Source organism: Microcaecilia unicolor, chromosome 4 (assembly GCF_901765095.1).
Source record: "Microcaecilia unicolor chromosome 4, aMicUni1.1, whole genome shotgun sequence".
Lineage (NCBI taxonomy): Eukaryota > Metazoa > Chordata > Amphibia > Gymnophiona > Siphonopidae > Microcaecilia > Microcaecilia unicolor.
In genome coordinates, this window is record NC_044034.1 from 237829827 (window position 1) to 238983259 (window position 1153433).

General features: G+C 43.8%; 4 protein-coding genes, 1 long non-coding RNA gene and 1 pseudogene across 6 annotated transcripts in view; 2 read left to right on the plus strand and 4 right to left on the minus strand.

Moving 5' to 3' along the window:
• Positions 1 to 139580: 139580 nt before the first annotated feature.
• On the minus strand, positions 139581 to 666083 carry CLYBL (citrate lyase beta like). Its single transcript, XM_030201347.1, has 8 exons — positions 666016 to 666083; positions 353287 to 353497; positions 266038 to 266226; positions 259533 to 259634; positions 258269 to 258362; positions 236731 to 236898; positions 226520 to 226644; positions 139581 to 140128 (listed from the first exon to the last, which is right to left on the minus strand). Exons 1-8 carry the CDS (start codon positions 666060 to 666062, stop codon positions 140021 to 140023), a joined length of 1044 nt encoding a protein of 347 aa, XP_030057207.1. The 5' UTR covers positions 666063 to 666083; the 3' UTR covers positions 139581 to 140020.
• Positions 270810 to 276137, plus strand: LOC115469065. The gene is made up of 3 exons (XR_003941952.1): positions 270810 to 270901; positions 272823 to 272825; positions 276128 to 276137. It is a non-coding gene; the product is annotated as an uncharacterized LOC115469065 (long non-coding RNA).
• LOC115469803 lies at positions 375683 to 375744 on the minus strand (annotated as a pseudogene).
• A 9826-nt stretch (positions 666084 to 675909) lies between the features above and the next one.
• TM9SF2 (transmembrane 9 superfamily member 2) lies at positions 675910 to 891351 on the minus strand. The gene is given in 19 exon segments (XM_030201349.1): positions 675910 to 676525; positions 685145 to 685316; positions 691002 to 691113; positions 706956 to 707107; positions 732721 to 732737; positions 732740 to 732778; positions 732781 to 732878; positions 739508 to 739565; positions 777295 to 777414; positions 777665 to 777797; positions 791027 to 791135; positions 797760 to 797839; positions 810231 to 810342; positions 819245 to 819369; positions 824825 to 824954; positions 838715 to 838842; positions 843312 to 843405; positions 865144 to 865211; positions 890952 to 891351. Coding segments are annotated over 19 exon segments (1965 nt in total). The 5' UTR covers positions 891102 to 891351; the 3' UTR covers positions 675910 to 676457.
• Positions 891352 to 961193: 69842 nt separating this feature from the next.
• LOC115468026 (G-protein coupled receptor 183-like) lies at positions 961194 to 973751 on the plus strand. Of its 2 annotated transcripts, none has more exons than XM_030199535.1 (2): positions 961194 to 961270; positions 972388 to 973751. In XM_030199535.1, the coding sequence occupies exon 2, from the start codon at positions 972399 to 972401 to the stop codon at positions 973458 to 973460; it is 1062 nt and encodes a 353-aa protein (XP_030055395.1). In that variant the 5' UTR covers positions 961194 to 961270; positions 972388 to 972398; the 3' UTR covers positions 973461 to 973751. The 2 variants fall into 2 exon arrangements, with proteins under 2 accessions (XP_030055395.1, XP_030055394.1); XM_030199534.1 differs by having other exon boundaries at positions 961197 to 961270; positions 972393 to 973751.
• Positions 973752 to 1032103: 58352 nt separating this feature from the next.
• The window catches only part of UBAC2 (UBA domain containing 2), a 482592-nt gene continuing 361262 nt past the window's right edge, over positions 1032104 to 1153433 (minus strand). The window contains exons 7-9 of the mRNA XM_030201351.1: positions 1148621 to 1148866; positions 1087276 to 1087389; positions 1032104 to 1032601 (exon numbers count right to left, since the gene is read on the minus strand). Coding sequence (XP_030057211.1) covers positions 1032494 to 1032601; positions 1087276 to 1087389; positions 1148621 to 1148866 — 468 coding nt within the window. The 3' untranslated portion in view covers positions 1032104 to 1032493. The remainder of the gene's footprint in view (positions 1032602 to 1087275; positions 1087390 to 1148620; positions 1148867 to 1153433) is intronic.

The window sequence follows — 1153433 nt, forward strand, 5'->3', positions numbered from 1 at the left end:
CATAGTTACCTGATACTAGGGTCCACCTTAGGAGTCAGCACTCAAGAAAAAGATCTAGGTGTCATTGTAAACATGCCAGTGACATAACCATGGGGGGCCTTGGGGGGCGTGGGCCTCACCAATTTGGGTTTGTGGCACCCCAAGGTCTGCTGGTTTGGCTGGAAGATGTACCCAAGCTCCATTAGCAGAAGCTTTCCCGTGGTGATATTTGCTGCCACACTGCCTGTCTTGCTTTCCCCCCTCCCCCATGTGCATGCTCATTTTTAGTGAAATTGAGCATGCGCGAGCTTTGCACCTGCTGAATTTCACTAAAAATTAGCATGTACAGTGGGGCAGGAAAGCAGGGCAGGCAGCATAATGGTAAATATCGCCGCAGTAATGCTTCTGCTGGCGGGCTTAAGGACTTCCGCCAGCCCAGGTATGTGGGGTTATGATGGGGATTGAGAGCAGTGGGGAGGAAGAGCAAAATATCCCCCCCCCCACACTTTGGGCTCATGCCCCATCCCAAATCGAGGTCTGGCTACGCCTCTGGACAATACGCTGAAATATTCTGCCCAGTGTGTGGCGGTAGCCAGGATGCTAGGAATTATTAGGAAAGGGATGCAAAATAAGACCAAGATATTATAATGCCTCTGTATTACTCCATGATGCTACCTCACCTTGAGTATTGTGTTAAATTCTGGTTGCCATATCTCAAAAATTATATAGCAGAATTAGAAAAGGTTCAAAGAAGAGCACCAAAATGATAAAGAGGATGGAACTCCTCTCATATGAAGGAAGGCTAAAGAGGTTAGGGCTCTTTAGCTTGGAAAAGAGACAGCTGAGGGGGGATATGACTGAGGTCTATAAAATCCTGAGTAGTGTAGAACGGGTAGAAGTGAATTGATTTTTCACTTTTTCAAAAAGTAGAAAGTCCAGGGGACATCATAGGAGGAAATATTTTTTCACTCAAAGAATAGTTAAGCTCTGGAACTCACTGCCAGAGGATCTGGTAACAGCAGTTAATGTATCTGGATTTAAAAAAGGATTGGACAAGTCCTGGAGGAAAAGTCCATAGTCTGTTATTGAACCGGACATGGGGGAAGCCATTGCTTTCCTGGGATTGGTAGCATGGAATGTTGCTAATTAGGTTTCTGCCAGGTACTTGTGACCTGGATTGGCCACTATTGGAAGCAGGATACTAGGCTAGATGGACCATTGATCTGACCCAGTATGGCTATTCTTATGTTCTCTTACAGTCTCGCAGGAACTGAAATGAAAAAACAGACAACACAAATAACAAACAACACAGAAGAAACAAAAAGCCTCTCAGTCTCTGGAGTGGACAATGGTCCATGGAGTTCATGTCTCTTCATGAGGTAAGAGAAGTACCATGTCAGTGACTGGTCAGATGAAGGTTTTTGCAGTCCCTTGATTCACGGTCTTAATTTCCAGCTTGCGGAGTTTTCCATTTTCACTCAGAGAGGTTTTAATGATGAGCTCCAGAGGCCAACTGTTAAGCTTTGCTTGGCTGAATTTCAGCAATAGAAGGTCAAAGTCTTTTAGGTTAGGCTGGTTATCTTGTGTTTTTCTTTCTCTCTTCTCACATCTGGAACTCCTTCCCCCTTTCCCTTTGCAGCAACACCTCCTTTAAATTTTTAAAACTGAACTTAAAACTTGGTTAATTGTGAAGGCATTCGGAGTGCTAGATACATAAGGTGTGCCAATTGCCTCTTTTGTTTTCCTTGTGTTCCCTTTGCTATGATGTTTTTATTCCCCCTTCCCCAATCAACAACCTGTTTGTCTATTGTCTTCTTCTAAGAATGAGTGCTTTTGCTTTCCTATCAAACAATGGAGTTCCTCTTCCTTTTTCTTACATGCTGTTTTAGTATGTACACCGCCCTGTCCTGCAAAGTCAGTTTGGGCGGTATAGTAAGCATTAATAAACTATAATCTATAAACTATTCCCTCTTTCAACATTTCCAAAAGATGTCTGTGAGGTTATGAACTTGCTTCCAATGATGCTTGTAGATGTTGCTACCTTTGAACTCTCCTGGTGGAGTAGGAATGGCATTAGTCTTTTGCGTTAGAAGCATAGCTGGTGTTATAATCAATGGTGACTCTGGATCTGAAGACACTAGTACTAGGAGTCTGGTGTTTACGAGAACCGTGACCTCTGCAAGAAAAATTGTTAGAGTGTCATATGTTAGTCGAAGGTGATCAGTTTCTAAGAGCATGGCATTAAGGATACGATGAGGAATTTCAATCATACACTCCCATGCTCCTCCCATAAGTGAAGAGTAATGAGGATTGAAAATTCAGGTACACCTTTAGTCACATAGGTTACCTTTCAATATCAGACTGGTTCAATTTAATAGATGTAATGTTCTCTGAAAGCACCCACAAAGTTGGTTCTGCAATCAGAATGGATTTGTTTGGCTGGATCTCTGATTGAAGGGAATATTGCAAAGCATTAATAAAACTTGAAGTATCCATTGACTCAATAGCTTCAATGTGAACTGATTGGATGCGCATGCATGTAAAATCACAGCCCAACATTTACTTTTGAACCTTCCGTCTCTCGTGTGTCATGTCACAACTGAACAGGGGCCAAAGACATCTAGCCCCATGTAGGTGAATGGCGGTTTGGTACTGAGTCAGTCTGCTGGCAAATCTGCCATTCTTTGTTCTTGATGCTTTCCCCATAGTCTACGACAATTGACACATTAGTAAATTACAGATGTAATGCAACATTTTGCTCCACAATCCATAATCCTGTGGCTTTGACAGCTCCCTCTGTGAAATATAGTCCTTGATGTTTAACTTGCTCATGGTAATGATGCAAGCAAGGTAGATATGTGGTGTTGACCTGGGACAATCAGAGAGTTCTTCTTACCTCTCTCTATTTCTGCTTGGGTGAGATGGCCCCCTACTCTCAACGGGCCTTCCTTGTCAATGAAGGGGTTCTTTTTGGAAGGTTTATGCCTTTATTAAAACATTTGAATTCTTCTGTACATTTCTTGTTGTATGCAACGTGAGATGGTACTCTCTCTCTGCTCTAATAATCTCACTTACTGAGAGAGGCTTTGTACAGATGTACGTTGCTCCTTTGGGTAAGGTGTTACAATCATTAGGAGTTTTCCATCGATTTTATACTGATGATGTACAATTTTTCTTTCCAGTTCTGTCATGGGGGGATAGATTGGACTCACAGTTGAGAGGCTATATGGTAGCAGTGAAGCAGTGGATGGTCACAAATGATCTTGTTTTGAGTGTCCAAAACAGAAGTAATGATTGTGGGGAAGGAAGAATTAGAGCAGTGGCTGGAGAGAAATTGTTTGGGAGATATGTGTGTTCCTGTGAAGAAAGAGCTGAAGTTACTGGGAGTAACATTGAAAATAGGCTCATGATGAGGCCTGAAATCACTAAGGTAGTTCAAATGGCCTTTAAGTATTTGCATATGTTGCACAAACCGAAACCCATGATAACTTAGTATGATTTTAGAAGTGTAGTTCTAAACATAATACTGATGTGTCATGACGTCATGACGTCATGACGTCAGAAGAAGGCGGGACACAGCGAAGAGAAGCGCTTTTACTGGCTGGGAGCGCTTTCACTGACGCTGCTGGACTGGAGGTAAATTTAAAAGCGAAAAAAGGAAAGGGATCGATGATCGATCGTGCATCGTGGTGGGGGAGAGAAGAGGGCAGGCAGGGGAAAGAGAGACATGGATGGGATGGCAGGACTCAGGGAGAGAGGGGAATTGCTGGATACGTGGGTGAATGGAGGGGGGCAGGGGAGAGAGGAACAGATGGGAGGGCAGGGCCCAGGGAGAGGAGAAATTGCTGGAAATGGAGGGGAAGGGAGAGGGACAATTACTGGATGTGGATGGAGGAGGAAAGGGCAGAGAGGGCCAAGGATGGACTTGGATGGGATGGCAGGGCCCAGGGAGAGAGGGGAATTGCTGATACATGGGTGAATGGAGGGGGGCAGGGGAGAGAGGAACAGAGGGAGGGCAGGGCCCAGGGAGAGGAGAAATTGCTGGAAATGGAGGGGAGGGAGGGAGAGAGGAATTGCTGGATGTGGATGGAGGAGGGAGGGAGGGCAGAGAGGGCCAAGGATGGACTTGGATGGGATGGCAGGGCCCAGAGAGAGGAGAAATTGCGCTGGAGGGGAGGGGAGAGAGGAGAATTGCTGGAGGGTGGAGAGGGGAGGGGGAGGAGGAGAGGGCAAGGAGGGGATGGGGGAGGGGGGAGGGGGAAAGTGGGGGGGGAGGGGAGAGAGGAGAATTGCTGGATGGTGGAGGAGGGAAGGGTAGAGGGCCAGGATGGACTTGGATGGGATGGCAGGGCCCAGGGAGAGGGGAAATTGCTGGAAATGGAGTGGAGGGGAGAGAGGAGAAATGCTGGATGTGTATGGAGGGCAAATTGTTGAATTTAAGGGCTGGATCGGAACACTTTGAAGGCAGATGCTGAAACTGGAGAAAGGATGGGACAGGGGGCTACAGATGGTAGACAGAACACATAAGGACACAGGAGGATGGTGGACACGGTGAGAGAAAAAATATCAAACGGAAAGAAGACACTGCATAAAACAGAAGACACTGGGACCAAAGCGAATAGAAAAACTAAATGATCAGACAACAAAGGTAGAAAAAAAGTATTTTATTCAGAATTTATTAATTGGAATATGTCAGCTTTTAGAAATGTGCATCTGTGATATTTGCATGTAAGTTTCAATTTTTCTAGTATTGCTGCATGCTGAGTCTGACTTTGAGGTAACTTTCCATTCAGTATTTTGCCTTCATATTTGTTGTGTCATGTGTTTTACATGTGTGATCAAGGTACAGTATCCTGCTAGTGTGTATTTGCAGCCCTTTTTTTTTCACAAGGTAGTGTATTTGTGTTATAGAGCCTGGTGTAATTACAGTTCTGCCTTTCCATGCATAAGGTTGTAGCTCGTCCTGTCCTTGGAATTAGTGCTGTTATGGTTCGGTAAGGTTCTGACTGTGTTTTTGCACAAGTTTGTGTATAGTGTTTTGCAGTGGAGAGATTGTGTGTCCGCACCTCTGACCCCCCCGGGGTTATGAGAATTTGAACTACTAATTGTGGACTTGAATAATTTCTTGGGAGGGGGGGGTTCATGATAGCATTGTGCTTATTATTTCAATCAGTTTTCTGTACAAGTTTAGCTTCATTTGTCTTTATTTGAAATTTCATAAAAAAAAAATTTTCAAAAAACTGAATAATTTTATCAATGGGCGGGGGGGGGCTAGGAAAGGGGCGGGGCTAGGATGGGGCCCCACCAAATTGGTCTGCATAGGGCCCCGTACTTGCTAAGACCGGCCCTGTGTAATGATATTAGTGGCAGAGTTGTATGTATTGTTGTTTTTGTTTACACGATGTTTAAATTTGTTTTTATTATATATGTCTTTAAACACCTAGGTTATAGATGGTATATAAATTAAATAATAATAAATAAACAAACAAAATAATAAATAAATAAATAAATAAATAAATAAATAAATATGTCCATTGTGACAAATGCTGGGTGTTTCATCAGATGACTGATGAGATGAAGATGCAATAAGGATAAGGTGCACTATGGCTCTTCACATATTTACCCAACTTGAGAAACAAGAGAAATGTTGAGCTCCCAAGTTGCTTTCAGGAACAATGTTAGAAGTAAGAATGGTCATCTCTGGATGGATATCTGCTTCAGAGTCAGGGTCTATAAGCTCAAAGGAGTTCTCCATAGCTGGGGATGTGTGGCCAGGTTTTAGAAGGAAATCTGGTCCTGATAACCACATGGGACACTGGCACAACTCTAGTGGGGGATGCGTTAGCTCCTTCCTCTACCAGTATCTATTTTAGTTAATTATATTTGCAGCTCTGAGCTCTCTGTGCATAGGAAACTGGCTTCTAAAATTCTGGAGCAGCAGGTGAGAGTTACAACTTTTCTGCTTGTGAATTTTTGTTAAGAATTGCTCTTACAGGCTTTATAATTCTCAGTTATTCACACAGTCCAGACTCTCAGTTGAATTTCTTAAGGCAATACAATTTTAGCCTTGATAAATTACCTTAGAGAGAGTGCTTTTTTGCCTCTGTACTGGATTGAACAGGCTTCAATGTTAATTAAGTATGCATCCTCTAAAAGAATCACTTTGGAAAAAGCTCCCAGTTACTTGGTTTAAAAATTTAAAAAAGAGAAAGCTTTCTTCTGTTGTTTTTTGATCGATTGTGCACACTTTTTTTTCTACTTTTGTTTTTTTGTGGTGCACCAGCCTCTTTATTTTATGACCTTTATTGAATGACTTAATTTGTTCCTCTCCATCCATTTTGTTGCATGCTTTAAAATAGGTAAGAACCCGGTAACACCCCTGGGTGGAGCAAGATGGTGTCTACCCCATTCTTACCTTGACTGTTGTTTCTTTTTTCTCTATTGATTACAATGGGGAAAAGGAAAGGGAGCACCTGGAAGCCTTGGGAGGCCCCACCACCCTCATCAGTTGTCGGACTGATTGATTCCTTTGTTCTTTTTGGCTATGGCTCAGAAATAAATCCAGCGCAGTTGAGGCTGCTGGTAGATGCAGTGCAGAAAGAACTGGCATCTTTCCAGGCCTCCCTAGTTTATCTCAGCTTGGAGGAATGTAGGAAGCCACCTCACCCCAAGCTTTTTTTAGGTGGAGATCAAGTTGGAGAAGGGTCGTGTCCCTCCGATCTGACCCTCCTGCAGGAGGGGTGATGTCTGAGGATGCCATGGCACAGGAATATTGAAGAAGACACCGGCAACAGAAGCTCTTGGTTCAAATGGACTGCCACCTGTGGATTTGGGTTCTTCTGTTGCACCAACTGAAAAACCACAAGTATTACTATGGAGACCTTGTGGTTTGCTATTGACATTTTAAAAAATTGTTGTTAGTTCAATTCCAAGAGCAAAATGCTCATATTCAGATGCTCTCAGAATTGATTGTTATGTTGTCTTCTAGACTGGCTGAGCAGAAGAGAAAGCTGGAAGATATCAGTGTTAAAGTGGATAAGTTGGAAACTTTGAAAGCTGTAATAGCAAAAGACAATATTATGATTTATAGGAAGTTGAAAACAGTAGAAAATATTATTAGAGCAAGAAATCTTAGGTTTATTAACTTTCCCAAGCAGAGAGGGATTTCTGCAAAGCTGATGTTGGAGAGATGTTAAAACTGACATGCCAAGTTTGGTTAAGGCTTATTATGTTCCAGTATTTTCAGCTAGGAAGCAAGAATCTGTTGAGACTTCATTGGAACTCTCTGATATTTTGGACTTGGATAATAATTCTGGGCAATAAGTAGCTACTTTAATGTGATAACGTCCCAGTATCTTCCTCTCCGTTAGAAGATAAGATACCTAAGATCTTGAGCGTATCGCCCTGATTGACTACTATAATTAATGACTGGGCTTTTCAAGCACTTTATTTCCTTCCTTTAATTTTTCTTGATTTTCTCTGATTATGAAGGCTCCCTTCTCCCCTTTATTTTGTGGACTGTAGTTATGTAAACACAGTGAATTTGACTATTTTCTTTATTGAATTCATCTTTTTCTTGTATAAATATTGCTATATTACATAATGTCTTTTTTTTGTAAATTTTATCATTTAACATTTTTACACACATACACTTGCTCAAGAAGTATTCTCACTACATCAATGTTACAGTAGTTGAAAAAAAACAGACTTCTTCATATCAATAAAAGAACCAATTGCTCTGAGTCAAAGAACACAGGGGTCCTTTTGCTAAGGTGTGCTGAAAAATGGCCTGCAGTAGTGTAGACGTGTGTTTTGGGCGTGCGCAGAATTATTTTTTAGCGCACCTACAAAAAATGCCCTTTTTTTGCCGAAAACAGATATGCGGCAAAATGAAAATTGCAGCGTGTCCATTTTTGGGTCTGAGACCTTACTGCAAACCATTGATGTAGCGGTAAGGTCTCTGCAGTAGCCGGGCAGTAATGGTCTATGCACGTCAAATACCACTTGACACGCATAGCTGCCGTGCGCCAGAAAATAAAAATTATTTTTCAGATGTGCGCAGCAGACGCACGCCAAATTGAAATTACTGTAAGGACCACATGGTGCACATTGGGGCGCATGTAGGAGCCTCTGCAGCTTAGTAAAAGGGCCACATATATCTTAAACCTAAGTAATTCACCAAATATTTACAGGGATAACAAAAAAAAAAAGTACCCCCAAGCACCAGAACTCGATTGAAATAATCTCTTTCCCTCTTGAGTTGGATGAGCAACGTCCGGGTAATCCATATTCGCTTGACCTAAGAAAACAGTCACTGCCTTTATAAAATAAAGGCAAATAATATTGTTCATATCTTGTTCAAAGACAAACCTGACCAGGGAGTAGCTCTTTCTTGAACTTCATTCACAGAAGATTCCAGTATTATTGAGCTATCTAAAGACTCACTTCCCCTCTCACCAGATGTCACTTTTGAGGGATAAAATAAAACTTTATTAAATGGTGGACAAACGTGGAAGATAGTCCCAAATCTCTATCAAATATTTCTTGCACACATCTAAGGGAGTTTGCCCCAGGACCCTTGGGAAATTCAAAACTCTCAATTCCATGTGCTCCATTTTTCTGTGAATGAGTTTCCTATCTAATATAAGGGCTTCAATTGCTGTTTTATTCTCCTTGAAATCTTGCTCTAAGGTACCAATTTTCTCCAAGTAAGCCTTCTCAAAATTGTCTTTCCTCTTTTCTCCCCATCTCTGTCTCCCTTTTTTGTCCTTGTCCCATCAATGATCTTCTAATTCCTTTTCTCATTAAATTAATACCTGAGATTCTTCGCTCATAAAAATCCCAACAGGATAAAGTAAGACACAAACCAAGATTGGTAAACTACTTTCATTTATTATGCAAAATAAATTTAGGGAGGAAATTAGGGAATAAAACATATTTGCCTCTTAATGCATGCTGAATGGTAAAATTGTGCATTATTTTATCTAAACGCCCCCTAGCAGTCCCATCCCACCCACTATAGTCACGTAGGGAGGTAAGGGAAGGAAAGAATAAGGATTGCTGCTCAACTTGGTGGGGAAGGAAAGGAAAGGAAGGAAAGGAAAGGAAAGGAGAAAGGTGTGTTGCTGGACTTGGGGGACAAGAGAAAGTGGAAAGAGGACAGAAATGTGAAGGATAGCTGCTAGACTGGGGGGGGGGGGGGGAGGAGGGAAGGGAAAGGAGAGGAGAGCTTCTGGACCTGGGATGAGGGAGGGGAAGGGAGAAGAAATGCTGCTGGACCTGGGAGGAGAGGAGAAGGAGAAAGAGAGCTACTGTCCAGGGGGGGGGGAGGGAAAGAAGAACAGCTGCTTGACCGAAGGGAAGGGAGAGAGAGACTGATGGCATAAACCTAGGTTAGGGGGGCATTCAAGAGAGACACAGATCGATGGGCATGGATGTCATTGGGACACATTGTTTGGTGTCATGGCCCTGTGTAAGAACAGAACCAGTAGAACATGGTAAGTGTGGCAGAAGAACACCAGCATTTGGGGGCACCATGTTTACCTGGCTTACCATGGTTGCCACGTCTGTACTTTAGAGCTGTGCATCACAGCCCTTCAGATAGAAAGTCATCAGAGTGGACGGGATGCAACAGCATTGAGGTGTGAGTCTGTGGAGGAAAGCCTTGCATCAATGCTGTGGTGATGGACCCCTGGGGGGGGGGGGGGGGGGGGAGAGGATCCTGCAACTTTAGCTCTGTCCCTTTGTGAGAAAATATCGTTTGCTCTTTTTTCGACCCTTGTAGACCCAATTTTGTGAAGCATTTTGAATGATAACTATTATCAGTAAAATGGTATGTAGTGCCCCTTTGCCTGGGTGCTTCTAGGTCCAGGGTCTGAATGGGCTGGAGCCCCCTCGAAGGGCAGATGCCATTGGACCCTCACTCACTCACTTGATGTGCGGTGCCTCCACCTGGGGAAAGAAGTGTTAGCAGGTGGGATTATCCTCTTCTCCCCAGGAGCTTCAAAAATCAAGGTCCTATTCTCTGTGAGAAACAAGGCTGGCAGTTAAGATAGGCTGCCTGTGGGGAGACAGCTGTACACCTTTTACTCCAAATGACCACTCTGCAGTCAGAACTTAAAACTCAAATAGTTTATTCTTCAGCTTGAAACCACAGGAATATTCAACTGCATACTCTCTCCATCACTTGCTGCAATCTTTAAATAAATTGTTCTTCCGATATTCCACCAGGGAACCTCTGCATTCTCCTCCCTTAGGGTATATATTTACAAGGTACTCTGAAACAGGATTATTTATACTTTGTACGTCTCCATTCTGTGCCTATCCCCAAAGATAGTGTTCCAAAGAATGTGCTCCTCTCTATGTTTCAGGTTTAGACCCTCCTGGTCTGACCTCCAGCCAGGGTGACCTTTGCTTTGGCTCATCCTGGCTACAGGATGGGCTCTCCATAGATCCTATCCCATGCTTCCAGGCTGGGTCTGTCCACTGCCCACCCAGAGCTCTCTTTCACAGTTACTGTTTCTTCTAAGCTGCAACTCTCCTTTTCTTTAGCCAATGGATATTTACTTCTTTTATCCCCCTTCTCCTTCTTCGGGTCACTTGGCAGGAGCTTGCAGGCAACCAAAGACCCATAGCTACAAACAAAAAACCCAAAAGAAAAAGACAGAATAACCCCTCCCCCCTTACAAGGCAAACACCTAACTTTATATCCTCCTAGTCTCCTCCCTGCCGGCCTGCTTGTCACTCTCAGCATTATCTATCTGCATTTTATTTCAGAAACTACTCCACTTGGCCTGGGCTTCCTCCCACCCAGGGACCTCCAGTCACTCTCCCCAGTGATTCTCTACAGGGACTTACTCTCTTAGTAATTCCAAACTAATAGGGGATTACAGGTATATAAAACTTTTAACTAACCAGATAAATACACAAAACTTAAAATTAGTGAAGACCACTATCCTATTCAGTATGTCCATCCAAACCAATTGCTTAGCTCTGTAATTCCTTATCTCCCTCAGAGGTCATCTGTGCTTATCCCATGCTTTCTTGAATTCCGAGTGATGCTTAAGATGGCTGCCAATGGGAAGCCCCATAAAGTGCTCCCTCAATGGTCCACACCCCAAATCTGCTAATTAGACCATGAAAGATCCCCTCCAAGGTAAATTTGGCAAGAAGCTGACAGCCCTGAAGGGAGAACCACTGAGAGCCATCTCATCCTTCGATCCTTACTGTGAAACCAAAGTGGGGCACTAGAAGGCAGAGCGCCCAGAAGACTTTAGCACAATCAGACAGCATAAGGAAACCCCAGAGGAACTCCAAAGGAAAGTAAAAGTCCAAAAGAGAACTACCTTGTCTCACCGCTAAAGGTATCCTTTAAAGCAGCGCTGAATGGAGCCCAGCAGTCCAGCAGGCAAAACTGCCATTGGAAGTGCCCAACCATAGACCGCGTGACTGGACCGAGCCTGGAAAACATGGGTGGCATAGACACCTGGACTACGGCGTACTGAGTTACAAGATGATATCCAAAGGGAAGGAAAGATCAGATGACCAAACTGTCCCAGAGTAGAAAGGCACTCTTCCTAATAGGTCCAAAGGATACAGATGTCCATGCCGACATCATATCCAACGGGTTCTGACTGGAGCAGCTCACCAAAAAGAAGAGATGGACCGACGCCTGCACCGTCATCAAATGCTGAAAAGACTGTGATGGCCTGCCGAAACAGAAAGAAAAAAGCAGACCAGAAAACTGAGCAAGAACAACAACAGAGCACAGATTCCCCCCAAAGCTTAGAAAAGCCATCCTGCAGTCTCTTCCGTACCCCAAATGCATCCCGTACCCGGTGAAGAGAAGTAACAATGCACCTCCACCCATATTCTCTGGCTACACCCTTACCTGGTGAGGAGTGGGTGACACCACACCGCCCTGAACAGGGCAGACCCTGCTGAGAGCAGTGAAGAACAGCGGAGTCGTCTGCTCCAGGTGTGGGGAATAGTGCAGGACTGTGGAGGACAACTATACTGTAAGCGGAGGAGAGTGACCCTGGTGCCTGCATTTCCAATCAGCACATCGCAGTGTGATTAGTGGAGACATCCTCTCCACATACCCAAATCAACACAAGTACCATTTACAACAATCTAATACACCACGAAATCCAAAACTGGGGAACATCCTTCAGGTAAACACCAATCGCTAATCTACTTCACTCACACAAACCCTTTTTTAACATATATTTATACATTCAAATATACCAAGCCCTACACATCAGCACGAACTACTGAAATAAGTACATGACAACCCACAATAAAACCACATCAACACAACAACCAAAGAGGCACACAACTACTGAAAAATTATTAAACAAGATAAGACAACACAGGTACTTATCCCCCCTACCTAACAGGGCTTGAACTCACCAACTCCTCCCTTACATAGTAAGAAGCAAAATGCACATCAGAAGGCTTTCAATGGGGATATCTATCTTAACGCTAATTACCACCACAGGAGCTCTAACACAAGAAGGCAACAACATAATACTAATACTATGCAACCTGAACCTCCCAACTACACATGCCTCCTTCCACCAAGACAGAGCTCAAACAAACAAATGAAGAAACCCAACAATGGCCCAAACACAGCAGTCAACAAAAAAGGGAACCAACCAACCAAAAAACTCAAACAAGTGCCAACTAGTGAAAATCTCCACAAACCCAAAACTGAGAATAACTACCTACTGATACCAGTGGGATACATCAATGCAAGATCAGCAGTAAACAAACTGAAACAATAAAAACTGGATACAGGATGAAGACCTTGGCCTGGTTTTCTTCAATTAAACATGGATGAATGCAAAGAAGATCCTATAATCTCGGACCTCTGCCCTCCAGGCTACAAAATTCTGTACTGGACCAGAAAAGGGGAAAAAGGAGGGGGCATAGCACTAATTTATAGATTCATCACCATACTAGATGAAACAGCCCCAGTGCACACTAAAACCACACAAAAACACAAAACTGTCTCATGGTATGATGAAGAACTGAAAGAGTTAAAAGTCCATTGCAGAAGACAAGAACGAGCATGGAAGAAAGATAAAATGAACTCACCATAACTGTGTGGAGAGAAGCATGGAAAAGATACAAAATCAAAATAAGACAGGCAAAAAATATTACTACAAAGAAATTCTCTGATTTTCAAGGTCCTCAGACAAAAAGGGACATGTGTCTTGCATGCAGTAAGCGATGGAGAATTTTCTTAATGCTTGTGCTACTGTTTCATTGGTGAGTTGGGCGAAGGTTGACCATGTCCTATCTGCTGGGGATTCATCTGGGGTAGCTGAGTTTCTCTATAAAGGTTTCAAGGTTAGTCTCATCCAGGGGTAGACGTTTCCATAAGTCTATCTTCTCTTCGAAGTATCTGGCCAAATTGTTTGCTAGTGGGGTGTCGTGCTCATTGTTGTCAGTGGTTTGGTGTCCAGTAGGTTGCTGACAAACATATATAGTTTTTTTGTGTCTTTATAATCTGTTCGTCACTGCCTGCCAGCCAGCGTCGGACTCAGAGGCGAACGGTGCAGGCAGCGATTGGCTGTCAGCGTCGTAGCTTCCCTCTGCAAGTCTCGCCTATGCGTAAACAGGAAGTTGTAGGCAGGACTTGCAGAGGGAAGCTACAACGCTGCCAGCCAATCGCTGCCTGCACCGTTCGCCTCTGAGTCCGATGCTGGTTGGCAGGCAGTGAAGGAGGACGGCTGGGGGATGAAGAATCGCTGGATATGGGAGAGGTGAGGGCAGGGGAGAGAAGGAGAATCGCTGCACGTCAATGGGAGGGCAGGGGAGAGGCAGAGAATCGCTGGAAATAATGGGAGGGAAGGGCAGGGGAGAGAGAATTGCTGGACATGGGATGGGATGGAGGGCAAGGGAGAGAGAATTGCTGGACATGGGAACGGAGGGAAGGGCAGGGGAGAGAGAATTGCTGGACATGGGATGGGAGGGAAGGGCAGGGGAGAGAGAATTGCTGGACATGGGATGGATGGGAGGGATGAGAGAATTGCTGGACATGGAGGGGAGAGAGGAGAATCGCTGGATGGGGAGGGGAGGATAGGGATGAGAGAATTGCTGGACATGGAGGGGAGGGCAGGGAAGAGAGAATTGCTGGACATGGAGGGGAGAGAGGAGAATCGCTGGATGGGAGGGAGGACAGGGAAGAGAGAATTGCTGGACATGGAGGGGAGGGCAGGGAAGAGAGAATTGCTGGACATGGAGGGGAGAGAGGAGAATCGCTGGACGGGGAGGGGAGAACAGGGAAGAGAGAATTGCTGGACATGGAGGGGAGAGAGGAGAATCGCTGGGCAGGGAGGGGAGGACAGGGAAGAGAGAATTGCTGGACATGGATGAGAGGGGAGAGAGGAGAAATGCTAGAAATGGATGGAGAGGAGAGCAGGAAATAGAGGAGAATTGCTGGACATGGATGGAGGAGTTGGCTAGGAGAGAGGAGAAATGCTGACTTGGATGGAGGAGAGGTGAGAGAGAATTATTGCTTTATATGGATACAGAGGAGGAAAGAGAGATGAGAAATGCTGGACATGGATGGAGGGGAGGAGAGAGGAGAAGTGCTGGACATGAATGGAGGGGAGGAAAGAAAAAAGAAGATGCACATGGATGGAGATGAGGGAAAGGGAAGAGGAGAAAAACTGCACATGGATGGAGAAAATAGGCAAAATTTGGATCCATGTTATACCTCCTCCAGTCAATTCCATGGAGGAGGACCCAGCTTTTACTTATGGATGCAGGGCAACAAAAGAAGAAGAAAGGAGGAAAGTAAAGAAATAAATGGAAAGGAAGCCCTGGAAATGGAGTTAAGAGAACAGATAGAGAGCAGCAGAATCAGAGACTGGGACCAATATGGATAGAAAACAAAGTCACCAGACAACAAAGGTAGAAAAAAATCATTTATTTTCATTTTAGTGTTTGGAATTTGTCTTATTTGCAATGGGTATACTGGAGCTATAACAGCTTACAGAAATTATTTATAATGAAAAAAAATCACATTATTTTTTCTCCTATACTAGTATAATATTTTCAATGATGTCTGTTTATATGCGCCATGGCTGGTATAAGGGGTGTGGCTAATATGGGTGTGGCTATAATAGGGCGGTGCCATATGTGGTGACCCCACCCACAATGAGTACTGGCACCTTTTTTCTACAAAAAAAGCACTGACTATCAGTCACACTGCAGCATAAAGAATTAGCTGGAGTATGGTATGGCTGGTGTACAGGGCATTACAGTAGTGATGTTATCATGGCATGGACCACTGTGGTCAGACTCGTCATTTCAATGTATGGAGAGAGATTCGTAGCTGCTTTAGTGAGACAATATTTGAAGGTTGTTTGAAATTGTGGGATCAGAGAGAGTGATGAGTCTAGCAGTATTCCAAGATTCCTGACCTGTGATTTTAGGAGAAGTTCATACTTCCCAAAAGGTATTTTGAAGTCAGGTATTTCTCCATTTGTGTTTGGTATCCAAAGAATCTCTGTTTTATTTGGGTTCAGGCAGAGTTTGTTGCAGGGGCATAGCTAGGTGGGGCCACGGGGGCATGGGCCCCCACAGATTTAGTCCTGGCCCCCTCTACTTTCGACCCCCCCCCCGCCAACCCTCCCCTGCAACTTTCAACCTGCCGCCACCAAAAGGTACCTTTTGCTGGCGGGGTTCCCCAACCCCTGCCAGCCTTAGTCTTCTGAGCCAGTCTCCGGCGCGTTCGCTGGTCTGTGCTGTGAGTCTTGATGTCCAGCATGGCCTGCACATTCCTTTAAGTGAAACTGAGCATGCTTGGACTCTGGACCCCCCTCCCGCCGAGGTCTGGCTACACCCTGGTTTGTTGTTGTTCTCCCAATCCTGAGTTGCGGTTAGGCAGGCAGTCAGGTTACTCAGAGCTGTGGGTAGATCTGGTTCAATGGGTATGAACTGATAATGTCACTTGATAAATGTGTTTGACAATGACATGTATTCATGATAATGTCTTAGGATGTAAACATAAGCTATTCTTTAAAAAGACCGTTGGTGGATGTAAGGAGCAGTATTGCTTGTAGGTGCCTCGTGCAACGTGTGTGGACCCCATCTGTTTTTTTTCTGAGTTCACCACAAGGCCAAATTCAGGAGTAGATTCATGGCTTCTAACAGACTGAGTATCCAGCTGTTTACCAAAGCAAGGGCATGGGACTAGACCTTATACTGTCAGAGGGCTCACAGAATATCCTGCTCGAGCCCTGAAGAGGAACCAATTAATCACCCTCATCTGGACATTGCAGCTGCGGGCATAGGCGCCCGGTATAAGAGGCTTGGGGAGGCTAAGCCTCCCAGCCAGTCCTCTCCCTTTTTTGCAGCGCCCAGCGGTTTCTCTTCGCTCGCTTTCTCCCTCCCCAGAGCGGGCCGTGTGACTCTCACTTCCGGCCTGGCATCAAGTCCTGCTGAGTGCTCCACTGCTCCCTTGATCGCTATGCTACTAGTAGCGGTACTGTAGCGATCTCATCTGCTTCAGCTCCTGCGCCTCAGCCTTCCCTACCAGGGCTCCCGTCATTTGATGCAGCATGCAACTTCCTGTTCCGCAAAAGCGGGAACGCGCGGGCGGGACCTGTCACGTTATAACAAAAAATATTTTCAGTTCTTAATATCCATTAAAACGTTACAAAAATGTTACAGTTCTAATATGATATTTAAGAGCAGGAGGAAATTGCTCAAAGCATGTGCTGTATTTCTAAGCCTTTAAGGGCATGTGCTCTAACCATGTGGTCTCACACAAAGGCTGTACACATTTAACCTTAAAAAGAATTTATTTCTACTACAGGTACTGTATGAATTAAAATGTAACGTTATAAGAAATATTTAATTTGGGGAAATTGCTCCAGAGCACTCGCTACTATTTATAAGCTTTTAAGATATATTTTAGTTATTTCTCCACCCATTATCTATTAAGATAATAATATTTGCAATTGCAAGAATAAAAGGAATTAAGTATATTTATTGGATTACATTAACCTGCATTACCAGGTTTAAGAACATATGTAAAGAACAGACCATATATTTAGCTTGAATAGGAGTTTATTTATAATACAATTGCAGCGAGAGGTAGTTCTTTTTAAGAGATCTTACAGAGAATCTGTGCTAAAGCTAGGCAACAGGTTTAAATCAAAAGTTATGAGTTACTTACAAGTCCTTGTTTCAAAGCATGAGCAGCATGAGGTAAGCACGTATTTTCAGGAGGAGGGAGAGTCTCTGTAGCAGTGGCAGGGAGATGATCAGGGCTGCAGCAGGGTAGGAGAGATCTGAGAGCTGTGTGGAGCAACTTCTGCCTTTTATACATTGCAAGTTGCAGGAGGACATGATCTCATGAACCTCAGCACTTGCTTCCTGGTTTGCACTGGATAATTTGCAAGGCATTATGGTTAATGCAGTCTGTTCACATTATCACATTATAAGTCTTTCCTTTCTGCACATGTCCTGGCATCTTCCTGTCTGATAGCTGATGGGAAGGGGCAGATATACATATCTGAGGTAACCAGCAAATGGTTTAACAAGCAAATGCCTTGTTTATGGTTTTCCTCTGAGTCCTTTGTTTTCAGTAGCTGGATTTATACTTCTCCAGACTTTCTGTCTCCTGGTATCTTTGATCTTCGGAGGTGTCTTGGTGATCCACCAAGTTAGCTTTTGTTACCAGTCCTTGTTAGGTCTTTTAGGCAGAGGAAGTTATATCTCTGTGAAGCCAGTACCTTTTGTCTCTGTTAAGTGTTTGTAATTGACTAGCCCTGCTATCAGAAGTTCCCAGGAAAAGTGGGGGGGGGGGGAAGAGGGACTTGACATGAAAGCCAGTTTCATTGCTGCAGTTTCAATACGTTTTAAAGCTTTATATTATATTGGTATATCTGATTCAGCATAATCAATAATTATGCTACACATTTAATTCTGACAATTAAACTCATATCATGTTACAATGTCACTGTCAGTAGGGAAGGCTGGCTAAGAGTGGCTGTAATATTTTCCCAGACCTACTAAATTCAGAAGGAAATTGTGGCACGCCGCATATACGTTGGATTTCAGGAGGAGAGGTGCTGACTCTGAGGCAGGTTTAGTTTTATATTATCAGTCAAAATGAAAAATAAATATTTTGTTTCATGCAGATCTCTTTTGTTTAAACATAATTAAATGGGCTGTATGCCCCTAATGCAGTCCATTGGTTTTCTTATATTTGTTTGTGATGACTTATACTGTGCCAAAATTGAAATGTGAAAACTCTTATCTCTATGGTCATTATTAAAAGAAGCTCATTGTGAATACTATCCACCCAGTGGCTGTCTGAGCTTGAATACTAGTGTTCCCAGACTTACTATCAAATTCAAAGGGAAATTGTGGCACGCCGCACATTGGATTTCAGGAGAGGTGCTGACTCTGAGGCAGGTTTTATATTATAAGTCAAAATAAAAAATAAATATTTTGTTTCATGCAGATCTCTTTTGTTTGAACATAACGAAATGGGCTACAAGCCCCTAATGCAGTCCATTGGTTTTCTTATATTTTTTTTGTGATGACTTGAAAACTCTTATCTCTATCTGGTTGTTAATAAAGGAGCTCATTGTGAATACTATACACCCTAAAAGGATGTTTTGTGGCTGTACATGAGAATTGTGATACGATCCTTTGTTTCGTATTATTGATGGTCTGTGATGTCTGTATGGGTGGTATATATTGGTGTATTAGGGTCTGCCCAGTGTAATAGTTATGGTACAGTAAGGTTCTGAGTGTGTTTTTGCACAAGTTTGTGCATAGTGTTTTGCAGTTGAGGGATTGTTGGCCTTATTGAGGTGACAAATATCAACACTTTAATTTAATTTTAGTTTGTCATAACACCAGACATGGTTTGGTTTTAGAATATTTTGGAGGATCTGGTGTTGAATTGTTCCATAGATGTGTATGTGTATGTGGTTTAGTGTTGGTTAAGTGCTTGAAATAATTGAGTTTAAAATATGATATGTCTTTTATGATATATAAATCCATTTTTACACGCACATAGAAGCATTACTTGTCAATAACCAGCAGCCCTTCCTTGGGTCTCAGTCTCTTCTCCACCATGACAAATTTATATACTGAATACACTGCATGAAAACTTTCACTTGCTAACCTTCAATCTCACTAATTAGAGTAGTACTTGTAACTTTTCACATTTGGGATGGGACACCCTTCACTCCCCTAGAGTAGATTTATGGTGATGCACAAGTAAATAAGGTAATTATGGCTGTAAGCCCCAACCTTGGCCCCACCCCTAACCCCGCCCTCTTTAGCCTCCCTAAACAGTTGGACCACTGACCGTTCAGGGTTAGTTAGTTTCTGGTCTTTGCTTATTATTTTTGAATATAATAAATAATATGTATATTTCCACATTTGCATCATTCCTTCATTGGGAACAGCCTAGCTAAGACCCCAGGGCCACTCTCATATCCTTAGCCAAATGTGTCCACAGTAATTGCTATCTGAGTGATTATCTGTCATACTAGCAGAGCCTACATAATTGGGAGCTTTCATCCTTAGGAAGCTAGTGTTCTGTCTCTTTTGGAATTTCTGCTGTGTGTGTTAGCAGTATGGATTTTTCTGCTGCTTCGCTGTTGTCCAAGTTGGAGCTTTCTATCTTTTCTACGATCATGACTGTTGTGCTGGGACAGCCCTAGCCGGAGCCTTATCTTGATTTCTTGCTTAAATTGTTTCAGACCATGTCAGTAAATGAGGGCTCAGCCTATTCCACTGTGTTACCAGTGGCGTAGCTATGTGGGGCCATGGGGGCCTGGGCCCCTGTAGATTTGGCCCTGGACCCCCCTGCCGATGACCCTCTCGACCCTCCTCCTGCCGCCAACCCTCCCCCGCTGCTGCTGTCGTCGTCGGCTACCTTTGCTGGCAGGGGACCCCAACCCCCGCCAGCCGAGATCCTCTTCTTCCGGCGCAAGGCTTCGTTCTGTTTCTGTGAGTCTGACGTCCTGCACGTACAAGGAAGGGGCAGGAACAAAAAGTGTCTAATGAAATGAAAAGGACGGCCTGAAAAATGTAACAGTTGGATGCTGGCTTCTAAGGTACAAGGTATCTGAGGCTACTAACAATAAACAGAAAATGAATGAGGAGGGGTTCTATATCAAGATGCTCAGCAATGCCTCTGCAGAAATGCTTCCACAAAACACCAGCTACAATTTTATGGTATGATTAACTAGGCCTCTGGATCTAGAAGTACCATGTGAAGTGGAGTTGTGGAAATACATACCCACACATATGGGACAACATTAGAAAAGGTTAATCTTTTACATTATGATGCATGGTATACAAAAAGATAATTTTGTGCTTTGGAGAGGCTACTATTCAACCACGGAAGCTTTAGTTGAGAGTATGAATGAGGATCTTACTGCTCACTATAACTAAGGTTACCATATGGCTCCAGAAAAAGGAGGACAGATTGAGCCAGTCTGGGTTTTACTTCCATTGCTTTCACTGGAAGCAAAACCCGGGCTGGATCAGTGTGTCCTCCTTTTTCTGTAGCCATATGGTAACCCTAACTATAACCTATTATCACTGCAACTCATGTATAACCCTATTAATGGAAGAATCAAAATAAAAGCTGCAGGCATACAAGTGCTCATTTGCACAGGTGGAGGAAAAGTCCATAGTCTGTTATTGAGACAGGCATGTGAAGCAACTGCTTGCCATGGGATTGTAGTATGGAGTGTTGCCACGATTTGGGTTTCTGACAGGTACTTGTGACCTGGCTTGGCCACTGTTTGGAAAATAGGATACGGGGCTAGATGGACCATGGATCTGGCCCAGTATGGCTACTCTTATGTTCTTATGATTATTTTATATCAGTAGACCTTGATTACTTCATTGCTTTGCATTTCACCCTGAACCTGTACCGGTAGAAGGAAATAAGGACCACCAGTGAACCTAAACAAATGCTTCATGGATCCCTCTGGTTCCTGCTGGTGTGGAGTCTTCTCCTTTGTTCTCTGAGGGTGCAATGTCCAGTGTACATGAGAAGATACCTTCTGTTTGATCAGTGTGGATGCTGGAAAGCACTATGAACTCTAGATCCTATCTGCCTCCTGGTTCATAAAAAGAGTCAAAGTGTCACTAGGGGTAAAGTTAGGTCATGCAGAAGTACTGCTGAAGGCCGACATCAAGTATGCTGTAGGTAATGTGGGTCTGAAGATGTTAGAGTGCCTGTTACCAACCAGGAAAATCACTTTTTGGGACAGTTGCCTCAACTCATCAACCTGAGCTTTGCGGAAAAGAATGTTTTCAGTGGTTCCTACATTAAAAACTCCTTTAATTTTCAACCTTATGATATCAACGTTGCCACTCTGTATGTGGATGGTGAACAAGGTCTGAGAAAGCCCATCGATCAGATTTTGAGCGAAATAACTGTGAGAGAGAATACATGCAGCTGGTACAAGCAAGCAGCAAACATTTGAAAGCTAGCACATTGCTTATTGACTATACAGAGGTTTACAGAGGCTACCCCTTTACTGGCTTTAGGTCTATCTCCTGATCAGGAGTGCACAGATTACTACTCCCTTATAAATAAAAATCAGTAATTTGCGCTCAGAAATGTTTTGCCAAAGCTATGCCCCACATAGTAAACATCTTTCTATACAAGGTGTTTGACATCATGATAGAAATCAACTACTGAATGAGCATCCTGTTTTGCTATATATGTGAAAATAAGCACCCTACGGATCTGTTGCTTGTTTAAGGAGAACCCATACTTCACAGAATTGTTTCTATGATGTTTTACCTAGTGACTAGTTATGCTGTACCTGAGTATTATGGAGACCCTTGGGGTTAGTTGTGAACACCCTCCCCTGTGACTTTACTTGGTAAACACTGGTTACCTATCTACTTGAGTCAGAATGGAGTTGGATGTTTTTTTTTATTCTTACAATCACCCAATAGTTTAATGTTTCCTGGCAGCATTGTCAAACTATAGTGCACCACAACAGACAGGTACAGCATCATCTATTTACCGCCTGCGGCTACCATTGCATGTTTTTCTTCTATCACATTGTGAAGATGTGTCTTTTGAAAATGTTTTAAAATTATATTCTGAAGACCTTATGTAAGATGATGAAATGGTGTTGCATTTTGTAAACAATAACAAAGATATGTGTAGATCTATCAAGTCCTGTTTTATGACCTTCAGAGATATGTTTTCTACAAAGAGTTCCATGCTGTGTTTAAATAAAACTCTCTATATTGTTTTGAAAAGGAATCACATGTCTGTTGCCTTTTGTCTATGTACAAGGGGCTTCTTTTACAAAGCGGCGCTACTGATTGGCCTGCGCTGAATGTGAAGAATTGAGGGACCCTTTTACTAAGCTGCGTAAGCCCAATGTGTGCCAAAATGGAGTTACCACCCAAATACTGCGTGGCTCTTGGGGTAATTTCATTTTTGACGTGTGTCCGATATGTGCGTCTGAAAAATACTTTTTTATTTTCGAGCGCGTGTAACGGATGCACGCCAAGTGGCATTTGGTGCGCGTAGGTCATTATCGTCCGGTTACTGCGTGAGTCTTTACCACTAGGTCAATGGCTGGCGGTAAGGTCTCAGACTCAAAATGGACGCGTGGCAATTTTCATTTTGCCGCACGTCCATTTTTGGCAAAAATAAGGAAAAGGCCTTTTTTACAGGTGCGCTAAAAAATGGATCGGTGCATGCCCGAAACCCATGCCTACACTACCGCAAGCCATTTTTCAGCGTGCCTTTGAAAAAGGACTCCTGAATGGGCTTCTTTGCATTCAGCGCGCTGCTAATCAGTAGCGCCTCCTTGTAAAAGGAGCCCAAATATTTTATTAAAAATGGTTAATATTGCAATTTAACCACCAGTACCCAGGGCCGGTCTTAGCAAGTGCGGGGCCCTGTGCAGACCAATTTGGTGGGGCCCCATCCTAGCCCTGCCCTAGCTCCGCCCCCACCCTAGCTCCACCCCATTGATAAGATTATTCCATTTAAAAAATTTTTTTTTATTTATGAAATTTCAAATAAAGACAAATGAAGCTAAACTTGTACAAAAAAACTGATTGAAATAATAAGCACAATGCTATCATGAAACCTCCCCTCCCCATAAGTGGAGTGGCCGAGCCGCGGGATCATCATGAATGATGCGGACGGTCGTCCGAGGCGAGCGGAGGTCGGAGCGGAGGCAGAGCGGGGCCCCCTTAGGCGCGGGGCCCTATGCTGCCGCCTTGGTCGCCTCTGCCTAAGACCGGCCCTGCCAGTACCTGTTAAGAACAGTGGCATAGAAAGGGCGGGGCGGTGGGGGCAGTTTGCCCTGGGTGCATGCCGCTGGGGGGGTGTCGGCTCTGCTGGTTCCTTGCTCCCTCTGCCCCAGAACAGGTTACTTCCTGTTCCGGGGCAGAGGGAGCAAGGGAACCAGTGGAACCGACACCCCCCCAGTGGTGTGCACACGGCAGGCAAGAATGCACTCGGGGGGGGGGGGCTTGGGTGATGCGCCGAAGGGGGGTTGATGTGCCGAGGGGAGAGGCTTGGGTGATGCGCCGAGGGGGGTGTATCATGCTGCACCCGGGGGGGGGAGGGTGCGCAGCGGCGAACCTCCCTGGGTGGAAGCCGCCCTCGCTATGCCACTGGTTAAGAACATTATGTTTTTTTAAAGGAGTGGGTTTGGATGCTCACAGGTGTTGTGAATATTGTGGTGGCTGCTGAGGGGTTCTCCATAAGACACAACAGTAGGTCCCTATTGCTTGCATTGTCAGCCACCTCGGAGTGCATATTGAATTCTGCCAGGGTTTCCACGAATTCGTCCCATCTTCTGGCTTTCCTCTTCTGGAAAAGAATCTGGGTTTGCATTGCCCCATAAACCAGATTGAGCAGGTTAGACCCACTGATGGGGTACTCCTTATATACGAAAGTCCCTTTAGCATTCCAGGATGCCACATCCTTGTGCTTGGATAGCTTATCATGAAGAACGAGTTGAGTGGTCCAGTGTTATCTAGCACTACCATTACCAATCTATCACCTTGTTTGGGTTAAGATTTCTTTTTTTCTCTTTCCTTTTCACATTGTCTGGTAAGTGAGAGGTAATGCTGTGACACGGTGGAATAATGTGTGGCCTTTTCAGAACTTTAAAACTGTATCAGTGGAGGTCACGTGGTGCTATGATCGGAGTCAGACGCGGGTAAGAGCGGCTCCGTTCCTCGAGGTTCCCCGCTTCCTGTAAATTGCACCTCCACGATATTTTTTGATACCCAGAAGAAGCGCTGAAGTAGGAAAGCGGAAAAAGAGTTGTTAATAGTACCTGGAAGGGGACGATGGCAACGAAATCTGCACAAAAAGAAAAGGCACGAGGGAAAGACAAAATGGCGGCGCCGTCCAGCCCGGCGGACTCCTCGATTTCATCAGCTTGGGTAGCAGAAATAACAGCCGAAATGTCGGCGGTATTCGAGACATCGTTGGAAAGAAGGTTGGCGCCTATAGATTCGAAACTGGAGACCCTAAGTGGACAATTTGGGGAGTTCACCAAGGACTTAATAAGTTGTCAGGAACGTGTGAACGCGGTGGAGGATCGCGCTACAAAAATGGAAGGCGACCAGGAACAACTGAGGAAAACAGTAGTAGCCTTGGAAGCGAAGGTGGAAGACCTCGAGAATCGCTCGAGGAGGAATAACTTGCGGCTAATTGGTCTGCCTGAAGAGCTAGAAGATAGGGAATTAATATCATTTCTAGAAAGGTGGATTCCTAAAGAACTGGCCCTGGATGGGAACTTCAAGTCTCTGCAGATTGAGAGGGCACATAGAGTGGGTCCACGTGGCACGAGGCTAGAAGCAAGGCCCAGAGTGGTTATTCTTCGGCTATTGAATTTTCGCCAGAAACAGGAGATTTTACAGGCGTTGCGGTCGGGGAAAACACTGATGTACCAATCAAAGAAAATTCTTTGTTTTCAAGATTATTCGGCCGGGGTGGCGGCACAACGTAAGAAGTTTGCACCGTTATGCTCACAACTATTCCAGCGGAAAGTGAGATTTGCTTTAGTATACCCGGCTGTACTGAGAGTGACCTGGAATGGGACAACGCGTACCATGCATTCGGTGGAAGACGCTAAACTTTTTGTAGAGCAACTGAACAACAATGGACAAGCTACATAAATAGTACATGAGGACTGGTATAACTGGGATATAGCGGGTACAAAGTCACAAGATAATGGTAGAGGTTGGGGGAAATATCCTTATGATGGGGAATTGTGGGGGAGAAATTGATGTCTTTGTAATGGTAAATAATGGGGGCTGAGAATTGATCTGATGTTGGGGTTTTTCTTTTATTGGAGGGGAGGGGGAACCGGGAGAGGCACTAGATGTGACGTTCCGGATGTGCGATCTGGAACATGGGTACGGGAAGAACAAAAGGGGGGGGAGGGAGAGGGGGGGGGAGGGGTGGGGGGGATGGTTTGATATATTTACAAATAGAGTGTGAGTTGGAGAGAAGTTCGAGGGGAGTTATGAAGAGTGGGAATATGTATGGGGGGGGATGGAGGCTGGGCTATCTCCTCCCAAAGTTAAAAGGAAAATATTTTGATATGTTACTTTGGGGTCACTGGCTTACAGCGTGAAGGTGGTAACATGGAATGTGGGTGGTATTAATTCACCCATTAAGCGCACAAAAATATTACAACATTTACACAGAAATCATATTGATATTGCATTTTTACAGGAGACCCATTTGGACGCTGGAGAACATGGTAAGCTTAAAACATGGTGGGTAGGCGAGTGCTGGGCTGCGGATGCTAATCATAAAAAAGGAGGAGTAGCCATCTTATGTAAGAAGGGTATTATTGATAGCCATCGGGTGTTACATGTAGATTCAGGGGGGAGATATATAATGGTGGAAGTAACAATAAAAGGTTGCCCCTATTTGTTATGCAACATTTATGCCCCGAATCAGTATGACAAGCAGTTTTATAATCGCATAATACAGCTATTATTACAACAGGGGAATTTGGATAAGGTGGTGGGAGGAGATTTCAACGCAGTGTGGGACCCAGAGTTGGACAGCACAGGACGGAGGGCTCCAGAGACATACAGAGGGAATAGAGGGCTTAAGCAACTGGTTCGTCTGTTTGATTTGGTGGACAGCTGGAGAGCACTGCACCCTACTGAAAAAGACTACACTCATCTTTCGAGAGCACACTCCTCTCAGGCAAGGATAGATTATCTTCTGATTTCTAGGGGGTTATTTGGGAGAGTGGAGAAAGGGGAGCTGGGACCTTATGTGATATCAGATCATGCTTGGGTGCTAATGGAGTGGTCGGTGGGATTGGCAGAGAGTAGACCCAAAAGCTGGCAATTTCCAATTGAATTATACAAAGATCAAAAATTTAGAGAGCATATTATTGATTGTTGGCATCAATATGCAAGTCATAATAAGGAACATACGAAGGATCCGATTCTATATTGGGAGGCCGCAAAAGCAGTTCTCAGGGGGGAAATAATTAGCTACACGTGTAGGAGTAGGAAGTTAAGAGATAGGGAGATTCTGAGATTGGGGGAGCAGTTACGTAAGGCCAGGAAAAGACTGGGGGAGGAACAATCGGGGAAGGCCAAGCAATTAGTACTTGAGTCACAGGTGGCGTTGAACTCACTGCTCCATCAACGTGCAGTTAAGTCTCAAATATATTATAAATATCAGCTATATAAGCATGGTGATAAAACGGGGAGATTGTTGGCCAATTTGTTAAGACCTAAAGCCCGCCCACAGGGGATATTGCAAATCCAGGAGCCGAGCGGGCATTTAGTACGTACTGATAGGGAGATTTCTCAGGTATTTCACCGTTACTACACAGAATTATACAAAAGCCCTCCGGACTTAGGTTTGAAGGGAGAGGTATATCTGGAATCCAAAGTACTGCCCTTGATAGATGAGAAAACTAGAGGACAGCTGAATGTACAAATAAGCGGGGACGAGGTGGAGGGGGCGATAGGGGAAAGCTCGTTGAACAAGGCACCTGGAGCTGACGGGTATAGAGCCGAGTTTTACAAATTAATGGGTACGGAGATCATAACCCCGTTGGCTGCTATGTTTAATACAATTATAGAACTGGAAAGAATGCCGCAGTCCTTAACGGTGGCACAAATAATTGTACTGCCAAAACCGGGTAGAGACCCGTTGTTGCCAGAATCTTTTAGACCGATTTCTTTGCTTAATTTTGAAGCGAAGTTGTTGGCAAAAATTCTAGCTAATAGAATGGCTAAGGTGCTTCCGGAAATTATACATGAAGCACAGGTAGGATTTGTGAAGGGAAGATCAATCACCAAGAATGTAAGGAGAATATTGACCTCTTTGGAGCAGAGATCAAAGAGAGAGATACCATCTATCCTAGTAAGTTTTGATGCAGAGAAAGCATTCGATAAGGTGAGATGGGACTTTATGTTTGAAGTATTGAAGGCATATGGCTTTGAGGGTCTCTTTGTTTCAGGAATAAGAGCATTATATGCGGAGCCACAGGCAACAGTGTTGGTGAATGGAATGTCGTCAGCGATGTTCCCAGTTCTACGGGGTACTAGGCAAGGATGCCCTCTGTCGCCGCTTCTCTTCGTGCTGACTTTGGATCCCTTAATTAGAGAGATACTGACAACAGACGAAATTAAGGGGGTTCGAGTGGGGGAGGGGTGTTTCAAAGTAGCGGCATTTGCGGACGACATACTGGTACATTTGGAAAGTCCTCGAAGTTCCCTAGCGGCGCTTCTGGACATTTTTGGGGAGTATGGAGACTTTGCAGGTCTCCAATTGAATTTGAGGAAATCGGAGGCTTTACCTTCCTCAGTCCAAGTGAAAGATGAATGGAGGGAGGGGTTCCCTTTAAGATGGGCATCAGATTCATTTCGGTATTTGGGGATTAATTTAAGCATGGATGTGACAAAATTATATCAGCTAAATGTGGAGAAATTGATTGAAGACACCAAGGAGAAGTTGGAGCGGTGGCGATTATTGCCAATTTCTTTAATGGGTAGAATCAATTTGGTAAAGATGGTTCAGTTTCCAAAGTGGTTATATGTTTTGCAAATTTTACCTATATGCCTTCTTCAAAAAGATTTAAGATTGTTTTATAAAAGGGTGAGTGCTTTTTGTTGGGCAGGGAAAAAGCCGAGGTTGAGAATGGCACTATTGGTAGGTCACTGGAGGCAAGGTGGTCTGGGATTGCCAGATTTGAGATTATATAACCAAGCCTGTATGCTTAGACATATGGGAGATTGGATTGAGGGGACAACTGTATATACACCTTTATATTTAGAACAGGAACATTTTGCGCCATATCATCTCTATTATCTGTTGCATTGTAAAAGAAGTCAGTTGCCTGAGGACATGAAAGGGAGTGTGCTCTTGGAAACATTGAGAGAGGGGTGGAAGGTTCTAGTGAGGCGGTTAGGAGGGGACCCTGAGGTGTCGGATCAGTTACCTATAAGAGGTAACGGTAGGTTTAGTTCAGGACGGGATAATGTTTGGTTTAAGAGATGGGAGCAAAAAGGGATATATCTTTTGGAACATGTACTGGGAGCCACAGGGGAGTTAGAACCACTAGAAACTTGGGAGGAAGAGTCCTCGAAGGGGTGGGGAGCACAGTTTGCCTATGCACAATTAATACACTACATAAAGACTTTGGATAAGAATAAAGTGCAATTTAAGCTAGGAGTAGAGCTTAGGTCATTTTTTTCAAAGATATCGGATTGTGGATTGTCCGTCTCTGGGTTGGTGCAGGCCCTTGCTCAGTTAAGTCCCGCTAAAAAGTTTGAGGAGATCAAGGCAAAATGGGAAGAGGAATCAGGAGTGGGGCTAGGTACGTGGGAAGTCTTGCAATCTTTAAAAGGAGTTTATACTTTAACATCTGATATGCGATTGAGGGAATGTGGGGCTCGGGTGATCCTAAGGGCATACATGACCAAGGTGATACTAGCACATGTGGAAGGGGCCCAAAATTCGCAGTGTTCCAAATGTGGTCATCCTAGACATACATACTACCATGCATTTTGGGCTTGCCAGAAAGTAAAAAATTTTTGGACCCAGGTGGTGCGATTTTTGGAACACCTGGTGAATAGGTCTATTCAAGGTTCAATGGAACAATTACTGTTGGATGTGCCTGGAGCATTTCACAATTTAAGGGGGCCTGGGCGGCTGCTTTGCAGGAAATTATGCTTGGTGGCTCGGAAAACAGTATTACAATACTGGGTGGGGGCGGAGACTCCTGCATTTGGACATTGGAGGAACCAGGTACATCAGTTGATGGCATGGGAAGCTCGAGATGCGAAAGGCACTTTAAGACGCAAGAAACAGTTTCTGACAATTTGGGACCCATATTTACAAATAATGAGTCCAAGAGGTAGAAGTTTTATTGTTAACAATTTGTAAACTCCCTGGGGTAAGATTTATAAGAGGAAAAGGAGGGTAAATTGCTCATGCTCAGACTTTAGACATTTGAATGAAGACTGGGGAGGGAGGGTAGGGAGGGGGGGAGAGAATGGTCTGGGGGGAGGGAAGTGCTGATTCGAAATCCAGTATTGGGTTGGTTAAGGAATGGGGGGAAAAGAGGGAGGAAAATAAAGTTTGGGGAAACAATGTATTTTGGTTCACTGTTGGAATTTTTTGTCCTTTCTGGAGTAGACGGAGGGTACGTATCTTGTCCAGTAAAAGTGGAAGATACTGAAGTCTTCAGAGGGAGGGGCAGTTATGAGGATATTAGTACGGACTGAACGATATTATGTTAAAAGGAGGTTATGGAGATTCTGTAAACAAAGGTTTAAGGTTTAATGTAAAGGATGGGAGGAGGGGGGGAGAGGGATTATTTGGGGATAAAAGAAGAAAATGTTTTGACGTACGTGGATTGATAATAGTTGTATGTTGTATTAACAAGGTTGTTTGCTGAATATTATGAATACATATTTTATATGATACGTCAATAAACAGATTTAAACATAAAACTGTATCAGTTCCAATATTTTCTTAGGGCCAATAAGGATCTCTAAAACAATCAGTTTGAAGACTAGGGACTAAGTACATATTTTCAGCATACTGCATCATCCAAAAGGCTTGTTATCAGGCGCCCCCCTGCCATGCTTACCCCACTTACCGGGTTGGCACGGCCCTGGTGGTCACTTCTTATTATAAGCGTTCTCCGTTTTCTCACAGTACACAGTTAACAAGGCAAGGTGGAAAGATGTCTGTTCTCAATCCATAAGTCATCGATATCAAAATATTCAAATTCATGATGAGATAACCGTATGGTTTTCTGGTGAGACCTTGAAGGCTTCAAAAAAGAAATGTGACTTACCTAGGGACATTTGTCTAGCAAGAACTGCTATTTGTAGTTTCACTCAAGGATTCTTAAAAAGCACCATTTATTTGGTATTTAAGGTGATAGTGAGGCTTTTTCTGCTTTGGCAAAAAACGTTCTCAACAAAATAGGTAATACTCAGGGGTCCTTTTGCAAAGCCGCGGTAAAAAGTGGCCTGTGGTAGTGTGGGTGCGCGTCTTTTAGGCAGAGGCGTAGCCAGGTTTTGACATCAGGTGGAGCAGATTTTTATAAAATAAGCGCCGGTTGGTGTCAGCTAGACAGCAGTGCCTGTGTTGTTTTCAGGTGTAGTGGCTGTGGCGGGTAATGATTAATACAGGCTGTCTCTGTTGCGTCCTGCCTACAAGGAAACAGGAAGTTACATCAGGAGATAGGACGCAGAAGAGATCCTTGGACTGGCCTGAGCAGGCAACCTGTCTTCTTAACCACAAGTAAAAATATTAAAATTGTGACCATCACCTCAGGAACAGCACATACACTTCTTCCAGTGCTGGATACTTTGTTTAAATCAGATGGGCTCTACAGGATGTGGAGACCACTAGCCTTGAGCATTTTTGTTTTGTGTGACAAGGGCCACCAAAGGCACCCCTTGCCCCACAGCCTACTTTCAAATAGGGCCAGACACTTTGCGAAATAACACAAAACTCTGCAAAATGACACCCAAAACCTATACTGAAAACTTACAACACCATAACAGCCGTAAACCATCTATGAAAACACGGTGCTACAAATATTACACTGGGCCCTAGAGCAGTATTTCCCTAGGTGGTAAGCTTGGAATTCTATGGAAGTGTTTCATAAGTTGAACCTAGAGTACCCCCTTGCCAGTCAGGTTTTCAGGCTATCCACAATGAATCTGCATGTAATGGAGGCAGTTTATGCAAATCAATTTCATGCATATTTATTGTGGATAGACTGAAAACCTGACTGGCAAGGGGGTACTCTAGGTTCAACTTATGAAACACTTCCCTAGAATACCAAGCTTACCACACCATAACAGCTCTAACCCATCAGTGCTGCGTAACCCTAGTAGCGCTTTAGAAGTGTTAAGTAGTAGCTCTAACCCATCAGTGTAAAGACAGTGCTATATATATTACACTGGACTCTAGAGCACCAGTATACCTACTGTTGGGAAACTGGAACAAGCTGCACTGTTACACATTCCTACATAGACACTACTTGCTAGCAGAATCCTTCATCTCAGTCACACATGCAGAACATGGACAGACCCTCATCTCATCTAATACAGAATAGGGAGCCACAAAAAAAAAACATACAAAAGTTGAAATAGAGACCTCCTCCACTCTGCCCAAGAAAGCCAGACTCAGTGCAATACTGGTAAAAGAGAAACAGAATGAATTTTCTCCTGTACTTTGCAAAATAAAAATAGAAAAAAAAGAAAAAAATGTACATTTTACAAAGCAGATACATCTCAGTCCTTTATGGAGCAGCTGGTGCAGGCGCCGATGAGAGAAGGAATAATTCTAGACTTGGTCCTTAGTGGAGCACATGATCTGGTGAGGGACGTTATGGTACTGGGGCTGCTTGATAACAGTGATCATAATATGATCAGTTTTGATATCAACCTTGAAGTAACTATACACAGGAAGTCAAATACATTAGCGTTTAACTTTAAAAAAGGAGACTATGATAAAATGAGAAGAACGGTGAAAAAAAAACTTAGGGGGGCAACTGAGAGGGTAAAAACTGTACAACAGGCATGGACGCTGTTCAAAAATACCATCCTTGAGGCCCAGGCCAAACATATTCCGCAAATTAGAAAAGAAAGACGGAAGTCCAAAAGACAGCCAGCGTGGTTGAAAAGTGAGGTGAAGGAAGCTATTAGGGCTAAAAGAAACGCCTTCAGAAAATGGAAGAAGGAACCGTCTGAAAATAACAAGAAGCAGCATAAGGAGTGTCAAAGCAAATGCAAGGCGCAGATAAAGAAGGCCAAGAGGGATTACGAAAAAAAGATAGCATTAGAGGCAAAAAAACATAGTAAAAATTTTTTTCGGTATATTAAAAGCAGGAAGCCAGCAAAAGAATTGGTTGGGCCGCTGGATGACCGAGGGGTAAAAGGGGCGATCAAGGAAGACAATGGCGTAGTGGAAAGATTGAATGAATTCTTTGCTTCGGTCTTCACTGAGGAAGATTTGGGTGGGATACCGGTGTCGGAAATGGTATTTCAAGCGGATGAATCGGAGAAACTTATTGACTTCACAGTAAACCTGGAGGACGTAATGGGGCAGTTCAGCAAACTGAAGAGTAGCAAATCTGGACCGGATGGTATTCATCCTAGAGTACTGATAGAACTGAAAAATTAGCTTGTGGAGCTACTGCTAGTGATATGCAACTTATCCTTAAAATCGAGTGTGGTACTGGAAGATTGGAGGGTGGCCAATGTAACGCCGATTTTTAAAAAAGGTTCCAGGGGAGATCCGGGAAATTATAGACCGGTGAGTCTGGCGTCGGTGCCGGGGAAAATGGTAACAAAATTACAGAGCACATCCAAGGACATGGATTACTGAGACCAAGTCAGCACGGCTTTTGTGGGGGGAAATCTTGCCTGACCAATTTACTTCAATTTTTTGAAGGAGTAAACAAACATGTGGACAAAGGGGAGCCGGTTGATATCGTGCATCTGGATTTTCAAAAGGCGTTTGACAAGGTACCTCATGACAGGCTACAGAGGAAATTGGAGAGTCATGGGATAAGAGGAAATGTCCTATTGTGGATTAAAAACTGGTTGAAGGATAGGAAACAGAGAGTGGGGTTAAATGGGCAGTATTCACAATGGAGAAGGGTAGTTAGTGGGGTTCCTCAGGGGTCTGTGCTAGGACCGCTGCTTTTTAATATATTTATAAATGATTTAGAGATGGGAGTAACTAGCGAGGTAATTAAATTTGCTGATGATACAAAGTTATTCAAAGTCGCTAACTCGCGACAGGATTGTGAAAAATTACTGAAGGACCTTACGAGACTGGGAGACTGGGCGGCTAAATGGCAGATGACATTTAATGTGAGCAAGTGCAAGGTGATGCATGTGGGAAAAAAGAACTTGAATTATAGCTACGTCATGCAAGGTTCCACGTTAGGAGTTACGGACCAAGAAAGGGATCTGGGTGTCGTTGTTGATAATACACTGAAACCTTCTGCTCAGTGTGCTGCTGCGGCTAGGAAAGCGAATAGAATGTTGGGTATTATTAGGAAAGGTATGGAAAACAGGTGTGAGGATGCTATAATGCCATTATATCGCTCCATGGTGCGACCGCAACTTGAGTGTTGTGTTCAATTCTGGCCGCCGCATCTCAAGAAAGGTATAGTGGAACTGGAAAAGGTGCAACGAAGGGTGACTAAAATGATAGCGGGGATGGGACAACTTCCCTGTGAAGAAAGACTAAGGAGGCTAGGGCTTTTCAGCTTGGAGAAGAGACGGCTGAGGGGAGACATGATAGAGGTATATAAAATAATGAGTGGAGTGGAACAGGTGGATGTGAAGCGTCTGTTTACGCTTTCCAAAAATACTAGGACTAGGGGGCATGCGATGAAACTACAGTGTAGTAAATTTAAAACAAATCGGAGAAAATGTTTCTTCAACAAACGTATAATTAAACTCTGGAATTCGTTGCCGGAGAACATGGTGAAGGCGGTTAGCTTGACAGAGTTTAAAAAGGGGTTAGACGGTTTCCTAAAGGACAAGTCCATAAACCACTTTTAAATAGACTTGGGAAAAATCCACAATTCCAGGAATAGCATGTATAGAATGTTTGTACGTTTGGGAAGCTTGCCAGGTACCCTTGGCCTGGATTGGCCGCTGTTGTGGACAGGATGCTGGGCTCGATGGACCCTTGGTCTTTTCCCAGTGTGGCATTACTTATGAGCTTATGTACTTATGTACTTTTCTACCTTTGTTGTCTGGGAATTTAATTTTCTAATTGGGCTGGTCCCAGTCTTTTTTTTTCCATGTTCCATGAGTCAGTCTTTACGCTAACTGCTGTTACCACATCCTCCGGCAAAGAGTTCCAGAGCTGGTGTTATAAAGATGGAATATACTGAATTTAAATGGAAGTAAAATTAAATTAAACTCTCCTTTCATTGGGGCATATGGAATCACATCTTAACTTCATCTGTTTTGTAGAAGTTTACATTGTAGATACACAAATGGATTATTCCGTTTTGAGGCATGTTTCAGGGACAACTGGTTTTATAAGTCAAAATAAAAATAAATATTTTGTTTCATGCAGATTTCTTCTGTTTAAACATAACTAAACAGGCTATAAGCCACTATTGCAGTCCATTGGTTTTCTTATATTTTGTTCCTGTGGTGATATATACTGTGCCAAAATTTAAAACTCTTCTCTCTGTCTGGTCAATAATAAAAGGAGCTCATTGCAAACACTATCAACCTTAAAAAGTTGTTTTGTTGCTGTACATGAGGAATTGTGATATTGAATAAATAAGTATATGTCTGTATCCCTAGTCATGTATCCAAGTTTATATAGTCCTTTCAAGAAAGTCAGTTAATCATTTAACTTATTAGTGGAACATAACCACAGAGGCATGGTATGGTCGCATTTTCACTATGGTAATACTGGAGCCCAACTAAGGAACAGGTTAGTCTTCACTGAACCAAACTTGCTTTCCTTGTGCCATCACCACAGAATTCAGTTATATCATGGGAGCAAATACATAGACATGTCTGAAACATTTGACAAAGTTGAGATTAGCATATATACCAACTGGGATTTAAAAGTCTGTCCTTTAGTGATGCCGCTTGCTCAGAAATCATAGCCATAAGTATAGACAGTTATTCAAATATCACATGCACACACCAGAACAGGTATCCATACACACACTGCAAAACAACTTCTACAGAGTACATCCCAAACTTTTTATTTTCTTATTTCCATCTTCCAAAATTCTAGACAGCAGATGTACAGATCAGCAGGGCCCAAAGCAGTCCAAAACAAGTAAGTCAGAAACAACAGTTTATACCTAATTGTTCAACCACCCTTAGGATTCATTCACCTTTGGATTTAAAAAGCAAAACCATGTGCATATAAGGACTAAATAAATGAATTTAAACAAAAGTTTAAAGCAAATGCCCTTAATATGTAATACTTAGTAGCAATAATGAAACAATGATCAAATAAAAATGCTGCCAATGATTAAAATCAACAACGTGAATAGAGCAGCTTCTCCTAGATTTGCTTGCTTCGAGTGTAACGGCTGCGCGGAGCGGAGGAAATGGAGAGAGACTATAGAAGCAAAAAGTAAAAGACGGATACAGCAGTGGCTTGCTTTTCAATGTTTTCACTTTGACCTCCTTGTTCGCGTCGTTGCCTTGGCTCCCCAACTTGGCTGCAACAAAAATGAAGCTGCGTGCGGGCCACAGTCCTATATGCACCACTGGTGCCTTGCCTCTGCCAGTTTCCTTCCTCCACTTCCTCCTCCCAAACAGGAAGTTACATCTTGGGGGGGGGGGGGGCGAGGAGGGAAACTGGCAGAGAGGCGGCACATTAGCGCGCATAGGGCTATCAGCGAACAGCTTCATTTTGTTGCAGCCAACTTAAGTTCCAAGTCAGTCGGGGAGGCAGCAGATTGAGTGACCCAGCCAGTGAGGGGCAGGGAAGGGATGCTTGCTGTTCCTCCAGGCTGCCACAGATTCAAAAGGCAGCAGCTGGGAGGAAACGTTAATGCAGCATGAGGCAGCAGGAGCCTTTGGTGTATAGGCACCATTTTTTTTTAAAGATTGTTTAGGGGAGTGACTGCTCCCCCTGCACCCCACCTAGCTACGTCACTGCTTTTAGGCGTACGCTGGGCCACTTTTTACCGTGGCTAGGAAAAAGTCCATTTTTTTATTGGGCTGGGAAATGGGCCTGCGCTAATATTAAAACTAGCGCGTGCCTATTTATGGCCTGAGTCCTTACCACCACCCATTGACCTAGCGGTAAGGGCTCACGCACTACCCAAATGGTAACCATGCAGTACGTGCCAACGTGGGTGCGCTGCCAGTTACCATCAGGAACGCTCCCCTCGGTAGAAAATAGTAAATTATTTTCTACCACGGGATTTGGCGCATGCAAAAATCAGAATTACTGCTGCGTGCACTTGCTACCCTGGCAGTAGTGCTGATTGGGTGCATGCTACTCATGCGTTAACCCTCCTGCATCTTTGTAAAAGAGCCTCCTCAAATTTCTGTGGTGTGTGTATTTGGTAAAATCTTTCTTAAATTTGTTATTTGTACAAACAGACTCCATCAAATTGTGCATAAGGATCCTGTTTATTTTATGGAGTGGAAATAGGTGATCATCATTAAACATATCAGATAAGGAATCTATAAAATATATAAAATAATTTTCACTAATATTTTTAATCAAATTGCTGGCAACTGTAACACTATACAATATGATCAGCATCACAGCGAATATTTGATTGGTGCATTCTAACCATTTTTTTTTACAAATACATTTTTCACACTATTAGAAGAGCCAGTTATAATGCAGAAAAAATGGTACTACCACTGCATCTCAACAGCTTCAGTACCCTTTTATTGTAGACAACTCTTTGAATCCCCTTTATTTACAAGTAGGTCTCCCTATTTGACAATTTATAGCAATGTATTTTTTGGCCTGTTGGCACAAAGTCTGTGATATGACATCTGCAGGGGTTTTGCTCTTTATTTCACTTAAATAATCACTGAGGAAAATGTATTTGAAATGATTGCAACCATGGATGCCCACATGGGTCTGGCAGCCTTCATTATCTTATACTAAGCACATTGAATAATTTCAAATCATATAAAAGCCAATAACTCAAGATTATTTCTTCATGAATTATTCAACTTCAGTGTCTCTGTCTCCAAATGCAAATAGAAGTGATTTACACAAAATTCTTTATTTAGAAAGAAATTACACTTAACAATACTTATCTGTAAAACATCTTTAAAATACCCGGATTGTCCATGTCACAAACACTATTTCCGTATTCAAAAATCTTGAAAAAATCCACCCAGTAAGATAACCACTGATCCAATATCCCGATAATAATAATTGTGCATATCCAATCCCAGACAATCTTGCAACAGTTCCACTCATGGGGTTTTGGACAGCACACAATGGCAATCAGCCTTCATATAAATTCAATTTTATCCTTGGAATACCAATCCCTTGTTCCCATGAGTTCTACTGTTGCATATCTTGAAGATGACTCCTGCTTTTGAAGATGACTCCTACTTCCTTATAGCGTAACTCCAAATGGAATAATCACAGTAGTGTGTTTCCTTTACTCTTGCAAAGTTTCGCAAATAGCTTTTTCGAAGGATATGCTACAACTTAAAACAATACAATACAAGCACACTGGAGACTGACATTGAAACACATTTTTACAAATCCAACACACTATACAAAATTTCAAAAACTTCTTTTAAATATCTCTAACCTGCTTAACACAGTCACCAACTCCAGAGGGAATCCATGCCCATAATGCAATACTTCCAGCAGAAGGTGTTAAAACATCACTTCCCCCCCAGAATTTATACTGAAAGAAAAGCAAAAAACATTGAAAAGCTAGGTCCCAGTCCATCAACTAAACCCTCCTGTATCCCATAAACTGAATCCATACTATTATAGCAATTGAAATAATTCAAATGCCATTGCAAAATAATAGATTTTTAAAATCTTATCTTGAGTCTCTGAACACTTAAACCATCCCTAAGGTATTGGAGCAGCGTGTTCTAGAGAGCCAGAACTAAAAAAGGAAAGAAAACCAAAAACCAAAAATAAAACAGAATCCCAAATAGTATCCATTCTGGCCTGGATCAAAAAATAAAAATAAAACAGAATCCTGAATAGTACCTATTCTGGCATGGGTGAAAGAGGGAACAGTTAAATGATTTTGAGACAAGAGATTGCAGTGCCCTCCTGGCAGTATATGGAATTAACTGATCAGTTAAATAGTAAGGACAACAATTTGAAAACATTTTATAAGCTAAAACCAATACTTTGAATTTAATCTAATGATATAATATGCTCACACCTACTAGAACGCAAAATCAATTGTAATAATCACAGAGCAGAAGTGGAAATATCATTATAGAATGCATTGCAGTAGTCTAAATTTCTAATCACTAATGATAATACCACTAAAGATAACATCAAAGTCACAACAGCCTTGCAGTGAAGGAATGGTCTAATAGCCCTCATATTTTGCATAGCTAGAAAATAGATTTTCATTACTGAATCAATTTGGGATTGAACACTGATTTGCAAATCAAAAACAAACCCCATAATCTTCAAAGGAGGAAATAAATATAATGTTTTTCCAAGATGTACTGGCACCTGTTCAGGAGTTGATACTTTGCTTATAACCCACATAGACTGTGAATTTAACTTTAAACAATTAAAATATAACCTTGAAGCTACTGAACCTAAAACAATCATTAAAGCGGGCAAGGTCTGATGAAGATAAATCTGTTGGAAATTGAATATTATCAGCAAAATAGTACCCACTCATCCCTAATGATTGTATCAAAATGGCTAGAGGTCTAAGAGACAAACTAAACAGCATTGATTTTTTAGGGACACCATATAATAAAACTCAATCTTTTGAAACTGGTGAATTAAATGAAACAGAAAAGGACCCATTTGACAGAAAGGATGTAAACCATTGAAGGTCTTGTCCTTCATACCAAACACTTCCAAGCAAGATAGCAACAACAAGTGGTCAACCAAAGTGAATGCTGCACCAACAATAAGCATAATCCTACCTTTATCTAGGTGACCATGGGGTTAATTTTAAAAAGAGAAAAACATTTAAAAAGTGTCATGAAGTATCATATGGATGGATTTCTTCTCAAAACGTCCAAATCAGTATTTTCAAAACCTGTTTTACAAATATTTATCTATGCATTTCATCTTCAATGCATCCAAATCACAAGGGGGAGTGTCGGGGGCGTTGAGGGATTAGGGTGGGCTTAGGACATGCCTAACACTTGGGCATTTTACAATCATAATGCAACAAAACAAAAATGTTCAGAGCAAAAATCTAAATGGTTTGATACATAGGCGGTCGGTGGCCCAACTGTTTGGGGAGGCTAAAGGGGGCGGGGTTAGGGGGTGGGGCCAGGGGCGGAGCTTACCTCCATAATTGTCTGACAACACAGAAAAAAAATAAGTAAAAATAAAATAGTCACAGTTAATACCTTTTATTAAATTTAGATATTAGATGTCAAAGAATAAAGTGGTTGCTCAAAGCATATACTAACCACAATTGCTCAACTGCAAAACACTATGCACAACTTTGTGCAAAAACACACTCAGAACCTTACTGTACCATAAATATTACACTGGGCAGACCATAATACACCAATATACCATCCATAGGGAAAATGCAGACCGTCAGCAATATGATACAAGGGATCATATCACAATTCTCATTTAGAGCCACAAAACACCCTTTTAGGGTGGATAGTGTTCACAATGTGCTCCTTTTATTAACGACCATATGTAGATCCTTCAAGAGGTAGTGTGTCATGATTTACGCTGTACACCCTTTCTGATGTTTTGGTGCCACCTCAGTAAGCCCAACACACAATCTCTCCACTGCAAAACACTATACACACACTTGTGCAAAAACACACTCATACCACCAAACCATAACAGCACTAATTCCAAGGACAGGATGAGCTACAACCTTTATGTGTGGAAAGGCAGGACTATAATTACAAGGGCTCTAAAACACCAGTACACAACCTAGTGAAACAAAAACAAAACAAAACAAAAAGGGCTGCAAATACTACACGCTAGCAGAATACTGCATCTTGATCACACATGAAAAACACATGACACAACAGATATGAAGGCAAAATACTGAACTGGAAAGTTACCTCAAGAAGTCAGACTCAGCATGCAGCAATACTAGAAAAATTGAAACTTACATGCAAAATATCACAGATGTACATTTCCAAAAGCTGACATATTCCAATTAATAAATTCTGAATAAAAAATGTTTTCTACCTTTGCTGTTGAGCATTTAGTTTTTCTATTAGCTTTGGTCCCAGTGTCTTCTTTCCATCTGATATTTTTTTCTCTCACCATGTCCACCATCCTTCTGTGTCCTTATGCGTCCTGTCTACCATCTGTAGCCCTGACCCTATCCTTTCTCCAGTTTCAACATCTGCCCTCAAAGTGTTCCAATCCAGCCCTTAAATTCAGCAATTTCCCCTCCATCCATATAAAGCATTTCTCCTCACTCCCCTCCCCTCCATCCATGTGCATCTACTTCCTCTGTCTTCTCTTCCCTCCATCCATGTCTAGCATTTCTCCTCTCTTCCTTCCACTCCATCCATGTGCATCTCCTTCCTTTATCTATCTTTCCTTCCCTCCATCCTTGTCCAAGATTTCTCCTCTCTTCCCTGCCCTCCATCCATGTCCAGCATTTCTCCTCTCTTCCCTCCCCTCCATCCATGTGCATCTTCTTCCTGACTTCCCTCCCCTCCATCCATCCATCCATCCATGTCCAACAAATTTCCTCTCACCCCTGCCTCCTCCATCCACATCCATGTTGTCCAGCAATTCTCCTCTCTCCCCTGCCCTCCCCTTCATCCATGTCCAGGACCTCTCCATTCTCCCCTGCCATCTCCTCCATCCACCCATATCCTGCAAATTTCCTCTCTCCCCTGTCCCCATTCATCCATCCATATCCAGCAATTCTCCTCTCTCCCTTGCCCTCCGCTCCATCCATCCATCCATGTCCAGGAACTCTCCATTCTCCCCTGCCCTCTCCTCCATCCATCTCCAGAAAATTTGTTCTCTCCCCTGTCACCTCCATCTATGCCCAGCAATTCTCCTTTCTCCCCTGCCATCCCCTCCATCCATGTCCAACAATTCTCCTCTCCCCTGCCCTCCTGTCCAGCGATTTCTTCTCTCCCCATGCCCTCCCCTCCAACCATCCAAGTCCAGTAATTCTCCTCTACCCTGCCCTCTCCTCCTCTACAGCAGTCTGTTCTCTCCCCTTGACCTCACCTTCTCTCCACATCCAGCGATTCTCCCTGCCTCCCTCAGCTCCCCAAAAGCCCTCCTCTCTGTTCCTTTCTGACCCCCCCCTCGCAACCCTTTTCCTCTCCGTGGCAGCGGTTTTGCGAGGCAGCTCTGGCTCACCCTCCTTCCTTCCTTGGTTCCCGCTCTGACTGGCTCCCCGAATCGATTGGCAGCCCCCCCCCGCGCATTTTAACCTTTACTTTCCGACGTGGCAGCGACGTCAATCAAAGAAGAAGAAGGGCACAACAGGCTCCCTCGCTTCCAGCTTCTCTCTTCACACAGTGCCCCACCTTCGCGGAAACAGGAAATGCATCATCACTGATGCTGAAGGAGGGACACTGTGTGAAGAGAGAAGCTGGAAGCGAGGGAGCCTGTTGTGCCCTTCTTCTTCTTTGATTGACGTCGCTGCCACGTCGGAAAGTAAAGGTTAAAACACGCGGGGGGGGGCTGCTGATCGATTCGGGGAGCCACAGAGCGGGAACCAAGGAAGGAAGGAGGGAGAGCCAGAGCTGCCTCGCAAAACCACTGCGCTTGTGAGGGCAGCAGGGAAATTGGAAGTCCATGATTGGGCTGGGGAGGCTTAGCCACCCAAGCCTCCTATACGGGGCGCCTATGGTTTGATAGACCTGTTTTGAGACCGAATAAGACACAAAAAGGTGCCCTAAATGATCAGATACCCACTGGAGGAAATCAGGGATGAAGCCCCCCCCCAATACTTCCGCTGTGGTCACTGACCCCCTCCCACCCCACCCCCAAAAATGTGAAAAAAAGATATTACTCACCAGTCTCTATGATAGCCTCAGATGTTATAGCCAGGTCTATTAGAGCAGCATGCAGGTCCATGGAGATATGTAGTGGTCAGTGCGGTGCACTATGGAGTGGGGGACTGAGGGTTCTATCTCCCTCTAACTGTCACACTTATAGAAACTGTGCCCCCTCCCAACTCATCAAATATCAACTGTACCCACATATAGGTGTCCCCATCATCCATAAGGGCTCTTGTTGTGGTGTACAATTGGGGGCAATGGGTTTTGGGTGGGGGTTGGAGGGCTCAGCAGACAAGATAAGGGAGTAATGGTGAAATGTGTACCTGGAAGCAGTTATATGAAGTGTACAGAAGTGCCCCCTAGGGTGCCCCATTGCTCTCCAGGGATGTCTGGGGGACCAGCCTACTAAGAATACTGGCCCCTCCTACATCCCAATGGCTTGATTCTATATGTTGTTCTCATGTACATCTTTTTTTTCTGAAAATGGCTAAAAAAACCAACTTACAAAGTACAAAACCTTGTTCGAAACGGTATTAAAAAAAAAGATAGATATTTTTCTTTTTTCGAAAATGGGCTTATTTCCTAGTCAGATTTAGGATGTGTGGAGGGGCATTTTCAAAAGGGATGTCCAAGTTTTGATGAGGACGTCCTCGCAAAACGTCCCCATCCAGGGGCGGGGAAACCCGTATTTTCGAAACAAGATGGACGTCCATCTTTTGTTTTGATAATACGGTCAGGGACGCCCAAATCCTGAAATTTGGTCGTCCTTAGAGATGGTCGTCCCTAGACTTGGTTGTTTCTGATTTTTGGCGATAATCGAAACCAAGGACGTCCATCTCAGAAATGACCAAATGCAAGCCATTTGGTCGTGGGAGGAGCCAGCATTTGTAGTGCACTGGTCCCTCTGACATGCCAGGACACCAACCGGGCACCCTAGGGGGCACTGCAGTGGACTTCATAAATTGCTCCCAGGTACATAGCTCCCTTACCTTGTATGTTGAGCCCCTTAAAACCCACTACCCACAACTGTACACCATTACCATAGCCCTTATGGGTGAAGGGGAGCATCTAGATGTGGGTACAGTGGGTTTGTGGTGGGTTTTGGAGGGCTCACACTCAAGAAAGACAAGGCCATAGCAGAGAGATTAAATAAATTCTTTGCTTCAGCCTTCTCTGAGGAAGATGTGAGAGAGATACCAGTGCCAGAAATGGTATCCAATGCTGATGAGTCAGAGAAACTGAATCAAATCTCTGTAAACCTGGAAGATGTAATGGGGCAATTTGACAGATTGAAGAGTAGCAAATCACCTGGACCAGATGGTATACATCCCAGGGTACTGATAGAATTGAAAAATTAACTTGCAGAACTGTTGTTAGTAATGTGTAATTTACCTTTAAAATCAAGCATGATACCAGAAGATTGGAGGGTAGCCAATGTAACGCCAATTTTTAAAAAGGGTTTTAGAGGTGATCAGGGAAATTATAGACCTGATGTCAGTGTTGGGCAAAATGGTAGAGACTATTATAAAGAACAAAATTACAGAGTATATATAAGCATGGATTGATGAGACAAAGCCAACACGGATTTAGTGAAGGGAAATCTTGCCTTCTTTGAAGGGGTGAACAAATGTGGATAAAGGTGAGCCAGTTGATCTTGTGTATCTGGATTTTCAAAAGGCATTTGACAAAGCACCTCATGAAAAACCCTTGAGGAAATTAGAGAGTCAATGGGATAGGAGGTAATGTCCTATTATGGATTAAAAACTGGTTAAAAGATAGAAAACAGAGAGTAAGGTTAAATGGTCAGTATTCTCAATGGAGAAGAGTAAATAGTGGGGTTCCCCAGGAATCTGTGCTGGGACCACTGCTTTTTTAACATAGTTATAAATGATCTAAAGATGGGAATAACTAGTGAGATAATTAAATTTGCTGATGACACAAAGTTATACAAAGTTGTTAAATCACAAAAGGATTGTGAAAAATTGCAAGAAGACCTTACAAGACTGGGAGACTGAGCATCCAAATGGCAGACGACATTTAATGTGAGCAAGTGCAAAGTGATGCATGTGGGAAAGAGGAACCCAAACCATAGCTTCATGATGCAAGGTTCCATCTTAGGGGTCACCGACCAGGAAAAGGATCTAGGTGTCATTGTTGATGATACTTTGAAACCCTTTGCTCAGTGTGCAGTCAGTGTTATCTAAGAAAGCAAACAGAATGTTAGGTATTATTAGGAAAGGAATGGACAGCAAAAATGAGAATGTTATAATGCATTTGTTTCACTCCATGCCGCATCTCAAAAAAGGAATAGTGGAATTAGAAAAAGTACAGAGAATGGCAACAAAAATGATAAAATGGATGGGATGACTTCCTTATGAAGAAAGGTTGAAGCGGTTAGGGCTCTTCAGCTTGGAGAAGAGACGGCTGAGGGGAGATATGATAGAGGTCTATAAAATACTGAGTGGAATGGAATGAGTGGAAGCGACTAGTGGGCACGTAATGAAGCAATTAAGTAGTACATTTAAAACAATTCAGAAAAAATAGAGACAAGGGGAGGAAAGAGAAGTGGGAAAAAGTGAGAAGATGCTGACTGTGAAGGTGGGGGAGGGGGAGGAGGAGATGCTGACTATGGGGGAAGGAGAAGAAAGGAATAGAGAAGGGGATGCTAACTAGGGGGGAAGGAGAGAGAGAAAGGGAGAAGCTGCACTGTTGGGGGAAGGGAAGAAAGAAGGAACAGAGGAATGCTACACTACAAATGTGGGGGCGAGAAAGAGAGTGACATTGTTTGACTACAAGAGTGGGGAGTGGAGAGAAGGAGAGAGGGATGTTGGGCTATAGGTGTTGGGGAGTGACGGGGAGATTCTGGGCTTTGGAGAGAAGGAAAGAGAAGAAAGATGGGCTATGAGTGGGTGTGGGTGGAGAGAAGGGGAGAGAGAGAGAGAGAGAGAGAGAGAGAGAGAGAGGAGATGCTGAGCTACAAAAGTGGAGGGAGGGGAGATGCTGAACATGATGGAACTGTTTGGGAGAAGTCATGGGGTTGTCAAGGAGATGAGAAAGAAGGATGATGAGTTCATAGGATGATAATGGGGGGTGGGTGAAATAAGGGACTAGGAGACTGGGGAAATAGTGAGGGAGGGAATGGGAGAGTTAGGGACTGAGAATGAGAGGGAAAATTGATAGGTGAGTGAAAAGTAAAAGAAGTAGAGAGAGAACTGGAGAGTGAGCAAGGATAAAAGTTGAGTGAACAGAAAGGCAGAAAAGAAAGGGAGGATAGAGTTAAAAGGGAAAGATCAATATGTCGGAGGCAAGGAATAGAAGATAAAAGGAGGGAGGAGAAAGGACAAATGGATAGCAGCCACTGGAAAGAGTTAGAGAAAGACAGACAGGAAAGCAGAAGAGAAAAACTCACTGGGATCAACATAATTTGAAAATAAAATGTCCAGAAAACAAATGTAGAAAAAAGTGCATTCTTAATTTATGAACTGGAATATGTTAGTTTTGGGAAATGTGCATTACAGATGTTTTTGTATTGTGTTCAGTACAAGATGAAATGAATTAGTTTTTATTTTCCAGTGTTGTGGTACATGACAAGTTTTGACTTCTTGGGATTACCAGTTCAATTTTGATTTCATATTTTGATTTCTAATTTATGATCTATAGTTGGTGGGGTATATCTGTGCATAGGCTCTAACATTTTCAAAATGATTGAGGGTGCCAGGCACAATACAAATAATACCTCCCTAGACACAAAGAAGGAGCATGCTCAATATTATAGGTGCAGAGCTGGCTCCTTTGTGGATGTGCTTTGTCTATGACAGAGGAGTGGTATGCTGTTTGCATGTAGTTTGTGCAGAGTTCTATAGAAGTCCTACTTGTTTTTGACCAGTAATAGGTGTATTAGTGTTCTATGGCTGTGTACTATTTGTAGTGCTGCCTATTCATAGGTAGGGTTCTTGCTGTTTGAATCAAAGGAATTAGTGCTTATATCACAGGTTTGCTACATGCATGTTGAGCTAGGATTTTTTTTAGTTTTTTTTTTTTATTTCACAGTGTATCTGGAAGTGGAGAGATTCTTGGACAACAGGCCCAGGACCTGTCAAAAGGGGGAGTTATTTTAGATCTAGTCCTTAGTGGAATGCAGGGCATACTATGAGAAGTAATGGTGTTGGATTTGCTATGAGGGAATCTGTGGCACCGGTAGATTATGAAGAAGCAAAAGGGGCACTCAAGGAAAATAATAATAATAGCAAAGAGACTGATTGACTTCTTTGCTTTGGTCTTTACTGAGGAAGATGTAAGAGATCTACCTGTACCAGAAATGTTTTTCAAGGGTGATAGAGGAGGAACCCAAAGAAATCTCGGTGAAACTGGAAGATGTGCTGAACAAAATCGACAAATTAAAGAGTAGTAAATCACCTGAACCAGATGGTATGCATTCTAGGGTACTGAAAAAACCCAAACATGAAATTGCTGATATACTGTTAGTGATCTGTAACCTATTGTTAAAATCATCTATAGTACCTGAAGATTGGAGGATGGCCATTGTAACGCTGATTTTTAAAAAGGGTTCTGGGGTTATCCAGGAAATTATAGACTAGTAAGCCTGATTTCAGTGCTGGGCAAAAGAGTGAAAATTATTATAAAGAATAAAATTATAGAACACATAGAGGGGCATAATTGAACAAAAACGTCTATCTCCATGGGCTTTTATCTCCGAGAACGGGTCCGTGAAGGGGCGGACCGAACCGTATTTTCGAAAAAAATAGACGTCCATGTTTTATTCAACAATTTATGAGCTGGGCGTTTTTGTTTTTCAGTGATAATGGAAAATGAAAGCGCCCAGCTCAAAAACGAATAAATCCAAGGCATTTGTTCGTAGGAGGGGCCAGGAGTCGTAGTGCACTGGTCCCCCTCACATGCCAGGACACCAACCGGGCACCCTAGGGGGCACTTTTACAAAAACAAAAAAAAAGGTAAAAGAGCTCCCAGGTGCATAGCACCCTTCCCTTGGGTGTTGAGCCCCCCAAATCCCCCTCAAAACCCACCGCCCATAAGTCTACACCATTACTATAGCCCTAAGGGGTGAAGGGGGGCACCTACATGTGGGTACAATGGGTTTGGGGGGCGGTTTGGAGGGCTCCCATTTACCAGCACAAGTGTAACAGGTGGGGGGGGGATGGGCCTGGGTCCACCTGCCTGAAGTCCACTGCACCCCCTAATAACTGCTCCAGTGACCTGCATACTGCTGCCAGGGAGGTGGGTATGACATTTGAGGGTGAAAATAAAAAGTTGTGAAACGGCATATTTTGTGGTGGGAGGGGGTTTGTGACCACTGGGGGAGTCAGGGGAGGTCATCCCCGATTCCCTCCAGTGGTCATCTGGTCATTTAGGGCACTTTTTGGGGCCTTATTCGTGGAAAAACAGGGTCCAGGAAAAGTGCCCTAAATTCTCGCTAAAAACGCATATTTTTCTTCCATTATCGGTGAAAGGCGCCCATCTCTGATCGCCCGATAACCACGCCCCAGTTCCTCCTTCACCATGCCTTTGACATGCCCCAATCAACTTTGTCCGCATCCGCGACGGAGTGCAGTTGAAAACATCCAAATTCAGCTTTCGATTATACCGCTTTATTCGTTTTTGTGTGATAAATGTCTATCTCTCGATTTGGGTCGCAATATAGGCGTTTTTCTTTTTCAATTATAAGCTGGATATACAAACATGGTTTAATAGGACAGAGCCAACATAGATTCAGCCAAGGGAAGTCTTGCCTCTCCAATTTGCTTGAAGGCATGAATAAACATGTTGATATCAGTGAGCTGATTAATGTAGTGTATCTAGATTATCAGAAAACTTTTGAAAAAGGTCCTTATGAGGGACTCATGAGAAACTTAAAGAGTCATGGGATAAGAGGCAATGTTCTGTTGTGGACTAGGAATTGGTTATTGGACAGAAAACAGAGGGTAGGGTTAAATGACCATTTTTCTTAATGGAGGAGGGTGAATAGTGGAGTGTTGTAGGGATCTGTACTCGGACCAGTGCTATTTAAAATATTTATAAATGATCTGGAAAATGGAATGACGAGTGAGGTGATTAAATTTGCAGATGACACAAAACTATTCAAAATTGTCAAAACACATGTGGATTGTGAAAAATTGCAGGAAGATCTTAGGAAATTAGAAGACTGGGCATTCACATGGCAGATGAAATTTAATGTGGACAAATGCAAAGTGATGCACATTGGGAAGAATAATCAAAATCATAGTTACCTGGTTCTAGGTTCCTCCTTGAGAGTCAGCCCCAAGAAAAATATCTCGGTGCTACTGTAGACAATACACTGAAATCTACTCAGTGTGCGGCAGCAGCCAAAAAGCAAACAGGATGCTAGGAGTTATCAGGAAAGGGATGGTAAACAAGATCAAGAATACTATAATGCCTCTGTATTGCTCCATGGTGTGACCTCACCTTGAGTATTGCGTTCAATTCTGGATGCCGTATTTCAAAAAAGATATAGCGGAATTAGAAAAGCTTCAAAGAAGAGTGACCAAAATGATAAGGGGGATGGAACACCTCTCATATGAGGAAAAGCTAAAGAGTTTACGGCTCTTCAGTTTGGAAAAGAGAGGGCTGAGGGGAGATATGACTGAGGTCTACAAAATCCTGAGTGGTGTATAATGGTAATGGGTAAAAGTTACATCAGAGGAGGACGGGACACAGTGATCCGTGAGGGTGGGACACAGTGAGGGAAGGCCTGCCCGAGGTGATCTGCTGCTTTCACACAGAAGGTGCTGCACTGCCGATTTCGAGATTTTTTTTTTAAATGAAGGGGGTCGAATGGCAAACAGAATGGAGCTGGAGAATGGGGACTGCGGCGCCGGCGGCCTGGGAGCAGGAGAGGGAGGTGACAGCAGTAGCGATTGGGAGGAGGCGGGGGTGGGGCAGCAGCGATCCTTGGGGGGGGGGGGCTTGGGGCGGCCTTTGGCCCGGCTCAGTCTCTCGGCAGCCCTGTGTCAGTATTACTGCATGAGCAGCCGTTAACACAGTTTTCTAAAAGGGGGCGTTAATGTGAAATTATTCAATTCATTTGTGCTCTGGATTATGCATTTTCTTTAAATGTCTAAGTGTTTGCAGAGATAGAGTGGTTGCATTTATAAATGATAGAAAATTTTATGATACTGTGCAGTATTCCTCAGCTCCCACCCAGCATACTCTTTCATGCTACCCAGCTGCTAAAAATGTTTGGTGAGAACACTATGAGCCTCTTTGACCAAAGTATGCTAGCGATTTCTGTGCAGCAATGCTGACAAAGCCCAAGTGAATAGGCTTTGTTGACATTGCCGCATCAGGAATCCCTAGCGTGGTTTAGTAAAAGGGGCAGCATGGTGTCAAAGACCAGCTTCCCTTCTTTAGCCTCCCTTCTATTCACAAATGAGGTATCACCCGTGTGTGTGTGTGTGTGTGTGTCAGGGGCGTAGCCACGGGTGGGCCTGGACGGGCCCAGGCCCACCCACTTTCCCTCCAGGCCCACCCACTTTCCCTCCAGGTCCACCCAACATCCCTCGCATGTCGCGCGCTGCAACGAAAATGGTTATCCTCCCCGCCGGTGCTGCCTCGGCCCCTGCACGCTACCCTGCCTCTGTCCCTGCCTGCATTCTTTTCTTCGATCGTCGCGTCACCGGCAGCGCTGCCATTCACTCAGGCAGCTCCGCTCCCCTCTGCTGCGTCCATCTGGCCCTACGTAAACAGGAAGTGCGTCAGAAAGCCGGATGGACGCGGCAGAGGGGAGCGGAGCTGCCTGAGTGAATGGCAGCACTGCCAGTGACGCGACGATCGAAGAAAAGAATGCAGGCAGGGACAGAGGCAGGGTAGCGTGCAGGGGCTGAGGCAGCGCCGGCGGGGAGGACAACCATTTTCGTTGCAGGCGCGGTGGGACGCAGGGGTGGAGAGAGAGGCAGTGAAGGGCATGAAAGCTGCCTTACAGCAATTCCTCAAGGCCGCCACACTATAGCAGTGGCCAGGAGGAGAAACTAGTGGTTGGGCATCAGTGTCCTTGCCCTGGGCCTGCCCCGTGAGAGGGGGTGGGGTGGAGAGAGCAAGTGAGTGAGTGAAACGGTGGGGTGGAGAAATAATTGTTTGACATGGGGGAGGGAGAGATGCAGGAGGAAAAGAGAGGGAGAATTGTTTGATATGGCTATGGTGGGGAGAGGAAGGGAAAGGCTGCAGAGGAGTGGCAAAGGACGATAGAGGAAAAAAGAGTTGGACATGACAGTGGAGGGAAGGGAGTGAGAGATGAGAGAGGGAAATATTGAACATGGCTGGAGGGGAGAGAAAAAGATGTTAGACCAGGGGCTCAAGGCAGGGAGAGAGAGAGAGAAAGAGAAAGAGAAAGAAAGAGATAGTGGACAATATGGGAGAGATGTTGGACATAGAGGTGGAGCAAAGGGAAAGAGGGATGCTGCACAAGAGAGGGGGAAGAGGGAGATATTGGATCCAGGGGCAGAAGGGAGATATGCTGAACAATGGATAAGAGAGAGAAATGCAGGACAATGGAGGGTGGGGGTAAAAGGGAGATGTCAGGCTATGAGAATGAAGAGAGAATAAAGAGAGAGGGGAGATAGTAATGAAATGAATGAGGGGATAGTGATTACAGGTGGTAGAAATATGGTAATGGTGCGTAGATTGAAGATGGAAGGGAATGGAAGGCTGGGAAGGAATGAGTTTGGATATGGGTGAGCTAGTGGGTGAAAGGAGATGAAAATTTGATAGATATCTGAAAAGTAAAAAGGAGGAAAAAGTTTAGAAAGAGGGTTAAATTTGAATGGAGAGAGGCAGAAAAAAACAAAAAACAGAAAGGAAAGAGCTAAAATGGAAAGATCAATATTTCAGAAGCAGTTGTAGTGAGGAAATGGAACGAGAGGAGAGAAAAGACAAATGGACAACAGTTGCTTGAAGAATTAGCAGAAGACGACGGGAAAGTGGGAAGGAGAAACTGAAACCAACATGATAGAAAAATAAAATGTCCAGACAACAAAAGGTAGAAAAATAATTTTATTTTGAATGTTTTAAATGGAATATGTTCAGTTTTATTGTGTTCAGTAGAAAAGGAAATGCATTTTTGTTTTTATTTCTCCAGTGTTGCACTAAATGTTGAGGTTCTCAGTTCAATTTTTGTCTACATATTTTTATTTCTAATTTGTAATCCCTTGTTCTGTATTTGGTGATGGTCTGTCAGTGTGAGACTGTAAGGGCAGATGGGGAGATTAAAGAAGAGAGGGCTTCTTTATTTTCTGCCCTGGGCCCCAGCATGGCTAACAGCAGCCCTGACCCTTGCTGTAGCTGGTGGGGATCCACAAGCTCTGCTAGCTGAGGACCTCCACTGAAGGTGGCCAGAAATCCCTTCTGCTGAGCTTGGCAAATGGGGGCAGCATCCTTGAGCCACTGACAACTAAGCATGCATGGGGTGCCGCTATCGTTGGCTCAAGGAGTTGTTGCTTCCGACCAAGCTTGGTAAAAGTAAATTCTGGCCATCTTTGGTGGAAGTTTTCAGGTGACAGAGCTTGGGGATCTTCATCAGCTAAAGTATTTATCTTTTGAGTTGGGAAATGCTGGGGGAGGGGGTTAGAGAGAAAATTTTGTGCCCGCCCACTTTGGGTTCAGGCCCACCCAAAATTGGCTGTCTGGCTACGCCACTGGCGTGTGTGTGTGTGGAGGTAAGTTCACTTGCAGCCCTTGCACTGCCCCATTTCCAGCCTTTTTCCCACCCCCACTTCTGGCCTTGGCCCCACCCCCAATTCTACTTCCTTGTTGTCTACAAATTAAGCCCTGCCTATATGCATGTGTATATTCCAGAAAGCAGGCTCCATTAACTCTGTGTTGAACTATCTGGATATTTTTGTTAACCTTTATTTATGAACATTCAGGTGAAATAACACAGCAACCATATTGCTTTTTTCTATGGACTAATTTTTCTGGCAGTGTCAGCATCACAAAGGATTATAGTAGAGATTACTATATAAAAAAAAAAAACAGAAAGTCAATTTCCAAAAATGTACAAAAAATTTTCACTAAAATTTACACGTTTCAGAGAGAGCCAATTTTTCAAAGATTTTGTCCAGAGTGCAACAGAAAACCTTTGGAAAAAGATGTCATTTAAGCCTGTTTGTAAAGCTTCAGACTGCACTGAATCTAAGTTCCCTACAATTTTGGAGTATTAATAGTATGTAAGACATTCATGGTTTATCAGTGATGTGATGGCTCATCAACTGTACTTAGAGTGTCATGTATCCTGGTGTTGCTTTTATGATCATTCATTTCTTCCTGTTATTCTGTTTTTCTATAATGCCAATAGCCTTTCTAATAATAATGCTTTCAGACCCACTACCATCTTTATTATTATAAAATTACTGTAATATTCAGCTACATTTATGAGCACTCTGTCCATTTGTGTCACTGCCTGTTCTGAAGGATGAAACACACAAATTTGCTTTATTTCAGAAATGTTTAGTGGCAAAAAGAGAAAAAAAAATTACACAACACCAGAGGTACTTAGAAGGTGTGGCCTAGCTGTTTGTTTTTATTTCACACTTTTTAAAGTAATAGGTCAAGGTGAGTTACATTCAGGTACACTAGGTATTTTCCTGTCCCCAGAGGGTTTACCATCTAAGATGTCCTTTTACCAAACTGTAGTATAAAGTGGCCTTAGTGTGTCCTTACGCAAGTCATTCACACATACTAAGGGCATTTATGTTGCATGGCTAAAATGGCTGCTTTTTCAATTTTTTGAATTAATGGCTACATTAATGTGAGAGCCCCACTGTCACCTATTTTGTAGGCAGTAAGGGCTCATGCATTAATTGTTTAGCGCATGGTAATGTGGAACATGCCTACACTCCACTCCGACCTACCCCCAGCACTAAAAATTGAAACCTATTTTTTAGCACATGGGAAGGGCGCCTCAATCACAAAATTACCGCCAGATGCCCTGCAGTAAGGCCTTTGTTGCTGCAGTAAGCACTCGTTAGTGCCAGGGGCGTAGCCAGACCTTGATGGAGAGGGGGCCAGAGCCCAAAGTGGGAGGCACATTTTGACCCACCGGCACCTCCTTGCGCTGCTGCATGATGGTACCTTGGCTGGTGGGGGTCCCCAATCCCCACCAGCTGAAGCGTTTGCCCTGTGCTGGTCTTACATTGCCTGCCCTTCTCTGTTCTCAGTCGTGCCATGAACGCTCGTTTTTAATGAAACTGAGCAACTCAACTCAGAGTGCTCTTTATAGAATAGTGCTCCACAATGATTTTTTCCAGTGCCCAAATTTGGGTGCTATTTACTGAATCCAGTCCTTAGATCATAAGCCCTCTGGGGACAGGGAAATACCTAGTGTACCTACATGTAACTCACTTTGAGCTACTATTGAAAAAGTGTGAGCTAAATCCAAAATAATAAATAAATAAGGAAAGAAAATTGGAACATAAGAATAGCCAGAATGGGTCAGACCAATGGTCCATCTAGCCCAGTATCCTGCTTCCAGCAGTGTCCAGTTCAGGTCACAAGTACCTGACTGAATCCCAAATAGTAGCAAGGTTTATGCTATTGATCCCAGGGACAAGCAGTGGCTTTCCCCATGTCTACCTCAATAGCAGTCTATGGACTTTTCCTACAGGAACTTGTCCAAACCTTTTTAAAACCTAGTTACAGTAAACACTGATACCACATCCTCTAGAACCCAGTCCAAATGTATCATGGTCTATGTGTATATCCTATGGTTGTAATATGTGTCCTTGACTGAGAATGTATTTATTTATTTGTATTTATATCCCACATTATCCAAAATAAGATTATTAGTTCAATGTGGCTAAAATACAATTAAAGTATTAGAATGAAAAGAATATTAATGAACATATGGATGACAAGAGTAATTAGGCATGACAGGCAAGCGAAAAGGTTATAGGAGCAGTCATCATATGTAAATAGGATTAGATGTCTTGTAATAGAAACTTTTTAAAAAGGAAAGTTTTCAGGAAATTGAGAAGGTCACGTAATTGTTGATGAGTCTTATTTCCTTTGGAATGGAGTACCACCATTTAGAATCAAGATGAGAAAAGCCTTTGTTCAGTATTGACTTGTATTTATATTTTTGTAGGTTGGAAAGTGAAGGATGAGATAGTCCTGATATAGCACTGTGAGTTGGGAAGTCTATTTTATCTTGCATGTTATCGGGTGCAGGATTTGAAGACTATCCTAGCCTTAATGGGAAGCCAGTGTAGTCTAATCAGGAGATGCCCTCTCAAATTTAGAAACTTTGTAGATCAATCTTGCCGCTGTATTTCACGTTGTTTGTAATTTCTTTAGTAGCCATTCTTTGTTACCCAAATAGATGGCATTGCAATAGTCTATTTCTGAGAAGACTAGTGCTTGGACTAGAGAATGAAAACTATCTGTTGTGAAGAATGGTCTGATTCTTTTTAGATTCCAAAGGGTTTTGAATACCTTAGTTGTTACAGAGCTGACTTGATCTTCAAAGGTTAGGGATTGATTGATTTTGACCCCCAGGGGCCCTTTCACAAAGGCGCATTAGGTTTTTGCATATGCAGCAAGCGCATAACACTTGGATGATTTATTTATTTATTTCCTTCCATGCGCGGACTTTCTGGCGGTAATCAGCAGTTGGCATACGCCGACCAGTCACTGCGCGTGTAGCGCATGAACCCATACCACTAGATCAGTGGGTGGCGTTAAGGGCTCAGGTCAATTTTTGGTGTGCGCTGGTTTCAGTTTTGCCACATGCCCTTTTCTGGTCCCATTAAAAAAAAGCTCTTTTTTGCAGACGTGGTAAAAACTGGCCCCGTGCGCCCAACACACGCGCCTACACTACCACAGGCCACTTTTTACTGAGGCTTAGTAAAAGGGCCCCCTGGTGTTTTTAACTTGGATTCTAGACGGTAATTGATTGATCGTGAGGCTGTTATAAACTGAGGAGTTATGAGGGTTGGTTATGATTAAGAATTTGGTTTTTGCCTATTTAGTTTAAGGTGAAACATGGATGCCCATTTTTTAGGATGCCCTGAATCTCCTTTTCAAATGGCATATAAATGGTGACGCAAAAAAACCCCAGAAGAAAGCAATCTTCGCAAAAAAACAACAATGGACAAAACAGCAAAGATGACTAAAAAAAATAAATAAAAATAAAAAAATGATGAAGACGACACATTGATGATAAAAACTTAAAAAATATTTATTAACCATAAAAAATAATGCAGAATTAGGGAGAAAAAGACTCGACACAGCTGTGTTTCAGCCGGTCAGGCCTGCGTCAGGAGTCTTCTCACCATATTGAACGTCTCTCTATTTCTACATCAGATGCTTTTTTATTGATATGTAGAACAACCTGTGAATGAATTGTATTTAATACGGCTGTATGAACAACTCTCCGGGTGTCTCTTCAGGAAACTTGCAATGCTAAAATTTGCTCGAAACAATATAGACTAGATCTGCTCAAGTCAGCGTCTTACATCTATCAGCGCGCGCCCAAAACCCACAAGCCATTTTTCAGCACACCTTAGTAAAAGGACCCCTAAGGTTGCCAGATTTGGAGGGGTGGAGACAACTATTTTTGTAGCACCGAAGTGTACCTGACAGTAATCAGGCACTGTTGTGCGCTGCCTGGTTACCGCTGGGTTAGCATGGGAGTCCTTACTGCCACCTCAATGGGTGGCAGTAAGGGCTCCCCCTGAAATGTCCGCACGGCAAGTGCTTTACTTGTCGCACGGCCATTTCATGTAGGAAAGCGAGACTTCCCTTTTACCAACTATGGTAAAAGGGGGCCTCGGTGAGCGTGTAAAACACGTGCTGATGCCAGCACAGGCTCCCTTTTGCCACAGCTTGGTAAAAGGGGCTCTTATTTATTGATTTTATTTAGATTTATTTATTTAGATTTTGCTCACTCCTTTTCAGTAGTAACTCAAGGTGAGTTACAGTCAAGTGCACTTGGGATTTATATTAAACCAGTCAGGTCTTCAGGATATTCACAATGAATATACATTGAGATAGATTTGCATTGGAGAGAGGTGATAGCATGCAAATTATATGTATTCTGCTTTCTCACCCCCTCCTCCCTCTATGACTCCCTGGTGCTAATTGGTGGAGTGAAAGGAGGCACCTTCTGAAGGTTCCAGTCGCAGCCTGTTAGCTTCTTTCCACGCCCGTGAGCCAACTGGCGGGTTGCCCGCTATGGCTGGCTCTGTGCTGTCCCTCTGTCTCCTCAAAATATTGTGGAACTAGTCGGCCTGTAAGCAGGGTACCAGAGGCAATGGAGGATTAAGTGACTTGACCAAGATCACTAGGAGCAGCAGCAGGATATGAAAAAGGCTTTCCTAGTTGTCAGCTTGGTGCACTAACCACTAGGCTACTCCTCCACCCTCAGAGGCAAGAGGTCTTCAATATATGCAAGTGTATCTCATGCACATTCATTGTGGAGGCGTGGCCTAATGGTTAGTGTAGCAGGCTTTGAGCTTGGCAACCTGGGTTTTGTTCCTACTGCAGCTCCTTGTGACCTTGAGCAAGTCACTTAACCCTCCATTGCCCCAGGTACAAAAACCTAAATTGTGATCCCTCTAGGGACAAAGTACCTGCATATAATATGTATTGCACTGAGTATGTCTAGTTGCACTATAGAAATGATTAATAATAGTAGTAGTAGTACTCCTGAAAAAGGGTTTTCATTGGGATATTTCCACCAAACACGTTTTTTTTCTGACTCAAAATTTGTTTTGCTTGTCTTAAATCTTCAGAAAACCAAAGAGCACTTCTGGACCTTTTCACAGTATGTTGTTTCCATTGCACTACTTTATCTAAACAATCAGCAAGAATAGCATAAATGGTGTTAAATGCTTCGGAAAGGGATAATGAATCTATGTCTGTCACTAATGGGAACCATAACTCCTTCAACTGTGGAGGGTCAATTTGGCCATGAGACTTATAAGAATGTGTTAATCTATTCACAGGTGTTTCACCAAAGTCAGAGAACCAACAAGTGATTAAATAATCATCTGTCCATGATATAATTTCATGACTTGTTTTCGCCAATGATATTTTTAGATCTTGTCCATCATAGAAACAAGGATCTGCAGTACGCCCTACAGAGTGAGTTGGCCCAGATGGAATTTGCTCCCACCCTAGGTAAAACAAGGCTTGTGAGAAATCAGGAACAAATGGATCTACATAACTAAATCAAAATGTAAATCAAAATCTCCTAATAAGACAGTATTAAAAGAGCAAATATTCTGCCCTACAGTAGCCTCAATGAATGAAGAGAAAAAAATCAGAAATATTATAAAGTTAACAGACACTAAAAACAGATTCAAAGCCGTTAAAAATATAAAAATCCTTGGGCTCCTTTTATCAAAATGTGGTAAAAGGGGCCCTGTGGTGATGTCGGTGAATAGGTTTTCTGCATGCCGAGGCCCCCTTTTTCCACCACTTGGAAAAAGGAAATTCTGGGCAGGGGTCAGAAATGGCTGTGCGGTAAGTGAAACATAAGTACATAAGTACATAAGTAATGCCACACTGGGAAAAGACCAAGGGTCCATCGAGCCCAGCATCCTGTCCACGACAGCGGCCAATCCAGGCCAAGGGCACCTGGCAAGCTTCCCAAACGTATAAACATTCTATACATGTTATTCCTGGAATTGTGGATGTTTCCCAAGTCCATTTAGTAGCGGTTTATGGACTTGTCCTTTAGGAAACCGTTCAACCCCTTTTTAAACTCTGCTAAACTAACCGCCTTCACCACTTTCTCCGGCAATGAATTCCAGAGTTTAATTATACGTTGGGTGAAGAAACATTTTCTCCGATTTGTTTAAATTTACTACACTGTAGTTTCATCGCATGCCCCCTAGTCCTAGTATTTTTGGAAAGCGTGAACAGACGCTTCACATCCACCTGTTCCACTCCACTCATTATTTTATATACCTCTATCATGTCTCCCCTCAGCCGTCTCTTCTCCAAGCTGAATAGCCCTAGCCTCCTTAATCTTTCTTCATAGGGAAATCGTCCCATCCCCGCTATCATTTTAGTCACCCTTCGCTGCACCTTTTCCAATTCTACTATATCTTTCTTGAGATGCGGCGACCAGAATTGAACACAATACTCAAGGTGCGGTCGCACCATGGAGCAATACAACGGCATTATAACATCTTCACACCTGTTTTCCATACCTTTCCTAATAATACCCAACATTCTATTCGCTTTCCTAGTCGCAGCAGCACACTGAGCAGAAGGTTTCAGCGTATTATCGACGACAACACCCAGATCCCTTTCTTGGTCCGTAACTCCTAACGTGGAACCTTGCATGACGTAGCTATAATTCAGGTTCTTTTTTCCCACATGCATCACCTTGCACTTGCTCACATTAAACGTCATCTGCCATTTAGCCGCCCAGTCTCCCAGTCTCGTAAGGTCCTCTTGTAATTTTTCACAATCCTGTCGCGATTTAACAACTTTGAATAACTTTGGGTCATCAGCAAATTTAATTACCTCGCTAGTTACTCCCATCTCTAAATCATTTATAAATATAATAAAAAGCAGCGGTCCTAGCTCAGACCCCTGAGGAACCCCACTAACTACCCTTCTCCATTGTGAATACTGACCATTTAACCCCACTCTCTGTTTCCTATCCTTCAAACAGTTTTTAATCCACAATAGGACATTTCCTCCTATCCCATGACCCTCCAATTTCCTCTGTAGCCTTTCATGAGGTACCTTGTCAAACGCCTTTTGAAAATCCAGATACACAATATCAATCGTTTTCCCTTTGTCCACATGTTTGTTTACTCCTTCAAAGAATTGAAGTAAATTGGTCAGGCAAGATTTCTCCCCACAAAAGCCGTGCTGACTTGGTCTCAGTAATCCATGTCCTCGGATGTGCTCTGTAATTTTGTTTTTAATAATAGCCTCTACCATTTTCCCTGGCACTGATGTCAGACTCACCAGTCTATAATTTCCCGGATCTCCCCTGGAGCCTTTTTAAAACACTTGCTGCCTGGCAATTTCCCAGGGGATCCCTTAGTGCCGCCTATTGTGGAGGGCTCCCACGCCACCCCGGCAGTAACCTGTGCTGCCCGATTACCACTGGGTAAGCTCCTGGCGCAAAAAATCTTTAAAAATTTGATGCACCAGAAACGGCACGCGTTGGGTGCAGGCATTACCACTGGGCCGGTTTGGCACACAGCAAAGTGGCGGCATGGTTATTGCTGCTTTGTAAAAGGGGCACTTTGTGAGAAAAATAGAACTTTTTTTCAATAACTAACAAGCCACCCCCTCTTTTTCTTATTCTAAGCTGAGAGAATGCTGAGTATTCTGGTGGACAGCGCTGACATACGATCACCATATCTATGCTAGTTAACCAAGATTCTGTCATGCATAATAGATCTGGCTTATGTGTATTTAATAAGTTGTCTACTACTTCTACTAATCATTTCTATAGCCATAGGCGGTCGGTGGCCCAACTGTTTGGGGAGGCTAAAGGGGGCGGGGTTAGGGGTGGGGCCAGGGGTGGAGCTTAAATCCATAATTGTCTGATAACAGACAGAAAAAAAAAATAAAAATAAAAGTCACAATTAATACCTTTTATTAAATTTAGATATTAGATATGTATCATATGTCAAAGAATAAAGTGGTTGCTCAAAGCATACACTAACCACAATCGCTCAACTGCAAAACACTATGCAGAACTTTGCACAAAAACACACTCAGAACCTTACTGTACCATAAATATTACACTGGGCAGAACCTAATACACCAATATACCACCCATACAGAAAATGCAGACCGTCAACAATATGAAACAAGGGATCATATCACAATTCTCATGTACAGCCACAAAACACCCTAATTCATTTTTAATGTGGGATAAAATGCCATAAATAAGTAAATAAATATAAATTTTTAATGTTGAGCACCTGATTCTCAAAGTGGACATATTCCAAACATTATAATGAAAATAAAATGATCTTTTCTACCTTTGTTGTCTGGTGACTTTGTTTTTCTGATCATGCTGGCCCAGTATCCAATTCTGCTGCTATCTGTCCTCTTAACTCCGTTTCCAGGGCTTCCTTTCCATTTATTTCTTTACTTTCAGCCTTTCTTCTTAATTTCTTGTCCTACATCCATAAGTAAAAGCTAGGTCCTCCGCAGACTTGACTGTTCAGTGGATCCAGCTTCTGTCTATTTTCTCCATCCATGTACAGTTTTTCTCCACTTTTCCTTTCCCCTCATCTCATCTCCTTCCTCTCTCTTCCCTCCCCTCTATGTCCAGCAATTTCTCCTCTCTCCCTGGGCCCAGTCCTTCCATCCATGCTCCTCTCTCCCCTGCCCCCTCCAGTCATCCATATCCAGCAACTCCCCTCTCTCCCTGGGCCCTGCTCTCCCATCCATGTCCATCCATGCTCCTCTCTCCCCTACCCCCCTCCATTCACCATATCCAGAAATTCCCCTCTCTCCCTGAGCCCTGCCCTCCATCCATGTCCCTCTCTCCCCTGTCCCCTCCATTCACCCATATCCAGCAATTCCCCTCTCTCCCTGGGCCCTGCTCTCCCATCCATGTCCATCCATGCTCCTCTCTCCCCTACCCCCCCTCCATTCACCCATATCCAGAAATTCCCCTCTCTCCTTGAGCCCTGCCCTCCATCCATGTTCTTCTCTCCCCTGTCCCCTCCATTCACCCATATCCAGCAATTCTCCTCTCTCCCTGGGCCCTGCTCTCCCATCCATGTCCATCCATGCTCCTCTCTCCCCTACCCCCCTCCATTCACCCATATCCAGCAATTCCCCTCTCTCCCTGGGCCCTGCTCTCCCATCCATGTCCATCCATGCTCCTCTCTCCCCTATCCCCCTCCATTCACCCATATCCAGAAATTCCCCTCTCTCCCTGAGCCCTGCCCTGCCCTCCCATCCATGCTCCTCTCTCCCCTGCCCCCTCCATTCACCCATATCCAGCAATTCCCCCCTCTCCCTGAGCCCTGCCATCCCATCCATGTCCCTCTCTCCCTTGCCCCAACTGCCCGACCTGTTCTCTCTCTCAAGAAAGATCCCTTTCCTTTTTTTGTTCTTTTAAATTTACCTCCAGTAGTCCGGCAGTGCAGCGACACCGTCAGTGAAAGCGCTCCCAGTGAAAGCGCTTCTCTTCGCTCAGTGACCCACCTTCTTCTGATGTCATGAGAAAGACGTCTTTCTCATAGAAACATCCAATGTTTCTATGCGCAGCACCTGAAAGGTAAAGCACGAGATGCGCCGCCGCTGCTGCCACTGCAGCTTAGTTTATTGTTTAGTATAAGGGGCCAATGTGTCCGCGTGGCTTCTCGGCAGGGTTCAGGTTTTTTATGAAACACGGATGCAGGTAGGAGTGGTGTTAATACAGTTGTTTTGTGTGGATTATTTTCCTCAGATGGTTGCTTCCCGTTTCAGACTTATAAATGAATAATTCTGACAGCCATCAAAGTAAATGTAAGGACAAGAGTCTTTCAGCGTGCCAGAAACCAGACAGCGATATAGTCATCTTGATGATTTTATATTGCTTTCCTCTTTGAGAAATAAAATAACTTTTACAAGGTAAACGTATTTTTCAGGGAGATGTGCAGGAAACGTTCCCTTCCCAGTGGTGCACAAAACTCCAGGTCTAGATTGCACCAGCTAAATTTCAGCCTATAGATGGACAAGAATTCAGATTTTCTCCAGGTTATCTGACTACATTCTAAGGGGTATCAGAACATTTAGACAATGGTAATTCGCTGCAATTGCAAAGTTCAGGCAGCACCAGCTGTACCAAAAGTTATGTGTAAATGCGTCAGACAGTGGTAAAAATAAATTCAGTTCCGTCGTCTAATTCTGCTTATTTCATATATGAAGACAACGCTTACAAGTTTCTGAAAACTCCTACCTAGTTATACCAGCCATTATGGGATATTGGGGATATTGTTACTTTCTCCATCCATGTTTGCCTTACACCAATAAATAAAATAGAAACACAGAAAAAACAGTAGCTAAAGAGAGGATTTAGAAAACAGAAGGATCTTTAAAATATCATGACCATGATAAATAAAAATTGTAAACTTATAAGAGAAAATATATAACTATAGAAACCAAAGAATTAAAATCATAGAAACATCCAATTTTGGACGTCCTTAACTGCCCATTGTCGAAACGTCCAAAATTTGGACTTCCTCAACTGTCCTGTCACAGAAACGTCCAAATTTTGGACGTCCTCAACTGCCCTCGCTGGCAGGTTTGCTGTAGGGGGGAATGGGGGCCTGCCAGCATGCAAATGCTGTCAAAAGCCTGGACCTGTCAAATGCAGGAGATGGAGGTTCATTGTCTCCCTGGACCTCCATCATCACACAGCCCTAGTGCCCCCCAACAGTGACATGGGGACTGGAGGTCCAGCAGATCTCCAGTCCACCTGACCCTCCTGACACAAGGGCCTGGGGGGCCTGGAGATCTGGTGGACTAACACACATTACCTTTAACCCCTTGCCCCTATGATTATGGGTTATGGTTTATTAAATTTGCTCTACCATTTAAACTGACTAGCAGAAGAAAGCGGTGTACAAAGCAGAACAAAACAAAACAACAATCAATAAAAAGAAAAAGGACATCATACAATCACACAGAGAGGACAGAAAAGAAGGACAAGGCAAAGTGTTAAATCTGTGGTAGAAAAGTGAGGGCTGAATCCATAATAATACCTAAATAATGGAATTGTGTCACAGGAGTAATAGAGGTGCCAAAGAGAGTTAGTGGGGAAGATGGTGGTGGAAGATTCCCTGAAAACCAGTAGGCAACAGTTTTTTTTGTTTAATATTAATTTGTATTCAAATATCCATCCTGATACCAGGTCGAGACACTGTTGGAGGAGGGCAATAGAAGATGAATAAGTGGTGGTAGGATAAAGAAGTCATCGGCATAGAAATATGTAGAAATACCAGTGGATTGAATTAATGCTGCTAAAGGGCTTAAGAAAAAATTAAATAATAGAGGAGAGAGAATTGAATCTTGGGGTATGTCACACAATAGAGTCTGTGTGCTGGAACTTGATGATTGTGTTATGACTTGAAAAGAGCGATTTGACAAAAAAAGAAGCAAACCAAGAATAAACAGTACCGGAAATCCCTAAAGATGATACATGTGTAACAGAGAGTGATTGATCAGGTTGAAGGCAGCCAAGAGATCTAGTGAGACTGTCAAAACTTTTTTATGTTGGTCAAAGTATGAATGGAGTTCGCCAATAAGGTCGGTGGCAACTGTTTCTGTACTAAAATAAGGACAGAAACCAGACTGTCGAGGGTGCAATGCATTGATATTATTGGTGAAGGAGCAGAGTTGATGGAACACAGCTTTTTCTAAGTCTTTTGACATAAAACATAAATTGGAAACGGGGTGATAGTGGTTAGAAATTTCAAGTGTGGCTTTTTAAAGAAGTGGTTGAACAGCAACCATTTTCCAAGGGTCAGGGAATTGCTCACTAGTGAGGGTAAGATTAATAATAGTTATTAATACTGGAAGCAGACCAAGTTCAGGGGTTTTGAGCCAGGACGGGGGTAGGGGGTCTACAGAGCTATAAGTGGAAAGAGACATTACTAGGTATGTACAGCAATCGGGACTCAGGCTCTCTTGAACTCCCTCCCATGATTGTGATTACAGAAGCAATAATGATGGCTTGCCCACTCCCACCAAGAATGATCATGTAAAAACACGTAATTTTGACATCATACTTTTAAATATTCAACTCTAAATGGATATTTTAATTTTGGAATCACCTCAGTAAAAGGTGAAAGGAACACAATTTCTCTCCAGTGCCAACTATGTGGTATTGTCATGTCCCTCACCTGGTTCAAGTGGTCTCCAGCAGCATTCCGTGCCAGAAGAATCTGTTTTACTTCCTAAAAACCCTGCTCTTCCTTTATAGACCTGCAAGAGGGTGCTGCTGATGTCATCACTTCCTGTCTAGTAGTTCCTGACTCCCAGCCAGTGCCTTTGTAACAGGTCACCTAGCCTGGTCTAGTGTGAGTTGCAGCCTTGTTCCAGCCTGTATCTTCAGTCCTGTTCCAGCCCTTGTCTTTAGTCCTATTCCTGTCTTGTTCTAGCTCTGTTCCAGTCCAGTTCCAGTCTGTGCCTTCAGCCTTGATCCAGCTTTGTTCCAGTCTTGTTCTAGTTTGTGCTTTGTTCCAGCCTTGTTCTAGCTACTCCCTGGTCTTGACTCCATCGGGCCAGCCCCCAAGGGCTTTCTTAAGAGCCACTCTCTGGTCTGGTCTTTGTTGGGACTGGACTCACCTGCCACCAGTTGGAGCCGGCCTAGACTTCGGGTTAGATAGGTAGCGCAAACCCGACTGCAGTCCAAGGGCTCACCCATCCTGAGCCGTGACAGATTACAAAGGCCATGAGCTCGGGCAAGTCACCCATTTTGCAGTTGCTCTAGCAATTGGCTCTTCAAATCCAGCAACTTTCTGGATCTGTTCAAGATCTGACTACATGCTTGGGCCACCTCCAGGACCTCGCACAGGAGGTCGAGCTACAACAGGCACAACTTTGACATTTACAGAAACCTTTCAGGAGGTCTGCACTCAGCTTCTGCAATACAAACCGCAGGACCTCTGGTTCTGAACATGCCTCTGGGGCCTGCCCAGCAGTACCACCTCTGGCTTACTCCATGTCTCAGCCTCGAGTCTTGGCACAACTGCACTTTGATGGGAACATGCTGAGGATTTATTAACCAGTGCTTGATGAACTTTGAACTACAGCCCTCCAGCTTTCCATTTCATTGGGTCACGATCACCTTTATCATCTCTCTCCTTTCTGGGCAAGCACTGCCTTGGGCATCTCTGCTGTGGAAGCAAAATGACTTGCTTGTTTCCAATATGGTGGCTTTCCTCATGTGCTTCTGGCAGGTATTTGACGAGCTGGGGCGTCTGTCCTTGATAGCTTCTGAGCTCCTGCACCTACAACAAGGGACACTAACTTGGGTCAATATGCCATTCAATTCCAGACCCTGGTTTCAGAGCTGTAATGGAATCAGGAAGCCCAGGTGGCTGACTTTTGGCAGGGTCTGGCAGGGCACATTAAGGATGAACTGGAAGGACAGAATCTTCCTACCAGTTTGGATGACCTGGTTTCCCTATGAATCAGGCAGATATCCACTTTCAAGAAACAGCTAAAGAATGTGGAAGCAAATGCCGCAGTATGTAGTTGACTCCCCAGTTTCAGGACCCCAAAGACCCACAGATGCCAACTTCTCCTGCCACCCTGGAGAAAGAGGTTTCCATGCAGATAGGACATTCTCAACTTTCAGAGAAGGAGAAAAGGTGTTGGAGAATGCAAGACATCTGCCTATACTGTACGGATCTGGGACATTATGCTAAGGGATGTCCCAGGAAACCTGGAAAAAGTTGAGGCCTAGGAGTGGTGGGGGAGACTTCCCTATGTCCTTCCCATGTTGTTCTGATCTCCCTCATTACTCTACCTCTCACCCTTCAATGGGAAGATAAATCATTATCCAAGCTGTCCTTGATTCCAGTCCAGCTGGGAACTTTGTGGACAAACAGCTGATATGCCAGTATCACATTTCTGTGAATCCCCTCAAAAAACATCTCTCTGTATCTCCATGGTCTATGGAGACCCACTTCCAGGGCATCTGCAGGCTATTAGTCAATCTATTTCCCTTAAGGTGGGACCTCAGCATCAAGAAATGATAGTGTTCAATGTACTCCCCAAATCTGTCCATCAGGTCATTTTGAGGCTTCCCTTGTTGCAGAAACATGAATCTCGTATCGACTGGCGATCTGGAAATATTCTAGCCTGGGGCCCAACTTGTTCTCAGTGTTGCTTCACACCTGTTCACCCTCCTTTAACCTCAGCTAACCCTATCTAAGTTGGATTCACTTCTGCCTCTTGATCTCCTGGCTGTCTCTGCCTCCAGTGCAGACATTTCCGGCAAGAAGCAAGCCATGAAACTACTGCCTCTCTGGAAGAGTGACTGCCCTAGTAATCTCCAGCTGGGTAAGATGCCATCCCAGGGCAAGGCTTCCTTGCCCTCCATCTCGAATCCCAACCCATCTTGGACCCTGCAAAGATTCTTCCTGTCTCCCAAGATCACAGTATTTCTGGGGAAAACTCCAGTCCCTAGGCAGTCAAGCAAGTGGGCCTTGCTCTGGGCATGCAACTTCAATTCTACAGGGTGCCCCGGGAAAAAGAAGACCCTTCAATCAGGGGTACATCAATACTGGTGGTCCCAAATGTATTATGGTATGTAAGATATTCTAGATGTCAAAAGGCTAAGGGGGAGACTACACTATCTTCTTGCTCAGAAGGGCTTTGGGTTTGAGGATAATACATGGGAACTTGCTGTCTATGCTCAAGTTCCTGCATGTGTAAGACATTGTCATTATATTTATTTCCTCAAACCAAACCCATGGGCCTGGGGAGGGGGCTTCAGGGAGGGGTGCTGTCACACCCCTCATCTGTGTCTTCAGTCCTGTTCCAGCATTGCTGCAGTCTGTCTTCAGTCCTGTTCCAGCCCTATTCCAGTCCTGTTCCAGTCTGTGCCTTCAGCCTTGTTCTAGTCTGGTTCCAGTCCTTTACCAGTCCGTGCCTTGTTCCAGCCTTGTTCTGATTTCTCCCTGGTCTCAACTCCATAGGGCCAGTCCTCAAAGGCTCTTTTAAGAGCCATTCTAATGTAACACTAAGGGTTAAATGTTAAAAGATTACCTGGCTCCTTCTGGATCTGGTGTGGAGACAGTGAGCAGTGCAGTGAAACTGAGTAGTCTGTGTGCATGCGCTGAGTGTTCCGCATGCTGATGGAACTTTCAGGAGAGTGACAAACAGCTCAGCCTGGCAGTTGGGGGAGAGCTCTATTGGTGAGAACAGGTTACTAGGGAACAGGGCCGTGCCTAGGGTCTCTGGCGCCCCCCTGCAGACTATCAGTTGGCGCCCCCCCCCCATGAAAATGATCACCCCCCCCCCCATGAAAATGATCGCTCACCACTTGCCACACTGAAAGGAATTGTCAGCAATATTCTTAGAAACAAATTGCTATACATTGCAAAATAAGATAGCAGATGTAAATTCTCAAAGTGGACATATTCCAAACGCTAAAATGAAAATAAAATAATTTTTTTCTACCTTTGTTGTCTGGTGACTTTCTTTTTTCAATCATGCTGGTCCAGTATCTGATTCTGCTGCTATCTGTCCTCTTAACTCCATTTCCAGGGCTTCCTTTCCATTTATTTCTTTACTTTTCTCCTTTCTTCATTTCTTGCTCTATATCCATTTCCAGCAATTTCTCCTCTCTCCCTGGGTCCTGCCCTCCCATCCATGTCCATTCTTGTCCCTCTCTGCCCTTCCCTCCTCCATCCATAGCCAGCAATCCTCCTCTCTCCCCTCCCCTCCATTTCCAGCAATTTGTCCTCTCCCTGGGCCCCCATGTCCATCCTTGTCCCTCTCTGCCCTTCCCTCCTCCATCCATAGCCAGCAATCCTCTCTCCCCTCCCCTTCCAGCAATTTGTCCTCTCCCTGGGCCCTGCCCTCCCATCCATGCCTCTCTGCCCTCCCATCCATTCAGGGTCTGCCCTCCCTCTCACTCCCCATTCCATCCAGGATCTATCCCCCCTCTCTCACTGCCCTCTCTTTTCGGCTCCCAGTTCCCACCTGCGGCTGCCCCTAGTTCCAGATCCATTGATTCTCCCATCCACCCCTGCCCCAGGCATGACCCCATTCTCCCTCCTGCTCACTTTTCAGACCCCAGTTCCAGCTCCATGCCCCTTCTCCCATCTGTCTCCCACCCAGTCCCTTCTGCTATCCAAGTGCCCCCCACCCTCACCCCATCTGTCTCCCACCCAGTCCCTTCTGCCCATCCGAGTCCCCCTCACCCCATCTGTCTCCCACCCAGTACCTTCTGCCCATCCGAGTCCCCCTCACCCCATCTGTCTCCCACCCAGTCCCTTCTGCTATCCGAGTCCTCCCCCACCTTCACGGTCACCCCATCTGTCCCCCACCCTCACCCTGCCTCGTCTTCTCCCTGCCACCCGTCTTTAAAAAGAATTTGCCGACGCGATAGCGAGCGCAGCACCTCGTGTGCAAGTAAAAGAAGCGAATCCGATCATCTCATTGGGCCTTCCTTCACTGTCCCGCCCTAGAGGAAATAGGAAGTTGCGTCAGAGGAGGGCGGGACAGTGAGGGAAGGCCCAATGAGATGATCGGATCCACTTCTTTTACTTGCACACGAGGTGCTGTGCTCGCTCGGCAAATAAATTTAAAGGGCTGGTGCGGGAGGGGGGGGGGGTGCCAGGATGAAGAGCAGCGGGAGCGGCGGCACCCCCCTCTCTGGTGCCAAAAGATTTAAAGTCCTCGGCGGGGCGAGGGTAAGCACCGCGGCGGCGCCCTCCAGAGGTGGGCGCCCCCCTGCGGCGCTTACCTCGCTTACCGCATCGGCACAGCCCTGCTAGGGAAAGACTGGAAGAAAGTTGTTGCTGGAGATCATCACCTGAAAGAAAAGGCACCCACTGTTCAAGAGAGCCAGAGAGAGAAAACAAAGAGAGCAGCTAAGTGACTGGAACTATTTTAAAAAGAGCACATAAGAGAAAATAGTAAAGGAAACCTGAACAATAAGTGAGAGATAACTAAAAGAAGAAAAAAAGAGTAGAGGAAAACTTACATGTTGGGATCCTTGGGGGTCTCCAGGGATCTGAGGGACAGGAGAAGGGAGTCTTTGAAGAGTCTAGTGTGTTGCAAAATTGAATGTACTTAAATGATTTGTGTAATTAATATTTCTACTTATCTGAAAATGCTCCCAATGTTTCTAAACTGATTTGTGTTGCTAACCTGTAATTGGAATACATATGTTAAATTTACAAGTTGATAAAATTTCATTAGCATTTAAATATAATTCACTAATAAAAAAAATATTTTCTTTTTATTGTTAAACTCCCTGGTTGGTGTTGAGTCATTTCGGGGAAACACTGTGACATATTTGGGACCATCATTTAATACCTTGCTCTGCCACCAGGGGGTTTACACTCTGGTCTTTGTTGGGACTGAACATGCCTGCTGCCAGCAGGGGCCTGCCTAGCCTTTAGGTTGGGTAGGCAGCACAAACCTGACTGCAGCCCAAGGGCTCACTCATCCTGAGCCATGGCAGGTACATTATGAAGTAATACAAAACTGTACAAAAAGAACACTCAGATCCTATGGCAAACCTTCCACAGCAGTGCTACATTTAAAATAAGAAAAAAGTGAATATAGCATGTGCAAATGTTTGAGCATCTTTTAGTCTGTGCTTTGTAACGCCTTGTTTGGCAGAAATAGCAGCTTTCAATTCTTTCCTATAAGGGTCTTTCTGTTCTTGCTTTTAGAATTCATCCCCACTTTTTCTTGCAGAATTCTTCCAGCTTATAAATAATTTTGGTTCTCCTTGCATGCATAGATTTTCAATAATATTAAATAATAACCTTTCCCTGCTTAGATGTGCCTCCAATAGATAACTGAGAAGCACTACCATAAAGGAACTCTTTCTAGGCCTCACTCCTTGTAATTGGTGCCACCTTTTTAACTTAAAGGCCTCAAGTTTTGTCTGTGTTCCTTGACTATCTGTTTTACTAGACTGTAGGTTTCAAAAGTAGAGACTGTATATTATATATGTTTGGAAGCGTTGTATACACCTGGTAGCGCTATACAAATAACAATAATAATTCCTAAAACATGTATATACTCTTGAAAATTATAGCCTACTCCTACTAAGATGATATAACTCATTCATTAAGTGTATGATGTTCTTTGTATGTATCCAAACATGGGAAATATTTTGATATTAATAACACCCTCTTCCCTGATATTAATCTTGGCAGCTACAGATTTTTATACTTGGATACTCAGCACTGGTATCCAGATAATGGTTGACACTGAAAATCAGGGTATAACTTTGATGCTGGCAGTTATTCGGGTATTGGTGATATTCAGACCAGCTCTTGGATAATTTTCAGCTTTTTTGCTGTCCTAACTATATTATTATTATTATTACATTACATTTGTACCCCACATTATCCCACCTTTTTGCAGGCTCAATGTGGCTTACAGAGTAAGGTTATGATAAAGTCTGTATAGCTATCCGGTTAGTGGACTGGATATTGCTGCTAATTCCCGTATGTGCCCCCGAACCACCCCAGCGCTATCCGGATAGTGATGAGGTTGTCTGTTCCCATATTCAGCAGCATTATCCAAATAAAGCTGCTGAAAATCCAAATATGGACCTGGTCAAAAAGACTTATGCAGGTAGAAGCTGCTCCTACTGTCATGCATGGAACTTCCTTTTGCAAGCATGTAGCTTGTTCTGAGATATTAGAGTTTATGAAAGAGCCAGTACTTTCCAAAACAGCTGGGGCTTATCTGTGTTTGGTCCTTTCTTAGCTGGTGCTCAGCTATGGACTAATTAAAACCCCAGTGTGAGAGCTTTTAAAAGCACCAATTAAACTCAGAGAACTCATTAGGTAGACAATTTTTATTTCTTCTGGGTTTTTTTTTAACCTTTGCTTTTTGTTGCATTTAAAAAATCTGCAATGCATTTGATTAAAAAAAAATGCATTGACTACAAATGTGTCAAAAGTCATTATGAAACCATAATGACTTTTGACACATTTGCAGTCAATGCATTTCTTGTTGTTTTTTTTTTTTTTTGGCTATGGTTACAAACTGTATTATCTACATTTTTATTGGTGAAGCAGTAGCTCTATGCAATGTTAATAGAAACATACTGTCACTATCACAAATGAGGAAAACACTGTGTACAATTCTGGTCACCACATCTCAAAAAAGATATGGCAGAATTAGAAAAAGAGAAGGGCGACAAAAATGATAAAGAGGATGGGACGACTTCCCTATGAGGAAAGGCTACAGCGACTAGGGTTCTTCAGCTTGGAGAAAAGATGTCTGAGGGGAGATATGATAGAGGTCTATAAAATACTCAGTGGAGTGGAACGGGTAGACGTGAATTGCTTGTTTACACTTTCCAAAAATACAAGGATTAGGGAGCACGCAATGAAGCTACTAAGTAGTAAATTTAAATCAAATCAGATAAAGTATTTCTTCACTCATTGTATAATTAAAGCCTGGAATTTGTTGCCAGAGAATGAGATAAAAGCAGTTAGCTTATCAGAGTAAAAAATTGGATAATTTTCTAAAAGAAAAGTCCATAAGCCATTCTTAAGTAGGAGAAATCTACTGCTTACTTCTAGGAAAATCAGCATAAAATCTGTTTTATTGTTTTGGGATCTTGCCAGGTATTTGTGACCTGGATTGGCCACAAATAGTACCTAAATATAATATGTAAACCGCTTTGAATGTAGTTGCAAAAAACCACAGAAAAGCGGTATATCAAGTCCCATTTCCCTTCCCTTCACTGTTGGGAACAGGTTACTGGGCTTGATGGACCTTCGGTCTGTCCCAGTATGACAATGCTTATGTTATGTTCTTATGTTAATAATTTAGTGCTCATAAAGAACTGGGAGCATATGAATAAATAAACAGATTACCTAAAGTTACACTGCTTAAATCAAGGAAATGTGGCTGGGGAAGGGGAAAAGAGGTAAGAACCTGAAAGGTACTGAAAGGATGTAGGAATGTACAAACTGCTAAATGCACTTATTATGTGCATCTTTTCATTACAGAAAATACTTCCTGCTTAATTTAAACTATCTTTTCTTGAAGCAGCAGTCACTTACTAGAATATAGGGTCCTTAATTAGATCAATAAATATTTAAAGGCCCCACTTAGTAAGCCATGCTAGAGGTGAGTTAGTGCTTTTAGTGCAAGCTAACCATTAGCGCACGCTAACTGTGTAGGCAACCATAATATTCCTATGGGCACCTACACAGATGGCGTGCGCTAATTTTGTGCATGTGCTAAAAACGCTAGTGCACCTTAGTAAACAGTGCCCTAAATCATTAGGGGGCCCTTTCACAAAGCTGTACTAATAAGTGGCCTGCACTATTTTTTGTATGTGGGTTTCCTGTGCCCTGAGTCCACTTTTAGCATGGCTGTAAAATGGCCACAGTTTCTATTTTCCCATTAATGGCCATGTGCTAATTTCTCAATTAATGTGTGGCCATTGGTGTGTGATCCCTTACCGTCACCTATTTACTAGGTTGTAAGGGCTCCTGTGCTAATTCCACGCTAATTGGACAGCACACAGTGATTTACTTGTGCTACCCAATTAGAGCAGGGCATGCCTACTCTCCGCCTCAAAAAACGCCCCCCCCCCCATGCTAAAAAATTTAATTTACTTTTAGTGAGTGGGTAGCACGCGCCAATTACAAAACTCAGGTGTCCCATGTTAGTGCCTTTTAGCATGTGGTAAGCATGCATTAGTGTTTACTGCCACTGGAGTAAAAGGGTTTTTAAAAATAAAAAAAAATCCGCAATCAAGCGGAGAACTCGAACGCCCCGCGGGAAAACACAGATATAGGTAAAAAGTGGGATGTTTGACCACGGAAATACAAATCCTGGAGACGATATCATAAAAACTTCTTTATTGAAGAAAAGACTCGACACAACTGTTGTGTTTCGGCCTACAGGCCTACATCAGGAGTCTCCCGCTATGACGTAGCATATATGAATCTGAAATGCCTGAAACACGATTTGGTCTGTATGATGAACCAAACGTAAAGTGATTGGCTATATTACAAAAGTGGTCTTGAAAAAGACCTTTCGTGGAAAGCTTGACACAACTGTTGTGTTTCGGCCTACAGGCCTGCATCAGGAGTCTATAAAAACATAAATCAAATAAATCTTTCAAACAAATACATATACAAGAATCAAATAATCAAATAAAACATTTAAATAAGTAATAAATATACAATAAGAGGTCAACATATAATAAAATACAACAATAAAAATAATAATAAATAATGATGAACGTAAAGTCTCTAAGTGACGTATGCACAGATTATGCTACGTCATAGCGGGAGGCCATATACACTACGTCATAGCGGGAGGTCATATACGCTACATCATAGCGGGAGGTGGGTACTTGCTCCGTCTATTTAAAATACATTTTAAATATAATTCGCGCAATCCATGTTTCATCAAAACTGTAAGGCATAATATGTGTATATATAGGTTTCCATATAATGCCTCATGGTTATTTTATCTATTGTCCTTCATATATGCATGTATTTTAAGATAGTATGATCTATTTTTACATGTTTTGAATGTTTAGTCCTTCCTATAATTAGTCCCTCTTACAATTATTTATTTATTTACACGACCATTTTGTGTAATTTTTTGGTAATATTTTGGTGATATTATAACATCTCCCATATGCATAATGAAAGATTTATTTGATTTATGTTTTTATAGACTCCTGATGCAGGCCTGTAGGCCGAAACACAACAGTTGTGTCAAGCTTACCACGAAAGGTCTTTTTCAAGACCACTTTTGTAATATAGCCAATCACTTTACGTTTGGTTCGTCACACGGACCAAATCGTGTTTCAGGCATTTCAGATTCATATACGCTACGTCATAGCGGGAGACTCCAGATGTAGGCCTGTAGGCCGAAACACAACAGTTGTGTCGAGTCTTTTCTTCAATAAAGAAGTTTTTATGATATTGTCTCCAGGATTTGTATTTCCATGGTCAAACATCCCACTTTTTACCTATACATTTTTAAAAATCAAAACATATCCCTAATCTTGTGTTGATTTATAGTTCATCTAGTACATAGTTGTAGTTTGCCTGCTATGTTTTAAGACATAGGCAAAATAGGGGACTCGGTGGAGGGGGTGGGGAACTATCCCATTCCCCCCTTCCTCTTCTCCATCCCCTTGGATTGGCAACTATTAGCTTCCTCCCTCCACCCCATGCTCACTCTATCTTTCGCACAGAATTATACAATCATACACACTATCAGTTACTACCCACCCTCTCCTCCGAGGCCTATTGCCACCAGCCTCAACTTTCCCATCTGTTCAGTCCTAGCTGCAGCAGGGTGATACAATAACAGATTTTCACACCTTTTTTTATTTATTAATATATTCTTATTGTCTTCCTTTATATGTATCTTCTTTTCTATCATTTTATTTTTGATTTATTTTCATTTTTTTAGTCTTTCCATATTAATTCATTGCATCTTTTTTTCACTTTTCCTCTTCCCTTTGATTTAAGCTTTTCTTCTGTTATTCATTTTATTCTCTCTGCATTTCCTCTATATTTTTCTCTCTTGTCATCTTGCTTTTACTTATGTTATAGGTTTTATTTCTTTTGTTTTCCTCTTTTCTTCTGTTTTTCTTTACACTAGCTGTACTCCTCCATTCACTTCTCCCTCCTCTCCTGGTCTCTCACACCCATTGCTCCTCACATCTGTGGATTCAGCCTGCTTCATTAACATTTCAAAGCAGAGTGGTCATTTAAAATTTCCTTTATTCAGAGAAATAAATTGCTAGCAAGAAGAAAGTTCATGAGAGAGACTACTGACAATTATGCCAGTTTTCCTCTCATGAGTTTCTTGTAGACTAAAAGAGCATATAAGATTATCTAGACATTAAAAAAATTACACCAGAGGGTCAGCAAAATAACAAAATAAAAGAGACTTAACAAAAAAACATATGGGTTTTAGGACAGAAAAACATGTCTTAGGTAATGTTTTTTCAACTATTGATAAGAGAAAGAGAACAATTACTGATGTCTTCTTATCTAAATAAATTGTTCTTTAAGCAGCATGTGGACTGGAAAACAATTTGTCACTAGCAGCTTGCCTTAACAAGTTTACTCTTCTTCATAGAGCCTCTCAACTACAAATAAACAGTCCAGTTCACATTAATTTGGCCTTCTCCTAAAGTCGGTGGAAAATCTAAGAACAGCACATTTCTCTCATGTAAACTAAAAGCAATTTTCTAACATTATTTCAGACTAGAAATGTTAACCCTAAGTTTTGCAGATCCACAGTTCCCTCCTCTTGTCATATGATCTCCTTTAAGGACCATTTAGACAATATTCATTAAGGCCTCTATTTCTAATATTATCTCTTCACAGTTTCCCCCATCAAAGGTTGTCTACATTCTCAGTCTGTTCTCCAGCTAAGTGTTTTGTAACATACAGTATACAAGAGGTTGTGGTAGGTGTTTTCAATATGGCTATCTGTTTAACATAGTATTGGAGACATTGCACACAACACTGCAATCCAACACAGGTGATTAGTATTAATATAACTATTACAGCTATAATCTGTACAATTTTTCTTCCCCAAGAACCAATGTTTGGTAACCAGGACCAATCCCAGGCACTATAACCCACATCTGAGCTTTTTGGAATTCAGGTTAGATTCTAAAGATAGGCTGCTAAATGCAACATCTCAGATTGGCCATCAACATAAACACAACAACTAGTATTTATGAAGGCACAGATACCTATTTTGAATAGTAAATTCACACATTTGGGTCATCTCCTTATTAATAAGTCATGTATCTTGGGCCAGATCATGAGCCATTTTTTCAACTATAGCCTGAAGTCTTCTTACTGCAAGAGTAAGAGTCCTCATTCCATGCCACCACCTCCAAAGGGGCTTACACTCTGATCATTCACTATGATTATAGAGTCTTCTAAATCTTGCTTCTGTAACATTCTAGCCTTACTAGCCTCTGAGAAACATGGGGTCAAGGTATAATGTCTGAATAATTATGTATGGTCAATTATGGATGCACCTCCACTATTGTACAGGTTCCCCCTCATTCAGGAGGCAACCGCTGATAGGCTAAGTGACCACACAACAAATAATATCCCATTAAGACTTCCTTACCTTCAGGAAAGAATGCCCTTTCCATAAAATAACCAAGTGACTGTGAGACATGTGCACAAAAACCAGGGTATCCAGTGCACCAGGGATTATAGTAACCTGTAAAAGGGGCTGGGAAAAATTTGGCCTTGGCACCATAAGGATCACAAATTGTCTTATTGTTTGACTAATCTATAATATCAATTACATATTAACATAATACTGTACGGTTCATCCTGTCTGCCCAACAAGATGAAGGTATGATATGATAACTTTATGTATACCTGGTCTTGATTTGTCCTTGCCATTTTCAGGGCATAGACCATAGAAGTCTGCCCAGCACTGTCCTTGTTCTAAAATTTCTGAAGTTAACGTTGAAGCCCCTGAAAAATTCCACTCCAACCCATCCAAATCTATTTAGCCACAATCAGTGCACAGACCGTAGAAGTCTGCCTAGCACTGGCCTTGTACTCAATCTTCTGAAGCTGAAGTTGAATCTGTTCAGCTACGATCAGAACACAGACCATAGAAGTTTGTCCAGTACTGGCTTTGCTTCCCAATTACTAGTGCTGCTTCCTAATCTCCGCTAAGGTTCTTTTGATCCATACCTTCTAAACAGAATTCCTTTGTGTTTATCCCATGTAGTTTTGAATTCTGGGACTGTTTTCATCTCCATCACCTACTGCAGGGAGGGTATTCCAGGTATCTACCACTATCTCCTAAAAAATTTCTTCCTGACATTATTCCTGAGTCATCCCCCTTTCAACCTCAATTCATGCCCTCTAGTTCTAGCACCTTCCTGTCTCTGGAAAAGGTTTGTTTGTGGATTAATAAGATGGGACATTTCCTCCTATCTTCCCAGGCAAAACTACAATCATCGTTATTGGAAAGTTGATGATACAATTTACAAACCCTCATCATGGGGCATTCTTCACATCAGGCCAGGAGCTGTTGGCTAACAAGAACCACTGGCACCCTGTAGTAGTGTCCATTTTTTTCTGACCCACTAAAGCATACATAGGCTTGGAGTACTTGACGAACAGTCAATGGGTTTGGGGAAAATAATCCTTCCTCTGTCCAAGTCTCATTAAACGTAAAGGCTATATTGAAGTACCTTGGGGGAAATTGACAAGGCTTGTTTCCTTCTGATTCTTCCCATTGTGGAGTTCCCTGTGCTGTTAAGGATTTAGCACCTAAATGGAAGGCCAACAAAGGGAGACAGGTACTTGAGGCCAAAGATTTATGAAGATACATCCAACAAATAGTAGCATTAGTAACTTCAATAACTTCTTTTAAAAGCTTAATAGCAGTATTGTGTTCAGGAACAGATGTAACCAGCACAGGAGCAAAGAGTAAAAAGAATTCAGCAATCATAGCAAAAGTAATAATAGAAAAAACACTTGAACTAATTAGAGAAACTCTATTTAAAGAATTCAAATCATCCTTCTTCCTAGTATTAGGGATGAGTTCCTTAAAGTCCTTTAAGTGTTCTATTGGTTCCCACGTATGTTCCTCATGGGGTAAACCTCTCCAATGCACTCTACAGAAGGTTCTACCTCCTTCAACCTTAATATCAATGTACTTCATACATTTCTTCTTCATTATTTACTTTTGGTTCACAATCTTTATAATCTTCCTGAGTAGACTCAGCAATCTTACTTACTATCTACAGATTTTTGGTCCTGCTTCCCAGCAGTTCTTCAGGATTTCATTGTCTTACTTCACTTTTCTCTGAAGCTTTAACTTGGTGTCACTTATTGGTGTATTTTCCACTGATCCTTTTCTGGAACTCTAGCTTTCTGACAATGAGAGGCGTGGATCCTTGTGGGTAGGAAGTCCTTCACACTTCACTGCTAGTATATGTAGTCATAAGTACTTGATAAGGCTCTCTCCACCTTGGCTCAAGGCAACTCTTTTTGTGGAACACCTTCACATAAACTCAATCTCTGGGCTGCAACTGGTGGCACAGTTTCTCAGCTTTATTGGGGAGGGCAGCAACAACCTGAGAATGATAAGACTGTATCATATGGTTGATGTTTGCAAGAAGACATAAGCTCACTTTTCATTAAATTCAATTCTGCTGGCACAAATAGGGGAAGGCTTTCATAATTCTTCCAGTAACTATCTTATGAAGTATCAATCATGTCTTCCTATTAGGTGTATTTCATAGACTCATGAGAGCTAATGGCAAACTTTGAACCTAATTTAATCCTATTTCCTACTATATTTTAATAATCTTTGTCCTCAATGTTCCATTTGTTCTCTCCACTTTTCCTGAATTCTGGGGGTAATAAGGGGTATGGACTTGATGGTTTATACCCAAAGCTTTCACTACCTGTTGCACTACCGGTGAAATGGAGTACTGTTATCACTGAAGACCCAAATAGGAACTCCCCAGGAAGAATAAAATGCTTCTTGGCCATGGGAACTGCATCAGGCTTGCAGCAAGGAAACGCTTCAATCCATCCAGAGAATAAACACGCTATTATTAGACAATTCTCAAATCCTTGACATTTGGACAGCTGGATAAAATCCATCTGCAAATTCAGAAAAGGTCCTAATGGTGCAGTCTTGTGTTCTTGGCTGGTCGCAACATGTTTACCTACATTATGCTGTTTATAGACCAGGCAAGTAGCACATACGTCTTCTGCAATTATGGCAAATTTGGGGTTGTACCGATTATGGGAAAGTTTATAAATCATCTCTCCTTTGTCGTCGTGTACCTGGCCATGGTACACAGAGAGGCTTATTTTCGAAAGAGAAAAACGCCCAAATTCCGACCTAAATCGGGAGATGGACGTCTTTCTCTTGTGGGTGCCCAAATCGGTATAATCGAAAGCCGATTTTGGGCGTTTCCAACTGCACTCCATCGCGGGAACGCATAAAGTTGACGGGGGCGTGTCGGAGGCGTGGTGAAGGTGGGACTGAGGCGTGGTTATCGGCTGAGCAGAGATGTGCGTGCTCGGCCGATAATGGAAAAAAGAAAGGCGTTTTCAGAGAGAATTTAGGTCACTTTTGTTGGACCCGTTTTTTTCACGAACAGGTCCCAAAAAAGTGCCCTAAATGACCAGATGACCACCAGAGGGAACCGGGGATGACCTCCCCTGACTCCCCCAGTGGTCACTAACCCCCTCCCACCAAAAAAAAACCGAATGTTAAACACTTTTTTCCCAACTTGTAAGCCAGCCTCAAATGTCATCCCCAGCTCCATGACAGCAGTATGCAGGTCCCCGAAGTAATTTTAGTTTAGTTAGTGCTGTGCTGGACCCATGCAGAGAGGAAAAATCAGAAGAAAAAAAACAAAAACAAGCAAGTGCAGTCAGGGACGTCTAAATTACCAGGATAGTAAAAGGGGGAATCAAACCAGCAACCTTCTGATTACAAGCTCAGTGCTCTAGCCAGTGAACCACATTATTCAGGTGCTTAGATGTCCTTCCCTTTCCATTAAGTCCCTCCAAGTTTCTGTCAGCCAATCACCGCTGTTTAGCTGACACAGATGTCAACTAAATGAGCTGTGATTGGCTGACAGAAACTTGGAGAGACTTAATGGAACTGGAAGGACATTTAATCAGTGGTGCACTGGCTAGAGCACTGAGCTTGTAACAAAAGGTTGCTGGTTCAATTCCCCCTTTTACTATCTTTTAATTTGGATGTCCCTGACTGCACTTGCTTGCTTGCTTTTTTTTTTCTTCCGATTTTTCCTCTCTGCATGGGTCCCGCGCAGCACCAACTAAAGTAAAATTGCTCTGGGGACCTGCATACTACTGTCATGGAGCTAGGTATGATATTTGAGGCTGGCATAGAGGCATCTCAGGGGGACCAGTGCACTACGAATGCTGGCCCCTCCCACGACCAAATGCCTTGGATTTGGTCGTTTTTGAGCTGGGACGCTTCGGTTTCGATTATCGCTAAAAAACAAAAACGCCCAGCTCAAAAAATGCCCTCATCCAATGTATTTTCGAAAAAAAAGATGGACGTCCATTTTTTTCGAAAATACAGTTCGGCCCGCCCCTTCACGGACCCGTTCTTGGAGATGGATGTTTTTACAAATGGGCGTTCGCGTTCGATTATGCCCCTCAGAGATAACATGCAGGAGCAGGGCATCAGGGAGAACCACATGGCCAGTGTGAACCCTCCAACGCTCATCAGAATGCAAAGTGCATCAAGCCTATCTCCAAGAATCAATTTCCAATTGTGATATCTCCACTGTAAGGGATGCAAAGGAGACAGCAACACTAGGTACAGGGAAGGCAGGGTATGATGTTTGCCTAAAGCAGCCACTCTAGCAGCATGGTCAGCAAAAGAATTTCCTCAAGATACTTCAGTATGGCCTTTAGAATGGCTCTTACATTTAACAATAGCAATTTCTTTTGGATATGATATAGCTTTCAACAAGACGGAAACATAGGGGGAATTTTGAATTGGTTTCCCCAAAGATGTTAAAAAAACCCAATTTTCCCAAATGTTTCCAAAGTCCTGAATAACTCCATATATATAATGACTACCAGTATATAACAGAACTGTCAGTAGCAATTTCACAAGCATGAGTTAAGGCAAAAAGTTCAGTAATTTGAGCACTATGAAGATCAGGTAAAGGAACACTTTCTACTATGTCTGAAAGGGTACAAACAGCATATCCAGCTCTTAGTTGCCCTTATTTGTCTCTGAGGCAAGAGGCATCCACAAAGAACTCAAAGTCTAGATTGTGCAACAGAGTCTCTTGCAAATCGGGGCGAGGTTTAGTATTAATTTCAACAAGTTGAAAACAGTCATCCCCATTATCAAGGAGTGGAAGCAAAGTTGCATGATTAAGAGTGGTACACCTCTGAACATTAACATGTTGTTGAATTACCAGTTTCTGGGCCCTCTACTGGCATACCATCAATTAGTGGTGGACACAGGCGGCTTTCCCCCTCATAAGAATGTCACCTTAATCACTTTGCTGCCTAAACCAGGAAAATCACACATGGAGGCCGATTCCTATTGCCAAATACCACTTCTGAATACTGATGTTAAGCTACTGGTGCAGGTGCTGGCCTCTCGCTTTGTGTGCTTTTTGCCTGATCTTGTTAGCCCTGCACAGGTGGGCTTTGTTCAGAATCAACAGTCGGTTCTCAATATGTGAAGGATCCTTTGGCTATGTCGCACTGACGGGCACCATACTAGTGAGTTTGGATGTGGCCAAGGCCTTTCATTAGGTCCACTGGCAACATCTTTTCCAGGTGTTGGATCACGTGGGTATTACTGGCTGGTTTTCTTGTGTGGTGCACGCCCTCTATCAGGTGCTTATAACACACCTTTTCATTAATGGGGGGCATTCATCTGTTTTTCCCATTGGCTGTGGTATGCACCAGGGTTGCCCTCTCTCTACCCCTCCTTTTTGTTCTTTTGCTACAACCCCTTCTGCAGGTGATTAATGCTTCCCCAGCTATACCAAGCCTTGACTTGAATGGCTATCTTATTAAGGCCTTGGCATACACAGATGATATCCTGGTGGTGTTGACCTCCCCTCAGAAATCCCTGTCTTGGTTATTGTCCCTCCTGGAACACTTTGGCAGTTTTTCAGGTTTTTCCCTCAATTATGCTAATGTGCTCAGAGGTGCGACACTTTTGGCAGGGGCAGTTTCCTTTGGAGTGGGAGGACACTGCTTTGAGATACTTAGGGATACTATTGCTTATGGATCTGGATACTCTTTACATCATTAATGTAGCCCCTTATTGGAGAACACAAGGAATAAGTTACATCTCTGATGAGCATATCCTTTATCCATCTGGGGTCGTATCCACCTCTTTAACATGCTTCTTGCCCCCTGGTGGCTCTATACTTTTCAAATACTGCCTTTGTATTTGAGGGATTGGGAGGACCAAAGGCTTACCAAACTCTTGCAGGCTTATCTGTGTGTGTCTGAGTGTGTGGGGGGTAAGAAATCTCACTTGCTGCAAAGCTCATAGCGGTATGGGCCTTTTTAGTATTCACTATTTGATGGTGGCCTGTAGTATGCGACACATCAATGACTGGTATAGGGATACTGAACACTTTTCCCTCACTATGGTGGAAACAAACCTGGTTTTAGTCACATTCTTCATACCTATAGCAAACTGCCTCCTCACACCTTTTCTCAATATCCCATGCTTAGGCCCTTAAGGGCAGTCATTCCATCCTGGGCAAGGTTTGAGTGTTTTTACTAGATGGGCACGTCGAGGTCTTCAATATATTCTGCAGGCAGTTGATGAAGGTCAGCTGAAATCCTTTGCCACTTTACAAGAGGACTACCTGCAGCTTCAACATTATATCTCTTGTTTACCGTGGTTAGACCTTACCGAAAATGTTCAGGAGACATTATCAGAAGCTTACACGCATGGCTCACACCAACAAGTGCCGCTGGCACTCCATTATTAATATTTAAAGGACATTACCAATGATTTGGACTATACTAGAATAGTGACTCTCTGGTCTGCCGACTTCCACTGCACTTTAACTGCAGAGCAGTTGTGCCACTTTGTTCAGAAGATCCACAAAATGTCGGAGTTGATGTTACTACGAGAGATGCTCTACAAATTCGCTTTGTGACTCCATATTTCTCCACACCATGCGTTGCAAGCAACTATTGTGACTGGTGCAACATGTCCTAAGTGCCATATGTTCTGGCACTGTTCTGTCATTGCTCACTTCTGCAATCTACATTTACCTATGACCTGCTCTGCACTGATCCAGTTCCACCTGGATTTAAGTGTTTTCTCTGAAAGGCTGTCCTTTTTTATATCAAAGTGATACTTTGGATGGAGTCTACAGGACCTACTCTTCAATGCTTTGACAGTTGCCCTGGGTGCTAATTTCAGAAGATTTGGGAGTCCTTTTGATTGGCTTTACCTTTAAGAGCACGCAGCTATTTATTGAACTTTTAATCACTGCATTATATCTGTATCAGCTTTTCTAAGGGGGAGCCATGGGGTGGGGGTGGGGGGATGAGGGGGTTGGGAGGGAATGGATGGGCTGGGGCCTGGGGAGTTTTCTATATCTCCTTATGTTAAAAAGTTATCTGGAGTGTTACTGTTCTTGTTGCTTTCATGCTTAATAAACATGATTTAAATATAACATGTTGTTGAGAAAGACGAAGTCGCTCATACTGAATCTGTCTAGCTGTAGAAAAATGCTGGGTCTTAGCATGATTAAGGAGTGCCTTTATAGCATGTGGAATCTTAAAAATGAGAGGTGACTGCAGCACTATATTCTCTGACCAAGACAGTAAAAGATCAGCTAAGACCACCACTCTTAAACAAAGTGGGTATTCTTTGGCAACAGAATCAAGGGCAGCACTGTAGAAAGCAATTGGCCTAGATTTCCCTCCGTGTGGTTGAATAAGAACTCTGGAGGCAATAAAATTCTATTCATAGAAAAACAAGGTGAAAGGAGTTGTATAATCTGGTAAGCCCAATGCTGGGGCAGTAGACAAGGCCTACTTAAGTTGTGTTAAGGCTTGCTCTTATTCCAGTCCTCAGGGCAGGGGTTCTGGAACTTTACTAGAAAGCAAATCCTGATGAGTCCTTAATCCATTGTTGTTTAATAGTAGGTTGTGGTAAATTTCGAATAGCAGCACTTCTGGTGGGCAACAATTCTCTGCTACCTTTACTGAGTAGAAATCCCATGTACGTAACTTTGGTTTGGCAGACTGGAGTTTCTTCCTATTGACTTTTAGGCCTATATGAAATAGATGGTTAAGCAATAGCACAAAGGCCTCCTCAGTGGGTGAGCAGCCAGGAGATCAACCTACTGTACTAAGATGGAACCGCCCTCAAATTGCAGAGGTTCTAAGGCCTTTTTTAAAGCTTGAGAAAAATAAGAGGGCCTTTCAGTATATCCCTGAATTAAGGTAGTTCAGGTGTATTGTTGGCCCCTGTATGTAAATACAAAAAGTGACCGGCTCTCAGGGGCCAAAGGTACAATAAAAAAAGGCACTACTGAGATCTATGTTGCTGCATGAGGAATGGCTGAAAGAATTGTAGCATGATTAGAAACAACTATGAAGGAGGCAACAACAGCCCTATTAACAGCTCTCAGATCTTGCACAAATCTCTAGGTGCCCAGGTTTTGGGATAGGCAAAATTGGGGCATTATAAGGATAGTTTATAGGACAGATGACTCCTTGATCCAGTAAATCCTGAATCACTTGTTTGATAACTTCTTCAGCTTCTGAATTCAGGGTATACTGGGGAATATTGGGCACAGGTTTAGAAGGGTCAAGGACGATTCCGACAGGTTCAGTCTGCAAACGCCCCACTTCATTAGAGCTAGAAGCCCACAAGGCCTGTGGAACAACAAGAAGATGAGTTTCCAATTCAGGATCAAGACCTTCAATAGGCACAGGTTCCTCTAGAAACATATACAATATTGCTTCAAAATCCTGTAATTGTTGCTCTGGAATTTGAAGGAACATGCCATCTGGAGTAGAGTAAATTGTGCAGCCCAAGCGATACAAAAGATCTCTTTCCATCATATTAACTGGAAGAGTAGGGCTCATAAGGAAGATATTTCTTGATACGAGAAACCCACTTATGAGCAAGGGTTCAGATAAAGCATGAGGTATTGGATTACGAGATAGTCCTTCATCTTGGACCATTTGCCCTGACAGAGAGACTTTGGGAAATTCTGAACATCTGAGAGCAGAACGTGTGGCTCTGGTATTAATCAGCAACCAAGTTGGCTGTCCATTCACTATAGTGTCAAATGAGAAATGAGCATCAAGGGGTTTGAGAGGATAGAGGGTCTCAGGTGGGGGTTTTCCATGAAAAGTCTCCTCAGTTTCTTCAGTGCTGGAGTTCCCCATAGTTAGTCACTCACAAGGTGGGACATCATGAATATACAGGGATTGTTCAGCTTCAGAATCTGGGGGTCCTTGTGGAGGCTTTTCAGGACAAAAAGCTTTCCAATGTCCCATTTGGCCACAAATAAAACATGGGCCTTTTAGTAGGCCAGTATTGTTTCCAGGCCCTTGTCCTCTACCTCTGCTTCTGCCTCTTCTCTTTCCTGGGTTATTTGAACTCTGTGAAGATCACAACTGGAGGTTCAACAGTTGTCCTTCTCTGCTTCCTGATCAAGTTATTTATGATGACAATATTTAGCTACTTCAACAAGAGTCTCAGGTGTTTCTGTACTCCATTCAACACAAATGGTTTTCAGCAATGACTGTACAGGGGGCATTAACAAATGCAGCACTGACACCTGGAACAGCAATTCTAAAGCATTGTTAATTCAGTTGCCAGTTGGTCCCAGTGTTTAGAGGGATCTTCTCCAGGTTTCTGTTGGCATGTATTAATTCTACTCCAGTCAACCTTTGTTTTATATATTTCTGTAACTTTAGTTACTACATCATTACATTTAGCCTTAAATTTGTCTAGGCTGTCATTCTGCGTAATCAATATTTGGATCTTCTGTATACCATTTAGCTTTCTTAAGGAGTTTACTCAATTTAGTATTGGGAAGAGACGATAGATATCAGTATAATTGGGATTATAGACATCAAATACACTATGCAGCTCTTTCTGCCACTTTACTGGATATTCCTCAATATCAGGAAAATCTTTGGCTATGGCTTTAATCTCAGAGACATTACAAGGGCTGGGACTCTCACTAATTTTTCTTGTTCCGCAGGCAATTATAGACCGGTGAGTCTGACGTCGGTGCCGGGGAAAATGGTAGAGGCTATTATCAAAAACAAAATTACAGAGCACATCCGAGGACATGGATTACTGAGACCAAGTCAGCATGGCTTTTGTGTGGGGAAATCTTGCCTGACCAATTTACTTCAATTCTTTAAAGGAGTGAACAAACATGTGGACAAAGGGGAGTCGGTTGATATTGTGTATCTGGATTTTCAAAAGGCGTTTGACAAGGTACCTCATGAAAGGCTACAGAGGAAATTGGAGGGTCATGGGGTAGGAGGAAATGTCCTATTGTGGATTAAAAACTGGTTGAAGGATAGGAAACAGAGAGTGGGGTTAAATGGGCAGTATTCACAATGGAGAAGGGTAGTTAGTGGGGTTCCTCAGGGGTCCGTGCTAGGACCGCTGCTTTTTAATATATTTATAAATGATTTAGAGATGGGAGTAACTAGCGAGGTAATTAAATTTGCTGATGACACAAAGTTATTCAAAGTCGTTAAATCGCGACAGGATTGTGAAAAATTACAAGAGGACCTTACGAGACTGGGAGACTGGGCGGCTAAATGGCAGATGATGTTTAATGTGAGCAAGTGCAAGGTGATGCATGTGGGAAAAAAGAACCCGAATTATAGCTATGTCATGCAAGGTTCCACGTTAGGAGTTACGGACCAAGAAAGGGATCTGGGTGTCGTCGTCGATAACACACTGAAACCTTCTGCTCAGTGTGCTGCTGCGGCTAAGAAAGCGAATAGAATGTTGGGTATTATCAGGAAAGGTATGGAAAACAGGTGTGAGGATGTTATAATGCCGTTGTATCGCTCCATGGTGCGACCGCACCTTGAGTATTGTGTTCAATTCTGGTCGCCGCATCTCAAGAAAGATATAGTAGAATTGGAAAAGGTGCAGCAAAGGGCGACTAAAATGATAGCGGGGATGGGACGACTTCCCTATGAAGAAAGACTAAGGAGGCTAGGGCTATACAGCTTGGAGAAGAGACGGCTGAGGGGAGACATGATAGAGGTATATAAAATAATGAGTGGAGTGGAACAGGTGGATGTGAAGCGTCTGTTCACACTTTCCAAAAATACTAGGACTAGGGGGCATGCGATGAAACTACAGTGTAGTAAATTTAAAACAAATCAGAGAAAATTTTTCTTCACCCAACGTGTAATTAAACTCTGGAATTCGTTGCCGGAGAAAGTGGTGAAGGCAGTTAGCTTAGCAGAGTTTAAAAAGGGGTTGGACGGTTTCCTAAAGGACAAGTCCATAAACCGCTACTAAACGGACTTGGAAAACTCCAAAATTCCAGGAATAACATGTATAGAATGTTTGTACGTTTGGGAAGCTTGCCAGGTGCCCTTGGCCTGGATTGGCCGCTGTCGTGGACAGGATGCTGGGCTCGATGGACCCTTGGTCTTTTCCCAGTATGGCATTACTTATGTACTTATGTACTTATATGTAATGGAAAATGTAACCTGTGGGTTAAAAAAAATTAAATGATTTTTTACCTAGTGTCCAGGGGGTTTCTGGGGGTGGCTGAACTTTTCCTTAGGCACTGGTGGCCAGTGATATCTCCTGTGGTGGTTCCGTGCCATTTGGAGTCTCAGGGGGAGTAATGCTTTCCTGCTATATGCCCCAGTGCTGCCTGGCCGAGTTATACTGTCTCTGGGCTGGACATGCTTGAGAAAATGGCCAGTTTCGGCCTGCGAGAGGAGGCTCCGAGCATGTGCAGTTTTTCATACATGCGCAGTAGCAGTCCCAGGCCGGCTCCAGGCCCAAAATGAAGCCAGGGCCTAAATTTGAGAGGCGCCCTGGCGAGGCTCCATGGGCACTGCGGTAAATCACAGCATTGTCCCGCTACTGTGGAGGGTCCTCTTGGACCTAGATTTGAGGTGGAGGTCATGTTCTGACCCTGTAGGGGACCAGGTAAGGGGTCTGGTGGCCCATGAAATTGTTTATTTTAAAAATGTATCTTTTAGTCCCATTGGGCTGGTGTTTTAAGGGTTAATTTTTGGTAAATTCTAATGATTGTTATGGGCTCCTAAGAACCTCTTTAGGTGGGCTAGTACGTTGACGTTTTTGGCAAAAATCATTTTTGAGATGAAATGAGAAGGGTTTGCGTTGGGCCAGTTCTGAGCTTAAAATTTTTTTTTTGAGCGGGCTTCGCTTGGGAATTTGCGTGGGGTGATGCAGAATTTTATTAGAGTGGACGTCTGATTTTATGGGGGTTTTGAGAGTAATTTATAACAAATGTGTGAACGTCTTTATTAAAATTTATGAAAAAAGAACAGTATGCGTGGTTTGATGGAACTAATGGTTATAGGACATTTTGAACAAATTTCATGGTAATTTTTGTGGTATTTTTATTAAAAAATCAACTTTTCTATTATTCTCTATGAGAAATTCTGCTTCAAAATGGAGATTGTGGAAAGTTCAGTTAGGATCCATGGTTCAAAACATTCTGTGATCTGAGACCTGATCACTTAGTGAAGGCAGCTGATGCAATCAGAATCACTGTCTCCCTTAGCAGCAGCTTGCCTGGCAGTGGGGAGAGGGTCTGAAGACATTGAAGAGTGAGGACATGTGTGAGAGAGCTCTGACTGTGTTACAGTTTGTTTGAGCCAGAAAGTGTTTGAAAGTTAGTTTTTTCTCCAAATGCTTAAGTACAGAGTGAAGGTAAAGGTAAAGGTGGGATTTGTTCAAGAAAAATTTGAAAACTGATTTCTTATTACTTGTGTGCTGTTTGAAAGTTTTGTAATTAAGACTGTGTGACTGTGTGAAACAGGTTTATTTGAGTGGATTAGCTCGACGGGAAACTGGCCTTCAAGACCTAAGGTTTGGCCTGAAGTAAAACAGCTTGTGTGTTATGCATGATTTGCTAGTGTGACAGTGTGGGAGCTTGCATTCTTGTGGGGAGACCTAGTTGCTGTGGGCAGTGTGACTGCAGTGTGCAAAGAATATCGGGCTGTTCATTGGGATGGAATCCCTGACGATAGATTTTGGCCTTCTTTTCAGTTACCCTCCTCCGATACAATTAAATTATTCCTTTCAAAGTATTCCTCGTCCCATTGTATCCTTGATGCCTGTCCAAGTAATCTTCTGAAGAATGCCCCTAGCTTATTCATTGAACTTCTCAGGGAACATATACAGTATCTTTCTTGTTTACTCAAGGCCTCTTCCCAGCTAGGAGAGAGGTTCTATAATTTTAACCCCTATTCCTAAAACTTTCTCAGGCTCATTGAGTGACATTGATAACTACAGGCCAGTTGCTTCCATCCCCTTATTGGCCAAGGTGATGGAAGGAATTGTAGTAGCCCAGCTCTCTGTCTTTCCAGTTTTCGTCTCCTGCATGTGTCCCAGTCTGGTTTCAGGCCAGAGCCCGAGGTGAGGGGGCACATTTTAGCCCCTCCGGTGCCACTGACCCCCCCCCCCGCCATTTTTGACCCCCATGGGCGCCAATCCTTTTGACCCCCCCTTCCCCCCACTGCTGTCAGGTACCTTTGCTGGCAGGGGTCCCCAATCCCCATCAGCCGGTCCTCTTCTCCAGTGTGACCGTGTTGCTGATCTGCAAGGCTTCTGTTTCTGTAAGTCTGATGTCCTGCAGATCAGCAACTTGGCCGCGCCTGAGAAGAGGACTTCGGCTGGTGGGGGTTGGGGACCCCCACCAGCAAAGGTACCCGACGGCGGCGGGAGGGGGGTCAAAGGGGTTGGCGTCAGGGGGGCAGGGCCAAATCTACAGGGGCCCATGCCCCCGTGGCCCCACATAGCTAAACTTCTGTGCTATAGTACTGAGACTGTTTTAACCACTTTAGTTTCTGCCTTCAGAGAGGAAATTTGTTTAAGCAACAAGGTCCTGGTTATGCAATTTGACATGTCAAGTGCCTTTGATGTGGTGGATCATGATCTTTTGTTAAATTTACTAGACCAATTGAGATTTGTGAGAAAGTCTTGTTGTGGTTACAGAGGTCTTACAGAGTAAAAATGTCGGGCGCATTATCATCACCTTGGTTTCCAATTTGTGGTGCCAAAAATGATAATGTGGAAGCTATAAATTTGTGTTTTGTTCCATTTTTCTCCATCCCTATTATCCAAACAGGAGTTGCCTTTCCCCTTGCCCCTCTCCACCTATCTTACCATCTTCTTCCCAGTTGCTAAAGTACCTCAGTCATTTATGGCCCCTATTCACATTCTCTTCCTAGCCCTGTCCCTTTCTAATCTTTTCCCTCACCCCCTACCTCACTACGCTACAGGAACTCACTGCCCATCCATCGACTTCATCACCTCACCTTCTCTCCTACCCTCTTCCTCCCTCTTGGCTTTTAATCTCCGCCTCTTTCTTCCGTCCATTTTGCCTTCCCCATTCCACCTAAATACCTCTCGCCTTCGACGCGTTCGTGGCCACACCTCTCCTACTCTCCTCCGCTCTCTTTTACTCCTTCTCTTACTCTCAGCCGGTGACATCAATCCCAATCCTGGCCCCCCTCACCAACTATTATCCCAACTCTACAGATCTCACCGCGACCTCTCTAACCTCATCTCTATTTCTCTACTCCCCTCCTCTTCTCTGCCCTTCTCTTGTGCCCTATGGAATGCCCGCTGTATCTGTAACAAACTCACCTATATCCAGGACCTCTTTATCTCGCGTCACCTCCATCTGCTCGCCATAACAGAAACCTGGCTCTGCCCTGATGACTCTGCTTCAGTCGCAGCCCTGTGCCATGGCGGTTATCTATTTTCACATACTCCTCGCCCTGCTGGCCGTGGGGGCGGTGTTGGACTACTTCTCTCTCCCTCCTCCAGATTTCAACCTCTTCTTCCACCTCAATCTCACTGTTTTTCCTCCTTTGAAGTCCACTCTATCCGCCTTTTCTCTCCTCTGCCTCTTCGAATAGCGGTCATTTATCGTCCCCCTGATAAGTCCCTTTCATCCTTTCTCAGTGACTTTGACGCCTGGCTTGCCTTCTTCCATGATCCTTCCTTCCCCTCTCTCATCCTTGGTGACTTTAATATTCCTGCTAATGATCCTTCCAACTCTTATATTTCCAAGTTACTCGCTTTAACGTCCTCCTTTAATCTCCAACTATGCTCCACCTCCCCCACTCATCAAAATGGTCACTGTCTTGATCTCATCTTCTCCTCCAACTGTTCACCCTCTAATTTCCTTGCCTCTGATCTTCCCTCCTCTGATCACCATCTTATAACTTTCACACTTAAATCTCCTCCCTCCCAGTCCCGTCCTATCTTATCTAATTTATCTAGGAGTCTTCACGATATTGACCTTCCCATGTTTCAAACCTCCTCTCTAATGTGGCACCATCCACGTCTGTCAACGAGGCTGTTTCTTCTTATAACAATACTCTATCCTCTGCCTTAGACACTCTTGCACCTTTGATGACCCGCCCTGTAAGGCGTACAAAACCCCAACCTTGGTTGACTTCTAATATCCGCTACCTACGTTCCTGTACCCGCTCCGCCGAACGCCTCTGGCGGAAATCTCGGGCCCTTGCTGATTTCTTACACTTTAAGTTCATGCTGACCTCCTTCCAATCTGCTCTTTTACTTGCCAAACAGGATTATTATATCCAACTGACCAACTCTCTTGGCTCTAATCCTCGACTTCTCTTCACCACATTGAACTCTCTCCTCAAGGTGCCCCCTCCCCTTCATTATCTCCTCAGACCCTTGCTGAATTCTTTCACAACAAGGTTCAAAAGATAAACCTTGCTTTCTCTACCTCACCACCTCTCCCTCCACTAGTCCGTTCCCCTCTCTCTCCTTCCCCTCATTCCCTTTCCTCCTTTCCTGAAGTTACTATTGAGGAAACTACACTTCTCCTTTCTTCCTCAAAATGTACCACCTGTTCCTCTGATCCCATTCCCACCCACCTGTCCCTCTAATTACCGACCCATCTCCCTCCTTCCTTTTCTCTCCAAATTACTTGAGCGTGCTGTTCACTGCCGCTGCCTTGATTTTCTCTCCTCACATGCTATTCTTGACCCACTACAATCTGGTTTTCGCCCTTTCCACTCAACCGAAACTGCGCTTACTAAAGTCTCCAATGACCTATTACTGGCTAAATCCAGAGGTCAATATTCCATCCTCATTCTTCTTGATCTTTCCGCTGCTTTTGACACTGTCGATCACAGCATACTTCTCGATACCCTGTCCTCACTTGGATTCCAGGGCTCTGTCCTTTCCTGGTTCTCTTTCTACCTCTCCCTCCGCACCTTTAGTGTTCACTCTGGTGGATCCTCTTCTACTTCTATCCCTCTGCCTGTCGGCGTACCTCAGGGTTCTGTTCTTGGTCCCGTCCTCTTTTCTATCTACATTTCTTCCCTTGGTTCATTAATCTCATCCCATGGCTTTTCCTACCATCTCTATGCTGATGACTCCCAAATCTACCTTTCTACCCCTGATATCTCACCTTGCATCCAAACCAAAGTTTCAGCGTGCTTGTCTGACATTGCTGTCTGGATGTCTCAACGCCACCTGAAATTAAATATGACCAAAACCGAGCTTCTCATTTTCCCCCCCAAACCCACCTCCCCGCTCCCCCCGTTTTCTATTTCTGTTGATGGCTCTCTCATTCTCCCTGTCTCCTCAGCTCGAAACCTTGGGGTCATCTTTGACTCTTCTCTCTCCTTCTCTGCTCATATCCAGCAGACCGCCAAGACCTGTCGTTTCTTTCTTTACAACATCCGTAAAATCCGCCCCTTTCTTTCCGAGCACTCTACCAAAACCCTCATCCACACCCTTGTCACCTCTCGTTTAGACTACTGCAATCTGCTTCTTGCTGGCCTCCCACTTAGTCACCTCTCCCCTCTCCAGTCGGTTCAAAACTCTGCTGCCCATCTCATCTTCCGCCAGGGTCACTTTACTCATACTACCCCTCTCCTCAAGACCCTTCACTGGCTCCCTATCCGTTTTTGCATCCTGTTCAAACTTCTTCTACTAACCTATAAATGTACTCATTCTTTTGCTCCCCAGTATCTCTCCACACTCGTCCTTCCCTACACCCCTTCCCGTGCACTCCACTCCATGGATAAATCCTTCTTATCTGTTCCCTTCTCCACTACTGCCAACTCCAGACTTCGCGCCTTCTGTCTCGCTGCACCCTACGCCTGGAATAAACTTCCTGAGCCCCTACGTCTTGCCCCATCCTTAGCCACCTTTAAATCTAGACTGAAAGCCCACCTCTTTAACATTGCTTTTGACTCGTAACCACTTGTAAACACTCCCCTCCACCTACCCTCCTCTCTTCCTTCCCGTTCACATTAATTGATTTGATTTGCTTACTTTATTTATTTTTTGTCTATTAGATTGTAAACTCTTTGAGCAGGGACTGTCTTTCTTCTATGTTTGTGCAGCGCTGCGTATGCCTTGTAGCGCTATAGAAATGCTAAATAGTAGTAGTAATAGTAGTAGTAGTAGTGGGGCAGGAGTGAGCCCAAGTTACTCCTGCCTATTCCCAAATGGTTGCCATGACTGGGGTGTTACTTCTGCCCTGACTACACCACTAGACCACCAGGGATTGTGAGGTAGTCCTGGGGGTGGGAAGGGCTGCTCCTTGTATTATTATTATTTTTTTTTTTTTTACTGTGATTGTAAGTAGTGCAGTTATGATGTTGCACAATACTTTATAGTGGTTCCCAAACCTGGTCCTGGAAGCACCCCAGCCAGTCAGATTTTTAGGATATCCACGATGAATATTCATGAGAGAGATTTGCATGTACTGCTTCCACTGCATGCAAATATCTCTCATTAATATTCATTGTGGATAGCCTGAAAACCTGAGGTGCCTCCAGGACCAGGCTTGGGAACCACTGGTTTATATGGTAAATAGTGCTTCAAATAAACGAATTTATGTCTGTAAATTTGGGATTATAAGATCCTTAGGAATTAACCTCTCTGTGGAGTTATGACAGTGGAAAGGGGCAGAAATGGAGGGAAGAAGCAAGGAGGGGTGGAGAGGTGAAGGATGAGGGAATAATGGAGAAGCAAGAAGGCACAGAACAAGGAGTGTGTGTGAGAGATCCGGAGGGGAGTGGGAGGAGAATGAAAATGTGTAGGTAGGCTAAAGGGAAACAAGGAAAAAGTGAAAACAAAAGAAAGGGAGCCTATAACACAAGCAAAAGAAAGATGGCAACAGGATGGAACAGTGACATAGATATGGGGGGCCTTGAGGGCCTGGGCCCCCCAAATTAGGTCTGGGGCCCCTGGTTTGGCTGTTAGGGGTCCTCAACCCCTATCAGCTGAACCCTTTCTCCAGCGCAATTCTCTGCACATTGCCTGCCCTGCTTCCCCTCACCTCATGTGCACGCTCGGTTTTAGTGAAACTGAGCATGTGCGAACACACGCATGCTCAGTTTCACTAAAACCGAGCGTGCATGTGACGTGAGGGGAAGCAGGGCAGACAATGCACAGAGAACAGTGCTGGAGAAAGGCTTCAGCTGGCGGGGGTTGGGGACCCCCACCAGCCTAGGTATGTGGGGTTATGGTAGTGGGCTAAACTGTGTCCCCTCACTTTGGGCTCCAGACCCCCCAAACATTGAGGTCTGGCTATGCCCCTGGGATGGAAAGAATCAAAAATGCAGAGAGAATAAAATGGACATCAGAAGAAAAGAAGCAAAAACTTATATTCAGCCTGCGGCGGTAAGCGGTGTCTAAGCTGCTCACAGTGCGAGTGAACTGACCCTGAATATTCAATGCTAGGGCAGGCGCAGCTCCCAGCATTGAATATCCAGTTCTCAGCAGTCACCTGGAAGTGACCGAGGCGTTGGCCGATATTCAGACCGGCACTTGGTTAACTTCACCGCATAAGTTAGGACAACCTTTTTGCCATTCTAACTTTATGCGGGTACATAACCAGTTAGCAGACTGAAAATCACTGCTAAGCAGCTAAGTAGGCACTATGCCCATGCTCTGCCCCGTCCCGCCCCTAACCTAACTGGTTAGAAGATGGACAGTTTGGCGATATTCAGCGGCGCTAACTGGTTAAATGCCACTAAACATCATGTGCTGGGTCTCTTGGGTTAAACCAGGCAGGAGCCTCTTCTACCTGGTTAAACCTTTTTGAATATTGGGCAATTAGAAATCAGAGGAGAGGGGAAACGTGGAAAAAGGAAAGATGAATTAATAAGAAAAGGCTAGAGAACTGAATAGAAATTAACGAACAGAAAAATAAACATAAAGAAAACCAAAGGTCTGAAAATATTTTCTTGTGTGAGGGTTGAGGCTGGTGGAGGCAGGCCTGGGAGGAGAGTTGGTAACTAGGATAGTGTGTATATGTGAGGAAAGGAGCATGCATATTCGGGGGGGGGGGGGGGCAGGGGAGGGGGGAAGAGGGAAGAGAAGGCTAATCAATGCCCATTTGAGAGGAAGGGGACAAAGTCCCTCCCCTGCCACTAATTTGAGCTCACTATCCCTTGCATCCCCAAACAAAGCAGGCAAATATGCCTATGACTAGGGGTCAGAGGTGCCATTTTGATGCTGGTGGCTCGGCAGAGCATAAGCATCGGAAACTCACTCCTGCTCCCTGCTAGAGCACCAGGGACCCCACCTCCCCATTAAGAGCTGGGCAAAGTGTTAGGATGGTGGTGGGTATGCTGATGGTATCCGGGGAGGAGGGCGAGGGTTAGTTCAATCAGCTTTTGCCCCTGCCCATTTAAGCTGGCACTTATGCATGCTTCACCAGGTGCAAAAGCCAATGTGGAATTTTTTTTTATGTTTGGAAGCTGGGGAATACATGTGGAGATTTTTGATGAGCCCAAGCCATGCCTTCTTGGAATACCTGTGTCATGTGTTTTTCTATATTGGAATTAGCTTCATTCTGAAATCACTAGTTACACATGTAGGTGATATTATATAAATAAATGCCTCTATCACAACTCTACCCCAGCTCCACCCAAACTACACTGCAGGGAATACCTACATGTGGACCTAGTGGTCTTATTGCTCCTGACCTAGCCCTGCAAAGGATGAAACATGGCTTGTGTCAGGTATCTGGTTCTTTTTTCTATTGTACTGAATAAAATCCTTTTAACTATGAGATTTTCTTCAGATCTGCTCCTTTGCTACAACGGAGGTAGAACATATCGAGTGGAGGAGTAGCCTAGTGGTTAGTGCAGCAGACCTTGATCCTGGGGAACTGGGTTTGAGTCTCACTACAGCTCCTTGTGACTGTGGGCAAGTCACTTAACCCTCCATTGCCCCAGGTATAAAATAAGTACCTGTATATATGTAAACCACTTTGAATGTAGTTGCAAAATACCACAGAAATGCAGTATATCAAGTCCCATTTTCCTTTATTGTGGGTATGCTAAAAACTTGACTAACTTGGTGTTCTGTCTCCATATTCATGGAGGCAGGGTGCATTGTATGTATATTAGTATGAGTATTATTTATATTCAATTACATTGTCTGTGAAATAGATAGCACTGTGTACTAGAGCTGCTATCCCTATAGTTTGTAGTTTCCTGTGATTGACTCCTTGTGAGCTACCCCTATTGGCTCTTAGTTCTGAGCTAGGGCCAGCCCTTCCTCTTCACCATTCCCCAGGGCATTTTTCCCCAAGGCATTTCCCATATTTACCCAGGTCATTTTTCCCTTTGAGTATTACATCTTTACCTCTCAGGGCTGAAGGTCTGGCCATCTCCTTGCCTCTGAGGTGGTTAGATACGAAATCTATGTGCAGAAGGCAACAATTCTGTTCAAGCAACTGAAATATATGTTGATTTTCTTTATTTGCTATGATTGCTACATTAAAGAAGAGTTGGATTAAGAAATGAGAGTCTACTGGTAAAGTCTTTACTTGGGAATACTTTAGCTGGCTGTTGGCTTTAAGACCATCACCTTGCATAGAACAGTACAGTGAAGGATTTTGGAGTTATTCAGTGGATTTACTAATGAAGATTGTAGTGGACATTCTCAAAAGTATCACAGGGGTTGACAACAGAGACCCCAATGCACAAAGTTTACTGTGCTTGGAACATTTGCTTTAGACTGATTCTAGCTAGTCTAAAGCAAACATTATTTAGCGAGTAATGCACAAAGGAGTTTTCCATGGCTCTAATGTGTGACATTAACAGCCATCGAGAACCCCATGCAAATGTATTACAGTGAGCTCATTAATATTCTAATGAGCATTCCAGGTGATGCACAACTCCAGAGCACCTAGCTCTAATGAGCTAATTTTACGGCTGCTCTGGAGCTGTTGGAAGAGGAAGGAAACACAAACAGGCGGCTGCATAGGCTGCCTACTTGTGCTCCCTACCTGTCCCCTCCTGACTCCCCTTCAGTGACTGCCCTGATGACCCCTCAAATACTTAAAATTCCCTAGTGGTCCAGTGGACCCTGACTCTAACCCCAACCCCCGCACTCCTAAGTAACAAATCCCTGGTGGTCCGGTGGACCCCAAGCCCCCTGCATCCCCTCCCAGCCCACCCACACAAGCAGTCCCCTATGGTCCAGTAAACCCCTGAACCCTCCAAGCAAGAATAGCCCTGCTAGTCTAGTGACCCTGACCCTCCCTGTGCCCTCCTTCTGACCCCCTTCCCTAGGCAACAATGGCCTTGGTGGTCTTGTCACCCCTCCCCTCCTCCCTCCCCTTCCCCTCACCAAACTCCTTATATGGCACTTAGCACTGCCCAGCACATCCCAGGATGCACCAGGATGGGGCTGGGCACCGCCATTTTGTGCAGGGCGGGCCCTGAGGAAGGACGGTGGGAAGTGTTGCTCCTGCCTTCCATCTTTTTCCAGGTATGGGGGGAAAGGGAAGGGGAGGGGTTCACTAGACCACCAGAGCCATTGCTTATTTTAGTTTAGTTTATTGGCATTTGCTATATTGCCTTTGCTAACTTAGCAGATCAAAGCAGTTTACATAAGATTAAAACCAGGAAAAAAATGGAAAAGAACTACAATATTCGAATACAAAAGAATAAAAACATCGTTCACACAAGAGAAGTCAAAATTAGAAACATGACCAACAGCATGGGGAAAGGGGCAGAGTTGGGAAAGAAACAAGGAGGGGGAGGATAATTGTTGCTTTTGGAGGGGGTTTGAGAATCAGGAAGGGGGTCAGGGGGAGCTCAGGGGGATCAGGGTCACTAGAACACCAGGGCCATTCTAGCTTTGGGGGGGGTCCACTGGAAAACCAAGGATTACCTGCATGGAGGGGCTGGGAGGGGTTGTGGGGGGAGGGATTGGAGGTCCATTGGACCACCAGGTATTTGTTCCTTGGGGGTGCGGGGGGGGGGGGGAGCTGGCGGTAGATGTCGGGGTCAGGTCGGGTCTGCATTGGGCACTGTCAAATGCATTTGACAGCAGTGACAAATGCATTTGACAGCTCAGAGTTGCAAACAATGACCGACGCACAAAGAGGGATCTGTGCAGCTCGTTTGCCTGCGATCCTCTTTGTGCATCAGCCACTATTTGTGAGTCACTAAATTTTACTGAGGCAGTATTTTATGGCTGCCTTTGTACATCAGGCCCAGAGTGTGCTCCAGTTTAAGTGCAAGTTGCACTTGCACCTCCTTCCTGACCCCCCCAAACCTCTCCAAAAGCAACAATTCAGCAGTACCATATCCCCTCCCCATCCTTATTTCTGTCCCTCCACGGCCCCTTTTTCACTTCAAACCCCACTGCTGTCCATGTGGTCTTGGGCAAGTCACTTAACCCTCCATTGCCTCAGGTACAAACTTAGATTGTGAGCCCTCCAGGGACAGAGAAACACCCAGTGTACCTGATTGTAACTCACCTTGAGCTACTACTGGAAAAGGTGTGAGCAAAATCTACATAAATAAAAATAAACAATATAGAGTTTAAAAGTGCATTTAAAGCTTCTAATGTATAACCTCAAGTGGATGCATATGAAATTAACTCTGAAGCAGTGCCTCAGCCTTAATTGGAAGCTGGAACAGTTTATCAAAGCTAATAAAAACTGCATAGCTTGGAACATTATTGTATGAACTTATGTGAGAGACTGCCCTGTATGAATAACTGAGACCCTGATGCTCAAAAGCAAATGAAGGTATTATAGGCCACTGGTACCTGATTATCAGAGTCAGTGAGTGCGTGAAAAATGAGCTTGCTGGTTCTGACCGCTAATTGCATGCAAATGCATGCAAAAGAGGCTCTCCCACATTCCTCCCAAATGCTCAGCGGGAAGCATGCCAAAACAAGGGCGCTGCTCCCATGAGAAACCCTACACCAGCACAGGGTTTGCCGAGCAGGGAAGGAATGGGGGAGACTGGCCAACACGGCCCTGGTGGTCCAGTGGACCCCAGAACTCCCAAACATGTAAGGGCCTGGAGGTCCAGTGGACCTTGAGACACCTCACCCCGTCAAACACATAACCCCCACCCCATAAGCCACCCTGCCAAACACAAGGGGGCCTGGAGGTTTGGTTGCCCCCAGACCCTTCACCCCCTCAAGCACATAGCACCCCACATCAAAAATACCCTGGTGGTCCAGTGGGACCCTCGACAAGCCTGACATGACCCCCTGAACAGAGGCATAGCTGGGGGGGGGGGGGGTGCCAGGGGAGCTGCCGCCCCGCCAAATGGACTTCTGCCAATGCCAGCACCTATTTTTTTTTTACGCAATGTCGCATTTAAAACAGGCACCGGCACTGGTGGCGGTCTGCTGTCCACTCTCCCACGCCTTCAACTTGGCTACGCTTTTGCTTCCGAAGGCTAGCCCTGGTGGCCTAATGGTGCAGTGGGGTCACCCCCAACCCAACCCCCTCTGCTCATACCTTAAAGTTGGAGGAGGAGAGACTAGCATTCCCTCCTTCCTCTGCAGGTACCACCTCAAAATGGCGGCATCCTGCCCTGCCTGGTGCATCCTGGGATGCACCGGGCAGGGCTTAACTACCATATAAGGGAAAACTTCCAGCTGGCGGTCATTTTTCTGCATTCTGTTTCTGCGCTGTGTTCTGAGCTTTCTACTACTACTACCTAACATTTCTAGAGCGCTACTAGGGTTACGCAGCGCTGTACAGTTTAACAAAGAAGGACAGTCCCTGCTCGAAGGAGCTTACAATCTAAAGGACGAAATGTCAAGTGAATAGAGGTAAAGTGGTTAGGTGCCGAAGGCGACATTGAAGAGGTGGGCTTTGAGCAAGGATTTGAAGATGGGCAGGGAGGGGGGCCTGGCGTATGGGCTCAGGGAGTTTATTCCAAGCATGGGGTGAGGTGAGGCAGAAAGGGCGGAGCCTGGAGTTGGCAGTGGTGGAGAAGGGTACTGAGACGAGGGATTTGTCTTGGGAGCGGAGGTTGCGGGTAGGAACGTAAGGGGAGATGAGGGTAGAGAGGTAAGGAGGGGCTGCAGACCGAGTGCATTTGTAGGTTAGTAGGAGAAGCTTGGGGTTGATACTAACTGACCTTTTGAATGCATTTAAATACAACCTGCACACATCTTTGGCTGCACATTCACGGTGGCAGTACAGCTCTCGGAACATTCTGCTTAGCTTAACGTCAGCACTAGTCTGGTGCTAATCAAGTCTAGCACTGGCCCTAGGTTCTGAGTATCACCCCCTAGGACCTGATATTTATTTTATTTATTTATTATGATTTATTTACTGCCTTTTTGAAGGAATTCACTCAAGGTGGTGTACAGTACGAATAAATCAAACATGAGCAACAGACAATTGCAGCAGTAAAAATATTCAAAAAACAATACAAAGTATGGCATATTATATTACCTACAATGTCAACACAATAGTAATAGACATTTTAATTGACAGTTTAGGGTAAAGGCAAAAATGGAACATGATAGGTAGGTACTGAGAGTTAGAGGAATCAGGTGACTAATTTAAAGGAAGGTGCACATGAGATCAGAGAGATGGTTAAATATGATCTCAGCTAGGGTAGGAGTGGATAAACGTCCTGCTGCAGTATGTGCAGCCCTTGTCACTCTTTGCGTTTGTGAGTTACTTTAGTGGCATTTATCCAGGTAGGATGCTCACTAGGGCCAGCCACTGATTTTTTTTAGAGACATTTCTTGGATAATGCTGCTGGAAGTCAGCACTGACCATTCTGGCATATCCAGATAGAATTGGAAAGTTTGGCAGTGGAGCCAGAATTTATTCGACCACCAATATTCAGTAGGTACACGAGTTAGGACAATAAAATATCAGCCGAGCCCAGTTAAATTCCAGCGGTCAGCTTATATCTGAATATTTAACGCTGGTATCCGGTAGCAGCTGGTGCTGAATCCAACCAGAAATTGGGGAACGGGGGACGGGAATGATGTCTACCCGCAGAAGTAGCAAACATCTTTGTCTCATAGAACCTTGTTTTTGTTTCTTCTAATAGTATTAATAAAATTAAATAGGAGTTTGGAATAAAAAAAAAAACCGCTCTCCATCACAACTAAATTAAAGTGAGATAATTCCACAAAGAAAATAATTCCGCCCCTCCCCCACCACACCCAAATTAACCTTGAAGTGGCCGTTAAATTAACCAATTTATAGGAACTTCTATTTTTAAGAGGAGTTTTGTTTGTTTAGAGCCCCGTTTTTAACACAAACATGGCATGGAGATGAAGCTCCCCCTTATTGAAATAAAGTTTTAGGAAGAATTTTATGAAAAAATTCCAGGAAATAAATAAGTTCTATAACATCAATATGGCACACCTTATTTCTATAAATATTCACGGGTATTACTTTGTACTGCAGGGAAGCAAAGAGCATGACTCCCCTTCTCACAGACGTCTTTTTCCCTATGGCTGCCTTTCCCATTCACACAAACCTGGTCGTATCATAAAAAAACAGCATCACCACAACCTTGTCCGTTTTAAAATACCACCCAGTACTCCACCTTGGTGAGTTTAATCTGAAAGGTTCTCTCCTGCAAGCAATCCGAGTGAAATCCTTGTACTTCTAGAAAAAGGGTTTCACAATATTATTGTGCATTCATTTGTGAAGTATTTAATGAAGGATTCTGCTAATTCAACAGACCGAAATCCCGACATTGACAAACACTATTTCTGCATTTTGCCAAAAGGTCTTTATGGTTTTTTAATCTCATAGAAGCGCATTGGTTTTCTTCGCCTATTTTTAATATGGTGAGCTTTATCTTTGCCATCGAATTGATTATATTATAGATTTCCACACCAGATACAATGGATGCTTTTTTGTGTGTGTGTTCTGTTATTTTATTCTGTTATATTGTTAAATTGCAAGTTGTAAACACTTATGAAAATATTTTCAATAAAAAGATTTAAAAAAAAAAGAAAAAGAACAAGTGTTTTGTATTCGAATTCTTTTTTCTGACACGTCTTTTTGAACAGTTTTTTCAGCTTTCCTCTAGGTGTTGACTGTAAATGCCGTTATTAAACTCGAGATGATGCTTGGCATGTTTTCCATAGTGACTTTTAGCATCTTTTGATGACTGCCTGCAATATAGACTCTAATCGCCTGGCTACGATTTTATTCTACAAAAATAACAAAAATGGCAAAAAAATCTGCTTCCAATAATTTATCTATTTATTTATTTTTGTACATTTATACCCCACGTTTTCCCCACAGTTTTACAGGCTCAAAGTGGCTTACAATGCACTGATAGGCTATTGCCAGATCAGAGGAGATACAATTACAATTAAATTAGAATTAATAAATATAAACCACAAAAGCAGACTAATAAAAATCACTTTAAAATAGCAAAGTTTAATAAAACAAAACCCAGAGGTAAATTAAACAAACCAGACGTGGCCACGTTTCGCCCTCAGGCTGCGTCAGGGATAAAACTATAAAATAAAACAATGACAACATAAACATCAAATCATCATATATAAATCATGTACATATATAATGAACAAAAATTTTTTTAAATCTTAAATTTATACATAATATAACTTAAAAGAAAGTATAAAAATAGAAAAATCAAGATGTATAAGTCATGTACATATATAGGAGAAAAACAACATTTTACATTTTTAATAATATAGCTCATAAAAACACAGAAGAAAACATAAAATTAATTTTTAATTTACCTCTGGGTTTTGTTTTATTAAATTTTGCTATTTTTAAGTGATTTTTATTAGTCTGCTTTTGTGGTTTATACGATTTTATTCTATTCAGCCACTAAGAAAACTGTTTATGTGACAGGTTGATCCTATCCTATGTGGTGGCGTGAAGTATTATATTCAAGAAACAAGACTCGATTGATGTCGATATATTAATTCCACCCTTTAATTACGATGCAGCCACTTGATGAAAGCAGCTTTTAAAACTGGGAAAAGAATTTTAAAATGACCAATTTGTCTGCTCACGGTTAAAGTTACAGCCTTTTACTAGGAAGCCTTAACTGCAGTTTTGCTTGGAAGAGTCAGTAAACCCCAGGGGCCGAGAGAGCTTGACAAAGCTGGCAAACTTCACTATTACTCACCAACTGGTTTCCTCAGGTGCCAAGTTCAAGAAAGATTCTCCTCTCCGGACATCCCCAAGATTTTGTCAACAACATAAATAAGACCCACAATTTTTTAAAGTCAAGGTTATTTTGTGTTGTCAGCTTGTAGCATAATATCTTTATGCCTTAAATTTAAAAGCTATGTTGTGAATACATAACTTCTTTTGAATAAAAATATGTGAACTGCCTGTCATGCATAACTTACTTTCATGCCAGAATGGTATCATAAGTACATAAGTACATAAGTATTGCCATACTGGGAAAGACCAAAGGTCCATCAAGCCCAGCATCCTGTTTCCAATAGTGGCCAATCCAGGTCACAAATACCTGCAAGATCCCAAAAATGTACAAAACATTTTATACTGCTTATCCCAGAAATAGAGGATTTTCCCCAAGTCCATTTAATGATGGTCTATGGACTTTTCCTTTAGGAAGCCGTCCAAACCTTTTTAAAACTCTGTTAAGCTAACCGTCTTTACCGCATTCTCTGGCAACGAATTCCAGAGTTTAATTACACATTGAGTGAAGAAACATTTTCTCCGATTCGTTTTAAATTTACTACATGGTAGCTTTATCGCATGCCCCCTAGTCCTAGTATTTTTGGAAAGTGTGAACAGATGCTTCACATCTACCTGTTCAACTCCACTCATTATTTTATAGACCTCTATCATATCTTCCCTCAGCCGCCTTTTCTCCAAGCCGAAGAGCCCTAGCCACTTTAGCCTTTCCTCATAGGGAAGTCGTCCCATCCCCTTTATCATTTTCGTCGCCCTTCTCTGCACCTTTTCTAATTCCACTATATCTTTTTTGAGATGCGGTGACCAGAATTGAACACAATATTCGAGGTACGGTTGCACCATGGAGCGATACAAAGGCATTATAACATCCTCATTTTTGTTTTCCATTCCTTTCCTAATAATACCTAACATTCTATTTGCTTTCTTAGCTGCAGCAGCACACTGAGCAGAAGGTTTCAACGTATCACCAACGACAACACCTGGACCCCTTTCTTGGTCCGTGACTCCTAACGTGGAACCTTGCATGACGTAGCTATAATTTCAGGTTCCTCTTTCCCACATGCATCACTTTGCACTTGCTCACATTAAACATCATTGACTGGCATTTAGTTTCATTAAGGGGCCATCTGAGCACTGCCTGACTTTAGAATAAAGTTGCAGGCATTTAACCCCAGAATCTATATAAGGGCACATTTACTATGCCGCTTAAGTGTCTACACGTGCCTAATGCACGCCAAAATAGAGTTACCGCCTGGCTACCACGTGGCTCTTGCGGTAATTTCTTTTCTGGCACTTCCAATATGCGCGTCCAAAAATACTTTTTATTTTCAGACACGCATGTTGGACGCGTGCAGGTCATTACCGCCCGGTTTCCATGTGAGACTTTACCGCTAGGTCAATGGCTGGCGGTAAGATCTCAGACCCAAAATGGACATCTGGCAATTTTCATTTTGCCACACGTTCATTTTTGGCAAAAATGGAAAAAAGCCTTTTTTACAGGTGTGCTGAAAAATGATTCTGCGCGCACCCAAAACACGTGTCTATGCTACTGCAGGCCATTTTTCAGCGTGCCTTTGTAAAAGGGCCCCGTAGTGCACTTAGATTTGGTTGCTAAAATGGGCGCAGATTCTGTAACACCACGTGTAACTTAATTGGCTTAACAAGCTAACGAGCGCTAATATCAGCACTAAACAAGCAATAATGAGCACTAATTGACACTGATTAGGCGCAACTCACTAAACGTATTCTGTAATGATGTGCGCCAAACTTCTAACTTGTGCAAAAGGGGCGTGGTTAATGGCTGGGAAATGGGTATTTCATGGGCGTTCTGAAATTTAGGTGTCTAAGTTATAGAATATGGCCCAATGCACCTAAATCTACATGCCGAGATTTACGCCATGTTTTACTTGGTGTAAATGGATGTGTACAGATTTAGGCACTGAAATATCAACTAAGCATATCCTATAATTGGCGCCTAAATCTAGGTGCCAATTATAGAATATGCTTGCTGATTTTTTTAGGTGCCATATAGAGAATCTCCTCTTTAACATGTACATTATTTATTGAGAAAAACAAGAATAACTTCCTATAATTAGCAATAGGGAACAGAGTTGCTAATTTATCAAAATATGTTTTACTTAGGGCCCCTTTTATCAAGCTGCGGCAAAAGGGGTCTGTGCTGGCATCGGCTCATGTTTTTCACACACAGCGAGTGGAAGAGTAGCCTAGTGGTTAGTGCAGTGGACTTTGATCCTGGGGAACTGAGTCCACATTCCCAGTGCAGCTCCTTGTGACTCTGGGCAAGTCACTTAACCCTCCATTGCCCCTGGTACAAAATAAGTATCTGAATATATGTAAACCGCTTTGAACGTAGTTGCAAAAAAAACCTCAGAAAGGCAGTATATCAAGTCCCATTTTCCCTTTCCCTCCCCTTTTACCGCAGTGGGTAAAAGGGAAGTCTCTTTTTCCTGCAGCAAATGGCCATGCAGCAAGTAAAGCACTTGCCGTGTGGCCATTTTGGAGGGAAGCCCTTACCACCACCCATTGAGGTGGCGGTAGGGGCTCCTGCACTAACCCTGTGGTAACTGGGAAGTGTGCGGCACTGCCTGATTACTGCCGGGTACACTCTAACAGCAAGCTAGGGGTGTCAAGTACCGCTGGGCTGCTGTGGTAGCCCAGCAGTACTTAAGAACATTAGAACATAAGCACTGCCATACTGGGAAAAGACCAATGGTCCATCAAGCCCAGCATCCTGTCTCCAACAGCGGCCAATCCAGGCTTCAAAAACCCGGCAACCCCCCCTCCCCCCCCAAAAAAATTAATAATGTTTAATGGACTTTTCCCTCAGGAATCTGTCCAAACCCCCTTTAAATTCCGTAAGGCCAGCCGCTGTCACTACATTCTTCGGCAACGAGTTCCAGAGTCTAACTACACGCTGAGTAAAGGGAAAAACTTTCTCCTATTTTATTTAAAATCTACCATATTCTAGCTTCATCTTGTGTCCCCTGGTTTTGTTGTTGTTTGAAAGTGTAAACAATTGCTTTACATCTGTCCGCTCTAATCCGCTCATTATCTTGTAGACTTCTATCATATCACCCCTCAGTCGCCTTTTCTCCAAGCTGAAGAGCCCTAACCTTCTCAGCCTTTCCTCATAGGGAAGTCGTTCCATTCCCTTTATCATTTTCGTCACCCTTCTCAGCACCTTTTTCTAATTCCTTTATATCTTTTTTGAGATGTGGCGACCAGAATTGGGCACAATACTCGAGGTGCGGTCGCACCATGGAGCGATACAACGGCATTATAACATCCTCATGTTTGTTTTCCATCCCTTTCCTAATAATACTCAACATTCTGTGCGCTTTCTCAGCCGCCGCAGCACACTGGGCAGATGTTTTTAACGTCTTATCAACGATTACTCCCAGATCCCTGTTTAGCGAGCGGTAAGCCCGCATTGGGCTTACCGCCGTTTAGTAAAAGGAGCCCTAAGTTTTCCATATTTTTACTGAAAACATTATTCTTTTTTCTGAGACACATTTTACTGTCCTCATATTTTGCACAACTGAACTTATTGTGCCAAGATTCACTAAGATGTCGTCTTACACTCCTGAATTCTGCAGCTTCCTGGAAGGTGGGCCATAGTCTGCTATTGAGACAGACATGGGGAAGCCACTGCTTGCCCTGGGGTTGGTAACATGATGGAATGTTGCTACTATTTTGGTTTCTGCCAGGTACTTGTGATCTGGATTGGCCACTGTTGGAAACAATAGACTGGGTCTGACCGAGTATGGCTATTCTTATGTTCTTATGTTCTAAGAGAGACACAGAGCTATGCTGAATGCCTGCCTCTTCATCTCTTTATTCTTCCTTAAATTTGAATTTTAAAAGTACTGTCTGTGAATCCAGAAAATCTGAAAATCCGGATTGACCCAATTCCCGAGCAGTCTGGATTTTTGGACTTGTACTGTAGTTTAGTTTCTCTGTTCCGTTCTAGAGCTGCTAGGGCTTTCTTTTTTTCCTCTATTTCAAAAGGGAAAGCAAGCATGGTACACTCTTTCTAAAGGCTCTATATAGACACACTCATCATTTAGCACTACGCAAACTAATAGAAGAATTTGGTATTGGTTGGAAGGAGAATCACAGAATTTAATAACTCACATTTTATTAATCCATGAAAAGAGGATAATTATATTTCTAGGGGCTCAAATTAGTACATTCTTTAATCTTTAAATTACAGCTACAATGTTAACACAGTACTTTTCATATATCAGATATATAAAACACATTTATAAGCCTGAACACATCAGATAATGCCATTCTGCACCCAAATAACAGGTGAGGCAGCAATCAGTATACACACAGGGAATCAGAAGTGGTTAGATCTGAGATAAAAGTAGCTAGCTGCTTTCTTTTACTTACAAAACAGTTGGGGGAAAAACAACCTCTTTGGGGACCTTGGTAGGCCTTTTCTTTCTACAGGTACAATAACTTCTACTACTGAAGTATGACTAGGAAACATTATGTCTCCAAAGCTGCTGTTGCTCCCCAAACTGTGTCTGCCTCTGTTCAAACTGAAAGCATGATCCAAGGAGAAGTATGAGTGCCATGTATGAGATGTCTGTAAATTGAGGGCCCCTTTTACTAAGCCGTGTAGGTGCCTACGTGTGCCTACATGCGCCAAATTGGAGTTGCTGCCTGGCTACTGCGTGGCCTTTGCAGTAATTTCAATTTTGGCGAGCGTCTGCAAAATATTTTGTATTTTCTGGCATGCGTAATGGACGTGCGCCAAGTGGCATTTGATGCACGTAGGCCATTACCGCCCAGATTCTTTACTGCTAGGTCTATGGCTGGCAGTAAGATCTCAGACCCAAAATGGACACATGGCAATTTTCATTTTGCCGCACGTCCATTTTTGGCAAAAAAAGGAGGCCTTTTTTACAGGCACGCTGAAAAATGAATCGGCGTGCACCTAAAACCCATGCCTATACTACCATAAGCCATTTTTCAGTACGTCTTTGGAAAAGGACCCCTGAATCCCTCATGAATGAAGTTAAAGAAGTAAGAGAGAAGGTGGCAAGACTGAGCATCATCCTTGACAAAGAGATATCCATCTCTGAAATGCTTCTGGAGCCAGTGGGGATCTCCAGCAAAGAGAAAAGAGATGCTGTACAAAAAGAAGACAGTTGGACACAGATCACCTGACCCTGTAAATTTAAGACCCCCAACAGCACTTTTCCTCAAACTGAAGAACTGGTATGCGGCTCTGGAAGTGGAAGAGGTCAAAATACCCCAGGAACAAGAAGATATGAAGCACAAGAATCTCAAAGTTGCTAAACCAGTGATCACTAGGAAGCAAAGGGTTGTGATAGTTGGTGATTCCCTTCCGAGAGGTACAGAGGCACCCATCTGACGACCAGACATTATGTCCCGAGAGGTATGCTGTTTACCTGGTGCCAAGATTCGAGACATTACAGAAAGATAACTGAGACTCCTTATCCCATGTTGCTCATCCATGTTGTCACAAATGATACTGCTAGGTATCCTACTGAACATATCCAAAGTGACTTCATGACTCTGGGAGAGAGGTGTGCAGGTGGTGTTCTCATTGATTCTCCATGTTGAGGGTAAAAGCCAAATCAGAGATGCTTGCATCTTGGAGATAAGTGCATAACTGTGCCAATGATGTCTTCAAGGGCATTTTGGCTTCCTAGACCATAGGATGAATTTTTTTGAGCTACTGAGCAAAGATGATGTGCATGTATCAAAGAAGGGATGAAGTGTCTTCTGCAGCAGACTGACTAACCTACTGAGGAGGACTTTAAACTAAATTCAATGGGGAAGGATGAACAAAGTCCCCAGGTAATTAAAATCCCTCAGGCAAGTAAAACAATAAATACCTTTACAGAAATAGAGAAAAAGGGCAATATCTGGAGAGATTTGTATATCAATACCCATAGAATGAGAAACAAGGTTCTGGACCTAGAGGCTGTGATGAAACAGGTGACTTGGATTTAGTAGCGGTCACAGAGACATGGCTCACGGAGAACCATGACTGGGATATCATTATACCAGGCTATACTCTTTTTCAGGAAAGACAGGGTAGGGATAAAGAGTGGAGGAGTAGCATTATATGTTAAAGATAATATTAAAGTGACAGAATTGCTGGGTAAGGAAGAGGCACTGTGGGTTAACCTAGAAAGAGCAAATGGACAATATATTTACATTGGTGTGATTTTGAGGGGCATAATCGAACAGCGCCGCAAAGAGCAGTCCCGAACCATATTATCGAAAAAGAAGGCTGGCCATCTTTCGTTTCGATAATATGGTTGGGGCTGGCCAAATGTCAGAGATCGCCGGGTTTGAGATGGCTGGCATCGGTTTTCGCCAATAATGGAAACTAATGCCAGCGATCTCAAACCCGGCCAAACCCAAGGCATTTGGTCGTGGGAGGAGCCAGCATTTGTAGTGCACTGGTCCCCCTCACATGCCAGGACACCAACCGGGCACCCTAGGGGGCACTGCAGTGGACTTCAAAAATAGCTCCCAGGTGCATAGCTCCCTTACCTTTGGGTGCTGAGCTCCCCAAATCCTCCCCAAATCCCATTCCCCACAACTGTACACCACTACCATAGCCCTTAGGGATGAAGGGGGCACCTACATGTGGGTACAGTGGGTTTTGGGGGGTTTTGGAGGGCTTAACCTTTACCACCACAAGCGTAACATGTAGGGGGGATGGGCCTGGGTCCACCTGCCTGAAGTGCATTGCACCCACTAAATACGGCTCCAGGGACCTGCATACTGCTGTCAGGGAGTTGAGGCTGGTAAAAAATATTTTTATTTTTATTTTTTTGGGTGGGAGGGGGTTGGTGACCACGGGGGGAGTAAGGGGAAGTCATCCCCAATTCCTTCCGGTGGTCATTTGATCGGTTGGGGCAACTTTTTGAAGCTTTGAAGCTGGATTGTCGCATCCTCTCATCACAATACAACACGAACAAACTCACCACTATAAACACCCCAGAATACACTCATTCTGTCTCAGACAGCCTGAAAATTCTCGGAGTCACAATCGACTGAAACCTCATGCTAGAAAGCCAAGCGAAAATTACAACAATGTGGAAACTCAAACGAGTAAAACCTTTCTTCCCGAGGGAAATATTCTGAAGTCTGGTACAATCAATGGTGCTAAGTCACCTAGACTACTGCAATGCAATATATGCCAAATGCAAAGAACAAATTATTAAGAAACTCCAAACTGCCCAAAACACCGCAGCCAGACTCATATTTGGAAAAACGAGATATGAAAGCGCCAAACCCTTATGTGAAAATCTACATTGGCTCCCAATCAAAGAATGAATTGCATTCAAAATCTGCACCCTGGTTCACAAAATCATTGACGGCGAGGCCCCGATCTACATGGCAGACTTCATTGACCTACCAACCAGAAATGCAAAAAGGTCATCACGCACATACCTAAATCTCCACTACCCAAGCTGCAAAGGACTAAAATATAAATCAACTTATGCATCCAGCTTCTCCTACATAAGCACTCAACTATGGAATGCACTACCAAACATCATGAAAACAAAGCAGGACCTAACAATCTTTCGGAAATTATTAAAAACCAATTTGTTCAAAAAGGCATACCATAACGACCCAACCTAAACACCGGAACCCCACAACACAACGAAACTCATTCAAGAACTGGACAAAACTTAACCCTTCCTCCTTGACTACCCAATGTACCTTATCACTTATTGATCCTTAATGCAATTACCACTCTGTATTTCTCATACCGGAATTGGCGATCGCCATCACGGTATTATGTAAGCCACATTGAGCCTGCAAATAGGTGGGAAAATTTGGGATACAAATGCAACAAATTCTATTTAATAAAAAGCACCTCCAACATTCTGAAGTTGACTGCATGGCTGAGGCATTCCTGCTTTCTGTATCCATCCCCTGAATTGACATCACGTACTTCCGGGTTCGTCACAAGCAGAAGTGACCAACCACACAAGGTTTCTCGGCTTCAGAATGTTGGAGGTGCATTCTATTAAATAGGATTGGTCAGTTCCTCGAAGCACAGCCAGAGCTTAGTGTCCTGCACAGTAATGCTCAGACACCAGAGAGAGAGGGAGGGGGGGCTGACACCAGAGAGAGGGAGGGAGGGGGGTTCTGACACCAGAGGGGGGGAGGTACCTCTGTCACACACACACTCTCTCTGTCTCTCACACACTCTCTCTCTCATAGTCAATGTCTTTCTCTCTCTTACTCTCACACACTCTATGTCTCACACTATATCACATTCACTCTCTATGTGTCACACAATCACTCACACACTCTCTTGGTCTCATACACTCAGTCTCACAGAGAGTCTGTGTCTCACACACACTGTATCTGTGTGAAACACACTCTCTCTCTCACACTGTGTCTCACATACGCACTTGCACACTCTCTCTCTCACAGACACACTCGCACCCAGACTCACTCTCTCTCTCACACACACACACACACATACACACACTCGCACAGTCACTCTCTCTCTCACACACAGTCACTCTCACATACGCTCTCTCAAACATACACACTCCGAGGAAAACCTTGCTAGTGCCCGTTTCATTTGTGTCAGAAATGGGCCTTTTTTACTAGTAAATAAATAAATGCACAGGAGGCAGGCTTCTTTCAACTGAAATAAAATAAAATGAAAGGAAGCTCTGAAATGAGAGGACATAAGATGAAGTTAGAAGGGGATAGACTCAGAAGTAATCTAAGGAAATACTCTTTATGGAAAGGATGGTGGATATGTGGAACAAACTCCTGGTGAATGTGGTGTATCAGTATTCAAGAATGTGTGGGACAGGCATGTGGGATCTCTTACGGGGAAGAATAGAATGTGGATGATATGGATAGACCATATGGCCTTTATCTGCCGTCAATTTCTCTGTTTCTCTGTAAACTTAGGAGTGTTTTTAGCTGAAAATTTGTCTTAAGTTTGGAGCTCAGATGTTATGTCTATAAATTTAAGCCTCTAAATTAGAACAGGGATAATTAAACCGTATTAATGTAAATTCCAAATCTTAAAAAAGGTTTGAAAATATGGTTTTTCAGATGTCACACCTTGTACCTCCAGGATCTCTCTTCCTCCTTAGTGGAACCTATGATATTATTCTACTCCTGAATATAATAGTGGATTTAGCAATATTTGCAGTGTTTCCCCTATTTGGAGCGTTTGAGGTTCCTTGTTTGTTAATATGAGGACAAGGATCTTACATGTTTGATCCTGGAGGTACAAGGTGTGACATCTGAAAAACCATATTTTCAAACCTTTTTAAAGATTTGAAATATAAATTTAAGCCTGCCATTCATTTGCCTAGATTTATGAGACTACTTTACTTTATGAGCCTTGTGCTGAAAATTAGTGCTAAGCTCCTAACAGTTTTCTGCCCTTAAATCTGTCCCTGTTGCCAACCACATTTTATGCTCCTAAGTTTAGGAGCTTAGTGAAATTTTAGGCCCGATATTCAAAATAATTTAAATGGCCAAGAGAGGCTGGTTATCAGTATAGAGCTTCTCTAATTTGATGGCCCCTCCTCTTTCACAACATTTTATATAAAAAAGAAATGTATAAATATTGGTGGAAATGTGTTTTTTTTAAATTCTTTATAGTATGTTTTGTATAATTCTGCTACTTTTGAAACCTTTTTTTGTTTTTGTTACAATTTCTGGATTATCAAGAAAGCATGCCATTATTTTCAAGGGGGGGAAACAATGGAGAAAAATTATTGCAAAGCATTAACAAATGAGTCCCTTAGGAGCTCATTTACAAAGTACAACACAATTCAGATTAGTACTAGACCTAAATTGCCTTGTTCTGCACTGGAACATAAATCTTACCCTGGAGGCATTTACAATCTGGCGGTAAAATAATAAGTTACAGCTAAATTCAGATGATATTTAGAGGTGGGTTTGATGCCCATGGTATAAATAATATCAGAAACAGCTACAGCCATGCTGGTTAGCAATCAGTTGGAAAATAGCCTTTTTCTCACAGGCAGACACAGATAGGAAATCTATAAAACTGTTCCAATGTGGACAGATGTAGAAGGCAACTCTCAAATTTGGAATTATTTTTATTTTATTTTTTGGCAAAGTTGGGAAACTTAAAAAAAACAAAACAATGAGACACATCTATGATGTCTGCACAGCACATGCCAGTACAGTTTTCGATTTATTTTTTTATTTGTTACATTTGTATCCCACGTTTTCCCACCTATTTGTAGGCTCAATGTGGCTTACATAGTACCGGAGAGGCCTTTGCAGGCTCCGGTGTGAACAGATACAGGGTGATGTTGTGGTAAGATCAAGTTCATGTGGCACGGCCATATTAGGGAATCGGAGAACGGAAGAGCTGTGTTATGTCCATTACGTGCTTTAGTTTGGTTGTGTTGCAGAGATTAGGCATTTAAGTTGGATTGGTAGGGTATGCCTTTTTAAACAGGTTGGTTTTTAGTGATTTCCAGAAGTTTAGGTGGTTGTACGTCCTTTTCAAGGCTTTTGGTAATGCGTTCCACCCTGTGATATTCTGCTTCAACATTTTAGCACTGTTTGAATTTCACAGTCAGCTTTAAAATAACAAGGCAGGAGGAACTTCTGCTAGAGATGCAGAATTTTGATAAAGTAGCACAACCTATATATAAACTATGCTAAGGGGTCCTTTTACTAAGCTGCGGTAAAAAGTGGCCTTAGTGTGCCCATACCTGAATCTGTCCCGTGGGCTAAGACCATTTTTACCACATTCAGAAAATGGCCAGTTTTCCATTTTTCTCAATTAATGACCATGCGCTAATGTTGCCATTAAGAAAAATTAGCACTTGAGCCCTTACCACTACCCATTTTGTTAGTGGTAAGGGCCCCTTTTACCAAGCTGTGGCAAAAGGGGGCCGACGCTGCCGTTGGTGCATGTTTTACAGGAAATAGCCAGGCGGCAAGTAAAGCACTTGCAGTGCGGCCATTTCGGGGGGGGGGGGGGGACCCTTACCGCCACCCATTGAGGTGGTGGTAAGGACTCCCGTGTTAACCCGGTGGTAACCGGGCAGCACGTGGCACTGCCTGATTACCTTCGGGTACACTCTGGCGCTTCAAAAATAAATTATTTTGTAGTGCTAGAAATGATGGCGCACTAGGGGTAGGACGTAGCACCAGGCTGCTACGGTAGCCCGGTGGTACTTCCTGTATAGCAGTCAGCCTGATTTTTTAGGGGCCCTTTTTGCTAAGTGGCGGTAAGCCCACTGTGGGCTTACTGCGCAGCAATCCGGAACCACCACCAACCCAACACGGGTGCCAGTGGTAGTTCCACCTTCCAGCACATGGCTTTTCTGGCGCTAGCAGAAATATTTGAAAAATATTTCCACAGGAGGTTACCCGGCGGTATCGGACAGCATTGTGCTCTGGCCGGTTACTGCTGGGTTAGCGTAGGAGCCCTTATCACCACCTCAATGGGTGGCGGTAAGTGCACCCCCCTGCATGGTCACGCAGTAAGTCAATCCTACCGCATGGCTTTTTCTTTTTCAGCCTTTTTACCCGCTGTAGTAAAAAAAGGCCTTAGTGCACAGCAAAAACAGCCACTTCAGCTTAGTAAATGTGCCCCTCAGTATGTGGTAACATAGCTGTGCTGATTTTTGCTGTCATGCCTACTCTCTGCCCCCAGACACGCCCCCTCTGAGAAAAATTCAGGAATATTTTTAGCGCATGTTTTTTTCATGCGCATATTGGGATTTTGCCGCAGGACGCCTCAGCGCGTTTCATGGTAAACCCTTTTAAGCCTTTGTAAGCACATGCTAACGCTTACAGCAGCTTAGTAAAAAAATCCCTAAAGGAACTTCTGCTGATCTTATGTTTTCCTTCATGCCTTCTGTGGGCTTTTAGTAGATTTTCACTTTAAGGGCTCAGGAAGGGTCTCACACTCTTTTACTCCCTGGGCAAAGTGTTTCGTAGAATGTTGCAGAATAGCATTTAATCAAATTGATCTTGGAGACTAACCTAGCCAGTCTGGTTTTTAGGATATCTGTAATGAAACATGCTTGAGACAGATATGCAAGCACTGTGTCCATTGCATGCAAACCTATCTTATGTATATTCAGAGTGGATATCCTGAAAACCAGACTGCCTAGGGTGTACTCTACCAGTGGCATGAAAAACAGCATTAAGAACATAAGAGCAGCCATATTGGGTCAGATCAATTGTCCATCTAACCCAGTATCCTGTTTTCAAGACAGTGGCCAAGCCAGGTCACAAGTACCTGACAGAAACCCAAATCGTGGCAACACTCCAAGCTACAAATCCCAGGGCAAGCAGTTGCTTCCCATGTCTGTCTCAATAGCAGACTATGGACTTTTCCTCCAGGAACTGGTCCAAACCTTTTTTAAAACCAATACACTAACCGCTGTTACCACATCCTCTGGCAAAGAGTTCCAGAGCTTAACTATTCATTGAATAAAAAAATATTTCCTCCTATTTGTTTTAAAAGTATTTCCATGTAACTTCCTTGAGTGTCCCCTAGTCTTTGTACTTTTAGAATGAGTAAAAAATGGATTTACTTCCACTCGTTCTACACCACTCAGGATTTTGTTAACCTCAATCATATCTCCCCTCATCCGTCTCTTTTCCAAACTGAAGAGCCCTAACCTCTTTAGCCTTTCCTCATACAAGAGGAGTTCCATCCCCTTTATCATTTTAGTTGCTCTTCTTTGAACCGTTTCTAATTCTGCTATACCTTTTTTGAGATACGGCGACCAGAACTGAACACAATACTCAAGGTGCAGACACACCATGGAGCGATACAAAGGGATTATAGTATTTTCATTCTTATTCATCATCCCTTTCCTAATAATTCCTAGCATCCTGCTTGCTTTTTTGGCCACCACTGCACACTGAGCAGAAGATTTCAGTGTATTATCTACAACGACACCCAGATCTTTTTCTTGAGCGCTGACCCCCAAGATGGACCCTAGCATCAGGTAGCTATGATTCGGATGATTTTTTCCAATGTGCATCACCTTGCATTTGTCCACATTAAATTTCATCTGCCATTTGGATGCCCAGTCTTCCAATTTCCCAGGGGCGTAGCCAGACAACAGATTTTGGGTGGGCCTAGGCAAGAAGTGGGTGGGCACCAAGTGTTCTCTCCCCCCCCCCCTCACCACCACCAAAAATATATCTCAGTTGGCAGGAAAATGCTTCTTTCCATCATGGCAGTCTTAAGCAGGCATGTGCTGAAAACTGAGCATGCACATGGAGAGTAGCGTTTTCGTTACCATCAGGGGGTTGTCTTTAGCTGGCAGAGCATGGGATCCCCACCAGCTACCGCTAAATGTGTGCTACTGTTGGGTGGGCCTAAGCTCTAAGTTGGTGGGCCCCGGCCCACCCAGGCCCACCTGTGGCTACGCCACTGCAATTTCCTAAGGTCTTCCTGTAATATTTCACAGTCCGTACGTGTTTTAACATTTTAGAGATATCAAACTGTTAAGACTTGTAGGGCCCTGTTTACTAAGCTGGGCTAGAGGCATGCTAGTGTTTTTGTTCACCAATCATTAGTACACGCTAAATGCTAGAGACAACCATAGGAACATATGGGTGTCTCAAGCGTTTAGTGTGTGCTAATTTTTAGCACATGCTAAAAATGTCAGTGTACCTTAGTAAACAGGGCCCGTAGTCATTTAAAATAAATAGTATATGTGCCAGTAGAAGAATACAATAATCTTATTAGCCTAAACAAAAACTACAAAGTACCTTTCTACCTCATATCAGAAGAAACAAAACTCTTATATGAGCAGACTTTACAAACCTGTCCAGGTGAGAGGTTTTCTGGATATAACACTTATGGGCTCATTTTCGAAAGAGAAGGACACCCACCTTTCGACATAAATCAGAAGATGGACGTCCTTCTCCCAGGGTCATCCAAATCAGTATAATCGAAAGCCGATTTTGGATGTCCCCAACTGCACTCCATTGCAGGAATGGCCAAAGTTCAAGGGGGCGTGTCGGAGGCGTAGCGAAGGCGGGACTTGGGCGTCCTTAACACTTGGATGTCCTTGACCCATAATTGAAAGAAACAAGGACGTCCCTGATGAACACTTGGACAACTTTACCTGGTCGTGTTTTTCTTACGACCAAGGCACAAAAAGGTGCCCGAAATGACCAGATGACCACCGGAGAGAATCGGGGATGACCTCCCCTTACTCCCCCAGTGGTCACTAACCCCCTCCCACCCTCAAAAAATATCTTTAAAAATATTGATGCCAGCTTCAGATGTCATACTCAGGCTGTGACAGCAGTATGCAGGTCCCTGGAGCAGTTTTAGTGGGTGCAGTGCACGTCAGACAGGCGTACCCAGCCCCATCCACCCCTATCTTTGTGGAGGAAACAGCGAGCCCTCCAAAACCCACCACAAATCCACTGTACCCACATCTAGGTGCCCCCTTCCCCCGTAAGGGCTATGGTAGTGGTGTACAGTTGTGGGTAGTGGGTTTGGGGGTCTCAGCACACAAGATAAGGGAGCTATGTACCTGGGAGCAATTTATGAAGTCCACTGCAGTGCCCCCCTAGAGTGCCCGGTTGGTGTCCTGGCATGTCAGGGGGACCAGTGCACTACAAATGCTGGCTCCTCCGGCGACCAAATGACTTTCATTTGGTCATTTCTGAGATGGCCGTCCTTGGTTTCCATTATCGCGAAAAATCAGAAATGACCAAGTATAGGGATGACCAAATCTAGGGATGACCAAATTTAAGGATTTGGACGTCCCTGACAGTATTTTCAAAATGAAAGCTGGACGTCCATCTTGTTTCTAAAATACGGGTTCCCCCGCCCCTGGATCGGGACATTTTGTGAAGACGTCCATATCAAAACATGGACGTCCCTTTCGAAAATGCCCCTCTTAATATACATAAATCCAAATATACTGCAAATTTATCCCATGTGTATACACTGTAGAAATTTTGAAAATCTGACTATGGGAGGAACAGAACAGGTTTGGGAAGCTCTGCTTTATATATTTTCTCATTCTAACTCCATTCATCAGGTGTACAGATTCACAGAGACAAAAATCCCTGATAGGAGCCCACGAAGCTCATTTTTGAAAGAGAAAAACATCTAAAAAGTGGCACAAAGCAGCATATGGACGTTTTTCTCACAAAAAAGTCCAAATCAATATTTTCAAAACAAATGTTTAGATGTTTCTCTATGAAGTCCATCATAAGTGCATTCAAAACACAAGGGAGCATGTTGGGGGTGTGTTAAGGGTGAGATTTGGGTGTTCCTAAGACTTGGATGTTTTACAGCCATAATGGAACAAAACAAAACTGTCCAGGACCAAAACTAAGATGTTGTGAGCTAGACCTGTTTTTATAACGAATAAGGCACAAAAAAGTGCCCTAAGTGACCACTGGAGGGAATCAGGGGTGACCCTCCCCCAGTACCCCCCAGTGGTCACTGACCCCCTCCCATCCCCCCCAAAATATGACTTCCAAGCCTGTATGACAGCCTCAGGTGTTAGAGCCAGGTCTATTAGAGCAGCATGCAGGTCCCTGGAGTCACTACAGTGCACCATGGCATGGGGAACTCAGGCCCCTATATCTCCCTCTACTTGTCACATTTGTGGTGGAAACTGTGAGCCCTCCAAAACTCACCAGAAACCCACTGTACCCACATATATTATTTTATTTAGATTTTGCTCACACCTTTTTCAGTAGTAGCTCAAGGTGAGTTACATTCAGGTACTCTGGATATTTCTCTGTCCCAGGAGGGATCACAATCTAAGTTTGTACCTGAGGCAATGGAGGGTTAAGTGACTTGTCCAAGATCACAAGGCGCAGCAGTGGGATTTGAACTGGCCACCTCTGGATTGCAAGACCAGTGCTGTAACCACTAGGCCCCTCCTCCACTCCATATAGGTGTCGCCTTCACCCATAAGGGCTACTGTAGTGGTATACAGCTGGGGGTAGCAGGTGTTGGGTGGGTTTGGGGGGGCTCAGCAGACAAAATAAGGGAGCAATGGTAAAAGTTGTATCTGGGAGCATGTTTTTGAAGTCCACTGCAGTGCCCCCTAGGGTGCCCCATTTATCTCCTGGGATGTCTGGGGGACCAGTCTACTAAAAATGCTGGCTCCTCCTACATCCCTATGGCTTGATTTAGTGCGTTTTGCACTTGGACGTTTTTTGTTTTTTAAATGGACCAAAAAAACAAAACACCCAAATCACAAAACTTTGTTCAAAACAGTACTTTTGAAAAAAAAAAAAAGCAATAACTTTTTTTTTTGAAAATTACTTTCTTTTTCTATTCAGATTTTGGACATTGTTCGTAAAATGTCCAAAGTTGGACTCAGACATCATATCGAAAATGCCCCTCCATATAGACCGAACCATACTCAGTTTATGATGCTTAAAGAGCCAAGGAATGGACCAAACAAAAACAGCAAATACCACGACTGATTTTTCTCCAACATCTTTTTCATATTTTGCTCCTTCTTTTTCTGTTTTTCCTTTGACAATATTCTAATTTTGCAACATCTAGTCATCATGATGCTTTTCTCTATTATTCCAAATATGTCCACATCATGAATTGAATGTATAGGTCATAAAAGGGACATCCAAGTCAGGATGTTCACAGTTTGCAACATATTTTTTCTAAAGGCTCATGGAATGTGGAGCTTCTGTATTACTGTATATGTACAAGGAGAAAAACGGATATTTGATGGCATGTCTAAAGGGAATGGCCATTTCAAAAGAGCACATTGAACAAAAGAGTAGCATCACAAAGGGCTTTGTACATGTAATCTGCAGCACTTTAATTGCATATGAACCTGTACTCACATGTGCAAATGCAGAACTGGCAAGACGGGGGGGGGGGGGGCTTTTACTAAGCCGCATAGGCTCCTACATGCACCCAACACACATCAATTTTGAGTTACCACGCGGCTACCGCATGGCCCTTGTGTTAATTTCATTTTTGATGCGTGCCTGTTACATGCGTCGGAAAATATTTTTAGTTTCTGCTGCACGGGTGGTAATTGGCATTCTATGTGCATAGACCTTTACCACCTGGTTACCGTGTGAGACCTTACCACTAGGTCAATGGCTGGCGGTAAGGTCTCAGACCCAAAATGGATGTGTGGCAATTTTCATTTTGCCGCATGTCCATTTTCAGCAAAAATTTTAAACAGGCATTTTTTACAGGTGCGCTGAAAAATGATTCTGCGCGCACCCAAAACATGTGTCTACGCTACAGCGGACCATTTTTCAGTGCACCTTTGTAAAAGAGCCCCTGGGTTTTGGAGGGGAGTCAAGCTCCAAAACACAATATGTTAGCTGAACGCCAGAGAGGTGAGCACAATATCCCTCTCAATCCCTCTACCAAACCCCAAATGACAGTTATGCTTGACTCAGAGTTGGTGTAAATGCCAGTGGGGTAAGTTTTGAGTTCCAAAGGGCCAATTTGATTATGTAACCTGCTTCTCACCGGCCTCCCTCTTAGCCATCTCTCTCCTCTTCAATCAGTCCAAAACTCTGCTGCGCGACTCATTTTCCGCCAAAGTCGCTATGCTCACATTAGCCCCCTCCTTAAATCACTTCACTGGCTCCCTATCCGTTTCCGTATTCAGTTCAAGCTTCTCTTATTGACCTATAAGTGTATTCACTCTGCTTCTCCCCAGTACCTCTCCACTCTCGTTGCTCTCTTCCCCCCCCCCCCCTTGAGTACTCTGTTCTGTAGATAAATCTCTCTTATCCGTCCCCTTCTCCTTTACTGCTAATTCTAGACTCCGTTCCTTTTGTCTTGCTGCACCCCACGCCTGGAATAAACTTCCTGAGCCTGTGTGTCTAGCCCCGTCTTTGGCCGTTTTCAAGTCCAAACTTAAAGCCCACCTCTTTACCACTGCTTTTGACTCTAACCACTACTCACTTGCCTGTTCTTCAACCTCACCTATTATTCCCTTACCCTTAATTGTTCTGTCTGTTTACCTGTCTTATCTAGATTGTAAGCTCTTTGAGCAGGGACTGTCTTTTTTGTGTATGGTGTACAGCGCTGCATATGCCTTGTAGCGCTATAGAAATGATAAATAGTAGTAGTAGTAGTAATTTCAGCCTGAAGTAGTCAGTAGATTTTAAGCCACTAACAGCAGTAGACAAAATTTTGCCTGGACATTCAATACAGGGCCATGTCCAGGCACTGGTATTGAAAATCTGGGGTCAGGCAGTGACCCAGAAGTTATGTAGCTGCTGGCTGATATTCAGTGCCAGCACCCAGTGGGTAAAGATGGGACTTCCTGCCCACTTAACTGTCCACTGTGTGGGCTCTGGCTCTGATTATGGGCGGTGCCTGCATAACTGCCAGCTTCTCCCTGACTCCACCCCTGGACTGCTATGGCACTGTTCGTCAATACCGCGGTGGTCGGAGCCAATATTCAGTGACATTGTCCAATTAAGTGCCACTGAATATCAGTGGCTAGCCCACTCAACGTGGCTTAAGCAGGCAGAATATCAACCCCTACATGTATTTTTATTTCAAAATAGGGAATACTTATATATTTCAAACTACATCCAGAATATTCTCCCTTCTAATCTCTGCATGTGAAAGTAGCAGCTTTTCTCAAATTGCTATTTGGATATATATGACCACTTGGAATAATCAGGGCCGCCGAGAGGGGGGGGCAGGGGGGGACAAAATTCCCCGGGCCTCCAAAGGGGTCCCGGAGCTGGGGTCAGGCCGCCGGTGCTGCAGTTCCCGGTTTCACCTGCCTGCCTCCTCGGCTCCGGGCCCCCTGCATTCGAAGCGGCAGTCACAGATTGCCTCCCTTCGGGCCTTCCCTCCCTGTGTCCTGCCCTCGTGCAAACCGGAAGTTACATCAGACGAGGGCGGGACACAGGGAGGGAAGGCCAGAAGAGAGGCGATCTGCGACTGCCGCTTTGAATGCAGGGGGCCCGGAGCCGTGGAGGCAGGCAGGTGAGACTGGGGACTGCAGCAGCAGGGGTGCGACGGGGGGGGGGGACGGCAGCGACGGGGGAGCGACAGGGGGCGGCAGCAGCAGGGGGAGCGATGGGGGCGGCAGCGGCGGGGTGGGCGGAGGCGGGGCGGCCCTGCCCCGGGCTGGCCTAGTCTCTCAGCGGCCCTGGGAATAATTGTATAAAGGATTTTTTTGCATTTAAAGGCCTACATGTAAAAGGGCATTTATAAAATTATCCCAAGGGTTATTCACATAAAAATATGCATGATGACAAGAAGGCATGCGCTTTTATGTGACTCAGGTGTAGGCCTGTTCGGGGGTAGAGGGGGCGTTTTACTAAGGTGCGTACGCGCCTACGTATGTCCAATGCATGTCAAATTGGAACTACCATTTTTGACGCACATCCAAATCACGTGGTAGAAAATATTTTCTATTTTCTATCTCATGGCGCTTACCCAGCGGCAATCGGCAGTGTATGCGCACTGATGCTTACTGCCCGGTTAGCATATGAGACCTTACTGCTAAGTCAATGGTTGGCGGTAGGGTGTCAGGCCGAAAATGGACGCGTGCTCATTTAAATTTTGCCGCTCATCCATTTTTGGCCACAAAAAATGCCCTTTTTTCCAGGCGCGCTGAAAAATGGACCTGCACCTGTCCGAAACACACACCTAAACCAGTGCAGGCCATTTTTAAGTGCGCCTTAGTAAAAGGGCCCCAGAGTTTGGGCAGAGGTGGATGGAGTTGGAAATTACACATGCAGTGTAGAGAATATTGTATGCCTGTACACATGTGATCTACACATGAATATTTATCCCTGCTCCCAAGTAGTTCTAAATATCCATGCCTTCAATGTAGCCATGATTTTTCCTAATTTGTCCCTAGTATTTTATAAAAAATACATAGACATCTAATTGTCTTATAAATAGGCTAGAAATAGGCACTTACTTGGCTCTCACACATAGGTAACATATTATAAAATTACCCTCCACATGTGTAAATCACCTTTTACATGTGTAAAGGGAGCCTAACACTTCTAAAATTGCATTTTGGTGTACCATATTTTTTTGTTGCCATGCAATTAATGATACCAAGAGTGGACTGATGGTGATCTGAGCCCCTGGGAAATAAGGATCATGATCCCCAAACCACCTATCCAAAGTAATTAAATTAGACGAAAGGTAGGGGAGAGTGACCCCCCCTTACTGCTGTGGGCCCTCGGGCACTGTCCTATTGTTCCAGTGGTCACTCCACCCCTGAATGATAATAATATTTTGATTTCAAGTAGTTACTTTGGTTTTATCTTTCTTGTCAAATACTATTGCATATAAAGACAAAGAAAGTGGAAAAATGTATAATATTGCTTTCCTTTATAACAGGAAAAACAAAAGAGCAGATCGATAAGAGAGTAATATCAATTTATTATATGACAAAAATATTCATAATCAGCCCAACACTGGCCATGTTTTGCCCAGCAGGGCTGCATCAGGGGCTATATAATATTCCTTTACAGTCAAGGAAATAATAGTATCGCTGTATAAAATGTCCAGTAATTGTGGAAGCATATATCTTCAAAGGGTTGTTGAAAAAAACAGCATAACGGATAAGTCACAAAAGGTAGTGATGTGAGGTCCGTCCTACACCCAAACACCTTTTTCAGTAGTAGCTCATGGTGAGTTACATTCAGGTACTCTGGATATTTCTTTGTCCCAGGAGGGCTCACAATCTAAGTTTGTATCTGAGGCAATGGAGGGTTAAGTGACTTGCCCAAGATCACAAGGAGCAGCAGTGGGATTTGAACCAGCCATCTCTGGCTTGCAAGTCCGGTGTTCTAACCACTAGCCCACTCCTCCCAATTCTAGTGCCTGAAGATGTGCATGCAAATTTCAGTTAACATCAATTAGAACTGATAATTGATTATTACTGCCCAATTATTGGTTTTAATTGGCTCGTTAATCAAGTAAATTGTGCTCACGAATTGGGTACGTGCCCATATTTGCACACACAATTTTGAGTGCCAAATATAGAATAAGGGCAATAATGTATATGCTTTTTCTTTCTTGAATTTATGTCAGCATATGGCTGTGTGTTCATGCCCTTCTCTTCACAATAACTTTTTTAGTGTCTTACGGATTTCAGAAGCAATACAGTTGTGCTGCACCCCAGTTCAGTATAGCTATGATTGATGGCGTTATCTTGATTTAAATAGTTTAAAAGAATAAAATAAGTTTTGTGAGCAGCCACTAAAGGTTTTAGCACCTGTTCATAAATTCATTCAGAAGCTGAACATTAGCTCTTAGATCTTAATGCCAGTGCTAAGCTTTAATAAATGAGTCTGTTTTATCTGCTTTTCAGTAATGGTAAATTTGGAACACAGTAAGTCTTGGTCATCTGCACATTTTCGTTTGGTAAATCTTTTTGACTTGCATGTAGAAATATTCCTTCCCTTTGCAAATATTTTCAAATCATTCAGTGTATTTTCATTCTCTTAGAAACACAGCACTTTTCCAGTGCTATGGGGTTTAACTAATTTGAGTTAAAGCTGGAGCTCAGACCTTAGTGTGAGTAATGGGTTGTAAATGAGTTCCTTAGCTTTCTCATCTGTTGAGGGCTCTTGATTCTTGGCTATAAGCTCATGGCTGCGGGCTCATGGTTCCTTTGTTCTGGTTATTGTCTCCTAGCATCTGTAGTTTGACTGCAGTATCTATTTCTCAGCTCATAAGGTCTCAGCCATAGATCCTTGACCACTGACTGTGGGCTATAAATGAAGCATGAGGACTTTTTCCGTGCCAGCTTATGTAAGATGCCAGCTCTTTGGTTTCTGCTGGGATGGCATCACTCGGCATTCCAATCAAATTTAGTAAAATTGCTGGAATTGCATTAAAGTTTGTGCCTTTCCTTTGCCTTTACTGGTGGCAAGCAAGGTTGTTTTGTATAATTTTATAACTTTAAAAGCACATTTAGACATCTGATTTATAAGATAGCTGAAATAAAGAGAGCAGTTCAGCTCCCAGGATCATTTTTGACACTAATAGGATACCTGCCATTGTTAAAGGTAATGGTAAGAAAGATGAAACTCGGTGACCTTTGCCTGGAAGACCTTAAATTTAGCCAAAACTAAAACTAAACACAAAAAGGAAAAATACCTTTGATACACAGACCCCTACAACGAAATATCAACAAAACTAAACAAACCCGAACTCCCTACACTGGACTACCTCACAATTCGGACACGTGTAACGTACTATGCACCACCATCTGTTGTCCTTACCGTAAATGAACTTTCTATATTTAACTATCTAACCACCCTTTACTTTATTCTATCATTTATGAACTCCAATGCAATACCACCTTGTAATTTATGCTATCATCAATGAATAATAATGCTATACTGTATAATGCACGTGCTATACCAATCTGTATTTCTCAGATCCGGAAGTGGCGACTGATACTCCGGCATTATGTAAGCCACATTGAGCCTGCAAATAGATGGGAAAATGTGGGATACAAGTGCAACAAACAAATAAATAAATAAATAAATAAAAGGATAATTCTATAATCTAAGCAGCTGCTTTTTTGTTAAATGTCTAGAATATTAGCACTTACATTCCTAAGCTGACACCTGTGAAAGTGGCAGCAGGGGGGTCTAGGCACTATTCTGTTATGATTTGTCTAACTTACATGTATTCAAATACAAGGGGTGTATACAGTGGTGAAGCATGAGCAGGACATGGGTGGGGCTCCCAGTTACATGTTTAACTTACTGTACATTACACACGTCCTGCCATATTTAGATGCACCGACACTGACTTTACACTAGTATTCTATAACTGAATGTGTGGCCCCAAGTCCTGTTATAGAATTGGCTTCTATCATGCATCCTAGGGGCACCTAAATGGAGATGCTCAGTTGTTTTTTTTATTTGTACCCCGCACTTTCCCACTCATGGCAGGCTCAATGCGGCTTAGGTACTTATTTGTACCTGGGGCAATGGAGGGTTAAGTGACTTGCCCAGAGTCACAAGGAGCTGCCTATGCCTGCAGTGGGAATCAAACCCAGTTCCCCAGGACCAAAGTCCACCACTCTAACCACTAGGCCACTCCTCCACTCAGTTGAAGAATTACCCCTAACCCTCTAATTCTATAAAAGTCACCAAAACTTTTACATGCAAATTTGGGCACACACTCAATTTCTTTTTTTATTACATTTGTATCCTGCGCTTTCCCACTCATGGCAGGCTCAATGCGACTTACATGGGGCAAAGGAGGGTTAAGTGACTTGCCCAGAGTCACAAGGAGCTGCCTGTGCCTGAAGTGGGAATCAAACTCAATTCCTCAGGACCAAAGTCCACCACCCTAACCACTAGGCCACTCCTCCTTGCAATTGAATTGAATGAGCTAATTAGTGAAATAATTGGCTTTTTAACAAGTGATTGTTTGCATTTAGATTTTAGTTGCATGATCTGAAAAGGGGGGCACAGAAATGGGAGACATAACAGGGGTGTTCCTAAAATTAATGCACGTTGTCATAGAATAACGGGGATATACACTTCATTTAGTTGCAAAGATTTGCAGCACATTTCACGTGGTGCATATGGCCGCATGTAAAGTTAGCAATTTCTGGGCATAAGCGTTATTCTATGAATGATGCCTAACTTTTAATGTGGCTTTTAAAATAGTGCTTTTTTGATGCCAAATATAGGGGTCCTTTTACTAAGGTGCGCAGAAAAATGGCCTGTGGTAGTGTAGGCTTGGGTTTTGGGCACGCAGAATCATTTTTCAGCGCACCTGTAAAAAAGGCCTTTTTAAACATTTTTGCCGAAAATGGACCTGTGGCAAAATCAAAATTGTCGCGTGTCCATTTTGGGTCTGAGACCTTACCGCCAGCCATTGATGCGGTAACGGGGCAGTAATGACCTATGCATGCCAAATGCCACTTGGCATGCATCCGATACGTGTGGCAGAAAATAAAATTTATTTTTCGACCGCGTGTATTGGCCATGCACCAAAAATGAAATTACTGCAAGAACTACACGGTAGCCATGCGGTAACTCCATTTTGGCACACGTTGGGCACATGTAGACGCTTATGTGCCTTAGTAAAAGAGCCCCATAGAATCTATCCCTCAATGTCTACGTGGAGGGTAATTATATAAAGCGGCACCTATTTAATGCATGTTTTCATGCACCTGTTCTGCAAAGTCAAGTACGCGCCTACTTGACATTATATAATACTAGTGTGATTGCAAAAGAACATACCTAGCACTTTTACCAGCTTGAGGGCTGGTGTCCGTGTTGCCAAAGGTATTCTGCAAGTATGCATATAAATTAAAGTATTTTATAATCTACACGTGCTGATTCGGAGTCTGCCCAAATTCTGGCCTTGTGCGTGCCCACAGTAAATGTATACACTATGAAAATTATGCACATACTGTCACAATTATGTTTATTTCACACTGGGTATACTACCTTTCAGGATGCAAATCAAGGCAGTTTAGAAATCTTAAAAACAAAAGCTGAGATGAAGAAAGGAACTACAACATTCAATAGGATAGTAAGAGAAAAATTTAAAAAAAAAAAAAAGAGAAGGGGGGGACAGGCAAAAACTGACTAGGAGATGTGCTGAGCACCACCATCTCAACTAGGGAAGGTCAATCCAGGCAGGTCATGCCAGTTGGTATTTATAAGATGTAATGTATACACATAAGTGGCACTTGCACATGCAGATGACTAAAATACCAACATTTACATGCATTCTCGGCACCTCAAACTTTTTGTAACATTTACCCCCCCCCCCCCCCCCCGATGTCTACAGTATATTTTTCACTAACATATTGTCTACTTTTCTTGTCTCTGCTATAATGGTTTGTGTAGTGATTTTATGAATTCTCAGTTGACCCATTCCTTCACGGAATTCTATTGCATATACACTGCTACTTTTGCCAGTGTGACTTTGAGTAGAGTGTCTGAATATATTTTGGCCAACTGCTCCCTTTTCGGTGGTGTTTTGTTCCCCTATGTAGGATCCATAATAACATAGTAAATGATGGCAGATAAAAGACCTGTATGGTCCATCCAGTCTGCCCAACAAGATGAACTCATTACATAAGGTATGATGTGATACTTCACTACCTGACCTTGATTTGTCCTTGCCATTTTCAGGGCAAAGACTGTAGAAGTCCGCCTGGCATCTAATCACTGCTAAGATTTTTCGGTTCCATTCCCTCTAAACAGGATTCCTTTGTGTTTATCTCATGCATTTTTGAATTCTGTTACCGTTTTCATCTCCATCACCTCCTGCAGGACGCCAATCCAGGTATCTACCATCCTCTCACTGAAAAAAATACTTCCTGATAGTATTCCTGTGTCAGCCCCCCTTCAACCACATATTCATTTGGTTCCCTGCCTGGGAGATCAGCTTTTCAATACAACAATAGGAACGTGCCTGGCACATACCCACAAGAGCTGTGCGATAAGTACAGCTCTTGTGCACATGCTCAGTCAGAGCCAGGGGCTGGAGGCAGTGACAGGGATGGTATCGCCAGGCAAATATTTAAAAAGATGGAGCTTTTGGGCTAACTTCAGGACTAATGCACAGAGGTGTGGAAAATCATCCTGTCTGGGAATTACAACAACAACAACAACAAAATCTACTGTCACTTCCCACTTGTCCTTTACCATCTTATTTTTAACTTTCAGCTTCACTATAATCCTTTCCCCACTGCTCATGAAGTGTGTACAGGTTGGTGCATGAAAAATCTGTCTTCAGACACCCTAACACCATCTCCAAGCTGATGTTAGGTTTTCAGCGAAAAGGGCAGGGTTCGGTTTGTGTGCTGTTTCTGAGCATTGGGAGGGAATACCTAGGGACCTTGTTGGCCTGGATTGGCCACTATTGGAAATAGGATCCTGGGCTTGATGGACCCTTGGTCTGTCCCAGTGTGGCAATACTTATGTACTCATTTCCATAGGATTGACTACATTTCAATACTACTTGTGGCCATCTTTCGCATGCACGTTGTCCCCAGCATTAGTGCCCTCTGAACATTCTGTGTACCTTAACACTGGCGCTATTCTGGCACCAGGGGCGTAGCCAGACTTCAGCGGGAGGGGGGTCCAGAGCCCGAGGTGAGGGGGCACATTTTAGCCCCCCCTGTGCCGCCGACCCCCGCCACTTTTGACCCCCACCCAGGTGCTGCCACCCCTCCCCTGTCCCTTTCGACCCCCCTCCCGCCACTGCTAACCCTCCCCTGCCACCGCCAGGTACATTTGCTAGCGGGGGTCCTCAACCTGGCCAGCCAAAGTCCCCTTCAGTGCCGGTCTCCGAGTCTGGTGTGTTCGCTGATCTGGATTCTGTTTCTGTGAGTCCTGACATCCTGCACGTTCCGAAGTGCAGGACATCAGGACTCATAGAAACAGAATCCAGATCAGCAACGCGCCAGAGACCGGTGCTGAAGAGGACCGGCTGGGTTGAGGACCCCCGCCAGCAAAGGCACCTTATTGCAGTGGCGGGAGAGGGTTGGCAGCGGCGGGAGGGGGGGGGGGGTCGAATGTGGCGGGGGAGGGTTGGCGGCGGGGGGGGGGGGGGGTGAAAACAGGGGGGCTAGGGCTAAATCTGTGGGGGCCCATGCCCCCGTGGCCCCACCTAACTACAGCCCTGTCTGGCACTAATCGCCTCTAACACATCAGCCTATGTGTTTGGCCATTTGTGGAGAGTTGTTTACAAGGAGCTCTAGGGCTGTTGCAGTCACTCTTCCCAGACTGCAGAGCTGACCTACTGCACACGTGAGACATGCAAATCTCTACCGTTTAAAGCTAAGGACAAGCACAAAAATAAAACAGCACGATTTGCGTTGGGAAATATTAGCAGGGTGGCACCGTGTATCTCTAAATTTGAAACAATTTATCAAGTGATTAGATGTTAAGATATCTGCTCATTTTAGTATTTGTGAAATGAGCCAAAAGTAATGGTACAGTAGAATCTGTTCACTGTGTTCTACTGTATCCTCATAAAGCCATAACACATTTTTTTCATAGAAAAAGACTAGCATTTGACTTGTAGGATGAAAAAATTGATAGAAGGCTGAAAAGAAGATGAACGTAATCTAACATTATATATTCTTTTTTCGGTAGCGTGAATCTGTCGTTCATTTCCTGAATATGTTAAATACTAAATTATGTAACTGTTGCTTGTTTTATAAACCCATTAAAAAGATTTGCAGGCAGTATGAGCTGCTCCTATCTGCACACACTGTTAAAAAGCTGGTTTGGTTGTTGACTGCGCGCTACATTTTAAAAGGGGCAATAAGAAACCTTTTTCTCTAATGGTTAGGAGACTATTAGCTAAAAAAAAAAAAAAGTTTATGATACCTTACCCAAAACGGAACTTGAGAAAGACATCCGCCGGCAAACTTCAGAGCTAACGGTACCTCTGCCTTACACAAAGGATCATTAGTGCCTGGGAGGTAGAACTGCGAGTGGGGGAAGGGAAAAAGACCGAAAACAGCCTAAGCAAAACTCGGAGGGAAACTTATAGTACAAGAAAAACTTCCAAGCACTCCAGCATAGAGAAAAGCGCATAGGTGCAAAGCCAGTATAACTATGCTGCTTCATGTAAATGGATGGCTTAAGTATAAATAGCAATTAGTCGCTTTTTAGTATAGTGTATGTTTATTTAGTTATTGAGGACACTTAATATTAAAAAAAAGAAATAAATTATACCTATTTGCATGTCCATCTATCGTCCAAGAACACACATAAAAAATGCATTGTAATCCTTTTAGAAACTGCATCATTTTACCAGCGTTACCAAGGCAATCATTGGAGATTTATAAACTTTAGTTTTAAAAATCGTTTTAAAGATCGTTTCAGAAAGTTAATCTCTGCAGTGATAAAAAAAAAGGGCATCTTATCATTAGTTTTTCTCTATGCTACACGCTACGAAATAAATATTTGAAATTCATTATAAAAAAAATTCAGAGTCAGGGTATATTGTATTTTATTCATAATTGCTGATGTGTGTTAAAAGCATGTACTTATACGGGCAAAGTAGGCGTTCAAAAAAAAGATTGTCTGCAGAAGGGAAGAAAGGCAGAATGAACCAGAGCAAAGAGAGCAAGAACTGGGTTAGAGGGTCAAGTGGAGTTGTTTCTGTCCTTCTGTGACCTCACTATGGGCTTCGGACTCCTGATGCAGCTGGATCTGAGTTACTGTGTCCTAAAGTTGTCAGCGCCTCAAGATTCTTGGCCGTCTCATTTGGCTGTAGGCTCTTGCTGCCCTAGATATGGTTCAGCTCTTCCGATCCTTTCATTACGCCCTTGAATGCTGATTATGATGCTTCCATTCCATATACACGTTTTAAGCAGCACGAGAAACTAGAAAATGTATATGCAACACATGATATAATTTCACAACGAAATTCATTTTGTAATGAGATTAATAGGTTACACTGATTTAAATTTTGGTTGTCAAACGAAAATGAGTTTGGCTTTGCAGGTTTAGCAAATTTTTTTTTTGTTAACAATGCATTTACAGGAGATATAACCTATTAGTGGCCCCATCGTATTATCAGATCTTTCCCACTTCTTTTTTTTTTAAATCTTTTTATTGAAATGTTTTTCTTAAAAAGTTTATAACATGCAATTTAACCATATAACAGAACAAAAAGAAAAAGCATCCATTATAGCTGGTGTGAAAATACACATACTGCTTATTTAAAGTCCAGAAGATCTAAAAGGTAAAAAAAAAAAAAAAAGTATCAATAAAGGTGATCATTGTAGTTAAGTTATAATGGCCTGAGTCCAGGTGCTGATATTAACACAACATGAGTCTAAATGGTGCCCAAGTTTTTAATGAAGATTGAAGCGTATGTTGCTCGAGAGCCAGAGCAGCTTCATACTTTCTTATTACACACTCCTATTCTGAAGATAATACTGTGAATCCAAATCTTTATTCAAACGTATAACTCTATCTGTAAAAAAATATATATACTAGTAAATATCGCACGCATGAATACATTAACATAATGAAGAAAACGGTGGTATAACCGATTACATCACTTTCCAGTTTTTATTACTTTTAATATATGGCATGCTTTTGGAGACCGCAGCTTGGTATATACTTATCAATATTACTGCCAAATCTGATTTTTAAACTATATAACATGATACTTAGATTTAAAATGGTACCATAAGGACTTTGACATAAAAACACCCTAGTATTTTCTTAGGTTTAAAATTCGTTCTGGAAGACACCGTGTGAGCATTTTAGCAATTTTTAAAGCACTTTTGTCTTAAGACTACTGCAACTGCAACTGCTTTCTAAACTCGTGCGCGAACTTACTTTTTCCATTGCTGTGTGGAAAATGCACGTCTATACATTTTTTTAAAAACACCTGTTCGTTTAGACAATACGGATAAAAGGCGCTAAATGTTTGGCGAGCTGAAAAGAAATCGGTTCTCATTAGACTTACAGGTTAAGAAGAACAGCAAAGTTATCCAGGGGCAGATGCCTACGGCAGAAATGTATTTTTTTTTTTTTAAAGAAAGGAGTTAGCGTGATTGGTGGGGGAGGGAGGAGTGGGAAGAGACGTTATTGTTGTACTGTAACGAGTCTGATTAACATGCTCCTGACACTTTCTCTTAGTTTACTGGGATCCTAGCAACAGCCAACAAAGAAACTAGATTGTCCTGGGCTCTAGAGAGACACGGGGCAGCCTTTGATCTGTCACCATTACAGTCAGACAGACAAAGGCAGAAGCCTGGAAACTATAAAAGTAGGGAACATCATCATCATCATCACCAACCGTTCCCTCCTCTCTCCAAACCAGCACCAGATTTTTCTCATTATTTCATGTTTAATGCGGTGGGGGGGAGGGAAAAGTATGCCTAGGATGCTAGTGGTGTGAACTGATTTTGGGGAGGCGTACTTTGTATATGTATACATTGTTATGAAGGGGGGGGGGGAGGAGTGTTCTATTATGTAAGAACTCAGTGTCTAGGGGAGGTACACGGAATAGATGATCTCAAACACCTACTTGCCTTTCAATATTACCTTCTGAAATGGTTTGCATGAGTGAACAAGAACTCTGTATATGGATATTTGGTGAAAGTTAATTAGGCATAGACTCAGCAGCAGGTAACTACCTTCAAAACAAATAAATATTTAATAACGCTAGAAAACGAGTGTCATAAAAGACGTCTTGACGTTTCTTCAGCACTTTGCTAAATCCTGGAGTCCGGTGGGGCTTTAGGGGTGAAGTCCTGGAGCTGATCCCGAGCAGGGAGATATTTACATAAAGGGGTGGGTGATCAGTACTGATAGGAACAAACGCAAAGAGTTTAGAATAAGACAGCGAAGGAAATACCTGCTTAAAGGCAGAGGGCATTTACATCTATACATATAAATATGTTTCTAAAGAACATTTGTTTTCAGTTAAGTGCTTCCGTTTAGCAGTGAAGGTTTCTTAAGAAAAGATTTAACTGCTAGCCTTTGAATCCTTAGTCCTATTCTCCTGTTGTTTCCTCAAACAAAGAAGTCATGTTACGGCTCTTATATCTGCTTGCCATAGCGGAAACTGTGCTTCTAACAAAAATTTTAATTCACAAATTGTGCTTGGAAAAATGTAAAAGCCTTCCTGGTCTACAACGACGTATTTTTTTTGCCCCAAACAACATATTTTTTCATATGCCCCAAAGTGATTTATTGCAACATTCCTTATGACTAACTCCAGAAAGCACAATACCCTTTCCCCCGACTCTTTCAGGTGTATCCTATTTAATTCCAATTACTACTTTTAGCAGAATTCGGTTTCTTTTAACTCATTGAAAACCTCCAAGATTACTTACTGCTCCTGGTCTCTCTCTTTTGTGTAAATCAGAAGTCAGAGGATACTTGTCCTTTTAGAGAAATTAGTTGCTGGTTAAATGAAAACCACATTTTCTTTCTTTTTTCTCTGTCGTTTTTTTTTGTTATCATTTGTCAGTGCAGTGTTGTGAAACAAATAATTGCAAACATCTTTTATTATTTTATTTAGGTTTCTACAAAACAAAACTTGATTTTTTATACTTTATAATGATGGGGAAAAATTGCAAAAAAAAAGCACAACAATGACATCGAAAAAGACTGATTCAAATGTCCGGCATCAAAGTTTTTTTTTACAGAAGGGATCTGCCATTTGGCTGGACCCTCTTCACAACATTTAAAGCAAAGTCAAGGAATCATCAGTTGACTTTGATTTCAGCATTAAACATAGTTGGAAATGTCTAATACCTGTAGGGGAAAAAAAAAAACGAATGGCATTTCTACTTTCAAATGTTCAAGATTAAAGGGATACCTCTGGATGTGTTTAATAGAAGCTATAGGACGTATGACACGGGAATGCACACTCCATAACTTACTGGGGAAAATGTCAAACTGCTTGCAAGCTTCTCTGCAGTAAAAGCGAGAGTTTAGCAGCATCGTTCTTTGGATTGACAATATCCTGCGCTGCATATTGAACCTCACAGGAGTGTGCTAAAGAAATCTGTGGGGATAAACAGTTACAAGGACACAATACTCGCACTTAAATGTAAAGTTCAAAATAATTTGATTCCAGTTTTTGAATTGCGTAAAGGTAACCACTGAACAATTCTATTCTCTGATCTTTCTAATACCAAAGTACAGTAAAATATAACAGTAGTTAAAAAAAATACATTTTATGTCCAAATTCTATTGCAGTTTTCAACTCTTGATAATCTGATCCGTTTCTAATATTTCTGCATCCAAACATTTTCTAGGTTTTAAGTTCTCATTTGTAACTACAACTACTATTATTATTGTCGTAGGTACTAAAGCTTGCAAATATTCTGTCAAATAATTGCTAGAATTCACAAAAAACGCATACGCATTCAGGTGCTAACTTAAGTATTTGAAAGTAATTTATTTTCCATTTTGACCATTTTTCTTTAAAATGGAATGCTGAAAGAAAGAATACAGGCTTTAACATTTAAATGTTGTGATCTGGTAATTACTTTTTCACTTTTCCCCAAGTTCCAATGTGAAAACCTCACAGGGGGGTCTTTTCTGTGGAAGGACTATAGTTCGCAATTCCAAACAGCAGATCTGCAATTACAAAACCATTAGGTGCCCTTCACTGGCATTAATATGCACAAAATCCCACTGCTAATCTCATAATCTGTTTTGTTGCATCAATTGCCTTCCTAGCATTAACAAAAAAAAAAAAAATACTCAAAGCTTCCTAATGCACACTGAAAGCAGAAAAGAGGATTTTGTTGAAAGAGAAAATCGTTATAAAGAAATATACATTTAAAAAACTTCAATGGTTATTTGAATTTAACAACAAATATTTTATCTAAGGATCGTCAAGTGATATGGAGAGTGATTATTTGAATGCGAAATTGTTAAAAATGGTATACTTCCATACGCCAGTGGTGCATGCAGACCAATATTGTCAAGTATTGTACAACTAATTTATTTTTTGAGCAATAATTTTGTTATTTCATAATAAAAAAATAAGAGCGGATGGTGCACAGATTTTTAAAAATATGTCCAGTAGATTTACTTTCAATTATATTTCTTGTGGCACAAGCTTACTTTTTTAACTTTGACCCAACAAACTACAGTGTTGAGAGTCCCTTGCCCACAGCTAGAACAATGCATTATTGTATTGACACAATCCTCTATACAGTATTATAAAATAAGGTTGTCACAGATTGTCATTAAGACTTCTGCAAAACAATGAAGACATTATTTTGAAGCCCAAGGCGAGGGTATTAGGGGAATAAAACAATCTACACCACACGGGTCCTATTGAGATTAATGAAAAAATTATACAAAAGGGATCTCATTTTCATTTTCATGTGACAAAGCTTTGCATACATACAGTTCACATTGCGTTGTACCTGATGATTTATTAAACTAATCTACAGTGATAACCGCCAATGTGCTCCACTCAATCTTGTCCCAGCTTATTTTCTAAGTAATTGTTTCTCATTAGTTTTGATAATGTTTTAATAGTGTTAGCCATAATTTAGTCATTCAAGAATTAATAACAAAAAATGATATTCAAAAGGCTTGTGATGAGCTACACGAATATAAACAGGTAGTCCTTAAATAATCAAATTAACCTTAAGGTTCTTTCCTTGTAAATCAATATTTAGCAGAAAGTATTAATGCAAATGCAAATACAGTATTTTTTTCAGACAAGCTCTGTGGAACATTTCTGGATATGACACATTTGTGCTCTTTCACTATGTTGTACTATCAATGACATTTTAAAATTTTGTCTACCCTTATTAGACTGACTCAAAATACGGGGGTATTTCGGTTTAATGATTTTAATATTTCAATGTATCGGTTTTGTCCTCTCGGAATATTATGGATATTACAATAAATATTGTGACTGAAGTTACATTTATTTTGCTTGTCCTTGTCTGTAATATTTGACCGCTGGAAGTCTTTTGATTGGAGCTATGTTTGTTTACAAACATAAGTTCCACTGAGAGCAGGCTGAAAGTTTCACAGCAACTTTTTTGTAGACCTAAGCATCACACAACTCAGCAAACTGAGGGTTAAGAAAATTCATTCCCGAGGCAGCTTCTATGAAATCTCTTATGGGGGATGAACAAGATCATCTTAATCCTGCCACGTTATTCAGATAAAATTTTAAGAACTGTGCTGTGTGGCATCGTTTTAGTAAAACCAACCAATATATAGGAACATAAGACTAGCCATACTGGGTCAGACCAGTCTCACAGATAGTTACAAACTCAAAAAAATAAAATTAAAAATCCATAAATGACCAGACATAACTAAAAGGGCAATGTAAAAATTTCAAGGTAAGAGATACAACGTTCAATAAAACACGGTGAGGAGGGGGGAAAAATAAGATTAAATTCTGCAGTGGAGCTAAGTTCTGCCAACATCCCCACGGTGGGCAACGGTTTGCCTGGCAGGGGGCAGGATTTTTGGCTTCTTTTTTTTTTTTTTTTTTACTCCCACCACAGCTGCTATACTTGATTCTCTAGCTCTTAACCAGAAAATGTCAGTCGATGCCATGTAATGCCAACTAGTGTGTTCACAGGCAGCGCCTTAAAAATACAAGGGAAAATTTGTGACCTTTGGTATAGTACCTTTTTTTTCTATTTGAAGTTGGAAAGTAAAGGTGAGGGGAATGCGAGCTTATCATAATGATAATTTCAATATTGTCTGATGAATGGGAATAATAGAGTTCAGATGCATAAGTGTTGTATATTTTAATTATTACAGCATAATATTGTTTAATGTACATATCACCTGTACAATGCAAATTGTAACCATAGATGTTATATTTAATGAATAATAAAAATGTAAATGGAACTAGACTAAGGAAACGTAACCCTTGCTCGAAATTTTGAAGGGCATTTGGGAGACAGCTTGATCTTTATTAAAACAATGGCATGGTGTTGATTTCCTGCAAATAGCAAATCCAAATACCTCTAAGAATTGTGCCCCAGTGTATCATTCAGGTTCTCTCTCTCTGTCTCTCACCTGTATCTATATCTACTACATCTCTATTTTGTTGCAACTACGATTGTAAAACATTTTTTTGTTGCCAACCCCCCACCCAATTAAATATCCACTGAAAGATATAGTGGATGTACGAAAAGGAAGGTAAAAGTCCTAAGTTTTAGGAGCAAATTTGCAACAGCAAAAATTTACTGCAGTCCATTTTTAACTGTTCACTCTTCAACACAGGTATTCTTCTGAAACCCATATCTAGCTAATTTCGTGTGTCTGTATGGAGGAAGGGGGCTTAAATACAAAATAATAAAGATATTGCAATTTTATGTCTAGTTGCAACAGTTAGAAAGGCTTGCAGTGAAATATTTTCAAATCTTTGCCCTTCTTCCTAAACGTTTGCATAACCAAATGATTAGCCAGGAAGTAAGGCTGATAAATTACTTAGGGTAGCACCAACTAGAACACAAAACATTCCCACTGCTGTTACAGTAAAATGCCAAAGTTATATATCAACTTCATCTTCAAAACCAATTATTTACTGTTATTAGCATTATATTTATGAACTTGTCTCCTAAAACTGTGACTTTTCCAAGCCTGAATTTATCGGACGTTTGGACATCTGATACAGAAAAAAATAAACTTCATGAATTTATTTTCCATATCGAATGTATTTAACTAACGTGTTTGATGTTGTTTCGGTTCGATGTGAAGATTTAATGCTAAACACTGAGACCTGCTGACGGGTTGAAAAGCTAAGACATTTCAACCCTGACCTGGAATAAGTACCCCCCTCCTGGGGCGAGAGGGTAATTTAGTCTCACTAATCAATCAGGTCTAGGCTTCTTTGTAAAGTAGCTACCAATTGTGTGGAGGTTGGTTAGCTATAAATGTTTGTATAACAAACTTTTCTGTTTTCTGATTCTTAGATGAAGGTCAAACGTTGTGCCAGATCAGCCACGATGTTTGAAAGCAGTTTTTTCAACTTTGCGCAGTTAGAGTTCAGAAACTGTTCCTTCATTCTTCCGGACACTCATCAAATTCTTGAATGTTATTTCAGTTCAAGTGCACTCATTTTTTTTTACACACATCATCAAAATCCAAGTAGAAAATTAGTGTAAATAACTACATTCAAACTTCCCTCGAGCATTCAAGGCAACCTTAGTCTTTCCCATTTTTCAAAACCTTCCGGCCAATTCATCTGTATATAAATATGTATCTGATGACCTGAATATAGCACTGTAGAAAAAAAAACCCTGATCAATTTTTGATTCTATCTTCCAATAAACTTTAAATGTTCTTGTAAAAACACTGACTTCTTGCATGTAATTTTGAACGTCATTGATAGTATTAGAAACAAGAATAGAGCTTTCAATTTTCTGTATTAGTTATAGTATATAGCAATTTAAGCAGAAAAAAAATGTAAGGTAAAAAGCATATGTTTTCTATTTAAACAAATTTAAATAAACAGAGCAACCTTCCCTGTGGTGTTTGTCTAAGAGAGGCAGCACTTGGTGTGTAGGTCATGAAAAGGTTGTTGCATAGTTTAAAACTGTCTATTCTGTTAATTTCTTAAAGAACAGTCGTTCATAGTGTGGACACAAAAGCTCGTGATTTAATGAGGAACAGAAACAAAATCTCTGATTGTTGGTGTTTCAAACTTCATTGGAGTCCTCTGGCAACCACAAGTTGGTCCTCTGCGGTTTCAATACCCTTTAGCCTTCAGTATAAGAGTACACGCTGAATAGAGAACAATGGTTGGTTGTTATGTTTATTTACCCTTACTACAAGCTGGGTTAACCTCTTCAAAACAGCTTTACTAAGCCCGTTAACCACACGGCACATATGACCTATAGCAGTATCTCTAATGTGATGCAAATCTGATTGAAGATCATATGCACAAGTTCTGCTGCATTGTGTCCTTCAAACGCTACACGTTTATTGCTGCCTGGCCCTTCTCACCCTCTTAAAAAAAAAAAAAAAGCTGTAGTGTACATGTTTATAGAAGGAAACGTTATCAATAGTAGCCACTTCAAAAGCAGGAAAAACACTCAAAAGAATCTGGTACTTTTATTTATTTATTATTATTATTAGGCTTTATTTACTGCCTTTTTGAATACTCAAGGCACAGTACACCATATCTTTCTTTTTTAATTAATGCATTTATACATTTACAGTAAAAATCGGTGGTATAAGAATTTTATCACTAGCGTCAAGTTGTAGACTTTTACAATTCTCCATTTTTAAAAAGAATCTTTTTATTGAAAAATGTTTTCTACATAATGTTTGTAACACGTAAATTAACCATAAAACAGAACAAAAAAAGAAAAAAAAAAATAAAGCATCCATTATAGTTGGTGTAAAATTACAAAGTCCATAACATCTAAAAGATAATAACAGAAAAATTAGTAATGATGATCACTTAAGTTACAAGTTATTAATTTAAGTTATAGTAGCCTCCATTTTTTTAAAGCTACTGTATACTTTGACATCTCCACGAGAGATTCATTTAACAGAACATTTATCTTTGATGGCTCTGGCAAGCGTGACGATGTTCTGAGCCTGCTTCAGCAAAGGCATGTCGATCATACTCCCATGGAAAGTAAAGGCTCCCTGCAAAGTAGACAAGAGAAACCTTTCAGGAACCGCTGGCCAAAAAGAAGTTTCTTAAGTCTCATTTTGCTTCGAACACAAACAAGCAGAATCAGATTTGAAAGAATGGTCATTTAAAAGAAATCAAGTCGTAAACTTTTCTTGGGTTAACTTTTCGGCCTCTACTAGAAATACAGCGGAAAAATTTAACCCGATTTTGGAACGGAACAAGAAAGAAACTCATATTTGTGAAAAAAAGTAGCATCTCTTTACATCCTTTCTCTCTACATAAAAACATCATGAGGTTTTCTGTTGCTTTTTTGCTGAGTTCTTGAAGGACACATTTATTCTCCCTTAGTCCACAATGGCATTATTTTTAAAAGAGCAGCACTTGCAGTTGAGATTATCTTTATTTATTATTATTTGTATTTGAAGTTTTTCACCTAGACGGCCACTCCCAGGCCCAGAATGAGCTTAATACAAGCAGGACACTGATGTGCTGCCTCCTCTGAGTGTTTCTCAAACCTTTCTTGGTGACCCCATAGCTAGTCTGGTTTTCAGGATACCTGCAATGATTACAGAAGATACTTCTGCATATATTGGAGAACAGCTATGCAATCACCAGGGCAGGTTGAGGACACCATGCCACAAAGTTATTACAATAATACTTTTAAAGCGGACATACAGCAGGAGGGAGATTTTTTTTAAAACAGGGGCATTAGCAGACCTTTTATTTTTCTTTAAAGTATAAAAACATAACTAACAAAATATAATACATCCGAAAAATTGTATAGAGACAAGATCAAAGAGGAAGCAATAAAATAAAGACAAATGAAAGATAATAATGTGTAGCTCCTTTTTGGAGGTGATGTGCGGGGGGGGGGGGGGGGGCAACGACGACACTGCACCCTGGTGGGGGGAGGGAGAGAGAGAACAATACTGCATCGAGTGGGGGGGGGGGGGTGCAGTGGCGATCCACCCCGGGTGGCAGCCGACCAAGGAACACCACTAGCGGTAAGGGCTCCCTGTTGAATGGCCACATGGTAACAGTTCTCTTATCACATGGCCATGTGTGTCCGGAGGCTTTTTACCTGCTGCAGTAAAAAGCGTCCTGGTGCTTGGGGAAAATGGCTGCTGCCACTAGCATAGAGCCTTTTCCCCCACAGCTTGGTAATAGGACTCCCTAGTTCTTAGCCCAAGATCTTCTACTATACTCTCCCTGGACTCTAAGGCGGACTGCTAGGTGTCATTATTGAATAACGGCCATGACCCCATCCCACCCATAGGCCTTGAGTGTTGCCTTCTCAGTATCTCCAGTCCTGAGTGGCGTGCGGAGCAGAAGACCTTTCTGGGAATCAAATCTAGGTCCTCTACATGGCAGTTCACAGTATTATTATTGAGCCGCCATGCAGCCAACGCATGGCAATTCTGAGTTATATACCGGCTATCGCGTGACCTGTGCGGTAATTTCATTTTTTAAGCACATCCCCTATGGAAAATATTTTTACTTTCTGGTGCGTGGGCGGTAATCGGCATTTTATGAGCGTAGACCATTACCACCCGGTTACCGTGTGAGACCTTACCACTAGGTCAAAGGCTGGCGGTAAGGTCTCAGACCCAAAATGGACGCAGGGCAATTTTCATTTTGCTGCACATACATTTTTGGGAAAAATTTTAAAAAGGCATTTTTTACAGGTGCGCTAGGAAATGATTCTGCGTGCGCCCAAAACACGTATTTACACTACCGCAGGCCATTTGTCAGCGCACCTTAGTAAAAGGGCCCCTTAAAATGGAAAATGTGCCCAACGTGGAGAGGCAGCATATTCTTTTTACTTGAGCCTATTGTGATCTTTTTTTTTTTTCGCTTATTTTTGTTTATGCCTTTTAAGGTGCAAGGTTATTGCTACTTTTAAAGTAATGATCCTCTTTCAAGAATACTATTTTATTCTATTTCTCTTCAACAGAATTTTTAAAAATTTTTCCAACAGAAAAAAAAAAGGCAGTCATAGTGGCTGAAATTCATAGGATTTAGGCACTTAATTAAATGAAAATTTACTAGGGCTGAGTTCCTTAAATTTAATTTATGATCAACGTTTCACTAAATTCCTAAATTTAGGAGCATAAAAAGTGGGTGGCAACAGGGCATATTTAGGGCAGAGAAAAAGAATTAGGAGCTTGGAACTGATTTTCCGGCAGTATGTACCTAAGAGGCCCTTTTACTAAGCTGCGTTAGTAAATGAGATTACCACGCCCTTATGCAAGTCTTTCCCATGCGCTGACTATTTCTAGCGAGGCCACAAAACAGCATTTCTTCTATTTATTTCATTTCTGACCACGTGTCAATGTTACCACCTCTTTCTGCTGCTATTACATTGGAATTAGTGGATCCAAACACAACAAAATATGAACATTAAGAAAGAAGAATATTTTCCTCCCATATCCCTCTCATATTGTCGTGGGTTGTTCAGTTCACTGTTTGTTCTGTTTTGCCCCTCATTTGGTTCTTTGGGCTGTTTATATAACTGTTGGAGCTTCTTTGCTCCTTTCATGGTGCCTTGGGGTGTTCATACCATTGTTAAGAGGACATTTTGGCCTTCTCATTAAGCCATGGGCTGTTCATGCTACTCTTTGTGCCACTTTCTCCATTCTTGATGCCTTGGTGTGCTCCTCCATCTGCTGTTGATGCCTACCTACAAGCTTCATAAAACTTGGATGGAACCAGTGCTTTTTTGTAGAAAAAAAGGTGCCCGTACTCATTATGGGCGGGGTCACCACATATGCCCCCACCCCTATTATAGCCACACCCACATTAGCCACACCCTTATACCAGCCATGGTGCATATAAACAGACATCATTGAAAATATTATACTAGCATAGGAGAAAAACATAACATGATTTTTTTCATTATATATAATTTCTGTAAGCTGTTACAGCTCCAGTATACCCAGTGCAAAATAAGACAGCAGATGTAATTTCTCAAATTGGACATATTCCAAACACTAAAATGAAAATAAAATGATTTTTTCTACCTTTGTTGTCTGGTGACTTTGTTTTTTCTATCCACATTGGTCTTAGTCTCTGATTCTGCTGCTCTCTATCTGTTCTCTTAACTCCGTTTCCAGGGCTTCCTTTCCATTTATTTCTTTACTTTCCTCCTTTCTTCTTCATTTCTTGCCCTACATCCATAAGTAAAAGCTGGGTCCTCCTCCGTGGAACTGACTGGAGGAAGTATAACGTGGATCCAGCTTTTGCCTATTTTCTCCATCCATGTGCAGTTTTTCTCCTCTCTTCCCTTCCCTCATCTCCATCCATGTGCATCTTCTTCTTTTTTCTTTCCTCCCCTCCATCCATGTCCAGCACTTCTCCTCGCTCCTCCCCGCCATCCATGTCCAGCATTTCTCCTCTCTCTTCCCTCCCCTGTATCCATATAAAGCAATAATTCTCTCTCCCCTTGCCTCCATCCAAGTCCAGTATTTCTCCTTTCTCTCCGCCAACTCCTCCATCCATCCATGTCCATAGGAGCAGACTATGTGGGTGCTGTGGGTGCTTGAGCACCCCCAATATTGAGAAAATTCCATGTATGTGTCCAGGGAGGGGTTATTTCCACTGGGCTTAGCACCCCCAATAATTTTGAAAAGTTGGCTCCTATGTCCATGTCCAGCAATTCTCCTCTATTTCCTGCTCTCCTCTTCATCCATTTCCAGCATTTCTCCTCTCTCCCCTGCCCTCCCCTCCCATCCATGTGCATAACCTTCCTGTCTTCCCTCCCCTACATACATGTCCAGCATGTCTCTTCTCTCCCCTGCCCTCCCCTCCCATGTCCAGCGATTCTCCTCTATCCTATCCTCCCATGCCATCCATGTCCAGCAATTCTCCTCTCTCCCCTTCCCTCTCCTTCCATCCACGTCCAACGATTCTCCTCTCTCCCCTGCCCTCCCCTTCCATCCATGTCCAGCGAATCTCTCTTCGCTGACCTCGCCTCCCATCCATGTCCAGTATGTCTCCTCTTTCCCCTACCCTCTCCTCTCATCCATGTGCAGTGATTCTCTTCTCTCCCCTGCCCTCCCATCCATGTCCAGCAATTCTCTCTCCCTGCCCTCCCCTCCCATCCATATCTGGAATGTCTCCTCTCTCCCCTGCCCTCCCCTCTCATCCATGTCCAGCAATTATCCTCTGTCCCCTATCCACCCCTGCCATCCATGTCCAGTGATTCTCCTCTCCCCTGCCCTCCCCTCCCATCCATGTCCAGCAGTTCTCCTCTCTCCCATGCCCTCCCCTCCCATCCATGTTCAGCATGTCTCCTCTCTCCTCTACCCTCCCCTCCCATCCATGTCCAGTGATTCTCCTCTCTCCTCTGCCCTCCCCTCCCATCCATGTCCAGCAATTCTCTCTTCCCTGCCTTCCCCTCCCATCCATGTCCAGTATGTCTCCTCTTTCCCCTACCCTCTCCTCTCATCCATGTGCAGTGATTCTCTTCTCTCCCCTGCCCTCCCATCCATGTCCAGCAATTCTCTCTCCCTGCCCTCCCCTCCCATCCATATCCAGAATGTCTCCTCTCTCCCCTGCCCTCCCCTCTCATCCATGTCCAGCAATTATCCTCTGTCCCCTATCCACCCCTGCCATCCATGTCCAGTGATTCTCCTCTCCCCTGCCCTCCCCTCCCATCCATGTCCAGCAGTTCTCCTCTCTCCCATGCCCTCCCCTCCCATCCATGTTCAGCATGTCTCCTCTCTCCTCTACCCTCCCCTCCCATCCATGTCCAGTGATTCTCCTCTCTCCTCTGCCCTCCCCTCCCATCCATGTCCAGCAATTCTCTCTTCCCTGCCTTCCCCTCCCATCCATGTCCAGCATGTCTCCTCTCTCCCCTGCCCTCTCCTCCCATCCATGTCCAGCGATTCTCCTCTCTCCCCTGCCCTCCCCTCCTATCCATGTCCAGCAATTCTCTCTTCCCTGCCTTCCCCTCAAAATCCATGTCCAGCAATTCTCCTCTCTCCCCTGCCCTCCCCTCCCCTCCATGTCCAGCAATTCTCCTCTCACCCCTGTCCTCCCCTCCCCTTCATGTCCAGCAATTCTCCTCCACTCCCCTCCATGTCCAGTGATTCATTCAAACCCCAGCCCCCCGCTGCCCCAACCCGCCCTCAGCTCCCCAACTTTCCGTTCGTGCACCTGTGCTCCCTGCCTTGAAATCTTTAGTTTACCTGAAGTCGCGGCGAATCAGCAGTAAAAGCAGCAGGCAGGCAGGCACTGGCAGGCGGTATTGCCTCCTCATCGTTTCCCTTCCCTCTCAGCGCGTCCCTCCTTCCTCTGATGTAATTTCCTTTTCGCAAGGGCGGGAAGCGCTGAGAAAGAAGGGAAGCGACAAGGAGGAAAGCCTGCCTGCCAGTGCCTGCTTGCCTGCTGCTTTTACTGCCGGTTCAGCGTGACTTCGGGTAAATTAAAGATTTCAAAGCAGGTAGCACGGGTGCACAAATGGAAGGGAGCGGGCAGGTGAGCCGTACCTCACAAAAAACATGTTGGTACGCCATACCAGCGCGTACCGGCAAAATAAAAAAGCACTGGATGGAACACTCTAGTGTTAACGCCAAAATGAGGAACAATAGTTTTTCCTCACTGACTTAAATTGAAAACAAAATAAGCAAAAAAAAAAAAAAGTAAAATAAAAACACACACAAAAAGAACAAAAACACATTGGAAAACATTAAGAGGCTCTTTTTACTAAGGCACGCCCAAACGTGGCCTGTGCTGGTGTAGGTGTGTGTTTTGGATGCATGCTGGTCCATTTCCTAAGCGCACCTGGAAAAAAGGGATTTTTTTCCAATGTGCTGGAAAATGGACATGAGGCAAAATGAAAACCAGTGCATGTCCATTTTTGGCCTGAGACCTTAACGCGGTAAATGTCCAGCACATGCCAAGTGCCAATTACCGCCGGGTAAGTGCCCTGTGGTAGAAAATATTTTCTACAGCGTGCTTTGGGCGCATGCAAAAAATGGAATTACCGCCCAGGGCATGCAGTAGCCGGGCAGTAATGCCAATTTGACGTGCATTGGATGCGCCTTTGTAAAAGGGCCCCTCAATGAATTGTTTCATTCATATCCTTACTTGTTCCAGTTCAGTTTTTATCTGCATATTCTTATTTCTAACCAGTAAAAAAGGCATGTTTCTGACACAAAGGAAACGGGCGCTAGCAAGGTTTTCCTCGGAGTGTGTATGTTTGAGAGAGTGTGTGTGAGAGATGGAGTGTGTGTGTCAGAGAGAGAATGAGAGAGAGACAGAGTGTGTGTGTGTGTGTTTGTGTGAGAGAGAGAGTGTGTGAGATACAGAGTGTCTGTGCGTGTGAGACTGTGTGTGTGTGACAGAGAGATAGAGTGCGATAGACAGGGAGTGTGTCAGAGAGAGTGTATATGAGAGATAGTGAGTGAGTGAGTGAGTGAGTGTGAACCCCCACCCCGCCTCTCGCAGGGCCCCCCTCCCCACCCCCACCTCTCTGGTCTCAGGACCCCCTCCCCACCTCCCTCTCCCCTGCCCCCCCCTCCAGCTACTCATGTCCAGCGACCTTCCCCTCTCCCCCGGCGCATCAAACCCCCTCGCCACCAGCAGCTGCCAATGGTAACGCTGTCCGGCCGCTGCTGCTTCTCCTGTTGAGGAGCAGCGGCCGCTACAAAAAGAAAAAAAGCAATAAATGTTTTTAAACTCAGCCCAAATCATTCGCAAATGCCCGAGTCTTAGAACGCAGTGTCTGCAGCCGCTCCTCCTCTTGCCTGTCACGTCGCTGTGCTCCTCTGGGGTCTTACTCCAGGGGCAGTGACGTGGAGGCGAGAGGAGGAGCAGCTGCAGAGACTGCATTGTAAGACTTGGGCATTTGCGAATGATTTGGGCTGGGTTTAAAAACATTTATCACTTTTTTTCTTTTTGTAGTGGCCGCTGCTGCTCCTCTCGCCTCCACGACACTGCCCCTGGAGTAAGACCCCGGAGGAGCGCAGTGACGTGACAGGCGAGAGGAGGAGCGCAGCGACATGACAGGCGAGAGGAGGAGCGGCTGCAGAGACTACGTTGTAAGACTCGGGCATTTGCGAATGATTTGGGCTGGGTTTAAAAACATTTATCGCTTTTTTTCTTTTTGTAGCGGCTGCTGCTGCTCAACAGGAGAAGCAGCAGCGGCCGAACAGCGTTACCACTGGCAGCTGCTGGTGGCGAGGGGATTGATGTGCCCGGGGGGGGGGGGGGTGTTGATGTGCTTCGAGGGGGGGGGGGCTTGGGTGATGTGCCGAGGGGGGTGGGGTTTCTGTGGTGCCGCACTTGTAGTTTTTTGATGCGCCGCTCCCTGCCACTTGCTCCGAAGGGAAACTACTCCTCCCCCTGCTTGGGAGCTGCGAGTGACGTCAGCCTGGCTACAGAGCCTAGCTCAGCAACTCCAGGAGCCACGGACACAGGCAGCTACTTTAGAATGTTGGTGGTGAAAATTATTATATAGGATTTGCAGTCATTTATTCTGGATATGGTGAAAGTCTGTCTGTTGCCACTCTTTTTGATCCACTTCTTTTTTTGTTAGGATTAAAGGTGGATTTAAAGAGGTACTCATATAAACAGATGTACAGTAGTTGAAAATGCATCTCCTACCTGGGCTGACCTCAAGAGAGCACCTGCTACCCTATTATATCCCAATTGGTGGAATTGTGGGTAGCATTTTGGACAGCAGCATGTGCTGCTAATTTTAACAAGGAAAGGACCAGGCCAGTGCTTCTTTAAGGCAAGGTTTATTGGCTCTGAGAAACAGGGGGCAGGACCAGGGAGTCCAGAGAGGGTTTTGACTCTACCTATGGAAACACATTTATGTGACACATACATCCTAACAGGTGAATTCTAAAAATTCAGAACTATTCCAAACCACAACATTTTAAGCATTTTCACTAAGGAAAAATAAATCTCTTTCTCGTTTTGTATGCAATGCAAATGATACCAGCATCTTCAAAAGGCTAACTTTAATCAACTTACACATTAACAACTAATACATACATTATAAAATTACTTCAACAGAGATGGCAATATTTCTCTGCATTCAATGGCAAAACTTTAAATGCTTTGTCTAATTTTGGTGGTGGGAGGCGGGACTGGTGGTTGGGAGGCGGGGATAGTGCTGGGCAGACTTATACGGTCTGTGCCCTTAAAAGGACAGGTACAAATCAAGGTAAGGTATACACAAAAAGTAGCACATATGAGTTTATCTTGTTGGGCAGACTGGATGGACCGTGCAGGTCTTTTTCTGCCGTCATCTACTATGTTACTATGTATGTTACTATGGATGACTCTTATTCAAAAGGATATAAACAAAGCAATACATAGAATAAATAATGCAATATGCTTTATGGGATGAGATATAGGGGTCATGCACACCTAAGAAATTGAAAATGACAGAGGAGATATGTTAGCGACATTAAAAAAAAGTTTCAAGGTACAATAAATTACACAAAACACTTCACAATAAAGTCACTGTCACGGGGTTTATAGGACATTGCCCCTTAAGAAAAGTCCCTCTTTAAGTAGCCTGGGCCAATTTAAAAGTGCAGGTCCCACCCCGGGAGGGAGTAAGCTGGGAGGGGCAGAGTCATGAAGTTCAAAAGGCAGGGCCAGGCAGAAGTTAAAGAGGCCCAGGGAAGGGAGACGGGAGACCCACCCTATGCCCTGACTGAGGGCCAGATGCACTAAACTTAACTAGCCATTAACGAGCAAGTAGTAAACCCTGGCATGCACTAAAGGCTTCTCCCAGCCATTTTCCGATCACGATCACGGTAGCAGCTAACGAAAACAGAATGCAGATGAGCAAATTAGTATTATAATGTGTAGAAACCGTATTGTAATGAGATGCACTACCATTTTTCGATTTCCTTACTGTGGAAACCCCTAACGGGAGGTCTGCACCTCTCATTGGGGCTGCTGTGAGGGAATCGGAAAGAAAAAAAAAAAACATCCAAGTGCTCGTCAGGGACGTCTAACACAAGCTGGACGTTTTCCTGCAGCTTTTGTGATGGGCGTCCTTCTTGGACGTGTTTTTCTTATATGCAATTAGGAAGGACTTCTCTGAAGAAGAAAAAAAAAAAGGACATCCCTGCTTTTCTTAACTGCCTAAACTGACCACAAGCAGTTCTCGCAACAGTCCCCTCCAAGGTTGTTTTCAGCTTGCACCCACCCCACAGGATCGGAACGTGCGAGGACGTCCAAATCAAAACTTTTTGAATGTCCCTCCCTCCATGTCTCTCTCAGCCAATCCCAGCACGTTTAGCTGTTAGCAGTATCAGCTAAATGCGCTGTGATTGGCTGAGAGAGACCTGGAGGGAGGGACATCCAGTATCAGCTAAACGTGCTGGGATTGGCTGAGAGAGACCTGGAGGGAGGGACGTCCAAAAAGTTTTGATTTGGACGTCCTCGCACGTTCCGATCCTGTGGGGTGGGGGCGCAAGCTGAAAACATTGCTGGTAGGAAAAACACGTTCAAGAAGGACGCCCATCACAAAAGCTGCAGCAAGACATCCAGACTTCCCTGAGGAGCACTTGGATGTTTTTTTTCTTCACAGAAGTCCTTCCTAATTGCCTGATGTAAGCCTGCCTTTAACATGCAAAGCAGCAAACAATGGAAATGTTACACAAGCAAGAGCAGTTGCACTTAAATTAACTGGGGCTCTTTTCAGCACTGTTTCTCTTCTGAGGTTCAAGCTGCTGACAAGCTTCCTGCTCGTCAGGGACGTCCTTTTTTTGTTGTTGTTTTTTGAGTGAAGGACGTCCATAAAGGACGTCCTCGGCATGCGCAGAGCAGCCGGCATAACACTTGGTTGCTCTGCGCATGCTCCACCGGCCGACTGGCCGACTGTTTACTGATGGAATAGAGAATGCAAGTGAGCTACAACAAGCAACTCATTTGGATTCCTTTTCCTTGATGCATGCCCGTTTCTTACCGATTCGCTAAGGGAATCGGTAAGGGAAGGGCTTTAACGATTTTTTAGTGCATCTTCCCCTGAATATGTCTATCTGCTGTGATTTGGCTGAGGTAAGCCAACCTTGTGTTTTCCCTCAAGACTGGTGAGTTTTGCTTTGAGGTCTGGCAGGAGCCAGACCTGATCCTTGTCAGAGACCTGAGAACCTGGGACTGTGTTTGGGGCATGGCAACCCTTGCAGCCACAAGCTGTGTTAGGCCTGTTGCTGAAGGCCTGTTTAATAACTGTGTTCCTAAACCGCAGAGGTCTGCCCATGCTAAGACTCAGGTCCTGTGAAGGAACAGGCCTGGGGATTCCTGTAAATAAATACTTATTTTGTGTGCTTCCCTGTTGTCTGGCTGCGTTTTTCCACTGGTCCACTCCCCACATTCGCTTGGGGGTCTCACAGTCACAAAAGGAAAAGACTCAGAATGCCTTGGAATAATAACATACTTATTTAGTGCAAAACAATCACAGGCATACAAACCTCCTTTCTAAACAAGTCCACAAATGTGACATACAGGGGCCCTTTTATAAGGCGCATAGGTGCCTACATGTGTACAATGCACGTCAAATTAGAACTACCGCCTGGCTATCGCTTGCCCTAGGTGGTAATTCTAATTTTGACGCACGTCCAAAAATGTGCAGCAGAAAATAAATTCTATTTTCTACCGTGTGGCGCTAACTGGGCGGTAATCGGCAGTGTATGTGCACTGACGATTGCCATGCGGAGACCTTACCATTAAGACAATGGGTGGCGGTAAGGTCTCAGACCTAAAATGGACATGCACCAATTTTTATTTTGCCACACATCCATTTTCGCTCCCCCACCCCAAAAAGGCCTTTTTTGCAGGCGCGCTAAAAAAATGGACCTGCGCGCGTCCAATACACATGCCTACTCCAGCGCAGGCCATTTTCAGCACACCTTAGCAAAAGGACCCCACAGTGTCCAAGCAGTATCCAATTTCCAAGTATATCAATTACAAAAATAATCCCTCAAATTAATCTCCAACTGTGTCACATCGCTCCAGACTGTGTCACAATATTTCCATACAACTTGACTGTTTGAGATAAGTTTTTTGGATTATTTTGTAATTGATTTACTTGCGACACTGGATAGTGTTTAGACACTGTTCTTCACATTTTTTAACTTTTTCTGAAAGGAGGTTTTTATGCGTTCGATTATTTTGTGCTAAATAGGTATTTTATTATGCCAAGACATTCTGAGACTTTTCCTCCTTTTTTTGATTTTATTGTGAAGTTTTTTTGCATAATTATTTATATGTTTATACTTCACAATTCCTGTTATATTAATCATATCTTACAAAGTATAAAAATGCCAAGCAGCAAGCATCCTTCAGGAGAAAAGAAGTTCTAAAACGAGGGTCATGGAGGAGGTTGAATTCAAGCAAAACTAAAAGGGAAGCATTTCTTCACAGTGTGGTAGATCTATTGAACAGCCTTTGAATGGAAATAGCAAGAGCAAAAACGGTTCTGGAATTTACAAAAACACAAACAAAAAAAGTGAGGTAAGTCCAAGGAGGATTTCAAGAAGTCTTTAATGTAAACAGCACAAAAACAATGGTTTTATGCTGCCTACATTAAAGACTTCTTGAAATCCTCCTTGGACATACCTTGCTTTTTTTTGTCACTCACGCTCACATGAGGCTTTTTCCTCCTCCTCCTTCACTGATTTACAAAAACACAAACATATACCCAGGATCCTTGGTGGAGGGAAAGCAATTGAAGGGCTTATGTCTAAAACCCTCTAAGTCCAAATATGGACTTAATGGGTTTTGGAAAGAAGCCCTTTTCAATTGCAAAACTGCAGATGAAGAAGTGCCTATAACACTGAAGCAGAGAGGAAAAATGGACAGAGTAGATGAGGCTCGTGGTAAAGTAGGTATTTTTCTGTCTCTGGTGGGCTCACAGTTTAAATAAAAGAGTCACAAAGAGCTGAAGTGGGAATTGAACCTAGGTCCCTTGGTTCTCACGCCACTGCAAAAACCATTAGGCTACTCCTAGTAAGAAGATAATTTTAAAAAGATTTTAGTAACATGAACATCTAAAGTTCATGAAGATGTTGTACAGCCCTGTATCCCTTGCTAGTTTCACATTTAGGGGCGGGAGAGAGACAGCAACTACTGGAGAATTAAGGAGGTAACATCTTAATCCCTCAAGTGCACCTTTCTGTAACCTGGATGTACCAAGTACTAGCTTTAAATTACAACATCCATCTTTTTCAACATAAACATGCCTTCATCTTCTGAAATTTTAACTGGATGTTCAAAGATGTGGCTCAGTGCTCCTGGATATGTCCAAAAGGGGCTGCTAAAATGTACTTTGCAATGGCCTTGAATCCCCCCCCCCCCCCATCTGAAATCCACCCTCCCAAATACTCTTCATCAGTTGAAAAACCCCAAACTGAAAGGTCCTCCCAAATCCAGACCCCTACACCTGCAAAAGAACCCCCTCAATAGAAAACCCCCTCATCTTGAAGTCTCCCCCAAATCTAGACCCCACCCCTTCTGAAGCCCCTCTCCAACTTAATACACCTTCATCTGAAAGTCACCCCCAAATTCAGAGCCCTACACCTTCTGAAGTCCCTCAAGTAAATAAACCCTCACCCAGAAGACCCCAGGCATCACAGGCTCCCCCCACAACCTCTTGAAGGTCCCCCTGGGCCTACCTTGTCAGTGATCTAGTGGGGGTTAAGCAATAGTGATCCCCACATTCCTGCCCTCGCTGCTATCAGGTTCAAAATGGTGCTGGCAACCCGTAGTGGAAGTCTTTGATACAAACTCTCGAGGAAATAGGAATAACAGGTCATGTATATAATTGGTTTCATGGATTTCTTACAAGACACTCATATATAGATATTCTATAGATGCAACTTAATCAGATTATTTTCTCTGGTTTCAAATAATTCTAAATCACTTAAATCCATTATTTTCCTTACTATTCCGAACGTTGATTATAATGTCAACCTTTGTTTAACATTTTACTGTTTGTACTGTTTAAATATACTATTTGTACTGTAGTCCTACTACAGCTTATGTAAGCCACATTGAGCCTACAACTAGTGGGAATATGTGGGATATAAATGCATTAAATAAATAAATAAATATAGGGTCAAAATGATGGTGTCTTTCTGATCAATGATGTAATCTCTATGGAATACCACAGGGTTCACCTTCGTCACCTCTATTATTTAATGTGTTCATGTGCTCTTTAGGACTAACATGTCAAGATTAAGGTCTTGTATCTTATAACTACACAGATGACATTACCATCTTGATTCCCTTTCATACTCTATTCAGTCAGAGACCTCTGTTAGTAAACATGCCATCAATTTGGTGAAAGATTGGATGATTGCACATAAATTGAATATAGAGAAAACTAACTTTATATGTCTTGATTACCATCCAGTCCTTAACTTCTCCTTAATTTGTATTGATCAATCAGAATTTAAGCTTTCACCAGTTGTAAAAATTTTAAGAATTTATCTGGCTAGTACTTTGTCGTTAAAATTTCAGATTAATTCTTTAATTAAGAAGCCTTTTTTTATTACTGAGAAAACTTTGTCCGATATGCAAATATTTTGCAGAGAATCAATTTTGTCAGTGCAAACTCTTTTACTAAGCCACGCTAAGGTCGTGCTAGTGTTTTTAGCGCACGCTAATGATTAGCATGTGTTAAATGCTAGGTCAGCCATAAGAACATATGGGTGACTCTAGCATTTAGCGCACACTAATTTTAGCGTGTGCTAAAAATGCTAGCACACCTTAGTAAACAGGACTCAGCTGGATTATTGCAACATAATCTATTTGGGTAGCACTAAAAATACATTTAAAAAACTTCAATCCATTCAAAATACTACAAGAAGACATCGTTTCTTTAAAAAAAGTTCAACACAGTCTCCCAATATTATATCAAACTTCACTGGCTTCCAGTGGAGGCAAGCATCTTATTTAAATTGGCTTGCTTTTTATTTAAAATTCTAAATGGAAAAGCTCCACGTTACTGGTATGATCACCTTGTCTTTATTAATTTATCCAAATCACATAGGAATCCCAATATCTTTCCTCCTCCTTCATATAGAGATATAAGGAGATGAAAATTGAAAAGTTGCAGGCCTTCCAAGCTGCAAAATTTGGGAAGGAGATTTTCTGTATTTTAGATTCCTCCTCATTTACATATACATTAGTTAAACAGAATATTAAGACTTATCATTTTAAATGATATCTATTAGGTAATGAGAATTGATTTCATTTTTGAATAGAATTTTATTTTCCAGTAATGGATTTTGTTTTTTGTTAATTTAGATTTTATTATGACAATGTTGTTATTTTCATTTACTTAGTTGTATTTCCTGGTAATTTCCAGCTTCTTAAAACTGTACTCCACTGGGAACTGAGAGGTTTAGCAGAATATGTTTGTATGTTATGTTATTGCTAGGTGTCAAGTTTCCATTTAAGGGTAAAACAGACCCTTATAGAGCAAACTGACCCTTAGTGGTGGTACCACAAGACCATTGCTATGGGTCGCCAGTGCAATTTTGAACCTGGTGCCGGCAAGGGCAGGAGTGACTAGGGGTCATTCCTATTTGATTCCAATAGACACCAAGGAACTGACAAGGAAGGTCCAGGGGGGGGGGTCTTTGAGAGGGTGGTGGAGCCGTTGATGTTTGGGGGGACTTTCAGGTGAGGGGAGGGAGTATTCAACTGAGGAGGGGCTTTGGAAGAGGTGGGGGGTCTGGATTTCAGGGCCTTTTGGGTGGGATCTTCAGTTTGGGGGGGGTTGAGAAGGCAGGATTGTGATTGGGGGAGGGAGTTCTGGGGACAGTTCACAGTGCCTTTTGGCAGCTTGTGCCTGGGAGCATCGGGGCATAGTTTTGCTGGGGATATTTTTCCAGTGACAGTACAGCTTGTGGTGTTCACTGCAAGCTGCTTTTGGGATTTAAATTCTAATGAGCTGCTTTACGTGCATTTGCACGCATTACTGTGTAACCCACAGTAACTTAATATAGCATGTATTATAGTACGAAAACTTGTGTTAGTACCCTTTAGGATATGTTAAGGGGCAAATAACATGCTTCTAGCTGTAGCACAGCTTGAGATCTACCCATAGGAACATAAGAGTAGCCATGCTTGGTCAGGCCAATGGTCCATCTAGCCCAGTATCCTATTTTCCAAACAGTGGCCAAGCCAGATCACAAGTACCTGGCAGAAACCCAAATCATGGCAACACTCCATACTACAAATCCCAGGGCAAGCAGTTACATCCCATGTCTGTCTCATTTTAGACACTTCTATTTTGTAATATCTCTGATGCAGGCATGAGTCAAATCATGGCCAGGTTGGGTTTTATAATTAGAGTTTTGTTTGCTATACATTCTATTTAATATATTACATTAAATTGGTGTATGGTTTTACAACTTCTTGTGTTTAAGTGCAAATTGCTTCCTACAGTCCAGGTGAAACAACAAAGGTAGAGAAAGGTTGAACTGAGAAAGAGAACTAGGTGTGACATTGCTAAACACGAAACCAGAAGGTAACTGAACAAAAAAGGCCCCACGGGACAAGCAAAGGAGTGGGAACAAAGGAAGGCTAGACAAACCTCAGAAACAATACGATCACAATTTACTACTTAAAATACGTATAAAGATAATGTTGTATATATATATATATATAAAATAATGCACAATAACATAAATATGCTAAAAATTCAATAATGCACATTAAAATTAAAGCTCAAGACTCGACATGGACTGGTTTTCGACATGTAATGTGCCTGCTCCAGGAGTCTTAAAATAAATGTATCAGGAAAGGGCTGTTGAAACCTTTCTTCCCTAGAGAAGTGTTTTGCAATTTAGTGCGGTCTCTTGTTTTGAGTCATCTTGATTACTGCAATGGTATCTATGCAGGGTGCATGGAACTACTTCTTAAAAAATTGCAGACTGCTCAAAATACCACTGCAAGATTATCTATGGTAAATCGAAGTTCGTCAGCTCCAGACCATTACGAGAAAAACTGCACTGGCTACCTGTCAAGGAACGTATAACATTCAAAATTTACGCCCTGGTGCACAAAATCCTTAAAAGCGAAGCTCCAGTTTATATGGATAATCTTATCCTCTTGCCACCAAGGAACTTCAGCAAATCTTCCCGATCCTACTTACATCTCCACTACCCCTCGTGCAATGGCCTCAAGTATAAAACCAGCCACGCATCTACCTTTCCCTACATCAGTGCATGTTTGTGGAATGGTCTACCCAACTCAGTAAAAGCTACCTCCAAACAACAGGCTTTCATAATCTCCCTGAAGACCGCTTTATTCAGGACAGCTTACACTGCAGCTCCGCACTGCCTTAATGTTTTCTGACCCATTATGTTGTGCGACCATACTGCATTCCTTACCTCCTCTCTCACTTCTCTCCCTCTGTCTTTCCCCACCAACTACCTCGCCCTTAATGTGTCTGTTTGTCTATTACTAGATTGAAGTGTCCTTTTATACTGCTGTTAGCCTTTTTGAACTAATGTGAGGCACATTGAGCCTGCCCATGGGCGGGAAAGTGTGGGATATAAATGCCTTTTACCAAACCATGTTAAGTGCTAATGCTCGCTTAATGCAGATAAAAAGGCCTACTAGAAGATGTGTTAAAGAGCTTTTCAGTAGTTTACCTAATCACAAACTAGGTTTTTGTATTTATATTTTGGAAGGGGTGTGGCATGGGTGGATAATGCAAACTTAACGTGGGAGCACTTGGGGCTTCTTTTATAAAGCCACACTAGTGACTCCTGTGTGGAAAATGAGAAGAAGCCCATAGGAATTGAATGGACTTCCTCTCAATTACCACATAGGTATTGCTAGTGCGGCCTTGTAAACGAAGCCCTAAGTGCCTCCTAAAAAGGGGGCGGTAAGTGCTCCCACATTAATGTTTTGCAGGTACTGCAAGACAGGGGTGTAGCCAGACTTCAGCGGTAGGGGGGTCCAGAGCTGAGGTGAGGGGCCACATTTTAGCCCCCTCTGCCGCCGCCGACCCCCCCCCCCGCCGCCATTGCCACCACCTCCAAGAACTTTGACCCCCCCTGCCGCCGACCCTCTTGACCCCCCGCTCGCTGTCACCTACCTTTGCTGGTGGGGGACCCCAAGCCCTGCCAGCCGAAGTCTTCTTCCTTCGTTTGGTTTCTCAGTCTGACGTCCTGCACGTTGTACATGCAGGATGTCAGACCGAGAAACCAAACGAAGGAAGAAGACTTCGGCTGGCGGAGGTTGGGGGTCCCCTGCCAGCAAAAGTAGCAGGCGGCGGGTTGGCGGCGGGAGGGGGGGTTGAGAGGGTCGCCGGCAGGGGGGTCCAGGACCAAATCTACGGGGGCAACACCAACAGAGGGTGATCTCTCCACAGGAGAAACGAAAGCCAAAACAGACAAACAGTGGATCCAAAAGAGTCCTCTCACAAATGGTGTTTTCCTAAACAAGGTCTTTATTTTGGATCAATAAAAGTAACCTGACACGAATCGAGTTTCGGCCGTAAAGGCCTGCGTCAGGGGTCTATTGATTTCCAATAGAGAATTAATCTTGCAGAACAAATAAAACACAGTTAACTTTCTGCTAACTTAGAAATCTTTTGCCATTACACGCGATTCAAAGGCGTAACTATTGTGCACATACCCTATGAGGGTGGAGGCTGCGTGCCTATTTTATCAAAATACACAGGTATACACCTCCCGCAAAATGTAGACACAAGGAACACTTAAAACCGTGGTTTTAAGTTACGCCTTTGAATCGCGTGTAACGGCAAAAGATTTCTCAGTTAGCAGAAAGTTAACTGTGTTTTATTTGTTCTGCAAGATTAATTCTCTATTGGAAATCAATAGACCCCTGAGACAGGCCTTTACGGCCGAAACACGATTCGTGTCGGGTTACTTTTATTGATCCAAAATAAAGACCTTGTTTAGGAAAACACCATTTGTGAGAGGACTCTTTTGGATCCACTGTTTGTCCAAATCTACGGGGGCCCAGGCCCCCGTGGCCCCATAGCAGCTACGCCCCTGCTGCAAGCTAATGTGAACATTAGTGCACAGCCTGCAAAAACACAACAACCCCCCCCCCCCCCCGCCAAAAAAAAAAAAAAACCAAAAAAGAAAAATCCAAAACCTGTACAAATAGGCCTCGGTAAATTTGGGCTTAGTGCATGGGAAAGTCCCAGATTTTGCCACAATCTAGTAAAAGGGCCCCTAAATTTGTTAGGCTGGCATAAATATAGTGAAAACACCATTCTGAAAGCTATAATAAACACATATAAGCCTATGTATACACATTATCAGCCCTAAAAATGTGTATTTTGTGCAGTGAAAAAAGATTAAAATCATATTTCTAGAAAAGTGATTTTTAAATAGCTATTGGATACAAAAGAAGTGAGCAGGCATCATTTTTCTGTCACAGTGGTACTGCTATTCACATTTCACTAATTATTAATGCTGTACTTTGGCACATGCAGAATTACCTCTTGAAATAAAATATATTGCACTTGGAAATAATACTGTACAGGACTAAAAACAAGAACAGTATGAAAGATGAAGATCAATTGATTTAGGAGGTCATTTTAGAAAAGCTTTTCCATGTGCTTCCACACAGAAAAAGGGCTTCTCTAAAACTGTGCATGTGTGTATATGTTCTTTGTTTTAGTTATATATCTCTAGGGCTTTTTTTGAGGGGGTACTTGGAGGTGCTGAGTACCGGTACTTTTTCCACTGTCTGCTAAAATTGACCCATGGTCCCCAAGTTTTAATGAAAGAGCTCAGGCTCTACACACCAATTCTGCCTTGTCACAGATTCTGTGACTGGTTGCAGGGGGCCTGGCTATTGTGGGGTGGGTCCCTCCCTGAAGGGTAGCCTGGCATTTGAGTACTGGCACCTTTTTTTGCTGTAAAAAATGCACTGTATATCTCACTCATATCTCTGTAACAGTGGAAAATGTCCTACAGTGGCAAATGTCCACATATAAACTAGAATTTGCTCTTAGTATCTCGATGAGGGTTGAATGAAAAGTAATGCCTCCACCTCCATAACTTTTGTTTGAATGAAGATATTGTAATGAATAAAAAACAAAAATAATACTTGAAACATTTTATTACATATGTTTACTTTTCTACACAGTCACTACCATTAGCCACACATTTCTGCCAACAATGAACAAGTTTTTCAAAGCTGTTGCGAAAAAACTGCACATCTTGTCTCTTTAACCAACTGCTCACAATCCTTTCCACTTCTTCAAGTCAAACAGATGGCCCTGAAGGTATTCCTTCAATTTTTGAATAGGATGGAAATTTTGGGGGATTAAGTCTGGGCCATATGGAGGATGGGGTAAGACTGTAAGACCCATTTTTGCAATTGCCTCGGTGGTATTTCATGCAATATGAGGCCTAGTATTGTCATATTGCAACAAAATTCCTTTATTGTGCTTCTGAACTCTTCTCAATTGTTCTTTCAAAGTTTTCAGGGTTGCAATGTAACACTCTGAGCTCATGATTGTATCTGGTTCGTGGAAATCCATGTGAACAACACATCCATGTCCCAAAAGACTGTAATCATGATTTTTCCTGCAGAAGGCTGTGTTTTGATTATTTCTTCTCAGGTGAACCTTTGTGATGATACTCCATGGACTGGTGCTTTGTTTCTGGCTCATAATGATAAGCTTATGTTTCATTGACTGTCACGATCAGGGCCGTGCCAACCCGGTAAGCGAGGTAAGCACGGCAGGAGGGTGCCATCCTCTGGGGGGCGCCCCGCCGCACCATGCTTACCTCGCCCTCCTGCTCCCATGTCCCAACTGCCCACCCTCTTCTCCCCCCAACAAGATCCATTTTAAATTTACCTCCGTCCGGCAGCGAAGGCGCAGCGTCAGTGAAGGAGGCGGCGCTCCCGACATCTCTACTAGTCTTCCCTTCGCTCAGTGTTCCGCCTTCTTCTGACGTCAAGGAAATGACGTCAGAAGAAGGCGGGACATTGAGCGAAGGGAAGACTAGTAGAGACGTCAGGAGCGCTGCCTCCTTCACTGACGCTGCGCCTTAGCTGCTGGACGGAGGTAAATTTAAAAGGGATCTTGGGGGGGGAGAAGAGGGGGGCAGTTGGGACATGGGAGCGGGAGGGCAGGGGAGAGAGGAGCGTGGATGGGAGGGCAGCGATCATTTTCACGGGGGGGGGGGAGGGGGTGCATGCGCACCAACTGTTCGTCTGGGGGGGGGGGGCGCTGGGGGCGCCAACTGATCTTCTGCAGGGGGGCGCCACAGACCCTTGGCACGGCCCTGGTCACGATCCTGTGAAGTAATTCCTCACCTTCATTCTCATATTGGAACAATTGCTGACAGAATTCAAGTCTTGAAACTTTCATGTCTGCAGTCAGCATGTGAGGAACCCATCTTGCATAGACCTTTCAATATCCAAGAATATTATTAATGTAACCCACAAATTCCTGTGAAATAGCAAGTGTGTCAGCAATTTCCCTTTGAGTGATCCTCCGACTGTCCTATGTATGTTCATCAACCTTTCTCATGTGAGACTCTTCTGTTGCTGTCACTGGTTCTCCACTTTGTTTCTGATCACACAAATCAGCCCTTCCCAGTCCACAATCTTCACCTTTTTGTTTTGGCCCAGAGACGCACAGTACTCATATCAACACAGTCATCACAATAACAACCTGTATGAGGCAGTGAATTTCAATTGAAGGGACTCCTTCAACAGTCAGAAATTCTAGCATTGGACATTGCTTAAATAGCGCTCATGAGTGCTCATTGCATGCCTCCATTTCACAAGCAATAGCAAAACAGCCTCTTCACACAGTCACTTCTCACCAACTGAGGTGATAGAAGAGATTTCAGTGAACATGTGCAGTGCATCGGTGCTGCCATCTGTTGATGAATTATGGAGGTGGAGGCATTACTTTTCATTTAACTGTCATAATATTATTTTACACGACAATCACATTTCATGTAGGATGAAAGAGCTTGAGTTCAGTCTATTGAACTACTGCTATTTATCTACTAACACATATTATTTCTGAAGTCCTGCCAGGCAGAAGTGTAGCCAGGTTCAGCCAGGTTGACGGCGCAGGGGGAGTGACAGCGGACTTCTGCCGGTGCCGGCGCACATTTTCAGTGCTACATAATGAAAAAAAATAGGCGCTAGCCCCAGCAGAACTCCGTTTAGGGGAGCGGACGCTCCCCTGGCGCCCCACCTAGCTACACCACTGCTGCCATCCAGACACACACAAGAGTCATATCCTGCTTCACAGAGCCTTACAGTAAATTTGAGAGACTGAGATCATATGCCACATACCCTGGCTTTGGAGTGAGGTTCATTCCTGTCATGGTATACACAAAACCGTGTCAGGTCCTTGATGTGAATATTCTGAATAAACACCTTCTTGATATTATCTCCCTATTGGTTTGCACATTTGTCAGCCTCTACTTTTGCTGTTATGCACAAAACTAACCCATTTGGAGAAATTACCCCCCTACAATCTAGTCAAGACAAATATTCTTAACAAAAAGACAAACAAGAGAATCTAGGAGAAAGGAATTAACCATTAACCCCGAGAACTTTGTTCACTGGGTAAACCTCTCTTTTCTGCACCTTTCTCCTCCACCGCTAACTCCAGACTCCACTCCTTTTATCTTGCTGCACCATAGACTATACATAGGTATACACAAAAAATGACACATGTGAGTTTATCTTGTTGGGCAGACTGGGTGGACCGTGCAGGTCTTTTTCTGCCGCCATCTACTATGTTATGTAATAAAATGTTTCAAGTATTATTTTTGTTTTTTATTCATTACAATATCGTCATTCAAACAAAAGCTATGGAGGTGGAGGCATGGAATAGACTTCCTGAGCCGGTCCGTCAAGCTCCATCTCTGGCTGTCTTCAAATCTAAGTTAAAGCCCACCTTTTTGATGCTGCTTTTAACTCCTAACTCTTGTTCACTTGTTCAGAACCCTTATTTTATCATCCTGACTTTAATATTCCCTTATCTCTTGTTTGTCCTGTTTCTCTGTCCTAATTAGATTGTAAGCTCTGTTGAGCAGGGACTGTCTCTTCATGTTCAAGTGTACAGCACTGCGTACGTCTAGTAGCGCTATAGAAATGCTAAGTAGTAGTAGTTTAGCATGGGGCTTCCTAAGGGGGACAGAACCTGACCCCATCTTTCTGTAGCAGTGTGGGCTGAGATTTCTTGTTTGCTAGCAGAGTGGGGCCAGATGGGAGACAGGAGTATGGCAAGCTCACCCCGGAGGAGATCTGAAGTGATGCCACTTCTTCCCAATTACCCTGGTTTGAGAGAGTAGTTTTGAATACGGTAGGGATGATAGGGTGGGTCTTGTTGCACTTGGCAGATAATCCCCTTCAAGTATGTACTTGGGCAGTTGCACTCTGAGGGATGGCTATAAACTCACATGGCTTTTCATCAACACTGATGAGAAGTTTGTGTAGGCTTCAAGCAAGGACATGATTGATTTTTGTACAGCTATACCAACAAAGCTGTGGATCAGTATTGCCACAATTCACTGTTTTATGATGTTTGGGCAGAAACAATATTACCCAGAAGACAAAACTGTAACATAATAATTGTAACATATACAGCAAAATGTAAAAAATATGGAAAAATACAGAATATTCCACAATCTAAGAGGAATTTCAATCTCCATATGTTAGGAAAAACCAATACCCAATTATCAAAGGATAAAGTTGACTGATTGTAGAAGATTCCTCTTCACTAAAAGGGACATTAATAACCTACTTATACAGCACTGGGAGAAGATGCTACAGGGACACTGTGTAATAATTTATAGGGAAAAAATAATTTCAAAAGAAAGTCCCTATCTGAGTCCAACACTAGATTAACAATAAATGTTGCAGGAACAGGTGAATCATCAGCGGAACTTTCAATAATATTCAAAGAATCAAAAGACTGTTAAGTTGAAGATACCAATTCTCCGATTCATTCTTTCTTCTTAAATGGCAGAAGATAATCCCTAATTCTATATACTTGGGTGCACAATTTTGAGACTATCACACAAAATTGCATGTGCAGGTTATAGAACAGTGCCTTAATTACTTAAGTGGGTGCTAATTGGCTTTAATGGCCAATAATGACCCTTATGTGGCTAATCAGAGCTCAGGGCTTGATGCAGAAAAGTGCTACAAGGCTGTACACAGGGTTAGTGCAGCTGGAGCACACAATTTTGCAGGCATCCAATGTGGCCTACGGGTCTGAGTAACAATTCATCTGTGCTACAGTTAGAAAACACAATCAACAGCCTAACCCTGTAGCAAAGGGAGATTAAATGACAGATAAGTGACTATAGTGGGGTAATGCTTTGGCAGGGAAGGAGTTAAAAATTGCCATAGTATAACTGCAGGCACAGAAGCCATACTTGCTGTTGCAGTCTTACTCAGGTACAGCTGAACAGATGGAGTGGGTTGGGCCTTCCAAATAGAAGGCAGAGACCAGAGAAAGAAAGGTGACTGACCTGGTTTTCTTCTCCAATTGAACAGCTGCCGCATATTTCTCTCTGTGTTGATTTGTTGCATGGTTTATTTTTTTTTTCTGTCTTATTCTGACTTATGCCTTAAAATGATTATGGAGTGCTGGAGGGACCTGTGATACAATAGAACACAGGGCACCAATATGTAGGTGCCAAGAATGCACATAACCAAACAGAATACTTTTGCAGAATGCCTCGCATTGGAAGAAGAGTGCCTCTGCTACTAAGCCTTACTTTCCTGGGAAAAAAGATTTCACTTTTGGCTTCTTGAGGCTTCCAAACTAATTTGGATCTTTTGCTTCCTTCTCTACGGAGGGGGAGGAGGGAACAGAAGATGGCACTGCACTAACAATTTGGACTCTTGGGAGTCACTTTGGGGGCAGTTTTATAATAGGGAGCCTCCAATTAAATGTCCCAACACAGTGCAGGGAGCACCTATTCTATAATGATATCTGGGTGCTTCAATTACATTATAAAATACTAGCATAAACCCATATTGGCATGCCTGATTAGGCATGGTCATTTATGCCAGGCCCATGGCTAGTGTAAATGGGCTTGCCTAAGAGCATCAAGCAATATACACATCTCATGGTATTCTTTAAGTTGCAGTGGGATACCGAGGGTGGGGCAGTGGGGGCAGGTGCAAGCTGCAGGAGGGGTGCAGGGAGCAGCCGCGTGGCTGTCGGCTCTGCCAGTTCCCTGCTCCCTCTGCTGTTACTTCCTGATCTGGGGCAGAGAGAGCAGGGAACCTGCAGAGCTAACAGCCACACGGCTGCTCCCACCACCCCAATGCATCCCGGAGGTGGGGGGGCTTGGAGGTGGGGGGGCTTGGAGGTGATGTGCTGGGGGGATGATGCTGCCACCCGGAGAGGTGTCGTGCTGCACCCGGGGGGGGGGGGGGGGGGAGGGGACGCAGTGGCAATCCACCCTGGGTGGCAGTCAACCAAGAAACACCACTGATAAGTTGTGAATGTTAAGTTGAAGGCACACCCATGCCCGTCTATGTACGTGCTCCCTTGTACCTTTGCACTATAGTACTTACTATCTTATAGAACAGCGTGTAGTGCAGTTATGCATGTAAATGCTGCTTTTCTGTGCAGTTACATGCACAAGGTATGTCTAACTGCACACACCCAGTTATAGAATTGCTCTTCACACATGCTCTGGCATTTCTCTGCCGTCTTCAAGAAAGGAGTCTTGAATAGATTCTAAGCTCTTTTGAACAGGTTTCTTATGTACAATGCATATATCTTGTGGCACTATAGAAATTATTAATAGGTGTAGTAGTAGTATTAATAGTAGTAGTGTGAAATGCTTTAAGGTGGTAATTCTATAATGTGGGCACATACACACATAAATGTAAAACTTCCATTTAAGTACTATTCTGTAAATGCATGCATATCTTACACGGCATGTATTTGACAGATGGGTGTACTTATAGATGGAGTCTAAGCAGAGCAAGAATGGAACTCACATTTAAACATGTAACTTATACACTGTGTCTGGAACAACATTTTTCCATAATGTCCTACTGTACAGAAATTTCTGTCTGAAATTTGAGACATTTCTGAGTATTTTTCAAGAGGATGGAGTTCCAGTGCATCGAGCTTTCAAAACAGTTGAGCTCTTAGTTAATGAAACCCCAGAATTCATTGAGCCAACAACTCAGTGGCATCAAAGACTTCATGAATGTGTCAAGGTTGAAGGAGGTCACTTTGAATACAAATTATGAATTAACTAAGAACCCCCCCCCCCCCATTATACTAATGTATTTTCAAAGATCATATTAAATGTTTAACCAATTGCAAAGTATTTTGAAACTATGTAAGGGGCCCCTATTTTTCCAGTCACTGTGTAGAATCCTATAAGTTACACAAGTATCTCAGCTGCGTAACCCTAGTAGCGCTTTAGAAATGTTAAGTAGTAGTAAGTAGTAGTAGTAATTTAAGTGTGAACACTTACATCTGTGGCTGGTGTACTTGCTTGTTCTTAAATTATAGGCACATATTTCACCCCTTACACTAGTATTCTATACAGGAAAATAGGCACCTACTTTCCTTTATAGAATAGGCATCACACAGACAATCTATTATAGAACTGACCTCCACATGCTTGATGGTGTCAGATTTGGCCAAGGCTTTGCAATAGCAGCCAAAGTGACGAATCGGTAGCTTCTTCTGATGTACAAGTGATCTTATGAGGATGTGCTGTGAAAACGGCCTAAGGCGCCTTCTTATGATATCACTTGTTCACTGGAAGAAGCCACTGATCATTGCTTTGCCTTCTACCTTGGAGCCTTGGCCACATCTCCTTCATCAGGTTGCAGGTAACCACCAAGCCAAAGTGCCAAGTGGGCTGTGGAAAGCATGTCCATGGGCCAATTTTGACCTGCAGTTCATAGTTTGGGGATCTCTGGCTTAAGCACACATCATCTTCTGCTTTGTGGGGCCAGTAGGAGATGACTTGTAAAGTGTTTCTCCTGCTGCTAGTCTACCTGGGGCATAGGTACTTTTCCAGTCACAAAAATCAGGATTCCAGGACAAAATTTCCTGCTGTCTCATACCATGAGGTTGACCACAAGATGAGGGCACAACACCAATAGTTGGCTCAGAGTGCTACAACCCTTGAGCAAGCCCTGACACCACATCCGTACCACACACTTTTCGCATACATACACCTATGCATATACATCCACATCCGCATGCCTACTGTGAATTAAATACATAAGTAATGCCACACTGGGAAAAGACCAAGGGTCCATCGAGCCCAGCATCCTGTCCACGACAGCGGCCAATCCAGGCCAAGGGAACCTGGCAAGCTTCTCAAACGTACAAACATTCTATACATGTTATTCCTGGAACTGTGGATTTTTCCCAAGTCCATTTAGTAGTAGTTTATGGACTTGTCCTTTAGGAAACCGTCTAACCCCTTTTTAAACTCTGCTAAGCTGGAGGAGTAATTAATGGTTAGTGCAGTGGGCTGAAAAATTCTTTTATACCTCACTGATCTGAGAGACGGAAGATGAAAAAGCACAGAATTCTGTAATTGCATATTAGTAACCCAACAGAGAATAATGATCAAAGACAGCATGTATTCAGGGGCAAAGCCATACAATATTTTAAATATGACTGAACAGACCTTGAAATATACCCTTGCCTGAATAGGCAACCAATGAGAACATAAAAACATTATAAGAACACAAGAGTAGCCATACTGGGTCAGACCAAAGGTTCATCTAGCCCAGTATCCTGTTTTCCAAAAAGTGGCCAAGCCAGATCACAAATACCTGGCAGAAACCCAAATCGCGGCAACACTCCATACTAGAAATCCCAGGGCAAGCAGTTGCTTTTCCATGTCTGTCTCAATAGCAGACTATGGACTTTTCCTCTAGGAATTTGTCCAAACCATTTTTAAACCTAAATATGCTAACCACTGTTACTACATCCTTCAGCAAAGAGTTCCAGAGCTTAACTATTCGTTGAGTGAAAAATATTTCCTCCTATTTGTTTTAAAAGTGTTTCCATTTAACTTCCTCGAGTGTCCCCTAGTCTTTGTACTTTTGGAACAAGTAAAAAAATCGATTTACTTCTATTCATTCTACACCACTCAGGATTTTGTAGACCTCAATCATATCTCTCCTCATCCGTTTCTTTTCCAAGCTGAAGAGCCCTAACCTTTTTAGCCATTCCTTATACGAGAGGAGTTCCATCCCTATTATCATGTTGGTTGCTCTTCTTTGAACCTTTTCTAATTCTGCTATATCTTTTTTGAGATACGGTGACCAGAACTGAATGCAATACTCAAAAGTGTGGACACACCATAGAGGGATACAAATGAATTAGTATTTTCGGTCTTATTCACCATCCCTTTCCTAATAATTCCTAGCATCCTGTTTGCTTTTTTGGCTCCTGCTGTGTGACCAACACCTCTAAAATCTTGGCAAATAGAGGGACCAATGCCACTGGTGTATACTTATTAACCAGGGATTTAGAGCCAGTCAATTTTTAAAAAATGGTGTTAAAATAGTATGGCCCAGATAGCTAGGATGATGACCTTGAAGAAGGCGTAAATTAAGCCAATTCATCAGCCATTTCAAAAAAGCTTCAGGAGGAGATTAAAAAACATATGTAGGGCAAGTATCCAAAGAACAATGAGAGGAAGAGTATTTCAGCAATAACCTTTTAGTTTCCTCTTAATCAATCAGGTTAAAGGATGTCCATATCCTATCTGCAAAAACACTTATTTTTCCTGTCGTCAAATGATCAGAATAAGTTATAACCCTATCTATGGAGATATTTGGTAGCAGTGAGCAAATCTTATCTATTTTAGATTCAACGAATTCTGCTAGTTCCTAAGTTGATGGTCTACCTTCCTTCTGAGATTGAGTCGCTTGCCCTCTATCTAACAGCTGGTCAACTATATGAAAAAACAGTTTTGTATTCTTTCCTTCTAAGTCTGCTAGTTTACAATACTATAGTTTTTTGTGACTTTCACTAAATTTTTATAGATGTTAATTTGTTCTCTTTGGTAAATGACTTTTATCCTTGGGTAAATGACTTTTAATCCAAATGTGTTCGAATCTTCAAAGAAAGTAGTTCCTCAGTAAACCAGGGAGAGGTACTAACTCTTTTTTTTATTTCTTTCTTTCAGTGGAGCAATATCATCTAAAATGGAACCACATTGCTTATTCCAATGGTCCCATAACACAGCAGGGTCATTATTAAGTTGATGCAAAAATGTATCTAAATTGCTCCACAAGATTTCTCCTTCAATTTTGCCTCTTGAATAATGAATTTGATCAGACTTAACAGTCTTAGCTATTTGAGATATACATTTCCAATATAAAGTAAATTCTAATTTCAAATGGTCAGACCATTTCCAATCTTTGATTTGCCAAAACCTCGAAAAGACATTTGTAAAAGAAAATAGATACAATTGGTGGTGACCTTTTTCATGCGTAATACAATAATCTGGTTTGACAAATTCAACAGAATTTTAAAAAGAAAATAATGAGGAAACTGCAACATCGCCTTCCTGGTCTAAATGTCAATTAATGTCACCTATTAAAAGACAAAACTTAGGGACCTGTTTACTATGCTATGCTGTAGGCATGCTAACTACAAATTAGTGCTCACTAATGCCAGAGACACCCATAGGAAAATATGGATGTCTCTAGCATTAGCACGTGCTAATTTTTAGCACACACTAAAAAGTTAGCGCACCTACAGCGCGGCTTAGTAAACAGGGCTTAGTATCTAAAACTTAATTTGCCACAAACTCATGAAACAGAGATTCCACATTACACCAGTTGCCTGGGGGGGGGGGGGGGGGGGGCGATAAAACAAGATACATTTTAGTGTTTCTTGTACAGAGGAATCCTCTTCACATCCCGATAGCAAGGTTGCATTAAAGAACATAGTAGATCAGACAGATTTTAAAGATTGCAAATTCTCATTGTAAACAGCTGAGCAAGTTGTAAATAGGAATAACAAACATTATTTGAAATGTCTGTATGCAAATGACAGAAGCCTAATAAATAAAATGGGGAGCTAGAATATATTGCACTAAATGAAAAGATAGATATAATAGGCATCTCTGAGACCTGGTGGAAGGAAGATAACCAATGGGACACTGTCATACTAGGGTACAAATTATAGCGCTGTGGTAGGGTGGATTGAATTGGTGGAGGACTAGCATTATATGTTAACGAGGGCCTTGAATTGAATAGACTAAATATTCTGCAGGACACAAAACACATCTTGAAATCCCTATGGATAGAAATTTCATGTGAAAAGGGGAAAATGATATTGATAGGAGTGTACTACCGTTCACCTGGCTAGGATGGACAGATGCAGAAATATTATCAGAAATTAGGGAGGCTAACAAACTGAGGGACACAATAATAATGGGTGATTTCAATGGGTTACCCCAATATTGACTAGTTAAATGTAACATCAGGGCATGCTAGGGAGGAAAAATTCCTTGATGAAGTCATGGACTGCTCAATGATGCAACTGGTTCAGGAACCAAAAAGAAGGGGAACAATTCTAGACCTAGTCCTTAGTGGAATGCATGATCAGGTGCAGGAGGTAATGGTTCTGGGGCCACTTGATAACAGTGATCATAACATGGTCAGATTTGATATCATCTCTGGAGTAAGTACAAACAGGAAACCCAGGTGCCTTTTTACTAAGCCGCGTAAGGCTCTATGCACACCCAACGCATGCCAAAATGGAATTACCGCATGGCTACCGTGTGGCTCCTGTGGTAATTTCATTTTTGGCGTGTGGCCAATATGCGCGGCCGAAAAAGAATTTTTATTTTTGGCTATGCGTAACAGACGCGTGTCAAGTGGCATTTGGCTCATGTAGGTCATTACTGCCCAGTTACCACGTGAGACTTTACCACTAGATCAATTGCTGGTGGTAAGGTCACAGGCCCAAAATGGACGTGCAGCAATTTTGATTTTGCCGCATGTCCATTTTGGCAAAAATTTTAAAAAGGCATTTTTTACAAGTGTGCTGAAAAATGATTCTGTGTGTGCCAAAAACCCACACCTACACCACCGCAAGCCATTTTTCAGCGCACCTTAGTAAAAGGACCTCCTAAAGGAAACTATGATAAAAAGAGGAGAATGGTTAAAAAAAAACACCAAAACATAGAACAGCAGCTGCAAAGGTAAAATATTTAGATCAGGCATGGATGCTATACATAAATACCATCCTGGAAACCCAGACCAGATATATTCCATGTAATAAAAAAGGAGGAAGGAAGGCCAAACGACAGCTGCATGGTTAAAAAGTGAGGTGAAGGAAGCTATTAGAGCTAAAAGAAAATCCTTCAGAAAATGTTGCTGCTAATTAGGTTTCTGCCAGGCAGTTGTGACTTGGATTGGCCACTGCTGGAAACAGGATACCAGGCTAGATGGACCATTGGTCTGACCCAGCATGGAACAGCAACTCAAATGCAAAGCTCTGATAAGGAAGGCAAAGAGAGAATCTGAAAAGAAGATTGTGTTGGAGGCAAAAACACATAGGTATATTAGAAGAAAGAAGCTGGTATAAGAATCAGTTGGACTGCTAGATGACAGGGGTAAAAGGGGCACTCAGGGAAGACAAAGCCATAGCTAAGAGATTAAGGGGCTCATTTTCAAAACAAAACAAAAAAAATCTAAAAATCATCCTAAGGTGGTAGATGGAGGAGTAGCCTAGTGGTTAGTGTAGTGGACTTTGATCCTGGGGAACTGAGTTCAATTCCCACTGTGGCTCCTTGTGAATCTGGGAAAGTCACTTAACCCTCCATTGCCCCTGGTACAAAATAAGTACCTGAATATATGTAAACCGCTTTGAATGTAGTTGCAAAAACCTCAGAAAGGCAGTATATCAAGCCCCATTTCCCTTCCCTTTTCTCTCAAGAACATCGAAGTTGTGATTTTTGACACTCCATTTTTGGATGTTTTTCTCCACAGTTCATCCAATTTCAAGGGGGCATGTTGGGGGCAAGACCTGGGTGGCACCAAAAGATAGACATTTTTCTGCAATAATGAAACAAAACGAAAACATCTAGGGCCAAAATTAAAACATTTTTGGCTAGACATGTTTCAGTCACAAATAAGTGGCCAAAAGGTCTAAATGACCCTAAATGACCACTGGAGGGATTAAGGCATAACCCTCCTTACTCCTTATACAGACCACCTCCCACCCCCTAACATGTGACAGTGACAGTATACATACAACGCACTATGACAGCTTCAGATAGGCCATTATTGTTAGAGCAGCAGCCAGGTCCCAGGAGTAGCCTAGTGGTTAGTGCAGTGGACTGTAAAGAAGGGGACCCAGGCCCATATCCCATTCTAACTGGTACACTTGTGGTGGAACTTATGAGCCCTCCAAAAAACATGAAATACCTACTGCACCTACATACAGGTGACACCTTCAAGCTATTCTTGGAGGTCTTCCCATACAATATAAGGGAGTTATGGTGAGATACCCAGCCGGCACCCCTCCCCCACCGCCGCTACTTCTGACCTCTGCCGCTGCTTCCGACCCCCCTGCTGCTGCCACCACAAGGTACCTTTGCTGGTGGGGGTCCCCAACCTCCGCCAGCTGAATCGTTTATCTGTCCCGCGCTGGTCTCACACTTGCTTCCTCTCCTGTTTTCAGCGCACCTTGCACTGCACGCTCATTTTAATGAAACTGAGCAAGCGCGAGCATGCTCAGTTTCAATAAAACGAGAGCATGCATGGCGCGACTGGAAACAGGAGAGGAAGCAAGTGCGAGACCAGCGCGGGACAGATAAATGCTTCAGCTGGCAGGGATTGGGGTCCCCGCCAGCCAAACCAGTTAGCCAGTTGATATTGTGTATTTGGATTTTCAAAAGGCATTTGACAAAGTACCTCAAGAAAGACTCCTGAGAATATTGGAGAGTCATGGGTTAGGAGGTAGTGTTCTATTGTGGATTAAAAACTGGTTAAAAGATAGAAAACAGAGAGTAGGGTTAAATAGTCAGTATTCTCAATGGAGAATGGTAGATACTGGTGTTCCCCAGGGGTCTGTGCTGGGACCACTGCTTTTTAACATATTTATAAATGATCCAGAGATGGGAGTACCTAGTGAGGTAATTAAATTTGCTGATCACACAAAGTTATTCAAAGTTGTTAAATAGCAAGAGGATTGTGAAAAATTACAAGAGGACCTTATGAGACTGGGAGACTTGGCATCCAAATGGCAGATGACATTTAATGTGAGGAAGTGCAAAGTGATGCATGTGGGAAAGAGGAACCCGAACTATAGCTACATGATGCAAAGTTCCACATTAGGAGTCACCGACCTGGAAAGAGATCTAGGTGTCATTGCTGATGATACGTTAAAACCCTCTGCTTGGTGTGCAATGGTGGCTAAGAAAGCAAATAGAATGTTAAGTATTACTAGGAAAGGATTGGAAAACAAAAATGAGGACATTATAATACCTTTGTATTGCTCCATGGTATGACCACACTTCGAATATTGTGTGCAATTCTGGTCACCGCATCTCAAAAAAAGATATAGTGGAATTAGAAAAGGTACAGAGAAGGGTGACGAAAATGATAATGGGACGACTTCCTTATGAGGAAAGGCTAAAGTGGCTAGGGCTCTTCAGCTTGGAGAAAAGGCGGCTGAGGGGAGATATGATAGAGGTCTATAAAATAATGAGTGGAGGAGATCACGTGGTGCCATGGGAGAGAGCAGTCGCTGAAAAGCGAAGCTCCCAATCCTCCAGAGAATCTAACTCACTAATCGAACAATAGGGGCTTGATCCGACCCGAGGAAACGACTGGAACAGTGAGAAAAGATACAGAAGAGACAACCAGCACTTACTGGGCAAAAATCGCTATTATGGCCTCCAGAATACCGAGGAAAGACAAAGACAAGCACAAGAGCGTGGAGAACAAGATGGCGGACGAACCTTGCTCCTCGGTGTGCTCGGCATGGACGGCGGAGATAACAGCGGAGGTAACCGCTGCAGTAGAAGCTGCGCTAGATAAAAAGCTGCAAGCTCTATATGATAGAGCGGAAGAAGCCCACGAACGGCTGGACGGCTTTCACTTAGACCTAGACCACCTGCAGCAGAGACTTAGCGATGTGGAAGACAAAGTAACAGAAACGGCGGGGCCTACGGAGGAGATGGAGAGAAAAATGGCCGAACTTGAGCAAAAGCTGGACGATTTGGAAAATCGGTCCAGACGTAATAATTTACGTCTCATCGGCTTATCGGAGCACCTGAGAGATTCTGAACTGGTGGAGTTACTGGAGCGGTGGCTCCCGAAGGCCTTACAGCTAAACGGTGCACTGGGGCCTTTAAGAGTGGAGAGGGCCCACAGATTAGGGCCGAAAGAAATACAAATAGCAGACCGAGAGCGGTGATCCTAAAGATTTTAAACTATGGACATAAACAAGCGATATTGAGAGCTATGCGATCGGGCCAAAAACGTCAATATGAGGGGAACAATGTGCTTTGCTTTCAAGATTATTCGGCCAGGGTGGCGGCGGCGAGGAGGGCTTATGCGCCTATATGTGCTGAACTGCATGCCCGAAAGATCAGGTTTCCACTGGTGTACCCCGCCAAATTACGGGTGACCCACGAGGGATCTGAGAAAGCATTTGAAGAACTAGCAAAGGCGCAAGAATTTATCAACAGCTTAATGCCAAAAACAAAGGAGTGAGAAGATTGAAGGCTGAGAGTGACATGGAATTGGCGGGAGAAGAGCCGAAACACGGCAAGAATATCGAACAGCCTAACAATAGGAATCAGAATCAAAACGACGATTTACAGTAAAGAATTTGGAACTAGTTACAGAGACTTATTGACCAAGACAAGAGACATTAAGAGTTGTGGTTTGAACATAATGCAACCAAGATATAAAACAACTATCCTGAATGGCAGAGAGATTTCACAACGTGAATAATCTTCATTCAAAGGGCAAAATGGATAAACACTGCTGAGTAAGGTTGCAGAGCTGCGCCTAGCGACACAGCTCTCTGTTGACTGTTTTATTTTATTTTATGTTATTTTTAATTTGTTTGCTGGTTGTGTACTGTATAGCTGGGTTGGATTAGGAATAAGTTTCCAGTTAAACAGACAGAAAGTAATTCAAATGAAGGAGGAAGGGTGCCTATACGTGAGGAGTTCAATTTGAACTCAAAGGGGCAGCGGAGGGAAGGGAATATGGGGGACAAGGGAGGGAGGGGGGGGAGACGGAGGGTTAGGGGATTTTACAAGGCTAGGATGAGGAGGACTTTACGGATAAAAAGAGGGAACAGTTTGTTACAAGAGAATAATGGGAGGAGGGGCAAGCTGGGATACCTCTCTTCTACAGGAAAGTATAATCCACATGACATATCATTAGCTGAGAGGCTAAAGGAAACGTAATGGTAAAGGTAATTTCATGGAATGTGGGGGGGATACACTCCCCTCTTAAACGATCTAAGATTCTGCAAACTTTGAATAGATATAAAGCGCAAATAGCCTTTTTGCAGGAAACACATCTAAACTCATTGGAACATAGTAAGTTGTGTAAATGGTGGGTCAACGAAGTGATAGATAATCCAGCACAAAATAAAAAAGCAGGAGTAGCCATACTGCTCCGCAAAGGATTACAATATGTGTTAAATCGTAAAATTGTAGACCTACAAGGGCGATATATAATTCAACATATCACACTACAAGGAAAACCTCTTTTGCTGGTTAATGTATATGCACCAAACCAGTATGACAAAGTATTTTACCAGAACCTTGTTAGGCAAGTGCAAAGTTTTGGTCAACTCCCAATAATCATGGGGGGGATTTTAATATGGTGCTTGATCCATTGATGGATAGCACGGGCCCCACACGGGTAAGACCAGTGAATTATAGTAAAGGAGTACCCTGGATCTGCTCGAGCCTGGACTTGGTGGACTCCTGGAGATTGCTACATCCAGGAGAGCGAGACTTTACGCATCTCTCCAGGGCCCATGGGACGCAGTCTCGTATCGATTACATACTTACGTCACAGAATAGTGCTACACACTTGGTAGAGGCAGTGATAGGGCCCACACAAGTGTCAGATCATGCTTTGATTTGGGTTACAATAGAGTGGGGGGACACACCAAAGAGACCGTTTAGGTGGAGATTCCCGAGAAAGCTTTACTATGATGTACAATTCCACTCCTTTATGAAGGATAAATGGAAAGACTATGCAGAGCTAAATAGGGACAGCTTTCAATCCGACCCCATACTTTTTTGGGAAGCTGCCAAGGCGGTATTGAGGGGTCATATCATCTCATACTCTGCCCATAGAAAGAAAGCAAGAGAGGCTGAAATGCTTAGGCTGGAAGCAAGGGTACGCATGCTGAGGCAAACTTATGGGCAAACTCATTCCACTGTTCATAAAAAAGCATATCTGATGGCACAGATTGAATTAAATCATTTAGTGCACACCCGCACACAGCAATCTCAGATATATTACAAATACCAGTTGTACAAACACGCTAACAAGCAGGAGAAGTTATTGGCGAGACTGGCGCATCAAGCGGGAGGTAGACGATGGATATCACATATACAGGATACACAGGGAGTGAGTCATCACAAGAATAATGAGATTGGAAAAGTATTTGAAACCTTTTATGCTCAATTGTATGCACCACCTACGGAGGAGGGGCTAGAGGCAAAGACATATTTAGAGGGACAAAAACTGCCACAGCTTTTGAGGAGTCAACAAGAAATCCTGGAGGAGGAAATCACGGAGGTTGAAGTTAGGTGGAATATAAGAGCTAGTGCCCTGTATAAATCGCCAGGAGTAGATGGGTTCACGGCAGAGTGGTATAAAATTTTGGTGGAGGATATTATCCCTGTGTGACTAGAGCACTTAACTCGCATGTCCTTAGAGGGGAGTTGCCGACCTCGCTGAGATTGGCACAAATAATTGTGCTATTGAAGCCCGGGAAAGACCCCAGCAGGGCAGAATCTTACAGGCCCATTTCACTGATATCATTTGAAGCTAAGCTGTTGGCCAAGATACTGGCCAACAGACTGGCCAGATTCCTCCCACACTTGATATTAGACCCACAGGTGGGATTTGTTAGGGAAAGATCAGTGGCAAAAAATCTAAGACAAATACTACTGGCGTTGGAACAGGTCAAATACATGAAAACCTCCTCACTCCTTATTAGCTTTGATGCACATAAAGCATTTGACAGAGTGAGATGGGACTTTCTGTTTGGGGTCTTAGAGGAATATGGTATTGGAGGATTTTTTAGGGAAGCCATACAGACTTTATACAAGAACCCAATAGCAGAGATATCCGTAAATGGAGTGACCTCTTGTCAATTTCCAATTTGCAGAGGCACTAGACAAGGATGCCCTCTTTCGCCACTCCTGTTTGTACTGGCGTTAGACCCTTTAATTCGGGATATTATGAATTTAGAGGAGATACAAGGAGTAAATATAGGGACCGAACAATTTAAAATCTCAGCATTTGCGGACGATCTGTTAGTCATTCTTAGGACCCCAAAAGACTCATTGGCAACACTTTTGGAACTTTTCAGGGAATATGGGGATTACTCAGGATTTTGCTTAAACTTAGATAAATCTGAGGCCCAGGCATTATGGATGTCTGAGGAGGAATGGGCGAACTTAGGGTGCCCCTTTAAGAGAACGAATTGTTCGTTTAAATACCTTGGCATACAGCTGCCAGGAGATCCGGCCAAATTGTATTCACTAAACATAGCTCAATTGTTAGAACATACAAAACAGATGCTAGAGAGGTGGGTAAATCTACCATTGTCATTATCAGGGAGGATCTCGTTGTATAATATGATCCTGTTTCCAAGGTGGCTGTATTGTTTTCAGATCCTACCACTGTATCTAACTCAAAGAGATTGGAAAAAGCTGATGGGCCTCCTCTCCAAATTCTTTTGGAATAGGAGACGCCCACAGATCAAATGGCAAAACCTATTGGACCCATGGAGTCGAGGAGGATTTGGGGTGTTAGATTTAACACGCTACAACAAAGCGAGTTTGCTGAGGCATATAGGGGACTGGTTGTTGGGAACCTCACATTATACCCCAAGGACGATGGAAGAGCAGTGGGTACACCCCCTGAAATTACAATATGTGCTACAAGCAAAGCTAAAGATGTTGCCAGCACATTTACGGAGGAATGTAGTGATCAGACCTCTTAGATTGGTATGGCGAGATTTGGGCAGGTTTTGGAAGTTTGATGAACACCATAGTAGACTATTACCTATAATAGGGAATGGTGAATTTTTACCGGGTATAGACGGTCCAAGATTTAGACGATGGCAGCAAAAAGGGCTTATCCTCCTCCAGGACATTGTGGAGTCAGATGGGTGTGTCAAAAAATTGGAATCGTTAGGTTTAGGGGAGCTTCAGTGGATAGACAAATTTGCATATCGACAGATCTCACATTATATTGAAAGTCTACCACGCCAACCTCTAGCTATTGATGTACTTACCATGATAGAAAAATTGTTTGAGGTACCCTCAGAGGAACCTATAACCATTTCCTTAATACAGAGACGACTTATGCATAGTATATCACATAGAATGCAAACACACTTACAGGAGAAGTGGACAGAAGACTTAAAAAAAGGAATCACTGCACAAAGAGTACTGAGTAGTATGAGGCATATTCCGCAGAGAATAAGTAATGCAGAGTTAAGAGAGTGCCAAGGCAGAGTATTGTTCCGGGCCTATACCTCCACATATAGACTGTATCATATGGGAGGAATAGACTCCCCACAATGTGGTAAGTGTGGAGGACCACAATGTACATACTTTCACGCCATGTGGGACTGCCCCAATATACAACAATTCTGGGTGGGGATACATAGGTTTCTGACACAAATATTGCACAGACCTATCACAATGAGCCCAGAAAATGTGTTACTAGGAAAGGAGACAATAGGAGGTACCAGTGATGCCCATCTTGATCTTTTACTGTACAGAGCGTTTTTAATAGGGAAAAAATGCATTTTAACAAATTGGGTCTGTCAAAAGGCGCTTTCATATTGGCAATGGCGTAATAGAATACATGCGTTGTTATTCATGGAGCTGCGAGAAGTTCAATGGAACTTTAAGAAACAAAAAAAGTTCTATCTAATATGGAAAGCTTACATACAAGTTTTGGCCCCAAGGGCACGCAGTACTGTTCTTAATCAATTAGGAGGTTTATGAAGGGAAACAGAGTACCATCAGCAAGGAGCAAGTAACAATCACTCTCCGCATAGGAACACCGGGCCTTGAGGGGAAGAGGGGAAGGGGGGAGGCAAGAGGGGAAAGGGGAGTGGGGGGAGGTATTAGGAGAAGGGAGAAAAATGTAATTGTCAATACAATTGTATTTGATGGAGAAGACAACTGCGAATCTGCGCATTATAAGATATGTTTTAAGAAAGGGTCTGAAATATTCCACTTAAGCGGATGCTAATTATTATTACGACAAAAGGATTAGCTTAGCTTTGGACGGTAGATATAATGTGATGTATCTCTCGCTGTAATGGAACGGGGATGTTTGTAAATGTGGGGGGTGGGGGGAATGAACAAATGTTGTAATTCATAGTTGGATTTTCCAAAAAATTTAATAAAAATGTTTTCAATTAAAATAATGAGTGGAGTGGAACAGGTAGATGCAAATCGCTTGTTTACTCTTTCCAAAACACTAGAACTAGGGGGCATGTAATGAAGCTACAAAGTAGTACATTTAAAACAAATCGGAGAAAGCAGTTAGTTTAGTGGGTTTAAAAAAGGTTTGGATAATTTCCTAAAAGAAAAGTCCATAAGCCATTATTTAAGATGGACTTGAGGAAAATCCACTGCTTATTTCTAGGATAAGCAGAATAAAACGTATTGTACAGTTTTGGCAATGCTCATGTTCTTCTGACCCTGAGTGCCGAGGGGGGACACCCCAGGTGGGAGGGACACCCCAGGTGGGAGGGACGTGGGTGCGGAGGAGCCCCACTCCTGGTACCTAGATTGATAACATTAGCATAATCAAATACTGATATCACCAAAGCATTAAGAGTATAAAGCTTTTCATTAAAAAAAAAACCTTCTAACAGCTCTCGATTGCTGCAAGCTCTCTTTACCAAGTTAGACACCTGCCGGCCGATATTCAGCAATAAGGCTAGCACCGAGATAACCAGCTAACTGGTTATTTATAGTCTCGCATTTTCAGCAGCTAAAAATAACCAGCTATATGTCTGAATATTGGCGGATACTTCTCAGAAAACATGGCCGCTTACATGAAACCAACCACGATAATAAATATTGGGCTCGCTGTGATCAAAGCTGCTCAGTTTTGAAAATGACAGTCGATATGACAATATGGTGACCGGTCAGTTTTGAATATTGCTTGGAATTGTAATGAGTGCTGTGATATGTGACAGTAGAACAATTTGGCACACAACCCACAGGCCAAAACGCGGACAAATCCCCAGGTAGGTAAGGCCTCCCACATGGGAGCTGAAGGCAAGTTAGTCAGATTTGACTGACCATGTGTTTGGGTGCTGTCGCCATCATAGGCAGATACAAATTGTATGTTAGCTGGTTATGTCGGCCTCTTAGAGCTGAAGATGTTGCTGGGGGAAGAGCCTGCCTAACTTCAGCAGACCAGAAGCTCTGGAATTGTGCAAGCTGGTCCTTCGGCATGAGGGCCAGCTCTATCCAGCACATTGGAGGGCTGGCCTTTGCACCTCCAACAACCTCTGGAGAAGGTTCCAGAGCCAACTAGGGAGGTAAGACAGATTTCCTCACCCTCTGACCCTGGTGTTTATGTAGACCTCACACTATCCAGTTTGGGTAATGCATGTTGGACCACACAGTCTAGGGCATTTTCCTCCTAACTTTCACTGGTAAGCCCAGAATATATGCAGTTTTTGCACTAATCTAGGCTGAGTGCAGATACCTATAATTATCATGGCAAAGGTTCACTAATTGTGCATGTACTGTTCTAGGCAAAGTATAGAGTAGCTTAAACAGCCAGTTTAAACCATCCGCAAGTAGAAGCTTTACCAGTAGACTCTCAATTTTTAAGCAAATCTTCTTTATTTTATTTATTGATTAGGATTTATTTCCCACCTTTTTGAAGGAATTTACTCAAGGTGGTGTACAATAAGAATAAATCAGACATGAGCAATAGACAATTACAAGTTAGAAATGTAGAACGCACATGAATTTGTTGGCAGAGATAGCAGGAAGAGCAATATTACAAAAATCTACACAAAAAAAGTGATGTCACTTGGCATCCTCCATGTATAATTGGCTATTTTGCAACCTCCACATATTAAGTGCCAGCAATTAACAAGGGAGGTTATCAAGGTGTTTTTCTCTAACATTAAACGCTACAAACCTTTTTCATGCTATTCCAATAAAGGCATAGACAAGATGGAGCTGGATACGCTGCTCAGAGAAACTGCTCTGGGCGACTTTAATGTGGTACTCAGAATAAACAAAGAACCATTTCAGTTGCTTGGAAGAGAATTGTTGCCTTCTGCAATAGAGTCTGCATCTAGCCACTCCAGAGGCAAGGAGTTAGCCAGAACATCAGCCCAGCTGACAGGAAATACTTTAACTCTCAAAGGAAATAAGGTAGAATAACTCTGGGAAAATAAAAGGGGAATGACTTGGGGAGCTCCAACAGTAACTAAATGAAGCCATTGCCTACTGGTTAAAGCAGCTAATTGTGACCATATACAAAGAGAAGAAGGTTGTGGTGTTCAAGTCCTACCTTTTACCAACCTAAGGGCAAAAAATGTGTTTTGGGGTTGGTCTGAGACCTGCATAGAATGCTATACAACATTACAGTCCACAAATGTTTTAGATATTAGGCAAGGTGTAAAACATTTGGGCACAGTAGGTTGTAAAGCATTCTTTGCAGAGCTTCTTCCCTCCCCCCCTCCCATACACCTAATTAAATGCTGGAAAAGAGTGATGAGTGTTTAGTTACATTTTGAGTTATTTGCACTACTTTTATTCTGCATGAGCTTAGCAATTCTGAGTGAATTACATAGGATACAAACATTATATTTTGAAATAAAGCAGAAACAAAAGAGCACTGACAGTATACAATGACTAACCGGAAAATGATGTCCAAAATGGAAGGAAAGACAACCAATCCAACAAAAATCAGAAAAAGCAGTTCACTGAATGAGAAAGACCAAGACGATGCAAACAAGAAAAAAAATGGTACATCATTATTATATATTGCAAGCCAGATACAGACAATCACTGAAACAAAGGACTCCTTGGACTTCCCCATTCTGTGACCTGCCTTTTAACCAGAAAATGATAACATAAACCACACAATTTCACAAATCCCAGCATTGTACAATCCAAATTTGGAGTTTCTAATTTGCCAACTTTCTGTGCTCTGGGTTGGTTCATAGGCAGCTCCTTAAACCCTTAGGCTACAACTGTACATGGAAAATATGGGGATAGTAGGTTGTATGTGATTCGAATCAGGGCTCAGCCAAAAGTAAATGTTAAGCCAAACAGTTCCTGCTAAAAAGGGAGAACTTGGGTATGTGATGTAACCACTAGGACAGGACTCTACATAGCCAATTAAAGGAATTTTCTGATCTTAGCTTCTGTTCTATTGTAAACACCACCACAGTATACATTCAATTAAAGACAGCAGGGCTAATCTTTAACCCAGTGTGGGTCAATGGGGACCACAGATTATGAAGAACTTGATTGGCCACACTATTAAACATGTCCAAAGTCTGCAATCATGGCATACAAAACTCCCTGAAGTAGTGACAAGAACTGTTTTACTACTATTGTAAATGTTAATGCTGCAATGTGAACTGTACAGCGCATATCTTCAGAGAGGAAGGGCCCCAAGGGTGGTGTACGTTTTACGAACCTCAATTCAGGGCTTCAGGCCAATAGACCAGAACAAATTATTTTTCTCCTCAATATGTTCCTAAGCCTCAGCCAAAACTCAAAGAGGAGATAATAGATTCTGCTGCAAAAGTGGGAGTTGAACCCACATGCTCATCATTAGGCTACACCTGCAACTGACCAAGAAGTTGCAGTTTCATGTCCCACTATTTTCCCTAAGTTCTGAAATATGGCTTGCAGTGTTTGGGATGAGCACTGCATAGAAAGGTACACAACCTACAATACAATCAGTGAAGATTCATTGTTCAGCCTGCATTTAAGGCTATTGCAGTGGTATTCTTTGAAGAACAATAGGGATGTTAATGTCCCTGGAGGCATCACCCAAAAAAATCCCCCACATGATTCATGAATTGTCACTCATGATTACTTAGGCCTTGTCCAAAGTAGATTTCTGCTGTCTCAGTCATCTGCTCTAATCCTGGCACTATGCCCCCCCATATGAACATCTATGTACCTATTTAGGAATATGATTTTTCCTCTGCTGTCCTAAGGACATTCTGTGTTCCTCACATTAGACTTGACCAATATTGGATATCAGGGTTTCTGTACTGGTGGTGTAGGGTGTGCAGGGATGACCCTCACATTGTTTCTACCAAACCTTGCCCAGCAGCCCATAATGTGCATCCTAGATATTGCTCATCATTACAATACTCACAGCGCAGTGTCCACCAAATTATATGTTCCTCACAGCACACAAAGTAGTGACAGATGTCTATGTGGAAACAACACTCCTTATATCCTCCAAACCCTGGGTGTAAGCAATCTGAAGTCCTGTACTGTCTCACAAGTCTATCCCTTGGGGGTTTCAGAGGCTTCCAGCTCCCAAACAGGAGTGACAGGTGGCTCCATTTCCCAATTGACGGATGCATGTGCAATGGAAAAATGAAACAGTGAGCAACATGATCTGCACCTGGAGACATGTGCCATTACTCATTATCCTCATCTGTTAGTGATGACCACTTATTGTCAAGCAATGTCCACTGTCCAGTCATATCTAAACCCTCTGTCCTGATTAAGGCACTTCCACATGCCCCAATGATTATTGGCCAGAACCACACAGTACACTCTGGTTGCCATACTGCAGCTTGCCCTAGTAAGCCCTGACCTGTGTAAAACTAAGCACCAATATTCACTGATGGCCGGTTATCCTAGCCACGGCTGCCTGCTGAATATTGGAGATTAGTGGGTGTTAACCATGGGAGCCACAGATAAGCATTTTCAGCTGCAGCCAATATTAAAACGTTAACCAGTTACACTATAAACCGCCTAATTCGACCCAATTTAGCCGGGCGTCTCCTCAATATAGCCGGTGATATTTAAAAATCTAACTGGCCATTTCTTGGGAAACTCTGTTCTGTAGGGAAGATGCCAGGTTCACAAAAAGCCAGTTTTTCTAGCCAGGAAACTGACCTCACTCTGGACCTTGTCCTTAGGCATAGGGACATTCTCCTGGGGAGTGGGGTTGTCCACAAAAGACAATACTTGTCACCCAGGAGATAAATGCCATCCATCACCACAGTAGAGAGGTGGAATGCTATAAAAAAAGACACCCAGAACCACCAACTGCCCCCAGATGCAGAGAATCTTGGCCACAGTTGAGGAGGTGGCCATCATTGGTGTACCTAGCCAGGACAGCTCACTGCCTCAAGAGGCTGGTAAGTAACATTAGTGGTTGTATACTATCTACCAGTGCCTATTTGGTCATATGTTAGTCAGAGACCAGGTACTTGCTGTATGTGAAAGTGTGTAATGTGCCTTCAGAGTGCACAACATCCCAGCTTCTGTGGGTGGTGGCAGTCTGAAGGCACATGGCCATAGATGAGCACGTTTCCTGGGTGTTTCAAGATATAAGGCTGTTTGAAGTTCAAAAATGTGGGTACTAGGGGATATATGCCTCAGGATTCCATAGTGTGTGGACATGCATCATCACTGGCATATACCACACCCAGTGGATGCCTGGATTTAGCATAGATTGTATACCTGGAGTGCTAAGGTGTGTCACAGGATAGGCACCATTACAAGACACGTGTAAGAGAGCAGAATAGCTATATCAGGTCCCACTACAATGCATATTAATCTTTGACAGCATAAACATTGGCACCTATTGGTCTTAGGGGAGGTTGGGGGATACAATGGGTTACCTGTGAGAAGCTAGCACCCATGTTCTGCATACCCCTGCACACATTCACAGCCAACAATATCCAATGACAGGCACAGTACACCAATGTGCATTATCATACGTAGTTGTGAAATGTGTGCAGATGTACAGTACAGTTATGTACGGTGTCTAGAATGCATATATGGTAAACTATTGCTGCTGTTACAGTACCACAGGGTGATGTGCAATGTTACAGGTGGACAACTGTTAGCAATCTGGACCCCAGTATAATTTCTCAAGTGTGATGGGCCACAAGTGATGGCAGTCATGTCAAGGTGTCTCATATATATTCCATCTTTTGTCCACACAGGTGAGCCACGTCCAGGACTATCTGACCGGGAGCCACTACCCTCTGCACTGGCTGAGCATGTGGAGGAGGAGGGGAAACAGGAGTCAGGCAACAGTCCAGAAGAAGAGGTCACAGTGTCACCACCTCCATCAGTACAACCTCTGCAAGAGGCCTCTATGGCCTTGCCACCATGTACAGGAGACCGAGAGAGGGAGCAACCCCAGGTACCTGCTCCTGGGCCACAAACAGAGGGCACCCAGCCTGAGCTAGTACCCTTAGACATGCCAATCCTGGAAGATCCTGAGGAGGAGGACATTGATCCTACCCAGTTGTAGCTAGCGTGAGATGCTGCTACTAACCAGGCAGCTAGTGGGAGATATGGCAGGCTTGAGAGACACAATGGGGGTGTATCACGAGCAGCAGGCTTCTGCTTTAGAGATGCTGATCTAGTCTTCACAGAAGCAAGAAAGGGCGCTAAGCTCCATAGCAGCCTTCCTGAAATATGGTGAAGGTGCTGAGACAGCCATTCAGGACTCCTATGGAGCCAATCGCCCTCATGGAGGAGAGACCACCCCCACCCAGCACTCCAACAGCTGCATCACTACCAGAGGAAGGCAGGAAACAGGAGGAGGATGCTGCCAGCGCAACCCCAGAAGCTGTGTCGTTGCGCCGCAGTGCAAGGACTGACGAGGACCTTTGGGGGAATGGGGAGCACGAAAAGTGGAAGAGGGTCTGGTAGATGTGGGTGGAGGTGGATGGGGGCCACAGTGGAGGAAGGAGGGGAGGGGGAGTCAGGTCAGTTTGAAAGCATGGGGGGGGGGGGGGGTGTTGGGGGGTCACTGTTTTATCTGCTACCATTTGGTTTTCTACCCTGTATTATTTAATTCAGCACACACTTTTTTGTCACTTGTAAATACATTTCTCATATTTTCATTTAAAAAGCCTCTCATATCAATTTCTGCATGGCTGCTTCTGTTGCAGCATCAGCTGCTGGTCTTCCAATGGGCACAGGTTGCTCCTGGCAGAAGGTGGCACCTCTGTCTTGATCTTCAGTGACCTCTTGCTCTGGGAAGGGAAGGGAAGGGAAAGGGAAATGGGACTTGATATACCGCCTTTCTGAGGGTTTTTTTTGCAACTACATTCAAAGCGGTTTACATATATTCAGGTACTTATTTTGTACCAGGGGCAATGGAGGGTTAAGTGACTTGCCCAGAGTCACAAGGAGCTGCAGTGGGAATCGAACTCACTTCCCCAGGATCATAGTCTACTGCACTGACCACTAGGTGACTCCTCCACTCCACAGCTATTCCCCATTGGGTAGTGATGTTATGTAAGATGCAGCAAGCTGCAAAAAAAAAACATCACACACTTTTCAGGGTTATACAGAAGGCCACCACCTGTCCAAGTGAGGCAATGAAACCAGCAGGCCAAAGGTACGCTCTATAGAACTTGTCTTCTGGTGAGCCTCATTGTAGCACTCTTCCTGGAGTATCAAAGGATATCATATCGGTGTTAGTAGCCAACTTCTCAGGGGTACCACCTATCACCCTAGGTGAAGAGTTTAGAGAAGGGAATATTGTAAGGATTCTAAGCAGCGTAAAGTTCTGTGGGACACAGCCAGGGTTTTTTTTTGCAGATGGTAAGCGCTGATACTTTGATATATTTTTTTCAGCATTCCAAATAATTCCTTGCCAAGCCCTTTGATTTCAGAAGCAAAATATCAAAATGTCCCCCTCCCTCCCCGACAGATCAGGCAGACTTGAACCCACAACCTTATATTGGGACCCAGCTGCCTTGCAGATCAGGCTATTGTTGGTTACATAGCTAGATGGCCAGTACAGGCTGAACAAAAAGACCTGGCTACAGTGCCCTACATTGCCCTACCTTTTTTTCTAGAAAATAGCATGGTGCCATACCATTATCTTTGAGGGCACTGGGCATTAGTGGAAGTCACACAGGCAGTGTTGGCGTACGGCCCAGTGCTAAGGGGCATCTAGGACAGTGCTCACAATCATGCAGGTGTAATTGAGAACCCATATGTGTGCCCCCGCATACATTTGTGGGGATGAATGGGTAGTGATTACAGTATGTGCATAGGAGTGGTGCAAACATCAGGCTTGCCAGACCACCATGTGTGTCTACATGCGTGGTTATTGTTGTCGGTACTTACCTAACAACCAGGCATACCCTCAGGAGACCGCTGGCAACAGTCCTGCCCCAGCCTGGACTGGTCCAGAATGAAAGCATTGTGGCAGGAACCAGGGAATCTGGTGCACACGTCAGTGATGAGGAGTCTAGCATTGCAGACTACCTGTATGTTCACTGACTAGAACTTCTTTCTGTTCCGGTAGGCTCGTTCATCCTGTCCAGGTGGTTTTAGGAAAACGTGTGTGCAGTCTATTGCCCCTAATACTGAGGGAAACCCAGCGATGCCATAAAACTCCCTCATGGTCTGCTGCCTCTGCTCAGGGGTGCGTGGAAAGGTGACTTACTCACACAGGTGGCTGAGCAGAGCTCGCAGGAAGGAGTATACAATGGCAGGTGGCAGACTGTGTGATGCCTGTGGTGACACCAATGACGTGCCGGAAACTGTCAGTACCCAGAAAGGTCAGGGCTGTGGTAACCCTCACAGCTACTGGCAAGGCATGGCTCCTCAGGGTGGGGGTCTTGAGATCATTTCTCAACAGCTCACAGAGGTCAGCGATGGTGGCTCTATTAAAGCAGGTTTGCTGAAATGTCTCTTCCTCTGTGAGCTGGAGGTAAGTCACCCTCAGCCTGTAAACTCTGTGGATCTTATACCTACATCTCCGATGCTGGGGCTTCATTGGGGTTGTACTTGGGGCTGCACTGGGGCTTGTCCTTGGGGCTGTGCCTGCAGAGCTGCATGGAAGAGCTGCCTTCTCCTCTGCCACCTCCGCTCTCTGCTGTCCTTGCTGTGTGGTCTAGCTGATGGTATTTCAACCAGGGAAAAGACATGGCTGAGAGTGCCAGCCAGGTTATGAAATATAACAGGCTAAAAATGAAAACTGGGAATAGTACATTAGCAGGTTATTAGGGAAAACCGGTTATTGTAAAAAGTGTGAAGGAGAGGACCTGGGGGTAGATAAGATGGAAGTGGAAGAGGAAGAAGGGAGGCGGCTCACGAGCAGACATAGGCAGAACAGAGCCTTGCCTCCATTCCATCCCCAGAGCGCGAGAGAAGTAGTAATGCCCCCTAGAAAAGGGTGGAGAGAGAAAAGGACTACATTACCCAGCATCCCCCGAGAGAGAACAGAGAAAGGTTCGTGACCCCTATAAAATGGAGGAGAGGAAGAGACTACATTTCCCAGCAACCTCGGGGAAAAGCCTGGTACAGAGATTACCTTCCCCAGCAGGAACAGGGGGAGAACTCTAACAAGGAAAGGGTGGTGCCCCTGCAGGGTAATCAAGGGAAAGAGGAACAGCTGCAAAGTGGGTGGGACGGGGAGCCCCTGGAGTATCAAGAAGCTGGGCAGAAAGAAAGAGAGGAGAGCGAGGAAGAGCCTATGGACCTTTCAGCCTGGGCTCACTCCTTAGGTAACAAAATAAGAGAGCAGGTAACCTCATGGGATGGTAGCTGGGCTAAGAGAGGGAAGAGGAAAGGTCATGTGGGAGGATGGGTCAGTGCTTAGAGAGAGTGACCCAGATGGGTGGGGCCTTTTCATTTTCCAGAGCTCAGGCTGTGATTGAACTGTGAGTTTAAAGAGTTCTGGTTGAAGAGGGATGAGAGATTTTCTCGGAGTGGGCTGAGCCCCAGCAGGAGGAAGGTGGAGTGTGAACTGTGGCTAAAAAGCCCAAAAGAAGCTGAAGGGGTTTTGAGCTGTGTGCTGAAGCCTCAAGAACTGTGTGTTTGGTTTTTTTTTGGAACTGCTTGCAGTGTTTTGCCCCCTCCCAAGGGAGAGAAAAGGAGAGGGGGAGGGGAGAAAGAAGACCCAGGGCTATAAAACTGTCTGTAAGGAACCAGCTGGGTGCTGGAAGCCTGGGAGTTAAAAGTTGTTTTTTTTTCCTTGCTGTGGTTGTACCCCTGAGAGGAGCAACAGGGGGAATTGGGAGGTTTTGTTCGCTTCAAGTATTTTGTCTTTTGAACTGCTGGACTGTTGGATCCCAAGCAAAATAAAGAACTTGTTAGGTTTGCTTTGAAGTTGATTTCTTTGAGCCCTGCCCGTGGATTGCAGGGAACCAGGAGGTGGAGTAGCCAGGGTGAAGGGGAGATCCCGAGGACCTTCAGGCGGAAGGGAGGATCATTTACAAAAGATGTCCCCCCCTTTATCATTTTGTCTTGCTATTATAATCTACTGCCTTACAGAATAAATAGTTGCCCAATAATAGACTAAATAAAGCCCCAACAGTCACATGCCAGCAAGCCACAGTCTCAACATTCCTCATGTATCCGCCCCCCATCACCCCTTGATGCCTACTGTATCCCACCAAATGAATGGCACTTTGAAACTTTACTGAGAAAGAAGCATAATGGCAGAAAGTGTAAAATAAAATTGAAGTAAGTGAGAGAACATTTGAATCTGAATTATAGCAGTTTCCCATACCTATTGCCGGATTTAGCTGCTACGAGTTAGACCGGAATATTCAAACACAGAAAAGGGATATCAGGCAGAAAACCAGGCCTATATATAGCCGACCATATGATCGGACACGCCATGACGACTTTATTTATTTATTTATTTATTTATTCATTCTTGTATCCCACAATTATCGAAACCAAGTTAAACAAGCTTTGGTTCAATATGGCTTACAGTTGATATAACAAAGATAAATTAAATGTAACTTTGGCTGCTAAACTCATAAGCATGCTCCCATCACCCCTCCAATCTTAGCTGGCTTGCAACAGCTGGTCTTTGCGAATATCCCGTTGTCTGTCACCTACTGAATATCGACTTTGGCCGGCTTTGTCAGATATAACCACTTACATACTGGTTTTGGCTGCTAATCTGCCGGCTACTTTTTTAAATAACAGGTGGCTGAGCTTGGTAATCAATTAAAACCCCTATATATTTAAATGAATCCACTGGAACAACTGGGTTACTCCGTAATACTGGGCAAATCTCTGGACGATAAGCAATGCAGAGGACCTCAGACTGTTAGATCAGTACAGGTCATGGGTGTTACCAGAACTGCTGTAAGTTGGATCTATTTGAATCTTTCAAATTGCATAGGCAGGGCTGGTGGTTGGGAGGTGGGGATAGTGCTGGGCAGACTTATACGGTCTGTGCCCTGAAAAAGACAGGTATAAATCAAGGTAAGGTATACACAAAAAATGGCACATACTACTACTACTACTACTTAACATTTCTAGAGCGCTACTAGGGTTACGCAGCACTGTACAGTTTAACAAAGGACAGTCCCTGCTCAAAGGAGCTTACAATCTAAAGGACGAAATGTCAAGTTGGGGCAGTCTAGATTTCCTGAATAGAGGTAAAGTGGTTAGGTGCCGAAGGTGACATTGAAGAGGTGGGCTTTGAGTAAGGATTTGAAGATGGGCAGGGAGGGGGCCTGGCATGTGGGCTCAGGGGCTCAGGGAGTGGAGGAGTGGCCTAGTGGTTAGGGTGGTGGACTTTGGTCCTGGGGGAACTGAGGGAACTGAGTTCGATTCCCGGCCAGGCAGCTCCTTGTGACTCTGGGCAAGTCACTTAATCCTCCATTGCCCGCCGCATAGAGCCTGGCCATGAGGTGGGAAAGAACGGGGTACAAATGTAACAAAAAAAAATTCCAAGCATGGGGTGAGGCGAGGCAGAAAGAGCGGAGCCTGGAGTTGCGGTGGTGGAGAAGGGTACTGAAAGGAGGGATTTGTCTTGAGAGCGGAGGTTACGGTAGGAACATAAGGGGAGATGAGGGTAGAGAGGTAAGGAGGGGCTGCAGATCGAGTGCATTTGTAGGTTAGTAGGAGAAGCTTGAACTGTATGCGGTACCTGATCGGAAGCCAGTGAAGTGACTTGAGGAGAGGGGTGATATGAGTATATCAGTCCAGGCGGAAGATAAGATGTGCAGCAGAGTTCTGAACGGACTGAAGGGGGGATAGATGGCTAAGTGGGGGGGCCAGTGAGGAGTAGGTTGCAGTAGTCAAGGCGAGAGGTAATGAGAGAGTGGATGAGAGTTCGGGTGGTGTGCTCAGAGAGGAAAGGGTGAATTTTGCTAATGTTATAGAGGAAGAAGCGACAGGTCTTGGCTATCTGCTGGATATGCGCAGAGAAGGAGAGGGAGGAGTCGAAGATGACTTCGAGGTTGCGGGCAGATGAGACGGGGACGATGAGGGTGTTATCAACTGAGATAGAGAGTGTAGGGAGAGGGGAAGTGGGTTTGGGTGGGAAGACAATAAGTTCGGTCTTGGCCATGTTCAGTTTCAGGTGGCAGTTGGACATCCAGGCAGCAATGTCGGATAAGCAAGCCAATACTTTGGCCTGGGTTTCAGCAGTGATGTCTGGTGTGGAGAGATAGAGCTGGGTGTCGTCAGCATAAAGAGTTTCCTTAAAAACTGCTATCAAAGTAGGTATGATTCTATGACCCCAAATTTTATAAAACTCCAGATGGAGACCATCTGGGCCAGAAGACTTTTTTTGTATGCTAAAGGTGTATTAGAGGTCTTTCGGCTGTACAGAAACATTTAGAAGGCCCACATCTGCCTCAGATAAAGCTGGAAGATGAATGCTGGCAAATAAGGGAGCATAATCTAGACCCACATCTTTTTGTGCCTTATATAAGGACTTAAAATAATTATGAAACATCTGACATATGGCTAAGTGGAGATCGATGAGGATAAAGCGAATGTGCTAAACAAATATTTCTCTTCAGTGTTCACGGAAGAAAATCCTAGAGAAAGACTGCGGCCAGTTGTTGAGGGTATATCTGGGAATGGCATGGGTATTGCACCCTTTACAGTGTTTATAAACAACTTGAAAATCTGAAAGTGGACAAAGCTATACGGTTGGATGAGATACATCCCAGGATACTGAGGGAGCTCAGAGAAATCCTAGTAGGACCTCTTAAGGATTATATTTAATAGATCTAAAGAGATGGAAGAAGTTCCATGGTATTGGATACAAGCACATATAGTCCATCTTCATAAAAGTGGAGGCAGGGAAGAAGTGGAAAACTACAACCTCAAGTTGGTGTAGGAAAAATAATAGTCATTGCTAAAGGAAAAGATAGTTAACTTTCTAGAATCCAACGGGTTGCAGGATCCGAGGCAACATGGCTTTACCACAGGAAAATCCTGCCAAATGAATCTGATTGATTTCTTTGATTGGGTGACCAAAGAAATGAATAAAGGACATGCGCTAGATGTAATCTACTTGAATTTCAGCAAAGCCTTTGGTATGGTTCCTCACAGAAGACTCTTGAATAAGCTGAGAGGGCTGAATTTAGGACCCAAAGTGGTGAACTGGATTGGAAACTGGTTGACCAACAGGTGGCAGAGGGTGATGGTAAATGGAATCCGCTCGGAGGAAGGAAGATGAGTAGTGGAGTACCACAAGCATAGGCGCCCCGTATAAGAGGCTTGGAGAGGCTAAGCCTCCCCAGCCAAGCTGTGACCTTTTCTGAAGCTTCAACAAAAAAAAGGGGGAGGCAGAGAGAAGATTTATTAGGAAACAAGCATATCATCTAAGAAAAAAAAGTAATAACAGCCAGCAAAGTATTCCCATAGATCCAGCAAACACAAGAATGCAAAAATGCACAGTACAATAATTGCAATAGCAAACCAATTCAAAACTGCATAGAGCAATATTATCTCAGAAACTTAACTTACTTTAATTGCTCCAAATCAATAGGATATAGATGAGACAAAGAACAACTATATTTTTATTTAATAATATATAGCCTCATACGTCCAGGGTACCTTTATACAACTTAGGACACCCCTGACTGACATTCATCATCGGCTACCACCACCTACCTCGCGCTGCAGAGAAAAACTCTCCTATCTAATCATGAGAGAAAAGTCTGCAGCGCTTAGGCATATGGGACAATCAATTTTAATAAGTCATAAGTTCAAATGCTCATCAATCCTAATTATGACCCCACAAAAAAATATAAGGGGGTCAAAAAGGAAAAATGTAATCACCAAAAACATAGGAATACACCAGCCAGGTTTCAATGTGTACACTTAGCTTTTGCCTTTTTTTTGGATGTCAAAATCACAAATGTGAGAGGCAAATTGGAATCTGATATTTTCACTAAACCTACAGATCGGAATTCATTATTGTAGTATGATAGTATGCACCCGATTCATACTCGTAATAATCTCCCATTTGCTCAGTTTTTGCGCTATAGGCGTATTTGTGACTCTTCAGAGAAATACAAAAAATCGGCTATTCACTTAAAAGAGAAACTATATGAAAGAGGTTATCCGAAACGTATAGTTAAACATGCATATAAGAGAGCCCTGTATAACCACAGAGATATCTGTTGGATTCGAAACAACAAATAATAGGAAAACGGAACACTCCCTGTATTATGCAGTATACATCTCTGTCTCCAAAAATTTCGAAGATTATCCATAAACACTGGGACATCTTAACTACACACAATATGTTTGCAGAACAAAAATGTAGGTGGCTTATTCTAGAAGGGCTAATTTGGCTGATATTTTGTGCCACTCAGATATTTGGACTAACAGAAAGCCTGATCTTGTGGGTCACTTTAAATGCAAGAAGTGCATCATGTGTGATGTTATGGAGGAGGTGGATCAATTTTGGGATCCTGTTAGTAATCGATGGATTCCTTTGAAGAACTTTACAGATTGTACTTCAAAAGGAGTGATCTATATGATTAACATGCCCCTGTGGCTATAGATATATTGGGCAGACAAAGCGCATGTTTAAAATTCGATTAATGTGAACATAAGCATAGTATTCAAGCCGGTAAGATTCATATGCCTCTAGCCAAACATTGTAATGAGATGAAACATCCTTTTGAGCAACTTAAATGCATGATCATTGAACAGATTATTAACAACGGTAGACTAGGTGATATTTCAAAAGTATTTACATCAAAAAGAGCAAAGGGGATTTACCGATTACAAACTGTCAGCCCTAATGGACTGAATGGCCCTATGGAATGGGCTGCCTTTTACTGATTGGTTCACGATTGAGGAAGTATTAATGACGACAGAGGGAGGAGGAGTTTCCCTCTGGGGTCTTAATAAACATTCGCCATTTTGTGTTCATATTGATTGGAAGAGAAATGTATGATGCTTTCTTGGTTTCTCCTGATGAAGAATACGAAACAGTAGGAGTCCTAATCCTGTCGAGGAATAAGAACAAGAAAGAGTGGGAGTAATACGTTGACTTTAAGGAGTTACAGCCATGGACAACTAATGAGAATTAAACAACGACTGAGCGCTTTGAAAAAAGGCAAAAGCTAAGTGTACACATTGAAATCTGGCTGGTGTATTCCTATGTTTTTGGTGATTACATTTTTCCTTTTTTGACCCCTTATATTTTTTTGTGGGGTCATAATTAGGATTGATGAGCATTTGAACTTATGACTTATTAAAATTGATTGTCCCATATGCCTAAGCGCTGCAGACTCTTCTCTCATGATTAGATAGGAGAGTTTTTCTCTGCAGCGCGAGGTAGGTGGTGGTAGCCGATGATGAATGTCAGTCAGGGGTGTCCTAAGTTGTATAAAGGTACCCTGGACGTATGAGGCTATATATTATTAAATAAAAATATAGTTGTTGTCTCATCTATATCCTATTGATTTGGAGCAATTAAAGTAAGTTAAGTTTCTGACAGTACAATAATGCAAAATCACAACTCAGAGTCTGTGAGATCCTGTGCTGAGCTCCCAAGGGGTGTCCAGTTCAACATTCAAATGTTCAAACAATCTCCTTACAGCAGTCTGCCCTTCCACTATAGAAGGGTTGGCAACTCACCTCCCACTTCACAGCACCAATCTCACTATGGCTTACCACAGCTACCGTTTCAGTACCTCAATTTGTGCTTCATGAGGTTTCCCATTCCATTTCAATACCTTATGCTACAGGGAATGGAGGGGTCCCTGCTTCCAGGCCACCCATGGCCTTCGTGTCAGAAGGAGCTCCTCACCCTGTCCTCCTCCTTGCTCAGCTCTGTTTTTCAGCTGGGCTTCAGAAAGCTCCTCCCCTCCACCTCCTTTGAGAGGAGGCATCAGATATTGTTTCTTTACCCAAGGTACTGGACCATCCCCCTAGTGACCATCTGGGGTAAGTTCAGCTCTACTCCTGAATCTACTCTTGAAAGGGTTACCCTGTTCTATTCTCTCTGAGGGCACCAGGTTCTATTGGTCCTTCTCTTACTGTGACTGGTGGCAATCCAGCTGTGAGTTCCTTCAGCTGGCTCTGAATGCTGTCCAGTGGCCTTCTCTGCCAATGGAAAATCTCTGGTACCTCCGATGCCTCCTGGAGGAATTGTGTGCAACACAAACAAAGAGAGAAAAAACAATGCTGTCTCTTTAAATGCTCGGCCCAAGGTTCTAACCACAGCCTGGGTCCTTGAAGGCCCTTCTCCTGCTCTCTCCTTAGCTTCTCCATGTATCCAGCAATGCCCACACTCGGTATCTCTTATCTTGTGTGACCACTGGTAATTGCTTTGCTAAGGGTGGCAAGGGTCCTCTTCACTCCAGCTCCTCCATGTGGCTGTTCGGTCGGTCCTATCTAAGGTGCCATTGTGATAATCCTGGGTCCTGGCATCTTTCAGTCCTCTGGGCAGTTGCTCCACTCTCCCAACCTTGTATTTTCTACAAGTCACAGTCTGGGCCATAAAGTGATCTGGTCCAGGTTTTCCTCTTTATTTTAGCCAGTAAAGTATTCCCATAGATCCAGCAAACATAAGAAAGCAAAAATGCACAGTCCAATAATGTAAAAATCACTACTCAACATCTGTGGGGCCCTGTGCTGAGCCCCTAAGGGGTGTCCAGTTCAACGTTCAAATATTCAAACAATCTCCTTACAGCAGTCTGCCCTTGCACTATAGAACAGTTTGCAGTTCACCTCCTACTTCACAGCACTAATCTTGCTATGGCCTCTCATAACTGCCTTTTCAGTATCTTGAATTGTGCTTCATGAGGTTTCCCATTTATATTCAACACTTCTGCTGCAGGGCTGGGGGGGGGGGGGGGGGGGGGGGGGGGGGGAGGGGGGGGGGGGGGGGGGGGGGGGGGAAGGGGGGAATGGTTCCAGGCCATCCATGGCCTCCATGTCAGGAGGAGCTCTTCATCGTCCTTGGTCAGCTCTGTCTGTTTTCAGCTGGGCTTCGGAAAGCTCCTCCCCTCCAATTCCTCTGACAGGAAGCATCACATCACATCTGGGCTTCATCCCGGGGCTCCCTCTAGTGTCCACCCGGGGTAAGTTTAGCTCCACTCCTGAAGGGGTTATCCTGTTCCATTCTCTCTGATGATACCTACGGGTCTTTCTTTTTTCCTTTGTATCTATGACCCAGAGCCCTTTCCCTGGAGATGAGTTTCTTAGGAACACTCCCGCACTACCTATGTAACGAACAAATGGGAAAAGTGCCAAGGGGTGCAGAGACCATGCCTTCCCCATCACAATACATTACAGCATTTCCCAATTATTTTACAACCTGGAGTGGAATTCTCTGATGTGAAAGATATTGCAGGCCAGTTGAAGTTTTTATGCAATTGTTTTATTTGGTTCTTCTGAATTCTGTGATGTGACTCTGGAAAGTTTCCTGGGAGGAGATATTAGCTTTAGCCTATCTCTTGAATGCCAGGACAATGTGTTTTTTCAAAGCACTTAGACTTACAAAGTTCCATAGTAAGAGCTTTGAAAATGAGCACCATAAGCTACCCAGGGAGCTGCAGCATCATGTCCTTCTTCAGTCAATGCAGTGGGCTTGGTGTATTATGAGGAAGCAATTTGAGTTGCATCTCTATTATTCCCCATATCTACCAATTGTGGACAATGGAAACTTTATCTCAGGTATCGCCGGTCTCACTTATAAGCAATGGAAATCCCAGGACATGGTAACATTGTCAGCTCTATTGGAAGAAGAGGAACCTAAACTTTTATCATATGAACATATCCACGCCACTTACAGATCAAGTCATCAGGACTGGTATCCGTATCTGCAGATGCACCATTATGTTTTTGACCTCATGAAGCATTATAATATAAACATTCAGGAATCTGCTTTTGATGAACATTGATCTCTTCCTGAAGTTAATAAAGGTTTGGTAGGCAGATATTATGAGGGCTTGAAGAAGATTTTTGGCCCTCATCCGTATCAACCAATTGTGTCCAAGTGGCAGAGAGAGTTTTGAGACTATTCTCTTGATGATTTGAAAGCTAGTCTTCGTTGAAGTCCCGTATTGGGAGAGAGTGTTCAGAGGGTCCACATCTGCTCTTTCCAGTCCTCCTGGACCACTCCCGACTCTAGAGAAGCATTGAAAAGGTCAGCCACCGGAGTTGCTAGAACTTCCCTAAGTTCCTTCAGTACCCTCGGATGTATGCCATCTGGCCCCATCGCTTTGTCCATCTTTAGCCAGCTCTTCACGTACACAGTCCTGTGAAATCATTCAGGGATTACCACCCCTATTTTCCTATTTGTGTTTGTCTACAGATCCTCCTACATTAACCCAATGGTGTAATCAAATGCAGGAATTGCTGAGGATGGAGAAAATGACGCCTCTCTTGAGAGGTCAGAAAGCTAAGAAACATTTTCTAAAAACATGGGATGCATATTTAGCTACTTTATCCCTGAAGATCTGATCAGTAATTTAAATGATCTGGATGTTTGATATGGTGTACATTCTGCAGTTGGAACTCTGTCCTTTTACTGATGTTTTTTTTGGAGGGGGGAGGGTAAGAATGGGGTTATTATGAAAATGTCATCTGTTGCTCTGTACTTATGTTGGAGTATGTTTTATATATTATTGTACTATGTTGATATACTCTTCTGTGTAGTTGATGATGTAATAAAGATACTTTGACATAAACCATCTCTCACATACATATAATACCTTCTAATTCTCTAGATTCCAATATTAGAAAGAGAGATACACAAATAAAACACCAGGCAGTAAGAAAATTATACCTTATTATTACTTTATTAATAATTCACATACTTACATTGCTAATCTTAATCATAACTTGGCATTTTATCTTGCAGCCTGATCTTGAAGGTCAGTAGTTGTTAAACATTATCTACTCAGTAGAGGGTTGCAATTTTAGCTGAGCCACACAGCAGTAAATTTGGCTAGACTAACCAACCCCCAGCACTCCACCTAATTCAGTGGGCCAAATATGACTTTACATGCCTGCGGCAGTTATAATTTATAATTAACAATTAATCCAGCCAAAATCTGGATTAACATTTTTCCACACCTGCGTTCTGCCAGTTGGGTGCCTGTTTCTGGCTGGCATAGCATTTTCTTTTCTTTTGCTTTCTTAAATACCTGGTTCCTTGCCAGGGGGTATCTTCCCAATTTGATTGAGGGCACTATTCCTCAATTAACATCAATCAGTTTTTGACTTTTCTATGGCATAACTTCTTTAAAAGCTGCTGGAAATTTTGTTAACATTTGGTTTGTAGCAGGCAGCTTCAAAGAAACATCATTTTAGTACAACAGCTATACATTTTAAAATATGTTTATTTTTACTAGTTTGTTCAACTGTCATATTTTTATTTATGTAAAATTGTGTACTACAAAGACTCAACATTTTTGAGAACTGAACCTCTGAATGAGCAAAAAACATTGCAACACTATGGCATTATTTTAGAAATACATCTGTGTGTTAACACTGGAATTTACACACACACATATATATATATTGAACTTATGTATAAATAGCAAGTTCAGAAAGCTACAATTTATACATAGAGACCCACACTATGCAGAGATTTCAAGGGGGCATGGTTTGGATGTGACTTTGGTGGGGCTAAAATCTATATGTTTGTTCCCCGTTTTACAAAGGGAATATACATCCATGGGCAAAAATTTTCACATTGATTTTTACATCAGCTCAGAGGCACACATAGGATTTAAAAAGTGCTTGTTTCAGCCAGGGTTTTACATAATGGTTTAAGGAAGTCATCATCCTTAATCCCATATAGATTATTTCCACCTCTAAAATGAAACCGAGTTACTGAATTGGTGGAACTTACATTTGTAGGGTTGTAAAGTGGGGCAGCTAAACATGGAAGTGGTGCCATGTACATATAGAAGTTATGAAATCTCCAGTTCCTCATGGAAGTGCTGACAGCTACGAGGTGTCAAAACACTTTTCAAAGTGTTTATTTGTAAAATGGTTGCTTCTGTTGTATGTACTGGAAATCTCAAATCCAAATGCTATAATCTATGTAAAATAGGGCTCCATAACTTATACATCATTATTTATTTATTTGAAAGTATTTATATCTTCACCATCTCCAGCTCTGGGTGCGTTACAACTACACATACATAATAGTTAAATAAAAACAATAACATACATTCAAACTCAACAATCAAAAATAAATATAGAAACCATATACAACTGACTACTGTATTACTTCTGAATATGTGTTTTTGGTCACTCAAGCATTAGACATTTTGAGCATGCGCCATTTCAGAGTGCGACACTTTAGTGCATCCGACACATTAGCATGTGACTTTTCGACATGCATTAGTTTGGCTGGTGTAACATTTCAGCGTGTGTCACTTGAGATTGCATCATGCTTGCTTGCGACATCACATGACTGAGTGTCTCTTTAAGGGGGCCATAGGTTAAGCATGGTAGTCAAGCTGGTCGAGGCCGGAGGTATGGTGATTTATAAGTCCTCTAAAGGCAGAGACAAAATATACCTAAATGGTTTTTCTTACAGTTTCTCTCAGAAAAACAAGTCCACTTTGAACTGGAAATGTGACCCACAGTGTTGCAATGGTAGTTTAACTACCTTGTTGGATTATAATGCTGCCAGTGCATCTTTTCAAGAATTGAGATCTCATAACCATCCGCCTGATCCTGCCTTCGAGGAGCCTAAGGGAAATTACAAAGAATGGCACTTGAGGGTGCTTTAATACGCTTCCACCTCAGCATAAGTTCTGCTTTGGCACCTTTTACAGAACAAGTTCTCACTTCTGCTCCCTTGAAAAAGTCTATGGCTCATAAAATTCAGCACTTTGATGGACTTGATGCGGAACTGAGCTGTGCTGTAGGTGTGCATATTCCAGAGAAATATCAGACTGCCATTCATCTGGGTAAGATTGTGTTGTTTTCTGCTACATTGTGAAGATAGTTGTACAAATGGTGATGAGGTGAACTTTAAACCAACAGTTATTTATGCTTCTGACTCGTTGCTTGATGTCTTATGTGTTGCTAAAGTTTGGATGTGTGATGGGAGTTTTAAAGCTGTTCCTTTAATATTCTGCCAGCTTTTTGCCATTCATGCAGTTTGTGGTGGTGAAGTTTATCCTTGCATTTATGCAATACTGCCTGATGAATTATTTATTTACTTCTAATCCACTTGATATTCTATTTTTTGTCTAGTTTATGTGATATTTTCATATACCTTAATTGTAACACTTCTTTGTACTTAACATTCTGTTAATGGTGATCACCATTACGGTACTATGTAAACCACATTGAGCCTGCAAATAGGTGAGAAAATGTGGGATACAAATGCAGCAAATAAATAAATAAATAAAACTCAAGCTACCTATTCTCATGTTTTTGATGTATTTATAATTTGGCTCCAGAAACTTGTATTATGGATTTGAGCTTGCTTCAACAGTGGCCTTCGAGGAGGAATTCCCGGATGTCAATATTCAGGGATGTTTTTTCCAATTGACTTAGTCCATATGGAGAAATGTACAATGTAATGGATTGTCCGCAGCATCTGAGAATAAAGATGTTCACCCCTTGGTAAAGTCATTGTGTTCTCTGGTATTTTTACCTGTTCATGAAGTGCCCAAAGCTTTTGATGATATTCTAGATGAAGCCGAGTTATTAAATCGTAAGATTTCAGATTTGTTGGACTATTTTGAGGATACTTACATAGGTTGCAGAAATCATAGAGGTGTCCTTGTTTTCCTCCTGAGATGTGAACGGTTTAAGAAAGAACCATCGAAGGCATACCAAGAAGTAATAACAAGCTTGAAGGCTGACATTGTGCCTTCCAAATGCAGATAGAATATCACACTATCCATCCTTTTTTAAACATCTGCTGCTGTTCAAAGCGAAGAAGGACTCCAGTTTGCCTTGTATTCCAGAGTTTCAGGCAGTCAAGGAGAAAGTCAAAGGTCAAAGAAATATAAAACTGTGAATTCTCAGATTATTAAGTTAATTCAAGAGTACTCTATGAGTAATATTGATTGTAAAACTTATTGTAGCTTATAAAACCAATTCAAATGTTTTAAGGTGAACAGCATCTATTTCTTTGAAAATAGATGTTATCTGATGTTATATGAATTAGTTTCTTTTTTTAGAAAATTTTTATATATTTTTTGGGCCTTTTTTAAATGTGTGCTTTATTATGGATTTGTATGCTTTCAGTGAAGGCGTGTCCTGGCATTTTATGTGAGATGAATTTTATTAATAAATGTTTCATGAACTTTATACATTCTGTTTCTGTTGTTATTTTTTCTATAGTTAACTTTACTAAGTGTCGCTTGCTTATAAAATATGTTTCACTAGCTGACGTGTGAGAGAGTATCACATGGTAATGTGTTGCACGTGACAATATGATGCTAGTCCAAGTGTTGCTTGCTCTAATGTTGTACAATCCTGAGTATGATGTCAAAAATCACATCAAGAAAATTCTTGTAGAAAATAATGTTCCCAGGTTTCAACCTAATTCATGTTTAAAATGGGATATAAATGTCATAAATAAGTAAATAAATAAATAGAAACTCTGGATGTTGAGAACCTGATTCTCATAACATGATGTCTGTTTTAGTGGCCCTTTACCAGGAGAAAAAAATCTCTGCACTAATACAACACAGGCAACAGTGTCCCTATAACCAGCTCCTCTAAATGACACACTAATTACGATTTACAACAAATTACTACTCTACCTATGAAAAGTTATTCCATTATTATACTTCCTCTGTGTACATCCATATGCTGCACAAGCTGGCATGTTTGAACATATAACTTAAGTAAGATTCAATAAAAATGCTACCAACATTAAAGAACAACAACATGGATGCAGCAGCTCAAAGGACTGTTTGCTTTGTTTTGAATGTACGGGGATGATGGCTGTGCAGGGGAAAGGAAACAGAGACTAACCTCCATGGATTCAACTTTTTTGACTTCACAGTGAAGTTGTAAGAAAACAGGAGTAATATGTAAGAAACATTACCTATCAAACGGGCAGAAGTTTTTTGCGCAATTTGAACAGCACGCAGAGATTTTAGTTGCAAATCAAGAAAAAATCCATTACAATAATCAAATAATGGAAAAAATAAAAGTATTAGGGCTCAGAAACTCATGTAGGTGGCGCTACATCTTGAGTTTAAAGAATTTTAACTGCCAGACCTGCAACCATTCTTCTAATGTTTGGAGATCCCTTCTCATTGTTTTTACTCTCTCCAGGGTATCCACTCTATTGGCTATCTTTGTGTCATCCGCAAAAAGGTAAACCTTTCCTTCCAACCCTTCAGCAATATCTCTCACAAATATATTAAACAGTATCGGTCCCAGTACTGACCCATGAGAAACTCCACTGCTCCCTTTCCTTTCCTCCGAGCGGATTCCATTGATTGACAGGTGGCAGAGGGTGGTGGTAAATGGAATCCACTCTGACGAAAGGAAGGTGAGCATGGAGTTCTTCAGGGGTCGGAGCTGGGGCTGATTCTCGCCGAGACCATCAGGAACCAGTCAGGAGGACATAAAGCAGCGCGCTGGGCAGGAAAGAGGGGGCTCTTTCCTGCCCCGACGTCACTAGACCACCAGGGAACATCGCGTCACGTAAGTAGGGGAGGGCGATCCCGAACTCGGACAAGACGCACCGGAGCACTTAGGTTTTAGAGGAGGGAAAAAGGAAAATTTTTTTTTCCTATTTCCCTCCTCTAAAACCTAGGTGCGTCTTATGGTCCGAAAAATATGGTAAGTCCTCGAGATCTCTTTTCAAGGAATCAGTCTCCTTAGATTTCTTTTGCAGACTTTGAATAAGGTCAGAGTCTGCCTCACACATGTTTTCCACCTTCTGTGTGCAAGTTTCCATAGTAGATATTTTGTGATTTAATCTTTGTAATATCTTCTTTTATTTCAGAGAGAGAGGTTTGATTAGCCTGTATTTCTTCCATTAATATGAATGCAGAGAGATCTCTGACTCGTGCTCCGGTGCCATCTTAGAAGGCGAGCAGCAGTCATGCTTCGTTTGCTTTGATGTTGGTAATGGAATGGAGCTTGGATCAATTTTCAAGTTTCGTCCCACCATCTCCTCTATGTTATTAGATGCATCTTAGATGTAGAGGATTAAATTCTGATTCAGAAAAAAGGCAATAATCTCAGGATTCTGTATAAGGGGTTCAGGAACTAGGGTGTTAGGTGTCTATGCAGCTCAGAGCTCGCCAGCGCCCCTCTATTTTGTAACTCTTTGAAGAAGATGTATTTGTTTTACTTCTCTGTTTTATAGTTTCCTCTCTTAGGGGCCCTTTTACTAGGTGTGCCTAAAAGTGGCCTTTGCTGGTGTAGGCGCGTGTTTTGGACATGCGCTAGTCCATTTCCTCAGTGTGCCTGTAAAAAAGGCTTTTTTGTGCCGGAAAATGGATGTGTGGCAAAAGTTAAACCAGCACACGTCCATTTTTGGCCTAAGACCTTACCACCACCCATTGACTTAGCAGTAAGGTCTCACACGCTAAACAGGCGGTAAGTGTTCAACGCATGTAAACTGATGATTACCGCTGGGTAAGCACCACACAGTAGAAAATAGAAAATATTTTCTATTGTATATTTTGGGCATGCACCAAAAATTAAATTACTGCCCGGGGCACGAGGTAGCTGTGCGGTAGTGCCAATTTGACGCAAGTTGGATGTGTGTAGCATATAGCACCTTAGTAATAGGGTGCATTAGAAAAGGTTCAGTATATCTGTTGTTTGTTCTCTAGAAATTTATGGGAAAGTTTGAGAGCTTTCCACTGCTTTGTTAAGAAAATACTGGCTGGGTCCAGGCAGCACAGAATGCTGTATGCAATGATGTCATAATTCAGTAGATCTCAGACTCCACCTGCTGACTGGAGAGCATAAACCAATATGTCTGGAATGGTCTAGAGGGACTCAAGGACTTAAAATTAGCTGGTAAGTCCTAAGTCAGTTCACCCTGCATTGCCTAAAGTACAAACTTAGATTATGAGCCCTTCAGGGAGAGAAAATTACCTACAGTACCTAAATGTACACCACTTTGATAGCCTACAGTCTATAATAAATAATTAAGTAATAATTAATAAACAATTTAATCTTTGGTCACATAAGTGGTGCTAATTGGTGAATTTACGCATACAAGGTGCACGTAACTGCATGCACCCAGTTATAGAATTGCCTTTGTAGTCCTTGATAGAACACAGGATTTGGTGCCAGAGACAAAAGAATGTCTGACAATTAAAGCCCACAAATGGTCAATCCGAACAGTAAAGGGTGCAGTTAATATACAAACGAATCATATCTGTTACATGTCAGTGTCTTCAATTGCTCAAAAGGCAAATAATGTACTGGAGCCCAAATCTGATCATATTTATGTACACAATTTGTCTTCTTGGCAACTATGAGCTCAAACTTAGCAGTCAGACAAACCATTCCACCATGCACTACAATCAATATGAGAGGCGTTTTTCCAGTGTGACATTGTGTTGAATGACTAAAATAATAAAAAGTCAAAAAGCTTCTAATGAAAGTCATCTAAGTTCTTGTGACGCTCTAGAGTGTGCCATATGAGAATTCTGTAAGTATATGGTTCAGATAGAGATAGAATTTGGCTTATGGTGTGTCATACATGTCCCCAATACTCTGACAGCATCCCACACTGAAATAGGTGGGAAAATGTACTGATGTCCACTTTGCAAGACCAACAAAAGTTGGAAGATAAACTTTGACCAGCTTACATGGAATCCAGATCACTCTACAAGTAATAAAGTAGTCTGTTTGAGACCTAGAAACTTTCATCAAACCACCCATTGTGCTCATGGGAGAGTTTGCTCCAGGTTTGCTTCCAAACTTTTTCTCCTCCCACTGGCCTAAGCAACTTAGCTCTGTGGATCATCTTATACCATGTAGACACAGCTCCTCTGATAGCTTGCAATCTTTCAATGCCTTTGTCTTTAATGAGCTTTGCAAGCAATGTTTTTTTCTGGTACATTCAAAGGAAGAATCTGGTGAGGGAGTCGGACCATTAGAAGATCAAGGGGTAAAAAGGGCACTCAGGGAGGATAAAGCCATAGCAAAGAAACTAAGAGGACTGTTTATCATAGTGCAATACATTTTTGCACTTAGCGCTTGCTCCTTAATTACAAAACAAGGTGTGGTAAGTGCAAAGCTTGTGTGATAAATGTTGAAGGCACAGTCAGCACCTCTCAACATTTACCATTCAGAGCTGACAGTGTCGGGGCCTGAGTCAATGCTTTGGCAGATCAGCATGGATGTACCCATGCTATCTCCCAAAGCATATGCCACTGTCCCAGAGCTGACCCAGAAACCCACGTGTAACTCAACTGCCCTTGATCTGTTTTCCCCTTCTCCAAATCAGTTCCCCTCTATAAGCTCCTCCCCAGTCATGAGGCTCCTTTCAGGTCATTTCTCGATCGAAGGGCTCCCCAATACCACAAACTGACGCCCCCAACCTTCTGGAATCTATCCAGGGTGTTCCTGATAGTCTAGTGGATGGAACTGGAGCAGTCACTCTCTATGCCTTCCTTGTGACTCTCCTAGTTCAAAGTGGTGACAGTGAACCCTAGCAGTAGCCTGGGAGGGTCAGGTTCAGATCTCTGGAGGGAGCCTTGGATTTGGGAAGGACATTGCTCTGGTGGGAGCCTAGAAAGGGCCTCATGAATGGGGAGGGGCTTGGAGGGGGTACTTGACTAGAGGGTTTGAAGGGAGGCCATTTTGACTGGAGGAGGATCCTGAAGGGGGGAATTGATTTGGATGTTAGGTTTGGGGGGTACTGATCTTGGGGAAGCTGAGTAGGGGAAGGAGCTTGTGTGGGGGATCTTGCTGTCCTTTATTATTTATTATTTATTTATTTATTACATTTGTACCCCGCACTTTCCCGCTCATCGCAGGCTCAATGCGGCTTACATAGTAACAAGAGAATACAATCTATAGTATCAAAATCAACAAAGGAAGTATGTGATAGGACAAATAAACAAGGAGTAAATGTGATAAGAGGTATGAGTGAAAGGACAGGATAGGTAAGGAGGTGGAGCGATAAAGGAGAAGTTGAGGAAGAGCATGGAGGGTAAGAAGATTGGTAGGAGATAATATCTGAGTCATTGTTATTAATGATTAGACGAACCGGTAAGTAGATGGGTTGCTCATGTTTGCTTATGGTAGGTCAAGTCGTTCGGGTAAACCTGTTTGAATAGATGGGTTTTCAATAGTTTCCTAAAGGGAAGATATTCACTAATTGACCGAATGTAACTGGGTAGAGCATTCCAAAATTGGGATCCCAGGTAGGGGAAGTTAGATGCATGGTAGGTTTTGTATCTTAGTCCTTTGCAATTGGGAAGGTGCAGGTTAAGGTATGATCGTGAAGATGTAGACATGTTTCTGGTCGGAAGGTTTAATAGTTTGACCATGTAACTTGGTGATACTCCATGGATGATTTTGTGGATTAGTGTGATGGCCTTAAAGTTGACTCGTTCTCTAATAGGGAGCCAATGAAGTTTCATATGGAGAGGTGTTGCGCTTTCGAATCTAGGTTTCCCATAAATAAGTCTAGCTGCCGTGTTCTGGGTAGTTTGAAGTTTTTTCATGATTTGGGCCTTACATCCAATGAAGATACTATTACAGTAATCAGTGTGGGTGAGTACCATGGATTGTACCAAGTTGCGGAAGGTATTCAAGGGGGAGATAAGATTTCACACGTTTCAACATCCACATCATGTTGAACATTTTCTTCGTGATGGATGTTGCGTGGTCTTCAAGGGATAGGTATTTATCCAATGTAACTCCAAGGACTTTCAGGTTGTTGGATATAGGAATTGTGACATCAGGAGTGGTGAGAGTAGTTGGATGGAATATGGAGTATTGGGAAGAGAGGATTAGGCATTGAATTTTGTCTTTGTTCAGTTTCATTTTGAAAGCGTTGGCCCAAGAAGTTAGGATATTCATACCATTGGTTATTTTGTCGGAAATTTCTGCCAGGTTAGACTTGAAGGGAATAAATATGGTAACGTCGTCAGCATAGATAAAAGGGTTGAGACCATGTTTGGAAAGGGATTTAGCCAGAGGAATCATCATAAGGTTGAATAGAATTGGGGATAGAGGAGAACCTTGAGGCACACCGCAAACTGAAGACCAGGGAGATGATATTGCTGTAGATGACTTGACTCGATAGGATCTAGAGGTAATAAAGCCTTCAGTCCATTTTATAACATTGCCACCAATTCCCAACCTATCCAGAAGTCTAGTAAGAATACAATGGTCGACCATGTCATATGCTCCAGACATATCAAACTGTAAAAGGAGTATGCTGTTTCTGAATGATATTTCTTGCTTGAATTTAGATATTAAAGTAAGCAGTACTGTTTCTGTACTATGGGAAGGACGGAAACCAGATTGAGACTCATGAAGGATGGAGAATTTGTGTATATACTCATTGGCTTGAAAGGTCACTCTGTTTTCCATTAATTTGGTTAATAGGGGTATGGAAGCCACTGGTCGGTAGTTTGTAACATCACTTATAGGTTTCTTTGAGTCTTTGGGTATAGATGTGAGTAATATGTTACCATGTTTGATAGGGAAGGAACCTTGTTGTAACAAGAAGCTAAGGTGGCTGCACTGTCAACAATTATGATAGTTAGCATGTGATACCATCCTGCATGCTAGTTGCCAGTGCTGCCAGCTACACACCATCTCTGCCTATGACCCTCCTGGATTGTACCCCTACCCACACTAGGCTGTTAAAATGGGATTTTTACTACACTGGTTGGTTTTAGCATGTGGTGGTTGTTAGCACATGTCTGCACTAATGGTTACTGCACATTAACATCTGTGCTAGCTACTTAGCACCGTATAGTAAGCATCCTCCTAAATTAATTCTTTGCTTTGAACCTGGAAGATGTAATAGGGCAAATTAACAATATAGAGTAGAAAATCACCTGGATAGTATATACTCCAAAGTACAGTAAAAAAAAAAAATGAAATTGCAGACATCTATGGTACCTGAAGACTGGAGGGTGGACACTATAACAGTAATTTTTAAAAGGGCTCTAGGAGTGATTTAATAACTACAAACCAGTGAGCCTGATTTCAGTATCGGGAAAAATTATAGAAACTGTTATAAAGAACAAAATTATGGAGGAGGATCCAAGATTGCGACTGTGGGCTTTTTTTTTTTTTGCTGTTTTATTTAACTTAAAATGGTCAAGCAGAAAGGGAAACATGGGTTTTTCCCTTGGAGCCCTGGGTTTCTCTAGCTGCTGACACAATGTTTCCATTTGTTGAGCCTCAGAGACCACAAGAGTTGCTCTGAAACGGTCTAAATAAAGAGGTAGATATAATAGGTATCTCAGAGACATGGTGGAAAGCGGACAATCAATGGTACACTGTGTTACCAGGGTATAAATTATATGATAGGGTGGATCAAATTGGAGGGAGGTTTGCACTGTATGTTAAAAAGGGAGTTGAGTCAAACAAAATTAAGGGCCCTGTTTACTAAGGTGCATTGGCATTTTTTACGCGCTACAATTAGCATGCATATTAACTGTAGGCACCTATAGGGATATTGTAGGCACGTACATGGTTAACGTGCGTTAAAGATGCTAACATGCCTATAACGCTGCTTAGTAAACAGTGCCCTTAAATTCTGTATGAAACACAGCAACATGGAATCCTTATGGATAGAAAATCTATATGTGAAGGGAAAGAATATATTTATTTATTTTATTTATTTATTGCATTTGCATCCCACATTTTCCCACCGTATGGCAGGTTCAATGTGGCTTACATGTTGCTAAAAAGGCGGTTACAAAATTTAGATTTGTAGAAGTCTAGTACATAATACAGAAGTACAATGAACGCTTAGGTTGACATATTAGCATATTGTGAGAGAGGTTAATATTATTGTTGTCCATTTCTGAACTTTTCGTGATGTATGGTGGTGTGGGATTAGGCAGATCCAGGGGGAAAAGACTTCTTGAAAAGATGTGTTTTCAGGTTTTTTTCTGAATTGTAGGTAGTTTTCTGTGAGTTTCAGGTCTTTGGGTAGTGAGTTCCAAAGTTGTGTGCCTATAAAGGAGAGGCTGGTGGCATGTGAAGATTTGTATTTTATACCTTTGCAATTGGGGTAGTGAAGGGTTAGGTAGGTTCTTGCTGTTCTTGTCATGTTTCTTAATGGTAGATCGATAAGTTCCGTCATGTAATCTGGTGCGAGTCCGTAGATGATTCTGTGGACTATTGTGCATATTTGAAAGTTATGCAAGTGTTAATAGGAAGCCAATGTAAGCTTCTTAGGAGGGGTTTCGCACTTTCGAAGCATGTTTTTCTGAAGATGAGTCTGGCAGCCGTGTTTTGTTCTGTCTGTAGTTTTCTTATGATTTGATCTTTGCAGCCTACATAAATACTATTGCATTAGTCTACGTGGGTTAGCACCATGGTTTGGATCATTTTGCGGAATGAATATGCATAGGGCTATACTACTGTCCACCAGGCCAGAAGAATCAGACAGATGAAGATATGATAACAGAAGTTAGAAAAGCTAGCAAGTTTGGCAACAGTATAATAATGGGTGATTTCAATTACCAAACGCAATAACAAAAGAACTACCTACAAAAGATGTAAGGCAGAGAAATGAGAGTAACGCTAATGTCAAAAGAATGTGGAGAAAAAAGACCTCAGTAGAAAACTAAGTCAGACCCCACCAGCAACAGCCAAATTCACAAGGGCGGCTTACAATAATCATAGGTTAAAGAAAAAAACTCCACAAAAATTAAAATTACACCTACTATCCTATCCTTTCCTTTAGAGTTCCATCCTTTCTTAAATTCAAATAAAGTCTTTGTTTCCATCCCCTCCACCGGGGGGGGGGGGGGGGGGCGGGCTAGTCCATGCATCTGCCACCCTTTCCATAAAGAAGGATTGCTTTAGATTAGTCCTGAATCTATCCTCTTTCACCTTCATTCTGTGCTCCATGGTTCCAGATCTTCCTTTCAATTGAAAGAGGACTGCCTAGTTATTTAGATGTCTCTAACCCACCCTCAAAAAAATAACTTTAAGAATTTTTTTGCCAGCCTTTATGCCAGCCTCAAATGTCATACTCTGGTCCATGACAGCAGTATGCAGGTCCCTGGAGCAGGTTTAGTGGGTGCAGTACACCTCAGGCAGGCGGACCCAGGCCCACCCCCCACCCCCACCTGTTACACTTGTGGTGGAAAATGGGAGCCATTCAAAACCCACTGTACCTACATGTGGGTGCTCCCCTTCACCCCTTAGGGTGATGATAGTGGTGTATAGTTGTGGGGAGATAGGGTTTGGGGGGCTCAGCATCCAAGGTAAGGGACCAATTTGCCAAGTCCACTGTAGTGCCCCCTAGGGTGCCCAGTTAGTGCCCTGGCATGTGAGGGGGACCAGTGCACTACGAATCCTGGCCCCTCCCACGACCAAATGCTTTGGATTGGTTCGTTTTTGAGATGGGCGCCATCGGTTTCCATTATGGGGGAAAACCGAGGGCGCCCATCTCTAAATCTGGCGATCTCAGCATTTAGGTCGAGATTTGGGCGCCCCCAACCGTATTTTCGAAACAAAAGATGGACGCCCATCTCGTTCGAAAATACGGTTGGCCCTGCTCCTTCACCACGCCGTCCTCGGAGATGGGCGCCCTTAGTGATGGGCATCCCCGTTCGAAAATGCCCCTCCACGTCAAAGGCTTCACTAAAATCTAAGTACACCACATCTAACACTCTCCCTCAATCCTACTCTCTGGTTACCAAGTCAAAGAAATTAATTAGATTTGTTCTTTCAAGACCTACTTCTAGTAAAACCATGTTGCCTCAGGTCCTGCAATCCATCGGATTCTAGAAACTTCACTATACTCTGTCTTTAGAACTGTTTCCATTAATTCATTCACCACAAAGATCAAAGTAACTGGCCTGTAGTTCCCAACCTCCTCCTTGTTTCCACTTTGGTGGAGAGGGACCTCATACGCCCGTCTCCAGTCCGGGATAACTTCTAACTCAAAACGAGCATTGAAAAGGTCAGACAACAGAGCCACCGGAACTTTCCACTGTACCCTCGGATGTATTCTATCTGACCTTATTGCTTTGTCTACATTTAGTTTAGCTGGCACCTCCTGAAAATCATTCAAAGTCTACCTCAGTTCTGTTCCTATTTGTGTTATCTTCTGCAGCCAAGCTCTTCATCTATGAACACAGAACAGAAGCAATTCTGCTTTATCTTGATCAGGTTCTGCATATTCCTTCCCTTTATTTTTGAGTCTCACAATGCCACTTTTGCACTTCCATCTGTCTCTAACATTTCAGGTCTCCCCATGTTACCGCATTGGCTATTTTTTCTTCTATTTGCATCTTTGGTTTCCTAACTACTACTTATACCTTTTCCAGATATTGTTGCCTGTCTTTGTCTTTCTGTGATCTGGTGTAGTTCATGAAGGCTATCCTCTTTTTCCTTACCTTTTTAACTGTTTCTTTTGAGAACCAAAGTAACCTCCTTTTCCTCTTATTTTATTTACTTTCCTATCAAAAATGTTTGTTGCCTTTAAAAAGCTTCATTCAGTTTTATACATTGCTTTCTACGCCCAGATGTTCCCATCCATCTGATAACTCCTTGAGGTACTCCTCCATCTTGACAAAATTAGTTTTTTAAATTCTAGTAACTTCACTTTTTAATGGACCCTTTCCTTGTGTGTCTTAATACTGTACCACACTATCCAGTGATCACTCTGTAAATATTAATCAGAATCAGTCCCAGCTCCGACCCCTGAAGAACTCCATGCTCACCTTCCTATTACTTTTACTCTGGATAACATTATTGCCTTTAACAACAAACCCCCATGGTGGTTTAACGCTACTCTCCTTCAGGATGATGAATTTGTCAAATTAATGAGATGCAGAATAACTGACTTTTTTGATCTAAATCCAATGAATGATATTAAGACCAGTATCTAGTGGGATGCTATGAAAGCTAACATAAGGGGTCACAGAATAAGAGAATCACAAATTTTAGAATCTGACATCAACGGTATGGCAGAAAGTGATCCTACAGGTGATCAGTATCTTTGCACACCCAGGATGTGGGTGTCTCCAAGGGCATGTGCCATTACAGGAAGAATTAGGATGTCGCTGTCATTTGCAATTCAATCATTAGGGTGCAGACAGATGGGTGACTGGTAGGGATCAGGATCACTTGGTAATTCACTAGTGCGATGCAAATGTAGTGGACATTATGCATCATTTAAATAGAATTTTAGAGAGTGCAGGAGAGAAGCAGGTTGTTCTGGTACATATGGGTACAACAACATAGATCAGGGATTTAGGGAGATTCAGGAAGCCATATTTAGGCTTTTAGTAAAAATTGACATCTAAACTCTCCATGGTAGCATTCTCATACACAGGAGTCAGGAGCTGGCTGAGCTCCAGAATATCAATGTATGGATGAGAGAGTGATGCAGAGAAAACTAGGGAACCTTTTAGGAAAGGGAAAGCCTATCTTAAAAGGACAAGTGCTACAATAACCAGGGAGAAACTCTGGTGTTGGACATTTAATACACCATCTGTTAAACTAACTTATGGGTCAAAGTCAACAGTCACTTAGGATGGCATGATTCAGGTATCTTCCAAAGATACTGGCAAAATGGGGAAGACAGAATACCCCAAAAGAAAAGCTATCATAAAGGCTTAAAAGGCCCAGGTGTATGTTAATAAAGAGCAGACAGATATAATTTATTCCAACTTACCAATATCAACTGGTAGACAGTTTGTGAATGCAAATACAAAACATATTTTGAATTGCCTGAATGTAAATACCAGAAGTCTAAAAAATATGGTTGGAGGGTTAAAATGTATGGTACTTAGGGGGGAAGTTATCAATCTGCATTAGGGATTTAAGTTGCATTATTTGCCCCTTAATGGGACTTAAAGGCGCCTAACGCAGCTTGACCAAATTTACCACGGCAATATTTAAGTCACTGAAAGTTACAGATTGATGGGATGAATTACTATGTAAATACAACTTGATTTAATAACAGATAGCAAAAGAAAATTTGAAAAGAAACAGAGGTAAACCTAATAATAAAACCTTTCTATGTGCAATAAAAGTAAAAAGCCTGTGAGTGTCTTAGTGAGACCATTAGATGAGCAAAAGGTAACAGGGACACTCAAGGAGGATAAGTCCATTGCAGAAATACTAAATGGATTCTTTGTTTCAGTCTTTACTGAAGAGGATGTCAGGGATATATCAATGCTAGAAATACTTTTTGATGATGATTCAAAAGAACTGACACACATCACAGTGAATCAGAAAGACACAGTGGAACAAATTGGCAAACTAAAGAGCAACAAATCACCAGGACCAGATGGTATGCACAGTAGAGTTTGGAAAGTACTCAAATATTAAATTTCAGATCTAAAAATAGTGATCTGTAACCTATAATTAATATCAGCATTGGTATATGAGAATTGCAGAATGGCCAATGTAACATTAATAGAAAAGGCTCCAGAGGTGATCTAGAGGATTATAGACCATTAAGCATGAAATATAAAATTAGTAGCCATATGTACAGTCATAATTTAATGGAGCGGAGCCAATGTGGATTTAGCAAAGGGACGTCTTGTCTTTACAATGTTAGATTTTGAATTTGCTAATAAACATGTGGATAAGAGTAAGCTGGTTTCACAAAATCCATCATGAAAGACTCTTGAAAAGGGGAGAAGAATTAAGATGGTGCCATGCCGAGTTGGCTGTGCTAAGTTGGGAACCCATATTTTTTATTTTGCCTATTTTACATTGCCTAATTTCTCTAAAGGTGGTAAAGATGAAGGGAAAGGTGACATTTTATCCCTTGGAACCCTTACCTTTCTTCCTGAGTCAGCAATCCATTGTGTGGTATGTTGGTAATTCATCTGGAGCACTGGGTATAGTATCTGCTGGTGATGGTAGTGATGGAGTGGTCCCCCAGTCTGGGTATGAAGTCGCTCTGAGCCCACCCAAGTAACCTATCCGAGCCTCTTCATGGGGAGATCTGGGCAGCTGCAGTCCAATAGGGCACAAATTGATGATATCAACATCAACTGGAGTGTTGAGGGAGCTGTTGGAGAGGCAGATCTAAGGTGAGAGTGGTGAAGTAGCAGAGGAGTGGAGTCTGAAGATCACATGGCTGCAGTCCCGATGGTTAAATTAGTGTGTGTGTGGGGGGGGGGGGGGGGGAGTGCCAGTCTAGTGATGAAATCTGATTCTTCTCATTTGGCTGTGCTACCTGTATCTTCTCTTGTTGGGGGCCTCACCTTTATTAATTCTCCAGAAGACACTTTGGATGCTTTATGGTCTGCATTAATTAGATTGGATGAAAAATTGACTTGGTCTGTGATGAATATTTCTGCTATATCTGTGGAAGTGAGGTCTATGATCCAATTTCAGAGCCAGTGTATTTCTGTCCAAGAAGGTCAGATATGGGCCTTGGAAGGAATGAAATTAAGGCTGAAAGTTTGATAAAAGATAAGATTTTGCTACTTTGGAATATAGGGTTGCTTGAGACTCAGGCTTGAGACCTTACCGCTAAGTCAGTGGGTGGCGGTAAGGTCTCAGGCCCAAAATGGATGCGTGCCAATTTTCATTTTGCTGCACGTTCATTTTCAGCCCCCCCCCCCAAAAACAGGCCTTTTTTGGAGGTGCACTGAAAAATGGACCTGCGCACGTCCAATACACGTATCTACATCAGTGCAGGCCATTTTTCGGCGCATCTTAGTAAAAGGACCTCTTACTTCTTTCCAATGGGATGGTGTACATCTTCTATGAGAAATGAATATCAAGCTCAATTTTCCATGGATTGACTGGATATGATGGCTATCCTGGACTCTTTGGGATCAGGGGAAATAAGGAAAGTGAATATATTGGCTTGTTTTGTGCTTGAGTAAGACTGAATATAGGTGCTTAGGCTTTATTTTCAGAATTCACTATCTCTTTTTATGGGTCAAAGAATTTAGATTTTTCCTGAGCTTACTAGGGTGACCCAAGAAAAGTGTAACCTATTTCTTCAATTTTAATGTGAAGCTTTGGCCTTGGGTGCTTCATTTATATTTTGTTTTCCTTGTACATGTATTCTGTAATTAAAGAAATGAAAATATATTTTCTTTGACCCTTCTGAATCAAAGGTATTTCTGGAAGCAAAGTGGACTGAACAAGCACTCCTAGTGCTAGACAATTCTTGCAGTGATTTAGCAGGTTAGGGGGTGAATGGTTTGTTATCAGATGATCTTGGGGTGGGGCGATTATCAACATTTTTTCTTTTTTCCTTGTTTGATGACTCTAGGATTGTGGCAATTCCTCCCACCCCCTCCACATATTCAGGGATTAATTTTTCTTTTTCATGTATTTTCTTTTTCTCTGTTTCCTGCTTTGATCACTAAGGGGTTCTTTTACTAAGTGGCAATAAAAAGTGGCCCATGGTAGTGTTAGTGAGTGGGATTGCCGTGCACAAGGCCATTTTTTAACTGCAGTGGGAAAAGGCTTTTTTTTTTGAGTCGTCAACGGTTATGTGCTAATATCAAAATTAGTGCACGGCCATTTACTGTCTATCCTTATTGCCACCTATTTAGAAGGCGGTAAGGGCTCACGCACTAACCTGGAAGTAATTGGGCAGAGAACAGCAATGTGCCCACACTAGAGCAGGAAATGGCATGTGGAAAACTCAGAACTACTGACGGGCACCAGGGTGCGCCCTATGGTAATGCTGTTTTGCCGCATGCTCCCCACACCCTACCGCTGCTTGAGAAAAGAGCCCCTAAGTTTGTGTATCAGGTTGTGAGGGGGTATAAGGAACACTGCCCTTCACCCTTAACAAGGATCGCTCAGCTAGCTTGAGCCACGTTAAGGTCGCTAGTCCCACCCCGGGAGGAAGTGAGCCAGGAGGGGTGGAGTCAGAACTAGGAAGTATAAAAGGCAGGACCAGACTGAGGTTAAGGAGGACCAGGGAAGAAAGAATGGAAGCCCTAGCATATACCGCTAGAGCTTATGTCTAATGATCATGACCTGATTGAGGTAAGCCACTTCTGTTTCCTGATCTGAGATTAGCGAGCCTTGCTCTGAGGTCTGGAGAAGAACCGAGTAGAACTTACAGGTCGTATTTGGGCATGGCAGCCCCACCAGCCACAGATAGTATTTTGGGCCTACCAGCCAGAGGCTGGCTTAAGACTGTATTTACTGAACTACAGAGGCGTTTCACCTTATGTTCCTGGCCCTGTGACGTAGCAGGCCTCAGGATTCAGTTAATAAATTTTCATTTATATACCTTTGTCTGTCTGTAATATTTTGCAGGTCCACAATCAATCCTCGCTTGGGGTATCACACAGGTGCTTCTTGATATTATTTAAAATGTTACTTAAATTTTTTTTTTTTTTAATTAAAAACTTAAGAAAATTACAAAGTCTTGGGAGAGGAAGAAACACTCTAATGTGGATTGGGAACTGGCTATAAGACAGGAAACAAACAATAGGTGAAAGGGTGTTTTCTCAGAGAAGAAAGGTAAATAATAGAATGTCCCAGGGATTTGTATTATGATTGACGCTTTTTAATATATTTATAAATGATCCTGAAAAGGTAGCAATAATTAAATCTGTGTCACAATCGTGCCCATGTTTCAGGCTCTCAGTCATCTCGCCCCCTGGTGGCCAGACCTGATGGCTGCATTGGATTGTCTGTGTGCTGTTTCCAGTTCCAGACTTCAGCCCAGTCCAGTTCGGATCTTCCGGCCTGCCAGACTTCCTTGTCTTGTTTGAGCCTGCACAGCACCCGTAGCTGCCTTGTGATTGCTGCAGCTGAATCTCAGCTGCTGCTGGGCTTATTAGCCATTTGGGAACTCTCTGCTTTGCCTTTGCATCGCCTAAGGCCCTGGTATGTTGGGGTGCTTGTGCACTTCTGCCTAGTCCAGTTTATAGTCTATAATTCTTGCCTGAGTCTAGTTTAGCCTTTGTGTAGCTTCTGGTACTGTATTGCTTGTTTCCCAGTCTTGTTTCTTGTTGTATGTCTTTGTCTAGTTCTTGGTTGCCTGCGTTTCTTGTTCAGTGGCTGCCTGGCAGCTTTCAGTTCTGTCTCCTGTCTATCAGTGTTTGTTCCCTGTTTCAGTGGCTGCTTGCAGCTTTCAGTTCTGTCCCTTGTCTGTCTGAGAGTCCTAGTCTAGTATTCTGCCTAGCCTCCCTGTGTATTCTAGTCCCTGTGTGTATCCTGCTGGTATCCAGTTCTGGCCCTGTTCGGCAAGTCCTGCCGGCCACCTGCACCCAGGGGCTCAACTCCTGGGGAAGGGTGGCCAGGTGCACGTGAAGTCTAGCCATCACTGTCAGAGTTCTGTCTTATCCCTGTGTGGGGTGGTTTTGCCTGCCACTGCCGCTCCTCGGCAGTGGCCCAAGGGCTCACGATCCTAGTTCCTGCTTTTGGAAAGCCTGACAGTCTGCACACAGCACAAAATTATTCAATATTTTTAAATTATGAGCAGAGATTGTAACGAGCTGTAGGAGAACTTAAGCACATAAGCACATAAGCACCGCCACGCTGGGAAAAGACCCAAGGTCCATCAAGCCCAGCACTCCGTCTCCGACAGCAACCAATCCAGGCCCCAAGAATCTGGCAAAACCCCAAAATTTAATACGATCAATGGACTTGTCCTTCAGGAATCTATGCAGACCCCCTTTAAACTCAGCAAGGCCAGCTGCCGTCACTACCTTCTCAGGCAATGAGTTCCAGAGTCTAACTACGCACTGAGTAAATAAAAACTTTCTCCGATTCGTTTTAAACCTACCACATTTTAATTTCATCTTGTGTCTCCTGGTTCTATTATTGTTAGAAAGTGTAAACAAATGCTTCACATCTGCTCGCTCTACCCCACTCATTATCTTGTAAACCTCTATCATATCACCCCTCAGCCGCCTTTTCTCCAGGCTAAAGAGTCCTAGCCATCTTAACCTCTCCTCATAGGGTAGTCGTCCAATCCCTTTTATCATTTTTGTTGTCCTTCTCTGCACCTTCTCCAATTCATTTATATCGATGAGGCGACCAGAACTGAACACAATACTCCAGGTGCGGTCGCACCATGGAGTGATATAACGGCATTATAACATCCTCATGTTTGTTTTCCATCCCTTTTCTAATAATACTCAACATTCTATTCGTCTTCTTAGCTGCCGCAGCACATTGAACTGAAGATTTCAAACTTGGTGAGATTGGGTGAGTAGGTGTCTAAATAGCAGACGAAATTTAATATGAACAAATGTAAAGTGACAAGAAAACAGCAAAGCAACTAATCTGCAAAAGACAAGATGAAGATGAGATAGTAGACCAGATGAAAAATCAATCAAATGTTTATTAATGTTACTACAACACTTGAACCAATTAAAACCCAATCACGCTGCACCACGGTAAAAGTACAAGTGATTGAGAAACTACAAACTTGTCACACCCACTTTTACTAATCAAAACCAACCAGATCAATGTGATTCCTTTGTGACACACAAATTAACAAATCGGCTCAAACTCCCTCAACCTGATCCTCTCATGTCAAATCCCACCCCCAAGCCCTAAGTGCCTCCCCCCAGAAGCCAGCCTCTGGGACCTACCTAGCAATCAACATTGGTAGTTCAGTGGGACCAGATGGAAGCAGTCTCTCTGTGCTCTCACCCAGGACTCCTCCAAGATCAAAACTAGTACTAATAACCCTTAATGGTAGTCTTACAGTACTATTGCTAGGGAGCATCCTTCCATATCAGGAGAAAAACAATCTCCTGATATGGAAGGATGCCCCTAGTGATAGTATTGTGAGACTACCGCTAGGCGCCACTGGCACCAGTTTGGATCCTGGAGCAGTCCCCGGTGGGAATGGAAGTGCACTGCTCCTGCCCAGGGCCACTGGACTACAATGACCCCCAGGTAGGCTCTGGAGTGATCAGGGAGATGGAGGGAGGATCAGTCTCTCAGGGGAGGTACTTAGACTTGGGGTGGGGATTTAGCCTTCAAGTGTCGGGTTTAAGTTTAGGTGAACAGATGTCAGGAAGGATCAGAAGTCTAGGAGGTGATGGGAGAGGCTATCAGACATCAAGGGTTGTGCCACCGTAGAACCTATTCTGACAACCAGCAGCCCTGAAAGACTGCTCATAGGGGTCCTTTTACAAAGGCTTGCTGAAAAATGGCTTGCAGTAGTGTAGGTGCGGGTTTTGGGCACACGCCGATCCATTTTTCAGTGCACCTGTAAAAAAGGCCTTTTTAAATTTTTTTGTCGACAATGGATGTGCAGCAAAATCAAAATTGCTGCGTGCCCATTTTGGGTCTGAGACCTTACCATCAGCCATTGACCTAGTAGTAAAGTCTCACGTGGTAACCGTGTGGTAATGACCTACGTGCATCAAATGCCTCTTGGCACACATCCAAAAAGAAAAATTATGTTACCGCTGGCCAATCCCCCACAGCAGTGAAGGAGTCTGCTTCGGTCTCTCTCCTCTGTTACATTGTAATTCCCTCTTTTGTTCTTATTTTTTTTAATTATATTGTACACTGCCTTAACGGTAACCCCTAGATGGTATCCTATATAATAATTCTCACCTCCAACGTTCTAATGGACCTGCCTGTGTCCCTGGCTCCTTCGGAGTTACTGAGCTAAGCTCCGAAGCCAGGCTGACGTCACTGGAAAGGAAACACCAGATTGGCTGCGACATCAGGAGCAGGAGCGGAAGCCCCCCCCCACTTCGCGCATCACCAAAGCCCACCCCTCGGCGCACCAACGCCCCCTCCTCGGGGTATCAACCCCCCCTCCCTCCCTCCCTCCCTTCCAATTCAAGGCCCCCTCACGCCCCTCCCACCGAGTTACAGACTCCCCCCTCCTTCCGATTTCAACACCCCCTTCCATGTTACTGACACCTGGACCCCCCTGCCACAACCCTCTCAACCCCCCCTTCCTGCCGAAAACCCTCCCCCGCCGCCGTCGCATACCTGTGCTGACTGGGGAACCCAACCCCCAACAGCCGAAGTCCTTGTCTCGTCTGCACTGGCGTTGCTTGCTGAATGGTCTGTTCAAGTTTCTGTGAGTGCGTCTGAGACGCACGCACAGGAACTTGAACAGACCATTCAGCAAGCAACGCAGTGGCAGCCGAGAAGAGGACTTCGGCTGTCGGGGGTTGGGTTCCCCCGTCAGCACAGGTACGCGACGGCGGCGGGGGAGGGTTTTTGGAGGAAAGGGGGGGTCAAGAGGGTCACAGCAGAGGGGTCCAGGGGTCAGTAACGTAGAGGGGGGGTGTTGAAATCGGAGGGGGGAGTATGGAACTCGGTGGGAGGGGCGTGAGGGGGCCTTGAACTGGAAGGGAGGGAGGGAGGGAGGGGGGTCTGGAACTTGGAAGGAAGGAAGGAAGGAAGAAAGGAAGGAAGGGAGGGGGGCATGGGTCTCGGAGGGGACAAAGCGAGACAGCGAGGGAGGGTGGGGGATTACCTTGCTAGTGCCCATTTCATTGCCTACCGCCGAAACGGGCCTTTTTTACTAGTATCAAATAAAATGAACCTTGAAACATGGATATTGTCTTGGTCACACTCATGCACTATCTACTCCCACATTTTGGAGCTAGCATGGATTTTTTTTTTTTAAACCATGCTGGCTCTTTTAATGCACATTAGACACTACTGCTTAATGCAGAATAAAACTCAAGCTAGCTGCTTAACACAGCTTAGTAAAAGGACCCTTAGTTTCACCGTGACAGGAAACAATTTACAATAAATGATTACAGTATCTGCAGCAAAAAAAAAACATGTTGGATATTCTTTGACTACTGAATTAGAAGCCAAACATCAATGTTTGTTTGATAAAATGTAGGACTTATCTGAATTGTACTTTAATAAATTTTACTGCCAATTCATTTCCGTTCAGAAGTCACAGAATTTATATAACAATTTAAATTTTTCAATACTCCCATTTTGAGGAATATTCATTAAAGTGTGCTAAGCAGTTTGTGTGGGATTTAATGCATGCTAGCCATTAATATGGATCCACATAAATGGCTATCAAGCATTAAAACCAGTCAGTGTGATAAAAATTTCATGCTAACTGCTGAGTGCAGTTTGGGATGTAAATGGGGTGGATTATGGGTGGAGATATGGAGTGGCCAGTAATGTCAGCTAGTGTGCAGGTCATTACCACACTGTCAGGGCTGCTGACAGAATGGGTCCACTTTATCTCATCTCAAGGGGTAGTCAGGCAACATGGTCACTGCCCCAACCCAAAATAAATATCAATGGTGCAAGCAACTCAACGTCTGATCTGTGTCCTAGCCTGCAAATAGATGGGAAAATGTGGGATACAAATGCAACAAATAAATAAACCTGCCCCCACCCCCACCCAATGCAATTCTTGTTATTGATCATAAAGACCCCCAGATTCAACCCACCATCACAACCCCCCACCACCACCACAACAACCCCATGAGCAGAAACTCCCCCTCAACTAGACACTTGACCCCCCTTCCCAAACCTTCCTGGCACTTACCCAATAGTATCCCTGGTATTCTAGTGAATGAGGCAGGACACTCGAAGTTCAAAGTGTCAGATCTGATCCCTAGGGATTGTGCTAGGGGCTGGGGGGGGGGGGGGGGCGGGGGATGGAGCTTGGATAAGGGGTTGAGGGCTTGGCGCAACTGTTGTTTTTTTTTTTTTTTTTAAGGGGGAAGGGGTTAGACAATGGATGCAACCACAGCCCCAAGTTTAATACATTAATAGATAACACAGATGTACCTGCGTTATCTGCCAATGCATTTCATTACCTGTGTGGTAAGTGTGTGCCCTGTGCGCTACTGAAAGCACCTACTGACTATGTCTGTGGCAGTTAGCACTCAACCTCTGCATTTACCATTACTGTGCCTTAATATTTGCAGTTAACAAACAGTAAGTGCAAAAACTTACCGCACTTTCGTAAACAGACCCCTTCATCTTTTTCCCTTATTTTCTCATTTTTCAGACAGCAAAAAGCCAGTACCACATTATCTCATCACAAATAAAATGAATGAAAAGAAAACCAACAAAGTAGCTGGACAGATGCAAGCTTTTGGAATTCTGAAGGCCCTCTCCTCAGGTAATGCACACTCACATATAATATATAGCTCAGGAAGGGACTTTAGTAGTCCTAAAAATATGCATCTTTAAATATCCCTTACAAAGACCTAATCTTTTCCACCTCCTTTCATGATTTTCTTCTAACTAATTTAAGTTTTTCAACAGACAGACGGTTGGATACTGCCTTCTTAAAAATTTTCCAGCATGCCAAAAGCTATGATAGAATGATGACATTAGAATGTGCTTCAGGCTTTCTAACCCTGTAACTGCTGGCATTAAATTCAGAGCTGCCAGCACGAAGAAAGGCCAGCAGGAACCAGCAAATGGAGTAATTTTACACAATAATTATAAAAGTTTAAAAAACCATAAAAGAAAAGTGATATATAGTAAATTGTTTATAAAATGTTGTCCTACGTAAATTGAAGGAGGTGTAATCTGAAAGCACTTATGCATCTTCCTTTCTAGGGTGAATAAGATTATATTTAGTACACATATTGGACTGCTAAATTTTTCCTTTCTAAAAGAAAGCAAACTGGATTATAGCAAATAACCTTTAAGATAATTAACGAACAATGCTTCAACTAGCATAAAATCTTCCTTCAGGCAATACCTAATTTAAGTATTACTGGCACAAAGTGGAGACAGATTGTGCATCACCACTGCAATATTTACATAGCAGAAACCCACAGAGCAAGAAACGTGAGACTCAATGATGCACTAAATTAGGAACAACCATATTCCAGCGTTAATTTGCTCTCTCATTTTTCTAAACCTTTGGTCTGTAAGTCTGTACAACATATATCCATAAACTATCAAATTTTGATAATAAAATATATGAGTTTTGAGGGAATTTAAACACAATTAATTTGTTACTTGTCCCAAGGACAGAACACTCCCCTTTACAACCAAATCCTCTTATGACAAACTGTTCTCCAAACAAATTCTTTCTATTGCTTACTTGAAAACTCTGCAGGAGCACATCATCTTTAGAACAAATACAATAGTCTCATTATAAAGAAAAAACAGTGCATATACTCTCTAGTCCTATAAATAGCACACGCAGTTAAGAATTGTGCTCCTAGTTATAGAATAGTACCACTTATACATGTAACTGAGGGACCCTTTTACCAAGCTGTGGGAAAGAGGGCCCTGCGCTAGCGGTGAGGGTTGTTTTTCCCACTTGCCAGGGTCCTTTTTACCACAGCGGGTAAAAAGCCCCCAAACATGGCCATGCAGTAAGAGAACTCTTACAGCATAGCCATGCGATGGGAAGTCCTTACTGCCACCCACTGATGTGGTGATAAGTGCTCCCACGATAACCGTGTGTGCGGCAATGCCCGATTACTGCTGGGTTACCGCCGCGCAAGCCATTTCTAGGGGTTTTCTTTCCCCCCTATAAATGGTGCGTACTCGGGGTGGAACTACTGCGTAAAAGACCTCCTTAATTATTTAATTGGCTCTCGATTGGCACTTAATTGGCAATACCAATAACTGGCCCTAATTAGTACTAATTTGCAGTTACACTCGTGACTTATATAAAGTGCACATGTATAGTTCTGATTTTATAAATGGCTCCTAAAAAATCAGTGACAAAAAATAGCTCTAAGCAGTATTCTATAAAGAGCGATTAAAGCCACAACAGGTTATCACGCGGGTAGCGCATACCAAATCAACCCTACCACTGGGGTAGAACGGGCACCTGGCGGTCAGGGGCGTAGCTACGGGGGGCCACGGGGGCCTGGGCCCCCGCAAATATCGTCCAGGCCCCTGGTTTAGCTGGCGGGGGTCCCCAACCCCCCCCAACCGAAGCCTTCTTCAGCGGCGGTCTCCTGCGCAGCCGCATTCGCTGCCTGCCCCTGCCCTTCTTTCTTCTTGCTCCTCCTGTGCATGCTGATGCTGCGCCGGAGACTGGCGCTGAAGAAGGTTTTGGCTGGCGGGGGTTGGGGACCCCCACCAGCAAAGGTATTTGTTTGTGAGGTGAAGGGAAGCAGCGAGGCGAGGCATGGGGGGGAGGCGAGGCGAGGCAGTGGGGGGGGGGCGGCGGGGCAGCACTCAAAATGTGCCCCCAACCTCGGGCTCTGGCCCCCTCCCACCGTGCGATCTGGCTATGCCCCTGCTGGCGGTAGTTCCAAAGTTGGCACGTGAAGTTTCCCGTGTAGAAAATAATTTTCTATTTTCTACCGTGGGGACATTCCCGGCAGTAATTGGCAGTGCAGTCACACTGTTGTGCGCTGCCCAATAACCGCATGAGTAGCGCATGAGCCCTTACTGCCTTCTAAATAGGTGGCGGTATGGGCTCAGGCAGTAAATAGCCACATATTAATTTTAATATTAGCCCACGGCCATTTACTGCCCCATTTTAAAAAAGGCCCTTTTCCTGCCATGGTAAAAAATGGCCCAGCACTCACCAATTTCACATGCCAAAACTAGCGCACGCCACTTTTTACCACAATTTAGTAAAAGGGCCCCAAAGTTAGGCGCTGTTTATAGAATAGTGCTTAGCACTGGGAAGTGTGCCTACATTTAGGTGTGAGCATTTACACCATTGAAACCTTGGTGTAAATCTTTACGCCTAAATTAGGTGCAGATCCCCCTAATTCTATAACTGCACATGTAAATTATAGGAATGCCCATGATCCACTCATGACTCTCCCATGGTCGTGCCCCCTTTTTCACCTGTGTGTAAAATTTACATGTAGATACCCACGCCTAAATTTACACGTGTGAATTTGAATTAATTCCAATTAGCATCAATAATGCTTGATCTCATTTCGATTGAGATGAACCTATTTACTGATATTTTTTTTACTGTATTTGTTCACACCGGAGTCTGTAACCACCTCTCCGGGCCTATGTAAGCCACTTTGAGCCTACTAATAAGTGGGAAAAGGCGGGATACAAATGTAACAAATAAATCAATAAATTATCAGCCCTAATTGGCTTGTTATTCAATTAAATAGTGAATGCAAATTCGGCATGCGGCTAAATTTGTGCACACAATTTTCAGCCCTTTTTATAAAATTTGGGGGAAATTGTCTAGAATGTGACTGCAAATGGGGCGTTGATGTGGGAGGGTATGAACGTTCCAAGTATTCTAGTGTGCACATCACAGAATATTATCAGTTATGCAAGGAAGGTGACACATATAAGTGCATGCATTTATGGCATAACTGTTCATGCCTAAATTTTGGTGTGTAAATGCCAATTTATGATAGAATTCTATAATGTAGTCATGTACATAATTACCATGATAGAATTCATGCTTGGTGCACAAAATTGTGGAACTTCACTTTAGGTGACCTTTCTTTAATTAACCCCATAATAGTAAATTTTTCATAATTTTCTTTCTGTCAGCGATCTCAGGCTTAATTTACAAGTGAAGATCAATTAGGTATTTTTATTAGAATTTAGGATGACCTAAGGCCCTCTTTACTACACCGCGCTATGGGTGTCTATAGCTTTAGCAAGTGCTCATTTTTAGCGTGCGCTAAATGTTTGCGCACCTACAGCGCGGCTTAGTAAACAAAGCCCTAGATTGGCCACCATTACAGATGACTCAGCATAATACTTCTTATGTTCTTAATATAATCTAGCATCCAGGGATGATATATAGGCACTGCATTAGATAAAACCTCTACGGGCCCTTTACAAAGGCGCAATGAAAAATGGCCTGTGGTAGTGTAGATGTGTGTTTTGGGCAGGCCCAGAACCATTTTTCAGCTCACCTGTAAAAAAATGCCTTTTTATAATTTTTGCGCGGGGCAAAATGAAAATTGCTGCGCATCCATTTTGGGTCTGAGACCCTACCACCAGCCACTGACCTAGTGGTAACCAGGTGGTAATGACCTACACGCATCAAATGCCACTTGGCGCACGTGGGATATATGCGTCATAAAATAAAAATTATTTTTTGGACGCTCATATCGGATGCATGCCAAAAATGAAATTACCGCAAGAGCCATGCAGTAGCTGGGTGGTAACTCCATTTTGGCACGCATTGGGCTTGCGTAGACGCTTACATGACTTAGTAAAAGGGCCCCCCAGTTTCTAGGCCCAGGGTCCAAAAATTGTTTTTAAAAAAATAAAATTAGAATGAATTACTTTTTGTATTACAGTGAGCTACCATTATCCAATGATCTATTAACTGGAAAGTCTTACTATCTGAGCCTAATCCATTATCCTTCCCCAAGAATCTATTATCTAAAAATTGGTTGGCTTTATATGATCTGCTATCTGTGAAAATAAATTCTACAATTCAAAATTCTTTTATCAAAAAATCCCACTATCAAGAATTTCCATGTTCTACTTTTATTTTAGTTTGTATGTGTATAATTCACTAACCCAGAGCATGCCTATAGCTCTAACCCATAGAGCATATCCATAACGGCTGACATAACAATAACAGGCATAATAATTATTTTTTTTAAATCCATTATCTTGAATGACCTATGAACTAACCATTCTGGATACATCATGCTATTGCATTAGAAAAATTAACACAGATGCATAGTTTGAGCAAAGAAAAGAATGATCATATCTATTAAAGGATAAAAAAAAAAACCCATACATTAATACAGATTTTCTAATTTGTTGGATCAATGTGTTCATTACCTTTCCTAATTGCTGATGTTCTTCAAATGCACAGATCAGTTCTTCTGCCCATTTTATTTTTTCAGAGCTTGGTGAAAACTGTGTCTGGACAATGGGAATCTGGTTAGGATGAATCACCTGCTTACCTGCAAGAAGATGAATAATGCCAGAAACATGAAATAACAGCAGATGTTTTCACAAAATATAGACCAGGTGCTGAAAAATCTAGGTCACACAGGCTATGCATTAAATAATAACAGAAGTATTTAATACAAACAGTTGAACTGTATTCTTCACTTGAGCAGCACAAATCTAGATCTTGCTTGAGAAACACAACAGAGATGTAGCTATAGCTGATAAATTGCTAGCAAAAGCTACTTATCACTGTCAAACTGTGCACTCAGCTACTAGAGTTAGTTCTAAAAAAAATCTAATGACTATTATTCCATTAAAAATCTATGATAAGTGTGGCTAAAGCAGAGTGAATGTTCAGTTCTGTGAAAACACTAAGGGGCCCTTTTACTAAGCTGTGTAAGCGTCTACGCATGCCCAACGTGCACCAAAATGGAGTTACCGACCGGCTACCGCTTGGCTCTTGCGGTAATATCATTTTTGGCACACGTCTGATACGCTCGTCCGAAAAAAGACTTTTTATTTTTGAACCCTCGCCAAGTGGCATTTGATGCGTGTAGGTCATTACCGCCCGGTTGCTGCGTGAGACTTTATCACTTTACGAAGCTGCGGTAAACGGGCCCCTGTGCTAGCGACAGCATGTGTTTTTTGCCACGTGCCGAGGCTCCTTTTACCACAGAGGGTAAAAGGGTAGAAAAAAAGAAATGGCCATGCGGTAAGTTTGCACTTGAGGCCATTTGGGGGGGGGGGCACTTACTGCCACCCACTGAGGTGCACCGGTGCTAACCTGGCAGTAAAAATGGTGCACGCTAGGGGCAGAATTATCACCAGGCTGCTGTGGTAGCCCGGTAGTAGTTCTAGATTGGCATGCAGCAAGCCTATTGCCGTCGCCAGCCCTTTAGTAAAAGGGCCCCTTGGCTGTTAATGCTACATTTCTGGTTTAGCAAAGGCTCCCCTCCCAGGTGCTCAGTGCACAAGAACTTCTAAAGAGAGTTGTTATAAGATAAATTATTTCATGTATGATTAGCCAAATAAGTTATTTAATTTATTTATTTATTGAATATCTAATCAAATGTAAATATACTGAAATACATTTTGCAATGTGCTTATAATTATTTACTGTCCAAGCTGGAAAATATGGTTTCTTTGGCAAGTGGTTTAAGAGGTTGCATATGGCCTATAAAATAAATATATAAATATGTCTATCTTGGAAGGATAATACATGATATTTATACATGTGTTTGTTTGTGTATGTGTGTACATTTATATGTAAAACATAATTTACATATAATTATGTAAAATATAATTAAAATATTTTGTATGTAATAACCAGATTTCTCTGTAAACTGTTTGCAGTAAACTCCATTTTATTGTAGTATGGTAACAGGCTATGAATAAGGTTGTATTAAACACACAACTATTTTTAAATCTGATATGTACATATAGGACTGATTCATAAAATAACTTTTGAAAAAAAGATATCAGACTAGTTATGGGTCCTCTATGTTTTCCTTCTATATTTTGGCTGGTAAAAATAGCTATAAATTAGCTTTGTTTTCTCATGTGAGAAACCAAATTAAATGTGTGAAAAAGTCAGGCAAGAGATAGTGGGGTCATAAATGAAATAATTATAAAGATCATAAGCTGGCAGACTTCACTATGGAAGTGATTAATTTGTTTTTCAGCCACTTAAATACAATAATAAGAACTGGTTTGATGCCAATAATATGTTAATAAGTTTTAATAATTTACTGCTACATTGATGGTGTTTAAGTATATACATATTAATTTACATGAACATTAAAATATTAAGACAAACAAAATACGTCTAGTTTATGAATGTGAGAAATTGCATTCTACCTTTATTCCAAATATTGATCTAGCTTCGTATGTTAGTACAATATCCTAGTATTTTAGAGGAAAAGTTAGAATTTTAGTTGCTACAAAGAAAATCATTTTGCAAAGTTATTTTAAAACTAAAAAAATTTGAAATCAATTTAGGGCCCTTAGCACGTGCCTTAAATGCTAGAGACACCTAAATATTCCTATGGGTGTCTTTAGCGTTTAGAATGCGCTATTTAACATGTACTAAAAATGCTAGCATGCCCTTAGATCTACTTAGTAAACAGGGCCTGTAATTTATTAACATACAATAACATTTGCATTCTGCCAGTGTTTTTTTTTTTTATTGTGCTCGTTTTGTAGCATGCACTTATTCATACTGAAGAATTCAAAATTTTTTTTTAGAAGGACAAAAGAAGTCTGGACTCCAATATTATAGGAAATTACAGTCTAGTGATCAGAACAAAGTGAAAAAATAAAGTATCTTCACATATAACAAAGTAGGCTCAATTATTTTTATAATAAAAGGTGGCACAAAAGGAAACGCATCCCATCCTGGAATTTTTATAATAGGAAACCAAATCCAGCAAGTTACACTATTGGTAATAGATGCAGCAAGAAGCTTTTTGCTTTTAGCTCACTGCAAGGATGTATTTCAGAGAAGCAAATGTGTTAAGTACCACTGGTCTTAGGAATAATTTGCCAAGTAGATACATAATTGTCAGATATTAATATTTTATGACTATGAAATTCTTTTTTTAGCAACATTTGATATACAGCGCTTTTAAATCAGTACCTGTCTTGTTAGACAACTTTATGATGGTGTCATTTTTTGCCTTCTATAGCATTTCCTATTTACATCCGTCTTCTCAGTATGCATTATATTCCTGTGGGTGTCTATCGTTAGCGTGTGCTCATTTTTAGCATCTACTAAAAAGTATACATGCCTACAGCGCGGCTTGGTAAACAGGGCCCTTAATTTTAGCGCATGGCCATTTACTGCCCCCATTTTAAAAAGGCCTTTTTTCCCCAGCTGCGGTAAAAAATGGCCCAATGTGTGCCAAAAACACGCACCCACACTACCGCAGGCCACATTTTACCGCGGCTTAGTAAAAGGACCCCTGGGTCTTTAGTCATTTATAGAATGAAAAATACAACAAGCTGGATTAACTGAATAAACAAATCATGTCTGAGTATTAATAATTTTGTCTTAAGCTTTTGAGGATTTTTTTTTCCTCAGCAATGTCTTCCTGCTCCTTTGGAGTTTCAGCTAGAATGAGTACATATGTGTACTGTTAATGCTGTTTTCCAAAGATTTAGTTTTCAGCATGAAAAATTCCTGATGTTCACTGCTATTTGTGTGGACTTGCACATTGCTCACATTTTTTTTGTGGCATTGTAAAATATACTGTACAATTGTGAAATCGAACATCGTTTCTAAACAATATTGGTAAATGATAATTGAAAATATCCGTGCTGCATTTCATCAGAAGTTTTGTTTCATAGTGTATAACAAAGCTAATTTATGTCCAAACATTTTATATTTAATTGTTTGATTGACATCTTTCCTTTGGAAAGATGAATTTGTTCAGTCATTTATAAAAGGAATTTCATTAGGTCTTTCCATGCTCTAAAATGAGTAATCACCTTAAATAAATCATTTGAACAATATTATGATTGCCAGAAAGCTATTATTAATTAGTTTAAACTTTTTCAATATAATTATAGCATAGTTCATCATAATTAATTTTTTTTTTACCATAGGAGAAAGTATTTGAACCATTTATTATTGTATGAAATATTCCTTAAGTTCAAGACACACCACAGTTCAAAGTAATTGGCACACGATTGTTTATACAAATAAAAATTGTCAGCAATGCTGTTACTATTTTTTTGCCATTACACAGCTATGGGAAATTAAAATCTATTTTATAAATTCATGTCTACAAGAAAATTCCTTAGCAGACAAGATATCATTACTGAGCTCCATTAATACTGGTATTAAATGTCAAAACCATTATTTTTCAATTAAATTTGTTACAAGTAAAAGTTCCGGAAGTTGGTCCAATAGCAAATAAGATATGCAAAAGACCCTTGTTCAGTTTCCAGCCGTGGCTTCTGTTTATCCGGCAGGCAATGGCTAAGGATGCTATGGCAGCAGTATTCACAGTGAAATGGGGGTATCAACCATCAATCAAGAATACACTTGGAAGAGGTTCTGAAGGAAACTGCAGTCTGTTCATCTCAGCTAGAGGACTGTTACTACAATGATTTGTCGGGGGTGGGGGGGAGAAGAATCAAAATCAAAATGGGAAAAAAAAGCCCTGTGAAGCAGCAAATGAAGGTTTATGACATTGGCACCAGCTAGTACCTATTCAGCTGAAACTCCAAAGGAGCAGGAAGACATTGCTGAGGAAAAAAAATCCTCAAAAGCTTGAGACAAAATTATTAGTACTCGGACATGATTTATTTGTTCAGTTAATCCAGCTTCTTGTATTTTTCATTCTATAAATGACTAAAGACCCAGGGGGTCCTTTTACTAAGCCGCAGTAAAAAGTGGCCTGAGGTAATGTGGGTGCGTGTTTTTGGCAACACTGGGCCCATTTTTTTTACCGTGGCTGGGAAAAAAGGCTTTTCTAAATGGGGGCAGTAAATGGCCATTAAGGGCCTTGTTTACTAAACCGCGCTGTATGTGCGCAAACTTTTTAGCGCATGCTAAAAATGAGAACGTGTTAATGCTAGACACAAATAGGAATATTTATTTATTTGTTACATTTGTATCCCACATTTTCCCACCTATTTGCAGGCTCAATGTGGCTTACATTGTTCCGTAGAGGCATTCGCCAGTCCAGTAAAGAAACAAATACAGGTGGTATTATGGTTGAGTAAGGAACATATGTTTCAGTTGCAATGGGAATCAAGGAGAGGAAAGATTGTTTAGTGTCCAGTACAAGCTTTGGTTATGATGTGTTGCAGACTGCTGGCATTTACGTTGGGTCGGCGAGGTATGCCTTTTTGAACAGATAAGTCTTTAATGACTTCCTAAAGTTTAGGTGGTCGTAGGTTGTCTTCACAGCCTTAGGCAGTGTGTTCCATAATTCTGTGCTTGTATAGGAGAAGCTGGAATATAATGGGAGCCTCTATCATTAGCGTGCCCTAAAAGGTTAGCGTGCCTACAGCGTGGCTTAGTAAACAGGGCCCTAAAAGTAGCGCACGGATATTTACTGCCTGAGCCCTTACCGCCACCCACTGACCCAGCGGTAAAGGCTCTCAAGCTACACGTACAGTACTCATGCAGCATGTGCCAATGTGGTCATGCTGCCGATTACCACCAGGAATGCCTCCCGTGATAGAAAATAGAAAAATATTTTCTATCACGGGAAACAGCGCATGCTAACTTCGAAATTACCGCCGAGTAGGCATACTAACCGGGTGGTAGTGTTGATTTGGCATGCACTACAGGCATGGTAGCCCTACTGCCACTTTGTAAAAGGGACCCCCCCCCCCCCCCCGTTACCTAAAAACAAGAAACAAGAAATATAGGACTGATCTAGCAGGCTTAAGATCTAAGGGTTCTTTTACTAAAGCTTAGCACGTGCTAACTGTCATTAGTGTGTCCTAAATGCTGTGTGTCCTATTTTACACCTCTGGGCCACATGGTACTTAGTTCATACTAATGACTGTTAGGGCTTGCACAATTGATGTCTGGATCAAGTCTGTTTCAGCAACAAGGCATTCATTGTTGAATAGAGTTTGAGACAATTTACTGCTGTATATATATAATTTGACTAAAAAGATAGTAGTCATGAGCATGAAATTCAGAATTTGGTTCTTGTGCAGGATCTGAGGTATATGGACACAACCTTATGTACCACCCACTGTTTAACATTCTGCCTAATAAAACTCTCTTCCAAAGATGCTTGTTGGAATCTGGTACCTGCCAATGCCAGTAGATGTCATCGTGAGCACCAGCACTTATTGGGAAGATAGCCAGTTCAAAAATTACTGATTCAAAGACAATAAGAAGAAAGCTTACAAGTACTAATTAGTTATTTTTCAGTAAACGTTCATCATTATCTCATAGCCCTCTTAAAACTATCCTGTTTATCCTATTATCATTTTTCTATTTCACTAATCAAGTAAGCATGGTACCCACAAGCATCTAGCAAAAGCCTCAGAGCTAAAGCAAGCAATGCTTCTTGACAGGTTGCATATAAATTAATTTACTGTAGGTCAATGGTCTTTTGTAAGGCACCTTACCAAACAAAGTCCCTTCTGCACTTGGAGTACTTAGGGATCTAGCCTGATATAAAATCTGGAGGGTGTTACTACGCTCGTAGGAGGTAAGCTTATAACAGGATGCCTATGTGAGAAGCTCAAAAAGATGCCTATTTTAAGCCTATTTTGTAAAAGAAACATAGGGGCCCTTTTACTAAGCCATGTAAGTGTCTGCACGCGCCCAACGCGCGCCAAAATGGAGTTACTGCCCAACTACCGCATGGCACGTGCGTCCGATACGTGCGTCTGAAAATATTTTTTATTTTTGGGCGCGTGTAATGGACTTGCGCCAAGTGGCATTTGACACACATAGGTCATTACCGCCCGGATTCTTTACCGCTAGGTCAATGGCTGGTGGTAAGGTCTCAGAACCAAAATGGATACGCGGTAATTTTGATTTTGATGCATGTCCATTTTTGGCAAAAAAAGGCATTTTTTACAGGCTCGTTGAAAAAATAGATCGGCGTGCACCCAAAACCCGCACCTACACTACCACAAGCCATTTTCCAGCGTGCCTTAGTAAAAGGACCCCATAAGTACTTATATGCTTTTATAAAATAGGTGCCCAGAACCAGCCTCAATAGAATACAAATGCTACCGCACAAATTTATACCTACTTCAAAGAAGGTGTAAATGTGGTCATGAACTTTACATGAGTTCATGTGTATTTTACACAGCTGCACATTTAGGGGCCCTTTTACTAAGCTGTGGTAAGCTCTACGTGCATGCAGCATGTGCCCAAATTCGACTATCACCAGGCCAGCGCACCCCCGGTGGTAAGTTCAGATTTGCACGCACACATAACACCTGGATGAATTATTTATTTATTTCCTCCCACGTGCACCGTTTCCAGTGGCAGTGGCGTTCCTAGGTCGGCTGCCACCCGGGGCGGATCGCCGCTGCGCACCCCCCCTGGGTGCAGCAGCGTCCGTCCCCCCAGGGTGCAGCACAACACCCCCCCGGTGCATCAAGACACCCCCTCCGGCGCAATGACACCCCCCTCCCCGGCGCATCAAGCCCCCTCCCCCGGGTGCATTCTTGGCTGCTGGAGGGTGCAGAGAGCACCCACGCACCTGTCGGCTCCACTGGCTCCCTGCTCCCTCTGCCCCGGAACAGGAAGTAACCTGTCCAGCGGTAATCGGCAGTGGGTGCACGCCGATCAGTCACCGCGCGTGTAGCATGCGAGCCCTTACTGCTAGATCAATGGGTGGCGTTAAGGGCTCAGGCCGGTTTTAGATGCATGCTGGTTTCAGTTTTACCGCATGCCCTTTTCCCATCACATTAAGAAAAAACGTTTTTGCAGATGCGGTATAAACTGACCCGGCACATGCCTAATACACGTGTCTACACTGCCACAGGCCACTTTTCACCACGGCTTAGTAAAAGGGCCTCTTACTGCATTAATAACACAGTTAGGGGTCCTTTTACCAAACTGCAGAAAAAAGGGCCCTCAGCTAGCGACGGGGGCTGTTTTTGCCTTGCATTGAGGCCCTTTTTACCAAAGCAGGTAAACAAAAGGCTGAAAATAGCCATGGCCATGTGGTAAGATTGCTCTTATCACATGGCCATACAAGGGGAAGTACTTACCACCACCCACTGAGGTGGCGGTAAGGGCTCCTGCGATAATCCGGCGTAGACAGGTAGCATGCAGTGCTGCCCAATTATCACTGGATTCGCTCCGTGCTAAAATATTTGGGCTGATTTTCCCTAGTACGGACTAGAACTACTGCCAGCAGTTGCTCCAGATTATCTTTGAGTAAGCCCGTGTTGGGCTTACCACCACTTTGTAAAAGGGCACCTCGATACATTAAAATTTAACCTGTATTAAAACTTTTAATGCAATTAATGGCTGTATCACTTCTGTGTCTCTCTTCTCAACCACTCAATAATTCAGCATGGTCCTGTCTCTCCCATTCACGGCAATATCCTGTATTGCCCTGACTGCCTCCCTTTCTTCCCCACCCCTCCTTGCTTACTCACATGGTTTTCGGGCTGCTACTTCTCTCGGTTTGCACGGTGGGAACTTTGCCCTCTCTGTGCGAAATGACATCAAGCTCTGATGTCACTTCCTGTTTCTGGGAACAGAAGTGCCAGTGGTAGTGCGCAAAAGGCAATGTCCCCACATCTGCCTGCTTTCTGTTAGTTGTTGCTGTTATTGCTACTGTGCTGACCGGGAGAAGCAGCAGCCCAACAACCATGTGAGTAAACAAGGGGGAGAGGAAAGGGAGGCAATACAGAAAGGTGGTGGTGGTGGTAAGGGGGAGGGATTTTCCAATGCTGGATGATGATAGCGAGGGAGGGGGAGAGATGGGACCATACTGGATAATGGGGGAGGGGGAAAGATGGGGACATACTAGAAGGTTGGGGTGTGGGGAAGAGATAGGGGGAGAGAAAGAGTACAATGTTGGATTGTGGTGGTGATGAGGGGAGGCAAGATGGGGTGATGCTGGATGTGGGGGAAAGAGAGAGACAGAGAAATGGGGTGATACAGGATGATGGTGGTGTGTAGGGGGTAGAGAAGGGAAGATACTGGATGTTAGGGGGACAGTGAGACAGAGGGGTGATGCTGGAGAGTAAGGGGAGGAAGAGAGAGAGATGGATCAATGCTGGATGATAGAGACAAGAGAGCAATGCTGGATGGTGAGGGAAGAGTGTGTGGGGGAGGGAGGGAGGGGGAGAGAGAGAGAGAGAGAGAGCGAGAGAGAGAGAGAGAGAGAGGAGATACTACATGTCAGAGGAGAGATTTAACCTCTCACATAGTCAAGATTACTATAGAAGAATACCAGAAAATAAAATCATCTGTTGGCCGGTGTATGTGATCCATTGTGCGATTAAAAATTTTAATCGAGCAATTTAAACATTTTAATTGATATGCAGCTCTAGTATTTTATAAAGTCTGCACATACATTGCAACTCCCCCCCCCCTCCACTCCACCCTATTCCACTACATTCCCAGAAATGCAGGTCTCATAAAAGTGGGTGCTAACTTTCCTTCTGCACACTTTTTAATTATGTATTCAGTTCTACAATTATACAAAATATTTTATCTGCATGTAAAACTGACTTTATATGTGGAAAATGTTTTATAAAATTACCCCTGTAGATTTTTAAGCAAAGCTGCCTTGGTATTAGTACATAAAAGAGTTAATACATATCAAATGTTCTCAGTGCGTTTTTTTCTATCAAAAAAGGTGCCGGTACTCAACACGCCCTTCAGGGGTGGAGTGATCACTGAGGAACCCACCCCATAATAGCCAGGACCCCTGCAACCAGTCACAGAATCTATGACAAGGCAGAATTGGTGTTTAGAACCTGAGCTCTTTCATTAAAACTTGAGGTCCTTGGGTCAATTGTAGCAGACAATGGAAAAGGTGCCGGTACTCAGTACCCCCAAGTACCTCCTCAAAAAAGCCCTGAATTGTCTGCTACACAAATTTGAGGACTACAATCTCCTTCACTCATTCTATTCAATGGGAAATCTCTAGATGAAACCCCATCTTGAGGCTGTCAAACCTGCTTCTTATCCTGCCTTTATTTTAAGATAATTAGTTAAAAAATACACCACTAAGGAGTCCTTTTATTAAGGTGCACCGAAAAATGACCTGCAGTAGTGTAGACGCATGTTTTGGGTGCGCGCAGAATTATTAATGCCTTTTTTTGCCGAAAACAGACGTGCGGCAAAATGAAAATTACCACATGTCCAGTTTGGGTCTGAAACCTTACCGCAAGCCATTGACCTAGTGGTAAGGTCTCATGAGGTAACCAGGCGGTAATGGTCTATGTGCATCAAATGCCACTTGACAAGCGTAGCTGCCATGCGCCAGAAAAAAAATACTTTTCAGACGCGTGTAGTGGACGCACACCAAAATTGAAATTACCACAAGGGCCACGCGGTAACCGGGTGGTAACTCCAATTTGGCACGCAACCTACGCGGCTTAGTGAAAGGGCCCCTTAGACTTTAATATTTTTGAAATCATACCAGTGAAACCCATTTGAGCTCCTTCTCTTGACTGCTTTTGAAGTCCATCTTCATCTCTGTAGTCAATGTAAACAAGGTCAATGGCTTGTAGACCAAAAGCCTTCGCTATGACAACAATTTTTTGCCTGGCATAGAGGAGATCATCTGTATCTTTTCTACTTGTTGCACCTAAGGAACAACACAAGACAGATGAATTAGTCAAGTCTATTAATCCTGAAGATGAACACAAGGTAGGTTCTTTTTTGTTATAGCACAATTGCTGATACTGGTTGCTAAAATTACATAATAACTCATTGTTCTTGCTACTACTAATGTTACAAACAAAAAAAGCAACACTGGGCTTTCAAGATTAGGACAACAGAACTACTTTATTGACAGGTGACCCAACACGGGCCGTGTTTCGGCACCAAGTGACGCCTGCCTCAGGGGTCAAGGTTTAGTTCTGCAGTGTTAAAATCGTGTAGGACAAATGCCTTAACACACTGAAATGTTGTTGTTGAGAATTTTCGCTGTGAGGCGAAAAAAAGTTGGGGTTTTAGTAGAAGCCTGCTCCTGTACACAGATAGCTTTATCAGGCTATCCGTGTACAGGAGCAGGCTTCTACTAAAACCCCAACTTTTTTTCGCGTTGTGCGAAAATTCTCAACGACAACATTTCAATGTGTTAAGGCATTTGTCCTACACGATTTTAACACTGCAGAACTAAACCTTGACCCCTGACGCAGGCGTCACTTGGCGCCGAAACACGGCCCGTGTCAGGTCACCTGTCGATAAAGTACTCCTGTTGTCCTAATCTTGAAGGCCCAGTGTTGCTTTTTTTGTTTGTACACTTTGGTTGTTGCTGTATTACCCTCTCTATTTGTTTTGTACTACTAATGTTAAAAAGGTTCCATAAATGACTACAGGGCCCTATTACTAAGTTGTGGTAAGCACTAGCACATGCTTACCACAGGTTAAAGAGCACTACTGCGGGGAATGCTCAGGTGTCCAGCAGTAGTGTTGGGATCGGCATGCGCTTCCCATGCGCTAAAAATAGAATTTATTCTTTATCACTGGGGGCATGTCTGGGGGCAGAGATAGGCATGTTCTGTGCTAATTGGTTAACATAGCTATATCGCCACACATTAACCAATTAGCACAGGATTAGCACGTAAACTCTTACCACCTAGAAAATAGATGTTACATAAGAACATAAGAGAAGAAAATACTGGGGCCAGACCAATGGTCCATTTAGCCCAGTATCCCATTTCCAACAGGGGCCAAGACAGGTCACAAGTACCTGGTAGAAACCCAAATCGTGGCAACACTCCATTCTACCAATCCCAGGGTAAGCAGTTGCTTCCCCATGTCTGTCTCAATAGCAGACTATAGACTTTTTCTCCAGGAACTTGTCCAAACCTTACTTTAGGGAAAGGGAAAGGGGACTTGATATACCGCCTTTCTGAGGTTTTTGCAACTACATTCAAAGCGGTTTACATCTATTCAGGTACTTATTTTGTACCAGGGGCAATGGAAGGTTAAGAGACTTGCCCAGAGTCACAAGGAGCTGCAGTGGGAATTGAACTCAGTTCCCCAGGATCAAAGTCCACTGCACTAACCACTAGGCTACTCCTCCACTTTAGCCTTTCCTCATAGGGAAGTCATCCCATCCCCTTTATCAATTTCATCGCCCTTCTCTGTACCTTTTACTAATTCCATTACATCTTTTTTGAGATGCGGTGATCAGAACTGCACACAATATTTGAGGTGCGGTCATACCATAGATCAATACAAAGGATTATAACATCCTCATTTTTGTTTTCCATTCCTTTCTTAACATTCTATTTGCTTTCTGAGCCACTGCCACACACTGAGCAGAGGGTTTCAATGTATTATCAGTGATAACATCTATATCCCTTTCCTGGTCAGTGACTCCTAGTGCATTACATAGCTACAGTTTGGGTTCCTCTTTCCCACATGTATCACTTTCCACTTGCTTACATTAAACGTCATCTGCCATTTGGATGCCCAGTCTCCCAGTCTCGTAAGGTCCTCTTGTAATTTTTCACAATCCTCTTCTGATTTGAGAACTTTGAATAACTTTGCGTCGTCAGCAAATTTAATTACCTCACTAGTTACTCCCATCTCTAGATCATTTATAAATATGTTAAAAAGCAGCGGTCTCAGTACAGACCCCTGAAGAATCCCACTATCTACCTTTCTCCATTGAGAATACTGACCATTTAACCCTACTTTCTATTTTATTTTGTTACATTTGTACCCCACACTTTGCCACTCATGGCAGGCTCAATGCGGCTTACATATTACAGTGGGGGAAATAAGTATTTGATCCCTTGCTGATTTTGTAAGTTTGCCCACTGACAAAGACATGAGCAGCCCATAATTGAAGGGTAGGTTATTGGTAACAGTGAGAGATAGCACATCACAAATTAAATCCGGAAAATCACATTGTGGAAAGTATATGAATTTATTTGCATTCTGCAGAGGGAAATAAGTATTTGATCCCCCACCAACCAGTAAGAGATCTGGCCCCTACAGACCAGGTAGATGCTCCAAATCAACTCGTTACCTGCATGACAGACAGCTGTCGGCAATGGTCACCTGTATGAAAGACACCTGTCCACAGACTCAGTGAATCAGTCAGACTCTAACCTCTACAAAATGGCCAAGAGCAAGGAGCTGTCTAAGGATGTCAGGGACAAGATCATACACCTGCACAAGGCTGGAATGGGCTACAAAACCATCAGTAAGACGCTGGGCGAGAAGGAGACAACTGTTGGTGCCATAGTAAGAAAATGGAAGAAGCACAAAATGACTGTCAATCGACAAAGATCTGGGGCTCCACGCAAAATCTCACCTCGTGGGGTATCCTTGATCATGAGGAAGGTTAGAAATCAGCCTACAACTACAAGGGGGGAACTTGTCAATGATCTCAAGGCAGCTGGGACCACTGTCACCACGAAAACCATTGGTAACACATTACGACATAACGGATTGCAATCCTGCAGTGCCCGCAAGGTCCCCCTGCTCCGGAAGGCACATGTGACGGCCCGTCTGAAGTTTGCCAGTGAACACCTGGATGATGCCGAGAGTGATTGGGAGAAGGTGCTGTGGTCAGATGAGACAAAAATTGAGCTCTTTGGCATGAACTCAACTCGCCGTGTTTGGAGGAAGAGAAATGCTGCCTATGACCCAAAGAACACCATCCCCACTGTCAAGCATGGAGGTGGAAATGTTATGTTTTGGGGGTGTTTCTCTGCTAAGGGCACAGGACTACTTCACCGCATCAATGGGAGAATGGATGGGGCCATGTACCGTACAATTCTGAGTGACAACCTCCTTCCCTCCGCCAGGGCCTTAAAAATGGGTCGTGGCTGGGTCTTCCAGCACGACAATGACCCAAAACATACAGCCAAGGCAACAAAGGAGTGGCTCAGGAAGAAGCACATTAGGGTCATGGAGTGGCCTAGCCAGTCACCAGACCTTAATCCCATTGAAAACTTATGGAGGGAGCTGAAGCTGCGAGTTGCCAAGCGACAGCCCAGAACTCTTAATGATTTAGAGATGATCTGCAAAGAGGAGTGGACCAAAATTCCTCCTGGCATGTGTGCAAACCTCATCATCAACTACAGAAGACGTCTGACCGCTGTGCTTGCCAACAAGGGTTTTGCCACCAAGTATTAGGTCTTGTTTGCCAGAGGGATTAAATACTTATTTCCCTCTGCAGAATGCAAATAAATTCATATACTTTCCACAATGTGATTTTCCGGATTTAATTTGTGATGTGCTATCTCTCACTGTTACCAATAACCTACCCTTCAATTATGGGCTGCTCATGTCTTTGTCAGTGGGCAAACTTACAAAATCAGCAAGGGATCAAATACTTATTTCCCCCACTGTATATACAGATACTTATTTGTACCTGGGGCAATGGAGGGTTAAGTGACTTGCCCAGAGTCACAAGGAGCTGCCTGTGCCTGAAGTGGGAACTGAACTCAGTGCCCCAGTTCCCCAGGACCAAAGTCCACCACCCTAAACACTAGGCCACTCCTCTTTTAACCAGTTTTTAATCCACAATAGGACACTACTTCCTATCCTATGACTCTCCAATTTCCTCTGGAGTCTTTCATGAGGTACTTTGTCAAATGCCTTTTGAAAATCCAGATACACGTCGGCCGGCTCACCGTTATCCACGTTTGTTCACCCCTTCATAGAAATGTAATAGATTGGTGAGTCAAGATTTCCCTTTACTAAATCCTTGTTGGCTCTGTCTCATTAATCCATGCTTTTGAACATGCTTGTAATTTTGTTCTTTATAATAGTCTCTACCATTTTGCCCAGCACTGACATCAGGCTCACCGATCTATAATTTCCCGGATCTCCTCTGGAACCATTTTTTAAAAATTAGCGTTTACATTGGCCACCCTCCAATCTTCCAATATCTTGCTTGATTTTAAAGATAAATTACATATTACTAACAATAGTTCCACAAGTTCATTTCTCAATTCTATCAGTACTCTGGGATGAATACCATCCGGTCCAGCAGATTTGCTACTCTTCATTGTGTCAAATTGAGCTATTACATCCTCCAGGTTTATACAGATTTCATTCAGTTTCTCTGACTCATTAGATTTGAATACTATTTCTGGCACTGGTATCTCTCCCAGATCTTTCTTGGTGAAGATCGAAGCAAAGAATTAATTTAATCTCTCCGCTATGACTTTGTCCTTCCTTGATTGTCCCATTTTACCCCTCGGTCATCTAGTGGTCCAACTGATTCTTTTGCTGGCGTATTGCTTTTAATATACCTAAAAAATATTTTACTATCAGCCTTATTTTTGAAAGTGTTGGGCACCCATATTTCGACCCAAATCGAGAGATGGGCACCCATCTCGCAAAGGCGCCCAAATCGGTATAATCGAAAGCGATTTTGGGCGTCTTCAACTGCAATCTGTCATGGAAATGGCCAAAGTTGACAGGGGCGTGTCAGAGGCGTGGTGAAGGCGGGACTGGGGCGTATTTACCGGTCGAGGAGAGATGGGTGCCTCCGGTCGATAATCGAAAAAAGAAAGGCATTTTTAGCGTGAATTTGGGTAATTTTTTTTACCCTTTTTTTCCACGAACAAGTCCCAAAAAAGTGCCCTAAATGATCAGATGACCACTGGAGGGAATTGGGGATGACCACCCCTGACTCCCCCAGTGGTCACTAACCCACTCCCACCCAAAAAAAAAGAACTTTAAACACTTTTTTTGCCAGCCTGTATGCCAGCCTCAAATGTCATACCCAGCTCCATCACAGCAGTATGCAGGTCCCTGGAGCAGCTGTTAGTGGGTGCAGTGGACTTCAGGCAGGTGGACCCAGGCCCATCCCCCCCTACTGTTACACTTGTGGTGGTAAATGGGAGCCCTCCAAACCGCCCCTAAACCCCACTGTACCCACATGTAGGTGCCCCCTTCAGCCATAAGGGCTATGGTAATGGTGTAGAGTTGTGGGCAGTGGGTTTTGGGGGGGGATTTTAGGGGCTCAGCACCCAAGGGATGGGAGCTATGGACTTGGGAGGTATGTAACCTTTTTTTTAATTGTTACAAGTACCCTCTAGGGTGCCCGGTTGGTGTCCTGGCATGTGAGGGGGACCAGTGCACTACGAATCCTGGCCCCCTCCCATGACCCAATGCCTTGAGCTGGGCGACTTCGGTTCCCATTATTGCTGAAAACGAAACCGCCCAGCTCAAATCCGCACAAATCCGATGCATTTGCCAGGCACAAACCGTATTATCAAAAAAAAAGATGGGCACCCATTTTTTCCAAAAATACGGTCTGTCCCGCCCCTTCACGTACCCATTCTCGGACATAGACGCCCATGGAGATGGGCGTTCGCGTTCGATTATGCCCCTCCACGTGTTTTCACCTCCAATGCAATCTTTTTTTCAAAGTCCCTCTTTGCCTTCTTTATCAGCCCTTTGCATTTGACTTGACATTCCATGTGCTGTTTCTTATTATTTTCAGTCAGTTCCCTTTTCCATTTTCTGAAGGATTTTCTTTTAGCTCTAATAGCTTCCTTCACCTCAATTTTTAACCATGCTGCCTGATGTTTGGTCTTTTTTTTTTTTTTTTTTACATTTGCAACCCGTGCTTTCCCACTCATGGCAGGCTCTATGCGGCAGGCAATGGAGGGTTAAGTGACTTGCTCAGAGTCACAATTTGCTGCCTGTGCTGGGAATCGAACTCAGTTCCTCAGTTCCCCAGGACCAAAGTCCACCACCCTAACCACTAGGCCACTCCTCCACTTTCCTCCTTTTTCAATACATGGAATATATTTGGCCTGGACTTCCAGGATGGTATTTTTGAACAGCATCCATGCCTGATGTAAATTTTTGAGCTTTGCACCTGCTCCTCTAATTTTTTTTTTCACCGTTCTTCTCATTTTATCAGTCTCCTTTTTGGATGTTAAATGCTAACATATTGGATTTCCTGCGTGTACTTACTCCAAAGCCGATATCAAATCTGATCATATTATTATCACTGTTATCAAGCGGCCCCAGCATCATTACCTCCCACACCTGATCATGCGCGCCACTAAGGACTAGGTCTAGAATTTTTCTTTCTCTTGCTGGCTCCTGTACCAGCTGCTCCATAAAGCAGTCCTTGATTTCAAGGAATTTTACCTCCCTAGCATGCCCTTATGTTACATTTACTCAGTCAATATTGGGGTAATTGGAATCACCCATTATTACTGTCCAGTTTGTTAGCCTCCCTAATTTCTGATAGCATTTCTACATCCGTCTGTTCATCCTGGCCAGGTGGGCGATAGTATACTGCTATCACTATCCTTTACCCCTTTACACATGGAATTTCAATCCACAGAGATTCCAAGATATGTTTTATTTCCTGCAGAATTTTCATTCTATTTAATTCAAGGCCCTCTTTAACATACAATGCTACCCCTCCACCAATTCGAACAACCCTACCACTATGATATAATTTGTACCCAGGTATGACAGTGTCCCACTGGTTATCCTCCTTCCACCAGGTCTCAGAAGTGCCTATTATATCTAATTTTTCATTTAGTGCAATATATTCTAACTCTCCTATCTTATTTCTTAGGCTTCTGGCATTCGCATACAGACATTTCAAACTATGTTTCTTGTTCCTATTTACATCTTGCTAAGTAGCTGACAGTGTTAATTTGTAATCTTTTGTCTGATTGTTATTTAAGGACACCTGATCTACTATGGTCTCTTTTGCAACCTTGCTATCGGGATACCCTATCTTCCCTGTTTTGGTAATATCTTTGTAATATACCTTGTTGCAAACCATGTGTTTTTTAACGATTGTTGGCCTTTGCCCAGGTTCTAATTGAAAAGCTGCTCTATCTCCTTTTTAAATGCCGATGCCAGCAGCATGGTCCCACCCTGGATAAGGTGGAGCCTATCATTTCAGAACAGGCTTCCCCTTTCCCAGAATTTTTCCCAATTCCTTACAAATCTAAAACCCTCCTCCCTGCACCATCACCTCATCCACGCATTGAGATTTCGGAGCTGTGCCTGTCTCTTGGGCCCAGCACGTGGAACAGGTAGCATGTCAGAAAATGCTACCCTAGAGGTTCTGGATTTGAGCTTTCTACCTAAGAGCCTAATTTTGGCTTCCAGAACTTCTCTCTCACATTTTCCTATGTCATTGGTACCCGCATGTACCAAGACAGCCAGCTCCTCCCCAGCACTATCTAAAATCCTATATAGGGGAAGCATAAGGTCCGCCAACTTCTCACCTGGCAAGCAAGTGACCAGGCGATCCTCACGTCCACCAGCCACCCAGCTATCTACATGCCTAATCGAATCACCAACTACAACAGCCATCCTAACCCTTCCCTCCTGGGCAGTAGCTCTTGGAGACACATCCTCAGTGCAAGAAGACATTACATCCCTTCATCTACGTGCCATTTTTTGAACATTTTGTCTTTCAAAAATGACACCACAGTAACCTATGGAACTTTGTAAGTCCAAGTGCTTTGAAAATGAACCCCTAGTCTCATTTGTAATTTTTGTGGCATGTTTCTAAGACCAGTGATTGCTTGTTTGAATGTAGCACTAGAAATGGTATCTGAAGTCTTTTTTCTCCACAACCTTTTCTTAAATGTTGAAGTACTGTTTACTAATTGTCATTTTGAATTGAAACTGAACTACACATGAGTCTACATAAACAGTAACTTTTTTTTATTATTGATCGTAATTGAAATCTCATATTATTGTTGTTACCAAGTGTGTTACCCTTACTAATTTCTGTTAGTATTTCACTGTCTGTCTCTCTATCCTGTCCAGGTAGATAGCAGTATATCTCACTACTAGACTCCTCCCCATTACACATTGAATTTCTATCTATACAAATTCTACATTGCATTTTATTTTATGAAGAATATCTTATTTGACTCTATGCCATACTTAACGTAGAGTGCTACCTCTCTACTGATTTGATCCATCTTATCATTTCAGTCTAGCTCTCCTATCTTATTTTTTAGACTTCTGACATTTGCATATAGATAATACGAAGTGCATTTTTTTGATTTGTGATTGCAATCTTCATAGCAGTTGACAGGGGTAATTTTTCCTGTTTGTTTTTTATTTGAATACTCATGGGCTACTTCAACTTTCAACCTAATCTCTCTATCGTGATATTATTGCTTGAGGATGTCTTACTCTAAAACATATGTTCCTGAGCAACTGTTGGGTCAAGAATCTGAGACCAGAGATCCTGGTGGAAAATGCAGGTGCACAGCTCAAGATTATGATGAATGGTGGCCAGAAGAATGGGCCTGTCACTGAAAAATTTCTTCACAGCCCTCCAGTCTTTCAAATTGTGACCTATTAGGGGACCATTTCTGTATACCAGTTGTACATCAGACCAAATAACAGAGGCATTCCAACAAAAAGAGGCAGAGATGTAACAAGAAACTGGTTGTCAACACAAAATCCAGAGCAGTATGGTAACAGTCACTTTTATTCCAAAATTATTCTGAGAAGTTCCGAGAGAAGAAGACATTTCTCTGGTAAGTGAACGCTATTTTGCTTTGTGCTTTGGGAACTTAAAGATTGGGGTTTAAAGGAGGAATTGTAGGTTAGTGTTAGGCAAAATAAAATATAAAAAGCAATTTTATCAACTCATCTCCATAGTCTTTTCCACTTAGTTTTAAAAACTTTGTACCACAGCATTAACAGATAGAATCTAGCAGGCACTGCAGGATCTAGTTTAGTCTTCCCACCCACCCCTAGGACAACTCTTCATTTATAGTCAGTTATTGTAATTAGGGTAACAAGCAAGGAGTGCTCTTACAGAGTTTTAAATACATTTCATTACCATCTAAGAAGGAAACACGAAATAAATCATACAATATACTATATAAACTAAAAGACACTTTATTATCAGGCAAATATCCTTAATGCTATAGCAAGTTTTAAATTATTGAAAAACTCAAAAACACTAAGATGGAGTCAGCAGTCCAGCAGCGAGAGGGGTGCTATCCAGGCTTTTGCATTGAGTGTCACATGTATGATTATCTCCCAGTTGGTGAGATGTCATATGTGTGTGTCCGATGAAAAGAGCTCCTAGCTCTCAGAGAATGTGTCCGTTCTCTTGATACTAGAGTAGCAGACTTGGTGGAGCTGAGAGAGACAGAGAGGTACATAGAGGAGACCTACAGGGATGTTGTAGAGACGTCCCACCTCCAGTCTGGTAGCCCCTGTGCTACCTAGGAGGAGGGAGGTCTCCTAGAAGGAGAGCATCACCCTAGTGAAGTAGGAAGTACTCCTGTAGCCAGGACCTGCCCACCAGGGGATGTACTATCCTCTCGCACCGAGGATATGTCTCCAAGTGCTGCCCGGGAGGGAAAGGTTAGGACAGCTGTTGTAGTTGGTGATTCGATCATTAGGCATATAGATAGCTGGGTTGCTGGTGGACGTGAGGATCGCCTGGTGACTTGCCTGCCTAGTGAGAAGGTGGTAGACCTCACGCATCACCTAGATAGGATTTTAGATAGTGCTGGGTTGGAGCCGGCTATCTTGGTACATGCGGGTACCAATGACATAGGAAAATGTGGGAGAGAGGTACTGGAAGCCAAATTTAGGCTCTTAGGTAGAAAGCTCAAATCCAGATCCTCTAGGGTAGCATTTTCTGAAATGCTACCCGTTCCATGCGCAGGGCCCAAGAGACAGGCAGTGCTCCGGAATCTCAATGTGTGGATGAGACGATGGTGCAAGGAGGAGGGTTTTAGATTTGTTAGGAACTGGGCAACATTCTGGGGAAGGGGGAGCCTATTCTAAAAGGATGGGCTCCACCTTAGCCAGGGGGGGACCAGGCTGCTGGCGTCAGCATTTAAAAAGGAGATAGAGTAGCTTTTAAACTAGAAACGGGAGGCCGACAGTCGCTCAAAAGCGCATGGTTCGGGAGAAGGTATCTTTCAAAGATATCACCAAAACAGGGAATGGGAAGGGAAAGGGAAATGAGGTTTTTTTGCAACTACAACTACATTCATTTGTACCAGGAGCAATGGAGAGTTAAGTGACTTGCCCAGAGTCACAAGGAGCTGCAGTGGGAATCAAACTCAGTTCCCCAGGATCAAAGTCCACTGCACTTACCACTAGGCTACTCCTCCACTCCAGGAAGCTAGGGTATACTGATAGTGAGGTTGCAAAAGAAACCGTAGTAGATGAGCTGCCTTATAATCGAAAGAGAAAGACGCCCATATTGCGACCCAAATCGGGAGATGGGCATCTGTTTCCCTTGGGCGCCCAAATCGCTATAATCGAAACCCGATTTTTGGCGTCCTCAACTGCAGTCCATCACGGAGACAAAGATCACTGGGGCGTGTCGGAGGCGTGGCGAAGGTGGGACTGGGGCGTGGTTATCGGCCGAGGACAGATGGGCGTCTTTAGCTGATAATTGAAACAAGAAGGGCGTTTTTGACGAGAATTTGGTCCGCTTTATTTGGACCCTTTTTTTTCAGGTCCAAGTCCCAAAAAAATGCCCCAACTGACCAGATGACCACTGCAGGGAATCGGGGATGACCTCCCCTGACTCTCCCAGTGGTCACTAACCCCCCCCACCAAAAAAAAAACCCACTTTACAAACTTTTTTTTGCCAGCCTGTATGCCAGCCTCAAATGCCGTACCCACCTCCATGACAGCAGAATGTGTTCTATCCTCTGACAGCCTTTCCCTGGTTCTGATGTGGGTCTCGGGTGAGTGTGACACCTTTTCTGTTAAGGGCACTGCAGAGTCACATCAGCAATGCACTGTGGTGGGTGTAGGGTATTGGGCTCCGTGATTCCACTAGCTTGTGTTAAATGCTCACGATGTTGGTAGTTGGTAGGCTCTACTCCCATGGTGCTTTTCCCTCTGCTTACTGGGTCAGAGTGTGCCCTGTTTTGTTTCCGGATAGTGGCTATTTGTGTAAGACTCTTTTAGATCCCTTTCATGTGTTAGCCACGTTACAGCACTTAGTTCTTACCTTGAATGTTGTTGAAAGAGGGCATTGTACACCATTCTGCCAGCTCGGACCTACTGCTAATCTCAGTACCAGTGAGACTTGTTGCCAGTGGGGCACAACCTCTGATCTGCAGTTAACTGTGAGTAAAGGTGCTTATTCAAATAAAGGACGTTTTCAGCGAGATTAGTCTTCAGGTGTCAACTGCTGTGCCAAGGTTATACACCAGCAACAAGTCCTGTCCCTGGAGCACTTTTAGTGGGTACTGCAGTGCACTTCAGGCAGGCAGACCCAGGCCCATCCCCCCACCCGTAATACTTGTGGTGGTAAATGGGAGGCCTCTAAAACCCACTGTACCCCTTCACCCCTAAGAGCTATGGTAGTGTTGTACATTTGTCCCTCCCACGACCAAATGGCTTGGATTGGGACGTTTCTGAGCTGGGCGTTTTTAGTTTCCATTATCGCAAAAAAAAAAAAACGCCCATCGCAGAAGGGACCAAATCCATGGCATTTGGTCCGTCCAAACCGTATTTTCAAAATGAAAGATGGACGCCCATCTTTTTCGATAATACGGTCTGTCCCGCCTCTTCACTTACCCGTTTTCGGACATAGACGCCCATGGAGATGGGCGTTCACGTTCGATTATGCCCCTCCAGGTGTCCTTAAATAAAAATAAAAATCAGACAAAAGATTGCAAATTAATACTGTCAAGTACTAAGAATGATGTAAATAGGAACAAGTTTGAAATGTCTATATGCGAATGCCAGGAGCCTAAGAAATAAGATGGGGGAGTTAGAATATATTGCACTAAATGAAAAATGAGATATAATAGGTATCTCTGAGACCTGGTGGAAGGAGGATAACCAGTGGGACACTGTCATACCGGGGTACAAATTATATCGTAGTGATAGGGTGGATCAAATTGGTGGAGGGGTAGCATTGTATATTAACGAGAGCCTTGAATCAAATAGATTGAAAATTCTGCAGGAAACAAAACACTTCTTGGAATCACTGTGGATTGAAATTCCATGTGTAAAGGGGAAAAGGATAGTGATAGGAGTGTACTACCGTCCGCCTGGCCAGGATGAACAGACGAATGCAGAAATGTTAAAGGAAATTAGGGACACCAACAAACTGGGCAACACAATAATAATGGGTGATTTCACAACCACAGCTGAATCCATTATACCACAACTCGAAATCGCTTCGGTAAGAATCAATCACCCAAATCTGCAGGAACACCTTAACGTAATCCTACTCTACAGACCTCCAGGCAGCTGGCAAGACTCACAAACACACTTCATGGACTTCATTTCAAACACTTGTGTCTCTGCCTCAAACCTTATCATAATAGGAGATATCAACCTGCACCTTGAAGATCCTGCCTTAACAAGCACCCAAGAATGCAAAGAGTTTCTACAACTATGGGACCTTCACATACCAGATACACAACCAACTCACAACAAAGGAAACACACTACACATTATCACACACAAATTCGATCCAGATTCAAACCTTTCACTAACAGACACAAGTTGGACACCCACACTGTGGTCAGACCACTATAAAGCACACATCTCCCTTCAATGGCGAACGAAAAACACAATTATTAAACAAGAACAAAAAACCTACACCACGAGAGGAAAAATAGACCTGGTATTATTCTGGCAACAGATCTACCACAACGGATGGACAACAAAGACAGACACAAGCCAATTCCCCCTTGAATGGGATGAAAGATGTAGATCAATATTAGACAACATCACCCCAATTCAAACCATAACCTCACACAGGAAGAAATCAACACCATGGTTCAATGAAGAATTGAAAAAACTCAAAACACAAGTCAGAAGGTTAGAACATGCGTGGAACAAAAAGAAAGATGACCCCACACTTAACGCCTGGAAACAACTTCAAAGAAAATATAAATACACCATAAGACAAACTAAAAGATTATTTTATAAAACTGAAATCGGACCAGGCTACAAAGACACACATAAACTCTTCCAACTCGTGAATAAACTACTAGACAGCACACCAGTCAGAACCAACAGCAAAGATACACCAGGAGCAGACAATCTCGCAAGATACTTCAATGAGAAAATCATACAACTGCGACTTAAAATACCGGTCAGTACCACCGATTACGCCGAATTGCTCGACTGTCTAGATCCAGACCCTGGAGTATACCCAGCAGACAGAACCTGGACTAACTTCGAGATATTATTGGAGGATACTATATCCTAAACGCTCAAAAGATTCACCAAATCTCATTGCAAACTAGACATATGCCCAAACAACCTCATGACATCTGCCCCTCAACAATAGACCTCACGAATCACGTGAACTATATGTTACAAATTGGACTCTTCCTGAAGGAGAAAGGAAACATTCTACTTACCCCTATATCCAAAGACGCAAAGAAGAGTGCCAGTGAACTAACCAACTACAGGCCAGTAGCACCCATCCCTTTAATAACCAAACTAACGGAAGGGATGGTAACCACAACAACTCACAAACCATTTAGACAAATTCTCAATAGTACACGACTCCCAGTCAGGATTCCGAGCTAATCACAGTACGGAAACGGTACTAGTCACTCTCATGAATAAATTTAAACAAACGATTGCAACTGGCAAGAACATACTACTTCTACAATTTGATATGTCTAGTGCCTTTGACATGGTTGACCATGGAATACTACTACACGTCCTCGAGTACTTCGGAATTGGAGGCAACGTTCTCAAATTGTTCAAGGGGTTCCTAACCACACGATCATACCAAGTGACAGCTAATTCGAATACATCAGCTACATGGATACCTGAATGCGGAATTCCACAGGGATTCCCCCTCTCACCGACCTTATTCAACTTAATGATGATACCATTGGCGAAACTACTATCAAACCAAAACCTTAACCCGTACATATACGCAGACGATGTAACGATCTACATCCCATTTAAACAAGACTTAAAGGAAATTTCCAGTGATACCAACCAAAGCCTACAGATCATGCACACATGGGCGGACGCTTTTCAGCTGAAACTCAATGCAGAAAAAACCCAATGCCTAATACTCACCTCGCAACATAACACGAACAAATTCAACACCATTAACACACCAAAACTGAATCTTCCAATTTCGGACACCCTAAAAATTCTTGGAGTTACCATTGACCGACACCTAACACTTGAGAACCATGCGAAAAACACAACCAAGAAGATGTTCAATTCAATGTGGAAATTAAAAAGAATAAAACCTTTCTTCCCAAGGACCGTCTTCCGCAACCTGGTACAATCAATGGTACTCAGCCATCTAGATTACTGCAATGCACTCTATGCTGGCTGTAAAGAGCAAATAATCAAGAAACTTCAAACAGCTCAGAACAATGCAGCTAGACTCATATTCAGTAAAGCAAAATATGAAAGTGCTAAACCCCTGAGAGAAAAACTACACTGACTCCCACTCAAAGAACAGAACACGTTCAAGGTATGCACCCTAGTCCACAAAATCATCCACGGAGACGTCCCAGCATACATGTCAGACCTGATAGACCTACCACCCAGGAATGCTAAAAAGTCATCCCGCACATTCCTTAATCTTCACTTCCCCAACTGTAAAGGCCTAAAATACAAACTAACGCACGCGTCAACCTTCTCCTACCAGAGCACACAATTCTGGAACGCGCTGCCGTGTAACTTAAAAACTATCTATGAACGAACTAACTTCTGCAAACTATTGAAGACACATCTCTTCAACAAGGCATACCACAAAGATCAACAAATATGAACTCCTAAACGTACATCCAGAATTGCCTTACAACATTTGCTTGTTAAACTACCATCATGTTCTTAGTTAGCACGTTACTCTAGATCCTCTGTAATACTAAATGTATACTTTCTTTCATCTTTGCACTATTCATGATGTATTGTAAGCCATACTGAGCCTGTAAAGAGGTGGGAAAATGTGGGATACAAATGCAATAAATAAATAAATTACCCCGATATTGACTGGGTAAATGTAACATCGGGGTACGCTAGGGAGGTAAAATTCCTTGATGAAATCAAGGACAGCTTTATGGAGCAGCTGGTACAGGTGCCAACGAGAGAAGGAAAAATTCTAGACCTAGTCCTTAGTGGAGCACATGATCTGGTGCGGGAGGTAATGGTGCTGGGGCCCCTTGATAACAGCGATCATAATATGATCAGATTTGATATTAGCTTTGATGTAAGTATACATAGGAAATCAAATAGATTAGTGTTTAACTTTAAAAAAGGAGACTATGATAAAATGAGAAGAACGGTGAAAAAAAACTTAGAGGAGTGACTGCGAGGGTCAAAAATTTACATCAGGCATGGATGCTGTTCAAAAACACCATCCTGGAAGCCCAGGCCAAATATGTTCCGCATATTAAAAAAGAAGGATAGAAGACCAAATGACAGACGGCGTGGCTAAAAAGTGAGGTGAAGGAAGCTATTACAGCTAAAAGAAAATCCTTCAGAAAATGGAAGAAGGAACCGACTGAAATTAATAAGAAACAGCATAAGGAATGTCAAGTCAAATGCAAAGCGCTGTTAAGGAAGGCTAAGAGGGACTTTGAAGAAAAGATTGCGTTGAAGGCAAAAACACATTGTAAATTTTTTTTTAAGGTATATTAAAAGCAGGAAGCCGGCAAAAGAATCGGTTGGACCGCTAGATGACCGAGGAGTAAAAGGGGTGATCGGGGAAGACAAAGCCGTAGTGGAGAGATTAAATGAATTCTTTGCTTCGGTCTTCACCGAGGAAGATTTGAGTGGGATATTGGTGCCGGAAATGGTATTCGAAGCTGACGAGTTGGAGAAACTTAATGAATTCTCTGTAAACCTGGAGGATGTAATGGGGCAGTTCTACAAACTGAAGAGTAGCAAATCTCCTAGATCGGATGGTATTCATCCCAGAGTACTGATAGAACTGAAAAATGAGCTTGCAGAGCTATTGTTAGAAATATATAATTTATCCTGAAAATCAAGCATGGTACTGGAAGATTGGAGGGTGGCCAAAGTAACGCCGATTTTTAAAAAAGGTTCCAGAGGAAATCCAAGAAATTATAGACTGGTGAGTCTGACATCGGTGCTGGGCAAAATGGTGGAGACTATTATTAAGACTATTATTAAGAACAAAATTACTGAGCATATTCAAACCATGGATTAATGAGACAAAACCAACATGGATTTAGTGAAGGGAAATCTTGCCTCACCAATCTACTACATTTCTTTGAAGGGGTGAACAAACATGTGGATAAAGGGGAGCCGGTTGATATTGTGTATCTGGATTTTCAGAAGGCGTTTGACAAAGTACCTCATGAAAGACTCCAGAGGAAATTGGAGAGTCATGGGATAGGAGGTAGTGTTCTATTATGGATTAAAAACTGGCTAAAAGATAGAAAACAGAGCGTAGGGTTAATTGGTCAGTATTCTCAATGGAGAAGGGTAGTTAGTGGAGTTCTGCAGGGGTCCGTGCTCAGGCCGCTGCTTTTTAACATATTTATAAATGACCTAGAGATGGGAGTAACTAGTGAGGTAATTAAATTTGCTGATGACACAAAGTTATTCAAAGTCGTTAAATCACAGGAGGATTGTGAAAAATTACAAGGGACCTTACGAGACTGGGAGCCTGGGGGTCTAAATGGCAAATGACGTTTAATGTGAGTAAGTGCAAAGTGATGCATGTGCGAAAAAGGAACCCAAATTATAGCTACGTCATGTAAGGTTCCACGTTAGGAGTCACGGACCAAGAAAGTGATCTAGGTGTCGTCGTTGATTATACGTTGAAACCTTCTGCTCAGTGTGCTGCTGCAGCTAAGAAAGCAAATAGAATGTTAGGTATTATTAGGAAAGGAATGGAAAACAAAAATGTATCGCTCCATGGTGCGACCGCACCTCAAATATTGTGTTCAATTCTGGTCGCCGCATCTCAAAAAAGATATAGTGGAATTAGAAAAGGTGCAGAGAAGGGCGACGAAAATGATAAAGGGGATGGGACGACTTCCTTATGAGGAAAGGCTAAAGTGGCTAGGGCTCTTCAGCTTGGAGAAAAGGCGGCTGAGGGGAGATATGATAGAGGTCTATAAAATAATGAGTGGAGTTGAACGGGTAGATGTGAAGTGTCTGTTTATGCTTTCCAAAAATACTAGGCCTACAAGCTACAATATAGTAAATTTAAAACGAATCGGAGAAAAGGTTTCTTCACTCAATGTGTAATTAAACTCTGGAATTCGTTGCCAGAGAATGTGGTAAAGGTGGTTAGCTTAGCGGAGTTTTAAAAAGGTTTGGACGGCTTCCTAAAGGAAACGTCCATAGACCGTTATTGAATGGACTTGGGGAAAATCCACTATTTCTGGGATAAGCAATATAAAATGTTTTGTACTTTTTGGGGATCTTGCCAGGTATATTGTGACCTGGATTGGCCACTGTTGGAAACAGGATGCTGGGCTTGATGGACCTTTGGTTTTTCCCAGTATGGCAATTCTTATGTACTTATGTAAAGCCCGACATGGCCAGGTTTTGGCTTATGCCTGTATCAGGAGCAGAAAAATATCCAGCCTTCGATCTGATTCATGGTGCTAGGCAGATTGCCAAACCTACAGGCACATACTGAAACACGGACACGTTGGGCTTTTTTGAATAAAAGTGACTGTTACCATATGGATTCAGATTTTGTGTTGACATCGAACTCCTTTTTACATCTCATACCATGTCTGCATGCCAATTGGACCAAGAGAGAGGAGAATAGCAGGAGCAGCAAGGTATACAATCTCAACTCCTCTACCTGTGTTGATTCAAGTGACAGCCAAGATGTTATTGTCCCTGCCTATCTAGCCTTGGAGACAAAACAGTCTGGCCTCCTAATAATAAATTTGAAGATTAGACAGTGCCAGCTCCCTATAGCTCTTGTGTGATCACCTGGGACATCCTCATTCCGACTGATAAAAAGCTGGATGCAAGGAAATTGGATATAGTAGTACAAGAGAAAAACACCAGAATGGCATAGATTATAGAGGATTCAGTCCAAGAGACAGTGATTTGAGTGGAGAGAGAGAATATTCTCAAGTAACAAGAAATGCAACCAAAGACCAAGAAAATGTGGCAGAACGTTACAGAAATATTTCCCATTATTTTTTTTTTGGAGGGGGGGGCACAGACTTGAACAAAAAGAACTTTCTAGCTCGCTTGGATAAGCTGCCCATACATATTGCATCTTATGAACTCAAGAAGAAAGTCCTTTTTGGAACAATGCAAGTACTGTGGCGAGTGTTAGCAGTATATTTGAGAGACTGAGATAATACTCCACATACTCTGGCTTAGGAATGACTTTCATTCCTGTCATTGAATGCACAAAACTAACCCATTTGGAGAAATTGCCCCTGTTGTGTTCACAGAGCATCTAGTTTAATCCTAGATAGTCTGTTGTGCTAAATAAAACTAGACAGAATATCCAGAAATACATCACATGGGAAAAGCTGTAAAAAACAGAGTAAACATGGCAAGATGTTCAGTTTGAGCAGCTTTACCCTGCCCTTCCAGGACAGTGGAAAATCAGCCTGGTCTTTTAAATTCTGGTGAATCTTTTGCATCATAGGTATATAGTTGATCTTAACGAGGACTAGTGTAGGACCAACCTAGTCATTAGAGCAGCTAGCTGAGAACCTCCTGCCACGAACCCTCCCCCGCCGCTGCCTACCTTCGGTTTTGCTGGCGGGGGACCCCAATCCCCGCCAGCCGACGTCCTCTTCGTCCTGCAGTCAAAAAAGTCTTCGTTCTGTTGCATGCTGATGTCCTGCATGTTGTACATGCAGGACGTCAGAGAACAGAACGAGCTTCGTGCAGGACGTCAGCAAAACCGAAGTTAGGCAACGGCGGGGGAGGGTTCATGGCAGGAGGGGGGTCAAGAGGGAGGGAGGTCGTGAAAAGTGGCGGTGGGTCGGCAAAGGGGGGGCGGCAATGGCGGGGGGTGGGGTCAGCGGTGCCATGGGGGGGCTAAAATGTGCCCCTCACCTCGGGATCTGGATCCCCCTCCCACCGAAGCCTGGCTACGCCCCTGATTAAAAGGACCTCATAGTTTTAAATATAGCTCAGTAAAAGATATTTCTGCCAGGCCCTTAAATATTCATTCCAGAAATACTGACAAATTTCCATGTCACCAAAGATGGCTTCTTGTTCTTAGTGTACTGTTGAATTTGGATTTAGCTCACAACTTTTCTCAGTAGTTCATAGCAAGTTATATTGAGGTACAATCTAAATTTTTATCTGAGGCAATGGAGGATCACATGACTTGCCCAAGATCATAAAGAGCAGCAGTGGGATTTGAACCTGATTTACTGGTTCTCAGCTAGCTGCTCTAATGACTAGGTTGGTCCTACACTAGTCCTCGTTAAGATCAACTATATACCTATGATGCAAAAGATTCACCAGAATTTAAAAGAGGACGTCAGCTAGCGGGGATTGGGTTCCCCCGCCAGCAAAAGCGAAGGTAGGCGGCGGCGGGGGAGCGTTCACGGGGGGGGGGGGGGGGGGGGGGGGGGTCGAGAGGGGGGTCCAGGACGAAATCTACGGGGGCCCAGGCTCCATGTAGTTACGCCACTGCTTTTTTTTTTTTAGACTCTTACTTTTTTTTTTAGTTCCAATATTTTTATTGTGTTTTATAAATGATAACAAATGGCTAAAATAAAGCAATTAGCCAGCTTAACAAGTTAACAGTAACAAGCATCAGCATACATGTTCAAGTTAGGGCAAGTCAGGAATTATTTCGATAACAGATCATAATCATAAGTCACAGGAGTAATACATAATTTCAATGCTGACAAAGGTTATTACGTAGTGGTTTAGTAAAGGAGACCATATTTTTAGACTCTTAAATTTAATTACTTCAAACATCACCACAAACTCTGTGAAAATTGTGGCCTCCATTCACCCTACCACTTGTCTCACTCGTAAACATAGCTTTCTGATATTGCATACACTGAATCATACATTTTGTTTCCACAGAGGACACTCCCTAGAGTTGGCCATCAGCGTAAGCAGTCCTGATCCCAAAGTGCGCCAACAGATTTAGCGGGCACTAACAATTAGTGCATGCTAAATGAACAGAAACACATAGGAATATAATGGCTGTCTTATCATTCAGCGTATGCTAATCATCAGTGCACCTTAGTAAAAGGACCCCATAATCTGACACCCTGCAGTAGTTATTCAACAACTTGATGAGCATCAGCACTGGCATCCCAAATAGTCAAATCAGGACATCACTGGCATACAGCAGGGACTCTCAACCAAGTCCTTGGGACACACCTAGCCAGTCAGCTTTTCAGGATACCCACAATGAATATGAATGAGATAAATTTGCATGCACTACCTCCATTGTATGCAAATCTATCTCATGCATATTCATTGTGGGTATCCTGAAAACTTGACTTGCCAGGTGTGCCCTGAGGGCTGGGTTGAGAACCCCTGGCATACAGTGAAATCCTGTACTCTGAGTTGCAGAAGATTGCAACTCAGAGTGAGGATTGCCAGATGAATTCAGCCAGTGGTTCTATTGCTAAGCAGAACAGGGGTGATGGAATGCACCATATCATACAGTACATTGTAGACGAAAATAAAGATCTCTCCATTTGTCAAGTCCTGAGCCCTTGGAGTTCATTGCCCTGCATCTATTTTATATATTGTAAGGTAGCAATTTAGAAAGGATGTACACATCGGAACTGAGACATCCAGGGCGGGACATCTCAAGTTCCGCTAGTATTTTAGAACAGGATCTGCCAACATAGAGCCTATTCTAAGATACATGGTGAAATAGATGTTAATGTGCCAGTTATAAGCGGCAGTAGCATCCACTTCAATATCAATATCAATGGGATACATATTAAAAAGTCCAGAAAGAAAGATGTATCATCATTAATACATATGCAGAGATACAAGTACATTACTGATATTCTAGATATCACATACTGAACAGTTGAAGAGTTTAAACATACATCTACATGGCCAGGAAAAATACCAGAAAAAGAAACATTATTATTTAGAACCTATGCTGGCTCGGAAGTCCTCTGCTCCAAAAACTACTCCATCCAGATGAAGACCAACATGGGGCCCTCTCTTCAAGGTTTCTTCACAAACTCCCTTCAAAGCAGAAAACAAAGTTAATTGTAACTCAAGTATAGACGGTGGTCAAAGAATGCTAATATTATGTTTTATTTAAATGGATACTTTTTATAATTGACCAAACTATTCATTCCTCCACCTCCCCCCAAAACAAATGTAAAAACTAAGCCTAACAGAAACTTTAGCCAATTTTAACAGTACACAAACGAGGCAATTTTATAAAGTGTTTTTCACATGTAAAGCATGTTTTATATGTGACAAATGGCTATTATAAAATAGCATGGAGGTATAGATGCATAAAAAATAGGTGTGCCAAAATATAGAATCTACTATTATAAAATCTAACTATAGGAGTTCCCACAGAATACTATTTGGGTGGCACTGCACTTCATAAATGCCCATGTACATGTACCTAATGGTTGGGCCAGCCTTATTTATGTGGATAAAGGTGAGCCGGTTGATATTGTGTACCTGGATTTTCAGAAGGCATTTGACAAAGTACCTCATGAAAGACTCCAGAGGAAATTGGAGAGTCATGGGATAGGAGGTAGTGTTCTATTGTGGATTAAAAACTGGTTAAAAGATAGAAAACAGAGATTAGGGTTAAATGGTCAGTATTCTCAATGGAGAAGGGTAGTTAGTGGGGTTCCCCAGGGGTCTGTGCTGGAACTGCTACTTTTTAACATATTTATAAATGATCCAGAGATGGGAGTAACTAGTGAGGTAATTAAATTTGCTGATGACTCAAAGTTATTCAAAGTTGTTAAATCGCGGGAGGATTGTGAAAAATTACAAGAGGACCTTACGAGACTGGGAAACTGGGCGTCTAAATGGCAGATGACGTTTAATGTGAGCAAGTTACGTCAGACGAGGGCGGGACACAGGGAGGGAAGGTCCGAAGGGAGGCGATCTGCAGACTGTCGCTGCTGCGTTTCTTTCACACGGAGTGAGGTCGAGGTGAAGCGCTATGATTTGAATTCAGGGGGGCCCGGTGGTGGACGGAGGGGGGCCTCGGGTGGGGCGGCAGTGGCGTTGGCAGGGCCCCAGGGGCGGCCTTGCCCCAGGCCCGGCCCAGTCTCTCGGCGGCCCTGCAACTTTGAGCCATATATAAAATCTGTGAGTTTACCTATACTAAACAATTTCTTAAACAAAAATTTTGGAAGGGACAACAGCAACACAATTTCTTACCTTGAAGTTAAGCAATCCGATTGCAGTCTCCACAAAAGTGATTAAATGAATTGGCTCTACAATTTTCCGGCCTTTTAAATGATATAAAAATTTATCTGTAAACTGAAATAATAATAGCATTTTTTAGATATAAAGGTTTTATTTTATGTTGTTCATGTGATGCAGTCAAAAATGCACTTATAATCACTTTTTAATTTTCTTTTATCTGTGCAGTCATCTCTAAGGGGCCCTTTTACTAAAGAGTTGCCACGTGGCAAATCGGAACTACCACAGGCCTAATGTGGCCTCCTGAGGTAGTACTGCTCCCAGCACAGTGCTACTGGAAACTTTAGTAAAATATTACCGCAGGGTTAGTGCAGGCACCCTTACCTCCACCTCAATGGGTGGAGATAAGTGCTTCCCCTGAAATGGCCACATGGTAAGTTCAAACTTACTGCATAGTCATTTCTTTTTTTCGGGCTTTTTACGCACTACAGTAAAAAGGGCCTCAGTGCCTGGCAAAAATAGCCACCGCTGCTAGTGCAGGGCCCCATTTACCACAGCTTAGTAAAAGAAGCCCAAAGCATTTTACCTAGCCATGCAAAAAAAAAAAATGAAGCATGTCTTGGGTAAGGCCTACATTTTGGAGCTGGGAAATTATAAGCTTACTGCCACAAATATTCATTGAAGATTTTTAATACTGACTCAGTCAAATGCTAATCATTAGGCCTCAGAAAACAATGAAGTCCGGTACACCTGACATTCTGTTTTATTTCATGTCTCGCTTTTACATCACTGGAACAGTTCAGCAGTCCTCTATGTAATGGCCATATTATTCACAGCTGCACTGTTAGTTACCCTTTTATTCAGCAGGTTCTTTCTTCACACTTTTGGCTTACCTAGGAAGGCCTTAAAAAAAGGAAGTTTAGTTCTTTGAAGACCAAAGCCTTCCAATTTTTTCCATGAGACCAGTTCACAGCTAGCTCCGAGCAGCCAGTGGGGTAGCCCAAATTCCAAAATCTATCATCTGGAAACATACAAAAGCTCTTGCACAGATTTTTTTTTCATTCAAAAGTGGGCAAACTCCCCCCCCCCCCCAGATTACATACACTGTTTATCTAGATATAATTTTTTTTTTTTGTTGGAAACACAAAATATCCCCATATCCACAGGTAACTTAAAGATATGTAGGTAAATAAAGATTTAAAAAAACTGCACGTTTATCCATTTTAAATATAAGGAATATTCAACCATTGATGGGTATCAAAGGGAAAGGGATTTTTAATCATCTCTCCATTCAATCTCAGCTGGGTAAATCATATCTAAGAGATTTGCATAAATATAAACCATCAAAGACTTTTCATCTTCAAAGGGGGTTTCAAGGCCCTATAAGCTTTGTACTGTAATCATCACAGGTCACAACCCTGTAGGAATAAGGCTGCCATGGCAACATAAAAAAAAAACCTAATGCTTAAGGCTTAGCATAATATTCTGACTAATAGAAAGGGAGCTCATTTTGAAGGCTGGCAGCCTATTTACCAGAAGCTGGATTAGAGGTGTTATTTCCCCCTTTAGCCTCCCTCACTATTCTCCTCCTTCTTCCTTTCCTACAACCACTTCCCCCATAAACAAAAACAAAATCTAATCACCAAAATCTTTAAAATATGAAGCTTTCGACCAATTTTCTATCACTTTCTGAATAAAATAAAGAAAGTTTATTCTTGAGTCATGATTTTTCACATCTTTTTCATCACACACCATCTACATTAAATTTAATGTAAGAAGTTGGAATTGACTACTGTACATATATATATATATATATATATATATATATATATATAATTACAAAAATAGTTCTAATTCAAGCTTCAAAAGTGTGCCATATTATATCATACATACTGTGTGAAATAAACAATAAGAATGAAAACTGGTAATCAGTTGAGGGGGTAGACCAGAGCGTACAGCCTGTCTTGAGAATTAAGAACTCTCTGCTCATTTTAAACTGAAATCTACATTTGCAAATAAAAACTACATTGTTTTTCAGAAGTCAATAATATAATAACATTAGCATCAAATGAAACATTTGACTGAAAACTCTAGCTATGAAATTAAAATCATGAGGTATTATTAAAAACATAAAAGGTACGAAAAGTTCAAACAGTTTATATTCCCTTTCTCTTTCTCTTTTTAAAAATTTGCAGTGAGTACTAACACAAAAGGGAACTAGTGCAGAAGTTTCAATTAATTTTTCTCAAAGAGAGATGATTAAATGTTTCCGGCCCTAGTAAAGTGTTCAGTTGAGTTGAGGGGGAAAAAAAAAGAGGAAATTCCCCCCTACCTTCTCCCCCTAAAAAAAGAAAACAAAGAGATTTGGGAGGGGATGCAGTAGCAGGCCTCAGCAATTCTTTCAGTTCCAGTGCACACCCAATAGTGTATTGGGAAGAATACACACTGTTCAGGATTTGTGGGAAGAATTGTTCCGTAACAAAGGAGGCAGAGTTACGCTTGTTATAGTCCAATAAGCCATGCCAGTCAAACAACTACCCATACGAGGTACAAAAGGAAAGCAAGAGGTTCTCATACAAAAGAAAACAAGTAAGCTCATCTCTGAGTTGTGCATCAGCTTCCAGGTTTTATGCTCAACATAAATAAAAATGAGAGGGGGAAAAAAAGGGATAAACACATACACACAGTTCCGTAACCTCCCTCTTTTATAACCAGAAAATAAAACAAGTTTTAAAATATTTGTAAAAGATATTGCTAAAATCACTCACAGTAAATTAGAAGAGAGAAAGAAAGTGATGACCATTTTTAATAAGATCATCTTTGAGATGGACAGCTATGGAAAAAGAGGGAGGTGCCTATTTAATGGGAAGTAAAGAGGAGGAAGGCTGAAAGAGAAGGAGGAAGCAAGTTTTCAGAATTAAGATAAATAAAGGGGTCCTTTTACAAAGGCGTGCTGAAAAATGGCTTGCGGTAGTGTAGGCGCAGGTTTTGGGCGTGCGCAGATCCATTTTTTAGCGCGCCTGTAAAAAAGGTCTTTTTAAAATTTTTTTGCCAAAATGACATGCAGCAAAAGGAAAATTGCCGCGCGTCCATATTGGGTCTGAGACCTTACCACTAGCCATTGACCTAGCGGTAAAGACTCATGCGGTAACTGGGCGGAAATGACCTACATGCGCACAAGAACAAAAAATATTTTTCAGACGCACGTATCAGACGTGCACCAAACATGAAATTACTGCAAGAGCCACATGGTAGTCGGACAGTAACTCCATTTTGGCGCGCGTTGGGTGCGCCTAGATGCTTATGCGGCTTAGTAAAAGGGCTCCATAGTGTGTCAGGTAACAGGTTTTGCTTTTCAGAGGCATGAATACGAATATGCTGTAAACAGAATTAGCGGCAAAGTTATCAACATGGGATATTGTTAAGTTGTGTTATTTTAGCACAGGGTCCCATGAGATCCTGTGCTAAAATAACCTAATTCATGGCAAAATAACCTGGCTTAACAGTAGTCCATGTTGATAACTTTTCCCCTTAATATATTACATTGTGATTTGTTTTCTAAAAGTAATCAACTTGAAATAAAAAGTACAAAATGCTCCACAATACTCCAAAATGCTAAAAGAAATTCAGCATTTTGCTTGTTTTCATGTGTAGGCTCCTTATTCAAAAAATTTGGTACATTGCCTCTTTGCAATGGGTCAAAATTTCCGAATTAGTGAGTTGCTGCAATTTAATTGTCATACCAAGTAGCTCATTAATTAAGAATCAAGAGAAAACTATTGCTCAAATACATTTTTGCATGCTGATTTTTGGGCAAAATTTTTTAATTAAATAATAAATAAATAAATAAATAAAAAGATAAGTGCACCTCAATGTGAGATGTAGTAGTCATTTTTTTCAGGTCTTTTAGCCAAAGTTTTGGCAAAGTTTATTTTTTTAAACTGAGCTAATTTACATGCATAGCAAACGTTCATCGGAAACAGGCCTCTAACCATGCGAAATCCTACAGATTAGTACTTCAGACCCAACATCTATAATTTGAAGGGGAATGTGAGCTTAGGCGTATCTTGCCAAACCCTGCAAATTTATTCAAAATTAATGAAAAACTGGTTCCCAAAAATGTGTTTGAATCTAATGGTGAAGAAAATACATTACCAGCAATTGAAGCAATATAGATATAAAGAGAGAAGAAAAGGAACAAGATCACTCCATACAGTAAATAAAGGAACAAGAAGCTTTCAACTAATGTTCTTAATTAGCATAGATATTATTTCCTGAACAGGTCTCTATTTCTTCCTTTTTAATTGTTGACAAGTGTGTATTGCGTCAGAAGAATATTTTGAGACAATGAAGTCGATGTCAGATCACTTTAAGAACATTTTTAAATAAGTATTACTTATGGTTGTATAAATTAAGAATGGCCATTTTTTTGGTTAGGAATAGCTAATGAATCTGTGGGATTCTAGATTAGGGCTTTAAATACTGATGGTAATTCAATAAAAATTGAAACATGAAAAAAAAAAGAAGTCTGCATAACCGTTGTTGAATTTGTAAAGAAATAGACTTTCATGTACAGTACATGAACTTCATTTGAAAATAGTTATTTTTGTGTTACACAATGTTCCCCAGACTCTAAAAAGGACACCCATAATTAGGTGCAGATTCCAGACTGGCACCCAAAGTAATTAGTTAATGGGCTCCAATGATTTATTTAATGGAGTTAACAAGAAATTAATTGGCATTAATTATGATTTGGGCACCAATCGCACTGCGTGCTCTTCTGTAATGGGTGCCTAAGGGGTCCTTTTACTAAGGCACGCTGAAAAATGGCCTGTGGTAGTGTAGGCATGGGTTTTGTGTGCGGGCAGAATCATTTTTCAGTGCACCTATAAAAAAAGGTCCTTTTAAAATTTTTGCCAAAAATGGACGTGCGGCAAAATCAAAATTGCTGCGTGTCCATTTTGGGTCTGAGGCCTTCCCACCAGCCATTGACCTAGGGGTAAAGTCTCACGCGGTAACCGGTAAATGCCACTTGGCATGTGTCCGATACGCATGGCAGACAATAAAAATTATTTTTCAGCCGCGTGTATCGGATGCAAGCCAAAAATGAAATTACCGCAAGAGCCACTCGGTAGCTGTGCAGTAACTCCATTTTGGCGCGCATTGGGTGCACATACATGCTTACGCGGCTTAGTAAAAGGGCCTCTATATCAACTCATGCACAATTCAAAAGGGGGTGTGGTTATGGGAGGAGCATGGGTGGATCAGCGGTAGTCACAAAAAATGCGTGCAGTGTGACAGAATAGTACAGATCCATGTCCAACTTGCACATCAGGATTTACACCAGGTTTCAGTTGGCATAAGCTCTCACGCCCAAAGTTGATTGAGGAATCTGGCACTCAAAGCTATTCTATAACGAGTGCTCATCCCAGATCACCCTGTATAGAATAACATTGAGTGCCGATTTTTATTGGTGCGAATTCAGACACACAGAGCAAAGATGTATTTGTGCTCCATTAGTTTTTCTGAGTTTGTTCGAGCAACTGTATGGACGATGGATGATCCCGATTCCTGCTAGCATCACTACGGGGGAAATTATCAACATGCCGTTAAGATGGGTTATTTTACCACAAGTCATGCTATTTTAGTGCTGGGTCCCATTTTATGCAATGAGGCCCTGTGCTAAAATAGCATGAGATGGGATAGAATAACCCATCTTAACAACAGCCTACGTTGATAACTTCCCCCCCTAATCCTATTATGCGGTACCTTGTAAATATAAATCCAATTCAAGGGGGAGTTATCAACGTGGGCTATTGTTAAGTTGGGTTATTTTAACACGTCAGGTTATTTTAGAACAGGGTCTCATTGCATAAAATGGGACTCTGTGCTACAATAACACGACTTGCAGCAATATAACTCACTTTGAGCTAAAATAATCCAACCTAACAGTAGCTTCCATTGATAATTTTCCCCCTAAATCACGCCATTTAAAATACACTTGTTTGTTTATAAAGAATAATAGCAGATTTATCTTAATATTGTTCTATGTTATAACAATTCTTTTTAATTGCGCCAAACTTTCTATAATCTGTTCTGTACGGCTTATTAAACCGAAAGTTGTGGGTTATAAAACTATGTTTTAAATTAAGGATTTGTTTTACAGAGCGGCGCTACTGATTAGCAGCTCGCTGAATGCAAAGAAGACCATTGAATTCCCATGGGCTTCTTCACGTTCTGCACACATAAATCGGTAGCACCACTTAGTAAAAGGAGCCCTCAAATATTAAACTAAAAAATATTTTATTTTTTCATAGTTACTCCTGGTATTTTTTAAAAGGGATTTTATTCTATTATTGAAATGTATGTATTTCAGTTTTAGCTACGGTCTTTATTTGGTTTTCGGTAATAGAGATGCTATGCCATTAATAACTGTTTTGTAGTTGATGCCTCAAGGTTTCGTTTCTGTGATTGGGCCTTTGATCAGATCTGCACTACTGACAAACCTGCGGCCACTCACCCATTTTATTTCTTCTTCATTTTCGACCTTTGGCAGCATGAGACTTGAAGGAAGGACCTTTGACTGTAAAATGACCTCCAAGTCATCTTCTGCAAGATCACTGGACACTGAATTGATCCTAACACATTTTTCTGTCTTCCCAAGATCAAACTCTTCAAGATATTTTAGTATAGTTAGTCTGGCATCCACCTGCAATAATAACAATAATAATAATAAAAACACTAACGCATATACTATGCTAGGAGAAGTAATAGCAACAATAATTTTGAGGGGTTTTGGTACAGTCGTAATCAGACTATAATGTGCCAAACATATATCTAACAACTGAAAACAACAGGTATAAAAAAAAAACAAAGATCTGTAGTTATAAGAAATGAAACAATTGCAATGCATCTAGATGTTACAGGAGGCCAATATATGGACGAGAAGAATCTTGCGAGGGGAAGCCGATGTCTGAAAAAACATGCACAAATGCCTCAAAAGTAAAAACATTAGCAAGTCCAGGTTTTGCACGTTTTCACATACGTAGGGTTCTTCTGCAAAGTTGTCTGCACATTTTTGTTCCACCCTCATAGCAAAGTTTTACACATTTTAAAGTTTTTAAGAGATCATTGCATGTACGTCACAGAAGGAAACATAGGGGTGTGTCTACTACGCTAACCCCCAAATTTTATATCTGGTGCCTTAAGTTGTGCATGCTAATTTGGCCACATTGCCAAAATGTGCACACAACTTAATTGATTAACAAGCCAATCAGTGCCAATAATTGGTATTTAAGCAATTAGTGGCTCTAATTAGAATTAATTTGCACAACTTTCTAGGCGTATTCTATAATGCGATGCATAAAAAATTCTAATGCACACAGCTGAAAAGGGGGAGTGGCCATGGGTGTAGAATGGATGGGTTCGGGTGTTTCAAAAAACTATGTGCACTATTACAGAATACACCCGATCTGCACCTAACTTTGGCGCAGGTATTTAGGCTTGGTTTTAGGTAGCCTAAATGGGTGTGCCTAAATTTTAGTTGCAAGAATGGCACATGATCATATTCTATAAACTATGCGTAATGGTAGGTGTAGTTTATAGAATTACACTAACCACGTGTTTTACAGCACTGATTTTAAGGTGCCATATATAGAATTCCCCTTAAGTCCATTACTAGTGTGTCCATGAAATATGGGAATTTCCTGTATTTCTCTTTCAGGTTGTGCGCTAATGTTCAAATTGGCACACGTAATCTGAAAAAAAATTGATGGGGGAGCACTGCCTATTTAAGAGGCACTAAACACATGATTCTATATATGGTGCCTAAAAAATCCACGTGGAACTAAGCGCATTCTATAAAATTTAGGCTCGGTATATAGAATATGCTTAGGTCGATAACGTAGTGCCTAAATCTATGTGCGTTCATTTACGCCAATAAAAACCTGGTGTAAATCCGTGCATGTAGATTTAGGCACACTGACCCTTATTCTGGAATTACGCACAGAAATTTTGGAATGCCCATTAAATGCCCAAAAGCAAACCTCTTTTAAGCAACGCATGTTTATTTTGAACTGCGCGCTTTGCAATTTAGGGGCAGTTCTTTATAGAATACACTTAGCGATTTCCGCATGTAAATTCTAATTATTGCCAATTAGTGCTCGTTATTGCTTGTTAAGTGCTGTTAAGGACACTGATTACCTTGTTCTGCCAATTAAGATACGCACGTATCTCTGCACGGAATCTAGGCGCCATATAGAGAATCCGGGGGTAAGGTCGCCAACGTTATAGATGCACTAACCATTTAGTGTACAGCATTCAGAACAGGTTAGCTCTGAAAAAAAGAATACCACGCACGTATGTGCAAACAACTTACTTACCGCAAAACACTTTAACATATTTTGGACTAGAATCTATATATGGCACCTGAAAAATTGGTGCCAAAAATATTTCTGCCTAGGTGTCTTCTGTAAACTGTGCCTAAATTTAGGTGCGGTTAATAGAATATGCCTAGCCAGTTTATAGAATACACCTAGTGGCCATGCCTGTGCCTAACTTTAGGTGCGTCCATTTATGCCAAGTAAAACTTAGTGTAAATACCGGCGCTTAAGTTAGGCGAGGAGGAGGTGTATTCTATAACTATGCGTGTAGATTTTTGGAATGCCCACAATCTGCCCATTCCACACCCCCTTTTTGGCAGCATGCATTAAAATGTAGTGAACCACTTTACAGAATTTGCCTAGCAAGTTGTGCACATGAATGTTAATTAATACCAATTAAGATCAATAATTGCTTAAGTGGCAATTATCGGCGCTGATTGGCTAGTTAAGTAATTAAATTGTGTGTGCAAATCCAGAATACAACTGGATTTGCACGTGCAATTTCGGTCACAATATATAGAATCCGGGGGTTTGTGGTAGGCACTTCTGCATGCGTCAAGCATGTTATTAGGGCTTGACGCATTTTAGTAAACATATTTTAGTACATCGGCATCAAGCTATCAGATGAAATGCCCTCGTAGAAATATTCCATAATGCTGAAAGGAATTCAGGGTAAAGTGTTGCCTGCTGCCTATTCCGCCCTGCAGAGGTCCAACTTGCTCTATTAAGGCATGGAAAATAAATAAAATATATGCTCTATACGGATTTGTGTAATATAATGGTACAGAAAATACCACCATAGATGTTTTACTCAAGTAGCTGAAAAGACCATAGTTTACATATTATGGAGCCCATTTATTAAACCACAGTAAAAAGTGGCCTGTGGTAGTGTAGGCGCGTATATTGGTCGCATGCCGGGCCAGTTTTTACAGCATCTACAAAAAATGGCTTTTTTTTTAATGGGATAGGAAAAGGGCTTGCAATAAAAATGAAACCAGTGGCTGCCCAAAACCGGCCTGAGCCCTTAATGCCACCCATTAATCTAGTGGTAAAGGCTCACATGCTGCACACGCTGTGACTGGTCGGCACGTGCCAAGTGCTGATTACCGCCAGAACCGGCGTGCATGGGAAGAAATAAATAATGGGCGCATGCCAAATCTGAAATTACTGCCAAGAGGGCACGCTGGCCTGGTGGTAGTCTCATTTGGGCACGCATGTAGAGTCTACCGTGGCTTAATAAAAGGGTCCCTATGAGACATATTTTGACTTAAACATATATAGGCGGATACTCAAATGCACATATGTGGTTAGCATCACTGCCAATCGTATAAGTGCTTTTTAAAAATAATTGTAACAGATAAATGTAGAACTTTGGCCATTTTAATCTGAAAACAGTCAAATTATGTTCACTATACAGGTGTGGTTTACAGCAGGGCAAGGGTAGTGAAAAAACATATTTATTTTATTTTATTTATTGGTTGCATTTGTATCCCACATTTTCCCACCTATTTGCAGGCTCAATGTGGCTTACATAGTACTGTGATGGCGATCGCCAATTCCGGTATGAGAAATACAGAGTGGTATTGCGTTAGAGATCATGAGTGACAGAGTAAATTAGGTAATCAAGGAGGAAGAGTTAAGTTTTATGCATTCAGTGGTAACATTCAGCTCCTGAACACTTAAATTATTTGTTTTAAATGGTGATGAATAAATAACAGGTCTAACCTTAAACAGGTAGCTATTTAGAAGGTCATTTTATAATATTTTGCATAAGTACTGTAAATAGGCTCTTATAAAGCTAGATGTCACCTAAAAGTATGCAGCGCACAAGCCAAAATGTACTTGTACAGTAAGCATGCTCAGGGGTGGAGTTTGGACAGAGCATGGGCAGAATCACATGAGTTTTGTACACATGCACAGGTGTAATACCCGTGCCTAGGTGCGATTTCTGAATGATTTGTGCTAGTATTTTATAAATGATGCCTATATGCCTTTATAAAACAGTGTTTCCCAAGTTGGTCCTGAAGTACCCCCCTTGCCAAGATATCGATAATAAATATGCATGAAACAGATTTGCATGCAATGGAGGCAGTGTATGCAAATCAATCTCATGCATATTCATTGTGGATATCCTGAAAACCTGACTGGCAAGGGGGTACTCCAGGACCAACTTGGGAAACACTGGAGAGGCCAAGGGGGTTTGATAACAGGTGACAGCATAAACTTACCTGGCCCATTATGTAGGCTGAAGCCAGTAGGCAGAGCTTGTCGCCCTATCAATTTTATTGTTTTGGGTGTACCGAGATGGCAGCAGCTGTATTGAGGAGAATTAAAACCTTTTTGGATGGAGTGGGTGGAGACCGGTTTCAGCCTTGTAACATCATGCTGTCTCCTGTTATCAAACCTCCTTGGGATAGGCAAACATAGGCACCTTCCTGTCCTATTAACCTAGACACCCTGTTCTAAAGTTACACTCTTAAAATCATACATGCATTTTCAAAGTAATACACATTTCCCTGCCACTGAGAATAGGTAAAACTTTAAATGGATTTCTTATCCATTTTAAATTAGACCACAGCCCCACTACTGAATATTGACCAAATATAATTTATATAATTTCATAAGGGGTAAAATTTTTAAAATGTTTGAACAAAATAAGAAGTTATGGACTAGATTATATATCATGACTAAAACTTTGGCACCGAAATGAAATTTCCCTAAGCACATTCTATAAAGTATGCCTTACTTTAGGCATACTTTATAGAAGAAGCCCAAATTTCCATGTGGTTTATAGAATGCACTGAGTGCCAGTCCACATGACTGAATTTAGTCACGGGCAAATAAGCCAAGTAAAATCTGATGTAAATGCTGACACCTAAATTAGGCAAGGACCAGATGTATTCTATAACAACGTGCATAGATTCTAGAAACGCCCTTGACCACCCATTCCATGCACATGGCCAGCCCACTTTTCAACTATGCAACTTAGAATTTATGCACAGCGTGTAAATTCTAATTCATGTCAATTAGTGTCAATACTTGCTTGTTAATTGGCAATTCTCAATGCTGATTGGCTTGTTAATCAATTAGGTGATGCGTATTGTTATGGAATATGCTTCGATTTCCACTCATAGAATCCAGGGGTATATGCATAACTCAGTCCTGTGCACTCAGTGGTCAATATTCATAAGCCATTATGCTAGGGTTACCTATGCATATATACAAATAGTTCTTTAAACTCAAGTTTGCTCTCATTACATCATATTTTGCTGATGAAATAACAGGGTGACTTCAGGCAGTTTCAATAACTTCAAGCAATTAATGTTTAGGAAAATATCAGTCAATTAAAAAAAATCTCAATATAAATAGTCTACAATAACTTTACTTATCTAAACTCCTTTTACTATCATGAACCATAAATGTAAAATACTCATTCAAAATGCTTTGGTTTTATATCAACAAATTACTTCAGAAAATAACATGGAGCAGCAGAGAAAGCTTCAAGACTGAATTGAATTGAGCTGGACTGGCCCCAGAAATCCTTGAACAAATGAACTACTTTTACCACTCTCCAGTAATAGGGCCAGAGCCTGAAAGCAGCTTTCTATATTTGAAGGATAAAAACATTTTTGTTCTGCTTGCCAATATTTAAATTGAATATTTACAAAGCATAGCTTTATATGTGAATAGATTTTTATGATCCTAATAAAGTTGTCCAGCTAGAAAGAAAAAGACTCTTTTAAGATTATACAGGTGTTAAGTCATAGTAAGAAGGTACATTTATATTTAATCTGTCATTACTTTTCCACCATTGCACCATTAAATTTATCATCAGATAAATAGAAATGGGCTCTATGTTAGGGGCAGAGGTGACAGGCATGAAGGCACAACAGAGAATACAACAGTTAGGGGTCCTTTTACTAAGGTGCACTGAAAAATGGCCTGCAGTAGTGTAGGCACGGGTTTTGGGCGCACGCAGATCCATTTTTCAGCGCGCCTGTAAAAACAGCCTTTTCCGAAAATGGAAGTGTGGCAAAATCAAAATTGGTGCATGTCCATTTTGGGTCTGAGACCTTACCGCCAGCCATTGACTTAGCGGTAAGGTCTCACCCGTTAATAGGGCGGTAATGACCTACGCGCGTCAAATGCCACTTGATGTGCATAGCTGACGCGCATCAGAAAATAAAAATTATTTTTCGGATGCGTGCCAGAAATGAAATTACCACAAGAGCCATGCGGTAGCCGGGCGGTAACTCCATTTTGGCGTGCATTGGGTGCGCATAGACGCTTATGCGGCTTAGTAAAAGGGCCCCTTATTTTGGCCATCAAGAACTCGTAGCTGTATCTGCTCATACTATGAAGCAGCCATTTCTCCCTTCCCCCTCCCCAAAGGTAATCATCAATGTTAATACCTAAGTTAATGCCAATCAATAAGAGAGCACATGGCAGTACATTTAAACCAGATGAATACAAACGTGATCTCACTGCCAGTGGAGGGAGATGAGACTCCAAAACACGGTCTGAGTTAAACTCTCTGAGGAAACAGTAGCTTAACAGTTGTCAGTTCAGATCAGACAGAGGTTTTAAGGCAAATTTTACACATCTACATGCAAGACTAATTTACAAGCTCTGGGCTGCCCATAATTAAGGCACATTTACAAGGAAGCAAGTGAGGACTCTCACCAGTTAAAGTGAAACAATAATGAAGCTGAAGGTTAATGAAACCTGATTCAAGCTTTCTGAGCCTAGACAACATTTAAGCACACATCAGTCTGCAGAAAAAAAAATAGACCAAGACAAATTAACCCCTACCCCTCCTCCCCGCTACAACAAACACAAACCCCAAAAGGAAACAAAATCTCACAACTGGACCTATTTCACACTCAAAATTCGAAATATTTCACACAAAATTCTGAATTATGAGATGGTAAGTCTGAGGATATTTCATAAGAATGAAAGAAAAGCAACACTCAGACATTACTACAAATAATGAGTGCATGACTAACTAGTACTAAAAAAAATTGGACTGCACATTTGCTAAATTAAGAAAGGTGAGAATATTGAGTTGTAAACATCTTGAGATAATAGTTTGTCTTCTCAGACTATTTTGCATTGTCTGGTCATTAGACAATGCAAAACACACATATTTGTTTTTTTCTAATGCTAAACCCAGTCTACGAATGGGACTGCTTTCTTTTCGGTATTTTAGAAACATATTCAGAACAGTAGCTACAAATCAGTTTGTGACAGGAAGTATAAAGATACCTTGGGCACACTTGAACTTGCCTCCCCCCCAAAAGCACCCTACAAAAATACTTGAAAATGAGACACAGTATAATTCTACTACATATCATTTCTACAGCGCTACTAGACGTGTGCTGCGCTAGTATGCACTAAATACATATGAAATGGAAGTATAAAACGGAAGTGTAGCTTGTGTTACATGTCAGTGACATTGCTGATTATTTCCTAAGCCTGGTTGTACATGAATTCCAAAAAGTCTAAAGTAGCAGTAATAGTTGGGAATTTATTAGCATAGCAGAAACTAGGTCATATTATGTCAAACACATGGACAAAATAACAGCAAGAATAAAAGCTAAAAAAATATAGCAATTGTACAAAGTATTAAGTCAACAATTACATTTTTAATGTATTAAAAATGTTAGAGCAATTTAAAATTTCTTTAAATAATCACTACACTTTAAAAGAGAAAAGGACCCAATAAAAGGTTCATCATCCGTGTACAAAGGTCTGTCAGACTGATATTAGAGATTATTCTTCATGAAAAGAAAAAACCAGAACATAACACAATGGTAAATTTCCATGCTTCTATTAATGGATGCACGCTTCCCTGTGCAAAATTCTTTCTTATTGTTACCCTAATACTGCTAATTTCACAGAATGGACACAACCCAACCAGCACATATTTTTTTTGGTATCATAATGGTGAAATATGTTACTGTGCTAGCAAACACACCCATGCCATCTGCTGGGTTCAGATCCCCGTTTCCGAGAACAATCACGTTTTACTTCTGTCTCCTGCAGCCTAGAAGTCTAGGTTTCCAGTGATGAAAAAAATGCATTTTTTCCCCCCTTGACAAGATGTAATTAGCCCTTATGGTCCCTAAACCTTGATCCTGTTAGGTGCTTTTCTAACTTTGAAGTGACAGATAGATACAACCTGCGCAGCATCTCTCACAAACTCCAGCCAGCACTACACACCCAGTTGGGCAACTGTTTCATAGGCAAATAGTAAAATGCAAACAGACGCTAAAAAAAAAAATGTAAATAACAGAATACATTTAATTGTTAACACATGCAAATTTTGCAAGAAAATGCAGTGTTCTAATGAGATTACATTTTTTATTCATGGGGTATAATTGCTAAAAGCATACTGCAAAAGTTAAACACTTGAACAGCTCAGTTAGAAAAAGAAATGACACAAAGTTCTCTGTTTTCCAGAGTCCAATTAAATTGAGATACTTGTTAGGAAACATGTCTAAGCAATCCCACAGTTCCAAAAAATCCCTGGATTTTTTTTTTTTTAATGCTCGTATTTATTGTTTCCATTTCAAAACTTTCAGGTAGTTCAATTCTTCCACCCAGGAAGTCGCTGAATACACTTTAATGAATTTCTACACTGTAAAACAACTGGTGATGTTTTTTTTTTTTTTTTGGGGGGGGGGGGGGGGGGTGAAAAGTATTATATAAACCCACATTACTACTATCAGCATTCTTTTAAACACACACTAGGTACGTTTTGGATTTGCCCTGTCTCGTGTCTGTGTCTTGCAAAATGTGAAAACATTTTCAGTGACCTGATGTAAGATAAGTGGACTTGCTCAAGGAATAAATTACTATACAGTAACTTCATGAATTTAGGAGGCTCTCACTCTTTTACCAGATATCCTCTTGCTTTTGGCCAATATTTCACAGGTCATTCAGTTTCCATGCAAATGCAGGTGGTGTCAGATAAACAAGTTATTTTATCCTCTTTAATCTATGGATCTGTGTTGATGAAAAGTCAGAGTATATTATGATTTTATTTACCATGAAGCATCGCCACCTGGGGAAGACGAGGTTTGCAGTGACGTAGCAGCGTGTATCAACCACCCATCACCGAGACACACGGATGCAGGAATTAAGGAAGAAAATATGCGTGCAGTTGGTTCAATTGGCATCCATTAAAGCTAATAACCAATCATCCTCACAAGTTTCTCACTCTGAATTATCAAATCTGCAAAGAAAACAACATCCGTCCACTTTCACACTCCAGTGGAAGAGGTGGTCCCCCGCGGCAGGGCTGCACAGTCTCGCCATCTGGAGAATAAATCGAGTGTGAAGTACAGTATAGTTTGGGACCAAGGCTCTGTGGCTGCAGCTCAGCAGTTAGTTCATTAGTTCCAAACTTCCAGGGATTAGTGCGGCATCAATTCCACTGATGGAGAGGGGAAGGCAGACAGAATACGAGCCTCAAGAAGGACTGTGACAACTAAGACGAAGCCCCTTGGGCTGATTTCGAAAACTACAAGTATAAACATATCTAAATAAGTGTCTGAAATAATAGCATCATCACATTTTAATGACATCTACATTAGACATCTATTTTGCAAAGGGCAACCAAAAGTTTTATTTTTGTGCAGAATGATTTCAGATTGTGCTATAACATTTATATAACTAAATTAGACCTGGTAGATCCAAATATTGAGATTTTCTTTACTGAACTAGAATGAAAATGAGGATTGTTATATCAAAGTTGAGCTCAAAATGCATTCCTCAGATAAGCAACAATATCATTCACATTCTTTGGATTGATATTTTCAGCACACAGCTTTCTGTATGGAGCTGTGCTTGCTAATATCTCTGCATATTTTACATTCATAACCATCTTTCAGAAATATTCCTTCACATCCCAAGGCTTTAGACTTCACAATACAAGATCCTTGGTTAATTCTATCACTTGAAGGGGAGTAATTTTAACAAAGCATTTTTCACATGTACAGCGTATGGAAAATGGCTATTATAAAATTATGTGGTATGATATGTACATAACGAGTTAGTGCACAGCAACCTAAAACCTATTTTTACATGACACGTAGGCATTATCGGGCATGATTTGGGCAGACCACAGATGGGGTTGTCATGCATCTGTGTACTTTATAAACTATACGTACATACCCCAAATTCTATAAATAGTGTCTATAATTAGGCACGCAATTTCACACCCAGTTATAGAATAGGGTCAGTAATGCATCTAATTGGCAGTTAATTGGAGATAAGTACCAACAAGTGGCATTAACAAGCACTAATTGGCAGTAATTAGCAGTTGTCTGTGTAATAGACTTACGCCCCTGGAAGGAGTGGCCTAATGGTTAGTGCAGTAGACTTTGATCCAGGCAGCCTGGGTTCAATTCCCACTGCAGCTCCTTATGACCTTGGGCACGTCACTTAACCCTCCATTGCCCCAGGTACAAAAACTCAGATTGTGAGCCCGCTAGGAACAGAGAACATGCTTGTATATAATGTGTACAGCACTGGGTACTAGTACTATAGAATTGATTAATAGTAGTAGTAAAGCCAACAGCGCAGAACCCATAATACCACCAGAACAGCACAGAAACCTAGCTCACCAACACTCAAAGAAAATGGTACTCAAATTATATGCACGCTGTAAAAGTGAAAGCAAAGGGAACGTGCTTGGTGCATGCGCAGAAGAGCTTCGCAGTAAGCTCAACTCTTGTGCACATGCAAACCCAAAAGTGAAGCACCCATTAGCTCCTATTTCCTGCAGTTTGAAATATAAGCTTTTCAGTTTTCTTTCTACTTGGAAGGCTTATATTTAAATGCAGGAGATAGGTGCCAATGAGGAGCATAATCGAACGGGGCGCTCAAGTTTTCCTGAGGGCGTCCCCGCAGGATGGCCCCGTGAAGGGGCGGGGAAACCGCTATTATCGAAAGATGGGCGTCCATCTTTCATTCTGATAATACAGTCGGGGACGCCCAAATCTCAACATTTAGGTTGACCTTAGAGATGGTCATCCCCAGTTTTCGCAGATAATGGAAACTGAGGATGCCCATCTCAAAAACGACCAAATCCAAGCCATTTGGTCGTGGGAGGAGCCAGCATTCGTAGTGCACTGGTCCTCCTCACATGCCAGGACACCAACCGGGCAACCCTAGGGGGCACTGCAGTGGACTTCACAAATTGTTCCCCTTAACATTTACCAGCACAAGTGTAACAGGTAGGGGGGGATGGGCCTGGGTCCGCCTGCCTGAAGTGCACTGCACCAACTAAAACTGATCCAGGGACCTGCAGACTGCTGTCATGGAGCTAGGTATGACATTTGAGGCTGGCACAGAGGCTGGCAAAAAATTTTTTAAAATGTTTTTTGAAGGGTGGGAGGGGGTTGGTGACCACTGGGGGAGTAAGGGGAGGTCATCCTCGATTCCCTCCGGTGGTCATCTGGTCAGTTCGGGCACCTTTTGTGGCTTGGTCGTGAAAAAGAATGGACCAAGTCGACCAAATGCTCGTCAGGGACGCCCTTCTTGTTTCCATTATTGGCCGAGGATGCCCATCTCTTAAGCACGCCCCAGTCCCACCTTCGCTACGCCTCTGACACGCCCCTGTGAACTTCGGTCGTCCCCGCGATGGACTGCAGTTGAGGGTGTCCAAAATCGGCTTTCAATTATGTTGATTTGGGCGACCCTGAGTGAAGGACGCCCATCTCCTGATTTGTGTCGGAAGATGGGCGCCCTTCTCTTTCACAAATGTCCCTGAATGTATGTTTTCACTTTTGGGTTTGCTCTGAGTTGCACATATTCATGTCTCACTACCAGCACTTAGGGGCTCGCATGGGCTTCCTTCTGCTTCCATATTAAATAAAAACCAGCAGATTTTAAAAGAAAGAATCGTGAGAAATCCTCTCTTCAAACAGTCTAACGCCTGCTCCAAGCTGGTGTTAGGTTTTCAGCGGTAACGGCGGCTTTGTTTTGTGCACTGAGCATTGGCAGGGACTAGGAAATGACTGCATTAACATCCATTTGACTACATTTGCATGTTATTTGTGCTAATCTTTGGCACGCACATTGTCTCTTGCACTAGAGCTCTCTGAGCATTCTATGCTCACTAACGCCAGCACTAGTCTGGTGCTAATCGCCTCTAGAACCGGCGTTAGGTTTTAAGCATTGGCCCATGAGTACCTAATGGCTCCTTTTACCAAGCTGCGGCAAAATGGGGCCTACACTGCCATTGGTGCGTGTTTTTCACGCATGCCAAGGCCCTCTTTTACCGTAGCAGGTAAAAGGGAAATCTCTCCTACAGGAAATGGCTATGCGGCAAGTAAAGCACTTGCCGCGCGGCCATTTTGGAGGGCAGCCCTTACCGCCACCCATTGAGGTAACCATAAGGACTCCCATGCTAACCCGGAAGTAACTGGGCAGCACGCGGCACTCACTGCCTGATTACTGCCGGGTACACTCCAGTGCTTCAAAAATAAATATATTTTTGTAGCGCTGGATATAACAGCACACTAGGGGTGGGAAGTACTGCCGGGCTGCTGCGGAGGCCCGGCGGTACTTCCTGTTTTGCGAGCAGTGAACCCGCTTTTGGCTTACTGCCACTTAGTAAAAGGGGTCCTAAGTTCTCTTATGTGCAACTACAAAAGGGGCGTTAATGTTGGAGGGTAATGGGCATGTCGGGGGATTCCGACTAACCTTGAACACACTTTATAGAATACTTGCTTTTATGTGCACAACTGTCACATTTAGGAACCACCATTGACATGGCATAAGTGGTTGTGCTTAAAACTGGGCATGCTACTGTGGAATTACGCTAGTATTCTATAACAGATTTGGAGGTCCTTATACAAAGGCGAGCTAGCGTTTTTAGTGCACGCTAAACGCTAGAGATGCTCATAGGAATATATGTCAACCATGCTTGGCTCATGAAGAAATATTTAGCCAATTAGGAGGTAGATATGTTGATCTGATGATCCTATTATGACAGTCTGATCATCTAGACCTGAGTAAGATAAAGGATAAGCGATTGGAGAAGTTGAGCGTATAGAGAAAAGAGGAACATAGTACATAAGTACATAAGTAATGCCACACTGGGAAAAGATAAAGAAGGCCAAGAGGGATTACGAAAAAAAAGATAGCATTAGAGGCAAAAAAACATAGTAAAATTTTTTTTCGGTATATTAAAAGCAGGAAGCCGGCAAAAGAATCGGTTGGGCCGCTGGATGACCGAGGGGTAAAAGGGGCGATCAAGGAAGACAAAGACGTAGTGGAGAGACTGAATGAATTCTTTGCTTCGGTCTTCACCGAGGAATATTTGGGTGGGATACCGGTGTCGGAAATGGTATTTCAAGCGGACGAGTAGGAGAAACTTACTGACTTCACGGTAAACCTGGAGGACGTAATGGGGCAGTTCAGCAAACTGAAGAGTAGCAAATCTCCTGGACTGGATGGTATTCATCCTAGAGTACTGATAGAACTTTTTATTACAAATGTAATAAAAAAAAAAAACTGAAAAATGAGCTTGCGGAGCTACTGCTAGTGATATGCAACTTATCCTTAAAATCAAGCGTGGTACCGGAAGATTGGAGGGTGGCCAATGTAACGCCGATTTTTAAAAAAAGGCTCCAGGGGAGATCCGGGAAATTATAGACCGGTGAGTCTGACGTCAGTGCCGGGGAAAATGGTAGAGGCTATTATTAAACAAAATTGCAGAGCACATCCGAGGACATGGATTACTGAGACCGAGTCAGCACGGCTTTTTGTGGGGAAATCTTGCCTGACCAATTTACTTCAATTCTTTGAAGGAGTAAACAAACATGTGGACAAAGGGGAACCGGTTGATATTGTGTATCTGGATTTTCAAAAGGCGTTTGACAAGGTACCTCATGAAAGGCTACAGAGGAAATTGGAGGGTCATGGGATAGGAGGAAATGTCCTATTGTGGATTAAAAACTGGTTGAAGGATAGGAAACAGAGAGTGGGGTTAAATGGGAAGTATTCACAATGGAGAAGGGTAGTTAGTGGGGTTCCTCAGGGGTCTGTGGTAGGACCGCTGGTTTTTAATATATTTATAAATGATTTAGAGATGGGAGTAACTAGCGAGGTAATTAAATTTGCTGATGACACAAAGTTATTCAAAGTTGTTAAATCGTGACAGGATTGTGAAAAATTACAAGAGGACCTTACGAGACTGGGAGACTGGGCGGCTAAATGGCAGATGATGTTTAATGTGAGCAAGTGCAAGGTGATGCATGTGGGAAAAAAGAACCCGAATTATAGCTACGTCATGCAAGGTTCCACGTTAGGAGTTACGGACCAAGAAAGGGATCTGGGTGTCGTCGTCGATAATATGCTGAAACCTTCTACTCAGTGTGCTGCTGCAACTAGGAAAGCGAATAGAATGTTGGGTATTATTAGGAAAGGTATGGAAAACAGGTGTGAGGATGTTATAATGCCGTTGTATCGCTCCATGGTGCGACCGCACCTTGAGTATTGTGTTCAATTCTGGTCGCCGCATCTCAAGAAAGATATAGTAGAATTGGAAAAGGTGCAGCGAAGGGCGACTAAAATGATAGCGGGGATGGGACGACTTCCCTATGAAGAAAGATTAAGGAGGCTAGGGCTATTCAGCTTGGAGAAGAGACGGCTGAGGGGAGACATGATAGAGGTATATAAAATAATGAGTGGAGTGGAACAGGTGGATGTGAAGCGTCTGTTCACGCTTTCCAAAAATACTAGGACTAGGGGCCATGCAATGAAACTACAGTGTAGTAAATTTAAAACAAATCGTAGAAACTTTTTCTTCACCCAACGTATAATTAAACTCTGGAATTCGTTGCCGGAGAAAGTGGTGAAGGCGGTTAGCTTAGCAGAGTTTAAAAAGGGGTTGGACAGTTTCCTAAAGGACAAGTCCATAAACCGCTACTAAATGGACTGGGGAAAAATCCACAATTCCAGGAATAACATGTATAGGAATATATGGGCATCTCTTAACATTTAGCACATGCTTATTTTTAGCATGCACGAAAAATGCTAGCATACCTTTGTAAAAGGATCCCTTGGTGCATAATTGTGGCATTACAGAATACTAGCTTAGCGCCCAGTTTTTTGGCACCTAACTTTTATTGAATTGAGCCCGTAAAGTATATTAACATTTTTGTGCACTTGCCTTGGAGCAGATGTAAAGCTGTGTGACAACATTTGTAGACAGGGTCAGCCTAACCATTTAGGAAGACTAGGCAGTTGCCCAGGGAGGCAGCTACAAAAAAAAAAAACCCCACAGCTGCAGTCAAAGCAAAACAATACATTCTGGTAGTCACACAAACTGAAAGAACTGCCAGCGCTTACCTTTACCTTTAACAGAAAGTTTAATTTAAAAATAGTGATGTTCAATAATGCATATACATAGAATTGTTGCAGGATTTGATCATGATGGTAGAAATTAATGATCAAAATCTTGGAAGAGGGAGCAGACAGGGCAGGGTCCCAAAAGCTAATTATTGGGGGGGAGGGGGAATAAGGTTTTGGGTTTGCTCCGAGTTGCACATATTCGTGTCTCACTACCAGCACTTAGGGGCACACAGGGGCTTCCTTCTGCTTCCACATTAAATAAAAACCAGCAGATTTTAAAGAAAGAATCGTGAGAAATCCTCTCTTCAAACAGTCTAACGCCTGCTCCAAGCTGGTGTTAGGTTTTCAGCTTGCTTATGGTGCCCAACAGTGGCGTTCCTAGGGGGGGGGCGGACACCCGGGGCGGCACCCCGCCCCCCGGGTGCAGCGCGGACCCCCCCGGCGAAAGACACCCCCCCCACGAAAGAGACCCCCCCGGGTGCATGCCGCTGGGGGGGGGGGGGGGGGTGGGGGGTGCCGCAGCGCGTGCCTGCTGAGAGTTTACTAACTTTGCTCGTTCACTGCAGCTCCCTCTGCCCCAGAACAGGAAGTAACCTGTTCCGGGGCAGAGGGAGCTGCAGCGAACGAGAGAAGTTAGCGAACTCTTGCAGCAGGCGCACGCCACGGCACCCCCCCAGTGGCGTGCACCCGGGGCAGACCACCCCCCCCCCGCCCCCCCCCTTGGTACGCCACTGGTGCCCAATACTCTTGTACCAGCTCTGTTTGTGCGCTACTGGGAATAGTTTGTTGACTTCATAAAAAAGGCATAAATAAGTCAGTTTTTGGAAACTTTTATAGGTGCCCTGTTATAAAACTACCCCCAACATCTGTATTTCACTTATAGGTATGGCAAAAGATCCTAAAAACAGAGTAGGGGTGGACCAAAGAACTTCCAGCAATCAAGTATTAAAAATACTTGGCACCAACAAGTAAAAGGACCCCGACACGGGGCCGTTTCGGGGGAGAGCAGCCTGCTGCAGGGGTCACAAATGCTCTGTCAGGATTAGAGAATGACACGGGGACAAAGTTTGCCTCCATCCCCTTGGGCTCTGTCCTCATCTGTAGAAACCTCGAACACTTACGATTTTATATTTAAATCTTTTTATTAAAGTATAAAAAGGAACAATATGCTGTGCAACTGTTGTGTATAAATTACAAATAGAAAACAATAATAACAACAAGCAGCTATAATAACCCTCCTTCCCACCACCACCCTCTACCCTTCCATCCCCAACAATAGTAGATTTCTACTACACCAAGGAATCCTAATTCACACTGTTAAAATGTTCAGGGGTACAAAATACAACCTGTTCTGTATGCCCTAGAGGGGAGAAATATACCCTATGAAGCACTGTTATGATTTTTTAATCTGTGGATGAATAAGAAGTCATCAACAATCTCAGGATTCATTCTGGCTCTCCTGTCTTCCACAGTCCCTCCTGCAATAGAAGATGTCTTCTTAGAAGATGTGCTGATAGCAGGATGTACAGGATCCCCCATGAAAAGTTTGTTAGTTGCGGCCAGCATGTTTGCTTGTTTTTTTTTCAGGAAATCAAAATATCGTTGTAGGCATCACTCAAACATAAATAACAGTCCAGTTCATTAACAGGGCTTCAAAGTAGAAAATGGCACGGGGACAAAGTTTGTCCCCATCCCCGCCCCGTCCCCATGGGATCTGTCCCAATCCCGTCCCATCCCTGTGGGATCTGTCCCCCGCCCTGTTCCCGTCCCTGTGGTTACTGCGGGTCCCCGTCCCTGTGTCATTCTCTAGTCAGGATGTGTTATTAAATAAGTTGATGTAAAGGAATAAGATCCAGATCCAGCAGCAACATTAAAGTTCAGTGAATCCGTTCAGTGAATCCAGACTGCCCCAATTTGACTGCCCCTGTCGGACCGACCGTTCACTTGTCTATTAGATTGTAAGCTCTTTGAGCAGGGACTGTCTCTCTTTGTTAAATTGTACAGCGCTGCGTAACCCTAGCAGCGCTCTAGAAATGTTAAGTAGTAGTAGTAGTTAAGTCCAACTGGAAACCGTGAATATAGATAAACCAACAGCTCACGTCAAGGTTAAAACTGCAAAATATTGTAGCAACATCTCATATACAGCTATATCCAATTTTTTTTAATTTTACACTGGTGGGGGAGGGGAGCAGCTTTAACTGACATGTTCAAAGCATTGTTATACAAATAAACAGATTCTTTTCAATGTGCCTTTAACAGCTTTCAGTAACTCGGTGTTACACCATCAGTATTAAAATATTAACAACTGAACTGCTAGAATGGCAGCACAATATGTGTCACCACGGTGATAGTCATAATAACTGTGGATTTATTTTATGTGGCAGTAGAAAATTAATTACTGCAGTCACAGTTAGTTGTCCTCGACAGAATTGACAAGGCAAAAATAAGCAATTATGATTTTATGTTACAGTAATGTAGCAAGTGGCCTATGAAATGTGACACTGCTGAATTTTATAGCAGCTTTTTAGTACCATGCATATTTTCTTTTCTGTTCTCAATCTATGAATAACATTTTTCATCTCTATGCTCGCTTGATTATTAAACGAAGAAGGGCGAACATCTTTCTGTGGATTAGAGAAACATTTTGTCTGTTTTATATCAATACATATAACCTTATAAGAGAAATGGACTAAACATAAGAAACTTCAACATGTCTGATTTCATATGGAAAAACAGGCAACTCCCTCCCCTCTAAAATGTCAGAATTTTCATTTGCACCTGAAGCACTGTTTGTTAAAGTTTCTGCAGATTTTTATTTTATTTTGGAATACTTTTGTGCATAATCTTTTATGTGTGAAATTGTATTTACTTTCCTAAAGAACTGCTGCAATGCAATGTCGTGCAAAGCAGCAAACTAATTATTAATTTAGCATAAGCAGGCAAGCAAGAAAGGTTTTATGAGCTGGGTTTTGCAATACATTTGCTATGGAGATCATTTGATAGCAAAACTTTATGTGTTCAATTCTGGTCGCCGCATCTCAAGAAAGATATAGTAGAATTGGAAAAGGTGCAGCGAAGGGTGACTAAAATGATAGCGGGGATGGGACGACTTCCCTATGAAGAAAGACTAAGGAGGCTAGGGCTTTTCAGCTTGGAGAAGAGACGGCTGAAGGGAGACATGATAGAGGTTTATAAAATATTGAGTGGAGTGGAACAGGTGGATGTGAAGCGTCTGTTTACGCTTTCCAAAAATACTAGGACTAGGGGGCATGCGATGAAACTACAGTGTAGTAAATTTAAAACAAATCGGAGAAAATGTTTCTTCACCCAACGCATAATTAAACTCTGGAATTCATTGCCGGAGAACGTGGTAAAGGCGGTTAGATTGGCAGAGTTTAAAAAGGGGTTAGATGGTTTCCTAAGGGACAAGTCCATAAACCACTACTAAATGGACTTGGGAAAAATCCACAATTCCAGGAATAACATGTATAGAATGTTTGTACGTTTGGGAAGCTTGCCAGGTGCCCTTAGCCTGGATTGGCCACTGTCGTGGACAGGATGCTGGGCTCGATGGACCTTTGGTCTTTTCTCAGTGTGGCATTACTTATGTACTTATGATGGCCAAAACCTACAGAAAATCCCACAGGTCACTACAATGGACTCCAAGATTAAATTCATCACATATAGGTAACGTCTAAGGTATGAAACACAAGTATAGAAAACCAGAGTATAGCAAACTATCTTTTATTTTGCTTAAAACACATCTATACACTGTTGTTTGTCTTGTTAATTGTTTCTGCCATAAATGGTAAATTAAATAAAAATTCCAGATGGGCAATTTAACATAAGGACTTGGGGGTCTATTCATTAAAGCACAGTTAAAAATGATATTTAATATAGGTGTTAAAAGTGCTATTGTCATGGAACTGTAATGTGTAGTCATTAAAAAATGGTGATAACGCAATGTCACATTACCGCAGGCTGCATTTGTTTTAACGCGAGTTGTTTTAATTCAGTAGATGTGCAATTTCTGACTTCTGTATATACAAATTGCATACTGACGCTTTTTTGTCAATGCTGTAAGGCAGGAGGTGAACTTCGACTCTGGTGATAGGAGGGAAAGAAAATAAAAGACAGGAGTGCTGTGGTTTTTGCTAATCTGTTTCCCTGACTTTTATTCCTTGTTCTTTTGTCTCTTATCTTTTAGTTATTGTTATTTATTGCACTTGTAGGCTCAATGTGGCTTACAAAGACCTGTTATGGCATCACCATTTCAGGGTACAGTAATACAATTGGTGTTACAAATATATTAAGAATAACAAGGCTAACAAGTCGATCTAATCAAGCAATTGTGGAAAGAAGGCAGTTATAGTAAGGGAGGAGTGGTGAAGTGTGGTGGTTAGTTATGGATTCTCGTGGTAAGCTTTGGTGAAGAGATAGGTTTTCAGCGACTTACGAAAGTTCATAATTTCGTTAATTGTTTTCAAGTGATTTGGAAGTGCATTCCACAACTGTGTGCTTATATATGAAAAGCTGGACGCGTGAGTTAGTTTGTATTTTAATCCTCTGCAGCTGTATGGGTGTTTACGTTATTCATTCTTGTATGCTTCTATCATTTTGTTTTAGTGTATGCAAGAGAGGAGCATCTAGTAATTTCTGGTTTGTGAAAAAAACGAGCGCTAGAGAGTTGCTGAGGAGGCATGCAAACTATGTGCATGGGGGAGAGAGCGGTAAGGAGCATGTCTGGACAGCAGGATGCAGTGGTATAGCCAGAACACTCTTTTACCAAGCTTGGCAGGCGGCAGCAATGTGTCAAAGCCACCGAATCCGACACCCCATGCATGCTTAGTTGTCAGTGGCTCAAGGATGCTGTCACTGACTGCAGAGCTTGGTAGCAGGGAGGTCTGGTTGCCTTTGGAGAAGGTTCTCAGCTGGGGATGCTTGGGGATCCCTACCAGCTATACAGCGAGGGTCAGGGCCGGTGTTAGATATGCTAGGGTCCAGGTCAGAAAGTAAAGGAGAACCCCTATCTCCGTTCCCCTCTCCTCCTTGCCTCCCCTTCGATTTTCCCAACTGCCATTACTATCACTCCGACACTGCAACACTAGAATAATAAAAACAGAAGTGCATTTCCTTGACTACTGAACACAATACAAATACATTTGCTATGCCCATTTCCCAAAGCCATTCCACTTAAAACATTCAAAATGAAATGCTTTTTTCTACATTTATTTCTGGACATTATAATTTTCCATTATGTTGATTCCAGTTTCTCTTTTCTGCTTTCCTGTCTGTTGTCAGCAGCTGCTATTTGTCTTTTCTCTTCTCTCCTATTTCCTTAGTATACCTGCCTCTAACATATTGATTATTCCTTTTTAGTTCTTTCCTCTTTTTTTTCTTTTCCTCCTCTCTCAGCTCAAATTTCACCCTCTTTCTCACTCTTCTCCTCCTTATTACTTTTCAGATACCTATCAAATTTCCATCATCTTTTCTTACTCATTAGCTCTCCCAGGGGTCCATTTACTAAGCTGCAGTAAAAGGGGGCTTGCGCTAGTGTCGGCGCATGTTTTTGATGTGCACTGAGGCCCCCTTTTACTGCAGCGGGTAAAAGGCTGTCTTTCTTGCTGGAAAAGAAATGGCTGTGCGGTAAATGAACCAATTACCATGCGGCCTTTTCAAGGGGGAGCACATACTGCCACCCACTGAGGTGGCAGTAAGGGCTCCTCCGCTAATCCGGCTAACCTGGCGCGTGCTGGGGATGGGAACTACCACTGGGCTCCTATGGTAGCCCGGCGGTGGTTCCAGATTGGCGTGCAGCGAGTCTGTTGCCACGTGCCAAGCCTTTAGTAAAAGGGCCCCCCAGTCCCCATCTCACTTCTTTCCCAGTCTTCCATTCCCTTTCCTCTTTAATCTACTCCTCATTACCATATTTCTACCCTCTGTAACCACTATCCTCTCATTCATTTCCTTGCCACCTCCTCTTCCCCCTCCTGGCCTCTCCCACATGGTTCTACCATTCTCAACATCTTCCTTCCTCCACCCTTTTTTATTCCATTTTTTATTTTTCATTCTTTTTTTAAATTTATACATGTTCACAAACATGGCATCTCTTTATTTATAGCGTACTTATATCCACTGAGCCCTCTTATAATCAGATTACTTGATCGAACATCACGTGTACATCATTCGTGCGTGCTTCCACTTTTCTTCTCTCTATCTAAATAGGTACATACTTGTGCATGCCTGATCAGGCCCTTTTTGGCGCGGGACTGCTGTATTTAAATAACGTACAGTGGAGTCCATACTTTTCTGTGTACTTCCCATTGACACTGCTGGTGAAGAACGTGGAACTATTAGATTGGCATTATTTGATGAGTAATAACGGGCTTTCTTGACTCCTTATGCTTGGCCTCTGTGTCTACCAGTAATTCTGACTGCCATATTGTGTTTTGCTTTTGGATACAGTAGTTTCATTTATTGATCTGGCGACGTTCCCTTTTTTTTGTATAATGCTAACTATGTTCATCTGGTTTGCCCACTAAATGTCTACTGAGTTTATATGTCTTTTACTTCTTTATATATTTTTTATAACCATATTTGCGTTGCTTTTTTGAGGATATATGCCCGTGTCTTTATATAATCAATCGCTGATGCGTTTAAATAAGTAAGATGTTTACATACGTGGCACATAGTTACTTCAGTGTGTGATTTTTCTAATTTGATACATAAGGTTTTTCCTCATTACAAAACCTTAATTCCTTGGGGTGACACATCCTTTTGTTTTCTAGCCTTTGATCGGTCATCTCTGACTTCAGAAACGTTCCCATTTTTTACGCACTTTAAAGGTTTTTGGTTTGTGGTTTTTTTGTGCCTAGTTTCACCATCTTCGTGTTGAAAAAGAATCATCAACCATCTTGCTTTCATTTTTAATGCAGTCCTTTAAGTTTCTCTGCTCCTCGTTTCTAGTTACTTTATATTTTGGTTAATTGTAAGTATAATAGAGCTTTCCGTTTTTACATTAGCTCTTCAGTTTCACACTAGTACTCTGTTTTATATTGATACTCCTTATTTTTACACCATGTTGGTCCTTGTTGATAATTTTTACCTTTCTCTATAGGAATTTGACATCTAATAACCTGATCACATAAGAAAGTTTTGTGCTCATTTTTTATATCTTTGGGACATCCTAAGGTCAGCCGCCCAGAGCACACCCTATAAGTTATGGCATATGATATAAGTGTATGCCCTCATGTAAATGGGTATTCTTTACATTTAAAGAGTTCTGTTCCACATTTGTTTTCAGAGGTTAGTGGATTTTATTTTATTGTATTTAATTTTCAATTTTAACTTTGTTATATATTATAGTCACATCTTAAACCTAAGATATTTTTATATTCATGTTTTTTACTCTTGTATATGTATGTGTGTGTGTGTTTTGATTCATGATTTTTATATTTCAGTATACTATTTGTATATGTTTTTCTAGACTCCTGAGGCAGGCACATAGGCGCTGAAACACAGCTGCTATGTTGAGTCATTTGATGTTTCCTAATAAAGACTGAATTTTTAGACGTCTCCCTTGGTTATTGCAAAGTCCAGACCATTCTACTCCTTTTTGCTGTACTACTTTGATGTAGGAATTGTGGGTTCCTCCACCGTCTGTGGTTGTTCCTTGTTCTCCTTTAAACTGCAGGCCATAGGACTTCCGGTGACGTCATGTCCGTGAGAGGTTGAAACTCGCGACCTCTCCGGCTCCCGACCTCCTCCAAAACCTGAAAAACGGAACCCCCTGAGCCGCAAATCGCACTCTTAGTGACGGCAAGACTCCCAGCGGCAGGCGAAAACACCCGCGATTTGTTCGGCAGCGCAATGGCGACGAAGACTGCGCTTAAAGATAAGCTCCGAGGCAGGGGAGGAGAAGACAAGATGGCGCCACCTGTAAGCCCGCCCGGCCCGCCAGCAACGTCAGCGTGGGTTGCCGAAATCACGGCAGAATTGTCAGTAATAATGGAGGCTTTGCTGGAACGGTGGCTATCCCCTATAGACTCGAAGCTGGAGAAAGTGCAGGCTCAGCTGGCTGACCTCTCGCGTGACTGTGCTGTATTCCAGACGCGAGTAGGCGAAGTAGAAGACAGAATGGCCGAGGTAGAGGGCTCACAGACCTCCATGAAGAAGCAATTGCAGGAGATGGAAGACAAAATCGAAGATCTAGAGAATAGGTCCCGGAGGAATAATATCCGTATGATTGGTCTGCCGGAAAGTGTTGGAGAACGGGGCTTAGAGGTCTTTCTGACTAGGTGGATTACAACTGAACTACATCTCCCAGAATCCACGGGGCCCCTGCATATAGAACGGGCGCACAGGTTGGGAGCTAAAACAACTGGTTCAAATAAACCTCGGGTGGTGATAATGCGCTTTTTGGACTACGCCCAGAAGCAAGAGGTGCTGCAACAGCTCCGATCTGGTAATGCCTTAACATATGAAGGGTCAACGATCCGCTGCTTTCAGGATTACTCTGCAGGGGTGGCAGCCAAACGCCGTAAGTTCTCAGAGGTCTGCTCACAATTGTTTCACAAAAAAATCAGATTTGCATTGCAATACCCCGCGAAGCTGCGAGTGACCTATAATGGCACCTCAAAAATTTATGTAACGGCTGAAGCGGCACAGGATTTCTTGAGACAATTGGAGGCAACAACACCCGAGGAGCGCTGAATAGCGAGAGGATTACAATTTGCTGAGCGGAGATGTGGAGTCGTGAGGCGGTGGCCTAGTACGGGAAGATGCAAGGAGCGTCTCTGCTTAAATCAATTAACAAGGCAGCTTGGGTGACCATGGAAGAGAAAAGACACTCGAACGTGGAGAGGTATCAATATTTTCTTTTTGAACTGACCCAGTTGGGGGATTAAGTTAAGTTAATACAGCAGCAGCATTAGTTCACCAAAGAGGCGGACTACCTGGCTACGAAAGGACTGCCTTGTTTGACTGCTGCAGCAGTGAAGTTAGAGTCCCTGGATGCTGGATATATTTACTCGCAGAGGACATGGATAAAGAGTGGAGTGGGTAAAGCCCTGGTGAGGGGGCTACGACACTACAATTTTTGACCAGCCGAATATTTGGGGGAACTGTTTACTGTTTTCTGTTCTATTTGTTAACTGTTTAAAAAAGGAGGGAGGAGCGAGGGAGAGACGTAAGGTAGTTATGGTCCCTTTTAGTGGGCCCAGACATAGGGGACAGGGGGGGTTAGAGGGGGGGGGGAGGGGAAATGGGAGGAGGGAGGGGGACGCGGGCAGTGGTAAGCAGGGGATGAGATTTAAAAGCAGAAGTGGTAAAGGACGACAACGAGGATTCGCGTGGGGCCTAGTAACACCAATTTCCCATGAAAAGTGCATTGTGGGTAAGGAGCGAGATACAGTTGGATTGGGCTTAGGATTCAGAGCTTTTGAGGACAAGTTGGAATTAAGAGCCAGAGAGGGCAGAGGCTGGGCTGCTCTCTTGGCATATAAAAGCAGTCTTATATGGCATCAACTATTCAATTATATATAACAAAATAGTAAGAATTATATCATGGAATGTAGGCGGGGTGAACTCGCCCATAAAAAGATCTAAGATACTACAACAGCTAAATAGGCAGAAAACAGATATTGCACTCCTACAAGAGACGCACTTAGACCAAACCGAGCACGCCAAACTCAGCACATGGTGGGTAGGGAACTGTATTGCTGCAAACGCACAGGGAAAAAAGGGAGGAGTAGCGGTGCTATTTCGAAAGGGTATAGCCTCAGCGATCAAACCACTACTGATTGACGCTGCAGGACGATATGTCATTCTGGAAGCGGTTGTCGGGCGGCAGAGACTGTTAATCTGCAACATATATGCCCCAAATAGCTACGATCGGAGATTTTTTCAAAGCCTGCTCAGCTTCTTGTTAAAACAGCCACACACAGCTATGGTAGTGGGGGGAGACTTTAATGCAGCCTGGGACCCCTTACTGGACAGATCAGCCCCGGGGGCAGCTTCTTACTATAATAACAAAGGGCTCCTGCAGATGGGTCAGTTGTTAGACCTCATTGATGTCTGGCGGGTGTTGCACCCAGGCGAAAAAGACTATACTCACCTTTCACGGGCCCATTCAACTCAGTCGCGAATTGACTATATTCTGACATCGCGCCAAATGTTCGGGGAGGTGACCACGGCAGAAATTGGACCATATGCAGTATCTGATCATGCCTGGGTCAAAATTGAGTGGATGCCTGGGGGTATGGCCCAACAGAAATATAGGTGGCAATTCCCCCTGGAATTAAGTTCGGATCCAGTGCTTAAGGGCCGCTTGCACGCTAGTTGGGCAGAATATAACACACATAACCAAGAACACTTAGACGACCCTGTTTTGTTCTGGGAAGCGGCTAAGGCGGTTCTCAAAGGGGAAATTATAAGTCATGCACATTATGTGAGGAAAGCACGGGACAGAGAGATATTACGTCTCAGTAAACAACTGTGTCAGGCGCGAAAGAGATATGGGGACACACATGCAGTAGGAGACAAACAGCAAGTGCTAGAGCTTCAGACCGCCCTGAATGTACTGTTACAGGGGAGGGCACATAAGTCCCAGACCTACTACCGCTACATGCTTTATAAACATGGTAATAAAACGGGCAGACTGATGTCGAAAGTAATTACTCCTCGGGGTGGGACTCGAAATATCTTGACACTTCGGAAAAAAGGGGGAGGTCTCCACACAACAGATAAGGCAATTTGTGACACTTTCCAGACATATTATAGGGGGCTATATGCCGCGCCAGAGGAAGAGGGCCTTCCTAGCCAGATGTATTTAGATAACATAGCACTGCCAAAACTCACAACACAGGAGCTGGACAGCCTTAACCAATTAATAACGGAAGAAGAAGTTAGTTTGGCTATAACACGAAGCCCACGGTTAAAGGCCCCAGGACCAGATGGCCTTCGAGGGGAATTCTATAAATTGATGGAGGAAGGCGTTATACCAGCCCTTACTAGATTTTTAAATCAATTAATAGAGAAACAGGCAATGCCCCCCGATTTGAACAGAGCCCACATAATAGTCCTGCTAAAGCCTGGGAGAGACCCTTTAGAGCCGACCTCGTACCGCCCTATCTCCCTACTGAACTATGATGCTAAGCTGCTGGCGAAAATTTTGGCCAACAGGCTGGCAAGACTGTTGCCTAGACTGATCCATGAAAGCCAGGTTGGTTTTGTGGGAGGTAGGGCGGTGAGCAAAAATTTGAGGAAGATCCTGACATCATTGGAACAAAACTCACAGGGTAACACAGTGTCATTGCTTGTTAGTTTCGACGCGGAAAAAGCTTTCGATAAAGTCCACTGGGACTTCCTCTTTGCCACCTTGGAAGGATATGGTTTCTCCGGGCGGTTTGTCGAAGCGATTCAAGGCCTAAATGCTAATCCTAGTGCAACGATGTGGATAAATGGGCTGGAGTCGGAGAGCTTTCCTATTAGGAGGGGCACGAGGCAGGGATGCCCACTATCCCCCCTTCTTTTTGTACTGACTTTAGACCCCCTTATAAGAGAGATTATGGAAAACCCTATGGTTCAGGGAGTCAAAGTGGGACCCCACATGTTTAAGATCGCAGCATTCGCAGATGATCTCCTGGTACACCTCACGAACCCGAGAGAATTGTTAGACACATTATTGGAGGCATTCCGTGAATACGGAGACTATGCAGGCTTTAGAATAAACTTGGACAAGTCTGAGGCTCTGACCTCGCCAGCGATGAGCCAAAGTGACTGGGGACCTGGGTTCCCATTGAAATGGGCCAAAGATTCTTTTAAATACTTAGGCATTCGACTTGCAATGAATACCTCAGATCTATATCAGCTAAATGTCAAGATCCTACTAGAACAAATTAGATTCTTGGATGAACCTCCCTTTGTCCTTGATGGGGCGAATACACCTAATACAGATGGTGCTGTTCCCCCGCTGGCTATATGTCTTACAAACACTGCCAATCCGCTTGACGAAGACTGATTTGAAACGAGTGACCCGCCTTTTTAGTCGATTTTGCTGGGCAGGGAAGAAACCAAAATTCAGACAGGACATGTTAGTGGGAAGCTGGAAGCAGGGAGGCATAGGTTTCCCGGACTTGTTCCTATACAACCAGGCATGCCTGATGCGACACCTGGGGGATTTCTTTCAAGACACGCAATATTACACACCCTTAACCGTTGAGAAGGCCTTCTTTGCGCCTTGCGATGTGCAGGCACTTCTCCATTTGCCTCGTCGCCTCATCCCGTTCAAATTTAAAAAAAGCACTTTATTTCAACCTCTTAGAGAGACGTGGCAATGGTGGATGAGGCAGCTGGGAGGACATCCACACGTCACTGACCAGATACCGATTATAGGTAACCCAGTATTTAAAGCGGGGTTGGACAACCCGGTCTTTGGTGAGTGGCAAGGGCTAGGTATCACGAAATTGGAACACTTATTAATGGAGAATGGGGAGATGCAAACATTTAACGCCCTCCAGGACAAGGTGGGGGCAACATGGGGCAATAGGTTCGCACATGCACAGGTTACACACTACATGAAATCCCTAAACCAGGCAGCTCTGAAGGGGCGAATGGGGGAAGCAATTCGAGGTTTTTTTGAAGAGCTGTTGACAGAGAGGTACTCGGTATCGGGTCTGTATGCAGCTTTGGCCCGGCGTCAACCCAAGAGACAATACGAGGATCTCAAAAACAAATGGGAACAAGATATAGGGTCCTCACTAACGTCTTGGGATGTGGCAGCTACATTGAAAGGCATTAGTATGCTAGTACAGGATGAAAGGCTAAGAGAATGCGGATATAGGGTAGCCCTCCGAGGCTACATGTCTAAAGCACAGCTGGCTCATGTGCAGGGGCCAGACTGTTCAGATTGTTCCAAATGTGGAAGGGGTCCCTGCTTACTGTATCATGCCCTATGGCAATGTCCCAAGGTGCGCGCATTTTGGCAGCGGGTAAAGGGTTTTTTTAAGCCGATTGGGGAATAAGATTCAAGGGACGGACAGGCAGTTTCTGCTGGATCTGCCAGGAGCCTTTGCTCCGCTGCGTGCCCCTGCTATAAAACTATGCAGGAAACTGAGTTTGGTTGCTCGGAAGTGCATTATGCAATACTGGACATCTCCAGAGGAGCCGGCCTACTGGCACTGGCGAAACCAAGTACACCTATTGGCCTCCTGGGAAGCAAGAGACTCCAAGCGATCACCCAAACGCAGAGCACAATTTCTCCAGATCTGGATGCCATATCTGCAAGCCCTTAGCCCACGGGGGCGTAGCTTACTCCTCAATGCCTGATAAAGTTGAAGCGAAGTGGTGGGGACGGAGGAGGCATGGAATTAGAGAGTGAGACAGATCCATTCGCTGCTTGCCGGGAGGGGGGGGGGGAGGTTGAAGGGGGGTGGGAGAGGGAGTAGCTAGAGGAGAGATGCGGGAGGGGACTGGACGTCTTGAGAGTTGGATGTTCTGGTGGAGGTAAGGCTCTGATAATAAGTCATCGCTGCAGGGACCAGGAACAAGATTTGATCCCTTGGTTAATGAGAAGTCCTATCTCGATGGAGACTGGATATTGAGTAGCTGATAGATCTTTAGGCATAGAGGGTCCTGAATAGCTGCATATCACAGCCTAACCAGGACATCAACACGAAGCTCCCACGCCTGCGGAACATACTGGGGATGGGGCGGAGATTGGGAGGGGGGAAGAGTGGTGGGGACAACAAAATAAAAGTTTGACCCTGGTTAAATTTTAGGATAAGTATGTATAGTACACTAGAAACGTTCTGTAATACTGTTTATATTATTGTGCTGTACCATATTGAGGTGTCAATAAAATAGTTGAAACATAAACTGCAGGCCATAACATGTGCACACACCTAGGAAGGCTGGTGTTTACCGGTGCGAGAGACAGCAGAAAGGGCATGACCTGCTTGACTGGTGGTGTGCCCCAGAGCACTGGAGGCAGCAGCGCCGGCAGCCCGTCGCACTGGGAGTGCAGCCCAGAGCCCCGGGGGAAGCCGTGGGACCTGGCCCCGATGCCCACTGACAGCAGGTGAGCTGAGCTGTGGGCCATGGCTGCAGCCATGACATTAACTAGTATATCTCTGTCATGATATATGAAAAACATTAGTGCCTTTATTGATGCTTAGCAGTTTATATTCAACTTTACTGGCTTCTCTCATCTGTACTTGTTACTATGGTTTTAGAAAATGTATGAGTTGTTTTACTCATTAGCATTCAATTTTTTATATGTATTATCATTATATGTATTTGTAATATTTTATGGATTTATTTATACATTGTTATTATTTCATTATGCTTTACATATTTTATGCATTGTCTATTTGGCTTTTATTATTCTATGGTGATTTTGAGTTTGTGTTTTAACTGTTTAGACTCCTGAAGCAAGTTCTATAGCCAAAACACAAAGCGTGTCGATTCAAGGTGCAGTGAGCACTACTGGTGTTTGTGTGTTCCCGTAGATTTGGCTATTTGCTTCTATGTTTTATCTGTGGAGGACTGTTCTTTGTTTTTGTTGCTTGCAATTTGTGCTGACATTTGGTAATTTTACTATTATTATACTGTTAACACAATGTAAGTTCTTTATGCCATTCTAGACCTGTTGCACATCTCCTTGAGTAAATCTCTTCATAAAGGCAATAAATAAATACACAAATAAGTAAATCTATTTTACAGGTAGCGGTATTTATTTATTTATTTATGTATTTATTTATCGGGATTTATTAACCGCCTTTATGAAGAGACTCACCCAAGGCAGTGTGTACAGTTTAACATAAAACCTCCAATTTTGTTAACAGCATAACAATAGTAAAATAACCAAGAATAAACTAAATACAATAAATGAGGTAAACTTGAAAACAGTACATTGAAACCTAATAATAGAATAAGTATTGTACAGCCCCCACTTGCTGAATTTGTACCCCCAGCCCAGCCAATTGCATTTTTAAGAACTGATGAAATATCAGATGAGCTGGTGGAGGAGGAAAAGTTTGAGGTCCTTAGCCCTATCTATGAGTCAGTCGAGGTGGTAGTGTTGATGAAGAGTATATCGCACCAATGCATCACTATGAGCTACCAGAAACACTCAGCAGGACACTCAAATAACGGCTCCTACTACAGCTACAAGTGTAGTGTATAAAGCAGAGACGTTTGAGTTTGTAGTTACCAGTATTGCAGATCTGTGCATGAATGGCAGGGAGAGACTGATAAAAATCAAAAATGTAATTACTGAGAAGCCATATATTATTAAACCTGCCTTCCTTCAACTGGATGGAAGAGAGCACTTTAATGTAGGATATATGAATCGTGGCAGAATCCTAGATGCCTTCCCACAACACTCAGTATAGTTATATACACATCATAACCCACCTGCTCTTTGAAGCAATGATGGAAGGGGAATATAAAAATAGAAGCAGCATCTGCTGAGGTGCTATTCATGGCATATATATATGAAGTCAATTTCACCAATGACAATAGGAATGCCAACTATGTAATACAGGCTAGGCTATAGTCCTGCTATTGCTGCCTCAGATTTGAAACGTTGGCATAATTGTCAAGCTGGGCTTTTATGATCCCATAATGTAAACATCTGCTAAATGTGGGTGTCACATTCCATCAACTTCAGATAGGGTGATCTGAAAAGACTCAGGGCTACGAAATGTAATGAGCTAAATTGTTTCACAAGGTCCAGTATGGGTCGAGACCTGATTGTAAGGAGCTCTAGATCATCCTTAAAATCCTTAAACGAGGCCTTACCACATTTGCTCAGTGAGCCCTAGCAGTATGCTGTTTGGGTGGAACTAGCATAGAGCCTGCAGCCAGTGTGCTATTCTTTGCGGTAAAGGATAGTGGACTCTCTCCACTTTCTAGTCCTACTCACTGTTTCCTCTTTTAGCCAGTTTCCAATCCACAATAAGACATTAAGCCCTATTTTAGAAAGGACATGGAGAGCTGAATTCAGATGTCCAGGCATGGGCATGGAGAATTCCCACAGGAGTTTGCCAGATCTGCATGTTGATAGTGCCCCATGTCCAGTTGGATCAACAATGTAAAAAAAACTGCATGTGGGGAAAGCAAACATCTAACACCGACCCCTGCATGTGCAAGAGGAATAATTATAAAATCACTGTTCCTGTATTCCATGCATCTCAACCTTGCAGTTCCAGTTCTCCTGATACTCCCAGGCACAGATCCTCCCCCAAAGCCCCCTACCGGCCTTTCAATGCTTCTCCATCCTCTGCAAGGCACCCATTTCCTTCTCTGACCTCCCCAACAACAACAAATTCTCCACCCTTGAAGCATCCAGTTCCCCCTAACACAGGCCATGTTGGCGTGCGTCCATAGCGTGTACAGCCAATTAGCATGAAACAAGCTAACTACTGTTTTAATTAAAGATTTTTGAAAATATATAGAGAAAAAATTATAAACAGTTTGTAAGAATAAACTGTAAGACATGATGAGTGCAGTGAGTAACAGGGAGAGTGCCCTATATGCAAAAAGTCACTGCTGAGGTCTTGATACAGACATTCCTAGATATGTTATGATGGTGATGGGTTTTGAGGACTGTATATTCATTTACCCCCATCAGTTTAATATTATAATCTTGGACCAAAAAAAGTGATTTATTGTGTGATTGTTCTGTGACAGTATAGCGTCCTCTAACTCCACCAAGTTCAGCTTTACAGCCTAGCAAGGGGCAGTGATATTGTAGTGTATGACAAGCATTGATGATGGGGGCTCAGTGACCTCAGAAACACAATGGAATGGAGTGGAAGAGTGGCCTAGTGGTTAGAGCACTGGTCTTGCAATCCAGAGGTGGCCAGTTCAAATCCTGCTGCTACTCCTTGTGATCTTGGGCAAGTCACTTAACCCTCCATTGCCTCAGGTACAAACTTAGATTGTGAGCCCTCCTGGGACAGAGAAATATCCAGTGTACCTGAATGTAACTCACCTTGAGCTACTACTGAAAAAGGTGTGGGCAAAATCTAAATAAATAAACATGTGCTGCTGATCACTGAAGATATGTCTAAGGTGCAGGAAGAATTATTGACTAAAACTGGGTTGGTTGAGGAATCTTTGAAAACAACCATCAATTTTGAATTCTACAATAAGCAACATGAGGAACTGTTATAAAAACTGAACACTTTTAGAGATGGGATCAAACAGACAAAGCTGAAAAAGTATAAACGCAATGAGTGGGATTATCAAGTGAATAATGTCTATTCATGGATGAATAGAGATCATATTCAAAGATCTGACCAACAAAAAGTATTCATTCATTCATCAGGTGATTCATATTCAAGTGAAGAGGATAATGATAATCATGTTCAAGACAAGATCGGCATTATTACCCAATTGGAAAAACTCCAACTGAGGCCGAGGTTCCAAACAGGTGGCGTTTCAGGATCTTTATATACATTTGAAGAATAAAGTGGATTGGTTGAACCAGAGGTTTGCCTAGCTGTCCCTCATTTCCCACTTCTGCATTCCTTGTTTCAGGATCAACAACAGCAAACGGGCTCCCGGACCAGAGCCAGAAAGTGACAGGATTGTCTGTGATTGTGATGGGACAGCTTTCCCTGTCTCCTGAGCAATGCAAAGTATAGGAGCTGAGTTTAGACTTCAAGGAGTGGAGGAGTGGCCTAGTGGTTAAGGTGGCGGACTTTGGTCCTGGGGAACTGAGGAACTGAGTTCAATTCCCACCTCAGGCACATGCAGCTCCCTGTGACTCTGGGCAAGTCACTTAACCCTCCATTGCCCCATGTAAGTTGCATTGAGAGCCTGCCCTGATTGGAAAAGCTCAAGGTACAAATGTAACAAAAAAATAAATGCTCAGTGTCAGTTATGATGCATTCAGAGATCGCATAGCAATTCATCAATGTTTACATAAATCACATCTACGCAAATATGCTGAAAACATGGATGGGGGGGTAGAGATGTATCCATCATTAGGTCTAAATTGAATTGGACTTCCCCTGAAACCCCTGTCTCTGAAATTCAAATTTTCCAGCGACTGGTATTGAGGGACTTGCAACAACTAGAATTGGGGCTGCTTTAGTCAGCATAGATGGTGAAATATGACAGCAAAGGAGTTGAGGCGTTGTGTCATTTAAGAGACAACAGAGATGTAATGATTTTGAAAGCTGACAAAGGTGGAGCAACTACAATCCAGAAGATGGAGGGTTTGCACTGCTGAAGCTTTATCTCAATTGCAAGATCAGCAGGTATACTGTAAACTTGAAGAGAATCTGGTGGTATCTTTACAGGAGAGTATAAAGCGTCATATGGGTGAAGCATTTTTATCTAACATGTTGACAGAAAAAAGATGTCATATTTGCGTAAACCGTATCTATGCACCCTGAGAATTTATTTTGTCCCCAAAATTCATAAGGATTTACAGAGGCCCCTGGGCATTCGATTGTTTCATTAAGGAACACTGTTTTAGAACCCTTGAGTAAATTTATGGATATATTTCTAAACCTGATGGCTAAGCAGGTCACTTTGTACATTCAAGATACTGCTCACTTCCTTCGAGATATTCAAAATACACAATTGACTGTTTTCAGTATGTTTGTGTCACTAGATGTTAAATCATTATACACCCAAATTCCTCAGGAGGATGTGCTGAATATCATTCGTGAGTCTTTCGATCACCGCGTGGGAGCACAGAGGATTTTCACTAAATTTTTAATGACACTAGCAGAATTTGTAACCAAGAAAAGTTATTTATGGTTTCAGGGCTTTTTCTAGGAACAAAAACAGGGTGTGGCCATGGGGGCTTCATTGGCCCCTTTGGTGGCTACTCTATTTGTGTCAAAGTTGGAGGAACAGCATGTTTACACATCTTTTTGGTTTAAATACATCTGCTCCTGGAAAAGAGTTTTAGATGTTCTTCCTATGGAATGAAAGTGAGACTGATTTACAATCTTTCTTACAGTGGATTAATGGATTGACTCCAGTATTGCAATTTACTATAACAGATGATATCAATATGCTTGATTTTTTAGATGTTAGGTTAGTGAGATCAGGTACTCAAATTAACACCACATTTTATAAAAAGGAAGTGACCCGGAACACCTTTATTCATTTTTATAGTTTTCATCTTTAAAGACTTAGATGTAGTCTTCTCATTAGTCAGTTCTTGTGCTTCTGTAAGATTTGCTCCATGGATGAGGAATTTGAGAAACATGCCGTGGAAGTGATGAATAGATTTAGAGAGCGTGGCTATCCCAAGGGAATGGTTAAGCAAGCTTATTATAGAGCAAAGTTTGCCCCTATGGAAGCTTTACTTACTTTTAGCAATAATTCCCAAGAAGACAGGTTGGTGGCAGCATTCGCTTTTATGACACATATTACTTTGTTTATTTCATTGCTTTACAAACATTGGGATGTATTATCATTACATCATTGCTTTGAACAGTGCCCTTTGATAGCCTATCAGAAAGGCAAATCCATTGGGCAGATGTTGACATATAAATGGGTAGATTACCAGAATGCAAATTATTTGGCAGGATATACTAGATGCGGTAATTGCCAGTGGTGTCAAAACACCACTGAAGGCTCCATTTGGCCACTACATAAATATTGGAGGGTTTAAAAATTTAGAACCACCACCACATGTGATTCAAGCAATGTTATATATGCAATCTTGTGTCCTTGCAACCTCATTTATGTGGGTCGTTCTAACAGACCAATTAAATTTAGACTCACTGAACACAAGTCCCAAATAGTAAACAAGGTGATAACCGTCCCTTTTGTCTCACATTGGTTACAAATCGCTCCTGCTAGGTCTCGGCGCCAACCCGGCATTGCCGGCCAGACAGCAGCGCCTCCAACCTTGCCGTACTCCGGAAAGAGCTACGGCCGACCATCCTGCAGGACCCTCTCTGGACCTCACGGCTGCGAACCAACTACAGCTTCCTATTGGCCTGCATCAGATTTGCCTCGGAGTCAGGGCGCTGCTCCTGCCAGATCTCGGCGCCCACCCGGCATTGCCGGCCAGACTGCAGCACTTCCAACCTTGCCGTGCCGCCCAGCTGCCCATTCGTACCCACAGTGAGAAGCATAAAGCAGGAAGAGCTGCGCCCGTGGCAGCCGAACCGGTAAAGCAGGCGAGAGGAGCAACCTCCGGTGACAACCCCTGAGGTGAAACACGTGGGAACCAGGCAGCTCGTGACCAGCCTGTACCCCTCCACACCGCACACACCAGCACCAGCCACTGAAACGGAAACAGCCCGCACATGCCAGCCATCGTGAAAATGGCGCCTGACTGAATAGGTCGCATCACCGCGAGTTCCAATTTAAGTCCACTGATAAGCTCAAATTAGACCCTTGCGTCCTGTCCAGCAGCTGACACCGTTAGATTGTAAGCTCTCTTGAGCAGGGACTGTCCCTCCCCGTGTTTAAACTTGTACAGCGCTGCGTAACCCTGGCAGCGCTATAGAAATGCTAAGTAGTAGTAGTAGTAGTAGGATCGTTATAGTGATGAACTGCAGAATTAAACAACAATAGCTATCAGCATCAATCTTCTTTGCATGAACCTTGCCTCACCACACTCGTAGTAGATTGACTAACTGAACTATGGAAAGGTGACAGCTTTACTCGCCGATGGTACTCGGTTTTAATTATTTCTTGTGTCTAACCATAGGATTAAACAGCTATAACTAACGGCACCAACCTTTTTCTAAGGCTACATTGCACTAATAAATGATTCTATATACTATATATGCTATAATGTACATAATCTGATGCTATATTGCACTGCTGAAGGTTCATTTACACTATATATGCTGCTTGATGTTTATACCTTGACACGGTCCATAGCTTTAATCCCAATTCTGATAATTGTGTATATCTGATGCTATACATTGTGCTACATTTTGTAACGGTTTCTAGCTCTGTTTCCCAATTACATAACTCCACCATTTAATCTACTGCCTCTATTGCCCTCCTGTCTCCCTCTAACTCACATATCCCCAAACTACCAGCACACCTCACCAAAATGTTCTTCCTAAAAATACTCATCATCAACTACTCATTCATGAATATTCATACAACACTCACCGCCCCCCCCCCCCTCGGAATTCAATGTTATTCCAGTTCTCCACCACCACAAAGGAACAACCAAGCTAACTGCCTCACGCACTGACAACAACCAAAGAAACCAATCTCCAAGCAGACAACCATCACCTAATACAGAAGTAATCTCACCTAAACCCAAAGCATCTATAACAAGACAACTCACCAACATCCACCCATCAACCCTGATCATTGAGCCATACCTAACCATCCGCATGGGATACATCAATGCAAGGTCAGCAGTTAATAAAACTGAAATTCTTACAGACTGGATTAAGTCAGACAATCTTGACCTCTTATTCATCACGGAAACCTGGGTCCGTGACCCAACTGACCCCATCATACTTGATCTATGCCCCCTGGCTATAAAATCCTACACTGGACCAGAAAAGAAAAAAGAGGTGGAGGCATAGCACTCATCTACAAATCAAATTTCTCCGCTGAGACAATTTCTGAAACCATTACACCGCAACTTGCTTTGATCAAACTACATAGTCCAACGTTATATGACCATCTAACTTGTATCCTATTTTACAGACCTCCCATTAACTGGAACAACAACCAATCCACCTTCATGGACTTTGTATCAAACGCCTGCATAAATAACTCCAATGTACTACTAATCGGGAACTTAAACATACACTTAGAAGATTCCAACTCTGCCCATACCCGTGAATGTACAGACCTCCTTCACCTCTGTAACCTCGACCTCCCTCCTATACAACCTACCCACTGCAAAGGACACTCGCTCGACATCATCTCTTACAAATTCTCTTAGGACCAAAACATCTACATATCCGATATCAACTGGTCTGCCACCCCCCTGGTCGGATCACCTTAAATCAACATTATCCCTACACTGGATGAAAAAAGGCCAACCTAAAACACAAGACCACACAAAAATCATCACTAGAGGATGGATTGACAAAGAAAGGTTCTGGCAACAAATCTACAACAAAAACTGGTCTACACAACCAGACTCAAATCACTTCCTTACAGAATGGGACAATAGATGTAAACTTATATTGGACGAAATAGCCCCACTACGCTCTAAAACTCTACGTAAGTGCAACCCATCACCATGGTTTAACGACCTACTAAAAAACCTAAAATCACAAACCAGGAAACTAGAAAAAACATGGAGTAAATAAAAAAAAATAACCTCACTTACAATGCATGGAAGCAATCACACAGGAATTACAAAAATGCCATTAAACGAGCAAAAAGACCCTACTACACACAAACTATTACAACCAGTGGCACAGACATAAAAAACAATATCAAATCATAAAGAATCTGCTTAACACCAACCCAATCACATCCTCACCCTCAAACTGCCCATCTGCTACCCAGCTAGCCAAACAATTCAATGACAAAATTACCAGTCTTTGCAACACAATACCTCAAGACTGTGCAGATATCAATACCTTTCTTGACGAACTGGACCCCTACATAGACAAAATTCCAGCCGACTGCTCATGGACAAATTTCATCCTCCTCACCACTAAAGAAGTTTCCATGACAATCAATAAGCTCTCCAAATCTCACTGCCATCTCGACACTTGTCGCAACTACCTAATGAAAGATGCCCCAGAACGCTTTATTACAGATTTTACCTCCCATCTAAACTTCCTGCTACAACAAGGTTCATTCCCCATGGAACATGGCAATATACTACTTACACCAATACCCAAGAACCCCAAGAATCCAGCAAGTGATGTCACCAACTACTGCCCAGTTGCCTCCATCCCTTTGCTAGTTAAATTGATGGAAAACAAGGTGACCTCTCAACTCAACGATTTTATACAAAAATTCTCCATTCTACATGAATCACAATCGGGTTTCTGTCCGGCCCACAGTACAGAAACCGTATTACTCACTATAATATCCAATTTCAAACAGGAAATCTTGTTTGGAAACAACATCCTCCTCCTACAATTCGATTTATCCAGTGCATTTGATATGGTAAATCACAATATCCTAACCAAACTACTGGATAAACTTGGAATCGGCGGAAACGTCATTAATTGGATAAAAGGCTTCATCACCTCAAGATCTTATCAAGTTAAATCAACCTCAACTATCTCATCTCCATGGTCACCAAACTGCGGTGTACCACAAGGATCCCCTCTATCCCCGATCCTATTCAATCTTGTGATGATCCCCCTAGCCAAAGCGCTATTCAGGCATGGTCTCAACCCTTTCATATACGCAGATGATGTAACCATATTCATTCCCTTCAAATCTAATCTAACTGAAATTTCCGACAAAATATCCCTGGGCATGAACATCTTAACCTCTTGGGCCAATGCCTTTATGATGAAAATGAACAAAGAAAAAACGCAATGCCTAATCCTTTCATCCCAGCACTCCGCGCTCCTCCCTACTAATTTCAACATCTCCGGCACCACAATCCCCATATCTGACAACTTAAAAATCCTTGGAGTGACTTTAGATAACCATCTCTCGCTCGAAACTCACGCAAAAGCCACTACAAAGAAAATGTTCAACATGATGTGGATACTGAAACGCGTAAAACCATATCTCCCCCTGAAAACATTCCGGAACGGTGCAATCCACAGTACTTACCCATGCCGACTATTGTAACAGTATTTTCTTAGGCTGCAAGACCCATATCCTGAAAAAACTTCAGACTGCTCAAAACACAGCAGCAAGACTCATTTTTGGCAAATCACGATTTGAAAGTGCAACACCTCTTCGTAAAAAAGTTCACTGGCTCCCTATCAAAGAACAAATCAACTTCAAGATCCACACATTAATCTACAAGATTATCCACGGTGAATCTCCAGACTACATACTCAACCTGATTGACCTGCCCACCAGAAACACGTCTGTAACTTCGCGCACTTACCTCAACCTACATTACCCCAATTGCAAAGGACTCAAGTACAAGACCTACTATGGATCCAACTTCTCCTTCTTAGGCAGCCAACTCTGGAATGCCCTCCTTAGACCTATTCGATCAATCAGTGACTATCTACCCTTCCGGAAGGAGGAGTGGCCTAGTGGTTAGGGTGGTGGACTTTGGTCCTGAGGAACTGAGTTCAATTCCCACTTCAGGCACAGGCAGCTCCTTGTGACTCTGGGCAAGTCACTTAACCCTCCATTGCCCCATGTAAGCCGCATTGAGCCTGCCATGAGTGGGACAGTGCGGGATACAAATGTAACAAAAATAAAAAAAATAAAAACCCATCTGTTCAAGCAGGCCTACCCAGATGACCCAAACTAATCCATCTATGCATCACATATCCAAGAGACAATCGAAAATGACCTAGACCCAATGCTCACCTACCCTTGCTCACACCTCTCCTACTCCCTTCACCCTTGCCCATCTCTACCTACCTATTTCTTGTTATCATTCTGATAATACTCAACTTATTTTTCCTCTTCAATACTCTGTAATCCTTGTTGCTATGTAAGCCGCATTGAACCTGCTTTGAGTGGGAAAGTGCGGGGTACAAATGTAATAATAAATAAATAAATAAATTTGAATATCATTAAATTTGGTTTATTTGAGGCTTGTGAAAGCAAACAGCTATGACAGGGCAGAGCCAAGATTCATTCTCAACCTGGAAATTCATCTGTGGTGATTAATCTGTGGAACACTCCAATATAATTCTCCTGAACTGTACATAATAACTTGCACTAGATGAGAGACTTTGAGGAGACGCGTCAAAGGGGAGCTGAAATGACCAATATGATTTTGTTGCCAAATTCGTTAGCATCCCTAATTTCTGTTAGCATTTCACAGTCCATCTCTGCATTTGGCCAGGCAGATGGTAATGTACCTCCACTGCTATTCTCTTTCCTCGCACATATGGAACTTTTTTTTTTTTACTTTCTATTTATCATTTTGAAAATTACATTTTAAGAAAAGTTGAATACAGAAAACAATAGCACATTTAGCAAGGCATAAAAAGCTCAAGTCTAAAGACTATATACAACACATAAGAAATGATCCACATATATTAGAGCTGCATGTTGTGATAACACTGTGATTTAAGCACTATTTATTAGTCATGATCTAAAAAAATAATTGCGGCTAATAAAATTAATTACACTGCAGTGTCTCCTGTGTCTCTCCTCCCAATATCTTTCCCTTTCTTTTCCATTCTCAACACCTGTCCTCAGCATGATCCCACATCTCTTCCCCCCCCCGGTTCAACATCTCCCCCGCTCTCAATCCCCGCCCCCCACGGGGTCTACCTTAAACCTGGTCTTCTACTGGACCCCAGCAGTAGCAGTCAGGCTCATATACTGCCTGTGGCCTGCTCTGAAGCTTTCCCTCTGGCCCATCCTGAACCTCTGATGTCACTTCCTGTTTCCACATGGATACGAAAGGTCAGAGGGAAAGCTTCAGAGCAGGTCACAGGCAGTGTATGTGTATCGCTGCAGCTGGGGACCAACAGAAGACCAGCTTTACGGTAGACCTGGGGGGATTGAAAGGACTGGAGATGCCAAACCCTTGGTGAGGGAGGGAAATGGAGTGAGAGATGCTGGATCGAACATCAGGAGGGGCTAGGAATGGAGGGAGGGAGAGAGAGAGATTTGCTGGACAATGGGAAAGAGGGAGGAAGGGAGGGGGAGCAATGTTGGAGGTGGAGGTGAAGTGGAGGGAGAGAATGATACTGGACAACAGGAGGAAGGGAGGCGAGAGAGAGAGAGATGTTGGGTGGGGGGTAGAGAGGAGGGAGGGCAGAAAGAAAAAGAGATAATGCCTATGGAACTTTGTAAGTCTAAAGGGCCCTTTTACTAAGGCACATAGGCGTCTGTGTGTCAAACACACGTCAATTTGTAACTACCACCAGGCTACCGCATGCCCGGGCAGTACTTCCAATATTTATGCGCATCCGATATGCACAGCAGAAAATATTTGTTTTATTTTCTACCATGTGGCGCTAACCGGGTGTTAATTGGCAGTGTACGTGCACTGATGATTACCGCCCGGTTAACGCATGAGACCTTACCACTATGTCAATGGGTGGCGGTAAGGTCTCAGGCCCAAAATGGACGTATGCCAATTTTAATTTTGCTGCACATCCATTTTCGGCCAAAAAAGGCCTTTTTTGCAGGTGCACTGAAAAATGGATCTGTTATAGAGAGAGGTTTGGGGCCAGGTGATACACAGCATGCTTTCACTGCAGCAGTCAAGGCCGAGGGCCATGTGAAGTAGGGAGAAGGAGCACGCAGAGGAGAGGGGGCTGCCAGAGTGGGGCACCTAAATTGAAGCACCAAGCTATAGAATTGCCACCCTAGAGTACACAAATGAATTATCAAGCCAGTTATTTAAAGCAGTTGATTGGCTAACGTTCACATAGAACTGTGGTTGCTGGTGTACAAAGGTTACGTCTTGCCAATTTTGAGAGAGCTGGGTATTCAATGCAGTGTCTTCTCCACTAGTCTGAAATGTGAACTTCTCCAGTTGAAATGGATTCTGCTTTATATAGTTCCAACTTGCATACAAGTTGGTCCTCATTTTCATCATGGGAGCTAGGTGGCAGATTGAATTTCATTTTCTTCTGTGTGTGTTTCTTGGGAGATGGAAGTAAAGGTCTAGGGCTTGAAGATTCTGCAGCAAGCAATTGTTTGGTGGAAAACCATGTTTTGTATGAGCAAGAAATGCCAACTTCTTGACCTGCACACGCTATGGACAAAAACTTAGCACTGAAACTTTGCTTGCGGCTTCTTCTATGTTCTGCACAACATTTCTCCTTAAAGTGAATTATGTATGCAGAATCTTTATCAAATACTAGTAAAAAAGGCCTGTTTCTGGAAGAAATGAAACGGGCACTAGCAAGGTTTTCCTCGGAGTGTGTATGTTTGAGAGAGTGTGTGTGAGAGTGACTGTGTGAGAGAGAGAATGAATGTGCGAATGTGTGTGTGTGACAGAGAGAAAGACTGGGTGCGAGTGTGTCTGTGAGAGAGAGAGTGTGTGAGTGAGATTCAGAGTATGTGCCAGGTGCGCCCCCTTCCCTCCCAGTTCCAGGGTCATCCCCCTCCCTCCCTCTGAGTTCCAGGGTCGTCCCCCCTCCCTCCCTCCCTCCTTTCCAGGGTCGTCCCCTCCCTCCCTCCGAGTTCCACAGTTGTCCCCTCCCACCGAGTTTCAGGGTCCCTCCCTCCGAGTTTCAGGGTCCATTCCTCCCTCCCTCCGAGTTCCAAGGTCCCCCCTCCGTCCTCCCTCCCTCCCTCCCAGTTCCAGGTTTATCATCCCTCCCTTCCTCTCTCCCTCATCTTCACTTACCTCGTTGGGGTTACGTCGGCTGCCAGCAGCGGTAAAAAGTGTGCAGGCTCGGCCCTTCTCTCTCTCTCAGCTGTGGTCCCGCCCTCATTTCCTGTTTCCGCAAGGGTGGGACCATAGCTGAGAGAGAGAGAAGGGCCGAGCCTGCACACATTTTACCGCTGCTGCCGTCCGCCGTAACCCTGACTAAGTGAAGATGACTTTTAAAAATCGGAGGGAGGGGGCCTGGAACTGGAAGGGAGGGAGGAAGGGCGGGACAATGACACCCTCATGAGTGTGACGTCGCGTGTGATGAACCAGGAAGTACGCTAACGTCACAACAGGAGATAGATACAGTGTTACAGGCAGCACGAACCCTACAACCCTTCACTGCCACAGAGTGAGCTTCAGAACGTTGGAGGTGCTTTATATTATAGTAGATGGTAAACTCATGCATCAAATGGCAAATTGTAGGCAGAACAACTGAACAGGATACATACTTCTCTCCACCAAGGTGTTCTGTGGAGCACTTTACAAAGTTATTCAATCTTCTCCCATTCTGCCTTTGTTAAGAGTGCAAGTGAGTTTTTATGCTCTGCCAAAGTTGGTATTATTGGCTCCTTGAGTTTCAGCAGCCATTCCAGCATTTCAAAGGCATGGTTCCATCTTGTTGGCACATCTTGGAACAGCTGCTCTTCAGATCAGAAGTGTTGGCAGAACTGTGTTTGAAGAACATACTATCTTTCGACATTTGCAAAGATCCACATCAATTTCAGCCTCTTGTATAGCAGCATTTACACAGATCTGTTGTACATGTGCCATATAAGGAATTTGCTCATATGGCAGAATAGAAGTTGTTTGCTTTTATCATATTTCCAGCATTGTCTGTCCCAAAAGTAGAAATTGTATCCCAAAGATGCCATTCATCAAGTACATGTTTAACATGGTCAGCTACATATTCAGTTGTATGTCTTTAAAATTAAAAATTCCAAGAGCCATCGATTGAAGACACCAGTTTTTGAGGAAATGCACAGTTGTTCCAAGATAGATCTCATTCCCAACAGAAGTCCAGTAATCTGCAGTTATAGATACACATGTAGCTTTTGATAAGTGCATCATTTTCTTCTGCTTTTTATTATAAGGTTCAGATAACTTTTATTTAATGGTAGTCCATGATGGCAGCACTTAGGGCCCTGTATACTAAGCAGCATTCTAGGCATGTTAACATTTTTAACACACGTTAACCATGTACGTGCCTATAATATCTCTGTAGGCGCTTACAAGGTTAGTGCGTGTACTAAGTGTAGGCATGCAAAAAACACTAACCAACCTTAGTAAACAGGGCCCTTAGAGTTAGAAGTGGCCTCCTGGAGAAGTCTTTGCAGCCCTGAATCTGTTGCCACATTAACCGGTTGGCAGTCCATCTGTTGTCACATTAACCGGTTGGCAGTCCATAGTGAACCATTGTATCAACAAGTTGGTCATTGTATCAGCTGTCCCCTTACTTAAAACAGTTGATTTTCTTTAGAAATTTTCAATTTTCTGGTTACCAGATGAATCTGAATCTCCAGGAATCAAAGCTTTTGATGAGTGATCAGAAGGATGTTTGATTTTAAGGTGGTAAGTCAGCATAGTTAGGCTTCAATGGTATTTGAAATCCTTACCACAGTATTTGCAAACAACAGTTGTCCTGTAATTGAAGTGAAAGTCACTGTTCAGCAAAACTCTCTTCACAGTTGCGAAGGAGTGGTTCCAGCTTTGAGTTGGGTAGGCAGCACTAGTGGCAATGGTAGATTGGAGTGGGGTTTATGGCACTAGCAGCTTTGAGTGGGGTCAGTCAGTGGTGTACCAAGGGTGGGGCGATGGGGGAAGTCCGTCCCGGGTGTCAGCAGGTGTGTGTGTGTGTGGGGGGGGGGGGGTGCTCCACTGGTGCCGCAGTCCCCACATGCCTACCACCAGCTCCGTCGACAGACGACCCTCTTCTCCTGCCACCCGGCCGGCACCCAGTCTTTAAAACAAATCTGTGAAGCGCCTTGCGTCTGCTCTGCTGTAAATGAAGCAAACCACCTTGTCGCGTCGGCCCTTCCCTCACTGTGTCCCGCCCTCTGATGTAACTTCCTATTTCCACGAGGGTACCACAAGGATCAACACTATCACTGATCCTTTTCAACCTCATGATGGTCCCACTAGCCAACGGCCTATCCACACAAGGCCTTAATCCATTTACGCTGATGAAGTCACACTATACATCCCCTACAAGCATGATTTAGCAGAAATCACCAATAAAATCAAGCTCAGCTTAAACATCATGAACTCATGGGCAAACGCATTCCAATTACTACTACTACTACTATTTAGCATTTCTATAGTGCTGCAAGGCGTACGCAGCGCTGCACAAACATAGAAGAAAGTCCCTACTCAAAGAGCTTACAATCTAATAGACAAAAAAAAAAGTAAGCAAATCAAATCAATTAATGTGTACAGGAAGGAGGAGAGGAGGGTAGGTGGAGGCGAGTGGTTACGAGTCAAAAGCAATGTTAAATAGGTGGGCTTTCAGTCTAGATTTAAAGGTGGCCAAGGATGGGGCAAGATGTAGGGGCTCAGGAAGTTTATTCCAGGCGTAGGGTGCAGTGAGACAGAAGGCGCGAAGTCTGGCGTTGGCAGTAGTGGAGAAGGGAACAGATAAGAAGGATTTATCCATGGAGCGGAGTGCACGGGAAGGGGTGTAAGGAAGGACGAGTGTGGAGAGATACTGGGGAGCAGCAGAGTGAGTACATTTATAGGTTAGTAGAAGAAGTTTGAACAGGATGCGAAAACGGATAGGGAGCCAGTGAAGTGACTTGAGGAGAGGGATAGTATGAGTAAAGCGACCCTGGCGGAAGACGAGACTGGCAGCAGATTGGAGAGGAGAGAGGTGACTAAGTGGGAGGCCAGCAAGAAGCAGATTGTAGTAGTCTAAACGAGAGGTGACAAGGGTGTGGATGAGGGTTTTGGTAGAGTGCTCAGAAAGAAAGAGGCAGATTTTACGGATGTTGTAAAGAAAGAAATGACAGGTCTTGGCGGTCTGCTGGATATGAGCAGAGAAGGAGAGAGAAGAGTCAAAGATAACCCCAAGGTTTCGAGCTGAGGAGACAGGGAGAATGAGAGAGCCATCAACAGAAATAGAAAACGGGGGGAGTGGGGAGGTGGGTTTGGGGGGAAAAATGAGAAGCTTGGTTTTGGTCATGTTTAATTTCAGGTGGCGTTGAGACATCCAGACAGCAATGTCAGACAAGCATGCTGAAACTTTGGTTTGGATGCAAGGTGAGATATCAGGGGTAGAAAGGTAGATTTGGGAGTCATCAGCATAGAGATGGTAGGAAAAGCCATGGGATGAGATTAATGAACCAAGTGAAGAAGTGTAGATAGAAAAGAGGAGGGGACCAAGAACAGAACCCTGAGGTACGCCGACAGGCAGAGGGATAGAAGTAGAAGAGAATCCACCAGAGTGAACACTGAAGGTGCGGAGGGAGAGGTAGGAAGAGAACCAGGAAAGGACAGAGCCCTGGAATCCAAGTGAGGACAGGGTATCGAGAAGTATGCTGTGATCCACAGTGTCAAAAGCAGCGGAAAGATCAAGAAGAATGAGGATGGAATATTGACCTCTGGATTTAGCCAGTAATAGGTCATTGGAGACTTTAGTAAGCGCAGTTTCGGTTGAGTGGAGAGGGCGAAAACCAGATTGTAGTGGGTCAAGAATAGCATGTGAGGAGAGAAAATCAAGACAGCGGTGGTGAACAGCATAGGAGCCAACTTTTCAAAATGATTGGGGGTGCTGAAAATTTTTTTTTACAGGTAGTGCATTCCCCCTCCCCCTCATACCCCAAACTCCCCCCTCCCCCGTCCCCTGCCCCCTCTCCACCTCCCTCCCAGTTCCAGGCCCCCTCCCTCCCCTCTCTCTCTCCTTTCCCTCCCTCCCTCCCTCCAAGTTCCAGGGTCCCTTCCTCCCCGTAGTAGTTCAAAACGGGTAACAAAGCAAATTAAAACAACTTAAAAGATTAAGACAAATCTTTTGAACAAATAAGTCTTTAGATTCTTATGGAGAAATAACTGAAATAACTTTGAAGTTCAATAGGGAGAGAAAGCCAAAAGTGAGGGGCCTGATAACAAAAAGAAGCTTCCAGAATCTTTTTATATCTATTGTTTAAAAATGAAGGTAAAATTAAGCAAAACGGATCTCTAATTTTGAGGATTCCATGAATAGAAGACAAAGAAATGAATCCAAAAGGATAGTCTGGACTGAAGATGTACTATTTATCAATCAAACATTTTAAAAATTATATAGTCGGTCACCAACTTAAATAAAACTCGAGATTGAAAAGGAAGCCAATGAAGAGAAATATGAACATACACTGCAGTAGTAGCTGCCAGATTTGTTGAGACCAAGACTATCGCAGACAGACAGAATAAGACTTTGGAATTTAAAAGCTTACTTTAAAATAAAGTTATAAACAGTCAACAAGTGCTTTTTGGCCTGAAAAAACCCACCACCATGATCCCACCCGACAGCAGCACGGAGGAGGGAAAAGTAAAAGTTACCGTGCTTCTTGACTTCAGTTTTTTAACGTTGTCTGGGGCTGGGCTGGCCTGGCCTGGTACCTTTCCCTGTACCTCTCTGGCTCGCTCTCTGCCCTTCTTCAATGTCAACGCGCCGGTAAAGCACGCACCTTCTTTGGCACTCCCGAGCTCTCCCTTTGTTGCAGTGTCCCGCCTATGCGGGACACAGGAAACTGTAAGGGAAAGCTTCCAGGCCGTTGAAGGCAGTGTGCTTACTGCACTGTCTGAGACACTGCCGGCGGGCCCGGAACAATGAAGGACAGCTGTGCAGACCAGGGCAGGGAGCTGAATGATGCATGATGCAGGGACTGGAGCGGGAGCTGGCCCGGGAGGGGCAGGAGGACAGGCACTCTAGGGATGGTGTAAAAGCCAGATCTGCGGGATCCCCGGGATCTTCCGGATCCAAGTACGACCTTAAGACTGTATGGCAATGGCGGCCGCGTGGGGGAGTAGAAACAGAGATTAACCAAATTGGCTTCCTCGCTTACAGTGGACTAGATAGGCTTACTTCCACTCTTGTCTATTAAACCTCCTTGCAGAAGCTCATAGGTTTGCTTGCTTTGTTTTGAGTGAATGGCAATGACGGCCATGCGGGGGAGTGGAAACAGAGATTAACCAAATTGGCTTCCTCACTTACAGTGGACTAGATAGGCTCACTTCCACTCTTGTCTATTAAACCTCCTTGCAGCAGCTCATAGGTTTGCTTGCTTGCTTTGTTTTGAGTGAATGACAATGACGCCGCGCGGGGGAGTGGAAACAGAGATTAACCAAATTGGCTTCCTTGAATGTGCATATCTAAACGACTGACAAAAAAAAAGAACTTTTAAAAGTTTTCTCATCAAATCTGGGAAGATCCCGAGGATCCCGCTGTATCCATTTTTTTAACCTTTTGCTGGCACTCTATACCCACGCATGGCGCCACCGGCCCACCACTGCCTCGCCCTCACTGAAGTAAGCAGCAGCTGCAGCACACAATACCTTTGGCGACGGTGGCTCCGGAAGCTCCTCTAACTTTTGCAGCATGATCAAGAGCCAGAGGGAAAGCATCCGACCGCCGAAGAAAGTCACTGACGGCGTCGGCGCCTCGGTGGTCTCGGCCGGTCCGGAACATGATTGAAGGAGGCGGAGCCAGGAGGTAGGAGTGGACGAACAGCGCAGCGACAGACAGCGGTGCAGGGCAAGGAGTCGGGAGTCTCGGGACGGTGCAGGGAGCGTGACCGGGAGGGACTTTATGCCCACGTGCCACTGCCAAATTATTGGGGGTGCTTGAGCACCCACAGCACCCACGGAGTCGGCGCCTATGGTGAACAGCACGCTCAAGTAATTTGGAGAGAAAAGGGAGGAGGGAGATGGGTTGGTAATTAGAGGGACAAGTAGAGTCGAGTGAAGGCTTCTTAAGGAGAGGTGTGACCACAGCATGTTTAAAGCCAGTAGGGACAGTTGCAGTGGAAAGTGAGAGGTTGAGAATGTGACAGATAAAAGGAATAAGAGCAGGTGAGATGGCATTAAGAAGGTGGGTGGGAATGGGATCAGAGGAACAGGTGGTACATTTTGAGGAAGAAAGGAGAAGTGTAGTTTCCTCTATAGTAACTTCAGGAAAGGAGGAAAAGGAATGAGGGGAAGGAGAGAGAGGGGTACGGACTAGTGGAGGGAGAGGTGGCGAGGTAGAGAATTCAAGGTTTATCTTTTGAACCTTGTCGTGAAAGAATTCAGCAAGGGTCTGAGGAGATAATGAAGGGGGAGTTGGGGGAGGGGCACCTTCAGGAGAGAGTTCAATGTGGTGAAGAGAAGTCGAGGGTTAGAACCAAGAGAGTTAGTCAGTTGGATATAATAATCCTGTTTGGCGCGTAAAAGAGCAGATTGGAAGGAGGTCAGCATGAACTTAAAGTGTAAGAAATCAGCAAGGGCCCGAGATTTCCAGAAAAACACACTGTCTCGTCATCTCATCCCAATACAACACATACAAACCCACAAACATTAACACCTCAGGATACACCCTCCCTATTTCAGACAGCCTGAAAATTCTCAGAGTAACAATCGACCGAAACCTCCAACTGGAGTCCCAAGCTAAAATCACCATAAAGAAAATGTTTCTCTCAATGTGGAAACTAAAACATGTGAAACCATTCTTCCCGAGGAAAATATTTCACAACCTGGTACAGTCAATGGTACTAAGCCACGCAGACTATTGTAACGGAATCTATGCGAGATGCAAATCATAAAGAAACTTGAAACCGGCCAAAACACAGTAGCAAGGAAAAATGCGTTTTGACAGCACCAAACCATTCCGAGAAAAACTGCACTGGCTTCCAATTAAGGAATGTATCGCATTCAAAATCTGCACAACAGTTCACAAAATTATCTATGGCGAGGCACCGGGATACATGACAGACCTCATCGACCTACCACTCAGAAACACCATAAAATCAGCACGATCATACCTAAACCTCCACTACCCAAGCAGCAAAGGACTCAAATAAATCCACCTATGCATCCAGCTTATCCTACCTGAGCGCACAATTGTGGAACGCACTACCAAAAGCAGTAAAAACCACATTCGACCACATGAATTTCCGGAAAGCACTAAAAACAGAACTGTTCAAAAGGGCACCAAGCCTCTCTCTGTAACAGGAAGTTCTGTCAGAGAAGGCAGGCACCATCTCCTCCCCTCCCCTGGCACCATCTCCTCTTTTCCTTCCATCCAGGATCAATGACCACCATCTCCCTTGTTTAATTGTTCCATCCCCTATTTCTAGCATCTGTCCCTCAAACATTAACAGGCAGATGATCAAAAGCAAACGCCGGCGCAAGAGGCTGTTAGCGCCATACTAGCGCCGGCATTTGCTACCGCCCCATGATCAGAGCCCTCGAGCTCATGAAACAACGCGCTCGAGGGCTCTTAGCGCAAGTAGCCTGCACATGCATGCTAATCAGCACTTAACGCATTCATCCCCAATGATCAGCATCCAGCGAGCTGGACTTAGGGTTTGCAGATCATTGAGGAGGAATGGTGAGCCCTGTCCAGCATGCATTTGCATGCTGGCAGGCCCCCATTCCCCCCTACAGCAAACCTGCCAGCAAGGGCAGTTGAGGACGTCCAAAATTGGATGCTTCTATGAGAAAAACGTCTTTCTCATAGAAACATCCAATTTTGGACATCCTTAACTGCCCATTGCAGAAACGTCCAAAATTTGGACGTCCTCAACTGCCCCGTCATAGAAACGTCCAAATTTTGGTCGTCCTCAACTGCCCCGTCGCTATACCTCCAACACCCCCTTGAAATTTGGCCGTTCCTGCAACAGGGCAGTTGAGGACGTCCATCTTCCGATTTAAAGATGGACGTCCTTCTCTTTTCATTGGTCTCCAGCCCAGACCTGCCAAACAAGTGCGGGAGGATTGTGCTGAGCGCATGCTCAGGCACAATTTTCCCGCACTTCTATCCCATAATCAGAGATAATTGCGCTACTTAAATTTGCATGCATTATCTCTGGTCATAGGTCTAATAGCGCCCCGTGCTGATCCAGCGCTATTTTAGAGCGCTGTTTCTAATAGCGCCCCGTGCTGTTCCAGCACTATTTTAGAGCGCTGTTTGGAACAGCGCGGGGCTTTTGATCATCTGCCTGTGAGTACATAAGCATCGCCATGCTGGGACAGACCAAGGGTCCATCAAGCCCAGCACCCTGTCACCGACAGCGACCAAAAGAACAAGCAATTTGTCCCGCCCATCCTAGAAATACTGTATTATTCCCTCATCCATTCAATAACATTCTATGGCTTTTTTCTCCAGGAAGCCGTCCAACCCTTTTTTGAAGTCCGCTAAGTTAACCGCCTTAACCACCTTTTCTGGCAGCAAATTCTAGAGTTTAACTACGCGTTGAGTGAAGAAAAATTTCCTCCGATTCGTTTTAAATTTACCACACTGCAGCTTCATCGCATTCCCCCTTGTCCTAGTATTTTTGGAAAGCGTAAACTGACGCTCCACATCGACCCGTTCTCGACCCGTTCCCCCTCCTGTGCATCTCTCTCTCTCTCTCTTTTTCCTCTTTCGTCTGCCATGCCCCCGCATCTCTCTCTCTCTCACACTGTTTTCATATTTCTCCCGCTGCAGCCAACTCTCCCCTCTCCCCCCCCCCCCCCCCCCCAACAGTGCACATGTTTCTCTCTTCCTTTTTTTTATCCTGGCATCTCTTCTAATTCTTACCACTCCAGCAGTTCCTTCTCCCTGCTTCTCACAGCCCACGTGGGTATCACTCAGCAGCCCCTCTCCTCCTCACAGTGGGGCAGCTCCTTCTCCCTGCTCCTCACACATGGCAGCTCTTCTCCTTCTCTCTGCCTCACCCAACCGAAGCCTCTGTAACAGGAAGGTCTGCCCCCTCTGACACAACTTTCTGTTAGAGAGAGGCTTGGAGCATGCAGGGGAGAGGGGGCTACCGGGGTGTCGGAGAGGTAAGATCCCGGCAGAAAAAAAAGAGAGAGAGACTTAGCCAAGAGCACTAACCAGCTTATAATCGAACGAGAAAAACGCCCAAGTTCCGACCTAAATCGGGAGATGGGCGTTTATCTCACAAAAATGAATAACGCGGTATAATCAAAAGCCAAATTTGGGACGCTTTCAACTGCACTCCGTCACGGATGCGGACAAAGTGGACGGGGGCGTGTCGAAGGCGTGTCGAAGGCGGAACTGGGGCGTGGTTATCACCCGAACAGAGATGGGCGCCCTTCGCCGATAATGGATGCGTTTGTAGCTAGAATTTAGGGCACTTTTCCTGGACCCTGTTTTTTCACGAATAAGGCCCCAAAAAGTGCCCTAAATGACCAGATTACCCCCAGAGGGAATCGGGGATGACCTCCCCTGACTCCCCCAGTGGTCACTAACCCCCTCCCACCACAAAAAAATGATGTTTCACAACTTTTTATTTTCACCCTCAAATGTCATACCCTCCTCCCAGGCAGCAGTATGCAGGTCCCTGGAGCAGTTGTTAGGGGGTGCAGTGGACGTCAGGCAGGTGGACCCAGGCCCATCCCTCCTACCTGTTACAATTGTGCTGCTTAATGCTTATTAGTCGTCCAACCCCCCCAAACCCACTGTACCCACATGTAGGTGCCCCTCTTCACCCCTTAGGGCTATAGTAATGGTGTAGACTTGTGGGCAGTGGGTTTTGAGGGGGATTTGGGGGGCTCAACACACAAGGGAAGGGTGCTATGCACCTGGGAGCTCTTTTACCTTTTTTATTGTTTTTGTAAAAGTGCCCCCTAGGGTGCCCGGTTGGTGTCCTGGCATGTGAGGGGGACCAGTGCACTACGAATCCTGGCCCCTCCCACGAACAAATGCCTTGGATTTATTCGTTTTTGAGCTGGGCACTTTCCTTTTCCATTATCGCTGAAAAGCAAAAACGCCCAGCTCACACATTGGCGAATAAAACATGGGCGTCTATTTTTTATCGATAATACGGTTCGGTCCGCCCCTTCACGGACCCGTTCTCGGAGATTAACGCCCATGGAGATAGGCGTTTCTGTTCCATTATGCCCCTCTAACTCACATAAAATTTTTTAACGCAAGTTAAACATTTAACACTGTATCATGTTATCAATGAGTTAAATGTACATCCCTAATCTAGACCTGCTTTTATCATGACTAAGTCACAAAAAAGTACCCTAAATGACTAGATGACCACTGGAGGGATTAAGGCATGACTGCCCCTCCCTACTCCAACAGTGAGATGTGTACCTGGGACCTTTTAAGTGAAGTCAACTGTGGTGCTCCCTAGGATGCCCCACAGCTGTGTTGGGATGTCTGTGTGGCCACTTTTCTAAGAATCCTGGCTCTACTACATTCCAAAGGCTTGATTTTGTGCATTTTTCAGTTGTACTTTTTTTTTTTTTTTCAAAAATGGTCCAAAAAGATAGATAAGAATATCTTCAGTTGTCTAGAGTGCATTGACATATATCAAAAAATTTTTTGTAACTGCACTCTTGCTATACACTCTGTGAAAAATTGCACAATGCTGATATATATCATCTAATTTATTATAAATTAGCCTCAATAGCCCAGGGAACCATTAATTAGGACTCCACTGCATTGGCCTGTATCATGGGCTCCTCCTCTCGTCCGAAAAAACATCCACAAGTAACAAAAAACTCCCTACATAAGGAAGAAAAAGATCTTGTGAATAAAAAACGGATGGAGGGGTGTTTTGATGAATTAATTCAAATATCAGTGTAACTATAAGTGCATTATATCACAGAGAGTATTGAATGGAAGTAAAGAAAATATATATATGATCACTTCGCAATCCTCTTCAAATAGTATACTGAAGCGGTATTCAAAAAAGAGAAAGAGAACCCTCATTCATTCATTCATTGCTTGGTAAGAATCATTTTGCAACATTGAAATACACCACTTATCTTAAAGCTTAGAGGTGTTGTCGCTTATGTCCACTAGAAACCATCCACCGAAAGCAATGGAAATCGGTTCCCCGACTCTAGTTCTTATCCTGCAGTCATCTACATCGGTTGCGAAGTGAAATAAAATATTTAAACGTGGGAAGAGCAGAAAATCTGCTCAGCCGTAATATCTTCTATGTTCTCGACAGCAAGGGTCCCCACTGTTTCGCGTTCTTCATCAGGAGAAATATCCATAAACAATTAAATCTGTTTCTTTTCTATCCATCGCGAACTCTGGTTCAGAACATGGCGACTGTTGATATAGAACGCCAACATTAATAGCTCCACCCATTGGGAGTTCCGTAGTTGTTTCAGGTAGCCAATCACTGAACTAACCTGTTTGTATCCTGTTATCCAATCATTTCTGTTGAAAAATTTAAAGTGATATTGCAATGAGCAAAACAACATGTAGCAAATAGTCATTAAAAAACCCCCAACTTTTTAGGTTTGAAAATGGCCATGTTCACTTCTGGATTTGGACATCATATTGAAAATGCCCCTCATTGTAACATAGTAAATGACATCAGATAAAGACCTGTATGATTCATCTATTTTCCCATTCAAGGCAGCCAGAGCTATATCTAGCACTATGTGCATGCAAGTTACACTTCTTCATGATTAAATATTAGCATCAAAAAATAGGGCATTTGGCAATTTGCCACCATGCCAACCCCATATAGGCAGTTATATTATGCAATATTGGAACATAATAACACAATACCATGCCAGTAGTCTGAGAAGTGGTTTTATTATTATGGTCACAGCATAGTCACATACATTTACAATCCAACAGTATTGCTTACCAACAACATTTTACCTGCTAATTTGAATCTTAAGATCACTGAGATAAACATCATAGCATATAATATGAATGTGATAAAATATGCATACTGTCTTTCCTATTTTTGGGACACAGAATATAGAATCTGCCTAGCACTGGCTTTACTTCCCAACTAGTGGAGTTGTCATTGAAGCCAACTCTAGCCTCATAAGGTACAAGTGGCATGGGGGCATAAAAATCACTCCATGTCCATTGTCTCCCCTGTTGTGGCCATGGCACAGTAGGCAGGGCAGAGGTACTAGGGAGCATGTTGCACAGGGCATAATTCTGGTTTGGGATGCTTCTGGCAGAAAGAGAGGCTCATCCCCATAAGAGCCCATTGGACCTGCAAGAGGTGTCTTATTAGTGTCAGATGTACCTTTGCTGGTTCAATGATTTTTGGTGGGTCTGTTCTGTGTCTGTCACTCCAGCTCCCTGTGCTGGTTCAATGCAAGTTCTTTTCTACTTGCTCCACATTTGGTTCCTGATACTGCCTGGATTCTGCCTTGCTCAACCCTCCTCTGCGCTTACTCTCTTCATCCACATTCTTGGTAGGCCCTCACACATTTATCTAAGGCAGTGGTTCCCAAACCTGGTCCTGGAGGCACCCCAGCCAGTCAGGGTTTCAGGAAATCCACAATGAATATTCATGAGAGAGATTTGCACGCACTGTCTCCATTGCATTCAAATCTATCTCATGAATATTCATTGTGGATATCCTGAAACCCTGACAGGCTGGGGTGCCTCCAGGATCAGGTTTGGGTACCACAGATTTAAGGCCTTTTGAGCTTCTGGGGATTATTCAATCTACAACTGCTATTTAAAATTGTAGAACCGATGAGACAGGCATCTTTGTAGTGCAGGAGTGATTCCTGTTTTCTCCTTTCTCATCGGTTTATTCCTTGCTTCTGTTTCCCTAGACTACTCCATTTCTAGAGATCTTTTATTTCTATTACAGTAGATTTTTTCCATCATAATCCTGCTCTATATTCACATTCCTTTTCCCCCTAATTTTTAATAAAGGAGATGAATGTTTTCTGCCTTTACTTTTTCATCATTAATGTCAAAAATTGTTAATCCATGGAGACTTATCTGCTAGTCAATGTTAATTGACTTGCCATCATTTTAATGAGATTATACTTTCCAGGATTTCAGAATCCCACTTGTTAGCACAAAACACATGTCTGCTTATAGCATCTAATTTAATCCCTATTGGTGTTAACTAAATAGCTAAGGTACAATTTCTGTCTAGATACACTTAACACCCTGCAACCTCTATAAATAAATTAAATTTTGCTTAATGTTATAAAGATATCTGTTCAGTAGCACAGTCTCCTGCATCCAGTCTCATGTCATTTATACAACAAATGCCATTTACTTGTTATAAAAACTATAGCTTACTAAAGTAATCCTTGTTTGCACGTACAGATCCTTATTTTAATACTAGTTGTCAGGGTCAAGGATATTAAACATTTTATCTATGCCCTACTAGACTGTCACATGCTTTTTTAAATGTCTAATGAGTTATTGAAGTTTGACATTCATAATAGAAACAGACTTGTATGTTTAGCCTCCTTTACCTTCTCTATACCTTTATTTATTTGGATTTTGCTCACACCTTTTTCAGTAGTAGCTCAAGGTGAGTTACATTCAGATACATTGGATATTTCTCTGTTCCAGGAGGGCTCACAATCTAATTTTGTACCTGAGGCAATGGAGGGTTAAGTGACTTGCCCAACATCACAAGGAGCAGCAGTTGGATTTGAACCAGCCACCTCTGGATGGCAAGAGTGGTGCTCTAACCACTAGGCTACTCCTCCACTCCTATAGTACAATTGAATATCTGTTCTTGGTCTTGAATTGGGTTTGTAGAAACTGAGATTGATAAATGATGATCACACCAATGAGTATTTCTCTTCTCTTCTATAGACACTAACAATAATAATAAAGTAAGTTGTGCCAACCATATGACAGTTTTAAAAGAGTATCTAATAACTGAAGGGCAAAAACCTAAGTCACAAAAATCATGCGTCCGATATTCAGCTGGTGGTGGTGAGTGTTTTGCTCACCACAGATGCAGTTAGTCTTGATATTCAAAGCCAGACCCTGGCCAGGCTTCGGCTTTAAATATCCTGTTATTTTTGAGCCGGCTAACACATAGCTGCTTAAGTCAATATTCACCATTTAAGCAGCCATGGGCTAGCGCATAAAAATAGGACAGACTTTTATGTGGTACCATTAATGTGCCAAACCAGGCCACTCAAGGGCTGAATATCAGAACTTAAGTGGCCAAGTGCTGACTCCTTCCCCAGAATGCCCCCAACATTGCACAGTGCTAACTGCAAATTTCAGTGGCATTTAGCCGGTTAAGTGCCACTGAAAATTAGCAACTAGCTCCGACCAAGCAATTTAACCAGTCAACAACCAGCTTTGAATATTAGCCCCCAAATTTTTAATTGCATGATTGATTATATGATTTAAAGACAATATCAGAAGCTAGCAAACAATATTGCCATTATTAACCATAAGAACAACTAAGAAATGCATTCAGCATATGGAAAGTAAACATACATTATGTTACTGTTTGAGCCAACCACTAAGGCACACACATTTTTCAACAATGCATATATTATGACACGTCTGGATTATTGCAACATCATCTGTGCAGGCCTTACTAAGATCAATATAAAGCGGTTACAAATGATACAAAATACAGCTGCTCGTATTATTTGTAGGGCTTCAAAATATGATAGGATTACACCTCTCTTATACCATCTTCACTGGCTCCCAGTTGAAGCCAGAATAAAATTTAAGATTCTTGTATTGACACATAAAGCCTTACATTTACTGACTCCATCATATTAAGCTAACTTCATTATACCATATTCTCCCATACGAACACTTCGATCACTTACAGATAATAGATTAGTAATTCCGTCACTTCAAAAGGCTAGATGGGAGTCCACTAGAACCTCAGCTTTCTTTTTTCTAGCCCCTTCACTCTGGAACAGGGGCGTATCTGCGTGGGGCCACAGGGGCCTGGGCCCCCGCAGATTTCGCCCTGGCCCCCCTCCCCGCCGTCAACCCTCCCCCGCTGCTTACTTTTGCTGGCGGGGTCCGACCCGCAATCTTCATATTTCGGCTTCCTCCGTGGCCATGTGCTTCCAGGAAGTAACGCTGCAGCGCTGATTCGTTGAATCTAGTTCGGCGTCTGACGTCCCAGCACGTCAGACGCCGAACTAGATTCAACGAATCAGCGCTGCAGCGTTACTTCCTGGAAGCACATGGCCACGGAGGAAGCCGAAATATGAAGATTGCGGGTCGGACCCCGCCAGCAAAAGTAAGCAGCGGGGGAGGGTTGACGGCGGGGAGGGGGTGGAGAGAGGCGGCGGCGGCGGCGGGGGGGGGGGAGGCAAAAATGTGCCCCCCCTCTCTGGCTCTGGCCCCCCCTACCGCCGGATTCCAGATACGCCCCTGCTCTGGAACTGTCTTCCAAAAACTATTAGAATAGAAGAGTCCTATATTCATTTCCGTAAGTTTCTGAAAACATACTTGTTTCAAAATACGTTTGATAATAATCTGGGATCAAAGGGAAAAAAACAGACAGAATGAGTATGTATTAACTAGTAATATGTTTAATTATATTTTTGGTGCGGATGATTGTCTATTGTCTACATACTTTTTAATATGGATGTTAGTGTTTTGCAGTGCATTTCTATCAAATTAATGGATTTCTTATATGTTTTTAATATAAACCTTAGTTATTATGATGTAACCCGTTCTGTTTTGCGAATGTAATAAGAAACGGTATAGTAAATAAACGATAAAGAGCTGCATGTTTTTTATTGACTATGTATCCTGATACTGAAAATAAGCACTCACAAGGGACAGTTGTTGCTGGTGTTCCTCAGTATTTCATAGCCAGTCTAGCAACGATTGGATGTGACACTCTGTTATGTTTCAAGTTCAAATTTCAAGATTATTGGGGCTTATGCCCTATCCATCAAATATTATCTGAGCGGCTTATAATAAAATAATGTAAGGAAGGGAGTATGTTGACAATGAACTGTGAAGCCAGGGGGGAGAAATCCAATAACTGTGATAGAAAAGCTGGGAAGGGAAAGTACAGAAGGGGCTTTAGTAGTTTCCAGGACACCACCCAGTCTATGGTGCATGAAAAGGGTTTAGTCGGCTTTAATCATAGGCATCATGGAATAAGAAAGTTTTTACATCAGTTTTAAATTTGGATAGAGACGAAGATGTACTGGTAACTTATTCCAAAGTTCAGGGCCTTGAACGGAAAAAACAGACTGGCGTGTGGTGTCGTAGCAGATTTCCTGAAAGGATGGGACTATAAGCTGGTTTTGCTGGGCTGATTGAAGAACACGTGGGGGACAGTAGGGACTAAGAAAGTGGGATAAGTAGACAGGCTCACCTAAAAAGAGAGTCTTGTAGACCAGAAGTAATAATTTAAAGGTTATACGATGAGTAAGTGGGAACCAATGAGAAGCTTTTAAGAGTGGGGTGATGTAATCAAATTTCCTATGGCCAGTAATGAGTTTGATAGCAGTGATTTGAACTAGATGTAAACGACGGAGGTCACTAACACGGCCCTTTGTACAGAGAATTGAAATAGTCCAATTGACTAATTACCAGTGAATGTACCAAAATGTTAACAGCTGGCGGATATGGAACAGATCTGATGGAGCGGATAGTGCAAAGTTTGAAAAAAGAATGTTTAACTACCGCTGAGATATGGGGGACAAATGATAAATCAAAGTCAATAATGATTCCAACTATTTTGACATTCTGAACTAGGGGAACTGAATTGGAATAGCTAATGAGGTATTGGGTTGATTCAAGAAAAGGAGGCACTTAGATTTTTTCTGGTTTTAACACAAGTTTATTGTCGGTAAGCCATCTAGCTGCTTTAGTTAGTCAAGTATTAATTTGATGAATAAGTATAGAAGTAGTTGGGTCAAGTGTACAAAAATTTGTATATTGTCCGCATAGACATATGGAATAAATTCTAATGACAGAAGAAGTGTTAGGAAAGGTTAAAGAAAAATATTGAAAAGCATGGGTGCTAATACTGATCCCTGCAGAACAGTGGAAGTGAGAACGGCACAGATGTTATTTGTTTGCACCATATAGGATCGTTCAGAGAGGTAAAAGCAAACCATTGGAGCACGGTGTCTTTAAGGCCCAGTTGATGTAACCTCACAAGAAGGATGGTATGGTCTGTAAGATCAAAAGCTGCAGTCAGATTAAGGGAAAGTAAGAGAACTGAGGTAGATTGATCAAGATGATACCGTATGTATGTAGTAAGTCCAAGAAGAAAAGTTTCAGTACTGTGATACGGGTGAAAACCTGTCTGATTTGGATGAAGAGCTAATGTTTTATCAAGAAAGTCTTGAAGTTTTGAACAAATGGTATTTTCTGCAATTTTGGCCATTAAGGAGAGATTTGCAATTGGGCGATAGGTACAGCATTCTTGAGTAGGTTGCAATTTATCTTTTAGTTTAGGTCTCAATGTTGCTTGTTTTCAAGAGAGTGCGAAGTAACCCTGCTCAAGGCTGTTTGTTATCATAGAATAAAGAAAAGGAAGAAGCACATCAAGGGATTTTGATGGAATAGGGTCTGAAGGACTAGTTATCGATTTCATGCTGTTGACAATTGTAGAGAAAGAAGTAGCAGAAGGAGGAGTAAATTTATCTAGCATACTGCAATGGATCTGAGAAACAAAATTCAGTGTAGTATCAGAATCAGTGAGGCTGTTAGCTGATGCTGAAGTAAGGGTATGTAAGGAATGCAGTTTTTGTTCAAAAAAGGATGCATTTCTCTGAGCTGTAGGCATTTGAGCTGTGGACAAAGAGGAAGCAGTGAGAAGTGTGAGCAAAAGTGGACCATAATCCACTTTTAAAGTACTATTACTGGCTACCAGTGCCTTTCAGAATTCAGCATAAAAATATCAAGCTGACCCAAAGATCCTAAACTCTAGCACCCCTGCCTATCTTTCCATATTGATTACTCTTTCGATCATTGAATGTTCACGAATTTTCTATCCCAGCCCTTAGTTCTACGAGACTACAAGTGACTCATTGATGCTCTCTCTTTTGACAGACCCCTTCCCTAAGGAACTCTTCCCTTAGCTCTCAAGGTGGAATAGACTTCTTGATGTTTAAGGCTGCTCTGAAAGCGCGCCTGTCTGTTTCTGCATTTGGTGACCCGGTGGGACATAAGCACATATAAGCATAAGCACATAAGCACTGCCATACTGGGAAAAGACCAAGGGTCCATCAAGCCCAGCATCCTGTCTCCGACAGTGGCCAATCCAGGCTTCAAGAACTCGGCAACCCCCCCCCCCAAAAAAAAATATATATTTATTTATTTATGGCATTTATATCCCACAGTATTCCCGCTCACGGTGTAGGACTATTTCCCTGTGAGCCTCACTCTGCTGATCTCAGCCTGTGTATACAACTATGTCAAGATGGAGTCTGTGAACTAAGACCCTGCACTTCAGTGACCAAGCAGATTCAACTTTCTGTTTGTGGCAGAGCTCTGCTTGTGGTAAATAACTGGCAGGTCTGGAAAAAAAACTCAAGGATATGCAGTGGGCTACCTGACCCTTGCATCTCCCTGATGAGCTACAGGGGGTAAGGCCATGGTGCCAGTGAGTCTGATGAGAGACAGGAATGCATACCACAATGTAACAACTGGAAGATCAAAAAGGTTTTTCTTGCTCAGGGAAGGAGCTGGACAAGATCCTGATTGGTTGCGGTCTGGTCACCTGGGAATCAGGGGCCAGAGAGCGGGGACCAGAAAAAAAAGGACAGACAGAGGAGAAAGAAGAAAGGGAATTTGTCTGGTTCTACTGGAAGAAGGGTAGCTGAAAAGAAGACCAGCGAGACCTGAAGTGGTCCACAACCTTGTGAAGTGACCATCTGAAGACAGTACCTGTTGGTTCAGCTCTACCGGCCAGAGAGACTGCATGCTGCAGAGAGCCTGTGCTGTTTCCTAAGACGGGGACTCACTGTGGAAAACAGCTGGAGTGTAAAGGGAAAAACCTGTGTCCACTTCATCTGAGAGACCACCTAAAGTCAGCTCGGTGAGAATTACGGGGATTTATTTCCTATAGTCGGGGATTAGCTAGTGGGTTCTTACCTCAGCAAAGGCGGGTTAGTCAGAACTTTGTGATCAGGAAGATGTGCTGCTAACTGTATTACTTCATGACCTAGTCAGTATTACTAATCAGGATTGTGTAATAACCTAGTAACCAGTGATATCAGTGTTTTAGTTAGACAATACATTCTACAGTTGCTTATCAGCATAAGGGAGCTACATTTGTACAGCTGAGCTGTAGTGTAGGGTGTATTATTCTATTTTCTTACCTATATAATAAATTAATATATTTCACAGCAGTGACTTTACTTTTATTCCAGTTCTCTCTAACAGAAGAAAAGTTCTGTTGTAGGCCCAGAACAGCCAGGTTCCTTTATAATATATAACCCCTGGACAGAGCTAGGAAGTTGGTTTAGCCAGACTCCTGTAAACGGAACCTGGGAATTACTCATTGGGTAGCTTTGCCCAGAAGAGTTATTCATCTATAAATGCTTACAACGGGCAGGCTCAATGTGGCGTACAATAGTTATTAAGCAAACAATAGTACAAAATACAGTATACAAGGTCACGAGAGGGAGAGAGAAATAGCTGAGGAGGGAAAGGGAGAGAGGGGAGGTGATAATTTATCACTGAGAAAGCCGTGGATCAAAAGGGTGTGGCACCAGACGGGCTCGCAGCCTATGCTCTGCCAAAAAGGAAGGTCTTGAGTCGCTTCTTGAAGGTCGGGTTATCAGGAGTGAATTTGACCTCTCGAGGCAGCCCATTCCACAATTGAGTGCTGAGATAAGGGAAGGTGGAACCATAGATGGTCTTATATTTGAGGCCACTAGGAGCTGGGTAGTGGAGATTGAGGTACGAACGGGCTGACGTTTGGGAGTTCCTGGGCGGCAGGTTTATGAGAGTGTCCATATAGGAAGGGGCTTCTCCATAGATGATTTTGTGCACGCAGATCTTGAACACGATGCGGTCCTTCACAGGAAGCCAGTGCAACCGCTCACACAATGGTCTCGAACTTTCAAATCTCGATTTGCCGAAGATGAGTCGAGCTGCTGTATTCTGAGCAGTTTGCAATTTTTTTAGGAGCATGTTTGTGCATCCCCCGTAGATACTGTTGCAGTAATCAAGACGGCTAATTACTAGAGACTGGACTAGATTGCGGAATACTTCTCGAGGGAAGTAAGGCTGGATACGCTTAAGCCTCCAAAGAGAGTAGAACATTTCCTTGATGGTAGAGTTCACATGCTGCTCCAATGTCAAAGATCTGTCAACCAGGACTCCCAAGATTTTTAGGGATACCGAGATTGGCAGGACGAGCTCAGGAGTAATTAATGTAGGAGGCCTGAGTTTGTTATAGGGAGAGGAGAGGATCAAACAATGTGTTTTCTCGGTGTTGAATTTGAATCGAAAAGAATTGGCCCAGTCGAGCATGGTGTTAAAGCCTTGCCGAATCCTACAGGTAATTTCACTTAGGTCTTTCTCGAAAGGGATGAAGATAGTGATATCATCTGCATAGATAAACGGGTTTAGACCCAGTTTGGAGAGAGCCATTGCCAGAGGGATCAACATCACGTTGAAGAGGGTAGGTGATAGTGGGGAGCCCTGTGGAACACTGCAGTCTGCTTTCCAGTGAGATGATAGGTTAAAATTGGCGTGTGCTTGGCAGGATCTGGATGTAAGAAAACCTCTCAGCCAGGCTAGTACGTTACCACTTGCACCAAAGTAGTCTAGGAGCCACAGTAGTATGCCATGGTGCACCATATCAAAGGCACTGGACATGTCGAACTGCAGGAGTAAAATGCTCTTCCCTTCAACTATTTCCCTCTTGAAGTTGGATAGGAGAGTGACAAGTACAGTCGCAGTACTGTGGAGCGGTCGAAATCCTGATTGCGAGGTATGTAGAATGTTAAATTTGTTCAGGTGCTCGCTAAGTTGTTTTTTTTATATAAATCATGTTTATTAAAGATCAATAACCTGTACAAGTATCAACATAAAAATTGTAACAAATCATCACATCAAATTGCCATGCTCTTCTTGTACAGAGGTCCTCAACGCAAGTCAACAAGTTTTAACATAATTCTCCCTTACTAACACCCCTTCCCTACCCTCCCTCCCTCCCCTATAACTCCCCCCTCCCCACCCCCCACCCTTTGTCATCAGGTATAAACAAGACACCTCTAAAAATTTAACAGTTTGCTCCTGGCAGCTGGGGTCAGTGTATTTAAAAGTGGGCTCCAGGTATTTTGGAAGGCCCGTCCAGTTTTGGATTTAAAGTCTCTCACTCCCATTCTTTCAGTTCGCATGAGCGTTATCATACGAATCCGCCACTGAGCGTAAGATGGATAGTGATGTGATATCCACTCCGATAAAATCACTTGCTTAGTCACTATGATTGTTTTTTGTACAAATGCTGTAAATCCAGATGGTATGGGGTGGACAAATATTGGATGGCCTAACAACAATCCGGAATTATATTTCCACCTGGTCTGCCAAATGTCAGAGACGTATTGTATTATCTGTTTCCAGTATCGTACTATTCCTCTACATTTCCAAAGCATGTGTCCCAGGGTGGCCCCAGGTTCTCTACACTTGGGGCATTCTCCCCATGATGAAAGTCCTATGTGAAAAGCTCTTCTCGGTGAGATATATAGCCGAAGCGCCACTTTGTACTGCATCTCCCAATGTGAAATCATAACTGATTGTTTCCTCAAAGTTAATACATGTGCTGTAAACTGAGGCAATGTAAGATCTATCGATATGTCTTGCTTCCATTGGGACAGTAGTTTAACATAGTCCAACTCCTGAGCAGTATCTCTGATGTGTCTGTGGTGGAATTTAAGTGGCACCCGTTGTTGCGCCGTTAAAGAATACGCCAGGGCCAATTCTTCTTGGACGTCTTCAGCCAGATCTTCCCAGGATAAGGATTGTATATAATGCCTGAGCTGACAGTAATGGAATTCATCTAAGGGGGATAGTCCATACTCTCCTTGGAGCTCCCGGAAAGGTTTTATCCGCCCCTCGAGATTGACAGCTTGTAGTAAGTACACCATTCCTTTTCGTTTCCAACGTTGGAATACTGGGTATAGGGTCCCGGGAGGGAAAGCCGGATTCCCACAGATTGATTGGAACGGAGTAGTTTTTGCAGAAAAGTTATGCAATTTACAAATCCATTTCCACACAGCTTTCGCCGAGCCCATTATTCCTGTTCTTTTTAATATGTATGGTATAGGGGGCCCAGACGCGTGTAGGTAGCTGCTAAAATGTACTTCTGGGTACAAGCCCAACTCTATTGATGTATCAGTGTAATCCTGAGTTCCCCGGAACCAATCATTGATGTGGCGCATTCCACTAGCCACTGTCATGTGTTTTATGTTTAGCAAGCCCAAGCCGCCATACTCCACTGGGACACACAATGTAGCATAAGGGAGACGAGGCCTTTTTTTCTTCCACAAGAAATTTTGCACCATCTTAATCAGTTTCCGCTCATCCTTCCTCTTTAAATATAATGGAAGAGATTGAAAGGTGTATAACCATCTGGGGGCTATGACCATATTGTATAGGGCAATTCTACCCAAGAGAGAAAGTGGAAGGGGCCCCCAGGCCTCCAGTTGCTTGTTACTGTCTTGCAGCAGCCTTTGCATATTATGTTCATAAAGCTTTGACAAGTCCATAGTAATATGTACTCCCAAGTATTTTAAGAAAGTTTGTGTCCATTGGAAAGGAAAGTTTCCTGACCATGTTGTCTGCACCTCCGGGGTCACCGGAAGGGCCATAGATTTGTGCAAGTTTAATCTGAAGCCAGAGTACTTCCCGTATCGCTCAATTATTTGTAGCAGTATCTTTAGAGTTTTAGAGGGCTCTCTCAAAATTACTAATAAATCATCTGCATAAGCTAAGATTCTAACATCCTGTCCTGCCAGACTAACCCCCCGGAGATCTGGAGCCGAGGAGACCCTTCGCAACAGGGGTTCCAGAGACAACAAAAATAATAGGGGAGACAAGGGGCATCCCTGTCTTCTACCACGATGGATCTCAAACTCCGGCTCTCTGGAGCCATTTATCAGCACAGCTGCCCTGGGTTGATCATATAGTGTTTGGGCCGCCCGACTAAACCACCCCTCTATGCCCATGGCTGCCAAAGTCTGAAACATAAACACCCACCCAACCTGATCAAAAGCCTTTTCAGCATCCAAGCTCAGTATCAGGGTGGGTGCCCCAGTCTGTTGGCTAGCAGCCATGGCCATCAGGGTCTTCCTAATATTGTGGCCCGATTGGCGACCTTTCACAAACCCAACCTGCTCTGAACCTATTAGTGATGGAAGGCATTCCGCTAACCGTTCAGCCATTATCTTTGCCAGGATCTTCGTGTCAACATTTAGTAATGATATCGGCCGATAAGATTCTACTTTATCTAAAGGTTTTCCGGGCTTTGGAATTAAGGTTATGAGCGCTGAATTGGCATAACTCGGGAATTCCCTCCTCTCCACCACCTCCCGGTAATATTCTAACAAGGAAGCCAGGGCCTCCCCTGTCAATAGTTTATAGTATTCCCCGGAAAATCCATCTGGTCCAGGAGCAGACCACAACTTCAACGTTTTAATCACGTGCTGTAACTCTGTTATTGTTAAGGGTTTGTTCAAATTCTCTAGCTGTGCCTCTGTTACCTTCGGTAGCCCCACCTGGGATAGATATTCTCGTATTTCCGAATCGGGGAGAGGTGAGTTCTTTTGATAAAGTGTTGCAAAATATTTTGTGAATGCCTGTCCAATCTTTTGGCTATCAGTTAGTAAATTCCCGTTAACATCTGTCAGTGTGGTAACCGTCCTTGGGGCTCCCGTGTTTTTAATCAGGCGTCCCAGCATTCTACCTGCCCGGTTACCATGCCTCTGTAGCTTATATTTATAAAAGAGAGCTGATTTCATTTCTTTTTCATGTAGGAGACTATTCAACGCCACCTGAGCAACTTTTAGGTTTTCTAGAGTTATTGCCGTCGGGTGGTGCAGGTGAATTCTTTTTGCCTTTTGCAATTGGCGTTCTAAACTCAGGATGGCTGCCGTTCTCTTTTTATTTTTAATGGTACAATAAGCTATAATAGCCCCCCTTACAACTGCTTTAGAGGCGGTCCAAAAGAGTTCAGGCTGGTGCATAGCATGCCAGTTATTGTATGTCATGTATTGTTCCCAACTTTTCCGTATGTGTACCCGCAGGCGTGAGTCCTGGTATAGGTGTGCTGGGAATCTCCACCCCCTGCTCCCCCTAGCCTCTATGTTAATGTTAAGATCCATCCACACCAACGCATGGTCTGCCACTTCCTCTGGGCCTATTGATGGTTTTCCTACCAGGTGAAATAGAGAGCGTGTCAGCAAAATATAGTCTATTCGAGCAAATGTACCATGAGCTCTCGACCTGTGCATGTAGTCTTTCTCTCCTGGGTGGTGTATTCTCCAAGGGTCTACCAGGTCAAGGGTCTTATTAAAAGACTGAAATTCTCTAGCCCTTGTTCCCCTATATTGTGATTCTTTTGTACTTGAGCAATCTTGCCGAGGGTCAATCACCGCATTAAAATCTCCCACTACAATCATATTCCCATTCCTATTTTGCAAGCATTTCCCTGCTAGTTTTGGGAGGAAAGATGTATCATGATTATTAGGACCATAAAGAACCAAAAGTAGCAATTCCTAACCCTGCAACCATATATTTAACAATATGTAATCTCCCTTGGTTCCCTTATCTATCACAGTTGCTTTATATGGGAGTCCTTTCCTAAACAATACCGCCACCCCTCCTTTGCGGCTTTGAGATGATGCCGCAAATACCTCACCAACCCAATATTTTTGCAGTTTAGAATGTTCTAGGTCAGTAAGGCGTGTTTCTTGAAGGCAAGCAATATCGGCCTTATGCCTCTTTAACGCTGAGAGAATCTTAGATCTCTTGATTGGGGAACTAATACCCCCAACATTCCATGATATTATCCTAGTGGACATCTCCCAGGGCTTCTGTTTTCAGTGACCAGTCTCCTCATTCCCAGCTTATTATGAGTACCCCCCAGCTCCAAGATCTCAGTCCCAAAACTTACCACTAGAAATCTCTTTAGTTCAAACAACTCCCCCAATCTGCCCTGCCTAAGTGTATTCCTACCCCACTGGTGCCCTGCTATTACTTTCATGTTTTTAACCCCTGTATCCCAACCTCCCTTCATATCCAACCCTATAGCCATGCTCCTAGGTCCAAGCCTGGAGCTGGTAAGAGATCACCTGAAGTGCTACGAGCCCTCAACTCCAATAAAACAATAACTTTAACATTATCTGCTCACCACTGCCATTATAGATTATAGTCTTATGGTCAGTAAAGTTACCATGCACTCTAGTCTCCTGCCAGGGCGTCCTGATCACGGAGACCAATTTTTGCTGCATCTGGTGTGTTGAATGACCGCCATTGTCCTTGGATTTGTACTTTCAAAGTTGCTGGGTATTGGAGAACAAAGCGAATTTGTTTTTGAACTAACGAGGAACACAGAGAGTGAAATTTACGTCTCCGCTCCTGAACTCCTATTGAATAGTCCTGGAACATCAGAATTTGTCGTCCTTCATGCTTTAACTCTCCCCTGCGGATCTTGAATCCTTGCAGTACTTCCATTTTGTGCCGATAATTTAACAGCTTTGCTATAATCACTCGTGGTCTTCCCTGGGGTTCTCTGCTGCGGCCCACCCTGTGCGCTCTTTCAATGATCAGGGGCCCAAAGGAGTCTGATAGCGCCAGTTCTTTTGATAGCCATCCGGTAAGCCACTCCACCAAATTTTTATCAGGTATGTTTTCCGATAGACCTACAATCCGCACGTTGTTCCTGCGGGAGCGGTTCTCAAGATCCTCTAACTTGTCCGCATGTTCTTGGAGTTGTTGTTTGATATCATGTAAATCTACGCCACAGCCGCGGGAATCATCTTCCAGAGCAGAAGCCCTGGTCTCAAGGTCCTCCGTTCGTGTCTCTAAGCCTTCCAATTTTGTGTGGAAAACATCCAGCTTTTGATCTAGTGCATCCCATTTGGGTTGCCAAGCCTTTGCCACCGCCATAGTTAGCTGCTCGAGTTGCGACGCCGAAAAAGTCTGGCCTGCTGAAAGCGGGTCCTCCGCCATCTTGGATTCCAGAGTGGGCGCTTTAATCTTGTCTTTTTCTTTTTTCCCCGTTCGTAGCGCCATTCCAGGGGGAGATTGCTTGAGATATTTGTCCATACAGGTATATTTCGCCCGATTTCGGTCTCCGGATTTTATGCTTTGCAGTGGTTATATAGATTTAGGAATGAGGGCTCTCGAGCTGCAGCAGAACACGTCTGTTCAGCTCATCGCGTCACGTGATCTCCGCTCGCTAAGTTGTTTATTCACCAAGCTCACCATGAGTTTCACGAAAGGGGGAATGGATGCTATTGGTCGGTAGTTGGACAGATCACTACTTTTTTTCTTTGCGTCTTTGGGTACCGGGGTAAGTAAGATGTTACCGTGGCTTACAGGAAACTTGTCATTACCAAGCATGTAGTTGAGATGCAGCGTCAAGTCATCTAGAAAACAGGCAGGGGCACATTGGAGCAAGTAGTTGGGGCATGCATCCAGCCTGCAGTACTTCCTAACAAATCTGTGGAGCTCCACCTTGACGGAATCTACAGACAGAGTTGAAAAGCTTGAGAGTAAACGGTCTGCTGGTTGCTCGTCAGGCCCCGGGTCCAAGCCATTAATAAAATCACTAATGCTGGAATTGTTCTGCGGAAGGGTGCTCTGTAGTTTGATGAGTTTGTCTTGAAAAAATTTTGCTAAGTCTGCAGCGGGTGGGGTGCCTTCTCCTGCAGTGGTAAGCACTGTGGTATCCATTAGTTTGTTTACAAAGAAGTAGAGCTTCTTGGCATCGTTGTAGTCCGGGCCAATCTTTTTTTTTTTATTAAGTGGTGTTTTTTTGCCTGTCTAATTGCATAGTTGTACTGTCTGTGAGACTGCTTCCATGCAGTTAGATGCTGAGTGTCCTGGTGCTTTCTCCAGGCCCTTTCAAGTTGTCTGTTATTTGCTTTAAGCGTTCTAAGGTGATCATTGAACCACGGGGCGGCTACTTTCCTCTTTGTTGAACACACCTTGAGTGGCGCAATGGCGTCTAAGGTATTTCTGCATCGGCTATTCCAATTGTGGAGGAAGCTATCTGAGTCTACCGGGTCCTTCAGGAATCTGTCCACCCCCCCCCCCCCCCCTTAAACTCTGTAAGGCCAGCTGCTGTCACTACATTCTCCGGTAACGAGTTCCAGAATCCAACTACACGCTGAGTAAAGAAAAACTTTCTCCTATTTGTTTTAAATCTACCATATTCTAGCTTCATCTTGTGTCCCCTGGTTCTATTATTTTTTGAAAGTGTAAACAAACGCTTCACATCTGTCTGCTCTACTCCGCTCATTATCTTGTAGACTTCTATCATATCACCCCTCAGCTGCCTTTTCTCCAAGCTGAAGAGCCCTAATCGTCTTAGCCTTTCCTCATAGGGAAGTCGTTCCATCCCTTTTATCATTTTCGTCACCCTTCTCTGCACCTTCTCCAATTCTTTTATATCTTTTTTGAGATGCGGCGACCAGAATTGGACACAATATTCGAGGTGCGGTCGCATCATGGAGCGATACAACGGCATTATAACATCCTTGTGTTTGTTTTCCATCCCTTTCCTATTAATACTCAACATTCTGTGCGCTTTCTTAGCCGCCGCAGCACACTGAGCAGACGTTTTCAACGTCTAATCAATGATGACTCCCAGATCCCTTTCTAGGTCTGTGACTCCTAACGTGGAACTTTGCATGACATAGCTGTAATTCGGGTTCCTCTTACCCGCATGCATCACTTTGCACTTGTCAACAATGAACTTCATCTGCCACTTGGACGCCCAATCCCCCAGTCTCGCGAGGTCCTCCTGCGACTTGACGACCCTGAATAACTTTGTGTCATCTGCGAATTTAATTACCTCACTAGTTACTCCCATTTCTAGGTCATTTATACATATGTTAAAAAGCAGTGGTCCCAGCACAGACCCCTGAGGGACCCCACTAATTACCCTTCTCCATTGAGAATACTGACCATTCAATCCTACTCTCTGCTTCCTATCCTTCAACCAGCTCTTAATCCATGGTAATACCCTACCTCCGATCCCATGACTCTCCAGTTTCCTCTGGAGTCTTTCATGAGGCACTTTGTCAAACGCCTTCTGAAAATCCAGATACACAATATCCACCAGCTCTCCATTGTCCACATGTTTGTTCACCCCCTCAAAAAAATACAGTAGATTAGTGAGGCAAGACTTCCCTTCACTAAATCCGTGCTGACTTTGTCTCATCAGCCCATGTTTTTGTATGTGCTCTGTAATTTTATTCTTAATAATAGCCTCTACCATTTTGCCCAGTACCGACATCAGACTCACCGGTCTATAATTTCCCGGATCTCCTCTTGAACCTTTTTTAAAAATCAGCATAACATTGGCTACCCTCCAGTCTTCCAGTACAACACCTGATTTTAGGGATAGATTGCATATTACTAACAGTAGCTCTACAAGTTCATTTTTCAGTTCTATTAATACTCTGGGATGAATACCACCTGGTCCTGGTGATTTACTACTCTTCAGTTTGCAACTGACCCATTACATCCTCCAAGTTTTCAGAGAATTCGTTTAGTTTCTCTGACTCGCCTGCTTCAAATACCCTTTCCGGCACTGGTGTCCCTCCCAAATCCTCCTCGGTGAAGACCGAAGCAAAGAATTCATTTAATTTCTCCGCTATGGCTTTGTCTTCCCTGATCGACCCTTTAACACCACTTTCGTCCAGCGGCCCAACCGATTCTTTAGCCGGCTTCCTGCTTTTAATGTATCTAAAAAAATTTTACTATGTATTTTCGCTTCTAACGATAACTTTTTTTCAAAGTCCTTTTTTGCCCTCCTTATCTCTGCTTTGCATTTGGACAGGAGCTGGTGTTATTGGTGGCAGTGATGACTTTACTCTTAACCTTTTGCTGGCCCTCTCAATGCTACTAAATAATCTTGTTTCTTTCTCTTCTCTATTTTCTTTGCTTTCCTGTCTGAATTCTAGTTCCTTTCTGTTTGATATTTTATTTTCAAATTGTAAACCACTTTGCTTGATTTTGAAAAGCAGTATATCAAGAGTAAAATAAACATTAAACGATAAACACTGTATGTGTCTTCCACCACTAAAGTGGGCATAACTCTTGATCTATCTGAGGTTCAGCAATGTAACAGTCAACTGCCCCATTGTCAGGTGTAATGGAGCATCATTAGAATCTGATGAATACTCTGCATATAAGTGAACCATCTTTCTTAGTGGTTCTGTAGATGGCATTTCAAGTTGAGCATACATTTCACCACATGACACTACACTTCACAACTCCTTCCAGATATTACCTCACTGCTCCTTTGGCATACACGTCAGGAGTTTGAAGTGGGGATCCAATGCAGTTGTAATGTTCAACCAGGACCAGTTTAGCTGTTGGCCTCTTAGATCAGTAGTAAAAAACTACCAGAGGCAAACAGCCATTCAAAAACAAGAGTGGAAGATACCCAGACAAAGTCCAAGATAAAAAGTCTTTTTATTCTTAAAACACAATTGTGATAAGGCAAGCCCAGAGATCACCCCGTGAAGCAGTTGAGCCCAGAACTAAGGATCCCAGAAGTCCTTGCAAAAAGGAGAGAGGAGAGTAGTTCTGAAAAGAGGGCATGGATTCCCAGCCCCAGTGGGGGGAACCAGGGCTTGAGGCAGAGTGAGCCTGTTACTCTCTTCCCCACTAGGGGGAGAGGCAAGGTTGAAGCTCACTTTCCCTGGCTTCGCCATCAGTATATAATTCCCCCCCCCAGCTGTGGGAAGGGGGAAGCTGTTCCTGGAGTCTCTCAGCCCCCAGAAGAGAGGAGATACGAGGAGAGAGGGAGATTCCATGGAGTATGTGGAGGAAGGAAGGAGCCTGCCACTAGAGCTACCCAAGGGAGAGGAATCAGCTACCATGGAGTGGGAGGATTCAAAGGTTGCCCTGCCCAGCAAATGAAGGCAGTGGAGGAGGCCACACCAGAGTTGGTACTGAGAGGTGGGAGAAACTGCCAACCCTGCGTCTCGCAGGATTTCCTCAGGATTGTGTAAAAGGCAGGTGATATGTGATATTGGGGGCTGTGCAAAGACTGTAAATGAAGAGTTTCTGCTTTATTGGGCTATAGTAAAAGTATGCTGGACTCTAACTAAACCCTTCTGAAGGAGGGGGAAGGGAAAGCCAAGGCCTAGGAGAAGGCCTGAACTCTGGGGGGGACGGGACTGAGCGGGTGCTAAAGGGATTTTGGAACCCGGATTGTACCTTTTTCTTTTCTTTCCTTTTGAAGATGATCATATAATGACTGTATCTATATTCCTTTGGAAGACTGTTAGGCAGGCTGTACCTTTTGTTTTGAAGAAGATGTTATGATTTTGGCTGGGAAATTGCCTGGATAATAAAAGGATTTTGGCCCTGAGTTCCCGTATCTGCAGTATTCTGTCTCAGGCTCCGAAGAGCCCGTTGGCCGGCTGGCCCACCCCAGAGGAGGAAGCGGACCTCCCTTTACACAATGAAGATATTCTCTCAATGCAATCTTCACATGCAGTATACAAGATACATTTGACAAGAAATCCCAACACAGGCCGTGTTTCGGCACTACGCTTTCAGCAGGGGACCTGTCAGAGTGATGCATGTAACCAACAGCATCTATGAAAAAGCACCTTTTCATGGATGCTGTTGGTTATGATTTATATATTTACGTGTTCTGAGAGAAAAAGATTTGCCCATTTTGTGCACCTTACACCCTTGCAGTTTCCAGTATTGTGACATGAATCACTCTGACAGGTCCCCTGACGAAGGCATACGTGCCAAAACATTGCCTGTGTTGGGATTTCTTGTCAAGTATATCCTGTATACTGCATATGAAGATTGCATTGAGAGAATATATTGATTGTGTTTTAAGAATAAAAAAGTCTTTTTATTCTTAAAACACAATCAATATATTCTCTCATTGAACATGAGATATATCTATCCCCGCCCATCAACTCCATTGCATGTTTTCAGGGTTCAAGAAAGGTCTCCATCACATGAAGCTTATCCAACTCAAAAGCCATTAGCAGGCTTAACATGTGTTTATGCTGAGGGTGAGTCAAAGTTGCTATCACTGCTTCTGTGTTCTGAACCAGTCTGTCTATCATATCTAGAGCAGAATTCCATTTCATGGATACATCCTGAACAAGCATTTCAGTTTTCACATTAAGTTTTTACTGTTGCTTCTACATATCCACTTGATTTGCAGAGCAGTGTTTGAAGTGACCAACAATTTTCTAAATTTTACTATGACAACCTGTATGCCACACTCAACCACTGCTTTGTTAGCAGACAACTGGAGATTGTGGGCAAAGCATGGCATGCGCTCAAAAGGCAGCAGACCAACTGCAGCAGTCACATTGTAAGCGTTGTCAGTACTGATAGTTGTGACTTTGTCATTGATTCCCCATTCCCTTGCAACCCAACTGAAGTGTGAGACAGTCTGGTGTCTCTCTGCTGCTGGCCCATGGGAAGGAAGTTTGGAGGACTGCCGGTGGCGGGAGTCAGGAGGGAAAAGAGATGGGGAGGCAGACTAAAAACTGCTGGATCTTGCAGTGGGAGGGGAGGGGGAGAAAACGTAATGCCAGACCAGCAGCAGCACACGATCCCTCAATCACTAGTTGTTTTTAATATGGCTCCTCAATACCTGCACTGCTCATTGGCTCTCTGCTGACTTCCGGGCAAACAGCCAATCCCAGATTCACTCGACTGAGTGCATTGATGACATGGCGGTTGTGTAAAGGGATTAGGGACTTGAAGGTGACACCAGTAAAGCTTAGGCCGACCCCAAGCTTAGAGTCACAGTTTCTAGTAAATACTTTTGTGGAGGGGAGCAAGGAGAGCAATATTTTAGATGCATTAGTGGGGGAAAACACTGCAATTAATTTTAGTAGCTGCAATTATTTTTTGTAATTGCGATTAGTACATAATAGGTTAATTGTTGCGTTAACTTTGATTAGCATGCAGCCCTAATTTTTTCCTGTGAAAGCCATTATTCATAGATTATATTATTGTTGTTAACTTTGTTACATGTCAAAGCAATGTCATAATAACAAAAACAATGTGAAGACTACTTTCTAAAGCTTCTTAACATATTTCTTGTCTAAATATTAATGTTCAATTAATAATGCAATAGTTGTGCTAACAAAAGAAGAAGCACAGTTTATATCTTAAATTCATTTACCGACCTCTTCCATTTCATCCACTTAACTATCTTTGACTGTAGAAGTTTCTGTGAGCTTAAAGATTTTATTTCTCGACTAAACTCTGGACATCTTTCACCTTCGCTGCCTTTAGTGGAACAGGTTCAGATTTATCTTGTGCTCTAGAAATTATCCCCCGGATTCTCCATATGGTGCTCAAAATTGCACGTGGGAATTGGGTGTGCACCCTATTTCCACAAGCAATTTAATTTAATAATGAACCACTTAGTGCTGATAATTGGGTGCTAATCAATTATCAATGGTAACTGGCAACAATTAGAATTTATACGTGCATCTTGCTAGGCATATTCTATAAATGTATAAATTCTAGTGTGCAGATCTGAAAAGAGGGAGTGAGAATGGGTGTTCCAAGAATTTGCACACACTGTTGCAGAATACGCCTGATTTGCACCTAATTTAGGTGTGGGGATTTACACCAGGATTCAGTTGGTGTTAATCCTGGCTCCTGGTGCTAGGCGCCATTCTATAAATGATACTCAACTTGGAGCACTGTTTATAGAATAGCGTTTAGTGCTTATTTTTTCGTCACCATATATAGAATCTAGTCCTATGTGCTATGATATTATATCACACTATATAGATGTGTTAAAAAATTTCATATCCATGTCATGTTTATTGCACATCACAAAAGTAGTCCTTGACACAATTTGGTTGTGCAAGAACCTGTTGTCCACTCACCTTAAACAGCCACTTCTTGTCTTATGGACTTAACATGATTTTACACATAGCTAAAGACACAATAAAATTTTGCAATGGCTAATACGAGAACTTGACATGTTTTTCAGTAGAAAAAAGTATGTAGATAATGAACAGACCTATAAAAGAATACATCTGTAAGAAAACCTCAGTTTGTTCCTAAAGTGGTCTTATCAGGTTTTTGCAAACACCCTTCAGTTAAGTAAAACTCCCAATAAACAGGTCATTTACTGGCAACTTGATAGCCTCAGTGAGCTGAAGGCCCAATGAGGAGAAGACGACCTTAACCTAAACAGGGAATTAACTGGCTGTCTTGAGCAAACTGCTGCTGTAAACTTGTTTGATCTTGGTTCTTTTAAAAAAGAATAATGAAAAATATAAATATAACATAAAAGCAACTGATATAAGCATTCTGACCATTTAAGTCCAAGAAACAGTCATTTCTATATTGTAAGTAACCATATTGTCTGGAATCAAACTTAGCATTACATTTTCCTTATAATTAAAGGTGACAGCCACAAATACTCATAATATAGTAATTATGAGTCCTTTCAGTTATATATGCACAGGATTAGACTGCCTTCTTTAGCTGACCCATCAAATTTTCCACTGCTAGTCATAAGGGGCAATGTCTCCAAATGGGTTAGCTTTGCACATATCATGAGCAGGGGCGTATCTGCGTGGGGCCTCAGGGGCCTGGGCCCCCGCAGATTTCGCCCTGGCCCCCCCTACCGCTGCCAACCCTCCCCCTCCGTTGCTCGCCTACCTTCGCTGGCGGGGGACCCCAACCCCCGCCAGCCGAGGTCCGCGTCCTCCTGCCGCTGCCGGCTGCCTTTGGTCCTTTCATTTTTCCATTGAAGCTGGCGCCGACGAAAGTTTCTTTTGAATCTGACGTCGCTGCACGTTGTACGTGCAGGACGTCAGACTCAGAAATTGTTTCTGAGTCTGACGTCCTGCACGTACAACGTGCAACGTGCAGCGACGTCAGATTCAAAAGAAACTTTTTCGTCGGCGGCGGCGCCAGCTTCAATGGAAAAATGAAAGGACCAAAGGCAGCCGGCAGCGGCAGGAGGACGCGGACCTCGGCTGGCGGGGGTTGGGGTCCCCCGCCAGCGAAGGTAGGCGAGCAACGGAGGGGGAGGGTTGGCAATGGCAGCGGCTGGGGGGAGGGGGATCGGCAATGGCGGCGGCGGCGGCGGCGGGGGGGGGGGGGCTATAATGTGCCCCCTCACTCTGGCCCTGGCCCCCCCTACCGCCGCAGGTCAGATACGCCCCTGATCATGAGCATAATGAATCTCACTCCTAAACCAGGATATGTGGAGTATGATTTCAATTTCTCAAAATATGCTTGAAAATTCATTTTTATCAAGACTTTTGCATTCAAAATGATTAGAAATCTCTATATCTTTCTGCCACATTTTCTTAGTCTCTGACTGTATTTCTTGCTACTTAAGTCTCTCTCTCTCTCTCCATATGATTCACAGAGTAATCAGCTGGCGCTTACAAAATTATGAATGTGTTTATCCTCCACCACTGATTATGGTTTTGTTACATCGAGCTTTTTATCAGTTGGAATGGGAATGTCGCAATAATCATAAACTCTTCATTCTCCATAATTCTCTTTAGGTCAGGATCCCAGTGCTTTTCTGGAACAGCAATGTTGGGGGTTTTTAAGTATGCATTTTTATTAATATATCAAACAATTTGATGCATAAATAGGCAATGTGGAATGGCATTTTGGAAAGGACGTCCAAGTCAAAAAATGAACATCTATCTATGGGTGTACTAGTAAATTGCCCAATAATGATAATAGAGTAATAAACAAACAAGACATCAAAGAAATCTTCAACGAGATCAATCAAAGTCTACACATCATGAACACATGGGCAGATGCATTTCGTCTAAAATTAAATGCAGAAAAAACTAAATGCCTGATACTCACCTCCCAATACAACACGAATGAATTTACCGCTATAAACACACCAAAACTAAACCTTCCAATCTCAGAAACGCTAAAAATCCTGGGAGTCACTATCGACCGCCACCTAACACTCGAAACTCACGCAAACAACACAACCAAAAGATGTTCTACTGCATGTGGAAATTGAAAAGGATAAGACCATTCTTCCCAAGATCCGTCTTTCGCAGCCTAGTGCAATCCCTCGTACTCAGCCATCTGGATTACTGCAACTCACTATACGCAGGTTGCAAAGAGCTAATACTGAGAAAACTTCAAACAGCCCAGAATACAGCAGCCAGACTCATCTTCGGAAAACCAAAATATGAAAGTGCAAAACCCTTATGAGAGAAACTACACTGGCTTCCACTCAAGGAAAGCGTCACTTTTAAAGTATGCACATTAGTCCACAAAATCATTCACGGCGAAGCCCCAGCCTACATGTCTGAGTTAATAGACTTACCACCCAGAAACGCTAAAAGATCATCCCGATCTTTCCTCAACCTCCACTTCCCTAATTGCAAGGGCTTGAAATACAAGACGCTACATGCGTCAACCTTTTCTCAGATGAGCACGCAGTTTTGGAATACACTGCTGCGCAATTTAACAATGATCTACGAGCAAGCCTCCTTCCGCAAATCATTGAAGACCCATCTTTTCGAAAAAATTTACGGAAAGAGCCAAAACACATAAAGTCCACACTCACTGTTCATTAATGCATCATACACCCACTTCCGAACTCTCATCCCCCGTAATCTCACCTCACCCCTACCTTTACTCACAGTAATATGTATACCATAGATCTTCGTGTCTTAATATTGCCCTGTAAGCTTCCCGTTGTCTCCTTCCAATGTTTCAATGTTATTGTTCCATTGTTATATTCCTTAACTATACTTCGATTGTCTCGCATAACTCTCCACAATGTAATCCATAACCAAGTTGTAACAAATTGTATTTCCATTATTCATATCATATTGTAAGCCACACTGTGCCCGCAAAAAGGTGGGAAAATGTGGGATACAAATGCAATAAATAAATAAATAAATAAAATAAATAAATAAACATCCAAACACATTCCACAATGGTCGCAGAGAGGTTCACAGTGTGGATGTCTTCAAACCATACTTGGCCATCTCTCAGATGGTCATCCATACAATCAGAAATAAGTGGCCAAAGAAGTGACATTCGGTGGATGGGCAGTGTGGGCCATGTGGAGCCTAAACGTCCAGTTTCCTGTCCCTGTGGAACAGCGTCCTTCACAGGCCAACCATATTGCACCTAAACATGTCCACCAGGAAGGCATGGTTGAGTTTTCTTGATTGTATATCCAGTTTAAGATCTTTAAGAGGTCAGTCTACATTTCTTCTTCCACACCAAGATATTTATATACACCTTCATGTTCAAGTTCCTTTATCTCACAATCATGTCAGAAAATGTTCTCAGTTTTGCTCATTTGTCCTTAGCACATTTGTTCAGACCAAAAGTCACTTTGATGTCATCTGATAAGCTTACAAGGAGGTGTTCCATTAATTGTTAGTTACCAGAACTCTAGAGCTTCAAGTCATCTACAAACAGTAAGTGTGATATAACCTCTGGATTAGTATCATCTTTAGGATTAAGCCTAAATCTACAGCCCATAAAGTTAATAACAGTTGTCAGTAAAGGTGTGGGTTTTTGCTTCTTTCGCGACCTTCGACCCGTCAATTACGATGGGAAAGCAGAGGGGAAAGGTGAAGGAGGTCCCCTCAACTCCTGGAATCTTTTCGTCGATGAAACAAACAACGCTGCAGTTTCCAAAGATGCAAACAGGACCTTTGAGTACTTCAACTCCTTCTGCAGCTACCGACGCACAGGCGTCGATGGAGAGCGGAGACGGGGTTTCCTTGAGCCCCGTGGAACGCACGGCACCACGACAACCGGGGAGTGAGCTGTTTGCAGTAGCCTGTGCAGAAAAGGACACCGGAGGGGTGAAACCAGCGCTGCAAGAGGGGCAGACTACAGCGAATACGAGTGGGACCCAGGACCAAGAGACTTTGGCTTCATCGGCCTTAAAGGTATTACCCCAGGACATAGTGTCCAAACTTTCGCGTCGTGAGGCCCTGCCACACTCCCCCTTACCAACAAGTGGTATAACTAAACCGGCCGTTGTGACGCTTGAGTCACTATGGGAATGGTTTACAGCACACGCTCCTCTATGCAAATTATGATTAAAGAAAATACTGATGATATTAAAGTTCTTTCAGAAGCCGTTCTGATGCAGGCACAGGTGACTGCACAGCAGTCCTTTAAAATGGAAAAAGTGGAATCTAAAATTCTAGAAATGGGGACTTTAGAAACAGCCTTGGTTAAGGATAACAATTTTCTTCATAAACGTCTGGAATACCTGGAGAACCAGGCTAGAAGACTTAGCTTAATAGGAGGCAGTGAGTCTTTATTCATCCCTAGAATCTCAGTCATATATTTTCTCACCATCTCCAAAGGAGGAATTAGAGGAGACTTGGGAAAGTTAAGAAACCTTAGCTTAAGTCTCCTCTAATTCCTCCTTTGGAGATGGTGAGAAAATATATGACTGAGATTCTAGGGATGAATAAAGACTCACTGCCTCCTATTATGCGTGCCCAATACATCTGGAATTCTAAGGGGAAGGGTAGAGAATTCCCTTTGCAATCAATGGGAGAAGCAATGAATCTTACTTCCTTCCTGGAAAACTCGTTGGAAGTTATTACCCAGAGGACTACTATGTTGGTCACCTTTGTGTTGGAGCCAGACCGGAATGCTGTTTTAAGACTTTCCTTAAGACACTTAGAGGGGCATAATCGAACAGAAACGCCTATCTCCATGGGCGTTTATCTCCGAGAACGGGTCCGTGAAGGGGCGGACCGAATCGTATTTTCGAAAAAACATGGACGTTTATCTTTTTTTGAGCTGGGCGTTTTTGTTTTTCAGCGATAATGGAAACCGAAAACGCCCAGCTCAAAAACGAATAACTCCAAGACATTTATTCGTGGGAGGGGCCAGGATTCGTACTGCACCGGTCCACCTCACATGCCAGGACACCAACCGGGCACCCTAGGGGGCACTTTTACAAAAAAAAAAAAAAGGTAAAACAGCTCCCAGGTGCATAGCACCCTTCCCTTGGGTGTTGAGCCCCCAAAATCCCCCTCAAAACCCACTGCCCACAAGTCTACACCATTACTATAGCCCTAAGGGGTGAAGGGGGGCACCTACACGTGGGTACAGTGGGTTTGGGGGGCTGTTTGGAGGGCTCCCATTTACCAGCACAAGTGTAACAGGTGGGGGGGGTGGGGATGAGCCTGGGTCCACCTGCCTGAAGTCCACTGCTCCAGTGACCTGCATACTGCTGCCAGGGAGGTGGGTATGACATTTGAGGGTGAAAATAAAAAGTTGTGAAACGGCATATTTTGTGGTGGGAGGGGGTTCGTGACCACTGGGGGAGTCAGGGGAGGTCATCCCCGATTCCCTCCAGTGGTCATCTGGTCATTTAGGGCACTTTTTGGGGCCTTATTCGTGGAAAAACAGGGTCCAGGAAAAGTGCCCTAAATTCTCGCTAAAAACGCATATTTTGTTTCCATTATCGGCGAAAGGCGCCCATCTCTGATCGGCAGATCACGCCCCAGTCCCGCCTTCACCACGCCCCCATCAACGTTGTCCGCATCCGCCATGGAGTGCAGTTGAAAACGTCCAAATTCGGCTTTTGATTATACCGCTTTATTCGTTTTTGGGAGATAAACGTCTATCTCCCGATTTGGGTCACAATATAGGCGTTTTTCTCTTTCAATTATAAGCAGGTTAGACTGCTTATGGGTTCAAAAATTAGAATTTTTCCTGATTTTTCTAAGCCAACGCAGATGAGAGTGAAGGCCTTTTTGGCGCTGCGCCCCAGAGTCGAGGCTGTAGGAGCAAGTTTTGTTTTACGTTTTCCTTGCATTTGTAATGTATTGCTAGAGTCTAAACAGTATCAGTTTATGGACCCAAAGCAGCTTAAAGATTTTCTAGATGCAAGAGTTGAAGTGAATGTTGTATGCCCTCCCTGAATAGCAAGCTGGAGTTAGACTTACAGAGGTAGCAATTGTGTTCTTTCTCTTTTTTTTTCCTTTTTATTGTATTTCTAAAGTCTTGGATCCAGATTTTCTTTAATTGTGGACGAAAGATCTATATTCTTTTTCTTTAATAATCTTCTTTTTTCCTGTATATTTTATGTGGATTGCAATGTCTCAATGTTTTGTGAGATTTATAAAATTTGAATAAAGGATTAAAAAAAAAATAACAGTTGTCAATGGATTAAGTGCCATACAAATTAAAATGGTGATAGGGGTCTCTCTGAAATTTGCCTTATTGGATCTTGATGTTAAGAATGACAAATAGTCTATCTTCATTCTTCAGTCTCAACTAAATCCAACGACAGGCCGTCACCGCCAGGGAAATCTCCTTGGTTGACACCCGAAGAATATCATAAAGCAGGTCTGCCAGATACACCAGGCCAGATTCCAAGACTGGCAAGCATTCAACCAGCTTGTCCATAGAGGATGCCATCTGGACCCAAGAGAGACAAGCACGTGCTACATAGGATCCGCATACCAATGCCTGGAGGCATAAAGTTGACACCTCAAATGCCACCTTAAGGGAAGACTCCAGTTTCCGATCCTGTGGGTCCTTAAGAGCCGCACCCTCTTCCACTGGCAGAGTGGTCTTTTTAGTGACCGTCGTAATCAAGGAGTCCACCGTTGGCATTCGCAGGGATTATGAGTTCTCAGAACGCAGGGGGTTTAAGGCATGCCATAGCCCATGCCACTCGTAGGCCAGCATCCGGTGCATCCCACTACACCGAAATAAGAACCTTCATGGTCACATGAATATGGAAGGACTTCGAGGGACTCTTGGTCCCTGACATAATGGAAGGGGTAGAAAAAGCTGTGGGTGCCAAGTTCAGGAGGGGAGATGTTCCACATGTCCAGCACCTGGACAATGAGGGAGGGTAACACTTCCTTCTGGAACAGGCATGCTGCTGTAGGGTTATTCCCTCCTCCGGCGGCAATTCCCCCTCCTCATGTGCATTGGAGGCTGCCTAAAGTGAGTGCCTTACAGGTGGCAATAATCGGTGTCAGAGGGCTCCGAGCCATCGTCTATGGCCCGCGTGGCCTCCACCTGTGGTCTCTTAGGCAAAAGTGGAGGAAGGAAGGCCAGGGACCTGTGGGGGAATGGCAACACTGACGGGACCTGAGGCTGCACTATGCACTTCTGCAAAAAGGCTTTATGGATTAAAAGCACAAATTCTGGGGAAAACAGGGCAGCATCTACTCCAGAAATCTCTGTCTCATCCCCCGAAGTTCCCGCCTCTGCCAGACCCGACACAGTAAATTGTTCCGGCTGCATTCCCACCACCATGGTAAAGGCCACATGGTGAAGGAGAGAAAAGATGGCGCCTGTGGGAGCTCACGGTGATGCTAGGCCAGGGTTCCTGCCAAAACGGCCTCGGGCAATTCAGCGCTTTTGGCCTCCGCTGGTCTTACCCAGAATCTGGTCACTGTGAACCCTGCAATCCTGACCACGAACATGCCTCACAGTTCCCAGACATTGCTTTCCGGCCCCCACACTGGGAGCAGCACTTTGCCGATTTCTAGGGTGCTGTTATGATTCCCCCTCAAATGGCTGGCTAATACCGAGCCCTCCACATACTGCTCTTTTACTCTTGGCCCAGTGCTCCTGAGGTTGGTCTTTGTTTTGTACCAAAGCCACATAGCCGATGGGGAGGGGGGGCCAGCAGGGGGAGGAGGGAGAGGGACTGACACCACCAAGTGCACCCCCCCAAAATACCACAGAGATAGCCTCAACCCCAAATCAGGCTCAACAGCACCCAGGGGAGTGGGATAGGAGCCAGATCACTACAGAGCAGCTCTCTCCACCTGCTAGAGAGAATACTGAGGGTAAGCTGGCTGCATATGACCACATATAGCAAACCTCGGAGTTCTCTTTAGCTCCACCTGCTGGTAGAGAGATTGATCTGTGGGACGCTATGGAAAATGACACTTATGGAGGGACTCTTGGTCCCTGACATAAGTAATACATAAGACTTACCCCACTGTTTACCCTTTCAAAGTGGGCTGTGTCAGCAGCATTAGCACACGGCAGCCGTTAGCGCGGTTTAGTAAACAGGGAGGGTTAGTGTGGTTATAGTAAAAAAATGTGTCTTCACCAGCAACCTTTTCGCCAATTGTTTTGGGAAACCAGAGGAAAACATCATGGTCTTGTAAGCTTATACAGATTGGCAGTTCTCAGATGTTATCTTTATATTCACTTTTTTTGCAGTCATAAAATTCAATAGCTTCTTTCAGCTCCCATCGTTGTTTGCATAAGTTAGCATTAATGTGGCCTCTATGTACTTAGAGCCAAAGTAGTGGCAAGCATTGAGGGCTAGATTTACTAAAGAACACCACCACTTTAATACATGTTATTTACTGCATGTTCAGTGTTATGCAATGGAGCTTATTTACCAAGGATGCACATTAATGGCATTTGTGCAAGCAAAAATAGTACCACTTTACGTGCAGGGCAACACAGAAAACCAAGCTAACTGTCCTATCATAATGGTAACAAAAGGATTTATAGCACTATAGTATACTCTTAATTCTTTCCTTTTCCACTTTCTCTTGAATATCATGCAAAATGTAGAATAGTCCTACCACCCTAAAAAGGGATTTTAAAAAAAGGAAAGGAACCATGCCTCCAACCCTTCAGGCTCCTGAATAGGCTTCCAAAGGGGAACGTCTCTAGCTATATGCCACAGGCAGGTTCCCAGATCAAGGTATCCTCATGTGCTTTGAAATGATATCACTCCTGTGTGTGGCACAGTGTGCTGTCAGTCCAGCAACTATCTAGAAGCCCAGATTTTAATTAAGGAGTACTTGTGAATATTCTCTTTGTGTTTTTGAAGCCATACTCTGGCACCAGCAATGCCTCCCTATGCTCCCAGATGCTCAGATCTTTTTCCAAGGTGCCCTGAGGTGCATTCAAATGGTGTCTAAGTTGGATGTTTCACGTTATACTTACTATTTGTGCAGACCACCTAGACATTTATACTAGATGTTTAACTGTGGCTGAATATCACTTCTTAGAGATATGGGTGTAGTTGCTGCTACCTAAATATGGGCTACTGATTATGGGCCAGACCCAGATTTTCAGCAGCATTATCCAGATAATGCTGGTACTAGCCATATAAAGTCAAGATGATCTGGGGTAGATCCTGGATGGAGCCAACAGTTACCTGGAGATCAGTGAGATTCAGCCAGTATCTGGATGGTTATTCATATAAAGGTGCTAAATATCTGTTATTTGGATAATCATGACTCTACCCATTATACCTGGATATTCAGCAATGATATCCAGAAAGTGGCCTGTATTGAATATTTGGGTATAATCTCAGCTGCCACAGCTGATCTCTCTATATAAAACGCACCTCCAACGTTCTAATGAAGCCTCACTTTCCCAACGTTGTAAAAGTGAAGTGGCAGAGACCACTTTTTCTCCTTGAGTGTCTGCCCCGCCCAATCCGTGAGACACGCAGGGGGAGGAGTAGGGAAACACGCTCCGCGTGTTTCCCTACTCCTCCCCCTGCCCACGAAACACCTCTAACCCCCCCTCCCCCAGTGCATCACCCCAGCCCCTCAGCAACGGCGCATCACAAAGCGCCAACCCCCCCCCCCTCGGCGCATCACACAACCCCCTCCCCCCAGTGCATCACCAAGCCCCTATCCACCCCCCCGGCCACATCACCCGCCTCGCCACCCACAGCCGAAAATACTAACTCTGTCCGGCCGCTTCTGCTTATCCTCTTCAGCAGCAGCAGCCCGTACATAAAGAAAAAACAAAAAAAAAAGATCTTAAAACTAAAACACACCTCCAAAGACAGCCATCTCACATTGGCTGACGTCTCTGCAACCGCTCCTCCTCTCCCCTTACGTCACTGCCCCTGGAGAAGACCCCGGAGGAGCGCAGTGACGTCAGAGGAGAGAGGAGGAGCGGCTGCAGAGACGACAGCCAATGTGAGTTGGCTGTCTACGGAGGTGCGTTTTACTTTTAACAACTTTTTCTTGATTTTCTCTTTATGTACCGGCTGCTGCTGCTCAACAGGAGAAGCTGCAGCGGCCGGACACAGTTAGTATTTGCGGAAGACGAGGGGGTTCATGTGGGCAGAGGGAGGGGCTCCATTATGCGCAGGGGGGGAGGGTGATATCGCCAAGGGGGGGGGGGAAGGGGCTTGCAAATCGCGTGCCCACACCGAAAACCTGCAACAAAAACTATTTTAACCCCCCCCCCCCCGCCAGAAACTCAAAGTAAAAAAGCAACAACCCTAACACCAGACAGGGGGGAAGGGGGGTCCTTAACACCAGAGAGGGGGGAAGGGGGGACCCTAACACCACTCAGGGGGGAAGGGGGATCCCTAACACCAGAGAGGGGGGAAGGAGGGTCCCTAACACCACAGACAGGGGGGAAGAGGGGTCCTCAGACCACAGACGGCGGGGGGGGGGGGGGGTCCTCAGACCACAGAGAACGAGGGTCCTCAGACCTGAGAGGGGGGAGAGCGGAGGACACTCACCGTCTCACACACGCACACACTCATTCTCACATAAACACACTCTCACAGACACACTTACATCCACCCTCACTGTCTCACACACACACACTTGCACATTCACTATCTCTCTCACACATAGTCATTGTCACAGACACTCTCTCAAACATACACACTCCACCAAAAACCTTGCTAGCGCCCGTTTCATTTCAGCCAGAAACGGGCCTTTTTTCCTAGTATTTAAATGAAACACTGACCATGGAATCTGAATACTGACCTGATAAATTATGCACCTAAGAATTCCCCAAATCTTGCCCCCTTTCTTGGATGGATAAATTTGTCACTGTTTCACCTCCTAAAATTTTTAGAATTACATTTTGATACTATATTTATTCACCCTCTTAACTTTGTATTTTTAATTAGCTATCATTTGTCTCTTTTATTATTTTTTCTAATTATTCAATTAAAGTTTTATAATTTTCAATATTTGTTTTTATTAGATGTGCCATATTGATTTGGTTTCTTATGATTTTTACTAACAATTGTGTTATTTATTTGTTAGCAGTCTTTGTATGCACCTCACAGAGCTCTTGCATGGGTGAAACATGGCCATGTCGGGCTTTTAGCTTTTTTTAACTGAATATTATGGTGAATAAACAATTTTATGGACTTTCTTCGTTGATCTGCTCTTTGTTCACACTAACTTTGGGCAGATGCATGTGGGGTTGAAAAATATCTGTTTGGGGGGCAAAATAACTCTCTAACCACAAAAGCACTTTTTGAATAATGAATACGATATGGTTTTCCCCCTGATTTTCTCCCACAACAAATTTTGTCCCATTCTGTTAATTGTTTGGAGAATTATGTGGTTCCTGTGAAAACAGACAATTTTGACCCCTTATGTATAGTTTCCAACATTCCTTTGGGTTAGAAAGAATAAAAAAAAAAATGCAAAAGTTTAAACATTTCATATGATGTATATTTTAATGGAGGAAGTCCAAAGTAATTAGCAAAGGCCTCTATCATTAGTCGTAACAGAAATCCAAGTACAAGAATTTTCTTAGTAAAATTTAACACATTACCTTTTTGTTTAGGGCTACACCATCTTCACAGTCCAATACAGCACAATCTATATCTAGAGACGGTATTTTCCTTATCTTTCTTTCATCATTTCCAGGTACATATAGAACAGCTCTCCTGGGTACATATTTGCGAGACGGAGAGTTTAGGTGATAATAAACACAGCAATTCTGTATATGCCTTGGAACACCAGTGAACCATGATGAACTGTTCCTGCAAAAATGAAATTGAAAATATTTTTCAGCATTTTCAATTATTCTATTATAATAAATACAACTTTGCATGATACATTATTATACAACAATACCTAAGACATGCAAACTTTACATATAAACTCCAAAGTTTCACTGATATACCATTATAGAAAAGTTACTGTTAGAAGCTAAAATATCCTGAATTTCCCTCAATAGATGTTTTTCAAGCAACTACTAATGGAATTCAAACATAAGAAGGTTAACACTTGGATGTACACAAACCAATTGGCCAGCTGCCATGATGTTAGCTAGGTGGCCTGTAGCAACCCACCTGCTCCCTAAAAAGGGAGGGAAGCAATAGTGAAGCCTCCAGGAAAGTAAAACGTACCAAACCCCAGCCTTGGCTGACCTCTACAATCCGCTACCTACGTTCCTGTGCCCGCTCTGCCAAAAGCCTTTGGCTGCAATCCCATGCCCATGCTGACTTCATACATTTCAAATTCTTGCTGACCTCCTTCCAGTCTGCTCTTTTACTTGCCAAAAGAGGACTATTACATCCAGTTGACAAATTCTCTTGGCTCAAACCATCGACGTCTCTTTGCCACACTGAACTCTCTCCTCAAAGTGCCTTCAACTCCAACTCCCCCTTCACTTTCCTCCCAGACTCTGGCTGAGTACTTTCATGATAAGGTTCACAAGATTAAACTTGAATTCTCAACCAGATCACCTGCACCTCTCCTTCTCTTAGTCCATTCTCTCAACCCTCCAACCCCTGCCTCCTTTTTCTTCCTTTTCTGAAATCACTGAAGAGGAAACTACACATCTTCTTTATTCCTAGAAACTAACTACCTGTTCCTCTGATCCTTAACACTATCCAGCTGATTTTTGAAAGTGATCGCCACCCATCTTCTGACACAAATCTTGTTTGTCCTGTTTGTCTGTCCTAATTAGATTGTAAGCTCTGTCGAGCAGGGACTGTCTCTTTATGTTCAAGTGTACAGCGCTGCGTACGTCTAGTAGCGCTATAGAAATGATAAGTAGTAGTAGTATATGGTGTCAATAAAGGCATCAGGACCACCATCCCAAGTCAGAAGTATATCTTCTATCCAACCATCACCAAACAATTGCTTGGGTACCTAGCTAGTCTGACAACTCCCACTGACAAAGTGGCTGGCACAGGACAGGAGGGAGGGACAAATGAGCAAAAATCATGGCTGCTTCACTAGCTCAAAGTTCCTCCTATTGGGGAAGACTTTCCTCAGCCATCATCTACCACCTTTCACAACATAATTTCAAACCAGGCAGATGGTTGGTGATGCCAGCAAGCATCACCCATAATAGGCAGCCTGCTTCTGAGGCATTGCACATCAGGCATTGCGCCAAAGGGGCACATCTCTTTGTGCGTCCCTTCATGCATCACTTCAAACTTTATCAAGGTGCGATCCCTCAGCAGAAGAAGATCCCACATTCTAGTGCCTAATAAGGTCTCCTGTCCTCTTTGAGCTTGAGTGCAACTGCTGAGGCGTCAAGGTCCACCCTATACCCTCTGAACATCATCGGTGTCTGCAGTTCGGAGCCTCAGTTTACCTGGGAGGCTATACCGGGCCTTCTTTTACCATTGTGTCAGGCCAATTGAAGGGTACACCGAACGGTTGGTGTCGCCTCTCGCTCCACTTTGAGTCTGCCTACGACTGCTGGGGCTTGTGCCCCTTTGTGCGTGACTTCGGCAGCATCTTCGTAGGGACTCTGAACCAGGTTTGTTAGTCGAAACCCTTCATGAGCAACTTCGAGAGTAACTTGACAAATGCATTCCACTGACCTAAGAACTGACAGTCAACAATAGCAGAATATCAAAATCCATCACTTCCTGCTACTTGGACTTGCACAGATGTCAGTGAGTTTACTATTTGTTAACTCATTTATATACAATTATTTTATCTAATACCCCTTTATGTTCTCATTATTTGACTCCTTACTCTAATTCAGGTCATTTTAACGTTGTAGTCTGACACAGACAGTATTTTTTTACCATTCCTTCTCTGATTTGGTTTGCAAGAATTGATAGATACCTTTTAACATCACTAGGAATCAACATTGTTTGTTCACCATCTTTGCCTCACATTACATTAAGCACAATTACCAAAAATAAATAATAAGATCACTTTTCTCAGTGTTGTATAATGAGTTTGCTAAAAAAAAATCTTGTTATACTGGTTACTTTACCTACTCTTTCTATCAAGACACACAAGTCATTTCACCAATGCTTTTGAATGTATATATAATATCCCCTGTGATACACACCCCTAGGCACTATTCATATGGGTTACCTATCAGATACCAAAATAATCCTTATACTTTAGAATCTGAATACCTGGTACATAATGCTCCAAACATCATACTTCCCACTAAGTATCATAACAAAAACCCCATACAACAAACGCATTCTCACTAAAGTCCAATTGTCAATTTCTGATAAGCATTCCTACCTGCCCCTACCCATAGGCTATACCAATGCTCGCTCGGTTATCAACAAAACCGAAATGATTAAAGATCGAATAACCGAAGCTCAATTTGGTCTAGCCCTTATCTCCACAACTTGGCTACATGCAAAAGACGATCCAGCAATCCTAGACATATGTCCATCTGGATACTCCATTCTTCATTTTCTCAGAACCAAAAAGAGAGAAGGTGGTTTGCTATTATTTATAAATCATTCCTCCAGGTAAAACCTATTACTGAATTGGAATCCCCTAACCTAGAAATTGTTGCCTGCTCTATATAAGACAATTCCCTATACAAGTCTATCTGACTCCTATTACTATATTATCCTCCCAATAGCTGGAACCTGGCAGAGGCTGAACTTACTGAATTTATATCCAATATATGTGTCAATAATCACAATATCATGACTGGAGATATCAACTTTTATTTTATTTTTATTACATTTGTACCCCACGCTTTCCCACTCATGGCAGGCTCAATGCGGCTTACATATTATATACAGGTACTTATTTGTACCTGGGGCAATGGAGGGTTGTGACTTGCCCAGAGTCACAAGGAGCTGCCTGTGCCTGCAGTGGGAATTGAACCCAGTTCCCCAGGACCAAAGTCCATCACTCTAACCACTAGGCCACTCCTCCACTCAAACTTACATCTTGAAAATGCTACTAATCTACATACTACGCAATTCATTGATTTCCTTAATGTCTGGCAATTCTCACTCTTCAATGGAATGTCCTCCTACATCAAAGGACATCAGCTAGATTTATTAGCAACCAAATTTACAGACTCTATTAACTTTCACATATCTGAACCACAGTGGTCCCCGATACCTTGGTCAGATCATAGCAGCCTTTCTTTCAAGCTAAACTGGAAAGAATCCACACATTCATCTAAGCCTACTAACACATCACATACCTTCAAAACCAGAGGTGAAATTGACCCCTCAAAATTTTGGTCAAACAAACAACTTGGTAACTTACATTCCTCTGACCCATCTACTAATTTCATCCAACAATGGAACAATACTTGCAAAACTGTTCTAGACAAACTTGCACCAATTACAAACAATTCCAGAACAAAAAAGAAGTTATCTCAATGGTGTAACAAAGACCTCCTACAAATGCAACATAACTGTAGAAGACAAGAAAGAATTTGGATCAAAAACAAATCAAATGAACAATGAACTAATTGGAAAAAAACTCCTAAAATTATACAAGAGCATGATTATCAAAGCAAAAGTCACTTACTATTCAAAACCTATAGGCGAAAAACCAGTTAATCCATGAAAACTTTAAACACTAGTAAATAAGCTATTGAATGCTCAACCTGTAACTACTACAAATGAACCCACTTCAACAACTGATCAATTGACGACATATTTTGAGCAAAAAATAACTAAAATCAGACAAGAACTAAATAACTCCCTAACATCAATAGATCATTTTCTTAATTTACATGATCCTTCACCACAATGCTCCCAAGCAGACAGAATCTGGTCAGCCTTTCACCAACTTACAACTAATCAAGTCAAATGCACTCTTCACAAATATGCTAAATCACAATGCCTACTTGATAACTGCCCTAATTACCTTTTCAAATCAACCCCTAATTTACTCATAAGCTATTTGCTCTCAAACATAACTTTAATGCTATCTCAGGGCCTATTCCCCTCTCAAAATGGCAACATTATTTTGACTCCCATACTGAAGAATACGCAAACCAGCCTAAGTGTAGTCTCTAACTACAGACCAGTGGCTTCAATCCCATTATTACTGGATTGGACCAGTACCTGGGACGTGAGATGTACCTGGACTGGAATACGAAGGACAGTAACAACACTAGATAAGTGAACGCGGCTAGGCTTGATGTAGACCACATAGCCGATAGTGCCGTTACTAATCTATTTCGACTGCATTACTTGATCTGCATAAGAAGTATATATAATCACAGCGGTAAAGCATAGAAAAGGATTTAGGCTCCGCTGTTGACTGTACGAAAGCTGACGCAGAATAGCGGGAAAGCATTACACCTGAAAAAACAAAGAATTAAAAAAATATAAAAAACATAAAAATTCGGATATACAGGCAGGAGGGAGACTGTCAATGATTAAATTTGTCACCATTTAAAAGGTTATACACCGAATGGTGTAGAGGATTTTTGTGGTGTCTGTAAGAGACTCTCCCTTGAACAGTCAACAGTACTTAGTGGCATATATATACTTCGTAGATCTTTTCTACTGGATGTAGTATTGAATATTTTTAGAATAAGCAGCATAAAATGTATTGTACTGTTTTGGGATCTTGCCAGGTACTTGTGATGTGGATTGGCCACTGCTGGAAACAGGATGCTGGGCTTGATGGACCTGCAGTCTGTCCCAGTATGGCAATACTTATGTACTTATGCAACCGCTCAAAACACTGTCGCACGTCTCATATTTAGATGATCATGCTTCACCAAAGCAATCCCCCTCTGTATGATTTGCACTGGCTGCCAATAAAAGATAGAATACCATTTAAGCTATGTACCTTCATTCACAAAATTTTGTATGGCTCGGCCCCAATATACTCGAACAACCTCATTGAATTACCCCCATGTAATGCCTCTAAATCACCTAGAGAATATCTTATCCTACATTTCCCGAATTGTAAAAAAGTAACTTACAAAACAATCCATACTGCTATCTCTTCATATCAAGGTACTAAAATGTGGAACTCCTTATCTAAAACCATCAAATGCACCAATGATTATTTGTTATTCTGAAGTCTATTGAAAACTCACTTCTTCAGTCTAGCCTTTATGGAAATAAGCACTCTTCTCAAATAAACTCATGGCATTAATTTTTACCTCATCCCAGCTCCCACTACTCCTGTTTATCCCAGTTAATCCTAGCCCTTTACCTTTTTCCTCCATATTTCAATTATCTAGCTTAAATAACTAAGTATTTAATTACATCTGTTCCTAACTCAAATTTTACTGGTCTAACATTATATGGTGTATTTTACTTTTTGTTAATATATTTTGAACATGTTCATGCTTTTCTAATTGCTATGTAAGCCAACCCGAACCTGAATTCTACTCAGGCTAATGCGGGATATAAATGTCATAAATAAATTAAAATAAAATAAAATAAAAATACTTTGGAAAAAAGGCAGTATAGGGGACATATGATAGAGACATTTAAATACCCCTTTGACATAAATGCACAGAAGGTGAGTCTCTTTCAATTGAAAGGAAACTCTGGAATGGCCTCCTAGTGGAGAAAAAGACTTTATCTGATTTCAAGAAAGTATAAGACAAGCATAGAGGATCACTAAGGGAGGGGAAAGGATATTAGAGATTAGTAGATGGTATGGATGGGTATACTGGCTAGGTCATATAGCCCTTATCTGTCATCATTTTCTATGTTTCTAAATATTTCTAAAGTATTTCTCTTTGCCTTGCTGTTCCTCTCTAGAGACTAATACCGTCTCCATCTGTCTTCTCCATTAGGCACAGGTAGCCTTGTGAGATCCTTACTTTTATGGGGGTTTTTTAATCTCTGCTAACTTCATATGTTTGTAAAAGGTGACAACCTGCTGTGATAATCTTCCATTTGCCATCTGCTCATCTAGTTTAAATTCCTGTCTATATATGATTCTGAGCTGAGAACCTAATGAACATGTTTAAAATAAGGGAAGTCTAAAAGAGACAGTATGCTCAGTTTTATCTTTGTTCTCTTTCCACTCCAAGATCACCTAGACCCTTTGGATTCCAATGATGTTTTCTGTGTCTGTGAGCTGAAAAAGAGAAATTTCCAGGTTTAGGAGGTTCCTGAGATAGTTATGTCAATTTGAGGGGAGAGATGCCCATTCCTCAAGGAATAGGTAAGACTATAAAAGAGGACTCAAGAGTCCATGGGTTTTGCTGACCTTGGGATCAGAGGAAAGCAGCCTCAGATGCCGTATAGAAGATGACACCTATTTCTTTCCACTTGGAGAGAAGGTATATCTCCAAAGTGCTATCTGGCATGATGTCAAGAGGAGACTCAGTGGAGCAGTGCCATGGGGAATGAAGATCTCTGTGTCAGAGGTTTGGGTACTGACTTAGTTCACCAAAATTTATTACAGCAGTTTTTGTATTTGACCAGGGATTTTTCTTCAGATATCCTGGGATTGAGTAAAAAGGAAAGCCAAAGAGAAAAAACAGAGCAAGGCCCCAGTTTCAATTTAATGAGTGCTCAAGACAATTGAGCTTGATTATCTATAGCCTATGTACTTTCCTACTTCAGTAGTGATGAATTATATAGTTTTGAAATTGCAGAATTAACTATCTTTAGCTGTTGTGATGCTTTTTTTGTTAGCTCCCGATTATAATTGGTATTTTTTATGCCGTAATCCTCTTAGAACCTTTTGAGGTATTAGCGGACTATGGAATATAAGATCAATTCGTGGTGGTCAGCATTTTTTAATACGTTGACCATCGCTGGCTAAATTAATCCCGATGTTCAGTGTCAGGCCATGTATGTGCATCGGCACTGAATAACCAAGGCTAATTGTCAAAGCTGTGATTGCTGGAGCTTAGAAGTCTTGCCCAGATCTAGCCCCACCACCCAAACACCAGCCCCGCCTCCCAGTCTCGGCTAAGCTTCTGAGGATCCATTCCTTCTGCACAGGAATCCAATTCACCTTGTTAGCTCTCTGGGTGCTGGCACTGAATATCAGCTGGCACCAACATAACCCCTACAAGGGTCCCCAGCCCCTCAGATCCCCTTATTATACCCCCAGAACATTCCCCTTCCAATCCTTCTGCCCCTGGAAAGCCCTCTTCTTCCAATCCTCCTCCCCCTTGGAATAGCCCCCTCTCAAGGTCTTCCTAAGATCCTTGGTGGTCCAGTGGGGAATTGGGAGCAGAAGTGAACCCCACTCGCTCCTGGTCCTAGAAGCTGCTTCATCAAAATGACTGCCACAACCTCTGACCAGCCATGTTAGAAGTGGGCAGATCAGGGGTGGTACAAGGGGCAGAGTTGGGGAGGATCCAGCAGTAATACAGGTACCAGCAATATTCAGTGCCATACCTGCATAGATAACCAGCGAATTGGCACTTTGGCAGCCATAAGCGATTTAAGCGGACAGGAGCCCCTCCTGACCAGTTAAATCGCTTTGAATATTGGGTGGACTATGTTTATTTATCCAGTTCTACTTTCTAAATAGTCCATGGTGCTGAATATACATGCAGAGTGCTAACCACCACTGGCCCTATGAATAATAATTACATTCAGCTGCTATTTGTATCGTTCCCTCACTTGGGTTGTGGCTTGTTGTGCCGCGAGAACTGATGCTGAGAGCTACACTATTTGGTGAGTTAACTACTGGAAGGTTCTTCCAAAGTGGACAGGTCTCAGTTGAGCTGCCAGACTACGACATACCACCCACCTGGGCAGCAACAATATGGAACAATGATGGCAGCGAAGGGTCACATTTATGTGACAATGGAAACACTGGCATTAACTGCACAGAAAAAAGGTCTTATGAGTAACTTTTGAGCTGACGCTGATAAGAATACAGGGGGAATGTCCTTGAGACAGCCCATGTTTGGGCGAAACGTGCATGTCGGACAGCTGTCCCCCTGGGTCCGACAATAAAGCAAGATTGAATAAGTTAAGTTTTAAAACATTTTGATATTTATAAGAGGAGGCTATGTGTAAAAGAACCAGTGAAGATTTTGATGTTGTTTATATCGCTATAGATTGAAATTGATAGCGATTAACATCACTGAGGTTCTGGGGAAACTCTTATGAGATGATTTGAAGATATAAATATATAAAAAAGATATATGCCCTTAGAAGATTTTTGAATGTGTATGATAAGAAGTTGCATGTATTTTTACTGGATTTCAAAAAACTTTTTGACCTACAGAAAAAAGCTCTGACATTCTACTTTTGTATCTTCCAATCAAAACTCAATGGATAGTTACAACAATAGGCTCCTGAAGAATTGCTGAAGACTGTGATGCAGGGACAAAAATTCATCCCCATTCTCTCCCGCAACCAGAATTTTTTTCCCAACCCCACCCCATGTAACTCCATCCCCTTACCGTCCCTGCATTCTCCATCCCTGTCCCTCACCATCCACACAGTCTTAATTTTCTTCCCCAAATTTCCCCATTCAAAGCTGAAAGGAAGATTTTATTCAATTCTACAGGCCTAACAAGCATTGTAAATAAACAACTTAGGCCTATACTACTCGCCGCACCTTATACAAAACCTGGGGGATAGTGGCAGCCACAATACAAAGAAGTCCTTTTGCATATCCAGTCCATCATCTCTTTTCTAAATACTACTGTATCATTTTGTTAGTAAACATCTCTGGATTGGACAAAGGACTGTTTCTAAGTGGAGTAACATAGTAACATGGAGGGGCATTTTCAAAAAAATTTCCAAGTCAGAATTGGGATGTTTAGCTCATTACATCCAAACAAAACATCCATCTTAGAGCCATTTTTAAACAGGAAAAATGTCTGAATTTCCCTTTCAAAATGACTCTAAGATAAGTACATACATAATGCCACACTGAGAAAAGACCAAGGGTCCATCGAGCCCAGCATCCTGTCCACGACAGCGGCCAAGCCAGGCCAAGGGCACCTGGCAACCTTCCCAAATGTACAAACATTCTATACATGTTATTTCTGGAACTGTGGATTTTTCCCAAATCCATTTAGTAGTGGTTTATGGACTTGTCCTTTAGGAAACCGTCTAACCCTTTTTTAAACTCTGCCAAGCTAACCGCCTTCACCACGTTCTCCGGCAACGAATTCCAGAGTTTAATTATGCGCTGGGTGAAGAAACATTTTCTCCGGTTTGTTTTAAATTTACTACACTGTAGTTTCATCGCATGCCCCCTAGTCTTAGTATTTTTGGAAAGCGTGAACAGACGCTTTACATCCACCTGTTCCACTCCACTCATTATTTTATATGCCTCTATCATGTCTCCCCTCAGCTGTCTTCTCCAAACTGAAAAGCCCTAGCCTCCTTAGTCTTTTTTCATAGGGAAGTCGTCCCATCCCCGCTATCATTTTAATCGCCCATAGAAGTCATCTCTTTTAATAACTCTGATTCCCACAAAGGCCACTCGGTATTCAAATTAGAAACAGGAAATAAGTGCTACCTCTCACAGTGTCCAAGTTAATTTCTCCACAATAAGGATTTTCCATACCTTCTCCAGTCATTTTTCCTGCATGGGAGGGCAATCTCTCTTCCGAAACCTGGCTACTGTATATCTAGCAGCCAACAGTCGGCAAGGGATAGGACAATCGGGTTCGAACTAATTCTAGGGAGTTCTGCTCCTAGCACCACTGCTGAAATAGACATTGAATCAGAAATCTCTGAAATAGCTAAAACAGTACTACTAATACCCACTGATAATACCCTTGAAGCGATGGACAAGACTACCACATATGAGCCGGTGGTTGGGAGGCGGAGCTGGTGGTTGGGAGGCGGGGCTAGTGCTGGGCAGACTTATACGGTCTGTGCCCTGAAGAGCACAGGTACAAATCAAAGTAGGGTATACACAAAAGTAGCACACATGAGTTGTCTTGTTGGGCAGACTGGATGGACTGTGCAGGTCTTTTTCTGCCGTCATCTACTATGTTACTATGTTACTATGATAAGAACTGCCAGGCATGTTGCATCTCTAGCATGACGTGGTGCTGAAATCCCATGTATTCATTTTTTGGGGCATGAGGTATATGTACATCAGGATTTGTATTTGTATGTAAACAATACTCAAAGATATGGAGCAGATAAACATGAAATCCAATATCTTGTCCCAAAACCCCTAATTTTGTTTTTCAATACATGTTCCCCAGAATTCAATGTACCTACAATATGCTGTAAGCAAAAGCATCTACTAGTGCCCAACAAAGGTGGGAGATTGGCCCCAAGCAAGAAAAGAAAAGCTTCTCACCCTCTGCCTTCCTCGTATGTATTAGTTGTTCTAGTTTCAAGACCAGAACAACATGCTTAGGAACATATCTGTACAAGCCACTCAAAGATCTAATAAGGTTGCTTAGGTGAAAACTATTTCAGATCATTCTTGTGACAACTCCCCTCTCTACAGTATTTAAATGCTCTTACAATCAAAGCAGAGAGGTTATAAGAGCATCTAAGCAGAAGCAATTCAAACTGCAAGGGCTCACATATCAAATATGGACAATAAATAACTTGGCACTGGTCTTGTAGCATACAAAAAAGGTGCAAAACTACTGGGACATTCCTAAAAATAGGAAACCAGCATGGAAACATCAGATATCCATCCGTGGCAAGGCTACTGGATCTCTTATAGCACAAAGTTATTTCAAATCCTTCAGCTTATTGCATGTTGTTAATCATTTTCATCCATGGTCCAAAAACCTCCATAACAAACATTTATTCTCATTTTTGTACTACTTCATCAAAACAATCACTAAATGTAAAATATATAACAAATTCTATCTCAAATTCACATTGAAAAAGTATCTAGAAAAAAGCGACTACTTAGCTGCATAAGCAGACACAGCGCTGACAAAATGTGAAGTTCAAATCAATCTAGAGACAAAAGAGCTTCTTTTAAAACGGAAGAGAGCAAAGGAGACCCCGTTTAACACAACGTGCTACCTTCCCTTCTCCCTAACAAAGGGCAACACAGAGGAGAGAGCAGATTTTCCTGATTTTTGACAGAAAACTAAGAGAATTTTGGGTTACCAACAATCCTTTTTTTTTTTTTAACTCTTTGGCCCATGCACTTCACCTTCAAAGTGATTGTTACCATTCATCTGTTTTGTAACCAGTTCTTCACCTTGCTAAGAACCTTCAACTCTATTCCCATTCTTGCTAACCTACTGTCTAATGTTTACATGCAACAGTGTGTAATGCATTACAGAAGTTTCAGGGGTCCTTTTTACTAAGGTGCACTGAAAAATGGCTTGTGGTAATGTAGGCACGTGTTTTAGGCGTGCGCAGATCCATTTTTCAGCACGCTTGCAAAAAAGGCCTTTTTTAATTTTTGCCAAAAATGGACGTGTGGTAAAATCAAAATTGGCGTGAATCCATTTTGGGTCTGAGACCTTACCGCCAGCCATTGACCTAGCAGTAAAGTCTCACACGGTACTGGGCGGTAATGACCTATGCACATCAAATGCCACTTGGCACGCGTCCGATTCACGCATCCAAAAAGAAAAATTATTTTTTGTACGCGTGCCAAAAATAAAATTACCGCAAGAGCCACATGGTAGCTGGGCGGTAACTCCATTTTGGTGCACATTGGGCGTACGTAGACGCTTACACGGCTTAGTAAAAGGGCCCCTCAATTAAGCAACAATCACAACCATCTAAGTCAACGACTATGCTTTGCTCCAACAGTTGAACTAAATCTGAACAATATCTAAAAAAAAGAAGGCCCATGTTTTCTACAGCATATTTGCATAAATTAGTACTAGTAAAATGAAATCTGCTCGAAGGAAAGGAAAGTGAGTAGTTAAGTGCCTCAGAGGTCAGTACTAGGCCTGATTCTATTTAATATATTTCTGAGAGACATTGCTGAAGGGTTAGAAGAAAAAGTTTGCCTTTTTATAGATGACACGAAGATAGCCAATAGAGTAGATACCAGAGGGATCTGTCCTGGGACCTCTTCTTTTCTCCATCTATACTTCTTCCCTTGGTACTCTGATCTCATCCCATGTTTTTCAGTATCATGTTTACGCTGATGACTCTCAGATCTACCTCTCCACACCAGAAATCTCAGCAGGAATCCAGGCCAAAGTATCAACCTGCCTGTCTGACATTGCTGCCTGGATGTCTCAGCGCCATCTGAAACTAAACATGACCAAGACTGAGCTTCTCATCTTTCCCCCTAAACCAACCTCTCCTCCTCCCCCATTCTCTATTTCTGTGGATAACACTCTCATCCTTTCTGTCTCATCAGCTCGTAACCTTGGGGTCATCTTTGACTCCTCCCTCTCCTTCTCTGCACATATTCAGCAGACTACTAAAACCTGTCGTTTCTTTCTCTATAATATCACCAAAATTTGCCCTTTCCTTTCTGAGCACGCTACCAGAACCCTCATTCACACTCTTATCACCTCTCGCTTAGACTATTGCAACTTGCTTCTTACAGGTCTCCCACTTAGCCATCTCTCTCCTCTTCAATTTGTTCAAAATTCTGCTGCACGACTAATATTCCGCCAGTGTCATTATGCTCATATTAGCCCTCTCCTCAAGTCACTTCAGTGGCTTCCTATCCGTTTCTGCATACAGTTCAAACTCCTCTTATTGACCTATAAGTGCATTCACTCTGCAGCTCCTCAGTACCTCTACACTCTCATCTCTCCCTACATTCCTCCCCGGGAACTCTGTTCACTGGGTAAATCTCTCTTATCTGCACCCTTCTCCTCCACTGCTAACTCCAGACTCTGTTCCTTTTATCTTGCTGCACCATATGCCTGGAATAGACTTGCTGAGCCGGTATGTCAAGCTCCATCTCTGGCCGTCTTCAAATCTAAGCTAAAAGCTCACCTTTTTGATGCTGCTTTTAACTCCTAACCCTTATTCACTTTTTTCAGAACCCTTATTTTATCATCCTCACTTTAATATTCCCTTATCTCTTGTATGTTCTGTCTGTCTGTCCTAATTAGATTGTAAGCTCTATGGAGCAGGGACTGTCTCTTCATGTTCAAGTGTATAGCGCTACGTACGTCTAGTAGCGCTTTAGAAATGATAAGTAGTAGTAGAGGGAGTAGAAATCATGAGAAGAGATCTCCAAAAATTAGAAGAATGGTCAAAGGTCTAATAGTTAAAATTTAATGCCAAGAAGTGCAGAGTGATGCACTTGGGGTGCAGAAATCCAAAGGAGATGTACCAGATAGGAGAAGGACCTTAGGGTGAAGGTATCTTAAGGTGATGAAACAATGTGACAAGGCAGTGGCCACAGCCAGAAGGATGCTAGGCTGCATAACAAGGGATATAACCAGCAGAAGAAAGGAGGTATTGATGCCCTTGTACAAGTCGTTGGTGAGACCCCACATAGAGAGTATTATATTCAGTTTTGGAGGCTGTATTTTGCTAAGGACATAAAAAGAAATGGTTAAGAGAAAAGCAACGAAAATGGTATGGGGTTTGCATTGCAAGACATAAGAGCAGAGACTTGAGGACCTGAACATGTACACCCTGGAGGAAAGGAGAGATGGGATGATATGATATAGACATATCATATATTTGAAAGGTATTAATTTACAAACAAACCTTTTCCAGAGACAGGAAACTAGTAGAACTAGAGGACATGAATTGAGATTCTTCCTCCCCTCAGTTCTCCAACCTTTGGCTATGTCGTCAGCAGCATCAGCCACTGAAGTAGATCACTGCCAGCAAGCTGGCTCCAAAAGTGATTACTGTGCTGCCTCCCACCTCCTCTGACACAACTTCCTGTTCCCACAGAGATGGGACGCAGCACTGCGATCATTTCTGGACCCAGCCGGCAGTGGCCTGCTTCAGTGGCTGATGCTGTTGACAACGTAGCTGAAGGTTGGAGGATCGGTGGAGGGGGGGGAGGTAGGAAGAAGGGAACAGAGTTGCCGGACCGCATGTGGGGCAGGGGGTGAGAAAGAGGGAGAGAACTGCCAGACCTGGGAGGTAGTGTGGGTAGAGGATGTCGAATAATTTGCATGATGAAATTGGCGTTGCAAGCCATTTTGGGGGGAAGGCACTTGCCACCCCGTAACAACACCTATGTTCTGAAAACTAGAAGAAAGTAGCAAATGTATTAACTCACCAATTATCAGAATTTGATAGATATGGGGCTGAGGATAAAAAACTACCCATTTCAGGAAGCTTGGGAAAGGGATCTGAAATATCAATTCACAGAGCGAGAATGGGAAACTATATGTGGGGAAGTACAAAAAGCCTCGGTCTGTGCGTTAATATAGGAAAACGCGTACAAGGTCCTTACAAGATGGTACTATACCCCAGAGAGGCTAAAAAAGATGTACACAGGAGCATCAGATGTGTGTTGGAGATGCAAAAGCCAGAAAGGCACATTTCTTCATGTGTGGTAGACATGTGGGAGGGTGGTACCATTTTGGGAGACAGTGATGAGAGCGCTGGCCCGAACTATGGGAGTTTCCTTGGTGTGTGATTTCCAGCAGCGCGCAAGGAGACACTTAGCTGCTGCCAATTCCCACCGCATCAGTTTACTCTCCTCCCACTCTTCTCGCTCATTATACATTCCTAGTAAGCATTGTTGCGGCCCACACACCAAGGATACTCCCATAGTTTGGGCCAGCGCTCTCATCACTGTCTCCCAAAACGATACCACCCTCTCACATGTCCACCACACATGAAGGATTGGAAGATCAAAGTGAGACTTTTGTGGCATATGGAACGCCTAACAGTATACAGAAGGGAGGGTGAGCTCCGACGTAAAAGGGGATGGGCAAGACTTCAACAAATGATTGAGGGACTATAGGGGGGTGAGGATTCATTCCAGGGAAAGGGGACAGGTAGGAAGGGGGGGAGGGATTGACTCAGGAAAACTGGACTGAAGGAGAGGGGGGAGGGGGGGAGGGAGGGGAGGGGGGTAGATAGGGGGTAAAGTTGATTTCACCACCTGTGTTAGTGAAGGAGCAAAATAAAGCTGGGAATAGTATAGAGCGGAACATGGATGGTGGGAATGGTAATAAGAGAATGGAGTGAAAATAGCAAGATGTGTTAATGTGGATAAAATAAGTTAGTGTGACAGCCAATATAATGGGAAGATGTAAAGAAATGGAACTATATGTGGTGAATATTCGATGGACTGTTTACACAAATGTTTCAAAATGTTTTCAAAGGTTGTAAAATAATTCAAAACATTCAATAAAAATTTAAAGTTAAAAAAAGAATTTGATAGGTATGAACATGGCTGATATTTCTTCCAAGTCTTTAGGCTATAGAGACTATGAATCAGCACATGGCTGAACTAATGCAAAAAGTGGACATGGCCTGCTTTTGCTCTAAAGGGCTATAAAGCAGTCCTTTATTTAATAAAGGACTGCTTTATGGAGCAGCTAGTTCAAGCAGCTGTGCTTCTTTTTAACCAATCTGTTTAGAACATTTTTTTTAGATTAAACACATGTATATTATACGTACAGCATACAGTCTCTGTTATCTGACGTTAAGCTTACTTAATCAGTCATAGTCCTCTGTACACTATTGTGTCTGTGAGTTCCATAGACTACGTCTGCCAGATGGTAAAAACTGTCATAGCACTGACATCCAGTGGCTTCCTGATAGGCCTGCACGTCATTGAGACTCACCAGCGCTCTTGAAAAGTGACGGGAGGTTGTCGAATTTCATCAGGCATTTGCCTCACTGCTCATTTCATCATCTGTTTCATCGTCAGCCGTTGCCAGCGTGTAGGCGCATATCTCGAAATCAGTGCTGTCAGCAGCTATTTGTAGATCGTAATCAACAGCTACGTAGTGATGAAACTCCTCTTCAGTAACACCGGCTGGGCTGTCAATTGCCTGTTCATCTGACGCGTCTGCAACAGCTGCATCTGTTTCGTCCCTCTCCACATCCTTAACAAAGCTTGCCCGCTTGTAGCAGTTCACAATGGTTGCCTGTGTAACACGATGACTCCATTGTACACTCTAACAACTTTCTTTCGCTTATTCTAACAAATTAACTCTCATTGGTTACTGCCTGTGGCAGGTAACCAATGAGAGTTATGTGATAGAATTTGAATTTATCGTCCCTTTGTCATGTGTCAATCGGCTTCCATATTCCAAGCATGCGCTTATGCGGAGTCTTTCATGCACAGGGGCGGACTTAAACCATGCATATATGCGAATCTTGCACTTATCACTGGTGCGCTAAACCGAAGTTTGTCCCCATAGAAATTAATGGTGCCAAAAATGGGACCAAGGTACGGCATGCAGTTAAATGGAGCATGCACTTATCCAATGTGCACTTAAATGGGAGTGCACTGTACCTCCAACTCCATTCCATCTTGCACAGCTCACAATCTGGTTTTAGACCCTAGTGTTGGAGGGTATTCTTACTACCCTCTTAGCCAACTTCAGAAGAGACCAGAGTATTGGCAACAAAATATTAATACTTCAGTTTGATATGTCTAGTGCCTTTGACACAGTTGACCATAATATTCTTCTCAATATCCTTGACCATTATGGAATCTGTGGAGCTGTCCTTGAATGGTCCTCTGGCTTTCTAAAGTCCAGGTCATATAAACTCAAACAATCAGGGGCAATTTCTTCTACATGGTCTCCTGATTGTGGAGTACCTCAAGGTTCTCCTCTGTCCCCCATCCTGTTCAATATCATGATGATCCCCCTAGGTAATCTACTAGAAATAAAATGGTCTTTCGTCATTCATTTACTCCGATGATGTCACCATTTATATCCCATTCTCTAAAGAATTACATGAAATAATGAACTCAATCAAATTAGGCATCAAATTAGTGGAATCTTGGAGAGGCATTTTCGAAAGGGACGTCCTTTTAAAACGGCGAAATCCAGGGATGGGAAAACCCATATTTTCGAAAAAAGATGGACGTCCATCTTCATTTCGAAAATACCGTCAGAGATGTGCAAATCCTTAAATTTCGACGTACCTAGACATGGACGTTTCTGACTTTTGGCGATTTTCGAAACCAAAGACGTCCATAGTCAAAAATGTCAAATGCAAGCCATTTGGGCATGGGAGGAGCCAGCATTTGTAGTGCACTGGTCCCCCTGACATGCCAGGACACCAACCGGGCACCCTAGGGGCACTGCAGTGGACTTCATAAAATGCTCCCAGGAACATAGCTCCCTTACCTGTGTGCTGAGCCCCCCAAAATCTACTACCCATAACTGTACACCACTGCCATAGACCTTACAGGTGAAAGGGGGCACCTATATGTGGGTACAGTGGGTTTGTGGTGGGTTTTGGAGAGCTCACTGTTTCCTCCACAAATGTAACAGGTAGGGGGGATATGGGCCTGGGCCCGCCTGTCTGAAGTGCACTGCAGTACCCACTAAAACTGCTCCTGGGACCTGCATGCACTGTCATGGACCTGAGTATGACATCTGAGGCTGGCACGACATATTTTTAAAGATGTTTTTTGAGGGTGGAAGGGGGTTAGTGACCACTGGGGGAGTAACAGGAGATCATCCCTCATTCCCTCCGGTGGTCATCTGGTCATTTCGGGCACCTTTTTGTGCCTTATTCGTAAAAAAAAAACACGTCCGGGTGAAAATGTCCAAGTGTTTGTCAGGGACATCCTTGCTTTTTTTGATTATGGGTCAAAGATGTCCAAGTGTTAGATACACCCAAGTCCCACCTTCGCTACACCTCCAACAAGCCCCCTTGAATTTTGGACGTCCTTGCAACGGACTGCAGTTGGAGACGTCCAAAATCGGGTTTCGATTATACCGATTTGGATGTTTCTATGAGAAGGGCGGGCATCCTCCAATATGTGTCGAAAGATGGACGTCCTTCTCTTTCGAAAATGAGCCCTAGTCACTCCCCTCTTACCTTCAATTTTTAACATGACTTTGTAAATGGTTTGTTTTAGTAGTGAAGCTTTATTTTTAACAAGGCTCTGTATATGACTTTTAGCTTAACCTTGCATGTAGTTTAATAGCAAAATACTGCTAGCTTTTAGTCTGACTTGCACATTAGTCTCATCTTATATTGTTTTATGATCTCATCAATGTTTTAATTTATTTGTTATTTATGGTTATGACTTTTAGCTTAACCTTGTATGTGTTTTAAATACTTCTAGCTTTTAATAATCTTATACTGTTTTATGGTTTTACTCTATTTATTATTTATGATCAGTGCATTTTTCTAGCAAAAAAGGTGCCGGTACTCAAATGCCAGGCCATTCTTCAGGGGTGGGGTGATCACTGAGGGACCCATCCCACAATAGCCAGGCCCCCTGCAACCAGTCACAGAATCCATGATAAGGCAGAATTGGTGTGTAGAGCCTGAGGTCTTTCATTAAAACTTGGGAACCATGGGTCAATTTTAGCAGACAATGGAAAAGGTGCCGCTACTCAGTACCCCCTCAAAAAAAGCCCTGTTTATGATTATTATGATTTAACAATGATTTTATTACTTTTCAGTGATTATTTATATGTGTTGATTTCTTCTATGTGATATTTGTCTATATTTTGTTCTACAGTATTTTAGGTCCTTTACACAGCCCAGAAGGGTGAAACATAGGTAAGTTGGACAGTTTTTACCCCCCACTGCTATTCAGTAAAACTGTTTCTTTGGACTATATTTTAGACTATTTAGTATTTTTCTGATCTGCTCACTTTTCCCTGCCACTCCCACTGAGGGATTACAAACTCCCATTTAGTGTCTTTGGTATGGTGTGGGAGCCTCGACCCTATCAGCAGCAGGAGTCGCACTAATAAGATATCATCTTCTGCTGCTGTGAGACCGGCTTCATGATAAGAGATGTGAGATTTTGCTACTCTTATCTTGAGACTGGCCCTGCAGAAGCAGGAAATTCAGAAGCAGGAGGGGGAGGCCGCATGTTGATGCCACAAAAAAAAATCGGAGAATGAGAAGGGAGCGGAGAGGACGAAGAGCATCAAGTGGGTAAGGGTATGAATGGGGGAAACATCACTGAGTGGGTGGATAGGGGCTGAGAATGGGGGTAAAAGTTTGAGTACGTGGGTGAAGTTGAGAATGGGGAAAACATCAAGTGGGTGGATGGGGTGAAATTGGGGGAGGGAAGCATCAATTGGGTAGGTGGGGGTGAGAATGGGGGAAGAAAGCATTGAGTGGGTGGGTGGGTATTTGAAAAGGGGGGATGCACTGAATGAGAAGGAAGGAAATCTCTAGTGAGGAGAAAGTGGAAGAAAGAGGAGGGAACATAAAATGGAAGTAAGATACTCTAGATGGAGAGAGATAGGTAGAGAGAGTGTGAACACAGTAAAAAAAAGCATCTCTGGGGGGAGGAGAGGGCAGCAAGCCTATAGTGGATGGGAAATAAGGTCAAGGGAAGACAGCCTCTAATGCAGGGGTTTCAACCCAGTCCTCAAGGCACATCCAGCAGTCAGGGTTTTCAGGATATCCCGATTGAATTCAATAGGACTGAGGACTGGGTTGAAAACCTCTGCTCTAACAAAAGAAAGGGAAGGAAGGAGGACTAAAATGTATTGGAGAGATTGTGGTGAAATGGTATAAATGATCAGGGCTGTGGCCTTAGGAAGTGGAGTTACGAGATGGGACTATAAAGAACACAGAGAATATGGAAATAGAACTGGAGGCATGGAAATCAGGGTAAGAAGAGAAGAAATGGCCCAGGTGTCAGGAAGGGCTGAATTACAGGGAAGGAGCTGGGGCTAGTGAGGGACTGATAGAGAAAGGTTGATGAGGGCTTGGAGGGGATGAGTACAGAGGATGGAAATGATGGACAAGGGAGTGAGTGAAAGACAAAGATAGAATAGGCTGGGAAAGGAAAGAGAGAGGGAACAATGGGAAGATAGAAAGAGGAAAAATGGAAAGGAGATGCTAAAAAAGACTTTAGGAGAAGAATTACACAAGGAAAAAAAATAGAAAAGAAAGACAGGAACCAACCTAGTAAGAAAAATAAAATGGTAAGACAACAAAAGTAGAAAAATTAAATTAAATTTCTGGAACTGGGAAAAGTGCATTTTTCTAACTTTGTGTTTTGTAGCCTAAAGAAAAATACATTTCTGTTTCTCATTTAATGGTAGTGTATTGCTTATAGAGTCTGGCTTCCTTTGAGGTTTCCATTTCAGTTTTTGTCTGTCTTTTTTGCTACCTAATGATATCTTATTCTATACTGGATGAGGGTCTGTCCATGTTCTGCATATGTGACTGAGGTGAAGGATTTAACTAAACATGTAGTTCCTGTGTAGAGATTTGTAGTAGTCCAACTTGCTCTACTTTCCTAATAGTAGAAGTATTGGCGCTCTAGGGGTGGTGTAATATTTACAATCCTAAGACAAAGAAAGAGACTGATGGGGAAACTAAGCTAAAAAAAAAACAAACTGTGAGATCAGATGACAGAAAGAATAGGGGAAATGGTTATCTGTAATTTTTATCCATCTGTGTTGCTACTGGTATAAATAAGCCACTGATTTCCAAACTGATTTAAGCGGGCATGAGAGATATTCAGCAGCACTTAACCAGGCAGTGTCGCTCAATATCAGTTCTGACAGGCCATAATAAAAATCGGCAGGTCAGGGACGGTACTGGGGAGGACCCGGCAGTTATACGAGTTCCAGCAATATTCAGTGCCGGCACCCACATAGCTAAGTGGGTGAATTTAGTGCCCAGAAGTTGAGGCAGCTATTTTGAAGATACTAATGATAAGGAGCAGGAGTGAGTGGGTTTTGCTACTGCCCCCCTCTCCCTACTGGACCACCAGGTAGCTAAGGTAGGCCCAGGAGGGCCTAACCAGACTGGGGAGTGGAATGGGGTTTGGAGGAATTTCCTGGGGGTAGAGTGAGGGTTGTTAATGTCACAGGCTGGGGGGAGGGGAAAGGGAAGGAAGGGGGCTGTTTCAGGGGTCAGACCACCTTTTAGACAATTATGTGGGTCTTATGCAGGTCCCAGCTGAATATCAGCTGGGGCCTGCATAAGCTCCAGCGGCTAGCACCGGAGCAATTAGCTCCAGATATTCAGTACCGAGGCCCGCACGTGGCCCAACACTGAATATATGGGGCTAATTTAGCTGACCGCCGTTGACTGAATGTTACCCCCAACGTACTTAGTAGAATGACTGTGGGTTTGAAGTGGGGCAGGGGATGGAGCTAGGAGGTGGAATGAGCAGGGCTGTGGTTGTATGCTAAAATCTGCCTCTTGGCATTTCTGCATACAGGGGGGTAATATACAGTCAGTGGCAGTCAGCATTTCTTCAAATACCACTAACAGATATAGTAAATTAGACCCAGATATTGAGTGCCAATCCCTATCTGTGTACATGAACACCTTGGTGGTAGCCCATATTCAATATCATACCCAAATAGCTAACTGGGCATACTTAGGACAGCAATTATATGTGATCCAACAAGCCCAATTAGCTGTTCAGTGCACTGGCATTGAATATCTGAGATGCCTAGTTAGCTTCCAACTCTGCCCCAGTTCCACTCCTCATACTGCTCTGGCATTAACTAATAGTGCCGCAGTGGTCAGAACAGAAATTCAGTAGCACTATCCAGTTAAGTGCCACTGAATAAGCCTCTCCTGCCCAGTTAAATCATTTAAAATATTGACTCCATACTGTCTTACCCCCCCCCTTTACAAAGCCACGCTAGCGGCTGCCGCGTGGCATTTCTGACAAAGCCCATAATGGGCTGTGTCAGTAATACCGCACGGGCAGCTGCTAGCACGGCTTTGTAAAAGGAAGGGTTACTCTTCGGATATCTACTTGATCACTATTAATAAGGAATTAGTAAAATGCTCAAAGAACAACGGTAAATCATTTCTATTCCTTCCTTTTCACTCAATCATGTCTGTTAAATCACTCATTTCTGCATGTACCATCCTAGCTAAGACCATTTCTCCTTATTGTTCAAAAGCTCAGAACTGTCGAAAAGGATTTGTAGTATAATATTAAAATCCCCTGCACATAACATTGTCTCCTTAGTTACTACAGCCAACTGACCAGAAACATTTCAAACAAACTCTCAGATTTTTTCATTAAGAGCATACACATTGGCAGGAGGCATAGGGACATGCTAATCTTTCCTGTATCGTTCCAATTTTAGCATATGTGCTGCCAAAGCAAGCACAATCTTTGTAATTTTATATAGCTGTTTAAAGCTAGATAGAATCTTGGCCTTGTGAAAACAGCAGGATATACAAATGTCAAACACTGAATGTTTAAAAAATAAGTTCTTCCATAAATTATATATAATTTTGCATTTATACATTTTTAAGCAAATACCATGAACTAACTCAGGGAAACCTGTCCTAGTGAGCCTGTGATCTGGTTTTTAGAATATTCACAATGAATATATATTAGAAATTTGCATAATCAGAGAGCCAATCTATGCAAATTTATCTTGTGCATATTCATTGTGGATAGCTTGAAAATAAAACTAGCTATGGGATCACCAAGACAAGTTTGGGAAGCTCTGCACTAACTCCAAGCTCAGAATATTTTACCATCAAAAAAAATTATCTTCCTATGACATTTTGACAGATCCTGCCCATTAATCTCTGCATCACCTCATTTTATCTAAGTTAAAAGAAAGGAAAGAAAACAACTGTAAAATGAAAAAGGAAGTGAGCGTCACTTATCTGGAGTGGTGTGCTCAGTTCTCAAGATCAAAATCTGCGGACAGTTAAAGACGTAACACAGACAAGAATTGACAAAATGATGCACAACCTGCATCAAGATTATTGTGGAGTCCTTTTACTAAGGTGCGCCGAAAAATGGTCTGCGCTGGTGCAAACGCATGTATTGGACACGTGCAGGTCCATTTTTCAGTGCGCCTGCAAAAAGGGCCTTTTTTTGGCCAAAAATGGATGTGTGGCAAAATTAAAATTGGCGCGTGTCCATTTTGGGCCTGGGTCCTTACCGCCACCCACTGACCTAGCGGTAAAGTCTCATACATTAACCGAGTGGTAATGGTCTACACACATACAATGCTGATTACCGCCCAGTTAGCGCCGCGCACAGGAAATTTTCCGGCGCACCTTGTGGACGCAAGTAAAAAATTAAGTTAACACCTGTGCCACGCGGTAGCCAGGCAGTAGTTCAAAACTGACATGCGTAGGACGTACACAAGTACCTATACGGCTTAGTAAAAGAGCCCCTGTATTACCAGATGTTAACCTGCATTAATGCACAATGGGACCTATTTACTACTGCATGTTAACAGAATTACTGTGCACTAACATGCATTTAGTAAAGCTAACCCTTGGGGGCCTATTTATTTTTTAACCTGTGGTAAAATAGCACATTATTATGTTACTACCAAAAAGGCCCGTTTCTGATACAAATGAAACGGGCGCTAGCAAGGTTTTCCTCGGAGTGTGTATGTTTGAGAGAGTGTGTGTGAGAGTGACTGTGTGAGAGAGAGAGAGCGTGAATGTGCGAGTGTGTGTGTGTGACAGAGAGAGAGTGAGACTCGGTGCGAGTGTGTCTGTGAGAGAGAGAGTGTGTGTGTGAGCATGAGAGTGTGTGCCAGGGCCCCCCCTCCCTCCCAGTTCCAGGGTCCCCCTCCCTCCCACCCTCTAAGTTCAGGGTCGTCGTCCCCTCCCTCCCTCCTTCTGAGTTCCAGGGTTTTTGTGCCCCCTCCCTCCCTCCGAGTTCCAGGGTCGTCCCTTCCCTCCCTGCCTCCGAGTTCCAGAGTTGTCCCCTCCCTGCCTCTCTCCGAGTTTCAGGGTCCCGTCCCCCCCCCCCCCACTCCTGCATTATGCTCTCTCCCCTGCATTCATCCATAGGCAGGCAACGTCCTCTGTGCCCTGCCCCCTCCATCCATCCATGTGCAGCATCTCTCCCCTGCCCCCTCCACCTCCCTCCGAGTTCCAGGCCCCCTTCCTTCCCTCCGAGTTCCAGTGTCTCCCTCCCTCCCTCCCATTTCCAGGGTCCCCCCTCCCTCTTTCCCTCTGTCCCTCCCTCCCAGTTCCATGGAACTGGGAGGGAGGGGGGACGGAGAATGTTGGAGGAGTGATGTCAGCAGGTGGTTACGATCCCAGTGAGACACATTGGAATGTTAGAGGAGCAAATTATTATATAAGATTTCACCACAATAAAATATATAGACTTACCAATATGAAACAAAGTCAGATCATCAAGATCCTACCTAAACCTACACTACCCAAATTGCAAAGGACTGAAATACAAAACAACTTATGCAGCCGGCTTCTCCTACATAAGTGCACAACTATGGAATGGGCTCCCAAAAGCTGTGAAAACAATCCACAACCACTTGAACTTCAGGAAATCACTAAAAACCAACCTCTTCAAAAAGGCCTACCTCAACGACCCCACGTAACCCTCTTCACCTACCAACACAGCATGACTATGATCGAACAGGACATCACGCAATCTTCATCCATTCCAACCCTCCACTTATACCTCATACGATCACTTTACAACTTTGTATTTGTTATCCACCGACTGGGCAAACGCCTTTGATGGAACTATGTAAGCCACATTCAGCCTGCAAATAGGTGGGAAAATGTGGGGTACAAATGCAACAAATAAAATAAATAAATAAATAAAATTATAGGATTCCCTAACCAGCAGTACCCCAGTACCACAGATTTGAGAATTCCACAGTAAATTTATTTTTCTGTTGCTAAAGCCAGGAATATTACATGTTTCTGGTCACAGCAACACAGAAATAGAGGGCTTCAACTTTTTTTTCTATGCAACTGAATATTTATTTTAATATCTCTCTAATATTTTTTTTTTAATATTGTAATCTGGTTCGAATCCATTCAAGTAAAGAGGAATAGAAATGCCAATTGAAGTTACATTATGTGTACAGAGAGGTACAGCATGAAAAGACTGACAAGATGAGATGCGTGTATTTTGTATCTGCATTAGGGATGGACACCGAAAAGAAAATACATGTTCATGTGCATTTTTTTCATTGTCAAACGAACGTCACTACATAGTGCATGCACACATGTGAACTGTCTGAGGAAAGATTGGGCTCCTTTTACTAAGAAGCGGTAAGCTGATGCGGGCTTACCGCTCGCTATAAAGGAAGTACCGCCGGGCTACCACAGCAATTTTTGAGCACTATTTACTAAATCTAGCCCACTATGGGGCCCTTTTACTAAGGCACACCCAAAAATAGCCTGCGCTGGTGTAGGCGCATGTTTTGGATGCATACATTCCTCCCCGTGAACTCCGCTCGCTGGACAAATCTCTCTTGTCGTTCCCCTTCTCCTCCACTGCTAACTCCAGGCTTCGCTCCTTTTCTCTCGCGGCACCTTATGCCTGGAATAGACTTCCTGGACCTATAGGTCTAGCTCCATCTCTACTTGTTTTCAAATATATGCTGAAACTCACCTTTTCACTGCTGCTTTTTAGCTCCCATTAATTCCCTCACCCGTACTGTCTTGTCTGTCTGTATTATTTAGATTGTAAGCTCTTTTGAGCAGGGACTGTCTCTTTGTATCAGGTGTTCAGCGCTGCGTGCGTCTGGTAGCGCTATACAAATGCTAATAATAATAATAATTTCCTGAGCGCGCCTAGAAAAAAATAATTTTTTTAAAGTGCCGGAAAATGGACATGCAGCAAAATGAAGACCAGCGCGTGTCCATTTTCAGCCTGAGACCTTAACGCCACCCACTGACTTAGCGGTAAGGTCTCACATGCTAATCGGACGGTAAGCATCCAGTGCATGCCAACTGCCGATTACTGCCGGGTAACCATCCCGCAGTAGAAAATAGAAAATATTTTCTACCATGTGTTTTGGGTGCGTGTCAAAAATTGAATTACCACCCGGGGCGCACGGTAGCCGGGCGGTAGTGCTAATTTGACGTGCGTTGGACACATGTAGGCGCCTAAGCACCTTTGTAAAAGGGCTCCTATGTGCACATAGTGCACACTGTTAACGGCAAACGATATTCATTTTAAACAATTGCCCATCCCTAATCTGCATTGGCTGTGTGTGTGTATATGTTTGTGTTTTGTCTAGAAGAGAGAAGGGAGAGAAGAGGTGCTTTAAATGGAATAGCTCTGTATGTAAATGCTAGAAGTGTAAAAAATAAAATGGGAGCATTAGAATTAATTAAGAGGTAGATGTAATTGGTATCGCAGAGACCTGGTTGAAGGATAACCAGTGGGGTACTATGATACCAGGGAACAAATTATATCATGATCATGGAGTGTATCAAATTGGTGGAAGGCTGGTGATATATGTTAAAGAGAGCATCTACTGAAACAGGATGAAAGTTCTGCAGGAAAGCAAATGCACTATGATAACGTTATGGATAGAAATTCCATACGCGAAAAGACAGAGAATAACAGGGAAGGAGGAAGGTTATACTACCATCTAACTGGCCAGAATGAACAGAGAGACAAAGAATGCTAACAGAAATTAGGGAAGTTAAATTTGGCAACACTATAATAAAGAGTGATTTCACTTACCGCAATACTGACAAGTAGCGGAGCTATTTTAGACCTAGTCCTTAGTGAAATATAGGATGCAAGAGGGAACAGTGTCAGGGCCATTTAATAAGGAGAGCAAAGTATACCTGTGCAAGCCGCTGAAGGCAGACCTAGAGGCTGCTGCATGGAGGAGCTAAGCCCTGCCAGTGCACCTGAAAGTCACCACAGCCCTTGTATTTTTCACCATAGGATCTTTTCCAAACATCCCTAGGGCCATTGTAGGCATAAGTAAACCAGCGACCTAATACTTCATTGCTCACATTCTACAGGCTGTTTTCATAGAAACACACAATATATTCTCTTCCCTACAAGAGCAGCAGCAACATGAAACGATGACAAACGCGTATACATTTTCCCTCTGTGCTAGGAGAAAAGGATTGCACATACATACCCATCAGACCACCTGCAGCTAGATAGGCCATCTATGGGTACACAAAAGTCCTTTCTCTCCTTCTACTTGATATAAGAACATAAGTTTTGCCATACTGGAACAGACTGAAGGTGCATCAAGCACAGCATCCTATTTCCAACAGTGGTCAATTCAGGTCACAAGTCACAAGCAAGATCGCAGAACAGTAAAACAGATTTTATGCTGCTTATCCTCGAAATAAGAAGTGGATTTTCCCAAGTCCATTTTAATAATGGATATTGACTTTCCTTTTAGGAAACGATCCAAACTTTTTCTAAACCCTGCTAAGCTAACTGCTTTTACACATTCTCTGGCAATGAATTCCATGTTGAGAGAAGAAATATTTTCTCTAATTTGTTTTAAATTTACTGCTTAGTAGCTTCATTGCACGCCCCCCTAGTCCTAGTATTTTTGGAAAAATTAACATGGGAATTACGTCTACCTATTCCACTCCACTCAGTATTTTATAGACCTCTATCATACCTCCCCTCAGCCATCTTTTCTCCCAGCTGAAGAGCCCTAGCCGCTTTAGCCTTTCTTCATAGGGTAGTCGTCCCATCCCCTTTATCATTTTTGTTGCCCTTCTCTGAACCTTTTCTAATTTCACTATATCTTTTTTTGAGATGCAGTGACTAGAATTGCACATAGTATTTGAGGTGCAGTTGCACCATGGAGCGATACAAAGGCATTATAACGTTCTCATTTTTGTTTTCCATTCCTTTCCTAATTCCTAACATTCTATTTGCTTTCTTAGTTGCCGCTGCACACTGAGCAGAGGGTATCAACGTAACATCAATAATGACACCTAGATCCTTTTCATGGGGGGGGGGGGGGACTCCTAATGTGGAACCTTGCATCATGTAGTTATGGTTTGAGTTCCTCTTTCCTACATGCATCACTTTGCACTTGCTCACATTAAACGTCATCTGTCATTTGGATGCCCAGCCTTGTAAGGTCCTCTTGAAATTTTACATAATCCTCTTTCAGGTGGTCTGCAGTGCTTCACACATTATATCATGTCAGTACTTGCTACCCTGGCTTATGTTATGAGTGTTTTGAGAGTGGCCAGGTCACCAGGGGATGGCTTCAAGGTATGTATAAATCACCCAACTACACCCTTAAATCAATAGTAAGCTCTTTCTTGTCCCACAAAAGACTTCTCTACATGTACTAACCTGCCCTGTAAGTTGCTGGACCTCCTATGCAGTAATATAATAACCTCCACAGCAGAAAGTACAAGATCACTCATATCCTATAGTGGTCCTTCTTCACAAAGATGATACAGAGAAGAGGTGGAAACTATAGTTGGTGAGCTTTGTAGAACAGGTAATGGAGACACTACGGAAGAAAAGGTTAGTCAAATACTTACTATGCAATGACTTACAAGATCTGAGGCAACATAGCTTTACCAATGACAAATCTTGTCAGCAAATCTGATTGTTTTCTTTGACTGGGTGACTAGAGTACTGGATTGGAGGGCATGTATTAGATATGTGTCACAACTGTGAGGAATGATCCGGAGGTAGTGAGCCCTTGGGTGAACCACCCAACAGGAAGCGAGGCTAACACAGAGAGACTGGCACAAGATTCAGGACTCTCAAACACGCTTGGCTGGACAGAATTCTGGAATGGACTTGACTTGGCTGGACCCGGATGCAGGAATGGACTTGGCTGGGCTTGGCTGGAACCAGATGCTGGAACGGGCTTGGCTTGGTGGAGCCGGAGGCTGGAACGGACTTGGGCTTGGCTGGAGCCGGATGCTGGAACGGACTTGGCTTGGCAGGAACAGGATTCAGGATACTCAAGCAGGATTCATGATTTTCAAGCAGAATTCAGGATTTTCAAACAAGCTGGGCAGGAACAGGATTCAGGATACTCAAACAAGCTTGGCAGGAACAGAAGCTGAAAGCAAAACAAGGCAGAGACAAGCAGGAAGGGAACTGGAGCTGAAGACAAATAGGGCAGACACAAGCAGGATACAAAGCTGACCCACACAGACAAACAACAGATACAAACAGGAGGGGAACCGAAGCTAGTTGTGGAGGAGTGGCCTAGTGGTTAGGGTGGTGGACTCTGGTCCTGGGGAACTGAGGAACTGAGTTCGATTCCCACTTCAGGCACAGCTCCTTGTGACTGTGGGCAAGTCACTTAACCCTCCATTGCCCCAGGTACAAATAAGTACCTGTATATGTAAGCTGCATTGAGCCTGCCATGAGTGGGAAAGCGCGGGGTACAAAAAAAAACAGGGCAGATACAACAGGAGGGGAACTGATGCTAGAAACAAACAGGGCAGATACAAGCAGGAGGGGAACAGAAGCTAAAGACAACCAGGGTAGATACAAGCAGGAGGGGAACTGAAGCTAGAAACAAACAGGGCAGATACAAACAGGAGGGGAACTGAAGCTAGAGACAAACAGGGCAGATACAAACAGGAGGGGAACTGAAGCAACAGACAAACAAGACAAGAATTAGCAGAGCTGGAACTGCAACAAGCGCTCACCAGACGAAAGCTCATCTGAAGACCTCTGTTGCAAAGGCAAAGTCTGAAAGTTCCCAAGTTCTTAATAAAGGCAGTACAGATGAGGTCACAGATGAGGCTTGGCAGCAGAAACACCAGGGCAAGTCTGGAGTGCTGGAACATCAGGACGGAATGAACTCTGAAACATGTCTGGGAAACAGGAAGAAGACAGCAGCCATAGGGCCTGGTCACCCGGAGGAGAGGTGAGTGTAGGCATGGAATACAGTCATATGGAGGGGCATTTTTGAAAGGGACATCCAAGTTGCAATTTGGACTTCCTTGCAAAATGGCGAAATCCGGGGCGGGGAAACCTGTATTTTCGAAACGAGATGGACTTCCATCTTTCGTTTCGAAAATACCATCAGGGATGTCCAAATTCTTAGATTTGGACGTCCCTAGACATGGATGTTTCTGACTTTCAGCAATTTTCGAAACCAAGACATCCTTGTCAAAACGTCTTAATGCAAGCCATTTGGGCATGGGAGGAGTCAGCATTTGTAGTGCACTGGTCCCCCTGACATGCCAGGACACCAACCGGGCACCCTAGGGGGCACTGCAGTGGACTTCATAAATTGCTATAAACAAAAAGCGGGGAGGAAAGTCCTCACGCAAAACAACAACAATGAAAACAAAAAAGTGAGGACAAGTTGTGGAGGAAATCCAAAAAAATTTTATAACATTATTGGTGATCAAATAACGACCCGACACGGCTGTGTTTCAGCATCAAAGCCTGCATCAGGGTCAAATAAATCTTCTTGGGTTGTCGCTTGATAAAAAACCAAGAAAATATAGCATAGGAACTTCCTTAAAACGCAAGAATTGTGAAGTCAACTATGGAGCACCTGTGTGGCAATACAGAGAAATGCTACTACTTTCAGGGATCACCCCTCTGAAAGTAGTAGCAGAGCTGGTGCTATATACGGCTGAAGGGGAATGCCCTTGAGACAGCCCGTGGGAGGGCAAAACATGCGTGTCAGACGCTTCTAACCCCCCGAGCCAGATACAATCCATATAAAAAGATGAGTATCATTATTCAAATTTGAGTTGGAAATAAAAAATATATAAATTTAAAATAGAAATAGTGGAAGAGGAGGTAATCGGGAGAGCCAATGAAGAGGTGGGTGCTATAAACATTGCTTCTCGCTAGTATTAGCAATGAGCACCGCTGAGGTTCCCAAAGATAAACTGTAAGAACAAGATAGTATATGATAATCTTCGAAAACATTGTGGTGAAATTTAAGTGGGAGATTTGGAGCTGTTCTGAAATAACTGGATAATCATTAGCAGGCTCCAGGAGATATTATCATTAAAATTTGGCCAAAGCGATAGGTATTTATGTCCCTTAGAATTAAGGCATAAATCTATGGAATAAAATACAATTTGAGAATTTTTTCCTAGTACTAATACCTATCATTCACAATGTAAGGGGTCTGGGAAAGATCCGACTGAAAGAGTGCTGAGTCAGGGGCTCGAGGAGCAGGTATTCTTAAAGAAGAGAAAGGTCACTCTCAGGTTCCTAGTACACATGAGATTCGCCCCCTAGGGCTAAGAGACAGGTCAGAATATTGAGTAGGGGAAGGAACTACCATTCCCAGGATGCATCACACCCTAGGCAAAACTTGCAGGAGCTGAAGGGTGGGGAGGATGATTGGGAAATGGTCTCTGATCAGGGTGATGAGGAGCAGCTGTGGAAACCCTGTGGGAGGAGGCTATTGAGTATGATAAGATGGAGGCAGCAGAGGGGCAAGGGGAGGAGTGTATGGAGATTTCAGCTCTAGCACAGACCCAAGGGGGTAGAGTAAAAGGTTCCTGTCTGCTACTATACCAAAACTGGTTAGGACTGGGGAAAGAAGGTTGATGCAGTGGGGAAGAAACCTGTAGAGAATGTTAGCCTGATGTATTACTTATGAGAAAAAGGAGCATTATGAAAAAAGGGGAGGTGGGGAGAAGTGAAATTAAAACTGTTCTTGTTGAATGATTTGAGACTGTGAGAGGGAAAGCACGGAGGGTGCAAATCTGGTGGAACTGACAAACTGCTGAGGAGTTAAGCAGCGTCAGAAGTAGCTGGACACTTATTAAGACTTCCTAAGGAAGTGAGCTGGACTATGTTAGAAAAGGGGAACCTATAAGGGTGTGCCCTGTATGACCAAGGATTAAGCATAATAAACCTCTAAATTATAAGAAGCCTTGCAGTTGCTGTGCATTTTGTTGGAGCTTGCTGTAAAATACTGAAGGGTGACTGCCATTCAGAAAGGGTGCCAGAGCCAGTGGTACAGAGCAAGGACCAGACAGTGGTTGGAGCCTTCTAGCCAATGGTGAAGCCAGGAAAGCTAAGCAGGAGCAGCCCAGGCCTATCACCAGAAGGGGAACCTGGTGACAACAAGCTAGCCTTGAATGTGGGACCTTTCAGTTGGAAAACAGCCACCTTCCTAACAGAAGTAAATAAAGGTATGAAGAAAAGAGGCCACTACAGTTTTCTGAAGATGATGACTGTTTTTTCCTCAAAGTGATTTGTCCTTTTGTGGTTTAAAGATTCATATATGTCCTGACATAGCTAGGTCCACGCCAAAGAAAAGGCAACAGTTTCTTCTATTGCGTCCTAAAGTACTTCAAATAGGAGCTACTCTCCTGCTGAAGTACCCTTGTAGATGTGAAATATATGTTCTTTGAGTCTTCGCAGTTAGCCTTTTTCCTGCTAGGGATTTCTGAGGTGGGCTAGTTGGGTTTTGTACTGTATCTCTGTGTTCCTTGTTCATTATGCCCTGATAGTATAATTGATGGAAGGATTGTGGTTAGTCTTTCTTTTTTTTATTTATATATTTTTTTAAAAATTCCTTTGGCTTGTGTTAGCTCTTCCCACTCTTTAAATGGTGGACTTTAAGATTAGAGATGAAGTGTTATTTTCCTTTTTTCTTCTTATTCCCTCTCTTTTTTTTCTTTTTCTCTTTTTTGGTGCTTTATATTTAAATCAAGATAAATTGTATTTCATTCTTATGTTCCTTTCAAGATGTTATCTTGTAAATTATTGCTGAAATTTCATAAATAAAAAAAAGAAGCTGATACAAGTAAAAAAATGTTTGTGTTCATAAACTACAAGTGATCACGGAAAGAGGAAGACAGGCAACAATATCAAGCTATGAGAAGCCGAGAAAGCAGTCAGCACATGGAAGATGCAAATGCAAGAAAAAAAATAGCTAATATCATAAAACAGAGGAGCAATATTTTATTTTAGATAAGTCAGTGAAATACAGAAAATTGAAACACAGACACACAGAAAAAAATGACTTATAAAGACAATAGAGCCTATCCAGTCTGTGTATCCATACCGACTCCTAATCTCTACTATCTCTTTCTCTCATTTAGAGATCCTCTGTGTCTGTCCCATGCTTGCTTGAATTAAGATTCAATCCTCGTCTCCATCACCTCCACTGGGAAGCGGTTCCATGCATCCACCTTTCTGTAAAAAATATTTCCTTAGATTATTCTTGACTCGATCCCTTTTCACTTTCATTCTATGTCTAATTGAAAGGCCTGCCTCCTGTTCATTTACGCCACAGAGGTATTTAAATGTTTCTATCATATCTCTTCTCTCCTGCCTTTCTTCATATTGAGAGTACCCAAATGCCAGCATAGATGCAGAAGGGTCGTCATAATTCTCCATACTGTCCATAACAGATGTATGTACCAGGTTGAAAAGCTTGGAAGAATCCAATTGATCTGGTTGAATTACTTTTGAGAAAAAATATTTTTGTTGAAATCAGAGACTGTTTTATATACACCAATCTTTCATCTCCAAAGTACCTTATTTTCCATCGTAGGATTTTTCTTCCAACGTTTCTCCAATCTCCTACATTCCTTTCTAACAAAAGTAATTCCTTAGTAAACCGTTTATCAGATTTTCTAACAATCTTCTCTCTCAAAGGGGCCATCTTATCAAGCACACTCTTAGAGGATTGTTCTTCAATCCATACCTTACTCTTAACATCAACATGTAATACATTGTCCACTCTTTTCCAGAATTCCAATGAATCGATTTTACCTCTGGAACTAACCCTCTACTTATTATTATTATTATTATTATTATTATTATTATTATTATTATTATATAATATCAATTAATATTGTACCCCCGCGGCTTTCCCACACATACCAGGTTCAATGTGACTTACATAGTAAATAGAATTACAAAGTCTTGAAGGAGAATGTTACAAGTTGTAATAAACATAGTAGTAGTGGGGTTTTGAGGATATGTAAATTGAGCATGGAGAGGTAAACAAAGATAGGATGAGCAAAGGAGAAGAGATTGGGAGGGGTAAGGAGTAGGAAGGATGGAGAGGAAGAGATTGAGGAATGAGCATAAGGAGATTGTCAGACATGGTCAAAGGTATAATAATCATCGGGGCAGGAATCATGTGGGTGGAGTTAAGTTGGGTCATTAGGGTAAACTTTCTTGAAGAGATGGTAGATGGTCGTTGATTGTTCGGATGGATCTTGGCAGAGTGTTCCACAAGCTGGCTGCCCAAAAAGGAGGAAACTGAATGCATAGGAGGTCTTGTATTTAATACCTTTGCAGTTGGGAAGGTGTAAATTGAGGTAAGTATGAGAAGACAATGATCTATTTCTGGTTTGGAGGTCGATGAGGTTATTTATGTAGTTAGGGGATTCTCCATATATGATCTTATGAATCAGAGTGTGGTCTTTAAAATGTATTCTTTCTCTGTTGGGGAGCCAGTGAAGCTTCTCTCGAAGAGGTGTTGCGCTATCGAATCTTGACTTGCCAAAGATAAGTCTGGCTGCCGTGTTTTGGGTAGTCTGAAGTTTCTTCAGGATTAGGGTCTTACATCCTAAGAAAACACTGTTGCAGTAATCTGCGTGTGTGAGTACTGTGCATTGTACTAGTTCCGAAAAGGTGTCCAGGGGAAGGTATGATTTCACTCGTTTCAAAATCCACATCATATTAAACATTTCATTTTTTTTAGATGAATGTAGCATGGTTTTCGAATGATAAATGGTTATCAATCGTTACTCCAAGTATTTTTAGGTTGTCAGATATGGAGAGTTTAACGTCTGGAGTGCTAAGAGTAGTCGGGAGAAGTGGAGAGTATTGAGATGAAAGGACTAGACACTGTGTTTTCCTCTTTGTTTAATTTCATCTTGAAAGCGTTAGCCCGAGAGGTTAGGGTGGTCATGCCTATATTTATCGGAGATTTCCGATAGATTGGATTTAAAGGGGATAAATATAGTGACGTCGTCAGCAGAGATGAAGGGATTAAGGCCATGTTGGCTAGTAACTTGGCTAGGGAATCATCATGAGGTTGAAGAGTATTGGGGAAAGCGGAGATCCCTGCGGTACCCCACATTCAGATGACCATGGGGAAGATATGTTTGTAGTTCCTTTGACTTGGTAAAATAATGTGGATTAGACAGTGGCTTATAATCTTTCCAATTTAAAGTAAGCTCAAAGAGGTAATGATCAGACCAGGGAACCCGGTCACATAAAGTGTTTGAAATAAAGGAATTCTGTGAACATGGATAAGCAACTGAGTCCAATAAATGACTCTTTTCATGAGAACATTATGGCCTTTACAAATAAACCCTAAAGATGACAGGAAATCCTATAGAATCTGATGTTTGCTCTAAATGCAAATTTATATCTCTTACCAGCAAATTATTCTCACACTCCAGTGTACTTTTACTAAGAAAATCCATACAAGTGTCTCTTGCTAAACTCCACTTCCCAGGAGGACAATAAAAAACAGTAAAGCATTTCAAATCCTTAAAAGAATCGTCAAACTACACATGACAAAATCTCCACATTTGGAGAACTCCAATCATCTAGCATTCTAAGCTTAAAAAAGCATTTGTATACAATAGCAATACCACCCCCTCATTTATCCTGCCTAGGGACGTGAATAATCTTATAATCTGAGGGACATAATTCTTTCAACCTAGGATCTTCTTGCAAAGATAGCCATGTTTTAGTAATAATTAAGAAGCCCGGTTGATTCAGTTCTAAAAATATCGAATTAATAAAATTTTGTTAACTACTGACCTAGCATTTATATAAAAAATAAGACTTAAGAACCAAAGTTCAGTTCAATTCCAGAGCAAATATTGATAATAAGGTGGTCCTTTGAGTCACCACCTCCAAAGAGGATTCCAGGAAATTAGTGATATTCATTGCTGAACAGTCTTTCTCCCATATAAAAATAGAATCAGACTGTAATGATAAATTCAAATACTGAGTCCTATCCATAGATGGTAAGGACTCTGCTGGCATCTTCAAAATCTGTCACATATACTTGCACAACATATCAACAGGAGTTATTGGATGATATTTTATGAAAATTTAGAAACCTTAAAATGTACTTCTGGGTTTGATTTTCTGTAACATTCTCCTATGAATATAAATTTTGTCCGTCACCAAAACAGCATTGGTTTCTTGGAGCTCTTCAATCAGCTTCCAAAGAACCCACCCTAATAGCATGTTGACCTAGCTCTTGAGAATGGGGCCATTATGTTGTCTCTAGAGTTAGATAACTCTCCCACAATTTTGCCACAGATATTACAGAAGTATTAAGGAGCTGCATAGCATCCTACAAAGCATCCATTGTGACTACCAGGGCTTTTGCACAGTAAGGCTGGAGGCTTGCTGTTTTCCCCCCAACAGTAGAACTACTCACAGTTGGTTTGCAGTTGATGTCCCAATTCCACTTCTCCATTGGAAATTTGAGGAGGAGAAACTGCAAGTGTTGATCACTCCCATCGGAAGCAACAAGGATAACGAACATTCTCTTCCTGCTCCACTCTCTCCCACTTGGGTTTCGCCTCTGGGCTGCTGTGGAACAAGATCCTGTGAGGGACTCAAAGAAACATCACTATCACTGCCACCAGAGATACTTGTCACCAGTGCAGTCAAAGAGCAGGTCACAGCATTATCCACAGGAGCACAAAACTGCTTCAAGTTTGTCTGCCCCAGCAGTGGATTCAGCAACGGAGGCACTTGTCAAAACTGCTCCATTCCTCTTCTTTCGATATCAGCAAGGGGATCTGGGGGATTTCCCGCCATGAAAAGGCACCAAGGTGGTAGGGAACTCCTGCGGCTGCGTCTACTCATGCAGCCATCTTGGATCCTCTAGAGCTTTTTTATTCAATTATTATCAGTGAGAACTCTAATGCAGAACATTTAATTGCTCAAAATATGATTGTATTGCTATTTCTGCAAGTTAATTGGGAGAATTCTGTTGGTGACATTTGAGCAGCATTTCTGAAAGTCATTTGGGAAGACACTGTTCTGAAAGTTGAATATTCGTCTATTTAAGATAAGATAATTATATATTTTTCATTTGGACAACCGAGCACCATGAATTAAGAGATTGTATTTTTTGGTGATAGCATATTGCCTGTGGACTGATGATTATATCCACTGATTTCTTCTAAAATTATACTGGAGGAGTCTGATATGGTGTCCATAATTTGTTTTTTTATAAAGGTATGAAAGGCAATTTTGTAATGAGCACCAAGTGTCCTGATGGTGTACCTAAAAAGGCACACTGAAATGCACACCAGAATTTGGTAAAAGTTGCACACCCATCAGCGATCTTTAGAGAATTGGAACCAGCATCACACCAATTTGTGCGCCAAATGGCAGCGAAGCATCCACTCCAAAAACATTCTGCAGAACTGTTTGATCAAGGCGGTGTGACAAGCTACCTGTTCCTTATGTCTCCGAAGCCAAAAAAGAAGGGCAAGGTGGTACCGCTGAGCTGCTCCTGATCTGGCATTTTCTCAGATCAGATCAAAATCACCGCATAGACAGCATTAATTGAGTGAAGATGAACGGGTAAAGCTCTGTTGCGTGCTCACCTGAAGGAAGGTTGGGCGACTATGAGTCTCCTACATAGTACAACACTCAACCAAAAAGTGCCATTTTCAATTAGTCCAAATCTATCTATCTATTTAGGACCTGCTTGTCCCTACTGTGTACCACTTGAACCCACTGGAAGGCTTCTGGCACATTGCGGGGAAGACAGCCGCAGCAAAAGCAAATGGATACATTTTAAAAATAATAATAATAATTTTTTTAAGAGACCCAGTTAGGAACTCAGGCCACAAAAAAGAAAATATGTACAAAAGCCAGCAAACTAAAAATAAAAGGGAAAAAATAAGAAGATGGGTCCCACGCTATTCACAATAAAAAAAATGAAGAGGCAGGAAAGCACCAAAAATTTCTAAAGATAAAAACTGCACAACAGGCAAGAACATACATCTTCACTGCTCCGCAGAAAAGATGAAACTGTGGGTCCCGTATGAGTCGGTTATATTGGGAAAGTGCTCGCACATGCATGGTGGAGGCCTGCCAAAAGCTTCTAGAATTAATAGAACGCTGGGCAGTATCTGTATGGGAGCTCTGTGGATGATGTCACCTACATGTGAGAAAGTAATGTCCTGCTTGACCTTGAAGAATGGAATTGCACGTAAAAGAATGGCTTTTACACATGTAAAAGCCATATAATGATTCTAAAATAAAGTTCTTAATGTCATTATTAATTTCAAGGTCAAGATTTCTGCCCTTTGTTAATCTGTGTCTAGGTTTATGCTAGAAGGATGCTAGATTGCACAGAAATGGACATAACAAACAGAAAGAGATGGTGACAATGCTCCTTTACAGGACATTGGTGAGGCCTCATTAGTTTTGGAAGCTGTACCTCCCTAAGGGGTCCTTTTACAAAGGCATGCTGAAAAGTGGCTTCCGGTAGTGTAGGCGTGGGTTTGGGGCACACGCAGAATCATTTTTCAGCGCGCCTGTAAAAGAGGCCTCCTTTTTTTTCCCAAAAATGGACATGCAGCAAAATCAAAATTGCAGCATGTCCATTTTGGGTCTCTGACCTTACCACCAGCCGTAGACCTAACGGTAAAGAATTTGGGCAGTAAGGACCTACATGCGTCAGAAAATAAAAATTATTTTTCAGACGCGCGTAGTGGATGCACGCCAAACATGAAATTACCGCAAGAGCCACGTGGTAGTCGGGCCAGTAAATCCATTTTGGCGCACATGGAGGGGCAAAATGGAAAGATCGTCCAAGTACGAATTAGGGCGTTCTACGATAACGTCCAAAAATAGACCTGTATAATGGAAAAATAGTGTGGCGTTTTTCGATAATCGATTATCCCTGTAAGAAAACAATCAAATGACGAGCGCATAAGCGTGACTAATTGGGCGCCCTAAGATGGTCGATTATTGCAGGTGCAAACGACCAAATCACGTGGTGTGTAAATAATGTACATAGGTGTATCGCAAGTACAGTACATGTTGTTCAGGCCATCCAGGTACGGAAATATATGACGAACGCATATATGTGTCAACTACAGACATATCATGCTGCTCCACCCATACATTCATCATATGTGCCCATCTGAATGTGCGGATCTGCATGCACTGTACACCTACTGAACATGCAGTAAATGTATATTGTTATATGTGAAAAGGGTGGGGTGCGTCATACTCATCTATATAAGGCACGTTTCACACTCCTGCAGGCATGTGCACGTCAAAGACGTCTATGCTTACGAGGGCGTCCACGTGCTGATAGGGGCCATATATGGAATGGTCATCCATATATGGAGCTGTGCATGAACGACGTCCCTCACGCAAGGTCGTCTATATAAGGCACTTTTTTTCCAACACGTGGAAAAATGGCACAACGCAGGGAGCCAAATTTTGGAGAAGAGGAGAGCCTGCTGCTTGTCCGGCTCTGCCTAAGGCACCGGCATCGCCTTTCATCCAGCACCACCACCTGCCCCCCAGGCTGCAGGCCATGCGAGCCTGGTCCCGTATCCGGGAAAGGCTAGAAAGGTAAGGTTATGGCCCAACCCCCCTCCCCTCCTGTACCTACACATATAACAGCTCCGTCATCAATGTTACCAGCAGTAACTGGAGTGTCCATGCAAGGATCATGAGTAATATAGGAACATGCACAATCACTAATAATTTGTATGTTATTGAAACGACCACCATTCCCACATCCCTACAAGAATGTATTTCGTTAGGTTAGGTATGTGACTATGCTATTAGTGTTATGTGACAATTTCGTTAGTTATGTGAAGGCCACATTTTCCAACCCCTCTTTGCAGCCAGTGGGTTACAACGCCTCCGAATAGTGGAAGCATGAGACCAATGAACCTATACCATACTTATAACATGGTCATGATAACACATATAAAGTAGTTTAACAAGCATACATTATAATGTATACAAACGGTACTGTCTGGCCTCATGCCCACCTCTCTGGCATCATCTGCATAGGAACCAACTCGGTGGCTGCTGTGGGTGCTTCACCACCCCACCCCCAATATCAAATATGTATGGAGGGAGGGGTCATCTCCACTGGGGGTTCCACCCCCCAAAATGGAAAAAAGGTGGCTCCTATGATTCACTACCAATGGAGGTGCCCCCCCCCCCCCAACACTGTAGACCCTCTCTCTCTGGTATGTGAATAGCAAATGAATGTGTGCAGAGGACAAAAAGGACCAACACCCCTGACCCCTGCTCTACAAACTTATATCTTACAGACGCTTTGGAGTCCACCGGGACCTCGAGTCCCTGCGGAGGCGGTTCCGCAGGGTGAGGCGGGAGAGGCCCGACGTCATCCGGGCGGTGCGAAGGCACCTCAGGGCTCGCCGTAAGTATTCAAAAACAGGACACCTGTATACAGATTACTACATACATTTCATGAATAAAGCAAATGTGTTGTACAATATCACTTCCCATGTGCCTAATAGCCACCTAGTAATACCATATCTGTCCCAGATCAAGGATGCAGGTTGCAGGGGTTCTCCCATGAGCGTGCTTGCAACGTCCGACCATCCCCCCGAGATGAATGAGATGATATGCCACACTTTACTATTCCCCTTATTGTGGTGGCTGATTACTGTGTCCTGGTACAGCTGCCTGAGGCCCTACTTTTACTGCATGTTATGGCCTAAATCACATAAAAGAATTGTGCTCAACACCCTTCCCCCTGGCCCCCCCCCCCCCCCCAATAACTCCTACAACAACTGCCCATCAACCCCTCGTTGCATCTCACAATGCAAACATGCTGGTCAGCAATGAATTTGGTATGGCAACATGTCCTGCGTGGTGTGTGTCAGAGGAGGGTCCAGGGTTCTGTTTCATGTCATCTGATGCAGCTCATTCCCCATGGGCATAGGCTACGCCTTACCACACCCTGCCCCATCCCCTGCCTCACGCCACCCAGCTACTGCACTATGCAAGCCATGGTGTATGCACTGATCTCAATCACACTCCTTTTACATACACAGGGCTCCACCAGCAGGAAGCTGAGCGGGAGGATGAGAAGGGCCACCACCTCCAGGAGGAGGAGGAGGAGCAGGAGGAGGAGGAGGAGCAGGAGGAGCAGGAGGAGGAACATCAAGAGGAGGGGCACCTGGATGAGGAGGAGGAGGAGCAGCCAGGCCAGGAGGCGGCCCACCAGGAGGACTCGGAGGACTCGGAGGAGGGAGTCCTCATCATAGATGAGGAGGACATTCATGAGGACCCCTCCCCACCTGCAGCGCCATCGCCTGGCCCACCTCCATCCCCTGGGCCAGCTTCCGTGTCCCCTGGCCCACCTCCATCCCCTGGGCCAGCTTCCGTGTCCCCTGCTGGCCCACCTCCATCCCCTGGGCCATCTTCTTCCGTGTCCCCTGGCCCACCTCCAGCCTTTGGGCCTGCCACTGTGGTGCGCCTCCTGCAGCAGCTGGTAGATGGCCAGCAGCAAATTATAGTTGGCCAGCAGCAACTTCTAGTTGGCCAGCACCAGCTGCTGCAGGAAGTGACAGCCCTACGGCAGGGCAATGAGCAGCTCCAGGGCCCACTAAGGGTACTGCTGGGGCTGCTCATTGCCCTGCTACAGAGGGCCTTACTAAGAGGGCGTGGCCGCCCTTAATTTAAATAGGGGGGGCCTGTTGGGGTTGTGCGTGTGGGGGGAGGGAATTGTTGGGTTGTGTGTGTGGGGGGAGGGAATTGTTGGGGTTGTGTGTGTGGGGGGAGGGAAATGTTGGGGTTGTGTGTGTGGGGGGAGGGAAATGTTGGGGGTTCTGTGGGGGTGGGGGAGGGAATTGTTGGGGTGTGTGGGGAGTTGTGGGGGGGAGGAGGGCATTGTTGGGGCTTATTTTGTAGGGGTGGGGGTGGGGGGAAATAAATGTTTCTGTTATTATAATATAACTATCAGGGTGTGTGTGTGTGTTTGTCTCCCTTGTGCATTACATATCACCAAATGGTGCTGTTGAGTTGAGAGGAAGGAGGCAGCAATATGCATAGCATTAAATGTGCTGTGTGAATGAGAAGGTGATGTATGTCTGAGAATGTTGGCCAGACAGAACGCCACCTGTTCATTCCAACCTGCATGGCCATATGTGCAGGGGGGTTGGGCCAGGGAGGCTGGATGGATATTTGTGTTCATGAATAAAAATGGCCAGCCAGCATCTCTCTCTCCCTTCCTCCCTCCCCTCCACCATACTGACCCACAATACAGAGTGCCATCAATAAGAGATTAATAGTGTACCACGTGTGATCTGCCAGGTACACACTTCCACATAACTCCAGGTACCACATACACAGTGTTTGCTGTCTGATGGACACATAACCGTACCCACAAGCCACATTGGTGGGGGGGGGGGGGGGCCCAAGAAGGACCTACAAACAGCTGGCTCATATTTTCACATTGAATACATCAGCTATGGTATATAATGCTGAGGAGCAAAAGGGAAACAATGGGAAACCCAATAGATGGATGGTTACTTCATCACAGTTGCAATGTAATACTTGTGTTAGGGAAGGGCATAAAAAAATGGTGCTCATTATTTGCAGCTGTGATGACACTTTCTCCAGTAGTCCATCAAGGTGTGTTACATTCAAGTATTCTGTGTTTGTGTCAAACTTTGTCTCTGAAGTGACTTGCCTTAGGTGGGATTTGAACCAGCAACCTTATGATTATAAGGCTGGTGCTCTAACCACTAGGCCACAGCAGCCACCAGGTTTTAGCCACCACCAGTTACTTTGGGTTGGTACCTGTACACACACCCCTCTCCCTCACCACCACGTCATAGGCCTCAGTGGCACTACCTGTAGCCACCTCGATCATTTTGTCCAGGCTACCGATTAAAAACAATGTAATGTGCATGTTCCCTACCCTACTACCTATGGAGCAATTTAGGAAGGTGTTCCATAATGTGCTATACACATCCATTGCATTAATCATTCTCCCCTCCCCCGCCTATGGACCTTGAGAATGGGTGGCCACTTCATAAATGGGGACTGGGGTACACCACATAAACAAGGAAGATGGAAGCTACCGGGAACCAATACAGCACCTCCAACAGCTGGCCCACACCACTGAGGACCTGCCAACCCCACAGTACAGTGCACAGGAACCTGGTGAAAAGAGAGCTACCTAACATCTGACTCCAGACTACATACATACAGTGAATGCACACTCCTTGACTATGAGCACAAAGAGAAGAGGTGGCAGACAAATGAGAGCTTACCATGAACGTCTGTTTCAAGACTGTGTAGTGCGCCTTTTATCTTCTGGAACATTAGCTGCACATCTCCCTGATTGAAATGACCCTTACCGAGGGGTGTTTGATTTGGGCCGACTGTACTAAATTCGTGGCCCCCACACACTGCCTGCTACAACTAGGCAGAGAGAATGGCAGAAAGAAAGGGAGCATCAGGGGATGTGGAAGACAGGAAACGGAAGGCGTGGTGGCTGAGGGCCAACAATAATTTCCCCCCCCCCCCCCTAAATACACAGGTGTACCCAAGCATACATTGCTAAACACATACCTTCATATAAGTGAGGGTAAAACCCTGTAACTGATTACTACGAACATCGGGCAAGGTCTAAGTGCAGGAAATGGCAGGTAAAATGGCAATGAAGAAAGGGAAGGCAGGTGGAGACCCCCATACTTATCTACTCATAATCGAAAGCATGTGTTCCTAATCGCTATCTGAGCTGGGCACGCTTAGGAATTATGTGTATAATTGAAAAAGTAGCGCCCAAATCAGAAACGCCTATTCCCCCGTCTCAATGGGCGTTCTTGGCGCCTATATAAACGCCCACTCCGTATTTTCCAAAACCCCATTGGTACAATGCCACCACGCATGCCGCCGACCCGGAAGGGTAATTTTCTCGAGGCAGAGGTGGAGCTCCTGGTGCAAGAAATTGTACAGCGGCACCGGAGTCTGTTTGCTCCCACAGGGCAGAGGCTGGCAGCAACAGTAAAGCAGCGGGAATGGGAGGCAGTACGGGACAGCCTGAATGCTGTCTTCCATGCTGGGAGAGACGTGGAGGACTGCAAGAGGAAGTGGCGGAAGCTGAGGAGGGATGTTCGCAGGAAGGCAGGGGCCAATCCCCCAGGCAATGACACTGCCAACCTTACACCAATGGAGCTGATGGTGTACTCCCTCCTACCCCAGGAGGGCATCCACGGGATTGGCTCCATGGACACCTCGGGCCAGGCTGAGGACTCAGGTAGGTGTTTCATTATGCAGTTGGGGTATCTGTTGTGCTGCACTACACTTGTGTTGGGGTCAGGGGGAGGGAGGTGAGGAGTGGGGGGCAGGAGGAGGGAGGTAGGTGTGGGGGGGGGGGAGTATCTCTGGCTGTCTTTATGTATATTAACAGCCCACCTTTATGATGCTGTTGTGACCTGGTAACCCCTACTCCCTAGCTCTCTACCCTTACTCCCTATCCCAACCGTTGTCATTGGGTTTCCTCTTACCTGTCCTGTGTGCCCATATTTATTGAATTAATTGTAAGCTCTATTTGAGTAGTGGTAGTGGTCATGTGTGTTATAGGAGCAAGCAGACAGGGTGGACAGGGTGGGTGCTGTGTGTGTGAGCACCCCCAATAATGAGGAAAGATCATGTAGCTGTGCAGGGAGGAGGGTTGGTCACTGGGCTTAGCACCCCCAATACTACTTTCCAGTTGGCTCCTATGGGTGTGGGTAGGTTACTACTGTGGCAGAACTTTGGGGGCCGTCCTTCCCTACTACTCTATTTTCCCATTACCAACCTGTGCCTAGTTCCTCCTGTGACCTCTGTGCTCTACTGAGTGTGGGCCACATGCATTCAACTGAAGGAGCCTGTAATGGGGGTCATAAAGCAGTTCTATGCAGTTTAGCAAGTCAGTAGTAACACAACACATGCTGCAATGTTGTTCAATTTAACATTTATACAACTAACAGCTTGAGCACAACGTTGTGAGTGGTGTCCTTCTCTTGGCTGCTCATCCACCACCTCTACCCAGCTGCCTGCGGGGCTCTCTCTTCGTACCCGTGTCAATTCCATTCCTCCTCACCATCTCTTTGCTGGGTCATCAGGTTGGGGGACATACCAATGTATATGAATGCTGAAAGCCAAAAGTGGGTTATTTGCACCAACACTATTCCTCACTCTTGTGCTATACAGGTGAAGACTCGGAGGAGGCCGGCCCTAGTGGCCTGCAAGGCCAACGCCCTACACCATCCGTCCAGCCTGAACCTCCACAGCCTGCAGCACCAGCAGTCCAGCCTCCACCACCTGCACCAGCTATGCATCCTCTGCGTCCACCACCACCTGCACCAGCGGTCCAGCCTCTGCCACCACCACCACCTGCACCAGCTGTCCAGCCTCTGCCACCACCACCTGCACCAGCTGTCCAGCCTCTGCCACCACCACCACCACCTGCACCAGCTGTCCAGCCACCACCACCACCTGCACCAGCTGTCCAGCCTCTGCCACCACCACCACCACCTGCACCAGCAGAGGCCGCACCTCCAGCACCGGAGGACTTTGTTGAGGAGGAGGAGGAGGAGGGCCCAGCTCCCCGCCAGAGGCCATCTGGCCAAAGGAGGCAACTCCTGCGGCTGGCCACGGAGCTACTCCGCCACAACGTGCGCTTGGAGGAGTACCGGCAGCAGAAACTGGAGCTGCAGCGCCAAGCACTGGAGGCACAGCAGCGAGCACACCAGGAACTCCTCCAGGCGCACCGTGAAGGCCACCAGGAGGTGCTCCAGCAACTGAGACGGCTGGAGCAGAGCATCCAACACCTGCGCCCTCAGGGCACCGCGCCTACTCCAGCCCCCGTGCTGCTGGAGCAGCCCCTGCCATCAACATCCTCCTCCACTGACCACCAGCAACCACCAGCTAAGAGGTGGGCATTGCGCTCCTCAGCCTCCGCACCCACTCCTGCAGCACCCGCGAAATCTGCTCCCATTCTGGGTCCTGTGGCCAGACCACTAGAAGCAAGAAGGTGGCCCGATTTCCACGGTGCAGCCGAAGCCGCAGGCTGCCGTGGGGATACGGAGGAGGACACTGGGAGCAGCAGCTCAGAAGAGACTTCCCATGCAGCACCAGCTGCAAAGGAAGGGCGTGGGAGGGGTAGGAGGGGACGGGGGAAGGGAAGGGGAAAATGATGGGACATGCTGTAGGGTGAGGGTTGGTGGGAGGGGGGTGGGTGTGGGAGGGGGGTGGTGGTGGTGGTGGTGGTGGGGTTGACCAAACACATATGCACTGTATGTACAAAATAAATGTTCACTTACATTCACCTAAAACTTGTTTCAATGAGTCTTTGTCTTGCTCTTACGCCAAGCTGGTAGGCATTGAGCTCTGCTCTGTGGGCTGGGGGTGGAGGGGGCTCCTCTTCCAGCTCATCTGGGGCCTCTTCTGGTGGTGGCTGTGGCTCCTCTGGGAGAGGCTGTCCTCTGCGCTGGGCCAAATTGTGTAACATACAGCACGCCACAAAGATCTTGGCCACCTTTTCTGGACTGTAGAGCAGCTCTCCTCCAGACCGGTCCAGACAGCGGAAGCGGTTTTTCAATAAACCAAAGGTGCGCTCAATGATCCCCCGGGTGCTGCGATGTTTCCTGTTGTAGGTTTCTTCTGGCCCTGGTTGTGGGTGGATCAGGGGGGTCATGAGCCATGTCCTCTGCGGGTAGCCTCGGTCACCTTTGCAGAAAAGCAGAATGAGATAGATGAGTGTGTATCGCTTGGAGCAGGTACAGGGGGGGGTGGGGGGATTTGGATAGTGGGTTGTGGTGGAGGAAGCCAGGGCGGAGGGTTGCCCAGTGGAGGAGGTCTAGTATGGGTGGTACATGCATGTTGCACTTACCTAGTAGCCATCCACCAATGAACTCCCCTCGCTGGAACCTGCGGAAGATGCCCGAGTGCTGTAGGATGTAGGCATCGTGGCTGGAGCCGGGGTACCTGGCACACACGTCTAATATCTCCCCCTGGGCATCACATACAACTTGCATGTTCATAGAATGAAATGCCTTCCTATTTCTGTAGGTGGCTTCGTGTGCCCGGGGGGGTCTGAGGGCTACGTGTGTGCAGTCTATCACACCGATGACCGAGGGGAATCTAGCAACAGCATAGAAGGCGGCCATGTTGTTGTGCAGGGCCTGGGGGGTGGTGGGGAAAGTGATGTAGTGTGAGGTGTGAGTTATGAAGGCATCCAGGAACTGGGTGAGACAGTGTGAATAGAAGCCTGGGTGAGGCCTGTGTTAGCAGCTAATACGGATTGAAAACTGCCAGTGGCCAGGACAGAGAGAGCGGAAGTGATTTTGAGGTGGGCAGGGATGGGGTTACTCCTACGTGTCTGGGGCTGAAGGAGGGGTGTCAGCTGCTCACACAGCTGACGAATGGTGGCCCTATCAAACCTGAACCTTGTTAGACACTGCTGGTCAGTGAGTTGTAGGAAGGTGGTGCGGGGCCTAAACACTCGGGGCCGTGAATACCTCCTGCGGTGGGTGGCCTCTTCGTGTAGCATGCATGCCACAAGTGCATTAAGTGCATCCATATCCCCACCACCAGTGCAAGTATTAGGACTAGTAGTCAAACAAACAGCAACACACACAGATCTGTCACTTCCAGCCACCACGCCCTCTGGCCACTCACTCGCCAAACAGTACAGGAACACAGAGACAAACGGAGGTCAGGGAATAGAGTATACACGTGGGAAGAGTGAATGGGGAGGGATAGGGGGAGGGGAAGGGGGCGATGGAGCAAAGGAGTAGGAGTAAGGAACGGTGAAAGGGTAAGACACAAAAAGAGGCAGGGCACACAGACGACCGTCACAGGTACTGAACACGCTCGGCTTTCTCTCTGCAACCACCACTTCAGCTCTTCCACCAACTGTATCGCCACTCTCCAACTACACACAATCGCTAATGGGTCTAAAGACGCTTTCCCCCTTGCTCTGGTCGCTTTTATTTCGGGTCCATCATATTACGCCCATCTTCCCGCCCAACCAGAGCCCTTTCGCTATTCGTTATACGTTATACCCGTCCACGTCGTATCACCACCCCTAACACGCCCCCGACACGCCTCTTATTTGGACGTTTTTACGTCCACGTACGAGCGACACGGACGCACTGAAACATTGCTTTCAATTATATGGATTTACTCGTTTTTGTGAGATTAACGTCCATCTCCCGATTTAGGTCGACTCTTGGGCGTTTTTTTCGTTCGATTATAAGCAGGATAGGCACCTACGCGGCTTAGTAAAAGTGGCCCTAAGGATATAAAAAGACTGGAGAGGAGAGATGGGGAGATATGATGCAGATGTCTAAAGACCATTTGTGCATTTCTGCGGCAAATTCTGAGAGCCTGTCTTATAATGAGCCAGAGATGCACAGGTTGCCTTTATAAAACAGGCATGTCTTTTGAAATTTTCATAGGTACCCTGTTATCTCCAAAGTGACTTTGCGTAGCCAAGAAAGCAGGGTTCATTCCTCTCCAAAACTGTTTCCAATGCTGCTCTTTGGCTTAGTACTTGGCATCACTGGAAGAACAGTAATTAGGTCACGTCTCTCTAGGAGCTGAAAGTGTAATTTCAGCAGCAATCTGAGCATCAGCCAATTCAAGACTGAGTTGGAAATCAAACAAATCCTTCTGCTTGGAGACGCAGAATACCAACCACCATCATGCTGGCTCCTTGATTTGTTTCTATTAACAAATTTCCATATTCTTTTTGATTATCCAAATTATGTTTTCATTCTGTCCCAACTCATGTCCAAGGCAAAGTTAATGGCACTTCTTTCTGAATTATTGGCATGAGCTATCAGTGTTTTGTTTTGATTTTTTGCCTCAACTATTGCCTGTCTTGACGAGGGCAGTTTTTCAAACTGCCCACATAGCTGCAGTCTGCAGTTACTTTTTACTCATGAACACCAGTTTCAAAGTAAAATACACACATTTTTCACTTTGAAAACTGCTATAAGAAAAAGATACCCAAGGTGCTGCACCTACTTTTTCTACAAAGTACTTTTTCTGCCTAAAACACCACACATAGGGGCCCTTTTACTAAACTCTGCCAAGCAGTTAACACACAAATTATTGTGCATTAATTGATATCATGATGCCATAATAGCACATGCTAATTTGTACATTAACTACACACTGTGTTAGGGATGGGAATGAGGCAGGGCCAGAGAATGGGTATGGATTGCATACTGCATCTAGGGGCCTTTTTATTAAGTAATGTAAGCGTCTACATGTGCCCAACATGCGCCAAAATGGAGTTACTGCCCAGCTTCCACGTGACTCTTGCAGTAATTTCCTTTTTTGACGTGCATCCGATAAGCACGTCCAAAAAATAATTTTTATTTTCGGACGAGCGTATCGGACGTGCACTGAGTGGCATTTGACGTGTGTAGGTCATTACTGCCCGGTTACCACGTGAGACTTTACCACTAGGTCAATGGCTGGTAGTAAAGTCTCAGACTCAAAATGGATGCGCGGCAATTTTCATTTTGCCACACATTCATTTTCGGAAAAAATTTTAAAAAGGCATTTTTTTGCAAGTGTGCTGAAAAATGATTCTGCGCGCGCCCAAAACATGCGTCTACACTACCGCAGGCCATTTTTCAGCACACCTTAGTAAAAGGACCCCCCTAGTACATTGTATTTACTGCTCGCTGTCACTTACGCAGTTAACACAGGTGCACTTACTGCAAACCGTCTTAATGCATGGTAAAGAACATTTCAGAATAGTAACTGCACAGGACATGCCGAGTGTGCCCCCCCCCAAATTATTGTACAAGCTTTGCACTAACCACACCTAAATGTCTGTTGTTAAAATGCTGGTGAAACTTCTGCATGGACGCAAAAAATTTGTCCATGTTACCCCTTTTCTCATTTCAGAACACTTATTCCCAGTTGCGTACAGGATCCTTTATAAACAATATACTGTCTCCTCAGATGAAGTCCTTGGGTCTATCTTCTTTTCTTGCTAGCCTCTTGGTCTGCTAGTCACCCACAACAATGCTTCGTTCTTCATAACAACTTCTAACAATGGTACTAAGCCATGCAGACTATTGCAACGGAATCTATGCGGGATGTAAAGAACAACTCACAAAGAAACTCCAGACCGCTCAAAACATAGGCTGATATTTGGTAAAACACGATTCGAAAGTGCCAAACCCCTCTGAGAAAAACTGCATTGGCTCCCAATCAAAGAAAGTATTATCTTCAAAATCTGCACCCTGGTCCACAAAATTATCTATGGCGAAGTCCCAAGCTACATGACAGACCTCATAGATCTACCAACCAGAAATACAACCAGATCATCACGAACATAACTAAACCTCCACTACCCAAACTGCAAAGGACTCAAATACAAAGCAACCTACACAGCCAGCTTCTCCTATATAAGCACACAACTATGAAACTCACTGCCAAAAGTTGTGAAAACAACCCGCGACCATCTAAACTTCAGGAAATCACTAAAAACCAATCTGTTCAAAAAGGCATACCCTACCGACCCAACATAAATGCCTACACTCTGCAACACAGCAAAACCAAAGCTCGTAATGGACACTATATAACCTTTCCTCTCTTCGATCCCCATTGTGCCAGCACCTTAATCGACCACAACATCACCATGTAATTGTTTTTCTACCGGACTTGGCAAACGCAATTACGGTACTATGTAAGCCACATTGAGCCTGCAAATAGGTGGGAAAATGTGGGATACAAATGTAACAAATAAATAAATATATATATATCCTTCCCTATTAATTTTACCATGTAAACTGCTTAGATTTTCCATGTTTATTTGTAGTATATCAAATAAACTGAACCTGAATCTAAAAGGATCCCATCATTCGAGAAATCCAAATTCCACTCGATGTTCAGCCAGCGGCAGGTAGCACTTTGACTGCATGATGCCAGCATTCAATCAAGATATTTAATGCCGGGACGTTTCCGACAACCGGCATTGAATATCTGGGTTTTTCAAAGCTGGCTAGCAAATGACTGATTTCGTTGATATTCAGACTTAACCAGCCATGGCTTAATGGGCAAAGATAGGCTTGCTTTTTATGCGGCCTTATTTGGCTGGTAAGCCTGGCCCCCAACAGCACCAGCTTTATTTTTAACGCTAACTGGGCATTTTTGGTGCTCCTGAAAATGCCCTATTATCTGCCGATAAGTGAATTAACCAGGCGGCCACCATTCCCAACTGGTTAACTCTTGCTGAATATCGGCCAGATTGCTTTCAAACTCCAACCTAACCCTGTCCAGGGAATGCCTCCACTACAATGTGGGAAAAAGTAGCTTAAATCATTGTGGGGTCCTCTTACAAAGGCGTGCTGAAAAATGGCCTGCGGTACTGTACATGTGTGTTTGGTCGTGCAGAATCATTTTTCAGTGTACATGTAAAAAATGCTTTTCTTTGTTTTTGCCGAAAATGGACGTGCAGCAAAATGAAAATTGCTGCGTGTCCATTTTGGTTCTGAGACCTTACCGGCAGCCATTGACCTAGCGGTAAAGTCTCACGCTGTAACCAGGCAGTAATAACCTATGAGCGTCAAATGCCACTTAGCGCACGTCCGATACGTGCATCTGAAAATAATTTTTCAGATGCGCGTATCGGACGCACGCCAAAAATGAAATTACCACAAGAGCCACACGGTAGCTGGGCGTTAACTCCATTTTGTAGCACATTAGGCACACGTAGACACTTACGTGGCTTAGTAAAAGGGCCCCTGTGTACAATTTACTGTATGTACTTTTCCTGCACACAGACAGGGGCATTTTCGAAAGAGAAGGGCGCCCATCTTCCGACATAAATTGGGAGATTTAACTGGGTAGGAGCCTCTTCTGCCCAGCCAAATCACTTTGAATATTGATCCCTAAATACTAAAATGATACATTAGGTAGGCTAAGGCTGTTCATTCCTGAATCTCCAGTATCATGGGAGGATTTTGCCAGGTTATACAGTTTTTGGCCTCCATTGGTTCCAAAAATAGAAACCACGGAGCCTTTTTACAGAGCGGTGGTAAGCCCAATGCGGGCTTACCACTCGCTCTCCTGGGACTACCGCCTGCCCAACGCGGCTGCCATTTCCGAGGGAAAAAAGAAAACCCACAGTAATGGCTTGCGCGGTGATAACCCGGCAGTAATCGGGAATCGCCATGTGCGGGTTAGTGCGGGAACCCTTATCGCCACCTCAGTGGATGGCGGTAAGGACTCCCTGCCGCATGACAATGCGTTATGAGTTCTCTTACCGTATGGCCATGTGTGCTTTGGGCTTTTTTACCCGCTGTGGTAAAAGGGGGCCTGGCGCCTGAGAAAAACAGCCTCTGCCACTACCGCAGGGCCCTTTTTCCCGCAGCTTGGTAAAAGGACCCCCTAGCCTTTTGTTGTCTCCATTTCACTTCAGATTGAACATATGTTGAAAGAAGTAACTTTGGTTTATAATTAGTCTAAGCAGAAGTGTGTGTGCTGTTACTAAACCATTAGTTATAGGTAATCTTTTTTTACCCACTGAGACTTGTTTATCTTGCCAGTTCAGAGATAGAAGCCAAGAGCATTTAGAAATAATATCTCACGATATTATAACACAAAAAATTTTTTTGGCAAGAGTGAAACACAATGATTTAAGCTACAGACGTGCCAGAGAGAATCAAATCAACACTTCTGCTGAGCATTGCAATCCTTCTAATCCAGGTGCCTAAATCTCCAATGAACATAATTATATTCTCCAACAGTTGCCTGCCTACATCACATGGTATTAAATTCAGTTACCTGCATCACTTCTACCTCTTCTGCCAGTTCATCCTCTTCACTCTGCATGCCTAGTTCTGCCCTACAGCTAATAGCTTCCTGTGTTTTGTGACTCATGATAGCTCCATGGTTCTCATGTTCCACCTCGATCTACACATTTCTTAACTGTAGAATCACATCAGCCCTGTGGCTCTTCACCCGTGCTTTACAATTTATGGAATTGCCATTAATATACAAAGATCATATGTTTCTGCTGGCATTAATCAATCACTTAAGCTGCTACCTATCAATAAAAAAGGATTCAATTTAAAGTGTTATGTATAATGTTTTTAGTGTTTCAGGACATAGGTCCTCAATGTTTGATTGAAGGGAAAAATAAACATAGGAAGGTCGGGTTTTTTTGCATTCTAGCAGGGGTCTGGTATCGGATATTCCAGCAGCTGGAGATATCAAAGGTTCCCAGCTGCAAAATAAGACTTTTTCAGTAGCAGGGCCTATGATGTGGAACAAAGTACCTCTGTAGGTACATAATACTGGACAATATAAAACATTTAGAAAAGCCTTAAAAACGCTTATTCCCCACATATGGAGAGGGAGGATAATGGAGATTTCAAAAGGAATTGGAGAATACTGAAGAACGAGATAGGTGATGCCAGTAGAGAATTTTTAATGTTTAACTTTTGCTGTTTTAGAATTGAAGGGTTTAGGATGGTAGGAGGTGTACACTGTCCCCCCCCCCCCCCCCCCCCCCCAAATTCTGTATTGGGCACCAAAACTTAAGCGCACAAATTTGCAATGCATGTTCATCAATAATTGAACTTAATTGCGCATGCAAATTCAAATTGATGCCATCTGCCCTAGGTGCTATTCTATAACATCCATGCCTAACTTTTCTAGTGCACTACTCAAAAGGGGCATGGCCAAGGGAGGAATATGGGCAGATCAAGGGTCCTTCCTAGAAGGTAGGCATGATGTTATAGAATACTATGATATGTATGCTCAACTCCCAAAAACTGGGCTAGCATTTATACTAGGTTTTAGCAGGTGTAAATGCTGGAGACTAAACTTAGGTGAAGGAATTGGCTCTAAGTGCTATTCTATAAAAAGGGCTCTCATCCCGGAGTGCCTTTTATAGAATAGTGCTTAGCGCTGATTTTTCCCCCATTCTTGGATAGTTTTAATTAGCTTTTGAGCAGTATATAAAAGATTGGGGGGGGGGGGTCTTTTACTAAGATGCGCTAAACACTGAGACACCCATTATATTCCTATGGATGTCTCAGGGGTCCTTTTACTAAGGTGCATGGAGGGGCATAATCGAACGCGGCTGGCCATCTCTAAGGGCGGCCATATCAGAGAACGGGGCCACGATGGGGCGGGACGAACTGTATTCGAACGAGATGGGCGGCCATCTTTCATTTTGATAATACAGTTGGGGCCGGCCAAATGTCAGAGATGGCCGAGTTTGAGATGGCCGGCATCGATTTTCAGCGATAATGGAAACCGATACCGGTCATCTCCAACCCGGCCAAATCCAAGGCATTTGGTCGTGGGAGGAGCCAGGATTTGTAGTGCACTGGTCCCCCTCACATGCCAGGACACCAACCGGGCACCCTAGGGGGCACTGCAGTGGACTTCATAAATTGCTCCCAGGTACACTGTTCCCTTCCCTTGGGTGCTGAGCCCCCCAACCCCCCCTCAAAACCCACTGCCCACAACTGTACACCACTACCATAGCCCTAAGGGGTGAAGGGGGGCACCTACATGTGGGTACAGTGGATTTTGGATGGGTTTTGAAGGGCTCACATTTTCCACCACAAGTGTAACAGGTAGGGGAGGATGGGCCTGGGTCCACCTGTCTGAAGTGCATTGCACCCACTAAAAACTGCTTCAGGGACCTGCATACTGCTGTCATGGAGCTGGGTATGACATTTGAGGCTGGCATAGAGGCTGGCAAAAAAATGTTTTAAAGTTTTTTTTTAGGGTGGGAGGGGGTTGGTAACCACTGGGGGAATAAGGGGAGGTCATCCACAATTCCCTGTGGTGGTCATCTGGTCAGTCGGGGTACCTTTTTGAGGCTTGGTCGTGAATAAAAAGGGGCCAAGTGAAACCGGCGAAATGCTCGTCATCACCGTTTTTCTTTTTTCCAATATCAGCTGAAGCTAGCCATCTCGTAAGCACGCCCACGTCCCGCCTTCTGTACCCTGCCGACACGCCCCCTCGATTTGTGTCGGAAGATGGCTGGCCTTCTCTTTTGAAAATGAGCTGAATACGCACCTATGCATGTCCAATGGCCATCAATTTGGAACTACCGCCCGGCTACCGAATGCCCCGGGAGGTAATTCTATTTTTTATGCGTGTCCAACACGCGTGTCTGAAAATAGTTATTATTTTATACTGTGTGGCGCTAACCAGGCAGTAATGGTCAGTGTATGCTTGCTGACAATTACTGCCCAATTTGCACATGAGACCTTACCGCTGAGTCAATGGGTGACAGTAAGGTCTCAGACCCAAAATTGACGTGCGCCAATTTTTATTTTGCTGCACGTCCATTTTCGGCCAAAAAATGAGGCCTTTTTTGCAGTCGTGCTGAAAAATGGACCTGCATACATCCAATACACGCACTTACAATGCACAGGCCATTTTTTGGCACACCTTAGTAAAAGGACCCCTCAGTGTTTATCGCACCTTAGTAAATGACTCCCTTTATTAATAATAGAACTATAGTTTATAGTTATAGTTTATAGTTTATTAAACTTTCTCTATCACTTAGCTTACACTAGCAAGATCTTAGCAGTGTACAGCAAAAAAATAAAACTAAACAAACAAGGAACAACATTTAAAATAGGACATACTCAATCATACTAGGCCATTCAATACCATACATGCAGACCCAACTCAGCTCAGATAAAATTCCATATTAGTACCCCCTCCCCTGACTCTGAGGTAATGAAACTGCAAATGGTAACACAAAATAGTGAGCCTCTAACAAACTTTTAAAATGCACCAAAGACTGAACTTCCCCTAATGATTGTGGAAGAGCATTCCATAGGATCGGCACCAAATAAAAAAAAGCACCTTTCTTTGTGGACCACAAATGTGTTTCTTTAACCAGAGGAACCTCAAAAAGCATTTTATCCTGCAAATGCAATAACCTTGATAGTTGATATTATCGGACTAAAGTAGGAAGCGTTATAGGTACTTTTTCATAAACTGTTCTATGAGTTAACACTATCACCTTAAACTGTATTCTATAGAATACCAGTAACCAATATAATGGAGTGATATGGTCACATCTAGCAGCCCTCTCTAGCATCCTGATTGCTGTGTAATGGAGTGTTTGAAGCTTCTTAAGATTCCCATTAGAAATACCTGCTAAAATGGCATTAGCATAATCAAACTGTGTGATAAAAAGCATATAAAATAACATCAAAAAATTCTTCTCATCCACATAACCTCAAATAGCACATAATCTACGTAAGGTGGTGAATCCGTGCCATACCATCACATCGATATGCGCAATAAATCCTTCTTTGCATCAATAACAATACCCAGGTAGCGAAAGGTACTACTGGAAGATCTTTAACCAATAAATTAATCGAAAGATAAGTCGAGGACGTGAGCCTGTTATCCAACATACCAAAGTTTTATTCACATTCAAAACCAAAGAATAACTAGTCAACCAACCTTACACCACAATTAAGCAGTTCTGCAAAGGAGACATTTCCAACTGCATACACATACGGACTGATATCATATTGCTGGATCACTTCCAATAATGGGCTCAAAAAGATGTTAAATAATATTGGTGATAAAGCTGAACCCTGTGGGACCCCAGTTACTAATTTTCTCGGGGCTGATATTTCCAAATCATGTATCATTGACAATGTATGTTCAGGTAAAATAACAAACCACAACAGCACTATATCATTCAGCCCAATCTGTTTCAGCTATGCCAAAAGCAAGGAATGATCCACAACATCGAAGGCCAAAGCCAAATCAAGCAAGACCAATAAGACGATATCTTCAACATCCAAAACGCCTCGCACTTCGTTGACAAACTCCACAAGAGCTATTTCAGTACTATAACCTGTGCAAAATGCTGCTTGCCTAGGATGACATACTGCATAATTATTTAGAAAGTCGACCAATTGCTGCAAAACCAGCCTTTCGGTCAATTTTGCAAAAAAGCACAAACTAGAAATGGGTCTATAATGTTCTGGTCTTAGAGGGTCCTGTATCTGGCCCTTCAAAATAGGTCACCCTAACTATACATTCAAATTATTTAGATTTGCTATTACAGTGTTATCTATAGACAGACCTCTTTGAGGGCAATATTGAAAAGATTTGTCTGAGAAACCAGGTCATTTCCCTCTGAAAACTAGCTAAAAGATCCTTGACTACAAAAATATCTTACCCACTTTGCAAAAATGTGAGCAACTGAAAATTGCACCAGACATAGGGGTTTGGCTAGTAGAAATCAGATTACATATTTTATACCACTGTCAGCTCAAAAGATGATTTGCGTAATTTCACAAGAACACTTTGGGGATTATTTTAGAAACATCTCCATGTGTAAATAGTGGCATTTACACTGGCTACATATGCAAAGAGCAATTTTAGAAAACCACTATTTACTCTTGAGACATAGAGCTGTCCATTGGCATATATGATGAAGAATGTGAATACAAGAAGCATACCTTGTGGAAGGCTGTTTAATTAGGATGCATACTACAAAAAAAAATCCCTTTGTTTTTCTTTTCATTCCATTCATTCCTGCTTGAGGAAACTCATTTCTTCTATTTACAGTGGGGTTTTCCATCCCATTTTTATAAAACTTGCCTGAAACCTGGGGGCAAGCATCAGCATCGGCGGTAATAGGAACAAAGACACCATGAATTTATTTATTTGTTACATTTGTATCCCACATTTTCCCACCTATTTGTAGGCTCAATGTGGCTTACATAGTACCAGAGAGGCATTTGCAGACTCCGGTGTAAACAAATACAAAGTGATATTGTGGTTAGAGTTCATGTGGTACAGCCACATTATTGAATCGGACAACGGAAGAGTTGTGTTATGTCCATTACGTACTTTAGTTTTGTTGTGTTGCAGAGATCAGGCATTTATGTTGGATTGATAGGGTATGCCTGTTTAACCAGGTTAGTTTTTATTTTTTTCTGGAAGTTTAGGAGGTCGTACGTAGTTTTCACGGCTTTTGGTAATGCGTTCCACAGTTGTGTGCTTATGTAGGAGAAGCACCCTCTTTTGGGTGTTGATGAATGACATCAACACCCAAAAGAGGGGCAAAGGACTCTAACAGTCAAATGAACAGTCCAAACCACCATCAGAGGGGCAAGTTAAGTCACCAATATGAACTTGAGATAATCATTGCATGATCAAAAAATTGCACACAGTTATGTGAAGTTGTGTGAAGAATTTTAAAGGGAGATAAATATATATTTTTATGAGAAAATAACATGAACAATTTAAAAGAAAAAATATTAAATCATTTTAAAGAAAAAACAGGGAAGCGGAGGTGGTAAGGTTAATGATGTAAAAACCCAGTGGCTTCTTCATAACACTATGAGTAACACTGGCATTTAACTAAAGTCTGTCCTTCATATCCTTTGGCAGTATATGGCAGTATATTCAAGAATGGGGCCCTTTTACAAAGGCGTGCTGAAAAATGGCCTACAATAGTGTAGATGCATGTTTTGGGTGTGCGCAAAATCATTTTTCAGCGCACCTGTAAAAAATGGCTTTTTAAAATTTTTGCCGAAAATGGACGTACGGCAAAATGAAATTTGGCGTGCGTCAATTTTGGGTCTGAGACCTTACCACCAGCCATTGACCTAGCGGTAAAGTCTCACGCGGTAACTGGGCGGCAATGACCTACGAGCGTCAAATGCCACTTGGCACACATCCAATACACGCGTTGGAAAGTAAAAATTATTTTTTGTCGGAAGTGCGTATCAGACACGCACCAAAAATGAAATTACCACAAGAGCCACATGGTAGCCGGGCACTAATGGTCTACACGCGTAAAATGATGATTACCACCCATGTGCCCGAAAATAAAACTATTTTCTGGTGCAGATAGCAGACGCGCATCAAAAATTAAATTACTGCAAGGGCCACGCAGTAGATGGGTGGAAACTCTAAACTGACGTGCATTGGGCGCACACAGGCACCTACGCGGCTTAGTAAGAGCCCCTGAAAGTGGGGTCCTTTATTGAATGAAACTATTAAAATTCGTATTTCCTGATACTGGTAGTATGAGGGGGCTGAAAATATATTCTTTGAATGTGAACGGTCCCAACTACCCCATCAAGAGAAAGAAGGTACTGGAGTTCCTACAACAACATCAGGCAGATATATATTTCATGCAGGATTGATGAACAACTTTTTAATCTGTTCAACATCTATGATTCATCTGTGAGAGGTAAATTCTCCTTTAAACAGCTGCAAACCAATGTATTGCAGCAGAGTTCTACTTGCGTAATTATCAGGCTTATTTTTGAAAGTGATCACCGACGATCTTCCGACATAAATTGGGAGATGGCCGACGATCTCTCAAAAGCAGCAAAATCCGTATAATCAAAAGTGGCTTTTTTGACACCATCGCCGCTTTCCCGTCACCGCGCCAGCGAAAGTTCAAGGGGGCTTGTCAGCGGAGTAGCGAAGGCAGGACATGGGTGTGCATGGGCGTGGCTACCAGATGGCTGGCTTTTGCGGATAATGTAAAAAAAAAGCGGTGTTAAGCAGTATTTCGCCGGGTTTACTTGGTCCTTTTATTTTCACGACCAAGCCTCACAAATGTGCCCTAAATGACCAGATGACCACCAGAGGCAATGGGGGATGACCTCTCCATAGTCCCCCAGTGGTCACCAACCCCCTCCCACACTAAAAAAATAAAAACCTTTTTTTTTTACCAGCCTGTATGCTAGCCTCAAATGTCATACCCAGCTCCCTGACAGCAGTATGCAAGTCCCTGGAGCAGTTTTTAACGGCTGCAGTGCACTTCAGGCCCATCCCCCACCCCCCCACCTGTTACACTTGTGGTGGTAAGTGTTGAGCCCTCCAAACCCCCCCAAAACCCACTGTACCCACATGTAGGTGCCCCCTTCACCCATAAGGGCTATGGTAGTGGTGTAGAGTTGTGGGGAGTGGGTGTTGGGGGGAATTTGGGGGGGCTCAGCACCCAAGGTAAGGGAGCTATGCACCTGGGAGGTATTTGTATATTTTTTGTAAATTTTTAGAAGTGCCCCCTAGGGTGCCCGGTTGCTGTCCTGGCATGTCAGGGGGACCAGTGCACTACAAATGCTGGCTCCTCCCACGACCAAATGCCTTGGATTTCACCAGGTTTGAGATGGCCGGCATTTTTTTTTCCATTATCGCTGAAAAACAAAACCGGCAATCTCAAACCCGGCGAACTCTGGCATTTGGCTGGGCTAAACCGTATTATCGAAAAAAAGATGGCCGGCCATTTTTTTCAACAATACGGTTCTGGCCAGCTGTTGCGCCGCCGCCAAAATAGATTGCCGGCGATCTATTTCGCCGGCGACGTTCGATTATGCCCCTCCACGGCTACCAATTTTAATCATGTGATGGATCCGATGTTGGGTCATCAGCCACGAACTCGAGCACAACCTGCTGCTCCCAGTTTATTGTATATAGTTGAGATGTTAGGGCTTGCTGATATCTGGAAGATGATGAATCTGAAGTTACAGGATTTTACATTTTGCTCTCAAGTGAATTAGTCCTTCTCAAGAATTGATTTCTTTTTTATTTCCAAGAGTTTGATATCAACTATATGCAGTGAAACCATTGATAACATCAAAATTTCGGACCATGCGGGAATTACACTGGAATTCTATATGAGCTTGCAGGATGAGTCACACCCTATTTGGAGATTCAATAATACCCTCCTGTCAGACAGTGACTTTTGTAAGAAACTTGTGGGGGTGATTGCAGACTATTTTCAGTTTAATGATCAGCCTCTTGTGTCTCAGAATATTATATGGCATGCTTTCAAAGCCCACACACATATATCCACAAAAATGGAGATGATTTTCCACTTAATATGTAACCAATACTAATGTTCAATAGTGGAAGATTTTGGTTATACATATATAATTATTATTATCAGGAGGAAAAGGAGCCTCGGATATCTCCAAGGGTGCTGGAAATATTCATTCCCAATCATATAAGCATCCCAGTAATTCAATCATTGGCTCAAAACCTCCTTATTTAGTTTGAATTTTTTATTCTATTCAGTCTTTATTAGTATCCTCCTCATTTATTTCTTTGTTCTTTTTTTGAAGTATAAGTTGAGATTCTGTATCAACGTGTTTATGGATATAAAATTTTTTTATAAAAAAGAAAAAATGAATATTTCCAAAATCAGTGAACGAGCTGCCTTGGAGATAACTGATTTTTTCGTGTGTGCAAGAGCGAAAAGGAGATTCGAACCTCTTCCCTGAAGAAGGAACACGAAACCTGGCCATGCTGGCGGAGGTTTAGCGTGGATGGAAAAGTGCTGCCAAAGTTAAGTACTTTTACTACTGCTAAGTACTATATATAAGCATCTCAAAATTAAGCATAAGGAGAGACTGAGGAATATTGATAAAAGAAAAAAAGAGATTTTAAATAAATCGGGTGATCCATGAAGATGTACGCAGCGCCATAAACTATGGGACTGCTGCTCCTGAATGGGTCTTGCTGTTACATATTCTGATGATCTCCGTACAAAAAAATTGTTTATGAAGCTAAAGATGATGATTGTGTTAAATCGGACTGTGTACTACATATAAGTTGAAGTGTTTGGGACAAATCAATCAGAAAAATTTAATATAAGTCCCCACACGTATATTGTGAGATTCCCTTAAATTGATAGGAGATAACTGAGGCATTTTTCCTCCTGATAATAATAATATATCTGGTGAAAACAAAATATTCCACTATTGAACATTTTGGACCTTCTTGACAAAGCTGCGCTACTGATTCTCGGTGCGGCAAATGAGAGGAAACTCATTCAATTCCTATGGGCTTTCTCTCATTTGCCCCTTGGGAATCGCTAGCGCAGCTTTGTAAAAGAAGCCCATAGCAATGCTTTCAAAGCCACCATGGGGCTCATTTTCAAAAGAGAAAAATGTCCCAAAAGTGGCACAAATCAGCATTAAGACGTTTTTCTCAAAGAAACATCCACATTGGTATTTTTGAAACCAATTTTTAGACATTTGTCTATGAAGTCCATCAGAAGTGTGTTGAAATCACAAGGGGGCATGTCAGGGGTGTGTTTAAGGTGGGATACGGGCATTCCTAACACTAACGTTTTTCAACCATAATGGAACAAAACAAAACCATCTAGGACTAAAACTAAGATGTTTTGAGGTAGACCTGTTTTTATAACGAATAAGGCAAAAAAGTGCCCTAAATGACCAGATGACCATTGGAGGGAATCAGGGATGACCTCCCCTTACTCCCCCAGTGGTCACTGCCCCCTCCCACCCCCCAAAAATGTGATTAAAAACATTACTTACCAGCCTCTATGCCAGCCTCAGATGTAATACTCAGGTCCATTAGGCAGCATGCAGGTCCCTAGAGTAGTCTAGTGGTGGGTGTAGTGCACTGCAGACAGGTGGACCCAGGCCCATACCTCTCCCTACCTGTTACACTTGTGGTTGAAACTGTGAGCACTCCAAAACTCACCAGAAACCCACTGCACCCACATATAGGTGCCCCCTTCACCAATAACGGCTATTGTAGTGGTGTACAGTTGGGGGTAGTGGATTTTGGGTGGGTTTTGAGGGGCTCATCAGACAAGATAATGGAGCAATGGTGAGATGTGTACCTGGGAACATTTATTTGAAGTCCAGTGCACTGCCCCCTAGGGCACCCCATTGATCTCCTGGGATGTCTATGTGGCCAGTCTAAGAATGCTGGCTCCTCCTATATCTCAATGGCTTGATTTTGTGCATTTTTCACTTGGACTTTATAAACATTTTTCTGTTTTGAAAATAGCTATACTCCCCACTGGAATTTTGGATGTTTTGAGTAAAACGTCCAAACTTGGACTTAGACGTAATTTTGAAAATGCCCCCCCACATGAGGTACCATTATAGCCTACATAGCCAACAAGAATAAAATGCGCAACAGGGAAATTCAACAGCTGGAAAAGGCACTTGCAGTTATGAAGGGCACAATGAAGCAGAGATGAGATGGTAACACTTAAATTACTTCAGGTGAGGTTTCAGAGAGCAAGAGGTGAAGTTTTCATGCAACAAGCAACCTATCATGAGACCTCTAACACAGCTGCCATTTGCGACGTATCTTAAGGGGCGGAAGAACAGAGAAAAATTCCTTTTATAAAGAATGCTACTGGAAAGGGGCTAACTGAAAAAAACAGATATAGCAAATCAGTTCATGACCTTTTATTAAAAAAAACTGGATACATTAGAATTTAGTGGAAATCAGGCTAAATGTTCTGCTTTCCTTGTGCAACTCCAGGGTCCCACTTTATCGCCTACTGAGAGAGACATTCTGGACAAAGACAGAAGAGAGTGAAGTGATGAAATCCTTACTCAATCATAAGACCCCAGGAATGGATGGTCTCACAGTAGAGTTTTTCAAACCCATAAAATATCTTCTGGTTCCCCAACTGTTGAAGGTCTATCGTCAGGCTGTGAGGACAGGGGTATGATTGGTACAAAAGCTGAAGATCTGATGATAGTACTCCCCGAATCTGGAAATGACTATACAGAGGTGTCCAACTCTAGAATCATATCATTATGATATGATGGGAAAATGTTTGTCAAGGTGCTGTGGATAAGGTTAGTGCCCCTATACCTAAAGTTATTGGTGCAGATCAAACAGGTTTCATTGCTAAATGCCTGACTGGGACTACAATTAATGCAAGTTGCCAAAATTCTCCAGGTTCCTGCTTTCTTGGCGTATCTTGATGCCGAGTAAGCCATGGGCCAGGCTGAATGGCTGAATTATATTCCAAATTTTGCATTGGTTTGGTAATGGGCCCAATTTTATTCATATGGTGAGGGCCTTATATAGTAACTCAACTGCTAGACTATACATTAATGGGGGGATTTCAGAGCTTTTTCCCTTCAGTGTAGTACGCAACAGGGTTGCCCTCTCCCCCCCCCCCCCCCCCCCCCCCCCATTTTTTGATCTGGTGCTAATGCCCCTACTCTTAGCAATTAGGCAGAATCTACAGATCTTAGCTCTCTCTTTCGCAGATAAAGCGCATAAGTTGTTGGCTTATGCTGATGATATGCTCTTATATCTCACCCAGCTCCTCACCTTGCCAAACCTAATAGAGGGCTTTGGATCCTTTTCAGGATTTATGATCAGCTGGACTAAGTCAAAAGTGCTACCCCTAAATGTTTGTTGTACTAAAGATCTTATATCAGAATACCCTTTTCAATGGCAACCTACATGTTTCAAATATTTGGGGTACAACTCAGATTAGACATTCTTCTATTATTACTGCTAATGAAACCAGGGTAGTAGCATTTGTTCAAGAAACCATTATAAAGAACTGACTCTGCGACTAATTTATTTCATTAGGCAGGACAAATAGCCAAGAAGTGCATTGGCTAAACTGCATAGACCTAATGACCAGGGTGGTGCAAAGTTTCCTAATCTGTTTGCTTATCATAAAGTTTTATGTACTGGATGCAAGAACAAATGGACCAATTTCTACTGAACTGGCTACAATTTTGAAAAAGATATTTTTGCATTGCTACAATTGAAATATGCTCTTGGCACTGACCTTCCTGTGGAACTAAGGCAGAACCCTGTATATTCATCTGCTTTATGGGTTTTGGAAATTATGGATAGTAGGTTGGTTGTTCAAACAAAGGAATTGGTAAGATGGTCATTATGGCATAACCCAGAGTTGCAGATTAACCAAAAGGTTCAATATTGGGATCTCTGAGTCACAAACAGGTTTATTTTCGAAAGAGAAGGATGCCCATCTTTTGACACAAATCGGAAGATGGGCATCCTTCTCTCAGGGTCGCCCAAATCGGCATAATCGAAAGCCGATTTTGGGCGTCCTCAACTGCTTTCCTTTGTGGGGACAACCAAAGTTCCCGGGGGTGTGTCGGAAGCATAGCGAAGGCGGGACTGGGGCGTGCTTAACACATGGGCATCCTCGGCCAATAATGGAAAAAAGAAGGGCATCCCTGAAAAACACTTGCCCAACTTTACTTGGTCCATTTTTTCTTGCGACCAAGCCTCAAAAAGGTGCCTGAACTGACCAGATGACCACCGAAGGGAATCAGGGATGACCTCCCCTTACTCCCCCAGTGGTCCCTAACCCCCTCCCACCCTTAAAAAAAAAACTTTAAAAATATTTTTTGCCAGCCTCAAATGTCATACCCAGCTCCCTGACAGCAGTATGCAGGTCCCTGGAGCAGTTTTAGTGGGTACTGCAGTGCACTTCACGCAGGCGGACCCAGGCCCATCCCCCTACGTGTTACACTTGTGCTGGTAAATGTGAGCCCTTCAAAACCCACCACATACCCACTGTACCCACATGTAGGTGCCCCTCTTCCCCCCTTAGGGCTATGGTAGTGTTGTACAGTTGTGGGGAGTGGGATTTGGGGGGGCTCAGCACACAAGGTAAGGGAGCTATGCACCTGGGAGGAATTTGTGAAGTCCACTGCAGTGCCCCCTAGGGTGCCCTGTTGGTGTCCTGGCATGTGAGGGGGACCAGTGCACTACGAATGCTGGCTCCTCCTATGACCAAATGGCTTGGATTTGGTCGTTTCTGAGATGGACATCCTCGGTTTCCATTATCGCCAAAAAACGGGGACAACCATCTCTAAGGATGACCATCTCTAAGGTCGACCTAAATGTTGAGATTTGGGCGTCCCTGACCGTATTATCGAAACGAAAGATGGCCGCCCACCTTTTTTCGATAATATGGGTTTCCCCGCCCCTTCACGGGACATCCTGCGAGGACGCCCTCAGAACATCTTGGGCGCCCTGTTCGATTATGCTCCTCAAAGCCTGTTTACGAAATTGTTGAGATTGAAAAATTGATATAAATAAAGTATTCAATAGCTGATTTACATGGAGGTTTCTTTTAGAGCCAATGATTGAGTGAAGTTGGATGCAGAGTTCCCAGCACTGACTGAGGCTCTTTTCCTCCGTTAATTAAACGGTAAAGCAGCTGAATAAAAGCAAACAAAAAAAAGAAAAAATTATTCCTAGACAGAATTGATGAAAGCGATCACTATTTCAGATGCGCAGTTACGACATGCAATATTGACTTGGAAAAATTCAATATCTACTTTGAAAGCCAAAGCAACAGAGAGTTAATGATCTATGGTGCACATAGCTGGCCATGAAGGCTTAAGGTGATATACACTACTCTGGCAACATGCTCCTTTCATGGCCTCTCCATGCTGTATGTTGTGTGAAGAATGGAGCTTGCAAATGAACTTTTAAGTGCTGACCTGGCAACAATTTTGGACTCGAACCATAGCACACATGGAGGGGCATAATCGAACGCGAACGCCCATTTGTAAAAACGTCCATCTCCAAGAACGGGTCCGTGAAGGGGCGGGCCGAATTGTATTTTCGAAAAAGATGGACATTTATCTTTAGGTTCGAAAATACGGTTTGTGCCGGGCAAATGCATAAGATTTGGGCGTTTTTTGAGCTAGGCGTTTTCGTTTTTCAGCGATAATCGAAACCAAAGCGCCCCAGCTCAAAAATGAACAAATCCAAGGCATTTGGTCGTGGGAGGGGCCAGCATTGGTAGTGTACTAGTCCCCCTGAGATGCCTCTATGCCAGCCTCAAATATCATCCCAAGCTCCATGACAGCAGTATGCAGGTCCCCCGAGCAAATTTAGTTTAGTTGGTGCTGCCCGGACCCATGCAGAGAGCAAAAATCAGAAGAAAAAAAAAACATGCAAGTGCAGTTGGGTCAGAATTTGGGTGTTTTTCTCTTTCGAAAATAAGCTGGATTGTCTCAGCAGCAGTGACACAATCTCTCTTCTTTGTGACTCATAGGGGCCCTTTTACCAAGCTGCGGTAAAAATGGCCCTGCAGCAGTGGCCATTTTTGCCGCAGACTAAGGCCCTTTTTACTGCAGTGGGTAAAAAGGCTGCAAAGATACATGGCCATGCAGTAAGATTGCTCTTACTGTGTGGTCATGTGGAGAGGGGGGAGCACTTACCGCCACCCACTGTGGTGGTAGTAAGGGCTCCCGTGCTAACCCGGCAATAACTGGGTAGCATGCAGCGCTGCCAGATTACTGCCAGGTAACCGCCGCACAAAAAAAATGAAGCCCTATTTTCCCCAGTGCAGGAAATGGCACACACTGGGCTGGAACGACTGCCACCGCCAGTGCCCGTGTTGGGCCAGCGGTAGCTCCACATTGCCACAAGGTAAGCCAGCGTTGGGCTTACCGCTGCTTTGTAAAAGGCTCCCATAGAGACTTATGGATGCCAGTGAAGGTTTATAAAATAGACCCGCAGGTGTCAAACTATTGCTGATCTTGTAAGAAAGCCCCAGGGAACTTTGACCACATTCTTTCCAATGTGAGATAGCAAACAATTTCTAGACAGAAGTGTGGTCTCAAATTATGAAGGCACTGTCTCTTCGATGACCACTTACCTATTTAGGGACAATCTTTAATATCTTGCCAGACAGATGTGGAGGGACATTTTTGAAAGGGAAGTCCTCACAAAACGTCGCAATCCAGGGGCGGGAACACCTGTATTTTCGAAACAAGATGGGCATCCATCTTCCATTTCAAAAAAAACGTCAGGGACGCTCAAATTCTTAAATTTGGTCATCCCTAGACTTGATTGTTTCTGATTTTCGGCGATAATCGAAACCAAGAACGTCCATCTCAGAAATGACCAAATGTAAGCCATTTGGTCATGGGAGGATCCAGAATTTGTAGTGCACTGCTCCCCCTGACTTGCCAGGACACCAACCGGGTACCCTAGGGGGCACTGCAGTGGACCATAAATTGCTCCCAGGTACATAGCTCCCTTACCTTGTGTGCTGAGCCCCCCAACCCCCCCCCCCCAAAAAAAAAAACCACTACCCCCAACTGTACACCACTACCATAGCCCTTATGGGTGAAGGGGGGCACCTAGATGTGGGTATAGTGGTTTCTAGTGGGGTTTGGGGGGCTTGCTGTTTCCTCCACAAACGTAATAGGTAGGGGGGGTATGGGCCTGGGTCCGCCTGAATAAAGTGCACTGCACCCACTAAAACTGCTCCAGGGACCTGCATACTGCTGTCACGGACCTGAGTATGACATCTGAGGCTGGCACAGAGGCTGGCAATCAATATTTTGAAAGATATTTTTTGAGGGTGGGAGGGGGTTAGTGACCACTGGGGGAGTAAGGGGAGGTCATCCCCGATTCTCTCCAGTGGTCATCTGGTCATTTCGGGCACCTTTTTGTGCCTTGGTTGTAAGAAAAACACGACCAGGTAAAGTCGTCCAAGTGTTCGTCAGGAACATCCTTGTTTCTTTTGATTATGGGTCAGGGACGTCCAAGTGTTAGGCACGCCCAAGTCCCGCCTTCGATACGCCTCCGACATGCCCCCTTGAACTTTGTCCGTCCCTGCGACGGAAAGCAGTTGGGGACGTCCAAAATCGGCTTTCGATTATACCGATTTGGACGACTCTGGGAGAAGGACGTCCATCTTCTGATTTATGTCGAGAGATGGGCGTCCTTCTCTTTCGAAAATGAGCCCTATGATCTACCAGGGAGAGCTAAACTCCTGGCTATTATGACTGCAATTCCATTACAAGCCATTGTGCGGACCTGGAAATATGGTGTGAACCTTAATGTCTACTTCTAGTGGTCCTCTTTATGCTTGATATATAGATATGAAGCTCACAAAGCAGAATGCAAAGACCAGTTTGACACCTTTCAGAAAATCTGGTCCCCACTGCGACTTTATCTGGGCAGACTCAGTTAGCTCTGAATCTTTACAGACCCTCAAATATTGCATAATATTATGATCTATTATCTAACAACTTACTGCACCAGGCATATCATTTTTGGTATGGTAAAGTGGTGATTATGGGGTGGGAGGGAGGTTGGCAAGGTTTTCTTTCTGGAGTACTGCTGCATATTCCGTGTGTTTGTTTTGAAGTGTTAATGTTGGAACTTTCTACTGGCCAACCTCTCTGGAAAGGGTTTGTTTTTCTTCCGAACATTCATTAAAGATGAGAACTTAAAAAAAATAAAAAAAAGTAAAATAAGATTTGAAATGAAAATGGGCTAAATGTGCTTTTAAGAGGCTGATAAAACAGGAAAAACCCATAAAGTTAAAGGCTGGAGGGAGGAGTTATAGGCAGATGAAAGCACCGTTTTAAAAGGGACTACTGAAGCAAATGCTTAGTAGGGGAAATTATACTTGATTCTTGCACAGGGAGCTACTGGAGTTGGAAAGTAGTGGCTCTAAGAGAGAAGGTATAGCTGGAAAGGCTGAAAACCTGAAAAGGAGAGTTGGCTTTACCTCCTTAGTGCAAATGACAGGCATGCACCATAGTAACATAGTAACAGAGAGGGGAATAATCAAACGTCGCTGGCGTTCTATTTTGGCGGCGGCGCAACAGCTGGCCGGAACCGTATTATCGAAAAAGATGGCCGGCCATCTTTTCTTTCGATAATACGGTTTAGCCCGGCCAAATGCCAGAGATCGCCGGGGGTTGAGATGGCTGGTTGTGTTTTTCAACAATAATGGAAAAAAACGCAGGTTATCCCGAACCCGGCAAAATCCAAGGCACTTGGTCGTGGGAGGAGCCAGCATTTCTACTGCACTTGTCCCCCTTACATGCCAGGACACCACCTGGGCACCCTTTGAAAAAGTCCTTTATTGGAATAAGCACGTTTACACACAGTTAACTGCAGATCAGAAGTTGTGCCCCACTGGCAAACATTCTCCCTGGTACTGAGATTAGCAGTAGGTCAGAGCTGGCAGAATGCTGTACAATGCCCACTTTCAGAACTACTACGTTCTCTAACGTGGCTAACACATGAAAAGGATCTAAAACTGACTTACAAAAATGGCCACTACCTCATGGACTACCGGAAACTAAACAGAGCACACTCTGACCCAGTAAGCAGGGGGAAAAGCACCATGGGAGTAGAGCCTACCAACTACCAACATCGTGAGCAGACAGGCTAGTGGAATCACGGAGCCCACTACCCTACACCCACCACAATGCATTGCTTATATGACTCTGCAGTGCCAGAACAGGTGTCACACTCAGCCCAGAGCCGCTGTCAGAGGATAGAAGACATTCTGCTGTCATGGAAGTGGGTACGGCATTTGAGGCTGGCATACAGGCTGGCAAAAAAGGTTTTACTTTTTAATTTTGTACTGTGGGAGGGGGCTGGTGACCACTGGGGGAGTACGGGGAGGGCATCCCCCATTCCCTCCGGTGGTCATCTGGTCAGTTGGGGCACCTTTTTGAGACTTGGTCGTGAAAATAAAAGGACCAAGTAAACCCGGCGAAATACTGATTCACGCCGCTTTTTTTTTTCCATTATCGGCGAAAGCCGGCCATCTGGTAGCCACGCCCATGCCCGCCCTCGCTTCACCGCCGAAACGACCCCTTGAACTTTCACCGGCGAGGCGAAGGGAAAGCGGCAATGCTGTCAAAACAGAAGCTTTCGATTATACGGATTTCGCTGCTTTTGCGAAATCGCCGGCCATCTCCCGATTTATGGACAGCGATCACTTTTGATTATAAGCTGGATAGTAACATAGTAGATGACGGCAGAAAAAGACCTACACGGTCCATCCAGTCTGCCCAACAAGATAACTCATATGTGCTACTTTTTGTGTATACCTTACCTTGATTTGTATCTGTCATTTTCAGGGCACAGACCGTATAAGTCTGCCCAGCACTAACCCCGCCTCCCAACCACCAGCCCCGCCTCTGCCATCCAATCTCCGCTAAGCTCCTGAGGTGAGCTGGTTGATATTATGTATCTGGATTTTCAAAACGTGTTTGACAAAGTACCTCATGAAAGACTCTAGAAGAAATTGGAGAGTCATGGGATAGGAGGTAGTGTCCTATTGTGGATTAAAAACTGGTTAATAAGTCTCCGGGTAATGATGGTTTTACTGTTGAATTCTATACTGCCTTGGCTTCGGATGTAGGTAGCCTAGAGAAATTACAATAACAGGAAGTCTGTTTAGCAGGTATGGCATATGTCACATAACAGCATTAAACCTCGGTTACCTGCCAGTAGGATTCATAGCTTCAGATAGTGATTGTCTATTCACACAGGTCACTAGAGCTATACATTGTCACAGCTTTGTCCTTACAAATGCTTTGCTGTTTTCATTTTGCAGATGCTGCAGCAGAGTCTCAAGCAGAGAACAATTGCAGCAGGGAGGAAAGGGGACTGTCCCTTCCATGTGCATGAGGCCACAAGACAATTAACACTATCCCATTTCTGCCAGCAGGAACCTAACCAGGAGGAAACAGCACCTGAAAAGCCTACAAAGTAGCCTGGAGAGGAAGATCATTCAAAAGAGGGTAAAGATGGTGCATCAGAAACTGAGAAGCCACAGGATATACCATCTGAGGAAGAGTAGGTGGAGGACAAGAAGAGCCTTGAGGAGAAGATGTCAGAGGAGAGTGAACATCACCAGGAGGAGGTCAAAACATAGAACATCACAAAGCAGGACATAAGTGGCCGTGGCAAGATATGTTAGTCGAGCTAGCGAATGACATCCTATTCAGGACTGAAGGCTCCAAGAGAATGTTTAGGGCCTCTAAACTACCTTGGATTACAGACTGTGTGACATCAGGACTGAACTCCAACTGATTGCATAGATATACTATTGCCTCCTTATCAAATCTGAACCTGTGCAGGCATAGCTCCTCTTCCATGTCCATGAATTGTGTTCTGGGCATCATCTACACAGGGATCCTCCCCTATCTATGTTGCCTCTCTTTCCTGTGAGCCAATGCCCACTGGAGCACCTTCTCACTTTCAATCATGCTTGTTCCACTACCAGAAACAACCACTGACACAAAGCACACACCACCAGCTGTGGCACAGGGAGAAACATATACACATAGACAAACAGGGGACGCAGACATTGCAAGATACAAACACATACACACCGACGAACACACCCAAATACATGCACACACAGATAACCAGTGGCAGAGGACACACCCAAGCAGATTCACACAGAGAGAGAGAGAGAGAGAGAGAGAGAGACTGGCATTAGCACAGAGGGAAAAAAGTAGAGATTTGGAGAGAGATAAAGGAGGGACAGAGATGGGGGCTATGGAGAGGGGCTGGAAGGGCAGGTGTTTTTACTGTGGAGGTGGTGGTAGGAAGAGAGAGCAAGAAGAGAGTACAGTAGGTGGGAATAGGACAATAGAGATTTTAGTGAAGGCAGAGCAGTTGATAGCTTGAGAATGAGAGAACTGATCATGCACTGAGACACCAAACAGCTGCACAATGCACCAATCTATTTCCAGGTCACAAGAGACATCATCTTTCCATTCTAGTCAGTATATAACAGGTGTAAACATGGGCCTGTAGTTTTGGTGATGTATATATGCCTAAGGCTTATGGAATATATAATATGCTCATACTTTCCAGTCCTGCCCAGCCCACAAAAGAACATAAGAATAGCCATACTGGGTCAGACCAATGGTCCATCTAGCCCAGTATCCTGCTTCCAACAGAGGCCAATTCAGATCATGAGTACCTGACAGAATCCCAAAAAGTATCAAGATTTATGCTACTGATCCCAGGGACAAGCAGTGGTTTCCCCATGTCTATCTCAATAGCAGACTATAGACTTTTCCTCAAGGAACTTGTCCAAACCTTTTTTAAACCCTGATACACTAACCGCTGATACCACATCCTCTGGCAACGAGTTCCAGAGTTTATTCATTCAGTCAAAAAATATTTCCTCCTATTTGTTTTAAAAGCATTTCCATGTAACTTCATTGAGAGTCCCCTAGTCTTTGTACTATCTGAATCCATCAGGAATTCAGGCCCAAGTCTCAGCTTGACTGTCTGACATTGCTGCCTGGATGTCTCACCGTCATCTAAAACTAAACATGGCTAAGACTGAGCTTCTTATCTTTTCCTCTAAACTCACCTCCCCTCTTCCCCCTTTCTCTATCTCTGTAGATAACACTCTCATCCTCCCTGTCTCATCAGCTCGTAACCTTGGGTCATCTTTGATTTCTCTCTTTCTCTGCACATATCCAACAGACCGCTAAAAACTGTCATTTCTTTCTCTATAACATCAACAAAATTTGTCTCTTGCTTTCTAAGCATACTACCAAAACCCTTATCCACACTCTTATCACCTCTCGCTTAGATTAGTGCAACTTGCTTCTCACAGGTCTCCCACTAAGCCATCTCTCTCTCCTTCAATCTGTTCAAAACTCTGCTGCATGACTTATATTCTGCCAGTGTCACTATGCTCATATTAGCCCTCTCCTCGTCACTTCTTTCCCTACCCATTTCCAAATTCAATTTCAAATGCCTCTTATAGACTTCCAAGTGCATTCACTCTGCAGCTCCTCAGTACCTCTATACCCTATCTCTCCCTATACTCCTCCCCAGGAACTTTGTTCATCGGATAAATCTCTCTTATCTGTACCCTTCTCTTCCACTGCAAACTCCAGACTCCTTTTTCTTACTGAACCATATTCTTGAATCAAGACTTCCTGAATCAGTACTTTAAGCTCCAGCTCTGGACGCCTTCAAATCTAGGCTAAAAGCCCACCTTCTTGAGGCTGCATTTAACTCCTCACTTGTATTCCCTTGTTCAGTACCCATGTCTGCTTTATAATTCCCACCTTAAGCAATTCATTTATCCCTTATTTATCCTGTCTGTCTGTCTTGATTAGATTATAAGCTCTTTCAAGCAGGGACTGTCTCTTACATGTTCAGTGTACAGTGTTGTTTATGTCTAGTAGCGCTATTAGAAATGATAAGTAGTAGCTGTAGAAAGAGTAAAAAATTGATTCACATCTACTTGTTCTACACCACTCAGCATTTTGTAGATCTCTATCATATCCCCCACTTCAGCCGTCTCTTTTCCAAGCTGAAGAGTCCTAACCTCTTAAGCCTTTCCTCATATGAGAGGAGTTCTAACTCCTTAATCATTTTTGTCACCTTTCTTTGAACCATTACTTTGTTATATATGTTAATGAAGATGTATTTTTGTATTGTATTTTAATATGTATGTTTTTATGGAAACCATTTAGTATATAGGTAGGTTAGAAGTATTTAAAATAAATAAATAAATAAAGATGGGGCAACCGGAATTTCATACAATACTCAAAGTGTGGTCGCACCATGGAGCGATACAGAGGCATTACAATATTCACTGTATTATTTTCCATCCCTTTTCTAATAATTCCTAGCATTTTGTTTACTTTTTTGACCACCGCCTCACACTGGACAGAAGATTTCACCACATTGTCTACGATGACACTAAGATCTTTTTCTAGGGTGCTGACTCCTAGGGTGGAACCTAGCATCAAATAACTAGGATTTGGATTATTCTTCCCAATCTGCATCACTTTGCAATTGTCCACATTAAATCTCATCTGCCATTTGGATGCCCGGTCTTTCAACTTCCTAAAGCCATCCTGCAATTTTTCACAATCCTCATGCATTTTAACAACTTTGAATAGTTGTGTCATCTGGAAATTTAGGTCCTCTTTTACCAAACTGCACTAGCGATTCCCGTGCGACAATGCCGATGAAGCCCATTCAAAATGAATGGGCTTTGTCATCATTGCTGTACTGGGAATCGCTAGCACAGTTTGGTAAAAGTGGCCCTTAATCACCTCACTCGTTCCCATTTCCAGATCATTTATGCTATGTTAAATAGCACCAATCCCAGTACAGATTCCCGGGGCACTCCACTATTCACCCTCGTCCACTGAGAGAATTGGCCATTTAACCCTACCCTCTGTTTTCTATCCATCAGCCAGTGCCTAATCCGCAACAGAGCATTGCCTCCTATCCCATGTGTTATTAATTTCTCATGAGTCTCTCATAAGGGGCTTTGTCAAACACTTTCTGAAAATCTAGATACACTACATCAACCAGCTCACTTTTATCCACATATTTATTCACACAGTCAAAGAAATGAAACAAACTGGTGAGGCAAGTCTTCTTTGGCTGAATCTATGTTGACTCTGTCACATTAAACCATGTTTGTCTATGTGTTCAGTGAATTTATTCTTTATAATAGTTTCTACTGTTTTGCCTGCCAATGACATCAGGCTTACCAGTCTGTAATTTCCTAGATCACCGCTGGTTCCCTTTTTAAAAATAGGCGTTACATTAGCCACCCTCCAGTCTTCAGGATTTTAACAACAGGTTACAGATCACTAGCAGTAGATCTGCAATTTCATATTTGAGTTCTTTCAGTACCCTGGGGTGTATACCATTCAGTCCAGGTGATTTACCACTGTTTAATTTGTCAGTTTGGTGCAGTACATCTTCCAGGTTCATTTTCAGTTCCTCTGCATTGTCACCCTTGAAAACCATCTCTGGTACAGTAGATCTCTTAGATCTTTTTCAGTAGAGACCGAGGCAAAAAAATTCATTCAGCCTCTCTGCTATGGCCCTGTCCTCCCTGAGTGTCCTTTTTACTCCTTGATGATCTAACAATCCAACGGATTCCCTCACAGGCTTTCTGTTTCTGATACACCTGAAAATGTTCTTACTGAGTTTTTGCCTCTGAGGCACATATTTTCTTATGGACTTCTTTATTAATGTTTTGCATCTAACTTGCCAGTGTGTTGCTTCTTGATTTCTTCTTTAGAATTGTTTTCCATATTCTGAAAGATATTAGGCTGTAATAGCTTATTTCACTTCTTCCTTTAACTATGCTGGCTGTCATTTGCTCTTCTTTCCACTTTTATTAATACATGAAATACATCTGGTCTGGGCTTCCAAAATGGTAAAAGCATGGATGTTGATTAAAGTCCTAACCTTTGCAGCTGAGCTTTCAGCATTTTTAAACTATTTGCCTCATTTTATCATAGTTATCCTTTTGAAAATTAAATGCTCCTTAGCAACTGCACTCCAGTTATTAAATTTTGATCATGATATGATCACTGTTTCCCTGTGGACCCAACACCATTACCTCTTGTACCAAGTCCTGCATTTAACTAAGGACTAGATCTAAAATAGCTCCCCCTCTTGTCAGTTCCTGGATCAGTAGCTCCAAGAAGCAGTCATTTATTACATCTAGGAATTTTTAACACCCTAACACTCCCTGATGTAGCATTTAACCAGTCAATATTTGGGTAATTAAAATCACCCATTATTATACTGTTGCTGAATTTGCTAGCTTTTCTCATTTCTGTTATCAAATCTTCATCTGTCTGATCATTCTGGCCTGGTGGACAGTACTATAGCCCTATGTGTGTTTGCCTTCATCCCTGCCAGGACACGTGAGGAGAGGGAGTATCCTTGTCAGATCCAATAACCTAAGGCTGAATAAAGACGAGGTTTTTCCAACTGAAGCATTAACCAGAGGGTGAGGAGTGCTCCGGGTGAGTAGAAAGGGTTAACCCAGCCTGAGAGCGGAACAGGAGCAAGCCTGTTCAGTACCAGTAGCAGCACCTCATGGAAGTGCACCTCTGGAGGAAGGACAGACAGGGAGGGCTGGTCCTAAGTGGGTCCGGTGGCTGGGTACAAGCCTAGCGAGATAGCTTGCAGTGCCTTGGATGGTTCTGCCAGAAAGGATGGGTATTGGAGGACTGGTAGTGCTGTAAATAGACTATTAATTCATTAGTTGGGACTGTTACCAAAAGTGTTGGCACAAAGAAACCTTCTTTCAGCAAATTGAATTGTTTGATACAAAGTGAACTGATATAATGTGAACTGTTATGATATTAAGACAAGCATGGAGTTTAGATATCTGCCTGTTGCAGCATTCCCAGTAAAGTTCTGTTTTGCATAACATTCAAATCCTGGAAAGTTTCTTTGGAGTGAAAGTTAATTTGCTCCCAAACTGATTAAGAAATAAAGTAAAAGTGAGGCTTAAAACCCTACAACCTATCAGGATCAAACCTGGCCCCTGCCTGCGCCTAGTTTAGTAAAAATAAAACTTTTGTTTGTGGTCCTGGTTCAGGTACCAATCCAAAGAGCTAGCTGGTGCCCGGAACTTTGTGCTGAGACCATGGTTACACTTAGATTTTAAAATACTATGCAGATAGCAGCAGAGGGAAAATATATTCAACCAACCTGGCACTATCTGTATAGTGAAGGGGTGGAGCAAAGTAGTAACCAAAATCTCTCCCTACAGTGGTGATACTCAATCAGTAATTTATGCGTTTACTTTAAACCTATTGAATAACAGGCCAAAACAAAATGGGCAGCGGATGGTGGCAGTTAGTGCTTTAGATTATATGCATTGAATACAGTGGGGGAAATAAGTATTTGATCCCTTGCTGATTTTGTAAGTTTGCCCACTGACAAAGACATGAGCAGCCCATAATTGAAGGGTAGGTTATTGGTAACAGTGAGAGATAGCACATCACAAATTAAATCCGGAAAATCACATTGTGGAAAGTATATGAATTTATTTGCATTTTGCAGAGGGAAATAAGTATTTGATCCCTCTGGCAAACAAGACCTAATACTTGGTGGCAAAACCCTTGTTGGCAAGCACAGCGGTCATACGTCTTCTGTAGTTGATGATGAGGTTTGCACACATGTCAGGAGGAATTTTGGTCCACTCCTCTTTGCAGATCATCTCTAAATCATTAAGAGTTCTGGGCTGTCGCTTGGCAACTCGCAGCTTCAGCTCCCTCCATAAGTTTTCAATGGGATTAAGGTCTGGTGACTGGCTAGGCCACTCCATGACCCTAATGTGCTTCTTCCTGAGCCACTCCTTTGTTGCCTTGGCTGTATGTTTTGGGTCATTGTCGTGCTGGAAGACCCAGCCATGACCCATTTTTAAGGCCCTGGCGGAGGGAAGGAGGTTGTCACTCAGAATTGTACGGTACATGGCCCCATCCATTCTCCCATTGATGCGGTGAAGTAGTCCTGTGCCCTTAGCAGAGAAACACCCCCAAAACATAACATTTCCGCCTCCATGCTTGACAGTGGGGACGGTGTTCTTTGGGTCATAGGCAGCATTTCTCTTCCTCCAAACACGGCGAGTTGAGTTCATGCCAAAGAGCTCAATTTTTGTCTCATCTGACCACAGCACCTTCTCCCAATCACTCTCGGCATCATCCAGGTGTTCACTGGCAAACTTCAGACGGGCCGTCACATGTGCCTTCCGGAGCAGGGGGACCTTGCGGGCACTGCAGGATTGCAATCCGTTATGTCGTAATGTGTTACCAATGGTTTTCGTGGTGACAGTGGTCCCAGCTGCCTTGAGATCATTGACAAGTTCCCCCCTTGTAGTTGTAGGCTGATTTCTAACCTTCCTCATGATCAAGGATACCCCACGAGGTGAGATTTTGCGTGGAGCCCCAGATCTTTGTCGATTGACAGTCATTTTGTACTTCTTCCATTTTCTTACTATGGCACCAACAGTTGTCTCCTTCTTGCCCAGCGTCTTACTGATGGTTTTGTAGCCCATTCCAGCCTTGTGCAGGTGTATGATCTTGTCCCTGACATCCTTAGACAGCTCCTTGCTCTTGGCCATTTTGTAGAGGTTAGAGTCTGACTGATTCACTGAGTCTGTGGACAGGTGTCTTTCATACAGGTGACCATTGCCGACAGCTGTCTGTCATGCAGGTAACGAGTTGATTTGGAGCATCGACCTGGTCTGTAGGGGCCAGATCTCTTACTGGTTGGTGGGGGATCAAATACTTATTTCCCTCTGCAGAATGCAAATAAATTCATATACTTTCCACAATGTGATTTTCCGGATTTAATTTGTGATGTGCTATCTCTCACTGTTACCAATAACCTACCCTTCAATTATGGGCTGCTCATGTCTTTGTCAGTGGGCAAACTTACAAAATCAGCAAGGGATCAAATACTTATTTCCCCCACTGTATATGCATTAATTTAAAGACCACAGCTGTCATTTAAATTAAAAATACTGACCTCTGCCACTGAAAATGTACCCCTATGCATATAGAAAAAGGAGAGCTGGAGTCCTGCCGTGGACAGAGTCAGAAGTGATATACAGAGAGACAAAATTCTGCTGTTCTGAAATAGCAGGCCTAACTTATGTGTGGGAGCAATGACTACTGAATATACATATCAGAGGTAATTTTATTAAGGGAGCTCCTATTTAAAGCATCATTAAGGTGCTTGTGTGAAGCCTATTGTAAACTCACTGTTTCCTTGGAAGCACAGCCCAACTCAAATTACCTTTGTCACGGTTGGCCAGTATTATACCTCAGACAAGATGTTCAAGTGAATAGGAGCATACACAATGAATAGAGGAACTTTGTTTGTTTTTACAATTTGGAATATCAAAATTAGAGAATTATAGATAAATATATATAATGAAGTGTGATTTAAATATCTTTATTAGAGTTTATTATTTAACTTAGATTGTGAGCCCTCCTGGGACAGAGAAATACCCAGTGCACCTAAATGTAACCTACCTTAAGCTACTACTGAAAAAGGTGTGATCAAAATCCAAATAAATAAATAATAAACAATAGATTCAATTACAAATATTTTTCCTTAAAACAATTTAATTGCAATATAATACCAAAGGAAAATTGACTTCTGCTAATTTGATCTATATGATGAAATAAAAAAAAAAACTAGCTTTCAGTAAAGACATTTGCCTTCTTTTCAAAAATAAAATTTTTCTAAATATTAAACAAACTAAAAATTGAAAGAATTTCTTATTACTGACTTCAAATTACTAAGGGCCCTTGTTTACTAAGCTGTGTTATAGGCGCATTAGCGTTTTTAACGCGCGTTAACCCTGTATGTGCCTACAATATCCCTCTAGGTGCCTACATGGTTAGCACGTGCGCTAATTGTAGGCAAGTTAAAAATGCTAACGCGTCTTAGTACACAGGGCACTAAATTATTGTCCAAAAATTCCCCTTTCAAAAATGATGACACTTTTGTACTCTTTCTCAGAGCTCTGGAATTTGAATCCACTCAGGTAAGTGAATACTCTAAGGTATGCATGGTTCTGTAAATTTTATACACTTTTTTTTAAAGTTGTTCCGCAGGACAAATACTAGTTGGTAAGCAAGTCAGTCTCATTTAAAATTTCTTCAACTTTAAAAGAGTTCAAAATCTCAACAATATGATAACAATTTTTTTAAAACCTCTGGCCAGGCTGCAATGTATAATATATATTTGTTTGTACACACTTTTCTCTTTGTTTCATGCTGCCAACCTTCTTACTCTTTGGTCTCTGTGATCTGTTCTTCTGGCTTCTTGCAGATTGTCAACATATATTTCAGATATATTGGGGAAAGGAGGAAGGCTAGAAATAGAATTGTAAGTCTGAAAGATACTGAGACATGCTAGGTGTAGAGTGATGAGGAAAAAGCAGATGTGCTAAACAAATACTTCTGCTCTGTGTTCAAGTAGGAAAATCCTAGAGATGGATCACTGTCGGCTGCAAAAGGCATATATGAGAATGGAGTGCATATTGCATTGTTCACAGAAGGAAGTGTTTAAGAATTTGAAAAACTGAAAGTGAACAAAGCTAATAGGACCAGATGGGATACAACTCAAAATACTGAGAGTGCTCTCTAAATTCAGGAGGAACCTCTTAAGGATTTATTTAATAGATCCTTAGGAATGGGAGAGGTTCCATGGGATTGGAGATGAGTAGATGAGGTCCCTCTTCACCTAAGTAGGGCCAAGGAAGAAATGAGAAACTACATGTCAGTAAGCCTCACTTTGGTGGTCAGAAAAATAACTTGAGACAATGCTGAAAGAAAGAATAGTGAACTTTCTAAAATGCGATGCATTGCAAGATCCAAGGCAATATGGTTTTACCAAAGTAAAATCCTGCAAAATGAGCCTGATTTTCTTTGACTGGGTGACCAAACAACTTGGTAAAAGACATGCACTAGATGTAATGTACTTGGATTTCAGCAAAGCCTTTGATACAGTTCCTCACAGGAGACTCATGAATAAGCAGAACGGGCTAAAGTTAGGACCCAAAGTGGTGCACTGGATTGGAAACTGGTTGACTGACAGATGACAAAGGGTGGTAATAAATGGAATCCACTCAGAGGAAAGAAAGGTGAGTGGTGGAGTCCTTCAATGATTGGTATCGGGGATAATTATATTAATACTAGCCGTTAAGCCCGTAAAAACGGGCGAGATTTCCAGCTACCCTCCTCGCCGCCACTCCCTCCCCCCTCCGTGCCTGAACTGCTGCTCTGCTGCTGCCTGCAGCGCTTCCACATGGATGTGAGAGGTGCTGTCAGGTCAGTGCAGGGGGCCCGATGCGGAGGAGGGCGGGAGCGGCGGCGGGGATGGGGGGAGGGTGGAGGTTGGTGCGAGCGATGTTCGTTTCCAGGCGGCAGCATTCGACAGTGACTCCGACTCCGTTTCCCTCTCTGTTCCGCCCTCTGACATCATCACATCTTGACGCAAGGGCGGGACAGAGAGGGAAGTCTCTACTGCGCATTTGCAGGTGCGTCGGTCACTTGCCGTTTATATGTTTGATATTTCTTAGCAACATTGCCAATGGGTTAGAACAAAGTTTGCCTTTTTGCAGATGACACAAATATTACCAACAGGAGTAATGTCAGAAGTACTTTTTCATGGAGAGGGTGGATGCCTGGAATGCTCTCCCATAGGAGATGGTAAAGACAAAAGCAGTAACAGAATTCAAGAATATGTGAGATAAACACAATGGATTCCTATATGGAAAAAGAATTGAATCAAAACAAAACTTAGCAGAGCTTTGATGATAATTGTAGTACTTGGGAAGTAAGGCCAGTGCAGGGCAGACTTCTATGGTCTGTGTCCCAATTATGGCTAGACAGATTTACCCAGTGAAAGGAGTTCCCAGGGAGGAGTGTAGGGAAAGATAAGAGTGGAGAGGTACTGAGGAACTGCAGACTGAATGCGCTTGTAAGTCAATGAGGAGTTTGAACTGTACGCAGAAATGGATAGGGAGCCAATGAAGTGACTTGAGGAGAGGGCTAATATAAGCATAGTGACACTGGCTGAATATAAGTTGTGCAGCAGAATTTTGAACAGATTGAAGGGAAGAGAGATGGCTTAGTGGGAAGTTGCAATAGTCTAAGCGAGAGGTGATAAGAGTGTGGATAAGGGTTCTGGTAGTGTGCTATGAAAGGAAAGGCCAAATTTTGGTGATATTATAGAGAAAGAAACAATAGGTTTTAGCAGTCTGTTGAATATGTGCAGAGAAGGAGAGAGAGGAGTCAAAGATGACCCCAAGGTTACAAGCTGATGAAACAGGGAGGATGAGAGTGTTATCCACAGAGAGAGAGAATGGGGGGAAGAGGAGAGATTGGTTTATGTAATAATTTGCCCTTGTCTTAAACTATATGTAGGGCGTACTACTAGGTTGACTAGAAAGAGATTAAATGAACATCGTAGCAGATTAAAAACAAGATTGTTAACTGCCCCAATGGTGACACATTGCATTGAACACAATCATAACTTTACTGATATGAAATGGTCCATCATTGAGCAGATCTCCCAAAGTTTTCAGGGAGATCGGGAAGCATATTTAGCTGTACGTGAACAATACTGGGTATTTCAATTGGGAACTGTGACCCCTGCGGGCTTGAATGATTTAATTGAGTGGAATGTTACTGTGTGATTGATAAAGTTGGGTGAAAGCCTGTAATGTCATCACATTGAACAGAAGTTTGAATTTTTTAGGACGACACTGCCATGCTGTGAACATATTGAAGAAATATCCATTACAAGTTTTGAAGAAAATAGCACCGGCGTCCCTTATGAAAGAGTTCTGAAACAGGGTGCTCTGTCAGACGTGTATAGCCAATAATTGTTTCGAAAGGCCAATTAGCATTAAGTAAAACTGGTGCTAAATTAACTTTTGAGGCTTTAGGACATTCCTGCCTATTTGGTTTTGAATTGATATATTTGGATTAAGCTGCAGATATTGTTGTTATTTTTTGCACTTACTAGGTCCCTTGAGGACCTGCTGTTTTATAAGAAACTTCTAAAAATACAAATAAAGACATTAGACAAAAATATTAAATAAAAAATAAATGATTGTAAAGGGGACGTTAAGGAGTCTCGATGATGTATAGAGCTTTTTAAGTGAGCCAATAATGTTGGCAGTTCTCACTGAGGGGCCCTTTTACTAAGCCATGTAGGTGCCTATGTGCACCCAACGCGCGTCAATTTTGAGTTACCGTTCGGCTACCGCATGGCCCTTGCGGTAACTTCATTTTTGATTCATGTCCACTAGGCGTGCCAGAAAATATTTTTATTTTCTGGCACATGTGCAGTAATCGGCATTTTACACACATAGACCATTACCGCCCAGTTACTACGTGAGACCTTACAGCTAGGTCAATGGCTGGCGGTAAGGTCTCAAACCCAAAATGGATGCATGGCAATTTTCATTTTGTCACACGTCCATTTTAGGCAAAAATAAAAAAAAAGGCATTTTTTAATTTATAGAAGATTTTATTAATCATTGCATAGGATAACCAGTCCAAACTCAATGAGAGAAAGTATACTTTTGTAACACAGTATGAATCTAACATTTGGGCACCCAAAACACGCATCTACACTACCGCAGGCCATTTTTCAGCGTGCCTTTGTAAAAGGGCCCCTGAAATTGAGCTTGTCTGTTTGTTACAGCCTATACTGAATTCTCCTATTCCCCTCTACATATACTTTGTTTTGCATTTTTCGGCAGGCTCTTGGGTATCTATTAAGTTATAGCAAACAAAAGAATTTTTGTATGGGATTGATTTTTTTATTAGATTTCATTTGACTTTATCTCTCCCTTGGGGTTCATAGACTGTAAAGAGTTCTATTTTTTCAAGACATGACTGTTCTAAATCAAAAATCTTTTGATCATTTTTTTGAACAGAGCTCTTAACTTCACTTACTTGCACACTTAAAAAAGTCCCCACCAATTGAATAGCCTCCCAAATAGATTCAAGAAAGAATGTTGCTGGTCTTTGAAGAGAAAAATTTGAAGGTATTGTAGAGACAGAAGTTTGTTTCATAATAACTGCCGAACTTACTTCCAGAGGTGTAGAAGCATTCGCTGCCCCACCTGTATCTCCCATTCGCTACAGCTGTAAGGGTCCTTCCCACAGCATGACCTGCACTGCCTCTCCTGCCACAGACTCTTCGCCTCCCTGTACACCACCCGTAGAAGTTTGTACCTGCAGAAGTGTCAGTCCTGCGGTCTCTACCTCATCCAGTCACAGTTGTCAGGGCATTTGCTGAATGCTGGGACTACTGAATGCAATATCTTAACCTTTTTAATTGTACCACAGAAAGGCTATATATATATATATATATATATATATATATATATATATATATATATATATATATATATATATATATATATATATATATAAGAATGTACATATTCAACATAGCACAACCCCATTTCACATCTGAGCCTGCTTCAGGCTTTAGCATTTATGTCCCTTCTTCTCTGGGACTTCTAGTGCCATTGCTACTTAATTATGTGGCACCGACTTCCCTTTATAAAATATTGGCAGAAGTGGCAGGCATGGACAGTCCTGGAGCTGGTGTAAATGTCTGTGCCAATATCTATCAAGTAGGCACATAAATTATAGTATTTTATAATCTGTTAGGTCAATATTCAAAAGCACTTATCCAGATACGTGCTGCTGACTGGGATATTCAGCAGCAATATCCAGATAGCGCCTATGAATATCCATTCAGACCATATCAGAATTATGTAGATAGTACTGGGATGGAACATGGGAGGAGACAGGATGGTTCCTGAACTTATCTGGATAGTGGCAATAATCAGTCTGCTATCTAGATAATTTAAAAAGGCTGTTCTATGTTATCTGGATACGTTCTTCAGATAACAAACTGAATATTACCACTATCCAGATAAATTCTGGGGCTGACCGCATTGCTACTATCCAGATACTTCCTAATTCTATAAAGTTACATGCCTAAATTTGCAACTAGTGTGCAAAACTGTGCATGCAATTTATAGAAGGTTAGTTGTGTGCGTAACTTAATAATTAGTGCTACTTGGCCTTACAAAACAATTGACTGTAATTGGTGTTAATTAGTGCTAATTGGCAGTTACACACATAACTGCCCTTAGTCGGTATTCTATGTTACACACTCAAATTCCAGAGCGTGAAGCTCCAAGAAGGACGTAGACCTGGGAGGGGCATGGATGAATCAGGGGTGAGTATTTACATGGGAAGTGGAAATTATGATGAAAAAAAGTACCATTTGTTCTATACCAGGAAGGGAAAGATGATTATATGAGGATGGTATGGGTGGCTGGGTGGAGTGATGGGGTTGAAAGGAAATTTTTTCCAATCTCATATGTTGGATATTGAGTTGAATGTTATAGGATTTACTATTGTGGTGGGGGGGAGGGGGTGATTTGAACTGTATGATGGGGCAGGCAGTGAGGGGGTTACAGAAGAGAAGGAACTCAGGGCCTGTATGGATTTACAAGGATGGGTGGATATATGGCAGGTTAAGCACCCAAGAGAACAGGATTTTGCATTTTATTTGGGATATCATAAATCATATTCTAGATTGAATCTATTTTGATTATGAAGAGCTGGAAGGGGCAGGTGCAGGATTGTAATATTGATATGAAGGGATTTTAGAACACACCTCAGGGACCCTGCAAGTGAGTTTGGACTGGGCATCTTAAGAAAGCAAACAGCTGGAAATTATGGGAATGTTGCAGAGAGAGGAGAAAATCTGAGGCACAATGGGAGGATATTTACAGTTTAACGATGATGGGGTGACAAAGGCAAAAGTGTTCTGAGAGGTGGGCAAAGTTGTCATGAGGGATAAATTGATTCAGATGGCATCTCAGTTAAAGAGGAAGAAGGGGGAAGAGCTGAATGAATTACAGTGGGGGAAATAAGTATTTGATCCCTTGCTGATTTTGTAAGTTTGCCCACTGACAAAGACATGAGCAGCCCATAATTGAAGGGTAGGTTATTGGTAACAGTGAGAGATAGCACATCACAAATTAAATCCGGAAAATCACATTGTGGAAAGTATATGAATTTATTTGCATTCTGCAAAGGGAAATAAGTATTTAATCCCTCTGGCAAACAAGACCTAATACTTGGTGGCAAAACCCTTGTTGGCAAGCACAGCGGTCAGACGTCTTCTGTAGTTGATGATGAGGTTTGCACACATGTCAGGAGGAATTTTGGTCCACTCCTCTTTGCAGATCATCTCTAAATCATTAAGAGTTCTGGGCTGTCGCTTGGCAACTCGCAGCTTCAGCTCCCTCCATAAGTTTTCAATGGGATTAAGGTCTGGTGACTGGCTAGGCCACTCCATGACCCTAATGGGCTTCTTCCTGAGCCACTCCTTTGTTGCCTTGGCTGTATGTTTTGGGTCATTGTCGTGCTGGAAGACCCAGCCACGACCCATTTTTAAGGCCCTGGCGGAGGGAAGGAGGTTGTCACTCAGAATTGTACGGTACATGGCCCCATCCATTCTCCCATTGATGCGGTGAAGTAGTCCTGTGCCCTTAGCAGAGAAACACCCCCAAAACATAACATTTCCACCTCCATGCTTGACAGTGGGGACGGTGTTCTTTGGGTCATAGGCAGCATTTCTCTTCCTCCAAACACGGCGAGTTGAGTTCATGCCAAAGAGCTCAATTTTTGTCTCATCTGACCACAGCACCTTCTCCCAATCACTCTCGGCATCATCCAGGTGTTCACTGGCAAACTTCAGACGGGCCGTCACATGTGCCTTCCGGAGCAGGGGGACCTTGCGGGCACTGCAGGATTGCAATCCGTTATGTCGTAATGTGTTACCAATGGTTTTCGTGGTGACAGTGGTCCCAGCTGCCTTGAGATCATTGACAAGTTCCCCCCTTGTAGTTGTAGGCTGATTTCTAACCTTCCTCATGATCAAGGATACCCCACGAGGTGAGATTTTGCGTGGAGCCCCAGATCTTTGTCGATTGACAGTCATTTTGTACTTCTTCCATTTTCTTACTATGGCACCAACAGTTGTCTCCTTCTCGCCCAGCGTTTTACTGATGGTTTTGTAGCCCATTCCAGCCTTGTGCAGGTGTATGATCTTGTCCCTGACATCCTTAGACAGCTCCTTGCTCTTGGCCATTTTGTAGAGGTTAGAGTCTGACTGATTCACTGAGTCTGTGGACAGGTGTCTTTCATACAGGTGACCATTGCCGACAGCTGTCTGTCATGCAGGTAACGAGTTGATTTGGAGCATCTACCTGGTCTGTAGGGGCCAGATCTCTTACTGGTTGGTGGGGGATCAAATACTTATTTCCCTCTGCAGAATGCAAATAAATTCATATACTTTCCACAATGTGATTTTCCGGATTTAATTTGTGATGTGCTATCTCTCACTGTTACCAATAACCTACCCTTCAATTATGGGCTGCTCATGTCTTTGTCAGTGGGCAAACTTACAAAATCAGCAAGGGATCAAATACTTATTTCCCCCACTGTATATGAGCAGTTAGATCAGCTCCAGAAAGAACATAAGAGGAAGGGAGGGGAACGAGTTTTTAAACATATGCAATTATTTAGGAATAAGATAGCCACTACTGATACAGATAGAACTGAATTTCTGCTTCGCCTGACAAAGCAGCATGGAAATGGGGACAAGGAAAGGGAAAGTGTTAAGCTTGGCAGGTGAAGCAGAAAAGGAGAGATTGCCTGGTTTTGGAGGTTGAAAATGGGCCAGGGAGACCTAGGATGCACAGCAATAAAGCAATAAGTGAGGCCTTGAAGAATTTTTATGACAAGCTTATTCTTCCAAAGTGCAATGTGGAGAGGATCATATTCAGGGTTTTTTGAAGGAGGCCCAACTGCCTAGGGTGAGGGAAGAAGGCCAAATACTGAACAGACCCATCACACAGGGAGAGATGGAAACAGCTATCAAGCAGTTGGTAGCAGGGAAGGCCATGGGTGAATATGTATTTGGAATCAAATATTATATAAAATTGAAGGAATGGGTATTCCCAGTACTTTGAAGAATCTTCAATGAGGCACTGTAAATGGGGACTTTGTCGGATACAATGTATGAGATAACCATAATAGTATTCCACAAGAAGGGTAAACCTGAACATCAATGTGGGGGTTACCAGCCTATCTCTCTTTGAATAGTGATGTTAAGGTCTTTGCAAAAGTATTGGCTAATTGCTTGGAGAACGTGATCCCAAAAATTGTTCACTCGTATCAGAGAGGCTTTGTTAAGGGGCACCATTTGGCTGATAATGGGGCTCATTTTCAAGGCACTTAGACTTACAAAGTTCCATAGGTTACTAAATAAATTTGTAAGTCTAAGTATTTTGAAAATATGTCTCATAGTCTGTCGGGTGATCAATTTGATCCAAGGGGTGCAAGCTGCTAGTACGACAGAGATTTGTGTCGCTTTGGCCATTGCTGGGCAGACATTGAGGGCCAGTGCTGGGCAGACTTGTATGGTCTGTGCCCTGATCATGGCTGAATAGATTTGGATGGGATGGAGTGGAGCTTTTCAGGGGCTTCAACATTAACTTCAGAAATTTTAGAACAAGGACAGTGCTGGGCAGACTTCTATGGTCTATGCCCTGAAAATAGCAAGGACAAATCAAGACCTGGTATACATATGAAGCATCACATACCATATGTAATGAGTTTATCTTGTTAGGCATACTGGATGGACCATACAGGTCTTTATCTGCCATCATCTACTATGTTACTATGAGAAAGCATTTGACTGTGGAGTGGAAATATTTGTTTTCAGTTTTGCAAACATACAGATTGGGTGACAATTTTGTGCTGTGGGTCAAGGCTCTGTACCATCATCCTCGTGCTAGAATCACAGTCAAAGGTAGGGCATCGGACTCTTTCCAGTTGGATTGGTGAACTAGATAGGGGTGCCCTCTGTTGCCTTTATTATTCGCACTGGTAATAGAACCATTTGTGTGCCGAGTTAGAGCTAATCCTGCTATTCATCCCCTAAGTGTAGGGAGAGATGTACATAGAATTGCTATGCATGCAGACAATATGATGATTTTTCTAGGTGAACTGAAACGTTCTCTACCACCTCTCTCAGCAGAATTAGAGTGTTTTTCAGAATTTCAGGTTTTAGAGTTAATGTGGTCTCACCGCAAAGTTCCAGGCACTAGGTAGCTCTTCAGGTCAGCACCTGAAACCAGGGTCACAGCAAAAGTTTTAGTTTATTACTGAGCTGGGCACAGGCCAAGGCTAGACTTACTTCGGTAGTTCATAGGGTTTTAAGCCACACTTTATTTAGGTTTCTTTATTAGTTCAGGAGAAAATAAACTTCACTTTCACTCCAAAGAAATTCACTAGTCCAGGTTTTTGGTGTTTTTTAAAATTATTTATTTATAATAAATTTTTAACAACATTTTTACAAGTCATTCACTTGTTAACAGAAACACAGCTGTAGAAAAGTATCAGTAAGAAAAAATCATTATCACAAAAATTAAATTACATCAACTTTCTTAGACCACATGTGGAGGGGCATAATTGAACGAAAACGTCTATCTCCATGGGCGTTTATCTCCGAGAACGGGTCCGTGAAGGGGCGGACCGAACCATATTTTCAAAAAAAATAGACGTCCATGTTTTATTCGACAATTTGTGAGCTGGGCGTTTTTGTTTTTCAGTGATAATGGAAAATGAAAGCGCCCAGATCAAAAACGAATAAATCCAAGGCATTTGTTCGTGGGAGGGGTCAGGATTCGTAGTGCACTGGTCCCCCTCACATGCCAGGACACCAACCGGGCACCCTAGGGGGCACTTTTACAAAAACAAAAAAAAGGGTAAAAGAGCTCCCAGGTGCATAGCACCCTTCCCTTGTGTGTTGAGCCCCCCAAATCCCCCTCAAAACCCACTGCCCACAAGTCTACACTATTATTATAGCCCTAAGGGGTGAAGAGGGGCACCTACATGTGGGTACAGTGGGTTTGGGGGGTTGGACGACTAATAAGCATTAAGCAGCACAATTGTAACAGGTAGGGGGGGGATGGGCCTGGGTCCACCTGCCTGAAGTCCACTGCACCCCCTAACAACTGCTCCAGGGACCTGCATACTGTTGCCAGGGAGGTGGGTATGACATTTGATGGTGAAAATAAAAAGTTGTGAAACATCATTTTTTGTGGTGGGAGGGGGTTAGTGACCACTGGGGGAGTCAGGAGAGGTCATCCCCGATTCCCTCTGGGGGTAATCTGGTCATTTAGGGCACTTTTTGGGGCCTTATTCGTGAAAAAACAGGGTCCAGGAAAAGTGTCCTAAATTCTAGCTACAAACGCATACTTTTTTTTCCATTATCGGCGAAAGGCGCCCATCTCTCCTCGGCCGATAACCACGCCCCAGTTCCACCTTCACCACGCCTCCGACACGCCCCCATCAACTTTGTACGCTTCCGCGATGGAGTGCAGTTAAAAATGTCCAAAATCGCCTTTCCATTATATCGATTTATTCGTTTTTGTGAGATAAATGTCTATCTCCCGATTTGGGTCGAAATCTAGGCGTTTTTCTCTTTCAATTATATGGTGGATAGTGGACTAGTCCAGGTTTTATAAATGCAGACTTTACTTGAATGTTGCAACAGACAGATAGCCAAACTTCATATTTCCTTTAGTAACAAACAGTTCTAACCCAGCAATAACAGGGTAGTGTGCGGGGCTCCCTCAGTACCACCAAGTCAGCCCCCGGCACTAAAGAAGTAAAAGTACTTTTTCAGCTCTGGAAATGGTGCACATTGGTGCCAGGAACCACAGCCAGGTAGTGCCAGATTAGCACTTAGCAAAGTGGCGGTAAGGGTGAAAGGAGCCCTATGTTAATACCGTAGAAAGATTTTTTGAGGAACCAAATACACGTTTGCTCTTCAAGACTTCAATTTATCATTCTTGGTGCCTTGCTAAGATATTCCTGTGGTTTTTTTGTTTGTTTGTTTGTTTTTTTACACTGAGTCAGGTTTCCAAATGGATTCAAAGTTTTAGAACTTATCATATTTTAGAGCTGTAAGTGTTTCCATTATATATTAGGTCAATTTACCCATTGCTGAACACTAAGAGCCTCACTGTTCTTCCAGGCTAAACAGAGTTCATAGGTCACTGCTAGTAAGCAGTGGAGTACTAATTTGTTCTTTGTTCTGCTTTCCATACCCTTTGGTAAACTTTACAAAAACAGTTTGAGATCCCATATTAGGTTTTTCTTTGTCCTGTTAAATATTGTACTTTCATATTTCTCCAATAGATCTCAGTAACAGGGCACTCTCATCAAATATGAAAAAGAGTATCAATGTCCCTAACAAGTTCTCCAACATTTATTAGAACTGCCAGAAAAGAAACATAGGAAAAATGACAGCAGATAAAAATCATATGGCCTATCCAGTCCAGGGCCACCGAGAGACACAGCCGGGCCTAGGGCAGAACTGGACCGTGACCTCCCGCCCCCGTCATTCATGCCGCCGCCCCAGCCCCACTCACGCCCCCACCCCTGCCCGCTGCACAAGCCGGCATATTTGAAAATATAAGTGGGATCAAATAAAAATGCTACCGAGAAATAAAGAACCACAATGTGGATGCAGCAGCTCATAGGTTTGTTTGCTTTGTTGTGGGATGATTGCTACATGGGGAAGGCGAAAGACAGATTAACCTAATGTGTTCCTTGTCTCCTGTTTTCATCCAACCTCCTTGGTCTGTCCTCTCCTGCTCCTGCTGGGAGTCGGGACCTGGGCGGCACTCAGGAGCAGGAGAGGACAGACCTGGAAGAAACACGCAGGCAGGAAGAAGCTTGCCAGTGCCGGGCCTGGGGAATTTTGCACCCCCTGCCCCCCTCCCCCCCCCCACCTCTCAGCGGCCCTGATCCAGTCTGCCCATTACTATCCCTTCATCTCCCCTTAGAGATCCTACGTGCTTGTCCCATGCTTTCTTGAATTCAGATACAGTTCTCTTCTCCACCACCTTCACCGGAAGGCTATTTTATGGATCCAACATCCTTCCCATAAAGATGTACTTCCTAGATTAGTCCTGTTCACCTTCATCTTATGCCCCTTCATTCCAGAACTTTCTTTCAATTGAAAGAAACTTGCCTCCTGTGCATTTATGCCATAGAGGTATTTAAATGCTCTATTATATCTCCCATCTCCCGCCTTTCTGCCAAAACATACATACTGAGGCCTCGATGCTCAAAAGTAAACGCGGGTACTAGAGGCAATTAGCACCATACTAGCGCCCACATTTACCTGCGCAGAATTTTCAGAGGGGTCTAGTGTGGGAAACAATGAGCACACCAGGTAGTACTAGCACAGATAGCATGCAAATGTAGTCAAGCTCATGTAAAGAGGTCATTTTATATTCCTCCCCAATGCTCTGAAAAGAGTGACCAAAACAAAACTGCCTTACCACTGCAAAAAAATAATGCCAGGTCAAAGCAGGCATTAGGCTGTTGGAAGAGAGGATTTCTCATGATTCTTTCTGCAAAATCTGCCAGTTTTGAGTGCTTTTGGAAGCAGAAGGAAGCCTGTGCATGCCTTTAAGCACTGGTCGAGAGAAACAGCAGACCCAAGCAAATGCACACAATGGCATATGTTTCCTGCATCTACTTTAAAGCGTCTATGCTAAAAACAAAAAAAAATTAAACACGCCCAATGAAAGCGTCCAAGCTAAAAAAAAAAATTAAAACACTTATATTTAGTCCGCAGAAAACAGGCCAATGTGTGCTTCATTTTCAGGTTATACCAGGTGCATGTAAGCAGGAGCCAAGCTTAGGGGTCCTTTTACTAAGGTGCACTGAAAAATGGTTTGCGGTAGTGTCGGTGCAGGTTTTGGGCACGCGCCGATCCATTTTTCAGCGCACCTGTAAAAAACGCCTTTTTAAAAATTTTGCCCAAAATGGACATACGGCAAAATCAGAACTGCCGTATGTCCATTTTGAGTCTGTGACCTTACCGCCAGCCATTGACCTAGCGGTAAAGTCTTGTGCGATAACTGGGCGGTAATGAACCTACGCGCGTCTGATACGCACGTCCGAAAAGAAAAATGATTTTCGGCCACGCGTATCGGTTCGTGTCAAAAATAAAATTACCACAAGAGCCAAGCGATAACCAGGCGGTAACTCCATTTTGGCACGTGCTGGGCACGCATAGACGCTTACGCAGCTTAGTAAAAGGGCCCCTTACTGCGGAACTCTTCTGCACCGGTGTCAGCACAATCCTCCCACCAAATTCCCTAACGCTCAACATTATGAGTATGCCTGTATTTCCATCTCGTTAACATTGAGCATTAGGGCATTGTTCTTGTGCACTATTCTGGTGGTATTTTAACGGCGCTATTCGGAACAGCACCAGCGTTTTGAGCATTGGGGCCTGAGATCTTAAGTCTGTTTCCATGTACTTTATGATGAAGACCACTGACCATTTTAGTATCCACCTCTGGACCGACTTTGCCGTGTCATCTTTATGAAGATGTGTTCTCCACAAAAGTACACAGTACGCTTACCAGAAACTCATAAAGAGGCACTATCGCCGCCATTTTCCTGCTGACCATTCTTCTCTCTATGCATCCAATCAACATTCTGGATTTTGCCATCACCCTTTCTACCTGTTTGGCACCTTAAGATCATCAGATATAATTACCTCTAAGTTCCGCTCCTCTTTATACACAGAAAATACTTCACCCCCTATACTATAGCACTACTTAGATCTTTGCAGCCCAAATACATGTATCTGCATTTTTTACCACTAAATTTTCGCTGCCAAATTCTAGACCATTCTTTAAGCTTCACTAGATGCTTCCGCATGTTATCCACACCATCAGGGGTGTCTACCTTATTGCTGATTTTGATGTCATCCACAAAAGAGGCAAACCTTACCAGACAGCCCTTCTACAATACTGCTCACATAAATGCTAAAAAGAATTGGCCAGGAACCAAGCCTTGCAGCGCACCACTGATAATGTCCCTTTCATCAGAATGAACTTCAGTTACTACTCAACCAGTTTCTAACCTAGTCAGTTACTTTAGGGCCCATATCCGGGCTTTTTCTAAGTTTTTATTTTTTTGGGGTGGGGGTGGGGGTTATGAGTCCACTGAACCACCAGGGCAGTTTATGAAGGGACCAAGAAGGGTCCACTGGACCACCAAGGATTTTTTTTAAGTCAGGTTTGGCCCAATGTTGGGGAGAGATGTTCAGGGGGGTGATGCTCGCCCAGGTCAGGGCCAGGTTTTTTTTTTTTAATTGATAGAGAAGGGGTTGGGGTAAGGGACTGTGGCATGCTTTTTTTTTAACATTAACCTTTATAGAACTGGCACTTATTGAGGATCTTAACGGTGCCTAAATCTGACTACAATTTATTGAATCTGGCCCTGTGTGTGTACTTTTTACCAATGCATGCAGTTATAATGCAATACCACTTGTATTTCTCTATCCGGAAATGGCGATCGCCATTACGGCATAATGTAAGCCACATTGAGCCTGCAAATTGGTGGGAAAATGTGGGATACAAATGCAATACATAAATAAATAAATAAATAAAATGTCTCTCTGTGATTTCAGCCCTGCTTTAAATTGCTCTGTAGTATTGTTTATGTTTATTAAAAAATTGATTATCCACTCAAAAACCAAAAAGGAGACTAAGTGAAGTTTAATGAGAGCTGATCAACAGGACAGTTTGCAGTTAAAATTTATAAATTGTATGCTAGATCTGCTGATGCTATCCTAATAAATAAATCTTCTTCATCTACAACTGACTCCAACAGATTCAAGTATCATCCAGTAAATCTTGACACCTAGTACCTATGAGACATGTAACTGAGATTCTTGCTTGAGTGACAAGTATAGGAAGTCATTATTTTAACACCTAGCATTTCTTGGCTCCTACTGATGTTCATGTTGCCATTTTTTCCTGGTGACAACTAGTATGCCTGCTGGAGGGTTTTCCATTTAATCCCACTTCTCTGCACTGCATTTGAAGAGACTGGAGAAGAAAGCTGATCTTTAAATGAAAACTTGAGAGCTTTTTTTTTTTTTTTCCAGTGAATCTCAAAGGTCAGTAAAAGAAGCCTGGACTCTTTCACTTAGCACACATAAAAGAAAAATGTGATTAATCTGTAATCTGTTTCTTTGATAGCTTCCATTTAGCAGCTCTCAACTACACAAAGAAGTCAAAGAATGCAGATCATCAATAGTTAACTCTCCAACACAGCAGAAAATTCTGATTGAAACTTCGAAGCTGTTGCCAACTTTCTAACCCACGGAAACATGATAGATGTGGATAAAAAAACTTAATTCTAGAGTGCATGGCAGCAAGGCATATCACTTGTCTACATTCTACATAAGATATTTTGCCAGCTGTAATTAAGCCAATAGCTAAAGAATAAAACGACTTCCTTTTCCACCTACAGATACTCTTTATGATCTCCACTTGTACACTAAATGCAATATAGAAAACAGCATCTGGAAGGAAAAACCTATAATGTCCTTAAGATAAGATTTAGAAATCGCAAGCCAATTATTACCACTTGCAAATCCAAGCTAGCAATTAGATACTTAATCAGAACATCTCTATAACAGACCAGTTTCTACAACTAATATACAGAACTTGGGCATTTAATGTAATAAAATGCCCTTTCCTAATAGATGCAGTTCTGAGAACAATATTAACCACTGACCCATGGAAACTCCCCCTGAACATATCAAGTATGGGTGTTGGTGTCGCTCAAAACTCTCAATGTTGCAGCTGTACTGTGAATTTGCCAAATTGTTGTTTAGTCTTAGCCAATCTCAAACAGAATCACCCAAGTCTTTTTTTTTTTTTAATACTCGCCCTTGCAAGAAAGTGGCACCATCTGCCAGCCATAATTGTTCCAATAAGCAACTGTTCTCTATTCTCCCTGATTATTTAACTTGGAGTTTTAAAACTCCTAACAGATCTACAATGTAAAACTAGAGGTTTTTTTGTAAATGTGTTTATACACTGTTATAAATACATTGCTCTTTTTGCTGTGTGTAATTTTCAAATTTTTGTCAAAAATGCCATCTCATACTTGGAAAACAATAAATGGTGTCCTTTCGTACTGAGGTATTCATTCTTGACATCCTTATAAAGGATAATGCCAAGACATAAAGGGACTCTGCAATACCTTTCTTCATTGGTTTCCCTTGAACTAGGGATGCACAATGTCAGTCCTCAAAAGGCCAAAAACAGGTCCGAGTTTTGAAGTAAAATAGAAGAATCAGCTTGATTCTTAGACCAGACTTATCTGTGGCCCTTGGGCATCTCTGACTTAAACTTCTCTGTGGATTAAGCCTGAAAGATTTTGAGAGATTTCATTTTTGTGTTATTCAGATCTGACCTGTTTTTACCTGTCTCCTGCTTTATTTTATCATTATTGTATATGTAGTAGTTATATAATTACATGATGTGGGACAAGTACATTGGATCTGTAAAGGAGAGGAAGGGATAGTGGATTGCATGGATGGGCAGACTAGATAGGCCATATCGTCTTTATCTGCCTTCACTTTTCTGTGTTTTTCTGTGTTATTTGTTCTGCTTTATAGAATCTGGATATTATTATACACTGCCATAATGCCCTTAGCAAATGGCAGTCTAGCAAATGCACAAATAAATAAAATGAAATGATATTGCAGGATGCACACAAGTGTATTAGATATCCACTTTACTGTGCATGCAGGAAACTTTTCTCACTCATCGCTTGCCATTTTAATTCAGAAACAAGCTTGTCTTCTATAGATTCTATCAAACAAAGCTTATTTTAATACACAGTTTTCCTTTCACATCATTTTCAACAGACTGTACAGATACATATTTCTCATTTTAATATTATTCTGACACACTTAATGAAGGGAAAGTAAAACAAAGGAACAACTAGAGGATAGGGCTATGAAATTACAGAACACCACTATTTGTATAATAATCCCTTCTAATTAAGAAAGGAAGATACAAGTTGTTTGTTATAAACACCAGCAGGCCTTGTGCAAACACTGACAGCTCACAACTGAGCCAAACTAGGCATTTGTCTAATCAAAGCTACTTTCCAAAGAGTTTTATTGGTACAGCTGCAGAGAACACATTTTATCACACATGCTAATAATCCCAGTTATGGTACTAACATTTTAATCATTTGTTCTGAAGGCTTGTTTCTCAAACAATTAGCACTAATGAATGGCCAAAATAGCTTGGATCATATATGTCTAATTGCAGTCAAGAGCTGTTCTTGTCTGCATGTACATTTCAATTTACCTCTGGGGATAATGTTTGTTAATTGTATTTCTTTATACAGCAAGTGAAAAAAGGCAGCTCATTCAAAAAGGGGCTAAGTGTTCTCTTCTTTCCCTTTGTTCCCACAAGAAGCTAAAGTCACTTCAAGTGGCACTTAATCCCATCATCCATGGTTACAATTGCCTTACAGCATCAATCAAAAAGAATCTGAAGTAAGATGATGCAGTTATAATGTGTAATTAAAAGCAATTCAGGTAGTTATTGCTCGGGGCACTTTGCAGGTCCAAATACTTAAAATGGCCCAGCAGGGACCCTAAATACTGTAGTGTTTTAAATTTGGCCAGCAACAATATCACAGAGGAAAGGGAGGAATATGCAAAAGAAAAAAAAATCCCTCTCCTAGAACTCATTGTAAAGCAAGAGAAAAGAGGAGGAACAGCTAACACCTTCAAAGACAGAAAACCTACAATTCCTTTATTGCTAAAGAAATATAAAGGAAATTTGAAAGAAATAAAAGAAGATGAGGGGGCAAAGAAACTCAAGGTTTTTTTTTTGTAAACAAATCTTAGTATAGTTTTAAAAAACATAAAAAAATGAAATTGACAACGTGTGAGCTTGCAATCTAATAAAATTAAAATCTTCGCATAGGGAGCGAAGAGTGCTAATTCCAAAAGCATCTGATTTTAATAATTAGACCATATTTAATCAAAAGATACCCTCTACAACAAATTGCCTATTAGGATGCATGTAGAACCAAATCAAGGGGCCCTTTCATGAAAGCTTAGCATGCGCTAACAAGCATTAGCTTGCACTATGGAGTCAAATGGCCCATAGGTATAAAATAGGATGCACAGAATTCAGTGCTCGCTAAGCTTTAATAAAAGGGCCCTTAAATTATCTCTTGGTCTCAAATCTAATCAACATTTTAAATATATAGAATGGAACCCAATGGTTTACATGTATGTATGCATGCACAAAAATGATTTATTAAAAAAAAAAGAAATTCAAGGGTATGCTGCATTCAAAATGTATTTAATCAATATGGTAGAATGTATTCATTTACTACATCGATGTTCGATTCAACATTGTACTGTATACAACAGCACAAATCCCATCTTTAGTTTTTCAAGAAGATACTAAGTGAAATGTAATTTCATTAATGATCTGGCACATAAACATGTACATTTTTAAGAGGTATATTTTTTATTTTAACAGCTCCATTTGGTAGGGCCCCTGTAGAAATTATATTTAGTAGTATGTCTAATTTCATTTTAGAAATCACAAATTGTTTACAGTGCCTTCAAAACAAAGGGCCCTGCCCTGTTTACTAAGGTGCGCTAGCGTTTTTAGTGCGCACTAAAATTAGCACGCACTAAATGCTAGAGACACTGATATTATGGGTAACTCTAGCATTTAGAGCGTGATCATTTTTAGCGTGCACTAAAAACGCTAGCACGCCTATAGCACGGCTTAGTAAACAGGGTCCTTAGTATTTTTTAAAATTTCTTTCACAGAAGAAATATGAATTTGTCAGCTATGAAGGAGGGAACATGATTTTTAGGAGCATTATTTTCATCAGCAAGAAAAAAAAAACCTTGGGCAGATGGATGACTTGGACAGATATAACAACTATTTCCTGTACATTATGGAGCATCTTCAACAAAAAGGAAAACAATATGATTTCTGTAAAAACAATAACAATACTGAGAACAACAATAAGAGAATTTATACTCAGATAACACAGCAGTATGGTCATGAGTTGTGGATTAGAGCAGGATAAGAACTGGCAAATCCCAACAACTAAAATGGAGCTATATTCAATATTTGAAAAGCAGTTATATGTTCAGCACCATGACAAATATATAACAGCTTTAAAATACTAGGGGGCATTCCATGTACAGTATTACAGGTAATTTTGTCTATAGGCAGAGTGGGGAAGGTGACGTTGGGGCTGCAAATGGATGGACTGATGCTCATATTTAGCCCCTATATTATCAGATCAATATTCAGCCACAGACTCTTTGTACCTAGATATTCAGCACCAGGCTGTACCCAGATACCAGCACATAATATCCAGGTATAATGGGGCTACCGATACTTATCTGCGCGACTCATTTTCCGCCAAAGTCGCTATGCTCACATTAGCCCCTTCCTTAAGTCACTTCACTGGCTCCCTATCCATTTCCTTATTCAGTTCAAGCTTCTCTTATTGACCTATAAGTGTATTCACTCTGCTTCTCCCCAGTACCTCTCTTGTCTCTCCCTACGCCCCCCCTCGAGTACTCCATTCTGTAGATAAATCTCTCTTATCCGTCCCCTTCTCCTCTACTGCTAATTCTAGACTCCGTTCCTTTGGTCTTGCTGCACCCCACGCCTGGAACAGACTTCCCGAGCCTGAGCGTCTAGCCCCGTCTTTGGCCGTTTTCAAGTCCAAACTTAAAACCCACCTCTTTACCACTGCTTTTGACTCCTAACCACTACTCACTTTCCCTGTCCTTTAACCTCACCTATTTATTCCCTTCCCCTTAATTGTTCTGTTTACCTGTCTTATCTGGATTGTAAGCTCTTTGAGCAGGGACTGCCTTTTTTGTGTATGGTGTACAGCGCTGTGTATGCCTTGTAGCGCTATAGAAATGATAAATAGTAGAAGTAGTAGTACCAGCAATATTCAGACCAGTCCCCAGATAAGTACCCGGATAAAGTTAGGACAGCCTTTTTGCTGTCCTCAGTAAGGGCCCTGTTTACCAAGCCATACTAGAGGCGCATTAGTGTTTTTAGCGCACGCTGTATAGATGTCCATAAAATATTCCTATGGGTGTCTACATGATTAACGTACACTCATTTTTAGCATACGCTAAAAATGCTACCACACCTTAGTAAACAGGGCCCTTTATCTGAATAGTTATCTGTATATTGGACTGAATATTACCAGTAACCGGGTAACTCCCAAGTCCATACAGTCTCTGTCCTTGGACTGCCTCAGCACTACCTGGATGGTGCGTCTGAATGGATTCTGAGTGGCACTCTTCAGGTAAATGCCACTGAAAATCTGGCTATGACCCAGTGAGTGGGATTTATCTGTGTAGGAGCAGTTCCAACCATATAAGTCCTGCTGAACATTTGGCCCCTATATGTTATTATTATTATTTATTATTATTTGTTACATTTGTATCCCACCTTTTGCAGGCTCAATGTGGCTTACATATAACTGTTAACGGCATTAGCCGATTATGTCTGAACAAATACATGGTATGAATGAATACAAAGTGATATTGTGGTATAATGAGGTACATGTATGGTAGGAACAGTTGGGGGGGATTTAGAGAGGGAAATGGGGAAGAAGAGTCAGGTAATGTCCATTACGATCTTCGGTTATATTGTGTCGCAAGTGACTAGGTATTTTTGTGTTGGGTCGGTGGGGTATGCGCTTCTGAACAGGTCAGTCTTTAGTGCTTTTCGAAAATTTAGGTGGACGAGCGTAGGTTTTACTGCTTTTGGCAGTGCGTTCCATAGTTGTGCGCTTAGGTAGGAAAAGCTGGTTGCATAGGTGGATTTGTATTTGAGTCCTTTGCTGCTTGGGTAGTTGAGGTTTACGTATGATCGTGGTATGATTGTGGTGTTTCTAGTTGGCAGGTCGATGAGGTCTGTCATGTATCCCGTTGCCTCGCCGTAAATAATTTTATGAACAGTCGTGCAGATTTTGAAAGTGATGCGTTCTTTGATTGGTAGCCAGTGCAATTTTTCTCCGAGTGGTTTGGCACTGTCAAAATGTGTTTTTCCAAATATAAGCCTGGCTGCTGTGTTTTGGGCAGTCTGGAGTTTCTGACCCTTGCATTCCACATAGATTCCATTACAGTAATCTGCGTGGCTTAGTACCATGGACTGTACCAGGTTACGAAATATTTCCCTCGGGAAGAATGGTTTTACGCGTTTGAGTTTCCACATTGAGAAAAACATTTTCTTTATGGTGGATTTCGCTTAGGTCTCTAGTGATAGGTTGCGGTCGATTGTTACTCCGAGAATTTTCAGGCTGTCTGAGTCAGGGAGGGTGTATCCTAGGGTGTTAATGTTTGTGGGTTTGTATGTATTGTATTGGGATGAGATGATGAGACAGTGTGTTTTTTCTGTATTGAGTTTTAGTTGGAATTCATTTGCCCATGAGTTCATGATGTTTAAGCTTAGCTTGATTTCGTTGGTGATTTCTGCCAGATCATGTTTGTATGAGATGTATAATGTAACATCATCAGTGTAGATAAATGGGTTGAGGCCTTGGATGGATACGGTCTTGGCTAGTGGAGTCATCATGAGGTTGAAAATGATCGGTGATAGTGGTGATCCTTGCGGTACTCTGAAACTTGGTTTCCATGGTGACAATATATTTGTTTTTGATTTCACTTGATATGTTCTTGTGGTTAGAAAACCCTTAATCCAGTTGAGAGTGCCACCACTGATTCCGAAGTAATCTAGGAGTCTTAGCAATAAGTTACGGTTAACCATGTCGAATGCACTTGACATGTCAAACTGGAGGAGGAGAATGTTCTTGCCTATTGCTATTTCCTGCTTGAATTTGGTTAGGAGAGTGAGTAGTACTGTTTCGGTGCCATGTAGGGGTCGAAATCCTGATTGTGACTCATGTAGTATAGTGAATTTGTTTATGTAGTCATTGAGTTGTTTGGTCACCAGTCCTTCCATTAGTTTGACTACTAATGGGATAGATGCTACTGGGCGGTAGTTGGTAATGTTGTTTGTTTTTTTGCTGGTGTCTTTTGCTATTGGGGTGAGCAGGATGTTTCCTTTTTCTTGAGGGTAGATACCCTGTTGAAGCATGAAGTTTAAGTGGGATGTGAAATCTATTATGAAGCGGTGGGGGGCAGATTGTATTAGGTAGCTGGGGCAGGTGTCCAGTTGACAATGGCTGTTTGAGTATTGTTCAATCGCCTGGGTAACTGTGTCGGCACTGAGTAGAGCGAAATTTTACCATATTCGGTCAGCAGGGTGTTCACCAGGGGGTGGGTCTAGGCCATTAATGAAGTTTTCTGTGTCCGTGTTGTTCTGAAGTAGGGTTTTGCGTAGGTTTATGATTTTTTCATTGAAATATGTCTGCAGATGGGATGTCAGTGCTGGTTGTGGTGACCGGTGTTGCGTCTAGTAGTTTGTTCCTGAGATGGTATAGTTTCTTCGTGTTTTTGTAGTCCGGCCCAATTTTAGTTTTGTAGTACGACCTTTTGGTCTGTTTTATTGCGTATTTGTATTTCCTTTGTAGTTATTTCCATGTGTTGAGTGTTTGTTCGTCTTTTATTTTTTTCCATGCACGTTCCAGTTTCCTTGATTGTGTTTTTAGTTTTTTCAGTTCTTCATTGAACCACGGTGTCGAGTTGTGTCTATGTGAAGTTCTTATTTGTAAGGGTGAAATTTCCTCTAGTATGTGTCTGCATCTTTTGTCCCACTCTGAGAGGTAAGATATGGATTCCGTTTGTGCTGTCCAATCGTTGTTGTATATCTGTTGCCAGAAAGGATCTGGGTCTATTTGTCCTCTCGTGTTTGGCTCAGATATGGGAAAACCAGGCACAACTTGGGCCATCTGAGCCAAATGTACAATCTATCTATATGAAGGTCCATTTAAAAAGGTCACGGATGTGAGAAAATAAACATTGAATTCAAAACATGCATATCTAGAGCATTTCCCCCTCAAATAAATGTTAAAATTAAAAAAAAGAAAATTAAGACTGGTGGATTGTACATGTATGTGTCCGGAATAGGGAGACATATATGTGTAAAAAGGGCATGAACTCCAGTGCGGGGAAAGACATGCAAGTTGGAGCAAAATGATAATATATGTGCAACCTCGTCTCAATCACAATATACACATGTATATTGAATGAGCACTGCTGGCGAGTTGCACGTGTTTGTGCTGCCAATGTGCTAGGTGGTGAGAGGCTGATATGCACAGACAGGGAGAGGGATCTTGGGGTGATAGTATCTGAGGATCTAAAGGCGACGAAACAGTGTGACAAGGCGGTGGCCATAGCCAGAAGGATGCTAGGCTGAATAGACAGAGGTGTAACCAGCAGAAAAAAGGTGTTGTTGATGCCTCTGTACAAGTCGTTGGTGAGGCCCCATCTGGAGTATTGTGTTCAGTTTTGGAGGTCGTATATTGCTAAAGATGTAAGAAGATCTGAAGTGGCCCAGAGGAAGGTGACAAGAATGATATGGTGCTTGCTCTAAAGGACATATGAAAACAGACTGGAAGACCTGAATATGTATACCCTAGAGGAGAGGAGGGACAGGGGAGATATGATACAGATGGTTAAATACTTGAAAGGTATTAATATAGAAACAAATGTTTTCCAGCGAAGGGAAAGTGATAAAACTAGAGGACATGAATCGAGGTTGCGTGGTGTTAGACTTAGGAGTAATGTCAGAAAATTATTTTCACAGAGAGGGTGGTGGATGCCTGGAATGACCTCCCTGAGGGAGGTGGTGGAAAAAATGTGGCAGAATTCAAAAAGGCGTGGGATGAACACAGAGGATCTCTAATTAGAAAATGAATAATATAAAAAATCAAAACTTAAAGGGTTGCATATGTGTTTGCATGTCAAGTGGTGCTTAGATGGCAACTCTGGCTGCATCAACTAAGGCCAGTGCTGGGCTGGCTTGTTTGGTCTCATATCAGCCTCTTTAAAGATTTCTGCTTCCAAATATCCCATAATAATTTTGGTAAACACAGGAGTTGTTATTTGCTTAAATCCCTTTATTTCAGATGGCTAACAAATATAACTTTTACAAACACTATTGTTTACATTGGAAAATGTATGGTTAATTATTTCCTGAGATACCTCAGAAAAGGTAACCCATAATTAATCATCCTATAATGTACTCTGAATCTCAAGTGGTAATTTTTTACTGAACAAATTGATCTGTTATCCATGAATCTGAGACAACTTTGAACTTCTCAAAAAAAGAGAGCAACTTCCTGGCAATCCTTTGCCAATCAGGCAACATTTTACCAGCCAGGTGGGAGGTGGGTACCCCATACTACAGAATGAAGAATCTCGGAACAAATTTGGATGGTTCTGGCAAAGTAAGTTGCAACAATTGTTCCCATGCCCCCCCCCCTCCCAACTTTTGTCAGTCCACTGTTAGCACAGGAATGACAGTTAGGGGATGGCACATAAGAGGACACTGATTTGAATGGCCATGACACCAAGCCTTACCCCGCCACCACCACGATCACCACATGATAATGCTAGAGTAGCACAGGCTCTGAAACACCACAGCCTACTAGCAACACAATAGGGAACTATGTTGTGAGGGAACTAGGAACACAGGTGGCACACACATGCTAACAAAAGTTTCAACAGAAGTTTCTACTGAAGAAACTGCCCTTCTTCTTTCCTCCTCTAAATGTACTACCTGTTCCTCTGATCCCATCCCCACTTACCTACTTAACACTATCCAGCTTAAAATTGAAACTTTTCGCCGGCGATCTTCCGACACAAATCGGGAGATCGCCGGCGATTTTGCAAAAGTGGCTAAAAGCGTATAATCGAAAGCTGGCTTTTTAACAGCATCGCCGCTTTCCCGTCGTCTTGCCGGCGAAAGTTCAAGGGGGTGTGTCGCCGGCGAAGCGAAGGCGGGACATGGGCGGGCATGGGCGTGGCTACCAGATGGCCGGCTTTCGGTGATAATGGAAAAAAAAAGCGGCGTTAAGCGGTATTTGGCCGGGTTTACTTGGTCCTTTTATTTTCACGACTAAGTCTCAAAAAGGTGCCTCAACTGACCAGATGACCACTGGACGGAATGGGGGATGACCTCCCCTTACACCCCCAGTGGTCACCAACCCCCTCCCATACTACAAAAGTTAAAATGAAAACCTTTTTTGTCAGCCTGTATGCCAGCCTCAAATCCCGTACCCACCTCCATGACAGCAGAATGTGTTGTATCGTCTGACAGCCTTTCTGTGGTTGCGATGTGGCTCTCGGATGAGTGTGACACCTTTTCTGTTAGGTGCCCTGCAGAGTCACATCAGCAATGCATTGTGGTGGGTGTAGGGTACTGGGCTATACTCCCATGGTGCTTTTCCTCCCTGCTAACTGGGTCAGAGTGTGCCCTGTTTTGTTTCTGGTAGTCCATGAGGTAGTGGCCATTTTTGTAAGCCAGTTTTAGATCCCTTTCATGTGTTACCCACGTTAGAAAACGTTATTACCTTGAATGTTGCTGAAAGAGGGCATTGTACAGCATTCTGCCAGCTCGGACCTACTGCTAATCTCAGTATCAGGGAGACTCTTTGCCAGTGGGGCACAACCTCTGATCTGCAGTTAACTGTAAGTAAACGTGCTTATTCCAATAAAGCACTTTTTCAAAGACATTAGTCTTCAGGTGTCAACTGCTGTGTCAAGGTTATACAGCAGCAACAAGTCCTAGAGGCCTGAGTGTGTGCAGGTCCCTGGATCACTTTTAGTGGGTACACATTTGTGGGTAGAGGGTTTGGGGGGGGGCTCAGCACCCACAGTAAGGGAGCTATGCATGTGGGAGCTGTTTCTGAAGTCCACCACACTGACCCCTAGGGTGCCTAGTTGGTGTCCTGGCATGTAAGTGCACTACAAATGCTGGCTCCTCCCATGACCAAATGCCTTAGATGTCGCCAGGTTGGAGAGGGCCGACATTTTTTTCCATTATCGCTGAAAAGCAAAACCGGCCATCTTAAACCCAGCGACATCCAAGGCATTTGGCCGATCTAAACCGTATTATCGGAAAAAAAAAGATGGCCGGCCATCTTTTTGATAATATGGTTCCGGCCAGCTGTTGCGCCACCGCCAAAATAGATTGCCGGCGATCTATTTCGCCAGCGACATTCGATTATTCCCCTCCACCTCTCCTACTATCATCCCTGTCATCTGTTACATCCTTAATCTTTCACTCTCCACTGCAACAGTTCCTATGACCTTCAAACATGCTATTGTCACTCCACTTCTTAAAAAGCCCTCACTTGACCCTATCTGTCCCTCCAGCTATCACCCCATCTCCCTTCTCCCTTTCCTCTCCAAATTACTTGAACGCGCCGTTCACCACCGTTGTCTTGACTTTCTCGCTTCTCAGCCTATTCTTGACCCACTTCAATCCGGATTTTGCCCTCTTCACGCTACTGAAATTGCACTTACTAAAGTCTCTAATGATCTGCTTCTGGCTAAATCCAGAGGTCTCTATTCCATCCTCATCTTTCTTGACCTTTCTGCTGCTTTCAACATCATTGACCACACATTACTCCTTGATACGCTGTCCTCGCTTGGATTCCAGGGCCCTGTTCTTTCCTGGTTCTCTTCCTACCTCTCACTCCGTACTTTCAGTGTTCACTCTGGTGGATCCTCTTCAACTTCCCTCCCGCTTTCAGTAGGTGTGCCTCAGGGTTCTGTCCTTGGACCACTCCTTTTCTCCATCTATACCTCTTCCCTTGGTGCCCTGATCTCATCCCATGGGTTTCCTTACCATCTTTACGCTGATGACTCTCAGATCTACATCTCCACCCCTGAAATCTCAACCTTAATCCAAGACAAAATCTCTGCCTGCTTGTCTGACATTGCTGCCTGGATGTCTCAACGCCATCTCAAATTAAACATGGCTAAAACTGAACTTCTCATTTTTCCCCCTAGACCCTCCTCCCCTCTTCCCCCATTCTCTATCTCTGTTAATGGCTCTCATAGCCTCCCTGTCTCCTCGGCTCGTAACCTTGGAGTCATCTTCAACTCTTCTCTCTCCTTCTCTGCTCATATTCAACAAATCGCCAAAACCTGCCGCTTCTTTATCTTCAACATTAGCAAAATTTGCCCCTTCCTTTCTGAACACGCCACCAAAACCCTCATTCACACCCTTGTTACTTCTCGCTTGGACTACTGCAATTTACTTCTCACTGGTCTTCCACTCAATCATCTTTCTCCTCTCCAATCTGCCAGAATTCTGCAGCTCGACTTATTTTCCGCCAGAATCACTATGCCCACACTAGCCCACTTCTCAAGACTCTTCATTGGCTCCCTGTCCGCTTCCGTATACAGTTCAAACTTCTCTTACTGACCTTTAAATGCATCCACTCTATGACCCCTCGTTACCTCTCCTCTCTCATTTCTCCCTACATTCCTCCCCGTGAACTCCGCTCTCTGAGCAAGTCTCTCTTGTCGTCCCCCTTCTCCTCCAACGCTAACTCCAGACTTCGTTCCTTCTATCTTGCTGCACCTTATGCCTGGAACAGTCTTCCTGAGTCCATACGTCTAGCTCCATCTCTACCTGTTTTTAAATCTATGCTGAAGGCTCACCTTTTCACTGCTGCCTTTGGCTCCTAGCCGCTACTCATTTGCCCTCCTCCTCCTCCCCTATTCCTCTTTACCCTGTAATTTCCTTGCCCGTAATGTCTTGTCTGTTTTACCTAGATTGTAAGCTCTTTGAGCAGGAACTGTCTATGTCAAATGTTCAGCGTTGCATGCATCTGGTAGCGCTAGATAAATGCTATTAGTAGTAGTAGTAGAAGTAGTAACAAGGCCAAAGTCTGTCAGCCAGGACCACATAGGGTGCCAAGGCTGCCAAGTCAGCACCCAACCACACCTCCCACCTCCACACAAAAAATATTATTCAGATGGAGAGCCATAACACATGGCACTGACATCAAGGGCCCCAACTAAGGAACGATCCCAGACCCAATCCATGCAGTATGGATCCAACTGCACAAAAGTGTAGCCACATGGTAAATATGGGTCAGGTGGACAAGGCACCAATGATACAAACCCACATTACTGATTACTGATTAATGACTGCCAAGTGGTTATGACTGACATTACACAGATATGAAAATGGCAGGTGGCACCTCAAATAGCAACCAATATGGCCAGGCATGAAGAAACAGAGAAAAATGTAGGCAGATAAAGATCATATGGCCTATCCAGTCTGCCTGTCTATGCCACCTACTCTCCCTTTCACTGCCTTAGAGATCCTGTGTACTTAACCAAAGCTATCTTGAATTTAGATACTGTTTTTGTGTCCACCACTTCCATCAGGAGACTGTTCAACAAATTCACTACGCTTTCCGTGAAGAAGATTTCTGTTTGCACAGTATGATATTTAGCCCTGACCCCATTTATGTTTTGCACTTGTCCATAAATATACCACTGTATGATTCTGGGAAATGGAGAAGCCAACGATGAAGCACAAACACAATCATATGAAGGATAACACACATCCGTGTAGCAATTCCTTTTCTCCACCACTCGTGGAATTAAATATAACAGCAACATTAAGCCATGTCCACCCATGACTGCCCTTTCACACACCTGCAGCCATTTACAGAGCACTGATACATGTATCAGTCCAGTCCATGTAACTGGAAGCTGTGCCCTCAAATCTACAGTTGCCAAGTACCCAATGGTCCCATGTGAGTGCAATGAGGGAACCATTAACAGTTCTCATACCCCTGAGCCATAAGTGTTGCAGAAAGATCTGCACTACAGTGGTGTAGCAGATGTATGCCCACTGCCACGCCAACATAGGAGAATGGACAACAGAAGCAACAAACCAACCCCAATCTGTCACCATAAAGGCTCTGCACAGAAAGGAATATCTCCAGCGCATAGCCAGGCTGCAAATCCATTCCTACTCCTTCCACATCCACCACTGGCATACAGATTCCATGTCCTACCATAGAAAACCGAATCTATTGTGTCCATACCCAGCGCACACACCTATGTAACCCTGAGTGTCAGAGAGTACCAGATAAACCAGCACCATAGCCTCCAGTGCCACGCTCATCATGGACACCCCTCTGTGTTCCAGGCAGCTGTTATTGCAATACATGCATGTGTATGCTACACAGCCTTAAAGATATGATCCTCGTCTCCTGGGGACCAGGCCAAAACCAGTAGTGAGGAGGAACAGCAGGAGACAGAAAAGCAAGTGGGAGAAGAGGCAGAGAAAGAACTCCACCCCACTTCCGCTCCTGGGGCTAGATAGGTTGCATTTGCACGAGGAGCAGGAGGGCCAGTGGGACAGGCTTCAACTCCCATCTTTAGAGTTCATCCACCCAGAGAGGGAGGAGGAGGACTATGAACAACTCCCACCCCTAAATGATGTAGACAGGGATAGAGAGACGGCAACCAGATCCCCTGCAACTGAAGGCTCTTAAGGCAAGGGACAGTGGCAGAAGCGTGCTGCACCTGGCTCACAATTAGGACTCCTGCATGCTTCAGCATGCTTCTATGACTTGAGATGCAGCAGGACTTCAAGGGCATTCAGCATGCCCAGGGCCTCATGGTGATCCAAATGCAGGGTACAAGGGCAGAGCTAAGTGTCCTAACAGATGCTGTCAGGTACCTTGGGGGAACATAGCTCCGCCTCTCCTAGCCCACAGCCTTAGGGACCACCTCTAGAGGAGGCAGTGGGTGATGAGCACCCTCAATATAGAGCTAGCTCCTTCATTGTATTCAATGAGGGGTACATAAGTACATAAGTAGTGCCATACTGGGAAAGACCAAAGGTCCATCTAGCCCAGCATCCTGTCACCGACAGTGGCCAATCCAGGTCAAGGGCACCTGGCACGCTCCCCAAACGTAAAAACATTCCAGACAAGTTATACCTAAAAATGCGGAATTTTTCCAAGTCCATTTAATAGCGGTCTATGGACTTGTCCTTTAGGAATCTATCTAACCCCTTTTTAAACTCCGTCAAGCTAACCGCCCGTACCACGTTCTCCGGCAACGAATTCCAGAGTCTAATTACACGTTGGGTGAAGAAAAATTTTCTCCGATTCGTTTTAAATTTACCACACTGTAGCTTCAACTCATGCCCTCTAGTCCTAGTATTTTTGGATAGCGTGAACAGTCGCTTCACATCCACCCGGTCCATTCCACTCATTATTTTATACACTTCTATCATATCTCCCCTCAGCCGTCTCTTCTCCAAGCTGAAAAGCCCTAGCCTTCTCAGCCTCTCTTCGTAGGAAAGTCGTCCCAGGGTCGCCCAAATCAGCATAATCGAAAGCCGATTTTGGGCGACCCCAACTGTTTTCCGTCGCGGGGACGACCAAAGTTCACGGGGGCGTGTCGGAGGCGTAGCGAAGGCCGGACTTGGGCGTGCCTAACACATGGGCGTCCTTGACCCATAATCGAAAAAAGAAGGGCATCGCTGATGAGTACTTGGACGACTTTACTTGGACCTTTTTTTGTTACGACCAAGCCACGAAAAGGTGCCCGAACTGACCAGATGGCCACCAGAGGGAATTGGGGATGACCTCCCCTTCCTCCCCCAGTGGTCACTAACCCCCTCCCACCCTCAAAAACATTCTTTAAAAATATTTTTTGCCAGCTTCAAATGTCATACTCAGGTCCATCGCAGCAGCATTCAGGTCCCTGGAGCAGTTTTAGTGGGTGCAGTGCACTTCAGACAGGCAGACCCAGGCCCATCCCCCCCCACCTGTTACACTTGTGGTGGTAAATGTGAGCCCTCCAAAACCTACCACAAACCCACTGTACCCACATCTAGGTGCCCCCCCTTCACCCATAAGGGCTATAGTAGTGGTGTTCAGTTGTGGGTAGTGGGTTTTGGCTGGGCTCAGCACACACAGTAAGGGAGCTATGCACCTGGGAGCAATTTCTGAAGTCCACTGCAGTGCCCCCTAGGGTGCCCGGTTGGTGTCCTGGCATATGAGGGGGACCAGTCCACTATAAATGTTACCCACTCTATCCACAGTTCTACAGTAGGATAGGGAAAGCTATAAACATACATAAAATACTTAAACAGTAAAACAAAAATAAAAGCAAGTGAAAATACACTGCCCAATATTCAGAGCATTTTAACTGGGCAGGAACCTTGGTTAAACTGCTTGTAACTGCTTGTGCTGATCTTCAGCAGTGCCTAACTGGACAGTGCCGCTGAATATCATCACATACTGTCCCCTACACTGTCCAGTTAGTGCCGGAGCATCCCGTGGGCAGAGCTCGGGAGGAGCCGGGACATTAGCTGTCCTAAGTTTAGCTACGGAAATATCTAAGCATCAGTGTGAATAATGGCCGGTGCCTGGTTAATCTATGGGTAGCGCTAGAGGGGTTCCAGCAGTCCTCCATCCTGATCTCTCCTCCCACCCCCGGATCATAATTCCCCTTCCAATCCGCTTCCCTCCCACCCCACCCCTGAAGATAATTAAAGCCCGAGCCCCCCTCCATCCCCGGGCGTACGTGACAGCTCCCTAGTGATGGGGGGAGGGGGGAACAGGCAGGAGTGATGCCCACTCACTCCATACTGGTGAGTCTGCTTCTTCATAATGGCTGCCACAATCTCTAGTGACGGACATTGCTATTTTCCCCTCCCCCACCAGTCCACCAGGAAGCTGCCACTTAGGTGAATTGGGAGAATATTAGAGCAGCCCCTCTCCTACAACAAAAGGAAAGAACCACTTCTATTAAACATAGGGTACTATATGGCTCCAGAAAAAGGAGGACAGATTGCGCCAGTCTGGGTTTTACTTCCATTGCTTTCAATGGAAACAAAACCTAGACTGGATCAATGAGTCCTCCTCCTCTTTCTGGAGCCATATGGTAGCCCTAAACATCAACAGAAATTGTAAAAACACACACATACAATACACAAATGCTCTTTAACTTTACCTCCCTAAACAGGAAGGCATCTGAATGCAGTCTGACCTCTGATTCTCCAGATCTGCAATTTTAAGTTTTAAGGGTTAACCTAAATCCAATAGTCCAGGCTAGAACCTGCTCAACACAGTTGTTCAAATATTCCTCTCCCTAGCTGGCTGGCTTCAAGTTTCTTGGTTTAAAAGGCTTTTAGGTGGTTAATCTCTGCTACAGCAAACTCTACCAGCTGCTTAAGAAAACACACACACACACACACACACACACAACTAGTCTTTTGCAGCTTCCAACACAAGAACTTTAAAAACATCTGTTCTGTCACAGGAATATACCCAAAAACTATTTGAATATTTTAGCCTTACAATATATGTCCATTCAATCTGCTGCATGTGTCACACACAGCAATTCAAACTAGCTATAGTTCAAAACAGTATTTGCACTGGTGCAGTATCCCAAAACAAAACAAAAACATGATCCTCTTTGAATTCTTCTCTCTGTTATTCTGCCCCTTTCATACCTTTACCTTCTTGGGGTGGAAGGAGGCAAAGGGGGAAAGGTCCTGTCGACATGGATTCTTCGGCCAGATCCTCCCCCTGACTGTGCCCAAAACTAAGCAGCAAACACTCAGAGCAAACAGTTCAACTGTACTAGAATACAAAGCTCACCAGCTTTCCTTTAGCCTCCAATATCCATCTCCTCTGAAGAGGGATAATCAAGTGTAGGGCCACTAGTGTCCATCTCCTCAGGCTCAGAGAAAACTTGTTTCCATTGGGAGCTCCTGCTCTTCTTTCCTTCTCCTCTGGGGAATGTGGTTTATGTCTGCTCTGGGGCTCTAGTAGTTTCTGAGCTCTGCCTCTTTCTTCCTCTGGGAGCGTGTCAGAGCTGTCCTCATCAGTTACTGGTGACTGGGGCCCAGGACTTCATTTCTCCAACTGGCCTATACTAACCCCACCTGGGCTGGGCCTGCTGAGGAAACCTGTATCTGCCCCTCCCTCTATCTTCCCAGGGCCCTGGTGCTGGCTTTCTCAGGTAAGAGTTTTTGTACTGTCTGGTGTCACAAGGCTACCCCCTCCCCCACACCCACATGGTTTGGGCTGGGGTTTTCTCAGGTATTAGATTTTATACCATATTGATTCAAATGGTTCATCCCAGGGTTCTGCTTTCTGTTGGTTCTTAAAGGGCTCTACATGGGTTTTTGGCAAAGTCTGAAGAGATACTTTGCTCGCTCCCACTCCGCTGGTGATGACCAACTCTATTGGTCACAACTTGCTTCCAAAAACTACTATAATTTGTCATCATTCTGGCCTCAAGTTGGCAGTTGATTCCATTCAAAAGGCCCAGCAAGGAAAACGATGTATTGCGGGTCTCAACCAGATATTTTTGAACTGCTTGTTAGGTTAAGCCTAAACAAATAAATATGTAGGAATTTGAAGCAGAAAGCCGTAGCAACTTGTCAACTCCAGAATACAGTTACCTTGCCAATGAATAAGGTTTCAAAGATGATGAAATTATTGGCATGATATGTTCAAAAGGAGGTGTACCCAAAAGCAAATGAACTGCAGCATTTTGAACAGATTGAAGAGCTTTAAATGTAGTTAAAGGCACATTGAGCAAAAGAAGAATTACAATAATTCAACCTGACAAGAATTAAAGCCTGGAGAACAGGCCAAAATAGGAACTAAAAACTAACCCCCCTGTTTACTAAGCCACACACTAATGCTGTGTTGGCATTGCCGTGCGGCTTAGTAAACAGGGGGGGGGGGGGTAAATGTTTAACAAAAGGTTTCATAGCATGGGCTTAGTCCAGAATTACGCATAGACTTTTAATTTGAATACAAAGAGGTACTGAGACCTGGTCCAATCCTGATGCCTCAGGAAGATTCAATAAAGTTGTTCTGGAACAGACCAAAATTCTGTTTTTTGCCTAATTAATCACTAAGGTGCCTTTTTACAAAACTGTGGTAAGCACTAATGCAGGCTTACCTCTGCAAAAAATTGCTTACTATGGGGTGTGAAGAGGTATCCCATGGTAAATTTTGGATGTGCATGTGCTACCCACATACTAAAAAGTAAAAATTATTCTTCAGCATTGGGGGTAGGTCTGGAGGCAAAGATCGGGTATGTTCAATGCTAATTGATTAGCCCATGGCCACTGCCGCATGCTAACCGATTAGCGCAAGTTTAGCACATATAGGTGGCAGTAGGGGCTCATAAGCTAATGGGGAAATTTGCACATGGCCATTTTGCCCCAACAGTAAAAATCAAATCCAAAAATACCAAAGGAGCGAATTCTGACCATAGTCTGTAATGCATGAACGTCTTCTACTACAACATCACTCTGTATTTGTTCATACCGATATTGGCGATTGCCTGTATGGTACTATGTAAGCCACATTGAGCCTGCAAATAGGTGGGAAAATGTGGGCTACAAATGTAACAAATAAAATAATTAAATAAATAAATAGTAAAACACCAGGAGCTCAAGAAGAGTCATCTGGAAGTGCACTAGTTACCAATCGGGAAGAGATGTCAACACCGTTATGTTATTCACATGCAGAGCTTTTTTTGTGGGGGTACTTGGGTGTACTGAGTACCGGCACCTTTTCCATTGTCTGCTAAAATTGACCCAAGGACCCCAAGTTTTAATGGAAAGAGCTCAGGCTCTACAAACCAATTCTGCCTTGTCATAGGTTCTGTGACTGGTTGCAGATTGCCTGGCTATTGTGGGGTGGATCTCTCAGTGATCACCCCACCCTTGAAGAGTGGCCTAGCATTTGAGTACCGGCACCTTTTTTGCTAGAAAGGATGCACTGTTCACATGCATATTGAAATTGCCCAAAACTATAGAGTTTTCAAGAGCAATATCTGCTGAAAAGAAAAATCTCTCCAATCAAAGAATAATTATCATACAATAATCTAGGAGGACAAAGGTAATAGACACAGATGTCGTAACTAGCATCTGCATCAACATTGCTCTGGATATCACTATCGGTACATATGTAAACTAGACTTGCAAATAAACATAACCCCTCCACCCCTTCTTCCTGCCCTTTTATTTAAAAAAAAATCATCTGATTCCATTCTGTCCAGACAATGATCTACAACCAGATCAAGCAAACATGCAGTTCTACATTTTATAGAACAAGCATTAAATACAGTTTTAAAAGTTTATAAAATTACAGGTCTTTATCTGCTGTCATTTACTATGTATGTTACACAGAGAAACAGTGGATCCAAAAAAAACTCCCCTCTCAGATGGTGTTCTTGAACAAGGTCTTTATTCAAATAAAATAAACGACCCAACACGAGTCGTGTTTCGGCCTAACGGCCTGTGTCAGGAGTCTAGTGATTTTGGATACAGAAAATCTTTTCTAGACCAATACATTTTCAGTCGATTATCTATGATCTGAAATATCACGTGAAGCTGTGAAAATATCGCCACTCACAGCCTTCCTCTCAAAACAACCTTGTTCAAGAACACCATCTGAGAGAGGATTTTTTTTTGGATCCACTGTTTGTCTGCTTGACTTTCATTTTTCTTGTGGAGAGTTCACCTTCACTAGGTATGTTACTTCTTTATAGAACAGGGTATGACCCCAGTAGTGCACAAATTCTCTCATATAAATTTATACCTGCTCCTAATAAGATATAAATGTGTCCGTATACTCTAGGGTGTCTATCCTGTAAAGTGGCGCCACAAAGGGCACGCTTTGCACCAATCCTATAACAGCTTTGGAGCGTACCTAAGACATTATAGAATAGTAGTGTAAACCCCACTTTGGTGCGCCTACTGGTAGGCACAGTCATTTACGCCATGTTAATGACAGGTATAAGTGGGCATGCCTAAGTGCACACAACTGACTATAATCAATAAGTTGCACGCATTGCTAGGTGACATGCCCATGACATACTCATGCTCCTCCCATGTTAAAGCCCCTTTTGCAGTTGTGCATTATCTCCCAGATTCTGTATAAGCACGATTGAAATTGCATGCTGTATTCTGGATTTGTGCACGCAATTTAATTACTTAACAAGCCAATCAGTGCCGATAATTGACACTTTATAAGCAATTATTGACACAAATTCGCATTAATTAGAATTTGCGCATACAACTTGCTAAGTGTATTCTGCAAAGCGGTACGCATAAGTTGTACTGCATACTGCCAAAAAGGGTGGAGTGGCCATGGGTATGGAATGGGTGGACCATGGGTGTTCTGAAAATCTATGTAAGTACATAAGTATTGCCATACTGGAAAAGACCAAAGGTCCATTGAGCCCAGCATCCTGTTTCCAACAGTGGCCAATCCAGGTCACAGATACCCGGCAAGATCCCAAAAATGTACAAAACATTTTATACTGCTTATCCCAGAAATAGTGGATTTTCCCCAAGTCCATTTAATAACGGTCTATGGACATTTCCTTTAGGAAGCCGTCCAAACCTTTTTTAAACTCCGCTAAGCTAACCGCCTTTACCACATTCTCTGGCAACTAATTCCAGACTTTAATTACACGTTGAGTGAAGAAACATTTTCTCTGATTCATTTTAAATTTACTACATTGTAGCTTCATCGCATGCCCCCTAGTCCTAGTATTTTTGGAAAGCGTGAACAGACGCTTCACATCTGCCCATTCAACTCCACTCATTATTTTATAGACCTCTATCATATCTCCCCTCAGCCGCCTTTTCTCCAAGCTGAAGAGCACACTGTTATAGAATACACTGCTCCGTGCCTAACTTAGGTGCCGGTATTTACCCCAAGTTTTACCTGCCATAAATGGACACGCCTAGAGTTAGGTGCAGGTATGGCCGCTAGGTGTACTCTATACACTGGCTTGGCGTATTCTATAAACTGCACGGTTTACAGCATACGCCTAGGTGGAAATAGTTTTGGTGCCGATTTTTCAGGTGTCATATATAGAACCAAGTCCTATGTGACTTAGGCACACTGGGGCTGAAAGTTACGTGGCAGAAGGCAGCCAGGCTAATTCCCATGGTTGGCGGTGAGACCATATATTCAATGGTGGGCCGTTTCCAGTGATCAGCATTAAATATCTAGTTTAAACTTAACCAGACAAGCCAATATTCAGCACTGGCTAGTTAAGTTTAAACCGGCCAAAGATAGACCTGCTATTTCAGTGGCCTCATTTGGCCGCCAAGCTTACCCAGGGATGTGCTGAATATTAGCTGATAGCCAGTTATATCACATGATACAACAGGTTAGCTGCTAACCCCTGGATTCTGTATACCATGCCTAGAGCTCTGCATCGAAATCAGCACGGATAATTGGCTTAACAAGCTAATGAGTGCTGATAACAGCATTTAACAAGCAATGAGCACTAATTGGCACTAATTAAAATTTAGGCGCACAACTCGCTAAGCAGACATTTTTAGGTCCAACTTTATCTTTGGTATTTATTGGTTACGTTTCCTTCCTATGCTCTCTCTTGTCATTGAATTATACTTGTCTATTTTTAGCTTCATAGTCCTTTAGCCATATTGAATAATACACCCGATATATATATATATATATCCTACCACTTCTCATATATATATATATATATATATATATATATATATATATATATATATATATATATATATCATTTCTTTTGGTCCTGCAAAGCCCATTAATATTGGTCTTGCTCCTGTCCTATGCAATAGCACGCCCTTTTCCCTATATGAATACCATTACTATTATGACATGAGTACTTCCATTTATATTGTATTTTCAATGTTCTGTATTTATTAAGCATTTTAATGCATTGTATTAGTTTATATGTATTTTTTCGATTCCATCAGTTAAATTGTACTTATCTACACATTTCATATCAGTTTATAGATTCCATGATATGATTCTGAATATTTTTATTCATGTAACTCTTTTTCTTTTAACCTAAAATCGTTGGTAATGTATTTTGAGATTTTTATTATGAAAGTGTTTTTCTTTTATGTGTATTTTTCTCAATGTATGTTTTAGTTTTAATGTATATTTTTTAGACTCCTAAGGCTGGCACAACAAGTGCCGAAACATGGCACCATGTCGAGTCCATAAGTTAAATAAATAAATTCTGTGTATGACAACTCCCTCATTTCTTTGGAAGTATCATTCTTCTGCACTACTCCTTTGACTGTTCGTAGCAATGAAAAGGAAATACATCTAAAAACAGAATAGGATAGAAGAAGATAATCCAGAATGCCAACCTTCAGGTCCATCACCAAGTAGGCAGCTCAATGACAAATCAGTGGATAAACGCGTCTTGAAATAGGAAAGTTTTAAGACCAGCTTTAATTATAGTACAGGAAACCTCAAGACGAAGAATTGAGGGAAGGGCATTCCATAGGGTAGAGACTATTACACTAAATGTATGGGAACAAATGTAGTCATTGCAGATAGTTTGCAGTAAGAGAATGACTAGCAAGTCTGAATTTGCTGAACAAAGTGTTCTTGTTAGAGAATAAGGAATTAAGAATCAAGAGAGATATAAAGAGATGCCACATATATGTATCTTGTGAACCAATGAGTGTATCTTAAAAGAAATTCAGTGGGGAAACTAGTAGCCAGAGTTCTGCTTAGAAGAGAGGGGTGACGTGATCATATTTCTTATAACTTGAAATACGTTTTATGGCTGAATTTTGTACAATCTGGAGGCAGCAGATATTGTGTATTCTAGCACCATGTAGTAGAGAACAGTAATCCATACGAGTTATAACAAATGCATGGACAAGGATGCGGAGGGTGGATTGAGTAAAAAAAAAAATGGTGAACAGAGTAAAACTGTTTCAACTTAAAGAAACAGCATCTAACAGTGTTTGAAGCTCACATTTTCTAGATGAACCCTTAGAATTTATATTGAGGGGCTAAAGGTAAAAGAGGACAAAATACACACTTTAATGTGACAAACTGAAAAGAAATCTTCTCCTGAAAACCTTCAATGCTACTCATGAGCTGGGGGTAAGCTTTCAGCATTAAAGTCCATAATTTGCATCTGCGCATTTCAGCACTGCCATCTGAGAATTGGGAAGGAATACTGACTGACCTAATTTGCATCCATTTAAATGCATTTCAATACAGTTTGCAGCAATGTTTAACATACATCTGCTTCAGCCCTTTGGATATTCCGTGCATAATACCATGCATGCAAATGAGGTGCCAACCTCTTTTACCACTGGTGTTAGGCTTTGAGCATTGGCACCAAAGAGAGCAATTAAAGGCAAAGAAGTTAGCTGGCTAGTTCAAAGGGTTTGAAAATTGTGGTATTACTAAGAGATTTTGAATGTTTAAGTAGAAGTACCTATGCGGGTAGCAGCTGATTTTCCAACATACACATGAAAATACCACCAATTATAGGGAAAAGTGCCAGATTTCACAAAAGCAGATGCCCAAAGGGAGCTAGCTTTGAAGCCAAACACCATAACGCTCACTTTTGACTTTTTAAAGGTGGTTTTAAACAACAGAGAGGTAGGCAAATTTGCACCTTCAATCACTCCTCCAAAGCATAAATCCAAATAAGAAGGCAGCTGACACACAACACTAAGAGCAATTGCAAATGCCTGTAGGCAATTTTTTTAAAAGCATATATATTGCAAAACCATGGACAGATATAGATATTTTAAGGCCCACCCAGACCATTTCCTTTTCAAAATGCTGCAGTTTTCTAAAAGTGCTGCTTACATGCATAGGGCCATTTACACATTTAGATCACTAATTACACATGTAAATGCCATGTAACCTTCCAAAATGGCCTCATAAACATAGCCATCTAGTTTTGCTGAGTGGCTATATTGCAACTATTCCAGGGTCGCCAAGAGGGGGGACAGGAGGGGGCAAGATTCGCCAGGGTCTGGCCTCCAAAGGGGGCCCGCCTGGCGCCGGCATGGTCTTCTACTACTACTACTACTACTTAACATTTCTAAAGCGCTACCAGGGTTACGCAGCGCTGTACAATTTAACACAGAGGACAGTCCCTGCTCCTGTGTACTGCAGTGCCAGGTTATTGCCTTAACTCTGCTCCGCTGGCCACAGGTCCTTCTTCCTGCCTCGTCCCTCCTCCTGTGTGAAGTACTTCCTGTTTCCACAAACACAGGAAGGAATACAGCAGGAAGAAGGACCTGTGTGGCAGAGCAGAGTTAACATGGTCTCAGCATACAGGAGCAGGAGACAAGTATTAAGCAAGTAAGAAGACCCAGGGGGGCTTGTGGGGTGGGGGCATGTACTCGGTGGGGTACGTGTGCTGGGTAGGGGTGGGGGTGTTTGCCCTGAGCCTGGCTTTGTCTCTTAACGGCCCTGAACCATTCAAAAAGTGGTTGTTTTGGGAGAAGGGGTAGAGTTGGAGGAGTAAACTATATGTTCTATTATGTAAGCATTGCAAGTAGTATACTATGCCATACTTTGTATTGTTATTTGAATAGTTTTACTGCTGTAATTGTCTATTGCTCATCAAACATATAAACGGCGAGTGATCGTACTCACTCGCAAATGCACAGTAGAGACTTCCCTCTCTGCCCCGCCCCCGCATCAATACGTGATGACGGGGGCGGGACAGAGAAGGAAGTCTCTACTGGCATGCTGCAGACGTCGGAACCGCTCCCCCTCCTCCCCTCCCCCGGAATCGCCGCCGCCCCTCCATTTAGCCCGAGCACTGTGAACTTACATCACCACGCAGCAGCAGGGCTATCAGCAAAACTGCCGTCGGGCTTCCTTCTCTGCCTTTGTCCCGTCCTCGCCGACGTTACGTCACACGAGGGCGGGACACAGGCAGAGAAGGAAGCCCGCCCTGACGGCAGCTTTGCTGATGTGCCTGCTGCTGCGTGGTGATGTAAGTTCACAGTGCTGCTCGGGCCGGGTGGAGGGGCGGCGGCGGCGACTCCGGGGGAGGCGGGGCGGCGCCGACCTCGGGGGGGGGGGGGCTCGGAAACCCCCCCATTCCAAAAGTAGCCCGTTTTCACGGGCTCAACGGCTAGTGTTTTATAAAGTACTTGTGCATATGTGGCCACATACTTGTGTAAGTGGCCTATTCTAAAATATCAGCTTGCATAGAAGTACGTGCCACGGCTTGATGGTGCTTATTTTAGAAGCCCTATGTGCATTTTAAACATATATAAACTGGCATTTAGACATGTATGTTGCATACACATCTAATTTACAATTTTACAAAGCACAGATATACAAGTCTAAAATTCAAAAATGTGCATATGGCAAGAGGGCATAATCTAGGCATATTTTGGCTGGGACTAGGGCGAACCAACAGACATAGATATTCCCCATTTCAGAAAGGGGATGCATGTCTGTGCCCCAGAACATCTAGGTTTTAGCAAAGTGTTGTAGCACTCCACTGGAGGGATTATGGGAGGTCACTCTCTTAATCCCTGTGTTTCTTCCCCCCTCCCCCCCCCCCCCCCCCCAGATATCTGCAAAGGATATTAGGCTCTGGAACACTTTCGGCAACACAGATATATACATTTGTAAAATGGCTAATAAAATGTATGTTCTGAAATACCGGCACATACACATTAATGTTGCTGTACTACAGTGCTCATTTTTGAAAGAGAAAAATGTCAAAAAAGTATCATAAAGCACCATTTGGATGGACTTCTTCTCAAAATGTCCAAATCACTATTTTTGAAACCTGTTTTGCAGATGTCTATCTATGCATTTTGTCTGCAGTGTCTCCAAATCACAAGAGGCTGTGTTGGAATGTTTTGAAGGGTGGGCTTAGAGTGTGCCTAACACTTATTATTATTAATTTAGATCTTGCTCACACCTTTTTCAGTAGTAGCTCAAGGTGAGTTACATTCAGGTACACTGGATATTTCTCTGTCCCAGGAGGGCTCACAATCTAAGTTTGTACCTGAGGCAATGGAGGGTTAAGTGACTTGGCCAAGATCACAAGGAGCAGCAGTGGGATTTGAACTGGCCACCTCTGGATTGCAAGACCAGTGCTCTAACCACTAGGCCACTCCTCCACTCCTTAGATGTGTTATAGCCATAATGGAACAAAAGAAAAACATCTAGGGTGAAAACTTCAATGTTTTGGTCTACACCTGTTTTCAGAATGAATAAGGCACAAAAAGGTGCCCTAAATATAACATATACATAGTAGATGACGGCAGAAAAAGACCTGCATGGTCCATCCAGTCTGCCCAACAAGATAACTCATATTTGCTGCTTTTTGTGTATACCCTACTTTGATTTGTACCTGTGCTCTTCAGGGCACAGACCGTATAAGTCTGCCCAGCACTATCCCCACCTCCCAACCACCAGCCCCTCCTCCCAACCACCGGCTCTGGCACAGACCGTATAAGTCTGCCCAGCCCTATCCTCACCTCCCAACCACCAGCCCTGCCTCCCAACCACCGGCTCTGGCACAGACCGTACAAGTCTGTCCAGCACTATCCCCGCCTCCCAACCACCAGCCCCGCCTCCCGATCTTGACTAAGCTCCTGAGGATCCATTCCTTCGGCACAGGATTCCTTTATGCTTATCCCACGCATGTTTGAATTCCGTTACCGTTTTCATTTCCACCACCTCCCGCAGGAGGGCATTCCAAGCATCCACTACTCTCTCCGTGAAAAAATACTTCCTGACATTTTTCTTGAGTCTGCCCCCCTTCAATCTCATTTCATGTCCTCTCGTTCTACCACCTTCCCATCTCCGGAAAAGGTTCGTTTGCGGATTAATACCTTTCAAATATTTGAACGTCTGTATCATATCACCCCTGTTTCTCCTTTCCTCCAGAGTATACACGTTTAGTTCAGCAAGTCTCTCCTCATACGTCTTGTAACGCAAATCCCATACCATTCTCGTAGCTTTTCTTTGCACCGCTTCAATTCTTTTTACATCCTTAACAAGATACGGCCTCCAAAACTGAACACAATTCCATTGGAGGAATTCAGGGATGACCCCCCTTACTCCTCCAGTCGTCACTGACCCCTCCCACACAAGAAAAATGTGAATAAAAATAGGACTCACCAGCCTCTATGACAGTCTCAGATGTTATAGCCAGGTCCACTACAGCAGCATGCAGGTCCCTAGAGTAGTGTAGTGGTGGGTGCAGTGCACTGTAGACAGTGGACCCAAGCCCATACCTCCCCCCTATCTGTTACACTTGTGGTAGAAACTGTGAGCCCTCCAAAACTCACCAGAAACCCACTGTACCCACATATAGGTGCCCCCTTCACCCATAAGGGCTATTGTAGTGGTGTGCAGTTGGGGATCGTGGGTTTTGGAGGGCTCAGGCAGCAGATAAGATAAGGGAACAATGGTGAGATATGTACCTGGAAGCATTTATATGAAGTCCTCAGCAGTGCCCCCTAGGGTGCTCCATTGCTCTCCTGAGATGTCTGGGGAGAAAAGCTTAAGAGCCGGAAAAAGTATGAACAGGGGGATTGTGAGTTCAAGCACGTTGCCTCTGGTTTATGTGAATGATGCTCTACCGTGATTGAGGGACAGAGTTGGTCCCCTCCTGGCTCTGACCGTGTGATTCAAGGCCAAATGGACACTTCATGTAATTCTGCTAATATAGTGTATGTTTTGGTATGACCATATGAAAGAATATATATAGGAAGGACTGGCAGAAAAATCAAGGTATGCCTTACTGAACATAAATCTCATATTAATACTCACCAAATGTCAGCTCCTATTGTAGCTCATTGGCTTCAGAATCAGAGATTGTAAGCCAGTGTACAAATAATTAGCTAAAACATGAACGTACACATGCCCATACAATAGTTCACGAAATTTAAAAAATCCCCCAAATTTGCCAAGTTTTTCACCAGTGGTTTAAAATGTTCTGTTTAAATGTAGCTTCTGTCCTATGAAGAAATTATATTAAATCCACATTTTCAACCTGATGAACCAAACTAAAATTATATTAAAGAAAAACTGCACCATATACCTTCCCTACTCCAAGGCATGAAGTAATAAAAAACCTGAACGGAAAGCTATGCTAGTCAAACTTTAGAGAACTTTAGCTCACACCTTTTTTTTTAACCTGATTGCAATAAGCCCAAAATGCTAATGATGGGATGAAACCTAAAGAACTTCAAGCTTCAACGATAAATAAGAAGAAACTATCATAAACATACATAGCACGATACAAAACAGAAGGAATTATCACAGTCTCTCTTAATGAAAGGTTTGATTGAGCTACTCCAATCCCTTTAAATGAATAACCTAGTGGCAAGTGACCTCAGTGACACATCCTACAGAGGTACATTAGTACCACTTGTTTGAGTTTTTATTTCTTTTATCACCTCATTAGGAAGGATTTTGAAGATTACTCTTGAATATAAGAACAGAGTGTAGTTAAAATATCCCCAACTCCTTGCATGTTTAGCCTTTGAATGTTAGGATGGTAACTGTAAAACCAGTTCAACATTTAAGTACATAATCATAGAAAAGCCTCATAAAAAACTAAAATACTTTTTTGTATTTTTTTAAAACTAAGAATGGGGGACAGGTCTTAGTAAACCAGACCCTAAGCTTCCATTTTCTAAATGAGTAGTCAAGTTTCTATGTAAAAATGTGCAAACTTGTGCCAAAACTCAATTCCAGTCACAGGTTTTTTTTTTTTTTTCTGGTTTAGTCTCCATTAATTAGATCTGGCAGCAGTTTTCATGCTGTTATCATGGCTGATGCAGACTGCCAAATCTTCTAGTGTGAAAATTCTCTACCACCAGTCACATCTTTTCCTAAATGCTTGTTGATTCCATGCCTGAATTTAATATTGAGGATTATATTTCACAATCAGATGCAAACAAACAGATTTATAGCTGAACACTGAAAGGCAAACAGCTCATAGCTCGCCAAGGACTGAAGTCTAAATGTGGCATTTTTATTGACTACTAAGAAACAAAATAGCATGGCATATTAGAGTATGCATTCTGCTACAGACATTCAGCCCCATTGTATTACTCAGAAGAGAATAAAAAGACACCCTACTGTTTGAAATCCAGCGGAACATCCCCACAACAGAGCACAACTGTTCCTCATGCATGAATGGAGAGAAGATGAAAGAAAAGATGGACTTCTGAGGTACAGCAAAAAAAACAAAGACAACAAAAGTGCTGATCATGAGGGAATGACACAACTCATTGCTGCAAAAAGGATGAGAAAAAAAGAGCTCAAACAATGCCATAGACAACTAAAGTGACATGTAGAAGAACTGAAAAATCCATAGAAGCCGCTTTTCTTCCTACACTTGATGAGAAACAATTAAATGTTAGTACAGCTGTCATAAAAAGATAATTGAAACTAGCTATCATCATCACTGATACAGTAACTTAACCACCTTAACTGCAATTGTCCAGTTAAATGTTACCCTCTTATCTGTATTGCTTGCCAAAATGAATTTATGTAATTCCCATAGTAATTTACTGCTCTAGGTATCACTGGAACAACGGTATGTCAAATGAGTGTACATCTTTAAAAAAAAGAGAGAGAAAGAAGGAAAGGAGAAAGACTCAGCAGCTTTTATTACTTTAAAAACATTGTGCCTACATGTGTCTATGGAGCGACACTGTATTGCTTAACAAAAAAGGAAGAAAAAAATTGCTGAAGTGGGAGCAGTAGCAGTGAAGTAGAAAATTAACTTTTGTTCTCTAGTGTCAATTCTAATTAAACTGCTCTTTCTGGCATAATCACATTTTCATGGATACGATGGTCATCTGCAAAAATAGGAAATTTGCTTTCTTGCTTTAAAAAAAAAAGCAGTGCATACATTTATGAATGCAAAAGCAAATGTTTAAATTTTATTTGATGTGAAACAGGGATCATCAACAAAACATAATAAAATCTTTACTTGTTTTTTTTAACTGTTCAGTGAATTGCGAAAACAGTGTTCTACAATGCCTTATTACTAGCTTGATAACATGCATGATCCCCATAAAACTGGAAGAGAATTATTGACACTGTCAGAATAACTGATTAATGGTAAACGCTCTAATTGATTAGCAGGAAAGTGTAAATTAAAACAGAGTTCAGCACTAGTAATGAATCACTGACAAAGGTAGCCGACATAAAATGTAAGGGGATAGCCTGCAGCTATCTCTCATCAAAGCCATGCTTTCCTTAAAAAATGGCGGTGAAATCAGCCCAGTAGCCTGTCTTTTGCTATCCTTTGGTCCTTTCTTTTGGTAATGATGCTGTGTATCAAACCACCAGCAAAATGTTATGGGAACTGCTCACCAATCCATCTTCATACTTCAAGCAATGTGAGGCAATGAAATGACTCCATTATCTTCCTAATTCTTTATCAACTTAAGAAGCCCCAAGATTTTTCTCTTCTAAAACTAAATGGTTATGTTCTCAAATTCCCAAATCCTTTAATTATCAATACTACCATTTGCCATACTACTGGCAAAGGGAGAAGTCTGAACTCAAATTAATTTAGTCTTATCTGGTGTAATTTAAGAAAGTATTTCTGAATATTCTTATTTATTTGGATTTTGCTCACATCATTTTCAATGGTAGCGCAAGGTGTTACATTCAGGGCTCACAATCTAATGTTGTACTTGAGGCAATGGAAGGTTAAGCGGTCCTTTTACAAAGCCGCGGTAAAAAGTGGCCTGCGGTAGTGTGGGCATATATTTTAGGTGTGTGCTGGGTCATTTTTTTTAACCGCAGCTGGAAAAAAGGCAATTTTTTAATGGGCCGGGAAATGGGCCTGCACTAATATTAAGCCTAGCGTTCACCTATTTACAGCCTGATCCCTTACAGCCACCCATTGACCTAGCAGTAAGGGTTCATGCACTACCCACGTGGTAACCATGCAGCGCGCACCGGTGCGAACACGCTGCCAGTTACTGCTGCGAACGCCCCTTGCTGTAGAAAATAGAAAATTATTTTCTACCGTGGGATTTAGCACATGCTGAAACTGGAATTACTGCTGGGAACAAATGCTACCCCAGCAGTGATGACAATTGGGTGCATGCTACTCATGCATTAGCCCTCCTATGCCTTTGTAAAAAGGCCCCTAAGTGACTTGCCCAAGACTACAAGGTGCAGCAGTGGGATTTGAACCGGGCATCCTGGATATTAAAGCCTGGTGCTCTAACCACTAGGCTACTCCTCCACTCCATTGTGTAGGTATATAAGTACATATATTGACATGTACACATATGTACATATGTAGGACTTCTCAGAGGCATAGTTTAACTGTGGTTACAATGTACATGCGTACTTTATAAAATACGCGTGTACAGTTTACATAGGAATTTTATGTAAGAATCCTAAAAGGGAACTTTACTACTACTACTAATACTTAACATTTCTAGAGTACTGCTAGGGTTATGCAGCACTGTACAGTTTAACAAAGAAGGACAGTCCTTTAAAACAATACGGGAACGTAAGACCTTTGAAGTCAGAATGATTAAATATTTTGACACCCATCAGACAGGACTTAACAAAGATCTGGGTTTTCTTAACAAAGATCTGGGTTTTCTAGCCCATTATAAACCATAAAATTGTACTGCTTTGTCACCCTCCTGTCTCCATGCATATCTCCCTGTCCCTCATCCACCGAACTCTTCCTGTCTCTCACTTATCCACCTCCATCCTGTTAGACTGTCACTGGAAAGCTTTGATGTTTCACTTATATATACTGTCATCTACCAACATTTGCTTATTTCCGATCTGACGAAGAAGGGCAACCTTCGAAAGCTAATCAAGAAATATATTATGTCCAATAAAAAAGGTATCATCTTATTTTCTTTTATTTTATTTCTATTGATTACCTATAAAACTACCTGACATTTATGAACATTATAGAATGTACTGTAACAAGATAATATACAGCAAATTGGGAACATCCTGATTTGGACATTCTTTTTCTTAACTAGATGACCTATACAAAACTGAGGGGTGTCTTTTACTAAGCGGGCTTACCACTCGCTAAACCAGAAGTACCACTGGGCTACCACAGCAGCCCAGCTGTAGTTCCCACCCCCAGCATGCAACATTCCCAGCACTACAAAAACATTTTTATTTTTGTAGCGCCAGAGTTTACCCGGTGGTAATTGGGCAGTAACGTATGCTGCACAGTTACCACTGGGTTAGCACGGGAGCCCTTACCGCCATCTCAATGGGTGGCGGAAAGTGCTCCGCTCCCCAAAAATGGCCACGCAACAAGTGCTTTATTTGCCACACGGCCATTTCTTTTTTTAAAAACTGCCTTTTACTCACTGTGGTAAAAGGAGGCCGCTCAGCGCGCATCAAAAACACATGCTGACGCCAGCACAAGACCCCTTTTGCTGCAACTTAGTAAAAGGACCCCTGAGCTTACAATTTCTCAACTGGTTTACCTTTAGCAACATGTTTAATTAAAATCTGAGTGACAGCAGAAGACTTTTGTAGAGTGGCGAATGAATAGATATGATTACCTTGGGCCCAATATCCAGCCAGCAACGGGCAGTGCTTTTCCTGTCCTCTGCCACAATTAAAACCCAGAGAGTCAATGCCCGGCAGTAGGGCCGTGCCAAGGGTCTGTGGCGCCTCCCTGCAGATGATCAGTTGGCGCCCCCCCCCGCAGACGACCAGTTGTTACCCCCCCCCCCCCCGTGAAGGTGATCGCTGCCCTCCCGCTCCCTGGGCCATGTCACAACTGCCCGCCCTCTTCTCCCCCCCCCTCCAAGAAGATCCCTTTTAAATTTACCTCCGGCAGCGAACGAAGGCGCAGCGTCAGTGAAGGAGGCGGCGCTCCCGACGTCTCTAGTCTTCCCTTCGCTCTATGTCCCGCCTTCTTCTGACGTCATTTCCTTGACATCAGAAGAAGGTGGAACACTGAGCGAAGGGAAGACTAATAGAGATGGGAGCGCTGCCTCCTTCACGGACGCTGCGCCTTCGTTCGCTGCCGGAGGTAAATTTAAAAGGGATCTTGTTGGGGGGGGGGGGGGAGAAGAGGAGCGGGCAGTTGGGAGAGGGCGAGGTAAGCATGGCGCGGCGCTCCTGCCGTGCTTACCTCGCTTACTGTGTTGGCACGGCCCTGCCCGGCAGTTTCCAATGACTGGCATTGAATATCTGGGTTTTTTAAACCGCTAAATGTAACCAGTTATGACAATATTCAGCACTAACCGGTTAACTTTTTATTGGGTAAAGATAGGACAGCTATTTATGCCATCCTATTTGACCGCTAAACTTATCCCAGTTAGGCGCTGAATATCGATGCCTAACCGGATAAGTCATGTGATATGACTGGTTATGAGCTGGATGCTAACAGGTAATATTCAGGAGTGGCCTAATGGTTAGTGTAGTGGGTGGCAGATATGGGGGAACTGGGTTCAGTTCCCACTGTTGCCTGCTGGCCAACAGTGGGTTGAGATCATGGAGAACCAGGTTCAATTCCCACTACAGCTCCTTTTGACCGTGGGCGAGTCACTTAACCCCCTGTCACCCCAGATACAACAGTAGTACAATGTACCACTTAGACTGTGAGCCCGGGACAGACCCAGTACCTGTAAAATGAAAAACTGTAAACCACTTAGGTCTAAGCAATATATAAATATTAAATGAATGAATCTCCAACTGAATATTAGCAGTTAGGGAAGGGAAATGGGACTTGATATACAGCCTTTCTGAGGTTTTTGCAACTACATTCAAAGCGATTTACATATATTCAGGTACTTATTTTGTACCAGGGGCAATGGAGGGTTAAGTGACTTGCCCAGAGTCACAAGGAGCTGCAGTGGGAATCGAACTCGGTTCCCCAGAATCAAAATCCACTGTACTAACCACTAGGCTAGTGCTGATAGTTTTTTAACTAGTCAAGGGCTGTGTCTGGCCAGTTAAATAGCTTTGAATATAGGGGAGCTTGTGTTTAGAAAACAGTCAAAGATTTGGTTCTTTTTTAATAGGATGACTTATGTGTAGGTGTGGTTGAAGGGGTTGTATTGACTTTCTGATTGCATTAGTGGAAATGTATATATGAACATCGTGCTTTTATTCTATAAGAAACACTGATAAGCACTGATGTAAAGCACTGAAAAGGAAGGCAAAAAGAGACTTTGAAAGAAAGGTTGCCATGAAGGCAAAAACTCATAATAAAACCTTTTCAGATTCATTTGAAGCAAGAAGTCTGAGAGGGAGTAAGTTGCACCCTTAGATGACAGAGGGGCAAAAAGGGCACTCAGGGAGGGCAAGGCCATAGCAGAGATACTAAAGGGCCCTTTTACAGAGCAGCAGTAAGCCCAACGCAAGCTTACCGCTTGCTCTTCCGGGGCTACCAACAAACCAATGAGGCCTCTGGCAATAGTCCCACCCCGAAAAAGAAAGCCTCCGGAAATGGCTTGCATGACATTAACCCAGAGGTAGTCAGTCAGTCAGTCAGCCTAGTGATTAGTATACTGGATTTGATCCTGGGGAACTGGGTTTGATTCCCACTGCAACACCTTGTGACTCTGGGCAAGTCACTTAACCCTCTAAGGCCCAGGTACAAATAAGTACCTGGATATACTATGCAAACTGCTTTGAATGCAGTTGCAAAAACCACAGAAAGACAGTATATCAAGCCCTATTTCCCTTTCCCTTATCCCCACCTCAATGGGTGGTGGTGGTAACAGCTCCCTACCACATGGCCATGTGTGCTGGGGGCTTTTTTACCCGCTGCAGTAAAAAGGGCCCTGGCGTGTGAGAAAAACAGCCCCCGCCACTAGCGCAGGGCCCCTTTTCCCACAGCTTGGTAAAAGGACCCCTAAGATATTTATATTGTATAAACATCTAAATCCTGATTTTAGAAAGTCGGAAAATATACTTAAAATTCAAAAACATGCAAACTGCAAGGGGGAGTAGACTGGACATGTTTTGGGCAGGTCTAGGGCAAGCCAAAAAAATATGCACGTCTATGTAAAAAAAAAAAAGATCAATATCTGGACTTATATCTGCTACCTCAGACATCTAGATTTTAGAAAAGTGTTCATACTGAGAGGTGCTCCTCCCACCCCTTAATCCCCCAGTGATTGATGTACTTTTGAAAGCGAAACTGGCACAGGATACAGGGTTTACGATTGGGGATGCCAAACACAATGTAAATTACCCTTCCCTGAACACAATGAAGGAGCTCGCTCAATATTGGGGGTGCTCGATAGCCACTGGCACCCACAGAGCCAACTCCTGTGGAAGGAATAAAGAGGCTAAAAAGGTTCGGGCTGTTGAGTTTGGAGAGGAGATGGCTGAGTTGAGATACAACAGAGGTCTATAACATCCTTAGTGGAGTGGATGTGTGAAATGACTACTCTTTCCAAAAGTACAAAGACTAGGGACACACATTGAAATTACTAATTAAGATACAGTTGATAACATAAAACAGCGTTAACTTGACCTTTAAATGTGTAGTTAATGGACTTAGGGGCCCTTTTACAAGGGGGCACTGAGAAATGGCCTGCGGTAGTGTAGATGCATATTTTGGGCACACGCAGAATCATTTTTCAGCACACCTGTAAAAATACCTTTTTTAAATCTTTGCCAAAAATGGACATGCAGCAAAATGAAAATTGCCGCACGTCCATTTTGGGTCTTCTGAGACCTTACCACCAGCCGTTGACCTAGCGGTAAGGTCTCATGGGGTAACCAGGCAGAAATGGTCCACGCGCGATGAATGACGATTACTGCCCGCGTGCCAGAAAATAAAAATATTTTCCAGTGCACCTAGCGGGCACGTCAAAAATGAAATTACCGCAAGGGCCTCGCAGTAGCCAGGCAGTAACTCAAAACTGACGCACATTGGGCGCACGTAGGTGCCCATGTGACTTAGTAAAAGGGTCCCTAAATTCTGTATATGGCGCCATTCCATGTTGGGTGCTGTTTATTGAATAACATTTGGCACCAGGATCTGCACCCAATTTGGGGCACGAGGATTTACACCAACTGAAACCTCATGCGTAAATTAGGTGCAGATCTACCTAATTCTGTAACACTGCGTGCAAATTCTAGGAATACCTCTGACCTGCCCATGCCCCTCCCATGGCCATGTCCCCTTTTCAATCTGTGCAAAAATTTACATGCACATCTTTATAGAATAATGACCAAAAGATGCGCACATAAATTTTCATTACTGTGGATAATTGGTTATTAGTGCTCAATTATCAGCGCTTATTGGCTCATTATGTAATTTTTAGTGCCATATATAGAATTAGGGGGTATGTGTCCTGTTAGCATTTAATGTGCCCCCCAACAGTACACTAGGATTTTCCTGTCCCCGGAGGGCTTGTAATCTAAGAAGCCCTTTTACAATGCTGCAGTAGAGCTACTATGGTCTTGTCATGTGCTAAATTGAGACTACCACTGAGTTACTACAGGAGCTCGGTGGTAGCTCCCACCCTCAGTGTGCACCATTTCTGGTGCAACAAAACTATTTTTTATTTTTGTAGCACCGGATTAGCGTGGGAGCCCTCTTACCATCACCTAAATAGGTGGAAGAAAGGGCTTCCCCCAGAAATGGCTGCGTGCCAATCCCTGTGATTAGCACAGGGCCTTTTTTTTTTTGGCTGAAAACAACCTTTTATCTGCTGCGGTAAAAGGGGGTCTCGGTGCGTGGCACATCAATGTGTCGATGCCACTGCAGGCCCCCTTTTACCCATAGTAAAAGAGGTCCTAAGTTTGTATCTGAGGCAAGTTAAGTGACTTGCCCAAGATCAAAAGGAGCAGCAGAAGGATTTAAACTGGGCTTCCCAGTGCTCTAACCACTAGGCTACACAAAAAAACGCACCCACTATTTACATGATCTGTGCTTAAGCATTTTTGGGCAGTATAGTTTCAGTAGAGTGGAGATGAAATTGAGCGGTACATGCAGGGCTTTTTTTGTGCTGGTATGCACCAGTACGGTGTACTGGCACCTTTTTTACCTGCTCCCTGTTGGCGTCGCCATTAAGCTGATCCCGTTTCCCTCCTGCTGCCTGCGTCTGAGAATTTGGGCCCCGGCAGCAATCAGACAGTACAAGGCCCAGCACCAATGCTAACTTCAGCACTGAGGAACCTTTGAGCCTATCCACTCATGGAGGCCCTGTTGGTACCACCTCTCTGATGAATACGTGTCAGGGCAAAACCAACAGGGCCTTCCCGAGTGCATGGGCACGAAGGCTTCTCAGTGCTCAAGTTGGCACTGGTGCCAGGCTTTGTACTGTATGATTACTGCCGGAGCTCAGACTCTAAGACATGGCAGTGGGAGAAGGAGGAAGTTCAAAGAGAAATAGTGGACTTTAGGGAGAAAGGGGAGAAATGCTGGACATGGATGGAAGGAAGGGGAAAAGAGAAAGCAGATGCACATGGATGGAGGGGAGGGGAAAGAGAAGAAAAGCTGGACATAGATGGAGGGGAGGGGAGAGAAAAGAAAAGAAATGCTGGACATGGATGGAGGGTAGGGGAAAGAGAAGAAATGCTGGACATGGATGGAGGGGAGAGGAAAGAGAAGAAATGCTGGATGTGGATGGAGGGGAGTGGAAAGAAGAAATGCTGGACATGGATAGAAAGAGGAGAAGAGAGAGGAAGAAGATGCACATAGATGGAGGGGAAGGGAGAGTGGAAAAATGCTGAACATAAATAGAGGGGAGGGAAGAGAGAAAAAGGAGATGCACATGGATAGGAGAAGAGAAATGCTGGACATGGATGGAGGGGAGGGGAGAAAGAAGAAGTGCTGAACTTGGATGGAGGGGAGAGAGGAGAAATACTGAACATGGATGGAGGGGAGGGGAGAGAGAGGAAGCAGATGCACATGGATAAAGGGGAAGGGAGAGAGAAGAAATGCTGGACATGGATGAAGGGGAGGGAAAGAGAGGAAGAAGATACACATTGATGGAGAGGAGGGAAAGGAAAGAGAGGAGGAAAACTTCACACGGATGAAAAAAAATAGGCAAAAGCTGAATCCACTCTATACCTCCTCCAGTCAAGTTCGAAGAGGACCCAGCTTTTACTTATGAATGTAGGGCAAAAAGTGAAGAAACGAGGAGAGTATAGAAATAAATGGACAGGAGGCCCTGGAAACAGAGTTAAGAGAACAGATAGACAGCAGCAGAATCAGAGACCAACATGGGACCAACATGATCAGAAAAACAAAGTCACCTGACATCAAAGATAGAAAAAATCATTTTGTGTTTGGAATATGTCTAATTTGAGAATTTACATCTGCTGTCTTATTTTGCAAAGTACAGGAGGAAACGTGTTTCTTTCTGTTTTCCTGGTATTGTGCTGCATGCAGAGTCTGGCTTCTTAGGATTTTAGGTTAATTTTTGTCTGTATTTGAAGATTGGCTATCCCTGTTCTGCATGTGTGACTGTAAGGCCAAGTGTCTATCTGTTAGGTTCTGAGAGTTTGATAACATATTGTGTTTCAGATTTGGCAAGATTGTTCTCCCAATTCCTGGTCTATGTGCTAATTTGGTTTGCACCATTTTAGGTGTACTAGAGCTATAACAGCTTACAGAACATTTTTATAATGAAAAAAGAAAATCACAAGCTATTTTTCTTCTCCTTTACTGGTGTAATATTTTCAGTGATGCTTTTTTACATGCCTCATGGCTGATAAAAATGGTGTGGCAACTGTGGGGGCGGAGTCATAGATAGTGACCCCCCCCCCCCCCCCCACCCCTGAGGTTGCCCATAATGAGCACCGGTACCTTTTTTCCTACAGAAAATGCACTGGGTACATATGCATTTTTTTTAAACATGCCATTTACACACATGTAAACCTTTTTCAGAGCAGGCATAAATTTGTACATGGGTATTTGCCTGCTGTTAGAAATGGCTCTGAGACCCTATTTTATAAAAGCCTTCAAAAAAAAGCTTTAAATAGGTTTTTTGTGGATTTTTCACTTAGTCGCTGTGTGACAAAATTACCTCCAATTTTATATATAATCATATAATGCCAAACATTCTAATATTCTGCTCCACTGATGCAGATTAGAAATTAGGTAAATAAATGAAAAAATTCTATTACTTGCCCTATCTTTTGATATGATTGACTGGAGATATATGTGCTAGCCCCTGTGCTAGACTGTTTATTAATGGTAAGAATTCTTAGAAGTACAATTTATATAGAGGTACTAAGAAGAGTTGGCCCTTATCCCTCTTCTTATTCAACACTGCACTAAAATCCTTAGCCATAGAGAGTTTCTGTTTTCAAGGAGTAGAATACAAACTATATTTTACTAAGGTGCACCGAAAAATGGGCTGCGGTAGTGTAGGCGCGTGTTTTGGAAGCACGCAGATCCATTTTTCAGCATGCCTATAAAAAAAGGCCGAAAATGGACGTGCAGCAGAATAAAAATTGGCTCGCGTCAATTTTGGGTCTGAGACCTTACCACCAGCCATTGACTTAGGGGGAAGGTCTCACACGGTAACCATGCGGTAATCGTCTACATGTGTAGAAAGACAATTACTGCCCGATGCCCGCCATGCGCAGGAAAATAAAATTATTTTTCGGTGTGTGTAGCGGCTGCACGTCAAAAATGAAATTACCCCAAGGACCACACAGTAGCTAGGCAATAACTCCAAACTGACGCATGCCGGGTGCTCGTAGGTGCCTATGCAGCTTAGTAAAAGGGCCCCTATGTACATAGATGGTGTTTTGACCCATTCTTTCTTTACTTATAGTTTAAGATCATCTCGTTCTTATATGAATCTTCATTACCCAAGTTGTATTGGTCTTAAGTACAAAACCAGCTATGCATCTAATTTCTCCTACTTAAGTACGCAGATGTGGAATGCATTACTGAACTATGTGAAAATGCTACTTGATCATCAAGACTTCAGGCGATCTTTAAAGACTTATCTGTTTTGTTGGGCCTATCCTACTGCTGCTACTCAATAGGCTCTGCTTTGTATTGATTCAGAGGACAATTTTTTTTATTGTATAGTACTTTGTTTATTATTTTACGCATGTACCCCTCCCTTACCTGACCCTATTTATTAATGTCTTGTAAGCCACATTGAGCCTGCTTGTGTGTGGGAAAATGTGGGATACAAATGCTGCAAATAAATAAATACTCGATTTCAGCAATACTCCAGCGTATGAGGCTACAAACTAAACTAAACTAGTCTAAATTTATGTACTCTTCCTTAGCACCATAGTTACAAGAAAGGAACTTGTGAAGCATCCAATAAAGCATTCAGATAGACCCATAAAGTACATAGGGGTTTGATAAAGGAGAACTGCTCAGGACACTGTGGCACAAGACATTGAACCCATATTAGAGTTACATTGGAATTAATCAATCAGTGTTGGGCCCTTTCAGAGAGTGGCAATAAGCCTAACACAGGCTTACTGCTTGCTCTTTTGGGACTACCGCCGGCCCAACGCGGCCACTGGTGCTAGTCCCACCCCAAGCGCGCACCATTTCCAGTGGAAAAAGAAAACCCCTGGAAATGGCTTGCGTGGCAATAATCCAGCGGTAATCGGGCTTTGATGGGTGGCAGTAAGGGCTCCCTGTCACATGGTCATGAGGTCTTTTTACCCACTGCAGTAAAAAGGACCCTGCTGCGCAGGAAAAATGGCCTCCGCCGCCAGCACAGGGCCTTTTTCCCGCACCACTGCCCCTAAATGCCTTTGGACATTTTCTGGTGGGTAAGAATGTTTATTAAAATGGTTCTCACTCCTAAGATTATTTTCTAAGTATGCTGCCTCTTTTATTGCCAAATCAATTTTTTTTAAAAGATGAAGGCACTGCTGGTTGATTTTCTCTGGTCCAGGAAAACACCAAGAATTGCCCTCCATATATTGAAAGTGTCTAAGGGCCAAAGTGAGGTCAATTTTCTATCCTATTGATTTTATCACCAGGCATCTATTCTTTAACATGGTTGTAAATAGTTTACGACACCAAGAAAAGTGTGTCCAAAGAGAAAAACAAAAACAGAGCTAAGTGTTAAAATATACATTTTATTGTTAAAAAGTGATCACATAAAAACCCAACGGGCTGTGAAAGGAGTTAATACACATTTCTCATATAGGCACCTTGTTATAAAATTACTTCTATATCATCAATTAATGGCAAACATTTTAACATTGTGCTCCACCGATGCAAATTATAAATTTAGATAAATAAATGAATGAAAAACTCTAAATAAAGACATGAATACAAATTCATATACTAGTGTTAAAATTAGGGCTGCACTGAATATTATTATTCGATTCGGCCCCAACTAGTGCCCCAAATACATTATTTGCATTTGGCCGAATAGTGATTTAAATTCGAATACAAATAATCCGAGTCTCTACTGTGCTAAATCCTACTAAAATAAACACTTGATCTCTGATTTCACATTGCTTCTGTTATTATTTATGTTAATGTATCAAAATAAACCAGGGTAAGGCTAGAACTCTACTCTAACCACTGGTAAAATCTAGGGTATAGATGGAGAGTTTAAAAAACCTGTCTAGCAAAAACAAAAAACAAAATAATAAATAATAATAAATTTATGTTAAAGTTCAATGCCCATTATTTGTATTTGGTATTTGTATTCGGCCTAATAGTAAAATATGCTATTCATTATAGCTGTATTAAAATATAAATAAACACAGTGAAAGACATATATAACAGAAGCATATTTTTCTGGTCTTTCATTTTTTGTGGTTTATCTGCGTTTTTATTTTATTGTAAATAGTTTATTTCTGCCAGATTACAATAGATCTAGCTGGCTTTATTTGGAAGAGACCTTATTTTTTCCCTGATACCAATCCACTCTGTCCAGGCATGTTCATTTCTGGCAGCTCGACAGAGCCAGTAGTACTTAAAATAAACTCAGTTAGCAGTATGAGCTCTAGAGGGCAGTGTATCAAATGGTGAATATTCCAAAACTAACCAAAAAAACCCAAAACATTTATTTATTTATTTACTTGTATTTATTTACTACTTTTTTGAAGAAATTCACCCAAGGCGGTGTACAGCAAGAATAAGTTGAACATAGGCAACAGACAATTATAGCAATAAAAATATTCAAATAACAGTATGGAATGATACTTACATCAACACAATACACAAAAAACATCTTAATAGACAGCATAAGGTTTAAGCAGAGGTGAAACATATAGACTAACAACAGAGTAACAGAAGTTAGACAATAAGGGCCAGATTATATATATGGTGCCTAGAAAATCCATGTGGAAAACATTTCCGCCTAAGCATATTCTATAAGTAGCACCTAGATTTAGGCGCACTGTATAGAATATGTTTAGTTGATATTCCTAATGCCTAACTATGGGGTCCTTTTACTAAGCTGCATAATCGTCTAAGCGCGCCCAACGAACGCCAAAATGGAGTTACCGCCGACTACCGCGTGGCTCTTGTGGTAATTTCATTTTTGGTGCGTGTTCAATATGCACGTCTGAAAAATATTATTTTCGGGTGCACGTAATGGACGCACGCCAAGTGGCATTTGACATGTGTAGGTCATTAACGCCAGGATTCTTTACTGCTAGAACAATGGCTGATGGTAAGGTCTCATACTCGAAATGGACACGCAGCAATTTTGATTTTGACGCATCTCTGTTTTCAGCAAAAAAAGGCATTTTTTGTAGGTGTGCTGAAAAATAATTCTGCGCATGCCCAAAACACGTGTCTACGCTACTGCACCTTAGTAAAAGGACCCCTATGAGCCTTCAATTACACCAATGAAAATGTGGCGTAAATCCCAGCACGTAGATTTAGGTGCAGAGGGCCATATTCTATAACGCAGTAAATTTTAGAATGCCCATGAAACACCCATTTCCCTGTCCATAACCATGCCCCTTTTTGCTTGCGTGCATTAATATTTAGGCGCAGTGCGTTACAGAATACTCTTAGGGAGTTATGCATGTAAATTCTAATTATTGCCAATTAGTGCTCATTATTCCTTGTTAAGTACTGTTAACAATGATTAAGTTACATGTGTTGTTACAGAATACGCTTGGATTTCGGTGAAGAATGCTAGGTGCGCTGTATAGGAGGTAAGGGGCACAATATTCAGCTGGCAGCGTTCAGCTTTTGCTGACAGCCACCAGCCTTAAATCCAGAAATTCAATGCCAGGCCATGTCTGGGCTTCAGTACTAAATTTCCAGGTTTGAGGAGCCGGATAACGCGTGGAGGGGCATAATCGAACGGGGACGACCATCTCTAAGGGCGTCCATCTCTAAGGTCGACCTAAATGTTGAGATTTGGGCGTCCCTGACTGTATTATCGAAACAAGATGGACGTCCATCTTGTTTTGATAATACGGTCGGGGATGCCCAAATCTCAACATTTAGGTCGACCTTAGAGATGGTCGTCCTTAGAGATGGTCGTCCCGGTTTTTGGCGATAATGGAAACCAAGGATGCCCATCTCAAAAACGACCAAATCCAAGCCTTTTGGTCGTGGGAGGAGCCAGCATTTGTAGTGCACTGGTTGTCCTCACATGCCAGGACACCAACCAGGCACCCTAGGGGGCATTGCAGTGGACTTCACAAATTGCTCCCAGGTGCATAGCTCCCTTGCCTTGGGTGCTGAGCCCCCCCAAACCCCCCTATAACCCACTCCCCATAACTGTACACCATTACCATAGCCCTTAGGGATGAAGGGGGGCACCTACATGTGGGTACGGTGGGTTTTGGAGGGCTCACATTTACCACCACAAGTGTAACAGGTGGGGGGAGTTGGGCCTGGGTCCGCCTGCCTGAAGTGCACTGCATCCACTAAAAACTGCTCCAGGGACCTGTATACTGCTGTGATGGAGCTGGGTATGACATTTGAGGCTGGCATAGAGGCTGGAAAAAATGTTTTTTAATTTGTTTTAGGGTGGGAGGGGGTTGGAGACCACTGGGGGAGTAAGGGGAGGTCATCCCTGATTCCCTCCGGTGGTCATCTGGTCAGTTCAGGCTCCTTTTCGAGGATTGGTCATGAAAAAAAAGGGACCGAGTAAAGTCGACAAAATGCTCGTGAGGGACGGCCTTCTTTTTTCCATTATCGGCCGAGGACGCCCATCTCTTAACCATGCCCCCGTCCCGCCTTCGGTACACTGCCAACACGCCCCTGTTGACTTTGGTCGTCCCCGCAACGGAAAGCAGTTGAGGACGCAAAAAATCGGCTTTCGATTATGCCGATTTGGGCTATCATAGGGGTGGAGCCCATAATGAGTACCGGCACCTTTTTTTCTACAAAAAAAGCACTGACAATGGTCCTCTTTTACAAAGCCATGCTACTGATTTTCGGTGTGGCAAGTGAGAGCAAGCCCATTCAACTCCTATGGGCTTCCTCTCATTTCCCGCACAGGAATTGCTACAGCGGCATTGTAAAAGAAGCCCTAAATGCCTACTCCTAGTGTCTAGTAGTCTGTCTTTAAGGGAGAAGCTGCTTCCTAGAGAGTTAGAAACTCCCGAGAAGCACTGCAAGCCAGAAGCTAAGATATTTTGTAATTATATATTTTCAGATTTTTGTGTTTCTGTTGTTTCATAAATTTGAATCTGCTCTCTTCCCTGTTCATCCCCCTCTCTCAATAGATTCCTTGTAATCTGCTGACTTTATCTCAATCTATCCTATATATTTTTTTAACTCCCTTTCTTGACTTGGAGAGCTACTGGTTCCTATAAGTTGCTATGTTTCTGTCCTTCTCCTGACTTTATAGTCACTCCCTACCCATCTCTCTCCCACCCACCCTTAGGTTAACTCTCCCTATGTAGGAAAACCAAGTGACTATTATCTTTCTTAAACCCTCTATTGAGCAATCCTGCTTATTGATATCCCTTAATATAGTACATCTCACACTTGTTAATCATATCAACATGTCTTTTACTCAATGTAATATATGTGCAAACAATTGGTATCTTACAGCTTGCTCCATCTGCTTCCAAATATTAGCTATGAAAGATGAAATCAACAAACTCAAGAAAGAATTGGCTGCAATTAAAGAAGCATCCAAGACTACCCAATTCACAGTCAATTTACCACCAGCACTGCCATAAAAAATAAAGCATAAAAGGAATAGATGGTCACAGTAGGCTCTACTACTACTACTACTAATCATTTCTATAGTGCTACTAGATATATGAAGTGCTGTAGACATTATATGCAGGTACTTTCCCTGTCCCTAAGTTGTTGTACATTGGGCAAAAGAAGGTTAAGTGACTTACCCAAGGTCACAAGGAGCTGCAGTGGGAATAGAACCCAGGTGCCAGGATCAAAGCCCACTGCACTAAATATTAGGTCATTAAGCCACTCCGTTAGGCTCAGCTAGACTACAACCTGTGTCACAGAGGCATTCATCCTCCCAACCCTTTGCACTGGAGCATTAGGAAGCTCAGAAAAGAAGTATTGAGGAGGAGTCAGAAGCAAGGAATGTAACTCAATCCAAAAGACATCCTGTTTCAAGTCAGGGTAGGTGAGCCCTTGGGCCGCAGATGGGTTTACGCTGCCTACCTAACCTCAAGGCTTTGCGGGCCCTGGCTGGCAGCAGGTGACTCATGCACTGGCAAAGACTAGACCAGAGAATGGCTCTTAAAAGAGCCCCTGGGGGCTGAAAAGAGAGAAAATAGACCAGGAAATGGCTCTTAAAAGAGCTCTTAGGAGCCCCTGAAAAGTCAGGGTGGAGAATGGCTCTTGAAAGCCCTCTGGATCTAGCCTGATGGACTCAAGGTCAGGGAGTAGGTTGGAACCAGACTGGAACAAAGCTAAGGACACAGACTGGAACAAGGCTGAGGACACAAACTGGAACAGGACTACAACAAGACCAGGCTAGGTGACCCATTCAAAGACACTGGTAGAGAGTCAGGAACTTCATAAAAACATAAGAATAGCCATACTGGGTTAGACCAATGGCCCATCTACCTCAGTATCCTACTTCCAACAGTGGCTAATCCATGTCACAAGTACTAGGCAGAAACCCAATTAGTAGCAACATTCCATGCTACCAATCCTGGGGCAAGCAGTGGTTTCCCCCATATCCATCTTAATAAGAGACTATGGATTTTTCCGCTAGGAAATTGTCCAAACCTTTTTTAAACTTAGATATGCTAACTGCTGTTAGCTCATCCTCCGGCAGCGAGTTCTAGAGCTTAAATAGGAGGAAATATTTTTTTCACTCAAAGAATAGCTGTGTTAAAAGTATTTCCATATAATTTCATTGCGTGTCCCCTGGTGTTTGTACTTTTTGAAAAAGAGTGAAAAATCAATTTACTTTTACCCGTTCTACACCACTCAGGATTTTATAGACCTCAATCATATCCCCCTTCAGCCATCTCTTTTCCAAGCTGAAGAGCCCTAACCTCTTTAGCCTTTCCTCATATGGGAGGAGTTCCATCCCCTTTATCATTTTGGTTGCTCTTCTTTGAATCTTTTCTAATTTCGCTATATCTTTGGAGCGATACAGAGGCATTATAATATTCTTGGTCCTATTTTGCATCCCTTTCCTAATAATTCCTAGCATCCTGTTTGCTTTTTTGGCCACTGCCACACACTGGGCAGAAGACTTCTGCATATTGTCTACAATGACACCTAGATCTTTTTCTTGAGTGCTGACTCCCAAGGTGGACCTAGCATCAGGTAACTATGATTCAGATTATTCTTCCCAATGTGCATCACTTTGCATGTGTCCACATTAAATTTCATCTGCTATTTGGATGCCCAGTCTTCCAGTATCCTAAGGTATTCTCTAGTTTTTCACAATCCACATGTGTTTTTGGACAGCTTTTGTGTCATCTGTAAATTTAATCACCTCACTCGTCATTCCGATTTCCAGATCATTTATAAATTTGTTAAATACTACAAGACAGGAAGTGATGACATCAGTCAGCTCCCTCTTGCAGGGCTATAAAGGAAGTGCGAGTTTCCAAGAACTAAATCAGACTCTTCTGGCACGGAATGCTGTTGGAGATCGTGGAATACAGGTGAGCAGTGTGGCACTCCCCAAAACAATAATAGATCGTCTCAAAGCAGAAAGCTCTTACTGCTACGAGACTCTATTATAAGAGGCATTAATTTAGGAACACAGGTCAAGGGTTCACAATCTAGTGAAATGCTCTCCAGGCAAATACTCAATGTGATCCAAGAAGACAGTAAGAATTTTAGTACTAATATTTTAATCCACCTGGGGACAAATGACCTGGCCAACAACAGCAAGTTTGGAGCACAGAGAACGTTCCAGAAGCTTGGGGAGGGATTCAAGCCATTGGTTCGGACTGCAGTGTTTTCTGAAGTTATTCCTACATACGGCAAAACAGAAGGGAGACTGCATAAAACAGAGGAGTTCAAGAAGTGGCTTAAAGCTTGGTGTAAAGAAGAAGGTTTCAGATACATAAAAGGATGGGGGCAGTACATGTAAAAACAACAGGCTGTACTGTAATGATGGGCTACATCTTCTGTAACTGGAAAAGGATCCTTGGGGAGAAATTCAGACAGCATGTTTCTAGCCATTTAAAGTAGAGGGTGGGGGTGACAATAGAAAGCAAGGGAATTCAGAAGTCACCCCCAGCAAAAACATGGCAGCAGTGGGAAAGGTAATGTTACTACAGAAAACCATCTAAACTATGGAAAGCAATGAGCACAAATGCTCATAGTCTAAGCAAAAAGGTTCAAGATTTGCAAGCCATGATGTTTGAGGAAGGCTTGGATCTTGTTGCTATTACAGAGACATGGTTCAATGATTTTCATAAATAGGGTGCGACCATACTGGGCTATAATATTTTTAGGAAGGATAGGGAGGGCTGAAGAGGTAAAAGAGTGGCACTGTATGTGAAAAATAATATCAGAGCGGCTGAAATGCAGAGGACCTGGGGAAAGGAAGAAGCTATATGAATCATTCTGGAAAGAGAAGATGAAACTTGTATCCACACGTGTGTTATCTACAGTCCTCCGGCACAAATGGAGAAGCTAGACAAAGATCTGATTGAAGATAGCCATAATCTTGGAATGAAAAGAGAGGTGCTGTTGCTGGGAAATTTCAGCTTGCCTGATGTGGATTGGAATGTCCTGTTGGCAGAATCGGAAAAGAGCAGAGAGATTGTGGATGCATGTCAAAGTGCTCTGCTCAGACAAATGGTGACCGAACCAACGCGGGAAGAGTCAACGCTGGATCTAGTGCTCACAAATGGAGGAAGTGTTTCCAATGCCTGTGTAGGTGCCCACATAGGCAATAGCGATAATCACATGATATAGTTTGATATAAGAGTGAAAGCAGAGTGCAGACCGAAAAAACTCAAAGTACTAGATTTCAGACATGCTAATTTTGGTAAAATGGGGGGGGGGGGGGGGGGGGGGGGGGCAGGATACCTGAAGAAGGAGCTGACAGCAGAGGTAGGCACTGGAGAAGTGGTAGTGCAGTGGTCCAAGCTGAAAGCTGCTATAAATATGGCAACAGATCTTTATAAAAGGAATGTAAACAAAAACAAGAGAAACAGGAAGTGTATATGGTTCTCCAAATGGCTGAAAAAATAAGGGCAAAAGGGGTTGCGTTCAAGAAATACAGAAGAATGCAAGAACGCATAGCAAAAACGCATAGTAAAAACTTAACTTTTTTAGGTATATTAAAAGCAAGAATTTGGCAAAAGAATCGGTTGGACTGCTAGATGACCAAGGGGTAAAAGGGGCACTCAAGGAAGACAAGGCCATAGTGGAGAGATTAAATGAATTCTTTGCTTCAGTCTTCACTGAGGAAGATGTGGGAGACATACCAATGCCAGAAATTACTATTGTTAGTAATATGTAATTTATCTTTAAAATCAAGCATGGTACCAGAAGATTGGAGGGTGGCCAATATAACACCAATTTTTTAAAAGGGTTCCAGAGGTGATCCAGGAAATTACAGACCGGTGAGCCTGACGTCAGTGCCAGGCAAAATGGTAGAGACTTTTATAAAGAACAAAATTATAGAGCATATTCAAAAGCATGGATTAATGAGACAAAGCCAACATGGATTTGGTGAAGGGAAATCTTGCCTCACCAATCTACTACATTTCTTTGAAGGGGTGAACGAACGTGTGGATAAAGGTGAGCCAGTCGATATTGTGTATCTGGATTTTCAAAAGGCATTTGATAACGTACCTCATGAAAGACTCCAGATGAAATTGGTAATCAATAGAAATAAAATCTTAACAAAGATCTGGGTTTTCTAGCCCCTTATAAACCATAAAATTCTACTGTTTTGTCACCCTCTTATCACCACGCATATCTCCCTGTCCCTCATCCACCCGGCTCTCCCTGTCTTTCACCTAACCCAACCCACCCTCAACCTGTGAGACTGTCACTGAAATGCTTTGATGTTTTACTTATATATACTGTTATTTATCAACATTTGCTTATTTCTGATCTGATGAAGAAGGGCTACCTTCGAAAGCTAATCAAAAAATGTATTATTAGTCCAATAAAAAAGGTATCATCTTATTTTCTTTTCTATGTTTTATTTTATTTTATTTCTATTGATTACCTTTAACAGTGGACTAACATGGCTACCTCATCTCTCTACTCTAGATGAAATTGGAAAGTCATGGGATAGGAGGTAGTGTTCTATTTTGGATTAAAAACTGGTTAAAAGATAGAAAACAGAAAGTAGGGTTAAATGGTCAGTATTCTCAGTGAGCTAATTAAATTTGCTGATGACACAAAGTTATTCAAAATTGTTAAATCACAAGAGGATTGTGAAAAATTGCAAGACGACCTTACGAGACTGGGAATCCAAATGGCAGATGATGTTTGATGTGAACAAGTGTGCCTCTATCCCCTTCAGCTACAGTCCTCCCTCCCTCCGGTGATGTGCCCCCTCAGTTCCCACCCTCCCTCCCTCCATTGCTGACTTTGTCCCCTTCAGCTCCTTCTCTCCCTCCCTCCCATGCTGCCTCTGTCCCCTTCAGCTCCAGCCCTCCCTCCATCCACCTCTGGACCCCCTCAGCTCCAACCCTCCCAACATCCAGTGCTAGTTCCCCTCAGTTCCAGCCCTCCCTCCCTCCAGAGGTGCCCCTCTCAGTTCCAGTCTTCTCTCCAGCACAGCTCCCCTTCTCCTGCACGGGTCCAGCACTGCCCTCCCTTCCCCCATGGAGATCCAGAACTGCCCCCTTCTCTCATACCGGTCTGGCATTATTTTCTCCATTAAGAAGATCCCCCACAGGCCTGCTCTGGGGCCTTCCCTCCGCTGACTCCTACCTTCTGCAAAACAGGAAGTTACATTAGAAGGCAGGAGCCAGCAGAGGAGGGAAGGCCCCAGAGCAGGCCTATGAGGGATTTTCTTCACAGTTCAAAAAGGTAGAAAGACAAGATATGACAGGGAGAGAGGGAAGAAGGAGACACCGGATTGGCGGTAATCGTGGTGTTTTCTTTTTACTGTAGGAGCAAGGCTTTTTACCACTCCAATGGGGTGATAAAATATTTTGCTCTTGCACCTGTGGTAAAAATGCGTTACTTTTTAAAAATACAGATTTACCGCAGTTTACTGCGGGTCCCTGTCCAATTCTCTACTAAGGATGTAAAAAGACTTGAAGCAGTTCAGAAAAAAGCAACAAAAATGGTATGGGGTTTGCATCACAAGATGTATTAGGAGAGACTTACATGTACACCCTGGAGGAAAAGAGAGACAGGGATTATATGACACAGACATTCAAATATGTGAAAGATATTAATTTACAAAAACTTTTTCCAGAGACGGGGAGGTGGTAGAATTAGAGGACATGAATTGAGGTTGCAGGGGGGTGGGGGGGCGACTCAGGAATAATATAAAAGTGCTTTTTTCATGATGAGGGTGATAGATTCCTGGAATGCCCTCCCACGAGAGGTGGTGGAGATGAAAATGGTAATTGAATTTTAAAATGCATGGGATAAACACAAAGGAATCCTGAATAGAAGGCATGGAACCAAACAAGCTTAACAGTAATTAGATGGCAACACCAGTAATTGGGAAGCAAAGCTAGTTAGTGCTAAGCAGACTTCTATGATCTGTGCCCTTATCATAGCAGGACAGATTCAGCTTTAGTAACTGGAGAATAAGGCCAGTGCTGGGCAGACTTCCACAGTCTGTGCCCTGAAAATGGCAAGGACATATCAAGATCAAGTAGACGTATGTAATACTGCATCATAACTTATATTATCAGTTTATCTTGTTGGGCAGACTGGATGGACCATACAGATCTTTATCTGCTGTCATCTACTATCTTATCTAATTCTCTGGTCACCAGTTAAAGAATTCAATCAAATTTATTTGGCATGATTTACCTTTGGAAAAGTAGAGTCGACAAGGAGAGCAGGAGGATGCCCTCTAAGGAAAACAATGAAAGACCAAAAAAGAAGTAGAAGTTGACACACGGCTCACAAGATGGCAGAATTTACATCACCTGCCATGGACCTGTGTTTCAGCAGGAGAACCGTCTGCTTCAGGGGTCACAAGGCTCTGTGAGTTGCTGGTGTTAGAGTGGTACCTATGGTATTCAGTTTGCAAACTGCCATACTGAAGAAACAGATTTCTTGGGTGTTCTGCAGTTGAAGAGCTACTAATGCTACAGATCTCTAGATGTAAATTCTCCTGTCTTGTGAGCTGTGTGTCACCCCTACTCCTTCTTTTTTGGTCTTACCTTTGGTAAAACCATGTTGCCCTGGATCTTGTAACCCGTTGGATTCCAGAAGAAAAGGAATGAGATTTGATACACAACCTTTCTGTGTTTACAATCAAAGCAGATTACATATTATATATAGGTACTTATTTTGTACTTGGGGCAATGGAGGGTTTAGTGACTTGCCCAGAATCACATGGAGCTGCAGTGGGAATCAAGCTTCCCTGGTTCTCAGGCTACAGCACTAACCATTAGGCTACTCTTCCAGTCCAACATCCAGTATCTCCTCCCTTGCCCTTGATGTGGTCCATCATCTTTCCCCACAATGTGGTCCATCATTTCCTTCTCCTATCCCCATAGCTCCAGCTGCACACAGTCCAGCATCTCCCTCCCTGCTGCAGCTCCTTAATCTCCTTACAAGTCTAAGAAGGCAGCAACAACAATACTAAAGCAAACAGGAACATACATGGACCATTGTGGAACCTCTTCTGGCCCTGAACTGTCCCGTCCCCCAAACAAATTGTACATCAGACGGGGTGAGAAGAGTCAGAGGGTTCAACAGCTCAGAGTCTGAATTGGAAAGGTTTCTGTGATAATTCATGCACTTGCTTTGTTTACTATCAGTATTTTCTCAGCCCGATAAGAGGGAGATGCTGGATCCAGGGGGCAGCATCAAAAGAAGTATCTAAGAAATTAAGGATGGTAAATGCGCCCTTGTCCCCCCTTTCCTACATCCATGGAATTGACCCCTATATGCTGAATGAAGCCTACACCAAAGGAAAGCGGAAAGTATTGGGTGCTTCCCTATCCTCAATCTATTTATTTATTTATTGCATTTGTATCCCACATTTTCCCACCTATTTGCAGGCTCAATGTGGCTTACAAGGTCCCATTATGGCAATCGCCATTCCTAGGTGAAAGATATAATTGGTATTCCGTAGGGATCAGATGTAAAAAGAAAATAGTCAGAAACTAGGTGGAGTGTTGATGTGTTATAAATAACTATTGTTCCATTTGGTATGCCTTGTTGAAGAGATAGGTCTTCAAAGATTTACGAAAGTTAGTTATTTCGTAAATTATTTTTAAATTACGTGGCAGAACATTCCATATCTGTGTGCTCATATAGGAAAAGCTGGCTGCGTGTGTTAGTTTATATTTTAAAGCTTTACAGCTGGGGAAGTGTAGGTTAAGAAATGTGCGTGCGGATCTTTTGGCATTTCTGGGTGGCAGGTCGATGAGGTCTAGCATATAGGCCAGGGCATCTCCGTGAATGATTTTATGAACTAGAGTGCAGATTTTGAACGTGATTCATTCTTTAAGTGGAAGCCAGTGTAGTTTTTCTCTTAGGGGTTTTGCACTTTCATATTTTGTTTTTCCGAATATGAGTCTGGCTGCGGTGTTCTGGGCTGTTTGAAGTTTCTTAATGATTTGCTCTTTGCAGCCAGCGTAGAGTGCATTGCAGTAGTCTAGGTGACTCAGCACCATTGATTGTACCAGGTTGCGAAAAATGATCCTTGGGAAGAAAGGTGTTACTCTTTTGAGTTTCCACCTTTAATAACTTGTCATCCAAACAAAGCTTCTCTCAGTCATTCACAAATCTGCTAAGGGAATTAGAAGACTGTGAGGGAGGTGCAGCTCTCGGTGTCAACTACCAAGGGAAGTGGTAGCCTGTGAGAGGGTATGATTTCAAGTCAAGTAAACAGAAATGGTGATTTAAAATTTTGTATAATGTTTTATTTTTATTTAAAATCACTCTTTTACCCTAATTTTGATTTTAGAATTGAAATCACATATTCAAGTGATTTTGTATCTTTTTGGTTATTAAATCAAAAATCATTTGTTGATGAATGTTAATTTAATCTTTGGATTCATGGACTTATTACTGCTGCACTTCTCTCCCTCCCTCAGCCACCAAACAACGCAGCACTTCTCTCCCTTCCTCTCTCCCTCAGGCCCCTTGCGAACGCAGCACTTTCCCCTCTCTCCTTCAATCCGCTCACAAATGCAGCACTCCCTCCCTCCCTCCCTCCCTCCCTCAACCCCCATGGAAATGCAGCACTTCTCCCTCCTTCGTTTGTCATTTATTGAATTTGCTATACTGCTTTTGTTGTGAGCAAATTAAAGCGGTTTACAATAAAAACAAAATTTAATAAAATCAGAAAAAATGCCATTTGTAGATAGGAAAGAATTAACTATCTAAACCAATCAGACCCTAACTCATTCAAACAAGGTCCAAATTTAACACTCATATCTGAGACCATGCAAAAACAACAACTCGTACAGCTAAAAAAACAGCCCTATTTGTTGCAGAATGATCCAGACCTATAAATTACAAGCCTGTACAAAAAGTTGTAAATGAAGTTTTGAGCCAAAGATGTGGCATCAAGTTCCAAAGTGCAGGTGCAACAAAATAGAAGGCCTTCGATCTTGTGGATTCCCATCTGGCTTTAGATGGAGGTGGCAAGACTAACCTACTGTCCTTTAATGATCATAATATATGGGAAGGTGTATAGGGAATCACCAGAGGAAAACCACTACAAAAAAATCTTGTGGGTTAAAGTTAAAATTTTAAATTTAACCCTGAACTCTATTGCCATACTGGGAAAGACCAGAGGTCCATCAAGCCCAGCATCCTGTTTCCAACAGTGGCCAATCCAGGTCACAAATACCTGGCAAGATCCCAAAAAAGTACAAAACATTTTATACTGCCTATCCCAGAAATAGTCGATTTTCCCCAAGTCCATTTAATAATGGTCTATGGACTTTTCCTTTAGGAAGCTGTCCAAACCTTTTTTAAACTCCGCTAAGCTAACCGCCTTTACCACATTCTCTGGCAACAAATTCCAGAGTTTAATTACAAGTTGAGTGAAGAAACATTTTCTTCAACTCATTTTAAATTTACTACATTGTAGCTTCATCGCATACCCCCTAGTCCTAGTATTTTTGGAAAGCGTAAACAGACGCTTCACATCTACCTGTTCAACTCTACTCATTATTTTATTGACCTCTTTCATATCTCCCCTCAGCCGCCTTTTCTCCAAGCTGAAGAGCCCTAGCCGCTTTAGCCTTTCCTCATAGGGAAGTAGTCCTATCCCCTTTATCATTTTCGTCATCCTTCTCTGTACCTTTTCTAATTCCACTATATCTTTTTAGAGATGCAGCGACCAGAATTGAACACAAAATTCGAGGTGCGGTTGCACCATGGAGAGATACAAAGGCATTATAGCGTCCTCATTTTTGTTTTCCATTCCTTTCCTAATAATACTTAACATTCTATTTGCTTTCTTAGCTGCAGCAGCACACTGAGCAGAAGGTTTCAACGTATCATCAACGACAACACCTAGATCCCTTTCTTGGTCTGTGACTCCTAACGTGGAACCTTGTATGATGTAGCTATAATTCGGGTTCCTCTTTACCACGTGCATCACTTTGCACTTGCTCACATTAACCGTCATCTGCCATTTAGACGCCCAGCCAATGAAGCTGTCAGAGGAAAGATGAGATGTGATCATAACGAGATGCTTGGCATAGAATACGAGCTGCTGTATTCCCTCAGCCCCCCACCCCTCATAAAAGCAGCACTTCTCCCACCCTCCCTCACCCCCCCCCCCCCCATGAATGTAGTGCTTCTCCCTCCCTCAGCACTACCTGCAAAATCAGCACTTACCTCCCTCAGCCCTCCCCCACCACCCCGAAAATGCAGTACTTCTCTCTCACACCCCTCCAGTCCTTCAAATTTAACTTCTTTGGGCACTGACAGCAGTGATTCCATGCTGCCTGGGCCATGCTCCAACTCCTTCCCCCTGCTGCTGCTGCTGCCTGAAGAAGTTACATCAATGCACTATTTCTTTTCCCTCTTGGTATCCGCCATCTTTGTTGAAAGTGCATGTGTTATTGTGGAACATGACCAAATCTCATGCCAATAAATTACTATTAATTTTGGATGGTACATTTTAAACAATTATCTCTGAAGACAGAGATAATGTTATCAGGATCATTGTTTGCAAGGTGCAACCTTCTCCACCACCTGAAGGTGAACAATGAATTAATTGATATTGAGATAGTCCAGGTCCTGCTAGATTTGACCAACTTGCACTATTTTAATAATTTTATAAGGATTTCAGCCAGCATGGTTGCTTTTCACAGGAGGATTTCTACTGCCGCTTTTAGCACTTTTCTCATTTGCATTAACTTACTATATATGCTTTTGGTTTCTTATAGTAAGACCCCTGAGGAAGGCTCTACAGCCAAAATATGGCCCATGTTGGGTCCGTAGAAGTGTTTCTCCTCTTGTTATTCACCACTTTGAATAAAGGACTTGGCTCTGTCATCCTGGTTCACTTTCTATGGTTATTGCCACCCTTTTTTGCCTTTGTCAGTTCTCCTTGTCAGACTGGACTGGTTTCTCTTGATTGCAGGTGATTTAAAGAAAGTCATATGTTTGATGTCATTGCAAGAATTGTGTACATGAGAGGTTTGACCTGGATATAGGGTATTTACTTGACTATAAGTCAATAAATGTTGACTTCAAAATCCCATCAATATTACTAGCTTTATGCAAGTATAGTGAGCAGACTTTGGCTGTGCTGAAGTTGCTTAAAAGGATACATCCAGCGCTACATATGTCCCTCATGTGGGAAGAACTCTTAATTCAGGTTGAGTTTGAACAGTGTTCAAATTAAAGTGAAGATGTGCAAGTGCAATCTGTAAATGTTCTGGCTGATTGAAAGTTTGTTCTCAGCATGTACAGTGGGATGACAGCATGCCTGCAGGGAAGTGTGCATAATTATCAGGTGACCTGGAGACAGCTATAACTAAAAGCCATTTGATTGGCTGAGGGCTCAAGCAGTAGGTTCAAAGAGGAAGTTTAGCTGAAACAGTGTTGAAAGAGTTGGTGTGTGAAATTCTGATTTGTTTTTCTTTTATTAAAAAAAAGTAGCAGAGTGTGTGGGTGCTGAGAAATACTGAACCTGACTAAAACACATTATTCTTGGATAGGAAGGGTCTCTAATTTGTGAAAATACATTTTGCTTTAGTGATTCTGCCAGAGTTTAGAGTGAGAGAAAAATATATAATCCTCACAAACTGAAATCTGATGATTCAGCTGTTTCCTTCTAGCTTTAAGTTTGTTCTGACCCTGCTGTAAACTGTGAAGTTGTGAGCTATGGGGAAAGAGGGGGGGGGGGGGGGGGTTGGAAAAGGCAGGGGAGATGCTGGAGAGGAGGGAGAGGGGGGGAGCAATGTGGGAAGTGGAGAGGAGAGGGAGAGGGAGAGAGAGAGCAATGTGGGTCCAACCTCAACTCATACATGATGAGTCCCAGCATTTCTGACCATTTTTAGTCCTAAAACTGCCCTCGACAAATACACAAGCTCAACCTATATGGTTAGTAAAATTGTGAGTTCAATTATAGACAGTGCAAACAACTTTAAAAAGGTATTTAAAGAGTACATGAAGGTTGATTCCAGGGGCACAGCCAGACCTCGGGGAGGAGGGGGGTCCAGAGCCCAAGATGGGGGGGCACATTTTTGCACCCCCCCCCCCACAAGGTACCTTTGCTGGCGGGGGTCCCCATCCCCTGCCAGCCGAAGCCTTCTTCAGCACCAGTCTCCGGTGAGTTTGCTGATCTGTGCTGCACTACTACTGTCTTCTTGAGTCCTGACTTTCTGCACATTCCTTAAAGTGAAACTGAGCTCAGTTTCACTCTCTAGGATTGTGCAGGACACCAAGACTCAAGAAGACAGCAGCAGTGCAGCACAGATCAGCGAACGCACCAGAGACCGGTGCTGAAGAAGGCTTCGGCTGGCAGGGGGTTGGGGACCCCCGCCAGCAAAACCAAGGGCCAGGTCTAAATCTGTGGGGCCCATGCCCCCATAGCCCCACCTAGCTATGGCCCTGGTTAATTCTGATTCTGATGATGGTTGTAATGAAGATGTCAGTGATACCGAGCAACTATCCCTGAATGATGTCAGTAGGACGCTAAACTTGCCAGCTGTCAGCAGTGTTAGCAGCAGGGGCGTAGCTACGGGTGGGCCTGGGTGGGCCCAGGCCCACCCAATTTCAGCCCAGGCCCGCCCAGCGCCAGCCCCAGCCCTAGCTCCCATTGCCGGCCACTGCTGCTTTTCCTGATGAGCAGCAGGGCCGGCGCTACAAAAAGAAGAAGCGCTCAGCTGACTGAGCTGAGCGCCAACGCTAACGACGACTCGACGAGAAAAAATGTTTTTAAAAAAACGCGGCACCGTAGGCAGCCTCGAAGCATTGGCTGCTGGCTCTGCAGGCTCCTCCCGTCTCTTACGTCACTGCCCCTGGAGCGAAGCAGGAGCAGTGACGTAAGAGACGGGAGGAGCCTGCAGAGCCAGCAGCCAATGCTTCGAGACTGCCTGCGGTGCCGCGTTTTTTTTTAAACATTTTTTTCTCGTCGCGTTAGCGTTGGCGCTCAGCTCAGTCAGCTGACCTCTTCTTCTTTTTGTAGCGCCGGCCCTGCTGCTCATCAGGAAAAGCAGCAGTGGCCGGCAATGGGAGCTGGGGCTGGTGGGCCTGAATCGGGAGAGGGAAAACGGATGGCAGGATGGGGAGAAAGAGGGAAAACGGAAGGATGGGGAGAGAAAGAGGGAAACAGATGGGAGGATGGCAGAGAAAGAGGGAAAACGGAAGGATGGGGAGAGAAAGAGGGAAAACAGATGGAAGGATGGGGAGAGAAAGAGGGAAAACAGATGGAAGGATGGCAGAGAAAGAGGGAAAACGGAAGGATAGGGAGAGAGAGGGAAAACAGACGGAAGGATGGCAGAGAAAGAGGGAAAACAGACGGAAGGATGGGGAGAGAAAGAGGGAAGACGCTGGATGGAAGGGTAGGGAGAAAGAGGTGACACGATGGAAGGATGCAGAAAGAAAGAGGGGAGACTATTGGAAGGATGGGGAGAGAGAGGGGAGAGACTGGAAGGATGGGGAGAGAAAGAGGAGAGCTGCTGCATGGAAAGGGGGAGTAGTGAAAGATTGGAGAATAAGAGGAAGGGGCATGGGGAGAACAAGGGTGAGAAAAAGATGAAAAGCCATAAGTAGATGAAGGAAATTAAAGAATGGATAGTAAGAATGAATTAAATCTGGACACAGAGAGGCAGAAAAATATTGAAGAAAGCAAAGAAAAAGGAGAGAAAAATGACAAATGGCCAGGAAACCCTGGCAGAAGAGTTAAGCGAAAACGAAGGAAAGCAGAATCTAGAGACTGGGAGCAACACAATGAGAAAAAGTAAATGGCCATACAACAAAGGTAAAGAAAATAATTGTATTTTTAATTTAGGATAAAGTAATATGGTGTTAATAAAGTTTCAGAGACCAATACTTCCTTCCTTAGGTCAGGAGAGGATACCGTAACAGCATTATACTGACCTGAGGCAGGAGATTTTGGCCTCTGAAAGCTCACTGAAAAGGATTAGGCTATTAAATAAATTGTCTGAAATCTGATGCACTGAAAAGCAGCACTTTACCCTGTGTGACAAATGCATCTGAGTGTGACTAAATTTTGCTGGGGAGGGGGGGGGGGGTAGAGAGAAAATTTTGTGCCCACCCACTTTGGGTTCAGGCCCACCCAAAATTGGCAGTCTGGCTACGCCACTGGTTAGCAGTGGGGCCTGTGCTGATGTTAGCATGCTACAACTACTAAGACATGTCAGGTGTGTGTGTCATATATTGTAGCTATAGAAATGCTAAATAGTAGTAGTAGTAGTAGTAGTAGTAGTGACAATAGATGCCAACCCAACAAAAGTTGGTAACCAGTAGTACAGTTATTTGTGGCACATTCACTCTGACACCTGTCCCATGTAACACCAGGTCAATCTGTAAAAAAACACTGTTACTAAGGGACTTAATAGATGATTCTGGGGCTGGGTTAGCTTTTATTTTTGAAACTTGGCTTTCTGCTAAGGATAACCCTCTTCTAGTGAAACTTTGTCCTGCCAGTTGTAAAGTCTGTCACAGACCCAGGATTGGTAAGGAAGCAGGTGGACTGGCTATTTTTTACAAAAGTTTTTTTCCCCACTTATATATGTTGATTCATTGTCAGTTAAAGGTCTAGAAATATTAATCTGTAAGTTATTAGATGATTCCCTCTATGGTCCAGTCTATGGCAGTCTGTAAGCCAGGCAGTTAGATAGAAAAAAATAAAATCAAACAATTGCTGTTATGTATGTCTGCTCTTTTTGTTCACAGATGGGGGATATAAGTCTACATCTAGAGAATAATTTGGATTCCAATGTTACTAAATTGATTCCCTTTCTGGATTCTTTACAGATTTCAATTAGCAAAATTTCTCAGACACATAACAAAGGTCACACTCTTGATCTGATAACACTTTAGTAACCTGTCATGTTGCTATAGGGGTCTGCAATCCTGGAGCTTCACAAAAACATCATCTTTCCCCACAGTTCAAATCCACACAATAATAAGAAATCAGGGTCTTGTTGCTCTCCCTAGTACACTATCATGACAGGACACGATCTGGACTTGTCACAACTGCTAAACTGAAAACTGACTATTTTGTGGGTGGTCCGGGGTCAAAGTTGACACTTATGTAGTTAGCTGATATTCAGTATTTAACTGTAAGTTAACTGATAAGTCTGATCGCATAAAACACAGTCCTATCTTTATCTAGTTATGCTTAGGTGGTTAAGTGCTGAATATTCCCCTTAACCGGATAAGAGATAGCCAGCCACATAAACCTGAATATTCAATGCTGGTGCCTGGACATATCCCGGCATTGACTATCTGAGTATAATGACATTGCTGGTAAAAAAAAAAAACCCACTGACATTACTGGCTAAATATTTACCCTTTGAGTATAAAGTTATATACTCAACTCTAGTAAATGTTCAATTTGTGACCATAACTCTCAAAACTAGGAGCATAAATCCTTTGAATATCAGGCCCAAATATTTTTAACCAACATTGCTAAGGTGTGGCTGATGAGTGAAAGTGTGTGAGGGGGAGGAGCACCTGTGCAACACAGTGGTACAGAGAGGCCCTGAACAAGGCTAGAATTTGCCCCCAGGGAATTAAGAGAGTAGAGGAGTAAGTCTCATAGCCCCAGATAGGACCTTGAGGAGTAAATCTTCTGCCTTCCCCTCAAGATCCAAACAAATAAATGTTTCTCTGTAGTCCCAGAAAAATCACCTTCAACCAGGGGTTCACCTGGGGTTCATTTTACACTAGTAAAAATGAACTGTTGGTTTGTGAAGGTAACCAGGGTTCTTCTTGAGGCAGCGGGCAAAGAAAGTGTTAACTCTGATACATAAGAAATGATATTAAAAGCTTGGTATTTGAATTGAATTCTTATTTCAAATTTCAACTTTTACTTTGCAACTAAAGTGAAGGTATGCCAGATGGTTCATATTATTTCAATGTCTAGCTTGGCCGAGCTAAGGTTAGGAAAGGTCAGTGAGAAATGAAACTCTGTCCCTTGTGAATTGCCAATGCTAGCTGGCACAGCTGTAAACTATTATGAATGAATAAAGGAATGAGCCAGACATATGATTAATTGTAGTTTAAAATGCTTAGATAGAAAATACTATTTAAAGAGAGAGGCAATAGATTAGTATTTACAAGTTTTTGATATTTAGAATATGTCTTATAAGAAATACTGATTCTGTGTAGTTAATAGGTAGGAAACCTTTTTAAATTCTGTATCAATTCTTTGTCTGATGTTTCTAAAGCAAGGACTGCAGTGAAGAGGTCAAACATGTGTTTTGACTTATTTGCAGTTCTGGCTGGTTCAATGTATAAGCTGATAGGTGAACGAGGTCAGGGCTAGTCAGCTCTCTTCTCCTTGATTAATTATAGCTAAGTGTAGGACTGGCCTCCTGAAAGTATATCTGTATGCTATTAAGTAAGATTGACTTTTGACCTCTTTAATGAATGCCAGAGTTTAGTTAGCAGTTAGTATGAACTAGACTAGGAATATGAGAAATCAATCATAATAACATGTAAGAGTTCTGGAGACCAAATGTCTGGCTTAAGGGGCCCCAGGTCACAGGTCAGTTTAGGATGTCTGGAACCTATGTAACTGATATTTCAAAAGTAATGATTGGTTGAGGCAAAGTGACCAATCTATTCCTTAACCAATTGGAGAGTAAGGGGGCTGGGCTAGGCTAGGCTGGATAGAACAGTATTTAAGTAGGAGCAGAAGCAGTTTACGTCAGAAGGAGCTCAGAAGAAAGAGAAGGACAGAAGGAACAGACAGAAGAAGGAGAAGACAGCATAAGAAGAGAAGCAGCTGAGACAAAGACAAAAAGAGCTGAGAGAAAGAGAAGAGAGCTAGAACTGATGTCTTGCTTTGTTTGCTGGCAAATAAAGAAGATTACTTTCTCATTCTGGTGTGTGCTGTCTGACTCCTGAAGCATCACAAATTCATGCATCCATTCCTGCAACAATTCTTGGTGGCAGCGGTGGGATGAATCCTGCATTAATCCCAGCACCCAACTGACTGGAGAACATTCGCCGGGTATGTATTCTGTATTTTGTATTGTAATTCTAGCTAGAAAATTGTAAATCAGCCCCTCAAACAAATTGAGGAAGGAGAGCCTGATCAACTCTCAGCGAAGGCCCTAGTACCTTCTAATCTAGAGGAGATTAGAAGCGAAAACGCTTGAGCTTATCTGTATCTGAGAAATCTGAAATTGTTGGGTGGGATTTTCTGTATGGAATGTGTGATGCGTGAATGATTATTGAGTGCGGACTTCTTATAGCTGCATTTCCAATTAACGCGAGTTCAATTGGTCAGCAACGGAAGGAAGCGATTGCTGTCTGTCTACCTAGTGTCTCGAGAGTGCAGACCCCTTACTGCACTTTCAAAAATTCCCTCCCTTTTTGTGTGTTGTAACTGTAAGCATTATGGGTGGGACATCATCTAGACAAATTGATACTCCCCTAGACTGTATGCTTAAGAACTTTAAAAAAGGATTTTTAATTAATGACTATGGACAGACTTTAAGCTCAGGTACTTTAAGAACCTTGTGTGAAGTTGAGTGGCCATCTATGGGAGTGGGGTGGCCCCCTAGTGGCAGCTTAGATATTGAAGTAATCCGGAAGGTCTACAGCATAGTTGTAGGAGAACCAGAATATTCTGAACAACTCCCCTATATAGATTCCTGGGACAGCCTTGTGACTGACCCTCCCTCCTGGTTGAAAACTTATATGGGATCCCCAGTAAAATTCATGTTAGGCCGTGTTCAAAGAAAGATTAGAAAATCTAAACTAGAAGAGGGAAAGAGCCCTAGGAAGCCTACCACCCAATCGGTGGCTTCCGCCCCTACCCTGTCTGAGAAACCCATACTCTCTGATGACCCCTCAGACCTTGAGCCACCACCTTATGGCCCATTGTTGGGGTTCCGTGCCACCCCCAGAGATCCACGCCGCCCAGCCCAAGCCTCTCCAGCACAGGCTTCTCCGGATAGTTCTTCCCCTCCTGTGCCAAACCTGCCACACCCTAGGTTGGACTTTTCACCTGGCCTCTACCCTTCTGTGCCAAATCCTCTCCTGTTAACCTCTGAAGACCCGTTTTGGGTTCCACTCCCTGACTCCTCAACTCCTGACAGCCCAGCCTCTCCCTCTAATACCCCTACCCACTCATCAGGGGCCCGGCATCCCTTTCAATGGACTGACTCACCTGTGACCACCTCTCAGTCTATGAGTACCCCTCCCCATCCCTCAGGGGTTCAACATACCTCCACTGAATGGGTTAGACCTGCTGCAATCACCTTTGAGCATGATAGGAGGGTAGCTCCTAGCTCTACCTCAGGTTCCATTCCCACCTCCTCGAGAGTTCTGCCACTTCGTCAGGTAACTACCACTCGACCAGATCCTAATAATCAGGGTCAGGTTATACAGGCACAGGCCTATCAGTATGTACCCTTCACAACCACCGATCTCCTGAATTGGAAGACGCATTACCCCTCTTATACTGAAAAGCCTCAGGCAGTGGTGGACCTAGTGGCTAGCATTATGGCCACCCATAACCCAACCTGGACTGATTGTCAACAACTTCTCCTGACCCTCTTCACAACTGAGGAGAGGCGGAAGATTTTGCAAAATGCTGAGGTCATCACGCGAGAGCGTGTCCCCGGGGGGACACAGGACCCAGAGGGGTGGGTTAGAGCTCGGTTTCCTCGCGCAGCTCCAGATTGGGATCCAAATGATGGGCAGCACTATGAACTGTTGTCTGGCTATTGCCGGGACTTGCTGGAAGGTATGAGGAAAGGCATAAAGAGGCCCATTAATCTGGCAAAGGTCTCTGAAATTCTCCAAGGGGCAACTGAATCCCCTGGGGCCTTTTTAGAGCGACTAATTGAAGCCTACAGAACATACACCCCATTTGACCCTGAAGCCCAAGAAAATCAGAGAATGGTGAATAGTGCATTGGTGGCCCAGAGTATGCCAGATATCCGGAAGAAGTTGCAGCGTCAGGAGGGATTCGCAGGGATGAATACCACCCAGCTAATTGAGATCGCAACCAAGGTTTTCATTAATAGAGATCAGGAGGTGCGCCGAGAGGCTGACCGGAAGATGCAGAAGAAGGCCGACCTTTTAGCGGCAGCCATTACTAATTCCACCCTTAACCGAGGTCGACCTCTAGCTAATGGGAAGCCAAAGTGGGACCCCGGACCACCAGCCAGGCCCCGAGATTCCTTCAATCAATCCCGGCCAAGGGGGGAGAATCCCAGACCAAGATTGGAGAGGGACCAGTGTGCCTATTGTAAGGAAAGAGGGCACTGGAAAGATGAATGCCCCCAGAGGCGCCAGGGACTGAGAAGGGGACCAGGAGATCGAGGAAGCCGAGGCCGAGTTCGAGAGGGAAGATATGAGCCTCCTGAATCTGACATCATCGGGATAGCCGAGATGGCAGAATGGGACGAATAGGACAGACCGGGTTCCTACAAACTGGGCTCCCAGGAACCTATGGTCAAGCTAACTATAGGGAGCCGCTCAATTCCATTCATGATTGATACAGGAGCTGAACATTCTGTTGTGACGGAGCGATTAGCGCCTGTGTCTGGAAAAACTGTCCGAGTGGTGGGAGCCACGGGGGTGCAGAACCGGAGGCCTTTCCTGACAACCCGTAGATGCCAATTAGGCTCACATATAGTCACTCATGAATTCCTTTATATGCCAGACTGTCCAATCCCTTTGTTAGGTCGAGACCTGCTGTCCAAGCTTAGGGCCCAAATTTCCTTTGACTCTGATGGCCAGACTTCAGTCTCCTTTCGGCCCCCGACATCCAGCCCTAAGGGTATATTGAGTTTCTGCTGCCCTCTTGAAGAAGAATGGCGGCTGCATCAGTCGCAGGGCCAAGTTGACCTACCCCTGGCAGACAGCTTTCAGGTCAGTGGGGTATGGGCAGAAGATAATCCCCCAGGGTTGGCCCGAAATATTCCTCCTGTTCATGTAGACTTACTTCCAAGTGCCCGGCCAATCCATCTTCGCCAATACCCAATTCCCAGAAAGGCTCTGGAAGGGATCCAAGCACATTTGAATCGTCTGTTATCCTATGGAATTATTCGTCCTTGCCAGTCTCCATGGAATACGCCACTATTGCCAGTTCAGAAGCCAGGGACTGAGGACTACCGGCCAGTCCAAGACTTACGAGTGGTTAACAAATCCACTATCTCATTACACCCTGTAGTGCCTAATCCATATGTCCTGCTAGGATTGATACCTTCTGGGGCTACCCATTTCACAACACTAGACCTAAAAGATGCCTTCTTTTGTATTCGGGTGGCCCCAGCCAGTCAGTTGCTTTTTGCCTTTCAATGGGAAAACCCAGTAACAGGAAGGAAGCTTCAGTATACATGGACCCGCCTGCCACAGGGGTTCAAGAATTCCCCCACCATTTTTGGGACTGCCCTAGGACAAGACCTTAAGACTTTTAAATCTGAGCCTTCCAGGCGAGTTTTACTCCAGTATGTAGATGACCTCCTGATTGCAGCAGTGACCCAGGAAGAGTGTTTTGAGGCTACTAGAGAATTGCTGGAGCTACTCTTGGATGCAGGCTATAAGGTCTCACGCTCAAAGGCCCAACTTTGTCAGTCAGAAGTGAAGTATCTGGGCTTTTGCATTTCCCAGGGAAGTAGGAGACTGGATGCTAGTAGGAAGCAAGCGGTAGCTGCAATTCCCCAACCCAAGTCCAGAAGAGAAGTTAGGGAATTTCTGGGAGCAGCTGGATTCTGCAGAATTTGGATTCCAAATTTTGCATTGATGGCGAAACCCCTTTACCAAGCCACAAAGGGGGGTGAAAAGGAACCATTTGAATGGGGACCTACTGCTCAACAATCCTTCATTGCCATAAAGAAAGCCCTACTCCAAGCCCCTGCGTTAGGCCTTCCTGATGTGGAGAAATCTTTCTCATTGTATGTCCACGAGCGACAGGGGGTTGCTCTGGGTGTGCTGACCCAGATGATGGGATCCTGGCAGAGGCCTGTTGCATACCTGTCTAAACAGCTGGATGGAGTGGCTAAAGGATGGCCAGCCTGCATGAGGGCCATTGCAGCAACAGCCTTACTGGTCCAGGAAGCTGATAAGTTGACCTTGGGGCAAGAACTGGTTGTTAAAGTCCCCCATGCAGTTCTTACCCTCATGGAGTATAAGGGCAACCACTGGTTTACAAATAACCGCATGGTTAAGTACCAAGCCAGCTTGTGTGAGAATCCACGGATACACCTGGAAACAGTGGCTACATTCAATCCTGCTACTCTTTTGCCAGCATCTGAGGGACCACCAGATCATGACTGTATCCAAACCATGGATGAAGTGTACTCCAGTCGACCAGATCTTAAAGATGTTCCGTGGAGGGACCCAGATGTAATTTATTTTACAGATGGAAGCAGTTATGTGGAGAACTCTAAGCGATTGGCAGGCTATGCTGTGGTGACAGAGGACAAGGTGATAGAAGCAAGAGCCCTGCCCCAAGGAACTTCAGCCCAGAAAGCAGAACTTGTGGCCCTCATACGAGCTCTGGAGCTAGCAGCAGGACTGGTAACCAACATTTATACTGATTCTAAGTATGCCTTCACAACCCTACATGCTCATGGAGCTTTGTATAAGGAAAAGGGACTCATAAATGCTGCAGGCCAACCTGTTAAGTATGGACCTGAAATACTTCAGCTGCTAGAGGCTGTTTGGGCCCCTAAGAAGGTAGCTGTTATTCACTGCAGGGGACACCAAAGAATAGATACTCCAGTGGCCCGAGGGAACCGCCATGCTGATCGGGTGGCCAAGGAAGCTGCTCGAGGACCCCTAGCAAGTACTGTGACTCCCCTGTTCCAAATCCGATTGCAAGAATGGACACCTATGTATACCCAAATGGAAGAGAAATGGGCTCAAGAGGAAGGTGCAGTAAGGAGACCTGATGGCTGGTTACATCTCCCTGATACCAGAGTTCTGGTGCCACGCCACCTAGCTTGGCCTGTAGTGTCTCAAGCTCATGACCTATCACACTTAGGGAAAACAGCACTAGCCCGCCTACTCAATCGAGTAGTGGTGCTGGAAGGATTGGATAGTCTGGTTGCCACTGCCTCTGCCCGATGTACTCTCTGTGCCCAGAATAATGCTCGTCAGGGACCCCGTATTCCACCAGGAGTTCAGTCTAGAGGACTAACACCCTTTGAGTCTTTAGTTATAGACTTCACAGAAATGCCCAGGAGTGGTAGGTTCCGATACCTCTTAGTCATGGTCTGTACCTTTTCTGGGTGGGTGGAAGCATATCCTACAGTCACTGAGAAAGCCACAGAAGTAGCTCGAGCCCTCCTTAGGGATGTCATCCCCAGGTATGGACTGCCCCTTGCCATAGGTTCAGATAATGGTCCCGCCTTTGTTGAAGCTACACTTCAGGCCCTGTCCCGCGCATTGCGCATTACCTGGAAATTGCATTGTGCCTACCGTCCCCAGAGTTCAGGGCAGGTTGAGCGGGCAAACAGAACCTTGAAAAATAGCCTAGCAAAGATTTGTCAGGAAACCCAATTGAAATGGCCACAGGCATTGCCACTAGCCCTCTTTCGCCTCCGATGCACCCCAACTAAAGGAACAGCCCTCTCTCCCTTTGAAATTGTGTATGGGAAGCCCCCAGCCATTTTACAGGGAATTAAGGGAGACATAGGGATTTTAGGGTCTGCCCAGGTGCAGGAGCAGGTAGCCCTCCTGGGTAAGATAATTTCTGAGCTTCAGTCTTATGTGAGAGAAATAAACCCTGTCCCCTTCCAGGCTCAGGTACATTCCTTCCTGCCAGGGGATAGAGTTTGGGTGAAAGATTGGAGGCTTCAGCCTTTGGGGCCCCGATGGAAAGGACCTTTTACTGTTTTGCTTTCTACCCCTGCAGCTGTGAAGGTCGCAGGGATTACTCCATGGGTCCATTGGTCTCGAATTAAGTCTGCTGACCAGACTGAGCCCAGCACGGATCAGACGGAGCCTAGACAGTGGAGAGCAGAAAGAGATCCAGCGGAGCCATTGAAGTTGCGCTTGACCCGAACCAAAGAATCTACTAGCTGAAAAGAAGGGTCAACTGTATACTGCAGGAGCTGCTGAACTTCGGCTTCATACTGAGACTCTTTCTGTCCAGATTCTGGCTTTCTTGGAATTTGAGAGCTTGATCCTTATCAGTTGAGGGTCTATCCCAACTGGTATAAGAACTCAAAGACTGAGAACACTATATGAGAGTAATCTGTGATTAGCACAGACTGTTGAAATATTATTGCTTAATTAGTTTGCTGTATTTGTTTTAGATTAGGAAGAAAGAAAATGTTAGTAGTTTGGATGCTTTTGTTGTTTTCTACTCCTTGCCTCCTTGTTCCTAATACCCCAACTCGCTCCAACCTTTGGTTACACTCTGTCCAGGAACTAATTAGCCAGGCAAAGATTACTTCCCCTTGTATTGTGTGTTCCCGATTTTCTCCTTATACTACAGATGTCCCAGCTGTACCTGTCCCTGTGCAACTCCCAGCTCTTATACCTCCCTACTTTTCGAGTTCAGGTCCTTGGAGCCAGGATTATACTTGGTGGTCCTTTTATAATGCTACTTCCCCCTCTGACTCTTCTCTAAGGCCAGTTTTTACGTCTCCCTATCCAGCCTCTGGAGTGTTTTGTTTAACAAGAAGCATCTCAACTGTTCTTCCCATTCCCTGTAATTATACTAATGTTCTCCCAGAAAAAGGAGAATCTGTGTGGGTAGTTTCTCCAGGTACTCCTATGTGCCCTGCTACCATACCTGTAGATTATGACCCAGGTGATTATCTGGCTCCTAAGCGTACCACTGAGAAGACTATAGTGTCCAAGCTTATTTTCTACTTTCATAAGTCCCCGGGGTATGAAGAGTTACTAACAAATGAGCAGCCTGTCACAATTGGGGATTGGCGCCTATGGTGTGCAAAGTCTCCATTTCGTCTTCGTTCCCCCTGGGATAGGGGCTCGCATTATGGGCACCCTAAGTACCCTGTCCAGCCTGAGCCAACATTTATTGGGAACTTTCCTCACCCTCTTCTTGGTCATTACTGGCTCTGTGATAATGTCCTCCACATGATTCTTCCCCTACATATAATTTTTGTGTATTGGTAACCTTGAATTATTTTCCTAAAGTTATTCCTCTTAAGCCACTATCCCCGCACCGCTCTAAGCGAGAGGCTTAGTCCTTACCTTCCTCCGTTGCCACAGAGGATGAGGCGATTGAATTAGCCCTCCAGTATATTAATTCTACTTATCCTCTGACTAAAAAGAGACTTGTAGCCCTTTCTGCCACGGCCTGGATTCCAATTGGAGGCCCGGTAGCGGGTATTACTGAACTAGGTATGGCTACCCGGAGACTTCAGTCCCTACTCCATGTTTTAGTTCATGAGCTGAACGTGGTAGTCAATGCATTGCAGGATCAAATTAATGAATTAAGTATAGTTTCTCGGTATAATCGTATGGGCCTTGACTATCTCTTTGCAGCTCAGGGTGGCCTCTGCACAGTGCTAAATTCTTCAGAGTGCTGTACTATTGTCATAAATAGGACGCATGTAGTTAGGCATGCTATGGATAAAGTCCTACAGTTGGCCAGCCTTAATGTGGAGGATTACCGAGGAGGATTAGACCTTACCTCCTGGTGGTGGTCATTGACCTCCTGGATACGTCCTTTGTTCATTTCCCTAATAGTCTTAGTTTTAGCAGGGTTTTTGTTTTGTTTCCTGGCCTCATGTGCTTCGGCAGTATGCCGTCGGACCTTAACAAGTAGGGTAATGGTGATTCACAAGTCTATTCCCAGTTAGGATCACTATAATCTCCAGAGTTTGAGTTATGAGACTTATCTCTGCATAAGCTGATTTTAGTCTCAAAGGGGGGAATGAGGCAGCGGGCAAAGAAAGTGTTAACTCTGATACATAAGAAATGATATTAAAAGCTTGGTATTTGAATTGAATTCTTATTTCAAATTTCAACTTTTACTTTGCAACTAAAGTGAAGGTATGCCAGATGGTTCATATTATTTCAATGTCTAGCTTGGCCGAGCTAAGGTTAGGAAAGGTCAGTGAGAAATGAAACTCTGTCCCTTGTGAATTGCCAATGCTAGCTGGCACAGCTGTAAACTATTATGAATGAATAAAGGAATGAGCCAGACATATGATTAATTGTAGTTTAAAATGCTTAGATAGAAAATACTATTTAAAGAGAGAGGCAATAGATTAGTATTTACAAGTTTTTGATATTTAGAATATGTCTTATAAGAAATACTGATTCTGTGTAGTTAATAGGTAGGAAACCTTTTTAAATTCTGTATCAATTCTTTGTCTGATGTTTCTAAAGCAAGGACTGCAGTGAAGAGGTCAAACATGTGTTTTGACTTATTTGCAGTTCTGGCTGGTTCAATGTATAAGCTGATAGGTGAACGAGGTCAGGGCTAGTCAGCTCTCTTCTCCTTGATTAATTATAGCTAAGTGTAGGACTGGCCTCCTGAAAGTATATCTGTATGCTATTAAGTAAGATTGACTTTTGACCTCTTTAATGAATGCCAGAGTTTAGTTAGCAGTTAGTATGAACTAGACTAGGAATATGAGAAATCAATCATAATAACATGTAAGAGTTCTGGAGACCAAATGTCTGGCTTAAGGGGCCCCAGGTCACAGGTCAGTTTAGGATGTCTGGAACCTATGTAACTGATATTTCAAAAGTAATGATTGGTTGAGGCAAAGTGACCAATCTATTCCTTAACCAATTGGAGAGTAAGGGGGCTGGGCTAGGCTAGGCTGGATAGAACAGTATTTAAGTAGGAGCAGAAGCAGTTTATGTCAGAAGGAGCTCAGAAGAAAGAGAAGGACAGAAGGAACAGACAGAAGAAGGAGAAGACAGCATAAGAAGAGAAGCAGCTGAGACAAAGACAAAAAGAGCTGAGAGAAAGAGAAGAGAGCTAGAACTGATGTCTTGCTTTGTTTGCTGGCAAATAAAGAAGATTACTTTCTCATTCTGGTGTGTGCTGTCTGACTCCTGAAGCATCACAAATTCATGCATCCATTCCTGCAACATTCTAAGATAGAAATGTATTGTGAAAAGGCTCCACTGCTTCCCAGCAAGGTGGAGCCGCCCATCTTCCGAACTTCCAGAGCTCACCACAATTGCAGACAGTGGCGAGGTCAAACGTTTTTATTATCAGGCCAATAACAGCTGTCTCAAACTTCAGTACACAGGTTATCTCCAAACAAACAAGTTCCAACCAAAAACAGGTTTCCAACCAATCAGGGTTTTTCCAGACCAAGGCAGGTTTTCAAAGTCAGGCTTTCTATAAATCAGGCTTCCAGTGAAGCACGTAAATAAAGAAGGCTTCCAAATAAATCAGGCTTCCAGTGAAGCAGGTTACTCTCACCTCTTAACACCACTTCCAAACCCTCGGGAGCTGGCCATCCCTGCCTTGGAATTCTCCCACTCCATAGAGGCTTCTCCTCCTATCTGGGATTCCTCCCCCATCTGATCTACCCTCCCTTCCATATAATCCATCCAATCATCTTCTTCCCTCTCCATGGGCCCCTCTCTATTCCAGCCAGGCCTCATGGTATATTGATTGCGTATCCAGTGGAACTGAGCTTCTTCCCTCCGCCTCCCCCTAGTGGGTGACGAAATTATAGGCTCAGCCTGGCTATCCCCCTGGCTCCCTCTGCTGGAGCTGGGAGTCCATTCCCTTGTCTCCAGACTACTCTCTGCCTCCCTCCTTGTAATGGCTTCTGGTACTTGTATTTCAGGGTCTAACTGCTTCATCCTAGCCGCCCTGGCGGTAGCCTTGTCACAGTATGTTGTAACTTGTTCACAGAATTGTTACTCATTTCTATGTCTAAACCTGTTTTATTGGTTAGTAAGAGAGAACTGAATTTTCATTTGTATTTTCTAAGATGAGGAGAAAAAAGTTTTGGACAAATTGTTCATATATAATTTCAGATATATCTTGTGAAACCCAGCTTTGTAATAAGCATTACTTTGTCTTTAAGAGATTAAGAGCTCCTTTCCATTTTAATGAGTCTTGTATATTTCCACCCCCTGCTAGTTGGATTGTGTGTGTGGGTCTTGCACTGCTTGGCCTGGTGGATGGTGGACGGGTGGAGTCCCCTTCTGGAATGGATCTAGTTTGTTGCCACTGTAGGACAACCTCTCACGAACTCTCTGGTATTGAATGGAAGCCTCTTTATATTAATCTCAGCTGGGCTCCTACCTCTCAAATCGCGGGTCACATGACACTCACATAAACTGCTTGTTCTGGAAGTCCCTTTGATGCTTTATATCTGTGAACTGCTTTGCTAGCTCTCAAAGGCGCACAACACTCATTTTTCATTTTGATTTTCTCCTTGATAACCCTATTCTGCCTACACTATGATGTTTAAACCCTTTTTGTTCCTCATCATCCTGTTGATTCTATTTCGGCAGTTCTCTGACTGCCTCTCCACTTTTACATGTTTTACTCAACAGGAATTTCCTAAATCAGTTCTTATTGGTAATCGCCATATGACTACCTCCAAGACTCGCCTACCACCTCAGATATGCACGATCCCCTGCACTACTATCCTGTTAAAATTTTCTTCACACCTTAACAACACTAGAATTGGGTTACTTAACTGCTGATCCTTGTGCTCTAAAGTCGCCCTTAACAGTGACCTTATTATCACAAATTCATTAGATATTCTCTGTCTCACTGAGACCTGGATTAAGAATTGAGAATAATCTTTCCTCTATGATTGTCTTCCTGAGGGCTTTGAAGTTCTCTCCTCTGGTAGATCCTCCTAGGTGGGAGGTGGGCTTGCTATCTTTTTCTCTTCCAGACTAAAAGTAGTTGAAATTTCTATTCCTGTCTCCTATTCCAAAGTTTTAGCAACACGCCTATATGTGTTTACTCAAGAAACAGCTTTGCAAAGAAGACCAAACCTGGAGAAAAACTATATCTGTAGATAATTGGAACTTTTTAAAATCAGCACTCAAAATTTTTAATTTCCACCTTAGGTAAAGAAACAATACTATGCCAACTGCCTAAGAAAAGCACCTAATCCATCAAAAGACCTTTATTCCATTTTTTATTCTCTGACCTCTCCATCTAATATCAAAGATACACTAGCATCTGCTGCTGAGACCCTTGCCCAATTTGTTTACAACTAAAGTCAGGAACCCAATCCCTTAATCAAACCACCCTATCTCTATCCTCTCAGGAGGACACAAAATATCCCCCCCCCCCCCCCCCCCCATTGTACCTTTTTTTGTCCTCTTTTCAGCTTCAGACCTCAGCGACTCTTTCTAAGGTTCTTCAGTCAATGAAAATGACCTCTTGTACTTTAGACCCTTTCCTTTCACAATGGTTAAAAATACCAGATCTAGAACTAATTCCCAAAATTCTACTCCTTATCAATCATAGTCTCTCCTCAGGCCAGGTTCCCACTCGCTGGAAAAAAGCAGTAGTTTGTCCAATTATTAAATAAACATCTCTGGATCCTCAGGTTCCAACACACTACTACCCAGTTTCTAACCTGTGTTCCTTGCCAAACTCCTTGAAAAAGTAGTTTATCTTCAAGTTTAATCATCAATATATATAAATGGCGAGTGTCGTACTCACTCGCAAATGTGCAGTAGAGACCCTCTCTGCCCCGCCCCCGCGTCAATACGTGATGACGAGGGCGGAACAGAGAGGGTCTCTACTGCGCATTTGCCAGGGACACTGCCGTCGCTAACGCTCCCCCCACCCGGAGTCGCCACCGCCATCCACCTTCCACCCGGTCGGGCCCTTGCTCCGTTATTGAAACAGCGAGGGCACGCAGCACACAGCTCTGCTGAGCTGCCGTCGGCCTTCCGTCTTCTTCTCTGCCTGTGTCCCGCCCTTGACGACGTTACGTCACACGAGGGCTGGACACAGGCAGAGAAGAAGGAAGGCCACGGCAGCTCAGCAGTAGAGCTGTGTGCTGCGTGCCCTCGCTGTTTCAATAGCGGAGCAAGGGCCCGACCGGGTGGAAGGGGGGTGGCAACGGCTCGGGGGGGGGGGGACACACACGAACTCGGAGGGGGAGCGGCAGCGGCGAACTCGGCGGCGGGGTGGGGGGGGCCTTTCAACCCCCCCCCCCCCTCCTATACTAGCCCGTTTTTACGGGCTGAACGGCTAGTTTATAGATAAAACGCACTTCATCCTAAACAGTCTGGCTTCTGGTCTCATTTTAATACAGAAACAATCGTAACTGTCTTACTCAGTGAAATTGACTCTAATCTTGATAAACATAAAATGGTCCTGGCAATCTCACAAGATTATCTGCAGCCTTCGATTTACTCAATCACTCTCTTCTACTTTCTAGTTTAAAAGCTTTAGGTATTACAGGTATGGTTCTTGAATGGTTTTCCTCATTCTTAACAGATCATTCTTTTCGGGTACAAATGCCATCCTCGGTTTCTTCCTCCTACCCTCTTGGCTGTGGGGTTCCATAAGGCTCTCTTTAGTAACCTCTTTCCGGTATTTAGGTGTAACCTTAGACACTCAACTAAATTTTTCTCTACAAATTTCTGGTTTATGTAAAACAAGTTTCTTTGTTCTTCATCCACTCTGTTCATAGATTCTTTGATTATGACACCTTCCATGTAATGATTCTCTCTCTTCTCATCACTAGACTAAACTACTGTAATACTATCTATCTCAGCTGCTCTTGTTCACTTCTTAAGAAACTTCAGACTCTCCAGAATACTGTCTCAAATTACTTAACCATGCCCCAAAATATGACCACGTTACTCCGCTCTTCCATAAATCACATTGGCTCCCAGTAGAACAACAGATCATTTTCAAGACTCTGACTCTCGCGTTTAAAGCTTATCGTTCAGGCTACCCCCAATATCTTTCTAAGCTCACTATTCCTTATTCCCCTGCACATCTCCTTCACTCAATAAATGACCACCATTTATATCTACCTAATCCTCGAGCTGCCCAATTGGAATCTACTCGACATCAGGCTTTTTCTTTGCTGCACCTTTCCTCTGGAACTCTATGCCCCTCTCAATTTGGTCAGAGTTGTCATTTAAAACAGCACTCAAAACATGGCTCTTTAAGCAACCATTTAATTCTACACAAGGCATTTTTGTTCTCCCTCCGGGTTCCTTACTTTTTTCTTCTCCCTTACCACTGTATGCAAGCTTGAATGACTGAGTTAGCCTGCTGCCCACTTTCCTATCCAATAATGTAGTTCCTTTCTGTTTCTTCTTGTTTTTAGAATTGTACACCGCTGTGATCTGCCAGTTAGTTAATGGCAGTATAGCCAACCCAAATAAACTATAACTATAAACTATTTTGACAACAGTCTTTAATTTTATTCACAAGAGAACAGTTAACACTCTCTTTACACTTTGCCACTCCCTGGAACTATCTGGGCCAGCTGGCTTCACTATATTTTCAGTTCATCTTGGGTACAGTCTGTAGTCCAGACTAAAACCCTTCATAATTCCACTGCTAGATTTCTATGTAAAGCCAAGCGTTTTTATCATGTTACTCCACTCTTCATCAAGTTGCATTGGTTACCGATCTCTTACAGACACTGGTTCAAAGTTCTCCGGTTCACTCATAAATCGTTGGACTCCAACCGATTGGTTCTTCCTTCCCCTATGTTAGCTCATTATGAGTCTACTCTTTCATCTACCTTTTCTTTTTGTCCCCATTTCTTGGAACAATTTGCCCCCGCACTTGATGTCCAAATTGTCCTTCTCTAAATTCAAGGTTCTTTTGAAGATCCACTTCTTTGAAGAAATTTTTGATGTTGTTCTGGAGTAGCCTAGTGGTTATGGTTAATGTAGCAGACTTTGATCCTGGGGAATTGGGTTCAATTCCCACTGCGGCTCCTTGTGACTCTGGGCAAGTCACTTAACCCTCTATTGCTCCATGTACAATAAGTACCTATATATACTATGGTCATAAGTATACAGTATGTAGTGTTTAACTCTATCTTTCTTCAGGTTTGATTGATCTACTCCTTTCCTATATTATATTTGGCACTCTTTTCCAATTTTAATTAACTTTTTTATTATAAGCTGCTATGACAAGTGTGCATTAATAGCAGGATAGCAAGTATTTTAATAGACATAAACATTAAACTTACACAATTCTGTCTAGCATGTCTCCTCATAGAATGGCTTTATATAACTATCTGGACTTCAAACAGTGCTCGTTGAGCTCTGTAAACATAGAGGGGCATAATCGAACGTAGCCGGCCAAATAGATCGCTGGCGATCTATGTTGGCGGCGGTGCTACAGCTGGCCGGAACCGTATTATCGAAAAAGATGGCCGGCCATCTTTTTTTCAATAATACGGTTTAGCCCGGCCAAATGCTGTGGAGTTCGCCGGGTTTGAGATGGCCGGGTTTGTTTTTCAGCGATAATGGAAAGTTATGTTGGCCATCTCAAACCCCAGCCAAATTCAAGGCATTTGGCCGTGGGAGGAGCCAGCATTTTTAGTGTACTGGCCCCCCTGACATGCCAGGACACCAACCAGCCACCCTAGGGGTCACTGCAGTGGACTTCAGAAAAGCTCTCAGGTGCATAGCTCCCTTACTTTGAGAGCTGAGCCCCCCAAACCCACTACCCACAAATGTACTGCACCCACTAAAATTGCTCCAGGGGCCTCTAGGACTTATTGCTGCTGTATAACTTTGGCACACCAGTTCACACCTGAAGACTAATCTCTCTGAAAAAGTCCTTTCTTGAAATAAGCACGTTTACTCACAGTTAACTGCAGATCAGAGGTTGTGCCCCACTGGCAAAGAGTCCCCTGGTACTAAGATTAGCAGTAGGTCAGAGCTGGCACAATGGTGTACAATGCCCTCTTTCAGCACCATTCAAGGTAAGAACTACGTTCTCTAACGTGGGTAACACAGGAAAGGAAACTAAAACTGGCTTACAAAAATGGCCACTACCGCATGGACTACAACAGGAAACAAAACGGGGCACACTCTGACCCAGTTAGCAGGGGGGAAAAGCACCATGGGAGTAGAGCCCAGTACCCTACACCCACCACAATGCATTGCTAATGTGACTCTGCAGGGCACCTAACAGAAAAGGTGTCACGCTCACTCGAGAGCCACATCGCAACCAGGGAAAGGCTGTCGGAGAATACAACACATTCTGCTGTCATGGAGGTGGGTACGGCATTTGAGGCTGGCATACAGGCTGGCAAAAAAGGTTTTTAGTTTTATTTTTTTAGTTTGGATGGGGATTGGTGACCACTGGGGGAGTATGGGAAGGTCATACCCCATTCCCTCCAGTGGTCATCTGGTCAGTTGGGGCACCTTTTTGGGGCTTGGTCGTGAAAATAAAAGGACCAAGTAAAGCCGGCGAAATACTGCTTAATGCCACTTTTTTTTTCCATTATCGGCGAAAGCCGGCCATCTGTAGCCACGCCCATGCCCGCCCATGTCCCGCCTTCGCTAATCTACCGACACGCCCCCTTGAACTTTTGCCGGCGAAGCGACGGGAAAGCGGCGATGCTGTCAAAAATGCTGCTTTCGATTATACCGATTTCGCCGCTTTTAAGAAATTGCCAGCCATCTCCCGATTTGTGTCGGAAGATGGCCGGCAATCACTTTCGATTATAAGCTGGATAGTCTCTCTCTTTTATTTCAAAACAGGAGCCCCCAGCTTCCTAATCAAGCACTCCAGCTCCACAGCAACCTCTGTTCCATGGCACTTTGTACCATCAGCTCCTGTGCTACCGATTCCCAGTGCGGCAAATGAGAGGAAGCCCATTCAATTCCTTTGGGCTTTCTTTCATTTGCCGAGCAACTTTGTAAAAGAAGCCCTCAATGAGGCTCACAGCTCTCAGGCTTCTATATGATGGCTTTTACTTTAAAGCCCTGAATGTGGTTCCAAATACTTTCAACATGCTCCAGTGCTTTGGCCTCTTTCACTGTCCTCTATCTTCCAGAGCTGGAGAAGATAGAGGGGGAATGGTCTACCCTTATTTTAGTTGGTTAAAAGAACCCTCCCATATGACAATTTCCCAGAACTGAGAAAAAAAAGTTACTTTTACTCACAGTACCTCAAAATAAAACCCCTCAGCTCTCCATTACTTCTCCTCATCACAAAATCCATATCTTCTTCAGACATCATTGTTCAAGGGAAAACAAACTATGTCCATAATTTCAGAAGTAGGGTGTTATGATTCTGTTAGAATTCTGCTAGTCAGGCAGGGGAATGCTTGGAACTGCTCCTGATTGGTCCATCAGGGGCTGAGCTGATGTCAGTCTGTCTACTTAAGCTCACCTCTCCCGTCAACCCCTGCTTTGGCGTTTACTCCAAATCTGCTGAAGCCTTCCTTTGCTCTGGCTGAACTGTTAACTCTGTGCTCGTGTAGAGTTGTTACTCCTTCCCTGGCTGCAGCTTTCTATTGCTCTGTCTCTGTCTGCGCATGTCTAATGACCTCTCTCCCTACACCTGGGGATCTCTGTTTAGCTCTGGTGCCATGTGGTGAGTTACTTCTCCTTCTGTTCCAGGTTGTTTGCTTCCCTTCCTTCAGAGTTCCCTTTGTGTTGTGTTTGTTTCTGCCTGTCAGGTCCTGCCCTTTGTTTCTCTCCTTGGGGATTGATTGATTGTTTTTCTTTGTACTTCCGATTAACCCATTGTCTGCAGTATTCCCTGCCTCTGGTTTCTGTTTGTGTGCTGAGCTGGGTTTAACCCTTTGTCTGCAGAGCTGCTCTGCCTCTGGCAGTTATCTGTTTATTGCAGTCTTCCCTTGGTGACTGTTTCAGTACTTCTTTTACTGTCCTGTATTACTGAGCACTGTCCCTTTCTGTGCTAGTGTGTGTGTTAGGCTCCGCTCTCCCTTTTCCTGACTTTTCCCTTCCTTGTTTTGCTGAGGGTCTCTGCCTACAGTATCTTATCAGTCCCTCACTTGTCGTGTTTCTGTGTATGCTACCTTTTCTCCTTGATTACCAGCACCGAGGGTGTTGCTGGTGCTCCGGTCACCGGGGGGGGGGGGGGGGGGGGGGGGGGGACACCTTGCTTAGTCTCTTTCTCCCCTCCCTAAGTATGACTTGGTTCCAGGTAGGCCATGAGGCCCGCATGCTTGACTTCTGACTGAATCGGTTCCTGATAGGCCGTAAGGCCCGCCTGTATGCCCTATCTTCCCCTTTCTGGAAGTGCAAGATTGGTTGCGTGTGTGTGTGCAGGGATTGGTAGCTGGGGTCGTGTATAGTATCTGTTCGGTCCATCCTAGGCCTTGGCCTAAAAGCTATACTAGGCCTCGGCCTAGGTCCAAGGGGATCACACCCAGACTAACATAGGGTATGTCTCTGTTTCCCCTGGGAGCAGCTGTCTCTCTCTGGTTGCTTTACAAACTGCCACTTTTAGTTGCCCTCCTCCCTAGGGTAGGTTCTGAGTATCACCCCTTCCATTCTTTCAGGAGCACACTCTCGTTACAATTTACTCCCTAAGTCATTGTCTTTTTCTACAAAACTTCACTAATAACAGAAAAAAGAATACATAAAACCAAACATTAGAATAGAAACATTTTTTAAGATGCTTTTGTATGCTGCACTTTTAAGCAAACTCTGTATATTTCATATGAACCTACTATTTTTGCTTACCAAAGTAAGAAAAGGTATCTTGGAAACAATATCCACTGTTTGGTTTTATAAGCAAAATCTAGGACACATATTGTTATCAATGGAGTACAAGAGCTGAATTCCTTAATCATCATATTGTGTTGATAATAGAAAAATGAAACAAAAATGAGAAAATGTTAAAAGCAGAAAATGTATTTTAGTGAGTACGTTTCAGATATGAACAAGACCAGGTCATATTACAGTTGGGCACCACAGGATCCTAGTGGTGGATCAAGCTTAGATATATAAAGATATATTTCTAGTTTCTCTCTCTACCTCTCAGTCAGGGGTATATTGACACACAAGATAATGAGAAAATTCCTTGTTTACTTAGCACCTTTCTTGAGTTCATGGGGAGATGAAGAAAATCAAGGGGTCATGATCATTCATCTGGTTTATTCATAGGATGAGCACAGTTTGCTCTGACTGCTTTATGTACACACAACCAGTCACTGTTTTTTCTACCACCCCTAATCATAACATGAGCCAAATTAACTTTTATTTAGGGCTAGATTCTATATGTGGCGCCTGAAAATTCCATGCGGAAAAAAAGTACACCTAGGATGCCTATATTTTATAGAATAGGCATAAATTTCCACATGGTATATAGAATACGCAGAGCGCCTCTCCAGGCGACCAAATTTAGTCATGCCCATTTACGCCATGTTTTACTTTGTGCAAATCCTGACACCTAAATTAGGCGCAGAGCTGGTGTATTCTATAACAAAGCGTATAGATTTTAGAAATGCCCACACCACGCCCCCTTTTCAACTGAAGTTAAGTGCGCCATGTTACAGAATACACTTAGTGAGTTGCGCACATAAATCTTAATTAGTGCTGATAATTGCTTGTTAACATCCAATTGACAGCGCTGATTAGCTAGTTAACCAATTAAGTTATGTGCACTGTTATAGAATACGCTTCGATTTCTGCGTAAAAATTAAGGCGCACTATATAGAATCCCAGGATTAATATACATCTATTCAGTACCATGACGGTAATATAAAGAATACCATTCATAATTATCTATGTGTTATGCAATACTGTTAACATAAAACAGTGAGAAGCTGGTTAGAACTAATTTAAATGTTCAAAGACAACCCCCTTCCCCATACCAGTCAATGCCTGACACTTGCTAAAGGAAAGCTTTGTGAACCTATTCAGAGGAAGGCCAGTTAGATTTTCAGGATCCCCAAGTGAGATAAATCTCCTTATGCTGGGTTTCCATTGCATTCAGATTTATCTCGCACATTGATTGTGGAGATCCTTAAAATCAGAATTGTTGTACGGTCCCCAGGACATACATGCAAAGTCATGTTAAGCAACCAGCCTATGGATTCTTCAACTACATCTTGATTGGGAATTAGTATCAAGGGTGGAAAAATACTTAGAAAACTTGGGTTGTAGCCATTATTTTTAGACTCCAGAGAAAAATACATTTCTGCATAATTTAATTTTCTCATTTTTTGTTTCGTCTGTCTTTCATTTAATGTTTTGGTTTATATGCCACTTTTCTTTGTTCTCCCTCTGCTCTTCTCTTTCCTTCTCCCTCCATCAATTCCCACACAGCAGCCTTCTCAGTCCCATCAGTTAGTACCTTACATTGAGTAATGCAACTGTTGGAGAGGTGGGAGAGACTGTCAGGCTCATTTTCGAAAGAGAAGGGCATCCAAAAAGCGACACAAAAGGCACATGGGCGTCCCTGTGAAAAAAGGTTGCCCAAATCCAATAATCGAAACAGGCCCATCTATAGTCGGCCCCACAGGGGGCATGTTAAGGGCGTGTTATGGGCGGTGTTACAAGATGGGCGCCTCCAACGTATAACGGCTAGTGAAATGGTTTCACATGGGCGGGCACATGGGCGTCCTTAGTTAGACCTGAAATAAAAGCAACCAGGGTAAGGGGGAAGTTGTCTTTAGACCCATTAGTGATTCTGTGGAGTTCGAGAGTGGTGAGATCGTTGTTGGGAGAGAAAGCTGAGAGAAAGCTGAGAGTTTGCAGAGAAAGCTGAGAGTGTGTTCAGTACCTGTTACCTTTGTCTGTGTCCCTGAGTCGGAACGTTTTCACCCTCACCTGCCTCATTTGTGTTTTACCTTTTCAGCTTTCCCTACCCCTTCTAGCCCCCAAACCCAGACACCACTACTCCTTCCTCCATCTCCCCATCCCCTCCCCCTATCCCTCTCCATTCACTGTCCCCAAGTTCATATTTCATTCCCTTACCTGTTTGGAGTCTCTGTTTGTCTCTTTGTCCTGTGTACTGCTGCAGCGTGTTTGTGAAGACTGTCGTTTGCTGCTTGGAGAGTGAGTGGCTAGAGGGTGTGGCAGGAGAGTTTGTAGTGGGTCAGAGTGCTTGCAGTGTGGCTCTGCTGTGTGTGACTGCATTGTTTGTCGGTGGTGGGAGAGTGAGTGTCAGCTTCTGTTTGTTGCTGCTGTGTTTCACCAAGTTGGTAGGGAGAGGTGAGCACTGGTGTCACTGCATTGCACCTGTAGTGTGGGGAAATGGAGGCACTAAATGCACAGGTGGCTTACATGTTGGAGGAAGAGGGGAGGCACCACAGGAGGTACTCACGCCCCAGAGTTTTCAGGCCCCAAAGCAGTTTCCTAGACCTCACTGACCTGCAGTGTCTCACTAGGTACCGGTTTGATAGGGCTGCCATTCAGCACCTTTGTGACCAGCTCCAACCCCTCCTGCAGCCCAGGACCCATAGGAACAACCCCATCCCTGTGCACCTGAAGATCACTGCTTCTCTATCTTTTCTGGCCATTGAGAGTTTCCAGTCTTTCCTATCTGTGAACACGGGTCTCACCCAGGCTTCAATTTCTGACTGCCTCACCCAGTTCCTTGATGCCTTCCTTACCCACACCTCTGAGTACATCACCTTCCCCACCACCCCCCAGGCCCTGCAGAACAACATGGCTGACTTCTACACCGTAGCTCGCTTCCCCTCGATCATAGACGCCATTGACTGTACACATGTCGCACTCAGAGCCCCCCCCCCCCCACGAGAGGCCACTTATAGGAACAGGAAAGCATTCCACTCACTCAATATGCAAGTTGTGTGTGACGCCCAGGGGGAGATTCTAGACGTGTGTGCCCGATACCCAGGTTCCACCCATGACACCTATATATTGCAGCACTCAGGAATTTTCCGCAGGTTTGACCGAGGGGAGATCACCGGCGGGTGGATCCTAAGTGCAGCATGGATCTGCCCAAACTATACCTCCTCCACCGGGCAACCCTCAGCACTGTCTCCCTCCAGCTCACTCCACAACCCACTATTCCCCCCCCCAAGGTACCCACTCCAAACATCTTTCTCATCCTGCTTCTCCCCAAAGATGACAGAGGCTACCTACAGCGGAGTTGGCTCATGACCCCCATAGTGCAAACACAAAGAGGGTCAGAGAAGAACTACAACAGTAGACATCGGACCACACGTGGCATCATCGAGTGCACCTTCGGACAACTTAAGAACAGGTTCCGATGTCTGGACCGTTATGGAGGGGAGCTCCTATACAGCCCCCAAAAGGTGGCAAAGATATTCCTGGCCTGCTACATGCTCCATAATTTGGCAATGTGCAGAGGACAGGCCTTCCCAGAAGAGCCACAGCAACCACAGCAGCAGGCCCCAGATGAACAGGATGAGGAGCCCCCTCCACCTCCCACCCACAGACCACAGCAGTGCACGCCAGCTGGGAGTCAGAGCCAGGCAAAGACTGATCGAGACAAGTTTTGTGTGAGAGTAAGTTGACATTTATTTCTATCACATTGTACTTGCACACCACCACCAACACCCGCTCTGTGCATATTCCCCTCCCTCCAACCCTCACCCCACCCCAGCATGTCCCATCACTTTCCCCACCCCCTCCCCTGGCCCCATCCCCGTCCCCTCCTACCCCTCCCACCATGTTCCTTTGCAGCTGGTGCTGCAGGGGAACTCTGTTGAGAGTCCTCCTCTGATGAGCTCCCACTCTCCTCCTCTGTGTCCACAAGGCAGCCTGCTGCCTCGGCTGCCCTGCGGTCTGTGGCTTGCCCTGCAACCTGGGCACAGGACCCAGAAGGGGAGCTGGTGTGGTGGCTGCTGTACCAGTGGCTGGGGAGGCTGAGGATCTCAAGCTCCTCTTCTTTGCGGGTGATTCCTGCGCAGTGGTGGAAGTAGACACCACTTGTTGCTGCATCAGGGCTGTACTAGGTGCTTTTAGGTCATGGCGTAGGCCCTCGATGCTGTGCTCCAGCCGTTGGAACTGCTGTACCACTTCATGTTGGGCCTGAACCACTTCCCGTTGCACCTGTAGTGCTTCCCGTTGCAGCTCCAATTTCTGGCACCAGCAATCTTCCAGGTGCACATTGTGGCCCAGCGATTGTGTGGCGAGGCGCAGTAGCTGCCTCCTCTGGCTGGATGGCCTCTGCTGAGGATGTCCCCCCCCCCCCCTTCTGCATCTTCTTCTTCTTCTGTGCCACCATCGGCAAAGGCTGTGGGTGGTGGAGGGAGAGTCTCTGCTGCAAGTGGTGGAGGGAGAGCCAACGCTGCTGCTGCTGCTGGGTCCTGTGGTTCCACCCCATGGTCCTGTGTGCTTTCTTGTGCAGGCCCACTGGTTTGCTGCTCTGTGTGCTGGGGCTGGTGGCCACTAGGGCCAGCTTCTTCCTCTGACTGGCTGTCATCACCTGCATAGCAATAGGGGAGGAAGTGTGTTGGTCAAAATAACTCACTTTTGTTTTTCAGCATTCATATACATAGCCCCACACGCAAAGATCCAGCAAAGAGATGGTGAAGAATGGGATTGGCAGGCAAGCCACAGATGTCACTGTACATGGTACAGAGCTGGAGATGAGGAGCACAGTGTACTACAGAGACTGATGTGCAAGAGAGCCACACAGGCAGGTAGGTAGACATAGAACTGTGGAAGGAGTGCAGAGGACCCAGTGGCTACAGCACAGAGGTGTGGGAAGGAGATATGCAGAGTTTGGTGATGGAGAAAAGAGGAGGGAGTGGGGAAGGCCCCCAAAGCTGTGAAACAGAGGTAACCTACACACACATTGCTGGAAACCCTCCCCCCGGCTACTCCCTGTGTCATGGTCTGTAATGAATAGTGATTTGTATTGCATGTGGTGTTCTCACCCCTTCCCCTACTTAGGAGCACCACACTGTCCCCCACTTGTGTAAAACAGAGTGTAGTGCAGCACAACAGATACCCCAGCTTCCTAATGGTCAACCTACCTGAGCCCTCAGGCTGTGCTGATTTGTCAAGGGACCCAATGCTGTGGATCCCTTCCTGGGGCAAGAGCCCATGAATGATGCGCTCGAGGGGGGACAAGTTAGCAGTGTCATCTGCTGGGGGGCTGGCACCAGCCTTCTTCCTGACATCACGCCTCAGCCAGCGCCAGTTCCGCTTGCAGTCTTACACATCCCTGCCACAGTGGAAGACGCATTGACCCGGTCCCTTACTGTCTCCCATTCTCTCTGCTTTATATTAGCAGCCAGCCTCTGGCCCGTGGGAGCAAAGAGATATGTGTGCCTTCTCTGGATTTCCTGAACCAGCAGTTCAATTTCAGGGTCGCTGAAATTACCCTTGCGGGTGGGTGCTTGCTTGCTTTGGTGCCATTGTACCAATGCGATGCAAAGATTCGAAAATACAGAGAAAGGCACTTAAATACTATCCCAGGGACACCCATGTAAGAACGCGATGGGTGTCCCCAAGATGGGCGTCCTAATTTCGATTATTGACAAAATCCCTAAACGTCCCCAGCTGCTCTGGCGATTTGGGCGTCATTTCGATTATGGGTGGGGAACTATGGACGTTCCCAGCTGCTCTGTGTTTTGGGCGTCCTCATTTCGATTATGGGTGAAAATGATAAAGGTCCCCCAACTGCTCTTCCCATTTGGAAGTTTGCATTCCTTTTTACTGGCGCCTCTTTAAAACGGCTTTCTCTGTGCTTGCACTTTAGAGGTTTTTCTTTAGATTATGGGGTAGTATTTCAAAGCGTTTTAGCTTCAGTTATAGTAAACCTTGTTTTTGCCACTGTATGCTTTTGTACGCCTGTTTGGTTTTTTTGGTGGGGGGGGGGGGGACTTTTATGCCAATTCTTGAAAGTTAACTGGTGTGTGGGCCATAGGCGGTCGGTGGCCCAACTGTTTGGGGAGGCTAAAGGGGGCAGGGTTAGGGGTGGGGCCAGGGGTGGAGCTTAAATCCATAATTGTCTGATAACACACAGAAAAAAAATCTACTATAATAAAACTCACCCTCAACGTTCTGAAGGCAACGTTCTGAAGTCACTCAGTCACTCCCTGAAGGGTTCGTGGATTCATGGTGGTGAAGCCACAACACTGACCATGTCTCTCTGCCCCGCTCTCGCATGACAGACCAATCAGAAAAAACACCCTCAACATTCTGAAACACAAAGGACCATCACAACACCGTTCCCAGGCAACACAAGGCAACGTAAGATGGACCAATCAGAGGAAACTATGTGACAATAAGGGAGGAGCATTCCCCAGCAGAATGGCTCATTATCTGTGCAGCACGGAGAGCACAGAACCACCGCTGGAACGAGAGAAGAATATTCCTGCTGTGGGTATGTGCAAAAATAGACCGGGGGGGGGGGGGAAATTTTTAAATGCCTAATGCCAGTACTGAAGAGTGCCAGAGGGCCTATAGCACAGACTATATTGGATTCGGAGGAGCCGGAAAACAACGTGCCCGTCACCATCTGGGACGTGGGTGAACAGGACAAGCTGCGGCCCAGCTGGAAGGATTACCCGCGACCCAGCCAGCAGCAAACAGCGACCAAGGAAGGGGGAGGAGTACTCCTTCCCTGCCTAGGAATCGCTGGAGACTGGCTGCCAAACTAACGAAACAACCGCACACCGACGCACCACCTCCATCATTCGAAAGGCATCCACTCTTTTTGCAACAGAAATGCAAACTAATAATACAAAACAAACAAAGAATACATGGTTTCTCAGGCGGCTGCAGGTAACTCCCCACCCCCTTCCTCTTCCCCTTTTGCCGAAGCGGCCAAGGACGTGCCCAACCATCCCCAGCCTCAGGCAAGCTGTCTCCCACCTCGGGGATTCCCCGAGCACCCGGAAAAAGACGGCGCTGATTCCTGCAGCGCATAAATGTTCCAGCATTCCCCTGCAGCCGGCCTGAAATGGACCAAACATACCGGATCACTCCCCGACGGCCCGAGACCGTGCTCTTCTCCCTTCCGCCAACTTAAAACAACCATCCCCGTCCTCAGGCAAGCCGTCACCCACCTCCAGGATGCCCAGAACCCCAGCCCAATGGAAAAAGATGGCGCTGCTTCCAACAGCACATTTCTCTTCCAGCGTTCTCCTACAGCAGCCCTGAAACGGCCAAAAAACACCGACAGACAAAGAACGTGCTCCTCTACCTTCCGCCCATCTAAAACAACACTGCTGCCTCAGCACAACAAAAAAAAAAAACCTGGGGAAAATAAAACCACCACTCAGCAAAGGCTGACACCCCCTACAACCACATTTACATTTCACCAACAGAAAGACCCCCCTCCACAAACCTCCTTGACTGACAAAACCACACACGCACACAATACAACAGAAACACACCCTCAAAGCCACACACCAATCCAACCCACTTTGCCAGCACAGCACAGCACATCCCCCAACCCCCAAGCAAAAAAACAAAACAAAACAAAAAAAGACACACATCAAAAACCTGCACACACACCGCACCCTCACACACTCACTCACACACACACACAAAATAACTCTATGACACATACACACACACAAAAAAAAAGCCACATGCTAGCGCCCGTTTCATTGGTTTCCGAAACGGGCCTTTTTTTACTAGTAAATAAATAAAAATAAAAGTCACAATTAATACCTTTTATTAAATGTAGATATTAGATATGTATCATATGTCAAAGAATAAAGTGGTTGCTCAACTGCAAAACACTATGCACAACTTTGTGCAAAAACACACTCAGAACCTTACTGTACCATAAATATTACACTGGGCAGAACCTAATACACCAATATACCACCCATACGGAAAATGCAGACCATCAACAATATGAAACAAGGGATCATATCATCACAATTCTCATGTAGAGCCACAAAACACCCTAATTCATGTTTAATGTGGGATAAAATGCCATAAATCAGTAAATAAATATAAACTTTGAATGTTGAGCACCTGATTCTCAAAGTGGACATATTCCAAACACTACAATGAAAATAAACGATCTTTTCTACCTTTGTCTGATCATGCTGGCCCACTGTAACATCTTCCAAGATCAGGATGTTCTCCTTGTTGGTCTGGATAGCCTATGTTGTCCAATTAAGAGAGCCCGTGATGAGAACAGTTTTGTCAACCACTGCAAATTTGTGATGCATGTACCCCATGTGCTGGTCATGCCGCACTGCGATACCTGCTTTCCGCAACACTCCGACCTGCGAGCCTTTCACCGCCATGTAATCGGAGTCTGCGATGAGGCGGACCCGCACGCCCCGCCGGTGCAGCAGCAGCACGGTCCGCGCCAGCTGCGGGTTGGAGAAGGAGAAGATGCAGAGCTTGAGGCTGCGGCGGGCCGACAACAGGCGTAGCATGAGGCGGCTCAGCGAGCTCTCGGCGTGCGGCAGGCCGCAGGTGCAGCGCAGGGGCCGGCTTGGCCGCAGCAGCGCTTCGGTGCACGTGGGTGGCGCCGGGAAGACGAGCACTTCGGACGCCGAGCACCGCTCTTGCCGCCCCCGCAGTACGAACAGCAGGAGCCGAGTGACGCTCTCCAGCCCCCGGCGCCAGCAGCAGCGACGCCAGGCCCAGCGCCTTCCATGAGGCCGCAGTAGCCCACGTGATCAAGATTGGGCTGGGGAGGCGTATGCCCTCTACACCCCCCAAACTAGGTTTGAACATAATTCATGTTTAATCTGGGATCTAAATGTCATAAATAAGTAAATAAATAGATATATACAAAGTGCAGTTTATATGGGGGGGCATTGCCCCCCCTACATCCCCAAACTAGGGTTCAACCTAATCCAGCCCCTCAAAACGACACACTTACAACTTATAACAAATTACTACTCTACCTATGAAACGTTACTCCGTTATTATACGTCCTCTGTGTATATCCGTATGCAGCTCTAACCTCATTTCAGACACCGTTAAATAAAAAAAAAAGGACTGCCAGGAGTTATGGAACCCGATACCAGAAAGAAGCTACAGGCTAGGGAGGGTGAGAAATGTCCAGGGGGAAAAAGTCCTTGGTGGGAATTGTCCCCTTAAATGGGAATTGTCCTAGGGGGGTGGGGACAGTAATGCTGCAAAGAAATCAATGCTGTTCAGATGGTCGACGGGCGATTGTCATGTATTTTGAAGTATATAGCAAATTTTGTTTTGATCTGACCGCCTCCAGTAATAGTATGGAGGGAATAAAAGTATCTGGGGGTGGAAGACCAGCTCGGCGGTTTGTGTAATCTGCTAAGTGAGGGGGGGTTGCTGTGGTATCGCCTGTTGCAGTTGTTTAATTCACCCCCCTCTAAACCTCATGGACAGTCCTTTTCTAGAGGGAACCTGAGCATCCAGACAACCCATTCCCATGGGGGTGAAGTGTGGGTCTCTGAAGACCGCATTGTGGCACGGAGGCGTAGAGGGGGTGGCAGAAGGCGCAGTTCAAATCTAAGTCCCAGGACCTCTGCTTTCTGGTATCTAGGTGAATCTTTGGCCATCTATTCTCCCTCATGATGTACTAGAGTTTAAAAGGTAATCTACTTATGTGAATAAAAGTGTGAAATGAAACAGAAAAGTTAACACAGAGACTAGAGAATGTTGTGATAGAAATAGTCTTTATTCTCACCAATTGAAACTTCAAGCTGGTACACACATCAGTCAGATTCTGAGTTCAACGGACCGTAGCTTCGCCCTCTGACTATCGTTGGGGAAAGATTCCGATTCCTACTCAAATTTACATTTCTTATATACTATTTGCAGTCCATACAATTCAATGGAGAGAGACTTTTTTTTTTCATCCGTGAATCATACGTAACCGCAGGTCAGGTGCCCACCTGCTCCCTCTCGCCCCCCCTGAAATTTCCTAATAACGACAGTTTCCTGTCTTGTAAACATCTCTCCTAATATGGAGAGATCAGTTTTATATCTTGTGATACTGGGAGCCATCTTAACTGCAGCAGACTCCATTTTCTGAACCAAACTTTTTAGGATTTTAGCCATTTATTCCCTGATCTTGGCTTTTACACTGCTTTTGAATGTCACACTAAATTCTATTAAGGCTTATCAAGCAGCCCTGCTTCTGCAGGTGCTCAGCAACAAGGCCATCATCAGATTTTCAGGCCTAGTCAGTGCTTTTCAGCAGTTTAAGCTATGTAACTCGGCCCACCACTATTCCAGTGGATGGGTCTCAAGCTGGGACACATATTAACACAATCCATGCCAGAGTTATGGTACGGTTTTAAATGCACCAGTTGGGTGGAGTTATCAATAAAAGGTTAAATATTATGCACAGCTGAAGGGGGAGGGGTAAAAATGTTAAAAGTTTGATGACTATAAACAATGCTGTGTATCTGTTGTGTTACTGGCCTAGGTGCTATTAATGCGCTAAGGTGAAGTTGTATGCTCTGATTTATCAAATAAAAACCATTGACACATTTTAAAAAATGGGAATTGTCCTGGGGGAAATTGGTGGGTGGGAACTGTCGGGGTAGGAAATTGCCTGATTCTATACAGCTACTAACTGGAATATTCAGTGGGAGATATCGCCTGCTGAATATCAATGGTTAGGCCTTACATAGTGCCTTCTATTTTACAGCTCCCACTACATGGAATAATTTACCACTTAATATCCACAGAATTACTTCTATTAAAGAATTGTTTCTATTAAAGTATTTAAGAAAACTATAAAAGCATGGCTATTTGAGCAAGCTTTCAGACTCATAGGTTTTCTGTAAAAGGGTTTATCCCTTGAAGCATTCTTGAACTGATATTTTTAATTTGTCTCTTCTTACCTGTTGCTTGTTGATTGGTATTTATTTTTTCTTGTGTGAATGTTTTTCTGTCCTATGACTATTGTAGTTCCTTTCTTGTTGCTTTGAAATCTTAATAATTTATTGTACACTGCCCTGTTCTGTGTGTCAATATGGGCAGTATAGAAAGTCTGAATAAACTGTAAACGCTATTTAACTAGCCAGGAGCCGTTCCTGGATGGTTAAATAGTTTTGAATATCGGGGAGACGGCAACTTAGACCAGTCCATTATATCTTGTTTAACTGTATAAAGAACTTGTCTCGAGTTTAGCTACTCATCTATTTATCCCATCTGACTCTGTACTACCCATCTTGTCCCCATCTATATATCTGCACTTTGCCCCTCGGCTACATGGTAAGCTGTACTGTAGAAAAGCATTAGCATCATATCTCTGTTATCTGAATGTGCTAATGCATGCTTATTAGGTGTTTATTGGAATTATGCTGCCATCATATTATATCTATGTTATTTGAATGCAGTGCTGTGTATATCTTTGATACCGTTTCATGGTAGTCCTATTGGTTTAAACTTGCTGTTTTCAAGATTACCTCATTTATTGTATTTATGTTTATATTTGGTCATTTTACTATTGTTATGCTGTTAACAAAATTGTAAGTTTTATGTTAAAATATACCCGCTGTACACCACCTTGGGTGAATCTCTTAATAAAGGCGGCTAATAAATCCCTACAGCAATTTGATGATGCCATCCACCTTAATGCCTGACTCAATCTTGTTTGGTGACAGAATATTTTTTCAAAAATGGAAAGTAAAAAAAAAGGCACTGCCAAATTAGATACAAAGGGGGAGATTCTATATATGGTGCCTGGAAAATCCGCACGGAAATCATTTTCACCTAAGCGTATTCTATAAGATTTAAGCGCAGTATATAGAATACACTTAGTTGATATCCCAGCGCCTAATGGAGTGGAGTGGAGGAGTAGCCTAGTGCAGTGATGGCGAACCTATGGCACGCGTGCCAGAGAGGGCACGCAGAGCCCTCTCTGTTGGCACGCACGCCGTCACCTCATCCACCAGAAGTTCGTTCCCTCCTCCCTTTGAGTTCCAGGCTCCCTCCCTCCAAATTTTAAAAGTCATCTATTTTACCTCATTGGGGTTAGGGCAGCAGCATGCAGGCTCGGCTCGGTGCTTAGTTCAGTTTTCCCTTCTCTCTCTCTCTGGTCCCGCCCTTGCGGAAAAAGGAAATGAGGGCGAGACCAGAGCTGAGAGAGAGAAGGGAAAACTGAACTATGCACCGAGCCAAGCCTGCATGCTTTTTACCGCTGCTGCCACCCTAACCCCGACGAGGTAAGATAGATGACTTTTAAAATTTGGAGGGAGGGGGCCTAGAACTCGAAAGGAGGGAGGGGGGACCCTGGAACTGGGAGGGAGGGAGGGAGGGGGGACAGGAGAGGGAGGGGGGATGAGGGGGAGGGGGGACAGGGGAATGCGCCACCTGTTAAATTACCCTGTTGGCACTTTGCGATAAATAATTAGATTTTGGGTTGCTGTTTGGGCACTCGGTCTCTGAAAGGTTCGCCATCACTGGCCTAGTGGTTAGTGCAGCGGACTTTGATCCTGGGGGACTGGGTTCAATTCCCACTGCAGCTCGTTGTGACTGTGGGCAAGTCACTTAACCCTCCATTGTCCCAGGTACAAAATGTGCCTGTACATATGTAAACCGCTTTGAATGTAGTTGCAAAATACCACAGAAAGGCAGTATATCAAGTCCCATTTACCTTCCCTTTCCCTAATACTATGTGCATCTATTTATACCAATGAAAATGTGGCATAAATCCCTGCGCATAAATTTAGGCGGACTGGACCATATTCTATAACAACACGCATAAATTTGGAAACGCCCACAAAACATCCATTTTCCCACTTATAACCATGTCCCTTTTTGGATCTGCGCATTAGAATTTAGGCACGAGTTACAGAATACACTTAGCGAGTTATGTGCAGAAATACTAATTATTGCCAATTGGTGCTTATTATTGCTTGTTAAGTGCTGTTAACGCTGATTGGCTTGTTAAGCCAATTAAGTTATGTGCATTGTTATGGAATACGCTTAGATTTAGGCATGGAATGCTAGGTGTGATATATAGAATCCAGCAGAAAGTATGAATAAGGCAAACAAACATAGGGCGTCTTTTACTAAGGCGCGGTCACGTTTTTGGCGCGCACTAAAATTGTGGACATGCTAAACATTAGAGACGCCAATGCATTCCTATGGGTGCCTCTAACGTTTAGCGCGCCCACAGTTTTAGCACGCGCAAAAAACCTGAGTGTGCCTTAGTAAAAGACACCCATAGAATTAGAAGAGATGTTTGCCATAAAAGCAAACTTGAGAAAATCCACTGCATATTCTAAGATAAGCAGCATAAAATCTGTTTTGCTGTTCTGGGATCTTGTCATGTAGTTGTGACCCAGATTGGCCACTGCTGGAAACAGGACACTGAGCTTGATGGATGTTTGGTCTGTCCCAGTATGGCAATGCTTATGTTCTTATTTTAATCTTCTTTCCTTCCCCTTCTTTTGATTGACGTACCATGACAAGTGCCAACTCAGTGGCATCCTGACCCAGAAGATCTTGTTCTCTGTCATCATGGGCACACTCTTGCTCCACCCTCTGTGGCATTGAAACTGGTGAACTCACCACACATGGTTGAGGAAGGGGGCTCTTGGGTCTGGCTCAGAGATAGTTCACTCCCATGGGATTACCCCCCTCTTCTAATTGGGAAAGATTCCAGTGGGACTTGCTCCAGACCAACACACTTCTCTCCCCCATGGATCACAAATGTATTAATTGGATAGCTGGGGGCCCAGCTGAGGACTTAGATGGTCAACTCTCCTGCTTACCCCTTTGTTTCCCCATTATGGGAAATTTCAAAGTAAGATACAATAGACTGCGGCTATGATCTAACATGCTACCTCCCTCCTCTTTTCAATGCCATCTTCTACATACCTCCTCCTCCTTCCTTTCCAAAAATATACTATCCCCTATCTCTCCCCTCCTCCCCAAGCCTCCCAATAAGTACTTCTGCTCCTTTAAGCATCTCCATCAAAGGAAGTACACTTCCCAGTTGAGCCTTCTGGCACAGCCTAAAACATTTTTGCCCTACTCATTCTTCCATGCTTTTTTTGCTTGCTCTACATATCCAAATTTCCTTTACCCCTTTATTATATCAATTTCCCCTATTACTCTGCACCTTATATACAGCATGACTCACTACTCCCATTCATACACCATACAATTCAGCTAATTGTCCAATTTTTTCTCCGGTCAGATTCAATACCCAACCTTTACAGTCTATTTGATCTGGGAGACTTCAACTTGCTGTGCTGTTTATTGATGCTACACTCTCTCAGGATGCTAATCTGTCCTAGTTGGTTTGGTTGCCTTCTGCCATTCCTCCTCTCCCCCACCTCCCCAGAATTCAGCAGCACTTTCAAAGAAGTAGCCTCAATTGCAATAACAATCCTGTGACCCCTTCTCTTTCACAGCTTTAAGAGCTTCCGAAGTTGAATGTATCCTACAGGTGCTGCCACTGATCATGTAAATCAGGCCAAATGGAAAGAGTCAGCAGTATCAGATGCCCTCCTCTTTGCAATTTCCTTCAAGTCATGTCTGTGATGGAGTGTTACCACAGCCAGGTCCATATAGAATGCCACTTTATGATCTTCCCATTTGGAAGTTCTAAGGGTTTTCATTCTACTTGCTATTAGCTTTTTCATCATGCAAACATATCACAATGATTTGAGTAAATTGAGCCCTAATCTCTAAAGAACCATACATATTTAAAAAGTCACATATTTTAGGGACATACAAGATGTAAAGCAGCATGACATACAGAGCACTTAAATGTTGAAGGCTGAACTCCAGTGTCCCTTGGAAATGTGTGTGCAACAGTCTTGAGTTCATGGGGAGAACCTTTTGAAACATACAGCAGTAGTAAATCTTAAGTGTTGTTTGTATAGTTATTAGGGCCCTAGTAAAAGCATGGCAAAGTTTTTCTTCTTTTATAATTAAAGTGTACCAAAAAGAGCATTCTCAATTATACTGTATAGTAACTTCAAAAGATTGGTTGCAAGTAAGAGAGAGAGAAAAAGGGAAGACATCATTAAAATGCTTTAATAGACTTTTTAGATTGAAGAGACATAATGGATTATGGTTATGTTGGTTTAATTGAGAAATATTTTGAAGTATTTAGAGATCTAATCAAATGTCCATTATGTATCTGGTAAGGGACCAGACTGGATGTTTTTTAAGTAGTGTAATAAAATGATCATTGAAGACTTGTTAAGTTGTATGGAAATATATTAAGTACTTATCTCTCCTGTGGGTATCTTAAGTATCAGATAATTTGGTTTACTGTGTTGGGTTTAATGCTTCTGTTCTAATTTCTAATGAACTTTACCAAGACTACTTGATCATGACTAAGCCTATGAACAATGCAAATGGAATTGCCCCCTGATGGTGAGGAATGGGGCCCAGATGGCCCTTAAAAGGTGATAATTAGGAAATATAGCATATCTGAGTAGCTAGAAAGAGAGAAACTTGTTAAAGACAGTCAATCTGTTTGAAGCAGTGGTCTTTTTCTTAATTATATCCATTTCCATTTAGATCAGCTTTAAAGTAAAATGTTCTAGAAAATTTTATTTGTAGCTGAAAACTCTGTACAATTAATTGCACTACTGTATTTTTTTATATTATCTCTTAAAGTCCTTCTTTTCATATGACCTCATTAATGAGAATTATAGGGGCATATACTTTAGGGGGGATATTGATATGGCTTTAATAGTGAGTACAAGAAAAATAGGAAAAACCCCACAACTTTCTTTGAGAATCAGAGGCTGATGTTGATGCCTCTGCAGTAAGAATTTGTTTGCTTGCTGTTAAAAAGCTGTACTAAAGTTATTTTTACTTCATATTGTTTCTTGTTCTTTCCCATATGTCAGCAGGCAGTAATAGCAGGCTACTACTTACCAAAAATATTCCTGTTTAGATTTTATTTTTAATAGAAATTAACTGTAAATGTCATGGTGTTTGTCATTTGTCATATCATATTAATGATCAAATCATATCTTAATTTTAATGTTAATACACAGACCTGTTATTTATGGGTCCTTTTATTAAGGTGCATTAATGGATTTAGCATGCACTAATGATTAGAGTGCGGTAAATGATAAGAAGCCCATTATATTCGTATGGGTGTCTTATCATTTAACATGCACTGGATCTGTTAGCACACCTTAATAAAAGGACCCCATAAAAATGAAGTATGAATAAAATTTAGAAAAAACTTGCAAAAATCCCAAACAAAAGAAAAAAAAAGCAGATAGGAAAAAAAACAACTACCTAACAGCAGTTTATGTACTCATCATTCAAACTGAAAAAAATGTAACTATATTTTTATGGGTGCAACTTCAAAAAGATTACCACAGATAAATGAATGCTTACTACTGGGGAAAAAAACTCTTTGAATACTTCCCTCCTAACTTCTTTGGGGAAAAAAGTTTGCATGTTGTCAACAGTAGGCCTAGCTTTTTCCCCCCAGAGAAAAGGGGAGGTATAGCAATATGATTTGGACTGGCATAATTATGTTTCAGGATTTGAAATTCTAGCATATTCTTTATCTTTCAGGCTTTGTTCTTGAAATGGTGTAGAGGCTCTTAAGGTTCTGCCTAGCATGGATGGCAGAAACCTGTAGTGGTTTTACTAAAGTACTGAACTTTGACCTGTTGGTACCCCCCCACAATTTCCAGAACAAGGGGAGAGCTCTCTTGATCAGTGAGGTGAGATCTCTTTTGGAGGAAAACAGTGACTGGTATAAAAGTTCATCCTAGTTTGAAATCCTTGCCCTTGTCTCCTTGCAGTGTGGTGCAAGGGGCAGACAACCAGAAACCAAAGGTCTTTGGCAAGCCCAGCAGAGCAGAAAAGTAACCAGAGTAGACAGGGCTTGCTTTTTTGCATTTCTTCAGGGTGTAATATGGTTAACTGTACCAGCATAGCACTGCTTCTAAGAAGAAAGAAGCTATGCAGCTCTAGCAGGATAGCAGCAGGTAGCCACTAGTCCCGGAAAGGAGAAGACACAGTAGATATCCCTTGTATCTAAACAAAGAGGGCCAGGAAGCTGGAATAAACTGCATCTGTGAGCTGAATTAAATTGAGCTGTGAGAGGTATTCTAGAGCAAAGAGAGGAGTCACTTGGAGACTGGAGAGCCCTGGGAGGCTTATGTGACTGTAAGTGTCTGTTGTTGTTTGCTCTCTACCTATTGTTATTGTTATAAAGTCTGTTCTTTTTGCTTGAAGACTATTTTTTTTTTTTAGAAAACCTTTGATTCAGAACCCTTTCTGGCCTGAATTGAGTTACTGAGTCTGGATTAATTTGCCAATGGACTCCCAGTTATTCTGGTCCTGACCTAACCCAAGTCCTGTATCCAGTGAGAATAATCCTACATGTTAGTGTTAACCTCCCTGAAGGTATGTCCCCATATATTAGCTCTGTGAAGACCATTCCAGACAGACAAGGGTTTTTTCCCACGCAACCTGTGCAAGTTCAGTGCAGCAGCACAATTTCTCTGATAACCTGAGTGTTGTTGGTCTTATTTAACTTACCAATTTTATGAGACAATGGGCACTGCTTATACAGATACTCTGACTCCTGAAGCAGGCATATTTGCTGACGAAATATGGACCGTGTCACATCCACGGTATCTGGTTTTCCAATAAATACATATCTATATTTTTACTACAACCAGCCTCTGGAGTTTTGTCTGGTTTGATTGTCCAACGTCCCTTCCCTACTTCTCCAGCTGGTTTGATTTCTTCGTAGGGAATCCCTCCTTGATTCGTCAGGCAAGGGTTACAGGTATACAGGATAAATAAGGACAGTTGTTTGTTAGGCAGACTAGGAGATTAGGAGATTATCTAGAGCTCAATCTTGGAAGTGGAATCAAGGGCTTTACTATGCATGAGCACGCAGGACTCCGGTTTAGTGACTAAGAATATAGGGGCCCTTTTAAAAGGCATGCAAGGGCATACACATATCTAGCACATGCCAAATCAGCATTACCGCCTGGCTACCGCGTGCCCCGGGCGGTTTTTCTGAATTTGGCGTGTGCCAAAAACACACAGAAAATATTTTAGAATTTCTACCGCATGGCGCTTACCCAGCAATAAATGGCAGTGGACGGGTGCTGTATGCCTACCGCCCGGGTAGCGCATGAGACCTTACCTCTAATTCAATGCGTGGCGGTAGGGTCTCAAGCTGAAAATGAACAAGCGCTGGTTTTTATTTTGCCGCATGACCCTTTTCTGGCCCCTTTAGAAAAAGGCCCTTTTTCCAGAACGCGGCAAAAACTGGCCAGGTGCACTTTTTGCTGTGGCTTAGTACAAGGGCCCCATAATAATTACCATACTAGTCAGACCAAAAGTCCATCAAGCCCAGTATTCTGTATCCAACATTTGCCAATTCAGGTCACAAACAAATACCTGGCAGAATCTGAAAAAGTAATAAGCTTGCATGCTGCTTACCCAATGGTTTACGGTTTTTTTCCTCCAGGAAATCGAGCAGACTTTTTTTTTAAATTTAAAGTTTGTAATGTTTTACAACAGCTTACATTACTCATATAATGAAGCAGTGAGTCTCCCCTCTTTTTTGGATTATCAAACACATACATCTATTAACACTCTATATCGTACAGAGTTGTACCATTTTAACCCACATCAGTCCAAAAAATGTGCAATTAAACTCAATTCCAGAATCTAGATGTGCCCTTGAGTCAAACTGGCTTCAGTGGTAACCACTCAATGAGGTACCCCCCTCCCCTCTTCGTGGTTGTTATGGCATGATACAGAAGTAGTTTGCCATTGCCTTCTCCTGATTTGAACTGGGCCTTCATAACCCTTCCCTGTTCCCTTTCCTCAATCAACCCCCTCCCCCATTTGCAATCAACAAAATGGGTTCTTTGGTATATTCTCCAACCCCCATATTCAATTCACTATACCTCCTTCCCCTGTTCCCTCCCCCTTCTAATGCCCTAACTCTCCCTATCTCCACCCTCAGGAGTTTAACCTTACTCAAATTTCTTACATGCCAACAAGCCCCTTGGATTTTCATCATAAATATTAGAAATTTAATAGTGCATATTAGATGTCATAGATTAAATCATTCCTTTTTCCATTCTTTATATAATCCCCACAATTCATTGGCTTGCAACTCTGTGATGCAGGTATGCCGTAATTTCAACCAATCTATAGGTGTCATCACATTTTTTAACCACTAGGTCTGTTTTAGGTAATGATACCTGGTTCTAATGCTTAGCCACTAGGACACTGCAAAGCATATCAGCCTCACTCTCCACTCCTCCTCCATTTGCCCTTCCATTAAACTGCCCAACAAAACTAACTGGGGTGTCATCAGCACTAGTCTCCTCATAATGTTTCTGCCAATTCCCCCCAATTCTTTCCAAAATTCTTGTATCACAGGGCATCTACACCACATATGTTTGAAGTCTCCTACCTAAGGATATTCATTCCAACAGTCTGCAGTGGTTCTGCATTGCATCTTCTAGAGCCTAACCATTGTCAGATATGTTCCACATAAGACCTTGTACCTACTTCGATAAAAGAACCCGAGGCTGTAATTTTTGAAGATATTTCTTGTACTCCTTAACCATTCCCCATCCTTCTGGATCCCTCTAAAGGGAAACTGCTTTTCCTCATTGAGCATCTGGATATCATAGAACTTAGCTAGTAATTCTTTAGATCCTCTGCATTTCAAAGAAAGCACCTCAAAAGGAGCCAAGGGTTTTTATATCTCCCCTCCCACCTCCCCAGTAGTGAAATAGGGGGTCTTTTAGTAAGGTGCAATAGTGTTTTTAGTGCACGCTAAAAATAGGCACGCGCTAAACGCTAAAGACGCCAATGTATTCCTATGGGCATCTTTAGCGTTTAGTGCATGCCTATTTTTAGCGCACGCTAAACACACCAGCACGCCTAAGTAAAAGACCCCCATAATGCCTTATTTGACGATAATAAAAGCTATCATTGTTATCAAGCCTATAACAACTTTATCATCTTGCCTCAATAATTCATCTAAACAATATAGTCCCTTGCTCTCCCATTTCCGATACACTAGGCCTGGGACAAAAGACCTGTAAGTGCACATTAGTAAGAGTCTTGAATACATTTTTCCATCCAGGAACATCCCTTTTTTTTTAATCATTTATTTATAATTTTTCATTTTACAAGGGTCACTTGCAAACAGTAATACAGAGATAACTGTACATTAATTACAATATTAGAGGAAATCAATCTCAACTAGATAAATGGATTATATACAATCTTTCTCTTTCTTAGACCACAAAATAAATAGGGAGAGTGAAACAAGACAAGGAAATCAATTAAACAACAGTAAACAAAGAAAACGTAGAGAGAGGAGTGACCAGCAGAAAAAAGGAGGTTTTAATGCCCCTGTATAAGACGTTGGTGAGGCCCCACCTGGAGTATTGTGTTCAGTTTTGGAGGCCGTATCTTGCGAAGGATGTTAAAAAAATGGAAGCGGTGCAAAGAAAAGCTACGAGGATGGTATGGGATTTACGTTCCAAGACTTATGAAGAGAGGCTTGCTGACCTGAACATGTACACCCTGGATGAAAGGAGGAACAGGGGTGATATGATACAGACGTTCAAATATTTGAAAGGTATTAATCTGCAAACGAATCTTTTCCGGAGATGGGAAGGCGGTAGAACGAGAGGACATGAAATGAGATTGAAGGGGGGCAGACTCAGGAAAGATGTCAGGAAGTATTTTTTCACGGAGAGGGTGGTGGACGCTTGGAATGCCCTCCCGCGGGAGGTGGTGGAGATGAAAACGGTAACGGAGTTCAAACATGCGTGGGATATGCATAGAGGAATCCTGTGCAGAAGGAATGGATCCTCAGAAGCTTAGCTGAAATTGGGTGGCGGAGCAGTTGGGGGGAAGAGGGGGTGGTGGTTGGGAGGCGAGGATAGGGGAGGGCAGACTTATACAGTCTGTACTAGAGCCGGTGATGGGAGGCGGGACTGGTGGTTGGGAGGCGGGAAATACTGCTGGGCAGACTTATATGGTCTGTGCCCTGAAAAGGACAGGTACAAATTCAAGGTAAGGTATACACATATGAGTTTGTCTTGGGCAGACTGGATGGACCATGCAGGTCTTTTTCTGCCGTCATCTACTATGTTACTATGTAAAGAAAACGTGGTATTAACCTGATTATCCCCAGTTATTATTTATCTGAATCATTATTCCACATTGATCGTCTGGTTGGCTTCTTCAAACCCAAAACGGTGTATAGTCAATTAATTTCGTTGGAAACATACTTATTGTCCAATATTAGTGGAAATAATACACCTGATTTCATTTTTTTCTCTTTTAAAACCAGAAATTACTTAACAATACAAACACTTGAATCTCTAATCCAATTCCCACTGATTGAGGTAATCCCAGTTTCACAGGCTTCACTCCTTATGAATTAATATACTAAGAGGAATCATTTCAGAGGAAAAAAACTTTATGAGTCATACCCGGAACTCTGGGAAAACAACAATCTCGATATTAATCATTACCACTTTATCTACTTGAATAATCCAAAGAGCATCTCTCAAGGAAATCCCCAATAATCCCTTCTATTCAATATTGACGCATTGCTTCCTTCTTCCACTTAACCTCACTCCACTAACATTCTCAGCTGAACAGCCACATAATACAAAACACTGTTTTGAGACTTTTCTTCAGACATTTAGATTCACTGTTTTTAGGATAAAAAATAAGAATATATCCTGATCTCGCAAGAGAAACTCAGAAAAGACGCAAAGCCTTTTTAGGGCTGTGCCAAAGGACTTTAAGTTTAGGAGCTAATTTTGTGCTCAAATTTCTATGTATATGTCGAATACTATATCAATCAAAAAATTACCAGGTTTTTGAACCTAAACAGAAGATTTTCGGACTTCTAAAGAAGTGGAGAATATAAATGTGATAGTCTAGAATCAGAATGTAACACTGTATAAGACAGCTAGGAGGAAGTTAATGGGTCAACAGCACTTCCAACTTGATTGGAATTTATTTAAAGTTACTTAGAAGTATTTTATTTTTTTTCTTGGATCGACATTTCAAATAATTTAGGACGAAAAAGATTAAGATATATTTCCATTTTGTTAAAAATAATTCTGATTAATTCATTGTATTTCAGTTTTCAATATTATATTGTTTTTGTGCTGTATAATGATATAATAATAAAGAAATAAGAGTCAAACTCACTGCAGTCATCCCCGGAGTCACCCCAAGGAGCTCGCCTAAGGAATATGACTTACTCCTTTGGTGATTCCAGTGGTGTAGTTACAGCGGGGCCTCGGGGTCCAGGTCACCTCATTCCTGTCTCAAGCTCCCAACTATGGTGGCCAGCCAGTTTAGAAATCTACAGCAGCCCCTGTAACCAGCAATTTTCTCTCTCTACGATTGATGTGTCTGTGCACCCCCACCCCGACTCTCATTCGGTACTATCACAGACGCTTCCCTGGAACATGCCTCACCCTCCTCTGATGTAACTTCCAGTTTCCACCCTCCCTGCTGATATTTTGCATTACAGTTTCTATTTCTCTAGTATTGTTGTACAGCCATGACTGTTTTAACTTTCCTATCCATTTATTTGTGTTCCTTTCCTTGCTAATTTATGACATTTTTATCTCACATTATCCCATCTGCTAGACAGCTAATTGCGGTATATCAAGCCTAAACAATAAATATAAACATACAAGCAGAGTCAGTACCACTCCAGATCACAGGGCCTCAGCTTTCACAGTCCCAGAGCCCAGAAGTCTGCAGCAGTTTTTGCAGATGAGCTGGTCACAGGTGCTAAAGCCTCCCTCGAGGCCCAAAGGCACTGCTAGTGCCAGCATTCAACTTGGGCCTCCTCTCCACCACTGCTAGTGCCCAGGTAACAAAAAAGAAATTATACTTTATGCTGGTCTTTGGGGATGGGGGATTGAAATAGGCAGGGGTTGGTGGGGGGAGGGTAGAGACAAGCAGAATTGATGGTGGGCTCTGGGGCTGGGATATGAGAGGTGTCGGGATATGAGAGAGTGGGGAAGATGCTAGGCTACATGAAGGGGTAGGGGTATGGAAGAGCAGGGGAGATGACAGGCTTTATATGAAGTGGGTATGAAAGGGCAAGGGAGATATTGGGTTTTCTATGAGAGGGTGGGGAGATACTGGGCTTTATATGAGAGGGTGAGGGGGGTATGGAAGGACAAGGGGGAGATCTCAAGTTTTATATGAGGGGATGGGGATACAAAAGGGCAGGGGAGATGACAGACTTTAAATGAGGGGGTATGAAAGGGCAAACTTGATCACAGGCTCTATATGAGGGGTTGGGGAGTACAGAAGGGCAGAGATGTTGGATTATGGGAAAATTTCTGTATCTTCCTACCTTTTTTGGGGGGGGGTTCTTATTGAATGTGTGCGCCTGCTCAGGGCTTTAAAGAACACCGCTTCTGTTTGGGTGCTGTATTTAGGGACTGGGTAAAAGCCAGTCTATAACACCTTAAATCATGAGGATCTGTATTTTTTTTTTCCTGTCCTCCGCTCAGCCATGTCCCTGGATCCTCAGTTATCATGGCCAAACCCTGCTTTGCGCTGGCTTCTCCTGCTCAGGAACTTAAGCAAGTTGTTTTCTTCACATTAAAGTTGGATCCGGAGGTGTCCGGATCTTGCTTTGGGCTGCCTCTGAACATCATCAGGCAGGTTGATTTTTAGCAAAAAAAAAGTCAGATTTAGAGGAGACTTTCATATTCACCTTTAATGTGAAGAAAAGAAAAATGCCAAGATTCCTGGGCAGGATAAGCCAGGGCATAGCTGGGCCTCGCTGAGGCAGCAGAGATCTGAGGATGTGGCTGACTGGTTAAAAGCCTGATCCTTTATTGAAGCCTGATTTAAGGTGATATAGACTGGATCTGATGGATCTGGGGTGTCCAGATTTTATCTATTTCCCTATATATATGTTTTATTGATGTTAGTGCTAAGGGGGGGGAGGGGGTAATGTTGTGTTCCCCTACCCTTCCCCTTATTTACTTGCATCCAGATTGATAGAACCGGTTGGGCAAGAGGTGCTTTATTTTTCCAATAGGTGTAAATGTTCGGAATATTAACGCATAGATGCGTATTTGTCCACTTACATAAGCATACGCTAGTATGCTAACTGCTATTTAGTAAATACCCACCTAATGTACATGGCACGGCTTTGCGGAATATATTTAAACACTGTGGCTGGAGACACTGTGTCCCACAAATTTCATGGGTATCCAGATAATTTATTTGCGGGTTTTATTTTGGGGTAGAAAGTGAACTTGCATTTTGTTTCCTACAGTAGAGAATGCATTTTTATTTTTATTGCTCCTGTGCTGTACTGCTTATGTGATTTCTATTTCCTTTTCTAATTTTTGGTCCTTTATTCTATAATTAGTGAGGGTTGGTCTGTGTTCTGTAAGTGAATGAAGTAAGATATTTAAAAATGTTAGTGTTTCCAAAGTTTCTATAAGTGTGAATGTGGTTTATGTTGATGCAGAACAGCCTGTTTAATTAGAAATCCATCATAAAGTTCACGCTAAGGAATTATTTAGGAGTATACCAAGCAGTACTCATACCTATATGCCTAGTGCCCCCCCCCCCCCCCCAAATGTAAGCAATTCTGATGCCTAGGCCCTCCTTTGTAGAGAGAAATGCTCCCATCTCCATTAGGTAACCTTTAATGATGTACTTTTTGAATGCATGTTGGTGAGGATAAGGGAAGAGGCTGGTTCCCTAAATGTGGAAGGTATGGGAATTCTGCTACCATGGGTCCTGCTTCAACCAAATGTTCCCATTTGCAGTATACCTGAGAATTCAGTATTTCCCTTCACAATGAAAATATTTATTCTGATGGTCTCAGTGAATGAGAACCCAACATCTTCTGCAGAGTTCTTTTTTCTTTGATTGAGATTCACCAACACTATGGAAAGGATGTCTAAAGAAATATATGTTGAGATTTGTGCCGTTAATGGCATTGGTGAAAGTTCCACTGCCAGCCCCACCGGACTAACTGCAGAAAACAAGTTTCAGTTTGAAGAAACATTAATTTACAAGGACATGTTGCCCTCAAAGCTCAGTGTTCCAGGTGTGAAAAGAAAGCCACCAGAACGTCAGTACAAGAAAAGAACACTTGGAAGAGAAATAGGCAAAGAATATTACATTATCTGGTGCACAGCCAATGAAATTAATGTTCCCCATTCAAAAAGCTTGAGACAAGAATGCATATGAAGCTTTTGTTAACACAGACTTGTCAAACAGGAAGAAAGCATTAGAAAGGCTTCAAAGCCATCAAAATTCAATCATTCACCATGCAGCCATTCAGGCAATTGCTGCTGTTAAAGGTGGGGTAAATGTGCATGTCAGTTGCTCAGAGGACAAACAGAAGCAAATGCAAGGTTTAAAAAAAGCACTGCTTGCATTTTTTTATCCTCTATAAAGCACTTGCCAGTCAGGAGCTGGCAAATTCATGGTTGTGTTGATGAAGGATCAAACCTTAGGGGTTCTTTTACTAAGCTGCAATAAGCACTAACTCGTGCTTACCACAGCAAAAAAAAAGGTCTTACCGCAGGGTGCGCTCAGGCGTCCCATGGATATTTTATGATTGGCACGTGCATCCCATGTGCTAAAAAAAACCCCAGATTTTATTTTTTAGCACTGGGGCGGGTTAGGGGCAGAGAGTACTGTGTTCTGTGCTAATCGGTTTGTGCAGCTACCTTGCCATGTGCTAACCAATTAGCACATGAGCCATTACCGCCTACAAAATAAGTGGTGGTAGGAGCTCACGCAGTAATGGGAAAATTAGCGTATGGCCATTAATTAATAAAAATAGAAAAAGCAGCCATTTTACTGCTGCAATACAAAATGGCCTCAGTATAGGAATGAGCTGCATAAGGATGCGTTACGGCCACTTTTTACTGCAGTTTGGTGAAAAGGTCCCTTAGTCAGTTGATGATGATGTTTTCCATATGAGATTGTGGTTGAATTGTAGAAATTACAAATGGATTTTATGTTCTGCTGTGAGCTCGATGATTAAAATTATGGCTCACAATATCCTATGTGAATCACTAAAGATCTTGTTTTTTGGCATAAAATATTGCCACTTGGTTGTCTGTATGTATCAATACTGAAGAACCCTGAAGAATGTGAAGGAATACCCTGAAGTTGCTCTGAGTTCCAAGTGATTGATGTAAGCAAACTTTTATAATTTGATTAAGTTCCCTGGGAGTGATGGGCATTGATATGAGCTCCTCAGCCCAGGGTCGATGTAACTGATTAACTGATGCTGGCTGTGTTGGAAAGACACCTCTGCAGAGCAGATAGAGGCTGAGATTGTTGCTTCCACTGAACTTTCAAGACCCACTGTGGATACCTCATCTTTAGATAGGTGAAAGGCACCATATAAACCACTGCAGCCACGTAAACTATCATCTGAAGATAAATCTCTGTGTGTAATCTTTGATGCTGATTGCATGGCACAGAGATGAAAAATGAGGGCTTGAGTCATTTCCAGGAAAGCATATAATGTATAAGGTGTTCATTGGCTGTAAAGAAGACTTCTGAGAGTTGATCAGACACCCGAGGACTGGTGAAGCTGTGCTGTCTAGATCACTAGAAGTAAGGCTTGCACTTCTGAAGAGGCCGCTAGGAGCCAGACACTGAAATATGGGAATAACAGATGGCCCAGGTCACTACTACTACCAGGCATTTCATGAAAACCTTGTGTGCCAAGGCAAGGACAGACAAAAAAAATGAAGGACTTTGTACTGAAAGTGTTTGATCTGGAGGCAGAATCTGAGATATTTTCTTCAACTGGACTGAATTGGAAAATGCATGTAGGCATCCTTGAGATCCAGTATACAGAGCCAATCCCCAGGGATCTGTAGTGATGATCTGCCAAGCCTGAAAGAAATAATTAATCTGATCCAGTACAGGAAGAGCAGGATACATATGCTGAGAGAAAAGCTAGTCAAAAGGAAGACTTCTGTTCTGGTGGGGCAGGAGTTGGTTGCTTAGGCTGAGCCTTCTGTCTTTGACAAGGTCTCTGGGAAACAGGATGTTGATTTTGAGGAAGCTATTTTTGATAACAGAAAGGCTTGTATTAGTAAAACCCTTTACAGTATTGATTGAAAAACAGATGTCTACATGCCAGACTAGAAGAGGGCAGAACGAAGGAGAGAAGCTGCTGGGTGGAAGAATGCACTGCCTCCATTGTATCTCATGCATATTCATTGTAGATATCTTGAAAACCAGACTGGCTTAGTGTTCCCCGAAAACTGGGTTGAGAAATCCTGCTCTAGAGGAAGGGAGGAATAGAGAAAAAATAGGTGGAGAAATGGTAGAACTGGAGGACATGAATTGAGGCTGCAAGGTTGTAGAAATAGAAGTAAAATCAAGAAATACTTTTATTGGAGAGGGTGGTAGATGTCTGGAATACCTTTTCATGGGAAGTGGTGGAGACAAAAACAGTGATAGAATTTAAAAAATGTGTAGAATAAACATCCAGGACCCCTATATACAATGAGGATAGAATCAAAACAAAAAACTATTTATTTATTTGGATTTATTATCCACCTTTATGAAGAGATTCACCCAAGACAAAAATAACCTCATGGCTGTTAATGCATTATAATGGGCAGGAGTGGAGCTTCAGCAGCAAATCCAACAGTTGGGAAGTAGGGTTACCAGCTTATAATCGAAAAAGAAAAACGCCTATATTTCAACCCAAATCGAGAGATAGGCGTTTTTCTCGCAAAGGCGCCCAAATCGATATAATCGAAAGCCGATTTTGGGCGTTTCCAACTGCACTCCGTCGCGGAAACGAATAAAGATGATGGGGGGGTGTCGGAGGCGTGGTGGAGGCGGGACTGGGGTGTGGTTATCAGCTGAGGAGAGATGGGCGTCTTTAGCTGATAATCGAAAAAAAAAAAAGGCGTTTTGACCGCGATTTTGGGTCACTTTTTTTTGGACCCTTTTTTCTCACGAACAAGTCCCAAAAAAGTGCCCCAACTACTCAGATGACCACTGGAGGGAATCGGGGATGACCTCCCCGGACTCCCCCAGTGGTCACTAACCCCCTCCCACCAAAAAAAAACACTTTAAAAACTTTTTTTCCAGCCTGTATGCCAGCCTCAAATGCCGTACCCACCTCCATGACAGCAGAATGTGTTCGATCCTGTCACAGCCTTTCCCTGGGTCAGATGTGGCTCTTGGGTGCACTACAGGGTCACATCAGCAATGCATTGTGGTGGGTGTAGGGTATTGGGCTCCGTGATTTCATTAGCTTGTGTTACAGTCTCACGATGTTGGTAGTTGGTAGGCTCTTCTCCCATGGTGCTTTTCCCCCTGCCTACTGGGTCAGAGTGTGCCCTGTTGTGTTTCCTGTTGTAGTCCATGCAGTAGTGGCCATTTTTGTAAGCCAGTTTTAGTTCCCTTTCCTGTGTTAGCCACGTTAGAGAACTTAGTTCTTACCTTGAATGTGGCTGAAAGAGGGCATTGTACAGCATTCTGCCAGCTCTGACCTACTGCTAATCTCAGTACCAGGGAGACTCGTTGCCAGTGGGGCACAACCTCTGATCTGCAGTTAACTGTGAGTAAATGCAGTTATTCCAATAAAGGACGTTTTCGGAGAGATTAGTCTTCAGGTGTCAACTGGTGTGCCAATGTTATACAGCAGCAACAAGTCCTAGAGGCCTGCGTGTATGCAGGTCCCTGGAGCACTTTTAGTGGGTACCGCAGTGCACTTCATCCAGGTGGCCCCAGGCCCATCCCCCCCTCACCTGTAACACTTGTGCTGGTAAATGGGAGGCCTCCAAAACCCCCTGTACCCACATGTAGGTGCCCCCTTCACCCCTAAGAGCTATGGTAGTGTTGTACATTTGTGGGTAGTGGGTTTTGGGGGAGGGGGGTTGGGTGCTCAGCACCCGTGGTAAGGGAGCTACAGTGGGGGAAATAAGTATTTGATCCCTTGCTGATTTTGTAAGTTTGCCCACTGACAAAGACATGAGCAGCCCATAATTGAAGGGTAGGTTATTGGTAACAGTGAGAGATAGCACATCACAAATTAAATCCGGAAAATCACATTGTGGAAAGTATATGAATTTATTTGCATTCTGCAGAGGGAAATAAGTATTTGATCCCCCACCAACCAGTAAGAGATCTGGCCCCTACAGACCAGGTAGATGCTCCAAATCAACTCGTTACCTGCATGACAGACAGCTGTCGGCAATGGTCACATGTATGAAAGACACCTGTCCACAGACTCAGTGAATCAGTCAGACTCTAACCTCTACAAAATGGCCAAGAGCAAGGAGCTGTCTAAGGATGTCAGGGACAAGATCATACACCTGCACAAGGCTGGAATGGGCTACAAAACCATCAGTAAGACGCTGGGCGAGAAGGAGACAACTGTTGGTGCCATAGTAAGAAAATGGAAGAAGTACAAAATGACTGTCAATCGACAAAGATCTGGGGCTCCACGCAAAATCTCACCTCGTGGGGTATCCTTGATCATGAGGAAGGTTAGAAATCAGCCTACAACTACAAGGGGGGAACTTGTCAATGATCTCAAGGCAGCTGGGACCACTGTCACCACGAAAACCATTGGTAACACATTACGACATAACGGATTGCAATCCTGCAGTGCCCGCAAGGTCCCCCTGCTCCGGAAGGCACATGTGACGGCCCGTCTGAAGTTTGCCAGTGAACACCTGGATGATGCCGAGAGTGATTGGGAGAAGGTGCTGTGGTCAGATGAGACAAAAATTGAGCTCTTTGGCATGAACTCAACTCGCCGTGTTTGGAGGAAGAGAAATGCTGCCTATGACCCAAAGAACACCGTCCCCACTGTCAAGCATGGAGGTGGAAATGTTATATTTTGGGGGTGTTTCTCTGCTAAGGGCACAGGACTACTTCACCGCATCAATGGGAGAATGGATGGGGCCATGTACCGTACAATTCTGAGTGACAACCTCCTTCCCTCCGCCAGGGCCTTAAAAATGGGTCGTGGCTGGGTCTTCCAGCACGACAATGACCCAAAACATACAGCCAAGGCAACAAAGGAGTGGCTCAGGAAGAAGCACATTAGGGTCATGGAGTGGCCTAGCCAGTCACCAGACCTTAATCCCATTGAAAACTTATGGAGGGAGCTGAAGCTGCGAGTTGCCAAGCGACAGCCCAGAACTCTTAATGATTTAGAGATGATCTGCAAAGAGGAGTGGACCAAAATTCCTCCTGACATGTGTGCAAACCTCATCATCAACTACAGAAGACGTCTGACCGCTGTGCTTGCCAACAAGGGTTTTGCCACCAAGTATTAGGTCTTGTTTGCCAGAGGGATTAAATACTTATTTCCCTCTGCAGAATGCAAATAAATTCATATACTTTCCACAATGTGATTTTCCGGATTTAATTTGTGATGTGCTATCTCTCACTGTTACCAATAACCTACCCTTCAATTATGGGCTGCTCATGTCTTTGTCAGTGGGCAAACTTACAAAATCAGCAAGGGATCAAATACTTATTTCCCCCACTGTATGCATGTGGGAGCGTTGTCTGAAGTCCACCGCACTGACCTCTAGGGTGCCCAGTTGGTGTCCTGGCATGTCAGGGGGGCGAGTGTACTACGAATCGTGGCACCTCCCACAACCAAATGGCTCGGATTAGGACGTTTTTGAGCTGGGCGTTTTTAGTTTCCATTATCGCTAAAAAAAACAAACGCCCAGCTCAAAAACGTCCATTTTTTCGAAAATACGGTTCGGCCCGCCCCTTCACGGACCCGTTCTCGGAGATAAACGCCCATGGAGATAGGCGTTTGCGTTCGATTATGCCCCTCTACTTGTCCTACAGACTTCTACAGTCTGTGTCCTGACAATGGAAAGAGATTAAGATCGACAGGAGTGGGCTTTGATAGCAACTCCAGTAGTTAGGAAGTAAGACTAGTGCTGAGCAGACTTCTAAGCTGGCTGCTCTGCTTGTGGTGTCAGTGTTTAATCATGAAGGAGCATAACCTATATGGAGTAGCAGGTATAGCTTTAGCCACCTTGTTACGTAGACTCAAATGAACCATATAGGTCTTCATCTGCTCTTATTTACTATAGGATACTTTTACTAAGCCACGGCAAAATGTGGCCTGCAGTAGTGCGAGCATGTCTTTTGGGTACATTCCAGGCCAGTTTTTGCCAAGCCCAAGAAAAAGGGCCTTTTTTAAGGGCTGGAAAATGGACACGAGGCAAAATAAACACCCCCCCCCCCCCAATAGCTTCCCCACCCTCTCCCCCTCCCTTCCCTTCTCTCGAGGCCCCGATCTACATGGCAGACCTCATAGACCTACCAACCAGAAATGCAAAAAGGTCATCACGCACATACCTAAATCTCCACTACCCAAGCTGCAAAGGACTAAAATATAAATCAACTTATGCATCCAGCTTCTCCTACATAAGCACTCAACTATGGAACGCACTACCAAACATCATGAAAACAAAGCATGACCTAACAATCTTTCAGAAATTATTAAAAAACAATTTGTTCAAAAAGGCATACTATAATGACCCAACCTAAACACCGGAACCCCACAACACAACGAAACTCATACAAGAACTGGACAAAACTTAACCCTTCCTCCTTGACTACCCAATGTACTCTATCACTTATTGATCCTTAATGAAATTACCACTCTGAATTTCTCGTACCGGAATTGGCAATCGCCATCACGGTATTATGTAAGCCACATTGAGCCTGCAAATAGGTGGGAAAATGTGGGATACAAATGCAACAAATAATAATAATAATAAATATAATTGAGTTTTTCCTTTGTCTCTTTTAACAGTTCAGTAGCCTACCGCGTGCTTGATGGGACAACCTCAGCCAAAAAGACTCCCAAGTTGCTATAAAATCATGTCCTGGTTTGCTATCCAGATCATGCACTCCAAGCCTATCCATTTTCAGTTGTTCCATCATATACAACCTCCAACGCTATAGGGTGGGCAGAGAGGGTTGTATCCAAACATACAAAATTGTCAGTTTATACCAAAGAGCATGGTGCATCGTAAAAAAGTTTTGAAACCCTTCGGTGCAGGGTCTTTGTATTCGTGTTTATCAAATAAAAGCTAAAGGGTATGCGGGAATTGGGTCAGAAATAATGCCTGCCAAAATCTTGTAATGTGTGGGCAATGCCAATACACAGGACCCAAATGTGCCCCCCTCAAATCCACACTTTGGGCACTTCCCCTCTTCTGACCGACCAGCTCACAGAACTCGGTGTGGAGAGATAAGCAATCGCACATGCCCATGGATATAGGCAATATACTGTAGCAAGCTGAAGAGAACTTCCACTGCCAGTTCACGTGACTGTGCTGCTGCCAGCTCTCTATAATGTATATCAGCTGTACTATCTCGCAAATATCTATGGTGATATGAAAGTGGTACTCCCTGTGTAGCAACAAGAGTCAGGGCTTCTGACCACACCTCTTGTACATCTTCCATTGTAAGGAATTAATATAATGTCCTGTGAGAGATGGGCAGATCATATTTCCTCCACAATTTTTGAAAAGACCATAGCTTCCCCACCTCTGTTACAACATGAAACAGATATCCTATTCCTTTACGTGCCCAGCCAGAAAACGTTCCCTCGCCTTGAGCTGGGGGAAAGGCTGAGTTCCTAATGATAGATAAAAAAAGGAGCCAACACCCACAGAAGGTGATCTCTCCACAAGAGAAACGAAAGCCAACACACAACCAGTGGATCCAAAAGAGTCCTCTCACAAGTGGTGTTTTTTCAAACAAGGTCTTTATTTCAAATCAATAAAAATAACCTGACACGAATCGTGTTTCGGCCGTAAAGGTCTGCGTCACTTACTTTGGCATATCCGATTGAACAGAGGAGGCTGTGCAGCAGCACTCTGTTTGTGATTATCTCAGTTAGCAGGAAGTTAACTGTTTGTCAGTCTGATCTGCAGGATTATTTTCTGTATTGGAAATCAATAGACCCCTGACGCAGGCCTTTACGGCCGAAACACGATTCGTGTTGGGTTATTTTTATTGATTTGAAATAAAGACCTTATTTGAGAAAACACCACTAGAGATTAAAAAAAAAAGGAGTCACCGATGCTGAAAATCCATAGTGACAGCACAGCCACTGCCATGCTTGACGAGCAGCAGAAAATATTGGAAAGGTTTTGAAAATTCTGGGGAGCAATGGTTTGGTTGCATGCAAAATGTGGCTAAGATGTATCGAACATACTAGCCCGGCCTCCAATGAGGTAACTGAAAATTTCTCCATCCCACACAGCCAATCATTTACATACCGCATCTCACAGGCCACTGTCAGATAGCCGATATTTAATAACCCCATTCCACCATGAAGCTTTAGAGTCTGAATAACTTCCATTGGCAACCAGGGGTTTTTCCCTTTCTATAAAAAGACTTGCAAATGCTTGTGCAGGAGCCTTAGATCTTTTGCTTTTAAAAACAAGGGGAACATTTGGAAAGTATATAATCACTGAGGTGCTAGAATCATATTAAAAATATGTATACGCCCCATAATAAAATAGGGTATGCAGTCCATATATGAAGTTTTTTTAAGTGTTTCGTCCATCAAGGGCTGAATATTTATGCAGTACAGAGCAGACAGATCCACTGGCAGGTAAATCCCCAGGTACTTCAAATACTTATCTTCTCATTGTAGAGGGAATTCCCTTTTCTAGCCCTCCCGTACCTCCAACGAAATAGGGAGAGCATTATACTTCTCTAAATTCAGCATGAACCCAGAGAACCCACCAAAATCTTGTATTAAGTTTAGTAACCACGGGAGAGAAATTTGAGGATCTGCCAATATCAGAAACAGATCATCTGCAAAAAACAGTGTTTTAATTTCTTTACCTGCCACCCCCATTATTGTGGGATCTAAACTGATCCAACAAATCACGAAAAGTAGTGGTGATAAGAAGCACCCCTGATGTGTGCCCCTCTGGATAGAAAAAGCAGACGTCCGTTCACCATTTACCATTTCTCTGGGGTGGTACTCCTTAGAGAGTGTGGTTTCTTACAGGTTCAGTTTAAATTTGTGTATATATTTCTATTTTTAATTTGTGATCACTTATTCTGTACTCTCTGAAGGTCTATCTATGTTTTAAGCATGTGATTGAGACCAAGTATTCTGTTAGCATGGAAATTCTATATAGGGATTTTTTTAGGCTTCCACAGCTGGCCTCATTACTGCTGCGACTGTCCAGCTCTTATCGCGTCTACGTGAAACTGACTTTTCAGCCATCATGCTGTGGCTTTCTTCAGGTAAAAAAAAAAGAGGCAGATTGAAGAAAGCCACAGCACGATGGCTGAAACGTTGATTTCACTTACTCAGACACAGCACGACCCAGACAACCACAACAATCTAGGTAGGGATGTTTAGTAATCAGACTTCTTTAGTTTTCCCAGTAGGAATTGATGTTCTAGAACAGAGATGGGCAACCATGATCATCGAGGGCCACAACTGAGTCAGGTTTTTAAGACTTCTATCAAGAATATGCATGAGACTGATCTTCATGTACTGTTTTTCTATTATATGCAAATAGATCTCATGCATATTCATTGTGGAAATCTTGAAAACCCGACTGGGTTGTGGCCCTTGAGTACTATGGCTGCCCATCCCTGTCCTAGAGCCTTCTTCATAATGGTGCCGCTGACCCCTAGCAACAGTCTTGCAGTACTACCACTGGGGTTTTCAAGCTACCATATAAGAGCATTTTTCTTTTATATGGCAACTTGAACCCCACAATGGCACCATTTTGAAGAAGGCAGCTACCAGGGCACAAACAAGTAGGGATAGATCCTGCCACTGTCACTTCTGGGGTGAGTCACGGTTATGCAGGTAAGCTGGCTGGCTAGAAACACAGACAATGAAGGCACAAAAAGATCATATGGCCTGTTTAGTCTGCCCATCCATGCCTTCTATTATCCCTTCCTCTCCCTTACAGATCCTATGTTCTTGTCCTAGAGTTCCCTATATCCTTGAGGGGGGGCATCAAGGTGGTGGGGGTGCGCCAAACCAAAAGTTGGCTCAGGGCACCACAGTCCCTTGAACCAGAACTGGTGGCATGCCCCCCCAATCCTCCCCAAACCCTCGCAACCCCTGGGGCTTACCTGGAGGTGATTCCCATCTGCTGCTGCCCTGTCTGGCTCTGGGTTCAAAATGGCAGTGCTGACCCCCAGCAATCATTGTGGATATCCTGAAAACTTGACTGGCTAAGTGTGTCCCAAGGACTTGGGTTGAGAACCCCTGTTCTAGAATATTCTTGGTCCTGGAACAATTTTTTCCTGGAACATTTTTTTGTGCATTATGAATACTTTTCAGGTATTTAGATATTTGTATTATATCTCTCCTGTCCCACTTCTCTCAGGGCAATTTCTCCAAATGGGTTCGTTTTGCACATACCATGACAGGAATGAACCTCCAAGGAATATCTTATCATGCTATGATGGTAGCATGCAAAGGTGAATTCAGAAATAATTTTCTGAGCATTCAAAGTAAAAGGAACTGCTCTTTGTACATTTATTACTGCAGTAGCATTACACATGAGAATAAGAAACTCATTTTGTTCCGTCCTTTCAATCATTCCTTTGTAAGTTATTACTGTAATATTTATCATTTCTGATGTGAATTCAACTTCAGCGGACAATGATTGAAGCTGTCTACTTTTGACCTGTGCATCCCAGCTTGCAAAAAGTACTTTCCTTCATATATTCTTTCATTTCCAGGGATATACAGATTTATTAATCCTACTGGAAGTGCTATACAATAGGTATGTACATTTTCCAAAGGGAAAAATAAAGAGTGCCATGACAAAAATTTGCAAAAAAAAAAAGAAACCCAAATATAAATCTTATACCACTTACTCATTTTCCATGTTTATTTTCGGAAATGTCATAAGCTGATTTGCATGTAACAGATAAATTACATTATTAAACTGCAGAATCTCTCTCCTGTTTTAAGAGTCTAGATATTGCTTCATTACATTGACCTTTTTATTTTAGTTTATTTAGGGAATATTGTTAAATATCCATTTTTTTAGGCTCTACACAAATAAATGTATTTATTTAAAATTATTTATATGCCACAAATCTAAGCAGTTTACAAGAAATATCTGAATTAAAGTTTCCAGATATTTTATACCGTATCTCTGAATATAACCTATATTTAAGCTAAACAAGGAATCACAGCAAAAATTAAACCGATGCCTTAAGATCAATAAAAAACAGGACTTCTATTACATAGACATAAGAACTCAGGGATCCTTTTACTAAGCTGCGGTAAGCATAGATCCTATTCGCATATAATTTGTTTACTGCATCAGTGAGCAAAAAGGGGCGTTATGCTTGCACTGGAAGCTGTGACTAAAAGGGCTTACTATCCAACTTATTTTCAAAAGAGAAAGACGCTCATATTTCGACCCAAATCGGGAGATGGGCGTCCGTTTCCCGTGGGCGCCCAAATCGGTATAATCGAAACCTGATTTTTGGCGTCCGTCACAGAGACGAACAAAGATCACGGGGGCGTGTCGGAGGCGTGGCGACAGCGGGACTGGGGCGTGGTTATCGGCCGAGGAGAGATGGGCGTCTTTAGCTGATAATCGAAACAAGAAGGGCGTTTTTGACGAGAATTTGGTCCGCTTTATTTTAACCCTTTTTTTTCAAGTCCAAGTCCCCCAAAAGTGCCCCAACTGACCAGATGAGCACCAGAGGGAATCGGGGATGACCTCCCCTGACTCCCCCAGTGGTCACTAAGCCCCTCCCACCAAAAAAAACAGCCCACTTTACAAACTTTTTTTCCCAGCCTGAATGCCAGCCTCAAATGCCATACCCACCTCCATGACAGCAGAATGTGTTCTATCCTCTGACAGCCTTTCCCTGGTTCTGATGTGGGTCTCGGGTGAGTGTGACACCTTTTCTGTTAAGGGCACTGCAGAGTCACATCAGCAATGCATTGTGGTGGGTGTAGGGTATTGGGCTCCGTGATTCCAATAGCTTGTGTTAAATGCTCATGATTTTGGTAGTTGGTAGGCTGTACTCCCAAGGTGCTTTTCCCTCTGCTTACTGGGTCAGAGTGTGCCCTGTTTTGTTTCCGGTAGTCCATGAGGTAGTGGCCATTTAGATCCCTTTCATGTGTTAGCCACGTTACAGCACTTAGATCTTACCTTGAATGCTGCTGAAAGAGGGCATTGTACACCATTCTGCCAGCTCGGACATACTGCTAATTTCAGTACCAGCGAGACTCGTTGCCAGTGGGGCACAACCTCTGATCTACAGTTAACTGTGAGTAAAGGTGCTTATTCAAATAAAGGACGTTTTTCAGCGAGATTAGTCTTCAGGTGTCAACTGCTGTGCCAAGGGTATACACCAGCAACAAGTCCTGTCCCTGGAGCACTTTTAGTGGGTACTGCAGTGCACTTCAGGCAGGCAGACCCAGGCCCATCCCCCCCCTACCTATAACACTTGTGGTGGTAAATGGGAGGCCTCTAAAACCCACTGTACCCACATGTAGTTGCCCCCTTCACCCCTAAGAGCTATGGTAGTGTTGTACATTTGTCCCTCCCACGACCAAATGGCTTGGATTGGGACGTTTCTGAGCTGGGCGTTTTTAGTTTCCATTATCACAAAAAAAAAAAAAAAAAACGCCCATCTCAGAAGGGACCAGATCCATGGCATTTGGTCTGTCCAAACCGCATTTTCGAAACAAAAGATGGACGCCCATCTTTTTCGATAATACGGTCTGTCCCGCCTCTTCACATACCCGTTTTCGGACATAGACGCCCATGGAGATGGGCGTTCGCGTTCGATTATGCCCCTCCACGGATCACACTCAGGCATCCCGAAGTAATTTTGTGATCCGTGCATATAAAAAAATATTTTTATTTTATCACAGAGGGGGTGTTCTGGGGTGGAGAATGGGCATTCATGTGCTAATCAGTTAGCACATCCACACTGCTATGCATTAACTGATAAGTATAGGATTAGTGAGTGAGCCAGGGGCGTAGCTAGGTGGGGCCACAGGGGCCTGGGCCCCCACAGATTTAGTCTGGGCAAGTTAAAAATCTAAAACTTCCAACATGCACACCAAGTTATAGTTTACAAAGAGGGGCATAATCGAAAGGGACGTCCAAGTTTTGCTGAGGACGTCCTCGCAAAACGTCCCAGTGGAGGGGGCGGGGAAAACCGAATTATCGAAACAAGATGGATGTCCATCTTTCATTTTGATAATACAGTCGGGGAAATTTAGGTCGTCCTTAGAGATGGTCATCCCTAGCCTTGGTTGTTTCTGATTTTCGGCGATAATGGAAACCAAGGACGCCCATCTCAGAAACGACCAAATGCAAGCCCATTGGTCATAGGAGGAGCCAGCATTTGTAGTGCACTGGTCCCCCTGACATACCAGGACACCAACTGGGCACCCTAGGGGGAACTGCAGTGGACTTCATAAATTGCTCCCAGGTACATAGCTCCCTTACCTTGTGTGCTGAGCCCCCCCCCCCCCCCAAACCCACAACTGTACACCACTACCATAGCCCTTACGGGTGAAGGGAGGCACCTAGATGCGGGTGCAGTGAGTTTCTGGAGGGTTTTGGCGGGCTCACATTTACCACCACAAGTGTAACAGATAGAGGGGGGATGGGCCTGGGTCCGCCTGCCTGAAGTGCACTGCAGTACCCACTAAAGCTGCTGTGATGGACCTGAGTATGACATTTGAGGCTGGCATAGAGGCTGGCACAAAATATTTTAAAAGATATTTTTGAGGGTGGGAGGGGGTTAGTGACCTCTGGGGAAGTAAGGGGAGGTGATCCCCGATTCTCTCCGGTGGTCATCTGGTCAGTTCGGGCACCTTTTTGTGCCTTGGTCGTAAGAAAAACAGGACCAGGTAAAGTCGTCCAAGTGCTCATCAGGGACGCCCTTTTTTTTCCATTATGGGTCGAGGACATCCATGTGTTAGTCCCGCCTTTGCTACGCCTCCGACACCCCCCCGTGAACTTTGGTTGTCCCCGCGACGGAAAGCAATTGGGGATGCCCAAAATTGGCTTTCGATTATACCGATTTGGCCGACCCTGTGAGAAGGACGCCCATCTTCCAATTTGTGTCGAAAATGAGCTTTAAAGTTAAACAAAAAGCCAAATAAAAAGTAGTTAGATACCAGAATAACGTAAAGAAAAGTAAAGTAAGCCTTTGGTCTTAATGACTGCAGATGTCAAGGGGTGAAGCATGTGAACAATGGGTCTTTGTTTAAATTCTGTAATCTGACTAGTCCAGTGGTAAATTCCAACGTTACCCGTTATCCCCCCAAAAGAGACCAAAATGTTTCTGGCTAACTTTTAAGCAATATAACAAAAGAGAGGGAACGAAGTACAAACTAAAGTCCAAACAAAAAAAAACAGCACCACGGGCCTTTAAAAATGGAACACAGTTCTTTAATGAATGAGCCTTGATAAAAAGACCCGACACGGGCCGTGTTTCGGTGACTAGCACCTGCGTCAGGGGTCCCCACGTCTCAAATAGTAAAAGCTACAAAGCACCAAGGCACTTTCACTTTCTGTATCCAAAGCAAAAAATTTAGGGCCCTGTTTACTAAGGTGCGCTAGCATTTTTAGCACATGCTACAAATTAGAGTGCACTAACCATTTAGATACCCATATGTATATTATGGGCATCTACATGGTTAGCGAGCGTAAATGCTTAGTGCACACTAAAAACGTTAACGCACCTTAGTAAACAAGGCCCACAAAAGGGTGGCAGTTGGCTACATTTAAAAGGGTGAAGATGTTGGAGCAGACATGGTGCTAAAAGAAGCAGAAGACTTTATTAATAAATTAATAATTAAAAAAGGTTCCTGACATGGCCATGTTTCTTCCCGCAAGGACTGCTTCAGAGGCAAAGTTACTTTGTGGTGTAAACCTTTCACTTCACCATAAGTATTACAGGACCTCCAACCTCCGGGGGCGAGGGGGGGGGGGAGTCACTGTTCAGGCAGCATCTAGTAACCCTTCTGGAGACTGGCGGTCCTGTAATGCCTGTGGTGAAGTTAAAGGTTCATACCATAAGGTACACTTTCAGGCTCATTTTCGAAAGAGAACGACATCCATCTTTTGATACAAATCGGAAGATGGGCGTCCTTCTCACAGGGTCACCCAAATTAGTATAATCGAAAGCCAATTTTGGGCGTCCCCAACTGCTTTCCATCGCGGGGATGACCAAAGTTCATGGGGGTGTCAGAGGCGTAGCAAAGGTGGGACTTGGGCGTGCCTAACATATGGATGTCCTCGACCCATGATAAAAAAAAAAGGGTGTCCCTGATGAGCACTTGGATGACTGTACCTGGTCCTGTTTTTTTATTTATTTAGATTTTGCTCACACCTTTTTCAGTAGTAGCTCAAGGTGAGTTACATTCAGGTACACTGGATATTTCTCTGTCCCAGGAGGGCTCACAATCTAAGTTTGTACCTGAGGCAATGGAGGTTTAAGTGACTTGCCGAAGATCACAAGGAGCAGCAGCGGGATTTGAACAGCCACCTCTGGATTGCAAGACCGGTGCTCTAACCACTAGGCCACTCCTCAATGGCACAAGGTGCCCGAACTGACCAGATGACCACCGGAGAGAATCAGAGATGACCTCCCCTTACTCCCCCACTGGTCACTAACCCCCTCCCACCCTAAAAAAACATCTTTAAAAACATTTTTTGCCAGCCTCAAATGTCATACTCAGGTCCATCACAGCAGTATGCAGGTCCCTGGAGCAGTTTTAGTGGGTGCAGTGCACTTCAGGCAGGCGGACCCAGGCCCATCCCCCCTACCTGTTACACTTGTGGTGGTAAATGTGAGCCCGCCAAAACCCACTGTACCCACATCTAGGTGCCCCCCTTCACCCGTAAGGACTATGGTAGTGGTGTACAGTTGTGGGTAGTGGGTTTTGGGGGGCTCAGCACACAAGGTAAGGGAGCTATGTACCTGGGAGCAATTTATGAAGTCCACTGCCATGCCCCCTAGGGTGCCCGGTTGGTGTCCTAGCATGTCAGGGGGACCAGTGCACTACAAATGCTGGCTCCTCCCACGACCAAAGGGCTTGCATTTGATAGTTTCTGAGATGGGCATCCTTGGTTTTCATTATCGCCGAAAATCAGAAATAACCAAGTCTAGGGATGACCATCTCTAAGGACGACCTAAATTTCAGGAGTTGGGCGTCCCTGACCGTATTATCGAAACGAAAGATGGACGTCCATATTGTTTCAATAATACGGGTTTCCCCGCCCCTCCACTGGGATGTTTTGCGAGGACGTCCTCAGCAAAACTTGGGCATCCCTTTCAATTATGCCCCTCTTTGTCTCTGAAGCAGCCCTTGCTGGGTGTAACACTACTGTGTCGGGCACACTTTTTAATTCTTTTATTTATTAACAAAGTTTCCTGCTTCTATCATCAACATGTCTACTGCAACAACTTCATTCCTTTTGGAACTTGTGGGCCATTTGCCAGTTTGTTTTCTAGGGCCTTTTGCTTGTACTACATCACTGATGGTTTCAAGTCTGGCAGCGGTCGTATCACAGCATCTTTCTACTAAAGGTAATACAGCGGTTCGACAGCCAGGATCTTGATCTCTTCTCTTGTATAGTGTTATGATTCTACTGAGACAGGCAGGGGAATGACTGGAACTCACTTCTGATTGGCCTGTCAGGGATTGAGCTGACCTCTGAAGCAGCAGACATCAGAAGTCAAGCAGCAGACGTCAGAAGTCAGACCTTATTTAAACTTACCTCTCCCTACAGTGGATGCTCTAGTGTTAATTCCTGTCAGCGGAGCTCTGGTTCCCTTACTCTGTCTGTGCTCATGGCACAGTGTGTATTTGGAGGAGTTTCGCTTGCTCTCCTTTTGTTTGTGGTCTCTTTGTGCTGGTTGTAACCAGCATGACCTTGATTGCTTCTCTGCAGTGCAGTTGGTTCTGTCTTTTGCCTCGTTTCTCCCTGCCTCTGTTAGGCAGCCTTTCTGTCTGTGGTAAGCTCCTTCCTGCTTTGTTTGTTTAAGTTTCCCTTTACTCAGTGTTACTCAGTGTGCAGAGCTTGATATTTGCTTTCTGTGAGTTCTGCTTCTCTTAGGCAGCCTTTCTGTCTGTGGTAAGCTTGTTCCTACTTTGTTTGTTTAAGTTTCCCTTTACTGTTTACCCTTTATGTGCAGAGCTTGATATTTGCCTTCTGTGAGTCCTGCTTCTGTTAGGCAGCCTTTCTGTCTGAGTTAAGCTTGTTCCTGCTTTAAGTTTCACTTTACTCAGTGTTAACCCTTTATGTGCAGTGCTTGGTAGTTGCCTTCTGTGAGCACTGCCTCTGTTAAGCAGCCTTCTTCTGGTGTCTGCCTTATCCCTTTCTGTACTCTTGTGTCCCTGCTTCTTTCCTTTTCCTTCAGTCTGTTTTTCCCTATTTAGCCATTCTTGTGGAGCTTCGCTCTTGTAGATCCCGTGTCTATAGTGTCCCATTCTGTCCCCGGCTTTCCCTTATTTCCCTGTGGGCTTTGCCCTCCGCTACCTGAGTTTCTGTGTAGCCTTTGTTTGTATTCTCTCCCTCGGGTCATAGGCTGTATCCGCCAGTTTTGTCTGTTGCCCTTCCCTTTGTGTCACTGGCTGGCACTGTGTGCATTGCTTGAGCTCCAGTCCCTTCGGGGACCCCTCGTTGTTCTTTTCTCTTCCCTAGTGTATGATTTGGTTCCAGTTCAACCGTGAGGCCCGTCCGATCGGACTCTGTACAAGTGGGTTCTGGATCGGCCTTGCGGCCCACCTGAGTGGTCTGTCTCCCTTTTTGTGGTGGTGCTTTTTGATTATCCTGAGTGTGCGGGGCTTTGTGGCCCATGGCATTGCTTAGCGCCTGTTTGGTCTACCCTAGGCCTTGGCCAAGGTCCTTCCTAAGCCTCAGCCTAGGCACAAGGGCTCACGATCAGATTAACATATAGTTTTGTTGTCAAGAATATAGCAGATCCATTTGAACCCTGAGGCAGGCCTGTGTCGGGTTCTTTTTATGCTTGTTAGAATTAAAGACTTTTTGACATCCTCCTCACTTTTGTTGTTCGTTGCTCACCTTTGCATGAGGGACTTTTCCTCCTCTTTGTTCTGTTTGTTTTCTAGGACCTACATTTAAAAGAGGGCAGAATGGGCTGACAAACTATTGTCCTGCAGAGGCATCCACAGGCTGTTTATTAACCAGGTTAAAATGGAATTACGTTTACTAATTTCAGTTTAAAAACCCAGTAATGTCAACACACTTCCCAACATAGAAGCTGGAATAAAATGTGAATCAATTTGGTAGAAGCAAAAAGGACCAAAACAAGATGAGTTAAGGACGATTACACAACAGGAGAAAAAATATGGAAACATTTTGTTATTACTGAATCATGACTGTCAACCAGTGATAAAAGCTACCAATACAAAAAAAAATTCCCACAGGTTGCTCAGCACAAATTTATTTATATAACCGATCACAATATAATAGTTAGGCCTACAGATGGTTTAGAAAAGTAAAATGGACAATAAAGGCTGCAAAGCAAGACACACAGATATAATCAGCATGGAATGTTTTAAACAAGGAATTTCCTCTGACAGCTCTACTGCTGTTGATTTTGCAGTGGAATGGAAAAATAGTTTGGATCCCAGCCTCCTAAAATAGTAGAAAAACAAAATCACATAATAGAAGTTCCTGTATTACACCCTGATGCACAATTAGAAAATGTCAAATACCTTTTCCTATATTTCATTGAATAGTCAGTCATGCTCATAAAACAAAACATGAGTCTACTTTTTCAGATGAGCAGTAATTTAAAATACATATTCATTTTAATGGTTTAATGGTAATATATTTATATTCTGCCTACATCCAGAAAATATCAGCAGGACTCTACATCAAATACATTTTCAGGTCACAGACTCACAATTTAATAATACAGTATAGCTGCCATATTAGTCCATTTGAATGTATGAAAATAAAGGTCAAGAAGAAGTGTTCCCCTATAAAAATTGCTCAAAACAGGAAAAGAAAAATAGGGGACGACCAATCAAATTCCAAAACAAAGGTTATAAAGTATGATTTACATAAGTACATAAGTACATAAGTAATGCCATACTGGGAAAAGACCAAGGGTCCATCGAGCCCAGCATCCTGTCCACGACAGCGGCCAATCCAGGCCAAGGGCACCTGGCAAGCTTCCCAAACGTACAAACATTCTATACATGTTATTCCTGGAATTTTGGAGTTTTCCAAGTCCGTTTAGTAGCGGTTTATGGACTTGTCCTTTAGGAAACCGTTCAAACCCCTTTTTAAACTCTGCTAAGCTAACCGCCTTCACCACTTTCTCCGGCAACGAATTCCAGAGTTTAATTACACGTTGGGTGAAGAAAAGTTTTCTCCGATTTGTTTTAAATTTACTACACTGTAGTTTCATCGCATGCCCCCTAGTCCTAGTATTTTTGGAAAGCGTGAACAGAAGCTTCACATCCACCTGTTCCACTCCACTCATTATTTTATATACCTCTATCATGTCTCCCCTCAGCCGTCTCTTCTCCAAGCTGTATAGCCCTAGCCTCCTTAGTCTTTCTTCATAGGGAAGTCGTCCCATCCCAGCTATCATTTTAGTCGCCCTTCGCTGCACCTTTTCCAATTCTACTATATCTTTCTTGAGATGCGGCGACCAGAATTGAACACAATACTCAAGGTGCGGTCGCACCATGGAGCGATACAACGGCATTATAACATCCTCACACCTGTTTTCCATACCTTTCCTAATAATACCCAACATTCTATTCGCTTTCTTAGCCGCAGCAGCACACTGAGCAGAAGGTTTCAGTGTGTTATCGATGACGACACCCAGATCCCTTTCTTGGTCCGTAACTCCTAACGTGGAACCTTGCATGACGTAGCTATAATTCGGGTTCTTTTTTCCCACATGCATCACCTTGCACTTGCTCACATTAAACATCATCTGCCATTTAGCCGCCCAGTCTCCCAGTCTCGTAATGTCCTCTTGTAATTTTTCACAATCCTGTCGTGATTTAACGACTTTCAATAACTTTGTGTCATCAGCAAATTTAATTACCTCGCTAGTTACTCCCATCTCTAAATCATTTATAAATATATTAAAAAGCAGCGGTCCTAGCACAGACCCCTGAGGAACCCCACTAACTACCCTTCTCCATTGTGAATACTGCCCATTTAACCCCACTCTCTGTTTCCTATCCTTCAACCAGTTTTTAATCCACAATAGGACATTTCCTCCTATCCCATGACCCTCCAATTTCCTCTGTAGCCTTTCATGAGGTACCTTGTCAAACGCCTTTTGAAAATCCAGATACACAATATCAACCGACTCCCCTTTGTCCACATGTTTGTTCACTCCTTCAAAGAATTGAAGTAAATTGGTCAGGCAAGATTTCCCCACACAAAAGCCATGCTGACTTGGTCTCAGTAATCCATGTCCTCGGATGTGCTCTGTAATTTTGTTTTTAATAATAGCCTCTACCATTTTCCCAGGCACCGACGTCAGACTCACCGGTCTATAATTTCCCGGATCTCCCCTGGAGCCTTTTTTAAAAATGGGCGTTACATTGGCCACCCTCCAATCTTCCGGTACCACGCTCGATTTTAAGGATAAGTTGCATATCACTAGCAGTAGCTCCGCAAGCTCGTTTTTCAGTTCTATCAGTACTCTAGGATGAATACCATCCGGTCCAGGAGATTTGCTACTCTTCAGTTTGCCGAACTGCCCCATTACGTCCTCCAGGTTTACCGTGAAGTCAGTAAGTTTCTCCGACTCGTCCGCTTGAAATACCATTTCCGACACCGGTAACCCACCCAAATCTTCCTCAATCAGACTCAATGCAGACCTGCGTATCGGTGCCTACCTCAGAAGTCAACATATCTATCCGAAGAAATATGTATCGGTATGCAAAATATGGCAAGATGCATATGAAACGGCATCCTCCGTAATGCAGATGCCAACAAAATAAGGGGTCCTTCTACAAAGCGGCGGTAGTTCCGCCCTTCAATGAGGCTGCCGGCGGTAGTCTCACCCCGAGTGTGCGCCATTTCTGGGGGAAAACCCAGAAAACCCATGGCAATAACCTTGTGGTAATCGGGCATCACCACGCACTGCCCAGTTACCTCCGTGTTAGCGCAGGAGCCTTTATCACTACCTCAATGGAACACTGCAAATGCTATTACAGTTATAGGAGCCAATTTATCAAACACCGGGGATGCTAAACCCAATGGAAATTACCCGTCAAGGCGTTTTCTCAGTATTGGGGTGCTCAAGCATCCACAGAGCTGGCACCTATGATTACAGTTCTGAAGCAGCCAGGCTGCGCTTGCTCTATCTAGATTAGATTAGATTTATTATTTATAATCAGTCTTTATCCAGTAAATACAAAAATCAAAATCACAGAAGTGCATCCAGTCCATCCAAAGAAATGTAATACATTACAAAGACACACTACAAAAGATAACACTTCAATAACTTCTTAAAAGTGACAGTTTGTGGTTGTTGTAGCACCAGAAGTAACAGATTCCATTCACAAGTCTGGTCACTGAAAAAGCCTTTCACCTATAAATAAAAACTATGTGATAAATCCTGTTCCTTCCCATAACTGAAAACTTGACTAATTAGATAAGAATGGGTTCACCACAAGATACGGATTTGTCAAGTCTTCCTGTAAGTAGTATTAGTCAGTCAGTCATTGAGCCACAATCTCTCATGCTTAGTGTTTTTCTCACGTTTATGTTATGTTTCAACCTAAATATTATAGTTGCCATAACAATGTCATATATTTCTTTACCTCATTTTAAACACGTCTAAAACTCTAATGCAAGGAGAATATAGTACAGTTTCTAAAATGTATTCAGCTCACATCCGGCTTTTACAAAAAAGAGATGTTTTTTCATTCTCTAATGATACAAAACGCAGGCAAGCTCTGCCCCCTCCCCCCAGAGAACAAATAGCCAGCATGGATTTGGTGACGGAAAATCTTGCCTCACCAATATACTACATTTCTTTGAAGCGGTGAACAAACATGTGGATAAAGGTGAGCAGGTCGATATTATGTATCTAGATTTTCAAAAGGCATTTGACAAAGTACCTCATGAAAGACTCCAGAGGAAACTGGAGAGTCATGGGATAGAAGGTAGTGTTCTATTGTGGATGGAAAACTGGTTAAAAGATGGAAAACAGAGAATAAGGTTAAATGGTCAGTATTCTCAATGGAGAAGGGTAGATAGTGGGGTTCCACAGGGGTCTGTGCTTGGATCGCTGCTTTTTTACAAGGGCAATTGTCATTGTAGAATTTGCACTAAGCGCACACACTTTCAGCAACCTTTTGAAAACTTCCCCGTATATATACAACTAGCAGTGGTACTTTAAAAATGTCCCAGCAAATTATTATTACATCTAATTTTACTATAATGTGACAACAGTAATGGGCCTATTTGCTAATATGCAGTAAAATAATGCATCCTTATGCCATTTTAACACAAGTTAATTCATGCTGGTTTCACTAACTGTGGTGATTACTATGGTAACATGTGCATTGTAGTGGCGAAAAAAATTATGAAGCTCATAGATGCAACATATGATTTTTCCGCAGGACACACTCTTTTAAAAGGGAAGGTATGCTGAAGTAAATCCCACCCCTGACCAAAACCCTTATGAATAAAAGAATGCTGGCTTCTTAAGCCCCCTGCCTGCCCTTGTATGACCACCACTCCCTGACGTACAACAGAGTAATTTGGAAGTATTACCCCTGTCCCTACCCTCACCTAGAAAAAATTCTATTCCCTTACTACCTAAGAGCACACCATAGTTTTCAGGGGCTGCAGTGATGTCCAATCATTCTTGAACTCTTGTTGCCAAAATTCAAGAGCATATCAGCAGGACAAAGAGGAGCCACAGGCCAGCCAGCGCCATTTTGTGTTCTGTCATCGCTCTTGCCCCTGAAGACTGCTGCTATCTCTCAGGTGGGGGCGGCGGGGGGGGGGGGGGGGGGGGGCCAGAGAAGAGGGCTGTGTGAGGACAGTGCTAGAGGACCTGGTAGGCACACATCTTTTCTAAGGCAGCTGTGAGATCGAGCTTAGGACCGGGGCAAGGCTTCCAAGTTATTCTGTAGGAGGAAGACAAGTTAATCACTTTTTTTTGCCCATTATGTTTCATAACAGGGTAGTGGGGGAGTTACCTTAGGCCTATATACCCCTTTATATATTTTGGAAGGAGGGTGCTCCCAATGGTTTTCTTGGATGTTATATTCGCTTTTGATAAAGTTTGCCTGCTAACATCCGCAGATGGTTCTGCTGCTGAGGATGACAGAGGAGTGTCTCCCACTTTGGGGTTGTAGGTATCGTTATCCCCACTGGACTCCAGCCCCCTCCCCCACACCCAGAGTTTTCTCCTGCTGTGCTAGCAGTAGCTTTTGAGGCAGAAATTGCTTCTTCGAGCCCCATTAGTGAGGGGGCTGATTTCATGCAGAAGCCAGCTGAAGAATCCAGCTTTGGGCCCAATATTTTCTCGGAGGCCTCCACGAGGGTTATACTGGAGTATATCTGGAGGGATCTGCGACATTCATTAGCGGAGTCCATGGCAGAGGTAAAAACTTTGTCTTTAAACATTTCTTCATTGACTTCTGTTGTGAACAGCATGAAAGAGGACTGTGCTTCTCAGTTTCAACAGCTTAAAGAAGATGTAAAAGTTCTTCAGGACTTTTAATCTGCTATAGCTAAAGATAAAATGTTCCTCCATAGGAAGATAGAGCAACTGGAAAACTACAATAGGAGACTGAATCTCCATCTTTTGAATTTTCCCAAGCCTTCTGGCATTCCTCCTGGAGAGTTATTCAAGAAATATTTAATTGAAGTTTTGCATTTCCCCTTGGGATCTACTTTGTTCCTAATTCTTCTAAAGTTCCAGAGAATAATGAGCCAGAGGGAGCAATGTCTAAGAAAGGGGTTTTGGATTTGAATAATTTATCAGCAATTTTGGAGGAGTAACTAATGTTATAAAAAGAGCCACCTTGGTGATATCCTTTGTTTTTGAACAAGATCTTAATAATGTAATGAAATTATTTTCATAATGCTAACATTTTGTTTCATGGTCAGAAGATTTGGATTTATCCAGACTTCTATTGGGGCATCCTTTCTGTTGTCTTATCCCTCACCTCCTCTCCAGCGAGACACTCCAGCAGCGCAGGAACGCCCACCGTCATAGCGAGTCCGGCACTCCGGTCTGTGCAGCGCTTGTCCTCTCCCTCTCCTCAGCGTGGTGCGCGCACCCAGGATCACTACGTGCCCTACGTTTCGCCGGCTCCACGCACTTCCAGGGTGGTTCAGGACCATCGACCCGCCTCCGTGCTCCACGGGGATTGGTCCTCGTTGCGAGCGGACTCCTCCTTCTTCACCACCTAACCTATGGCAGCTCTCCCCTCCAGCTGATCTCTCTCAGCGCCGGAGGCCCAGCGCTATTTCTGGAGCACGTTCCCTAGGCCTCATTGCTTCGGCTTCTATTTGATAAGCGCTCTTTGTATTGGATGGTTTCCCGAATTTCTGCCTGTTGAACATTGCTTGTACCTGGATTACTCTCTCGCCTGCTGCCTGCCTGTTGAACATTGCTTGTACCTGGATTACCCTTTTGCCTGCTGCCAGACTGTTGGTTATTGCTTGTACCAGGACCATTCCCTTCCGTTCCCCTCCGGCTGGTTCCTCAGTGCCCCTCTCCTCAGCTTCCCGCACAAGTCCTGCTGGCCACCCGCACCTGGGGGCTCAACCTCCGGGGAACGGCGGTCACCGCAGGTGAACCTCGGGGTTGCACAGTCGCCAAGCAGAGTACGAGGGCGTGTCATTGCGCTCAGCAGTGCTCCACTTGGCACAAGAACTCACAAGTCTGACAGTAAGCCGAAGCCATGAGTTCGCCGGACAAACTCAAACTGTCAAATCTGACCCAGGTTCTCCAGCAACAACAGGCCCAGCTAAACCGACTGTCTGGAGTCTACAGGATGTGTGTTCCCAGATGTCCACTCACCAAACTCAGCGCCAACCACCTGCTGCCTCGTCTGGGTCCGTTTTCCCTACTCCTGGGTTGCAGCTTCCGGAGTCTCCTTGGTTTGTCATGGTACGCCTTCTGCTTGTCGGGGGTTCCTTAACCGGTGCTTTATGCTCTTTGAGATGCAGCCCAGGGCCTTTTCCTCCGAAAGACTCAAGATTGCCTACATAATTTCCCTGCTCCGGACCTGCCTTGACTTGGGCCTCTGGGAGCAGCGAGATCCACTACTCACTGACCTGGGGAGTTTCTTCGTCGTTTCAGGTTAGTTTTTGACGTCCCGGGGCGTCCCTCCTCGGCAGCTGGAGAATTTTTACAGATTCAACAAGGCAGCAGTTCTGTAGGGGCCTATGCGGTACGCTTTCAAACCCTTGCCTCCGAGTTAAGATGGAACCAAGAGGCCCTCACGGCCATTTTTTGGCAAGGACTAAGTGGCCGAATTAAGGACGAGTTAGCAGGCCGGGAACTTCCGACCTCCTTGGACGCCCTCATTTCCCTTTGTGTCTGTGTTGACATCCGGTTCCAAGAGAGGTCGCAGGAATGTTCTGCTCAGCGCCCTCCACAGAGGCCTTCTCCTCGGATGTCACGCCCTAGTTCCCCTAAGGGAATGACTGGCTCCTCTTCTGGGGGTTCTGAAGAGCCAATGGTTATCGGTCGACATCGTATTTCTGAGTAGGAGAGGACTCACCATCGAAACAATCAACTCTGTCTGTATTGTGGACAGCCTGGTCATTTTGTGAAATTTTGTCCTAATAAACCGGGAAATGCGCAGACCCAGGGCCTTTGAAAGGGGTGGCTCTGGGTCGATCCTCACCCCTTCTAGATAATCTGATTCCTCAGCGCCCCTCTCCTCAGCTTTCTGCACAAGTCCTGCCGGCCACCCGCACCCAGGGGCTCAACCTCCGGGGAACGGCGGTCACCGCAGGTGAACCTCGGGGTTGCTCGGCCGCCAAGCAGAGTACGAGGGTGTGTCATTGCGCTCAGAAGTGCTCCACTTGGCACAAGAACTCACAAATCTGACATTATCCATGTAAATGTGTGGTCAAGTATGGGGGAACTAGATATGTTTTTTTCAGTCCAGAACAAATGCGGCCCTTTCTGGATATGAAGCAATCTCCAGTATTAAAGGTTCAGGTGCAAGTTGGACAATGATTAGATTTGAGGTAAATTACACTCATGTTAAGTTTTGCTTCTTTAACATTTTCTTCTTGTGGATACTCCTAAATGTTTCTTTTACCCTCCCCCTCCTGCTTTTAATGGTCTAAGGAGGATTAATATTTTTCCTTTAATTTTTCCCCCCTTTTTTTACGCCCTATCTTTATTTCTTCTAGCTTTGTTTCTTATATTGTTTTGTGACATTTAGGGAGCATTTTCATTAATATTGTGTTTATTCCATGTTATTGATACAAGTGATACTTGTTATAATTTTTGAAAATTAAAAAAACAAAAAACAGTGCTTGCCTGGCCCCTTACCAATGCTAATGTGTCACATTCTACATGCCACCCTGACCCTCAGCAAGCAATGTCATTTGATCTTTTTTATCTGCTTACAAAGTGTTAGGCTTTATTTCCTCTATTCTTAAAGGGTTTGAATGGTTTTTTTTGGGGGGGGGGGAGGGGTTGACAGGCAGCAAAGTAAAAGTGGAAGCCGTTAATTAGAAAGTCTTTAATTCAAGAGTTCCAAAATTCAGCCCTTTCTCCAGTTTATATATATATATATATATATATATATATATATATATATATATATATATATATATATATATATATACATATACAACCTACGGGAAAACTGAGCATCTATGGAGTTAAATACAAAATCTATTTTGATATTATTCAGGTATAATAGAACAGAAGAGGTAACCACTATTGCTCAATGCATAAAATGCAATATATAACTGGATTGATAACATAATAGCTCTAATCACGGGAAAACAGACTGTGGATTAGTCATATCTCAGACCCCGATCATTCAATCTAGTTGCAGCTAGGGGAAGGTAAGGCCTTTTTGTGATTTAAATAGTTGAATCCTGGCACATATATGTCTAGCTATAAAAGACATCTAACCCAGTTTTGGGAAGTCAGGATTCAAATGTCTACATTGCTAGTTTGGATGGGATTAGGGCATGACTAGGGTGGGACGCACACAGAGACGTGTATTCCCCATTTCAAAAGGGGAGTTCACATCCATGATCCTTGAGATCAACATTGGGAATTAGACCTGCTCCTGGGGACATCTACAGTCAAAAACAGTTCTGTGACAGCTAGTGCACAGAGACAGTACCATGCACTAGTTATCACGACTGCCAGTAGCGTAGCTGAACTTTACAGAGGTGTCAGTATATTCAGTCACTTACCGGTAGCCCAGCAGTGCAGGAATGGCCCCAAATAATAGTACTAACTATGACACCTCCTCAATCCCTCCAATTGTATTACCATAATCCCTGCACGCACCACCCCCCCCCCCCTTTACATGGAAGGTTGACCCCCCTAGCAGAAGTAGCACTGAAAGGAACGGTCAAGTATATGAGATCACAGGTTAGAATACAGGTCCAATCAGCAGAGAGGTATGTTGGAATTTCAGGGTCGAGGAAAGAGCAAGGGCAGAGGCTATTACATGAGGAACAACTGGAGACAGAAACACCTATCTTTAATTTGTCTAATTACTGTTTGAAAGAGACAGAAACATCAGGATTACGTAAGGGCCTGGCCTTTGCCCCTAGGTCTCAGTAGAATGCTTTTAGAACTAGGGTTGATATAGTTAAGTTTACGAGGAAATTACAAATTATGGAATTCTTTTCTCATAACACATCAACATATAATAACTTCTCTGTTGTCAGACGTAATTCTAAATGGGTGCCCCCTGGACCTCCGGATCCCTTCATCACTACCTTTAAGCAAAGTGTGCTAAAGGATGTTGCACTTCTTGAGCAAAAGAAGTCACGGATATATTGTAATCTTAGTAAAGCGGAATATCAAGCTATTAATAAACTTTCAAAAAACATGGAGATAGTTATAAAGCCTGCCGATAAAGACGGTGGTGTGATTATCCTTAACAGAATTACGTACATAGGAGAGATTGAGAGACAGTTAAGTGATTGTAATTATTATCAAAGATTCAAACTTCATCCCACTGAACGGCTTATGTCTGATATTAAGACTATTGTAGAGATTGGTTATTCAGCAGGTTTCCTCACTAGTTGTGAGAAAGAACTTTGGTTAATATTAATCCTACAGTTCCAACTATATATATACTTCCAAAAATACAAAAAACCTTGGATAATCCTCCTGGAAGATCAATAATTTCAGCTAAAGGCTTAGTATTGGAGCCACTATCAGATTTTGCACAAATAAAACTCAAACCAGAAAATTGTTACTGTTAAGGGATTCCATTATCAAAGACATTAACTTTGGAACACAGTTCAAGGAGCCCAGCAAAGTAAAATATCTTCCAGGACCCTCAGCTAGCAGGAATACCAAGCAAATACTGACCATAATCAGAGAAGAGAATAAGAGTTCTAACACTGGTAATTGGAGACTTTAGCAAGGGCTGTTTCATTTGGATGTAAAAGGTGAAAGCCAGATTGAAGTGGATCAAGAATAGCTTGAGATGAAAGAAAATCAAGACAACGGTGGTGAACAGCACGTTCAAGTATCTTAGATAGGAATGGGAGAGGGAAGATGGGGTGATAGTTGGAAGTTCAAGTAGAGTCCAATGAATGTCGTTTGAAGGAATGAGGAACAGTTGCAGTGGAAAGTGAAAGATTGAGAATATGATAGAAGGGATGACAGTAAGAGAGATAGTGCTGAGTACATGGGTGGGAACAGGATCAGAGGAACAGGTAGTCAGTTTGGAGGAGGCAAGAAAGTGTGTAGTTTCATCTTCAGTGATTTCATAAAAGGGGTCAGCGGTTGGTTGATAGAATGGACTGGGGGAAGGAGAGATGGAGGTGACTTGGTTGAGAACTCAAGGTTAATCTTGTGAACCTTATCATGAAAGATCTCAGCCATAGTCTGGGGAGAATGTGAAGGAGGAGTTGAAAGTGAAGGCACTTTAAGGAGAGAGTTCAGTGTGGCAAAGAGACATTGAAGGTTTGAGCCAAGAGAGTGGTCAGGCTGAGCTGAAAGTGGTCAAGCATAGGCCCACCCATACCTCTGATGTGTATATTTCACTTGGAAACAACATCCTCCTCTTACAATTCGATTTATCCAGTGCATTCGATATGGTAAATCACAATATCCTAACCAAACTACTGGATAAACTTGGAATCGGCGGAAACATCATTAATTGGATAAAAGGCTTCATCACCTCAAGATCTTACCAAGTCAAATCAACCTCAACTATCTCATCTCCCTGGTCACCAAACTGTGGTGTACCTCAAGGGTCCCCTCTATCCCCAATCCTTTTCAATCTTATGATGATCCCACTAGCAAACGCTCTATTCAGACATGGTCTCAACCCTTTCATATATGCTGACGACATCACCATATTTATTCCCTTCAAATCTAATCTAACTGAAATTTCTGACAAAATATCCTTGGGCATGCACATCTTAACTGCTTGGGCCAACGCCTTTATGATGAAAATGAACAAAGAAAAAACGCAATTCCTAATCCTCTCTTTCCAGCACTCTGCGCCCCTCCCTACCAACCTTAACACCTCTGGCACCACAATCCCCATATCTGACAACTTAAAAATCCTCAGAGTGACATTAGATAGCCATCTCTCGCTCGAAGATCACACAAAATCCACTACAAAGAAAATGTTCAACATGATGTGGATACTGAAACGCGTAAAACCATATCTCCCCCTGAAAACATTCCAGAACTTGGTGCAATCCACAGTAATTACTCACGCCGACTACTGCAACAGTATTTTCTTAGGCTGCAAGAACCACATCCTGAAAAAACTTCAGACTGCCCAAAATACAGCAGCTAGACTCATTTTTGGCAAACCACGATTTGAAAGTGCAACACCTCTTCGAAAAAAAACTTCATTGTTTCCCTATCAAAGTCCACACACTAATCCACAAGATTATCCACAGTGAATCTCCAGGCTATATGCTTGACCTGATCGACCTCCCCACCAGGAACATGTCTACAACCTCACGAACTTACCTCAACCTACACTACCCCAATTGCAAAGGACTCAAGTACAAAACCTATTATGGATCCAACTTCTCCTTCTTAGGGAGCCAACTCTGGAATGCCCTCCCCAGACCAATCCGATCACTCAGTGACCATCTGCCCTTTCAGAAATCACTAAAAACCCATCTGTTCAGGCAAGCCTACCCAAATGATCTAGATTAATTCCCACAAACCCATCTATTCATCACATATCCAGGAGACAATGACAACGACCTAGACTACATCTCCCGCCTCATTTTCCCCTGTTTATCCCCTGTTCTATCCCCTTTCATCTCATCGACCCCTCCCCCAATGCTCACCTACCCTTACTCACACCTCTCCTACTCCCTTCACTCTTGCCCATTCCCCTCCCCCTCATCTACCCTCCAATTGCGCACTTACTCTTGCTCATACTTCTCCTACTCTCTTCATCCCTGCATTTCTACATTCCTATTTCTTTTATTACTCCGATAATATTCAACTTATTTCTGTCCACCAATACTTTGTAATCCCAATTGCTACGTAAGCCGCATTGAACCTGCTTTGAGTGGGAAAGCGTGGGGTACAAATGTAATAAATAAATAAATGTTGTAATCCACCTGGGCACAAATGATCTAGCTAATAATATCCTGCCCTGCTTGTAGCACAGAGAGCTTTTCAGTTGGGGGAGGAATTATAACTTTTGGTAGAGACAGGGTTGTCTTAACAATTGCGGGGCCCTGTGCAGACCAGTTCAGTGGGTCCCCAGCCCTCACCTAGCCCCGCTCTTTGTTTAAATTTTTTTTTTATTTCAAAGACAAATCAAGCAAAACGTGTATGGAAAAACTAATTCAAATAAGCACAATGCTACCATAGGAAACCTTTGAGTTTAAAAAGCAAAACCATGTGCATGTAAGGACTGGATAAATTAATTAAAACAAATGCCCTTAATATGTAATACTTGGTAGCAATAATGGAAACAGTGATTGAATATTCACATAGGAAGCAACCTGAGCCAACAGATTTATTTTGTACCGAACATAATTAACTTTGTATAAACTTGGTTGCTAATAGTGTGCTGAACTAGACAACGTTAGCACATTTAGGGCCCTATTTACTAAGGTGCGTTAGTGTTTTTAGCGCGCCTATACTTAGCGCACTTGCTAACCATGTAGGTGCCTATAGGGATATTGTAGGCACATACATGGTTAACGCGTGTACATGGTTAATGTGCGTTAAAAATGTTAACGCACCTATAATGCTGCTTAGTAAACAGGGCCCTTAGACCGACTCTGGACAGTTCTGCACGAAGGAAACCCTTCCCTCATTATTCAATACCTTCTCTGTGAAATAGTAGTAATAAAAAAAAGGCAAGTGCATTTGTATAATATACCACTGAATTCCACAAAGCAAAAGTAGCAAGTTCCCACAAGCCATCTTTTTTCCTTTTGATGTAGGCACAGGAAAAAAAAATATTTTAAATGCACCTAGGTTGCAACCTAATTTATGTTTAATGTGGGATAAAATGCCATAAATAATTAAATAAATAGATAGAAACTTTGAATGCTGAGCACCTTATTCTCATAACATTATGTCTGTTTAGTGGCCCTTTACCAGGAGAAAAAAATCTCTGCACAGACTGCATGAATATAACAGTACTAGGATGTCCTTTTAACTAGCCCCTCCAAATGACACATTGATTACGATTTATAACAAATTACTGTTCTACCTATACAAGTTATTCTGTTATTATACTTCCTCTATGTACAATCAGTATGCACAAGCCAGCATGTTTGAAAATCTAAGTGATATTAAATGAAAATTCCACCAACAATAAAGAAAAACAACGTGGATGAGGCAGCTCATAAGGTTTGCTTGCTTGTTTTGAGCGCACAGGGATCCGGCTGGGTGAGGAAGGGGAAACGTTACCTTGTTTTCTTTACAGTACCCTCCCTCCCACCCATATATATATTCCAGACCTCCTCCCCGCTCCCCCGTGCCGCAGGGTGCCCTCCTGGCACATACCTGAAGCCACCCTGGTGGTGTAGTGGATTACTCAGGGCAGGAAAGACCCCCAGTGCCACTGACCCTCTTGCTGCCGCATCTTCTTTAAAATGGATGCTGAGACTTCAAATGGTGGCCTCACAAGACTTCAACGGAAATCTCGCAAGGCCACTGCTGGAAAAAAGCAATGTGGCAGCAAGAGAGTCAGCAGCAGTGGGTAGGTCAATTCAGGTAGTCACTCCCAGCAAAAGAAAAGCTACAACAGTAGTAAAGAAAGCAATGAAAACAATGACCTTAGCAAGTCACTTCTTAGCAATATCACAGTAGGTGAGACTAAACAAAAAACTACACAGAAGATGAGACTGCCACTGTAATGTAGCTGGAAAACAATGACCACAAATGCTCGCAGTCTAAGCAACAAAGTTCATGATTTGCAAACCATGATGATAGCAAAAACATCTAAATCTTCCTCTATCACAGAGACGCGGTTCAATGATTTCCATTCATGGCACGCAAACATACTGGGCTATAATTTATTTAGGAAGGATAGAGATGGTCGAAAAGGTGGAGGAGTAGCTCTGTATGTCAGAAACACTATTAAAGTGACTGGTTTCAGATGTCCAAAAGTTGGGAAAGAAAGGGGAAGTGCTGTTACTGGGTGATTTCAACTTGCCAGATGTGGACTGGAAAGTTCCATCTGCAGAATCGGAAAGAAGTAGGGAGATAGTGGATGCCTTTCAAAGTGCTTTGCTCAGACAAATGGAGATGGATACCATGAGGGAAGGAGTAATGCTGGATCTGGTGCTCACAAATAGGGAAACTGTGTCTAATGACAGAGTAAGTGACCACCTGGGTAGTAGTGATCACCAAACAGTTTCGTTTCATATAATGGTTACAGCGGAGGGCAGCCACTCAAAACTCAAAGTCCTGGATTTCAAACATACTGACTTTAACAAAATGAGGGTGTACCTGAAGAAAGAGCTGAGGGGATGGGAAGGCATATGAGAAATGGAAAGACAGTGGTCCAGGCTGAAAGGAGCTATTAAAATGGCTACTGACTTTTACTTGAGGACAGTAAATAAAAGCAAGAAGAAAAGGAAATAGATATGGTTCTCCAAATAAGTCGCTGAGAAAATAAAGCCAAAAAAGGTGGCATTCATGAAATATAGGAAAACTCAAGGAGAGGAACACAGGAAAGTATACTGGGAGAAGCTGAAATAAGCCAAGAGGGAGATACGTCTAGCGAAAGCAAAGGCGGAAGAGCAAATGGCTAGGAATGCAAGGACAGGAGACAACAATTTTTTCAGGTATATTAGTGAAAGAAGGAAGGCTAGAAATGGAATTGTGAGACTGGAAGATGCTGTGGACAGCTATGTGGAGAGTGATGATGAAAAAGCGAACATGCTAAACAAATACTTCTCTTCTGTGATCATGGAAGAAACTCCTGGACCATGATTGGCTGGTAAAGGTACATATAAGAATGGAGTGGATATCACACTGTTCACAGAAGAATGTGTTTATGAACAACTTGAAAACTTGAAGGTGGACAAAGCCATGGGACTGGATGGGATCCATCCCAGGATACTGAGGGAGCTTAGAGAGATTCTGGCAGGTCCTCTTAAAGATTTGTTTAATAAATTCTTGGAGACGAGAGAGGTTCAGCAGGATTGGAGAAGAGCGGGTGTGGTCCTTCTTCACAAAAGTGGCAACAGAGAAGAAGTAGGAAACTACAGGCTGGTAAGCCTCACTTCGATTGGAAAAGTTATGGAAGCATTGCTGAAGGAAAGGAAAGTGAATTTTCTGGAATTCGAGTTACAAGATCCGAGGCAACATGGTTTTACTAAAGGTAAATCGTGCCAAACGAATTTGATTGAATTCTTTGACTGGGCGACCAGAGAACTGGATCAAGAACATGCGCTAGATGTAATCTACTTGGATTTCAGCAAAGCCTTTGACATGGTCCCTCATAGAAGGCCCTTAAATAAACATGGACGGCTGGAGTTAGGACCCAAAGTGGTGAACTGGATTAGAAACTGGTTGACAGACAGATGCCAGACGGTGGTAGTCAATGGAATTCACTCAGAGGAAGGAAAGATGAGTAGCGGAGTGCCTCAGGGATCGATGCTGGGGCCAATTCTGTTCAATATATTTTTGAGTGACATTGCCGATGGATTAAAAGGTAAGGTTTGTCTTTTTGCGGATGATACCAAGATTTGTAACAGAGTGGACACCCCGGAGAGAGTGGAAAACATGAAAAAGGATCTGCAAAAGTTAGAAGAATGGTCTAACATTTGGCAATTAAAATTTAATGCAAAAAAGTGCAAAGTGATGCATTTGGGGAGTAGAAGCCCAAGTGAGCTGTATGTCCTAGGATGGGGAGAGGGACCTTGGGGTGTTGGTGTCCGAGGACCTTAAAGCATAAAAACAGTGTGACAAAGTGGTGGCCATAGCCAGAAGGATGCTAGGTTGCATCAAGAGAGGAGTAACCAGCAGAAGAAAGGAGGTGTTGATGCCCCTGTACAAATCGTTGGTGAGGCCCCACCTAGAGTATTGTGTTCAGTTTTAGAAGCTGTATCTTGCTAAGGATAAAAAAAGACTAGAAGCGGTCCAGAGGAAGGTGAAAAAAATGCTGCTCCTTAAGACATATGAGGAGAGACTGGTAGACTTGAATATGTATAACCTAGAGCAAAGAAGGGACAGGGGAGATACAGATGTTTAAATACTTGAAAGGTATTAATATTGAAACAAACCTCCAAGAGAAAGGGAAATGGGAAAACTAGAGGATATGAGCTGAGGTTGTGAGGTGGTAGACTTAGGAGTAATGTCAGGAAATTCTTTTTCATGGAGAGTGTGATCAATGCCTGGAGGAGGTGGTAGAGACAAAAACAGTGACGGAATTTAAAAGGCGTGGGATGAACACAGAGGAACCCTATTTAGAAAACAGATGCTAGAAAACAAAGGAAATGGTATATGGTAATCCAGTTTAGGATAGGCTGCAAAGGGCTTCAATGGTAACTTCAGTAGCTGGAGGAACCAAGGACAGTGCTGGGTAGACTTTTATGGTCTGGATCCCGCAAATGACAAGATGGATTTGGATAGGCTGGAGTGAGCTTTGACGGCAACTCCAGTAGGTGGGACATAAAGATGGAGCCGGGTGGACTTCTACAGTCTATGTCCCAGAAACGCCAAATAAAGACTCATGATAAAGTATATAATATCACATTCATTGTTGATTTAATCATGAATTGATAATGAGCGTGACTGTTGAGCAGACTGGATGGACCGTTAAGGTCTTTATCTGCCATCAATTACTATGTTACTATGTTGTAGACACTTTTAAGAGCTTTTGTTCCAGCTATATCTTCTTGTGTAAGGGATTCCATGCAATTGATTAATCTTTTGGATTATGAGGGCGATGTTAGTAACTTAATTTTAGTTACTCTTGACATTGATTCGTTTTACATGAATATTCCTCAGAAAGTTGCTTTGAAGATAGTTGAGGAAACCTTACTTCCATGCACACTAACCTGAGGATACCCAACTCTTTCATTCTTCAGGTAGTCAAACTAGCTTTAACAGAAAATTATTTCTGTTTTCAAGGACAATTCTTCTTACAGATAAAAGGAACTGCCAAGGGTGCCTTGATGGCACCTGACCTGGCGAATCTGTATGTTGGTGATTTTGAAGCTAGGTACCTTGTTAACCATCCCTTTTCTAAACATGTCAAACTCTGGCGTCTATACATAGACAATGTTCTTCTTATCTGGCAGGGTAGTGAGGAGCATCTTAAGTTGCTCCATGATTGGCTGAATGAAAGGGATAGTAAAGATGTCACTTTGAAATTGCATTTGTAAATAATTTGACTTGTAAAGGTACATATGGTTTCAGTACAACTGTTTATACAAAACCAACAGATAGGAACAAATATTTAGAATACAGTAGCTTTCACAATAAAAGTCTTAAGAGTCATTTGTCTTACAGCTAGTTCCTACGGTTGCATAGGTTATGTTCAGCCTTTGTACAATTTAAGAAACAAGCTGAAATCATGATTGACAAGTTTAAAATAGGGGATATCTGAGCAAATGTATTAACGATGGTTACATGAAAGCTAAGGCAGCAGACAGGGAACACCTTTTGAAAAATGTTAGGAGTAAAAAAGATCCCGGTATTGTCTGTACTCTTCAGTTCTCCACATTATCTCATGGTATTCAACAAATTATTAGGAGATATTGGCTTGATGGTCATAATTGTTTTAAATATAAAAATTTGCTATAGCTTATTACAGGGAAAGGAACCTGAGGGACAGGTTGGTACCATACGCATTACCAGTCTTTCCCAAAGCTATTGCCACTTGTTTTGGTCACTATCTGTGTGGCAGATGTTCTGTCTGTAGAGTTTCTATGTCCATTACAATATTTCAACATCTTTTGTTAGAGAAGAGAGTATACATCAGACACTTTTCAAATTATGAGACTGAGAATGTGGTGGTATACTTAATTATGTGTTCTTATCCTAAACTCTATGTGAGGAAGACAAAAAGGAAAGTTAAGACTAGATTACTTGAACACAAGAATTGTTTGAAAAGGCAAATATTAACAACACCTTTAGTAATACATTGTATGGAATATAATTATTCTTTTGAAAAACTCTGATCTTGGGTTCTGTTTACTAAGGCGGGTTAGCATTTTTAAAATGCCTACAATTAGTATGCATGTTAACCGTGTAGGCACCTATAGGGATATTGTAGGCATGTACATGGTTAATGGGTGTACACGTTTAACACATGTTAAAGGCGTTAACACGCCTATAACATGGCTTAGTAAACAGGGCCCTTTGTGTTTTAAAGGTCATTAAGACTAACTGACGTAGAAAATCTGTGGAGTATATACTATTGCAAGCTGAACAGAGAATGATTTTTGAACTAAATACAGTTATGCCGGATGGGCTTAATTGTGATTGGACCTTAGGGTCTTTCTGTGAATATTTATTGCACAGGTTTTGTTATAGAAGGGAGCGTTATTCACATAGTTTTTTTTCTGCTAATACAGTCAGGCTAGTGAACTGTTTGTTTCCCCCCTTTTTTGGCTATATTTACTCTTTGTATTTGCAAGATTTGACTGTCTGTTCCGGAATTTTGCATATTCTATACTGTAAGGTTTTAGAAGCATTATCCAATGATTTCACTTCCAGATATTTACTGGATTTATAAATGTCTTGTCTGATGGTGGATATTTTTTTTTTTTAATAATATTTCTCTAGTGATTTTTTATTCCTTTTTTCATTTTATGGTATTTTTTGGTGAGCCCATGTTGTGCAACATTTTTTCATGCTGTTTGGCACAAATTTTCTTATTTGCATTTTTTTAAATATATATTTTTTTATATTGCGCATTTAGAGAGCCTTTTTTATGGTACTGTGCCGTGAAAACAGTTTCAAATTTTTATATTCAGATTTGCCGTGCTAATTTCAATATGCCAATTGAGGGCACTCTTTCTTCAGTGCTGCTAACAATTTATGTGAACGAATTTTAGAGTTGATTTTTCTGGTTACATTTTTATTTTTTGATAAGTATATTTGATATTATCTTTTGAGACTTAACAAGTAGGGTGCAGTATTCATGATCTATTAAGAGTTTTGTTCATTAGTTAACTGCTTTTAGAGCACAATATCTACTTGTTGCGTTTGTCATATAAGTTTTTTTTAATGGCATTGTGACATCAGCATTACTTTTTGTATTTTATTATTTGTAACCCGTGGTGGGTATTTAAATACATCTGTTGAGAGGCCTTTTTTCAAATATTTTGTGGCGCTGTCAGCTGAACGGATGTGTGCTGTTGTTACGTTTTAGTTCTGGTAAGGTTTTTGAGTTATTTTAATGGTAAAATTATGTCTTACCTGATAATTTTCTTTCCTTTAACGCAGCAGATGAATCCCAGAACTAGTGGGTTAAGTCCGCCCACCAGCAGGTGGAGATAGAGATAAACAGACTAAAGGCAGTGATGCCAGACGGTCAGCTCCTTCCTCAGTTAGTATGTCATTCGTAAGCATTTGCCAAGGCCAATTTGCCAAGGCCAAAAATATGAAACCAATAACAACCAGAAACCATCCTCACTATGAAAAACCGAGAACCAAATAAGAACTTCGAAATAACTGCAACTTGATCCAGAAATCGGAATCCTTTCCATGTTCCCATATCTGTATGAACTCTACAAAAAGAAAACCCGGAAGGAAAAAATAGCCACACTGCACGGAAAATGAAATAACCGTCGGCTGAACTAGGGAGGGATCCTGGATTCATCTGCTGCGTTAAAGAAAAGAAAATTATCAGGTAAGCCATAATTTTACCTTCCTTGGCACTTGCAGCAGATGAATCCAGGAACCAGTGGGATGTACCAAAGCATTCCTTAAGTAGGGTGGGAAGCTGACGCTCCCTGCGCCAACACTCCCGCCCCAAAACTCACATCCTCCCGAGCAGACATGTCTAGCCTGTAATGCTTCGCAAAAGTATGGTGGGACGCCCCAAGTAGCCCCCCAACAAATCTCTTCCAGAGATAAAGCCGACACCTCCGCCCAAGAAGCCGCCTGTGTCCGAGTAGAATGCGCCTTCAGGGCCACTGGAGACGCCCGCCTTTGTAGCAGATACGCCGCTCCAATGGCTTCCCTAATCCAGCGAGCAATGGAAGCCTTAGAAGCCGCCTCACCTCTTTTCCCGACAAGAGCACAAACAGATGATCTGAGCATCGAAACTCGTTAGAGATCTGCAAGTACCAAAACAAGGCTCTCCGCACGTCCAGGAAACGTAGCAAGGCAAACTCCCTCAGATAATCCTCTCTTCGAAAAGACGGAAGATAAACCGCCTGATTGACATGGAAAGCTGAAACCACTTTAGGTAGAAACGACGGCACCGCCCGGATCGACACCCCTGCTTCAGAAAACTGCAAAAAAGGATATCTGGAAGTCAAAGCCTGAATTTCAGAAATCCTCCTAGCCGAAGCAATGGCCACCAAAAACACTGTCTTAAGTGTTAGATCCTTCTCAGAAACCTTATTCAATGACTCAAACGGTGGGGCCTGGAGGACTCAAAGTACCACAGTCAAATGCCTCGCCAGGCACGGCTGCCGCAGAGGAGGCCGAAGCTGAAGAGCCCCGCGTAGGAAACGGACCACATCAGAGTGAGCTGCTAAAGAGGAACCATCCAGTTTGCCCCTAAAACAAGCTAGCGCGGCCACCTGCACTCGAAGGGAATTATATGCCAATCCCTTTTGAAGACCATCCTGAAGGAACTCCAGAATAACTGGAATGTCCGCCTGAAAAGGCGATTCAGCACACGAAGCGCACCACGCCGAGAAAGCTTTCCACACTCGTGCGTATGCTGCTGAAGTAGACTGCTTCCGTGCCCCCAAAAGAGTGGCAATGACTGGTCCTGAAAATCCCTTCTTCCTCAGATGCCACCTCTCAATAGCCAGGCCATAACACCAAAGCGGGAGGGATTTTCCATCTGAACTGGCCCTTGATACAGCAGATCGGGAGTCACCGGAAGTTGCAATGGTGGCTCTGAGAGTGCTCGAACGAGATCCGCATACCACGGCCGTCGGGGCCAGTCTGGGGCCACTAGAACGACCAGCCCCCGATGCCGCCCTATGCGGCAAAGAACTCTCCCTATCAGAGGCCACGGAAGAAAAACATACAGCAGCTGTTGTTCCAACCATGGCTGGAGAAGAGCATCCAATCCTGCGGATCCTGGCTGCCGTTTGCGGCTGAAGAACTGGGGAACTTTGGCATTGCAAGCCATGGCCATGAGATCCATTACTGGTCTTCCCCAACGTTGACAGATCAGCTGAAAAGCAGAATCTGACAGCATCCATTCCGCTGCGTCCAAAAGAGTCCAACTGAGAAACTCCGCTTGAACATTGTCTTGACCCACAATGTGCGCTGCCGACAGACTCTGAACATGCGCTTCCGCCAATACTAGAAGACGAGACGCTTCCACTGCCAAGGGAAGACTGCGAGTGCCTCCCTGACGAATGATGTAGGCCACCATTGTGGTGTTGTTCAAGAATACATGAACTGCCTGCCCCTGCAGAAGGTCCTGAAAACTCCACAGCGCATTCACGACTGCTCGCAACTCCAGATGATTTATCAGCCAAGTCGCTTCGACAGGGGTCCACGATCCCTGGGCTACTCGATGAAGACAATGGGCTCCCCAGCCCGCAAGGCTGGCATCCATCACAACTACCACCCAATTGGGAGACACCAGAGAAACACCCTTCTGCAAATTGGCTGACCGGAGCCATCATGCAAGACTGCCCCTGGCCCGGCTCGACCAAGGAAGGCGTCGTTGATAATCCAGCGACGTTGGCGACCATCTGCTCAAAAGGAAATTCTGAAGAGGCCACGTGTGAGCCCTTGCCCATGGAATGACCTCAAAGGTCGCCATCATGGAATCGAGGAGCTGAACATAGTCCCACACTTGGGGAGCACAACAACTCAATAAGGCCCATACCTGAGAAAGCAATTTGATCCTTCGCTGCTCAGGGAGAAACACCTTCCCCCGCTTCGTATTGAATTGCACTCCAAGATACTCCAGACTCTGAGTAGGAACCAGATGACTCTTGTCCATATTGACCACCCAACCTAAGGACTGCAACACCGCAATCACTCGGTCGGTGACCACTCGACTCTTCTCTGCTGTAGTCATCCGAATCAGCCAGTCGTCGCGACATGGATGCACTCGAATCCCCTCCTTTCGCAGGAACGCCGCCACCACCACCATGACCTTGAAAAAAGTGCGTGGGGCAGTGGCCATTCCGAAAGGAAGGCCCCGAAACTGGAAGTGCTGACCCAGCACCGCAAATCTGAGAAATCTGATGGGGCTGCCAAATGGGAATGTGCAGGTAAGCTTCCCTCAAATCGAGAGCCGTAAAAAACTCGCCTGGTTGAACAGAAACAATAACTGCCCCTAATGTCTCCATGCGGAAGTGACGAACCCGCAAAAACTGGTTTACTTTTCTGAGATCGAGAATAGGCGGAAAAGCCCCTCCCTTCTTTGGAACCACAAAGAAGATGGAGTACTGACCTGTGTGCCTTTCGAGAGGAGGAACAGGAATGATAGCCCCTATCCTAAGCAGGTCTCGCAAATACTGCAGAACCGCTGTCCTCCTGGCCCGCGATACACAGTGGGACTCCAGAAAAAAATCTGTGACGGGAGAGAAGAATTCTAGCTTGTAACCTTCTTGCACCACATTGAGGACCCACTGGTCTGAAGTAATTCTGGCCCACTCTGGAAGAAACAGAGAAAGCCGACCACCGATCTGCTCTCCTCCCGAGTGGACCTGTGCCCCATCATTGGGAGGCCCGAGAAGGAGCCCCTGATGAAAGGGGGGTCCATCCGGACGCTTTTTGTTGTGAAAGGAAGAACGCTGCCCCAAACGAGGACGCTGAAAGGCTGTGTTGGATCGCCCCGGGCGATACCGTCGCGTCTCTATGAAACGTGACCTCGAGGCTTCCTGCCTGGAAGTAGACTTGGGTCTATCCTCCGGAAGACACTGAGATTTGGAATCCCCCAAATCTTTAACAATCTTTTCTAGGTCTTCCCCAGAAAGCAATTTCTCTCGGAAAGGCAATTTAATGAGCCGTTGCTTAGAGGCCATATCTGCGGCCCAATGACGGAGCCACAGAAGACGCCGAGAGGAAAAGGTCAAGGCCATGAGTTTGGCTGAAGCACAGACCAAATCATACAAGGCATCCACCAAGTACGCCAGCCCTATATCCATCAGCGACATCTGAGGAGTTCCCGGCATATCCGACTCCTACTACTACTACTTAACATTTCTAAAGCGCTACTAGGGTTACGCAGCGCTGTACAATTTAACATGGAAGGACAGTCCCTGCTCGAAGAGCTTACAATCTAAAAGACAAATGTACAGATAATCTGAAAGGTCAGACAGATTGGGGCAACCTATATGTTCGAAAGGTTAGGTTCCGAATGCAGCATTGAAGAGGTGAGCTTTAAGCAAGGATTTGAAGATGGGTAGGGAGGGGGCTTGGCGTAGGGATTCAGGAAGATTGTTCCAAGCATAGGGTGAGGTGAGGCAAAATGAGCGGAGCCTGGAGTTGGCAATGGTGGAGAAGGGTACTGAGAGGAGGGATTTGTCGTGTGAGCAGAGGTTACGGGCAGGAACGTAGGGGGAGATGAGGGTAGAGAGGTAGTGAGGAGCAGCAGACCGGGTGCACTTGTAAGTAAGGAGGAGAAGCTTGAATTGGATGCAGTATCTGATCGGAAGCCAGTGAAGTGACTTGAGGAGAGGGGTGATATGAGTACATCAGTTCTGGCGGAATATAAGACGTGCGGCAGAGTTCTGAATGGATTGAAGGGGGGATAGATGGCTGAGTGGGAAGCCAGTGAGCAGCAAGTTGCAGTAGTCGAGGCGAGAGGTAATGAGAGTGTGGACAAGAGTTCGGGTGGTGTGCTCAGTGAGGAAAGGGCGAATTTTGTTGATGTTGAAAAGGAAGAAACGACAGGTTTTGGCAGTCTGCTGGATATGCGCAGAGAAGGAGAGGGAGGAGTCGAAGATGACCCCGAGGTTGCGGGCAGATGAGACGGGGAGGATGAGGGTGCCATCAACTGAGATAGAGAGTGGGGGAAGAGGAGAAGTGGGCTTAGGTGGAAAGATGAGGAGCTCGGTCTTGGACATGTTCAGCTTCAGGTGGCGGTTGGACATCCAGGCAGCAATGTCGGACAGGCAGGCCGATACCTTGGCCTGGGTCTCTGAGGTGATGTCTGGTGTGGAGAGATAGAGCTGGGTGTCATCAGCGTAGATGATACTGGAAGCCATGAGATGAGATCAGTGAGCCTAGGGAAGAGGTGTAGATAGAGAAGAGAAGGGGTCCGAGGACAGATCCCTGGGGAACACCAACAGATAGCGGGATGGGAGTGGAGGAAGATCCATGAGAGTGCACCCTGAATGTGCGGTGGGAGAGATAGGAGGAGAACCAGGAGAGGACAGAGCCCTGGAACCCAAATGAGGCCAAAGTGGCGAGAAGTAGATCGTGATTGACAGTGTCAAAAGCAGCAGAGAGATCGAGGAGGATGAGGATGGAGTAGTGGCCTCTAGATTTGGCCAGGAGCAGGTCATTGCAGACTTTAGAGAGTGCTGTTTCTGTCGAGTGGAGAGGGCGGAAGCCGGATTGGAGTGGGTTGAGGATGGTATGAGAGGAGAGAAAAATCAAGACAGCGGCTATGAACGGCGCGTTCAAGTATTTTGGAGAGGAAGGGTAAGAGAGAGATGGGGCGATAGTTGGAGGGGCAGGTAGGGTCAAGTGAAGGTTTTTTGAGGAGAGGTGTGACTGGGGCGTGCTTGAAGGTATCAGGGACAGTTGCAGTGGAGAGAGAGAGGTTAAGGATGCGACAGATGGAGGGGTTGACAGTATGGGCGATGGTGAATCCATCGCCCGAAATTGAATCCATGACAGAATGTAGCCAACTGAGACAAGCTCTAGCCACATAAGAACTACAAACAGAAGCTTGAAGTGTCAAAGCGGCCACCTCAAAGGCACGTTTTAAAGAGGCCTCTAGCCGTCTGTCTTGCATATCCTTAAGTGCCACACCACCTTCCACTGGAAGAGTAGACTTCTTAGTGACCGCCGTCACCAGGGCATCTACCCTAGGTAGAGCAAACTGCTCTAAATGGTCCGCTGAAACCGGATACAGCCTGGCCGTAGCCCTGGCTACTTTCAGCCCCCCATCCGGATCTGTCAACTCAGCCGAAATCAACTCTTCAATAGCTTCATGTACCAGAAAGGCCTTAGAAGGTTGCCTGGTACTAGCCATCTTGGGGTTGACCGCCTGAGAAGCCGCAACCTCAGGGTCTTCTATATTCAGGGCTTCTAATGCCTGAGAGATAAAGGAGGACAACTCCTCCTTATGGAAGAGTCCCCCGGTTGGTCAGTGAGGACACCGTCCTCCATGTCCTCTACCCCCGTATGCTCCGAGAGAGCCACCACGGAGGAAGCTGCAGGCGACCGTATGCAGGACCCCTCCTCAGACCCCAAAGAAAGCCTAGGCTTCTTTAACGGAGGAGAAATCCTCTGGGGGAAAACCCCAAATCTCTTGGTTACCTCCAGAACCCCTGAGAGGATCAAAGGCCGAAGCTGTCGCAGCCGCGTGGGGGGGGGGGGGGGGGGGAAGGCCCTTTTCAACAAAAACGCCTGATGAAGTAGCAAAATAAACTCTGGCGAAAACCCCTCCCCCGCAACGGAGGAGATCGCAGCCATGGCACCTGCACCACCGCCCACAGTGCCTGACAGCCCCCCCGACTCCCCTACCAGTGGAGAAGAAGCTTTGCCCAAAACTGCTATCAGAGCTGGCTCCGCCACTGATCGCAAAATGGCGCGAGAATTGCCAGGCTCCGGGCGGGAAAGCACGCTCTCGGGGGGGGGGGGGGGGGGGGGACCGCTCCATCGAATCCTGCCAAATCAGCGCACCCCGCGATGCAAAGGCCTGCCTCCAAACATTGGGAACAGCGTTTTACTGCCTCCGCTGCCATCGCCCGCCCCCGAACAGAAACCCAGCAGGACTTACCCCGGACCGGGAAAGCACGGGAACTGACAGCTGAGCCGAAGAAAAAAAAGTCTCCGACTCCACTTCGAGGCAGGCTCAGACAAGCAGGCAACAGAACTCAGACAGCAGTAACACCAACCTGCTCTCAGCAAAAACACACTTCCCTGTGCTTAAATTCTATGGTTCTCTCTTTTTTTTTTTTTTTAGTGAGGAGGCAGAAACAAACAGGAAGGAAAGGAACAGCAAAAGCCTGTTCAGAGGGAATTTGAGGTACAGCAGGGACCCAGCAACTGCGTATGCTGCCAAACAGGACACCACCAGTCCGCCACCCCTGGTTCAAACTGGCCACCCAGGAGCACCCTCAGAGGCCCTAAGAAGCCCAGGAGCACCCTCAGAGGCCTTGGGCCCAGGAGCTGGAGAAAAAGCCGTACACCACCTGCTGAGATAGAGACATACTGAGGAAGGAGCTGGCCGTCTGGCATCACTGCCTTTAGTTTGTTTATCTCTATCTCCACCTGCTGGTAGGTGGACTTAACCCACTAGTTCCTGGATTCATCTGCTGCAAGTGACAAGGAAACAATTGTTTCTACGTGCATAGAGAGCATTTTTTATGACTTTCGCCTATGTTTACTAAGGCGCGCTATGGGCATGTTAGCATTTTTAACGCACGTAAATGGTTTACGCACGTTAAACGCTAACAAGTCCATAGAAATGTATAGGTGCGTTAGCATTTAATGCGCCTTAAATTTAAAGATGCATTAGAAATGCTAATGCACCTTAGTAAACATACCCCTTTGTGTTAAGACTGCATTTCATACTATAGTACTTAGGATCTGGAGCACATTTTTATAAATATATCCTGGAGGCGATGTTTTAGTAATCATATTGTGACGCTGTGTGCATCATGTGGGCGTTTCTTACTTTTGGTAGCATTTTGACTCATTTTAAGTAGGATATTGCACTGGTATGTTTAAAGTGCTTTTCAGTTGAATAATCACGGTCTATTTAATTGGTTGATATATGCTTTATGAGCGTCTTCCAATAGTATTGTGGGTATTATTCCCCACATTTTAATATTCATAACACATTGAATGCATCTTTTTAGCACGTTTTTTACACCTAAGTATGATGTTGTCAGCCTTACAGCTTTGTTTTCTTTAATGTTGGTAGGCTAATCGTATTAGTTTTTCCTCCGGGACAGTTTGGTTCCTTTGTCAGATGGATGTGTGACTGGATGTCACAGCGCTATTTTGGCCTTATAATTTAGAGCATTTATTACCATAAGGAGGCAGTGCATGCAAATTTATCTCATGCATATTCATTGTGGGTAGCCTGAAAACCTGACTGGCTAGGTGTGTCCTGAAGACTGGGTTGAGAACCCCTGGCCTAAAAGCTGACCAAATTTCAGTTTTAATGCCAAAAATCGAGCGGAAATTCAAATTCGGCTGTTTCAGTTTCAGCAAAAAATGCCAATGCATTTTCAGCGGAAACCAAAACTCCACCCCCCCCCCCCGACCAAAAGTGGGCCCCCTCTACAGCCTCACTCTGCCCCCCCCCCCCCTCCCCGGTCAATGTTACAAACCCTGGTAGTCTAGAGGCCTTATCGGGGCAGAAGTAATCTCCTGTCATCCTTGCCCACACTGGTTCTGTGGGAGCAAAAGGCCCCTTCATAAAGCACTATGGGGCTCATTTTCAAAGCATTTAGACTTACAAATTTACATAGAGGCGTATAAGTAACCTATGGAACTTTGTTAAGTCTGTGCTTTGAAAGTACACCTCTATGTGTAACACTATAAAACTATAACATGTGGCACCACAAGTCACAGACAGGCTCATTCAAACATCCTGATACAGGTTGGGGACAAAGTCTTCCATACAGGGGCCTTGTCAGAGGACCCAAGGTCTTCAGAATTTTCCTTGCCAGCCAAACTGATGCAGTGGCTGGGACAACAAATGCATATTGTTTATGGAACCATGGTTCATGCTTAGAGTGACCCTGCAGCTCGACGCCAGTGGGCCAGTATTGTAGCCTTTCAAGTCACAACATCTGAAACAAAGTTGTTATGATAAATATCAGAGGGGTGCATCAACAGCAAGGTCAGAATGCACATCACTAATCCATCTGCAGGCTGCAAACTCTGCATAAAAAGAGACTCATCCAAAGAAAAGGGTTACTGTTTTGCTCTCTATTGGATCAGAAGTGCTGTCCCTACTCTGCCCACTTGACTGATCTGCCCGAGGAGCATGCTGCTGCCACCTGCTGGACATCGTGTGCCATCTCTGTCCAGGTTGTATAATTGCTGTGTTCCTATTGTGCTAGGATAACCGGCTGAACTGTCAATCTTAATGTTTTGTGTGCATTTGCTTTAGGCTGAATAAAGATCAGATTAGCTTTGTCATTATTCATGCATCTCTTTCACTGTTTCTGCTGCTATGTAAATAAATGATTTTATATGATCTTTGGTGCGGTGTCAGTACTTGTTAGTATATGTGGGAGTGAGGATTTGGATCTATAGATAAAGGGAACATAGTTATTTTCCAGACAGTACACTATTTGATACCAAAGTAGTGCCGTTTCATATTTTTCCCTAAATCATACCAAGAGTCACATTCCCCCATTACACCCAAAAAGGGTATAATCTGTGTATGCCCCACAGCGCCCGGCAGCACAAGACTGATGCAGCTGCCATTTTGAAATTGGAACCCATGTGGGCAGGAGGAAGTTGGATCATTCCTGACTATGCCGGCTCCAATCTCAGCCATTTTGACTGGGCAGGAGCGACTGGGGATCACTCCTGTCCCGCCGAGGTCACTACACCACCAGGGTTTGTAAGGTAGGCCTGGGCTGGGGTGAGGCTAGAGTAGGGCCTGCTTTTGTTCTGCAGGGGGAGATGGAAAAGTGTTAGTACCATTTTTGTTTTTGAAACCGCAGCTTCAGTTTTGATCAAAACTGCAAATAAATAAAAGTGTTTCGGTTGCCTTCTACTAGGGACAATTGTTGGGGTAATTTTTATCCCTAGGTTGCGTATTCTGTAGGTACTGTAGATGCAGGGCATTACCTTGCAAGGGTCTTCTGGTGCTTTAGCTAGAAACGTCTTGCTGAGGGCCAATAGGAGAGCGACCTCCTGGCAGTCTGAGAATAAGCAGGCCAATTTCCACTCATTCTGTATCACAAAGACTACCAGACGGTCACTCTCCTTCTGGGAGAAACTTTGCTTCCTCGTGGCAGCCATTTTGCATCAGAATGACACTGTTCTCTGTAGTGGGTGCCTTGTAGTGCGGGACCTGAACCACGTGCATGTGATGCCACAGGGCAGGCTGTGCTAAGCTGATGTCAGAATAGGAAAGCCCTTGTAAATGGTGGCCTACATGGGGTGTGGTCACATGTATTAGTCATAGTGCCCAATTGCAAGATCAATTACTCAAAACTTCCACAAACTGAAAATCTAGATGGATGCAATGAGAATGTTATCACCATTGCAATAAGAGCGATTTCGACAATTAGCTACCCGTCTTTAGATCAAAGGTTTTTGTGGCCAATGATAAACAGAGGACCAAATTGAAGTCCGTTTTAGCTCTATTAGATCATGTTGATCTACAATATTCATATTGAGTGCATTTTCAGTTTGTGGAAGTTTTGAGTAATTGATCTTGCGATTGAGCACTTCTACACCCTATATTTTGTACTTATATTTAGTCATAGTGCCTACATATGGATATCACTTGACATTTGGCATTACACATCTATTGTGCAGGAAGCAATTAATGGTAGGGCCATAATACAAGTGTTTCTTCATGCTCCCTCAATATTTTCTACACTCTAGATTTGCACATTTATAGTTTACATAATTGTGACTATATACATCACTCCAGTCAGTTTCTGTTTTGGTTTTCTGTATCTTTTCCAGAGGGAGGGGGATGTAGTTTACCAATTTTACTATTTACCTACATGTGCAGACTCACTTTCGGAAAATCATGTCCTGCATCTATATGTGTTCACTCGCTCAGCTATTATTCGAGCATAGACACCCAATGTAAAATGATATTGCACATATTTATAAAGACTTATCTGAATATACTTGGGATTAACAGACCAGAAATGCTCAAAATAAACTAAACTTTTCCAAGTGTAGTTATCCTTTTAAAGGAATAACCTGGATTATAAAGTTTATGTGAGACAGGCCAGCTTTCTTTAAAGTGTAAACATAGGTTTAACGGACATTGCCATCAAATGAGCCTTAAGTAGCAAAAACGAAGGAAGGCATTTTCAAATGACTCACAAGAGGTTGTTATAAGTACTTATAAACAGGCATACTTGGCATCTAATTTTCTAAGAAAAAGTACCTGAGTAAATGTATCCTTGTACTTTGCACCTGTTATTTGAGTGGGAAGCTAAGGGAAGATAACGTGGTGTGCATAGTTCTGGAAATCCTACATACACATGCTGTTTTACTCCCACCTCCATCACTGCAGAAATACACCCCCAGGCATGCTTCTTTTTAATCCAGTTAAAACACATGCACACGGTAGAAGTTTGCACATAACTTTAGCCAGAGTGAGGTAAGGCAGTTTTTAGTCAAGCCAAATTCACCAAGATAAATGGACTTTGGAATCTTTTTACCACGCTCCGGTAAGCAAAAATGCGGGCTTACTGCGGGGTGTACCGAGGTGTCCTGCAGTAAAATCCCAATGTGTGCACACTGCCCACATGCTAAAAAATACATTTTATTTTTGGGCCGAGGGGGCATATCTGGGGTACCATAGCCCCATTGCCACCCGCTCCCTGATTAGTGTGCAAACCCTTATCGCCTTCAAAATGGGTGGCTGTAAAGGCCCATGCGCTAATGGCAACATTAGCGCATGGTCATTAATAATGAAAATAGCACATGGGAAAGACCCACGTAAGGGCACACTAAGGCCACTTTTTAGCACAAACTTGTAAAAGAGCCCCCTTGAAATTGCCCTCTCTTTGTTCTAAAGATTTTTATTTTAATGATTCAATGCAATTTACAGCATAAAGAAAAAAATACTCTCTACCCTTTCAACCAGATTGGCACAGTTTCAGGTACGGTGAGCCCTTGGACTGCAGCCGGACCTGTAGCAGACAAGTCACCAGGGCTGGCACAAGGCAGTAATCAGAACAAGACAGGACTAGAATAAACCAGGAGATTGGACAAGGCAAGACAGAGGTAACAAGATACAAAAGACAAGGCAAGGACTGGATCCAGGCAAGGCAAAGGGGCTAGAACTGGAACCTAGAGAGGCCAAGGCAACACTCAGAACTGGATTAAAACTGGGACTGGAACCCAGGCAATAAAAGGCAAGGCAGCAGGGCCGCCGAGAGACTAGGCCGGGCCGGGGCAAGGCCGTCCCACCTCTGCCCCCCCTGCTGCCCCCCTGCCACTGCAGTCCGCGGTCTCACCTGCCTGACTCCATGGCTCCGGGCCCCCTTCATTCAAAGCGGCAGTCGCAGATCGCCTCTCTTCTGGCCTTCCCTCCCTGGGTCCCGCCCTTGTCTGATGTAACTTCCGGTTTCCGCGAGGGCAGGACACAGGGAGGGAAGGCCAAAAGAGAGGCGATCTGCGACTGCCGCTTTGAATGAAGGGGGCCCGGAGCCATGGAGGCAGGCAGGTGAGACCAAGGACTGCAGCGCCGGCGGCCTGACCCCGGTGCTGGGCCCATCTTGGAGGCCCGGGGAATTTTGCCCCCCCCCCCCCCCCTCTCGGCAGCCCTGCAAGGCAGAACAAGGCAAGACACAGAACTAGATAAAAACTGGGTCCAGAAAAGGGCAAGACAAGGACTGGATCCAGACAGGACTGAACTGGATAAGATGAGATCAGGCACAACTGCACAAAGCAGACAGGCAAGCCAGAAGCTGGATCCAGACACTGACTTGGCAGACAAAACAGGACAGGAGCTGGACAACAGGAACAAACAGAAACAATACTATAGATAAGGCAGTAGCCAGACTTGGCTTGGCAGGAACAGGAATCAGGAACAGGACTTGGCTTAGCAGGAACAGGAATCAGGAACAGGACATGGCTTGTCAGAACAGGAACCAGGAGCAGGACTTGGCAGGAACAGGAATCAGGAAAAGACTTGGCTTAGCAGGAACAGGAATCAGGAACACACTTAGCTTGGCAGGAACTGGACTCGGCTTATCAGGAACTAGACTTGGTGTATTAGGAACAGAATTGACTTGGCAGGAATGGGAATCAGGAATGAAGCTTGCCTGTAGCATGAGCCGGGAACAGACATTTGTGTCAGGCTGGAAAATAATCCTACGGAGTGGAGACAGTTTAAAAGCTGATAATGGTTTTAGAAGAGCAAATATAAACACTGGACACTTTTTGTGAGAAGATTACATTGTTTCTACTATTTGAAAAGCTAGAAAATAATCCTACGGAGTGGAGACAGTTTAAAAGCTGATAATGGTTTTAGAAGAGTGGATATAACCATTGGACACTTTTTGTTAGAAGATTATATTGTTTCTACTATTTGAAGAATTGATTTGATGCAACCAGGCGATACTTGCATCTTGGACATTGGAAAGAACTATTAGTGATGTTAAGGGTTAAATTTTAGAAAGGATTATTCAAGCATTATATATGATGGATTAATATGTGTAGGGGGATATACTTTAGTGCACTTTTTATAATTACTGTATTATTGTTTGAGCTGAATAAATTCTTATTTTGTAATTTGTTAATGACTTTAATGTTTATATTGGACTTTCTTTTTTTATTTTAGTACTAGTAAAAAAGGCCCGTTTCTGACACAAATGAAACGGGCGCTAGCAAGGTTGTCCTCGGAGTGTGTATGTTTGAGAGAGTGTATGTGAGAGTGACTGTGTGTGAGAGAGAGAGTGAATGTGCGAGTGTGTGTGTGAGAGAGAGAGAGTGAGTCTGGGTGTGAGTGTGTCTGTGAGAGAGAGAGAGAGTGTGTGTGTGAGAATGAGAGTGTGTGCAAGTGCGTATGTGAGACACAGTGTGAGAGAGAGAGTGTGTTTCACACAGATACAGTGTGTGCGAGAGAGTGTGTGTGAGACACAGACTCTCTGTGAGACTGAGTATATGAGACCAAGAGAGTGTGTGAGTGACTGTGTGACACATAGAGAGTGAATGTGATACAGTGTGAGACATTGAGTGTGTGAGAGACAGTGTGTGAGAGAGAGAAAGACATTGACTGTGAGAGAGAGTGTGTGTATGTGAGGCAGAGATACCTCGCCCCCCCTCCCTCCCTCTCTCTGGTGTCAGCCCCCCCCCCCCCCCCCCTCTCTCTGGTGTCTGAGCGTTACTGTGCAGGACGCTGAGCTCTGGCTGTGCTTCAAGGAACTGACCAATCCTATTTAATAGAATGCACCTCCAACATTCTGAAGCCGAGAAACCTCGTGTGGTTGGTCACTTCTGCTTGTGATGAACCCGGAAGTACGTGATGTCAATTCAGGAGATGGATACAGAGAGCAGGAATGCCTCAGCCATGCAGCCAGGTTCAGAATGTTGGAGGTGTGTTTTATTATATAGGATTATATGAGAAAGTCATTGATATTGTTTAGATTCCTAATTTTGTATTATTTATGTTAGCTTACCTCATAAATAAAGGTTTGTTTTTTCAAATGCACAAAAACACAAAACTTTCAGTTGTAAATACTGCCTACCAGTTGGTAACTGATGAATTAAACTGGATTTGTATTATTGTCTACTATACTCAGGGCTTTTTTTGAGGGGGTACTTAGTACCGGCACCTTTTTCATTGTCTGCTAAAATTGACCCATGGATTGCAAGTTTTAATGAAAGAGCTCAGGTTCTATACACCAATTCTTCCTTGTCATAGATTCTGTGACTGGTTGCAGGGGCCCTGGCTATTGTGGGTGGGTCCTTCAGTGATCACCCCACCCCTGAAGGGTGGCCTAGCATTTGAGTACCGGCACCATTTTTGCTAGATAAAATGCACTGACTATACTTGTCAAGAAGTGCACATGTAAAAATCCCCAAATATATCCATCAATGTCTTATAACGTCTTCTGCTATACCAATATCATGTATTTCCTTCTGTAAACCAAATGTATATTCTCTTCCTATTTCCATTATCCATGATGTATTGTAAGCCACATTGAGCCTGCAAAGAGGTGGGAAAACGTGGGATACAAATGCAATAAATAAAATTTGCAATCAGAAACAGATAATGTGGCTGATCAGATAAAGGCCTGGCACAATGCCATGAGAGGAATAGTGGAGTGGATACTCACCCAGTTGAAAATGGCTGCATCGTTGAGGAGGTGCCAGTACCATGATATCTGGCACAGATACACTACTCTGTATGCATCAGAGAGCACTGGAGAAGTAGACATAGGTTGAAAGTGAGACTTTCAAAATAGTAAGAATGGTTGACAGGGGAAGGTTGGGGTTTTGTTTTGTTAAAAAAAAATGTTCAGGGAAGGGATGACATTGCTTTGTATTGTAATCTTTTTACGTGATGTTAGCTGCCACATATTCTGTTGAATTGTTCTTGTTTTTGCTGCTTCGTTGGCACTGTTATTTCTTGGGTTAGTTGCAATTGTATGCTGCACTTTTTCCCTGATTCAATAAAAATAATATAAAAAAAAAAACAACCTAATATACAGACAAATTGTATGCATTTTGATGAAAGGGTATAAAGAGTGACATTACTACATCTCACTCCATGGGCGCAGCCAGCCCTCAACATTTGGGTAGTCCAGAGCGCAAAGTTGGGGGGGGGGGGCACAGTTTGGCCCGCCTTCCTGCTGCAACTCCCGCCCCTCCATAACCCTAGATACCTTAGCTGGCAGGGGACCCAACCCCCGCCAGCTGAAGCCTTTCTCCAGCACTGTTCTCTGCCTACCCTGCTTCCCCTCGAGTGCATGCGAAAACTGAGCATGCATGCGACTTAAGAGGAAGCAAGGCAGGCAATGCACAGAGAACAGCGCTGGAGAAAGGATTCAGCTGGTGGGGGTTGGAGACCCCCATCAGCCAAACAAGGGGCCCAGGCCCCCAAGGCTCCCCTGTAGTTACGTCACTGTCTCACTCACACATGATGTATTCTGCAAGAAGGGAAAACTGGACATGAGTAACATCTAGGGCAAAATTAAAAGGCACCCATATGCAGAACACAAAAGACATGCATGTATTCACACTAAAATGCACCTTCTAGAATAGGCAAACAAAGTTTCATCTGCTAAAACATTTTATAGCTTTATCTGAATTACTTTAATTTATAAAGGAATAAGCACTCATTGCTTCCTTTAGTGTATGACCACATACATTGAGGTGGTCATTTTAAATGGATTTGGCATCATTTACATGAATTACAGGGCATATACCCGAAAGCAGTAATTTTAGAAACATCACTACTTAATATGTATATACCTGAAGCATGCACAAAGCATGCATGGCTTAGTAAAAGGGCTCCCTAATTCTTATTATATGTGTCACAAACAAACAATGGAATGCCAGTTTTACCCTTCTAAAAACAACAACAAAAAAATGTACTGACAATGCAATTAAAGGGTGTGTTCTGGTCATTATCTAGGAAGACTTTAAAAGTATGTGTGTTTTCTGTTTTGCTATGGAAATACATATATACGTCAAAGACGTTCCCTGTCGGCATCTACACCTGCTCTGAATCATGCACACATGCCAGCTAACTACTCATTTGGCCTTTGGAAAGGCGATTGAGGAAACAATTGTGCATACTTCCAAGGGTTTAAAGTTACCTCAAAAATTTATAAAATATTTGAGTTTTGGAGGCTGGTTTCTTAATTGGTTCCTCTGGGACATGTAGTTTTCCAAAATCCAGTAACTACAGATGTAAATACTGTACCATTTACACATTTATGTGCAGACAAGTTCAAAACCCCAAGTGATGCTACTGCTCTTTTTACAAATGTGTTTTTTCAAAATAATTAATATGTTCGCTTTACATATCACCATAAAAGTTGTATTTTTACCTTGGCCTTATACCTGTTTTACAGTGGGTTCAGCATTCAGTCAATCTTTTGTAAAACAGACTGCAAATTATGAATGTCCTGACTTGGAGGTCCCTATTCCAACCTTGGTAACTTAAAACAAAATTGAGCTTCATGTATACATAAGATTAACTAGTGCAACATAGTTAGTTAGTTTGTATGTATGTAGGCTCTATGCATATTTTGTCCCTTTAGATATTTTCTAATAATGATTAAATAATTTTGATCTATAAGTAATATTTTGTTTTATTGTAATGCCTCAGAGATTGTCCTGACTTCTTAATTAAGAGGGTCTTTTACTAAGGCGTGCTCACATTTTTTGGCGCACGCTAAAATTGTGGGCCCACTAAACGTTAGAGATGCCAATGCATTCCTATGGGCGTCTCTAATGTTTAGCGCACCCACAATTTTAGCGCGCGCTAAAACGTGAGCGCACCTTGTAAACTGCTTAGAACTTTGCAGTTATTATAGCAGTATACAAAATACTACTGTTATGTTATCACTTAACATAACATAATACACTTCTTTGTATTATGAAACCAAAAGTTTCTATAGCTGTGAAATATGATGTAAAATTATCTAAACTCTGGCATATCCACAAAATGATGGACTCAGCAAACTCATAACAAAAGTAAACAGTGTCTTAGATTTTTCTCCCAGAGTCCCATATATTTCCAAACCTCCACTTCCCCCCCCCCCCCCACCGGGCTGCGTCAATTCCACACCATATCAATTCAATCAATAGTCAAGAGTCTAAGAGAGGACTCATGTAGTTACATATTTATTGTTTTGCTATGTACCCTGTGCAGCAGGAAGTCCAAGTAAAGACTCCAACCAGAGAAATGTCCTAATGTCCAGGCTCCCCCCCCCTTCTTGCTGACAGCTTCTCCACCACCAAGAATACAATATGAGAATATATGCTGGATAAACATATGATATTTTAAAGCAACTCTGCTCTAGTTCTTCTAAATCCATTACTAAATTTATGTAGGAACAAATTTACACACAGTGTAGAGCATTTTCAAAAGCTAAAGATACCTGTGGATAATCTGAAGACCTACAACATGATATGCAACTCTCTCATATTCAACAGAAATCTAGAATTTTCTCTTTTATTCATTTTCTTTTCACCCATACATATTTATATATGCACTCAAATTTAACAGTTAAATATGCTTTTGGGTAGCCCATAAAGTATCACCTAGAATTCTAATAGTTTAACCAGTTTAGGGGGTCTTTTTCACTAATCTGGAACTACTTCCACCACCGGTAGTTTCGACTGGAGCATGTGCCATTTCCAGTGCAATTTTTTTTTCTCTAGCGTGGCGCTAACCCAGCAGTAATCGGACATCACTGAATGCTGCATGGTTACCGCATGATTACCACAGGAGCCCTTACTGCTACCTCAATGGGTGGCGGTAAGTACTCCCCGCCACATGGCAATGCAGTAAGGGTTATCTTACCGCATGACCATATTTTGGGGGGCGAGGTGCAGCCACTGAAGGTGGAGGAACCCTCAATTTCTATGTAATAGTAGTGCAGCAAAAAAAAAGGGAGTAGGATGATCTGGCTCTTTCAATAACCCAGGGAGACGTATTTCATTACAAAGTCTTTATTAATGAGCATCAAGTGACTTGACACAGCAGCTGTGTTTCGGCGCCTATGCACCTGCCCTAGGAGTCTAAAAAGACATACAAAAATCATACAACAATCATATATAAATCATGTAAAAGTCTGGATCATAAATCAGAACATGTATATACTAAAAACAAAGCTTAGATTTAAAAATTACATACACAAGTTAAAATAAAAATTAAACAAATGATGCATTTCTAAAAAACTTATTACATGTACAAATATTGTAACATGTAAAATCAAGCATACCAAAAATCTAAAAACATCAAACAACTTTGAAAATAGCCCGCTACATATAGGGCTGCATATAAACCATTTAAGATCTCATATATAAAATATTTTTTTTTATATATGTGTGTAAATGTGTGCTCTAGGCTCATGAGGACTGACTTTGTGATGTTCCAAAGAGTTATGAAGAAAATAATTTTTTCTTGAATGGTAAAGTAATTGGATGTCAGGATCCTATAAAGGGAACGGCATGAAGTTATGGATGACACTATCAAAATGTGGAGAAAGAGTACCTTCAAAAATTACCCAAAGAACCATATGTGCAGAATATTCTATTGTGCAAGCTGGGTGGAGATTCTGAATAAAATATATATATAAAAATAATGTACTGATGTTAAAAAGGCATCTAATGTTAACCCAAATTATTCCTGCTATGGGTAAAGTATCAAGAATAGAAGACATCCTACTCCATATTTTGGGGGGAACATTTTACCCACTGCAGTAAAAAAGGGCCCTGGCATGTGGGGAAAGCGGTTACTGCAGGGCCCGTTTCCCCACAGCTTAGTAAAAGGACCCTTCAGAAACGTAACCAGTTGATTAACATGCATAGGTAGCATTCTACTAAAATAATGCAGATATATGTAATATGTAATAGAAAAACAACAATAGTTTTCTCTTTCACTTGGTACTTGTAAGCTGACAGACATTTATTGTGAAATGCCACAGAAAGCCTCTTTTCATCTTAAAAAAAAAAAATTACAGTATCTCTGAAATGAGACAAGAGAAGAAAAGTTTACCCATTGAACACTAAATCAAGCACCCACATTAAGGGCAACCTGAGAAATTAACTTTCATCATTTCTCACAGACTTTCAGCAATACATAAAACAGAGATAAGGGTGACATCCACTGCTCAATGAACAAAGTGCAGCAGTGCTTTTTTTTTTTTTTTTTAAATAAAATCAGTTGCACCTCTCTTCATTTTATTTTAAATTTTATACATTTTCCCACTTTCTTCTTTTTTATTTTCTGTCTTCTGTTTCCATGTCTGCAAAGGCACCTACCAGCATTGCCAAGGTTTTACTATGTTATTGCAAGTTCTCCTGCAGCAGAGCGTAAGAAGTCCTATCTAACCAAGTCAGATGCAGAAAAGGATCAGCACAACAATCTTCATTTGCTTTAGATCTTTGCAGATTTTTTTGCTTCCCTCCTGAAGGGATAGGGAAGAAGGAGGGAGGAAAATCTTCAAAAGGCTGACATCACGCATGGTTTATTCAGATTTTTTTGACTCACTGCAACTGTGATTAGATTCTTTACGAGAATAAGTAGCATTAAAATAATCAAAGACTGACCCACTATAAAAATCCAAAAGGGATACAAGGGAAGAAAGTGACATTTTGCTTTCTTCTTTGTTCCACCCTAAAAATTTACGGTTTGAGAATAAACTACAATAAAGCAAGGTAGCTGTTCCAGGGGCCCTTTACTAAGGTGTGCTGAAAAATGGCCTAAGGTAGTGTAGACGCATGTTTTGGGCACGCACAGAATTATTTTTCAGCGCACCTGTAAAAAAATGCCTTTTTTTAAACTTTTGCCAAAAATGTTGTGCGGCATGTTGGGGGCGGGATTTGGGCGTTCCTATAACTTGGATGTTTTTCTGCCATAATGGAACAAAGCAAAAACATCCAGGGCTAAAAGTTAAGACGTTTTGGTCTATACCTGTTTCAATCACAACTTAGTCACAAAAAGGTGCTCTAAATGACCACTGGAGGGAATAAGGCATGACCCCCCCCCCCCCCCATAGTCCCTCAGTGGTCACTGACTCCCTTCCACCCCCCAAAGATGTGAAAGAAACAGTACATACCAGCCTGTATGACAGTTTCAGATGTTATGGCCAGGCCTATTAGAGTAGCAAGCAAGTCCTGGCGTAGCCTAGTGGTTGGTGCAGTGCACTGTAAAGAAGGGAACCTAGGCCCGTATCCTACTCTAACTGTTACACTTGTGGTGGAAAGTGTGAGTCATCCAAAACCCAACAAAAACCTACTGCATCTACATATAGGTGACACCTGCAGCCATAACAGCTATTGTAGTGGCATACGGTTGGGTACAGTAGGTTTTTGGTAAATTCTGTAGAGCTCACCATACAATATAAGGGGGTCAGCATATCGTCTACAATTACACCTAGATCTTTTTCTTGAGTGCTGACTCCTAAGGGGGACCCTAGCATCAGGTAACTATGATTCGGCTTATTCTTCCCAATGTGCATCACTTTGCATTTGTCCACATTACATTTCATCTGCCATTTGGATGCCCAGTCTTCTAGTTTCCTAAGGTTTTCTTGCAATTTTTCACAATCTGCATGCGTTTTTACAACTTTGAATAGTTTTGTGCCATCTGTGAATTTAATCACCTCACTCGTGGTTCCGTTTTCCAGATCATTTATAAATAAATTTAAATAGCACCAGTCCCATTACACATCCCAGCGGCCCTCCAGTATTCACACTCCTGCACTGAAAGGTTCATTTAACCCTACCCTCTGTTTTCTTGTGTACTTGACTGACTGTACATTTGTCCTTTAGATTGTAAGCTCTTTGAGCAGGGACTGTCCTTTTTATGTTAAATTGTACAGCGCTGCGTAACCCTAGTAGTGCTTTAGAAATGTTAAGTAGTAGTAGTAGTTTTCTGTCCAATAACCAACTCCTAATCCAAAGAAGGACATTGCTTTCTATCCCATGACTTTTTAATTTTCTCAGGAGTCTCTCATGAGGAACTTTGTTAAAAGCTGTCTGAAAATCCAGATACACTACATCAACTAGCTCACCTTTAACCACACGTTTATTTAAGCCTTCAAAGAAATGAAGCAAATTGGTGAGGCAAGACTTTCCTTGGCTGAACCCATGCTGACTCTGTCCCATTAAACTATGTTTGTCTATGTGTTTCGTATTTTTATTCTTTATAATAATTTCCCTGGCACTGAAGTCAGGCTTACTGGTCTATAATTTCCAGGATCACCTCTGGAACCCTTTTAAAAAATTGGTGTTACATTGGCCACCCTCCAATCTTCAGGTACTATGAAGAATTTCAAAGACAGGTTATAGATCAGCAATTTCATGTTTGAATTCTTTCAGTACCCCTGGGGTGTATATCATCTGGTTAAGGTGATTTATCACTCTTTAACTTGTCTATTTGGCTCAGTACATCTTCCAGGTTCACCTCCGCATCGTCACCCTTGAAAACCATTTCCGGTATAGGTAGATCTCTTACATCTTGTTCCATAAAGACCAAAGCAAAGAATTCATTCAGCCTCTCCACTATGGCCTTGGCCTCCCTGAGTGCCCCTTTTGCTTCTTCATGATCTAACAATCCTACAGATTCCCTCACAGGCTTTCTGCTTCTGATGTATCTGAAAAATATGTTACTATGAGTTTTTGTCTCTGTGGCAAGTTTTTCTTCATATTCTCTTTTAGCCTTCATGATCAATGTATGGATCTAGCTTGACAGTGCTTATATAGCTTCTTATTTTGTTCATTCAGATCTCTATTCCATTTTTTGAAGGATGCTCTTTTGGCTCTAATAGTGTCTTTCACTTCACCTTTTAACCACACTGGCTGTCGTTTGCCCTTCTTTCCACCTTTGTTAATACGTGGAATACATCTGGTCTGGGCTTCCACGATGGCATTTTTAAACAACATCCATGCCTGACTTAAAGTCCTAACCTTTGTGGCTGACCCTTTTAACTTCTTTATGACAAAATGAGGAACATAGTTAAAAAGAAGTTATATCTAATTATATCTATTTTCCTCATTTTGTCGTAATTGCCCTTTCAAAAATTAAACGCTGATACAGTTGATTTCTTTAGTGACTTCACTCCAGATATCAGCTCAAATTTGATCAAATTATGATCACTGTTTCCCAGCAGATCCAACACCTTTACCTCTTTTACCATGCCCTGCATTCCACTAAGGACTAGATCTAAAATAGCTCCCTCTCTTGTTGGTTCTTGGACCAGTTGCTCCAAGAAGCAGTCATTCATTACATCTAAGAATTTTACCTCCCTAGCGCTCCTTGATGTAGCATTTTATCCAGTCAATATTGGGGTAATTGAAATCACCCATGATCACACCGTTGCCCAATGTGCCAGTTTTCCTAATTTCTGTAAACATTTCTTCATCTGTTTATTTGTTCTGTCCTGGCAGACAGTAATACGGCCCTACAAGAATACTCCTTCCCTTCACACATGAAATTTCTATCCACAATGGTTCCGCACTGCTGTTTCATGTAGAATATTTATTTTGTTTGACTCAATTCCCTCTTTAATATATAGCGCAACCCCCTCCCTCCAATTTGATCCTCTCTATCATTGCGATATAATTTGTACCCTGAATAACACAGTGTCCCATTGATTGTGCTTCTTCCAGGACCAGGTGTCTGAGATGCCTATTCTCTATCTCTTCATTCAATGCTACATTCTCCAAGTCTCCTATCTTACTTTTTAGGCTTCTAGCATTTAAATATAGACACTTCAAATTGTATTTTTTCCTAGCATCTACAAGCTGCTTGGAAGTTGACAGTGATAATTTGCATCCTTTACACTTTTCTCCCATTAAACACTCCTGGCTTCCTTTCACCATTATTGAAACCTCTCTATTGGGATTCCCTAAAGATCCTGTTTCAATAGTATCCTTTGAGGATACTCCACACTGAACCATGCGCTCCTGGGTGTACCAGCATTTTGTTTTGTTAAATACCCAGTTGTGTTTTCACAGATGCAAGGCCTGTGTCTTCACCAAAAGGTCTTGTCTTCCTTCAGATGTGCATGCAGATCAACAGGTTCAAAACATATGTAAAAAATGCCTTTCCATTATGAAAAATGGCTTCCCCCCCCCAAAAAAAAAACAAAACAAAACAGAATTTATGTCTACTGTCCGTACAATACACAGTGTTAACCACAAATAGGTCTCCATCTCATTTCTGAACTAGTGCTGCAGAAATGATTCCTTTTCATACTTTTAAAACATGATCAATAGATTCAAAATAGTTCTTCTGGGGAACCAAATGTAACATTTCCAAGAGCTGTGACAAAGTGAATTGTAACAGAAGAACTATATAAAGAATGCTCAAAAAGGTTTTAGCACAATTTGGAAAAAGGCTATTTTAAAGCATATTTTAAACAAAAAAAAAGAAAGAACACCCAAAACCCACATCAAAGTTTCACACTCCTTTTTCAGCTTTTCTTAAAAGGCAACATTTAAAACACTGCTGTGATAAATAATGGCCATACTATGATTATTATGATTTGTCTAACACATACCAGGTGTATACAGTGTTGTACAGAGCCACATAATGCAAAGTTCCCACTCCTTGGAGTTCACAGTCTAGCCAAAGCAGACAAGAGACAACTAAAAACAAAAGAGAAGCTTTCAGCTAAGGCAGCAAGCTGCCTGCTCTTCAGAAAGAGCCCATAATCTAACAGCTGTAAGAAATCAGGACTCTGCCCCAAATAAACTTATCTATAAAAGACAAGCAGAGACTGGGTTGGTAAAAGGGTCTATTGATTCATGAGTTCTAGTAACAGTACCTACACTTTCTTCTGAAAGAATAAAGAAATTAATAAAAGGAATGCTCTCTTAAGATTCGACTGGACTTCCATGATACTCCAATTATCAGAGCTCTCACACACTAGCCCTTTTATTCCCTTGCTGTTCTCTTTGCAGGATCACAGTACAGCTAAGGAATGAAAATCCATAGATTTAGAGGTCCTTTTACTAAGTTGCATAAGCGTTTACACGCGCACAATGCACACCAAAATGGAGTTACCGCCTGACTACCGCGTAGCTCTTGCGGTAATTTCATTTTTGGCACGCGTCCAATACGTGCATCTGAAAAATATTTGACATTTGACGCACGTAGGTCATTACTGCCCGGATTCTTTACCGCTAGGTCAATGGCTGGCAGTAAGGTTTCAGTCCCAAAATGGACGCGCGGCAATTTTGAGTTGACGCACGCCTTTGTGAAAGGATCCCTTAGCATTTAGCAGAAATAATCTGGAGTCAGCTATGGGGAGTTTGTTATTATTCCCCAAGGGATATGTGGTTATCCTGTTAAACATAACCTCTTTTTTAATATGTCTTAAAATTATAGAAAAGCTATTTATCCTTTGCCAACTATTTTACAGATGCAACTTTCTATGAAACCTGTGACTCTTGTACAAGTAAAATATGCAACAGCACAAAGCAAAGAATTTCAAGAGTCCTGATCATTTCTACATGCATTTCCTTTCAGTCCACAAAATATAAAAATCAGTGTGCATTTAATGATAAAAGCACCAAAGTCTTCTCTAAAATCCAGTCCGCGTTTTATAGGTATTTATCATCGGGTTCAAATTCAATACAATGTTTGAATGCCATCTAGTGGCCAAATATCAAACTACCTAAACATGAAATCTTAAAAGGTCACATAGCAAGTAAGCCCAGAGATGTTCTTTTTATTTGAGAAGCCTTGTGCAAATTTTGGCACTTACATGCCAATTTTAAAATGTGGTGATTTACAAACAGAATTGCTAAACAGCATGCAGATTCACATTCAAAAGGGGTGTGCTTTGGGTGGTGTGAAATATACATGTGCATTTCTTATTTTAAAATAGGAATGCATATATATATATATTTTAAGTTTCCCAATGGCACTTATACATGCTTACAGGCACACATAACTGTCAGCTCCCTTCTCATTTGGACCTAGGGAGCAGGCAATTATACTTACCGTTGTTGTGTCTATGACCCACCTTAAAAATTCACAAGAAAGTTATTTCACTCAGTATTAATTGGCTATCATGTGCATATATGTTTGTGAAATCTGGTGCTTACATGTACCTTTGCTGGCACTTAAATATTTATGATGGAAAATCAGCATCCACAAATGTATTTACCAATGTTTGTATGTGCACAGCCCCAACTGGTGATGTTCTATTTTTTTTCTAATGTTTCTTGCAAAACTGATACTCCTGCTGTACATGTCAGCAGATTGCACATTTGCTAGCGTTGTTGTACATAGTTACTTCATAAAAAGCCTTCACATTCAGCAGAACCTTTTGTAAAATACTCAGAGAATTGTGAATATCCCGACCTAGACATTCAAATTCCTACCTAGATGCTCTATGCGAAATGGAGCTCACATATATTACAGCAATGATCTTTTCTTGCTATCAATTCGGGGTCATTTTGGTATGTACGTATGTATAAATACACAAACAAAAAAACCCCCAAAACTTCTATGTGGCTGCTCAGATACTGTCAGAGTTAGTGATGTACCCAAAACCATAGGTGCCCCATATAAGAGGTTTGCAGAGCGTCAGTGTGCACAGGAGAAGCAAGAAGAAAGAGCAGGGGGCAGGCAGCGAATGTGGCTGTGCTGGAAACTGACGCTGAAGAAGGCTTTGGCTGGTGGGGGTTGGGGACCCCCGCCAGCCAAGGTATTTGTTTATGAGGGGAAGCGGCAAGGAGGTGAGGCAAGGCGGTGGGGGGGGGGGGGGGGGCGGCACTCAAAATGTGCCCCCACCATGAGGTCTGGCTACGCCCCTGGTCCACACAAATAAACAAGGAGTGAACTGTGTGGGCCCGTGATTCTGCCTGCAGCACTAATGCTTCCTCTTCTGGTCCTGCCTCATCCGATGTAAACTTCTGGGATAGGCAGAGAGAAAGAAAAAAAACAGGGGCAATGCTAGCTGGGGTAAGACCAAGGAGTTTTGATAACACGGGACAATACTGGATGGCAAGGGGCAGAGAGAGGCAGAGGCAAAGCTTGATGGGATGAAGATAGAGATAGTAGAGAGAGGAAATATTGCATGGGGGAGCAATTCTGGATGGGGGAAGATAAAGACCAATAGGCAATGCTGGGTGGGGTTGGGGAGGAGAGGAGACACAGCAGTAAAAATATGGAATGGCATTCCTCATCAGATAAGGTTTATTTATTCTTACCTTTTATTTAGAAAACAATTGAAAACTTTTTTCTATTGAGACATTGATTCAGTTTAGAATGTTTTATATTGTTCTTTTAGTGTATGTCATTTTGTAATGCCATCTGATTGAGATGTCTCTTTATTGTAATCCACAATGAATCCTTGTGGAGATATAGCGGAATATAAACTATGATTAGCTTGGCTTGTCTTGGATTGGATTCTGGATGGTGGGGGGCGAGAGAAATGGAGACAATACTCCATGAGGAGACAGAAAGAAAGATGGGGCAATACTACATGGAGAAAGAAAGAGATAGGACAGTTCTGAATGGTGCAAGAGCAGGGGATGAGAGGGGATATAGAGAAAGAGATGGAGCAATGCTAGATAGTGGGGCAAGGGATAAAGACAGAGAGGAGATTCTGTATGGTGGAGGCTGGAGACAGTGAGAGAATCAAGACAGAAGATGCTGGATATCAAAGGAAAAAAGACAGAGAAGATGATGAATGGCAGGGAGAGACCCACAAGAGACGAGACAGACAGACAGACAGACAGACAGAAGAGATGCTGAATGGTGGTGGAGGGAGAGACAGAAGATACTGAATGGCAGGTGGTAGAGAGAGACAGAGAGAAGATGCTAGATGGCAGAGGTAGGGAGTGAGAGGAAAGAGAAGATGAAAGATTGGGGAATAAGAGAAAGGAGAATAAGAGAGGCAGGGCAAAGGAAAGAGATGGAAAGTTGTAAGTAGAACGCTTACAGTTGGAAATCACAAAGTATAGGTGCAGAATAATGCAACTTGTGATTAATAAACCTTTGTATCATCCCCATCCCAGTTTCTCCCTGATCAGTCAACTTTTCACATTAAATTATAGTTCAGGGAGATGATAAACTCTGCTGAGTGCTGCTAATACTGCTGGGTCATGAAATTTTCAGCCTTTCCTTGGATCTGTTATCCCTCAGGCATGATTCTCCTTGACCTCCCTACATGTTGTCAGACCCCTGAAGCAGACGGTTGTTCTGTCAAAACACGACCCCGTGTCAGGTCACGCACACTTGTGGTGCTGAATAAAGTTTTTAACTGACTTTTGGCTCTGGAGATTTCTTGGTCCACCCCTACTTCTTGGACTTCAGCAAATGCATGGTGATGCACATTGGGAAGAATAATCTGAATCACAGTTACCTGATGCTAGGGTATACCTTAGGAGTCAGCACCCAAGAAAGAGATATCGGTGTCATTGTATACAATATGCTGAAATCTTCAGCCCAGTGTGCGACGAAAGCCAAAAACACAAACAGGATGCTAGGAATTATCAGGAAAGGGATGGTAAATAAGATCAAGATTATTATAATGTCTCTGTATCACTCCATGGTGTGACCTCACCTCACCTTTAGTATTGCATTGAATTCTGGTCGCTATATCTCAAAAAAGATATAGCAGAATTAGAAAAGATTCAATGACAAGCCACCAAAATGATAATGGGGATGGAACTCCTCTCATATGAGGAAAGGCTAAAGAGTTTAGGGCTCTTCAGCTTGGTAAAGAGATGGCTGAGGGGGGATATGATTGAGGTCTACAAAATCCTGAGTGGTGTAGAATGGGTAAAAGTGAATTGATTATTCAAACAGTACAAAGACAAGGGGACACTCAATGAAATTAAATGGAAATACTTTTAAAACAAAGAGGAGGAAATATTTTTCACTCAAACAATAGTTGAGCTCTGGAACTCGTTGCTGGAGGATCTGGTAACAGCGGTTAGTGTATCTGGGTTTAAAAAGGTTTCGACAAGTTCCTGAAGGAAATGCCCATAGTCTGCTATTGAGAGTGACAGATATGGTGAAGCAACTGCTTGCCCTGAGATTTGTAGCATGGAATGTTGCCACAATTTGGGTTTCTGCCAGGTACTTTTGACCTGGCTTGGCCACTGTTGGAAACAGGATAGTGGGCTAGATGGACCATTGGTCTGGAGGAAAAGTCCATAGTCTGCTATTAAGACAGACATGGGGGCAGCCAATGCTTGCCCTGGGATTGGTAACATGGAATGCTGCTACCATTTGGGTTTCTTCCAGGTACTTGTGACAAAGTTGGCCACGGTTGGAAGCAGGATACTGGGCAAGATGGACCAATAGTCTGACCCAGTATGGCTATTCTTATGTTCTGGTAATATTGCTCTGGTTGTTTTGCCTGACCTGTCAGCAGCATTTCATTTAGTAGATCACTCACTCCTTCTTAACAGACTGTCTTGAGATCGGTCACACCACTATTGTAATGCCCTAGTTCAAATCTTTTCTGACAGATCGTGCTACTGTTGTCATCAGTCGAATACTTCTAGACCTCATGCTCTGATTTGTAGTGTTGTTTCACAAGGCTCAATTCTCTCCTCCTTACTCTTTAACATATTCCTCAGTCCACTGGCTACACTTATTCAGTCGCATAATACCAAGACTTTCTTTTATGCCGATCATATTCTCCTGGTCTTCCAAACATTCCCCCCTAATACTGACCTTGAACCACTCTAGCTCTGCTTAAGATCACTTTCTCAATGACTGGCTGATCACAAGCTGGTACTAAATCCAGATAAGACTGTAGCCTGCTGGATAACAGGCTCTCAATCCCCACCATCTCTAATTCCGGGTCTGTTTGACCTTCTTATCAATTCCATACCTTCTCTCTGGTGTCTTGGTGTTATGTTAGACTCTAATCTTATTTTTCATGCACAAAATTCCTACTTACACTCATTCAGTAACCATATTTTATCATTCCCACCTTAGTAATTCCTTTACAGTGGTGGAAATAAGTATTTGATCCCTTGCTGATTTTGTAAGTTTGCCCACTGACAAAGACATGAGCAGCCCATAATTGAAGGGTAGGTTATTGGTAACAGTGAGAGATAGCACATCACAAATTAAATCCGGAAAATCACATTGTGGAAAGTATATGAATTTATTTGCATTCTGCAGAGGGAAATAAGTATTTGATCCCCCACCAACCAGTAAGAGATCTGGCCCCTACAGACCAGGTAGATGCTCCAAATCAACTCGTTACCTGCATGACAGACAGCTGTCGGCAATGGTCACCTGTATGAAAGACACCTGTCCACAGACTCAGTGAATCAGTCAGACTCTGACCTCTACAAAATGGCCAAGAGCAAGGAGCTGTCTAAGGATGTCAGGGACAAGATCATACACCTGCACAAGGCTGGAATGGGCTACAAAACCATCAGTAAGACGCTGGGCGAGAAGGAGACAACTGTTGGTGCCATAGTAAGAAAATGGAAGAAGTACAAAATGACTGTCAATCGACAAAGATCTGGGGCTCCACGCAAAATCTCACCTCGTGGGGTATCCTTGATCATGAGGAAGGTTAGAAATCAGCCTACAACTACAAGGGGGGAACTTGTCAATGATCTCAAGGCAGCTGGGACCACTGTCACCACGAAAACCATTGGTAACACATTACGACATAACGGATTGCAATCCTGCAGTGCCCGCAAGGTCCCCCTGCTCCGGAAGGCACATGTGACGGCCCGTCTGAAGTTTGCCAGTGAACACCTGGATGATGCCGAGAGTGATTGGGAGAAGGTGCTGTGGTCAGATGAGACAAAAATTGAGCTCTTTGGCATGAACTCAACTCGCCGTGTTTGGAGGAAGAGAAATGCTGCCTATGACCCAAAGAACACCGTCCCCACTGTCAAGCATGGAGGTGGAAATGTTATGTTTTGGGGGTGTTTCTCTGCTAAGGGCACAGGACTACTTCACCGCATCAATGGGAGAATGGATGGGGCCATGTACCGTACAATTCTGAGTGACAACCTCCTTCCCTCCGCCAGGGCCTTAAAAATGGGTCGTGGCTGGGTCTTCCAGCACGACAATGACCCAAAACATACAGCCACGGCAACAAAGGAGTGGCTCAGGAAGAAGCACATTAGGGTCATGGAGTGGCCTAGCCAGTCACCAGACCTTAATCCCATTGAAAACTTATGGAGGGAGCTGAAGCTGCGCGTTGCCAAGCGACAGCCCAGAACTCTTAATGATTTAGAGATGATCTGCAAAGAGGAGTGGACCAAAATTCCTCCTGACATGTGTGCAAACCTCATCATCAACTACAGAAGACGTCTGACCGCTGTGCTTGCCAACAAGGGTTTTGCCACCAAGTATTAGGTCTTGTTTGCCAGAGGGATTAAATACTTATTTCCCTCTGCAGAATGCAAATAAATTCATATACTTCCCACAATGTGATTTTCCGGATTTAATTTGTGATGTGCTATCTCTCACTGTTACCAATAACCTACCCTTCAATTATGGGCTGCTCATGTCTTTGTCAGTGGGCAAACTTACAAAATCAGCAAGGGATCAAATACTTATTTCCACCACTGTATCTCTTATTTGTCCTGTCTGTCCTAATTAGATTGTAAGCTCTGTCGAGTAGGGACTGTCTCTTCATGTTCAAGTGTGCAGCGCTGCGTATGTCTAGTAGTGCAATAGAAATGATAAATAGTAGTAGTAGTAGTAATTTCTGTATGCTGCTCAAACTCCACCCTCTACAGGGGATCTGCATTCCTCCGTCTTTCATACATTGACTCAGGCATTTCTAATATTGTGCACAAACTTCTGTAACATGGTCTATGCTGGCATTCCCCTTTATCAACAAAAACACTTACAAAATCTCCACAACACTGCAGCATGCCTAATATGTCTTGCTAAGAAATTTGATCATCTTACCCCGCTTTTTGTTAAACTGCATTGGCTACCCATCCATTATCGTGTGTTTTCAAAATTCTCTGTTTGACTCATGGAGTGTATTATATTGGCCAGCCTTCCTATCGCTCCCTACACTACCAGCAGAACCCTATGATCTTTGAATGTGCACCGGCAGGTCCTATGAGGCCCTAAACTTGCACACAATGAGGCAACTAGACGTTCAGCCTTTTATTATTTAGCTCAAGAACTGTGGAATGACCTGCCACACTGCATTCATTCCGAGCAATCCCTGCCAACCTTTAAGAAGCTTTTAAAGACCCACTTTTTTAATCTGGCCTTTGAGGGGGTTTGCTGACTTCGGGGGACTAAGATGCATTGGCCTGTGAATGAATAGTGCTGTCTCTGTTCTAGTTATCAGTGATTGTCTCTTTCCTATAACACTTTGGTGTTCCTTTCATGCATGTTATTTTTAAATTTGCTATATTTATAAACCGCACAAATAATATAATTATCAGTTGAAAAAAGCTAAACAGACCTATGTTCTTAAAAGACTTAAAAAGTCCACTAACCATAGTAAAGATCTTTATTCTATATTTCGCAATTTTACTATTTCTCTATCTCCCCTGGTCGTATGCCTTCGGCCGAGTGTCTATTGAAAACTAATTCGTTATTGATCCCTGCAAGTACACTTGTTAAATGTGATCATATCCCGTGTTCTAACTCTGCTGGTACATCTGTTTGGTCCAATTTTCAGTTGTAAACCTAAGAGTTACTCACCAAAATCATGGCCAATATAAAGTTTTCTTTTAGTCAATGTGATCCTCTACCATCTTCCTGGTTTAAGTTACCTCACTTAAATCTTCTTCCCACATTTCTAACCATCATCCCTGGAAACTTGCATTAGTTTGCCCAGTTTTGAAAAATGCTAATTTGGATCCTTCGATACCAAGACATTACCGTCCTTTATATAATACCTGTTTTATATCAAAAGTCCTTGAAAAAATTGTTTTCTCTCAACCTACTCAGTTTTCAGAAAAGGTATTAGCCTTACATCTCAGACAATCAGGTTTCGGGTCTCATTTCAGTACCAAGACTGTAATGGCAGCTCTCTTTAATGAGCTACACTCTCATCTGGATTCTTATAAAATAGTTCTAGCAGCTTCATTAGATCTGTCAGCTGCATTTGATCTTGTGGATCACTCACTGCTCTGCTCTCATCTTGCAGATCTTGGAATCACAGGTACAGTTCTTTCATGGTTCACTTCATTTCTCTCGTCTTGGTCATTTCAGGCTAGAACTCAGGATACTGTATCTAAGCAACGTCAAGTTTTATGTGGCAACCCCTCAAGGCTCAGTTCTTTCTCCTATTCTCTTTAACTTATTTCTGAGCCCCCTAGCACCTTTGATTCAATCTCTTGGGATATCTACTTATTTCTATGCTGATGACATACTTCTCGTTTATCCGACAAATCTATTTTCTCCAGACTAAACTTTGTTACACAACAGTCATAAGAGTGGAAGAACACCAAGCACCATGATGTTATGAAAGAGTAGGTTTATTTCTTCATCCAGCAAATACAAGTCCCAGCTGAGTGACCTCAGCACAGGCCATGTTTCAGTTTACAGCCTTCATCAGGAATACACTGCTGAGTCTTCTCAAAACAAGATATCTTCAAAGGAAGAATATATATGGTCTACAAACCTTTTGATCATCGCCAGTTGAAACTACTTTGTTTAAACCACCAGTGTCCCCGCGAACTTAAACAAGCCAGTGGTTTAAAAAAAGTAGTTTCAGCTGGCGACAATCAAAAGGTTTTTAGTACCATATATATTCTTTTTGAGAAGGCTCAGCAGTGTATTCCTGATGAAGGCTGTAAAGCCGAAACACGGCCTGTGCTGAGGTCACTCAGCTGGATGAAGAAATAAACCTACCCTTGTTTCACAACAAGCGTTCTTCTACTCTTGTGACTGTCGTGTTGGAAGTCTTTGGTTTTCTTGTACTTTGGAACTTAACTTTGCTACAGACATGCCTTCATAAAGCAGAAATCTGGCTAAAAGAACATCGACTAGTGCTTAATAAAGAAAAAACTGTTGTGTGTTGGTTCACTGATACTAGGTCACAACCTACTATTTCAGTAAAGCTTCTGGATTCTGTATTAAACCCGGTTTCCACATTTAGTTATCTGTGAAAAAACTGGGATTCTGCACTATCTTTCTCATCACAAATCTCTAGTCTGACAAAATCATGTTTCCTAGCTTTTTGAGAACTACATAGTATATGATATCTGCTTAGCCACGATGACTTCCATGCCTTAATTCATTCAGTCATCATTTCTAGATTTGATTACTGCAATATTATATGTGCTGGTCTTTCTCGATCTGCCTTAAAAAATGTCAGACAATTCAGAATACTGCCATTAGACTCCTTTGTTGGGTTTGATGTTCTGATCACATAAATCATCTGCTTAAAAGTTACCCATTGAACAAAGAATTGTGTACAAAACTGCATTACTTACTTTTAAAGCTTTTCGGACTGGTCATCCTGATTACCTGTCCAGGCTTACGATACCCTATTGTCCTGCTAGAATATTAAGATCTCTTAATGATAATCAACTAGTTGTGCCATATCCAAAAGCCAAACACTACAAAACTACCCGCTGAACAGCCTTCTATTTTTTGACCCCTTATACCTAGAATAACCTTCTATTGTTTCTACGCACAAATTCATCAATCAAAAGCTTCAAGACAGATCTGAAAACCTGGCTATTCAAAAAAGCATTTGGCATCCCTGATTAACTTTGAGGACCGTCTGACACTAATCCATTGGGTTCATTTCATCTTTTGTTCTTCACTTTTCCCAATACTCTGGTGTGTTTGTATCCTTTTCTTTTGATTTATGGAGTTCCTTTCTGCCTATATTTTAGATCTGTAAACCGCTTTGTTCTGAGTTCAGTTTCAGCGATATCGTAAATTTTAATAAACTATAAACTTCTGCCTGTCAGAACAGGTGGTATAACAAGTTCCTAATACATTTTTATGTTTCTTCCATGGAGCAGTGTGGATGCATCTTTTGCTTCCACACAGCTTGTGTCTTCAAGTCTCATCGCAATTGTGGTGTTCTGAACTAGCATTGTGCATGTAAGATGGTATATCAAGTGTGACATAAACATAAATGCTCACACAGTGCAAGTGTTCTCTTTCTCTCCCCTTTTTGATATTGGTTTAATATATGAGCAAAAGCAGAGTGCGGACATACAAAACTCAAAGTACTGGATTTCAGATGTACTGATTTTGGTAAAATGGGGGAATACCTGAAGGAGTAACTGATGGCATGGGGAGGTGAATTGGAAGCACAGTGGTCCAAGCTGCAAACTGCTATAAATATAACAACTGATCTTTACACAATAACAACTACTGGGACCGGGAATCCTCCAATCCATTCCTGAGAGCGAGGAAGAGTTTGTAATCATCCTCGTTGATGCTGAGGGATTCCAATACCAAGTGTCAGGCGGAGGCCAATAAGTATTAGCATTGATCCCCCTCAAAGCAAGATGTCAAGAGCATCAAGAACATCAATACCCTTGAAGTGCTCCTAACACGAGGGCCGTTCACCTCCCAGGAGCCATGCAGGGTGTGACACTCTCCATCAAGCCAAGACCAGGTCACCAATACTATCCCAATAATTCCAAAGAACGTGACCACTGCAGCTGAGCCACAGCCTTCATAGACAGCTGCTCTTGAAGCAGCTCAGGGCCATAGCTCCAGGAAGAGATGGGCTACACTACATCTAATGGCTCACCTTTATCCACCCTTTTACTCATGTATTCAAAGAAATGAAGCAAATTGGTAAGGCAAGACTTCCCTTGGATGAATCCATGCTGACTCTGACCCATTAAACTATGTTTGCCTATGTGTTCAGTAATTTTATTCTTTATAATAGTTTCCACTATTTTGCCCTGGCATTGAAATCAGGCTTACTGGTCTGTAATTTCCCACATCACCCCTGGAACCCTTTTTAAAAATAAGCATTACATTGGCCACCCTCCAATCTTCAGGTACAATGGACGATTTTAACAACAGGTTATAGATCACTAACAGCAGATCTGCAATTTCATGTTTGAGTTCTTTAAATACCCTGGGGTATATACCATCCAGTCCAGGTGATTTACTACTCTTTAAGTTGTTGATTTGGCTCAGTATATTGTCCATTTACACTGAGATTTTTTTTTTTTAGCTCCTCTGCATCATCACCCTTGAAAACCATCTCTGGTACAGGTAGATCGCTAACATCTTCTTCAATAAAGACTGAGGCAAAGAATTCATTCAGCCTCTCTGCTGTGACTCTGTCCTCCCTGAGTGCCACTTTTACTCCTTGATGTTCTAACTGTCCCACGGATTCCCTCACAGCCTTTCTGCTTCTGATATACCTGAAAAGTTATTACTATGAGTTTTTGCCTCTGAGGCAAGTTTCTCTTCGTATTCTCTTTTGCTTTCTATCTAACTTGCCAGTGCTTATATTGCTTCTTGTTTTCTTCATTCAGATCTTTTTTCCATATTCTGAAAGATGTTCTTTTGGTTCTAATAGCCGCTTTCACTTCACCCTTAAACCATGCTGGCTGTCATTTGCTCTTCTTTCCACCTTTATTAATATGTGGCACACATCTGGTCTGGGCTTCCAAAATCTTATTTTTAAACAATATCCATGCCTGACTTAAAGTCCTAACCTTTGCAACTGAAACTTTAATCAATTGGCTGATCAAGAGCACAAGGGAAGGTACAAGAGAATAAATGCTCAGAAACATTCTGATGCTAGAAATACTAGGGTTCATCAAACTATCCCAAGTCTCACCTGAAACTGACCCAACTATTAGAGTTCACTGGAGCACTGTTAGATACAATCCATACAAGTACTTTCCTTCTAGCCCAACAGATAGAGGCTTTCACCTCAGTGGTTCAGGCAGTGCACCAGAGTTAAAAGGTGTTAGCTCAGTAGATGTTGACACTGTTAGACCACATGGCCTCCACCTTTCATGTCACTCCCATGGTATACCTCAATTTGAAGCAAGCTCAGTGGATCCCATCTTCCCAGTGGATTCAGGCCACAGGGAACCTCAATAAATAAACAAATGTAGTCACTTTCACACCTTCTCTAAAAGATTCTCTGTCTTGGGGGGTTAATTCACAGTAATTTGGACAAGAGAATGCCATTCCAAATTTCTCTGAACCAGTTAGTTATTGATATATAGCCTCTTCTGGCACAAGGAATGGAGCAAATTCTTGTACACATACATGGCTCTTCTATGTCGCAGATAGTACTGATATTAATCAATTGCATTAACGCAAATTATTCTTATAGCAATTCTGTTTCCTGAATGTACTGAATATTAATTTAATAGGATGCCATTTACAATTATGGTTCAGTTTGATATAATCAGAATTTATAAATTTCAGTATTCAACCACTTCTAATAAGCAAACAAGAATGGGCTTGATATTTTAAAAGACTTGTGCCACCACAGTCAATGTCTAATAATTTGATCTTTTTAACCCATGACCACAGGTTATATACAGGCTGTTATACTAAGCTGCATTAGATGCTAACTCATGCCTAATGCAACTTAAGATGGTGTACTGCAAGATGCACTGAGATGTCCTGCAGCAAGTGCCAAATGTGCGTGCATTAACCACACACTAAAAAGTTGAGTTTTTTTAAGGGAATATGTCTGGGGACAGAGAGTGGGTATTCCTGTGCTAATCATTTAGCACAGCTACATTACCATGTGCTAACCGGTTAGCACAGGAATAGCATTTGAGCCCTTACCACCTACAAAATGGGTGGTGCTAAGTACATACATGCTAATTTTTTTTTTAATGGTCGCACACTAATGGTAACATTAGTGCATGCTACAAAAAACTGGAGAGAAAATACTAGAAAATAATCTTAAACAAAAGAGTATGATTTGCTCTATATACTGTGGAAACCAATCGTTTCAAATAATCAGCCCCAAAGGGAGAGATAAATCACGCAAGATCCAAAATAAAAATCAATCCCAGATACAAGTGTGTATATTTTATTTAGAATAAATCACTTAACAGCTATCTCGGGAAAAAAGAAACAATAAGTTCTAATACAAATATTAAGGAACAGGAATAACAAGAAACTTTCAGTGCAGGCTGTTTCTACAGCCGAGCCAAATTTTCAGTAAGAGTGTGCCGAACTTCGGCTCACTTAAATGCTCTATACATCATAATACTTCTCAATATTTTCCAACACCATTATTTTAAATTAGTGATTTTTAAGCACACAAAACTTAGTGCAATAATAATTTTTTACTAAATCAATTCCCAAAAAGATGAGTGTATACAGTTCAATCTGCTGAAAAAGGCCCTCAAATTAGAAGATAATCACTAATAAGTTGAAATAAGGATACCAGATTTGCAAAGCAAAGGGCAGCACACTTATCTTGATATTTCTATGTTAGTACCCCGCCACTGCTTTCTGAGTCATCTGACAGAGCACCCTGTTTCATTCCTTCATCAGGGATGCCGGAGCCAAATTCTTTATCAACATCAGCAGATCCTTCAAAAATCTTCAGCGTGGCAGTGCTTTTCCTGCACTAAAAATTCGGCTCAGCTGTAGGAAACAGCATATACAGCAAAGATACTTAAATTGTAACAGGTATTCTCCGAGGACAGCAGGCTTCGTATACATGGGTAGACGCCGATCCACGTCGCCCTGTGCAGTATTTATGCCAAAGTAAAAAGTTAGAGCTTTGTGAAATGCGCACTGTGCTCCACTGCTAATGCGCAAGTGCCTTCCCGCCCGCCATGAGAATGCGGTCCTCTCCAATTAATTTTAAAAGCAAAAAGAATTTTAAAGCAAAAAGAATAAAAATAAAATAACGAAGAAGAAAACTCCAACGGGAGGTGGGCGGGATTGTGAGAATATGAAGCCTGCTGTCCTCGGAGAACACCTGCCACAGGTAAGTATCTTTGCTTTCTCTGAGAACAGACAAGCAAGTTTGCATATTCTCACACATGGGGACTCACTAGCATCCAGGCTCACCAAAAACAACAAACATTGGTCAATTGGGCCCCCCAACAGTGAGGACATTACACAGATTAAACTAAAACTATATACAATCTGAATGAGGCTGCAGCCTGGAACAGAATAAAACAGGCTTTGGAGGGTGGAGTTGGATTCTAGAAGATTCTGCCCAAACCAACTGTTGCGAAGGGGTATCCTGCACAAGGCAATACTGAGATGTGAATGTGTGTACTAAAGACCACATTTTTTCTCCGCCTGAGGTAGCTTTTAGGGGGGAATTGTTTTCCACAGTTGTTTTTACAGTAGGAAGAGGGGAATTGTTTTCCACAGTTGTTTTTACAGTAGGAAGAAAGTCGATGATAGACGTCCCGTTAAGGTTTTCAGTAAAAATCTCCTTGGGACTGTTGAGATTTATTTAATTTATTTATATATATTCACCCACTTCATGATATCTGCTTCCACAGTGTATACAGCAAAGCATACTCTTTTGTTAACATTAGTGCATGGCCATTCATGTACAAAACAGAAAAAGGCCATTTTTATTGCTGTGGTAAATATGGCCTTAGCACGCTGGAAACACCCATGCAAGGGCACACTAACGTCACTTTTTGCCACAGCTTAGTAAAAGGACCCCATAGTTAGCAAATTTAAGTACTTTTATTCTGAAAGATTTCAACATACTCAGCTATGTAGCAACAAACTGAATGGCGATTATGGCCAATTTACAGATTTTTTTTCTTCATGAAATGATTTCTAAGATTAGTTCTTTCTTCTCTTCTTCACAAAACAGCACCTGCATCTGAAAAACACTGCACAACACAATGTGGATACTGATGAGCAGTATTTTAACAGTCATGATGATTCCTGAGCACTATTGTCTTGTGCTAATGGTAAGCTGGCATACATATCAAAAAGGTGACATCAGCATAGCACACAAGTGAAAATGAGTTAAATTGTGGGGGAAGTGGAGGCAGTGCTAGGAAGAAAACCTCAATGCTTGTTCAAAAAAAGCAAAGAAAACAAAACACTGTGGGTGATACAGAATCAATATATTACTATGATTACTACTTGTAGACAAAAATAACCATAAATCCAGTAAGTTTACTTTTCTAATTCAACAAATTTATATCACATCATGTTCAGCTACTGTGTAGTTGTAATACCCTTTTCCTTTCCCTATAAAATGATGTCTTTTTTTTTCTGGAGGTTTTATGTATCCTAGTTTGGCAGGAACCAAGTGGTTTCAGGTTCTCAACAGGGTTGTGGCAAGCAGTGACTCCATATACTGTAAAGGTTCCCATCTCTCTTCTCATTCCCTTCCCCACATCATCTCCCTCTGTCCTTCTCTCCCTGCAGTACTAAAGCTTCTCCCCTGTTTTTACTCCCCCTCCCCCATGTCCAACATTTCCCCTCTTTCTGCTACTATGTGTGTGATATCTGTGTAAAATTATGTATGTGAATATTGTTACCCACCTTGGATAAAAGCAGGCTATAAATGTATTAAATAAATGTCCCGTCATTCCCCATCCCCCAAAGACCAGCATTCACTTCTGTTTCTCTATTCTCTCTCATGTCCACCATCCCCCTCTCCTCAAGCCAGTATCTTCCTTCCACCTCTCTCCCTATCCCAATCCACCATTCTCCCTTCTGTCATTCTATCCCCCCCCCCCCAATGCCCAACATCCCTCATTTTCCCTGCAAGCAAGTATATCTCCTTCCTCCCCCATCCAGCATTGCCCCTTTCTTTTCCTTGCTGCTTCTTCCACCCTTCCCAGAATGTGAGCAGTACCAGCTTCAGACTAAAAACTCTTGTCAAGTCCTGCCTCTCCAACATTCATTTCTTGTTGAGGGGCAGTACCAGCAGAGCCTTTAAAGTGCATGAATAAGTTTGAAGGCCCCACGCCTTCTCTTGGTTTTACTTCTGCTGCTGCCACATGTCCTGGGAAGCAGCAGAGGTGAAGAGGCAGAGGTGGGAGGTGATGTTGGACTGATGGGTTAGGACTAAATGGTAGCCAAGTGAAGACATTGTGGGCCAAAAAAGAAATATACAAAACAGAAAAGGCCTTAAGAGAGGCAACCTGGACAATGAAGAAATGGGACTGTGGGGGAGGGGGTGAAGTTAAAGTTTAAACCTAAAGAAATTCCAGACTGCTCAAACCTACTGTTGTGTTGAGATTTCCTTTCCAAAAAGTAAAGAGATATGACTATATGGACTGATGTACATGTTGCAGCTCTGCATATCTCCTCCACAGAGGTAGACCTCAAATGGAATACCTATGCAGCCATGACCCTAAAGTCCAGCATGCTTGGGCATAAGCAAAGGAGAGGTAGTCTGCTGGCTAGTGTATGCTTGCCAACAGCAATCAGTCTTATTGAAGTGAAAAAAAAAATAAAAAGCTGAGTGGACTTTGTAAGTAAATAATTGGAGCAGGCGTAGCAACAAGTACTTGTGTGCAATTCATGTTACATCAGGGAGTGCCAGGGAGATAAAATTTCTAGATGTAATAAACGACTGCATCTTGGAGCAACTGGTCCAGGAAACGACGAAAGGGGGAGCCATATTGGATCTGGTCCTTGGTGGCGTACAGGGCATAGTGCGAGAGGTGGCAGTGTTGGGTCCCCTGGGAAACAGTGATCATAACATGTCACCTGCTCTGTGAGCTTCACACAGTTCTTCCAATTAAAGTCCATAGTTCACTATTGAGACAGACAGTGGGAGGCAGCTGCTTGCCCTAGGATTGGTAGCATGGAATGTTGCTAATAATTAGGTTTCTGCCAGGTACTTGTGACCTGCCTTGGCCACTGTTTGGAAACAGGATACTGGGCTAGATGGACCATTGGTCTGACCCAGTTTGTTTACTCTTATGTTCTAATTTGTGTGTGGGCATGTAGTTTAGAGGAAAATGTTGGTGGAGTGGCCTAGTGGTTAGGGTGGTGGACTTTGGTCCTGGGGAACTGAGGAACTGAGTTCAATTCCCACTTCAGGCACAGGCAGCTCCTTGTGACTCTGGGCAAGTCACTTAATCCTCCATTGCCCCATGTAAGCCGCATTGAGCCTGCCATGAGTGGGAAAGCGCGGGGTACAAATGTAACAAATAAAAAAATAAGATTAAGGTGGAAATCCAACAGCACCTTAGGAAGGAACTTTGAATGTTGTTTAAAAAAAATTTTGTGTAGGGTGGCCAAGTTGCAAGGAACTGGAACTCACAAATTTGACATGCAGAAGTGACCACCAGCAAAAATAAGACATGCCAAGTCAGGTACTTCTGTTCACAGGATTCCAGATTTCTCAAAGACAGCTTTCATTGGCTGGGTTTTAACACTGAGGTCCCAAGACACAGCAAGTGGCTTGATAGGAGGCTTCAGCAGAAGGAAAAATTGCATAAAACTAACAACTATAGGCTGTAAAGAGATGGGACTTCCCTTGTCCATGATGGTGACACATGCCAGTTGTAGCAAGGTGTAAAGTAACTGATCTCATCTTTAAAACTGACTCAGAGAGAGATGTACAATGCAGTCAAGCAGTTTTTTTGTGGGCCAGGAAAAAAAGGATCTAGGAGGTCCTTTGTGTCAGAACAGATGGCAGGCCTCTTTGCCTAAAAAAAAAAAAAAAATCTAGTAGATCTAGTGAAGTCTTTCCTAGAAGCAAAAAAGGGCCTGCAAACACCAATCAGACAGATTAAGGGCGGCTACACTTACCCTTTGAACACCCAAGCTGTAAGAAAGAGGGACCTGAAAGTCCCAGAGAATACATATCCATGCTTCTCAGGTGTGCTCTCCCCCACTACTACTTCCTTTTTTTTTAAGAATATTGAACATTATAATCAAGAAAATCATTCTTGTACAGAAAAGCTCAACTCAAAACAAAATAATTCAAAGAAAATAAAATTATACGAATATACAACCAACAATGAGTCAAGCACAAGTCCAACAAATAATGGGAGGCAGATCAAGGAAAATTATAAATAGAAATAGCTAGTATTAACAATTACATTTAAAGAAAATATGGCACAGCACTTATGGCCTCTTATCAAGCTGCACTAGCAGTTCCCACACAATGCCGACGAAACCCTTCAAAGTGAAAGGGCTTTGTTGGCATTACCAAACCGGGGACCGCTAGTGTAGTTTGATAAAAGAGGCCCTTAGGGGCCCTTTTACTAAGTTGCGTAGGCACCTAATTTTGAGTTACCGCCCGGCTACCACGTGGCCCTTGCGGTAATTTCATTTTTGATACCCGGCTCCTATGCGCAGCAGAAAATAGTTTTAATTTTCTGGTGTGCGGTAATCGGCATTTTACGCGCATAGACCATTACCGCCCAGTTACCACGTGAGACCCTACCGCTACGTCAATGGCTGGTGGTAAGGTCTCAGACCTAAAATGGATGCGCGGCAATTTTCATTTTGCCGCACGTCCATTTTCGGCAAAAATTTTAAAAAGCCATTTTTTTTACAGGTGCGCTGAAAAATGATTCTGTGTGCCCAAAACACGCATCTACACTACCGTAGACCGTTTTCAGTGCGCCTTTGTAAAAAGGGCCCCTTAGCGAGGATATACTCTTAATCATGAGGCTTTCCAGATTCAATTATAGGGGGAGGGGCTGGTACTAAGGGTATTTTAGCAGCTAGAAAACTGGTTAAGTGAATTGGATCAAAAAATATATCGCAAAGATTGATATATATATATTTTTTAAGTTTCCTTGTAAGTGCATAATTAAGCTCTCAGCTGTAAGACCCCAGGTTTTAACAAAAGAAATTGTTCCCTCTTTTTTTTTTGGCATTTCTCTCAATACATCAGGGAATACATGCAGGCTCATTTTCGAAAGAGAAGGGCATCCAAAAAGCAACACAAAAGGCACATGGGCATCCCTGTGAAAGAAGGTCGCCCAAATCCAATAATCGAAACAGGGCCGCAAGGACGTCCTCAGCGCGAGGACACCCATCTATGGTCGTCCCCACAGGGGGCATGTTAGGGGCGTGTTATGGGCGGCGTTACGAGATGGGTGCCTCCAGTGTATAACAGCTGGCAATATGGTTTCGTATGGGTGGGAACATGGGTGTCCTTAGTTAGACCTGAAATAAAAGCGACCAGGGTAAGGGGGAAGTCGTCTTCAGACCCATTAGCGATTTTGTGGAGTTGGAAAGTGGCGAGATCATTGTTGGGAGAGAAGGTTGAGAGTTGTTCAGTGCCCTGTTACCTTTTTTTTTTTTTTAATTTATGAGAAGTCTTTATTAAGTTACCTATGTCTGTGTCCCTGGTTTGCTGCTCTATCTGCCCTTCAGTATGCTGGGGCTGGTGCCCACTAAGACTAGCTTCTGTGTCTGACTGGTGTCATCACCTGCATAGCAAAAGGGGCGGAAGTGTGTTGGTTAAAATAACCCAGTTTTGTGTGTAGCATTCATATACATAGCCCTACACGTGAAGACCCAGGAAACAGATGGTGAAGAATGGCATTAGCAGGTAATCACAGATATCACTGTAGATGGTTCTGAGCTGTGTAGATGGTTCTGAGCTGGAGATGAGGAGTAGAGTGTGCTTTAGAGACTGATGTGCAAGAGAGCCACAAAGGCAGGTGGGTAGACATAGAACTGTGGAAGGAGTGCAGAGGACTCAGTGAAATTACCTCTGCGGGTGGGTGACTGTTTTGGAGCCATTCTGACAATGGTATGCAAAAGTTCGAAAATACTGAGGACGTCCTAAGGACATCCCAAGGACGCCCATGTAAGAGCAGGATGGGCGTCCCCAAGATGGTCGTCCTAATTTCGATTATGGGCAAAATCCCTAAACGTCCCCAGCTGCTCCTTCCAATTTGGGCATCCTCATTTCCATTATGGGTGGGAACTATGGACGTCCCCAACTGCTCTTCCGGTTTGGAAGTTTGCATTCCCTTTATTGGTGCCTCTTTAAAACGGCTTTCTCTGTGCTTGCACTTTAGAGGTTTTTCTTTAGATTATGGGGTGGCATTTTTAAGCGTTTTACCTTCAGTTACAGTAAACCTTGTTTTTGCCACTGTATGCTTTTGTACACGTTTGTTTTTTTCAATTTATTTTTTTATTTTTTTTTGGGGGGGGGGGGTCACCTTTTGGCCAATTCTTAAAAGATAACTGGTGTGTGGGCTGTGTACCTTTCCTTTCAAAAAGTTTCTGACTGGGCGAGCTTAGCATATACTCTGCATTTTCTGCATCTGACCAACTCTCCATCCTCTACCCTCCAGGAGCTGCTTGCTCTGTTTGATGCAGTCCCTCACTGACCCCCATTCTCTCTCCTTAGTTGAAGCAGCCAGCCTCTGGCCCCTTGGAGTAAACAGATTGGTGTTCCTTTTGGCAATTTCTGGCACCACAACTTCAAGGTAAGCTCATACCTCTCAGTCACTTCTTCTCCTTCTGCTATGTAGGTGCTAAACAAACACTTCTTGCTTCTTGCACTGCAGCTGGTCAACAGGATAGCAAGGGACAGCAGTGGACTCTAATACACAGGACTCTGATAGTGATGATTGTTTCTACCCAACTCATTGTACAGATGTCTTGTTCTCTATTGGATACACTCAGTTGTGGCTGCCTGTGGGGGAGTGGGGGAGGGGAAGAGGCCCTGAGAATGGATGTGTGCATCCCTCATTGTCAAGGGCTCCCCATTCTCTGTATGTTATCTGCATTCAAATCTTACCTCTATTTTCACCAGGTTTGAAGGTGGTTGCTGTGCAGTGGTGGAAGGAGACGCCACTTGTTGCTACATCAGGGCTGTACTGTGTGCTTGCAGGTCATGCTGTAGGCCCTCAATGCTGTGCCCCAGCTGTTGCAGCTGAAGTACCACTTCCCGTTGGTAGGTTCCATCCTTCTTTATGTGGTAAACCCCAGTCCCCTTTTATGAAGTGCCCACCCATTCTCAAGATTGTTGGGGGTGGCAAGGGGGGGGGGAGCATATATGCACCCAGTGTATTTTCCACTTTATTCAACACAGTTCTACAATCCTCCATAGTTATGGAACAACAACATTTTAAAATTCTATCCTGCAAACCATTTTCTAGGTGGCCACAGGTGCGTGCTTACCACGGCCTTCAGCCCTTAAGTCATGGTGAGGGAGAGGGGTTCTCGTTACAGTTCCTATTCTAAATTACCTGCAGGTGGCTATAGCCTGGTGCCTATATAATACCCCTAGCCTGTGCCATTCTGTACCAGATGTATTATATTGCAATTGTGATGAAGTAAACATCCACCTAATGCTTTTACTGTTGTTTTCACTTTTCTCCTCAGCACTATATACCATTGCTGATACAATGAATGTGAAAAGATTTGTAGCTCCTTCCTGGCCAATGTGGTTTGATTGTGGGTAAGGGTGTCCGGTGATCAGACAGCAATCGTCGTCTATGCACTACCTACGGTTATCTGCAAGTTTGTACTTGGCAGATCACTAGTGCTAGACAACATACCTATTATTTACACATCTCTGTGCTGTGGGGCTCTATGGTAAGGGGGGTAGAGGTTGGGTGGGCATTTCTGTTCCTCAACAGTCAGTTTGGAAGGAACAGGTGGCCTTCTGTATGGCCACACTTATGACACATATGTACCAAAGTTTCTCTGTCACAGTTCACCTGTCATGCCACCCAGATTGCTGACTCCTCTCACATCAACCCCAGCATTTGATAATACCACATATGTAGTGCACAAAGTACACACATAGACCCTGGTAGTTGAAAAAAGTGTAACATCATAATATATTTTCATAAACAAACTATGTACAAGAAAAGTCCCATCAATGAGGCTGCTGTCCCTCCAAGACCCTTCTCATAAGTTCTCAGTATTAGCACAAGCTGGCTGTATGTATCCTGCCTTTGCTCGACAGAGTGCCGCAGTGCTGTCACCTCCAGCAGTAACTGGTTGATTACAGCAACCAGTTGCTGCAGGAGTTGCAGTACTGCGGCACTGTTGTCCAGTGGTGCTGCTGGGGCTGGTGATGTTGGTGGGGCTGGTGGGTGCTCCTCCCCCTCCAGAGGCGGCATATTGGCCCATTGGGCCTCCTCCTCTGCCTCCTCCTCTAGTGCTGTGGCCTCCTCCTCCTCCTGATGCGCCACTGGTGCTGTGGCTGCCACCTCCTTCTTCTCCTCCTCCTCCTGCCACCCTGTGTATGTAAAAGGATTATCTTTGAGATCAGCACATCCAACATCGCTTGCACAGTGCAGGAGCTGGCTGGCCTGAGGCGAGGGATGGGAAAGGTGTGGTGAGTCCTGGGCTATACCCATGGAGTGTGAGATGCATGAGATGACAAGACAGGGAACCCTGGATGCTGGTCTGACACAATGTACACAGGATGTGTTGGCAGACCACACTCATTGGTCAGCAGCATATTTGCATTATGATTTGTGACTATGGTTGGCTGACCAGTTTATTTATTTATTTATTTATTTATTTTTTTTTTTTTGGGGGGGGGGGGGGGGGGGGGGGACACATAACTTTAATATGAGGCAATGACATCCACTAAGAGTAGGACCTCAGGCAGGAATACCATGAAACAATATCCTCCCCAGAAAGCGGGATACAGAAATGAGGCTTGTCATTTCATTCACTCAGAGGAGGTTAGTTGGAAGTTGCAGCCACACTCATGGGAGGGTAGCTGCAACCTCAGGCCTTGATCTAGGACAGAGGTGTTATGACTTCCTAGTTGCCTATTAGCCACATGGAAACTGATATTGTACACATTTGCATTATTAAATAAATACATTTACAAATGAGTACAGATGCCCTGTTTATAATACTTACGTCGAGCCCTGAGGCACCCTCGCACTCTTCTGATCATATCAGGCCTCTCCCGCTTTATTCGGCGGAACCTGTGCCTCAGGGACTCGAGGTCCCTCCAAATGCCAAATCTTCTGCAAGATATAAGTTTGTACACCAGGAGTCAGAGGATGGCCCTTCTTGCTTTCATTACACAAATTCAAATTGGAGAGACACACAACACTGATCGAGGGGGGGGGAGGGGGGAACATTACATTGGTACAGGTGATGTCATTGAGGTGGACATGAGGACAGAGAGTACCATTTGTGTGCAGTATTGTAGGGATGTGGGAATGATTTTCTTTCTAGTACATAGATTCTATTAATGAATGTGCATGTACACATATCACTGATTACCCTTGAATGCAGACTACAGTTAGTGCTCACATTGCTGAGGGAGCTCTTATATGTGTAGCTACAGGAGGGGGCCCTGATAGCCCAGGAGGGGGGGGGGAGAGCAAACACTTACCTTTCCAACTTGTCTCTTATTTGACACCAGGCTTGAATCGAGACAGTCCTTGGGGGCAGGTGGTGGTAGTGCCTAAAAAGAATGCGCCAGTGCTTCATGCAAAGGTGCACTAGGCACAAATTTTCAGCATCGCTGAAATTTGGCTCGCGCCTGAGAGCCACGTTTCTCAGTGAATAACCGTTGGAAAACGTGCATCGCCTTATATGGACGCCCATGCGTGATGGACGTCCTTACACACACAGTTCCATATATGGATGATCATCCCATATATGGACGGGCCAGCACGTGGACGTCTTGGCATATAATGGGGCTGCACGTGGACGGCCGTCACGCATGAGAGAACTGTGGTTGTGGTCAGTTCAGGCAGGTAAGAAAAACAGGGACGTCCTTTTTTTTTTTCAGAGAAGTCCTTCCTAATTGCAGGTAAGAAAAACACGTCCAAGAAGGACGCCCATCACAGAAGCTGCAGGAAGACGTCCAGCTCGTGCTAGACGTCAGTGACGAGCACTTGGACATGGCTAGGCAGTGAAGGACGTCCATAAAGGACGTCCCTGACGAGCACCTTGACGTTTTTTTCCCGATTTTTTTTTTGTTACATTTATAGAAGTTTTTAGAGGTTGCGCAGCCCCAACGAGAGGTACAGACCTCCCGTTAGATTTTCCACGGTTAGGCAATCGGAAAACGGTAGTGCATCTGATTACAATACGATTTATACACATTGGGGTACTAATTTGCTCATCTGCATTCCGTTTTCGTTAGCTGTTACCGTGATAGGAAAATGGCTCGGAGAAGCATTTAGATTTAATGCTAAAAAATGCAGGGTCATGCATTTGGACTGCAAAAACTCAAGGGAACAGTACCACTTAGAACAGTGGTTCCCATGCCTAGTCCTGGAGGCACCCCAGGTTTTCAGGATATCCACAATGAATATTCATGAGAGACATTTGCATGTACTGCCATCACTGCATGCAAATCTCTCTGATTAATATTCATTGTGGATACTGAAAACCTGATTGGCTGAGGTACCTCAAGAACCAGATTTGGGAACCACTGGTTTAGGGGGTGAAGAACTTTTATTTATTATTAAAACTTGCTGAACTGCTTTAGCTGCCAGAGGGCAGAAAAGAGGAGCAGGACTTGGGTGTGATCATATACGATGGTCTTAGAAGTTGAATAGGTAGAAAATGTGACAGCGAAAGCTAAAAGGTTGCTTGGGTGCATAGGGAGAGGAATGGCCAGTAAGAAAAAGGAGGTGATTAGCTCTCACCAGAGTCTTATACAGACGCATCATCATTTAGAATAATGTGTACAATTCTGGAGACCGTATCTTCACAAATATATAAACAGGATGGAGTCAGTCCAGAGGGCAGCTACTAAAATGGTCAGTGGTCTTCATCATAAAGCGTATGGGGACAGACTTAAAGATCTCAACATGTATACTTTGAAAGAAAGGTGGGAGAGGGGAGGTATGAGAAAGACATTTAAATACCTATGCGGCATAAATGCACAGGAAGTGAGTCTCTTTCAATTGAAAGGAAGATCTAGAACAAGAGGGTATAGAATAAAGGTGAAATGGGATAATCTCAGAAGTAACCTGAGGAAATACTTCTTTATGGAAAGGGTGTTGAATTCGTGGAACCATCTTCCAGTGAAAGTGGTGGAGACGAAAACAGTATCTGAATTCAAGAAAGCTTGGGACAAGTACATAGGATCTCTAAGGGAGTGACAGAGAGACTAGATGGTATGGATGAGCAGACTGGATAGGCCATATGGTCTTTATATACCTATATATGGTCTTTATCTACCTACATTTTTCTCCGTTTCTATGTTTTCCTGTAACACTGCAGCATGGAGTTTACTGCCCCAAATTTACAGACTTACAGAAAACAATATTGGGGGTGCTCAGGTACCCACAGAGCTGGCACCTATGACTGGTGCTCCAAAGCCATCTGTCTTGCCCTTTGGTTTGGAATTGGATCCACCTGAACCTGTAGTAGAAGACTAAGGAGCCCTTTTATTAAACTACATTAAAAAGCTAGCATGGGTTTTATTGTGTAGCAGATGTTAACGCAGACTCACACTTTTGGCTACCACACTACCAATGGTGGGGCATGTCATGGGCAGAAAAGGGTTAGTAACAGTGTGGCTGGCTCTAATAGCTAGTGCACAGGTTGGTGTCATGCACTGTCATGACCTCTGACAGGTGGCATTAAGTGCAGTCGCCCTACCAGCAGTCTGGTATTATGGTCACTATCCAAAGAGAGAACTAGTTCAGCACCCTTATGATCCCCCAACACAATCAGTCTCACCTTTTATACAGTCTGAACCCCCTTCCAGGAGTCATCTGAGGGTTCCTTGGTAGTCTATTGGCAGGGGGCATCTGGTTTAGGGTTTCAAAATAGTGCAAGTGACAGATCTCAGTAATTTCATGGTACTACCGTTAGGAGTCACCCTTAAGGTGTGATGTTGCTGCACAAGAGAAACCATCGGAGTGGCATTTTTGTTATTTCCCACACTTGTGCCAGAAAGAGACATTAGAGGTTCCTCGTTGGTTTGATACACTGTGATACTGAGTGCAATTTTAGAACCGTCTTATTACTTCATCACTTACAGCAGGCCCCTGAGGCAGGCTCTTATGCCGAAACACGTTCCCATGTTGGGTCCCAGCTGTTTGCTCAAGGATCCCAGCTGTTTGTATAATAAACACTATCTGTGAGAACCAACCACTGTACCAGTGTTCTACGTTGGAAGACCCATCCTCTAACCCTACTTTTTCCCATTACTTATGTTACCGCAACATTTTAACGCGTATTCATGAAGGTGTGAACATCATGTAACATCTGCATTAAATGGCATTGTTGTACTTTCATGAACAGGGTTGTAAAATTAGCTGATTTACTTCAATCTAGTAAATCTTATGGGAAAACTGGCAGCACAGTGCACAAGAACATGCTATTTTACCATAGGATAATAAATAAAACCCTATTCCTATTTGGTTCACTGTAATGTTTTTCAGAAAAACACAATCTAGAAAACAGAGCAATCAAGTGTCTTTCTACACTAATTCTTGAGAAGTTTACTTGATTAAATGTTAGAAGTAGGGTATTGCATGCTTGGATTGTGGCCTTATCTAACTATGCCATGTAACATGGATTGATGTCAACAACATTTCTTCATCACAATGCACAGAGGATGAAGTGTCAATTCCTTACACAATTTGCTGCCATACCATACCTATATTTTATAAAAGTTCTTTAGCTTACCAATTATCTATAGAGGACATTTTCTTTAAAAAAAAGTTTTGATGAAAATCAGTTTGACAACTGAAAGAAGGTTAAACAAAGTTTGAACAATGACTCAATAAAAAGGACATTGTTAGCAATGTTTCATGATGCAGAAAAAATTAGCAATGAAATGTGTATAGAAATACAATAAAAATTGTGAACAATGATAAAACATGTATCTCATCTGCATGATTAACTATTTTACAAATTAGCTATAAATGACTGTGTTCTCACAGAAAACTATAGAAACTAGATTTCTTTTTACAAAACAAGTGACAAAGTATTTAACAAGGTGAAAATACTGAACACAGTATTTCCATATCTTGTCCCACACACTACCCAAATAAAATGCCCAACCTTGCCAGCTCAGACCACCCACAACTGAATTTTCCATCTGGAAAGAGCAGCAGACCTTGCCCCAATTATTTTTAAAAAGGATTTTTTTTCCACAAGACATTCTTTTATTTGTTCCTCACATGGAATTTAATTGAAAGTCTATTCCATTTCTACTAATGAAACAGCTGGTTTTCCCCAGTTGAGAGATTTGTAATAGAAGAGAGAGTGCTTAGCTTTGTGCCAGTATGGAATTTAACTTTGTCTTGAACTTCGTTACCTCCAAATTAATCATCAAGCATTTTAGCTGTTAAGTGTACCAGTAATACAGCAAACCTAAAAAGCATCTTGGCTGCTATTCTATCATTGCCACAAAAGAAAAATTAAACAAAGAAAATTTATAGATTGGTAACACATTAAAGCCTAATACCACTCCAAAATTCAACCAGAACTTTATAATGAAATGGAATATTTCATGAAAACTGTGCTATTCCATTACGTAATCTATCCAACCATCAAAAAAAAAAGAATCCTATAACTAACCTTTGCTGAAAAAAAACTGTAAAGCAATAAGGAAAAATTATGTTTCTTACCTGATAATTTTCTTTCATTTAGTCTCAACAGATCAATCCAGAGACAAGTGGGTTATGTCCCCCTTCCAGCAGGTGGAGATAGAAAGAACGCCAGAACTCTGCTATAAAGGATACTGTGTAGCAGCCTCACTTTCAGTATGTTCAATACCAAAGCAGTAAGGAAACCATGAGCCCATGAAGAAAAAACTCATGCCTCTGACACATGAAAGGAAAGAACAGTCTGAAACTACAGTTAGCAACTGCGGTCTTTCCCGTATCATCCGTCCTCTGAAACGACTCCTGGAACTGACCTGAAACACAAGGTGTCAAGAAGGCGACACGGAAGCCCAACTCCATGTCGCAATGGAATCAAGGACAGGCCCCTGGATTGATCTGTTGAGACTAGAGGAAAGAAAATTATCAGGTAAGAAACATAATTTTTCCTTCCATTACGCTCCACAGATCAATCTAGAGATGAGTGGGATGTACCAAAGCAGTCCACAATTAGGGTGGGACATTGTAATCTTAGAAAGCACTGCCCCAAAGGCTTTGGCCTCTAGGCCAACAGTGAACATCTGTGGACAGTGCTGCTAAGGAAGAGCCACCAGCCAACGTTGAACGGCCGAAGGTGAACACAGCATTAAACAACTCCCCAGTGAGGGAAGGAGTAACTAAAAACTCCAACCAAATGAGGAAAAAACACTATGCGAATCAAGAAGAACCCTAGAAACAGGGGCAGCACATACAAGCATATCAAGAACAAGGCCACAAAACAGCAGAGCTCGCGGGCAGAAGCCCAACAGGAAGCAGAGGCCGACTGGAGCCTGGCCCCCAGTAACTAGCCGAACCTCACCATGTCTCAAATAGAAAGGCAGACAAGAAAAAAACGCCAAAGGCTCAGAAACCCGAGCAGAACCCCGGCCTACCCCAGCAAGGAGTGCAAGGCCAAAAGCCAAAGAACAGCTACATTGTAAGACAAGGACACAAGTCCAGCTATAACCAAGGAGAACAAGACCCGGTCCACCAAGGAACCAAGTAACAAGAGAGAGAGATATCCCCTGCTGGAAGAAGGACCACGGTGAACCCCCCACCTAGTCCACCGAGAAGCGCTCAGAATAACCACAGAAGAATCAGAGCTCTCCAGGCTGAAGAAGAACTCCGATCAACCAACTGAGATATAACCAAGAGGCAACGCAGTGAGCACAGGAGAAATCCCAGGCCTGGACCTGCCACCGGCAGAATAGAAAGGGTCCCAAGTAGGACAAGATCCCCGCTGCCCAGACCACAGAAGAAAAACATATGGGCTCAGAGCAAATCTCAACAAGCAAAAAACAGAGCCAGCCCCCAAGTCCGGACCAAAAAGAACCAGGCCAGACTCAACAGCCAAGGTCCGGGCAAGCTAGCCTGAATGGACAGGACTAGAAGCAGAAAGTCCAACGCAGCCTGCCCAGGGTAGTGAACGCTAATCAGAGTATGAGGCAGCGGAACCAAGCCAGGCTTGACAATCAACCACAGAACAACTCAACGCCCGATATCCAAAGACAGAAGTAGGCCCGGCTCAACGGCTGGGGCCAGAGCTGGAGCCAGATCCATGCAAGGCCGGACATCCGGAACGTGGCCAGGCAAGGCTTGACGGCCTGAGCTGGAAATAAGCACTGCTCTCTGTCCCAAGCAAGGCCCTATGCCCCCCGCCAGAGCTAGGCAAGGCCTTCTGGCTGTATCCGGAGCTAGGCAAGGCTCCCCAGCCACAGCTAGACAAAACAACGTCGGAGCTAAGCAAGGCTCTACGGCCGAAGTTGGAGCTGAGCAAGGCTCTATGGCCGAATCCAGAGCTAAAGGCCCAGCTTGGCAAACCTCCCCTGCCAGATCTGGAGCTAAGCAAGGCTCCCCTGCCAGAGCTAGGCAAGGCTCCCTGGCCGGAGCCGGAGCTAAGCAAGGCTCTGCGGCCGAAGCCAGAGCTAAAAAAAGGCTCTACGGCCAAAGCCAGAGCTAATCAAGGGTTTACAGTTGAAGGCAGAGCTAGGCCAAGTGAAGCCAGAACTAGGCAAGGCTCTATGGCCAGAACAGTGGCTAAAAATGTTCCCTAGCCGGAGCTGGAGATAGGCCAGGCTCGACAGCTGGGGTCTGAGCCAGACAAACCTCGATGGCCAGAGCCAAGGGAAGGCAAGGCACAACTGCTGAAGTTGGAGCTAGGCGAGGCCCAATGGCCAGAGCCAGAGTGAATCCAGGCAAGAACCAATCCAGGTAAGACCCGATGGTCGGGACTGGCAATAGGCAATGCTCAACGGCTGAAGCCAGCACTGGGCCAGACTAGATGGCCGGAGCCAGAGCAAGGTCAGGATCAATAGTCGGGTCCAGAGCAGCCAGAGCCAATGAACAGAGCTGGTGGTAGGCTTTGCCAGTTGAAGCTGGAGCAAAGACAAGTCCAATGTACAGGGCTAGTCCCGAACGCCAGGCCGAGGATGGCCCAGCTTGCTAAATGTAACCGGGAGGAGACCACACTGAACAGCTGAAGCCAAACCAGGCACAAAGGCCAGATCTAGAGCTAGGCTAAGTCTGACGGACAAAGCCAGGGCCAGGAACTATGAGCAGATGCTGAGTCAGACCTCACATATGACGTAGACCGTGGGGATGGCCAGAGATGGGTCAAGGCCCGTTGTGCTGCTCAGACCACCAAGACTCCCCGATTGCCCTAGCTAAGGCCGAGGGCCAAAACCTCTTGCCGTGAGCTCCCCCAACAGGCTTATCGGAAAAAGGTCGCAGACAACTGGTACAACATGGACTGGCACAGGGTCCAGGGTAGCCCCTCTGCAACTGCTCAAGCAGAGAGCGCAGGCGGATCCACCCAAACCACAGATAAACAAGGGCTAGGCCACCAAGACCCAGAAAACAAGTGAAAAGGGAACCTCCAAAGGTGACAGGAAACTGGGCACCACAAAGGAGCCATACCACAGGTGCAAAGGACTGGGAAAACCACAGAAGCAAGAGGGCCGAAACCTCCATAGAAAGAGAGAGCCACACAGGATCACCAAGTGGGAGCCAACAATCAAATAACTCCCAGCACAGAGACGAAGGGCTCGAACCCCGCCATGGCTGCAAAGAAGTGGGGGGCAACCACCTCCTTGGAAGGGAGCTCTGGGTCCCTATCTCCTGGAAGGGCAGCGAAGATAGTGACAGAAATACTGTCAAAAAGGACAGATGGGACTCCCACAAAGGACAGAGATGCTCCACTGACAGGGAGCATCCGACCAAGCGTGAAGCCTAAACAAGGAGGCCATGCCTCTGCAGGTAGTAGTGCGCCATCCATGCCCAAAAAGATGGCAGAGCGACTAAAATGCTACAAGCGGCTGATGCGAAAGCGCCCCGGAAGGTGAGAATACTGTCACAGCAGAGCTAAACGCCCAACTCACAAAAGGTACCAGGCTAGCCAGGGCAGCTGCATGAGCCCAAGAAATCAAGCACTGACTCCAGGCCATGTTCAAAACGTGTATATACATTATATATCCATACAAACTTATTTTTTTATGAGCATGGGGAGAAAGGAGTCTGTCACCAAAAACACGAGAAACAAGATGCACAGAGTCCAGTCGTTAACACCGCCACCCAAAAGCAGACCACGAAGCCACAGTACACCGACAGTCAAAAAGGCAGAGTTAGTAGAGAGATCCTTGCCTCTGTCTCAAAGAGTAGCGTGTCGAACCGGCCCAGTGGAAAATAGCCCCGCAATGCAGAGAAAAGACTCTCGCTCCGACCCTGATGCCAAGATGGCAGACTGATACAGGAAGGCCCCTGATCCGAAACGGCCGAAGAAAAACCCAAGACCGCTGGAGGCCAGGCAGGGAGAAGCCATGCAGAGCGGGAGAAGCTCACAAGCGCATGCAGCAGAGACACAGCCCTAAACCGGACAGCATTAACCGCACAACAGAGTGCAGAGACAGGCAGAGCAAAGAGAAACCATGCTGGCTAGAGCAGTATACAAACCTGTATAGCAGAGACAAATGCACTAAAGAAAGGGTACCAAACCAACCTGCATAGCAGAGGCACAGTCACTGAAGAAAAGGTTGTAACTTTCTTTTGTTTTGGTTTTTTTTTAAGAGACAGGAGATACCATACCATGTGGCAGTTGAAGAGCACAGGCCCAAAAAGATCACAGTGGTGGGCAAAGGGGAAGGACCTCAACTAAGTCTGAGGGAACAGACCAGGAGCCAGCACCAAACCAGAGCTGCACAGCAGATGTCCATCCACCTGCTGAGATAGAGAGACTACTGAAAGTGAGACTGCTGCACAGTATCCTATACAGCAGAGCTCTGGCATTCTCTCTATCGCCACCTGCTGGTAAGAGGACATAACCCATTCATCTCTGGATTGATCTGTGGGACATAATGGAATCAAGAGTTTAGAGTAGGACATATCATAATGGAACACTGCCAGTACCTTAATCATAGAGGCACAGACATTGGCACTGGATACTGTAAATAAAATACTGAGCCATGATTTTCTGATGGCAAGTGATGTACACATATTTCACATACAAAGTATGTGTAGTAGAAAATGTGAATTATACTTACCTGAGTCTTAATGGATCAGTCCAAATTAATGGGTTATATCCTTTCTTCCAGCAGATGGAGATAGAGCTAAACTGTTTGGCTCTGTATATAAGCTGGTGCCACTGGGACATCAATCGGCATTTTTGTATCATAACTTGTGATCATTTGCTCCTGTTTTCACAGACACATTGTATCAGGCCCATATTATCACCTCCTCCCATTGAGTAATAGGAAAAAAGTAACAACTTTTTAGCTTTATTAATGATGTTACAGTAATGTAGGCAGAACTGCCTTAGGTCTTTGCTGTCCAGAACTCCCTGGGCAGCGCACAGCCTCCACGATAGGTCCTGAACTGGTCTGGTAGGACTTAAGGAAAGAAAATACTATCATAGTCATGCCAAGTCACACACTTTTGGGCCCCTTTTCCAGCTCACATGCTTAAAGGACCTTATCTCACACACTGGTTCCCGGCTGCCCCCACAGTCTGGCAATGTTCCCTCCCTTCCCTGTATCTGGAAATTCTCTCTGTTCCCCTCCCCCCACAGCTGGTCCAGCATATGTTCCCCCTCCTCAAAAACCAACAAGTTACGGGTAACGCTAAAGATGCGTTGCTGCTTCTGGTTGCCAGTCCTTCTCTCTGCTTGATCCTGCACACATAAAGTTGCATCAAAAAGGGTAGGACCAAGCAAACAGAAGGCCAGGCAGCCAGAACAGCAGCGTACCTTCAGCGCTGCCCGTAACTCGCTGGTTTTTGAGGAAGGGGGAATAGATGCTGGACCAGTGCTGGGGGGAGGGCGGAAGATGCCAGATCTGCAGGGGAGATGGAAAGGGGCAATACCAAACCAGATCAGATGGTGGCCTGGGGATGGGGGGTGGGAGTGGAGAGAGTGAAAGACTGGACTGTAGAAGGAGAGAGATACCGGCCTCTAGCAGGGGAGAGAGACCTGACCCATGGTGGGGGAAGTGAGGAGTGGAGAAAAGTCAGAGACCCTGGACCAACGGGGAGGGGGAGAGAGAAAGAGAGTGAGAGAGAGAGATTTTGTGGGGCCGTTTAGACCAGTTCATTTGAGCCCTCCACCCACCCCACCCTGGAGTTAAGGTTTCAAATGAGGTGTCGGAGATTTATTTATTTAAACAGAATTATTTAATTACCAACTACTATTGTAACAGTGGCATAGCCACAGGTGGGCCTCGGTGGGCCGGGGCTCACCCATTTAGGGATCAGGCCCACCCAACAGTAGCACACGTTTAGCGGTAGCTGGTGGGGATCCCAAGCTCGGCCAGCTGAAGACTTCCCCCTGATGGTAACGAAAATGTTTCTCTCCACGATACTGGCACCTGCGCATGCTCTGTTTTCAGTGCATGCCTGCTGCAGACTGCCAAGGTGGAAAGAAGCATTTCCCCGCCAGCTGAGGTATTTTTTTTGGTGGTGGTTGGGACGGGGGAGAACACTTGGTGCCCACCCACTTCTTGCCTAGGCCCACCCAAAATCTGTTGTCTGGCTATGCCCCTGTATTGTAATCTTACTAAGACGGCAATAAGGAACAGAGGATGGCATTTATGAGGAGCTAGGGAGTGCCACAAGTGTCACACAGGAAATAGAAAGGTACAAAGTGTGTGTGTGTGTGTGGGGGGGGGGGGGGGGGGTGTTCCGAGACAGCATTTACGGCCAGCTGATTTTTACCGCGAGCTAAAAACTCTAGTGTGGCTTTGTAAAAAGACCCCCACAGCTACCACATTACTTCATCCAAAATTAAAAATAAAATTCTCCTACCTTTGTTCTGGCCACTGAATTTTTCTAATCGTGTTGACCCCAGTCTCTGGTTATTGCTTTCTGTCTTCTTTGATTCTCTTCCCAAACATCTCCTGTCCTTTTATCATTTTTTCTCTCCAGCTGTCTTCTTCACCATCTCTACTACATCTAGCTCCAACATTAATCTGTTCCTGTCAGCTTTCCTCCATATTTTTGTCTCTCTATCCATTCAGATTTCATATATTCTTATCCAGTATCTCCCTTTTGTTACAGCTTTCCATCTCTCTTCCTCACCTTGGCCCACCCATTCTCCTTCCTCTTATTTCCCAGTCTTTCACTAAGGGGTATGTTTACTAAGGTGCATTAGCGTTTCTAATGCACCTTTAAATTTAAGGCATGTTAAACGCCTATACATTTCTATGGGCATGTTAGCATTTAACGCACGTAAACCATTTACATGCGTTAAAAACACTAACACGCCCATAACGCACCTTAGTAAACATAGGCCTGAGTCTTTCTCCCCCCTACCATTCAGCATTGCCCCTCTTTGTCTCTCTTTGCCCCTGGCATGCAGCATTTCCTGTCTCTCTTCCTTATTCCTCCTGGCCCATCTCTCTCTTCCGCCATCCAGTGTTGCCCCATCTTTCTCTCTCTGCTTCCCCCATGCAGTATTACCACCATCTCTCTCTCACCTCTCCCACTCCACTCCTTTATCCAGCATTGCCCTATCTCCCCCCCACACCATTTAGCATTGCTCCTGCCTCTCTCTACCCCCCCCCAAACCTAGCATTGCTCCTGTCTCTTTCTACCCTCGCCTCAATAACTGTTCCACTCTCTTTACACGCTGACTGCCCTCTTAGCTGTAGCTCTTTTACTTCCCTCCCTCCTGCTGCCATCTCTGGCAGCTGCAGTACTAATTATTCAGCAAAGTCGCGTGGGAACACCGTTCCCTGTAGCTGTTTCCTCCAGACCCGCCTCCGCTATAACTTCCTCTTCAGGAGGAGGTGGGGGAAGTCCGGAGAAAGCAGACATACCATGCAGAGAGCTGTGGTCATGTGTGGATTTACTGTATAGTTAACACTGTAGCCGTCAGAGATGGCAAGAGGAGGGAGCAGGGCCGGTCACGTCCCAAGCATGAATTTTGCACAAGTTGTGAACCCCCATCCCGCCCAACCCCACTCCTGCAAATTACCTCAGCTGCCTGCATACTTGCCAGGTTACCTGCACTGCACCAAGTACAGTCACTTACTGTCCTGACGCCTGGTCCACTTACGCCAGAACGTCTGTCTACTGTGGTCCACCCCCTTCTGACGTAACTTCCTTCTTCCTCGAGGGCAGGCCACAGCAGAGGGAAGTTCCAGTGTCAACAGACCAGGCCTGAGGAGAGTAAGTGCGGATTAGTCGGTTCAGCTGTTCTCCTTTTTACTGCGACACAACGGTTGCAGGCACCACAGCACAGGTTGGTGATAGTTGGCATTTGGCGATGTCAGAGGAATGTACCTTGGTGATTAACATCTTTCCTTTGTTTGTTTGCATGTCTTTCTGGGTCATCTTCTCCTGTCAATGGGGGTAGGGCTAGGTGGGGGCCCCACACTTGCTAAGACCAGCCCTGGGAGGGAGAGAAGGAAAAGTGCTACAGCTCAAGGAGCAGCTTAGTAGGAAGATAGAGGCAATAGTGGGAAGATAGCAGGTGGGAAAGGTAGCAAGTGCTATGATGTCGGGGATGCAGGACCCCTAGGAGAGCGAGGTCCTATGCAGTTGCCCCTGTCTAAGACCGGCCCTGAGCCTACCTTTATGAAGACAGACACAGGAAGATCCTGATCAGAAAATAGTGCCTTTTTGTACTCTTTACTAAAGTGTAACTCTACTCATCATGACCTCTGAGCTCTTCCTTGGCAGGGCCTGAAATATTTGACATTGCCTTTCTAGCCATATCTGATCCTCCACCCAAGAAGTACCAGGTTGAACAGTCTGCTTCTGAGGCCCTAATGCCTTCAAGCCTTCCCAGGTTGGCATTACTAGGCAGCTAACTTATAGTACGGAGATGGTAGTTTTATCACTACTGTAAGTCAGACAAAATCAAGAGCTGATGCTGTACTGCTTCCTCAGTATCCTGTTCTTCCTCATAAAGACTCATACCAATGTATATGCTTCTCTTTCCTTGGGTTTCTATTTCAGTGTCCCCAACTGTAAATATCAGGGCTAGTAATAGATAAGGGAGATATCAAGGGTCTTCCTTTCATGGATAGGGCCCTGCTTGGATGCAAGATCTCGCCATAAGCCCCAGTGGCGTAGCCACAGGTGGGCCTGGGTGGGCCGGGGCCCACCCACTTAGGGTTCAGGCCCACCCAACAGTAGCACATGTTTAATGGTAGCTGGTAGGGATCACAAGCTGTGCCAGCTGAAGACTTCTCCCTGATGGTAACGAAAACGCTACTCTCAAAGATACTGGCACCTGCGCATGCTCAGTTTTCAGCGCATGCCTGCTGCAGACTACCAAGTTGGAGAGAAGCATTTTCCCACCAGCTGAGATATTTTTTTGGTGTGGGTGGGGGAGAACATTTGGTGCCCACCCACTTCTTGCCTAGGCCCACCCATAATCTGCTGTCTGGCTATGCCCTTCATAAGCCCACAGCCCCATCAAACTTAACTCAGGGATGTTGCTTGTCAGAACCAACTCCATGTCCCTCATTTGCAGTCCACTGCTTCAATTACTACTCTACTCTGAATGGCTGAGAGAGCCATTTGCTACACTAAAGGTTGCAAGGGCTCATTTAGACAATGCTTCTTCTGGCATACTGCTACTGCATCTTCTTCCATGGCAGTCACTGCTGCTTGTAAGCACTGAAGCCAAAGCTCCTAAATGTCTTGCTTTCTGTAGGACATGAACGTGGTGCAACAGAAATGGAATGCAGGCCTTGAAAGGCTGGTTCCCCAGGAGGATATTGAGCATACTGACTGTTGCCATTCTTCACCCCATTGGCCCCAGCTCTTAACAGCACTCTGGAAATAGATCCACCACAGCCTCTGCCACAGGAGCTATTCTTCAATGTTGCATTACAAGGACAGAAGGGAAAAAAAAGTTCCTCCTCCCCCGCTTCCTTGATTTCCCCTATTATTGCATGTGTCACACGGAATGGTTTCTGATCTTTAAACAAAATGTAATATTGAGCAAACACATAACAGTTTTTAAATTATTACTTGATTTATTTAAGGAATAAAGTTATCCAACACCAATATTGTTACTGAAAAAGTAAACTCAGTAACAGGTTGCACCACCTTTAGCAACAATAATTGTATGCTTTCTGTAATCAGAAATCAGTCTTTCACATCGCTGAGGAATATTAGTCCACTCTTCTTTGCCAAACTGCTTTAATTCAGACATAGCATCTCTAAAGAGTTCATGACAGGATTCTGACTAGGCCAATCCAAAACTTTACATCTGAATGGCAAAGGAGAAATAAAATTACAGACAGATGACTGGACATTCTCCCTATGAATTTTCTGATACAGTACAGAATTCATGGTTCCTTTAACAATGGCAGGTTTTTCAGGTCTGAGGAAAGAAAAGCATCCCCACACCATCATTCTACCACCACCATGTTTGACTGTTGGTATGATGTAAAGCAAATACAGCATCCCACAGTAAGATGATCAGCTGTGCTGTCCAAAGAATTCCATCTTTTGACTTATCTGTCCATAGAGTAATATCCTAAAATATTTGGGGGTCATTCAAGGGTGTTTCACAAAATGTGAGAAGAGCATTGATGTTACTCTTGGATATTCTTGGAGTGGAAGAGTAGCCTAGTGGTTAGTGCAACAGACTTTGATCCTGGGGAACTGGGTTGGATTCCCACTGCAGCTTCTTGTGACTTTGGGCAAGTCACTTAACCCTCCATTGCCCCAAGTACCAAAACTTAGATTGTGAGCCCTCTAGTGCTGCATACATCTAGTAGCGCTATAGAAATGAATAGTAGTATAGCAGCTGTCTGTGCCTTTCTACACTCCCATTAATCCCATTTTTGCCCAGTCTTTATTGTGGAGTCTGGAACACTGAGCTCAGCTAAGGCTGGAGAGGCCTACAGTTCTTTGGATGATCTCCTGGAAAGTTTTGTGACTTCCTAGATGAGTTATCATTGAGCCCTTGGAGTAATTTTGGCAGGCTGGCCCCTCTTGGGAAGACTCACCACTCTAGTCTTCTCCATTTGGAGATAATGGCTCTCACTGGAGTTTGGTGGAGTTCCAGAGCTTTACAAATGGCTTTGCAACCCTTTCCAGACTAACATATTTGAACTACTTTTTTTCTCATCTCTTCTGGAATTTCCTTTGATCATGGCATAATGTAGAAATGTAGTGGTGACTACTTCACTCTCATAGTAAATGTTCAATATAAAGTGAGGTTTGAATTCAACGGGGTTGGCTGTAATCAAGTCTGGGTGTGTTTAGTCAGCTGAATATAATATCAATTAAATTTCATCAATTGGTTGATTAACTAAGGGGGCAGTTACTTTTTCATATGGGCGATATGGGTGTTTGATAAGTTTGTTCTTTAAATAAATTTATTTGGTTTTTGCTCACACCCATGGGTGTAGTTTGGGGGGGGCGTGGACATTGCCCCCCACCAAACACTGCTGAACCGGGTGCCTCCTTCATCTTCCCTACGTGCCCCAAAATAAATTCCTTTTTCTTTTGTCTCTTCTGGCTCCCCCACCTTCCACAATCCGTTTCACTCCTTCCCCCAGTGGTTCTGAGCACTAAAACAAAAAAGAGCTGCTGGTATGGTACAGAGCCGCATGCTGCAAAACTCTGGCTCTGCCGGAACCTCCCACTGTGTGACACACTTCCTACTGCCATGGGGGAGGTTCCAGCAGCTCTTTTTCTTTTTAGTGCTCAGAACTGCTGCAGCAAGGAGCCATGAGTTTGACGCGTTGGGGGGGAGTGGGCTTCGGGCTTGAAGCGAGAGCGGGCCATGGAAGGTGGGAGGAGCCCAAGGAGGTTATATTGAGAACAGGAGACCTGAGCTGCTCGGTCCACATTGTCATTCTTTATTGTTGGTAGCATTTTTACTTGATCTCACAAATTTCTAAACATGCCAACTTGTGCAGCATATGGATGTACATACAGAAAGTTAGAGTAGTAATTAGTTCTAAATTTTAAATCATTGTCATTTCAAGGGGCTGGTTATAGGGACTTCCTGTATTCGTGCAGAGATGTTTTCACCTAATAAAGGACCACCAAAACAGACAACAGAATCGGGTGCTTAACAATCAGAATTACTATTTATAAATACAATTAAAAAAACCAAACATTAATTACATTGAAACCTGGGAGCATTTAATATTTCTTTTTCCTGTGCCTACATCAAAAGAAAAAGATGGCATGTGTGAACGTGATCCTTTTGTTTTGTGGAATGTGTGGTATATTATAAAAATGCACTTGCCTTTTTTTATTATTATTTCATAGAGAGGTATTGAATAATGAGGGAAGGGCTTCCTTCATATAAAAGTTCTGTCCAGAGTCAGTCTAAATATGCCAACATTGTCCAGTTCAGCACACTATTAGCTGCCAAGTTCATACAAAATTAATTATGTTCAGTGGAAAATAAATTTGTTGGCTCAGGCTGCCTGCTATGTGAACATTCCATCACTGTTTCATTATTGCCACCAAGTTGTACATATTAAGGACATTTGCTTTAAACTTTGTTTTAATTTGTTTATCCAATCTATACACTCATGTTGTTTTGCTTTTTAAACCCAAAGGGTGGTTGAACAGTAAGGTATAAACTGTGCTGTTTCTGACTTTACTTGTTTGGACTACTTTGGGTCCTACTGATTTGTACATCTGATGTCTAAAATTTTGGAAAACGGAAATGAGAAAATAAAAAAAAAAGTTTTGGGTTCCCAACTGTGTGGAATACCAGAAATTAGGACAATAAGGAAGCCTTCATCCACATAGAACTGGAATCTGAGAAACATCTGTAGATTTGAATGCTAACAAAAGGAAAGCAAACACTAAAATGAAGTAATGTAATTCTTTGGGAGGTTGGAGGGCTTGTGCACTGATCAATCCTACTTTCTATTGAAAACATCTGCTACAGGTAAACAACAATATTTCTACTGTGGACAAGTAGGACTGAATCAGGCTCATAAGAGGGTGACTCTAAGCTCAGGGCTGCTTATGTCTATGTATTTTCCATTATTCAGGAGCACAAAATACAAGGTGTACTGTGCACTTAAAAAAAAAAAAAAAAAACTCAGACATCCAAAAAAGGCCTTATTTATTCATAAGACTGTAAGTGACCACATAACCCAACCTGGCCATGCTTCGCCTGGAAAGGCTGCATCAGGAGCATACAAATTTCTAACAAAAACATAAATAATGCTTCATATATAAACAAATAACATGAAATCTATAAATCAATAAAGGAGCGAAAATGATTGAGATCATTTATCAAAATATTCTCTCAGTGAATTAGTCACACACATTTATCATATACAATATAGCAATCACAAATTAAAATTTATATCAAAACTTTACATGCACACAAGATATATATTAAATTATATTAAATACATATTTCAAAACAAATCTAAGTACACAGAAATGTTGTCCATTGGAATCTTATACAAAGAAATTTCTAATAATTTTTTAAAAAGCTTTAGTGAACAAAATACATACCACTACTATTATACACAAAGCATTCATACAATGACTGTATGTGTGGTTTTTGATATATACTAAATACCTATTCCTATGTGCACAGATGTACAAAATTTAAATGACCACTGACGGTTTATAACAAGTATCAAATTGCTTCTAATATCAGTCATTTCCTAAAGCTACAAAGCTTACAGAATATAATTTGAATAGAAATGACAGGATGAGCTATCGAAAATGTAACACTGACAGACATACCACTGGTTATAGTTATATCCTTGCAAAATACAGCCATCCATCTACTATGCCATGCTCATTACCATGATCGTGTTTTACCCTTATTTTCAACAATATCATGGGCTCCCGATCAATCAGTATATTATTTTCAAATCACTAACATTCACCTTCAAAGCCCATAAATTTGGCCTTCCACAATATCTCTTCTTTCACCATTCCGTATTCCCCTATCCACCTTCTTCGCTCATTGAACAATCATCATCTGGTCCTACTTGCCCCTAGGCTAGCCCAGCTCGAGTCCACTAGTCATCGTGCATTCTTTTTCGCATGCAGCAAACTGATTTTCCCAAAACAAGCTGCATTCTGCTCAGCAATGCCGCCAAACAAATCAGTCAGTGGATTAGGTAAAGAATGGCCAGCAGGAAAAAAGGAGGCAAGAAAGTCTCTCTCTAAGTCTCTGGTGACATGTCAATATTGTGTGCAATTCTGGAGACTGCACCTTCAAAATGAAATGAACTGGATGGAATTAATCTAACGGTTGGCTAAGCACCATATAAGGAGGGTTTTTTTCCTCTATATGGTGCTTAGCCTCTCCCAGTGCATCCCAGAATGCATTTTGAGAAGGTGGCCCCAGAGACAGGAGGCATTGCTCCCGTCTCCAACTGTACAGGTATGTGGGGGGAAGTGGGAGATCACTAGACCACCACGGCGATATATGGTAGAGGGGGGTCCACTGCACCACCAAGGATTTTCTAGGAGGGGGATCACTAGACCACCACAGAGTTTTTTTGAGTTGCGGGTGGGAGTGCCTGAAAGGGGGTCTGCTGGACTATGGTGGATCCCCTCAAAAATCTCCATGCAAACTGACTGATACACAAGGAAGATCCACGCACCTCATTTGCATGCCATCTCCTTTATGCATTGATTAGTGTTTATGACTTAGTAAGCTCTCTCACAGCAGCTGTATTTAGGGGCTGCCTTTGTGCATCTGGCCCTCTGTGGGACTCCTCCCATCCAAATGGGGACCCAGAAGCCATACCCAAGTGATTCCTGCAAGCCCTATTCCCGTGATGCTCTAGTACAAATACATGGAGTAAGGCCTTTTTCAAAGGAGACTTTTAGAACAAGGACTAATAGGATGGGGATGAAAGGGAGAAGACTAAGAAGCAATCTAAAGAAATAGTTAGAGGGTCCAATGCTGATAACTGCGCAACTTCTACCTCAAATAAATGCTAAAGCTTCCACACTATGCATTAAGTAATAAGCCATGCAAATTATTGCTGCAGTAATCTGCAGCTCATTGCAAAATGTCCATTCCTTGAGGAAGCAGCAACATATGATATATTGTGAAATGATGGCCATCAATGGAGCAAGACCCAGCTTAAATATAAGCTAAGTGTTTTCCGTCATACGTTTGTTTTGAAGACATACAAAATAAGTTGTTTTGAGGGTAGCACTTGATTTTGCAAGCTCATTTGGGAAGGTTTTTTTAATGCCTATGACAGTATCTGGTCTGTGGTAGTTAATCCATTGAGTTCATTGAGGCTTTTTCCTTCCCAGATTTATTTTGATTATATCCAAGTGGCTCCATATACTGTTTAAGAGTATGTTTCTCTATGCTGGATTTCCAAAAGGCATTTGACAAAGTACCTCAAGTATGACTCCTGAGTAAATTAGAAAGGCATGGGATAGGAGGTAGTGTCCTATTGTGAATTATAAACTGGTTAAGAGATAGATATAGGGTTAAATGTTCAGTAGTCTTAATGGAGAAAGGTAGATAGTACTGGAACCACTGCTTTTTAACATATTTATAAATGATCTAGACATGGGAATAACGAGCAAGGTAATTAAATTTGCTGATGAAAGTTATTCAAAGTTGCATTTTTTCGCAATCCTCTTGTGATGTAAGAGGACCATATGAGACTGGTCAACCAAATGGCAGATGACATTTACTGTGAGCAAGTGCAAAGTGATGCACGGAGGAAAGAGGAACCCAAACTATAGCTATGTGATGCAAGGTTCCATATTAGGAGTCACTGCACAGGAAAAAGATATAGGTGTCATCGTTGGTGATACATGAAACCCTCTGCTCAGTGTGCAGTAGCAGCAAATAGAATCTTAGAAATTATTAGGAAAGGAATGGAAGACAAAAATGAAAATATTATAATATCTTTGTATCACTGCATGGTGCGACTGCACCTCAAATACTGTATGCAATTCTGGTCACCACATCTCAAAAAAGATACAGCAGGAATTAGAAGAGGTACAGACAAAGAAAAGGAGAAAAGGAGGAAAGGCTAAAGCAGCAAGGGCTCTTCAGCTTGGAGAAGAGATGGCTGAGGGGAGATATGATAGAGATCTATAAAATACTGAGAGTGTTGTGGAACGGGTAAACATGAATCACTTGTTTACGCATTCCAAAAATATAAAGATTAGGGGGCACGCAATAAAGCTAAGTAGAAGTAAATTTAAAACAAATCAAAGAAAATACTTCTTCACTCAATGTATAATTAAATTCTGGAATTTGTTGCCTGAGAATATTGTAAAAGCAGTTATCTTAGCAGGGTTTAAATAAGGTTTGGATAATTTCCTAAAAGTTCATAACCATTATTAAGATGGGCTTGGGAAAATCCACTGCTTATTTCTAGGATAAAATGCATAAAACATAGTAAACATAGTAGATGACGGCAGAAAAAGACCTGCACGGTCCATCCAGTCTACCCAAGAAGATAAATTCATATGTGCTACTTTTTTTTATTTGTACTGTCCTCTTCAGTGCACAGACCGTATAAGTCTGGCCAGCCCTATCCCCGCCTCCCAACCACCAGCTCTGGCACAGACCCTATAAGTCTACCCAGCACTATCCCCGCCTCCCAACTACCAGTCCCGCCTCCCACCACCAGCTCTGGCACAGACCGTATATTTATTTATTTTATTGCATTTGTATCCCACATTTTCCCACCTATTTGCGGGCTCAGTGTGGCTTACAATACATTGTAAATAATGGAAATACGATTTGTTACAATTCAGTTATGGATTACACTGTGAGAGTTTAAGCGAAAGCAGAGTCAAGGTTTCGTTGGGGAATAGGACAAGGAAAAGAACAATGGAAAGAGACACAAAGGGAAATTAATAGGGTAATAGAACCTTAGCAAATGAACATTCGGTATAACATTTTTTGTGAGTGAAGGTTTAAGTGTGATAGAATTACGGGGGATAAGAGTTCAGAAAAGAATGTATTGGTGTATTTCTGGAACAGTGAGTGTGGACTTCATGTGTATTGATCCTTACAGTAAATTTTATCGAAGAGATGAGTCTTCAGTAATTTGCGGAAGTTGGTTAGTTCGTGGATTGTTTTCAAGTTGCGCGGTAGTATATTCCAGAATTGCGTACTTATGTAAGAAAAGGTTGATGCGTGCAGCGCCTTGTATTTTATGCCTTTGCAATTAGGGAAGTGGAGGTTAAGGAAAGTTCAAGATGATCTTTTAGCGTTCCTGGGTGGAAGGTCTATTAAGTCAGACATGTAGGCTGGAGCTTCACCGTGAATAATTTTGTGGACTAATGTGCATACTTTAAAAGTAATGCGTTCCTTAAGTGGGAGCCAGTGTAGCTTCTCTCGTAAGGGTTTTGCACTTTCGTATTTTGGTTTTCCGAAGATGAGTCTGGCTGCTGTGTTCTGGGCTGTTTGAAGTCTCCTCAGTATTTGCTCTTTACAGCCTGCGTATAGTGAATTGCAGTAATCCAGATGGCTGAGTACGAGGGATTGCACTAGGATGCGAAAAACGGATCTTGGGAAGAATGGCCTTATTCTTTTCAGTTTCCACATGCAGTAGAACATCTTTTTGGTTGTGTTGTTTGCATGGGTTTCGAGTGTTAGGTGGCGATCGATAGTGACTCCAAGGATTTTTAAAGTTTCTGAGATTGGAAGGTTTAGTTTAGGTGTCTTTAAGGTGGTAAATTCATTTGTGTTGTATTGGGAGGTGAGTATTAGGCATTGAGTTTTTTCCGCATTTAGTTTCAGTCGAAATGCATCTGCCCAGGTGTTCATGATGTGTAGACTTTGGTTGATTTCGTTGGATATTTCTTTGATATCTTGTTTGAAAGGGATGTATATTGTTAGATCGTCGGCGTATATATACAGGTTGAGGTTATGATTTGATAGGAGTTTTGCCAATGGGATCATCATTATGTTGAAAATGGTTGGTGAGAGGGGTGATCCTTGCGGTACTCCACATTCAGGTGTCCATGAAGCGGACATATTTGAGTTTGATGTGACTTGATATGAACGTAGGGTTAGAAACCCCTTGAACCAGTTTAGGACATTTCCTCCGATGCCAAAGTATTCAAGTATGTGCAATAGAATTCCGTGGTCAACCATATCAAAGGCACTTGACATGTCGAATTGTAGGAGAAGTATGTTGTTGCCGGTTGCGATTATTTGTTTGAATTTAGTCATTAGGGTAATTAGTACTGTTTCTGTGCTGTGGTTCGATCGGAATCCTGATTGGGCATCATGCAGTATTGAGAACTTGTTTAAATAGTTTGTAAGTTGTTTTGTTACCATCCCCTCGGTTATTTTTGTTATTAGTGGTATGGATGCTACTGGTCTATAGTTGGTTATTTCGCTTGCGCTTTTCTTTGTATCTTTGGGTACTGGGGTAAGTAAGATTTTTCCTTTTTCCTTTGGGAAGAGTCCATTTTGTAGCATGAAGTTTACGTGGTTCGTTAGGTCTATTACAAATTGTCGAGGAGCTGATTTCATGAGGTTGTTTGGGCATTTGTCTAGTTTGCAGTAGGATTTAGCAAATCGTGTAAGTGTTTCAGAGATGAGGTCTTCTGATAATAATTCGAATTCGGTCCAGGTTCTGTCTGCTGGGTAAATTCCGTCTTCTGAGTCTAGACAGTCTAGGAGTGTGGCGTATTCAATAGTGCTGGCGGGTATTTTAAGTCGTAGTTGTATAATTTTCTCCTTAAAGTATTTCGCAAGGTTGTTGACATCTGGTATGTCTTTGCTGTTGTTTGTAACTGGTGAGGTGTCTAGCAATTTATTCACAGATGGGCATCCTCGAGCGATAATGGAATAAAGAAGGGTGTCCCTGACGAGCACTTGGCCGACTTTACCTGGTCCATTTTTTCTTACGACCAAACCTCAAAAAGGTTCCCAAACTGACCAATGACCACCGAAGGGAATCGGTGATGACCTCCCCTGACTCCCCCAGTGGTGACTAACCCCCTCCCACCCTGAAAAAAACTTTAAAAACTTTTTTTGCCAGCCTGAAATGTCATACTCAGGTCCATCACATCAGTATGCAGGTCCCCGGGAGGGGAGGTATGTGCATGTCAGTGGAGGCATAGCGAAGGCGTGGACGTCCTTCTTTCAAACATTTTGGACGTCCTGAACTACCCCCCCCCCCCCTCCACAGGGAAGGCCAAATTTCAAGGGAGTGGAGGAGTGGCCTAGTGGTTAGAGCACTGGTCTTACAATCCAGAGGTGGCCGGTTCAAATCCCACTGCTGCTACTTGTGATCCAAAATCCAAATAAATAGTAACATAGTAGATGACTGCAGAAAAAAGACCCGCACAGTCCATCCAGTCTGCCCAACAAGACAACTCATGTGTGCTACTTTTTGTGTATACCCTACTTTGATTTGTACCTGTGCTCTTCAGGGCACAGACCGTATAAGTCTGCCCAGCACTATCCCCGCCTCCCAACCACCAGCCCCGCCTCCCCACCACCAGCTCTGGCACAGACCGTATAAGTCTGCCCAGCACTATCCCTGCCTCCCAACCTCCAGTCCCGCCTCCCACCACCGGCTCTGGCACAGACCGTATAAATCTGCCCAGCACTATCCCTGCCTCCCAACCTCCAGTCCTGCCTCCCAACCTCCAGTCCTGCCTCCCACCACCGGCTCTGGCACAGACTGTATAAGTCTGCCCAGCACTATCCCTGCCTCCCACCACCGGCTCTGGCACAGACCGTATAAGTCTGCCCAGCACTATCCCCGCCGCCCAACCACCAGCCCCGGCACAGACCGTATAAGTCTGCCCAGCACTAGCCCCGCCTCCCAACCACCAGCTCTGCCACCCATTCTAGGCTAAGCTGCTGAGGATCCCTTCCTTCTGCACAGGATTCCTTTATGTTTATCCCACGCATGTTTGAATTCCGTTACCGTTTTCATCTGCACCACCTCCCGCGGGAGGGCATTCCAAGCATCCACCACCCTCTCCGTGAAAAAATACTTCCTGATATTCTTCTTGAGTCTGCCCCCCTTCAATCTCATTTCATGCCCTCTTGTTCTACCGCCTTCCCATCTCCGGAAAAGGTTTGTTTGTGGATTAATACCTTTCAAATATTTGAACGTCTGTATCGTATCACCCCTGTTTTACTCTTTTGGGATTTCACCAGGCACTTGTGACGATCTGATTGGCCACGTTTGGAAAACAGGATACTGGGCTTGATGAATCTTTGGTCTGACCTAGTATTGCAAAGTGTAGGTTCTTATGGTTTGACAGACCACTTCCTGTCAGTGCATGAGCAATAAATGGTCCAAAACTGACAGGAAGGAGAACATTAAAGAAAAAAAAGGGGGGGGGGGGGAAGCCAGTTTCTGCACAAGCCCTAATCTCTGGTGAGATAGCAGTACCTCCTCCTTCAACCCCCTCCCCAACTTCCAAAATAATCCCTGGTAGCCTAACCTGCACCCCCTGACTTTAATAAATAAGCCCCTGGTGGCTAGTGGCATCTCCCAACCGCTCCCATTCCCCCCCTCCTAAAACATACCTTAAGGAGCAGGAGCAATGCCCATTTGGGCATCGCTCCTGCCTCTAGTGTCACCATCTTGGGAAATGGAGACAACCGACACTATATAGTGCATCCTGACCCCACCAAGGGTGCACCAGGTAGGGTCAGTCTGCCAAATAAAGTAATTTTTCCCTTCCTTGGTAGTCTCCACCTAAACATCCAAATAAGGAAAACAATTCCCTTATTTGGCAGACCAGTCCTGCCCAGTGTATCCCATGATGCACCACAAGGGGGGGGGGGTCAGGTGCCACCAATTCCACATATGGTGGCACTGGAGGCAGAAGCTATTTTTTTTAAGTCAGGGTCACTAGACTGCCATGAATTGTGTTTGAAGTTGGGTCACAGGGGGGAGGGCAGATGAAAATGGCTATCTGGGTGCAGAGGGTTCAAGTTGTGGGGGTTCTCTATACTGTCTCAAACCTAGCCAGAAAGGTTTCTGGCACTGTGCCTGACCTGTAAACATCAGCGCACAGCAGAATTGTTGCAGGTTAAATAAAAGGCTTAACATATATTTTAATATACAGTGTATTGATGTGCAGAAACCCAGTGGCTACTAATGAGCATGCAAACTGCTTGTTAACAGTGTGCTTCTACCCATGGTAGCTTTCTGCATCAGCCCCAGAAGGAGTGGATGTCTGGACAGCCTCCTAGTGGAAGTGATGGCGATAAGAACTGTATGAGAATTCAAGCAAGCTGGGACAAACACGAGGATCTTTGAAGGAGAAGGGATTGGTAGCAACTGGGCTGTTTGGATCGGCACACTGGATAAATGTGTTTCTGCTAGCCAATGAGGAAATGCTGGTTAAAAGGGAATGGGGAAGCTGGTGGAGGGGGGATCTGCTCGAAGGATAAAGTGTACAGAAAGACACAGACACGTAGAAAGTTTTGAAGTATCATAAATTTAAGAAATATGCATACTTTGAGAAGATGGGTAAGGAGAGAGATCCGAGAGGTAAAAAAAAGAAAAAAAAGGAAACAGGAGAAACAGAAAAAGGTAGAGCAAAAACTTTTGTTTAAAATAATTTTTAAAAAATGCAGTTAAATTTTATGTGCATTTGGCTGCCGAACATATAAAATTGTAAGTGAAAATTTTTCATGCATATTATATAGTAAACTATATGCCAGACAATAAACTTGGATCTGTTGTCTACTCTTAAAAAAAAAAAGTAGAAAGATGAGTAGTCATGCTATGAAGTTAAAGTAACACATTTTAAATTAATTGGAGGAAACATTTCACTCAACCTACAATTAAGCTCTTTAATTCACTGCTGTAGGATGTGGCAAAAAGGGTATACTGGGTTGGAAATAAAAGAGGTATTGAATCAATAAACCTTTTTGAAGGAGACAAACTAGGAGAAAGCCATTGCTCACATCTGGAGGCAAGCAACATGGGAGTTTGAGATCCTAGTGTGACCAGGATAGGCCACTGTAGGAAACTGTAAGTTGTTGCCATAATGGATCTTTGATCTGACCCAGTACAGCAGCACTTACATTATTATGATTTTTGATGTACCTGAATGCACTCACCTAGAGGGAGTAGTTATAATTGATATAAAAGGGCTTACAATTTAATTTTGTACTTGAGACAATGGAGGGTGAACCGTGAAGTTCAAGACCAAGAAGGGACTCACTGGGAGGAGCAAGATTTGAATCCCAGCTAAGCTTCACAAGTGGGACGGTGTAAAAACCGGATACAGCGGGATCGGGATCTTCCCGGAGATCCCGAGGATCCCGCAGATCTGGTTTTTACACCGTCCCTTCACAAGTTACCATCACACCCTGTAGAATGTACATTTGAGTTACCACCTTGGTCAATATCTAACAGTACACTTCTCCATGGACACTTTTTTCCCCCACGAAGATACATTTTGTGTGTTTGGAAGTAGACAACCAGTTAACATTTTCGCTCTGCCTCCCTTAACTGCATTAGAAGTCGGAATACCTGAAAGTGAACACGCCCTTATTCTAGACTTTAGAATTAAATTCTGGAAGGAGAGATCGAAACTTTGAATAATAAACCCATCAAGAACAAAATATAAATTGCACAAAAAAAAACTATATTGAACACTTGCAGCTACACAACATTTGGAAAGCTACTACCAACTGCACCGAAGCCTGAAAAGCTGGGACCTGGGCTCGAAACACCTTTCAGTACACAGACTCACCGCTCCTCCTCCCACCACGAACGTCATAAAGGTTTGAGGACGTACAAATAAAGCCCTATCGTTTCATTCCAACCCAGTCCAAACTACAACACTCCGGGCCGCAGTGCATCTAATAATAACCAAAGCCGGAGAAAGTAACACAGAACGGCAGACGTCAGCTTCACCCAACTCGCTTCTGACGTCACCAAATGCACAAGTGGCATGCAAGTGTTACAGTTTAATAATGCTTTTTTAGATTTCACATTTTGCTGCTTATACACTGCGGAGAACGTTCATTGCTACTAAAGACCAGACCCTCTCAACGCCTTCTGAAGAAAGGGGAGGGGTTACAAAAAAATCAACATCACGTTTCTTACTTCCGCCTCAATTAAACTAGGAAAAAAAATAGACTTACCAGATGATCGTCTTCTTGCCAATCCACAATCTCTGCAACAACGCCATCTTGCTGTCGCTGCCGCCCTCCTGATGCGATTTCCTATTTCTATTGGAGCAGAAGTTAAGCGCCGAAGGAAAAGGGAGGAGAAATATAAAGTAGCCTGGTTTCTGGTTGGTCGTACTACTAGGTTAATAACCGATGGCCACTACGTGTCTGCTAGCTCTACTGTAGGAGAGGAGTAGGGGACGGGAAACGGTTGTAGGAGAAAGGTTAAGTAACACTAAACTGATTTTTTTTAGCATTAATTAAAAGAAAGCTTATGTTCGGTAATATCGGTACTGCATGTTTTTCTTTTATACGCAGGCAGGGTCTTTGTTTTTAGTGAAAAATTAAAGGAATTACAACTTGTCACCGAAGTTGTTAATAACCATACTTGGGTCAGATGGTCCATCTAGCACAGTATTCTGCTTCTAACAGTAGCCAGTCCAGGTCACAAGTACCTATCAGAATCCCAAATAGTAGCAACATTTCATGCTACGGATCCCAGACAGGGCTGGTCTTAGCAATTGTGGGGCCCTGTCAGTGCAATTTTTCTAGCAAAAAAGGTGCCGGTACTCAAATGCCAGGCCACCCTTCAGGGGTCTGGTGATCACTGAGGGACTCACCCCACAATAGCCAGGCCCCCTGCAACCAGTCACAGAATCTATGACAAGGCAGAATTGGTGTGTTGAGCTTGAGCTCTTTCATTAAAACTTGTGGTCCATGGGTCAAATTTAGCAGACACTGGAAAAGGTGCCGGTACTCAGTACCCCCGAGCACCCCCTCAAAAAAAGCCCTGTGCAGACCAGTTCAGTGGGGCCCCGAGCCCGCTCCTGCATCTCCCACTCCCCCACAAGCCATAATTTATCAGAGTTTAAAAGGAGATTTAGAAGTTTCAGAACCCCACCTCACCCCATACCTTGATGTGCATCCACTACGTTGCAATAAAGAGCAGTAGAGATTTTCATATCCCATCACCTGCTGAGCCCAGAACCTCCTCACTGCTGCATCCTGCCCATGTGGAAGCAGGAAGTGACATCAAAAAGAGGGCGGGACACAGCAGCAAGGAGGCTCTGGGCTCAGCAGCTGACCGGATATGAAAATCACTGCCTGATGCTGTCTACTGATATGCGAATGCACATTAAGGTACAGAGCAGGGAAGTGTTCCGAGACAGGAGGACAGACGTGCCAGAGATGCAGGACCCCTAGGAGCACGGGGCCCTGTGCGACTGGCCCTGGAGCAAGCAGTGGCTTCCACCACATCTGTCTCCATAGCAGACTATGGACTTTCCTCCAGGAACTTGTCCAAACCTTTTTAAACTCAGATATGCTAATAGCTGTAACCACATATTCCAGCAACTACTTCCCAAGCATAACTATTTACTGAGTGAACAAATATTTCCTCCGATTGGTTTTAAAAGTATTACTATATAACTTCATTACATGGCCCCTAGTCTTTGTACTTTTTGAAAGAGTACAAACTTGATGCACTATTACCCATTATACTCAGAATACATGCAACTCAGAATTTTGTAGACTATCATATCCCTCCCACAGCCGTATCTTTTCCAAGCTGAAGAGCCATAAATTGGTTTAGCCTTTCCTCATACGAGTTATTATTTTGATTGCCTGTCTTTGATACAGCAACTAGAATTGCACACAATACTCAAGGTGAGGTCGCACCATGGAGTGATACAGAGGCTTTATAATAGTCATCTTATTTTCTATCCTTAATCATTCCCACCATCCTGTTTGCTTTTTTGTCCACCGCCGCCACACACTGGGCAGTATATTTCAGCGTATTGTCAATGATGACTTCTAGATCTTTTTCTTGGGTGCTGACTCCTAAGGTTAACCCTAGCATCAAGTAACTATGATTTGAATTATTCACATGTATCACTTTGAATTTATCCACATTAAACTTTCTTGCCGTTTGGGTGCCCAGTCTTCCAATTTCCTATGGTCTTCCTGCAATTTTTCACTGTCCACATGTGTTTTAACAACTTTGAATAGTTTTGTGTCATGTACAGATTTATTGACCTCACTTGTTCCAATTTCCAGATCATAGTTTCTCAGGAATCTCTCATGAGAGACTTTGTCAACAGCTTTGTGAAAATCTAAATACACCACATCAACTGGCTCACCTTTATCCATCTAAATACACCACATCAACCGGCTTACCTTTATCCATATGTTTCTTTATGCCTTCAAATAAATTAAGCAAATTTGTAAGGTAAGAGTTCCCTTTGTTGGATCCATGCTGAATCTGTCCCATTAAACCATGTTTGTGAATACATTCAGTAATTTCCTGGATCATCCCTGGAACCCTTGCCTCCTTCCAATCTTCAGATACTATGGATGATTTTAAAGACAGGTAACAAATCACTAACAGCAGATCAGCAATTTCATGTTTGAGTTCTTTCAGTACCCTGAGGTTCATATCATGTGGTTCAGTTGATTTACTACTCTTTAATTTGTCAATTTGGCTCAGTACATCTTCCAGGTTCACTGAGATTTCTTTCAGTACCTCTGCATCGTAATCCTTGAAAACCATTTCTGGTAAAGGTAGATTTAAATTTATAATTTGGTGATGTGATTATGATTGGATTTGTGGGAGGGATGGGGTTCATAATATGTACAGTGGGGGAAATAAGTATTTGATCCCTTGCTGATTTTGTAAGTTTGCCCACTGACAAAGACATGAGCAGCCCATAATTGAAGGGTAGGTTATTGGTAACAGTGAGAGATAGCACATCACAAATTAAATCTGGAAAATCACATTGTGGAAAGTATATGAATTTATTTGCATTCTGCAGAGGGAAATAAGTATTTAATCCCTCTGGCAAACAAGACCTAATACTTGGTGGCAAAACCCTTGTTGGCAAGCACAGCGGTCAGACGTCTTCTGTAGTTGATGATGAGGTTTGCACACATGTCAGGAGGAATTTTGGTCCACTCCTCTTTGCAGATCATCTCTAAATCATTAAGAGTTCTGGGCTGTCGCTTGGCAACTCGCAGCTTCAGCTCCCTCCATAAGTTTTCAATGGGATTAAGGTCTGGTGACTGGCTAGGCCACTCCATGACCCTAATGTGCTTCTTCCTGAGCCACTCCTTTGTTGCCTTGGCTGTATGTTTTGGGTCATTGTCGTGCTGGAAGACCCAGCCACGACCCATTTTTAAGGCCCTGGCGGAGGGAAGGAGGTTGTCACTCAGAATTGTACGGTACATGGCCCCATCCATTCTCCCATTGATGTGGTGAAGTAGTCCTGTGCCCTTAGCAGAGAAACACCCCCAAAACATAACATTTCCACCTCCATGCTTGACAGTGGGGACGGTGTTCTTTGGGTCATAGGCAGCATTTCTCTTCCTCCAAACACGGCGAGTTGAGTTCATGCCAAAGAGCTCAATTTTTGTCTCATCTGACCACAGCACCTTCTCCCAATCACTCTCGGCATCATCCAGGTGTTCACTGGCAAACTTCAGACGGGCCGTCACATGTGCCTTCCGGAGCAGGGGGACCTTGCGGGCACTGCAGGATTGCAATCCGTTATGTCGTAATGTGTTACCAATGGTTTTCGTGGTGACAGTGGTCCCAGCTGCCTTGAGATCATTGACAAGTTCCCCCCTTGTAGTTGTAGGCTGATTTCTAACCTGCCTCATGATCAAGGATACCCCACGAGGTGAGATTTTGCGTGGAGCCCCAGATCTTTGTCGATTGACAGTCATTTTGTACTTCTTCCATTTTCTTACTATGGCACCAACAGTTGTCTCCTTCTCGCCCAGCGTCTTACTGATGGTTTTGTAGCCCATTCCAGCCTTGTGCAGGTGTATGATCTTGTCCCTGACATCCATAGACAGCTCCTTGCTCTTGGCCATTTTGTAGAGGTTAGAGTCTGACTGATTCACTGAGTCTGTGGACAGGTGTCTTTCATACAGGTGACCATTGCCGACAGCTGTCTGTCATGCAGGTAACGAGTTGATTTGGAGCATCTACCTGGTCTGTAGGGGCCAGATCTCTTACTGGTTGGTGGGGGATCAAATACTTATTTCCCTCTGCAGAATGCAAATAAATTCATATACTTTCCACAATGTGATTTTCCGGATTTAATTTGTGATGTGCTATCTCTCACTGTTACCAATAACCTACCCTTCAATTATGGGCTGCTCATGTCTTTGTCAGTGGGCAAACTTACAAAATCAGCAAGGGATCAAATACTTATTTCCCCCACTGTATGTCAATTCTTTCTGGAGTGTAGTGACAGGTTATGATATGGTGTAAGTGAATTTGACTTGTTTTCTTGCTTTCAATAAAAAAATTACAAAAAAAAATGAAAAGATCATAAATAGGAGGAGATATCATCGCCCTAAATAGTAGGGTAACCACAGAACTCTCACTGCATCTTGCATAATTTGATAAAAATCTGTGTACATTGGCAGTATTATATCCACTGAAATTCTGAAATCTGAGGTTACCTTTCATTGTGAGATGGCTCAGAAGGTTAAACCAAGAAAAATAAAGGATGGAGTGAAAACAGTCCAGCATGGTGGCAAAGCTTCATCTCGCCAGCATCTCTAGCACTTGAACTGTCCACAGACACTGATTCAGTGTTCTCTCAGCAGATGAACAGCTAGTAGCAGGTAAGTTCTGCGTTTGTACTTAGAACTTTATGCATTACCTTGGAGAGCTGCATCGATATGAAAGAATGACATATAAAGGATGACGTTCTGGAACGCATTGGCACTCTGCAGGCAGACTTGAAAGAGTTGGGTAGCTGTATGGAGGACTTGGAGATGCACACTGATGAGCAGGCTGAAGCACTCCTTGCCACCCTGGAGCAAACTAAAGTGTTGGTAGCACAATATGAGGCCTTAAATATAAACTGCACCACTTGGAAAATCATGGAAGGCAGAAATATTTCCATTATTGAGGCATTAACATATGTAACCCAGGTCTCGCCTGTGTGCTAGCTCCGGTCTTGGGCCACAAAACAGAGTTCAATTCAGTTTCTCATTCAGGGCCACTCTCACCTCACTCATCTATTCCAGTTTGCCTGCAATTGAGCTTGGGAGTGGGTCTATGGTCCAGAATAGCAATCTGGGGGAGTTGGGAGGACAGATCTCACCAGTTGTGTTCTACTCAGCTCTTCAGTCCAGGAACCACACAGCACTCCAAAGGTTTAATAATGAAACTTAATTTTTATTTGCAAACCACTGCAACAAGCAGACTTTCCCTTGCTCCCAGGCTGGGCCTTCTTCTACCCACCTGTAGAATATTTCTCCTGGTTGCCACTTATTAGAGCTCAACCTGCCTATCACAGCCAGTGGATCTCTCCAATTCTCAGGACTCCCCTCTCTTTCCTCCTGGTAAATGGCAGGTGATGATCAGGTAACTCCAGAGACCTGTAGGCAACCAAGGGCCACCCTAAAGGGCATAACTTTAGCTTTCTATCCTTCTAAACTCCTTCCCCCTGTCACTCTTAAGTACCAGGGCACTATTTCTCTGTATTCTGTTTCAAACTACTCCCCATGGGCTGGGCTTCCACCTACCCAGGGACATCCTACCACTCCAGCCCTCTTTCCTCCCAGGGCTCTAGTAACCATGGGGTATTACTCATAGTTACAAAGAAGAAACAGTGTGTTTTAAGCCTGTAAAATATATTGGATATTTTCCCGTTTTAATTATGTCTGAAGTGTATTTCTCCTATTTGGCATCAGGTGGTGTTTCTTTGCTGTAAAGCTGCTATAGGGAACTGAATGTTCTTTTTCTTTAACACAAGCAGGAAGCAAGCAGCAGTATACTTTCAAATCTTGTAGAATGGACTCTGATTGCCCAGGATCTTTTTCTTGGGTGGTGACTCATAATTGATCCCAGTATTTTCTACCTGTACCTGTGATTGATTATTTTTCCCTGTGTTTCACTTTGCATTTTGTTCAATGAAAATCTGCCTAGGCGGAAAAACGCTGAAATCCCACAAAAGGTACACAACAGAAAAGACAGTGGGAAGTAGACTATGTACCCAAAGAAGCCAGGACAAAAGTCTTGAGTGGATTTTATTGCATTTTCCCACATTAAATTTCATCTGCCATTTAGATGCCCAGTCACAAGATCCTTCTACAAGGCCTTGCAGTCATTTTCCATTTGAATTACTTTGAATAAATTCAGTGTTGTAAGTAAATGTAACTAGTTACTGTACTTAAGTAAAAATGTTATTTTACTTGTAAAGAAGTACAGGATAACATTTGTAACTTTTACTTGAGTACCCAGTTTATCCTCTCATGTGTTTTTGGTTATTTTAATATCCACTATGATTTCATTTCCCCTGGCAGGGAAATGGAGTTCATACTGTGAATGGAGCCATTAGGTTTTGTGCAGCTCCTCTCTATTTCTACCCATAAAGCTGGACATACTCTCACTCTCATTTTTGTTCTGGGCACTGAGTTAGGCCTAGAGCCTGCAGTCAGTGTTCAATCATTATCTTGGGCTGATCAGTTTCTCTTATCTACTAGTCTGACTGTAAAGATGAATCATTCCATTGAGCCCATTTTGGCAAAATGTTGTAGAAACCCTAAGGTACTTGCCTTTATCAGACCTTGCTAGTGACTCTCCCATCCTTTTCATTTTTCACTAAGGTCCTAGCTGGAATGCATTCCGTACCTGAATTTTCAATTTCCCTTGATAACCATGCTATTACTTGGTTAGCTTCCCTCTCAAGTGTTATCGCTCCCCTCCACATGATTACCACACACAACCCATCATCATCCTTGTTCTCAAGCTTATCATAAGACAGGCTTGCAAAGTAAACGTTGACTGGCAGAGAATGAGGTCTTTGTCATCTTTAATAATCTGTAAAGAATGTCAAAAAAGTTTATCCTCAGGCAGTTTAGGAAGCCAAGAAACAATATTACTCTTCATTAACTACTACGTGTAGCAGGTCCTTCCAAGGCTCTCCTCTCTAATTTCTAATCAAACCTCCTACTCTCAATAGATTCGGTCCTGACCCAGCTGCTATGTCTACCTTCTTTGTGAACAAAACTCAGGTCCTTGCAAACCAGGTTGCTTGCCCTGCTTCTTATTCCCCTGCCCAATGACTGTCTCTTCTACTTCACCATCCACATTCACCCCCATTGAAAAATACATCAGGAGATGTTTCTCTTGTTCGTTTGTTTTTAAATGAACTGCATTTAATCTTATATCATCTCTTTCTGCTAACCTCTTCTACTTCATGGGTCTTGTTCCTATAGAACTACTTAAGAACCCCATGCTAAAAATTCAAATTCCATGTCATCTCTGATCAAACCTGGTATATTTCCACCTAGTTGGAACAGGCATTAGTACATCTCTCAGTTAAAAAGCCAGGTCTTGATGCAGAGGACCCTGCCAGCTACCATCCAATTTCAAATATCCCTTTCATTTCAAAGGTCAGAGAGAAGACTGTCTTGCTTCCGCTCCAAACATTCCTAGCCAAAACTCTACCTACAGCAATTTGGGTTCCAACAGTATCAAGACCCGTTTACTGTTTCTTTTGAATGAAACTTGGTGGCATTTGGATAGAGGAAAATATGTTCTGTTGCTTTCCATAGACTTTGGTGGCACTGACCTTGTAAATGACCACCTGTTAGTGTCTAGTTTATTGTCTCTTGGGATAGATGGTACCATCCTGGACATCATTCCTCACTGGTTACTCCTGGGTCAGTGCCAATAATTTTCTCTTTGCTCCAACTCCTTTGGCCCTGGGAGTCCACGGGGCTCCATCCTTGCACAGGCCTGTCCAATATATTTGAATCTAATGACAACTCAATCAATCTCTCAGATTCGGTCCATATTTTTTCACCAATGACATACAAATTCCCTATTGTACTGAAAGTGAATCACCTGACTTTAGTTCACCCAATGATTGCAACTCATTGGTTGGTGGGGGGGGGGGGGCAAGAGAAAGGGAATGGGACTTGATATACTGCCTTGCTGTGGTTTTTGGGACTATTCTTAAGGGTGAGGGGCAGTGTTCTATAAACCCCCTCACAGTTCAGTACAAGGAAGAATTCAGGAGCTACTTATTTATGGCTTCTACCAGACTAAGAATCCAGCTACCTGTGCATGGCAAGGACTCACCTGACTATACCTGATACATGGGGCTCGCTGGGAACAGCAAGAGCCCTGAAGAGAAACCAATTCATCACCCACCTGATGCTGTGGACCTCTAAGGTTGAGAGAAATGGATTTTTAAAAAAAATTTATACAGTTCAGTGTTAGCCAGTTACTTGTCTTTTGCTTGCTAAGGATTGGTTATTTCTCAGATGTGTGCTCTATAGCCTAATATAGCTGCTAATCTGTACTCTCTTCTCAGAAGTATTGTGGTTGTATTACTATCTATCCATCTATATTTTGTGTAATCCTCAGTATATTTTTTATCTTGCTCATATTTGCTAATTTTTTATCTTATTATTTCCACATTGGTAGTACTCCTCCTTTGGGGACAGCACTGCTAGAACCTTAGGGCCACCACTGATGCAGTCATACCTCTTGCAAACGGATCCAGAGTAATTTACTCAGAGTGATTTTCTGTTATTGTATTTGCACCTACAGGAGATGGAGGTTTTTGATGATCTTTGTTTTATATTGTTTGTGATTTATAAACATCAGTTGTACAGAATATTGTTCCTTTTTATACTTTAATAAAAAGATTTAAATATAAAAATCAACTGTCCAAGGCGTGTGTGAATGTGTCAGACTAAGCTTGTGGGGAAGGGGAAGCGACAAACTTTGTCCACATATCCTTCTTTTGTCCCAGACACCTACAATCACTCCTGAGGAATACCAGCATCAAGTTACAATTTTGTATCAAAATGGATTGTTTGTTACCAGTTACAATGCAAGCACAGCAGCTCTATAGAAATGGTATCCGAAAGCAAAAACAGTGCACAATGAAAAGCAAACTGATACAAAATGAAATCATGTTATTTTTATTAAGTTATACGGATGAATTTTAAATTTAAAGAAACCAATTAGTGATGTGATAATGAATTTTTACACTGAGTAAAAACTTTCAATTGAACAAGCAATAATGGAGGAAATATGCACAAAAAAAAATGGGTCAATACTGCTTATGAAGTAAATTGTCTAAGCAATCTTTCAATAAATTCAGTACCATGATAAACTTTTTACTTTTATCATAATGTACAGTTCTGCAATCATTAACACACTATGGGGCTCATTTTCAAAGCACTTAGCCTCCCAAAGTTGCATAGAAACCTATGGAACTTAGCCTCCCAAAGTGCTTTGAAAATATGCCTCTATGTACTAGTTTCACTGCACTGCATAAGCAGTTATGCATTCAGCACCTAATTTGCTATATACCACTTTGAGGCTCATTTTCAAAGCACTTAGACTTACAAAGTTCCATGTGTTACTATATAATTTTGTTTGAAAATACTCCTAATTACAACAGAAATCTAGATTCTAATCAAATGTTTGCCTCATTTATTTCTCCAGAGGAAAACTGATAAATTAAGTCCATAGTGCTCTTTTAGGGGTCTTTTACTAAGCTGCGGTAGTAGTGTTATTAGCTCGCAGTACAAATCAGCTGACGGTAAACACAGAGATGCCCATTATATGCCTATGGGCATCTCAACGTTTACCACGAACTGATTTCTACCACGAGCTAAAAATGCGGCTTAGTAAAAGACCTCCTTAGTTTAGAATACATAAAACACTTTAAGGCAGACTGAAAAAAGAAACTGATACATTAATAAAAGTAAAAATTGATAAAATACTTTTGATTCATCTTTGAAATATTCATTTCATTATATTTACAGAATTCAAGGAATAGTGTAGTAGTATATAAGGATCCACTGAAGACTTTTTTTTTAAATTTCTTTTACAATATTTATTAAACTTGTAAATCTATAAACCCAATGACTCAGAGGCACAGTTTAAAAGGTCAGATATCACTGGAAGCAACAGACTATAGGTAGGACAGCTGTCACTAGAGCAAAAAAAGAAAAACTGCTGAAATAAAAAGGAACACATTTTAGGTGTTAATCTTTAAAACTACAGTTAAACAAACCTCTTCTTTCTAAAAGAAAAAAAAAATATTCATCCCACCCAAGTCCAGAAAATCCTATTTACAGCTTTACTTTATTCAGAAGTAGTACAGAATTGTGTAATACATCCAGTTCACCTCTGAAGTATAAATCTCTATTAAGGTATAGTTATTGTATTTACAAATACATACCCCTATTTAAGTTTGCCCTTCATTAAAAACATTTCAATGGAAAAAAAAATCACAAAATCAAACAAAAACCATACAAAATGCTTTTGTGAAAACAGATGTGTCAGAGAGTGTACTTCGTAAGAGAAGTTCTTCACCAGAAGTGGAGTTCCGTTTTTAAATTATGCTAACAAATGTTACATTTTAGCTTCTTCAGTCAACCTTCACCACGCTGTATATTTTGGTAACAAACCAAAAACATGCAAAGAATCCAATTGTTCCTAAAAAGAAAACAAATGATTCCATATTAGCTTTTCCAAAAATGACACTACCCACATACTGAGAAATATTTCAAAAGGGACTGCAGGAAAAAGTAACAAGAATCTTGTACAGAACAAACATTTTATCATTACAAACTTGTTACTGAGCACACCTGGTTAAACCATAAATACCTGGTTAAAAAATACCTTCCATGCCAGATCAGAGTAGGGGGCCCTTTTACTAAAGCTTAAGCTTGCACTAACGAACATTAGGGTGGAAGTCTATTACATTCCTATGGGCTTCTTAGAATTTAGCATGCGGTAATTGTTAGCATGCTCTAAGATTTAGTAAAAGGGTTTGTCATAAAAGAACAATTCTATAAGCAGGCATGTAATGTACGATGCACTTATGCCAGATTACCTTAGTATTCTATAACAGCATCTGGGCACTCAGATTCAGTTATAGAAATGGAATACTAAGGTAACTTGGCACGGGCACATCTTACATTTATACGTCAGCAGTTACACCAATCATAGACCTCATAGAACTACAGGGGCCTAAATGTGGCAAAGATGCACACACATTACTGTATGCTGTAAGTTATGCATTTAAGCGGTAGCACCACCCATGAGAACACTCTCCTAACATATACATGCTATGCCCATTATGCATACCCTTACAGAATAGAACTTAGTAGCTTTGCTGCCAGCCACACTCACATGCAAAAGTGAATTTCCACACACAAGTGGTGCATAAATGTGGGTGCTCAGTTATAGAATTATCCTCATGAATAACCATGCACCTTGAATCAATAAGTACCAAAAGGCAAAATGTTTTACACGCCAAGGAGAGATACAAAAATATGACCTTTTTCCTCCATGGAAAATGAAAGACTGCTGGTCCTACACCCACACATATGTGGTGGGGGCACTGCCTTAAAGATTTAAAGTGGCAGTACACTTTGGCAGTGTCCGAACCAGATTCCGTAGGACGACATCACCTCATCTGTGAGATTATGTTGCCTGCTTGTCCTCAAAGAAATGCCTGTTCTCACATTTTAAACCCTTCTGCAGAGGCAGCAGCAGCAGCAGCAGGATGGCATAACAACTTAAGAATAGCCATACTGGGTCAGCCTGCTTCCAACAGTGGCCAATTCAGATCACAACTATCTGACAGAATCCCAAATAGTAGCAAGATTCATGCTACTGATCCCAGGGACGAGTAGTAGCTTTCCCCATATCTATCTCAATAGCAGACTATAGACTTTTCCTCCAGGAACTTGTCCATACCTTTTTTAAACCCACACTAATCGCTGATACTACATCCTCTGGCAACGAGTTCCAGAGCTTAACTATTTGTTGAGTGAAAAAATTTCCTCCTGTTCGCTTTAAAAGTAGTACCATGTAATGGTGTCCCCTAGTCTTTGTACTTTTTGAAAAAGTAAAAAATTGATTTACATTCAACTGTTCTACACCACTCAGTATTTTATAAACATCTATCATATTCCCCCTTAGCCATCTCTTTTCCAAGCTGAAGAGTCCTAACCTCTTAAACTTTTCCTCATATGAGGAGTGGCCTAGTGGTTAGAGCACCAGTCTTGCAATCCACATGTGGCCGGTTCAAATCCCACTGCTGCTCCTTGTGATCTTGGGCAAGTCACTTAACCCTCCATTGCCTCAGGTACAAACTTAGATTGTGAGCCCTCCTGGGACAGAGAAATATCCAGAGTACCTGAATGTAACTCACTGAAAAATGTGCGAGCAAAATCTAAATAAATAAGAGTTGCATCCCTTTCTATCATTTTGGTTGTCCTTCTTTGAACTTATTCTTCTATCCTTTTTTGCAATTTGGTGATCAGATTTATAAACAATACTCAAGATGAGGTTGCACCATGGAACGAAACAGAAGCATTATGATATTCTTTGTCCTATTTTTGTATCCCTTTCCTAATAATTCCTAGCATTCTGATTGCTTTTTTGGCTGCTGCCACACACTGGGCAAAAGATTTCAGCATATTGCCCATGATGACACCTAGGGTGGAACCTTGCATCAAATAACTGATTTGCATTATTCTTCCCAATGTGCATCACTTTGCACTTGTTCACAATAAATCTTATCTGCCATTTGGATGCCTTGTCTTCCAACATCCTAAAGGCTTTCTGCAATTTTTCACAATGCACATGCGTTTTAACAACTTTGAATAGTTTTGTGTCTGCAAATTTAATCACCTCATTTGCCATTCCCATTTCCAGATCATTAAGAAATATGTTAAATAGCACTGGTCTCAGTACAGATCCCTGGGGCACTCCATTATTCACCCTCCTCCATTGAGAGAATTGGTCATTTAACCCTACCCTCTGTTTTCTATCCATCAACAAACTCCTAATCCACAACAGAACACTGCCTCTATCCCATGGGTTTTCAATTTTCTCTGGAGTCTCGTAGCAGATTTTGTCAAACACTTTCTAAAAATCTAGATACACTACATCAAGTGGCTTACCTTTATCTACATGTTTATTCACGCAAAGAAATGAAGCAAATTTGTGAGGCAAGACTTCCCTTGGCTGAATCCATGTTGACTCTATCCCATTAAACCATGTTTGTCTATGTGTTTGTTGATTTTATTTTTTATAACAGTTTTCACGCTATTTTGCCCGCTGATGTATGGAGCCTCTAGATGCCAGGGTAGGTAGGACCAGGGAGGCCAAAGCAAAAAGCCTGTGAGGGAGTTGGACTGCTGGATGATCAAGGAGTATAAGGAGTGCTCTAGGAGAATAATGTAACGGCAAAAAAACTAAATTATGTCTTTAAACATTGGAAACCTTCTTTGATGGTGATGATTTGGAGCAACAAAAGCAAATCACTAAGTCTAGGAGATCTAATAGAACAAAGTTGCAGAACCAGAAGCCATTCATCCCAGAGCCCGAAAGAGCTCAAACATGAAACTGTTAACCTGTTACTAGCAACCTGTAATTCAAAATAGTCATGATATCCGAGGATTACAGAGTGGCCAATATAACACCAAATTTTTAAAATGGCTCCTGTGGTGATCCAGGAAACTACAGATCTGTGAGCTAGCTGTCAGTGCTGGGCAAAAGGGTTGAAGATGTCCTAAAACAACAAAATAACTGACCATACAGACAGACATGGCTTAATGGGAATAAATCAGTATGGGTTCAGCAAAGGCAAGTCTTGCCTTAAGATTTATTACTTCTTTTTTTTTTTTTTTTTTTAATGTGGAGAAACAAGTAGAAATGGTGAGCTGGTTGATATAATGTATTTTCTGAAGGCATTTGACAAAGTCCCTCATTAGTGACTCCTTAGGAAATTAAAGTAATGGGATAGGAGGAAATGCCCTTTTGAGAGTTACAAACAGGTCAATCTGTATTGGGACCTGTGTTGTTTAACATTCATAAATGATCTGGAGAAAGGAGTGACAAGTGAGGTGTTCAAATTTGTGGATGACAAAATTATTCAAACTTGTTAAAACCACTGTGAATTATGAGGCCTTGAAGAAGGATTGTGTGAGGCTAGAAGACTGGAATATGAATGGCACCTAAAATTTAATAAGTGCAAATTGATACACACAGGGAAAAATAATCCCGAGTACAGGTATCATCTGAGGAGACAGTGGTTGTAGAAGACACAGTCACAGCTTGTAATCCTAATTTAAAATTCTTTTATTAGCACACAGGGCCTGTTACTCAGATTCTAGAATATCTTCATTCTTTGTTGCCATCTTAGGCTACAGATGGGCAGACTTCTACTATCTGTTTCCTTATCATGGCTAGATAGATACTGTTGGACCGGAGCAGACTTAAAAGGCATCTCTAGTTGTTGAAAATTAAGCCAGTACTGGGCAGACTTCTAGTCTGTGCCCTGAAATTGGCAAGGACAGCTCAGATCAAGTATGCATATGTTATCATATACTAGGAGTTTACCTTGTTAGGCAGACTGGATGGACCATGCAGGTCATGAACTGCTGTCATCTATTACGTTACTAGATTCTCTGCTCGCTCAAGACTATCTTCCTGGTCTCACCCCTCCTGCGACTTCCCTCCCTTTCACCCCTTTGTACTTCTTCCCTCCAACTATGATCCTCTTTTTTTCTCAGAACCCTTTCCTCAGCCTCTCACCCCTTTCAACCCCCTCCATACTAAGTCCAACAGAGTTTCTCTCACAGGCCTCTTCAGCTTCTCTTTCTTCAGCTAACCCCTCACTCACTTTTTATCACATCCCACTGCACCCTTCCCACAGCTTGCATTCCCTTCAGCTCTGTTCTTGCTTTCACAGTCCATGCCTCTTCTCTCAGCCTCTCTTCCCCTCACAACTCATGTCTTCCAGCTCTGTCATGTGTCTACCCTTCTTCCTCATCCTCAGCACCACTATCTATGTCTTCTCCATCTTCTATTCCTCCTCTCCCAGTCAGGATTACTACTTTTAGTTATTCCCCCAGACAGTAATGTTATATATCTTAACCAGTGCCACCTTTTACAGCTGGCCTCCTTTCTACTAGCCTTTCTATCAGCTTTTCTGCCCTTATAGGTCCTTCTGCTCCTCTCTGTTACTTCTAATAGCATGAAGGCTGATATTCAAAATAACTGTCCAGAAATAGCCCCGGCTGGTTAAATTGTCTGGGGCAAATTGGTTATTTTCAGTGGCACTTGACCAGTTATCGCTGCTGAAAATAACTAGTTAGCATTTAAATCAAACCAGCTATTTTGTGGGCGGAGTCAGCACTTGGCCAGTTAAGTGCTGATATGCAAAACTTAACCGACCAGTTTAACCACATAAACAGGACTTGCATAAAAGTCTGACCTAACTTTGGGGCCCCTTTACTGAAAGGTTGCTGCGCTGCAACGTGGAAATACCGCTGGCCCAATGCATCAGCCATTGCCAGTAGTTCCAACTTTAGCATGCACCACTTCCGGCGTTGCTGGATTTAAAAAATTGGCACGGGAGTCCTTACCGCCAAAATGAGTGATAAGTGCCACCCACCCCCGAATGCTATGCAGTAAATGCAAACTGACCGCATGACCATGTGTTTTTTCTGGCTTTTTACCCGCTACTGTAAAAAGGGCTCTGGCACACCACAAAAATGGCAGCTACTAATACCACAGGGCCCTTTTTACTGCAGCTTGGTAAAAGGGGCCCTTAATATGGTAACTAGTGCAGCATTTCGATTAAACTCTTTAATCATGATTAATCATCTGGTTAAACATTTTTAATCAAGATAAATCACACAATTAAAGGTAATTTATTTATTTATGTATTTCCCCACTGTGGCTCCTTGCGACTCTAAGCAAGTCACTTAACCGTCCATTGCTCAGGTACAAAATAAGTACATGTATATAATATGTAAAACTGTTTTGATTGTAACCACAGAAAGGCGATGCATCAAATCCCATTTATCTTCCCATTCTCTGAGGTCTTCTCAAGGAAATAGCTTAGTAGTATCATCACATAAGAAACTTTGATTAGACTCTTCTCGCCATACAGCATTTAGCTGTGTAGCACCAATACTATGGAATTCGCTTCCTTTGGAATTACGTACAGAAGTCTTATAAGAAATTTAAGACTGGGTTGAAGACCTGTTTTTTTAGAAACAAATTATAGTGCATAGTGTTGATTTTTTTTTTTTTTTAATGACATATGTCGGACTGGATTGTGGTTTGAGGCTACTGGTTGAACATATAAAATAGAAAGTTTAGATTCATGATGGTGTATAACATAGGACATACCATACATTTGTATCTCAATATTTGATGTTTATTGTTGTTCTATGCTTCCCCCTTTCTGATTTTATATTGCCAATTGTTTTCTTTGTTTTTTGTCAATCTACCTTTAATTTGAAAAAATATATAAACCACTGATGTACTGCATGAAGGGTGGTATAACAAATATACTGAAAGAAAAATAAGTAAAAATAACTATTCAGGACTTCGATGGGCAGAGTGAGAGTGGAGGAGTAAGATACTTTGCAGCACAAGTCAGGGAAGCTAGTGTAGGGGCACAAGATCTGGGAAGGTGGTACAAAAGAGCTGGTAGAAATGGCAGGATTGAGATAGTAAGGCAGAGAGGAAGGTTCTCTGTAAAAGAAAACTACAGGCTTGTGGGCTCTGAACGCAATTACAACGCAATTGCATGCAAAACAGGGCTCTTAGCGCAAGTAACATAGTAACATAGTTACTGCATGCTAAACATATTCCTCCCCTATGATCAGCGAGCAGCATGCCAAACATTGGCTTGCTGGCCACGGCAAACCCTACACTAGCTCGGAGCTGGCGTTAGGGTTTGCAGACCATTAGGGAGCAATGGTGAGCCCTGTCCAGCATGCATTTGCATGCTAGCAGGCCCCCTATTCCCTCCCCCCCAATGCAGCCCCCCCTGCAGAAGCAGGAACCTCAACCCCCCTACCCAGAGCCAGCGACACGGGCTTGGAGGTCCCCCTGAAACCCCCCCCCCCCACACACACACACAAGTTCAAGGGGGGGGGGCTGGAGATCTGGTGGGTCTCCAGCCCCCCTAGCATCCCCCCCCCCTGAAATTGTATCCCTGGCTTGGGTTGGGGGGTTGGGTAGGGACCCTAGGTCACCAAGGCTTTGCTTCTTGGGGTCTGGTGGTCCCACGGACCTCCAGCCCCTGTGTTTGACAGGTCTGGGCTAATCAATGACCTGGAAAACAATACAGAAATATATGCCTGAACTATATGGTCCACTGACATAAAAGCTGGACATTTTCAAATCCTTTTCTTACACCAACTATTTTTAACAGATGAGTAAGCAGTGACAGAACTGTTGAGATATATCAATTAGGATTTTTTTTTTTTTTTTTTTTTTTTAGCTTTTGCAAGATCTTGATAGAAGTAATTGCCTTGAAGGCCAACTTCTGGTAAATAATTTAAAAAAAATACAGGCATATACCCCCCCTTTTTTTTTTAGCAAATCTTTTAACGCAATTAAATGTACTTATTAGCAAACCTTTTATCATACATGCCTCCTTCTTCAGGTCAGAAATGAGAAAAAAAGGCAGCAAAATGCACTGCCTTCAAAAGCTAGTCAAAAATGTAATGTCTGTCCAATAAAGACATTTTCTTCTTGATTTCTATTTATTTCCTTTAAAGTGGACGATTACATCCATAGTAAGAGACGTACAGGAATGAATGTATGTGTAGATAGAAGAGAATAAATATAAGGGTTGGGGTGGGGAAAAACCGAGGCAACTACTTTAAGTTTTTGAAGTCTCAGTATTTTAAAATTTTGTTCATCAAATGTTGGAAATTTTGATCAAAGCAATGCAATAACTAATTTGACCAAAGCTAATTCTTATACTGTTTTATTTTGAGAACACTGAAGTGCAATTATACTACCTGCTCTTTGTCAAAGTTTGTGATCTTTTCAAACAAAGAAGTTACATTAAAGAGGATTTTCCCATAGATTTATAGAGTATTAGCAATTAACCTTGAGAGAAGCTCAGAGAAAAGTAGAAGAGCTAGGCAAATTACAACTTTTTGCTTTATTCTTTAAGGCAGTAGCCCGGAAATGAAAGCCAGTTCTGAATATGAGACAATAAAATATGGAGTTAAATGATGAAGAGGTACTTTTACCAAACTACAGTAAAAGGACCCTTGTGGTGGCATCTGTGTGTGGGTTTGACATGAGGCCCCCTTTTACTGCAGCAGGCACAAGGAGTTTTAAAAAACCCTGAAAAATAAAATGGCAGTGTTAAGTTAAGCAATTGCTGTGTGACTATTTCCTGTGGGGAGCCTTACCGCCTCTTATTTAGGAGGCTGTAAGGGCTCCTATGCTAACTGGGCAGTACACAGCTATGCCCAATTACTAGCGGGTAAGCTCCCGGTGCTAAAGAATTGCAAGCACCAGAAGTGGCGCACAGCACACGTCAGAACTACTACTGGGCTCCTGCAGTAGGTCTGATTTGCTGCACGCCATTGCCATGGTTGCCCTACCACAGCTTTGTAAAAGGGCCCCAAAATGACTTGTCCCATGATCAGAGTACTTCTTGTCTCAGTCATCCACCTGAGCTGTACATTTTGGGGCCAAAGACTGCTTGAACCGCAATGTAACTTAACAGAATGCACTATAACAATGCTGAAGCAAATACATTTTATTATATGTAGTTATACTTGTAAAACTATAAAAAAAAAAAAAAAAACTTTGTGGTAAGGGTGGGGATGGGGGGGGGGGACCTCTGATTAATTGTGAATGAAAGCTCATAGAATTATAGCAAAACAAAGCTGAATTTGAAGGCAACAGAAGCCCAGAATCCACCAAGCCAAAAAAAAAAAAAAAAAGATAAAATAGTGAGAGTTAGTGGAGCTGGGCTAAATTCTGTACAAGTTGGAGGTTCAAAAATCATGAGGTAACAGACTGGCCAATACAAAAAAAAAAAGGCATGCTTGTCCATGTGATTTCAGTGACCAAAACAACCCTGATATACTAGAAAAACCTATCTGCAACAGTTAAAAAAATCTATAACAGAAATCTGAATTCCAGAACAACTTAGGGAGGAACCACATTCTGGTAAAAGGTCAAAACTCTTGCTAAATTAGAAATAATCACAATTTTATAAATAGTTAACACTACAATGCACAAGATGGACACTAGAACCATAATACTTACCTGTAAATAGGAAAAATATCAGAACCATTATCATTGTGTAACCAAAGTACAAAAAGGTGCTGGCTGTTCCTGTAATTTGCAGTTTTGAAAAGAAATAATGTATTGCATACACAAAAAAATATACAGCAGTAAAACCACTGGTGAGAAATGAACGCCACTGCCAATGGTAGTCCTGGAGGAAAGATAAAAAGGAAAAATGTTCAAGAATATGTTGACGTAGTACCTAGATTTCTTAAATATAGCAGTTTGCAGTCATAACAGATGGTTCAATGCTATGCCATTCCAAATATAAAAGTATTCTAAGCAGCTAAAAAAAATCTACACCATTTAAACAGTCAGAAAAAAGGTCTTGAGTAGACTATGTTTTATCTGTACTGATATGCAAATTTGCCAGATCAGATCATTGTTAGTGTATCCCCTTTGCTGTTCTGAGCATTAAAGGCCAGTAGATAATGGAATACGACAAGTTACATACTTGATAATGTTGAAAAACCACAGAAAATACAGAACAAAAACCTGTAAGAAAACAGTGAAGGTGACTCAATAAAACGATGATGCTCTACTTGGTCTAGAGGATTTACTGATTAACATCAACAACTCAACATGGCTGTGTTTCGGCCCAATGGCCTGCCTCTACTTCTACTAATAATTTCTATAGCACTACTAGACGTACACAACGTTGTACATTGGAACATGAAGAGACAGTCCCTGCTCGACAGGGCTTACAATCTAATTAGGACAAACAGGACAGATAAGGGACTTATTAAGGTGGGAATGAGAAAACACGGGTACTGAACGAGTAAGGGTTAGGCGTTAAAAGCAGCATCAAAAAGGTGGGCTTTTAGCCTTGATTTGAAGACTGCCAGAGATGGAGCTTGATGTACCGGCTCAGGAAGTCTATTCTAGGCATATGGTGCAGCAAGATAAAAGGAACAGAGTCTGGACTTAGCAGTGGAGGAGAAGGGTGAGGATAAGAAAGATTTACGCACTGAATGGAGTTTCCCGGGAAGGTGTGTAGGAAGAGTGGAGAGGTACTGAAGAGCTACAGAGTGAATGCACTTGTAAATCAAAAAGAGCAGTCTGAACTGTATGCAGAAACAGATAGAGAGCCAATGAAGTGACTTGAGGAGAGGGCTAATATGAACATAGCAACACTGGCGGAATAGTCGTGCATCAGAATTTTGAACAGATTGAAGGGGAGAGAGATGGCTTAGCAGGAGACCTGTGAGAAGCAAGTTGCAATACTCTAAGCGAGAGGTGATAAGACTGTGGATAAGGGTTCTGGGAGTGTGTTCAGGAAGGAAAGGACGAATTTTGGTGATATTACAGAGAAAGAAACATCAGGTTTTAGCAGTGTGTTGAACATGTGCATAGAAGGAGAAATGGGAGTCGAAGATTACCCCAAGGTTACGAGCTGATGAGACAGGAGTCTTCTAATGTTGTTTGGATTGGTCTATCTATATCACCAGAGCCAGTCTTAGCAATTGCAGGGCCCCGTGCAGACCAGGTTGGTGGTCTGAAAAGTAACCAACAAGTTGTCACAAGTCTTCTCAAGTTTAGAGTGTGGGATTTGATGGCATGCATCGCTACTTGCAGTGCTTCCCACCGGTTTTTTCAATCGCAACACAGAATAGAATTTGACATACATCAGTACACCAAGTGATATAGATAGACCAATCCAAACAACACTAGAAGACTCCTGAGGCAGGCCATTGGGCCGAAGCATGGCCGTGTCGAGTCAATGTTGTTGATCAATAAATCCTCTAGACCAGTACAGTATCATTTTATTGAGTCACCTTCACTGTCTTCTTAGAGAGAATGTTGAAAGACCACCAAATGTACCCTGATTTCTTTCATCTTTGCCCGACTACTCTCTTTACATGATAATCTAAAGGAAGGGGAAAGCATATACTGCACCTCTAGCCAATTCTATAAATCGATGGCAAATTTATTCTTTCCAACCTGATGACATATTAGAAAGAAAGTATTTCTAAGGGGGTCAAGAATGTCCATCCAACCATCCATCAGCAAAATAAATCTCACAAAATGTAAAGGAATGGGATAGTTTTTGGCATTGAGGAAACACAGGGAATAGACACCAGAGAGTTTGAAAAATGGGCCAGATCAGACTAGGGTTCCAGAGAAAAAAATCTCCCCCCCCCAAAAATGGCCCAATGAATTTCCATGGAAGAGGCAGTTTCAAGCACTTCAGCAAAGAAACACCGATACACTGAAACAGAGCTGGTAGTATACTGCTTTCACATAGCCTCTCCCCTCCACTATCATTGTCAAAGATACAGAACCAACACAGATACAGCTACACACATACAGAAATATATATATATATAAATATATATATATACATATATATATATATATATATTACACACACACACAATGTAATCCACTTAAGTGCAAGGGTCTGGGACCAAAGAAATACATGCAGTTAACCGGAGCGTGCTCTTAACCGCTGTGACCCAAAGAAGCTTGTCATCTGATAAACACATATATGTACAGTACTGTTTATTATATGTACAGTATACAGTCTCTGTTAACTGACGTTATACAGTCTCTGTTAACTGACGTTAGGCTTACTTGAATTAATCAGTCATAGTCCTCTGTACACTCTTGTGTCTGAGTTCCATAGACTACGTCTGCCAGATGGTAAAAACTGTCATAGCACTGACATCCAGTGGCCTCCAGATAGGCCCGCACGGTGTTGAGACTCTCCAGCGCTCTTGCAAAAGTGACAGGAGGTTGTTGAATTTCGTCAGCATGTGCCTCGCTGCTCATTTCATCATCAGCCGTTGCTTGCGTGTAGGCACATACCTCGACATCAGTGTGCTGTCGTCAGCTGTTTGTAGATCGTAATCAACAGCTACGTAATGATGAAACTCCTCTTCAGTAACACCGGCTGGGATGTCAATAGCCTGTTCATCTGACGCGTTTGCAACAGCTGCATCTGTTTCGTCCCTCTCCACATCCTTAGCAAAGCTTGCCTGCTTGTAGCAGTTCACAATGGTTGCCTGTGTAACATGATTCCAGGCTTCTTTCTGCATATGTAGGGAATCCAACAATGATAGATTATGAGCCAGTTCAACAGCATGTTTATCCTTGCCAGTCTGGTCATCCATAACGCTCATCAGACAACGTAGCACAAGAGCCCGATAATGTTGTTTGAAATTGGCTATTATGCCCTGATCCATAGGTTGGATCAGAGAGGTAGTGTTTGGTGGCAGGAAGACCACCTTGACATTAGACAGCCTGACATCATCATTGTGCGCAGCACAATTATCACAAAGCAACAAAATCTGACGCTTTTGTGCCCGCATTCTAGTGTCTAACTTCTTTAGCCATTGCTTCCAAATTCCCCAAGTCATCCATGAATTTGCGTTAGCCTCGTATGACATAGGAAGTCGCTTAACATTCTTGAAGCAGCGGGGCTGTTTGCTCTTTCCAATGACGAGTGGTTCCAACTTCTCACTCCCATCCATATTGCAGCAAAGGAGGATCGTCAGTTGGTCCTTCAACGTTTTACTTGTTTGAATGCAAGTGTTCCATCAGGAATCGCTCGCCAGTAGAGACCGCTTTCGTCAGCATTGAAAATGTCACAGGGTCAAAACTAGTTCAAGATGGTAGGAAGAACTGAAACAACCCAATTTTCAGCACCAAAGTCATCAGTGTCTTGTTTCTCACCATGCTGTTTCTTGAATTTTATGTTGTTCCTCTCCTTCCAACCATCCAACAGTGGCTTTGAATTCAGTTAGTCCAAGACTTTCAGCTAGTTGATTAGCTTTCTCCATAAGCAGTGGACCACTGACAGGCATTTTGTCTGCTCCTGACTTGAAAAAACCACCAAAGAAGAGCATCTTCTACATCCTCAGCTTTTGCCGCTCATTTACGTTTCCTGTGTGGATTTGTATTGTTTTGCCAGTCTTCCAGAAGCTGATCTTTCTGCTTCAAGATACGTGAAATTTGACTGGGAATGACACCATATTCTTCAGCAATAGATGCTTGACTGTTTGTTTTCTAATTTAAGAACTTCTATTCGTTCAGCCAGTGTTATACAGTTGCACGACGACGACTCCAGTTTACACTCTAACAACATTCTTTCGCTTATTCTGCCTGTGGCAGTTAACCAACAAGATTTCAAGTTTACCGCTCCTTTGTCACGTGCCAATCGGTTTCCATATTCCATGCGTGCGCTTATGCGGAGTCTTTCCTGCAGAGGAGCGGTCTTAAACCATGCATATAAGCGAATCTTGCACTTATCAGTGCTGTGCTAAACCGAAGTTTGTCCCCATAGAAATTGATGGCGCCAAAAACGGCACCGAAGTACGGCATGCAGTTAAACAGAGCATGCACTTAAATGGAGTGTACTGTATATATATATACATACATACAGACAGACACACTACACACAGGCATGCCCACACACACACAGGCACATGGGTAGGAAACAATTTCATAAGGCATACTCTGCATACTTCACCATGCATATCCTTCTGTTGCAACACTCCTATCCCTGTTTGGCTGAATCTAATCGAGGTACTTTAGACTGCTAGATCTCAAAGAAGGTTCAAAGCAGTTTACATTAAGATCATAATAACAATGCATAAGAGTGACAGTTTACGTTAGATATTTCTAAAACAAATAGGTTTTAATTTATTTTCAGAAAAAGACATGTAGATGGACAGTAGTTTGATCCAAGATGGTAGGGAGTTCCATATTTTAGTTGAATGACAAGAAAATGATGGAAAATTTAGGGCCCTGTTTACAAAGGCACGCATTTTTAGCGCGTGTTAACCATGTATATGACTATAATATTCCTATGGTCGTCTACATGGTTAGCGCACGCTAAAAACGCTAATGTACCTTTGTAAACATGGCCTTTAGAGATCAATGATACCTTAATCTAATAGTACCCTTAACATGGATAAAGAGATCAGATGATATTTATAAGCTCAAAGGTTGACCCAGGCAAAGCTTTAAAAAAACAAAACTAATTTAAGTTCAATTTTGTTCATAACTGGCAACAAATGGAGGCCCCTCAACAAAGGTGTAACATGATCTATTTTTTTCCAGTTGAGTATCAACCTAGCTGCTATATTCTGAAGTAATTAACGTTTTCCAAGATGACTAGTAGAGATACCTGCATGAATAACATTATAATAGTCTAACTGGGATAAAATCAAAGATTGCACTAATAAAGCAAATTGGTTTTCAAAGAAGTAGTGACGAACTATTAACTGTTCAACTTAAAAAACAATTCTTGTATAAATTATTTATCTGTAATTCAAAAGTCAAGGAAGAATCCAGATAAACACCAAGAACTTTAGCTAAGCTGTCTATTGGTAAAACATCACCAAGATCTAAGCATAGCATTCTTGGGGTGGATTTATTTTTAAAATTTATATACCATCCACAGGATTTTAATGTTAATTTATAGAAGCCCACACCCTGATTTTAATTTTAGCTTATTTGTAAAAGCCCACACCCTGATTTTGTTAACACTACCTGCCAAATCTGTGAAGGGTCAAATCTAAATCAGTGGAAGCTGCAAGTAGTAAGAAAATGTGTGTTTTCCCTCTCCGAGGGAGGTCATAGAAAAAGAAATGGTGAGAGAATGCAAAAAGACATAAGATGAACACAGAGAATCTCTAATTAGAAAATGGACATGATTAAAAAAAACAAACAAACAAAACAAACGGCTGAAAGTGTGTGGATGTGTCATACAAACAAGTCTATTCCCTGTGCTGCTTAAAAAAAAAAAACTCCTAGGTATCTGAATTTTTTCAAAATATTGGTAAATATGTCCCTTAAGAAAACCATCAGAATTATACATTATTGCACTTACCTCTGCACACAGGTGGAAGTAGCAAAGTAGGATAGTAGCTTCAGAGCATGTAATAACCAGAATAATAAATACTAGAAACAGGAAGCCAAACATATAATACATCTGATGAGACCTAAAATACAATACAAAGAAACAAAAATAAAGTTTCCTCTTTAAAATTCAAATCTTACGTAAAACACAGGCAATGGCAGTATATTTGCTAAACATAAAACAAAAATACCCTACTGTAAAGTCATCCTTAAGTCCAATTCATGCAGAAATACATGTACTATACTTTATTATTTGAAAATGGAGTTCTTGCAGGAAAGATTGGAGAGAAGTGGGAGTCTTATACTATGCCTACAACTGCTTTGTGATTTCAAGTACACACTTGGAAGTGGTATGGCAGTTACAACATTGAACAGCAATAGTCTGATTGCATTGGGTGTCCAAGAAAACACCAAGGACCCTGTTTACTAAGCAGCGTTATAGGCGTGTTAATGTTTTTAACGCATGTTGTTGTTTTTTTGTTACATTTGTACCCCACGCTTTCCCACTCATGGCAGGCTCAATGCGGCAGGCAATGGAGGGTTAAGTGACTTGCCCAGAGTCACAAGTAGCTGCCTGTGCCGGGAATTGAACTCAGTTCCTCAGGACCAAAGTTCACCACCCTAACCACTAGGCCACTCCATGTACGTGCCTACAATATCCCTATAGGCACCTACATGGTTAGCGTGCTCGCTAAGTGTAGACGCGCTAAAAACACTAACGCACCTTAGTAAACAGGGCCCCAAGGGTAAATCAGCATGAACAGTTGTTACACCTCAGGGAATTATGTGCCACAAAAATATAAAAGATATGAAATAGTAATTACTTGTATTTTACACATTAATTAGAATAGTATTTGAACACTATTAGAAATCTATGCAATGACTTTGCACATTACAACTATATAATAATGTTATTATTCCAAATGAATAAGTAAGGAAAGCATGCAGGCTATGGCTCATGGAATTCTTTCCAAACCCTCTGCGTGTCACTTTTGGAAATGCAAACAGTTTGTGGAACTGCCTGAACATACCAGGTACACTCAACCTCTTCCTTGGCTGCAGGAAGATTTTCTTTGCAGTGGACAGAAAATTAAAGAAGTCTTCACCTCCAGTAGCAGCCTTTTCCTTGGAAGTTAACTCCTATACAAATGAAAGTGGAACTACGCCATTACTCAGACTTCAGTCTCTGTTGCAGCCACAATCCAAATGAGCAGCTGTGTGTTCGCATATCATTTTTCTTCTGGTAGACATCTCAACTTGAACTTCGGAACAAGCACTGTTGCACTTTTGTAGTTCCAAGGCATCTGCTCCAGATTCCCAACACTCTTTCTGACCACCTACCACATGCTGTGGAGGTCTTGAAGACTGTCTGCATATTCTTTCCAGCGTTCTCCGGGGGGGGGGGGGGGGGGGGGGCTCCCAGGTCCAAACAGATCCAACAAGGGCATCTGCTCCAGGTGACTAGTGCTCATTCTGGCTGCCGACCAGGTGCTGTGGAGGACTTGCAGCTCATTGCAGTCAGTACAGCTTTAACTGGGGTAAATCCCAGGTCCACTCAAATCCAACAAGGGTCTCTGCTCCAGGTGCCCAGCGCCCTCTCCAGCCACTTATCAAATGCATGTACAACTGAACAAGAGACAAATAAGACTTGAACTGCATGGGTCTACCTTATTAGAATACCATAGCTGTAAAAGAATACCACGTGGTTCACTTATTAATAAGCAACCAACCACGTTTAGGGAAGATACTGTGTTTATGAGACAATTGGCAGCAATTCTCAATAAGAGTTCACTGGTTCTGATGGTGCTACTAATTAAGACCTGTAAAAGTAAAGAAAATAAAGTGAAAGAAGATTTAGATTACTACTACTACTAATCATTTCTATAGCGCTACTAGACGTACACTTGAACATGAAGAGACAAGTCCCTGCTCGACAGAGCTTACAATCTAATTAGGACAAACAGGACAAACAAGAGATACGGGAATATTAAGGTGAGGATGATAAAATAAGGGTTCTGAACAAGTGAATAAGTGTTAGGAGTTAAAAGATAACCAATTACAGCTTTTAAAAGATAAGGATGCACATTTTGAACTTCTGCATGAGGATTTTAAGAGAAGCTCTGATAAATTTGTGAGGGATTTGAAACTTAGTATGAGAAATTTCACAGAGGTGAATTAGATTATAAGAATGGTAGCGTTTACCTATGGTAGCGTTTACCTATAATGAAAAAAGGAATCTTAGGAGGAAGTCATCAATTTTTAAGAGACCAGGTTATTGAGAAAGTAGTCACCAAAGAGAAAGAACAGGCTACTATTAATCAAAGAAGCCCAAGTGTGAGGGAGAAAAAGACACTAAAGAGTGAAACGGGGGAAGTATTTGATTCCTCTGCTTCTTTATACAACCCCCCCCCCAAGACAAATACCGCATGCCAGATATTAGTAAACTCAAAATGAATAAGAAGAAAGTCTTCCAGAATATGAGCAAGGAAGAGAAAGCAGCCATTGACACACTGAAAGCAGATAGGACTATCACAATAAAACATGAAGATAAAGGTGGTGAAGTGGTTGTTATGGGCATTGAAAAATGGGCTCATGACTGTTTTAACTTTTGTGGTGAATAAATTAATCTTTTAATGAAAGTTTTATTTGGCAATTTCCTTCTTTTTTCATCCTGTGCTAGATTTTGTAAGTCACCTGCCTACTTGCTTTCTTGGACCTCCTACCAAAACAGGCATCATTCTTTTCCAAAAGGATAATTCTCTCTCTAATTTATGTTTTACTGCCTCTAATTTTCTATTAGAAGTTTGTACTAAGAGTGTCATTCAGTCCAGAGAACAGTTATTTAAACTAGCTTCCCATTTTTTCATGAACTCCTCATTGTCAATGAATAGTTTGGGAGCCTATCAGGCTCATTTTCGAAAGAGAAGGGCACCCATCTTTCGACACAAATCGGGAGATGGGCGTCCTTCTCTCAGGGTCGCCCAAATCGGCATAATCGAAAGCCGATTTTGGGCATCCCCAACTGCTTCCCGTCACGGGGACGACCAAAGTTCCCGGGGGCGTGTCAGAGGCGTAGCAAAGGCGGGACTGGGGCGTGCCTAACAGATGGGCATCCTCGAGCGATAATGGAATAAAGAAGGGCGTCCCTGACGAGCACTTGGCCAACTTTACTTGGTCCATTTTTTCTTACGACCAAACCTCAAAAAGGTTCCCAAACTGACCAGATGACCACCGGAGGGAATCGGGGATGACCTCCCCTGACTCCCCCAGTGGTGACTAACCCCCTCCCACCCTGAAAAAAACAACTTTAAAAACTTTTTTTGCCAGCCTGAAATGTCATACTCAGGTCTATCGCATCAGTATGCAGGTCCCCGGGAGGGGAGGTATGTGCGTGTCAGTGGAGGCATAGCGAAGGCGTGGACGTCCTTCTTTCAAACATTTTGGACGTCCTGAACTACCCCCCCCCCCCCCCCTCCACAGGGAAGGCCAAATTTCAAGGGAGTGGAGGAGTGGCCTAGTGGTTAAAGCACTGGTCTTCCAATCCAGAAGTGGCCGGTTCAAATCCCACTGCTGCTATTTGTGATCCAAAATCCAAATAAATAGTAACATAGTAGATGACGGCAGAAAAAAGACCCGCACGGTCCATCCAGTCTGCCCAACAAGACAACTCATGTGTGCTACTTTTTGTGTATACCCTACTTTGATTTGTACCTGTGCTCTTCAGGGCACAGACCGTATAAGTCTGCCCAGCACTATCCCCGCCTCCCAACCACCAGCCACGCCTCCCCACCACCGGCTCTGGCACAGACCGTATAAGTCTGCCCAGCACTATCCCTGCCTCCCAACCTCCAGTCCCGCCTCTGGCACAGACCGTATAAGTCTGCCCAGCACTATCCCTGCCTCCCAACCTCCAGTCCTGCCTCCCACCACCGGCTCTGGCACAAACCGTACAAGTCTGCCCAGCACTATCCCTGCCTCCCACCACCGGCTCTGGCACAGACCGTATAAGTCTGCCCAGCACTATCCCCGCCTCCCAACCTGCAGCCCTGCCTCCCACTACCGGCTCTGCTATCCAATCTTGGTTAAGCTCCTGAGGATCCATTCCTTCTGAACAGGATTCCTTTATGTTTATCCCATGCATATTTGAATTCCATTACCGTTTTCATCTCCACCACCTCCCGGGGGAGGGCATTCCAAGCATATAAATAAATAAATAAATAAATAAATAAATAAATAAAGAGGGTGTCTGAGGCATAGCAGGCATGGACGTCCTTCTCACAGAAACATCCACATTTTGGACGTCCTCAACTGCCGCTGCAGGGACGGAGGCATAGCAAAGGACGTCCTCAACTGCCGTTGCAGGGATGGAGGCATAGCGAAGGACGTCCTTCACCCATGCTCTTAAAAAAAAAAAAAAAAAGACGTCCCTGACAAGCACTTGGACGTTTTCACCTGGACTTGTATTTTTCTAAGGTTGTAGATGGCTATTATACACGCAGCTTGTCTGCGTGTATGAAGCCGTCTTTGGAAGGCGCAGAGCAGCCACGCACAATGTTTGGCTGCTCTGCACTGGCTTCCCCTCCTTAGGAAGGAAATCGTGTGCAAATGAGCTAACAGTGAGCAGCTCATTTGCATGCGATTTCTTTCATGTGTGCCTGTTCCTTTCCGAATCGCTAAGGGATCGGTAAGGGAAGGGCTTTTTCCGTTCAGTTAGTGCATCAGTTAGTCCACTGCAATGCCCCCTAGGGTGCTCGGTTGGTGTCCTGGCATATCGGGGACCAGTGCGCTACGAATGCTGGCTCCTCTCACGACCAAATGAGTTGGATTTGGTCGTTTTTGAGATGGGCGTCCTCGGTTTCCATTATCGCCGAAAACCAGAGAGAACCATCTCTAAGATCGACCTAAATGTTGAGATTTGGGCGTCCCCGACCGTATTATCGAAATGAAAGATGGACGCCCATCTTGTTTCGATAATACGGGTTTCCCCACCCCTTCGCGGGGACGTCCTGCGAGGACGCCCTCAGGAAAACTTGGGTGCCCCGTTCGATTATGCCCCTCCATGTGACTCTCAAACCAAGTGGGACCCTCTTATATCTACAATAGTCTAAAAGGGTAGATGTATGCAGTTCAGTTCTTACTCTTTATTTACTTAACATGATAATGTGTCCAGAAGTCTAGGAAATCATTCTCTCTTGATTCTTGAAAAAATGCTTCTGTAGGTAGCATATTCTACAGAACCTCTTCATTAAAGTTGAGGATATTACACCCTGGTGAAAACAGCATCTTGCCTCTTATAGTAACAGAAATAAATACAGGAGAGGTCTCCAGCATCTCTCCCCCCCCCCCCCATCCCTGTGGTCTTGCATCTCTTTCTCTCCTACCCTCTCTCCCCATGAGTTCACTGGTATTTTTCTTTCCCCTCCTTCCCTTCACCTCTCCCTTCTCATGAGGTGTTCAGCATTTTACCTCTCTTCTTCCAGGGCCACAATGTGACCGGTCATGATACATCTATAGAAGATGTATCACGGCCAGTGTGGGGCCTTGAGCATTCATTCATGCTCAAAGCCTGCGGGCTACAACCCCCCCTTCCAAAGTAGGAAGTTCAGAGGGGGCAGGATGGCTCAATGCCCAGAACTGGCCATGATGCATCTTCTACAGATGCTGACTGCTGCATCACTACCCCCAGGGAAAGTAGATAAGAATGAAACACCTCAGAATGAAGAGAAGAAAGGCAAGTGAGGGCTGCAGGAGACCATTGGGGGGGGGGGGGGGGGCAGAGAGATGCAGGAGATTGTGCTGGTCTACTTTCTAAATTGGGCTGCCCTAGGTACTTGTGACCTGGAATAGCTACTGTTGGAAACAGGATACTTGGCTCCCAGTATGGCAATACTTATGTTATGTTACATATTATAGAATTGTACACTATAGACATTGAGGGCATAAAGATTACACAACACCAAAGATTGACTTTCTACTTGCACATGAATAATAATGTATCTACGCTGGGTCAATTATATAGGTTTTTATCTCCACTACTAGCCCTTTGTGAAAAAGAACGACCACCCCAGTGTTTTTCCCTTAAGTTGTAGCATCAATATAATCCTCCACCTGTTTCTTTAATTTGCTACGCTCCTTTGCCCCTAAATGTGTCTCTTGGAGCACTGCTATGGAGGCACGTTGCCAATTTAAGCCCTACAGAATTTTCTGATGTTTAATAGGGGATGAAATGCCCTCTACATTCCAAGAGACAATCCTTAGGTGAATTTAAATGACTCCCAGAGCAAATTGAGCAATGTAGAAAAAATACTATAGGCCACCAAAGAGATTCATCACACTCCCAACCCCCTTCTCACTCCCCTACCATCATCACAAATCAATAAAGAAAGCATCTGATCTACCAAATCAGCCCCATACAACCTACCACCTAGAAGACCCACTATGGAGTGTAGTATAGCAAATCCTTCCCTAACAAGCCCTACCACCCTACCACATACTACCCAACAAACAGTGCCCCATTAAGCACCTTCTGGCTCTTATACCCTCCCACAAAATTCAATACCAACCCAATCCAGATATTTCTCTACCTGCTTTCTCCCCCTTTATCAAAAAGAATACATACACATGCAAAAGAAAAACAAAACAGTGCATAATCAGTATGAAACATAAGCGAGTATAACCTCTGCTAGGCCCACGTCCTGTCTCAAAGATTGATACACAGAAGCATACTGCAATCACAGTTGTGGGCCGTCGGAACATGCAAGTGTCCAGTGACTACATATCCTCTCTGCATGTAAAAGATACTATTATAAAGTACCTGACAACAAAACATAACCAAAAGTTGCATAAAGTTGTACAACATGTGGTCAGTCTTGTCTCCTGTAACAGTCCGTAAGTTTGCTCTTTTTGACAAAACTGGAGATTAGAGCAATGAGCAGCTGCAATGAGAACACTCCCAACTGAAACCAGTTTGGGGCAATGATCCAAGAACCAGGCTTGTCTTGCTGAAAGTCTAGAATATTTTATGTTCAGAATGCCCACACAATGTACTCTCTCCAGGTGTAATGTGCCATTTTCAAGCAGCAGACCCAGCGCTTGAGGTAGCCACTTTTCCGTAATCTCCCAGAGTTCCTTTTCTTTCACAGACTTTGGGATTCCAATGAGCCAGATATTATGTCAGCTCTGGCTTTACAAATCCTTAGCTTGGTCTGCCAGCTCTTTATATTGGCGCCCCAAAACTTGAATTCTCGATTCCACCATAGCTGCACGATTCTCATGGTTTGCAACACATTCCTTCACCTGCTGCAAGAGTGTTGCATATCCCTCCGAAGCATCCTTTGTTTCCTCAAGGGATGTATACAGTTTCGCTAGATTTTGGGACATGTGCCTCCTCAACACTTGGATGGCACTATCCTGTATTACCACCAGAGGAGGTGAAGGGCTTGCCGCCATCTTGCCAAGTGTCTAAGGTAAAATTATGTATCATACCTGATAATTTTCTTTCCATTAATCATAGCGGATCAATCCATAGACTGGTGGGTTGTGTCCATCTACCAGCAGGTGGAGATAGAGAGCAAAGCTTTTGCCTCCCTATATGTGGTCATGTGCTGCCGGAAACTCCTCAGTATGTCGATATCAAAGCTCCATCCGCAGGACTCAGCACTTAGAGAATTACACCCACAAAGGGACACTATGCCCAGCTCACCACCGCCGAAACGGGGGAGGGGAATTAACCCAGCTCATCCCCACACAAGTGGGGGAGGGGAATCCGTCCAGCTCATCCCCGCGGAGCGGGGGAGGGACACCACCCCGCTGATGCGGGGGGATCTGGTTTATCACGCAACCGCGGGAGGAGCTGACTGACCCTAACACCGCTGAAGCGGGAGGGGTACAAAGCTGCCCTACAGCCGCACGAAGCGGGAGGGAGCGCCGGCAGAATTTATGTCTCAATCCAGCCCCGTAAAACGGAGGGGAGAGGAATGCAGCAGCTCACTGTAACACAAACTCGTCTCAACTCTTGAAGAATCCAATTGAAAAAACTTGAACACGAAGTCCTCCTGAACAGGAACTGAAGACTAAACTTGAACCTGAAATGCAACCAGAATATAAATAGTACAGATATCTGGGAGGGGCTATGGATTGATCAGCTATGATTAATGGAAAGAAAATTATCAGGTATGATACATAATTTTACCTTCCATATCATCATGCTGATCAATCCATAGACTGGTGGGATGTACCGAAGCAGTACTCACCCAGGGCGGGACATTGAAATCCCTGACCACAACACTGAAGCTCCAAACCGGGCCTCCGTCCGAGCAGCCACAGTCAAGCGGTAATGCTTGGAGAATGTATGGGCCGATGCCCAAGTTGCCGCCTTGCATATCTCTTCCAAGGAGACGGACCCGGCCTCTGCCATCGAGGCCGCCTGAGCTCTAGTGGAGTGAGCCTTCAGCTGAATAGGCGGCACCTTCCCCGCGGTCACATAAGCCGCTGCAATGGCTTCCTTGACCCATCTTGCCACTGTAGGCTTAGCAGCCTGCAGACCCTTACGAGGACCTGCAAACAGGACAAACAGATGATCCGATTTCCGGAAATCATTGGTCACTTTCAAGTATCTGATGATGACTCGTCTCACATCCAGATATTTGAGAGCAGAGTATTCCTCTGGGTAGTCCTCCCTACGAAAGGAAGGGAGACAGAGCTGCTGATTCACATGGAAGCGAGAAACAATCTTGGGCAGGAAGGAAGGCACTGTGCGAATAGTCACTCCTGCCTCAGTGAACTGCAGAAAAGGCTCTCGACATGAGAGTGCCTGGAGCTCGGAAACTCTTCTGGCTGAAGTGATAGCCACCAAAACGACTGCTTTCAACGTCAGGTCTTTCAGAGATGCCCTCGACAAGGGTTCAAAAGGCGGCTTCTGCAAGGCTCTTAGCACCAGGTTGAGATTCCACGCAGGCACCACTGAGTGCAGAGGAGGGCGCAGGTGATTAACTCCCTTGAGAAAACGTACCACATCTGGCTGCGAAGCCAGGGAAGCACCCTTCAGGCGGCCCCTGAAGCAAGCCAAAGCCGCCACCTGGACTTTAAGGGAACTGAGCGACAGGCCCTTCTCCAGACCTTCTTGCAGGAACGCCAGCACTGAAGAAATTGGAGCAGTGAAGGGAGAAAGTGAGCCTGCTTCACACCACGCTGCAAAGGTACGCCAAACCCTGGCGTAAGCAGTAGAAGTAGAGCGCTTCCTCGCTCTCAGCATAGTGGCGATGACCTTGTCTGAGAAGCCCTTCTTCCTCAGACGCTGCCGCTCAATAGCCAGGCCGTAAGACCAAAGGGGGAGGGATCCTCCATCACCACGGGACCCTGATGCAACAGGCCCTGCTCCACTGGCAGCCGCAGAGGGTCGTCCACTGATAGCCTTATCAAGTCCGCATACCAGGGACGTCTGGGCCAGTCCGGACCCACCAGGATTATTCGGCCCGGATGCTTTGCCACCCGGTCTAGTACCCTGCCCAACATGGGCCAGGGCGGGAACACATAGAGAAGCTCCTGTGTCGGCCACTGTTGGAGAAGAGCATCTACTCCCAGAGATCGAGGGTCCCGTCCTCTGCTGAAAAAGCGCGGCACTTGGCAATTGGCCGATGATGCCATCAGATTTAGGCTCGGCTGGCCCCAGCGCTTCGTAATGTCCAAGAACGCCTGAGCCGATAACTGCCACTCTCCGGGATCCAAGGTATGGCGACTGAGAAAGTCCACCTTGACATTCATGACTCCGGCAATGTGGGCCGCTGACAGCTGTTCCAGGTTCGCTTCCGCCCACTGGCATAGATTCATGGCTTCCTTGGCCAGAGGGGCGCTCTTGGTACCTCCCTGGCGGTTGACATAGGCCACAGCCGTGGCACTGTCCGACAGGACCCGTACTGGCTTCAACGCCAGTACCGGGAGGAACTCCAAAAGCGCCAACCGAATGGCTCTGAGTTCCAGGAGGTTGATAGACCACTTTGCCTCTGCCGGAAACCAGAGCCCCTGCGCTGTCCTTCCCAAGCAGTGGGCTCCCCAGCCCATCAAAGAGGCGTCCGTCGTGACGACAATCCACTCCGGGGTCACAAGAGGCATCCCTGCAGACAACTTGTCTGTCTTCAGCCACCAGCTCAGCGCCTTGCGCACTGCTGGGTCCAAGGGAAGGCGCGCAGCATAATCCTCCCACACCGGAGTCCAGCGCTGCAGCAGAGAGTGTTGTAGTGATCTCATATGAGCCCTGGCCCAGGGCACTACTTCCATCGTGGCCGTCATAGAGCCCAACAGCTGCACATAGTCCCAAGCCCGAAGAGGAGAGGCTATTAGGAACTGGTCCACCTGAGCCTGAAGTTTGACAATCCGATTGTCCGGCAGGAACACTCTGCCCACTTGGGTGTCGAATCGAACTCCCAGATACTCCAGGGACTGAGTCGGGCGCAGCTGGCTTTTCTCCCAGTTGATGATCCACCCCAGGGAGCTCAAAAGAGCAATCACCCGGTCCACAGCTTTGCCGCACTCTGCATAAGAGGGGGCTCGGATCAACCAGTCGTCCAGATAAGGATGGACTTGTACTCCTTCCTTTCGCAGGAAGGCCGCGATGACCACCATTACTTTGGAGAAGGTCCGCGGAGCAGTAGCCAACCCGAACGGGAGGGCTCTGAACTGGAAGTGTCGGCCCAGGACTGCAAAACGCAGAAAGCGTTGATGAGGAGGCCAGATGGGAATATGCAAGTACGCTTCCTTGATGTCCAAGGATGCCAGGAACTCCCCTGCCTTCACTGCCGCTATAACAGAGCGGAGAGTCTCCATGCGAAAGTGCCGAACTTTCAAGGCCCGATTGACCCCTTTGAGGTCGAGGATAGGCCGTACAGAACCTCCTTTCTTTGGTACCACAAAGTAAATGGAGTAACGTCCCTTGCCAAGCTGATTTTCTGGCACCGGAACGACCGCACCCAGGCGGATCAGATTGTCCAAGGTCTGCTGCACTGCCACAGCTTTGACCGGAGACTTGCAGGGAGAGAGTACAAACCCGTCTCTTAAGGGTCGGCAGAACTCTAGCTTGTAGCCGTCTCTGATGACTTCCAGCACCCAAGCGTCTGAAGTTACCCTGGTCCACTCGCCCAGAAACGAGGACAGGCGTCCTCCAATCTGCACTGGGCCATGGACCAGGACCCCGTCATTGGGTACGAGACCCTGGGGGAGGACCGGAGGGCGCACCTCCGGGACGGCGGTCTCTGCGAAAGGAATGCTGCTTGGGGGAGAAGTTCCTCTTGAAGGAAGAGGGGGCAGAGGAGCCCGACTTGCCCTGGCGGTACCGACGGGCTTCCTGAAACCGTCCTCTGGAGATACCGGGGCGAGCACTGGCCCGAGCCCTGACCTCTGGTAACCTCTTGCCCCTAGACGTGCCGAGATCGGTCACAATTTTGTCCAGCTCGACCCCAAAGAGCAGCTTCCCTTTAAAAGGCAACTTAGCCAGGCGGGACTTAGAGGCGTGGTCCGCAGACCAATGTTTCAGCCAAAGCCACCGCCGCGCAGAGACTGTCTGAGCCATACCTTTAGCCGAGGCTCTCAAGACATCATACAATAAGTCTGCCAAATAAGCCAAGCCCGATTCCAGGGCCGGCCAATCAGCCCTCAAGGAATGATCCGAGGGGGAAGCCTGCTGCACAATCGTCAGGCACGCCCTGGCCACATAGGAGCCGCAAACTGAGGCCTGCAAACTTAAGGCAGCCGCCTCAAAGGACGACCTTAAGGCCGCCTCCAATCTTCTGTCTTGGGCGTCCTTTAGGGCCGTGCCACCTTCCACCGGCAACGCCGTTTTCTTAGTCACCGCAGTGATTAAAGAATCCACGGTAGGCCAAAGAAAGGCCTCCCGTTCACTTTCAGGCAAAGGATAGAGGCGGGACATAGCTCTAGCCACTTTGAGGCTCGCTTCCGGGACATCCCATTGAGCCGAAATTAAGGTGTGCATGGCATCATGCATGTGGAAGGTTCTAGGCGGGCGCTTCGTCCCCAGTATAATAGCGGAGCCAACAGGGGCTGAGGGAGAGACGTCCTCTGGAGAGGAAATCTTCAAAATGCGCATGGCCTGCACTAACAGGTTGGGCAAATCCTCTGAGCGAAAGATCCGCGCTGCAGAGGGGTCATCCGCTCCATCCGAGCGGGAATCCGTCTCCTCCAAGGAATCCCCAAAGGACCGTTGGGAGAACTCAGATACGCTGCCCTCATCTACATCAGAGGAAACAGAGTCCTCTAAGGCCTGGGAATCCACCCGAGGGCGTTTACTTCCGGGGGCCTCAACCCCTTTATCGGACAAGGGAGAAGGGGCAGCATTTTGCATAAGGAAGGCCTGATGCAGCAGCAAAATAAACTCGGGGGAGAAACCCCCCAGACTGTGCACTTCAGCAGCCTGGGCCACAGCCCTAGACGCACCCTCAACCGGCGCTCGCAAGAGCGGGGGAGAAACATGCTGTGCATCCAAGATGGCGTCCGGCGCGACACTCCGCGAAGGAGCCACGCGGGAAGAACGGCGCTTAACTTTAGCCGCTTTTTTGCCGTCGCCCAAATCAAGGGCGGCCATGGCATTAACGTCTCCCAGCTCAAGGGCGGCCCAAGAAGAAGCCGTCCGAGCAGCGTGGCCGGCCAAGATGGCGGAGGCGAGCAGCGGGGGATGGGCGTTTATGGCGGGAAAAACCGCCGCACCGGAGGAAGACCGGGGACACTGACCGGCCTCCAAACTGACACCCAACAAGGGCGAATCAGACTTTAAGACCCCCGCATCCCCGCTAGAAGCGCACACGCGGTCCGGGGAGCGATTCTTTGCGCCCTCGCCCTCCGACGCCATAGGCCACGTGGAGATCGATCGGGGAACCCCCTGCCCGCTATAAAAAGGTAAAAATTACCTGCTTCTCGCTTCGAGCTGTAACGACCTGGTGTCCCAGTGAGTAGCTGCAATAAACGTTTAAATAAACGTCAAAATAAACGCCCTTAAGGACGTCCAAAATTTTTTTTTTTTTTTTTTTAACGGAGCCAGCTGGAGGGGGGAGAAAAGGAGGGACCTGGCGCCACCAGGTTTGCACTTGCTCAAGAAGAGCCCTCAACCCCAGGTACTCAACAAAACCTAAAAATTAGGCTTGGAGACCTAGCCAGAGCTGCTGCTGTGTGTGACCACCACCTGCTGAGATAGAGAACATACTGAGGAGTTTCCGGCAGCACATGACCACATATAGGGAGGCAAAAGCTTTGCTCTCTATCTCCACCTGCTGGTAGATGGACACAACCCACCAGTCTATGGATTGATCAGCATGATGATATGGAAGCAGTTTTCTCCCTGCCTCATTTAGGCAGCTTTACAGGCATTCCAACATGTAGGTGAGCACTAAGTGCTGCGATTAAACAAAACAAATAAAAGGAATGTCACGTAGGTCAGAATCTAGGATAAATAGCACTGAAAAGGCAAAGTTAAAGGGGTCTATAGAGAAAGAGAGCAGAGCCAGGCTAGATGCAACCACTCAAGCTGCGAATATCATATGACACCCCCTCCCCTATTGTATGAGTTTAAAGAGTTACTCCATTTACTGGCACCATTAGAGGAAGCCACCCACTTGTGTAGATGACTCATTCTGTTGGTTGTAGACAATTACCACACCATCCCCATATTTGACCTCTGTTTTCTATTTCATTGTAAACCACCTTCAGTTACTCCATCGATATGTTAATGTAAGCAATATATCAGAGCTTTATACAGTAGCTGACACTGCTGAGTCTGGCAGTTAGTAAGATGCTCAAGAGAAATGAAAGGGGCTTTAGAAGCAAGACATAGATGAGAAAAATATAAGTGGATAATGAACAGGAAGGTGAGAATACAAGAGCCAGAAGAGGGCAGAGACAGTGACAGCTAAGGCAGGAGGGAAGGGATATAATAGAGATTATATGAAAGAGTATTGTAACTGAGGAGTTACAACATTTTTCAAAGCAAAGCTGATTTCACATTGCCGAATTTTGGGAAGTCTCTTTGTATCATTTATTTTCTCTCCCTTTTTAGGAGAACTTTCCCCAGATAAACAGTACTTTTTAAATCTTATACTAACCATTATGAAATATATACTACAACATAATAAATAAAATTTTAAACTTTAGATGACTGGTTAAGTTGGTGTGGTAGCTGTGTTAGTTCAATAAAAGGTATAATTTTACCATCTTTTTAAAAATTTTATTTCTATTTATTACCTTGAAAAGTGAACTAACTGCCAACAGCTCAAAAAGAAGAGCATGTCATACATACTTGCAATACACCAAGCTGCAAACTATGTCAACACATTATATGACCCACAGTTACTCACATGGGAAATACATTCAGCATAAGGAGATCCTACTCATGCTTTTTGAAGGAGATCCTACTCATGCTTTTTGTCAAATAAAGTATATATCATTCAACAAAAAAAAAAAAAAAAAAAAAAGATTACAGTCAGAATATTTAAAAGAAAATTTCAAAAGCATCTAGGAACACAAGCCTTTTGAAGTTACAATGATTGAGATACTTTTACACTCACCAGAAAGGAAATCATATTATAAACCATATAATTATACTGCTTTGTCACCCTCCGATCACCCATCCACCTTACCCTGTCATTGGAATGCTTTTATTTTTTACTTATATATTCTGATATTCCTCATCTTAAACTAATTTCTGACCTGTAGAAGAAGGTATTATGCCATCAAAAGCTAGTAAAAAATGTATTAAAGTACCATTTTTATTTCTATTAACATTGAATGATAGATTGCATGATATGATGAGATACACAGAGCTAATATAAAATAAAGCATACTCAGTGAAGAAGACTGGAGACAGAGAACATTCCGGCTAAACAGAAGTCAATTTCTTCCTACCTAGACATACAGATTCAACAATGTCATGAGCAAATCTCGAGGATAAATTTTACCCTTCAGCTATATATTTTTATTAAACACTGAGCTGCATTTTGCATTTAATTTATATTTTACCCCAGCACGATACATTATTTACCACATCCATCTTAAGCCAGATACTGCAGGAATTTTATATAGTTAAGTAAGCAGTATATAGCTGCCAACTATTAAAAGCAGCTGGTTAGCAAATGCCACAACAAGTAGTAATTTCTATCTATTCCTAAAGGTTGTGACAGCTGCAATTAGAACACTCCCAACTGAAGTCATTTTGAGCCTATGAACCAAGAACTAGGCTTGTCTTGCTGAAAGTCTTGAATGTTTTAGCAACAATTTTAAATAGCCAAGTAAACCTCAACATCTGTAATACTTGGAACACTAATGTTAACCTTTCTGGAACTGAAGCATCAAGAATGTTGGGATAAAAAATAAACTATGTACACATCATAGTTACAATGGGTACTAAAACTGGAAACCTACTACATAAATATCAAATGTGAGTTTCATGTCAATATGCTGCCTGAATGAGCAATATAGCTGGGGTGACCTACAACTGAGTTTTGAAAAACACTAAGTTAGTCAAATGTTTATTGCAATTTTATCACATCTACATTAAAGAAGTTTGCAACCTAAATTGCTTCTTCAAGGGTGTTGTAAAGTTTAGTGATCTTTCACCATTTGCATTTCTGATTATAGGAAAATTGCTTACATTTACTACTACTAATTTCTAAAGAGCTACTAGACTTACTTAGCGCTGTATACTAAACATGTAAGACAGCCCCTGCTTGACAAAGCTTACAATCTAATCAAGACAAACAGGACAAAAAAGGGATTATGGAATTACCTATGGTGGAAATGATAAAACAGATGTACTGAACAAGTGAATAGGAGCTAGGAGTTAAAAGCAGCCTACTAGGAGGTACAGGGTGGAGAGAATAGAAGGGGTAAAAAGAAGAGAAAAAGAGAAAAGTGTATTAAATTTGCTTACCAAATACTATTGAGAATGAAGAACAGCTGTATAAAGATGCAACCAAAGGGTAGAATTCCTCCCATAATGATGCCAGGTAATGGCTTTGTGTAAAACGATTGTTCAGGAATCTGACGAGGGATCTGATTGGTGCGCACTGGGTGTTCAATGGTCTTATAAAGAGAGGAGAAAAATGCATTATACATCTAATTAAATCTTTGAGTGTAATATTTCATTTGCATGCTTTATTTTGCATGTTGAAATTAATGAGCAAATAACTACTTCTGATCTCAAACTGTAGTTTCATCTTGAATAGAAAAGAGAAACCCATCAATTTCTATAGTTACCCAATATGCATGAATTACTAACTCAGCATATGGTAAATGATATATAAACTTTGAAAATATAATTCTGCTCTAATCATCAGATATTAGTTCCGCACCTGAGACAGCAGTCACAATTTGTTATTAACAAATAGCCTCGTAAGCCCAAGGTACCTTGTAATTAGGACACCAACTGTAATGGCTATCATCATTGGCTCCATCACCAACCAAAAATACTGCAGAGAAAAACTCCCGAGTTATCTCAAAAACAATACGGAGCAAAAAATCTGCACATTTCCGAACCTGGGGATAAATAAATGATACTTAGCTTGACCCAAATGGTATTAAACCACATCGTCTATGTCCATAGTATCCTTCTTTATTTTATTCACCCCGATGGTTCCAAAATGTAGTATCTTAGGTCGGAATTCACTTTCTCTCCGACTTTTCCAACCAGTAGTATAAATTCAGCATACAAATCCTATATTTCTCATTTCTCGACAGTTATAGGAATTCCACTGTTTCGCTACTTCATCAGGAGAAAAACAAGAAAGAAAGAAAGAAACCAATTTTTCCTTCTTATCGATATAAGCAGATGGCTACAAAATGGTGACTGCTTATATAGGACACCTTCAGTTCTTGCTCCTCCCTATAATGACATCATCTTAAATTTGTACTTAATTCACAAAGCCTGTGTTAATAAAATGCTTCCCATGCCAATTGCCCATTTAAACCTAGGGTGTATTGTTTGGAAGCGATATAGCCATCTTTGTTCTTTTTGATGCAAAACTCTTGAAACATCACCTCGTCTCCCATTATCTGCTAGTTGTTCAATCACTATACAACGTAATTGATTAAATGTATGTCCCTTATTGACACAATGTTTTATAAGAGGCATATATAGTTTTTCTGCTTGTATTCCATGTGTGTGCTCAATTAGTCGTGTTTTTAACAAGCGTTTTGTTTGCCCAATCTATCTAAGATCGCACGGACATGTGATCATATATATTGAGGCTTTTGAGGTACAATCTGTAAAGCAATTTATATAAATCCATTTGTTATTAATCGGACCCCAAAATTTATTATTCAGTTCCATGATCTCACACATAATGCATTTGTTACATTTGCCATGTCAAGTTTGAGGTAATTTTCTATTTATCCAAATGTCCGAATGGCATAATACATGTGCTAAATTAGCCCATCTAGAGTATGACACCATGCATTTTTGATCAGCGAAGACATCATGAGCTGTTAAAATATTCCAATGTCTATAAATGATCGCAATTTTTGGTGATAAAGTAAGTAGTAGGTGACCTTGTTGATGTCTTTGCAATTGTTGTTCTACTTTCTCTATAAACATTCCCTGCCCTGTATTTGGTGCATACAGATTCACAATTGTTTATTGAACATTAAACAGCGAGATTAATACCATCAAAAATCTACTTTCTTTATCAGTTACGGTGTGATGAACCTGCCATGGGAGTGATCCCGACAGCGCTATTAATACCCGTCTCTGTTTTGAATTATCTATACACGATGAAAACAATATAGTGAGGTATCGCATATGACACACCAGCTTTTCATGACACTTTTTTTAGGTGTGTTTCCTGTAGGAGCACCATGTCAGCTCACAGGTGTACCATTTCTTTAAATGCTAACTGGCGCTTCATAGGCGAGTTGAGGCCCCGCACATTAAAAGTTACACACGAACACTTTATCACCCAATGCCACAAAAACAGTCTACTATGTATCCACCACCACTCCCCCTTATCCCCTCCCCCTCCTTCCCGATAACCTGAAATAGCATGCCCCTTTCTCCCTTGGGAGCATGTCTATAAAGGTGTTGACTTCCGTTCCCGTGTTCAATACCAGCCTGCTCAGTTACTCTGGCCCTTAGCCTTTTGCTAATAGAGTTCCGCCTGGCCCAGTTCTCTGGTTTGGCAGTTTTATAAACAGGATTTATATTCCAAAGTGAGGTGCTCTTTCACGGGCCTTTTCCAACAGCTAGCGCATGAGCTGAGGCCTGTCTTCTCAGCCGTCCTCACCCCTGCGATACTTGTTGCCATTTCTGCTTGCTCTTTCTCAGGGGGCCTGTCGATTGTCATGGTGAGGTCGCTGTTTCCGCCTTTTCCTGCCCCCAAAACTCTTGGGCCTCCTCAAGCGAGATCACCCGGCGCTGCTTGCCCTCTTTATAAAACACTAGGGCAAACGGGTGTTGCCATTTGTATTTAATTCCCTCTTCTAGGAGCTTCTCCGTTAGTGGGCATAATGCTCCTCGCCTCTTTAAGGTGGTGGCCGCTAGATCTTGAAACAATTCAATGGGATATGTCTCCCATATTATAGGGCTAGCTGCCCTCGCTTGGTGCACGACCTCCTCCTTGACTTTAAACTCCGTGAAGCAGGCCACTATATCTTTAGGTATATTGGCCTTTCTTGATCCTAGTGCCCGATATGCACGCTCTAATCGAATTGTTTCTGGTGCTATTGTGCGGTCTGGGATGGATAGGAGGTGGGCCGCTATAGCCTGCATTACCTTTTCGCAGTTGTTAAATTCCGGTATCTCCGGCAGGCCCCACACCCGTATATTGGATTGCCGGCTTCTGTTTTCAAGGTCTTCCACCTTGTCAGTGATGAATCTCATGTCTGATTGTTGTTCCACAATTTGCTGTTCGATCACTGTCAGAGTTTCTGCGTGTTCCTCTAGTCCACCTTGTCTCATTGACTCGGTTCCCCAAGTCCTTAATCTCTTCTCTCAGGTCCGCACTTAGTTGCGCGAAATCTCGCCGCATCTCTTTGATTTCCTTTTTTATGTCCAGCAACCATGTGCTCAGCTGCTCCCACTTATCCGTCGGTACCTCGCTCTCACTGTTCTCTCCGTGTGCTCCCTGGCCACCTGGAGATCGTGGGAGTGAGGGGTTCCCCTGACCGCTCTGATCTCCGGCCTGCTTTTCTGTCGCGTGCTCGCGTTGACGAAATGCAAAAGCGGTTAAATCCGCCGTCTTGGGTTTCGAGTTCGCCATCTTTGGGAGCGCGTTCCTTTCACTGCCCGCTCTCTCTCACCACCCTTCGTTTCGGGCCCTGGTGGCTTTGCTATTTAGCTAATTTTTGGGCTGGTAGTCGGGAGCTCCGCTTTCAGATCGCCATTGTGGATCGTGACGTCACCGGAAGTCCTCCACATTAGTGATTTTCACATTCAGAAAAGTAATTTCAGATTTGTGGGCTAGATATTGAAATCTAATAGTAGAGTGACATGAATTTAGTTCTTGAATACATTTTTCTAACAGTATTTCATCTGCCTCCCAGATCATGAAGATATTGTCTATGAATCGCCACCAGCAAGATGCACATTGAAATAATGGCAGTTTGTAAATATGTTGTTCTTCCAGATTATCCATAAATTAGCCACTCTACTATTAGATTTCAATATCTAGTCCACAAATCTGAAATTACATTTCTGGAATCACTAATGTGAATGGAAGATTGGAATCAGATATATTTACTAAACCAACAGATCGTAACACACTTCTCACATATGACAGTATGCATCCGATTCATATTTGGAATAATCTCCCTTTTGCACAATTTTCACGATATAGACACATATGTAACTTCAGAAAAATATAAAAAAATCAGCTAGTCAACTAAGAGTAAAATTACAAGAGAGGATATCCCAAATAAATTGTTAAACATGCCTTTAAGAGGGCGTTATTCAACCACAGAGAATTTTTATTGGAGCCTAAACAACATAAAGTGGCTAAATAAAACACTCCTTCTATCATGCAATATACTGTTTTATCACCAAAAATTGCAATCATTTATAGACATTGGAATATTTTAACAGCTCATGATGTCTTCGCTGATCAAAAATGCATGGTGTCATACTCCAGACGGGCTAATTTAGCACATGTATTATGCCATTCGGACATTTGGACAAATAGAAAATTACCTCAAACTTGACATGGCAAATGTAACAAATGCATTGTGTGTGAGATCATGGAATTGAATAATAAATTTTGGGGTCCGATTAATAACAAATGGATTTATATAAATTGCTTTACAGATTGTACCTCAAAAGCTGCAATATATATGATCACATGTCCGTGCGGTCTTAGATAGATTGGGCAAACAAAACGCATGTTAAAAACACGACTAATTGAGCACACACATGGAATACAAGCAGAAAAACTATATATGCCTCTTATAAAACATTGTGTCAATAAGGGACATACATTTAATCAATTACGTTGTATAGTGATTGAACAACTAGCAGATAATGGGAGACGAGGTGATGTTTCAAGAGTTTTGCATCAAAAAGAACAAAGATGGCTATATCGCCTCCAAACAATACACCCTAGGTTTAAATGGGCAATTGGAACGGGAAGCATTTTATTAACACAGGCTTTGTGAATTAAGTACAAATTTAAGATGACGTCATTATAGGGAGGAGCAAGAACTGAAGGTGTCCTATATAAGCAGTCACCATTTTGTAGCCATCTGCTCATATCGATAAGAAGGAAAAATTGGTTTCTTTCTTTCTTGTTTTTCTCCTGATAAGTAGCGAAACAGTGGAATTCCTATAACTGTCGAGAAATGAGAAATATAGGATTTGTATGCTGAATTTATACTACTGGTTGGATAAGTCGGAGTGAAAGTGAATTCCGACCTAAGATACTACATGTTGGAACCGTCGGGGTGAATAAAATAAAGAAGGATTCTATGGACATAGACGATGTGGTTTAATACCATATGGGTCAAGTTAAGTATCATTTATTTATCCCCAGGTTCTGGAAATTTGTAGAATATACATTTTGACTTCTTATTGAATTTACCAGCTTTAGAGTTTCAGCGGTAAATTATAGATATTTGTTTGAGCATTTGGTTCAAATTTTGTCAATAATAATTAAACACCACCTGCCTTTTTTTACCGCACATTTTTTGCTCCATATTGATTTTGAGATAACGCGGGAGTTTTTCTCTGCAGTTTTTTTGGTTGGTGGTGGAGCCAATGATGATAGTCATTACAGTTGCTGTCCTAATTACAAGGTACCCTGGGCTTACGAGGCTATTTGTTAATAACAAATTGTGACTGCTGTCTCAGGTGCGGAACTAATATCTGATAATTAGAGCAGAATTATAATTTCAAAGTTTCTATAAGTGTTTGCTCTATGTAGTGGAAAAATGTTTTGATTGTTTAAAATGATATATAAGCTATAAGCAAGTTAAACTAGGCAGCTGCTAAAAATGTAGAATCTGCTGACAGTTTTACTATAAATTGCATGCATTTGTTTGAGTGGTATATATTTTAAGTCATGCAGGTACTGATGAAAGATTCCTAATGGCATGCTGGCAGTCCCCCAAACCAGGTGGTTGTGTTTGCAGTAATTACTGCCCAATTACGGTTCTGAATTAACTACTTTTTTTTTTTTTAGTTCTAGTCTTATAGAAGCCTTGCTTTTGTATTTTTATGTTTCAATCATTTTCATTAATCCAGATGAAAGACAATTCCAGCATATTGATATTTTACAGAAAGAACCCTCCACTACCTCCCCCTCATTTCTACGAACCAGTAACATTATGTGGTACCAGCTGGGAAATCCGGGTTCCGATATAGCGACAGTAAAGGGGTAAACCCCGCTGAATGTCCGTGCCTTCTACAGAGCCATCTCCAAGCTGCCCTGGCAGAGAAAACAAGTGGGTTCCTGGAGATTCTTGTGTCTAGCTTCCGTTTGTTCGTATGCATCAGCCAACTTAAATGCATGTTAGGAAAGATAGAAGACTCCACCAGTCGCCGTGAAGCTCTGATTCCCTGTCAGCCAATCTCTCGTATGTCTCATAGCGCACGATATTGTTAGATATCTAATATTCAGCAGACCCATTCCCCCCATGTGTTTTGGACTTTTGTAAAGTACTTATAGGGAGTCGCGGGCGCCTACCACTCCAGATAAACCTCTGTACTACCTGGCATGATGCCTTTTCTTCCCTTTGCCTCAAAAACAGGGGTAACATTTGGAAAATGTACAACCACTGGGGAACCACCATCATGTTAAACAGCGCTATGCGTCCTGACAAAGAAAGTGGGCATGCTCCCCAGAGTTGCAAAGTGCGCCTGGTCTCCGCCAAAAGCGAAAGTACATTCATCCCGTATGCCGATGACAAGTCACTGGGAACAATGACTCCCAGATATTTCATATTTCCCTCAGTCCATTTTAGTGGGAATTCCCCCCGCCACCTTCTTTAGACATCACAACTCAGGCATTGCTAATGACTGCCAGGTTTAACTTAAATCCTGAAACTTCTCCGTAATCTGCAATCACCCAGAGTAAACACTCTAAGGAAGACTGCGGTGAGTCCAGAATGAGCAGCAAATCATCTGCATATGCCCACATTTTCAGCATTTGTTCTCCTATCCTCACCCCCCCCCCTTATCTTCTCATTCGCTCGCACCTCACATAATAAAGGTTCTAAGGAGAGCAAGAACAGTAATGTGGATAAAGGGCACCCCTGTCATGTCCCACACTCTTATCTTGAACTCTCTCGTCCTAATTCCATTGACCAGTAAACTGGCTCTGGGCAATGTGTATACTGCCATAATTACCCGTAAATACCAGCCTTGCACTCCTAGCCATCACAGCGTTTCAAACATGTATGGCCATAAAACTCTGTCGAAGGCACGCTCCGCATCTAAGCTTATTACCATTCTATTGACCCCTTTCTCCGAGGCCTGCAGCATGGCTACTATTAGTTTCCTTACGTTTAATACCGACTGCCTCCCTCTCACAAACCCTACCTGATCTTCTTGTATAACTTTTGGCAATACTAGGGCCAACCGATCCGCCAACATATGGGACATTATTTTAATATCTACATTTATCAAAGATATTGGTCTATATGATCCTGGATGCATCGGGTCACGCCCCTGTTTGGAAATTAAACTGATCAGAGCTGTATTCGCATACTGGGGAAATGCCCCTCTTTCTACAACCGTATTGTAGAAATCCAGCAGAGTACCTAATAATTGATTTCGGAGCATTTTATAAAATTCTCCCGAATATCCATCAGGGCCTGGCGTCGAGTGCAATCGCAACGCCTTAATTGCATGTTGGAGTTCTTTTGCTGTTAATGGCATGTTAAGAGACTCTACCTCTGCTGCTGAGAGCCTTGGCATACCCGATCTTACTAGATACTCTCATATGGCGGCCCCGTCTCTTCCCTATCCCTCTTTCCCGGCATATAGTGCTGCAAAGTGCTCCCTCAAAATCTCAGCGATCTCCTCAAATCTATTAGTTGCCTCTCCTGAACTCTTTTTTAGAACCAAGATGAAATGCGGTCTACGTGGTTTTTTCACTAATCGCGCTAAATAACCTCCTATTTTGTCCCCATGTTTATAAAGGACATATTTCCTATATATAAGAGAGCGAGCCATACGCTCATGCAATAAGCCATTCAGCGCTATTATTACTGCCATGAGAGAATCAAATAAAGCAGGTGTCGGGTTTCGGGTGTATGTCCTCTTTGCCTCCCTGAGCTGACGTTCCAAGGCTATTACTCTTTGCGCAATTTGGCGATTACGTTTGCTCACATAGGCTATAATGTCCCACCCTCAGCACTACTTTGACAGCAGACCAGAAGAGGCTTGGGTCTTCTAAGTGTTGCTCATTAAATGTAAGATATTCCACCCATTTAGAATGAAGGTATTTAGTGAATTCCTGGGAGGAAAACAAGTATGCTGGGAAACACCAACTCCGATTTTTGTTTAAAGTAAAATTGCACCTCTAAATCTATCCAGATAAGGGCATGATCTGATATCTCCTCTGGGCCTATACTTGCCTCTATTATCTGGGGAAACACCTCCGAAGATGTTAAAATATAATCTAATCTCGACTGTGTGCGGTGAACTTTAGATGTTTAAGTGTATTCTCTTTCCTTCTGGTGTAACAGCCTCCAAGGGTCCCCTAGGCCCGACGACCTCAAAAGGACTCCAATATCGTCTCACCTTGTGGAACCCTGGTTGTACTGGCCTCTGATCTATCGAGTTCCAGGTCAAAGACCCGATTCATATCTCCAGCTATCACCATTGGCATGTTAGCGTATTTCTGACATTTAGCCAGGAGATGAGAATAGAAGCCCCTATTCTTAGTTAGTAGTGCATATACTGCCACCAGCAGCATCTCCTTCCCTTGAAGATTAATTTGAACTCCCATATACTCCCCTCCCTATCCTTAAAGCAGAGCTTGGCACCCCACATTTTTATGGAGCAAGATTGCCACCCCCCCCCCCTTCTGCATTTTGCCGGTGAGCAGTACATCTCTCCCACCCATTGCCTCTTTAACTTTGCATGCTCCTCCATCGAGCGCCTCGTCTCCTGTAAGCAAGCTATATGAGCCCCATGATGTTTTAAAGCCGCTAATATTTTCATACGTTTTATTGGAGAAGTGATCCCACAGACGTTCTATGAGACCAGGCGCACTTCTCTGCCTAGTGCCCTAGCCAGGATTCCATTGAAGAGGCTCCCACAACACTATGCTTATCGTCTTCCCTGAGGTGCCCAGCCTCACCCAGGGGCACCCTACCCCCACAGCACAGCATTTGCAAGCGCCCTTCCTGCACCCATCATTATGCTCGTATCCTAATGTACATTTGACTTTATGTATTAGGCCTCTTCCGATTAGCCTTTCCCCACCTTCCCCCTGCCCCCCCTCTCCCGCCCTCTCCCCCCTCCCGCTTCCTGTCTTGCCTTCCCTTCCTCCTATTCCACCAACCCATTCTAATAAGGTTCAGAGTCACCTCCATGCTTGGGGCTCCCCCACCCTCTTCAGTTGCAAAAGTCCCATCCAAAACCCAAAGTATTATTAAACATATCTTAACAACAAATTCATCTCACTCATGCAGCTACTGACCACTCTGTTCCATTCTCTACCACTGTTCAGCTGACAGGGTTATCAGAGCCCCCAGCTCTTCAGTTATTCTCATGTTCTTTCAGAAAAGCAGACGCCTCTGTTACATTTTCATAGGTCTTCTAACTGCCTTCATGCTTAATCTTCAAGACCGCCAGATAAAGCAGCATAAACTGCATCTGCATCTCGTGCAAAAGTCTACATATCAGAGTAAACTGCTTCCTTCGTTCTTGTAGTTGCGCCGAATAGTCTAGAAAAATTTGGATAGTATGTCCATCATACTTAGTTGTTTCACTCTTCATCCTGAATCCACGTATGATCTCCATTTTGTGAATGTAATTGTGTACCTTTAAGATTACTGCTCGGGGTGTCTGTCGGCCATCTTGTATCCGTCCCACGCGGTGTGCCCGTTCGAGGCACAAAGGCCCCGCGTGGTCCGACAGTGCAAATTCTGATGTTAGCCATTTTTCCAGCACAGTCCCCAACACTATCTCCCACCGATTCCGGAAGACCTATGATCCTCAGATTAGCTCTCCGTGATCTGTTCTCCAGATCATCTATTTTCGCTGTCATCACTTCAATCGTAGTGGCCATCTTTTTCATACGCTGCTCTAGTGGGTTACCTGTGTCTTCTTTTTCTGACACTTTCCGCTCAAGTTCTCCAGTTCTTTGTGTAGTTTCAGCCAACAACGTCTCTATATTTGTAATTTGGCTTCATAGGCAATCCCATTTCACCTCCATCGCTTTCTCCACTGCTGTTAACTGGGATAGCTGCTCCGCCGAAAACGTCGGCCCCTCCGTTTTCTGCTGGTCTTCAGTATTTCCGTCTGCCATGTGGGGTTTTTCTTTCTCCCACTTCACTCCTCTGCTACTTATAGTCCTCGCAGGAGTCTGTAAAAACTTGTCCATGTACTGGCAATCCAGAGGGAGACAAAAATCTCAGGAGCCAGCAGCTTTTTAGGGGTTTAATTATTAACATAAGGCGTTGGGGCCCCAGAGAGCAGGAGAACATGTCTCTCTCCCTCTACAGCATCACATGACTCCGCTTCTGTATTTTTATATTATCTTGTTTTACTATTAATGGAAAAAAACACTCATTCTTTAGACAGTCTAATTTTGTTTCTAGTCTATGATTGGATTGTGCTCTTCTAGCATAGAAGGGCTTGTTCAGACTTCTATAATTTTGTACTACACACATTGACCAAACTAAGAGTCTGCACTTGATGTCATATCCTTCAATATCTATGGTGTTGCCTCACTAGTTAAAGCCAGGACCCTTAATTTCAAGAGGCACCAAAAATCCCGGATGAGGGGTAGTTTGTTATTCTGGAATGTCTCCTCTAAACAACTCATGTTGGCCAACACTTATGACCCTAACTCAGGCCACAATGAATCTTGTAAGAAAATAGGCAAAAGAAGAATTCGAACCAGATTCCTTGAATGAAAGGGATTGAAATGTTAGGCCCTCCTACTCCTTGACTAGCCTATCTCCATCTAATAGTTTCTAGAACTCAACTTGCTCCCCAGACCTTTTTCTAATATAAATTATCTTTCAGCACATATGGCGGGATTGTGTAAAAGGTCCAAGTTTATTGAGACAGAGTGCCAGACTTCATCAGGACAGTCACAAGCTTCTCAATTCCCAAATCACAGGAATACTCTTGCTTAATGTGAAACATCTGGAGGTGAAAACTGAATCCTGGAAATTGGTAGCTTCTATCTTGACAGAATAGTGTTATTACCGGAGGCAGTACACTGTGCAGGTCAGCTTTCCACAACGTGTTAAAATTTCACTGCAATATCTGCCTTTAGGCCTTAACTGCTATTTTAGGCCACTGTTTCACTACTGCAGATACTGCAGTTATGTGCCAGCTTATCTTTTAACACCAGCCAGATCTTTCTACCTCAATTCTGCTGCCTTAATCGCTAGCAGCAGCAACTGAAAAAGAGGAAAACCATCTCTTACTGAGAGGCACACTGTACAGTGACTAAAACTAACAAAAAGCAGAAACATCCACTCTACCCGCGGGCCATCCTGACCCACGCAGGCCAGCAAGATTCACTCTGACATCAGCACACAGAGTGGAAACATCGCCCGACTCGCGCACCTTCGCAAACCACAATAGGGAGGGATCAGCTCCAGCGCAACCTAAACTTAAAAACTATCAACAAACACCCTGCTTAATAAGCATCTGTGAAAACATTTTACTCCCCCAAGGTATCCCGTACATAGAAATGCATCTCACAAATTTACACACTCGACAAGCACCTAACATAATCGACCACACGAGCAGACAGACATTCATCTCTATATCCTTCCACTCACCAAATCAAAGAGATGGGTTACACACAACGGCTGGTCTACTATCTGATAATAACCTGGCTCATCTATCATCAGACATTTGCCTTCAGCGAAGATCAAAACATACCAATCCTGTTAACACCCAGAGCCTGTCCAAGAAAAACTGCAATAGGTCTCACTGCAAACACCTGACATAGAACAATCACCATCAATTGAAAAGGCACCTTGAACAATAGGATAAAACGTCAGCTAGTTTGCTTAGTCTGCGAGAAACAGCATACTGGCTCTACATTACCACAAGGTCCATAGTAAACAAATCAGAAGCCATTAGAGACTGGTTAGAGGAGGAACAACTGGGGCTACTCTTTATAATCGAAACATGACTACGATCCATTAACAACCCAATGATTAGGGACATATGCCCAACAGGATATAAAATCTCACACCAAACCCGAACCACTAACGAGGAGGTATCACCATCCTGTACAAATCCTTCAACCTTGCACTCGCATCTTACCTTATAACCTCCTCTCTAGAAATTATGTCCTGCAAACTCAGCGACCATGCAATCCAGGGCAACATTTGTTTCACCCTATTCTATCGCCCACCTGGAAAGTGGACAGACACACAGGATGATTTAATGGAATTTCTCTCAAACACTTGCACTCACAATGACAGTGTAGTTCTACTGGGCGACACTAACACTTGGACTGTCAGAGTGATAATGACACCTGCAACCTAATGGATTTCCTGGCAATGTGGAACTTCCAACATCCAACTATTGACATCACCTACAACAAAGGGAACCAGCTAGACATGCTAGCCTACAGATTCGGAAAACCATCATGAAATGAAAATCAGAGGCATTCTATGGTCACCAACACCATGGTCAGACCACTATAAGCTAACATTCATCCTAGAATGGTCAGAACAGGATAAAAATAAATTCTAGAATGCCAGACCCAACTTAGAGACATCAAGAGGAACAACTGACGCAGAACAACTTTAGCACAACATACGCCAAAACTATGTGTTAGACCAGCACGACACAACCACCTTCCTGAATCTATGGGACAAGGAGAGCAGCACAATACTGGACAAAATAGCACCATAGAAGCTGAAAAAAAGCTTAAGTGAACTATACATCCATGGTTCAACCAGGAACTATCGCAGATGAAAAAAGCCTAGAAATGACTTGAGAGGAAATGAACTCGCCACAAATCCGATGAAAGCAAAGCACAATGGCATAAAATGATCCAAAAATACAAATCTGATATCAAGAAAACCAAAGCCAAATATTACAAAGACAAGGTAAGAGATCATCAACTAAACTTTAAAAAAAAAAAAAACCTTTTTGGCCTGGTAAATGGTCTACTGAACACACAGGATCTAATAGCGCATAACAAACCACACCCCTCAGCCTAAGAGCTGGCCAACCACTTCGAACAGAAAATCTCCACCATCAAGAGAGGCCTACCCACCCATACGACCAACTTCAGAGAATACCTAGACATAAGAAGCACAGAGGACCCCCATGCCAGCAGACAGAACATGGACAACTTTCATACCTCCCTCCACCGACATGGTTAAGAGTCTTGTGAACAGATAAGCTAAATTACAATGCCTACTAGACATCTGTCTGAATTCCTTGCTAAAGAATGCCTCAGATACATTCATACATTGCCTAACGAAATATATCACATTCATGTTTCACCAGGGCCAATTCCCAAAGGAGAAAGGAGGCATCATCCTAACACCCATCCCCAAAAAATAACAAGATCAGATGAGATACAGTTTCCAAACACAGACCTGTGTAATTCATCTCCCTAATTACCAAGGTAATGGAAGGCATAACCACAAATCAACTCATGGACTATATGACACACTATTCCATACTGCACAGCTCTTAATTGGGCTTGTACCCAAATCACAGCACAGAGACTGTTCTAACAACCCTGGTGTCTGAACTGAGAAAAGAGATCAGCATAGGCAGAAGGGTCAGGATCCTCCAATTCAACATGTCTTCAGCATTTGACTTAGTAGACCATGGGTTGTTAAACATGCTAGACAACAAAGGAATAGGGGGCAAGGTTCTATCCTGGTTTGAAGGATTCCCAAGCAGCAGATCCTACAAAGTGAAAATGCCAGGATCCCTATCAGCAGAATGGACTCCGAACTGTGGAGTGCCTCAAGGTTCCCCCACCTCTCTATCATTGTTTAACATTCTGATGGCCGCCTTGGGCCACAAACTAGAAACAAACAGCTTCAAAACCTACATTTACGTGGATGATGTAACCATTTGCATCCCGTTTGCTGATGACATCATGGCGGCACTCAAAGAAATCAAACGGGCACTTGACCTGATGGAAACCTGGGCCATGACTTTCAAGCTGAAACTCAGAGATAAAACAAAATTCATGGTGATAACCAGCCCTTCCAAACCAATACTAAACAACAAAATTCATGTTGATCAAACAGAATACACTCCAGAGTAACTCCAAAGTGCTAGAAATACTGATCGATCAACATTTCACACTAGAATATTAAATATCAGCCTTCACATCAAGTATTCAGATCTCTATAGAGACGACGACTAAGAGCATACTTTTCAAAATCTACCTTCTACACTCTAGTCCAAGGTAGACTACTATAATATGATCTATGTGGAGTGTAGACAATACATACTCAAAAGAACTATAAACAGCACAAAATACCTCTGCATGTCTAATTTGTGGTGCATCCAAATACAACACCACTGCTGCAATATCTACACTGGCTACTGATAAGAGCAGTAGTAATCTTCAAAATTTGCACTTTTGTCTACCAGACTGTATATACGGCACTGCACCAAGCTACATGATGTTGCAAGTAGAACTAGCGCAACCAGCCCTCAAGCAGAAGTTGAGAGACTACCTCATCATACATCTTCCCAGTTGTAAAGGGGTGGTCTACAAATCAGCCCACACCGCAAACCTCCCATTTAATGTGGCCAGATGGAGGAATGCACTGCCCAAGGACACACAGCATCACCTACCCAAGGACACACAGCATCACCTATGAAAGCTTTCACAAAAAAATGAAAAATATTTTTGTTTAAGAAATTCCTACTGATCAATGCAACCTAGCATCAAACGACAGACTTCACAACAAGCCATACACAAACCACATATCCCCCTAGCTATATTAACTCGTACATTTTTCTCTTCTCGACCTCTAACCTGGACACGTATATCTGAGTAATCTAATAATGTTAGCAATCCCAACTTGTAACTGTTTCTTTTCTGATTAATTTGATGTAAGCCACACAGAACTGAGTCCTCGACTCGGACGTGTGTGGGATATAAATCCAGTAAAGTAGTATGTTCATGGTTAGCAGCTTCGAAATCCCCCGGCAGAGCCTGTGGTTTCCTCAAAAGCGATATATTGGCCTTTGAAAGGTCTACTGGCCCTTTATGTTCCATACCTTGGAAAAGCTGGGGTTAGGACCACAATTGACAGATCTAAACACACTGTAACTCAACTGCAGTTTTGATTTTAACTGTTTTCTAAGATACTGTACTTGAGTGAATGGTTTCTTTCCTTTATCATACGGATTTCCTTTTCTTTGATTTTATGTTTATCATTTAGTTGTAAACTGCTTTGACTTATTGTAATGTAAAGGCAGAATATCAAGTTTTAATACACAAAAAAATTCTTAATATCACAGTTCCAGAAGAGATGATGGGACAACCACAAATGGACTATCCTTTCAAGTGGCAGAGGTCCACTATTAAATATCTAGGAATTAATATACCAGGTGATAGGCCCATGATGTACCATCATAATTATACTCTGTGTTTGAGATCCACTGCTCACAAACTTGAGAAGTGGGGGAGGCTAAGTCTTTCATGGATTGGGAGGATCAAATATCTTAACATGAGGATCCCACCACAATGACTGTATCTATTTCAGACTCTCCCAAATGAAGTCCCGGCTACTGTATTCAAATGCCTACATAAGAAATTTAGAATTTTTATATGGTAGGGGTGTCATTCTACGGTAGCATACAGAATGTTATGCATGCCCAAGAGGGAAGAAGGGTTGGGGGCCCCTGATTTGAAGCAATACTATTAAGCTGCTCAACTGAAAGCACTGCAGAAGTGGGCAGCACCAACCTTGAAGCCTTGGGCACAGATACAACACAATTCTGTAGGAGGGATACCTTTGGGATGGATATTATGGTTGGTGAGAAGGGACTATTGTCCATTATTAGCAATACACAAAGCACGTGGGAGCAAGTTTGAGAGAGGTTGTTGGGCTATAGGAGGTACAATCCTTTTTCACCTATATGTTATGAATTTCAACATGGGAGTGAGATGGGAGGGGTTGAGATTTTAATCAGTGGGCACAGGAAGGGATGGAGTACATAGGGCAAGTGTTTGAATGTGGAGAGGTGCTACAGTTTGGCGACCTACAAGATAATTTAACTTGAAAGTAGGAGACTCGTTCCCATATTTACAACTGAAACACTACGTTATAAGACAAAAGTCAGGGGAGATATGTTGGCTGACAGGAAACTCAAACGAGGGACCAATGCGCAATGGATATCCCAACACTTGCTCACATTCCTAACTCTTCCAAATATTTCCTCTTTATGTTTAAATATCATTTCTTGAAGATTTCTTATATTCTACAACCTTTTTCATACATATTATTCTTCCTCCAATTACGTATTTCCCAGTCCAATGCTTTCTTTGTCACCTAATTTTGGCATTATATGTATGGACCCTTTAATAAATCACTTCCCAACATGTATATTTTGTATTCTATATTATGCATTATATACTATATTAATGTTCTATATTCTGTTATGTGTTTTACATTGTATTACTTCCTACTACTTTGGATGATTTTGATCCCATATTGATCCAATATTAGGATTTTCTGCATCATTATGGTTTTTGATTTATATGTTATGCCTTCCTATAAATCAATAAACATTTCTTGAACTGGAACTGGAAATTGCAGAAACTGGATATCCCAGGATCTGTATTTTCACATGTTACAACCCACACACATATACACCCTGCAGAAAAAAAAGACTTTAAGAGTAAAATTGTACATACCCCGCATCTATGTATACCCCACATTTATTGCATTAAAATATAAAACTGTACATTACTCCCATTGAAAAGACCTGATTTTGTAAATATATTTATATATAACCTGCATTTGTGCATACCCCATACCTTCTGCAAAAAAAAAAAAAGGTAAAACCGTGTATAACCCACAGGTTCTATATGCAAAAATATGATATATCTCCTGTTGAACAGAGTGAGAAAAGGAGGAAAATAGCTGCATCTTTTCAAGCAATGGGAACATGACTTGGGCTACGAGTTGAAAGGCGCAAGATGGAGAAAGATTTTATAAAAAAAAAAAAAAAAAAAAAAAAGTCCATATAATGCTGGCAAAGACATGGTGTGGAGAATGCATATAAAGTACTAATGCTTTGGTATTAAGAAACCAAAATGTCAGCAAAAAAACTTATAAGACAAGTATGGGGCTATGTTGGAGTCTAGGCTAAAAAGCACATTTAAACATATCTGGTGAGAGTGTGTGAGCGAATCAGACCCTATTGCAAACAAAATTACAGCGATGTTCGAAGCAATGATTTGGCAAGACCTTAACAATGGACATGGTGGTGCTGTTGAATAAGGTGAGTAGAGGGAATAAATAGGGAGCATGATAGACTTATTGGGTTTTGCAGCAGCATGGCTAAGTCTAGCAAAGTTTTGGAAGAACTTGAGTGGAGGAGTGGCCTAGTGTTTAGGGTGGTGGACTTTGGTCCAGGGGAACTGAGGAACTGAGTTCGATTCCCGGCACAGGCAGCTCCTTGTGACTCTGGGAAGTCACTCAACCCTCCATTGCCTGACGCATTGAGCCTGCCATGAGTGGGAAAGCGCGGGGTACAAATGTAACAACAACAACAAAAAACACTAACACACCTCTCTTACAGTGAATGAGGGAGAAATTAGGTAAGATATGGTACTATTATTAGCAATGGGAGTTAGATGATAAAAATGTTTATGCTTGGTGATGTCTGGGTCACATGGAGGCGTGGGGAGGGCTGAGTGCATATGGCAACTACCACTTCTGGGGAGGGTTTGGTTGTATCAGAAGGTCTGTGAAATTAATTGACTGGGTTCTTTGTTATTTTGTTCATCTAAAATAAATAAAACATTAACAAAGAAAAAAAAAACCTGTCTGGTGAATCTATGATCCAAAATATAGAAGTTATACCTTTCCCACCTAATTTGATTCCTACGGTACGATCTATTTTTCTTAGCACATCCTCATTACAAAGGAGTCATGTGAAATACTGTCCTCTATTTCAGATCATAATGCAATCTCCTCTCTTTTGATCTCCAGTTAGTTTTCAGGTCAACTAATAACTGTAAGCTTAATACGTTACTTTTTGAGTATACCAAATTAGTTGGGTTAGTAAAATCACCACTCCAGGAGTTTTTATTCACATAATTCCCCTGAAGATTACGTATTTGTGAGGTGGCAAATTTTTAAAGCTATACAACTGAGATCATATTCATGCATCTTTCTGCCTTCACATGTAATTTTAAGTTAGTCCCCTTGTATTCTAACTCCTGTTACTCTATCTTACCTGCATGTTCCACCTCCACTTATATACTATGCTACCTATTAACATGTTTTATTGTATACTAGTGAAAAATGCTCGTTTGAGACAAATGAAACGGGCGCTAGCAAGGTTTTCCTCGGAGTGTGTATGTTTGAGAGAGTGTGTGTGAGAGTGACTGTGTGTGAGAGAGAGAGAGAGAGAGAGAGAGAGACAGAGTGAATGTGCGAGTGTGTGTGTGTGTGACAGAGTGAGGCTGTCTGTGTAAGTGTGTGTGTCAGAAAAAATGAGAGTGTGCAGCAGGGACCCCCCCTCTGTCCTGCTCTCCTTCCCCCTCCTCCGTCTTCCCTACCCCCTTCCTTCGCCTCCCCCTTCCCAGCTTCAGGGTCATGGCCCCCCCCTCCCTCTGCCTTTCAGGGTTGTGGCCCCCTCCCTCCCTCCCACGTTCAGGGTCCTTCCCTCCCACTCCCACGTTCAGGCTGGCTCCCTCCCTCCGTCCCATGTTCAGGCTAGCTGGCTGGCTGGCTCCCACCCTCCGACGTTCAGGCTGCCTGCCTGCCTTTGTTTGTGATCTGCTGCTTTTTTGCAAAAGCTCACACTGGTCTGTCCATGAGGGTGAGAAGAGACAAACTCAGGCGGGGAGGGAGGAGAAGGAGCCCTTCTTGCTTTTACAGTAGCCAGGAAGCGTGTTTTGGATGAGCGATGCGAATCGTTGAGTGTCAGTGCTCTGCCCTTAACATCATCACGTTGTGACGCGAGGGCGGGGTGATGGTAGTCCTTTCTTGCAGGTCGTTCGCATAGGCTCGCGATGCGTCTGACATCACGCTTCGTCGCATAGCAAAGGGTGGGCGATGCGATTCGTTGAATGTCAGTGCTCCGCTCTCGACGTCATCATGTTGTGACGCGAGGGCGGGGCAGACACTCATGGAGGAACATTGATCTACACAACTACAAATTTAAAACGTTTGGAGACTTGAGGCTTCATTAGAACGTTGGAGGTGCGTTTTATATAGAGAGATTGTGTTGATATTGTAAAGTAGCATACTGTGCCATACTATGTACTGTTATTCAATATTTTTACTTTTGTAATTATCTATTGCCTCTGTTTGACTTATTTTTGCTGTAAACCACATTGAGGGCCCTGTTTCTAAGCAGCATTATAGGCGTGTTAATGTTTTTAACGTGCATTAACCATGTACGTGCCTACAAATATCCCATATAGGCGCCTACATTGGATGGAGAATGGCGGAGGTGGTCCCTCTTCACAAAAGTGGGGATAGGGAAGAAGCTGGAAACTACAGTGCCGGGTAAGCCTCACTTCGGTTACTGGAAAGTAATGGAAGCATGCTGAAGGAAGGATAGTGAATTTCCTGGAAGCCAATAAGTTGCAAGATCCGAGACAACATGGCTTCACCAAAGGGAAATCGTAGCCAAACGAATCTCATTGAATTCTTTGACTGGGTGAAAGGAGAATTAAATCAAGGACGTGCTATGGACATAATCTACTTAGATTTCAGCAAGGCTTTTGACACGGTTCCCCACAGGAGGCTCTTAAATAAACTAGACGGGCTGAAGATAGGACCCGAAGTGGTAAACTGGATTAGGAACTGGTTGATGGGCAGACGCCAGAGGGTGGTGGTGAATGGAGTTCGCTCGGAGGAGGGAAAGGTGGTAGTGGAGTGCCTCAGGGATCGGTGCTGGGGCCGATTCTGTTCAATATATTTGTGAGTGACATTGCCGAAGGTTACAGAGGTAAAGTTTGCCCTTTTGCGTATGACACCAAGATTTCCAACAGAGTGGACACCCCGGAGGGGGTGGAAAACATGAAAAAAGATCTGAAGAAGCTAGAAAGAATGGTCTAACGTATGGCAATTAAAATTCAATGCGAAGAAATGCAAAGTGATGCACTTAGGGAGTAGAAATCCAAGGGAGACGTATGTGTTAGGCGGGGAGAGTCTGATAGGCACGGACGGGAGAGGGATCTTGGGGTGATAGTATCTGAGGACCTGAAGGCGACAAAACAGTGTGACAAGGCGGTGGCCCATAGCGAGAAGATTGCTAGGCTGTATAGAGAGAGAGGAGTAACCAGCAGAAGAAAGGAGGTTTTAAATGCCCCTGTATAAGACGTTGGTGAGGCTCCACCTGGAGTATTGTGTTCAGTTTTGGAGGCCGTATCTTGCGAAGGATGTTAAAAAAATGGAAGCGGTGCAAAGAAAAGCTACGAGGATGGTATGGGATTTGCGTTCCAAGACGTATGAGAGGAGACTTGCTGACCTGAACATGTATACCCTGGAGGAAAGGAGGAACAGGGGTGATATGAGACAGATGTTCAAATATTTGAAAGTTTTAATCCGCAAACGAATCTTTTCCGGAGATGGGAAGGCTGGTAGAACGAGAGGACATGAAATGAGATTGAAGGGGGGCAGACTCAGGAAAGATGTCAGGAAGTATTTTTCACAGAGAGGGTGGTGGACGCTTGGAATGCCCTCCCGCGGGAGGTGGTTGAGATGAAACGGTAACTGAGTTCAAGCATGCGTGGGATGTGCATAAAGGAATCCTGTGCATAAGGAATGGATCCTCAGAAGTTTAGCTGAAATTGGGTGGCGGAGCAGGTGAGGGGAAGAGGGGTTGGTGGATGGAGGCTAGGATAGGGGAGGGCAGACTTATACGGTCTGTACCAGAGCCGATGATGGGAGGCGGGACTGGTGGTTGGGAGGCGGAAATACTGCTGGGCAGACTTATACGGTCTGTGTCCTGAAAAGGACAGGTACAAATTCAAGGTAAGGTATACACATATGAGTTTGTCTTGGGCAGACTGGATGGGACCATGCAGGTCTTTTTCTGCCGTCATCTACTATGTTACTATGTTTACATGTTAGCACGCGCGCTAAGTGTAGGTGCTCTAAAAACACCTAATGCACCTTAGTAAACAGGGCCCTGAGTGAATTACTTCAAAAGGCAGTAAATAAATCCAGATAAAGTACAGTGCTCATACAATAATGCAAGTCCTATTATTCTAAATGAGATGAAATGGTAACTGAGGTTACCTGTGTCCTAGTCCCACCCACCCCTAGGTAAACTCCCTTTATATAGGACAATCAAGGACAAGTATCTTCATTACACTTAATTGGTCAATCCTAATTCTTGTTGTTCCCTCTCATAGTTCACCTTTTCACACTTGTGAATCACATCATTATGACCTTCATTCAGTGCAATATATGTTCTGCTTTAATCCTAAGGCAAACTAACTGGAACCTTAGAGCTTGTCCTATCTGTCTCCAAATATCAGCCTTGAAAGAAGAGATCAACAAACTCAAGAAGGAATTAACTACAATTAAAGAAGCGTCCAGGATTACTCATTTCCCAGCTAATTTACCACCACCACTGCCTCAGAGAATGAAACATCAGAGGAATAGATGGGTCACAGTAGGCTCTGGTGGACTAAGATCTGTGACAAAGAAACACTCGCCCTTCCAAGCTTTGCCCCTGTCAAATTCTTTTGCAGCGTTCCCTCATTATGATAGGAAAAGAAGTACGTGGTAGAACCAGAGGCGGACCTCTTAAAGTAATCTTTAGAGACGGGAGAGGTTCCACGAGATTAGAGATGAGCAGATGTGGACCCTCTTCACAAAAGTGGAGACAGGAAATAAGTGGGAAACTACAGACCGGTACGTCTCACGTCGGTGGTAGGAAAAATAATGGAGTCGCTGCTGAAAGAAAGGATAGTTAACTTCCTAGAAGCCAACGAGTTACAGAACCCGAGGCAACATGGCTTTACCAAAGGAAAATCCTGCCAAACGAATCTTATTGACTTCTTTGATTGGGTGACCAAAGAACTGGATGAGGGACATGCGCTAGATGTAATCTACCTGGACTTCAGCAAAGCCTTTGATACGGTCGCCCACAGAAGACTCGTGAATAAGCTGAAAGTGTTGAACTTAGGACCAAAACTCTCCACCAACCAAAACATAACTATATCTGATATTAAATGGTTTAATATCCCTTGGTCTGACCATCATAAATCAACACTAACCTTACATTGGCGCACAAAGGATATGCTTACAACTCAAAATCCTTTAACAATCACCACTAGAGGACGGATTGACAAAGACAGCTTTTGGCAACATATATATAATTGGTCAGCACAACCTAACTCTCCTTCCTCACAAATTGGAACACCAGATGCCAACTCATCCTGGACGAAATTGCCCCCCTTAGATCCAGAACTTTACGAAGACGTCAACCATCACCATGGTTTAATGACCTACTAAAAAACCTAAAATCACAAACCAGAAAACTAGAAAAAGCATGGAGTAGATCAAGAAACAATCTCACCTTTAACGCTTGGAAACAGTCACAGAGAAATTATAAGAATGCCATTAAGAGAGCAAAAAGAACTTACTATACTCAAAAAAAATTACAACCAATGGCACAGATATAAACAATATCAACTCATAAAGAACCTCCTTAATACCAATCAAGTTACCCTCTCACCTTCAAATAGCCCATCTGCAGACCAATTGGCAAAGCACTGCTATAATAAAATTACTAATCTTCGTAAATCGATTTCCCATGATGGTAACTACATAGATACCTATCTCGATGAATTGGATCTTAACATCAATGAAACTCCGGTTGACCGTTCATGGACAAGTTTTACCCTCCTCACCACCAAAGAAGTTTCCAAGGTGATCTCCAAACTCTCCAGATCCCATTGTCATCTTGACTCCTGCCCTGGCCATTTAATGAAAGACACCCCTGAACGCTTCATCACAGATCTCACTGCCCACCTTAACTTCTTGTTGCAGCAGGGTTCCTTCCCTACCGAACATGGTAACATATTACTCACACCTATACCAAAAGACTCCAAGAAACCTATAAGTGATGTTACCAACTACCGACCAGTGGCCTACATCCCCCTATTAACTAAATTGATGGAAAACAGAGTGACCTTTCAAGTCAATGAGTATATTCAAAAATTCTTCATCCTTCATGCGTCTCAATCGGGTTTCCGTCCTACCCACAGTACAGAAACGGTATTGCTTACTTTAATATCCAAATTCAAAAAAGAAATATCATTCGGAAATAGTGTACTCCTTTTACAGTTTGATATGTCTGGAGCATTTGACATGGTCGACCACTGTATTCTTACTAGGACTTCTGGATAAGTTGGGAATTGGTGGCAATGTTATAAAATGGATCGAGGGCTTTATTACCTCTAGATCCTATAGAGTCAAGTCATCTACAGCAATATCATCTCTCTGGTCATCAGATTGCGGTGTACCTCAAGGCTCTCCTCTATCCCCAATTCTACTTAACCTTATGATGATTCCTCTGGCTAAATCCCTTTCCAAACATGGCCTCAACCCTTTTATCTATGCTGACAACGTAACCATATTTATTCCCTTCAAATCTAACCTGGCAGAAATTTCCGACAAAATAACCAGTGGTATGAATATCCTAACTTCTTGGGCCAACGCTTTCAAAATGAAACTGAACAAAGACAAAACTCAATGCCTAATCCTCTCTTCCCACTATTCCACATTCCATCCAACTACTCTCACCACTCCTGATGTCACAATTCCTATATCCAACAATCTGAAAGTCCTTGGAGTTACACTGGATAAATATTTATCCCTTGAAGACGACACAACATGCGTCACGAAGAAAATGTTCAACATGTTGTGGATGTTGAAACGTGTGAAACCTTATCTCCTAATGAATACCTTCCGCAGCTTGGTACAATCCACGGTACTCACCCACGCTGATTACTGTAATAGTATCTTCATTGGATGTAAGGCCCAAATCATGAAAAAACTTCAGACTGTCCAGAACACGGCAGCTAGACTTATTTATGGGAAGCCTAGATTCGAAAGTGCAACACCCCTCCGTCTAAAACTTCAATGGCTCCCTATTAGAGAATGAGTCAACTTTAAGGCCATCACACTAATCCACAGGATCATCCATGGAGTATCACCAAGTTACATGGTCAATCTAATAAATCTTCCGACCAGAAACATGTCAACAACTTCACGATCATACCTTAACCTGCACCTTCCCAATTGCAAAGGTCTAAAGTACAAAACCTACCATGCATCTAACTTCCCCTACCTGGGATCCCAACTCTGGAATGCTCTACCCAGATACATTCAGTCAATTAGTGAATATCTTCCCTTTAGGAAACTATTGAAAACCCATCTATTCAAACAGGTTTACCCGAATGACTTGACATACCATAAACAAACAAACAATACATCTATTTACCGGTCCAACTAAACTTTAACAACAATGACTCAGAAAATATCTATCAACCTTCTTACCCTCCATGCTCGTCCCAACTTCTGCCTTATCGCCCCACCTCCTTACCTATCCCTATCCTTTCTCTTACACCTCTTCTATCCCACTTACTCCTTGTTCATTTATCCTATCACATACCTCCTTTGTTGAGTCTAATACTACAGATTGTATTCTCTTGTTACTATGTAAGCCGCATATAAAGTATCACATACCATGTAAAATGAGTTTATCTTGTTGGGCAGACTAGATGGACCATACAGGTCTTTATCTACCATCATTTACTATGTTACTATGTTAGATCTATTACTTTGTACTTAAGCACATATTAATGAGAATTAACACAAGGTAAACATCAATGCAACTTAGTAATTGATGGCCTTGGTTTGTTATCACTGATCTACTATGTTTTAGGAATTAACAAAACTGCCCTGGTTCTGATATGGGTTAGCTGAGCTTATTGATGGGAACAGTAAAGAAAGGCAGGGGATGCTGTGAATTAGGAGATATTATAGAGTAGTGTACATCTTGAGTTTAAGATATGTTGTGAAGAACAACAGAAAGGCAGGTCACGATTAAGAGGTGGTCTGTATATTATAACATAACTGTTGTCCTACTGGGTCAGACCAAGGGTCTATATAGCCCAGTATCCCATTTCCAATAGTGGCCAGTCCAGTTACAAGTATCTGTAAAGTTCCCAAAACAGAGCAAGATTCCATACTACTTAATCCCAGGGATAGCAGTGGCTTTTCCCAGGTCTTTCTTAATTATAGTTTATGTACTTTCCTCCAAGAATTTGTTCAAATCTTTTTTTTAAACACAGCTACATTAACTGCTTTTACCATTTGCTCTGGCAATGAAATCCAGAACATAACAAGCAAGCAAAACACAGCGAAGCTGACAACAAAGCAATTAGGAGCTAGATGATGTGTAGGTCCTATCCATGGATGTTTGAAATAAACCTTTATAGGACCTACACATCATCTAGCTCCTAATTATTTGGTGTCACTTTGTTGCCTTCTGCTTGCTTGTTTTGTGCAAGGGACTTTGTTCTTCTGCTGTTCTTCGAATCCAGAACATAACTTACAGGTTGAGTGAAAAAATATTTTCTCCTATTTTGTTTACATAACTTCATAGAATATACCCCTAATCTGTACTTTTGAAGAGCAATCAATTCATATTTACCCACTCCATTCAGGGTATTATAGACCTCAGCCGTCTTCTCCAAACCGAGTTATTTTGAAACATTTCTGTTAGGCAGTTGTTTTGTTTATTGAAGTTGCTCTTTTGTTATAGTTGGGAAGGTATGAGTTATCAATATAATGCAATGTACTTAAATACTCACGTTTTTCTTAAAGCCAAATAAGCACCAATAAATGTTAATGGCACCGATATGCAAAACCCAGAGCCAATATAGCGACCAAAGTACCAAATGGAATTGCTGCTGAAGATCCTTCTCCCCAAAGAATTAGGTTCATGACAAAGAAATCAACGAATACGATTCTGAAAACAAGTTATTTTTTTTCTCATTAATAAGACATTTTTTCTACTGTCCTTAATCCTTGTAACATTATCTGAAGCACAAATACATTATCATGTTTCTATTACTTAGAATAGGGGATGTCAAACCATGGTCCGTTGAGGTCCTTCATTGACCCACAGTCCCTGTCATATCTCAGTCAACCTTGCAGATGAAAATGGAGCTCAGCAGGCCCTCTTCCAATCATGCAGTGGTCTTGCAACATGGAGGCAGTCATTCTTCTCAGAGAGTGCCAGAGCTGTTGTGTTGCACACACACAGATTGCGAATTACAATGTATGTCAATTCGAGTGCATTAAAAAATTAAAAATTAAGAAAGGGTAAAATAAACAGAACAGTGTAAAAATGGAAAAGTGCAGGATAAAGCCAGGAAGAGTTCTTCCTTGCTTCTAAAGTGTTGGCCAATGGCCAAGAGGTTGAGAGAGAATGAGGAAAATAAAAAAGGGCAAAACATTTTTTTTAGACATGGTAAACAGTGGTAAAGTCCTTCAATGTTAGAATGAAAGAAGGGGTGGTGAGAGTGGTGAGTGAAGGGATTGTCCTTCCTCTCCTGATTCCTTTACCTCATCTGGGACCTCTTATTTCTCCCATTCCTGAACCCTTTCCTCTGCTTCCTGATTCCCCCACTTTAGCTTCTTCCTTCCCCATTTTCCTAGCCCCCCCTCCCTTTCTCTATTCTCCACCTGTCCCAGTAACAATTACTAATCCCTCCCCAATCTCCCTACTACTACTACTACTACTACTACAAAAAAAAGACTAGATAAATTAACTGGCCATACAAGACACATGAGAAAATATGAGCATTAATGTTCATTATGGATAAATATGCAAAACATCCCTCCACCTAATCAGCCCACTTTTACAATGCGGTTAGATGTTCAAATGAGTTTAACACCCCTGATTTAGAACAACAGATACCAGACAGACAGAATATCCAGAAGGGCCAGGCTTGCCCTTTTAAAATCTAGTAGGACTGAATACCAGTAGAATACAAATTTTCAACTATTTCAAATGAATGCTTGTCTTAACTATATAATGATGTCCCCCCAGAAATGTATGAAGGAGACAGGAAAAACATGCTCCTATATTTTCATTGTAAAAAAAAAAAAAAAAGTATTTTTCTTCAAATTTGAAGATGTCCTCTTCTTTTTAAGTATAATTATCTCTATACATGTCAGGATGGTGAACACTATGTGCAGAAAAAAAATTAATTGCAAAGTTTGGTAACTTGTTTTAAATGTTTTATTTAAGCATTTTCAAATTACAAGTCAACACTTGAAAAGTAATAATAGAATATGTCCATAAAAGAGGGAAAATTGTTTTTTCAACATAATAAACAAGCAAATCAAATATAAGAAATACAATTATTCTCATACTTCTAATGCTAAGGTCTTTAAACTAGAGGGGGCATAGCTCACTAGGAAGAATTAAGAAACTGATTGGGCCCTACTCCAAAACAAACGTGTGCAATACCTCTCAATGCAGACCTAAGAGACTCAAATAATATCAGAAGATGCCAAAAGATGAAACCAAGGAAGAGGCTTATCGGTCAAAAACTTAGTTCAAAAAAAGATAAACTTCACATTCTGATACCAAACTGTATATTTACATGAAAGTTCAGAACAAAATGAGCTCCTAGCTGAAGAACTTGAGGTCTTAACAAAAATTATTTCCTCCTTTTCTGCATGATTTGATCACATCTGAAAGATATGGTTAGAAATGAATCCTTTGAATTCCAATAACTTCTGTTAAATATCGAACTAAAGTCTCTTTTGGTGTACTAGTAATCCTTGGAAAGTTCAAAATAGGAAGATTTTTCACTCTGGATAAATTTTCCATTGATTTAACTTTCTTTGTGTTGCCAATAGTTCATGCGCATTAACTTGTTGAAAACATTCTAATGTAGCAACTCTTAATTCCAAAATTATCAATTTCTTGTCACATTCCAAACTTTTTATAGTGCAATTCGAAAGTTCAGTCAAAATTTGTTTGTTCCCTTAAGGGGTCTTTTACTAAAGATTAGCTCAAGTTATCTGCAGTAGGGCCCATAGAATCAAAATGGGCCCTGCTGCAGATAACTTGAGCTAATCTTTAGTAAAAGACCCCTTAAAGAATAGAATGAGTCATCATACCTTTGTCCAAGATATTATTACATTCCAAAGTGAATCAAGAGTCACAGTCTGTGGCTTCTGAACATTAAATTCTAAATCCTGACCACTCCGCAATGATGATGGTAAGTCACCAGAACCTGCAGATTGTCTCAAGTCAGTTGTCATTCGCAATATTTGTATAATAGAGTGTTCTATAGACAAACGTCCAACTGGGTAATCACCTCCAGCATCTCAACCTGCTTGATTTTCTCACCCTTCGCCTTCAAGCTGAAGGCCTTGTTTGCGGAGGGCATCTGTGCTCCATGGGTGAGAGAGTCTCCTCCCTGTGGCATGTCTTCAAGCCAGTTTCTCTCTGGAGTCAATCTGCACCCAAACCCATCGAACAAAAGGTATCTATTGGGCCTCTTTTCAGGGCCGGGGGTAGAGAGGTAAATAGGGGGGGCTTAGCTGCCTGAAAAGCCCCTTTCTGTTTCCCCCATAGACTCAGAAGCGGCAATTGCAAAGACAGGAAAAGAATGCAGAGTTCAGCATTCAGAGCAGGGTTGCCATCTTGCTACACCCCCTATTTCAACATGGTTAAATCTTTATGTGCACATTAAAACAGGGCTCGAATCAACCTATGGGCTCAAGTGGTAGTCCTATGGCCTGCCATGCAGAAAGCCTTAGATCAGTCTCCTAAGTTTTGTCTTCCATACTCCAGGTTGGCTGGGGATGTTGTGCAAACAGCATTCACAGCCCCTGGTGGGCAGTGAAGCAGGTCACTGTTTAAGCATGACACTTGGTACAGCAGTCCTGGAAGACTGAATAGCCCCTAGCCAAGGACCATCACTGTAATGTCTAAACTAGGTCAAAAGCAATCAACACCCTTACCTATAGCAATAAACTCCTCCCACCAACCCCCATTCAAGCCTCTGGAAAGCAAAGTTGGTTACTTATATAACAGATGTTATTAAAGGAAGCAGGGTATACAGCCTCACACATAAGGTGACATTATTGGAAGGAGATTAGGCCAGAGCAAGTTCTAGAACTTTCTGACATGATTTTTGTTTCATCAAAGACATCCTTCACCATGGTGGTCATGCAGGGGCCCATCAATTTGTGAGAAAAAATCAATTCTTAGGGAAGTGACAGGGTTTTGCAAAGCCCAATATCCTGCTGGTCTTGGAGAAGATCTGTTACAGATAAGCAACTGTGCTTTCTCAGAGGGCAAGCAGAATATGCAATCCTCACATATAGGATTCCCTATCTACAAGCTAGAATAGTGACAGTGCAAAATGGGATAGGGCCTCTCCCCTCTTCTACTCATTACACTATACCTAGCCTTTTGAGTTTATCATGATCTGAGCCCATTTTAGCAGAGAACAGGTCACAAAGTACAAACTCTTACATGTACTGTGATGGCCATGCAATGAAATATTCAATTCCTGATATAGATAATTCCATCTAGATAAAAAAAAAAGAGAATGAAGAACTTTTCTGACACAGCTCCAATCATCTAAAATCAGTTCCATTAGAAATAAAGACAAAGGATAAGAATCTGCAATTCAAAGGTTAAAAAAATTAGCTGCTAGAAGACTTTGCTGTAGCCAAGAGGTGATGAAGAGATGATTTCAATATTCATTTGGCAATTTTTTGTTCATCTCTATTTATATATGATTTGCTCTTCGCAGGGGAAGAGTATTTATTTTGTGTCACCAATGTCTTGCTGCTTGTCCAATTTATTAAATTGAGATTTTAACCATATGTACATGGACATAAATCACAGAAAAGGAAATCCTCAATCATCAAAGAAATATATCACATAATCTAATCCTAAACTCCACATCAAGAAGTGAGATCAAAAGTTCAATCTAAAGGAGAGACAGAGATCTTAGAATCTAGTAGTGCTTGAGAGAGGGAGGAGATTCCAGTGGAGGAGGATGCTCTCATACCCTTCTGGTAGTGTGACACCTGAAGCTCCACCCCCTGCTCCCAGGATATCAGGGCATGTCAATGATGAGCAGGAGAGATTGAGGGAGCCTAGCGGTGCATGAGAGGGGGAGGAGATTCCAGTGGAGGACGACTCTCTTGTGCCCCGCCAGTAGTGGTGACATTACAAGCTCTGCCCCCTGCTCTTGGGATATCAGGGCAGCATGCCAAGACGTACAGACATTGGTGTGTGGCCGTTGAGGTATAAACAAAGGGGTGTGCGCCTTCGAAGCACCTTTAAAGCCCTTGAAGATTATTGAAAGACTTAGTTGTGGGTACCGCCTCGGTATCTTCTGGTGGTGTTTTCTTGAGCCCAAGAGGTACATGCCCCTCCTTTACCACCGGGCAAATAAGGATATTCATCAGGCTGTTGGGCCCATGCAGTTGCAGCAGTGAGATGAACTGGAACTTTGTTTCCTATCTCCTTCCTTAAGTGAGGTACAACTCCCCTAAATTAGAGCACACAGCTATCGATGTTCCATTGAGCATAGCTGTTGAAGGGGAAATCCTTTTATCTTGCTGCACCTTATGCCTGGAATAGACTTCCTGAGCCGGTACGTCAAGCTCCATCTCTGGCCATCTTCAAATCTAAGCTAAAAGCCCACCTTTTAGATGCTGCTCCCAGTCTTGAAAGGTCCACTTGCAATTTAATAACTTTGAATAACTTTGTGTCGTAGCAAATTTAATTACCTCACTAATTATTCCCAGCACAAACCCCTGGGGAACCCTACTATCTACACTTCTCCATTGAGAATAATGACCATTTAATCCCACTCTCGGTTTCTTTTAACCAGTTCTTAATCCACAATAGGACACAGCCTCCTATCCCATTACTTTCTAATTTCTTCAGGGGTCATTCATGAGGAAGTTTGTCAAATGCCTTTGAAAATCCAGATACACAATATCAACCGGCTCACTTTTATCCACGTTTATTCACCCCTTCAAAGAAATGTAGCAGATTAGTGAGGCAAGATTTCTCTTGAATAAATCTATGCTAACTTTGTCTCATTAATCCATGCATATGTATATGCTCAGTAATTTTGTTTTTTAATAACAGTCTCTACCATTTTGCCCAGCACCAATCTCAGACTCACCAGACTATAATTTCCGGATTTACTTCGGCCACCCTCCAATCTTCTGGTACCACAGATTTTAAAATTACATATTACTAACAATAGCTCTGCAAGTTCATTTTTTTGTTTTACCAGTACTCTGGGATGAATGCAATGTAATTTTCTATACTTTGTCGAATTGTGCCATTACATCTTCCAGGTTTATATAAGTTTGTTTCAGTTCCTCCGACTCACCTCCATTGAATACTATTTCTAGCACTAGTATCTTCCCCACATCTTCCTCAGTGAAAACCAAAGCAAAAAATTCATTTAGTCTTCACTGGCCTTGTCTTCCCCAAGTGACCTCTTACCCCATGTCATCTAGCAATTCAACTAATTCTTTTATCAGCTTCTTGCTTCTAGTATACCTAAAAAGGTTTTTACTATATGTTTCTGCGCCAAAGCAATCTTCTTTTAAAGTCTCTCTTTACCTTTATCGCTTTGCATTTGATTTGTCATTCCTTAGACTGTTTCCTATTATCTTCAGTTGGATCCTTCTTCTATTTTCTGAAGGATATTCTTTTAGCTCTAATAGCTTCTTTCACCTCAGTTTTTAACCACGCTGGCTGTTTGGCCTTCCTTATGCCTTTTTTAAACCATGGAATATATCCATGCCCGATATACATTTTTGGCCTTTGCAGCTGCTCCTCTAATTTTTTTTTGTACCATTTCCCTCATTTTATCATAGTCTCCTTTTGAAAGTTAAATGGTAATGTATTATATTTCCTGTGTGCACTCACTCCAGTTATTAAATCAAATCTGATCATGTTATGATCACTGTTAAGAAATGGCCCCAGCAGTGTTACCGCCTGTACCAGATCATGCGCACCACTAAGGACTGGGTCTAGAACTGCTCCCCTTCTTGTTGGTTCCTGAACCAGTTGCTCTATAAAGCAGTCCTCAAATTTGTTTAGCAACTTCACCTCTCTAGCATGGTCCAGTTTTTTACATTTATCCAGTCAATATCGAGGTAATTGAAATTACCCATATTATGTGCTAGCTAGCGAGGCTGCTGTCAGAGTTCATGGCAGTCATTTTGAAAATGGAGCCTGCATGGGCAGGGGTGAATGGGGATCATTCCTGCCCTGAACTCACTGCTGGAACACCAGGGCTTCTAAAGGCCTACTGGGGGGGGGGGGGGGGAGGGGCTGCTTTGTCAGGTGACTGGGGAGGATCCGAGAGCACGGAGGTGGCCGCTGTTAGGGTGCATAGGTGGGGGGGGGGGGGGGGGGGGGAAAGAAGAGATTTGGAAGAGCCTGGTTGACCGACTGTTGGCTAATCCGGAGTGTTAGATAACCAAAGGTCAGTTAACTGGGACTCTACTATACAACTGAAAGTTCATATCAAATCTTTTCACAAAAATGCAACTATTATACACAAAATTATGAATAAATTAACTTACCCAGGACAAAGAAACGATGTCAGCAGTACATTTGTTTTCCATTTCTCACCACCAAATGCTGTAATTAAAAAGGGTAAAATTTCATCAAGCTTTAAATAAAATAGTGTGGTAGCCATGTTAGTGCATTTTAGAGCTTATCTTAGACCTTAATTAAAAATTATAGAAAATGAACAGTATCAGCAAAGTATGACCATAGCAAAATACATAAGTGAAAAAACATTCAAATGAAAATCTCAAAAGGAAAGACAAGGATATGGAAGGGAGAGAGAACAAAAGAAAAGATGGATTAGTGACCAGAAGGTTACAAAGCAGTAGAATTTCATATTATAATGTGATAAACCCCAGATCTTTAAGTCCTCTCTCATTAGCTGCAAAGTATCTCATCACTATCTTCAAATGTCTTGTGTTCCTGGATTGAAAATTTCCTGTTAGTATTCTGACCATATGGTCATTGATATAGTGCTCTGGGCCTGAAAACTGCTCTCCCACAAAGCTGTCGCCTTGGGTTGTTTCTGTGGAATCTGATCTTATGTCTGTATGAATTGATCCTTGTATTTATCATCTGGCCTGTTTCTGAATCATAGCACCAGTCTTCACATTTTCTGCACTGAATACATACTACATTTGAGGAAGAGCATGAATTTTACCCAAGAACACCCAGGGCAGCTTATTAACCAACACTCCCAACAACACACTCAACCCATTAAACACAATACACTGTTTATGTTTTCACTTTTGTCTGGCCATCTATACCATTTGATATTGATGTCAGAGATGTTACTGGCAAGACTAGCAGCCAGGCAAAGAAAAAAAAAGTGTAGGTTGTAGAGCAAAATACAAGTGGGGAGGTCAGGCTCTGCCACCTGAAGAGAAGCTAAAGAATGGAGCATTGAAGGTGGCTATAACTGCTAGAAACAAGGCCCTGGCGCTGCCTTGACTCTCACCCCAAGAGAAATCTCCAGGCTGTCGACCCTCCCACCTTATCCTCTAGTATCTCTAATCTCCTCCCGCCCATCATATCCCTCCGAGTCTGTCGACAAGGCTGTCTCTACTTACAATGCCACTCTCTCCTCTGCTCTGGACACCCTTGCACCATCCATCTCCCGTCTCACAAGGCGTACTAATCCCCAGCCCTGGCTGACCCCTTGCATCCGATACCTTCGCTCCTGTGCCCGATCTGCTGAACGCCTCTGGAGGAAATCTCGCACCCATAGAGACTTCATTCATTACAAATTCATGCTATCCTCCTTCCAGTCCTCCCTATTCCTTGCCAAACAGGACTATTACACCCAATTGACTAATTCTCTCGGCTCCAACCCTCGTCGTCTCTTCGTCACCCTTAACTCCCTCCTCAAAGTGCCCTCCGCTCCCACCCCTCCTCAATCACTGGCTGACTACTTCCGTGACAAGGTGCAGAAGATCAACCTCGAATTCACTACCAAGCCACCTCTTCATCTTCACCCTTTAACCCACTCCCTCAACCAACCAACCCAGGCCTCCTTCTCCTCTTTTCCTGATATCACTGAGGAAACCGCCCACCTTCTTTCCTACTTGAAATGCACCACCTGTTCCTCTGATCCCATCCCCACTAACCTACTAAACACCATCTCTCCAACTGTCACCCCCCATCTGTCATATCCTCAACCTCTCTCTCTCCACTGCAACTGTCCCTGACTCCTTCAAGCATGCTGTAGTCACACCACTCCTCAAAAAACATCACTAGACCCTACCTGCCCTTCCAACTACCGCCCCATCTCCCTCCTACCCCTCCTCTCCAAGATACTTGAACACACCGTTCACAGCCGCTGCCTTGATTTTCTCTCCTCTCATGCCATCCTCAATCCGCTTCAATCCGGTTTTAGCCCTCTACACTCGACAGAAATGGCACTCACTAAAGTCTGTAATGACCTGTTCCTTGCCAAATCCAAAGGTCACTACTCCATCCTCATCCTGCTCAACCTATCCGCCGCTTTTGACACAGTCAATCATAATTTACTTCTTGCTACACTATCCTCATTTGGGTTCCAGGGCTCTGTCCTCTCCTGGTTCTCCTCTTATCTCTCCCACCATACCTTCAGAGTACATTCTTGTGGAGGAGTGGCCTAGTGGTTAGGGTGGTGGACTTTGGTCCTGGGGAACTGAGGAACTGAGTTCGAGTCCCGGCACAGGCAGCTCCTTGTGACTCCGGGCAAGTCACTTAACCCTCCATTGCCTGCCGCATTGAGCCTGCCATGAGTGGGAAAGCGCGGGGTACAAATGTAACAAAAATAAAAATAAATAAATCATCTCCCTCCACCCCCTTCCCGTTCTCTGTTGGAGTTCCTCAGGGACCTGTCCTTGGACCCCTTCTTTTTTCAATCTACACCTCTTCCCTGGGCTCGCTGATCTCATCTCATGGTTTCCAATATCATTTTTATGCTGACGACACCCAGCTTTATCTCTCCACACCAGACATCACTGTGGAAACCCAGGCCAAAGTATCGGCCTGCTTATCCAACATTGCTGCCTGGATGTCCAACTGCCACCTGAAACTGAACATGGCCAAGACCAAGCTCATTGTCTTTCCACCCAAACCCACTTCTCCTCTCCCTCCACTCTCTATTTCAGTCGATAACACCCTCATCCTCCCCGTCTTATCTGCCCGCAAACTCGGAGTCATCTTCGACTCCTCCCTCTCCTTCTTTGCCCATATCCAGCAGACAGCCAAGACCTGTCGCTTCTCTCTCTATAACATCAGCAAAATTTGCCCTTTCCTCTCTGAGCACACCACCCGAACTCTCATCCACTCTTTCATTACCTCTCGCCTTGACTAAGTACTGCAACCTACTCCTCACTGGCCTCCCACTTAGTCATCTATCCCCCCTTCAATCCGTTCAGAACTCTGCTGCACGTCTTATCTTCTGCCTAGACCGATATGCTCATATCACTTCACTGGCTTCCGATCAGGTACCGCATACAGTTCAAGCTTCTCCTACTAACCTACAAATGCACTCAATCTGCAGCCCCTCACTACCTCTCTACCCTCATCTCCCCTTACGCTCCTACCTGTAACCTCCGCTCACAGGACAAATCCCTCCTCTCATTACCCTTCTCCACCACCGCCAACTCCAGACTCCGCCCTTTCTGCCTCTCCTCACCCTATGCTTGGAATAAACTCCCTGAGCCCATAAGCCAAGCCCCCTCCCTACCCATCTTCAAATCCTTGCTCAAAGCCCACCTCTTCAATGTCGCTTTCGGCACCTAACTATTGTACCTCTATCCAGGAAATCTAGACTGCCTCAATCTTGATTGACTGCACTTTTTGTCCTTTAGATTGTAAGCTCCTTTGAGCAGGGACTGTCTTTCTTTGTTAATTGTACAGCGCTGCGCAACCCTGGTAGCGCTTTAGAAATGTTAAATAGTAGTAGCAGTAGTAGTAGCAAAAGCCTGAACAGTGCTGGTGGGCAGGGGAGGAGGGGGAAGAACTGGAGAAGAAATTAAATGAAGATGGAAAAGATGGAAAAGGGGGAAGGAGAGAGATTTGATAAAAGGGACAAAATAGAGTGGAGGCGTAGCCTACTGATTAGTGCAGTGGACTTTGATCCTGGGGAACTGAGTTCAATTCCCACTGCAGCTCCTTGTGACTCTGGGCAAGTCACTTAACCCTCCATTGCCCCAGGTACAAAATAAGTATCTGTCTATAATATGTAAACTACTTTGAATGTAGTTGCAAAAACCACAGAAGGGAAGTATATCAAGTTCCATTCCCTTTCCCTAACAAGTGTTCTCTATATGACAGCAAGATAAATCAATCAGTCACACAAGTGATGTACCAACATTGAGCTCAGAAAAAACAGAGGTAACTTTTCTTGACATGTGTAGACTTCCTGCATAGCAGCTGTATTTCAGAGTTCCTGTAGTCTATTACAGAGTATCAACTCTCCAGCATGATGCATGAACTGACTCTCTAAACTTGTAAAACTGCTTATCCAAAATAACTTTCTTCTAAACATGTCTATACAGTAATGGGATGAATGACAATGTCACAGCTTTATATATTTTCTCTTTATGGAAATGCACACAAGAAGTGTAACAAACTGCCATTGTCTGAGTTAATGTGCTTTTAATGGCTCATTTATTCGCAACCTTGCTAGATTAGTATGAGAAAAAGCTGAAGCTATAGAGGACCAACCCTAAAGCAGGTTCTCGGAACATGGATCATGTTGGCATAGGTCCGTCAGCATTACATCAAACTTGCTGAGAAAGATAAGTAGCTTTTCTATATAAGATTTTATAAAAATATAAAATATTTTTAAGACAAAAGTTCAATTAAACATTATGGGTAGACCAATGACGATTACAGTAAATCACTGAGCTGTGTCTCAGTGTGAAAAAAGTTACTACTGAGGTCAGTTATTGTACCCGCTAGTTCATGTACTGATGGGAATACTACCACACTTGACAAGACCAGGCTGGTGTTATAGGGATTACTAAAGACCTCCCTTATTTTATTTTCTGCAAAGATTCTGATGTTAGAACAGAGAAAAGGGGGAATATATATTTAATTTATATATTCATCATATCATTACTCCACAGCAGAATGCCATCAACTTGTAAGCTACAGTACATTATTAAAAAAAAAAACCCCACACACATTCTTCCTGCATTTCACAACACATAAAAAGTACATCATTTCATCAGTCATACATTTAATTAAAAAAATTATTTATAAAATATCAAGGCTACCATGCTTATTTCTGAGAAATCAAAGGGCATAATATAATCTCTTTGGTTACCCTTACTCCTAAAAGGCATAAAAATGAACCTTGTTTCTCAGTGTATACTGAAAATATCTGAATTTGTGCTGCAACTATTTGGTTTCCTGAAAGCGTTTTGCTGTCTTCTGATGCGACATCATCTTTGGGGAGTCTCAGCAATGAGCCTATCAGTTTCTGGTCCAAGGACAACTTGTGATATCCTAAGCTAGTGCTTTTTTCTGGGGTAGATATTCAGCCGGCGGTAGTGAGCTTTTTTTTTTTTTTTTTTTTTTAAACTGCTGCCATCATTACTCCAAAATACTCAATGCTGGGCCATGTCCCAGAACTGGCACTGAATATCCAGGTTTATGTGAACAGATATCTCGTAAGCAGTTAAGTGCGATATTCAGCACTTAACCACCTAAGCGACACTGTATAAAGAAAGAACTGATTTTTATGCGGTCCTATTTGACCACTTAACTTAGGCAGTTAAGTGCTGAATATCAGCACTTAACTGCAAAGGTGCCAACTCCACCCCCAGACTGCCCACAAATTAGCTGGCTCTCAGTTTATGAGAATATCAACCCCTGTACGAATGACACTGTGTACGTCTAAGAACTTAAGAACACAAGATCATAACAGTTGCCCTACTGGGTCAGACCAAAGGTCCACTCTAGCCTTGTATTCTGTTTCCAATACTGGCCAGTGCAGATCACAAGTACCTGGTAGAGCCCTAAAAAGAAGTAAGATTCCATGCTACTTAACCCCAGGGATAAGCAGTGGCTTTCCCCAGTCTCTTACTTTTTATTTAATGTTTATAAAGTGCAAATATTAACACAAGTATATACACTGTTATGGAAAAAAATGCAAAGACATTAAAGAAAATGTCATACAGAAATGCCAAAGAAAATCCTCTCTTAGACCTCAATCTTGAAGGGGGAAGAGCCCTGAAACTAAATGGAGATAATACAAAGGCAAAAAGAAAAAGAGAAATAGCAAGAACACAGAAAATCCTCAGATATAATTATATCCAGCTATTAATCAATTAACTCCACTGGAGATCTTCTTAAGGTCTAGAAAAGTTCTTAACTGTACTGGAACAAAAAAGGCATACTTACATCCCAAACAGCAAACCAAGCAGTAAAAGGGTACACTAACAAAAAGTAGCTCCCATACTTTAGTCTGCATGCATAGCCAAAAATTCCTTTATCCTATTATGAGTTATTTTTATAACATCCAGATATATCCACAGTTTGTCCACAAAATGTCATTTGGGAGTATCTAAAAAACATTTTTAGTACAGCATTTAAGTCTTGTTCGAAAACAAATGACAATCAACAATTTAGCTCTAGCCTGGACATCCAATAGGGCGTCTTCCAAAACTGCAGAAAGATCTTTCAACACATTGTCCAATAGTTTGTACTTGAGCCCCCTTGGTAGGTCCTGTTGCTACTTTTGAAGAAATTGTTAGGTAAAACATCCTATTAAAAGGAGGAATAGCACTGGAGGGAAATGTCAAATTTTCCATAAGAAACGTTTAAAGCAATCAGAAGGACTCATACCAACTACTTTGAGGAAATTCAGTACATGCACATTCAGCCTATCATTAAAGTTCATTAAAGTTCTTTATCTGTTCAAACTTAAGCTGAACCATAGTTCTCTCATTAACTTTTACAGAGACAATTTCCTTAACTTCTTTTAGTTCTGCTCATGCCTGGTGGACCTCCCCATGCGGACTTGTTTCACCTTCTCCATATTTGAAGTTAACATATCCACCTTATCAGCAAGATTGGAAAGTTCACTGGTGGCTCTTGATACCATATTATCGAGCTTCTTCAAGGCTTACCAAATGATCTCCACACCTCAGTGGCAGTTCCAGAATGCTTACTCACAGCAGACACTCTCTCGGACCTTCCCCCTAGTCTGTATAGCGACTTCCAAACTGTCCACCAATAGAGACTGAGAAGCTGCCGGACATGGTGGAATGCTAGAATCTGGAGGAGAGAGAGATACCTGCCTCTGAAGAATAGAGGCTCTCTCATCCACACTCACAGTGAGGCCCTTTTCTCAGCTCTCTCTGAGGGTGCTTGACAATGAAATGCTCCAGCATTTGCTGCACCAGAGAAAAGGTCAAGGCTGGTGAGGGAATAGCCTTCAGAATTCTCTTTCACTTTGTATGGGGCATTCTTCAAAGAGGAAAACAGAAGCACTGCAAGTGCTAGGAGAGGTACGAATGCTGAGCCTATCGTGTCGCCATCCTGGCCACTCCTGACCCAGTGATATTTTTTTCTCCTGGTCTATCTTAAAGGTTTATGGACTTTTCCTCCAGGAATTGGTCCAAACCTTTTTTTAAACCTAGCTACATTAACTTCTTTAACCACTTGTTCCAGAGCTTAACTATATGCTGAGTGAAAAAAATATATATTTTCTCCCATTTCTTTTAAATGGGCCACTATGAAACTCCATGGAGTGTCCCCCAGTCTTTGTACTTTTTGAAAGAGTAAAATCAATTCACATATATCCATTCCACTCCATTCAGAATTTTATAGATCTCTAACATATCTTCCCTCAGCTGTCTCTTCTCCAATAGCCCTAACCTCTTTACCCTTTCCTCACAAGAGAGTTGTTCCATCCCCTTAAATCATTTTGGTTGTCCTCTTTTGTACCTTTTCCAGTTCTACTACATCATTTTTGAGATGTGGCGACCAGAACTCCACATAAATACTCAATGCACATTCTTACCATAGAACAATACAGCATTATTATTCTCTATTCATTTCCTAGAAAGAATGTTACTGAGAGGTACATTCTAGCTCAGTTACATAATCTTGAAGTGTATCCTTCCAGAGGATCTGAGATTGTGTTCCTTCTTAAAGTCTCTATCTCAATTTATTTTTGGAACCAACATTCCTCTTAAGGATTTAGTCTATACCTTAGGGGTCCATCTAGATTCTGTACTACTATTGCTGTATCAAAGATAATTTAGTATTTTTTTTTTTCAGAATGCAGCCATTAAGCTTCTTCACCATGTCAAACAAGATTGTGTGAGAGCCTCTAGATGGGCCAGCACTAGCTCCCATATCACATTTAGATGCAAATTTACAATCCTACAATTGATTCATTCACTGAGCTCGTCATACCGGTGGTTTCCAAAACACTTAGTGGACACACTTATAACTCACACCTGGGCTCACTCCTTGCACTCCTCTCAAGTCTGCTGACTATTTGACTATTCCACTATCCTCAAAGATTTGATTGGATGCTATAGTTCATAATGTTCCTCTTTCTACTATCTTGGTCCTATTTTATTGGAGCATGCTTCTTTATAAGCTCAGAGTTAAATCCTCACATCCAAAATTTAAAGTGAGACTACAAACCTGGTATTTTACTCAAGCTTACAATATTGTTTGATTTCCTCAAGCCTTTGAGTGGCCTGTCACTCGTATGCTTAGTATCCTCCCCAACTGAGGAACTTGGAGGTAGAAGAAACTTTCTTAATTTTTCCTTAGGCTCAGTTTTGTTTTTATTTTCCTTTTGTTAGTAATCCTTGCTATGATTTTATTGTTGTGTACACTTCTTTGTTGCGCCCTGACTAAAGGTAATTTATCAAACCAAATATGTAGAACATAGCCACTTTGAGGTGCAGCTATCAATATGGGCTACCATTAAGATGTGCGATTTTACCACTAGTTCATGCTATTTTAGCAAAGGTCCTATTTTATGCAATGAAACCTAGTTACTAATAATTGGGGATAGAAGTAAAATAACAAATCTTAATGGCAAGCTAAGTTGATAACTTCCCCCCTTAGTTGTCTGGACTAAGATTCTTTCCTAACAATACCATGATAAAAGCACTGACAGCACTAGAGACTGATCTAAATTATTTTTCTTCATACATCCTCCTTGTATGCAAACAGAAAGCATGTGAGTTCTCCTTCCCTACTTGATATGTCTGTGGTTAATATCACTTGTGTTGGCGTTGTTGAAACAGAAGTCTTCTGACAAGCTAGTTGCGTACTTTTCACCAATGGAGGGAGCATGTATGTCAGCTAGTAACTTTCACTCAGTGTGACAACGGTTGGGTCAACTGCTCCCACTGGAATTTTAGTACCCATTGTAGCAGACATGTGGGAGGCACAAACGTTGTTACACAGACAGTAGATGTCATGTGACAAAGAAGAACCAAAAGGATCCAGATGAGTGACTATTTGTCAAAAGGTATCCTGTGATCTCCAGGTCAGAGTATCTACTCTCTAGTCTGGCAGGAGTGCATTCCTTAGCTGGGCATCTATTAAAATATCCAACAAACCGGAGCTTCCGAGACAGCTGCAAGGTTGATGGTTGTATCAGGTTAAAGGAAGTCTATGTGAACACCACCATCCAAGTCTCAAAGACTGTAATCATGATTTTTCCTGCAGAAGGCTGCATTTTGATTTTTTTCTTCACAGGTAAACCTTTGTGATGATACTCCATGGATTGGTATTTTATTTCTGGCTCATAAAGATGAGCCCATGTTTTCATCAGTTGCCACGATCTTGTGAAGAAATTCCTCGCCTTTATTCTCATATCAGGACAATTATTGAGTCTCAAAGCTTTTATTTCTGCAGTCAGCATATGAGGAACCCATCTTGCACAAACCTTTTGATATTCAAGAAGATCAATGTGAAATGCCATGCATGCCAACAAATTCCCTTTGAGCAATCCTCCGATTGTCCTTTACTAGTTTGTCAACCTCTTTCATGTGAGAACCATCCGTTGCTCTCAAGGGCCATCCACTTCATTTTTGATTACACTAATCAGCCCTTCCCGGTCCACAATCTTCACATTTTTTGGCTCAGTGATGCAAAGTACTCACATCAATACAGTCATCACCATAAACAACCTGTATACATCGGTGAATTTCAATTGGAGGGTCTTGATCAATGGTCAGAAATTCTATCACATGTTGCTTAAATTGCACCGATGAGTGCTCACTGCATCCTTCCATTTCACATGCAATAGCGAAACAGCCTCTTCACGTAGATACTTCTTGCCAACTGAGGTGAAGGAAGAGATTTCAAAACAAATTAACATGTGTAGTGTGTTAATACTGCCATCAGTTGATGAATTAAAGAGGTGGAAGCATAACGTTTCATTCAATTCTCAAACATGATGATCTGTTTGACCCTTAGTTTTTTTCCCCCTCCAAATATATGAAAACACTTTCCAGTTTAAAGGCTACAAATTAGTTCTGGGATGGGAACTGGCAAAGCTGAGAAACAGTACCATGAATAGTTGTGCTATTCCTACACCTCAGCCAGAGTTTCCAACTTGAGAGCAAAAAGCAAAGGCAATAATGAGCAGCCCTGTCATGTCCCTTGCTCTGGTTTAAATGGTGCTGCATTGACACAATTTATCTTCCAACAGGCTAAGGATTCTGTATATAAGATTTTTTTTATCTACTTCATCCACCTTTCTCTAAGCCACTTTTCTCAGGACCGCAAACAAAGGGCCAATGTACCCTGTCAAAATGCTTCACTTTTCTGCATCAATTGCCAGTAGCAGCATTCGAGCCTCCTGAGCCAGAATCAATATTTTCCTAAAACTGTCACTGAAGTGCTGCCCGACTATAAACCCCAACTGGTCCAGATATACCAGTTGAGCCATAAGATATTTTAGTCTTCTGGATAGGAGTTCAGTCAGCATTTTTTGATTCACTCCTAAGAAGGATATGGCTCTATACGACAAGCAAAGTTTCAGATTTTTGCTCTCCTTATTTAAAATAGTGACTCCTGCTAATCTCTTTGATTTGGGTAATTTATTCTCATTTTTCAAACTGTGATGTAAGTTAATCGGGGCTCTGCTAGCTGTGATCTAAACAATTTTTAGAATCTGTCTGAAAATCTATCTTGGGCTAGGGCTTTAATTCAACTGTCTAACACTGTCCTATCCTCTTCTCTTAGTCTGGGCATCTCCACCCACTCTAAAGCTTTCTCAATGTCCTTGTTAGCCATATATGCCTCCAGTTTATACAGTTCCAGATAAAACTTGGAGAACCTGTCTCTTATCTGATTGCTTTTAAATAAAAGATAAGCAAGGTAATCTCCTATTTTCATTATAGGATTTAATTCCTTTAAGATTTTCAAACTACAGACCATCAACCTACTCACTCTATTCCCTTGATCAAATAGTATTGCTCTATACAGTTAATCTGGTAACCAATCTCATCCAGCTTTAACTCCTTAAGTTCTGTTTCTTATACTCCAACTTTAATATCCCTTTTCCCCCTGTGGCTTTTTGTGAAAGCTCTTTAACCTTGCTAGTTCCTGCTATGTCCACTGCACTTCCTCTCACTCTTTTTTTTTTTTTTAAACTTGTGTGCACACCGTGATTACGTTTCCCCTTATAACTGCTTTAAGACTATCCCATAATAAGGCTCGAAAAGCCCCTCCTTTGTTGTTTATATGCCAAAATTCCTCGATATATTTTATTAAATTTGTTATACCACTTTATATAATACAAATATCAAAGCAGTTTACAATACTCAAAATATATAATAAAATTAAAAGGAAACAGAACTACAATAACGATAGTAAAGTCCATTCATATCAGACCAATCATGCCTATCAGATTTCTCTTACCATACAGTATCCAGTAATATATTCCAGATATCTGGGGCTTATACCTCTCTCTTTTATATTTGATTATCATTAGTCCTCCAATATTATATTTTATCCTTCCCTATCGCCCACCATGTCAAATGCACTTGACATATCAAAAATTGGAGCAATAACACCTTATTCCCTGTAGATATTGTCTCAGTGCTGTACTGTGGCCGAAAACCCGATTGTATACTATGCAGGATGCAGAATTTACTCAAATAATCAGTTAGTTGAGCGTTGACCATACTTTCCATTGTTTTGATTAGTAAAGGAACTGATGCCACAGGATGGTAATTTGCGACGTCAGCCTTGATTTTTGGGTCTTTCCGAATAGGTGTGAGGAGGATGCTTCTGTGTGCAGAAGGGAACATGCCATTCTGGAGCATGTAATTGAGATAGGTGGTGAGATCTTCTAGAAAGCATGAAGGTGCAGATTGCAGCAGAGAATTAGGGCAGATATCTAGTCCACTGTGTTTCTTGGAGAACTTCGCAACTGCTTTGGACACTGTTTCTGATGTTAGTGGGGAAAAATCTGTCCAATACCGATCCACAGGGCAATGATCAGGTGGAGGATCAAGGCCGCTGAGGAAGGTATCAATGGAGGTGTGGTTACATGGTATGGTATTTCTCAGCAACTGGATTTTTTCCTTGAAGTAGCAAGCTAGATCGTCAGCAGAAGGGAGATCAGATTGTGAGGAAGCTACCCTGCTGGTATCCAGGAAGGTATTCAAAAATAGATAAAGTTTTTTTTAAGTCTCCACCTGCTGACTTTATTTTGGATGAAAAGTAGGAACGTTTGGCTTGCTTGGTAGCATACTTATATTTACAGTTGTATGCCGAGCCTCCAGACAAGGGTTTATATTTTGCTGGGTTGACACTCACTTCTTTACAAGAGTCAGAGTTGTCTTGTTGAACCAGTGCAGGAGGTGGTGTGGGGAGTCATTTAACAGAGCCCATTGATGAAAACACTGGGGTCCAATGGATACCAAGCAGAGTTCTATAAGCTTATAGGAGATGAAGTCATAGATCCCCCTACTAAAATGTTTAATGTCATGATTGATACAGAGGCATCCCCACCTTCCCTTAATCTGGCGCATATTAACACGCATGGGTGTGGACTGGGGGGGCGAGGGGGGGGCAATGTTCTTACCGGAAGTCGCGGGGCGCCACTGTTAAAACACCAAACACCTAGACTCCGTCCTTCGCTTCCCTGCCCTCAGCGTTCCGCCCGCCCGAAAAGAAATGACATCAGTGGAAGGCGGGACGCTGCTGATAGGGCAGGGAAGCAAAGGACGGAGTCGAGGTGCAGGTGCTTCCTGTTTGGTGCGTTACCGCCAGTTGGCATTCGTGTTCACCGCTCTTCGCGGAATCGCGCCGGTAGTAGTGGAGTGAGACAGCCACCAGTCCACACACAAGGAAGAAAGGAGTAGTAGGCACCGCGAAGCCAGGTAAATGAAATGTTTCCACTCCCCCGCGCAGCCAGCCGTCGCCGTTACCCACAGCAAAGTTGATGGTGTTTACTGGATATAAAACCACAGTGTAATGTAATGTAAAGCCAAAAGCCTCCCAGCAGTGGCTGGCCCCGTTCCCAGAAGCTGCTCTGTCTACTGGCCCTCCTGCCTGCAGTGTCTAAGCCAGTATTCAGCAGGAGATAACTGGGTAGAAGAAACAGGGGATAACTCCCAGCAGACTGCTAACTGTGCAGATATTCAGTGCTACCTGGCTATGTACCAGTATTGAACATTCAGCTATAATTCAGCCGGCAGCAGCCATCATTTAAAAAAACATTGACTGCCTTTGGCTGAATCCCCCCGTTTTTTTTTTTTACTGCAACCTCCCTTAATCTCTACCAGGGAGCATTCCCTACCAAAAACAACAAAAAAAAAAAGCATTACATTTGCATAACTTGAATTCTCTTGGAGCATATTCCTAGGTAAATATTCTCTCATTCAGTTGCTTAAAAAAGTATATGATTGAAAACTGGCCTAACCAGTTTAATGCCTTCACCAAGTATCACATGGGTACATGGAGGGATGCTGGATTGAAGTAAGGGAAGGAGGATATGCTGGACAGAAGAGGGTGAGAGAAAGAGAATATACTGAAAATAGGGAGAGAGGGTGCTGTATAGAAGGGAGAAAATAGAAAGAGAGGGTGCTGGAAGAGGGGAGAATTAGCAAAAAAAAACAGGAACAACAGGATGAAGATTGGGGTGAGGGACACGTTGAAGGCAGAAACTGAAACTCGAGGAAGGGTAGGGACAGGGCTACTGCATAAAACAGAAGACACTGAAACCAAAGCGAATAGAAAAACTAAATAAGACAACAAAGGTAGAAAAAAGTATCTTATTCAGAATTTATTAATTGGAATATGTCAGCTTTTGGAAATGTGCATCTGTGATATTTTGCATGTAAGTTTCAATTTTTCTGGTATTGCTGCATGCTGAGTCTGTCCTTGGAATTAGTGCTGTTATGGTTTAGTGAGAATATGAGTGTGTTTTTGCACAAGTTTGTGTATAGCTAACTCCCGGCTCCGTTCCTTCTATCTCGCTGCTCCCTATGCCTGGAATAGACTCCCTGAGCCAGTACGTCAGGCTCAGTCTCTGGCTGTCTTCAAGTCTAGGCTTGAAGCCCACCTCTTTGCTACTGCTTTCGACTCCTAACCATGACTCTCTTACTCAACACCCTCACTTATCACCCCTACCACTGCAATTTCCCCACCCCTAGTTGTCTATTCGTCTGTCCAATTTAGATTGTAAGCTCTGTTGAGCAGGGACTGTCTTTTCATGTTAATTTGTACAGCGCTGCGTAAGTCTAGTAGCGCTATAGAAATGTTTAATAGTAGTAGTAGTATAGCGTTTTGCAGTGGAGAGATTGTGTGTTGGCCTTACTGAGGTGGCACCAAAACATCAGAAAGGATGTAGAGCCTAAATCATGACACACTACCTCTTGAAGGATCTACATATAGAGTCTATGCATTTCTAAGGTCAACACTGATATGGTATGGGAAAAGGGGTGGGGAAATACTACTGGAGATGAAGAGGGAGTGCTGGGTAAGGAGGAAAGAAAGAAGGAAGGGAGAAAGAGCTGGCTTGATATCTCATACATATTCATTATGGCTATTCCCAAAAAAAGCCAGCTCTTTCCCTTCCTTCCTCCATATTAGCATATTCATTTGCATATGTATATGTGCAAATGAATATGCTAATATGTTCCACCCCATCCTTTGCCCCCCCCCCCAAATGAAACAAACTACGCCTATATCAACAGGTAATTGTGTTTCTGTAGCTGGGTAGGTGAAGCAATAAGTAATTTCTAGATTCTGGGCTCGTGTTTCTTGGGGTAGTTCGATCAAGTCTGGCATGTAGTCAGGAGACATGCCAAACACTATTTTAAAGATGAGAGTGCTAGTTTTGAAGAACAGTCTGACTTTGATTGGGAGCCAGTGTAGCATTTCTAGTAGTAAGGTTACTCTTTCTTATTTTGATTTTTTGACTATCAGTCGTGCTGCCTTGTTTTGAACAGTTTGCAACGATTTAGTGAGTTTTCTTTGCATTCTACATATGCTGCATTATAGCTGGGACAAAAACAGTGATTGTACTATGAGACAGTATGATTGTTTTAGGAAATAATCTCTAATCCTTTTCAAGAGTTAGATGTTTGTCAAGGGTAATTCCTAGTATTTTTAGTTGAGTTTCGATTTGGTATGTTTGTTGTTTGATAGTGAAATTTTGTTATGAAATGGGATTGTGCTGGCTGGATAGGACTAGGAATTTGGTTTTTAGCTTTGTTTAGTTTGAGTTTGAAAATTGTGGCCCATTGTTCCATAAGGTCAAGAACTTTTCTTAACTTTATCCAGGATCTCTGTTATGTTGTTGTTAAAAGGTACATAGATAGTGACATCATCTGCATATTCTTATAACAAACTACGTGTTAAATTTCCCAATATTCATGGAGGCAGGGTATACTGTGATGTATAAGGAGAGACTTGCCAACCTGAACCTGTATACCTTGGAGGAAGGGAGAAACGAGGGTGACATGATGCAGATGGTTCACGTATTTGAAAGGTACTGATCCACAAATGAGCCTTTTCCAGAGACGGGAAGGTGGTGGAACTAGAAGACATGAATTGAGGTTGGGGGGGGGGGGGGGTTGAGACTAATGTCAGGAAGTATTTTTTCACGGAGAGGGTGATGGGCATGTGCAGGGGTGTGCTGGTAAAATTTTAACAACAGGCTCTCTCTCTGGACATAGCCGGCCCTGAAATTTGGGGGGAGGGGGGAATACATGCCTCTCTCTCCCCTCCCTTGTGCAGGCACACTAGGCATACCTTTGCCAAGCCCCACCAGCCAATAAATGGACTGCCACCATTCTCTGCTGCTTGTTTCTGGCTCTGAGCAGCATGATGGAACCTTCTTGCGCTTGCATGAAAAGTCCCAGCCTGATGCTCAGAGTCAGAAACAAGGAGCAGGGAGCAGCAGCAGTCTATTTACTTGGCTGGTGGGACCAGCATCACTGCCAGCAAAGTAAAAGAGAATTCAGGGAGTGACTGGAGATCACGTGACGCGATGAGCTGAACAGACGTGTTCTGCTGCAGCTCGAGAGCCCTCGCTCCTAAATCTATATAACCACTGCAAAGCATAAAATCCGGAGACCGAAATCGGGCGAAATATACCTGTATGGACAAATATCTTAAGCAATCTCCCCCTGGAATGGCGCTACGAACGGGGAAAAAAGAAAAAGACAAGACTAAAGCGCCCACTCTGGAATCCAAGATGGCGGAGGACCCGCTTTCAGCAGGCCAGACTTTTTCGGCGTCGCAACTCGAGCAGCTAACTATGGCGGTGGCAAAGGCTTGGCAACCCAAATGGGATGCACTAGATCAAAAGCTGGACGTTTTCCACACAAAATTGGAAGGCTTAGAGACACGAACGGAGGACCTTGAGACCAGGGCATCTGCTCTGGAAGATGATTCCCGCGGCTATGGCGTAGATTTACATGATATCAAACAACAACTCCAAGAACATGCGGACAAGTTAGAGGATCTTGAAAACCGCTCCCGCAGGAACAACGTGCAGATTGTAGGTCTATCGGAAAACATACCTGATAAAAATTTTGTGGAGTGGCTTACCGGATGGCTATCAAAAGAACTGGCGCTATCAGACTCCTTTGGGCCCCTGATCATTGAAAGAGCGCATAGGGTGGGCCGCAGCAGAGAACCCCAGGGAAGACCACGAGTGATTATAGCAAAGCTGTTAAATTATCGGCACAAAATGGAAGTACTGCAAGGATTCAAGATCCGCAGGGGAGAGTTAAAGCATGAAGGACGACAAATTCTGATGTTCCAGGACTATTCAACAGGAGTTCAGGAGCGGAGACGTAAATTTCACTCTCTGTGTTCCACGCTAGTTCAAAAACAAATCCGCTTTGTTCTCCAATACCCAGCAACTTTGAAAGTACAAATCCAAGGACAATGGCGGTCATTCAACACACCAGATGCAGCAGAAATTGGTCTCCGTGATCAGGACGCCCTGGCAGGAGACTAGAGTGCATGGTAACTTTACTGACCATAAGACTATAACCTATAATGGCAGTGGTGAGCAGATAATGTTAAAGTCATTGTTTTATTGGAGTTGAGGGCTCGTAGCACTTCAGGTGATCTCTTACCAGCTCCAGGCTTGGACCTAGGAGCATGGCTATAGGGTTGGATATGAAGGGAGGTTGGGATACAGGGGTTAAAAACATGAAAGTAATAGCAGGGCATCAGTGGGGTAGGAATACACTTAGGCAGGGCAGATTGGGGGAGTTGTTTGAACTAAAGAGATTTCTAGTGGTAAGTTTTGGGACTGAGATCTTGGAGCTGGGGGGTACTCATAGTAAGCTGGGAATGAGGAGACTGGTCACTGAAAACAGAAGCCCTGGGAGATGTCCACTAGGATAATATCATGGAATGTTGGGGGTATTAGTTCCCCAATCAAGAGATCTAAGATTCTCTCAGCGTTAAAGAGGCATAAGGCCGATATTGCTTGCCTTCAAGAAACACGCCTTACTGACCTAGAACATTCTAAACTGCAAAAATATTGGGTTGGTGAGGTATTTGCGGCATCATCTCAAAGCCGCAAAGGAGGGGTGGTGGTATTGTTTAGGAAAGGACTCCCATATAAAGCAACTGTGATAGATAAGGGAACCAAGGGAGATTACATATTGTTAAATATATGGTTGCAGGGTAAGGAATTGCTACTTTTGGTTCTTTATGGTCCTAATAATCATGATGCATCTTTCCTCCCCAAACTAGCAGGGAAATGCTTGCAAAATAGGAATGGGAATATGATTGTAGTGGGAGATTTTAATGCGGTGATTGACCCTCGGCAAGATTGCTCAAGTACAAAAGAATCACAATATAGGGGAACAAGGGCTAGAGAATTTCAGTCATTTAATAAGACCCTTGACCTGGTGGAGAATACACCACCCAGGAGAGAAAGACTACACGCACAGGTCGAGAGCTCATGGTACATTTGCTCGAATAGACTATATTTTGCTGACACGCTCTCTATCTCACCTGGTAGAAAAAACATCAATAGGCCCAGAGGAAGTGGCAGACCATGCGTTGGTGTGGATGGATCTTAACATTAACACAGAGGCTAGGGGGAGCAGGGGGTGGAGATTCCCAGCACACCTATACCAGGACTCACGCCTGCGGGTACACATACGGAAAAGTTGGGAACAATACATGACATACAATAACTGGCATGCTATGCACCAGCCTGAACTCTTTTGGACCGCCTCTAAAGCAGTTGTAAGGGGGGCTATTATAGCTTATTGTACCATTAAAAATAAAAAGAGAACGGCAGCCATCCTGAGTTTAGAACGCCAATTGCAAAAGGCAAAAAGAATTCACCTGCACCACCCGACGGCAATAACTCTAGAAAACCTAAAAGTTGCTCAGGTGGCGTTGAATAGTCTCCTACATGAAAAAGAAATGAAATCAGCTCTCTTTTATAAATATAAGCTACAGAGGCATGGTAACCGGGCAGGTAGAATGCTGGGACGCCTGATTAAAAACACGGGAGCCCCAAGGACGGTTACCACACTGACAGATGTTAACGGGAATTTACTAACTGATAGCCAAAAGATTGGACAGGCATTCACAAAATATTTTGCAACACTTTATCAAAAGAACTCACCTCTCCCCGATTCGGAAATACGAGAATATCTATCCCAGGTGGGGCTACCGAAGGTAACAGAGGCACAGCTAGAGAATTTGAACAAACCCTTAACAATAACAGAGTTACAGCACGTGATTAAAACGTTGAAGTTGTGGTCTGCTCCTGGACCAGATGGATTTTCCGGGGAATACTATAAACTATTGACAGGGGAGGCCCTGGCTTCCTTGTTAGAATATTACCGGGAGGTGGTGGAGAGGAGGGAATTCCCGAGTTATGCCAATTCAGCGCTCATAACCTTAATTCCAAAGCCCGGAAAACCTTTAGATAAAGTAGAATCTTATCGGCCGATATCATTACTAAATGTTGACACGAAGATCCTGGCAAAGATAATGGCTGAACGGTTAGCGGAATGCCTTCCATCACTAATAGGTTCAGAGCAGGTTGGGTTTGTGAAAGGTCGCCAATCGGGCCACAATATTAGGAAGACCCTGATGGCCATGGCTGCTAGCCAACAGACTGGGGCACCCACCCTGATACTGAGCTTGGATGCTGAAAAGGCTTTTGATCAGGTTGGGTGGGTGTTTATGTTTCAGACTTTGGCAGCCATGGGCATAGAGGGGTGGTTTAGTCGGGCGGCCCAAACACTATATGATCAACCCAGGGCAGCTGTGCTGATAAATGGCTCCAGAGAGCCGGAGTTTGAGATCCATCGTGGTAGAAGACAGGGATGCCCCTTGTCTCCCCTATTATTTTTGTTGTCTCTGGAACCCCTGTTGCGAAGGGTCTCCTCGGCTCCAGATCTCCGGGGGGTTAGTCTGGCAGGACAGGATGTTAGAATCTTAGCTTATGCAGATGATTTATTAGTAATTTTGAGAGAGCCCTCTAAAACTCTAAAGATACTGCTACAAATAATTGAGCGATACGGGAAGTACTCTGGCTTCAGATTAAACTTGCACAAATCTATGGCCCTTCCGGTGACCCCGGAGGTGCAGACAACATGGTCAGGAAACTTTCCTTTCCAATGGACACAAACTTTCTTAAAATACTTGGGAGTACATATTACTATGGACTTGTCAAAGCTTTATGAACATAATATGCAAAGGCTGCTGCAAGACAGTAACAAGCAACTGGAGGCCTGGGGGCCCCTTCCACTTTCTCTCTTGGGTAGAATTGCCCTATACAATATGGTCATAGCCCCCAGATGGTTATACACCTTTCAATCTCTTCCATTATATTTAAAGAGGAAGGATGAGCGGAAACTGATTAAGATGGTGCAAAATTTCTTGTGGAAGAAAAAAAGGCCTCGTCTCCCTTATGCTACATTGTGTGTCCCAGTGGAGTATGGCGGCTTGGGCTTGCTAAACATAAAACACATGACAGTGGCTAGTGGAATGCGCCACATCAATGATTGGTTCCGGGGAACTCAGGATTACACTGATACATCAATAGAGTTGGGCTTGTACCCAGAAGTACATTTTAGCAGCTACCTACACGCGTCTGGGCCCCCTATACCATACATATTAAAAAGAACAGGAATAATGGGCTCGGCGAAAGCTGTGTGGAAATGGATTTGTAAATTGCATAACTTTTCTGCAAAAACTACTCCGTTCCAATCAATCTGTGGGAATCCGGCTTTCCCTCCCGGGACCCTATACCCAGTATTCCAACGTTGGAAACGAAAAGGAATGGTGTACTTACTACAAGCTGTCAATCTCGAGGGGCGGATAAAACCTTTCCGGGAGCTCCAAGGAGAGTATGGACTATCCCCCTTAGATGAATTCCATTACTGTCAGCTCAGGCATTATATACAATCCTTATCCTGGGAAGATCTGGCTGAAGACGTCCAAGAAGAATTGGCCTTGGCGTATTCTTTAACGGCGCAACAACGGGTGCCACTTAAATTCCACCACAGACACATCAGAGATACTGCTCAGGAGTTGGACTATGCTAAACTACTGTCCCAATGGAAGCAAGACATATCGATAGATCTTACATTGCCTCAGTTTACAGCACACGTATTAACTTTGAGGAAACAATCAGTTATGATTTCACATTGGGAGATGCAGTACAAAGTGGCGCTTCGGCTATATATCTCACCGAGAAGAGCTTTTCACATAGGACTTTCATCATGGGGAGAATGCCCCAAGTGTAGAGAACCTGGGGCCACCCTGGGACACATGCTTTGGAAATGTAGAGGAATAGTACGATACTGGAAACAGATAATACAATACGTCTCTGACATTTGGCAGACCAGGTGGAAATATAATTCCGGATTGTTGCTAGGCCATCCAATATTTGTCCACCCCATACCATCTGGATTTACAGCATTTGTACAAAAAACAATCATAGTGACTAAGCAAGTGATTTTATCGGAGTGGATATCACATCACTATCCATCTTACGCTCAGTGGCGGATTCGTATGATAACGCTCATGCGAACTGAAAGAATGGGAGTGAGAGACTTTAAATCCAAAACTGGACGGACCTTCCAAAATACCTGGAGCCCACTTTTAAATACACTGACCCCAGCTGCCAGGAGCAAACTGTTAAATTTTTAGAGATGTCTTGTTTATACCTGATGACAAAGGGTGGGGGGTGGGGAGGGGGGAGTTATAGGGGAGGGAGGGAGGGTAGGGAAGGGGTGTTAGTAAGGGAGAATTATGTTAAAACTTGTTGACTTGCGTTGAGGACCTCTGTACAAGAAGAGCATGGCAATTTGATGTGATGACTTGTTACAATTTTTATGTTGCTACTTGTACAGGTTATTGATCGTTAATAAACATGATTTATAAAAAAAAAAAAAGAGAATTCAGGAGGGGGCCCAAGCCTACATTTTGGGAGTCAGTTGTTAGAATAGCCATGGGGAGGCCTACTTTAACAACCGGCTCCCAAAATTCTTAAAAACTTAACAAACGGCTCTCGCGAGCCCGTGAGAGCCCGCTCCAGCACACCACTGGGCATGTGGATTGCCCTACCGCGGAGGTGTTGGAGATGGGGACGGTAATGGAATTCAAACATGTGTGGGATAAACACAAAGGAATCCTGTTTAGAAGGAATGGATCTACGGAATCTTAGTGGAGATTGGGTGGTGACGCCGGTATTTGGAGAGTAAAGCCGGTGCGGGCCAGACTTCTACGGTCTGTGCCCTGATCTTGACTGAATAGATATGGATGGGCTGGAGTGTAAATCTTAAGGGGCTTCGACATTATGTTCAGAACATTTAGTACAAGAACAGTGCTAGGCAGACTTTTACAGTCTGTGCCCTGAGAAAGGCAGGGACAAATCAAACTCTGGTATTCATATAAAGTATTACATACCATGTATATCTTGTTGGGCAGACTAGATGGACCGTGCAAGTCTTTATCTGTCGTCATTTACTATGTAGGGGAGTTGAAACAAATGGAATCCCTTTGGATCCCTTTGGATGAGTGGGATATAGTGGCTTCTGTTAAGAGTATACCAAGGTTGAGCTCCAGAGCCTGGCTTCAGGAGGGCTATTTTAGAGTAATACATAGGGCCAAGGCGGGGAGAGTGCAATCACCTAAATGTCTTAAATGTGAGGTTGCAGATGGTACTTTTGCCCACTCGTTTTGGGATTGTATCAGATACAGCGTTTTTGGTCTTCCATTGTACGCTTCAGGGAGTTTATTTTCAGGTGTACAATCAATGGCTCAGTTGAGCAGTTGGTTTTGGACCAGCCAGAGACCTTTCAGGGTAGTTCCAAGGAAAATACATTATTGTTTCATAAACTATCCTTGATAGCCTGGAAGTGTATTTTGCAACACTGGCCCCTTGCCACACCCCCTGGAATACTGGCACTGGAGAAACCAAGTACATCTGCTTGCCACCTGGGAGGCGAGAGAGGCAAGGGGCTCGTTTAAGAGGAAAGCCCATGGACTTCCGGTGGAGCTGCCTGCCAAGATGGCCGCTGCAATGTGAGCTCCCGCAGGCAACGACCAGGGATCCCATCAGAATTAGCGTCTCCAACCCCCAGAATACAACGGAGCAGATGTGCCCCTGTCGAAGAGTGTCCCAAACGCGCGACTGAGAACTGCGAAGCCGATCAGTAAAGCTGGCGCGGTGAAAATTAGCGAACTCGCGTCCGACCGCACCCGCGTGGAGCCAGGGCCGGAGGCAGCCAGCGGGAAGCAGGGAATGGCACTACGGGCCCGATGCTGGCGGTGGACCTGGAAAACTAAAAGGTAGAAGGGTCTCGCTGGTGGGCTCCGGAGCGGGCGATTGGAACTGAAGGCAGGAGCAGCCAGATGAGGGTGTGGCGGAGGGCGGATGAGAGTGTGGGACATGAGGAGCAGGGGACAAAGTAACGCTGTAATAAGAGAGAATGGCAGAGTGCTAATGGGCAGAGAGGCACAGGAAGACAAGCGCCAGGGATAAAACATCAGTACCTGCAAACGACTATATGTCGGCTGAATAATAAAGAGGAGGACTTGGTATAGAGGCAAGGACCAATAAAACAGTACCCAGCACACAAGAAATAGCCGATCCAACCTATTGTAGCTGAGAAACTGGGACAGAGCATAGTAACAAATCAGTTGAATAGACTATGAGGCATATTTTCAAAGCACTTTGGGAGGCTAAGTTCCATAGGTTTCTATGGAACTTTGGGAGGCTAAGTGCTTTGAAAATAAGCCTCTATAGCTGCCTCCAGAATTATTGTATGGCGACCAGAGGCTCCAGGAAAGAGCTAGAGAAGAATAAGAACGGGGGCACAAAGATGGCAGACAAAAATTCCCCACCGTCACCATCGCTGAGCTTCGTCTGGGCCACAGAAATTGTCACGGAGGTAAAAATGGCGGTGGAGGAAACCATGAGCCATAAATTACAGCAAATAATTGACAAGCTTGACAGAATGGACCAAAGAATCACCACGTTTACTAACAGTTCCAGGAGGTTCAACAGCGACTGGGTGAGGTGGAAACCTCCTCACAGGAGGCCTCAAAATCAATCGAACATCTCCAAACTATGGTATCAACCTTGGAAGACAAAGTGGACGACTTGGAGAATTGGTCTCGAAGGAATAATCTTCAGCTGGTAGGCATACCAGAATCAATACCAGAGGTGAAACTGAGAGGTTTTTTGGAGCCATGGCTCGCCAAGATTTTGACTAACCAAAGTACCGTGGGGCCACTCAAGATAGAACGAGCACATCGTCTGGGTCCAAGAAAAGAGACTAACACAAGGCCAAGAGTGGTCATATTGTGAATGCTCCACTATCAGCATAAGATGGATGTGTTAACAGCTCTTCGGAAAGGAGAGAAGCTGGAAGTGGACGGACATAAGATACTGTGCTTTCAGGACTATTCTACCAAAGTTTCCCTCCAGCGCAAACAATACTCGCAAATTTGTGGGCTACTACATAAAATGCAGATACAGTTCAGTTTACTGTACCCAGCAAAATTAAGAATTCAGCACAATGGATCAGTTAGATTCTGTGATACGGTGGAAGCCGCTCAAGCATTTGTGGACCGGCTGGAGGAAGACAGGCCGAGAGCGTCGAGCAATACCTGAATAGTGCTGTGGACAGTAGAAGAGAGATTGGTACAACTGTAGGAGGAGGAGCAGCAGTGGTAAGGAGGCCAGTGACTATTTGCTGCCGAGTTATAAAGTTTTGAAGTTGTTAATGATGTTTGTAAAGTCAGTAAGGTAAAATGGGGGGAAGGGGTCAAATAAAATATAAACAAGGTTGGTCTAGATGGGATCCCGGATCGGAAGCACGGAAGTAGAGCACTATAGGTGCTAATAAGAGTATGGGGAGGTTGGGTAGTACGGGGGAGGGAGGGGTAATGAGGAGCAGGAACTTCATGGTCAAAGAGGAGCAGGAGACTACAGGCAACACATTAAGCGTCACACGAGGAGAATACCCATGTAGAACTATGATCAACTACAGGGGGGGTTGGTATAGGCTGGGATGCCCTCCCCGCTCAGTCAGCGAAGATATCAAGGTAATATTACAGCTAACTTACGATACCACTTGATGGCCCTTAAAGTAGTGACATGAAATGTGGGAGGTATTTCTTCGCCGATAAAAAGGCAGAAGATACTCCAAGCACTTCACAAGCAAAAGGTGTCAATAGCATTACTTCAAGAAACGCATTTAAATGCCAAAGAACATGAGAAATTATGCCGTTGGTGGGTTGGCTCATATTATGAATCCCCAGCGCAGGCTAAAAAAGCGAGGGTCATAATATTAATCAAGAAAGGGGTGCAAATTACTACACACAAAGTAATATCTGATGATGCGGAAAGATTTGTAATGGTACACTTAACCGTAGAACGTCAACCAGTAGTTATATGTAATGTGTATGCTCCTAACACGTATAATAAAGCTTTCTACAAACAACTTTTACACCATTTAACAAGTTTTGAAGGAACACCCTTACTAGTCGGGGGAGATTTCAATGCAGTGGTAGATCCCACACTGGATAGATCACAGGGGGGAAGAAGAGGAGCGGGGACGGAGTCCAGAGGACTGGATGTGTTAAGTGAGGTCCTGGACCTGGTGGATGTGTGGCGAACATTGCATCCAGTAGAGCGTGACTATACTCATTTGTCTCGCGCACATGCCACCATGTCGAGGATTGATTACATATTTATTTCTCGTTCTGTATTTACTAAAATACGTTTTGCAGAAATAGGCCCCATTAAAATATCAGACCATGCAATGGTGATGATCATCTGGGAGCCTTCGGAGGGGGAGCCCAGACAGTTCCAGTGGAGGTTCCCTATTCGGCTATACAAAGATCAGGGATTCCGAGATTTTATACTTAAAAAGTACAAGCAGTTCCAAGACACCAATCAGGCGCACACGACAATTCCTATACTTTACTGGGAAAGGCAAAGGCTGTACTTAGGGGAAAGATTATCGCATATACCAGCCATCAAAAAAAGGCATGGGAGAAGGAACAGATTTGGTTAGAGAAGCAAATAACACGGGTACGGAGGGAATATGGAAGCCAGCATAATGTCACACTAAAAGCCCAACTTTTAGAACTGCAGCAAACCCTTAATGAGAGGCTTCATAGTAGGGCCCAACACAACTACGCTTCTTATAGATATCAATTATATAAATATGCTAACAGAGGTGGAAAGATGTTGGCTAGGCTGGCAAAACCTAGGCACGGCCGCCATAAAATAAACACACTATATTCATCTAGTGGAACTTTAGAAAATAAAGATGCCCAAATAAATAGAATTTTGCAAGAATACTATAGGCAGCTGTATGCTGTCCCGGATCCACCTCCGATGGATAGCGAAATGTATCTGGAGGGACAAAATCTTCCGAGAATAGATACAAAGAGCCAAGATATGTTAAGTGCTCCCATAACGGAAGACGAAGTATCATGGGCTATACAGCAGGGACCTTTGGGAAAAAGCCCCGGGCCCAGATGGGTATAGAGGGGAATTCTATAAAATGTTGAGGGACGAAGTAGTGGCACCCATCACATTAATGTTTAATGCCATAGTGCAAGAAAAACAAATGCCCATCTCCCTGAGGACAGCCCAGATCATTGTGCTCCCAAAACCTGGATGGGACACACAGAAACCAGAATCTTATAAGCCAATTTCGTTACTCAACTATGAGGCTAAACTATTTGCCAAAGTTTTAGCAAATCGCTTATCGCGAATTCTGCCAGACATTATTGAGGACTCACAGGTGGGATTTGTACAGGGTCGAAATATTACAAAAAATGTGAGAAAGATATTGGTAACGTTAGAAGTGGTATCGGAGCGAGCTACACAGTCGGTGCTGGTCAGCTTCGATGCCGAAAAGGCATTCGACAGGGTGGTATGGGACCTTCTGTTTGGAACGCTAGACGCGTATGGTATAACAGGGTTTTTTCAGGAGGCAATTCGAGCATTATACCATCTTCCACAAGCCCAGGTGTGGGCGAATGGAATATTGTCCCCTCCCTTCCTCATACATCGGGAAACTAGGCAGGGATGTCCACTATCGCCTTTATTATTTGTATTAACATTAGATCCATTGATTAGAAATATTCAACAAACACCCGATCTACAGGGAGTTAGGATGGGCACAGAAACTTTTAAAATAGCAGCGTTTGCTGATGACTTATTAGCACATGTGACTCATCCAGAGACATCACTGCCAGCCCTCATAGAGTGTATGACAGAGTATGGCAATTTCTCAGGTTTTAAGCTAAATCTAGAGAAGTCTGAAGCTATGAAGAGGGAGGGAGACCATGTTAGAGAATGCAAGGACAACTTCCGTTAAAATGGGCGGAAGACTCGTTCAGAAACCTGGGAGTGCGCTTGACTATGGATACTACTAATCTTTATAAAATCAATATAGAAAAGTTGTTACAGGACACCAGCCAGTCTCTCGAGAGATGGAGCCACTTGCCTCTGTCCTTAATAGGCAGAATCAATTTATTTAAAATGATTATATTCCCAAGATGGCTCTACATATTGCAGGTGTTGCCACTACATATGCTGGGTAAAGACATAAGAAAGTTAAATAGGATATCTCAGAAGTTCCTGTGGGGGGGGGGGGGGGGGGGGGAAGAAATCAAAAATTCGTTTCGAATATCTGTATGATGGCTGGGTGCAGGGCGGGGTGGGGTTACCCTGTATAAAACGATATAATCAGGCATGCCTGTCGCGACATCTTAGGGATTGGCTGCTCAATACAAACCAATATACACCGACTAGTTGGGAGGGTACACTATTTGGGCCCTGGCACTTGAATTTCATCTTGCAGGGTAAAACAAAAAATTTACCACTAAATTTTCGGAAAAGCATATTACTACAACCACTGAGAAGCATTTGGCGATCTCTTATGCAGACGTGGAAGCAAAACCCCAATGTTAGTGATCAGCTTCCATTACGAGGGAAGGTAAAATTATGTATAATCATACCTGATAATTTTCTTTCCATTAATCATAGCTGATCAATCCATAGACTGGTGGGTTGTGTCCATCTACCAGCAGGTGGAGATAGAGAGCAAACTTTTGCCTCCCTACATGTGGTCATGTGCTGCCGGAAACTCCTCAGTATGTCGATATCAAAGCTCCATCCGCAGGACTCAGCACTTAGAGAATTACACCCACGAAGGGACACTCTGCCCAGCTCACCACCGCCGAAACGGGGGAGGGGAATTAACCCAGCTCATCCCCACACAAGTGGGGGAGGGGAATCCGTCCAGCTCATCCCCGCGGAGCGGGGGAGGGACACCACACCCGCCGATGCGGGGGGATCTGGCTTATCCTGCAACCGCAACCGCGGGAGGAGCTGACTGACCCTAACACCGCTGAAGCGGGAGGGGTACAAAGCTGCCCTACAGCCGCACGAAGCGGGAGGGAGTGCCGGCAGAATTTTAAGTCTCAATCCAGCCCCGTAAAACGGAGGGGAGAGGAATGCAGCAGCTCACTGTAACACAAACTCGTCTTAACTCTTGAAGAATCCAAGTGAAAAAACTTGAACACGAAGTCTTTCTGAAGTAACTGAAGACTAAACTTGAACCTGAAATGCAACCAGAATAAAAACAGTACAGATATCTGGGAGGGGCTATGGATTGATCAGCTATGATTAATGGAAAGAAAATTATCAGGTATGATTATACATAATTTTACCTTCCATATCATCAAGCTGATCAATCCATAGACTGGTGGGATGTACCGAAGCAGTACTCACCCAGGGCGGGACATTGAAATCCCTGACCTCAACACTGAAGCTCCAAACCGGGCCTCCGCCCGTGCAGCCACAGCCAAACGGTAATGCTTGGAGAATGTATGAGCCGAAGCCCAAGTTGCCGCCTTGCATATCTCTTCCAAGGAGACGGATCCGGCCTCTGCCATCGAGGCCGCCTGAGCTCTCGTGGAGTGAGCCTTCAGCTGGATAGGCGGCACCTTCCCCGCGGCCACATAAGCCGCTGCAATGGCTTCCTTGACCCATCTTGCCACTGTAGGCTTAGCAGCCTGCAGACCCTTACGAGGACCTGCAAACAGGACAAACAGATGATCCGATTTCCGGAAATCATTGGTCACTTCCAAGTATCTGATGATGACTCGTCTCACATCCAGATATTTAAGAGCAGAGTACTCCTCTGGGTAGTCCTCCCTACGAAAGGAAGGGAGACAGAGCTGCTGATTCACATGGAAGCGAGAAACAATCTTGGGCAGGAAGGAAGGCACTGTGCGAATAGTCACTCCTGCCTCAGTGAACTGCAGAAAAGGCTCTCGACATGAGAGCGCCTGGAGCTCGGAAACTCTTCTGGCTGAAGTGATAGCCACCAAAAAGACTGCTTTCAACGTCAGGTCTTTCAGAGATGCCCTCGACAAGGGTTCAAAAGGCGGCTTCTGCAATGCTCTTAGTACCAGGTTGAGATTCCACGCAGGCACCACTGAGTGCAGAGGAGGGCGCAGGTGATTAACTCCCTTGAGAAAGCGCACCACATCTGGCTGCGAAGCCAGGGAAGCACCCTTCAGGCGGCCCCTGAAGCAAGCCAGAGCCGCTACCTGGACTTTAAGGGAACTGAGCGACAGGCCTTTCTCCAGACCTTCTTGCAGGAACGCCAACACTGAAGAAATTGGAGCAGTGAAGGGAGAAAGTGAGCCTGCTTCACACCACGCTGCAAAGATACGCCAAACCCTGGCGTAAGCAGTAGAAGTAGAGCGCTTCCTCGCTCTCAGCATAGTGGCGATGACCTTGTCTGAGAAGCCCCTCTTCCTCAGACGCTACCGCTCAATAGCCAGGCCGTAAGACCAAAGGGGGAGGGATCCTCCATCACCACGGGACCCTGATGGAACAGGCCCTGCTCCACTGGCAGCCGCAGAGGATCGTCGACTGAGAGCCTGATCAAGTCCGCATACCAGGGACGCCTGGGCCAATCCGGACCCACCAGGATTACCCTGCCGGGATGCTTTGCCACCCGGTCTAGCACCCTGCCCAACATGGGCCAGGGCGGGAACACATAGAGAAGCTCTTGTGTCGGCCACTGCTGGAGAAGAGCATCTACTCCCAGGGATCGAGGGTCCCGTCCTCTGCTGAAAAAGCGCGGCACTTGGCAATTGGCCGATGACGCCATCAGATCTAGGCTCGGCTGGCCCTAGCGCTTCGTGATGTCCAAGAACGCCTGAGCAGATAGCTGCCACTCTCCGGGCTCCAAGGTATGGCGACTGAGAAAGTCCGCCTTGACATTCATGACTCCGGCAATGTGGGCCGCTGAAAGCTGCTCCAGGTTCGCTTCCGCCCACTGGCAAAGATTCATAGCCTCCTTGGCTAGAGGGGCGCTCTTGGTACCTCCCTGGCGGTTGACATAGGCCACAGCCGTGGCATTGTCCGACAGGACCCGTACAGGCTTCAACACCAGTACCGGGATGAACTCCAAAAGCGCCAACCGAATGGCTCTGAGTTCCAGGAGGTTGATAGACCACTTTGCCTCTTCAGGAGACCAGAGCCCCTGCGCTGTCCTTCCCAAGCAGTGGGCTCCCCAGCCCGACAACGAGGCGTCCGTCGTGACGACAATCCACTCTGGGGTCACCAGAGGCATTCCCGCAGACAACTTGTCTGTCTGCATCCACCAGCTCAGCGCCTTGCGCACTGCTGGGTCCAAGGGAAGGCGCACAGCATAATCCTCCGACATCGGAGTCCAGCGCTGCAGCAAAGAGTGTTGAAGTGGTCTCATATGAGCCCTGGCCCAGGGCACAACTTCCATCGTGGCCGTCATAGAGCCCAACAGCTGCACATAGTCCCAAGCCCGAAGGAAAGAGGCTACAAGGAACTGGTCCACCTGAGCCTGAAGTTTGACAATCCGATTGTCTGGCAGGAACACTCTGCCCACTTGGGTGTCGAATCGAACTCCCAGGTACTCCAGGGACTGAGTCGGGCGCAGCTGGCTCTTCTCCCAGTTGATGATCCATCCCAGGGAGCTCAAAAGAGCAACTACCCGGTCCACAGCTTTGCCGCACTCTGCATAAGAGGGGGCTCGGATCAACCAGTCGTCCAGATAAGGATGGACTTGTACCCCTTCCTTTCGTAGGAAGGCCGCGATGACCACCATTACTTTGGAAAAGGTCCGCGGAGCAGTAGCCAACCCGAAAGGGAGGGCTCTGAACTGGAAGTGTCATCCCAGGACTGCAAAACGCAGAAAGCGTTGATGAGGAGGCCAGATGGGAATATGCAGGTACGCTTCCTTGAAGTCCAAGGATGCCAGGAACTCTCCTGCCTTCACTGCCGCTATAACAGAGCGGAGAGTCTCCATGCGAAAGTGCCGCACTTTCAAGGCCCGATTGACCCCTTTGAGGTCGAGGATAGGCCGGACAGAACCTCCTTTCTTTGGTACCACAAAGTAAATGGAGTAACGTCCCTTGCCAAGCTGACTTTCTGGCACCGGAACGACCGCGCCCAGGCGGATCAGATTGTCCAAGGTCTGCTGCACTGCCACAGCTTTGACCGGAGACTTGCAGGGAGAGAGTACAAACCCGTCTTTTAAGGGTCGGCAGAACTCTAGTTTGTAGCCGTCTCTGATGACTTCCAGCACCCACGCGTCTGAAGTTATTGTGGTCCACTCGCCCAGAAACGAGGACAGCCGTCCTCCAATCTGCACTGGGGCGTGGACCAAGACCCCGTCATTGGGTACGAGACCCTGGGGGAGGACCGGAGGGAGCACCTCCGGGATGGCGGTCTCTGCGAAAGGAATGCTGCTTGGGGGAGAAATTCCTCTTGAAGGAAGAGGGGGCAGAGGAACCCGACTTGCCCGGGCGGTACCGACGGGCTTCCTGCAACCGTCCTCTGGAGGTACCGGGACGAGTACTAGCCCGAGCCCTGACCTCTGGTAACTTCTTGCCCTTAGACGTGCCGAGATCGGTCACGATTTTGTCCAGCTCGACCCCAAAGAGCAGCTTGCCTTTAAAAGGCAACCTAGCCAGGCGGGATTTAGAGGCGTGGTCAGCAGACCAATGTTTCAGCCAAAGCCACCGCCGCGCAGAGATTGTCTGAGCCATGCCTTTCGCTGAGGCCCTCAAGACATCATACAGCAAGTCTGCCAAATAGGCTAAGCCCGATTCCAGGGCCGGCCAATCAGCCCTCAAGGAATGATCCGAGGGGGAAGCCCGCTGCACCATAGTCAGGCACGCCCTGGCCACATAGGAGCCGCAAACTGAGGCCTGCAAACTTAAAGCAGCCGCCTCAAAGGACGACCTTAAGGCCGCCTCCAATCTTCTATCTTGGGCGTCCTTTAGGGCCGTGCCACCTTCCACCGGCAACGCCGTTTTCTTAGTCACCGCAGTGATTAAAGAATCCACGGTAGGCCACAGATAGGCCTCACGTTCACTCACAGCCAAAGGATAGAGGCGGGACATAGCCCTAGCCACTTTAAGGCTCGCTTCTGGGACATCCCATTGAGCCGAAATTAAGGTGTGCATGGCATCATGCACGTGGAAGGTTCTAGGCGGGCGCTTCGTCCCCAGCATAATGGCAGAGCCAACAGGGGCTGAGGGAGAGACGTCCTCCGGAGAGGAAATCTTCAAAGTGTCCATGGCCTGTAACAACAGGTTGGGCAAATCCTCTGGGCTAAAAAGCCGCGCTGCAGAGGGGTCATCCGCTCCATCCGAGCGGGGATCCGTCTCCTCCAAGGAATCCGCAAAGGACCGTTGGGAGACCTCAGACACGCTGCCCTCATCTACATCGGAGGAGACAAATTCCTCCAAGGCCTGGGAATCAACCCGAGGGCGTTTACCTCTGGGAACCTCAACCTCTTTACCAGACGAGGGAGCAGGGGCAGCGTTGTGCATGAGGAAGGCCTGATGCAGCAGCAAAACAAACTCGGGGGAGAAACCCCCCAGACTGTGCACTTCCGCAGTCTGGGCAACAGCCCTAGACGCACCCTCAACCGGCGCTCGCAATAGCGGGGGAGAGACATGCTGCTCATCCAAAATGGCGTCCGGCGCGAAACTCCGCGAAGGAGCCGCGCGGGAAGAACGGCTCTTAACTTTAGCCGCTTCTGTGCCGTCGCCCAAATTAAGGGCGTTCATGGCATTAATGTCTCCAACCTCAAGGGCGGCCCAAGAAGAAGCCGTCCGAGCCGCGTGGCCGGCCAAGATGGCGGAGGCGAGGAGCGGGGGATGGGCGTTTATGGCGGGAAAAACTGCCACGCCGGAGGAAGGACCGGGACATTCATCGGTCACGAAACTGTCACCCAACAAGGGCGAATCAGGCTTGAAGACCCCCGCATCCCCTCTAGAAGCGCTCAAGCGACCCGGGGAGCGACCCTTTGCGCCCTCGCCCTCCGACGCCATATGCCACGAGGAGAAGAATCGGGGAACCCCCTGCCCGCTATAAAAAGGTAAAAATTACCTGCTGTCCGCTCCGAGTTGTAACGACCTGGTGTCCCAGTGAGTAGCTGCAATAGACGCTTAAATAAACGTCGAAATAAACGCCTTTAAGGACGTTCAAAATTTTTTTTAAACGGAGCCAGCGGGAGGGGGGAGAAAAGGAGGGACCTGGCACCACCAGGTTTGCACTTGCTCAAAAGAGCCCTCAACCCCAGGCACTCAACAAAACCTAAAAATTAGGCTTGGAGGCCTAGCCAGAGCTGCTGCTGTGTGTGACCACCACCTGCTGAGATAGAGAACATACTGAGGAGTTTCCGGCAGCACATGACCACATATAGGGAGGCAAAAGTTTGCTCTCTATCTCCACCTGCTGGTAGATGGACACAACCCACCAGTCTATGGATTGATCAGCTTGATGATATGGAATGGGGACTTTCCACCGGGAATGGAGAAAGGTATATTTGATAAATGGTCGAAGGTGGGGATTACCTTGCTTGAACACCTAGTAAATGAGGAGGGAGGTCTGTATGACTTTCGGGACCTGCAGCAGAGATTGTCTCTAGCCAACAAGGTTTATTACTCATATAGACAACTACATCATTATTGGTTCAGTATGGATCAAGAAGCACTAGGCACGAAGCTTGGTTGTAGGCTTCGTGAATTTTTAAGGGGCGATGCACATGGGCAGGTATCAATATCGAGTTTACATAGAGCTTTGGTGTCACTTAGTCCCCCCCGTACCTACGAAATACTCAAAGAGGCATGGAGCAAAGATCTGGGATATGAGTTGAAAGGAATAAACTTTGCAAAACTGATAAAAGATATACCAAAACAAGTAGGTGGGGCAGAGTTACAGGACAGTCAATATAGGGTAATACATAGGGGATACATAACACAAAAACAAGCAGCAAGTGCAGGATGGATAGGCGAAGCTCAATGCTCAAAGTGTAATAGAGAAAGTAATACCTTTTTGCATGCATTTTGGAGATGTGAGGAAACTTCAAACAGCCCAGAATACGGCAGCCAGACTCATCTATGGAAAGCCAAAATATGAAAGTGCAAAACCATTACGAAAGAAACTGCACTGGCTTCCACTCAAGGAACGCGTCACTTTTAAAGTTTGCACATTAGTCCACAAAATCATTCACGGCGAAGCCCCAGCCTACATGTCTGAGTTAATAGACTTACCACCCAGAAACGCCAAAAGATCATCCCGAACCTTCCTTAACCTCCACTTCCCCAATTGCAAGGGCGTGAAATACAAAGCGCTACACGCGTCAACCTTTTCTCACATGAGCACGCAGTATTGGAATACACTGCCACGCAACTTAAGAACAATCAACGAGCAAGCTTCCTTCCGCAGATTATTGAAGACCCATCTCTTTGAAAAAATTTACGGAAAGAACCAAAACACAAAGTCCACACTTACTGTTCACTAATGCATCATACATTCACCTCTGAACTCTCATTCCCGTACGATCACATTTTTCGTACCTTTACTCACAGAAAGACATATACCATATGTCTTCATGCCTTTTTATCGCCCTCTAAGCTCCCATTGTTCCCTTCCAAAGTTTCTATGTTTGCATTCCATTGTTCCATTCCTTAACGACACCTCAATTGTTTCACATAACTCTGCACAATGTAATCCATAACCAATCTGTAACAAATTGTATTTCCAACTTTTATCTCATATTGTAAGCCACACTGAACCCGCAAAAAGGTGGGAAAAAGTGGGATACAAATGCAATAAATAAATAAATAAATAAATAAATAAATAAAAAACTATTTTGGAGAGCGATAAAGAACTATCTTGAACATCTCTTAGGGCAAAGATTACTCCCCTCTTGGAGAGGAGTGTTGTTGAATAAAGGATGCGTATGGGATATCAGACAGAAATATGGAGCTATTTTTGTGCAAGGCATATGCAGTGGGGAAAAAATGCATACTTAGACACTGGATGCAAGAAGATCCACCCTCTTTTTTGCACTGGAGAAATAGGTTGCATGAATTAATGCTTTGGGAGGCTAGGACGGTTTACGGTAATTCAAAGAAAAGAAAGGAGTTTATCAATATATGGATTAAGTATTTGCAAAATGTTAAATGGGGGGGAGGGGGAGAAAATGATGATAGAAAATATTGATGATGCAGTTACGATGTATGTATGCAACTGTTACCTGTTCTTATGTTTATGAAGTGTTTGAATTTATTGATTATGTTCACAATGTTTATTGTCATCAATAAAAAACGTTGAAGCATGAGGAAAGCCCTTTTTCTTTTTTTTTTTTTTTTAAAGTGTGGGAAGCTTACCTTTTGATATTCTGTCTCAACAGGAATGTAGTCCTCTGCTTAACAATTTGTAAACATTATCACAATTTTCTGACCTATCAGCGATGTAGGTCGAGATGTCATATCGGGGTGGGTGGAACGGGAGTAGTTGAAGGAAAGTGGAGGAATCTGGGATTCAAGAGTCCAGATTCTCCAATTCTCTTGTAGTATTCTTATCCTGGAATTGTGAGAAAAGGGTGGGGAGGATTGGATACTCATATTTTGAATCTTTTTCAGAGGCAGGGATAGATTGGGCTTTGAATACGTTGGGTAAAGGGGGACTGGATAGGTTTTTCAAGAATTGGATTGACAGATACTTTATTAGGCAGTTGTAGCTTTTATGTTGGTGATCTTAGTCTGTTGACAACTTGTTTTGAAATAGAGGATACTACTACTACTATTTAACATTTCTAAAGCGCTACTAGGGTTACGCAGCGCTGTACAATTTAACATAATAGAGGTGGGTTATGGGTAGAGGTGGGGGGAAAAATTGGTAAACGTTTGATGACAATGTATAATTTTGTCTTTACCATGTACATTTTGATATTTGATTCTTTGTACATGGATAATATTATATTGGGTGTGTCTACTTTGATTTGTCAACAATAAAAATGTTCAAACATAAATCACCAATACCTCATGTCCACTATTCATTGCTTACTCCGACTCAACCTCTGACTTAACACACTCTCCTTATAACAAACCAAATATGCCCCTCTCTAAAATGTCATATCCAGCAAATGGATCAGACAATGGTAACCACTAATCAAGATACTTCCAACTAAACACACAATTCAAGGCATCCTAATAGAATATCCGCCAATCCAAACTCAAATTCAAACTTCCTGGTCCAATCAAATTGAACTAAGATTGATTTTCTTCAAGTCACAAAAGCTATGTCTAGTGGTCTAATATCTGGCAGTTAAAATTTAATGTGCAGAAATGTAGAGAGATGCATTTTTGGTGCAGAAATCCAAAGAAGCAGTATGGGATAGACGGCAAAAGGCCGATATACATAGACTAGGAGAGGGACCTTTGGGTGACAGTGTCTGTGGATCTCAAGGTAGCAAAACAATATAAGGCAGTGGCCAAAGCCAGAAGGATGCTAGGCTGCATACAGAGAGGCATATCCAGCAAAAGAAAAGAGGTGTTAATGTCCCTGTACAAGTTGCTGATGTATTGTGTTCAGTTTTAGATGTTGTATTTCTCTAAGGACATAAAAATACTTGAAACAGTTCAGAAGATGACAAAAATGATATGGCTTTGCACCAAAAGATGTACATAAGAACATTAACTAAGAACATAAGAGTAGCAATACTGGGCCAGACCACATGGTCCATCTAGCCCAATATCCTGTTTCCAAGTCACAGGTACCTGGCAGAAACCCAAATCGTGGCAACACTCCATGCTACCAATCCTAGGACAAGCAGTTGCTTCCTCATGTCTGTCTAAGGACTTTTCCTCCAGGAAATTGTCCAAACCTTTTTTTAAACCCAAATACTTTAACCGCTATTACTACATCCTATGGCAAAGAACTCTTAACTATTCGTTGAGTGAAAAGTATTTCCACGTAATTTCCTTGAGTGTCCCCTAGTCTTTGTACTTTTGGAATGAGTAAGAAAAAAAATTGACTTGTTCTACACCACTCAGGATTTTGTAGACCTCAATCACATCTTCCCTCCCCAAGCTAAAGAAACCTAACCTCTTTAGCCTCTCCTCATATGAGAGGAGTTCCATCCCCTTTATCATTTTGGTTGCTCTTCTTTGAGCCTTTTCTAATTCTACTATATCTTTGAGATACGGTGACCAGAACTGAATGCAATACTCAAGGTGAGGTCACAACATGGAGCAATTGAGCCATTATAGTATTTTTGGCCTTATTCACCATCCTTTTCCTAATAATTCCTAGCACCCCTTTTGCTTTTTTGGCTGCCTCCACACACTTGAGTGGAAGATTTCAGCATATTATCTACAAAGACACCCAGATCTTCTTCTTGGTTGCTGACCACCAAAGTGGACCCTAGCATCAGATAACTATGACTCAGATTATTCTTCCAATGTGCATGACCTTGCATTTGTACACATTAAACTTCATTTGCCATTAGGACGCCCAGTCTTCCAATTTCCTACGGTCTTCCTGCAATATTTCACAGTCCACACATGTTTTAAACAACCTTGAATAGTTTTGTATCATCTACAAATATGATCACCTCACTCGTCGTTCTGATTTCCAGGTCATTTATAAATATGTTAAATAGTACCGGTCCCAGTCCAGATCCTTGTGGCACTCCACTGTTCACTCTCCTCTACTGAGAAAAATGACAATTTAACCCTACCTTTTGTATTCTGTCTAATAGCCAGAAACCAAGTTCTGAATGCTTCAGCTCAAAACAGTGAAATGATTTCTGTACTTCTAAGACAGCATGGGAGTAATTTGCTCACAGCAAGAGTTACAACCCTAACCATCTGGGCACACTGGATGAGCCATTTTGGTCTTTTCCTACTGACATTCGCTGTGTCATGAAAAAAGCAGTCTGAAAAATATACTGTAGTGATGATGACAAAACAATGACTATAAATCTTGTCAACTTGAGTATCTTTGACTTACATTTATAGAATCTGGCAGCAACATAACCTGCTGGAGTTCCAAGCAGCACCCACAGGACAACAGCACAAGTCATTAAAGCTCCTCTGTTAGCAGGAGACAAAAATCCAAGACAAGCAAAAACTACAGAAAGAAAGAAGAAAAAAAAGCACATAAGCACATTTTTAATGTTATTGCTTCAATTCAGATTAAGCAAAACAGATAAAGATGAAAAAATAATCCTACTAAATACACATAACAACTGATTTGAAATTAAATGTGTAAATGATTTACTGGAAAAATGTCAATATCACACTAACATTAATAATATGAGAAGTTAGTAAACTTTATCCCCTTTCATCATTGACTCATTTGATTTCCATAGAAGACTTACACAGAGTGACAAAAGTCATGATTAGGATCTGAGTGCCAGAACCTAAGAAAACAGACAGCAGCATTCCTTTTCTTGGAGGCCTGAATATATCACCATGAACAAGTTTCCAACCAAATTCTTCTTGTGCATCTTCCTAAAAATAAAGTTTCACAAGTTATAATTTCACAAGATTTTTGCACAACTAACATCAGATTTACACAGCACACAGTTAAGTACCTGATATAAAGTACATTCAACACAAAGAAAATTAGTGTAAAAGCAACAACTATTTTAAGAGACACAGAGGGGTATTTCCAAAAGGAAGACCAAGTCAGAATAGGGACATCCACATCAGAATGTCACAAACGGACATCCATCTCACATGTATTTTTGACCAAATGGAAGTCCATCTCACATGTATTTTTGAATAGAAAATACACAGATTTCCTGTTCAAAAAAATGGATGGTCATTTTACAAACTGGAATGTCCAAATTATGAATGTAGGAAAACAAGGGACATGGATGGTCTGTATGGCAGTATTTTTAGAAAATGGCCACACAGATGTCCATGCAGAGCAAAGGGGTAGAATAATTAGTGAAGTGGAATATAAACCAAGAGACCAAACTTTTTTTTTTTTTTTTTTGTAATTGTGAGACCTCTAGGAACAGGAAAAAAAAACGTAATGTATCTTTAGGTTTGCAAATGGCTTATATATTTAGGTATTTCTCTGTTCTTAGAGGCACAAAGTAATAGACTCCAGCCAAGCTGGCAAGAGTTATGAGAAAGGATAAAATAAACCTTAGCTGGTCCTGCTCTGATGAACCTGGTACTTTATCACATTATATTACTGTAAAAACGTTCATGCCTATTAGAACTTTACTTGGAGCAAAATCTCACTAATTCTTCATCTACCTAGAGACACACAAATCTCATATAAAACGGTAATACTCAGATCCTCCAATCCTGATATTTCAATACCAGAATCACACTCCAAGCTTTTTAATATCATGTTATCTTTGACTACACATCTTATTATACGTAGCTGGAAAGACAATTCCAAACTTAACAGCTCTGAATGGTGGAGCTATCTGTGTGTTATCAAGAAACATGAAGAGGCCATAGCATCAAAAAATCATAATGTATTGTCAGTTTTAAGAATCTGGGCACCTTTGGATTCTTTTTGTAATACCAATGTAAACTGATCTGTTTTCGGTTATATTTTGCAGCAAATTTGCATTCATTTCTATATCTGTGGAAACATCCCTGTTTCAGTTTATAAATGTAATATTTTCATAACTTTGTAGAACTTTCAATAAAATGTGTCAAAAAAACCCAAAATAAAAATAAAGATTTAAAGTGAGATTTGAACCTGGGTCCACTGCACTAACTACTAAAGCTACACCTCAGATTTGCATGCTGCTGTATTCAGGATGCCCAGGACATCACAGGGCCTGGTATTCCTTTCCAGTTTCACTTTCAGGGACAGCAACCAATGGGGGATTGAGGAAGTGTCATGCCTTAATCCTGCCAGTGGCTAGCTGCTCAATCAGAGCTCTTTTTTTTTTTACCTCGACATGAGGTCCAACTAAGGACATCCTTTTTAGACTCAGATGTTTCTTCCCCATCTGTAATCGTCCTGATTTTGGGCCCTCCCTAATCCTGACCAAAACTCCCCCTTGCTATTTAGACATATGGCAGTGTCTGTGTCCAAATCCTGCCTTTGCAAAATCAGGACTTGGACATTTTAAGCACATGGACATTCATTTCAACCTTTTGAGACATCCATATGCTTCAAAAATAAGTGCCAATGTGACTTAGTTAGAGCAATGGGCTAAGAACCACAGGGAAGCCAGAGTAGAAAGTTCTTAGACACAGTGGGTGGGTGAAGATTAACATCATCCAGTAGGAAAACGGGGAGCTTCAGACTACTAGATTAGCGAGAAAGACAGAGTTTGTCTAGACAGGAGGTAGGAGGAGGAGGATAAAGCAAGGCTAAATGAAATGAATATGACAAGGAGGAAAAAGGGAAAAATGCAAACACTGAAGAAGGTGAAGATTATAGTATTCCAGGAGGACACAGAAAGTGAAGTGGAGTAGATCATGGAAATGCCTCCCCCAAGTGTACAAGTGATGGAGAAGCAGCCCAACAGAGAGGCTCCAAGAAGTGGCACCATTTCTCCGGGTTGCAGTCAAGTTTGTGAGACATAAGAATGAAGCACTGGAATTCCTGTTTCTATTTTTATTTGTTTTCAGCTTGTACATTGCCTTCACCTGTACTCCAGATAAGTTGTGTTAGCAATTTCCCAAAAAACAAACGATAAGTTTGCTTTGTCTTAACGATGCCTAATAAAGACTTCTATAAATTAAAAAAAAAACAAAAACAAAAAAACGATAAGACATGGAGCTCACGTGAACAAAGAATAGCTGCAAGGAATATACTCTTATACCACAGAGTGGGCATTAATTAAGCAGTCTTAATTGAATAGAAGAACAAGATTCCGGTGAACATAAAGGGGTAATGGAGGGAAATGGAGTTAACAAAGCTGGTATCAGAGGCGTAGCCAGACTCAGTATTTTGGATGGGCCCTTCCATGCACACATGCCACCCGCCCCCCCCCCCCCCCCCCTCCCCACCACACAACAAATATCTTCTCGGAAATATTTTTTAAGAACACAGATTTTTTTTTTTCACCTACACCAGATCTCCTCCCTCTCCTTCACAGAATCCCGGCATCTGTATTCCTGTCCCTGAACCCCGTCCCTTCCAGGTGTACCATACAGGTGTCTTCAGTGCCTACAGTGATTCATTCTCGCTGAATGCACCAGATACACAGGATTCCATCTGCTGCGTCCTGCCCTCACTGACATCACTGCCTGTTTCCTGTCTGGAGGAACGTAGTAGATGGTAGCCTGCAGGGCCGGTACAAGCAGCGGGAATGAATCACTGCAGGTGCCGACGATGCCTTTACTGACACCAGAGAGGGATGGGGTTCAGAAACAAGAAAGCAGATACCGGGATGGCGCAGAGGAGAGGGGGGAAGAGAGAAGCGTGGCGCTGCTGCTGGGTGGGCCTGAGCCAAGAATGAGTGGGCCTGTGCCCACCCAGGCCCACCCGTAGCTATGCCACTGGCTGGTAAATAGTTCAGTTAGTCTGCTAGGACTTTTGTCATTCTCTGTCAGGCACGTGGCTCTGAAGGGTAACCCATGTGAGATGGCTCAGTTCCACATCCTAACAGTTTTCTAGTACAGGCAGGGCCGTGCCAACACGGTAAGCGGGGTAAGCACCGCGGGGGGGGGGGGGGGGGGGGGGCACCTACTGCTTGGGGGTTTAAATGTTTAATTTACCTCGGTCGCAGCGTTCGCATCATTTCAAAACCCTGCCCGTCTCTAGCTTTCCCTCTCTTCGTGAGTTCATTCCCTCAGAGTCCCGCCCTCGATGAAATGACATCAGAAGGCGGGTCTCTGAGGCCGAATGAACTCACGAAGAGAGGGAAAGCTAGAGATGGGCAGGGTTTTGAAATGATGCGAACGATGAGTGGGCGGGGTGCTCCGCTGGCGCTGCAGTCAGCCTTTGTCTCCTGCCACCTGCCTTTAAAGAAAAAGGTGTGAAGCGGCATGGCAGGCAGCGTCTTGCACCTGCCCTGCTTGTAAACAAAGTAAATCTCCATTCTCCTCCTCGTCGTCGGGCCTTCACTCACTGGGTCCCGTCCTCCTCTGAGGTAACTTCCTATTTCCACGAGGGCGGGACACAGTGAGTTAAGGCCCGACGACGACGAGGAGAATGGAGATTTACTTTGTTTACAAGCAGGGCAGACGCGAGGCGCTGCCTGTCACGCCGCTTCACACCTTTTTCTTTAAAGGCAGGTGGCAGGAGACGAGGGCTGTCCTCGGACAAAGCTGGTGGTCGGGGTTTCAGATGGGAGAAGGGGGGTAGGGAAGGGGCTGAAAAAAGGTGCAGAGAGAGGGGACAGATCTTGGATGGATGGATGGATAGGGGGGGCAGGGATAGCAAATGGTGGATTGAAGGGGCAGAGAGAAAGGGCAGACAGTGGATGGAAGGGATAGAAAGGGCAGACAGTGAATGGAAGGGGGAGAGAGAGAGGGCAGACGGGCAGATGGTGGATGGAAGGGGCAGAGATAGAGAGCAGATGTGCATGGAAGGGGCAGGGGAGAGAGGAGGGTTGCTGGACATGGATGGAGGGGAGGGAAGGGAAGACAGGAAGGAGATGCACATGGATGAAGGGGAGAAATTCTGGACATGGATGGAGGGGAGGGGAGGGAAGACAGAGGAAGGCGATGCAGATGGATGGAGGGGAAGGGAGAGAGAAGAAATGATCGACATGGATGGAGGGGAGGGAAAAGAAAGGAAGGAGATGAGGGAAAAGGGAGAAAACCTGCACATGGATGGAGAAAATAGGCAGAAGCTGGATCCACTGGACAGTCAAGTCTGCAGAGGACCAAGCTTTTACTTACGGATGTAAGGCAAGAAATGAAGAAGAAAGGAGGAAAGTAAAGAAATAAATGGAAAGGAAGACCTGGAAATGGAGTTAAGAGGACAGATAGCAGCAGAATCAGGTACTGGGCCAGTATGATCAGAAAAACAAAGTCACCAGACAACAAAGGTAGAAAAAATCATTTTATTTTCATTATAGTGTTTGGAATATGTCCACTTTGATAATCAGGTGCTCAACGTTAAAAGTTTATATTTAGTTACTTATTTATGGCATTTTATGCTAGACAGGGGGGGGGCACCAACTGATAGTCTGCAGGGGGGCACCAGAGACCCTAGGCACGGCCCTGAGTACAGGAGGTAGACGTGAATGTGTGGACAGATGACCGTGTCACAGCTTTGCAAATTTCCTCTATGGAGGCTGACCTCAAGTGGGCTACCGATGCGGCCGTGGCTCTGACATTGTGAGCCTTGACATGACCCTTTAGAATCAGCCCAGACTGGGCATAAGTAAAGAAGATCTGCTAGCCAACTGGAAATTGAGCATTTGCCAATAGCTAACCCCTTCTGGTTTGGGTCAAAAGAAACAAAAAGCTGGGTGGACTGACTATGGGCTTTAGTCTGCGCCAGATAGAAGGCTAAGAGGCTCCTTAGGTTACAATGTAACTTTGTAAGTAAGTGCTTTGAAAATGAGTACCTAAGGCTCACTTGCAGTCTAAGGTATGCAGAACACTCACCAGGATAGGCATGTGGTTTGGGGAAAAATGTTGGCAGGACGACTAAGATGGAACTCCGACACTACCTTAGGGTGCATACGGAGAACTACTCTATTGTGGTTGAATTTAATATAAGGTGAGCCAGCTACTAGGGCTTGAAGCTCACTGATTTTGTGAGCTGAAATATCTGCTATCTGAAATGCAACTTTCCGAGACAAATACTCTAAATGACCGGAATCAAGTGGCTAAAAAGGAGCTTTCATCAGCTGGATGAGGACAACATTCAGATCCTATAATACAGTTGTGGTTTGACTGAGGGCTTTATCAATAGCAAACCTCTCGTAAAGCAAACAAGAGGATGTGCAGAGATGGGCTTACCTCCCACACAGTGATGGTAAGCACTGTTCACACTGATATGAACCAGACAGAGAGATGCAGGAGGTATTCAAGCAGTTCATGTGTAGAACAAGTGAGGGGATCTAAGGCCTCGCCCTCACACCAGACAGTAAACCTCCTCTATTTAAAAGAGTACACCTCCTAGTGGAGTGTTTTCTGGAAGCCAGCAATATACAGAAGTCACACTCTGGCAAGCCCAAGGTTTCAAATTCTACGCTCTCAGCATTCAAGTCATGAGGGCCAGGGATTGGAGGTTGGGATGCAAAAGAGACCCCCCTGTTCCGCGTGATGAGGATTAGATCTCTACAGAAGAGGGAACTAGATCTGTCTTAGCCAGTAGGGTGTGATTAGGATCATAGTTCTCTGGTCCTGCTTGACTTTCAGCAAAGTCCTCTCTATAAGAGGTACTGGAGGATATGCATACAGGAGACGGGCATCTGACACTAGTCTGCCATGTGACCTGACCTGGAGCAGAACTGGGCGATTGTTGTTGAGATGAGTGGCAAAAAGATCTAATGAGGGAGTGCCCTACTCTCAGAAGAACCTGCAGCCTATGCCCATATTGAGACCATTAGTGCAGCTGCAGAACTCTGCTCAGTCTGTCTTGACAGTTGTCCTTTCCTGGAAATGTCCAACCCACGCAGGAGGGCCCACTACCACAACCCCACAGCTTCCTGACATAAGAGGTAGATCCTGTACTTCCCTGCTTGTTTACATAAGACACTGCAAACTTGTTGTCTGTTTGGATAAGAATAATTTGGTTTTGCAGCTGATCTCTGAAAGCCTTTAGAGCATTCCAAATGGCCCTCAGCTCAAGGAGATTGATATGAAGGTCTGTTTCCTAAGCAGATCAAGTCCCTTGGGAGTGAAACCCATCTACATGAGTGCCCCATCCCAGGTTGGATGCATCCATTGATAGCAACTTCTGCTGAGGTGGAATTCGGAATGGTAGTCCCACATTCAAATTTGTCTGAATTGTCCACCACATAAGCGCATGAGTAAATCCTGGAGGAATTTGAATGAGATCCTCTAGGTTCCCAGCTGCCTGAGACCACTGGGAAGCTAGGGTCCAGGGGGCTTCTCTCAAGTGGAGAGGTGCCATGGGAGTCACATGCACTGTTGAGGCCATGTGACCCATCAATCTCAACATTTGCCAAGCTGTGACCTGCTTGCTGGCATTTACCTGCAAGGCAAGCGTTAAGGTCTCTGCTCTGGCTTGTGAAAGAAAAGCCCAAGCCTGCACTGTATCTAGCTGGGCTCTATGTACTCCAATCGCTGAACTGGGAGAAGGTGGGACTTGGAGTAGTTTATAACGAACCCTAGTAACTAACAATCAAATAATGAAATGCACTGACTCTGACGCCCCCCCCCCCCCCCTCCTGCAATGTGCTCTTGACCAGCCAATTGTCCAGATAGGGAAACACACTCCCTGCCTGCATAGAAATGCCGCTGCTACCGCTAGACATTTAGTGAATACCCTGGGAGTTGACACAAGGCCAAATGGAGTATGCTGTACTGTAGTGGTGTTTTCCTATGCGAAATCCAAGATACATCCTGTGACTGGGAAGTATCGAAATGTGGGTGTAGGCAACCTTTAGGTCCAGAGAACACAGCCACTCATTTGCCTGAATCATGGGGAGAAAGGTGCCCACGGAAATCACTCTGAACTTTTATTTTACGAAGAATTTGTTCATGGCCCTTAGATCTAGGATGGGATGAAATCTCCTAGGGTTTTTCTGGGTACATGGAATATAATCCCTTCCCTTCTTCCCCTGGTGGTACGGGTTAACTGCACTGGCCTGGAGAAAGGTGGATATTTCCTCTACAAGTACCTTTTTGTGCTGAGAGTCGAGTGATGATACTCTCAGTGGGCAATTTGGTGGTTTCTGCAGCCAATGAAGGGCATAACAGAGACTGATTATTTGAAGAACCCACCAGTCAGAGATACAAAGGGCTATCAGTGATGGTAAAAATTTAGCCTCCCCCTTACCAGTAAGTCACCTGGGATATTAACTTGCGCGGCTATGCTCTTCTGGAGTCAGTCAAAAACTCGCCCCTGGCTTTGACTGGTGTGCTGGCTAGGATTTCTGAAGATGGAGTTGGCGAGGCTGGGGACACTGGCCTTGGGACTGCTAGGAAAAGCAGGAAGGTGGAGGAATCTACACGTTTGAGGAGTAGTAGGGTCACCGTCTATGCCCACTGGAAAACCTCCAGGAGGTGGAGAGTGCAGCTGGAGGGTGGCGAGAGAGTTTGGATGGTATCCATGTGTTTCCTTAAGAGGTCAGTGACCTCTCCCACTTTATCTCCAAACACGTTGTCCCCTCATCACAGAACATCCGCTAAACTTCTCCTGAACTGCCAGTTCTAGGTCTCAGACATGCAGCCATGAGAGCCTGCACATCCCTACAGCCATGGTGGAGAGTCTGGATGCCACATCAAGAGAGTCATAAGAGCCTCTGGCCAAATATCTGTGACACTAGAGCTGCTTATTAGCCAACTGTCAAAGCTCAGCAGCCTGCTCCTGTGGAAGAGAATCCATCAGTGTACTGCGGACCAGGGACTGTAAAGTACTGGCTCGTGTGGAGCTGATAGGACTAGATGAGGGCAATGAGCATTGAGGCCTGAAATTTTTCCTCCCAAATGAGTCCAGTGTCTGAGCCTCCCTACCAGGGGGGCACTGAGGCATGGGATCTGGAACTCCTAATTCTTCAAAGGGTGGATTCAACCACCAACGAATGGAGAGGCAATTGAGCGCTCTCAGAACTGGGAGCCTATTGGATAAGATATTGCTATCCACCTTCTTTGTTGCCACCTTCACTGAGAGGGAAGGTTACCAGTTCTTCATCAGTGTATCTTTAAAGAATAGGGTACAATGGTACCGTGACAACTTCCTTAGGAGATTCATAGTCCAGCACAGTTAACATTTCTGCCTTGGGCTCTTCCTCCATCTCCAACTTAAATGGGATGGCAGAAGCCATCTCCCTCACAAAACCAGTGAAAGAGGTGAAGATTTTCAACTCTCTTGAGGTGGGGAGGGATTAGAGGAAATGCTATATGACAACTCCTATGAAAAGAAATGTGAGTCTTCCTCTGAGCCCCATGAGCAATCCCACTTAGACTCACCACCATACTCAGAGCGGGCTGAGAGAGTCTGTCTACCTCTACTCAGAGGAACCATGTCCGTGCCCCAAAGAGCACCAAGGTACAACCCTACCCTCCGACTCTGGAGAAGCTTTCTCCCTTGATGCTGGGAGTGGTACTGTCCATGTCAACATCTATAGAGGCACTGGCACCTATGATATCTGCACAGACACAGAAGCCTCAGGGAGAAACTAGGTCTGATTCGCAACTGGTGCAAGTGTCCTTGACGCTGCTGCAGCATTTGTGCCATCTCCTCCCTGAGCATGGCTCAGAAACACTCATTGAAGGTAGGCATCAGAAAAGGTGGGGGAACCAGTAGAGAGGCAGCTTGGGAAGATGGTGTCAAACTGGTAGCGGGGACCACGCTGTTCAGAGGCTCGCACACCAGCACCTCTTCCAAAGAGGGAAGCATTCCTCTTGGTGCCACTGCTTCTCAGATATCAGCGATGCTGATGCCCTGGTGCTCCCGCCACAGTGCGTCGAAGAGGACCAACATTTGAACTTCTTGGGCTTCCCCCAATGACGATGAAGCTGTATGTGCCCTGTCGAGTCCAATGCTGACTGGAATCACCATACTGGATCAGACGAAAAGGTCCATCATGCTCGGTATCCTGTTTCCAACAGTGGCCAATTTAAACCACAAATATCTGGCAGGATCATAGAAAGTAGCTAGATTCCATTCCGCTAACCCTCAGGGATACAGTGACTTCCCCCAGGTCTACATTAACAGTATTAACATTTTCTTAAGGAACTTGTCCAAGCCTAAACCCAGATATATTAACTGCTTTTACCACTTGCACTGGCAATGAGTTCCAGAACTTAAGTATATGGTAAGTGAAAACATATTTTCTCCCATTTATTTTAAAAGTGCTACTACATAACTTAAGGGAACATCCCCTAGTCTTTGTACTTTTTGAAAAAGTAATCAATTTGCATTTACTCATTCCATTTTATAGATTTCTATCATATATTTCCTCAAACGTCTTCTCCAAGCTGAAGAGCACTAACCTCTTTGGCCTTTCCTCATAGGAAGGCCATTCCATCTCCTTTATCATTTCAGTTACCCTTCTCTGTACCTTTAATTGTACTACAACATTGTGGCGACCAGACATACATACATTACTCAAGGTGCAGTCTGTAACCGGGTCACCCTTCCAGGACCCGGCCAGGGCCAACCCTGCTTAGCTTCCTTCCAAGTACCACGACTATCCGGTCTCACCCCTCAATGGACGTCTCTCTGATCCGGCCTCACGGGAGAGAGGCCTCTGCTTCGCCAAGTCCTCTCTTGTTCCTTTTCACAAATGCTCCCCTCACAACCAGTGTGGTTAATAAAAAGTCTTTATTTTGCCAACACAGTCTTATTCTTTCCTTTTGGTTCCAACACCACCAAAAAGCATTTACTCTGTCTTTTAGTCATACACTTTTCAGGCCCTAGAGCAGTTCCTACAGCATCTTCTCATTCCCCTCCTCTTTGCCTGTGCTGGGGATACTCTCACAGTGTCTCAGTTCAATAGAGCAATTAAGGAAACAAAACAGTTTTTCTTCCTAGTTTCAGAGGCAAGTGTACCTGTCCCATTTGAACTAGAGTCTCTCCCCACTGCCTCAGTTTCTCTCCTCCAGTCTTCCACCACTGGGTTAATGGAGCTGCCAGGAAACCTCTAACTGTATCCTTCTCCTTCTGGGCCAGAGCAGCAATTTCCATGCTCTCCTCCCCCAGTCACCTCCATTTTATCCTCATCACCAGCCTCCTCCTCCCCAAGCCTTCCCAGCTGGCCCACATTACCCTCATCAGAAATCATCTCCCAATCCTCTACACCCTCCCCTAGTTTCTGCATAGCTCGTCTGGGAAGAGAGGGTTCCTGGGATTGGTAGTTCCTTCCTCACTTCCCCCCTTCAGTTGGCTTTTCAGCCACCAGAGGGCGAGCTTTCTGTATACTAGGAACTTGGTATGGTCGGCATTCCCTTGCTCTCTGCAACCCTCGCTCGCGTGGTTCCCTTGTTCTCCTATCACCTGCCCTCTCACAAGTCATATCATGGAGCGATACAGATGCAATATTTTATTTTATTCTCTATTCCTTTCCTTCTTGTCCACTGCTACACACTGAGCTGAAGATTTCAATGTACTGCCCATGACAACATCTCCTTTTCTGGGTTGATGATTCCTAATGTGGAACCTAATGTAGTAGTGCACTGGGCCTGCAAAAGCCTGAATTTTAAATTAATCCCAATGTGAGAAAAAAAAAACCCTTTGTTCCTTTGTCTCATAGCACTGAATCTTTATGCCAACTCAGGGCTGGTATCAAAATGTAGCATGGAAGCAAAAAAGGTCATCTGAAGTGCAGCCAGGAGCAGAGTGACAGTAATCTGGGCCCCTGGGCAATAAGGATCATGAGCCCCTAACCACCTATCATTAAACTAGATGGGAGGCTACAAAACAACAACAAAAAAAGAGTGGGTCCCTTACAGCTGTGGGCCTCACTGCCCTGTTGTTCCAATAGTCAGTCTGCTCCTGAGTGGAGAACTTCACTCCAGAGCATGGGCCTGGGCACTCCTTGCCACAGAGACCATGGACTAGAAAGAGCCCTGATCTAGAGAGACATTCAGTGGCATCCCTCTCCTGGTGGCATCTGACCCCTAGTAGTTTGTTGGGATGCAAAGCCTGGGGGGGTCAGTCTGCCAAATAAGGCAATGCTTGCCTTTGTGGGTGCTTACTAACTTCTTGCATAAAATCACAGCTCTTGTGGAATTCCTTGTGTATTTTAAGTTGAAAACTATGGTGACTCGACATGGCACCATGTTTCGGCACGAATGTGCCTGCCTCAGGCGTCTCTTGGTGAGAATCACAATTTAGTCTTTCTTCAGTGATAAAGTTCACACTAATGCCTATCTTCAGAGGCTAAAATGCTAAAATAATGATCTTGAAATAAATTGTTAATGGGTCTGATAAGAACAGGGCTTTTTTTGAGGAGGTACTTGGGGGTACTGAGTACCGGCACCTTTTCTATTGTCTGCTAAAATTGGCCCATGGTCCCCAAGTTATAATGAAAGATCTCAGACTCTCCACACCAATTCTGCCTTGTCATAGATTCTGTGACTGGTTGCAGGGGCCTGGCTATTGTGGGGTGGGTCTCTCAGTGATCACCCCACCCCTGAAGGGTGGGCTAGCATTTGAGTACCGGCACCTTATTTACTAGAAAAAATGCACTGGATAAGAATCTCTAAAACATCTGCTGCCTGCAAACACCAGTTAACAGCTATTAACCGGCAGAGGCTCAGCTTGATGCATCTGCTGTACCACAACACAACAGTATTGTGTATCAGTGCAGTGAAATTTTGCTACTGCATCCAATATATATGACATACCACAGCATTACCAAACCCTATGGGGCTCATTTTCAAAGCACTGTGGTGTAGATAGTGGGATTCCCAGAAGTCTGTGCTGGGACTGCTGCTTTTTAATATATTTACAAATTATCTAGATATGGGAGTAACTAGTGAGGTAATTACATTTGCTGACAACACAAAGTTATTCAAAATTATTAAATCGCAAGAGGACTGTGAAAAATTACAAGAGCACCTTATGAGACTGGGAGACTATCCAAATGGCAGATGATATTTAGTGCGAGTAAGTGCAAAGTGATGAAGGTGGGAAAGAGGAACCCGAATTATAGCTACGTCATGCAAGGTTCCACGTTAGGAGTCACCAACCAGAAAGGGATCTAGGCATCGTCGATGATACGTTGAAACCCTCTGCTCAGTGTGTGGCAGCAGCTAAGAAAACAAATAGAATGCTAGGTATTATTAGAAAAGGAATGGAAAACAAAAGTGAGGACATTATAATGACTTCGTATCGCTCCATGGTGCGACCGCACCTCAAATATTGTGTTCAATTCTGGTTGCCACATCTCAAAAAAAAAAGATATAGTGGAATTAAAAAAGGTACAGAGAGGGGTGATGAAAGTGATAAAGGGAATGGGAAGATTTCCTAAGGCTGAAGCGGCTAGGGCTCTTCAGCTTGGAGAAAAGATGGCTGAGGGGAGACATGATAGAGATCTTTAAAATAATGAGTGGAGTGGAATAGGTAGACGTGAATCGCTTGTTTATGCTTTCCAAAAATACTAGGACTAGGGGGCATGCGATGAAGCTACAAAGTAGTAAATTTAAAACGAACCAGAGGAAAATTTTCTTCACTCAACGTGTAATTAAACTCTGGAATTCGTTGCCAGAGAACGTAGTAAAAGCAGATAGCTTAGTAAGGTTTAAAAAAAAAGGTTTGGATACCTTCCTAAAGAAAAAGTCCATAGACCATTATTAAAATGGACTTGGGGAAAATTCACTGCTTATAAGTAGCATAAAATGTATTGTACTTTTCGGGGATCTTGCCAGGTACTTGTGACCTGGATTGGACACTATTAGAAACATGATACTGGGCTTGATGGACCTTCGACCTGTCCCAATATTGCAATACTTATGTACTTATGACTTACAATGTTCCATTGGTTACTATGGAACTTTGTAAGTCTAAGTGCTTTGAAAATACTCCTCCATATCATCTAATTATACAACTTTTAAAATCTAAGTTTATAGTTGAAATATTGAATTGAAACAGTTCTTTTCCAAAGCCATAATACTGCAATAACAAATACAAAGCAAATATTTTGTAAACAGGTTTGACTTACAGTAGAATCCATTTGATTGTATCTTGCAATATCTTTATGCAGAGTCCTTAACATGATCATGGCTACCATACCAGAGAGGAAAAGGACAATCACCAGAGAATTCATGATACTAGAAAGAAAAACAATGCATATTAAATCATACAGTTTCCTGCACTAACATTACACAGCTTCTCAGTGATATTCACCAGAGAAGAGATTTACTTAAAATCTTATATATTGTCTCATGTAAGAAATATTGTTCAAAGTGGTTTACCAATTAATCTTGACCAGTCACTGAATTTAATTTTGTGGCATCAATTTTCACCATACTGAAGAACAAAGTTGAGCTTTATATATTATACAGATTAGCCTTTTCTTGAACTCGTGTACTGTCAATTGTACACACAAAAATCTGTATTATGTGTTTTCAGTTCTCAAAGATAGCATATTATGACAAAAGGTGCTTAGTTCTTTCTGACTTAATCAAATATCAATCTCTCTCAAATATTTTCCTCATAACACTTACTTACTGAAGGTTGGAATTAAAGCAATAGACCTGGCATGAATTTACATATAAAATGCTTCTGAGAAGTGCTTGCTTTCATCTTTCTTGCTTTTTTCATTCTGTGAAATTCTGTCATCAGAGGTCTCACCTTAATGAATAGATTACAAATTACTTTTCCCTTGCTCAAAAGAGAATCTAAAAATATACCTGCAGATTCAACCATTTGGTGGGACACCTTCAAGCACCTCCTTCTATTATAAGCTGGCTATCTCCATTAACACTGAAAATAGAACTCTTGGAGAGTGCTTAAAAACTGCATTTTTCACCATGTTATTGTCAGTTCAACCGTTTACTTCTGAATCAGTCAACATCTGGACATAACGGGGTAATTTTATAAAAAGGTAATTGAGCAGGAAGCTGACATAAGTGTTGCTACACTAGGACAGACCAACAGGGGTAATTTTATAAAAAGGTAAGTGAGCATAAGTGTTGCTACACTAGGACAGACCAAAGGTCCATCCAGCCCAGTACCCCGTTTCCAACAGTGGTCAATTTGTTGAGCAAGTTTCGACCTCCTGCACTATGTAAGAAAGACCCTCTCCTGTGTCGTGTCGAATAAAATGCCCAGATACTCCAATAACTGCGATGGAGTTAGTCTGCTCTTCTCAAAATTGATCACCAACCCAACTGCAGAAGACGGGACAACTATGACCGTCGCCACCATGCTGTCCGAATAGGACGACGCACCAATAAACCAGTTGTCAAAATACAGGTGAACTCAGATTCCCTGGCATCAAAGGAAGGACGCCGCCATCACCACCCTAACCTTGTAAACATTCTTGGAGTCGTGACAAGATTGAAGGGCGAAGCCCTGAACTGGAAGTGCCGGCCCAGCACCACAAAATCTAAACCTCTGATGCGGTGGCCATATGGGTATATGCAAGTACGCCTCCTTGAGATAAAGGACGGTGAGAAATTCTCCCACTTGAACTGAGGCTATGACAGCTCTTAGTCTCTCCATGCTAGACCTTTGAGGTCTAAGACTGTACAAAAGGTACCTTCCTTCTTTGGGACACTGAAGTGGATGGAATATCTGCCTTGTCCCTGTTCAGCCAGGGGAACAGAAACAATGGCCTGGAGTGCCAAAAATGAATCTATGGTGGCCTGAACCTCAACTGACTTGATTCCCTTTCGACAAGGAGACTGCAAGAAGGGAAGAGCAGCCAGGCGCGAGAACTCCAACTTGTCACCTTCTGTAAGAATATCCAGAACCCAATGATTTGACGTGAAGACTGGTAGTGGAATTTCTCTACTCTAAATCAGAGATACCTCCTTTGGCTTGGATATATCTAAATGAGAGAATAAGCATCCTTTAAATCCATGGGAAGAGGAGTGCCTAGAGAAATCATCCTGAACTTTTCTTTGAGCATGTATTTGTTCAGATCCCTTAGGTCTAGGATAGGATGAAATCACCTCCCCCCCCCCCCCCCTACAATTTTCTTGGGTACATACTTGAATAGAACCCCTTCCCTTCTTCCCCTGGTGGGATGGGTTTAACTGCATGGGCCTCTAGAAGAAAGAAGAGTTCTTCTGTGAGTACCTGCTGGTGTTAAGAGCTAAAGCCTGACGTTCTTGGTGGACAGTTTGGAGGAAGCTGATGCTGAGGGTATAATCCACCAAGACTATTCAGATAACCCACGGGTCTGAGTTACAAGGGGCCACTTTTCTTGGAAAAATTCAGCCTCCCTTCCACCAGTAGGCTGTCCAAGATAGGCACTTTTATGGTAACTATGCTCTGCCAGAGCCAGTCAAAAGCTCATCCCTTACTTAGGCTGGGGAGTTGGCAGAGTCTTTTGTATACGCTGCTGCCACCAAGGATGGGAGCGCAGAGACTGGGCCTGTTGCTGAGGATGGGAGGAAGGAATGTACCTACGCCTTTGAGAGTGATTGGCACTCCTCTGAATCAAAGTGGAAGCTGCAGAAGGAGTGGGCTGAGACAGGGACTTGATGTTGTCAGTTCTCTTTTCAATGAGGTCTCTAACTTATACCTTGTCCCCAAAAAGGTTCTCTCTTTGGCATAGGACATCCACCAGCTTCTCTTATACCACTTGCTTAAGGTAAAAAACAAGCAGCCATGAGATTCTGTTCATGCTGATACCTACAGTAGAAAGCCTGAACGCCAAGTGGCCCGAGCAAGGTGCTTTCTGCACTACTCCTGCTTTGTGACTACTGGGTGAAGGCATATGGCCTGCTCTTGTGGGAGGGTGTCCGCAATGTGAAGCAAAGTGCCCACTAAGGACTTCAAATAAATGCTTGTGTAGAGTTGGTAGTTCTGATGTGAGAGATGAGCATCGAGCCCTGCAAATCTTTCCTCCCAAGAGACTTCAGAGTACAAGCATCCCTGAATGGAGAACTGAGGCATAGGTCTTTGCACTTTTGGCTCTCTTGAGGGAGAATTTGTCCATCCTGGAGTGGTGTGGCAACTGTGGATTCTCGAATCTGGGAGCCTTCAGGACTCTAGCCATGGAGTTTGCCTTCTTAGGTACCAACTGTACAGAGAGTGGGGTCTCCCAATTCCTTATCTGTGCATCTTTCAGGATGCTGTGAAGGGGTCCTGTTATAGCCTCCCTAGGAGAGTCCTAGTCGAGGACAGCCAACATCTCAGCCCTGGGCTCATTCTCAACCTCCAACTTAAATGGAATGGCCTCCGTCATTTCTCTCAGAAAGCCAACAAAGGAGTGTTCCTCTGGGGGAACTCATCCTCAGATGCCCAAGACCGGTCTGACTCAGACTCAGCAAAATATTCATCATAGGAAGACCAAGTCTGTGCCTGCCTTGGACAGTTGGATAGATGACCAGGCTCAAGGTGAGAGCTGTGCTTAATGTTCTCTCTGGGACTCCAGAGTAGCTTCCTTTCCCAATGTGCTGGAGAGACTGCATCAGTAGGAAAGGAAGGAGGCGTTTAAGGTTAGTTAGTTCGGGAGCGACGGCAGGCGGGCCTGACTGCAGTGGCGCCGAGCCCCCTCCAGAGGCCCGGGCCCGGGGACTTTTGTCCCCCCATCCCCCCCTCTCGGCGGCCCTGCTTACAAATACCGTAGTGGCGATCACCATTTCCGGAATAAGAAATACAGAAGAATGTTCCAATCAGAGTATATAGAGTACACAGTAAATTAGAATAAAATCGGTAATCACTACATTTCAGGTGCTGAAATCAAGGGTAGTGAAAAGCGTTCAATAATGACAATGTGACAAAGTAGCCAAAATAAGAATAATTCAATGTTAACTAATTCTGGTACAGTTCTGATGTCCTGTTTTTTAAGAAGGGTCCTTTTGATAAGTCTCTCTGAACAGGTTAGTCTTTAATAGTTTCCGGAAGGCTGCCAAATCGTGTGTTCTTTTTAAGGCATTCGGCAGTGCATTCCAACGTTGCGTACAAATGTAGGAGAAACATATTGATTTAAATTTAAGTCCTCTGCAATTGGGATAATGGAGATTCAAGAAAGTACGTGACAAACGTTTTGTATTCCTTGCTGGTAAATCAACAAGGTCAAACATATATGACGGGGCCTCACCATGAATAATTTTGTGGACCAGGGTACAGATTTTGAATGTAATTCGATCTTTTAATGGTAGTTAGTGTAATTTTTCTCTGAGAGGTTTGGCACTTTCATATTTCGCCTTTCCAAATATGAGTCTGGCTGCAGTGTTTTGGAAATGCAATAGTCCAAATGGCTTAACACCATTGACTGCACCAGGTTGCAAAAATCCTCCCTTAGGAAGAAAGGTTTAACTCTTTTAAGTTTCCGCATTGCATGGAACATGTTCTTTGTTACATTTTTTGCGTGGCTTTCTAGGGTAAGATTTCGATCAATTGTGACTCCCAGGAGTTTCAAGGTATCCGAGACAGGAAGAAAGTGGTTTGGAGTGTTAATATTAGCATAATTGACCTTGTTATATTGCGATGAAAGGATAAGGCATTGAGTCTTATCAGCATTAAGCTTTAGTTGGAATGCATCGGCCCATGAATCCATTATTTGGAAGCTGTGATTGATTTTCTTTGTGATTTCTGTTAAATCATTTTTGAACGGGATATATATTGTGACATCATCAGCATAGATGTAAGGATTGAGTCCTTGATTGGATAATGATTCTGCCAGTGGTGTCATCATTAAGTTGAAGAGAGTCGGTGAAAGCGGCGATCCCTGAGGCACTCCACATTCGGGTTTCCATGGAGAAGATGTAATAGAATTTGAAAGCACTTGATAATTTCTAGTGGTTAAGAAGCCTTTAAACCAGTTCAATACATTTCCTCCAATTCCAAAATATTCTAGGATGTTCAATAGAATATTATGGCTAACCATAAAGAATGGGCTAGACATCATGGCTCTGGGACCCAGGCAGGTCTCAGAGACTGATGCACTCTTGTCAATCATTACATACAATATACAGTTTCAGGGCCTCTGACAGCCACTTAGACAGAAAACCCACCAGATCTGAACCCGCTACCTCCTGAAGCTAGTACAGTCAGCAAGTCTTCAAGTTTAGAAATCTTTATCTCAGCATTTTCAAAGCACCTCTACATGCTTTTGTACAGCCACACCCATAGGACAACTTTTTTAACAATGATCTCAGTTTTCTCGTCCATTCTTGCCAAAAACAATTTTTGTGAAATCACTGAATACTTCTCATACTGGTTCAGCAGTTTGAGGGGACTGTTTCTGCCCATACCTCCTTATCTTCTCAAAGCAAGTTCTCTGTGTTGTCAAGCATCAGAGGCGGAGACCAATGTATTCTTACTTTTTGCTTGTGGTATCATAGGGAAGGAAGAGATGTGTTTTGTAAAACCTTAAAATTTATTGGCAGCCTACCAACATAATCAAAGGGCGCTGCTGCAATTCCACCAAAAAGCTGCTGCCACCACCAGTGTACGATATGACCCCTCAGAATTGTTTTTGAAGTGTTTCACTGTACAGATTTAAAAATAAATAAATATTGGGCATTACAGTGCCTTCATTTTTTTTGTGTGTCCTTTTGATTCATAGATACTACTTTCTTTCTTTCTTTTTTCCACAATAAATGTTTATTAACATTTTGAGAAGGTTACAACAGTGCAAAAGAAAGGAAAAAATAAATATCAAACCAAATGTTGTCTTATCATATTCCCTCTTAAGCCAAACTGAGCAAATATCCATTAAACTCCCCGTGCTCCTCCCCCCCCCCCCCCCCTCTATACATTACACAACAAATATCCAGATGAGGCCACTCAACCGCCTTGGGATCAAACTTTCCCAAACAGTGGTCAGTCAGTTTTTCCACTTCCCCCAACACTTGAACTTTCACCAACCAAGTGGAAATGGTAGGCCCGTTAGATTGTTTCCAATGGGCCACTAACACTGACTTTGCAGCAGCAAAACAAAGTCGCTTAAGTCTTTTTTGCCATTTCAGGCCTCTTCGATTCCCCCATCTAAGTAGACACCATTTGGGATTGCAGGGACACTCAACCTCCAGAGTGGTCACCATCAGCTAAGCCCTGCCAGTACGCCTGTATTCGGCCACTGTTCCACCAGATGTGGAGGAAAGAGCCAGTCTCTTCAGATACTACTTTCTTGCACTTACTAGAACAATAATTTTGTCATGGCATGCAGAGTGGCAAAATGTAATTATATATGGTACAGTATATATTTTTATTTGTTGCATTTGTATCCCACATTATCCCACCTATTTGCTTAACTCAGGGAAAACCCAGCACTAGATCTTAGCATTTAGAGTTTTAACTAGTGAATACAAATAGTTATTTTTTTTTTTACCTAAACCACTGTATGTGAGTGTGAGGCATTGATTCCAAAATGTAATCCCATCAGACATATTTAAACATCTCCCTCCTCTCTTCCAGCGTATAGAAATCTTTAAGTCTGCCCCATATGCCTTATGACGAAGACCACTGACTAGTTTAGTTCCTGTGACTCTATCCTGTTTATAACGTTTTGTAGGTCAGGTCTTCAGAATTGCACACAGTACTACTAAGGAGAGCCTTGAATCAAATAGATTGAAAATTCTGCAAGAAACAAAACTCATCTTGGAACCCCTATGGATTGATGTAATTATATATGGTACAGTATATATTTTTATTTGTTGCATTTGTATCCCACATTATCCCACCTATTTGCTTAACTCAGGGAAAACCCAGCACTAGATCTTAGCATTTAGAGTTTTAACTAGTGAATACAAATAGTTATTTTTTTTTTTTACCTAAACCACTGTATGTGAGTGTGAGGCATTGATTCCAAAATGTAATCCCATCTTGACGCCCATCTGATTTCTTTTTCTTCCTAAAAATGACAATAAAATAAAGTATTTATTTTTCATAACAAATTAACTGAAAGTACTAAACAAAATAATCAGCTTCTTTATACTGTTAACTCTTTACTGTACATAAAATATTTAAGCAGACCTTGGCACCAAACTGTAATTACAAATACATAATATAATGGCTAAAAACAAAAAGAAAGGACTATAAGGCTGCTCTTAACTGGCCAACTTACTTCGTTAAAGAATACCAGATACAAGTCAACTTCTAGCTTTCTCCTCACTTCTCTACAAATAAGGAATTCTGCATTATTTCCATACTTTCCTTAATATTTTTGTTTCTACCTCCTCCAATGACAGGCTGTTCCCTACAATCACCACCACCCTGTCTGTGAAGGAATGTACTCCAATTAGCTGACAGCCTGTAAAATGTTCTGAATGAACCTGACAACTCCTGTATCTGCTTACATCAGCTCTCCTCATCCTGGCTCCATCATCTGTGTCCTGTGGAAATGCACAGATCAATTTGGGAACATGCCTCTACATTAAACCAATGTGAAGGGCCTGTTTGCATGCACACACCACCCAACACAGCCATGATGTTTGTGTACCAGCACTGTATATATCAATGGCATGATGCAAGTATTCCAGTGAACATTAGCAGTACATCTGAGAGATTGAGATCATACTCCACGTACCCTGGCTTAGGGGTGAGGTTCATTACTGTCATGGTGTATACGTAACTAACCTATTACTACTTATTTCTATAGCACTAAGTATTGCCATACTGGGAAAGACCAAAGGTCCATCAAGCCCAGCATCCTATTTCCAACAGTGGCCAATCCAGATCACAAATACCTGGCAAGATCCCAAAAATAATATATAATGTATATCGAATTATTTGCTCTAACAGAATATAACAGTCCAAACCCAATTCTTTTATAAGAAAAAGTAGAAGTTACAGAAATGTAAAATGTACCTTTTGCAGACGCTTACGGATCCATGACATGACAAAAAGAATCAGCCAGTCTCAACACTTCTGCTATTTCAGTCACCTTTCCCCCAGAGATGGTCACATACATTCCTTCCAAGTCTATCTCCTTTTCTGCGTCAACTGTTGACCTTGTATCTTAGATGATTTCTCTTGTGAATTTTTATACTTTTACTGTATCTGAACATCTACCTTAACCTCCCATTAATCCCTCTTCTCTAAAGCACTGGTTCTCACAGTCCTCAGGAAACATCCAATCAGACTGTTTTTCAGGATATCCACAAAGAATATGCATGAGATAAATTTGCATGCAATGAAGGCAGTGCATACACATCTCTCATACATATCATGTGGATATTAAGAAAACCAGACAGGGATGAAAACCATTGTTCCAAGGCACACATTTAGGTCCTACAATAATCTAGACGAGGTCAAAAAGAACATAGGAATAGCCATACTGGGTCAGACCAATGGTCCATCTAGCCCAGTATCCTGCTCCCAACAGTGGCCAATCCAGGTTACAAGTATCTGGCAGAAACCCAATTAGTAGAAACATTCCATGCTACCAATCCTGAGGCAAGCAGTGGCTTCCACCCACCATGTCTATCTCAATAACAGCCTATGGTCTTTTCCGCTGGGCTGCTACAAAGGTCTTTAAGACACTAACAGGACTGAAAAGAGGAATAGGGATAACAACGATAACAATGACAATAAAAAGCTTGCTAGAATTCATGCAGAGACTGACTGATCTGTGCCCTAAATAAGTACGAAACCCACATTGCAAAAAATCATGAGGCTGGTTGATGTGTTTTAATTTACTGTTTTGAACCATTTTGAACTACTGCTGAACTTTCTGCAGAACTTTTAACATTCCTTGAAGCTTCCGCCTACTACATGTCACGTGACACGCTATGACTAGAACTTACATGCCTCCCTTCCGGTACCTGAAACTGCTACTGACTCTGTCTACTATGCACTACATGTTGGATTATAACTAGCGCTCAACCTCCCTTCTTGTACTCAGAACTGCTACCGACTCCACCAACTATGCATCACGTGACACTACATAAGGGGCCCTCCCATGTTACTAAGACTATTTGCAGCAACCACTTGCCGCAGCGGCAAGCACCTAAGGAGCAGGTAGTACTCTTTGGGCGAGGCTCTGAGATTATTTTTTGTAACTGTTATTCACTGATTTCATGGCTTCAATCTACCACATCATGGCGGCCCTGCTGGAACTTCTTCATTGGGCCCTCTACATCAGCTATCGACACACAGATACTCAAGGGATTTGCTCACCTCTTTTCCAATACTGGTCTTTTGGGGACGCTGTCCCTTTTAGCCCCCACTTTTTCCATCAAGCCCAGGTATGTACTCTGCACAGATCCCTGCAGCTCTCAATTGCAGTCATTCTCACCAAAGTTTCACCAATACAAGTCTTTTTACTCAACTCCAACCTCCAACTACTTTTCCTAACCAAAACATGGTTAAACCGGGGAGAAGAGCACTTCCTCTGAGACCCTACCCCCAGGCTTTGCTGTATTTTCTTCCATGGCATCAAAAAGAGAGCAGTCTAGCTAACATTTTCTCTTCCGACTTGCATCTCACACAAGTCCCTTCCCTTACCCTGAAATTCTGACTCTCTGCCCCTGTACCTCTCTACATACTCCTCTTTTACTGTCTCCCCTTCCTTACCCCTTGGAGATCTGCATCCAGACTACAATAGATGTTTCATTGCAATTCCCCAATCTTTTCATACTCTGGGACTTCAACATGCATGTCGAGGTTGTACACCATCCTCAAGTATCCCATTCCTCTCCCTGATCAATGAACTTCAACTCTGTCAATGGGTCCCTTGCCCCACCCATACAGCTGGACACAAACTTGATTTAGTTCTTTTCCCTGTGTCATCATCTTCTCTCTCCCTTTCATCCTTTTCTTCCATTCCCCTATCCTGTATGGACCACTCTGCTGTAACCTTCAGTCTTACCCTCATGCTCCAACCTGAAACTACCCCCAACTCCAGTTCCTGGTCTCAAACTCCCTTGTCCATGTTTTCCCTATCTCCAAACCTGATTACTGTAACGTACTTTATTTATGTATCCCCCCAAATGCTTATCAAGAAGCTACAAACCCTAAAGAACTCTGCTATTCATCTTATCTGCCCTTTTAAGAAAGCTAACCAAGTTTCCCCTCTCCTCATGACCCATCATGCCTCCCAATCTATTTCAGTATTCAATACACTTTTACTACTCACTTTTAAGGCTTTCGGATTTGGACTTCCCCATATCTTTCCTTGCTCTCAGATTCCTCGACAACCACCGGCTAAGTTCTCCCGGGAGCACGGCAAGCCCAGCATGAATATGTCAGAAAATCTGCTTTCTATTTTGCCCCTTGAGGATTTGTAGTGAGTATTTTATTTATTTATTTATTGCATTTGTATCCCACATTTTCCCACCTATTTGCGGGCTCAGTGTGGCTTACAATAAGACATGAATAATAGAAATACATTTGTTACGACTAAGTTATGGATTACATTGAACAGATTTGTACGAGACATTCGAATATCAATGGGAGTATAACAATGGGACATCAACATAGAAACATTAGAAGGAGACAATGGGAAAAAAGGGCATTGAAAGTATCATGGTACATTGTTCCGTAGGTAGGTGAATGATTGACTGGATAAAGGGATGTGGGATCAGAAGTGGATGTGTATTGAGTTGGTGAACAGTGAGTGTGGTTTCTAAGTGTTTTGGCTTTTTCCGTAAGTTTGTTCAAACAGGTGAGTCTTTAGTAGTTTACGGAAGGAGGCTTGTTCGTTAGTCGTTCTTAGGTTGCGCGGTAGTGTATTCCAAGACTTCGTGCTCATGTAGGAAAAGGTTGACGCGTATATCGTCTTGTATTTCAACCCCTTGCAAGTTGGGTAGTGAAGGTTGAGGTGAGTTCGGGATGATCTTTTGGCGTTTCTGGGTGGTAGGTCTATTAAATCAGTCATGTACGCTGGGGCTTCACCGTAAATGATCTTATGGACTAGTGTGCAAATTTTAAAAGTAACGCGGTCTTTGAGTGGAAGCCAATGTAGTCTCTCGCGCAGTGGTTTTGCCCTTTCATATTTAGGTTTTCCGAGGATGAGCCTGGCTGCTGTGTTCTGGGCTGTTTGAAGTTTCTTCAGTATTTGCTCTTTGCAGCCTGCGTATAATGAGTTGCAGTAATCCAAGTGGCTGAGGACGAGGGATTGCACTAGGCTGCGGAAGACGAATCTTGGGAAGAATGGTCTTATCCTTTTCAATTTCCACATGCTGAAGAACATCTTCTTGGTTATGTTGTTTGCGTGGGTTTCAAGTGTTAGGTGGCGGTCGATAGTCACACCGAGGATTTTTAGCGTTTCTGAGATTGGAAGTTTTAGGTTCGGTGTGTTTATCACGTTGTATTCGGTTGTGTTGTATTGGGAGGTGAGTATCAGGCATTGGGTCTTTTCTGCATTTAGTTTCAGGCGGAATGCATCTGCCCATGTGTTCATGATATGTAGACTTTGATTGATTTCGTTGGAGATTTCTTTGGTGTCTTGTTTGAATGGGATGTATATTGTCACATCATCGGCGTATATATATGGGTTGAGGTTATGGCTTGATAGGAGTTTCGCTAGAGGGATCATCATTAGGTTAAATATGGTTGGTGAAAGAGGTGATCCTTGTGGGACTCCACATTCAGGTATCCATGCTTTGGACGTGGTTGAGTTTGATGTCACTTGATACGAACACAGGGTTAAGAACCCCTTGAACCAGTTCAGGACACTTCCTCCGATGCCAAAGTATTCAAGTATGTGTAGTAGGATTTCATGGTCGACCATGTCAAAGGCGCTTGACATGTCAAATTGTAGGAGGAGTATATTGTTGCCGGTTGCAATTATTTGTTTGAATTTGGTCACAAGGGTGACTAATACTGTTTCTGTACTGTGATTCGAACGGAATCCTGATTGGGCATCATGCAGTATCGAGTGTTTGTCTAGATAGTTTGTGAGTTGTTTAGTTACCATGCCTTCGGTTATCTTGGTTATTAGTGGTATGGATGCTATTGGTCTGTAGTTCGTTATTTCGTTCGTGTTTTTCTTTGTATCTTTAGGAATTGGTGTGAGTAAGATTTTTCCTTTTTCTTTTGAGAAGAGTCCATTTTGTAACATGTAGTTTATGTGGTTTGTTAGGTTTACTATGAATTTTTGAGGAGCAGATTTCATGAGGCTATTCGGACATATGTCTAGTTTGCAGTTGGATTTGGCATATCTTTTGAGAGTTTTAGAGATGAGGTCTTCTGATAATAGTTCAAATTCGGTCCAGGTTCTGTCTGCTGGGTGTGTTCCTTCTTCTGGATCTAGGCAGTCTAGGAGAGTGGTGTATTCTATAGGGCTGGCAGGTGTTTTGTGTCGCAATAGTGTAATTTTCTCCTTGAAGTATTTCGCAAGGTTGTCGACACTTGGTATATCTTTGCTGTTGTTTGTAACAGGTGTGGTGTCTAACAGTTTGTTCACGAGGTTGAAGAGTTTATGTGTGTCTTTGTAGTTTGGTCCTATTAGTGTTTTATAGTGTAGTATTTTTGTCTGTTTGATGGTGTATTTATATTTTCTCCGAAGTTGTTTCCAGTCGTTTAGTGTTTGTTCGTCTTTCTTTTTGTTCCATGTTCGTTCAAGTCTCCTGACTTGTGTTTTCAGTTTTTTCAGTTCTTCGGTGAACCATGGATTTGCATTTTTCCTGTGTGATGTTCTGGTTTGGACTGGGGCGATTTTGTTTAGTGTTGTTGTGCTTATATCGTCCCATTCTTGGAGGAATTGGATGGTGTTGGCGTTTATGGTCCATTCGCTCTGGTAAATCTGTTGCTAGAATGTTGTGGGGTCTATTTTTCCTCTTGTTGTGTAGGTTTTTTGTTCATGTTTGTTGATTGTGTTTAGTTGTGTTTTTCGCCAGTAAAGAGTGACATTTGCTTTATGGTGGTCTGACCATAGTGTAGGTGTCCATCTTGTGATAGTAAGTGTGATAGTATCCCTTTCCCACTTCAACCTAATGATGACCCCACTAGCCAAGTCCTTATCCAACAATGGCCTCAACCCTTTCATCTACGCAGACGATGTCACAATATACATTCCTTATAAACATGATCCGACCGAAATCTCCAACGAAATCAAGCTCAGTTTGAACAACTTAGACTCAACACAGAAAAAAAAAAACACACTGTCTAATCCTCTCATCCCAAAACAAACCCACAAGCATAAACACCCCAGACTACACCCTTCCTATCTCAGACAGCCTGAAAATTCTCGGCGTTACAATCGACCGTAACCTCATCCTAGAGAACCAAGCGAAATCTACAACAAAGAAAATGTTCCATTCAATGTGGAAACTGAAACGCGTGAAACCACTCTTCCCGAGGGATACATTTCGCAACTTGATACAATCAATGGTACTAAGCCATAGACTACTGCAACGGAATTTATGCGGGCTGTAAAGAACAAATCAAAGAAACTTCAGACTGCTCAAAACACAGCAGCCAGGCCTTCACTCTTCACCCCTCTTACAGCTGACTCTGTTAAACAGGAACTGCGCAGATTTTCCAGTAAATATTGCAAATTGGATATTTGCCCAATCTGCTTAAACGTGCTCCTCCCTGCTTCATTTCTGATCTGACGCAGCATCTTAACTTTATGCTAAGTAGCAGTATCTTCCCTGAAGCCTCTGGAAACATTCTCCTCACCCCCATCCCAAAAGACGCCAAGAAAAGTAGCAAGGAACTCACCAACTACCGGCCAATAGCATCAATCCCGTTGTTTGCAAAATTGATGGACAGCATGGTGAATAAGCAACTCAATGAGTACCTGGAAAAGTTCCACATCTTCCATGAATCGCAGTCAGTCTTCCGCCCTCTCCATAGTACAGAAACAATGCTCGTCATGCTACTCTCAAACCTCAGGCGGGAGATAGCTGTTGGGAAATGCATTCTATTGTTGCAATTTGACATGTCAAGTGCCTTCGGCATGGTGAACCATACTATTCTACTGCAGCTCCTTGATTATTTCGGGACCAGTGGCAATGTACTGAATTGGTTGAAGGGCTTCCTGACCACCAGAACCCACCGAGTCATCTCCGGAGGAAGTTTATCACCTTCTTGACCAGCTGTCTGTGGTGTACCACAGGGTTCGCCGCTTTCTCCTACACTGTTTAACTTAATGCTAATTCCTCTAGCCGCAGCTCTTTCTAAACTTGGTCTCCACCCGTTCATTTATGCGGATAACATCACCATCTACGTTCCTTTCAAAAAAGACTTAGCTGAAATAGCTGCCAACATCAGCATTGGGTTAAAAACTGTACGTGCCTGGGCGAACTCCTTTAAATTGAAGCTCAACACAGAGAAAACTCATTGCCTTCTACTCACATCACCTTACAACAAATACAATTCTGCCACCTTAACTGCACCTGGGCTTGACCTGCCAATCTCTGCGTCTCTGAAAATTCTAGGAGTTATACTTGACAGAAATCTAACTCTGGTAGAACACACTAATGCAGCCGTTAAAAAAAAGCATTCTTCTCTCTTTGGAAACTGAAGCGTATAAAACCTTTTTTCCCTAGAGAAGTATTTTGCAATTTAGTGTGGTCTCTTGTTTTGAGTCATCTTGATTACTGCAATGGTATCTATGCAGGGTGCACGGAACTACTTCTTAAAAAATTGCAGACTGCTTAAAATACCGCTGCAAGATTGATCTATGGTAAATCGAAGTTCGTCAGCTCCAGACCATTATGAGAAAAACTGCACTGGCTACCTGTCAAGGAACGTATAACATTCAAAATTTGCGCCCTGATGCACAAAATCCTTAAAAGCGAAGCTCCAGCTTATATGGATAATCTTATCCTCTTGCCACCAAGGAACTTGAACAAATCTTCCCAATCCTACTTACATCTCCACTACCCCTCGTGCAATGGCCTCAAGTATAAAACCAGCCACGCATCTACCTTTCCCTACATCAGTGCACGTTTGTGGAATGGTCTACCCAACTCAGTAAAAGCTACCTCCAAACAACAGGCTTTCAGAATCTCCCTGAAGACCGCTTTATTCAGGAAAGCTTACACTGCAGCTCCACACTACCTTAATGTCTTCTGACCCATTACTGTTATGTGACCATACTGCATTCCTTACCTCCTTCTCACTTCTCTCCCTCTGTCTCTCCCCACCGAATACCTCGCCCTTAATGTGTCTGTTTGTCTATTACTTGATTGATGTGTCTTTTTATACTGTTGTTAACCTTTTGAACTAATGTAAGCCACATTAAGCCTGCCCATGGGTGAGAAAGTGTGGGATAGAAATGCCAAAAATAAATAAATAAATAAAATATATTTGGTAAAACGTGATTCGAAAGCGCCAAACCCCTCTGAGAAATTGCACTGGCTCTCAATCAAAGAACGTATTGCTTTCAAAATCTGCACACTGGTTCATAAAATTATCTATGGCGAAGCCCCGGGATACATAATAGACCTCATAGACCTACCAACAAGAAGCACAACAAGATCAGCACAAACATACCTAAATCTCTGCTACCCAAACTGCAAAGGACTCCAATACAAATCAACTTATGCATCCAGCTTTCCTACATAAGTACACAACTATGGAACGCATTACCAAAAGCCGTGAAAACAAAGTATGATCACCTACACTTACGGAAATCACTAAAAACTAACCTGTTCAAAAAGGCATACCCTACCGACCCAACTTAAATGCCTGAACCCTGCAACACAATCGAAACCAAAGAGCGTAATGGACTTAACACATCTCTTCTACTCTACGATTCTCTATTATGTCTGTTACACATGAACCTTAACCTACCACTACATCACTTTGTAATTGTTTATACCGGTATTGGCGATCGCCTTTACGGTACTATGTAAGCCACACTGAGCCTGCACATAGGTGGGAAAATGTGGGATTCAAATGTAACTAATAATAATAATAAATCAGCCATCAAAACTTTACTTTTTGAAAGGGCTTACCAGGTTGCTACTAGAAGAGCTTCTGTGAATGTCTTGCTCATTGTTCTATCCCCCTTACCCTATATCTCTATCACCCTATTCCCCCTCTCTTCCTATTGCTTTCTAACTCACCTGGGTATAAATGTTTTACTGTCCTGTCAACTGAATTGTATTTCCTTTCCTAATCCTTTGGATTGAGCCTGTAAACCTCTTGGTTCCCCCTTGTTGGGTAAAGCAGTAAAGCAAATCTGAATAAAGTAAAGTAGCAGTCTAGCAATTGAAAAATATCATTATAACTTTCCTCATAATACTCTTTTCTTAAAACTGAAATATGTGCTTCAGATCTGAGTGGTTTGGAACATAGATCTTTAGCACCTACACAATTATGCAGATTTGTTCTTTTATCCCTGAGGTGTAAAGTTGTAAGAGTACTTCTGCCCTACCCTCCCATCTTTTTGGGAAGGACTGAAATTGAACTGGGAAAAAAGAGGAATCCTTTGCCTGTGCTATTGCTGTACAAAAAGGTTCTCTGCTAAATCAGTCTACAGGTCTGTGCTGCAAGAACTTCAACAACGGAAAGATATCAGCCATGGTTCTCTGGCACTCTCTTTTGATGGAGTAGATTGCACTAGAGATGACTGGGCAGGGTTGCACTTAGGAGGATATCCCTAATAAACTTCAATGTGCTTCTTTTCTTACAAACTTTTGAAGGGGTCATGGAAGACTCCATCTTATGCCTGTGCAAGTGTTCTGAAGACAACTGTGCTTTGGGCTAGGAACCTCCAAGGGGCTATGCAGTAATCAGAGAGCTTGGCACTGTTTCTTTGCAAATCACAAAAAATCAGGAAGAACAAATCCACAAACCAAGTTAAACCTTAAACTCACTATATTAAACTTGGGTTCAAAATAATTTATCTTTTTTTATTTTTATGTATGCACTTTAAAAAAAATACTATAAAGTGTTTTAAATTATTTTAAATGTGCTCAGACCATACCGTTTACACCCATTATATCCCCAAGAGGAATATGTGGTGGTGTCACAATGGAACCATCATTGCACATATGATGTTCCACCTCCTAATATTTGTGTATGTACATACAGCTGAGCCCAAGTAGATCTTAATCACCGGTGTATACGTATATTTATAATACATATGTATAGGTCATAAACTATTCACATTAAATATTGCTAGACTTGAGCTCAAACCTCCACCCATAGATTATGGTGCTTTCCTTATTACCATCTAATACATGGATAATAAAACATACCATTCAACATTTGTTTGAACCTAAAGGAGGTAAATGTTAATTCATGACACCCTGATCTCACTTCCCCCACATATCGTATGTGGGGGAAGTGAGATCAGGGTGTCATGAATTAACATTTACCTCCTTTAGGTTCAAACAAATGTTGAATGGTATGTTTTATTATCCATGTATTAGATGGTAATAAGGAAAGCACCATAATCTATGGGTGGAGGTTTGAGCTCAAGTCTAGCAATATTTAATGTGAATAGTTTATGACCTATACATATGTATTATAAATATACGCATACACCGGTGATTAAGATCTACTTGGGCTCAGCTGTATGTACATACACAAATATTAGGAGGTGGAACATCATATGTGCAATGATGGTTCCATTGTGACACCACCACATATTCCTCTTGGGGATATAATGGGTGTAAACGGTATGGTCTGAGCACATTTAAAATAATTTAAAACACTTTATAGTATTTTTTTACTGTTTCTTTGCAGCCAGATTTAGGCCCAGATGCACAACAGTCCCGTTAAGAATCAGTCTGTATTTCCAAATCGGTAAATATTTACCAAGTCAGAAACACAGAGGGATTCACAAAGAGAATCACATGCAAATGAGCTGCTCGTTGCTTTTGCGACCCAGCTCATTTGCATGTGATATAGGGGAAGCCAGTCGGTGAGCTGAGTATGTGCAGGTCAATGGCTATGCGTGGCTGCTCTGCGCATGCTACAGACTGCTCTCATACACGCAGACAAGCTTGCGTGTATGAAAGCAGTAGATGTACCCTTTTTCTATTTTTTTGCAAGCACAAAAGCTCTTTTTTTTTTTTTTGGATGGGCAAACCTATGTTGGGGCTCTCTGCCTCCTCGCTGGTAGGAAAAAGTGGGAAAAGCCTCTCTGCTGCTCTCAGCTCTCATTTTCTGTGAGGAATCAGCATAAGGGCTTGGTTCCACCCCCAGCTGTTCCTGCTGCTTCCTTCTATTGGCCGGCTGACATCCTAGAACGCCCATCTCCCTGAAGATGGACTCTCATTGGCTGGCTGCTATCCCACTTCCTTCTCCCTACAGGGCTTCCCTGATGATATCCGTAGAGCTGTGAACGGATTGGATCTGAACTTCCTGGTGTCCTCCTCCAGTAGTGAGTGGGCAGGACATCCCAGGCTGACACTGTTCAATTGGTTTAGCCCTCTGTTGTGCTTCTATAGCATTGGGGATGCTGTTTCCCACAGACGCTGTTTGATGGACCCTTGTCTTCCTTGCATTTTTGGTAAGTCGCCATTACTTTTATGCTTTACATTTCGGTACTGCTCCCCCCCCCCCCCCAATTTCTTTTCCCCGTAAAATGTCATTTGAAAAAGAAGCATGGCACAGCTTTCATACACGCAAAGAAGCTGCGTGTAAGCTAGTGTACTTTTTTTTTCTGCTCCATCGTCCCGTTTTATTACTTGCGCGCTAAACCGGCTAGAACTAGTTTAAAAACCACATTGCTGGTGCGTTAGGTTTAGTGCATCTGGCCCCTAGTCACTATGCAGGAAGGTGGACGGAGCTTCTGCTGGAATTTGCAGTCAGTCAATCTATTTCCACAGAACAGCTTCTTTTCTTCATTTTGGGTGACTAGAAACCTCTTCCCTACCTCATTGTGGTTTCAAAATCTGTTAAGGTGGTGTTTTTAGGTTCACAGACAAGAATACAAGGCTTACATTCAGCTTAGCTATGATCAGAGCCTGAGCAGACTAAACACCTAGAATGGGTACTCAAGTTCTGGATCTAAAATTACTTCAGTAGGGACATACTGCATGAACCAAAAGGAAACAAAAAATCATAAACTACACTTTTTTAGGTATACGAATGCAAAACAATGACAACAGAAAATCCTTTTGCTGAAACGGGAGCACTTTGTTTTCACTGCCATTTAGCACAGCAGAGAAAAATAAAAAAAACTGAGGTACTGAGACTACTCAATGTGGGAAAGGTCAAGCATGCTCAGGATCATACTTAGTGCTGAGCTCTGGGAGAGCCATTCCATGCTGGTGACATGCGATGATGTCACCACTCGTGTGCCTGACACAATCCTATTTGTTGAAAACTGGATTTGCGAGCTTGGGGGGGGAGGGGAGTGGTGGTGATTAGGGAAGAGGATATAGAATACTTACAATAAATGAAACAGAATAAGTAAAGGGAATTGTAACCACTCCAGATTTCTTATTGAACACATCCATTGGGAGTCCAGAACAATCAGGATTTTTTGCATCTGTATGCTTATAGCTATGAAAGAGAAAAGTGATGAATACATTAAGAATTATGCTCATACAATTCTACAGAATTCAGTTCATTACAAGAAGCAAACACAGACAACTTGAAAGGCTCAAAAAAAATTATGGAAAAGGTCAGCTTCTTATTTTTTTTTCATCTTTATTGCACATCCTCCAAAATCTCAGCATAATGTACCATTTCTTCTCTCAAAGGGGTCCTTTTACTAAGCCGCTTAAGCGCCTATGCGAGCCAATGCGCACCAATTCCAAGTTACTGCCCAGCTACCGCGTGGCCCTTGTGGTAATTTCATTTTTGGCATGCGTTCACTAAGCGCATCTGAAAAATATTTTTCATTTTCTGGCGTGCGTAGGTCATTACCGCCCGGTTACCACGCGACACTTTACCGCTAGGTCAATGGCTGGCAGTAAGGTATCAGACACAAAATGGATGCATTTTCAGCAAAAATGTTAAAAAAGGCATTTTTTACAGGTGCACTAAAAAATGATTCTGCATGTGTCCAAAACACACGTCTACACTACCGCAGACCATTTTTCAGCACACCTTAGTAAAATGACCCCAAAGGTTTGGGGGGGGGGGGGGGGGTTTCAATCTCTCTCCAAGCATTAGAGTTCACTGAGTAGAGAACTACAAGTTTTTGAGCGAATTGCCCAGGTATAGCTCTTAAGTTTCTGCTTACACACATATAAACAGTCTTAACAGAAATCAGATTTGACTGGTAAAGTTTCATATTACTGACCCAATGCTGTAACTAAAAAAAAAAAATTATTCAAATAAAAAGGAAAATGCAAGATGGCAATATAAAAAAGTATAGATGCCATCCCTTCAATTTAATACACAGCTAAGCCATCAACTTCCAGAGACAGCTGTCAGCTGGCAACTATGTTGCTTACGTACATCTGATTTATCCTACTATCTACAGAGAATCCTCATTACAGGTAAACAACTTCACCTTCTTTATCAATGAGAAGGATAAAATCAGAGAGCTGAGGGTTCTTCCATTTTGATTTGCTTTTGTTTCTTTTTGGGAGAACATTCTATTAACTGAAAAGTTCTCATACAACTGCTGGTCCGAAACCATCATCTTTCAAAGACTGGACAGTTACGAGGTGTAAAAACATGAATAGTCGACCAAGCTGCAACACTACTTATTTCTTCAAAGGACTGAGCAGAGAAATGCAACCAATATTTGGCATGGCTTTCAGGTAATGTGCATTTAACAGAGGATATGTAGCTTATCAGTTAACTTGACAGGGTTTTTTTTTTTTTTGGATTTTTTTTAAGCTACTACTGTTGATTGTCTGATAGGATCTACAGATATTAGAGGGCTGGTCGTGTGCTGTGTTTTTTCACATAGCACACCAGTGCACTTCTACAGTCCAGCCTGAGGCCTTTGAAGACGAGTAGGAAGTATTATGTATGTGAAATGCCATCACTTTGGTGAAAAGTGAGCTAAAAGGACCATCCTATTGTGGATACAAGTATGGGGAATAAAAGGAATGTTTGAAGCTCGCTCAATCTTCAAGCTGACTGCTATTAAGAAGAAAACCTTCCAAAGCAGATATTTCAGCTGTACCAATTCCAAATGGAAGCCTCATGAGTTGCTCCAGTTCAAAGGGGGTGGAGCCAGCCACAGCAAGACACTTTGGGATTAGGAACAACAGGAATGCCAGATGCCATGGGGGAGGGGGAGGGAGGGAGGGAGGGAAGGCAGGAAGACATTTTATATTTGAGTTAACATTTTTTCCTATTTTAGGGGGAAAATATTAATCTTGGTTTATATTAGAGTATATATGGTAATCAAGGACTCATTGACAACCTGCAATTTTTACTTAAAGGACAGAAATCTGATTCATACTTTGATAGATTTGAATATTACTCACTTTTATATAAAATGTTATAACACAACATAAATATATATAGTCCGCTAGGATACTTTATTGTTTGTTTCTCTCTAAGATCATCTCTAATAACTAAGAAGTTTTGGATTTTGTTGGACAACATCCTCCCTGAAAACTCTTAAAGAGTGAACATATATGGGTACATTTTTTCCTTTTTTCACCTTTTCTTTTCTGTTATAGACTTATATGAACACATTTCATATTGAACTCTATAAGCCTTGCTGTTCTGATTTTCACATTTAAGACCACATCTAATATAATAATTTGCTATGTGAACGTTCTAAAGTGTCTACCTGGGATCGTAACCACCTGCTGACGTCACTGGCCAGAAGTAGAACCCTGCTTGCCTGACGTAAGCAGGGGGTTATGATCCCAGTGAGAGACGCGTGTTGAAGAACAGCGGGAGTGGGCAGAGACGTCCTTACATGCACGTCGCCACCCCCTCTCCAAAATCGCCAAACCCCTCTCTGCTACCCTCCCCTCTTATCGGGGTCCAGCAGTGAAGAGCCTCGCAAGTCTACCGCCTTCCCTTCGCTGTCAGCTTTGACTCTGGTCCCGCCCTTGCGGAAACAGGAAATGAGGGAGGAACCGGAGTCAGAGCTGAGAGCGAAGAGAAGGGAAGGCAGCAGACTCGTGAGGCTCTTCAATACTGCTGCCGCCGGGACCCGGTAAGAGGGGGGAGGGGAGGGTAGCAGGGGGGGGGGGGCGACGTGCACGTAGGAGGATGGGCCGCAGGTGGAGGCATCGCAAGGACGTGTGTGTGAGACAGAGAGGAGGGGGGACTGGAACTCGAGAGAGAGAGAGAGAGAGACAGAGACAGAGAGAGACAGAGAGGGCCTGGAAATCAAAAGGGAAGAAAGGGGGCCGTGGGACTTGGAGGGAACAGAGGGAGAGAGCGAGCGAAGGACGGAGAGAGGGATAACCTTGCTAGCGCCCGTTTCATTTCATACTGAAACGGGCCTTTTTTACTAGTCTAAATATATTTATGTTATCATGACATATCTTTTTTAAACATTCTTTAATACTTATGGGGTGCTTTCATCTCATTTTAAAATCTTTTTATTTTAGAGACATATATGACTGCGCGGTGATTCCTGGAGTACAACTTAAAAATCAGGAATTTAAGCTTGCCGCGTTTGCGGATGACCTAATGATGGTTATTACAAAACCGAAGGAGACCCTGTACAGTCTACTAGAGTTAATTCAAGAATATGGAGATTACTCGGGCTTTAAATTAAACATAGACAAATCTGAAGCTCTTGGAATAAACTTAGACATTCGGGCCTATTGGCCGGAAGGATTTCCTTTGAAATGTACGTGCAAGTCTTTTACATATTTAGGGATTCAACTACCGGCTAAATTGAAGGAGCTTTATACTTTAAATGTTACAAACATGTTGGAACAGACAACTCAACAGTTGGATTCATGGGGCAGTTTAACACTATCTTTGATGGGGAGGATTAGTCTTATCAAAATGGTGATATTGCCAAGATGGCTATACACATTACAGGTACTGCCCATAGTGTTATTGCAAAAAGATATCAAGCGCTTATATCGATTGATATCTAGATTCTGCTGGGCAAAAAAACGGGCTAAGATGCAATTGAAACATATGATGGGGGGATGGAGGCAAGGGGGCCTGGGAATACCTAATATAAAGTTTTATAATATGGCATGCCTCCTGCGTCAAACACGAGATTGGCTATACCAAACCCAGGAACACACACCTCTAGAGATGGAGGAAGCGTTATATAGTCCATATCATGGGATAACATTAGCACATTTACAGAAAAAGGAGATACCGTATAGACTTAGACAAAATGTTCTGATATTATCACTTAGAGCAGTGTGGAGATTCTTAGGGGAACTATTGGGGGGAGATCCAAGAGTAACTGAGTATTTAAACATTAGGGGAAATCCGTCTTTCGTGCCCGGGCTGGAAAATAAAACATTTGATAGGTGGGCACAGGCAGGTGTTACTTGTATAGCTGATGTACTGGGAGAGAGAGGGGACATACTGCCACTGTCACAGCTATTGGCTCAGAGGGAGCAGGTCTGGGGTGATGTATACGCGCACTGTCAACTTAAACATTATGTACAAACATTAGATAAAACAGCATTGCAGTGTAAACTGGGCAACAAAATCAAAAAATTCTTTGATGAGATATCTGACAACGCCCCATCTATATCCCAGATACATCGGAAGTTGTGGGAGCTGGCTCCATTGAAGGAGATAGCCACGATTAGACAGAGATGGGAAAAAGATATGAGTTGTAATTTGGAATCATGGGATATTACTGCGCAGATAAAAAATATACCAAGAATAATTGGGGGCGCAGATTACAGAGAATGCGCGTATCGAATAATTTACAGAGCTTATTTTACTCAGGTACAACTATATAAATCAGGGGGTATAGAGACAGCGCTCTGTTTGAAATGTAATAGACATGACAATACTTTATACCATGCGATATGGGGGTGTGTAGTACTACAGAGATATTGGAGACAAATAGTTACCTACCTGTCACATGTTTTGGGTAGTAGAATAGCCATGAATCCACGACAGTTGATATTAGATTTGAAAGATGAACCTTTAAGACTCAATGCTGACAAAACATTATTATATCGAAAGTTATGTCTGGTGGCGAAAAAATGTATTATGCAATATTGGACTGTAGCCAGTTCACCACCTTACTGGCATTGGCGTAACAGGGTGCATCAGTTGTTAGTGTGGGAGGCGAAAGAAGTTAAAGGACAATACAAAAGGAAAATAAGGTTTCTTAAAACATGGGGCAGCTACCTGGAAAAAATGACACAGAGAGGCCGAAGTTTGGTCATTAATACTTTATAAAAGAACCATACATCACTACAATATTGGGATATATTAATTTGAGTTAGTCAAGGGGGGTGGGGGGGGGGGTTAATAGGGAAGAGTGGGAGGAGGGTGTAGGGAAGGGGATAGAGGAATAAGAGGTTTCGAATTACATTAGTGTGATAAGCTGATCACTTTACATCACGGTATAACAATGGTAGATTAACAATTGTATATTTACCAAAGCAAAAGTTGTGTTATATTGTTAATGTGTTATGACTTTCTTTTAACAATTGTGGACAATACTGATATAAGGAGGGGAGGGGGTTGAGGGGGAGGGGGGAACAGAAAAATGAGATTCAGTGAATGAAGCAGATATAATGTTATTGCAATGCTGATTGGAAAACTGAACTTTGTTGTATGAAGCCTCCAAGTTGCATTGTATTGTGCCTTTCGATAATAAAAAAGTTTAAACATAAAATCTTTTTATTACATTTTAATTTTAACGTGTTATTTTTGTGGAATTTTTTAATATATAGTTTTATGATTCTTGCATGTAATCGTGTTTTAGATATCTGATCGTTGAGGCCATTTCGAGTCATCCACTAATATAACCTGCCAACTTAACCTACTTCTCTAAGCCAATTCTGCTGCCTTGTCTAAGGCCCAGATGCACTAACAAAAGAGCAGATCAATAAGAGAAAAATATCAATTTATTATATAACAAAAATATTCAGAATCAGCCCGACACTGGCCGTATTTCACCCAGCAGGGCTGCGTCAGGGGCTACAAAACAAATGACATGACATTTAAAAACTTGTACACAAACCAGATATGTCTAAATATACAAAATTAAAAACATATAGAAATGTATTGATGTCCATTAAAATAAATGATTTATATACTCAATAACAACCAATAAAAAAATGATATATAAACATTGATAAGAGTGATCAATGTTTTATTCATCTTACGTATTTCCTGTCTGTAAAGTGCTGTCCGTCAACTCTCAGTTTCAATGGATAGTTCCTGCAATGTGTGGTACTGTAGATGAGTGGCACAGTCCAATTGTGTGGTTCGCAGCACTGTACGTCGGCTTATGTAAAACCAATAAAAGGGGCGTTATGAAAGTGAATCTGTGATTGGCCTGTATGTAAGTATGTGTGTGGGAGTGTGTATGAACATAGAGAGTGTGTCCATCTATCCATGTGCAGTATCAGTGTGTGTGTGTGTGTGTGTGTGTGTGTGTGTGTGTGTGTGTGTGAGTCATAGAGTGTCTGTGTGAGAGAGAGAGAGAGAGAGAGAGAGAGAGAGAGTTTGTTTTAGACAGATTGAGAGATATCGTGTGTGTATCATAGAGAGAGACATACAGCAAATGTGTGTGACAGAGTAATAGTGTGTATGTGAGATACAGAGTGAGATTCAGTGTATGGAGCGGATGGAGAAAGACATAAAAAGTAGATCCATACGATTTGGCCTCTTAACGCCCTGCACAGCTCAGTATGTTCTCTCTCCAATGGATGGTACTCGCTGCTCCCATATATGTGGCTCAGAGAGCTCCTGACCTGGTGGGGGGTCCCTCTAGGAGTCGGTTGAGCAGCATTTCAGGGCTCAGGAAGAGGATCCATTTTCAACTGCGGGGCAGTGAGAGGCATTTGTAGCTGAGGGGACACGACTGAAGCAGGGGCAGATTAAATATATGGACTAAATATCAAAATTCTGGCTGTTTCTGCCTCGCTACAGAAAAAGGCACCTCCCACCTTCTAGCTGGAACATGTCCAAAAGCAAAATAATAAACACAATGGACCCAATATTCAGCACTATTTAACAGGCCAGGAACAGCTCCTGGCCTGTTAAGTAGTGCTTAGCTGGCTAAGTGCTAATATTCAGCACGAGGTAGCTGGTTATCTCCACTGAATATTAGCACTTAGTGGCTAACCAGCGATACTGCGTGATATGGCCGGCTGTCTGCAAATGTTCAAGCACTAGATAGTTAAATTTAGCGTGAGCACATAAATAGCAGTCCAATCTTTCTCCACTATTAACTTAGCTGGCCAGCACTAAATATTCACATAGCCAGTTAAGTTAGAGACAGCAAAAAAAACCCTGGATATTCAATGCTGTCACCGGAAACAGTTCGGCATTGCCTACCTAGGATCAGCGCCACCAGCAGCTAACCGCACTGCTTGCTACCAGCTGAATAATTTTTTTTGGGAGGGGGAGTATATTTTTCCATCTGTTTTGAAGATGATGAAAAGGAAGTTAGAAAAAGCACAGATGTTAAACCTCTCGATAATAATTGGTAGACCTGTTCGGCAGAGTGGAAAAATCAAAACTGAGATACCAAGGAGACTGCTGCATGCAGAAAGGACCACACATGATCATGTTGTTGCACTTGGTTCTGAGCTTTGGATGAGCTATTCTGTCCTGGCAACATATGATGTCGTCATTCACTTGCGTGCCTGACTTGATCCTGCTCATCAGAAAAAATGAATTTTCTGTTGTGAGAAGGTACACAGCTACTACTGTTTGGCATTTTATTAAGACTCTTAGGATTTCCGACAGTCCAAGGAAAAAAGCAGATTATTGACAATGAACTGCAAGTACCATGAAGAAACTTCCTGTGCACAAGGAAAATGAACAAGAGTCTATGCAACCTTCAGCATATCATGTTTTATATGCTTAAGAGGAGGAAGAATGGTTTTCAAAGAACTAATTTTCTGCTTCTCCCAAATAAGAAATTTTTTCAGGTTTCTCAGTCTAGTATTGGTCTTGCACTTCCCACCTTCATGGAATTAAGTTTCTAGCTCTAGATCCTTCTCCACTCTGCTTTCACTCTTTTTTGTGGTAGCCTGTCTCTTGTTAGAGTCCCATGCCACTGGTTAAGGAAGGAGACAAGTATGGGCTGATTTTATGAAACCTGAGAAAAATGAAGATCAGAAATGATGAATATCTGCTGCAATATCCATTGGTCTTTTGTTGCTAGTGGCCAGGATGTACTGAAAAACAAAATACATACATCCCTTCCATTATGAGGTATGACAGAGTGCCAAATGGCTTCAAAGACTATAGGTTGTCCTCTCAGCTAAACCCTGGATTAACTATCATCTTTCTGGCAAGTTCTAGGAGGTTGCTGCTGTCTGTGTCTAGGATACTGGTGGTGGCACCTTCTGATAATATAAAGGACAACTGTTCCCCAATGATTGATGATGCAGTCTGAAAGATAAAACAGTGAGCTTTGAACTTGTCTCCAAAATGTCTCTCTCCTGCACAAAAAACATCTTCATGTAGACCAGATGTTTTAAGCCATGCCAGTCTTCTTGTCCTGGTGGTCACTGAAGAGATGAGAACTTAAGATCTGCTTAAAGGCTTTTGATACTAATCAGATATTTTCAGCTCTCTTTTGCAGTGGGCATATTGACCCAAGAATGTGTCCTTTTACCTCCTGATCGAGGCCTTCAAAAAGCTTGAATTTCTGGAAGCATTTGCACATACAATGTACCAGATAAATTTAATGGACTACAATTCTAGAATTGAACATTACTCCTGAACACCTTCTCAAAGTCCAGGATTCCTGGCTCTTTTCCTGGTGCAGCACTGAAAATGCTTCTTGTAACATTTTACGTTTTTTTCTAGGAATGGTCCACAGAAGGATGCAATGGCTGCACAATGTCAATCCTAGGCTTACCTGCACCCAATTCTTAGATCCATTTTTTTTTTTTAATATAGGGACACAAGAAAACTGGGTTGTAACACACTCTTGTTTTCAGCTCCTGAAGCAACCTATCAATCTGCACTACCAGTGTCTAGTGCAAGAATGCACTGCAGCAGGCCAACATCTGCCCTTGATTCTCCTTCTTCCTGGAAAGATATTCTGTAAGGAATCTTCCAGAAGAGAAGTACTTCTGGCCCCAATTGTTGACAATGGCGTAAGCCAGCAATGGTCACGTTATGTTTGTGTAAAAGACAGAAAAGAAAGGAATTTTCTTTACTGTGATGGACAAAATGTCACTCTACTGAAAAAAGTGTCACCGTACTGATTTCTACCATCATCATGCATACATTTTCATGAACACAATTCATCATAATGAACACAGTGCTGACTTCCTATTCCACTGAGAATATATAGGCACTCTCCAACTGAAAATTGTGATGTGAAAGCAAAATAAAAAAGGAATCTTACCTTTTTGGCTCTAGTTTTGCAGCTACTAGTCTTACTCCTTGGTCTTCATTTTCCACAACATGATAGTGTATTTTGATGTCAACATGGTTGAAGATATAAAATGTATCCTTGTCATTAAAGTCTGTCTGTTTAAGAGAAAATAAAAACGCAACTGTTTATAACAATTCAATTTAGTTGTAAGACTAGGTACAGTTGCTTACCTAAATTCTTGGCATTACAAACATCTGGAACAACTATTACACTAGTTAACTTTAAAAACACACACACTCAATCAACGTTCCCTCTAAGTTATGCAGGAGGCCTCCACCAGCATCAACATTGTGTTTTCAATATTGAGGGACAGACAGGTTTATCAGGCGACCCTCAGGGGGAGGAAAGCTGGCTTCAGCCTAACCCCTGGTAAGACTTTTCCTCAGCTGAGAGGTGCCCAGCTCTACCACCGGCTGCCTTTCAGGTGCTGTAGAGGACTTGCAGCTCATCTGCATACCCTTTCAGCATTCTCCAGGGTAACTCCCAGGTCCGTTCCGATCCACTCAGGGCCTCTGCTCTAGGTGCCCAGCGCTCCCGCCAGGTGCTGTGGAGGACTTGCAGCCCTTCTGCATTTCCTCACAGCTGTATCCAGGGTGACTGCCAGGTCCACCCCGATCTTCTCAGGGCCCTCGCTCCAAGTGCCCTGTGTTTCCAGGTGCTTTTTGGCTAGGATCAGGCAACCCTCAGGGGGAGGAATGCTGGCTTCGGCCTAACCCCTGGTAAGCCTTTTCCTCAGCTGAGAGGTTCCAAGCTCTACCACCGGCTGCCTTTCAGGTGCTGTAGAGGACTTGCAGATCATCTGCATATCCTTTCAACCTAGTAAGATACATTTATAATAATATTGCCTCACCAATCTACTACACTTCTTTGAAGGGGTGAACAAACGTGGCTAAAGGAGAACCAGTTGATATTGTGTACCCGCATTTTCAAAAGACATTTGACAAAGTACCTCATGAAAGACTCTTGAGGAAATTGGAGTGTCATGGGATAGGAAGTAGGATTCTATTGTGGACTTAAAACTGGTTAAAAGATAAAAACTAAGAGTTAAATGGTCAGTATTTTCAATGGAGAAGGGTAGATAGTGGGGTTCCACAGAGGTCTGTGCTGGGACCACTGCTTTATAACATATTTACATATGATCTAGAGATGGGAATAACTAGTGAGGTAATTAAATTTGCTGACACAGAGTTATTCAAAGTTGTTAAATTGCAAGAGGAATGTGAAAAATTACAAGAGGACCTTACGAGACTAGGCATCCAAACGGCAGAGGACATTTAATGTGAGCAAGTGCAAAGTGATGCATGTGGGAAAGAAGAACCCGAACCCGAAGTATAGCTACATGATGCAAAGGTTCCACATTAGGTGTCACTGACCAGTAAAGGGATCTAGGTGTAATCGCTGATGATACATTGAAACTCTGCTCAGTGTGCAGCAGCGGTTATGAAAGCAAACAGAATGCTAGTTATCAAGAAAGGAATGAAAAACAAAAATGACATTATAATGCCTTTGTATCACTCCGTGCTGTGACTGCACCTGCAATACTGTGTGCAATTTTGGTCATCGCATCTCAAAAAAGATATAGTGAAATTAGAAAAGGTACAGAGAAGGGCGACGAAAATGATAAAGGGGATGGGATGACTTCCCTATGAGGAAAGGCTAAAATGGCTAGGGCTTTTCAGCTTGGAGAAAAGACAGCTGAGGGGAGATATGACAGAGGTCTATAAAATAATGAGTGGAGCGGAACAGGTAGATGTGAATCACTTTACGCTTTCCAAAAATACTAGGACTAGGGGACATGCAATGAAGCTACAAAGTAGTAAATTTAAAACAAATTGGAGAAAATATTTCTTCACTCAATGTGTAATTCAACTCTGGAATTCGTTGCCAGCGAATGTAGTAAAAGCAGTTAGCTTAGTGGGGTTTAAAAAAGGTTTGGATAGCTTCCTAAAAGAAAACTCCATAAGCCAATTATTAAGATGGACTTAGGGAAAATCCACTCCTTATTTCTAGGATAAGCAGCAACATATATTGCACTGTTTTAAGATCTTTCCAGGTACTTGTAACCTGGATTGGCCACTGTTGGAAACATGATGCTGGACTTGATGGACCTTCAGTCTTTTCTCAGTATGGCAACGCTTAAGTTCTTATGTAAATTTACCAGCTAGAAATCTTGGTGAGTCTTCTAAGTGTATTTTATTCCTTCATCATTTGAGTGCAAACAAAGTAACATATAAAACAGTATTCTCATCATTTTCCTATCAAGCAGCAAGATGGTAGAATACCTTGCTATCTACCTTGAGATGTTTAACTTCAGAAATTTGCTCTTGATAATAGATGACTACTATATTATTGATTTAAGTAAGTTTTCCATAAGAGTCATCCTGCAAATGCTCAGCTGCTCTTGTTGTAAACCGCTATGAACTCTCAAGGTAATAGTAGGTTATAAATGTCATATGTAATGTAATGCGAAACATGGATACCGTATTTTTCGGACTATAAGACGCACCGGACCATAAGAAGCACCTAGGTTTTAGAGGAGGGAAATAGGAAAAACAAATTTGGACTATAAGACGCACCTTTTTCCTCCTCTACAACCTAGGTGCTCCGGTGCGTCTTGTCCAAATGTCTCCCGTTTCCAGGGTCCGTCCGTCTCCCTCCCTCCCGAGTTCCGGGATCCCCAGCCTGCCCTCCCTCCGAGATCGCCCGCCCTCTCTCCGAGATCCCCTTCCCTCCCTCCCTCCGAGTTCTAAGTAATTTTACCTAGTCGGGGCAGCAGCAGAAGCAAAAATCATGCAGCCTCGGCACGTCACTCTTCCCTGTTCTGTTTTTCTCAGCTTTGGTCCCGCCCTCAGAAAAACAGAACAGGGAAGAGTGACGTGCCGAGGCTGCATGGTTTTCACTTCTGCTGCTGCCCCAACTAGGTAAAATTACTTAGAACTCAGAGGGAGGGACAGAGGGAAGGGGATCTCGGAGCTCAGGAGGGCGGGCGGGAGGGAAGGGGATCTTGGAGCTCGGGAGGGCGGGAGGAAAGGGGATCTCGGAGCTCGGGAGGGCGGGCTGGGGACCCCGGAAGTCGAGTTTCTCTACGTTCGGACTGTAAGACGCACCCCCCATTTTCCTCCCAAAGTTTGGGGGAAAAAAGTGCGTCTTATAGTCCGAAAAATATGGTAAGTTGATTGAATACAGTCAGAACTGAATGTAGCCAGCCCTACTGAATTTAACCCTCACTAAATATTGAACCTAACCATGAGAGTGAATTAGGCACCACAAAGTACCTTCTCAGGAGTAGCCAGCCTGCTAAAATTACTCCAAGGGCACAGCAACAACTCATCTGGGAACTCACAGAACATTTGAGTAGCCAGTAGGCTGTCGCGTGCCCGCCCATGCGGGACGCGCTCTCGAGGTCCTTTGCATACCTTCAGGCTTCTTCCCCGGGAGCGCGGGGTTTGTGAGTCCTTTAAGGCAAATCACCCTCCAGGTAGAGAGGAAACAAAACTGGACCGGAACTCCGGACTGGATTTCTACACTGGAACACTCGGAACTGGAACGCACCGGACAGGTGCGCACTGGAGTGGGGCCCACTGGACTGGACACACTGGAGTGGCCCCACTGGACAGGAACATACAGGAGTGAAACCCGCTGGACTGGAACACACTGGAACGGAACTGGAACACCCTGGACCTAGGCTTCACCTACACTTGACTGCCTCCCCCTCGGGTTGAGCCCTCAGGTTCTGGCAGCCGGTAGGACTTACAGGAACAACAGGAAGGAAGGTCCAGGGGTGCCCCCTGGCACCTAGGCGAAGGCAAGGCAGACAAGCCGGAACTGTCCGGGTTCTGGCAGTCAGCAGGAATCAACACAATGACTAGTAGACTGTACCCAGGCTAATAGGAACGCTATACCCAGGCAACCAGTCATACACAGGTACATACACAGAGCAAAACTCAGGAGACTAGAACAGCTATAAACCAGCTAACAACAAGCTGTGCCCAAGCTAACAAGTCATGCACTGGAAACATACACAGAACAAACTCAGGAGACTTAGCAAAGCTATACACCAGCTAACCACAAAGCTGTGCCCAAGCTAACAAGTCATACACAGGAAACAAACACAGAGAACTAGCAGAGCTAGGCACAGGCTACAAACCAGACGGAGCTAAGCAGGCTAATCTAACACTAGGAACAAACACAGAGAGCAAGCAGAGCTAGACACAGAAGGGTAGGAAACCCATAGAGCAAAAAACACAGAAGGGCTGAAACCCTACAGAGCTATACACACAGAAGGGCTGGAAACCCACAAGCGATAAACACGGAAGGGCTAAAACCCTACAGAGCTATAAACACAGAAGGGCTGAAACCCAACAGAGCTATAAACACAGAAGGGCTGGAAACCCACAAGCGATAAACACAGAAGGGCTGAAAACCCACAGAAGGGTAGGAGACCCACAGAACAAATAAATACAGAAGGGCAGAAAACCCACAGAAGGGTAGGAGACCCATAGAACAAATACATACAGAAGGGCTGAAAACCCACAAAAGGGTAGGAGACCCATAGAACAAATAACAAGGAAAGCAAAACGGTGCTAACAGCACACTAACCTCGGGACCTAAGGCACTGCGGAGGGAATGGCAATGCAAAGGCCAGGAGTGTAGTCTTCAGATGACTAATAAAGCCCAACACCAGAGCCACAGGTGCAGCAATCACCTTGCAACCAAACAGAGGCTTGACACTCAGAGCAGGCATCCCATAGAAAGTAACAGCGGGAGCCATCTTGGATACTGGCAGAGACGAAGAGGCGGCAGCCATCTTGGAAGAGGCATAGCCCACACAGGTGAGATTCAGTAGGGCAATCAGCACACAGAGCCAGAGAGAAACTAAGACAGAGACAGACACAGAGACAAGCAAAAGCCAGCACAGCCACTGACTCCCAGAAACAGGGTAAGTATGAGGGTGGTCACGGCCACAGACGTGACATAGGCACAGCCACATTTATTAAAATTAGTCAATATAAAGGTTCATGGTATATACATGTCCAGACTTTATATGCAATTTTTCAACTAGCCCAGCATGTTTCAGTGTCACAGTGCCTGCATTAGGGTCAATATCAAATTTTGTTTCAACAAAGAAAGGAAATGTGGAGGGGGATAAATACTTTCTCATATCACTGTAACTATATAATTACTTTGTTGAAAATTAATTAATTGATACTGTTTCTCCCTTACAATACTGCAACAGAATACACTAAAATGTCATTAACAGTTCATGGATGTTACATATTTCAAAATTATCAGAACAAGCAGAACGCAGCAATTTTATAAATCTAAAGGATATTTCTAAATAGCTTTCAAAAAAAATTAGAAATTTTTGCTCTTCTGTTCTAGAGCAATGGGAATGCATTTTATCCAGCTTAACAAACTGAGATCCAATGTTTTCTTTTCAAGACAAATCGCTTCCTTTTTTTTTTTTTTTTTAAACCACCTAAGACAGTTTTCAGAATAAAGAAAATTGACAAAAAACACCTCTTCGTTGGAAGCCTTTGTAAAACTTACATTGATAACACAAGCATCTTTTGGGTGTCCTTCTTCTGTCGTGTAACATCCAATTGGAAATCCAGGATTGCAGAACCTTTGTCCATCTTCAACATCATAACACCAAGTTACAGGCATATTGTCTACAATCCTATAAAACAAAGTCACAGATGTTATGTAGTACAGCATGTAAGAACATTTTAAGAGGTCATATTATTTCTTATGTATTCCTCAATGAAGACTGACAAAATAGGCTACATCAACATAGAAACAGAACAGTACTGAAAGTACTGATATTCACCTGTAATCAGTTCACAGTTCGGAAGGTATGACATTTCTCGATAAACATTTTTCTTCAAAATGATGAAGGAAAAACAAATCCACTGTTCTTTATGCTTGTGAAAAAACTATCATCAACCACAAAAGTGAATGTTATACATTTAGAAGTGGGGAAGTAGACTAATGGTTAGTATGATGGCTGAGAACCAAGGAACTGGGTTTGATTCCCGCTGCAGCTCCCACTCTGGGAAAGTCACCTAACCCTCCCATGCCCCAGGTAAAAAAAAATAAGTACCTGCATATAATATGTAAACCGCTTTGATTGTAATCAAAGAAAGGCGGTATATTAAATCGTAACCTCTTTCCCTTTAAAATTACTTTGTTTTCCTTTTTATACAGTGGGGGAAATAAGTATTTGATCCCTTGCTGATTTTGTAAGTTTGCCCACTGACAAAGACATGAGCAGCCCATAATTGAAGGGTAGGTTATTGGTAACAGTGAGAGATAGCACATCACAAATTAAATCCGGAAAATCACATTGTGGAAAGTATATGAATTTATTTGCATTCTGCAGAGGGAAATAAGTATTTAATCCCTCTGGCAAACAAGACCTAATACTTGGTGGCAAAACCCTTGTTGGCAAGCACAGCGGTCAGACGTCTTCTGTAGTTGATGATGAGGTTTGCACACGTCAGGAGGAATTTTGGTCCACTCCTCTTTGCAGATCATCTCTAAATCATTAAGAGTTCTGGGCTGTCGCTTGGCAACTCGCATCTTCAGCTCCCTCCATAAGTTTTCAATGGGATTAAGGTCTGGTGACTGGCTAGGCCACTCCATGACCCTAATGTGCTTCTTCCTGAGCCACTCCTTTGTTGCCTTGGCTGTATGTTTTGGGTCATTGTCGTGCTGGAAGACCCAGCCACGACCCATTTTTAAGGCCCTGGCGGAGGGAAGGAGGTTGTCACTCAGAATTGTACGGTACATGGCCCCATCCATTCTCCCATTGATGCGGTGAAGTAGTCCTGTGCCCTTAGCAGAGAAACACCCCCAAAACATAACATTTCCACCTCCATGCTTGACAGTGGGGACGGTGTTCTTTGGGTCATAGGCAGCATTTCTCTTCCTCCAAACACGGCGAGTTGAGTTCATGCCAAAGAGCTCAATTTTTGTCTCATCTGACCACAGCACCTTCTCCCAATCACTCTCGGCATCATCCAGGTGTTCACTGGCAAACTTCAGACGGGCCGTCACATGTGCCTTCCGGAGCAGGGGGACCTTGCGGGCACTGCAGGATTGCAATCCGTTATGTCGTAATGTGTTACCAATGGTTTTCGTGGTGACAGTGGTCCCAGCTGCCTTGAGATCATTGACAAGTTCCCCCCTTGTAGTTGTAAGCTGATTTCTAACCTTCCTCATGATCAAGGATACCCCACGAGGTGAGATTTTGCGTGGAGCCCCAGATCTTTGTCGATTGACAGTCATTTTGTACTTCTTCCATTTTCTTACTATGGCACCAACAGTTGTCTCCTTCTCGCCCAGCGTCTTACTGATGGTTTTGTAGCCCATTCCAGCCTTGTGCAGGTGTATGATCTTGTCCCTGACATCCTTAGACAGCTCCTTGCTCTTGGCCATTTTGTAGAGGTTAGAGTCTGACTGATTCACTGAGTCTGTGGACAGGTGTCTTTCATACAGGTGACCATTGCCGACAGCTGTCTGTCATGCAGGTAACGAGTTGATTTGGAGCATCTACCTGGTCTGTAGGGGCCAGATCTCTTACTGGTTGGTGGGGGATCAAATACTTATTTCCCTCTGCAGAATGCAAATAAATTCATATACTTTCCACAATGTGATTTTCCGGATTTAATTTGTGATGTGCTATCTCTCACTGTTACCAATAACCTACCCTTCAATTATGGGCTGCTCATGTCTTTGTCAGTGGGCAAACTTACAAAATCAGCAAGGGATCAAATACTTATTTCCCCCACTGTACTTTGCTTCTTACCTTTACAAAATGTAGTGAAATTAAAACTGCAAACCAGAAAATAACTGAACATCATCCAAGAGACTGACATTAGAAATTTAGAATACATGTCTTGTAAGCATGCTCCAAATTATACAAAAGTTGCAAATACCCAATACACTATGAGTGCAAAAGAAAAGCAAAAATAAAATTCTATTTTACACACTTTCTGTACAAATCTTGAAACTGAGTTACAAAAATACCACACATTTATAGCTACAATTAAACACTACCTTAGTCTACAGCATAGCTAACCATCTACCTCCCATAAACAAGGTTTTTATGAGTAGCTGAAACCACTCATAAAAATCTGATTATCAGGGTGGCGTAGAGAGGATAATACCACCAGTCAAGCTTAGCACATTTAAGTGTTTATACACCAGCCCCCACCTACACCAAAAGAGGTTATTTACCCACACATTAATCCAGGCTTTATTCTCCTCCCAGAGGCTTTCATTTCAAGTACATTTACTCCCACTTAGGGCAACCGAGATGAGTTTCCCTTTGGCTGTACAGTTATGGCAGAACATTTGCAACCAATATAGGTTATTTCCATAAAAATGTAGGAGATAAATATGCAACATTATGTCAACAAATGCTTTTATATTCAATTAAAAAGTAATGAGAAAAAAGTCAATAAAGATTAATGAAAGGGTATTACTTCAATTAATTTTACTGGTCTTAAAAAAAAAAAAAAAAAAAAAAGAGTAGTTGGCACTAGTCTTTACAAAAACATTTTGCTAGATTCTAATTACTCTACAAGCACCTCAGCATTAATCACTCAAACATGTCTCATTTTGTACATCCTCGTATGCCTACATGGCTCCTGGCCAAGGATCACCACAATACCTGAACTAAAAGTGCAACAAGATTTTAAAATATATATATAGGTACTATAAATAATGACACATGGCAGCAAATCTGAGCCCTGAATCTGACTGAGTTGGAAATCCCAAAGAATAGGAGAAAACTAATTGGATTAAGAGAGAGGCAGAGCTTATTTTGAAATATCCCTCATCAAATTTGAGTTCTATTTCAAAAATGTGTTAAGTTTTATAATGAATCTTTCTGATTGATTATGCAGCACATAAAATCATTAGTATTCTTTCCAACCCAATAGAAGTTGGAAAGAAATATACAAAATAGCTCGAGAATATCTGTCTCTGTCTGTCTGTCTGGAGGCAAAGTACGTCTCCAAAAATTTAAATGGACTGGGATGAAACTTGGCATGAGGGGAAAAAACAATAAAAAGAGAAGTAAAAAAATGGACCACATCGGACTTGGAGGGGGGGGTGGTTCCAGAGACATGAGTACCTCCAAATATATGACCAAATGCATTTACAGCTGAAAGTAGTACATTTACAACAGCTTAAAGAGCATGATTTGTTATTGAGAATCATGGAATATCTGGAAAATCAGGTGAGAAGAAACCACCTCTGTTTTTTGAGCTTTCCCAGGTTCCCGTTGATATGACCACTTGATATGGTTAGGAGATATCTGAAGGAAATATTGAAGTTTCCAGATGATAATTTACCACCTATCACAAGGCCACCTACCTATCATGTTCTGGGAGAGAAATACCTGATGTTAAAACATGAGAAACCCTTAATTTGGGTGGATCTGGAACCCGCCCCCTTTTTTCAACAATCCCCGGGGTGGAGGTTTCCTGCATATTTGTTTACATCTAGCGACTTCAAAAAGTATTTACAAAAGAAGTGGGAGGAATTTGTCACGCATAATCAGGAACATCGGGAGGACGCGGTCTTGTTCTGGTCCACGGCCAAGGCTGTGCTCAGGGGCGAGACCATAGCCTACGTCAGTAAGCGGAACCGACAAATCGCCCGGGGGGTAGTTATCTTGAAGAAACAGCTCAGAGCAGCGAGTCGGACATATGCCGGGGCACCGACACAGATAAATTATGACACACTTATGTCCACTAGAGTGGCACTTAATAGCCTCTTACATGAACGGGTGATGAGGTCCCTCCTGTACAAAAAATACAAGCTACACAAATTTGGAGATAAGGCGGGAGGGATGGTAGCTAGACTTGTGAGGGGCGCGCGCAAGCCACACTTCATAACAGCGCTTCGCACTACGGCTGGGGGAATAACACATGATCTTCAGGAGATCGCACAAATTTTCCATCAACATTTCACAAATTTGTATAAAGGGGAACAAGAGCGCATAGGAACTCGGGAGACAATACAGGGGTATTTGAAAGATGCAGGACTAGAGAAAATTCCCACAGATCAAATAAATCTCCTTAATGCCCCGGTGTCAGCCAAAGAACTACAAAAAGCGATAGGCTCGCTGAAATTATATTCAGCGCCGGGACCAGATGGCCTCTCGGGAGAGTTTTATAAGCTGCTGAATGCACAGATCGTAGGGCCTCTGACTGAATATCTTCACACGGTGGTAGAAATGGGACATTTTCCCCCACATGCAAATACGGTGCTCATCAGTTTGATCCCCAAAAAAGACAGATTTCATGCATCCAAACTCCTACAGACCCATCTCCCTGATCAATGTGGAGATTAAACTCTTATCGCGCATTTTGGCAGAAAGATTGGCGCCTCTGATGCCCCGTCTTGTTCATGAGGATCAGGTGGGCTTCATCCGGGGGACGTCAATCGGTCCTAAACACACGTAAATTGATCCTTGCATTGTTGGCTAACTCCCCTCCAGGCACACAGAAATTGGTGGTAAGCCTAGATGCAGAACGCGCATTTGACCAAGTGGAGTGGCCGTTCTTGTTTGAAACACTAAGAGGCACAGGGTTACTCGGGTGGTATCTTAATGAGATAGAAACACTTTATTCGCGCCCACAGGCCAAGCTTCGAGTCAATGGGGTTAGAACTCCAGGATTTGACATCGGTAGAGGCACTCGTCAAGGCTGCCCTTTGTCTCCGCTGCTCTTTCTTTTAACGTTGGAACCTCTCTTAGTGAAGATAAGAGCTCAGAGTAGCGGGGATCCGGGTTGGCAGAAGAGAGCTAAAGGTACTGGCTTACGCAGATGACGTAATGGTGCTTCTGAGTGACCCACAGACCTCTTTGGAGTGTCTCCTGCACACTATTACTGAATATGGAGACCTTTCGGGCTATACCCTTAATAAATCCAAATCCATGGCCATGGCTTTGGATGATACATTGCAATCAGACTGGAGAGGCAGTTTCCCACCACAATGGGCGGCAGGTCAACTGTGGTATCTGGGGGTGATCATCCCTAGGGCCCTGGAGACACTGTATGAGGCAAATGTAAGACCCTTATTGACCAAAACTAGACGCCTGCTGAGGCTGTGGGGAGCCTGCCCTTTATCACTCTCGGGCCGAATAGGCCTGTTCAACATGATGATAGCCCCTAAATGGTTATACTTGTTCCAGATGCTGCCCTTATACTTGAAGAGGGGGGAGGAGCGGGCATTACATCGTGTCACGCAGACCTTTCTGTGGAACGGGAAGAGACCCAGGCTCCCAATTCATATCCTTCAGAAGCCGAGGGCACAGGGGGGGATGGGGTTGCTCAACATAAGATATCTCACCATAGCAAGTGCAATGAGACACATCAGGGACTGGCTAGTGGGAACAGGCGACTTTTCAGTGATAGCTTTAGAGAAGGCCCTGGTTCCCACTGTGCATTTGGGATGGAAGTTACATGCCCCGGGAGGGGGGTTAAGTACAGGGGAGGATCAGAACCCATTAGTTACATCAGCGAGGGCGGCCTGGAAATGACTCTGCAAGCGGCACAGATTTGACTGGCGGGCCACCCCCTTCTTGCCGCTGCATCATAATCCAGATTTCCCAGAAGGCTCCTCCTCGGTGGCGTTTCGTCGCTGGAAGACGCTAGGGATCCAGTATGTTTATCAGCTGGTGTCTGATGAGGGGAGAGCGAGACCTTTTGCAGATCTACAACAGGAGTTCGGACTCACAGAGAGCGATCGATTTGCATATCTTCAGATGAGTCATTATGTCGCAGCTTTGGGCTGGATCAATCTGAGCGAGGATGTTCAGGATACCTTGAATACGGCACTGACTTTGGGAGCCCAGAACTCAGTACCGCTCAAATTTCACCACAGATGTTTGCAGGATTCGACTGAAGACATAGACTTTCACACAAGAGCGCAGAGTTGGGCCAAAGATCTGAAGCTAGCAGTGACTGCAGAGCTCCTGTGCAGTTTCTTGACCACCATACGGACACGTTCTACCTTTAACCGCTATTGGGAGATGGATTACAAATTTACTCTTAGACTGTATGTTTCACCAGCACGAGCCTTAAATGCTGGCTTTGGGGACTCAGCTGCATGCCCATGGTGTGACCACACTCCAGCTACATTAGGACACATGTTCTGGTCTTGCCACCAAGTGGGATTGTTTTGGACTCAGGTCCTTGGTGAGACACAGAGATACTGGGGCCGCACGATCAAAAGCCAGCCACTGATGTTGTTTGGGGACTATAGGTGGGTTCGTCCTGCCCCTCCAGGCTTTGGTGCCTTTATGCGAAGAACTATACTGATGGGAAAGAGAACCATATTGTTGCATTGGAGAGAAGGAAAAGGTCCAACTGTGGGAGCATGGAGATCTCAAATGATTGAGCTATTGAACTTAGAGAGATGTGGGATTTCTGACATGTCCTCCAAGGAGGGAGAACACCTTCAGAAGACATGGGCGAACTTTTGGGACACTTTGCAACCCACAGCTCGAAGTAGAATACTAAATTAGGGATGGCTGGCCTCTGTCACTGTTTGTATAAGATGATACTTACTCCTGTGTGGGGGGGGGAAGGGATGAGGGGTAGCTGAAGGGGAGGAGGGGGGAGGGTAAGAGAAGCAATACCTGTTAAACTTCATTATGTTGTGTTGTACTTGAGGGTGGATTCCTTTTCGAACCAAAGATCGAAACACAATCCATGCACTAACAGAGAACAATTATTGGAGGTGGTGGCATCTGGCGAAGGGCTATAAGAACTAAGGCCCTTTGTGGTAGAACACACGGAATGGAATTATGCCACCTCTGATATGACTTTGGCTGTGCCGCTGGAACTGAGCAGCTGAAAGCCTGTGGAGTGCTATAAAGCAATTCATTAATGTTCACCGTTCAGAATGGGGCGAAAGTTGGGGGAAAATGAAAAATGTATAATGTAAGCAACGCACAGCTGATGTTGTAAGTTTACAGGTTACCTGTGTATGTGTATAAGACATGATCCTTTAATAAACAGATTTAAACATAAAACATGAGAAACCAGAAGAAGAAAGAAATGAATTTAACTGAGTCATCTATGGAATTGGTACCTGGAAGATCTACAGGGTTAGTCACATTTCCACTGGAACTGGACCACAGTAATATATTAAGACTTCAGATATTTGAGTGAGCAGTTCTTATGGTCTTATATTTCCTGACTCAATTTAGGAGGAAGGAGTTCTTGGTTATGAAACCAAGAGTTACTGCTCTCAGGGAAACCTTTATAATAAAATTTCTTTGTAGATTTATTTTTGAATATTGGTAGTGTCGTCTACTTATTCTTCGACCCTAAGCAGCTCAAGGATTTTCTTATAGCAAGAGTGTCCCACACCAATTAAAGAACTTCTACAGACATTCCTTAACCAGCTATCACCGATTTTACTGGTGGACCTCCTAAAGATATTTTGTTTTTGTTTCCTTTAATTTTATTTTATTCCTGATTACCTTTTATGGTGGGCTAAAGTATTTAATAGTAATTGTTTGATATTATGTTTTTCCTGATTTAAATGTTGTATTTCTAATTTGCATTCAATGGATGTAATAAATGTAAATTCATAAAAAAAAATAAAAAAAAGAACTGGGATGAAACTTGGATTTGTAAGGAAAAACAGTTAAAAGACACAGAGTTTAAAAAACAGGTCACATCAGATCAAGGGTTCCAGAGAAATGAGCCCCTAGAAGTGTAAAACCTCCCTTAACACATATTTGTTTCACAAAGCATTTGATTGATGCCCCCCTCCTTTATTTACCACTCAATATTTATGTAGCAGGACACAAGAACACACTAGCAGATCAGACCAGATTTCTTTCTGTATTTCCTATTTGAAATTGTAGTTCACTCTCTGATTATTTATGCAATTTTATTGTACATCCCCTAGGTGGTATATCAAATAAAATTGAAACTTGGAAACCAAAGTGCAGAAGTGTAAATTCAGTTTTCTGTATGGCGGTGGGGGGGGATTTTAACACGGTATGGGACCCACAGCTAGATAGTTCACAGGGGACCCGACGAGATTTGGGGGCGTCCAACAGAGGATTGCAATGTTTGGGGCGGTTGTTAGACCTAGTGGACGTATGGTGGGTGCTCCACCCCACGGAGAGGGATCACACACATCCATCAAGAGCCCATTCCACGTAGGCAAGGATGGATTATATACTCGTTTCTACGGGATTGTTTGGAAATGTCCTTAAAGTAGACATCGGGGCGTATACAATTTCAGACCACGCCTGGACTGGTCAGCAGGCCCTAAACCTAGAGGAAGCAACTTATGGAGGTTTCCAATTGAGCTATATAGGGATGCAATCTTTAAAGGGAAAATTGTGCTGGCACGACTATGCAACTCTGAATAGGGAGCAAGTAGATGATCCGCTCTTGTACTGGGATGCTGCGAAGGCGGTACTACGTGGTGAAATCATTAGCTATTCGCATTTCGTGAAAGCCGCACGCAATAGGAAGATATTGAGACAAAGAGGGGCATAAATCGAACAGCGCCGGCCAAATAGATGGCCGGCCATCTTCGGGGCCGGCTCCGCGAGGGGGAGGAGCCAACCCTATTTTTGAAATACTGTTGGGGCCGGCTAAATCGATCGCCGGATTTAGAGGAGACGGCCGGCTTTGTTTTTCCGCCATAATGGAAACCAGGCCCGGCCATCTCAAAACCCGCGAAATGCAAGGCATTTGGTCGTGGGAGGAGCCAGCATTTGTAGTGCAGTGGCCCCCCTCACATGCCAGGACACCAACCAGGCACCCTAGGGGGCACTTCTAGAAATTAAAAAAATAAATAAAAAATAATAATAGCTCCCAGGTGCATAGCTCCCTTACCTTGGGTTCTGAGCCCCCCCAAATCCCCACAACTCTACACCATTACCATAGCTCTAAGGGGTGAAGGGGGGCACCTAAATGTGGGTACAGTGGGTTTTGGAGGGCTCAACATTAACCACCACAAGCGGAACAGGTAGGGGGGGGGGGGGCCTGGGTTCACCTGCCTGAAGTGCACTGCACCCACTAAATACTGCTCCAGGGACCTGCATATGACATTTCAGGCTGGCAAAAAAACTTTTTTGTTTTGGGTGGGAGGGGGTTGGTGACCACTGGGGGAGTAAGGGGAGGTCATCCCCGTTTCCCTCCGGTGGTCATCTGGTCAATTGGGGCACTTTTTTGTGACTTGGACCTAAAAAGAAATGGACCAAGTGCAGCCGGCGAAATGCTCGTCAGATCCAGCCATCTTTTTTCCATTATGGGGTGAAGCCGGCTATCTCGTAACCACGTCCCCGTCCCACCCCGCCTTCTATACCCGCCCTGCGACGAAAAGCAGTTGGGGCTGGCTAAAATCGGCTTTCAATTATACCGATTTGGCCGGGATCAGGAGATCGCCGGCCATCTCCCGATTTGTGTTGGAAGATGGCCGGCGATCTCTTTCGAAAATAAGCTCATAAGCTCACAAACATGCAAGCCCCTTAAACAGTTTGGTCAGACACATAGTGAGGCTCATAGAGCACACTTAATGGAATTGCAAGTGGCGTTAAATGAGCTTCTGCACCAGCGAGCCTCCAAATGACAAGCTTATTATAAATATAAGTTAAATTAACATGGTAATAAAATGGGCCGTTTATTAGCTCGATTGGTGAAGCCCAAGGGAGGAGGGGGAAGGGTTCTCCAACTGAAGGATTAGCCAGGGGGTGGTAGTGCGAACAGATGAGGGTATTTGTGGGGCTTTTTACAAATTTTATAGTCAGCTATACGAAAAGCCTCAGGAGCAGGGGCTGCCGGAGCATTTATATTTGGATAATCTCGATCTACCATCTCTGAGGCAGGCGGACTTGGAAAAATTGAATAGGCCGATACAGGAAGAAGAGGTGACTTTAGTGATAGCAAGAGGTCCCCTGTTTAAAACCCCAGGGACGAATGGGCTGCGAATGGAATTTTATAAAACTCTGGGAGAGGATATTATACCGCCTTTGACTAGGTATCTAAATAGATTGGTAGAAGTTGAGAAATTACCACCTACTCTTTCCTTGGCGCAAATAGTTGTTCTGCCAAAACCGGGTAAAGATCTGACCAGGCCGGAGTCGTACTGTCCCATTCCATTATTAAATGTGGAGGCAAAAATGCTGGCCAAAATTATGGCCAATCGCATGGCAGGAGTATTGCCAGGCCTGCTACATGAAGCGCAAGTAGGGTTTGTGGAGGGGAGAACTGTAGCAAAGAATCTGAGGAAAATATTGGTTGTATTGGAGACCCGAAGAAGAAGTAATGTGCCATTAATGCTTATCAGTTTTGACGCCAAAAAGGCATTTGATAAGGTACGTTGGGATTTTTTGTTCACCACTTTAAAGACATATGGTTTCGAGGGACGCTTTATGTCTGCAGTTTGGGCTCTCTATCACTCCCCCCAGGCTACAGTTTTGGTAAATGGTCTGGAAAGGCCTTTCCTATACTTCGGGGAACGAGACAGGGATGCCCGCTGTCGCCCTTGTTATTTGTATTAACCCTGGATCCCCTGGTTCAGGATGAGATGGACAATGTCTCGGTGAAGGGAGTGAGAGTAGATAGCCAAGACTTCAAAATCGCGGCCTTTGCAGATGACCTTCTTGTGCTGTTGACTGATCCACAGGACTCTTTTATAGCTTTAATGGACATCCTGAGGGAATATGGTGATTATGCGGGCTTGCGCTTACATTTGGCTAAGTCAGAGGCTTTGGCCTCCTCAGAGGAGGTGAAACAGTTATGGGGTAGGGACTTCCCGCTGGGCTGGGCTGATGGTTCATTTAAATATCTAGGTATTCGGCTGGCTCTGGATTTGGAGCTATTATATAACCTTAATATTGCAGCCCTGATGAGAGAAATAAAGACCCAACTGGAGAATTGGGGGTACCTCCCACTATCGCTGCGAGGTAGGATAAATGTAGTGCAGATGATTATATTCCCCCGGTGGTTCTACGTGTTGCGGATGTTGACACTTCGTCTATTACAGAAAGATCTGAAGAGATATGGGGCTTTTAGCAGGTTCTGCTGGGCGAAGAAGCCAAAGTTAAGGTTCTCCTACCTACTGGGGAGCTGGAAGCAAGGGGGTCTTGGGATCCCCGATTTATACCTGTATAATCAAGCCTGCTTATTACGCCATTTAGGGGACTGGTTTTGCCAGACCAGTGTGTTTACCCCGATTGACATGGACCGGGAGTATTTTGCTCCATATGGTTTGATTTCATTGTTGCACCAAACCCGGAGACAACTCCCGCGACATCTTAGACATTGTGTGATACTTAATCCGTTGCAGGAAGTGTGGAAGGGGCTGATAAAAAGACTAGGGGGGAGTTATATGGTGTCTGACCAACTGGCTATCAGGGGGAATTCGGCTTTTAAACCGGGCCGAGATAACCCAGTATTTATAACATGGGAGAGATATGGAATTATGATGTTAGAACGTCTACTGGGGAGGGAAGGGGAGTTGCTAGGCTACGAAGAGTTGCAAGCTTGGATAGGAGTTTCGTGGGGAACCGGTTCGCGTACGCCCAAATTAAACACTATATGTCCGCATTGGATCAATCCATGTTGAGAATGCGCCTGGGTCAGAGAGTGAGAGATTTTTTCCAAGAAATGGAAGTTACAGGGTTGACGGTGTCAGCACTCCACAAAGCATTGGTTCATCGGAGCCCTCCAAGAAGTTAAGAGGCTATTAAAGATAGATGGGAACAAGAGTCAGGGAATCCCCTAGTGGGATGGAAAGTTGAAGCAACGTTGCAGGGTATCTTAGCCCTCACTTCAGATGAAAGGCTACGAGAGTGCGGCTACAGAGTAATTATGTGCACCTATATGTTGGGGCAACAGTTATCCCATATAGGCCCTTTACAAGAAGCGAGTTGCGTTAGATGTAGTCACTCCTCACATTCACTCTTTCATGCATTTTGGACATGGCCTTTTGGGAACGAGTTAGGAGATTCTTGGCCCACTTATTAGGAATACCAGCGACAGGAACTTGGGACCACTTTGTTCTGGATACGCAAAGAGCTTTTAGAACCCATTCTGCAGGTGCACGCTTCTTGTGCCGTAAACTGAGCTTGGTGGCTCGGAAAACCATATTACAGTATTGGACAGTCCCGGAGCCACCTGCATACTGGCATTGGAGGAATCAGGTGCACCTGCTAGCAACAGGGGAGGCATGGGAGGAAAAGGGCTTCCCGAAAAGGTATATACGCTACAAGCAGATCTGGGATCCTTATTTGAGGGCGTTGAGTCCCAAAGGACACAGTCTGCTTCTTAACCGTAATAACCCGACACCCTAGAGTAAATGTTGCAGGCATCCCCAAGCACACACACACACACTTTAGTTTACAGGCAGCCCTGTGGGGGGGATCCTTCTGGGCTATCAGAACACAAGTCCAGAAGGGTACAGGGGGGGAGGAGAGGATAAGAGAATGGGAAAAGGGGGGAGGGGGGAGGGGAACGGCTAGGTCACTGGATGACAATATATGCTCCTGCACCTTTGGGCATATTCAGCCAATTGAAACTATGTCTATTTAAGTGTGGGCTATATTTATGTTAATCGTCATCAATAAAATGTTGTACCATAAATCTCGAAGGGGGGAGGGGTTGGGGATTGGGTAGGGGTGAAGAAGAAATGTTAAAATTTTGATGAAGAGAATGTTACTTTGCTCTTATTTGGATGTTTTGGTTCCAATGCATGGTAAATGGAGCCTGTTGGTTGTTTAACTTGTTGAATCATCAATAAAAAATTGTTGAAACAAATGTATATATGTGCCAAAAAGTAGTACAAGTGTTTGCACCTTAAGGGGAAAGGGAATGGGACTTAATATACCACCTTTCTGTGGTTTTTCCAACTACATTCAAAGCGGTTTACATTATATACAGGTACTTATTTGTACCCGGGACAATGGAGGGTTAAGTGACTTGCCCAGAGTCACAAGGAGCTGCAGTGGGAATTGAACCCAGATCCCAGGATCAAAGTCTGCTGCACTAACCACTAGGCTACTCCTCCACTCCCAAGGGCACATGTAAGTGCCACGGTGTGCAAATACAAGGGGGCATGCACATGGGAGAAGCACAGGCAGGGCCCCCCTAGTTACAAGAGTAACTTTAGGAATACTGTAAGTTATGCGTGTTCTTGCGGCATTTAGGCACCCACAGTTATATCAGCTCACCAATTCCAGTTTACGCTAGTATTGTATAAGTTGCAGCTGTAAAACAGGTGCTCCCTGTTCCACATCAGGGTGCCCACTTAACAGCACTACCATCTTAATTTTGTATGTTCCCACCCTGCTTAATATGTTCAAGTCTGTGTGTATAATAAGCAATATTAAGAACCCATTTTACAACAATTAACATATTAGTCTTGAATTTTTGAAATTTAAAAACTTACCAATGATGTTGGTAGTTCAAAAGCATACTTTTCTTCAAAAAGTCTAACTTTTGCTTTTCATCCTTTTTGTTTGTATCAAATGTTTTAATGCACACTAAACGACATTTCTCTTCCTTTTTAAATTCGAACTGTGTGAAAACAAAACTAAATTTCAGTTGGCATCAACAAGTCAAATTCTTAATAAATGACAAGTATTACTTTTTTTATTTTTATTTTTTTAAAGGAACTATTCTTTCTCCTTCTCTGTATATAGATATGCATAGATTATATATAGTGAGAATGGTTTCAGTATAAAAGTACTCAATAAGTGTACTTATTTAGGATTCAATTCACACAAGCCTCCAGAAGCCAAACAGGGGATAGAACACAGAGGAAATATGATGTAATGTTTCCCTGTACACGTTATGTGCTTTGGGTGGGGGGGGGGGGGGGAGAATTCCATATATGGCGCCTTACAAATTGGCATTAAAAAACCATGCGGTCAGTGTAATTTTATAAGCTACTCCTAAAGTTAGCATAGTTTACAGAATATGCTCACATGCCATTCTTGTGACAAATTTAGGCACACCCATTTAGGCCACCTAAAACCAGGCCTAAATTAGGCGCAGATCAGGTGTATTCTATAATAGTGTGCAGAGGTTTCTGAAACGCCCACAACCTACCCATTCTACACCCATGGTCATGCCCATTTTTCGACTGTGAGCATTAGAATTTATGCATACCAAATTACAGAATTTGCCTAGAAAGTTGTGCGTGTTAATTCTAAAGCCTAGTGCCACTAATTGGTTGTTAAATACCAATTATCAGTGCTAATTGGCTTGTTAATCAATTAAGTTGTGAATGCATTTTGGCCATGCAGCCAAATTAGCGCACACAACTTAAGGCACCATATATAGAATGTGGGGTTTGTATATACTGCGTAATGTGTGTACTTGCTATAGTCATTTCTTCTATCACAATTATTTTCTACCCCAAAATTAACTGAGCAAATATATTAACCTACTTTAATACTATTCTTAACATATAATGCCGCCACTCCACCCTTTTTACCTGTCCTTCCTGAATAGATTATAGCCAGATATAACTACATCCCAGTCGTGACTCTCCGTGAACGCCACTAAATCCAAGTCGGCTTCTATCACTGCAGCCTCTAGATCTATAAATTTGTTTCCCATACTACGGGCATTAGTATATAAGGCTTTCCAGATGTTACTTTTCCCCCCTTTTCTATAATGGTATTTGATGTTTACCTTCCTGGGGGTTATTAATTACTTTGGGGCTTTTCTCACTCATCCCCAGCAGATTTAGTTTAAAGCCCTCTTTAGTACTTAAAATACCAACTACCACCATCACTACATGTTTAGTTTAAGCCAAACTAAATGTATAGCAATAATTACTTAGGGAAACTTCCTTTATATACAGTGGGGGAAATAAGTATTTGATCCCTTGCTGATTTTGTAAGTTTGCCCACTGACAAAGACATGAGCAGCCCATAATTGAAGGGTAGGTTATTGGTAACAGTGAGAGATAGCACATCACAAATTAAATCCGGAAAATCACATTGTGGAAAGTATATGAATTTATTTGCATTCTGCAGAGGGAAATAAGTATTTGATCCCTCTGGCAAACAAGACCTAATACTTGGTGGCAAAACCCTTGTTGGCAAGCACAGCGGTCAGACGTCTTCTGTAGTTGATGATGAGGTTTGCACACATGTCAGGAGGAATTTTGGTCCACTCCTCTTTGCAGATCATCTCTAAATCATTAAGAGTTCTGGGCTGTCGCTTGGCAACTCGCAGCTTCAGCTCCCTCCATAAGTTTTCAATGGGATTAAGGTCTGGTGACTGGCTAGGCCACTCCATGACCCTAATGTGCTTCTTCCTGAGCCACTCCTTTGTTGCCTTGGCTGTATGTTTTGGGTCATTGTCGTGCTGGAAGACCCAGCCACGACCCATTTTTAAGGCCCTGGCGGAGGGAAGGAGGTTGTCACTCAGAATTGTACGGTACATGGCCCCATCCATTCTCCCATTGATGCGGTGAAGTAGTCCTGTGCCCTTAGCAGAGAAACACCCCCAAAACATAACATTTCCACCTCCATGCTTGACAGTGGGGACGGTGTTCTTTGGGTCATAGGCAGCATTTCTCTTCCTCCAAACACGGCGAGTTGAGTTCATGCCAAAGAGCTCAATTTTGTCTCATCTGACCACAGCACCTTCTCCCAATCACTCTCGGCATCATCCAGGTGTTCACTGGCAAACTTCAGACGGGCCGTCACATGTGCCTTCCGGAGCAGGGGGACCTTGCGGGCACTGCAGGATTGCAATCCGTTATGTCGTAATGTGTTACCAATGGTTTTCGTGGTGACAGTGGTCCCAGCTGCCTTGAGATCATTGACAAGTTCCCCCCTTGTAGTTGTAGGCTGATTTCTAACCTTCCTCATGATCAAGGATACCCCACGAGGTGAGATTTTGTGTGGAGCCCCAGATCTTTGTCGATTGACAGTCATTTTGTACTTCTTCCATTTTCTTACTATGGCACCAACAGTTGTCTCCTTCTCGCCCAGCGTCTTACTGATGGTTTTGTAGCCCATTCCAGCCTTGTGCAGGTGTATGATCTTGTCCCTGACATCCTTAGACAGCTCCTTGCTCTTGGCCATTTTGTAGAGGTTAGAGTCTGACTGATTCACTGAGTCTGTGGACAGGTGTCTTTCATACAGGTGACCATTGCCGACAGCTGTCTGTCATGCAGGTAACGAGTTGATTTGGAGCATCTACCTGGTCTGTAGGGGCCAGATCTCTTACTGGTTGGTGGGGGATCAAATACTTATTTCCCTCTGCAGAATGCAAATAAATTCATATACTTTCCACAATGTGATTTTCCGGATTTAATTTGTGATGTGCTATCTCTCACTGTTACCAATAACCTACCCTTCAATTATGGGCTGCTCATGTCTTTGTCAGTGGGCAAACTTACAAAATCAGCAAGGGATCAAATACTTATTTCCCCCACTGTATATATATATATATATATATATATATATATATATATATATATATGTATGTATGTATGTATGTATGTATGTATGTATGTATGTATAAGTGGCGCTTCCCTATATATATATGTGTGTGTGTGTGTGTGTATATATATATATATATATATATATATGTATAAGTGGCGCTTCCCTTTATATATATATATATATATATATATATATAAAGGGAAGCGCCACTTTTCAATTATAGCCACAATAGATCTCAGCAGTGCCACTTCCAGGTTTATAAAATTCAAACCTACCAAGATTTCTACACCCACCTCCTCACTGATCCAAATGGGCTCATACAGATTTCAAATTATTAACCCCCTGTTTACTAAGCCACGCTGGTGGCTGCCATGCGGGAATGCCAACACAACCCATTCACTTTGAATGAGCTGTGCCAGCACTGCTGCATGGCAGCTGCTAGCTCAACTTTAATAAATGGAGGAGGGTAAGGTTTTTTACAATTTTTCATTTAATACAAAACTTTGGGAAACTGGAAATTCACCATCATCAATTTATAGATATAATTAAAGAATTTCTAAAAGGAGTACTGTGGAAATAGCATTTCTGTAAATAAATCCAATCACAATTGGTCAATTAGTCATTTTAGATTTGCATTACTTGTTAACAAGGAGGAATACCAGCAAGGACCTTAGTCCCTACTAGATTGACTAACTTAACCTCCATGCTCTTCCCAACCTCTCCTTTATCGCCCCACCTCCTTACCTATCCCTATCCTTTCTCTCACATGTCTTCTATTCCATTTACTCCTTGTTTGTCTTATCACATACCTCCTTTGTTGATTCTGATACTACAGATTGTATTCTCTTGTTTTATTTTTATTTTATTTTTTTTGTTACATTTGTACCCCGCGCTTTCCCACTCATGGCAGGCTCAATGCGGCAGGCAATGGAGGGTTAAGTGACTTGCCCAGAGTCACAAGGAGCTGCTTGTGCTGGGAATCGAACTCAGTTCCTCAGTTCCCCAGGACCAAAGTCCACCACCCTAACCACTAGGCCACTCCTCCACTCCTTACTATGTAAGCCGCACTGAGCCTGCAATGAGCAGGAAAGCGCGGGGTACAAATGTAATAAATAAATAAAAGAAGCTATATATTTACCAGCCACCAGTAAACATAACTTTCTTTGAAAATTGATCTGGTCATTAGAGAAGTACCCTGTTCTTATCCATTTCTCTATATTTTTTCTGCAGCATTTCTTTTAGGATACATGCTGGATCTGTTGCAATTCCACTCTGTTCATGGAGTACTTCAAGTTTTATTGTGCCAACCTTGCATTTTCTAAAGTGTTTACACACTTAGTGACATGTAGGCATATTTTCAAAGCACTTTGGGAGGCTAAGTTCCATAGGTTTCTATGGAACTTTGGGAGGCTAAGTGCTTTGAAAATGAGCTTGATGGTATGAATATTTAACTGTTTTCACTCACATCTGAATCTTTCCATTTGTTTTAGCACCTTACAGGTGATGTTAACAATGTTTTATTCACCAACAAAGTGTGTAATTACTATTTTAACCTTAGAGCACTTCATATATACATACCTTATAGGGTGAGGGTTCTATTCTTTCTCCAAACAGCACCTGACCAAGGTTTTCAGATGGACGTTTTTCTTCTTGTGTTTGACAGAAATCAAACCTAAAAATATACAAGAATTACCAAGCTTAGAAATATAAGCACTAGCTATCATATCAGCCAACATATTGGATTCCTTACATATCAAACAAAAAATGGTCTACTTTAACTGTGACTCTATAAATTATTAAGCATTTAAGTAGCACAAACAATAACAAAGCATCCACATGAATAATACAAGAAACTATTACTGCAATTTATGGCATGAAACATAAAACTTGGAAAGCAGCAGTGTTTCCACCGAGGGGCTCATTTTCAACGAGAAAAACGTTCAAAAAGTGGCATAAATCTGTACTTGGACGTTTTCTCACAAAAACATCCAAATTGGTATTTTCGAAACCAGTTTTTAGACATTTTTCCATAAAGTCAGTCAGAAGTGCATTTAAATCACAAGGAGGTGTACCAGGGGTGGGATCTGGGCATTCCTAACACTTGGCTGTTTTTCTGCCATAATGGAACAAAACAAAAATATCCAGGGCTGTAAGTTCAACGTTTTGGTGTAGACCTTTTATTAATGAATAAACCACAAAAGTGCCCTAAATGACCAGATGACCACTACAGGAATAAAGGAAAGACACCCCCTTACTCCCTTCAGTAGTCACTGACCTCCTCCCACTCCACTAAGTTGTAAATGAAACAGTACATACCAGCCTCTATGACAGCTTCAGATGTTATGGCCAGTCCTATTAGAACAGCAAGAAAGTTCCTGGAACAGCCTACTGGTCGACGCAGTGCACTGTAGAGAAGGTGACCCACGTCCATAATCCACTCTATTACACTTATGTTGGAAAGTAACCACCCCCCCCACCACCCAAAAAAAAAATCCAAAACCTACTGTATCCAAATATAGGTGACACTTGCAGCCATAAGGGCTATTGTAGTGATGTATAGTTAGTTATAGTAGGTTTTTTGTGGGTTTGGGATTGCCATACAATATAAGGGGGTAATGGTGAAATGTGTACCTAGGACCTTTTATGTGAAGTCCACTGCAGTGCTGGGATGCCTGTGTGGTCAGTGTACTAGGAAAGCTGGCACCCCCTATCTCCCAATGGCTTGATTTTGTGTGTTTTTCACTTTTTTTTTTTTTTACTAATGGTCCAAAAAGATAGACATACTGATCACAACGTCTAGGAAATAGTCATTTTGAAAGAAAAAAGATAGACGTTTTTCTGGTTTGAAAATGGTTATTTTCACAACTTGATTTTTGGACATTTTCAGCAAAACGGCCAAAGGTCAGATTTAGAGGTCACACTGAAAATGCCCTTGAGTCATATCTCTTAGTATCACTTACATCTGCTATAACTTTTAAAAGTTACAGCTTCATAGCAATCAACCAGAAATTATTCTACCGGGTTTAAAACAAAAACAAAACAAACAAAAAAAAAAACACAGCAGCATGTTCCAATTTTTTTTTCATAAAATAACTACATAATAGCCATTGACAGTAGAATATTCAATAGTTTACAGCATTCCTTGGTAACATCCACCTTTAAAGTTTGGATTTTCCAAATAAAACCAAAAGAAATTTTTTTTTATTTGTTACATTTGTACCCCACATTTTCCCACCTATTTGCAGGCTCAATGTGGCTTACATAGTACCGTAATGGGGTTCGCCAAGTCGGTTGATAACAAATACAAGGTTATATTGTGGTCGCAAGAGGTAGGTGTGTATCAGGCAATATGAGGGTCGAAGGGAGTGATGATTGTATATTGTCCAGTACGATCACTGGTTATGCTGTATTGCTGGGTGTGGGAATTTATGGTGGATCAGTGGGGTAGGCCTTTTTGAAGAGGTTGGTTTTTAGTGATGTCTTGAATGTTCAAAATAAGTCCAATTATTTCCAATAAAGTTGTAAACAAGGATACGAAAGTGTACCCAGCAATGACTTATAAAACCAATCTTCTATTGTTACAGACTTCAAACATCTTCATAAGGGTCCACAGAAATCGTCTTAACTTTAAAAGGAGTTTTGCCATAAACACAAAATGAGGAACAAATATTTGGGAAAACAGTTCTACAGTAACAAAAATGGTAAAGTTTCTAAGGTTGAGAGCCATCACTAGCTCATGAACAGTGGTCTGTACTCCAATGCAGGAAGCCATAGTTTGATTCTCAAATCCTACATCTGCTCTTCAGGCTGGCTAGGAATGCTGAAACTTTTTTTTTTTTTTTGTAACGCTTGTTTGTTCAATTCTTGAGCACAAACCAAATTTTCTATCTTTTTCAAAACCATCTCTCCCTCTCTCACCCCCATCACTAGCAGCAGAACAACACTTTTTACCTGACTCATGCTACTGATTTTAATCTGAAATATAAGCATGTGGGATTTCATATTCAAAAATTAAAAAAAAAAAAAACACTTCTCGGAAATACACAATAGCTTGTAAAGTAAAACTCCCTTGTGCAAGACCAACAGGGGATGTTAACACTCCCAACACAAATTTTTGTGTAGATAATGGTTCCTCTCAGTTATATGAACTGTGGTGCTCCCGCAACTAAGGCAACAAGAACTATGAGCCTATCATGAGGACATTTGATACAGAGATACATCCCACAGTGAACCAAAATCCAAGTGAATGTGGTGTTAGTGCAAAATCAATACGTTCAAAAAAGTGCATACTACTACTACTTGACATTTCTAAAGCGCTACTAGGGTTACGCAGCGCTGTACAATTTAACATAGGACAGTCCCTGCTCAAGGAGCTTATAATCTAAAGGACAAATGCACAGTCAAATAGGGGCAGTCTAGATTTCCTGAAAGGTATAAAGGTTAGGTGCCGAAAGCAACATTGAAGAGGTGGGCTTTGAGCAAAGATTTGAAGATGGGTAGGGAGGGGGCTTGGCGTAAGGGCTCAGGAAGTTTATTCCAAGCATAGGGTGAGGTGAGGTAGAATGAGCGGAGCCTGGAGTTGGCGGTGGTGGAGAAGGGTACTGAGAGGAGGGATTTGTCCTGTGAGCGGAGGTTACGGGCGGGAACGTAAGGGGAAATGAGGGTAGAGAGGTAATGAGGGGCTGCAGACTGAGTGCATTTCTAGGTAAGAAGGAGAAGCTTGAACTGTATGCGGTATCTGATTGGAAGCCAGTGAAGTGACCTGAGGAGAGCCGATATGAGTATATCGGTTCAGGCGGAATATAAGATATGCAGCAGAGTTCTGAACGGATTGAAGGGGGGATAGATGGCTAAGTGGGAGGCCAGTGAGGAGTAGGTTGCAGTAGTCAAGGTGACAGGTAATGAGAGCGTGGACGAGAGTACGGGTGGTGTGCTCAGAGAGGAAAGGGCGAATTTTGCTGATGTTAAAGAGAAAGAAGCGACAGGTCTTGGCTACCTGCTGGATATGCGCAGAGAAGGAGAGGGAGAAGTCGAAGATGACTCCGAGGTTGCGGGCAGATGAGACAGGGAGGATGAGGGTGCCATCAACTGAGAGATAGAGTGGAGGAAGAGGAGAAGTGGGTTTTGGTGGAAAGACGATAAGCTCGTATATACATCTGTATATATGTATGTGTGTGTGTACACATCTGGTGCCCCCAACTTAAAATGTATAGACTCCATTCCTAATATTATACACATTATATATATATATATATATAGCAAGTAACACTGCTTCTCTTTAGAATAATATTCATTCAGAAGACGGCACTTATCTGAAGCCAAAATGGAAGTTCAACAGCAAATTGCAGAATCTTGAACCGCTGGCGGGAGCACCATGATTCAGACACTATTGGTCTTACATAAAGGATTTTTACTTTTTCAGATTTCATAGCCAGAAATCAGACTGAAGCCAGCAGAGGTGGCACATAGATGGAGCACTGCTCTTCCCCAGGGGAGGAAAGGCTACCAGATTTGCAGTGGGTGAGTCTGGGATACTTGTTATCTGTAGCCGGGCAAAATGGTAGAGACTATTATAAAAACCAAAATTACAGAGCATATTCAAAAGAATGGATTAATGAGACAAAGTCAACATGAATTTAGTGAAGGGAAATCTTGTCTCACCAATCTACTACATTTCTTTGAAGGGGTGAACAAACATGTGGATAAAGGTGAGCCGGTTGATATTGTGTACCTCATGAAAGACTTCAGAGGAAATTGGAGAGACATGGAATAGGAGATAGTGTTCTATTGTGGATTAAAAACTGGTTAAAAGATAGAAAACAGAGATTAGGGTTAAATGGTCAGTATTCTCAATGGAGAAGAGTATTTAGTGGGGTTCCCCAGGGGTCTGTGCTGGGACCACTGCTTTTTAACATATTTATAAATTACCTAGAGATGGGTGTAACTAGTGAGGTAATTGAATAACTTTGTGTCATCAGCAAATGTAAAGTCATTAAATCGTCGGAAGATTGTGAAATAGTACAAGAGGACCTTACGAGACTGGGAGACTGGGCATCTAAAATGACAGATGACGTTTAATGTGAGTAAGTGCAAAGTGATGAATGTGGGAAAGAGGAACCCGAATTATAGCTACGTCATGCAAGGTTCCACGTTAGGAGTCACAGACCAAGAAAGGAATCTAGGTGTCATCGTTGATGATACGTTGAAACCTTCTGCTCAGTGTGCTGCTGCGGCTAAGAAAGCAAATAGAATGTTAGGAATTATTAGGAAAGGAATGGAAAACAAAAATGAGGATGTTATAATGCCTTTGTATCACTCCATGGTGCGACTGCACCTCGAATATTGTGTTCAATTCTGGTCCCCGCATCTCAAAAAACATATAGTGGAATTAGAAAAGGTACAGAGAAGGGCGACAAAAATGATAAAGGGGATGGGATGACTTCCCTATGAGGAAGCTAAAGCGGTTACGGCTCTTCAGCTTGGAGAAAAGGCGGCTGAGGGGAGATATGATAGAGGTCTATAAAATAATAAATGGAGTTGAACGGGTAGATGTGAAGAGTCTGTTTATGCTTTCCAAAAATACTAGGACTAGGGGGCACGCGATGAAGCTACAATGTAGTAAATTTAAAACGAATCGGAGAAAATTTTTCTTCACTCAACGTGTAATTAAACTCGAATTTGTTGCCAGAGAATGTGGTGCAGGCGGTTAGCTTAGCGGAGTTTAAAAAAGGTTTGGACGGCTTCCCAAAGGAAAAGTCCATAGATAACTATTAAATGGACTTGGGGAAAATCCACTTTCTGAGATAAGCAGTATAGAATGTTTTGTGCTTTTTTGGGATCTTGCCAGGTATTTGTGACCTGGATTGGCCAGTGTTGGAAACAGGATGCTGGGCTTGATGGACCTTTGGTCTTTCCCAGTATGGCAATACTTATGTACTAATGTACTTATATAGTAACATAGTAGTTGACGGCAGATCCAGTCCCATCCAGTCTCATGGTACTCATAATATAAAGTATGATGCGATACTACATATGTACACTTGATCTTGATTTGTCCTTGCCATTTTCAGACGATCATTAATACAGGAAACAGACAAACTTAATGGCCAAAAGATTTACACAAAGAGGATAACCTATTAAATACATTGAAGAAGGCATATTAAGAGCTGCACAACTGAAAAGAGAAAACCTTCTGCAGAATAGTAAGAATAAAAATGATAAATGATCACAATATAGAGTACAAACAACTCTACATACTAGCTGATATTAATAAAATATTAAGGAAATATTGGCCACTAGTTCAAAACATACCACATTTTTTGAATAGGTAATTACTGATAGCCTTTAAAAGGAGCAGGAACCTGTAGGATTCTCTACCACCATCAGCACTTCCAAAACCCGCTAAGAAGGATTTAATGGTAAAATTATGTATAATCATACCTGATAATTTTCTTTCCATTAATCATAGCTGATCAATCCATAGACTGGTGGGTTGTGTCCATCTACCAGCAGGTGGAGATAGAGAGCAAACTTTTGCCTCCCTATATGTGGTCATGTGCTGCCGGAAACTCCTCAGTATGTCGATATCAAAGCTCCATCCGCAGGACTCAGCACTTAGAGAATTACACCCACGAAGGGACACTCTGCCCAGCTCACCACCGTCGAAACGGGGGAGGGGAATTAACCCAGCTCATCCCCACACAAGTGGGGGAGGGGAATCCGTCCAGCTCATCCCCGCGGAGCGGGGGAGGGACACCACACCCGCCGATGCGGGGGGATCTGGCTTATCCTGCAACCGCAACCGCGGGAGGAGCTGACTGACCCTAACACCGCCGAAGCGGGAGGGGTACAAAGCTGCCCTACAGCCGCACGAAGCGGGAGGGAGTGCCGGCAGAATTTATGTCTCAATCCAGCCCCGTAAAACGGAGGGGAGAGGAATGCAGCAGCTCACTGTAACACAAACTCGTCTCAACTCTTGAAGAATCCAAGTGAAAGAACTTGAACACGAAGTCTTTCTGAAATAACTGAAGACTAAACTTGAACCTGAAATGCAACCAGAATAAAAACAGAACAGATATCTGGGAGGGGCTATGGATTGATCAGCTATGATTAATGGAAAGAAAATTATCAGGTATGATTATACATAATTTTACCTTCCATATCATCAAGCTGATCAATCCATAGACTGGTGGGATGTACCGAAGCAGTACTCACCCAGGGCGGGACATAGAAATCCCTGACCTCAACACTGAAGCTCCAAACCGGGCCTCCGCCCGTGCAGCCACAGTCAAACGGTAATGCTTGGAGAATGTATGAGCCGAAGCCCAAGTTGCCGCCTTGCATATCTCTTCCAAGGAGACGGATCCGGCCTCTGCCATCGAGGCCGCCTGAGCTCTCGTGGAGTGAGCCTTCAGCTGGATAGGCGGCACCTTCCCCGCGGCCACATAAGCCGCTGCAATGGCTTCCTTGACCCATCTTGCCACTGTAGGCTTAGCAGCCTGCAGACCCTTACGAGGACCTGCAAACAGGACAAACAGATGATCCGATTTCCGGAAATCATTGGTCACTTCCAAGTATCTGATGATGACTCGTCTCACATCCAGATATTTGAGAGCAGAGTATTCCTCTGGGTAGTCCTCCCTACGAAAGGAAGGGAGACAGAGCTGCTGATTCACATGGAAGCGAGAAACAATCTTGGGCAGGAAGGAAGGCACTGTGCGAATAGTCACTCCTGCCTCAGTGAACTGCAGAAAAGGCTCTCGACATGAGAGCGCCTGGAGCTCGGAAACTCTTCTGGCTGAAGTGATAGCCACCAAAAAGACTGCTTTCAACGTCAGGTCTTTCAGAGATGCCCTCGACAAGGGTTCAAAAGGCGGCTTCTGCAATGCTCTTAGCACCAGGTTGAGATTCCACGCAGGCACCACTGAGTGCAGAGGAGGGCGCAGGTGATTAACTCCCTTGAGAAAGCGCACCACATCTGGCTGCGAAGCCAGGGAAGCACCCTTCAGGCGGCCCCTGAAGCAAGCCAGAGCCGCTACCTGGACTTTAAGGGAACTGAGCGACAGGCCTTTCTCCAGACCTTCTTGCAGGAACGCCAACACTGAAGAAATTGGAGCAGTGAAGGGAGAAAGTGAGCCTGCTTCACACCATGCTGCAAAGATACGCCAAACCCTGGCGTAAACAGTAGAAGTAGAGCGTTTCCTCGCTCTCAGCATAGTGGCGATGACCTTGTCTGAGAAGCCCTTCTTCCTCAGACGCTGCCGCTCAATAGCCAGGCCGTAAGACCAAAGGGAGAGGGATCCTCCATCACCACGGGACCCTGATGTAACCGGCCCTGCTCCACTGACAGCCGCAGAGGATCGTCGACTGAGAGCCTGATCAAGTCCGCATACCAGGGACGTCTGGGCCAATCCGGACCCACCAGGATTACCCTGCCGGGATGCTTTGCCACCCGGTCTAGCACCCTGCCCAACATGGGCCAGGGCGGGAACACATAGAGGAGCTCTTGTGTCGGCCACTGTTGGAGAAGAGCATCTACTCCCAGGGATCGAGGGTCCCGTCCTCTGCTGAAAAAGCGCGGCACTTGGCAATTGGCCGATGACGCCATCAGATCTAGGCTCGGCTGGCCCCAGCACTTCATGATGTCCAAGAACGCCTGAGCAGATAGTTGCCACTCTCCGGGCTCCAAGGTATGGCGACTGAGAAAGTCCGCCTTGACATTCATGACTCCGGCAATGTGGGCCGCTGAAAGCTGCTCCAGGTTCGCTTCCGCCCACTGGCAAAGACTCATAGCCTCCTTGGCTAGAGGGGCGCTCTTGGTACCTCCCTGGCGGTTGATATAGGCCACAGCCGTGGCATTGTCCGACAGGACCCGTACAGGCTACAACACCAGTACCGGGATGAACTCCAATAACACCAACCGAATGGCTCTGAGTTCCAGGAGGTTGATAGACCACTTGCCTCTGCAGGAGACTAGAGCCCCTGCGCTGTCCTTCCCAAGCAGAGGGCTCCCCAGCCCATCAAAGAGGCGTCTGTCGTGACGACAATCCACTCCGGGGTCACCAGAGGCAATCCTGCAGACAACTTGTCTGTCTGCGTCCACCAGCTCAGCGCCTTGCGCACTGCTGGGTCCACGGGAAGGCGCACAGCATAATCCTCCGACATCGGAGTCCAGCGCAGCAGCAGAGATAGCTGTAGTGGTCTCATATGAGCCCTGGCCCAGGGCACTACTTCCATCGTGGCCGTCATAGAGCCCAACAGCTGCACGTAGTCCCAAGCCCGAATAGGAGAGGCTACTAGGAACTAGTCCACCTGAGCCTGAAGCTGGACAATCCGCTTGTCTGGCAGGAACACTCTGCCCACTTGGGTGTCGAATCGAACTCCCAGATACTCCAGGGACTGAGTCGGGCGCAGCTGGCTCTTCTTCCAGTTGATGATCCATCCCAGGGAGCTCACAAGAGCAACTACCCGGTCCATAGCTTTGCCGCACTCTGCATAAGAGGGGGCTCGGATCAACCAGTCGTCCAGATAAGGATGGACTTGTACTCCTTCCTTTAGCAGGAAGGCCGCTAAGACCCCCATTACTTTGGAAAAGGTCCGCGGAGCAGTAGCCAACCCGAAAGGGAGGGCTCTGAACTGGAAGTGTCGTCTCAGGACTGTAAAACGCAGAAAGTGTTGGAGAGGAGGCCAGATGGGAATATGCAGGTACGCTTCCTTGATGTCCAAGGAAGCCAAGAACTCTCCTGCCTTCACTGCCGCTATAACAGAGCGGAGAGTCTCCATGCGAAAGTGCCTCACTTTCCAGGCCCGATTGACCCCTTTGAGGTCGAGGATAGGCCGGACAGAACCTCCTTTCTTTGGAACCACAAAGTAAATGGAGTAACGTCCCTTGCCAATCTGATTTTTTGGCACCGGAACGACCGCACCCAGGCGGATCAGGTTGTCCAAGGTCTGCTGCACTGCCACAGCTTGACCGGAGACTTGCAGGGAGAGAGTACAAACCCGTCTCTTAAGGGTTGGCAGAACTCTAGCTTGTAGCCGTCTCTGATGACTTCCAGCACCCACGCGTCTGAAGTTATAGTGGTCCACTCGCCCAGAAACGAGGACAGCCGTCCTCCAATCTGCACTGGGGCGTGGACCAAGGCCCCGTCATTGGGTACGAGACCCTGGGGGAGGACCGGAGGGAGCACCTCTGGGACGGCGGTCTCTGCGAAAGGAATGCTGCTTGGGGGAGAAATTCCTCTTGAAGGAAGAGGGGGCAGAGGAACCCGACTTGCCCGGGCGGTACCGACGGGCTTCCAGCAACCGTCCTCTGGAGGTACCGGGACGAGTACTAGCCCGAGCCCTGACCTCTGGTAATTTCTTGCCCTTAGACGTGCCGAGATCGGTCACGATTTTGTCCAGCTCGACCCCAAAGAGCAGCTTGCCTTTAAAAGGCAACCTAGCCAGGCGGGATTTAGAGGCGTGGTCAGCAGACCAATGTTTCAGCCAAAGCCACCGCCGCGCAGAGACTGTCTGAGCCATGCCTTTAGCTGAGGCTCTCAAGACATCATACCGCAAGTCTGCCAAATAGGCTAAGCCCGATTCCAGGGCCGGCCAATCAGCCCTCAAGGAAAGATCCGAGGGGGAAGCCCGCTGCACCATAGTCAGGCACGCCCTGGCCACATAGGAGCCGCAAACTGAGGCCTGCAAACTTAAAGCAGCTGCCTCAAAGGACGACCTTAAGGCCGCCTCCAATCTTCTGTCTTGGGCGTCCTTTAGGGCCGTGCCACCTTCCACCGGCAACGCCGTTTTCTTAGTCACCGCAGTGATTAAAGAATCCACGGTAGGCCACAGATAGGCCTCACGTTCACTCACAGCCAAAGGATAGAGGCGGGACATAGCCCTAGCCACTTTAAGGCTCGTTTCCGGGACATCCCATTGAGCCGCAATTAAGGTGTGCATGGCATCATGCACGTGGAAGGATCTAGGCGGGCGCTTCGTCCCCAGCATAATGGCAGAGCCAACAGGGGCTGAGGGAGAGACGTCCTCCGGAGAGGAAATCTTCAAAGTGTCCATGGCCTGTAAAAACAGGTTGGGCAAATCCTCTGGGCTAAAAAGCCGCGCTGCAGAGGGGTCATCCGCTCCATCCGAGCGGGGATCTATCTCCTCCAAGGAATCCGCAAAGGACCGTTGGGAGACATCAGACACGCTGCCCTCATCTACATCGGAGGAGACAAAGTCCTCCAAGGCCTGGAAATCAACCCGAGGGCGTTTACCTCTGGGAACCTCAACCTCTTTATCAGAAGAGGGAGCAGGGGCAGCGTTTTGCATGAGGAAAGCCTGATGCAGCAGCAAAACAAACTCGGGGGAGAAACCCCCCAGACTGTGCACTTCCGCAGCCTGGGCAACAGCCCTAGACGCACTCTCAACCGGCGCTCGCAATAGCGGGGGAGAGACATGCTGCGCATCCAAAATGGCGTCCGGCGCGAAACTCCGCGAAGGAGCCGCGCGGGAAGAACGGCGCTTAACTTTAGCCGCTTGTGCCGTCGCCCAAATTAAGGGCGTTCATGGCATTAATGTCTCCAACCTCAAGGGCGGCCCACGAAGAAGCCGTCCGAGCCGCGTGGCCGGCCAAGATGGCGGAGGCGAGGAGCGGGGGATGGGCGTTTATGGCGGGAAAAAACCGCCACGCCGGAGGAACGACCGGGACATTCATCGGTCACTAAACTGTCACCCATCAAGGGCGAATCAGGTTGTAAAACCCCCCGCATCCCCTCTAGAAGCGCTCCAGCGATCCGGGGAGCGACCCTTTGCGCCCTCGCCCTCCGACGCCATATGCCACGAGGAGAAGAATCGGGGAACCCCCTGCCCGCTATAAAAAGGTAAAATTACCTGCTTGCCGCTCCGAGCTGTAACGAACTGGTGTCCCAGTGAGTAGCTGCAATGAACGTTTAAAGAAACGTCGAATTAAACGCCTTTAAAGACGTTTAAAAATTTTTTTTTTTTTTTTTTAAACGGAGCCAGCGGGAGGGGGGAGAAAAGGAGGGACCTGGCACCACCAGGTTTGCACTTGCTCAAAAGAGCCCTCAACCCCAGGCCTCAACAAAACCTAAGGATTAGGCTTGGAGGCCTAGCCAGAGCTGCTGCTGTGTGTGACCACCACCTGCTGAGATAGAGAACATACTGAGGAGTTTCCGGCAGCACATGACCACATATAGGGAGGCAAAAGTTTGCTCTCTATCTCCACCTGCTGGTAGATGGACACAACCCACCAGTCTATGGATTGATCAGCTTGATGATATGGAAATGGGGATTTAAAAGCAAAAATTTTTAAACATCCAAAAACAGGAGAGAAATTTGAGTTGAAACAATACTCAAATTGTATAACTTCACAAGTTGTTTATGCAACATTATGTCCGTGTGGACTTATATATATTGGCAAAACAATACGAGCACTCAAACACGTATTATGGAACATAAAAGTGCTATAAAAAGGAAAGTATTAGACAAACTGTCAGTGGAACATGTGCGAACTCAAACATATCTTCAAAGGGTTGAGGTTGATAGTTTTATTGAAAATTGAGTCACAATGAAGAGGAGATGTTAATAGATTACAATTACAGGCCGAACAGAGATTTATTTTCAAGTTTAAAACTGTTAAACCTTTGGGTTTAAATCAGGAAAGGGAAAATTAGGTTCTTACCTTGGTAATTTTCTTTCTTTTAGTCATAGCAGATGAAGCCATTACGTATGGGTTGTGTCCATCAACCAGCAGGAGGAGATAGAGAGCACTCAACTTTTCACAGTGCCTCATGGCCAGCCAGCTCCACAGCCTCTTCAGTATTTGAAGCTTCCAAAGCAGTATGGCAAACCGCAATGGGAATAACATGAACTTTCCTCAAAGCGAACGATGGCCCCTTAACAAGGGCATGAACTCAAAAGAAGGGAATGAACACATCCTCCTGGAGGGAACAAACTCGTCCTCCTTATTGTATAACTGGAGGGGATACACGCAACCTCCTGGAGGGAATAAACTCATCCTCCACAACATAAACTGGAGGGAATGGACTCATCCTATAAGTGAACATGAATCCTGAAGACTGTTTTCCAACTTTCTCCCAAGGAAGGAACTTCAGGAAACAAGAACAGAACCTGAAACAGATTCACAGCATACAGACAATCATACAGGGAGGGCTCATGGCTTCATCTGCTATGACTAAAGGAAAGAAAATTACCAAGGTAAGAACCTAATTTTCCCTTCCTTGTCATCAAGCAGATGAAGCCATTACATATGGGATATAACAAAGCAATCCCTATATAGGGTGGGAACAGCTCACACCACTCGCTAGCACTTGTGCTCCAAAACGCGCATCTCTCCTAGCAGCCACATCCAGCCTGTAATCTCGGGCAAAAGAGAGCTTAGAAGCCCATGTTGGTGCACTGCATATCTCTTGACGAGAGAGTGCTCCAGTTTCAGCCCAAGAGGAAGAAATCGCTCTGGTAGAATGCGCCTTAAAGGCTACAGGCGGAGACCGGCCAGCAAGCAGATAAGCTGAAAAGATAGTTTCTTTGAGCCAGCGGGCAATAGTGGCTTTAGACGCTGGGGACTCTATGCAAGGACCTGATAGCAAAACAAACAGATGATCATAGATCCTGAAAGAGATAGTAACTCGCAGATACTGCAGCAGAGTCCTGCGCACATCCAACAGGTGCAACTGCCCAAAAGATTCTGGAAACTCCTCCTTATCAAAGGAGGGCAAGAAAATAGGCTGGTTTAGGTGAAATGCTGAAACCACCTTAGGCATGAAGGAAGGCACGGTCCGAACGTGACCCCGGACTCAGAATTGCAGAAATGGGTCTCTACAGGACAGCGCCTGGAGCTCCGACACCCGTCTCGCTGAAGTAATGGCCACAAGAAAAACGGCCTTTAGTGTCAAATCTTTCTCCGATGCTCGCCGAAGCGGCTCAAAAGGAGAAGCCTGCAGGGCCTTCAAAACTAGCCCCAGGTTCCAAGCTGGACAGGGTGCTCGCACGGAAGGCCGTAGCCGAAGCACCCCACTAAGAAACCGTGCCAGATCTGGATGAGCAGCTAAAGACACGCCTTCAACCTTACCACGAAGGGAGGCCAACGCTGCCACTTGCACCCGCAGGGAATTATAGGCCAAGCCCATTTGTACACCATCCTGCAAAAAGTCCAGAATCGGCGAGACAGGAGCCCGCATGGGTGTGATCGCTTTTGAAGCACACCAAGACTCAAACTGGTGCCAAATCCTGGAAGTGGAACACTTGCGGGCCTGCAGGAGAGTGGAAATGACTGTTTGAATAGCCTTTGTCCCTCAATTGCGCCCTCTCAATCGCCATGCCATAAGACCAAAGCGGCAGGCATCCTCCATGGCTACCGGGCCCTGTGACAACAGGTTCGGTACCAGAGGTAAAGGAAGGGGAGCCTCCACTAGCATCTGTCGGAGGTCCGCATACCAAGGCCTCCTGGGCCAATCCGGGGCGATGAGGACCACTTTTCCTGGGTGCAGCCGAATCCGCAGGAGCACGCGCCCTATCAAGGGCCACGGAGGGAACACATATAGTAGGCCCGGAGGCCAGGGCTGAGTCAAGGCATCCAACCCTGCCGAGCGAGGATCTCTCCGTCTGCTGAAGAAGCACGGGACTTTGGCATTTGAACTTGTCGCCATAAGATCCATCACGGGCTTGCCCCATTTGGCACATATCTGCAGGAATACTTCGTCTGCTAGTTCCCATTCTGCTGGATCGATCTGATGCCTGCTTAGATAATCGGCTTGCACGTTGCTCTGACCTGCAATGTGAGCTGCCGACAGAAACTGAAGATGCAGCTCGGCCCAGTGGCAAATCTGTTCGGCCTGCGCGGCCAGTGCTCTGCACTGAGTGCCGCCTTGTCGATTTATGTAGGCCACTGCTGTCGTGTTGTCCGACATCACTCTGACAGCCAATCCTTCCAGGGTCACTTGAAAGGCCAGAAGCACCTGAAACACCGCTTTCAACTCTAGGCGGTTGATGGACCACTCCGACTCCTCGGGTGTCCATAGACCCTGGGCATGCTTCCCCTTGCAATGTGCACCCCAGCCCTTCAGGCTGGCATCTGTCACTACTAAACACCAATCGGGGAGCGCCAGCGGCATTCCTCGCCGCAGCATGCTGTCTGAGAGCCACCACTCCATGCTGAGTCGGGCCGCAGGGAGCCAAGAACGTCTGCATTGATAATCCTGAGAAACTGGAGACCATCTTTGAAGTAGGGAATACTGTAGAGGTCTCAGGTGCACTCTCGCCCAGGGCACCACTTCCAATGTGGCTGTCATCGATCCCAGCAGCTGGACAATGTCCCAAGCTCGCGGGTGGGGCATCCTCAGGAGCAGACGGACCTGATTCTGAAGCCTGCACCGCCTTAGCTCGAGTAGGTATACATAGCCCGAGTCTGCGTCGAACCTGGCCCCCAAATATTCTAGAGATTGCGAGGGGGTCAGGTGACTTTTGGCCATATTGACGACCCAGCCTAGAGATTGAAGTACTGAGACCACTCTGGCTGTAGCTTGATAGCTCTCTGTTACAGAGAGTCTGCTCTAATGAGCCAGTCATCTAGGTACGGGTGAACCCTGATACCTTCTCGCCTGAGCAAAGCAGCTACTACCACCATTACCTTCGAAAAGGTTCGTGGAGCTGTGGCGAGGTCAAAAGGCAAGGCCCGGAACTGGAAATGTTTTCCCAACACCGCAATCCTCAGAAACTTCTGGTGCGGGGGCCAAATTGGTATATGCAAGTAAGCTTCTTTCAGGTCTAGAGACGTGAGAAACTCTCCTGGCTGTACCGCAGCAACCATGGAGCGCAGGGTTTCCATGTGGAAATGCCGCACTCTCAGAGACTTGTTTAATTCTTTTAAGTCCAGAATAGGGCACCACAAAGTAGATGGAGTATCGGCCGTAGCCGTGTTCGGCGGGAGGTACCGGGGACACGGTCCCTAACTGAATCAGACCTTGCAAAGTCTCCTCTACCACCGCCCGTTTGGTGGCAGAACCGCATTGGGACTCCACAAACACGTCTCTTACTGGGGCGTTGAATTCTATTCTGTAGCCATCTCTGATCAGGTCCAGAACCCACTGATCTGAGGAAATATTGGCCCACTCCTCGGCAAAGAGGGAAAGACGTCCTCCGATGACAGGAAGCGAGGCGGGGCCGGCGCACCATCACTGAGAGGGTTACCCCTGAAATCCAGGCCTAGAGCCGGTGGCTGCGGAACGCTTGTCCGACCGAAAGAAGTGCCTCTGCTGAAAAACGGGCACAAGAAGTGAATCCAGCAGAACACCCCAGGCGGTACCTTCTAGCTTCACGGAAGCGAGGTTTATAAGAGGAGTAGACTGCCTGGCCCTTGGAAGAAGGCCTCGGCCTATCTTTGGGCAAGCACTGGGGTTTAGGATCTCCCAGGACTTTAACAATTTTCTCCAACTCCTCACCAAATAGAAGAAGGCCTTGAATGGGCAACTTCACCAACCTTTGCTTAGAGGCCATGTCCGCTGCCCAATGTCGTAGCCAAATAAGACGGCGAGCCACCACTGCTACTGCCATTTGTTTAGCCGAAGCTCTGACAATATCATAAAGGGCAAGGCCAACTCCAGCCGCGGAGCCACATCCAAGAAGGGCTCCGCTCCATCTCCGGGCTGTTCCACTGCCTGTTGCAACCACGCCAGGCAGGCTCTAGCAGCATAACAACTGCATGCAGACGCCCAAACAGTAAGACCTGCAATCTCAAAGGACCGTTTAAGTGCTGCTTCCAGCCTACGGTCTTGTATATCTTTCAGGGCAACTCCTCCTTCCACAGGGAGGGTAGTTCTCTGTCACTGCAGTGACTAGGGCATCTACTTTAGGCATTGCAAAGCGAGCCAAATGCTCCTCACGCAGAGGGTATAATTGCCCCATAGCCATGGAAACTTTCAAAGGTCCCTCGGGGTCAGCCCACTGAGCAGAAATAAGCTCTTGGATGGAGTCATGCAAAGGAAAGGCTCGAGCAGGCTTTTTGGTACTAGCCATCCTAGGATTCACAGAGGAGGCCGTGCCACTGTCAGGCTCTTCAATATAAAAGACCTATAGGGCATCTGAAATAAGCGCTGGCAGCTGATCACGGTGGAAAATCCTCACCGCGGAGAGATCATCCAGATCCTGTGGTAATTCTGCACCTGACTCTGGCTCCTCAGACCACGAAGGCCTGCCAGAACTCTCCGAATCCGAATCCTCACAGCCCGACCACGGGGGGGAAAAAGGAGGTGCACCACAATCTGAAGGGGAATTAGCCCTTCTACGCTTTTCTTTATGCCAATTATCAGGGAAAATAGCCTCAGCGGGCAGTCCCAGGCCAGAATCCATCGGGGGGGACAATAGAAGGGACCTCAGACGACCCTTGAGGGAGAGCTCTTTTCAGCATGTATGCTTCATGCAATAACAACACAAAATCAGGGGAGAAAAACTCGCCCTGGGCACCCAGATCCCTGAATAGCCTCAATTTGAGGCCCCCCCCCCCCCCCCCCCGGGCTCAGGGCTCTCCATCTCTACGGAGGCCGCGCCATGCGGAGAATTCAAAATGGCATCCGCTGCCAGCTCTGAGCGGAAGAATCATTGCTCGCCATGCTCGGACCGGCTCTTACACCTGTACAGCACGATTTACAGAGCCCTGCTGCTAATTTGCGCTTGCCACACCGGGAACAGCGCTTTACATTCTCTGCAGCCATCGCCGAAAATGGCGGGAAAATTCAAAATGGCGGTTTCGCGCCAAAAACGCCCCAATCGCGGGCCCACCCCGGAGGAGTTAGAAAACACTCTTACCTCACCGGACCGAGTATCACAGCTCCGGTCCCATAGAAGAATCAAAGGAAAACCTCTGTTCCATTTTTTTTTTTTTTTAACGCTGTGAGGAAAGCAGAGGTAATAAGAACTCCGGAGGCTCAGATGAGTGGGAAAGGCAGGGAAAGGCGAACCAATGTGCCTGCATCCACTGAGTGGGAAAGGACAGGGAAAAGCAAGCTAATATGTCCACATCCACGGGGGCATGGGTAAGGCTAACCTATGTGCCTTCAAAGTGAAGCTGCTATAGCCTCTAACACCCCGGCTAACAACTGGCAAGCCAGGAGCCACCCCCAGGCAGATTTTTCATGGAGCTCGAAGAAGCTGCAGCCGCCCTGCTTGGGGAGATAGAGAATACTGAAGAGGCAGAGGAGCTGGCTGGCCATGAGGCACTGTGAAAAGTTGAGTGCTCTCTATCTCCCCCTGCTGGTTGATGGACACAACCCATACGTAATGGCTTCATCTGCTTGATGACAAGGAAGTGATTATTCTGCTTTTTTATGAAGATATTTTGATAAAATGCGGAATCATAATTCTCATTTTTCTTGGTTATAACTAGTCATTTTTATGACATTTTTAGATCCATTTTTTAATATAGTTTTTAAATACGATTTAAAAAGTGATTTCACCATTTATGAATGAAATTGACTTCAAAATTTTTAAGTCATTTCGATGACATTTTTAATATGCATGGGATCATTTAATTACACTACACACACTATTATTTACTTGTTATTGCTAATTAGCGGCACAACAGAATGATGTCAGACACTTGAGCCTGACATATCAGAAAATTTATTGAGTGGATCGCATATGACTTGGCTTTTCCACATCTTTATTTATAAGCAGTATTATGTTATGATGTCTCATTTTTTGTACATACACTACTACTATTTATCATTTCTATACACTAAGGTTTGATGATTGAAAGGATAATAAAAACTAAGAGTTGAGACTAATAGTACTCACATTGTAACACACTGCGGAAATAATATATCAAATATTTTAGAAGTACACCACTTTTAATAAATGGCACAGCACAACGATGAATTCTCACAAATAAACAATCTGCAACGAACAAGTGTGTAGTTATAACAAAGAAACTATCAAACATCACTCCAATATAGTGTCACACTGGGGATTCAGATCTGAAGGATAAAATATATTAAATTTTAAAAAAATAGCCTCAGTGTAACAGGGAGCCTGACTTTTATGCTCCACTGTAAATGTTACCATCACAGGCTTCCACCACCTTCCGAAAAAAAAACAGAGAAAAACTCCCAGAATATTTCAAAAATTCTAAAGAAGTGGGAGAAAAGTCTGTGTTTAAAAAACAGAAGGGAGGGTAACACAATTTAACATAATACAGATCCAAATACCCACAACACTAAATCTCACTATGAATATAAATCACCCAAAGAGACACTAGTTAGCAATCCCTCACTAGACTCATCAGTCTCAAAATGACCCCCGTTATTGATTACCTTGACATCCAAAAAATTAATTTCCGAGGGATGTACCATATGCTAGAATTTAATGGTTGGATGGCACAAATTTAGATCTTGAACAAACTGCTCCAATTCTTCCTCAGACTAATCCCAAATCATGAAAACATCATCTATAAATCTCCACCAACATTTAGCATACTGAAAACGGAGGAGATGATAGATCAATTTTTCTTCCAGATTGGCCATGAATAAATTGGCCACCGAGGAGGCAAAAGCCGCTCCCATGGCTATACCAGACAGTTGTAAAAATAATTCACCATTAAACAAAAAATGATTATTACAGAGTGCCAACTTCAATAGCTTCAGAATAAATTCAGATGGAACTGTGGCTGGTTTAGGGTGCTTTTCCAGCACCTGTTGTAAAATCATCAAAGCTTCTTGTTGTGGTATAGCAGTATATAGGGCTTGAACATCCAGCGTCACTAATAATCCACACCCATTAGCCGATGAAAAGGCATCTAATTTTCTCAAAAAATGGGTGGTATCCTTAATATGGGACACAATGTCTGGAACTAATGGTGCCAGGAACCCATCAACATACTTACATACTATTTCCAGTAAAGAATCCCGGGCAGACACAATAGGTCTGCCCGAGGGAGAAATGAGAGTCTTATGAATTTTTGGAAGAAGGTAGAATATGGGTATCTTGGCGTTCTTGTAATTTAAGAATGACATCTCGTTCTTGGTCAAAAAGCCTTGTTCAAAGGGTACTGCAGTGATTTCAGATAACTCCTGCAGGAGGCCGTCAGTAGGATCAATATCAATTTTACGGTAAGTAGTCTCATCTCTCAATTGTTTGTACGCTTCAGTTATATAGTCTTCTCTACGCCAGATAACAATCGCACCTCCTTTATCAGCACGACGAATTATGACATCATCATCAGAAAGTGACTGGATAGCTTTTCTTTCTTCCAAGGACATATTGTGTTTAACAGGAATATGCTGTTGCTCCAAATACTGTATATCCTTCATCACATGTTTTTGAAACGTCTTAATAACCGGATCCATAGGCCCGGGAGGGAGCAATTTACTTTTTTGATAGATTTTAGAAAACCCTCTATGATGAATAGTGTCATGACCAAAATATGCCACAGTGGAGCATAAAAGTCAGGCTCCCTGTTACACTGAGGCTATTTTTTTTAAATTTAATATTTAAAATTTAAATTTAATATTTAAAATTTTATTAAATATTTTATTCAGATCCTTCAGATCTGAATCCCCAGTGTGACACTATATTGGAGTGATGTGTTTGATAGTTTCTCTGACAGCACAACGATGTCAATTAGTATCTGGACCACAAAAATGAAACATATACTTTCTACCAGATGCCAAGTTATGACGTTTCCCCCGTTCTAAAAATAGGCGACTGAAATAAACATTGCCAACAAAAATAAATCCAAGAATTGAGGAGTCCTTTTACTAAGGTGCACTGAAAAATAGCCTGCGATAGTGCAGGCACGCACTGATCCATTTTTCAGCGCTCCTGCAAAAAAATGCCTTTAAAAATTTTTGCTGAAAACGGACATGCGGCAACATTAAAATTGATGCACATCCATTTTGGATCCAAGACCTTACCGCCAGTCATTGACCTAGCAGTAAGGTCTCATGTGTTAACCGGGCAGTAATGACCTACGCGCATCAAATGCCACCTGGTTCGCACAGCGGACGAGCACCAGAAAATAAAAATTATTTATCAGACACGTGCCAAAAATGAAATTACCGCAAAAGCCACGCAGTAGCCAGGTGGTAACTCCAAATTGGAGCATGTAGACACTTACACGACTTAGTAAAAGGGCCCCTCACGTTGATGCGGCTTAAGGCACAATTTGATTTTCAGTAAGATTGGTTTTGGAAAATTTGAGACCCGCTGTGAGTTAAGTTTTAGTGACGAAGGGGGTTTAAATCCAACTAGTCATGAGAATCGCTAAGACACTGCTGGCTAACTGATACAAGTGACGAGAGCTGTTTCGAGAAGTGTACACAGTAAGTAACTTTTCTTATTTCTTTTCGCTAAGGGCGCTGCAATATTTTTACATTTTGAATGAGAATAGCAAGACAGGAATAGAGAATTATTAGGTGACATTTCAAGTGGGAGACTTACCGGTGGTTTGAAAATGTTTGCTGTTTGTTTTCATTTTTCATATGAACTCCTCACATACTTTTTGTCACAATTTTTGTAACTAAAGTAGATGGTTATGTTGTTTCCAAACTGGGAACACTAGATATTAACCAAGCAATGAGATATTGTTGCCTTTTATTTTAGGTGCTATAAGATAACTTTAACAGGAATACTTTGTATCAATCCCCTATTAGGTAAGGAAATGTCTTATCTTTTAACCACATCCATATTAGTAGCATTCTTAAGTTAACTAAAGATTGAATATTATGGAACCACATGTCACATAGCGCAGGGCACTGTATTTAAGAGTTCCATGTATAGATAATCACCTTTTCTCCTGTAAGTACTATATAGTTTTTATATATATATATATTTTTAAGTTATGTATTTTTTATTTGGAGCCTTGTATTTTAATTTTTGTTAATTATTGGTTATTTTAATGTTATTTAACATTGTTTATGAAGGTTTTATATCCTATCTGAAACAAGGTTACATTGATTTGGCAATTTTTGTCTATATAGTGCCCCCCCCCCCCCCCCCCCCCCCCAAATCTGATTTTTGAAGCAGTGGTTTTCTCCATTTTTTTCTAGAGTTTTTACACTGCTATTTTTCTGGGCTTGGGGCAAGCCTATGATGAGATATCCCATAGGGGGTGTTTGATAATATGTAATCTCACCCTGGACAATTGAGGCTTGCTATATTAAATTTTATTCTTTATCTGTAGCAACATAACCAGGTTCCAAATGGGTTGTGGTAAACATTTTATTTTAGTATACTAATGTTTTACCTTCCAAATATTTTTGAATTCTTGGTAGAACTTAAATAGGCAATTTCCGATGACATAACATGAAGGGATTTTTGGATTTTAGCTCAAGCCTTTTTCAGTTGTAGCACAAGACAAGTTACATTTAGGTACAGCAGGTACTTGAAGAATACTCACGCCGTGTATTCATAAGGAAGCACAGATTCCACAGAGTCCAGTCTATTCACAAATAATTCAATTAAACTCTGCAAAAGATCAGAAAATTAATATGTATTGTTTTATTACAAAAATGAATAAAACAAAGTTAAGGATAAATTAGGTCTTACCTGATCATTTTCTTTTCATTAGTCCTTCCCAGTATTCCAGAACCTATGGGATACTTGTGTCCATCAATGAGTAGGTGAAGATAGAGAACTAAAAACTGAGTTGAAACATCTTTCTTTTGGCATCCAGTCCAGCTGCTCAGTATTTACGTAAACAAGCAGTAAGGGGGGAAACTTAGAAAAAAAACGCAACAAACTTAAACAACTCGCTAACCTGACATTAACCAGATTAACAAACATATCTGGACCTCTCTCATCTCGGGACAACGTATAGAAAGCACCATGCAAGGTGGCAGATATTTGACCCATTATTTTGCGCTGACTAAACATCTCAGAAACCTCGGGAAGGCCTCTAGAATAGTGGGAAGGGCTAATGGAAAGAAAATTATCCAAGACCTAATTTCTCTTTCCATAACATTGCTTCTCTCTATTCCAGAATCTGTGGGATGTTCAAAAGCAATTCCTAAAGAGTGGGTAGGATCCTGGCACCGCCATCCTGAAGACCAAAGCCCCAAAACTGGCTTCTGAGCATGCCACATCCACCCTGTTAGTGCTTGGCAAAGGTATGCAATCAACATCGCTGTCTTGCAAATATCCACCAGAGACAGAAAGGTAGTCTCCGCCCAGGATGTCGCTGTACGCCTTGAAGAATGAGCCCGCAAGGCTTGAGGAGCCTGCTTCTCCACAAGCAAATATAGTTTCCTTCAGTCATCTAGCAATTGTGGTCTTGGAAAGCATGAGGCCAAGCCTCTGTTTACCAAAAAGCACAGTCTGTCCGATTTGCAAAACTCATTTGTGACTTCCAGATATCTAATGAGGACTCTACACACATCGAGAAGCTTCAAGGAAGAATACCAAGCCTCTTCGTCCTCTCTGAGAACGGATGGAAGCTCCACAGATTGGTTGAGATGAAGTGCTGATAACACTTGGAAAAAAAATAAGGAACTGTGCACAGGAAGACTCCACCTCCAAAAAGCAAAGAAAGGGATCCTGACAAGAGCCTGAAGCTCTGAAACCCTACATGTTGATGCAACAGCCACCAAGAGTAAGATCTTTCTAACGAGCCTTCCAGAGTGGCTCAAAAGGAGGCTTCTGAAGAACCCAAAGGTTCCACTTTTGACATGGCATACGAAAGGGAGGCAAGCGGCCTGCTCCCTGCAAGAATTGAATGATAGCCGGGTGAGCCATGAGAAGTCTTCTGTAGTCAGTACCCAATACAGGCCAAAGCAACAACCTGAACGTTTAGAGAACCCAATGCCAATCCTTTCTGAAGACCTGCTTGGAGAACCGCTAAGATGTGCGCAAACTGAGCAGAGAAAGGATCTATTCTGTCTCTGTTGCTGTTTAACTTGTTTCTAAGCTCCTTGGCAACCCTCATTCAGATTTTCAGTATCTCAGTCTATTTTTACAGATGATATCCCTCTTCTTTATCCTATTTGCCTTTCCTCTCCCACAATTTCTCCACTGCAGTCCTGCCTTGATTCAGTTGCCAAGTGGTTGTCTGACCAACATCTTGAGCTCAATGCTGATAATACTGTCACTTGTTGGTTCTCTGGTTCCTCTAATCCACCCTCTATCGCCTCAGTTTCCCATTTTTGTTATTTAGGAGCTACCCTATACTTCTACTCTCTTTCATTCCTACTCCCAACTGCACATTTATCTAAGCTTTCCTTTTTCACTTTGACAGTTGAGGGCCATTCGCCATCTTTTTGACACAGTAAGTTTCACTCGCTTATCCTCTCATTCTTCATGGATCAATGCCATCTACGCAGGTTTACCACGTACTACTAAAACAAAAATAATAATAATTACAAACCCTCCACAATACAGCTGTCAAACTATTGTGTAAGGCCCATCATACTGACCACTCAACTCCATTGTTAATAAAACACTACTGGCTTCCCATCGAATACCATATCACCTACAAAATTGCATTGTTAACCTTTCAAGGCTTTCAGGATGGGCTCCCCAGATTATTTATCCAGTCTTACTATTCCCTATTCACCGGCTAGGGTACTTCGCTTTCTTAATGACCATTGATTAGTTCTTCCTGGTCCCAAACGTGCATCTTTAGAATCTACCCAATATTGTGGCTTTTTCTTCTTTGCCCCTTTTGTCTGGAACAATCTCCCTCTCTCTCTCGTCAGAGTGACTTATCCTTTCAAAGTTTTAAAACCTAAAAATGTGGGTTTTTTTCAGGCAAGCCTTTGGGGAAACAATAAGACTGGACCCTCCGGCTAGAGATATCTCCTAGTCCTTTTACCTTCTCCCTCTCTTTGCATGATTGTATTGCTTTCCTATCATCAATGGAGTTCATTTTCCCTTTATTTCTCTTATTTTAGTATATACACTGTTCTGTTCCACTCTGGTGGCTAGAGTGGTCTAGCAAGCACAAATAAAATAAACAGTCTGCGCTCAGAACACACCCTCAAACGTCCTCCGAACCCTCGCATATGCCATGGATTCAGAGCGTTTCCGAGCCTCAAGCAACGTAGCAATGACTGAATCAGAATAACCTTTTCATCTCAACCTTTCAATGGCCAAACCATAAGATCAAATGGGGACAGATCCTCCATGAGCACCGAACCTTGCTTTAGTAGGCCGTGAATCTGCGGAAGATGGCGAGGACCCTTGTCCAGCAGTTGAATCAGGTCTGCGTACCATGGCCTCTGTGGCCAATCCAGGGCTATGTGACTTATTCAACCCTACCATGAGCTAAGGAAGGAAGACATGTCTCCAACCAGGGCTACAGTAGGGCATTGAACCTCATATCAAGTTCTGTTCTTTCCAATGGCTGAAGAACTTGGACACTTTGGCATTCCTTTTCATCACCATCAAGTCCAGAAGCGGATAACCCCAACAGTCCACTATCAGCTGAAACCCCCTAGCTGGATAGTTCCCAATCTACCGGATCCAATCAGTGCCAGATGAGAAAGTCCACCTCCACATTCAAGGACCCTGATTTGTAAGCTGCCAACAAGCAGAGCAGATTTTTCTCCACCCAACTCATGAGGAACGCCACCTCCACTGCCATCGGACGACTGTGGATCCCGCCTTGCTTGTTGATATAAGACATCATCTCACTGTCAAAGAAAACTCAGACCGGGGCCCCCACCAGAAAGTGAGCAAAGTCACATAAGGCATTTCAAACTGCCTCGATCTCCATGCGATTTATTTATTGCCGAAGGGTAAAGTGATGGCCCAGCACCGCAAAACGTAGAAACCTCTGATGCAGCAGACATATAGGTATATGCACGTATTCCTCCTTGAGATAGAGGGTGGTGAGAAATTTTTCAGCTTGAACCGAGGCTATGGCTGCTCTAAGTGTCTCCATGAGAAAGCGGGACACTCGGATACAGCAGTTTAGACCTCTGAGATTTAAGGATGGATAAAAGGTACCTTCCTACTCTGGGACAATGAAGTAAATAGACTATCTTCCTTATCCCTGTTCGACCTAAGGAACTGGAACAATGGCGTGGAGTGCCAGCAAAGAATCTACAAAGGCCTGAACCTCGACTGGTTTGGTTCCCTTTCGACAAGGAGACTGCAACAAGAGAGGAGCGACCGGGTGGGAGAACTCCAACTTATAACCTTCTGTAAGAACATCCAGAACCCACTGGTCTGATGTGATTTTGGCCCACTCCTTCTGAAGACGTCCTCCCACCAGACGAAGAGAAGAATAGACCAACCTCGCATCACTGCAAAGCTTTGGAGGTGCTGGGCACTCTAGCTGACAGGGGACTTCCTGTCCACACAAAAGAAAAATCGGTGTGCCTGAAAGTGGGACTTCGGACCATATTGCATACTTGTCTGTCTCAAAATCAAAATAGAGATCCCCATGAAGACGTGCAACCAGAGGCTTTTGACATCCTCTGGCAACTACTGTGGCTTAGTTCCCCCCAGTTCTTTCACCAAGTTACTGAGATCTTTTCCAAATAGCCACTTGATCCAAAAGGGCAGTTTAACTAGATGTGACTTTGATGCAGCATTCACTGCCCAATGTTACAACCACAGTTGCTGACGTACCGTGACAGCCAAAAGACATACTGCGGACCGTAACGTCATAAATAGCATCCACCAAGTAGGCCAACCCCGCTGTTGCTTGAAAGCCAGAAGAGGACACTTCAAAGGCTTGTTTCAGTGAGCCTTCTAGCTTCGTATCCTGTAGCTCTTTTAGGGCAATGCCCCCTTCCACTGGCAAATTGGTCTTCTTAAGTCACCACCGTAACCAGGTAGTCCCACCCTGGAAAGCCGCAATTTATTTTTCTCCCCCGGAATTAACAGGTAGAAGCGAGCCTTGCTCTTCCCACTCTCAACCCCACATCCAGTGAGATCCATTCTGCTGTAACCAGGTCCTGAATGTCTGGATGCATCAGGAGGGCCTTAGAAGGATCTCTAAGCCCCTTCCATAATCAATGAAGATGGAACTTCTGATGCTGAAGCAGAAGGCTCCTCAATGGAAAGCACTGCAAGCGCCTCAGACAGTACTGAGCTCCTCTTTATGAAACAACCTCAGTATTTTTGGATCATCCCCCTCTTCAGGAAGGAGCTCTCCTTCCTCCTCTGAATAGACCAAAGCCACATCAGATAATGAGGAAGAAGCAGAGAGACAGCCTCATCTGCCCACTCCTGGAGGTCTAAATGAGAACTCTTAAGAGTCGGATGGGCAGTGGGGTAAGGCACTGAAGCACACTGTAGCAACTCTGACTGTCCCTGCTTCAGTAAATAAGCTTGGTTTAAGAGCAATATAAACTCCAGAGAAAACAAGACCCAAAGTAGTTGAATGCTCTGTTGGGCCCTGAGGCTGTAAAATGGCAGCTATGCTCAATGTATGATCTGACAGAGGCTTCTCCTCACTGCCAGTCAGCCCCAACAAAACGGCGCCCGTTCCCGTGCTCTCCTGCATCAAGGTGCACACCAGCCGTGCCAGAGAGCCCAAGGACCCTGGTATATTTGGATGCTGCACCAAATACGAAGATGTGCTGCCACCAACTGTTTCCTCTGCATTCCACGGGATTCACAGCTTCCACGCACTGCAACGTAATGATGCTGGTCAGCAGGTCCCGCTGCAGGTCCACCACTTAACTGCCTCTGTGGGAGCCACCATTCATTCCGACTGTCACCAGTGCAGCACAATGTGTCCCAAGCAGTGAGTCAGGATCCCTCCACCCTGCACCAAGTGGAACTTGCAGCCCTCCAAGCGATTTGAGTCAAACTTTAGTCGGACTTACCACTGCCGGCTGCTCACCCCAAACTCTCAGGCTCCACAAATCTTACCACAGATGAAAAAGGCTCAAGACTGATAACTCTGGCCAATGCTCTACAGCAAACCTCTCCTTTTTTTTTTTTTTTTATTAAGGTTGTTGTGCTGGAAAAGAAGAGCTTTCCACAGGAAAAAGGGTAGAGGTGTAAATTCACAGGGCACCAAAGACAGATCTGAAGTCCTCTAGATATGACTCTGCAGACTCAAGCTACCTGCAAAACTCAGCTGGGGACCAGTTAACCAACTGGACCAGGAGCAAAGCACTCAGAACCAGAGGCTGAAAAGTGTGTGTCTAACCACTTGCTGGAGATAGAAAATACTGAGGAGCTGGACTGGATGTCAAGAGAGATACGACTCAGCTGAGTTTTCAGTTCTCTCTACCTGCTGGTTGATGGACAACTATCCCACAGGATCTGGAATAATGGGAAGCTACGTAATGGAAATACATTTTGCACTACTGTATTTTTAACTTTACAAGCTAATATAATGCTTCTCAAATTGTGGTTGTTTTTTAAAATCTAATATGACACAATTTTAACAACTGAAAATTCGCATGACCTTAGATCAGTGGTTCACAACCCAGTCCTCAAGACGCACCCAGTCAGTCAGTGTTAGGATACACACAATATATGTTTGAATAGTAGGAATTGGTGCTACTCATGTATTTCAGGTTTCAGATAGTAGGAATTGGTGCTACTTGTGTATGGCAGGTTTGATTTTATATATAATGTGAGTACAGGCAAGACACAAAAGAAACAGAGATTCTTTCCAAAGCAGCCCAGCCACCAAGACCCTGAAGTAGCAAAACGAAACGCTGGCCATTGTCGGCTTGGGGCGAGGGAAAGAAGGAACGTACGAACTTCCGTTGAAGAACTTTCTAGTGCTGGCAACTAACCAGTTTGAAAGATGTGGTCTTTCAAAACCATTTTTTTGCATTACAGTGTAGACCGTTACAGCAGTATTGCTAAAATTTGAGTGATACTTAATACAGCAGATCACCTCCTAGCATAATATAACTGCAACGAGTGAGTGATATTAAAACACTATATATCACCTTAAGAAGGTCTTTTAGCCAATACAGAGGATCTATCTAGATCCGTTTAAACTCTAATAGATGATTACAATCTAGGAGCTCTGTGAGGCCTTTTTCCTTCTTACATTACCTATTGAACGGCACTACATTTAGAGACCTTATTCATTTAATTTGGTGGAAATTTATTTACTTTGGTAGTATCCCACAATTGTGCATTTCCACACCCTAAGCACACATGTATACATATGCACATTATATATAAAATCAAACCTGCCATACACAAGTAGCACCAATTCCTACTATCTCAAACCTGACATACATGAGTAGCACCAATTCCTACTATTCAAAAAGCAAGAACCCCAATCTATGAGTAGGGAGTACTACCGATATTACACTGGGCCCCAGAACACCAATACACCTTTTACTGGTAAAACAAGTGGAAATGCTACAGACCTCTAGATAGAAACTACATACAAATAGAATACCACACCTTGGTCACAGAGACAGAACCTCACTACTGTTAATACAGAGCAAAGGATCACAAATTAGAAATATAAAAACCAAAACTGAACTGGAAACACCAAGAAGTCATGTACCTCAACAGTGGAAAAATAAAAACAGAAATGCATTTCCTCTTGTGAGAAACACAATACACACACACCCACGATGCATGTTTCCAAGAGCTCACATATTTCAGTTAATAAATTCAAAATAATGCACAGTTTTCTATCTTTGTCCTCTGGGCATTTTATTTTTCAGTCATGCTGGTTCCAATTTCTCCTTTCTGCTACTCTTTCCAGTGGCTGCTGTACATTTGCCCTCTCTCTCTCTCCCTGTCGTGTTACATTGTCTCTTTCTATTTTATCTGCATATCCATCAAATTTCACCCTCTCTCTCACCCTTCAGTCTTCCATCATCATCTTTTTACTTTTCAACTATCAACTTTCTTTTTCTCTCTCTCACCCCCTGCTCTCCCATTTCCCATCTCACTCCTTCCCTGGCCTCCTATTTCCTTCTTTCCTTCACTCTCCGCTATCCCATTTCTATTCTCCTATACTCACTATCTTAAGAACAGCCATACTGAGTCAGATCAATAGCCCATCTAGCCCAGTATCCCGCTTCCAACAGTGGCTAATCCAGGTCACAAGTACTACTACTAATTTCTATAGTGCTACTAGACGTACGCAGCACTGTACACTTGAACATGTAAGAGACAGTCCCTGATCAACAGAGCTTGCAATCTAATCAGGATAGACAAACAGGTCAAATAAAAGATAAAGAAATTACTTGGTAGGAATGATAAAACAGATATGGGTACTGAATAAGTGAATAGGGGTTAGGAGCTAAAAGCAGTCTCAAAAAGGAGAAATTAGACCTTATCTGCTAATTTGCTTTCCTTTAGTCCCTCTTGACCGGCCCAGGATTGGACTGATGGGTTGTGCAAAACTTCCAGCAGGTGGAGACTGAGAAACTTCTGACTAGAGAGCCAATAAGAGCCCTGGCCATATGACCCTAGCCTCAGTATTTTCTCAGTCTCCAGCAGGCAGGAGGTGAGCCCATTAGTCTCTCTCTCTCTCTTTACTTGGAAAAAAAAAGGGATTGTTATCTTCTGTGCCTGGGGAATCTTATTGAGAGGCTAGGAGATAAAGGTCTTTTCTTCTCCAGCTTCTAGGGTGGTAAACTTGGGGGTTCCCAGGTCCCTTCCCCCTTCCTCCCCATCTCCCTTGGTTGTCAGGGAAGGGCCAACCCTTTCGGAGGAAAGGTGTTTTAGCCTCTGGGAGAGGCAGCCACTATTTTAGTTGTAAAAACAAAAAAAAAACTCCCCGTGGCACAAATGAGCAGTCAGCTCAGTCATGCTCTACTGGTTTTCGGTTGGCATTGCTTGCTCTTCGATTCCTCCTGCCTCTCAGCAGCTCTTGAGAAAAAAATTAAAAGTTCCATGATGCTCGCACTAGCCAGCGATTTCATCGGGGGTTTTTTTCTCTCTCCCTCTCTCTTCAGTCGTTCGGTGGCGGTTGAGTGAAAAAAGAAAAAGAACAAATGCAAAGAGGCACGGAGAGCTGCAGATCAGCGCTATGGCAGATAAATTCAAAAGATGCTCTGCCAGCGCAGGGGAATGGGAGCACTCAGGTCTTGCAAGTTTTGAACCGCCATTGATACTCCTGCAGTCTCTCTTCCTCCGCCCGTGTTGGCAGCCACACCCTTCTCAGCGCCTGCCCGTTTAATTGTGAAGGTGGCTGGACCTTCAGTTTTGGCAGGGAAGTCCGCCATTTTGTCTCCCCAGGCAGGCCCTGCAGCCCGAGAGCTCTCTTCTCCTGAACAGCCTTCTCTGCAATCAGAGGCAGTGTCCCTGGTACACTCTGGGGGGGTCTCAGGAAGGGGGGTTCCCCCCTGAGTTTGTCCTCCAGATGTACCAGGCTTTCTTGATGCACAAGTCAGGTGTTGGAGTCGGGGGTATGGGGGAGTCCGCTTCCAGATCCTCAGTTCTTCCAAAAAGAGCTGGAACTTGCTGGGATCCAGAAGAGGAACCAGCTTCAGACCACGAGGTTGGAGATGCCCTTCCTGGAGGAGGAAGGGTTGGTAGAGGGACTTTGGGAGGACCAAGGTCCGTCAGAGGCAAGTGCTGAACCCTTACCTCCAGGAGAAGATCCCTCGGTGGTCAGGATCTTTCATAAACAGAATCTACAGGAACTCATCACCTTAATCTCCTCAACTTTCCATTTTGAGGAACAGACCCCGACCTCCGAGGTCCGCAAGGTGGACCTGTTAGTCAAAGGCACCAGATCTTCTGAGAGAACCTTTCCCATGCATCAGGACATTCGAGATATTATTCAGGCGCAGTGGGATGTTCCCGATTCCTCCTTTCATCCAGCCAGATCGAGGACCCGTCTTTACCCAGTGCCATCGATGAACAGGTCTCTCCTGAAGGTTCCTGTGGTTGACACGGTGGTCTTGGCGGTTACCAAGCGTAATACAGTCCTGGTGGACGGCGGAACAGCTCTCTGGGATATCCATGATAGGAGGTTGGATGCTCTCCTTAACATCAGTTTTGATGTCTCCTCTCTGGCGGTACAGGCGGCCATCTGCAGTTCCTTGGTAACCAGGGCCTCTCTCTGGGCAGAGAGAGTTCTAGATAGGACCTCAGATGATCTGTCTTCTATTGATGCAGAGGTGTCCAAGATTGAGATGGGCTCTGCCTTTCTGGCAGATGCTTTGTATGATCTGCTCAAAGCGTCCTCCAAGTCTTTGACTTTGGGGGTCGCTGCCCGCCGGTCCCTTTGGCTACGGGGATGCTGCCTCCAAATCTAAGCTAAGTTTCCTTTCCGGGGTTCTCTTTTGTTTGGCGATGACTTGGATACGTAGGGGTTAGAAGCTAAAAGCAGCCTCAAAAAGGTGGGATTTTGGCCTAGATTTGAAGACAGCTAGAGATGGAGCTTGACGAACTGACTCAGGAAGTCTATACCAGGCATATGGTGCAGCAAGATTAAAGGAACGGAGTCTGACGCATAAATTTAGCTAAGTCAGAGGCGTTGGCCTCCTCAGAGGAGGTGAGACAGATATGGGGGGGAGCATTTCCGCTAGTTTGGGCAGACGGTTCATTTAGATATCTGGGCATCAGATTGACATTGAAATTGGAGCAATTATACAATCTTAATATTAAGGATTTGATAAGAGAAACCAAGAATCATTTGGAAAAATGGGGAAATCTTCCATTATCATTGAGAGGACGGATAAATTTAGTGCAGATGATGATATTTCCCAAGTGGCTCTATGTGCTGCGAACATTGCCGCTTCGTCTGACCCAGAAAGATTTGAAGAGGCTATATGGAATTTTCAGTAGTTTCTGTTGGGCAGCAAAAAAGCCAAAGATACGGTTTTCCTACCTGCTAGGGAATTGGAATCAGGGGGGCCTGGGAATCCCCGACCTATATGTGTATAACCAAGCTTGTTTGCTACGTCATCTGGGGGACTGGGTTTGTAAGACCAACGTATATACTCCGACTGATATGGAAAGGGAGTATTTTGCCCCATATGATTTCCTCTCTTTGTTGCATATGACCCAGAAACAACTTCCGCGACAATTTAGTGGCTGTGTGATACTCACATCAATGAGGGAGGTATGGAAAGGGTTGGCGAGAAAGTTGGGGGGGAATTATACGGTGTCTGACCAACTGGCAATAAGGGGGAATCCGACCTTCCAGTCAGGTACAGATAATCCAGTATTTATAAAATGGGAAAGAGAGGGTATTAGGAAGCTGGAACACCTCCTGGGGAGAGATGGAGAACTAATAGGTTATGAAGAATTGCAGAGACGAGTAGGAGTTTCCTGGGGGAATAAGTTCGCGTATGTCCAAATTAAACACTATGTATCTGCTTTAGATCAACCTATGCTGAGACAGGGTTTGGAGCAAAGAGTGAGGGATTTTTTTCAAGAAACAGAAGCAACAGGCCTGTCAGTGTCGGCACTTCATAAAGCATTGATCCGTCGGGGACCTCCTGCAAAGAATTATGAGGTTATAAAAGGTAGATGGGAACAAGAGGCAGGGAGACCCCTGGTGGGTTGGGAAGGGGGAACTATGCTGAAGGGAATAGCAACCCTTACGTCAGATGAAAGGCTACGCAAGTGCGGCTATCGGACAATCATGCGGGCATATATGTCAGGGCAACAGTTGTCACATATAGGCTCCCCGCAAGGAGCGAACTGCATTAAATGCAGTCAAACCCCACATACATTGTTCCATGCATTTTGGGCATGTCCAAGGGTAAGGGCTTTCTGGACACAGGTTGAGAGATTCTTGTCCCGGATACTAGGATCATCAGTAACGGGAACTTGGGATCACTTTGTACTGGACACGAAAAGGGCCTTCAGGACACACTCAGCGGGGGCACGCACCTTATGCCGTAAGCTTAGCTTGGTGGCGCGGAAGACTGTTCTGCAGTATTGGACGGCCCCGGAGTCGCTGGCTTACTGGCACTGGAGAAATCAGGTACACCTTTTAGCAACATGGGAAGCACGGGAGGCTAGGGGCTCCCCGAAGAGATATGCACATTTTAAACAGATATGGGGCCCTTTATCTGGAGGCATTAAGCCCTAGAGGGCGTAGTTTACTACTTAATTGGCATAATGCGACACCCTACATTGAAGGTTAAAGATAATCCTGATCACACATAAATTTCGTAGTTAAAAGACAGCGGGGGGGGGGGAGGGAGGGATCTCTCCGGGCTGTCAGAATACAAGCCAGGAGGGAGATCGGGGAGGGAGGGGTGAAGGGGTAAACAATCGGATGGTTTCACTGGAAAGAAGAGGGGAGGAGGGGTGGGGGGGAAATAATGTTGATTATGGTAATGAACACAGAAGACAATTGCCTTTGTAGTTTCATGTGTGCAAATTTTATTTCTGTATTGGTTGGTCAATAAAAGTGTTGAAACATAAAGGAACGGAGTCTGAATTGTGGCATTGCAAAACAAAAACAGTGTTGTAGAGCACAATTTTCTCTTTCAGATGACACTGTTCACAAGCTGATTCAGGCAGACTCTTTTTTAATAATTAGCTTTGAACTTTGGTACATTTTACCATTTGCTCAGACAGTGCCAAATTTGAAGAGATCCTGCAGGGCGGTTATAGTTGGTTAGTTGCAAATCTAGCAGTATTATGTCCAGCACAAGCATAATGCTTGTTCAAAATTTCAAGTCTGTATCTTTGTTTGCATGGAAGTTGTTGAGGTCTGAATATTGGTCCAAATATGTTCCGATGAGTCGTGACCAATTCTGATGCACACTTTGAGTCAACTTGTTTGGATTTTGCATCCATAATGCTAAAATGTATTTCATCGGAATTAGCATCAAAAACTGTATAGGATTTGAATTTTTTAGCCATTCTTATGTGTTTGGATTTTATTAGACCCCAAAAATGGCATTTTGGTAAATGTTGCGCGCTCATGGACTGACAACCTTTCAGAAAAGGGGGGTCTAGATCTGCAACTATTGCAGTTAGAGACCTCAAATTTTGGGGAAACACCTGACTCGCACAACAGATAAAATTTGAACAAAATTGGAGAACATGATGGTGGGAACTTTTTTTAATTTTAGACCACTTGGAATGGAATGACCCAATAGCCTCTTATTCACTCTATTTCCCTGCGACTGCAATAATTAGATTGCTGTGCATCACCTTGATCGCATTATTTATTTTACTACCTTTTTGAAGAAATTCATTCAGAATGAACCAAACATAGGCCATATAGAATTATAGCAGAAAAACCTATACATGAAGGCATAGTGTGCTACTTACAATGCACATTAAAATATTAGATAGACATCATAGGGTATAAGTGCAGGTGGAACATATAGACAGATTTGACAGAGCAACAGGAGTTATATAGAAACTAGGAAAAAAGGCCCGTTTCTGAAACCAATGAAACGGGTGCTAGCAAGGTATGGCCTTTCTGCAATTAATGTTTTGAAAGGGATTGTTAGGATAAATGTGTTCTCACCCTCCCTCCCTCCGAGTTCCAGGGCCGTCTCCCCCTCCCTCCCTCCGAGTTCCAGGGTCCCCCCCTCCCTCCAAGTTCCAGGGTCCCCCCTCCCTCCAAGTTCCATGGTCCTCCCCCCTCCCTCCCTAGTTGTGTGTTGGAGGACGTTTGTTAGGGAGGCTGCAAGTTGATTTCTGGGTGTGTGTTTACAGCGCCATTATGATGCAGTACTTTTGTGGGTGTGTGTAACTTGGAGGGAGGTTGGTTGAGGTGCCAGGGACATTGGGACAGTGGGTAGTTTTGTCTTGGAGGGCGTTTGTTAGGGAGGCAGTAACTGTGTTTCTGGGTGTCTGTTTGCGCCATCACATACCGAGAGCAGGAGCATGGGCATCCAAATAGTATTCTCCTTCCAGCAATGTTCCTCGTCTCCGTGCTGCAGAGAAAGTGAGCGGTTCTGCTGCTCATTCTCCTCCCTTGTTCCCATGCAGTTGCTCGTGATTGGTCCGTCATGCGTCTGACGTCTCCTTCCGTTGCCTGGCAACGGTTTGGCGATTCCTTCATTGTCAGCTGCTGATACTCCTTCCTTTTTTCATGCAAGTCGTTCTCATAGCTCCGTGATGCGTCTGACGTGACGTTTCGTGGCATAGCAACGGGTGAGCGATGCGATTCAGTGAGTGTAAGTGCTCTGCCCTCGACTTCATCACGTTGTGATGCGAGGGCGGGATAGACACTCATGGGCAAACAGCGATCTACACAACTACAAATTTGGAGGCTTCCGGCTTCATTAGAATGCTGGAGGTGCGTTTTATATAGAGAGATAAGGGTGACTAACTTAAAGAAAAGTTCCACATGAAGTTAGAAGACATGTGATTTGTAAATTTACATTTAAAAAAATTCCAGTCATTCAAAGTCTAGTTCCTAGATCCTAAGAAAATTTATTGAGACCTGCCCAGAGATAAAAATCTGTTTTTATTATGGACCCCATTTACCAAACGGTAGAGGGGCCCTGCAATGGCATCGGCGCACAGGTTTGCTGCGCGCCAAGGCCCCTTTTCACTATCAACGGTAAAAGGCTCTTTTTCTTTTACATAAGGAAATGGCCATTCAGCACTTGCCGCACGGCCATTTCCTGGGAGAGCCCTTACTGCCTCTGTAGGGGCTCCAGTGGTAACTGGGTAGTGCGCAGCACTGCCCAATTATTGCCAGGCACACCTCAAGCACTAGAAAATTAAAAAAAAAACATTTTCTAGCATCGGAATTGAAACTACCGCCGAGCTCACCTGGTAGGGACGAATTGCCGCAAACCAATCCAGTGCTACCCCCCTACTGCCTTTTTGTAAAAGGGCTCCTAAATGAAAAACAATTTTCATTTTATATAGTGTATATTTTTTAATATGTTGATTTCAATATAACCTACTTAGATTTTGCTGACTTAGCACAGATAATGCAATATTAAATACATTTTAAATCTTTTGAATGACTAGGGGATACTGAACTCAATACAATCTAGCCCTATTTGAACATGGTAAAGGAGTCTGCTAAGTATTTGAGGAAATCAAGCACCTACTGCACCTCAGAGCTGGTACTTATGCATCTGATCAGGAAAATTCATGTCAGAAAGCCTTACTGTGTGGGCTTCATTTTTTAAGCCAACCAAACATTTTTTTTTTTTTTTGGGGGGGGGGGGGGGGGGGGGGGGAGTCCTGATAAATAAAAATCAACTAGTGAAGAATCACTGTCTACATTTTCATAAGCATTGCCATTCTGGAACAGACCGAAGGTCCATCAAGCCCAGTATCCTGTTTCCAACAGTGGCCAATCCATATAACAAGTACCTGGCAAGATCCCAAAACATTTATCCTAGAAATAAGCAGTGGATTTACCCAAGACTATCTTAATAATGGCTTATGGATTTTTCTTGTAGGAAATTATCCAAACCTTTTTAAAACTCTGCTAAGCTAATTGCTTTTACCACGTTCTCTGGCAACGAATTCCAAAGTTTAATTACACACCGAGTGAAGAAATATTTTCTCCAGTTTGTTTTAAGTTTACTATTTAGTAGCTTCACTGCGTGCCCTCTAGTGCTAGTATTTTTGGAAAGAGTAAACAAGTCATTCACGTGAACTCATTCCACTCCTCTCAGTATTTTATCGACTTAAAGGCAGCATCAAAAAGGTGGGCTTTCAGCCTAGATTTGAAGACGACTAGAGATGAAGCTTGACATACTGGCTCAGGAAGTCTATTTCAGGTATATGGTGCAGAAAGATAAAAGGAATGGAGTCTGGAGTTGGCAGTGGAGGAGAAGGGTACAGTTAAAAGAGATTTACCCAATGAATGGAGTTCCCGGGGAGGAGTGTAGGGAGAGAAGAGTGAAGAGGTACTGAGGAGCTGCACAGTGAATGCACTTTTAAGTCAATAAGAGGAGTTTGAACTGTATGAGGAAACGAATAGGGAGTCAATGAAGTGAATTGAGGATAGGGTTAATATGAGCATTGCGACACTGGCGGAATATAAGTCACCCAGCAGAATTTTGAACAGATTGAAGAGAAAGATGCCTTATTGGGAGACCTTTGAGAAGCAAGTTGCAATAGTCTAAGAGGTGATAAGTGTGTGGATAAGCGTCTGGTAGTGTGCTCAGAAAACAAAGGACAAAATTTGGTGATAATATAGAGAAATCCAACAGACTGCTAAAGCCTGTCATTTCTATGTGCAGAGAAAGAGAGAGGGGAGTCAAAGATGGGCAAACAAAATGAGCAATGTGATAATAATAGGTGACTTCAATTATCCAAATATAGACTAGGTAAATGTAACATCGGGACATGCTAGAGAGGTACAATTCCTTGATGAAATCAAGGACAGCTTTATGGAGCAGCTGGTGCAGGCGCCGACGAAAGAAGGAAAAATTCTAGACTTGGTCCTTAGTGGAGCGCATGATCTGGTGAGGGACGTTATGGTACTGGGGCCGCTTGATAACAGTGATCATAATATGATCAGTTTTGATATCAACCTTGAAGTAACTATACACAGGAAGTCAAATACGTTAGCGTTTAACTTTAAAGAAGGAGACTATGATAAAATGAGAACGGTGAGAAAAAAAAAAAAAAAAAAAAACTTATGGGGGCAACTGAGACGGTAAAAACTGTATAACAGGCGTGGATGCTGTTCAAAAATACCATCCTGGAGGCCCAGGCCAAACATATTGCATGAATTAGAAAAGAAAGATGGAAGTCCAAAAGACAGCCGGCGTGGTTGAAAAGTGAGGTGAAGGAAGCTATTAGGTCTAAAAGAAACGCCTTCAGAAAATGGAAGATGGAACCGTCTGAAAATAACAAGAAGTGTCAAAGCAAATGCAAGGCGCAGATAAAGAAGGCCAAGAGGGATTATGAAAAAAAGATAGCATTAGAGGCAAAAAAACATAGTAAAAAAATTTTTTCGGTATATTAAAAGCAGGAAGCCAGCAAAAGAATCGGTTGGGCCGCTGGATGACCGAGGGGTAAAAGGGGCGATCAAGGAAGACAAAGACGTAGCGGAGAGATTGAATGAATTCTTTGCTTCGGTCTTCACCGAGGAAGATTTGGGTGGGACACCGGTGTCGGAAATGATATTTCACGCGGACGAGTCGGAAAAACTTACTGACTTCACTGTAATCCTGGAGGACGTAATGGGGCAGTTCGGCAAACTGAAGAGTAGCAAATCTCCTGGACCGGATGGTATTCATCCTAGAGTACTGATAGAACTGAAAAATGAGCTTGCGGAGCTACTGCTAGTGATATGCAATTTATCCTTAAAATCGAGCGTGGTACCGGACGATTGGAGGGTGGCCAATGTAACGCCCATTTTTTAAAAAGGTTCCAGGGGAGATTCGGGAAATTATAGACCGGTGAGTCTGACATTGGTGCCAGGGAAAATGGTAGAGGCTATTATCAAAAACAAAATTACAGAGCACATCCAAGGACATGGATTACTGAGACCGAGTCAGCACGGCTTTTGTGTGGGGAAATCTTGCCTGAGCAATTTACTTCAATTCTTTGAAGGAGTAAACAAACATGTGGACAAAGGGGAGCCGGTTGATATTGTGTATCTGGATTTTCAAAAGGCGTTTGACAAGGTACCTCATGAAAGGCTACAGAGGAAATTGGAGGGTCATGGGAGGAAAAGTCCTATTGTGGATTAAAAACTGGTTGAAGGATAGGAAACAGAGAGTGGGGTTAAATGGGCAGTATTCACAATGGTGAAGGGTAGTTAGTGGGGTTCCTCAGGGGTCTGTGCTAGGAACGCTGCTTTTTAATATATTTATAAATGATTTAGAGATGGGAGTAACTAGTGAGGTAATTAAATTTGCTGATGACACAAAGTTATTCAAAGTCGTTAACTCGCAACAGGATTGTGAAAAATTACAGAAGGACCTTACGAGACTGGGAGACTGGGTGGCTAAATGGCAGATGAAGTTTAATGTGAGCAAGTGCAAGGTGATGCATGTGGGAAAAAAGAACCCGAATTATAGCTACGTCATACAAGGGTCCACATTAGGAGTTACAGACCAAGAAAGGGATCTGGGTGGCGTCGTTGATAATACACTGAAACCTTCTGCAGCTAGGAAAGCAAATAGAATGTTAGGTATTATTAGGAAAGGTATGGAAAACAGGTGTGAGGATGTTATAATATAATGCCATTGTATCGCTCCATGATGCGACCGCACCTTGAGTATTGTGTTCAATTCTGGTCGCCGCATCTCAAGAAAGATATAGTAGAACTGGAAAAGGTGCAGCGAAGGGCGAATAAAATGATAGCAGGGATGGGACGACTTCCCTATGAAGAAAGACTAAGGAGGCTAGGGCTTTTCAGCTTGGAGAAGAGACGGCTGAGGGGAGACATGATAGAGGCATATACAAACTTCTTCTAATACACTTAAAAAAGTTTTTACTATGTGTTATTGCCTCCAATGCAATCTTCTTTTCAAAGTCTCTCTTTGCCTTCCTTTGCAATGCTTTGCATTTGATTTTACATTTCTTAAGCTGTTTACTATTATTTTCAGTCATTTTCTGAAGGACTTTCATTTAGCTCTAATAGCTTCCTTCCCCTCACTTTTTAACCATGTCAGCTGTCATTTGGCCTTCCTTTCTCCTTTTTTAATACATGGAATATATCTGGTCTGGGCTTCCAGGATGTAAATTCTTGATTTTTGCAGATGCTCCTCTTAGGTTTTTTTTTGTTTGTTTTTTAAACAATTCTCCTAATTTTATCATAGTCTCCTTTTTAAAATTTAAATGCTAACATATTGATCAAATCTGATCACCTTATCTTCCTTGTTAAAATACGTGACATCTCGCAACTGTGTAAATCAAATAGAATCCAGTGACTTATTACATCAGATCCAAATAATTAAAAATTGTAAAAACTGATTAAGAATTAAAGAAAACACAATTAGCATTATTTGCCTGTTAGCATTTTAAGATAACAGCTGAATAAAGTTTACAAATGGAATTTTGGTAATTTTGATTGACAGATGCTTTGGTGAAATGTTTTTGCATTCTGGAATCTATAAATACATGAGAGTGAAATTCAAACTGGATTCAACCAACAAAAAATTATTAAAACTAAATTAACACATAAAACAGATGCACACACGCATATACACGTGCACAGATGGCTGGAGATAGGAAAGTCAAGCAAACAAAAGGTCCTCACCCATTTCAGAAATGAATAGGGTGTGTAAAAAATGTCCACACATTCCAGAACTCAGAGGCACAGCCAAGTTTCAGCGAGACTAAAGAAAGATTTAGCAATGGCTAATGATATCAACTGCCATGCTACTAGTCAATACATTACTTTAAAGACCACAAAATCCATAAAAACATTAACGTTAAAAAAAAAAAAGAACAAGACTCAAACAGGTCTTTACTTCAAAAATTTCCAAAAACAATTCAAAATTTGCTTACCTGTAATGGATGTTTTTCATTAACAGGCAAAGCACAGGTACAGCCTGTGAACTTTCCAGGGTCCAGGGACAGAAAAAAAAAACTACTACTGTGCCCGAATGATCACTTCAATAGCTTTCAGGCTCACAAGTGGTATACAAGAAATAAAAATAACAATAAAAGTGGACCATTTTACGACACAGGACAAGGGCTCAGAACCAAGTATAAAACTTCTGAGCATGCACAGCCCTTCCTGACCTCCAAGTCCCCTGTTTACTAATTCAAGTAATAATGCAACTTTCAAGACCCAAGAGAGGTTGTGCGCCAGATTATTTTCTGTATTTGTACCCCACATTTTCTTTTTTTTTCCTTCATATTTTTATTAATAATTTTGCGTCAAACATAAAACAGACAATAAACAAACTATAATAACAATCCATGGCATATACAATAAAAAAATCAGAGCATTAGCAGCGTTCCATCCCTATGTTTGAGATCGACGCAAGCCTGGTTCAGTTCCTTTGGTGATCATGTTGTGGTGTGACTGCTGAGATCTCCTTGGTTATGTGGTTTCATCAGAAATAAATTTCCTAAATAGGTCAGCTCTTAGATGTTTTCAGAATGAGAAATAGTTCATGAATTTTAATTCTTTCGGTAAAGAGTTCCAAGTTTTGGTGCAAACATATATGGAACTGGTTCTAAGTGTAGCTTTGTATCTTAGGCCTTGGAAATTGGGGCAGCAGACAGCGAGGTAGGTTCATGAAGTTTTGGTTAGCACTGCATATCGGTAGATCTATAAGGCCAGCCACGTATTCAGGTGCAAGACCGAAGATTATTTTATGGGCCACAGTGCATATCTTAAAGGATATGTGTGCTTTGATGGCTAGCCAGTGTAACTGTTTTAGTAGTGGTTTTGCTCTATGGAATTGGTTTGGGGTTTTTTTTTTTTTTTTTTTCAAAGTATGAGTCTTGCTGCTGTGTTTTGAGCTGTTTGCAGGCTTTTTAAATGTTTGTTCTTTGCAGCCTGCTCACATTCTGTTGCCGTAGTCCATGTGGGCAAGGACCATTGTTTAGACAAGTTTGCGAAATGCATCTCTGGAGAAAGTTTTTTATCTGCTTAAGTTTCCTCATACTGTGGAACATTTTCTTTGTAGTTTTACCTGGTCATCGAAGGAAAGCTTGTAGTCTATGATTACTTCTAGGATTTTCAGTTTGTCTGCTATTGGGAGTGTTGTTCTTATGGTGTTGATGTTTGTGAATTGTTCAGTATTATGTGGTGATGTCAGTATTAGGCAATGTGGTTTTTCCCTGTTCTATTTTAATATGAATGCTGATGCCCAGGTTTCCATGGTGTTTATGCAATCCAAGATGCTGGTAGCTATTTCATCCTGTCTGCAGAACACGCCTATAAGTAAGCAACTTTGCTTTCTCCAACAAGCAGGATATGATTAGGCCCACAAACCGGTTGACTACTAAACTCAGGGGCCTTATCCGTTGTTGAAAAGTAGCCCAATCAGATGATAAAGCAAGAGTTACACAAAAACAGCCTATCAAGTGCACTCTCTCTAATGGAATTCTGGTCCAAGAAGTAATGTAAAATAAAAGTATAAAAGACCAAGAAATTGCACTGCATATGCTATTTAGCAAAGCAAATTTCAAAACAGCTACAGAAGTGGCAGTGGCACTCCAATCCAAGGATGGTTTACAGTGCATAACAGAAATGAATCAAGTAGGCTAGCCAATTAGCTAGAGTTTGCTTTGCCACTGCAGCATTGTCTGTTGGGGGGGTCAAAGCAGGCAAAGAGCTGCATAGACCCTCTGATAAGAGAGCCAAGAGCCTTTTGCAGTCAAGATTTTGGGGGAACTTGTGGTTCAGGATACTATGAAGTGTATTTTCAAAGCACTTGGACTTACAAAGTTACACAGTAACCTATGGAACTTTGCAAGTGTAAGTAATATGTGTACAACACTATTTTTAAAAGGGAAATAAAGTACCTCATGAGATGCAACTTAGGAAATTAACAAGCCATGAGATAGCATGGACTACAAACTGGCTAAAAGACAGGAAACAGAGTAGGACTAAATGGCCAGTTATCCACATGGACAGGTTCAGATTCGGAGTGGAGTGCCCCAAGGGTCTGTACTGGGACCTGTAACATACATATAAATGATCTGGAGATATGGAAATAGGAGGTGATCAAATCTGCAGATGACACAAAATTATTCAAACTGGTAAAATGGAAGAGGATTGCCAGCATTTGCGAAATGATCTTATGACACTAGATTATGCATTTAAATAGCAGCTTAAATTTAATATGGATAAATATGAAGCAATTCATACGAGGAAAAATAATTCCAACTACAAGTAGAAAATGCTGGGTTATGAATTAGGAATAAACACTGAATAAAAAGATCTTTTGGAATCATTATAGATAACTAGTAAAAAAGGCCCATTTCTGTTTTAAAGGAAACGGGCGCTAGCAAGGTTTTCCTCGGAGTGTGTATGTTTGAGAGAGTGTGTGTGAAAGTGACTGTGTGAGAGAGAGTGAATGTGCGAGTGTGTGTGTGAGTGACAGAGAGTGAGACTGGGTGCGAGTGTGTGTGAGAATGAGAGTATGTACCAGGGTCCCCCCTCCCTCCCTCCCACCCAGTTCCAGGGTGGCGGCCCCCCCCCCCCCCGGTCTGTCTCCCAGTTGCAGGGTCCCCCTCTCCGTCCCAGTTGCAGGGGAGTCCCCCTCCTTCCCTTTTTCCCAGTTGCAGGGTCCCCCTCCCCTTCCCCATCCGTCCCTCCCTCAATTTAAAAACGACAGTGTGAAGCAGCAGCTCCTAGTTTGGCTTTTTGTGTGTGTGTGTGTGTGTGTATACGAATGACGGCTTCATAGGGGAGTGAAAACAGAGATTATCCAATGTGCTTCCTTGCTTACCTCCCCTCCCTGCCTCCCTTTTTCCCAGTTGCAGGGTCCCCCCTCCCCCTCCAACACCCCCTCCCTCCCTCAATGTAAAAACGACAGTGTGAAGCAGCAGCTCATAGTTTTGGTTGTTTTTGTAGTGTATAGGAATGACGGCTGCGTAGGGGATTGGAAACCGAGATCAACCAATGTGCTTCCTTGCTTACCTCAGCTCTCGCCGTCTCGCCGCCGTCCCTCTTTGTCATCTCAGACGGTCAGACCCACTCTGTTTCCCTCCCCCCTGTATTCCAATTCGCCAGTCGCACCATCCCGCCGCCCTCCCTCTTCGTCCTCTCCAATCTCTGACAGTCCGAATGTTGGGGAGGGAGGGCGGCAGCGTTTTTTTGAGGGCAGAGTGTTGAACTGGGTGGGAGTGGCGTGAGGGCGGTTAGTTTAAGTGGAGGGGGGGCGGAGTGTGGGAGGGGCGTGAAGGGGACCGTCAGAATGTGGGAGGGGCGTGAGATGGGACGTCACTGATGGTGCCTCGCAGACCACCGGATCCACGGTCCCAGGCACAGAACGTTGGAGGTGAGAATTATATTATAGGATACGCTGAAATTTTCAGCCCAGTGTGTCACTGCTGCTAAAAAAGCAAATAGAATACTAGAGAGATGTATTTTCAAAGCACTTAGACTTACAAAGTTCCATAGTAACCTATGGAACCTTTTTAAGTCTATGTTATGAAAATGAGCCCTAGGGATCATTTGAAAAGGAATGGAGAACAAAAAATATATATATATATCATTATACTTCTGAACAGAGCCATGTAGTGATTGCACCTTGAATATTGCATACAGTTATGGTTGCCCCGTCTCAAAAAGAATATAGTTCAACACTTGAAATTCACAAGGCAACAAAAATGAAAAAGGAATGGAACACCTCCTTATAAAGACAAGATAAACAAGTTAAGAGATACTCAGCTTGGAGAAAGATAACCGAAAAGGGATATGATATAAATGAGTGAGATGGAATGGCTAAATAGGGAATGGTTGTGTCATCTATCAAAAACATTAAAACAAAAAAAAAAACTGAAAAACTGGAATAAAATGAGAAAGAATGCCTGTAACCGAGTAAACATGAGCAAATATAAATACTGGATAAAACTACACTAAAATGCTGCTTTAAGAAGACTGTTAACAGTGAAATCTTTAAAAACTAAAAATAAGCTTGAAGCCTGAAGAAAAAAAAAATACATAAATGACAACACATTTTGGGCCTGATTTACTATGACTGGTATCTCCTGAAGAAAAAGCTTAATAAGGCAGGCCTCCTATGCCCTTCTTTTTGTCTCATACACACAGTACTTCTTGCTCCTCCATCCCTGTTGTATCTTTTTCCACACTGCCTTCTCACAGATAAAGACAATCTAAAATCTCCCCTGCCTTTCATCTTTAAAGGAACCTGGATGCTGAACTTGATGAAGAAAACAGCAGCAAACAAAAAAAAATAAAAAATTCAAGAAAATCAGAATATTCCAAATACTGCAGAAAGAGAAAAACTTTCATTACCTCACAATAAACATTAATACATGATTTTTTCCCACAGGCCCCATTTTATGCAACACAAACTATCAGCAGTATTAAGGGCCTCTTCTACTAAACTTCACTAGTGATTCCTGTGCAGATAAATGCAACACACAGGGAAACGCTTGCGTGGTTTAATAAAAGAAGCCCTAAATAAAGCTAGCCCTAAGTTTGTGTTTAGGGCAACAGAGGGCAAAGTGATTACCCAAGGAGCATCTGGAGACTATAAAATGAAACCAGCAAGGACCAACAATTTGTTTTTATTTTTTTTTTTTACTTCAGTTTCAATTCAGTAGAATCAAAGAAACTAATTTAATACAATCATTGGTAGGGTGTTCGTTGTTATCAGATAAAATGATTACAAGTCATTCAAAATATGGCAATAATGTTGCTATATGATGTTAAAACTATTGATCATATTACTTCCCTTTTGAAAGGACACTGATTACCAGTTAAGCTCCATGTACTAAAATCAAACTTCTAAAGTTAATGAGCCCAATTATACTGGAATCCCTTACTTACTTGCATGCTTACTTCTGCCATAATCAACTGAGTTGAAGTTTGTAGTCTTCTTAAGGCTAGTTACTTTGGCAGTTTTCACTGTCTGACGGCGCTTTACAGGAGTTCTGCTAATCACTTTGGCTGTCTTTACAGACTGGTGGAGTTTCACAGAAGTTTTTTTTAATATATTTTTCTTCAGTGAGGAATTGAATCTACTACTTGTGTATTTTGATACTAGACCTAGACCCCTGAGGCAGGCGTTACTGACGCTGAAACACGGCCCGTGTCGGGTCTGATTTCAATAAAGAACTCCTGTTGTCTCAGTCGAAGGCCCAGTTGTGCTTTTGTTCTTTGTATGCTTTTTGTGTATACTGTATTACCCTCTGTAGTTGCATTACTTAGTTACTCCAGCACATACCAAACTCTAGCTTGACTTTTCACGTCGCACAGTATTTAGCTGGGGTGCCATTTTGAAGTCGGAGCAGGACTGAGAAGGAGTGACTGGGGTCACTCCAGCTGAAGACCCACCCTCACCTCCAAACTGCTAATGATTTTTAAAGGTAGCCCCTGTGGAGGTTCAGTCATCTGTCATTTCTCCTTTTCATAATATTTTGTGCACAACTTTGCATGTGTGGTATCTGACTGGCTGACAAACTGTTAGATCTGTAAGGCCTTTTTTCACAAAGGCATTCATGTTTTTGATGATAAAAATGTGTAGGGCATACATATACGTAGACCTGTTTTTTTCAAGATACTGAGTTTGTATGATTTTTTTTTTTTTTTTTTTAGTTGTCATAGGTTTAAGCATACTTTGGGCTACCTTTGAGGGAGCACTGGGGCTGGAAGTTTACAGCATCTGGCAACACTTATCTAATCCCCTCCCACCAACAAACAAAAATGCCTGGTGCCTAGTGATGGCAGCACCCCCTCCCTCCCTTCCCCTGATTAAAAAAAAAAAAAAAAAGCAGCTCTGGTGTCTACCCTCCCCCCAACTTAAAAAAACTTTCCCTGGTGGCTACCCCAATCTATCAACCCCTTCCCAGACACCCTCCATACCTTGAAAGCAGCAAGTGCAATGCTCATTTGCTCCGGCCCTGGCACTTCCATCTTTTAAAATGGCAAGCACCTGCCTCCACTAAACCCAGTCAGGCAAATAGCTTGCAACTAACTTGCTTGCTTATTGCATACTGCACCCCTTGAACAATTTCTTGTGGAAAGCTTGTGATACACTGTGATCAGCAGCTGTACCGTGCGGCTTTCTGCATTGACTGCTCAGGGGTCTCTAGGGCATATGAGACTAGACCAAAGAGCCTCTAAAGTTAATATGGAAGTGAACTTCAGAAATTAAACTTTTACTTCATTACGTCTCAGTTTCCATCTGAGCATAGATCTTTTACATAATCACTTTACTTCTCCACAAGGACTGTGGAAGATTTAAAAATGTAAAAAACAACCTGCAGTTTGAACAGTTTTGTGACATTAACCTGTGTAATAAATTAACTTCTTAGTGATTCATTGGCCTTTTGCTAAAGTGACATTATTTAAACACCATTTTCTAGATCCAGATGTGCTCGAGTTGAACTGGCTCCTGATGAACACAGAAGAGCCCCACGGCCACCTCCCCTCCCCATTCCCAGCCCCTGGTTTTCTTGGCATGATAAAAGAGTGGTTTGCCATTACTCCTTGAATTACCATTCAGGTCAAAGCAAAACATTTACAGATCTAACTCTCCGAACTAGGCATTTTCAATCAAATGAAAGTATTTGGACCTAACTCCAGAAGCTAAAAGGTACTGCTTAACTTTGTGAATAAAGAGAAGGTAAGTGACTTCCCGAACAGAACCCCTGGCCACTTTCTGCAGATCTACGGAGTTGAACACAGCCTCCCCATCTCCAGCTAGCCCTTGGCCAATCTGGGCCAACGGCTGAAAAGGGGGTACTGATGACCTCCACCTCGAATTGCAAGAAATCACAACCACAAACACCCTTGTAACGTTGCCATACCTTACAGTCTTCCCTTTCTTTGGCCTTCTCGCAGAAGTTGACAGGCGCCAAGCCGGGCAAGTAAAAGGCATCGCTGAGCCGAAGAATCACCAACGACAGGACTAGCAGTCCAGGCCTAGCAAAAGGCACAGGCTGTACACTTGGGCCCATGCTGTGGGACAGGACGAGGCTAGGCAAGAGAAAAGCGAAACAGTGGAAGGCACCGGCAATCACAAAGAATGCGAAAGAGACAGAATGAGAAATTCTCCAACTGAAAGAAGTTCAAGGACAGGACTAGATTCAACAACACATGGTGGGCTTCCAAAAACTAACGTAGTCCCAGCGTCCCACTAGAAACCACTAAGCTCGGCACCGCACAACCACCCTAACCTCTTCCTGCTTCGCCGCTTTCAGACACGTCAACCACCTCTGACGTAACGATTTCACCCCGTTCGCCAGGAAAGCTATATAGGTTTTTCATTTCCGGGTTAGCGAATAGCAAGCAATGTCAATGTGTAATTTGGCAGTGCTCCCGGGAGCCTGCTTTGTTATGTGGATTTCAGTGCTGCACTATATACCTTTATTTTTGCTTTACTGTCATCATAAGCAAAAAATAAAGGCATGTAGCGCAGCACTGAAATCCCACAATAAATAAAGCAAGCTTTGGAGCACTGACAAATACATTTTGACTATAGCCCTCCCGCCCTTCACAGACTCTTCGAAAGAAACTCTCCCCGCCCCCGTCCTAACAGAGAGAATGCCAAACTTAGGACGTTTAATAAAACCTCACAAGTTTGCCATAGTTTTCAATAACGATAGCAATTGTTTTGTTCTAGTCAATATGGCGGGGACGGGAGGCGGCTTCAACATTTTTGACAACAGGCGGACTGCTGGACATTAAACGTCCGTGGGGAAAACCAAGGAGATTAGACTGAGGTACAGTAGGAAAGGGCACAAAGAGGTTTGATTGAGAACAGGAGGCGGCGTGACGGCAAAAAGTTGAAGCCAATTAGGTTAGTCTATGTTTCCCCTTCCCCGCGCAGCCCAGCCGTCGTTCTGCGTACCTTCAAAAGAAAACAAACATGTGAGCTGCTGCGTCCACGTTGTCGTTCTTTATTCTTGGTAGCATTTTTAATCTCACTTATATTTTCAAACATGCCAGCTTGTGCAGCATATGGATGTACACAGAGGATATAACTCACTCTAAATGTGCTAACATTTTCCAGTTCTGTGATATATATATTTATTTGTCCTTCAAGTCAGTATTCTATTTGGTCTTTTGTTGTTGTTGTTGTTGTTACTACTACTTAACATTTCTAGAGCGCTACTAAGGTTACGCAGTGCTGTACAAATTAACAACTAAGGACGGTCCCTGCTCAGAAGAGCTTACATTTGTACCCCGCGCTTTCCCACTCATGGCAGGCTCAATGCGGCTTACATGGGGCAATGGAGGGTTAAGTGACTTGCCCAGAGTCACAAGGAGCTGCCTGTGCACGGCGCCTGAAGTAGGAATTTAACTCAGTTCCCCAGGACCAAAATCCACCACCCTCTTTGCCTTTTCCTCATAATGTTCCTTTGTAATAGCATGACTTTGATTCTCCATCTACAAGTGTATGACATAACAACGGCGTCAACACAGAATATTCTCTGAATTCTTCTATCTGGTCGATAATAAAAGGAGCTCACTGCGAACACTATCTACCTGAAAGGTTGTTTTGTGGCTGTACAGGGCCGTGCCGATGCGGTAAGCGGGGTAAGCGCCGCAGGGGGGCGCCGCCGCGGTGCTTACCCTCGCCCCGCGCCGCCGAGGCCTTTAAATCTTTTACCTGGTCGCAGCAGCGTCAGTGAAAGCGCTGCCGACATCTCCCTTCCCTTGCACTCATTGGTTCCCTCAGTGTCCCGCCTTCTTCTGACGTCAGAAGAAGGCGGACACTGAGGGAACCAAGAGCGCGAAGGGAAGGGAGACGTCGGCAGCGCTCTGCTTTCACTGACGCTGCTGCGACCGGAAGTAAAAGATTTAAAGGCCCCAGGGCGCGGAGGAAAGAGCAGAGCGGCATGGACGGGAGGGCAGAGAGACAGGCATGGATGGGAGGGCATGGATGGGAGGGCAGAGAGGCATGGATGGGAGGGCAGCAGCAGGGCCCAGGGAGAGGACAAATTGCTGGAAGGGGAGGGGAGAGAGGAGGATTGCTAGCTATGGATGCAGCAGGGAAGGGCAGAGAGGGACAAGGATGGACATGGGGGCCCAGGGAGAGGACAAATTGCTGGAAATGGAGGGGAGGGGAGGAGGATTGCTGGCTATGGATGGAGGAGGGAAGGGCAGAGAGGGACAAGGATGGACATGGGGGCCCAGGGAGAGGACAATTTGCTGGAAATGGAGGGGAGGGGAGAGAGGAGGATTGCTGGCTATGTGGATGGAAGAGGGAAGGGCAGAGAGGGACAAGGATGGACATGGGGGCCCAGGGAGAGGACAAATTGCTGGAAATGGAGGGGAGGGGAGAGAGGAGGATTGCTGGCTATGGATGGAGGAGGGAAGGGCACAGAGGGACGTGGATGGGAGGACAGGACCCAGGGAGAGAGAAGAAATTGCTGGAAATGGATTTAGAGCAAGAAATGAAGAAGAAAGGAGGAAAGTAAAGAAATAAATGGAAAGGAAGCCCTGGAAATGGAGTTAAGAGGACAGATAGCAGCAGATTCAGATACTGGGCCAGCTTGATCGGAAAAAGAAAGTCACCAGACAACAAAGGTAGAAAAAAATCATTTATTTTCATTTTAGCATTTGGAATATGTCCACTTTGAGAATTTACATCTGCTATCTTATTTTGCAATGTATAGCAATTTGTTTCTAAGAATATTGCTGACAATTCCTGTCAGTGTAGCAAGTGGTGAGCGATCATTTTCACCGGGGGGGGGGCGTGATCATTTTCACGGGGGGCGCCAGAGACCTTAGGCACGGCCCTGTGGCTGTACATCAGGAATTGTGATATTGAACATAGCAACATGAAAATAGTCATACAGGGTCAGACCAGTGGTCCATCTAGCCCAGTATCCTGTTTCCAACAGTGGCCAATCCAGGTCACAAGTACCTGGCAGAAATCCAATCAGTAGCAACATTCCAACTGTTTGCTACCAATCCTAGGGCAAGCAGATGCTTCCCTCATGTCCATCTTAATAACAAACTATGGACTTTTCCTCCAGAAACTTGTCCAAACCTTTTTTAAGCCCAGATATGCTAACTGCTGTGACCACATCCTCTGGCAACGAGTTCCACAACTTAACTAATCTTTGAGTGAAAAAAATATTTACTCCTATTTGTTTTTAAAGTATTTCCATATAACTTCATTGAGTGTCCCCTAGTCTTTGTTCTTTTTGAAAGAGTAAAAAATTAATTCACTTCTATTCGTTCCACAGCACTCAGGGGCTCACTTTAAAAGAGAAAAACATCCAAAAAGTGTCATAAAGCACTGTTTGGGCGTTTTTCTTCTCAAAACATCCAAATTGGTATTTTTTAAACCTTTTATGCAGACATTCATCTATGCAATTTGTCTGCAGTGCATCCAAATCACAAGGGGACATGTCGGGGGTATTTTGAAGGCAGGATTAGGAAATGTCTAACATTTGGATGTTTTACAGCCATAATGGAATAAAATAAAAATGTCCAGGACTAAAACTAAGACATTTTGTTCTAGACCTATTTCCAGTGCGAATAAGGCACAGAAAGGTGCCCTAAATGACCAGATGACCACTGATGGGAATCAGGGGTGACCCCCTCCCACCCCCCTCAGAAATTTGAATAAAAATATGACTTACCAGCCTCTGGAGCTCATTTTCAAAAGAGAAAAACGTCCAAAAAGTGACATGTCCCCTATAGTTGCTAACATATCTACAGATATGTTAGCAACTATAGGGGACACACTTTGTATCATAGGTGGAGACTTCAATCTCATTTTTAACTCCTCTATTGATAGAAAATCTAAATATGCTTATAACCCCCCTAAAGCAACACAAAATCTTCTTGATTTAATTGCACAATTCAAACTTTGTGATATATGGAGAGCAACACATATGACAGAACATGATTATACATTCTATTCAAATGCCCATAATTCTTACTCCAGGATTGATTACTTTTTAATATCGGCATCTTTGATTCCTGACGTCCTTAAAACTGACATTGGAAATATCTTATTATCTGACCATGCACATATTACCCTACAGCTCAACATAAGCCAAACATCAATAAATAGACCTCTTTGGAGATTTAATTCCACACTACTATCTAACTCTAGTTTCATAGAAACTATCTCCAATGCGATGCAAGAGTATCTTCTCTTCAACTTGCCAAATCACACCTCCTGGCATAACTTTTGGGATGCTTTTAAGGCGATTATCAGTGGGGAAACATTTACAGCCTCTAGGAATAAATAATTAAATAAAGAAATATTGGAATTAGAAAATACAATAAAATCTTTAGAAATAGCACATATAAATTATACTAACAATGTACTCATATTTGTTTGTTTGTTTGTTTGTTGCATTTGTATCCCACATTTTTCCACCCATTTGCAGGCTCAATGTGGCTTACAATGTTCCGTCATGGCATTCACCATTCCGGAGTGTAAATTACAATTGGTATTACATAAAGAACATGGATGACAAAGTAGTATTAAGCAATCAGGTAAGAGAGAAAACAATCAGAATATCAAGTAATATAGTAAACTGTCACGGAGTCAGGAATAGTGAGCCCTTGGGCCACTGCCAGAGACCGGCAGCAGCAGGCGAACCACCCAAACAGGGAACGAGGCTGAAAACAGACAGGGTTGGTACAAGCAGGACTGGAACTGAAGCTGAAAGCAGGCAGGAACAACAGGACTGGAGTTGAAGCTGAAGGCTGGCAGGACTGGAGCAACAGGACTGGAGCTGAAGCTGTAGACAAGCAGGGCTGAAACAAGCAAGACTGGAACAACAGGACTGGCGCTGAAGCTGTAGACAGGCAGGGCTGAAACAAGCAGGACTGGAACAACAGGACTGGAGCTGAAGCTGGCAGTGGCGTAGCCAGAAAACCAATTTTGGGTGGGCCTGAGCCCAAAGTGGGTGGCACAAAAGTTTCTCTGCCTCGCCCTACCTTCACCTCAAAATATAAATACTTTAGCTTATGAGGATCCTCAAACTCTGTCAGTTGAAGACTTCCTCTGAAAGTGGCCAGAACTTCCCTTTACCAAGCTTGGCAGGCAGCAGCAACATCCCTAAGCGACCAAAGCTGGCACCCCTTGCATCCTTAGTTGTCAATAACTCAGAGATGCTGTCACCAACTGCAGAGCTTAGTAGAAGGGAGCTCTGACTGCCTTTGGAGGATGGATGCTTGGGGAGCCCCATCAGCTATAAAGCAAGGGTAAGGGCCAGTGTTAGACATGCTCTGGCCCAGGTCAGAAAATAAAGGAGGCACTCTCTCCAATCCCCTCTCTTCCCTGCCTCCCTTCCAATTTCTGTACCTGCCATTACTATTACACTGACAGACCCTCACCAAAAACAGAACAAGGGATCACAAGTAAATATTTACACAAAAATTGAATTGAGAACCCCAAGAAGTTAAACTTAACATGTACTACAACCCTGAAGAAATAAAAACAAAAATGCATTTCCTTTGTACTGAACACAATGCAAAGACATTTGCTATGCACTTTTCACAAAGCTAACATATTCAATTTAAACATTCAAAATAAAATGCTTTTTTCTACCTTTGATGTCTGGACATTTTATTTTTCCATTATGTTGCTTCTAATTTCCTGGCGTCTACTAATTCTCCTTCAAGTGACTGCTGTGCATTTGTCTTTTCTCCTCTCTACTGTCTATTCCCTCACTACATCTACCTCTGACATACTGATCATTCCTTTCTAGCTGCTTCCTCTTTTTTTTATTTTCTGCCTCTGTCAACTCAAATTTTACTCTCTTTCTCGCCTTTCTCCTTCTTTTTACTTTACAGCTGCCTATCAGATCGTCATCTTCTTCTCTCACCCACTACCTCTCCCATTACCCAACTCACTCCTTCTCCAGCCATTCCCTTTCATCTTTAATCTACTCCCCATTACTATATTTCTATCTTCTGTAATCACTATCCTCTCATCCATTTCCTTGCCACCCTCTTCCTCCTCCCCCTTCCAGCATCTCCCACATGGTCCCACCATTCCCAACATCTTCCTCCATCCACCCTTCTAGCTCCCTGTCCCTTCTCTTCTCCCCTGTCCCCCATGGTCCAGCATTTCTCCCTCTCTCATCCCTCACTCCCATTGTCTGGCATCTCTCCATCATTCTCATTTGCTCCTGGATCCAATATCTCCCTCTCTCCCCTCTCCTATGAATCTCCCCTGCCTCTCATCCAACCCCATGTCCTACAGCTCCCCCTCTCTCCCATTGTCCACATCCTTCTTTCCCCCTCCCTTGTACCCCAGATCCAATATCTGTCTTCCCCCTCCTTCCCATGCAGCATTCTCTTCCTTCCTCCACCATGTCCAACATTTCTATCTCTCTCCCACTGTCCACCATCTCTGTCTCCCCCTCCCTTGTGCCCCAGGTCCAATATCTCTTTCTCCTCCTCCCATACAGCATCTCTCCCTTCTTCCCATCCACTGTCATGCCCAACATTTCTCCCTCTCTTCTCTGTGCACCATCTCTCCCTCCCCTCCACCCCCATATACAAGATTTCTCCCTTTCTTGCCCCCCTCTACCCCTTTGTCTCTCTCTCTCTCTCTCTTCCTTCCCTCATGCACCATCTCTCCCTCCTCTTCACCTGTGTCCAACATTTCTCCCTGTGTTCTCCCTCCCCCTCCATGCAACATTTCTCCTTCTCCATCCACCCCATATCTCTTGTCCCTATCCCCCTCTCCCTCCAGGCAGCATTTCTCCCTCTCCTGCCACTATACAAGATTTCTCCCTCTGCTCCACTGCTTGCCCGGTACCTTGGCTGAGTGAGCAGCTATGTAGCTATGCGCTCCGCTTCGCCACATGATCATCGCTCCCTGCACTCTTCCTCTCGCCCGCCACGCTGCACGCAGCGCCGCCATTCACACAGGCAGCCGCACTCCCCACGCCGCGTCCATCTGGTCCTCTGATGAACTTCCTGTTAAGACCGGATAGACGCGGCAGGGGAGAGCAGCCGCCTGCATGAATGGCAGCACCGCGCGACAGACGAGAAGAAGAATGCAGAGCGATGCAGCGAAGTGGAGCCTGGAGAAGCAGCGAGCGAAGACGGATGTGAATGGGTGCCTGGGCTAAAGCCAGTAAAAATATTTTCAGCAACAACGCATTATACTACTATGAAGGTAATAAAGCAGGACACCTTCTAGTTAATTATCTGAAAGCCCGTAAAGTGAAAAACTCCAGCTCTCTAATCAAAAACGAGAACGATGTTCCCTTAACAACGGTCTACAGATTGAATTTTATGCAGTGTTTAAATCCATATTATCCCCAATTTTATGTAATTACTTCAACCACATGATAGAAACTGGTAACATCAGGGGTTCTTTTACCGAAGACAATATTATAGTATTATTGAAACCTGATAGGGATCCAAGTATGGTGCAAAATTATAGACCACTATCTTTAATAAATTTAGACGACAAAATATTCGCCAAAATTATTGCAGAGAGATTACAACATTTCTTATCTAAAATCATACACCCAGATCAAACTGATTTTATGAGTGGGAGATCTTCTTCAAATAACACAAGAATTTTCTCTAATATATTAATACATGGTCAAGAAACCTCAGATCCTTTGGTAGCAATAGGATTAGATGCTGAAAAAGCATTTGATCGTGTAGAATAGCCATATCTGTTCAAAGTACTGCAATGGTATGGTTTTTCGGAAGACTCAATTAATATAATTAAGGTTTTGTATACTTCCCCAACTACATATATTCCAATAAATGATGTAATATCTAAACCTTTTACACCAACAAGAGGCACTAGACAGGGTTGTCCGCGATCACCATTATTAATCTAGCTCTTGAACTATTATTAACCGCAATTCATCAACATCCCCTTATTCATGGCATTAAAATTGATCAATGAAATATTAAATCAGTAGCATATGCGGACGACGTTCTATTATTCACTTCTCCTTCTTCAATACCTCATATCCTGAGTTTAATCACTAAATATGCTGAAATATCTGGTTATAAATTAAACACCACAAAAACTGAACTTTTACCCATAAACTGTGTTCATCTGAAACATATTATTAAACAATATAACTTTCAATGGAATGAGAATCAAATCAAGTACCTGGGAGTCCTTTTTGGCCCCACTATTGAAGATACTCTTAAATATAACACTGATAATATCATTAATATTGCTGAAACATTAACTCAAAAATGGTCTCCTTTGAGGCTTAATTGGTGGGGTAGGCTAGAAACTATAAAAATTATGATAGTACCAAAAATTAATTACATTCTTAGCATGCTTCCCGTATTACTAAATCCCTCAATGTATAAGAAAATTGAAGCCAAATTAATAAAACCTTTATGGAATAATAAAACACCTAGAATTTCTGTTAAAAAATTGAAAGCCTGCTCACTAAAAGGAAGAGTTAATTTTCCTAGTTTCTATGAATACCACATATCCTTTCTCTTAAAACAAAACTCAGCATTTATGCATGATAAGGAACAACACAACACTTCATCATGATTCCATTTTGAAAATCTAAAGCAATCAGACACACCTACACATTTCTTTCCTTGGTCTCAACAGACTAAAGTCTCCTCCAATGTTTTGTTCAAAACTCTTAAAACTGTTTTCAAAGAACTTGATTCAGTTATAACACGTCCATTAACAAATTCCATATACATTCCAATTTGGAATAATTCAAAATTAACAATTCTTGCATCAATTGGTCTACATGGAAAAAGGCTGGCATTTGGTCCATCAATGACATTATAAAAGATCATTCTTGGCTTCCTTTTCCCCAATTATGTATAAAATATGGCATCACAAATTCTCAATATGGATTCAACTCAAACATTGTGTAACTAACACCTTAGATATACAGTAAGTAAATGAACTACTGAGTACCCCACCTGCTGGCAACTTTGTAAGTCTCATATATCTTCCAAAAAAGTTGCATCTAAATGGTACAAAATATTTCAATTAGCTAAATTTAGTTCACCAACTAATACCATGCAATCATGGGAACACGATCTAAAAGCCCAACTAAATGAAAAAACATGGGAAAACTTTTGGTATAAAACCAGTCATACCACCAAATTAGCGTCCATCTCTCAATCCATGTTTTACTTGGCACACAGGGCGTTATGGACTCCAGCTAAACTCGCCAAGTTGAACATGACAAAAACTAAAAACAATATGAATAAATGTTGGACATGTGAAATGGATGTTGGAAATCTTAAACACATTATTCAAGAATATTGGAACTCTGTATGGGACTCAATATGATCCACTTTAAATATTCAAGACGTTTTATCATATGATATAGTCATATTTGGATCCCTAATGATACAATCACCACTAGATAGATACCAAGCACAACTATTGGACACACTATTACATCAAGCCTTAAGAACCCTCTTCTTTTGTTGGAAGGATCTTACCAAAGTCACTTATTTAACTTGGTGGAATTCTGTACGTATATTAACTAAATATGAATATGCTGCAGCAGAAAAATATAACTCACTTGTTAAGTACAAAAAAATATGGACTCCCTTACTAGATAAATTACACAACAATCTCTCTTAGAGTTGAATTTATGTATAACTCCCGTGACGACTATAAATTGTCATAGCAACAATCTGTGTCCACGCTTAACTTGAACATGTAAGCTGATGCCTTGTTATTGTATTTTTTTTATATTGATGGCTAATTGTATTTATTTTAGTCATTTTGTTATTGTCTATAAAACAAAATAAAAAATATTGGAACAAAAAGTGACTTGTCTGCATTTGGACGTTTATCTCACAAAAATGTCCAAATCAGTATTTTCGAAACGTCTTTTCAGACGTTTTTCTCTGAAGTCCATCAGAAGGACATCTAAATCTCAAGGGGGCATGCCAAGGACGTGTTCAAGGCGGGACTTGGGCGTTCCTAAGACTTAGACGTTTTTCAGCTATAATGGAACAAAACAAAAATGTCCAAGACTAAAACTTAGAGACGTTTTGAGCTAGACCTATTTTTATTACGAATAAGGCACAAAAGATGCCCCAAATAACCAGATGACCACTGGAGGGAATCAGAGATGACCTCCCCTTACTCCCCCAGGGGTCACTAACCCCTCCCACCCCCAAAAATTGTGATGAAGAACATTACTTGCCAGCCTCTATGCCAGCATCAGATGTCATACTCAGGCCCATTACAGCAGCTTGCAGGTCCCTGGAGTAGTTTAGTAGTAGGTGCAGTGCACTTCAGGCAGGTGGACCCAGGCTCCTACCTCCTCCTACCTGTTACACTTGTGGAGGAAACTGTGAGCCCTCCAAAACTCACCAGAAACCCACTGTACCCACATATAGGTGCCCCCTTCACCCGTAAGAGCTATGATAGTGGTGTACAGTTGGGGGTAGTTGGTTTGGGGTGGGTTTTGGGGGGGCTCAGCACACAAGGTAAGGGAGCAGTGGTCAGATGTGTACCTGGGAGCAGTTTATTATGTCCACTGCAGTGCCCCCTAGGGTGACCTATTGCTGTCCTGAGATGTCAGGGGGACCAGTCTACTAAAAATGCTGGCTCTTCCTACGTCCCAATGGCTTGATTTTGGATGTTTTGCACTTGGACTTTTTTCTTTTCAAAAATGCCCCCCCCCCCCCCCCCCAAATCACCAAACGTCCAAAAAACAAAATGTCCACAGTATTTTCGAAAACAAAAGACAGACGTTTATCTTTTTCAAAAATGTCCTTCTTTCCTATTCAGAATTTGGACGTTTTAGACATTTTGTGTAAAACGTCCAAATTCTGATTTAGACGTTCTGTCGAAAATGCCCCTCTCTTTGACAGCCTCAGATGTTAAAATCAGATCTGTTAAAGCAGTATGAAGGTCCCTGGAGTAACAGTGTTGCCAGATGGTGAAAAATGTTCCAGCCCAAATACAGAACAAAATTAATATAAATATTAATAAGGTAAATATGAATATTAGGCCAATACAAATATTAATGAGGTAACCATAATCATCATAAACCTAATCAGTAGCAGCATAATCAGAATAAGAATCATAATCAGCATCAGCATAATTAGCACAACCAGCACCATAATCTGCAGCAGCATCATAATTATAATAGAACAAATTCATAATCCATCCATCCACCCACAAAACAAAAGGATCAAGTTTATTTATTTATTTATTTGTTGCATTTGTATCCCACATTTTTCCACCTATTTGCAGACTCAATGTGGCTTACAATATTTCATCATAACAAGCGTCAATCAAGAGTGGATAAACAATTAGTAACAGAAGAACAGGTATAACATAATGGATATAATCAATTCAATAAATCAGAAAACAAACAGATTTTCAAGTAAGTAATGATATGTTAGAGTACCTATTTTTGATCAATGTGGTAAGTCCTATTAAAAAGGAAAGTCTTTAGTGATTTTCGAAAGTTGATAAGGTCATGAATATTTTTCAGATCAAGTGGCAATGCATTCCACAGCTGCGTGCCAATATAGGAAAAGCAAGACGCTTGTACTAGTTTGTATTTTAGACCTCTACAGCTAGGAAAGTGAAGTCCCAAGAATGTGCGTGCTGATCATCTAGCGTTCCTGAGTGGCAAATCTATAAGGTCTGACATGTAGGCCGGAGCATTTCCGTGCATGATCTTATGAATCAGAGTGCAAACCTTGAACCAACCACAAACCATCTATCTCTTTTCATCTAGGCACAGAAAAAAAGATTTTACTTCTCCCAGGTTTCAACCTAAATCATGTTTAACATGGGATATAAATACTGTAAATAAGTAAATAAATAGAAATTCTGAATGTTGAGTACCTGATTCTCATAACATGATGTCTATTTTAGTGGCCCTTTACCAGGAGAAAAAAATCTCTTCATGGTACATGCTAGGGACGGGTGTCACTATAACCAGCCCCTCCAAATGACATACTTATTATGATTTATAACAAATTACTACTTTATCTATGAAAAGTTATACTTTGTCTGTATACATCCATATGCTGCATAATGGCATGTTTGAAAATATAAGTGAGATTAAATTATTATTATTAATTACATTTGTACCCCGCGCTTTCCCACACATAGCAGGTTCAATGCGGCTTACATAGTAAATAGAATAACAAAGTCTTGAAGGAGAATGTTACAAGTTGTAGTAAACATAGTAGTAGTGGGGTTTTGAGGATATGTAAATTGAGCATGGAGAGGTAAACAAAGATAGAATGAGCTAACACAAAAACTAGAGGCAGGTGAAAACGGTGATTCAGGACAAGGAGGAGCGATATCTCCTATTAGTTTTGACGATTGATACTACATTGTATACTTTAGTAAATGTATATTTATTTATTTTAGCACATTTCTATCCCACATTTTCCCACAAGCGCAGGCACAATGTGGCTTACAGTAGTTCAGAAAAAAATTACAATAAAAGAAAGGCAAAACATAGGATGATAGTGTTGGGATGAATTCACAGAAAAGGCAGTGGCGTAGCCAAGGGTGGGCCTGGGTGGGCCCAGGCCCACCCAGAAGCAGCACACCTATGATGTGGCTGGCAGGGATCCCCAAGCCCCACCAGCTGAAAAATCCCAACAGCTGTCCCTCCTGCGTACCTTGTAAACAGCAGGTCTTTGCTTGCAGCGAGAAGCAACTGATACATACTGCTCGCACTGGCCCCACAGCCTTCTCTCTGATGTATTCCCACTTATGTGGAAACAGGAAGTTGCATCAGGGAAGGCCGTGGGGCCAGCATGAGCAGTGTGTATTAGTTGCTTCTCACTGCCAGTGAAAATCTATTTAAAAGGTATGCGGGGGAGGGGGATGTTTGAGAGACCATATGGCATGCAGGTGAGAGAGAGAGACCAAATCACTTGTGGGACAGAGCAGAGTTCTTCTGCCCACTCATCTTGGGCCCAGGCCCACCCAAAATTGGGTGTCTGGCTACGCCCCTGAGACAAGGGATGGAGAAACTGACCAACAAGAGCCATTAGATCAGAGTCCCACTTCAAACTACAAAAGGAGAGTCAAATGGCGGGGTTCGGTATGGAATAGGCTTTCGTAAATAGGAATGTCTTTAAGAACTTTTTGAATAATTGATGGTCTGATATCCCTTTTAATTGCTTCGGCAGTGCATTCCAAGTCTGAGCACTGGTATACGGGAAAGTCGAAGCAAACATATGCTTGTATCTGACTTTCCTACTGCTGGGATAGTGCAGACAGAGAAAGCTGCGCGATGACGACAAAGCATTTCTTGGGGGTAGATCGATTAAGTCGAACATGTATTCAGGGGCCTCTCCAAATATGATCTTGTGCGTTAAAGAGCAAACTTTGAGGTGGGATAAGGTGGGATACAAATTCTATAAATAAATAAAGATGATGCGACCTTTGACTGGGTCAAAACGCAATGTAAAATATGAGGAGTTTTGGGGGCAACTTAATCAGTTCTTGCTGTGCCATGGCGAGGGTATTTTGCTGTTGGGTGGGGACTTCAACCTCACACTGAATCCTAGATTAGAAAATTCAACCTCAGCAATTTTCCTGCATATGGAAAAAACACCCTCCCAGGGTGAAACACACTATCCACCTTATAACTGAAAGAGAAAAACGCCTAGATTTCGACCCAAATTGGGAGATAGACGTTTATCTCACAAAAACGAATAAATCGGTATAATGGAAAGGCGATTTTGGACGTTTTCAACTGCACTCCATCGCAGAAGCGTACAAAGTTGACGGGGGCGTGTCAGAGGCGTGGTGAAGGCGGGACTGGGGCGTGGTTATCACCCGAACAGAGATGGGCGCCTTTCACCAATAATGGAAAAAAAGTATGCGTTTGTAGCTAGAATTTAGGGCACTTTTCCTGGACCCTGTTTTTTCACGAATAAGGCCCCAAAAAGTGCCCTAAATGACCAGATTACCCCCAGAGGGAATCGGGGATGACCTCCCCTGACTCCCCCAGTGGTCACTAACCCCTCCCACCACAAAAAATGATATTTCACAACTTTTTATTTTCACCCTCAAATGTCATACCCACCTCCCTGGCAGCAGTATGCAGGTCCCTGGAGCAGTTGTTAGGGGGTGCAGTGGACTTCAGGCAGGTGGACCCAGGCCCATCCCCCCCCTACCTGTTACAATTGTGCTGCTTAATGCTTATTAGTCGTCCAACCCCCCAAACCCACTGTACCCACATGTAGGTGCCCCCCTTCACCCCTTAGGGCTATAGTAATGGTGTAGACTTGTGGGCAGTGGGTTTTGAGGGGGATTTGGGGGGCTCAACACACAAGGGAAGGGTGCTATGCACCTGGGAGCTCTTTTACCTTTTTTTTGTTTTTGTAAAAGTGCCCCCTAGGGTGCCCGGTTGATGTCCTGGCATGTGAGGGGGGACAGTGCACTATGAATCCTGGCCCCTCCCACGAATAAATGTCTTGGAGTTATTCGTTTTTGAGCTGGGCGCTTTCATTTTCCATTATCGCTGAAAAACAAAAACGCCCAGCTCACAAATTGTCGAATAAAACATGGCCGTCTATTTTTTTCGAAAATACGGTTCGGTCCGCCCCTTCACAGACCCGTTCTCGGAGATAAACGCCCATGGAGATAGACGTTTTCGTTCAATTATGCCCCTCCACGTTATATCACTCTAGGCAGAATAAAAATGCTACCAACAATAAAGCGCAACAACATGGTTGCAAAAGCTTATCATAGGTCTGCTCCACTCCGGCTCCCTCCCCCCCCCCTCCCTCCACCCTCCTCTGTCCCGGACTCATGCGCTGTTTTCTGCAGCTCCTCCGGCTCCATCTTCCTCTCTGGTGGCAGGTCCCCCTCTCCTGATGATCTGCTCTGACACTGAGAGCAGATCAGGAGGTAAACCGCTACCACAGCCAATATCCGGCGTCCGTCTGTCTCTGCGTGGCCAGACTGGGGCGCAGGCCACGTGGAGGAATCACAGTGGTCGGGGGGTGGGGGAGCACAGAGTGACCACCACACCAGTGGCATTCCGAGGGGCGCTGACACCCGGGGCAGATCGCCGATGCGCCCCGCCCCCCGGGTGCAACGCCCCCCCCCCCCGTGCAGCACGACCCCCCCCCGGGTGCACACCGCTGGGGGGGTGCCGCGCGTCGGTCAGTGTCGTTCGTTTCCATGCTCCCTCTGCCCCGGAACAGGTTCCTGTTCCGGGGCAGAGGGAGAATGGAAACGAACGACGCTGACCGGCGCGCGGCACCCCCCCAGTGGCGTGCACCCGGGGCGGACCACCCCCACCGCCCCCCCCCCCCTTGGTACGCCACTGCACCACACCACAGTCTGAGGAGGCTCTGAGCTGACTGAACTGAAATAATTTGAAAAAAGGCGTGAACTAGCGTACACAGCAACAAATCATGGTGCTGGATCATTTCATAGATCCTGCCTCCCTTGCACTCCTATTGGTCCAATTAGGACTGAGAGGGGCTGAGGACAGAGGGAGTCAGAGACTGCTGCGGCGCCAGCGCTTCTTAACCCGCTGTCATGGGGGCAGTGAAAAACAGCGCCCAACCCATGGCCACAGGCTAAAAAGAACCCCAAACCCCGCAACCCATAGAAATCCCACAGGCAGTTGTGGGAAACCACCCAATTTGGCAGTATTCCCGCCAATATGGCAGCTACTATGCAGGTCCCTACCTCCCTCTGCCTGTCACACTTGTGGTGGAAACTGTGACCCCTCCCAAAGTTTCCAGAACCCTACTGTACCAACATATAGATGCCCCCTTCACCCATAAGGGCTATTGTAGTGGTGTACAGTGGGGGATAGTGTGTTTTTGGTGGGTTTTGGAGGGCTCAGGAGACAAGATAAGGGAGCAAAGGTGAGATGTGCACCTGGGAGCATTTTCATGAAGTGCACAGAAGTGCCCTCTAGGGTGCCCCATTGCTCTCCTAGGATGTCTGGGGGACTAGTCTACTAAAAATTCTGGCTCCTCCTACATCCCAATGGGATGAATCTCGTTTTGCACTTATTCAGGTTATTTTTTTGAAAATGGACCAAAAATAATAAACGTCCAAAGCACAAAACTTTGATCAAAACAGTATTTAAAAAAATAGATATTTTTCTTTTTTGAAAGTGACCTTCTTTCCTATTCAGATTTTGGACGTTTTGTGCAAAATGCCCTTCTCAGTGTATGTTTGTGTTCTTAGTCGTGCATCCAAAGGTTACATAGAGGGGCATAATCGAACGGCGCCGGCCAAGCAGCTGGCCGGCCATCTTCGGGGCCAGCTCTGCAAGGGGCGGAGCCAAACGTATTTTAGAAATACGGTTGGGGCCGGCTAAATCGATTGCCGGGTGTAGAGGATGTACTGGCTGCGTTTATGCTATTCACTTTGTACCAAAATAAAGAAAAATATCATAGAATAAGTTTAAAGGAATCAGAGAGTTAGAAGTGGTTTTTATTCTTACCAGCACAGCTTCAGATATCAGTTTGAAAGTCTTGGGAAAATATCACATGTACAAAATCTCAGTTAGAAAAATATCATCACATGTACAGAATCTAATATCAATAGCTTAGGTAATAATAATAAGCAATCAGACTAATTTGATAAGGAACAGTTGTAAGGAGAACAAATCAGTGAAGTGAGATAAAATATAAAGAAAGGAGCGGATAGTTCTCTGTTATAAAGAAATAGTTCTTACCAGAAGCAATGCAGAAATAAAGAAGGGAAATTATATTTCCTGGAGAATAGCCAATTAGCAAGGATGCCCTGAATCAGGACAGAGAAAAGTCTCTTGCAAAATATGGCTAATTCTGAAGATTTCTTTGTGTGCAGGTATTCTTATAGAAAAAGTGATGTCGTCACCTCTCCCCCCTCCTACACCAATGGAAGGTAGCATAGGTGTCCTGCCAACACCCTATTGGTACATTTGACCTTACCATCTTGTAACTGAAGAAAAGATGTGTATTCCAGATACTGGGCTGCCATAGTAACAAAAGCCAGGGATGTCTGCATTCCTGTCTATGGCTACCAGCAGTGACTAGCAGCCAGGTACAGAAAAGACAGAGGGGGGGATGGGAGGCAGTACAGTACAGGTAAAGTAGAACATCTTTTTACAAGGAGATGGCCGGCTTCATTTTTCAGCCATAATGGAAACCAGGCCCAGCCATCTCAAACACGGCGAAATGCAAGGCATTTGGTCATGGGAGGAGCCAGCGTTTGTAGTGCACTGGCCCCCCTCACATGCCAGGACACCAACCGGGCACCCTAGGGGGGCACTTCTAAAAATAAAAAAAAAAATTAAAATAGTTCCCAGGTGCATAGCTCCCTTACCTTGGGTGCTGAGCCCCCTAAATCCCCCCCAAAACCCACTCCACACAACTCTACACCACTACCATAGCCTTAAGGGGTGAAGGGGGGCACCTACATGTGGGTACAGTGGGTTTTGGGGGGTTTTGGAGGGCTCAACATTAACCACCACAAGTGGAACAGGTGGAGGGGGGATGGGCCTGGGTCCACCTGCCTGAAGTGCACTGCACCCACTAAATACTGCTCCAGGGACCTGCATACTGCTGTCAGGGAGCTGGGTATGACATTTCAGGCTGGCAATAAACTTTTTTTTTTTTTGGTGGGAGGGGATTGGTGACCACTGCGGGAGAAAGGGGAGGTCATCCCCGTTTCCCTCCGGTGGTCATCTGGTCAATCGGGGCACTTTTTTGTGACTTGGACCTAAAAAGAAATGGACCAAGTGCAGCCGGCGAAATGCTCGTTTGAGCCGGCCATCTTTTTTCCATTATGGGGTGAAGCCGGCTATCTCGTAACCATGCCCCCCCCCCGCCCCCCCCCCCGTCCCGCCTTCTGTACCCTCCCTTGAAGGTTGGCCAGCTCCGCGACGAAAAGCAGTTGGGGCTGGCTAAAATCGGCTTTCGATTATACCGATTTGGCCGGGATCATGAGATCACCGGCCATCTCCCAATTTGTGTCAGAAGATGTCCGCCGATCTCTTTCGAAAATAAGCTGGATAGAGATGTATTTTCAAGTCTCTTAGACTTAAAAAGTTATATAATTATTTCAAGAAAGCCAGTTAATCGTTTAACTTATTAATGGAACATAACCACAAATCCATGGTATGGTCGCATTTTTAGTATGGAACTAGTTATTTTGAGTTAGCCTTCATTGGAACAAATTTGCTTTCCTTGTGCCACCACCATTCAGCTGGATAGGCAGTGCTTTAAAATGTGGAGGATAAAGGATTTCATTTTTTGACATTCATATCCCACATTATCCCAAGCAAACTTGGGTTCAATGTGTCTTACATTTGAAAATACAGTTGAGACAGAATAACAATTCAGCATCATCATGGTAGGAAGTAGATGGATATGTCTGAAACATGTAACAAAGTTGAGATTTATTTATTTATCAGGATGTATTTACCGCCTTTTTGAAGGAATTCACTCAAGGTGGTGTACAGTAAGAATAGATCAAACATGAGCAGGAGGCAATTACAGCAGTAAAAATATTCGAACAACAATAGAAAGTATGGCATGGTATACTACTTGCAATGACAACACAATATGTACTAGAACATTATAATTGGTAGTGAAGGGTAAGGCAAAGTTGTAACATATAGATGAGTAAGAGAGTAGGAAGAATTAGAAAGTAAGATGATTGATTTGAAGAAAGTTGCACGTGAGGTCAGAGAGATGGTTAAATATTATCTCAGCTACGGTAGGAGTGGATAAACATGTCCAGCTGCAGTATGTGCAGCCCGAGTCAATCCTTGTGTGTGTGAGTGAGACTAACAAGTTAGTTACTTCTTCCGCTAAAGGCTTGGTTGAAGAGCCAAGCTTTCACCTGCTTCCTGAAGTAGAGGTAGTCTTGTGTTAAGCGGAGCCTTTCAGATTAGCATATATACCCAACTGGGCATTTAAATGTCCTGTAATGATGTCACATGTTCAGAAATCATAGCCATAAATAGACAGTTATTCAAACATTATCACATGTACACAGGCATTCATACACACATTGCAAAAGTAAACAATAACTTCTATAGATTACATCCAAAACGTAATTTTTATTTCCTCATTTCCATCTTTCAAAATTCTAGATTGTACAGATCAGTAGGACCCAAAGCAGTCCAAAACAAGTAAAGTCAGAATTTGAAACAACACAGTTTATACCTAATTGTTTAACCACCATTAGGTTTTGCCTTTGGGTTTAAAAAGCAATACCTTGTGCATCTAAGGTCTGGATAAACAAATTAAAAAAATTAAAGTTTAAAGCAAATGCCTATAATATGTAATACTTGGTAGCAATAATGAAACAGTGATGGAATATTCACATAGCAGGCAACCAACAGATTTATCTTCCACTGAACTTAATTAACTTTGTATGAACTTGGCGGCTAATAATGTGCTGAACTTTACAATGTTGATACATTTAGACTGACTCTAGACAGAAATCAGCTGGATAGAAATATCTTTATTGTCATCATATGAAAAAATAAACACATATATCACAGCACTAAAATCCACAATACAGCATTGCAAATAACAAAGCAAGCTCTGGAGTACTGACAAATACATTTTGACTATAACCCTCTCCCTTTCACAGACCCCTCGGAAACTGTCCACCCCCCCCAATCCCCTCCTAACAGAGATCATGCAAAACCTAGGAGGTTTAATAAAACCTCATAAGTTTGCTATTAATTTTAGTTGATGGTAAATGATAATTCCAAGATATTTAATGGAATTAACTCATATAATAAAGGTGCCAGCTAGAAAAGGGGTCAGAGATGGTCAGGTTGAATGATTTGAGAAACAAATAGCTACCGATTTAGAAGGGTTCAAGATCAAGCAATTTTCTATTAGCCAGGATTCTACCTTGATCAAACATTGTTGAAGAAGCTGGATATCAGGGGCAGAGGAGTCTGCGCAATGGAGAAGCAGAATGTCATCTGCATAAAAATAAACACTAATCCCCAGAGACTGAATAATTGTGACTTTTTCTGGATCCCTATATCATGGGGTTCAATATCTGGCCACCAGGTATCACACTTAGCTCCTTCCAACCAGGGGCTCTGAACACTGCTGCTACAACGTCCCTAGGAAAAAGTGGCCTTGGTACAAAAGACCTGATCCTGGAGTTGAACCAGGAACCCTCTTCAGGGCCAGGTAGAAAGCCACCACTGTGTCAGCAGGCTGACATAAACTGAAGGCATTTCTTAATATGTGCAAAACACATAACATATGTAAATTTGTGTGCAACTTTACTTGGCATGCTGAATCTCTCCGTGGCTAAGTGAGACAGGATATAGGCTATAAATTATGATCTAAATTTTCTCTTCAGACAGAACAAACCTTTCCTAGATTCAGCTCACTGAGCAGTAAACCAAACAATTGTTATAACTTGCCTTGCCTTTGCGTAGGGTGTTTAAAGTGCACTAGAACAAGAAGAACAAGTCTTACAGGTTTTATAATCATAGACATGGATATAAAATATGCCACTACCCATTTTATGAAATGGAAATTCGATGCTTGCTGAACAAACAGACCTTGATTCTAAGCTCTATTATGAGAGAAAACTAGTAGCACAAAATAGCTGATGTAAAATTAATCTGAACATGGCTTTTTTTTTTTTTTGCAAGATAATGAACCCCATTTTTATGAATGTTTTTATGTTTCTGATAAACTTATTGAGTGGATGGGTCCTTATCAGGGGCATAGCCAGACACCCAATTTTGGATGGGCCTGGGCCCAAGATGGGTGGGCAGAAGAACTCCGCCCTGTCCCACAAGGGATTTGGTCTCTCCCTCTCTCACCTGCATGCCATATGGTCTCTCAAACATCCCCCTCCCCCGCATACTTTTTTAATAGCAGATTTTCACCGGCAACGAGTAGCAACTAATACACACTGCTCATGTTGGCCCCACAGCCTGCCCTCTGATGCAACATTGCCTTAGGGGGGTCTTTTACATAGGCGCGCTGGCATTTTTAGCACGCGTTAAAAATAGGCGCTCTAAATGCTAAAGACGCCAATGTATTTCTATGGGCGTCTTTAGCGTTAAGTGTGTGCCTATTTTTAATGCACGCTAAAAACGCCAGCGCGCCTACGTAAAAAGAAGTAAAAGACCCCCTTTTTTCTTTGATGTGGCCTTAATTATATCATAACTGATAAAATTGCATTGGCTTCGGGCAAGAGCAAGGATTTTATTTAAACGGTTACTTTTTATTTTTAAGATTGTATATGGTTTAGCCACAAATTATTTGAATCATTTTGTAAGTTATTTTTCCATCCTGTCAGTTACAATCAGAAAGTGAGGTTTGATTGTTATTACCTGCTATTTCTGATGTTAGATTGCAAAGTACAAAAGGGAAGACTATACTAGGTAGTGGTCCAATTTTAGAGAATTCCTTACCATATGAAATATGATAGAAACAATCTTACAGCGAGTTTAGAAATATGCTAAAAATATGGGGGTTGATGCATGAAAACAAAGCTCCCCGGGCTCAAAGCAATAAGTAGCTCCAAACGGCATACCATAATGATCAGCAAATACGAATGTAACACATCTCCACTTTACCTATAATCAGAACTGTTTCTCTCTTATATATGCTTATTATATTTCTTGTTTAATTCAATTGCTATGTCATCCATGTGCTCTATATAACACTAACTGTTATCTTCTAGTCTATTATCTACCAATATCGATATATTGTAAGCCACATTGAGCCTGCAAATAGGTGGGAAAATGTGGGATACAATAAATAAATAAATAAAAATCACATCTAACTATTTAAATTTGCACCACTACCTGTTTTATACTTTTAAACATGGCGAACAACAAATCTGGTAAGATTGAAACTGCATTTGGAGCGATTGGTGGTGAGAAAAGGCCAAAAGAAGACGACTTACTAACTCCTGTAAAGATGGCAGCACCTCATGAAATTCAAGACATGCTGGATCCGATTATAAAACAGCATCAAGCAAATACTTCAGGACAATGCCTCAATTATAGTGGCAATGCAAACAAAAATGTTGAAATTTAATACCCAACAAGAAGCAGTCCTGAAACTACAGAATTGCAGACTAGAAGAGGCTGAGGTCAAAGCCGCCACTGGTCGCAAAAAAGCTGAATTGGATGTTGTTATTGAAGCATTATAGCGGCAAGGAGCAGCTGCTGCTATTGAAGCCCAAACCAAGGCTCTTGAAGTGGCTACAAAGCAGGATGATGGGGAGAGCAAGCTTAGTCACGTTATCACTGAAGATCCAGTGAACCAAGGCCTACTTAATGACTCATGCTTCACCACATCCTAGTGCACAGTCACAATCTGACCCATCAGAGGGAACATCTTGCTGTGCTCCAGCAGTTGCCTCATTTGGAAACTAACTGCCACCACCTTCATCCACACGCTCACATGCATACAGATGCACTACCACTGGCTCATGCTCCAGGTATGCATACCAAGGAAGATGCTTCACTTCAGCTACAGCTTCCAATGCTACACAGAAATTAGGGAGAAAAGGACAGGGGTAGTTGCTGTCAAGAAAGGCATCAGCTAAACCCCCTCTGATCAAACAGGAGGCAGCTGAAACTTCAGAAAGGGAAGACCTAGCAAGGTTTCTCACTTGCAAAGACCTGGTAGTTATGGGGCTTACCCAGTTCAATGACTTCCAAGAACTATAGGGGATAGAAATCTGACGTCAAGGATGCTACAGCAAATATGAGGCTCTCTCCAAAGAAGATATGAATTTGATGTTGAAATGGCTGGAAAATTAATCAGCTAAACATGTGGAACGATTAAAACATGCTAATCTGAATGACCCTGCTAAAGGCTTAGCACAGATGGGAAAGACTTGAACAGTGCTATGGCAGCCCAGAAGCTACAGAGGATTCACTGTTCAAGAAAATGGATAACTCTCCAAAAATACCTAGAAAAGACAATCAGAAGTTGCAAGAGCTAAAAGACCTCCTTCAAGAGCTGGAGGCAGTCAAGGCTGAACAGAGCTTTTCGTGGCACAAGATTCATCTTAGCAAAGCTACCATATGATGTAAGGGAGAAATGGTCATCATTTGGCACAAAATATAGAGGAAGAAAATCAAGGGAAATATCCTCCTTTTGAAGTCTTCACAAAGTTCCTATAAGGCTTAGCAACAAGGAGAAATGATCCCAGCTTCATGGTTACGACATCTGAATCAAGCAAGATAAACCATTTCCTAAATGAGAAGCCAGTCAAGAAGTATGGCAACAGCAGGAAACCTATATCTATATAAATAATTCTCACCTCCAACGTTCTGAACCTCACTGTGTGGCAGGGAAACACTGAAGCCCTGTAGTCTTCTAGGCTGTCAGCACCACTCACTCTCACTCTCACTCATAGACCCGCCCTCAGCCATGCCCCATCCACACATAATTCACAACCCCAACATTCTAAATGCAAATTTGTAGTTGTAAGACCCCATGAGTGTATGCCCCGCCCTCGCGTCACAACATGATGACGTGGAGGGCGGGGCTATGACACTCAGCCAATCGCCAGTTCCACCACCCTCCGACACTACCCCCCCGCAGCCAATCGCCAGTTCCACCGCCCTCCAACGCTACCCCCCCCGATGCACTGCGAGAAACACCGGCCTACGCAGGGCCTCCACCCCTCCCCCAATGCACAGCGACAAACACCAAGCTACGCAGGGGGAGGAGTGCCGTCCAAACACCTGATCCGCTGGGACCCCAAAGCTGCCGCCCGCCAAAAAAAAAACTACCCACCTGCACCTTCCCCATGCTGCCGTCCTGCACCCTCCCGACGCTGCCGCAGGTAAACCTTGCTAGCGCCCGTTTCATTGCTCACAGAAACGGGCCTTTTTTACTAGTCTGTACATAAGACAGAAGTGTCACCTGCAGTGCCCACACTGTCTGATCATTCTCACCTCTCTACCAGTTTTAGGAGAACTTCTGGGGAATACGGTGTTCCAAGTCACCAAGGATGATAACAAACCAGCTCTATCAGTAGAAGAGAGTTCTTGAGAATTATGGATAAGAAATTCTACAAAGATGAGTCCATCAGCTGGGTGGCTCTGCTATCATTCTGGACATCCAGAACACGACTACCTAACAACAGAGAGCAAGCTCTTTCTCATCTCACTTCATTGCAAAAGACTCTGAGAAAGAAACCAGAGAGAAAATAGCACGTTACAACATTTATGCAGAACATGCTGGATAATGGCCATGCAGAGCCAGCTCCACTGTGAAAAGACAACTAAGAATGTTGGTACTTACCTATCTTTGGGGTATATCACCCACAAAATCCAGGCCAGATCAGGATTGTGTTCAATTCTTGTGTTCAATTTCAAGGAATCTCAAACAATGTGCTGCTTTCTGGGCCTGACATGATAAACACCCTAATAGGAGTCTTGATTCGCAAATGTTCTATTGCTTTGCTGTACACCCAGACTACAAAAACTAATTGAGATTCCTGTGGTACCGTGACAATGACGTTAACCAGGAAATTGTAGAATACAGAATGAGAGTTCATGTCTTTGGTAATAATCCATCCCATGTAGTAGCAATTTACAGGCTTAGGACAGCCCATGAGGGAGAAAAATAATATCCAACTGGAACAGCTTTTGACTTTTTACAGATGGACTGTGTCCATTATTTCTAATAATCTTTTACTATTGCTTTCGATAGCGTTTGCTGTTGTTTTGGGTGTACTTGTGACTCCGCCTACTGCCAGCAAGCTATCCTGCTTATAATCGAACGAGACAAACGCCCAAGTTCCGACCTAAATCGGGAGATGGACGTTAATCTCACAAAAACGAGTAAATCCATATAATCGAAAGCAATGTTTCAGTGCGCCCGTGTCGCTCGTACGTGGACGTAAAAACGTCCAAATAAGAGGCGTGTCGGGGGCGTGTTAGCGGCGGTGATACGACGTGGACGGGTAGAACGTAGAACGAATAGCGAAAGGGCTCTGGTTGAGCGGGAAGATGGGCGTAATATGATGTACCCGAAATAAAAGCGACCAGAGCAAGGGGGAAATCGTCTTTAGACCCATTAGTGATTGTGTGTAGTTGGAGAGTGGCGATATTGTTGGTGGAAGAGCGGAAGTGGTGGTTGCAGAGAGAAAGCCGAGCGTGTTGAGTACCTGTGACCGTCGTCTGTGTGCCCTGCCTCTTTTTGTGTCTTACCCTTTGACCGTTCCTTACTCCTACTCCTTTGCTCCATCGCCCCTTCCCCTCCCCCTATCCCTCCCCATTCACTCTTCCCACGTGTATACTCTATTCCCTGACCTCCGTTTGTCTCTGTGTGCCTGTACTGTTTGGCGAGTGAGTGGCCAGAGGGCGTGGTGGCTGGAAGTGACAGATCTGTGTGTGTTGCTGTTTGACTACTAGTCCTAATACTTGCACTGGTGGTGGGGATATGGATGCACTTAATGCACTTGTGGCATGCATGCTACACGAAGAGGCCACCCACCACAGGAGGTATTCACGGCCCCGAGTGTTTAGGCCCCGCACCACCTTCCAACAACTCACTGACCAGCAGTGTCTAACAAGGTTCAGGTTTGATAGGGCCACTATTCGTCAGCTGTGCGAGCAGCTGACACCCCTCCTTCAGCCCCAGACACGTAGGAATAACCCCATCCCTGCCCACCTCAAAATCACTTCCGCTCTCTCTGTCCTGGCCACTGGCAGTTTTCAATCCGTATTAGCTGCTAACACAGGCCTCACCCAGGCTTCTATTTCACACTGTCTCACCCAGTTCCTGGATGCCTTCATAACTCACACCTCACACTACATCACTTTCCCCACCACCCCCCAGGCCCTGCACAACAACATGGCCGCCTTCTATGCTGTTGCTAGATTCCCCTCGGTCATCGGTGTGATAGACTGCACACACGTAGCCCTCAGACCCCCCCGGGCACACGAAGCCACCTACAGAAATAGGAAGGCATTTCATTCTATGAACATGCAAGTTGTATGTGATGCCCAGGGGGAGATATTAGACGTGTGTGCCAGGTACCCCGGCTCCAGCCACGATGCCTACATCCTACAGCACTCGGGCATCTTCCGCAGGTTCCAGCGAGGGGAGTTCATTGGTGGATGGCTACTAGGTAAGTGCAACATGCATGTACCACCCATACTAGACCTCCTCCACTGGGCAACCCTCCGCCCTGGCTTCCTCCACCACAACCCACTATCCAAATCCCCCCGCCCCCCCTGTACCTGCTCCAAGCGATACACACTCATCTATCTCATTCTGCTTTTCTGCAAAGGTGACCGAGGCTACCCGCAGAGGACATGGCTTATGACCCCCCTGATCCACCCACAACCAGGGCCAGAAGAAACCTACAACAGGAAACATCGCAGCACCCGGGGGATCATTGAGCGCACCTTTGGTTTATTGAAAAACCGCTTCCGCTGTCTGGACCGGTCTGGAGGAGAGCTGCTCTACAGTCCAGAAAAGGTGGCCAAGATCTTTGTGGCGTGCTGTATGTTACACAATTTGGCCCAGCGCAGAGGACAGCCTCTCCCAGAGGAGCCACAGCCACCACCAGAAGAGGCCCCAGATGAGCTGGAAGAGGAGCCCCCTCCACCCCCAGCCCACAGAGCAGAGCTCAATGCCTACCAGCTTGGCGTAAGAGCAAGACAAAGACTCATTGAAACAAGTTTTAGGTGAATGTAAGTGAACATTTATTTTTTTACATACAGTGCATATGTGTTTGTTCAAGCCCACCACCACCACCCCCACCACCCCCCTCCCACACCCACCCCCCTCCCACCAACCCTCACCCTACAGCATGTCCCATCATTTTCCCCTTCCCTTCCCCCGTCCCCTCCTACCCCTCCCACGCCCTTCCTTTGCAGCTGGTGCTGCATGGGAAGTCTCTTCTGAGCTGCTGCTCCCAGTGTCCTCTTCCCTATCCCCACGGCAGCCTGCGGCTTCGGCTGCACCGTGGAAATCGGGCCACCTTCTTGGTTCTAGTGGTCTGGCCACAGGACCCAGAATGGGAGCAGCAGATTTGGCGGGTGCTGCAGGAGTGGGTGCAGAGGCTGAGGATCGCAATGCCCACCTCTTAGCTGGTGGTTGCTGGTGGTCAGTGGAGGAGGAGGATGTTGATGGCAGGGGCTGCTCCAGCAGCACGGGGGCTGGAGTAGGCACGGTGCCCTGAGGGCGCAGGTGTTGGATGCTCTGCTCCAGCCGTCTCAGTTGCTGGAGCACCTCCTGGTGGCCTTCACGTTGCGCCTAGAGGAGTTCCTGGTGTGCTCGCTGCTGTGCCTCCAGTGCTTGGCGCTGCAGCTCCAGTTTCTGCTGGCGGTACTCCTCCAAGCGCACGTTGTGGCGGAGTAGTTCCGTGGCCAGCCGCAGGAGTTGCCTCCTTTGGCCGGATGGCCTCTGGCGGGGAGCTGGGCCCTCCTCCTCCTCACCAAAGTCCTCCGGTGCTGGAGGTGCAGCCTCTGCTGGTGCAGGTGGTGGTGGTGGTGGTGGTGGTGGTGGTGGCAGAGGCTGTGCAGCTGGTGCAGGTGGTGGTGGTGGTGGCAGAGGCTGGACAGCTGGTGGTGGTAGAGGCTGGACAGCTGGTGCAGGTGGTGGTGGTGGTGGTGGCAGAGGCTGGACAGCTGGTGGTGGTAGAGGCTGGACAGCTGGTGCAGGTGGTGGTGGTGGTGGCAGAGGCTGGACAGCTGGTGCAGGTGGTGGTGGACGCAGAGGATGCATAGCTGGTGCAGGTGGTGGAGGCTGGACTGCTGGTGCTGCAGGCTGTGGAGGTTGAGGCTGGACGGATGGTGTAGGGCGTTGGCCTTGCAGGCCACTAGGGCCAGCCTCCTCCGAGTCTTCACCTGTATAGCACAAGAGTGAGGAATAGTGTTGGTGCAAATAACCCACTTTTGTCTTTCAGCATTCATATACATTGGTATGTCCCCCAACCTGATGACCCAGCAAAGAGATGGTGAGGAGGAATGGAATTGACACGGGTACGAAAGAGAGAGCCCCGCAGGCAGCTGGGTAGAGGTGGTGGATGAGCAGCCAAGAGAAGGACACCACTCACAACGTTGTGCTCAAGCTGTTAGTTGTATAAATGTTAAATTGAACAACATTGCAGCATGTGTTGTGTTACTACTGACTTGCTAAACTGCATAGAACTGCTTTATGACCCCCATTACAGGCTCCTTCAGTTGAATGCATGTGGCCCACACTCAGTAGAGCACAGAGGTCACAGGAGGAACTAGGCACAGTTTGGTAATGGGAAAATAGAGGAGTAGTAGGGAAGGACGGCCCCCAAAGTTCTGCCACAGTAGTAACCTACACACACCCATAGGAGCCAACTGGAAAGTAGTATTGGGGGTGCTAAGCCCAGTGACCAACCCTCCTCCCTGCACAGCTACATGATCTTTCCTCAATATTGGGGGTGCTCACACACAGCACCCACCCTGTCTGCTTGCTCCTATCACACACATGACCACTACCACTACTCAAATAGAGCTTACAATTAATTCAATAAATATGGGCACACAGGACAGGTAAGAGGAAACCCAATGACAACGGTAGGGATAGGGAGTAAGGGTAGAGAGCTAGGGAGTAGGGGTTACCAGGTCACAACAGCATCATAAAGGTGGCCTGTTAATATACATAAAGACAGCCAGAGATACTCCCCCCCCCACCTACCTACCTCCCTCCTCCTGCCCCCCACTCCTCACCTCCCTCCCCCTGACCCCAACACAAGTGTAGTGCAGCACAACAGATACCCCAACTGCATAATGAAACACCTACCTGAGTCCTCAGCCTGGCCCGAGGTGTCCAGGGAGCCAATCCCGTGGATGCCCTCCTGGGGTAGGAGGGAGTACACCATCAGCTCCATGGGTGTAAGGTTGGCAGTGTCATTGCCTGGGGGATTGGCCCCCGCCTTCCTGCGAACATCCCTCCTCAGCTTCCGCCACTTCCTCTTGCAGTCCTCCACGTCTCTCCCAGCATGGAAGACAGCATTCAGGCTGTCCCGTACTGCCTCCCATTCGCGCTGCTTTACTGTTGCTGCCAGCCTCTGCCCTGTGGGAGCAAACAGACTCCGGTGGCGCTGTACAATTTCGTGGACCAGGAGCTCCACCTCTGCCTCGACAAAATTACCCTTCCGGGTCGGCGGCATGCGTGGTGGCATTGTACCAATGGGGTTTTCAAAAATACGGAGTGGGCGTTTATATAGGCGCGAAGGACGCCCATTGAGACGGGGGAATAGGCGTTTCTGATATGGGCGTATCTTTTTCAATTATACACATAATTGCTAAGCGTGCCCAGTTCAGATAGCGATTAGGAACACATGGTTTCGATTATGAGTAGATAAGTATGGGCGTCTCCACCTGCCTTCCCTTTCTTCATTGCCATTTTACCTGCCATTTCCTGCACTTAGACCTTGCCCGTTGTTCGTAATAATCATTTACAGGGTTTTACCCTCACTTATATGAAGGTATGTGTTTAGCTACAGTGGTGGAAATAAGTATTTGATCCCTTGCTGATTTTGTAAGTTTGCCCACTGACAAAGACATGAGCAGCCCATAATTGAAGGGTAGGTTATTGGTAACAGTGAGAGATAGCACATCACAAATTAAATCCGGAAAATCACATTGTGGAAAGTATATGAATTTATTTGCATTCTGCAGAGGGAAATAAGTATTTAATCCCTCTGGCAAACAAGACCTAATACTTGGTGGCAAAACCCTTGTTGGCAAGCACAGCGGTCAGACGTCTTCTGTAGTTGATGATGAGGTTTGCACACATGTCAGGAGGAATTTTGGTCCACTCCTCTTTGCAGATCATCTCTAAATCATTAAGAGTTCTGGGCTGTCGCTTGGCAACTCGCAGCTTCAGCTCCCTCCATAAGTTTTCAATGGGATTAAGGTCTGGTGACTGGCTAGGCCACTCCATGACCCTAATGTGCTTCTTCCTGAGCCACTCCTTTGTTGCCTTGGCTGTATGTTTTGGGTCATTGTCGTGCTGGAAGACCCAGCCACGACCCATTTTTAAGGCCCTGGCGGAGGGAAGGAGGTTGTCACTCAGAATTGTACTGTACATGGCCCCATCCATTCTCCCATTGATGCGGTGAAGTAGTCCTGTGCCCTTAGCAGAGAAACACCCCCAAAACATAACATTTCCACCTCCATGCTTGACAGTGGGGACGGTGTAGCAGGCAGTGTGTGGGGGCCAAGAATTTAGTACAGTCGGCCCACATCAAGCACCCCTCGGTAAGGGTCATTTCAATCAAGGAGATGTGCAGCTAATGTTCCAGAAGATAAAAGGCGCACTACACAGTCTTGAAACAGACGTTCATGGTAAGCTCTCATTTGTCTGCCACCTCTTCTCTTTGTGCTCATAGTCAAGGAGTGTGCATTCACTGTATGTATGTAGTCTGGAGTCAGATGTTAGGTAGCTCTCTTTTCACCAGGTTCCTGTGCACTGTACTGTGGGGTTGGCAGGTCCTCAGTGGTGTGGGCCAGCTGTTGGAGGTGCTGTATTGGTTCCCGGTAGCTTCCATCTTCCTTGTTTATGTGGTGTACCCCAGTCCCCATTTATGAAGTGGCCACCCATTCTCAAGGTCCATAGGCGGGGAAGGGGAGAATGATTAATGCAATGGATGTGTATAGCACATTATGGAACACCTTCCTAAATTGCTCCATAGGTAGTAGGGTAGGGAACATGCACATTACATTGTTTTTAATCGGTAGCCTGGACAAAATGATCGAGGTGGCTACAGGTAGTCCCACTGAGTCCTATGACGTGGTGGTGAGGGAGAGGGGTGTGTGTACAGGTACCAACCCAAAGTAACTGGTGGTGGCTAAAGCCTGGTGGCTGCTGTGGTCTAGTGGTTAGAGCACCAGCCTTATAATCATAAGGTTGCTGGTTCAAATCCCACCTAAGGCAAGTCACTTCAGGGACAAAGTTTGACACAAACCCAGAATACTTGAATGTAACACACCTTGATCAACTACTGGAGAAAGTGTGATCACAGCTGCAAATAATGAGCACCATTTTTATTTGTGCCCTTCCCTAACACAAGTATTACATTGCAACTGTGATGAAGTAACCATCCATCTATTGGGTTTCCCATTGTTTCCCTTTTGCTCCTCAGCATTATATACCATAGCTGATGTATTCAATGTGAAAATATGAGCCAGCTGTTTGTAGGTCCTTCTTGGGCACCCCCCCCCCCCCCCACCAATGTGGATTGTGGGTAAGGATATGTGTCCATCAGACAGCAAACACTGTGTATGTGGTACCTGGAGTTATGTGGAAGTGTGTACCTGGCAGATCACACGTGGTAGACTATTAATCTCTTATTGATGGCACTCTGTATTGTGGGTCAGTATGGTGGAGGGGTGGGAGGGAGAGAGAGATGCTGGCTGTCCATTTTTATTAATGAACACAAATATCCATCCAGCCTCCCTGGCCCAACCCCCCTGCACATATGGGCATGCAGGTTGGAATGAACAGGTGGCGTTCTATATGGCCAACATTCTCAGACATACATCAACTTCTCATTCACACAGCACATTTAATGCTATGCATATTGCTGCCTCCTTCCTCTCAACTCAACAGCACCATTTGGTGATATGTAATGCACAAGGGAGACAAACACACACACACACACACTGATAGTTATATTGTAACAAAACATTTATTTCCCCCCACCCCTACAAAATAAGCCCCAACAATGCCCTCCTCCCCCCCACAACTCCCCACATAACCCCAACAATTCCCTCCCCCACCCCCCACAGAACCCCCAACATTTCCCTCCCCCCACACACACAACCCCAACAATTCCCTCCCCCACCCCCCACAGAACCCCCAACATTTCCCTCCCCCCACACACACAACCCCAACATTTCCCTCCCCCCACACACACAACCCCAACAATTCCCTCCCCCACCCACTCCCCACACCCCCAACAGGCCCCCCCTATTTCAATTAAGGGCGGCCACGCCCTCTTAGCAAGGCCCTCTGTAGCAGGGCAATGAGCAGCCCCAGCAGTACCCTTAGTGGGCCCTGGAGCTGCTCATTGCCCTGCCGTAGGGCTCTCACCTCCTGCAGCAGCTGGTGCTGGCCAACTATAAGCTGCTGCTGGCCATCTACCAGCTGCTGCAGGAGGCGGACCACAGTAGCTGGGCCAAAGGCTGGAGGTGGGCCAGGGGACATGGAAGATGGCCCAGGGGACACGGAAGCTGGCCCAGGGGATGGAGGTGGGCCAGGGGACACGGACGCTGGCCCAGGGGATGGAGGTGGGCCAGGGGACACGGACGCTGGCCCAGGGGATGGAGGTGGGCCAGGCGATGGCGCTGCCTGAGGGGAGGGAGAGGCCTCACACGGAGCTGCAGGTGGGGAGGGGTCCTCATGATTGTCCTCTTCATCTATGATGAGGACTCCCTCCTCCGAGTCCTCCGAGTCCTCCTGGTGGGCCGCCTCCTGGCCTGGCTGCTGCTCCTCCTCCTCCTCATCCATGTGCTCCTGCTCCTCCTGCTCCTCCTCCTCCTCCTCCTGCTCCTCCTCCTCCTCCTCCTCCTCCTGGAGGTGGTGGCCCTCCTCATCCTGCCGCTCAGCTTCCTGCTGGTGGAGCCCTGTGTATGTAAAAAGGAGTGTGATTGAGATCAGTGCATACACCATGGCTTGCATAGTGCAGTAGCTGGGTGGCGTGAGGCAGGGGATGGGGCAGGGTGTGGTAAGGCGTAGCCTATGCCCATGGGGAATGAGCTGCATCAGATGACATGAAACAGAACCCTGGACCCTCCTCTGACACACACCACGCAGGACATGTTGCCATACCAAATTCATTGCTGACCAGCATGTTTGCATTGTGAGATGCAACGAGGGGTTGATGGGCAGTTGTTGTAGGAGTTATTGGGGGGGGGGCAGTGGGAAGGGTGTTGAGCACAATTCTTGTATGTGATTTAGGCCATAACATGCAGTACAAGTAGGGCCTCAGGCAGCTGTACCAGGACACAGTAATCAGCCACCACAATAAGGGGAATAGTAAAGTGTGGCATATCATCTCATTCATCTCGGGGGGATGGTCGGACGTTGCAGGCACGCTCATGGGAGAACCCCTGCAACCTGCATCCTTGATCTGGGACAGATTGGTATTACTAGGTGGCTATTAGGCACATGGGAAGTGATATTGTACAACACATTTGCTTTATTCATGAAATGTATGTAGTAATCTGTACAGGTGTCCTGTTTTTGAATACTTACGGCGAGCCCTGAGGTGCCTTCGCACCGCCCGGATGAGGTCGGGCCTCTCCCGCCTCACCCGCCGGAACCGCCTCCGGAGGGACTCGAGGTCCCGGTGGACTCCAAAGCGTCTGTAAGATATAAGTTTGGAGAGCAGGGGTCAGGGGTGTTGGTCCTTTTTGTCCTCTGCACACATTCATTTGCTATTCACATACCAGAGAGAGAGGGTCTACAGTGTTGGGGGGGGGGGGGGGCACCTCCATTGGTAGTGAATCATAGGAGCCACCTTTTTTCCATTTTGGGGGGTGGAACCCCCAGTGGAGATGACCCCTCCCTCCATACATATTTGATATTGGGGGTGGGGTGGTGAAGCACCCACAGCAGCCACCTAGTTGGTTCCTATGCAGATGATGCCAGAGAGGTGGCCATGAGGCCAGACAGTAACGTTTGTATACATTATAATGTATGCTTGTTAAACTACTTTATATGTGTTATCATGACGATGTTATAAAGTATGGTATAGGTTTCATTGGTCTCATGCTTCCACTATTCGGAGGCTCCAAAGAGGGGTTGGAAAACGTGGCCTTCACATAACTAACGAAATTGTCACATAACACTAATAGCAAATGTCACATACCTAACCTAACGAAATACATTCTTGTAGGGATGTGGGAATGGTGGTCGTTTCAATAACATACAAATTATTAGTGATTGTGCATGTTCCTATATTACTCTTGATCCTTGCATGGACACTCCAGTTACTGCTGGTAACATTGATGACGGAGCTGTTATATGTGTAGGTACAGGAGGGGAGGGGGGTTGGGCCATAACCTTACCTTTCTAATCTTTCCCGGATGCGGGACCAGGCTCGCATGGCCTGCAGCCTGGGGGGCAGGTGATGGTGCTGGATGAAGAGCCTGTGCCGGTGCCTTACACACAGCCGCACCAGCAGCAGGCTCTCCTCCTCGCCGAAATTGGGCTCTCGCCGGTGTGCCATTTTTCCACGTGTTGGAAAAGAAGTGCCTTATATAGACGACCTTGCGTGAGGGACGTCGTTTCATGCACAGCTCCATATATGGATGACCATTCCATATATGGCCCCTATCAGCACGTGGACGCCCTCGTAAGCATAGACGTCTTTGACGTGCACATGCCTGCAGGAGTGTGAAACGTGCCTTATATAGATGAGTATGACGTACCCCACCCGACCCTTTTCACATATACACAATATGCATTTACTGCATGTTTAGTAGGTGTACAGTGCATGCAGATCCGGACATTCAGATGGGCACATATGATGGAAGTATGGGTGGAGCAGCATGATATGTCTGTAGTTGACACATATATGCGTTCCTCATATATTTCCGTACCTGGATGGCCTGAACAACATGTACTGTACTTGCGATACACCTATGTACATTATTTTACACACCACGTGATTTGGTCGTTTGCACCTGCAATAATCGACCATCTTAGGGCGCCCAATTTAGTCACGCTTATGCGCTCGTCATTTGATTGTTTTCTTACAGGGATAATTGATTATCGAAAAACGCCCACACTATTGTTCCATTATACAGGTCTATTTTTGGACGTTTTCGTAAGAACGTCCTAATTCGTACTTGGACGATCTTTCCATTATGCCCCTCCATGTCTGTCTTCAATCCATATAATGGGCTAGATAGCCTCATACTGTCTCCTGTTCTTAATCTAACCTCCTTGAGACGGCATAAGCCTATTTAGCCTATTGGGCTGAAACCAGCAGGCAGAGCTTGCCAGCAGTAGGTGGACTTCACCCAAAATAGCAAATGCTACTGAAAATAATATAGCAAAAGATTATTAGAAACAGTGTAGCATCTGGTAAGCACCTGGTAAGCATTGGGCTTACCACTGCTCTGTAAAAGGGCCCCTATTTGAATACAATCTTGTTTATAATTAGGACCAGTGGTGTGCTGGAGCCGGCTTGTACAGGCTCGCAAGAGCAGGTTGTTAAAGTTTTGACCGACTTGTGAGCCGGTTGTTCTTGAGAGCGAGCCGGCTTTCCTTTCTCCCTCCCTCCCTCCCAGCTACAGGGTCCCTCCCCTCCCTCCCTTGTCCAGCGAATTCTTCAGGGCAGGTATGAAAGATCCCCAGTCTTGCCTGCCCGCTGCCGGTCGGTGCTGACCCTCCCCCATTGCCGGATCGCTCTTTAAAAATGGCCGCTGAGACTTCTGCTGAAGTCTTGGAGGCCGCTCTTGTAAGTCTCGGTGGCTATTTTGAAAAGTGATCCGGCAGCAGGGGAGAGTCAGTGCTGGCAGCGGGCAGGCAAGACTGGGGATCTTTCATGCCTGCCCTGAAGAATCCACTGGACAACCTGGGTGGCTGGAGGGGGGGGCAGGGGAGAGAGAAGAGTCACTGGACATGGGTGGCTGGAGGGGGGCAGGGGAGAGAGGAGAGTCGCTGGACATGGGTGTCTGGAGGGGGAGAAGGGGAGAGAGGAGAGTCGCTGGACATGGGTGGATGGAGGGGAGGGTGGGGGAGAGGAGGGTCGCTAGACATGGGTGGATGGAGGGGAGGGCAGGGGGAGAGGAGAGTCGCTGGACATGGGTGGCTGGAGGGGAGGGCGGGGGAGAGGAGGGTCGCTGGACATGGATGGATGGGGGGGCAGGGCAGGGGAGAAGAGGGTCGCTGTACATGGGTGGATGGAGGGCAGGGCAGGGGAGAGGAAGGTCGCTGGACATGGGTGGATAGAGGGGAGAGGAGGGTCGCTGGACATGGGTGTATAGAAGGGAGGGAAGAGTGAGGAAGGAGATGAGATGAGAGAAAAGGAAGCGAGAAGAACTGCACATGGATGAAGAAAATAGGCAGAAGCTGGATCCACTGGACAGTTAAGTCTGCGGAGGACCCAGCTTTTAGATTGTAAGCTCCTTTGAGCAGGGACTGTCCTTCTTTGTGAAATTGTACAGCGCTGCGTAACCCTAGTAGCGCTTTAGAAATGTTAAGTAGTAGTAGTAGTACTTATGGATGTAGGGCGAGAAATGAAGAAGAAAGGCGGAAAGTAAAGAAATAAATGGAAAGGAAGCCCTGGAAACGGAGTTAAGAGGACAGATAGCAGCAGAATCGGATACTGGGCCAGCATGATCAGAAAAACAAAGTCACCAGACAACAAAGGTAGAAAAAATCATTTTATTTTCATTATAGTGTTTGGAATATGTCCACTTTGAGAATCAGGTGCTCAACATTAAAAGTTTATATTTATTTACTTATTTATGGCATTTTATCCCACATTAAACATGAATTAGATTGGAACCTGGGATCATTTAATTTTTTTTCCTGGAGTAATGCATTGCCCCCCCCCCCCCAGGCTCTCTCCCTGGCTATAGCCAGCTCTGCAATTTGGGGGGGGGGTGCGCAGAGGGGCACCGGGGAGAGAGCCTGTTGTTAAACATTTACCAGCACACCACTGCCTCTGAGCCTATTGGAAGGGAAATATTTGTTTAAGTTGGATGATCCTAGGGATATCCATATTAAGATTCAAAATTTATGACTTAGTTATATTAACTTTAAAGCCAAATACCTCCCCTTATTGGACTACCACTTCAGATACCCGAGAAAGTGAATTCTCAGGCTCAAAGTCAACAACACGTCATCAGCAAAAATCATAATTTTATGCTCATGATCCCCCCCCCCCCCTCGGATATCTGATAGGGACCGCACCATTTAAGCTAAGAGTTCTATAGATATTACAAACAAAAGAGGTGAGACTGCACAGTCCCGACGTGTACCCCGGTGTAACTCAAAAGGTTCAGTGTAACAGCCATTGATTTTTAAACTTGCTAGTGGAGATGTGTAAAGCAAACGTACCCAAGATTGATATCGCCCCTCCCCAAATCTCATTTTCTGAAGCACCGAGGATAAAAAAGGCCAGTACACCCAATCAAATGCCTTTTCTACATCAACAGATAGCAGAATGGTGGGAATTTGATGCTCTTAAACCCACTGAATTATCCTATATAATAATTTCCACCTCCAACGTTCCGAAGCTGACTCCTGTGGCACTAAAGGGTTTGTAGGCTCCCTGCGGTTCATGGGGTTCGTGTTGCCTATAACCACTGTCCCGCCCTCCCGTCATAGCGTTATGACATCGAGGGCTGAACGCTGAGGCACAGTTGCCAGGCAACGCAATGGAACGTCAAACATGAGGATGTCGTCATCCCTCCCTTCCTCCTGCCCTCCCTTCCAGTTCCAGGCCCCCTCCGTCCGATGTTTAAAAGTCCTTTTCACTTACCGGGTCAGGGTTACGGCGGCTGCCAGCAACGGTAAAACACGTGCAGCCTCGGCCCTTTTCATTCTCTCAGCTGTGGTCCCGCCCGTGAGGAAACAGGAAATGAGGGCAGGACCACAGCTGAGAAAGAGAAAAGGGCCGAGCCTGCACGTCTTTTACCGCTGCTGGCGGCTGCCGTAACCCCAACGAGGTAAGTCAAGATGACTTTTAAACTTCATAGGGAGGGGGCCTGGAACTGGAAGGGAGGGTGGAAGGGAGGGACGACGACCCTGGAACTGGGAGGGAGGGAGCCTGAAACTCGGAGGGAGGGAAGGAGGTGGAGGGAACCTTGAACTCGGAGGGAGGGAGGGAGGGAGGGAGGGAGGGGATTACCCTGGAACCCGGCGGGAGGGGACAACCCTGGAACTCGGAGGGAGGGACCCTGGAACTGGGAGGCAGGGAGGGAGGGAGAAGGGAGAGGAGGGGAGGGGGGCCCCCTGGCACACACTCTCAATCTCACACACACACTCTCTCTCTCTCACAAACACACTTGCACCCAGTCTCACTCTCTCTCTGTCACACACACACTCACACATTCACTCTCTCTCTCTCTCACACAGTCATTCTCACACACACTCTCTCTCAAACATACACACTCCGAGGAAAACCTTGCTAGCGCCCATTTCATTTCTTTCAGAAACGGTCCTTTTTTACTAGTATGTAATAAAGAGAAAAGATTATCAAAAGTTTGCCTACCAAAAATAAACCCAGTTTGATTCTTATGAATCAGCCTTGGTAGCACTCACTGCAATCTTCAGGCCATAATTTTAGTGAAGATTTTATATTTGGTGTCAAGAAGCCATATCAGTCTATAGGACCCAAGTGGAAGCTCAAGTACCATATCAAACGACTGAAAAACTCTAAGCAGTAGTGATACCAAATATGTACTATATATTTTGTAAAATTTGTTAGAAAAACCATCCAATCCCAGGGCTTTTCTAGGTGGCAGTTCCTTGACGGCCCAGACTACCTTCTCTAAATCTATTGGTTTAGATAACTGTTCCGCTTCCCACACTAATAAAGTTGGAAGGGAGATAGACACCAGGAAAGCTGCTACATCTGGATCAAGTGGGTAATGCTCAGGTGTATATAAGGTCTCATGAAATTGGAGAAAGCGAGCATGTATACCCTCTATAGTAGTCACAGCTACCATATTCTCGTCTAAAATAGAAAAAATATAATTGCGTTGACTCTCCTGCTTATAATCGAAATAGAAAAACGCCTATATTGTGACCCAAATCGGGAGATAGACATTTATCTCACAAAAACGAATAAAGCGGTATAATCGAAAGCCGAACTTGGACGTTTTCAACTGCACTCCATCGCGGAAGCGTACAAAGTTGACGGGGGGGGGGGGGTGTCGGAGGCGTGGTGAAGGCGGAACTGGGGCGTGGTTATCGGGCATTCAGAGATGGGCACCTTTCGCCGATAATGGAAAAAAAGTATGCGTTTTTAGTGAGAATTTAGGGCACTTTTCCTGGACCCTGTTTTTTCACGAATAAGGCCCCAAAAAGTGCCCTAAATGACCAGATTACCCCCAGAGGGAATCGGGGATGACCTCCCCTGACTCCCCCAGTGGTCACTAACCCCCTCCCACCACAAAAAAATGATGTTTCACAACTTTTTATTTTCACCATCAAATGTCATACCCACCTCCCTGGCAGCAGTATGCAGGTCCCTGGAGCAGTTGTTAGGGGGTGCAGTGGACTTCAGGCAGGTGGACCCAGGCCCATCCCCCCCCTACCTGTTACAATTGTGCTGCTTAATGCTTATTAGTCGTCCAACCCCCCAAACCCACTGTACCCACATGTAGGTGCCCCCCTTCACCCCTTAGGGCTATAGTAATGGTGTAGACTTGTGGGCAGTGGGTTTTGAGGGGGATTTGGGGGGCTCAACACACAAGGGAAGGGTGCTATGCACCTGGGAGCTGTTTTACCTTGTTTTTGTTTTTGTAAAAGTGCCCCCTAGGGTGCCCGGTTGGTGTCCTGGCATGTGAGGGGGACCAGTGCACTACGAATCCTGGCCCCTCCCACGAACAAATGCCTTGGATTTATTCGTTTTTGAGCTGGGCGCTTTCATTTTCCATTATCGCTGAAAAACAAAAACGCCCAGCTCACAAATTGTCGAATAAAACATGGACATCTATTTTTTGCGAAAATACGGTTCGGTCCGCCCCTTCACGGACCCGTTCTCAGAGATAAACGCCCATGGAGATAGACGTTTTCGTTCAATTATGCCCCTCTCTGACACTTAAGTTTGTGTGTCAATTTAAGTTTGGCACCTCATCCAACTACATCAACCCAAAAGAACCCTAAGATCCTTAAAGGAAATCAAACTGGTTATACCAACTTTACAAGAATGCTGAAGTAAGAAAACTCACAACATGACAATTAAAGGTAAAGGACAACTTCCGGTGAAGGCATGGAGCGGTGAAGACGCAAGACAGCACTGCTCCAAGGCGTCCTCACAAATCAGCGCTAGTAGAAGCGATTACCCACCCAAATTCGAAGCAAAATCAAACGGAGGATAGGAGGGTTTACCTGGCGATTTGCGGTGATTGGAAAGAATCGGATGGCAACGAAATCAGGACGAAAAGACCCCAGAGATAAGACCCGCGCCATAGACAACAAAATGGCGGACAGGGCATCGCCGTCACCTAGTTCAATGTGGGCCGCAGAGATCACTGAGGAAGTGAAAGCGGCGGTTGAACAAACGGTGGGAACAAAACTACAGCTCATACTGGATAAGCTAGAAGGGCTAACAGAGAAACACACACAGCTTTTTAATGAGCTTCAAGTAGTACAGCAAAGAATCGGGCAAGCGGAGGAAGATATTAAAATGGTGTTGGAAGAACAACCTAGATTGCAGAAACGTCTAGCAGAGGTGGAAATGAAGCTTGACGATCTCGAAAATCGATCAAGAAGAAATAACTTACGCCTCGTGGGGCTACCTGAGACTTTGCCGGAACGGAATCTATGTGTGTTTTTGGAAAAATGGCTGCCAGAAACACTGAAGAATGTGGAGTTAGCGAAAGCTCTGCGGGTGGAAAGAGCGCATAGACTCGGACAGAGAAGGGAGGACACGGGAAGATCCAGAGTGGTGATTTTAAAGATTCTAAACTATGCCCACAAAATGATGATTTTACAGGAGCTACGGACAGGCAAACAGCTTGAGTACAAAGGAAAGAAAATCTTGTGTTTCCAGGATTACTCTACAGCAGTGTCCACAGCTCGAAAAGGATTTGCACCACTGTGTACTAAACTCTTTGGGCACAAATACAAATTCAGTTTGCTTTACCCTGCCAAGTTAAAGCTGTTGGAAAATGGGCGCGCAGTATTTTTCGAGAAAGTGGACGAAGCAACCGCATATGTGGACCGCTTGCTTGCTACAGATCATGAAGGCTGAGCTGGACAGGAGACCTGCGGAAGTGAAATGACCTATATTGAGCACTGTAAGTCACAGTCTTGTTTGAGTTGCAGGAGTTATGTCATGAACTAAGTTATAAAAGTTAAAAGTTTGTAATGAATAGCAGAGCTTATCTGACAAAGAGATGGGAGTGGACGGAGAGTAACTGACCGCGGAGTCAGGACTCGGAGAACTGAGATCAGCTGTTGTTGTTTGGTTACTGAGCCAGGTCACTGGAGGAGATCAAGATACTTGGCAGGGAAACATACCAAGAAACAGCATCAAAGAGGAGAGAGCTGGGCACACAGAATGAGACCTGCTGACTGATTGGATATAAATGAAAGACTATACCTAGCACTTAGAAGGCAGATGAGAGAAGAGACGCATGAAAAACATAGATGGGTAATAAAATTGATAAGTTATAGAGGCGCCAGAGCCTTCAGGCAACAGGAAGTTATGCCTAGTGGCATGAAGGGACGGAAAGGGGGGGGAATAAGGAAGGGCTGAAGAGGAGGGGAGGGAGGGTGGGGAGGGAGGGAGGGAGAGGTTTTGGATGAATGTGATCACACAAAATGGGTAGGGTATGCAGAATCCTGGGTAGTTAAACTAATGCGGGCACTAATGGCACCTTGGGCCGGGGGGGGCGGAGCTGGGACATCCTCTCGGTCATAATAGAGCGCATGACAACAACTGGTGGACTATAAGAGCTGAGAGAGGAGTGACATGACAACATTACAGGTAGTGACATGGAACTTGGGGGGTATACACTCACCGGTTAAGCGACAAAAGATATTGAAGACATTGAGTGATAAAAAAGTGTCAATCGCATTTTTGCAGGAGACGCACCTGACTAGAGAGGAACATGAAAAATTGAAAACATGGTGGGTGGGAGAAGTCTATGATGCCCCAGCGGTGGGGAAAAAGGGAGGTGTAGCAATTTTAATAAGGAAAACTATTAATGTGGAGGTTAAGAAGATGGTGGCAGATGCGGGAGGGAGGTATGTCCTGGCACAAGTGATAGTGGAACACCAACCAATGCTGCTTTGTAATGTTTATGCTCCAAATACTTATGATAGGCAATTTTACTCACAAATCACACGGAAAATACATGCATTGGGAGATTTACCGATGGTAATGGGGGGAGATATGAATGAAGTAATGGATCCAGAATGGGATAGATCTAAACCCACGGGGAAGGAATTGGCAAGAAAGGAAAGAGGTATAGTTAAGATATGTGACGCTTTGGAATTGGTGGATGTGTGGAGGACACTACATCCAGTAGACAAGGATTTCACCCATCTTTCTAGAGCCCATCAAACATTGTCTAGAATTGATTATATATTGATTTCGAGAGACTTAGAGGGGCATAATCGACCAGAAACGCCTATCTCCATGGGCGTTTATCTCCGAGAACGGGTCCGTGAAGGGGCGGAGTGAACCGTATTTTCAAAAAAAATAGACGCCCATGTGTTATTCGCCAAGGTGTGAGCTGGGCGTTTTTGCTTTTCAGCGATAATGGAAAATGAAATCGCCCAGCTCAAAAACGAATAAATCCAAGGCATTTGTTCGTGGGAGGGGCCAGGATTCATAGTGCACTGGTCCCCCTCACATGCCAGGACACCAACCGGGCACCCTAGGGGGCACTTTTACAAAAACAAAAAAAAAGGTAAAAGAGCTCCCAGGTGCATAGCACCCTTCCCTTGGGTGTTGAGCCCCCCAAATCCCCCTCAAAACCTACTGCCCACAAGTCTACACCATTACTATAGCCCTAAGAGGTGAAGGGGGGCACCTACATGTGGGTACAGTGAGTTTGGGGGGGTTGGACGACTAAGCATTAAGCAGCACAATTGTAACAGGTAGGGGGGGGATGGGCCTGGGTCCACCTGCCTGACGTCCACTGCACCCCCTAACAACTGCTCCAGGGACCTGCATACTGCTGCTTGGGAGGAGGGTATGACATTTGAGGGTGAAAGTAAAAAGTTGTGAAACATCATTTTTTTGTGGTGGGAGGGGGTTAGTGACCACTGGGGGAGTCAGGGGAGGTCATCCCCGACTCCCTCTGGGGGTCATCTGGTCATTTAGGGCACGTTTTGGGGCCTTATTCGTGAAAAAACAGGGTCCAGGAAAAGTGCCCTAAATTCTAGCTACAAACGTATCCATTATCGGCGAAAGGCACCCATCTCTGTTCGGGTGATAACCACGCCCCAGTTCCGCCTTCACCACGCCTCCGACACGCCCCCGTCAACTTTGTCCGCATCCGCGACGGAGTGCAGTTGAAAGCGTCCAAAGTTCGGCTTTCGATTATACCGCTTTATTTGTTTTTGTGAGAAAAACGCCCATCTCCTGATTTAGGTCGGAACTTGGGCGTTTTTCTCGTTCGATTATAAGCAGGTTAGTGACAAAGGTGGAGGAGGTTCAAATTGGCCCTATAATGATCTCGGGTCATGCTTGGGTAAGGATGCAACTGCGGATAGGTGTGGGAAGGCCACAATTTGGAGCCTGGAGATTTCCAGCTCATTTATACCAAGATGCCCAGTTCCTGCCTTTCCTGCTGGAGAAGTGGAAAGAGTATAGTATGAATAATGCCCAACATAGGGAAGACCCAGTCCTCTTCTGGGAGGCGGCAAAGGTGGTCCTCAGGGGGGACATCATATCATATCTGGCATACAAAAAAAGGGTTAGAGATAGAGAGGTGATTAGATTAGAGAAGCAAGTGGTGGCATTGCGGAAGAAATATGGGCAACAGCATGACTTAATTATTCGAAGGCAGTTGTTAGAAACCCAACAGACTTTAAATGAAATATTACAGGAAAGAACCCAGAAATCGGCCATCTATTATAAATATCAGCTTTATCGATTCGCCAATAAGAGTGGGAGGTTTTTGGCTAGGTTAGCGCACAAACGGCTTAGTGCTAAGAAAATACTTACCATGGAGAGTAGCACGGCCGGGAGGGTGAATAAGGATGAAGGTATAGTGGACATACTGCAAGAGTTCTTTGGAAACCTGTATAAGCAGCAGGAAGACCTGGTGAGACCTAGTGAGGCCTACTTACATAGTATAAACTTACCTCGGATTTCGGCGGAGGAGGCGGAAGTATTAAATGCGCCAATAGCAGAGGAGGAGGTAGAGTTGGTAATAAAATGGAGTAAGTTAGGTAAGGCGCCAGGGCCTGATGGTCTTAGGAATGAATTTTATAAAATTTTAAATACAGAGATAAGCCCATTGCTAGCCATGGTCTTTAATATAGCCATTCAACAAGGACAGATGGCGAAGTATCTTAATAGAGCCCAAATCAGTGTACTGCCGAAGCCGGGTAAACCAGCTCATAAGCCGGACTCCTATAGACCTATTTCCCTGCTGAATGTTGAGTTAAAATATGTAGCTAAGATCTTGGCCAACAGGTTAGCGGGATTTTTGCCAGAATTGGTAGCAGACTCACAAGTGGGATTTGTCCGGGGGAGGGTGATCGCTAAGAATATGCGCCGGATATGGGTGGCCTTAGAGAAGATAAGACTTGATCAGATCCCAGCATTGCGGAAAAGGCATTTGATCGGGTGGACTGGACCTATTTGTTTGAGGTGTTGACAGCCTATGGTATAGAGGGGTTTTTCGCTCGGGCAATTGGGACCCTATATGCGAGCCCTATGGCTCAGATATACGCAAATGGGCTCCAGTCTGCATGGTTCCCGATACGGAGGGGCACGAGACAGGTTTGCCCACTGTCACCACTTCTTTTTGTCCTGGCACTGGATCCTCTCCTCCGGGAAATTCATAACAACACAGATATTGGAGGGGTAAGGGTCGGGAACTTCACTTTTAAGACGGCTGCGTTTGCAGATGACTTATTAGTTCTTCTTACAGATCCAGAGCGATCATTTCCCCACCTTATGGAAAGTTTAGAGGAATATGGGAACTTTTCTGGGTTTCGGTTAAACCTTTTGAAATCTGAGGCTTTGGCTAGCACAGAAACACTTAAGCAAAGATGGGGGGGCAGGTTCCCCTTAAAATGGGCACAAGGAGCCTTTCGATATTTGGGAATCCAGCTTCCCATGGACAATAGGAAGATCCAAGATATAAATATCACCCAGTTATTGAGGGAAACGAGGGAGCAACTGGTGAGGTGGGAGGTATTGCCAGTGTCTCTTATGGGTCGAATACAGCTGTTTCGCATGATAATCTTCCCCCGATGGCTTTATGTACTGCAAACATTACCATTGAGGCTGACCAAAAGAGACATAGTGGCATTGAGGAGACTGGTGGTTAAGTTCTGTTGGGCAGGGAAGAAACCAAAAATGAAATGGCAGTACCTGCTTGGGAATTGGAGAAAGGGGGGGCTGGGGATACCAGACATGCGTGAATATAACCAGGCCTGTCTCCTAAGACACTTGCGAGACTGGATCTTAGGCACGACTACATATACAGATGTGGAGTTGGAGTGGGCATATTTCTCTCCTTGGCATGTAAATTATTTATTGCATACTAAGAGAAAAGGACAAATACCGGACAGAATTAGAGGCTGTATATTGTTGGAGCCGCTATGGCATCTATGGAGGGAACTACTAGCTATGTGGGAACAGGACCCGACCTGTAGCATATTGTTACCATTGGATGGTAATGGAGATTTTACACCAGGAAGGGATAATGCAGTATTCCGTAAATTAAGAGAACAAGGAGTAGAACTGTTAGAAAGCTTCATCCAAGAGGATGGTACTTTGCTCTCCATGGCTGCATTTGAGCAACAATGTTCAGGGGGGGCAGCTGAGATATTGGCTTATCACCAACTAAAACATTATGTGCATAGTCATCCAAAAGAAAGTTTGGCCCCTGGGTTTGGAAGGAAGATTCGAGCCTTTTTAGAGGGGGATGCATTGGGTCAGGTATCGGTGTCTTGGTTCCGTAGGGAGCTAGAGAAAGGTCAGCGGGAGAGGCAGGTAACTGAGGTAGCAGAAAGATGGAGTGTGGAAACACGACATCAGATCTCCGAGCGTCACATACAACAATCAGTGGCAGGAACACCAAGGATAGTTCATAACGCGGAGTTGCAGGAATGTCATTTTAGACTACTACATAGAGCCTATTTCTCTCCGAGACGGGCGTTTCATGCAAAAGTCACACAATCTGATATCTGCTTAAAATGCAAGCAGGGTAAGGCAACTATAGCACACTGCATTTGGCAATGTAGATTCATCAAAAACTTTTGGGGGAGAATAGGCACATTTATGGGAGAGGTGCTGGGCTCTCGGATAGTCCTAACTTTCGAGAGAATGTTGCTGAGTATACCCGGTCATTGGAATATAGGTACACAAGGAGAACGTTTACTCCTGAGTAAGGCATTCATGGTGGGGAAAAAGTGCGTCCTTAATCATTGGATAATGGACATACCTCCCTCTTACTGGTATTGGAGGAATAAGTTTCACCAGTTGATGCTATGGGAAGCATGAGGAGCTAGACTAACCCCTAAAAGACAAATGTGTTTTTTGCGTATCTGGGGGAAATACCTAAATATGATATCACCCCGAGCGCGCAGCCATGTGCTAAATAAACTACCCTGGGAGACTGGCAATAGGCAGGAGGGGGGGGGGGGGGAGGGACGGGTAGGATAGGGTAAGGAGGGGGAGGGGATTTAAGGAATAGAAGGGAAGAATACGGGGGGGAAGGGAGGGGGAAGTGACCCATATACATTATATCTGTGGAGTTATTTACCAATTCAGGTTAAGATATAGTGTTCTTATTATGTAATGTTTAAGGTGGGGAATGCATTACTTGGGAGGGGGATGGAGGGGGGAAAAAAAAAGTAAAACAGTTTGGATCTGGAATAATGTTATGTTGTGTATAGGCAGCATGTTTGGATATACCACATTTTGTAAGGGTAATGTATTGGAAAAGTTTAACATGCTGGTTTATCAATAAAAATTGTTGAAACATAAAGGTAAAGGACCAGAACTGTGGAACTAACTGCCAGGAGACATAAAATAAATAACAGACTATTTGCATTTCAGACGCTCAGTTAAAACTTGGCTATTGCAAAAACATTTTGGCTCAACCTTAGGAAAACTGGTCCCATATCTACACAAGACACAAAACCACCTACTAAACCTAGCAGAACATTCACATGGAACCTAATCTTGTCCTGATAAAAATGGCGAAGGGTCTACATTATAGACTATGAGTTCCAAAGACTCAAGTTTCATATTAAATATGATCTTACATAAACAATTATGCTCAACCATGTCTAGCTAGTTATTAAAATGTAATGTATTATTGTTTACTGTATACTGAACAGTTCCACTGTAAGGTTTTACTAATTAATGTTAGATAATCTTTTGATAACATACTGTTAAATGTAAACTGCTTAGAACTTGTCAGTAAAGCAGGTTATAAATGCCAAATTAAACTAAATTAAATTAAACAGCCTACTGAAGCAATTATCAAATTCAACCTTTTGTAGCTGATCTGATATCTTGGCCAATTGGACATCATTAAGCAACAGACGCAACGAGCAGTCTATCAGCACAAGCCTGGTTCTGTGGATCAGCTTTTAATGCCAACTCCATCTGAGAGATCTGTTGACGGAGATTTCATAATTATTATTATTATTAGCATTTGTATAGCGCTACCAGACGCACGCAGCGCTGAACACCTGACACAAAGAGACAGTCCCTGCTCAATACAGCTTACAATCTAAGTAATACAGACAGACAAGACAGTTACGGGTGAGGGAAGTACTGGGTGAGGAGGGAAGGAACAAGGGGAGGGCAAATGAGTAGTGGCTAGGAGCCAAAAGCAGCAGTGAAAAGATGGGTTTTCAGCATAGATTTGAAAATAGGTAGAGATGGGGCTAGAAGTATAGGTCCAGGAAGTCTATTCCAGGCATAAGGTGCCACAAGAGAAAAGGAACGAAGCCTGAAGTTAGCAGTGGAGGAGAAGGGGGATGACAAGAGAGATTTGTCTAGTGAACGGAGTTCACGGGGAGGAATGTAGGGAGAGATGAGAGTGGAGAGGTAATGTGGGCCTGTAGAGTGGATGCATTTAAAGGTCAGTACGAGAAGTTTAAACTGTATGCAGAATCGGACAGGGAGCCAGTGAAGTGACTTGAGGAGTGGGCTAGTGTGGGTATAACGATTCTGGTGGAAAATAAGTCATGCCGCAGAATTTTGGACAGATTGGATAGGAGAGAGATGGCTGAGCGGAAGACCAGTGAGAAGTAAATTGCAATAGTCCAAGTGAGAGGTGGCAAGGGTGTGGATAAGGGTTCTGGTAGCGTATTCAGAAAGGAAGGGGCGAATTTTGCTAATGTTGTAGATAAAGAAACGACAGGTTTTGGCGATCTGTTGAATATGTGCAGAGAAGGAGAGAGAGGAATCAAAGATGACTCCAAGGTTACGAGCCGAGGAGACAGGGAGGATGTGAGAGCCATTAACAGAGATAGAGAAAGAGGGAAGAGGGGAGGTGGGTTTAGGGGGAAAAATGAGAAGTTCAGTTCATGGGTTTTCCCAGTTTTGCAAAGATAGGCCTGCAAGTCTATAATGCAACCCTTCATAACCACTTTCAAACCCTCCCATATGATAATGGGATCAATATCATCAAGATCATCTAGTTCTATATAATCTTTAATATGTTTTTCCAAAGCTGACACATACTGAGACTCTAACAAAAGAGCATCATTCATGTAACAGTATCAGTGTCCCCTGAGTCCCCCTCCCAGAAAAAAAGTAAAAAAAGACTGGGGAATGGTCAGACCAGGTTTGCATGTGAATTGTTACTGTTTGCACATACCTTAAAATATCAGAATCACCCAACCACATGTCTATGCGGGAATAAGACATTAAAAAAGGAAAAGTAAGTAAAGTCCCTTTCAGTTTGATGTATCTGCCGCAATAGATCAAAAAGACCCCAGCGAGCAATAAATTGTTTAAAATGTGCACATTTCCTCTGCGCGTAAGATATCCCCATGGCACTATTATCCAATTTAGGGTCTAAGGTAACATTAAAGTCCCCACCCAAAAGAAAATGCTTATCCTCATATCAACAGGATGTGACCCAAGGCATCCAAGAAAGCAATCTGTCCCTCACTGGGCGTGTATATACACACAAAGATAAAGACTTTATTTTCAAACTTTAATATAGCTAACAAATAGCGGCCTTCCTTATCTGGGATAACTTTCTGTATTTGACAGGGAGAAGTAGATCAGAAGGCTATCATAACTCCTCTAGTCTTATGCTGGGAGCAATTTGACACACAAAAAAATACTTGGATATTTTTTATGAGTTACATAATGCTTGTGGGTCGGCTTCAAATGCATCTCTTGGTTGAAGGCCACATCCGCCTGTAAGCGAATCTTTAAATATAAGCCTTCTTTTAACTGGAGTATTCAATCCTCTTACATTCAGGGTAAAACAGGTTAAATTAGACATAGCTAACACAAGTTACCAAGAGCGAACTACCCTAAGGGGTCCTTTTACTAAGGTGTGCCGAAAAATGGCCTGCTGTGGTGTAGACATGTGTATTGGATGAGCGCAGATCCATTTTTCAGTGCGCCTGCAAAAAAGGCCTTTTTTTGGCCGAAAATAGATGTGTGGCAAAATAAAAATTGGTGCGTGTCCATTTTGTGCCTGAGACCTTACCGCCACCCATTGACCTAACAGTAAAGTCTCATGTGTTAACTGGGCAGTAATGGTCTACACGCTTACAATGCCGATTACCGCTCGGTTAGCGCCACATGCCAGAAAAGTTCTGGCACGCTTAGTGGATGTGCGTAAAAAATGAAATTATGGCCTGGGCCATGCGGTAGCTGGGTGGTAGTTCAAAATTGACACATGTAGGACACGTGTACGCACTTACGTGGCTTAGCAAAAGGGCCCCATAACATACCAGATAGGAAAAGTAAAGCCCCAAAAGTGCAAGCAGCCAAAGAGGATCTTGAAAATAGAATAAGTAGTTCACCAAATAACTAACAAACTGTAACAAAACTGTGTCCCCATAATAACCCCACCCTCCCCCCACCAATCCCCAACTTTCTTTTGTAAGCATGGCAACACTCAAGTAATTGGCATGCCCACAGAGAGCAAGAGAAAGCTGTACACCTTAATAAATCAGACCATCCAATAACGCTAGACAAGTAATACCATCCAAATGATAATATGCTGAATTCAGGTTTTCTTGCGTTGAGGGATCAGACCCTTTGCAGAATATTATTGCTGAAGACAACCCTTTCCCTGGGAGACTCGATGCCATTTCAGGTGCTCAGCACCTCCACGCCCAGATGACAAAGAAGAGGGGGGGGAGATGCTTCCTCAGGGTTTCCTTCATTTTGATAAAGCAGGCAATAATATCCTTAGAATGATTCTGCTTCTGGTTATCCGATTCTCGATGGGCTCTATCAAGTGCAACAGAGGATGGATTGATTGAATCAGTTCCCAATGAGAGAAGGGCCCTGCTACCTGCTGAACAACTTTTTCACAGTCCATATATATGAAGTTCCCCCCAGAGGTCCGCTCTCGGTTGCAAAATCACCCCTTAGGGCCTTTATTTCAGATTGGATAACTTGAAGGCGGCACCAATAGCCATAATCGTTTCAAAGACGGTGTTGGTTGTGCAGCAGCCTCGGAGTCGCACAGATTGTGTGCCTCATCTGCCATCTCCATTTCCGGCAATGCGAGAGCAAGGGCCACGGCCCACTGTTGAAAAGCAAAATCTTGCAGATTAACCGCTCGAAGCCGCTGTCCCGCCATCTCAGAAAGATCACCCCGGCTCTAAACAGTATCAGCTACCGAAAAGCCTAGGACTCCACGATGGGATGGATCAATAGGCTGCTATTTTTTAATGAATGGTGCAGAGCTCTTTGTTCAAGCCGCCATTCTTGACGGTGACTACTACTACTACTACTACTATTTAGCATTTTTATAGCGCTACAAGGCATACGCAGTGCTGTACAAACATAGAAGAAAGACAGTCCCTGCTCAAAGAGCTTACAATCTAATAGACAAAAAATAAATAAAGTAAGCAAATCAAATCAATTAATGTGAACGGGAAGGAAGAGAGGAGGGTAGGTGGAGGCGAGTGGTTACAAGTGGTTACGAGTCAAAAGCAATGTTAAAGAGGTGGGTTTTCAGTCTAGATTTAAAGGTGGCCAAGGATGGGGCAAGACGTAGGGGCTCAGGAAGTTTATTCCAGGCGTAGGGTGCAGCGAGATAGAAGGCGCGAAGTCTGGAGTTGGCAGTAGTGGAGAAGGGAACAGATAAGAAGGATTTATCCATGGAGCGGAGTGCACGGGAAGGGGTGTAGGGAAGGACGAGTGTGGAGAGATACTGGGGAGCAGCAGAGTGAATACATTTATAGGTTAGTAGAAGAAGTTTGAACAGGATGCGAAAACGGATAGGGAGCCAGTGAAGGGTCTTGAGGAGAGGGGTAGTATGAGTAAAGCGACCCTGGCGGAAGATGAGACGGGCAGCAGAGTTTTGAACCGACTGGAGAGGGGAGAGGTGACTAAGTGGGAGGCCAGCAAGAAGCAGATTGCAGTAGTCTAAACGAGAGGTGACAAGGGTGTGGATGAGGGTTTTGGTAGAGTGCTCGGAAAGAAAGGGGCGGATTTTACGGATGTTGTAAAGAAAGAAACGACAGGTCTTGGCGGTCTGCTGGATATGAGCAGAGAAGGAGAGAGAAGAGTCAAAGATGACCCCAAGGTTTCGAGCTGAGGAGACAGGGAGAATGAGAGAGCCATCAACAGAAATAGAAAACGGGGGGAGCGGGGAGGTGGGTTTGGGGGGGAAAATGAGAAGCTCGGTTTTGGTCATATTTAATTTCAGGTGGCGTTGAGACATCCAGGCAGCAATGTCAGACAAGCACGCTGAAACTTTGGTTTGGATGCAAGGTGAGATATCAGGGGTAGAAAGGTAGATTTGGGAGTCATCAGCATAGAGGTGGTAGGAAAAGCCATGGGATGAGATTAATGAACCAAGGGAAGAAGTGTAGATAGAAAAGAGGAGGGGACCAAGAACAGAACCCTGAGGTACACCGACAGGCAGAGGGATAGAAGTAGAAGAGGATCCACCAGAGTGAACACTAAAGGTGCGGAGGGAGAGGTAGGAAGAGAACCAGGAAAGGACAGAGCCCTGGAATCCAAGTGACATCACTTCTCCCTCTTCCTCCAGGAATTTGTCCAAACCTTCTTAAAACTGACCTACATTAACTGCTTTTACCAGATCTTCCAGCGACAAGTTCCAGAGTTTAATTATGCGTCGAGTGAAAAATGATTTTTTTTCCCCTATGCAACTTCATGGAGTGTCCCCTAGACTTTGTACTTGTTCCTCTCCACTCTTTCATATCTCCCTTCAGCTGTCTCTTCTCCAAGCAGAAGATCCCTAACCTCTCTAGCTTTTCCTGATGTGAGAGGAGTCCCATCCCCTTTATCATTTTGATTAACCTTCTCTGTACCTTTTCTAATTCTGCTATATCTCTTTGACTTGTGGCAACCAGAATTATACACAATTCTCAAGATACGATACGATCTTACCATGGAGTAATACAGAGGCATTATGCCATTTTTGGTTTTATTTTCTATTCCTTTCCTAATAATTCCTAACATTTTGTTTGACTGTGGGCGCTGGTGGTAGTTCCAGTCCCGGCATGCCATTTGCCGCACAAAGGAAAATAGGGAGGTAATTTCTAGTGCAGTGGTAACCTGGCAATAATCGGGCAGTGTCGTGCGTTACCCGGTTACTACTGGATTAGCATGGGAGCCCTTACAACCACCTTAATGGGTGGCAGTAAGTGCTCCATCTTACATGGGCCACCTGGTAAGAACAATCTTACCACCCGGCCATGGCTATTTTCAGGCTTTTTTAACTGCTGCGGTAAAAAGGGCCACAGCATTCGGCAAAAATGGCCCCCGCCTCTAGCTCAGAGCTCTTTTTAACGCAGCTTGGTAAAAGGACCCCTAAAAGAGCAATATAATTTACTAATGTTCAAATTTTACTGTTTTCAAGTTATCTATGAAATAGCCAGTAGAGGGCAGAAAATTGTTGCTTCTGGGTGCAATGAGTAAAATACATTGATCCCTCAGAAATGTTTACAGGTAAATGATGTAAGATAAAACAAATTCAAGAGGTTTGCATTAAAAAAAAATCATTTCCTTCCAAATAAATGTGTATGCTGTAAGGGTAATGCATCATTTGATCCTGCAGTGACTGTTGAAACCTTGCTATATACCACCAGAGGAAACCCTGATCTGTTGGTCCTTAATCCCTAATGCAGAGATTTTCAATCTTTTTCGTCTCACGGCACACCTATACGGCACTAAAATTGTCAAGGTACACCCCCTCACAAAGAGTCCAGCATTTTACATTCCCTCCTTCCCCCACCCTCACAAAAATAGTCGAGCATTTACTTTCTCTTCCCCCAACCTCCACAAAAATAGTCCGGCATTTACCTTCTCTTCCCCCCGCCCTCACAAAAATAGTCCAGCATCTCTCCCTCCTGTCCCCTTCTGCAGCCAGCAACCAGGGATCTCCCCTTGTGTCTCTTGGCCCTCCCCTCACCCCTCCCCCGTGTCATGTACCTTTTAAAAGTTTTCTTGTCTCTAGCTAGCAGGCTGTATGAATCACTGCTCCCTACCATAGACCGCTAGAGAGAAGAAAACTTACTCCATTCTGGCACAAATTAAGGGGTCCTTTTACTAAGCCGCGGTAAAAAGTAGCCTGCAGTAGTGTAGGCGCTGGTTATGGGCGCGCACAAAATTATTTTTCAGCACGCCTGTAAAAAAGGCCTCTTTTTCCCCTTGAAAATTTTCCAGACGCGGTAGTCGGCCAGTAAGTCCATTTTGGTGCATGCATAGACACTTATGCGGCTTAGTAAAAGGGGCCCTAAGCTGGCCCAACTCTCACGGCACATCTGGGGAATCAGCTGCGGCACACCAATGTGCCACGGCACACTGGTTGAAAAACGCTGCCCTAATGTGTGGCACAATGTTCCTGGGGAGCCTTACTTAAAGGGGCTAGTTGCACAAAGAGAAGTGTGCTCTAGAGCTCCCCCTCCCCCTTTCCCTTTCCAGTCAGCCTGCTCAGGAGCTATGGAAGCAGGGCAGAAGGGAAGCCCTGGAATATTCCCCGTTCCACGCGCAGGACCCAAAGGGCAGGCAGAGCTTCGAAGTCTCAATGTGTGGTTGAGATGATGGTACAGGGATAAGGGATTTAGATTTGTTATGAATTGGGCAACATTCTAGGAAAGGGGGAGACTGTTCTGAAAGGATGGGTTCCACCTTAACCGGAAGATAGTGCAGCTTTTAAACTAGAATGGGGGAGGGGGGAGCTGACAGTCGCCCAGGAGTGCATGGTTCAGTGTGGAGTATCCTTGAAGGATACTATTGAAACAGGACATTTAGGGAATCCCAGTAGAGAGGTTTCAACAATGCTGAAAGTAAGCCAGGTGTGCTTAATGAGAGAGCAGGATAAAGGATGCACATTATCACCTTCAACTTCTAAGCAGCTTGTAGATCAAAGGAAAAAACACAATTTGAAGTACCTGTATACAAATGCTAGAAGACTAAAAAATAAGATGGGAGAATTAAACTATATAGCATTAAGTGATGAGGTAGATATAATAGGCATCTCAGAGACTTGGTGGAAAGAGGACAATCAATAGGGCACTGTGTTAACAGGGTACAAATTGTATTGCAATGATAGAGAGGAGCAAATTGGAGGGGGGGTTGTGCTATATGTTAAAGAGAGAATTGAGTCAAATAAATTAAACATTCCACATGACACAGACAGCAGTGTGGAATCATTATGGATAGAAATTCCATGTATGAAGGAAAGGAGTATTCTTGTAGGGCTGTACTACCGTCTGCTGGGGCAGAACGAACAGACAGATGAAAAAATGTTTACAGAGATTAGGAAAGCTGGCAAACTGGGCAATGCTATAATAATGAGTGATTTTAATTACCCAGATATTGACTGGATAAATGTTATATCAGGGAGTACCAGGGAGATAAAATTTTTAGATGTAATAAACGACTGCTTCTTGGAGCAGCTGGTCCAGGAACCGACGAGAGGGGGAGCCATTTTGGATCTGGTCCTTGGTGGCATGCAGGGCATAGTGGAGAGGTGGCAGTGTTGGGTCTCCTGGGAAACAGTGATCATAAAATGATCAAGTTTGAGCTATCTAAGATGAACCCACAAAAAAGTCTCCTGTAGGTGACTATAGTAAAATGAGGAAAATGGTTAAAAAGAAACTAAAAGGATCAGCTGCAAAGGTTAGGACCCAAAATCAGGCATGGACATTATTCAAAAATACCGTCTTGGAAGCCCAGTCCAGATGCATTCCACATATATGCAAAGGTGGAAATAAGTGAAAATGTCAGCCTGCACGGTTAAAAGGTGAAGTAAAATAGGCCATTACAGCCAAAAGATTGTCCTTCAAAGAATGGAAAAAGGACCCAAATGAAGAAAATAAGAAGCAACATAAGCATTGGCAAAGCATTAATAAAGAAGGCTAAAAAAGAATATGAAGAAAAACTTGCCGGAGAGGCTAAAACTCACAGTAACAACTTTTTCAGGTAAATCAGAAAGCCTGCGAGGGAATTCGTGGGACTGTTAGATAACGAAGGAGCAAAAGGAGCGCTCAGAGACGACAAGGCAATAGCGGAGAAACTGAATGAATTTTTTACTTCTGTCTTTACAGAAGAAGATGTAAGAGATCTGCCTATACCGGAAATGGTTTTCAAGGGAGATGATGCGGAGGAACTGAAAGAAATCTTGGTGAACCTGGAAGATGTACTGAGCCAAATTGACAAATTAAAGAGTAGTAAATCACCCAGACCAGATGGCATACATCCAAGGGTACTCAAAGAACTCAAGCATGAAATTGCTGATCTGCTGTTAGTAACATTTAACCTGTCGTTAGAATCATCTGTAGTACCTGAAGATTGCAAGGTGGCCAATGCGATGCCAATTTTTAAGAACGGCTCTAGGGGTGATCTGGGAAATTATAGACTGGTAAGCCTGACATCGGTGCTGTGCAAAATAGAGGAAACCATTATAAAGAATAAGATTTTAGAGCACGTAGACAAACATGGTTTAATGGGACAGAGTCAGCATGGGTTCAGCCAAGGGAAGTCTTGCCTCACCAATTTGCTTCATTTCTTTGAAGGTGTGACTAAACATGTGGATAAAGGTGAGCCGGTTGATGTAGTGTATCTAGATTTTCAGAAAACGTTTGATAAAGTTCCTCATGAGAGACGCGTGAGAAAATAAAAGAGTAATGGGATAGGAGCCAAGGTTCTGATGTGGATTAGGAATTGGTTATTGGACAGAAAACAGAGGGTAGGGTTAAATGGTAATTTCTGTCAGTGGAGGACGGTGAACAGTGCAGTGCTGCAGGGATCTGTACTGGGACCAGTACTGTTTAACATATTTATAAATGATATGGAAATCGGAACGATAAGTGAGGTGATCAAATTTGCAGATGATACAAAACTATTCAAGGTTGGTAAAACACGTGCAGACTGTGAAATATTGCAGGAAAACCTTAGGAAACTGAAAGACTGGGCGTCCAAATGGCAGATGAAATTTAATGTGGACAAATGTAAGGTGATGCACATTGGAAAGGATAATTTGTTCCTCTCTATCATTGCGAAACAATTTGTACCCTGTTAACACAGAGGGGCATAATTGAACGGCACTGGCCATCTCCGGGGCCGGCTCCGTAAATGGGCGGAGCCAACCGTATTTTCGAAAAAGATGGCCGGCCATCTTTTTTTTCGATAATACGGTTGGGGCCGGCTAAATCTCAATATTTAGGTCAAATGTTGAGATTGCCGTGTTTAGAGATGGCCGGCTTCGGTTTTCGGCCACAATGGAAACCGGGCCCGGCCATCTCAAACCCGGCGAAATGCAAGGTATTTGGTCATGGGAGGAGCCAGCATTTGTAGTGCACTGGTCCCCCTGACATGCCAGGACACCAACCGGGCACCCTAGGGGGCACTGCAGTGGACTTCAAAAATTGGTCCCATGTGCATTGCTCCCTTACCTTGGGTGCTGAGCCCACCAAATCCCCCCAAAACCCACTCTCCACAACTGTACACCACTACCATAGCCCTAAGGGGTGAAGGGGGCACCTACATGTGGGTACAGTGGGTTTTGGAGGGCTCCCATGTACCACCACAAGTGTAACAGGTAGGGGGGATGGGCCTGGGTCCACCTGCCTGAAGTGCACTGCACCCACAAAAAACTGCTCTAGGTACCTGCATACTGCTGTCAGGGAGCTGGGTATGACATTTGAAGCTGGCATAGAGGCTGGTAAAAAAATGTGTAAACATTCTTTTTTTGGGGGTGGGAAGGGGTTGGTGACCACTGGGGGAGTAAGAGGAGGTGATCCTCGATTCCCTCCGGTGGTCATATGGTCAATTGGGGCACTTTTTTGAGGCTTGGTCGTAAAAATAAATGAACCAAGTGAAGCCGGCGAAATGCTCATCAGAGCTGGCCATATTTTTTCCATTATCGGGTGAAGCCAGCCACCTCGTAACCACGCCCCCGTCCTGCCTTCTGTACCCTGCCGAAACGCCCCTTGAAGTTTCGCCAGCTCAGCAACGGAAAGCAGTTGGCGCCGGCCAAAATCGGCTTTCGATTATACCGATTTGGCCGGGTTCAAGAGATGGCCGGCCATCTCCCGATTTGTGTCGGAAGATGGCCGGCGATCTCTTTCGAAAATAAGCTGGACAGTGTCCCACTGATTGTCCTCTTTGAGATATCTATTATATCTACCTCATCATTTAGTGCTATGCACTCTAACTCTCCCATCTTATTTTGTAGGCTTCTAGCATTTGTATACAGGCACTTCAAATTATGTTTTTTTCCTTTAATCTACAAGCTGCTTAAAAGTTGAAGGGGATAATGTGCATCCTTTATCCTGCTCTCTCATGAAACACACTTGGCTTACTTTCAGCATTGTTGAAACCTCTCTACTGGGATTCCCTTAATGTCCTTATCCTCCAAGGATATTCTACACTGAACCATGTACTCCTGGGTGACTGCCGGCTACCCCCCACTCCCATTCTAGTTTAAAAGCTGCTCTATCTCCTTTTTAAAAGTTAGTGCCAGCAGCCTTGATCCATCCTGGTTAAGGTGGAACCCATCCTTTTGAAACAGTTTCCCCCTTTCCCAGAATGTTGCCCAGTTCCTAACAGATCTAAACCCCTTATTCCTGCACCATTGTCTCAACCACTCATTGAGACTTCGGAGCTCTGCCTGCCTTTTGGATCCTGCGCATGGAACGGGGAGCATTTCTGAAAATGCTACCCTGGAGGATCTTTACTATAATGCTGGCCAGGGCTTTTTTTGAGGGGGTACTTGGAGGTACTGAGTACCGGCACCTTTTCCATTGTCTGCTAAAATTGACCCCAAGTTTTAATGAAAGAGCTCAGGCTCCACACACCAATTCTGCCTTGTCATAGATTCTGTGACTGGTTGCAGGGGGCCTGGCAATTGTGGGATGGGTCCTTCAGTGATCACCCCAACCCTGAAGGGTGGCCTGGTATTTGGAGTACCAGCACCTTTTTTGCTTGAAAAAACACACTGATGCTGGCACTTGTGACATAGCTTAGCACACCAGGACATGCTATTCATCCAGGTATGCTACCTAGTTAGCTATTCACTGAGTGTGGTATATGCCAATGATGAAGCTATTGTGGCTCACAGATGGACCATGGATGTCCATACACTGTGCCACGCTAAGGCATATATTCTCTGGTACCAACAGCTTTGGTAGGTCATAGTGTCAATATCATAACAGAGCCAGGAAAAAATGCACTTCTAGTGGCATGTAAGATCTGAGTCCTATCAGCCACAGAAGCAGGGATGTTATGCATCTCAGTCACACAGCACTCTGAGGGCACATTACATAGTCTTAGAACCATTTTCTGGTTTAAGTATATAGCATTTGTACAAACAGACAATGGTAGAGAGTAGACAGCAAGATATATGCAGTAGCATGTGAGAAAGAACAGTATGACTCTTGAGAACTTATCAGCCTCTGCAGGCTGTGAGCTCTCCTGGCCACCCTTCCTCCTCCAATGTGGCCAAGACCCTCTGCTCCAGTTCTGTCAGTGTCTGGCAGGTATCTGCTGGGAACCTGAGGTTATTGAGGCTTTTTGACATTCTTCCTCATCGCTCTCCACTTCTTCTTGAGGTCCTCCACCTCCCGATTGTGGTGGTGGACTGCGATCACTTGGGCACTGATATCCTGCCACATGCATTGTTTTTGATGCTTATCTCTACTGCCAAACAGACCACCTGGTGTCTGAACACCAGGTCAATGATCATTTGGGGCTCCTGGGGTGAGAAATTGGCCTTTCTGAAGCCTGCCATCTTCACTAGCATAGAACCAGCTTTCCACAGCAGTGGCTGGTTAGCCTTTTAAATATCGGTAGTTATGTATTTGTAAATGAGCAGATGCCCAGTTAAACTGGGTCTAATTATGAGGTCAGTATATAATTCAGTTTCTGAATTTTGGCTGCAGCTGTAACCAGTTATCTGTGGATCCCGCGGTTAGCACCCTCTAACTGCCAATAGTCAGAATGCAGCAGTGGCTATACTGAATGGCTATCATTGAATATTGGCACATATATTTAAACAGTTACGTCACTGCTCTATAGGAGAAGCTCCAGTATGCCACTCAGTGTACAGTAAGGTTCTGGCCAATAATAATATTGTCATCTGGATATGCATGAATCAGGTGTAAATAGTCTCTCTCAGTTGTGAGAATGTAATGTGGAAAATTAGCTTTGATAGATGGTAAGCAGCCATTAGAAACAGATGGGGCTCAGAAGGGGCCATGTGACTCAAGGCACACCTGTGATGCTCAAATCTCAAACTTTCCCATGGAGACATGGAGTAACCACTCATTAATGTTTTGGAGTTGCAAGCCTCTGGATCCACCAAGGGTAGGCTTGTGAGAAATTACAGGAATTCAGGTAGGTTACCCCCAGGGTTTGGAGGCTTTGAGGAGTGGTTTTTAGACACTGACATCTATTATCACTGTGTGTGTTTTGAGGTACACACCATTTGGTGTATGCTATGCTGTGAGTATTGTTGCTATGAACAATGGCTGAGGTCCACTAAGGTAGATGATGGCCAAAGGTTTCAGGAAACAATGTTGAGGCAAGAAGTGCATATGGGTTATCCATGCACTACCCACAGCTAGCATACACCTCCAGTATACAAACTCCAGCATCCAATATTGGTCAGGCCTAGTGTGAGGGACATGGACAGACGTCTTTATGGCAGCAGAGTAAACTCAATTTTCTAAAATAGTAACATGGGTAGTCATGTGGAGGCATAGCCTAAGGGTTACACCAGCTGACTATGAGGCAGCACAGAGAACCAGAGATTTGCTGTTGACAATCCCACTGTAGTTTGGAGTAATACATCAGGAGTTATGTTCAATTTTGTAAAGTCAGCCCTCCTAGTACACTAAAATCTCTCTTCTCCCTCAATGAACAGTGCTCCAATAGCCTTTAACGCTTGCTGATTTTTAAAATCTTAGGGGGCAGCATAGTAGGTTGTATAGCATTCAATGCAGGGCCTGGGGTTGGTCCACCACCCTTGCTGCTGCAGCTTCTGCACCCTGACCTGCAGCCTCTGTGGTCAGATATCAAAGACAAAAAGGTAAGCCATTTAGTATGGCACAGTGCCCTTCTTTGCTACAAGCAAAGCGGATTACAATTTCTTTTTATGCAGGTACCTTCTCCATCCCTACTGGCCTCACAATCTCTTTTAGTGGTACCTGAACTAATTTGGATTAACTTGGCCAGGATCACAAGGAGCCACAGTGGGAATTGAACCCTGTTCCCCAACCCACTTTACTAACTATTAGACTATACCTCAAAAAACAACAACAAGTGTTATGTGGTGGGAACAGTCATAGAGAGTACATGGGGTTGGAGCTACTACACAGACCTATGACACTGACAAATACCCATGTTCTGCACTTGTGCTAACTGTATGTAACAGTTTACATGTCTGTATATTTATTAAGCTATGTATATGGATCAGATCCCTGCGTTTCTGCAGTCCTCTGTGATTAGCTTTTATGAACACCTGTATTCTGCTCTCGATGTTTTGATGTTACTGCCTTCCTCAGAACATGCTAGGAGGAGCAGAATTCCCCCCGCCCCACCGATTGCTCTCTTGAGGAAAATTGAGAGAGATGGTAGCTGTACCTAGGTCACAGATCCAGCATGTAGAGGGCTTTAACTCTCCATGCTGAGGCAGTAAACTATGGCTTGATTTTCCTCTCAGGTTAATAATACATAATGATTTTTTTTAACTTGTCATGGCTGCTGCAGTCACTGTTAGTCCTGTGTTTCACAATTCAAATTACCAGACACTGACAGTACCTCTTCTCTGGGAGAGGGGCTAATCACAGACTCAGACTCAGACTCACTCAGTATGTACAGAATTCCTTATCTGTCTCAACACAACTTAAGTGATTGATTTGTTTTATCTTGTCATCAACTGTATTAAATAAAGAATGGGATTAAGGATTGGAGTCTATTCTTGGTAACAAGCAGCCCTAGGTTTAAGTCTCATCAGTCCTCCCTTAAATATGCTACCCACCATACCAAGGCTGTACAGAAGGGCTTGTTGCCATGTCTAGAGTGCTTGTGGCTAATTTGCACATTGCAGCACACTCTCAGCCCTGGTTTGTATCCTTTCTATCTGTGCATGTATGCCTGCATATGGCAGTGAGAAGGTTTCGAGTGGTCTCTCTGTACAGAGAAAGGCACACATATTTGGGATCCACATGGCTTTTCAAACACATTAGGTCATTAGCACAGATGCCTGGTTAGCCATACAACTGAGAGGACAACAACGGTGGAACAGCAGCAGTTAGCTGATGGATTGCAGGCACTTACACTTGTACTCTAATACCACAATACTGGGGAACAGCAAAAAAATGAAACCCAAAGGGTAAGATAATTTACAGTTCTTAATGTATATAGGTAAAGCCCTCAGAGACCAAGGATTAACCAAGGTCTGACCTGCAAGACTCTAATATCTACAAGAGATTGTATAGTCTGCGGTCCTATCTCGTTCATAGGGCCATATTTTACCTATATTAGTTTTGCTTATGAACAAAAAATCGTTTTAGAAAGTATATCAAAACAATCAGTCTTTTTGCTGAATATTTGCTGAATAATACAATCTAGATAAACAACAGAGAAAACTTCAAAACTTAGCTTTCACTGAAGTGGTGCAATAACTTTCTCTATTTCCTCCCCTCCTCAGGGGTAGCAGAATACCTTGCTGTTTGGGGGTAACCAAGCTCTGCCCCCAGCACCATTGTTAGTTCCAAAGTTCCCACACTAGTTTACATTTAGTAATTTTTATGTAATTCATATACCCCCTAATTCTATAACAGGGTGCCTAAAGTTAGGTGCTACTTTAGCACGTATACTACAGACTACTAGCACCTACAGGAATGATAAAGCGATCGTCTATAATTTACATGCACGACTCGCTTGGCACATAAGTTCAAGGGGGATATCCATAATTAAGTTACTTGCTAGAGTGCCACAATTAGCTGTGAACAGTTATACCTGCTGCCATACACCTGGTAAATTTGTTCATGCTGGTAAAGCAACGATAGCAAATGTGGTCCAAGGAAGGAGGAACAACCAATGGTACACAAATAAGTTTATTGAAGAAGGACCTGACTTGGCCAAGTTTTGGCAACTGCCTGCATCAGGGGTCTTCAAATATACATCAAAACATTAGCAATTAAAAACCATAAATAAAAAAAACATATAATAATAAAAAATAAGCATAAAGTTATCATCAGATTCTTCATGAAAAAGTTGAATAATCACAATAGTGGGAAAAATCCTCCTGTCAGCAAACAAAAACATCTTACATGAGATATCATCATCAAGATTGCCACTGCAAACACAAGAAATATTCTTGCACCCTTGCAAGCATACTTTGAATGTTAGAATTTAGCTTCCGATGTTTTGATTATATTATGTAATTTAAACTTTTTTTGTTTGTCCACAGGAGGATTTTTCCCACTATTGTGATTAACTTTTAGTTGAAGAATCTGATGGTAACCTTATGTTTATTTTTGTTATAGGTGCTCTGCGTGTGGCATCAGTGTACCTAAATTGTGGTACCCAGTTATAGAATTGCGCACATAGAGTACAATTATCCATTCATTTGGAGTATTCCAAATCAACCAATAAAACTCCCAGCAACAGGTACATAGTCCACAATCGAAGAGGGCAAGAAACCAAAAACCATAGGAAGATGGTAATATAGACCATAAAGGAAAAAAAAAAAAGGGAGTAGAATTCACAAGCTACTAAATATCATAGTCCTAAACTGACATGATAAAATTAATTCAGCTATAGAAAATCAAAGCGAAACCCCTTTCCTTTCAAGAAAAAAATCTCAATTGAAAGGCATCATAAAACACATAATGAGTATTTTGTAATGAAATCAAATGTTTACAAAGAAACCGTAATTGAAAGGTGGCTCCAACAGCTAAACCATGATATTTGAGTTCAAGAAATTGCCTTCTTCTAAGCTGAGTCTACCTAGAAACTTCCAGAAAAACTGAGGCTTTAGCGCCTTAGAAAATTAATATATCTAGGAAGGTAATAAAGTTTCTTGATCACCTCTTTATCCTGTAGAAAAACAAATGAAACCAACAATGTGGATCTATCTTGAATTTCTTCTAAAGAGGATTCCAAAATCACAGAAGCATCCAATGGAGCAGTTTCCTCATGGTCCTTTAGTGGAGTCAAATAGCAAATCTTTTGTGTAGGCAGACGTGTGGTACCTGGATAACCCACCACAGAAGTCAGAAACTTATTTACAAGAGATAGGGACATGGGGGGCAATGCTAAAAGAGGGGAGATAAGGAAACAGAGGGGGCAGTGCTGAAAAGGGGGAGATAGCGACATGGGGGACAATACTGAAAGGGGGTGGAGATAGGCGCACAGAGGAGGGCAATATTGAAAGGGGGGAGATAAGCACACAGAGGGGGACAATCAGTTGAGTGAGTTGTATATTCTTAAACAGAGGGGGACAATGCTGAAAAAGGGGAGGTGAGATAGGGACAATACTGAAAAATGGGGGTAAGATAGCAACACAGAAGAGCAATCCTGAAAAAAGGGGGGAGATAAGGATCCTGAGCGAGCAGATGGTGAACATGGGGGGAGGATAGGGACAGGGACACAAAGGAGTAATGCTTAAAGTGGGTTGAAAGATAGGAAACAGAGAGTAGGGTTAAATGGTCACTATTCGCAATGGAGAAGGGTAGTTAGTGGGGTCCCTCAGGGATCTGTGCTGGGACAATTGCTTTTTAACATTTTCATAAATGACCTGGAGGTGGGGGTAACTAGCGAGGTTATCAAATTTGCTGGTGACACAAAGTTGTTTAAGGTCGTCAAATCGCAGGAAGATTGTGAAAAGTTGCAAGAAGATATTGTGAGACTAGGAGACTGGTCGTCTAAATGGCAGGTGATGTTCAACGTTCAATGTGAGCAAGTGCAAAGTGATGCATGTGGGAAAGAGGAACCCGAACTATAGCTATGTCATGCAAGGTTCAGCGTTAGGAGTCACGGAATGAGAAAGGGACCTGGGAGTCATCATTAATGATACGTTGAAATCTTCTGCTCAGTGTGCTGCTGCGGCTAAGAAAGCAAATAGAATGTTAGGTATTAGTAGGAAAGGGATGGAAAACAAAAATGAGGATATTATAATGCCACTGTATCGGTCCATGGTGCGACCGCACCTAGAGTATTGTGTTCAATTCTGGTCGCCACACCTCAAAAAAGATATAGTGGAATTGAAAAAGGTGCAGAGAAGGGCAACAAAAATGATTAAGGGGATGGGACAACTTTCCTATGAGGAAATGCTAAAATGGCTGGGGCTCTTCAGCATGGAGAAAAGGTGGCTGAGGGGTGATATGATAGAGGTATATAAAATAATGAGTGGAGTGGAAAAGATAGATATGGAGCGTCTGTTTACGCTCTCCAATAATACTAGGACAAGGGGGCATGCGATGAAGCTGGAGTTCAGTAAGTTTAAAACAAATAAGAGAATTTTTCTTTACTCAGCGCATAATTCGACTCTGAAATTTGTTGCCAGAGAATGTGGTTAAGGCGGTTAGCTTAGCAGAGCTTAAGAAAGGTTTGGACAGCTTCCTGAAGGAAAAGGCCATAGAATATTATTAAAGGAATGTAGGGAAAATCCACTATTCCTGGGACAAGCAGTACAAAATGCTTTGCTCCATGGATCTTGTCGGGTGATTGTGACCTGGATTGGCCACTGTCGGAGACAGGGTGCTGGGCTAGATGGACCTTTGGTCTGTCCCAGTGTGGCGATGCTTATGTCTTATGACACTGAGAGGGCAGATGGGGGGAGGATAGGGACAGGGACACAGATGGAGATGCTGGAAAAGAGGTGAAATAGAGAGAATATGCTGGAGAGGAATAAGATAGGCACCTAGAAGAGCGATGCTGGAAAAGGGGACGGAGGGGTGATGCTGGAAAAGAGGTGGAGTGGTGACACTGAAGGACAGAGAAGGGAACTGCTGGACAGGGCAAATAGCAATGCAGAGGGAAGATAGATGGTGGACATGGAGAGAGAAGAAATGCCAGATGGATAGAGACCCTACAAAGATAGGAAAAAACAGAGTAAAGAAAAAAAGAGACACTGGGACCAAAGTGAATGGAAAAACTAAAATGCTCAAACAACAAAGGTAGAAAAAATATTTTATTTTGAATTTATTAATTGGAATATGTCAGATTTTGGAAATGTACATCTTTGATATTGTGCATTTCAGTTTCTATTTTGCCCTCAGCTCTCTATAACCGATCTGTAGTCCCTTGTTTCATATTTGTTGAAGTTCTATCTGTGTTTTGTGAGTGTTATCAAGGTGCAGTATTCTGCTAGTATGTTGTTTCTGTATAGAAATCCATAGCACAGATAAGGTTAGCGGTGCATAATGTTTTGCAGTGGAGGATTTGTGTGTTGACCTTACTGAGGGGACATCAAAACTAATATAATTTTAGTTTGTTGTAATATCAGATGGGGTTTTAGAAGATTTTGCAGGATCTGATGTGTGTTGATGAGGTTGAAATATAGCAGCATTACAACTGATCATGTTTAAATTATGAGATACTGCCTCTTGAGGGGTCTTTAAATGCAGTTGAAATGTTTCCATAGATGTGTGTGCGGTTTAGTGTTGGTTAATTGCTTGAAATAATTGAATTTAAAATGAGATAGTTCACCTGTGACACAGAAATCCATTTTTAGATTCACGTGAAGGCACTATTTTTCAAGTAGCCAGCATCCCTTCCCCCCGGGCCTCAGTCCCTTCACCACTGTGCCAAATTTATACCCCTGCACCACGAGAAAAACTTGCTCATTGGCCTTCACTCTCACTCTATGGGATGGGCCACCCTAGGCATCTCTGCATTCTGGTCCAGCATCTTCCTTCTTTCCTCTTTCCTGGTCCAGTGGCTTTCTTACAACCCACCCCCATTTTTCCAGCATAAAAAAGTCATATAAAGATATGGAGCATCGGTTTAGGGCACACAGCTGATGGCTCTGCTGTGTGGCCCCCTTCTGACATGGACTTCCTTTTTTTGAGAGCAGAACCAGCAGAGCCATTGGCAGCATGGCCTAGAGACAATGGCTTTGCACATTTATACTGTTTTTTTTCCTGGGGGGGGGGGGGTGAGGTCCATCCACAAAAGTTTGCCTGGGGCCCCATAGTGATTAAACAGCCCTGAAGGCAACAAGTTCCAGATTTCGGCCATTTGATAATGTAAAGATGCAGAGAAATGCTTAACTGATTTTAATTTTGTTATTTTTGGAAAGCATAGAAAAAAATGATTCCAAATACTGTATCTAGAAGTAGCGCCATGTAGAAATGTAATTATATTCATCATGTACAAAGGGGAATCCCCTGATAAAACTTTAAAAACTACAATGCACAACTTAAAATAGATCTGAGCCATAATCGGCAGCCAATGTAACTTAAAATAATAATTTCTAACAGAACCTAATCTCGTCAGACCAAAAATCAGCCGAACAGCTTGACTTTAGAGCAGCCTATCAGGACAAGATTACAATTATTGAATCAAGATAGTATAAGTGACTGAACAAATACTTTAAACCATAAAATATTTTTTATAACCCTGAGCTTCCTGAGAACATAATATGATTTCTTTATTATTGGAAAAACATGATGTCGCATTGGATAGTAAATTGTCCACCTCCACCCCTAAACTTTTTTGAATGTAGATCAAGTGAGAAAACATTCCCATCAATAGTAAAATCTTGCATATACCTTGGGACACTAACAGGGGCATTTTCGAAAGAGAAGGGCGCCCATCTTCCGACACAAATTGGGAGATGGGCGTCCTTCTTTCATGGTCGCCCAAATCGGGTATAATCAAAAGCCGATTTTGGGCGTCCTCAACTGCAGTTCATCGCGGGGATGACCAAAGTTCATGGGGGCGTGTCGGAGGCGTAGCGAAGGTGGGACTGGGGTGTGCTTAAGAGATGGGCGTCCTCAGCCGATAATGGAAAAACGAAGGGCGTCCCTGATGAGCATTTGGTCGACTTTACTTGGTCCATTTTTTTCACGACCAACCGTCAAAAAGTTGCCCAAACTAACCAGATGACCACCGGAGGGAATCGGGGATGACCTCCCCTTACTTCCCCAGTGGTCACTAACCCCCTCCCACCCTAAAAAAAAATTAAATTTTTTTTGCCAGCCTCAAATATCATACCCAGCTCCATGACAGCAGTATGCAGGTCCCTGAAGATGTTTTAGTGGGTACTGCAGTGCACTTCAGGCAGGCGGACCCAGGCCCACCCCCCCCCCCCACCTGTTACACTTGTGCTGGTAAATGGGATCCCTCCAATACCCACCTGAAACCCACTGTACCCACATGTAGGTGGCCCCCTTCACCCCTTAGGGCTATGGTAGTGGTGTACAGTTGTGAGGGGTGGGTTTTGGGGGGCTCAGCACACAAGGTAAGGGAGCTGCTGTGCCCCCTAAGGTGCCCGGTTGGTGTCCTGGCATGTGAGTGGGACCAGTGCACTATGAATGCTGGCTCCTTCCATGACCAAATGGCTTGGATTTGGTCGTTCTTGAGATGGGCGTCCTCAGTTTCCATTATCACCGAAAACCGGAGACGACCATCTCTAAGGACGACCATCTGTAAAGTCAACCTAAATGTTGAGATTTGGGCGTACCCGACCATATTATCGAAATGAAAGATGGACGCCCATCTTGTTTCGATAATAGCGGTTTCCCCGCCCCTTCGCCGGGACGTCCTTAGAGATGGGCGCCCTTAGAGATGGTCGTCCCCATTCGATTATGCCCCTCCACTAGTTCCTGTCCATAAAATTTATTTTTTCTTTGTTAATTTTAAGATAAGGAACTGAGATCCACTTTTCTATTTGTCTCATGCACTCCTGAATATGAAGATGTGCAAATGGCAGTATTGTACTACTTAACTTGCATAAGTTGCCATTTACATGCATAAATGACCTCATTAAGCATACCGACTGGCAAAAAAGTATGTGCTATGATTTGATGATGTGCACCTTGCTGGTGGGCACACTCATAAACAAAGGTTGAGTAGAGTGCACAAACATATGTTTAAATTATAGGGACATATTATTTATGTGCATTTATGCTAAATCTAAGCATTTATACCAGTTACAGCAGTGGCGTACCAAAGGGGGGGGCGGTGGGGGTGGTCCGCCCTGGGTGCACGCCGCTGGGGGGGGGGGGTGCCGCACGCCTGTTGGCTCCGAGTCCGCTCATTCCCTCTCTGCTGCTCCCTCTGCGTGGAACAGGTTACTTCCTGTTCCAGGGCAGAGGGAGCAGCAGCCAGGGAACGAGCAGACTCGGAGCCAACAGGCGCGTGGCACCCCCAGCAGGTAAAAATGCACCCGGGGGTGTAATTTCACCGGGGGGGGGGGGGGGGTCGCACTGCACCCGGAGGGAGGGGCACATCGGCCATCCGCCCCAGGTGTCAGCCAGCCTAGGAACGCCAGAGTTACAGGGCTGATATTAGTGATCATGCCTTCATGTACATGCATTTTCAGGCATTAATGCTAGTAACCTACAAAGAAAAGTAAGTACCTACCTTTGTTTACAGAATAGGCTTAAAATAGGAGCCAGGACCAGGACTGCTTTTGGGTGCTGGGTTCTAAGGGACCCTTTTACTAAGCCACGGTAAAAAGTGGCCTGCGGTAGTGTAGGCGCATGTATTGGGTGCGCGCCGAGCCAGTTTTTACTGCATCTACAAAAAAATGGCATTTTTTTAAAAAAATGGGACGGTAAAAGGGCCTGTGGTAAAAATGAAACCCAAAACTGGCCTGAGCCTTTACAGCCACCCATTGATCTAGCGGTAAAGGCTCACGCGCGGTGACCACCAAGTGCTGATTCGCGTAGGAGGAAATAACTAAATAATTCATCCATGCGTTATGGTTTGCACCAAATCTGAAATTACCGCCAGGAGGGCACGCTGGCCTGGCGGTAGTCTCATTTGAGCACACGCTGCATTACGCGTAGAGCCTACCTCAGCTTAGTAACAGGGCCCCTAAATTACCCTCTATGTGCATTACTCAAATTAACACTTCAGAACATGCATGTATACAGACTGGTAATCTGTGTCTATAAAATTAGAAAGTGGCACAGAGGAAACAAGTTCCTTTTTATTAAAATAACTTTCTTAAATAAGAAAAAGCATTCTTGTAAGACATCTAAGAAACAAAACCATATGTGAGTTTCAGACACAAATCTGATAACGTTGCTGATCCACATTAGTTTTGGCAGATTATGTTATGCTATGTGACACCAGTTCTTGTATTTCCGCCTATATCTATCGCAAAGAAAGAAAGAAAAGATTTTTGACAGGTTAGTTTCCTGCCAGTGATTCTGAAGAGATCACGCAGGAGCCAGTGAAACATTGCACTGCAGCAAGGTGCAAGAAAGATTGGGCTGATACATTTGGCTTGGTTGTGGTCTGAGTCGGGGGCTTGACAGTTAGCAAGTAGAGACTGAGGAAGAGGCAGTCATTCTCCATCTGGTAAAATGCAAGAAACTTCTTTCACTCAACCACAGAGTGATATGAATCAGTAGATAATGAGGTGTGGAACCCACATTTCTGATTTTATTTCTATAAAAGAACAACAGATTATTAAGAAATACTAGAGCTCAGGAGAACATTTTTTGCTTACCAGATTATATGTATACAGAGTTCAGAACTGAGCAGGAACTGTACAAGCATTTGGTAAGACAAGTCTTTTTTTTTCTTAAGTGTCTTTACTGTGTCTAAGATGAACCTAATTCAGCTTTTTCATAAAATGGTTTCAGAGGTTTTCTTATTTTATCCACAATTTTATTGTTGATTTTCCACCTTTATTTCTATTGTGTTGTTATTGTTTAAGTTATTTATTTTCAATTTTTTTTTATCATTTACTTTTCTGTAATGAAACTCTTATTTATGTTATGGGTCTGAATGTATTTTGTCTAATCTGATTGACTTTATATTGTAATGTAGTTATTGTTATAATTTGGACTATGATGGCTAAGTGAAATAAATAATTTTATATATATCATATTTTATTTGTAATTTTGCATTGTGATTACTTAACCCAACCAATAGGTTACAGCTGAAATTTGTGACTAGAATTCATAATTGAAAATTATCATTCCATTTCTAAATTTTATTTGGATAAACAAAAAATCTTATTTTTTTTACCTATAATGATAGTCCAGTGCACTTCAATGACTGAGACACCGAGGGGCCTTTTTACTAAGGTGCGCCAGAAAATGGCCTGCGCTAGTGTAGGTTTGTGTTTTGGGTGCGCATAGATCCATTTTTCAGCGTGTCTGTAAAAAATGCCTTTAAAAAAATTTTCACGAAATTGAATGTGCGGCAAAATAAAAATTGGCACACATCCATTTTCGGTCTGAGATCTTACCTCCAGCCATTGACCTAGTGGTAAGGTCTGTCATGTAAACTGTGCGGTAATCACCTACGCATGCCATTTTCTGGCACACAAGGAGGGGCATAATCGAACAGTGCCAGCCAAATAGCTGGCCGGCTATCTTCGGGGCAGGCGCTGCAAGTGGGCGGAGCCAACCGTATTCTCGAAAAAGATGTCCGGCCATCTTTTTCTTCGCTAGTACGGTTGGGCCCGGCCAAATAGCTGAGTTCACGGGTTTGAGATGGCCAGCATCGGTTTTCAGCCATAATGGAGAATAATGCCGGCGATCTCAAACCTGGCCAAATCCAAGGCATTTGGTTGTGGGAGGAGCCAGCATTTGTAGTGCACTGGCCCCCCTCACATGCCAGGACACCAACCGGGCACCCTAGGGGGCACTTCTAAAAATTAAAAAAAAATAGCTCCCAGGTGCATAGCTCCCTTCCCTTGGTTGTTTAGCCCCCCAATTCCCCCCCAAAACCCACTCCCCACAACTCTACACCATTACCATAGCCCTAAGGGGTGAAGGGGGGCACCTACATGTGGGTACAGTGGGTTTTGGGTGGGTTTTGGAGGGATCCCATTTACCACCACAAGTGTAACAGGTAGGGGGGGTGGGCCTGGGTCCACCTGTCTGAAGTGCACTGCATCCACTAAAAACTGCTCCAGGGACTTGCACACTGCTATCAGGGAGCTGGGTATGACATTTGAGGCTGGCATAGAGGCTGGCAAAAAAGTTTTTTTTTTTGGGTGGGAGGGGGTTGGTGACCACTGGGAAAGTAAGGGGAGGTCATCCCGAATCCCTCCGGTGGTCATTTGCTCATTTGCGGCTCCTTTTTGAAGCTTGGTCGTGAAAACAAATGGACCAAGTAAAGCCGGCGAAATGCTTGCCAAGCCTGGCTTTTTTTTTTCCATTATCGGGCAAAGCCGGCCATCTCATGAGCATGCCCCCATCCCGCCCCCATCCTGCCTTCATTACCCTACCAACACACTCTCTTGATGTTTCGCCGGCTCCGCAATGGAAATCAGTTGAACCCAGCCAAAATCGGCTTTTGATTATACCAATTTGGCCGGGCTCAGGAGATCGCCAGCTATCTCCCGATTTGTGTCGGAAGATGGCCGGCGATCACTTTCGAAAATGAGCTGGATAGCGGACACACTTCAAAAATAAAATGACTACAGGGCCACACGGTAGCCAAGCAGTAACTCCAAATTGACATGCGTTGGGTGCACGTAGGTGCCTGCATGGCTTAGTAAAAGGGCCCCCAATTTCCTTTTATGAGACATAAGTAAAACTGTTCCTCTGTCCTAATTAACACAGACAAGTTGAACCAAGTCATGAAGCCTATTTCACTGAAATCTTCTTGTCTTTTTAAAACATAGGCAAAGATTTAGGGGCCCTTTTGCTAAAGGGTTGCCATGTGGCAACCGGGAACTACTGGCAGTTCAACGCAGTTGTTGGGGGTAGTTCCACTCCAGCACATGCCATTTCCGGCACTAGCAGAAATATTTTAAAAATATTTCCACAAGGGATTACCCAGCGGTAATAAGGCAGAACTGAAGCCTGGTTACCGCATGGGTAGCAGTAAGTGCTTCCCCTTGAAATGGCTACATGGCAAGTGCAAAGTTACCACAGGGCCATTTCATTTTTTTTTGGCCTTTTTACCCACTGTGGTAAAAGGGGTCCTGGCGCATGGCAAAAATGGCCGCTGCCACTAGTGCAGGTCCCCTTTTTTCCACAGCTTAGTAAAAGGGCCCCTTCGAGTGCAGTGGAATAAGAATGAAATTAAATAAGTCTAGAATTACTATAATCAAGGCATTCTAATTCACTGCTCTACATCCAAAATTATTCTAAGGTGTTATTTGGTTGAACTAGCAGCCTAAGGGCCCTATTTACTATGGTGCCTAAGTGTGTTTAGCGTGCCTACACTTAGCGCGCGCACTAACCATGTAGGCGCGTTAACAATGTTAACGCGCCTACAATGGTGCTTAGTAAACGGGGCCCTAACTGTTGAACACTGCATGTTGATCTGTCTTGAATACAACATAATTTAAAGATGGCATGAATTTAACCACAATAACAATAGCAAAATTTAGGTGGAGTTGAGAGATGCTTCTTTTCCTCTTTTAACCACAGACTCTATTGTACCACATGTCAGTAAATTACACTATCTACACATAGATCAAAAAAGTTGGCATAACAATAGGTTCATTTTATAGATCCTTAAGGATGCTTTCTTTAATTGCGGACATAACGCTAGTTAATTGTGAATTGTTAAGAAAGTGTGTTCTCTTGTGAGTTACTAAGATTCATGATTAAAGGGACTGCCCCATTAATAATATTAAATCTTACAAGACCTTTGGTGATGCACTCTGCTGTAAATAGAGAATTGATATGCAAATGATCAAAGCTCTTTCATAAGTTAAGAATGCTTATTATTCATGAGTGCTGGAACCATATCAGTAATTTAGGGGCTTTTTCACAAACCCAACATGGGCTTACCGCACTCTACAACTTGAACTACTGCCAGACCAACACGCTCCCTGGAATTTTTTTTTGTCTAGTGCAGCACTAACCCAGTGGTAATCAGGCATCGCCACGTACTGCCCAGATACCGCCAGGTTACCACGTGAGCCCTTAAATGGGTGGAAGTAAGTGCTCCCCGCCACATGGCCATGTGGTAAGAGTTATCTTACCGCATGGCCATTTTTTTTGGGGGGGGGGGATTTTTACCTGCTGTGGTAAAAAGGGCTCTGGTGCACAGGAAAAACGGCCCCTGCCGCTACCATAGGGCCTTTTTTCCTGCAGCTTGGTAAAAGGACCCCTTAGTCATTCTTAATAAATTGAATAAAAATGTGCATTGTAATTCCTTGAACAAATTTTCTTTTGTTATACATGCAATTACTCTTAGAAAAAATAGGTAAAATAGATCTGATGAGATCAAAATTATACATCTATATTCTTGCAGGACACTAAAAAGATTTATAATATGCTTCAAAAGTTCTAGTGGCATCTGCACTGCCATGAAATTTACAGTAGTATTTTCACCATATGAGTCAAAGGCCTGGTAGACTTCTGAATAGTTTTCACACTAATTGATGGCATCAGAAATACAGTGAGCTGTATTATTCTTAAACTATAACAGATCAATTTTAGTAACAGAATGTAACTGTGTTATTGGTTCATAAAACATTTTCAATGTAAAATTCTTAAACCATATAAGTAATAGGTGTAAAAAACAGAAAATGTTGATAAACTAATTATGAACAGAGTCTAGCTGGGCTTTGATATCACTAACCAATCTGTTTTAAATATGTAAGGAAAGTTAGTATAGCTTATATATGAGAAGTTATTTATTATTATTAGCATTTGTATAGCGCTACCAGACGCACGCAGCGCTGAACACCTGATACAAAGAGACAGTCCCTGCTCAAAAGAGCTTACAATCTAAATAATACAGACAGACAAGACAGTTACGGGTGAGGGAAGCAATGGGTGAGAAGGGAGGAAGGGACAAGGGGAGTGCAATTGTGGCTAGGAGCCAAAAGCAGCAGTGAAAAGGTGGGTTTTCAGCATAGATTTGAAAACAGGTAGAGATGGAGCTAGACCTATAGGTCCAGGATGTTCAGGAGTTGTTTCTACATTAGGATTACGTTGCTAGTTATACAGCTCTTTTTGTTATATCTTTCTGTAAATGTTTTGAAAATGTGTACTATGCCTATCTTCGGAACCAATACAAATAAAAGGTCTAAAAGAGGTCACAATAAATAAACATTCTGTAATTCTGATGTTTTATTTGAATATGCATTGTATTCAGTTGAATCATTAGAAATGTTGTTTTTCTGATGTACTGTTTTCTTGACCTAAGGTACAAATAACCTGATGTTCTAGGGCTTGATACAGTGATATTATGGTTTAAATAATTTGAAGTACACTAAGAGCTCTACTTAGCCAAGCAGTTTCCTCTGGATTTTTTTTTAGGGGGGAAGGGGAATTCTGATATCTATATTGCAACACCACTAATCCTTCATTTGCAACTAATAGGGGGTGGGGCATCCTCTACTTCATATACCTTCAGCTTTGCCCAGCTATTACTGTATCAGTCCTTGTCCAGCGTCCACAAACAACAGCACCTTCTGGAACCCAGCTAATGTGGACACTAAGTCTGGTCACTAGATTTGTCCATTACATCTTCTCTTTTTACCAATGATAGTCCAGTGTACTTCAATGATTGAGAAACCAATTTTCTTTTATCAGACATACGTAAAACTTTTCCAGACAGACAAGTTGAACCAAGTCATGAAGTCTAGCTATTTCACTGAAATCTTCTCATCTTTAAAAAAAAATAGGCAAGCATTTAGGGGCCCTTTTGCTAAAAGGTTGCCACGTGGCAACCTGGAACTACCGACAGCCCAACGCAGGTTCCGGTGGTAGTTCCACCTCCAGTGTGAGCCATTTCCGGCACTAGCAGATTTTCCTGTAAAATAATACTGCTGGGCTGGCAGCACCACATGCTGCCTGGTTAGTGTGGGAGCTCTTCCCGCCACCTCAATGGGTGGCAGTAAGGGCTCCCTCCAAAATGGCCGCATGGTAAGTGTGAACTTACCGCACAGTCATTTCTTTTTTGGGGGCTCTTTACCCACTGTGGTAAAAGGGGCCCTGGAGCACGGCAAAACACATCTTAGTAAAAGGGTCCCATAATGACTGAGACTCCCTCTTCTTTAGGGACTGTGAACACTGATTCTGCAGCATCCCCAATCACAAAAGACCTGAGAATGGAAGACTTAACCCAAGAACTGCATTTGGGTTCTCCAAGTGGCCATGCATAGCATGGTCACTGATCCACTAGGCCAGGCTATTGCACTGAGAATTAAGTCATAAGAAATGTAAATCTATATTTGCTTTTAGTGAATGATATCAATGAAATGAGCTATTTGTATGAATTCCATCAATTAGAGCAGTGCCAGCATTTAAACAAGGAGTTTCATTCTTCCTCAGGAATTGAATTATCATACTATGACATTAATTTGCCACATGATTAATGATGTCAAAGCTTGCTGTCCTCTAATGATTTTCATAAACACAAATAATGTGCGCTTCTTTTTTGGATTAGAGCTTTATTAGAAGGGGCCCTTTTACTAAAGGTTTGGTGTACACCAATAGGCTTGCCACGTGCCAATCCAGAACTACCACCGGGCTACTGCAGGAACCCAGCAGTAGTTCCCACCCCCAGCGCACACCATTTCCAGCACTACAGGAATTTTTTCGATTTTTGTAGCACCGGAATCCTAACCGGCAGTAATCAGGCAGCGTGGTTTACTGCCAGGTTAGCGCGGAAGCCCCTACCGCCATCTCAGTGTGGTTGACTTACCGCATGCAAAGCAAACTCAGGGTGGAAGAAAGCCAAGTGACCAGCCCAAACACAAAAGTAAGAGCTCCAAACAAAGTTTATTGGGACCCTACATGGTCCGTGTTTCTGCAGAAAAGCCTTCTTCAGGGGTCGATAGATGAGTCCTCTGTTGAACCACAAAGCAACTTTGAGTGCTGACAAAGTACAAGTACGAGGACCCGTGTAGGGTCCCAATAAAATTTGTTTGGAGCTCTTACTTTTGTGTTTGGGCTGGTCACTTGGACTTGGCTTTCTTCCACCCTGAGTTTGCTTTGCTTGCGTTTTTGTGGAAGGAGTGGTTCCCCCCCCCTTTTTTCTCCTTTGTCTCCATTGGTTGACTTACCGCACGACCATTTCTTTTCGTCAAAAATGGACAGCTTGTTACCCGCTGTGGTAAAATGGGGCCTCAGCGCGCATCAAAAACACACGCTGATGCTAGTGCAGGTCCCCTTTTACCACAGCTTAGTAAAACGGCTCCTAAGCTAAGTAGTGTATATATATCTAAAAAGAAAAAAAGACAAGAATTCTGATTGAAACAAAGTATTAGTGTTGATATTAAGATATATAAAGTCACTTACCTGGGTAAAATATATTGGCTGAAAATAATACACCTCTGCTCTGCTATAAGCACACACACACTTCTATGTTTCACCCAAGCAATAGTGCATATCAAGGAGGCCCCATCCATCTGTCTGCCTCTTTGTGCATAGGAACAAAGACACACACACATTCATATACAAATACACAAAAATTCACGCACACAAAGACACAGCCATACATATGTACACATATGTGTAGACACACATGCCTCATGCAGCCCTGATACTCTAATTATTAATTTGGATTTTGCTCACACCTTTTTCAGTAGTAGCTCAAGGTGAGTTACATTCAGGTACACTGGTTATTTCTCTGTCCCAGGAGGGCTCACAATCTAAGTTTGTACCTGAGGCAATGGAGGGTTAAGTGACTTGCCCAAGATGACAAGGAGCAGCAGTGGGATATGAACTGGACACCTCTGGATATCAAGACTGGTGCTCTAACCACTAGGCCACTCCTCCACTCCTATTGAGACACACCCTACCATATTTTTTCACACCCAGTCCCTGAACAGACATGCATGAGTTTGTAGACGGAGAAAGGAGATACTTGCCATTTTAACACTAGAAGGGCTAGATTCAGCAAATGGCGCTGAAGAATTGGCACTGAAAAGAAAATCAGCCCTCAAGCCTATTCTATAATTGGGCACTCAAAGATGGGCACTCAAGGGACCTTTTACTCCTTGATACACTGTCCTCAATTGGATTTCAGGGCTCTGTTCTTTCCTGGTTTTCTTCTTATCTCTCCCAGCGTACCTTTAGTGTATACTCTAGTGGATCCTCCTCTACTTCTATCCCACTGTCAGTTGGTATACCTCAGAGATCTGTCCTGGGACCTCTTCTTTTCTCCATCTATACTTCTTCCCTTTACTCTGATCTCATCCCATGGTTTTCAGTATCATCTTTATGCTGATGACTCCCAGATCTACCTCTCCACACCAGAAATCTCAACCGAAATCCAGGCCAAAGTATCAGCCTGCTTGTCTGACATTGCTGCCTGGATGTCTCAGCGCCATCTGAAACTAAACATGACCAAGACTGAGCTTCTCATCTTTCCCCCTAAACCAGCCTCTCCTCCTCCCCCATTCTCTGTTTCTGTGGATAACACTCCCATCCTTCCTGTCTCATCAGCTCGTAACCTTGGGGTCATCTTTGACTCCTCCCTCTCCTTCTCTGCATATATTCAACAGACTGCTAAAACCCGTCGTTTCTTTCTCTATAATATCAGCAAAATTTGCCCTTTCCTTTCTGAGCACACTACCAGAACCCTCATCCACACTCTTATCACCTCTCACTTAGACCATTGCTTCTCACAGGTCTCCCACTTAGCCATCTCTCTCCTCTTCAATCTGTTCAAAATTCTGCTGCACGACTAATATTCCACCAGTGTCGTTATGCTCATATTAGCCCTCTCCTCAAGTCACTTCATTGGCTTCCTATCCATTTCTGCATACAGTTCAAACTCCTCTTATTGACCTATAAGTGCATTCACTCTGCAGCTCCTCAGTACCTCTCCATTCTCATCTCTCCCTACATTCCTCCCCGGGAACTCCGTTCACTGGGTAAATCTCCCTTATCTGCACCCTTCTCCTCCACCGCTAACTCCAGACTCCGTTCCTTTTATCTTGCTGCACCATATGCCTGGAATAGACTTCCTGAGCCGGTACGTCAAGCTCCATCTCTGGCCGTCTTCAAATCTAAGCTAAAAGCCCACCTTTTTGATGCTGCTTTTAACTCCTAACCCTTATTCACTTGTTCAGAACCCTTATTTTATCATCCTCACGTTAATATTCCCTTATCTCTTGTTTGTCCTGTTTATCTGTCCTAATTAGATTGTAAGCTCTGTCGAGCAGGGACTGTCTCTTCATGTTCAAGTGTACAGTGCTGCGTACATCTCGTAGTGCTTTAGAAATGATAAGTAGTAGTAGTAACACCTATGTGCATTCAACATGCGTCAAACTGCGTGCCTCAGGCGGTAATTCCATTTTTGATGCGTGTCCAAAACATGTGGTAGAAAATATTTTATTTTATATTTTCTACCACGTGGCGCTTACCTGGCAGTAATCGGCAGTTTACGAGCACTGACGCTTATTGCCCAGTTAGCACATGCAACCTTACTGCTAAGTCAATAGGTGGCAGTAAGGTCTCAGGCCGAAAATGGATGCGCGCTTGTTTTAATTTTGCTGCATGTCCATTTTCGGCCACAAAAAAAAGGCCTTTTTTGCAGGCACGCTGAAAAATGAACCCGCGTACATCCAAAATATGCACCTACACCAGCGCAGGCCGCTTTTAGGCATGCCTTAATAAAAGGACCCCTCAAAGATTAGCACCCTTATAGAATAGTATTGAATGCCGATTTCTGTGCCCAAATTTGGGTGCCAGGACTTAACACCTGCTGAAACCAGGTGTAATTCCCAGCATCTAATTTGGGCGCATATCCCTGGCATTCTGTAACACTGCATGCAAATTGTAGGAACGCCCCGATCTGCCCATGCACCTCCCATGGCCACGCCCTCCTTTTGGGTCATACGCTATGAGATTTGGGCACATATCATTATAGAATAGCTCATAGCAAGATGTGTGTGCAAATCCAAATTGGTGCCAATTAGCACCCAATTATTGGCACTCATTGGCTTGATTTTCAGGGCCATATATAGAATCTGGGGGTACGTTTGCACTTTTCAACTTTATAAAGTAGTGCAAGAAGGCATTTCTGGGAGAGTATTTAGGCTGGGGAAGAAAATAGCCCACATATCCAACATTTCAAAAGGCCGCTACATTATTTCAGCCTGCTTGCCTTGCTTCAAAAAAATAGGAGGTGAAATATAGACTGCTGCTCTTAGTATGCAGATTTTACACTAATGTTCAAGGAGAAACTATCCTCACAGATTATCTTTTACAATTCATGAAATCTATTTACACCTAGAGGTTAATTTTATAACAGGTTGTCCAGGTGGGGAGGATATGTAGGCTCTTATGTACTTTGGGGGCCCTTTTACTAAGTGACAACAAGCCCAATGCTCACCTTTCTGGAACCACCGCCGGCCCAGTGCAGGTGCCGGCGGTATTTCCACCTCAACACTCCACTATAAACACATTTCACGTGCTAGCGGAAATATTTGAAAAATATTTCTGCATGGGGGTTACCCGGTGGTAATTGGGCAGCGCTGTGTGCTTCCTGGTTACTGCCAGGTTAGCACAGGAGCCCTTACCGCCACCTCAGTGGGTGGCGGTAAGTGCTCCCCCCCCCCCGCATGGTCATGTGGTAAGTTCAGTCTTACCACATGGCCATTTCTTTTCTCAGCCTTTTTACCTGCTGCAATAAAAAGGGCCTCGGCACGCAGCAAAAACGGCTCCTACTGCTAGCACAGGGCCCTTTTTACCACAGCTTAGTAAAAGGGCCTGTTGATATTTATAAAATACCAGCACAAATCCTGTAGAAATTATGGGTAAAATGAACCTACACAAATTTATACCTGCTCAGTAGATGTAAATGTGCATGCATATTTTAAAAACAACATGGGTAATTTGCAGTGCCACCTGCGCTCTGCCCAAAATATACCTTTGAACATGCCTACACAGTGGCTGCATAAAAGTACACGCGTATATTGGCATATAGGTGCTAAAAAGCCTTTATAAATTTACCCCCTACAGACTCCTGCATGCTTCACAGCTACATGAGCTATTTGAAAGTTGCCCCTAGATATTTTGTTCTTCAACATTTCTACGCCCTGTCAATTGTTAAATCCTATTGTGTGTTTACAAGCAGACAATGGAGGCAATATTCAGGCAATGTTTTTCTAAACGCTGCGGGTTTCTTATACCCAGATATTTCACGCTGGGCTTACCCGGATACCAGTTCTGAATATCCGGGTATACAGTGACCACTGGCATTTATCCAGGTACGAGTTAACTGGGTGGTAATCGTCAGCACTTGTACACTGCCGATTACCACCTGGTTAGCGCCATACAGTAGAAAGTAGAAATTTATTTTCTGCTGCACATTTTGGACATGCATAGAAATTAGAATTACCGCCCAGGGAACGCGGTGGCCGGCTAGTAGTTCTAATTTGACGTGCATTGTACACGCATAGGTGCTTACGCATCTTAGCAAAAGGGCCCCTAAGTTAGGACAGTCCTTTTGCTGTCCTAAGTTTATCCAGATAAATAGTGGACTAAATATTGTCGCTATCTGGGTAACTCCTGTTAGCTCTGCTCCTGGAATGCCTCACTGGGACGGTCAACAATAACTTTCAGCACTATCGTCTGAATAATGCTGTTGAAAATTACCCATTGGCCCTGGTAAGCAGCACTTATTTGACTAGGAGCCACTCCTATATTTGTAAATGCCACTGAATATTATCTGTTTCATGAATAAGCTATCTTAGGTCAGAATGTTCAATTATCTTAAGCAAGTTTTTCCTCTATTCCCAGTACAGGTTAAAATGGCTACAAGTGCGCCCATGACTGAAACGAATAACCTTACCTACAGCAATGGCAGCATCTGTGATGTGCTTAACCACCACCCTGCAGCAAAAGTTATGTTTGCCTTGTATTATGTGCTCCTGCTCATTTTTGGTTCATGTGGAAATGTCCTTGCTCTTTATATCACCTTCCAAAGAAGAAAGAAAATCAACTCTACTGATCTTTATTTGATTAATCTAGCAATTTCTGATGCATTCTTTACCCTTGCTCTGCCTGGAAGAATTGCGTATTACATCTTAGATTTTAACTGGCCTTTTGGAGATGGCCTGTGCAGAGCTACTGCATTCATCTTTTACGCAAATACGTATGTTGGTATCTACTTCATGACATGTGTTAGTGTAGACCGCTACCTTGCTGTAGTCCACATTCACCATCAAAGTAGGTTCAGAAAAGTTGGGTACGTTAAGTACGTTTGCTTACTAGTCTGGTGCCTGGTAATGATCCAAACGATACCATTACTCTTCAGAGCCATGACGAAGATGGTGGGAACAAGGACAACATGCATGGAATATTTCAACTTTGAAGAAATTCCTAAGCTACCAGTGTTTCTTTTGCTGGCTTGCGTCATTGGCTATTTCTTACCAGTGGGAATCATATTATGGTGTTATTTGCGGATCAACTTCAAGCTATGTAAGACAGCTAGAGAAAACCCTCTGGCTGACAAGAAGGGTCATCACAAAAAGGCCTTCACTGTCATCATGATTGTACTCATTTCACTTGTGATCTGTTTCAGTCCTTACCATCTGAATATTATTCAGTACATGGTAAGAAGACTGTTGTACCCGCCAAGCTGTTTAGACCAGCAAGATTTTAAAATTTGGCTTCAAATTACAGTGGCTCTGATGAACACAAACTGCTGCACTGATCCAGTAATCTACTTCTTTGCATTTAAAGGCTACAAGAAAAGAGTTATAAGTATATTTAAAACCTATATTTCAATTCCATCATCCTCTACTGGAAAAAATCCTTCTGAAAGCAACAGCAGTAGTCACAATCAAGGAGCTTGCTCAGTATCAGATTAAAATTAACATTTACAATAATATTTTATTGTATACTGTATCAGCTGCACTAGTTCACGTATAGAGCAACGTTTATATACATTTAACATCCCAGTTTTTTAAATTTTTTTATAATGTTGGAATTTTTTCTAAAAATTGCTACAAGCTTCAATATGTATTATAAAGATATGCCTTTAGGATATGAAAATAGTGCTCACTGCATTTATACAAAACTAATTATGTTAAATAATCCTGTAACATTAAGAACATAAGCACCGCCATACTGGGAAAAGACCAAGGGTCCATCAAGCCCAGCATCCTGTCTCCGACAGTGGCCAATCCAGGCCTCAAGAACCTGGCAAAACCCCAAAAACAAAACAAAAATTTAAATTCATAATGTTCAATGGACTTTTCCTTCAGGAATCTGTCCAAACCCCCTTTAAACTCAGCAAGGTCAACTTAAAAGCATGACCAAAACTTTGTTATATTTGCATTTGATATGTGAAGATCTAGTTTATATTTCAGAATGTGGTTCAAAAACTTACCTTTACCTGTTTTAGAGCAAAATTTACTAAAGTACACTACTGCATCAGCATACACAAACATGCATTATTAGTAAATAGGTCCCATTGCATAAAATGAGATCTGTAGTAAATTATGTGCATTTTGAGGTGGATTTTAGAAAGGAAGTACAAATTGGAATTGAGATGCCCAGGTCTGGATGGCTCATGTTCCGCTAATGTTAAAGAACAGGATAGGTGAACATAGATCCTGTTCTAAAATACATTAAGAAATTGATGTTTTTGCGCTGCTTATGTGTGGTGGGAGCATCCGTTTTATATGCATACACATCTAAAATATCAAGGGGTTGGAACAGCAACATAAACATTTATGTGCCAGTATATAAACTATCAAACATATAAATAGCAAGTGACCGATTCACCTGCAAATGCGCAGTAGAAACTTCCCTCTCTGTCCCGCCCTTGCGTCAAGACGTGATGACGTCAGAGGGTGGAACAGAGAGGGAAATGGAGTCGGACTGTCGGACGCTGCCGCTGGAGCCTGGAAACGAACATCCCGCGCACCTACCTCCACCCTCCCCCCTATCCCCGCCGCCGCTCCCGCTCCCCTCCGTATCGGGCCCCCTGCACTGACCTGACAGTGCCTCTTACCTCCGTGTGGAAGCGCTGCAGGCAGCAGCAGAGCAATCTGCTGCTGCCTGCAGCGCTTTCACATGGAGGTGAGAGGTGCTGTCAGGTCAGTGCAGGGGGCCCGGCACAGAGGGGGGAGGGAGCGGCGGCGTGGAGGGTAGCTGGAAATCTCGCCCATTTTAACGGGCTTAACGGCTAGTATACTTATTATATACTATTCAAACAAACCCTCACAAAGAACAACCATATCTCAAATAATTAATTATTACCGGAATTGGTTATTACTCTATTTACCATTATCTTTCATTTTGCTTCATGTACAATTTCTCATTCATAATAGATTTTCTAAATGTTAAACATCCATAGCTATCCCAGTATGTTTATGATACTGTATTGTAAAATTGGCTTCTTACAACAAATTACTTTCTTATGTATTATTCTTTGTTATATTTATTGTAAGCCATATTGAACTCAAACGTGTTTGGGATAATGTGGGATATAAATGGCACAAATGAATAAACATGTATGTTTTAAAATATCAACATACACATGTGTGTGGCAGGACATAAATGTTCATGCTAGCCATTTTAGATATTTTCACTTTTATCTTTTCTGAAGCTGTCACAGAGTCCAATATCTCTTGTTAGTTTCATATTCAGGGGAGAAGGAGGAGGGACGGCAACCTCTGGTAGATTAAGGGGCAACCTCCTTTCCGACCACTCCACTCGCTACCAAAGTTGCAGCGGCGAACTGGTGGGCGGTGGTAGTAAAAGCAGCAAGCAGGCTCAACTCCGTCCTTCGTTTCCCTGCCCTCTCTGTGTCCCGCCTTGCTCTGATGTCATTTCCTTTCCGCGATGGCGGGCGGGATGCTGAGAGGGAGCGAAAGATGGAGTCGAGCCTGCTTGCTGCTTTTACTACTGCCACCCACAAGTTCACTGCTGCGACTTCGGTAGAGAGTGGAGTGGAAGTGGGACATGGGAGTGGGGAGGGCAGGGGAGAGAATTGAATCACTGGACATGGGAGAGGGGAGGGCAGGGGAGAGAGTTGAATCGCTGGACATAGATGGGAGGGGCGGGCAGGGGAGAGAGGAGAATCGCTGGACATGGATGGGAGGGGCGGGCAGGGAAGAGAGGAGAATTGCTGGACATGGATGGGAGGGCAGGGAAGAGAGGAGAATCGCTGGACTGGAGGGAAGAGCAGGGAAGAGAGAATTGCTAGGCATGGATGGGAGGGCAGGGAAGAGAGGAGAATCGCTGGACATGGAGGGGAGGGCAGGGAACAGAGGAGAATCGCTGGACATGGAGGGGAGGGCAGGGAACAGAGGAGAATCGCTGGACATGGATGGGAAGGGAGTGCAGGGAAGAGAGAATTGCTGGACATGGATGGGAGGGCAGGGAAGAGAGGAGAATCACTGGACTGGAGGGGAGGGCAGGGAAAAGAGGAGAATACCTGAACATGGAGGGGAGGGGAGGGCAGGGAAGAGAGGAGAATCACTGAACATGGATGGGAGGGGAGTGCAGGTAAGAGAGAATTGATGGACATGGATGGAGGGCAGGGAAGAGAGAATTGTTGGACATGGATGGGAGGGGAGGGCAGGGAAGAGAGGAGAATCGTTGGACATGGATGAGAGGGGAGGGAAGGGGAGAGAGGAGAATCGCTGGACATGGGAGGGGAGGGCAGGGGAGAGAGGAGACATGCTGGACATGGATGGAGGGAAGGAAAGAGAGGAAGGAGATGCACATGGATGGAAGGGCAGGGAAGAGGAGAAATGCTGGAAATGGATGGAGAGGAGAGCAGGAGATAGAGGAGAATTGCTGGACATGGATGGATGGAGGGGTTGGCGGGGAGAGAGGAGAAATGCTGGACTTGGATGGAGGAGAGGGGAGAGAGAATTATTGCTTTATATAGATACAGGGGAGGGAAGAGAGGAGAAATGCTGGACATGAATGGAGGGGAGGAAAGAAAAAAGAAGAAGATGAATTGAATATGGATGGAGATGAAGGAAAGGGAAGAGAGGAGAAAAACTGCACATGGATGGAGATGAGGGAAAGGGAAGAGAGGAGAAAAACTGCACATGGATGGAGAAAATAGGCAAAAGCTGGATCCACGTTATACCTCCTCCAGTCAATTCCACGGAGGAGGATCCAGCTTTTACTTATGGATGTATGGCAAGAAATGAAGAAGAAAGAAGGAAAGCAAAGAAATAAATGGAAAGGAAGCCCTGGAAACAGAGTTAAGAGAACAGAAAGCAGCAGAATCAGAGACTGGGACCAATTTGGATAGAAAAACAAAGTCTACAAACAACAAAGGTAGAAAAATAATTTTATTTTCATTTTAGTGTTTGAAATATGTCTAATTTGAGAATTTACATCTGCTGTCTTATTTTGCACTGGGTATACTAGAGCTGTAACAGCTTACAGAAATTATTTCTGATGAAAAAAATCACGTTATTTTTTTCTCCTATACTAGTATAATATTTTCAATGATGTCTGTTTATATGCGCCATAGCTGGTATAAGGGGTGTGGCTATAATAGGGTGGGACCATAGGTACTGGCACCTTTTTTTCTATAAAAAAAGCACTGGTTAAGACAGGCTTTTTTCTATTTTTGTTACATTTGTACCCTGTGCTTTCCCACTAATGGCAGGCTCAATGCGGCTTACATATACAGGTACTTATTTGTACCTGGGGCAATGGAGGGTTAAGTGACTTGCCCAGAGTCACAAGGAGCTGCCTGTGCCTGAAGTGGGAATCGAACTCAGTTCCCCAGGACCAGAGTCCACCACCCTAACCACTAGGCCACTCCTCCACTCTATCCTAACCTTATCTGCTTATTTAACAAGTTAGCAGTGTGAAAATAGCCACTAACCTGTTAAGTACCAGATTCACCCCACCACAAACCAGACAGCGCAGGGGAGGTTAGAGCTGATATTCAGTGGCACTACGTGGTTAAGTGCCACTGATTCTCCGAGGGCAAGCAGGGCTTTATGACAAGCCATAAGAGCTTTTGTGGAGCATGAGACATGCATGTGCGAGTGCCTTCCCGCCCACTGTTCATGCATGGCTACTGCACTTCTTTTTTTACCATGGTAAAGAGAGGACTGTGTCTCTGTCTTCTCTTCATGCCTGGTCTGAAGAGCTTTGTTTTTTGGTGCCTTTTGGCGTTTTTCAGCTATTTTTCGCTGTGCCTTTTTGGACATTTGCTTTTTCTTTCTCTTCCCATACATTTTTAATTTATTTTGTCCATTTTTAACTTTCCTTTCTTTTCCATCTGCTAGGCCGCATTTAGGCCTGGCCTCCAATTGGGTCTTTCCCGTCTTTTTTTCCTGGTGCCTTACCCCTTTTCTCAGGCACCATTACGTCTTTTGATTTAGTGTTAGAAATTTTTCTGTCCATGTCCTCTAAAGTTCCCAGTGGCTTTAAGCTCTATACCCAGTGCAATCAGACAGTCTCTGGCATGGACACTCATTCTTGGTGTCTGCAGTGTCTATGGCCCAACCATAACCCTGCTAATTGTGTCCGTATGAAGAAAAGGATGCAACTGTCCAGAGATGCTCAACAAGAAAAGATTTTTGGAGCCAAGTCCAGGTCCTCGACGTTGGCATTGGCATCAAGGTTGTCGGAATCAACATCAGCATTGGGAGCATCTGTCCCTATGGATGCCTTGAGAGCCAGATACTGGGAGCAGTAGTGCATCAAGCAGGTCTCTAACTGCCTCAACGCTGACTGCTGGACAGGGCCCCCAGTACCGGCCAGCGTCGGACCCAACCCCGAGGCAACATGAGGATTCAACGTCGTCCTCATCATAGGAGCCAACTTTTCAAAATGATTGGGGGTGCTGACATTTTTTTTTTTTTTACAGGCAGTGTGTTCTCTCCCCCCACCCCCACCTTAAAATCCTGTCTGCTGCAGTCTTCACCTGGGCAGTGGCAGCGCCACTCATAGGTTGCCTGCAACCTGCACTTCTTCCCTGAACAGTCCCACCCCTCAGTCCCCCTGTACTGTGCAAATATAAAGAGATGCAAATTTCAAAAACTGACATATTTCAATCACTATACTATAGGTTAGCAAATACAAATAAAACAAAAAATGGAAAATATGATAAAATGAAGATACATACCTGTAGCAGGTATTCTCCGAGGACAGCAGGCTGAATATTCTCACAGATGGGTTGTTGTCCACAACGGCCCAGGAGACCGGAACTACTTGGAAAAAAAATCTCTACTTGGAAAAAGTCTCGAGAACGCTCCGTCGCGCAGCCCGAGCGCACTGCGCATGCGTGAACGGCTTCTTGCCCGCAATGCGAGCGTGTTCCCTTCAGTTATATAGAAAGCAAAAAGAAAAGTGGAACAACTCCAAGGGGAGGAGGGAGGGATTGTGAGAATATTCAGCCTGCTGTCCTCGGAGAATACCTGCTACGGGTATGTATCTTCATTTTCTCCGAGGACAAGCAGGCTGAATATTATCACAGATCATGGGGTATCCTTAGCCCCCAGGCTCACTCAAAACAAAGAACATTGGTCAATTGGGCCTCACAACGGCGAGGACATAACATAGATTGACCTGAATAGAAATACAACTAAATGAGAGTGCAGCCTGGAACAGAACAGAAATGGGCCTAGGAGAGTGGAGTTGGATTCTAAACCCTGAACTGATTCTGCAGCACCGACTGCCCAAACCGACTGTCGCATCGAGTATCCTGCTGAAGGCAGTAGTGAGATGTGAATGTGTGGACTGATGACCACGTTGCAGCCTTGCAAATCTCCTCAATGGACGCTGACTTTAAGTGAGCCACTGACGCAGCCATGGCTCTAACATTGAGAGCCGTGACATGGCCCTCCAGAGTCAGCCCAACTTGGGCGTAAGTAAAGGATATGCAATCTGCTAGCCAATTGGAGATTGTGCGTTTTCCGATGGTGACTCCCCTCCTGTTGGGATCAAAAGAAACAAACAACTGGGCGGATTGTCTAAAGGGCTTTGTCCACGCCACGTAAAAGGCCAATGCTCTCTTACAGTTCAAGGTGTGCAACATGTCTTCACCAGGGTGGGTATGAGGACGGGGAAAGAATGTTGGCAAGACAATTGACTGGTTCAGATGGAACTCCGACCCTACCTTTGGCAAGAACTTAGGATGAGTGCAGAGGACTACTCTGTTATGATGAAACTTGATATAAGGTGCATGCACTACCAGGGCTTGGAGCTCACTGACTCTACGAGCTGAAGTAACAGCCACCAAGAAAATGACCTTCCAGGTCAAGTACTTCAGATGGCAGGAATTCAGTGGCTCAAAAGGAGCTTTCATCAGCTGAGTGAGAACGACGTTGAGATCCGATGACACTGATAGAGGTTTGACAGGGGGCTTTGACAAACGCAAACCTCTCATGAAGCGAACAACCAAAGGCTGTCCAGAGATAGGCTGACCTTCTACACGTTGATGATAAGCGCTAATTGCACTAAGGTGAACCCTTACAGAGTTGGTCTTCAGACCAGACTCTGATAAGTGAAGGTATTCAAGCAGGGCATAGGCGGTCGGTGGCCCAACTGTTTGGGGAGGCTAAAGGGGGCGGGGTTAGGGGGTGGTATCAGTGGTGGGGCTTACATCCATAATTGTCTGACAACACACCTAGCTCCGCCCCCACCTAGCCCTGCCCTTGTTGACGTGTTTTAAAATTCAAGCAAAACTTGTACAGGAAAACTATTTCAAATAAGCACAATGCTATCATAGGAAACCTATCTACTCTAGCCCATTATATGGGCTGAAGCCAGTAGGCAGAGCTTGCCACCATTTTCACTCACCCAAAACAATAGCAGAATATTATTAGAAATGTGGAACTGCCTATGCTGGTCCATGTGTAAAAAGTCAAAAGCTGTTCCAGTTGGATAGGATGTGCCTTAAAAGATGGAGGACTACATATATATATATATATATATATATATATATATATATATATATATACATACACATAATATACATACATATAGTCCTCCATCTTTTATATTTGTACTTATTTGAAAGTTCTTCATTTATTTGAAAACTTTCCATACACAGATATAAATATCATGAAATAAAAATTGAATACCACTAAAACAGCTTTAAAAATATTGTAGCTGGTAGGGACAGCAGTTATAAACTCTCCATTTTGTGCTCATTTTTCTAAACTGTTCTATACAATAGAGATGGCCAAATTCAGTGAGGATATCCTTTTTCCTGATGGGTTCATCTTAGCAGCTGTTGTAATGTACCTTAGGAAGCCTGGTGTTATAAAATAAGATAAGATAGACTATATTAAAATTAAATGGAAGTAAAATTAAACTCACCTTTCATCTTGCTGAAATCTTAAATCTGGCCTTGGCAACAACATCTGTTAGATTCAATTCTTGAAGAACCTACAGTATTCAGGCATTCTCCCGAGTGACCAGTTCTAATATAACCTAATAGCATATTAGATGGCAGCAGAAAGAAATCAACTGGCCCACCCAGTCAGCCCAGTCTTTCATGTCCATTTTGCTAAGCATGAATCACAGCTCACAGTCATAGAGCAAGACTACTTACTTGTAAGAGATCTTTCCATATGCAGGACAGTTTGTGCTATCTTTCTCATTTGTATTCCACCATCGAGCAGATGAACCTACACGATCCCCAACTAGGTACACACCCAGCATCCCTTCCTTCCCACGTCTAATCACAAAACAATGTAATAATCTAAATGGCTACCAGTGCAGCATGCCGGTATAGAGCCACGTGCTGCGACTCTCACTCGAGCCTCTGCGCAGCCGGAACGGCAGCAGGAAGTGTGTCACAGGAGGAGGTTGCGGCCAGAGCTGTCTGTGAGTGAATGTTGTTGCTCTATACCGGCAGCTCTTTTTTTTTTCTTCTGTGCTCAGAACTGCTGGGGAAGGAAGGAGCCTTAGGGAGGTAGCGAATCGGGCAGGTAGCCAGGTAAGAAAAGAAGTGAGCGGGGGCGGGGGTTGCCAGCGAGGAGGAGAGGAAGATTCAATTTGTTTTTGCTCCCGCCCCGAATTCGAGGAGGGCAGGAGGAGGTCATGGTTGGACTGGGGAGGCTTAGCCTCCCCAAGCCTCTTATATGGGGCGCCTATGAAGCAGGGTCTGTGTAGGACAAGAAAAGGGATCTAGGGCCCTGCTATCACACCAAACGGCAAACCTCCTCCATTTGAAAGAGTAACACTTTTCGTGGAATCTTTTCTGGAAGCAAGTAAGACTCGGGAGATACCCTCTGAAAGACCCAAGGAGACAACTTTTAAGCTCTCAACATCCAGGCCGTGAGAGATAGAGACTGGGATGCAGAAGTGACCCTTCGTTCTGGGTGATGAGGGTCGGAAAAGAGTCCAATCTCTACGGTTCTTCGGAGAACAACTCCAGAAGAAGAGGGAACCATATCTGACGAGGCCAAAAAGGCGCAATCAGGATCATGGTTCCACGATCTTGCTTGAGTTTCAGCAAAGTTTTCCCTACTAGAGGTATGGGAGGATACGCATACAGAAGACCTGTCCCCCAATGAAGGAGAAAGGCATCCGACGCTAGTCTGTCGTGGGCCTGAAGTCTGGAACAGAATTGAGGGACTTTGCGATTGATCTAAGTGGCAAAAAGATCCACCAAGGGGGTGCCCCACTCTCGAAAGATTTTGTGGACAACATCCACGTTCAAAGACCACTTGTGAGGAGGTTGCATGATCCTGCTCAACCTGTCGGACAGACTATTTTTTACGCCTGCCAGATACGTGGCCTGAAGAAGCATGCCGTGGTGGTGCGCCCAAAGCCACATCTTGACGGCTTAATGACACAGAGTGCGAGATCTGGTGCCCCCTGCTTGTTGGTGTAATACATTGCAACTTGATTGTCTGTCTGAATTGAAATGACTTGAATGGACAGATGATCTCTGAAAGCCTTGAGAGCGTTCCAGATCGCTCGTAATTCCAGGAGGTTGATCTGAAGATCTTTTTCCTGAAAGGACCAAACTCCTTGAGTGTGCAGTCCATCTACATGGGCTCCCCACCCTAGCAGGGATGCATCCGTCATCAGCACTTTTTGTGGCTGGGGAATCTGGAATGGACGTCCCAAGGTCAGATTGGATCGAATGGTCCACCACTGAAGGGATCTGCAAAACTCGGTGGAGAGATGGATTACATCCTCTAGATCCCCTGTGGCCTGGCACCACTGGGAAGCTAGAGTCCATTGAGCTGATCTCATATGTAGTCATGCCATGGGAGTCACATGAACTGTGGAAGCCATGTGTCCTAAGAGTCTCAACATCTGCCGAGCTGTGATCTGTTGAGGCGCTCGAGCCAAGGAAACTAGTGCCAGGAGATTGTCTGCCCTTGCCTGGGGAAGATAGGCTCAAGACGTCCGTGTGTCCAACAGAGCTCCAATGAACTCCAATTTCTGTACCGGGACAAGGTGGGACTTGGGATAATTGATTACAAACTCCAGTAGCTCCAGCAGTCGAATAGTCATTTGCATGGACTGTAGAGACCCTGCCTGCGAGATGCTCTTCACCAGCCAATTGTCGAGACAAGGGAGCACATGTACTCCCAGTCTGCGTAGCGATGCTGCAACAACTGCCAGGCACTTTGTGAAGACCCTGGGTGCAGATGCGAGGCCAAACGGCAGTACACAGTACTGAAAGTGCTGAGTTCCCAACTGAAACTGAAGATACTTCCTGTGAGCTGGGAGTATCGAGATGTGAGAATAGGCATCCTTTAAGTCCAGAGAGCATAGCCAGTAATTTTCCTGAATCATGGGGAGCAGGGTGCCCAGGGAAACCATCCTGAACTTTTCTCGGACTAGGAATTTATTCAGGGCCCTTAGGTCTAGGATGGGACTCATCCCCCCTGTCTTCTTTTGCACAAGGAAGTACCTGGAATAGAATCCCAGCCCTTCTTCCCCTGGTGGAACGGGTTTGACCGCATTGGCCTTTAGAAGGGTGGAGAGTTCATCTGCAAGCACCTGCCTGTGCTGGGAGCTGAAGGACTGAGCTCCCGGTGGGCAATTTGGAGGCTTGGATACCAGATTGAGAGTGTATCCTAACTGGATTATTTGAAGAACCCACCTGTTGGAGGTTATAAGAGGCCACCTTTGGTGAAAAAATATCAACCTCCCACCGACGGGCAAGCCGTCCGGCACAGACACCTTTTTTGAGGCTATGCTGCACTGGAGCCAGTCAAAAGCCCATCCCTTGCTTTTGCTGGGGAGCCCTAGGGGCCTTAGGCGCACGGCGTTGATGAGAACGCGCATGCTGGGACTGAGCCTGAACCAGCTGCCGAGAAGCAGGAGTGTACCTACACCTATTATAGGAATAGGGAGCACTCCTCCTCCCTCCAAAAAACCTCCTGGATGAGGAGGTGGTAGCAGAAGACACCCGGCGAGAGAGAGAATCCATAGGATTGACCATGTCCTCTACCTTCTCTCCAAAAAGATTATCCCCCCCCCCTGGCAAGGAACATCCGCCATTCGCTGCTGGGTCTTATGATCCAGGTCAGAGACATGCAGTCATGAGAGTCAGCGCATCACTATACCTTGAGCAGCTACTGGTTGAAGGATAGGAAACAGAGAGTGAGGTTAAATGGGCAGCATTCACAATGGAGAAGGGTAGTTAGTGGGGTTCCTCAGGGGTCTGTACTAGGACCGCTGCTTTTTAATATATTTATAAATGATTTAGAGATGGAAGCAACGTGCAGCAACGTCAGACTTCGAAAGGAGCAGCTTTGAACAGAACGGACTCCGGAGGACGAACAATAACTTTAAAAGACCTTGGCTCGGTTGGCGGGGGTTGGGGTCCCCTGCCAGCCGAAGGAATATTTTTAAAGGCAGCGGCAGGAGGAAGCGGACCTCGGCTGGCGGGGGTTGCGGTCCCCTGCCAGCAAAGGTAGGTGACGGCGGCAAGGGGGGGGGGTCGGCACTGGCAGTGGTGGCCGGGGTGGGGGGGACGGCGGCTGTGGAGGGGGGGCTATAATGTGCCCCCTCACTCTAGCCCTGGCCCCCCTACTGCCGCATTTCAGATACGCCCCTGTGTGAAGCATCTGTTCACGCTTTCCAAAAATACTAGGACTAGGGGGCATGCGATGAAACTACAGTGTAGTAAATTTAAAACAAATCGGAGAAACGTTTTCTTCACCCAACGCATAATTAAACTCTGGAATTCGTTGCCGGAGAACGTGGTGAAGGTGGTTAGCTTGGCAGAGTTTAAAAAGGGGTTAGATGGTTTCCTAAAGGACAAGTCCATAAACCGCTACTAAATGGACTTGGGAAAAATCCACAATTCCAGGAATAAGATGTATAGAATGTTTGTATGTTTGAGAAGCTTGCCAGGTGCCCTTGGCCTGGATTGGCCGCTGTCGTGGATAGGATGCTGGGCTCGATGGACCCTTGGTCTTTTCCCAGTGTGGCATTACTTATGTACTTATGTACTCTGGATGCTACATCAAAAGTGTCATAAGTCCCCCTGGCCAAGAATTTTCGACACGCCTTCTGCTGCCTGACCACCTGGTGAAAAGGTTAGGCGAGCTCTGGAGGAAGTGCTTCAACCAAACTAGACAGTTGTCTCACCAAGTTCTGTAAGTGAATGCTCGTGTAGAGCTGGTAAGTTTGGATCTTGGCGGCGAGCATAGCGGCCTGATACGTTTGCCTCCCAAAAGAATCCAAGGTCCTAGACTCTCTGCCTGGGGGCGCCGTGAAATAGTCTCTAGTACTCTTGGCTCTTCTAAGAGCAGAGTCCACCACCATGGAATCGTGAGGAAGCTGGGCCTTCACCATTACAGGCTCTTCATGGACTTTGTACTGGGAATCGGATTTCTTGGGGACCACAGAAAGAGGGCATGACCAATTTCGCATAAGTACTTCCCTCAGTGTATTATGCAAGGGGGGGGCCGTTGCAACCTCAGCAGGAGGAGAAGGATAATCCAACACCTCGAGCATCTCGGCCCTGGGCTTGTCCACAACCTCCATAGGGAATGGAATGTCCTTAGACATTTCCCTAACAAAAGATGAGAAAGATAGACTCACAGGTGGAGACATTCAACTTTTTGTTTTGTTTTGTAACATTTGTACCCCGCACTTTCCCACTCATGGCAGGCTCAATGTAGCTTACATGGGGCAATGGAGGGTTAAGTGACTTGCCCAGAGTCACAAGGAGCTGCCTGTGCCTGAAGTGGGAATTGAACTCAGTTCCTCAGTTCCCCAGGACCAAAGTCCACCACCCTAACCACTAGGCCACTCCTCCACTCTGGAGGATCAGAAGGAACCCCACACGACTCTTCCTCTGAAAAGTATCTGGGGTCTTCCTCCTCTTCCCACAAGCGCTCCTCATAGGGAGCTTTTGTCTGATACCGAAGAGCAGCCCAAACCCGAGCCTGTCTCGACGTCGAGGATCAACAACCTCATGGGGGGGTGTCAAGAAGTCAACCCCTGCCTGGACTCTGGCGAAGCTTCCTCCACCGATGTCGAGGGGGAATCGACCTGGGTGGCAGCCAATGCCGGTACCGCAAGCGGTACTGAGGACGGGGACCTCACCACAGGCGATGGCGCAGATGCCGCCTCCACAGTCGGTACAGAAGGCACAGGCACCCCCAACACCGAGGCAGACTGGCAAAGCAACCCTTCTAGAAGCTCTGGGCCTGGATACGCTCGTCGAGAGCTTCCATCGGAAAAGGCTGCGGGGCCGGTGCAGGAGTCGGTGCCAGAATCTGAGGGGGTTGGAGAGCCAGTACCAGGCTGCCAGACGACCGACGCATCAGCACTTCCTGTATGGAGGGTGAGTGGTCCTCCCGGCGCCGACGCTTCATGGGTGCCGATTCCCTCGACTCCCCGGAACTCTTGGTACTGTGCACGGAAGGAGATCAATGATGGTGCTTCTTAGCCTTCGCTCGATGCCCGTCATCGAGACTCCTTGGTACCTATGAGGAGGATGTGGAATCCTCACGCTTCCTCAGGGCCGGGTCCGACAAAGGTCGATCCCGGAGGGCCTGCATGGCAGGAGGCCTCGAGATAGGTGAAGACCCACTCAATGCCTCACTGCTCCCAGTGTGGTGTGGTCTCTCGGCAGCCATTACCTGATCTCTCGATTTCACTGCTTCCCTCGACATCGACGCTGCTGACCTCGGTACCGATGTTGATGCCGACGTCGAAGGACCGGATCGATCAGAAAAACGTTTCTCACGTTGAGCCTCCCCAGCAGTGGCGTAGCCAGACAGCCAATTTTGGGTGGGCCTGAGCCCAAAGTGGTTGGGCACAAAATTTTCACTCTGTCCCGCCCCCTTCCTCCCCCTCTCCCCCAGCACCTCCCAACTCAAAATAGAAATAGAAACACTTTAGCTCATGAGGAAAGTGACATCCGCTATGCACATTTCTCAAGCTATCAAATTTCAGTTAAGATTCAAAATAAAATGCCATTTCTACCTTTGTTGTCTGGTCATTTTCTCTTTCCATCATGTTGATCCAGTTTCTCTTTTGAACTTTCCAATCTTTCTGCTATTTCTCCTTCAAGCAGCTGTTGTCCATTTGTCTTTTTCTCCTTTCTTGTTCCATTCCCTTATTTCACTTGCCTCTGACATATTGACCTTTCCATTTTAGCTCTTTCCTCTCTTTTTTTTCTTTTCTTTTCTCTGTCCACCGAAATTTTATCCTAACCCCTTTTCCTTTTACTTTTCAGATACCTGTCAGATTTCCATTTCATTTTCACCCACTAGTTCTCCTAGTCCCCATCTCTCTACTTTCCCTGCAATCCATTCCCTTCCATCTTCAATCTATTCCCCATTACCATATTTCTTTCTCCTGTAATCACCATCCTCCTCACATTCATTTCCTTGCCACCCACTTGGCCTCTCCCACATGGTTCCACCTTTCCCAGTGTCTCTTTCCCTCCACCCTTCTAGCCCAGCATCTGCTCCCTCTCTTCTCCCCACCCTTCACCCCCTCCCAGCAACTTCCTGTCACTTCTCTCTTAACTCTTGCCCCCTCTCCCGTGATCCAGTGTGGCCAGGATCTCCCCCATTCCTTCCCTCATGCCCAGCTCCCCCTCTCTATGACCTATCCCTCCCCATGGCAAGGATTTCATCCATTCCTTCCCTCATACCCAGTACCCCTCTCCCTAACCTGCTCCTCCCTGTGGCCAGAATTCTACCTTCCAGAATTCTGCCTGCCAAGCCATCTACCCCTCCCCCCCTCCCTTCAGCTCTCTAATCTTCCTGTTCACTGCAGCGGCTCCTTTCCCCTGCTGGACCTTCATTACTGCTTGCCTCCAAGATCCGTGGGGAGATGTCATCATCCATTTCTCAGTTGCAGCATCCGATTCCGAAGATCCATGGCAGAGGAAATCAGCTGATTGAATCCCCAAGCACTTTCTTCCGACTGCAGCGTGGGACCAGCCACATGCCCGCTAACAGCTCTGCGCAGCGTTCCGACTCCAAGTCCTGCCCCTTAAGACACAAACGGCCTGTTTCCGATACAGAGAAACAGGAAGTTTGTATCTTAAGGGGCGGGACTTGGAGTCGGAACGCTGCGCAGAGCTGTTAGCAGGCATATGGCTGGTCCCGCACTGCAGTCGGAAGAAAGGGCTTGGGGATTCAATCAGCTGATTTCCTCTGCCATGGATCTTCGGAATCGGATGCTGCAACTTGGTTGCTGAGCCGGCGTGTGCAGCTGGGAGTTATCTTTGCTGCTGAAGGTGCAACAACGGAGGAGGGATAGTGGCTGGTTTTCTGCTGGGTGGGCCTGGGATGAAAATGGGTGGGCCCAGGCCCACCCTTGGCTACGATCCTGCTCCCGAGCCACTTGGGTCCGTTTCTTCATCAATTTACACAGCTTACAGGCAGCTGGCAGATGGTCGGGCCCAAGGCACTGAAGACACCACGCGTGGGGGTCAGTACCCAAGATGGTCCGGTTGCAGTGAGTGCAACGCTTGAAGCCACTGGGAGTCTTTGATAACATGGGCAGGAAAACAGCGGCTGTGAAATTAAACGGCTCGATTGTGCCAATAAAAAAGGCACAAAAAGGGAAAATAACTTGACCGAGCAGCCTAAGAACGGCCACGGCGGAAAAAATAAGAAAACTTATAAAAGGTGAAGAAAAACCTAATAAAATAAGGAAAAAACTACTTAATGTTCTTTTTTATTTTTTTTTTATTTCCAAAAAACATTACACGAAGAAGGAACAAGGGGAGCGGTAAACGCTAAAAAACTGGTCTCCTGAGAACGAAACAGAGCACCGCTTACAAAAGACATGTCACTCCAGATGCAGATCAAAAGAAAATGAAGGGAACACGCTTGCGTCATGGGCGGGAAGCCGTTCGCGCATGTGCAGTGTGCTCAGGCCGCGTGATGGAGCGTTCCCGAGACTTCTAGATTTTTTTCCAAGTAGTTCCGGTCTACTGGGCCGTCGCGGACGATGACCTATCTGTGAGAATATTCAGCCTGCTTGACCTCGGAGAATATCAGTTTTATTGGACTAAATACATTTTTCAATTAGCTTTCAAAGGCCAAAACCTCTTTCCTCAGGTCAGGACAGTATACTGCTGTTATGGTATTCTGTTCTGACACAAGAAAGGAGGGTTTGGTCTCCAAACGTTAGTCAAAAATGTATTAAAATTAGTCCAATAAAGATAGCATCTTACTTCCATTTTCTGTATTTATTAACACAGCTACTGCACTACTTTATCCTAAACTAAAAATAAAATTTATTTTTTCCTACCTTTGTGGTCTGGCTGTTTACTGTTTCTAATTGTGTTGGTCCCAGTCTCTTGTTTCTTCTTTCCTCAATCTTAACTCTCTCTCCCCTTTCCTTCCAGCATCTGCCCCCTCTCTTCCCCCTTTCTATCCAGCATCTGCCCCCTCTTCCCCCTTTCCAACCAGCGTCTACCCTCTCTCTCCCCTTTCCATCCAGCGTCTGTCCCCTCTCTTCCCTCTTTCCATCCAGCATCTATTTTCTCCATCCATGTGTAGTTTTTCTCCTCTTTTCCCTTTCCCTCATCTGTCAGTATGCATCTCCTTCCTCTCTCTCTTCCCTCTCCTCCATCCATGTCCACCATTTTTCCTCTCTCTCTGCCCCGCCTCCATGTTCATCTCACTTCCTCTCTTCCCTCTCCTCCATCCATGTCCACCATTTTTCCTCTCTCTGCCCTGCCATCCATGTGCATCTCACTTCCTCTCTTCCCTCCCCTCCCCTCCATTCATGTTCAGCATTTCTCCTCTCTCCCCTCCCCTACATCCATGTGCATCTCCTTCCTGTCTTCCCTCCCCTCCATCCATGTCCAGCATTTCTCCTCTCTCCCCTCCCCTACATCCATGTGCATCTCCTTCCTGTCTTCCCTCTCCTCCCTCCATGTCCAGCATTTCTCCTCTCTCCCCTCCCCTACATCCATGTGCATCTCCTTCCTGTCTTCCCTCCCCTCCATCCATGTCCAGCATTTCTCCTCTCTCCCCTCCCCTACATCCATGTGCATCTCCTTCCTGTCTTCCCTCTCCTCCCTCCATGTCCAGCATTTCTCCTGCCCTCCCCTGCATCCATGTCCAGCAACTCTCGTCTCTCCCCTGCCCTCAACTGCATCCATGTCCAGCAACTCTCCTCTCACCCCTGCCCTCCCCTGCATCCATGCCCAGCAACTCTCCTCTTTCTCCTGCCCTCCCCTCCATCCATATCCAGCAACTCACCTCTCTCCCCTGCCCTCACCCATCCATATCCAGCAACTTTCCTCTCTCCCCTGCCCTCCCCCATCCATGTCCAGCAACTCTCCTATCTCCCCTGCCCACCCCTCCATCCACATCCAGCAACTCTCCTCTCTCCACTGCCCTTCCCATCCATATCCAGCAACTTTCTTCTCTCCCCTTCCCTCTCCCATCCATGTCCAGCAACTCCCCTGCCTCCATGTCCAGCAACTCTCCTCTCTCCCCTGCATCCATGTCCAGTAACTGTCCTCTCTCCCCTGCCCTCCCCTGTATCCATGTCCAGCAACTGTCCTCTCTTCCCTGCCCTCCCCTGCATCCATGTCCAGCGACTGTCCTCTCTCCCCTGCCCTCCCCTGCATCCATGTCCAGCAACTCTCCTCTCTCCCCTGCCCTCCCCTCCATCCATTCATGTCCAGCAACTGTACTCTCTCCCCTGCCCTCTCCCCCATCCATATCCAGCAATTCTCCTCTCTCCCCTGCCCTCCCCTCCATGTCTAGCGATTTCTCCTCTCTCCCCTCCCTCCCATCCATGTCCAGCGATTCTCCTCTGCCCTCCCCTCCATGTCCAGCGATTTCTCCTCTCTCCCCTGCCCTCTCCTCCATGTCCAGCGATGCTCCTCTGCCCTCCCCTCCAGTCCAGTGATGCCTCAAACCCCACCTGCCCGAGCTCCAGTTCCAACCCTTCTCCCTCAACAGCCCTCCTTGCCTTCCTGCCCCCCAGCCAGCGCTTAAAACTCATTTTACCTGACTGAAATCATGACTGCAAAAGAAGTAGATTAGAGCAGGCTTGTCTTCAGCCTCTCTCAGTGTCCCGCTCTCATTTCCTGTTTCCGCAAGGGCAGGACGCTGCGGGCTGGCCCATGCGGTCAAACCTGTTCCAACAGGGAAAGAAGGGTAGGGATTCTATTTCAGGTACTTCCTCACAGGGGCGTAGCCAGACAACAGATTTTGGGTGAGCCTAGACAAGAAGTGGGTGGGCACCAAGTGTTTTCCCCTTCACCCACCACCAAAACAAAATCTCAGCTGGCGGGAAAACGCTTCTTTCCACCTTAGCAGTCTGCAGCAGGCACGCGCTGAAAAACTGAGCATGCGCAGGTGCTGGTATCCTGGAGAATAGCGTTTTCATTACCATCAGGGGGAAGTCTTCTGCTGGCGGAGCTTGGGATCCCCACCTGCTACCACTAATATGTGTTATGCTGTTGGGTGGGCCTGAACCCTAATTGGGTGGGCCCCGGCCCACCCAGGCCCACCTGTGGCTACGCCACTGCTTCCTCATGCAAAAGAAGACGGGGGGGGGGGGATGTGTCCCATCCTTGACCTAAGGGCCCTGAATAAATTCCCGGTCACAGAAAAGTTCAGGATGGTATCCCTGGACACCCTTCACCCCGAAAATGATTGGCTATGCTCTCTGGACTTAAAGGATGCATATACTCACATCCTGATACTTCTAGCCCAAAGGAAGTATCTTCGATTTCAGCTGGGAACACATCACTATCAGTACTGTGTATTGCCTTTTGGCCTCGCATCAGCTCTCAGGGTCTTTACCAAATGTCTAGCAGTGTCAGACCTGTGATCTGTGTCAGACCAAGTAGAGCGCTGCCGAGCCTGGTACTCAGACCGGGTTCTGCTTGGCGGCCGGACAACCCCGGGTTTCACCTGCGCTGACCACCGTTCCCTAGAGTTTGAGCCCCTAGGTGCAGGCAGCCTGCAGGGCTTACAAGATGGAGAAGGAAGTGGGGTGATGAACGTGATGGCCAGACAGGCAGCAGGCAAGAGAGTGATCCAGGTACAGGCAGGCAGCAGGTCAAGAGAGTAATCCAGGTACAGGCAAGGTCAGGAGGCAGGCAGCAGACACAAGAGTAAGTAATTCAGGTACTGGCAGAGTCAGGAGGCAGACAGCAGATACAAGAGTAATCCAGGTACAGGCAATGTCAGGAGGCAGGCAGCAGACACGAGAGTAATCCAGGTACAGGCAAGGTCAGGAGGCAGGCAGCAGACACGAGAGTAATCCAGGTACAGGCAGAGTCAGTAGGCAGGCAGCAGACATGAGAGTATTCCAGGTACAGGCAAGGTCAGTAGGCAGGCAGCAGACACAAGAGTAATCCAGGTACAGGCAGAGTCAGTAGGCAGGCAGCAGACACAAGAGTAATCCAGGTACAGGCAGAGTCAGTAGGCAGGCAACAGACACGAGAGTAATCCAGGTACAGGCAGAGTCAGCAACGAAGAACAAAGTAGAGGAGAAGCACACTACTGAGCAAAATCTACCAAAGTAGAAGCCGAAGCGAGGAGTCTAGGGAGAGCTCAGCTGATAAAGTGCTGGCGTCTGACATCAGCAGGGAGAAGGGGCACAGCCATAGGACAAGAGCAGGGGAAGGAGGAACCAGAAGACCAATAGGAGAAAAGCAAGGGAAGCCAGGCAGAGGAAGAGCAGACCCAGGTGGGTGGAAGCAAAGCAATCAAGGAGCCTGCAGCCAGAGAAAAACTACACACACATGGCTCAGGGCTGTGCCAGTCAAGTGTGCATGTCGACGGGATCCTGTGTAGCCCGAGGACGCCAATTGCGTTGAGGTAGGGGACATAAGAAGCAGTAGTTGCAGTGTCGCTAAGCAGACTGAGAGTTCATATGTTCTGTTACCTCGACGATTGGCTGAAGAGCATGTCAGAGGATGGTGCTCAGGAGTCTATGCAGAGAACTATTCAGGTGCTAGAACTACTAGTGTTCATTATAAATTACCCCACGTCCCAGCTTCACCCTGCACAACAATTGGAATTCATTGGAGCCCTGCTTGATGTGCAGAAGGTTTGAGCCTTCCTCCCAAAGCCAAGGGCAGACACTAGTCACATTGGCCTCGCAGGTTCAAGCCTCTCAGCAGGTCACGGGTGGGATCAGAGAGAATTACTCCCACTCTGTTCCACCAGACTACCGGTGAGTTCTTGGGGGGAGTTAGAGGGAGGGTTTGAGTAGGGTGAATGATGAGGGGATCAGGTTTACTCAGGAGACCTGCTATAAGGGCATAACCTTGAGTGGGGGTTTGGGTGGAGGGTTCTGTTGGTCGGGGGCTGAGCTGGGGGGGGGGAGCATTTCCCAACACAATATGGACATGCTACCAGATTGCTGGTAGCACAGCTGCACTTAACATAGGCATGCTATTGTCAGGTGTGACAGCTAGTGTGCAGTACTGATTTCTGTGCTAGCTGTCATGGCTAGTAATACCCTATCACCACCTCTCCTCACCCACAACCCACTCCTACCTGCATAAAGCAGCATGTGGGATTTTTGCCACACTGACTGGTTTCAGCAGTGTGTTAATCATTAGCATGGGTCTGTGATAATGTCTACCGTATAGTAAAACCCGCTTTAACTGCTTAATACAGCTAAGTAAACATACCTCTAAATATAAATCAATTAATACATGCACACCCCATACAATTTCCTCTTTCTCTCACACACAGCAGACTGATCACAACTTTCTACACACACACACCAACAATCCCCTCTCTCATTTCACCCACTCACTAGCTTAGAGTGGCAGAATTTGTGAGGCAATGGCACAAAGCTGGTATGATCAGCAATACAGCAGCACAATAGCAATCAAAGCCTATTTCTAGGATGGAGCTACCAGGTACTTCTTAGCCAGGATCAGGTGACCCTCAGGGGGAGGAATGCTGGCTTCGGCCTAACCCCTGGTAAGCCTTTTCTTGGTTGAGAGGTGCCCAGCTCTCCCACCGGTTGCCTTCTCAGGTGCCGTGGAGGACTTGCAGCTCATCTGCATATCCTCGGAGCCTTCGCCAGAGTGACTCCCAGGTCCGTTCCGATCCACTCGGGGCCTCTGCTCAAGGTGCCGCGCTTTCCTTCTAATAAGTTCTGGGAGAAGAGGATATTTCTCTGGTAAGTGAACAAATTTTGCTTGTGCTTTCGGAACTTGAAGATTGGGGTTTAAAGGAGGAACTGTAAGTTAGTGATAGGCTGATATCCTTAATACTTTAGCAAGTTTTAAATTACGGAAAAACTCAAAAAACACTAAGATGGAGTCAGCAGTCCAGCAGCGAGAGGGGTGCTATCCAGTCTTTTGCATTGAGTGTCACATGTATGATTATCTCCCAATTGGTGAGGTGTCATATGTGTGTGCCCGATGCAAAGAGCTCCTAGCTCTCAGAGAACGTGTCCGTTCCCTTGAGGCTAGAGTAGCAGACTTGATGGAGCTGAGGGAGACAGAGAGGTACATAGAGGAGACCTACAGGGATGTTGTAGAGAAGTCCCACCTCCAGTCAGGTAGCCCCTGTGCTACCTTGGAGGAGGGAGGTCTCCTAGAAGGAGAGCATCACCCTGGTGAAGTAGGAAGTACTCCTGTAGCCAGGACCTGCCCACCAGGGGATGTATTATCCTTTCGCACCGAGGATATATCTCCAAATGTTGCCCGGGAGGGAAAGGTTAGGACAGCTGTTGTACTTGGTGATTCGATCATTAGGCATATAGATAGCTGGGTGGCTGGTGGACGTGAGGATCGCCTGGTGACTTGCCTGCCTGGTGCGAAGGTGGCGGACCTCACGTGTCACCTAGATAGGATTCTAGATAGTGCTGGGGAGGAGTCCGCTGTCTTGGTACATGTGGGTACCAATGACATAGGAAAATGTGGGAGAGAGGTTCTGGAAGCAAAATTTAGGCTCTTAGGTAGAAAGCTGAAATCCAGATCCTCCAGGGTAGCATTTTCTGAAATGCTACCTGTGCCACGCGCAGGGCCCAAGAGACAGGCAGAGCTCCAGAGTCTCAATGCGTGGATGAGACGATGGTGCAGGGAGGAGGGCTTTAGATTTGTTAGGAACTGGGCAACATTCTGGGGAAGGGGGAGCCTATTCCGAAAGGATGGGCTCCATCTTAACCAGAGTGGGACCAGGCTGCTGGCATCGGCGGTTAAGAAGGAGATAGAGCAGCTTTTAAACTAGAAATGGGGGGAAGGCCGACAGTCGCTCAAAAGAGCATGGTTCGGGATAAGGTATCTTTCAAAGATATCACCATAACAGGGAAGATAGAGTATCCTGATAGTGAGGTTGCAAAAGAGATTGTAGTAGATCGGGTATCTTTAAATAACAATAAAAATCAGACAAAAGATTGCCAATTAATACTGTCAAGTACTAAGCATGATGTACTTAGGAACAACAAACATAGTTTGAAATGTCTATATGCGAATGCCAGGAGCCTAAGAAATAAGATGGGGGAGTTAGAATATATTGCACTAAATGAAAAATTAGATATAATAGGCATCTCTGAGACCTGGTGGAAGGAGGATAACCAGTGGGACACTGTCATACCGGGGTACAAATTATATCGTAGTGATAGGGTGAATCGGATTGGTGGAGGGGTAGCATTGTATATTAACGAGAGCCTTGAATCAAATAGATTGAAAATTCTGCAGGAAGCAAAACACTCCTTGGAATCACTGTGGATTGAAATTCCATGTGCAAAGGGGAAAAGGATAGTGATAGGAGTGTACTACCGTCCGCCTGGCCAGGACGAACAGACGGATGCGGAAATGTTAAAGGAAATCAGGGACGCAAACAAACTGGGCAACACAATAATAATGGGGGATTTCAATTACCCGCATATAGACTGGGTTAATGTAACATCTGTACACGCAAGGGACATAAGATTTCTTGATGAAATCAAGGACAGCTTCATGGAACAGCTAGTTCAGGAGCCGACAAGAGAAGGAAAAATACTAGACTTAGTCCTTAGTGGTGCTCATGATCTAGTGCAGGGGGTAACGATACGAGGGCCGCTTGATAACAGTGATCATAATATGATCAGTTTTGATATTGGCATTGAAGGAAGTGAAACTAGGAAATCAAGTACGCTAGCGTTTAACTATAGAAAAGGTGATTACGACAAAATGAGAAAAATGGTGAAAAAAAGACTGAAAGGAGCAGCTCGCAGAGTAAAAAACTTGCATCAGGCGTGGATGCTGTTTAAAAACACCATCCTGGAGGTTCAGGACAAATATATTCCACGTATTAGAAAAAAGGGAAAAAAGACTAAACGTCAGCCGGCGTGGCTAAACAGTAAGATAAAGGAAATCATTAGAGCCAAAAAACAATCCTTCAGAAAGTGGAGAAGAGAACCAACTGAAAGTAACAGGATAGATCATAAGGAATGCCAAGCCAAATGCAAAGCGGAGATAAGGAGGGCAAAAAAGGACTTTGAGAAGAAATTAGCGTTGGAAGCAAAAATACATAGTAAAAACTTTTTTAGATACATTAAAAGCAGGAAACCGGCCAAAGAGTCGGTTGGGCCGCTGGACGAAAATGGTGTTAAAGGGGCGATCAAGGAGGACAAAGCCGTAGCGGAGAAATTAAATGAATTCTTTGCTTCGGTCTTCACCGAGGAGGATTTGGGGGGGACACCGGTGCCGGAAAGAATATTTGAAGCGGGGGAGTCGGAGAAACTAAACAAATTCTCTGTAACCTTGGAGGATGTAATGGGTCAGTTCAGCAAGCTGAAGAGTAGTAAATCACCGGGACCTGATGGTATTCATCCCAGAGTATTAATAGAACTAAAAAATGAACTTGCGGAGCTACTGTTAGAAATATGCAATCTGTCCCTAAAATCGAGTGTAATACCGGAAGACTGGAGGGTAGCCAATGTTACTCCGATTTTAAGAAAGGTTCCAGAGGAGATCCGGGAAATTATAGACCGGTGAGTCTGACGTCGGTGCCGGGCAAGATGGTGGAGGCTATTATTAAGAATAAAATTGCAGAGCATATACAAAAACATGGACTGATGAGACAAAGTCAGCACGGATTTAGTGAAGGGAAGTCTTGCCTCACCAATCTAATGCATTTTTTTGAGGGGGTAAGCAAACATGTGGACAATGGGGAGCCGGTTGATATTGTATATCTGGATTTTCAGAAGGCGTTTGACAAAGTGCCGCACGAAAGACTCCTGAAGAAATTGCAGAGTCATGGAATCGGAGGTAGGGTACTATTATGGATTAAGAACTGGTTGAAAGATAGGAAGCAGAGAGTAGGATTGCGTGGCCAGTATTCTCAGTGGAGGAGGGTAGTTAGTGGGGTCCCGCAGGGGTCTGTGCTGGGTCCGTTGCTTTTTAATGTATTTATAAATGACCTAGAGATGGGAATAACTAGTGAGGTAATTAAATTCGCCGATGACACAAAATTATTCAGGGTCGTCAAGTCGCAGGAGGAATGTGAACGATTACAGGAGGACCTTGCGAGACTGGGAGAATGGGCGTGCAAGTGGCAGATGAAGTTCAATGTTGACAAGTGCAAAGTGATGCATGTGGGTAAGAGGAACCCGAATTATAGCTACGTCTTGCAAGGTTCCGCGTTAGGAGTTACGGATCAAGAAAGGGATCTGGGTGTCGTCGTCGATGATACGCTGAAACCTTCTGCTCAGTGTGCTGCTGCGGCTAGGAAAGCGAATAGAATGTTGGGTGTTATTAGGAAGGGTATGGAGTCCAGGTGTGCGGATGTTATAATGCCGTTGTATCGCTCCATGGTGCGACCGCACCTGGAGTATTGTGTTCAGTACTGGTCTCCGTATCTCAAAAAAGATATAGTAGAATTGGAAAAGGTACAGCGAAGGGCGACGAAAATGATAGTGGGGATGGGACGACTTTCCTATGAAGAGAGGCTGAGAAGGCTAGGGCTTTTCAGCTTGGAGAAGAGACGGCTGAGGGGAGATATGATAGAAGTGTATAAAATAATGAGTGGAATGGATCGGGTGGATGTGAAGCGACTGTTCACGCTATCCAAAAATACTAGGACTAGAGGGCATGAGTTGAAGCTACAGTGTGGTAAATTTAAAACGAATCGGAGAAAATTTTTCTTCACCCAACGTGTAATTAGACTCTGGAATTCATTGCCGGAGAACGTGGTACGGGCGGTTAGCTTGACGGAGTTTAAAAAGGGGTTAGATAGATTCCTAAAGGACAAGTCCATAGACCGCTATTAAATGGACTAGAAAAATTCCTCATTTTTAGGTATAACTTGTCTGGAATGTTTTTACGTTTGGGGAGCGTGTCAGGTGCCCTTGACCTGGATTGGCCACTGTCGGTGACAGGATGCTGGGCTAGATGGACCTTTGGTCTTTCCCAGTATGGCACTACTTATGTACTTATGTACTTATGGACTTGGCTGGAAACAGATGCTGGAATGGACTTGGCTTGGCTGGGACCAGATGCTGGAAAGGACTTGGCTTGGCTGGAACTGAATCTAAAGACAAACAGGGTATATACAAGCAGGAGGGGAACAGAAGCTAAAGACAAACAGGACAAGAACTAGCAGGGCTAGAACTGCAACAAGCACTCACAGACGAAAGCTCATCTGAAGAACTCTGTTGCAAAGGCAAGTCTGAAAGTTCCCAGGTGCTTAATAAAGGCAATTACAGATGAGGTCACAGGTGAGGCTTGGCAGCAGAAACACCAGGGCAAGTCTGGAGCAGGGGCGTAGCCACGGGTGGGCCTGGATGGGCCTAGGCCCACCCAGTTTGGGTTCAGGCCCACCCAGCAGCGGAGCGGAGGGAGCAGGGAGCGCTGATCCTGCATCTGCCTCCTTCTCTCTGGCGGCAGCGCTTCCCAGACGCTGCCTACCGCCGCCACGATCTACCTCCTCCCTCTGTCTCAACAGCAGCAGTAGCGTCGCGATTCAAACACGCTGCCTCCTGCCTCTAACCCGGAAGCGTCTCCTCTGCAGAGGAGACGCTTCCGGGTTAGAAGCAGGAGGTAGCGTGTTTGAATTGCTACCGCTGCTGTTGAGAGTGAGACAGAGGGAGGAGGTAGATCGTGGCGGCGGTAGGCAGCATCTGGGAAGCGCTGCCGTCCGAGAGAGGGTGGGCAGGTGGTATGGGAGGGATGCATGGGGTGAAGGAGAATCACTGGACACATGGATGGGAGCGGGAGGGGAGGGGAGAGAGGAGAGTCACGGGATGGATGGATGGAGGTGGGGGTCAGGGGAGAGAGGAGAATTGCTGGGGATGGATGGAGGTGGGGGGCAGGGGAGAGAGGAGAATTACTGGGGATGATGGATGGATGGAGGTGGGGGGCAGGGGTGAGAGGAGAATTGCTGGGGATGATGGATGGATGGAGGTGGGGGGTCAGGGGAGAGAGGAGAATTGCTGGGGATGATGGATGGATGGAGGTGGGGGGTCAGGGGAGAGAGGAGAATTGCTGGGGATGATGGATGGATGGAGGTGGGGGCAGGGGAGAGAGGAAAATTGCTGGGGAAGGATGGATGGAGGTGGGGGCAGGGGAGAGAGGAGAATTGCTGGGGATGATGGATGGATGGAGGTGGGGGTAGGGGAGAGGAGAATTTTGGGGGATGGATGGATGGAGGTGGGGGGCAGGGGAGAGAGGAGAATTGCTGGGAATGGATGGATGGAGGGGACAGGGGCAAGAACAGAATTGCTGGGGATGGATGGATAGGGGCAGGGGAGAGAAGAGAATTGCTGGGTATGGATGGATGGAGGGGAGAGGAGAGTTGCTGGACATGGGTGGATGGAGGGGAGGGAAGGTTGCTGGACATGGGTGGATGGAGGGGAGGGTAGGGGGCAGAGGAGGGTTGCTGGACATGGATGGATGAAGGGAAGGGCAGGAGAGAGGAGGCTGCTGGATATGGATGGAGGATAGGGAAGGGAGAGAGAAGAAATGCTGGACATGGATGGAGGGAAAGAAAGAGTGAGGAAGGAGATGAGGAGGGAAAAGGAAGAGAGGAGAAAATTGCACATGGATGAAGAAATAGGCAGAAGCTGGATCCACTGGACAGTCAAGTCTAAGGAGGACCCAGAGCAAGAAATAAAGAAGAAAGGCGGAAAGTAAAGAAATAAATGGAAAGGAAGCCCTGGAAACGGAGTAAAGAGGACAGATAGCAGCAGAATCAGATACTGGGCCAGTATGATCAGAAAAACAAAGTCACCAGACAGCAAAGGTAGAAAAAAATAATTTTATTTTCATTATAATGATTGGAACATGTCCACTTTGAGAATCAGGTGCTCAACATTAAAAGTTTATATTTATTTACTTATTTATGGCATTTTATCCCACATTAAACATGATTTAGATTGGAACCTGGGATCATTTAATGTTTTTTTTCCTGGAGAGAGTAATGCATTGCCTCCCCCACCCCCCAGGCTCTCTCCCTGGCTATAGCCAGCTCTGCAATTTTGAGGGGAGGTGCACAGGTGGACGGGGGGGGGGGGCGCAGAGGTGGACCAGGGAGAGAGCCTGTTGTTAAACATTTACCAGCACACCACTGTCTAGTGCCCACCCATCCAACCTGTTGGCCCACCCAAAAATTGACTTCTGGCTACGCCACTGGTCTGGAGTGCTGGAACATCAGGATTGGAATGAACTCTGGAACGTGTCTGGGAAACAGGAAGAAGACAGTCCACAGCAGCCATAGGGCCTGGTCACCCAGAGGCAAGGTGAGTGTAGGCATGGAATACAGTCACAATCGTGACACTTAGGTTTGACAGGTCCGGGAGAAAATCCCGAACCTGTCAAACCTCTTCTGCTGGTCTCCCCCATTCCTCCCTTACTCAGCAAACCCTAATGCTAGATCCGAGTTGGCATAGGATTTGCAGTGGGAGCAGTGCCTTTATTTGGCAAGCTGCCCACAGCAAGTGTGTTATATATGCTCACCGGCTCTGATCATCGGGTAGGAGCAAATGCGAGCTCTAGTATGGCATTATTAGCCTCTAATGCCTGCGTTTGCTTTTGATCATCTGCACATTTGTGTGTGAGCATTTATGCCTGCCAAAAGCTGGTATAAATGCTTGCGCCCAACTGATGGTAGTTAGGCACACAAATGCAGGTATTCTATAACATCACACCTAATTTCTGTGAATTCCTCTGACCCATCCATGCTCCTTTTGGAGTTGCAAGCTATGAAATTTAGGCACGCATGTTATAGAATAAGGCATAGGGCAAATCTGCGCATAACTCTTAATTACCGACAATCAAGTGCTTGTTAAAATTCCAATAATTGATTGTTAGTGACTAATTGACTAATTAGTTTACGTGCCAATCTAGGATCCACGTCCAAATTTGAGCGAGATATGCAGAATCCAGGGGATTGTGAATTTACATGTATAAATCTCAGATTACTAAAACTGGGCTTTCAATGTTTATTCAATATACACGTAGGATTTCTAAAATAAGGGCCACAATATGTAAACATATTAAAAACAGAAACACATAAAGACAGAATAAATCTCTTTATTTGTTTATAAAATTTATAAGATAAGACTTTCCAAGGTGTGTAGTTACAGTCATAACCCCACAACCCTGGTAATAGAAGTCTGCCCTGTAGTTTGTACAAGATTTTACACAATTCCAAATCTTGTGGCTTTTAGATGAAAAACTAAGTCCCTATAAGGCATCATCAGCTATTATATACAGAATACATGTAAATGTATAGAAGACAGGTGAAATTTATACATGGATTTAAATGACCAAAACAAAATTTTAAAAAGAAACCAACAAAGTAGCTGGGTAGAGGTGATACTTATCTTAAATTAACAAATGTCTCATGATGATGATAATGCAAGATTTCTCAGTAGGCTTATACATTTGCATCTTCAAAATATTTATTGGACTGGTAAAGATGATCACTTCTATTAGTTTTATTTGAACAAATGATCAAAGAGGTTTATGATATAAGGCTCAAAGGAAGAGTTCTTTGTAAAAAGATGAAGGATGCATTGGAGTCTCCTATCTGAGACTATGGAGACAGAAATAGTACTGAAATTTAAGAAAGCATGCGACAAGCATAGAAGCTTATTAGCTGTGGGGAAATAAGAGGAGGGCAGGTGACTGTGAATGTTAAGTCAATATGAAAGTAAAAAGGGTTGACTACATAGAACTTGGAATCATTATCTATTATATTCTATGCTTTTGTGCTTGAGATAGATGTGCCAAAATAAGTTTAATTCAGAGGTAAATCATCTGCCTACTAGAGGTACAACACATTTATAATGGTGACCATTTATTAACACTTGCTAATAATGTAATCATGTGTTATCTGCTGCAGAGCCCGTTACATAAAATAGATCCTGCGGCAAATACACATGATGATGGAATTAGCACGTGCTAGCTGCCACTGTATCAAAAAGAGCCACAATTAAAAGCACTGTTCAGAAATCAAAATCAAAGCAATAAACAAGGACCTATTGTGCAATCATCATATACCTATGTTTGTGCAAATTGCTAAAAGATGTTTACTGCATTGATTTCAAGAACAGATTGCATTGATTGCATGGGAACGCCAAGCACCCTTTGTATGTCGGCTTTAGAACTTTGACATCCCATAAATAGAATTTATGTACAATACTATACTTACAGATAAAGCGCGTAAAATATCTAACAAAAAATAAAATACATTTTAGATACATTTCAAGCACATAATGTCAATATATGAATAAACTGAAACATCTAAAATACGGATAGTGCTGAGGTGGTCTGCTCGGATTTTCAGCAATATTAAAATCTGGGTATGACCCAGTTATTGGGACTTATCTGGATAAAGCCCAATGAATATCAGTGCAAAGTGTTTATATCAGGTAGCTTCCTGCTTCCAGTCTTGGCTATAATAATCTCATGATACTCAAGTCCTCCTTTGCTGCTTATTTTTATGCACAAATAATCCAGTTTTAGGAGACAGCCAAAAGGAGCTATCAGGACGGAGCAAGGACAAAAACAGAGCCAGTGTACAGGAGCAGGCCTAGGAGACTTGGTAACTGAGCTGGCATTATGCAGGAGCACGGTTAAGAGGAACCATAAATCCACAGCTGTATCAAATGCAATTGACACGGAGAGAAAAGGCAAAGCAATACAAAGCTTCCTATCTGATGTGGTACCTGACCTGGCTTTATTATTTCTGAGTTTTAAGCCCAAGTCTTAGAAATGACAAAACAGCTATAGCTCATGAAGTTACAATGAATTTCTATTATAAACAAATGTTTGTCAAACTAGATGGAAAGCGAGATCAATGAAGGTGACACATCAGTGGCTTTCCGCAAGCAATATCTGTTCAAATGTGTTCTAATATGTTTTATTTATGTAGACAACTTTTGTATAACAGCCCAAAATGCAAGCTTTGACAAGGCTGAAGAATCCTAAGCAAGGTAGTTAATTAAACTTTGTAGTATATTGAAAGTCAGAAATTAAAAATGTTCATCCAGGACATATTTTCCACAGATCACACACAGCTGCAAAGTATTCCCACTTTCTCCCCAATTATTCTGATTCTTATTGTTTTGTGGAAGGGTTCTTGGTGGGGGGGGGGGGGGGGGGGGCAGGGTTTGGAAACTAGATTGCATGGTACTCACTCCTCATTGTACTCCTATGCCACCTTCTCACGTACTTCGCCCTCCCCACCCCACCACTGCAGGATTTTCATTTTCCCTACTCAGTTCATAGTTCGAAATTATTCAATATACCACAAATCATACCAGCTAAGTGGATCACAAACTATGAAATAATATGTACAGAAATTAGACAGAAGGATATGAAAAAGGGGAAGGAAAGCCTAGGTTACAAATTAGTCATCTAAAATGTGGGAAACAATATTAACATCACCCCGACTGCAGTTCTCTGCTCCATGGTCTGCATAAAGGTAGGCATACTTTTGGAGGAAGTGATGTAATTATCCTGTATGGAAGCTTGATCCCTTTGCTCCTTCCTCACCCTGCTGAAAAATAGTCTAATCCTTGGGCATTGGTCATTAGCTACTCCCTGCAGCACATCCTATGTGTGTGCATAGCTGAGTGATGGCTCATAATGTAACCTGTGGTTATATTTTTTTCTTTCTGGTTTACCTGGGGAGGAGGGTCCCAGGAGCATGGGGAGGCATCTGCTGGTGAGGTGCACTCCCGTTGTGGGCCCTGTGGACTTGTTGTTGAGTCTTAGGAGGGTCGTTTCAGGTGGGGAAGGCCAAGCTGGAGAAGCCACGGCTCTGGGAAAGCTCAGGATTTGGGCCAAGTTACTTGCTGTGCATGCACGTGGTGTCACCACTCGTGTGAAGGTGATGTCAAGGGCTCACACAAGTGTGGAGGGCCCATTCTCGGACCAGGAGCTGGCCGGCTTTAAGAACATTTTGGGTGTTTGGAGACCCAATTTTAAATTGAAATAAAGTGGCCCAAGGGCAGGAAGGGCCCAGGGTTTTATGGTGCCCTGTTTCCGACATGATTCGCGTCAATTGTGCAATCACACATGTGCAGTGAAGTACACTTCTTTTGTAAGATGCCCAGTGATTGCTGGGAAGTGAGGGGATCTAGAGAAAGCTCCTGGGAGACCTGAAACGGCATGAATTTTAGTGCATGCCCAGTACTCCTGATGGAGACTGGCATTAACACTGTAATCTAAAATAAATTATTTAAAAAGGTTTTACAGCTCTTGCAAGGTTATAAACCTAAGAATTCAGGTGCCCAGAGCTGCCAGAGGTGTACTGTGACCTTCTTTTATGGTGTGTTGTATGTAAAACGTTACAAATTGTGAGTTTTCTGGTTTGGGGGTTAAAAGTGATTTTAAATGTCCACGTTTTCAGAGATCAATTTAAAGTATGCCTGTAAGGTGGTCTGAGAGGTTTAAGAGCAAGAAAAATGAGTTTTAGATGTTAAATTTTATAGTTTTGGGAATTGTGGTAGAACAGGGGACTTTATGTCTTTGATTTAATATGTGGCTGAATGACATCTCTTTTCCACTTTGTGCATTTATCTTGTTAGGCCAGCAGATGGTGACTGTCTTTTTTTTTCTGTAAAGCTGTTACAGAAGTGACAGTTTCTTCCCGCCTAAAGTTGTGATGTAACCTTTAGTCTCAGCTAGGAAGTAGAGAGAAAACGATCTCTTTACTGAGGCCCTGTGAGCAGTTATATTTTATAACCTGTCAGCAGCTATATTTCCTGAACTCCCCAGGTACTATTTAGGTAGTAAACAAATGTTTAGTTAGTTTAATGTTGATTCCTGTTTAAATTTACCTGCTATTGATGCTGGTTACACCCTTTTCGGTTCACTGTTCAATTTTATGATAATACACATATTTGTTTGTTAACTCTGATGCAGTGGCATACCAAGGGGGGGGCGGTCCACCCCGGGTGCACGCCGCTGGGGGGGGTGCCGTGTGCCGGTCAGCGTCGTTCGTTTCCATGCTCCCTCTGCCCCGGAACAGGAAAATAACCTGTTCCGGGGCAGAGAGAGCATGGAAACGAACAACGCTGACCGGAGCGCGGCACCCCCCCCCCCCCAGCGGCGTGCACCTGGGGGGGGTTCTTTCGCTGGGTTGGGGGGGTGTTCTTTTGCCGGGGGGCGCTGCACCCGGGGGGGGGGGTGCATCGGCGATCTGCCCCAGGTGTCAGCCCCTCTGGGAACGCCACTGCTCTGATGTCCTGGACTAAGAATCCTGATGTTTATGTGCTTGGTCTGTGGGTGCCTTTTGGGAACTGTGGAACCCCTGGGATTGTGGCCCCAGTGTCCTTAGAAACCACCAGGGACATAACTTATGAGTGAGAGGCAAATGTAACCAAGTGCACTAAAGGGAAGGGAATGTCAGTGTAGAGCATGTGCCCAAGTACAGGCAGGACTGAGCAATGCTGGAACAGACCCTTTAGGTGCCTGCAGGGTTAACCCCTAGGTGGGTGTTAGGCATTTTGTCACAAAACTGTTTAGTGCAGTGAGAAGGTCTGTTACAAGGTTCCTGATTGGCTGTTCGAGATCACATGGGACCTGAGGTTATTTAGGGGGCAGCCACAGGGAAAGCATGAGGAGAAGCAGGGTGGACTCTGAAGCAGGGGCGTAGCCACGGGTGGGCCTGGGTGGGCCTTTGGGCTCGGGCCCACCCAGCAACGGTGCACCTAGACGCCCAAACCGCCGACGCACCGCAAGTTTTGTTATCTCCCTGCTCCCTCCTTCCTCCTGTCATCCCCGTCCGGACTCCAGCAGCGGCGCCGTCCGCTACGAGTGCTTCCTCTGTGCTGGCCCCGCCTCTTCAGAAAGACTATCGGAGGTGAGGCCAGCCGGAAGGAAGCAGTCCTCGTGTAGCAGCGTGCTGCTGACGGATGTGGCGCTGTTGTAAACATGCAGAACAGGGGAAAAAGGTGCGTGCAGCATGGCGGGGGCAGGGTAAAAAGGTGCAGCATGGCGGGGGCAGCGGGGGGAGGGTAAAAAGGTGCAGCATGGCCGGGCTGGGGGGGGGGAGGAGGAGAGAGGGGGAAGGTGCGTGCAGCATGGCGGGGGCAGGGTAAAAAGGTGCAGCATGGCAGGGGCAGCGGGGGGAGGGTAAAAAGGTGCAGCATGGCCGGGATGGGGGGGGGAGGAGGAGAGAGGGGGAAAAGGTGCAGCATGCTGTTAGGTGGCTTGAGGGGTTAGGGAGAGGGAGAGACAGGGGCACTGTTGGGATGAGGGAGTGAGACAGGGTAGTGCTAGGTGGGATGTAGGAATAATTGTTCGATGTGGGGGGAGGGATGGAGAGATGGTGCAAGGGGAAAGAGAGGGAGAATTGTTGGATATGGGTGGGATGGGGAGAGGGAGGGAAAGGCTGCATAGGAGTGGTAAAGGACCAGAGAGAAAAAAAAAGTGTTGGATATGGAAGTGGAAGGAAAGGAGGGAGAGATGAGAGGGGAAATGTTGAACATGACACTGAGGTGAGCGGAAGGAAGGATAAAGAGATGCTGTGTGGCTTGGCATGGGTGGGGGAGAGTGAGATGTTAGACCAGGGGCTCAAGGCAGGAAGAAGGAGAAAAGTTGGACATAAAGGTGGAAGAGAAGAGAGGAAAGGAGAGATGCACAAGCGGGGGAGGGGAGAAAGAGGGAAGATGGATTCAGGGAGAGAAGATGGACAATGGATGGTAGGGAAGAGAAAGGGAAAAATGCTTAACAATGGGGGAGGGGAGAGAGATGGGACAGGAAGATGCTGGTGGTGGGAGGTAAAAGGGATAGGGAGATATCAGGCTAGAGGGTGAGGATGGGAGAAAGAGGGAACAGATGCAGGGCTGGAAGGGTGGAGGGAGGGAGACACTGGGAATGGTGGAAAGCATGGGGGAGAGGCCCAGGGAGTGGAGATGGCAAGGAAATAAATGAGAGAACAGTAATTACAGGGGTAGAAATATGGTAATGGCGTGTAGATTGAAGATGGAAAGGAATGATAGGCTGGGAAGGAGAGAGATGGGGAATGGGAGAGCTAGTGGGTGAAAGGAAATGGAAATGTGATAGATATCTGAAAAGTAAAAAGAAGGAAAAGATTTAGAAAGAGGATGAAATTTGAGTGTACAGAGGCAGAAAAGAAAAAAGAAAGAAAGGAAAGAGCTAAAATGGAAAGATTAATATTTCAGAGGCAGGTGTAGTGAGGAAATGAAACGACAGGAGAAAAAAGACAAATGGACAGCCACTTGAAGAATTAGCAGAAGACAGACAGGAAAGCGGGAAAGAGAAATTGGAACCAACATGATGGAAAAATAAAACATCCAGACAATAAAGGTAGAAAAATCATTTTATTTTGAATGTTTTAAATGGAATATGTTAGCTTTGGGAAATGTGCATAGTCTTTTTATTGTGTTAAGTAGAAAAGGAAATGTGCTTTTGTTTTTTGTCTCCAGTATTGCAGTGCATGCTGAGGTTCCCAGTTCAATTTTGTCTACATAATTTTATTTCTAATTTGTGATCCCTTCTGTAATTTGTGAGGGTCTGTCAGTGTGACTGTAACGGCAGATGAAGAGATTGGAGAGGAGAGGAGAGGGAATTGGGGGAAGGGCTTCTTTATTTTCTGCCCTGGTCACCAGAATGGTTAACAGCAGCCCTGACCCTTGCTGTGGCTAGTGGGGATCCCCAAGCCCTGGCAGCTGGGGATCTCTTCCGGGGCTGCTTTCCGCTGAGCTTGGCAGATGGGGCAGCATCCTGGAGCCACTGACAACTAAGCATGTATGGGGTGCTGGCATCAGTGGCTCGAGGAGTTGCTACTGCCTGCTAGGCTTGGCAGGGAGGAGTTCTGGCCATCTCTGGTGGAGGTCCCCAGCTGACGGAGATTGGGGATCCTCATCAGCTAAAGTATTTATATTTTGAGTTGGGGAGAGGAGGGAGAGAGAAAATTTTGTGCCCACCCACTTTGTGCTCAGGCCCACCCAAAATTGGTTGTCTGGCTATGCCACTGCTCTGAAGAGACAGTGTTGTGTGTGTCCATCTGGTAAAGTTTTGTGCTGAAGTTGATCAGAAGTAAGGTTGACTAGAACATCTGGTAAGAATCCAGATTTTAAAAAGTGCATGAAAAAGAGAGATTAGTGCTTAGGAGCATTTAGAATAATTTGTAGAACCTTTATGTGAACTGGTTAAAGTGAAGAAGTACTAGATTTTGGTTAGAGGATTTAGATAATTTCTGGATTTAATTCTGACTAAGACAAAGGTACTATAAAGGAATTTTTGGGTAAAGTAGAGGAGTTTTACTTGGTGAACCTGGATCAGTGAGACTCTGGGAGAAGCAAGTTCTTTGTTGATTTTCTGTTTGTGAAAAGAAGCATCTTTACTCAAATCTCTGATTCTAAGTAGAGCTGTGTTATAGAAATTAAGTTTATTTGAACAGTGTTTATTTTCCTAAGGTGAATTTATAATTTCTAAAGTGAAAGTTTTGTTCTGCCAGTGACTTTCCTGTCACAAGCACTGCTTAAGGTTGTGCTTGTCTGATTAGTATCTAAAGGAACAAATATCTGGCTGTGGTGTGGGTGTGAGTGTGCAGCTCTGCTGAAGCGAGTCCAGCCAGAAGACCTAAAAGCTAGTCAGGGAAATACAACCAATACAGTATATTAGGTATTTGTGTGCTGAGGCAGGAGCACTCTGAGGGATAGGGTACACACACTTGCAGTGATAAGGAGGAAGTTTTCTTCCTTTTTTATTTGTGGTTCTCAGAGTAGGTAATAGGTTCCATGGCAGCTGTTTCCATCCTACATCACCGGAGAAAAAGAAGCTGGGCCCTGCCATTTTCAAGCAACGCGAAGGCAGAAGATCGAAGAAAGCTGAAAGGTCTTCAGATAAGTCTACTGAAATTGCACCTACCACATTTAGAAAGCAGGATCAATTCTATCTACACTCTCCCTGAGTGATAAGAGACTTAAAAGAGGCTCTGATACAAAGGGGGAGGGACAAAAAGGGACTAGAGAAAATACTCACCTGGTTGTGTTCTAGACCATTGTGAGGAGTTACCTCTACAATGAAAACCTTAGTAGAGGAGAAGACCCATTTCCTAAAAAGTATGTGCATTCCTAAGAGAATGGGTTCAAGGTGGAAATAAACAATTTTCATACAGCTCAAAAATCTGATATAATAGTAGTGAAATTTTGGTTCCAGGGACTGTAAGTATAGAGAAGTTCTGAGCTGAGTTTCCTTGGATTGACTGTTAAGTGGTGAGAAGCGAGTGAGTTTTGCTTTTGTTGACTGAGTATTCTTGTAAATGAAAATTCTATTGCTATTTTAGTCTTAAATGATACACAAAGTTCAATTAGAATAAACACAGTTCCTTAAGTACTCCTGGGTCATTCTCTATTTCTTATATCCGCAGTCTTAACGTGCTCTTATTGAGTGTAGCATGTTTTCTCTAAGGGCATGGATTTACTTATTTTTCCTCTCAAGTTTCTCCAGAGAACTTGAGATGAGCTTAGTGTTTTGATGAGCTTTCCCCTTATCTTCAAAGAACACTCTGTCTGGTAACGTTAACAAGCCACCAGTGACACATTCAAGTTTTATTCTGGTACAAGTAGGACAGAATCTGTTCCTGAGAAAGGAGAGGGGGGTTACAATAAGCTTAAAACAGCTCAGATGAAGAATTCTGGCAAGTCATCCATGCAATTTAGTGGCAACAGCTCCCAGTGCCATGCTTTTCCAGCCCTTGAATTGGCCTCTGATGGGGAAATGGATGCATCGGCAATGGAAAAAGGCAGAGATGGGCAACCTGTGGATTATGTTATGGGCTTAAAAATATATATATTGGACCTGTGAAAAAAACTCAAAGGCACATGAAAAGAAAACTGTGCATAGTGATCTGCATGAATTTGGAGGCTCTATGGAGGACCTGGAGATCAGGATAGAAGAGCATGCACAGGACATTTTGGAGACTTGGCCTTGTACAGACCATCTGGATGATAAAATGGCTGAGTTGCTAATATTCTATATCCCACATGCCTAACTGCTTGACATGCCCCGACCCACCCATGCCCCTCCCAGGTCCCTGATCCTCTTGAAGTTGCATTCTCTGGAATTTGTGCAACTTATGGAATACTGAGGGCAGTTAAATGTGAAAGTGCTAATTAGCACCAATTAAAGCCAATTATAGCCTTTTGCTCATTAACACTTAGACCATTATTAAATTATGCATGTGCCTGACCTTATTCTATAACTTGCGTGCACAAATTTGCCTGCTAGTTGCAAATTTGGGCACAGAACTCTCTAAAATTAGAGGGTTAATACATAAACTTCACAAGGTGCAAGCACAGAGGGCTATATTTAGAACTAAATATAAGGATGGTATGTGTTTAAGAAGTTCTTCTTTGATAAGAGAAAGACTTAAAACTTTTTACCCAGAATTTTCCTGTATTTCAGAAGTTGATATTGAAAACTATGGAAGACCTCCTAAGCTTCTCACAGGAATAACAGGCTAAATTGGAGTTTAGGATAAAAATGTGAGTAAGACCCTACCTATATGCAAATCTTTGAGATTAGATGGCTTTAGGGAAGACCTTTGCACAATAAATCTATTTACTTATTTATTCAGATTTATTTACCGCCTATTTGAACAAATGCACTCAAGGCAGTGTACAGTGAGAATAGATCAAACATTAGCAATATAATACCACTGTTGACAGAGGTACTTAATTCAATCTAGGAGGGGAGGGGGGAGCGTTGCCTATCCACACAGGTTATGGGTTGAAACTGAACAGGTTATGTTGGGCTACAAATTCTTCTCCAGTGGTTGGGTGGATGAAGGTTTTAATCTCCATATTAACCACACATTTATTTATATAGATCATTTATACCCCGCCTTTTGCCACGGTTGTGTAGCCTCAAAGCGGCTTACAATGAACTAGCGAAATAAATACAGTTACGTTTGAATAGTTGGGGACATAAAACAGGGTAAGAAGGGAAGGGAAGATCCCAAGATGGCGCTGTGACCAGACGCACCTGAGTCTGCTGCCGAGGTGACCCCGGTGTTTTCTGTTGGTTTCGCTGCCTTTGTGGTCTCCTTGATGGGGAAACGAAGGGGGAAAGTCAAGGAGCATTCCTCGGCTCCTGGGGCGTCCTTGGCGTTGCGACAGACAACCCTGCAGTTTTCCAGACAGCAGCCGGGACCTCGGGGAACTTTGACCCCTTCTGCTGCTCTCGACACGTCGGCGTCGATTGAAAGCGCTAACGGGGCTTCCCTGAGCCCCGTAGAGCGCATTGCTCCACCTCAACCCGGAAGGGAATTACTGGCAGCCCAAGCAGGAACGGCGAACGGAGACGCTCAGCCTAACCTCCTCGAGGAAAGGTCTGCGGTGATAGAACACGAACCCCAACCTAGAGAAGCACTTTTCCAATCAGCTCTACAGGTACTTCCACTGGATATTGTTTCAAAACTATCTCAGGTTGGTGATCAGGTTCAAGTCCTTCCTGGAATTTCTGGTGTGGTAAGACCTGCAATTGTGACTTTAGAGTCACTATGGGACATGGTACATAATATCCAAATCTCCATGCAACCTACTTTAAAAGAGAATACTGAAAATATAAGAACTCTTTCCGAAGCTGCGCTACTCCAAGCACAGGTATCTGCACAACAGGCCACTAAAATGGAAAATTTGAATATTAAATTGCAAGAGATGGGAACTTTAGAGAATGTTTTGGTTAAAGGCAATATTTTTCTTCATAAACGGATGGAATACCTTGAGAACCAGATTCGTAGACTTAATCTTAGGTTCCTAAACTTCCCTAAGTCTCCTTTAATTTCACCTCTTGAAATGGTCAAGAAATATATGGTGGACATTCTTGGAATGGACAAGGATTCATTGCCCCCCATAACAAGGGCCTATTACATCTGGAACCCACAGGGAGACGATCGAAATCTCCCAAGGGTGGGGGATGGAATGAATTTAACTTCATTCCTTGAAAGCTCACTGGAGATAATTACACAGAGGTCTACTATGCTTGTTACCTTTGTATTGGAGCCTGACCGCAATGCAATACTGAGACTTTCTTTAAGACACTTAGAAAACTTGTTTATGGGCTCAAAGGTTCGTGTTTTTCCTGATCTCTCAAGGCCTACTCAAGCTAGACGCAGGGCTTTCTTAGATCTGCGTCCTAGAGCGTTGGCATTGGGGATCAACTTTGTATTACGTTTTCCTTGTATATGTAATTTGATGCTTGAGGGCAGTCAGTTTCAATTTGTAGACCCTAAACAATTAAAGGAATTTCTTGATGCTAGAGTAGATACGAATGTTATGTGCCCTCCATAATAGCAGGCTGGGATCAGTAACCCCGAGGTATGCAAAGGGAGGTTTTTCTTTTTATTGCCTTTGTAAATATAAATTTTTGATTCTTGGGATCAATTTCTTAATTTGTGGACGAACAGGCCTTAAACTACATTCTTTGTTTTGTTATTTCCTTGTCAATGCCTATTGCATATTCATAATTTGTTGTGAAATAATGATTAACATTGATAAATAAAATAATAAAAAAAAAAAGAAGGGAAGGGAAATGGGGGGAAGAAACTAAGATGGTCTCTAGGCGAGTCAGGAGGGATGATGGAGATCCAGACAAGTCCAGGCGAGGCGATCCTCGAAGGGGCGCAGAGAAGAACAGGAGTAACATGCAGCCAGGAGTTGACAAAAGCTGGATCCAGGCAACACAAGCGACGGGGGCAACGACGTTGAAGTACAGGGCCCAGTTTTAAGTATTTAACAGTTTTTAGACAGCCCATGACGACGCCCCTGAGAGGGTGAAACAAGGCTGTGTCAGGCATTTGAGTTTTTATATGTTTAAGCTTTTATGTGGTGAATAAAATTGGGTCCTTTTTACTATCAATCTGCTGGTTTGCTGCCTATATTGGATCTTGCAGATCGTCTGCCCTTTTGCTTTCTGGGACCTTCAAGTTATGTTGGGATCACTGCCTCAGGGTCACTTGATGTGGCTACCTAGATGTCTAGGGCAGGGGTGGGCAACTACAATCCTTCATGGCCACAACCCAGTTGAGTTTTCAAGATTTTCACAATGTACTGCTTCCATTGTATGCAAGTAAATCTCATGCATATTCATTGTCCCACCCTTGCTCTAGGGTTTTACCTCAGGAGTTGTGTCTATCCATATCTTCTATCTTTCATTATTGGGATACTTTGAGTAGTGAAACCAATTTTCAGTTTCATTGCTGGTACTCTACTCGGATCTGACAATCATATTTTTCCTATGGCTTTACCTTATTATTTGTGTCTTTGCAGGGAAAAGGGTACAATGGGTCATCTTTGGTGGTCATTCCGTAAGGCATGCGCCTTTTGGAGAGCTACTCAATATAAAGCTCAGAATTACTTACATTGTCAAATCTGGCAGATATGCTACGTTACCAGCAGTCTTTGGTGACCCACTCTTTTAATGTCATATAACTAATCATAGCAAGCAGCTGGAAAAATGTGGCAATTCTATCCTTACCTAAATGGATACATAAGCCCTGGAATGTTTGTGAGATGGATGATTGACAAGCACTATGCTGCCAGGTTTCCCAGGAGCCAAAACACTGAGCGCAGAAAGAGCTGTTCCATTCAGAACAGTTTATCATATACACTGGATCATCTTGACCCCTGAAGCACATGCCAAAACACGGCTGTGTTGGGTCTTTCATGTGTCAAAATTGGTGACTATATTAAAGGTCCTATATACTGAAATTTGGAACCTCGCATTTTATCACCTCACTCCTTGGTGGTGTTGATGCCTGACAACTGAGCAACAATGAAATCTTGGTAAAAGGGAGAACATCTGAACTCTATTCCATTTGAGTGGAGGAGAGGTCTAGTGGTTAGTGCAGCAAACTTTGATCCTGGGGAACTGGGTTCGATTCTCACTGCAGCTCCTTTTGACTCTGGGCAAGTCACTTAACCCTCCATTGCCCCATGTACAAATAAGTACCTGTACATATTTGAATATAGTTGCAACAACAACAGAAAGGTGGTATATCAAGTCCCATTCCCTTTAATTGTACGTTTTCTCCTCCTTCTTTTTTGATATTGTTTACGGTCTCCCTCTCTTCCTATGTATTTTATTGTGTGTGAAATTGTGTCTCTAATGGTCTTACCTAGTATCTGGGGTCTTGTGTTAACAGTCTGGGAGATCTCATTTATTTTAATATGCTGCTCTAAAGTTGGGCTGGTTTGGGATGGAAGGGGAAAAGTTGTGTTGTAAATTTCTTAGAAACTTGTACATAGATGTTGTTAACACTCTCCTAGCTTAAATAAGCATCTCTAGTTTTGGTTTACACTATGATTGCTTGGAGGATTTATAGAAGAACATATCTGCTATGACTGCTTTTATGATATCTATAATGTTATTATTGCTTATTTGGTGTAATAATGATGCCATGTTTCCTAACAAAATCCTCTAAAAATATAAAACAATGTAGGCATACTTTATTTGAGAGCACATTTTTTTACTCAAATACAGCCATGTGCAATTTTATAAAGACTTTTTAACCACATAAAGAATTTGCTTTATATTTGGGAAAAGCTTTATAAAATTAACCATACAGAGAGTAATTTTATAACAGGGTGTCTATGCTGTGAAGGCAAACCCCCCCTTTTCCCAAAGCGACACGGCATTCACTTTGAATGGGCTGTGTCTGCATTGCCACGTCGCTTTGTGAAAGGGGGAGAAAGAGATCTGTGTTGCCACTATTCTATAAAGGCAACAAAAAGTGCCTTGCGCCTTTATAAACCAGCCTACCCAAAAGCAAAGGTCAGCATTTGCAGTTGCATTTTCTAGAAACTTTCCAATTCAAAATATGAAATTAGATATTCAACAATACAGGCCAGTACCTTGGTCCTTTGCTTCTCAGTGAGTATGAATGCCTTGTATGGGAAAGATCTGTGCCTACAAGATGCCTTAACCCAATTTTGAATGATGGCTACTGATTAATCACAGAATACCTGACGCCTCCCAGACTACATAGTACTTAACTGTGAGCAGGATAGAACAATCTAGATAAACTGAAAATGAGAGGTATCCAACATACACTGTGAGCACTCTGGAGTGCTGACGCGGGGAAAAGGGGATAGTGGTTCTTTTAGACGTCAGCCTCCCTTGTCAGTCAGCCCTGCTCAGCGAGCAGTGCGCCCTCTGGTGGCTAAACTACCAGAGAAAGCTTTAGTTCAGGAGAAAAACTACACTCCCCAGAAGCCAGTGCAGGGTCAGCTGAACTCCCAGGAGGGGGAGGGAGGAATGACTGATTGGGAGATGAGGTCTGATCCCGGAGATGAGGAACAGCTGGTGGAGCTTGGGGAGGAGGAGGAGATGGATTGTAATAAAGAGGAGGTCGAAGGAGAAGGGAGGGAGGAGTGTATGGAGGTGGGTGGTTTGGCTCTATCTCGTGCAGACAAGGTGAGAGTTTTTGTGGCCTCTGTTGCCCCGACTGTGGATTCTAGGGAAGTCAAGAGAAAGGCAGTGGAGAGGAGGCTGGGTGAAACGTCTTGCTGCAGAACTGTCTGCTCTTAAAAGGTAGTGCTGGGAAAGGGGGATTGAGTTGCTGAGCAGGCTTGTGCATGTGAAAACACAAACTGTACTTGGTAAGAGATGATGTGAAAACACCTTACCACCAAAACTATCTGCTGTTAAGAGATAGTGCTGCTGGAGGTTCGGTGGGATTTGGAACAGAAGTTTGCAACTGTCATGTGGGAAATGAGTCTGCAATATGTAAAGAAAGGAGGACTATTAATACTAAGTTAAACTATAATGACTGAAAGAGGTGTTTCAAGTCAGAATAATCTGGTGTCAAGAGAGTTGAAACAATAAAAACCTTTGATTGTTTTCTGACGTGGAGTGTGCGAGAGTTTCTATGAGCAACCAAGAGAGAGAGAAAGAGAGAGAGAGAAGGAGAGTTTACAGGCTGACTCAGCTCACAGGAGGCGAAGGAAGCTAAGCAGGGACAGCCCCGGCCCCATCTGGAAAGGTGACCCGGTTACAATACTCATCATGCTGTACAAAAGGACGGAAGTCATGCAGACTTTTCCTTATTGGCATTCAGTATCTCAATATCACACTTAAGGAAAAGTAGCTATATACTGAATAAGCAATGTGAACCAACATTTTAGAAGTTCCAACAACTGCGTCCTTCCAATCAGAGCCAATCATCCATAGCAAAAAATGGAGATGTCTCGGTCATCTATGCACCGGCATATATTTCAAAGAATTGATAACATGGTAGTTTTATATCACTAGTTCAACTATCTGTGTTAGTAGCTGCAAATTCAAGATAATGTAGCATCTGCTGAGGTGTCTGCTGCCTGAAGTATCTGCACATGGAAACAATTTGCAGAGTACAGTGAAGTTCAAGCAGGTGACAATGGTAAGAGGTGATGTCAAGACAGAATAAAAAGAAGTTGGACTGTGCATCTCTCAAAGTCAATGCAACACTAGAAACTGTCTATAGAGAGAATCAACATATTTTTTGAAGACAAATACTAATTTCCAGTTCAGGAACAACCTTCTTTACACAAACAGTATCACAAATTTAGAGATATACGACAAAAACTGGCTGCTTTTGGCAAGCACTGCCAAATTACGGCAAACCAAAATGCAGTTTAAAATAAAATATCATCCAGGTTGCCATTGCATTAACTTTCCATAATATCCATAGGGTAGAGGATCATAAGAGAATTATCTACCCATATTAGAAAAAAATGTTTCTTTCCTCACATACCATCTAAAATACAGACTATCTTCATCATAAGATTGAAGCAGTCAAATTTAATCCAAACTATATCAGATATAGGTCCACAATATAGAAAGGTCTTGACATAAGACTTAGGGCCCTGTTTACTAAGCCATGCTAGAGGCACGTTAGTGTTTTTAGCACAATCTGTATAGGTGCCCACAATATTCCTATGGGCGCCTACACAGTTAGTGCATGCTAATTTTGTACATGCACTAAAAATGCTAGTGCATCTTAGTATACATGACCCTAGAACTGCTGAAAGTCTATAGAGTGTGTCAGGTTATTTACAACTGCAGCATTAAACAGGACAAAAGAACTATTTTTCCAAAATCATTCAGACTTGCCCTAAACTAGTGCTTCTCAAGTCGATCCTGCAGTAGCCCCTTGCTAGTCAGGTTTTCAGGATATCCACAATGAATATGCATGAAATTGTTTTGAATACACTGCCTCCATTATATGCAAATCTCTTTCATGCTTATTATTTATTTCCTGAAAATCTACTGGTAAATGAGGTACTCCAGATCCAACTTGGGAAACATTGAACCCCAAAATATAATTGTTTCACTTGGGGGCCCTTTTACTAAGGCATGGTAGCCTAATGCAGGCCTACCATGTGGTAAAAGGACACTACCGCAGGACCCGCTGAGGCATCCCATGGTAGTCTGGCCATCAGCATGCGTTACTTCCACGGAAAAAAATATTTTACGTAAGTACATAAGTATTGCCATACTGGGAAAGACCAAAGGTCCATCAAGCCCAGCATCCTGTTTCCAACAGCGGCCAATCCAGGTCACAAATACCTGGCAAGATCCCCAAAAAGTACAAAACATTTTATACTGCCTATCCCAGAAATAGTGGATTTTCCCCAAGTCCATTTAATAATGGTCTATGGACTTTTCCTTTAGGAAGCTGTCCAAACCTGTTTTTAAACTCGGCTAAGCTAATCGTCTTTACCACATTCTCTGGCAACAAATTCCAGAATTTAATTACACGTTGAGTGAAGAAAGATTTTCTCCGATTTGTTTTAAATTTACTACATTGTAGCTTCATCGCATGCCCCCTAGTCCTAGTATTTTTGGAAAGCGTAAACAGACACTTCACATCTACCCGTTCCACTCCACTCATTATTTTATAGACCTCTATCATATCTCCCCTCAGCACCCTTTTCTCCAAGCTGAAGAGCCCTAGCCGCTTTAGCCTTTCCTCATAGGGAAGTTGTCCCACCCCCTTTATCATTTTGTCACCCTTCTCTGCACCTTTTCTAATTCCACTATACCTTTTTTGAGGTGCAGTGACCAGAATTGAACACAATATTCGAGGTGCGGTCGCACCATGGAGGCATTATAACATCCTCATTTTTGTTTTCCATTCCTTTCCTAATAATACCTAACATTCTATTTGCTTTCTTAGCTGCAGCAGCACACTGAGCAGAATGTTTCAACGTATCATCAACGACAACACCTAGAACCCTTTCTTGGTCTGTGACTCCTAACGTGGAACCTTGCATGATGTAGCTATAATTCGGGTTCCTCTTTCCCACATGCATCACTTTGCACTTGCTCACATTAAACGTCATCTGCCATTTAGACGCTCAGTCTGCCAAGGTCCTCTTGTAATTTTTCACAATCCTCCCATGATTTAACGACTTTGAATAACTTTCAGGCTTATTTTAGAAAGAGAAGGGCGCCCATCTTTTGACACAAATCGCAAGATAGGCATCCTTCTCACAGGGTCACCCAAATCAGCATAATCGAAAGCCGATTTTGGGCATCCTCAATTGCTTTCCGTCGCGGGGATGACCAACGTTCACGGGGGCGTTTCGGAGGCTTAACAAAGGCGAGACTGGGGCGTGCCTAACATAATGGCGTCCCTGACGAACACTTGGACAACTTTACCTGGTCCTTTTTTTCTTACGACCAAGCCACAAAAATGTGCCCTAAATGACCAATGACCACCGGAGGGAAACAGGGATGACCTCCCCTTACTCCCCAAGTGGTCAATAACCCCCTCCCACCCTCAAATGTTTTTTAAAAAATATTTTTCCCAGCCTTTATGCCAGCAGTATGCAGGTCCCTGGAGTAGTTTTAGTGGGTGCAGTGCACTTCAGTCAGGCGGACCCGGGCCCATCCCCCCCTACCTGTTACACTTGTGGTGGTAAATGTGAGCCCTTCAAAACCCACCACAAAAACCACTGTACCCACATCTAGGTGCCCCCCTTCACCCATAAGGGCTATGGTAGTGGTGTACAGTTGTGGGGAGTTGGTTTTGGGGGGCTCAGCACACAAGGTAAGGGAGCTATGCATCTGGGAACAATTTATGAAGTCCACTGCAGTGCCCCCTAGGGTGCCCAGTTAGTGTCCTGGCATGTCAGGGGGACCAGTGCACTATGAATGCTGGCTCCTCCCACGACCAAAGGGCTTGCATTTGGTCATTTCTGAGATGGGTGTCCTCGGTTTCCATTATCGCCGAAAATTGGGGATGACCATCTCTAAGGTTGACCTAAATTTCGCGATTTGGGCGTCCCCGACCGTATTATCAAAATGAAAGATGGACACCCATATTACTAACAATTTATTTATTTAATTTATTTGTTACATTTGTATCCCACATTTTCACACTTATTTGCAGGCTCAATGTGGCTTACATAGCAAGCTCATTTTTTTTAGTTCTATCAGTACTCTGGGATGAATACCAACTAGTCCAGGTGATTTGCTACTCTTCAGTTTGTAGAGCTGCCCCATTACAAACTCCAGGTTTACAGAGAATTCATTAAGTTTCTCCGACTCGTCAGCTTCGAATTCCATTTCCGGCACCAGTATCCCACCCAAATCTTCCTCGGTGAAAACCGAAGCAAAGAATTCATTTACTCTCTCCACTACAGCTTTGTCTTCCCTGATCGCCCCTTTTAATCCTCGGTCCAACCGATTCTTTTGCTGGCTTCCTGCTTTTAATATACGTAAAAAAATTTTTTACTATGTGTTTTTGCCTCCAACGCAATCTTTTTTTCGAAGTCCCTCTTAGCCTTCCTTATCAGCGCTTTGCATTTGACTCGACATTCCTTATGCTGTTTCTTATTATTTTCAGTCAGTTCCTTCTTCCATTTTCTGAAGGATTTTCTTTTAGCTCTAATAGCTTCCTTCACCTCACTTTTTAACCATGCCGGCTGTCATTTGTCTTCCGTCCTCCTTTTTTAATACGTGGAATATATTTGGCCTGGGCTTCCAGGATGGTGTTTTTGAACAGCATCAGTGCCTGATGTAAATTTTTGAGCCTCGTAGCTACTCCTCTAAGTTTTTTTTTCACTGTTCTTCTCATTTTATCATAGTCTCCTCTTTTAAAGTTAAATGCTAACATATTTGATTTCCTATGTATACTTACTTCAAAGCTAATATCAAATCTGATCATATTATGATCACTGTTATCAAGCAGCCACAGCACCATTACCTCCCGCACCAGATCATGCGCTCCACTAAGGACTAGGTCTAGAATATTTCCTTCTCTTGTTGGCTCCTGTACCAGCTGCTCCATAAAGCTGTCCTTGATTTCATCAAGGAATTTTACCTCCCTAGCGTGCCCTGATGTTACATTTACCCAGTCAATATCGGGGTAATTGAAATCACCCATTATTATCATGTTGCCCAGTTTGTTTGCGTCCCTAATTTCCTTTAACATTTCTGCATCCGTCTGTTCATCCTGGCCAGGTGGACGGTAGTACACTCCTATCACTATCCTTTTCTCATTTACACATGGAATTTCAATCCACGATGATTCCAAGAAGTGTTTTGTTTCCTGCAGAATTTTCAAGCTATTTGATTCAAGGCTCTTGTTAATATACAATGCTACTCCTCCACCAATTCAATCTACCTTATCACTACGATATAATTTGTACCCTGGTATGACAGTGTCCCACTGGTTATCCTCCTTCCACCAGGTCTCAGAGATGCCTTTTATATCTAATTTTAAAATTTTTTGCCGTGGGAGGCATGTCTGGGGGCGAAGAGTAGGTGTGCAGGCACATTACCGTGTGCTACCCAGCTTAGTGAAAAGACCCCTAAAGTTAACAGCTTGACATGATCTAATTCTACAGTTCCATTATACCAGATCCAGGTTCATTAGCACAGATTTTTATGAAAAAAGTTATGGATCTGGTTGATTGTTGGACATCAGCTGCTTTTACTTATGCCTCCTCACCCTCAGGTTTGTAGGCTGCCTTCAATACAATTTCTCTTTTCTTCTTATCTAAAACAATTGTGGGATGACAGCTATCACTACTGCTTTTGCTCCACTTCCATCTCAACTAGTTAAAAACGCAGATGTGGGTCTACTATTGACCCTACTTGATCTCATTAACACCAGACCTTTTTCCCTCACTTTGGAAAGATGCGGTTGTGCGTCCATCTCTCTATATAAAACGCACCTCCAACGTTCGAATGAAGCCTCACTTACCCAACGTTCCAAAAGTGAAGGGGGTGAGATCGCTTTGTGTCTGCCCCGCCCACGCGTCAAACTTGACGTCGAGGGCGGAGCGTCAGGGAAGGAGGCGGCGCTCCTGACGTCTCTAGCCTTCCCTTCGCTGTGTTCCGCCTTCTTCTGACGTCAAGGATGACGTCAGAAGAAGGCGGAACACAGTGAAGGGAAGGCTAGACGTCGGGAGCGCCGCCTCCTTCCCTGACGCTGCACTGCCGGAACCGCCACGGAGGTAAATTTAAAAAGAAAAAAAAAAACAAAAAGAGATGTTGGGGGGAGAGAAGAGGGTGGGCAGTAAAGTTGAACAATGGGAGCAGGAGGGCAGGGGAGAAACGACAGCATGGATGCGAAGGGGGGGGAGAAGAGGGCGGGCCAGGCTGGGACATGGGAGAGAGAGGAGCATGGATGCGAGGGGGGGACATGGAAGGGAGAGAGGGGAATTGCTGGAAAGGGATGAATGGAGGGGGCAGGGGACATAGGAGCATGGATGGGCATGGATTGGGAGGGCAGGGCTCAGGGAGAGAGGGGAATTGCTGGAAAGGGATGAATGGAGGGGACAGATGGGCATGGATGGATATGGATTGCAGGGCAGGGCTCAGGGAGAGAGGGGAATTGCTGGATAGGGATGAATGGAGGGGGCAGGTGACAGAGGAGCATGGATGGGCATGGATTGGGAGGGCAGGGCTCAGGGAGAGAGGGGAATTGCTGGATAGGGATGAATGGAGGGGACAGATGGCCATGGATGGATATGGATTGCAGGGCAGGGCTCAGGGAGAGAGGGGAATTGCTGGATAGGGATGAATGGAGGGGGCAGGTGACAGAGGAGCATGGATGGGCATGGATTGGGAGGGCAGGGCTCAGGGAGAGAGGGGAATTGCTGGATAGGGATGAATGGAGGGGACAGATGGCCATGGATGGATATGGATTGCAGGGCAGGGCTCAGGGAGAGAGGGGAATTGCTGGATAGGGATGAATGGAGGGGGCAGGTGACAGAGTAGCATGGATGGGCATGGATTGGGAGGGCAGGGCTCAGGGAGAGAGGGGAATTGCTGGAAAAGGATGAATGGAGAGGGCAGGGGACAGATGGGCATGGATTCAGAGGGCAGGGCTCACACTCTCTCTCATATACAATGTCTTTCTGACTCACACTCTCACACACTCTGTCTCACACTGTATCACATTCACTCTCTATGTGCCACACAGTCACTCACACACTCGCTTGGTCTCATACACTCACTCTCACAGAGAATCTGTGTCTCACACACACACACACACACACACACACACACACTCTCTCTCACACTGTGTCTCACATACACACTTGCACACACTCTCATTCTCACACACACACACACTCTCACAAACACACTCACACCCAGACTCACTCTCTCTCTCACACACACACACACTCACACTTTCACTCTGTCTCTCACACAGTCACTCTCACATACACTCTCCCAAACATACACCCTCCGAGGAAAACCTTGCTAGCGCCCGTTTCATTTGTGTCAGAAACGGGCCTTTTTTACTAGTTATTACAGAAAACAAAACTAGACCATATGATACCTTTAAACTAGTGCCCAAATTTAGGGGCCCTTTTATAGAACGGCTGTAAGCCCAACATGGGCTTACCGCTTGCTCTTCTGGGACTACCGCAGGCCCAATGTGGCTGCCAACAGTAGCAGTCCCGCCCCAAGCATGCGCCATTTCGAGGAGAAAAAGAAACCCCCCAGAAATGCTTGCACGGTGCTAACCCGGCAGTAATCTGGCTTCGCTGTGTGCTGCCCAGTTACCGCTAGTGCAGGAGCCCTTATCACCACCTGAATGGGTGGTGGTAAGAGCTCCCCATCGTATGGCCACGTGGTAAGAGTTATCTCACTGCATGGCTACTTTTCTGGGGGAACTTTTACCGGCTGCGGAAAAAGCAGCTCTGGCACGTGGGAAAAATGGCCCCTGCCACTAGCGCAGGTTCCTTTTTCCCCCACAGCTTGGTAAAAGGGCCCCTTAACAACCTTTTCATATCAAACACACTCAAAAAGGTGGTTCTTTTCCAATTAAGATCCTTTCTTACCAAGACTAATCTGCTACAACCCCATCAATTTGGTTTCTGCAAACGCCATAACACAGAATCATGTTTCACTTTTTAATTAGGATGTGAGGCAATTTTCTGGATGCTGGAAAATATGCCATTATTGAATCCCTGTATTTGTCAGCTGCCTTCGAAATAGTAATCATCATTTATTACTTTCTCGACTTTCTGTCTTGGGATTGGAGGTACTATTTATACATGGTCTGCAGTGTTGATCAAAGTACTTAAGTAAAAGTAAAAATAAATGTAAATTTTAATAAAAGTACAGTGAAGAACACATAAAATTTTTTTTACAAACTAAAAAAGTTATTGCCTAATAAAATATTTTTGAGTAAAAAATAAAAGTACAACTACAATGAATGCAACTATTGTTAATGTTTTTATCCAACAACTTTATTGCTCTACAATTCAATCCCATTTGCTTTTAATAAAACTAAATTTTGAAAATGTCACTCATGCGAGTGCGCTTGTGTCATTAAGTCAGCACAGATAAAAAGATGTTCAACAACTGCACTAGCAGACAGTGGATTGTTCAGTTTGATAACAAAGTTTCTTCAAATCAGGCCAAGCTGCAATCTTACTGCTATCTTCTGATTGAGTCTGCAGGTATTAATCAAGGGAATCTCTGTCTGAAACACTTGATTTCTTTACAGCAAAGGAGTTTTTTCATCAGTATTGTCATTATCATCTGCATTAGAAGTAGTGCTGTCTAATTCATCACTTGCATCTTCATCTTCATTATTGTCATGCTGTCCAATTACAGAGAAGGCTTTCATAAAGTTGGAATCATTGTCTGTTGTTCTAAGAAACTATCATCGGATGGTAAACTGTTTGAATATGTTCAAGAACTGATGCAAGAATGTCAAATGTGTGGAAACCCTTCCATCCAGACAAGGAGACTTCCTCTCTAAAGACTCTGTCAATCCAGTAGTCAGTCACTCCAATGTAGAATTTTCTGTGGGATGACCAGCAGTCTGTTGTGATAGAGACATATGTCTGTTCAGCAAGAATTGCAACTAGCTTCAGCTTCATCTCCGCTTCAAAGTGACCCAACTCATCACTGTTCTGTTGCGGTGGAGACCAGTAATCAGTTCAACAAACACAGGCAACTCCACTGAACAGCAAATGTTCACATGAGATGATCCATTATCTGTGTGGCGAAGTTTGCAATAGCAAAATCTTGTTCCAGGTTTTGCTGTTTTACTTGGTTTACTGAGGAAACATCATTTACATTTCACTTCCATTTTTACTTTTAACTGCAAGCACCATATGTGAATAAAAGTAGTAAAAATTGGGGAAATTATTACTTCAGTAAAAGTAAAAAATGTTTCTTGTACTTCTTTACAAGTAAAAGTGACAAAACATTTACTGTAACTAGTCACATTTATTTAGTTACTATACAACACTGATGGTTTGCTTCCTCTCTGAGTGACTATACCTTCAGGGTTCCTATTAATATCTCTTTTTCCTCTAGACATTTTTGCTGTGCACCAAAAGGCTTAGTTCTGGCACCAGTGTTATTCAACCTTTCTCTTGCTCCTCTTATTTATTCTTTAGGTATAAGTCTCTAATTGTTTGCAGATGACGTACAGCTGTTGATCCTATCCTGGATTGCTCAATGGCTTGACAACTAACAACTACAATTCAACCCTGATAAATGTAAAGCTATGTGGATCACTGATTGCACTTCTATATCAGTTATAGTTCTTCAAATTAATGCTCTTCCAATTCCACTTCAATCATCACTATGGATATTAAGGGTCAATTCTGACCTTCAACTATGCTTCTCCTATCAAATCTCATTGGTCATAGGGGCCCTTTTATTAAAGGGTTGCTGTGTGGCAACCTGTAACTACTGCCAGCCCAACGTGGCCACCACTGGTAGTTTCACCTCGAGCGCACGCCATTTCTAGCGCTACGGAAGTTAGTGTGGCGCTAACCCGGCAGCGCCGAACACTGCCCAGTTACTGCGGGAGCCCTCACTGCCGCCTCAATAAGTGATGGTAAGTGCTCCCCCCCGTATGGCCATGCGGCAAATGAAATTTTACTGCATGGCCATGTCGATTTTTGACCTTTTTTTACCTGCTGTGGTAAAAAGGGCCCTGGCATGTGGCAAAAATGGCCATCACTGCTACCGCAGGGCCTTTTTTACCACAGCTTGGTAAAAGAACCCCATAAAGATTTATTTTTTTTGAATTTTTTCTGATTAGATACTTGAGATCTGTAATGGAGAAGAATGCTTTAGTTTTGCTCTATGCCTTAGTTGTTAGACAACTGAATTCACTTCACAATGGTCTTCCCCTGTCAGCTTTGAAAAAATTGCAATCTATTCAGAACACAGCCCTACGAATGCTATATAATCTTAGGCCTTTAGACCATATAACTAAATTTTCAAGAAAGTCTCAAAGCCGGTGACTTACAGGATTAAATTCAAAATACTTCTCATATTTTAAAGCATTATAAACTGGTCTACCTGCCATGTTGTTTAACTTCTTGATAGCATATATTCCTTCTCCTACTTTAGGCTCACAAAACGATAATCTATCCCTTCTCCTTTCGGGGCCTCCCACAAATCTTCTTGAGGTTCTGCTTTCTCTATTTTAGCTCCTTACTCTGGATTTCTCTACCTAAGTATTTCCAGGTTGAGAGTTCACTATAGCATACTATATTTCCCTAGCTTATGGGAAGTGAACTTCTGTGTTCCAACAGGGTATTCCAGGGTATCCAATGTCCCAAGCATTTCTTCTTTTCTATATTTCTAATTTTCTAACTTACAGTCTTTCTGAATCTTCCTTCGTTTTTAAATTAATTGTAAACTGCTTTGATATTCTGAAAGGTGTTGTTATATAAAGCACTGTGATAAACATAAACATAAACATTAGCTCTTTCTGATCACTGACAAGTGTTAATTTATCTTGGCTATTTATTTTCCTTGTCCCTGAGGTAAATCATCCTCTCTATCATTGGTCACTGGTTTTATCATACCAGTACACCAACATAATATACTCTGCTAGGCTTAAGTGCAGCATATTACATCCACTTTACTACAGATGTTTGTGCACTAAGTATACATATAGGGGCTCATTTTCGAAGCACAAAGTACTATACTACCTATGGTATACTGTCCAGCTTATTTTCGAACATGATGGGCGCCCATATTTCGACCCAAATTGGAAGATGGGCACCCATCTTGCAAAGGCACCCAAATCGGTATAATCGAAAGCTAATTTTGGGCGCCTTCAACTGCACTCCGTCGCGGAAATGGCCAAAGTTGACGGGGGCATGTCGGAGGCATGGTGAAGGCGGGACTGGGGTGTGGTTATCGGCTGAGGAGAGATGGGTGCCTTCGGCCGATAATAAAAAAAAATGGGCGTTTTTAGCGCTAATTTAGGTCACTTTTTTTGGACCTTTTTTTTTCATGAACAAGTCCCAAAAAAGTGCCCTAAATGACCAGATGACCACCAGAGGGAATCAGGGATGACCTCCCCTGACTCCCCCAGTGGTCACTAACCCACTCCCACAAAAAAAAAAAGACCTTTAAAAACCTTTTTTCCAGCCTGTATGCCAGCCTCAAATGTCATACCCAGCTCCATCACAGCAGTATGTAGGTCCCTGGAGCAGTTGTTAGTGGGTGCAGTGGACTTCAGGCAGGTGGACCCAGGCCCATCCCCCCCTACCTGTTACACTTGTGCTGGTAAATGGGAACGCTCCAAACCGCCCCAAAACCCACTGTACCCACATCTAGGTGCCCCCTTCAGCCATAAGTGCTATGGTAATGGTGTAGAGTTGTGGGGAGAGGGTTTTGGGGGGAATTGGGGGGCTCAGCACCCAAGGGAAGGGAGCTATGGACTTCAGAGGTAGTTAACTTTTTTTAAAATTGTTACAAGTGCCCCCTAGGGTGCCCAGTTGGTGTCCTGGCATGTGAGGGGAACCAGTGCACTACGATTCCTGGCCCCTCCCAAGACCAAATGCCTTGGATTTGGTTGTTTTTGAGCTGGATGCCTTCAGTTTCCATTATTGCTGAAAAACGATATTGCCCAGCTCAAATCCGCACAAATCCGATGCATTTGCCCGGCACAAACTGTATTATTTAAAAAAAAGATGAACGCCCATCTTTTTCGAAAATACGGTCTGTCCCACCCCTTCACGTACCCGTTCTTGGAGATAGACGTCCATGGAGATGGGCATTCACGTTCAATTATGCCCCTCTGTGTGTCTAAGGGGCCCTTTTACTAAGCAGTGGTAAGCCCACCGTGGGCTTACCGTGCACCAATCAGGAACTACCACTGAGCTACCGCAGGAGCCCAGCGGTAATTCCCACCCCTAGTGCAGACCATTTCTGGAAGTACAAAAATATGTCCTATTTTTGTAGCGCTGGAGCTTAACCGATGGTAATCAGGTTAGTGCAGGAGCCCCTACCACCATCTCAATGGGTGGCGGTGACGGCTTCCCCTCAAAATGATTTGTTAACACACGACAATCTCTTGTCCTCAGAAAAAAACAGTCTTTAACCTGTTGTGGTAAAAAGTGGTCTCAGCGCATGTCACAAGCACGCACTGATACTAGTGCAGGGCCCCTTTTACCACAGCTTAGTAAAAGGACCCCTAAGTGCTTTGAAAATGAGCCTCTTAATGTAGTAAGAAAGTGAGCTAATTTTAGTGCACGTGGAGGTGTGTTTTCAAAACATTTATAATTATAAAGTTACATAGAGGCATATTTTCAAAGCACTTAGCCTCCCAAAGTTCCATAGAAACCTATGGAACTTAGCCTCCCAAAGTGCTTTGAAAATATGCCTCATTGTAATCTATAGTACTTTGTAAGTCTAAGTGCTTTCAAAATGAGTGCCAATCAGCCTTATTTTCGAAAGTGATAGGCGCCCATATTTCGACCCAAATCGGGAGATGGGCACCTTTCTCCGGTGGGCGCCCAAATCGGTATAATCGAAAGCCAATTTTGGGCGCCTTCAACTGCAATCTGTCGCGGGAACGAACAAAGTTGACGGGGGGGGGGGGGGGGGTGTTGGAGGCGTGGTGAAGGCGGGACTGGGGCGTGTTTATCGGCCGAGCAGAGAGGGGTGCCCTCGGCCGATAATGGAAAAAAGAAAAGTGTTTTTTGCGAGAAGTTGAGTCACTTTTTCTGGACCCTTTTTTCTCACGAACAAGCCCCCAAAAAGTGCCCCAACTGCCCAGATGACCACTGAAGGGAATCAGGGATGACCTCCCCTGCCTCCCCCAGTGGTCACTAACCCCCTCCCACCAAAAAAAAAAGAACTTTAAAAACTTTTTTGCCAGCTTGTATGCCAGCCTTAAATGTCATACCCAGTTCCATCACAGCAGTATGCGGGTCCCTGGAGCAGTTGTTAGTGGGTGCAGTGGACTTCACACAGGTGGACCCAGGCCCATTCCCCCCCCCCCTACCTGTTCCACTTGTGGTGGTAAATGGGAGCCCTCCAAACCGCCCCCAAAACCCACTGTACCCACATGTAGGTGCCCCCCTTCAGCCATAAGGGCTATGGTAATGGTGTAGATTTGTGGGCAGTGGGTTTTGGGGGGGATTTGAGAGGCTCAGCACTCAAAGGAAGGGAGCTATGGACTTGGGAGGTATTTTAATTTTAAAATGTTGCAAGTGCCCCCTAGGGTGCCCGGTTGGTGTCCTGGCATGTGAAGGAGACCAGTGAACTACAAATCCTGGTCCCTCCCACGACCCAATGCCTTGGATTTGTTCGTTTCTGAGCTGGGCGCCGTCGGTTTCCATTATCGCTGAAAAATGAAACTGCCCAGCTCAAATCCGCACACATTCATTGCATTTGCCCGGCACAAACTGTACTATCGAAAAAAAAGATGGGCGCCCATTTCTTTCGAAAATACGGTCTGTCCCGTCCCTTCACGTACCCGTTTTCGGACATAGACGCCCATAGAGATGGGCGTTCGCGTTCGATTATGCCCCTCCATGTGGCCTAATAACCTCCATAAGGAATTATGTCCAATGCAGGAGAGCACAATATAAATTTGTGTATTCTTTTATTTATATTTTTATTTATTTATTCAGATTTATTTACCGCCTTTTTGAAGGAATTCACTCAAGGTTTAGTGCTAAAACTTAAAGTCAACCTGAATTTAAGACCTCAGCTAACAAAGACCTGAGATTCCCAATCTAGAGCCCTCTGGAGTTTGGATTTCCAATTTATGGACCTACATATTAAAGACTCCCTGAGATCTGCTGAGATCTGTCTCTGAGGTGGATGGGTACGGACTCCATGTTGCAATACGCACAGTTCTTACAGGCAGATTGGATTCTGTTTGTGTATTGGGAGAATTGCATTAAAGAAGATTTGCCTAAGAATTGAGAGTCTAGTGGTAAAGTTTTCTGCTCAGGGAGGAGGAGGAGGTTTAACTGTGAGGTCATACTGGTCAATAACACTGGACAGTGTTTGGACTGAACAACAGCACTGGGCACTGAACTGGATGGTAACACTTGTGGTCAGTAATGCATGGATTAAGGTATGAAACGTTTCAAGGCTAAAGTAATGACGGATTGCACGAAGCACTCAAAGGACAAAGAAACCGGATTTACAGACAGGGCCCTGACTCAAGGGCTCTTACACTTGGACAATCCTGAGTCTGGAAAACCCATTCTCCCAACCCTCCACCAAACAGTGAGTGAGAGGTATTTTTGAAAGGGGGTGAAGGCTTAGTGGGTATGAGTGCTAGTGTGAGGCTCTCTAGTCCTGGGGAAGTGTCTCCCTGCCTTGGGAGTCCTGAGTCATTTGGGACTGGTCCCGGGAGCCTCCAATTTAATGGTTAGAAGTGCTAGTTAAACTTGACTTCCAACATGGAAGTCAAATAGAAATAAAGTTAACTTTACTTCCATTTCAACACATGTTTTTTAAAGCAGATTTAGCACATAAATTCAACTATTGTGTGGGGATATGCTATTCATCTCTTTATTACTTCAAAGTAAAGCAAAAATGTGGAGTGTAATTTTATAACTCAGTGTCTAGTCTAAGGCAGCAAAAAGGTGCCTATTTTAAACTTACTTTTCTTTATTAGCATGTGGCTGAAAAACCACCTTAATACAAGGTGCAATCACTTACACCAGCCTTAGAGGTGGTGTAAATGAGCACATTTAGGGCCCTGTTTTTAGGGAGTATATGGGCGTCTCTAGCGTTAGCTCGTGCTAAACGCTAGCACGTCTACAGCGTGGGTTAGTAAACAGGACCCTTATATTTTGCAAATATGTGCATAAATTATAGTGTTTTATGATCAACATGAGTATTTGCTCACACTACTCATGATCTATCCAAAGTCCATCTATATTTATGCCCACAGTGAAAATATGAACCATGCATATAAATGACTGAAATACCACAATTTATGGATTCTCTTGGCACCTAATGCTAGATGGCACCTTATAAGATTATCAACTGAATGAATAAAGTAAAAAAAATTGTGTTAAAAATTTAAAACAGATTTTTAGCACATTCTTTTATCAATCTATCAGTCAGTGTGGTGGTTGTCATGTTTTTGTGTTATTACTATGATTCTAATAAAATATATTTTTTAAACCAAACGAACAAATGTACTGATGTAATAAGAGTGTGCTAAAAATCTGTGTTAAATTTTTAACACAATTTGTTTTACTTCTATATTAAGGAGATAACTTAAAAGTAGCTGCTTGTCTTTAGGCACCATGAATGCACATAAATGGTGGTATTTTAATCATTGTGTGTATGTGTAGCTCTCTCTCTCTCTCTCTATATATATATATACATATATATATACACACACACACATACACACAAATCTTGTAATAATAATTCCAAATATAACTTCAATCTTCTATAAACATTTAGGATCCTTTTTACTAAGGTATGCTAAGAAATGGCATAGCATAATTTTACGCAGGGCTTTCCTTTGTGCTATGCCCATTTTTAGCATGGCTGTCGAAAAGACTTTTTCCTATTTGTTGAATATATAGCTGTGTGAAAAAATTAGCATTAGCACGTGGCCATTAAAAAAAAATTTAACGCAGGAGCACTTACCGCTTCCTATTTAGGAAGTGCTAAGGGCTCCTTGTTATGACAGTTTGTGCGCAAGTGATGTCAGCAAGCTAGCTGATTAGCGAATCTATGCCAATTTTCCACCCCAACATGAACCCTCCCTAAAAAGGTTTTCAAACAATTAATGCACGCTTATCGTGCGCAGATGACAAAACTAACGCCAAACATTTTAACGCATCTGTTTTTGGCCATTTTTGCTGTGTTCAGTGCGAAATAACATCTATTACACCTTAGTAAAAAGGCCCTTAAATCTTTTCTAAAATAGTAAAGCAACTTTTATCACATAAAGAACTAATTAAAGAACTGCAGCAGCATTTTTATTTTGCTGAGAGGTATTTCACTGTGTTTGGCAGCTGAACCTCCCCCAGTATTCTTACTAGGAATGATAATGAACATTTCTAATATTAATTCCCAGATTAAGAAAAACACCCCAGTTATTTTCACATACATACTGAAAATATAATAACGCATAAAGATCTAGATATTTTCAAAAGCATAAATCACCACAGTTATTATCTCAGAAGAACATGTAATGTTATTCACTAAGCAATGTTTCACACAATATCCCCGTCAGCACAGACTTTTAGGACTCCATTCAGCCTGCAATGTGATCATCTTGATTTTATCCAGTAGTTGAAATTCATTGTTCCTTGAGTATTGTAGAAATCTGTTCTCTAAAAGAAGAAATAATCAGTGTTGTAAGAGAAAGTTGGTAGCTACATTGATGTCATTGTTTGAAGCCCTCAGTGCTTCTAATACAGCTACCCTGGAAAACCCCATCTCCATGAGCCGTGTAACCTGCAAGTAAAAAAAAATATTTATGTTACAAAAATGCACTCAATTTCTAAGGAAGGAGAAAATAGAATTTCCCATCATTTTTCCATAATTAAGCTAATCATTCCATTGTGTACCAGTATAACCTGAGACCTAGTAAAATTTGAAGCCCTATTTTTGATAAAACATAGAAATAGGAATTGAGACATCCAGGTTCGGACATGTCAGTTTCTGGTAGTGTTTTATTTATTTGGATTTTTGCTCACACTTTTTCTGTAGTAGCTCAAGGTGAGTTACATTTAGGTACAATGGGTATTTCCCTGTTCCTGGAGGGCGCACTTAATATAAGGGTCCCTTTTACTAAGCTGGGCTTAACGCTCACTAAACAGCCCAGCGGTACTTCCCCACCCCTAGCATGCCATCATATCTGGTGCTACAAAAATTTATCTATTTTTGTACCGCCGGAGTGTACCTGGCAGTAATCGGTTACCGCTGGGTTAGCTGGGGATCCCCTACCTCCACCTCAATGGGTGGTGGTAAGGGCTCCCCCTGAAATGGCTGAGCGGCAAGTACTTTACTTGCCGCACGGCCATTTCCTGCAGGAAAGAGAGATTTCCTTTTTAACCACTGCAGTAAAAGGGGGCCTCGGTGAGCATGAAAAACATGTGCCAATGCAGGCCCCTTTTTGCTGCAGCTTGGTAAAAGGGGCCCTAAGTTTGTACCTGGAGCAGCAGTGGGATTTGAACCAGCCACCTTTTAAAACAAAATCTGTCTATTTTTCTTACATTTGTACCCCGCGCTTTCCCACTCATAGCAGGTTCAAATGTGGCTTACATATATATAAGGTACTATTTGTACCTGGGGCAATGGAGGGTTAAGTGACTTGCCCAGAGTCACAAGTAGCTGCCTGTGCCTGCAGTAGGAATCGAACCCAGTTCCCCAGGACCAAGGTCCACCACTCTAACCACTAGGCCATGTATGCACTGGCTATGTGCTGTGGGAGCATCCATTTTACAAGTATCGACATCTAAAATATCACACACACACATGTATGCACCGGCACATCATATGCATTTTGGTATTTTAGAAATACACTTGTATATCTGTCATTTTACAAACCTATTTGTTTATATTTCCCTAAGCTGTCACACAGCCCAATATCATTTGCCAGCATCGCATGCGGGGGTGGGGGTGGGAGAGACACTAGGGGATTAAAGGAGCAATTCCAGTAGAGCGCTACACAAACCAAGCACCGTCACAAAACCTTGACTCTCTGGAGAACTACAAACCTCAAAGTTACATAAGTATTTCCATACTGGGAAAGACCAAAGGACCACCGAGCCCAGCATCCTGTTTCCAACAGTGGCCAATCCATGTCACAAATACCCGGCAAGATCCCAAAAATGTACAAAACATTTTATACTGCTTATCCCAGAAATAGTGGATTTTCTTCAAGTCCATTTAATAACAGTCTATGGACTTTTCCTTTAGGAAGCCGTCCAAACCTTTTTAAAACTCCACTAAAGCTAACTCTGCCTTTACCACATTCTCTGGCAACGAATTCCAGAGTTTAATTACACGTTGAGTGAAGAAACATTTTCTCCAATTTGTCTTAAATTTACTACATTGTAGCTTCACCGCATGCCCCCTAGTCCTAGTATTTTTGGAAAGCGTGAAGAGACGCTTCACATCTACCTGTTCAACTCCACTCATTATTTTATAGACCTCCATCATATCTCCCCTCAGACGCCTTTTCTCCAAGCTGAAGAGCCCTAGCCGCTTTAGCCTTTCCTCATAGGGAAGTCGTCCCATCCCCTTTATCATTTTCATCGCCCTTCTCTGCAAGAGCATCAGTGTGCACCCCCCCCCCCCTCTTTTGAAATGTGGAATGCATGTGTATATTTTAGTCCTGTTCTACTCAGATCATGCACCCTTACCATATGCATGTAGTTGCGATTTAGACATAGATATATATATATATATATATATATATATACACATATATATATATATATATATTCTGGCTTTCTAAAATCAGGTTTTAATTTTTCAGAACACCTGCAAAAAATGCCTTTTTAACATTTTTGCAGAAAATGGACGTGGCAAAATGAAAATTGCCGCGTGTCCACTTTGGGTCTGAGACCTTACTGCCAGCCACTGACCTAGCGGTAAAGTCTCACACGGTAACCGGGCGGTAATGACCTACTCGTCTGAAATGCCTCAGACGCGCACCAAAAATGAAACTACCACAAGAGCCATGAAGTAGCCGAGCAGTAACTCCATTTTGGCGCTCATTGGGCACAAGTAGATGCTTACGCGGCTTAGTAAAAGGGACCTCCAATGCTGGTTACACATGTCTTAACTGCAAATGAGGAGTCTAAAATAATGACCTTTAATGTATAGCCTGAAGTATGCTCTGGAACTAAAGAGGAGTAGGGTTAGGGTCATATTAAACTGTACTACTATTCCAAGTTTCCTAAGTGAAATATTTTAAACTAGTAAAAGAGGCCCGTTTCCAACAGAAAGGAAACGGGCCCTAGCAAGGTTCCAGGGCCCCCCTCCCTCTCTCCCTCCGTCCTCAGAGCTCCAGGCGCCCCTTCCCCCCTCAACCTCCCTCCCTCCCCCTCCCCCACATCCCTCCCCCTCCACACCCCTCACCCCCTAAACCTCCCCCACACCCTCCCTCCTCCTCCTCACCCACTAAACCTCCCCCCTCCTCCACACCCCTCCCTCCCCCTCCTCCTCCCCCCCACCCCCTTCCCCTCATCCCCCTCCCCCTGTCCGAGTTCTAGGACCCTGCTCCCACTCCCTCCTCCCCCTCTCTCTCCTGTCCGAATTCTAGGACCCCCTCCCACCCCTCCTATTCGAGTTCCAGGACCCCCCTTCCCGTTCCAGGACCGGCCCTCCCCTTCCAGTGGAGTTCCAGGCCCCCCCTCTGTCGTTTCAGGACCCGACCCCCCTCTCTTCCCCTCCCCTTCGTAAGAGCCAGCTGTTGTTTAAAAGTTTTTACCTCCTGCACGCACGGACGCCGCTTCAGACAGTCTTTGCTTTCGCTTCTGTTTCAGCTGTTCTTGTGGTCCCACCCTCATTTCATATTTGCGGAAGGGCAGGATCACAGGAACAGCTGAAACAGAAGTGAAAGCAAAGGCAGTGTGAAGCGGCGTCCATGCGTGCAGGGCTTCACTGTGGCTGGCGGAGCAGGAGGTAAAACGTTTTTGCGCGGAGTTAATCGGAGGAGAGGGTGGGCGTCGAACTCGGACAGGAGTGGGGCCATCGGACTGGAGCTTCCGGTGGCTGCTGCTGGGTTCTCTTCCCTCTCACTTCCCATTGGTCCGCCCTGTGACGTCATCCCCAGGGCAGACCAATGGGAACTGTGTTATGAACCCAGGCATCCAGACAGATGTGCAGAGCTGCAAATTATTATATAGGATTCATGATACTGTTGTTATTACAGAACAAAATACTGGGGGGGGGGGGGGAAACTAGCCCCCACTTTTACAAAGCCATGCTTCGTAAAAGGGGGGAGGGTATATGCTATGTTCATAGTAATTACAAATGTTAAGAAAAGTATCTTATTTTGAAACACTGCTTTCAATGAATATTCGAACAGTTTACCATAAAATTAAACTAAATTAAAATCAAGATACAACTAAAACTTAATAACAAAGTAAAATATGGCACAGTAAATTAATATAATAAAAATTAATAAACTGAAAATTACTGACTATAAAACAGTATTTCAAACATGCCTCCACCTGTTCCAGAATCAAAAGGCACCATTTCAGCAATCTGTTTAGGGCTCGTGGATTAAATGCAAGTTCAAAGTAATAAGTCTTAGGCTATTTTTTAAGTTCCTATATAGGAGATTTCCAAAGGTAGTCCATCAATAAAGATGAAGCAACTACAGCAAATATCAATCACCTAATCTATTTTTTTTTTTATTTATGTGAAGTCTTTATTGAACATTTATGCAATACATTTTGTTCAAAGTACAATCCATCAGTGCACTTATACATATATGGCCGTGTGACAGATATTCCAACAAGATGCTTTCTATATTATAACAACATTCAATTAACCTCTGTTGACTTCTTTAATTTTTATGTTTTTTCAAAAAAATACCCCCCCTCCCCCATCGCCACTTTATGGGGAATACACTATACTCTTCCATCCATACATTTGCACCTGCATAACTCTAGGCTGTGTTCACATCATTGAGAAAGAATTTCCAGGTCAAATGCCATTTACTCTTTTGATGTTTGCGCTCGGCTACAAGTCTCTCCATTTCACACATATATCGCAATTTATTATGCCACTTCGCAATTGGTGGGACCCCCACTTGTTTCCAGTGTGAGGCTATTACTACCCGGGCAGCTCCCACCGCCTGCCTCACCAACGCTTGTTGATGTGTTGTAAGACCTACTATCTTTACAGAAAAAAGAAAAACCTCTGGGGTCCAGGCAATTGAACGGCCCACCCAGTGCTGCAGCCTACTGTGAACAGCTTTCCAAAAGGCTTTCACTTTGACACAGCTCCACCACACATGCCCCATTATGCCTGGTTGACCACACCTCCTCCAGCACAGCCCCGTCAAATCTGGGTATATGCGCTGAAGGCAGTCCGGAGTAAGGTACCATCGATACAGCACCTTCACCGCATTTTCCTTAAGCGGTACATGGATTGACACTTTCGCCACCGCCCATTCTATTCTCTCCCACCGGGCCTCCCCCAGGGCCACACCAAGCTCTCCCTCCCAGCTTTTCCTATGTTTACTGTAGCAGGGAGCCCGCCTACTTATACAACTATACAGGCTCCCAATCAATCCTCATGACATATGAAATTTTTCACAAATTTCCTCCAGTGGTGTTTTTTCCCGCTTGATCACCCGCGTAATTGCCTCAGTCTGGAGGAAGTGTGCCAGCTGACGATAAGCGAACTCATCCGTCTCCTCCACCGGGTACATGACCCGTAGTGCTGAGAAGGAAATTAGGGATTCAGCTTCATACAATTGCCCCCACATTTTCACCCCCAGCCCGTACCATCTAGTGAAGGTCCCCTTCTCGTTTCCAGGCAGGAATAAAGGGTTGTATGCTATTGGGGACAGACACGACAAAACACACTTACTCTGTGGAAATAGACTATCCCAATAGTGAAGGGTAACACCAACTGCCGGGCATTCATGCTCTCCCAGCGATCTAAAGGGGCGTGGTAACCACATGAGTGCCTCCAACGGCTTGACACCAACCGAGTACTGCTCCAACTGTACCCACTGTCTATCTGGATAGGCCTGATACCATTCGACCGCCGCCTTGCCCTGTGCCGCCCGATAGTACCATGTGAGGTTTGGAACGCCCATCCCTCCCCTCTTCCTTTCTTGATAAAGAAGGGCGCGCGACAGCCTAGGTCGCTTTCCTGCCCAGACGAAGCGCACTATATGATCCTGCAACATTGTTAGAAATCGCCTGGGCATCAACACAGGCAGCACTTGGAACAGGTACAGGAGACGGGGGAGAACATTCATCTTTACAATGGCTATCCGTCCAAACCATGAGGCCTCCAAGTCCCCCCACCGCTCCAAATCGGCCGCTATGTTCCTGGCTAAACCTTTACAGTTAGCCGAGCAAAGCTCCGAAAGGTCGGGGGTCAAATTGACCCCTAAATATCTGATTTGCTTGTTAGCCCATTTAAAGGGAAAAGTCGCCTTCAGGGACTCCACCTCTTCCCCACACAGTGTCACATTCAATGCTTCTGACTTGGCCATGTTTACCCTGAACCCCGATACTGCCGAGTACTCTTCGATAAGGTGATTGAGTTTTGGGAACGTGACTTGAGGGCGTGTCACATACAACAAGACATCATCCGCGAATAGGGCTAATTTTTGTGTTCTTAATCTATTTAAAGCACACTATTCAGGGACATAGCTACTGGTGGGCCTGGGTGGACCCAGGTCCACCCAATCTCAGCTCAGGCCCACCACCCAGTCTCTCTTTGACCTGCCAATCAGTGCCTGTCTTCTTACGCGCCGGTTAGGCTGCACAGCAGCATGCAGCCACATGGAAGCCTCCATTAACGCGGCAGCAAGAAAAAAGAAGCTCTCCTGCCTGCCTTTTACATTCTCGCTGCAGTGCTCGGAAAAATCGGGCATCAGGACTGCTCTGGTACACATCTGTATCTACCTCTGTCATCAAGGCTGCTGCTACTGCATGCTGGTAGCTGTAGCCTGCACACACAGCGCCTGTCTCCCCCCATGGCCCATGCACACAGTGCCAGTCTCCAACTGTGGCCCACGCACACAGTGCCAGTCTCTACCTGTGGCCCACGCACACAGTGCCAGTCTCCCCCCAACGGCCTGACCACACAGTGCCTATCTACCCCCGTGGCCTGTGCACATTGTTGTGCCACGGCTCAGGTCTCCCCCATACCAGGCAAACACAGTGTGAGAGCACCAAGCAGAATGCTCCTAGAAACTGGACTCCTATGTGCAGAATCATCATCAGCAGTAGACTTCTATAGGAAGCTCAAGGCGAGGTAACAGAAAAAAAAGAGTTTTAATATGTGTACTGATGGTGCCACCATTTATATTTAAACACTTTTTTTTTAAACCTTGGTAGTGCAGAGCTGACCCCCACCCAGCAGCCCACCAGCCTGCTGTGGTGATGGAGGCTTCCACGTGGCTGCATGTTGCTGTGCAGTATAACAAAACTATAAACAGATGATGTGTTACATTTGATGGAGTTGAAAAGATCAATCCCTGCTCTCTTGGAGATTTTGGAAGAGTACTGCAGGTTATCAAGCTATAAGGTGAACACTGCTGAATCAGAGAATATGTATTTGGATAGTGAGATCCTTGAAAGCTTGAGAGCAAGAGTGGCCTACTCATTTAAGTGGACTAATATTTGGAGAAGGTAGTGTGTATGAGGGCCTTGCTGAAGGAATAGGTAGGTAAGATTTTCAAGGCAGTGAAAAAATATTATAATAAAAATTCCTGTAGGGATCTGGGAAACTTGGAATCAAGAGCTGAGAGAAGACAGTTAAGACAGAGATATGGGAGAAATGGTTGAGTGATTTGTGGAAATGCTCCTTAACTGTGAACATAGTGAGGCAGCAGTATAAAGTCCTTGTAATAGGTTAGCTGACACCCAGTACACTGTGGGGGATGGGGAAAACTAGGAATGACCTCTGTTGGCAGAGATGTGATCAGAGAGGCTCACTGCCACATATTTTAGCTATTTGCCCATAATATACAAGTGTTCTGGCTCCAAAACCAGAAAGAAATTGGGAAACTGACCCAACTCATGGTGCCACTGGAAGCCAAGGCTCAATTGTTTCCACATCTCCCAGAAAGTGGCGGGGGGGGGGGGGGGGGGGGGGCTTGGGAAGAAGATTGACCTAAAAGTTAATGCTGGCCTCAAGGGGAATACTGCTGGCTGGATATCTGTGCGCTGAACCCCTTATTTGAGAAATGATTGACTGAAGTGAGCTTTGTGACGAAATAGGAAATGCTTACTGCACAAGTACATGGAAAGGTAGACCAGTGTGCAAAAAGTGTGGGCATCAGTAATGAAAGATCAAGGCAAATAAGGTATTTGTGCTGTGTGACTGTTGAACCAGTCCTATAAGAGAATAGGGAGTTATAATTGAGCCTGAGGTGGATGGGAAAGAGAGGGTTGAGAAACAAGGGGGTTAGCATTTTTCTGTTAATTCTAAGATTGCATGTGTTGACTTAAAATTCTGTAAGTGGATGCTTGCGTTGAATCAAATCAATCTCCCTCGCTATGCTAGAAATGTGCATTTGAAAAGTTAGTTCATTGTCCAAAACAACTTCAGGAATCTTGATAGAGGATTTCATAGTAATCTGAGAGCCCAACATACATACCACAGTTGGGGGGCAGTTGAGGACATCAAAAATGTTTGAAAGAAGGACGTCCACGCCTTCGTTATGCCTCCGCTGACACACACATACTTCCCCCCCACCAGGGACCTGCATACTGCCCCCCTCCACAGGGATGGCCAAATTTCAAGGGAGTGGAGTGAAGTGGGGTGGAGGAGTGGCGGAGTAGCCAAGTGGATCGAGCACTGGTCTTGCAATACAGAGGTGGCCGGTTCAAATCCCACTGCTGCTACTTGTGATCCAAAATCCAAATAAATAAATAAAGAGGGTGTCGGAGGCATTGCAAAGACATGGATGTCCTTCTCACAGAAACATCCACATTTTGGATGCCCTCAACTGCCGTTGCAGGGAAGGACGTCCTTAACTGCCATCGCAGGGAAAGATGTCTTCAACTGCCGTCGCAGGGAAGGACGTCTTCAACTGCCATCGCAGGAAAGGATGTCCTCAACTGCTGTCGCAGGGACGGAGGCATAGCAAAGGACATACTCTAAAAAAAAAAAAAAAAGTTTTTGAAGTTGTTTTTTTTCAGGGTGGGAGGTGGTTAGTGACCACTGGGGAAGTCAGGGAAGGTCAAACCCGATTCCCTCCGGTGGTCATCTGGTCAGTTCGGGCACCTTTTAGATGCTTGGTTGTGAAAAAAAATGGACCAAGTAAAGTCGGCCAAATGCTCATCAGGGATGCCCTTCTTTTTTCCATATCGGCCGAGGATGCTCATCTGTTAACCATGCCCCCATCCCGCCTTCGGTACACTGCCGACACGCCCCCTTGAACTTTGGTTGTCTCCGCGACGGAAAGCAGTTAAGGACGCCCAAAATCGGCTTTCGATTATGCCGATTTGGGCGACCTTAGGAGAAGGGCGCCCATCTCCCGATTTGTGTCGGAAGATGGGTGCCCTTCGCCTTCGAAAATAAACAGGTTAGCCAGCCAGGAGCCATTTTGGGCCGGTTAATTCGCTTTGAATAATCGACCCCTACATTTCATATTGTTTTCATGTTTGTAGATATTATTAAATCAGCTAATATTAAATTACACAGTTTTTCCCCCTGGATTATGCATTGTTCTGGGAAGAACATTGTGGCATTAAAGTGTAAATGTTGAGGAAAAAACACTGGTTAGTCCAAGCTTTTATTCATAATGTGGCAAAATTATACTACTGTTGGTGATATTTTTAAAAACATTTTTTAAGTAGATGAATTTTCTAAGTATATATACATACCAGCTTCCTTTCTATCCACAAATGAAGAATTGTGTGTATAGGAGTAAGTCCGCTTCTGGTCCTGGCCACACCCCCAGTTCCACTTCCTTTTTGTCTACAGATTAAGCCCTCAGTCTTTGTACCTATGGTTTGTAGACAATTTGAAGCCTTTTCAGCTCCATAATTATCACTTAACAGAACAATTTCAAGTAGCAAACAACTTCTTAGATGACATTAGGATGATTTTTGGCCTGGATAAATGTGCCAAGGTTACCTTCCTTACAGGAAAACTAAGTAAAACGAAAACTTCTCTTTGCCTGAAAATTTCAATATAAAGGAACTTACTTGAGCAGAAAGATGAATATAAATATCTACGAGAAGAGAAAACAGGCACAATTCATGACAAATTACTGAGAAAAATGATCAGCAGAAAACATTACAGGAGCCTGAAACTATTGAAAATTGCTTTAACAGTACAGAGTAAGATATGTTATCAATCACCTTGCAATTCCCATATTATAGACTGGTTTCATAAAGACGTGAAAAAGTTGGATGTAAGAATAAAACCCCATCATGTCTATGAGGTAATGTATAAAAAACACTGTATGCCAAGACTATACATTCCAAGAGCCAAAGGAGGAATAGGTCTTAGATTATACATGCAGAGCTGTCATCATTAACCTCCAAAGAGGGGAACGGATGAGAATCCACTAGCCCATATATAGGCATATTTTCAAAGCACTTAGCCTTCCAAAGTTCCATAGGTTTCTATGGAACTTTGAAAGGCTAAGTGCTTTGAAAATATGCCCCATAGTGAAATAAACAACAAAATTTGCAAAACAAGAAAAAAAAAATAGAGCAGGAAATACAGAGTTCTAGTTCAGAAACCACACGCAGATCAAAATCTGACACAGAAATAGTTAAGGAGAGGTGAACTTAAACATAAAGATAAAAGGTTTAAGATAGTAGACAGACTGTTGAGAAGATGGTTCACAGTCAGTACAGATAAAAATGTAGATACTATGTAGCACTGAACTGAAAATTGATAAATATGTCATGAATGGCTGTGATGTACTTTCTCAGTTATTTGATAGACTACCATCATGGTGATAAACATACCAAAAAGTAAACTGCAAGGGTAGACCAAAAATATATCACAATAACTAGATAATATATATGACAACATAAAATCTCCTTAAATAATGAATGGATAACAAAGATAATAACAAAAGAAATCTGGGAAAGGGATGGATATGAGATATGCCAAAAAAGCAGAGGGAAACCCCAAGCCGAAGGGGAAAAATAGACTGCTATGAGTGGGAAAGCGCGGGGTACAAATGTAAGAAAAATAAAAAAAAATAAAAATAACTAAAAGCCTTACACCATATTTCACCCATTGCAGCATAAAAAAGGCTTGGTTGAAAAGCCACATCTTCAGTTTGGCTTTAAATTTCTCACAGGGAGAATCCATGTACAAGTCTGTTGGCAGTGAATTCAATATGAGGGAGCTAACAACTGAAGGCATAGATCTGAGATGTGTCAGGCCTTCGCTTAGAAAAAAAAATGGAGGGGTCAATATTCAAAGTGATTTAACTAGGCAGGAAAGCTGGCTAACAGTTGATATTCAGCCACACAACCTGGGAGTGCCATTGAATATCAGCACTGATAGCCTCTGCATTATCCAGGTAGTGCTGGGGCAGCCTGAGTGTGGATTCTGGGAAGAGTCGACAACTATCAGACTCTGGCGATATTCAGAGCCAATCCCCAGACAGCTAACCAATCAAATAGGACCACATAAAAAAACAGTCTGTTGGTATTTCTGCTAGTCAGACAGGGGAAAGCTTGGGTCCGCTCCTGATTGGTCCATCAGGGGCTGGGCTGATGTCAGTCTGATCTACTTAAGCTCACCCCTCCTGTCAACCCCTGCTTTGGCGTTTTCTTCAATTCTGCTGAAGCCTTACCTGTGCTCTGTCTGAGCTATTTGCTCTGTGCTTGTGTGGAGTTGTTCTCATATGCTGGCTATGCTGGTTTTCTATTGATCTGTCTCTGTCTGCTTGTATCTAATTACCTTTCTCACTACACCCGGGTTTCTCTCTTTGGCTCTGGTGCCATGTGGTGAGTCCCTCCTCATTCTGTTCCAGTCTGTTTGTTTTGCTTCCCTTCAGAGTTCCCTTCCTGGCCTGTTTGTTTCCGCTTGGTAGGTCCTGCCCTTTGTTTTTCTCCGTGGGGGTTGTTTGTTTTTTCATTGTACTCCCGATTACCCCTTGTCTGCAGTGTTCCCTGCCTCTAGTTACTGTCTGTATGCTGACCGTGGTTTAACCCTTTGTCTGCAGAGCTTCTCTGCTTCTGGCAGTTCTGTTTACTGCAGTTCCCGGTGTGACTGGTTCCGTCCTTTCTTTGTTGTATTACCTCCTGTATTACAGAGCCCTGTCCCTTTCTGTGCTGGTGTGTGTGTTAGGCTCTGCACTCCGTTTTGCAGACTTTTCCCTTCCCTGCTTGCTGAGGGTCTCTGCCTACAGTATCTTATGACGGTCCCTCACTTTCTTTGTGTGTGGTGGGCTACGGCTTGACGGGTTTCTGTGTATGCTTCCCTTACTCCTTGATTACCAGCACCGAAGGGGTTGCTGGTGCTCCGGTCCCCGTGGGGGACCCCTTGTTTAATCTCTTTCTCCCCTCCCTAAGTATGGCTTGGTTCCAGTTAGGTCGTGAGGCCTGCATGCTTGAATTCTGAGTGAATCGGTTCCAGTTAGGCCGTGAGGCCCTCCTGATTGCCCTATCTTCCCTTTTCTGCGGTGCAAGTTGGTTGCTGCATGTGTGTGTACAGGGCTTGATAGCTGGGGTAGTGTAGTGCCTGCTCGGCCTGCCCTCGGCCTTGGCCTAACCCTACACTAGGCCTCGGTCGGGGCCCAAGGGCTCACAAACAGACTAACACAGTCCTATCTTTGGCCAGTTAACTATCCAGGCACCGGCATTAAATATCAGCTTGTGCCTTAATAACTTCTGGGTGGCAGCCTGAAGAATCCTATTGCCTCTATCCTTCTCCCCTCCCTAAAAGCAAAGTCTCCTTTCTTTGTGATCCTTTCTCCCTTCCTCCCTCTCCCCAAGAGCAAGGTCCCTCCCAACATGGACCTCCCCCACTCCCGTAGGCCTCTCTGGGTCTGCCTTTAAAATCCTTGGTTGCCTTTAAAATCCTTGGTGGTCTAGGGTACAAAGGGCAGGAGTGACCCCTACTTGCTCCTGCCCATCATGGTTCCAGTATCAAAATGGCTGCCATGATATCAAGTGGAAGCCTCGTTGTACAACCAAGTACAGGGATCTACAGAGGGTGGGGATCCATTTTGGGAGGGACCTTGCTCTTGGGAAGGGGAAAAGGGGGGACGGAGAGGGGCCTGATATTAGGAAGATGGAGGGTGGAAAAGAGGATTGGAACTGGTGGGGGGGGGGGACCTGACCAGATACCCTTATACAGTTTCCAGTCAATATTCAGCTGGGACCCGTATAAGTTTCTTATGTGGATGTGCACCTGAGTATCGGCTGGGACCTGCATAAGCACGGTGACCAGGAGGAGGTCCACTCAGACCCAGATATTCATTGCTGATGCTTGGATATGGCCCAGCATTAAATATCTATTCTAATTTAGTTAGTGGCAGTCAGTGCATAAAAAAAATGCTGACTGCCACTGGCTAAATAGTGACTAGGACATGACAAAACAAATTGGCCTTAGAGGATATGAAAAAACACCAAGGACAGCAAGGAATGAGAAGAGAGTCTACATAGAAATTGATACCTGTCTAATAAGCAAAATATACCAAGAAAAGAATTTTAAACTTAATTCTGATGCTAATAGGGAGCCAATGCTGTTCACAAAGAAGCAGGCAGACACAATCATACCATCTGTCATTATAAATTAGCTTTACAGCTGTGCTCTGCAATAACTGAAGACATAGGAGTCAACTTTTCAAAATGATTAGGGGTGCTAAACCGAAAGGAAATTATCCTCCATGGACACAGTCAAGGAGTTTGCTCAATATTGGGGGTGCTCAAGCACCCACAGCGCCGGCTCCTATGAATGTAGATGTTCAAATTGATAAATTGATATTACCCCTGCTAATACAGAATTACAGCAATCCAGTTGGTTTGAAAGAAGAGAATGCAAAGAATTTTTAGAGCTCTAGAACTAAGATATCACTTAAGCGATCTTATCTTTCTCAATGTAAAGAACGATTTCTTTACAAGTAAGGAGATATAGACCAAAGCTAAGCTATGCCCAAGATCTAGTCCTGCAAGTGGCGCAACAGACACGCCTGATTATATAAGCACATATCTGGCAATCCCAAGCCCCCCTGAATCTGAGCCCCAACCATATGCTGCCATCTCAACTTGGGCTTTCTTCCTGCCCAACAAAACTTTACCACTATCTGTCGAAGCATGGTCAAGTATCGCCATAATAACCGAATTAGAAGCGACTGCAATACATAAAGCCATCGTGGAAAGATTATCATGAGATATAAGTGTATTCGTCCAAGAAGAGATAAAGGTATCGGAGACCACACTAACAGCTGTTCTTTCGTGTCCCTGAGCAGCTTTGAGATGTTAAGATCATATAGTTGAGCCGGATTCATTGGCAATTGAATTCCCAAATATCGAAAGGATCCATGAGCCAAACGCAGTGGGAAGCTATCACCCCATTCATTCCGCAGCCCTTCAGTACTGGCTAGTGCCTCTGATTTCGTAAGGTTCAGCTGGAATCCGGAAAAATCACCATACTCCACTAGGCTTTCCATAAGATGTGGCAGAGACTGATAAGGATCCGTTAACAGTATCAATAAATCATCAGCTGTCTTAAAAACGACGTCCCGAACTCTAGACCCTCGGATATCCACGTTACCCTGAATTTCCCATAATAATGGGTCAAGGTGAGAACAAAAAGAAGCGGCAATAGAGGACACCCCTGTCTAGTTCCCCTATTAATTTGGAACCAATCGGAGAGCAGACCATTGGCATACACTTGCACTTTGGGCTCAGTATATGAGGTTTTTATCGACTGGGTGAAAAATCCAGTAATACCATATGCTTTCAACACTCCAAAGAGAAAATCCCACTCCACCCTATCAAACGCCTTTTCGGCATCAAAGCTGATTAAAAGGGCTGGTGTCTGCTCTATGTGGACCATTTCCAGCGCCTCCAGTATTCGTCTCATGTTCTTAGCAATCACTCTGCCACAAGTGAATCCCACCTGTGGTTCTACTACCAAGGAGAGGAGAAGTCTTGACAATCTATTTGCCAATATCTTGGCCTCAAATTTGGCCTCCATGTTTAACAAGGAGATTGGACGATACGAATCAGGGCGGTTCATGGGTTTACCCGGTTTCGGTAAAACACTAATTTGGGCCAAATTAAGATGAAAGGGCAAGCGCCCCTGTTGAATAGCTGCATTAAACACTTCTGTCAGCAAGGGACTTCTGAGATTGCAAAAGCTTATAAAATTCATGCCGCATTCCATCTGGTCCAGGGGCCTTGCCCAACCTGCTTTGCTTAAGCACCCATTCCACCTCCTCAACAACAATAGGCTCATTCAACACTCCCAACTCCAAGTCAGACACCTGAGGCAGATCAATACTAGAAAGATATGTTGCACTAGGCATCGTTAACTCAATTTGCGGTGTATTCAGCTGCCTAAAAATAATTTCAAAAACTTCATTGATCTCAGCTTCGGTATGTACCCGGCCTCCTCTATCATCTATCAGTGTAAATATTTTACGAGTGCCCACCTTCTTATTTGCCAGTCTAGCCAAAAGTCTCCCACTTTTATTGGCAAATCTATATAGTTGATACTTATAGTACACAAAAGATTTCTTGGCTCTCTCATGTAAAAGCTCATTCAAGGCTTGTTGTGCCTCTAGTAATTGTGCCCTAACCTGCAGCGAGTGCCCCATCCCATACTGCCTCCAAATAGTTGTTACCCGCTTCTCTAGCCGAAGCACCTCCCTATGCCTAACTTTTCTTTTAAAGGTAACATAAGAAATAATTTCTCCCCGGAGAACGGCCTTCATCGACTCCCAAAAAAGGATTGGGTCAGTCCTATGAACTTTGTTGTTATCCCTATATTCATACCACTTAGCTACCAAGAACGGCAAGAACTGACTATCCCGATATAAGAAAGTAGGAAATCGCCATGCTCCAGTCAAAGGAGAAAACCCACCCAAATACATTCTAATTTCTACCCAAGCATGATCTGAAATCATTATAGGTCCAATCCGAGCATCCTCCACCAAGGTCAAGAGTTCCCGTGAAATTAATACATAATCTATTCTCGACATCGTAGAGTGAGCTCGAGAGACATGCGCATAATCTTTCTCCAAAGGATATAATATTCTCCAAACATCAACCAACTCCAGGGCAGTGCACAACCTAGGAATATCCCTCTCAGTTCTGGCCAATTCTCTCCCCGTTGGCTGAGATCCATCCAGAGTGGGATCTACCACGTCGTTCAAATCCCCCCTAACAATATTGGCACTTCCCCAAAGTCATAACTCCTGCGGGAAATCTGTGCAAAAAATGCTCTCTCGCAATTATTTGGGGCATATATGTTGCATAATAACAGCGGCTGTCGCTCCAGTGCCACTGAGGCTAGGACAAACCTCCCCTTCGGGTCCACTACTACCTGCTTGGTGTCTACATTTAGGCCTTTTAGGATTAACGTCACCACTCCTCCTGTTCTACCCACCGCTGGAGAATCAAAAATCTCTCCCACCCACCAGCGTTTCAACTTAGCATGCTCCACCTTCGGGAGGTGTGTCTCTTGTAAAAATGCTATGGAAGCGTTTCGGTCATTAAGGGCTTTCAATAACTTTTGCCGCTTAATCGGGGAGTGGATTCCCCCGACATTCCAGGTTACAACCTGAAGCGCAATCATATTACTCTAATCTAATCACAGAGGAAATTACTAACAGCTGTTACCTGAAAACAAACCCCTGCACCAAGAGAGTGTCCCAGCCTCCACTCCTTCAGTGAAAAACTGTGTGAAAAGTATCCCCCTAGACTAATATCCAAACAGTACCCAATACAGTGTTCATACGGTATGCACACAGGAATCCCCCCAAACCCACCCTCCTCCCTCCTCTGCAAAGACCTCCCACCTATCCCCTTCCCTCTCTGTTTCCACCCCAACCCTTCCGACCCCTTGCTTCCCCCTTCCCAAATCCTTACCCCCATCATGCATCTTTGCATAACTTCCCGCATAACAGAGTTCAGAGCACCCTCCCATAATGCTGGTGAACACATTCCCCTTTCCCCCCCTCCGGTGCTGCGTTTCACAGCCCTATCTTTCTATGAACATCACCCTCATGCAGGAATCTTTTTATTGCCCTCTTGCTAATGTAGACGGTAGTGCATTGAAAACAATAGCATCCTCGGGGTCACATCCGATGATCCTTATATGTCTCTTCTAAACAGCAACCTGCAATCTGCGACCTCATCCGCAGACATAACAGTTCACAATCCATTGCATCCCAAAGGACTCCAGCTCTCTGCATTCATGCCCAGATCTTTATCCATTTTGTTGCGCTGCCATCATCCTGTCTACATACAGCCTTGCCTCCTCCACCCGGTCAAAAAATAACACTTGTCCGTTATCAATCAGTTTGAGCTTCGCCGGATACAAAAGGCTAAATTTATATTTCAATCCAAAAAGTTTGGCCATAAGGGAGCAAAATCCTTGCGTGCCGCTGAAACTTTAGTCGAATAGTCCTGGAAACATAGAACACATGAATTCTGATATTCAAGAGATTGTCCCACCCTCAAGGCTTATAGAATTGCCATTTTGTGGGCATAATTGAGGATCCAAAAGATTACCAGTCTTTCTCTAAGCTGGCCCAATCTGTGCGCTCTCTCCACCTTCACTGACCCCATAAGAGCCATCTTTGATAATGTTGTGGGCAGCCATGTCTCTAAAAACTTACATAGGTCCCGTTCTAGTAATGTCCTCCGGGAGTCCCACCAGGCGAAGATTATTCTGACGTAAACGATTCTCTAAATCTTCCAATTTAGCTTCCACCTCGGCCAATCGGGCACTCAGTCGTGGTTGCTCCTCTAAAACCTTTTGTATGTTGTCCTCAGCTTGCCCCACTCTATGTTGCACTGCTTGCAGCTCTGTTACCAGCGTCGCATGCCGCTCCTCAAACTCCTCCAATTTATCCAGAATGAGTTGCAGTTTTTTCCCCACTGCCTGTTCTACTGCCATTTTTACTTCCTCTGTTATCTCCGCTGCCCAAAGAGAGCTGGGGGTCGGAGATGGCGGCGCGGTCCTGTCCGCCATCTTGGCCTTGTTATTCCGGGCTTTCTCCTTGGGGTCTTTCCGGACTGATTTTGAAGCCATCCGCTTCACTAATTGCAACCCCTGCTTTCACGAGGGCTGTCTACTTGCTCAGAATGAAATATCTCTCTCCACACCGGAGGGAAAGCTTTTACAGCATGCAGATGATTCAGGTGCTCCGGAGCAGATCTCCCTTATGTCCTCGCTACTCCATAACCCAACCGGAAGTCCCCCCTCTCTCTTATTTTATAGTGCCTATGGTGTTAGGAGTCCTAATAATTCAGGACTAGGTGCAAGTGTGTGTTATATTTATCCCACCTTGACAGGTACTTAAAACTCCGTACTTTACCATCATTTTGGGCAGTTCTGCATGAGTACATTGTCTCTGATTGACACTGTTTTACTGCTGAACGATAATAAGCTTACTGCTGTCAATATTTCTAATAAACCAGCTTTTCTATTTTTCTTATAATATCTGAGCCTTCTGTCCTATTCTTTCAGTGTTATCCTGCACTAAGAATTCGGATCCTTAAGAGGGAGGCTGTGACCCATCCATTCCAGAATGCTAAATTTCTACTTTCTCTCATTTATTTGCCCTCCCTCATTGCCCGCTCTCTACCTGGGGCTGGCTAAGTGTGAGTAACTATGAAAAACTAAGGCCAGTGCTGAACAGACTTCTACGGTTTGTGTCACGTATATGGCAATCTAGTTTAGGATGGGCTGGAGAGGGCTTCAATGGCAACTCCAGTAGTTGGAACGTGAGGACAGTGCCAGGTAGACTTCCATGGTTGAAATGCCAAAGAAAGACCATAATAAAGTATTTTATATCACATTCATTATTCGTTTAATCATGAATTGATGAGTGTGACTGTTGGGCAGACTACATGAACCATACAGGTCTTTATCTGCTGTCATTTACTATGTTACTATGATATACACACTATAACATATCTTTATCACAAAACCACTAGGATCAGAACCCTGACAGAACTGTGGAGAATGAAGAAGCTGTGATAACCTGGGACAATCCCATCAATAAAAAGCTTGAAGCAAGAAAACCAAACACTGTGGTAAAGGATAAAATCACAAGAGCATCACTATTAAAGTGCCAGTAGAAGGTGACTATTCCATATTAAGAGCTGAGAAAGAGAAGATCCTCAAGTACCAACAAATGTAATCAGAGACTGAGAAAACGTGGCAGAAGGATACAAAAATATTCAAAGTATGTTAGGTGCCATCAGCCTGAATAAAAAGAATTTTCTAGTGCACCTTGATGTGTTGCCTGTGCATTAAGGTACATTTGGAAATCACTGCATTGGATTGAATTTATTAACTTTATATACTGCTTCTTACCATGGTGTTAAAGCAGTACACAATAAATAGCATACATTAAATTTCTATGTAATATACATTTATCTGTTAAAAATTAAAAAAAAAGAGAAATCACAAATTATTAAAACAATGTTGAAGTTTACGAAAACTCAGAAAACAATGTTGAAGTTTACAAAAACTCAGATAAGTGGCAGCATTGAGGAGCTTATCATGCAAGGAGGTCCAACATACGAAAACGCTCTGCTTCCCGTTGTTGAAATTTAAAAAAAAAATCATGTTTATTACTGGAAAAGTATCCAAAAGCACAACAGGTGCTGCAGTTTACAATGTCAACCTCCAAACTTCCCTCCCACCCCCACAACGCACACACCCCAACCCATACAACAAAATGTGACACTGGAACATAAAAAAAACCCCAACCACAATTAACAGTTAAACAAGCGACTTCATACCTCAGATGTCAGTGATGCCCAGAGGGGCTCCCACACTTGCTGAAATTTCTTGCCAAGGATAGAGTCCATGTCCTTAATAGCACAGTGCTCCATTGCTGCTTGTTGGAGCATTACCGCCAGTCAATGTGAGAAGACCGGGGCTTTGGCCAGCAGTCAACGTTGCAGAATACATTTCTTGCCCATTAATATAGAACATTTGACAAAGCTCACATAACCTTTAGGCATTGGAAAGGTACAACTAACTAATCATACCAAACACACACAGCCAACAGTCTCCACCACCAGTGCCAAAGGAAAGATACATGGTTCATAACAGCCGACCAGGGCCGCCGAGAGACTGGGCCGGGCCCGGGACAAGGCCGCCCCTGGGCCCCCCCCCCACCCCCACTGCCGGGCCCTTGCACTATATGTAGATCCTTCAAGAGGTAGTGTGTCATGATTTAGGCTCTACACCTTTTCTGATGTTTTGGTGCCACCTCAGTAAAGCCAAAACACAATCTCTCCACTGCAAAACACTATACACAAACTTGTGCAAAACCCACTCATAACCTTACCAAACCATAACAGCATAACAGCACTAATTCCAAGGACAGGACGAACTACAACCTTATGCGTGGAAAGGCAGCACTATAATTACACCGGGCTCTAAAACACCAGTACACAACCTAATAAAAAACAAAACAAAAAGGGCTGCAAATACTACACACTAGCAGAATACTGTACCTTGATCACACATGAAAAACACATGGCAACAGATATGACATAAGGAACTAGAAATAAAAAAATATGAAGGCAAAATACTGAACTAGAAAGTTACCTCAAGAAGTCAGACTCAGCATGCAGCAATACTAGAAAAATTGAAACTTGCATAAAAAATATCACAGATACACATTTCCAAAAGCTGACATATTCCAATTAATAAATTCTGAATAAAATACTTTTTTCTACCTTTGTTGTCTGATCATAGTTTTTCTATTCGCTTTGGTCCCAACTTCTGTTTTATGCAGTGTCTTCTTTCCATTTGATATTTTTTCTCTCACCATCCTCCTGTGCCCTTATGCGTCCTGTCTACCATCTGTAGCCCTGTCCCTATCCTTCCTCAAGTTTCGGCATCTGTCCTGAAAGTGTTCCGATCCAGCCCTTAAATTGAGCATTACTCCTCACTCTCCTCCCCTCCATCCATGTGCATGTATTTCCTGTCTTCCCTCCCCTCCATCCATATCCAGCATTTCTCCTCTCTTCCTTTTCCCTCCATCCGTGTGCATCTCCTTCCTTTGTCTTTCCTTCCCTTCATCCTTGTCCATCATTTCTTCTCTCTTCCCTGCCCTCCACTCCATCCATCCATGTTCAGCTTTTCTTCTCTCTTCCCTTCCCTCCATCCATGTGCATCTCCTTCCTGACTTCCCTCCCCTCCATCTATCCATGTCCAGCAACTCCTCATTCTCTCCTGGCTTCTCCTCCATCCAACCATATCCAGTAAATTTCCTCTCTCCCCTGCCCCCTCCAATCATCCATCCATGTTCAGCAGTTCTTCTCTCCCCTATGCCCTGCCCAGCAATCTCTTCTCTCTCCCCCCTGCCCTTTTGTCCAGCAATCTCTTCTCTCTCCCCCTGCCCTCTTGTCCAGCGATCTCTTCTCTCTCCCCCTGCCCTCTTGTCCAGCAATCTCTTCTCTCTCCCCCTGCCCCTCTTGTCCAGCAATCTCTTTTCTATTTTCTCTCCCCCTGCCCTCTTGTCCAGCAATCTCTTCTCTCTCCCCCTGCCCTCTTGTCCAGCAATTTCTCTCTCCCCCCTGCCCTCTTGTCCAGCAATCTCTTCTTTCTCCCCCCCTCTGAGATCCAAGGCCTGCCCCCCCCCTCCGAGATCCAAGGCCCTTCTACTACTGCTTATCATTTCTATAGCGCTACTAAACTCCCTCCCTCCCTCCCAGATCCAAGGCCCCCCTCTCCTTCCGTCCATCCGACTGAATTCCAAGGCCCCCCTCCGTCCCTCCCTCCGAATTGCAAGTGCGATCTTGTTCTTACTTCGTTGGGGGTTGGCGAGAGCAGCATGCAGAAGAGAACGCAGGGAAAAGCGTGCAGGCTCCCGCTTCAGCCTTCCCTCGTTGTCTGTGGTCCCGCCCTCAAAGGCGGGACCAGAGCTGAGAGACAGACAACGAGGGAAGGCTGAAGCGGGAGCCTGCACGCTTTTCACTGCGTCTGCGTGCTGCTCTCGCCGTAACCCCCGACGAAGTAAGAACAAGATCGCTTTTGCAATTCGGAGGGAGGGACGGAGGGCGGGCCCTGGGAGTCGGAGGGAGGGAGGGACCTAGGAGTCGGACGGAGGGGCGACCACCCACGGACTCGGCGCCGGGCCCCCCTGGAGGCCCGGGCCCGGGGACTTTTGTCCCCCCTGTCCCCCCCTCTCGGCGGCCCTGCAGCCGACCAGAATAATTGAACAGAAGGGCAGGACCAGAACATATGACCCAAAGTAGCAGGAGAGTGGCTACATTTCAAACAAACATTGGTAGACTGCAGCCTAGCTAAAAAAGCTCTGTGTGGGGAGATGTACAGGTGTAATAAAAATGTATACTGCAGTTCTCCATGTAGCACATTGCTAGTGAGAGAGTCACGAGTCAGGAGACTATGTTTAAACTAGTCTACTGTGAGATTTATCCCCAAGTCTGCATTCCAACAATTTACATAAAGAATGTAGTCTATCTCTGACTCCTGGCCCTGCAAGTATTTGTGAAAACATTTCATCGGGACAGATTGCTGGGCATCTAGCCAGTAGGCTTCTACAAACCGTTCATGAGCAGACATCTAAAGAAGACACATAGACAGGCATAATCGAATGGGGCACCCACGTTTTCCTGAGGACATCCTTGCAGGAAGTCCCGGCAAAGGGGCGGGCGAAACCCGTATTATCGAAACAAGATGGGCATCCATCTTTCGTTTCGATAATACGGTCGGGGACGCCCAAATCTCAACATTTAGGTTGACCTGTGCAGTAGGAATGGATCCTCAGAAATTGGGTGGCGGAGCAGGTGGGGGAAGAGAGGTTGGTGGTTGGGAGGCGAGGATAGTGGAGGGCAGACTTATACGGTCCGTGCCAGAGCCGGTGATGGGAGGCGGGACTGGTGGTTGGGAGGTGGGAAATACTGCTGGGCAGACTTGTACGGTCTGTGCCCTAAAAAAGGCAGGTACAAATCAAGGTAAGGTATACACATATGAGTTTATCTTGTTGGGCAGACTGGATGGACCATGCAGGTCTTTTTCTGCCGTCATCTACTATGTTACCTTAGAGATGGTCGCCCCGGTTTTCGGCGATAATGGAAACCGAGGACGCTCATCTCAGAAACGACCAAATGCAAGCCCTTTGGTCATGGGAGGAGCCAGCATTCGTAGTGCACTGGTCCCCCTGACATGCCAGGACACCAACCAGGCACCCTAGGGGGCACTGCAGTGGACTTACAACACTACCATAGACCTTACAGGTGAAGGGGGGCACCTACATGTGGGTACAGTGGTTTTCTGGTGGGTTGTGAAGGGCTCACATTTACCACCACAAGTGTAACAGGTAGGGGGGATGGGCCTGGGTCCGCCTGCCTGAAGTGCACTGCACCCACTAAAACTGCTCCAGAGACTTGCATACTGCTGTCAGGGAGCAGGGTATGACATTTGAGGCTGGCATAGAGGCAGTTTTTTTTTTTTTAGGGTGGGAGGGGGTTAGTGACCACTGGGAGAGTAAGGGGAGGTCATCCCCAATTCCCTCCGGAGGTCATCTGGTCAGTTGGGGCACCTTTTTGAGGCTTGGTTGGTAGAAAAAATGGACCAAGTAAAGTCAGCCAAGTACTCATCAGGGACGCCCTTCTTTTTTCCATTATCGGCCGGGGACGCCCTTCTTCTTTCCATTATCGGCCGAGGACACCCACGTGTTAAGCACACCACAATCTCACCTTCGCTGTGCTTCCGACACGCCCCCGGGAACTTTGGTCATCCTTGCGACAGAAAGCAGTTGGGGACGCCCAAAATCGGCTTTCGATTATGCCGATTTGGGCAACCCTGGGAGAAGGACGCCCATCTCTCGATTTGTGTCGAAAGATGGGCACCCTTCTCTTTCAAAAATAAGCCTGATAATGGCGCATCTGATAATATTGAAAGAGTGTATTACCAATGAATCCGTACATCTCCTGTAAATCTTCAAAGGATTACATAGTACCCAAATCTGTCACTACATGCAAAAGGCAAACTGATCCCTTCCTAGCCCAGGATAAAAACGCAACATTCACCATACCAGGAGCAAAGTCAGAATTTCTACAAATGGGAAGTAACAGAGTAGTGTGAACGTTTCTATCAATAATCTTCCCCTCCGCAAAGGAGAACAAAAAAGTGTACAGGTACACGAAGAACTCCCTCAAAACTGTTGAGCATGTAAAACAAAACTAAAATGTCACTGGTCTCCTAAGCTGATCTCCGTGGATATTGCCGAACAATCTGGTCCCACAGAACCAGTCGTTCACATGTCTCATCCCACATGTTATTGAGAAAAGATGGATATTCAATAATCCCATTCCACCAATAGCCTTAGGTTTAGAAAGCATTGATATAGGACACACACGGCCACAGAAATCAACTCAACAGGCAGTCTAAAGAGCGGCCTTGTGAAACTGAGAGAACAACTGGAAGCACCTGTAAGAGGTATAGCCAATGTGGGGAAAATGATCATATTGTACAAGGCTAGCTGACCGGTAAGGGATATTGGAAAGCATTACCACATCTGTAGTCTATGTGCAGTAACCTCCAATAATGGTGTGATATTAACCTCTGCAAGCAGAGTCAAATCACGAGGGATCCACATTCCCAGATATTTCAGCTTACTGTTGGCCCACTGAAGCACTGTGGTACCCCTTCCAGCCATGTCGTACCTCTTCCTGAAGAGGAAGTAAAGCAAATGCTACATACCTGTAGAAGGTATTCTCCGAGGACAGCAGGCTGATTGTTCTCACTGATGGGCGATGTCTACGGCAGCCCCTCCAATCGGAACACTTTACTAGCAAAGGCCTTTGCTAGTCCTCGTGCACCGATGCGCACCGCGCATGCGCGGCCGTCTTCCCACCCGAACCGGCTCGTGTTCGTCAGTCCCATATGTAGCAAGACAAAGACAAGGGAAGACACAACTCCAAAGGGGAGGCGGGCGGGTTTGTGAGAACAATCAGCCTGCTGTCTTCGGAGAATACCTTCTACAGGTATGTAGCATTCGCTTTCTCCGAGGACAAGCAGGCTGCTTGTTCTCACTGATGGGGTATCCCTAGCCCCCAGGCTCACTCAAAACAACAACCATGGTCAATTGGGCCTCGCAACGGCGAGGACATAACTGAGATTGACCTAACAATTTATCCAACTAACTGAAAGTATAGCCTGGAACAGAATAAACATGGGCCTAGGGGGGTGGAGTTGGATTCTAAACCCCGAACAGATTCTGAAGCACTGACTGCCCGAACCAACTGTCGCGTCGGGTATCCTGCTGCAGGCAGTAATGAGATGTGAATGTGTGGACAGATGACCACGTCGCAGCTTTGCAAATCTCTTCAATAGTGGCTGACTTCAAGTGGGCCACCGACGCTGCCATGGCTCTAACATTATGAGCCATGACATGACCCTCAACAGCCAGCCCAGCCTGGGCGTAAGTGAAGGAAATGCAATCTGCTAGCCAATTGGATATGGTGTGTTTCCCCACAGCCACTCTCCTCCTGTTGGGATCAAAAGAAACAATTGGGCGGACTGTCTGTTGGGCTGTGTCCGTTCCAGATAGAAGGCCAATGCTCTTTTGCAGTCCAATGTGTGCAGCTGATGTTCAGCAGGGCAGGAATGAGGACGGGGAAAGAATGTTGGCAAGACAACTGACTGGTTCAGATGGAACTCCGACACAACCTTTGGCAAGAACTTAGGGTGAGTACGGAGGACTACTCTGTTATGATGAAATTTGGTGTAAGGGGCCTGGGCTACCAGGGCCTGAAGCTCACTGACTCTACGAGCTGAAGTAACTGCCACCAAGAAAATGACCTTCCAGGTCAAGTACTTCAGATGGCAGGAGTTCAGTGGCTCAAAAGGAGGTTTCATCAGCTGGGTGAGAACGACATTGAGATCCCATGACACTGTAGGAGGTTTGACGGGGGGCTTTGACAAAAGCAAACCTCTCATGAAGCGAACAACTAAAGGCTGTCCTGAGATCGGCTTACCTTCCACACGGTAATGGTATGCACTGATTGCGCTAAGGTGAACCCTTACAGAGTTGGTCTTGAGACCAGACTCAGACAAGTGCAGAAGGTACTCAAGCAGGGTCTGTGAAGGACAAGAGCGAGGATCTAGGGCCTTGCTGTCACACCAGACGGCAAACCTCCTCTATAGAAAGAAGTAACTCCTCTTAGTGGAATCTTTCCTGGAAGCAAGATGCGGAAGACACCCTCTGACAGACCTAAAGAGGCAAAGTCTACGCTCTCAACATCCAGGCCGTGAGAGCCAGAGACCGGAGGTTGGGATGCAGAAGCGCCCCTTCGTCCTGTGTGATGAGGATCGGAAAACACTCCAATCTCCACGGTTCTTCGGAGGACAACTCCAGAAGAAGAGGGAACCAGATCTGACGCGGCCAAAAGGGAGCAATCAGGATCATGGTGCCTCGGTCTTGCTTGAGTTTCAACAAAGTCTTCCCCACCAGAGGTATGGGAGGATAAGCATACAGCAGACCTTCCCCCCAGTCCAGGAGGAAGGCATCTGATGCCAGTCTGCCGGGGGCCTGAAGTCTGGAACAGAACTGAGGGACCTTGTGGTTGGCTTGAGATGCAAAGAGATCTACCAAGGGGGTGCCCCACACCTGGAAGATCCGGCGCACTACTTTGGAGTTGAGCGACCACTCGTGAGGTTGCATAATCCCTCTCAACCTGTCGGCCAGACTGTTGTTTACGCCTGCCAGATATGTGGCTTGGAGCACCATGCCGTGACGGCGAGCCCAGAGCCACTTGCTGATGGCTTCCTGACACAGGGGGCGAGATCCGGTGCCCCCCTGCTTGTTGATGTAATACATGGCAACCTGGTTGTCTGTCTGAATTTGGATAATTTGGTGGGACAGCCGATCTCTGAAAGCCTTCAGAGCGTTCCAGACCGCTCGTAACTCCAGGAGATTGATCTGCAGATCGCGTTCCTGGAGGGACCAGCTTCCCTGGGTGTGCCCATCGACATGAGCTCCCCACCCCAGAAGAGACGCATCCGTAGTCAGCACTTTTTGTGGCTGAGGAATTTGGAAAGGACGTCCCAGAGTCAAATTGGACCAAATCGTCCACCAATACAGGGATTTGAGAAAACTCGTGGACAGGTGGATCACGTCTTCTAGATCCCCAGCAGCCTGAAACCACTGGGAAGCTAGGGTCCATTGAGCAGATCGCATGTGAAGGCGGGCCATGGGAGTCACATGAACTGAGGAGGCCATGTGGCCCAGCAATCTCAACATCTGGCGAGCTGTGATCTGCTGGGACGCTCGCACCCGCGAGACGAGGGACAACAAGTTGTTGGCTCTCGTCTCTGGGAGATAGGCACGAGCCTTCTGAGAATCCAGCAGAGCTCCAATGAATTCGAGTCTCTGTACTGGGAGAAGATGGGACTTTGGATAATTTATCACAAACCCCAGTAGCTCCAGGAGGCGAATAGTCATCTGCATGGACTGCAGAGCTCCTGCCTCGGATGTGTTCTTCACCAGCCAATCGTTGAGATAGGGGAACACGTGCACTCCCAGCCTGCGAAGCGCTGCTGCTACTACAGCCAAGCACTTCGTGAACACTCTGGGCGCAGAGGCGAGCCCAAAGGGTAGCACACAGTACTGGAAGTGATGTGTGCCCAGCTGAAATCGCAGATAATGTCTGTGAGCTGGCAGTATCGGGATGTGCGTGTAGGCGTCCTTCAAGTCCAGCGAGCATAGCCAATCGTTTTCCTGAATCATGGGGAGAAGGGTGCCCAGGGAAAGCATCCTGAACTTTTCCTTGACCAGATATTTGTTCAGGGCCCTTAGGTCTAGGATGGGACGCATCCCCCGTTTTCTTTTCAACAAGGAAGTACCTGGAATAGAATCCCAGCCCTTCTTGCCCGGATGGCACGGGCTCGACTGCACTGGCGCTGAGAAGGGCGGAGAGTTCCTCTGCAAGTACCTGCTTGTGCTGGAAGCTGTAAGACTGAGCTCCCGGTGGGCAATTTGGAGGTTTTGAGGCCAAATTGAGGGTGTATCCTTGCCGGACTATTTGAAGAACCCAACGGTCGGAGGTTATAAGAGGCCACCTTTGGTGAAAAACTTTCAACCTCCCCCCGACCAGCAGATCGCCCGGCACTGACACGTTGATGTCGGCTATGCTCTGCTGGAGCCAGTCAAAAGCTCGCCCCCTGCTTTTGCTGGGGAGCCGAGGGGCCTTGCTGAGGCGCACGCTGCTGACGAGAGCGAGCGCGCTGGGGCTTAGCCTGGGCCGCAGGCTGTCGAGAAGGAGGATTGTACCTACGCTTACCAGAAGAGTAGGGAACAGTCTTCCTTCCCCCATAAAAACGTCTACCTGTGGAGGTAGATGCTGAAGGCTGCCGGCGGGAGAACTTGTCGAAAGCGGTATCCCGCTGGTGGAGCTGCTCTACCACCTGTTCGACTTTCTCTCCAAAAATATTGTCCGCTCGGCAGGGGGAGTCCGCAATCCACTGCTGGATCCTATTCTCCAGGTCGGAGGCACGCAGCCATGAGAGTCTGCGCATCACCACACCTTGAGCAGCGGCCCTGGACGCAACATCAAAGGTATCATATACCCCTCTGGTCAGGAATTTTCTGCACGCCTTCAGCTGCCTGACCACCTCCTGAAATGGCTTGGCTTGCTCAGGAGGGAGCTTGTCCACCAAGCCCGCCAACTGCCGCACATTGTTCCGCATGTGTATGCTCGTGTAGAGCTGGTAAGACTGGATTTTGGCCATGAGCATAAAAGAATGGTAGGCCTTCCTCCCAAAGGAGTCTAAGGTTCTAGAGTCCTTGCCCGGGGGCGCCGAAGCATGCTCCCTAGAACTCTTAGCCTTCTTTAGGGCCAGATCCACAACACCAGAAGCGTGAGGCAACTGAGTGCGCATCAGCTCTGGGTCCCCATGGATCCGGTACTGGGACTCGATCTTCTTGGGAATGTGGGGATTACTTAGAGGCTTGGTCCAGTTCGCCAGCAATGTCTTTTTTAGGACATGATGCATGGGTACTGTGGACGCTTCCTTAGGTGGAGAAGGATAGTCCAGGAGCTCAAACATTTCAGCCCTGGGCTCGTCCTCCACAACCACCGGGAAGGGGATGGCCGTAGACATCTCCCGGACAAAGGCCGCAAAAGACAGACTCTCGGGAGGAGAAAGCTGCCTTTCAGGGGAGGGAGTGGGATCAGAAGGAAGGCCACCAGACTCCTCGTCAGAGAAATATCTGATGTCCTCCTCCTCCTCCCACGAGGCCTCACCATCGGTATCAGACAAGTTCATGAACCTGTGTCTGAAGCCGTGCCCGGCTCGACTCCGTGGAAACACGGCCACGGTGTGAGCGTCGAGAGGTAGACTCCCTCGCCAGCACCGGCGAAGCTCCCTCGCCGACGTTGTCGGGGAGCCTTCCTGGGAGGCGACCGCAGTCGGTACCACAAGCGGCACCGATGTCGGAGACCTCACCCAGGGCAAGGGGCCAGCCGGCGCCTCACTCGACGGTACTGGTGGCGCAAGCACCTCCAGTACCGGAGGGGAAGGGCGCAACAGCTCTCCCAGGATCTCTGGAAGAACGGCCCGGAGACTCTCGTGCAGGGCGGCTGTGGAGAAAGACATAGAAGCCGATGCAGGCGTCGAGGTCAGAGTCTGTTCCGGGCGTGGAGGCTGTTCTGGGCTGTCCAAGGTGGAGCGCATCGACACCTCCTGAACAGAGGGTGAGCGGTCCTCCCGGTGCCGATGCCCACTGGGTGCCGACTCCCTCGGCGACCCAGAGCTCTGGGTACCGATGCGGGAAGGAGACTGGTGTCGATGCTTCTTTGACTTTTTCAAACGAAGCATGTCACCGGAACTTCCCGGTACCGACGAGGAGGACGTAGAATCCAACCATCGCTTCCTCGGGGCCGAGGCCGAAGAAGGTCGGTCTCGGAGGAGGGGGGAGGGCTGTACCGCAGGAGCCTTCAGGGTAGGGGGAGACCCACCCGAAGGCTCACCGCCACCAGCAGGGGAATGGACAGCCCTCACCTGCACTCCAGTCGAAGCACCACCGTCCGACGACATCAGCACTAGTGGAGGTCCCGGTACCACCGATGCCGACGCAGCCTTTCGATGTCTCGGTACCGACGATGCAGAGGGTCGATGCCTCGATGCAGTCGATGCCGAGGTCGAAGGTCTTGAAGCTGTCGACGTTGATGCACTCAATACCCCCGGTGCTGTTGCTGACGAAGAGCCCGAGAACAACACGTTCCACTGGGCCAATCTCGCTACCTGAGTCCTTTTCTGTAAAAGGGCGCAAAGACTACAGGCCTGCGGGTGGTGCTCAGCCCCCAGACACTGAAGACACGACGCGTGCCTATCAGTGAGCGAGACTACCCGGGCGCACTGGGTGCACTTCTTGAAGCCACTGGAAGACTTCGATGACATGGGCGGAAAAATCACGCCGGCGAAATCAAAACTCGTAATGGCGGTAAAGGCACCAAAAATAGGGAGAGAAAAACTCGAACCGAGGCCTCAAAAGGGCCTACCCCGAAAACGAAAGGAAACAGCGGGGCAAAAACTGGAAACATGGGATGGGGAAAAAGACCGAAAAGGTCTTTCTCCAAGATTCTTTTCTTTTTTTTTTTTTTTTAAGCAAAAGCTCAAAGACGCACGAGGGTCAACTTAAGGGGCGCGAAACGACGCAAACACGACCGTCCCGAGCGCGGACAAAAGAAGACTGACGAACACGAGCCGGTTCGGGCGGGAAGACGGCCGCGCATGCGCGGTGCGCATCGGCGCGCGAGGACTAGCAAAGGCCTTTGCTAGTAAAGTGTTCCGATTGGAGGGGCTGCCGTGGACGTCACCCATCAGTGAGAACAAGCAGCCTGCTTGTCCTCGGAGAATAGAGATTTAGACAGATTTAAAGTAAGCCCAGAGAAGAAGCCAAATTCTGCAACCACATTAAAACACAAGAGAGGGAAGCCTGAGGTTCTGACAAAGTGAGCAGTAGATCACCTGCACAGACCAGAATTTTCAAACTAGTGGCTCCCAAAGGAAGGCCCTAAATGTCTGGGTCCATTCTAACAGTGCAAAGAAGAGACTCTAAGTAAATCACAAAGAGAAGAGGCAATAAAGGACACCCCTGCCGAGTGCCACGCTCTATCCGAAAGGGAGCAGAACGAATTGTATTCACCATTACAGCTGCTGTTGGTGCTTCATATAACAAGCTGATGGCCTGGTAAAACCAACCCTTAAAGCAAGCATACTGGGGAAGTTCCTACAGATATGACCAGTCAATGTGATCAAATGTTTTCATCGTGTCTAATCCCACCTTCATCCCCCTCAGTTGCACACTGGACATAGCTAACACCACCATGCGCACATTTACCACTGAGTGGCGGCTAGTCATAAAGCCTTCCTGGTGGTCTCCAATTAGGTGCTGTAGGACCACAGCAATTTGATATCAACATTTAGCAATGAAATTGGCCTATAAGAGTCACAACTCGTGCCTGGCTTCCCAGGATTGGGGATCAATGAGATTAAGGCTGCATTAGCTGAAAAGGCTCCCTTCTCAAGACTCCTCATTATATGCCAACAGACCAATCACTAAGGTGAAAGCATCTGATAAAACTCAGAGGAAAAGCTATTGGGTCCTGGAGCTGTATGTGAGCTCAGATTTTTAATAGCCAAATGTAGCTCACTGGCCTGCAAATGAGAATTAGGTCTCTCCCGTTGGCTGTTATTGAAATTTTAATAACATCAAGGGAAGAAAGTTGGAGAAGACATTTTTGAGAAGAGCAAAGTGACTGTGAGGTGTATATATATATATATATATATATTTAGCACATTTACATCCCACATTTTTCCCACATGTTAGCAGGCTCAAAGTAGCTTACAATTTACAATGTACTGATTAGGCTAGCACCAGACCAGTGGTGAAACGATTACAATTAAAATTGAGAGGATAGAAGGAACAGGGTGAGAAGAAAAAAAAAGGGGAAAGATAAACCAGATGTCCCAAACAAAATGATTTGTAGACTAGACATATTATCTTAAAGGTGATAAGAGTGATCACTGGAAACCAATGTAGTTTGTGTAGTACAAGTGTAATATGATCATACTTTATACTTCCAGTAATTAATGTGGCTACGATATTTTGTACTAATTGCTATCATTGAGAGAGTGACCAAAACATGTATTACTTTCAAAAGATAGCATTCATTCAAGACAGGTTTCAATTGATGTATCACCCAAAGGTTGAAAAAAACAAGATATCACATTACAGTACGGGTGCAGTACAAGGTAGTACAATTGGTACACCAAGCACTGTACTCTGACTGTGTTCCTCGATACCTTAAAGGTGTAATTCAGGAATATCGACCCATTTGATCTTTGTGGTCTGAAAATTTGAAGTTTTTGATGAATGATAAACTGCAAACTGTGGTATATGCTAACACAAGGAACACTGCGTTATCAATAGCGGGTCCGCAAATCTGGATCAAGCTACCAGGTTACTTGGGACTGTGTAGTAGTAGGGCTCAATTCAGTAAGTTGCTGAAAACATATTTGTTTGAACATGCTTGGGATTGATCTTGCCTGTTACTTTCTTTGAATATCATATACTCTAGTGCCTGTTATTGTCTTTTTGCTTTTTTATTATGTATGTTCATTTGTGATCTGCCTAGTTGTAGGCGGACTAGAAATTTTTAAATAAAATATATAAAAATTACCAATTTGCAGATTAAATGTAACTGCCTCATCACACTGAAAGCCTAGAATTATGTCATGTCATTCAATAATGGAAGCGGTTTACCACTTACTTCAGGCAATACATATATAGCACATGCTGCTTTCTCAACAGCCACATGGCAGATGATTTATCTACATTCAGAATTAAATCACGCCTGCTCATCCAGTCAGATAAAATTTGAAGTCTACTGTTAAATCTAGACTTAATGACCTCTTGATCATTTTTTAAAAATAAAAATAAGAAGTTGGATGTCATCTGCAAAAAAGTGGAAATCAATTTCCCAACTGTCTAATAATTTTGCTAATGGGATGAGATACAAATTAAAAAGAGTGGATGAAAGGAGTTATCCTTGAGGAACCTCCCTTACTAATTCCCTCTGATTGTGTGTGATTTGAAACATAGGAATCAAACAATTTCAAAACCCTAGATCTTATTCCAATGTTTTCAAGATATTGTATTAAGTTAGCATGGGATACCATGTCAAAGGCAGCAGAAAGATCTAATTATATCCACAAGGCATCACTGCCTTTATCTGCCTTCATCAGTACCTCATCCACAATCTCAAGCAATAAAGACTAGGTACTATGATGACTTTGATACCCAGATTGTTCACTATGTAGTAGACCATTACTGTCCAGAAAATCATTTAGTTGTTCTAGCACCCTGGCTTGAGTACATTACATTCCTGTTATGATGTGCATAAAAATCTGCCCCTGAACAGTTCAAATCAGACCTTACGAAGCACCTAAATTACATGCTACAAAATGGCCTCTACCCTAAGGATAAAGGAAACATTCTACTTACCCCTTTACCTAAAGATGCAAAGAAAAATACTAATGACCTAACCAACTATCGCCCAGTGGCATCTATCCTGCTAATAACCAAACTCATGGAAGGTATAGTGACAAAACAACTCACGGACTACCTAAATAAACACTCAATTCTACATGAGTCTCAATCAGGATTCCGTTCGAACCACAGCACTGAAACTGTACTAGTGACTTTAATGAACTCATTTAAACAATCAATCGAAACTGGCAATAACATATTCCTACTACAATTCGACATGTCCAGCGCCTTCGACATGGTCAACCACGGAATATTACTAAACATCCTTGAATACTTTGGAGTTGGAGGGAACGTTCTCAACTGGTTCAGAGGATTCTTGACCACAAGATCATATCAAGTAATAGTGAACGAGAATACTTCAGCCCATGGACACCTGAATGGGGAGTCCCCCAAGGATCCCCCCCTCTCACCAACCCAATGATGATACCCTTAGCCAAGTTACTAGCCAACCATAACCTCAACCCCTACATATACGCAGACGATGTCACGATATATATCCCGTTCAAACACGATGTAAAAGAAATCACCAACGAGATCAATCAAAGCCTCAAAATCATGCACTCTAGGGCTGATTCACTCCAGCTAAAGCTCAACGCAGAAAAAACACAATGCCTTCTACTCACCTCACAACATAACACAAGTAACTTCACCACCATATCCACACCAAACTTTTCTCTTCCAGTCTCAAACAATCTGAAAATTCTGGGAGTTACCATCGATCGAAATCTCACACTCGAAACCCACGTGAAGAATACAACGAAAAAGATGTTCCACTCCATGTGGAAACTCAAACAAGTAAAACCTTTCTTTCCAAAAGCCATTTTCCGTAACCTGGTACAGTTGATGGTGCTAAGTCACCTGGACTACTGCAACGCACTATATGCGGGCTGTAAAGAACAGACTATTAAGAAACTTCAAACAGCCCAGAATACCACAGCCAGACTCATATTTGGTAAAACAAAATATGAAAGCACGAAACCCCTAAGAGAAAAACTTCACTGGCTCCCACTTAAAGAGCGTATCGCGTTCAAGATCTGCACGATTGTTCACAAAATCATCCACGGAGATGCCCCGAGCTACATGCTAGACCTTGTGGACCTGCCTCCCAGAAATGCTAAACGATCAGCCCACAAACTCCTTAATCTGCAGTTCCCCAACTGCAAAGGATTAAAATACAAGCTATCACACACGACCAGCTTCTCCTACATGAGCACACAGCTATGGAATGCACTACCAACCGACTTGAAAACGATTAACGAAATAACTAACTTTCGTAAATCACTGAAAACCTATCTCTTCAACAAGGCCTACGATGGAAATCCATAGCTTGCTATAACACTTCACCACGTCACCCTATTCTGATAGTCATCCTTCTATAACTTTGTTCAGCTCTTTTTTCCTCATCCATGATCTTGTTATAACACCAATTGTATCTGTCTCCTGGAATGGCAATGCCATAACAGGTTTCTGTAAGCCACATTGAGCCTGCAAACAGGTGGGAAAATGTGGGATACAAATGCAATAAAGAAAGAAATAATATATTTCAAAAATAATCTAATACCTCATTAAACATTAAATATCATGAAGAAAACATAGGTAAATCAACACTAATTGGTCAAGTGTAGAGGAAAAAGCCTCAGAATTTATTCATGCACTATATTTTTTGAGTGCATAAAATTAACTCTTTTGGAGATATTACCTTGAGACAGCAAGAGATGAAGTTGTTGAAGACACAGAGAATTAGTTTCTTCATTTTCTATACTACAGAGGAAGAAGCAAAGTCACTGTAGAACCTAGAGAATGAAGAAGTTGTGGCATGTCCCAGGTATGTATAATGAAAGTGTTTAGATATAGATATATGAATATTTATATTTATGCCTGAGTGCAGATGATAATGCCATATGCCAGTATGTCACCAACAGTGTTGCTATGTTTGCATGTCAGAGTAAGACTGTGTCTATCTGTCCATGTAAATAAGAGACTGACTCATGCCAGTAGGAAATAGCAGGTTTTGTGTCTGACAGACTCTAGCTTGAAAGAGTGTGTGTGAGAGCCAAAGACATCAGTTGGTGTGAGTGGTAGAACTAATACTTCACATGGGCAACAAAGTATTAAAACTGAAATAAATCTGACATCATATCTATCAGGTCCACATGTACTAAAGTGGTTTTCTCATCTTATGTCTATGGGGAAAACACCATGTCTAGGGTACGAGACAGTGGTATTTAGAAGTGAGTGTAAAAATACAAGGTGGTAACAGGAATGAAAAGAGAGTCAAGACAGAAATAAATCAAATGATAGAAGATCACAAACTTGTGGTACAAATGATATGAAAGGAAAGAATTTAAAAAATAATAAAATGGAAAAATTATACAGATAGAAGAGAATAGAAAAAGAACACCAAAGGAAAGAGAACAGATGACGAATAAATAAGTCACAATAACAGTAAAACAAACGAAGTAGTGTGGCTGCCATGTTAGTCCACCTGAATGCATAGAAATAATGGTGAACAAAGAAACAAACAAAATAAACCTGGAAAAAAATGAGATACCTTTTCATTGAACTAACAATACATTTCTTGCATAGTTTTGGCAGCTGAACACCTTTTTGGAGGTGACCTAGCTCCTCTCCCAGCTCAACCCTCCCTACCATTCCATAGTCACCCCCATGGCATCCAGCATCTCTCTTTCCCTTTCTCCCTCCCTCCCAGTCCCCCTCCATGATGTCCAGCATTTCTCTCCTTCAACTCCTCCCATGGTCTCCAGCATCTCTGCCTTTCCTCCCTCTCAACTCCCTCCCCAGGGTCTCCATCATCTCTAACTTCCATCCCACCATGGGGATGCATTTCCTCCTGCATTTCTCTCCTTCCCTTATTGTCAACTCTCCATGGTTTCCAGCATCCCTCCCCTGCCCCCATGGCATTCAGCATCTTTCTCCTTCCCTCCCTTTCCCCCCCCCACCCATGGTGAACAGCACTCCCTCCTCCCTTTACCCTCTTCAGCATCTCTCTCATTCCCCAGGATTGGTAGCATGGAATGTTGCTGCTGCTGCTGTTGCTACTGCTACTACTACTACTTATCATTTCTATAGCGCTACTAGATGCTTACAATCTACGTGGTCGGGAGAGAACAACAGAGAGCGTCAGCTGCTTGCTCTCAGTGAGACATTTTGTGCAGCACAGGGCCGAACTGCAGGAAGAAGACCTCACCTGCAGACTGCAGAAAAGTGGTCGAGACTCCAACTTAGGGACCCGATCCCCACCTGCCCACAGACAGCAAACCGCAGGTCGAGAGACGCAACCACCCCCAGAGGCCCTCCCCAGACGGACCAACACCAGAGACGACTTCCTTCTTCCGGGATTGCAGCATGGCCCAAACAATGGCGCCCTGCGCTGCCCCCGACATCACAGGTAGACTTCTCCCAGACTCCAACCTTCAACCACCAACACTACTCTAAACACCATCGAGTCTCTGGACCTGGGACAACACATTTGAATATCTAACCGTAAGTAAACGATCTACACTTAATAATAACTGAAATACCAGAAAAAAAAGAGACCACTACATAAAGCCCTGAACCAAATGAATACCTTTAAATTGATCCTAATAACTTACTTCTCAACATTGATTTGCACCACTCTAACCACCTCACTCACAGAAACTAACATGATACCCACACTACAAACACACCAAAGACTGATAGGACATAAAACACCATAAGGAAAAAATACCAACACATGGACAACCACAACAGAAGGGAAATATATGTACTACCAAAATAAAGGAATGACAACTAATAAAAATCCACACATCACCAAATACGGAACCATACCAAAAAATTCAAGTGGGATACACAAACACCAGATCTGTAGTCAATAAAACAATAACCATAACAGATTGGATCACAACAGACAATCTTGACCTACTAATTATCAGTGAAACCTGGATCCATGACCAAAAGGACCCCATAATTTTGGAACTCTGCCCCCCAGGCTACAAAATTACCCACTGGACAAGGAAAGAAAAAAAGAGGAGGAGGCCTAGCACTAATATACAGATCTCACTTTACTATAACAACAACTGGTGAGTCTATAACACCGAAACTTGAAATCGCATCATTTAGAATTAACCATACTAACCTGATCGACAACTTAAATGTTGTCCTATTCTATAGACCACCAGGCAACTGGCAAGAATGCCAGGCACACTTCATGGATTTCATATCAAATACCTGTGTATCTAACTCCAACCTAATTATAACTGGAGATATAAATATACACCTAGAAGACTCTAATGCAACCAATGTACGTGAATGCAAGGACTTCCTCCAGTTATAGGACCTTAGCTGGCCTAGCATGCAAGCAACCCATGTCAAAGGACACACAATCGACCTCATCACACACAAATTATCCTCAGACCTAAACCTCACACTAACAGACACAAAATGGACAGAGACACCATGGTCAGACCACTACAAATTAAACTTTACCCTGCAGTGGCGGAAAAAAGGTATGCACCTAAAACAAGAACCCACAACCTACACGACGAGAGGCCAAATTGACCCTGTAACATTCTGGCAAGAGATCTACAATAATGAATGGATAGCACAAACAGATTCCAAACACTTTTTACTAAACTGGGACGACAGATGTAGGAACACACTAGACAAAATTGCACCATTACAAAAAAGGACTACACGAAGAAAAAACTCAATACCTTGGTTCAAAGAAAAACTGAAACTACTAAAAACACATGTTAGAAGACTTGAGCGAGCATGGAAGAAAATGAAAGATGAGCAGACACTTAAGGAATGGAAACAACTACAAAGAAAATACAAGTACTCAATAAGACAAACTAAAAGAGCATATTACAAAACCAAAATAGGGCCTGATTACAAAGATACACATAAACTCTACCAACAGCACACCAGTTACCACAACCAGCACAGACACCCCATCGGCAGACAACCTTGCCAAATACTTCAATGAGAAAATTATAAAACTACGATCCACGCTACCACTTAACACTACTGACCACAAAAAATTTATGAACTGCCTGGACCCAACTCCCAATGAATACCCAGCAGATCGAATCTGGATCAACTTCGATCTACTAACCGAAGAAACCATCACTCAAGCAATCAACAAATTCTCCAAAACCCACTCCAAACTGGATATTTGCCCCAGCAATCTAATAAGGTCTGCCCCCAAACACTTCATAACAGATCTCACGTCACACCTGAACTACATGCTACAACACGGACTTTTCCCAAAGGACAAAGGAAACATATTACTCACACCTATACCCAAAGATCTAAAGAAAAAATTAAACGACACAACCAACTATCGACCAGTAGCATCCATCCCCCTGATTGTCAAACTAATGGAAAGTATGGTAACCAAACAACTTACCAACTACTTAAACAAATACACAATATTACATGAACCACAGTCAGGATTTCGATCCAACCACAGCACTGAAACAGTGCTAACCACTCTCATAATCAAATTCAAACAACCGGAAATTGCAACCGGAAACAATGTGCTGCTCCTACAATTTGACATGTCCAGCGCGTTCAACATGGTCAGCCGCCAAATACTCTTGAACATCCTAGATTATTTCAGGATTGGAGGAAATGTACTAAGATGGTTTAAAGGCTTCTTAACAGCAAGAACTTATCAAGTGATCTCAAAATCAGAAACGTCAACACCATGGAAACCTGAATGTGGAGTACCACAAGGATCACCGCTCTCACCAACCCTTTTTAACTTAATGATGACACCTTTAGCCAAATCGCTATCCAACCAAGGACTCAACCCGTACATCTATGCAGACGATGCCACGATATACATCCCGTTCAAACATGATCTAACCGAAATCAGAAATGAAATCAAGCACAGAAAAAACACAGTGTATCATCCTATCTTCACAATATAACACAAATAAACCCAAAAACCATAAACACCCCAGATTACACCCTTCCGGTCTCTGACAGTCTGAAAATTCTGGGAGTCACAATTGACCGAAATCTCACACTCAAAGACCATGCAAAAAACACAGCAAAGAAAATGTTCCACTCAATGTGGAAACTTAAAAGGATCAAACCTTTCTTCCCAAGAGAAATATTCCGCAGCCTGGTACAATCAATGGTGCTATGCCACCTAGACTACTGTAATGCCATTTATGCCGGATGCAAAGAACACATCATTAAAAAGCTTCAAACCGCTCAAAACACAGCAGCCAGACTCATATTTGGGAAAGCGAAATACGAAAGCGCCAAACCCCTAAGAGAAAAACTACACTGGCTTCCACTCAAAGAATGAATTGCGTTCAAAGTCTGCACCCTGGTCCACAAAATTATACACGGGGAAGCCCCGGCCTACACGTCAGACCTTATAGACCTACCTACCAGGACCGCAAAAAGATCAGCACGCACATTCCTCAATCTCCACTACCCCAACTGCAAAGGACTAAAATACAAGTCTACATACGCAACCAGTTTCTCCTACATATGCATGCAACAATGGAACGCACTACCGAAGGCCATAAAAACAACGCAGGACCTAGCCATCTTCTGAAGGCTACTGAAAACTGACCTGTTCAAGAAGGCATACCATAAAAAACCATCCTAATTAATAAATAATAAGACTGATCATGAACTAGATAGAACCGATCTCCTATCACCGATCTGACTAACCTTATTGCTATTAATGAACAAACACTACCTTTAATCCTTTTGTCGAAAACAATCTCTCTATAATTGATGACCTAACATACATTACAGCCCAACCTATATGTAATACCATAACGCATTTTTCTTTACAATGTATGTACACACCTTAATGCAACACCATTTGTAATTCTGTTAACTGGAAATGGCAATCGCCACTACGGCAAATGTAAGCCACATTGAGCCTGCAAATTGGTGGGAAAATGTGGGATACAAATGCTACAAATAAAAAATAAAAAAAAAATAATTAGGCCAGACAAACAGGACAAATAAGAGATAAGGGAATTACTAAGGTGGGGATGATAAGGGTACTGAACAAGTGAGTAAGGGTTAGGAGTTAAAAGCAGCATCAAAAAGGTGGGCTTTTAGCCTAGATTTAAAGATGGCTTCAGATGGAGCTTGACATACCGGGCATATGGTGTTAGCGGTGGAGGAGAAGGTTGCAGATAAGAGAGATTTACCCAGTGAACGGAGTTCCTGAGGAGTGTAGGGAGAGATGAGAGTGGAGAGGTACTGAGGAGCAGCAGAGTGAATGCACTTGTAAGTCAACAACAGGAGTTTGAACTGTATGCAGAAACGAACAGGGAGCCAGTGAAGTGACTTGAGGAGAGGACTAATATGAGCGTAGCGACACTGGCGGAATATAAGTCATGCAGCAGAATTTTGAACAGAATGAAGAGGAGAGAGATGGCTAAGTGGGAGACCTGTGAGAAGCAAGTTGCAATAGTCTAAGCAAGAGGTGATAACAATGTGGATTTCTGCTAGGTACTTGTGACCCGGATTGGCCACTGTTGGAAACACAGGATACTGGGCTACATGGACCATTGGTCTGACCCACTATGGCTATTCTTATGTTCTTAGCCTCCCCAAGCTTCTTATAACGTGCACCTATGCCTCCCCCTCTTCAGCATTTCTCTCCTTTCCTTCTTCCTGCCCCCTCCTGCCCATGGTGTCCAGTATTACCCTCCTCCTCTTCAGCATATCTCTCCTTGGTGCAGAGTTCCTGCTAAGGTGAACTCATGAGCTCATACAAACCAGAAGCGTTGCTCACTTTGGGTCAATATTTGCTCACTAATGTCTCATTCCTCCCTGTCTTACCCTTCACCAACACCCCGATGTACCTCAAGCGACCAAATGGGATACCACGACGTTCCTCGGTGCAGCTGTTCATGTCCCTGCTGCCTCCACCTATTGACCGCTGCTGGCTTCCGGGTAGGCATGTCAGCTTCTGGGTAAGTATGAGGGAATTCGCAAGGGATGCCTGCACTTCTGGGTTGGGGACTATTAAAGGAAAGCCTTGCCTTCACCTCGATGCCTTGCCTTGCTTGTGTACAGTATTGTCCATCAGCCTTGTCTGCTTAAGGATGGCTGCTTAGCTTGCCTGTTTCCAGCATTTGACTTGCAAATTAAGGGATTGTTCTTTTTAAGGAAGAGTATATCAAAATATTTGAACCAACGCCAGCCCTTATCTCAGCATCTGGCACTGAGGAAATGTCCTATTGTGGATTAAAAACTGGTTGAATGATAGGAAACAGAGAGTGGGGTTAAATGGGCAGTATTCACAATGGAGAAGGGTAGTTAGTGGGGTTCCTCAGGGGTCTGTGCTAGGACCGCTGCTTTTTATTATATTTATAAATGATTTAGAGATGGGAGTAACCAGCGAGGTAATTAAATTTGCTGATGACATAAAGTTATTCAAAGTCGTTAACTCGCGACAGGATTGTGAAAAATTACAGAAGGACCGTACGAGACTGGGAGACTGGGCGGCTAAATGGCAGATGACATTTAATGTGAGCAAGTGCAAGGTGATGCATGTGGGAAAAAAGAACCCGAATTATAGCTATGTCATGCAAGGTTCCACGTTAGGAGTTACGGACCAAGAAAGGGATCTGGGTGTCGTCGTCGATAATACACTGAAACCTTCTGCTCAGTGTGCTGCTGCGGCTAGGAAAGCGAATAGAATGTTGGGTATTATTAGAAAAGGTATGGAAAACAGGTGTGAGGATGTTATAATGCCGTTGTATAGCTCCATGGTGCGACTGCACCTTGAGTATTGTGTTCAATTCTGGTCGCCGCATCTCAAGAAAGATATAGTAGAATTGGAAAAGGTGCAGCGAAGGGCGACTAAAATGATAGCGGGGATAGGACGACTTCCCTATGAAGAAAGACTAAGGAGGCTAGGGCTTTTCAGCTTGGAGAAGAGATGGCTGAGGAGAGACATGATAGAGGTATATAAAATAATGAGTGGAGTGGAACAGGTGGATGTGAAGCATCTGTTCACGCTTTCCAAAAATACTAGGACTAGGGGGCATGCGATGAAACTACAGTGTAGTAAATTTAAAACAAATCGGAGAAAAGTTTTCTTCACCCAACGCATAATTAAACTCTGGAATTCATTGCCGGAGAACGTGGTGAAGGCGGTAAGCTTGGCAGAGTTTAAAAAGGGGTTAGACAGTTTCCTAAAGGCTAAGTCCATAAACCACTACTAAATGGACTTGGGAAAAATCCACAATTCCAGGAGTAACATGTATAGAATGTTTGTACATTTGGGAAGCTTGCCAGGTGCCCTTGGCCTGGATTGGCCGCTGTCGTGGACAGGATGCTGGGCTCGATGGACCCTTGGTCTTTTCCCATTGTGGCATTACTTATGTACTGAGGTACGCTTTTTGGAAGTGCTGTTTTCCCAGTGTATTTATTAATGAAGTTTGTGGTTTCCAATATTACTTAAGTATTTGTTGATATTTGTAACAAATCTTGAGAATCAATGTATTGTTAGCTTTTTCATTTACATATGTTTTTAAATTTGTTTAGAATTAAACTGTTTTTAACTTCTGGACAAACTGTTAATGTTGATAGAGTTTATAGGTTATAGAAGACAGAAAAAGTCAGGAAGAGAAACTGTTTGAATATTTAGTGAAATTATGAGTAGAAATACATTTTTAAGGGGCTCTTTTGCTAAGTCGTGTAATCGCCTACGTGCGCCCAACATGTGTCAATTTTGAGTTACCACCTGGCAACCACATGGCCCTTGTGGTAGTTTAATTTTTGACGCACAGGCGGTAATCATCATTTTACGCGCCATTAACGTCCGGTTACCACTTAAGACCTTACCACTAGGTCAATAGCTGGTGGTAAGGTCTCAGACCCAAAATGGACATGCGGCAAATGATTCTGCGCAGGCCCAAAACACGCGTCTACACTACCGCAGGTCATTTTTCAGTGTGCTTTTGTAAAAGGGCTCCTAAATAATTAACAGTAGCTCCCATTCACTTTGAATGGGCTGTGTCGATGTTGCCATGTGGCAGCCACTAGCGCAGCTTTGTAAAACGGGGGTAAATTTGTTCCTTACATAGTTCAGGGTGATCCCCCACATACACAAACACTCTTTTTGGGCTGTTGGGCTATTTTCAGCGCTCACTGGAAAAAAATTTTGCATGCAGCAAGCCACTCCTTAGAGGGAACACTGCTTTAGTGCAGTAGTATTTGAAAGTTTTAAATGTTTTTTTTTTTTCGCTTAGGCTTTGGTGTTTTGCCTGCCACATTCCACCAGGACTCTATTTTTGTTGCATCAATAGATTTCCTTCCCCCTCCCTACTTTCTTAGTACCAGTAATCTTTTAAGTACCACCTCGAAGGATACCCTCACCCAGTGACGATCCTAGGTCGGCTGCCACCCGGGGGGGATCGCCACTGCACCCCCCCCCCCAGCCGTCCGTCCCACCAGGGTGCAGCACGACACTCCCCCCCCCCGGGTCCATTCTTAGCTGCTGGGAGCATGTTGGCTCCACTGGCTCCCTGCTCCCTCTGCCCCGGAACAGGAAGTAACCTGTTCTGGGAGAGGGAGCAGGGAACCAGCGGAGCTGACAGGCGCGCGGCTGCTCTCTGCACCCCTCCAGCAGCGTGCACCGGGGCGGACCACCCCCACCACCCTGCCCTCGGTACGCCACTGCCCTCACCCCATTCAGCAAATTGTGTGGCTACAAAAGGATACAATAAAAATACTGGAAAAAAAACAAAGTAGGTTTGGAAAAAAAAAATCCCAACAACTTATGCAGATCTGACCTCAAACTTTATTTTTAATTAAGCATTAGGTTGCATCAGTCACATCATGGGACAATACAGCAGACAAATGATGACAAATTCACATGTCTAGCATAAACCTACATGATTGGAAAGTGTGAAAATGCAGCCCATTCTTCCTTTCATAAAACCAAAGGAGGAAAAAGTACCTATAAAAATATTAATATTCCCAAACCTAAAGCTGTATATATTATTAGCAGGTAATTTCTTTGTACTTAAACTTCATCCCTGGGAAGTATGAAACTGTGTGATAGAGAAGGGCGAGGAAAAGTCTGTTGACAGGATGTGTGGTAACAGTGAGTGGGGGAGGGGGGTTTCCATGCTGTCAACTTTATCTTATACTCTCTGAAAACAGCTTTGATTTTCGTTCTCAGTTGTAAATTTTGGAGATCTGAGTCAAACCTGAAAATGTGTATCACAAAAAAAGAAAAAAAACCTGTTAGCTTAGTAGAGTTTAAAAAAGGTTTAGACGGCTTCCCAAAGGAAAAGCCCATAGACCATTATTAAATTGGACTTGGGGAAAATATTTCTGGGATAAGCAGCATAAAATGTCTTGTACTTTTTGGGGAACTTGTCAGGTATTTCTGACCTGGATTGGCCACTGTTGGAAACAGAATGTTGGGCTTGATGGACCTTTGGTTTGTCCCAGTATGGCAATAATTATGTACACTGTTCACTTTAGAAGCATCTGCTGTCTTCTAAAAAAAACAACACATGCCCTATTATAACTGAATCCATAAAGTCTATTCAGTTTTGTTGCGTTAAATAAAAATGTTTACTTCGGGTATACAAACGATTTTAAAGCAGGGAGCACGGGTGCATGAACGGGAAGTCAGGGAGGGCTGGACATGGATTTGAGGGGAAGGCAGGGAAGAGAGAATTGCTGGACAAGGATAGAAGGGGAGGGCAGGGGAGAGAGAAGAATCGATGGACATGGATGGGATGGGAGGGGAGGGCAGAGGAGAGAGGAGACATGCTGGACATGGATGGCAGGGGATGGCAGGGGAGGGGAGGGCAGGGAAGAGAAGAGAGAATTGCTGGACATGGATGGGAGGAGAGGGCAGGGGAGAGAGGAGAATCGCTGGACATGGATGGGAGGGGAGGGAAGAGAGAATTGCTGGACATGGATGGGAGGAGAGGGCAGGGGAGAGAGGAGAATCGCTGGACATGGATGGGAGGGGAGGGCAGGGAGAGCAGAATCACTGGACATGGATGGCAGGGAAGGACAGGGGGCAGAGGAGAATCACTGGACATGGATGAGAGGGGAGGGCAGGGGAGAGAGAATTGCTGGACATGAATGGGAGAGGAGGGCAGGGAAGAGAGAATTGCTGGACATGGATGGAGGAGAGGGGAGAGAGAATTATTGCTTTATATGGATACAGGGGAGGGAAGAGAGAGGAGAAATGCTGGACATGGATGGAGGAGAGGGGAGAGGAGAAGTGTTGGACATGGATGGAGGGAAGAAAAGAAAAAAGAAGAAGAAGATGCACATGGATGGAGATGAGGGAAAGGGAAGAAAGGAGAAAAACTGCACATGGATGGAGAAAATAGGCAAAAGCTGGATCGACGTTATACCTCTTCCAGTCAATTCCACGGAGGAGGACCCAGCTTTTACTTATGGATGTAGGGCAAGAAATGAAGAAGAACGGAGGAAAGTAAAGAAATAAATGGAAAGGAAACCCTGGAAACGGAGTTAAGAGAACAGATAAAGAACAGCAGAATCAGAGACTGTGTTACGTCTGTGCTTTCCTCGCCCTCTGGTGGCCAGAACGGGTGGCTGCTATGGACCATCACGTTCCAGATTTCTGCTCAGTCCGGTCCGGATCTTCCAGGCTGCCAGGTTTGCTTGTGTTGTTTGAGCCTGCACAGCACCCGTAGCTGCCTGGTGATTGCAGCAGCTGAGCTTCAACTGCTTCTGGGCTTATTAGCCATCTTGAAACATTTCTGCTTTGCCTTTGCATCGTCTAAGGCCCTGGTATGTTGGGGTCAGGGGCATAGCTACGGGTGGGCCTAGGCCCACCCAATTTCAGCTCTGGCCCGCCCACCCACTCTTCCTCAAGGCCCGCACCAGCTCCAGCTCCCATTGCCGGCCACTGCTGCTTTTCCTGATGAGCAGCAGGGCCGGCGCTACAAAAAGAAGAAGCGCTCAGCTGACTGAGCTGAGCGCCAATGCTAACGCGACGAGAAAAAATGTTTTAAAAAAAACGCGGCACCGTAGGCAGCCTCGAAGCATTGGCTGCTGGCTCTGCAGGCTCCTCCCATCTCTTACATCACTGCCCCTGCTCCGCTCCAGGGGCAGTGACGTAAGAGACAGGAGGAGCCTGCAGAGCCAGCAGCCAATGCTTCGAGGCTGCCTGCGGTGCCGCGTTTTTTTTTTTTTTAAATTTTTCGTCGCATTAGCGTTGGCGCTCAGCTCAGTCAGCTGAGCGCTTCTTCTTTTTGTAGCGCCGGCCCTGCTGCTCATCAGGAAAAGCAGCAGTGGCCGGCAATGGGAGCTGGGGCTGGTGGGCCTGAATTGGGAGAGGGAAAACGGATGGCAGGATGGGGAGAAAGAGGGAAAATGGAAGGATGGGGAGAAAAAGAGGGAAAACAGATGGGAGGATGGCAGAGAAAGCGGGAAAACGGAAGGATGGGGAGAGAAAGAGGGAAAACAGATGGGAGGATGGCAGAGAAAGCGGGAAAACGGAAGGATGGGGAGAGAAAGAGGGAAAACAGATGGGAGGATGGCAGAGAAAGAGGGAAAACGGAAGGATGGGGAGAGAAAGAGGGAAAACAGATGGGAGGATGGCAGAGAAAGAGGGAAAACGGAAGGATGGGGAGAGAAAGAGGGAAAACAGATGGAAGGATGGGGAGAGAAAAAGGGAAAACGGAAGGATGGCAGAGAAAGAGGGAAAACAGATGGAAGGATGGGGAGAGAAAGAGGGAAAACGGAAGGATAGGGAGAGAAAGAGGGAAAACAGATGGAAGGATGGCAGAGAAAGAGGGAAAACGGAAGGATGGGGAGAGAGAGGGAAAACAGACGGAAGGATGGCAGAGAAAGAGGGAAAACAGACGGAAGGATGGGGAGAGAAAGAGGGAAAACAGATTGAAGGATGGCAGAGAAAGAGGGAAAACAGATGGATGGGGAGAGAGACACTGGATGGAAGGATGGGGAGAGAAAGAGGAAAGACGCTGGATGGAAGGGTAGGGAGAAAGAGGTGACACGTTGGAAGGATGCAGAAAGAAAGAGGGGAGACTATTGGAAGGATGGGGAGAGAGAGGGGAGACACTGGAAGGATGGGGAGAGAAAGAGGAGAGCTGCTGCATGGAAAGGGGGAGTAGTGAAAGATTGGAGAATAAGAGGAAGGGGCATGGGGAGAACAAGGGTGAGAAAAAGATGAAAAGCCATAAGTAGATGAAGGAAATTAAAGAATGGATAGTAAGAATGAATTAAATCTGGACACAGAGAGAGGCAGAAAAATATTGAAGAAAGCAAAGAAAAAGGAGAGAAAAATGACAAATGGCCAGGAAACCCTGGCAGAAGAGTTAAGCGAAAACGAAGGAAAGCAGAATCTAGAGACTGGGAGCAACACAATGAGAAAAAGTAAATGGCCATACAACAAAGTTAAAGAAAATAATTTTATTTTTAATTTAGGATAAAGTAATATGGTACCTGTGTTAATAAAGTTTCAGAGACCAATACTTCCTTCCTTAGGTCAGGAGAGGATACCGTAACAGCATTATACTGACCTGAGGCATTATACTGACCTCTGAAAGCTCACTGAAAAGGATTAGGCTATTAAATAAAATTGTCTGAAATCTGATGCACTGAAAAGCAGCACTTTACCGTGTGACAAATGCATCTGAGTGTGACTAAATTTTGCTGGGGGGGGTGGGGGGTAGAGAGAAAATTTTGTGCCCACCCACTTTGGGGTCAGGCCCACCCAAAATTGGCAGTCTGGCTACGCCACTGGTTGGGGTGCTGGTGAACTTCTGCTGTTTCCAGTTTCTAGTTTATTCCTGCTAGTCTGTGGATAGTTAGATTAGATTGTTGTTTGTTTGCTTGTCTTGTCTCTGTGTTGTAGTTCTGTGTTTAGTCCTTGTCTGTTGGTATTTTACTGGCTGCTCTGCAGCTTTTAGTTTTGTGTTTTGTTAGTCAGTATTTTGCTCCCTGTTTTAGTGGCTGTTTTCAGCTTTCAGTCCTGTCCTTTATTGTACCCATTCCTTGCCCTGCTGTCCCTGTATGTTCCTTTCCCCTCTGACCCTCAGTCCCTGTGCTGCCTAGCTGATATCCAGTCCCAGCCCTGTCCAGTAAGTCCTGCCGGCCACCTGAAGCCAGAAGCCAGGTGCAGGTGAAGCCTAACTGTTCATTTAAGCTCTGCCTTGTCACTGGTGTGGGGTGGTTTTGCCTGCCGCTCCTCGGCAGTGGCCCAAGGGCTCACAACCTAGTTTCCTGCTTTGAAAACGTGACAGACTGGGACCAATATGATTAGAAAAACAAAGTCACCAGACAACAAAGGTAGAAAAAAATCATTTTATTTTCATTTTAGTGTTTGGAATATGTCCAATTTGAGAATTTACACCTGCTGTCTTATTTAGCACTGGGTATACTGGAGCTGTAACAGCTTACAGAAATTATGTATAATGAAAAAAAAATCATGTTATTTTTTTCTCCTATACTAGTATAATATTTTCAATGATGTCTGTTTATATGCACCATGGCTGGTATAAGGGGTGTGGCTATAATAGGGGTGGAGCCATATGTGGTGACCCCACCCATAATAAGTACCGGCACCTTTTTTTCTACAAAAAAAGCACAGTTCATGACCTGATACCACATATTTTACCTTTGTGGTCCCTGTACTTATTTCAGTATTACTGAAACTAAAATTCTCTCTGTAGCACATTATCAGTGGTGTGCTGGAGCCGGCTCGCACCGGCTCACAAGAGCCGGTTGTTAAATTTATTGGCATCTTGTGAGCCGGTTGTTTACTGAGTGTTGTAGTACATCCAAAATGACTTAAGAAAATGCACTCAAACCCCTCTACTGTTGTTTGAATAATTTATTTTCTCATTTGCTTTGGTCCCACTGTCTCTTTTCTGTTTTTCTCAGTTTCTTCTGCCTTTACAGAGCCTCTTGCCCATCTGACATTTCTTCTGTCTCCAAGTGCACCATCCTTTTTTCCTCTGCACCACTATTTGTCCTGTCCAGCATCTCCCTTCGGTGTCCCTTGTCCCTATCCTACCCCCAAGTTCAGCATCTGCCCTTTCTGTGTCCCCATCCCCCCCCCCTTTTCAGCACAAGCCTACCTGGTCTCCTCATCTCCCCTTTTCTAGCATCTGCCATCCTGGTGTCCCCACCTCTCCCTTTTTCTAACATTGTCCTGTGTCCCCATCTTCCCCCTTTTTCCAGCATTACCCATGTTACCATCTTCCCCCTTTTCCAGCATTACCTCTTTGCCCCCATCTCACCCCTTTTTCACCATTGTCCCCATATCCCCATTCCCCCTTCCAGTGGTGCCCCTCTGTGTCCCTATCTCCTCCTCCCCTTTCCAATAGTGCCCTCTTTGTGTCCCTATCTCCTTCCCCTCCCATGTGATAATCTTTGAATAACTGTCTATACTTATGGCTATGATTTCTGAACATGTGGTATCAATAACGGACAAACTTTTAAATGCCCAGTTGGGTACATATGCTAATCTCAACTTTGTTAAATGTTTCAGACACATCCATCTATTTATTCCCATGATATAACTAAATTCTATTATTCTGTCTCACTGTATTTTCAAATGTAAGCCACACTGAATCCGACTTTGCTTGGGATAATGTATGATATAAATAAATAAATAAAAATCCTTTATCCTCCACCTTTCAAGACACTGCCTATCCTGCTAGATAGTGATGGCACAAGGAAAGCAGGTTTGGTCCAGTGAAGACTAACTCAAAATAACTTGTTCCTTAGTTGGGCCCTAGTATTACCATATTCTACCAGCAACAATAATTTTTGACGCTGTTTTAGTGATATTCAACTGTTATTTCTTTACTCCTCCAGTTTTTAAGGCACTGCCTATCCAACTGAAACAGCTTTAGCATTGTTACAGATGGCCCAACAATAAAGAACGACAATGTGTATGCAGCAGATCATAAGTTTGCTTGCTTTGAACTGAACGGCAAAGACAGCTGCGCGGGGTGGGGGTGTGGAAACAGCTTAGTATTACCCAAATTGGCTTCCTTGTTAAGTGGACTAGATAAGATCACTTCCACTCCAGTCAATTAAACCTCACTGGGCAGCTTTCTCCAGCCCCCCCCCCCCCCCCCCCCCGAGCTTTGCATTTTTCACCTTCTCTTCTGCCCATCTCTCCTGTCCACATGGTCACTTTTTACTTCCCTGAAGCTTTCTCCCTCCTGCGCATCACTGGCGATTCACAGTCAGGCAGTCAGCGTTCTGCCAGCTTTGAAGCCTCTCCTCAGGCGCGTCCTGCCTACTCTAAGCAACTTCCTGTTTTCCGCAGAGGTGTGATGCGCCTGAGCAGGGCTGCCGAAAGGGGGGGTGGGCCCGGGCCTCTGGGGACGCCCGGTGCTGCCGCTGCAGTGTGGCCCGCCCGCCCTCCTCGCTCCTCCTCTCCTCGCTCTGGAACTAACCTTAAGTCTCCTTCTTTCACTTTGCGCAAGAAGCAGCAGCAGGGCAGGCCACTCCTTCCTTCCATGTCCCGCCTTCGTCTGACGTAACGTCCGCAAGGGCGGGGCACGGAAGGAAGGAGGAGAGATCTGCCCTGCTGCTGCTTGCGCGAAGTGAAAGAAGGCGGCTTAAGGTTAGTTCCAGGCCTGGTAGCGGGTGGAGGTGGGGGCGGCGACTTCAGGTGGGCGGCGACCTCGGGTGGGGGGGCCAGGGGGTGACCTTGTCCCGGGCCCCGCCCCTGCTCTCGGCGGCCCTGCGCCTGAGGAGAGGCCCCGACACTGGCAGAACGCTGACTGTGAATCGCCGGTGCTGCGCAGGAGGGAGAAAGCTTCAGGGAAGTAAAAAGTGACCACACGGATGGGAGAGATGGGCAGAAGAGACTGGAAAAGATTAAAGACTCGGGAGGGAGGGAGCAGAAAAAAATATTTATTGGCATGAGGCGCATAGGCGCCATTTTTTATAAACAGCTGTTTGGGGGAGCGACCGCTCCCCCTGTGCCCCACCTAGGGGTAGGTGCTGGGGCCAAATCTGTATAATATATTTGTGAGAAACATTGCTGAAGGATTAGAAGGAAAAGTTTGCCTTTTTGCGGATGACATAAAGCCAACAGAGAGGATACCCAGGAGGGAGTAGAAACCATGAGAAGGGATATCCAAACGGTGGAAGAATGCTCAAGGGTCTGGCAGTTAAAATTTAATGTGAAGAAGTGCCAAGTGATGCACTTGGGGAGCAGAAATCCAAAAGAGATGTACCAGATAGAAGGAAAGAGATTGGAAAGCTCGGTTCAGGAGAGGGACCTGGGGGTGATGGTGCCCGAGGATCTCACGGTGACAAAACAATGTGACAAGGCGGTGGCTGCAGCCAGAAGAATGCTAAGCTTCATACAGAGGGATATAACCAGCAGAAGAAAGGAGGTGCTGATGCCCCTGTATAAGTCGTTGGTGAAGCCTCACGTGGAGTATTGTGTTCCGTTTTGGAGGCCATATCTTGCTAAGGATGTGACCTCAACATGTATACCCCCTGGAAGAAAGGAGAAATCGGGATGATATGATTCAGATGTTCCACTATTTGAAAGGTATAAATCTGAAAACAAACATTTTCCAGAGATGGGAAGGTGGTAAAGGCAGATGACTTTAATGTGGACAAGTACAAAGTGATATATTCAGGAAAAAATAATTCTAAATAAAGATGAACAATATCGAGTTCCATTTTAAAAATCACAACCAATGAAAAGAATTTTGTAATAAGTTTGGACAATATATTGAAATCCTCAGCTGAATGTGCAGTGGCAGTGGTCAATATTAGAATTATTTGGAAAGGAATGGAGAATAAAACAGAATATTAAAATACCTCTTTGTCGATACATTAAGCAACTGCACCTTAAGTAATGTGTGCAGTTTAAGTCAGTCTCTCTCAAAAATATATAGCAGAACTGGAAAAGGTACAGACAAGGGCAACCAAAATGATAAAGGGAATAAACAGCTCCCCTATTAAGAAGGGATAAACAGGTTACAGCTCTTCAGTTCAGAGAAGAGATAGAAGTCTATAAAATCACAAATGGAGTAGAAATGGTAAATAGGAAACAGGTAACTGTCAGGCTTCTTCCCTGGAAGCACTGGGTTTGTAAGCCCTTGGACCACTACCGGGGAGCGGCAGTGGCAGGCAAGGTCACCTTCAAAGCAGAGACAAGGCAAGGCTGAACTGGAACCCCGGACTGGAGTTCTGCACTGGAATACACAGGACTGGAATGCATCGGACGGGTGCGCACTGGACTGGAACCCACTGGACTGGTACACACTGGAGTGGAGCCCACTGGACTGAAACACACGAGACCGGAACCCGCTGGACAGGAACACACTGGTAGGCTTCACCTACACTTAGCCACCATTCCCCGAGGGTTGAGCCCTCAGGTTCGTGCAGCCGGCAGGGCTTACAGGAAAACCGGAACTGGAACTAGCCAGCAGGAGCAACAGGAATCAGGATACAGAAGTGCCCCCAGGCACCTAGGCGAAAGCAAGGCAGACAGGCAGGGAATGTCCGGGTTCTGGCAATAGTCAGGTCTGGCCACAGGCAGAGAATATCCGGGTTCAGGCAGCAGTCGGGTCGGCAGCAGGCAGCAAGTATCGGGATTCAGGCAGCAGGCAGAGAGTAGTCAGATACAGGCAATGGTCAGGTCAAGTAGCAAGACTATGGCTGGAGCTCCAGTAGCAAGGAGTACTGGCAGCGGACAGGACTAGGGCTGAAGGTCCAGAAGCAAAGGAAAACACACACAGGGAAAACCAGAAAGCTAAACACAAGAAAACTAGTAAAGCTGTACACAAGCTAACAAGAAAGCTATGCCCAAACTAACTAGTCACAAGCTAGAAACTCACACTAAGCAAAACACAGGAGAACTAGTAAAGCTGTACACAAGCCAACAAGAAAAGCTATGCCCAAGCTACTAGTAACAAGCTAGAAACTCACACTGAACTGGACAAGATAGCAGTGCACAGAGCACTCTAACAAACCAGGGACCTTAGACGATGCAAAGGCCAAGGCTGCAGTCTCTAAGTGATTAATAAAGCCCTTCAACACTTGAGGAGCAGCTGTAGCCATCAGTAAGCAACTACGGAGGCTGTCCAGGCACAAACAAGAGAGACAAGTCCGGCAGCCTGGAAGAACCGGACCGGACTGCGCTAAAGTCTGGAATGGGTAGGAACAGCAAGACAAACTATGGCAGCCACTGGCTCTAGCCACAGCAGGTGAGAGGAGCACAAACCAAGGAGCAGGCAGAGCGCACACAGAACATAGAGAGACTTAGAATACCTAGGTATAGCACCAAGGAGCAAACAGAGCCAGGCTGGAGACACAGGTAGAGCTAACTCAGGCAGCACCACCAGGTGCAGTAGAGTAGAGTAATTAGAGCCATGCTGGAAGCAGCCAGCACACAGAAGGAAAACTACTCCAGAAAGGATAGGCAGAAGCCAGCTTAGAAGCTGACCCCCAGAAATAAGGTAAGTCTGAGGGTGGTCACGACCACAGAAATGACAGTAACACGTTGAAAACAAATTGGTGAAAGTTTTTTTTTTGTTCAGTTTTCAATTAAGCTGTGTAATTTGTTGCTGGATGATGAAGTCAATATAATTAGCATAGCTGAGTTTAAAAAGAGTTTAGACAAATTCCTAGGGGAAACATCCATAAACCATTATTAGCCATGCAGGATTGAAAAAGCCAACGCTTATCTCTGGGTGTGAGCAAAAAGGAACGGATCTAATATTTAGGATCCTCCCAGGTACTTGTGGTCACCATCACCACCTTTGGACTAATCCAGTATGGCACATCTTAAGAACATACTCTCGGATGCCTTCACATAATGCTTTGTGCCATGCTTCTTCATGTCCATATTCAACTCTGAGTAATCCTTTTCTTGCATTAAGTGGGAAGGCTCCCTCTTCCTGGGCCTTTTCTTCTGTTTTCGTTCCAATAATTCTAATTGATATCTTAATGCCAAAAGACTGACATAAGTCAATGCAATTCCTGGGTCTTTCCATATCCATGCCCATGAAGAAGCATCGGGCCTCTGCATTAAACTAAAGATGTCGATCAATTTCAGTGTTCAGAGGCTGATGTCCCTAGCTTAACACATTTATACAGCTATCAGAATTTGGGATGTCATGACATAAACCAATGCAGTATATGCAATTCCTGTGATGGGCAGTTATAAATGTCTTCCGACTGCAGACTAAGTACAAAATGAAGCCACTGGCTTTCTTTTCTGCCACTATGAAGAAAACAGATGCACCACAATCAAAGAATGAGACTGCACAGAAAAATAACATTAATCAGTTGGCCTCAATGCAAGAGGAGGAAAATCCCCAAGCATCTGCTGATTAAAAAAAGAGCTTACTCGAATGCTGAAAAGTATTAGGGGAAACACAAAGAATGAACTGACTGATGATGCAAAATAGCATCACAAATTTCTCTGTAGAAACAGCAAAGAAACCAGTTTAATAAGATTCCCAGGCCAAAAACAACTAAGGGGTTATACACAATGGCAGCAGGACAAATGTCTAGTGCATATTTGTAAAAGCCTTCTAGACTTTTCTACATATTTTAAAAGAAATGCTCCAGTGTCAGTGCCATTAAACATCACCCACTTGTGGGGTTGATATATCATGTTTGTCTGTGGAGAAAAAGGCATCTCTCATAAAATATATGCTTTTACCCTTACATCATTCCTTTCAAAGAAATACAAGCTACAGGGTAAACATACTTGTTCTTCTGAAGCAGAAGGAGCCACTTGTTCAGCCTGATGATTATTTGGAAGATCCATGTTGCGTCTGGGACGCAAAGGTGCAAAGAATCGACTCCAGTTAATCACCCTACCCTGAAAACAAAGCAGACATGAACAATGACTATTTTCAAAAGCAAATCTGAAAGAAGGCAGCTTTCATAATAAGTACTTCTAGAATGGAACAATACTCTCTCTCATGACATCAAACACCACGGGGAAGAATTTATATATATACTATACTAAGCTATGGGGCTCATTTTCAAAGCACTTAGACTTACATAGCTCCATAGGTCATTTTCAAAAGAGAAAAACGTCCAAAAAGTGGCATAAATCTGCATTTGGACGTGTTTCTCACAAAAATGTGCAGATCGGTATTTTCAAAAACAATTTTTAGATGTTCTATGAAGTCCGTCAGAAGTGCGTTCAAATTACAAGGGGGCGGGTTAAGGGCAGGATCTGGGTGTTCCTCTTGGACTTTTTCAGCCATAAGCCGTAAAAACAACGTATGACCACCTCAACTTCCGGAAATCACTAAAGACCAACCTGTTCAAAAAGGCATACCCTACTGACCCAACTTAAATGCCTGAACCCAGCAACACAAGGAAACCAAAACTTATAATGGACACTATGATCACTATATAAATCCCTTCTCTACGATTCTCTAATTTGTCTGTAACACATTTATCTTATTGGCAATTACATCACCTTGTATTAGTTTCATCACCGGAGGTGGCTAATGCCTCACTGTACTATGTAAGCCACATTGAGCCTGCAAATAGGTGGGAAAATGTGGGGTACAAATGTAACAAATAAATAAATAAATGGAACAAAACAAAATGTCCAGGACTAAAACTAAGACATTTTGAGATAGACCCTTTTTTATAACGAATAAGGCACAAAAAGGTGCCCTAAATGGCCAGATGACCACTGGAGGGAATCAGGGATGACCTCCCCTTACTCCCCCAGTGGTCACTAACCCCCTCCCACCCCCAAGAATGCGATTAAAAACATTACTTGCCAGCCTCTATGCCAGAATCATATGTTATACTCAGGTCCATTAGAACAGCATGCAGGTCCTTGGAGTACTCTAGTGATGGGTGCAGTGTACAGCAGATGGGTGGACCCAGGTTCATACCTCCTCCTACCTGTTACACTTGTGATGGAAACTGTGAGCTCTCCAAAACTCACCAGAAACCCACTGTACATACATATAGGTGCCCCCTTCACCTGTAAGGGCTATGGTAGTGATGTACAGTTGGGGTAGTGGGTTTTGAAAAGCTCAGAAGACAAGATAAAGGAGCAATGGTGAGATGTGTACCTGGGAGCATTTTATGAAGTCCACTGCAGTGTCCCCTAGGGTGCCCAATTGCTGTCCTGGGATGTCAGGGGGACCAGTCTACTAAAAATGCTGGCTCCTCCTACGTCCCAATGGCTTGACTTTGGACGTTTTACACTTGGACGTTTTTTTCTCGAAAATGGCCAAAAATCAAGGACTTCAAAATCGCAAAAAGTCCAAATCACAGGATGTCCATGGTATTTTCGAACACAAAAGATGGACGTCCATCTTTTTCGAAAATTACCTTCTTCCCAGTTTGGAATTTGGACGTCTTTGTAAAACGTCCAAATTCTGACAGAGTTTCTTTCGAAAATACCCCTCTATATGTCTTTTATTGGTTTACAAGTTCTTTGTATGATTCATACAATTTTTATCTTCTCACCACTTGTCATTTTGTAAACCATTATTTCAACACTAGTAAAAAAGGCCCGTTTCTCAAAGAAATGAAACGGGCGCTAGCAAGGTTTTCCTCGGTGTGTGCATGTTTAAGAGAGTGTGTTTGAGAGTGACTGTGTGAGAGAGAGAGAGCGAATGTACGTGTGTGTGTGTGTGTGTGACAGAGAGAGAGTGAGACTAGGTGCGAGTGTGTCTGTGAGAGAGAGAGTGTGTGTGTGAGATTGAGAGTGTGTGCCAGGGGCCCCCCTCCCTCCCAGTTCCAGTGTTCTCCCTCCGTGTTCCAGGGTCGTCCCCCCCCCCCACCCTCCGTTCCTCCGAGTTCCAGGGTCGTCGTCCCCCCTCCCTCCCTCCGAGTTCCAGGGTCGTCCCCCTCCCTCCCTCAGAGTTTCACGGCCCCTCCCTCTGAGTTTCAGGGTCCTCCCTCCCTTCTTCCCTCTGAGTTTCAGGGTCCCCCTCCCAGTTCCAGGGTCCCCCCTCCTCCCAGTTCGTGTCCCCCTCCCTCCCAGTTCCAGGGTCATCGTCCCTCCCTTCCAGTTCCAAGCCCCTTCCCTCCGATTTTTAAAAGTCATCTTCACTTACCAAGTCAGGGTTATGGCGGCGGCCACCAGCAGTAAAACGCGTGCAGGCTCGGCCTTGCGGAAACAGGAAATGAGGGTGGGACCACAGCTGAGAGAGAGAGAAGGGCCGAGCCTGCACGTGTTTTACCGCTGCCAGGTTTGGCTCCAGCCAGACTTCAAAACACAACTTGCAAGTTTCAGTCAAATAGCAAAAGTGGCTTACCTCAGCCAGGTCACGATCACTGAACATCAGCAGGCGAACCCTTACACTACAGGGCAGCTTCTCTCCTCCGAGGTCTTCTGTATCAGGGTCTACCAGAACTGTTCTGGCTCAGGGAATTTAACGCCCTCCTGGCCTAAGCCCCACCCCTCTGACTCAGGCTCTGCCTCAGCAGACTAGTGCCGCCTACTGCAAGGTGGTTGAATTGTATCAACAGTGTATCAACTCTTCCCTATACCATCTATTCCCTCACACCCACAAATAATTTACCAAACATTTACATTGATAACAAAGACACATGGAAAGAAAACAATTTCTGCCTTTTTCTGAGTCAAATGAGCTATGTCTAGGTAAATCCATATTTTTTTGATCCAAAGAGAATTCAAATGCTTTCCTAAAGTAGAGGTGCATAATGTAGTTTATATCCTGTTCAAGGAAAAAAAACTAACAAAGTGTAGCCGTATCTTGGACCTCTAGAGTTCTGAGATCACTTCAAGACCGCAGAATGGTCATGCTCTTCAGCTTGGAAAACATACGGATGAGGGGAAATATGATTGAGGTCTACAAAATCCTGAGTGCTGTAGAATGAGTAGAAGTAAATTGATTTTTTACTCGTTCCAAAAGTACAAAGACTAGGGGACACTCAAGGAAGTTACATGGAAATAGTTACGCTCTGGAACTCTTTGCCAAAGGATGTGGTAACAGCGGTTAGCATACCTGGGTTTAAAAAAGGTTTGGACAAGTTCCTGGAAGTTGACAGTTTAACTCTCACTAACTTGCTAGACTGTCATTGAAATGCTTTGAAGCTTCACTTATATATACTATCAACTAAAACATTTGCTTATTTCCGATCTGACAAAGAAGGGCAACCGTCGAAAGCTAATCAAGAAATGTATTATGTCCAATAAAAAAAGGTATCATCTTATTTTCTTTTCCATGTTTTATTTTGTTTGATTTCTATTGATAACCTTTAAGAGTGGACTAACACGGCTACCACACCTCTCTACTTAGATTTAGATGGAACTCTTCTTGTATGACCAGCCAATGGCATACTACACATTCACCACTTGACTACTAGCGTTGCAGTTTTGAAATATAGATAGAACTTGTATTGCAATGCCAGCTAATAAATAACATAGGACAGAAGCACCACATCAGTACAGTACAACTTTATACATTTAAGGCTGATTAGGCATTTCCTTCATACAACATATGCAGGCTTATTTTTGAAAGAGAAGGGCGCCCATCTTTCGACACAAATCGCAAGATGGGCATCCTTCTCACAGGGTCGCCCAAATCGGCATAATAGAAAGCCAATTTTGGGCGTCTTCAACCGCTTTCCGTTTCAGGGACGATCAAAGTTCAAAGGGGCATGTCAGAAGTGTAGCGAAGGCAGGACTGGGGCGTGCCTAACACATGGGCGTCCTCAACTGATACTCGAAAAAAGAAGGGCGAACACTTGGATGATTTTACCTGGTCCTTTTTTCTTACGACCAAGCCACAAAAATGTGCCCTAAATGACCAGATGACCACCGGAGGGAATCAGGGATGACCTCCCCTTACTCCCCCAGTGGTCACTAACCCCCTCCCACCCTCAAAAAAAATATTTTCCAGCCTCTATGCCAGTCTCAAATATCATACCCAGCTCCATGACAGCAGTATGCAGGTCCCTGGAGCAGTTTTAGTGGGTGCAGTGCACTTCAGGCAGGCGGACCCAGGCCCATCCCCTCCCTACCTGTTACACTTGTGGTGGTAAATGTGAGCCCTTCAAAACCCACCACAAACCCATTGTACCCACATGTAGGAGCCCCCTTTCACCCATAAGGGCTATGGTAGTGGTGTACAGTTGTGGGGAGTGGATTTTGGGGGGGGGGGGGGTTGGGGGGCTCAGCACACAAGGTAAGGGAGCTATGCACCTGGGAGCAATTTCTGAAGTCCATTGCACCCTAGGGTGCTCGGTTGGTGTCTTGGCATGTCAGGGAGACCAGTGCACTACAAATGCTGGCTCCTCCCATGACCAAATGGCTTGGATTTGGTCGTTTCTGAGATGGGCATCCTCGGTTTCCATTATCGCTGAAAATCGGGGACGACCATCTCTAAGGTTGACTTAAATTTTGCGATTTGGGCGCCCCCAACCGTATTATCGAAACAAAAGGTAGATGCCCATCTTGTTTTGATAATACGGGTTTCCCCGCCCCTTCGCCGGGACGTCCTGCGAGGACGTCCTCAGGAAAACTTGGGTGCCCCTTTTGGTTATGCCCCTCATGGTGTTCCACATAATCATGGGTTTAATAACCAATTATAGCCTCATAATTCATTGTTTTTGAATTCAGTGTTAAGGAATAATAAATGCCTACGGAATGTGCAGGTTACCCTCTTCTTCCAAACTCAATGTATATTTTTCCTAAGCACGCACATGGATCACTCCTTTATATTTGTCGCTAATATGGTGGTCTATTACTGTGTTTCATTATAAATTTCTGTCATCATGAATAATCTGTTTTGTGTCACTGACGAACTGCCAAAAACATTCAAACCTTCTTCAGTCAGTCCTCGACCACTTTGAGGGCTGTTTAACCTTATGCATTATCCAGCTTCTCCTAGTTGCAATTAGGCAGTTGATGGAGTAGCACCGGTGTAATTTCATTGCTGTCTCATCTAACCCCAACATCATTGACGGCATACTGGACATATGTCTTCCTTTTGCCATCTTCCTCTCGGACACTGTCTTCACTATTTCAGGGTATTCACTCAATACTATGATTTCTATTTCCTTGTCTGCTCCAATGGAGCAAGTACATCTACCAGAAGCGTACATGTCAGAAGCGCTTCAAGCAACATAAGTGAATGGAAAACTGCATTCCACCCTAGTAACACTGGATTTTTTCATCCACATTTTTTCTTATAAGGGCAGGTATCAGAACAGTTATTTCAAATTGTTCTGGTTACAACCCAATTATGCTTATGAGTACTTCTACTCAGTCTGACATCAGCACCATGAGTGTTCACATCATGTTTGGTCACATCTGTGGCCCATCTTCATGAGAATGGAATAGATGTTTTTCCATTTTTTGAACGACAGGTGAATTTTATGCCAAGTTTTCATGGATATCTTTCATGTCTTCCAGAGTAAGGTGGGTCTCCTACACACTAGTTTTTTCTAGAAAACACTGCTTGCTCACATTTTAACGCAGCGCAACAATGGGGGTATATGGAAACTTCCCTCATCACCCTGTTTCTTGGTGTGCAATTACCACTCTCAATCATGCAGACCATATCTCACTACTCCCTCATATTCTAACTGTGTTTAATATGACTACCATTGTCTTTCTCCTATTATTGAGCTATATGATGATATTACATGCTTTTAAATAATACTGGATGGCATATTGGACATGGCATATTGGACATAGCATATGTTCCAAGGTGTGCAAGTGATGAAGCAAATATATGGCTTCATCATATTCATACTAAGGTCCATTCAATAGGCTCTCTGTATTTTCCGTAATTTAGTAACTCACATATTCTTATGTCCAAATGGACAATTGGTTTTTGCCAAATATTATCTCAATAAGCAAGGGGTACCACAACCTTTGAACTGTCACGGCATCGTTCTTCCTGGACATTCAACTCTCTAGTGGATTCTTTGAGCGCAAAATTGTAATAGCATGAATGGTCATTCAGAACCACAATTCTACTTTCTTAATATAAAGTCATATTCACTCATTCATTCATTTAAATATTTATACACCGCTTAGGCCTAAGTGGTGTACAATTTCATTTTACATGTATCTGACTGTAGTCCATTTTGCTTTGGCAGTATATTTCTATTATCCTGGGATCAGGAACTTCTATATCTCTTCTCTCCAGTTCCTCTCATTGCAAGCATATTTTCATAATGCAACTCGAGACCTAGAATGCATATTTCTCATTACTTTGTTTTGGGCTCCGAATGTGTGGTTCTCAGTGTTAGTTCTTTTTCACGGCTTTGTGTCAGCCGTTTTTTCTTGCCAGAACTACTGGATCTCATTCCATAACCCCAAGACACTATTCTCCATTCGAGTTTTCTATTTCATTATATGAATTTGGCCCATCAATCAATTATATGACTTGATCCTGACTTTTCTCCAGCGGTATCTCATTTTCTTTCGACTGCACTGGCTGTTTAATTTTGAATGCCTCTGAGTATCCTTCTGGTGTGTGTGGCATTATTTGTTTTCTAATTTCTGAAGGTGTTTGCTCACATTCCTATAGTTCGTCAATTCGTTACAATCTGGTTTATACAAAAGTTCTCTCCTTTCTGACCCCAGCTGACCTCTAGACATAGCTTGGGAACTCAATTTAGAGTTGCCTGCTTTTATGGATGCTCCTTTTGCACACATATTAATAACAAGGTAAACTATAAGCCTAGGTCACGGGTTTTTAGTATGAATTCATTTCACCAGGCCTATCCAATCACCTGTCTTGTTATATCTCACTCAGAGGAAACAATTTATAGAGGCAGTGAGTCCAAACACCGTGTTTGTGCACTGCAGGTGCTACTTCACTAAGAAGCATTATCGCATCTTTTTAATGATAAAGAACTTCTTAGCACACATCTGAACTTTTTGCCTCAGATCGTATATCTTTTTTCATTTGGACAGGTATATTATCCTTCCAGTATTGGACTATTTCCTCCTACTAGTATGCGTCAGAGACGGTTCTATATAGTGGACTTTCCTTGAAACCTTTGTATACATTTGGCTCTTAATGAGTCCTCTGACCACCTGCTTCAGTTCTCTCTGTCTTTCTTTCATTTAACACCACAAAGAAAAAAAATCCTCAACCAGCCACAAGGTGTAAGCCGTCTAAAGAGAGAAACCACATCTTTTGTGTACTTCGGAAGGTTCTACATGAAAGCTTCTAGTTGAGAGAGCCCCATCATGGCTGCTAAGCCAGGACAACCTCCCCAACCTATCTGGCAGATTGTCTCATCCTGGTTTCATTGTTATCCAGCAAATACCTAAGATGGTGAAGTTAGGATCTTGGAACATAGGAGGCATTTCTACCCCTATTAAACGTTCTAAGATCCAGTGGCATAGCAAGGGCGGGGCGGTGGGGGCGGTCCGCCCCGCGTGTCAGCGGGTGGGTGGGTGCTCCGTCGTCTCCTGCCACCACCCTGCCTTTTTTTTTAATCCATGCACCGACGCAGGCAGCGCCTCGCGTCTGCCCTGCATGTGCTGTGAAGAAGAAAATCGCGTCCTGGCGTCGTCGGGCCTTCCCTCGCTTTGTCCTGCCCTCGAGGAAATAGGAAGTTACCTCAGAAGAGGGCGGGACAAAGCGAGGGAAGGCCCGACGCCAGTGACGCGATTTTCTTCTTCACACCACACGCAGGGCAGACGCGAGGTGCTGCCTGCGTTGCTGCATGGATTAAAAAAAAGGCAGGGTGGTGGCAGGAGAAGAGGGCTCTGTCGGCTCTAAACGGAGGGGGGACGGGGATGGGATGGGACCGGTTCGGGGGGGAGAGCTCAGAGGGGAGAAGGGGATTGGGGAGGGTGAGGGAGCCTAGATGGGTGGTCAGAGGGGAGAAGGGGATTGGGGAGGGGTGGGGGAGCTCAGAGGGGTGGTCAGAGGGGAGAAGGGGACTGGGGAGGGTGGGGGAGCTCAGAGGGGTGCTCAGAGGGCAGAAGGGGATTGGGGAGGGGTGGGGGAACTCAGAGGGGAGAAGAGGAGTGGGGGTGCTCAGAGGGGAGAAGGGGACTGGGGAGGGGAGTGCTCAGAGGGGAGAAGGGGTCTAAAGCTGGAACTGGGGTCTGACAAGGGGGCAGGAGGGAAAATGGGTCCATGCCTGGGGCAGGTGGGAGAATGGGTCTGGGGCTGAAAAGGGGGGATGCAAGGCATGTGGTGGATGAATGGGGGCTGAAAAGAGGGGGCAGAGAGAGAGAGGGGACAGACCCTGGATGGAAGGGGGGCGTGTGAGGGAGGGTAGACCCTGGATGGATGGGAGAGGGAGGGCAGACGGATTGAAGGGGAAGAGATAAAGGGCAGATGGTGGGTGGAAGGGGGAGAGAGAAAGAGGGCAGACTGGGGCAAATGGTGGATGGAAGTGGCAGAGATAGAGGGCAGATGCGGATGGAAGAGAGAGAGACAGGGCAGATGTTGATGGAAGGGGGAGGGAGAGATGGCAGACTGGGGCAGATGGTGGCTGGAAGGGGCAGAAATAGAGGGCAGATGTGGATGGAAGGGAGAGAGAGGGCAGACAGTGGCTGGAAGGGGCAGAGAGAGAGGGCAGACAGTGGATGGAAGGGAAATTAGAGAGGGCAGACACTGGATGGCAGAGAGAGAGCGAAGGCAGATGCTGGATGGAAGGAAGACAGTGAAAAGAAGATGAGGAAAGCAGAAACCAGAGACAACAAACTGTAAATAAAATATATATATTTATTTTTTTGCTTTAGGATATAGTATTGTAGCTGTGTTAATAAATTTTTATAAATAGAACATGTAAATAAGGTAATCTTTTTATTGGACTAATTTTAATACATTTTGACTTAACTTTCAGAGAACAAAACCCCCTTCCTCAGGTCAGGATAGGATACTGTAGCAGTACTATACTGTATTGACCTGAGGAAGGAGATTTTGGCCTCTGGATGCTAAATGTATTAGTCCAATAAAATGGTATTATTTTATTTTCTGTATTTGTTTTATTTCTATTTGTTAATTTGTAAAGTGGTGATTTGTATTAGTTTTTTCAAATTTACATCTGCTATCTTTATATTTTTGCACAGTACTAGGGGACATTTTCTGTTTCTGTGGTGTTGCATTGTATGCAGAGTCTGGCATCGGGGGTTCAGTTTAATTTTTGTCTAAATAGAAAGTTTATGATTACTTATTCTATAGTGGATTAGGGTGCATCTGTGTTTGTGAAAAAGACATGGCTTTCGGTTGGCATTGACTGTGCAGGATTGATGATCTGTACTAATCTGTCTGTTTTCGTTTTACAATAGGTGAATTGATGTTCTAGTGCTCACTGTAGTGTTTAAGATGCTTTCCTTTTCCTTGTGTGACTTGTACAAATTACTGCTTATGGTATGGTAGAATTGCTCTATAGGTCCTGAGTGTTTTGTATTCTTGGTATGCCTAGTACTGGATTTGGGGGGGATGTTAAAAAATGACCGGCCCCGGGTGTCAACTACCCTAGCTACGCCACTGCTAAGATCCTTCAAACTTTGAAGCGAAATAAAACCAACATAGCATTATCTCAGGAAACACATCTTAGCTCCCAAGAACACACACAAAAAAATGGTGGGTGAAAGAATGTGTGCAATCTTGTGCTCAAAATAAAAAGGCAGGTGTAGCGGTGTTATTTCATAAAAGGTTGGCCTATATTATTCACAAAACTTTCAAAGACAGATTCATAACCTACTACTAACTATATAAAATGATCTCATGCAATTTTTTTTGCAGGATTCAAGCAGGGAATATGGGTATTCTGCGGTGAGTTCCTAATGACAATTTGCTTGCAGGTCCATCAGTTCACAGGACTCATGAGATTCTAAGCGTCCTGTGCAGAATAAAAATTACCGCCAAGATGCATAGAAAGAGAAATATGACCAAGCAAAGGATGTTGTATTCTTTTTACTTTCCTTACAGTAGTGGCTCCTAAACCTGGCCCCTGATCCTGCTGATTTTCTCAGGATATCTCCAAAGACTATGTAAGAGATGTGGAGGGGCATTTTCGATATGACGTCTAAGTCCATCCCAAATCCGAATAGGAAAGAAGGTTATTTTCGAAAGAGAAAAACATCTATCTTTTGTTTTCGAAAATATGGTTGCGAACAACGTTTTGTGATTTGGACATTTTGTTTTTGGAAAACCAAAATACGAAAGTGCAAAACCCCTACGAGAGAAACTACACTGGCTACCACTCAAAGAACACATCACATTCAAAGTATGTACCCTAGTACATAAAATCATCCACGGCGAGGCCCCAGCTTACGTGTCTAACCTGATTGACCTACCACCCAGGAATGCCAAAAGATCATCTCGCACATTCCTTAATCTTCATTTCCCAAATTGCAAAGGCCTAAAATATACACTAATGCACGCATCAACCTTTTCCTATATGAGCACGTAATTCTGGAACGTATTGCCACGTAACTTAAAAGCAACCTATGAACTGACCAACTTCCGAAAATCTCTTCGACAAAACATACCACAAAGACCAAAACATGTGAAATCCACACATATATCTAATAAGCAATGCTAAGAATGACTTACACTACATCACTATCATGTTCTCCATTACCATGCAACCCAATATACTTCTGTAACACTAAATGTCTACTCTCCTTCATTTCCACTATCCACGATATATTGTAAGCCACATTGAGCCTGCAAAGAGGTGGGATAATGTGGGATACAAATGCAATAAATAAATAAAAAACCTAAAAAAACGTCCAAGTGCAAAACGCACAAAATTAAGCCATTGGGATGTAGGAGGAGCCGGCATTTTTAAGAGACTGGTCCCCCTGACATCCCAGGACAGCAACAGGGCACCCTAGGGGGCACTGCAGTAGACTTCATAACATGCCCCCAGGTACACATCTCACCACTGCTCCCTTACCTTCTGTGCTGAGCCCCCCAAAACCCACTATCCACAACTGTACACTACTACCATAGCCCTTACGGGTGAAGGGGACATCTATATGTGGGTACAGTGGGTTTCTGGTGAATTTTGGAGGGCTCACAGTTTCCTCCACAAGTGTAACAGGTAGGGGGAGGTAGGAGCCTGGGTCCACCTGTCTGCAGTGCACTGCACCCAGCACTAGACTACTTCAGGGATCTGAAAGCTGTTCTAATGGACACGAGTATAACATCTGAGGCTGGCAAGTAATGTTTTTCATCATATTTTGGGGGTGGGGGGGGGGTGGGAGGGGGTTATTGTCCACTGGGGGAACAGGTCTAGCTCAAAATCTTAGTTTTAGTCCTGGATGTTTTTGTTTTGTTCCATTATGGCTGAAAAATGTCTAAGTCTTAGGAACACCCATGTCCCTGCCTGAACACACCTCTGATACATCCCCTTGATATTTGGACGTACTTCTGACTGACTTCATAGAAAAATATCTAGAAATGGGTTTTGAAAATACTGATTTGGACGTGTTTGTGAGAAAAACGTCCAAATGCTGCTTTATGCCACTTTTTAGATGTTTTTCTGTTTCGAAAATGAGCCCGATAATCTATTTGCACACATTGGAGACCCAGTAAACATACATTTATTTTATGCCTATACATTGTGGATATCCTGAAAACCCCACTGGCTGTGGGACAAGAGGGCAGGTTCACTATTTTATGCGTAAGCACTGTACATCCTAATAGTTTTACACATACCGTGACAGGAATGAACCTCACTCCTAAGCCATGATCTCGGTCTCTCATATTTACTGCTAACACTCGCCATTGTACTTTCATTGTGCCAAAGAGAGCTTCAGTTTGGAGTTCATAAGATGTAAAATGTATAGGCAACTTATCCAGGTGCTCTTGGAAGTCCTTTTTGATCAAACCTGTGGCATCCAAAATGATGGGAAATATTTCTGTATCTTTCTAGCACATCTTCTTGGTCTCGAACATTTTCTGGAAGAGTTTTTTCTCTTCCTTCAAAAATTCTGTTGCTTTCTTCCCTTTTGGTACCAATGGATTTTCAACCATTCCTTCTACTTGTCACAGTGGCGTTTCGAGAGGCACTGACACCAGGGGTGGATCGCCGATGCGCCCCGCCCCCCCGGGTGCAGCCTGACCCCCCCCCCCCCCCCGGCGAAGGGATACCCCCCACCCCGGCGAAAGAACCCCCGGGTGCACACCTGTTCCGGGGCAGAGGAAGCATGGAAACGAACGACGCTGACCGGCGCGTGGCACCCCCCCCAGCGGCGTGCACCCGGGGCGGACCGCCCCCATCGCCCCCCCCCCCTTGGTACGCCACTGACTTGTCAGAATGCTTGTCCAAGTTTAATGATAGAACTGAATTCTGGAAGTTGTGTACTGGGATCTGATACCATTAGGTAAGCCTGGAGGCCTATGAAAGTAGCTCAATAGGTGTAATCTATTTCTAGGAGACCTATCCCTCCTTCAGATCTAGGAATATTGTGATGGGCCTCTAGTGGCCACAGGCCCACTCCACAAGATTTCCTCTCACTAGGTCTCTATCCGGATTCGGTTAGTCGATAGCTCTGGGGACTCCTGTAATACTGACTGGAACCTGTCCTCAGTGTGTAGTCATTAGCATCCAAAGGCCCACCTCTCCTGATCTCCCCTTTCACTGGGGCACTCTGCCTGGACTCCCGCAGCTGATACCTCTATAGCCAATAGCTTAAACCAGCAGCACTCAACCAATAGGCACTCAAGCTTTGCCTCTAGGAAAGAGCTCCAAGGCAACTCTTATGTGTTGAGGCCCCCTTGGGGTGTTTGTCTTGTATCACAAGCTCACCACCCAGGTTCACAAGAGCTCTGCCTCTAAGAAAAGCTCAGAGACAATTCTTCTCTCTAGGATGCTGTAGTCTCTATCTCAACCTTTGGGCTCCTCTTTATCTTTAGCATGACCTCCCTCCACACCCCGCTTCTTAGGGTAAACTCCTTCTCTTCCCTCTGGGTAAGCAATGCCTCTGTGTCTCTTTCCTTATTCAGGTTTGTTTGATTGGGAAAACATTCCTATTTAGAGAGTTCTGGGGCATATGCAAATTAGGCACATTATCATACTCAGCCACATGCAAAATGCTTTACCAACAACTTTGGATAAATGCCAACCTAAAGTCTTTCACACCCTCTTTTCCAGGTCTCTTACAGTCACTGGTTGGACTGAGTCCCTCTTCATAGAGCACAGGGGTCTCAATCTAACAGCCTCCTTCCCCGGACAGGACTTTTTACTCTCACTCTGATTTTACAGTCCTGTCCTCCACCCCATGGCTGTTAGTCCAGTTCAACTAGTATTCAGTTCCCTCTGGCCCAATGTTCCTTTCACATTGGCTTCCTTAGCAACACATCAAGTTAAGTACCTTCTTGCTCCTGCTTTATGGAGGTCCCTTTTCTTTTTCTGTCAGTTCCCTTCACTTCTGGCTTCCCGGAGGTCCCTTGGCCAGCTCCAGAAGATTTCAGCCTCAGCTCCTCCTGAAGGTCTCCTTCTGTTCAGGTCCCTCCCTCCTTTCTCTTCTTGGAGGGTGCTCTTTATAGGGCGGCTAATACTCCCCACCTCTTTAGGCCCCTCCCCCTGATTCCAGAAAGGTCCAGGACCAGAACCCTCTCCACCTTTCCACTGCCAATTCTGAGAGCTCCCCCTGGTGGCCTTTTCAGGGGGGGCAGGTCCTATACCCTGAGCACCCCCTAGCTGTCCCTTCAGGTCATTACATGGACATACCTCTTTGGGCTCCCTCTAGTGACCAGTTCTGGCATTTAAAGGTTTTCACTAGACAAGTGCCCTCTGGTGGTCTCCTCAGGGTAGGGCAGTCCTGTATTTATCACACATTAGACCAGCACCCTCTGGTAGCCTCCTCAGGGTAGGGCAGTCCTGTGTTTATCACAAATATACAGTGTAGGCAAACACTGATTCTTAAAGATGCATTCATGGACTAGAAGTAATTTTCTCATTCGCACATCTAGTTTTTTCAAGGTCTTTAAGAGGCCAGTCTACAATACCAAAGCTAAATGAGAGTGCAGGAAGTACCAGTTGATTAATAGCCTGTATCTTATTCCATGATGTTAATGCACTCTTCAATATCATCTCCTATAATATTCTTTACTGATATTTTTCTCTCAGCGATTTCTTTTTGATAGTTGTTCCTTCCTCCACATCTAAATGTTTATATACACCTTCCCATTCAAATTCCTTTATCTCACAGTCATCAGTCAGAGAAATACTTTCAGTGTTGCCCAACTTTCCCCTAAGGAAAGTCACCTTAACACACTTGTCCAGCCCAAAAGTCATCTTGATGTCATCTGAAAAGTGTTTTACCATTCAAATTGTTCCGCAAATTACTGGTTCCTTTCTATTGGAGTCTTGAAGTGTTTCTGTAATGCATCCTCACTATTGCTCATCTTTGACCAGAAATAGGAAACTCTGATCCCTGAGTTGGATTTTCAACATATCCAGCTATAAGAAGCAAATGTATCTCATGCACATTCACCGTTGATATCTGAAATTCCTGACTAGCTTGAGGCAGTTAAGGCCTGGGGTTGCCTACTCCTGCCCAGTCATTGATGACCAGAGATAAATATCAAAACCCATCTCCCACTTTCTGCGAATGAACCTGTGTGCTACATATATAGCAGGAAGATAAAGACTTTACAGAATGCAAGCAAAAATAAAACAGTTTCCTCCTGTGATGTCCATACTTTTCTGTGTATGCAGTGAGCTTCAGAACTAACAGGAGAGGAATAGGTTGGTAAAAATGCAACCATCTGCTCAGTTTATTCAACATTAAAGAATATATTAACATTTTGGGTGTATTCAGGAAGTTTACATTATATCCTGTGCACAGTGCTCCTCTAGCTGTTTTTCTGTTTCTTAAGAATAAGTGCTTTCGACAGCACTTTCAATTTTCATTCTGTGGTTTCCTTCATTTTTTTCTGCTTTTTATGTAACCTAGATGACATGAAACATCAAAACCTTGACAGACTTTAAAAACCTGTACTGAAGAATTTTTATTTCACATACAGTTTATAAATATCTGCTTCAAATAACTTACACAATTTACTTATTAATTCCTTGTAAATATTTGAAGTGCCTCCATAACTAGAAATGGAGGAGTAGCCCAGGGGTTAGAGCAGTAGGATGAGAACCAGTGAAGTCAACGTTCAAAGCCCACTGACCCTACTTGTGACCTTCAGTAAATCACTTGGGGGAGGGAGGGGGGGTTAATTCTATAAAGTGCACCTATGTGGAATCTATTCTATAAACGGCGAGTGACCGTACTCACTCGCAAATGCGCAGTAGAGACCTTCTCTGCCCCGCCCCCACGTCAATACGTGTGACGGGGGGGCGGAACACAGAGGGTCTGTACTGCGCATTTCTGAGGGAGGGACACCGCCGTCTAACGCTCCTCCCACCCGAGTCGCCGCCGCCACCCACCTTCTACCCGGTCGGGCCCTCGCTCCACTATTGAAACAGCGAGGGTCCGGGAACGCAGCACTGAGCTCTGCTGAGCTGCCGACATCGCCCTTCCTTCTTCTTCTCTGCCTCTGTCCCGCCCTCGACGACGTTACGTCACACGAGGGCGGGACAGGCAGAGAAGAAGAATGAAGGCCGACGTCGGCAGCTCAGCAGAGCTCAGTGCTGCGTTCCCGGACCCTCGCTGTTTCAATAGCGGAGCGAGGGCCCGGCCGGGTGGAAGGTGGGTGGTGATGGCTCGGGGGGGGGGGGGGCGCGAATTCGGAGGGGGAGGGGCAGCGGCAAACTCGGCTGCGGGGGCGGGCCTTTCAACCCCCCCTTCCTATAATAGCCCGTTTTTACGGGCTCAAAGTCTAGTCTATTCTATAAAGGAAAGCAGGCACCTACTTTTCTTTACAGAATACTAGCATAACAGGTGAAATGCACACCTATAATTTAGATGTGAGCACTTACATTAGCCATAGAGCTGGTATAATTGCTTGTGCCTAAATACTGGACACATGTATGTAACTTATAGTATTCTATAAGTTACACACATGAGTCCTGCCCACATGCCACCTAGAGGTTTACTTGAAAAATACACAACATGTAAGATATGTGCATTATTTACAAAATGATATTTAGATAGAATTTTGGCATTTACACACCTATGGGCACACATATGTGCATATACGTCATTATTCTAAACATTTATGCACATAATTTCTGCATAAATGTTAGTATCCATTTTATAGAATCACCCCCTTAATCCTCCATTGCCTCAAGTACCACTTCAGAATGTAAGCCTCCTGGGGACAAGGAAATGCCTATTGTATCTAAATGCAATCTGCAAAATATAAATACCAGTATTCCTCTCCCTTTATATTATAGTTTCAAGCAGCACTATAAGAACATAAGTATAGCCATACCAGGTCAGACTAATGGTCCATTTAGCCCAATATCCTGTTTCCAACAGTGGCCAATCCAGGTTACAACTACCTGGCAGAAACCCAAATAGTAGCTTCCCCATGTCTGTCTCAATAGCAAACTATGAACTTTTCCTCCAGGAACTCATCTAAACCTTTTTGAAAGCCAGATACGATGACCGCTGTTATGAAACAAAGATTGTCCTTTAATGACATGGACCCTATGTTCAGGATGCGACATAGTTCTATGTTCAGATTCTCTACGCTGGATGAGACAGCTGCTTCTAGTGACAACCCCTGCTAACTAATCACTGGATTTGAGGATGTGGCTTAGAAGAGGAGGCTAATCCTGGCGCCACCATGGATCACTTATGCTGCCTAAACAGTACTCTCTCAGGGTGGCAGAAATCATCACGAGCTTAAGAGGTTGGGGGGGGGGGGGGGGGGAAGAGAGTCTTTCAAAGCATTTTGGTCAATATCCAGTTTGGACTATAAAGATATATTATTTTTATCAATATTATACTAGTTTTCTAAATTCTAAATAGCAATTGTTACAATGGAATCATCATTTAACTTGTCTTCAAATGAGTTTCAAATAGAATAATTCTGAATTTCAAACATAGTTACACAAATGAAATGCATTTCAAACTACAGGTCCTATTCAAATACTGTTGATGTTAACAACAGGAAGTCTGCATTTTTTATTTGCTAGTTTCCCCAGATGTTGTTATCTTATCTCTCAAGAGCTTAATCTTGGTGGAAGATTGCAAACTGCCATCTCTGGAAACTCAGTTGCTCTCAGTACATTTCATAGATATACTAGTAAAAAAGGCCCGTTTCTGACACAAATGAAATGGGCGCTAGCAAGGTTTTCCTCGGAGTGTGTATGTTTGAGACATAGTGTTTGTGAGAGATGGAGTGTGTGTGTCAGAGAGAGAGAGAGACACACACACACAGAGTGTGTGTGTGTTTGTGTGAGAGAGAGAGTGTGTGAGAGACAGTGTCTGTGTGTGTGAAACTGTGTGTGTGTGACAGACAGAGTGTGATAGACAGGGAGTGTGTCAGAGAGAGTGTATGTGAGAGACAGTGAGTGAGTGTGAGCCCACACCCCCCCTCTCGCAGGGCCCCCCTCCCCACCCCCACCTCTCTGGTCTGAGGACCCGCTCCCCACCTCCCTCTCCCCTAAGCCCCCTCCAGCCATCCATGTCCAGCGATCCTCCTCTCCCCCTGCCCCCCCTGCAGCCACCCATGTCCAGCGACCCTCCCCTCCCCCTCCAGCTACCCATGTCCAGCCACCCGCAGCTGCCAGTGGTAACGCTGTCCGGCCGCTGCTGCTTCTCCTGTTGAGCAGCAGCGGCTGCTACAAAAAGGAAAAAAGCAATAAATGTTTTTAAACCCAGCCCAAATCATTCGCAAATGCCCGAGTCTTAAAACGCAGTCTCTGCAGCCGCTCCTCCTCTCACCTCGCTGCACTCCTCCGGGGTCTTACTCCAGGGGCACTGAAGTGGAGGCGAGAGGAGGCTGCAGAGACTTTGTTTTAAGACTCGGGCATTTGTGAATGATTTGGGCTGGGTTTAAAAACATTTATGTTTTTTTTTCTTTTTGTAGCGGCTGCTGCTGCTCAACAGGAGAAGCAGCAGCAGTGGCCAGAAAGCGTTACCAGTGGCAGCTGCGAGTGGCGAGGGGGTTGATGTGCCCAGGGTGGGGGGGGGTGTTCATGTGCTTCAGGTGGGGGGAGGGGATGTTTGATGAGCCTTGGGGGGGGGGGGGGGGCGCATCAGAGGCTTCGGAGTAGGATTCAAGTCATCTTTTTCTTTTTTCTTTTATTTTTGTTAGATTTGTACCCCGCACTTTCCCACTCATGGCAGGCTCAATGCGGCTTACATATTATATACAGGTACTTATTTGTACCTGGGGCAATGGAGGGTTAAGTGACTTGCCCAGAGTCACAAGGAGCTGCCTATGCCTGAAGTGGGAATTGAACTCAGTTCCTCAGTTCCCCAGGACCAGAGTCCACCACCCTAACCACTAGGCCACTCCTCCACTCCACTTTTCTGTTCGGAGCTGCCTGTCAGGCGCCTGTGTCATGGCAGCAGGAGTTAAGTTGCTTCTGTCGCTTTCTTTCATGTGTTTTTTCACCCCCCCTTATCTTGTCTGTTGTGTCAGGGGTAGTTTGGGAGGGCGGTTTGGGAGGGCGACAGTCTCGGTTGGTTTTTGTCCTTTCTTTTTCTAAGCTTTTATTTTCCATGAACGTTCGATGAAGCTGCCTGGGCCCGCACTGCTGTTGCTTGGGCTCTCTGGATGATGTCATCTGAGGCTTCAGTCCCACAGCCAATCAGAATGGAGGCACGGGCCCAGGCAGCTTCATGGAACGTTCATGGTGCAAATTATTATATAGGATGTTGTTTCTTTCCCACGTATCTAAACTGTACTCTGGAGAAACCATCTTTCAAGTACATCAAGATCAATGTGAATGTTTTGTAGCAAAGGTGCCTGAAATAGAAAAGAAAACTCACCAGAGCTGACTCTCTTAACATGACATGGTCAAAGTACTTCATATCATGCCATTACTGGGTGAAGACACCGAGAGGATTTTAAGGTGGGGGTGGGGGAAGTGGAGAGAGAGGCACTCCCTGTAAGAAGTTCATGGCTTACCTACTGCTGTGCGCTACATTTTAGGCGTCCTGATGGTGCACCAAGATTGTGTTCCAGAATTCAAGCTTGATATAGGCGCACCTAAATGTAGGCGTGAACAGTTATGCCTGGCGTGCAGCAAACATGACCACCAGCACAGGACCCCTTTTACTGCAGCTTAGTAAAAGAGCCCCAAAGTTCTTCCCTTAAAATATTTATTTTCAGTCTAAAAGCATTAACAAAATCAGGCACTATGAGAGGATAATTTTTAATATCTGTTACCATCATCAAAGAGCTTTGACTTTGCAATTCCTGAACCACTTGAATCATCATCACAGAATGATTTTCCGCTTTAGGAAAATACTACAAAATAAAACTTCTTAGCCTCTAATTTTAGAATTAGATAGTTTTATGTGGAATTTATAAACTAATTTATATTCTGGACTCTTGGACCTAATCCAGACATTCTCCAGTTTTCTGCCTTTTTATATATCATGCTTCTGGAGAAAACCAAGTAGCCGGCCTTTTATGAAAGCTAAAAATACTTCCTTTAATGGGGACAATAGGATCAATTACCTATCAACCCAAACTCATACAAAGCTGCAGCCACGCACTGCCTCTCTCATGTGCAGGTGGCTTTGCAGTCTCCTCAGTTTAATTTAAAGCTTAAAGATAACTCTCAATGAGGTGAATGGGATTATGTGTCTGATTAACCCTGCTGTCCACAGAAAACATCTATTACAGATAAGTAGTGTTTTTTTCTAGCAAAAAAGGTGACGATACTCAAACGCTAGGTCACCCTTCAGGGGTAGGGTGATCACTGAGGGACCCACCCCACAACAGCCAAGCCCTGCAACCAGTCACAGAATCTATGACAAGGCAGAATTGGTGTGTAGAGCCTGAGCTCTTTCATTAAAACTTGGGATCCATAGGTCAATGTTAGCAGACAATGGAAAAGGTGCCGGTACTCAGTACCCCCAAGTACCCCCTAAAAAAAAGCATTGAAGATAAGAACTTTGTTTCTCCACTGACAAGCAGGATGTAATCAGACAAGTAGGATGTAATCAGCCACACAAGTGGGTGACTCTTAATCTAAGGGTTGCTCCACATCTGAGAAGGGCAGTTGATTGTTCCAATGTTTTGGAGTAACTTGTGTAAATGCCTATGATAAGAGTTTAATAGTTTGTATGGAAAGTTTTTTCTGTACTGCTTGACCAAAGGTCGTGTAAGACTACCCAGGCAGTAGTGTAAAGTAAAAGAATGGAGTAAGAACCATGTAGCTGCTTTGCATATGCTTTCAAAAGAAGCAGATTTCCAGAGAGCTATCTAAGTTTATACCTAGTATGTGCACTTGAATGTTACAGAGTTGAATATAGGATACAATCCAATTTGATAGTGTATGCCTTGCTACAGGAAAGCGAAGATACTTAACTGTAGCAGGTATTCTCCGAAGACAGCAGGCTGATTGTTCTCACATGTGGGTCGACGTCCGCGTCGGCCCAGGAAACGGAACAAATTTTGAAGCAAAAATTAAAAGTTTTTTGCCTAGAGTCTTCTAGCGCGTGAATCACGCGCACCGTGCATGCGCGGATGACTTCCCGCCCATCACGTGAGCATGCCCTTTAGTTAAATCAAAAAGCATAGAACAAACTAGTAACAACAACTCCAAAGGGGAAGAGGGCAGGTTTGTGAGAACAATCAGTTTGCTGTCCTCGGAGAATACCTACTACAGGTATGTATCTTCGCTATCTCCGAGGACAAGCAGGCTGCTTGTTCTCACATGTGGGGTATCCCTAGCAACCAGGCTTACCCAAAACAATGAACATTGGTCAATTGGGCCTTGCAACAGCGAGGACATAGCATAGATTGACCTGAAACCATAAACAACTAACTGAGAGTGCAGCCTGGAACAAAACAAAAATGGGTCTAGGGGGGTAAAGTTGGATTCTAAACCCTGAACAGATTCTGCAGCACCGACTGCACAAACCGACTGTCGCATCGGGTATCCTGCTGAAGGCAGTAGTGAGATGTGAATGTGTGGACTGATGACCATGTTACAGCCTTGCAAATCTCTTCAATAGAGGCTGACTTTAAGTGAGCCACTGACGCAGCCAAGGCTCTAACATTATGAGCTGTGACATGGTCTTCTAGAGACAGCCCAGCTTGGGCATAAGTGAAGGAAATGCAATCTGCTAGCCAACTGGAGATTGTGTGTTTTCCGATGGCGACTCCCCTCCTGTTGGGATCAAAACAAACAAACAACTGGGCGGACTGTCTGAAGGGCTTTGTCCGCGCCACGTAAAAGGCCAATGCTTTGCCAGGGCGGATATGAGGACGGGGAAAGAACGTTGGCAAGACAATTGACTGGTTCAGATGGAACACCTGCCAGATAATTGGCTTGCAGAAACATGCTGTGACGGCAAGCCCAAAGCCACATCTGGACCTCTTCCTGACACAGAGGGTGAGATCTGGTGCCCCCCTGCTTGTTGGTGTAATACATGGCAACCTGATTGCCTGTCTGAATCAATATAACTTTGTTGGACAGCAGATCCCTGAAAGCCTTTAGAGCGTTCCAGATCGCTCACAATTCCAGGAGATTGATCTGAAGACCTTTTTCCTGAAAGGACCAGGCTCCTTGAGTGTGAAGTCCATCTATATGAGCTCCCCACCCCAGGAGGGATGCATCCGTCATCAGCACTTTTTGTGGCTGAGGAATTTGGAATAGACGTACCAAGGTCAAATTAGATTGAATTGTCCACCACTACAGAGAATTCTGGAAGTCAGTGGACAGTTGGATCACATCCTCTAGATCCCCCGCAGCTTGATTCCACTGGGAAGCTAGGGTCCATTAAGCTGATCTCATATGTAGGTGTGCCATGGGAGTCACATGAACTGTGGAGGCCATGTGCCCCAGAAGCCTCAACATCTGCCGAGCCGTGATCTGTTGAGACGCTCGTGGACACCAGGCAGAGGAGGTTGTCTGCCCTTGCCTTGGGAAGATAAGCTCGAGCTGTCTTCGTGTTCAACAGAGCTCCAATGAATTCCAACTTTTGAACTGGGGTGAGATGGGACTTGGAGTAATTGATCACAACCCTAGTAGTTCTAGCACCTGAATAGTCATTCGCATGGACTGTAGAGCACCTGCCTTCGAGGTGCTCTTCACCAGCCAATCGTTGAGATAAGGGAACATATGCACTCCCAGTCTGCGTAGCGATGCTGCGACTACTGCTAGACACTTTGTGAACACTCTGGGTGCAGACGCCAGACCAAAGGGCAGTACACAGTACTGAAAATGCTGAGTTCCTAGACGAAATTGAAGATACTTCCTGTGAGCTGGGAGTATCGAAATGTATGTGTAAGCATCCTTTAAGTCCAGAGAGCATAACCAATCGTTTTCTTGAATCATGGGAAGAAGGGTGCCCAAAGAAACCATCCTGAACTTTTCTTGGAGAAGAAATTTGTTCAGGGCTCTCAGGTCTAGGATGGGACGCATCCCCCCTGTCTTTGTCTGCACAAGGAAGTACCTGGAATAGAATCCCAGCTCTTCTTCCCCTGGTGGAACAGGTTTGACCGCTTGGGCCTTCAGAAGCGGAGAGTTCCTCTGCAAGTACCTGTTTGTGCTGGAAACTGTAGGAATTAGCTCCCGGTGGGCAATTTGGAGGTTTGGATTCCAGATTGAGGGTGTATCCTGACCGGAGTATTTGAAGGACCCACCGGTCGGAGGTTATGAGACAGGGGCGTAGCTACGGGTGGGCCTGGCTGGACCCAGGCCCACCCAATTTCAGCTCTGGCCCGCCCACCCACTTTTCCTCCAGGCCCGCGCCAGCCCCAGCTCCCATTGCCGGCCACTGCTGCTTTTCCTGTTGAGCAGCAGGGCCGGTGCTACAAAAAGAAGCACTCAGCTGACTGAGCTGAGCGCCAACGCTAACGGCGAGAAAAAATGTTTTAAAAAAAAGCGCGGCACCGAAGGCAGCCTCGAAGCATTGGCTGCTGGCTCTGCAGGCTCCTCCCGTCTCTTACGTCACTGCCCCTGGAGCGAAACAGGGGCAGTGACGTAAGAGATGGGAGGAGCCTGCAGAGCCAGCAGCCAATGCTTCGAGGCTGCCTACGGTGCCGCGCTTTTTTAAAAACATTTTTTCTTGTCGTTAAGCTCACCTATCGGCAAAGAGGATTTATTGAGAACAGGAGATGAAGTGACGTCAGTAGTTGAAGCCACTTAGGTTAATCTGTGTTTCCCCTTCCTCGTGCAGGCGTCGTTCTGCGTTCGCTCAACACAAAGCAAACCGATAGCTGCTTCATCCCATGTTGTTGTTCTTTATTGTTGGTAGCATTTTTATTTTTAATCTCATTTATATTTTCAAACATTCCAGCTTGTGCAGCATACGGATGTACACAGAGGAAGTAGTTTGTTATAAATCTTAATCAGTGTGTCATTTGGAGGGGCAGATTATTATATTTGTGCAGAGATTTTTTTTTCTCCTGGTAAAGGGCCACTAAAACAGACATCATGTTATGAGAATCAGGTGCTCAACATTCAGCGTTTCTATCTATTTATTTATTTACTTATTTATGACATTTATATCCCACATTAAACATGAATTAGGTCGAAACCTGGGAGCATTTAAAATCTTTTTAAAGGATGGCAGAGAAAGAGGGAAAACGGATGGATGGGGAGAGAGACACTGGATGGAAGGATGGGGAGAGAAAGAGGGGAGATGGATGAAAGGATGCGAGAGAAAGGGGAGAACTGGAAGGATGTGGAGAGAGAAGGGACACTGAACAGAAAAGGGTAGAGAGATAGACACTGGTTAGAAGGAGGGAGAGAGACATTAGATGGAAGGATCAGGAGAGAGGGTAGATGGGTGGAAGGATGGGGAGAGAAAGAGGGAAGACGCTGGATGGAAGGGTAGGGAGAAAGTGGTGACACTGGATGGAAGGATGCAGAAAGAAAGAGGGGAGACTATTGGAAGGATGGGGAGAGAGAGGGGAGACGATGGAAGGATGGGGACAGAAAGAGGAGAGCTGCTGCATGGAAAGGGGGAGTAGTGAAAGATTGGAGAATAAGAGGAAGGGGCATGGGGAGAACAAGGGTGAGAAAAAGATGAAAAGCCATAAGTAGATGAAGGAAATTAAAGAATGGATAGTAAGAATGAATTAAATCTGGACACAGAGAGAGGCAGAAAAATATTGAAGAAAGCAAAGAAAAAGGAGAGAAAAATGACAAATGGCCAGGAAACCCTGGCAGAAGAGTTAAGCGAAAACGAAGGAAAGCAGAATCTAGAGACTGGGAGCAACACAATGAGAAAAAGTAAATGGCCATACAACAAAGGTAAAGAAAATAATTTTATTTTTAATTTAGGATAAAGTAATATGGTACCTGTGTTAATAAAGTTTCAGCATAGACGGTCGGTAGCCCAACTGTTTGGGGAGGCTAAAGGGGGCGGACCTTACCTCCATACGCTCCGTGGCAGCGACGTCAATGAAGAAAAAGACTACAGGCTCGCCGCCAGCTTCTCCCTTCTCTCTGCACACAGTGTCCCGTGATGCATTTCCTGTTTCCGCGAGAGCAGAGAGAAGGGAGAAGCTGGCGGCGAGCCTGTAGTCTTTTTCTTCATTGACGTCGGTGCCACGGAATTAAAAGATGAAAATACGCCGGGCGGGAGGGTGGGCTGCACCACAAGCGGAAGTCGACAATTGGGCTGGGGAGGCTTAGCCTCCCCAAGCCTCTTATACGGGGCGCCTGAGTTTCAGAGACCAATACTTCCTTCCTTAGGTCAGGAGAGGATACCGTAACAGCATTATACTGACCTGAGGCAGGAGGTTTTGGCCTCTGAAAGCTCACTGAAAAGGATTAGGCTATTAAATAAATTGTCTGAAATCGGATGCACTGAAAAGCAGCACTTTACCCTGTGTGACAAATGCATCTGAGACTGTGACTAAATTTTGCTGGGGGGTGGGGTAGGGAGAAAATTTTGTGCCCACCCACTTTGGGTTCAGGCCCACCCAAAATTGGCAGTCTGGCTACACCACCGTTATGAGAGGACACCTTTGGTGAAAAAATATCAAGCTCCCTCCAACCAGCAAGTCATCCGGCACGGACAGGTTTACAGAGACTATGCTTAACTGGAGCCAGTCAAAAGCCCGTTCCCTGCTTTTGCTGGGAGCAGCACGGGTCTTAGATGCACGCTGTTGACAAGCTCGCTGGGGTTGAGCCTGGGAAGGCTGTCGAGAAGCAGGAGTGTACCTATACCTAGGACAGGAATAGGGAGCACTCCTCTTCCCCCCAAAATACCTCCTAGATGAGGAGGTAGTAGCAGAAGACGCCTGGTGGGAGAGAGAATCCATAGCTTCTTGATCTGATCAACAAGATCCTCTACTTTTTCACCAAAAAGGTTGCCCCCCGGCAAGGAACATCCACCATTCGCTGCTGGACCGAATGATCCAGGTCAGAGACACGCAGCCATGAGAGTCTATGCATCATTATACCTTGAGCAGCAATCCTGGATGCTACATCAAAAGTGTTGAACGTAACCCTGGCCAGGAATTTTCGACACGCCTTCTGCTGCCTGACCACCTGGCAAAAAGGCTCAGCTTGCTCTGGAGGGAGCGCATCAACCAAGCTAGACAGTTGCCTTATCGAGTCCCACAAGTGAATGCTCGTGAAGAGCTGGTATGATTGGATCTTGGCAGCGAGCATAGCGGCATGATACGTTTTCCTCCCAAAAGAATCAAGAGTCCTAGCTTCTCTGCCCTTGGGGCGTTTCTTCATGCGAAGACAGACTACAAGCGACTGGGCTATGGTCGGGCCTAAGGCACTGGATACACCAGGCGTGGCTATTGGTACCTGAGATAGTTCAGCTGCATCGAGTACAACGTTTGAAGCCGCTGGGTGTCTTTGATGACATGGAATGGAAAACGGCTTCGGCGAAATCAAAAGACGCGATTGTACCTGATAAAAGAAAAAAGGGCACAAAAATAAGGGAATAACCCCCCCCCCCCCCCCCCCCCCGCGACGAAAAACAAAGGAAACTTGAAAGGGGACAAAAACTAAAAGTACACAATGGGAACTTCTTTATTTATTTATTTTTTTTAGAAAAATTAGGAGAAAAAGCGAAAACTCGAAGACTCTTTCCGGGGCCTGAGAGGAGTGCAGAAAAAAACTACTGCACCTCAACGCGGAGAAAATAAAACTAAGGGGCATACTCGTGCGACAGGCGGGAAGTCATCCGCGCATGCCCGGTGCGCGTGATTCACGTGCCAGAAGACTCTAGGCAAAAAAAACATTTTATTTTTGCTTCAAAATTTGTTCCGTTTCCTGGGCTGACTCGGACGTCGACCCACATGTGAGAACAATCAGCCTTGCTTGTCCTCGGAGAATACCAAGTACATTTAGATAGACTTTCTAAGGGCTTTAGGTGAGAGTTTGCTTGCAGTCCAAAATGATAAGGCTGGATGAGATACATTTAAGGCTACAGAAGGAAATTGGGGAATTCTGCCAGCTCTAGTTTCTGCCTTTTTATTGCTTCTTTGGAATTGGGAGTGGTTCTAGAGGAGAGATGGGTAAATGTGGTTCCTCTCCTCAAAAGTTTAAGGGGTCCTTTTACTAAGATACGCTGAAAAATGGGCTGCGCTAGTGTAGGTGCATGTTTTTGGTGCATGCAGATCCATTTTTGGTCTGAGACCTTATTGCCAGCCACTGACTTAGCGGTAAGGTCTCACGCATTAACTGTGCGGTAATCGTCTACGCGCTTTCTGGCGCAAGTAGCGGATGTGTGTCAAAAATGAAATTACCGCAAGGGCCACATGGTAGCCAGCTGGTAACTCCAAATTGATGCACGTTGGGCACACATAGGCGCCTACGCAGCATAGTAAAAGGGTCCCTAAGTAAGGAAAAGTCCGTGAACTACAGGCCAGTTAGTCTGGCTTCAATGGTAAGCTAATGGATAAGTTGCTAAAACAGAGGACAGTGAATTTCTGGAATCGTGTGGGTGATTTTACTAGAGGTAAAACTTGTCAGAGGAATCTGTTCTTTGACTATGGGGCCTGAGAGGCTGATCAGAGAGAGTGCTAGGTGTGGTACACTTACATTTCCAGCAAGGCCTTTGACATGGTATCACATAGGCAACTCATTAGCAAACTGAATACCCTTGGTATGAACCTACAAGTAACTGACTGGGTCAGAGACTGCTTGAGTTGGAAGTAATAAAGAATAGCATTAATGGAGTTCACACTAAGGATAGGTGCATTAGCATTCATATGTTATGGGGCTGGTCCTTGGTCTGGCTCTTTTCAACATTTTTGAAAGCAATATTGTGAAAAGGCTGTTATGATACAGGTAGTAAAAGGGATGCAAAAGCCATATACGTTTGCTACAATTTACATGAAGAAGAATGACCAGAAACAAAATAGAGATGACAGTGCCTCTATTTAATCTCTGGTGTTTTATGTGTACCGTTCTGGAGATTACTACTTCAAAAAGAATATATATAGTGTAGATCTAATCCAGAGAGCAGCTACTAAAATGTTTAGTGGTCTTTGCCATAAAACATATGGGGGACAGGCTTAAAAATCTAAACATGAATACTTTGGAAAAAATCACTTTAACTAGGGCAAAATTCAGCGACTCGATTTATTTATAGATCCCACACTTTGAAAGAGCCTCATCTTTATTAATTAAGTTGAATTGGCTCTCTATCAAAACTAGGGTCACCTTCAAGCTCAGTGTTTTCATCTTCTAGTGGCTCCAGATTACATGTACAACTTGTTGATCTTCCCCTGTGTAACGCTTTCCTTGGAGCCTGGAATTACCTAAGGTGTAGCCTTCCAAATTGTAAAAATGTTGACTACAAATCAGTTCTTTCAGCAAATTTCACTTAGGGCACTAAATGTTAGAACTCTCTCCTGAAATCTACTAGACATCAACATAATTACATGCAGTTTCGTAAAATGTTAAAAAAACATTTCTTTTCACAGTTTCTTATCAATGGTTTATGAATTCCATTATTAATTAACTTGTATGTTATCTTGCATATCACTTATGAACTATGTCCTTACTTATCCGAATAGTGCATGCTGTATCTTCTCTTATTTGTCTATACTTCAAATATTGACTGTATTATTGTAAGATGATGGACTCAGTGCCAACATGGCCAAGTTTCATAAGCTTCCTCAGGGAAGCAATACGTAAAATTATTATAGCTATGTACTAATGGAGAGATTGATTGTGACTGCTTTACATAAGTAGATGACTTGGACAACCTAAGTTGGCATAATGCTGGGAAAATACTGATATTGAGATACTTTGGAAGAAAGGCAGGAAGGAAGATCTGGAATGCAGGGTCAAAGGATGAAGGTGAATGGGGTAGGCATAATCTAAGGAAATACTTCCTTATGGAAAACATGGTGGATGGATGGATGGAACTGCTTCCTAAAGGAGGTGGCGGAGATGAGAACCGTATCTGAATTCAAAAAGGCATGGGAAAAGCACAGAAGATTTCTGAGGGAGAGAAAGGATTTGTAGAGCTTAGTAGCTAGTACGGATGGACAGACAAGGCAGGTCATATGACTTATCTGCCATCATTTCTTTGTTTCATAGCACGAAGTTTCTTCTGCTAATGTGAATAAAGTTTAGGATAGAAGGCACGTAAAATTCTCTCTTCTTGACTGATACAGCAGGGTGTGACAACATTTGATTGAATCTTAGTTTTCTGATGGAATTTTGCGTACAGCTCGTATGTGACATAAGAACATAACAATAGCCATACTGGGTCACACCAAATGGTCCATCTAGCCCAGCATCCTGTTTTCCAAACAGTGGCCAAGCCACGTCACAAGTACCTAGCAGAAACCAAATTAGCAGCAACATTCCATGCTACCAATACTAGGGCAAGCAGTTGCTTCCCCATGACTGTCTCAATAGCAGACTATGGACTTTTCCTCCAGGAACTTGTCCAAACCTTTTTTAAACCCAGGTACACTAACCGCGGTTACCACATCCTCCGGCAAAGAGTTCCAGAGCTTAACTATTTCCATATAACTTCCTTGAGTGTCCCCTAGTCTTTGTACTTTTGAACGAGTAAAAAATCGATTTCCTTCTTGTTCTACACCACTCAGGATTATGTAAACCTTAATCATATCTCCCCTCAACCGTCTCTTTTCCAAGCTGAAGAGCCCTAATCTCTTTAGCCTTTCCTCATATGAGAGGAGTTCCATCCCCTTTATCATTTTGGTCACTCTTCTTTGTTACTCTGTCTTATCTATCTATAAGTTCCATCTTTGCTTACACCCTATGCCGTCTATTAAAATGTTTTATTGCGTATTGTGTTGACATTGTAATGTAGCATACTATGCCATATTTTGTATTGTTTGAATATTTTTACAACTGTAATTGTCTATTACTTATGATTGACTTATTCCTGCGGTACACCGTGTTGAGTAAATTTCTTCAAAAAGGTGGTAAATAATCCTAATAAACAAATAAATATTTGGCTTTCAGGGTCAGATTCTTAACTGGATTCAAATATTGAATCGTAACCCCATGGCAAGAGTTTTGACTAATGAATTAGTGTCTGCCCATTTTCCCCTAGAATTTGGGATGTGACAGAGTTGTACTCTCTCCACACTCCTTTTTATATTATGTATGGAGCCCTTAGCACAATTCCTCCTCCAAGGTCTGAAGGTCCAAGGATTGAGGGTGGGTGCCTTGGAATTTAAAACAGCATTATTTGCTGATGAACTGCTGGTGTTCTTTGGAATCCTCAGAAGGTGCTTCCTATAGTTCTGGAGCATTTGGAGGATTTGGTAAGTTTACTGGGTTGTGTGTTAACATGGACAAATCTATGATATTAGGCTTTACTACAGATATCAATTGTAGTTGGCAGGATGCCCTCCCCTTACCCTGGGCTACATATCACATTAAATATCTGGGATTGCAAATTCTTTATGATTTATCTAAATCTTATCAGTTAAATATAGCCCCCTTGTTACAGAATATGTCTTGCATGCTTACTACTTCGCATCATTATCCTTTATCATTATTTGGGTGGGTCCAAGTAGTGAAAATTATTTTTTTACTTAAATGGCTTTATATTTTTCAACACCTTCCTATTTATTTTGTGCATGGGCAATATTATGTTTATTATTTATAACCCATCTTTGTCCAAAGAAGGGGGACAACAACATACATAATTAAAAGGTACTTATAACAATACAGTTAACACAATTACAGATACATAAATAATGCATACATCAAGCCAGGTCATAAGTTTGTTCAAGGAGGTAGAACTTCAACATCAATTTCAAAGAAGACACATTCTTTTGCAGTCTTAGTCCCATAGATAATTTGTTCCATTCACAAAGACGGGTGTAAAAATGTACTGTAGTTTATGCCCTGCAAGGTCCAGTATGACCAGGTCTAAGGATCTGAAGTACTGAATAAAAATAGATGGTACAAGTAAGTTCCTATGGTGTCAGCAGTCTGGCCAGCTGCAGGAAATCATGTGCTGGAGAGATAAGCTATGCTGGATAGATAAGACAAAGGGACGGTCTGAAGAAAATCTCTAGGGTATAGTGTGTAAGGAGGTGGAGCAATCCAGGTGGTTAGAACGGAATGAGCTGAGTATGCGAAATGACACGTACACATGTTTATGTGGGGGGGGGGGGGGGGGGGGGGGAGGAGCAGATGTTGAGTGGGTGAGTGGAAAAGCAAGGTTCATGCACTGATCATGCTGTGAAGCCAACCAATGACAATGGAGGAAAACTATAAACAAGAGTCGGGTAGGCTGGTTGGTGGAAGTTATGTTAACTGGAACACGATACCACAAAGTCATGTGATATAGTAACAGAGTCATGTGATATAGTAGCAAGCAGAACTGATGTAGTAACAATGACTATGAGTATATAAGTGAGCCATGTACAAAGCTCAGGGTCAGACTCCTTAAAGCTGATCATTATGGTCAATGTGACTCTGACCTGAGGAAGAGATCATTTAATTTTAATTTGCCTTATATATGCTACATATAAATGAATTTCTTTGATTGAAGGAAACAATAAAAAGACAATGAATTTTTGAAGTGTTGTTGACTGTAGAGCCTCTTCCTTTTATTTAAATTTCTCACGCAGCCTGGGGGAGAAGAACCAAAGGTTTATTCCAGAAGTGTAAGTTAAAGGAAACCCGGTAATAAACAAGTTGTGACCCCTGACGTCTGGGGATGTAAGTTAGTTTCACTGGCTAAGACTCTCTTTTCCCCCATGGTGTTTAATTGCAGCCCGCAGAAGTGGACAACCAGCCCGTCTGGTGCATATGGAGGTATAACTGCGCGAAGTACGTAAGGATTCAGCTACATACGGGTTTTTTATATCTATTGTTGCTGCTCAGAAGTTGACATCCCTCTGAGAACAAGAGCCCACCATTTTCACCAAACCCTATCGATATTCTGAAGTACAACTTGTATATAAAAAACATTTTACTCATAAGACCAGGAAGGATCCAGTTTATATTGGCCCCTTTAAGATACAATCTGTAACCCCAACAGCAGCTCTTCTGGAAGGTGACACCGTATGGGTACATCTGGCTAATTAATTCTGGAATTGTAAGTTAAAGGAAACCCGGTAATAAACACTGGTAACCAAAAAAGTACCAGTCCTTGTTTGTTTAAGTCACTAATATCAGTAATTGGGCACTTCAAAAATGCAAACAATTTTTTTGTTACATTTGTACCCCGCACTTTCCCACTCATGGCAGGCTCAATGCGGCTTACATATTGTATACAGGTACTTATTTGTACCTGGGGCAATGGAGGGTTAAGTGACTTGCCCAGAGTCACAAGGAGCTGCCTGTGCCAGAAGTAGGAATCAAACTCAGTTCCTCTGTTTCCTAGGACCAAAGTCTACCACCCTAACCACTAGGCCACTCCTCCACTCCACATGTATGGAATGCAGAGTTCTTGATGGTACATGTTGCTGCAACTTATCATGCAAGTAAAAAGATGAGTCCTGGTAAAATCCCAAGTGCATAAGCAAATGCAGTTTGAATTTAATCTGTTGTGCTACAGGTAACCAACATAATCTCTACAAAAGGCATCAACTATTCAAAAAAAGGTAATCAATACAATAACCTAATTGCTGAATTCTGCACAACCTGTAATGTTTGCAAGCAAGTGTTTGGCAAACCTAAATAAACAATGTTACAATAATCTAATGTACCCAATATCATAGTCTACAAAACTTTCTGAAAATCAGACCTAGGCAATAAAGGACACAGTTTGCTTAGCAAACACAATTTGAAATAGCAACTTCTAATCACTTGATGAACCTGGCGCCAAAAAGACAGGGTAGAGTCTATAAGGACACCCAGGTTCCGAACCCGAGACAAAATTTTGATTGAAGCACTTGCAAACAAGATTTCTGATGAGCATACTGGAGTAACTTGAGAAGCGACAAACAACACTTTGGTTTTAGAAATATTCAACTTCAACCAGTTGCTAGTCATCCAGTCCAATATACCCTCTAAGATCAACTGCAGTTGCGCCACTACAACAGGCATGGCTGATGTCAGTAGTACAAAAAACTGAATATCATTAGCATAAATATGATAAGAAATTTCCAAAGACAGGACACAAATATACAGTGGTGGAAATAAGTATTTGATCCCTTGCTGATTTTGTAAGTGTGCCCACTGACAAAGACATGAGCAGCCCATAATTGAAGGGTAGGTTATTGGTAACAGTGAGAGATAGCACATCACAAATTAAATCCGGAAAATCACATTGTGGAAAGTATATGAATTTATTTGCATTCTGCAGAGGGAAATAAGTATTTGATCCCCCACCAACCAGTAAGAGATCTGGCCCCTACAGACCAGGTAGATGCTCCAAATCAACTCGTTACCTGCATGACAGACAGCTGTCGGCAATGGTCACCTGTATGAAAGACACCTGTCCACAGACTCAGTGAATCAGTCAGACTCTAACCTCTACAAAATGGCCAAGAGCAAGGAGCTGTCTAAGGATGTCAGGGACAAGATCATACACCTGCACAAGGCTGGAATGGGCTACAAAACCATCAGTAAGACGCTGGGCGAGAAGGAGACAACTGTTGGTGCCATAGTAAGAAAATGGAAGAAGTACAAAATGACTGTCAATCGACAAAGATCTGGGGCTCCACGCAAAATCTCACCTCGTGGGGTATCCTTGATCATGAGGAAGGTTAGAAATCAGCCTACAACTACAAGGGTGGAACTTGTCAATGATCTCAAGGCAGCTGGGACCACTGTCACCACGAAAACCATTGGTAACACATTACGACATAACGGATTGCAATCCTGCAGTGCCCGCAAGGTCCCCCTGCTCCGGAAGGCACATGTGACGGCCCGTCTGAAGTTTGCCAGTGAACACTTGGATGATGCCGAGAGTGATTGGGAGAAGGTGCTGTGGTCAGATGAGACAAAAATTGAGCTCTTTGGCATGAACTCAACTCGCCGTGTTTGGAGGAAGAGAAATGCTGCCTATGACCCAAAGAACACCGTACCCACTGTCAAGCATGGAGGTGGAAATGTTATGTTTTGGGGGTGTTTCTCTGCTAAGGGCACAGGACTACTTCACCGCATCAATGGGAGAATGGATGGGGCCATGTACCGTACAATTCTGAGTGACAACCTCCTTCCCTCCGCCAGGGCCTTAAAAATGGGTCGTGGCTGGGTCTTCCAGCACGACAATGACCCAAAACATACAGCCAAGGCAACAAAGGAGTGGCTCAGGAAGAAGCACATTAGGGTCATGGAGTGGCCTAGCCAGTCACCAGACCTTAATCCCATTGAAAACTTATGGAGGGAGCTGAAGCTGCGAGTTGCCAAGCGACAGCCCAGAACTCTTAATGATTTAGAGATGATCTGCAAAGAGGAGTAGACCAAAATTCCTCCTGACATGTGTGCAAACCTCATCATCAACTACAGAAGACGTCTGACCGCTGTGCTTGCCAACAAGGGTTTTGCCACCAAGTATTAGGTCTTGTTTGCCAGAGGGATTAAATACTTATTTCCCTCTGCAGAATGCAAATAAATTCATATACTTTCCACAATGTGATTTTCCGGATTTAATTTGTGATGTGCTATCTCTCACTGTTACCAATAACCTACCCTTCAATTATGGGCTGCTCATGTCTTTGTCAGTGGGCACACTTACAAAATCAGCAAGGGATCAAATACTTATTTCCACCACTGTATATTAAACAGCATCGCCGAGAGTGATGAGCCCTGTGGCACCCCTTCACTCAGGGCTCTCACTACCGACAACTGATCTCCAATACAAACCTGTTGCCATCTCCCAGTTAAAAATGAGTCAAACCAACTCAGTAAGGTTCCTGCAAGGCCGCACTCCTGCAACTGGTTCAATAAAATTCGATGGTCCTGCGTGTCAAGTGCTGCAGAAATATCTAGGAATACTAAAAAAATAATCAACATGACGACCCAAACCATGGTGTACTTCATCTATGGTTGCAACCATCAATGCTTCAGTGCTATGGGCCTTGTGGAAACCATACTGAAAAGGATCTAAAATGGAATTTTGTGACAAATAATCTTCTAATTGTAGATATAGCAATTTTTCTTAATCTTAGCTAATACTGGCAATGAAGAAAAAGGTCAAAAATTAGAAATGTCTTTAAACCCCAACGAGGGGTTATTTCTGACAGGACGCACTGTAACAAGTTTCAGATCTACTGGAAACACTCCATTGTTTAAACTCAAACTCAGTTTTAGTCAAAGTTGGTACAGATAACTCATCCATCTCTCATAACAATACAGGATTATACACATCAGTAAATGATCTGAAACAAGATGCTCAGTAGATTTTTATGGCAGGGAAAAAAACCCTGTATGCAATCTGCCTTGCTGTGTTAAAAAAAAAAAGAATGGAGGACTTGGGTTGCCTGATCTTCAATGCTATCATGTTGCATGCCTGTTTCATCAGGCAAGGAACTGGGTCCACATCTGAAATACAAATCTATTTAGTAATCTTGAGCTGGAAAAGAATTCCACCATGCCCTATAGCTTGCCCTATATCTTGCATGCTCAGGGTCGCCAGTTACCACCTCATATCAAACATAAGTTACTTTATAAATCGGTGCACTGAGCATGGTGAAAGTTATGCTGTAGCCTAGTGGTTGTGTACAATATACTCCATATCTCCCACTGTGTGGAAACAGGTTGTTCCCCCCCCCCCCCCCCCCCCCCCCAGGCAAGGAAGGTATGGGATTTAGTCACTTGTACACTGAAGGGCTCAGACAACTAAAACAATTATATACAGAGCATATGGATCATGCTGTCTTTTGATGTGTTGAAAGTCCATTATAGATTACAGCCCTCAGAGTTGTTTTGATATTAACAAGCACATCATTGTGCCACCACATTACTGCATCAGCAGGGACCAGGGTTGAAAGCAGTTAACTGGGTCCCTCTTTGGAAATTAGTCTTTGAAAATGATTGGGAAATTTTATAAATATATTATAAGGTCCAGAGATCCCTTTTTCAACTTACAGTTTATAAATATACCTCAAGATCTCTCCATTGCTTGCTACTCTTAAATGTATCTCAGGATCTCCCAATTGCCTTGCTATTGTTAAATGTTCCTCAAGATTTCCCAATTGCTTCGCTACTCTTAAATGTATCTTAGGATCTCTCAATTGTTTTGCCTTAGGGCTTTGCTTTTCAATGTCCCATTTGCCTTGCATTATTAATGATTGTCACGCCTAATTAATCAATGCTTTAAATGTTAGCACAAATGTATGAACCGCCTTACTACAAACTAGCACTATCAGTAGGAACTGTTGCCAAGTTTAAATGCAAATGTAGGCTGGCCTTGCTCTGAACTGTTGCCAAGCTATGAATTGCTGCCAAGCTTAATTCAAATGTAAGCTTTACCTCGCTTTGAATTGTAGCCAAGCTCAAATGCAAATGTAAACTTTGAACTACCAAGCTTCAATGCAAACGTAAGCTTTGATTCGCTTGAATGTAAACCAGCTGAATGTTTGCAACAGCGCCTTAGACATAGATATGAATACCAGTAAATCACTCCTAACCATCCACTGTCTCTCACTACTCCTATACGCAAACACAACTTACCTCCCAGATAACAGCAACCCCATTACTCACAAAGCACACAGCACTCACATACACACAATGCCCACCCTAAAGAACACCCACAACAACTCACCCACAATACAACAATCCTATGTACAACCTATCAACAACCAACCAGAAGGAATAATTTCCGGTTATGAATACCACCGACTAAAGGAGGAAAACAACAACAACAACAAATTCAAACACCGAAGGAACAGACAACTAATAAAAATAAACACATCGAACCCCCCCACAGAACCATACCACTCAATCCAACTAGGATACATCAATGCAAGATCAGCAGTAAGCAATTCAGTAGACATACTAGACTGGATTACCACAGATAATTTAGACCTTCTATTTATCACAGAAACCTGGTTCCATAGCCCCACAGACCCCGCCATCTTAGAAACATGCCCACCAGAATACACCCACTGGACAAGAAATGGAAAAAAAAGAGGAGGCGGAATAGCCATTATCTATAAACCCGAATTCACCATCACAATCACGGGTGAATCTACCTCGCCACAACTTGAAATTGCATCGACAAGAATTAATCATCCAAACCTAATAGGACACCTTAACACAATCCTATTCTACAGGCCACCAGGAAAATGGCAAGGCTCCCAAGCACAACTCATGGATTTCATCTCGAACTCCTGCGTATCTGCCTCAAACATCCTTATACTAGGAGACATCAACCTACACCTAGAAGATGACACCTCACCAAGCACACGAGAATGCAAAGAATTCCTAAAACTCTGGGATCTACAAATACCCAACACTCAACCAACACACAAAAAAGGACACACACTTGATATTATAACAAACAAATTCGAACCGGACTCAACTATCATACTCACTGACACAAGATGGACACCTACATTATGGTCAGACCACCATAAAGCGAATGTCTCTCTCTACTGGCGAAAAACACACATAAACACAATCAATAAACAGGAGCGAACAACATACACAACGAGAGGAAAAATAGACCCCACAATATTCTGGCAACAGATCTACCAGAACAAATGGTCAACAAACGCTGACACCATCCAATTCCTCCAAGAATGGGACGATCTATGTACAACAACATTAGACAAAATCGCCCCAATCCAAACCAGAACATCACGCAGGAAAAAAGCAAACCCATGGTTCACCGAAGAGCTGAAAAAACTTAAAACACAAGTCAGGAAACTAGAACGAGAATGGAACAAAAAGAGAGACGAACAAACACTAAACGCCTGGAAATTACTTCGGAGAAAATACAAATACACCATAAAACAGACCAAAAGACTACATTACAAAACAATAATAGGACCAAACTACAAAGACACACATAAACTCTTCAACCTTGTGAACAAACTGTTAGACACCACACCAGTTGCAAACAATGGCAAAAATATACCAGATGTGGACAACCTTGCGAAATACTTCAAGGAGAAAATTATACAACTACGACTCAAAATACCCGTTAGCCCTATTGAGTACACCACACTTTTAGATTGTCTAGATCCAGAAGAAGGAACACACCCAGCAGACAGAACATGGACCGAATTCGAAATACTATCAGAAGACCTCATCTCTGAAACTTTCAAAAGATATGCCAAATCCCACTGCAAACTAGTCACATGCCCAAATAACCTCATGAAATCTGCTCCTCAACAATTCATAATAGACCTAACGAACAATGTGAACTTCATGCTACAAAACGGACTTTTCCCAAAAGAAAAAGGAAAAATCTTACTCACCTCAATTCCTAAAGATACAAAGAAAAGAACGAGTGAATTAACCAACTACAGGCCAGTAGCATCCATACCACTAATAACCAAAATAACCGAAGGAATGGTAACTAAACAACTCACAAACTATCTAAACAAACACTCAATACTGCATGATTCCCAATCAGGATTCCGGTCGAATCATAGCACAGAAATAGTATTAGTCACCCTTATGACTAAATTTAAACAAATAATTGCGACTGGCAACAACATACTCCCCTCCTACAATTTGACATGTCAAGTGCCTTCAATATGGTTGACCACGGAATCCTATTACACATACTCGAACACTTTGGCATTGGAGGAAAATGTCCTGAATTGGTTCAAGGGGTTCCTAACCCAACGTTCGTACCAAGTCACATCAAATTCGACCACGTCTAAGGCATGGACACCTGAATGTGGAGTATCACAAGGATCACCTCTCTCACCAACCATTTTCAACCTAATGATGATCCCTCTGGCAAAACTCCTATCAAACCATAACCTCAACCCGCATATCTACGCTGATGATGTGACAATATACATCCCTTTCAAACAAGACATCAACGAAATCAATCAAAGCCTACACATCATGAACACATGGGCAGATACATTTCGTCTGAAATTAAATGCAGAAAAAACTCAATGCCTGATACTCACCTCCCAATACAACACAAAGGAATTTACCGCTTTAAACACACCAAACCTAAACCTTCAAATCTCAGAAACACTAAAAATCCTTGGAGTCACTATCGACCGCCATCTAACGCTCGAAAATCATGCAAACAAAACAACTAAAAAGATGTTTTACTGCATGTGGAAACTGAAAAGGATAAGACCATTCTTCCCAAGATCCGTCTTTCGCAGACTAGTACAATCCCTCGTACTCAGCCATCTGGATTACTGCAACTCACTATACGCAGGTTGCAAAGAGCAAACACTGAGGAAACTTCAAACGGCCCAAAATACGGCAGCCAGACTCATCTTTGGAAAGCCAAAATATGAAAGTGCAAAACCACTACGAGAGAAACTGCACTGGCTTCCACTCAAAGAACACGTCACTTTTAAAGTTTGCACATTAGTCCACAAAATCATTCACGGCGAAGCCCCAGCCTACATGTCTGAGTTAATAGACTTACCACCCAGAAACGCCAAAAGATCATCCCAAACCTTCCTCAACCTCCACTTCCCCAATAGCAAGGGCTTGAAATACAAGACGCTACACGCGTCAACCTTTTCTCACATGAGCACGCAGTTTTGGAATACACTGCCGCGCAACTTAAGAACGATCCACGAGCAAGCTTCCTTCCGCAGATTATTGAAGACCCATCTTTTTGAAAAAATTTACAGAAAGAGCCAAAACACATAAAGTCCACACTCACTGTTCACTAATGCATCATACATCCACTTCTGAACTCTCATCCCCCGTAATCTCACATCACTCATACCCTTACTCACAGAAATATGCATACCATATGTCTTTATGCCTTATTATTGCCCTCTAAGCTCTCATTGTCTCCTTCCAATGTTTCAATGTTTGTGTTCCATTGTTACATTCCTTAACGACACTTCGATTGTCTCGCATAACTCTGCACAATGTAATCCATAACCAATTTGTAACAAACTGTATTTCCATCATTCATCTCATATTGTAAGCCACACTGAACCCGCAAAAAGGTGGGAAAATGTGGGATACAAATGCAATAAATAAATAAATAAATAAAATAAAATAAATAAATGGGCTCAGGTAAGGTTTCCCCATTTTTGTCTAAGGGGTTGAAGCCATTTCTAAAAAGGGTGGTTCTCATTGGTAAGAAGGCCATCTTGCAACATTGGATAACTGCAGAGGTACCCACCTTGCAACAATGGCGCTCCAAGATGATTTTCCTTTGCTCGTTAGAGCGCAGGGGTATTGGTGACATCCTCCTCCACGGGGGACCATTTTTGTCAGATTTGGTCCCCATTCTGGGATTCTTTAACAGTAGTAGAACACAGCAGAATCCTGAACTCTAGGTTTGGCACGGTGTGTGGATGGGGGGGGGGGGGGGGGGGAGTCTATTTTGTTGAAATGTAGAGCCACTTCATTTGTATTAGCAATTTGCTGCTTTGTCAAGGCTTTGTTATTTGAATGATTCTAATAAAATTTGTTAAACATTAAAAGGAGGGGGATGGGGAGGAAGGAAAGTGAAGAAAGCCTCCATGCAGTTTTGAACTAAGAATTGTTTATTATACTTGTTCATTATACTGGTATTCAGTGTACCTTTTTGTGTGTTTTCAATCTGCAAACAATAAAAAAGATTTAAACATAAATGGGCTCAGGATCTTGGTATAGGACAGTGATGGCGAACCTCTCAGAGCCCGAGTGCCCAAACAGCAACCCAAAATCTAATTACTCATCGTGAAGTGTCGGTACTCATTATGGGCGGGGTCACCACATATGACTCCACCCCTATGATAGCCACACCCCCTTACACCAGCCATGGCGCATATAAACAGACATCATTGAAAATATTATACTAGTATAGGAGAAAAAAATAACATGATTTTCTTTCATTATAAATCATTTCTGTAAGTTATTACAGCTCCAGTATACTCAGTGCAAAATAATACAGCAGATGTAAATTCTCAAATTGGACATATTCCAAACACTAAAATGAAAATAAAATGATTTTTTTTCTACCTTTGTTGTCTGGTGATTTTGTTTTTCTATCCATATTGGTCCTAGTCGCTGATTCTGCTGCTCTCTATCTGTTCTCTTAACTCCGTTTCCAGGGCTTCCTTTCCATTTATTTCTTTACTTTCCTCTTTTCTTCTTCATTTCTTGCCCTCCATCCATGTCCAGCAACCCTCCTCTCCCCTCCAGCCACAAATGTCCAGCCACCCACCTCTCCCCTCCAGCCACCCATGTCCAGCCACCCTCCTCTCCCCTCCAGCCACCCATGTCCAGCCACCCTCCTCTCTCCCCTGCCCTCCCCTCCAGCCACCCTCCTCTCCCCCCTGCCCTCTCAGCGGCAGGCCTCCCTCCCACCCAGCACCAGGCCACCCAGCACCAAGCCTCCCTCCCTTCCTCCCACCCAGCACCAGGCCACCCACCCAGCACCAGGCCTGCCACCCACCCAGCACCAGGCCTGCCACCCACCCAGCACGAGGCCTCCCTCCCTCCCACCCAAGCACCAGGCCATGCACCCACCCAGCACTCCCACCCAAGCACCAGGCCTCCCACCCAGCACCAGGCCTGCCACCCACCCAGCACCAGGCCTCCCTCCCTCTCACCCAAGCACCAGGCCATGCACCCACCCAGCACTCCCACCCAAGCACCAGGCCTCCCACCCAAGCACCCAAGCACGAGAGGAGTTCCATCCCCTTTATCATTTTGGTCACTCTTCTTTGTTACTCTGTCTTATCTATCTATAAGTTCCATCTTTGCTTACACCCTATGCCGTCTATTAAAATGTTTTATTGCGTATTGTGTTGACAAGCCTCCCTCCCTCCCACCCAGCACCAGGCCATCCACCCACCCAGCACTCCCACCCAAGCAGCAGGACACCCACCCAAGCACCAGGCCTCCCTCCCACCCACCCACCCAAGCACCAGGCAGGCCTCCCTCCCACCCACCCAAGCACCAGGCAGCCCTCCCTCCCAAGAACCAGGCAGGCCTCCCACCCACCCACCAAACACTCCCACCCAAGCACCAGGCCTTGCTCCCTCCCTCCCACCCGGCGTGCACCAGGGCACCCTCCCACCCGGCATCAAGCATTCCTCCCTCCCTACCACCCGGCACCAGCCCGCCATCCCTCCCTCCCTCCGAACCCGAAGAAATGTAAAAGTCTTCCCTTGTCCGAATAGGCGGCGTCAGCATCAGCAGTAGCAGCGAAAAGCGTGCTGCTGGTTCGGCGCGTTGTCAGTCTTCCATCTCTCAAGCTCTCTGGTCCCGCCCTAACAGGAAATGAGGGCGGGACCAGAGAGTCTGAGAGACGGAAGGCTGAAGACGCGCCAAACCAGCAGCACGCTTTTTGCTGCTACTGCTGACGCCGCCTACTCAGACAAGGGAAGACTTTTAAATTTCCCACCCACCCACCCAAGCACCAGGCAGGCCTCCCATCCAAGCACCAGGCAGGCCTCCCTCCCACCCACTCAAGCACCAGGCAGCCCTCCCTCCCAAGAACCAGGCAGGCCTCCCACCCACCCACCAAACACTCCCACCCAAGCACCAGGCCTTGCTCCCTCCCCCCCACCCGGCGTGCACCAGGGCACCCTCCCACCCGGCATCAAGCATTCCTCCCTCCCTACCACCCGGCACCAGCCCGCCATCCCTCCCTCCCTCCGAACCCGAAGAAATGTAAAAGTCTTCCCTTGTCCGAATAGGCGGCGTCAGCATCAGCAGTAGCAGCGAAAAGCGTGCTGCTGGTTCGGCGCGTTGTCAGTCTTCCATCTCTCAAGCTCTCTGGTCCCGCCCTAACAGGAAATGAGGGCGGGACCAGAGAGTCTGAGAGACGGAAGGCTGAAGACGCGCCAAACCAGCAGCACGCTTTTTGCTGCTACTGCTGACGCCGCCTACTCAGACAAGGGAAGACTTTTAAATTTCCCACCCACCCACCCAAGCACCAGGCAGGCCTCCCATCCAAGCACCAGGCAGGCCTCCCTCCCACCCACTCAAGCACCAGGCAGCCCTCCCTCCCAAGAACCAGGCAGGCCTCCCACCCACCCACCAAACACTCCCACCCAAGCACCAGGCCTTGCTCCCTCCCTCCCACCCGGCGTGCACCAGGGCACCCTCCCACCCGGCATCAAGCATTCCTCCCTCCCTACCACCCGGCACCAGCCCGCCATCCCTCCCTCCCTCCGAACCCGAAGAAATGTAAAAGTCTTCCCTTGTCCGAATAGGCGGCGTCAGCATCAGCAGTAGCAGCGAAAAGCGTGCTGCTGGTTCGGCGCGTTGTCAGTCTTCCATCTCTCAAGCTCTCTGGTCCCGCCCTAACAGGAAATGAGGGCGGGACCAGAGAGTCTGAGAGACGGAAGGCTGAAGACGCGCCGAACCAGCAGCACGCTTTTTGCTGCTACTGCTGACGCCGCCTACTCAGACAAGGGAAGACTTTTAAATTTCTTCGGGTTCGGAGGGAGGGATGGAGGCCGGGCAGGCTGGTGCCGGGTGGGTGGGAGGGAGGGAGGAATGCTTGACGCCGGGTGGGAGGGAGGGAGGAAGGAATGCTTGACGCCGGGTGGGAGGGAGGGTTGAAAGTCTCGGGTGAGGCGACCGGCGGCGCACGTGCCCTCTCTGGCACGCGTGCCATAGGTTCGCCATCACCAGTATAGGATTACTGTTTATCGTTTATTAATTTACTAGACCGTCACTTATTAGAAGGTAAATCAGAATGGTTTACAATATAAAATAACATTAAAATAATATTAAAACAGTAGAAAACACACTCTGAAATCCATTGGTGATAAGAAAGCACTACAAAAAGACAACATATATGCAGATTTCATAAAGCTATAACTATAAAAACATTAGTAAAAACACAAAGCTAAAAGGGTTTTTTTTTGTTTATTTAGGTTTTCCATTATTTCTGTTTTAAATGTTTGTTTCAACTGACTCTTGAAAAAGATATGTTTTTATGTTTCAATCTTTTTTATTGATGAACCACAACTCAAGATAACAGGTACAGTCCCAGCAAAAACATGAACATACCACTACCAGTGAGGTTCATACATTGGAAAATGTTCACCATTAAACAATTTTACATTTTCTCCCCTTCTCACTCCCATACCGTAACAAGCAATAACCCCAATTCCAAATCTTGTCTTCCCCTCCCACTGCTCACTCCCCCTCTCCCCTACTTAGCCTCCCCCCTCCCAAACCTACCCCAATGCCCCTCTCCCCCCTATTCCCCCCATGCCCCCCCCCAAAGTCCCAACCCCCCCCCCCCCCCCAGCACAAGCATTCTGGTCTTCTCCTTATCCTACCACTACCCCATGTACTTAGTTCAGAACTCTGCTTCTCGCCGCAGGTTGCAGTGTGTCCCAAACGTTCGCCTAAGTCTTTTGTAACTGCTGGCCCTCTCTGGATGACATATCATGGACCCCACATCTTTCCATCTTCAAGAGCTCGATCATCTGAATTCTCCAGGCCCCTACAAAAGGTGCTCTATGATCTCGCCAGTGGAGCAGTATGGTTTTCTTGCCCATCAGCATCGCTCTCTGCAGAAATGAGGGAAATCCTGGAAGGGTAGGCTTTGCATATTTGTATTCCCCAAATAGGATTGATGGTCGTCTCTGGATTGTCCGGCCCCAGTACCTCTGTATCTCTTTTAAGATGCAAGTCCAGAGCTGTACAATATGCGGACAGAGCCAGAACATGTGTCCCAGATTCGCCTGGGCCCTACCGCACCACGGGCATGCGTCGGAATCGCCAAAGCCCGCCTTGAACGCTCGTGCAGGGGAGATGTACAGCCTAAGTGCGAATTTATATTGTAATTCCCAAAGACGAGTAAATACCGACACACGTGGTATGGTAGACAAGAAACTGCACAACATCTCTCCCGTTATGTCTGACAACAGCTCTTTGGTCCAGCTCTGTGCTCTGGTATGGTAGTCTATATCCTCTGCCGTATCTTGTAAAAATACATGATGATATTTTAAAGGCACCGCATTCTGCATCCCCAGCCTAAGAGCGATACTCAACGTGTCTTGAACGTTCTCACAAAGATTAATCCAGCCCAATGTTGTAATATAGTGGTGAATCTGTAAATAGGCAAACTTGTCAGTCATTGTCAACTTAAATTCCCGTTGAAGCTCCGGGAATGGGCGCATCTTACCATCTTCCTCCACCAACTGGTAAACATATTGTATCCCGCGTTGTCGCCAGCAAGCGAAAGCCACCGAGGAGGACCCCTCCGGGAAATCCGGGTTATGATGTAGAGGTAGGAAGGGTGTCACTCTCCAGTCAAATCTATGGCATTTACAAAGCCATTTCCATGCTGCTCTTGCTGATGTTACTAAGGGATTTTTCCTCAGCCCCACCTCCAACCCCCTACCTGGTGCATGTAACCCCCAACCCAGGTGTGCAGTGGGGGCCATTGCCTTTTCCAGTTGTATTACTGAAAAATCTTGCTTCCCCATCAACCAATCTCTGATGTGCCTCATGGAACAAGCTATTGTTAAGTATCGTATGTTAAGCAACCCCATCCCTCCGTGTGTTTTAGGTTTCTGCATGATCTGTATCGGGAGCCTGGGTCTCTTCCCGTTCCACAGAAACTTTTGTGTTAAACGGTTAAGAATCTGTTTCTCTCTCCGTCCCAAGTATAAGGGTAACATCTGAAATGTGTAGAGCCACTTGGGGGCTATCATCATGTTAAATAAGCCTATACGGGCTGTAAGGGAAAGGGGGCAGGCACTCCAAAGCTGTAACAAACGTCTGGTTGAAACCAGCAGCGGCTGCACATTGCTCTCATATAGAGTCCCCATATCCGTTGGGATGTTTACGCCCAAGTAACGGATCTGACGGTCCGCCCATTGCAAGGGGAAAGGGCCCTCCCAAGTCTGCCTCAGGCCCTCTTCTAACGGCAAGGCCAACGACTTAGACTGGTTTAACCTGTATCCAGCGAGCCTACCATAATTGGTAATGGTGTGGAGGAGGTGTTCCATTGAGGCCTCCAGGTCGCTCAGCAGCAGCACTATATCGTCAGCATACGCGAGCACTTTGAGTTCACCCCCCGGGACCTCAATGCCTTTTATGTTTTTCTGTGTTCAGATCTCATTCAGCAAAGGTTCTAGGGTCAGCAAAAAGAGCAGTGGGGACAAAGGGCAACCCTGACGTGTACCTCTGCCGATGTCAAAACTCTCCGTTTTAACCCCACTGACCCGAAGCATGGCTCGTGGGTGTGTGTACAACACCTCTATTGCTCGAAAGAACCAGCCCATTAAGCCTATGGCTCTCAGGGTTTCAAACATAAAGGACCACTGCACCTGGTCAAAGGCCCGCTCCGCATCCAAACTCACTATCATTCTTTGGGCCTCTGAACTTACCCTGGGAACATAGCCAGGATTAGTTTGCACACGTTTAGTACTGATAGGCGTCCCTGAACGAAACCTGCCTGCTCCTCTTTAACTAGCTGGGGCATCAGGGGCGCCAGTCTATCTGCCAGGATGCGGGACAGCAATTTGATTTCCACATTAATCAAGGAAATTGGCCTATAGAAGCTGGGTTGCAAGGGGTCTTTGCCTGCCTTCGGTATCAAGCTGATTAGAGCCGTGTTAGCATGTGGTGAGAAAGAGCCTGTTTCCACCACTGTATTCAGATATTCTGTTAATGGCCCTATTATCTGATTTCTCAGCATTTTATAAAAATCTCCAGAGAGTCCATCAGGCCCAGGCGCTGAATGTAACTTTAATGTACTAATAGCTCTCTGAAGTTCCTTTGCCTCCACCGGGTTACAGAGGGGAACCAAGCGATCCACTGGGATTTTCTCCAGTCCCACCTTTTTCAAATACTCCCATACTGCTACTCGGGTCTCTGGTTCTTCGCATTCTTTTCCATATAGAGTGGCAAAGTGCTGGTAAAAGATCTTTGCAATCTCATCTAGGTTATGTGTGGTCCCCCCCCCCCCGTAGGCTTTTTCAAGGCTGTAATAAAGTGCGGCCTATGGGCGCCTTTCACCAGTCTAGATATCATCCCTCCCGCTTTATCCCCAAATTTATGTAATCTATATTTCCTGTACAGCGTGGATCGCATTGCTCGTTCGTGTAATATGCCGTTCAGCGCAGCCTTAGTTGACATAAGGAGCTCATATTGCGACTGGGACTGGTCTCTAGCATACTTCCTCCTTATCGCCCTCAGCTTCCTTTCGAGGTCTACCATCCCCTGCGATATTTGTCTGTTGCGCTTGCTGACATAGGCTATGATCTCACCTCTGAGCACAGCTTTAGCGACTGACCAGAATAGTAAGGTATCTTCTATATGTTCGTGGTTATGGCCCAGGAACTCCTCCCATTTTTTCTGTAGGTAGTTGCTAAAATCCCTAGAGGAAAACAGGTACGCTGGGAATCTCCACCCCGGTGGTTGCTGGAGGTATGCCGTCGGCTCTATGTCTACCCAAATGTTGGAGTGGTCCGAGATCTCCTCGGGACCAATTGTGGCTTCTATTATCTTAGAGAAGAGATCCTGGGTCACAAGTATGTAGTCTATTCTAGACTGTGTGTGGTGTGCTCTTGATGTGTGGGTGTAATCCCGCTCGTCCCCATGCAAGGTTCTCCATGGGTCTACCAGTCCTAACTCCTGACAGAAAAGTTCTAAGTCCGAGGTACGTTGTGTCGGCCGAGACTGGGGGCTCTTAGATCTATCCAAATCCATGTCGAGAACCTGATTCATGTCTCCTGCCACAAACGATGGGAGCATCGCATGCTCCTGACATCGTGCCAGCAGTTGAGCAAAAAAACTTTGTGCTGACGAGTTAGGGGCGTAGACAGAGACCAAAAGCACCTCCCTCCAGTGGCGTAGCTAGGGTAGTTGACACCCGGGGCCGGTCATTTTTTTACCCCCCCCCCCCCCCAATCCAGTACTAGGCATACCGAGAATACAAAACACTCAGGACCTATAGTGCAATTCTACCATACCATAAACAGTAATTTGTACGAGTCACACAAGGAAAAGGAAAGCATCTTAAACACTATAGTGAGCAGTAGAACATCAATTCACCTACTGTAAAACGAAAACAGACAGATTAGTACAGATCATCAATCCTGCACAGTCAATGCAAACCGAAAGCCATGTCTTTTTCACAAACACAGATACATCCTAATCCACTATAGAATAAGTAATCATAAACTTTCTATTTAGACAAAAATTAAACTGAACCCCCAAGATGCCAGACTCTGCATACAATGCAACACCACAGAAACAGAAAATGTCCCCTAGTACTGTGCAAAATATAAAGACAGCAGATGTAAATTTGAAAAAAAACTAACAAATACCAATCACCACTTTACAAATTAACAAATAGAAATAAAACAAATACAGAAAATAAAATAATACCATTTTATTGGACTAATACATTTGGTTTCCAGAGGCCAAAATATCCTCTCTCAGGTCAATACAGTATAGTACTGTTACAGTATCCTATCCTGACCTGAGGAAGGGGGTTTTCTTCTCTGAAAGTTAAGTCGAAATGTATTAAAATTAGTCCAATAAAAAGATTACCTTATTTACATGTTCTATTTATAAACATTTAACACAGCTACAATACTATATCCTAAAGCAAAAAAATAAAAATATATATTTTATTTACAGTTTGTCGTCTCTGGTTTCTGCTTTCCTCATCTTCTTTTCACTGTCTTCCTTCCATCCAGCATCTGTCTTCGCTCTCTGCCATCCAGTGTTTGCCCTCTCTAATGTCCCTTCCATCCACTGTCTGCCCTCTCTCTCTGCCCCTTCCATCCACTGTCTGCCTTCTATTTCTGCCCCTTCCATCCACCATCTGCCCCAGTCTGCCATCTCCCTCCCATCCACATCTGCCCTCTATCTCTGCCCCTTCCATCCACCATTTGCCCCAGTCTGCCCTCTTTCTCTCTCCCCCTTCCAGCCACCATCTGCCCTTCCTCTCTGCCCCTTCAATCCGTCTGCCCTCCCTCTCCCATCCATCCAGGGTCTGCCCTCCCTCACACTCCCCACTTCCATCCAGGGTCTGTCCCCTCTCTCTCTGCCCGCTCTTTTCAGCCCCCTTCATCCACCACATGCCTTGCACCCCCCTTTTTCAGCCCCAGACCCATTCTCCCACCTGCCCCAGGCATGGATCCATTTTCCCTCCTGCCCCCTTGTCAGACCCCAGTTACAGCTTCAGACCCCTTCTCCCCTCTGAGCACTCCCCTCCTCAGTCCCCTTCTCCCCTCTAAGCTCCGCCACCCTCCCCAATCCCCTTCTCCCCTGAGCACCCCTCTAAGCTCCCCTACCCTCCCGAATCCCCTTCTCCCCTCTGAGCACCCAGTGACCCATCTAAGCTCCCCCACCCACCCCAATCCCCTGCTCCCCTAAGCACCCCTCTAAGCTCACCCACCCTCCCCAATCCCCTTCTCCCCTGAGCACCCCTCTAGGCTCTCTCACCCTCCCCAATCCCCTTCTCCCCTGAGCACCCCTCTAGGCTCTCTCACCCTCCCCAATCCCCTTCTCCCCTGAGCACCCCTCTAGGCTCACTCACCCTCCCCAATCCCCTGCTCCCCTGAGCACCCCTCTAGGCTCTCCCACCCTCCCCAAACCCCTTCTCCCCTGAGCACCCCTCTAGGCTCACTCACCCTCCCCAATCCCCTGCTCCCCTGAGCACCCCTTTAGGCTCTCCCACCCTCCCCAATCCCCTTCTCCCCTGAGCAACTCTCTAGGCTCTCCCACCCTCCCCAATCCCCTTCTCCCCTCTGAGCTTCCCCCTCCCCCGAGCCGGTCCCGTCCTGTGCCCCCTCCATTGAGAGCCGACAGCTCTCGTCTCCTGCCGCCACCCTGCTTATTTTTTTAATCCATTGCAGCGACGCAGGCAGCGCTTCCCGTCTGCCCTGTGAAGGAGAAAATCGCGTCGCTGGCATCGGCCCTTCCCTCGTTGTGTCCCGCCCTCGAGGAAATAGGAAGTTACCTCAGAAGAGGGCGGGACAAAACGAGAGAAGGCCCGACGCCAGCGACGCGATTTTCTCCTTCACAGGGCAGACGGGAAGCGCTGCCTGCGTCGCTGCAATGGATTAAAAAAAAAAGCAGGGTAGCGGCAGGAGACGAGAGCTGTCGGCTCTCGACGGAGCACCCCCCACCCGCCAACACCCGGGGCGGACCGCCCCCACCTTGCTACGCCACTGCCTCCCTCCCCTGCAAATTTAGCTGTATCCCCACCATCCTCCTTGATCCATCTTTAAACAACATTTTTGTGCTGCACATCAATGCTTTATGAATCAGGATGGCCACCCCCCCTTCTGGCCCATCACACAGGAATAGAACACCTCCCCTACCCAGCCACGCCTCAGCTTTTCGTGTTCTTCATTAGAGAGTCTGGTCTGGAGGCAGGCCACCCCCACCCCATGTCTTTTTAATGCTGCCAAAATTTTGGTTCTCTTTATGGGGGAGGTAATACCACCCACATTCCACGAGGCCAGACGCACCTTACCCGATGTAGCGCTGATCTCTAATTGTTAAGTGTCGCCAGATGTGCTGCTTATTCTTGTCTCCTGGGCACCCAGCCTTACCCCGGAGACTTAGCTCTCCCACTGCACACCTCCCTACTAAGTGTACCCCCCGTCTCCTTTGTGTACCGCTGTATGACCTAGCTCGTCCTCTAACATGCTTTCTTGCTCCTTTATGAATATCTTGTGCTCTCTCCCTCCCCTCTACTCCCCCCCCCAAAACCCACCCTATCTTCCTTCCCCCCCCCCCCCCCGTCTCCATGTTCTAAAGTCCCCTCCCTATCCATCTGCCCTTTTAAAGCTTTGCGAAAATGAGTGTAAGAATCCTCAAGCCGAAGTTCTTTAGGAAGACAATTCCAAAGGGACGGAGCTAGGAAGAAAAATGCCGATGCTCGTGTTGATTCCCATCTAGCTTTGGATGGAGAAGGAATTACAAGTCTATTATCTGTCAACGACCGAAGCGTCCGAGTTGGTGTATAAGGGATAATAAGGTTAGATAGATATGATGGACTGAGTGAATAAAAAGCTTTGTGTGTTAATGTCAAAACTTTAAATTTTAACGCACTCTACAATGATCTGACTACAAAGAGCCTGCACCAGCTTTAATTGATTCAGATTGCTGCAGCAAGACTAATAGAAGGTTGCAAGCAAAGTGACCACGTCACACCATTTTTGCAAAAACTTCACTGGCTACCAGTACAATACAGAGCTAAATTAAAAACCGTTATGTCTAAGGCCCCTAAAGGAAATGGCCCTGAGTACCTAAAGAATAGGATGATCCTCTACACATCTCCAAGGACATTAAGGTCCTTTCAAGGACTACCACTAACCACACCCTTTCCAAAAGACATTACACGATGTTATACCCGCAAGCTATACCCAAAGAAGTAATCTATATGATTACATGCCCCTGCGTGCTCAGATATATATAGGACAAACTAAACGAATGCTAAAAACTCGGCTCATTGAGCATAAATCATGTATCCATAAAGAGAAATTACATATGCCTTTGGTTAAACACTGAGTATATAAAAAACACATTTTTGACCAATTACGCTGTACCGTTATTGAGCAAATAAAAGACAATGGTAGACGAGGCGATATTTCCAGAGCTCTACACTAAAAGGAGCAGAGATGGATATACCATCTAGATACGATAACACCTCATGGCCTTAATGGCCCGATGGAATGGGAAGCTTTTTATTAACAATCATGATGTTAGCTTCCCATAGTTCTGGTTTGCTTTTCAACAATTAGTAATCAAATATGTTTTGACAATGACGTCTTCAGGAAATGACGTCATACTGCACGGGATTTACTTCCCTTTGACTCCCTTTAAAACTGTGGCCATTTTTGTTGTACAAATGTATGCATTACGGAAGATGTTCGCTATTCATGCATATCCTCTCCTGAAGAAGTAACAAAACAGTGAGAATTCTACAACTGTCGAGAGAAATTGAAAGAAAAATTCTCAGGGATCTGAAGAGATTTTACATACGTATCACCATTATGCCATCTCATAGATGAAGGTGCTTCTCGGATGTGGATTTTTTTCCTTCCCAGGTTTTAAGCTAAGTAATCTTTTTGCCATGTGGTATTTTACGTTTTTGTTTTTTTCCCTGTTGAATTATATATATTTTTTCATTCTTCCGATATAAGATACCATAATTATTAGGTATATTGGATATTACCTGTGTCTGTATTTCATTGAATTATTGATACTTAGCCCTACTCTGTTTTTTTACTACATAGTGGTTCAGTTATTCCACTCTGTAGGTTTTTCGGAGGTGGTGGCTGGCCCATGATTGTAGCCTCTATAGGTGTGTCCACTGAGTTGGTACCCTTGGCTAATGAGGCCCTTTGTCTAAATTAACTTATTTAGTTTCTTGAAATACAGCACGGATAATTTATAGCCTATTAGAGCAAGTTGCTTTATAGTTTCTTACCTCTATTGCTCTAAGCAGATTGATTAATTTTTCTATACCCACAAGCGAGCCATCTCCGGAGTAGCCCCCACAATCTGGAATGCTCCACTTAACACAAGACTACCTCTACTTCGGGAAGCAGATGAAAGCTTGGCTGTTCAGCCAGGCCTTTAATGGAAGAAGTAACTAACTTGTTAGTCTCATTCACAAACACAAGGAGGGACACGGGCTGCATGTACTGCAGCAGGACATGTTTATCCGCTCCTACCCTAGCTGAGATAATATTGAACCATCTCTCTGACCTCATGTGCACGTTTCTTTAAATTAGTCACCATACTTTCTAACTCCTCTTACTCTCTTACCTATCTGTTTGTTTCATCTTTGCTTATACTCTACACTGTCAGTTAAAATGTTTTATTATGTATTGTGTTGACATTGTAAGTAGTGCACTATGCCATACTTTGTATTGTTATTTGAATATTTTTACAGCTGTAATTATCTATTGCTCATGTTTGATTTATTCTTACTGTACACCACCTTCAGTGAATTTTTTCAAAAAGGCGGTAAATAAATCCTAATAAATAAATAAAATATGAGGCATAGGATTTTTTTTTAGATCATATTCAGAGAGGAATAAGCGTGAATCTGCAAAATTACATGAGAGCCACTTTAAACTTTTGGAAATGTGTATGTCACCAGCTTAGGTCTCTAAAGTGTGGCTGGGGTGATTATCAGCTTGTGTTCAATGTACCACTCAGGAGGTGACCTCTGTATATTGTTTATGGGCCTGTGATCAGATCAAAGATTTTTGGGAGGAAAGGGTACCCCGAACAATGGAGGTGTGATATTGAATTACAAATAGTGGAACATGAAATTTTTCTTTGCAAGGAGAAATCAAACACATGATTTACTGTGAATGTAGAAACTGTAGCTCATGCTGGGGAGAAGGCAATATATATTATTATTATTTGTTACATTTGTATCCCAAATTTTCCCACCTTTTGCAGGCTCAATGTGGCTTACATATAACTGTTAACGGTGTTAGCCAATTACAGTCTGAACAAATACATGGTATGAATGAATACAAAGTGATATTGTAGTAGAATGAGGTACGTGTAAGGTAGTTACATGTATGGTAAGTGCGGTTGGGGGGAAGTTCGAGAGGGAAAGGGGGAAGAAGAGTCAGATAATGTCTGTTACGGTCTTTGGTTACATTGTGTCGCAAGTGACCAGGTATTTTTATGTTGGGTCGGTGGGGTATGCTCTTCTGAACAGGACTGTCTTTAGTGCTTTCCAAAAGGTGGTCGAGCGTAGTTTTTACTGCTTTAGGTAATGCATTCCATAGTTGTGTGCTTAGGTAGGAAAAGCTGGTTGCATAGGTGGATTTGTATTTGAGTCTTTTGCTGCTTGGGTAGTGGAGGTTTAGGTATGATCATGCAGATTTTGTGGTGTTTCTGGTTGGCAGGTTGATGAGGTCTGTCATGTAACTCGGTGCCTCGCCGTAAATAATTTTATGAACAGTCGTGCAGATTTTGAAAGTGATACGTTCTTTGATTGGTAGCCAGTGCAATTTTTCTCTGAGTGGTCTAGCGCTGTCAAAACGTGTTTTTCCAAATATAAGCCTGGCTGCTGTGTTTTTGGCGGTCTGAAGTTTCTTTATGATTTGATCCTTGCATCCCGCATAGATTCTATTACAGTAATCTGTGTGGCTTAGTACCATGGACTGTACCAGGTTACGAAATATTTCCCTCGGGAAGAATGGTTTTATGTGTTTGAGTTTCCACATTGAGAAAAACATTTTCTTTATGGTGGATTTCGCTTGGGTCTCTAGTGATAGATTATGGTCGATTGTTACTCCGAGAATTTTCAGGCTGTCTGAGACAGGGAGGGTGTATCCTGGGGTGATTATGTTTGTGGGTTTGTTTGTTTGTATGTATTGTATTGGGATGAGATGATGAGACAGTGTGTTTTTTCTGTATTGAGTTTTAGTTGGAATACGTTTGCCCATGAGTTCATGATGTTTAAGCTTAGCTTGATTTCGTTGGTGATTTCTGCCAAATCATGTTTGCGCCCGATGCAAAGAGCTCCTAGCTCTTAGAGAACATGTCCGTTCTCTTGAGGCTAGAGTAGCAGACTTGGTGGAGCTGAGGGAGACAGAGAGGTACATAGAAGAGACCTACAGGGATGTTGTAGAGAGGTCCCACCTCCAGTCTAGTAGCCCTTGTGCTACCTTGGAGGAGGGAGGTCTCCTAGAAGGAGAGCATCACCCTGGTGAAGTAGGAAGTACTCCTTTAGCCAGGACCTGCCCACCAGGGGATGTACTATCCTCTCGCACTGAGGATATGTCTCCAAGTGCTGCCCGGGAGGGAAAGGTTAGGACAGCTGTTGTAGTTGGTGATTCGATCATTAGGCATATAGATAGCTGGGTGGCTGGTGGACGTGAGGATCGCCTGGTGACTTGCCTGCCTGGTGCGAAGGTGGTGGACCTCACGCGTCACCTAGATAGGATTTTAGATAGTGCTGGGGAGGAGTCCGCTGTCTTGGTACATGTGGGTACCAATGACATAGGAAAATGTGGGAGAGAGGTTCTGGAAGCCAAATTTAGGCTCTTAGGTAGAAAGCTCAAATCCAGATCCTCTAGGGTAGCATTTTCTGAAATGCTACCTGTTCCACGTGCAGGGCCCAAGAGACAGGCAGAGCTCCAGAGTCTCATTGCGTGGATGAGACGATGGTGCAGGGAGGAGGGTTTTAGATTTGTTAGGAACTGGGCAACATTCTGGGGAAGGGGGAGCCTATTCCGAAAGGATGGGCTCCACCTTAACCAGGGTGGGACCAGGCTGCTGGCGTCGGCATTTAAAAAGGAGATAGAGCAGCTTTTAAACTAGAAATGGGGGGAAGGCCGACAGTCGCTCAAAAGCGCATGGTTCGGGAAAAGGTATCTTGCAAAGATACCTCACAAACAGGGAAGATAGGGTTTCTGGATAGTGAGGTTGCACAACAGACCGTGGTAGGCCAGGTGCCCTTAAATACAACTAAAGATCAGACAAAAGATGTCAAATCAATAGTGTCAGGTACTAAGCATCATGCAAATAAGAACAACAAACATACTCTGAAATGTCTATATGCAAATGCTAGGAGTCTAAGAAATAAGATGGGAGAGTTGGAATATATTGCACTAAATGAAAAATTGGATATAATAGGCATTACTGAGACTTGGTGGAAGGAGGATAACCAGTGGGACACTGTCATACCGGGGTACAAAGTATATCGTAATGATAGGGTAGTCCGGACTGGTGGAGGGGTAGCATTGTATATTAAAGAGAGCCTTGACTCAGATAGATTACAAATTCAGCAGGACACAAATCACACCTTTGAATCACTGTGGGTTGAAATTCCATGTATAAAAGGGAAAAAAATGGTGATAGGAGTGTACTACCGTCCACCTCGCCAGGATGAGCAGGTAGACACAGAAATGATAAAAGAAATCAGAGACGCGAACAAAATGGGCAATGTGATAATAATGGGTGACTTCAATTATCCAAATATAGACTGGGTAAATGTAACATTGGGACACGCTACAGAGATACAATTCCTTGATGAAATAAATGACAGCTTTATGGAGCAACTGGTGCAGGAGCCGACGAGAGAAGGAAAAATTCTAGACTTGGTCCTTAGTGGAGCGCATGATCTGGTGAGGGACGTTATGGTACTGGGGCCACTTGATAACAGTGACCATAATATGATCAGTTTTGACATCAACCTTGAAGTAATTGTACACAGAAAGTCAAATACGTTAGCGTTTAACTTTAAAAAAGGAGACTATGATAAAATGAGAAGAACGGTAAAAAAAAAACTTAGGGGGGCAACTGAGAGAGTAAAAACTGTACAACAGGCGTGGACGCTGTTCAAAAATACCATCCTGGAGGCCCAGGCCATACATATTCCGCGAATTAGAAAAGAAAGACGGAACTCCAAAAGACACCCGGCCTGGTTGAAAAGTGAGGTGAAGGAAGCTATTAGGGCTAAAAGAAACGCCTTCAGAAAATGGAAGAAGGAACCGTCTGAAAATAACAAGAAACAGCATAAGGAGTGTCAAAGCAAATGCAAGGCGCAGATTAAGAAGGCCAAGAGGGAGTATGAAAAAAAGATAGCATTAGAGGCAAAAAAAACATAGTAAAAATTTTTTTCGGTATATTAAAAGCAGGAAGCCGGCAAAAGAATCGGTTGGGCCGCTGGATGACCGAGGGGTAAAAGGGGCAATCAAGGAAGACAAAGACGTAGCGGAGAGACTGAATGAATTCTTTGCTTCGGTCTTCACCGAGGAAGATTTGGGTGGGATACCGGTGTCGGAAATGGTATTTCAAGCGGACGAGTCGGAGAAACTTACTGACTTCACGGTAAACCTGGAGGACGTAATGGGGCAGTTCGGCAAACTGAAGAGTAGCAAATCTCCTGGACCGGATGGTATTCATCCTAGAGTACTGACAGAACTGAAAAACGAGCTTGCAGAGCTACTGCTAGTGATATGCAACTTATCCTTAAAATCGAGCGTGGTACCGGAAGATTGGAGGGTGGCCAATGTAACGCCCATTTTTAAAAAAGGCTCCAGGGGAGATCCGGGAAATTATAGACCGGTGAGTCTGACGTCAGTGCCGGGGAAAATGGTAGAGGCTATTATCAAAAACAAAATTACAGAACACATCCGAGGACATGGATTACTGAGACCAAGTCAGCATGGCTTTTGTGTGGGGAAATCTTGCCTGACCAATTTACTTCAATTCTTTGAAGGAGTGAACAAACATGTGGACAAAGGGGAGTCGGTTGATATTGTGTATCTGGATTTTCAAAAGGCGTTTGACAAGGTACCTCATGAAAGGCTACAGAGGAAATTGGAGGGTCATGGGATAGGAGGAAATGTCCTATTGTGGATTAAAAACTGGTTGAAGGATAGGAAACAGAGAGTGGGGTTAAATGGGCAGTATTCACAATGGAGAAGGGTAGTTAGTGGGGTTCCTCAGGGGTCCGTGCTAGGACCGCTGCTTTTTAATATATTTATAAATGATTTAGAGATGGGAGTAACTAGCGAGGTAATTAAATTTGCTGATGACACAAAGTTATTCAAAGTCGTTAAATCGCGACAGGATTGTGAAAAATTACAAGAGGACCTTACGAGACTGGGAGACTGGGCGGCTAAATGGCAGATGATGTTTAATGTGAGCAAGTGCAAGGTGATGCATGTGGGAAAAAAGAACCCGAATTATAGCTACGTCATGCAAGGTTCCACGTTAGGAGTTACGGACCAAGAAAGGGATCTGGGTGTCGTCGTCGATAACACACTGAAACCTTCTGCTCAGTGTGCTGCTGCGGCTAAGAAAGCGAATAGAATGTTGGGTATTATCAGGAAAGGTATGGAAAACAGGTGTGAGGATGTTATAATGCCGTTGTATCGCTCCATGGTGCGACCGCACCTTGAGTATTGTGTTCAATTCTGGTCGCCGCATCTCAAGAAAGATATAGTAGAATTGGAAAAGGTGCAGCGAAGGGCGACTAAAATGATAGCGGGGATGGGACGACTTCCCTATGAAGAAAGACTAAGGAGGCTAGGGCTATACAGCTTGGAGAAGAGACGGCTGAGGGGAGACATGATAGAGGTATATAAAATAATGAGTGGAGTGGAACAGGTGGATGTGAAGCGTCTGTTCACGCTTTCCAAAAATACTAGGACTAGGGGGCATGCGATGAAACTACAGTGTAGTAAATTTAAAACAAATCGGAGAAACTTTTTCTTCACCCAACGTGTAATTAAACTCTGGAATTCGTTGCCGGAGAAAGTGGTGAAGGCGGTTAGCTTAGCAGAGTTTAAAAAGGGGTTGGACGGTTTCCTAAAGCACAAGTCCATAAACCACTACTAAACGGACTTGGAAAACTCCAAAATTCCAGGAATAACATGTATAGAATGTTTGTACGTTTGGGAAGCTTACCAGGTGCCCTTGGCCTGGATTGGCCGCTGTCGTGGACAGGATGCTGGGCTCGATGGACCCTTGGTCTTTTCCCAGTATGGCATTACTTATGTACTTATGTATGGGATGTATAATGTAACGTCATCAGTGTAGATAAATGGGTTAAGGCCTTGGGTGGATAGGGTCTTGGCTAGTGGAGTCATCATGAACCTTCAGAATCCATTTTTAAATTCTTTGCAATGTTTGCGTAGTTCGCTTGTTATGTCACTTTCAATATGCTAATGTTGTGGTGGGGATTCAGTAAGTTTTGGGTGAGAAGGGAGGATAGGAGTAGGGGGGTGGGTTACCATTTGGCTAGTTTGATGACAATTTTATATTGGGGGGGAGGGAGAGGAACTAAAATGATTGTTTCTTTGGTGTGTTTACTATGTCCATCACATTGCTTCTAGTGGTTTACTGTGAACTGTTTTTGGCTGTATGTTATATCATTCAATAAAGATGATTTTCTCATGAAAAACAAGCTTCCCATGCTGTCACTGGTGCAGACCAGCTGATTAGAATCTCAAAAATATATAAAAAGGGGGGCTGCTATCTTGAACATCACTAACGTATAATACAGTATACCATGTATGCACTATGCAATCTTCCTGCACCATTATACAATAAAGCACAAAAACACTCAAAACGATATCAGACAAACAAACCAATAATTAAAGCAAAATGTCATGAAAACAGTCTAAGATCTAAAAGAATATCATGCCACTCTATAAGAAGAATTTTTTTTTTACTGTGTCTCATAATAATCTTAAAAAACAATGCTTCTTCAGACTCCTGTACAGAGGGCATCTTTCTTGGATCCTACTGTCTCCTTATTGTCCTCTTCAGACTTAGAGGGGAATAATCGAACGGCACCGGCGAAATAGATTGCCGGCGATCTATTCTGGCGGCGCCACAAACAGCTGGCTGAACCGTATTATCGAAAAAGATGGCCGGCCATCTTTTCTTTCAAGGTATCTCCTACTTGTGCACCTTATCAATCCAGTTACCTATGGAAAACATCTGTTACATGTCAGCAACATTGCTTTCTCTCCATATCATTCTTTAAAGGGACAGGCATATATGAAACTTCCTATTTTAGCAACTTTCTCTCATGAATATTCATTGTGGTATCCCGAAAACTTGACTGGTTGGGGTGCCTCCAGGACCAGGTTTGGAAACCACTGGCCTAAGGGAAAGACAGAAAAGATATGTGATTTTAGTGCTTGTTTGATATTCGAGATTGTCAGTTGATTCCTGATGTGAAAGGGTAGGTCGTTCCACAGTTTGGGGCCAAGATACCGGAATGAAGAATCACAGGAAATATTGAGATGGAGTAGAGGGTGAAGGGCAAGCCAGAAGATAAAAAAACAATAATGTTATTTTTTATTTAGTTATTGGAATATGTCAGTTTTTGGAATATCCATCTTCTAGGACTGGTGTTCGACAAATCTGGGGCCCAGGCTAAAAATTTGAGAAGGGACCCTAAAGCACAGAGGCTGTGCCTTTTTCAGCTTCAGGCAGGTTTGGGGCCTTCTCTAGCTAGGAAAGTCCTCCTTCCCCAAGCCAGCCTTGCTATCTTTATATTTTGCATAGTACAGGAGCAAATGCCTCTCTTTCTATTTCTCTGGTGTTGTACTACACGTATCTTGATTCTTGGGGTTTCAGTTTAATTTTTGTCTTTTATTCTGCATTCTATGTTTTATACAAGTGACCAAGGCCAGTCCTATTCTGTTAGCATGAATTTTCTACATTGTTAGGATTACCATATTTCTGATTTTACCTGGAGATGTCCTCTTTTTGAGGACATGGTTAGGCATCTGGGTGGGTTTTGCCAGCCTGCCTGTTTGTCCGGATTTGTGTATGAATGGGCAGGCTGGTGAGCAGATGAACAGGCGGGTCTCAGGGTGCCCTCCCCTCCTTTACCTTAGTGTGCTGCCCTGGTGGTCTAGTAACCTCTTTGGGGCAGGAAAGAGCTCCTCTTTCCTGTCCGGAGCTGCTGTAGACCTCTCTTTCTCCCGGCACCGATTCAAAATGGCTGCTGAGAGTTCAAGTGGTGGGCTCGCAAGACTTCCGCAGAAGTCTTGCAAGGTCACTGCTTGAACTCTCAGCAGCCATTTTGAATCAGCGTCAGGAGCAAGAGAGGTCTAGAGCCACATCAGGCAGGAAAGAGGGGGCTCTTTCCTGCCCCAAAGAGGTCACTAGACCACCAGGGCACCATACTAAAGTAAAGGAGGGGAAGGGTAGTGAATGGAGTCATGTGGGTAGAGGGAGGCTGGAAAATTGGGGAGGGGATATACATTGGAGGAGAGGGAATCTGGCTTTGTTTGGCAGGGGGGTGGGGGACGGGGTGTGACGGGGCAGGGCGGGGCATGTGTCTTCTTTTTTCTTACGGCAAATATGGTAACCCTATATATAGTGATCTGTTGGCTTCTGCAGTTTTCTCAATAATTGTATTGATGTTTTGTTTTTCTTCATAGGGCATTACCCTTTTTTTCTGCCAGGGATGGCTTGGCTTGGCTTGGCAACCTCATCTCCCACATTTGGTGGTAGTTTCCTGTGCTCATGTGGCAAAAATCAAGCCAAATGTGGGTGACTAGGCAGGTGTGCATTTTCTGTAACTTTTCTAACTTGCCAAATTAAACAGTCTTTAGAGAGAGTTTACCTGAGATTAAGGTCACTAGAAAGAAGTTAAAGAGTGTTTACCTGTATTTTACTATGTCTTAGATTTCTTTGACCACCTCTATCACTTGGCTGTTTCTCCTCCAGTTTTTAAAACTATAAGTGTCATTTTAGTCTTTAAAAAACTGTGCTTCATAATGCAAATGTTTAAAGCTGAACAGAAACACCCTGTGGTTTCACAGTTAACAAGGAAACCAGATGTAGACAATTTCCTGCTAGTCCTATTTTCTTTCACTAAATGAGGATTGCAGAAAGAGTATGCCATCTGGTTAGCCATACAAGCAGTAAGTATGCTGACAATGAACACTGGAAAGAAGATGGCAACTAATCCATAACATTTATCCATAACATTTAATAATTTATTCTAGTGTGGAACACAGCATAGGTCTCAGAGGGTCACTACAAGCAAGAAGGACCAGACTCACCACAATGTGAACTGTAAAGAAAACTTAACCACAAGCTGCACAACAAATCATGGCTTGTTGCAACAAGGCAACCAAAAAATGGTAAATCATTACCTGTTGCTGTCTCTGCCGTCTCATCTGAGACAATTGAGACAGCATAATTTGCTGATCAATTAACTCCATCCTTTGCTGTCTCTGGATGTCTATAGTTGCTCCCATTCCTTCTCGAGCCTCACTGGTTGGCTCTGCAGATGAGAAAATTGGTTCAACAGTCCGAGAAAATATCTTTGCCACCCAACTGGGGATACAAAGCATTTGATGAATATTCAACATATTGCTGTGGTAGAATAGTCCAGATACCTACAAGGAAAGAGGACATTTTTAAAAATGTTTAAAATAGAAATAAATTACTTTTAAAAAGTTATCAGTTCTTTAATAGTACCTAACTCCTGTGGATTTTGCTTTATATGAAAAAGTAATCACAACATAACAGTGGTGAAGGATATTTTGAGGGGCATAATGGAAAGAAGGTCCAAGTACGAATTAGGACGTTCGTAAGAAACCGTCCAAAATTAGACATGTAAAATCGAAAAATAGTATGGGCGTTTTTCGATAATCGATTATCCCTGTAGGAAAACAATCAAATGAGGAGCGCATAAGCGTGACTAAATTGGGCGCTCTAACACGGTCGATTATTGCAGGTACAAACGACCAAATCACAAAGTGTGTAAAATAATGTACATAGGTGTACCGCAAGTACAGTACATGTTGTTCTGGCCATCCAGGTACGGGAAAATATGAGGAACACGTATATGCGTCAACAACAGAAAAATCATGCTGCTGCTGCTGCACCCATATTTTCCTCATATGTGCCCATCTGCATGTCTGGACCTGCATGCACTGTACACCTACTGAACATGCAGCTATATGCATATTGTGTATACAGTGGGGGAAATAAGTATTTGATCCCTTGCTGATTTTGTAAGTGTGCCCACTGACAAAGACATGAGCAGCCCATAATTGAAGGGTAGGTTATTGGTAACAGTGAGAGATAGCACATCACAAATTAAATCCGGAAAATCACATTGTGGAAAGTATATGAATTTATTTGCATTCTGCAGAGGGAAATAAGTATTTGATCCCCCACCAACCAGTAAGAGATCTGGCCCCTACAGACCAGGTAGATGCTCCAAATCAACTCGTTACCTGCATGACAGACAGCTGTCGGCAATGGTCACCTGTATGAAAGACACCTGTCCACAGACTCAGTGAATCAGTCAGACTCTAACCTCTACAAAATGGCCAAGAGCAAGGAGCTGTCTAAGGATGTCAGGGACAAGATCATACACCTGCACAAGGCTGGAATGGGCTACAAAACCATCAGTAAGACGCTGGGCGAGAAGGAGACAACTGTTGGTGCCATAGTAAGAAAATGGAAGAAGTACAAAATGACTGTCAATCGACAAAGATCTGGGGCTCCACGCAAAATCTCACCTCGTGGGGTATCCTTGATCATGAGGAAGGTTAGAAATCAGCCTACAACTACAAGGGTGGAACTTGTCAATGATCTCAAGGCAGCTGGGACCACTGTCACCACGAAAACCATTGGTAACACATTACGACATAACGGATTGCAATCCTGCAGTGCCCGCAAGGTCCCCCTGCTCCGGAAGGCACATGTGACGGCCCGTCTGAAGTTTGCCAGTGAACACTTGGATGATGCCGAGAGTGATTGGGAGAAGGTGCTGTGGTCAGATGAGACAAAAATTGAGCTCTTTGGCATGAACTCAACTCGCCGTGTTTGGAGGAAGAGAAATGCTGCCTATGACCCAAAGAACACCGTCCCCACTGTCAAGCATGGAGGTGGAAATGTTATGTTTTGGGGGTGTTTCTCTGCTAAGGGCACAGGACTACTTCACCGCATCAATGGGAGAATGGATGGGGCCATGTACCGTACAATTCTGAGTGACAACCTCCTTCCCTCCGCCAGGGCCTTAAAAATGGGTCGTGGCTGGGTCTTCCAGCACGACAATGACCCAAAACATACAGCCAAGGCAACAAAGGAGTGGCTCAGGAAGAAGCACATTAGGGTCATGGAGTGGCCTAGCCAGTCACCAGACCTTAATCCCATTGAAAACTTATGGAGGGAGCTGAAGCTGCGAGTTGCCAAGCGACAGCCCAGAACTCTTAATGATTTAGAGATGATCTGCAAAGAGGAGTGGACCAAAATTCCTCCTGACATGTGTGCAAACCTCATCATCAACTACAGAAGACGTCTGACCGCTGTGCTTGCCAACAAGGGTTTTGCCACCAAGTATTAGGTCTTGTTTGCCAGAGGGATCAAATACTTATTTCCCTCTGCAGAATGCAAATAAATTCATATACTTTCCACAATGTGATTTTCCGGATTTAATTTGTGATGTGCTATCTCTCACTGTTACCAATAACCTACCCTTCAATTATGGGCTGCTCATGTCTTTGTCAGTGGGCACACTTACAAAATCAGCAAGGGATCAAATACTTATTTCCCCCACTGTATGTGAAAAGGGTCGGGTGGGGTGCGTCATACTCATCTATATAAGGCACGTTCCGCACACATAACCAGGCATGTGCACGTCAAAGACGTCTATGCTTACGACGGCGTCCATGTGCTGATAGGGCCATATATGGGATGGTCATCCATATATGGAGCTGTGCATGAAACGACGTCCCTCACGCAAGGTCGTCTATATAAGGCAATTGTTTTCCAACACGTGGAAAAATGGCGCAACGACGAGAGCCCAACTTCGGACAGGAGGAGAGCCTGCTGCTGGTGCGCCTGTGCCTAAGGCACCGGCACAGGCTCTTTGTCCAGCACCACCACCTGCCCCCCAGGCTCCAGGCCATGCGAGCCTGGTCCAGTATTAGGGACAGGCTTGAAAGGTAAGGTTATGGCCCACCCCCCCTCCTGTACCTACACATATAACAGCTCCATCATCAATGTTACCACCAGTAACTGGAGTGTGCATGCAAGGATAATGAGTAATATAGGAATATGCACAATATCACTAATAAAATGTATGTTATTGAAAGGACGACCATTCCCACATCCCTACAAGAATGTATTTCGTTATTTATGTCTATCTTGCCTGTGAACGCCACATTTCCAATCCCTCTTTGCAGCCTCTATGTGGCTTACAACACATCCGAATAGTATACCATACTTTATAACATGGTAATGATAACACATATAAAGTAGTTTTACAAGCATACATTATAATGAATACAAACGGTACTTTCTGGCCTCATGGCCACCTCTATGGCATCATCTGCATAGGAACCAACTCGGTGGCTGCTGTGGGTGCTTGAGCACCCCCAATATAAAATAAATGCCATGTATGTATGGAGGGAGGGAGGGAGGGGTAATCTCCACTGGGGGTTGCACCCCCCCAAAATGGTAAAAATGTGGCTCCTATGTATGATTCAATACCAATGGAGGTGGTCCCCCCCCCCCCAAACACTGTTGACCCTCTCTCTCTGCTATTTGAATAACAAATCAATGTGTGCAGAGGACAAAAAGAACCATCCCCTCCTGACCCCTGCTCTACAAACATATCTTACAGACACTTCGGAGTGCACCGGGACCTGGAGTCCCTGAGGAGGCGGTTCCGCCGTGTGCGGCGTGAGAGGCCCGAGCTCATCCGGGCGGTGCGACGGCACCTCAGGGCTCGGCGTAAGTATTCAAAACCAGGACACCTGTAAAGATTGCTAAATAAACGTCTTGAATAATGCCAATGTGCTGTACAATATCAATTCCCATCCATGTGGCTAATAGCCAACTAGTAAGTAATAACATATCTGTCCCAGATCAAGGATGCAGGTTGCAGGGGTCCTCCCATGAGTGTGGCTGCAACTTCCGACCATCCCCCTGAGATGAATGAGATGATATGCCTCACTTTACTATTCCCCTTTCTGGGGTGGCTGATTAGTGTGTCCTGGTAGACCTGCCTGAGGCCCTACTTTTAGTGGATGTCATGGCCTAACTCTCATAAAAGTTTTGTGCTCAACACCCTTCCCACTGCCCCCTCCCCCCACCAATAAAACCAACAACAACTGCCCATCAACCCCTTGTCGCATCTCACAATGCAAACATGCTGGTCAGCAACGAATGTGGTATGGCAACATGTCCTATGTGGTGTGTGTCAGAGGAGGTTCCAGGGTTCTTTGTCATGTCATCTGATGCAGCTCAGTCCCCATGGGCATAGGCCACGCCTTACCACACCGTGACCCATCCCCCGTCTCAGGCCACCCAGCTACTGCACTTTGCAAGCCATGTTGTATGTGCTGATCTCAATCACACTCCGTTTACATACACAGGGCTCCACCAGCAGCAAGCCGAGCGTGCAGATGAAGAGGGCCACCACCTGCAGGAGGAGGAGGAGGACGAGGAGCAGGAGCAGGATCCAGGGCAGGGAAGCCACGTGGAGGAGGAGGAGGAGGAGGCAGCGGCCCCAGCACAGGAGGCGGAGGAGGAGGAGTCGGCGGGCTCGGAGGACGGGGTCCTCGTCATAGATGAGGACTATATGGAGGCACCCTCCCCACCTGTAACACCACAAGAGCCCTCTCCCTCCCCTTGGCCATCCTCATCCCCTGCGGGACCTCAATCACCTGCCCCACCGCCTTCCCCTGGGTCTGCTCTGTCCCCTGGGCCAGCTCCAGCCCCTGGGCCACCTCCACCAGCCCTAGGTGCAGGTGCGATGATGCGCCTCCTGCAGCAGCTGGTAGATGGCCAGCAGCAGCTGGTAGATGGCCAGCACCAGCTGCTGCAGGAGGTCCGAGCCCTACGGCAGGGCAATGAGCAGCTCCAGGGCCCACTAAGGGTACTGCTGGGGCTGCTCATTGCCCTGCTACAGAGGGCCTTACTCAGAGGGCGTGCCCGCCCTTGACT

Excerpts from the sequence above, each read along its gene's own strand:
- CLYBL (XM_030201347.1), bottom strand. The coding sequence starts at position 666,062 with ATGGCGTTGTTGCAGAGATTGTGGATTGGCAAGAAGACGATCATCTG. Across the intron at positions 259,635-266,037 it reads ATGAAGAAGAAATAAAATGG|TTTACAGATAAATTTTTATA; the intron begins GTGAGTGGCCGC and ends TTATTATTTCAG. Across the intron at positions 226,645-236,730 it reads AGCTCAAATGGGTTTCACTG|GTAAGCAGGTGATTCATCCT; the intron begins GTATGATTTCAA and ends ATCTTCTTGCAG.
- LOC115468026 (XM_030199534.1), top strand. The coding sequence starts at position 961,226 with ATGTATACAGAGTTCAGAACTGAGCAGGAACTGTACAAGCATTTG. Across the intron at positions 961,271-972,392 it reads AGGAACTGTACAAGCATTTG|GTTAAAATGGCTACAAGTGC; the intron begins GTAAGACAAGTC and ends TTCCCAGTACAG.